Source organism: Crocodylus siamensis, chromosome 2 (genome assembly GCF_052110815.1).
Source record: "Crocodylus siamensis isolate JL-2025a chromosome 2, ASM5211081v1, whole genome shotgun sequence".
NCBI classification, from domain to species: Eukaryota; Metazoa; Chordata; order Crocodylia; family Crocodylidae; genus Crocodylus; species Crocodylus siamensis.
Window position 1 is genome coordinate 3450387 of NC_143396.1, and position 1153433 is coordinate 4603819.

At 43.1% G+C, this 1153433-nt stretch overlaps 2 protein-coding genes and 1 non-coding gene across 7 annotated transcripts; 1 reads left to right on the plus strand and 2 right to left on the minus strand.

Moving 5' to 3' along the window:
• Window positions 1–50108: 50108 nt before the first annotated feature.
• Window positions 50109–964331, minus strand: CTNNA2 (catenin alpha 2). 5 transcript variants are annotated; one of them, XM_090035037.1, is made up of 20 exons: window positions 964054–964331; window positions 902126–902362; window positions 833651–833757; window positions 736245–736440; window positions 672000–672166; window positions 663112–663231; window positions 658568–658834; window positions 608924–609127; window positions 256899–256979; window positions 223471–223623; window positions 151877–151969; window positions 151441–151597; window positions 144659–144859; window positions 118541–118692; window positions 108875–108988; window positions 102305–102486; window positions 97341–97446; window positions 92518–92652; window positions 72609–72752; window positions 50109–51280 (listed from the first exon to the last, which is right to left on the minus strand). In XM_090035037.1, exons 2-20 carry the CDS (start codon window positions 902247–902249, stop codon window positions 50993–50995), a joined length of 2991 nt encoding a protein of 996 aa, XP_089891163.1. In that variant the 5' UTR covers window positions 902250–902362; window positions 964054–964331; the 3' UTR covers window positions 50109–50992. The 5 variants fall into 5 exon arrangements, with proteins under 5 accessions (XP_089891163.1, XP_089891165.1, XP_089891166.1 ...); XM_090035039.1 differs by lacking the exon at window positions 902126–902362 and adding an exon at window positions 917588–917659; XM_090035040.1 differs by lacking the exon at window positions 902126–902362.
• LRRTM1 (leucine rich repeat transmembrane neuronal 1) lies at window positions 319797–326834 on the plus strand. The gene has a single exon (XM_090035036.1). It carries the CDS (start codon window positions 321104–321106, stop codon window positions 322667–322669), a length of 1566 nt encoding a protein of 521 aa, XP_089891162.1. The 5' UTR covers window positions 319797–321103; the 3' UTR covers window positions 322670–326834.
• Window positions 964332–1134730: 170399 nt separating the features above from the next.
• On the minus strand, window positions 1134731–1134823 carry TRNAI-UAU (transfer RNA isoleucine (anticodon UAU)). Its single transcript is given in 2 exon segments — window positions 1134731–1134766; window positions 1134786–1134823. It is a non-coding gene; the product is annotated as a tRNA-Ile (tRNA).
• Window positions 1134824–1153433: the final 18610 nt, after the last annotated feature.

Sequence of the window (1153433 nt, forward strand, 5' to 3'; positions counted from 1 at the left end):
AAGGAGTCGTAGCTTCTCCTTGGAGAGGCCAGATCTTCCCAGGAGAAACCCGAACATCGCTCTCTCTCTTGGTGTTCTCTGAGGAGGCAAGTAGGATGTTTGATACTTCTGTTTCGATGATGGTTGATCCTTTCTCATGGTCAATGGTACAGTCCGGGTCGGTTTCCTTTGGTATGGTTTCGAATTTACCCATCGGGAATGGGTAGCAGGTTCTTCAGCAAGATACGCTTGCTTGGGTCTTAATTCTCCATCAGAGATGGGGTAGGCAGTCTTCTGTGGTTTCGGTTTCATCGCTCCCTGTAGCTGGTCTAATTGGCCCAAAACATGTATAACCGGACCATTGATGGAAGCACTCAACAAGAGGCGGGCGGTGATGCTCTGATTTCCGCCATAAATCTCTGTGGCAGCTTCTATAGCCTCCGACAGGCATGGCACGTCCCCTGGGGTGGTGGCGAATCTTTGTGGCCATGCCCCCTGCGCCTGAGCAGGCGTTAGGTTTAGTGCCTGTTGGGCTGAGTTCCAGAGTGCATAGGAAGCCCCCATGATCGCATACACCATCGATGTCGCACTGGCACGACCCGCTGCTCCTTCATGCCAGGTGTGGATTTTCCGCTGGAGGGCCTCCACAGCTAAGGCTGGCAAAGGTATTGGCCAGTGGTAGTTTGCCAGAACAGGGACTGGGTCCACTACTTTGGCTCTACTCCATGCGGAACTCCTAACTAGCTGCAGTGCCTCTTCTTGATTTACCGTTTCGCTTCCCGACTCAGCTAGAAGACGACCTGGCCAGGCGATGGGTGTTTCATCGCTTCGTATCGATGTTTCTTTCTTGAGCTCGCTCATTTCTGAGTGGGTACGGGATCTTGTGGTTACGGTTACTCTCGTTCCCCCTTGAGGATCGGTTACCAGTTTTTGTATCGCAATGGGATATGCTGTTAGTACATCCTCCTCATTGCTTAGGGTGACCTGTTGTTTTCGTTGGTTTTCAGTTGTATTAATTTCACTTGCTTCGTTTCTTATAATCGTGTGGTTCCTGGCTGGTTCATTCGTATTGGTTGCAATCATATCCGTCAATTCTTCGCTTGTGGTTGCATTCGCATGGTGATTACTCGTAGTGGTTACACGGTTACTTCTTGTTCCGGTGGTTGACTACTTTGTTGCATGTCGTTTCGCTTATTTCATTCATATGGTTGCAGTTCTCCTGTACGTCCTCTAGGTGGCGCTGGCTGATGTACGGGGGTGGTGACGTGATTGCAACAGGTGGTGCTGTTGCAGGAGGCGGGTTCCAGATGGGCGGAGTGGCAGGTGACTTTGCCGAGGGAGGAGGGCTCTTTGTGGGCGGAGTGGGCGGTGACGTAGGTGGGGGTTTTCGCGGGGTTTTTTCCGCGCTCTTAAGCTGGTCAGCGCCATCTTGTAATGGCCGCTCGCTTAAGTTTTTCGCTGCGGTTTCGGCAGCGATCTTCAGTTGTTTCCCCTGATCCACCAATTCCCCCAGTAATAACACATATTCCTGAAACAGGACCTTTATTATACAGCCCTTCTTCCATTTTTTGAAACCGATCCACTTGGTCTCCTTCCCGCCTTGTTCCAGGGCCTCACGGAGCTGGGTGATCAGCTCATGGCCCCTCGATCCAGCCGGGATGTTCGGGCAGCGGAATGGGCTTGGAAGGGGTTTCTTCCCACCTTCCACCACATATTTTATGCACCGAGCCAGCTCCTGAGCCGGGCTGAGGCTTGCCACGGCCGGAGATTTTCCGCGAGCCGGGGATGTGGTCCCGGTCTCCTCCCTCGGGCGATAAACGGCCCAGGAGTCTCGCAGTACACAGCCCAGGGCTCCCGGACTGAGCCGGATGGCCCTCTCGCTCCCGCTTATCCCTTGGAGGGACAGATAGCCATTAATTGCGGCTGAGGCCTAGTTAGTGGCCTGGTGGAACGCCACATGGTTCCAAAGGTCCTCCGGTTCGGTGGTCGGACGGACCCCGCTGCGCCATGGGCAGCTCTCCATTAACTCAGACTCCATGCCTCCCGTGGATCCTGTTCGTGACGCCATGTCGCGATGAAGCCGGCAGAGCTGGCAAGCCAAGCTCAGGGTCGCGGTCACGGTGGATTGGCCGGGTGGTGGCTATTGGCACGGACAGGTGGGATTAGCGGCTTTGGAGTCTGAGAAGTACCCAGGCGTAGTGATTTAACAAGGATGGTTTATTTTACTCACGCTTTGAAGCGGAGGCACACAGTTGCTTTCTTCAACAGCTCATAAATGGGTATAACATAAAACAAACTGTAACGCGTAGGTGACGAGTCGCGTGACGCCAGTCCACAGCAATGGACAATCGGGTGGTCGAATACGAAAAGCCGGGGTCGGTAGCCAGGAGGTGATGCAGCGAAGACGTCAGTTGGAGGGATAAGCAGAGTCGTAGTTAGTGAGGGAAGCCAAGGCCGATGATCCAGAGCCGGGTTAAACAAAGTCCAAAGGGTGATCCGAAATCGTAAGCCGTTAGTCAGTTCAAAAGGTAAATCAGGAGCCAGATAAACGTAGTCAAAAACCGCAATGGTAACGAGTGATACGAAATACTAAGCGAAGGAGGCGAAGGAGGAGATCAATAGGCCCTAAAGCCTGACTCAGAGAGCAGTCCCGGCAGCAGCAGCCTCTGTCTCTAGTCCACGCGATCTCCACACACACCACACACACCACCCACACACACCACACCGAGGGAGGGGCTCACAGAACTTTTATATCAATTTGGTAGCCAATCAGCGTGCTCTCCGCAGAGAAATTTCTAGTCCGATTACCTCATGTCAGGTTCTGACTGAGCATGCTCTCAGTCAGGAGCTGACACAGTCTGAGCATGCGTCTGTGGGGAAAGTAGGTCAACAATGATTGACAGCTCCGCAGGTCACCCGGGGGCAAGGACTGGGTGAGCCTTGGAAATTTCCACTCACAGCTTCAAACTGCGCATGTCAGTTTAACCTCTTCTGTGCTGGCAGCATATACTCAAAGTTTTTCCATGACAACCTGAAAGAGTTTTAAACACTTGTTATGCAGCTCAAAGTTACGCTATTCCTGGGCAGGTTTATCTGGAGAACCCAGCTCTAGGCTACAACTTAGTGTAAACACCCCACCCATTTCCCCTCACCTTCTGGCCTGAATCAGACCCACTAACCCTCTCCCCCTGACCCTCCCCAGCACCCCAGACCCCCACTAACTGCTCCGTTCCCTCTCCACTTGTGGCTTCCCATGCTGTCTGTCCCACGGGAGCAGGCAGGGAAGGGTTAACCTGCCTGCCCTACTGTTACAGCCACCGCTGCTCTGTGGGCCAGCAGAGAGCCCAGAGAGCCGCAGCAGCTACCTGCTGGCTCAGAGAGCAGCAGCCAAGGTACGTGGGCAGGCAGGCCAACTCTTCCCTGCCTGCTCCTCTGGGACAGACAATGGAGACAGCCACAAGTAAGTAATACCCCAAGGAGGGACCCTGTCCTGACAGGCAGGGGGTAGATCATAAAAGGTTGGGGGAAAGGGTAGATTATTAGCTTTCAGTCCTCCAGGCCCCTGCTGGCCTGAATGTGTGACTACTCCAAACTCAAGCTAGCACATACACCCATCAACATGTTGTGTCTCACAGTGTAAGGTATAGCAAAGTCCTATGATGGTACCTCCACTTAAATTTCAAATACCCTCTGGGATTTATATTTTAGATTGTATTCTATTTTGGAACTGAAACTTCTAAAGGATGAGATTACTAATTCACTTCAGTGCCAAAAAGATCCAGAAATTCTAAAGCTAAAAGGTTTGTAAGGTTTGGTTTATTATGTCAGTTATGTAAAGTGCACTTCAGGTCATTTTATTCACGTCTTGGTTACCTGTCTTATATCACTTTGGCATTAGAATAGTTACTGAATTACAATTATATAAGCATGTTTAGAATAAATATCTATGTCTATTTTTGTTCACTATGTTTGTTAAAGAATTGCCTAAGGGTCAACCCACAATGGGTCCCAATGTAATAGATAAGAAAAAAGAAGAAGAGGAGGCCTCTTTACAGTCTAAATGGACATGACTGACCCAAAGTTGTAGAAGGAGCAGAACACGCTAGCAACGTAACCAATGTGATGGCAAGAAATATCCTGTTGATTCATAATAGAGGGGCATAAACAATGCAATGTTCTGTTGGGTCGGATTTTGAAAGGCACCTCCACCCATCCTGCCTATCACAATGGTGTCTGAAGGAAATCTTATCAAAGCATAAATAGATGTTGAAATTCCTCTCACCCCATTTGCCCTGTTCAAATGTACTGCAGAATTTAGTGCACAATCTGATCCACAGATGGACTGATTTTGCAATATGAAATGGGAAATCGCATTTTCCAACCAAGGCCACTCCAGTCTATTCAGAAGAATTGCTTTTCACATTCTTTACAGAAATAACAGCAACAACCCCCCTTTTTGTAGTTCATTTCCAATGCCAAATCTTTGGAGGCAAGTCAAAAGCAAAAGCCTGGTCTTTGTTGCCAGTTATTTTGACAACTACCATTGCAGATGCTTATTTAGAAATTAACCTTACCAGATTGTGCTGCATTCAGAGCATATGTTGAGCAACAAAGTGCGAAGCATGGCTGCACAACAAGCATTCTTTTTCTGATTCAATTGCTGAAAGAATGGTTGAGCAAAAGTTCAAAACATTGCTCCTGGATAAGATTATTTGTGACATGGTAGCCATTTGCTTAACAAAAAAAAAAAAACTTCTGCAAAGGAGACAGCATTCAAATGTGTAGGGCAGCAGAAAGTGAAGCTGAAGACTGAGGCTGCAGAGCTGAACACACACCAGAAAGGATCATCCATTCAGTACACATGAAAGCATGTGGCCAAAAAAAGCCAACTCACAAGGTGGAATTGTCTACTGGTAAGAAGTCACCCATAGTGTGGACTTTTCCATTGTCAAGGTGAATGTACAGGAAGAGAGGTCATGCAACAGCTGTAGAAAGCACATGACCCAAAACACTTTGCTACATATGGAACACTCTCTTGTAAACACAACAGCAGGAACCATTTTTGCTAGATGTTGCAGATCCCAAACATATAACCCTCATGTGCATGCAGTTGAGTAGGCAAGCTTCTTTGGATGGATGTGATATCTTTTATTAGACCAAATATGTAGTTGGAAGAAAGTTATTTGGAAGCTTTTGGGCACAAGCTCCTTTCTTCAGGCAGGGGGAGACTCTGCAGTTCTGAGACCTTCAAGGAATGGAAGAAGCTAAAAGTGTGACTGGATGTCAGTGAGAATTGAAATAGGTGAAAATTAGGAAAACAATGGTGAGAAAAGGGCAGGGAGGGGGGAAACAAGGGGAAGTAATGCCAATTTAAGTAAGGGAGACTCTACTGTAGATGAGTTCTTCAAGGTAGAAAAGAGGCAGTCTGTGAAAAAGTAAATACCTGGAAATTAGGAAGACAAATGGGTAGAAAATGAGGAGAGGAGAAGGGGATGGCTGGGAATGTAAATGGTATACACTGGAAGAGGATTTTTTTCTAGATATGGTAGAACCAAGCAAAATCTATTATAAGGACTGGATTTTGCTAGCAGAAGTAACAGGAACTTCATTCAAGCCAGACACTGGGGGTGCAGACAGAAAAGTATCTCCCCACTGTAACTGAGAACACTTTGCAGGAAGCGCTCTGAGTTATAAGGATCCCCTGGAACAAACAGAAGTTCACTGTTGGTTCAGGGGGGAAGGGAACCTAGCTGCTGCCTGTGAGCCTCCAGCTGGTTTCCTTTTGCAATAGCCTCTGCTTCCTGTGAAGCTGCAAAGTTTTCAGAATGGGTGGGGTGCGGGGGGAAAGGGAGCAGAGGGAGGTCAGTCAAAACAGCTGGAAGCTGGCAGGATGCTCCATTTTGAAATGTCTTCATCTGACCCCTCATGCAATGAGGGGTCAGATTTTCACCCAATCAGCCAGTTTTGAAGCTGTCTGCAGCCGTGCACTTGTGTTTGGTCATGGCTCTAAACTGGTTTCTGTGGCCAGATTGGCAAAAATTGTCCCTTCTGTCTTTGCCCAGTAGCTCAGCTTAATGCACCAGAGCATGAATATGGAAAATTGAAATTGAGACTGAAGCCAAATCCAACAAACAACAAAAAACAGGAGCAAATATAGCAGTGAAAGTGAAATGCATCGCTAACATCTGATATAAAAACAGAGCATACAAAATTTCCATTCACTATGGTATCTACAGTAATTTTAGTTCTAGTAGCTTATGAGAAACTGAATCTAGTTAACTGTGTGCTTGTAGTACAAGAAGATACAACATTCGAATGATCCTCTTGGTCATCATGGCCCAAATGGGAACAATCATCTTAGGAAGAAACACAAGCAGGAACCATGTCCTTATAGGAAGCAATTACCTATGGATACAAATGCAGATACTATCATGCAGAAAGAGGAAATCCATCTCAGTGGTCTCTAACTAATAAACTTTGTGCTATGTGCAGAAGCAGAGGTGCAAAAATTGCAAATTAGCTAGATCCCACTGTAAGAACCCAACTCTATCAAGACTTGGAGGAAAAGCTTCACATCAAAAGCAAGTCAGAAACTGGATCTGATACTTCGCTAGTCTAAGAAAAAAGTGAAAGTCTTCTTGAAAGACTTCCCACTGAAAGAACTGCTGACAAGGGGGAATAGAAAAGTGAGAAGTATAGACTTACTCCAGAGTGAAATGCTAGTATAGTCTCTTCTGTTGATGGATGTGAATTGACTTTGGTGTTAATTTACTTTTGTATTTATTGTTAAGAGGCAAGCTATAGTGATATAATTTAAAGACATTCCCTAATTGAAAGGAAGTTAGTAATTGGGACACCCCGTCCCCCAGTTAAGTATGTGTTAGTGGTCAGAGAGCCTAAGGGCTGCAGAGGCTTATCTACTGCTCCAGGATAAAACATGTTGGGTTTTTTTGTTCTTTATTAGTGCCTATACATGTGCACCTAGGCTGCTCTGATGCGCTGTAATTACAATCTGTCGGAGCGGACTCAATTAATCAGGCAATTACCACACTCCAGCAGACTCCAGCATTACATGAATCAGTGTCCCCATGTCAAAAAATGGCCAGCTTTTGTTAAAGCACCACCACTGCCATTTTGTTTGACCAGCTTTAGTTAAAGTGCCCCCACCACCATTTTTCAGCGCGGGGACGTTGATATGCATGGCACTCTGGCTGGGTGCTTTAATTAAATGGGCACTCAGAGCTGCTTTAATTAAAGTGCCATGCTCCCCACCCTCCAGATCATGTGTATATATTCCCTATGTGCCTGAACGTCTTGACCTTAGGGATCATTTTGGGGGTGAAGGTGGAGGGAGTAGGGGTGAAGTGAGCCTTCGCCAGTGATGCTATTTGTGCATTTTGCATTACCGATACATAAGGCAAATGGCATAAAAATACTGGTATCAGAAATCAGACTTCTTCACAAAGAACCTCACCTACCTAAAACACAGCCTCAGTGAAGCCAGAAAAGAAGGTCTGACTTCATTACTCAGTGGCAGTCCTCATTACAGTATTGTACCACTTCATGCAGTATAAGAACCCCAAACTGCAAGGAATGTCTCCCTGTGTTTGGAGAGAAAGGAAAAAAAAAGTCTAGTGGATTGGTAAGAACAAATTTCAGTGTTTCAGATTTTCCTTTAAGAAAAAGAAAGTCCACTTATATACAACACTCATCATTCTTCCACTTACGTCACTAGCCCATCCGCCTTATTGAATCCTGGCTGACTGACCCCTATCCCAGGTGAATGCCTTAGCAACTATATTGAAAAGACAAGTTCATTCTTTCACTTGGTCTTCTTGGAACAGTTTTCTTACCAGAGAACAATATTTCAGAGAATCATCCTACTTGAAAAGATCCAATGGGAAGCCCCACTTGATTGTCAGGATTCAGATACATCTCATTTAATTGATGAACTTGTGTCACCCATTCTTGCTGTCTACGCTTCCCCAATGGTATTCTTGATACCGCAGAGCTTTCCCTGTTGGACCCCAGATAAAGACTTATTCCAAACTACACTTGTAGGACATGAATCTTCATCACTACTTCTTTTGAGCTGAACTTCCCTCTTAGCACAGAGCATTGGGGAAGAAAATAGCTGCTATTATGAGTTCTCCTCTCCCACCAAGCCATGTGGCTTCACTTGTAGAAGGCCTGAATCTGTCTGCAGAGATCACTCAATTATTTCAACACTTTTGTATCTCCCCAAAGAACATTAGATAACAGCAGCCCCTAAATTTCTGCAGTACATACGTGGATTATACAATAGTTGAGACACCTTACCAGATGATAAATCAATACCTTCATCTGAGGGCTGCTTATGGATTCTGCAAAGCAAAGAACTTCTTTTTAGAGTCTCTCATTTTCTTTTGCAAGTCTAATTACTACTGCTTATCTTACAACAGCACAATTAAAATGGTGTATTTTCCCGCACATTGTATTGCATCTGTTCATGTTTTATTTTTGCCTGACTCCCCAGACAAAAATGTTCAAATGATCTAAAAACCACACAGAGAAAAACCCTTTCGCCTCTCCCCACACGAGCACACTTTCTCTTGGATGATCCAGATTCTTCACATTCTTGCTCCTGCACTGGTGAAAAATGGAAGAAAACAATCTATTTTTTTTTTCTCTTGACACCTTAACTTTCATGACTGGATAAAGCATTTTCTCTGGTCAAAACCGTGTACGCACCAGATGTCCTGAGAGTTAAAGAAATGGCCGCTTAATTGAAATGTAAAGTTGTAATAAAAGGTCATAAACTTTTCTCAGTATAACTGAAATTTTGTTGTCTCACAAAAATAGTGCAAACAATTAAAAAACCACACAGGCCAAACATGTTGTTAAAGGACATTTGAGACTAGCTCTTAGTTTTCTGACTTTCCCACTCATGTCACCTGTATCGATTTTTCCCCCCCTTTTATCAGCTTTCCCCCAATTGACCTATTTATAAGGTAAGCAACATTTCTGCCCTTCTTTATAACTGTCTGTGATTATAAGAAAGCCATCCATTTAAAATTGCTGTTTTAGCACTGTCCCAACTAAAGACTATGGTTAAATTGCTTTATATTACAGTAATTTTACACACATCAGAAATGCCAATAAAATAAAAAATAAGCAGCTTTAAGTTTCCTTCCATTTAACTGCCTGTTGTATCTATCTAGTTTAAGTGCCATTCTTTTTTTTGTAATGTTTTGGACACTGAAAAGATGATGGCAGTTACAGAGGGAACACTCTGGGAATGAAGTGTTTTCAAATTAAAAGCATTAGTGGTAGAGACCTCTGACCTGGTGTAAAGGGATTAGGTTTTGGCACTTTCACACGTCTGAAAAGCCAATTTAGGAAAGTATTTAAGCACATGCCATGGATGCCAGGTTGAGCTATTTAAGTCTCATGCAAAGAATTTGCTCTGGCTTGAATTCCACAGTGTGTCCCCACTCAACAAACCCCTTCTACTGGAGTCCCATTGATGTGATGCACATGCATAATTGCTTTGATGGGCAGAGTTAACCTGCAGATTTGGGGCTTGAGTGAATTCTTCACAAGTCAATGTCAAGCCATGACAAACAATATCATAGCTTGGCTGGGAACTCAACTGGCCAACCTGTGTACATGGGCACAGTTGATAAAATAGTAGCACAACTGGGGTACAGCACAAGGTCACCCCAGGTGCCAACTTTTTGGGGAGGAGGGGAGCGGCAAGAGGAGAAAAAAAAAACAGCTGGTGATATAGCCACATAATTGTGCCGGCAGTGCAACAGCAACTGGAGGTTGCCACTGTTCCAAAGCATGGCAGCTGTCCCAGGCACCTGGCTTATGTCCTCTGTGAAAGCTAAATGATATTGTATCAGCTGAAACCCTATCCTACACTGACAGCTCCTCAGTGTTCACGCTCAGCTTTCCGTGGGTGTATCTGCCAATGAATTTTCACCATCTGAACCAAGCGTCAGTCACTAACATGGAATTTCTGAAGTGCTTTAAGAAGTGACAAAAAAAATGGGCTTCCTTTATAGGACTTTGCATACAGTTTGTTTATGTGGGGCTGAATCTTGTAGATGCACAGTGAGCTTAGGGAGTCCTGAACTGTCCTAGCGCTGATAAGAACTAATATAGGAACATGGGTAGATCAGTAAATTAAATTGAAACCAAGGAGCTCAAGCTAATGGAAGTTGGGAGTACTCTTTAGCTTGCAGTGGTCTTCAGTAATCTGAAGGCTCAGCTCCAAAATTGATATTGATTCTTTAAAATGAAGGACAATAATAAAATAAAAATAAAAAATGTACCGGGGATTAGGCAGTGTAGAAGGCGGAGGTGGAACAGATGGGGGATAGAGATGGAAAGAGACCATCTCGAAAAAGAACAAGCCGTTCTGGGGAGGTGGAATGCAAAATTAACTCTCTTGGGAGAATTCTGTGATATCTGATTGAGGTTTCCTGGGAATTATGTAGCAGAGAAAATAATTGTAGTTACGTTTTCATACCAAGTTGATTTATTAAACTACTCAGCAAATGCTAATTTCAATGTAAAGCTTTTCCAATTAGTGATGACATTTCTTGGGCCTCTCTTGAAAGGATATCAGGTAGTTGTTTTAGAGACCATTTTTGCCAACATTACTCATCTTCAGTAGTACTTTACTCTGCAAGCAGTACACAGAGCTACTCAATGTGAAGCAGAGTGACACAATCCAGCTGTTAACATTTGCCTGCCTATAGGTCAGTTAGCTTTAGAGGCACTTACAAAGGCAGGGAGGATCAAGATCAAGTAGGCTAGTAGGAAGATTCCCAATATGGATCCACATTTCAAGATAGAACAAAGGGTTTGGGTAGGGGGTTTGATTATATGTTTTCAAATGTTGTTTTGATTTTTTCGGTTTAGGGATGTAGTCACTTAGGCCTTCCCTTTATAAAATGAGATCCAGGAAAAAAAATTAATCCTTTCAATTTAAAACAATAACATATTTTTGTGAAGTTGTTCTGAGTACTTGTTTCGCAGGTTTTATGAATCATGGAAAAAAAAATAGATTGATCTTTGGGAATATTTCCACTGATCCAAAAAAAAAAGCCATTTTCTGTAGAAAAAATATTTCCTGGGAAAATTCTCAGCCAGCCCTATTACAGTACAATGAAACATATTCATTTAATCATGTTGGAATTAGCATTATTCAGTGAACATTATTCAGGGTCCACCATGATCCGCTGGCTGGGAAATTGGCTGCATGGTTTGACCCAGAGGGTTGTAATTGATGGCAGTCACTCATCGTGGTGCCCTGGGACCAGTGGGGTCCCCCAAGGCTCTGTCCTTGGACCCATATTGTTCAACATCTTCATTAATGATGTGGACATTGGAGTCAGGAGCGGACTGGCCAAGTTGCCAATGGCACCAAACTTTGGGGCAAAGCATCCACACCAGATGAAAGGCGGATGATCCAGGCTGATCTGGACAGGCTCAACAAATGGGTGGACTAGAACCTGATGGTGTTTAACACCGATAAATGCAAGGTTCTCCACCTGCAGAAAAACCTGCAGCATCCTTATAGGCTCGGCAGTGCTACGCTGGCTAGCACCACGGAAGAAAGAGACTTGGGGGTCGTCATTGACCACAAGATGAACATGAGCCTGCAATGCGATGCTGCGGCTAGTAAAGCGACCAAAATGCTGGCTTGCATCCATAGATGCTTCTCGAGCAAATCCCGGGACGTCATTCTCCCCTTGTACTCGGCCTTGGGGAGGCTGCAGCTGGAGTACCGCGTCCAGTTTTGGACTCCTCAATTCAAAAAGGATGTGGAGAATCTTGAGAGAGTCCAGAGAAGAGCCATGTGCATGACCAGAGGTCAGGAAAACAGACCTTATGACAACAGGCTGAGAGCCATGGGGCTGTTTAGCCTGGAAAAGCACAGGCTCAGGGGTGATCTGATGGCCGCCTATAAGTTTCTCAGGGGTGACCACCAGGATCTGGGGGAACGTTTGTTCACCAGAGTGTCCCAAGGGATGACGAGGTCAAACAGTCATAAACTACTGCGAGTCCGTTTCAGGCTGGACATAAGGAAGGCTTTCTTTACTGTCTGAGCCCCCAAGGTCTGGAACAGTCTGCCATCGGAGATGGTTCAAACACCTACTCTGAACACCTTCAAGAGCAAATTGGGTGCTTATCTTGCTGAGATCCTATGACCCCAACTGACTTCCTGCCCTTTGGGCGGGGGGGCTGGACTCGATGATCTTCTGAGGTCCCTTCCATCCCTAATGTCTATGAAATCTATGAAACAATGCTGAATGGCAAGATATTCAGACATGGCTCTGAAGACAGTAATTAACTTATCATTAGGCATTTCTATACTGCTCAGCACTATGGTATACATCAGTTGGTTACTACAGGAACCATTTGCTTCACAAATATGAATTAATTTACCTTCAGAACCTACCTGTCGCAGGGCATTGAAGTGCCCTGCTCCTAGAAAGAGTTACAGGTGCCAGTTGCCGGGGCAACCACAGTTTGGTCAGCTGACCAGAAGGGGGCAGGGCCTGGCCTATATAAACAAGCCAGGCTGAGGTCAGAGTCAGTTCCCCTCTGGCAGTTGAGGAAGTCAGAGTGCTGTTGAGGCAGGCAGAGAAGAGAAGCCTAATGGCCAGAACAGCTTCCATGCAAGGAGATTGGGTGGAGGAAGCCCTGGTAGGGGTTTAGGGAGGATAAACAGCCTGATGGTTTAGAGTTTGTGTTTTAGCCAGGAGGCTTATCTTTGAGTTGCAGCCAATTGGCTTATGTTATTGCTTTTGGTTGTTACACCGGAGGACCGGGAAAGGCTATAAGGGGTTGGAGGAGGCCTCAGTGGGGCTCCACAGTGGTGTGGAGACCCCGGTGCCAGAGAGGGCACAGCATTAAGGGGGCATTGACCCCTGCGAAGGCATAGTGGATTGGGGCCAGGTAAGGCCGAGACCGCCTGAGCCCACAGGAGTTGGAGATCCACGGTGGGGATTTAGGGGCCAGGCACAGCTCCGGCCACCTGAGCCCCAAGCGCGGAGATAGGCCCCAGTGTGGGCGGAGCCCAGGGAGGGTGAGCGAGAGAGAAGCCCCAGGGAGGGCGAGCGCGGGGAAAAGGCCCCAGTGCAGGCAGCAGCCGCGGGGAAGCCAGGGAGTGCCCATGAGGGCACATGAGTGAGGAGCCCCAGGGAGGGTGCATGAGCGAGAAGGGCCCAATGTGGGCTCGGCCTAGAGAGGCCTGGGAGCGTCTGTGGGGAGCGTAGGCGACTGTAAGGAAAGAGAGGACAGAGAGAGTCCACGAGGGCAGACAACAGTAATTGACTAGACAACGTCCGGGACATCTGAGAGGTTTGGGGCATGGTATTAGGGGTGGTAGGAGCCACACGCAGCCCCTAAGGCTGGAGTGCACCAGAGCAATTAGACACAACATTGGCCAAATACGTCAGGGGTACCGTGCCAAGGAGGATAAAAGGCAGCCTCCCTTAATACTCTTATCATCAAAGACATGGCGGGTGAGAACGAGGGTGCATGGACACTAACTTGGCATGGTAGGGGGCGCCAGGGGAGATCACGGCCGCTTCTGGGACCCCACCCCGGGACACCAGTAAAAGAGAAACTTCTTTCACTTTGGTTAGGTTTGGTTTAAATCAAGCGTTTTAAAGATATAGCGCATGCTGTTGTTTGTCCTTTGAATTCAAAGATGGTCATAACATCATTTTTGGTTTGGTTTCTGTGAACACGTGAATGGCTGATCGGGCCAATTAATGCTCTGAACTGTCTATGGTATACTGAGCAAAAGAAGCCGCCTTGAGTTGCTTGATCAACAAAGGACATGCTGCTGTTGCAAGATTTGTGCTGTTTGCTCTTCTGCTCTGCCTCAGCAGTTCTTCTCTGCTCATAGGTAGTAGCTCCAGCATGGATGAGGCTTCACCAGGTGGAACGATTATGAGCGAGATCTTCCCAGGACTTCAGGTTAATGTTGAAATGTTTCAGGGATGACTTGAGGGAGTCCTTGAAGCATTTCTTCTGACCTCCCTAAAAGCGCTTTTACAATTGCTCTCAGGGGCATCCTGGTGGCATGGCCTGCCCATCTCAACTTTAATTTCATCAACAGAGTATGGATGCTTTGAATGCCTGCTTGAGTAAGAATCTACATGTCTGGGACCTTGCCTTGCCTTCTCATCCTCATCCGTTTCCTTTGACAGCTCACGTGAAATGGAGATGTTGAAGTGCTGTACTGAGTAGGCCTTATGGGGCTGATGTTTCCCATTCAGTAGTCTCCCTGTGTTAGTATCATTTTCATCAAACCAATCTTGATGTTTACATGTGCTGGGACTGAGAGTATTGGATACAGCTGGGTAGACAGGTTATCTGAAGAATGCCCAATTTTCTGTGATGTTATTTGAGTTTACCCCGGTTGTTACTAGCTGGCTGTACAGTTCTTCAACAAATGCCTGTTTCACATTCTCCTGTTTCAGTTTGCAGACATTGAGCTTTTTGGGTGCTTTCTTTTGCCTTGTGGTCATGTACTAGGATGTATCCAAATATTCATCTTAGAGACTATGAGCCTGTGGTCAGTCCAGCATCCTGCACTTCTCATGGTCTTTGTCACTCTGACATGTCTGTTTCTTCTCCTGATCATGCCGTAATCATGGAGATGCCAATGCTTGGAGTGTGGGTGCATCCAAACAACTTGCTATGGTTTGGCAGGTAGAATGTAAATCCCAGAGAGTATTTGAAATTTAAGCAGAGGTACCATCATACGGCCTTACACTGTCCACATAGCTCTTGCCATCTGCCTCCATAGTTGGAGAGATGAGCATATCTGCTCGACTGTCTGATCCACCAGAGAGGACTTTCTATAGGGAGCCAGGAGTAGCTGTCCACTCTGGTCAATGGTCTATCTCTATCCTTTCTTTAATTTTGCAGTCAGCTCCCCTACCCTTTCCCCAACAAGGGGTAATTCACAAATCAGTGGAGGCTGTGGTTTTAGATTTACCCTTCCCTGGGGTTTGACCCTGGTGGCACTTTCTAGGGGCTGCTCCACCACAAGCAGTCCCACCACAGTGATCCCAAACCCCAGCAGAGTTCAGTTTTCCCCAGGACCTGGGTAAAATGTATTACCTGCAGGTAATACCCAGGTTGGCATCAGTGCCATCCCTGGGTCTAAGCTGACACACACAGCATGCATGAGATTATATGCAGAGTCAGCTCCAGGATCCACAAAGCACAGGTCTGAACCTGTGTAGTGTGGATCTCAGACTGTGCCACATGTGGTACCCTTTTCAGTGGTCTGGGGTGTATGCTGCACATGCAGTGCAAAATCAACTGGAATGGGCACCCTATACAGCATAGTCCTAGGCTGGCCAGGGTGGGCACCACATGTAGTGCAGGTCCTGGAGCTGGCACTGTATTTCCTGGATCTAGCATGGAGGAGGAGGTGGATCCATTGGCTTGATCTGGCCATGAGAGAGCCAAATGATTGTAACCCACCCTGGTTTAAATGACTTGCTTACGGTCACCCAAGAAATCTGAGGTGAAGGCAGGAATAGAATCTGATTCCATACAGCAACATTTAACCGCATCAACTAGCAGAATATCCTTTTTTCAGAAACATAACTTAATGCGTGAGCAACTTGGGTGGCAGCAGCAGTGTTAGTGTCTATGGTACCCACTGTGCAGCGGCAGCTGGTGGCCAGACCAGTAGCATAGCTGCTGCTGTTTCTGCACCCCACCCCACCCCAAGACTTGACACCTGGGACTGATACCTCTTTCATTAAACTGCTGCCTTTTCCCTCCTGCAATCCCTTGCATCATTTAGTATACACCTTCCAGAAGTTTTCTAAAATAAGTGAAGCAAAACAGCAGTCTCTTCCACCTCAAGACTATGATTCTTTCCCCCAGAGGAGGTCAGTCTCATTAGCTGACTGAGACAGGTGTCCTGTGGAAGAAATAAGAGCCAATCCCATAATTAAAGACTCCTTCATAAGGTACCTCCACAAGAGAGATTAGTTAAGGTTGTTCAGATTGCCTCAGTAGTGGCATGTGCAATGTTGGATGCTGCACTTTGGAATGTTAATAATGTACTTTTAAGAAAAAAACCAAGTGTATAATGTCCTCAAATATTAAGAAATTAAAATTAAAATAAAGAAAATGCATTATGTGTGATCATATAGTACCCATACATGTCAAGCTAACATCGTGCCAATGTTTAAAAAGGGTGAAAGGGACTATCTAAGTTATTACAGGTCCATCAGCCTGACGCTGATCCCAAGAAAAAGAATGGCTGGATATCGGGACTAAATATATAAAGAATGAAAGAAAAGTAATATAAATATTGTCAATTAACACTGGCTTCTGAAAGCAGGTCCTTTTTAAACAAAGTTACACAAAGTGATTTATAAAATGTTACAGCATCAGTGTAGCAGATTTGGAGTTAGATTTCTGTCAAATATTTGCCCTTGGTACCACATACTTCTCAATGAAGAAACTGAACCAATGCAAAATAAACACGGCACTGATTTAATGGTTTAAAAACTGGTTAAATGACAACAATCAAAATATCATTGGAAATGGGGAAACAACCTTGAGCAGGTGAGTGTTTTAGCAGGGTCCTGCATGGGATTCTTGACAGTACCCTCTTGAATACTATAATTAATAAGAAGGAAGAAAACATACTATCATTGCTGATCAAGTTTGTAGATGACCCAAATATTTGGGGCCTAGTAAATACTGGGCACGTCTACACAAGATGTTTACTGTGAAGCTTCCTAAGTAGCTCCACAGTAAATGTCTTGGTGTTTACATGCGCATGACTGTTAGGCTGGCAGAAAGTAATACATTAGGAAGCAGAGTAGTATTTGGAAATACTAGTACTATCCTGCTGCAGAGTTTTTTACTTCACAGCATCACACGTGTAAATGCTGATGTGGCTGGCTGGGGGCATGACGCTAGCCCTGCATTGGAGCATCCTTGTGCTCCAGCCAGCCCCTCTGCAGCATACGGAGCTGTGTTGGAGCAGCCCTGGACTGGCAGGCTGACCCACCAGGCCCTCTGCCAGCCAGGGCTGCTCCAACCTGGCTCAACATACTGCAGTCCCAGGTGCACATGGAAAAGCCCAGGAGTAATCATAAATGCTGGATGGAATTTATTGTGTTGCATTAATATGCATGTGTAGACATACCCATTGAAGAGTATTATATATATCTTTGATACAGAGTGATCTGGATTACGTGGTAACCCGGGAGCAAGCAAATACATATTTTAATAGAGACAAGTGTAAAAATCTTTTAAGGAACAGAAAATGCAAACCTCACTGGATAATGTCGGGGAAAACCGAAGGATCGGGCCCCAAGGTCACGGTGGGCCGGGGTGGCAATTAGATACGGACAGGTGGGATTAGCGGCGTAGAGTCTGGAGTTAGGGACTCGGAGCGGGTTGAGGAAAACAGGTGAATTTATTTGACTTACGCTTCAGGCGTAGGCAGAAAGGTCTTCAGTTACAGTTGGAACACAAACAAACAATTAACAACAAAGGGGTCTGTTGGCCCATGAGGTTCAGTCCGAAGACCTAGTCCCAGGGCTGGTCAACAGCTCATAAATGGGGATCACAAACAACGAAACAAACAATAAAACGAACTGTAACACGGTGATGATGAACCGCGTGACGCCAGTCCACAGCAATGGACGAATCGGGTGGTCGTATGAAAAAGCCGAGGTCAGGAGCCAGAAGATGAAACAGCGGAGACGTCAGTTGGAGGGATGAGCAGAGTCGTAGTTGGTGAGGAAAGCCGAGGTCGATGATCCAGAACCGGGTTAAACAAAGTCCATAGGGTGATCAAAAATCGTAAGCCGAAAGTCAATACCGAGGTAAATCAGAAGCCGAGAATACAAAATCGCAATACGATCGCCGTAAGCAGCACGAAAGCCGAGTGAGGGAAGAGATCAATAGGCCTGAGAGCCTGACTCAGAGAGCAGTCCCGGCAGCAGCAGCCTCTGTCTCTGGTCCGCGCGATCTCCCCTCACACACCACCACACGCACCACCCCGAGGGAGGGGCTCACAGAACTTTTATATCAATTTAGTAGCCAATCAGCGTGCTCTCTGCAGAGAAATTTCTAGTCCGATTACCTCATGTCAGGTTCTGACTGAGCATGCTCTCAGTCAGGAGCTGACACAGTCTGAGCATGCGTCTGTGGGGAAAGTAGGTCAACAATGATTGACAGCTCCGCAGGTCACCCAGGGGGCAAGGACTGGGTGAGCCTTGGAAATTTCCACTCACAGCTTCAAACTGCGCATGTCAGTTTAACCTCTTCTGTACTGGCAGCACACACTTAAAAATTTCCATGACAGATAAGGAATTTTATGCTAGAAAGCAGTGACTGAAGAATATTTGGGAATGGTGGTGATTAATTATCTGGACAAAAGCTCCCAATGTGATGCTGTAGTTAAAAGGGTTAATATGATCAGTGGATTTATCAACAGGGCAATATTAAGTAGGGGTAGGGATGTTACATTACCTCTGTTTTTGGCGTTCATGCACCTATTATTGGAATAGTCTGTCTAGCTCCTGTGTCTAAGAAGGACATGGAAAAATTGAAGGGAGCTTAAAAAAGGGCCAAAAGAATGATTAACAGAATAGCGAACATGCATGGTATAAAAGCCTTAATGAGCAAAATCTGTAGAGCTTTAGGGACACTTGGAGGATGATTAATTAGTCTGTTAACTATCTATACGGGGAACAGAAATTGATAATAAAGGGCATTTCAATTTAGCAAACCTAGAGATAGCAAGAGCCAGTGACTGGCAGTTGAAGCTAGACAAATTCAGATAAAAAGGTGCAAACTTAGAGATTAATTAGCCAGTGGAGTTGGGATGGATTCTCCATCACTGGATTTACAAAAAAAAAAAAGACTGCTTCCTTTAAAAAAAATGAATAAATAGCTTCCAACAGAATTAAATCAGGGATGAACCAGAGGTGAAATTAGATGGTCTTTTATACAGGAGTTGAAGCTGGATGAACACCAAAGTCTTTTTTGGTCCAATAATCTATTAATCAAAATGACTGGAACTGCCATTTGAGACAAGTAACTGAAAGCAAATTTTTTCAGTGAAGGCTTACTTTTTTCCAGCCCTGTCTAACTGAGATGGATAAAGAACTATATGTGTATTGTTGTTTTTTAAAAAAATTTATCTCCCTGCATTTATGTTAACGTGGGATTGATCAGGTGTTACTCTGGGTGACCACTGCAATGCACTTTCCATCAGACAGACCTGGAAAACAGGATGCTATAGAGTTAGATATATATTCATAAAATAAACTGTCAACAGCTCTGAGAATCTGATTACAAACTTATTCCTCCTTTCTATTGCAAATGTGATGTGTTAACCCAAGAGATATAGTGAAGCATTTGAATAATATCTTATTCCTTGTTTTCCTCCAGGAAAAATGAGTGGCTAGCTGGTGTTTGATGTGTCCTGTAATTTGTTAGATGGAGAGAGACGGGGGTTGTGGAAGGCTGTTCCCTGAACTGAGCCTTAAAGCATCCTCACATTAATTGCTCTGGAGATATAAAAAATTGCGAAAGGCCTTCTCATTTTGCCCTACAACATTAAAAAGCAGAGAAACCCTGTTGCTTCTGAAATTCAAGTCGTCTTTATTCCCTACAGAGGTGAATATAAATACTTCCCAAAGTTGACATTTAACTCCAGCCATTCCAAGTTGCTCTGTTTCTCAGATATCTTGATAAATATGCAGCATTTATCTCAGGCATGCACTGATTAGCAATGAGGAATTTTGGCTTCATTCTAAGCATTATGAACAAGCTGAAACTTCCAGGCTCCCTATTAGCTGCATCTTTTCTTTTTTTTTTTCCTTCCCAAAATGCACGTAGAAAAAGCTCTTTGAACAAAAGCCAGCATTCATGGCAAATCTGCAGTGTAACAGCAAAAAGATACAGACACGTGGACCGCTGTAGCGAAGTTGCTCACATTCAACCGTGAGCCATCAATTATTAACGCAACGTTGTCCCAGTGCTTCAGTAAGTTATTTGATAGGATCTTATTATTTCGAACACTTGGTGAGAGTCCATCAAGTAAATATAATTTCCAGCAGCTTCGATGTGTTAGAAGTTCACTGAAAACTTCAGGCAGTTTAGCACTGGAGTCATTCTTTTTCTCTTCCTTTAATTTTTTTTTTCTTTTTTTTTTTTTTTTAAAGACACAGTAATTCTCGGATTCTGCTGGTCTAGTACATTAGCACAATTTTAAGGATGCACCAGGCCATATTCTGCTGTCGGTTCTGTTAGTGTAAATCTGACAGTTATATCAGTATACCTGAAGTCTAAATTTGGACGCATGACTATATTAAGAAACTGCAGGCCTAATTTAGCTTGATCTTGGGTTGGCTTAAATCAGGTCAGTTGGTTATATTCCAACTGGTTATAGCTTATATAGACAACTGATAACTCATAGGACTGCTCTAATACTGGAGTCAATCCAATTTAACTGGCTTCTGAGTCTAGAGGCGTAGGATGTCCCAAATTGGCATAACTGACTCTACAGTGTCTCTTGCTTGCAGCTATGAGGATGTGGCCAGAGGAAAATAATGCTGAAGTCCCTTGCAGTCCAGGAATCCCTCGTTACATTATGTTAATGGCTTTGGCTGCTTTAACTTCTGCCAGGGAGCAAACTGGTATAGAAAGAGCCCCCAAGGCTAAGGTATGCCTGATTGCCATCGTCCCCCAAAGGCAGTTCATGTTGCTCAGTATTACCAGAATGTATGAGTGGTACAAATTCAGAAAATTACATAAAAGATGTGAGCCACTATTTTAAGTTTTACCGAAGGATTCGATTAAACCCACAATGGATTGTTAAAAATGATAGTAAGCAGTCATTTCTAAGTTTTGACTCCATTAAAGAAAAAAACATGAGATCTTGCTACTCAATAGCCCATGCTAATACCAGTTCAAATCTGGGTCTCATCACTATGGGTAACTAGAATAAATCTGTAAAAACAAGACAGTAAATCAGTATCAAGGTATAATAATAAAACATAATTTATAAATGAAGGGCCATTGCGTCACTAATTATATATGATTTGTGTCCAGGAGAGAGCATTTGAAGTGCTTTCCAGTTCATTTTTTTATATATATAAGGGGAGTCCAAGTTATTTTAATGCCTACCATATAGGGCATTAAAGACCCACATTTGTAAAAGGTTCATAATAGAAAATGATATATGATTTCCTAACAACGGCTCAGTAAAATTAAGAATGACAAGTCTTTGTCCACACTTTCTGATATGATATGTCTGTCCTCCTGATAAAATTTTGCAGCATGAGCTATAATACAGAGCCTCAGTTTTGGCCATTCTCCATTTGCTTCATATCTATCAATGTATAGACTTTAATACAGTATTAATTGTGTCTAAGGGACCTTGAGTAGCAATTACTGAAATCTTTATTCAGTTAATGGAAGTTTTACTTAAGTATATTGTTAATTCAGGATCAGGCCACTTAGCAACTTCTGATCAATATTGTTTAAAGTTAAATCAGCGTCTAGATTTTCTACTTGGGATCAGAAGCCAAATAAGTAACCTTTTATACGAGGCCTCGAACAAATATATAGGGTATGGCCACATGAATAAGTCATTATGAGGTACGTGTGGTGGGATTTACCAGGTAGCAGCTGTTCCTTAGAAAATATCCACGTGCAAGCTCTCACGCTGTGTAGGAGTTCAAGTCGTGTTAGGCTGTAGTTCTGTTAGGCTATAGGGAACTAACGTGTCGTATGGGAATAGGAGGCCTCATGGCTTCTGGTTGATGCAATAAAAATAAATAAATAAAACCGAACTAATGAGCAAAAAGACGGGAGTACTAAAACAGCAGTAGAAAACCTCAAGGACAAATGTAAAAAGTAAGAACTCACTAATGAGACAGAGATAACAAGAAGCAAAGTGTAGGCAGGTAAACGTTGCAAACAAAACAAGGAGAAATGAACATCTCGACAGAGAAAGAATTAAGAATTGGCATGAGATATGGAGGGTGGCACGCAATGGAAATACAGGGGTTGAGAGACCCGAGCCTTGTAGAGATCTTGGTGAGGGTGACTAATGTATGGCATCTGTACTTGTCATGGACAAGCTTCACTAAGTTGGATGGACCACTAATCAGACCAACTGGTACACTGCCCAAGGATGACAAACCTTTCTGAGATTTCACCATTGAAAACAGATGCAGGGTGTGTTTTCTGCATTGCTTTTGGAATCTGGAAGATGTCTTGCTAGTACCAGCCTCCCAGCATACACGGCCTCCAGTAGCCTGTAGACCAAAAGCAACAGCAACCAGATGTCACCCAAGAAAACACTCTGCATACTGCAGAACAGTGCACCTAAGTAAATGAAAGCTGTTCCAGGGTAGTTGATTCCAGTTTCACCCAGAGCTGAATTACCACAGATTAGCATTCGTTTACCATGGGCAAGATCATCCATACAAGCCATTACTATGGAGTAGATGTCATGTACTAAATCCACGCACCTTTCACTTCACAATAACTTGTTCATGCGGCTACACCTATAGTGAGACAGATTCTGCACAAAGGATAAAGGAGTTGAAGGGAAAAACTGATGGCGGGGGAGAAGCAGCAAAGACACAGAGTGATGAAGTGACTTGCCCAATGACATAAAATGGGTCACTAGTTTATCCATGTCTCTCTGATTCTGATAGAAGCGCTGATTCCAGCAGAAAATATGGCTATTTCCTCAGAATGGATAAATTAGTCTAGATAAACATTCTAGCTTTCTCTGGACTCCACAACCCCCAACTCTGCCAACTTTAAAGCAGATCCTTTTGAGAGGATTGTGAAGAATTTAGGTAGTACCCACCCACCCCACCTAACCCCTTTTTTGCAAGTCCGGAGGGGGGGGGAGGGGAGGGATTGTTTCTTCTTCTGCAAGAAATCCTATCTCTATAGCACTTCAGCCATATTTTGTATATTCAGTAAGTATAGACAAGCGTCTAAACACTTGGATGATTCTCTGACCAGAAATAAACCCCCAAACATTTTGAGGCTCACGCAAAACTATTGCTTATTCCCTTGTGGTGCCACAAGCCATGTTCATGCAGGAATGTCATGATTGTTATGACTGAACAATCTGAGCACCCAGACTGTCATGCGTACATGAAGTGGGCATAGTGCTGACATCCTCCTTTTGTCAAACCAGAAGCATGCTGACCTAAAGGAGTGTATCTATGTTACCTATGAATTCCTTTCCTTTGGCAGCCACTCATTTTGAGAAACCATGGAGTTTGTGCCTTTGGTGGGTTACCGGGTACCACCTCAGCTTCTTGAGTGACTGAGGAGTCTGACGTGCGACAAGCAGACTCTCCGACAAGTTTCACATACAAATTCGGTTAAGCTTGCTCCACCGTGCTGGGTACCATCTTATATTGCTTGCCTCCGATGCCTCTTCTCTATCTCATCATTGAGCCTCTCTGTTTCAAAGTTATGTAGGCCCTGCTTCACAGAAGCTTTCCGCTCACAGCGGTATGAATCAATTGATTCTCTGCATTGGCCATCGCTGTGTAGCTCATGAAGGTTTTACGTGCTCTACAACAGAACAGACTTTGGGCTGTCCAAATTGTCATTTGCCAGTGGCCAGCTCACTGTGGAGTATGTCCTTAGAGATTCAGGCATCGCTCATATGATGCAGTTGTCCTTACCAATAGAGGCATCTCTGTCTCAGGAGCACAAACATACTGGTGGTCTTGGCCTGTTCGAGAACAGAGAAGTTGGAGATTTTGTCGCACCATATTATGCCCAGGATATGGCAGAGACATCAAAGATGAAAACTGTTCAGTTTTCTTTCTTCCTTCCTATAATGAATCCATGTTTCACTGCCAGCCAATATAAAACTAAGCATGCAAGCACTGTAGATGGACATCTTTGTCGAGTGAGCATTCCTTTTTCCAAACTCTCTTCTGAAGTTTGGCCATGGAGTTGCTTGCCTTTCTGATGCAAGCATTAATTTTGTCTTCCAAGCCAAAATTTTGCAAGATGGTGGAGCCCAAGTCAGTGAATTTTTCAACCAGTTTCAGGATTTCATCATTTATTCTAACTTCAGGAGGGTGGTCGACTTGTTGATCTATAACTACTGTCTTCTTTAGGCTAAGCGTCAGACCAAAATTATCACAAGTATGAGAGAAGCAATCCATGAGACTTAGGACTGAATGACTAACAATTACTGCGTTGTTGACAAAGAGCATTTCACAGGCAAGAATTTATTGGGTGCTTGTTTTCACTTTGAGACAAGTGGGGTTAAAGAGTTTCTAATAGGAACTAGTTTAAAGGTGTACTCCTTCTGAAGAGCCACTCAATGCATATATAAGTAGAACAGCCAAAAAAACCCCCAAAAGCAATAGAGCTAAAACACAGCCCTGTTTGACATAATTCTTGATTTTGTATTCTTCTGAACGTGACCCATGAAACTGGACTGTTTCCCATAATGTGACATGTAAGGACTTGGTGATGCTCAGAAGCTTAGGAAGGCAGCAGAGGGCAGGTCTATATATGCATATGCACTTTCAAATGCCAGTAAAGTACTTCAACGGCAATTCTTTTTCAAACTCAACTCTATGCTCTTGTGACAGAAATGCAATAAAAGCACACATGCAAAAAAAATGCAAAAAAACAAAAAACGCCAAGAGAACAGTTCTTCATTGGACAGATGAGTAATAAAGTTATTGAAGATCCAATGACAACTTACCAATGCTCATTAGCTTTTCACAGACAAAAGCTGACTATCAAGGTCTTTTTATGTGTCTAGATAATGCACACTCAGAATATCTGCTTTTTGAAGACAGCATCCTTAACTCACAGCATTATAGCTAGAAGTCAGTACACAAAATGATAGAGCAGATCCCTTCTTCTCTGCTTAGCACTTCCTTTGTCCTTTTTCCTCTCTTGCAGGTGAATCAAAGATGATGTAATCAGTGAAAAGGGTATCTACCTCACTTTCACAGGGCCTGAAATCTGAAGGTCTTCTTCCAAGAAAATCATTGAATCATAGAAAATTAGGGTTGGAACGGACCTCAAGAGGTCATCTAGTCCAACCCCCTACTCAAAGCAGGACCAGCCCCAATTATATTGTCCCAGCTAAGGCTCTGTCTAGTCTGTTCTTGAAAACCTCCAAGGATGGAGATTCCACCACCTCTCTAGGTAAGGCTGCCTTCCAGTGTTTTACTACCCTTCCAGCAAGAAATTTTTTCCAACTATTTAACCTCAACTTCTCATGCTGCAACTTGAGCCCGTTTCTCCTTGTTTTGTCATCTGCCCCCACTGAGACCAGTCTGGCTCTGTCTTCTTTATAACCACCCATCAGCTGTTGAAGGCTGCTATTCAATCCCCTCTCAGTCTTCTCTTCTCCAGACAAAATACACCCAGTTCCCTCAGCCTCTCCTCCTAAGTCATGTGCCCCGGGCCCTGTACCATTTTCATTGCCCACCACTGGACTCTCTCCAATTTGTCCACATTCTTTCCGGAGAGGTGGCCCAAAACTGGTCACTGGACTCCAGATGTGTCCTCACCAGTGCAAAACAGAAGGGAAGAATCACTTTCCTTGATCTGCTGGCAACGCTCCTACCAATGCAGCCCAGGATGCCATTAGCTTTCTTCACAAGGGCACACTGTGTACACATATTCAACTTATTGTCCACTGTAACCCCCAGGTCCTTTTCTGCAAAGCTGCTGCTTAGCCAGTCACCCCCCAGTCTATACTGGTGCATGGGATTGTTCTTTCCTAAGTATAGGACTTTGCCTTTGTTCTTACTGAACCTCATGAGATGTCTTTTGGTCCAATCCTCCAATTTGTCTAGGTCTCTCTGAATACTAAATCTACTCTCCCAGATCGGTGTCATCTGCAAAGGAGCCCCCACTGCTAAACTCCTGCAGGTCCAAGAGAACAGATACTGTCGCAGGTGGCAGCAGGTTACAGCCAGGCAACAGCCTCACTGCTAAACTGCTGCAATGGGTAGAGGGTGCAGGGGCCACTCGAGGTTAGTGTCCCCAGATACCAACTGGCTAAACCTCAGAAGCTCCCTGAGCCGCTTTCCACGACAGCTTTTTATACTGCTGGGACAAACAGAAGTGCTAGCTCCAGGCTCTAGCTCCCCCTGGCTGCAAAACTGGGCAGATCTGGGGAGGGTTTTTTTGCCCCAAGTGGCACAACTTGCTTCACACCAAAGTGCATGTCCAGACACATGCATTGAGGTAAAAATGCCCAGCACAAATTTGTAACCACTTTTATTTGAACTGTTGCAGGCACACATGCCTACATGTGTGGACACACCTTACCTGTTGAGCCTGATTATCCAGCCAGTTTTCTATCCACCTTACAGTCCATTCATCCAACCTGTAATCCCTTAGCTTCCCTGCAAGAATGTTATTGGAGACCATATCAAAAGCCTTGCTAAGATCAAGGTATACCGCATCGACTAGTCTCCCCACATCCACAGAGCCAGTCATCTCATCATAGAAGGCAATCAGGTTGATCAGGCATGATTTGCCCTTGGTGAATCCATGCTGACTGTTCCTAATTACCTTCTTCTCCTCCAACTATTTAGAACCTCCTCCATGTGCTTGAGGACCTGGTCCATGCTTTTTCCAGGTACTGAAGTGAGGCTGACCTCTCTGTAGTTCCCTGGATCCTCCTTTTTCCCTTTTTAAAAGATGGGCACTATATTTGCCCTTTTCCAATTGTCTGACAGCTCTCCCAATCACCATGAGTTTTCAAAGATGATGGGCTGTGGCTCTAAAATCATGTTGGTGAACTCCCTCAGCATTCTTGGCTGAATGTCATCTGGCCCCATAGACTTGTATATGTCCATCCTTTCTAAGTAGTCCCTAATCTCTTCTTTTGCCACAGTTGGCTACTAGCCTCCTCCCCAAACTCTGCTGCTTGGTACAGTAGTCAGGGAGCTGACCGTGCCTGTGAAGAGGTAAAAAAGGCATTGATCACTTCAGACTTTCCTGCATCATCTGTTGTTAAGGTGCCACATGAATAAGTCGCATGAATACCCCCATTCAGTAAGGGACTCACACTTTCCCTGATCCTCCTCGTGTTGCTGTCACACTTGTAGAAACCCTTCTTGTTACCCTTCACATCCCTTGCTAGCTGCAACTCCAGTTGTACTTTGGCCTTCCTGACTTCATCCCTGACTGCCCGAGTGATACTGTTATACTTCTCCCTAGTTGTTTGTCCATGTTTCCACTTCTTATAAGCTTCCTTTTTGTAACTTAGCTTACTGAAGAGTTCCCTGCTAAGCCAAGCTGGTCTTCTGCCTAATCTGGCTAGACTTACTTGTCTTCCTGCACATCAGGATGATTTGTTCCTGCACTCTCAGTAAGGTTTCTTTAAAGTACAGCCACCAATTCTTCCCTGTTAGTGAGAAGCAGGTCAAAAAGAGTATGGCCCCTAGCTGGCTGCTACAGCACTTGCATCAAGAAGTTGTCCCCAAGGCCCTCCAAAAATTTCCTGGATCCCAGTTGACTACCAACTTAAACACTTGTGGATTGTTCTAAATGAATAGGGTCTCACCACAAAGAAGAGTGCGACTCTTAAGGGTCATTTTGTTACTGAAAAATTGGGGCGGGGGGGGAGGGCTTGTGCAGTATCATTCTGGAAATTCATCTTCCATTTACCCAAAACTGGAGAAGAATATGGGCAGTTAGAGGCAATAGGTCAGACTGGCCACCACTTCAGAGATAGAAAATTCAGACCTCAAAGATTTCCCCTGCATTAGGAAATCTTCGCATGGTAGTATCCCCTTCTTCTTTCCTTCTTCCTGTGCCAAAGGATGTGGCCAAGGAGAATGGCATGGGGTCAAAATCAACAGATAGTCTGGCCAGCCCCAACTAGTAAAAGGGCTGTTTGGGAGTCATGTGCAGTGAGATATCACTATATGACCTTGTCATCAAAGACTGCTGCTGCCTTTTGAACACCCAATACTGAAAAACAACTGCCATGGAAGTGGCAAACCTTGAGATGTGATGCACAAAAGATTTTTTCAAACCCTGGAACTAGCAGTTTCGCCATAGCTTTGAACACAAGCTGAAAATCTCAAGGTGTCAAAGCAAGTGAGAAGAATGCAAAGGCTAAAAATTAGAAAGGAAGATACGCAGCATGATTGAATGAATAATGTAGCAAATATGTCCTGAATAAGAAACAACTTGGCTGAAAGGAGGAAAACAAAAAACTTTCCTGTAACCTAAAATATTTGTCAAAAATGAATTAAAATAACTTTGAAATGAGCAGGCTCTCTTAACTCATTGTTTCCAGCCACACTGCTGTGAAAACAGGTTGCCCACCATGAATAACCTTTGAAATGTTACAATGGGTGTATTTTGCTATGCAGTTCAGCCGTATCTATTAATCTGCTTTTGAAGCCCTTAGCATCACCCTTGGAATAACGTGGGCCACATAGCAAAGATTTTAATTTAAAAATCCCCCGTGCCAGCAACCATACCTTTACCACACATTTCTAAAGAGAAACCACCTTTCATTCAGTAAGCACACATTTACCATGGGTGCCTCAGGGGAAGTAATTAAATTTAATGGAAGGAGTAGCTTCTAAACAAAGGTACCTCCTGGCCAGAGGAAATGAAGGCCATCTTACAGCATTACACTGTGCAAGATACTCTTTAAGGTATTCCCATAAGAGCTCTAGCATGTTTATTTTATATCCTCCCTGCTTTACTGAGCCATAATAAAACAGTAAGTCTTGACGAGGCTGGCATGGTCATAAGCTAACTTAGTACCCCCCAAAGCCATGGTATTCTGGTTGTCCAGACGGTCTATTAGCAAACCACCCACAGGATCAGAATTTTTTTCATAGTAAGTGACATAGTAAATAGCCATCTTTGGAACAGCTTTACTAAGTGCTTTTAAAAAGTCAAGGCTATATCAAGTGACAAAGTTTGGAGGGGAGGGAACAGCATATGGGAGGGTCATTCAAGGTGTTACTGGATAATGTCTTAGATGAAGCAAGGTATTAGCTTCCTACAAGGAAGCAATTGCTAGCCTTTTACTCAGTCTTGCCCATGATTCTGGAACTGGCTTTTTGCTTTGTATTGTCTACATCAGAGAAAAGGTTGAGATTAGCTAAACTCAGCTATCTTTTAGCTCAAAGGAGAGGAATTATCTGGGCCCACAACCCACATAGGGAGTTTTGTTGAGGTGTTATGGGCCAGGTCAGCATCCTCCCCCCATGCAACAACTCACCAAAATTCCCTACGTGGATTGGGACTGTGGGTGGGCTGGGTGCATTGTTTAGGAGTGGGAGGGGCGGGTGAGGTTGAGATCATGGGGCAGGGTCATGGGGCGGTGGTAGCATGGGTCCGAGGCCCAGGGCAAAACTGTGATTTGCTGCCTGCACACCCCTGTGACAGGCACAGGTTCCACAGGCAGGCGCATGCAGGGAACAGACCACGGCTCTGCTCCGACTCGGCCCCACGTTGTCACCACCCCAAGATCCTGGGGTCTGACCTATCCTTGGCCACTCTTCCTAATCCAGAAAAAGAACTTTAGCTGACAGAACTAGCAAATTCTTGTTTCAGAGTCAGTAATTAAGGTATGCATGGGTTAAGGGGATGAGCTGAGAGGATGCCCATGGGTTGAGGGGATAATGCTTATCAATTCTGACAGACAGAAGGATCAAAGAGACTTTTTCATTAAGAACTGGTTTGTTTTGTATTTATTAGGCATGTCTGCCAAAGAGGATGGAAAGGTAGGGTAGATTTACTTTTTAAAGATTTTTAGAAATTTTAAGACATGGCACAACAAATAATGTTTGCCAACACACTCAAATTGCACAATTTTTTTTCCCATTAATAGTACTTTAACAAACCAGCATAAATTACTGATTTATGTATATAATTATAATTAATGGGAGATTTGTATGAAGACAATAGAGATGGATGGCACTGCCTTTAAAGAATTAGTTAAGGAGAATATGGTGTAATAATGAGCCCAGGGAAAAGCGACCATAGATCTAACTCCTAAATAAACCTACCTTCATAATAAAAGTATGGAAAAAAATTAGTCCTTTTTGCTTCTCTTAAATTCAGTAAATGGAATACTAGATAGAAACATAGAGTTGCAGCAGGCTATGTCCACAGTGAACTGAATGTAGCCAGCAAGATAATTGTATTATTTGTACTGTTGAAGTGGGCTGGCACACATTATTTGTTGTGCCATGTCTTACCATTTCTAAAAATCCTTAAAAAGTGAATATATCTTACCATTCCACTCCCTTTGGCACACGTCTCAAATAAATACAAAACAACCCAACTCTTAATGAGAAGGTTTCTTTGATCCTTGTGCCTGTCAGAATTTCTAAGCACTTAGAAAAGAAGGTGATCAGGAATAGTCAGCATAGATTCACCAAGGGCAAGTCATGCCTGACCCACCTGATTGCCTTCCAGGACAAGATGACTGGCTCTGCGAATCTGGGGAGAGCAGTAGACATGATATACCTTGACTTTTGCAAGGATTTTGATATGGTCTCCGACAACATTCTTCCAAGCAAGCTAAGGAATTATGGGTTGGACAAAAGGGCTGTAAGGTGGATAGAAAACTGACTGGATTGTTAGGCTCAGAGGGTAGTAATCAGTGGCTCAATGTTTAGTTGGGAGCCAGTGTCAGGTGGAGTGTCCCAGGGGCTGGCTCTGGGGCTGGTTTTCTTCAGTATCTTCATTAATGACCTGGAAGATGGGATGGTGTACACCTTCAGCAAGTTTGCAGATAACAACAAGCTGGGGAGAGTAGTAGATATACTGGAGGGTAGTCTTGGGATTCAGAGTGACCTAAACAAATTGGAGAATTGAACGAAAAGAAGTCTCATGAGGTTCAATAAGGACAAGTGTAAAACCCTGCACATAGGATGGAACAGTTCCATGTACCAGTACAGGCTGGGGACCAACTGGCTAAGCAGCAGCTCTGCAGAAAGGACATGGGGGTTTCAGTGGACAATAAGCTGAATAGGCACCCACAGTGTTTCTTTGTTCAGAAGGAAGCTAATAGCATACTGAGTTGCATTGGTTGTCAGCAGATCAAGGGAAGTGAGTGGCCCTCTGTTTGGAACTGGTGAGGTGACATCTGGAGTCCCGTGTCCAATTTTGGACCCCCTCCTCCCCCCTACTACAGAAAGTATATGGGCAGAGCAGGGAGCAATAGTCTCAAGTTGCAGCAAGGGAAGTTTAGGTTAGATATTAGGAAAAACTTTCTTACATGGAGGGTAGGAAAGCACTCGGAGAGGTTACCCAGAGAGGTTATGGACTCTCCATCCTTAGAGGTTTTTAAAACCAGACTAGACAAAGCTTTGGCTGACTACAGTTGGGGTTGGTTCTGCTATGAGCAGGGGGTTGGACTAGATGACTACCTGCAGTCCCTTCCAACCCTAATTTTCAATGATTCTATGGTTCTAATTGATGAGCATTATCCTCTCAACCCATAGGCATCCTCTCAGCTCCTCCCCTTAGCCCATACCCTGAGTGATTACTTGAAAGAAAAATATACTAGATCTGTCTGGCTAAACTTCTTATTCTGGATTAGAAAAATTGGATTAGGAAAGGGTAGGTCAGAGCTGGATCACGTATAAGGCAAAGGCTTAACAGTATACCTCATTTTAGCTGGTCAAAGTTTACTATGGAGAGGTTATGCTAAAGCTCAGTGAAGTAAATCAAGGTAATGGGTATTACCCTGCATCTTCAGTCCTGCTTTTCGTGCACAAATGAAGTCAATATGATTCTTATTTCAAGATATTCTTAAATTAGAACGATATATTGGTGATGCACCAGTGAGAAGTGGAAGTATTCTTTACTGAGCATCAGAGAGAAAGTGGAGAAGACCTTGGTTCCTCTCCATGCCTTCTCTGGACTAAATATACTATTTGATAAAGATCCATCCATCCATTCTGTCAGACCAGACCTCTTTTTGTTTATTATCTGGTACCATGTAAACCAGTGCAGTCTATCCCACATTTGGGTTGTCGGTGACTAAACTGGTGCCCACAGCTGGGCTACCATGGGTGAGAAGGGTGTGTGGACACTGAACAGGACTAAAAACAAGTCCTGTTAAAGGGTATCTGAGCTTCCTGGTAGGCAGTGGTCATCCATAGCTGGAGAGGAGATGGGTGCTACTGGGGCACTTTGCCCAAAGAATCACCAATGATGCAACAGCATCTAAGGTGCCCAAATGGTGACAGTGGCCTTGGGACTGACTTGACTTGACACTCATGCCTACTTTTCTCATAAAGATGGATGTAGGAGGGCTACCGCAAGAGAAGTACACATTTAAAATCATAGTCAGGTTATTTTCAGTTGTAAATTGACTTATAGGAAGTAGGGACTTGATGCTTCCTTGTGGACTGGGCACTGGAGTGAAAATTAAGTGGATTCTATTCTTGGCCATGCCGCTAGCTCAGTATTTGACTTCAAACCAGTCACTTAGATCTCTTCCTCATATTGTTCATGTGGGGTTAATCACTGTCAAGTGCTTTGATATGTACAACTGGAAAGCACTATGTAAGTGATTAATGTTTCTTGACCATTTTTATAAGTTTTCTTCAAGGCCCTCTGGTCTCTTACCTTAATGGACTTTGCCTTGGTTTCAGAGGCATCAGCTACTAGGGTATATGCCCTGGGTATCAGTGGCAGCAGTGGTGGCATCAGAGGCTGGGCTGGCTGATGCAGTGGCATTGGTTGGGCTGTGAGTAACAAAAGCTGCTATTCTTTCACACCCTCTAAGAGGATGCAAGGGGTTGGCATACCTGGTTGCCCATCCCTTCTTACACTACTGCTTAATTTCCTGATATCTAAGAAATGAAGCAGTTGTTTTGACTCCTAATACCCATCACTACCAAAGCAAGTAGTGGAAATAGGATTTCAGCAGCAGGACCTATGTCTAGGGGTGCACCGATAAGAGATTTTTGGGGCTGATACTGATAGCCGATTTTTAAGGAGGCATATTGGCCAATACCGATTCAATTTCTGGTATTCAGCTGGTGAGTCTTCTGTGGTGGAATGGGAGGGAAGAGGTGTGGGGGGCAGATCAAGGCCCCTGCAGTGAGGGAGGGAATGGGGCTGAGGCTGGGGCTGACCAGCCAGGGCAGGAAGGGGCATGGGACAGAGCTAGAAGTGGATCGTCTGTGTGACTCCCAAATATACGCAGTGTGAGGTGGGCTGCAGCTTTGGACTGGGACTGAGGCCAGCGTGGGACGGTGGTGTGGCTTGTTGGTGGGGGGGAAGTGGCTCTCACTACTACTCCTGCCGCTTGTCTGGGTGGGCACTGGGGGCCAGTGTGTGCCCCTGGATCTGCTTGCCTAGGAGGAGCTCGGCCCCAGCCTGCCCCACCCCACCCTGCACAGATCCAGGAGCACACGCCCCCCACAATGCCCTCCTGGACAAGCAGCAAGAGCAGCGGCGGGAGCTACCAGATGAGCACTACACTAGCTGCATGCAGTGGCTAGAGTCACCTTCCACCCCTTCCTGTGACTTGACCTGACAAGCCGCTCCTTTGTCCTGCATCCACCCTACCCTGGCTGCCACAGCCCCTGCTCCAGCCTGAACCCCAATCCCAACCCCACACCCTACCTCACCACAGGGGCCTTGATCTGCACCCCCACACCCCTGCCCCCTCCCTTTCCACCACATTGAACTTACAACCTGTATTCAGCTCTCCACGCTGCCAGGTCTGCTCCTTACTGCCTACATAGAATCATAGAAGTAGGGTCGGAAGGGACCTTATAGATCTTCAAGTCCGACCCCCTGCCAGGGCAGGAGAAAAAAACTGGGTTCAAATGATCCCAGCTATGTAGGCATCAAGCCTCCTCTTAGATTTCATAGATTTCATTGACATTAGGGCTGGAAGGGACCTCAGGAGATCATCGAGTCCAGCCCCCCGCCCAAAGGGCAGGAAGTCTGCTGGGGTCATAGGATCCCAGCAAGATAAGCATCCAATTTGCTCTTGAAGGTGTTCAATGTAGGTGCTTGAACCACCTCCGCTGGCAGGCTGTTCCAGACCTTGGGGGCTCGGACAGTAAAGAAATTCTTCCTTATGTCCAGCCTGAAACGGTCTTGCAGGAGTTTGTGACCATTCGACCTCATCATCCCTTGGGGCGCTCTGGTGAACAAACGTTCCCCCAGATCCTGGTGGTCACCCCTGAGAAACTTATAGGTGGCCATCAGATCACCCCTGAGCCTACGCTTTTCCAAGCTAAAGAGTCCCATGGCTCTCAGCCTGTCATCGTAAGATCTGTTTTCCTGACCTCTGATCATGCGCGTGGTTCTCCTCTGGACTCTCTCAAGCTTCTCCACATCCTTTTTGAATTGTGGAGCCCAAAACTGGACGCAGTACTCCAGCTGCAGCCTCACCAAGGCCAAGTACAAGGGGAGAATGATGTCCCGGGATTTGCTCGAGAAGCATCTATGGATGCAAGCCAGCATTTTGGTCGCTTTACTAGCCACAGCATCGCATTGCAGGCTCATGTTCATCTCATGGTCAATGATGACCCCCAAGTCTCTTTCTTCTGTAGTGCTATCCAACGTAGCACTGCCGAGCCTATAAGGATGCTGCAGGTTTTTCCTCCCAAGGTGGAGAACCTTGCATTTTTCGGTGTTAAACACCATGAGGTTCTCGTCTGCCCATTTGCTGAGCTTGTCCAGGTCAGCCTGGATCACCCGCCTATCTTCTGGCGTGGATGCTTTGCCCCAAAGTTTGGTGTCATCGGCGAACTTGGCCAGTCCACTCCTGACTCCAATGTCTACATCATTAATGAAGATGTTGAACAGTATGGGTCCCAGGACAGAGCCTTGAGGGACCCCACTGGTCACAGGGCATCACTATGAGTGACTGCCATCGATTACAACCCTCTGGGTCCGACCACAGAGCCAGTTTCCCAGCCAGCGGATCGTGGTGGAGCCAAGGCCACAACTGGCCACTTTGGCCAAGAGGTGATCGTGGGATACCAGATCAAAGGCTTTTTTGAAGTCAAGATATATGACATCAGTCTCTTCTCCCCTGTCCAGGTGATAGGTCACCTGGTCATAGAAGGAAATGAGATTGGTCAAACAAGACCTACCCGCAACAAACCTGTGCTGGCTGTCCCTTAGAATGTTAGCCTGGGCCAGTCCCTCAAGGATGGCCTCCTTAATAAACTTTTCTAAGATCTTCCCAAGGATAGAAGTCAGGCTATGAAATCTATGAAATCTATGAAACCACCTCCCTCTGAGTGCGACCCTTCAGACAATCTGCAATCCATCTGACTGTGTAGGCATTAATGCCACAGTTGCCCAATTTTTTAATGAGGATAGAATAGGAGACAGTTTCAAAGACCTTGCTGAAATCCAGAAAGACTACATCCACGGCAACACCTGCATCCAAGGCTTTTGTGACCTGATCATAAAAGGCAATCAGGATGGTCTGACATGACCTGCTCCTAATGAAACCGTGCTCGTTGCCCTTGAGCATCATCTCTGAGGCTGGCCCATCGCAGATGTGCTCCATGATGATCTTCTCAAAGAGTTTCCCAAGGATAAAGGGAAGACTGACAGGCCTATAGTTACCCGGGTCCTCTCTCCTCCCTTTTTTAAAGATGGGGACCACATTGGCCACCTTCCAATCATCCGGCACCTGGCCCGAGCACCACGAGTGCTTGTAAAGCCATGCTAAGACATTACATGCTGTGCTATGGCTGTGTACATGCACGGGCATTTATCAGACAAATTGTAGGTTGCACTGGGCCAATTTCTGATACAGAAAATTTTCTTTATATTGGTGACAATCTGGTATCGGACAGATGTAGTGGTGCACCTCTACCCATATCCATTCCCCTTTACATCCCAGGGTCTGTTCCTGAGTATCTCAATGAGGTGCTAAGCAGGATCCAGTCCATCAATATCATTTTTCCAAAAGTTTCAGTGGAAAGGTTTCCAGGTATGCAATATAATGGCTTTGAGACACTTTCTTTTAGAAATGTGTTATAAAGCCTTTTTTTCATCATTCATTCAGGAGTCAGATAATTGGTTCCTCTCATTTTGTGAAACTTAGATTTCAGCCCTGAAACTTTAATGAGTGATATAGTTACCCAGATACTCTACTCTCTTGAGGCATTCCTCCATTCCCATCTCTTTAAATGCTCTCTGTGAGTGTGGTATTTACATTTGCACTGTCACCGCTCTCCACCAAAGAGAAAAAGGTTTAGGCAATATTTGTAAAAGAGAAAGAACAACTAAGATGGATAAGTTGAAGGAGGAAACATTACATAGAAAGATAATGAAAAAGAAAAAAAGCAAGAAGCAGAGTTCTATCTCTAATGCAATTTATTTTCTCCACTAGGGAAAATGCCAATGACTTGGGAGCTTATAATAATTTTTTCTCTATAGGCATTCCATTAATATTGAGCTACGCAGCAAGTAGTGGTAAGGATAGAAATGATTATTTTTTCAGTAACTAGTCAAGTTAAAAAATAAATCAGGTGATTTTTTTTATGAGCCATAATAACTGTTGCAGCTCTGCATGCTGAGGAAAGAGTAATTGAATCTTGTGCTGCGGGGAGTAAGCTGATTGACACAGGTGCCAAGACAAATTTCTGCACAGTTCAAATGGCAAGAAGCATTGCTGTTTTTGTTTTCATGGCCCTCTGAAGCATCAGGTGTTGGCCACTGTTGGCATGGGAGTACTAAAATTGATCGCTTGCTCCTGGATCAGGCAATTAGCACTATTCCAGCAATGACCAACATACCCTGTGTTTTATTATTAGTTTCAAATCTTTTAATGCCACCCATGAAATGTTCTAACTGACATACTGAAGCAAAGGATTTGTTGATGAAATACCAAAGCCATTTTGACATAGCTTTAGTCTTACTAAAATATCTAAAGCTGATCTATGCCTGCTATTCAGCTAATTCTGAGGATTTCCTGAAGAGAAGCTCAGTTTTCAAAAATAGCTAGTGGTGTTGGAAGCCTGAGGTTTAGGATATCAAACTTGATTTGTTTTACAAGCTGTTCAGAGGATGGATACTAATCACTTTCTGAAAGTCAAGTCTTTTTCAAATGGCTCAAACCAGGTGCTTAAATCACTAGCCTTTTTTTTTTTAAATCTCAACCTTCTTTCCCTGTTGGAAGATACAGGTTGGAAATACATCCTTTTCTGTAAAAATTCCTTAACTAATCTGGCAACGGAAACAAAATCCACCACAAAATGAATTGTGTTTGTGTGTGTAGCTAAGAGAGGAGAAAGAACATATGAAATAAATTAATAAAATGAAATAAATAAAATAATTACAAGATAAATGAAAATATGAATAAATGAAACAATATGAAATTAAATAATTCCAGGATAAGCAGGTATAACTTTTCATCCTTAGAACATCTCTTTTTAAAATTCCTTTCCTGCCATACCTATTCCATAAACTGTACTACCCCTGGCATTAATCTTTAATTCAGTAAAGCACTTAAGGATGTGATTAATTTTAACATATGCACCAGCTGATCCTATTGAAATGAATGAGAATTATGTGTGTATTTAAAGAGATGCACATGCTTCATTGAATTAGGTCCTAAATGGGATTTGTGAAGGCTGTTTGTTCATTAAAATAAAAGACATTTCCCTACCAGGTTGAGCATTTATTTGATCTTGTCAGGGGCAACGTGTAGGAGGTGCATGTGGGTGCATGTGCACCCCCTGACCATGGTGGTATACCCCCTGCAAAAAGGCGCTGCTGACACTGTCAGTGGTACCTGTGGGCAGTCACCACTCACCACCCCACCACCAGCACTGCTGGGGCCATCTGCAGGCAGTCCACCATCACCACTGGCCATTGCTGATGGTGCCCGCGGGTGGTTGCCAACCCCTGGTCAACGCCCACCACCGACAGTGCTGGTGGTGTCTGTGGGAGCTTCATGCTTACCGCCACTAGGCGCCCACCAGTGCATCTGTGCCCCCCCAGCTGCTGGGGGCACATGCCATTCATGGATCTTGTGATGTGATAAAAAGGAGTATTTGGTTGCAGTGTAGATTTGTTGCTTCTATCTCCAACCTGCCACGGTCATTCTAGCCTGTGTAATACATACTGTTTTTGAGACCAAAGGCAAGTTCTTTCCAGACACCTGAGAAGTGGAGGTCCAGAGAATCACCAGTCACTACCAGGCACCAGAGGCTGGCTTTCCTGAGCACCACAAACGTCAGGGCATTCTCATGAGAGAGAGAACATCTGGCAAATGACCTCCAGCAGTACTAGGGATTGACCTGAATGTGTAAGGGAGAGACCTGTGCGTGGGGAAAAAAAGTGGAACTTGGATCATAGTATCATAGTACTTAGGGTCAGAAGGGACCTAAACAAATCATCAGCTCTGACCCCCTGCCCTGGGCAGGAACAGATGCCGGGATCATATCACCCCAGCCAAATACCTGTCCAGCCTCATCTTGAAGACCCCCAAGGTAGGAGAGAGCACCACCTCACTTGGGAGCCCATTCCAGAGCCTGGCAGCCCTCACTGTAAAGTAATGTCTCCTGATGTTCATCCTGAACTTTCTCTCTAACAATTTGTGGCTGTTATTCCTAGGAACCCTGGGTGGTGACCAGGGAACAGGATCTCCCCCAATGACCACTGGTCCCCCCTGGTCAGTTTATAAATGGTCACCAGATCCCCTCTCAGCCTTCTCTTGTGGAGGCTGAATAGGTTCAGGACCTTTAGCTTCTCTTTGTAGGGCCTGGCCTGCTGCCCCTTGACCATGCAAGTGGCCTTCCTCTGGACCCTCTCAATGCTAGCCAACCTGCAACATGTTTATTTCAGAAGTGTCATTCATCAGACTTAATGACAAGTTCTAACAGTTGTTTCTTGTGAGAAAATTTGCCAGTTTCAGTCATATTTTGTTACCTTTTTGTCATGAGTAATCATCTGTATTCTTGGCCTTGGCCAAAAACTGCATAATCCAAAATGGAGACTTCCTCACCTAGAATATGCTAGCTTTTTTTGCACTACTATTAGGCATACTTCTCATATGCTGCCATGTGCTATAATAAATTATACTGGCTGTATTTTGCTTGCTTTCCTGCTCTTTGCAAATCCATTCTTTGAATTCACTCTCCTTAGTCCAAGCAGACTGGAATTTAAACATTCTGCCTACTTTTGCTTTCCTAGCAATAGTATTATCCACTCCTTTAAGATTATCAAGTATTCTTTTCTTAGCTGACATTTTTATACATGACACTAACACAAGTGATGATGAGTTCATGAATAGTCTTATTTGACTGCAGCAATGTTTTTACACTGTGCTGCCCTCAGCCCATGGGTGCCCTACTCAATCCCATGCTTTCCTCCCTCCAAGCTGGGCTCATCCCATACCAAACTGACCCTGCCCCCTGCCCCCCCTCATCCTGGCATAGATCTCAGCCTCACCCATTCCACCCTGTCTTAGCCTCACAGTTCCATCTTATCGACACCAAACCTCTCCCCTCCCTCCTCCCATCCCACCCAGAGTGACACAGCCCTGCTACCTTCAAGACAAGCCACCATTACAGGTTGGTAACAGCTGATGGGACATAGTGGCACCATGTGTTTTGAGGTGGGAAGAGGGGGATACAGAGGTTCCACAAAGCCCTAAGGGAGAAAGGCCTGCAGTGCACCAAGCTGTGCTCCTGCTCAGACACAGAGTGCCACTATTCTGCTCTGTCTGTCCATCAACATACAATTCTACATCATTCTGATGATGCATCCTCAATCAAGCTCATGGTTTCTTCAATCTTTACATACAGCTCCAGTTTTACAGACACAATAGACAAGCATTTTAAACCTTTTTATATGGATAGACAATTGGCAACCCTGGCTGGGACACTCAGCTGCTGCACACCTACTGCTGCCAGTGAAGATCCAGGACCCACTCACCTGTTCCCTGCATGTTTCCATATTTGAGCTATAGCTTACCAACTTTCCCTCACGCCATTTAAAACAGCAGCTGGCAGGGGAGAAGCTCCTGAAAGGACAGACCCCATGTATTAGCTACCTCATCTAAAAAATGGAAAGCATCCCAGTCTATTAACTTTTTTTTTTCACGAGCCACCAGTGTGGGGAATGTGGGAAGGGACAGGGAGCTGAGAACAGTAGATAGTATCTGAGGTGTATGCAATTTCCTATTTTGGTTTGCATGTCTGAAATGATTTAGACCTACATTAAAACTAGATGACTAGTGAGGGTGAGACAGGTAGAGCTACATTGGTACCACAAGCAACAGTGACTTTTAAAAAAATTCTTCTCCACTTATTATCTACCTGGAGTGCTTGACTTTGCCTTGATTTGCAAACAGAAACTTTACTTAAGCTAAAAGGACTCCTCTTTTCATTTCTATACTTCATTTTCAAGGAAAATTTACCAATTCCCTGAGGCCTGTGGGCGGAGGGAGAGGGATGGGGTGACAGGCATGGTCACTATAGAGAGAAGGAAGGTAATGAGAACACAGGTAATGTGGATTTGGGCACCGAGGTCAGGAGGGACCTGTTGGTCAGTGATAGGCTCAGAAAAGGCAGAAGCAGCTCTGTTCTCACAGCTGGGCCTGGGGAAAGACAAGAGCAGGAGATGCAAAACAAGATGATGGGAGATATGGCTGAGCTCTGGGGGTTCAGAGGGCATAGCCCATCAGAGGTTGGAGTACCACTACTCCAAAATACAGGTGGGTCTCATGGGGGAAAGAGAGTGCAAGAATATGCAATGGGTGGTGTAGGGGGCATGATCTCCCATGTTCTTTCAGCCCACAGGTCCATGCTGGGACAGCTGCCAATCATGGGTGGTCTATGGGTGTGGAATGCTGACTTTACCATCAGTGTCCAGGAAGGAGGAGGGGACCTAGCTACGTTAACTTCTACAAAGAAACACAGTTAAGTGATACTATAAATTGTTATTAACTTTGGGGATCATCAGCTGAAATCCAGAAGCAACGGTCTCCTAATGGCCAAAAAAAAAGTTTCTGGTGTGGCCTCATTTGTCATCCCCCCCCAGACACATGTGGCCCTTTCCTGTCCCATAGTGCATAGCTGGGGTGAATGCTCTTCTGCAATTGGCCTCTGACTGGAACCAACAATCAAAACACTCTGCAATAGCTCACAATGGGCTTTTTTAGTGCTTCATGCTCTGAATGGCCAAGGAGAGGGTATCACGTCCCTGGCTGTTGGATCTACTGCTTCAAAAACTCCCTGCATATGAACTTTGCATTATCATGCCCTGGGCCTAGCACAAATCAGGGTTCTGGGTGCCTATGGCAGTTCAAAGGGAAGCAAAGGGTTAGTGATATCACCAGGATGTGAGTAAATTTGTAATCACCAGCAAGCTGTATGGGTTGCCCTTCAAGTAGCAGGGCCCCAGGCAACTGAGAGGATGAGGACAAGGAAGCAGGATGATAGAGAATTATCAGCTGGTCCTCCTTGATGTTGGTGCCACCCGATCTGTCCTCCCCTGGCCAGATGGCTGGCACATCTCAGCAGTCATAAATAGGTAGAAAGACTGTAGGACTCTCTTGGGGGTACTCATGGCCTGGGGCCTGGGCAAGCACCATGTTAGGCTCATTATTGTCATTGGACAGCACAGAGTCAGAAATAAAATGCAGGTCAATGGACTCCTTGAAATGATCCATAAGAATAATAAATGCACCTCACCTGCCATGCATACAAGATCCTTACTGCCATCATAAGCCTTCATGTACCGTGGCTTCAAGGATCTTCACCCCGGCCCCAGCACTGTCGGCCACTGTTGTGCTCACAAGGTATTTCTTCTGAGAAATGCTCTACAGTGAAGTTCTTCAGAAGCAGTCCTGTTTTATCCAGGGTTATTTTTTACTCATCTCAGGGTGACTTTAGGGGTAGTCACTTACCCCCCACTTTTTATAGTGCTTTTTCACTTTTTTATAGTGCTTTTTAAGCTACTTGAAGTACTACAGCTGTTATATTTAGCCATGCCCTCAGATGGCTGCCTTCACTTCATGGTACCAAATAAATAGGTCTGTAAGAGGTTAGTTGTACTTGTTAGCTGAGCATATGGTAACTTGAAAGCCCTCTCTGAATGAGATAAATTGAACAGAGAGGCACAGAAGCATTTACACAGACCTCAGCCAGGAATAAAAGTCCTAATTCATTCCTCAATGAGGGTTAAATGTTAGTTCTTCCTTTAGGTCTTAGGATCTGTATAGTTCTTTAAAAAAAATAATTCACTTCAGGCAAAGCTACAGGTGAAATCAAAGATACTCTATCTGCATGCCAGTACTGGCTACAGCTTCTAAACTGGAGACTTCTAAATCTGTTACCAGGGCCATGTGAAGATGACTTATTACATCATTAGCTAAATATTGCCCCAAAAAACAAATTCTGGGACCAGCAACAAAAAATTCCCATAGAGATTAGAGCCACAATTCCACCAGGGATGTTTGTAGAGAATAACCTATGTATGAGTATTTTTAGGGCTGTGCGAAGCTTTGGGTGCTGATTCGATTTGGAGGAGATTTGGCCCAATTCAGTGGCCAAATCTCCAAATCTAAATTGAATCCGGGGATCAATTAAAAGGTCCAAATCAATTCAGAGCTCTCCGAATTGATTCAGAAAAGATTCAGCTTCGATGATCTAGGCAGTCTGTACCCACTGCAGCAGAGAGCTGGACCTGGACTCCAAACTGGTAAATAGGGGTGCAGGATGGGAGGCTGGAGGAGAGGGGAGGGGACTGTGGGGGAACCTCCACCAGGCCCTATCCTGTGCCTGCTCCTCCAGCCCCCCCAGTGCCTCCTGATCCCCACCTGCTCCCCCAGCCCCACCATGACTGCCCCACCCACACCAGCTCCTGACCCTATAAAAAAAGCCCCCACTCACTGGGTGCTGCCATTTGGGGGGAGATCCCTGCTGTCCCCCACTGTCCCATGCCATGTGGGGGGTTCTGCCACAAGCCCCCTGACCCTCACCCACTCTCCCTGCCACCCCTATGGCTGCCCTGCCTGCCCTAGCTCAGGCCCTTTAAGAAAAAAACTAAAAACACCCCCCAGACTCACCAGCTCCTGCAGTGGCCTTGGGGCTTCTGGGGGCTCATGGAAGAGCCCCCTTCAAACTTCACAGCAGTGCAGGGCAGCAGGGATCACCCCCCCCACCCCCTATGGGGCAGAAACTGATAAGTCAGAGCTTCTTTTTTTTTAAAGGGCCAGACCTGGGGTGGGCAGGGGAGCCAGGGAGGGGCTGGGAGGGCAGGTGGGGTTGGGGGGCTAATGGAAGAGCCCCCCATGTGGTGTGGGGCAGAGGGGGCAGTACCTGGTGAGTTGGAGCATTTTTTTTTCAAAAAGCCAGGGGCTGGGGCAGGCAGGGCAGCCATTGCCAGGGATGGGAGAGTGGGCGGGAGATGAGGCCTGTGTGATTCAGAAATTTGGCTGAATCAATTCAGGACAGTGATTTGAATCACCAAATTGAGTCATTGTTCCCTGAATCAGCTGAATCCAAATCCAGAGCAAATACTAGACGCTTTGCACAGGCCTAATATTTTTCTCTCAGTAGCCAAATCCATAGCTATAGCATATCTGAGATGCTACTGTGATGTTATATTGCATTTATTGCATAATCTCAGTTATAGATTCATTTGGAGATTTTCAAGGCCACACAGAATCATTATCAGCATCTAAATCTGACTTCCTACATACAGAGCTGCAGAAGCTCACCCAGTACTGGAAAAGTTCAGGTATAAAACTGGATCAGAGATATCTTTTTAGATGAGCATCTCATCCCTGTAGCTAGAAACATCTTTGTAGCTTCTTTCTCTTTCAAAAGGAGAAAGTCTGAGAAGGACTATGATAGACATCTATAAAATCATGAAGGGTACAGATTAAGTGGATATGGAATTTTATACACCATTTACAGAATACTAGAATTAGGGGCAATCCACTGAAATTAGCAGGAAACAGATTTAAAATTAACAAGGTAAACTACCTGTTTTTAATGCAATGCACAATTCACTTCATTACCACAGGAGGTGGTAGAGGGAGTATAGCTGGGCTCAAAAAAGGACTAGACAAGTCCATGGAGCCTTTAACAGCTATTAAACAGAAGAGTCACAGGTGTATCCTCCAACATCTCTGAATCAATGGCGGTGGATGCCAGCGGGGTATGACAGGGAATAGATCACTGTAGATATAACCTGTTCATATGCTATCCCTCTAAAGCACCCACTGCTACGACTCTTGGACACAGGATACTGCGCTAGCTGGACCAATGGTTTGACACACATCACACTTCTTATGTTCTTATGATCCAAATGCCATGGTCCTTTGAAGCCTTGAAACACCACCATCATTGTACTTGTCCTCACTTCAGGCTCCTACTTGCAGGAATCTGGGATGGAGGGAGTCAGTTCAGCCATGGAAAATTCTGACTTTTCAAAGATATGCCTATTTCCAGGTCTATTATCACTTAGCCCCTAGCAAATATTTTTGAACCTTTAAAATTTTACCGTAGGAGATGAACTAATATTGGGTTGCCCATCTGTAACATCAAACCCCCACTGTGGCACACAGTTTCAAGAGAATGGCAGCTGACCTCAAACAATTAAATATTTGTTGCTTTAGAAATACGGCTAGCACAGGAGAATGCAATATTTCAGCCACATAAAGCTTTCGTCAAGTTGACAGATCCCCCCCATTGGTTGGTATTCCATGAGTCATGAGGGAATGTCACGAAAGAAAAAGTTCAAACCTGTGGCCAGTACAAGCAAGAGGTCATTCAGACAGGAAAAGTGAACATCAGCAAGCCAGTTTCCACTTCTAAAAAGCCCAGTTTAGCAATGTGCATGTGCGTAACTTGTAATGAATATTTAAGTCAGTGAATGCAGTTAAATACGTCTTCACAGCCAGGTGCATACATTACACTTTTATCAGTATAAGTGGTTGGAAACCAATCTATGTCCATAACAGAAGTTGAGCGCACACAGGCTGGTTTAAAATGGCAGGATCCAGTCTAACATTTGCACACCCCCCACCACCAAAGTGCAGATGTGTGTTCTGTTTGCTGCTGATCTAAACTATGCTGCTTACTGCTTGGACTTTTTGAATGTCTGTACCTAGCCCATATACTTAAGTGACTAAAACAAAGGTGGATAAAGGTTTTGAATCAGGCTGGAAGATACCAGGCAATAGTAAAGTACTGATAGTACTTTACTATTAGTTAAGTGTCTTGTTTAAATATAATCCAGCAACTGTATGAAGATTGCCTTTGGCTTCGAGCAGTACATCTAGAATCTTTGGGGGGGGGGGGTTGAACTTGATGCACTTCATATCAAAAGACTATACTGCACTGACTCACATCTAAGATATAGTCTTTTTTTACCTATTCAGGATTAGGAAAAAGCCTACAAGGCCTGGGGTAGAAACGTGCTGTGGCTCCACCTCTGGCCCCAACCTGAGCTTTGCTTTGAAGTCAGAGCTGCAGCTGCTGCCTGCCTCCGGGTGCTGCTTCTGCCCTCCAATGTTCCCCCCACCGCTTGCTCTCAGCCACAGTTCCAGCTCTATCTCCATCCCTATTCCTTGCATGGTGACTTCAGACCCTGCCCATCCAGGCAGCAGTGGCAGGGGTGGCAGCTCCAGCCTCAGCTTTGGCATCGACCTGATCCGTTGGTGGGACTAGAGCTGCTATTTCTGCAACCATTGTTGCCTGGCTGTGCAGGGCCAGAGCCACTATACACAGAACTGGCTTAGGAGCAAGAGCCAGTGGCAGGGTCATAAGTGGCAGCAGCAGAGACAGGCAGCAGTCAAGGGCAAGCAGAGGTGGGGCATGTAGCTGAGGACACCACAGGGGTGCCAATGCAAGTGAGGTGCAGGAACTACACATCAAGGTGACACAAGGTGGTGCAGGTACTGGGAGGGTGGCAAGAAGGGCAAGTGGTGGGAAACATAGGAGATAGAGGACTTGAGGAAGCGGGGTCAGGCTGCTTGACATCCCCTCCACCTGCCCTCCCCCACTCCCCCCATTGCTTTCCCCACTGCAGCAGAAGGGAGGAGGAAACATGGTTTTAAGATGATGCTCCAGTAATTAGATTCTATACATGGAAAATTATAACAAATGTATATTCAAAGTTATCTTGGATTCAAGTGAATACGGTAGATAAGGAACCACTCCTGGACTTAGACCATTAGCAGCAATTTACTTTGATGAGAAAGAAAGCCATTTAAAAGACAACCCCTGCTTCCCCTAAAACCTTGGGGGGGGGGATTGGCTTTTCATAAGAAGCTTCTGAATGGAATGAAACAAAAATTTTGGTATCTTTGTTTTGGATGAAAAGTTTTCATTAAAATTATACTAGATATTTTACTTTGTTTTACTCCCCCCTCCCCCCAACAAAGCAAAATAATTCAATTTTAAAAACACAATTAAAAACACAATTAGCAACTAAGCATAACGTTTGGTTCTTTTTGCAATTTCCCATTGGGGAAGAAGAAAAAAATTGTAAAGCAAAAGCATTTGCTTTTGAAGAACCCCGTTTTCAGCAAGAAAATATTTTCCCTTTGCTGGTCCATGTTATTCATAGCAACAAACAAATTTGATATAAACAATATCTAGGCCATGTTACTGCCAGAGATTACATTGGTTTGTCATCTGTAGCATATTTCCAGAAATTTGCCTGCCCTTCTTTCTAAGTATTAAAACTTCGGGTCTCTGGAAACTATGATTTTTTTTTTTTATATGGCTCAAGGCAGCACTTTGCAGAGGTATTGCCTGGTAGTACTGTGCACGGTAACTATAGAAATAGCTAATAACAACATTTTACAATATTGAAGCTTGCCATTAATTTGTGATTTGACCGAGTAAAGCTTTCCTTTACCTCTCTGCTTTACTTATTACTAGTCTGATCCAGCAAAGTGTTTAATCATGTGTTTAAGCACTTGAGTAACGTCATCCTGGTTCAGCAAAGCACTCATATGCTTGAAAATTTGCTTAAATCCCTTAGGGCTTGTCTACATGTGGCCTTTTTAAGTGGGATTAGTCTAAAATTACCATTTTTAAGATGCATTAAGGGTGCAAGTCCACACGTACATGCCCTTAATGAACCTTAAAAATGGTGATTTTAGGCTAAACCCATCTAAATTTGATACCTACGTAAAGTCAGTACCAAATTTAGCCTGGCACAGCTAGATTACGTTAGCCCACATGTAGATGCATAGTGCGCATTAGCTATACGTGCGCTAATGCAACTTAGCTAGGCCAGCCTAAATTTAATGGGCCTTAATGCGCATTAGTGCATCTATGTGTAGATGAGTGCCTAAATTGCTTTAACGTGCCTTAAACAAAAGCACGTTAAGTTTAGGGGCACATAAATACACATGTAGACATGCCCTTAGATGCATCAAGGTAAGTATTTACTAAATAGTAGGTGTATGCTTATCTGTCTTGCTGAATTGGGGCCTATATTGCCTTGCCCTATGCAAAAGACGTCTTCCCTTTCCTTGATGTGCACTTGAAGAACATGTAGAGGACTACCATGGACATATCCACATCACAGCAGTGGAGAGATCATTCTTACTGCCAAGGTACCCAGCCACCATAACACTGCTCCCACACTGTGGACATCAGCCCCATTAATGAAGCGGTGAGGACATTCTGGGGTTACGGCCTTGGTGCTGCAACTGAGCTCTCTGCCACTGTGGTGTCAATACACCCTTTGTGCTCTATCCCATTAACTACCAGCTGACTTAGAACATCTATTTGGTTTAGGAAAAAAAAAAATCCTCCCCCTACTCTTGGAACAGCCAGGGTTGAAAATACATCTCAGGTTGCAAATAAGGTCCTTCAGAACTTATTTTTTTTATTAGCAGGTTTAGGAGTCAGAAACTGACATTTGGTACATTTGTCAAAGAGGAAAATTATAAAATATAATCATTTAGTTAGTACTTTTTCTTCAGCTTCATAAAGACGGGAAGCAAGTCAAAGCCTTCTCTGCAGCATTCTCTTCAGGCGGACGGCTCAGAAAAAAAATTGCCTTTGCTGGAAGTAGCATGCAGGTCACTCTCGTGGAGTGGGTTTCTGCTCTCCCGTGGAGAAGACACACCTTCTGGCATCTGAATAACAACAACAACAGTGACCACAGCATGGGAGAACCACACAATTACTTTTTATTCCTGCCAAAAACAGAATCCAATTCAGGGACGAGTGCCAGAGAACTACACTGTTCTTCAATCCAGAGATTTGTAGCATGCTCACCTGCCGGAAGCAAATCGTTATTTAAAAACAACTCCCCCCCCACCCCCCCAAAAAAAACAGCCCATGATCAAGTCCAAGGAATGTTACAGCAGTTTTACTTCTCTGGTATTGGGATTATGATATGAAAAGACTGAATTAGAAATGTTCCACTTGCTGCTTAAAGAATTCTCTTTCCTTGGCCTGTTATAGAATTGAATAATTTAGTACCTGAGACTATTAATTGTCTTTCGTTTTGAAATGTTGAACAGGTATTTAGTGTATCCCTTTTCTGAGTAACAATGTATGCGGCTGCGTGGATTTGTTTACTCCTACTTAGGAAAATGTATCTCAGAAGACAATTTTGCATAATGTATTAATTAAAAAGGAAAACAATATCATCCATTTGGAAATGCTACTTTGATCCACAGTTGGGGAAATATTTAAAATTAGGAGACTGGCTTACCATTAATTACAGTTCAAACTAGGCAAGGAACACAGCAGGTAATGGTCTACATTGTCCAAATGCAGAGCAACATGACTAGAAAGTACACCACTAATACAAGAAGCATAACAAGTCAGCTGGGTGCCTGGGGTAGCTGTGATGTATGGAGGCAGTAGTGACTTCTGACTGCCGTTGTGCTGATGGCATGATTGTGCGCCTGCAGAAGTAGATGCTATTTTTCTGCCCCGTTCTGTCCCCGGGTCAGTGCCTGGGGCTGCTGCTTCAGGCCACCACAGTTATGCTACCAATGTGAGATGCCATATGATTACACCCAGTCCTGGAAAGGTACCCTGTTATTCAGTGGTGTGTGTGCTCGTGACTGGATATTTAGACCCCGACTTAACAGTCACAGAATGGCAACAGGATCCATGGTTGCACATAAAGTAGAAGTACCATAATTATTGCAACTTGTTTCTGATGCAAGCTTTTCAGAAGCAGAGGCTATATCCTCCCGCATGTCTGTACTACACCTACCAGACTAAGGGTCAAAGTCTGACTAGGGACGATTACTTACTATAACAATGCAAATAAATTAAATAACAACAACAATTCTTAAGAGGCTTCTTAACCCTACTTCTGGTGTGGCGGATAGTACAATGTTCAGTCTATTTAAGAGGGTCAAAAATAATGCTATCATTACATTTTTCATCCTGACAGTCTGATAGACAATTATACAGGTATAATTAATGTATCCAGGACAAGCATATTAACTCATTCTCAAAATGCTGTAAAGACACTAAATGTCACGTATGCTGTATCTCACTTTTCCCCAGATAAATTTATACTTGATTTCATGCTATCCCAAGGGAAGCCATGAATACTCTATTAAGTTCCTGGGAATAAAAAAATAATTACAGCAAAAATACATTGGCACTCATAGCCCTATGTTCCAATGAAGCAAAGCCTTTTCCTAGCGATAACACAATTAATGCCAAGAATTAGGGTTTAGAGCAAATAAAAGTAAATACTGTACTGTGATTTTCAGTAAAGGGTGGCTTATACAGCGATATATGACCCAGCAGGCCAAAATGATCAGAGGGGTGCAGCAAAATTTTGTAAAGCAAAATTGGATTGTGCTTTACAAACATCAACCAAACGAACAAATTTGAAGCTGCTTTTAGACTAACCCAGCACACCCCCATATCAGATGGCAGAATCTATCTGAGGGCAACTGTACTGTTTGTTTCCTACCAAGGGAACAAGAAGGTGTCCAGCCTAATGGTTCCAAATTTTGTTTCGCATCCATGCCCTATGGCAGGATTTGACTCGTTCTGGTTATAGAAAGCAAATATACTCCAGTCATTCTTTTCCCAGCGTAATAATATGATGGCAAAACATCCTGTTTTCCATCTCAAGGAATAAAGTCTATTGATTAAAAGACAGAAGTCAAATTTAGGATTCCAAGGTTAAATGAGTTTATTGAGAGTTAGTGGTTACAATGGTATGTTAGATACCTGTAATCCAAGCTACACTTAACATGGTTGCCTCTAAATTCTCACACTTTCAACTGCCGTGTCTCTAAACATTCCACCACCAGGTCTTCTATTTCTAGTAATAATAATCATCATCATAATAATAATCATAATAATAATAATATAAAAGGCAATGTCAATCACCATATTGTGCTTCATACTCCACCATAAGGAATTTAATTGGCAAAAGTAAAATTTATTCATATTAATGGGATTAATTGAAACATGAGCATAGTCATAACACTACTAGAACATAAAGAACAAAACATGGGCTAAAAGAAGCAGTTTTAAGATGAATTCGGTTTTTTATGCTTGTTAAAAATTCACATACTATAATGAACATGATTCAAAAGTTAAATTGTTTAATAATTGGGCCACACATTTAAGCATATTGGCTAGTACGTTTTTGCACTGTAACAGAAGCAATACAAGCTTTATGGTCTACCATTACACTTCCAGTTTTTCACTTGATATACCTGCCAACCTAATGTTTCTTGCATGCATAAAATTTTGCTTTCAGACTTTAGTTTATTATTTACCCCAACACCTGTGATGCAAATTCTTTGGCCAATTTTATGCTACAGTTACAAAACGTAAGCTTGGGCTACCTCCATTTAACATCATTACAGAAGGCTCTAAATTTGGGGGTTACAGATTGTTAATTATTTAATAGAGTCTTAGGTTGCATGCAAATTGACACTGCTTCATTAGTTTATCCCCATGCCAGACACATACAAGTCGGCAGGTATGCATACAAAAAGAATATAAAACCCTTCCTGGTAAAGCCTACTGTTTTAGAAGGAATCCATTGCTTTAAATTCACTTAAAGCCTGTACCGGGGAAATATGTTTCTTTTGGGAACCTCGCCTCACTCTTGTCTGATATTCTTCCGGCTTTTCTCTCTTTACTAAGGGTTTCTTCTCAGGGGCCTTCATCTTCCAAGATACAACAGGTGAGTTCACTGCAGCTGTACCATAGACCTTCTGATATTTAGTAGAAGCCACATATGATGCTTTCACAGTAAGGACCACAGCGTTCATCAGATTTTTAGCTGCCTGGATGAGGGACGTAGCGCTGTCCAGCTGCGGTTAGAAAAGAGAATCAAATGTGACAAGATTATTCCAAGATTTTGTCCCAGAAAGTGTAAATGCATATTCTTAGACCTGATTAGTTTTTGTTTTTTTTCCCCCTTGAAGGAGGCAAACAGACCATGATACAAATAAGACATTCTCCCTACAGAATGCCCACCTGGTTTCTAGCACATCACGGCCAGGTGCAGCTCAGTACTAATTTGCACTGAATTACATTGCCTGGTAAAGAGAAGCTGTCCCTTTAACTTCCTAAACCAGTGGCAACAAAAAAAAAAACCAAACTGGTTGCTGTTTTTTTTTTTTTTACTGTCGCTGAAGATTCGATTGCATCATTTTCCTCAAAAGGAATCTTTTACATAAAATGTACGGGGAAAAAAAATTACTTTTAGCTGTGAAGGAAAGCAAAACAGGTTGGATAATTTTTTCCCAAGCAGTCTGTTTCCCTCATATATCTACTTTGGTTCATCTATAAAGTGAGAATTTACCCTGTCTTCTACTTGACTTCAGACTAACACAGCTAAGTACGTCACCCTATTCCCAGTAAGCCAAAGGCACAACACCCACTGATGTCAATAGGACAACACTGACCTCTTTATGGCGTCCCACACCTGAAAAGATTTAAAGGAGTGGCAATGCATAGGGGGTTCACATGTACCTCCTGATAGCACTGGTGCATCTCCTGACAGGCCACACTCCTCACTTAGGTGACAGGTGACAGGCGGTGGGGGGGGCAGGCAGAAGCACTGGTGTACCCCCTGCCAATGCCAGCCAGGGAGTGGGAGCGCCAGATGAAGTGCTGTGGCCACTTCCAGAAGTGCCACGGCCACTTCTGGGTTGGCATGACCAGCCGTGAGGACTGCCCTCTCCCCCCCCCCCCCGAAGTTGGCAAGATTGGCCGCAGGGAACACCCGCCCCCCCCCCCCGGTCAGTGACTGGTCGTGCCTCCCCCGACTAATGTGGCACCAGTCCCCACCCCAATTTAAAGAGATTATAAAATCCTCAAAACTCAGAAGGGACAAGAGTTATCTATAAGTTTATTATAGGAAAATGTAAACTGTTCCTATTGATGAATTAGCTGACTATAGTCCTTGCTTTATCATTTCCTGCATTTCTCCTACAGAGAAGCTGGTCTCCCGGAAGCAGACTACACACAAAGAGGTAAAACAGAATTACTGAATGATGCAGCAGGGATCTGAAGATGCCAAATGCTCAAGTGCAGAGCAGAAAATAACCAAGGCCTAGAATGAAGCCCATGGTTGTGCCACTCCAACTGCTGAGGGAAAAGGATCCTAACTGAACAATTTAAAGCATTTAATTAAGTCCTAGCGATGCCATTGAAATTAAGCTTAAATTTAAACCAATGAGACATTAGGTCAATGGGATTTAATCACGTGTTTAAATTGTGTACAAGTGTAAGGACCAGATTTTCAGAATGCATTCAGGAAAACAGTGGTAGTTTTCAACAATGGCTAGATGCTAAACTCCCAAGATTCAAATGGGAGTTAGACAGCTAAACACTATCAGAAATGAGATTGAAGCCAAATACCACTCCTCTGCTTTGCTATTTAAATGGCATGTAAGCCATTTGGGCCATGAAATGAGTTTCTGCTTCGTCATGCATCACACCTTAAACACTGCTAAAACAATTCTAATTCTTTACATGTCTCTATTTTTGCCCTAAGCTCTTCCTACTGCAATTCAATACGATCACCAAGGCTTTTAATCCTATTTACTCACTGTTGTAATTGTTTTATTGTGAGTGCACAAAAATGTTGTAAAAGCCTGTCCAAAGCTATAGTCAGGAAACAGCCATGGCTAGTGACTGTTTGACTCTTGATGGTGCTCACCTTTAGCCATTAGCCTAGCAATTAATACCCTTGCTTAAGACATGTAAAAGTCAGGTTCTAACCCTACCTCACTTAGAGGGAATTGAGCCCTCATCTTCTAGATCACTAGGCCTGTCTGTGTCTTTACATCTCTACAAATATGGCCATAGGTGCTTCAGTGAATTGCAACCCATGGTAGCACGTGCACACGGTTCTTTTCAAAACTATGGAAAAAGCTTGATAAGTTCCCTGTCACAAAACCAATCAGTCCTATCATGGCAACTGGCTTATTTTTCCATGAAAATACCAGTGTTTTCAGGGAACACAACAGGTGCAATATTATGCAACAGTTTCCCTTTAGTCCTACTTTAGTTCTCCTATTATCAAGATAATGTAGGTAAAAAAAAGGATGCCTCTCTGCCAGCAGTGAGTCATACCTTGCATCCTTCACTGGGAGAAGGAGAAAGGAGGATGCTATGGCATTTGCTCTATACTCCAGAAAAAGGGCTCTTCAGAATTCAGCCCAGTAGTCTCTACACAACATCTAGATTCCTAAATTTTAGTAGGATGATCTCTATATAATACCAGCTCAAATACCAGAGAATAGCTTCCACCTGTCCTCTACTAGCGCATGGCAATAGACCTTTTTTCTCCCCACATGTGTATGAACTATAACCTTGCTGAATTTTCCCACTCTCTTATTTTGGGGCTAATGCCCCAGACACACATTTTAGAATCTGAATTAAGAACTTTTGCTGACCCTACTAGGCTGTGGGATCAAACTGAAAGTCAAGGCTTTGTCATTGGAAGGGTCCAACATGATGGAGATTTTGCAAAAGCCTTGCTGCAGAATACCAATTCTTTCTCACAGTTACAGATCACTCATATTCTTTATTTCGTAACAGGTTGTTTCCACTGATATGTCCTTCCGGGTGGCCTGAGGGATCAAAGGGTAAGCACCAAAATCAGGATGATAGCATTTTTCCTTAGTAGTAAACAGTACTTCCTCAAGGTCTTCTGCACACAAAAGCTATGTTTGGCCTTGATTCATGTCTAAAATAGGACCTATGCCTGGCGTCTGGGAGCAGTATCTTACTTCACTTCCTGTTTGCACGTTAGGTTAAAATGGATTCCCAAGTAACAAAGCGTAGAGAAAGTATGTCTTCATTTCTTCAGTAAATATCAGAATATTCCTAATCTACATTTATGTGTTTTCATAATCTAAAATTGCTAGCCTTAAGTTCAAGTACCAGGGATCCCTGTAGATTTTAAGACAAGCCAAGCGTGACAGCTTGTTGATAAACAGATAGCTTCACTTTCCCAAATGAGAAGAACATAAGAGCCACCCCTATAGAAAAAAATAATTGTACCCCAAATTATTTGAACATATATAAGAATTTTAATGAATTCAGCATCATAGTCCAAAATTGGTCATTTTTAATCCCCAGTTCTGTGTTATTTTTTCCTCTGCAGATCTAATTCATATTTTCCTTTAGCAAAAGAAACTAATTTTAAAGATGGATAGTAATGTTATAATGGCATGCCCATGCTGGTTCAACAGAGAGCAGTGAAATACCATTGCGTACAATGTTATTCTACAGTCACACTGTTGCGTGATTTATAATGTAAGCTATATGTTTGTTGGCTAACAGCAGATCTTACTCTATTAAATTAGGATATCTGAATTTACTATTGAGGTTTACACTCAAACATTATTCATTGTGAAATAGCTTTTTGATGTCAGTTTATTGATAGAGCTTATATAGTTATGTAATCAAAGAGCATTTTCTTCATAATTAATGCAAATAAAGCAACTGTACTGATCATATATTTTGCATTCTTATGGATTCCTTTAAATTAAAGGATTAAAAAACAACACTTCGTTGAGGAAAGGCTAATTATGGTCTTTTCCCCATAGGGTTTAACTAAAGGACAGAGGGAGTAAGAGAAACATTTGGAAACTTGGGTACCTGAAATGACTCTTAAATTAACATTAAGACTTTGTTCTTACAATCATTTAATGCAACTTTAAGCAGGTACCTAATTTCACAGAGATCAGCAGAAACATTTGCATATGCAGGGGGCATCCTGATGAGTGAGCATGTGCAGTTTGCGGGGCCTCAAACCCGTTTGCGGCTCTGCAAACTGCATACGGTGCACATGCACCCATTTGCTGCACAGCTAATTTTCAGCACAGCCGGTTTTTTGACAACAGAAGATCCCAATGCCAAAAAATAAATAAATAAAACACTGCTGAAAAAAGCAGCGTGGCACATGCTGCCAGAAATGGAGCCAGGCCACCGAGAGCCATGCTCTGCCTTGCAGGCTGGTGGCCACAGCCTGGCACTGCTGCTGCCCTGGAAGGAACCCAGGATCCCAGGTAAGGCTGCTGGGACCAGCACAGGTGCTGGTCCCAGCTTCCCCTACCCCATCCAGGTCAATTTGCAGGGACATGCCTGGAGACATATAGTGGCACAGATATGTGCCACTGCTATTTTTCCCATGGGAAACACATGCCCTTGTACATTGGGCACTCATTGGGGCACACCTCTAGGAATTTCTTTTTCTTTTTTTCCTCTTTAATTAATTCTCCTTTCTTTTCAGCTCATTCATAAAGTAGATAATGGCAGCTCATCTTCACCAGTCCTAACCTAGGGCCATGTACCAGCATTCATTTGTGACCAGTACAAGCGTTCAGGCTGCAGCTACCCCTTCTGTCCTGTTCCTTGCTTCTGTCCAGGACTGGGGGGGCGGGAATCCAAGCCTGGGAAAAGCAGCCCTCCTGCCCTTAGGGGGACTGCAGCAGCAAGGCAAAGCCCCCCACTCCCCCCATTGCTCCTCAGGCCAGGGACTCTGGTGCAGTACAGAGCAGACATTTTCCACCACTAGAAATGAACACTTGTATGTGACCTAGGAGCGTGTTCGGTTGTTGGTCTTAATATTTATTTACATTGTAATATGCCTCCGAGCTCTGAAAGCTGCAAAGAGGCATAAAAAATGCATAACATTATTAGGCTGCAAATGTTCTTCAAACCTGCTGATAACTGTCCCTTGTATCCAATTTGGCTACCTAAGCCCTTCCAATGATTTCCTTATTGCCTCCAAGTCCTTGCCTGCATTTTGGCTCAGTGAAGAAGAATTTAACGGAATGAACATCACTTCAATTAACATTTAGGCCATGATGCACCACTGTGTTGCTTCAATTTTAAGCTGTTGTTTTGAAATCAGCAGAGTTCCCGTGACATAAAGCTGGAATGAGACAATAGTGAATCAGTACCACGGCGTGTTAATTTCTTACACAATCTGGGCATTGAAACATATAGTTGTTTCCAAATGTATGTAATGTTAATAATCAAAAAGGGGGAATTAACATTTCAAATAAAAGCAACACCAGTGCAGTATAGAAAGCAAGCTCCACTCCCTAGCGATGGTTAGGGAATTACAAATAAGACAATAGTTTTTTGTGATAACAGCTAACACAGTATTTGACAAGCTATACAAGTAATAGAATTCTGCTACTTAGATCTCTTTATAAATATGTTTCCTTCCATTTAAGGAAAAAGCCCTCTAAGTCATAAAAGATAAACTTAAATTATACCATAAAACTTCAGCATCAAGGAGCGGTAGGGTAGGAAGCACAATTTTTAAAGAAACTTGGAAGCACTCCATTAAAGCCTGGTCATTTATTCAGGTTAAAACAGCGATCTACTCAAAAGAAGGCACAAATCATTCAGGAAGGGGGGGAAAAAAAAAAGATTTTGCTACAAGCTAACTTTGCAATTAATGAATGCAAGGTTAGAAAGCTGGAGCAGCAGAGCCTATTATCTGCCAACAAGATAATTGCAGGTTGAAAAGAACCCATAAGGCTTTGAGGAACTGTTTGATCTGCTCATAAGCTGAGCTACATTTCCCCTGCAATATAGGCAGAACCTTCAGTGTCTCATGGCAGCATGGGTTTTTCACTATTATAGCATATACAACATAATCAAAGATGTCTGGATAAAATAAGCAATGATTACAAAACCTTTGCAGGTGGAGGGAAGGAAAGGATGAAACACTACTATTTCCCACCCCAGTTATATGGAAAAATAGATTTTCGTTTCACATGTATGACAGTCATGATAGGGGAAAAAATAATGCCACAATTTTAAATGGGTTAACATTTTATTTCCAGTAGGTACACTTCCATTTACACAAGGACAATGGATGGAGATGGGGAAGAAAAAGAGCCCAAACCTTAGACAGTCCAAGTGGCTTTTTCAATGCAATGCTCCTCTTTGCTTCCACTGGCTCACAATATAGTGTGGTTAGAGAGTCTGAAAGTTTTAAAGGAGCTTCCTGGGGACATTTCTAGATCCTTAATGTTGATTTAGTAAAGCCTGCAAAGCTGGAGACCTCCACAGCATTGAAAAAATGCTAGTATGATTCCAAAGTTTTAAAAGGGTTAACAGAATGCCCCAAGTAATTATAGGCCGGTTAGCTGAACACTGCTCCTGGATACAAATATGCAGCTGCTTATATGGGATCCTATTAATAAGGACCGAGAGGAGGGGTATTTAGTTAATACTATTCGACATGCTATGCTAATGTGAGCAAAATAAATCTGATAATATCTGGCTTATCAGTCAAGCAGACCAAGACCCAGTGGCTGGAAGCTGAAACTAGACAACTGCAGACCTGAAATGAGCTGCAAATACTTAGGAGTTAAAGGAATCAAGCATTGGGGTAGGTTGAGCGTTGTAAATCTTCCAGCAGTGGACCTTCCCCCTCTTCCCTCCCCCTCTTCCCCAAGACTTTTCTTAATAGTATTTCCCCTAGTTCAAGCACCATTTTGGGACTTGAAGCAGGCAGTAAATCAGATCTGTATTAAGCAGAAGGTCACACCACAACATTGGTCCCTCCTGATCTTAAAGTCTATAATATTAATAATAACAACAACAACTATTGACGAGCACTGTTTACCCAGGCTGACTTTACACAGCTGGTTTTTGGGGGCTTTTGGGGGAGATATGGGATTTTATTAAAACATTTTAAAAATTGCAGAAATGCCTACAACCTTTATATAGCAAACTAAACTAAAAGGGCACAAAGACCCCTGGCACATGTTTATTTAAAGGCCCAATAGGATCTGTTCCCTGATCCCAAAAATTAAACCTGCTGTGCCACATGTTCATGGCAGGTGGCATGGTATTGGAATTGGGGATCAGATCCTAGCCATGCCCTTTTTACCTGCCAGTACAGGGAGAGCCCAGGATCGTGATGCCAGGCTTCCCTTGCACTGGGCAGTTGAAAGCTGGTACCTGCTGGTCTAGGGTTCGGGTCAACAATCAGCCGATCATCAGCACTGGCTCACGACTGCACTGAGGCTGGTATGGTCCCTGGCTGGAAATGACAATCAGCTGACTGTGGCCCTAACCCTGGACCTCAAGTTTGAGACCCTAGTGTGGTCCCAAAGCTAGAGCTGACAACCTGCTACACGTTCAATTTAAGGCACCGTACAAATGAGCCGTAAAAATATTTTACATGTAACACAGATATAACATATAATGTTCTACATTAGACATTTACATTACACATTTTTACGGTTGGTTTGCTCACTATTTTATGGTGTCTTAAATCGGGTGCATATGCAGCATCCCTGCCATTTATGATACGATTAACACATTAATCACAATATAAATGTAATATGTAGAGGAGGCATAAGGACTAGATAGAGACTTGAACTGCAGCCCAAGGAAATGAGAGGATGAACTCTCTTAGGTCCCTATTTTGGCAATCTGGACTTGTGCTCTGGGTGCAGAGGAGTAAGTAGCGCTAAGCATCTGTTTCTTCCCCTCTGGAAGTCTGTCACAAGGAAGGGACATAAAGCAATGGAGTCTTGGATCCTGCTCCTGTGGACAGGAGTAATAGCTATTGCTACAGACCAGCAGATTAGTAGCTTCTGGGACCAGAAAGGAAACAGCTGTGAAACTGTGGCTCAGAGGAATTATTGAGGATCAGTGTCTCCCAAGACTCAGTCCGGGGCAGTGGACTTTATGAAAGATTTCTTGCTACAAGCAGTGTCTAAAGGAAAGGGTCTTCTAGCCCTATATATATACCTTTAATGCGCTGTGCACTATTATTGTCCAATTCCCTAGGGTCTTTCCTGCATTTTACATGTATATATGAATGACAGTCAGCACAGGCACCTCTTTGTCTACCACTCAAAAGCTGCTGTTTAAAAAGAACATTACAAAACAGTTTAATGTCCTAATTCTGCAATTCAGTATATATATGAGCTTAAGTGTTCTGCTGAATCTGGCTTAGCATTAGAAAAGAAGAAAAATGCAATATCAAGTTGGGCCTGTATGATAATGTATTGGAGATATGCAAAATGTCATTACCCAAGCTGGCATGTGGCCATGACATTGATATTAAAAAAGGCATTATGATTAGCTTGAGAAAACAGGGTATATTCCCTTTTTCCTTGCTATTTTCTCATTGGATTGTAATTAACTTACTGCTCTGGACATGTTGGATTTTTAATTCATTCAGGTACATAGTTGTTTCATAGCTGGCCAATCTACTGATTAATTGTCCTCATTTGCATTTTTTCAATTATAGGTAAGTAAACCACGGGGACTCCCAAGCAGACCTAGTTATATTGAACAAATTCTGCCTTTTTAATATCGCTTATAATACGATCTGAAAGAACTAGGGTTATTTAGCCTAGAGAAGAGAAGAGAAGACTGAGGTGGGGGTTTGATAACAGTCTTCAAATACCTGAAGGATGACTATAGAGAGGATGGAGATGGGGTTGTTTCCGTAGCTACAAGGGATAGGACTAGGAGCAATATCCTCAAGCTCCAGCAGAGGAAAGTTAGATTAGGGAGGACCTTTTGAATTATTAAAATGGTCGAGCATTGGAACAAGCTACCTAAAAAAGTTATGGAGTCTCTGTGCTTGGAAACTTTCAGAAGCATGTTAGACATTTTGAAAGTCAGAGATGATCCTGCCTTGAGCAGAGGATTGGACTAGATGGCCTTATGAGGTCCCTTCCAGCCCTACTTTCCCATGATCCTATGATTTCTCTTACCACAGCAGGAAATAGACAAATGTACCAAAACCTATGGGTACCTGTTCTATATAACAGGAAACATTGCCACTTAAAAAAATGATTTATGATATAAACTTAGTTGGTTACCAGTTTTACTATGACAATATACAAAAACATAAATATATAAGTAGTATGTTCTTAAATACCTTGTTCAATCTAGAGTCCATTCGACTCACTAATTTACATTGAAATCTACAGAATCTGGTAATGGACAATCTAGTAACTGGCCAGGTTCTTTGTCAGTATAAAATAAACTGATTTCAACAGTTAAGGAAATTCACAGCAGCTTAGCTTCTCGCTTAATGAATCATCTAAACATGCCCCCGCAAATGCAGGATTGGTTCACATTGTAAATTTTCTGGTGCTGCAGAATTACAAAGTTTATAAATGGTAAAACCTGTAACTGTAGGTCAGAAAATCTGATTCGTGTGCTTTAGAAATAACCCATTAGTAGTAATTACATTCCAGATGAAATTTTGGAAATTGCTTCAAAAATGCCATTTTTATGTCAATGGCTGATGTTCCAAATTGTCAGCATTTATCCTTTGAATGAGCTATGATGAGAGTACATATTTTAACACTTGAAATGGATATATAGAACATAAGCCAACTGGAAGCAAGTGAGTGTTAATGGTGCCCAGTTATTTCTATGCAAGTATTATAATTGGCTTCTTTCCATCTTCATATATCCTAAATATTAAAGATAGTCCTTTCTTCCATGCATCTGTCATAAATTCTACAGGAGGGGGAGACATGGATCTTTGTATGGTCAGTTCAGTGGTCTCTTACCAATTAGAAATATTCTGAGATTTTAAACTAGAGTGAATGGCAGTGAGGTTAGAGATATGGGTGAGGACTAGACCATGTTTCTTCAACCAGTTTGACTACCTGGAGAACTGTGTGTTCTCTATCCACATTAAAAATAATTATACGAGAAAAGTACAAAGTCAACCTATCAAATATAATGAGTTAATAGTATCATTATATTACAGATCACTATGATTCATTTTGGGAACATGTCATCACAGATCCTATTGTATCTTTAATCCTTCTCAGGATGGATACAGCTCGTGTACACTGTGGCTGAAGCACATCCGAAGGGACCAATCTGAGTATGGCCCTCCCACCTGAGTCATAGATTTCATAGACATTAGGGCTGGAAGGGACCTCGGAAGATCGAGTCCATACCCCTGCCCGAAGGGCAGGAAGTCAGCTGGGGTTACAGGATCCCAGCAAGATAAGCATCCAATTTTTTTCTTGAAGGTGTTCAATGTAGGCGCTTGAACCACCTCTGATGGCAGGCTGTTCTAGACCTCGGGGGCTCGGACAGTAAAGAACGTCTTCCTTCTGTCCAGCCTGAAACGGTCTTGTAGTAGTTTATAACTGTTAGACCTCATCATCCCTTGGGGCGCTCTTGTGAACCATGTTCCCCCAGACACCCCTGATAAACTTACAGGTGGCCATCAGATCACCCCTGAGCCTGCGTTTTTCCAGGCTAAAGAGCCCCATGGCTCTCAGCCTGTCATTGTAAGGTCTGTTTTCCTGACCTCTGATCATGCACACAGCTCTTCTCTGGACTCTCTCAAGCTTCTTCACATCCTTTTTGAATTGTGGAGCCCAAAACTGGACGCAGTACTCCAGCTGTGGTCTCACCAAGGCCGAGTACAAGGGGAGAATGACGTCCTGGGATTTGCTCGAGAAGCATCTATGGATGCACGCCAGTGTTTTGCTCGCTTTACTAGCCGCAGCATCGCATTGCAGGCTCATGTTCGTTTTGTGGTCACTGATGGCCCCCAAGTCTCTTTCTTGTGTAGTACTAGCCCTTTGTATATTTATGGGTATAAACAGACTTTGCCAAATGAAATGGATCAACTATGTGAAAATGTGTTCAGCTGATCTGCTTCATTGGGTGAAACGGATATTGCCCATTGTCCTGCAGGGTCAGGCCTGAGAGTCCAGGGCCTAATTATGTGGAACAACACCATAAATTGGGGAGCCCTACTGGAGAAGGAGTGCCTGAAGAATCCTAGGGGTTTCCTCATTTCCAGAGACGTGCCTCCTGTCCAGGTATTTGTATCTGCAAATGGGGAAACCCTGGATTTCCTACTTTGTAGAGAAAAGTGACCAGGGCATCCCAAATAGGGAAACCCAGGCAGGTGCTCCTGTGGCTTCAGGGACCCAATTCTGCATGTCCCAGGAATGGGAATAGAAATGGGAAAGGGCAGTTGGAGAGTGTGGGCAGCTCTGGGCTACCCATGCTCTCCCACTTTAAAGCAATTAGCCGTTTACCTCAAAATAACAATATAAATTAAATCACCTATGTTGTGGTGACAAATTTGGGGCATTTGTGGTGCAGCCTAGATGTCTGTTTGCTTGGCCTTTGTGCCACTGTAACAATTTCTACAATGGTACAAAGACAAAATCCTATGTGACACATAAATCACAGCATGAAACTTTATTGACTTGTTATTTGGCCTGCTATTGGATACCTGAGAGACCTTTTGTTCTGAGCTTTTACAGTGTTCATGCTGACAGTGTGTCTTCTGTCTGAGCTTGAGATCACAGGGTTTCTTTTACGACCTTGGAGTTATTCCACATATTGTTTGACTGAGCCCATACTGACAAATGCCTTCTGCGGTGTATCTCTTTGGTGGTATTTTATCTTCTCTTCCAAGGTGGGAGCAGGCTTTTACTTCAAATCAAATGTGGCAGGGCCTATTTCTTTTTCTTAATCCACAAAGATTGACAGCCCCAAATGAGTAGCAGAGCAGTGTGAAAGGTTGGATGTGGAAGAGAAGGTGAGAGAACTAGTCGTAGGAGACTCATTTCATGACATATTATGAATGTCATGAAAAAGGTTTGCACTTTTATGCCATGTCTACAGATAAAGCAAATAAAATGCAATATCTGCAAATGAAATCCTGGCCCCACTGAATTCAGTGGCAATGCTTCATTGACTTCACAGGACCTGCATTTTCACTCTGGTTATAGGGAACTGTTCCAGGTTATAGAAATTCTGATTAACCTAAATTGTTTTAATTCAGTAACACAGTTTCAGTTTTTCTAGCTCTGGTTATATGAAAGATCACATGTCATGCTATGTGCTTCTCTAATATCTAAACATGAATTTGAGGCTTCTTGTTTCTATTCAGTAGGTTAAAAATATTCAAGACTTGTAAAATGAAGTTTTCTATTAAGGGCTATGACGTATAATTTCCTCACCTTCACATTTTCTCAGGATTACCTTAAAGATTACTGGGCTCAAACAACATTGGGGGGGGGGGTTATTTTTGGGTTAGTTTCCCCCTTTTGCTATCATAAATTTACTTTAGATAACTTAGCCTTGCAAAAGATGCCTACCTACCACAGCAATAAGACCTTTACAAATCAGATGGGGGAGCAGCACTATTTATTGTTTGTATGTCAGTGGCATCTGTGATGTCTGACTCCTATATCAATAAATGAAATGCAGCAAAAGTCCAATAGTTTAGTCAGATAAACAAAAAGGCCTTACAAGCAAAAAGGTCTTACAAGCAAAAAGGTCTTACAAGCAAAAAGTCAGAAATAAAGGTTATGAAAGTCAATATGGCCTCTGACAATCCTATCATTTTAAAAGATGTGAGAATTGTGGTTGAATTTAGTTTTGCTCGGCAGCACCTTGCGTAAGTCTGGTGAGTGCATCTGCATGATCTCAATTCTAGGGCTTCAACCAAGCACTGGTTTTTTGGAAGTGCATAAGAATATGAATGTCAAGCACCATCATTATCACCACAAGGCTCCACTTTGAATGTGGCATTATCGATCATAAGTAAAAACTATGGGCTAAGAACCTAGGTAAAATCCCAGAACTGTCACCCTTCATTCACTATTTTATCTTGGGCTGAGTACCACTTCAAAACTGTTCTTATATATCCAGAGAACAGGAAAAGGAACCCAAAATTTAGTATATGTTGCTTTTCATTATTTGAATTGGAAGGACAACTGTGTCAAGTTGGTTGACTGCTTCACTGTCATGGTCAAGCAGTGTGATCAAGACGCACAAAACAGAGCTGACTTTTAGCACAACAACATTAATAAAGCATATAAATGGACAGATTTCTTTTCAGAAGACTGTGTTATCCACAGTTACCCCTACTCACTCTATTGGAACGACAGAAAAGGGCAGTGCCGCTTTTCAGCATATATTATAAAAAGGGTGGTTGTCCAACTTCCATTCTTTGTGAGGAAATGAGAACAATATATGTGTACATGTGAACTCCCCGTTTTCAGCTGAAACGATTTGTTGCACTTGGAAGCAAATCCTTTTTTTCAACTAAGTTCAGATATCTGAGGCTGCTTTTGCCCAGGCCAACACCCAGTTTGAAGATATCTGTGCCATAGATGTAAAGTTGTTTTTCTTAGTGAAGAGTATCAAAACGATAAATCAAATGAAGCCCAGAAACAAATAGGACAAGACAGGCTTGCTGAATGGCAGATACTGGTAGGACAACAGTTCATTGCTTCTGTACTGATACAGTGCTTCTGTGTTCTCCACTAAGATTTTGGATCTCATATTAAACATACCAGCACACAAAAGTTAGTACTGGACTCAATCGTGCAAGATGCCAGTCACTTGTGAGATGCTGTGTGCCCTCCATTTGCCCCAAACTCAAAGGGACTGGAAGATATTTGAGGCTTGACCCACAGCCCAATCAGTGGGAAGATCCCTTTTGGTATCAAATTACTCTGGCTCAGTCCTTCATTACGTTGTAGGACTGAGTCCACACTAAAGGAAGAAAGTAAATAAGCCTTGTTAGCAGGAGTAGGGGAAGCATTCAAATCAATATACTAATCTGTCAGCATACGGACCCTCTTCAGCCTCGCAGTAAAGACTCAGCAATGAACAATTTGGCCTCGTGGTATTTAATAAAAAACGTATTTGGCAAATGCCAACATTTTAATTCAAATATATTATTCACAAACACTTGTTTTATTTTATCAGCAAAATGAATGGTGAAATAACCCTTAGTAAGCAGTTTTCCCAGTTCTGTCCTGGATGCTGATCAGGTGGTGAATACATTATTTGTGAAGATATATTTCTCTGTTGTTTGTGTAGGTCTAGTTATGGTTGTCCGTTAGAACCCTTACCAGAAGTGTCTAGGAACTGGGGAATATTTTGCAAATAAATTGAAACCAAAACCAAAAATTATTAAATTCTTCAGTGATTCTCATAAATAAGGGAAAAAAGAAAGAAGAAAAAAGCAATAAAGAAAAAGGAGCTGAAATGATAAAGTACTGCTTATTACTGTAAATTCACAAAAGTAATCTCATATATTTTATGCCTTTAGTTGAGCAGGATTGAAGTAAGTTTTGAGACCAAAGAGACACTTTTATCACCTATGATTACTTCTGCAAATGCTTATGTACTCAAGTAAACCTGTGCACAAGTCATATTAGAGCTCAACATACCAATTTCATGTCCAAGTGTTTGCAAGTCTTGGCTCTAAGTGTATGATCCTCCATGCAGCCAATGTTTACATCAAAGGTCAGTTATTAAGTACTGATAGAAAATACTTACCACATAGGAACTACAGATATTTATCATCTCATCACAGTTGGCTGGTCCAATACTATTTTCTTCAGCAATTACCTGTTATATTTTAGGACAGCATAACTCCTTTGCTCAAAGTTGTATTTTGAGAATCAGCATTTTAGAAGGAGTCTTACTCTAACAACACTGGTGCTTACAATACATTCTGAGTGATTCATATGCTTCAAAGATTTTCCATACCATTATCCTTAGGATAATCATTCCTCTGCATACACAGAATAATGCAACCTGTCTCCAATCCTTCTTTCCAATTTAGAAGTGACCTAGAAATGCTGCAGAGCTAATCTCAGCCTTTACTTTAAAATGAGGTTGAAATAAAATAGAAGCCTCTAGCATTTTTCTTTATGAAGATAGCCTTGATCTAGCCAAAGGATTGTCTGCTATTCATGGTTCTCGCTACAGTTGTCTAGAGCTGGTATATACTGTCTGTAAAAAGCAGGCCTCTGTTTCTTTTGATATTGGGAAGAATCCAAGAATCATTCAGGACTGTAGGAGCAGAGCTCCCTAAGCAGGTTTTGATGGGACTTGAGCACCTTTTCAGGGGTCTGAGCCACTTCTTGTGTTAGTCAAAATCCAGCTACATGTCTGGCCTCAAAAAAAGCGAAGAGCATTAACATAATACAGAGAAAGCAGTTGTTCCTGTTGGTCTAGATGTGGGGGCCACTGCAATCTAATTTGAGCTTCTTCTCAGCTTTGGCCAGCACAATGGCTAGGGACAAACATTACACATACACTGGTTTAAGCGATCAGAAACTTGTTTAAACCTGTAACAGAACAGATGTTCACTGCACATAAACCAGTTTGAAAATGGCTGAAACCAATCTGAAATGAATCTGATACTACATTCATCCAGGTTTAACTGATTTGGCTCAAACTGGTTTATGCAATGTCTGTCCCAGACCCCTTGCTGGTTTAAGATAAACCAGACACCCCCAGCATCCTAGCATACCTCTCTGGGCTGGGCTGGGAAGGGCTCTCTGATTCACAACAGGACTGGCCCCTCCCCTCTGCTCCCTGGCTGGAGCTCTGGCAGAGACTTTCAGGCACAGAGGGGTCTGCCTAGCTTCCCCCTGGCCCTCCCCCCCAACCTTGCTGCTTGCTGGGCAAGCAAGGATTCCCCACCTCCCTCCCTCCTATCTCCCACAGCAAGGACCCCAGTCCCATGGATCCCAGGCATGTGATATGTTAGCTGATGCTGAGAGATGTCTGTGTGTGTGTCTCCAATTTCACTGGAACAGGCAGACAGAACAATGACCACTTAGGGCTGTTTGGAGCTAATCAACAGGTCACCTGGTAAGCTGTTTAAGAAGAGTTTGAACTAATGGAAAAAGGCTACTGTTTTGCTGATGAGGTAAAAAACACTGTTATCAGCCCCCTGCTGGCTTGCTTCCCTGTCAGCTTGCTGCAGACAGTATAAAGAAGCAGGGAGAAAGAGATTGAAAAGCTCCTGTATCATCAAGAGATGCATGTACTGCACATACTCCCCTCCTTGCCTCAGAGTGTTAGCTGGGGGCTGAAGTCTAGTCAACACTCCTGCCCCTTCAGCAGCGAGCAGGGTAAAAGCCTGGGATGGTGCAGGCAGACCTCCCTAATCAGAGAGTCTTACCAGGGTCTGGCCATGCCCCTGTCTCAGCGTCAGCACTGTACAAGGAAGGGGGAGGGCTGCTCTAGCGCCCCCCAGCGTCTAGCTTCAGACACTGCAGGCACATGCCTGCATTTCCTTAGTCCAGAGAAAATGTCTGTCCAGTTACAAACCAGTTCAGCCTAGCCAGGTTAGATTAAACTGCAAAGATTTAATCAATTCAGGCTCAGGCTTTTTGAATGTCTGTCCTTAGCCAGTGGCTGCGTCTACCCAAGACACTAACTGTACAGTAGCCTGGTATTACTGCAGAGTAACATTGCATAGCGAAAACTGTGCCGAGCTGCTACTGAGCAGTAATGTTAGGCTACTGCAGAGCAGCATCACTTAAAAGGTGTTTGCCAGTGCTACTGTGCAGCTATTCTGGTTACTGCACATTTATTTAGTACTTACTTATAGAAGTACTAAATAAATGTGCATTAACCACTACACAGTAGTGGCTTGTGTAGACGCGCCCAGTTAGACCATTTTTTTTTAATGCCTGACATATATGGGGGATTCTGCATGTAAACACCAAAACTGAAGGCTGTTTTTTAGATCCAGCGTGTATCCACAGTTCTGATTTAAATACATGAAGGCTCAAAGTTTCTGGAAAAAAATCAGAAAAATTGGGTTTCTCTAATTAAATAGGTCTGCATTCAGGGCAAATAAGAGTAGTGCATATCTTTGAAGATGCCCTTAACCTCTTTGTCTCCCCAAGTATAAGAGGAGGATAATATTAGATTATTTTAACAGATGCTACAATTCTTAAATGAGCCAGTCTTTGTAAAATGAATGATTGGATCTAAGTAAGTAACAATCACAGTGAGATCAGAAAAAAACTCGGGATCTCAGACCAAGATATTCCAGATATTCCAGGGTTACAAGAAATAATGGCCACAAGCTAGAAGAGAGCAGATTTAGATTGGATATTAGGAGGAACTTCTTCACAGTTCGAGTGGCCAAGGTCTGGAACGGGCTCCCAAGGGAGGTGGTGCTCTCCCCTACCCTGGGGGTCTTCAAGCGAAGGTTAGATGTGTATCTAGCTGGGGTAATGTAGGCCCAGCACTCTTTCCTGCTTATGCAGGGGGTCGGACTCGATGATCTATTGAGGTCCCTTCTGACCCTAGCATCTATGAATCTATGAATCTATTAATTCAGTCTTTAGCACACATGGACACCTTCAGATGCTTTATGCAGCATCCTCTTATTGCTGTTACTGCAAGCTCCCTTTGCAGGCCTATCAGTTTCAGACTGGAGCTCCTAGGAGTCCCTTTTGCTGTGGGAATGATGACTCCATATATCTTTTTTGCCTTTACATTAGTATAAGGCTTTGCACATGTAAATTATCCTCCTAATGGCTCAGTGCTATCATTTGTAAGATGACAATAAAAATGATATTTGTTTCTGCCACGGGTTTTGTGGTGCTAGAATCGTAATGTGGGTCGAGATCCGTAGATTAGATGCAATAGTATACGGAAGAACATTATTAATTATGAGGGTGAGAATGGCAAGTGACTGAAGAGAATCACTGGAGACTCTCCCACAGATAAAAACCTGGGGTGCAAAAAGCATCATGGCCTCCTTCCTGGTTCTTCTGACCGCTGGTATTCAGTCAAGTAGTGCTAACTTTTTGTTTGATGGCTCACATAAAGAAAGGATGTGCTTTAAAAGGAATGTGATTTAAATCAGCATGAAGGATTCACTTGAATTGTTATAAGTTTGTGATATAAGTTTGTCTTTCCTTTCACTTAAGTAGGGATAAATCAAGAGTAACTCTCTGGATGTCAATGATGTTATACCACTCTAAAACCATTGCAACTGAGGGCAAAATGATGAGCATCCATCTGCCAGCTGACAGTCTTCAAACAGGTGGCACATTTCACTTCCCACATAAAGAAAAAGAGAAGAAACTAGACGGGAATAAGTCCAGAATTTAGAAATCGTGGGGAATGCCCTTAATTACAGTTATACGGTGCACATATCCATGCAGATGAAGTTATATAGGACATAATATATTACACAGATCTTAGCATTATGTGCTAAGGATGTGTCACGTGATTACTGTTTACCTGCTTGCTCACACAAGTACGAATATACTTGAGTTACTTGAGTAATTTTTTGGTTCTGGAGGCAAAGCATGTGCAAAGCCGATCTGTGACAAATGTGGTGTGAGCCTTCTTTAAATAAATTATGCTGTAATTTTCAATTCATAAAATGTTTTGGGAAGGCTTCACTCATTCACAGAACATACATTTAGTGCAAGCTGCTCAGCTTCCTACCTTCCTGATGTTCATATTACCCAGCAAATAAGATCCCCAGAAAAATGAGACTGCAAAATTTTTTACTTTAAGTATGCACAAATACCAGAAACCTAAATATTGCAAATGACAGTATAAAATATTTCATCCAAAGCCATGTGGAATGTAAGTACCTCGTACTACTAAAATTTATTGTCTTTATCATATTTGCCATTAAAATAACCGAACTGGAGAACTCGCTATCTTGATGGATTAATAATAGTCTATTTAGCCTTTCATTCTTTGGCTGCTAAGTCAAACCTAGGCTTAGGTTAGAATGGACTGCCATTTTTTATTAGGAATAGCCATATCATTTTGAATAGCTTCCAGCAACCCAGACGCCTCCTCCCTATTGCCCCTCCTGGAAGATACATTTGAAGAGCCGCCATCTCTGCCTTTAAATGACCTGCACACTGATCCCTCTACTCAAATGACCCCAAAATGGTGATTGAAGCTTGGATCATGGGTAGAAAGGAATTAAAAAGTCTTGGGGACAAAAGAATGAGAAATAGGGAGCCTGACTGAAGCCTGGGAGAATGAGTTCTGCATTCCTCCTAAAAACAGGATTATTTCTATTTCTTAACTATTGACATCTAATATGAAATGCATCACAAGTGCCAGAAGCATGGACTAGGATGTAGAATTGCTTTTTCTTAGCTGAGTTCCCTAAGTTAAAAAGTCACACTGTCCCTTCCTTGTTCTTCTACAGGACCAGAGAAGTGAAAGATGTAGGTTTGAATCTACCTTTGATGAGAAGGGCTTAAAGCCACTAGGTATCCTAGTTCCTGGGTGAGTGCTCTAAGCAGTGGGTTACAGTATAGAATAAGGGAAGTGGCAATACCACTATCATTTATGAGTAAAAGTGAGTGTGAGAACACTGTAGTGAATTTGGTGCTATTAGTGTGTAGTAGATGTGCTTGGAGGCTGCCTAGCAGATTGAAACCCTCTGGTTCAATCACAGGGGAGGTTTCTAGCTGGCTAGACTTAGGGAGTGGGTATAGGTGTACCTAGCTTTCACCCAAGATCTGTCCAGGAGTCTGGATCTAATCCTAATCTAAGGAAATACATCTGGGTCCTGGGTTCTCCTCCCTACCCTATATCTCACTTCTTATAATACTCCCAACCCATTGCTTTCTCATTACTGAGGCAGTCAGAACAATAGTGGATTATTCTTTATAATATATGAATTATGTGGATAAATAGAGTTCAGTCTCCTGCATCATGAAAGTATAGCTGTGTGCAACATCATATACGCTATCCAGTGGATTATATATTTAGCTCCAAGCCTTTGCCTTAAAAAATGAATCCCCAAATACCTTTGCTGAGGCAGTCTTGGAAACTTTACTTCTTTGCTGAATATTAAAATAAATACAAAACAGAAAGAATTCCAGATCCCTCACCAATGCACCTTCCTCTAATCCTCCCACCACTAGAGGAGAAGGCTAAAATCCATGTATCCTTTTTTTTTTGGCAACAAGGCAGACACTTAGTAGAGATGCTGCGGTTTTGGTAAAGTGAGTCCCTGTCCTTCAGGAATTTAATTGAGACTACCTGTTCATTCTCAGAAAGGCCAACAAGCCATCTCCAGGTGGTAATGACTTTCTGCCATTGCTAAGCTATGTCCCATATGGGACGAAAGACTCTGTGTCCTATACCCCGCTCCTCAGAGCCATAAAGTCATCTGAAAAAAAAAATGCATGCCATCAATCAGACCAAAGAACACTTAAGTCGAAAGGCTGTGATCATGTTCTTTTGTCTTTTGATTTATAGAGTATGCATTACTGCCTTTTAGTACCTTTCACTGTGATATGACAAGGCCCCACACAGGGCTGGTAAGGAGCTTTAAATGAACAAGAGCAGCAAAATCTCTGCCGTCCCCAGAGGCCAAAGTCCTCACGTGACCCTTTTTCTGCCCTTTAGTATGAGAGTTCTGACATCTTGACAGCTTTAATAGGCACCCAAGAGGCAGAACAAAGAGAAAAGATCTGTACAGTCCATCTTGTCTTCCTAAAATGCTGAGAGTTTTCGAAAAGCCAGGCAGCAGTGCCAGAATCCAAGGAGAAGAAAAAGAAAAGCAAATGTTAAGTGTGCTTAAGCACAGCATCTATGTTTAAATGCATGTTTAATGTAGACTGCAAGCCATACCGAGAAAATCCAAGAAATCCCGTCTCAGATCATCCTGCTACATCTTTTATTTACAGCGATGTGGACAAGAAAAAAAAAGATCTGACTTTGAATTGCAAATGTTATCAGTTGGCATCTAAATCTTAATCACTTTGTCTGTTCTTAGAGTTGATGGTTAATGGTTCCCTTTTTTTTTTAATTTGGAGGAAAAAAGATCATTAAGAAACATCATGGGATCAACATTTTGGAACATGCATGTTTAAGATTAAACAGAAAACAAAATTGAGATAGCAGCTATGGAAGAAAGAAACAGCACATCTGTCCTGGAAAAATAGACACATCTGCAGTTAATGATCAATGCAGGAATAATGATACCTTCTCCCTTTATAAATTAGCACCCAAAGCACTTCACAAAGCACATGCCTGATCCTGAATCACCGAAGACAATGGAAGTTTAGCACCTGATTTCAGAGGGCCCAGGAACTCGCTCTTGAATGGATATGCAAAATATTTTAGAAAGGTCACCTTAATCATCACTCAAATATGACCTCTCCTGAAGAGGAAGGTGCTCATAGCAGCTGTGCATAATCGTTTGGGATGGGGAAAAAAATCCTTTAAAGTTTAGAAAAGAAGCATGCAACTGATTTTGTATGAGCTCTGCACTTAAAAAAAAAAACAAAAAAACCCCCCAAACTTTTCCCTCCCCCAACAAAACTAAGCAGAGCATGTATATAAAGGTAGAGATTAGAAACGCGGTTTACTCACCATGGAGGAATCACTGCTTCCGTTCTCAAGTGTAGCTCCCTCAGCACAGGTGGGTAGGTGAGTAGAAAGTTGACTAGCCCTGACCCCATCTATGACATCACACTCTACCTCATAAAAGGTAGTGAAAGTGCTCTGAACTCCAGTCTGATTTCCGAGAGATACAGAAAAGAGAGAGTGAGAGAGAGCAAGAGAAATATGGTACCCTAGCGCAGAGGGGAGGAGAGGAGAAAAACGTGCGCTGAAGGAGCTATGCTTGGTAAAGGAAACAGGGACTCTTCCAAGCCGAGTGACCCTGGTGTGTGATGATTTTCTCTCATTTGCTCCATTAGCACAGGTAAAACAAAAAACAAAAACAAAAACAAAAGCAAGTGGCTTGCTAATAGGGAAGAGGGTAAATCATAGTGTCAAATGAGGAAAACCAAAGGGGGCAGAAAGGCTATCTGGTTAAAAGATTATCACATTGGATTGGGACAAGGGCATTTTGGAATTGGGTTTAAAAGTAACATTTCTTGTAGGGATTTTTTAAACTATGAAAACCGAATGTGACTGTAAGCAGCAGCAACATCAGGGACCAACAGTCACCCAAGTTGAATTTAGTCCATAAGCAAGTAAAAGAAGAGCCAACCATCATGTCTAATCCTTGAGAGAAATCAGACTGGAGGGCATGGCAACTTCACCAGCATTTATGGAAGTCCAACCACGGTGGTCAGGACAAGTTGTGATTTTCTCATGCTGAAGATGAGACTTGCCCCACTGTACTCAGAGAGCGAGTGAGCAAAACGGTAACAAATCTGAGCCAATACTTATTGACAAGCACACTTTCAGGTTCCATAAATTATCAGCAAAATTACACAGAGGTGAAAGGCTTGGAGACTATCATTTTAGCTTAGGAATTGTACACAATGACAGCCTTGCAAACTGAAGCTGGCTCTTGTAGGGACAACTTCCTTATCAGCAGAATTGGATTTTATAAATGGGGACATTCATTCTAATTCACTGTAAATGGAAATTCACTTTCTAAATTCTCTAGAAAGAAGGTTTCACAGTATAAATAATCATGCATATTATCCATTGGTGTTTTGATTTTTTATTAATTTCATTAGGTATCCCAGCTAAATGATTACTATATTTACCATGGACTAATTCAACTAAACTTACTCTCATACTGCTCACAAATTAAGGGACTTTTAGCCACAAGCAAGCTGTCAAGTTGTACTATCTACTCCTTTTGTTTTTGGAAGTGCAAAATGAACACTCGATAAATCTCCTTAGTGCTTATAGCGGTACACTGTGTTAACACTGACATGGTCCCCTAGGCTTTCTTTTGCTACAAGGATCATGAACATTGTAATCTACCCATGATTATTTTTCAGTTTCACCAATTAATGTGAATAACTGTTCTCCTTGTGCTGTTTTTTTTGCACTCCCCCCTTCTGATATGGGAAAAAGAAAGCCTTTTTGATTCCTGCCTTGCACTGGTCATTTCATCTAACAGCAGTTGAGGATTTTTCTTCCTAATCGGAATATCTTTCATTGTATTTGGAGATGCCATCTAAAAACAGTACATTTGCAATGTTTAAAAATCAAAGTACATGTGGAAGAAAGGGAGGGAGTGAGAGAGGGAGAGAGGAAGTGAGGAAAGGAAGGGAGGAAGAGAAAGAAGGAAGAAAAACGATTGTGAGCTATTTCTGAAATCTGGCTAGTAAAAGAAGAGCTACTGTAACTGTCAGAGGTGAAATGTGAATTGAAGAGCCCAGTGCAAAACTAGGCTGCATATGAGCAATGCAAAGCAATGATCGTTCTGTGATTTAAAAGCCTTACTGATTCCTGGTTACACATTCATGTTTTCATGTTATCCATAGGTTTAAAGGGTGTGGAGGGAGGGGAACATTTCTTTCTTTTGTAACAGGACTCATTTGTGCCATACCCACCTGACCCTGACCTGGGCCATGGTCTGCTGGCATCAGATGGCTGAACTGTTTTCCCTAACTAATAGGGTTTTCCATTTATCTCTTAAATGGAGAGGGGAAACTGATCTTTTAAAGGTTTTTGAGGTTCAATGTGCTTGCTACCATCCAATCACAGCACCCCTTAAAACATCCTATGGCTTGACACAAGGTTGTTGCTGCCAGATGTGCTAGGAGCACACATGGCACTCTTCAGGGAGCCCCAGAACATCTGAGGAAGTCTGGAGGCCGCACTAAGGCCAAAAGCACGTGCCTCTGGGAAGTGGAAGTTAAACCAATTGTAGCTGCAGTTCTAAAAATGGATCCACTGGAGAGAAGCAAGTTGTCATCCGCAGGAATTCTTACTGTAAATGGAAATACCATATTTACTCGAATATAAGATGAGCCTCCCCATCACAATCATCATGGGGGGGAACCCCCCCCATCTTATATTTGCATTCAAAGTGGAGGGGGAGCAGGGGGCTGCTGTGGCTCTGACTCTGGGCCTGAGCCCATGCTGCAGCCAGATTCAGATCTACGGCAGTCTCCTGCACCAGCTTCTGCTTCCCCTATGCAGCTTCTACCCCTGCCCTGTCCCTCCCTTTCCCTCCCACTTAAGGTTAGTTAACCAGCACCAACCCTGCTGCATGGCCAGGCAAGGACTGAGTTTTCACATGCTGGGCTTTAGGATGGAGCAACCTGAGCAGCATTTGACAGTAAGGAGAAGAAGGGGTAGAGGCTGGAGAGTGGGAGGGGGGAGGAGAGAAGAGGCAGAGACTCGGGGAATAGGGGAGGGCAAAGGCTATGGGGAACTGGAGGTGGGGAGGTGTAGGTGGCCATGGGTGCAGGAAAGTTGAAGGGGATGAAATGGGTCGGGCAGACAGCAAGGGGGCCACTGCTTTTCCTGCTGTAGCAGGGAGGGGGAGGGGGTGGGTGCAATTCAAGACAACCCTCCAATACTTAGATTGTCTCCCTAGAAAAATTATAACAAAATTATAATTTTTTAAAATATAGAACCTAAGTATTAGGGGGACATCGTATTCAGGGTCATTTTATAGTCGAGTAAATATAATAGCACAGCAAATATCTTTTTGGTGATTGGAAATGGCCTACGACGTTCTCCAGTAACAACGTAAGAAACAAATGAGGCAGCCAAATGCTATTTTTATATAGTATAAACAGCTAGCTAGATTAGATTAGAAAAAATATTAGATTCCATTAGATTATAGATGATCTGAGAGGGCATAACTTATCAGCACTGGTTATACCAAAAAGGTGGTTCTTGACAAAGTAGAAGAAAATCAGAGGGCAGCAAACTATAAGGGGTGGAGAGGATGTAAACCGATATTCATATCAATGGACTGGGTCATAACTAAGGGACAGATAATAAAACTATCAACTTGCAGGACACGATTTATTTCAGAAGAGAGAATAGTCAGTTCAAGTCATTTCAAAGGAGTAGAATTACAAGCAAATGAATAGATGTGAGCAAAAAAACCAAGGCTGAATATCAGGAGGCACTTGGTGAGAGTTTTTAGGCTGCAAAATCATTCTTAAGTGATGTGGCGTGGTATAAAAACACAAGAATGGCTATTATCCAAAGGATTTAATAAGAGAATAAAAACATAAATTTGTAATGACTCAATATCTCTCATCTAAATATCTCGTGACCAAGAAATGGATGTGTCCGGGTTTCATTTCATAACCAAGATCTGTGTGATGAAACAATACAGAGATTGTTTTACAGGAATTCTGCAAAAGTTAGTAAATGAATAGGTTCCTATCAGGTACCGGTAGCTGCCACCAATATGAAGTGTAAGTGCTCTCCGTCAAGACTGTAGAAGGTTGAGAAAGAAATTGGCAGCCTGGGAATAACAATAAATAGATCCACTCATGGACCAACTGTGGAAAGTACAAATGGATCCGCTCTGAAAAACTGAAATGACAACTTAGAAAGTAAGATCAGATCAGAGTATGCTGAGATGCCAGGTTGATGAAGATCGCTGGAGCTGCAAATGTAGAGATTCGCCCTGAAAAGAGTTGCTCTTGTTGAAGTGGATTAAATTTGTATTTATGAATGGATAATGATATTCATTCAAAATATTGCACATCCTATCCAAGGAATAGCCAGATAACATCCTATATATGACGCTGGAGAGTGACACATAACACATTCATGACACTCTGGGCAAATCATCTGAATGTCCTTCTTCATTTTGCTGCTTGTAAAACTGCAGTGCTACTACTTGGACGCAGGATGTTTGGATGATAAATTAGTTAACATTTGAAGATGAATTAGTAAATGTGCAGAACATGCTTTAACAATATTTTACTGATAGAAAATACCATTTTTAGAATACTAGATACTTATTTTCAACGGATCACTTCCACATTCATGTGCTAAATTGATGATAAAAAAATTGGCTTCTGCTATACACAGTTGCTTTATAATTAAAGACTAATGGTGTGATGTAGAGAACAGACAAAGATTTCCTTTTCTACCATAAAGTTCATAAATAAGATGTTTCAGATTGCACCTGCAGCATGGAAAAAATTACTTCAGAGGTATGACACACCGGGCAATTTTGCAACTTGCAAAGTCTGAATTGCTTCCTTTTTTCCCCAAAGGTTATTACTACGTTGCATGTTTAATGGAATTACTGAGATTTTTATAAACTATAAACAGTAAAACTGTGTGTTTTACTGACATTTTTATAAACTACTATAAGTATTTTCACTTGGCATTTCTGATTAATCCTGCTCAGGTTGGGAAAAGCTGTGTGAAGTTTCTCTTTTTAGGTGTGTGTAGGTGCAACACGTCTACATGTTCATTAATGGCTGTAGTTACTGCTCATTAAGTTTAGCACTTGTATAACCAAGTATTAAATCAATGCACATGACTTTTAGAGATGGTAACTGTGCTATAGCCTAATACTACTGCACAGTAGCGTAATAGGACAGCTTTTACCCTGCATACTACTGTCCAGGAGAATTAAACCACTGAGCAGTTAGTGCCTCGTGTAGGTGTACCCTGTGTGTGGTATTCACCTACAGCTCAAGGTGCCAGGAAGAAGATGGAGATATCTACATGGAAACTGTTATTTCTTTATACCAGAAAGACCCTTGCATGGCAGTACTTTGGAAGAGAGATTAAGTCTCACTACTATCCAAATTAGAAGTTAAATAATAGGTAGAGCTTGAGGGTGCACTGTTAAATTTCAATGTTAAAGTAATCTAGCAATGCTATTTCCACTGCTGTGCTAAATATGTGGTTACCCAGAGCCAAGATCTATCACTTTTCTAAGCATGGAAAATAAGTGCCATTTAGCTAATCATGTTATCTCACCACAGTCAGTCTTAAAGAAATAGCATAAATTTGCCTGTCCTACCTTCTGATCTGTGCAAAGGGAAATTGTAACTGTTATAGGCCTGGTTGAACCCAGCTCCCAGAGGAGAGAGCATGACAAAGAAAAGAGGGAGCATGGTTACTGCAGTGTGGAGCTCTGCTAGTCTACAACAATTTTCAGCTGGACGGTAAGTTAGAGCAGCACCTAGGCTGCTCAAACTGCAGGGCCAAGGGCTTGAGAATCAGGAAGCGGTATAATTTGTTTCTGCTCAGTAACAAACGTATCTTGGAACAGGAAAAAACGGTCAACCATCCATCCCTACTGTTGAAGGTGAGCCAATGTGCAGTTCAAGATTCACTGGACCAGAAGGCAAGCAAACATGAATCTATTACCCAGTGATGAAGGCACTCAGCTGACAACATTTTAGTCTTTGCTCTCAGAGTTATTTCTGTTGTGTTTTTAAACAGAGATTGTCCTGAGACCAAGGGTCAGAATTTAGTTTTCCCTTTCTCAGTTCAATGCACATAATACAAGATCAGTCACCACCTTTCCTATTCTTTTAGGGTGCCTGTACATGAGCATGGAGGCTGCTCCAACACACTGTAATTACAGCACATCAAAGCTGACTCAATTAATCAAGTCTGCTGGAGTGCGGCAATTACCGGCTGCAGCAGCCTCCGGCGTCTTGTGTATCACCATCCCTGTGTTTCAAAATGGCAGTGGGGGTACTTTATCTACAGCTCATCCAACAAGCTTTTGTTTAAGCACACCCAGTGCCATTTTGAAACACGGGGATGCTGATGCACGAGAGGTTGCAATGATTTAATTAGAGTGGATCTTTGAACCGCTCTAATTAAAGCATGCCTCCCCCCCCACATACACACACACCTATTAGCACGTGTAAAAGTGCACATGAATCTTGCATTCTTGACTACATGGTGGCCTAGCGCCAGTGGAAGGAGTGGAGGGCTCTCCCGCTCAGGTCGATCAATAGTCTGGCGATTACGGTATTTTGCTGAAGAATGGAAGATGTGTGTTTCGACCCTTCAGGCTGAGGAGGGGCTAGAACTCAGATCTCCTTCCTTTACACCAGGATTTTGTGCAAAAAGTGAGCACCAGTGAACACCATTCAATCAATTAAGAGGGACGATGTATGCGGTACTTTGAAGCAAAATCAATGCTGATTTAGGCTTGCTTTGTCGGGCACCAAAATAATGGGGATTTAGGTGGAATTAGGTACTTTCCCACTGCTGTCTGAATCACAGTGAAGTTTAGGCTGGACTTAAATGCCCAGTTTCTCAAATTGGATTGCTTATGAGTATGTTGAGAAGCTTAACTTTAGGTTCTGTTTGGGGGCAAAATAAAAGCACATCAATCGGTTTGCAGCTCGTTGAGACAGGGCCATTTGGATAGCTTTCTCTGACTTTGGGTGTGGACATATGAAACAAATATAGCAATATTGTTCCCTCTCCATTAAAGCTCCAGTCATGTAGCTGTCATATACCAGTATAGGAGCATGCTGACATAACTGTTGCATCCTAAGAGCTCAGACCCTCTCCTAAGTCGCAATTCTCTCTTGCCTTTAAAGCAGTTGAAAGCTATGTCTATTCACAGCCTAATTAAACTCCAAAATTCCACATACATTGTATTTAGTCGACTAAGTTAAATCTGGCCCATCGGCTTTAAAGGGCATGCTCTTTTGCAGCCTTGTTACAAAATATAGCTGTGCCAGTGAAATTCCAACTGGTGACAATAGCCAGGTCATAAATTACGTAGCCGTGTTTTAAACTGCATTTATTATATGCCTTTGATTTCTCCACCTTGATTCAGCCTACTGATCAGTCCCAAGTCTCTCCTGCAGCCTTAGAAGGCCACCATAAAAATCATAATAAAAAAATCAAGCTATCCACACAGCCTCTCCCTGTCACTCTAATGTGGATTTTAGTTTCACTCTTCTATATCAGTAGGAGCTGGCCTTTTTGGTAGGTGTGCCACAAATCAGCCCCACACCTTCCCCAAGTGCTGCTCTACTCCCTTCCCCTTGTCCAATCTGTGCGATCTTCTGCTCTGCTTTCTGCTGCCGGGGCTGTGCTCTGAGGTTGATCTGATGCTGGGTTTTTTGCTTCTTTCCTTTTATTCCCTGACCAACTTGATTCTGTTCTTCCTTATCTGTCGCTGTGCTGCTTGTCCCTTTCCCAATCTGCTGCGTGCAATATATAGAGGCTGCCTGTGTGCCTGTGGCCTCCCTGATGCAGGTTGGTCACCCTTACGCTATACCGCACTTGCTAAAGACTCAAGATGATGGCCTCTTGAAGGCTCAGATCAAGTGTTGATCAATAGTTGGCTAACATTGTATCTCCTGTAACCTAGTTGCACTCCCCTTCTCACCCCCATCCCTCTATTGTTAGTCCCTCACTCGGGGCTCAGTATTTCCATATCAGCTTTGTCATCTTTTTTCTGGATTCCCAACCCTAAACATTTACTAATAAAAGTCAATTTGCTCAGTCCAATGCCTAGCTGTAACCCATGGAGCTAGAAACAGTAATAGACATTTCTCAGGTTTCCTGCAGAACCCCATACTTGTTGGTAGCTCTGGAAGGGCCTAAGGTTATGGATTATGGGTGGGACACTGGTATATTTAAAAAAGCTATGTTAGCTCTGTTTTAGCGGCATTTCAAATATATTAATGGTCATTTCCCTGTCCCTCGTTGAGCTCTTTCTTTAGACATTTTGTAATTAGAACACCTGGCTTTACAGGTGCAAAAAAAGAAAGATTATGCTGTTTTAAGCTCACAGAAATGTCTGAATCAGTATTTCTGTAAAGCGCACAGTATGCACGGAGTTCATGATCATACAGCATAAAGGTTTTATCTGTAGTCGCTCTGGATAGCCTGCATAACTCATTTGTGCCATCCTCCTTTGTGAGTAATGAAAGTGACCCAATATCAGCCTGATAGGATCTTTACACCACATCAGCATGTATTCCTTATTTCATATATTTATGGGTCGGTGTGCTCTAGCATAAAGCTTGGGCTGGGGATATCTGCATTAGTCACGAGGAGCTAAGACAAACAGTTCATTCCAAGTGAAGGCGGATAAAACCATTATGTTGTTCCATCATGTGCCCTATACATGCCATAAACTTAATAGAAACCACATTTTAGAGAATTTTAAATAACTCCTATGTGTCCATTTCTCCATATATACATGAAGTATGCTAGCTGGGTGATTAAGACCCCGAGCTTCATCTCCAAAAGTATGAGCTTAAGCCCTGATTTGGGCTTATACAAAGACTGCATCTCTGAACTGAGTTGTAAGTGGGTACCAAGTCATTCTGGCTGAGGAGACAAAGGCAGCTGCATGTTATGATAGCCATATACCTCCCTTGCGTGCTTCTACCTAGAGAAACTGGTGTGTTGTAACCAAGCCAGTCAAATGAGCTGTTTGGCTTAGGCAGACCTTTGATAGTTTTGACTACACAGATACACACACACACATCGAATAACTTACATACATCTCCACTCAGACAGGTTTACTCGAATGGCCTTATGCATCTGATATGGTCATTTCTTCTAAAGCAGGCAGTGTTAGCTACAGCTACACATGTGGGATACGTCTCTGGGTGCTGTTGGAGGTTACATTTCAAATGTTCTAGCTCTGTGCAATAGAAGACCCTCATCACGCTAGCAGTTTCAGAGCAGTCACAGGTTAACACTTAATGCTGTCTTGGACCGACTTGCTATGAGAGGGCCAGGAGCATGGGGAGAAGCTACGACTTCTCTGTCATCTGGAGTGGGAGAAGGGCAGGGAGGGTGCCATGCAGCTCAGAGGTGGGAAAAACAGCATGGAGGTGGTGGGTTCTTCACTCTGCCGCCAGCCGCAGAGGGAAGAAATCTTAAAAAATAAATAAATAACCTGTTGGAAGAGAATGGGCTGGTGGGAGAAGTAAAGAGAAAGAAGTGAATTAAAAAATGACTTTTTTTTAAGGACCAAAATCTTGCATGTCTTTCAGGGAATGGGGATTGGATTGGTGGGGGAGAAGGGGTTGGGTTAGTTACCATACCAGAGCAGAGATGAGACTTAGCAGGCTTGCTGTATGCCACACCAGGGCAGGCATTGGGTTATCGCTTTTACCAGGGTAGAGCCGAAACCCAGCAGGCCTGCTACATGCATGCCACACTGGGGCAATGCTGAGACCCAGCTGAGAATGGTTTCCATTCTCTCCATCATTTTCTTCATGGAGATAGCCGGTAGGATTGCTGTTGCTGTTTGCACAGGGTTGCTAGAGCAAGCAGCAATGCGTGTGATGCACTTAGGTGCTCAGAGTGATCAGGGGTATGCTGGGGTTGCACCCCTGTGGGTGGCGGGAGTGTTGGCTTGGGGCCAGCACAACCCCCCTGGGGCAATCAAGTTCAGAAGGGCTCAAAGTTTGCCCAGAGGCCAAATCAATGGGAAGGGCTGGGAATGCTGCATCCTGGGATGCTGGAGGCATGAAAATAGTGTGTTTCATGTGCCTGGACCTGACTAATGATACCATGGAATGACCTGGGTAAAACAGATCCAACCCTCACCTGAAGTGACATAAATTTAGAACATTTAGAGGGTACTTAGGAGAGGTTAATACCCTTTAATGCGTGAATACTCCCATTTTAAGAGCCTTTATGCTGGTTTAAGGTAACCTGTAACACCAGCCTATGTCTTTAGGTCCCCACATCTACTGCGTTTCCTTTCCTAGGAGGTGTTCAATCACAGTGGCCACTTTAGAACTGAAAGCTGGATCCTGTTCTTTTTTTTTCCTTCTTGATTGCTCTACTGCAGTTATCCTGTTAGTCCCACCTTGATCTCACAGCTCTTGGCAACCACAGCTCTCCCCTACCCTGTTATCCATTGGGATTTTTCCTTTTCTTCTCCTCTTCATTCCTCAGCTTTCATCCACGCTTACTTCCCCCATCCATTCCCTGTCATTTTTAACCCACTTCAATATCAAAGGTCCAAACCAAACTTCAATTTCCCTTCAACTGTTCTGAACCCAAGCACTTATGTTAAAAAAAAATACATGTGAAGTAATAGCCAAAAAACATATAGCCACCTGGAAATAAAAAAAAAGGCCCCAAATAAAAAACAAATACCCACAATCTAAAATCCAATTATTTCTAAGCATCTGCACAGTCTTCTATTGGGATGCTTGTCCACCTTTCATCCTCCCTACACCCTTTGTCTGACAATCACCCCTTGTCTTATTTTTACAGAGGTCCCCATTATTCAATAAGGTTATAGTGCTGTATGGTTTCTCCCTGAAGCACCTAAAGCCATGTGTAGACAAAATGAGAGGCATGTGTGCACTTCAAAGTGAGAAAAATGCTTTGGCACTGCTTTAACAGTGTCGGTGTTTGCACGCTTTAGTGGCATATTGAGCATTAATTCCAGCCGCTGTCGGAAATTCGATGGCATATTGCATCTTAAATGACTTGGGACACAGCAAACTAAAACTCCTTCGAGGAGTTTTAGTTTGCTGCCCCTACAACTCAACTACAAAGTGAACCTCTGGGCTCTGTGCAGCCTTGCGGCTCTGCAGAAAGCCCTGCAGGCAGCCTGGCAGCAGCCTGGGAAAGCAGACTCCATCCAAGGAAAGCGGTGAGCCTGATCTTTTTTTTTTTTGTTCTCTCTGGAGCCTGCCTGCCTCCCTGAGGTGTGTGGGGAGGGGGTCGGTGTTTCCCTCCACACCTGCGGTGCCCCTGGGACTGGCTGAACCGGGTGCCTGTGGGCAGGTGCTGCCACTGCTGCAGAGGGATACACCAGCCCCTGCCCGCCCCCAGCCCAGGGACCGCTCCACCCACCAGCAGCTTGCCCTCCCTTCCCTTCCCCGCCAGAGAGGCAGGTAAGTCAGTGGGGGATGTGCACGACACAGGGTTTTAATCAGCCCTAAATTGAAGTGGTGTTTTTTAAAAACCACCACTTCAGTTTAGGACCCCCTGTTTCTTCTATACATGCTCTAATGCACTTTTTGGTTCCATAAAAATCAGTATTATCTAGAAAGGATAATAAACCCTAGTTTAGTTGCTTCTCCTACACTAAGTGTTATTCAAACAGAAGGTAGGGCTCTTATTACCAACCACCACTATTCACAAGCAGAGGGAAATTATTGTTGTCTTTTAACAAAAGCAGATGGGAGGATTTTTTTTTTTTTTAATCACACTGCCTGAAAAACTATGTATTTTCACTCCATTTTCTTTCACTGAAAAATATGAGAACAACAGTCCAAAAAGTCTAGCTCGCAGATGCCTCAAGAAAACATTATACTTCCATTTATATTTAAATTCAGTTTTAAAACATACTCCGCTAATGGCTAGAAAATAAGATAGTAGGACCTCTGACGATCCCAAATGAAAGAAAGGTGACACTCTTGTCATTTTATCAAATCTTTCTTTCCTCACACTGTCTTCTTTGCACATAATACTAAATTTTTACCCAATTAACGAAAGGATTAAAGTACCGTACATTACAAGACTGGACAATAAGGTGCTGACACAAAGAAATAGAAAGAAACATAAAACTCAGAACCAAAATTCATAATTAATAAATCTGATTCTATGAACAGAACAGAGCTGGTGCCTGTGCCAACAGACACACACACAAGTCCCTTTTGTCTAAGTTATATATCTATATAGAGTCAATCTGGACCATTGAGAAAGTAGCATCCCAAAGTCTGAGGATGTCTGAATTCTGATTTGGATCAAAACTTCATGGCTCATGCCTATTTGCAGCAACAGCAGCAGCAATGCATTAACATTTAGAAAGCAATGGGCACGCCTACATGAGATGCTACACTGCCAGAGCGATGAGCTATGGCGATGCAGCATCAGTGGGCACTAACTGTGACATTGCTGCTACTGTGCGGTACCGAGGGGGACTGTGCAGTCATTTAGTACTAAGTAACTGTGCAGTACCAACTGCACAGTCAGGGGCACATGTAGATGCACCCAATGAGTACCATATTATCTCACATATCATCCCCCCTCCCCCAAATAAGACACACACCTTGTTTGGGGAAGGTTGAATGAAGAAAAGGAGATAATCTCCAGCCATGGATTAATGCTGAATCAGGAAATCCTGACTGCAGTGGCTATGAGTGGGAAAATATTGCACCTCTTTGAAACTAATCGCACTTCTACCTAAGGTGAATTCCATGTCAGCTCCCGGGAAAAATATGGCAGCCATCTTGCAGCAGTGTTTCCCTGCTTCTATTTTCTCATGTGACTATTCCAGTGAAGAAAAAAGCAGTGCCCCTGCTTAAGACATGCCTTCCCACTTGGGAGGGTTGATTTGTATGCGTGTGTATGGTATGTGAGTAAGTATGGTATCTTTAACAGCCATTTAGTTAAATGGGCGTAGCCCATGCTCAGTGCCTGATAGTACCCTAGCCAACTGAAGGATGCTTTCTTACTGATAAAACAAATAACCATACTTCGGTATTGAGTGCGCTCTGAGGGCATAGGCGGAGGAAACCAATTCTGAATTTAATCTGTTCACTGCTTTGGAATAGTGTTACCATGGCTTAACAGGAAGTACCTTGAGTTATTCTTACACAGGACATTTAATTAGATATTCAAAAGTTAAATTGCAGTAATACAGGGGGTACAAACAAAACCAAGGCAAAGGATGGAAGTTCAGTCAATGGGGTTTTTGCCGTTGACTTTAATAGGGCCAAGATTTCACCCAAGGTGTTTAGAAGCTATCTAAAAATACTTTTAAGCCTCACAATTGTTCCTCCTCTTTCCCGCTATTAATAGTTGTTTTTCCCTCTCTTTTTGCTTTCCCTACTACCTTATCATGTCTATGGATTAATGAGGTTGTTAACCACAGAACAGCTATCTGTGCTTTTTTTTTTTTCTTTCCCAAATTGCAAAACTGAAGTCATAGGAACTAAAAGGCTCCTAATGTGAACACACAAATATAGAGTCGGGTCATCAGCTGTAGTAAATCAACCTCCTTCCACTGAGATTAACAGAATGCCAATTTACACTAGCTGAAGATCTGGCACCTGAGATTTACCTGGGGAAAAGAGACTTGCTGACTTAGAGACAGGAATCTTGTTGGGAACAAATGAGGGAAGTGAAACTAGGGGGGAAAGGGATGGGGCAAGCGAGTCAAAGCAGTCTTTGCTCTTATTGAAATAATTTCCTTTTCAGGAATGTTGAAAAGCTCATTTTCTTTGTTTTTAATATATTCATCAGCCTATGAGCAGGCAAATTATGATAAAAAGAAAAAATTAATGTTCATACATAACATACGTCACATTAATATACAGAGGAACAAAATCAGAGAGACTGAGTTTAAGATGGATTGTAAACTCGATTGCACTATTGCCTTCTGGAGACTATAAAGAAATATCACTTTTGCCAGAAGGCATACACTGCATTTTTTAAGTTGTTTCAGGCATACACTGTATTTTTAAGTTGTTGCAACCCATTTTCCATGCCAGAACAGGGCTGTAGTAACCGAGGAACAGATTACACATTTGCCTTAAGTTCAATTTGGATTTTTATACATTTATTTTCACATGACTGCACACACACATGCACACAGACATACATATGCACACACACACAAGCCCATATTCATTTTCTTAAAAAATATGAAGTAATATTCCTAATACAGCAGAAATTCAAGCAGAAGCTATGTTCCCTAGAATAGTTTTACAAATACACCTGAATTTCCAGCTTTGAAAAAAAAAATACTGAATTATATGATGATTTCTTGAAAATACAGAAATATATTATGTTCCATCCCTTCAAAATGTGGTAAATGTCAAATACTAAGGTGACTATTATAGTACAGAAAATATCTGATATAATGCCTTCACTGTGATTTTCCTGCTATTGTCAACCTTTTCGGAAGCATGAGCTTCAGATTTCCACTGTACTTTCAATTTCACTGTACGTACTGTATGCAGGTTGCCAAACAATGGTATTTCTTTTTCATGCAAATAAAGTGCTATTTATTTGCAATTGGCTATCCAAGAGAGAATGAAGAACAGGATGGAAGCAGAAGTGACAAGTGGACAAGCAGGCTATAAATGTAGATGTGGAATTGGATTCCAGAACCCTGGATAGTCCTGAAGATGGCAAAGGAGCATACAGTATCCAGACCCCTTAAGATATGCAGCATGTCCTGTGCTACCAGAAAGGCTTTGCATTATTTTGCTGCGGCAAGCTTTAAGATATAGTTCTCAAAAAGGGATGCACAACAGCTCAACTCTCTGCATGATCTCCATTAAGCCCAGGGTGGAGCAGCAATTGAAGAAGCCATCTTTGTTGATGCTATGAACAATGAGACTTGGGAGTCAAGTAAATAATAATTGGACTAGATGAAGATAGTACGGCTTTTGACTACAGCTGAATGCAAAAAAAAAAAAATAAAAAAGACAATGGTGATGATGCCTGGGAAGCAGCAGATGCTAACAATGCCAGACTGGAAATGAAGAAGTCAAGCAATTTGGCCACTCAAATTTCACAGCGAATGGTGATGTTCCAATAATAAACAGATGCTAGATATCCACAATGTCCCATTCTACATCCATGTGTAGTAAATAGAGTTGAAACAGAAACAAACAAAAGTACAAAAGCCAGATGATATAAGCACTGAATCATGTAACTATTATAGATAAGGGAGTGTCAAAACTAAATGGGAATGAGAAGGGAGAGCCAAATGGCAGCAAGTAAGAAAAGGCCTAAAGCATTTGATGTACAGTGGAGTTGGCAGTGATATAACAGAAGATTACTTGGGTAATACCAAGACAATGGAAGGATGTTTTCATTGCTGTGGGAAGATCAAGATTTTAAAATTACAATATTTTCTACATATGTCAAGAGGAAGAGACCTCTGCAGAAGAGGCAAAGAAACAGTATATTTGCAAAGTCTGCTTCTAGGTTTGCATGCATGATTTTAGAATCGTGTTTCCAAATAAGCCTGGACAACTCTTATGACCTCCTACTACACTTAGCAAAATCATGAGTTTTTGTATGTGTGTGTATATATAGTATGTATCTATATGTATATGCATGTAGGTATGTATGTATTTTAAAATTAGGGTATATATTCTGATCTCAGTTAGCTCTGGGCAGGCCCACTGATTTAACTGGAGTTGTATGGATTAAATCAGGGGTGGCAAACTCATTTGGCCCTCTAGGCCAGATGAGTGCTGTGGGACTAGTCCATGGGCCAGAACAGGCCCACAGACTGCCCTCTGCCCCACTCCACCCATGCCCGATCCAGGACCTGCAGGTGCTTGCTTTGGGCAGTCCAGGACTACACCACATGCAGTGCCCACTCTGGCTGGATTGAGATGTGAGCAATATGCAGCAGCTACTCCAACAGGTCTGGGGTGGATGCCACATGCAGCATGATTACTGGATAGCTGGACTGGGCACTGCTTGTGGCACAACCTGAACCAGCCAATGTGGATGCCAGCTCTGGCATGCAGGGGTACACAGAGCCCCCTCACCCATGACAAAACAAATACAGCACTCACTCTGGCACATCTTGGATGCCACTACATGCGGGGCCCACTCAGGAAACTGAGCTACAGAGATGCAGCTTATGTTCCCAACAAGCCAGAGTGGGTGGTATGTGTGGCACAGTCCTGGATAGGCCAGAGTGGGCATCACAGGCACTGGATCCAGCATGAAGGGTAACATGGGAGACTGGTCCTATGTGGGGACAGCAGCAGGGGATGGATGATGTGGCTCCATGGGCAGCTTCCAGACTGCAGGCCATATCTTTCACACCCCTGATTAACTGAAGAGTCCAGTTTATCACAACGGTCATCATACTTGTTTCAGTTTAAGTGGTGAGGGTTGATTTTTTCGAATGACCTTGTTTTAAGTGCCTCTGTTTTTATAAATGACTATTATATTAAATGCAATGGGGATAGTGGAATATAGTGGACATTGTGATATGCACATGGAATAACATTATTTATCTGTATACACGTAGGCCCAGATCCAGTTCCACCTACTAGGCATCTAAGCCTGTATAACCACTCACCCAAAAATATTACTTGTCTCATAAGAGTAATCTGCTTTTTGTCATGAAATACATCTCTCTCCCATTCTCTCATCAGACTTCCTCATATACCTCCAGAGCATGTGAGCAGATACCTCCAGACAGAACATTATATATTTCCTGGGGCTGTGCAAAGCTTTGGTAGCTGATTAAACTCAGAGAAAATTCGACTTGATTCGGGGACCAAATCTCCAAATCCAAATCAAATTGGAAGACCAAGTAAAAGCTCCAAATTTATTTGAAGCATCTGAATCAATTCATTAAAAGATTCAGAAAAGATTTGGTGGATTCAGAAATTTGGACATAGACTAAACAGGCAGCTGACAGCTGCCTCCAGCTGGTAAGTATGTTGGGATTGGTGGAGTGGTTAGGGAAGAGGCATGGGGGAGGGACGGATTGGGGCTGGGACAAACTGCCCAGCCAAGTGGGGTTGTGTTACTCGGGGAGGGGGGCAGGAGTGGTGTGGGATGTGGCACAGCAGCACTGGGAGTGGGGGCTCTGCTTGCTCAATAGATGAAACAGAGGAGAGTGGGATACGGGCACGGCTCACTCCAGGTGGAAGGGGGCAAGTGGCAGCAGGGCAGAACCCCCACTCCCAGCACCGCTGAACCTGCATCCCACACCTTCCACACAGGTGCAGCACAGCTCAGCAGGGCACCACATGCTGTCTGGGAGCTGGGGCAGCTCCACCAGTCAGCCAGAGCCCAGCAGAACTCAGCCCCAGCAACTCCAGCTCTCAGCCAGCATGCACTGATGCACCCACACACTAGGGCAACTGCCGTGTGGGTGCCAAGGGCGGGGGGATCCCTACTGCCTTCCATTGTCCTGTGCTGCAAGAGGGGGCTCTGCCACGAGCACCCAGAGGCCCCAATCACCACTGCTGCAGCTGGTAAGTGCGGGGCTTTTTTTTTTTTTTAATTGCCAGGATGCTGGGGCCAGGCAAGGCAGCCATCAGAGGTGGAGCTTAGCAGGGAGGAGAAGATCAGGGAGCAGGGGCTGCACAGCGGGGATCTGCCATGTGGCCTCAGAGCCTGCACAGCTGCTGCTACTGCTGACACGTGCTGGGTTGTTTTTTTTGGGGGGAGGGGTGTTATTCCTGGACTGCTGGGCTGGGCGGGGGGGCCTTCAGGGGCGGGGCCAAGTGGGGAGGTGATTGGGGAGCGGGGGTTGTGCTGGGGGGGGGCTCTGCCAAGAGGCCCCACAGCCCCTGCTGAAGCCAGTGAGTGTGGAGCTTTTTTTTCCTTTTTTTTTAAGTGCCAGGACTAGACTGGTGCCGGGCAGGGGATGGGGCAGGACAGCCATGAGGACTTCTCCTGTGGCTTCCCCCACCTGGGGAGAGGCAGGCACAGCCAGAGGAGCTATCAGAGAACCTGCAGCCACCCAGTTGTGCCTGCCTCTTCCTGGCCAATCCAAATCACTGAATCTCTCCAAATCAGCACTGAATCAAGTCAGGACAGTGATTTGAATCTCTAAATCAAACCACTGTCTTCCAAATTGGCCAAATATGAATTGAATACTTCCCTATTCGCACATGCCTAATATGTCCCTCACTTTGGGGGAAGTGCGGGACACTGATACATGAGATGCTGCTGGTGCTTTAATCAGAGTGACTCTGAGAGCCTGGGGGTGGGAAGGGATGGGAGATCAAGAGATGGTCCAGTTTAGTCAGCCACCCACATCTGCCCAGTAGCCTAGTAGACAGGGCACTACTGTAGGAAATGGGAGACCTGGGTTATACATGCTGCTCAACCTGACAAGGTTTAAACACACATCCGCTGTGCCTGAAAATAGTGCCAAAATCTCCAGGCTATGGAAGCACATTCTTCATCCCTCATCTTGGAGCTGGGCCATTGGGTGGAAAGGAATGCAAAAAATCATAAAACTAGAGAACCTGATTAGGAAGCCTCATAAGAATGGCCACCTCTGATAAGAAGAAAGCTCTGGGCTCTGCTCCCTACTCCTAGTGCTGTCCATGCATTGCATCCAACAAATATTCAAAACAAAATGCATAAACAATATTAAGAGCAAATCCCAGGAATCCCTGCTTCCCAGTGAAGACCCCTCCCGACTGGGATATCTCTGTCAAAACAGATGCTCCTTTTTCACAATCTCCTCTGGACCCCCAGGAATATTATATTCTGCTAAATGGGCCAACTTCAACAGAAGGGATGGAAAAATGCCCTCTGTTATGCTTAGCACTTAGCTGGATGGTTAAGGCAGTTTTCTGGGAAGTAGCGTGTATTGGTTCCTATATCCTCAGGCTGAGAAAAGCCTAGAGCTTAATGGTGCCTGTTCACATGCAAGGCGGCTGGTCCAACATGCCATAATTCCAGTGTGTCAGAGCAGACTTGATTAACTGAATCTGCTGGAACGTGCTAATAAACATACCTCCAGTAGCTTCTGCATCTCATGTATTAGCATCCATGCATTTCAAAATGGCAGTGGGAATGCTTTAACTAAAACTCATTTGACCTTGGCACACATGCAACAATTCCCAGGGTTTCCAACTACCTAGGCAAGTGACTTAACCACTGTTGGTCAAAAGACGACCCCACCACTTGTAGCTTAGGTGCTCAAAGCCATTAGGAAGGTATTTTTCAGAAGTCGGCACATCAACAGTTTTTCAGGGATCTAAGCAGGGTGGAATTATCAGTGCAATTAGAAATTTAGGTACCTAATATGTGGACAAGGATTTGGGCTACAATCCGATTTTTTTTTTTTTTTTTTAGAGTGTGACCAAAGTATGACTGTGCCAAAATAGAGTGGATAGTACAATGGAAAACACAGAAGTCATGAAAAACAATAGTTGGTAGTACTTGTCTATGGGTCTTACAGAGACAGATGGCTCAAGGTGAGGTGAAGGGAAGAAAAAAGTGTCTTAAAAATATAGCAAAGATATGAATTATAAGCTGACTATCTCTATGCCTGTGTGTTGGACCAAAATTGGTTTATTATAGGTAAAACTGTGTTTTCATTAAAAAAAAAACAACCCTGAGGTAATTGAGCGGAAGGATGTAGAAGTCCTTATTAAGTTTGGCATCTGTATTTGGAAACAGAACATGCATTTAAAAAATGGCTGGCCTTCCAAAGTTTTTGCTAAACCTAGCATGCTTTGGAACCCAAGTGAATGAAATCCTATTAGTTGTGACCATCTTAACAATATGCACTTCATACGGAGAAGTGCTGGATCCTGCACAGAGGAAGGAAATTACTAGTACTAACAAAGGAAAGTAGATTTATAATGAGCAAATATACAAAAGCTCCAAATAATTATAATATTCACAGCTTGACAATGAGTTTTTGGACTACAAAATAGCTTTTCTCTTGGAAGAATGAAGATTTTATAAGGTTAGTGTAAACAAAGGGTAATTGGAAAATCAAATTGCTCTACATAAGTTATTGTAAGGTCTGGAATAATGGTGATAACATTTTTAAAAAGCCTGCTTATGAATCACTATGTTTTTTTGTCTTCTACGTTATTGTCACCAAAAATGCTCCCTTGCAAGTGCTACAATGAGAAACATAAACCGCTAAATACGAAGACCAGCTTACCCCTGACACAATAAGTTCTCCTCCCAGGTTCTGGACTTCTGCCTTCACCTTGCTGCATATGTTGAGCTGGTGGCAATAGAGGGCAATGCGTTGGAGATATGCTAACAAATCCTGCTTGCAAGCTGAATCAGGGCACTGAAGGGGGGAAAAGCAAAAGAAAGCTTGATTAATTTAGCTCAGGGTATTGGATCCTTATACAAAGGCAATCAGCGGAAATAGTAGCCATGTTTGTCAGATTAGAAGCCGCCATTTCTCTTAACCCTTCAATAAGACTTTTGATGAAAGCTGAAAGCACATTCTTTACCTCTTCCTTAGCCTGACTCTCATGAATTAAAAGATGAAAATGCACACAGACTCTATAAAAATAAATCATTTGTCAGTTACCTGATGAACTGTAAAGGAAACAAAATAATCGCCATAGTTGTTCCCTAGGACATCATTCAGTTTGCGCTAAATGCAGGAGTCTACTGATGCATACTTCTCTAGTCTGTCTATGCTGGAAGGAAATTATTTATGGTAATATGAGCACCATGTCACAGAATCTTTCAGGAGATGCTTTCAAGTTTGCAGTCCTTAATAAGAAGGAAATGAAATTATTTGGTCCCCTTGAATGTCTAAGTGATACTTCTTGCTACTACAGGAAGGCTATCTATATAGTACTGTACCATTTTGACACATTTTGCAGATCAAATGTGTGTGCATAGAAATTACCCCGGGGCAAACTAACTAGGCTCAGTGAAGCTTTCATAATCAATATAGCCAGAGAAGACCCAACTGCAATTTATTTATTGTCCATTGAAATACATCCTTAATAGAAACTGTACCATCCCCAACAATATCAACAGCATAATAAGCAGCATAGAGCTGGTTAATATTCCAAGTCGTGCCTCCAGAGTAGAGACCTCTATAATTCACCCAAATGAAACCCAGCAGAAAGGCCTGGCTCCTAATAGCATGTGTCCAATAACCACTTGTCAGGGGTACACAGCAAAGCCTGCCTTCCCATGTTGTCTGCATATATTTCTACAGAGATCAAAGATTCAGTGACTTTCGAACACGCTTCTTTAGGGCATTAAATGTTCCATATTCGATTTTCCATGTTGAAAAATAAAATAACTTCATGGCACCTAAGCTAAGTATGATAAAATTAAACATTCGCAGCCTAATGGCTCCACAATTATTGACTTAAAGAGCTACTTTATCTATGACAAATAAGGCACAGGGGAAATGTTGTTACAATGCATTCAGCAGTAAAACAGGAGGACTGGATATACGCGCTGTAGCCTATAACCCTGAAAGCCGCACCTGCGTGCTTCTTTTCCTTTTCCATCTATCAGTAAAGAAGGGCTGGGAGTTCACCGAGGCTGCTAGGTTTAATCTGTTCTATATTTATGATAATGCTACTTTGTCTTTCTCTCAGTTGCCACATGCTTGAAGAGTGAATTCCCGGAGACTTCTTCTCCCTACCTCTGACAATTTAATACAGTAATATTTAGTCTCCTCTTGAGGCTTATGAAGTGAAAAAAATGAACGTTAAAGTGATACCACCAGAGAGCTGACAAGGCTTTAAATACAAGTACCTTAGAGCAAATTAAAATGGAAGATCTCTCTCACTGGAACAGTAATTAAAATGCAACGGTCCATAAAAAGTTTATATTGCATGCATGTCTCTAAAGTTCTGTAAAACATCATTAAGGCCAAGGCATTAAAACAAGCACCTAATTCTCACACTGGTCTCTTAACGTGTGTATTTTAAAGGTTGTATGCCTCATCCTCCTGGAGGGAGAAAGATTAAAACAGAACTCAAGCCAGCATTCTTTAAACAGAATGGGTTTTCCTAGTTGATTTTTTGTTCCTTTAATTTCTTCCATCTGTAAAAGCACCAAGTGTGAAAACTGAAATATTTTGCAAATGTTCCTTAATGTTCCTTAACAGCTGTTTCCACAGTGGGAACTTTGCTAACATATTGGGTGGATTTCCCCAAACACACAGAAACGGTATTAAGGTGTGAACGGGCAAAGTGGGTGGATGAGCCACAAGATACACCACCAAGACTCCTTCCAACTCTGCCTCAGATTCCCTGGCCTAGACATCTGGTGCCATTTCCACCAGAAGTTAAAATTCCTGTGACCAGCAGACGTTCCCATTTCAAAGGGAGGGAGGAAGGAGAGCTGAAATCCAGAACTGTGATAGCAAATACTTGTGGAAGAACTTTTATCCTTTTACAGTCCCTACCAATAGACTTTATCAAAGAAGGAGATGCTCCAGCTTCTACCCTGGCTGGACAGTAGACAATTACAAACAAATGTCCATACTTTGGTATCTAAAAAGGGTCACTTTCTTTCATATTAAGGACAGCATAGGGGACTTGGGGATGTTCTCATTGTTAAGGATCTACAATTATAGCATTAATTGCACTTTGGGTTGAAGGTTGTGTTTCAAGAGCTTAGTTTTACTTGCTTGTACTCCAGGAAACAAGAAATGAGGTTTAGTGTTAATTAAACTGGCAAAAAAGCAAACATGGGAGAAATTAAACATAATCAAATCATTTCAAACTAAAAAAACACAAACAGCTCCAAGTTTTCAATTTAACCAGCTTGTTTATTCTTTTCTTCCTCTCCCTAAATCCCTCTAAAGGCAAATGCCATTCCTGGAGAATCTCATAAATAAGATCATTTGAGCAAAAGAGAGAGAATCAATTTTGCAGCAAGAGAAAGAGTCATTTTTAGTTGCTTAAACACACAAATATGCATTTAGCTATAGGCATCCATATTTGAAATTTGGTCCTCAATATTTTTTTTTATTTGATGCCTTTATATATAGGTAGACAGATAATATAATAGAAGAACCACTGGAAGCAATATAACAGGATTAAGAAAAATTAGGCTGAATATCAGGAACATCTTCTGAAATGTGGAAAGCATTAGTCTGCAAAATAATCTCCCAAGGGAAGTGATGAAAGTCCTGTTCCCTGAGTTGTTCAAAATTGGATTGGATGAAGCAGTATACAGTGTACAGGGGGGAAAAAATCCTGTACTAATATGAAAGTAGTCTAGCTAAGCCAATACATCTTTTTCATTTTGTAGAAAAGATTATAACACTCCATTCCTACCTCATTGGTCAATTATTCCAGAATAAGGATGGCAAAAGAAAAAGAAAAAATAACAACTCAAAAACCTAAATCAAAGAACGAGCCCACTCATGGTTACTGCTTTTCTGGGTTGCTCTGTAAGAGATCAGGATAAAAATATCAGGGCATGTTATTGACTAAGAATGTCTTGGAATAACAGAAAATCGGTAATGTTTTTAGGGCAAAAAAACCCCCAACCTTGCAAAGCCATACTCTCAATCATTTGGCTGTTCTCTGCCTGTATCATGACAGCTTTTAAGAAGCTTAGCAATAAACCCCCAAATTTTAGAGAATGTTCCGCTTATGTGGGAAGAAATGTATTTGCTTTGGTCAAATTAAAAAAACAATGAGAAAGGAAAACCTAAGAACCACCTTTTCATATGGGGGGCAGAACCCACAGCTGCAACCACCACTAATGTTTACAGCTCAAAGCCCCGTTGATAGAAGCCATTAACACTGCTCCACAAAACCATCCACACTACTCCAACCATACCTGCCCTTGCCATAGAATTTAAAATGTTGACATCTCGAGTGACTTATTCTACAGGCAGAACAAAAAGCCATACCAATGGTGGGGGAAGGAGGAAGAGGAGACATTTAGGGGCACTGGCACAGAAGGAACTATTTGGGGAAAGCTGTTATGTCACATCCTGAGCTCCTGGCACATGATGGAGAGCGGAATGGGAGAGGATACAGAGTCGTGGGCACAGAAAGGAGGACAAAATACCCTGGTCAGAGGACCAGAGACCAGGGCACACTGACTTTCCACTGGAATGAAGAAAGAAGAGAAGGTGACAGACTGGGAATTTGTGAAAAGATGGCACAATGCAGAGTCCCTAGTGCGTGCAGAGAGCACGGCCTACAGAAGCTACAACACACATCAACTTTTAATAATTTTATTCAGCAACGTTCAAGTGGGATCCTTATTTGTCTCTCCCTCTGGTTTCACAGGCCCACCTTAACTAAAGCCTGCTGTCTCCTCCTGTCTTGAACAATCTCCTTCCCCCTTGTCGCATCTTTGCCTGTCCCTTCCAAATCAGTTTTTATATTATCTTCCCATTTTTTTTTGCCTTGGTCTGCCTCGATGTCTGATACCCTCCACTTCAGCTTCCAAAATCTGACTCACAAGCCTTCTCTTGGCAGTCCTTAGGATATGCCCTGCCCATTTCCTTCTCTGCACTCTTACCTTGCTCAGGACATCAGATCTTTGGAAAAGGTCTGCAAACTCAGCATTTGTAGCATGCTTTTTTTTTTTATAGACTAGAGATACGATGTTATAGTAGAAGGCAGGGCTTTCTAGAGTTTGTAGACTAATTTATAGTCTAAAAGATATACACATCAAACAGAGGCGAGCATATGTTATCTGATTTTAAGAAGAGTTAACAGTTTGGAGGTTGGTCTGTTTCTGCTTTGCATGGTATTCTCATCCATGAGAGCTGATTCTGCTATTATTTAACAGTCTTAACTTCTCAGTGAATTAAAGGGTGTAATATCAGTCTCACTCAATTGACAATGATTTTACCAACCTGCCTGCTTCTGTAGAAACAGCCTGCTTATCATCACTAGATCAGATTACTTAGCAAGGGACTTCGTGCAAAGGATCCTTTGGCAACAAAAAATGTTTTGATACTTCCCCTGCAAAATGCCACTGATTGACTTGAGTCATTAATTTTTTATTTTTTTACAACGTTACCTGATCAGCTACAGCTCGTGCCAATTTGTCCATCCTAGAGCCTGCTTCTGCAATCTTCTTGGCTGCATTAATGACATCAGATGTATTCTTCAATGGGCCTTTACCTCTGTAAAATACAATATAATTATGCTGCAATCTAATTAAATCATGAAAGCAAACAGTTTTAGTGTCCTAGCTCAGTATTTGATTTTTTTTAGAACTGTACTAGGAATGCCTACCTAATTTACTGCAACTTCACCTTTTAACTACTTATTATAGTACAGCTTGATTAAGAAATGGGTCTGCTGTATTTCCTTTCACATATAAAATGCCTCACTAGCAGTTTAGTTTGATAGTGCCTTCCAGCACATGAACAATGTTTAATAGTATGTGCATTTTTAAGTGCTCATTAAGAAGCGGTCCCTGCTCACATACAAAACTTTTTTTTTTTTTAAATTATGTTATTCCCAGACCCGTGCTTAACACTAAGTCTGCCAAGTGCAGGAATGTCACATTAGAAAATCTCTTTCCTTAGATTTCTGACAAAAACCAGCTAAACTACTTGAAGCATAATCCTTCTATGCTTAAATCTTGCTTGATTTCTCTTCATCCTTACTACTGATCTATCTCCTTTGGTATTTATATGATGATGTAAGAAATGCACATTCTAATAAATACATTTACCAAAACTTATACAAAAGGAAGGAAAGTATCTGAGCCAACTCAGACTTGCCTCATTTTATTTCTGACTCAAACTCATATCAAATTTATTTTAAAAGGTTCAATAATGCTCAGTTTCAATGGAACATGTACTTTTGTATGTTTGCATTCAAGCTATATATAAGGGTGCAGACAGAAGAGACAATTTTTGCCTGATCTGGCCACAGAAAGTGATTTATAGCCATGACCAAACACAAGTGCATGGCTGCAGAACAGTTAAAAATGGCAGACTGGGCAAAAATCTGAACCTGACACATGATGATAAAGATATTTCAAAACAGAGTGTCTTCTGTAACTTGTGTCTGCACTGCCTCCCAGCCTCCAAGCTGTTTTCAGAATGGGAGGGGGCTAAAGGGAGCAGAGGGAGTTCAGTGTCAGCCCTTGCCGGAGAGTGGAGAGGATTTCCCCCACCTCACCCTCCAGTGCTAGCTGGGGAGCCCCTAGAACAAGCACCTTCCGTTCCCTTTCCCTGCTCCCAATCTGCAAATAGCATGGGCTGGTATTGTGCTGGCTGGAGAAGGAGCCATTGCTAGGGGAAATTGCCTGCAGACTCCCAACCAGCAGCAAAATTCCCCCCAAGAGTGAACTTCTGTTTGGTCCGTGGGGTCGTTGCAACTCAGAGCACTTCTTGCAAAGCATTCTCAGTTACAGCGGGGAGCCACAATTCTGTCTGTGCCCTAAAACACAATTCCTCATCCTTTTGATGGAAAATCAGGTGATTTTATGCTTTGTTTCACTTTATATTCTTAGGGCTTTTATTGACCCCCAAGCTCAAACAAAACGTTAGCAGCAACATCTGTCAGGTTTGCAAAAGCGTGTGAGTATGGTGTGTGAGGCCCAGGGATATGAGAGAAGCCACGATTTTAAGGTGAGATAATTGTATTTAATGGACAAATTTTAATAGTTGAAAGAAATAACAGGCATGCCTTCCAGCTTCGTGTAGCTATACTCATATCTGGCGGGGAAAGCCATCACAGCCCGAAGTAAGTAAAAATTAGATTTCCTGTGCATACGCTTTCAAAGTAGGTGTGATTGTTTAGTTTGCTTTCTTTTTCCTTCACATTGAGCTGTCTCCCTTTTATGTAGCAGATTCCAACATCTAACATGTAAAAGTGGTGCTGTAGCTGTGATGGTCCAGGGATATGAGAGGAGCAAAGTTTATTTAGCTTGGATTGTGACTGTTTGAAACCTGATAATTTTCTTATCTCTCTCAACTACATGCATTAGTTCAATAAAAGACATCATCTTACTCTAGAAACCTTATTTTTCTCCTTGTTAAATACTGTGGATGCTGTATCTGAACAACACTGTACATGTCTTTTTGTTATAAACTTGCCAAAACCTTGCTTGAGTCAAAGGGTAATTAAAAATGGCATCCACTGAGTCATAAGACTGTTTATGAACAACCAGAAATAAATAGCAACTTATAACGCGAATAAATGCTATCACTCAGATTATAAAATTCAAACTGTTTGGACAATAAATTGGCATTATGACAGCTGTTCTAATTGCTATTACTACAGCAATAAAATACAACTTTAGTGTGCATCAGCACACACAACCAACATTTACAGATAAGTAGCATTGCAGCAGGATACATTCCCTCTACGAAGAACATTGAAAGTATGGTAATTTGACGGTAAGGGGGGTGGGAAATGGGCATTTTTTCATCTTCGAATTACCTACAGTGCTGTCAAAAACACAATGGAACATTCCGTAAGATTTAATTTCCATCTCAAATGAATACCAAAGCATAATATATATCACATCTTCATCACACTTGGACCCTAACAACCTTAACACCAACCTCATATACTTTTCTATCCATTATATCAACGGATCCGCACATCTGACTGTCACCCGCTGCACATATTTGGGAAGTTATTCTATTTTAACATTGCTGAGGTCACTGTAGACCAAGGAGGTATGAAGGGTTTTGTTTAGTTTTGATTTTAATGGAATACATTAAAGGTGCTTTTATTAAATCTAATGCAGATAGAGACAGAAAGGTCCACTTTGAATTTTTTATTTTTAATTTACTGCAAACATGACAGTAAGGTTGCTCTCAGCCTCACATTATTCCCGTTCTTTTGATGCCAGAAAAATCTGATTACCAGACTTGCAACTTGAAGCATAATAATGGATTCAAAACTAGTCCAGCAAATTGTAAAGAAACATTCATATTTCAGTCCATTGCAGAAGTTACTAGATAATACCCTTTTCCCCTGCACTCTTGGGGAAGAGCTCTTACTCTGCTTCAGGGCCAAATGGACAGATGCAAGTACAAAGCAATATTCTTTCCGTGCTTTTGAAGTATGGCACAAAGAGATTTTTCTTCCCTGCCACAAACTTTAGGGAAGGGTTCTGGACATACAGTTCGGAAAGGATACCCAGAAGATGGTTTTTCTGCCTTGGGAAAATGAAAGGGAAGACTTAGATGACATTTTTTTTTCAGAGCTGCAGTCATGTGGCAAAAAATATTCAAATACCAGCCCTGGGAAGGATCTGGTTCACCACTTAGTCCCCAAGCCTGCAAGAACTGGAGCACTGCATCAGTAATTCATTTTCTAAAAGCAGAATTAATCACTACAGCATTTACTGGCCAGAGATTTATGATGATGCAATATGGACACAGATACTGAAAGGTAAGTATGGACCAAGAACAATCCAATCCCAGATTCTGGCCAGATTTCCTTTCCACTGGGGCCTTCACTGGAGGAGTTTGCACCATGATGATTTATGCCAAGCATTAGGTAGACAAGACTGGTGAATGCTACCGCTAAGCAAAGATGAAGCAAGGGAACTATTTTTCATTCTGTTTTAGGACAGTTAAGTGAGAAGTCAGGACTAAAAAAACAGTCTTTATGATCTTTATTTATTCAGAAAGTTGTATGATGATCACTTTTTGAAGTGAAGGCTAACTGCCATAGCCCAGACATTCAAAGGTCTATACATACTTGATTCATAAGTGAAAATACTTGTGATTGTGAATGCAAATGAGTCAGGTGTATGCACAGATATTCATGTTATACATTGAATTAGAGTATGCGCACACATATGTACACAGAAAAGAGTCAATGCAGCAATTATTGCGACTGAATTGGGGGGGAAGCTCTGGTCACAAAAGCAAATCAACAGCTAAGGCAGAATAAGAAACGTGACAGAAGTTTCTACTAAATAACGGGATGCCTGGTTTTAATATACTACAGAAAAACGTGATGATTTTCATCCAGTTGTATTTCATCATCATTTGATTAATGCCATTTCTGCTTTTCAAAGCTCTATTAATAAGAAAAATGAATACATTGGCTTTAATTGATTATGGTAATGTGTAATTCAAAAACTCATGTAACACCGTCTCCCTGGTGTGATTAACAATGTGCCTGGATTTAAACAAAATTTGTATTCAAAAACTTGTATGACAGTAAGCCACTGACGTAAAGGCTAGAATTTGTTTAAATGATATCATTAATGAATTACTTTTTGAAGCACTGTAATTAGAAATGAGTAAGGTGACTTTGGAGAGAGGAGTTGGAAATGAAAGGTAGAAAAAGAGTCATGCTCACTGACAAGTCCTGATGAAGCTGAATACTAGCTAAAATGATAGTGTTTGGTTGGGGAGGGGTTAGGTGGAGGGGGAGGGTTGTAAAAATTTAGTCTTCAAAATGGAAGTTCTGTCATTATTTTTTATTGACGTAAATTGTGAGAGTGCAGGGAGATATGTCCACCTAGACCAATACCAAGTGAAATAGCTTTCGAGAGTCTGTGGCCGCAAGTATCATTGCTGTGCCATTGTGTTAAAATTAAAGAAGACATATTTAATATGAAGTGGCTAGTTCAGTTGTATCTGTACTTGAACTGGCTTTCTGCCCCAAAAGAAATGCATTGTTAAGGAGACTCAGCTATTAAAAAAAATGTTAGTTTTATGTTTTGGCCTGCTAGTGAGTAATAAAATGTCTTTGCCACTGATTTCAGTGGAACTAGCCATGTGTGTCAAGTTAAGCTTATGCATAAATGCTTTGCTACATCAGGACCTTCATGGTGAATGCTGTTTAAACAACAATGCAGAGCACCTTTATGTCAAAATAATGGCACAGATATTATAGATACAGCATGAGGACTGAACTAGATACATTACCTAAACACAGTAAATACACTCAATCATCCCAACATTCATCATCATAAAAATAAATGTTCTCATCATCATCAAAATAAATGTTCTGAGTTTGGGAAGAAGCCCTCCACACAGAGTCTTTGGTCCTTACCTTGTAAAATCTGTCATTTCCATCATAATCATGCACATCTGCTTTGCCAAGACAATGATGTCATTACCACTGTCATCCCACTTAGCCACCTCAGCATCCAGTTTACTTTTTTCTTGGTGGAATATCTCCACCTGCTCTGCAATCTTGGCCTTCTCCTCCTGGGGGAGTTGAGCCATGATAGCCTGGGTGAAACGTAAAGAAAGTGCACATTAAAAACAGAAGCAAGATACTATTTTAGTTCCTCAGAACCCTGGCTCATAGACGTAGCTTCCCCGGAAAGGACTGCCCCTGGCATATAACACCAAAATACATTTCACAAGTCCCTAACTCTGTATAACACAGTAGACAAGGAACCGTCAAAGCTCTACAGGATGTAGCAGCAGATCCTCCGCTGATGTACATCACAATAACTCCACTCATTTCACAGCTCAAGTACACCGATTTACCCTGAGGGTCTGGCCCCTACGAGGAAAACTCTTAAGTGGATCAGGTTATCTACCATCAGTTTCAAGGAAAACTGAAGTGGAAGCTTCAGGGCAAGCTTCAGAATGGTCTCTTAAAGCGGGCTGCCTATTAGCGATGGTCTTCAGTGCACATTTTACTGGAAGAAATTCTCATTATTAAAATGTTTTCAAATAAAAGAATATGCAGGTAAGACCTTGGTCCAAAATGTGGTTTCGATACATCAGCTATATCTAGAAAAAAAGGCCTTTTTATAGTCCTGTTAAGCCTCTGGATATTTAAAGACTGTATTCCTATGAAACCAGAATGTGGTAAGAGAGTGTGCAGAAGCCACTACAGTCAAATGGGAAGACAGGAGTTGTCATTGTCGCTTAAACTTTAGGCAGAGCAAAAGGAAACCTAACCCATAGACCTAGAGGTTTGCTAATTTTCAGTCGTATAATCGGAAGGTTGGAAAGGACCATCTAGTCAACTTCCGGCAAAAATACAGGATGTGCTATTCCTAACCCATTGCAGACAAATTCAGCTGCTTGAAAACCGCCAAAGAAGAAGCCACAGCCTTCTTAGACAAAGTATTCCACCGGTCGATAAGTTGTACAGTGATGGCATTTTTTCCAGAGATTTAGATCTAATCTTCTTTGATGCAGTTTCAAGTCCCCAGCCCCTGTGGCAAGGGAGAACTATGTTTCTCAGTCTTCTTTATGGCAGCCTTTCAAATATCTGAAAGAGTGCTAGCACATCCTGGCTATCATTCACATCTCTCCCAGCCACACCATCAGTCAGATCCGATGCAGCTTTCTCTGACTCCAACATGGAAATAAGCTATGATGTGTGGGGGAATACGCTTAATATAAACTGAAATGAACATACCTTTCAATAATGTTTAGTGGTTTAATTGGTTTGGGGACGATATGCAAAATGGCACTAAACAGGTTGATTCTAATTTGCCGTGACATTATCAACAAAGCAAAAATAAAGTTACAAAATATTGCAAAATGATAATAATTGCTTCTGAAGATCAAATGGACACTTCCAACAATGATTTCCAAGCTGAGATACTACTTGGCTTCGGGGTTCTGAAGACCACATTATGTATTTAATGGGGTGTGACATATATTTAAGTGTCATTATATTTTTTCTTGTTTATGTCACTTTCAATCAGCTGAAGTCTTTCTCTACATATTCTTAAACTGCTCTTGGCTTTTAAAAATTCATAATTGACCTTTTCCAAAACTGAAATTAAAAAAGGTTATCTATAAACAGTAGATCAGAAAATGAGGAATTTGCAAGTTAATCAAATTAAAATTCAACACATGAGTTTTAATTAGGACTTATCAATGTAACTCAGCAGTTTCAAATGTTAACACATTAGTCTTTCAACCAAAAAATGCAATGCAAGTCAAATTAATAAATAATATAAATATAAATATATATCTCACACTAGAACAGAAGAATTAATTGAAACTAATTAGAGGAGGCATGTGACATTAAAGTTCTGTATGACCAGAAAGATATTAAGGCCAATCTGTATTACTTCCGTGTGGTTTCTGTCATTGACGGCAGTTTAACTAGCAAGCAGTAAAGCCTGCGCACGGGTACCTGCCTTAAGATGTTCATCCAGCATGACATGGGGTGCCACCTTCAAAGTGCTCAGAACCACCATGCTTGCAATGGTATATGCCCCAGCAGAATATTGTGCTCCTCTATGGTCCACAAGTTGTCATACTAAAAAGTTTGACACTGTACTTAACAGTGCACTGAGACTCTTAACAGGCTGTATAACTCTCTCACACACACAGATGTACTTCCTGTACTCTTGAACATTTGATCAAGTGCTACAAGAAGACAGAGCTTAACATCATTACTGGCAACAGAAGCAAGAGATGACAAAAATCACCTGTTCCATCAACTGTTAACTGAGGACCCAAATGGATGGAGGGTTAAGAGTCATAAACCACTTATACAAGGATCCCAGAAGCCCCTGGAAGAGACTGAGGATACTGAACCAAACCTAAGGACAGCAATGGAGTGAGCCAACTGCTGGGAAAGGTCAGATCTATTCCTACAGCATTTTACACGAACACCAAATGAGGCCCCCATTGGGCACAACCTTGACAAACAAGCATGGGTCAAGCTAAACAGACAGATTGGGATAAAGACACTTCAAAACAACACTTTGCAAGATCCACATATTGGACAGCCCCCTATGTGAATGGGTTGTCCAACAAACCGAACAGGCCAGGTTCTCTGAGTAGATGCGATATTGTTTATTGGACCAACTGAGTAGTTGGAACAAAGGTCTTAGCAAGCTTTCAGGTGCAGCCACCCTTCATCAGGCATAGGGAGTCTCTGCTGGTCTGAGACTCCAAGTAATGAGAGAAGTTAAAAGTGAGGGGGGATCATTCCTTGGAGTCTCAGGTCAGCAGAGACTTCCTATGTCTGAAGATGGGCGACTGCGCCCAAAAACTTGCAAAGAACATTTTCCCAACTACTCAGCTGGTCCAATAAAAGATATCGCATCTACCCAAAGAACCTTACCTGCCTGTGTCCTTAGACCAACATGGCTACAACCAAAAACCCAGCAACAGAGCAGCACTTAATCAAAACCCGCAATCTTTACAAATGCCCAGATGGGGCAGATGGAATCTGCAAATTGAGCAATAATACCAGCCAGTGGCTCATAGATTACGAAGCTGATATCTGGTGCCAAACAAAACACTGAGAAGAACTACCACACACATCAACACCAGTATTTTATAACTTTAAAACTATTTCCATTGCTCTTGCATTCCTCCAGAGCTCTATCTACTAGCAAATGAAGTTCATGTATTCAAATTTCATTTCCAGGCAAATGCTAACAGGTTTTATGGAGCAGGCATATATAGGCAGAGGGCTGAGAGAGACATCAATGGTCAGCTACTTACACATTTTCTGGAGATGGAGGGGGTGGCTTTAATTAGAGCAGCTCTCAGGAGATGCTGTAATTAAAGAGCCTGCAACGGCTCATGAACTTAGCATCCCAGGCTTCAAAATAGCATCAGGTGCACTTTAACCAAAGCTCGTTCAATAAGCTTTAGTTAAAGTGCCCCCGCTGCCATTCTGAAGTGCGGGGATGCTGAATACGTGAGATGCTGAGGCGCGCTCTAGCAAACTCAATTAATCAAGTCTGCTCTGATGCGCTGTAATTACAGTACAGCTGAGCAGACATCCTGCATGTCTACAGGCACCCTTAGCCTATAATCCAGGGGTGGCAAAATATGGATTGCATGGTGGTGACAGTGTGGGCTGGGAGCCAGGGCAGAGCAGGAATCCACTCCCTGAAGTCTGTGAGGGATCCCCGGCCCCGCACTGTTACAGCTCCAAGATCCCAGGGTCTTCATGGAGACCAGCAGGGAGCTGCGCTGGCAGACCTTGCAGCTGGGCAGGGGGCTGCATCTAGGGTGAGAGCCAGCATTGTGGGGAGGTGCCAAGGGCTGGGGCAGACCTGTGATCCACTCCCTGCATGCCCCTGCCGGGGGAACTCATGCCATTGCAGGGGTGTGTGGGCAGTGGATTGTGACTCGGCCCAGGCCCCAGCACTGCTCGGTCACTGTCCCAAAATCCTGGCCCCACCAGCCCATTCACTCCCGGATGCAGCTCCCTGCCAGCCGTGACCCCATCCCAGCCACCCAACTGCATGCCCTGCCCAGTGTGGGTGCCTGGACAGTGGCACTGGATCCAGAAGTGGCAGCCAGAAGGAGCCACTTGTACTGGGGTTGCTGGGACATGGAGCATAGTTGTGTACCGGTCAACATCCCTCTGTGGGCTGGATCCAGCCTGTGGGTCATATTTTGCCCCCTCCACTCCCATCGTATTCTTTTTGGGGCAGGACCTTTTTTTTTGTTTTGGGGGTTTTTTGGGGGGGGCGGTATTTTTTTTAACTGTTGTATTTTAGTGCCTAGCACAGTGGAGCTAAGGGCTATAGGTTCAACAGCAGCAGCAACCACTGGATTTCAGCTCCGTCAGCCCCTATAGCTGGAATGAGTCCTTAAAAAATGCTCTTATCCCTACTTAGGTGTTTATTTATAATCTCGTGTTATTTTAGTCTCATTTTGATTACTGAAAGAACCGTGTGATGCCGCAGTCCCAGATTTAGGCAGGAGAAGATTAAAAGCGGAATTTGAATTAACTGAGCTTCATCAGGAACATTTTACACTTGTGTTTATTTCAGGCATCAGTCTTTCTCCATACATTAGGGGTTCTTTCCTGTGCGTTAAAGGATTAAAATACCTCCAAGACACATTTATGATGGTTCCTGGGGCACCTGCCCCTTCTGGCATAATTTTCCAGTCCCCTTCCAAGGGGCAGGCTCCCGAGGATGGGATTTTGTGCTGCAACTCGTCCAAACTGGATTATTCCCATGTTTGCCCATTCTGGTTATTAGACATGATATCCTGCCGGCTCAATAGACTACGTACTTACAAGAATTCTCTTTGGGAGCCTGTGTACAGTAATAATATTCAGTGACACAGAAGCAACATCCTTGAAACAAAGTATCTTGGGTTGTTGTTTTGTTTTGTTTTTTTGCTAAACTGTTCACTGAACCTGGAGAAAGGGATTTAAAACAAATCAGGGACCTATGCATATTCTGTCTTTCTTATGCAGCTTTCTCAGACTCAAAGGGAGGACACTACATCTCCTCTCAACCTACATCCGTAAGGTCCTCTGTAGCTGACCCTACATTTCCTCTCGTGACCAAAGTACAGTCTGCTTGCTTATAGTCTCTGACTGTAAGTTTGTGGCAGCCTGCAGTGTACCTTTCCTCTTCCAAGTCTGCATAATGGCTCTTTTTACTCATTGGGTATCTTTTGATGAGGTAGTTAGCCTGGCAAAATAGGTATGTCACCATGACTGGGATTGGGAGTCACCTCTTCACAAATACTGACTGACAGAGCTCCTTGGGTAGATGTGATATCCTTTATTAGACCAACTAAATAGTTGGGAAAATTGTTCTTTGCAAGCTTTCAGGCACAAATGCCCTTCTTCAGGCATGGGGGGGTCTGCTGGTATGTGCATGCTCTCCTGGAAGCCAATATGCAAAATGCAGGGGTGTGAAAATGCAAATGCTTGGCAGTGAGGATCAACCCCAAATACTGACTTAGATTTTCCTTAGGAGGCCACTGAATTGTCTTTCCACCTTGGTGACCATAACAGTCAATTTTTAATCTGAGGCTAAATATCATGCATCCAATCCAAAACAAAGACCCAGAGGTGCATACAATATTCATGAAAAACTACAGGATGTCTTAGATTTTCACAGCATCTCTCCACTACTTCAGTAGCAGAATGAAAGGAAGAAGGATGAGGGGGTGAGGGGGAGTGTGTGATTTGTAACCGTCTTGGAAGTCAAATATACTTTCACGTTGTCGATTGCTAGCAACCTGGTATCCTGTTGCTGTCTTATCTGAGTTTAGCAGCCTACTTAGCACAAGGTAAACATTAATCAGAGATTGACATAATCTGGACGGTCAACAAACTTCACTTCTCCGGCATCTCTGACCCTTGAAGCACCTTGCCAGCTTAATTTGCAAGCCCCATCCATAAGTTAAGGTCACAAATCACAATGCCTCCATTCTATCATGATATAATTACACTGGTAAAATTGCATTGACTCAGTAGCAAATGTCTTCAATTATAGTTAAATTATAGGGACTACTCAGCACCTTAACCAGCTCTCTCAGACAACGCAGCACACAGGGAAACATGACTAATGTAAGACTTCTCTTGGCACTACACTTTGTGCCCTAAAGGATTTTTTTTTTTAATTTACTGAACGCTCTGACAGCTACAGTATATTCTATGTATGCAGGGCCTCCTGCTGTGGCGTTGGCTTTTGGGTGAATGGTTGATGCAAGATACAACAGAAGCCTGGGAGAACCATTTAATAAACTTTCTTACGATGATGAACATGAAATGTCTTTAAATTTTGAAGCCTGCAGAACAAAATTGCCCCCCAGACTTTCTGACATGACCCTGAAGATTTCAAATTACCAAATCTGCTTTCAGAGGCATAACTTTACATTTGGAGCTACATACAGAGTAAACAGAGTACTTGGATTTTATGCTCACCCTTGCACTCTGCCCAGCAATAAGCTGGTCATCTTCAGTCTGAACACTTGTTCGGCTGCGGACATCATAATCTTCCTGTTCAAAGTCTGAATCATCCTCTAATTCTTCGGGGGTCTGGAAAGAAAGAAAGAGAAAGTGCAAGGAAAGAGAGAGAGAGAAAGACTATGAGGCGACAGGCATATAAAGGATAAAGACAAACTCGTATGTACAGTAAGTTCTTATTTCATCGACTACCTGCCCAGGCAATGCTGTATCTTTTTTCTTTTAAATTAACTTGCCTGCCTAGGCAGTCAGGATCTGAAATTGAATCCTCCAAAAAATTAACTTGTTTCAACTATGGTTTCTTTTACAAATGGCATTCATCATCACCTTGCTGTGATTTTTCTTAACTCTGTTAGCGTGATGAATGCCGTTTCAAGAACGAATATTCTTTGCATGCATTCACCACAGGAATGCTATATTTCAAAATAATACGACTCTAGTCTATACAAGGAGACCAGTGCTATTATATTGCCTGAACCACTGCACAATCCTTAAGATAGAAAGTAAGTATCTGAGAAAAAGTAACCAACAAGCAAATATAAAATACAAAATAAGACAAAAAAGAGCTGTCCCCAAAGACAACAGGAGATTCCCCTTGCAAGAAAATGTAAATGATGTTGTCAACTGTTTTTAAAGCAAGTATAAGGCGTATGCTGCTCAGCTGGAAACAGAAAGAAACCTCTATTTTGCTCCAGATTTCTGGAAGTTGTCTCTTTCCCAGGTTGGTTACAAGGTTCAAAGCATGTTTCTCTCTTGGTAGGGAATTAGTACTGGGTACAGCTGGGTAAAGTGGCATGGTAACTTTGGGGGATTCTGTGAAACAGCCGATGAGGTCACATTAGAGTTGTATATGTTCAATTCATGTTGGCATTGAGTTATTTGATTTGATTGGTGGAGACTGAGCACGCTATTTAGTAAAGTATTATCTTCACATCTATGCACTGGATATTAAAAAAAACAACAACCTCAAACCGAAACCATTAATGGCTACATATCACTATATTAATAGGCTGGCAATTTTAGTATTTAATCACATGTTTAATATGACATGGTTCACAATAGAGAGATAAAATCCATTCAAACTGTAAGCTCCCTGGGGGGGGGGCTGCTCTTTTGTTCAGCGTTTGCATAATGTCTAAGACAATAGGCTCCTAGTTAGCGACCCAGCATTACTGTAACACAACCCCAAACAGTGACAACCACAATGATGGTAAGAAAGAACAAAGAGATGCAGACGTGAGCAATGATATCTTCCTCATCGCCCCATTCAAATGCCTCAACCTTCCTCTGGACAGCCTTTTTCTATGGGAGAAAGTCTCCGTATTCACATACCTTGCTTGAGAGCACTGTCGAGAAGCGGAGGTGATAATCATTGCCACTTGTCATTACAGTTTTGCCTTGTGGATGCTTGTTCTCTAGAAACTGGTCCAAACCCTCTAACTCAAAGTTGAAAGTCCTTTGACTCTATTTAGAGTGGAGCTTAATTTTCAACATAAAGTGCATGTCACTGCCCATACGGGGAAAAATCAGCTGCTTTATGGGTTACATGGTTATATGCACTTGAGGTAGAAGGGAAAACTGAGCCATCTTCATTTGGCTCAAACAGTGCGAGTTAAATGCATGTTTTGACACTGAGCACTGAAGGGAAAAATAACAAAGTATGACAGTATGGTAATGAAACTCGGGCAGAATCACTGAAGGGATACATATACAAATAGTGCATATAACAGGTTAGACAAGAGATAAAGTGGAGGTGAAAAAATTAGATTGTCTTCTCTCTTCTAAAACAGGGAAAGCTGCTGACTGCTACCTATCATTAAAACATCCCCATATCTGGTTGTCCACTTTTCTTTAAGCACTTTATTCCCCATGCTTAACTGCCCAAGGGCTAGAGGTGACTTTAAAAAACTGTCCTCATTATGGCAGTGGTGGTGCGGAGAGGCTCTTCTCTAGGAGCAAAGTAGGGTTGCACATCCGTGTCAAAGACCATTTCTTCACCTGCTCACCCCTTGTTCTGGGGGCTGGTAAACCACAACGGGGTAATAATGGTGTCTCATTACTTCCCTAAGCAGCCGAGTGAAGGCTGTGACAATCTAGCCTTGAGAGAACTGCCAGGGATAACATTCAAAAGATTAGGTACAAATGACATGAAGTGAGGTAGCTTGTGAACGAGGTAAGACGCATGCAGACAGCTCTGCATTTACACGGTTTATTCCCAGGAAAACCTTCTAAAACAAAGCACAGCTGTTCCTTCGGTGTTTGACATTTGCTGTTTTATAAACCAACAGTCATCTGAAGACAGACAGCTGTGCATCTGGGTTAGGTGTTCAGCTTAAGAGACTGAATTGTACAAAACGAGGGACACGTTAAGGGTCACACTTGAGGAATAAGTGTACGTCTCCTTTTGGCACAAATCATACTTAACCCCGCACCGGCTTTACACATCCACCTAGTTTTCTGCAACTGCTTTTCACAGGAATGAAATGTCCTCATTTGCTGCTGGAATCATTTCTTTTCCTGAATTAAGACCCACAGCAGCTATTGCATGGTTTAATTCCTACCTTTTAAACAAGCATTTCTGAAGATACCCAAGCACATGTATGCAAATTCATGCAGGTGCAAAAGGTGCGATTGTACTTTTGTAAGAGGCAGGCATCTTTGGGAGTGGTATTATCTTTTACTGAACCAGATCACCCCAGATGAAGAACACCTTGCATCTGAAAGCATGTCTGACTTTATGCCAATCATGCTGTTGGTCCAGTAAAATATATTACCCGCCAAAAATCCTGGCCTCTCGTAGAATCCCTGGACCATGACAGCCGCAGCATCACTTGAACACTTGAATACTTCTGAAAATTTGGGACTAACAAAATCCTATCTCGTTTCTCCAAGCTATTATTTACTATAGCAGCGCTACTTTCCCCCAGCCTGTCTCTTTAGGGATGCAACTGAATGTGAATTAGCTTTTCAGTTTGCTTGGAGACAGAGTAAAGGAATGCAAGCCATTTTTTATATCAGAGTTACCATGACTTTCAAAGCATTTCCATTCCAGAGGCCAGGTCTTATGAAGCGTATCATAGAATCTTTAATGCCCATGCACAGCAGACAGGACCTGGCTTTTTAGAAGCTAGTCTCTAAGACAACAAAATAAAGTCTGGGACATAAATTATCTAAGTTGGAAGAATAAAGAACTCAGTTCCCCAAGGACTTGAACTTATGGCTGCATGGACCAAATAACCCCTACGACAATCTTTTTTTCCCCCATCCAGGACAGTTTCCAAGCCAAATTCCATTCAGCATGGAACTAAGGGGAGAGAGATCTAACTAGGTTACTGAAATTCATAGAAATGTCATAGAAACTGATAGAATAGATAATTCATTCTTGAGATTCACAATCGCCAAAAGGGTACATGTTGACTGTCTGGATTACACAAATAATAGGACATCCCTGGGTTAATTACTGCTGCAAATCCAATTGCTGGGCTTCAATTGGTGCATATCTTCTAGGGACAAAAAAATCCAATTCTGTTTTAGGATTTCCCAGTGATACAATCCTTGGTAAATTGGTCCAACAACTAATTATTCTCATTCTTAAACAGCTATTGTTCCAATGACTAGTTACTCTCATTCTTAAACATGTGTACCTTATTTCTAACTTAAATTGGTCTTATTTTACCATCTAGCCTTTGAGTCTTTTTATATCTTTGTGCGATACAGTTAAAAGCATGCTAGGAGCAAAGTATCTTTCACCAAAAAAGCTGTTCTAACCTCCATGACAGCCAGTAGGAAGGGTAAAATTAAAAAGGGGTATTTGTTTTTCATTTAATTCATTTAAACACATTTCCCAAACACAAAAGATTTGTATGCATCTGTGGGCCTAAAAAAAATGCAATTACGTTAACAAACCCACCACTGATTTACCTCCAACAAGCCAATCTAACCCTCTTCATAACAGAGAAAAAAAAATGAAAGAAATTCCTCTATTCTCCTAATACTAAGAAACCATTCGTAGACTTCTTCCTGCTGTCCCAAAATAGGGAAAATAAATAAATTGATTGACCAGAATAGTCAGAATGAAAAATTAGCATTGCAACGTTCCCTTCTGGTCAAACCTGAGCCATTTTAGACCGAGACGTTCTATAATCAAAAGGGCCACACGGAAAGTGTGCTGCTAGCAACCTCTTCTCTTTTATGCTGAGGCAGCTGCAGATTGAGTCACTCATCTGATTGCAATACAGCCTGATGGGAAAGGACAGAGAGGAAGTCTCACAGTTGGTCTTCAGCTTTTCAGAGCTTTATAGGTCAAACCCAGCACCTTAAATCAACTTGGAAACCTACAAGCAGCCAGCGTGGACCAGAGGGCACAGCTCTAATATGCTTGTAAGCTACACAAGGTTTCAAGCAGATGATTGAGTTCTCCACCAGCCCAAGTTTCCAAGTGGATATGAGAAGCAAGAGCATGCCGAGCACACTTGAATAATATGATCTTGAGGTGGCAAAGCCATGGATGATAATAAGAAAGTCTGCATCCGAAAGGGAAAGAATTAACCCTCCTGGTCAAATAAAAATGACTAAAGATGCTACTGTGATGGTTGCTAATTGTATAGTGGGTTTTGCTTGAATAACTGGGAAAATCTAATAAGCAGTTGTGAAAAAAAACCCAGTGTGTAATAGGCCCCCAGCCAGTGATACAAAAGATGACATAATTAACTTATTATTTTCCATCTTAATTTTAAGTTATATAATTGTACACTATGCTCTTTCAAGCTTGGAAATGGATACTTTTTTCCTCTACAGATCATATTCTTATTTCCCAACACTATAATGATCATCTTTTCTCTTCCAAAGGGATAGTAAAGCTAAAAAATGAAGAGATAAGAGTTGTCTTTCCCTTTCTTTAGCTTATTAAAAGTCATAATGTTAGGAAAAAACAAGCTTAAAAGAATGGGGCTTGTTTCCCTCATGGACTCAAGCGATCATCTGAGATAAACTCAACCTTCTGTGACGTGCTCCTGAACAATTATTATGGGGTGAGAATTTTTTTCTGACAGAAGCTCCAACAAGATTACAAGTAATGTTAATACTGAGAGAAAATTTAAAGCATAGACTATGTGAACATTACTGCGTCATCAGTTAGGAGTATGTCAGAGATCGCTTTTTAAAGTAACGCCCCACAACTTTTCATTGATGTGCACTGCAAGATTCATTTGGGATCCTGGAGCTCATTTAGGATTCAACTGTTTGGTCTGAAGAGGAAAGGTTAATTGACAAGAAAAATCCTACTTTTTCTGCCAGCAACTTTGTGAGCGGTCTCATCCTCTGCCTGATGATGATAGTCCCACTGTTCTTCATATACTAACCTTCCTCGGTTAAGTTTCAACCAAGTCAAAATAGAAGAATCAGCACTGCTACTTCCTGGTATCATTTAATGAAGTCAATGTCTCCTGCCTTGTAGAGGGGTAGGTTACACGGACATTGTCAACACTGGAACTCATATTTCTTTCTGACGTTCAATACCCACTATAACTATTAGCAGAGGTACAGTGGCAGACTGTTTAAGGTATCCTACTACTCTCCACAGGAACGAGTGTGAGCTCTGCAGTCGTTTATACCAAAAGCTGCTCTCAGTCGACTCACCTGAAAATGGTTACCTGGTCATTCAGGCAAAGGAGTCAAAGATGGTCAAATATAATGTTTAGCTGCATTTCTCCCTTGCATGCCACTGGCTACAGGAACTGACATGGCCTTAACCATACCAGTCCCATAAGTTGCTCTCTTGACAAGACCTTTGACCTCGAACTTTTGATAGCTATTAATAAGACAAAGGCAAATACTCATCATGCAAATTTATGCACTTTAGCTGCCCTACAGAACTTGCAAGAGCACTGACCGGCATCCATGGATTCACCTGTCTTTTCTCCAGCAAAATCAGCATGAGCTTTGCTTTTTGGGTCAGTTTCTATATCCTGGTTAATTTCTTGAAAATATCGTTTTAGTCTTATAATGTACCTCTGCAGAATTCACCAGTTCAGATTACACAAAAAAACCCCCAAAGTGTCAGAATGATATAATGAAAAACATAACTTGGGATATCTTCCTAGCATGGGTGACTAGTGCCTCCCGAGTCTGGGGAGGGGGAGGCACCAGATCATCGACGGGGGTAGGGTTAGGGGGAGGTTCCCCAGCAGCTGATCACTAAGCCAGCGGCGAAACCAGAAGTGCACTTCCGGTTTTGTAGCTGGTACCTCCAGGGAGTGCACGGCCAATCTCAGGGGGTGAACCTGCATGCACCCCTGTGTATCACCAATGCTTCCTAGATCTCATGTGGCCAGAATACTGCTTAGTTTAACAAGGTTAAGATGATAGTAGAGTAATAAGGGTGGAGAAAAATGGAATGAGTCTCCAGAATTACATAGACGATTTTAGAGGTAAGGGAAAACCAAGCTTTCTCTTGCCTGCAAATGGAAGTTCCTCTGCCAACACGTTAGATGTTGTTCTATTTTATATGGGGAGATGGTGTATGCCAGGGCTCTGAACAGGGGGAACAGGTGAAAGGTTGATTTGTGGCAGCTTATATTAGACAGGGGGGAAAGCATAGGCACAGGTGAACTGGAAGATCCTTTAATATGAGGATCTTGTCATTTCACTCCCATCTGGGAGGGTGATACATGCATCTGAGGCTCAATGGCTTAGAGGAAGAAGAATTACTTCCACAACTGTATTTCCCCAACCATCTGGACTTTGCACCAGCCACTAGAACCCATACATGACAAATAGAAAATTGGGGGTCTAAATAAATGCATGAAATGATATCTGGTAACAGGAAAAATGGGAGAGAGAAAAACCATTTTAAAGTGATCTGACTGCCCCAGATCTTTCCAAATATTTCCTCATTGCCATGCTTACTCAGAAGCACAATCTCATAGTTGAGAGCTACATGAAATCTACTTAAAGGGATGGTAGTTGTTTCAGGGCTGCCAGTTGTCTAAATAGGGGAAACTTGCTTTTTATGTTTTAAGATTCTTCATAGGAATCTGTTGTTCTGTTTATAGGTGATTTTCACCTGGCCTAGTCCGGGAGCTAAGGAGTTAAAGTTTCCCTTAGCTTCAGCAACTCAGAACCAAGTCTTTCATGCTTTGTTTCTGGATGACAATGAAAACTAAGACAGAGACTGACTCCAGGGTTCATGTTATTTAGCTCATTATTAAAATAACAACAAAACAGGATGTCTGAGCAAACTGAATTAGATGATTAGGCAACTTTGGAATGATGTTTTCTTTACCCGAAAAAACATTCAAAACCATCCCTTTCAATAAGGAGTATGTTAATTTATTTCTTAATTTAGGTATTAATAACACTTAACTCAAAACATGGACACCATGCATACGCTAAGAAGATAACACTCCCCACCAATAGTCAAGGCCTTAATAGAACAATTACACTAATGAAGAACTACTTCTACTGTAATAGCTTTTCACCTGCAATGATCAAATGACCTCTTAGACAATTAAGCTAGGGACAGACATCACACAAATTGGTTTAAGTGATCAGAAACTGGTTTAAACCTGTAACAGAATGGAAGTTGAATGCACATAAACTGGTTTCAAAATGGTTGAAACCAGTTTAAGATACACCTGTATGGATGCAGTATTAGACTTCAGTGATTTAGATTAAACCAGTCCATCAAACTTCTGTCCCAGATCCCCTCCCTACTCAAATTACCCTATTGCCCACCAGCATCCCATGATCCTTTGCATGCCCATGCTCTCTACTTTGCAGAACCAGGCCAATCCCACTAAAGGCTGTCAAACTGCTGAGGCAGCAAAGCCTCTTCTCCCTAGCACTGTGTCTTGCCCGTGCCTGCCAGTAGCAGTGTGGGAGGAAGAGAGTAGATGAGTGGAGACACCACAACGTGAGGGCCCCCCACAACTGTGCTCGCTCTGGTCTACAGGGGGCTGGGCTCCCCACCCCCTGGCACTGCCTGGCTGACAAGCCGCACAGCTCTCAGCCCTGCTCCTGCTTAGCTATGTCAGCCTTGCTAGCTATGCTAGGCAGGACAGTAGGATAGTATTACCCTACTATCATCTTAACCTTGTTAAGCTAATGCAGACTCCCCAGCTGTCCTCGCTTGGATGAGTGCTGTGGCTGGGCCCATGGGGTGGGGGCTCTGCTCCTCCCTGCCCACCACATGCAGAAGCTCTCATCCTGCAGAACTAGACCCAGCCCCTAACCTAGACCTGAGCAAGCACATCTGGGGGCATCCTGCACTCCCATAACCTTCCCCCATCCCTGATATAGACATGCAGGAGCAGGGCTTAAAAGCTGCTTGGGCTGTCAGCTGAGCCAGCCAGCATGAGGGAATGATGGGGACCAAAGCCCCCACTATCTCCCAGCTGTGCTTGCTTGGGCCTGGGAGAGTAGGGGCTGGGCCTGCAGGGTGGGGGCTTTGCTCCCCTCCTCCCCCCAGCTGCTGCTTTACTTGGCTGACATGGGGAGGCAGAAGCCAGGGATGAGCACCATACCAGGATGCCACTCAGTGCTGGGGTTGGGAGTGCAGAAGCCCCCACCCTGCAGGCCTGGCCCCAGCCCCTCCAGATCCAAACAAGCACAGCTGGGAGTAGGGGCTCTGCTCCCCATCATCCCCACATGCTGCTGGGTTCATCTGCCAGCCTGCACGGCTCTAAGCCCTACTCCTGCCTGCCCACGTCAGCCAAGCCGGGCAGGGCAGGGGAAAGGTGGAGGAGTGTAGGTTCCCCCCAGCTGTGCTCGCTCAGTTCAGGGGAGGCTGGGTCCTGGCCTGTGGGGAAGAGGCTTTCACTCCCCACTCCCAGCACTGAGCAGCTCAGCTAACAGTCCTGGCATGGTCTTAGTCCCAACTCATGCTTGCCAAGTTAAGCAGTGGTGGAGGGTAGGGAGTAACAGAGCCCCTGCCCCATGGGCCTGACCCCAGTCCCCTAGACCCGAGCAAGTACAGCTGCGGGGGGAAGGTGGCCCACTGCTGCTGACAGGGCCACTGGCAGGTGGGGTGGGGCTGGCCCCATGGGGAGGCATGCAAGAGTGGCCCCTCCCTTCTGCCTTGGCCAGTCAAAGCATCTGCATGCCTCCTCCAAGCCAATATCATTCTGGTCACTCCTGGTTCAGTTCATGCGGCTCAGAGAAACCTGGGTTGATTGAATCGGTTCCATCCACTTCAGGTTTTTTGAATGTCTATACTCATCCTTACTAAAAATAGCATTGGTGCTTCTCATTAACTTATAGAGAACTAAGCCCCATGCAATGTCAACCTCAGTTCTAGGGGGGTGAGTAAAACAGCACACAGTAATCGATTGTGATTCATGTGCACGGATGGTTGTTAGTAGAAGCTATGCATGCAACCTCTGCCACATCTGAATTATTTTATAAATCTTGCATTCATTTACAGGCGTGAAAACATCTGAATCTCTTTGCTTAAAACATCTTGCTGCTGCCACACACTGTCATTCCACATTCTACATCTTCTTCCATGTTAAACTATTCTGGCTGATTAAGAAGCAATGTCGGTACCACACAGCTTTTATAGTCCTCTCATCTTCTATGATACTTTCCTTTAAGCCCCCACTTTTATTTCCCAGGTGCCTTACATACCCTTATCATCAGAACAGCTTTCCTGATGTCACGAACTCCATCATAAACCAAGCGGGAAGCATCTATGAATTCATTCTCTTCAAATGGCTGTGGGACATTCGCACTCAAAGCTTCAATGGCAACCTCAACTTGTTCAGCAAAACGTGGCATAACTAGATTAAACAAAATGAAAAGCAGTAAGATTACAGACCTTCTTTCATGTATATTTTCCCCTGCCCCTGGGCATAAATGTTTTCCAGCAGGCATGGGACACGCTGCTGTCACAGTTTCAAGGCTCAGGAAGGTTTACCGACTGGATTTGTGCTGACTAGATATGTGCAGTTTTCTGCTACATTTTGTCAAAGAAAAAACCCCGCAACAATTGCCTTCATGTATTTACCTCACATTACATCACAAAGCATTTACAACATTTTTCGTGAAGTAAAATTCACTGTCTTAAAAAAAAAATCTAGGTTATCTGAGGTGTCAGTAAATTACAGAGTATTTCCAGCAAATCTCAACTTGAAATGCATACCATAGAAATGAGAAAATTATTGATAAAATGACCAAAGCACCATTTAATCATCATTCTGATTAACTTATATGAACTAATCAGCTACAGCCTTTACTGCTAGTGCATTAAAAACAAACAAACATAAAAAGGCAGAGCATTTTTCAGACGCAAAAATCTGGTAAATGCTATTTGGAAAGGTAGGTGAGAGAGCACTGATTCCTCATTACAGAAATGTGTATAATGTGCAAGCTAGCTATAAACAGCTGCAAATATTATTGACTGTTGTCTATGTATGCTTTATGAATGCATAAATGAAAATAATGTTTATTTGGTTTAGTAGTTTGCAGGCATTCTATAGCTTTTGTTAGTGGAGTAACTGTAAAATCTTAGGATCCTTGCTTGTAAAATTTCCTAAACAATCCCTTTGAAGCTACAGTAATTACCACAATGCTGAATAATAAATATACCAAGAATCAAATTCTTAAGGAACTAAACCCAAATCCTGCAAACAAGCAGTGCTGTTGACTTCAACAAGGAGACTACTCTGATATTTAAAGGAAAGCAGATGTATAACTATTTGCAGTTTCATAGTTTCATAGTTTGTAGGGTCAGAAGGGACCTGAGCAGATCATCAAGTCCGAGCCCCTGCCATGACAGGAGAGAGTACTGGGCTCAAACGACCCTAACAAGGTGTTCATCCAGCCTCCTCTTAAAGACCCCCAGAGTAGGAGTCAGCACCTCTTCTCTTGGAAGTTGGTTCCAGATCCTAGATGCCCTGATCATGAAGTCGCACCTCCTGATGTCTAGTCTGAATCTACCCTCTGCCAGCTTGTGATCGTTATTTCTGGTCACTCCTGGTAGTGCTCAGGGGAAACAGGGACTCCCCCAATGCCTGCTGGTCCCCTCTGACTAGTTTGTAACAGGCCACTAGATCCCCCTCAGCCTTCTCTTGCGAAGGCTGAACAGCTTCAGGTCCCATCGCCTCTCCTCGTAGGGCCTGCCCTGCTGCCCCCTGATCATGCAACTGGCCCTCCTCTGGACCCTCTCCATGTTGTCCACATCCCTCCTGAAGTGCGGTGCCCAGAGCTGGACGCAGTCCTCCATCTGCAGCCTGACCAGTGCCGCATAGAGGGGGAGGATCACCTCCTTGGACCTGCTCAAGATGCATCTGTGGATGCATGACAAGGTGCGGTTGGCCTTCCTGACCGTGTCCCCACGCTGCTGGCCCATGTTCATCTTGGAATCAATGATGACTCCAAGACCCTTTTCTGCCTCTGCCCTGACGAGAAGGGAGTTCCCCAGCCTGTAGGTGTGGTGCTGGTTGTTCCTCCTCAGGTGCATCACCTTGCACTTGTCTGTGTTGAATCCCATCCTATTCTCACCTGCCCACCCCTGTAACCTGTCTAGGTCTGACAGCAGTCTATTCTTCCCTTCTAGCGTACCCACATCCCCCACATCTTAGTGTCATCAGCAAATTTGAACAGGGTGCTTTTTACGCCCTCGTCCAAGTCACTGATGAAGATGTTGAACAGTGCAGGCCCGAGGACCAAGACCTGCGGAACCCCGCTGCCCACTAGGTCTAAAATAACCCATCCACTACCACGTTCTGGGTTGGACCCTCCAGCCAGCTGGCGACCCATTTGACTGCGTAGGTGTTGACACCACAGTCCCCCAGTTTCTTAATGAGAATGGGGTGAGAGACAGTGTCAAAGGCCTTCTGAAAGTCCAGGAAGACTATGTCCACTGCTACCCCTCCATCTAAGGATTTGGTGACCTGGTTGTACAAGGCCACCAGGTTGGTCTGACAGGACCTGCCTCTAATGAACCCATGTTGGTTGCCCCTAAGCATAATCTCCCCTGCTGGCCCCTCGTGGAGGTGCGCCAAAATAATTCTCTCAAAAAGCTTGCCCAGGATCGAGGTAAGACTAACTGGCCTGTAGTTTTACAGGTCCTTCTTCGTCCCCTTTTTGAAGATGGGAACCACATTGGCCCTCTTCCAATCCTCTCACACCACACCAGAGCACCATGAATGCTTGTAAAGCCGTGCCAGGGGTCCTGCAATGACCTCAGCTAATTCCCTCAGCACTCTAGGGTGGAGATTGTCTGGACCAGCTGATCTGAATACATCCAGTCCCTCCAGAAGTTTCCTAACTAGTTCCTCACTAACCCTTGGCCTAGGTGTAAGGGGGACCCAGGGCGGGGGTGGGGGAGGGTGGCTGTTACAGACCCTGCTCAGAAAAATAGAGGCAAAGAAATCATTAAATACGTTAGCTTTGTTTTCTAGTGTGACGACCAAATTTTCTAGTGTGTCCTGCAAGGGCCCCACATTACCCGGAACCTTCTTTTTGCCCCCTATGTATTTAAAAAAGGACTTCTTGTTGTCCTCGATCCAGGAAGCTAGTCCCAGTCCCATCTCTGCCTTGGCCTTCCTGACTGCCCCCCTACATCCCTGAACAACCGCAGTATAATCCTCCCTGGTGATGGCCCCTCCCTTCCATTGGTTGTACACCTCCCTTTTAGCTAGGAGACACTCCCGGATGCTTTTGGTGAGCCATGGGGGTTTTGCGCCCTCCTGCCCCCTTTGATCTGTGTTGAGATTACCTCCTTAAGGAGCGACCACTCTTCTTGGACACCTGGCTTCCCTCCCTTCTGGGACCTCAGTGCCTCCCTGACTATTCTCCTTAGCTCATTGAAGTCCCCCCTCCTGAAATCGAGGGCTGCTGCCTTGCTGTAGGCCTTTGCCACCTTGCGCTGGATGGTGAATTCAGTATTGGAGTCTTATACATGACAGAATTAATATAAACAATGCATGACCAAAGAGTTGTTGAAGATAGTCCCCATTGAGACAGTAGGCTCTATCAGGATTTAGAGGAATGGTTTTATAGATATCTGGCTCTCTTTTCCTACATTTACATAATTGCTGCTGTTTATTATTCACTATACAGAAGCCCTGGTTAGGTACCAGGGCCCCACTGAGCTATGTCCTGTACAGACATTGAGCAAAAATATAGTTTCTGCCCCAAAGAACCTGCAATCAAATTCAGTGCTTTTCCTTATTATTTTAGTTTTTTATCATCCTAGCCTGCTGTTTCCCCACTCTCTCCTGATGCTGAGTCCTTCATTGTGTATAAAAAGGAAGCTCCCATCAGTAGCAACAGAAATTTTACCTGACACATGCTCATTGCTGCAGTATATAAACATATGCCCTTTTTGTCCCTTTTTTGATTCCTTTGGAAATACATACAACCATACAGATGGTGCAATAAGAGACATTACCCACAAAAAAATTCTTGCCTCTGGAAATAGTGTTTCTCAATACAACAACATTACTTGACAAAAAATGTATTTAAATATGTTAATATCAACTTTCTCTGAAAAAGCCCAAAAACTATGAAAAAAGAATATCTCCTGATTAGGAGACTAGCTGACAGCAATAGAAGCCTTGCCCTTTCTATTTCTGAGCTTTATGCATGATTTGACGTATTTATTTCCATCTGAGTTTGGCATGAACAAACTCTTAAATTAGGCGTTATTCATTAGACATGACTCACTATAGTACAGGCTGTTAAAGGAATAAATCTATTAAAAACACCATTTATTCTCTTAATACACTATTCTTTTACATATATATTATGTAAGAGGATAGTGGAGCTTTCTTTAATACATATAAATATGTATAAATTAGGACAGGAGAAGACGTGTCCAGTGAGTTCTTGGCATGTGTTGGGGACAGGTTTTTTAGTGGATCAGGTAATCAGGGAGCAGCTATTTTAGAAATCAGATGCAAATCTGAAAAAAAGGGAGGTGATTTGGGTGAAAGCATGTTGGTGATTCCAAGAAAAGGGGTAATGACAGTGAATTAAAAAAAAAAAAATGAAGCCTACTTTAGGAAGATCAGGGAATTGATAGGTCAGATCCTACGGGAAGGAAGTCTAAGGGAGAAACGAGTTCAGAAGAGATGACATTTTCAAAAAGTGTTAATATTAAAGGCACAGAAACAAACTATCATTATGCAGAGATGAGTAAAAAGTATAGTAATGCTTCTATAAAGACTCCTTGATGTCATAATTATCATAGAAAAAACGGGGAAAAGAACACAACGTGAATAATGAATATAAAACAAGAACATCAATATAATATGTAAGGACAAAAGGACAAAATGTAGGATGCAAATGAGTTACAACTGAAAGGTAATATGAAACGGTAATTGAAGAAGCAAAGAAAAGAAGCACTGTAGGCTCAGAGTGGACAGTGAGCAAATATTAGACGACAAAGTGGACAGAAATGTTCATTTTGCTTCAGTCTTCACAAAACAGTTAGTTGTGACCAGCTGCTAAACACTATTAACATTAACTGCAACAGACTTTTGAGCAAATTATTAAGCAATCAATTTGTAAGCAGCTAGAGAACTACAAAAAAGATAACAATACAAAATGGAATTATCAAGAACAAACCATATCAGACCCATTTAATAGAGAGAGGATAACTGGTCAGGACAAAGTTGTTGATGTGATATATCTTAATTCTAAAAGACATGGTACTCTTATAATGAAACTCAGAAAAATTACCCTGATTAAACTACTATAAATGGGGTGAACAACAGGTTGAAAAACCATACTCAAACAGTAGCCATCAAGAGTTCACTGCCAAACTGAGAGGCCATATCAAATGAGGTCATTATTGGGTGCATTTGGCGTATACATAGATTTTTACTAATGACTTGGATAATGAAATTAAGAGTCCACTTACAACATTTATGGCTGACACCCAGCTGGGAAGAATTGCAAGCACTCTTGCAGACAGAATTAAATTCACAGAGATCTTGAGAAATTGAAGAAATAGTTTAAAAGAGAAAAGATGAAAATCAATAAAAACAGTGGAAAGTTTAAACACTTAAGAAGAAAAATTCAAATCTGGTAAATAGGTGACTAGGAAACAATGCTAAAGAAAAGGACTTACAGTGTAATTGGGAAAAAAATCTAATTCTGGGATGTATTAACAAGAGTAGAGTATATAAGACATATATAGAAACTATTTTGCAGCACTTGGTGATACAGAGGTCTAAGTTTGGGACACTGTATCCAGCACTAAGCACCACACTTTAAGAAAAGCATGGAGAACGTAGAGAAAATGCAGAGGATAGCAACAAAGATGACAATAGGTTTAGAAAATAATTCTCAATTTTGCATCTTCCTATGTAATTCTCAGAAATCATCTAGTGCAATGTAGGAGTCTTCTCTACTGCATACCTAAAAGCTAATTCTAGCTTAGTTTTAAGTGAATCAAATGATGGAACTTTTCCTACTTCCTTAAGGAGATTAATAGATCAAACAGATGGGATTTTTTTTTCCTCAAGAGATTCCACATATGGCTCTGTATCACTTTCTTTCCTGACTGAAGTTCTTCTCCCTGTTAGTAATATATCTTGCAATTTATATTTATCAAGTAGGCTTCATAGTTGGGCGATATTTACTTTTGTCCTAAATTTTGACTTGATCTACACACTCAGAGGTATGGAAATTAAAGAACAGAAAGAAGAAAAAAAAAGCTCAGTACTGTAAATTTCTGCTAGCTTGGTCAGAAGCAGACCCGCTGAAATTGTAGCCTTAGGCCTGGGGGATCTTCAAACGAGAATATAACCTTGGAATATTTTAAGGGATTATTTACTTGATAAATCATGACTGCTTCTCTGGTATCATGAAAATATATACTTAAAATGTTTAAAAGCAGCTGCATTCACTTTATTCACTACAACAGCCTGTAAGTTTATATGGTAAGAAACACTTCTCATCACAGATAAACTTCATATTACATTTTTTTTACGTGAGTTTGAAACTCACACATTTTTTTACTGATATACTGCAATAAGATGTATTAGTGTTAGGGATCTCCATACATCATGCTGGAAGTGCCCCCCACAGCGGCTCCTTTACTGTTTTTCATTTCATCGCTTGCCCACACTACCCTGACTGGTGGAGCAGCCTCACTGGCTGGGCCATTTGCCACTGATCCCCCCTGAAAGCAAAAACTGTGGCATATTTAAAAACAGTTTTTTGTTTTCCTGGTGATCAGTGGCAAATGGCCCATTTGGCGGGGCTGGCAAGCGGCAAAATGAAAAGCATTAAAGGAGCTGCTGTGGGGGCACTTCCAGCATGATTTATGGAAATCCCTAATTCTTGTGCATCATGCATGGCTAAAGCATTACAGTAAGCATTTAATAGCAAGCTATTGTTGCATGCAACCTAAGGGCCCGTGCACTTTTAGTCATGTGTGAAGGGCCCATCTGTCTATATGCAGAAGCTTGAGAATTTAGGGCCATTAGCTAATCCTTCCCAGTTCATTCCTGCAGGTGTAGCGACAGCTGTAATTTCAGGCCATGAGCTATGAGCCACAAGCAATAGTCATAAACGTTTAGCCACTAGAAGGGGTGAAGAGCCAGTTTTCCTTAGCTTGGCTGATACCGCAACACTACCTATTGTCGCCATCAGGGTTTAAAGGCCTGTGCGGGAGGCACTACCCTAAAGGAATCCTTTCCCCCACGATAGCACAAGAACTACAATTGTGGGAACGACAAGTCCCGCGGTGTGGGAAACTGCCCTTGCACCTTCTCATCCAGTTGATGCTTGCAGGATCTTGTCAGAATCTAGCCTTTAATATCAACTGTTATTCTCTCACACAATCTTATCATCAGTTCCAGAAAAAAGCAAAAAGCCCATGGCAGAACACTAATCTCTGTGGACTGGGGAGGATCCAGGGGGAGAAGGAGGTGCAGCGGTGCAGTTAAACCCTCCCTGCCCCTTGCCCTTTAATTCCTGCTCTACCCAAAGATTAAAAACAAAAGAAAGAAAGAAACAAACAAACAAAAAAACCCCAACTCCCTGGTCGGGGCAGTGGCATTTCTATTTGGGCAGCCTGATGAAGTCAACTGAATTCATGGCTCATTATCACCTCCCTGATTCCTGCTAATCTCTCCCCACTCTACAGTACTGGACCCTCTCACTTTTTTAAAGGTCTCGATGCTCCACTATTCAAGCTAGTCTTTCATTTGCAATACTGGCATCTGTTAGTCATTTTCAGTAATGTTTGTCTCCTATTTCATAGCCCTTCAGACTGTTTTTAGCTCTAGCTAAAAACCTTCACTCAGGAATAGTAATATTAAATTAGGTGTAGAAATGACTGACAGTGAAGTATTAGAGGCACTGTCAAGATGCTCAAGAAGACTACATTTTGTTTCACAAATCTGAATAAGAGATGTACATTTAACTGTAATTTCTACAGGACTAATGACACAATATTTTTTAACTATTTTTGCCTAGTCTGTTGTGTTTAATTTAATAAATAATCTAGCAAATGCATGCACATACCGATAGTTACATTTGTTTTTGCTTTGAACTTACACTGAATAACAAAACATTAATCCCTAGCCTAATAGTAAAGCTTTTAGTTTCTCTTTAATGAGAGAAGAATATGTATTGTGTTATATGTGATACCACACCATATGCATCCCATTTTTCTAAATCCTATATCTGCTCTTGCCCAGGATCTTCCATCACTGACTTCAGAATAGCCATGCTTATAATATAAGAAAATATTATAAACCACATGGAACACAGAATTGGGGGACCGGGGGGGGTGGGGGCGGATCACGAACAGACTACATTGTATTAGCCATCATATCAACAGGGACCATGGTTTCTTATCCCATTATCCAAGCTAGTTGTTAACTCTGGTATCCATCAAAGTGTTAACAGCTTTACTAATTTCAAATGATTATTGACTTTCTTAGCAGTGTCCCCTCTCCCCAGCTCTTCCCCTCTATATAGACATTTTTCTTTCTGCCAGTCTCCTTTTAGCATCTGACAAAGTGAGTTGTTGCCTGAGGCGGTGTAAAGAAATTCGGAGAGGTTAGGGGGATGTTAGATCATGTTAAAAATGGCCACCTGATCTAACTTAGTTTACCCAGGTGCAGACCTTTCACTAGTTAGGTGAATCTACATGTGAACTATACAGAAGTTCAGGGCAGTTAGATCAGTCTAAAAACGGTCATCCTGATCTAAGTTAAGTGTACCCCTAACTTTGCGTGGCTCTGGTGCGACTGATTTAACTGAACTTCTGTACAGTTTCCAATGCACTTTTCCTATCCCCTCCTTGGCGCTGGGCTGTTTTGAGCCACCTAGCCCTCCCCCCGCTCCTAGATGGGCAGCTCCCACCCACACCCATCCCCCATCCCACAAGTCACTCCCAGTGCCTTTTTTATATATTCTCACCAATGCTGGGAGCTGAGGAAGTAAGCTGGGATGGGGGGGAGCGTGCATGTAGGAGAAATGAGGGGTAGGTGCACTGAGGGGGTGGGGAGGTCATGGAGCTAAAATTAGCCCCTGGACTCAGGGGTTGGTGGATAAAGTCCCTCCATCTGCTTCTCCAATCCCTCCTGTGGACTCTACCTGCCCCTCTGATCCCCCTAAAAAGCCTATTGCCCCTCTTGGTCCCCACAAATACATCCCCAGCTCCCCCATCCTGACTTACCTTAGATTAGGGTGGCTATTTTTAAATGCAACCTCACCTTCCTAAATGTCTGTATGCAGCCCAAAGAAGCTCATGCTTCTCTGAACCAGCTAATCTCTAAGGCTCCACCCTGCCTGACTTCATCCTACCCCAGTTTCCCGCTTCTGTTGCACACACACCTTATGCTCTTTTTTCACTGTACAATGCAAGAGTAAATTATATCACAAATGGCTTGTTTGCCATTTTGCACTTATCAATATATACTTGCTTATGGTTGAACAAGCATGAAAAAATACCTTATACCACTAAACTGTTCCTTATTGTTTCTGTAAGCATACACGTTCACTTTGCACCATAACATTTTTGGAAACCGAGTAAAAAAATCCATTATTCTTCAGGGAAAACTTCTGGACCACACTTAAAAATACTGTAGCAGTGGTGTATGATGGGTACATATCTTTGTTGCTCTCAAAAAATGACATATTCCACACTGTCAGGCCCGCATCTGTGCAGAATGGGATTTTCCAGTGTACAGAGAACAACCAGAACCAAAATTTCAAATAGAAAAAGTGCATGTGAACACGTGAAGTTCATGAATAGGTCAAGGGGTTGGTTCACCTTATTTATTAAAGAGAAAGAGGCTGACCACAAACTCTGGATTCAGAGATTAATCTGATTTTTCCTAGAGCTCTGGGGAGGTGAGATCTTGGGTTCTGCTTCATGCTACAGGCTTACAAACATTTACACATGTATTTAATTTGTAAGCACACAAACATATGTGATAGCAATAGGTCTATTTACATAGATAAATTTAAGCCTGTGCAAATATTTGTAGGATCAAGTTAACAGGAATACTGGAAGTTTTAGTGCTTGTCAGTTAATTTAGTGGGTTTAAATGTTTCTATAAAGATGAGACTGATTTCCAGGGCTCTCCAAAGTAAAGCCAGACAAATGTAGACACAAACCTGTTAAATTTCATATTTTACAGTTAAAAAAGAAAAGTTAGGAAATGCAAAACATAAAGCTCCCTCAGCTACATTTATGAAGCCATGTTTAATAGACTTGTATATGGGATTTATTCCTTCTTTTCTCTTTCAAGCAGATTCAAAAACCTCTGTTTATTTTGCTACATGTATGCCATCAAACTGCAAGGGCAATATGGATTAATTTCACTGCAAGAATATTTTGATTTCCTGCCTTATTTAAATTGTATTTTTACTGTGTAATTCCCACATTTAGAGTTTTCATTCAACATTACTGGAACCATAAAGTTAGTGTACAGTTATGATGTTTCTTGATCAAATGATGGTCATTTAGGGTATTTTTACGTGTGTTTTTAATGCTGCGCTAATTAAAAGTGCTCATGCATCACATGTATCAGTGGTACAGCACATCCCTGTGCTGAGAAAATGGCAGCGGGGTGCTTTGAACTAAAGCACATTGAACGTGTTTTAGTTCAAAGCAAACGACTGCCATTTTCTCTGCACAAAGATGTGCTGCACTGCAGATACACATGATGTGAGAGGCTACCACAGCATATCAATTTATGTGCTCCCACAGACTCGATTAATCGAGTCTGCCCCAATGCACTGCATTTCCAGACTAATTGAGTCTGCTCCAATGCACTGGCTTTCCAACACATCATGTGTATAAGTACCCTTAATGCTTATTCCATAGTAACTAACCTTAAATTCTTTTAATTATTTCTTGTTTACAAACATGGTAGCAAATATTAATTTAGATTCATTTGTTGATACATTGTCAATAACATACCACATGAACACTCACAAAGTCACAGAATAGTGTTGCTATTCAAGAGCAGAATGCATGAACTTTGATTGAACCCTTATTTTTATATAATTAAAACAACATATATTTTTAGAATAAATGGTACTAAAGCAAGCTTTAGGCACCTTTGCTATTTATATACTCCCACTGCCACAATATCTGAGAAATTCAGATAATGCTCCACCCCACCGTAGCTCACTGTGAGAGTCAACAGATTGAAGAGGGTGCTTCTCCATCTATTGAGCCTCACAATGGGCTAGGGGCTACAACAGTTTATATGTTACCATTTAAAGGTGGGAATATTCAGACTTAAAGAATCTAAGGTCTTTAAGGTCTTTAAGGTCTTTATCCCCAAAGGTATATAGGCATCTTGGTCCCAGTGAAAACAGTGGGATTAGACATCTAAATACTTTGGAGGATCTGGGCCTAAGTAATTTGAAAAAGTCTGTGGTGGACAGGCATTTGAGCTTAGGCTTCCCATGATGTAGGCTAGGGATCTAAACATGAAATCATCCTCCCTATTTTTGATTCTGCAAAACATAACATGGGTAATTCCTCCTGAAGCTCTAAATACAGCCAAATGACATAGCTGTGCTGTTAAAAGTGAAAGATACATACGAAGTCCCTAGAAAGGATTTATATTTGTATAGTGCACCATACTTGCAAACGCCTCTTAGGTGGAAAGGAATTATTTAGGATGATTGATGGGGTTACAAACAAAAAGGAAGAGGAAAATATTAAAATAGCAACATTTCATAAATGATGTACCGCCTAATAAATTGTATTTTGTGGAACTATCCAGATTTAGGTGGGATTATATCACTACAAAAACAATAATAAAAAAAATGTTAATTCACAATACAGTATTTTCTTGTCTGACTAATGTTTATCAGGGTCTTAATTTGCTTACCTGAGAAAAGGACATAGTCTATAGGGAAATTTAAGTATTTGAAACAGGTATTTCCAGAATAATCCCTGTGGGATAACGGACTTGCTGTGTAAAAGATGGCACAGTTTCTCAATTTACCTTGAGGAATGAATAAAGAATTGAACATGACACCTTATTTAGCTTGAAATGTTTGTCAATGTCTAGTTCTATAAGGATTGTAACCTCCTTGTCAGAACCTTTCATATAAGGTTTATACAGAAAAAAGACACAATAAGAGCATAATTATCAAAATTTTCAGCCATGTTCATTATGTGGGAAATTAAAAAGAATATGCTTTTTGCCATAATATTGTACCACAGCTTGGCACAGGGCTAAACTGTTTTTCAGACATGCAGATTTGATCGGATATGAATCATATATGATTCAAATGCTGTCTTAAAGATCAGAATGATGGTCTCAGGGATTTTCATTCAAAAAACAAATCAATTTATTATGACTGAGATTTTTTAAAGGATTCAGACGCTCAATGGGCATGTCTACACATGCATTAATGCACCTTTACTAATGCACATTAAATTTATTTTCTCCAGTGTGAGGTCATTTATACACATACTCTGAGAGTGGTGGGGAAGTGCTTTAAGTAGAGCATCTTTGAGAGCTGCTTTACTTAAAGTGCCCAGAGCATTTCTTGTATCACTGTCCCTGCATTTCAAAATAGCAATGGGGGTAATTATCTAAAGCTCATCAAATGAGCATTGGATATGGCACCCCCATGGCATTTTGAAGTTTGGGAATGCTGACACATGAGATGTGGGAAGCTGCTAGAGCACGGTAATTATCACACTCCAGCAGACATGGTTAATCGAGTCTGCTTCAATGCACTGTAATTACAGCACATCAGAGCAGCTTCCCCGCTCATGTACAGGCACCCTGAGGTGCTAAATTAATGCGCATTGTGCAGTAGCTCATTTCCATGCTTTTTAAGTGGCAATGCACAATAGATTATTTTACTATGTTTTAGTGTAACGTCACATTTTTACATGACACTTTAATACACAGTAAAATAATCTATCATGCATTACAGCGCACATGTATACATGCCCAATGCCAACTTAAAATTAACAGGAATTTTGTACCCAAGTCACACCAGTGCCTTTGAATATTCCCCTCCTGTCTATCTGTAGCTAAATTGAAATACACACCTTTGACAAAAGGTATACAAAGATATACAAAGAGAATAATTTCAATTGCAAAAACCAACCCCTGCCAGTTGGGAAATGCTGCCTGTGCAACCTCAGTTCAGCTACCTGATGCCACAGCCCTGTTTATTTTTATTCTGTTTCTTCTGTTCTTTTAAAATAGCATATTTACCATTTCATGGCACTTCATGCATTCAGAGTACAGAGTACTGACTTTAGCTGCACTTGTGAGTGCTTAGCACTTTGGAAAATTAAACCCCATGTGGCTCAAGCTTGTCACTCATAAAAGGAAAATCTCATCTGATTTAAATGACTGTCCCAGCATCACACAGGAATTTTTGGTTGCCTCCACTGATATTTAGAGTCACCCTACAAGTCACCCTCAGTCAACTTGAGCCATATGAGCTGACTTTGCCCATATTATAGCCTTCGTCAATGTAATCCACACTGAAAGTCTTATTTGTGAAGCAAAGCCCTTCTAAAAAGCAGCCTAAGACCTACTTAGAAAAAATCAGATTTATTTCTGAATCCAGAGTTTGTGGTCAGCCTCTTTCTCTATAAAAAATAAGATGAGCACTCTGATGTACATATACTTAGAGTAGTAGAGAGATGAAGGGTAAGGGAAGGGTCAAAACAGCTGGAAGTCAGGAACAAGAAATTGTGGGATTTCAGCCAGCAGATATCATAGGCATCTATACATGTGGGGGAGGTGCTTTAATTAGAGCATCTCTGGGAGTCACTCTAATAAAGCACCCACTGAATTATGTGAATTCAGTGTCCTGTGCTTCAATATGGCAGTGGGAGTGCTTGAACTAAAATTTGTTCAATGAGCTTTAGTTAAAGCCTGCCCACTGCCACTTTGAAACAAGGGGATGCTGAACAGACATGCACTAATTAGCATATGTTGGAGCAGATGTCTAGCATGTGTACAGGTGTCCTATATGTTTCTGATATGGAGCATGTGGGTAGACTCCAGACACACTGAAGAAAGGAGCAGACTAGGAAGTGAACAGGGCAGGCTTAACTTTATACTAAGAAATTCAGCACAACTTCCAGGATGAGTGAGGATGGTGAATGGGAAAAGGCTTTAGTCTGTCTAACTATAAGCAAAGACATACATTTTGTGGCGGCTTCAAGGATAAAATCTACTTCAACAACTGCCTTAAACCAGGAGTCTATCTTTTCTCTTCCCTGTCTCAATCTCTATACACCTTGCAAATTGTTCAACAAATAATGCTTGGGCCCCGGGAAGCCCTGATTCATTGCTTTGGGTCTTGCCCATTCTGTGCAATGAAGAAGAGGTCCAGTGGAAAATATGCCACATGCTGATACAATTAAAGACTGTATTATAAATGCCTATGAACTGGGAGACCAAATTAAGGCTCCACAGCTGTACCCCTCAGTATATGCCTATCCTGTGATCAAAGAAATGCTCAATATGTATGCACTGATCTCTGTGCTGTTGCAGCTGGACTACTACCAGTACTAAGCTACCTAATTTAAAACTAGCTCTGCTCCCTTTACCCTACACTAAGTGCAGTAGAGATATAACTTTATACACATGCATGCATACACACTCCTCAGGCACACTGCACTAGAAATATTACAACTACTAAATATAACAGAACTCCCTTCGAGGTAACACACTACAAATAGCAATTTCAGATCTTCCTAAAATATAGGTGACAAAATAATGTTGTCACACTGGGCTTGCTCCATCTGGTTTATATAACCAAAAGTATAACAGTGTGCCAATTCTGCCTTCAACTTAAAGACAGAGAGAGTGTGTGATGCAGGGAGATAACATCTTTATTAAAAAAAGATAAAGGTCTAGCTACGATTATATTTTGCCAAAGAGTCTTCTGGTGCTACTTCATCTTCACTGCATTTTCTGCCTATATTTTCTAGAATTGCACTTTCCACCTATATTTTCTCAAAAATCTGGGGCTAAACTTTTCTTTGATTCAGCAACTGTATCCAGATTCTGAATGGCACTTTAGGCTTTTAGATAAAATTTTGGGGAAGGATTTGCAAAACAATTATATAATAAAAGCTTATGTAAATATATATTTCTGTTGTATTATTCAGCCATTCATTAGTTTGTCTGCCTGTTATGTCGCCTCTTACTCTCCTCCTATTCAATTTCATCATTTTAATCTCTCCCTACATTTAATTTCCCTTTGCTGTCTCTCTATGTCCTTAATCATTTTGTGACCCTTATCTCAAACTTTTTCTATTTCTACTAGCTCTTTGAGTTGTGGTGATCAAAACTGAAAGTGGTCTTCAGGATACTGAATGAATATCTTCGCTAACATATAGCCTAATATCTTATATACTGAGTGTTATTGTGTACCAAGCTAATATTTTTACTGAGTTGCCCACAATGATGCCTAGATATTTCTTCTGAGACATTCACCTCACTCAGAACCAATCACTTTGGACATAAGTTGTTTAAATGGTTTCTTTTACCTTGTGAAATGGAATAAGGGTGGCCAAGATTTGGAATGGGCTTCCAAGGGAGGTGGTGTTCTCCCCTAACTTGGGGGTCTTCAAGGGAAGGCTGGATCGGCATCTGGCTGGGGTCATCTGACCCCAGCACACTTTCCTGCCCGGGCAGGGGGTCAGACCTGATGATCTGTCAAGGTCCCGTCCAACTCTAGCATCTATGAAAATCCCTTTTTCACACACCCTTCTGAAAAGTCTTCCCATGTGTAGACAGCCATGGGACTTGTGATTCTTTCAGTGATATTTTTGCTTTGTCACAATGCACCTATTAATCAATATTATACAACACCAACTACAGCAAGGACCCCCTGGAGCATCATAGATCGATCTCTTTTTCCATGGTGAGAATTGGCCGTTCATTCCTCACCTCCATCACTTCACAATTCTTAATCTATCAAAGGTCTTTAGTTTCACCACAGAATGACCAGTTTCCCAAGCAGCACCTTGCTAAACAACTTTATTTAAAGCTTTTCAAAAATCTAAATAAATTAAATTTTATCCTCTCATTTTTCTTTCATAGTAAATTTTCATACTAAATTTTATTTTTTTAAACTTGTCAGAAATTGTAACAGATAAGGAAAGTATGATTTAAACTTACAGACGCCATGCTGAGTGACTGATTCATCTCTTAGGATTTTCATTCACTGTGTTATCACTTGATTTGGAATGTTTTTCCATTCTTTCTCCTAGCATTGAATAAGTATGTCTCTGGTGAATAATGCTTAGGATCACAACGGACCTCTTCTTTTTTTCCCCCCAAAGATATGTAGGATGTTGCAAATCACAATGTCCTTCTGTGTAACAGCTTTTGGTAGAGATAAATTGGATATTTTTATTCCCCATGGGGCTGTCTGGATATTTAAGTCACAATCCTGCAAAGCACTTTTAAGAGTAGGCTGAAGTGTTTTGCTGAATCAGGGCCTTTTGCTCATTTAAACGTCTCGGGTTTTTTGTCCTGGAATTCCTAAGTTGAAACATACCCAGCTGAAAGTCATCCAAATCCAAACATTAATACTCAGCACTTTCAACTATTCTCCAGCCTAGTATTTTGCAGCTCTGCCTTCTGTCATGCTCTCACTATCCCATCTAAGACTGAACTCATGTTCCTTCCTCTCACAGCTTCTCCTATCCTTTGTCAATGCTGACAAACCCCACCATCCTCCTTGCTAGCCCATCTTCTCATCACCTTTGAAGCTTTGCTCTTCTTCTGCCCTCATAGCTAGAACTTTAGGATATCAAACTGACTTTCTCTCCCTAGTGATGTATGTAGAAAAAAATGCCTTTCCATCTCTAGCAATACCAGTAAGTCTGTCGTTATAACATACTTTTATTTTTGTAGAGCAGAGTGGGGCTTTTTTGATGAAACCGTATTTTCATTCAAAGACAATTTGTTAAACTGAAAGTTTCTGTGGGAAAGCGCGTACGAGTTTTGACAAAGATGGAATGGAATTCCATTCAAATTGAGGGGAAAAAAACTAAAGCCAACAAGCTGATAGAGCATTTATGGGATGCTGTGATTCATCTCCCTGCTCTGACATAAATATTTAAACTTTTTTTCCCCCCACATCCCAGGTAAATGTCTTTACCGCTAGACTATTAGCTGTTCTGTTACAGTTGAAAAACCTCTGGTTTTATCCTTCAGAAAGTCTTGGTCTCATCCAATATGTAATAAGAAAATGTTTGAACTCTAGAAAATTTTCACTGGATAAAGGGAAAAAAAAAGACTTTCCTGACTTGCTCTCATTCCTGCCTGTCTGAGTTCCATGTTCTCTGCCTTCCTCTTTGTTCATCCTCTTTTTTTTTTAATCTCTGTAAAAGCTTCCCTGGTTCTTCCACAGCCAGTTTAGTCCCCTGGCCTCAAACGCATCACATAGTTTTGTTCCTGGTTATATCTTCGAGCTCATTTAATATTACAGCCAATCTCATTTCCTGTTTCTCACATAGCCTTCCTCCAAATGATTCCCTTTGCCTATTTCGGGGTAGGAAAAAACAAATTTTAGCCTCTTTAAAGGGGAGGAGAGCTGCAGCTCAGGAGCACAGGGGAGCTATTATAGTCTTAGAACCTCTCTACATGCACAGGTAAAGGTGCAACGGGATCTAATGAATGGTAGGTGGTGTGACTGTGAGATCACAAATTTGATCCCATCACACTTTATTGCCAGTGCAGGGGGAGCCCAGGATTGGCTGTGGCAAGAAGCAAGCTCCCATGGCTAGCCCCCTCAGTTGACACCCACAGCTGGAAGGCACAGCTGCTGGGATCTCCCACCCTTGGTGGTGCATGAAACCCCTGAGGCTGGAAGATCACAGCTGCTGCAATCTCCTAACCTCTGGAGTATGTGAAATGCCTGGGGCTGAAAGATTCCAGCTGCCATGATCTCCCAGTGGTGCATGAAACTGGGAAATCATGGCAGCTGCCAGGACCCAGAGTCAGCAGCTGCTGGGGTTGTGAATCCCCTCAGTTGTGGGACTCCCAGCCCTGGCTGGACATGGTGCATCCCCGTGGCTGGGATCCCCTTCAGATGACAGGGCTCCCAACCATAGGGGAGAGCCTGCTACATGTGGAGATTAAAGCTTGGTAGCAACCAGGTAAAAAGTTAGTACACATTTTCAAGGTCCACCTTTATAGCTGCTTGGAGCATTTTATGGTGGGATAGGTACTTTGCACATGTAGTTGGTCTCAAGATAATTGCAGAATTAACCAGTTAATTGTGCGATACTTGTAATGTGTAGAGGGGCCTAAATATTATGTCCAGATGAGCCTGTAGTAATACAAGTGAGCTCATAACTTTGATGTTAGGTGAAACAGGGTTCAGGTTACAGTAATTTTACTATCAGAGTGATACAAATGTAACATATTCATCATAACAACTTGTATCCATATCCTTTGATATTGATACAATTGCTACATCTGACTATGCTGCTGATTCTCAACCACAGTTGCTTGTGATCCTTTCAGAGGTGCCATGGGATGCCACAAAAAGTTAGCACTGTTAAGTCTACAAACGTGAGTCACAAGATAAACCAAACAAGATCAAATCAGAATCCATTGGGCTAAAAAGAATAATCTGTTGAGTCTTTCTGAGTTTTCTGCAACAGAAAAAAATGTCTCTATTATTTTTCCATAGTTAAAAACTTAGTGAAAGCTAAAAGCTGCCAGGTTGCAAGGACTGCCTACAGTCTAACAAAGGATGCCTTTAGTCCAAATGAGGGATGCCTCAAGACTAAAACAGCTGAGAATCACTGTTTTATATATTCTGAATCTTCCCGTTTCCACGGCCTAATTGGTAAAGCTGCCCTATCAGTATTTAGCTAGGCTTTCTATTGCTTGTTGAGCTCAATGCCATTTTTTATCATTGGCTTTTCTGTGAGCTAAATTCAAGTCAAGTCAAGTCAGTCCCAGGGCTGCTTGGGGCACCTTAGATGTTGTACCAACTCCCCTAGGGCTGTATTTCGCTCCTTTAAACACCTTCAAACTATTCTTAAGAGAATCTCACAGCTTTTCTATACTCGTATCCAAATGGAAATCCACCTTTCTCTTCTAGCATTTCTGGTTCTGTGGTCTGTGTCTCTATTTAGATTTTAAGCTCCTCAGCACAGTTTCATGGCATGTTTGTTTCCCTGGCTATGCAATTTCATTGCACTGTACAAATAATAGATACTAATACAACAGTGTATTAAGAAGAAATGTCAAATTAATGAAAAATAACATGAAAAAATATTTTTTACTCCATTGACAATAGCCACCAGACAATTGTTAGCTACACCCAGAAGCGATTAGTGGCATGGATGTGAAAAAATATTAGCACAATCTCACCAAGTCAAGTGTACCTGAGAGAGTTTTTGAGGTTATTCAAATTATTCCTTACAACCTGTTTGTATCTATTTGTAATAACAGTGCAAACTATACAGGGGATAGTTTGGAAACTAAAATTATGCTTTGTCATAGAACGTTGCACAGAATAAAAAGAAACAAAACAAAACCCTATGGCACTGTTTTCTCATTTCAGGATACGAGTAACACCCACTGAAATCCCTAAAAATGTTGCTTTTATACTTCCAAGATGCTCCTTAGACTTTGTGGTTTCTAGGTTTTCCCTTCAATTTCCATGAATTTCACAAAGTAGAAATCAAGCGCCTGCTTTTAAAGGGAAACGAAACTATGTCATTTTTTAAAATCAATTCTAAAAGGACGTCATTAGTGCATGCTTAATATCACAGATATGAACATGCTAAATATAATCAGGACTGGTCCCGACAAGCACAGGAGTTTATATATGATCAGTTTACTAAACATAATTGGAAAAGTTGTAGAAAAATGAAACAAAACCACAAATTCTAAAAGAGAAAATAATACTGATGTGAAATGAAGGAGTGGACTGTCAGTTAAAGAGCACAGGAATCTAGGGCTGGAAGGGACCTCCTGGGCCTGTGAATCAGTCCCCCTGTATTCAAAAGCAATCTATATAGGCAGAGGATCCTTAGGTAAGGGTGAGGTATCCAAATCTTATTTTGTGAACATGGGTGCAACTTCCATGACATCACCAGGGTTGCTTTCATTGATGATGGAACATGGCCTCAATCAACTCTTTATCTGTAACCTTATTGCTCCATTCTTATACCTCAGCAGAGATGATTGTCAGTAAGACTAAGCTGGTTTACAGCTGCTGGAGATCAGGCCCAATCAGCCTTGGTAGAAGCTATTTCTGTGCTCTCTCTCTCTACTAAAGGTGGTAGTCAGGGCTACTGCTCCAGTTGCTCTTCCTCCCCTCCAGTGCTACTACTGAGGCCAGTATCTTCAAAGGGCTATGAAGTAATTGGGAAATGGTGCCTTACAACTTAGTAGTGAGATAGTTCACATGATTGGACTACTGTTATGGATGGGTATTACTTGTTCATGCAGGATAATCAGGAGAAAAAAGGAGCAGGTGCTGCCCTTATAAAGCAGACGTACATATGTTAGATGCACCACAAAGGGAAAGGTAGGACTCTTGAAAGCCTCTGGGTAAAGATTATAGGGGGTAAAGCAGGGGAGGAGATGTCATAGTGAGCGTCTGCTATATGGCACCAAAGCAAGAGGAAAAGGTGGATGAGGCCTACTTTAAGCAACTGACAGATGTTTTGAAATCATAGCACCTGGGTCTCATGGGCAACTTTAATTACCATGACATCTATTGGGAGGGAAACACAGCAGTGCAAAACAGTCCAGCAAATTTCTGGAGTGCACTATGGATAATATAGATGGTAAACAGGTCAACTAGGGAAGAATCTCATCTCAACTTGCTGCTTACAAACTGGGAAGAATTGGTTGAAAATATACGGGTAGAAGGTAACTTGCATGACCATGAAATGGTAAAGTCCCTCTGGAGGGTGACGTTAGGATCCAGAATGACCTGGAGGAACTGAAGAAATGGTCTGCAATCAAACAGATAAAATTCAACAAGGACAAGTGCAAAGTCCTGTATTTAGGATGGAATAACTGCATGCACAAATACAGGTTGGGGAATGACTGTTAGGCTGCAGTACTGCAGAAAAGGAACTGCAGATTACAGTAGATCATAAGATGAATATGAGCCAACAGCATCCTTTGGCTTCAAAAAAGAACTGAAAGCATAATGAATTAACATAAGTAACCCATGAAAATCAAAGGACATGATCTGGAGTACTGAAGTATGTCAAGTTTTGGGCCTCACACTTCAAGGAAGATGTAGCCATATTGCAGAGAATCTAAGGAAGCTATAAAAAGACCTGAGATGCATGGCTTATAAAGAAAGACCAAAGAACCTAGTTCTTTCATCCTGTAGAAATGAAGACTGAGGGGAAATTTGATAACAGTCTTCAAATATCTATAGAGTAATTATAGAGAAGATTGGTATTGTGGCCATAACAGACGGGACTAGGAAAAATGGTCTCAGTCTGCAGCAAAGGAAATTTAAATTGGAGATTAGGAGGAGCTTTCTGACTATGAGGGTGGTCTAGCTTTATGTGACAAAGGCACCTTCGGGCTTGATACCGGCCCTGCCCTTGACTCTGGGCAAACCGTCAGCCTTGGTCGCCTGCCACGCCTTGTTTGTAAACGATTATGATGTCAGATAGGTGGGAAGCTGTCTTTCATATGCCCCAAATGATGACAGGAAATCTGTACATGTTCCTATGAACCCTGCATATGTCCCCTGCCTTGTTGATGTCATGCCATAAACAAACAGCTCCGGCTTACAGGCATCTTGAACATAGACCCTTGTAAGGCTGTTCACATACTGCCCTACTTGGGCCTCTCTCTGACTGCCCCCTCTCACAAGGGCCTCTTACACTCTGCTCCCCTCTCATAAGGGCCTCTTACATGATGCCCATCCAGGCCATACTCCCACCGCTGTACTCCAGAGAGATCCTCAGGCTTGTCCATTCATATTTCAGACAGCTCTGGCCCAGTCTTTTGGGTCCTTTGTGACCCTCATCTGGGCAGTGACCACTGATTCACCCCACTCTGGGCTCTCTCAGCCCTAGCCTCTCATCAGGCCATTCCTTACTCCCGCCCCTTTGGGCAAGCACACCACACCTCCTACTGGGACCCATGGTCGAACACTCCCTTGGGACTCAGCCACTCCTCTCTCAGCTTAACTGGCCCACTACTCCACCCTGTCACTCTCAGGGCCTGGGGTCTTGCACCCCTACAGGCTCAGGTGCTTCACAAAGTGTGTCTGGCCCCTTTTAGCTCTCAAGGTAACCCACCCAAAGGTGGGGACAGGGGTTTAGGCACCCTGACTTGCCTTACACCAGGGTGGTTCTTGGTCCTGGTATTTATATGGCCCTGCCCTGTCACAGACAGGACCACCAGACCTCCCTATCTTGGCAGAGTGCAGTTTTAGGTCACGCCCAGGACCAATGAGGCCTCCTCCTTCTGCATAGCCTCATCCTTTCCTCTGAGATATTCCTGGAACAGGAACTCCACTGGGCGATGTTACTCCCAGCTTGCTGATCTAAAAAATGCTCTGCTCTTATAACAGAGCTCTCTAAAAATGTCTGCTCTCCAAAATGGCCACTCTCGTTAGCCACTTGGCAGCTCCCTGATCCAGCCCGTAAAGTGACAGACACTCGAAAGGGTGTTCTGTCACACTTTAGAACAGGCCACCGAGAGAAATTGTGGTCTCTCTATATATGGCAATTTCCAAGAGCATGTCAATCAGACACATGGCTGCAGTGGTTTAGTCAAGGATGATTCTGCCGTGAGCCGGTGGCTGGACTAGATGACATCAAAAGACCCTTTCTGGTCCAACTTTTCTATGGACTGAAGACCTAGGTCTCAACTTCCAGCTCTAGCACTAACTCAAAATGTGGCCCTGCCCAAGTCCCTTCACCTCTTTGGATTTCAGTTTCATCCTGTGCAGATTAAGGATGATTATGCCATAGAAATTCTTCATGATCTCCTGACACATATCATTACATCTGTTAAAAACAAAGTGCTAATTACCTGATTATTAGTTTAGTTTTCCTCCATGATGTTGTCTATAAGGCACACAACTTGTGAAAAGGGAATTTCAATGGGTGTCCATTTTTGGGAGGCAGCAGTTAAGGTGCTAGCTTAGTATTTAAATGACTGAGCACTATTTTAATGATTAAATTCCTTACTCAGCCATAGACTTCCTATGTGATCTTTGAGAAATCATATAGGCCTCAGTCCTCAGAGGCAAGGTATTGAGGTACTTGAATTCCAGTGATTTCAACGGGAGTTAGATACCTAAATATCACCAAGGTTATGAACCTCAGCTCTCTATCTGCAAAATGAGAAAAAGTGCCACTTCCACAGCTCATGCAGGCTTTTTGAGACTACACACATTAAACATGGTTAAATGTTCCAGTGCTAGTGTTGGGGATGGGGCATGTAAATACCTAAAATATATGACAGAATGGACTTCAGTATGCGATTTAAATTGAAACAACTGTAATCTGGAGTGTTGCTACTAAATATTTGCTTGTGATCCCCATACAAAGACTTGGTCAAGTATGCACTACAAAGCTGTTAGCACTTCACTATAATTCAGGTTTTAATAAAGAGCACATCAAATATGCAATGTAAGTATTTAATGTGCCTACTCTAGGCCCAGTTTATTGTGTTCTTATCATTATAAATGGGTTCAATGAAAAATGAATAGGCAAAAATTATACATAATGTTGGCTCAGAAATTTTAGCATAATAATGTCAGAAAATTAATTATTTTTTTATTTAGCAATGAATTCATAGTGATAAAAAGGACCCTTCAAAATCTATCCTTTAATTAATGAAGAGTTTAATAAATGTCTATTACACACTGTTTTGGCAGTCTGTGAATTTATATCAACTGACCTGTCAAACTGGACAGATCAGATTTTCCTCCTATGACCCCATGATGGCTACAGTTTGCTGTTATAGTTTATACTATTTTATTAACAAATTGCATTTGTACAGCAAAGATGTAATTAGTAATTTTATCTTTTATTGATTCTGTAAGAAATAGGATTATAATAATCATTCTCTAATCATCAGTATTTCCTTTACTAAGAACTCCCCAAAATTTTCCAGTGGATGCAACCTTTGATGAGAAAGCAACGTTTCAGCACCTCCAAAGATATTTTGGAGCAAATAGTGGTTCTCTTTGGGTTTAGCCAAAAGTAACAAGACTAAGAAAGAAATTTAAGGGAGGCAAGAGAAGCAAGGCTAGATGGCAATGTATGTTATACAACATACCACATATGCTCCCAGTTGCTAAATTCTTCTTTGAAACAGCCCTGAACAGTTTAAGACAAGCCGCTTGTGGAAAGGGAATTTTACAAGTTGTGAGGAGATGCAACTTTCTGGTTAAAATCCATCTGTTATCCATCCGCCTGTAATTCTATCTGTAATCTCCAATTCATGACACTGAAAACTGTAGGGAAGAGAATTTCCAGATTTTGTTCATGGAGGGGTCAAAGGAGACCGGCTGTGACTGCTGTCATCAGAATATGTTCACTACGCTCAAGAAACCAATAAGGAATTGCAATATGTGAATCACAATAGTTTGTTAGTTTGCTTTGTAACCTGAATTATAGATTGTGAATGTTACCAGTGATAAGAATGTTGTAGCACTTGTGTGGACCAATATATTTGATTTATAGAGATATTACATTTGCTTATGTTATCTGGTGTTATATGCTTTTTAAAATCTTTTTGGCTAACTGTCAAAAGTGCATGTGCCCCAATGAATGTAAAGCCGAGGTGAGCTGCTGAAGTCAATAACTTGTGAGAGCAAGGCTAAAAAACGTGATTCTCTACGTTTCTTTCTTTCTAGCTATCATTCTTATGAAGCACTCCTAAAATGACACAGTGATTTTTCAGTTGGTCAAACATAGCTTCATCAAACCATGTTGTTAATGCTGAGGTTTTTCAAAAAGAATATGAGGTTCCATAATGAACTGTGTTTTTTGGAGGCGTTTTTCCTCTATTTTTCTTAAAACATGTCACTGTGTTTTCTGTAGGGTTGGAGTGTTGTTGTAGCCATGATGGTCCAGGAAATGTTGAGAGCAATCTTCCCTCTAAGGAGAAAGGGGCTGGGGCCAGATGCTGGAGCCAGATGCCAGGAGCCAGGGGCTGGGACTAGAGGTCAGGGGCTGGGGCCGGTGGATGGGCCTGGAGGCCATGGGCCAGAAGCTGGAGCTGGGAGCCACAGCCTGGAGCCGAGGGCCAGAGGCTGGAGCCAGGAGCTGGGGGCCAGGGCCTGGAGGCTGGGGATCAGGGGCTGGAGCCAGAGCTGGTGCGGGCTCTGCTGGCTCCGGGGAAGTGCTCCACTCCCCAACACTGATGCAGGGGAGCAGAGCACTTCCTTGGAGCCAGCGAAGCCTGCACCGGCCCCCCGCCCCAGCCTCTCCTGGTACGTGGCTTTGAAAAGGCAGTGCACAGCCACACTTTTAGTTGTGCATAGCCACACACACGCGCACCTTAGAGGGAACCTTGGTTGATAGACAAATCTTTTTTGTAATATCTTTTATTGAACTGACTGTATAGCTAGGAGAGCTCCTGGACATACTTTTGGAAGTCAAGTGTCCTGCTTCAGACCTAAGGACACCTTGAGACCTGAAGAAGGCTCCTTGACACCTGTCCAAAACCTCTCCCAACTACACAATTATTCCAATAAAAGATATCATAAAAGGCTACCTGTCAATGATGTCTCTCTTCATTATTTTATTTTGAAGTATATACTTTATTCACTAACAGGCAGGTAAGTAATTTATTCACTAGCAAGCAGATCCACCCACACTGATCATTGGCTAAAGTTTATTCCTTAATGTAAATAAGACATTTTATTATTTCCGCCCCTTAGGAGCAAGAACTTTGACAATTTTCCCTCCACCCTCTCAGAAAAGACATATAATAAGTTTTGAAAGTAATATACTTAATATATACAACAACGTTTGAAGAGAATATTCTAGAGAATAGAAAAAGTGTGGATCATTTGCTTCCCTGTGACATGTACAAAGAAACTGAACCTATTACCCTTTGCTTTGATGGAGCAAACTGTATATAATGGATTACTGAGTTTCTTCTTGCATACTGCTCTGGTTAACATGACTTGTGCATGAGCATGAAGCAGAGAATAAAATAATCTCATGTGTAGTCACTTATTCACTAGTCACATCATTCATTTGGAGAGCACGCATGCCCATCTTGAAAATATAGATCTGAAATGGTAAGAAAGGTGATTTTTCAGAAAGATTATTTTGAATAAGCTTACCAGTCTCAGAGAGCAATTTTGTTGCTTCCAATACCTTCTCGGTATAAACTCCAGTCTCATAGTTTTCCATCTCAGCATTAATGATGTGAATAACTCTGGCTGCACGGCCCCGTATTGCACCTGCAGTTCTGTCCAGGGTATCAACATCCCCCTCTTGAAGAGCTATCACACATTTATTCACATCCTCCAGAATATGATTTTCTGCAGACAGAACACACACATCATGTTCAGTTCATAGACAATGTCCTTTTGTATATGGCAGTCATTGATCCACAGAGAACAATCTGTTTGTCCCTAATATTTTTTTTTGTGTAAAACAAAACATTTTTTTTTTAAATCACTGGGCTGGAGGATGGCAAGATTTCCTTGCAGTACTGACATAGACACAACAACTTATTATGTTACCACTAACTCATTTTAGGCTGTTTTGTAAAATACTGTACTGTCTCTTTTTTGTAAGGATAGAAAATATGAATTTGGGTGCATGCACTATGGGTAAGCTAGAACAGGAATTTACAGTGTATCATCTGGACTGCATAAACTGTCTTTGTGGGCTTTCCTCCTTCCAGGTGAATTTGAGGGGCAAGCTCACTTGTATTTAGCAAGGGGTAAGAGCACGCATATAGGCAGCTGCTACAGCGAAGCTTAAGCACTCTAAGTTCACGCTGTAGTTTACTTTGAGAAAACTCGTTTATATGTCAGTAAATCATGATGCCCATATCACTGTTCTGAATTTGGATCTACATCCATAATGACCACAATTAATTACAGAGTGATGACTGTTTACTAACCTGTTCTCTGTAAATCAGATTAATTAGGTTTTACCTGCAAAAAAGGTTAATCTACTTAACTGGCATTAACTAAAGGGGAAGTTACATGTTAAACTTAGACCATACTAAGGGACCTAAAAAATGAGTCTACACATGCTAAAGCCTGTTAACTCATCCTGAATGACTCTGACTGTCTCACAGTTATGCCATTTCAGGTAAGGGAAACCTCTGGGCTGTGCTACCCAGCTCATGTCAGGGTAACTTCAGTCTGCTTTACAGAATTGAAATGAGCAATATGCAGTCTCCCAGCATCCCAGGATGCACTATTCCCAGCCTTCTCATCCCCCTTTCTCTTCCCCTGAGCAGGAATACAGTCCAGACGTCCTGGCTCATAGTCACACCCTTAAACACTAGCCTTCTAGTGGCAACTCAGAGCCACACAGGCAAGGAATGGTATTAACACTGAACATGTGACTGCTCACAGCATGTGCTAAGTTTAAAACCATGTAACATTCCACAAATTTAGTATGGTCTAAGTGTAACGTGTAACTTCATAACACTTGAACACCTAAATCCCACTCTTGACAATCTCAATACAATGGGCTAAAGTATAAATTTACTACTAAAACAAAACTGCTCTTCCAATGCTAAATATGGTCTCTCCAGGATGACAGTTAAGGGACGCAGCTAACTGAACAGATATTCCAAGAACAAATAGGGCACTTGGAATTCCAAATGTTGTCAATGGAACTTTTTAGAAACATTCACATTAACTTTAAGTAAGAACTCTTCATGTGTTGTTAAACGAGTTACTAAAATAATTGCAAATCAACATGGAGTGTATAGCCTGTAATGACTATGCACACTGCTTTGAAAAGCAGTTAGTCATTTTTTTGGATTAGGTTACTTATATTTGAAAATATTTAGGATTTGAATTGCAAAGGTGACTATAGGAATTAGGGAACCAATTCCTAATGAATGTCAATGGAAGCTGGGAGTCTGACTCTCTACTCTGAATCATTGAAAATCCTACTGTAGAGAGATAATGGCTGAAGTCTGGTCCAGTGTAGACGGTGTGCACAGGCTTAGCAGATAGTATGAGACAGCACAACAGCTGAGAACCTACCTTGTCCACTGTCTTGCCTGCACTCCTGTACCTTCATAAGAGATCCTGTTAGTACAGCAATTTATCCTGTAGCACTGGTGTTGGGAATCCTGGATGAAATGCTGTTTTTAGTGAAATCAATGGGAATTTTGCCACTGACTTCACTCACATCAAGAATTTACCTGAGAGCTCTTTAGGGTGAATACATGGCTCAGGGTTTACCTCTCATTTGACATTTCATAGATTTCATAGACATTAGGGCTGGAAGGGACCTCGGGAGATCATCAAGTCCAGCCCCCTGCCCAAAGGGGTCATAGGATCCCAGCAAGATAAGCATCCAATTTACAATTTCACTTTGTTTTGTAAATATCTTTTTTTTTCTTTTATATTTTTTTACCTTTTACACAATTATTTCCCACTATCTCCACCACTGCTCACTGCAAAGTCTTTTGTGGCAACGGTGGTAAAGAATTTGGATAGAATGTTAAGAAGTTCCTCTTGTCTTCTCTATGTGGAATTGGCAGAAGAATAAAGGACTAAGAGCTAGTCTGTGGGTGCGTCTGCATGAGACACTTACTGTGGAGTTGCTTAATTAGCTCCACAGTAAAATGTCAGCATCTACACATGCAGCACTATTAGGCTGCAATAAACTAATAAATGGTGCCATAGCATCCTAGTGCCCGGCACACATACTATCCTACAGAAGCATTACATGGATGCCCGTGCAAACAGTACACCCAGAAGCAATAAACTCTGTCGTGCATTGCAGTGGAGTTTATTCATTCACATTAATAGCATGTGTAGATATACCCAGTATAAACGTCACTGCACTGACAATCAAGAAAATGGTTCAAACCAGTCCAGAAAGGAAGTGTGGAAGCAATGTGCAAAAGGCAGGAATAGTAGGAGTAAGCTGCTCATCCCCTAGGCTAAGTACAGACAGTCAAAAAGCCCAAGGATGAATCGATTCAATCTTTGCAGGTTAATCTAAGTTGTGCAGACTGAACTGAAAAGCAAGTGAGCAGGCAATTTACTTTTGATTCTGGAAATACAGCCACATTCCTGCAGTGACCCTGGCCAGAAGACGGGGACTGCTGGAGCATGCCTCCCTGTTTGGCTGGAGCAGACAGCTTGGGTCAAGCCTAGTCTGCCCACCCTACAAGGGAGACGGGAGGGCTTGTAGGACAGGTGCAAAGCATCCTGGGATGTTGGGAGACTGCGAGCTAACTTGAATCTGGAGGGGATCTGGAACAGAAGTTCAATAAATCGATTTAACTTAAATCAGTTAAGTCTGATACTACATCCAACCAGGTTTATCTTAAGTCAGTTTCAGCCATTTCAAAAGCAGTTTATATGCACTGAACTTCTGTTGTGTTACTGATTTGATCCAGTTTCCAATCACTTATGCTGATTTGTGTAATTTCTGTCCCTAGATCTTATGTTTAATTGCTGGTAGCAACACCAGGAACAGCAGTGTGAAGCTGATATGATAAGGAACATGTACCTAAGCAACTGAGAGAAACATGATATTATAACTATAGATAAGATGCAAAATTCTCAATTACTGTGAATCAATGTCGCTCTCTGAACTTAACAGAGCCACAATAAATCAAACCAGTTGAGGAGCAGGCCCTCACCCTTTATATATTGCACTAAAGAAATACATATTATGCTTATCTGTTTGAATATAATCTGTACTTACAGTGGGTGCTATCACATACAGATACTGTGACAAACTGAAGCAGACTTTCACAAGTTCAAGCAGCATTTTTCTCCACTCAATACAATTCAAAGAGTCATTTCAACAATAAAAGTAATGACTTGAGTTTTACATTCAGGTAATCTCACTGGAAAAAGTAACTGATTTCAACTGAAACTTACCTTTCTTTCAAGAAGGACACTACTGAGCCCCAAAATAGTGTCTTTTGTAGTAAAATGCCGTAATAAATATACTCCCACTGATCATTTAAGCAACTGCTTTTGTTAACTATACCCAGGCTACAAAAATAAACTGACATGGTCCTGTTCGTTGTTGAAAAACCCAGGCTTAGATCATTTGACTGTTCCAGAAATGTTAACAATGTTCTATTTCAGACTGTAGCATTTCTAAATGAGAAATGAAATTCTCTGGTGCTGTGATCCAGGATCATTTCAAAGGGAAAGTCTCTTTAAAAAAAAAACAACCCCCAAACCCCACGCATGTTTAAAAAAATGCTTTGCCAATTTTTTTCTCTTTCTTTTTACCCATTTTGTTCTGCACAGCATGCTCAAATTTTGCCTGAGGAAAAATACTTCCTGAAATATGCATGGGTAATGTATCTGATCTGTAAAGAGACTGACTCAAATTAGTCCCAACCACCTTCTGGTAGTCAGTATACTGATAAAATGCACCAGCAATTGTGATATGGAATAATAAAGGGGTGCCATTTTGCTGGCAAGAATTAACGAACCACCAACCTGTTTTTAATGCTTTAATGGTTTTACTGACAAAAATAAAGTATTGTTTATTTAGGTGAGCCAAGACATCAGAGCTTATTGCCAACAGCGCAGAGGTCTCTAGACAGTGCAGGATGCTATGTCATTTTCAATAGAAACCGAACATAGGGCAGACTGTTAAAGACAAACCTAAGCTAAATAAATTTGCATTTCCTGGGTCTGTCAGAAGGTGTTTCCCTGCTCCAAGTGTCAAATCAAAATGCATGCTCTACCACACTCGGAAGCAGCATGCTTTCTGACAGTTTGTGTTCATTTTCTTGTCCTGGCAATAAGAGTTGAAATAACCTCTCCAACGCTGGCATTGAATTGTGTGGTGTAATCAGGCTGAACCAAGCCATTTCCCTTTTTACCAGTAATAACATGATGTAACCAAACAGATGAAAGAAAAGAATGAATGGAAATAAAAAGGCAGGAAAGGAAGGAAGGAAATTAAGGGGTGTTTTCTAACGATGAATAAGCCACTCTATTTTATTTTATTTTTTTTTACATTTTTTTAAAATGTGCACTTTAAATTATAACTTCATACAGTGATGCCAGTGAGTCATGAAGCCATCCTAGTTCTTTAATAGTATTTATTTCCAGTTTAAATCTGGAAAGAGAAAATATACATTCAAATGCTCTGTCTCATGAGAGTTCAGCTCTGATGATGTCGCATCTGCAAATATTCAGAAAGGCTAAAGAGCTAATTTATGATATAACCAGGATTTTCTTTTCATTTGGAAACAAGAGAAGGTTCTGTATAAAATAAACATTTTCTTCCTCTTTTTTGTCTAAGCTGACTCTCATTGTCTTTTTATACACGAAAGGGTAAGCAAGAGACATGTAGGCAGCCAATACAAGCTGAAGAAAGTAAAAACTTATCCCTTTCTTGGCATTTGATTTTATTCACAGGGGGAACTCAAAATGGAGCAAGACAAAATACAACCAAATCTTTGCCCCTGGTTTAGTTGCTTCAGGCCTCAACAACAGCTCTAGGTCTCATCGGCAACGGCCAAAACTTCACTATATCTTTAAGAGGAACTCAACCATATAAACCCAGCATTTTGCTGCAGAATCACTACTTAAAGCTAGATTGTACCTGTACCTCCTAATACATCTGCAGTAGAGTGCAGATGTACCTTTTCGGGAAAATGATGGAAAAGGATTGTGGTCCTTCTCCTGGTCAACTATGGGTGAGAAATAACTTTACCTCATTTTTGTGGAACTGCTTTAATGGTTTAACTGACAAAAAAGTAAAGTATGACGGTGCTATCTCTGCTCAATAAGGCGAAGAAAGAAATACTATACGATAAGGCAACGGGTCTGATAATCTATCAGGTTTTTTCTAGACTTGCTCCACCTCTATACCCAAGTTCTCCTTGGGAAAGGTTAAGGGAATTTATCAATAACCGATTATGGCCATGTCTACGCGAGACGCTGACTAGACAGTAGCTCGCTACTGCTGCGCGGTAGCATCATGTGGCAGGAAGTGTGATTGCGTTGCACAGTAGTAACGAGTTATTGCGCAGTCAGTGTCATCTAAAAGCCATTCGGTGATGCTACTCTGCAGTAACTCCAGTTTCTGTGCAGTCATTTAGTACTTGTTCATGCTTATATTTGTAATGGTACTACTAAATGACTGCGCAGTAATGACTGCATAGTCAGCATCTCATGTAGACGTGGCTTATGACTACCTCATTTAGTGCTGTCCCAGCCCTAACATGAGCTGGGGCAGCCAAGGCAGGTATGGGGCAGCTGGTACTGTAGCTGTTTTTGTTAGGTTTGTACTTTTTGGAGAGTTACCCTTCTTAAGTGAACTCTCTTCTGGTCATTTCTAGCCAGAAACAGCCTACTTTGTGGTACCTGATTGGCACAAAGTGAATGCATTGAACTAAAGAACCCAGATCTCACTTCTCTAACGTCCTCGGTTACACACAGATGATGTATCTTTAACTGAAGGTTTCAAAGCAGTGCTGAAGCCCAGATTTTTCAGCCAGGGCCTGTCCAGGCTCTCTTTGTACAGGAAAAGTATGCCAAATTCATTGTGATTTCACATATTAGCCAGTGAATATTAGCACCTACAGATTGCATGGAATATTGCCACATATATATATATTTTACATATAGTTGTCTTAGCCTAACACGGGGGGGTGGGAGGGTTGGGATTAATTGTTGTTGTTTGATTTGAAAAGCAAAACTTCTCCCTGAAGATAGAAACACATGCACAGTGCTGTCTTTCAGAGCTGAAAAGCTAACTATTCTCATTCTGGATTAATTAGCAGGAATCATTAGTTCCCATTGAGTGGAGCGGCCCACTGTTCCAATTGGATGGAATAATGCATTAATAGCTCTAGTAATTCAAACTTCTCCCTGCTATGACCATTACTTTAATTTCTCCGTTTATTTTTAGGGGGCTCTTTTAACGACAGTACCTGAGACGGAGAGGAAGTCGTCCACAGAAGTGATGTCATCGACAGCCTCGGTCAGAACTCGCACTTGTTTCTCCCACTGATCTTTAAAGACGTCCATGTTGTCCTGAGCTACTTTGCTCTGGGGTCTTGCAGCCAATGTGAGTGCAGCATTTATTACCTATTATTTAGGAACAGTTGTTACTAAGAATTAGCACAACTTTTCTCAAGGGAAAGAACAAATTGATTAAAGACTCCATGAAAAACACGGTGTGGCTACTTTCATTTTGCTCATTACGCAAGACTCAATGTACTGATGTATTCTTCACAGTTTGTGCAAGACAGTCAACAATCCAGTGAAAAAGGCAAGGCTATAATCTTCATATAATGTCAAGTAGCTTGTGCTCCTTAACGCTTCTTTAACAGTACTCAAGTACTTTTCAGAATTAATCGTGCCTACCTGTGGACACAGACTATCAATCTGGGTGGCCGCCATCCGAACTAGCTTCACACCTTCTTCGTTATTGGAGATCGAGCAGGCTAGATTTGCAACCTGCAATTAAGGCAGCAGAATGAGAATCAGATTTCAGGCAAATGGGACATTTTTTACTGAACGCTGCCTGAAGTTAGGGACCAGTATTGCAGTGTTGTTATAGCTGTGAGGGTCCAGGAAATATGCAAGACGCAACGGTCTTTTAATATCTTTTATTGAACTGACTGTAATGCAGAACTATGGAACGATGCACAAGCAGCAGCAAACAGCATTGTGTTTTGCTGTTGAGCAGACACCCATGTGGATCATTTCCTTTCTATCAACACAAACAGCAGCCATCTCTGGTATTAAGATATTTTTTAAAATGTTCTTCGCTGCCAAGTACTTTTATCTTGTGCTGTAGTTTGTAAATTACACTCCCAGGACGACTTCTCGGGAGACGGTTTAAGTATCAAAACAATTATCTGACTTTTTTCCCCTCTCTCACTTGCTCTTTCCTTTTATTAACTGTGTCAGTTTTGAATAATAGCAATCAGGCTAAGCTGTTTTCTCGGGGCTGTGCCATACAGAAGAGGCTCAAAGATCCTAACACACAGATTTGTGGTTTGCTAACCACAAGTATCATTCTGACGGCCTTATTCAGACTGGGAATTTTCTTACTCTTTGATTACTTCCACGGATTTCAGAGTCCGGTGCCATTACACTCATTCAGGAGTATCTTACTTTTGAAATAGCGCTACTTATTTCATCCAACAGGACAGCTTGCCCAAGAGTAAGGTATGTATCAGTAACCATATTGTAATGTAGAATCATGAAGTGTAATGACTTCGGTAAAAGCTACACTGTGGAGGAGTCAATATTCATATCTTATTTAGGGTTCTGGATGGCTGTCTGGGCTGTGCTGAACTGATCTGGGAAAGGGACAGTCTTGATCCAATAAAATGCTAAGGAGTGTTTCGAGAAAGGAAGGAAAGAGAAAATTATAGGGGCACCTACATGCAGAACAGCCAACCATACCTTGCCCTCAACCACTGAAACAGCTGCAGGCATACAGCTTGGATAAAAGCAGGTATAAGATCCATTTGGCTAATGCACACAGAACCCACTTTCAAAAAAACCCACTTCTGAAAGCTTTGTTCCAAAGACGGGATGCTAGCCCAACTCAGTAAAACAGGAGGTCATGACAGAAAAATAATGCTCAACATTGCAAGCCCATTTGTTTTAAATAAAAAGGGCCATACTTATTAAAACTTCACCAAAACACATAGGTCTTAATTTTAATCTACATTAAAACAAACGTATCAATGTTTAAATAGAGGCTGCTGTGCTACTATTCATTCTGCCTCAAGGCATAGCTACCAGTTGGAAATGATTCATGAATCAGTCCATATACCCACATCTTTCTGAGTCTCCCCTGTTATTAATCTGTTCCCATCTTCAGTGCACATCATCATATTAGCCCTAATCCATCTGCTCCTTGAGGAACCCATTTCGCTCCATGGTGATTTAAAACGTGGCTTCCATGTTGAAACCCATGGAAGGAAAGTACCCAAAGCTTGAAAGAGTCTTAACCAGTCACAATTTTATCAAAATGTTGTGATTCTGATTTTCATTTCATGGTGAGACAAATGAGTTGCATGTCTGTTTGTTAACAGCCTTACAGCACTTATGTCAAAAACGTTCTCTTAAGCTGACATCTCCCGACTAATTTGCTATTTTCTGTAGTCACTTCTTTTGCATACATCAAACAGTGCCCTTTAATCTTCATAGGAAACAAAAGCTACATCGGATAGTAATTAAAATGCAGTAGCATGAGTGGAAATTTAGATGATCCAATTTTAAAATGCACTGCAGGATTACAGACCTTAAATACTAGCAAACAAGGTTAAGTTCAGCAGAAATCAGGTTCCTTGTACTGTAAGTCATCCTCTGGATTTTCTTTTCATTTTATGATTATCAAGATGAAAGAACTGTCCTAAGGCTCAAAGTGCCCTATATATCTTACTTTCTCTCAGGTACCAGTGATATAGAATGGAAAGCCACTTTAATAGGACCATAATAGGTGTCTTGAAATGGCAATAAAACTACCAAGCTGGCCTGATCTCTTTGATTCTACTGGGAGCAGCCTCTTCTTACCGTACTGACACTGAGAATGAAACTTGGTTCTTTTTTCTCTATATTCACCATGCTTGTGATGTTATCTGATGAGATAATATTTGAATACTGTACAGCATCTTGTTTTGTACAGGACTATCCTCAGTCATTCTGAAAGAACTTATTGTCTTCTCTTTTTTTTTCTTTTTCTTCTTTAGAAAATCTAAGGTAAATAGGCTAGGGTCCAGAATGTTGCATCTGGCATAAATATCAGGGCCAAAGAGAATGCAAGTGTAATTAGTGAATATATTTAATATGCATCCTATAAGCAGGATCGCTACCTATGCAGGATGCAAATTTGTTGATGCTTGAACTAGAATCTGTAATATAAACTGCTTCCATGGACTTCTTTACATCTTGCACAAATACTGTGCCATATCAGCAGCTGATATAAATCAGCATTGTTCAATTGACTTTAATCAAGCTAAACTAATTTACCCCAGCTGAGAATCTGACTAATTGAGTGAAATACCTATGCAGCAGTAAACAGAACTAACACAGGTAGTATAAATTACAATTTACCACCAGCTAATCATAAGAGAATCTGTTGCGCCACCTAAAAATGAGCTTCTGAAGCCTGACATGAAATAGAAATTATTTGATTGGGCTTGCAAAAAAAAAAAATGCATTTTTAATGCTATTATTGAAGTGTGGTTTCAAGCACCAGCCCAGATTTCAGCACGCTAAACCCCTAAATAATGTAACATTTCATTAACTTTGTATTGACTGAGATGCAACGTGGTTTTTAAATGAAATTATTATACTACAAGAGAAGAGTTCTTTAGAGGTACATAGAAATCCTTTTTCTGCACACTCATATTTCATAACAATACATATTGTGAAGGACAAAAAATGCACAGGTAGGTTATTTAACATTAATAGGACTCCTTTTAATGTACCGCATCCACAGATTAATAGTTTCAGCTCTAGATAGTTTTAAAATTACAGTGAAATAGTTTGTATGCTTTGCTCAACAGCTGGCACCTTGTCAAGTCTCTGCAATACATGACAAGTCCATCTCAAACACAGTTTTAAAATATCAAATACAGTGTCAGAGTTTGCTGGAAGAACAGTGGCCTTCCTACAGTTCCTTATATACACACCCAAAGGAGAAGTCAGCACCTTCCGTGCAAGGTATTATGACAAAGCGTTTGAAAGGACAAAATGCCATCCATGAAAAGTAGGTTATAGTCTTGGAAATACTGGAAAAATTAGGAGAGATATAAGCTGTATACCTGCCTTTTTTCCTGAAATCAGTGCCAAATTCCTATTAAACAGGGTCAAATTTTCACATTGGGGATCTGGCTCAGATGACAACCTACAAGATATAATCTGCCATGCAAGACATGACAGGGCACTGCCGGTAGGGCAATCTAATCTCAGTGTGGACTCTTGGCTTCAGAATATCTTTTTTTCCCCTTGTTCTTCCAAGGCCTAGGTCTAATAACCTTCAAACTGGGCTTGAGATCATCTTTCTGTATGGGCATCTGAGGAAGAGGTTGGTGGATGGAATGTGAAAGTAGCAGGATTGCTGCTGTTTTTCATTTTTTTTCAACATCTGAGCAGTTTACTACATTAATTTGATGTGCTATATTCATTGACTGCCCCAAAGGTTCTACGTGTGGTATTAAGATTGCGGTGGAGAGCCTCGAGTACTCAAATAAAAGAATAAGTTACAAGTAAACAAATCAATGAACTGTGAATCACCTCTGAAACGCATGTGGAGCTCAATAAATATTACTCAGCTGTTTCAATAAACACCACAGTCCAAAACCTTAGCCCCTCTGAAGTACTTCTGCACCATCAGACTGACTCTTATGATCCTCAGACCTGTTCTAAAGGAGCATTAAAAAATCATTAGCAGGCATAAAGCCAGTATCACGAACTCGACACCATTTCATCCTGATCCCATGAGGCTCACAAGCATAATGACCAGCCACTGGTTCAGCAGATGTAGAATGAGGGTCCAGAAACACCTCTGTACTCCCTTGCCATCAGCTGCACTGTGCCCTTGAACCCCAGCCCTGCATACACTCAGGTAGGTAACTGTTACCACATAAATAGTTCCACTGGCCAGTTACTCACATGGAAAGTATATGCAGGATCAGTTCGGTAACATCGAACTTTCTGTTTTTTTAGCCCCAAGAGTTTTCCAGCACTAAGTAACCTGACACAAGGCAGGGGAGTGGGATATATATATATATATATATATATATATATAAAAATGGGCATTATCTCTATTAAAACACAAAGAATTAAACTGCAGTTTGAGGAGTCAGTAGCTTGGTTCTCCTTTACACTCAAGGGATGTCTACGATGAACCTACCAGTATGACTGCAGCCCAGGTGGGCAGACTTTGCTGCCTGTAATGCAGCCAGCACAGGTAATCCTAACAGAGAAGATGGGTAGCATGGATTTCAGTGCTGTCTGGTCTGTAGCCATACGCCATGCTTCCACTTGCAACATAGCCGTTCTATAAAAATCCTTTACCTACAAGCATTCACCCATATTAAGGCTCCTAGGGTATTCACACGACTTGTACCCAGGTACGTTTCTTTCATATTTCTAAACTATACCCTTTCCAATTGCCACCATTTGGATTCCAACCTCGGGGATTATTCACATAATCTTGACTAACAACATGCACTTCCACCTGCATTAATCTTCAAGTCAAAGATTTACCAAGGCTACTTGGAATGAGGTACTCCAAGGAAGCACCGATATACAGCCTGATATTAAAATCCCATTAAAGGCATCATAGTGTTACAACAAGGCAGGAATACACACACAAAGAGTACAGGGTACCATAGCCAATTTACACGGTTCTCTCCTCCCAATATGGACTTGGTGAAGGCATCAGAGTGGAAAAAAATCTTGGCTGATACTGGTCCCCCAGTAACTGCAATGGTTCAAAGGTAGAGGGATATAATATACTTAATTGTTGATTTTGTAAGTAGAATCAGGGCCTGCATCCTGCCTAAAATTCCCATTCCCTGAAGCTGACCTAGTTTTTCTTAAAGATTTGGAAAAAGGAAATTGATAGGCAAGTATTTCTTTGCCATGAAAGACCAAAGAATTTTAACAGACAATTTGCTGTCTGAGCAGTCATTCATCTCTCTTTCTTAGTCCCCACTATCACAATGTCTGAGCCCTTCACAATCTGCTAATGTACTAATCCTGGCAATACCTCTGTGAGATAGGGAAGTGTTATTATGTCCAGTATACAGATGGGATACTGTGGCACACAGACACGAAGTCCATACTTATAGGAACCTATACACGTGTTGTAATTACAGTGTGTCAAAGCAGATTTGATTAATTGAGTCTCCAATGTCATGTGTATCAGCGTCCCTCCAGGAGCCACTCTAATTAAACTGCTCCCCTCCCCACACACACTCTCCTGGAACACATGTATAAATGCCCTATATCTCTGGGTCTGAACCTTTTTCAGTCAATGTATCCTTTGGTCTCAGAGTGAGACTTCACATACATCCTTTCAATGGAAAATGATTTTTTTAGGCCCTTCGACTGTGCTAGACAATGTATGAAATATATCTCACGTACCCCCGATGAGGCTTCACGTACCCCCTGGGGGTATATGTACCCCCGCTTCAGAACTGCTGCCGTATATGGTCATTTTATGGGTCCCTACAGTGATGTCTTCAAGCATGCTGTGCTGCTTCAGGCAAGCTGCATTGTAAACCGGAAGCAGCATAACCACATATGTGTGTTGTTTTCCATGGGCTAATTAGCACTGTTGATTATGGGCCCCAGCAGCCCATTCCTAAGCTGCCCTGCTCAGGGTGGACATAGATATGCTGTTTCTGGGAAAGAAGGCAACATACCCAGAGCAGTGCAGCATGCTTGAAGGAGCCACTCCTAGACATGTTAAGTTTACTGTAGAGGTTTCCCTCGCTTTATGCTGTACATGCGTTCCTGGAAAACAGCGCATAACTCGAGTTCGCGTAAAGGGAACCCACTTTACAATGTAACAAATAGGGATACGTCCCAAGACCTTGGCTGTACATTCCCCCAGACCTATTTCTACTACTTTTGCAAGACAATTTTGGTACTCGCCCACAAGTACACGCAAGCACCAGGCACTATCGTAATGGGGATGGCAACTACAGAAACACGTGTTGCAGACTACAAGCAAGGAGCACAGATCCACACAGGAGACTATACTTTGGTGCAAGTCCCTCCCACAATGCACCACACAAAGCAGCTGACTGTCAGCTTCCATCGAACAGATTGCATAAGAGTGAATTTACTTTGCAGACAGCAAATTCTTGGTATAAAAGGGGTCACTGCATAAGACTGAAATTGCACATACAGAACCTGCATAAAGCGAGTGAGACCTGTACTGACATAGTCTCCAACACCTCCTTAAGGCCATACAGAAACTCTGTAGGTTAGGTTTCTCAAACCCTAACCTAAGAGTTGCAGTGCTGTCCCATCTTTTCTCTAACTGTATGGATTCTGCAGTATGGACATGGTATTAGCATAGGGAATACTGTTATACGCATACAAATAAGTGCTAAATATGAGAATGCCACTGAGAGGACGTATTGCTGCAGTTTCTCCTTCCTCCTCACCAAACACATTTCCAAACCTGCCAATTTGCACTCCTGGGAAGCTATTGATGTTTGTTCTCTTCCTCCAATCCTATTCCATAAGGCATGGGGGAAACTTCACAGTAAATACCCCATTAAATTCTAGCCACTTGAGTAATAAGAAGGTGTTGGCAAATTAGAGAATATTTAGACAAGTGCAATACAGATGAACACTTCTTTGGAAAGCTTAATATATAGATGAAAAAATAATATCATGTAGGCCCTAATCTTGCAATGAGCTCTGTACAGGCTGACTTTTAAACTTCAACGGGGCTTCTAAAAAGGCCCAAAGTCCATCTGCTTGTAGGAGTAGAGCCTCAGTGTATATGCTGATGATTGGACTAGACATCGGCAGTGAACTCAGAGGGTATCAGGACCATGGAGAATGATATGGTACTGAAGATTTACATGAACAGCTATGCTTGTGCTTGAAGAAGCAGACAAACTAGCCAATATTGTTCATGTTGCTGCTATCAATTGCAAATGATCACTGAAACTCATTGATCCCAGTAGGTGTAATCACTAGCTGTCCTGTGAGGATTGCCTCTTGTAAGATTTTACTTGGAAGAATCACAGTCTCTTATGAGATTTCAGGTATTTTCTGGCTTTGGTTGAGTTTAAAACAATGTCAATCAGGGTTACACCACTACAAACCCAACAGGGTTAGGCTGGGGTTTTCAAAAGAGCTTAAGAGGATTAGACGCCCAGCACTCGCTAAGGTTCAATTCAGAATTTGAAAATCCTCGTCTCGGATGACTGGATTTTGAAGCAATATAATGAAAACAGGCCCTGCCCCACTTTCTTGCAGCATTTTAGTATTTCCAACACTGGTCCACTCAAAAATCTGGAAACATGAGCACGTTTCCAAATGAAACAGTGAAAATACTTCCATTTTAATGTTTTCAAAAGTGCAAAATATGTGATCCAGGTTTTGTTCTAAACATCACAGCAAATGGCATGGGATGTGAAATGTGTGCAGAGGTTACTGTATTCTGCCTGATCCTAGTAAAATATAATGATTTGATTTCTGAGCAAGTACTGAAGTCCTGTTTTCCTGAACAAGAAATGTGATTAGCTTCTCTTAAAGCATCACACTGAGGAGTCCCAACAGGGATAAACATGCCTGCAGTTGCCTGCTCGAAAAAACCTAGGTCTAGCTTCAGAAGCTATTGGACCAGGAAAATTGACCTTTAGATCTGGCAAGTGTAGGATACATATGTGCATATGAATACTTAACATGCAGTTCCAGATGGCCGTTTTTTCATGGATGTGTAAGTCTTTTAACATATGGTATAGTTCTGTGTTGAAAAATATCCATGGCTGGTAAAACATCATATCGTTTGATAATCAGAGTTTTTGCTATGTCAACCTCTCTCTTGCCTGAGGAAAAGAAAAAAAAAAAGACAAACCCTTAAAAGAGCTCTTATAAAAATGCTACAAGGAACACTGACTCGAATTTTGACTGGCCCTTGACTGAAAACTTCAAGCTCAGCTGGTATAAATATGTATGGCTCTGAGCCCTGCCAGGTTAGCTCCATTGAGGACATTTCCTCACAATGCTGAATCAAAGCAGACTCATGTTATATTAAATACTGGTCTTTACTATGGTGGATGTTATTAAAAAAAATCAGAGCGCGTTTCCAAAATGGTCCCTGCGTAGTTATGTTAAAGTATTTTTTAGGGGTCCTCCTGCACAAATCAGATGGAAACACCTTAAATGCTTAAAGAGGTAGTTGAGACCACTAACTGTGTTTATTTGTGAGCTTAAATCGTTACATATTTCCAGCTCTATACTTGAAGTTACTCATTCACTCAGAACTATTTCATTAAAAAATATGGTGAAGCGGGGGAGGCGGTTACTAATTGCTGAGCCCACAATAATCCTATGCAACTCCTTCTGGGCAATAGTAGGAATACGGATGAGGATCAACGAGTACCTGGCATCTTCCAAATCAGAGGTGGCCAACTGAGGCACAAGTGCCCATGGGAAGCCTCCAAGTGAAGCACATGGCAGATCAGGGAGGGGACAGAAAGCACAGCAGCACATAGGGAAGGAAAAAGACAAGCAGAGCAAGAGATAAGGCAGTGAGCGCATGGCAAGAAGCAGAAAGCAGAGTGGCGGACGGAGGGGATCAGAGCAGTACTCGGCGAGTGCGTGGGGCTAATTTGCAGCACACCTGCTAAAAAGCTTGATCCCTTTTACCCCAGTTCTAACCAGTGAAGGAATACATTTGCCTATCTTCCTGTTTTCAGACCCGGTTTCTCACTAGTATTGGCTTTCAGCTGGGATTTGCCTGTTCTGATGTCATCTCTAGTTACCTCCTTCATGTGCTTTTTCACAGGACTGTCATAAAAGCATTTTAATCCACTGAGCTCTGCGGGACAAAGTAAGAGGAGCACATTTCCTCTGCATAATCCCTCTCCATCTTTCTGCAACCTAACAATTCTTGATGACCTTCCACAGGCCAGGTTTTTCACAGCTGAATCAGCCGTCCTATGTAGAAACAGTTTGTGTGACCTTTCCAAATAAAGGTTTTTGTCAAATCAGCTCTGTGAAAACTACATGTTCAGTATCTCTATTACCATAAATGAATGCATTATTTGATTTAGGTTTCTATGAGCTTGCTTAATTTGAAGGCTTTGAGGAATTCTATGGGCTTCAGTGAGGCTACTCATATGCTTAAAATGACAAATGTGCTTACTTACTGTACTGAATTGAGATCCCAAATTAGTCAGCCATAATAAAAATAATCAAATCTTCCTGTGCCCTTAAGTACTTTGCTGCAAGATGGCTTTAAAAAGCCAGTACTAGTAACATCAACCCCTTTTGCAAAACAATAAATCTGTGTTAGATAATAAAAAGGCATTTGCTATTTCATCTGAGTTAACATTACCTAGGCTGTGTGGCTGCCATCCGAACCTCATCCTCAGATCTCTCTTTAAAACTTGCATCTTGAGAGTAGTTCCCCATCCTTGTTCTCTACTCCACCCTTTTCCATTGCACTTGGATGGCTCAAATTACTAATTTATTATTATCATATTTAAAACAAGCAAAAAGCCTTTCCAAAAAGCCCTGCATGCAACTGAAAGAGAAACTAGTCCTAGCCATTTATATACCTAACCAACTTTTTTTCTCCGAGACTCATTCTTTTCACGTTATCATGCTCAGTTTTACTGCTGCTGTATCTTACACGGTAGGATCTGCAGGGCAGGAACTTGTCTTTTATTGATCAGAACATGCAAGCGAATGAAAGATGGTCACATTTGAGGGGTTTAAGCAGGATACAAATTTATTGACCTAGCAGTGGAAAAGGATGCACTTTCTCCCTCCTACACCCATACAACAGGGGCAGATCCAGATGGGGTGCAATGACACAGCTACATCTCCCTTCCTGGCAGGAGCAGCAGCCAGGGACTTTCTTAAGCCCCAAAGGTAAGAATCCCCCACTTCCTTTTCCTTTGTGCTTAGAGGCAAGTTATCTCCCCTTCCCTCCCTATCCCTTCCCCTCTTTCCATCCCCCCATCCCTCCCCTGCTGCTGCTGGTGGCAGTGGTAGATAGGCAGGCAGCTTCCTTCTTCCTTCTTGGTCCTCCTGCATGTTGCCCCAGAGCAGGCGTAGGGGGGGTATATCCATCTGCCCACCTGCCACCACCACCACGGTCCCTGGCTACGTCCAGTCCCTATGCTGCCTGGCTGGAGCAACTCTGGAGCTCTCCTGTCCCCAGGCCAGTGGGGACAGTGGCAGCCATAGGTAAGGGAAGGGGCTTGGCGGGAGGGGGGGAAGAAGAGGGGAGGGGATGCACCTCTGAGCAAGGAGGGGAAGGTGGGGGAATTTTTACCTGCTTTGGGGTCTTAAAAAAGTCCTTGAATAGGGTTCCCATGGTACAGTCTGCCCACCTTTATAGGGGGCATGAAGGGGGGGCTGGGAGAGAGGGATGCAGCCCTCTTGCAGTGCTGATCATTGCTCCTGCACCCCACATTTCAACATCTTGGATCCAATTCTGTGCACGCACATATACATGCACACCCAAACCACTTAACTGGGCCCTGTGTGGTTTTACATAAGCATCTTAGCAAAGCTTCTGAGTGTGGCCTTTTCAGCCTAACCCTTTGGCACCACTTTTCTTCTGGGTCTTCTCATTTTCCCAGCTCCTGTGAGAGGTTAGGGCAGGGCCAGATGAGCATCCCTGAGCCAGTTTGTGGGCTGGACAGGGATGGCCTTCTGTAGAGAGACTGCAGTGCCTGGTACAGTCTGCAGACCGCATGCAGTATGCACCCGCCCCTCACGGAGTATGGGTAGGGCAGAAAAAGCATGCATTTCAGGCCAGATTCTACCCTCCATGCCATAGTTTCAATGGGACCATTTGAGAAGTAAAGTACTACCTACTGGAGGACAGATAACCAAGCCCACACCTTTACCAATCATTATATCTTAAGGGGTACTTCACCTGATGGGGTTGATGGGAAATGAGTCTCAGCAGTGATAGCTAGAAATTAATTTGATTGATTTATCGTCTGAGTTACGGATATAAATGTTTTTTACATCCTGATGGTGCACATTTATGTCCTTCCATTCTCCGGGAGGAAATTTATTGTGCCTAACCAACAGAATTCTTTCTGTGAAGGTCAGAGATAAATGGGCACATCCATCTCCTTTTACCTTTCTTAGCAGCATTGAGTTGTTCTTCTGTTCAATTTGTGAGTGATATTTGAATTTCCCCCCTACCCCTCCCAAAATGTTCTCTTCATTTTTTCATGATAAGAAAGCACTGAACAAACAACAGGTAGGTACAGCATCAATATATAAACCACATGCGCACGCCCATAGACCAGAAAGCCTAACCACAAGCAACTTTTATGTTTAAAAGCATATAAAAAAGACCAAAGGACTTTCTTTCAATGGTGTTCCAACAAAAGAGAAAACACAATGAGCGACTTATATATGAAATCTTTTGAGTAAGTGTAGTCAAGGCAACTGTCATTAAAACTTATCATCAATTATTTTCCACAGTTACTGTAGCACCGTGAAGGCAAAGAAAAAGTTAACTTTGTCAAAAGCATTGAGAACTATGTGTTTTGTTTTGTTTTTTAAATATTTTGATCACTTCTTCAAAGGAGGTGGTGGTGAGTTGGGGGAGATTTTAAATATTAGAAGTAGATTTTTTTAGAGCCAAGAAAAGAAACATATTGCACAGAAAGATGTGTAGCCCATTCCCATGTAGTGTTGCTGAAAATTTGTTTTAAGGTCATGCCATGCTGGTCTGACAGCAATAAAAATTAACGCTTTCTATCTAGACCCAGAAAAAGGAGAGAAGACAACAGTATTGCACATTTTCTCCACCCTTTGCTCCATAATGACTTCAACCCTTACAAAATGAGATAGCTTGTACCTAGTGAGAGGGAAGAAGCTTATTCTTCACAGCCACTAAACAGCTGCCCTTTCTTACACTGTGGTGGCATTCTTCTTTTCTGATGGTGGTTTCTGTAATGAGGACACCAGGCTACAAATGAAGACCACCAACTTTCTTAGTGAGGAAGCAGCCAGGGACGCATTATTTTTCCATACCCAATATTATGAAAGATAGATATTGAGTTAATGGGCCTCTGAGTTTTTGCCCTTCTTCTGTATCCAGATTTAGATGAGATGAGACCAAAAGCCAGAAGAAAGCTCAAAAGAACAAAGTCTAATGGTAAAAGGAGCATCAGGTTGGTCTCCTCTGTCTGGATACAAAATTGTTTTCATTTTGTGATTTATCCATGTGATATGTAGAGAGTGGTAGTTAGTAGGGCTGTACAAAAAAGCATTGTTTCGTTTCAACATCTGTTTTACCGTTTGAGAGGGGAAGTGTTTCATTTCATTGTTTCATTTCAAAGCACTGTTCCATTTCGTTTAATCAAAACTGTTTTGCTGTTTCAACGCATTTGGGCTATAATGGGGAAACATGAAAATGCCTAAAACTTTGTCATTTCTTGCCCGATGCAGGTGAAAATTGCAGGGATGGTAGCCCCTTCTGAGGGCATGATGCCTCCTAAGTTTCAAGGAGATAGGTGCAGTGGTTTCTGGGAAACTGCACCTCAAACTGTTCACATCAAAACTCGTGACACTTGCTGGCAGTGGCAGCCTCCTTTCATCTGGCATGCAGGTCCTGGGGCCCGCGGCACCGGGAGGGCTGAGGGGCTGTGCTGGACTCCTCATGGGGTACAAGGCCCCAGATCCGTGTGCTGGAAGAGAGGAGGCTGCCACTACCGCCTGGGACCGGTGCTGGGCACAGCCCACACCCAGCACCAGGGAATATTGCTACTGCTGCTGGCCCCAGGCAGCAGCAGCATCCACCTGAAATCCAGCACCCAGATCCAGGGGCCTGCACCCCCAGGAGGAGTCTGGCAGTGCTGGGAGGGCAGGCTGAGCTCTGTGGAGCTGGTCGGAGGGCAGCCTTGTCTCTCCCTGCCTCACACCACCGGGCTGCACTCCGACTGGATCTGCAGCCCCATGGAGCTCAGCCCGGCAGTAAGAAGTGAAGCGCAGCCCTGGCTCTCCCCACCTCCTGCTGCCAGGCTGCACTCTGGCCAGCTCCGCAGCCCCATGGAGGTCAGCCTGGTGGTGGGAGTTAGGGAAAGCTAGAGATGCACACCACGCCAGCCTGAGCTCCATGGGGCTGGTAGAGCCGCTCAGAGCGCAACCCTGGATCTCCCCTGCCTCTTGCCACTGGGCTGCTTCAAAATTCAAAACCTTTCAAAACTCTCAAAATGTTTTGAGTGCCTTCATTTCATTTCAAAGCTGTTTTGAAGCTTTTTGTTTCATTTCTATTTCACTATTTCAAGCTCAAAACACATCAAAACAGCTTCGAAATGAAACACTTGGTGAAATTTCACATAGCCCTAGTAGTTAGCCATATTATTCTGAAGTTAAGCAGAAGGCAGGGTGGGGTGGCACCTTTGAGACTAAGTGAATCACAAAGGTGCCACCCTGACCTGCCTTTGTCCTGATTTGTGATAGAGACTAAGAAAAGGTCAATGGTTGTATTCAAATTGAAATGGTGTCAAAAAAAGGAAGGAGACTTCTAAAAATCAGGCTCCATACATGCCATTACTAAGAGGAAAAGTAAAATAAGTATATCTGAATTATTTTCTTGATATGAAAGATAATACCGCCCCCACCCCCAGCCACAGTTTTTGAACAGCACAGAACAGACATTATGGGGGGAAAGGAATAAACCAAACCTTATAGTCTTTGGATACTGCAGCAGTATTAGTTATTAAACACATTGGAATTCATATCCCTAAATTATATCATCTCAAATTAAAGATTGTGTTCTTCTGTTTTTCACTAAAGTTTAACCTTTATTACAGTACTAACAGAAATGCACAAATTTTCATTTTAGCAGTAAACTGAGCCATATGGTTTATCTGATTAAAGTCTATAACTGGAACAATATTGCTGATTTAGCCTTACATTTTATCCCAAACCTCATACATTTGCAGTTCTATGCATGAAAGCTGATTACGTTTGCAAAGGATCATTATTAGCTCATAAATACATAAAACCATTTGCACATAATTGGGATTATTTTCCGACTGTCACAAAGAACTATGTTTTTATTTTTTCTCTTTGACTCTTCAAAAAAAAAAGTAATAATAATTCAACACACACATACACACAAATGCAGGTTTTGTAATGATGTGCTAATACCAGCAGTGAAATTAATGCTTTTAGCAACTTATGGCTTAACATCAAACTGGAACAAAATCCCTATCGGCTACAAAAGTCAAGAATCTGAATAGCTATAGGGTTTTAAGAGGAAGGAATGGGTGATCCAATGCAATAGCTGCAAACACAGAAGCATTTCAGCTCAGATAGTATTCTAGGTTGTGTTATGCTTCGTTCTTCCTTCCTATTTCAAAAATAATTCTGAGGGAAGAAAGGTTTGTGAAAAGACACAGATTAACAGTCTTGGAAAATTAATTCTTCTCTTCACTCATAGAACAAAGGTTCAGCACAAGCAGCAGCTCTTTCATTCTGCCATCATCAATGTATTTCAAGCCTGGTCTGCAAATCCCACACTTTCATATAGGACTTGATTTTGAAACTCAAAACATGGTTGCTGTATAAGTGAGTCCGTTTCAGGTAGTTCATAGTTTCCATCAGCTGAAGCTGTGTTTAGCCCCAAGTCACTTTGACCTGGTTTCTGCATGGACATTCTCAGGTAGCTTCTTATTACTGTAATAGCATCATAGACGCATGGAAAGTTAGGGTTGGAAGGGATGTCGGGAGGTCATTGAGTCCAACTCCTGCCCAAATCAGGGCCAACTCCAATTAGATCATCCCAGCCAAAACTTTTTCTAGCCAGGTTTTGAAAACCTCCAAGAATGGAGTTTCCACCACTTCTCTGGTTAACCTGCTCCAGTGTTTTACTACCTTCCTAGTGAGAAAATTCTTCCTAATATCTAACCTAAACTTCCCTTGCTGCAACTTGAGACAATTCCTCCAGGGGCGATGTTAAGGGGGTTCAGGCGGGTGCACGCGGGTACAAAAAGTCACCACCAACACTGTCAGTGACACGTGTGGGCGGTCACTGCTTGCCATCCCACGGCTGACACCACCTGCAGCATCTGCGGGCGGTCCACAATTGCTGCTGGGTGCCACCGGCGCTGCCACCCCAGCCCTGCCTGCGGAAGCTCCGTGCTTACTGCTGCTGCACTCCTGCCACCGTGCTCCCACCGCTGCCAGTGCATGCTGGGGCATGCGTCATTTATGTATTGTTCCTTGTTCTATCACCTATCATCTGCCACCACTGAGAATGGTCCTGCTCCATCCTCTTTGTAACCCTGCTTCAGGTAGTTGAAGGCTGCTATTAAATCCCGTCTCGGTCTCCTCTTCTCTAGACTAAATAAGCTCAGTTCCCTCATCCTGTCCCCATAAGTCATGTGCCCCATCACAGTAAACATTTTTGTCTTCCTCTGCTGGACTCCCTCCAATTTGTTCAAATCCTTTCTGTGGTGGGGGGCCCAAAACTGAAAACAGTACTCTAGACATGGCCTCACCAGTGCCAAACAGAGGGGAATAATCACTTCTCTTGACCTACTGGCAACACACCTACCAATGCAGCCCGGGATGCCATTAGCCTTCTTGGCAACAAGGACACACTGCTGGCTCATATTCAGCTTATTGTCCACCCAGGTCCTTTTCTGCAGAGCTGCTGCCCAGCCACTCAGCCCCCAGCCTGCACCAGTGCATGGGATTGTTCAGTCCTAAGTGCAGGACTTTGCACTTGTCCTTGTTAAGCCTCCTTAACAAGACTCCTTTTGGCCCAATCCTCCAATTTGTCTAGGTCACTCTGAATCCTAGCCCTACCCTCCAGCATATCTACTACTCCCCCCAACTTGGTCCAGTCTGGTTTGCATATTTGATGACCCTTGAAATTCTGTCCTCCTGCAACCACCACTGAAAAGAACTGGTTTCTTTCTTCAATCTGTCATGTTGGATGAATTAGGGGATTCCAATATCTTGCATTAGCTCTTCTTGTTCTGGATCCCAGATATGAAAATGGGACACGATAACTTTGTCTTCATTACAAACCTGTTTCTCATCAGAAGAGGAATCATCATCCAAACATTTTCTATGCTTTTTCTTTGGACTGTTGATCCAGTAAGGAAATGGAGCTAAGGCGTAATGGGAACACAGGGACACATCTAATGTAAAATGCTAATGCATTCTCTCTCAAGGCTTCCTCTTACAAGACCCTGATCCTTTTTTAGCCATGTAAAACAATAATCAAACCTAATTTTTTTTTTTCCAACAGAAGCAAGTGGTAGCTTCCAAAGATCTTAGTCCTACTCAGTTTGCATCATAATGTCACTCAAAGATAAATCCATTCTCCTGTCCATGGAGTTTTTTTAGAATATTTTTGCCCCTCCTTAGGAACAGATGCATATTACAGGACATCAGTTATTTAGATAGACAGAGCAACTTTTCTTTCTCCTTGGAGGCATTAGAGAAAACTTCTGCTTGTCTGGTCAAGGGTTTTGGTCTTAAACAGGGTGCTCACGCCACCCTGATGATATCCACTGAGACTAAATGTGGCAGTGTCTAGCTTTGAACCTTGCATTTTCTCTGACCTTTCTCTCCTATTCCTTTTTCCTTCTGTGAGGTGTTTCTGCCTCAATGCCCAGCACCCAGATGCCTTCACTGAACGTGCCTAAAAAATACGGAGTGAAAACCTTATTCTGTATTTCCTCTTCCATGTGCTACAGTTTAGATTCCAAAATCTGGACTGATTTTTATGAAAATGAATGGAAAATCTCTCCTCTTCTGTTTCTTAGGTCACCCCACTTCATGAGAGGAAACCCTGTTGTTATACTACCTGGAACGAGGAAAAGAAAGATGGCTACATCTGGTTTCTCCTGGTCTGAATGAGATTCAGGAGATGCCATTTATACAAGATGAAGAAATGTGGGCTAGATAGAATTACCAAGAGACAGATACATAATTGATTGAATAATCACAAGTAAATGGCAGAAGGTCTTAAGTGCAATTCCACAGAGGTCTGCCCTGAGCCCCATGCTGTTTGAAATGTTGAGTAATGATTTGGATAAAGGAATAGGAAGTGTCCTGATAAAATCCACAAATGACACAACATGGGATGGATTTCAAATGTTGTGGAAGATAGGATTAAAATTCAAAGGGATCTTGATAAAATGGAGAAGAGTTGCTGACCGCAAAATGAAATTCAACAAAGACAAATGGAAGGTGCTGTACATAGCAAAGAAAAAACAAAGCGCCAATACACAATGGGAGCTAACTGGCCTAGGAGTAGCAAACAGAGAGCAATCTAGGGTTATGGTATATTCCAAAGCCAAAAGGAGTAAGTACTTTAATGATGCTGCAAAAAAAATTAAAAAAAGAAAAACATTTAAACAAGGATCACATTTGGACTGGATTAAAACAAGCATTGTGTACAAGACATGAGAAATGATAGTACCACTCTACTCAGCAGGGGTTAGGCCTCAGCTAGAGTATTGTGTCCAGTTTTGTGACTCATATTTTAGGAAGGATGGAGAGAAACTGGAGAGACTCCAGAAGCAAATGCCAAAGATGATAAAGAGGTCAGAAAGTAAACTATATAAAGGTTGAAGGAACTAGCTATTTTTAGTTTATGCCCTGGCCTGGATCCAGCGTACAAGGAGCTCCATGGTTTGGATCTGGCCTGGGGCACAAGGTGAGTTTGACATCTCTGGATCAGATTATCCTGAGCTAACTCCCAGCTCGATGGCTCTGTGCTTTTACATAGTACCAGTTAAACAGGAAACCACACAGTCTGTGAAGAAAACAAAGCAAAATGTAACAAAAAGAAATCCAAACTCTATACTCCTCTACTCAAACTCTATGCTTCTATAATTCTATACTTAAAATTCTTAATAGTAAAAAAAAGGTGGAAAATCGTTAAATAAAACCAAAGTTGTGAAGATTGTGTTTATTTAAAATAAGCTCTGCATTCTGAAAGTCTCTGCAATAAAGGACAATGCTAATATATTTTAACTAGCTAGCATATTTTTTAAGTACAAACCCATTAGATGATGAAATAAGCATTTTGATTTGAGCAGTACGAGCAAAAGGCTGGTTTTAAAGGACTACTGAGATACCAGCAAGGAGGAGCAGGGCACAAGGTGCAATCATTACTTCGCTAAGGAAAAGAATATGCTCGTGGTGTTAGAAGAATGTCATCATGCCACTGATAGGAACTAAAAGAGCCCCGTCTGCAAGCGCTAGTGCATTCAGACTACATCAACTTCACTATTTCCACTGGTATTTTAAGTACTAAAAGTACATGCACCTCACTAGGAGGACAAGCTTTAAGAAAAGTACTGATACCAAACCCAATTGGAACCACACAAATTCCTTGTTTTGTGTTCTCGTCCCCTACACGCTTTTTATTGGCAGTCTTCTTGTGAGATAGAAGCAAAAACTGGGTCGTGAGTTGCTCGATTTTGTGCTTGCATGAAATGAGCTGAATAAATCTGTACATGCTGCAAAAGCAGTAAAGGCTCTTTGCTTCCTGGGGGACCATTTTAACATGATTTTTAACAAATCCAGGAAGATTTAACCCATTAAAAAAATCACAAAAATGGTACTTATTGTGAGAAGTTACACATCAATGCAAAATACAACTAATATCTTAAAGCAGCAGCTAAAAATCCCTTCTCCCTGTCACATTTCCATGTGACTTTTTGTGTGTTTGAAAGAGCACTACAAAAGACAGTTTGTCAAGTCCAAATATTTTCATTCTGTAAATTAAATTTCCACTCTTACCTGGGCCTTTACAATATTCTCATGCACATGACACGAAAGGGGAAAGAAGTTAGTTAAAAATTTCTCTGGAGGCTCTTTTATTGTTTTAGCAAGGAATTTTCCTAACAGAAATGTGTGAAATTCTCATTCCTGTTCAGGTGCATGGGCAAGACATATCCGCAAGTTGGGTACAATGATATTATCCGTGGCGTCATGTCAACTTAAAATTTAAAACCCATCTACACTCAAACCCTGAGCTGGGAAACCTCCTCAACACTGCACGTCAAAAAAAGCCTGCAGGCTCGATCCTGAGCTGATGCTTAGTGCCACTGCTGCACTTATGTCAGCGGGCTCTGGTTGTGAACCTGCTTGCACAGATACATCGTAGAAAACACCCTATGGTCAACACATTGTGGCTGTCGCAGACAGGATGGAAATTAATTTTAGAACCGATCCCAGAGCTGTGCTTAAAACACTGCTTCATTTTCATTTCTTTAGAAGTGAGCCAAAACCGAAGAGCAGTTTCTGGGCTGTTTATAATAAAAGCATTGTCACCAAAGATAATGAATAATGCATTATATAAAAAAAAAAAAAATTAGACTGATCCTTCCTTTTTTTTTGTGATTCAGCTAAAATACCTGGATTTAATGGTTAATTTATTCTGAATTCATAGGATTAATCTGTAGCATTTATTTGTACTACTACAAACCAGGATTTATTCATCCAGCTACAGACTGGGATTTATTTAGTTATCTGGGGTCAGTGAACATGTTACACAGTTTTATAAACTGATATCGAACAGGAAGAAACTGCATTAGAATGGAGCCTGAATAACAATAAGCCAAGGGCTCAGGTAAATATTTCTTGCTCCAGCTGTTATATACACATATTTTTTCACTGTCAAGGAACTGAAGCTTTTTTTTTTTTTTTTTTAATCTTTACTTTCTCTCCATTATTTTTTTAGCTTTCTAAACCCTTTGGCAGCTGCCATGATGACAACCGACTGCCAGCTAAAGGGGCAGGTGAGCAAACAGCAGGAGTGCTCTGTGTGGCTGAACTAAGCACGTGATGGGGTTTCGTCCCACCGACAGGGATTCCCAAACGGCATTACAATGCGCTGCAACCTGAATTTTCATAGTCTGAATAGGATTGTAATGCTTTGCTTTTGGTTCTCCTTGTTTTTTCTCCTGGAAAATTTTACAGATTTGACAGTGACATCAAAGAGAGCCCAATTCTCATCTCACTGGTTTTATGGAGGCATAAGCCACAGGCGTCAGGGGAGTTTGTCTTGTTTTTCACCAATTTAAGCAACAGGGGGATCAAGCTCAGCGGGAATGCTGGGAGTGCTTGTGTGAACACGGGGAGGCCGAGTTCACCTCCGAGTCAACAAAATGGTAATCGCCCCTTGGCTGCTCCGATCCAAAGCATCCTTTCATTGTCGAGTAGTAGTCAATTATCTTTACATTGTTCATAAATCTGCTACCTACTGCAAAGTAAACTGATAAGAAAAGCAACATATAAAAACAACGCAGTATGTATCATTGCTCCAGTGTGACATCAGATCTGGTGCTGTGCGCTTTGGTCATGAGCGTGTTCGGTTCCTTTGTCAAGAGCCTTTAAAACAGGTTTGTGTGTGTGTGCATGCGCGTGCATGTGTAACACAGAGCTGGTCAAAACGTTTTTAGCCCGACAACTTGAAACAGCTGAAACTTGGGTTTGACAGCTTTCAGGTTATCACTGAAGAAAACTGAAACCCTAAAGATTTTTCTGTGATCCGTAACTGAAAGCCCCTCCAAAGGCATAGAAAAAGGAGATTTCATATGGAAATTGAACAAAATACCGTTGATAAAATGCTGATGCACATTTTTGGATCAGCTGTATTATTCCGATCGGTTACTATTGTGTGGTACTGTTTCAATTTTAGATAAATATAATAAGTCAGATTCCACGAAAAGGTTCACACTCGATGCCTGAGGTTCATTTAAAGAAAATTGGGTAAGGAACAAGTGAATGTATGCTGAAAGGCTATCCCCAGATCCCAGCTGGGGTCTGCCTGGTTAGAGTGTAGCATCCCCTGTCAGAGCTCCCCATCGTCGGTACTCCAGCGGTAGGGGCATGGCTAGACGTGGGCTGGCAGACCCCAGCTTCAGTCCCCCTGGGGGGAAGAGGGGAGAGAGGGAGGAATAAACCCCCTCCCTGCCCCCTTTGTCTTAAGGGGCCATCTTGGCCAGCATCTGGTCATGCTCCCACTCCTGGAGTGGTGAACAGGGAAGGATCTTGATAAAGACTGGTCTACCCTGGCCAGGCAGACCCCAGCTGGGTTCCTAAGGGTGGGGAGGGAGAGGGGAGGGTGTGAGGACTAAAACCCCTCCCAGCCCCCTTTGCCTCAGGGGGCCATACCAGGTGTAGTCTGGCCATGCCCCTGCCCCTGCTTGGCTAGACAGCAGAGGGGCAGGGCCAGCCCTGCTTTCTGGCGCAGACAGCACAACCCAGCCCAGGGCTAAAAAGCATGGTGGGGACACTGATGTAACTTAAACCCGGGAGGGGTCTGGAACACAAGTGCCATAAACCCGCTTGCCCTCAATCAGTTAAGTCTGCTGCTACTTTCAACCACGTTTCTCTTAAAGCAGTTTTGACCATTTTGAAACTGGTTTATGTGCATTGAACTTCTGTCGTGTTATAGGTTTAAATCAGTTTCTGATCACTTAAACCAGTTTATGTGCAACTTCTGTTCCTACCCCCAGTGTTCTGCTTGAATTCACCTGATCTCTGCAAGCTTTCTAATGTTTAGTACTCTGAGGATTAAACTCTCCTACAGGAACTGAAGAAGTGCAATTCCACCAGCTAGCATCCTGCCAAAGAGAAAAAATATTTTGAATAACACTATTGAAGACAAAGGGCTGTGATTTGCCACACAGATGCAACTGCAAATTAACTTTGCTGTGGTCAATAGATTACATATGAATTTGCATCGGATTTGCTGTTGGCAGAGTCTGACAAATTCCAACACCGCCTGCAATGCTCATCAGAAAAAGAATCAGTTTCTGTTCAGGCAAGCCTATCCAAATGTAGACATGATATATATATCAAAATATGCACGATCATGCATTAAGATGCCAAAAATGTCACATAACTAATAAAAACCTGTGAAGAAAGCAAAGCTGGAAAGGACAGCTTGCAATACTACTGGTGTTTTCCTCTCCCAAGGATTCCAGACTCTTTAAAAAGCACGTTCCAAAGTGTTCAGATTGGTCCTTGATGTGCTGCCCTTTAAGTAGTAATGGCAGGAATGGAATCCAGTATTCTCAAAGATGGCAGCTCTCAGCAAAAAAACCCTTTGCTGTCACCATGTCATCGTACTGCCTCTGCTCTTCAGATGCCTGGCACTTTGCATGGTCTTTACATTTGTCCAAGGCGAGTGTGAAACGGTAGCCAAAATCTCCTGGTCTAATTTAAATTTATGTTCACTTGCGGTTAAGCTGACTGGTGCTCATACCTATCTCCAACCAATAGTTGCACCATATTGTAACAAACTCTGAGATGCCCTGATGCGCAGAGCAACACGACTTGCATGTTCAAGACTCTGTGTCACAGGGTGAACAAAATATAGTGTCTGGGGGACAATGAAAGAGCAGGACAATAAGACCTTGACTGACAAGATAGATTTGTATTACAATTTGCCAACTAGTGAGCTTCAGGTGTTCTAGACTTGTTATACTACTCATGAGAACTGAGGGATAGATAAAAATTGCACTCCCCAATATTTACTGAGCAAGACAGTGTACCTATTAAGTTTGGAGAGCGCTGTGGATGTAACGCACAAAGTAAATATAACCAGAGCATGGGATCCTGCAAACACAGTGTTTTAGACAACAGATCTTTCTCTGGCATCTCCAGTGGAGTGTAGAGATCACTTGACTAGTGTTAGTGGAAGGAAAGGTAAATTTGCACCCTATAGACTAACCAAAGTTGATAAATATATAGATAGAAATAGCACAAGCTTTGATGAGCTGAAGCTTGGAAAAGCATATTGTTATGGAAGCATATTTGTGAGATACAGACCAGGAATAGCTGACTTCCACATTGCCCTGATATCCAGGGAGGGGTCAGAGTTGGAAGGAAGGAGACCTAGCCAGAGCTCTGTTGTTTTCTATTGATCACCAAACCCACTGTAGCTTAGAGGTGCTCTGAGGCTTTTCTAAACTATGCTGAGGCTGGGACCAGTGTGGAAAAGACATTAAAATGGGGTGGTTGTAAACCTCCCTCAGTTGTGTCCATGGGTGGATCCAGTGGGGTAAGCGGGGTATATTGTGAGCAGCCACTGGAGTTGCAAAGGTGGCTGCACCCCCACTTCCAGCCTCCCCCTCAACCAGGACAGGCAAACTATGCTATGGGAGAAGCAGTCAGGGACTTCAAGTCCTTGAATCCCACTGCTCTTGGCACCCCGCCTTCCCTCCATGCTCAGCAGCATGCCCCCTCTCTTCTCATTACATATCCTCTCCACAATGTTGCTGCTATCCCCACTGTGTCCCTGGATGACTCCAGGGCACAGGGAGCTCCAGAGGGGCTCCTGCCTTACTCTAGTCAGGCTCAGCTCAGGACAGCAGCAACGGAGAATGGCTTAACTCTCCCCACACCTTCTTCCAAGCAAGCAAGAAACATCTGAGGAGTTGAGCAGGGAGAAGGAGCCCCTCTACTGCTGGTGCCCCCAACTGAGTCTGGCTCCCAGTGAGGCCCAGTTGGAGTGGGACAAAAGAGGCCCTGGAGCTCCCCTCAGCCCCTGCCAGGGGTGGAGGTGAATAGGATGCAGGAAGGGAGGGAAGGGCACATATTGCTGAGCATGGAAGGGAAATCTTACCTGCTCTGAGGACTTAAAAATTAGTCCCCAGCTGCTACTCTCATGGTGTGGTCCAAAAGGGTGGTGTGACCATATCAACCACTGTACCCCATCTGGATTTGCCCTTTCTTCCCTAACCTGTCTCAGCCACAACTGAGAACTGAGCCCAACAGCTCTTTATTTTCAAAATTATTTTTAAAAATCCTTTTCATTTCCTCTAATCTAATTGTGAGAAACCTGTTACTTCAGCATATAAACCTGTAGATAAGTCAATTAAAAACCTCCTAGCCTGACATGACTGAAATAAAAAAAATATATATTCTATCCAAGTAGAGAACAATTTGTGAAGATTTGTGTAACAAAGGGTTTTTTCCCCCTCTGCTTTTGCCTGCTGGTATAAAGGCCATTTTCAAATTAACCAAGATAATCATCTTCCTGTAATAAGCACTGATAGCATGGCTGGTGCTATCAAGCAATTTTCCTCTTTAACGAGCACAAATCTTCAGTCCACCATAACAAGGGGGATAGAGTATAATTAACTGGTCTAATTTTTGAAGAACATTTCAATTTAACAATGAAGCCTTACCTCTCCCTTCTGAGGGATCTGTCATTTATGTCACAAAAACAGACTCTCAAAGATGAACAAAGTAACAGTAAATAAGGTTCTGATGAGACCTTGCTTTTTCCCCCCAAGAAATAATTCTGAAAATTATAGCAAGTGGGAGAGAATGCTGCCCCCGTGTGTTGTTCTGTGTCCCATCTCCCCCCCCACCCACTTCCATCTATAATATTATAGCTTCAAACTAATTTTCCGCAGCAAAGGAAATACTTCAGGTCTTCCACCCAGCATCATCAATGGAATATAGGGATTTGTAAAATTAGCTTCATAGCAATCTGTGAGTTAGGCATTGTTCTCATTATACAGATGGACAAACCCAGGCAGTCAGAAAGTAAAGCTAGAGCTTTTGATGGAGCTGAAAGAGTTAAAATCCATGTGAATTCAACACCTAGCTTTTTAGGCTCCTTTGAAGAATACCAGTTCAACAACTAAGTCAGAACAGGAACTTAGGTGCCTAAAGATGCTGCAGTGGTTGATCTTCAAGTGCCTGATCTTTGCAATTGGATCCAGCGCCTTAGTTTGTTTCCTAGACTTCCTGTACAGGCCATAACATAAAGGGATTCAGGTATGTAATGGGAGCCAGGCACCACAACTGCTGCCACCATCCTTTAGTAAATAGCCTTTGAAGAGAAGGTGTAGACAGCATTTGGAGCAGACACTGGAACTGAAGGGCCCTTCAATCCCAGGGGAGTGCTCTGCTCGTGGGAATTCACTTTACATGTCCCCCTCTTTCACTAAAAATCTTGATTTCCTTTCTATCCAGTGGTCCAGCTTTCACAGAAGGGATGAAGGATACCCTCCGACCTGAGCAAGATTTGGATTCAAGCCCTCTCAGTTGAACCTCACACCAAGGAATCTTGCTTCTTTGGGAAAGTGCCCTAACGACTTGGTTATTAGGGAAAAGGTAGGGGGGTCATCCTCCTTGTTTTCTGTGACTTGGATATGTTAAACTCAAGATGAAGATGGGTTACAAAAGTAGACAGACTAACAGCTTTTCAGGGACTCAAGCAAGGTAGAATAAGATGAAACTTGGATGCCTAAAAACCACCAATGTACTGCCTAGCTGTTTACGAGGCAGAAAAAGATCCAGATCAGGACCTTTCCTCACAAATTTTTATCTTTGGAAGTGTATTGTATCACCCTAATGTTACTGTAACATTACATTATACTTGTCTAATCATTATAATTTCCTTCTGCATTCATTTTAATAATGAATGAATATATCCTCGGCTGAATGGAATCTGTAATTTTACAGGGTTTCCCTTGTGAATTAGTATCAATTACTGCAAAATATAAGGATTTTGCACTTTCTTTTGACTTTTTATGGCATCTCACTTAATTGTATTCCATATAAAAACATAAAAGTTGGGAGAGACATATGAGAAATTGTCTCCTTGTATCGTCTGCTGTGGTTCTAGCAATCACCGAAGAATATGGGTATTAAAATTATATCAAGAGTTGTTGCAGGTCATAGTACTTATTATCTTTGATACTATCTGTCGTTAAAAAGCAGTTCAGACACCATATGTATTGTGTAGGCATTGTTTTTTATGCCCTTAAGATTTGCATAGTGTTCTATAACTATGATAGCTAAACATCTTAGTTGCTGAAATGCAACTACCTGGACTGTTGAACATAGCTTCCATTTAAAAAAAAAAATGCAACAATTTTATGGTACCTTTTAAGAAAGGAAGTAAAAAAAACCTTAACTAATCAAAACTGAGTGGGAATTGAAGAAGGCAGAATGTATTTATCCAAATGCACTTGAGCCTGGACAGTAGAGCTAGCACTAGTCATTCTTGCAAAAAGTGCCATTCATTCAGTAAGACACCCAACAGTTCAGGACCACAATTTGAGCTCTGATCCAATAGATTGAATTAACCTATTATTGTGTATTACCTCAGTCCATTATTAGCAAAGTGCTGGGTTTTTCTGTGTGTGTGTGGTTTTATTATAAATGTATAACCAGTATTACAGATTCAGGCAAACTCCTTACTAATGAATAAGGGAATACAAATATGCAAACTATGCCGAACAGGCAAAACTATGCCTAAATGCAATGCATGTCAAAGATCGAGGTCTGCAAATTGAGTTTGTTTGGTGGCCAAACAGCAGCAGCAACATTAACAATGAAAACAAGTAAACTCACGACAATTAGTTTTTGTTTTCCGCACCAACTCACCTAAAAAAATTCAATGTGTGGGTTGAATGAACTGAATGAATGAAATATATATATTGCTTATATATATGGTTTTTTAATATTTAAATTTAGATAAACTTATAGACTCAAAATGTCACTTCATGTGAAAAAGTTAAACATTCTGACTTTGTTTTCCTTTTCGAAACTATGCAGCAAATCAGCACCATTTTGAAAATGCGCATGGTTGGCCTAAAACTGGTTGAATGCACTTTATACATGAAAAAGTTCACCAGTCTCTAGTTTAAAATGTTCACGCCATATACCAAATTCATTTTAACACCTAATTGCCTTGGCTTTATTGTCATAAATCAAACCATTAACAATTTGATGTGTTTTAGTGATTTAACATTCACTATTCACATGTGTTTTTTGAGAGTTTAGGTGAAGACTGTTTTTCTGTGCAACTCTGTTGGATTCACTTTGTAGGGACTGCCTTTGGATTAGCCCACCTGATCCCAATGCAAATAATATTGCTGCCTCCATTTGCCACCCACACGCTTTTTCTTTATAATCTTTTTTGATTCTCTTGATGTTGCTAACACCTTTCTATGAGCTGTCTCATATTTGAACAGAAGGTTTTTCTCACTGCAAATTTCTACCTATCTTCCTTTAAACTTACATTTTGCTCTGCTGTCCTGGCATATTTCATAGTTGCATACTACTGGTCACAAGTATATTTATCAAGCAATTACCATCAATTACCTGAAATGCTGAGCTTTTCAGACATTTTATAAACTCTTCAGATTTGTTATTATCATGATAAAATGCACATCACTATGCTGCTCAGTAACACTTAGCAAAATAGGTGAAGCCATGTAGCCATTTTGCCCAGCTCTACATCTCATCTTGCACAGCACAGGCTATGCATGAAAGAATCATTTGAAGATAACAACATAAAAAAAAAATACAAGTGGGAAAAAAGCAGCCCATATGAAGGGCAGCGGACCAATACAATGACCATTCTGAGCATTTTCATCATGTGCAGTGCTCTACTAATTTTATTGCACAAGTGGAACTTTGTTTCAAAGAAGAAAGCTTGCTTGAAGTTCTCACAAGAAGCTCAGGATAGGGGATGATTACCATGAATTATTATTAAACATGATGAGAAATGAATACCTGTCCATCCCTTAAGATGATACCTACCTCCCACTAGTTCCTCCCTGCCTGAAGGTGTGTGCCCCTTAAATAAAATGTTGACTGAATGCATGCTTTAAGAAGATGCCTTTTCAGAGTTTAGATTCAGCCTGACTTATATTACTTAAATCCGGAAATTGCAAAGAGTGAAAATGCATAGATGATTAAGCTAAAGGAGAAATTAGACCTTCTGGACAGTTCTAATCAAGGCTAGCTCTGACAGGTGACAAGGGATAATCTATGGTGACAACCACGGATTTAAAGTCTAGGAAACGAGAACTATTGGCACAGAGATCAACAAATTAAAAAGAGAACAGAAGCTTCTGCTAAAAGAGATGAAGCTATTCAAATCGATGGGAACTGTGTACTTACTTATTTTTAAACCATAAGGCAGATAGCCCTGATTACGTATAGTTATACATGTAGTGACCCCTATAGTAGATGGGAATGTTGACACACTACTTAGTTGATATCTAGTTAGACTGAGCATATTGCACACAACCTTTAAGGACCACAACCTCTGATATGACCAGGGATCCCGGTTTTCTCTGATTTAAAAAAGTTCCCAATTTTGAGTTAAAAAAGTAACCCCAAATCCACACTTCTTTGTGATTCAAATGAAATACCACTAATATATGTATCGATAAGTAACCCCAAATTCACATTTTGCTGCGTTTTAAATGAAATACCACTATGGTAGATAGATAGATAGATAGATAGATAGATAGATAGATAGATAGATAGATAGATAGACAGATAGATAGATAGGATATCCTATCCTATCCTATCTATAAGTGGTGTTTCCTTTAAATCACAGAAAAATGTGTTAACCAAAAATTGAGGATTTGTTTTTTAATCAGAGAAAAGCAGGATTCCTGGATATGACCAAATTGTACCAAGCAGAAGTCAGATACTCATGTCAAAGCAGCTTACAACACTTTTGTGTACTTCCATGATCCCAGGCCTGTCTGGGCAGGCAATTTCCTAATGGGAAAGTCACTCAAAAGCATCACTAATTATAAAAAAGAATGAAAAGTATCAGAGCTGAAAAAAATGCAGCCAAGGGCTGGCATAACATTAAGGTCTCTGGCCACATCCCCTTTCTCCACCAGTGTCCTATTGGTATTATATGTTGGCAGCAGGAACGATGTTTGGACCGCAGAGCACCTGTGTCAGCCCTGCAGCACTGCAGTCTCAGCCTTTCACTGGGCTTACTCTGTTGACTTTACAGCCAGCCTCCTCTCCTTTACACCCATCCTCACGACAATAGTCGAGTCCAATGTTCTGCTCTCCAGAGATGTGTAGGATAAATAGGAGAGTGATGTTAAGAGGCAAGCTGCAGCACGAGGATCTGAGAGGACAATCTGGATCTTCAATTCAATATTCTGCAGCACAGGTCTATTGTAAACAGGTACAGAAAGCAAAATAACAGCAGTAATAATCGCTGGCAATTAATTGTGATACTTCTTCAAACTGCTGTGCAAAAAAACAACTGGGCCACCAGCCCTTTTGTAGGGATGCTTAGAAAAAGGGGAAAAAAATTGTTCTAAATTTATTACAAACTTTCCTATTGGGTTGCCGATGGAAGAAGGAGAATTTCTGAGCACAACATCCACTATTCCTTTATATTTCTCTCACAAAAGCTCTCTATAAATCATCTCAATAAAGATTAAACAACTCCCTCTTGTAAGATTTAGATTTCTATGACTTTATACACAAGAACACAGGCAAGTTTTTCAAATCAATATTACAACAACAAAAATGCCATAATTACAATATGGGATACAGAGAAGAGCACATAGGAGCTTGTTTTATTTATTATACTTGGGAAGAAAAGGGCAAGCAGGAACAATGAAAAGAATAACAAAATCCATGGTGGGAAAGCTAGAGAATGGGTATGGCAAGCAAAAATATAGATTTCCATCCCCTTTCTTAAACAATTATGATGAACCATACTCTTATTATATAATTGCATAAGTTGTTTTCTTCTCTTCCAATACAGAACAAACACAGAGTAAAGAGGCCAAGTTAAAATATTTAAAAACAGTTTTAAGCAAGTAAACTGCCCATGAAGCTGTCTCAAGTAGAGAAAGAGAAACATATTATTATGAATCAATACAGCAGAGCAGTTAAGCACATACCTAACTGAGTCCCATATTACTACTCATGGGATTAAGTACATACATAAAGTGTTTTGCAGGTTTGGCAGCTACATCATTCATAAATATTCATGAAGACCCCGCAAATTCTATTTGGGAACCCTTGATATAATTTTTTTGGTAAGATATCATATAGATCTGCCTATTAGATGACTATCATGTTTTCTCGTACCTGGGTGTTTTTACACATCTGCAGAAACAGGAGAAATTGGCCATAGACATCTTTCCCTTCTCAATGCTTTTTGCAACTTTCTCTTAAGGCTAAGATAAATGTGCATCGCAAGAGTAGACATGTGAAAGGTTTTTTTATGGCCTCGAGCTGAGTTGAATAAGACTGTCCCAAGTACACCTGGGGTCTAATAGGTAAATAAGCATCATAGAATCACAGAATCATAGAAGTCGGGTCGGAAGGGACCTTGTAGATCTTCAAGTCCGACCCCCTGCCTGGGCAGAAGAAAAACTGGGCTCAAATGACTCCAGCCAGGTAGGCATCAAGCCTCTTCTTAAAGACCTCCGGGGTAGGAGCCAGCACCACTTCTCTTGGAAGTTGGTTCCAGATCCTAGCTGCCCTGACCGTGAAGTAGTTCTTACGGATGTCTAATCTAAACCCACTCTCCAACAACTTGTGGCTGTTATTCCTTGTTATGCCGGGGGGCGCTCGGGGAAACAAGGTCTCTCCCAAACCCTTCTGGTCCCCCCAGTGAGTTTATAGACAGTCACCAGGTCCCCCCTCAGCCTTCTCTTGTGAAGGCTGAACAGGTTCAGGTCCCACAGTCTCTCATTATAGGGTCTGCCCTGTTCTCCCCGGACCATGTGGGTGGCCCTCCTCCGGACCCTCTCAATGTCGTCCACATCTCTCCTGAAGTGGGGCGCACAGAACTGGACACAGTACTTCAGCCGTGGCCTGACCAGTGTTGTGTAGAGGGGGAGGATGCACCTGTGGATGCATGACAAGGTCCAGTTAGCCCTGCCAACCATGACCTTGCATTGTTGGCCCATGTTCATCTTGGAGTCAGTAATCACTCCAAGATCCCTTTCTACCTCCGTGCTCTCAGGAAGGGAGTTTCCCCATCTTATAAGTGTGCTTGTCAGTGTTGAAGCGCATCCTGTTTTTGTTAGCCCACCCCTGTAACCTATCCAGGTCTTGCTGCAGTCTTTCCCTCCCTACTAGCGTGCTCACCTCACCCCAAATTTTGGTATCATCAGCAAATTTAAACAGGATGCACCCTGTCATCCAAATCATTGATAAAGAAATTGAACAGTGCAGGCCCAAGGACCGAGCCCTGGTGGACTCCGCTGCCCACTTCCCCCCAGGTCGAATATAACCAGTCCACTACCACCCTCTGAGTATGACCCTTCAGCCAGTCTGAAATCCATCTGACTGTGTAGGCATCAATGCCACAGTTGCCTAGTTTTTGAATGAGGATGGGGTGGGAGATGGTGTCAAAGGCCTTGCTAAAGTCCAGAAAGGCTACATCCACAGCAACACCTGCATCCAATGCTTTTGTGACCTGATCATAAGAGGCAATCAGGTTGGTTTGACATGACCTGCCCCTAATGAAACTGTGCTGGTTGCCCTAGAGCATCATTCCTGAAGCCAGCCCATCACAGATGTGCTCCTTGATGATCTTCTCAAAGAGTTTCCCTAGGATTGAGGTAAGACTGATGGGCCTATAGTTCCTGGGTCCTCTCTCCTCCCTTTTTTTAAAGATGAGGACCATGTTGGCTATCTTCCAATCATCTAGCACCTGGCCCAAGCATCACGAGCGCTTGTAAAGTTGTGCCAAGGGCCCTGCAATAACCCCTGCTAGCTCCCTCAACACCCTGGGGTTTAGAGCATCTGGACCCGCTGATCTGAACATGTCCAGCCCCTCCAGAAGCTCTCTAACCCAATCCTCCCCAATTTGAGGTCCGGAGGCATTCCCCTCGAGTCCGTCTTGCATCACAGTGGGGAAGTCCCAGTCCCTGCCCAAGAAAATGGAGGTGAAGAATTGGTTAAAGAGGTCTGCTTTCTCCTCTGGTGCAACCACCAGATTGCCCAGCGTATCTTGCAGGAGCCCCACATTTGCCGGTGCCTTCTTCATCCTCCCTATGTATTTGAAAAAAGGACTTTTTATTATCTTTGATCTTGGATGCTAGTTCTAGCTCTGTGTCCACCTTAGCTTTCCTGACAGCCCCCCTACAGGCCCGAGCAGAGGAGGTATACTCCTTCTTGGAGATAGCACCCCCCCTTCCACCTGGCATACGCCGCCTTTTTGACAATCAGGCATTCCCGGACACCCTTGGTGAGCCAGGGGGGCTTTTGGGCACTCTTGCCCCACTTGCTTCTTGTTGGGATGGTCATCCCTTGGGCCCTGAGTACCATCTCCTTAAGGAATGACCACTCATCTTGGACACTGAGTTTCTTTGTCTTGAAGAACCCCAGTGCCTCTCCCACTAATCTCCTCAACTCGAAGTTGGCCCTCTTGAAGTCTAGGGCTACTTCCTTGCTGCAGGCCCTTGACACCCTGTGCTGGATGCTGAATTCCAGCAAACGATGATCACTATCACCCAGGTGGTCAAGGACCTGGAGGCCCCTTACTAGGTTGTCTCCTGTGGCCAGGACATATAAGTTATATGTCCCCTTTCTTAAACAAACCCAGAGGATGTGGGCCAATGTGTGCAAGACATTTTTGTTTTATCCTTTCTCTCTCTGTGTTGTGTTAGTATGGATGGATGAATTATACTTTGTTTGGAAGAGACTCTATAAAGTCATTACAGCTTTTTCTTAAGAATGCATGGGCACCCAACAGGTGTTTTGCAAGTATTAAGAGCAGTTGAAAGTACAGTAAAAAAAAAAAAAAAAAGTACTGTAATCTGGTGACCCAGTATAAAAGCAGTGTGATTCAAAGTAGTCCGGTATCCAAGAAAAAAAGGCAGTCTCTGCGCCTGTCACTTGGAATGGTATCAGGGACTGAGTGCGAGGTCAAAGGTATAGCTAACCCCGGACCCGTGACAATTAGGCCCTTGTAAATCAATTGGATTATGCATGAGGCTCAAGTTACAAAAAGTGCTTGCAGCATCTGTCCTTAAACTCTAGGCACTGCTAAGCTGATTTAGAGTTTAGTAGGAATTAGATTCTTTAAGAGGCCTGTCTCATCGTCAACAAAAAAAAAAGGAAAGACAGAAAAAAAATTGGGTTATTTTTTCCCCACTCCCTGCTTTAAGGTAAAATATAGCATAAGTAGGGAAAAAAATCACGGAATAGAAAAACAAAAAAAGGAAAAAATAAAGATCATAAAATAACATTTGTCTATTATTTGGCATAATTTCGGCAAGATTTCTCTGACTGATTTCCTGAAGCACCCAGTTTCCTTTCAGAAAACAGAGGGGTACAATTTCACAAATATTACCAAGTGTAGTGGTTAGTAACCTGAACCATTCCCTTTGCCACCCCACTCCTAGAAAAGGAAGGGCCTAGGTTTTCAGTGCAGTTCATGGCTTTCACCCTTATTGTCTTCATTAAAGTCAATGGAAATAATTTTCGTTCCCATGTAACTGTTCTGAAAAACGACCCCATTATTAAGTGTAATTATGGGCTCATGAACTCTTTGGCTTGATCTACAGGGCAAGTAATTCTTGAAAATATATTTGGTTTTATGAATAATAATTACAGTTTGAAATTTAAATACTTAATGTCTAGTAAGCCAGGTCATTCTCTGTCCCATCTGCTGTGTAGCATTATGTGCCAAGATAGCTTTCAATGCATAAGGAAGAATGAGAAGCATTTTGACAAGTACAGTATTCTTTTGAATGAGTCTTCAAGAGCAATAAAGAACAGCACTGACCAGAAGCAATGGCTGGCTACAGGATGTTATATATATATTTAGTTTGAAGGAGAGAACAAGAACGAGTTATTCCCTTCTAAGCATTTAATTAGGATGCTCTTTAAAGGAGCAGGGCCCTGCTCCTTTAAAGAGCTGAAACTGCTAGGGGAAGAGCCCTAGAATTGAGTTGAAAGTCCCAGCTGCTGGTTACCAGGACAGCCAAAATGAACTAGTGGCCCACACCTGCCAGTGGTCAGCTGACCAGAAGGGGCAGGGCCTGGCTCATATATAAAACCCAGGGCTGAGGCCAGGAAGGCAGTTCCCTGCCAGCAGCCAAGGGGGAAGGAGCTCTCCCAGAGAAAGCAAAGATGAGCGGCCTGACTGCAGGTGCAACTTCTGATACTGTTGAGGGATGGAGTACCCCGGTGTGGCTCGAATGATGTTATAGCTGGGCAGCTTGAATTTATGTTATAGCCCAGAGGCTTGTGTTTTGTTTGTTGTTATATAGGACCGGTGGTTTGGGTGAGGCTATTAAGGGAAGAAGGAGGCCTCATTGGGGGCCCACGGCAGCATGGAGACCCCGACGCCAAAGAGGGAGTGGCAGTTGGGGTGCACCGACCCCGGTGCCAGAGAGGCGCAGAGCAAGACGGGGCTGCAGAGAGCCCAGGGAGGACAAGGGGGCCAAGTTACAACAAGGTCTAGACCGGACAACTTCAATACCATCTGCAAGGCTTGGGGCATAGTAAAGGGATGGTTGGAGCCACGCATCACCCATAAGGCTAGGGTGCCCCAAAAAACCCATGGTGACATCTATTTTGGAGTGGGATACACCAGAGCTCTAGAAACCCATGGGGTCCAGAGAATCAATCAAGAACGTGTCCAAGAGGACTTAAAGGCAGCCTCCCTATTAATCATTCCATCAAAGACGTGGAGGGCAAGAATAGCGGGTGTCAATTGGGCCAACTTGGCATGGTAAGGGGAGCCTTGGGGAGATCGTGGCCATTCTTCAGGACCCCATCCCATGACAGATGGTTTAACTAGGAATGATCCTCCTGTGACCAGAGGGTTGGTTTAGATGGCCTCTGAGGTCCCTTCCATGCCTGCTTCCCTATGAATCTGTAATTCTCTTCTGGACACGTGGAACAGATTTTCAGCTGGTGTGGCTGTCGGTTCTCACCAGTTGCAGTTCTTCATACTCTTGAGTTTCCTGTAGAGACTGCACATCATAGAATATCTCCTGACCTTATCACGTCTATTATAAGGTGTAGGTTCTTACTAAAAAAAAAAAAGGGGGTATGCATTCTTAGCAGAAGGTTATTGCAGACACATTATCTCTTGAATGCAGAAAAGCTGGAGACACTGAAAAAGCAAAATTAAATCTCTGACACCTGCAGGTTAGATGGCACAAGCTGAGAAAGACAAGATTGCTGAGCTGTTGTGAGGAAAAGCAGAAAATCTAACCCAGGACATAGCAGAGTCTGTATGGAAGAAACCCTTCACCAGGGGGATACTGAACTGAATCATGTCATCCTGTGTAGAAATGTTTAAAGCCAATTAAAACCACTTATCATCTCCCTTTGCATGTTTTATTACATTTGACTATATAATTGCAAAATGTGGGGTAGGGTGGGGTGGGAACAACAGACTAAGCAACGTAACCAGCTGCTAACTGGCTCAACCTCTTCGCAAACAGCTAAATATAAGTTGAAGCCCTTCAAATATAGAGAAAAAAGGTTAATCTTTAATAAAATGACCAGAGCACCAAAATCCAGCTAATAAATCCTTAGTAATGAAGCAATGGTATCACAGCACAGGAGCTAGAGCACTGACCAAGTGGTCAGGAGAGCTGGGTTGATCTCTGAGCTCTGCTACTGGCCTCCTACTTGGCCTTCAGCAGCAAGTCACTTCGTCTCATTGTATCTAATTTTTCCTATCTGTAAAATGGGGATAAAGCTTCTGGCCTTTTCTGTAAAACATTTTGAGATGTACTGCAGAGAGCCAGGGGATATTATGAAGGAGAATACATTGGAATTCAGGGTACATGGGGCAACCATCATTGTCCAAATACTCAATTTTTCTAACCAATGTAACTCTACTAACTTCAGTCATGGTAGAAATCATAGGCTTATTCCTCAGCTGGTGCAAACTGACAGGCCTCCACTAAAAGCCAAAAGATCTATGGCTATTTATACTGGCTAAGGATCAGGGCATATATCTATCTGTGGCATGTGCAATGCCAAACATGCTGTTGGTGTTCAAAAGTACTAAATTAGTAGTAGCAGTGAAAGCAATGTACTTGCGTTGAAGTTCTTGGAAATAGGTAACCTTTAAAAGAGAAATTAATTAACACCTATGAAAGTGAGCTGGGGAACAGATGATAAGCTAAATTTATCCAAAAAATTACCGGGAGGGTTATTGTATATTCTGTTCTGAGCATGATGTATATAAACAGTGAAGAATTCTGCCAATGGTTGCTAAATTTGTGTTTTTATAGAATACTTAATAAATACTTTTCTATATTTTCAATGATTCGATAATATTCAATAATGGATATACTTGTATATGGATATACTTTTATATATTTAAAAAAAAAAAATCAGCAGATTGAAGAATGGGAAAGGGGATGGAAAACTCCATGGGCAGAACTCAAAATATTCTATCAAGAAAAGTTAAAGTTAAAGCTGATGGAGTTTTGGTCACAGTCAGGAACATTTCTAGTAGGTTTTGGTTTTTTTTCTTGGTTAGGTTTTTTGTTTTGTTTTGGGGTGGGGTTTGGAAAAGAAGAGCAGAAAGATAGAGGCAATACAAAATTTAAGGGCATGAAAAGTATTTGCACATTGCATTCCAGCCTCTCCTATTGCTTTTGGCTTTTTGCCATCTCATTCCCTATATGTCTTTTCATCTGGCAAAGCTGCTATCAGGATTGATAGTGACTTTCTGAGATGAAAATAGATGGTGTGTCTCAGAAAGCAATGGGATGGTAGTTTCCCTCTAATTCAGAAGAAGATGGCAGGAGCTGGGTAGAGCAAGAGGCAGACTTTACCCGTTGGCAAAACTATGAATTCAGAGAGCATACAATTCGTCTTGGAAGACTTATTTTGATCATGTTTTAATTGAATACAGAGTGTGTAAGAAATGGAAGAACTGACCCATGCTGCGATCAATTGAAGGATCAGATGCAATTAATTAATGATTCCTGGCATTAATATATGCATCTATTAGGCTGTGCAAATCAGGTGTCACAACTAAGTTTTATTAACAGTTTTCATATATGTAACATCTTTCATGTGAGGAAGCCTGTGGTTTATAAATGTTATTTAAGCTTCTAACATTTCTACAGGATGGATGGGTTGTTGGCATTACAGTTTCACAAATATGAAAACTAAGGAAGAGAAAGAATTACAAGGTTACACTTGGGCTAGTGGGAAGTGCTGAAAATTGGGCTTTCCAGTTTGTCAGTGCCAACGTCCTGTCCATCGATAATACTCCTTCCTTCTAATTCTTCTAGTTCACTACAAATAAGTAGTTTTGCTCTATAACATTACCCCTTTATCACTACTTCCCATTTCCATCTTTCTTATGTAGACTATGGAGACATGCAATATTATAGTCTTCTCTTCTGTTTGTACTTGAATACGTGGTTTTATCAGTTAGCCAGTTAGTATTAAGAGCATATGGTGATTTTTGGTTTCAGTACTCTGAAAGTTAGCAGATCATTAAATCATCGGCACTGTAATTCAGTTTGAAATGCAATATCATAGAGATCCCCAAGTCATCTCCATTTCCATCTCCCATAAGTACATTGTGCTAAGTGACAGAAATGATCATATTAGATCATCAGCCCAAAGGAAAGTTATCATTTGATATTTGCACCCTTCTCCCTTTTTTCCATATCATGTTCCCCCAAGGAAGCACTTCCTTAATATACTTTTCTCAATGTCGTCTTTCATTACGGAGCATCTCCAGGCAGTGAATGCCTTGTATTGTTCCTTCCCTTCCCCTCCTTTTCGCTCCTCTCCTCTTCCCCTCCTTTTCTTTTCTCTCCCCTCCCCTCTCCTCTCCTGCATTTAAAACAACTGTTTTTCATTTATAGATATATAAAGAACCCGTTTAGATAGCACCTTTGCTTGAATGTTTGAAAAATCAAGCATCTCCCTTGCTCACAGACAAAACTAAACTCCAGCACACCTGCTTGAATTGTAAACAGCAGGCTTGATATACTGCTCTGCTTATCTGCGAAGGGAAAGGATTTTCGCTCCTCAGTACATAGATACAAACATAAATAATCATAGACACATGTTATCAAAAACTCTGGAAAAAAAGTAACCGCAAAAAAACTAAGGGCACAAGTGTGGAGAGATGCTCGAGAAAGGGGCACACTTTATAAAGCCCTGTAATGTGATATGCCAGGAAAAATGGGCAAAACGTTTGGGATCTTTCCTTGTGATAATAAGAAAGATAATAATCCCGTCTTAAGGCAACGGCCTCATTTTTGTCCATGGCATATTGATAATGACTTGGGGGACTTCCCATTCTTGTGAGTCACCAATCATCAGTTAAAAATCAGGGGTGGACACATCTTTCATGATGAATGGCTTGTGATTGAGCGAGATATGGACATTGGCACATCTCGACTCTTCCTGGCTTCTAAAGCAAGTACTTCAAAACATAAATATAGCTGTTTTAAAGGAACTGCTCTTGGTCGGATTTCTTTTCCTAAACTTCTGAAGTCTTAGAGCCACTTCAGGATCAGCGAAACAATTTGACTTAGCGTTTATAACCACTCTACCGTGACACTGCACTTAGGGTTGAGAAGGCACTTTCATTCGAAAACCTTTTTCTCAGCAGCTTATAACTTAACTCTCAAACAGTCGCCCTTGGGCTGAAATTTCTCATGCTTGGTGTTAGCCTGTGGGTGAATCTTTCTGGAACTTTGAAGAAAATCCATTCATTTTTTTTAATTATCTGAGCATGACAAATCCAATAATATTTCATACTAAAACTGAACAACTTGTTTTTTTGCACTGCAGTATCTGACAAAAGGGCTTCATATTGAAACCTGATACTTATCGGGCACTATACTGTTACCCTAAACAGACAATCCTACTCCACCTCTTACCTGAGCAAGTGGACTTGGGTGGCAACATTTGATTCTATTCTACCCCACTTTAGTTCCTGAAAAAGTGTTAATATAGTAGGTATGTGGGTCCTCCTCCTCCACTGCTGCTTTTTTGCAATTTAAAACCTAAGGGTCAGTGGCAACATGTTACACAAGTATTCACTGATTTTTTAGAGACTTCCACAGTGTGGAAGAACATTTCATTTAGGTGCCTTACTCCACTTTGGCCCTCAATAAGTGGGATAGAACCTGGCTTTAAGTGTCTAAGGAAACGTACTTTTGAAATAAAACAATGAACTACATTTGCAAAGACCAGACAACATTGGTGGAAGTAAGCAGGACTGGCAAGCCACCAACTGACCGGTCAATTGAGTACATATTTTTTGGCCACTCAAAGATTATAGCTATTTTATAGGGAGTTAATATATATATTTTTTTGCAGTTCTCTCAACAGAAAATATTTTTTATTGTTTTTTTGATATATTTAATGTAAAAATCGTGGGTTTTTTCTGTGTAATATTTGACTGTATTAGCCATTTTTTGACTGATATTTGACCACCCAATTGGCTGAACTTTATTGACTGGTCAAATACCCAACCCTAGTAGTAAGTCAAATGTTTTACTTATTATTTCCTAGAAGAGTGGGGTTGTGAGTTTGAACTGACTGCTCTATCTGTATTTACAGGTACAGTCTGGATAACAACAGAACGAATTTTCCCACAGTGTCTCCCATTAATAATTTGAAACTCTGGAAATGTCCTATAGAGGCAAGAGGCTATATCTGTCTCATTATCCATTCAGTTCCAGACCTCTCTGCTGTGAGTAAAGGAAGAGGCCAATTAGAGAATAGTGAATCTTACATGTGAATCCAAGTAGTTGGTTGGTGTGTTCTTATAGCTGTGATAATTCAGGAAATATATGAGAAGCAAGGCTTTTTTAGTGAGGTTTTTAATGGACTGACTCTATAGTTGAGAGATGTTCAAAAGGCCCTCACTTTGTGCCCAAAAGCTTATCTGACATCTCTCCTAACTATACAGTTGGCACAATAAAAGATAGCACCAAGAAACCCTTGCTTCTCACATGTGGATCCAACACATTTCAGAAGTTTGGGGGCAGGTAGCCAGTAATTTTCAGTAGAAGGCTGTAGGAACTGAAACACGAGAGCAGCATGAATAAAATTATGGCAGTTGTATCTGTGCTGCAAAGAGCTATTCATTTAAACTGGAGTGAAACCAGCTTCAGTGAGCTCAGCTGAGCTCATCTCATTTAGACCATGAGATAGCATTAGATGTTAACAACTTCCAACTGTTACTAAACTGGCAGGTTACTAAAAGGTGCATACCTCAGTATCCTCCAGAAAGTCCTGAGCCATCCAATCCCCCTGTATGTTTCTTTACTCATGAAGTTACCCATCCAAGTTCCTGGGCACGAATAATTGTTTGTGCAATCGTTCCCAAAACTGTTGGTGATCCTAACTTACGAGTGCAGCCATGTCGCTTAGACTTGAGAGTCTTTCAGACTGGAAGCTCTTTCAGGCTATCATTCAGCTACAGTAACCTTCCTTGATATTTCAACTTATCAGCTGCCCAGCAGTTTGAAATGCTAATGCTACAACGTCACTCAAATTATACTGATGATATGCGGGTTCATGCTAGGATGGTTGTTATGGGAATCAAAGTAAGATGCAATTGAAAGAGGAGCAACTGTGTGACCATAAAGTGACAGTCTCATTGGCATGAATAAGGCTGACAGACTATGACTTCTTGAAGGGCCTGACCATCCTCCATTATAGGTTAGTAGTTAATTAGTGATGGGGAAGGGTATTTAACAATCTAATATAACCATTTATTTTTGTTGTTGTATTATGGCTTAGTGGTAATTATGCTCTGTATTACTATTCAGGGTTTGATTTTCTTTCCTCATATAACCATGAATGCAACATTAGCTTGCATTATGCTGTCACTTGTCAAATTGTACAGACTGGTCAGTACTTAGGGGCAAAACCTTCTTGTTCAGTAAAGGAATCTGTGGAATGTAGGCATATTTTCAGACTCTGAATACAATTACAAATTCATCTCTAAGAGAACTGCAGCTAAGGAAAGCTGCACAAAGGTCAGGACATAGGAATTAAGTTTTCCTACTGTTACCTTAAGTCTATTTGTTTGAATATATGTTGTACTGGATAAATGAAACAAACAGCTATATGAAATTAATTAAAAAAAAATTAACAGTTAGTTTTTATGAGATTAATAAAGTACAACAAGTGGGTTCTTATTGTGTTCACAAAAATGATAGAAAAAAAGATTAACTGTTTAATGTAATCCTGGCTAAGTGAGGCTGTTTTTATTGCAAGTGTTAGCAATCTTTTTTTTATGAAAAGAATCCCAGAATATAGTCAAGCAATGGATGTTTTAAAGCCAAAGGCAAGGATTTCAGAAATCATACATCTACTCTCAGCTGAAAAGAGACAGGGATTGGCCAGATGATCTGTTTTTGCTCAATATTCTGTAACATAATGCTGTTCTCTAAAGGGCGACCTCAAATTTAGTTCTGAAGGACATTACAGTCAAAATCATGAGTGTACAAAATGAGGAAATTAAAGAAGTGAAGCATCAATATTATCTCACTAATTCTGCTACAGTCAATGGAATTATAGATTTCATAGACATTAGAGTTGGAAGGGACCTTGTGAGATCATTAGGTCCAGCCCTATGCCCAAGGGGCAGGAAGTCAGCTGGGGTCAGATCACCCCAGCTAGATAAGCATCCAAGCATATTTTAAAGGTATCCAAAGTAGGTGCTTGCATACTTCTCGGGGGGAGTCAATTCCAGACGCTGGAGATTCAGACGATAAAGAAGTTTTTCCTTGTATCTAGTCTAAAATGGTCTTCCAGCAGTTTGTGACAATTAGACTTTGTCTTCCCTTGGTGTAATTAGGGCGGTGTGAAGCTTCAGGTGCTAATTTGATTCGGAGGAGATTCAGCCTGATTTGGTGGCTGAATTTGAACTAAACAAGGAGACCAATAAAAAGGTCTGCATTGATTCAAAGCTCTCTGAATCAATTCAGAAAAGATTTGGGGAGCTTCTGACTTTCAGGTAGTCCCCACTCACTGATGCAGGGAGCTGGACCCAGGCTCTGTGTTGGTAAGTAGGGAGTGGGGAGGGCTGGAGGAGTGGGGGGACCATGGGGGACCCCTGCCAGGCCCCATCCCCTGCCTGAACCCCTCAGCCCCCCTGCGTACCCCCACTCTCCCAACCAGCCCCCATGTCTGCCCTACCCAACCCCAGCTTCCAGCACTTCAAAAAAAAAAAAAAGCTCTGCACTCACCAGGAGCTGTCAAGTGGGGTCGGGGTGTGATTCTTGCTGCCCCCCATTACCCTGTGCTGAGTGGGGGGCTCTGCCATGAGCCCCCTGCCCTCCACCTGTTCTCCCAGCCCCTCCTCCCCATGGCTCCCCTGTTTGGCCCCAGCTCCTGGTTCTTTTTTAAAAAAAAAATAGTAAGAAAAAAAGCTCTGCACTCACCTGATCCCGCAGCAGCCACCGGGGCTTCTGGGGCCCCATGGCAGAGCCCCTTATGCAGAGCAGGACAGTGGGGATTGCCCATCCCCATCCAGCAGCAGCCAGTGAGTGGGAGTATTTTTTTTTTTTTTTTTTAAGAGCTGGGAGCTGGGGCTGGGATCTCAGGTTGGGAACGGGCAGCTCATGATAGAGTTCCCCATGCAGTGGGGGGCAGTGGGGATTGTCATCCCCCCCACCCCAGCTTTGCCTGGCAGGACCCGGTGAATGCAGGGCTTTTTTTTTTTCTTTTGTTTTAAAGGAGCCAGGAGCTGGGGCTGGGCAGGGAAGCTATTGATGGGGCTGGAAGAGTGGGCAGGGGATGGGGCCTGTTCGATTCAGAGAGTCAGCCGATTTCAGCAGCAGCCAGATCTCTGAATTAGATTCCGCTGAATCAATTTTGGACGGTGATTTGAATCACTGTCCCCCAAAATCAGCTGAACCTGAATCCAAAGCAAATACTAGCCGCTTTGCACAGGCCTAGTAACAATTACACTGGTGTAGCATGGGTATGAGAGAGATCAGAATCCACCTCTATTTACCATTTAATTTCTGATTGACTACTCCACAAAATAGATTGCCCAGGTGTTTCAAGTGTGGTGTACCTCCAGTATACCAGTACTGTATAATGATTACTCATATCAAAATTATAACTAATACTTTTATGTTAATGGAATGTAGTGTTTCTTAAAACATTTCCTTTTAAAGTCACATGTGTTGGGTAAGATCATCCATTTAAATCCAAGGAACATCTATGCATAGGGATAATACTTTAGCAAATGGTAAAAAATAGTGGGAATTTTTAATGGATTGCAGCCATACTCAAGTTGCTGAAAAACTGGAGAGGAATTGAAGAGCTACTGTAATAATGACTAAGGGATTCAAGACACACTGTGTAGTAAGAGACTCAAACAGCTCAATCTGCATCGATTAGGAAAGAGAAAGTTAAGGGGTGTGATTTGCTCACAGTATATATGTACTTAGAGGACTGAACACAGATTTGGTAATAAAGGGCTCTCCAGCTGAACAGACAAAATTGTAACAACATGCAATAGGTGGAAGTTTTAAGCTAGATAAGTTTAAATTAGAAATATGGTGCAAATGTTTTTAACAGTGACAGTATTTAACCACTGGAACAATTTACCAACTGCCATGGTAGATTATTCATCACTACAAATTGGGAAATCAGGATTTGATGTTTATCTTCTGAAAGGTATGCACTAATCCAAAAACAGCTACTGGATTTGAACATGAATACATTTACAGAAGTTCCATGTCTCAGTAAGGAAAACACCCAGGAGGGGAGCGTCCTTGGTTTCTGGCCCTGTTCTCTGCCCCACTCCCCTACACTACTGAATGAAAAGTGCAGAAAAGCCATGGAAGAATAGGACCCTTCTCCCCTTCCAAAACAGTGTCCCTCTCACTGAGCAATTTATTGTCTGCCTTCCTTTCCTCCTGGCTCAATACAGTGTAATATACTGTGTGAACTGAATGTAATGCACTGTAACATGAATGTGTGACAGCAGGGGGAGCAGCTCTGCTGACTGGATTTGGACTGCAACTCACTAAGGCTGCATGAAATTTCACCAGCTGTTTTGTTTAGATGCTGTTTCGGCTCATTTTGAGCTTGAAATGGTGAAATCAAAATGAAATGTAGGGCTTTGATAGAGCCTCAAGATGAAACGATGGCAGTCGAAATGTTTCAAAAGTTTCAAAGTCACAGTTTGGCTGCCTGAGATGCTGCTGGTGCTATTGTTCTGCTCCTCACTAAGTTATTATTTTAGCTGTCATCATTTAAAGTGGTGGACCGGAATGAGGCTGTAGGGGAGGAGGAGCCCTAATTGGGGCATACTACCATGTCATATAGAGGCCCCAGCGGGTGAGGGCATGCCTCAGCACACACACAATTTTGCTTGTCAGCAGCTTGAGATGCAGTCTCCCAGAACCCCCTGCACCTATCTCCTTGAAACTTGGCAAGATTTATGGCCTCAGCAGGGGCTACTTGCTGTTTTTACCCGCCTGTGTCTTCACACTTACAAGTGACATGTATTTTGCTTTCAAGATTTTGAGGTGCAGTTTCCCAGAAACCCCTGCACTTATCTCTTTGCAACTTGGCAGGCTTCATACCCGCATTAGGGGCTACCATCTCTGCTGTTTTCTTCCCATCTGCCAAGTTATAGGCAGTTTCATACTTCCCCCTAATATCCTATGGGCAAAATGTTGAAACAGCACCGAAACAGCAAAATAGTTTCAATGAAACGAAACAGAACAGTGCTTTTGAAATGAAATGAAACTTGAAATGAAACATTGTCCTGTCAAAATGGTGAAATGGAAGTTGAAACAAAACAGTGTTGTTTTGCACAACCCTACAACTCACGGTCCTGCAGAACTGTGCAGACTGCACATAGATTAGACTACAATCTCAGAGACACTGGGGGCAGGAAAACAAAGGGAGAGGAAATGGGAAGCAGTGGTAGAGCAAGGGACACAGGAGCAGGGGGAAATGGATGACTGGCGATCTCAGAGGAGCAATGCAACTGGGACTGCAGACTGTAGCAGTAGGACTCTGTCATGGGGCGGGGACCTAGGAGCAGCCGTGATCTCTCCTAGCGCCCCCTACTGTCCCAAGTGGGGTGTCCATACACCCTCATTCTTTCCTGCCATGTGTTTGATGACAAAAGTATTAAGGGAGGGTGCCTTTTCAACCCCTTTGGACATGGTACCCTGATGTATCCCAGTTTGTCTCCCGTCTTAGCGGACTCCATGAATTAAAGCCTCAAGGGCTACGCGTGGCTCCTACCACCCCTAATACCATGCCCCAAACCTCTCAGATGTCCTGGACATTGTCTAGTCAATTACTGTTGCCCGCACCCTCGCGGACGCTCCCAGGCCTCTTTAGGCCGAGTCCATACTGGACCCTTCTCACTCATGCGCCCTCCCTGGGGCTCCCTTCAAGCTCGCCCATGTCGGGGCCTTGTCGTGCGATTCCCACCTGCACTGGGGCCTGTCTCCGCGATTCCTGCAATTGAGGCTCAGGTGGCCGTAGCCGTGACTGGCCCCCAAATTCCCTTCTTGGGGCTTCCAGTCCTGTGTGCCCTCCCTGGGGCTTCCAGTCCTGTGTGCCCTCCCTGGGGCTTCTTGCCAGTGCCCACTCTGGTGCTCCTCACAGTTGGGGCTCAGGTGGCCATAGCCATGCCTGGCCCCTAAATCCTCTCCTCCGGTCTATGTTTTCTATACGGCTCAGGCAGCCTTGGCCTTACCTGGCCCTCCTATGCACTGTGCCCCTTCTCAGGGCTCTGGGGTCAGTGCACCCCTAGGTGCAGTGCTCCCTCTGGCACTAGGGTCCCCACACCACTGTGGAGCCCCTAATGAGGCCTCCTCCAACCCCTTATAGTCTCACCCAGTCCTCCAATGTAACCACAAAGCAAAACCATAAGCCAATTGGCTACAACTCAAGAACTAAGCCACCTGGCTAAACATAAACTCTAAGCCCTCTGGCTCCTCATGAATCAAATCCCCTACCTGGGCTTTCTCCCAGTATCCTTGAGCCAAAGCTGTTCATACCATCAAGCTGCTCTAGGCTGCACCCTCCAGTACAGCTCCTTCTCCCTTGGATGTTAGTGGGGAACTGCCTCCTTGGCCTCAGCCTAGGCTGTTTATATAGGCCAGGCCCTGCCCCCTTCCAGTCAGCTGACTGAACTGCAGTTGCCCTGGCAACCAGCACCTATAACTCTTCTCTAGGAGCAGGGCACAGAAGTGCCCTGTGACACACCTCCCCCCTTAAGTTCGAATCCCACTAGGTGCGGGGAGCGGAAGTGCCCTGCGACAGACTCTGATATGGACATATGTGCAGATGGCAATTGAGTGCTCTCAGAACCTCAGGCTGGTTTGAAGCACTTTTAGAGGTGTGGGCGGGTTTAAGATTTAAGTGCTCACTACTTGTTCATAGATTCATAGTCATACAGGCTAGGGACTAGAGGAGACCTTGATGCTCTTAGGTCAGATGACCCCAGCAAAATGTGCATCCAGTCAGCTTTTGAAGATCTCCAGGGTACTTCACTGTTCTTGAGTGAATTCACCAGTGTTACTGCTTATTACCTGTTACCTAGTTCCTAAGTTTATCTACCTTAATGTTAATGTTTATTTACTTGTGCCTGTTCCTGTCTTCTTAGCCCACTGGCTTGTGACCCTAGCTCCTAGCATTTTCTATATAAAAGTGAGAACTTCCCTTTTTGGCCTCCTGTACCAGTTCCTGGGGTTGTGGGGTTTGATACAAAAGTTATCTCTCTTGGTTTCCCAGTGGGCCAGCTCCATAAAGAAAGGATGCTCCTGGCCATGTTCTTGAGTCCACGGACTGCGAAGTAGAGTAGAGAGCTTACCTGAAAAGTGGGAGATGGAGATTCAAAGCCGCTCTGGATCCAGGGGCTTAGAACCTGCTTCTCTCACTTCCTGTGCACGTGTCCTAAACAGGCAGTTATTCAACTAAAAAGTGCAAAGGCCCCTCTGCTCCCTCCCAGTCATAGCCACCTTTTTTCTCTAATATCTGGAGGAATTGCACAGTATTTCAATTGCATGACTATAGTCCAATTCACTGCCAAAGCCTACCTGTGCACAGTGCAGCCTTCTGCCCATGCTCAGAAAGGAAGAACAGGGCAAAAAAATGCTACACAGATGTAAAGACAATATAAACTCTGTGTAAGTGCCAAAAAATACAGCTGTTACTGCCACTGTGTTTCCCTCTAAGTCCTCTAGCTCCTTTAGTCTCCTCAAACTGACTTATCACTTTGCATCATCATTCTGTCTCCCAGCCACTCAGTGTTTTCTATTACATGATTGTACATGTCTGAAATAGCTGTCTAAATCCTGAATAAGCTCATTTCCACCTTTCATCAGTAATATAACTTCCAAGAAATATTCCAGCTATACTGATCACGCGGCACTTAAGTGATGTTCTGTATAGGTGCACTCAGGGAATGGGGGAGGACTGTACACTGGTGGTAGTGCTTACTAGACTCTCACACTTCCAGTGGGTTTCCAGCGATGAGTAGGCTTCCTAGAGCTATACCACCGAGGTACTGTGAATCGCATTAAGCTACAAGACACACAGCCTCTCCTTTAGACTCACTTCTGCTAATGCCTCATCTTCTTGCTGAAGAGTGGTAGCGTCACTATACCTTGCAGCCAGCATCCTACTTATGGGTAGGTTAAGTTGAGGAGACTATTAAGTGTAACTGCTGTCTGGATAAAGACTTCAAATCTCCTCTGTCCCTTGCCCCCAAAACTTAATCATCACCTGATGATCCTCTTGTACTCCACCTTTGATTTCCTACCGTTGCTCTGTGTAAGAATTACAGACAATTTCCTACTAGGCCGCCAATATTGTAACATGGTCATTGCAGAACACTTGCAGTAATGGTGCTACTTACTGGTAGCTTGACTGGCTGAGCGGTGACAACACGTTCATGCTTCCTACACATTGGGGGAAAAAAGCATACCCGAGAAGAAAATGCACCTGCCACTGAAGGCAAGTAAACTATAGCCCTTCTGCTCCTGATTTCCACCTGCCAAAGGGAGGGTGGGCAGACCAACAGCTAGGAAATTTACACCGTGTCATCACACAGATGTCAGGGATTTATATATCAGGGATACAGGTTGTAGCCATGTTGGTCTACAGGCAAAAGCAATCCAAACTCTTGGTAGAGGTGCTATCTTTTATTAGACCAACTACATAGTTGTATTTATCTTGACACCTTGAAAGTAGCCCCTCTACTCACAAGTTTTCCTTCTTGAGCTGACAAAAAGTTCATTAAGGAAGACTCAGATCTGCCTCAGATGCAAGAGATTCTGCTTCTGTTATTCCTCTTTGGTGTAAAATGTGACAAGATGGATAATAGAGAGGAAGGAGATTAGATGCCTCAAGGTCTATGTAAAATGACACACAGGCTTCAGGTGAGCCTCTTTTACTGGAAAATTCACATACTGGGCCTGTCTAAATTACTCTGCTGTAGAAATCTTAGGGTTAGATGAGTGCCAGTGAACACACTCTATGGCACTTTAGTGTAATGAGGTTGTGAATTCAACCACTGAGTAGGCAGAGTTTTCAGTAATTCAGTGATACATAAAATCAATAATTTAGAATGGGGCCAGGTGCCCTTGATTGTATTATTAGCAAGGTCTAAATCACCCAGCTTGCTATAAGGGGGACTGCACCACCCACCCAGCATATGCAAGGGTTTCTTAACACTTGGGTGGCGTTGTATTTAGGAAATTTGTACAGTACAAATAATATGCAACAGGTGTACAATACAAGTGAAAAATGCTTCTCACCATGCAGGTGTTATTCATTACCAAACATTAAATAAACATAAATGTACTGTATGGTTAAAAAGGGAGCAATTGGGCTTCAACACCTTTCTTATTGTCACAGTAAATAACAGACATGGATGAACCTAATTATCAGGATAAAATATTACAGTTTACTGAGATATATTAGGAAATTACTTCAGAAACATTCTTCTGTAAGGGGTGTAAAAGAAAAATAAAACAAGCTAATGCAAAAAGCATCTCATGACCTACCATTATATAAAAGAAAAAAAATTAAAAGACTTATGAAATAGTATAACTTAATGTGTGTGTGTGGGGTAAAAAAACTAGTTAAACATATTTTTTTATTTGTAGAAAACTATTTTCAATTTTTAGATAAACAAAATCATAAATCACACCTAATGAAACACTTTAATCATTCAGTGATGTAAGATGACCCGTGGGAAATCAGATCACAGGACCAGCAATTGCTTTAGAATTTGCAAGGACCTAAATAAGAGATCCAAGCAGCTGATGGAGGAAATTTTGCTGTGATCTCACTCCTTTTTCACTCTCTTATCCTCCAGGGAGTGAGGGTGTAGATACAGAAGACAAACATTTTCCTTCTCCTGCCACTCCAGGACAGGCAAATGAACAATTAAAGCCCATTACTTTTTGAGGCTGTGCTCAATTATTTGCTCTTATCACTTATGTTTTCAGCCTTCCAGGAGATGTACAGTTATGCTTGAACACAGCCAGTATTTGTTTGAGACATTAGCAACTTTTCATCCATTTATGAATAAAGAAAAGGGGGGAAGAGAAGCAAATAAGCTGCAGTGTCCCCTAGTGCACAGCTTGTGTATTATCAGGAGCGTACCGTATTGTCTCACGTACCGTGCACCCCCAAAGACTCCACTTCACTTAAAGACTTGTTGCAGAGTTATGGCTGCATGGAGCAGGGGCAGATCCTAATCTTCAGTTTACTCATCGTCCCTTTCCTGCTCAAGCAAAAAGTATGTTCTTAATCTTGTCAAACCTGAATTGACTTGTGGGGTTTTTTTGGAGCAGGAAAAGGAAGTTGAGTGAGCTGAAGATTAGGTTCTGCCCACGTTGCAATTCAGCTCTGAAAGGGGTAAAACATGCCATCTGCTAATTATTGGATTCTGCCCCTACCCTTCATGTGTCTGCCAGTGGGGGGAAACGGAAAAGAAGAACCAGCCCTCTTACACTATCTCCATGCCTCTAGTCTGAAGACACACATCCCAGTTTTGGAGAGCTAATTGTTGGGGGTAGGGTGCATGTAGTATGCAATAAACACAGCATTTTGGATGCACAGGGATCTATTCATCGCAGCTAGTACTGGGAGGTATAATTACACCTTCTTGAGCCAGCCCTGGATTCCTGAGCTTTCTAGGAGCTGTGCCAACAGAAAATGCTGAGGGATGTGTTCAAACAGTGCTTGTCCATGCTCTTCATCCCCAATTCCTACCTCTCTTCAGCCAACATTATCCACTTTTCTGCAGCAGTGACTCACTACAGAGAGGCTATTGCAGCCAATTTCTGCAACTGAAACCTCCCCTTGGCAGACGTTTTTACCCCAAGGGCCTCAGGCAGACCCAGGCTGCCAGAGATCAGTGCAAATTCTCAGTTAAAGATAGTCTTTACAATGTAAACATCGCTTATTTAACAAGTTGAATTGATAAAGGATCTCGCTTACGGTCGCCCAAGGGCTTAAGAGGTCATAAAACAGCAATCCTTCCTATACATCCTCTTGTGACTTGCCATGGTACTTTGATTTTTTAACAGGCAGTTCCCAAACAGGGTGTCCCAGCACTCCAGGCTGCAATGATACCTGCCAAGTGAAACTTTTCTATGGTCTTTCATTTCCAGAAGGCATGCTGGAAATGAACTGGGAAGCAGCTGCAGCAGAAAAAGGGAATCCTGCCTCCACTGAGTTAATCTAACAACCCTAACTGCAGGTGAATACACTGCTCCTGCCACGTTTGGTCCCACGTGTGCCTCCTGCAATAGAGGGGTGAAGGACAATTGCCCTTGGCTGTGGCACCGGCAGAATCATCAAGCCTCAGGCTGCTGCACCACCTCCATTGCTAGACGGAGCTGCCCTGCGCAGCCCCACTGTTAGGAAAGGCATGTGCGGCTGGACTGGGAAAGGCTGCGGCACAAAGGGGCGCACCTGCCTGTTTTGATCTGATTGGATAACCCTAATGCAACCTAGGCTGGCTGTGCATAAGGCGTGTGGGCAACTTTGACCTGGAGTAATGACAGCAGCACCCTGGTTAGAGCCATTCAGATAAGCTGAGGCAGCAAGACAGTGATTCTCCATCAGGATTCTGGCAAAAAAGCTATAGTGAGTGCCCTGAGCTTAACAAGGCTGAACTTAACTGGTCTAAAAGGCAGAAGATGAAAGGTCTGTAAATTCCCATAGATATAAATATAGCAGCAGGCTACAAGTGGGATGTAGCCAGTTGGAAATAGGTACATAAGAGTCTGCTTTGAGAAGTGTTCAGTGGTTTGATGGATGGAACCGGGGGAGTTGATCTGGGGGGATTTTTTGTTCATTTGTTTAATTTGCTTTTTTTAGTATTTCATGGAAGACCCTCTATCTTGGATGCAAGGACTTAGATACCCCCAAGATGGAGATGATAAACTTATTTGGCTTGGCTTATATGCCTTGGTTGCACCAAGGGCTGGGAGAAATGCCTCTGGAGAGCACAAGGGCTTTTCATACTCTCATTGCAAGTAAGTACAACAAATTACAGCTGCTGAAGTGTAGCAGTCTCTTTGTTGATGCTGAATAGTAATTGAAAGCATCTGCTGCCAACCCAGAAAGAAAAGGTCCAATATGGAAATCTGAACAGATGAAATACTAGGACAGGACACTAGCTTGAAGCTTTAATTTTAAATAGAACCTCTCAACTTGAAGAGCTTGAATTAAAGTATTCTGTGACCTTCTAAATGCTGCTTGATCAGAATCGATGATTAATACCTTTAGCATATAAGTCCTCATCTGTACTAGTTCAAATGTCAAGTAAAATAAGAAATACAACCCCCCCCCAAACAAAAAACAAATCACATCAGTCTGTATAGAGGAAACCTCAGGCAGTCTGTATAGAGGAAACCTCAGGCAGGGATTTATTTTTCTTGAAGGCAACTGGGGTACAAAAGCTCGCAAAGCATACTTATGCCTTCTCTTCATTACCTGGCATAAAAAAGGCTAAGGTGCTCAGATATTTAAGACAATACGGTGACAGGTATACTACATGAATACTTAAATAGAAGACGAACATGTCACATAGGGTCAGTATCTGCACATAGGGTCCTTCCTTGTTAAATAATCAATAGTCCAGAAATAAATAAGCCACACCGTCTTTTCACTTCAATTTGTTAGGTGGCAGGAACAGTTTAAGTGAGCATCCGAAGTGAGTTTATCTTTGTTAATTCACACAACTGTAACAGAAGCACAAGCCCAACATACTTGTATATATTTCCTCTATAGAGATCACTAGTAGCCCCATTTCCTGGTCACATTCTTTGCTGTGGTTAATTGACATTGCTCCACTGATGTCAGATTTATACATATTTACACCTATTAAGAACTTGACCCCATGATTAAGTTGTAAAGCTGAATGTGAGCATAGCCTGTCTTTCTAATGACAGATGGCATGCTCTTTAACTTCTAGGAGATCCAGTCTATTCTTTTGTATATAATGAAAGCCAAAAATATATTTCAGAGAGCGGCTTCCAGAATAAAAATAATGTGAGGCGAAATCTCAGTTCAGTTGTAATGGTATAAACCCAGGGTAACTTCACTGATGTTTAACAGAGTTATATTTTCCTCTTTTTTTCCTAAATCTAAGAATTATTGAACAGATCTAATTGTTCAATTTGCACCTCATCCATTAGCAATGTTTTTTTTCCTCTTTCCAGCTTGCAATCATGTTCCATATTCATGACATGGCATGGGACACTAAATTTCACCAGGGGAGGGGGCCGCAGGAAGATGAGGAGAAACCATCTGAACAAGACAGGTGACAAATGCAAGGAGTGCCCAGGTAAGAAACAGGGGTCCAGACAGTCTCCCAAATCAGGGGGTGGCACATGCAGCTAGGCAAGGCCTTAAATGCCTATATACCAAAGCTCATAGTATGGGGAACACACAGAAGGAACTCACCCTTAGAATAGCTAGTTCAAACCCAGACATAATAGGGCTTACAGAAACGTGGTGGGATTCATCCCACGACTGGGCAGTTAGCATTAGGAGCTATAGGCTTTACAGGCGGGATAGAGAAGGAAGGAAAGGTTGGGGTGTGGCACTATATGTCAACGAGCAATACACATCCTCTGCCAGCCAAATGGGGTGAGAGGAGGGGTAAGATGAAGTGCTCTGGGTCAAGATACAAGGGGGTCAGGGGGAGGGGGATTTAACAGTGGGGGTCTACTACAGACCCCCCAACCAGGGGGAGGAGCTGGACCGGGAATTTTTGGGCCAGCTTGCAGAGGCATTTAAGGCAAGGGATGCAGCTATCATGGGTGATTTAAATTACCCGGACATCTGCTGGGAGGAACAGTTACCCAGGCTGGACTGTTCCAGGAGGTTCCTGGCCGAGATACAGGACTTCCACTTAATTCAGGAGGTGCACAGTCCCAGCAGAGGAAATGCCCTGTTGGACCTAGTCCTGACCACAGGCGATGACCTGGTAAGGGACCTTCAGGTTCTTGACCGCCTGGGTGATAGCGATCATTGCTTGCTGGAATTCACCATCCAGCGCAGGGTGTCAAGGGCCTGCAGCAAGGCAGTAGCCCTACATTTCAAGAAGGCCCACTTCAGTGAGTCAAGGAGATTAGTGGGAGAGGTGCTGGTTCGTGAGGTCAGGGGAACTCAGTGCCTAAGATGAGTGGTCATTCCTTAAAGAGATGATATTCAGGGCCCAAGGGGTGACCATCTCAAGAAGGAGCAAGCAGGGCAAGAGTGCCCAAAAGTCCCTCTGGCTCACCAAGAGCATCCGGGAATGCCTGATTGCCAAAAAGGTGGCGTACACCCAATGGAAGCGGGGTGCTCTCTCTAAAGAGGAGTACACCTCCTCTGGCTGGGGGGTCTGTCAGGAAAGCTAAGGCGGACATAGACCTAGGACTAGCATCCAAGATCAAAAATAATAAAAAGCCCTTTTTCAAATATATAGGGAGGATGAAGAAAGGACTGGGAAATGTGGGGCCCCTGCAAGATACACTGGGCAATCTGGTGGTTGCGCCAGAGGAGAAAGCAGACATCTTTAACCAATTCTTCACCTCTGTTTTCTTGCACCGTGATGCAAGATGGACTCAAGGGGAATGCCTCCAGACCTCAGGCTGGGGAGGACCGGGTTACAGAGCTTTTGGAGGGCCTGGATGTGTTCAAATCAGCAGGTCCAGATGCTCTCCACTCCAGGGTTGCTGAGGGAGATATCAGGGGTTTTTGCAGGGCCCTTGGCATGGCTTTACAAATGCTCGTGGTGCTTGGGCCAGGTGCCAGATGATTGGAAGATAGCCAACATGGTCCCCATCTTTAAAAAGGGAGGAGGGAGGACCCGGGCAACTATAAGCCTATCAATCTTACCTCAAACTTAGGGAAACTCTTTAAGAAGACCATCAAGGAGCACATCTGTGATGGGCTGGCTTCTGAGATGATGCTCAAGGGCAACCAGCACAGTTTCATTAGGGGCAGGTCATGTCAAACCAACCTGATTGCCTCTTATGATCAGGTCACAAAAGCATTGGGTGCAGGTGTCACCGTGAACGTAGTCTTTCTGAACTTCAGCAAGGCCTTTGACACCATCTCCCACTCCATCTTCATTCAAAAACTAGGCGACTGTGGCATTAATGCCTACACAGTCAGATGGATTGCAGATTGGCTGAAGGGTCGTACTCAGAGGGTGGTGGTGGACGGGTCATATTCGACCTGGGAGGAAGCGGGCAGCGGAGTTCCCCAGGGCTCGGTCCTTGGACGCACACTGTTCCATTTCTTTATCAGAGATTTGGACAACAGGGTGAAAAGCAACCTGTTTAAATTTGCTGATGATACCAAAATTTGGGGTGAGGTGAGCATGCTAGTAGGGAGGGAAAGACTGCAGCAAGACCTGGATAGGTTACAGGGGTGGGCTAACAAAAACAGGATGCGCTTCAACACTGATAAGTGCAGGGTGCTGCACCTGGGCAGTAGTAACCAGCAGCACACTTATAAGATGGGGAACTCCCTTCTTGAGAGCACGGAGGCAGAAAGGGATCTTGGAGTCATTATTGACTCCAAGATGAACATGGGCCAACAATGTGAGGTCACGGTTGGCAGGGCTTACCGCACCTTGTCATGCATCCACAGGTGCATCTCAAGCAGGGCCAAGGAGGTGATCCTCCCCCTCTACGCGACACTGGTCAGGCCACAGCTGGAGTATTGTGTTCAGGTCTATGCGCCCCACTTCAGAAGGGACGTGGACAACATTGAGAGGGTCCAGAGGAGGGCCAACCACATGATCTGGGGACAACAGGGCAGACCCTACAATGAGAGGCTGCAGGACCTGAAGCTGTTCAGCCTTCACAAGAGAAGGCTGAGGGGGGACCTGGTGACTGTCTATAAACTCACTAGGGGGGACCAGAAGGGTTTGGGAGAGACCTTGTTTCCCTGAGCGCCCCCTGGCATAACAAGGAATAATGGCCACAAGTTGTTGGAGAGGCAGTTTAGATTAGACATCCGTAAGAACTACTTCACGGTCAGGGCGGCTAGGATCTGGAACCAACTTCCAAGGGAAGTGGTGCTGGCTCCTACCCTGGGGGTCTTTAAGAAGAGGCTTGATGCCTACCTGGCTGGAATCATTTCAGTCCAGTTTTTTTCCTGCCCAGGTAGGGGTTCGTACTTGAAGATCTACAAGGTCCCTTCCGACTCTACTTCTATGATTCTATGAAATTGTACGAACAAGGTATCTCACAGCCAGTGAAAGGCAGCATTCATGGCATCTTCGCAAGGAGAAAAAAGATTTTTGTTTGTCTGACATTGCAAAAAAAATATCTTTGAAAACAACAACTTGATGTTGAGGAGGATGTTAATAAAGACAACTCTAAGCCTAATAGACAAAGACACTATAAAATAACTATAAAACAGAAATAGAAATGCTGTTCTTTGGTTCCATCTGCTGCAAATTACCATCCAACCTTGTGATTCTATTGATTTGTCTGCACTATATCAAATTTTAATCACCATAAACCATAGTCTAATACAGCTCTGCCACCAGCAAGCACTCTTAGTAGATGACTTTGATTATTTTGGACATCCCAAGAAATCTTTAAGTTTGTATCAAAGGAAACTGATAGATACATGTGGGCTTCATAAAAACCTTCATAAAATTAATGCATGCAAAGTAGGGAGGACACGCTATCTTTTGGATGGACTTTATTTTACTGGGAAGTGATGCAGCACCAAGTTTTAAACAGCTAAAAATAAAAGTTCCTCTGCACAGTGATATTCAAAAAATTATTAAAAGGAAATTGCAGGGCAGCATAATACAACTGATTTCTGTTCACTGATCTCTGAATGATAATTTTAAGTCACTTTAACCCTTTCCATTCAGAATGTTGGAGAGGAGGTTTAGATTAGACATCTGTAAGAACTACTTCTCGGTCAGGGCGGCTAGGATCTGGAACCAAGTTCCAAGGGAAGTGGTGCTGGCTCCTACCCTGGGGGGCTTTAAGAAGAGGCTTGATGCCTACCTGGCTGGAGTCATTTGAGCTCAGTTTTTCTCTTGCCCTGGCAGGGGGTCAGACTTGAAGATCTACGGGGTCCCTTCTGACCCTTCTTCTATGATTCTATGATTCTATGTCTTGAGCTTATATTACGAATGGGCACTTTTGATCTCCAGCATTAAGAAATGAATGCCATTGACAATGGATGGATCACGAATGTGAAACTAATATGTCAATCTTTTAATATTTGGAAGAGAATTTTGACTTCTATCAGCATCCTTATATATTATTCCTATTGTGGTCCATTTTAGGGGAACATCAATCTCACATCATTCAGACTCAGCACATACCCAAAATTCTTGACTATTTGGCAATGTCCTTAATTTTCTACTGAAAAGGAAATACTCGTAGCAAAACCTCTCATCAGAAACGTAACGTACAAGAATAAGACTTTCTTTCCATTAAAAAGAAAAGAAAAGAAAAGAAAGCCACTTAGATCCATTTAACAAAGATTCTCTGCATCCTCTTGTCAGGTCAATGACAAGTTTGTTGAACTCAATCCATTAAGTTATTTCTTCCTTTCAAACATTAAAGACCAAATGACAAAAGGTAAGAACAAGCCTCTATAATGCAACATAGAGTAGAGCTTGTGACATCTTGGTTATGGGTCATTTGACACTTCAATTATATATATATATTTTGAGGAATGGGATATACAATGTGACTCTGAGCATCAGGTTATACCTCTGGTATTATATGCAAGCTATTAATCCAGCTGCATTTCTCCCCCACACTTCAGCCAAACAAGAGGGCCATAATTCGGCACTTCTGTGCCAGGGGCAATGGCAGTTCACATGGCATCAGCCGTAGTTGGGCTGCTGATGGTTGTGCACTGGTCAGGAGAGCAGCTGCAGCAACTGCTATTTTTGTTCCCCTCTTAATTCAGCACCCAAGACTGGTGTCCTGGTGACTCCTCCTTAGTTAAGTTAACAAACAATAACTTCAGCTGTTGTCTTCTGGAGAACTAGGCATTTTAAAAGCTCCCTTTATTTGTTTCAGATTTTTTAAACAGCTGCATTTGAAAACATACAATGAAGCTACTGAATGTTTAGGAAGTAGGTGTTTCTTTTACTGTTGATACTTCAACTGGGTAAAGCAATTTATTACTAGAAGGAGCCTTTAATTTCTGAATCTTTCTTTCATATGCAGCTGTGTCCATAGTCCCTGAAAGATACCTTTGCCTTTTAGGGGTTGTCATAGATTTCATAGATTTTTAGGGTGGGAAGGGACCTCAGTAGATCAAGTCTGACCCCCTGCCCTGGGGAGCAAAGATCACTGGGGTCAGATGACCCCAGCTAGGTGCTAGTCTAGTCTCCTCTTAAAGACCTCCAAGGTAGGGGAGAGTACCACCTGCCTTGGAAGCCCATTGCAGATTTTGGAAACCCTCACCATAAAGAAATGTTTCCTAATACCTAAATCTAAATCTGCTCTCAATCAGTTTATGGCCATTGCTCCTAGTAACCCCAAGGGGAACGCTGGTAAACAGAGTATTCCCTATTCCTTGCTCCCCCATCCCCCAATGAATTTGCAGATAGCCACAAGATCCCCACTCAGCCTTCTTTTGCAGAGGCTAAAGAGATTCAGGTCCCATAATCTACCCTCATAGGATCTTACCTGCAGGCCCTTAACCATATGAGTAGCCCTCCTCAGGACCCTCTCAAGGTTATCTACCTCCCTCTTGAAGTGCAGTGCCCAGAACTGGACCAGCAGCAATCTTACCAATGCTGCATAGAGGGGAAGTATCACCTCCTTAGACCTGTTTGTGATGCACCTTCTAATGCATAATGGTTCTATATTTGGGTGAATTCCTGCATGATTAGAAAAGGGAAAATATGATTTCCATCTTTAAGAAAAGGAAAGAGAAGGATCTGGAGAATTACAGGCCAGTCAGCCTTGATACTTGGAAAGATCATTGAGCAGATTATTAAGGAATTTATTTTAAAGGAGATCAAGATGATCAGGAACAGCCGCATGGATTCACCAAGAGCAAGTCATGCCTGACCAACCTGATTTTCTTCTATGATAAAGTGACAGGCTCTGTGGATGGGTGGGGAGAGCAGTGGATGTGATATATCTTGACTTTAGCAAGGCTTTTGCCACTGTCTCCCACGAAATTCTTGTTAATGAGCTAAGAAAACACGGACTAGATGAAAGTACTGTAATGTGGATACATAACTAGTTGGATCATTGCGCTCAACAAGTAGTCCTCAATGGTTCAACATCTAGTTGAGAGGAGGTGTCAAATGGGTCCCTCAGAGGTCTGTTCTGGATCAAGTACTGTTCAACATATTCATTAATGATTTGCATTGAGTGCACTATTAGCAAATTTGAGAACAACACAAAGTTGGTGGAATTGCAGACATTCCAGAGGGTGGGGCTAGGATACAGCAGGATGTGGAGAGATGGGAAAATGGTCTGTACTCAATCAATCAATCAGATAAGATTTACCAAGGACAAGGACAAAGTCCTGCACTTGGGCTGAGCTAGACAAAGCCTTGGCTGGGATGATATTGTTGGGGCTGGTCCTGTTTTGAGCAGAGGATTGGATTAGATGACTGGCTAGTCTGTAGTACTGCAGAGGAGGGCCTGGGGGTTACATTAGACTATAAACTGAATTGTGTAACTCTTGTTACACAGAAAGATCAACAGCATAGTCGGCTGTATTAATAGGGGAAAGTGATTCTTCCTCTCTATTCAGCACTGGTGAGACCTAACATGGAACTGTTCACTTTTGGATGCCCCACTTCATCCAAACATGGACAGCTTGAACAGAGTCCAGATCAGAACAAGAAAGATTATTTAAGGCTTGGAAAGCATAACTTATAAGGGTAAGGCTGAACAACCTAAGGTTATTTAGTCTGGACAAGAGAAGACAGAGGGGAGAGGAGGGGCTCGATAACAGTTTTCAAATACTTGAAATGCAACTAGAAATAAGATGAAGATAGATTTTCTCTGTGGCTGTAATGAACAGAACTAGGAGGAATGGCTTCAAGTTTCAGCAGGGGTAATTTAGGCTGAAGATTTGATGGAACTTTCTGGCTATGAGGGTGGTCAAGCATAGCAACAGGCTACCTAGTGAAACTGTGGTATCTCTATACCTGGAAGTTTTCAAGAGCAGATTAGCCAAACACTTGGCTGGGATGATTTAGTCAAAATGTATGCTGTCTCAAGCAGGGGACTGGACTAGATTACCTTATTAGTCCACTCCAGGTCTACTTTCCTACAGCCCTTTATTATTTAAAATTACTATTCACTCTATGGTTTTCAGTGGATGTGCATCCAAACCACAAAAACCAATAGTTGTCACTAGCTGACAAGCTTACTGACACAGGAAATTCATTTCCTGGATACCACATGGACATTGTAATGGTCAACTCATAACCACACTGTATTGGCAACCACCCACTACTGCAGCTACTTCTACACCACCAGCTTTCACGGCAAGCACACCATTGTACCCATTGTGTACAAGCTCTACATTACAATTATGTCTGCTTTGATTCTCCTGAATGGGGATATGCACTTCACAGGTCTAAAATAAAATTTTCTACACTTACAATACAATCCCAAAACATAGCCAGACTCAGCCCCAACCTCCAGATACCAACCCTGTGACAAGGACAGCAGAATCACTAGGTAATACTCACTTACAACCCTCATCTTGAAAAATCAAGGCACATCATTAATGGCTCCAGTCCCCCCTGGAAAATTATGACCATTGCAAGGTAGCCTTAGGGGTGAGCTTGCAGACAGCCCTCAATGATCAAACATCATCTTGCAGCCTGCCAATCCTCACCAACCATTGTTGTGGTCTCAGATGACCATTATGCCCCCTTATCAACACATACCACAGCATCACTGGGCTAAACACCAGAAATTATAACATCCAGGGTTCATTCACTGGCTCCTGCCATCTCCTGGTTTGGAAAATTCATTCATCTACAGTCTTACAATATGCCAACAGAAAAAAATGGATAGACACAGATTCAGCATCAATTCCGGGAACATGAAAAAAACTGTGGTAGAACAAACTAATCCCCCTTACCTTAAAGTAGCTGTCTTTAAAAACCAACAATAAAAATCTTTAAAAAATAACTTTGGAACAAGATTGCAGAACAAGAAATACTCCATGAACTGGATTATTAATAGGGGTATGCAAAACGGGCTGTATCTGATTCGCATTTGGTCTGAATCGGGGACAGTGATTAGATTTGTTGACTTGGATCACTGTCCTGATTCAATTTGGCTGAATCCGAATCTGAAGATTCAATGCAGATACGGAGAATCTGCGATTTGGACATGGACATCCCTTTAAATGTTTTTTTACATACCTCAAGGTACCAGGCTCATGAATGCTGTGATACTGGGGCAGATGGAGCTTTCCACAGGAGTGCACCACCCCGCCGTGTGCTCAGTGGTGAACCCGGAAGTGGATCGGAAGCACTTCTGCTCCACTTCTGGGTCCACTGGGCAGCGTGCTGTGGGGCTCCCCCCATACCTCCCTGGCTCAGCAGTTGGCTGCAGGGGGATGCTGGGTGCCCCCGTAGACCCAGGATGTACCAGTTGCCAAGCTGGGTGGGGTGCAGAGGCCCCCCTTGCATGCTCCCCGGTGGACCCAGAAGTGGACCAGAAGTGCCTCTGGTCCACTTCTGGGTTTGCTGCTGACTGCGTTGGGGAGCCCCCCTCCATCTCAGCATTCATGATCTGCTTGGTACTTTGAGGTATGTAAAAAGAAATCATTTAAAGCTGTTTCTGTGTCTGTATCATTGAATCTTTCTAAATCTCTCCAGTTCAATTCAGGGAAATTAAAGGGTCTCCTGATTCGATTCAGATTTGGGCGTTCAGCCACCAAATCAGGCCGAATCTCTGCTAAATTGAATCAGTGACCGAAGCTTTGCACAGCCCTAATTGTTAACCATGGTATCAGCAAGAACTATGAATTTGTATTCCATTACCTGCACTAGCTGTTAACTCCAGTGTACCTCAATGTGCTAACTGCCTTGTTCATCTCAACATGACTTACCTAATAAACTCACTGGGCATGTCTACATGTGCATTTATGCCTGCTAAGAATTACTGCACAGTAAGTAACTGCACAATAAGTGGAAATAGGCTGGCATCTACATGCGAAGGTGTTAAAGTGCATTAACGCTGTGTTAGACTAACTTGGGACTCAAGTTACTGGGCAATAAGGCATCTACACATGCATTCTGGTGCAGTAACTAATCAGGCATCATGCAGGTATCAAATTTATGCTCAAAGTGGCATAAGTCACCATATTTATTGTACAATACAGGCATACACATGTAGAAACACACCTGTACAGTGCAGTAATTTTGGTTACTTTGCAGTAAATACGCATGTGTAAATGCACCCAGTTTGAACCTTTCTTACTAGTGTCTCCTCCTTCATCCCTTTTCTTTCTATACAAAGCACTTTCTTTTTACTAAGCCATTCATACTATCTGATGAATCAAGTTGCTCCTATGAAAGCTTATACCTCTCTGAGCCACTTAGTTTTGAATGGCTAGGTTTCATATTCAGATTAGACCACTTAAAAGGCACCTAAAATGTGAAAAATTACAAATTCAAGATCATCAACAACTGTTAAGGATCCTCTAGGCATCTTCAAGTGAGGTTTATCTCTGAGCCTTGCTACCCAGCACAGTTTACCTGAACTTCTGGCTGTTCCATGGAGATGAAATGACCAAGTTCCTGTTCTCCACCATTCCAGGAAGCACTGCTCCCACTTGGACTCTATAGCCTAGCCTGGCAGCTAGGCACAGTTGGGCAGCATGTGTGTGAGAAGGAGGTGGGAAAAGTGAAGGGTTGCAGAGAGAGGGGAAGCAGGGGATTAGGGAAAAGGAGGGAAGGCAGGAGTTGAGGGGGGAGGATGAGCAGGAGAAGCGGAGAAAGAGAGAGAGAGACAAGAGAAGGGGAGCATGAGCAAAGAGGGGGAAGGTAGATGAGCTGCTCCCAAGCAGCTGCTGGTGGGCCTGGAAATTCCCCATGTGCCTACATGAGGCCCTGCAAGACCAAGAGGGTTTCCAGAGGGGGAAGTAGAGTGAGGAATAAGGAGGTGCCAGGCTACTGTGGGACCCAATGGGGCAAGTACAGGCTCAATATGGGCAAGTGGGGAGCAGCTGAGCCCCACTGACCCCCTCCTGCAGCTATCTGGCAGCTCCTCATGCCCTGCCATCTCCCCCCTGCCTCCCCTTCCCCATGGGGAGCTGCCAGACCACCACAGGGTGATCTGGGATGACAGCAACTAATCTGGGGTGGCAGGGAACCAATAGGGGACAATCTAGGGTAGTGGAACCCAGTGATGGAGCTTATAAACTTTATATGAGCTTCTAGAGGGCAGCTAGACAGCCAGAGACTAGGGCACATATGGAGAAGACTTGGAGCCCATAGCCACACTCCTGCTCACCAGCCATCTAGCTGCAGGTCAGAGCAGGGCAAATTAGAGATGGTATTAACCCTGTACATGCAACTGGTCACAACGTGTCCTGACTTTAACACCACCTAACACAGCTTAGAGTTAGCACATGCTAACTGAAATGTGTAACCTCTACCTAATGTGACACCCTGCTCTACCATCTGCCTGATTTCAGATTAACCACCTTGCTGTTTATGAACAGTACTGTCAGGGAGTTCAAAGACTAGGTATGAACGGAAATTGGCCTACCCCCTCAGTGCTAATCACTGTACATCCGGGTCATGATAGACACACGGAGGAGATTGATTTTTGTGCTGCCTCTTCCATTCACATTACACACACTTAACGAAATTCAGATGTAAAAATTACAGTAATAACTTTTTTTTTGTTATCTTGGAAATGCAACCACTGAATTTACATTATGCATCTGTCCTTTCTATACATTGGGGCACAGAATCTACTCTTTGTTACAAGGGTGCAAGAAAGGCATCACATCAACTAGAACAGCCCTTAGGGTGGCAGCAGCTGCTAATAACTCCACTGTCCCCCTATCCCATTCTGGTTGTGGTCACTGAACCTGGAAGAGGAGGGAAGGGCTGGGAGGCTGAGTGAAAAAACCACATTTGTCTGCCAAGCTGAAAACAGAAGGCCTCAGTCCCCTTTAAGGCCTGTGGCTTTAAAGGGAACTGTGGGCTGTCCTGGGGCAGACGATGCTCAAGGTCTTGGTTGGGGACAGAGATGGGGTGTGATTTTTTAATTTATTTTCTGTTGAATGGGACAATAGGTTTTCCTTGTGGAAAAGTGGTCAACAAATGGATTTGGGGACCAGTTTGGAAGGGACAGAAGAGATAGATGGTGTCCCCTGTGTGAGACTGGGGAGTACAGCTTGGAAGAGAAGGGAGGGAATACGGGGAAGGTGAACTTTTTTTGTTTTGTTTTGTTTTTTCTTTTATGGAGATATTGAATGTAGGTTGGGAAACAAGGCTGGATTGGGAAGGGAGGGACACTCTCAGCCAGAGAAAGGGAAGAAGCAACAGGTGAGGTGGATTGCTTCGAAATTTGATTTTTGGGAGCAGGGGGAGGGTTTTTGTTGTCATTTCAATATTTTATTCTGCTTCTATAATACTTTTTCTTTTTTTTCTTTTTGCTAGCCTCAGCCTTTTTGGGAGGAGCCACATATAAATCTAAACAATAAATACATACAATTCAGAGTAAACCTGCTAAACTACACCGGGTAACTGAGATGAAGAATGTGTCCCTCTGGTTTGTATTTACATAGGTATTAGAGAACAGTGATGCAAGCTAATGGGGCACATTGTACATCACTAAACAGGCTGACCTTCTGTTCTTGAGTAAGCCAGCTATTGAATTGAATCTCTTGGGAAGACTATGTGCATTGGACAAGTTACTGTGAGCAGCATTATGATAAATAATCAATGCGTGATTGAAACCATAGAGGACTAACAGTTAACCAGAAAGAACAAAGAATAAAAAAAAATAATAATTAGCTGCCACTTCTGTAGTGCTTTTTTAGATGCATCTTACAAAGCATCAAATAAGTACAGGCAAATTAATCATTTAAACTTCTCTTTGAGGTAGGTATTATTATTATTATAACTATTTATTCTCCTCATGCTATAAATGAGGAAAACTAGACACGGTTTAAAGGACTTTCCAAGGACGTACTTCAGGCTTTGAATAAAACTCAGGAGATTACTGCCTTTCAGTCATTATATAAGAAATTTCCAGAAGCATATAAGTAATTTATAAGCCTGAACCTCATTTTCAAAGTTTTTAATTGACCTTGTAGGAACTAACCAGGATTTAGACAAAATGTAGGTGTGTAAATCACAAAAAGCAATCATAACGTGTCTCACTGGTTAGGTATTTAGACCTATTAGATGCCTCCATTTTGGCCTGAAAGGATCACTAGAATTAATAAACTCAGAGGCAATCCAGGCCTCCATCTCTGCTTTGCATCTCACTCCTATCTAAGCTTGGCTGCAGCTCACATCTGTTTTTCACCATTGAAATGTAAACTGTAAAAAGTCCGTAGTCCATCATGGCAACTGGGACCAGAACCCAGAATTCTCAGGGGAATGTAATAACCACAGGTTCATCATGTAACACTCTCTCTTTGTTGGCTTAGGGCACTCTCTTGAGAAGCAGATATCTGAATTCCCCAAGAACGAGAAGACCTAGAACACACCGCTTCAGCTTCCTGGATGAATACACTTACCTATGGACAGTTGAGTCTAGTGCCTAAGCTTAGAAGAACAGTCAGAGTTTAGCTGTACCCCTGCACTTAACATTTCCCATTGGCTCACTGTAGGCATATCCCCGCTGAGTTTCTGGGCTTCTTTAAATGCCCCTAAGACGCATCAGGGACAAAGGTCGTAGCCGTGTTGGTCTAAAATTACAAGCAGTCAGTGTGCTAGAGGTGATATCTCTTATTGGACCAACAAGAAAGTTGCAAAAAAACCCAAATTCTTTATTTACCGGTGCACACAGGCATAGGAGAATGCAAAGCTCATAACATTTCTCCCAGGTAGAAATGAAAATCCATATTGTACAAGAGAGCTGGAGAGTGGTGTAATTTCTCCTGGTTGGAAAAGTTCATTTTGTGCAAACTAAGCTTGGATAAAAGTTTGAGCAGTCTATTTACCTCAAAGGTGTCTGATGGCAAGCAGGATGTTAATTATAGATTTCATAGACATTGGGGCTGGAAGGAACCTCAGAAGATCATCAAGTCCAGCCTCCCGCCCAAAGGGCAGGAAGTCAGCTGGGGTTATAGGATCCCAGCAAGATAAGCATCCAATTTGCTCTTGAAGGTGTTCAATGTAGGTGCTTGAACCACCTCCGCTGGCAGGCTGTTCCAGACCTTGGGGGCTCAGACAGTAAAGAAATTATTCCTTATGTCCAGCCTGAAATGGTCTTGTAGTAGTTTATGACTGTTCAACCTCGTCGTTGTGGTTGTTTCTTCTTACAATGTTTTATATTTCACAGGAGAATTTGTGATGGAATAGGTGTGTAAAAGCTTGCAAATAGAAAGCTTCCAAATATAATTTTTTTTATTCAACTGTCTATTTGATCTAATAAAAGATTTGGCCTCTAGCACACTGACTGCTTGTGATTTTAGACCAACACAGCTACAACTTTTATCCATGAAACATTGGAGATATCATAACTAGCCATTTTGAAATGAAAAATTCATAATTTTACAAGAAGAAAGCAAAAGTCAAGACCTTGAGACCTGGAAGCTGACACCCCAGCTCCACCCTTTTGTTTTGAGCCAAATTTGCATACTTGCAGAGCAACCTGAACACAACAGAAACTCCTTGCCCAGGAGAACCTTTCCATCACCAATTCTCTTGTGAAATATGAACCATCATAACAAGAAAGAAGCATAATTCAAATTCCAGCTTGCCATCAGACATCTTTGAGGTAAACAGACTGCTCCAACTTTTATCCAAGCCTAATTTGCATAAAATGAACTTTTCCAACCTGGGGAAATTATACCACCGTTCAGCTCTACTGTATAATATGAATTTTCATTTCTACCTGGGAGAAATGTTACATTCTTTGCATGCCTGAGGAAAGGCATGTGTGTATGAAAACTTGCAAATAAAGGTTGGGTTTTTCTGCAACTGTCTAGTTGGTCTAATGAAAGATATCACCTCTAGCACACTGTCTGGTTTTAAGAGACATATGCATCTTTATGTTTAGTGTATAGACACTGTAGGTGTCTAGCCGTATTGATCAGGATTTCCCTCCTAGAGCCAGGAACATGATAATTTAGATGCTACAATGCCTAACGGGGCACCTTAAAGATCAGTTAGGCACTTAGAAATCCCCATGCCATCATCCTTCCCTCAGACTTACGCTCCCAAGTACCTAAATCACCTTTGGATTTATGCTTCTATGTTTTATAGAAACTTTTGAAAGTGCCCTAATGTACTACTGAAAATTAACAGAACTTTAGTCACCTTTGAAGATGGAGTTAAAACATCTAAGTTACATGTGCAAATAGGATATAGACATCTAAGCATGGGTGACTGGTGCCTCCTGAGTCGGGGGGGCACTTGCCCCCACAGTGGCCAGTCAGCGACTGGGAGGAGGGTCCGCCCACAGTCAATCCCACCGACTTGCAAGTGGTAATGGCACGCCACTGGCACTTCTGGGTGAATGTGATCAGTCGTGGGGAGACTGCATGGACCAATCTCCTGGCAGCCCCACTCCCCAGCTGGAACTTTCGGGGGGGGCACTAGCACTCTTGCCTGCCCCACCCCTGCCTGGGAATGCTGGGTGTCAGGGGGTAGACAAGTGCTCTCAGGGGGTCCACGTGAACCCCTGTGCACCTGCTACACATTGCCACTACTTCTAAATCAGGCTACAAGTTCAAAATTATTTATCTGAAGATGCACAGAGATACCTCAAAAGGTTTTCTAACATATCTAAGCAGGATTGATGCAGAACTCCTCTTCATATTCAATGACATGCTGTCAAATGATTTGGAAAAAATAAAGTAGCACCAAAGTAGGGCAAATATTTAGAAAACTTAGTATACATAGTAGAATGTGGCGTCCTCTACTTTATTATTTATTATTCTATGATTCTATGATTCATATTATGTAATAATAAAGTAGAGGACTACCACATTCTACTAGAATATTAATTGTTAGGTAAAGCTATTAATTGTAAGGTAAAGCTACTCAGTTAGTAAAGTGGTCATTAACAGTGCATGTAAAAGAAGTGAGGAGTACCTCTTTTGTGCTTATTCCCAAATGCAGTAAAAAAAACCCTAAGACATGGGGTGACAGAAATGAGCAAACTAGGTCTAAATAAGCATGCAGTTCATGTTATAAAACAACAATGGAGAAGACTTATCACCTAGACAAGGGAGAAGAGATTGATGTCATATATCTTGACTTCAAAAAAGCCTTTGATTTAGTATCCCATGATCACCTCTTGGTGAAAATGGCCAGTTGTGGCCTTGGGTCCACCATGATTCACTGGCTGGGAAATTGGCTTCGTGGTAGGACCCAGAGGGTGGCGGTTGACGGAAGTCAATCGTCATGGTGTCCTGTGATGAGTCTGGTCCCCCAAGGCTCTGTCCCTGGACCCATATTGTTCAACATCTTCATTAATGATGTGGACATTGGAATCAGAAGCAGACTGACCAAGTTTGCCGATGACACCAAACTTTGGGGCAAAGCATCCACACCAGAAGACAGGTGGGTGATCCAGGCTGACCTAAACAGGCTCAGCAAATGGGCGGATGAGAACCTGAGGGTGTTTAACACTGAAAAATGCAAGGTTCTCCACCTTGGGAGGAAAAACCTGCAGCACCCTTATAGGCTCAGCAGTGCTACGCTGGCTAGCACTATAGAAGAAAGAGACTTGGGGGTCATCATTGACCACAAGATGAACACGAGCCTGCAATGCAATGCTGCGGCCACAAAAGCGACCAAAACGCTGGCTTGCATCCATAGATGCTTCTCAAGCAAATCTCGGAGAATCATTCTCCCCTTGTACTTGACCTTGGTGAGGCTGAAGCTGGAGTACTGTGTCCAGTTTTGGGCTCCACAATTCAAAAAGGATGTGGAGAAGCTGAGAGAATCCAGAGAAAAATCATGCATATGATCAGAGGTCAGGAAAACAGACCTTATGACGACAGACTGAGAGCCATGGGGCTCTTTAGCTTGGAAAAGCGCAGGCTCAGGGGTGACCTGATGGCCACCTATAAGTTTATCGGGGTGACCACCAGTATCTGGGGGAACATTCGTTCACCAGAGCGCCCCAAGGGATGACAAGGTCAAATGGTCATAAACTATTGTGAGACCATTTCAGGCTGGGCGTAAGGAAGAATTTCTTTACTGTCCGAGCCCCCAAGGTCAAGAACAGCCTGCCATAGGAGGTGGTTCAAGCACCTACATTGGACACCTTCAAGACTAAATTGGATGCTTATCTTGCTGAGATCCTATGACCCCAGCTGACTTCCTGCCTTTTGGGTGAAGGGCTGGACTCAATGATCTTCCGAGGTTCCTTCCAGCCCTAATGTCTATGAAATCTATGAAATAATTCATGTGGGGGAAGTTCTTGCAACATGTATCTTTGAAAAGTTATGGGGCACATCCAAACTATGCCATATATCCTTGGACCTGTTGCTTTCTGCATGTCCTTTCACAGCACACAATACACTTTAGTTAGTCTATAAGGTACAAATCTACTCTAATGTCTACTTGACTTCAGACTAACACGGCTAACTATGTCTCTCTGGTACGGTATCTACAGATATATAATATTTATTCAGTGGGATTTTCAAAATGATAAAAGTTGCCCCTAAATAAAGAGCTATTAAAAAGCTCCAAGGCTGCCTATCAAGCTCAGTAAGAAGCTCAAGGATCAAGACCTACAGTTACAGACAGAACATACCAATTTTCTATTGTATTTGGATTTGCAGTACCAAATGAGTCTCTAACGTAAACAGAGGGACATCTCCAGTGACTTGAATAGAGCATTGACTGCCTATACCAGCCTGTGGGTCTGGTGTTTTGCCTATGAAAGAATTTTTAGTTCCTTAATTATTTGAGCATGATCATCAAAACATCTTCTTTAAATCACATTGTATAAATGTGATAAGTCAGCACTATGACCTATTCTTTATTTGCCAAATGATTGACCAAGGAAACCTCAGTAGTTTGTCTTCTGTGACACCCGTTGTACCTCTGGAAGTAGAAATGATTAAAACATTTTAACTGAAAGTACTAGCACTCATAAGCAGTAAACATGATTCCAAATCTATGAGTTCTTGCAGGTTACATTTCCTATGACAGTACAGACCCTGGATTTGCTAACGATCTCTCCCAAGAACTTACAGTAAAGATGGCTAATGATCAATTCCAAGAACTTACAAAAACTGAATGTAAGAAAATCACTTTCTCAGTTCCCTGAATGGGGAAAAATGCTCTAAAACATATGTGTGTGCACACATATATGTGTGCACAGGCATGTGTGTGTTCACATGTGTGTGTGCACAGGCATACGTGTGTTTATTTATTTCTACATATATACACATAATATGACTCCCAAGAAAGAGAAAGAAAGCCTAAGACAATGGCTGAAGTGCATGTTAATGACTCCTCAACCATCTACCCTGCCCAACTGTCGGGCTTGAATATAGGTGGAGAGGAGCAACTTACCATTTATTATATGACACAGGTATAACTGAAATCAGAATGTGGTCCCAAAGCCATCTGCTTGGAGTGTTTAATTGGGCAGGTTGGAATAAGTTCACTTAAGCAGATGCTTACTAGATGGAATAAAACCTGGTCCTATGTGTCTAGGTATCTTTGATGCCAAACAGGAAAGTGCCTAGGGAGTTAGGCAGTTGCAAGACTGGTGCCCACTGCATGTGGGGGTTTGGGGCTTACAGTTTTGGAGATAGGTTCCTAAATTCTGCTTGGAATGACTAAATCCCTTATTAGATTTGGCCCCACTTCCATTTTATCAATTATAATATGGATAACTCTAGATTTATGGCAAAGTAACTGAAATCGGACTCTGGCCCAAAAGCTTTTTTCTCCAAAGCAAAACCTTTTAGAAACATAACTCCTAAATTCCTTCACAGATCAGCACCTTCCTGGGATCATTCTATTTTAATGTTAATTAAAATATATGTAGCATGAATAGCGATAAAAGATGTTGCTGAGGAGCTACACAGTCTTCTAAACAGTGCTAGTAAAGAGTAGTTAATAACCCCATGTAATAATATCAGACATAAAATCACTGAAATGTATTTGTATATTCAAGAAATGCTAATATTTTTTTAACAGTTCTTAATCTGTCATGGAGAAAAACTTGGATGAGTAAACATGATCAATTGGTTAAACCACGTTCGATGATCAACCAGATTCAATCATTGTGTTTTATTTTCATTGTAATTTGAATGTCTAAGCTTCAGGAAGCAAAATAAAACCATTTCAGTACTTCCCTTAAAGGCAATTATAGTTTGCTACCATTTTATTTTATGTATATATAGAAAGATGAGTAAAACCAAGAAAATGGGGGATGTATATCTGTGTCTGTACAGATACCGTGAGGAGATGATTTCAGATTCTTTTTTTATGTTCCTCTTTCACTATTTTAGCTAGACAGTCTAATAAGAATCTGTTCTCTAATCAGCCAACTGGACACAGCATGATAAGTACCTAGTTGGCTTTACACCTGCATGACCTGTTATATTGCACTGATGAGGATGTTTGACTAAAACCCGCTTACAGTTGCTCATGTCATTATAGACAGGTTACAGGAAATACCACTTAGCACATGTTCAAACGTTTTAATCTTACAGTAAAGCACAGGGCCTGTTTCTGCAAGCTATTTCTACAAATCGTCGGGTTTCCAAATAATTACTAGATGTAAAAGCCCTAAACTGCTTAACTCTGGCTGATACGGAGAAGCCACTATAACCTTTCAGCCCATTTATCATTATTCTCCTCTTCCACACACACACACGCACAAACTCTATCTGTCAGTGATATGACTTACCTCAACTAACTTGTTGGCATGTTCACGGAAGACTTGTGCATATTCTTTCACTTCTTTTTCATTACCACTCTTCGCAGCCTCAATAAGAACCAGTAATGGAACATTGGTCTCCAGGAATGAGTCGGATATATGATCCATCACCGCCTTCCGTAACTGTGAGAAAAGAAAGTGGAGCTGTAAAGACCTGAAGATTTATCAATATGACATTTCCAGCATAGTGATCAGCTACTTACATTTAAGAGTGAATGTGTCATCTCTCACATTATTGTACACCATTCTCGAAGTAATTATGGATGCACAATATAAGCACTTAAATATCCATAACAAAATCTTAAGAAAAGGTTCTGCAACTCTGATGCTCATGTAAAGACCTTGCTAACACACTTAATGCCAGCATCTTGAATGGGACTACCTAGGTGGATAAAGAGTAGTCCCCTGAGTTATTGCATATTGGCAAGAGATAATATTGCCCCCTACTTTTAATATAGAGCTCTGATCACTGATTGGGGGACTTTATGTAAAGATTTTAAAAAATGTATTAGCCAGTGTATATCCAGGAAGACATGCACCTAGTATATTTAGCAATAATTGGTATTGTACAGAACATTCATCTTGCTTTATTTTCATTAGGAAGTACCTCTAGTATGGACAATCTGAAAATCTGTCACAGGCAGGGTTAACAAGCATACCACCAGTGTATTTCAAGTGAAAAAAAAATACGAACTATTGAAGAGTAAATACCTGTTCTTTCATAAACGGATGTTTGAAAAAATGTTGCTATATAAGATCACTAGCCTCCCCTTCACTATTCAATGCCAAACGGTTCTGAGATTTGAGATGACCAAAATGATGATTGAAGTCTTAAATAATTCTTCCTGGAGATCCGATAGTGTGACATATTTGAACATATTTCTTTAAGCTTTGGGTATAATTGTTATTAAAAATGAAAAACTGCACACTCAAAGCAACCAGACTAGGAGCCATCTAGCCTGAGGGTCTAACTAGACATTAGTCTCATTACTGCATATATCTTTTAGCTAGACTGAAGGTCATTAAAGTAATCATTCAATTTTGTAATCCACACTAGAAAGAATTATTTAACTGAAGTGTCATCACTGTATAAAACTGCATCAATAATTATTATACTGTTAGCTGCAGTAAAACAAATGATCTAAGATGATTTCAGTGATATTGGCTATTTGCTCTGTTTTTCTAAAGACAAAGTCTAAATCAAATCTTGCTGCTGATTACATACTCCTTCCTTAGTATTGCTGGCAGGGAACCACCACTAGCAAGGCAAAATAATTTTTAGGAAAAATTAGTGTTTCGTTTGTCTAAATTATTATTCATATTTAACCTATCAGCAAAACTAGGTACTATTTACTAAATATTTCCACTTCCAACATGAGGAAGGTGCTTCAAAAGTACTAATTACATGAAAAAATAATAATTTAAAATAGATAAAAACTTGAGGAAAGTAAGGCACCTGCTGCATTGTAGCCACCACCTATGTTGTTGGCCAATACAATCACATTCTTTCCTAGGACTCCATCATCCACCTGCTTGTATCCATTTATTGTCTCGTATTTTATGCTTGGCTTGTAAATTCTGCATTTGTACAGCACCTAGTACAATGGCTTGCTAATCCCTGACTTGGGCTGTCTGTCCCTATGGCAATATAATTATATCTAATATACTAATGCAATACCCCCACACACACTGGGTATTACAACTGTGTTCTGATATGGGCAAGATGGCCCTTGTTGTTCTGACCAGGTGCTCAGCACATGGCAAGTTGGGGCATCTATGTGGGGGAAAATATCAAGCCCTCCGGCGTCCCTGGGCAGAGGAAGCAAGGGATTCTTTGGGCAGACTGGTGGGGAGGAAGACTGAAGTGTGGCCCTCCCTGATGGGACAAGGCTTGGGTGATGTCACACCAGGTATATAAGAACCACTCACTATGGTTCTCTCTCTCTTTCTCTTGGGGCTCTTGTTCATCTGCCTGCTGAGAGCTGCACAGCTACGCTGGGAGCCAGAAAACTTGGTCCCCATAGTGGCAAGAGTCTCCCCACCTCTCCACTGAAGAGGTGAGCAAACGCTAGTTAAAGGAAAAGCCTCAGATAGAGGGACAGAAAGTGTGTTTTTGAGTCTGAGACTCCTATTTCCTCCTTTCATACTTTTTTTTAAGTGGGACACCATGGGGGTGTTAATCACTGAAGCAAAGTGCCCAGCAATGGGGCCTGCCAGTTACTGCCTACAGGAACCTGGCCCCCTCTGATCTGTAATTGTATCATCTCAGCATGAAATTTAGCTGAGACTGGATGGCCAGGCCATGGCCACAGGCCTGGGCCTTTTTCCCTCCCTGCTGTTTCTATAGCTATGGTGTTTCAGCCTAGTGCATGGCTGAACCCAAGCTATATGTTCAGGCCCCAGTGCAGTATAGGCCTGGCCAGCTTCTGCTGCTCAGTTCAGGCCCAGTGAGGTAGGCCTGACTTCTCCTTCAAAGTTTCTGCCCAGCAGAGCTGGGATTGGCACTAGGAAATAAGGGGTGCAGCATGATGTCTGGAGCCGCGTTAACTCCTCGAGGTGACCACATGGAAGTAGGGATTGCCCTACAGTGCAGCAGGGAGCAACAAGGGTCTCCTTGCAACACAGATGGACCCATGCTCTCTAGCAGCTTCCTGCAGCCCAGTGTCACAGGGACACTCAGGTGCCCTGTTCCTAAGAAGGGAGAAGGCCAGCTGCCAATCTCCAGGGGCAGTTCAGGTGCCGGTTGCTGGAGCATCCGGGTTGGTCATGTGACCGGAAGGGGGCAGGGCCGGGCCTTTATAAATGGCCCAGGCCGAAGCCTAGCTGGCAGTTCCCTTCTGGCAGTCTGAGGGGCAGGAGCTCTGCAGCAGACCAGAGCAGAGCAGAGGGTTGCAGCCTGACTACCCAAGCGGCTACAACATGATAAGCATAGACAGCCAAGTGAGCGTGTTATACCGGAGGACTGGGTGAGGCTGTAGGGGTGCGAGGAGGCCTCACGGGAGCTCCCCAGTAATCTGGGAGTTCCTGGTGCCCAGTGGGGCACAGAGAACAGTGCCAGGTGGGCACAGCTGTTCGCGCTGGTGGGGCGTGGTGTGGAGGGGTGTTGACCCCAGCCCTGTGGCACGAGTGCACAGAGAGAAGACCCAGGAGAGGGTGAGTGCACAGAGAGAACCCCCAGGAGGGGGAGAGTGCACTGAGAGGAGCTCCAGGAGCAGGTGAGGGTACTAAGAGAGGCCCCAGGAGTGGGCAGGGTGCATATTATTAATAGAAGCCCCAGTGGGGGTGTTGACTGAAAGTGGACAGAGGAGCTCCCAGTGGCGGGGACCCCGAAGGGACAAAGGGGCCAGGTAAGGCTCAGGCTCCCTGAGCCCAATTGGGAATTAATAGAAACCCCAGTAGGGGTGCGGCCTGGAAAGGGTCCCGGAGGGGCTCCACAGTGGTGGGGACCCCGAAGGGTCAAAGGGGCCAGTGAAGGCTTAGGCCACCTGAGCCCAACTGGAATAGTACTGGCAATAAGCCTGAGAGGGCTAGCAAAAAGAGGGGCGCCGGTTGCATGACAAGCCCAGGGGTGCCAGACAAGGGGCACCGGTTGCATGACAAGCCCAGGGGCGCCAGACAAGGGGCGCCGGTTGCATGACAAGCCCAGGGGCGCCAGACAAGGGGTGCTGGTTGCATGACAAGCCCGGGGGGGTGCTGGGCAGGGGGCAGAAAAGGAAAAGGACCTGATAACATCTGGAAGAGCAGCAAGGTTAGGGACGTGCTATAGGGGAGGTAGGAGGCACGCATAGCCTATAGGGCTGGGGTGCACCAGGTCACCCCATACGGAACGGGGAATAGTGCAAGCGTAGGACAGTGTCCAGGGCAATAAGTGGCAGCCTCCCTTATAGAACCATATACCAACAAGATGTGGCGGGCGAGAAAAGAGGGTGCTGGATCGCCCTAACTGGGCATGGCAGGGGGCGCTAGTGGGATCACGGCCGCTCCTACGCCCCGCTCCGTGACACCCAGCAAACCCAAGAAGCAGCCCAAAGGACTCCTCAATAGTGCTATGCAAAGCTTCGGTCCCTGATTCGATTTGGTGGAGATTTTGCCCAATTTGGTGGCTGAATCTCTGTATCTGAATCAAATCAGGAGACCCTTTAATCTCTCCGAATCGAATCGGAACCCTCCAAATAGATTTGGAGAGATTTGGAAAGATTCACCAATTCTGATATAAACACAGCTTTAAACGATTTTTTCCACATACCTCACAGTACCAGGTGGCTCATGAATGCTGCAATGGTGGGGCTGATAGAGCATCCCAGAGGCTCATGTGGGGCTTCCCAGAATGCTCAGCAGCAGACCCAGAAATGGACCGGAAGCACTTCCAGTCCACTTCCAGGTCCGCTGGGAAGCATGCGCCCCCCCCCCCCACATACACTCAGTGACTGGTGCCTCCTGGGTCTCGGGGGGGAACCAGGGTCCTCCTGCGGTTAATTGCTAAGACAGAAGAGCACAGGGGAGCCCCCCATGTCCTTGGTGGTGGACCCAGAAGTGGATTGGAAGTACTTCTGGTCCACTTCCAGGTTTGCTGCCAAATACATGGGCTGCCCTCCCCCATGCTTCTGTGGGGCGCTCCATCTGCCCCACCATCAGGGTTCATGAGCCTCACCAGGTACCTTGAGGTATGTCAAAAACATTTAAAGCTGTGTCTATGGCTGAATTGCTGATTTGCTGAATCAGCATCACCTCTTCAAATTCCAATTCGGCCATATTTAATCAGGAACCGTGATCCGAATCAACAAATCAAATTACTGTCTCCAGTTCAGATGAAATCGAAATCTGAATCAAATACGGCCCATTTTGCACACCCCTACTCTCCAGTGAAGCCCCCCACCCACCCCCAGTCCATCGCTGAAGGTCATTATAATGGTGCAGGTTCCTGTAACTGCGTTTTGGGTGAGCCCTGAGTCCCAGACTGCGTGGGCATGGGTGAAGTTTCCCCAAGACAGTGCAATCTATGGAGTATGTCTTGTAGTTGGTAGTGTTTTAAATTGTGTTTAGTGTTTTTCTTCATTTTCTTTGCCTTTGTTTTTTGTAATAAATTTGTTCTCTCTGTTTACACCGCATATGAGGAGGAGTTTTTGTTTAAGTGGTGCACCCTAGTAATTTATTTAGTGCCTTCCAGGTGGTCTGGGTGGGGGCTCGAGACAAGCTAAAATATATTTAGACCCCAACACTGAATGCAGCTATTGTTGCTGCTGACCAGCGCCTGGCAGAAGAATTACACTAAAGTATTGTGAAAGCATATAAAACAGGACATGAAATAGCTTGAGATACTGTATTAGCATCATGATGTCTACATTGTGTTATGAAGCTTAAACTTTTCTAGTCACTATACATCATGCTCTCAAAAATATTTGGGGGAATAAAGACGTAAATAAGCACTTTGTGACGTGCTCTGAAGTTCCCAACCCTTTAAAATTCCTTCTAGGACCTATTTGACTCTTTAAGCACCAAAATGCCTTAAAAAATCTAGATCTGTGTGCGTATCCAAGAATGCCAACACATCCTACTGTCAGTTCTTGAGCAATATACTTCTTTAAGAAAAGCAACACTGTAACATATTTTCTTGGGTTAACCTTTTAACTATGGACATAACTGCATCATAAAGGCTTTTAATTTTCATTTATTGGACAAGGCAATTTTAGTATGCGTTATTACATATTGCAATTCTGATTATCCAATGATGCTCTCCTGTCAGATCACATTACTCTTGTACAAATGCCTAAAGATGTAGCTCATTTTCATTGATAATGTCAAGTAATTCCGTTCTTAAGCCAGACATCTGAAGTCAACGAGACAAAGATCATCAGATAAACAACAATTTGGGCCTTATCAGTGTTAATAGAAAATCTAGTAACAGTGAGTGACACCTTATTTCTGACTAGAGCGAAGTCTAGAGTCACAAGAGTTGAACTATGCTACAATCTGAATTTAGTAGTTTATATCAAACTATTCAAAGCTGATTTGATAAATACATAATAAGTAAATGTTCTCTGTAGTTTTTGCACTACATTATTCCTACATGTCAGTAACAAATTTCTGACCCCTCATGTAAACAGACATTATAATTTCTGTAGAAACTGATTATTTGAATGTTCAAATGCCCTTGCCTTCAAGTTGAAAGGTATAGTTAAAAGTTTTTACATATTCAAGAGACCACAAATTTAGCTATCCATCAACTGTGCCTATAAAGAACAACTTGACAAAATCATTTGTTAAATGTGACAACAGTATGAACATACGGCATTCTTCCAATAGCTTAAATGGATGCATGACAAGGTAATATTAATTGCACAAGACAAGACATTTAAAGGTATTAGCTCAGCACTACCAGTCTATTTTATCCAATTAGGGCTATTCATCAATGTAAATAACTGCTGGAAAGCTAATCCTGTATTTTCCCCTATGTACTACAACAAAGTTAAACCAAAGTGATGTTCACGAATCCATAGTCTTTAATGTTTCATACTGATGCCATTATTTCAAAAGAAAACAAAAACAAATACAAACCCTTCAAATCCACCCTCTCCTCCCCTGAATTTAAAATAAATAGAAAGTGACAGCTTATATAAAAGTTACTTGGTAACATTATTAGAAAATTGCTTAAAAACAAGTTCATCTATGGAGGCACTGGATTCTTTGTTGCACTTCCCGCAGATTCCCCTATGGTACTGCATATTATCACTCAGAAGCCATGGTGTCTATTAAACTCTTTCCCCTGCAGCTTTAAGCTGAGGGAGGATTTAAAATGAGGGTGTTTTGTATTAATTGCATGATAAAATGCAGGTTGCTAAATCCAGGTTGGCATCCAAATGAAGATCTTTGTTACTAAAATAAAGTGCTACATTAAAAAAAAAAAAAGCACCTCAAATTATGGGAAAAACAGTGTGTCGGATAAGCACAGTGATAAGTAAACATCGAAGCTGGCAAATATTCTTTTCAAAGGATAAAAAAATCTAGTATTAGGAAGATGTCATTTCCTACCGACTACAGTCACAATTTAGCCAGTTTCTGGTGCAAAGTCTGTTACTGCTGTTCAGAGCTGAGGGATCTCCCGCTATAAGCACTAGCTGAATCTGTTTTATCATTGTTGATTCACAGCTGTAATTGCACTCAAAGAGGTTAAACTGCCCGCCACACTGATGTTTTTCATGGCTTTATAACAGTTTTAGAACCAACTGTTTCTGCACTACTTACAGGCATGTAGAGAATTAAATGTCTAATCCTGACACTAGAAGGTAATGCCACAGCAGGAGATTAATGGCTCTAACAGATTGTTAAACTTTATAAAGACTGGCAGTATAAAGCTATCTGGGAGAAAAGTTTACTAACCCTTTGTTTGTAACTATTTCACATAACACTATGTTCACCATTTTCCTTTAACACTCCTTGTATGCTATAAACCACTAAAACACCACAGGTTGTTAAGCTTGGGTAACTGCAAGAGCATATTCACTGGGACAGGTGGAAACAAGCATTTCAAGCACACTTCTCCTCAATCCAGTGCATCTTCAGCAATGTTAAGAGGTATTTAATTTTCTAGGACAATACAGTGGCCACCAGAAGCTTGCGAAACACTATAATCAAGAGGAAACTAATATCTAAATGGAGAAGGGGTGAATTATAAGCCCAGAGGAAGTTTTGAAATGTGGATTGCAATATTTCCCAAGGTTTTTCCCACCCTCTCTAGACAACACACATGCTTCAAGACATACCCAAGATGATCTGGAGCTTAGATCCATGGCAGGTTTTCTTTCTTTTCTAGTTACTATTCCAGTAGCTTGTTTCACTTCAGTGGTGATCCAGGTTTTCAGATGCTCCCATAGGACTCTTGAAACACTAGCCTCATTCATGTCCCATGGGTTAAGAAAGACCCTCTCCAGCTGTCATTTCAATCTTTTCTATCCCAAAGATTAGGAAGGGACTAAAAACCTCACAAACAGGGCCCTAAATGGGGCAGCTCACTTCACACTCCATAGCGCTGGAAAAGTGCTGTGCAATTGCACGCTCTTAGAAATACTATTTTTGTAGACCCAGGTATTAATGCACTAATCTTTCCCCTATAAGGCTTAGCATTTGAAGCTAGGCCTTTGCTCTCATACCTTAATTGCAAAATCCATTGCATTTTAGCATCAAGGGAAATGTACTTAGGAAAAAATGTTACTAAAAGAAAAAAACTTTGAAGATGTGTTTTCTCATGTGCTTATGTGTATGATGTTGTGCTTGTTTGCTTCTCTTTCCTTAACATGACTTGAGCTAACAAAACAAATGGGCTCTGAATACTTGTGGAAAGCAACTTCAAGTAGTGAGGTTTTTTTATACCAATTTGAAAGAGGGAATGCGGACAAGAAGTAGTAGTCTTCTCCAGCAGTGAAGTACCAGGGGAAATTTCTCAAAAGGGTCTTAGCAGTTGCCTTGTATGATGAGATCACTGGCTTTGTGGATGTGGGGAGGGCAGTGGACAGGACACACCTTAACTTTAGCAATGCTTTTGATACACTAGTCTCAAGTCTCCCACAACATTCTCTCAGGCAAGCTAAGGAAGTACAGGTGGGATGAATGGACTATCAGGTGGCTATAAAGCTGGCTAGATCATTGGGCTCAAAGGGTAATAAACAATAGCTCAATGTCTAGTTGGCAGCTGGAACCAAGCAGAGTGCCCCAGGGGTTGGTCCTAGGGCGGGTTTTGTTCAATATCTTCATAAACGACTTGGAAGACGAGATGGAGTGCACCCTCAGCAAGTCTGAACATGACACCAAGCTGGGGGCAGTAATACATACACTGGAGGGTAGGGCTAGGATTTAGAGACCTAGAAAAGATGAAGGGTTAAACTAAAAGAAATCTCATGAGGTTCGGTAAGGAGAAGTGCGAAGTGCTGCACTTAAGGATGGAATAATACCAGTACAGGCTGGGGACCGACTGGCTAGACAGCAGCGCTGCAGAAAAGGACCTAGGATTACAGTGCATAATAAACTGAATATGAGCTAACAGTGTGCCCTTGTTGCCAAGAAGGCTAATGGCATCTTGGGCTATATTAGACAGAGCATTGCCAGAAGATTCTTCCCCTGCAGCCTTCAGCTACCTGAAGTGGGGTTGCAAATAAGATGGAGCTGGACTGTTCTCAGTGGTGGCTGAAGTTCCAGCAAATTTAGGTTGGATATTAGGAAAACTTTCTCCCTATGAAGGTAGGAAAGCACTTAAAGGGTGCTTTTAGGTGCTTTAAGGAAAGCACTCAAAGGGAACAGGTTACCCAGAAAGGTGGTGGAAGCTCCATCCTTGGAGGTTTTTAAGACCCAGCTAGACAAAGCCTTCACTTGGATGATCTAGTTGGGTATGGTCCTGCTTTGAGCAAGGGGTTGGACTAAATGACATCCTGGGGTCCCTTCCAAGCTGAATTTTCTATGATTCTAAGTGACTAAGTGCCTTTATCTCATATATATATATATATACGAGGAGTACTCAGCACTGGTCCGTACCTGCAGGAAGCGGATTAGGAAAGCCAAGGCTGCAACCGAGCTCCATCTGGCTTCGTATATTAAGGATAACAACAAGTCTTTTTTCAGATATGTAGGGAGTCAGAAAAAAAGCAACAGTAACACTGGACCCCTGCTGAACCAAATGGGACAGCTGATAGCCTGCACCCAGTAAAAGGCCAACCTGCTTAATGGGGACTTCACATTGGTATTTCGTCAGTCCAGCGGGACTACCTTGCCTAGCAAGATTCAGGATTCAGGGTGAGGGTATATTTATACCCAGCATCGGGGTTGATTTATTAAAGGATCACCTTGAGTGGCTGGACATCTTCAAGTCAGCTGGTCCTGACAGATTACACCCTAGGGTACCCAAGGAGCTGGCAGGTGTCATAGCCCAACCATTGGCAAAAATATTCAAAAACTTGTGGTGCTTAGGTAAAGTACCTGAAGACTGTAAGAAGGCCAATGTGGTACCCATCTTTAAGAAACGGCAGAAAGTAGATCTAGATCCTGGGAATTACAGGCCAATCAGCTTGACCTCAATCCCTGGTAAGATTCTTGAGAAAATTATCATGGAGACCCTTCTGACTGAGGGCAACATCCTGAGGGATTGCCAGCATGGGTTTGTCGTGGGTAGGTCTTGCCTGACCAGTCTCATCTCCTTTTATGACCAGGTGATGTATCACTTGGACAAGGGAGAAGAGATCGATGTCATATATCTGGACTTGGAAAACGCCTTTGATCTGGTGTCTCATGACCACCTCATGGAAAAATTGTCCAACTGTGGCCTTGGCTACACCACAGTCTGGTGGCTGGGAAACTGGCTCCAAGATCAGACCCAGAGAGTAGTGGTCAATGGCAGCAAATATTAGGACACTCTGTGACCAGTAGTGACCCCCATGGCTCCCTGTTCTCTTTAACATCTTTATCAATGATGTGGACATTGGTATCAGAAATGCACTGGCTAAGTTCACCAATGACACTAAACTTTGGGGCATAGCATCCACACCTGAGGACAGGCTAGTGATCCAGGCTGACTTGGATAATCTTAGTAAGTAGGTGTACACAAACCTGATGATGTTCAATACCAGTACTCCACCTCGGGGGGGGGGAAAAACTTTATAGGCTTGCTAGCACCACTGCTGAAAAAGACTTGGGGTTCATGACTGACCACAAGATGAGCTACCAATGCAATGTCGCAGATGGTAAAGCAAACAAAACCCTGACTTGCATTTATAGATGCTTCTCAAGTAAATCTCAGGATGTCATCCTCCTGCTGCACTTGGCCTTAGTGAGGCCGCAGCTGGAGTATCGCACTAAATTCTGGGCTCCGCAATTCAAGAAGGATGGCGAGAAGCTTAAAAGAGTGCAGAGGATAGCCATGCACATGATCAGTGGGCAAGAGAACAGGCCTTATGATGAGATGCTGAGAGCCATGGGACTCTTCAGTCTGGAAAAGGGCAGGCTCAGGGGTGACCTGGTGACTGCTTACAAGTACATAAGAGGTGTACATCAGGATCTGGGAGAACATCTGCTCACCACAGTGCCCCAAGGAAAAACAAGGACCATTGGTCATAAACTCCTACAAGACCATTATAGGCTGGACATAAGAACAAATTTCTTTATGGTCCAAGCCCTGAAGACCTGGAATAGACTCTCTCCAGAAGTGGTGCAGGCAGCTACTCTGGACTTATTCAAGAAATGCTTGGATGCTTATCTTGCTGGGATCCTCTGACTCTAGCTGACTTCCTGCCCCTGGGGTAGGGGGCTGGACTCGATGATCTTCAAGGTCCCTTCCAGCCCTAATGTCTATGAAATCTATGAAATTTGTTTGAACTGGTTTATACACTAAGTCATCTAACATCAATTAAGCAAGTGACCCAGAAGTTACTAAGATGCTATTGGAAATTTCACCCATGTGTAAAAAGCAAAGGAACAAGCATTGTAAGCTATTCTTGGCTGAAACCGTCTCCTAATTTCAGTATGGTGGATGGTACAATAAGGTACCAGTCCTGATCAGAATTCCTAAGCACTATCGTAAGACATATAATAATATTATAATAAGGGAAGAAACAGAGCAGTAAGAAGAAGAGAATGAGTAATGAATAAAGTACAGGAGAGTTGGTGAGGAAAAATTAAGGAGATTAATACAGATAGTGACAATCTGGCCAGTACTTTGAACACAAGGACTAGGAGTTTGAAATGCATACAGAGTGGGAAGAGAACAATTCCTGTACTTTGTGCAAAGGAACAATTTGGTTGAAACGATGGGATATGATGATTTTAACGTATGCATTTTTTTGATGATCCAGGGTAGAAGAGGTGAGAACATGGAAGGCCAAAAAGTGAAAGTTACTGTAATCAAAATGACAGATGACCAAGACATAACTCTGGGTTTCAGAAGTGGCAGCAGAGAGAAAAGAAGGATTGTAGAAGGATGTCACCAAGGAAAAAGTGATATGATTTACAAAGGCTCAGAAAGGAGGGAGGACAATGACAATAATGTGTCAAATATGTCACTGAGATTGCAAGCCTGAGTGACAGGAATAGAAGAGCTATAACTTGGTCCAGAGAAGGCTTATGCAGGAAGGATAAGAAGCTCATGCAATGCACATTGCATTTCACTGGCAGTCACAGCCATGAAGCACTGTAATTCCAAAACAAATATATACAATATTTATTATTCAAGTACACAGATTTCTGGGGCGTGTGCATTGTATACATACAATTAATGTGTGTCATGCCCAGGATTTAAACATTACAACACATCTTGAAAAGAAAGCTGTGAAACAACCTTTAATATTTAAAGATGTCTGCAGTTATAAGTCCTTTGTTGCTAAATAATACTATAGTAGGCACTGTAAAATATGACGGACTACCATAGGTCAATGGTTCCTAAAATGGCCCACTATCACCATGAGTCCAAGATTTATTTCTGTTGGTTTTTGGCCATCCGGCTGGTCATGTGCTTCTAACTCCCACTGTTTCCTGCTGTTAAAGTGCATTCAAGTAAGCTAAAAAGAATGAGAAATACTTCCCTATCCTATTTTCCTTGAAAGCAACTTTTATTATTGCCATAAGGAACATAACTTATCCAACAAGGGAGGGGCATCATCCTGGAGATATTCCCATAACTATGAAGTTATGGCCCATATTATGAATCATGGAGATGATGTTGAGCACGTTGCATGTTTCTAAAAGGCAGCGACGTGGGCAAGCTTAGCTGACTCACCAGTGCCTCGGTGTTGTGGGTCTGAGGCATGGGGTTTCCCTGCAAAAGCCAACTGCCAAGCTGCATTAGTGGCAGCCTCCACATGATCTTGAGATGTTCCCCTAGCTTAGGTTCATTATCCTTTGTCACCAATGGTTATGGTCACTATCATCCATAAAACCCCTATTCCAGCCCCAAATAGTGTCAGAGTATAAATACTGATCTTGCAAGAGAGAAATGGGGTTATGGGCAACCCTTTCTGAAGGCCAATGTGTGCTCTTACAAACATCTGCACCAGTCCTAGGGGAAGTCTCTGATCCCCTTTCACTGCCCAATGTACAGAGATTCTTGGACTGAAACAGTGGCCAATTAAGCTACTCTGCAGGTCTTTAAACAGTAAGGCTTAAAACTGAAGAACACAGTCCTGTTCATGGGTGACTGGTGCCTCCCAAGTCTGGGAAGGGGGCACCAGATCACCGACAGGGGACACCCACTGAAGGGGGGTGTCCCCCAGTGGTGAAACTAGAAGTGCACTTCCACTGGCACTTCTGGTTTTATGGTTGGTGCTTCCCGGGGTGCACAGCCGATCTCAGCTAAGACTGTTGCCAGTGGTCTTATTATCTGTCCTACTTTTCTGTGGTTTTCCTCTTACCATTCATTAACAGAACTTAAAGCTCCCTAGATTTCCACATGCATAAGAACAGGTGATGGTAGTGATTTCAAGATATTTACACTAGAATGAAAGCATATGTAGAATTAAGGGTGAGCTAGTTGTCAGTTTAAAGCACCCTGACCTAAAATCTAGTTTGAAACGTAAGTTGTGCATTGGCTCACCCCCTATTTTATTCCCCATGCTTTTTTGAATGACAGCTGAGAGGAGAGTATAAAGCTCTTTATATGGAGGCTGTCTTCCCCTAACTGTTTGTGCAATAACTATGACAATGGGGCGTTGAGCAGTTGGTGTAACATCCACAAACACCACCACTACCACCATTTGGCTCTTAGAGTCAGTCCAGGCATGGACATGAGTGCCAAAAAAGTTAGGCATGGCTACATGCAGCATGAAATCCCAACCGCCAAACTAGGTGTTTAGGTTTCTCATGCAGTGCACGGGGAAAGGCAGACACCACAACAGGGCAGTTCAAAAAAGGCCCCTGCATAACGAGCAGATTGCATTTGCAGTCTTCTCAAGAGGGACAGGAACCGAGGTTTCTAATCTCAGCTGAATCCTCTGATCATTAGGATGAAGGGTCCCCTTTACCCACTGACATTACTTGCTTTCTTTCTAGTCCTCTGACTCTGAGGCTCTGGCATTTCTGATTGCTCAGTGGCCCAGTTTCAATAGGAGCTGGAAAGGGTCCCATCACCTAGATTAGCCTGTCGCCTAGTAGCCTGAGCACTCTTGGGAAGTGGGAAATATGGGTTTGAATCCCTTCAGACTGAGGAGGGCCTTGAATTCTGGGTCTGCAGGGCAAGTGTTCTAAGCGCTGCAATATTATATATAAAATCTAGAGCTGGTACCCTGTATTCTCCCCGGTTTTGAATGCAGCTGCTGTATTTTGTGCTCAACTCAATGTTGTCGACGTGTGTGTGACATCCTCCAAGAACACCTCCTGGATCAGGCTTCTCTGGGGACTTAAGCACTGCTCTGTCTAGTTTCGGGATCCAAGAGCAGCTTATATGGGAGCAAGGTGCCAAGTTGTTCAGATCGGGTATGTTCTGGGCACCCGCAGAGGCGTCACGGGAACACTCATTTCCAAAAGGGAAACCTGGAGAAAGTTTAGGCCTCTCCAGGATTAGGGGTCTTTGGACCACAGTTTTTTCTTTAGGCCGCTAAGAACTTCAGCCCTTTTTTAGAGACATTTGGTACTTTATCCTTATACACTTACACTTACTATACATTTCCTTCACTTATATGTGAACAGTTCATTTTCATTCTAAAAAGTCAGCCTAAGTTTCTTTTTTATATAAATTAAAAGCACTTCAATAGAAAGTGCCTGTCATAACTTGGTTTTGAAAAGAAAACTTCACTATTTTTTACTTCCTTTAGTTTTTTTTCCCCTTCCCATTAAAAAGGCATTATTTCAAAAAATTAAAAATATATTTAGCCCTCTACAGTAATTGCAGAGACATGATATATTTTAATCTAAGGGTGAGAGGTTTCCAGCGTTATGACAGATAGTTGAAGTAGTCACTGTTGAGCTTTTAATATAACGCAGTGTACGGGGAAAATATATGCGAGGACCTAGACATACCAGATACATTTACTATTGAACTTTTGTACATAGTTCCTTGTATGTCACTCTGAAACCTTGTCCATCGGTGCTCACAACATCATGCAGTAATAAAAAACAAAAATTAACTGTTTCAAGTCAAAGCCTTTGCTGTGAATTCAGAAGGCAAGGCTAACTGTGCCTACTTCACTCTGGATTTTGTCATTGGAAAATAATAACTCACGACTATTATGTTCCAGATTAAGTTCCAAAAATGTTCTTCATTTGATTCAATTGTTACCAGCTCTGGCCTTACACAAAACTACCTGATATGGGTATAGTCTTCTGAAATATGGTGCCATATGTGCATCAGTAAACATTATGTGTAGAGTAAATTAAGCTGAGCCTTATAATTAGGCAGTAAGGAAATTACTGTAGACCCGAAAGAGTAAATCAGCAGTATTAAAACACTCTCCATTTCCTCTGAAGCACTTTAGAGTGCCATAAAAGCTCAATGTCACAGTGATAAACAACGAGAAGAAATACATCTTGAGAGAACACAAAGATGCAGGCATTCAAATAAGCCTTTTAAGCTCAAGTCCAAATTGCCATTCAATGAAATTTAAAAAACATCCTATGGCCTCTAATATTGAGATCAGATATTTAGACATCTCTTTAAAGAACCTTTTCATAAAAGTAAATGCATGATTGGTTCTATTAAATGGTAAATGTGGTTCCAGATACTAGGCTAGAGACCCACAGCTTTCTAAGTCCAGTCCTGTAAAGTGGTGAGTGCCCTTAGCTCCCACCATCTTCAGTGCTGGCAGTGACTTTTGTGGGAGCTGGGGTGGCCACTGACCATCCCCAAAATATAGGGTATCCCCTTGGTGAGGCAGGGGGAGTGGCAACCACCAGCCCCCTTGGCCAATCAGCAGTGAGGGGTGGGGCCACTGCTTCCTCAGCCAATCAGCAGCAAGAAGTGAGGCAAACACAAAAAGGCTACCTCTCTCCTTCCATCCCTCCCTGGGTGGCTCCGAACCCTGCTCCTTCTGGCGGTGTACCACCCTACCTCTAGGCACAGCCAATAAAATCGCAAGAACAAACGACTGACACGTATTTCTACCAATGAACTGAAAAACACCCTGACCTAAAATCTAGTTTGAATTTTTGCAGGACAGGACTTTTTGCAATCCATTCCTCATTTAGAAATGGACAGGGGACAAAGGTTTAAAAACAGGATGGTCCAGTATAAAATGGGACCAGTGGCCACCCTAGTGGGTGATGAGGGAAGAAACTGCTTAATCGAACTGGACCTTTTTATTCCAAGTATAACTTGGTGTCAAATGAAAATGCCTATACTCTAATACAGCTTTATAGCAACTGAGCTAATAAATGTCTTGTTCAAATGCAATAGCGGTCTGCAGATATTAAACATATGCATGAAATAAACATGCACTGCTCTCAGAGAAATATCCCTGGGTCACCATGCGACAGGCAGTTTTGCAGAGGATGCTTCCTGACTTCCACCGCCTTGAGTGCCCAACTCATCACAGCTGAAAAGATAATGTATTGAACTTCAAGGAAGAAGGTGAGCCATTTTTAATGATGTTGCAAGTTGCTTTAGGATCATAGTCATATTCAAGTTGATTCATAGATGGTTCAATTGACAGAAGGTGGCCCGGCGTAGCAGGATGAGGCAATACCACCCACACTGCAAATTCTCTTAGGGATGACGGATGCTTCGTCTTTGGTAATACAATGCAAACTTAGCAAGAGAGGGTGAAATGGCCCTTTTTTAATTCAGCTTCATGCTGACTGTAACCTGGCTTTGCATCACATCAACTTTTCCTCTGCTAGTAAATGCTCATAGAAAATCTGATTTTTATTTTGCAAGCCCTTGTGCATATTTCATTATTACCTAGTACTTACATAAGAAGTACTGAATCTTCAGAGTAGTTTGTAACTAACTACTGAATCCTCATAATGCCCTATCAGTTAGGTAAGGTCTGTGGCAACCTCTCTGTCTTTTTCTCCTTATATGATAAAAATCATGAATTAGTAAGCCCGCCTTCAGGATTTATAACTATAACCAGTGCCCTCTTGCTTGCAACAAAGGATACTTCAAACTTCAGCTTGCAGTAATGAGAGGGAAAGAGTTTGCTTTCATAACCTTAGCAGACATAAATCTACTCCTTCAGTGTTCACTTGCTGCAGACTTTGAGCAAATCACTTAGGCTCAAATAATTAAAAGTGCTTATACTAGACACCCAGGCTCCGATTTTCAGAGGACATAATGGAAGTTAGATACCTAACACCCTTCAAGTTTACTGAGAGTTGGATTCTTAATGTGTGTAGCTTCCTTTAAGAATCTGGATTCTGGGTTGATTTTTTAAAAAGATATTTAGCACTGGCAGGACCCATTAGATTCATTTGAACACAATGACAGCTCAGGATTTTTTTTTTTTAATTGGCATACCTCCAAGTTAAAGCAACTTCACCTTTAGAGACTACTCGTGAATACTGCAGCTTTACTTTTCTGCCTTTCTTTCTCATAGATAATTCTTATCCTTCTGGTAATGTATCTTAAGGCAGAGAAAGGACTATCACAGGGGTAGGCAACATTTTTGGCTGGAGTGCTGAAAAACACCACAATGCCTACCTTGGAAGGTGCCGGAGTGCCAGCATGCCAGAAAAACAAAATGAGGGCAGCGGGTACACGGCAAGATGACCTGCTTGTGCCCCTTGCCCCCCACTCAAAGCCCCAGCCCTGCTGCCCTGTGCCCCTCACCCAAAACCCTAGCCCCACAGCCCTGCTGTCCCTTGCCCCGCAACCCAAAACACATACCCCCCAGCCCTGCTGCCCCTTGCCCACCACCCAAAGCCGCTGCCCTCAAGCTCTGCTGCCCTGTGCCCTCCAGCACTCCTCTCCCTGCCTCCCAGCTCCACTGCCCTTGCCCCCCACCAAAAGCCCCTGCCCCCCAGCCTAGCCACTGTGGCTGTCAGCAGCTACCCCAGCTCTGGGTAGCTGCTGGAGCTCGGGCTGCTCCCAGCAGGGCTCGCAGTCCCAGCCACCTTCTGGGAGCAGCCCGGTCTCCCAGCTGGCAGCAGCTACTCAGAGCCGGGGCCAGCTGCAGCCGGGAGGCTGCAAACAGGTGCGCCCGGGCATTAGCTCTGTATCGGCGCATGCATGCATGCCTTGGAGTGGGGGGGGGAGGGGCCTGAGGCAGTGCAACCCCGGTCTCTACACCGCTCCCAGCACAGAGCTAGTGACCGGGCTCCAGATCCCGGCACAGCTGTTTGTAGCCAGCCTGGGCTCTGGGCAACTTCAGCAAACAGCAGGCAGGCTGCAAACAGCTGCAGTAGGCTCCATAGTTCTGGCATGAGCTCCATGCATGTGCACTCACCACCAGCATGGAGTTGATATCAGAGCTGTGGAGCTTGGTGCAGCTGTTTGCAGCATCCCAACTGCTGCTGGCCCCAGCTCCAGGTAGCTGCTCCCAGACAGGAGCCCAGGCTGCTCCCAGCAGGCAGCTGGGATGCTGCAATCCCTGCCGGGAGCAGCCCAGGCTCCATCGCTGGCAGCAGCTACCCAGAGCTGCGGCTTGCCGTGGTGTGCCGAGCAAAATGGCCTTGCGTGCCATGCTGGCATGCGTGCTGGGGCTCACCGACCCCTGGACTATCACGTAGTTAAAGCATTAGACTATGATTAAGGAGATCAAGGTTTAATTCCTGGCTGCCAAAGACTCCCTGCGTGGCTCTAGACAAGTCATTTGATCTCTCTGGGCATCTGTACATGAGATGCTTACTGCACAGGTAATACTGTGTAGTAGCGTGCCAGTCAAAAACCGTACTAATATGCTACTGAACAGTGTTATTAGGCTACCATGCAGTAAGCATCACAAAAAAGCCATGCACTGGCACTACTGTGCAGTAAGTCTAGTTACTGTACATTTAGTTAGCACTTCATTAAGAAAGTACTAAACTAAAATGTGCAGTAACTACTGCACATTAATGAATGTGCTCTGAGTAGACGCACCCTTTGTGTTTCAGATCCATGCCTATAATATGATGATGAAGATAATAATTCCCAAATTTGTACGGGAATTCTGAAATCTGTAATGTACTCAGCTACTATGTTTAAAGAAGCCATACAAGCTCCTAGAAACACAGAGATTTAATACCACAGACTGAAACATTGAAGTGTCTGTCAATAATACAATTTATATTATATACATTTAACAGGCATGAAACCAGAGAAAACAGTGAGTTTTAGGTGTTCCCTTTGCCTAATAGTGTGGCTAATATTTCTATTCCAGGGAAGTCTCTAGAATTCATATACATTTTCAATAGATTTCAAAGTGCTGTGTTTTTTCTTTTTTGAAACAGAATTCATGAGCGGTAGCAAAACAACTTTATCTAAGTGGCACCAAATGATATAAGGCATCTCCTAAGTGCCAGGAGTAAAAGGGCCAAGAATAGCTTGAACAATGTTGTGTAAGTTGATCTACAGGATTGAAACAGGGAACTAATTAGTGAGCGTACCAATGATATTGAGATGTATTAATGAATAATATCAAAATATGCTTATGTAGTATGAGCCAAATGTGCTTGAATGGACATTGCATAGAGGCTGAAGACATTCCTATATAGTTAACTAGTGGAAGAAGAAGTGTGGATGGGTGAAAAGGATACCCTAAAGGTATACCTGATTGACTGCAATCTGCCAGCTAACTTGTTTGTGCTTGTAGTCTGAAATAGGTAGCAAAGGGATGTCAAGCTTAAAGAAGGTATATGATTTTTTGAACAGCAAAGGCATTCCCTTAGGCAGAAAAAGCATGTAAAGGAAATGGATTCATCAGCAACAGAAGCAGACCTACTCACATATTGAATGGACCTACCAATTTTATGACAAAAGGTGCTTATTGTGCAGTCATCTGCACATCCTATGCAACTGGCTCAACTTCTCTTAGGGACCATCTCCCAATTCTCAACCTCTGTAATCTTCTTACTTAGGCAGGGTCTCTAAATGATATCTTCTATCATTACAAACCCTACTGGGACATAAATATTCTTGATTACTATGGAAGCATGATAACGGTGACAATATTTACATACTACCTTTCAGAATGAAGGATCCCAAAACACCCTATTAGGTATAAGCTGCTTCCTGTAGCATCTCCAAAAGCAGAGTGAAGAAAAATGGGAGGCTATCTCCAGCAGAGTGATCATCATGATACTCAATAGTGCTAGCTTGTTGGAGGTTTCCTTTGGGAATACTAGAAAGGCAGTGTGAGCACCAGAAATGTTTTGCTTGGTTTTGGTCATTATTGTAAAAGACCCTAAATTAGATTAGACCATAATTATTTTTAAAAAAATCTAGGGGACATTGAGTAGTCAGGAACTTGCTTCATGTCACATTCAGAACCACCATCAATAACACAATAGCCGTTAGCAGCATGCAAATATTAATTTGGAAATTTTACATCCAAATACTGACTAAACCCACATTTGATTAGCTTTTTCTGAGTTGGCAAAGTCATGGCATGAAATAGGACATTCACTTGTCTGGGTAGGACAAAAAGCAAGGTGGGCTAAGGAAAGCTGCTAGAACTGCCTCAAAAGATCTTGATTGCAAGAAAAAGTGGGAAAGTATTAGGCTAATTTCAACTTTTAAAGGTTTGACAAGGTAAGTTGATTAGATATGCCACCTGCAAGAAAACCTGAGGGCTGGGGGACACATCATGTTACACCAGAGCATTTTGCATTGCTTATACATAGCAAAGCTTCCAAACATATGGCCCACAGAGCTGCTCCTGCTGGCCCACCGAGTTACCCATGGGCCAGCTAATTTGGGAGTGTGGTTAGCAGTGGGTGGGGTATGCCACATAATCTGGGGCACTGGGGACCATGGCCCTCAGTGGCAGGGTGCAAGTGACAGGCCACCTAGCCTGCTGTTACTTGTGTGCTCCTGAAGCATCAAGCAGCTGCCTGGCCTATGGCTGCCTGAACCACTGCCAGCATGGTGGCCATTGTAAGAAGCCCCATAGTCCAGATCCAGCCTGGGGCCCAAGGTGAGTTTGACACCCCGATGAATACCAAAGTAAATTACACCTGGATCTGGAGAAGACAGACACACAGTTTATCACCCAGGAAGCAGACTGTAGGTGGCTACTACCTTGCTATGCCAGTAGGTGTTAGGGAAGCTAATTACAGCCCATTTGCTTTCAATCAACACCTGTTCATGAGTAAGCTGTGAACACATAACACTTATACTAGTGTAACTTATGCTAGTGTCATTTGTATCCCCGAGTCTTCCAGGGGTAATTATACACCAGATCGGGTAAAGTTACCTTGATACAGGGACTTCCATTACCTGTCTGCTCTTTGGTTACAGTGTGCAAAGGTCAGTTACACTAGTGCAAATGCATCATGTTCCCAGGCTCTAAGGGCACACACAAGCGCACAGCTGCAGAGCACTTTAAAAGGGCCCGATCCCATGACAATCTGAACCCACATTACATGTCTGAACACACTGGGAGCATAGCTAGATTGGTGCAGCCCAGCCCTGCCCCCAGTGCTGTTTTCAGAATGGGAGGGTGGGGAAAGGAGTGGAGGGAACTCATTCTGGGGGTTGCTCATCCAGTGCTTTGGGGTGGAGTGAGTGAAGTGGAGCTCCTCCCAGGTGGGAGGCTCCTATCCACATCCCCCTCCACTCCAGCGCAGACTGGGGAAACATCAGAATGGACCTCACTTCCCTGTCTTCTTCCCCTCCCATGCTGAGACAGCACCATGAAACCAGGAGAATGGATCACAGGACTAGGGGAAGAGGCTACAGAGACACATTCAGAGCTCTCTGGATGAGGTATGAATTGGAGCTCAGTCCCCCCATCCTCTCCACCCAATAGCTAACATGTTGATTGCCAGAAAAAGTAAGAACATATTAAGCTAATTTCAACTTTTCAAATGTTGAGAAGGAAAGTTGATTGGATATGCCACCTGCAAGAAAGCCTAAGGGCTTGGGTACACACTCTTGTATGACACCAGAGCATTTTTCATTACTTATGCTGGGTCAGGAGGATTGGTTCAACTCATGGCACTTTCTCTGAAGTGGCACGAGTTAGCCTGGGGGCTGCACTTCTGTCTGCACCCTAAGTTTCATCTTAAGAGCAGATTAAGAGGGCAATAAAAAGCATTCTACTACCTATTTCATGATCATGTCCTGCTCAGGTGAGGGGTCAGACTTGAAGATCTGCAAGGTCCCTTCTGACCTTATTTCTATGATTCTATGAAAAGGGACATTATTTTTTTATCATTGTCAGCAATCCCTCATAGTCAAGGATGGCTGTCTTCCATAAATGTTTTATCTGTGGATCTGAATATGGCTGACATCGTTGATCCAAGATTGACAGACTCTGAGACAATTGGGGCATGTGCAAGCATAAGCTTGGTTTTGGATATGATGTCACAATCCTGGAACACCTGTTTGTTCAAGTGTTTAAAGGCTGCACTTGCACATTTGAGATGATGCTGGATTTCTTTGTCAATGTTAGTCTTCTGTAGGGGGGCAGTTAGGAAGGCCAAGGCAGAGATGGAACTTGGACTAGCTTCCCAGATTAAGGACAATAAGAAGTCTTTTTTTTAAATACGTAGGGGGTAAAAAGAAGGTCCCGGGTAATGTGGGGCCCTTGCAGGATGACATGGGTAACTTGGTCGTCACACCAGATTGCAAAGCTAACATGTTTAATGATTTCTTTGCCTCCGTCTTCCTAAGTAGGAACCAGAACAGCCACCTCCCTGCTGGGCCCCCCTCGGGCCCCGGGGGAGGCACACCTGGGCCACGGGTTACTAAGGATTTAGTTAGGGAGCTTCTGGAGGGGTTGGACGTATTCAAGTCAGCTGGCCCAGATGATCTCCACTCTAGAGTTCTAAAGGAACTGGCCGGGGTCATTGCAAGTCCCCTGGCACAACTTTATGAGCACTCGTGGTGCTCTGGTGAGGTACCGGAGGACTGGAAGAAGGTCAAGGTGGTTCCCATCTTCAAAAAAGGCAGGAAGGAGGACCCGGGAAACTATAGGCCGGTCAGTCTCACCTTGATCCTAGGCAAGCTGTTCGAGAAAATTATGCTGACACACATCCAGGAGGGGCCAGCAGGGGACTGCATGCTTAGGGGCAGCCAACACGGGTTCATCAGTGGCAGGTCCTGTCAGACCAACCTGGTGGCCTTTTATGATCAGATCACCAGATCGTTAGACACAGGGGTAGCAGTGGATATAATCTTCCTGGACTTCCGGAAGGCTTTTGACACTGTCTCTCACCCTGTTCTCATTAAGAAACTGGGGGGGCTGTGGTGTAGACACCCACACAGTCAAATGGGTTGCCAGCTGGCTGGAGGGCCGCACCCAGAGGGTGGTAGTGGATGGGTCCTTCTCAACCTGGAAGGATGTGGGCAGTGGGGTCCCCCAGGGCTCGGTCCTCGGGCCCGCACTGTTCAACATCTTCATCAGCGATTTGGATGAGGGGGTAAAAAGCACCCTCTTTAAATTTGCTGATGACACTAAGATGTGGGGGGACGTGGGTACATTGGAAGGATGCAACAGGCTGCAATCAGACCTCAACAGGTTACAAGGGTGGGCGGACAAGAATAGGATGGGTTTCAACACAAGACAAGTGCAAGGTGATGCACCTCGGGAGGAACAACCGGCACCATACCTACAGGTTAGGGAACTCCCCTCTTATCAGCACGGAGGCGGAAAGGGATCTGGGGGTCATCATTGACTCCAAGATGAACATGGGCCGGCAGTGTGGACAGGCAGTCAGGAAGGCCAACTGCACCTTGGCATGTATCCACAGATGCATCTCGAGCAGGTCCAAGGAGGTGATCCTCCCCCTCTATGTGGCACTGGTCAGGCCGCAGCTGGAGTACTGTGTCCAGTTCTGGGCGCCACACTTCAAGAGGGATGTGGACAGCATGGAGAGGGTCCAGAGGAGGCCACTCGTATGATCAGGGGACAACAGGGCAGGCCCTATGAGGACAGGCTGCGGGACCTGAACCTGTTCAGCCTCCGAAAGAGAAGGCTGAGGGGGGGATCTTGTGGCCTGTTATAAACTAGTCAGGGGGGATCAGCAGGCACTGGGGGAGTCACTGTTCCCCCGAGCACCGCCAGGAGTGACCAGGAATAATGGTCACAAGCTGGCAGAGGGTAGATTTAGGTTAGATATCAGGAGGCGCTACTTCACGGTCAGGGCAGCTAGGGTCTGGAACCAGCTTCCAAGAGAAGTGGTGCAGGCTTCTACCCTGGGGGTTTGTAAGAGGAGATTAGATGAACAACTTGCTGGGATCATTTGACCCCAGTATTCTTTCCTGCCATGGCAGGGGGTCCGACTAGATGATCTGCTCAGGTCCCTTCCGACCCTACAAACTATGAAACTATGAAAAGATGATTTTTGAGGAAATACTCAGTGTTCTCTAGAGTCTCACTGTGAATCTGACATACTATTGCTGGGGACTGCTCATTATGAGCTTGTTCATGGAGGACCTCAGTCTTCTGAATATTTAAGCATCAGTCTCATTTGCTTTTATGCCTTACTAAAGATGGTGATGATTGTCTGAAAGTCTGCTTCTAAGTGAGCACAAATTACCGCATCATTACTGGAGTGTACTGAGCTGGATAATTGAGGTTGGGGTGGTCTCAGTTTTGGCTTGGAGTCAGCAGAGATTAAATGGCATACCATCCATTTGGTAGTTTAACTTGACTCTGACTGAAAGCTTGTTCATGGTTAGATGTAACATCATGGAAAGAAATATTGAGAAAAGAGTTCTGGAGCAATGATTCAGCCTTGTTTTACTCCTGTCTTACCTTCAAAGGGACTTGTGATAGATCCATTACTGAGAACCATCACTGGCATATCATTACAAAGCAGGCAAAGAATGGTGATGAATTTCAGTGTGCAGCCATACTTCAGAAAGATCCTCCACAATGCTTCTCAGCTGACAGCATTTTTCCTGCAGCTGGTGATCTGTGAAGATCACATCACTAGTGTCTCTTGATGAGCTATGCTGACACTGAGATTCCAGGAAGAGGTTTTCAGCAAGTGGAAGGAGACGGTTCAGGAGGTTCTCACAATGATCTTTCCTCTAGTGGACAGCAAGGCGATTCCTCTGTAGTTTCCACAGTTGTACTTGTCTTCTTTCTTGAAGACTGTCACAATCACAGTGCCCCTGAGGTCATCTTCGATTTCCTCATCATTCCAAGTCCTTTAGATGCAGACATGGAGCTGTGATGTGAGTTCCTCTCCCTCCTTGCTTGAAGATTTCAGTGGGGATTCCATCAGCTCCAGATGCCTTGTTGTACTTGATCTGCTTGATGGCTTTCCTCACCCAGTCAGGGGTTGGAGGGATTCCAAGACTGTATCTGACTGGGTGGTGTGGGATGCAGTTAAGAACGCTTTCATCAACAACAGCTCAGGCCTCAGGCTGCTCACTATTAGGATTGTCCATGAAGGTTCACGTGTTCCAGGTCCCTAAACTGACTGTGTCTCTTCACTGATTTCAACCGCAGTAAAGGTGACCCCACTGGATGCAGTTATTCAGTCAGGAAGAAGGTAGACAGGCTATGTTGAGGGCACCTTTTCTAGCCCCCTCCCCTTTTCTATCCCTTCTTCATGTTGGGTGAGCAGAGTGGATCCTAAAGAGGACTGCTCAGTCATGGCTACAGCTGCTGAATCACAGTCCTGCCTCATCTAAGTACTGGATGACCTTCTTATATTTGCTGCTTTCATATCAGTTCATAACTAATAACTTCCAGACCTCAATATTCTACTCTCATCACCACTAGATGGTTGCCAAAGGGCTTGAAAAATTTGCTGGAAAAGCCATTTTCATACAAGATGCAATAGCAGCAGCAGCACCAGGATGTGGGGGGGACAGCAGATGGCATTGCTTTTCCTCCAGAAAAATCACATATACCCTTTGATGGTGCTGTAACATGGCAAGTACAGGTTGCCACTATAATAAGCCTGCCAGCCCCGAGCCATGGGTCTACAAGTCATGGGTATTCATTTCTATCATAGTAGTGACTATGGATTCCAGCCAAGACCAGGGTCCCAGTGTGATAAGCACAGGACATATGTGTAGTAAGAAGGAAGCTGCAGAAAAGATATTATAATGTAAATAAATGTAGGGAAAAGGAAATGTTGTTATCTTTACAGATGGGAAATGAAAGCACTGCTTAACAGATTTTCCCAACACCACAAAAGAAGACAGGAAAAAATGCCTGATAATACAATCTCATATACTTTTCTTGCACTGCAATAAACCTTGATTCTCATTGTGTCATCGTTATGCTTAGAACTTGGAAAGAATGAAAAAAAAACAGATATTGATGATTAAGCACCAAATCCTAATTAACACTTGTGTTTTCCAACTGAAAATAAGATCATTAGTAACAACAGTGTCTATTCAATTATAGACCTCTCTGCTTAAACTACCAATAAGAAATCAAAGCAATCCCATTTGTAATGGTGAATTTTATTTGTTTGTGGATACCATCCCAGTAGGAACTGGATGTAAGCCAATAATTAATTTCTTATAGGTCACTAAACAACTGTTGGTTAGCCAAAAAAAGAAAAAAAGAAAGAAAGAAATGATATTGCATACAGAGGGGTAGATAACAGCAACATTGCTTTGACTTATTACAGAAATTACTAACTTATAAAAAATAAAAGAAAGAACAGAAATCTAATTGGTGGTTTTCTTGTAGAAAAAGAGATTAAAAACTGATATTATAAACTTAGTTATTCTTAATGTGGGAAGTCACAATTCCTATTCCTATTTATTTATTTATTTTTCACAACAAAATCTTATCAACTAAACCTCTGTGGAGCACAAAAGGTTTAGTCTGTGAAAGAATTCAAGATTTCCATTTTTTTTAAAATGCAGACTGAAAATTAAACCTGGAATTTCTATAAAGGAAATTCTCGAAAAAATATTTAGGATAGATAAAAACTTTTCAATTGAACAAAACTGAAATGTTTTATTTTGGTTTTAGTTTTATATTGCATTTCTAACAGATAATATTAAATAAAAATACATAAGTCTTCTCAATTAAAAAAATACTGAAACATATCATTGCAAAAATGTCAAAATGGAACCACTCAACATTGACAGAATTTTTTAAAGTATTTTTTAATTAAATTTTAGAGTCATCAACATAATTTTGTGAAGCTTTTTAAATTTTGATGGAATTATATTGTTTAATAGAAAATGGGTCCATCAAACTTTTTCCTACTGGCTTTATTCTTGACAATTATATTCCATGATTTTAATTTAAATCTACAAGTATCATAGGGCATGTGTAGATGAAATGAGGGCCCTAAATTGAAGTGGTGGGTTTTAAAAAACACCACTTCAATTTAGGGCTCATTATACCCCTATGTCATGTGCACACCCTGCTAACTTACCTGCCTCTCCAGAGGGGAGGGGATGGCAAGCTGCTGGCTTGGAGTAGTCCCTGGACTGTGTGGGGGGGCTGGTGCTTCCCTCCATGGCAGAGGTGCCCCCTGCGCGGCACCTGCCCCCAGTCACCCAGCTTGGGTGGTCTCAGGGGGTACTGCAGCTACAGAGGGAAGCACCAGGCCCCTGTGCAGCTCAGGCAGGCAGGCTCCAGGGGGATGGGGAAGAGATCAGGCTCACCACTTTTCTTGGGGGGGGCCTGCTTTCCCAGGATGCTGCTAGGCTGCCTGAAGAGCTTCCTAAAGAGCCGCAGTGCTGCACGGAGCCTGATGCTTCGCTCTGTGGCTGTAGGGGCAGAAACCTAAAACTCCTCAAAGAAGTTTTAGTTTGCTGCACCCTAAGTTATTTAATGCACAATACACTGCTGAGACATGCAAATACTGACACCACTAAAGTGGTGCAAAAGCATTTAGCCTGCTTTAAAGTGTTGTGTATACACGCCTCTCATTTTGCCTACACACAGCCATCAGGGTAGGTTAGTACCCTGAAAAATCTGTATGTCAGTGCCTCTCAAACCACAGACTGAACATCACTAAGGAAAATGTTTCCCCTTCTTTAGGAGTGCGTACCATCAGAACTGGTAGATAAGTAGGGTGACCATATGTCCCAGTTTGGCAAGGACAGTCCCAGATTTCATAGGCTGTGTCAGTATCCTAGCCACTGGAGAAAATTTAAGCACATTTCCTAGATTGGTGTGAGCCTTGGAGGTGTACAGTCGAGGCTGTATGAATGCATGTGCCACACTGTCCCATCTGGCTCCACCCCTGGGAGCTGCCAGGGCTGGGGGTACAAGCGGGATGCTCACTGCATTGGGGGCACTGGCCAGGCTGGGGGCATCATGTGGGCTCTCTCTGCCCTGTGCTGACTCATGGCTCTGTCACCTGCACCCGCTTCCTGGCTGTGCACTCCTCAGCTGGGTGGACGCAGCCAGCCCCAGTCTTGCACCCCACCTCCCTGGTAAGGGCAGGGCACAGCTAGGCCAGGTTGGGCTTCTCAGATGGGGATTGCAATGAGGCTAGCCTGGCCCAGCCCAGCCTGGGAGCGCCTGGCCAGGATGCAGCCACAGATGCCAGGACAGGGCCAGAGCTGTCAATCAGTGCAGAACAGACAGAACACATGCAGCACCCCCAGCGTGGCTGGCACCCTATCCCTGGTCCCAGCCCACAGTGCCAGCTCTGGTGACAAAGGCAGCACACTCCCCAGCATATCTTGACAGCTGTTCCAGCCCTGCCCCCAGCCACACACACAGCTTGGGTGCACGTATATGGGGGGCGCCCCCCGCATCCAGGGCTTCCCTAAAATTATTATGGTCACCCTACAGATAAGGCATATATATATTGAGTCTAATGGAGAGATAAAATATGTAGGAAGAGTCCTGTTTCTTACATGTACTAGGCAGAACAATGCTGATAGACTACAGTACTAATACTAATATCAGTAAAGACATCAGATCTTCTATTTAGTCCTTCATGGTGGAAATTAGTGGGTTGGTTACTGGAACTCAAAGAGAAGTGGCCTGTCTGATCCAAACTGAGAGTGGAACAGCATCTGTGGGACAGAGATTCTGACAGCGGTGGCAGGAGGCAGCAGCAGTAACAGGTGGGACACCGGTGGTAGTGACAGTAGAACAGCTGGCGTACTACTAACCCAACTCCAAATGATCTATAGACCATGTTGGGCTTCACTGTGCATCCAGGCTGTGCATAAGCCAAAATTCTTTGCTGTGTCCTTCCTGCTTACCTTTGCTTCAATGTCACTACCGAGTTGCAATGTTTTAACGACTGCGCGCCCATGCTGCTTTGTGATTACTTGTAGTATTTAAATAATAGTGTTAGTATTTTTTTCTAACTAGATAAAACATACTAACAACACCCTGCTGCTGTGATTGTTCTTGCCTGCTGTAGCACACTGTTAAGGGTTTTTTTGGTTTTGATGCTGGAGTTTTGTGTTGTTTGGGGGGGGTTGTTGTTGCTGGGTTTTTTTGTCCTTTTAGGCCAATGTGGAGGTGAGAGCAAAAAAAACCAAACCCTCCCCATAAAAATAGAGCCTCCCAATTGGCATGAGGTGTTATCAGCCTGTGAACACTACACGTTTCCCAAATAGTTCAAACCAAAGTCAGTGGTAGCAGCAAGCAGTGGGCTGATCTGATGTGCATGCATCCATGCACTCATTCACACTGAGTTGATCTGATATTCATCTTACTGACAGTAGATCTGAAGGTCCATTATTAGATCTCCATAATATTTAGCAAATACACAAGAGATCCTAAGTGGCGATTATAAATATGTAATCCCATCAAAAAGGGAAAACTAATATTGCTATAAATCATGAGATGGATTTTTTTGTGCCATATGCCGTAACCACAACCACTTTGCATGCCTGCATGTGCTCCTTTGTGCAACTGAAATAAAAGGCAGAACTGAGCAGTGCAATCTGAAGAAAAAGAAAGATCAGTGAAGCCTAGGAAGGCAGCCTGTCTGCCAGATGGAAAATAACCCTTCTCATTCCTGGTTACAAATACATTTTGTAGACTGCCCAATTTATGGCAGCAATGAGCTTGAGGAGTCACATGGGCAAGAAGTTTGCATGTCACGTTGTTTTAAAAAGCAATGCTCTAAAAATGGTATTATGGGCTTCCATGTTTGCTCTCTCTCTCTCTCTCTCTCTCAAAAGAGTGTCCACTTCTAAAGCTAGCTGTTCACAGTAAAGGATGGCAAACTGCCAGCTATCTAGTCTCAATTGGTTCATTTCTCCTTGAATCTCATTGCTCATCATAAAGTATCTATGGGACAAATCCTATCAAAACTGGAATCAAATTATTTTTACAGTGACTCCCCTGATACACCATTGATTAAAAAAAGGTTTAGTTAGATGCACTGGACTGGAGATTAATACATAGTCCATTGATGATGTACAAGATGAAACAGAATTCACTGTTGGAAGTGGTGGCGTATAATCGACATATAAACTCTTAGGGATGCAGATGCTATTGTCCCCTGGATCTGTACAGCCCTGACCTTCACTAGGGGTGTTGGCTGCTGCCAAAATCCAAATAAAGAATGAACTCATCACGACTAAAAACAATAAAAAGCCCATGAAAATATTAGACTTTGGATCCAAACCTATAAATGTTTGCATGTGTGTTTTACATTTCTTTTGCAAATAGTTCTAGCCCATTTTGGGGACTAAAGGCAGCATACATGAGGCTGAATATACATACAGACTAGATGTGACCAGTAAGTGCCATTTTTACTAAGTCAGGTAGGTCTGGGAGTGGAACGTGACCCAAGACAATATAGCAGCTACTGGGAACTCCATACAGAAGAACAACTCATACTGACCTGAAACTTCTCTCAAACAAGAAAAACAGTGTTGGAGGCAACACATAGCCTGCATACACACATGCAAATAATTTGGGAGAATTCTCCCAGGTTTGTTTCCCTGGTAGAGAAATTTACCCAGAGCTATGTTTACTGACACAGGAATGCTGAAGCCCTGAAGAATGGACAGATTGCAGTGCTGACATTGTGCAGCCGGGGGGGCGGTGCACACATCTCAGGTGCTTTGCTGGCTCCCTTAGTCTGCCTTATGACAGATGGCAGTGGTGCATAGGTAAGCCTTGGTTAACTGACCCTGACTGCCCAAGCAGCACTACATGGAAACTGTAAAAGGGATGTTTTCTGCTCACTACTGGTGTAGCAGAGTCTACTAAAGAATACACTGGCTTCCTGTGGAGGAGGGAAGGCATGCTGGGGAACTATGTTCTTCTGAGAGAAGGCACATGTGCAGACATTCATCCTCCCAGGAGAAACTCTCCTGGAACTGGATGGTTGTTCCCAGTTAGTTTTTTCCTGCAGTGTCCATTTTTACCCTGGGAAAAAGCCTGAACATCTGTACATTCATGGTTTTTCCTGGGAGAGCAGCACGTCTCCCAGGAGAAATCAAATGTCTGTACAAGGCCAAAGCATGAACCTCATTCTGGAAGCTTGGGGTCCCTCAAATTTGGAGCCCAGAACTGCAGAGAAGCAGCATCTTTCTGCTCTCATTATCTTAGCAATATATGTAACTGTGGCAGGACACTGTTTGTGCCTGCCACTTTAAGGGGCCAGAAGACAGCAGCCAGCAAGTGTCTGATTAGGGAAGCCATTTTAGATTCAGGGCTGCCCATATAAATAGGGCATTTTGCTGTTGGGAGGCCAGGCAACAATATTGCCTGGCTTCAGGGCTGCTGGTATCAACTAGAGGTAAGGGGGGAGCTATAGGGGATGGTCAGGAGGCTCCTGGTCCTGGGCATGACCTAAAACTGCACCCTGCCAGGAATGGGTGACCTGGTGAGGCTCTAAGTGGTGCGAGAGCCCCCAGACAATGCCAGGCCAGTTACCACCCTGGCTAGATATACAACTTGCTGGGGTCATTTGACCCCAGTACTCTTTCCTGCCATGGCAGGGGGGCGGACTAGATGATCTACTCAGGTCGCTTCCAACCCTAGAAACTATGAAACTATGAAAGGTAAGTCAGGGCGCCTTAATCCCTAGTCCCCACAACTGGGTGAGTTACCGACTTCATAGGGTCTGGAAGGTGGACCCCAGAGAAACAGCCATAGACTCAACCTGTCTTGACATCCCCTGACAGGTCCAAGGTGGGGCCAGAACTGGAAGGTTCAAAGGGCCAGGGGCCCACCATGAGGAACACCCAAGAGCTGAGGGCCTGGGGTTCCAACTAGCTTGGAGATGGGCCAGGGCCAGTGAGCCAAAGGTCCCGGGGGGACCACACCCATAAGGGGGACCAGCTCAGGGAGCTATGCAGCCGGGAATGAAGGTGGAATAGGCCACCGGAATGGGGGGATCTAAGTGGGGTTCAACTAATAGGATTCTGAGGCCCAGTGTGGGACTGGTGATGTTTGTAACAACTGGATGCCATTTGGGAGGCTTGGGCTGAGGTGTAGGGGAGGAACAGAGCCGCAGATAGCGCCCCGGCGTTGGGGCAAGAAATGAGCAGCCTCCCGCCTAATTAGCATAAATTAAGTAATTAACAACAAGGCATGGCAGGCAAGAAGGCAGGCAGTTAGCCCAGAAACAAGTGGGCAGGCCACAGGAAAATTGGCCCTGAGAAGGCCTCCTGTTACAATAACATTAGCTTGTTTCCAAAAGTTATGACGATGATTCATGGTACCTGTGGCCCACTGCAATATTTTTATTATTAAAGGATGGCAACCTGCATTGAAGCTAATATTTTCAAACTTGCTTGTCAGAAGTTAAGTATCTAAAATAAAGACCTGAATTTGACAGGAAATGAGCATATTTGCATATTTTGGCTAGAACTATTTTCTGATTTGCTAGTTTTTCCCCTTTGATAGTATTCTAGCCACACACTGTCACAGAACTGAGACCTACAAAAGCACAAATGCCAACACGTGCTACTGTATTCCTTTCAGTATGATGCAGTTTTTAAAATCAAATATTCTAAATACAACCTGTGTCTTAAGTTTGAGTTAAAAGGAGGAAAAAATAGATCCTTGCAAATGTCTTTGCTTGGTGCTTTATTATTTTCTGAAACTGAAAGTCAGAAAATTTGGATGCATGTTAAATTCAAGGCTATATAAATTTGACAGAATACGGTAAATTAAATCATATGATGAGTTTCATTTACTTCATTGCAATTGTCCATATAAGCTAAAATACACATGTGCCAGTGTTTGCGGGTATGGAGGCCTCTAGTTGTAGACAACTATATCCTAGTGTATTTTTCCACCATCTCAGAACCAAGGAACACTAGATAATTCAGGCTATGTGCCTCAGTTAATCATTTTGGCTGCCATTACTTACAACGTAGTAACACATCTCAATTAGATTGTGCATATTTATAATTCTACCAATGACACTGTGAACATGAAGTGTAACTGCTTTCTTGACATTCAACATGCATTAGGATGAACACAGCATACCTGCCGTCGTAGGTCCCTTGTCTTTTTGGTCATCTTGTCAATGGCAATGTTCAGTGGATCTCCCTTCTCCTTCCTCCCAGTCTATTAAAAAATACATAACTAGAGTTAGAAAAGAAATAGTCCAAATATACCGGTTTTAAAACAAAGCAAACTTATGAAAAGAAACATTCATTAAATGCACATATACATACAGCAAATCTTTCTCTATTGTTTGCATCTGTCATGGCAAAAAAAAAAAATCAAGGTTTCTATTCAGTGTAAGTTTTCAACCACATTATTAAGGGGACTCAGCTGAGTGCAGCATATTATTTTTAAATAAATCGTAAAAGGATAAAAGGGATATTAGGGTGGCTTACCGGATTGTTCAGAACTTTTGCTCTGATACATTGTGTTCACATTCTATATAGTCCATGCTGCAAAATTCTGGCAAGACCTCACACTATAAAATGAATATTAAGAATTTCTAATCTCTGTCCTGCCAGGCACTGGGCATGTTAAACATGATAATAAGCAGCAAAACAGCTTGAGGACAGAAGGAAAATGGTTTTTAATCTGTAACAAGAATCATATTGGCAGGCATTAGGTACAGTATAAAAGAGACTTCCACTTAAAACACTTTCTCCTGCAGAAAGTCTCAAAGCAAAGATCCTCAATGAAAACTGGAAAAAAAAATAGGGTGGGAGGTGGGGGGTTGCAGTTCAGAGCCAATGGGGGGGCAGGGGGAATGACATGGTTTAAGGTTGCAAGGTATGAAACGCTTGAAGTGGTTCTGTCAGCTGCCTTAGCTTTCTTTTAAGAGAAGACGGCCTCTCTAAAGATCTGTTAAATTGCTTATTGTATCAGAATTCATTCAATAGCTTTTTATCAAGACTCTCTTCAGTCCTTCTTTACAATCCTATTTCTTTTACCAGTTCTGTTTTGAAATATGCATATTTAGATCTGTTGCTTGCATATGGTTATCAACAATTGTGCACTTCCAATAGAGCCTGAGAGCATGTTTCTGGCATCTCGTGAACAAATCACTTTAAAGGTTCTTTATAATGATCTGTCAGATAGAAAGCACTGTGATATCAGCTTTACATGGCCACTTTGGAGACTGACCCTTTTCCCTAATCTTCTGATTTAATCGTTTATCTGAATGAAGGCCTGAATTGTATTGCCGTGCATGGTTTTAATTACGATATATGGCTCGATGTGTTTACGAACACTTAGGAATCTGTAAATTCTTCCCCATTTACTCAGTCTAGGAGCTCAAACACTGAAACACCAAAGGCCCTTAGAACTAAAATTTAATACAATTTTACTCTTTGGATCTGAAAAAGAATCAATTATAAAGCAAATGAAGGGAATAGTCGATGCCTGTGCAGGAAACCGGGGTCAGAAAACTTGCTATGTTACAGCAGGGTAAGTTTGTGTTACCTATTAGGGTATGTGTACCACACCTATAAGACTCCACTGAGGACATGAATTCATATAGCCCCCAGTTCACAGAAACTTGGCTCTTTGGCTCAAGCTATAGCAGCTCAAACTTTAAGGTCTGGGAGGTCCTCATTTCCCTGTGTGAGAGCCCCAAAACAGCTGTTGTATTTGTGTATAGCCCATCTATATTTTCTCAAACTGCATGTAACAATGCAATGAGCCATTTATGCAGGGAAGATATGTAATCAAAATAGATCCAGAATGTGGAAATAGGGATTATCAAACGAGATGTAGGTAACAGACCAAAATATTACCAGATTACTAGCCTAAGTGAGAATGTAAAGGGATACCATCAGGAAAAAAAAAACAACAATTACTTTCTTAAGGGTATTGTGAGCAGTTTGCATTGATGCTCCATAGACCCTTGATGATCCATATACCCCTGTCACATGTTCACTTAAAGGGATCATGGAATTTGATCCTCAATCCTAAAATTGTGCCTCCAAACATACCACAGGTTCATGGCAGGAAGCACAATTTTGGGATCATAGAGTCATAGAAAATTAGGGTTGGAAGAGACCTCAGGAGGGCACATTTAGTCCAACACCCTGCTCAAAGCAAGTCCATCCCCAACTAGATCACCATGGAATGACATGACCCACCAAGGAAAAGGGAAGACAGCTAGGGATCAGATCCCTGTTGTGTCCTTTCTACTTCCCAGTGCTGGACGGAAACTGGGATCACGACCAGTCTCAGGCTCCCCTTGTACTGGCAAGTGAAAGCTGGGTGCCTTCAGGTCCGGGGCCAGGACTGACAATCAGCTGATTGTTGGCTCTGGCCCCAGAACCACAGCAGTTTGAGACCCCGGTGCAGTCCCAGAACTAGAGCTCTAATTACCCGTCTCGAGATCAGACCTGCAAAATGTTCGGTTTAAGGCGCCGTACAAACCAGCCATTATACACAGAACATTTTTATAGCTGGTTTGCCATTTTATGGCACTTTCAATTGGGTGTGTGAGTAACCCCCTTGCCATTTATGCTGCGATTAGCATGTTACAGGGGATCTTAGTGACACTCATGTTCAATGACGCTTTCCTTTCTTTTTTCAATTAACTGCTTATGGAACACAGTTTAAGATTTCTTAGCCTTCACCCAGACACTATATGGTTAAGTTCTGCTCACAGAATGAATGCAGGAGCCTGACCATATGAAATGTTTTAATGCATGAATTACTGGGGCAAGGTTAATACCACATTATTATGTAAAAAAAGCCTCTGCAAAATTCAAATTACACTGAATATTAGCAAACTGTAAGTAAGAAGCAAACAAATAGAGTTTAAAGCCACATGGGGAAGAATCTTTATAATAGTCAAACAAAGCAATTGATGAACATTGCTGGACTAGTTCTGAGCAGGGCACGTTCATTTTTTATTCATCATTGACATAGAGGATCAAGGATCAAACACTTAAAACAGACACCCATTAAAACGGCCATAAAGCTTCTCTGAATAGGAAGTTGTGAATTCTCTAAAGGTAATCTATGAAGACCCTTTTTGCAGTTAGCACAAGTCCTTTATAGTTCAGTGTTGTATGTCTCTTTAGAAAGTGTTCTGATGTCTAATATGGCTACTCACACAGGGTATTTCTGCGTGGTATTCAGCTTCAACGTGCATCATCACAATATCAAAACACAACTTCTAAAGCACGCATTACTTTTTTACAGTTGCAAATGGCTATAAAAGCCCCTTCACTGAGCAATTTCAAAAAGGGAAGAGGAACACATTTAATGGACATTATTATTGCAAAATAAATAATACGGCATAGGATGCCACATAGCTTCAGGCAGCTCTTTCAAATGCCATCTGTTGTCTGCTGAAAATATGTTTATTAAAGTTTATTTATAAGTTAAAAGTCTTTAAATACTCTTATATTTCAAAATTGGTCCATGGGAGACTTTTCCTGGAAGGAATAGAAGGAAATAGATACTTTGAAGGTTTTAGCTGTGCAAAGTGAGATCCTATTTAATTTCTCTATTTATCCTTTTTAGTCTGAGGGGGAAAAAAGATAATTTTGGAGTGGGAAAAACACTGGCATGGGGGTGAAAGGATAGGAGGGTGCAAAGAACCCCTGATGTGGGGGGTAGGAAACAAAAGGAGGGTACACAGAGTTACCAGCACGGTGACCTTTGTAAGGAGGAAGCAGGGATGGGAGTAACTGGGGGAACAGTCCCATCAGCTTTAACAGTCTCAGATACATGGCATCCATTAATACAAGTTTAACTCTTTACACAGTGTTTTTCCAAGATGAGATTTTTCACACCAGTATGAAAGTCAATGTTACTCTCTCCCAAATCTTCAAGATTTCCCTCCCTGCCTGATTTCTTCCTAGCCAACTAGAATGGGCCACTGGCAATGGGTTTCTATAGTTTTGCTTCATTGGAGCCTAGTAGCTGGAGATGGGTCTTCCATTACTGTCAGAGCCTCAGTCTGCACAGCTACATTATCATGTTCATGGCATAGCCAATCTAAGATCCTTTGCCCTCCAGATACCTTCTCAAATGGTCCATAAGTCTAAAAAGCCACTTGCATTTAAAAACACATACAGCTTGGCCTACATACGCAATGAAGTATGCGGCCCTCTGGTTATATTCAATATTTTCCCTCTCAACAATAGTCAGAAATATTTCTTGAGCCATAAAGGAGATTATAAATAAATAAAGTAAATAAAAAGAAAAATAAATCTCTTGCTCCATAAATTAAGAAAAATTGTAAGTAAAAAGTCAAATGGCCACAGAACCAGATTTAAGCTAATATAGCGCTGCCACTTACTTAGCATTGACAATCCAACAAATATTCAGAAACAATTCACTATTAAAGAAGGGTAAGAAATTCAACCCTACATTAAACTTTGGTCTCCTAACCTTCAGTAATATTTATGTTTTGTAAAATGTCTTTTTTTAATGAGGTATTCATGAGATTATAGTAACGAACTAAACCAAGTGCTCTCCTTAAAAATATTTTCACAACTGTTGAGACCATTTCTGCTCCACACCAGCTCAGGAACGAAAACCTGCCTTGGCCCGCCTGAGCGCCTTGTTAGGCTTTTACAGAAGGTCTTCTGCAACCCTACAGAAGGGAGATATGGTGAAGAGGAATGGGCTCCGGGCCATTCAACACACAGACCGGATGTACTGTAGATGATTCGAAACTACCAGGCTTGAGAGATGAGGCTTATCAGAAGAATTACAGAAGAATTCTTTTCTTGGTTTTGCCTAACATTACATACAAAATGTGAATATTTAAAGAGGAAACTTAGGCTGGAGGTTCGGAAGAGCTTTCTGACTATAAAGGTGGTTAAGCATTGGAACAAGCCACCTAGAGAAGTTTGCGGAATTGCCATCCACAGACTGGAAATTTTCAAGCCCGGGTTAGACAGACTGGGATGGTTTAGTCAGTGGTCATCCTGCTTTAAGCAGGGGGCTAAACTGGGTGACTTTGTACAGTCCCTTCCAGCCCTCTTTTCCTATGAACTTAAATTTAGGGAAAAAAAACCCTTTTGAATCTGCACATATTACAGGAGGTGCTTTGATATTGTGGTAATGAATACCAACATATAGTAGATAGTAATGTATGTACAAAAGGCATGAAGGAAGCAGCCCTGTAACACCCTGGGCAGCAGTGGTCAGGCTAGCTGTGGCAGTGGTTACTGAACTCCCTGCCCCTACCCCAGCTGAGTGTGTGCCTGGGTCTGGCATCCTAGTCACCTGCCCCTCCTTATGCTACTGGATGTGAGTTCGGAGGAGCACTAAACTGGCTGCAGCAACTGTCCTACGACGTTCTAAGACAAACAAACCCTCCCAGTTTTTACAGTTAATGAATAGAAAGACCTTGAAATAAAAGCACTGAAGCAACTGTCCTCATTTTCCTTTATGAAGTTGTATATAGAAGCCTGCAAAAACCTTCTCTGATCAGGAAGGTAAAAGAAGGTGCCATTGTTTCCTCACACTTGGACTCCTCTAGACCTTTTTTATTGATATAAGTAAAAGTCAAAGCAGCGAGAAGAGCTCGGACTAGTAATGTATTACTTGTTGCATGTCCATGACATCCTCATTGTCATTTATCCAGTCATTTAGCCTACAGGAGACAGGTGGAAAGATTATCTATTGATCCAAAAGCTACTGTACCTTAAAATACTTTTATTTTTTCCATCATCACCCAGGTAGATGGCTCCATTACTTACACTTTATTCATAACTTCAATATCACAGAGTTGTATTAAGGTATAAATTGCTATTAAAAAAAATATCGGTCCTAATATTTTCTTTTCAGTATTGAACATCATTCTTTAAAAACGGGGGTTGTATTCACTAACTCTTTATAAAGTGATAAACTGAAATACAGTTCTAAGAGGAAAGATTGTTTAAACAACTATAAGCAATGGTAGCACTTTAAAGTGGGAAGATGGGGCCAGACAAACCAAAGTATAGTCTACTATTGACAATTAAAGGAGACTAATTAGGGGCCAGGAAAAAAAATTACATCATCTATTCAAACAGATAAAGGCAGAGTCTGAATTTCAGCGGGACTGGAAAATCAGCTGGCAAAACTGGTGAGGGAATATGTTTTATTTTGTTGGTTAACCTTCTTGATAAACTATTCAGAATACCCAATTAGCATAAATTAAAACATTATAAACTTGATGAAGAAAGAAAAAAAATAAAATCTTGATTTAAACATGATAGAAAAACTTTATTGGCTAATTTAGACATTTATAAGAAGAATTTGTATATATTTTGCAAATCAACAGTCTACAAAGCACTGTTAATCTAATTATCTACAAAAGAATAGGAACAGATCTTCAGTGATAATGATGCAGGAGAGCTTCACACAAGAAATATTTTCAGCACAGTTACCAACTTTTGTGACGGGGAAAAAACCTAAATTCAATTAAAACTGTGCCTGGGACAATAACATACAGGGACAATATTCACAATACATGTCAACATTTCAATTTTCTAAGGTCCCTACAAAGAGTTGGGAGCGTGGGATCAAAACCACACACAAGCAATAGTTTAAAGCCCAAGTGAAACTTGACATTGGGGAAAAAAAAGGTCCGCATTTATGTCAAGTTCTTAAAAAGCTCTGTTTCATTCAACCTTGTACACTCCCCAATTTCATTTAAAGCAAAAACCTTCTACTCATCTCTAAAATCATTCTATGCAAAGCTATCAGATGCCTCCTACTTATTAACTCTTCACAACAAGGGGTCATTTTGAATCCCTGGTTCCATTCAAATCATTCAAGCCAGTGATTTGAACAGCATTAGGATTTCCCTAGCTGAACCAGAAAATGTTTTCTTTTTTGGACATTTACTCTCAAACACAGAATGAATCTGGGTGTTTACACTCATCTGTATTCCATCCCAAGTCAGATCCAGTTTTGTTAGTGATTCATCTCATTGATTTGTATGCCACATGCCTATTTCCATGATCAAGGGGAGGTGAGGAAAGTGGGGGGAAAGGAGAGGAAGGCTCTGCATAAATAAGAAAGAAGTGTAACATGGGATTCTTTTAGCTAAATCCTTTATGGTTAATACTCCTGGTTTTGCATGGAAGAAGGTGGTTTCAGTTGAATAAAAGAGCATCAAGGATGAGACAGAATGATTACTATACGCAAACAATATTGCCTCATTGCAGTCTAACTCTGACCTGTAGGCTAAGGACAAACATTCAAAAAGCCTAAGCCTGAATTGATTCAATCTTTGCATGTTAGTCCAACCTGTCTAAGCTAAATCAGTTTGCAACTGAACAGACATCCCAGAAATGCAGGCGCTTGCAGTAGCTCAGACTAGAATCTGGTAGGGGGGGTGCTAGAGCAGCCCTCCCTTCCCTTCCACAATACTGAGCTGAGGGGGCATGGACAGGCCCAAGCAGGACACTCTGCTTAGGGAAGGGCTCCCCCACTCCCCACTTCTAACCAGCCCAGCAGGGAATTGATAACACAGTGTTTATCACCCCATTAGGAAAACAACAGAGGGACATTACCAGCTACCTATTGATTCTGCCTTTGTCACAGCACAGACCATAATCAGCATGTGGTCTGCTAGCTAGTGGTGAGAGGTGTCTCTGTAAGGCAGAGGGGACAAGGAAATCTCTGCTTAGCAGGGAATGGGGAGAGGAGAGGAGGGGGAAGCCAGGCAGATGCCTGAAGTCTCTGCCAAGCTCCAGCCAGGGAGCAGAGGGGAGGGCCCCTCCCAGCCCAGAGAACATGCCAGGATACTGGGGAGTCTGGTTTAACTTAAACCAGGAAGGGGTCTGAGACAGACATTACATAAAATGTTTTGACCCAAATCAGTTTAGTCTGATACTATATTCAACCAGATTTATCTCAAATAAGGCTGCTAAGTGGGTGGATGGTGGCCTTGCCAGGAAACTGTGTGCATTAGCTGGACTGGGGCCAGGTCTGGGGCCAGGGAGGGGAAGCGGCAGTGGAAGGAAGGGAAACGGTAGCAGGCAGGGGGGGAAGCTGCAGCCAGTAGTTCTTGCTCTAGCATGTAGGGATCCAGTTCTAGCTCCCAGATATCTTACACCCACTCTGCTGGAGCTGGGGCAGTTGCAGGCAGGAGCTCAGCCATGGCAGCAAGGCATGAACTGGCTTGGGTGGGAGCAGGTGTGGCTCAGCCGCATGTGGAGTGCCAGGGAGCAACCGCATCTGCACAGTCCAGGCAAGCTCTACTGCATGCATCCCCTACCCCTCCTTCTTTCCCCCCACCCTAGCCCACATACACCCACACTCCAACCATATGCCCCACCACACACCAAACAGCCCATCCCATCAAACACACCTGCCCCGCAAACACATACCACCCCCCACACATACATCCTTCCACCCGCCCCACACACACAATATACAAGAATAAAACTGTTTTGATCTATTATGAAATTGACTCAAATGCACACAAATGAGGACAATAACATTTTTTGAAATAAAATTATAATGTCATAGTAGATGTTCAATTTTTAGTATATAATTTGTTTTTGACCTATACTTCGTTAAAAAAGAAATTCTGAAAGATTTGATGCGTGCTCCCTTTGAATTGATTGGTTTGGCACTGTTCTTGGGGAGGTCTGATGCCCCTGAAGCCCTCACTGATTGGTTGAGGGTGATGGGGCAGGTTGTTAGAGGAGTCAGAACCCCTCACTACCTGCTAGGCTGTGTCTGTGCTTCATGATAATTAAGGTGGAACTTTGGGCTCCAGGGCCAGGCCATAAACCATGAGAGTGGGCCCTGTGGAGGGGCAGTGTTTCCCAGTCAAGAGGTAGACCTTCTGATGTCACGGACCATGTGATGGGGGCAGGAGTTTATGGTGGTGAGCAGAGCAAGGTTTGGCAGTGGGCGAATGGGCCTTCTTATGTCATGGATTACGTGATAGGGTGAGACTTCCAGCAAGCCCCTCTCCCAAAATGAGACTTCCAGTGCAAGGGGAGGGACTTCCAGTGGAAAAGGTCGGGGCAAGGGGGTGGGACTTCTGGTCGCAAGAGGGCGACCAGAGGGCAAGGTACCTGTCAAGGAGTAGGGCTTAGTTTGACCCTTGGTGTATCCTTGTGGCCCTTAACAGCTTGTGCACAGGGAGGCCCATGTACCCAGTGGCCTTCCAACCACAATAATTGCACACCCCGGATACAGATAGATATAAATGTGTGTGTGTGTGCGCGCGCATGCATGTGCAGTATTTTCTGTAAAAGGTACATTTACCAGTGTGTTTATAGGTGAAGTAGAGAAATATGCATATACCTGTAGTACTACAGGCACATTTCAATCTTTTACATATTCATATACACATAAATTACAGAACTTATGCAGAAAATACGAACCAGAGAGCGACGAGCAGATTTCTATAACTCAACTACAGCAATAATGAAACTTCAATGTATGTAAATGGTGTTATGCATCTCAAGAAATAAGCCTCCTTGATTAGGTGTACTCCCCAGTTTGCTGTATATCAAACAGCTGAATAAAGCTTAGGCTTGTATGTCCAAACACATAAACATAAATGTATGAACAATAATCATATATTATATTCAATATAATCTTAAGCAGCCCACATCACTATAAAATCTGAGCATTTTCCATTGGTGCATTAAGTGACATTATTAACATGTCACAAGTAATTTGTTCTCTTTCTTGTCCTCTCACCAGGGGGAACATTGTTTGTGCAGTGGACTGTTTTGCTTTGATAGGTTTCTTCTTGATGTTGCTTTTTGTTGTTTTGTATGATGCATAATTATTATTATTTATACCGGAAAACTGCCTATTAGGTTTTTAGAAATCTTAACATTGATTTTGGCAGACTTTAAACACCGTAGGCAAATTGGGGCCAGACTGCACTAGCTGCTACACAACACTAATCATTCTTAAAAGACAACAGGTACCAGGTACTACACGTTGGCCTGTGAGGATTCCTAACAAAATTATAGGGAAAAAACCTAATATTTGTGCTGTTGTTGCCTGATGCTTCAAATTCATGTGCATTTAGATTCTTGAATGAAATGATTCATTAAGTATACAGTGTATACCCAATTGTGCATGGCTGTAGTGTGTATTACAACGTTCTGTAAAATTCTGTCAAGTGTGAAAAGTCTTATTAGTCCAAATATTATTCCAGAGCCATATTATTCTCCATACCAGTAAACACCATTCAACCATTTAAAAATCAAATCAGAAATAATCAAAAAAGGAGGTTTCAAATGCAGAGGAGGGAGAAACCCTGCAAACAATAACAAATTTTTTTTTTTTTAAAGAAAACATTATTAAAAATCCAAAACTATGTTTTCCCCAATTTTTTAATCATTAATTTGATACTGAACAAATAAAATGCAATAATAGCAACAGCAAAAATAATGATTACTTTTCCTTACATTGTGATTTTCATACCATAAAGGATCTCAAAATATTATGAATCTTACCAACAGACCTCGCTCTTAATTTACACAGTGTTACTTGTTATATGCAACTGTAAACTGAAAAATGGGAGTTGCTGAAAAATGCCCCTGAAATGTATCAAACAAACATGGTTAAATAAAAGATCTGCGACCTCTTGCACTACTTAAAGCCTCTGAGTGGTCTTCAAGTGGAGAATAAATTGTGGTAATCTAATCCAAATACAATAAAATGTTTCCCTATGCAGCATGCCATCAGCCGGTGCAAGTCAGCAAGGCAAATGCCGAGATGGATTTTCAAAGTGGCTAGATAACGATACGACTACCCACTAATTTCAGGTTGCTGCGTCCTCAGCGCTATTGGTTCTTAATGATACCTTGTGTGTGAGTACACAACTCTGATCCCTTCCTTGCTAGTAAGAAGGCTTGAGTTTTTAAAGATATGGAAGTTTCGAAAAATATGAAGAATCACCCAAGTGAAGGCTTCCAGCTCTCACTGATTTCAACTGGAACGAGATGCATCACCTGATTTAGATGGTTTGGGAAGTTACGCTAAGCAAACGACTTAGGCAATACCGGGGCTTAAGTCAAACCTAAGTCAACACCGTGAGCTAAAAATCTTGCTCAGCAGCAGCTTAATTCTGCACTGAGCTGAACTCACTAGATGCCTCCTAATTTGTCCTGAATGTTCTCCAGCTGCCTTCATATCTATCTCTGCACATGCTCATAATTGCTTTGGTTTCAGCAGCTGGGCACTTTGCTCCTGCCTAGGCCTAATTTGAAGAAAAACACTGGGTGGAGAGGTACCTAAAGCCCCTGGAGCTCCCCGACCTTCTGTATAACAGCTTTGTGATTACAGCGCCTGCTTAGGAAGTGGCAGACACAAGCTCTATGCCCTGCATAGTCTAAGGGGACTCAAACCTGAACCACCAAGAAACAGGACAAAGGGAGGGCACTATCCACATCTCCTCCTGAAGCCTGGCCCCTATATAGAAAGGGAGACAAGATTCATGGAGCCAAAAGGCCAGACTGTTGAGAGCGTACAACTTTGGCCAGGTAGAGAGAGTCAGGTGTCCCAAAATGGCACATACAAATTAGACTCCTGGAGACGGAGCCTTCATTTTTGCAAATGATCCTGCTCCATTGATCTCAATGGGGCTATGATAATATATGCCAGATGAGGACCTGCCCACCCATCTCTGAAATTAAAACTTGCACATGGTTTCTCCTCGGAGGTCAGAGTCATTTACTGTAGGAAGCTAAATTATTCTAATTTCCTCATAGCCATGCTTTTAAAAACTGTCCACTACAAACTCCTAATTTAAGAACCAAGTGCTTCCCAGCTGTGAATTGCAAGCTGATTTTTAAATCACTTTAATGCTCTATCTTCTCATCTTAGATGATTTGAGGCAAATGGAAGAGACAGTTAGCACGTGTCCATTTTATCCCCTAAATACCTGGAAAGAGAGCTACGCAAACCGCAATGAAATACAAAAACTGCAACCTAAGAAAATGACATGCTACAACCACATAATAATAGCAGTTGTAATCATGTAACTGATAATGAATCGGTTATTAATTAATAACCCCAAGTGGAGCCATGGCTCGGCAGGGCAGGAAGCAGAGCGGTTGCCACTGGCATTCAGTAGAGTGCAGGGCTAGCGAGTGTTTGTGAAATTGTGCATATGTCTGTGTCCAGCCTGGCACTGAGCAATCCTGCATCTCTCTGTTCCTCACACCCAATCTATGTTAGGTCCAGGTGGGACAGGCATCCCCAGCCCTCACCGTGGCTCCAGGGAGATGCTGGTACCCAACCTTCCCCCAGTGACATGCAGCAGATGGGACCTCCCACCTGGATCCTGACCCCAGGTATCCCAAGTCCAGTCTGGAGTTCCCTTCTAGCCCCACTTCTCTGTGATTCTGTGATTCCCATCACTGACAGAGCAGTAAGGTGGGGATTGCCACCCCCCAACCCCCCACACCAGGCAACCAATCAGGAATGGCTTGCCTATCTGACAAGTCTCCAGCAGCCTGGAGACTCCACATGCTGGGAGGCATGCAAGTGCTTCCCCTACCTGCTGGCCTCAAGCAGTGTGAGCCCCCCCGCCACTGAACAGCAAACCTGTGTTCAGTTTGAATGTGCTCCAACTTAGAGCACTTCAAGTAAAGCATGCTAGTTAGAACACTTTTTCCAGGGGCTTTTTGAATATCTGTGCTAAGCCTTGGCGTTCTTCTTTATAACCCACCAGATCACTGTGCATCAATGAGCCGGATATACACATGAGCTGAAATCCAGTGTCAAGGCAAAAGTCTCATAATTCTGGAAGTTGCAAACTTGTTTACAACACAAAATTAAGTGCTTTCTTTCTTTGTCGGCCAACCCATCCTTCTGGCCACTTTTAACTGCAGATTACATAGAAATAATATTCTTAAATGATTTGGCTTTATGTGGACTTACTAACACTGAAATCACTGCAACTTTCTAACGCTAATATACTGCTTGGCAGTACTGTACTGCCTACATAATACTGGGTTAGTGCATGCATCAAAGTTTCTGAGTGCAGTGACTTGTGTGTTTGGCAGTGAGCCTTTCCAGTCTGGCACATCTCCAGTGGAAACCCCACCTGCAAGCAAACAATGTGTGTGAGAATTAATTGGGCACATACTGTAACTTTAGCTATCATTTTGAATTAATGGAGATGGAGGAAAGCCTGGGAAAAAAAATTGACGTTGTCCTAATTAATGTAAATAATGGGTCACTATTAAGTATTGGCTGATTCTTTGTAACTGACTATTTCTTTCTAGGACATCAGCGAAGAGATAGAAGCAGATGAAGTGTAAAAAGGAGAGAAAAAGAAAAGAACTGGGTCTAATTAAGCCCAAGGAAGAAACATTCCAAGGCATGCAATAGGAAATGATTGGCTCTCCATGTTTCCATGTAGAAATGCTCCAGTCTATTCCTGTCACCTCCTCAAATCAATGTGCTAAGTGATATCAATTCAAATTACTTGTCAGTTTAATTAGAGGAAGTGAAAGACAATTACAGGGCGTTTGTGTAAAAGCCAGCACAACACAGCAAAAGGTCCATTTGGGATAGCTACAGAAAAGAACAGGAGAAAGTAACTGATTATATGACATTCTCATCAACAATCTTTATTAAAATGCTATACGAGAAGAAGGCACTTTTGTAAAAGACATAGTAAAGTAATAATGAATAAAAAATGTTTTTAATCCATGCACTAATTAAAGGCCTTATATTTCCTTGTAGACTACAATTTTTGTCTTGCTTTTTATGTTAGCATTTGGCCAAAATACATATGTACATACACAATTAAACCTCCTAACCCCAATTGCTCATGCAGCTTTTAGGTTTTTAATCTAAGTAAAATAAACACAGGGCAAGGGGGGCAGGGAAGGTCTTTACTGAAATATTAACTCAAGCACGCTACATAGAACATTTGAACCAGTTGCCACTAATGCTAGAATACTTTTTCCCACTGCTTTCAGCTGAAAGAAGACTTTGAATGCTGTATATGCTGATACAGAAGCATACCTGGGGTAGGTGTGGGGGCACCAGCCCCAGGCACCAACTCGGGGGTGGCAAAACGGCAGCCCCTCAGGAGTCTGCCTGCAGCAGGAGCAGCAGCCGCAGGCAGGGTCGGATTATGACAGTGTGGGGTCCTAAATAGCCGTTCCCAACCTTTCTATGCCGTGGACCAGCAAACTATGGACCAGACATGGCCGTGGCCTGGCAGACTGAGGACCACAGTGCAGAGCCCCTTCCAGCCAGGACACAGGTAAAGATACCTCCACTCCCTAGGCAGGTGGTGGTCCCTTTTGACACCCTCTCCCATCCACCACTCTGGGTGCCTCCCTTTTCTTGGCATCCATTTGAGCACACCGAAAACTTCCACTGAATTCAGGGGAGCTCTGAACGTGAAAGGAACAGCTCTTCTGTGAGCTTCATCCAAGTGGGTACTTGTGTCCTAACACAACTTATGACCTAAGTAGTCTATCATCATGTTAACTCCTGGGTCATGGTACCACTACCGTGATGAGAACTGTGACGTGATCTGCACTTCCACTTGACTCTGATCTCAACCCCCCTTTCCCACTTCTAAGCAACACAAATGTGTTTTTCAAAGACATTTTTTCTTGTTATGATTACTATTCCCTCGGCTGTTTTTTTAGACACAGCATCCACCTCCCCTCTTTGTTGTCTTCTTTGTAGCTGTAAGAAGATGGCATTTATCACGTAATGGTCTTCCCATCCTACGTTTCTTTGATTCCGTAATTAAAAGTAGTCTTGAAATGTATTTGTTGTGAATTATTGCACAGGACCCCACCAGCTTAAATGGGACATTCTGTAAATAAAAGTATTGTGCCAAAAGCTGTGTCCCCAGCTTGGAGCAGCACATATGCAGGCAGAATGCATGTTATCCAAGCTATCTGGATCCTTCATCAAAATACCAAAAGTCTGGCAGGACTTTTATTGGAAAGAATAAAGGCTGCCACCCTCCACCAAGAAAGAAGATTTGTATTACTTTCTTGAGATCTTATTTCCCTGCCTTGCTGAATTATGTTGCTGACTCATCCCACCCAGCAGACGAGGTGGGTTCTCTTGACTTCACCAAAAAACATGAAAAACTAGGGACTTATCTTTCAATTTGAACACCTATTTTCACACCGGTGGTACCACTTTAAACTGACTTGGCTTGTATTGATGAAAAACATGGGAATGAATAATGCCTGATTCGTGGTTTAGAGGATAGTTCTGCATTATCACATAGATGCCTCCACCTTGAGGAGGACAAGGATAGCAGTACTGATGCGACCAGGATGCAAAACAGACGTGGCGCGTGCACCAGTGACTGAAAAAGTCAATATGTAATAAGCTGCTTCTTCCACAAAGCTCATATTCCTACACAACCTGCTGCTGCTGTCAGATGCCAAGTGGCACATTATGCTGCACGTGCACTATGAATAAGTTAACTTTGCTCTGTTTGACAAAAAATGGTATTATGTATGTTAGAAGGCTTTGTATCACACGGAATGAAAAGGGGACCAGTAAAACCTGCAGGAGATGAGCAAAAACATAATAGTAATAAAATATTTGACTTTCTGCCCTTTTTAAGTTAGAAGGGAGAAAGCCAGGTGGCTATTTTTAGTGTTTCACTGCATACATATTCCTCCTAAGGCTAAACCTTAAGTGAAAGGGGCTAAAAGCAAAACAATCATCTTTTGTCGATCAGAGTTCATCACTGCCACAAAGGCCTCTAACTAGACTATCACATGAAATCATACCAGAATGAAAAATAAGGTTCTCTGGCAAAACTTGCCACAAGGTTAAAAGAGCTGTTAAGCGCAACCAACTTAGTTCTGTCATTAATGACATGTAATTGATTGGTTTTCCAAAAGAGCCTAAGGGGAGTTACATGTTTCAATCTCATTAACATCCTGTTACTGATCGGTTCCTAGATCTTTTCGGCATCATTGGAATTCGCAGCCTGTGCTGCTAAGTCACTAGGATGCTTTTGAAAATTCATTTAGTAAGACAAAATGTGTGCAGTCTTCAAAAGGGCCTTAGGGCATTTTTACACCTGCCCGTGCCGCAGCAGTGGGCGCTTTGAAAAGCACTCGGCTCTGCGGCGCATGCAGACCAACATACATGTCTGCGCGCAACCAGCAATCGCCCTAAACACACCGAGAAAGCTGTAAGGTACAGCCAAGCCCTCAGATATCACCGAATTTGCACTGAGAACACCGGTGATCGCCACCTCACAAGGACAATCCTCCAAAGGGCTAGACTGCGCTTTTGAAAGAGGCACCCAGATACCACGTGAAGAATTGCTGCAGTACAGAAGGAAAACCTGAATGAATTGCACGCCGCTGGTTATGACATATCACCCCTCCCTGGAACCTATATGGAAAATCCTCCAAAAACTGCAACCCATACTAAAAGAAGACCCATTTCTTAAAGATATCTTCCCAGAACCAATCATCCTAGCCTTCAAACAAGCAGCGAACCTCGCCAACCTCATCACCAGAAGCAAGTTTCCTGTGGCCCAAAACACACCAAATGGATCCAGACCAGGCCAGGACAAAAAATGCAAAACCTGCCAATATATCTTCACCGCCCTACAACAGAACTACCAGCATGCCTGGATCTCACAGCTGCACCTCCAGAAATGTAATACATCTCATCCAGTGCACCAAATGCCCTGACGGAAAATATGTAGGAGAAACCAAACAACAACTGCGCACCAGAATGAACGCACACCGAAATTCTATCAAAGACAAGAATACCCAATTACCTGTGCAGGCACATTTCTTACAAAAAAAAGCAACTCTCTCTTTAATGCCTCAATTCTAATCATCAAAGGGAATTTACAAAACTCCTTTCACAGACAAGCCTATGACCTTCACTTCATCAACCTTCTGGATACAAAAAATCATGGACTAAATATAGACATTGGATTTATAACACATTATAGCTTGCCTAACATCTGACTCCCCAGGTACCTCTCCACTATTTACCAGATACATTCATTTCCCTTCCTCCCCCATCACTCCCAGACTGTCTCTCTCCTACCAACTCCTCAGTTTACATCTTTGCTCACTGCCTTTCTTGCCTGCAGACCAGTCTCTGCCTTGTTTACTATCCATTCAATCCAGGAAGAGCACACACCAACCGTAGATGCTTTCTCAGCCTGATGAAGGGTATTTATACCTGAAAGCTTGCAGAGAAGAATTTTTCCAACTCTTTGAGTGGGTCTAATAAAAGAGATTAGATTTACCCAAGCAACCTTGTCTGCCTATGTCCTTAAACTAACATGGCTACAACCTACACCCCTAAATCACTTTGTGGCCAATTAAGATTCAGATGACAGACAATGCATGTAGGAACCAAGACTTCAGTTCCAGTCCCTGCTCTCAGGACCGCTTATTCATTTTCTACTGAAGAGTCATTCCACTTCCTGTGGCATATTATTCCATTTCACATACACAGTGCTTTATAATTTCCAGTGGGAGTGGATCATAATATTATGTTTGAAAAGGTGTTTCCATTATAACCGGCTGTTTCAATATAAAACAGGAAGAATTACAGGTGTTCAACAACTTACCCAGGGTCTTCCTGTCAGTATGTCACTGAGATGGGAATTGAATTCATTAACCTCCAGGCCTGACCCCAAACTCAGTTTGCAAGAACAATGCTGCCTCTCTCAGATTATGATTTAGAGACCTTTCCTTTAATATACGAATTGGCTTTACACAGATGCAGCAATTCCAGTTGAGCTGACCAAATGCAGCAAGTAATTTCAGAAAATAAAAAGCCCCTGCAAGGAGAAGCTCTGTACCTTTCCACATGGCATGGTGCTTTTCACTGCATAACTATTAAGTAAATTACTAAGTAAAAGTTACTGTGAATAGAAGGGGCTGTGCTGTGGAAAGCAATTACTCTAAAGTGTAAAGTGGGTAGGAAATATCCTTTATCAAAATAGTGCTACAATGCATATTACCTCTGTAGTTTTACACAGTAATCAATCTACTTTTTCTTGGAGGAGGAAGTAAAGAAAGGAGAGCTTTATTTTGTTGCTATATTTTTGCATAGGAGAACAACCCAATAAGTCAGCTAGGCAATCTGGGATATATTTAGTCAATTGTTCTGTCATGTATATTAGATGAGTGACATTTCACTAATGTCCCAAAGAGGAAGGGGGTGCTCTCCTTCAGGGGTCGCAGGAAAGGTATTTTAGAAGTATTTGTCTAGGACACGGGTTTCAACCATATAGCCCATAGGCCAGATCCTGCCCAAGGAGTCACACCAAAGCACTCGTGGTGCTCTGGTGTGGTGCCAGAGGACTGGAAGAGGGCCAACGTGGTTCCCATCTTCAAAAAAGGAAAGAAGGAAAACCCGGGAAACTATAGGCCAATTAGTCTTACCTCGATCCTGGGCAAGTTTTTTGAGAGAATTATTCTGACACATGTACACGAGGGGCCAGCAGGGGAGATTATGCTTAGGGGCAACCAACACGGGTTCATTAGAGGCAGGTCCTGTCAGACCAACATGGTGGCCTTCTACGGCCAGGCCGCCAAATCCTTAGATGCAGGGGTAGCAGTAGACATAGTCTTCCTGGACTTTCAGAAGGCCTTCGACACTGTCTCTTACCCCGCTCTCATAAAAAAACTGAGGAACTGTGGTGTCGACACCCACACAGTCAAATAGGTCGCTAACTGGCCGGAGGGCCGCACCCAGAGAGTGGTGGTGGATGGGTTATTTTCGACCTGGAGGGACGTGGGCAGTGGGGTCCCCCAGGGCTCGGTCCTCGTGCCCGCACTGTTCAACATCTTCATCAGCAACTTGGACGAGGGGGTATAAAGCACCCTGTTCAAATTTGCTGATGACACTAAGATGTGGGGGGATGTGGGCACACTAAAAGGAAGGAATAGGCTACAATAAGACCTAGGCAGGTTACAGAGGCGGATGGATGAGAATAGGATGGGATTCAACAATGACAAGTGCAAGGTGCTGCACCTGGAGAGGAACAACCGGCACCATACCTACAGACTGGGGAACTCTCTACTCGTCAGTGCAGAGGCAGAAAAGGATCTTGGAGTCATCATTGATGCCAAGATGAACATGGACTGGCAGTGTGGGGATGCAGTCAGGAAGGCTAACTGCACCTTGTCATGCATCCACAGATGCAACTCAAGCAGGTCCAAGGAGGTGATATTCCCCCTGTATGCTGCACTGACCAGGCCACAGCTGGAGGACTGCGTCCAGTTCTGGGCGCCGAACTTCAAGAGGGATGTGGACAGCATGGAGAGGGTCCGGAGGAGGCCACTCGCATGATCAGAGGGCAGCAGGGCAGGCCCTATGAGGAGAGGCGACAGGACCTGAACCTGTTCAGCCACCACAAGAGAAGGCTGAGGGGGGATCTAGTGGCCTGTTACAAACTAGTCGGGGGGGATCAGCAGGCACTGGGGGAGTCCCTGTTCCCCCGAGCACTACCAGGAGTGACCAGGAATAACAGTCACAAGCTGGTAGAGGTAGATTCAGACTAGACATCAGGAGGCGCTACTTCACGGTCAGGGCGGCTAGGATCTGGAACCAACTTTCAAGGGAAGTGGTGCTGGCTTCTGCCCTGGGGGTCTTTAAGACAAGGGTAGACAATCACCTTGCTGGGGTCGTTTGACCCCATTACTCTTTCCTGCCATGGCAGGGGGTTGGACTTGATGATGTGCCTCAGGTCCCTTCTGACCCTACTAAGTATGAAACTGTGAATTATGTCATCTGGCCTGCAGGATCTTGGAGGAGGCTGGGAATTTGGAGGGCAGAGTCTTTCACCAAAATCCAGGGAGCCCCGTCTGGGATACATTTTGATGGCAGGGGGCAAGTGACATCTGTGTTAAATCACACAGTTCCTTGACACCACTTGCCCCACTACCACTGCTACACACTGCTACAGAAAGTGAGTCTACATTTGGCCTGAAAGGAGCCCAGCAGACTGCATCTTGTTCGGGGAGCCAAACCATCCTGACACCCAATGGGTAATGAATGGCAATGCCCATTCAATACTGAGAACTTCCTGGACAAAGAGGAAGAAACAGTCCCTACCCCAATGGTAGAGATGTAGACAGAGGTTAAAAGATTAAATTGCTACTGTCCCAATGCCATGCTAGAAGAGCCAACTTCCTTGCTTTATTAGCTGATACTTGATGGGCATACAATCTCCACATTTCAGAGATTTAGCCATGTCAGGAAAGGTAAGAGCTGCAACAGTGTGAAACAGGGCTAAACACAGGTTATCTGAGGGGTCGGCAACCCGCAAAATGCATGTCGGAGCATGACATATAAAGCCATTTTGCTTGGCACACCATAGCCAGCCAGGGCTCTGGGCAGCTGCCACCAGCCACAGAGTCTGACCTGCTTGCAGGAGGCTGAAAAACCTGTTGCAACTAGCCCAGGCTCTGTGGCTGGCAGAGCCATGGTAGGCTGCAGCCAAGAGGCTGCTATGGTGGCAGCAGCTGTGTGTGCACCTCTGGGCAGATGGTGAAGCAGGAGCTGGGGTTGCGCTGCCCCAGGCCCCTCCTCTGCCATCCCCCCAGCGGTGCAAGTGCACCCTTCACTGCCACGGACCCCAGCTGGAGCTCTGGAGCCTGGTGCAACGGTTTTCAGTCCCCTAGCTGCCTACCACAGCTGGCCTGGGCTCTGGGCAGCTGCAGGCAGTGGCAGGCAGGCTGCAAGCAGCTGCACCAGGCTCTGGAGCCCTGACACTGGCTATGAGCACACGCGGCTTGGGGTGCAGGGAAGGGACTGGGGCAGCACAACCCCAGCCCCTCCTCCACTATGCACCTGGAGGCGCATATGCGTCTGCTGCCAGCAACAAGGATCAGACCCCTCAAAGCTCCCCCCTGGTCTGCCCCTGGCACACCAAATCATGGTGTGGGTCAGGGATGGGGTGTTTTTGGCACTCTGGCCAAAAACATTGCCGACCCACTTGTTATATGTTTCTTCACTTGCAGTTAAACCACGGTGAGCACCAGCGGGTGAACTGACAGCCAGCATTAATGACAGAACAGGTCATTTCCATAGTGAGGATGAGAATTCAGTGCGTAACACAAACAACACAACAGAGAGGTTTTTTTCTTAACCTATTGTCTGGATGCAAAAGTGGCAGTGAGGTGCCATGAAAATATAATTTATACCAACAAGTGTATTTTTTTAAAGTGTAAATAAGGCAGTCAGGTTTATTACCAGCTACAAAGCAAGGGTCAGAGGACAATTGCAAATGAGATGGGAAAAAGAAGATTCCGGAGGACAAAAGCAGCACAAATTGGTTGCAATAACTTGTGGATACAAACTTATTAAAATGCTACTGTCAATTATAAGGTTATTTACATGAACACTAAAATTATTAGGCAGAGTATATGTGGATTGCAACCCTGATTTAAAATGTAGAGTTAGAAAATTGTGCTAATAAGTGTCCATCTGAGTTCAGGGCTTAGTGGCACAATTTAAAGAAAACATTTCAGTTAATGACCTTTTCATCAATGTAAATACCAACATATACTGAAGTATTTTGGGCACAGTATCCATAAGAGAGCTATCCCAAAGAGATGAGAAAATTCTTTTTGTAGATTAAATATCAAACAGATGTTCAATAATATCAAAGGCACCAGGAGATAAATTCTGACAATTAAGTCTATAACATACTTAGTTGTTTAGTGACCTGTTTATGAGAAAAATCAAAACTTTGGAACAACCCAATAACAAAGAAAATCCATTCTGGCTCATATCCTGGAACAATTCTCCAGATTTGACCTTTGAAAGAACTTCAGAAAACAAAGGCATGTACATTGGTGGTATTTTTTAATGGATTTTGCAAAGCAGTCTCTAACTATGTCGAACACATCTGTCACTACATATTGTAGACCTTTCTCTGTTGAAGCAATACCATTCATAGTTTTGTCTTCTGGGAGCAGAAACTGTTACCTCAAGCTGGAAGAGCAGCCACACTGTTTTAATGACAGAGTACTGTCTGCTTAATACTCTTCTAAAAATGAGGCATTTAGAGATATATTCAGAGTGAAGCATTAGCCTGAAACAGCCCTCATGGAAAGTCCTGAAAGTTCTTCTACAGATTTCAGGGGAAGTAGAATTAGGCCAATGCAGAGAAATTTTTTAATTCCTGCCCCCCCAAATCTATGAACAGAATAACACATGAAAAAAGAGCACTTCCATGTGTATATGCCCAGGAAATTCCTGTCTGGTAAAAGCCCTAATGTTGAATAGACTCGCTTGTGTGCACAGACATCCATTTCTTGGCAGGATCTCAGCTTAAATGCCAAAACGTCCAACTGCGTGAAAATGTATATATTCAATTGTGGACCTAATTTTAAACTAAACAAACAGACAGACAGACAGACAAATAGGGCTTTAGCAGAGAAATTAGTTTCATTTCTGGAATCCGCCTGCCCCCCATCTGCACAGTACCTGCTAACTTAAAATACACATGAAGCAGTGGATATCACCATCAGCGAACATAGCAAAAATTTAAAAAAAATCATTTATATTCTTTTCCCATTACTCTTGTGAACATGCATTCATTTTATTCATTGACTCTTGATAAGAAGCAAATTACAATAAAGTTAAAATGTTCTTTTTACTCTTAGCTAATTGTATATTGATGTTTATTCAGTTTTCTGTGTGAAAGTATTCTGGGGAAGCGAGAGAAGGGAGGAAGAACTATGTCTGGGCTACTTAAGGGCTAGGGACGGACATTACATGTAAACCAGTTTAAGTGATAAGAAACTGGTTTAAACCTGTAACAGAATAGATGTTCAGTGCACATAAACCAGTTTGAAAATGGCAGGGACCATTTTGAGATAAACCTGGTTGAATGTAGTATCAAACTTAACTGATTTGGGTCAAACCAGTTTATGCAATGTCTCTCCCAGACCCCTTCCTGGTTTAACTTAAAACAGAGTCCTCCAGCATCTCAGATGCTTTGCAGCTCTGGGTGGGACTCTCTGCTCCAGAGAGCTGGGCTGGCCCCTCCCCTATGCTCCCTGGCTGAGCTCCTGCAGAGACAGCAGGCACAGCAGGGACTACTCGGCTTCTCCTTGCCCTATTCCCCCTGCCCCACTCCCTGCTCAAGCAGCCCTCCCTCCCCCCCCCACTCCCACACAGACCGTAGTCAGCATGTGGTCTGCTAGCTAATGCTGAGAGGTGTCTGTGTAAGGCAGAGGGGGCAAAGGCAGACAGGACAGTATCCCCTTAAGGCTTTTTGGAGGTAATCAACAGGAGCTAATGTCCCTCTGCTCCTTCCTTGGAAAAAGCTGTTTAAGAGTTTGAACTAATGAGAGAGATTTTGTTTTGTTTTGTTGGGCAGATAAATACTAACAACGCCCTGTGTAACTCCCTGCTCTGTAAGTAAATGCTGTGTGACTCCATGCTGGCTCCTTCACTGGCCAGGAGCAGCAGGGGAGAGTGAGGGGAACCCCTCCCTAATCAAAGCATCCTGCCAGGATTGGGCCATACGCCCCCTCAGCTCAGCACTGAGGAGGGAAAGAGAGGGCGTCTCTAGTGCACCCCCAGCTTCTAGCCTGAGCCACTGTAGGCATGTGCCTGCATTTCTGGGATGTCTTTACAGTTACAGACTGGTTCAGCCCAGGAAGGTTAAACTAACTTACAACGATTGAATAGATGCAGGCTCAGGCGTTTTGAATGTCTCTCCCTAGCTAAGATGTTAAAGAGCAGAGTCCTGGATTCCAGTAAATAAAAGAATCTCCCATGCCCCAAATGCAGAGATTCACTTACAAACCTGTACCAAGACCAACCCTCAAACCTGAATTGCCCCCCAGAACTCAAAATACATTTTGCCCCTTCTCCTGCCTGCAATCCCTGCTCACTGTAATACAGTCTTTATTTGGACAGCATAACCTCAGTGGTCTATGAAGTTACTAGTTTTGTTTGCTGGTGATTGGCATTGTCTCTAGTACATACTGAGCAAATCCTAAGTACCTGTATATCTCATTGATTTCAAAGAGCTTTGTTGATTCAGAATGTCCCGAGATATCACCCTACGATTTAATTATTGTGCTTCTACTCCTGCTCCATTACTGGCATGAGAGCACGCTTGGTTGCTATGGTAAAATTTGGTGGAAACACTAATGCAACTGAATTATATTTTTTACATAACGGTTTTAGCAGAACTAACGGTTAAAAGGAAAAGAACATTTTAATTAATTTGTTTTTTAAATGTGGTAGCCTCAAAGGCAGCAATAGAAGTATTCTGCCTTAAATTGAACAGTGCCTTTAACTCAAGGATAAAATTCCACTTTGTAGGTAGCTAACTAAATCAAGAGAAGTGTAACCATCGCTCATCTAACACTTTAGTTAAAGAGCACACATTTTAAGAGGGGGTTTTAGAGCAGTTTTTAAAAATGAGGACAGCAGAATGACTGACTAGGCCAGTGTTCTTGTTGACTGATGGATCTCAGGGCAGTTAAAAAGACAAATAGTTTCTCATAGCAAAGTCATCTCCTTCTAATGCCACTCTGTTCTTAGCAACATACACTTTTGACATCAGAAACAAATTGCAGTAGCATGCAAAAGAACGAGGCTTTGCCACAAAAGGCTATTTCTCATCCCAAATAACTCTAGACTTCATCACATGACAAGAAGCAAGCTGGAGGGCAAGTAGGATGTATTTTGAGATTATCATTTCATAAGATGGGGCTTTCACAATTTCAGCCCATTGTATTTCACTTCTGGATAATTAAAATAAATCCAAATTAAATAACCCAAACCAAAGGAAATGTAAAGTTAATGCACTTCACCCTTTCACTCAACCATCTGCGTACTGCACCAGTTCTTGATGGAAATATTTCATATTTCCATTATTTAAAAATTCAGTTTGGTATACTATATTTAAGCCATTCACCACGTTCTTTTATTTTTTATCCTCTCTTCACCTATTACATAATGAAAACAGATGACAAAAGATTGCTGAAGATGCAGAGTAAAGCACTAAAAATTTACAAAATACCAGTATGGCTGTCTGTGCAACCTTGATTTGGCCTCCATAATATATGCACATTGTGGCACAATCTTTACTTACACATTCCCTTTTTTTTGCCCCCGGGACCACTGTGTTGTCCAGTGCACAAAGTGAGCATTGCTCTTGGCATGGGTCAGGATTCTCTGTAGGCAAAGAGCATTCATGATTCGCCTCTCAGTGGTTAGCGACTGGGGCACCAGCCCAGGTGCCCGCTTAGGGGGGAGCATGAAAAGCAGCTGTTGCAGCAACTGGCCCAGCTGCCCCAGCCACTGCACCTGATCCAGCCACTGTGGCTTCCCCTGTCACCCAGGCCACTGACCCTGGCTCTTACACCTCTGGGTGGGACCCTGGCTATATTGCAGAAGTGTTTAGAGATGGAGGAAAAGCTACTGACTACATTAATATGGGAGTTTTTGAATGTTCCTAGATATTTCAGCAGCTTCATAATACGAGTGAGGATATAATTTAATAGCAGCATGCAGGGTAGCCAGGTGTTCAGAAACAACACTAGTGAATATTTTCTGCAGTTGAAATTGTAGGAAAAACTTGGATAGGAAGAATTTATTATTTTAGATGGAGTTAAGAGGGAATTTAATAATGTTATGGGAAGTCCCATAGGGAAGTGTATTTAGTGTAACTGGTTAGACTACAATGTTTTGTTTCATAATAAAAGGAAGACCCCAAGAAATGATGGAAAGAGAGGAGCTGAGATGTTATTCGGTTGTTTGGAAATGAAAAAATAAAATTTCTTGGCGTTCTTACTTGGCAAACCAATTAAATAGTGTCTGTCAGGAAGGAAGCAATACTGCAGCACCTCATACTCACGTGGCTTTGTGATGGAGAATACCAAAAATATCGCCATTTAAACTGTGCTATTTTGAATACCGAGATGATGCATCAAGTTGACCTGTTTTATTGTTACTTTTAAAATTCTGTTTCAGAAGTATGATAAGAAAGGCTTGCACATATGTATATCACTTCATGAGCATAGCATATAAAACGACAGGTATGTTCATGGTGCTTCTCAGAGAGAACAGGGATATATAGCCTATGTAGCCTGAGTAGATTTACATGGGCAGAAAGCTTGGCAGCAGAAAAACTGGGTGAATGTCCCCCCCCCATGAAGAATAAAAGGCATGATTTTTTGAACATTTTGGACCCAATTCATAGTTTATTACAGTCAACAGAAACATTCAGTGATTCAAAGCTGATGGACTCAGACTGCTAACTGGGTAACAACATACCTGTGAGCATTGGAGAACCTCATAGAAAAACACAGAAACACACACAAAAGAGTAAGCTTGGGAATCTAACGTCTTTCATGATGCAGCAACCATTCTGTGCTGCATGAAGTTTATAAACTATATTGCCAAAATAAAAGGCTACGGTAAGCATGACAATTTGAAACACATTGGAAACTATTTCTTAAATATCAGTCTTCCACAATCTAAAAGCCCATCAACATTTTGTGTGCGCTGCCATTTCTTTCAATGGTTTTCTGGCTTAATCTGAACGATTACAATTAATGAACTCTGTTGCTCAGTTTTGTTGGCTAGAAAACGGAAAGTCCAGCTATTTAAATTAATAGTCTAGGAAGCCGTCCAAAAATAGCAATTTATATGCATCTAGATGCTGGACCATAAAGGGTGTGGAGATGGTGAGTGTTTATGTAACAAAGTCCCAGTTTCACTCCCTTGAGTATTGCTGCGAAGCAATGACATCATTAAAAAGATCAATCAGCCAGTGCGAATGTAGATTTAGGCAATCAACATCCCTAATCTTAACTTGAGTGGTATATATCTACCTAAAATACAGACAAGAATAAATGTTATTTTAGTGCCTTCTTGCAAGGTTACACAATGTAAATTATTCAGCCTGACAAGCATATTGTATTTGACAGAACACTACACTGTAAAAATCAGTATTCAGATATCTTTGAGGAGTGTACTGGAAACAAGCTCAACTTTGTGCTTCTTCAGAAACTGAGAGATAACTAAATTGCTTCTTCAAGATGATCTACAAATACGTATTTAGGAAATGAACAACTTTAACCTTAATCTGTCCAGGTATTTTTTAATTCGTCAATCATCATAATATCTGAGCATGATCATGTGGCCAAATGATACTTTAACTGACAAGCCATTAATTGAGATATTTTATGAGTGAGGTTTTTTTATTTTTATTTCATGTTAATGTAATACTCAGGATGGTTGTTGGACTGGCAGCTTCCAGAGGATGAAATCCTCTCTTGATCCCCAAACACACCAGATATATGTATTAGGATAATTTGAACACATTTTGACGAGTAATGCAACTTTTACATGTGTTTAAATTCTCCCTTTGATACTCTGAAACTACTGATTTACAGCACGTTCCTGGACAATGCATCATGCATATAACACCTAGGAACATCATCTAGCACAGAAAGGACACCACCCCTAATGGGGAAGCCATGGAATTACTGCAGTGCAAAGTACTGTCAACCCAAAATATTTAAAATCCTAAAGTAGGTTAACAAAAGCACAGATTTCTATAAAACAAATACGTTCTTTTTTCTTAAGCACATGTTGCATGCTTAGTTGCCTTCTAGTTTTTATAGACCGTCCACATCATGTTTTCAAGTGATTCTCTGCAAATTCTAATATAGCCTACTTGATTCACGCAGAGCTTTGACTTTCAGGGAAGGAACCTCAATTATGCTGAGCCATAATAGAAATGAAATTGAAGTTGGGATGTCATCACTCTTCTTTCTTTCGTGAACATAAGCCCCTTTACTGCCTCTCCAGCCTCTAATTCATTGATTCTGGGAAGTTAATAAATACCATATTACCTTGTGTACAACACCCCTTCCTCCCCACCCCCAACAACACACACATACACAAACACCCTTGTTTTTGGAAGGCAAAATATAGAAAAAAAGTTTTTTCAGAGTTATGGCTGTGACTGCGTGACACAGAATAAGTCCTCTTGGGAACACAAAGCATGCAGGAAGTATAGCTTCAGGACCTTCCTCTGATGCCACACTTCCTGGACACTCCATGTTCCCAAGAGGATTACACAAGGTTACCAAGGGCAGTGGCAAAACTGGCAATGATAAGCACCTGTAAATAAAGTGTGGTTTCCACATCGCAAGCCTCAATAAGATACTAGCACAGTTCACTTGCTGCTTTGGGCACAAGCTACAGTACTCAGCCAACAGCTATGGATGTGAAAGGGTTAACACAAGTTTGCACCCCTGCAGTTTACTGAACACACACAGCGTCTCAAGGAGGGCTTCTCTTCCTGTGAAGAAAACAGCTTCCCTGCTTAAAACACACACCTTAATTTTGGGGCGCTGATAGGGGGGAGGGGGCGGGATGGAAGGCACACGTATGTGACAAAATATGGTACTAGCAAAAGTATGAGCTATTTTCTAATGTGCATGCATGTATATGCAAACCTTTAGACATGCACATTAGATTCGCACCCATAGGTATTGCTTACATCCAGAATCTCATGGTGCTAGAAATTGTATAACCACTCAGATAGACACAGCCCCTTCCCTTCCCCCCACCAAAGCATATATTCTAATTAAAGCAAACAGAATAAACAAGATGATAGACGGGGTGAGGGCGGGGATGGTATTGAGAAAGAGGGTAATAATGGGCTACCACATAAAGTATTTATTTGGACAACTGTTTGAAGGTCAAGGATCCTATAATATACACACATGCCCTTGCAGTCTTTTCCTCCACATATGAAAAAGTCACTCAGGCTTATTTCTTATTATTTGCATTTTAATCATTATTGTTTGCTTTTCCTCCCTTTATATAAAGCATCTCTGATTGCCACCCAGCCTTGGATTAGAAGATTCTTTTATTATATCAAAATACAAATAATTCCCATTGTCCCCTTGGCAATGGGCTTCCCTTCTCTTTACATAAATCCCCATCTGTGTCTAAAAAGCCACTAAACCTGCTTGGGTGTTCATAGGCTCCACTAGATCCAGCAGTAGACCCAGTGAAGTGAAATATGGTAGAAATTTCATATTCGTTTCAAGGAGACAACGTGATTTCCTAGACAGTGCTGGTTTTGTAAATCCAATTGTGCTGTTTCCTACCCAATGATCCCTACTCCCAAATATGCTCTCCCACTTCTCCCAACACAAGTCACACTCACAGACCCACAAATGAGATCCAAGTCATGAACTGCTTTTGTTTCAAGAGACACTGAGGCTAAGTACATGCCTCCACACCTCTCCCCACCCTAGTAGTCCAGGACCTTATAGATGCAGGGCAAAAAAGCCTTGCAGCACCCCAGATGCCCATGGTCTGGGTACTTGTGGACAGTGGCTGAGCCACAGAAGTCATAGGGTTGCCTCTGTGCAGGTCCGGTACAGATGTCCTGCTCCTTGCCACCCCGACCCACTAGAGGTGAGTGGTCTGCATCGGCTACTGTTTGGGGGGCCCATGCTGGGGTCCAGGTGCCAGGGTACCTGTCTTTGACCTCTGATACGTAGTGTGTGGGAGCCAGACTTTGGCTCTGTGGGGTTGTGCCTGAGCACAGGGGCATGGGGATCCCTGGCTGGGTGCACGGGAGCTAGGACATGAATGACACGTGCTCCGGCAGCTGGGGGGACACAGCTGCACTGGCAGTGGCAGTGTGGCAGTGGTGGTGGCAGATGCCGCCAGTGCTGTCGGTGGCGAGTACCAACCAGGGGGCAGTGACCAGCTGCAGACACTGCTGGCAGCATCCGTGGCAGCCAGTGGCAATCTCGGACCACCCACAGATGCCACCGGTGGTGTCGGCAGTGGGGTTGTGAGTGGCGACCACCCGCAGGTGCTGCCTTTTTGTAGGGGCTGCACTGCCACACTCAGGGGGTGCACATGCACCTGCACGCACCCCCTACGCATTAGCCCTGAGCTACGGTCAGGTTCCACAGAGCTGTGCCTGAGCATGGGGATTCTCCTGGCCTCAGCTTCAGGTGTGTGTGTATATTGTGGGGTGTTTCATGATGGGGTGCTGGGACATGGCGGGGGCCCAAATCCCAGGGCTTGTGCAGGAGACATAGAAGACTCCCATCTCCCTTTGCTGCCCACCTGAAGCTGACAAATGGCCAGAGGCAGGATCTGAGGCTGGGGAGAGGGTCTGTGCTGGGTTGACTCTGGGCTCTTGGCTTGCTAGGCTCTTGGCTGGAGTACCCAAAGCACAAACTGAGTGCTAGCATGCCTCCTTGGAAGGGGGGAGTGGCAGGGGGCACAAAGGAGGCTGAAATGCTGGAGGACAGCAACCTAACTTGAATCAGTAGAACATCTGGTACAGTAGTTTCATTCCTGGTCTAATCTAAATCAATTAGATTTGAATCCACATCAAACCAGGTCTATCTTTGACTGGATCTTGCCAATTTTAGGTTGATCTATATCAGGGGTGTCCAGCCTTTTTAAACGTGGGGCTGGATCATGAACTTTTTATCACCCAGTGGGTCGGTGAGCCATATTCAAAGACCTGACAGGAAGCGGTATCACATCACCCCCCCGAAACGAAAGTTGAGTGTTTACTTTCATTTCCCGTTGCAGTACCTCAGGTATCAGAAAACAGCTGGGAAGGCTGCATGGCGGCCCGCGGGCTGTATGTTGGACAAGCCTAGTCTATATGCACAGGTTTAGATCAATTTCCAGTAACTTAGACCAATTACGTGTAATGTCTGTACCTGGCCTGAACAAACAACACAAGACGTCTTTTGGTGTTGTTGGGATACTTGAACAAAACTACTGTCAACTACCTCAACTGAAAAAGTCACCCAGCCTGAGTCAGGGGCCTCTTCTCTTGCCTTTTCCATTTCATTTAGGTTAAGTAAATTGAGGTGAGACCTTGACTTCTCATCGCTCACAATAGAGGACAAAAGAAACCTCACTCTTAAAGGCAGGCTCCCACACTAGCCAATGCTGAATGTGAACACTCTTTATTGTGGAAGTGAATTCTAGCTTTTCACTTTAAGTAGGAACAAGTCATTTTGGGGGTGTGCATTTGACAGTTACAATGATAAAGAAAAAAAAGACAACTTAAAACCCTCTATGTTTGCTGGGAAATGCAAGTACAAATGTGTTTGCATGTTTAACCAAACTTTGAGATAAATATATAAAAGCGTATCAGTGAATTTCAGCGCAAAATAATACTGTAATATTAGTAAACGTAACAGTAGCAATGTGTTTTCCAATTATTTATTTTTAACTGAAAGCATATTAAAAATATAACATTTATAGCTGTTAAAGGAAAAACAAATATATTTCCAACATTTTAAATGACATAGCTTTATAGCAGAAAGAATTAATATATTTCTGCAGGAAAAAAAATTATCATAGAATTCCTTCTTTTTTTTCCACCAAACTATACTATTTAGGACAATTTCTTTCAGGCATGATGTAACCTTTCCTGCATCTGTGAACTTCTGATGGGTTCTGCGGCAATCATGAAGAAACATTAAATCAGTTCAACACAGCTTGTCCAACAGCAGCTAAAATGGACTTCTAGTTTGGTTTTCTAGCTCCACAAATAGCTTTCCATATATATGTCCCTTTTTTTCTTAAATTAACTATTTCTTTTACTATAAATGGTCATGCCTTCTTACCAAGAAGAATCTGATGTGGGACATACTGTAACTTTAATCAATTCACGGTATCACTGAATTATAGAAAACGAGGGTTAGAAGGGGCCTCAGGAGGTCACGTCTAGTCCAACTCCCTGCTTAAAGCAGGACCTGCCCCAACTAGGTCATCGCAGCCAAGGCTTTGTCTAGCCAGGTCTTAAAAAACTCCAAGGATAACCTGTTCCAGTGTTTTATACCCTCCTAGTTATAAAGATTTTCCTAATATCTAACTTAAACTTCCCTTGCTGCAATTTGAGATCACTGCTCCTTTTTCTGTTACAGACAGTGCCAAAGAGACCTGCTGGCAATGTTCCTACAAATCCAGGCCAGTATACTGTTAGACTTCTTTGCAAAAAGGCCACACTGTTGGCTCATATTCAGCTTAATGCCCACTGTAACCGCCAAGTCCTTTTGTGCAGAGCTGCTCCTCAGCCAGTGGGTCCCCAGCCTGTCCTGGTGCATGGGAATGCGCTGTCCTATGTATAGGACTTCGCATTTCTCTTTATTGAACCTCATGGCTGCATCCGCATGAGCAGCGGAGTGTGTTTGCAGCAGCACACATTAGCGCTGCTACTTTGTGCTGCAGTGCACTCCCCTGCCCGTGCACTTAGCAACAGATCGCAGTGTCCTGCTGCTCCATGTGCTACAGGGGGAGTTGGTTGGGGAGCAGCACGTGGAGATGGGGGAGCAGGCAACACTGGGATGCCTGATCCCCAATCTCTGCATGCTGCGAAACCCCCACATTGGAGGCACCCTGCACCCCAGTCAGTCAGTCCCTGGCAAGCCCTGCTCCCTTGTATCAAGGCACACTGCCCCCCAGCCTCAGTGCAAGGACTCTGTGCATGTGGAGTTTGTCTGTCCTAGTTTGTCCAGGCTCACACTACATTAGTGTCCTTTGCACTGCATTTTCAAGAGGGGAGGGGTCTGCTACTGGGAAATCCCGGCAGCAAAGTTTGCCCCAGCGCTGCAAATTAGCAGCATGAGACATGGTTTAACATCAACATCTGCAATTTGTGGTGCAGTGCATCGAACTGCATGTGCCTGCATGTCTGGATATGGCTCATAAGATTTCTTTAGGTTCAAAAGACTAAAAGTGCTTGATTGAAGTGCAGTATACAGACAGATCCTATTCCAGTCATTAGGCATCTAAATGGACTTAGATCTCACTGAAATCTCCCAGTGCCAGGGGCATGCGGAGAGCCCCTAAGGCTGGGGTAGCACACTTGATGGGGTTGGGCATGCCCTGGCTGGGAGCCAGGTCAGCTGATGGGGCTCCAAGCTGCAGGGGAGACCCTGCTACAGCAAATTAAAACTGGATAGCTACCAGCTATAAAGTTAGTACACATTTTTAGGTCCATCTTTATAGCTGGTTGGACCTTTTTATGGCATACTAAGTACTTTGTATGTGTAGCTGGGCTCAGTTAATGGCACAAATAACCAGTTCATTGCACAATGCCTGTAACATGTAGGTAGGGGCTAAGCGGGATTCAATTCCACCCTCTTAAAGTTCTGGAAATCCATGAGCACACCCACTTTTGTAATGTACCTTCAGCTTACCCATTATGCTGTGTCACAGAAAAGCAGCAAGAAGCCTAGCAGAAGAGTCAATTTTGTCATTAACTGTTTTTCAGGGACTTGAGCAGGGTGGAATAGAAAGGCTTTTAGGTGCCTAAGCCCATTTATGTGCCTAGTTAGGGGAATACTTTCTCCCTCTTAGTATATAGCAACCATTCAAAAACCAAACCATTCAATACTGTCACATTTACAATCACAAGCAAGAGTTTAATGTAAATTCCATTTTAATTTCATGTTATAAATGTCCTCACTATTATTGTCCTCCTTTTGTCCAAACCTGTGAAATATTTTTCTGGTGAGAGGTTTTTAAATTTTAATGACACACTCAACTATCTCAAATCTTTAGGCAACCCACCAAAACCTCAGCACCATGTTGGCTTAATTAGCAATCTTCTCCACGGTAACCACTTTAAAGTGAAATTATGTCATGCTTATATTAAACGGTATCATTGCTTAGCAAGTAATCCCACTGCTTCTGGTTGTTTGTCACTACCGTAACTAGGGTTTGGGGGAGAGGGGCACCAGCTCCAGGTGTTAGGAAAGCTGCCAAATCACCCCCCACCCATACAGAGCCTGTGACTGGCAGTAAGACCAATTCCATAGCATTGCTCTTGCAGCAGCAGCCAGTGCTGGCTGCTGCTGATCTAAGAGCAAGAGCCAAAGTAAGGATATCGTGTGGCAGTGGCGGCAGCAGCCACCAGGGACTATTTGGGGTGAGACTCCTGCACCTGTCTCTCCCCCGTCCCACTCGAGGATAGGGCGGCCATCATAGAAGACAGTCCAGTTGTCCTCTGTCCTCTATTGATATGAAACCCAACATCTTTACAGCTCTTGAAGAGAGAAATAGGGGACATAAAGGTGTTGGGTTTCGTATCAATAGAGGACAAAGGACAGAGAAGCAGAAAACCAGAATGTCCTCTATGATGGCCAACCTACTGGAGGAGCCATGTGCCCCCCTGCTCTTGAAACCGTGACCTGCCCTCACCCCCCCCAGACTCTACCACAGAGTTTGTCCCTGCACATTACATAAATGTTCTTTGTAGATGGCTGTCACAGGTTCTGACCCAATAAAAATACTAGTCTCAGTGTTTAAATCATTTACAGTGCACACATTTTTCTCCTACATTTGCCGACTCCAGATGGTTACAGATAAGGCACAGCTATATTTTTTTGCACCTGAAGCCATGTCAATCTTCTTTTCTCAAGATTACCAACTTGATAAATCTTTCTTCCTATCATCTGTAGTTTTAAATGCAAAAAGTTCTTCCTTTGCTTTAATATTGCATCTCTTGATCTCAAACAATTTGTTCTTCTAGACCTTCTAAACTAATTTATATCTTTCGGATTTGTTTTTTTATAAGGAGTATTGCCATTCAACATTAAATTATTCCAAATCTCTCTTATCAACACTAAATGATCTCCAAATCATTTCCCTCCCTACTCACTCTCCCTGCTTTACAAAATGTTAGTTTCCACTTTATTCTCTTTTTCAGCTTCCTGAATTTTCAGTCTCCTAATGCCAGCCTCAACTCAGGCATTCATGCAGAGACATTCAGCTTTGGCCAGCTGAGAACTTACCTCTGTCATCAGAATTTTTTGAGGAAAAATGTTATGGGAGTTGCCAGCAATGCCTGCGTTAATACTGCTGATCTGCAGTTATGATGCCAGCTTCCATCAGTAAGATTCCATTTGGGGTTGGTTAAGAGCAGGGACCTGCTGTGCAAAGTGTCTTTTGGAGAGGAAGAAGAAAATGCATTACTGTGCAACAGACTCTTCCTTCCTAAAGAGTGACAGCCAAGCAGGTGGAAAAGAAACCTTTTCACTATTGAAAAGGTGATGTTAAATGAGGGGGTTGTAAGCAGATATAGTCCATACTCTACTCAAATTAAAGTATTCATGCAAAATCATGTAAAGTCCCAACTTAGTTCCTTCCTAACCTTTAAATTCACGGTAACATAAATGACAATACCAGTATCAAACTTTAGCTCCTGCGTTCTTTTCAGGCTGGGCTATGCCTACAGTTGCCCTTTACTCCTAGTTTTCTTTGCCTTGAAAATGCCCTCCTAATGCCTTTAATGATACTAGATTGGAGTTAACTAGGGCTGTGTTAACCTGTGTGACTCAGAATAATATAGATATAGATCTTTATATAGATTGCACGTTTGTGGCACCACTGCAATTCAGCAGGACCCCTGCAACTCCATACCAACTTGCTACAAAGCCACAAGGTTTCATAGATTTCACAGACACTAGGGCTGGAAGGGACTTCAGAAGTTCGTCGGACCCAGCCCTCTGCCCAAGGGGCAAGAAGTCAGCTGGGGGTCAAAGGATCCCTGTGAGATAAGACTCCAAATGTTTTTTAAAATGTCCAGAGTAGGTGGAGGTAGAGGTCTTTCTCTGGAACCTACTGCAATTGTCTCACTGGGTTCAGTGGAAAACTAGTAAGGCTTAAGAAAACGGGGGAATTGTGTGTGCTGAGGTTTTGAGCACTGTGTACAGAAGAGTAATACACCATATTTTATAGCACCCCTCTGCAAAGAAGAAGATTACAAATGAAGGAACCTGATAAGAGAGAAAACTCAGACTCAGAGTCCAACACAAGCTGCCATTTTCCCTCTGATTAGGTGCAGACGTTCAAAAGGCCTGAGGTGGAATCGATCGAACTTATGTGGTTTTCTATAAGTGGCTGAGTTCAGATTGGTAGGAAACAGGACACACATTTGCCTTTTGACACACACATACACACACTCATATAATAGACCTGGTTACACTATTTTTGAACCAATCTACGTATGCCAAACTTCTGTTATGGGTAGAAAGACTAGTTGTATGCGCCAAACTTCTGTTCTGTTACAGGTATAGAGTGGTTTCCCATCACTTATACAAGTAAAATGACTGTACCTGGCCTCTGAATCTAGTGATTTATTTTTATTGTACAGTTGTAGATGTGAAGACTCAAATGATTATAGTTGGGGGACAAGTATAGGGTTGTGTGTTTTAAATACTGCTAGATAAATTGTATGTTCCGGTGTGGGGGAGACTGGTTCAGTTCACACCTATGCTATAACATTGCATGGCCTGGGGTAAAAAATGCTTCCCTACCCATCACCGTTGTTGTAAAGATAAGTAGCATTAAAAGTGTTCAAACACTATCATAGTTAGGCCCAGAAGGAGTCTTTCAGTCAGTTTATAGTACTGGACAAATGACAGATAAATTGAAATAAGTAATATAATACGTTATTTCACATGAACCTCAGTTTCACTGAAATATTCTGAGGGGAAACATTGCAAAAATTGTTTGTATGCATGGATGTATATAAACACATGTGCACACACCCATGTATGAATGTGTGTGTATATGTGTTTATACACATCCACACACACAATTTTGCCACATTTTATATATATAACTCTCATTTTTGTGTATGCCAACAGACAAACATATAAGCAAAGCAAAACAAAAGTCTTTAGTGTACAGGCAGTCCTCCACTTACAACGTTTCTAGTTGCAATGTTTCACACTTACAATGTTTATAAATTGACACCCTGTTTTAACTTTATGACATCGGTTTTGACTTACATTGCTTGATCCGATGTGATGCCATGCCAGCAACCAAGTTCACTACATCACTCATCTGCCTGGAGAACATCTGTCCAAACTTCCTTGGACAGTTTCTTTAAGAAAGCAGACAAGACTCCAGAAGAACCTGCAGCCAAGACTCATAGATTTCATAGACTGGGCTAGAAGGGACCTCGGAAAATCTTTAAGTCCAGCCTCCCGCTCCAAGGGCAGGAAGCCACTTGGCACCATAGGATCCCAGCAAGATAAGCATCCAATTTACTCTTGAAGGTGTTCAATGTAGGTGCTTGAACCACCTCCGCTGGCAGACTGTTCCAGACCTCGGGGGATCGGACAGTAAAGAAATTCTTCCTTATGTCCAGCCTGAAACGGTCTTGCAGGAGTTTGTGACCGTTTGACCTCGTCATCCCTTGGGGTGCTCTGGTGAACAAACGTTCCCCCAGATCCTGGTGGTCACCCTTGATAAATTTATAGGTGGCCATCAGATCACCCCTGAGCCTACGCTTTTCCAGGCTAAAGAGTCCCATGGCTCTCAGCCTGTCATCGTAAGATCTGTTTTCCTGACCTCTGATCATGCGCGTGGCTCTCGTCTGGACTCTCTCAAGCTTCTCCACATCCTTTTTGAATTGTGGAGCCCAAAACTGGACGCAGTACTCCAGCTGCGGCTTCACCAAGGCCGAGTACAAGGGGAGAATGACGTCCCGGGATTTGCTCGAGAAGCATCTATGGATGCAAGCCAGCGTTTTGGTCGCTTTACTAGCCGCAGCATCGCATTGCAGGCTCATGTTCATCTTGTGGTCAATGATGACCCCCAAGTCTCTTTCTTCTATAGTGCTAGCCAGCGTAGCACTGCTGAGCCTATAAGGGTGCTGCAGGTTTTTCCTCCCAAGGTGGAGAACCTTGCATTTTTCAGTGTTAAACACCATCAGGTTCTCATCCGCCCATTTGCTGAGCCTGTCCAGGTCAGCCTGGATCAGTTTCCTGTCTTCTGGTGTGGATGCTTTGCCCCAAAGTTTGGTGTAAGCATGTGTTCTCTTCTAGGTTGGTGGATCTCCTCCGGCGGGCTTTAAACTAGGCTCGTCAGGGAAAGGGGAAGACAAGGGAGGAGGAAGCCTTGAACCGTTAAACCAAGCAGCACCCACAAGTACAGCCCAGCCTAGACCAATAGATGGAACATATACATAGGTAAGCAACAGGGGCCAGGACAATGCTGAGATTAGGGAGCTAGTGCACACATCCTCAGGAGGCCTCAAATGCCTCTACACAAACACTCATAGTATGGAAAACAAGCAAGAGGAACTTACCCTCCTGCTAGCTGACACCAACCCAGACATAGTGGGGCTCACCAAAACGTGGTGAGACCCAATGCATGACTGGGCAGTGAATATCAAGGGCTATAGGTTGCACAGGAGGGACAGAACAGGGAGGAAAGGCAGGGGTGTGGCACTCTACATAAAGAAGGAATACACATCCTCAAGTAGCACAGAGTCAGAGGAGGGGCACAGTGAAGTGCTCTGGGTTAGAATACAAGGCAGTCGAGGGGAAAGAGACTTAACAATGGGGGTCTACTACAGACCACCCAACCAAGGGGAAGAGCTAGGCCAGGAATTCTTAAGTCAGCTCACGGATGTCGTTAGGTCAAAGAACGTGGTCATCATGGGGGACCTGAACTTTCCAGACACCTGCTGGGAAGAGCAGTCAGCCAGGTCTGACCACTCATGTAGGTTCCTAGCCAGAATGAAGGACCTCCATCTAACCCAGGAGGTGCACCGCCTCACCAGGGGAGACACCTTGTTGGACCTGGTGCTGGCCATGGGTGACAACCTGGTGAGGGGCCTGTGGGTGCTCGACCACCTGGTTGACAGTGATCATTGCCTGCTGGAATTCATCATCCAGTGCAAGGTGGCAAAGGCCTACAACAAGACAGCAGCCCTAGATTTCAGGAGAGCAGATTTCAATGAGCTAAGGAGAATAATCAAGGAGGCACTGAGGTCCCAGAGGGGAGGGAAGCCAGGTGTCCAAGAAGAGTGGTCACTCCTTAAGGAGATGATCCTCCAAGCCCAAAGGGAGGTAATCCCAACATGGATCAAAGGGATCAGGAGAGCGCAAAAGCCCCCGTGGCTCACCAAAAGCATCTGGGAATGTCTCCTAGCTAAAAGGGAGGCACACACCCAATGGAAGGGAGGGGCCATCACCAGGAAGGACTACACTGCAGTTGCTCATGGATGCAGGGGGGCAGTCAGGAAGGCCAAGGTGGAGATGGAACTGGGACTAGCTTCCCAGATCAAAGACAACAAGAAGTCTTTTTTAAATACACAGGGGTAAAAGGAAGGTACCGGGTAACGTGGGGCCCCAGCAAGACACGCTAGGAAAGCTGGTCGTCACACCAGATGACAAAGCTAAGCTATTTAATGACTTCTTTGCCTCCATTTTCCTGAGCAGGGACCAGATCAGACCCTTCACCGGGCCTCACTCAGGGACCAGGGGAGGCACACCTAGGCCAAGGGTCAGTAAGGAACTAGTCAGGGAACTTCTGGAAGGACTGGATGTATTTAAATCAGCTGGACCAGACAGTCTCCACCCCAGGGTGTTGAGGGAAGTAGCTGAGGTCATTGAGGGAGCCCTGGCACGGCTTTAAGAGCACTTGTGGTGCTCTGGTGTGGTGCCAGAGGACTGCAAGAGGGCCAATGTGGTTCCCATCTTCAAAAAGGGGAGGAAGGAGGACCCAGGAAAGTATAGGCCACTTAGTCTTACCTCGATCCTGGGTAAGCTTTTTGAGGGAATTATCCTGGCACATATCCATGAGGGGCGAGTGGGGGAGGTTATGCCTAGGGGCAACCAATACAGGTTCATTAGCGGCAGGTCCTGTCAGACCAACCTGGTGGCCTTCTACGACCAGGTCACCAAATCCTTAGATGCAGGGGTAGCAGTGGACATAGTCTTTCTGGACTTTTGGAAGGCCTTTGACAATGTCTCTCATGCTGTTCTCATTAAAAAACTGGGGGACTGTGGTGTTGACACCTACACAGTCAAATGGGTCGCCAACTGGCTAGAGGACTGTACCCAAAGAGTGGTAATGGATAGGTCATTTTTGACCTGGAGGGATGTGGGCAGTGGGGTCCCCCAGGGCTCAGTCCTCAGGCCCGCACTGTTCAACATCTTCATCAGTGACTTGGACGAGGGGTTAAAAAGCACCCTGTTCAAATTTGCTGATGACATTAAGACGTGGGGGGATGTGGGCATGCTAGAAGGGAGGAATATGCTGCAATCGGACCTAGACAGGTTACAGGGGTGGGCGTATGAGAATAGGTTGGGATTCAACACTGAGAAGTGCAAGGTGATACACCTGGGGAGGAAGGACCAGCACCATACCTACAGGCTGGGGAACTCCCTTCTTGTCAGTGGAGAGGCAGAAAAGGATCTTGGAGTCATCACTGATGCCAAGATGAACATGGGCCGGCAGTGTGGGGACGCGGTCAGGAAGGCCAACTGCACCGTGTCATGCATCCACAGATGCATCTCAAGCAGGTCCAAGGAGGTGATCCTCCCCCTCTGTGCAGCACTGGTCAGGCTGCAGCTGGAGTACTGGGTCCAGTTTTGGGTGCCAAACTTCAAGAGGCATGTGGACAACATGGAGAGGGTCCAGAGGAGGCCACTCGCATGATCAGGGGTCAGCAGGGCAGGCGCTACGAGGAGAGGCTTAGGGACCCGAACCTGTTCAGCCTCCAGAAGAGAAGGCTGAGGGGGATCTAGTGGCCTGTTACAAACTAGTCAGAGGGGAGCAGCAGGCATTGGGGGACTCCCTGTTCCCCCAAGCACTGCCGGGAGTGACTAGAAATAACGGTCACAAGCTGGCAGAGGGTAAATTCAGATTAGACATCAGACAGCGCGACTTCACTGTCAGGACGGCTAGGATCTGGAGCAACTTCCAAGAGAAGTGGTGCTGGCTCCTACCCTGGGGGTCTTTAAGACATGGCTTGACAATCACCTTGCTGGGATCGTTTGACCCCAGTAATCTTTCCTGCCACGGCAGGGGGTCAGACTTGATGATCTGCTCAGGTCCCTTCTGACCCTTCTAACTATGAAACAGGGCAGCTTTGTTCCCTGGGTGGTCATGGCACAAAGGGCAGCAGGAGTAGCTGCTATTTTTTACTTTTTTGCCCTGCTTACTTTAGCTACGCTGCTACCTCTGAGAAAAGTTCTACTTGAATAAAATTGTAAAGAGTTCACTTCTGCAACGGCCAATTAATACCACTTTGTATAGTCTCTAGATTTTAAAGTATTCTGCATGTGTGTCAACTGCTGTCTGAAGGGTTGGAAGGCTACCATTTAAGGACAGGCAACCAAAAGGATATAATTTTTTTCCAAGTCTTCATTTAAATAATGAATGTATATGAACCTCCTCAAATGTGTTGCTGTTTAACTCCATGGGTTTTTATACACAGTTTGGGTAGATCAGAGATGCCAGATTTATATCCAGCACATGGCGAAATCATCTGAAAGTAGTATTGCCTCTTTCTAAGTCTTTGGAATTATGAAGTGAAGAAAAACACATGCGTCTTTCCACTGCAAAAAACATAAATAACATTTTTAATTTGCTTTAAGATGCAGCCACATCCTGAATTTTGTTTTAAAAATATGTTATTTAATACAAAGGTTGGTGTGGCAGGATGAATTGCCATTTTAATTGATTGCTTAGTATTTGGGGTCTTTGGAAGGTTCTGATGCCAAAAACTGGGCTCGCAGTTGCATAAGGGCCTTGTTATACAGTCATTTTAGGTGGCTTCTGGAGCTGTTAACCCTGGACTGGCTGCACATTAACACCTTTAAAGCTCTCATTATTCGGTTTAAAGTTATGCCATTCCAGGGCAGAATTATCTCTAATACGCATAAATTTGCTCCTATTCCATTAAGGTGTGGCCACTCTCCACAGCTGCTCCATCCATGATAAAAACCTCCAGCATCCCAGGATGCAATAGCTCCTCCCAGATCCTCCTTCGCTGGGGGCTCTCAGACCCCTGGCTGCTTCTGCTAACACTATTCCCATCTGTTGGGTTTTTTTTCATCCTATACCAGAGGTAGGAAGTGTTATTTTTCTGGTAAAAGGTGAAGAATCTCCCCACAGGAGGTGGGGAGGGAGCAGAGAAAGCCAGAATTAAATAAGGCGTTGTCCTCCTGCTGCTCCTGCGGCTTTTTGCTTTCACCTATTAGGTGAATACCAGGTCTCCCTGAGGAATATGACAAGTCCAGGTCAGTTCCAAACAAGCGAGCACCCTTGGTGCAGGGACATGGTCCTAGGCAGCAACTCCCCACCCCTTGCAACCATGTTAAGAGCTGAACACTTTGGCTGGAAGGTGATCGCAGTTGTCTCCAGGACAGAGAGAGAGCTGAGTGCCAGCACTGGGCAGCTCATCAGGAGTGCCGATGACTGCAGATTAGGAAGGGATCTTGGACAGGGCAGGAGCTGGTGTGCAGCGCCCAAAGCTGCATGTTTGCAGAGCTCCTGTTTCTTTGGCTACGGGCAAATGAAAGCACAGTCTTTTATAAAGGCACTGATGTAGCCTGGAGGGTCTGGGCAGAGGCAGAGATGGAGGCAGCAAGCTTAGCAGAAGTATCTGTAGACAAGGTAATCCAAAGGTTCAGGCTGGACTGGGATTGAGGGATAGATGGGCCTTCGAAACGGGGAAGATCCAAACTCCAGCATCGGGCAGCATTTTCACACTGGCCCACTTGCTGTCTGTTTTTTCAGTTTTACATGAGAGCTGGGCACTGGGATTGGCCAAGCACTGGGCATGGAGCAAGGACCAGACCAGCTCCAATTTCAGGCCCACCCCCCATTTTAGGGAAACCTCCCCCTACTGCTTGCTTTGCTGGAACCGAATCCTGTGATCCTGCCCGCAAAAAACTTCCCCCCCGGGGCAGCCAGATCCTGGGGCTCCCCACTTGCAGCCTCTCGGCAGTGCAGCTCTGCCATCGAAGGTAGGAGCAGGGTAGGCAGGGACGTCCCCAGAGAGCCCCCCACAGGGTCCGTCAGCCTCTCTCAAGGGGACCCCACCACCTCCCTCCTATCCCTGCAGTCTAGGATGCTGTTGATGCGATGGGCAAGGGGTGGCCAAAGCATAGAGAAGTCAGGTTGGAAGGGACCTCCCTGCTCATCAGCCTTCTACTGGCAAGTCACAGCTATGCAGGTAGGGGTGCACTCAAAGGTTTCTAGACTAAAAGCGTGACTGCTCCGAACTCCAAGATAGCACTAAGCCGATTAACATTTTTGCAGTTTATAGTGTAATTTGTAACAAAGCCCAAAGAGTCCATGGGGTCAGCACCTTTTTAATGTGGTGGGTAGTTCCATTCCTCCCCCCTTTTAAGCTCTAGTAGGTATTTCCATCTACATTTTATAATTCTTCTTTTATTCTGGAAACTATCTATAGTTCACTTAAAACCTAGGAACAGAAACTGCAGCTATTATCCTCTAAATTGTAAATGTTGTTTGCCTTCATTGTTAGCCATAGATAACAATAATGATAATGATCTGATGAGCTGCTTCTCAGCTTGACACCCCCCCGCCCTACCCCCAAAATCTAGGTGAATACATTAAACTAAAGTAATCATTTGACCTAACCACAAATGATACAAAAAGCCTCTTTGATTGCCTAGAGGCAAAGATTTCCCTTATGCCCCCATCTTGTCCAATTTCTTGTCCAAGAATCACAAATGCAGTGTGATGCTGAAGCATTATGGATTTTTTTTGGTGTAAAACAACAAGAACAAAACCACAGGACAGACACTTGAGAGTCACTTAATCTTCTCTCCATGGAGATACCCGATTATCTGAGAAAAGTTCCCAGTAAAGTTGTTAAGTGCTTGAAAGATAGTGAATACTCTTTGAGGATTTGGACATGACTTCCTACGTTCTGCCCACTGGGAAGCTACAACTTTATTTTCCCCCTTTTGCCTAAAAGATAATGCTTTTTAAAGATGACCAAGAGATTTAGCCATGGAACTCCTGTTGAAATGAAAGGGTGCTGGGGATAAAATACTTAATCAACTCTCAAACCCTTAAGCTAAACATTTAATTTTATTAAACACCTAAAATCAAATGGCCTGAGACATTTCTTCATAGCCTATGGGCTTTCCCCCCAACAACTGAACACCTAAAAGAAAGACGTTCCCTTATTTTATTGATTCATAATATTCGACTACCATGACTGTAAAGACCAGTTAAATGGAAATAGGGTACGGAAAGATTACGCATTACAAATTGACCAAGTGACATGCATTACTATATTATTTATGCATTTCATTTCTAGGGATCAAATATAGACTATGAGAACTGGGTCACTTACTCAAAGTTAATATATACAAATTTTATAATTCCTGGTCGTGCATACTGGTATTTTGATTAAATTCCCTTGATTGTGAATTTATATGAGGGTTAGTTTTTAAATGAGAGAGAGAGGGGAAACAAAATAATGTGAAACACTGTTTGATCCTAAGAAATTGTCATGAAAACTTAGCAGTACACCTATCACCATGATGATAAAAAATACTTTACGTCCCCCAACATACACACTCACAGAATAGACCAACTTAGCCAGACACACACATATACATATATGGATGTGCATGCACGCACAAGGGAATAAATGCAATTCTAGTCTGGCTAAGTTGATCTATTCTATGTCCCATAAAGAAATAAGTGAAACGTCTGCTCTGGAATACAGATTTAGAAATGTGACATATGGTAGATATCACAGTATTAATATTAAGAAAAATATTTGAAAATGATACATTAGAAAGTGAAAGGAAGACCATTTTCATAAAAGTGATAATGGTCTTAAGGAAAGTTTCACTGTATATGCAAATGCCATTATGTATAATAAATATAAGGCTACCATGTATACTGGTTAAAGTTCAATGATTCTCCTATTTTGGTTAAGGTTTTAGAAAAGACATTCTGAGTGTGGAAAAAAAATCAGAATACAGTATTTAGGGGGAAACAGGACAGCAAGAAAGAACAGGATAAAAAATTGAGTCCCAGTGTGCATGTAAGCTATCTAGGAAAGTTCATAGACTTCATAGATTTCATAGACATCAGGGCTGGAATGTACCTCGGGAGATCACTGGGTTCAGCCCCAAATTAAGCAAAACATTTAGTTTCTGACACTGAAAAACCAAATTCCCATATGCCAATTATTCCGCTATGGAAACATATTAATAGCAAACTCCCTTTACCTCCCATGCAGCATTGAATGTTGGAAGACACATTAATAAAAAAAGAATTTGCGATTTATATGACACCCTTCCCAAGAAAGGCTCAGGGCAGCTTATGGCAAGGGAAGCAGAACAACTTAAAGAGGAAACTAGCATAAATGAGACAAAACAAGACAATAAAACAACATTAAAAGACCCACTAAATAACGTCTTGGCCTAGTTTTGGTTGCTAAATCCATGCCCAGGAAGAAAGGTCTTCTAGTGCTTCCAAAATACATCCAGGATCAGGTTCTGCCATGCCTCAAGAAGGAGGATGTTCTTGGATGTTCTTCCCCCTCTTGAGGAAGCAACTGCGGACAATGACCTGATACACATTTTTTGGCAAACAGACTTGGTGCACTGACGGCACTTGCAGGAGGTTGCTCTTGGCTGATGTTAGGAATCGTGACGGGGCAAAGGGAAGTAAAAGGTCCTATAGGTATGCAGGTTCCTGGCCATTTAGGGCTTTATAGGTAGAAACTACACCTTGAAGTGTATCAGAAAAACTACGTGGAGCCAATGCAGATGTTGGAGGACTGGTGTTATGTGCTCCTAATGAGCTATCCTTATCAGAAGGCAAGCCAGCAAGTTCTGTACCAGCTGCAGTCTCTAAAGAGTTTTTGAGGGCAGATTCATGTAGCGTGCATTACTGTCTAGTAGTCCAGCCTTGGGGTTAAAAGGCATGGATGATATTGGTTAGATCAAAATCTGGGTTGGGGGGGGGAAGGTTTGCAGACTTCTCACCGGATGGAGTTGGTAAAAGGCACCCCCTCACTGTCACCTGAATATCCAGGTACAGCAGAAGAATCGGGGGCACTCCCAGGCTGCAAGCCTGAGTGGCAGGGTATAAACAAGTTGTTGTGCCTGCTGCCATGCCTTCTAATGAAACCCTCCACCGCTCCAAACAATGGTTTATAACCCAAATAATAACCCATGACCCAAGCAAGCAAGCAAAGCAAACCTGGTGCCTTTCTCTAGGTAGCTGGATAGAGATCGCTATCTCTAGCCCTTCCTAGAAACAAGCTCCTTTGGGTTTGAGTTTGCCTGCTAGCCTTTCCCAACTCAAGCTGCTTGCTCTTTCTCACTTTAGGTTTCTACCTGCCAGATAATCACCAACAGCTGGGGTCCCACTCCAGGGCTCCCTGCCCCTCTTAAAGGGCCAAGCCGCCTTGTTAGATAAGATGATACTACATATATCTCAGGGTTACACCTTCTAAACTGCAAATGATTATTTTAAATCAAGGCTACCAACAGCAGTGCCAATTATTAACATTAATGATTACAACTACTGTTTTGGCTAGATTAATAAGGATCTGACCGTACAGTATTTTAACTCATTTTTTTTCCTTCTGCAAAAAAAGAAAACAGTTTAGAAGATTTTACAAAATGCAGCTTTTTCCCTTATTAGGGAAACCCCGCATTACAGAAACTTTTACTCATATGAGCATGCACTCATATCACATACCCACACCAACTACACCGGGACTTGTGAGGAGCAGAGATTTGCAGCGGGGAATGGTATTTACATTCTGCCATTTCCATAAGCACTGTGCTCAAACAACCAAGAAGAGCTATAGGGTTGTAATGGCTATTAGCACTAAAAGTACCAAAGAAGAAAGTTCAGCTGGATGTTTTGTTTGCGCTGTGCATTTTAAGCAGACATAACTGTCAAACGCCTCATCAGTGCATGACATCTTAAGGATACATTTCTGAAATGCATTCTGCATTGGTGTGTGTGGCAACTTAATGGGCTCTTAGTGCAGAAAAATATATAGTGGCATAACTTAGGAAAAAAGATCCTAAAATGTACACTCTGCATTTGCTACTACAGGCACATGGCCGTTTCAACACTGGGATAGGATTTTTGATGAAGTACCTTGTGGCAAATTTGAAATACTAGCCTGGGGGCTCCGATGAGACATAATTCACTCCAGTAGCTAGAACAAATCCAGCTTCAGCATCCATTCCTCTAAACTCATTATTGACCCGAGGGAAAATGCTAGCCTTAAGCAAGTTTTAATAAAGACTCTGGTGGAGTAGTTTCTGTAGCACTAAATGCGATAATGAGAAACAAGCCACTTAGCTGCAATAGACCCAGGACCTGTATATAACCCAAAAGTCCGTTTTCTAAGGTTCTTGGGATTCTTTGCAGAGATGAACAGACATCCAAAAGAGATTTAACTACCTTGCACACTAATTTGTTACATAAAACTCAGTCAGGCTTAAATAGACCAATATTCTGCTTGTCCTAGCTGAGCATAATTTATTTTACTGTGTCTGCAAAATAAAAAATGTCCTCATGGTAATCCAGTTTGGGTAGACAACCCAGGATTTTGCGAAAGCAGTACAAAGGGGAGTATCAAAAAAAAAAGGGGGCTTAAAATGAATCAGCATTACAAAGTTGTATTATTTGAAATAATAAAAGGTTTCCTCCTTAAATAAATAATAAAAAATTTCCATCTATCTATGATCATTTTATCTGCCATCACATTACACCAAGGAGGCTAAAGTCTAGACTGTAGCTTGGACATTTCTGATATAACTATTACAGCTATCTACGCTGGTGTAGGTAAATACAGACACAGATCAACGGCTTTGTTCTGCAAGGTTTGGTCTGTATGTCATAAACAACGACTGAACTTAATAACTTTCCCCTCCCCGTCCTCTTTTCAGTCATCAGTTAGAAAATAAAAACCGTCTTAGACCGAGGAAGTGACTTCAAAATTAAACAACAGCCTCAATACAGAGAGATACAGAAAGCGTCCTTTGTCTGATTGTTATGATCATTAGTCTCCAGCCCAGGCAGAGCAAAGACAATTTTTCGTGCCTGTTTATCTCTGGCATTCATTCATAGAACGATGTTTTCTTTATTTCTTCAAATTCTGCAGGCAAGTATTTAAGAGTCATGAAAGTCAGTGGGGGAAAATTGAGCAAAATGTTCCTATTTGAATATGTTGGTGACACAGCTGAGGCAAAAGATGGGGAAGAAAAAAAAAAAAGCAAAGCAGCAGTGTCTGGGTACAGCAATTCTGTCAGCAGAAGAGGGACAAAGGACCAGATTTTGATCTGCATTGTGCTGAGTGGTGTCCCATCCAAGTCTGCCACGTTCATCTGGATTTATGCTAGTATCATTCTGGCCAAAATCAGGCCCAGTATCATGAGATGTTTATAGGGAGAGTCATTTTAATACACTTTTAAGTTGCACCTTTTCTGTAGGCTGAATCAAGTATTTATTCTGCACCGGGTAAATTCATTCACTTTAACATAGCAGAAGGGAAAATGTGCTTTGCAGTCAAATCCTCAGATAGAAAGTACCCGGTCTCTTATGCTTGCAATCAGCTAATTCATGTAATTCACATAAAAAGTTTCCAGCATCAGTCCTTGTTTTATGCCACGTCTTATTATTTAGAACAAAGATGGCCGAGGAATCCTGATGCAATTTGTAATTCTGAGGTGGGTTTATTTTGACTGGTTGGCCTAAAAATCAGATGCTAGCAGGTGATTCCAATAAAAATGAAATCAGATCACATTTCTATGAAACCTTAGCTGTTTATATAGATTAGATGCAGTGGGTGGGAGGGGGGGGAGAACATAATATTTCTAGTTTGAATGGAGATCAAATGACAAGACTGGAGTTGCCATCTACTGGAATGTGCAAAGAATGACAACTGACACACAAGACAATCCTGCAGTAATATCATTAGTCAAAATAATAGTAGGTATATCTGTACAATATTGCCATGCCACCACAGATTATTAAAAAAAAAAATTAAAAAACAAAAAATTATATAGGGATTCTCCAAAGAGAAGGAATCATTCTCCAGTGACAGTTTTTGAATACTTCAGAAAATACATGAGGAGCCTGTACTGAAAATGATCACATTTGTTTAAGTCTTTTATCCATACCCGGTAAAAGATTATCTTTATCACTTCATATCAGTCTGGCTTATCCTATTTTTTTTTCCAAGCTGCACAAACAGAAAATAATAAAAGAAGCTGTAAAGAAGGCAATGATGCATGCTTTGGACATGAGTCCCTTATCATCGTGGGCGCGCTGATGTATTATTAGTCTATAATGTAAACGAACTTTACGACAAATCCTTAGCTGATGAGATATTTAGGGCTAGCAAAGTTGTAGATGTGCTTTATCACTAAACACAGTTGCTCAACAATCTTTTGTGCATTTGTAATCGCATGCAACATCTTCATGTTCAAGAAGAAAAAAAAAGTTCTTATTCTTTTCTATTCAAATAAGTTCCTTAGTGGAAATTGTTTCTTAGATGTCTCGTCTAATAGACGGCATGCCACTCAAAGCTTTTCAATAAAATATTTTCACAAGCCACTTCATATAACAAAGTGTTCCTGAGACAAAAGAGACCTTTCCCACACAGATGAGAACAGTAAGGGAAGCAAAAAGTACAGCACAGAAGTACTTCGGTTCACATGATGAATGCATCTGAATTTTTTATTAGTGCATCTAAAACGGGCACAAAATGCTGAGGGGAAAATTACACCAATTCCAACAAGCCAGCAATTCAGTGCAGTCATCTGGAGGGACACTAAAAATTAGCAAGAGCAGCTGACACTAATGACCGCATCACACCTCAAAAGGGAAAGACCAAAGCCATCTCCTTAAAAAAAAATATATATAACAACACATTTCATATTTTAGCATTTAGAGAATATGCTTATTAGTATGTTTCATTTATACAAAATGACAGGATCAAAGTATCTGACATGTAAACTATCGTTTTTATGATTAATGAAGTTCAGAAACAAAGGAGCATTTCTCTGCAAAACACTGGGCTGCATATTTGCTGGAGTTAGTCCCAAGGGGCCTGAGAAATTTTTCTGCTGAGTTTTGAGTCACATTTTTCTCATGTTTTTCTTTTGACCAGAGGGTGATCCTTAATTGCAGTTTTAAGTAAAGCAAGTACTGTTAGCAAGTCATCAAACATTATGAAAAATGATGTATTTCTCTAACAGTCCCTGAAAGGATCCAATTTATTTTTTGCCCTAGTCTCCAGGCAAAATGGCAGAAGCCAATCAATAAATAACTTTTTTAAAGGCATAGCGTCCATTATTTTCATCTACCAGAAAAGGATAACAACCTACATAATACATACATAATTGGAAATAATTGGTAATCTAGTCAGAATAAAAGCATAAACAATGGCAGGATTTGGCCTTTGCATTTTCATATATCTAATCACCTTGTTGCAGATGTTAGTGTACACACAAATGCTTTATAAACTGAGGTCAACTGACTAATTGTCCTAAAAGATGTAGACTAGGGCTAGGGACAAACATTCAAAAAACCTGAATTAATGCAATCTTTGCAGGTTTGTTTAACTTGCCTAAGCTGAACCAGTTTGTAACCTTTCAGACATCCCCTCTGGACTGAAGAAATGCAGGCACTTGCCTGCAGTGGCTCAGGCTAGAAGCCAGGGGGTGCTCGAGCAGCCCTCCCTTCTCTTTTCCAGTACTGAACTGAGGAGGGCATGGCCAGGCTCTGGCAGGACACTCTTATTAGGGAGGGGTTCTCCCTTCCTGACCAGTGAGGGAGCAAGCAGGGAGTTGGTAACAGAGCATTGAGTTACACTGCAGGCAGTAACATAGGGAGTTGTTAGCATTTCTCAGCCCAAACAAAATAAAAAGCCTCTCTCTTTTAGTTCAAGTTCTTCTTAACTTCATCCAAAGAAGGAATGGATGGACATTACCCTCTACCTATTGATTAGCTCCAAAAAGCCCAAAGCCAACACTGTTCTGTCTGCCTTTGTCCTGTCTTTCACAGCATGGACTGTAGCCAGCATGTGGTATGATAGCTAATGCTGGGAGGTGTCTATGTAAGGCAGAGGTGAGGGGGGAATCCATGCTTGTGCAGCCTGGGGGGAAGGGAGATGGAGAAAGCCAGGCAGATGCCACTGTACCTGCAGTCTCTGCTGGAGCTCCAGCTAGGGAGCAGAGGGGCAGGGCAAGCCCTGCTGGGCTGGAGCAGGGAGCAGAGCCCCACCCAGGGTTGCAAAGGATCTGGGATGTTGGGGGACTCTGGTTTAACTTAAACTGGGACAGACATTGCATAAACCGGTTTGAGCCAAATCAGTTCAGTCTGATACTACATACAACCAGGTTTATCTTAAAACAGTTTCAGCTATTTTCAAACTGGTTTATGTGCACTGAATGTCTGTTCTGTTACAGATTTAAACCCATTTCTGATCACTTAAACCAGTCCGTGTGTAATGTCTATCCCTAGCCTAGAAGACTAGGCTAGTGAAGAACTGGTCAAGTGGCCAAATAAGCCCTCTTACTAACTCTGTTTGAAAGTAAAGAGGAGGTCTGTGTGTTGTGGGTGGTGGTTTGGTTTCACACATGCGCATACTATGACCTCCTTTTATAAGCAGTGGATTATTTATCATAAACCCATCCCAAAGTTAAAAAAAAAGATGCTTTTTAAAATAAGGGTTGACAGTAACATTTTCAAAAGAGACTTAGAAAATTAGAAGCAGAAGTTCCAAAGAAGTTCAGTGATACTTAGTCTTATAACTCAGTTTGAAAAAGGAATTGGGCCTTCCTAAGCAGATATAAGGTATGAAAAAGAATATCCTGAGACTTTATGTTTGACTTGTTTTTGAAAAGGATGCTAGCAAAAAAAGCAGTATTAGGTGCTGATGTATTCTTGGAAGTCAGTGTTTCTGAGGAAGGAGGCTAAAGCCCTCTTCATCAGTTGTAACCATGACAAATCTGATATTTGGAAGATGAGATATGTTGTACTGTCACTTTCGAAACTGAAGGTTACAACTACTTGTAGGACGAAGGCCAGGAAACCACAACGCAAGGCATATGTTTCTAGCCACCACCATTTGTCAATTTTTTGTTTTGTTTTTGTAACTGAAGCTGTGTAAATGTCTAGTGTCAAGAAGAAAGCTAGAAGGGGCTCCAGGCAAACTTAGTGATTTGAGGAAAGATATACAAGTAATATTTATCAATCAAATACAGCTGTTAAAGCAGTGGCTCCCAACCTTAGGGCATGGCCCAAATCAGGGTCACAGGGGGTCCATTCCTCGCTCTGCCCCTCCTGTCTGCAGGGCTCTCCTGGTGTTCAGTCCATGTGGCTCTCACCACTGCTGCCCCCCACGATCCTGGCCTGGCCCAGGCTCTGCTGATACCACTGGGTATGAGTAAGTCGGCGGTGGGGGTGGGGGTTGCAACCCAGATTAGGGTTGCAGTAAAAAGAGATTAGGAGCCACTGCTAGAGTATAATGGGAACAGTGTGTGCGTGTGTATAAACTACATACTACATACTCGTGGAGTCTGAGCTGTTGGGGGTCTCAGAATTTTTCCAGTGACTACATAAAGATAATGAGCAGAACAAGAGAGATGAGTGAGCCTTTGGCATATGCAAGTGAAGGTTCTGATGACAGAGAATTAGTTGCCCAAAATGGCTGAAACAGGTTTAAGATGAACCTGGTTGAATGTAGTATCAGACTTAACTTATTCAGGTCAAACTGGTTTAAGGAATTTCCGTTCCAGACCCTTTCCTGGTTTAAGTTAAATCAGAGTCCCCCCAGCATCCCAGACATTTTACAGCCCTGGGCTGGGCTGCACTATCTGCTCCAGACAACAAGGCTGGCCCCACCCCTCTACTCTCTAGCTGGAGCAGGAATGGGGAAAAGGATGTGTCCAGACACCAGCCTGGCATGGCTCACTAAGGCATAGTTTCATAGTTGGTAGGGTCAGAAGGGACCTGAGCAGATCATCAAGCCTGATCCCCTGCCATGGGCAAGAAAAAATACTGGGGTCAAATGACCCCAGCAAGGTGTGTATCTAGCCTCCTTTTAAAGAACCCCAGGGTAGAAGCGAGCACCACTTCCCTTGGAAGGTGGTTCCAGATCCTAGCCTCCCTAACTGTGAAGGAGCGCCTCCTGATATCTAGCCTGACTCTACTCTCTGTCAACTTATGGCCGTTATTCCTTGTTACTCCCAGTAGTGCTCAGGGGAGCAAGGACTCTCCCATTGCCTGCTGGTCTCCCTTGGCCAGTTTATAGATGGCAAACAGATCCCCTCTCAGCCTTCTCTTGTGGAGGCTAAACAGGGTCAGGTCTCATAGCCTCTTTTCATAGGGTCTGCCCTGCTGCTCCCTGATCATGCGGGTGGCCCTCCTCTGGACCCTCCTGATGTTGTCCACATCTCTCCTGAAATGCGGCACCTGCTTATGATGCATCTGTGGATGCATGAAAAGGTGTGGTTGGCCTTCCTGACTGCATCCCCACACTGCCGGCCCATGTTCATCTTGGAGTCTATAATGACTCCAAGATCCTTTTCTGCCTCTGTGTTGATGATAAGAGAGTTCCCCAGCCTGTAGGTATGGTGCGGCTCTTTCTCCCTAGGTGCAGTACCCTGCACTTATCAATATTGAATCCGATCTTATTCTCATCCGCCCACCCCTGTAACCTGTCCAGATCCAATTGTAGCTTGTCCCTCCCTTCTAGCATGCCCACTTCTCCCCACATCTTAGTGTCATCTGCGAATTTGAATAAGGTGCTTTTCACCCCCTTGTCCAAGTCGCTGATGAAGCTGTTGAACAGTGCAGGCCTGAGGACCGAGCCCTGGGGGACCCCACTGCCCACATCCCTCCAGGTTGAAAATGACCCATCCACCACCACTTTCTGGGTGCGGCCCTCCAGCCAACTGGGGGAAGGGAAAGGGCTGGGGTTTCCTGGTGGGAGAGGGGAGGGAAGGAAGAATAAACCCCCTCCCTGCCCCCTTCACCTCAAGGGGCCATTCTGGCTAGCATTTGGCCATGCCCTAGCCCTTGTCTCTGGAGCAATGAGGGAGGGAGGGACCCTGACAGGGGCAGCAGCCCATGTCATAGTGTCTCAGGGAGTGCAAGCCTCTTCCCGGTGGCGGGGCTGTGCTGCACTGCAGGCCGGGTGGGTGGGCAGAGCAGCTGCAGCTGGCACAGGGTGAGCAGTGGTGCAACCACTAGGTGGAGCTTGGGGAGCTATGGCCACTCCAAAATTAAGCTCAGCCCTGTAGGCGCCCCTACCAGCCTCACCACACCTGCCATACACAGGCTGCAGCAGCTATGCCTGCCTGACTCCTACCCATAAGGCAGCCCCACCAACAGGAAGAGGCTTGTGCTCCCCGGGACACCATGACAGGGGCTGTTGCCCCTGTCAGAATTCCTCCCTCTCTTGCCATTCCAACGGCAGGGGCAGGGGCAGGGGCAGGGGCATAGCCAGATGGCAGCCAGCACAGTCTTCTGAGATGGTGTTGGGAGGGAGTTTAATTCCTCCCTCCCTCCTCTCTCCCACCAGGGATCCCCAGTTGGGGCCTGCCTGCCTGGGGTGAGCAGCAGAGGTGGCGGCCAAAGCTGGCAGACCCAACTGCAGTCCTCAATTAGGAGAAGGGAGGAAGGAGGGAATAAACCCCTTTCCTGCTCACTTTGCTTCAGAGGCCATGCTGGGCTGACATCTGGCCATGGCCCCGCCCCTTCCACTGGAGGGATAAGGGTGCAGATCCTGATGGGGGCTGCTCCTCCTCAGTGAGACACACCCAGGCTGGGGTCCCTTGGGGGGGGGAGGGGAGGGAAGGGCAGGAATAAATCCCCTCTCTGTCCTCTTTGCTGTAGGGGGCCGTGCTGGGCTGGCATCTGGCCGGGGGGGTCTGGGTCTGGCCATGCTCCCTCCCCCCAGTCCAAAAGCCTGGCAAGGGCTGCTTCCCTGCTCCCCTCCAGGCACACCCCAGCTGAGGTCCCTGGAGGCCAGGAGGTTTAAACCCCTCCCCAATCATACTCAGGGTCCTGGCCACACCCCTTCCCCCTCAGCTCTGTTTCCTTCGGCCACTGTGGAAGGGAAGGGAGGGCTAGCTCTAGCACCCCCTGGCTTTTGGCCTGAGCCACTTCAGGGATGTGGCTGCATTTCTAGAATCAAAAGTGAATGTCTATTCACTTGCTCGCCAGTTCAATCTACACAGGTTAGACTAACCTGCAGTGATTGAATCAATTCAGGCTCAGGCTTTTTGAATATCTGTACTTAGCCCATTAATTTACAGCTCTTGAAAGGCTACTTTTGTAACGGAGGAAGGGAAATATTTATGGATGTTCCTGATGGGGGAATGTTAGAGGAGTAGATGGTTCAAAGGTTTGAAATTATTCATTTGAATGAGTAATGAGTTTTGTGATGTTATTTTAAATGGCTAAATTATAAGAAATCCGTTGTGCATGTGGCTGATACATAGGAACCAAGGGAGGGTGAACACTGAGAAAAAGGTGCTTTCAGCTTATTGCTGTCCATACTGCTCCTTGGCTCCAACAAAATAAAAACGTCAGCAGTGAAGAAGCACCAGTGACTTCTCAACTTAGTTCCTAACTAGCATTCACTCTAATTAGGGCTCAGAAAAGCGTGTGACCTTAGCAAGCTCTGTGCTGTATGCTAAGTCACAGGATCCACTTGCTAGTGGATTTAATAATATTTAATAAATTATGATCATCCAGGAACTGCAGCATGTAAGTCAGTTACTTCCAAAATAAGGTACTATCACAGATACCCTAGGAGCAACAGTCAACTTCAATTACAGACTATACATTTGCACCCACAAACAGATGATCATATTTGTGGACTATTTCCTTCTTAGTTTTCATATAAAAAATAATGTAGGAAAAACTGAAGAGGTTTAGACTTGAATTCGTAGCCTACATAGGTGTGGAGAATGCTATGCTTCCCAAGTTTCCCCTGCTCAAGTACAAAATAGCGTTGTCTTTTTTGCTTTAAGTAATTCTTGTCCTGCTTTGAGGTTGAAAGACCAGTGGAATTAAAATTAAAAACCCCAGCAACAATGCCTAAAGTAAATACATGATATCATGTGGGAAACCAGCCTAAATATCTTAAAAACATTCATTAAAAAAACAGCAGCAGCAGCAAAAAGGAACTGTCAAAAGATCATCTCGAAAGATTCAGAGCTGAACTTGTTTCAGGTAAATATCCCAAAACCTGAATGCTTATCCAGTCTAGAGAGGCCTCTATCACACCTTCTCCATGGTTTTTGTTCTTCCACACAACAGACTTTCATAATAATCAGTTTTGAGGATATTAAGCTGTGAAAGTAGGAGATAGAAGTACTATTTTTTTTTCTAACCACATCTGCTGTCTGTAGCTCTTGGCATGCCATCTTCTCTACCCCTCTTAACGTGTTTTGGCAGCATATCTCCTCCGATATTCAATAAGTCTGTGAAGACAAGTAAAAGTGACTTCTGCTGACCGACCTCAGTACAGAGGCGAGGCTCAGCTAATGGAATGACCTGAAGAAACACTGTGCGACTCGGCACATCAGAAAACCTAACCGGCACTTTCCGGATTAAGTTTTAGATAAACTTGTTTGCTGATACCTCCCATTCCTCCACCCCTCCCAGAAAAGCACAAGACACTCCAGGTTTGTGACAAAGCAAGTCACAAAGACCCCCAGTCATGTTAAGCTCAATATGAACATATGAGGAGACAGACACGGCCTTGACGAGACTGCAACAAAAATAAATAAATAAATAAGACAAAGACGAGTAGTACATACAACGCACAAAGACAGTGATTCACAGACAAAACAAACAGGGTGATGACAAGGGCATGGATTATTTTTTCTTCTTAAAAGTTAACTATCCTCAAATGCCCCCTCCTCTTAACACTTGCTGGTTCCAATTTCTTAAGTATATAAATTATGCCCATCTGCCATTCTAACTACCCTTCTGTCCCCAGCTGGCATATTCCCCAATGATTAATTTAATTGACTCAATCACTTCTTGTCCCCTACCTTCCTACTCCCCAGATGGACCCTTTCTCTTCTTTCGGCCCTTGGAGAGGATTACAGCCAATCAGAGAAATCCTTCATAAATCGTACAGAGTACAGTTAAATAGCATAGACTGTGATGTCAGCAGGGTTCTGCTGAAGTATCCCACTGGGACTACTTGGAAGCTCCTTCTGTTTCCAGCCATGTGGGCCGTGGGCAGGGAAGATAAATGGCTAAGGGTGATGGGGTCTGTGGAGTGGACTCCCAGTCAGTGGGTCTGGATGAGGGGAGATATACTGAAAATTCAAGACATGCACACTTCAAGTGTTTTCAGCTTCACACAATGCTTTCCTACATCTCTAGGAGTGGCTATTGTCACAGGATCACATCATATGGAATGGTGTGATATAATCATGACAAAAAAACCGGTTATCCCTTTTTCACCATCTGTAGTCTCATCATATATAACACGGCATCTACTTTTAAATACATAAGCACCTTTTTCAAAGACAAAAAGCTATGACTAATGGGGAAAATCTACAATACATTTTGAGCTACAGGACGTTTCACAGATATTGACCACTGATTTTGATTTAGAAGCTCTTGCTAATAAAAATTTGGCTCTGCACCAAATCTGAAGAGGAAAATCAAGCACTCTCTTGTCAGATTATAATTAATTTGCACTACAAAAAAAGAGTACAAGGGAGCCAAGTGTTCTTTAAAAATGGTTGTCTAGAATTCTGAACACATACAAAATGTCCTGAAAAAAAAGGCTTTCCTCTTTGGTTGCTTTCCTGTAGAGAGGAGTAGGAAGCCTTCTACTAATTCTGCACAAAATATGGAGTAGATCCAAATAAACTGTGATCTTTCCAGTTTACATCAAAAGTAAAGATTCAGAATAAGCCAGTGTGAGGGACACCTGATAATGATTCGACAGATCTAAAGGAAACGTTACAGCTTTTATCAGTATTTTTCCTCCAAACCATAATCCATGGTTTCCTCCTATGCATACATATGCATTATGACAAAGTAATGAATGAGAGCTGAAAAATGTGTTTGAGATCTGCAAAACCTCTATTTGAGAAATTGACCTTGGAGCACTTTAGGTCCCCTAAGGACATAAGGTGCTCCTTTGTTCAAGGTCCATCTCTCAAATAGAGGTTTTATAGCATTACAGTATCTTTATAGCTATTTATAGAATTCACTGGAAAGTTCACATAATTTGCTTTAATACAGGTGAGAAGTAAAAAGCTTTGATTCTAATGCACCTTTCTTTGTTGTCTTTAGCACTGCAATATGCAAACGTTAAAGACAAATCAAGGACGTATGGTGCAATTTCTCACATGACTCCCGTGAGCTATGAATTAGGCAGCTAAGAAAGAAGCATACAGAAAGATTAAAAAATGCACGCGCATATGCATCCATACCAGAACACACACAACTTCCCTGCAATGCCATTCAGCCAAAACAATGTCATAGTGTTGGTTAGCTGTTCCAGGTTTCTGAGAACTTATTTTACAATTTTTAATCCACTCCTTTGTCTGTGGTGCTAATCTGAGCAGTGACTGTTGCCATGTAGGTATTGTTGTTGCTTCAAAAAGTGGCCCACTTTACATGAAGACAGCAACTTGTATATACTACTCTAGTAAAAACAAGACATCTAATTATAATCTGGATGTAACAAGTCTCCACGACAAAAACTTTGCCAATAAAGCTATATCAATATACCTATACCCACAAAAACTGCTGATGGAGAAACAGTTTACAGCAGTTGGTGTAGTCAAAAGAGCGCTCCACAAAACACAAGCTGTACCAGTAAATGGCACCATTTGCCAGTTTAAGTCACATTCGCATAGGTATTTTGCCAGCACAGCCACGTTGTTCGGGGGGGGGGTACATTTAGATTTCTCAATTCACATTCATATCTTTTTGCAGTAAAACAAAACCTTAAATTCTCTCCATGCTAGGAGTTGTGCTAAACTTAATAGGTCTTAAAGACCATTTAGCACGTGGTATAATTATAAGCAGTTAACATTTTGAAATGTGTTACATGCTCATGGTCAAATATAAGTGGGGACAAGAAAACCCCATAGTATTTGTAGATTAGGCTGTGGTCCCGTTGTGACATAAATTAATGGGAAATCCTTTAAGGCTAGTCAACTAACACCTACAGAAAGGCTTTGAAGAGTCTTGGAGCAAACATTTAAGAAATGTCTAGACAAACATTTCTGAAGGTGGGATTAATTGATTTTCAATTAAATATAGTTAACTAAACCCTTCGGAAATGCTAATCTTGACACTTTGTTCCAAGACAATCCAAAGAATATCAAGAAAGGTTAGTTACCTAGAGTTAACTGAAAATCAATTAGTTCAAATTGCAACAAGACCACAAATTCTAGTCCAGACATAAGCTAGGAGGTTGCCAGCACTGCCTAAATTGCTTGTAATACAATTTCTTTGTGTATGGTAGGTGCTTTAATAATCTACCGTTAAATTAAAGCCATGTTATCGTGGTTGCCATGACTGAAATGCAGCTCACTTTTCCAAAAGAACTGGACTGACTATGGATTCCACTTTGCAATCAGAAATCCATAAGGCTATTTTACAAGCATTCAGGGAGTCAGTAGTTTCTGAGTTTATGAGAATATTACACTGTTAATGAATGAATGTGAGGGACTTCGTCTCACTGTTGATATATTTTCTTAAAAACATACACTGATGATTTTGCATGTAGGTCACCTCCACGGCAGACTGTATATGGCTACACGTGACTAGCTGCTATTGAGCATGGCTGGTGATGGCAACAACACGCCTGCATGCAGTGATAAAAGTGTATTTATCACATTGTCAAAATAAATAGGGTGATTTACATGAGAATATCTAATGCTTAAAGATAGTAACACATCCAATGTGTCTATTCTGCACCGATAAGAGGCAGAAAATTAATGGTAGTTATCACTATTACTTCAACACCCTGAAAAGCTAGGGCCATTTTGGCCAAAAACTTGTCGGTTATATTTGTGTATCTACTAAAAGGGCCATATTATGTAGCTCATCCACTCCTTATCAGCTGCAATTCTAAATCCTATTTAGAGGAGACAGTCTACCAAATGCCAGGAGTGTCCAAGATGTAAATATCAGAGAAATAACAGATTTAATTTGCTACCCTTGAAGTCATGTCTTTTTCTTTCCTTTTCTGTTTTTAAATGTTTCCTTTATAAGAAATGCCATGGTTCACTGCACTTGAAAATTAAAGACTACAGTGTAAAGATCAAGGTTTGAGTTTGTCCGTGCCTAGCCAGAGAGAGAAATTAAAATCACTACTCAAATTCCTATTTCTTTTTTACACTGATAGAAACACCTTAGAAAATACCAGAAGCAATGAATACATTCTTGCGATTCTAAATGTATGGAATAAGACACAAATTATTTTACAGTCAGCTGAAGACTATCTCACATATTGTTGAGTTTGCTCATTTGACAGATAGATGCAACAAAGGGTACCCCAATGTTTAGAGCTCGGGAGCCAAATTCTGATCTTTCGTTGGCCAGTGCAACCCTTCTGATGTCAATGCCATGAAGTGCAGATTTGGGCTACTACAAGTTTGAGCATAAATGATGATAATACACAATGCCTGGAATCAATGAGTATGCAGAGATATTGGAACTAAAATGGTATAAATAATGCTAGAGTGAAGCCTATAACTAAAAATATAAAGTAAAATAAATTACCAACAGACCTTTTTTTTTTTGCTTTTGGCAGCTTCAAGAGTTTGGGAATCACTGCACTGGAATCCCAGCAATTTCCACTTCTGTGCTGGTTCTATATGTACTTTCTCAGCTGAACTTTTCTAAATCTTTATTTATGGTGACCTACTTTGCACTGATTTAATCAGTCTCCTTTAAATACATATAAAAGGAGTTTGTGCTTCTTAAAATGTCTCATAATAGCTACATTTTAATAAAGCTAATTTAAATCTGCTAATTTATAGAGATTTGCCAGAGGGTCTGAAACTTTAGAAAATGTGTAAACTTAACAGTTTGGCTGTGATAACAGCTTAGACAGTGGAAATTAAGCCATTTGCAGAACAATTATGCTGAAAGTGGATTTCCAGTCTTATTACAATAAAAGGTACAATTTTTAAAAGTTTAGGAAATATATGAGACCTGACCTTACAGTCACACAAGCAAGGCATGTATTCACCCAACTTTATTTTTGCTAAACCACATTCCATCCTTCTTGGATTTAGCCAACCTGTTGCCTCAATGCTGCAGCAATATATATTGCACTTTCACAAACTTAGAATAAATTGCCTTCTTTTTATAAAAGGGCTTTAGAGATACAAGGACAAATTCTTCCCTGCAACAGACTTCTGTTTGCAATAGTGGGATGGAGGCTGGCTGGGGAGCTGACTCTGGCTCTCTACGTCTGAAAAGCAGTCTCTGGGCCACCGTTATATGAATCTGCTGTAGTCTCCTCTACTTACCGTACGAGAATAGGAGCCTTAATAGAATGCAGGAACGGCAGGCTGACGCTGGGCCACACCCCCTGCATAATACCTCTCCAAGTTATGCCAGGAGGAGGTGGCAGAGGAGGAGTTGGGCATATCACAATAGTGTCCAACCAGGAGTTCACCTCAGCCAGAGATTAGTAATAGAAATGTGTAGAAAATCTGTCACCGACATTATTTTGATCATCCTTTGATGCATGGAGCCAGCTACCTCGACTGCAATGATAGGTGAATTTTGGAAGAACTCGCCCAGATTTTTCAGTGGACAAGAGCATTACCACCCTAGCCCATGCACATCTGTTGGCCTGTGACTAAGCATTTCACACAGTGCTCATAAAGGCCCAATGCCTCCAGTTTTGCTCTTGACTTCATCGAATACTCAGAACAGGAACCCGGAAGGTACCCTTGACCCTGACTTTTACAGCCTCCTTGTCTGCTTCCCTTAACTTTCTTCTTATCCCTTGGCCCATTGTGCTAGTGTACTGGGGAGCAAAAGGCAATGTGCATTGCTACCACTGGAAAGCAACACGGGGGAAGAGCAATGCGTTTCATATTCCTTCCCAAATGAGAAAAAAAAGCATGTGAAAGGTCTAACCAGCACAAGCACTTCACATTTAGGTAATCCAGTGTCTCACATTACAATGCAATGCATATGTACATTGGAATAAACCGAACCCGGAGGATAAAGAATTCTTCATTCCTAGTCCTGAGACCGCCATCGAGGTATTTTAACATTTCCGTCTATTTGAGAAGCCTTTTCTGAACAACTATGTCTGCAATGATTCACTCATATGCTCGTGTTTGCTCTTATGATTTTGAGGTGAGGCGAAGTGGGAGGAGGTCGTCTAAGTTTTCTGGGATGTCCCTTGCCAGATGATTTTTTACTGCATCAAATTACTGCATTCCTTGAGCTACACTCAAAGCAGCCAATCACACTCTGAGCCACCGAGTAGAAAGAGTCCCTTGTACTACTTTATCAAATACCTGAAGACACATTATTTTGAGACAACTGCAGCAAAAACCAAAGCGCCCCCCCTCCATGTAATAATCGATGGTAACTTCAGTGGGAGAGCGGTGCCTTCTTTTGCAAGACTCGTGTTCCCAAGTCAAACCTCCTTATGCAGAATTAACACCCAGACCTGAGCCCAGAGTTGCCAGTTCTGAAAGCATTTTCCAGCACCCAGATGTTTGATGGTATTTCATAACAGAAAAAGATGGCCAGCATTTTCCTGACAGTACTACTGTGTATTTCTCAAGCAGTAAAGATTACACAGATAGCTCCTTGTCAGTAGCCCTTTCTATAGCTAACAAGTTAAAAAAAAAAAAATACCAGGCATGGAACAATTTGGACAACTTATTAACCTAATTGGGTTCTAAACCCCCTCTCTCTCGCCCACCACAGACACACTGATGGGGTAACCCTCAGGCTGATTTCATTCAAAAAGCACAGCATTCTTTATGCTGCAAGAATAATAGTTTTGTATGCCGTAGCCTATACTGCAAAAAAAAAAAAAAAAAAAAAAGCCATTAGGAAAAGCATGTGCTGTACGTATAAAAAAAAATATGCAGGTCGGTAAAGAGCCAAATGTAATTAAAGCGTGGATGAATATAGACATTCATATTTACAGAGCTCTGACTGCATTTCTGAGAGCGAATGCACAGCATTCCCAAGCAAGCGCCGTTTAGAGAGGGTCCGCATGAAAACACGTTCCCGGGAAATCGTTCCGGGGATCGGATTCTGCTTTTCCAACCTAGAAAGACAGCCAAGACGGTATTTTTTTTCTATGCTCACCCTCCAAATAAGAAGGCAAATTCCCCATCCCCCGCCACACTCCCGATCTAATCCTTATATGCCTTATGTATTCAGACAGTTTAAACAAAGGGGGGGGGGGAGAAATATAATTGTATAGCTTCCTACTTAGAAATGCCTTGCTGATGATGGGGTGTGTGTGTGTGTGTGTGTGTGTGTGCGTGCGTGTGGGAGAGAGAGGGAGAGAAATGGAGAGATAGGCTTAAAGTATTTTCCATTTCATCAAAGAACATATATTACTTTACTGGTTCACTAAAATGTTGGTTTTATGCCCACCCCTTTTCAATCTGCCCATGTCTGAGATGCACAGTGCAGGCGTAGAATCATGAGTAGCCTACGACACTCAGTGAGCACTAGGTGCCTCTGCATGCTCTAGCAACATACTGCTCAGCTGAAGGGAAGGGATTCTCGCTGTCTCTCTCTCTGCTCTAAGCATCACCTAACAAGCAAACCGAACAAAGAATGGGAAATAAAGCTATCCTTAGCCGGTCAGTGAATGAATTTCTCTATGGAGTAAAGGTTGTGCCGGTCAATGGTCGTTTCCAATGATGGACATTAAACAGATTGTCAAATCCTGTGGAGTCGTTAGGAAAGAGTTTGGAGTTTTTTTCACGCCACAGTGTTAACCGCAGAGAAAAGGACAGAGGGAGAAGGAGAAGATCAAGCTCATGCACATAGTTCTGAAACTTGCAGGTCCTAGAAGTCAGCTAAAAAGCTAGCTGGACAACCCTTCAGCTCTTTGAGCAGAAGCAAAGTAAGACATTGTGAGCTTGCCAGCTTTGCACAACATTGAAAGGGACTGAATTTGTAGCACAGAGGGGTCTTTTTTAGCTCTGCATATAATTAGTCCAAACACAAAGGAAGCAACTGAATGGAGGTTGTCACTCTCTGGAAAAGGGTGGGTAAGACACTTTTTAATTAAATTCTTTCATGAAGAAAGATTTCTTTTCTTTGTTGCAGCATTTAACATGAACATAATCACTATCCTTTTACCTTTGAATGCCTGTGAACTTTAATGCTGCACAGCCTCTGCATGCTGTAAAGTGAAATGTTTGGCTCTGTGTCTTTTTTTTTCCCCTTTAAATAAAATATGATGTAGAATTTGAAAAAGATTCAATGGACATTCTCGAGCCTATTTGGAAATATTCTTGCTAATGGATTTCCTTCTTATTGGTCTCTGTTTAAACTGGCTGCTGAGGAAGCCCCCGGGGTTGATATTGTGTACGCTGGGTATCTTTTTTAAAATGCTTCCAGCCGTGAATAGTGGGTGTCCACAGCTATGTCGGTGTGAGGGCAGGCTTTTGTACTGTGAATCATTGAATCTTACAGAGATGCCTCGCAACCTGTCGGGCATGATGGGCTTGTCTCTGCGGTACAACAGCCTTTCAGAGCTGCATGATGGACAGTTCACAGGGTTAATGCAGCTCACGTGGCTCTATCTGGATCACAATCACATTTGCTCAGTGGAGGGGAATGCCTTTCAAAAATTGCGGAGAGTTAAAGAACTCACCCTGAGTTCCAACAAAATCACCCAACTGCCCAACACCACTTTCCGACCCATGCCAAACTTGCGCAGTGTGGATTTATCATATAATAACCTGCAGTCCTTGGAACCAGACCTGTTTCACGGACTGAGAAAGCTAACAACTTTGCACATGCGGTCAAACGCCATCAAGTTTGTGCCAGTGAGAATTTTCCAGGACTGTCGCAGTCTGAAGTTTCTAGACATAGGATACAATCAGTTGAAAAGCCTGGCTCGAAACTCTTTTGCAGGCTTGTTCAAACTCACTGAACTGCACCTTGAGCACAATGATTTGGTGAAGGTGAATTTTGCCCACTTTCCAAGGCTCATTTCACTGCATTCTCTCTGCCTCCGAAGGAATAAAGTCACTATTGTAGTTAATACCTTGGACTGGATATGGAAACTCGAGAAAATGGATCTCTCTGGCAATGAGATTGAATACATGGAGCCTCATGTTTTCGAAAGCGTACCTCACCTCCAATCACTGCAGCTGGACTCCAACCGGCTAACCTACATCGACCCGAGAATCCTCAACTCCTGGAAATCACTTACTAGCATCAGCCTGTCTGCAAACACCTGGGATTGCAGCCGCAACGTTTGCGCCTTGGCCTCCTGGCTGAGCAACTTTAAGGGGCGCTACGACAGCAACCTGCTCTGTGCCACCCCCGAGTATGCACAGGGCGAGGATGTTTTAGATGCCGTCTATGCTTTTCACTTGTGCGAAGACGCAGCAGACCCAACAAGTGTTAACACCTTCTCGGCAGTAACAAACAACAGTGACCAAGTGCTGAGTTATAGCCCTGCCACGACAATATACGACGTGCAGGATACCGAAGGAGAAAGAACGACAGATGCCATAACCGTAACTATGCCCGGTGAAAACACTGAGAATGCTGTGCAGATTCACAAGGTGGTGACAGGGACCATGGCGCTGATTTTCTCTTTTCTCATAGTGGTTTTAGTGTTGTATGTGTCATGGAAGTGTTTCCCAGCCAGCCTAAGGCAACTAAGACAGTGCTTTGTGACACAGCGCAGAAAGCAGAAGCAGAAACAGACCATGCATCAAATGGCTGCCATGTCGGCCCAGGAGTATTATGTTGATTACAAACCCAACCACATTGAAGGAGCCCTGGTGATCATTAATGAATATGGATCTTGTTCCTGTCACCAGCAGCCAGCAAGGGAATGCGAGGTGTGATTTTCATTGGGGATCTAAACAGTGTGCAACCAAATAACAATGGGCAGAGAGACAGTTGGATGGGGGGTTTAATGTGCTTTTCTGATGATTTCTGATGCACTTCTTTGCTGAAATTGTACAAGGATCTGTCTAAAAAGACTTGATATTTTAGCTTTATTGTGTCTTAAAAATCTTCAGGACAGTCAATCTTGAAATTTCATATGGTAATACTCCCTTTGAAGATCTGTCAATATTCAGGAATCTGAGAGTGTAAAAAAAAAAGGTACCAATTATTGATTTTTGTAAACTAAAAAAAAACAAAAAAACAAAAAACAAACAAACCTGTTTAAAATAAAAAAAAATAGCATTTACAGTTTTTACAGACTGGTGTATATTACGTGAATTGCTCCCTGTATACAAAATGCAACAGTTTAACCTCTCTCCTCTTGGTATACAGTGTTGAAATGGGAAGGCTAGCAGCAAGGAAGCCACATAAAACAGAGCGAGTAACATTCACCAGCTGGCTTCACATTGTAATTATGACACATTCACTTATATCATGATGCTGAAGATTAAAAAAAAAAAAAAAAAGCATGACACTGAAATTATATTTTTGTCAAATGCGCTACCTGTGACTGTGTATCGCTAGAAGAAGGGGCCGATGCCCCTGAGAAAGGCTGAAGTCCCAACCGTGTCACTAGGGTAATATTTCTGAGGATTTTTAAAGACAGCTCACTTGGAAGTTGCTTTGAGAACCACAAAAATGCAGCATAGCTCATTAGTACGTTCCGTATCTAAATTAACCACATTGCAGTCTCCTAAAAAAAATACTGAAACACTGCCTACAAAAAAAAGTGCTACTTTATCATTTTCCTCGCAAAGAAATGTTTTAAGGGCTTTATTCTAAATCTCCTAGCATTTCCCACTTCCCTGCTCTTGTGCAATATGCTAAAAGCAAAGAACCCATTGTTGTGTGCACTGTAGAGCAGTGATGAAAGGACTGAGGAGGCAGCCATCCAATTTTCAGTAGTGAAAGCTCGCTGTGTTTGAAGAGTAAAATCTTGGGTGTAATACTGCAGCCACCTTAGGCAGAGGGGGATTAGAGCAGACTTGTGGTACCATAGCAAACTTAGAAAATCCTGTTCTTGCTGTGAATGCCTAGCCTGTCATTCACGTCCATCGCAGGGCATCTTTCACAAACAACCTCTCCTCCAAAAATATGTGCAGGGCGGGGGGGGAAAGGATATGATCCCTCCCCCACTAACTCTTGACACGGACAGTACTGATAAGCACATACTTGTTCGTGCAGAGTCCCACTGCTGTTTTATTTTACTGCCCTTCTCTAAATGCTTGCTTTTTCTGTATTTGGGATTTTTCACGCCAGTATGTGACCAACCTACTGATTGCTCTTTTGAACAACTCCACTCGTGTCAATGAAAATGAGGCTGTTATGTTTTTTCTAGCATCCAGCACTGCACCTTCTGAAATTTCCTTTATATAGCATACCATTCTAATAAACTGTTACACGTGAAGGATTTTGTAAAATTTATATACTTTGTACGTATTTCTTCATGCTGGGCTTACCACCAACATCAGAAAATGCCCCAGAAGAAGCACATTCTTATATGGCAACTTAGCTGTTAAAAATGGGGTAGAGGTAGCATCATCCTTAACAGGCTAAACCACGCCTGTAAATGTAGACCAAGCATGAATCAATCCGTGTTGTTCATGTTCGGAAAAAGTAGCTGATTATACCATCATCTTCATCTTAGCTAATCATTTCATAAATGATTTTTTTCTGTGTCAGATGAGCACCTCTTTGAGACAGCTCAAACTTTTTTTTTTTCCTCCCTCTACTTGGTGAAAATTTCACATTAAAAAAATCCACATCTCACATGAATGATATACAGGATGCTGACATATTGTAAGCACATTTTTTGGTTTAGGGACACTGCTCTAAGTGGAACCCAAGGTATTCTGCATTGGCACAGGATTTTGGCTTTGTTGTGGATTTTTTTTTATTTTTTGTCTTTACTGCAAATTTTAAACCTAACATGCAATACTTCTATTTTGAAGGCATTTATAATCTGCCCCGTTTCAATATTTGCTAACATCATTATAGCTAGTTTGTGACTCCCTGGTGTGTGCAAAAGTGCATTTCTCTTTCTGTGCCATGACGTGTCAAACCGGATCCTTTCACCGCGGTAGCCAATGGCAAAACTCCCATTGACACCAGTGGCTCGGTATACATAAATGAGTCCAGCAGTGATGGTAACAGAAAAGCATCCACTGCTTGTTTTCAAGTTTGCTCATTTTAAGAGGATATACTCCCTCAGAGTTAATTCAAGGCCACGATTTCTATTCTTTACTCATGAAAACCACTGAGCGCAATGTGGGGTTTCCTAGGGAAGGGCTGAAGCATCTGGCTCTCAAACTTTGAACACTGCCACACATTCCTCAAATCCAAATGTAGCACCACCACCCCACATACAGAGATCGGTTTAAACCAGTTACTGGAATGTGTCAAAGACTACACCAAGAATGCTAAGTGCTATCTATGTATGTAAAAACACATTCGACTGACTTGGCTTCCTCAGTGATCCCTGTTGCTATAAAAAGTGTTGGTATAATCATTTTTTTTCTCCAGAGTTCATTTATGTGCTTGGTGTTTTGATCCCTGTAAAACCTATTGCAAAACGGATGCAGACAAACACACATCCCGTGGTTGTATTTCTCTGTATTTTTAGCATGCGTGTCTGCTGCGTTTTCTTGCACACAAGTGACTGCACACTCCTCCAGAATTATTCAGGCTGTCTGTTGGTGTTAGCAATATCCAACGAGGTTTTGAGAGACTTGAACAATTCCACCTTTGTGATTTATTCACCTTGCATTGCTTCATGCATCTTGCATTGACAGTTTAAGCAAACTAAAACTGGCAAATCTGAGTGTTAAAAGGTGCAGCACTTTTATAGCAAGAGTTAATCTCATTATTTACTGCTGCCATTTCCCCTAAAGAAGAGTAGTGACTTGCTTCCCATAGCAGGATGATGGATGGTCTCACTATACGCAGGATGACATTTATTAAACTTTCAAATACTGAAAAAGACCAACTTTACAAACTATCCCTTTCTAAAAAGACAAATGAGAGTCATACAATCACGAGACAAGTATGTCAGGCTCCCCAAAGGACACCTTTCAGGGTTCCTACTAACTGTTATTATGGCCCCTTGCCATCACAGTGACACTGTACCACACCACGGTGGTATTCTTCAGACGGCTCACATCTGTTATGAAACTTAATGTGAGAAACACATTAATATTTCAATTGCAAAGACAAAGCATTTATTGTACTTCAATCCAGTCAGCATCAATCCAGCTATTTCCATCCTGCTTCCAGGCAGCTTGCATTGGTGTGTTTCCACACTACTGCATTTATAGCATACATATAGCAATTGCAGGAAAAAAGGCTCTAACTTGTCATCATATCTTTCAGGTATCAGATTCACCTAACTGTCTAGAAAGATGCCAGTGTTTCAGTTGTGGGCCCCCTTTCTGAAATTGTTGACATGGCTATAAAAATATACTCCTGGGATAACTTTGACACACACTTTCTTATTTGGTAGATACTTTGGGGGAGGTCAAAGGGTTATAAATGCCCTTTTTATCTTCCACTCAGTAAAACTCAATCTCCCTTTGAACACCCAGGGAATTAGCAAAAGCTATTCTTCTCTGCATTTTCAGCTAGAAGGCATGGTGGACGGCAAGCATGAAAACTACCTTTTATGAGGATTGTTAATACACAATCAGTATTATGGATCCTTAATATAAAGTCTCTTGCTCCTAACATCAATGCACACTCACAGTGCACCGAGTTATGAAGGGACTGTCGCTGTGTACGCTCTGAATGTATATGAGGGATGAATTATTTTTCTTCCTGTTTTTCTTCCCCCTCTCTTTATTCCTGTACTACTGCAAAAGAGTGATATGAAATCAGAGAATCCATGCTACTGTACTATATTCTGTTTCTGGGCTGAATATATAAATACAAAGAAATTCTGTCTGAAAACTGTAAACTCCATCCTTTACCCATTGGGCTTATTTACTGCAGGGGTCTATACAAAGTGAGTGATCTGTTATACCATATGTGCACCAAAATTTAGGCACTCAGCTTTAAACTGATGATGAGACCCCAAATAGTACTCTCAATTTTCTTGCTTATGTCTGTTAAGGAAAGGTCATTAATGATACCTGAGCATACTATGTACAGTTTAATGCGTCTTGTAACGTTTTATGGTCAGGGTATTGAGGGACCTTGAAATGCATATATTGGATCATTTTATTCAGTTCTGATAAAAAAAAAAAAAGCTTAGCATTTGCTTTCCAGATGTACTAAATTTGTTTCTTTTCCTTTTTTCCCCCTGGTCTCATTTTACTTTGGTAGCAAAAGGATTTACTGAATTAAGAAAAAGAACAGTTATATCAGATGGCATTCAGAAAAGCAAATGGGAAGCAGTATTTAATTAGCAAGCTTATTGCTAGTGCTAAAATGTCTTGAAATTAAAAAAAGAAGAAGAAGAAGGAGGAAATGAGGGAAAGGAGAAACAGACAAGACAAGGGGGAAAAAGACTGAAGTAAGGACTAAATCAGGTTAAAAGAAAACATGAAAAGGCAGGATTAGCAATGAATAATCTAAGGCTGAGGTGGGTGGATAAAGGAGAGTTATGCAGAACATGTAAGCAGAGATGAGAGGGCTCGGCTAAAAGAGGGTACTATGGAAAATGTAGATTTGCTGTACAGCAGGATAGAAAGGAGGAATGGGGGGACATAATGAAAGGAAAGAGAAGAATAGGTGGGAAAGCAGAGAGGCTAAACAGGCATACAAGGTAAGTCAGAATTTTTTTTCCAAAGGTTTCACATTTTGTGTTCAAGTCGTGGCAGGCCAGACACAGAGATTCCAAGACTGTCCTCCAGGTACACGCGCTGTATTACACATCCACCCACACGCATGTCCCTATATGTGTCCCCCATTTTTAGGGAGTCCAAACCAAGAAATATAACACTATTGCCTTTCTAGAACTGTGGTACCTGACTTCCATCATCATGAACCTCCTGGATCTTTGTTGGTTGGATTTCTTAGCTGTAGAGAGCATCTAGACATTGAAATATTCATACCCCAAACAGGTTTTTTTCCCCCAGCACTTAAAAGATCCTCATATTTGCAGCTAAGATTCAACAGTTCTTGCATGAACTGTATGCAATATCTCTCACGTTCGGCAGCTGTGGTCACAACTATTACTACAAACATATTAGTTATTTTCCTGTGTATTGTTATCCATTGCTCTTTTAAGATTCTTGATCCGTCCAGACCCGCCTAGTGTCAACACGTTTACCATCACGTTATTCTGGACATTCATGCATACCTTCCCAAGCCTGAATGTGGTTGGCAGTGGGGGAAATGCCAGTACTCTAAAAGGTTAACCTTTCAGACATGCAACACAATCACTCAGCTCTTAAAAACAGCCATCTGGAATAGTCATTAAATAAAAATCAACCAATCCAAACCCTGCAAAGACCCATGTGAACTATCCATTAGACTTTCCTACAGCAGAAAGACATGATAAAAGAAATGGGGTGAGTGGTGTGCATTTTTCAAGTTGTCAAGAAAAATAAAATAAAAAGAGGATGCCCACAAAAAATAATGAAACAAAGCTACAATCTAGTTTGTGCTGGCAAGACCACAACTGTAATTGGGTGGGTGGCTGTGAGGATCCCAGCTGAATGCCGAGGAGCACTGTAATTTTATTGCAACGTGTCTGCTTTCCAGTGAACGTGTTTGCAGGGAAATCCATATTACTCTGCAAGGAAGGCATTTCATTATTATTATTATTATTTTAAAGATATTGCAACTTGCTGGCATTCAGACACAACTAATTAGTCCCTAGACCAATTGCTCTTCTTATGTTCCCTCTTTAGTCCTGATCATTCCTATCACTCTAATTTCAAAGTCAAGAAGAAAGTGGGAAAACAACATGGTGGGGAGGGATATACTTGAAAGCAACACATTGTCATGAATGGATTCTGAGTCCAAATGTGTAGCAGCCATGCATAAGAAAGGTAAAGAACCAACGTTTACTTTACAGAAATATATGTGAGTCTCAGTGCTTCTGGAAAAGAGGGATGACTGGCAGTGGTCCAAGCTAGGACTACTGTCCAGATCCTAGCCATGCAAAGCAGGTAGCACCAAGGGAGGTGTAGGGCTACGCGATTGTGACCATTTCCATCTGCAACATAAATCAAGAGACGAATCCTAGAAACTGAAAGTGGCAGGTGAGTACCAAGCTGCAGTGTTATCTAGTCTCCATCTATAAAGCAGATGATTTTACTTTATGATTGGGTGGCATCATTAGTCGCACAACCTCTATCTCCGACTGCTACACTCTTTGCTCTGCTCCTCTCACGGCATGCCATTCTCCTTTCTAGTAACTGCTAGTAGCTACTGCAGCACTTTAATAAAGGACATCATCTTGTTTGTTAAATGACGTCTCTGATAAGAAATATGCCCGAGTGTATTAAATGGACGGTGGGAAGGGTAATCCAATTAAGGCATTCATGGCAGCCAAGAAAAAGACTCATTGTAGCATACACTCTGGTGCTCTGATGGTTAGCAAGTGGTGCAGGCAGACAACTTGCTAATAGATGTGGGATTCGGATTAGAAACAGTTTTATGAAGCACAGACCTTCCTTCTGTTTGCTTTAAGCCTGCTCTATTTTTATTTCCCCTATTTTTTCTCCCTCTGTATTTTCATTCCCAGAAATTATGAAGCAGCGTGAGAATCAAAAAGGCGGGGGGGGGGAATCTGAAAATCCAACACTAAACTGCAAGAATAGTGCCCAGTTATTGGATTCCAGAGGTTTTTATTCTTTCAGCAGCTGCCAGCTCTTTGAAGCACATCTGCTATCAATGGTTCCTGTTTGCAAGACTAGAGCTAAAGTAAGCCCTCTAGAGTAAACCTGAATCTGTCTCTGTAGTTCAATACTTCTGCTGACAGTTTGGCTCGCTAAGAGAGACTCTGGTAAATATTAAAGAATGTTAATAAAATGAGATAAAACACCTAGGGATTTGCTTTTTTAAAAATAATCTTGGCTCGCTACTAAAGTTTATCTTGACAGAAAATTTACTTCTCTGATCCAGATCATTTCCCAAAGCAATTTTCCAACAGCAAACATAAAATTGAGGCTGCTGCTAAAAGGTTCTCAATCCTGTGCTAAAGAGGCCACTGAATGTCAAATGTGTACCTCAACTTCATGTAAATGTCATACTGTATTGGACACCGTTGCTTTACCCCAGCAGCCGCAGCAGCTCAAATCCATGATCTCAAACCTTAATACGAGGCATTTCTGCTTCCCTTGTAAGTCACCACTGTAACAGCGGCCCGTACTCTTCGTCGAAGTGTTTTGATGACATTTGGATTAGCTCACTGCAGAATGATAACATCGCATGCATTTTTGAAAAATGTGATTTTATGTCAATAGGGGAAGGAATGCCAAAGGAGCCATAGCGCAGCGTAAACTTGTCCAAAAAGGCCAGAAAACTGGCAAAGACGACAGAAATATAATATGTCTCCTATTCCTCTCAGAAGATGAAATGGTAAGAGGAAGACCTCATCCCCCCAAGATTACTTAACCCAAAAACATAAGGAAATGGTACAGGAAAGGTAATGGATAGCAGGAATTAACGTGACCCTACTTAATATGGGAAAACCAAACAAGGTGCGTTTGTGGGACTGCTCAGACTTGCAGCAGTTTGTTCAAATCCATACTGGATTCGCTGCCGACAGGTAAACTATGCAAAGCAATATTGAGGAAGTAAATTCGCTTGAGACGGTTGACTGACAGATTAGCCATCCCAAAGAAGATGCAGAACATGATAGGTGTCCATTAAGGGGATGGCACACATTAAGGGACATGATATCCACCCAAACACAGCATTAAAAGCAGGAAGCAATCAGTATTGGCACAGAGGAAACCACAATTCCTTGAGATCAGCCCTAAGGACCTAACTTATATTTTCCTACTTTTAAAAACCCGTAGAACTACCCTGTTCCAATCTGTACGATGCAGAAGGTTGTGTCTTCATGCTATTGAATATACATGTAATAAGACCAGAATTTGCTTCCTGCAAGATAAAATCCTGGTACTCTTTTGCAGGCATCGATCCTAAGGTAGACACCTACTGTGTTTCTTCTGAAGTCATGCCCACACATTCCTTTATTTATTTCCTTGATTACAGCAATTTATAGGACCAAAAAAGGACATATATAGTGAGGGGATTATGGTGTGCCAGGAATGAAGGCATATTAAAGTTAACAGGGCTGCTGCGAGCTAATGGCTCTCTAATACCCAATAGCGTCATACAAATAGGACTGTCCATGCATAAGAGGAAAAAAAAAAGCAGCCATTGTACCTGACGACTAGTAAAAACAGGTTTGGCAGGGGAGGGAAGCTCATAGGGAAATTAGGATAAAGCTCACGGGAAAGGATAACAGAAGGATATAAATAGTCAGATAACAAAAGGAAAAAATAGGTTATTTGAAGTTGAACTATAAAGGGATTTATGTTGTTTGGTGGCTTGCAACCCTGTGGAGCTGCCCCATTTCTACATCATCGGACACTTCTTAGGGGTATTGTGTCATAAAACACAGCTGACCTAATCTGATGAATAGCTGAGCCGTCTCCACTCCAAATGGTGGACCTTTTATTAGATTCTTTTTAGGAGAGTATTAGGGCATATTCTTAAAACTTCATCCTAATTTACCTTTTTTTTGTAATGCTTTTGTTTTTTCTGGTCTTGTTTTCTTGTTTCATGGACCAACGTGGCCCTAACCTGTCACTGTTCATTAGCAGTGCAGAAACTGATACCGCAGCTGTTAATGACAATTCCCAACTGAAGATCTGAGTGAATAAGGCCAGGATGACCAACCCTAATATGTATCTTCAAATTCAAATCTATCCCAGACCCCTTCAGTCCAAGGAATAAATATGAGACACTATCAGCAATTTGGGTATCAGAAGAGGAGGATTTAAAATGAACAAATAGTTTTGCAGAGTGACAACTACCTAAGGCCCACACAGCATATATAAAAACCAGTCTAAATAGACATGAATTAATTGCCTAACTTAATGGAAAATATGCAACCTTGCACTACAATTAGCTATAGTGCCAACAGACAGAAAAATAGCACCTGTTCTTTTTATGCAAGCAGCGTAGTGATAGGTAAAAGACTCTCTAATACATTTGAACTTAAAAAAACCCAAACTTTTGAAAAGGTCCTTCAGGAGAAGCCGTTTATGAAATGAAATAGTCATTAAGTGAGAAGTAGCATACTGCCATAGATTAAAAAAAACAGTCCAAGAGCAAGAATAAACAGGTTCAAACACAGCAAACAAGGTTAACAGTGAACTGCCCCAAAGTTCAGTGTTAGGATCAGTGTTGTTTAGTATTCCTGTCAATGATCTGGAAAGGAGAATGACAAGAAAAGTGGTACAACTGTTAAGTGACAAAATATTCAGGTTAGTTAAAGCAGTAAAAACTGCAATCATTTGTAAAGAGGCTTTAACAAGGCAGGGGGATAGGTAAAACTATCACCGTTCAGTGTTGTCAAATGCAATGTCACATGCACATGGGAGGGAGTAAGGACATTTTACGTATCCACACTACTGACTTTTAAATTATTAGTAATAGTCCTATAAAAGGATCTGTGCATCATTTTGCAAAACTCAATGAAAACCCCTGGTCAGCGTGGTCAAAATAAGGGGAAGAACATTTAAAGATGCACAGATAACTTAAAATATATTATAATGCTTATATGCGTATACGTGTCGGTGGTATGTCCTCACTGTAATACTGTCTTCAGTTCTGCTCCTCCCATCTCAGAAGAGAAGATAACAGATGGGGTTAAGCTACTGGTGACTAAAATGATAAGAGACAGGGAAAGTTTCTATATAGAGAGAGGCTGGAGAGAGAAAGCGGGGAGAGAGAGAAGAGCTATTTATGCATCACGCTTGCAAAGCGTGTATCCATTCCCCCTCTAGTGGCCAGTCTACATAGAGGTTATTATAAAACCGGGGGGGAAAAAAAGCCATGAAAATAAAAGACAACACATTGGATACCGATAAAATAAAACACTTTTATTCCCCGTGCAAAGCATAATTGACCACTGCCTTTCAGGCTTAGTATAATACTATTGTTACACTGTATTCCCTAAACTTTTTTGGATCCCTTTGTTGCTTCTAGTCTTATTACTTATATGTTAAAATCCACCTTTTTGTTATATTTATATTGTACCTAGTGCAGGGGTTCTGCCACATTGCAAATAATACATATGAAAAAATACCCAGTGGAACTCACTGCCACAAGGCAGTCCTGAAAGGAGGGAAAAAAACAAACAAAAGACAACAAAAACCAACCAAACAAGAAAAAACACAATAGGAAGTAAATAAAAAATGATGAGACATTTGATATCTTTATAAAAGATGAGATTACCCATCATTCCCACGTACATAATGAAGATATTAGACAGGAAAAAAATATATATATATTTTTATGGGATAAGGCAGCTACTCTGGGATGGAAGTTAGGGTGATACATCACCAGGGGAAACACTCCTGCAGTTTATTCTGCAAGATGAGCTCTTGCTATAACTTTTCCAAGGGTTCATCCATCAGAAATGCTCAGACCGCGCCATAGGCACATTGCCTTTTGACCAACAAACCTACTCAGACTTTTCACAAGGCACATTTGCTGGGAGCGGAATGGGTGGCGCAATGCAAGTAACATGGGGTAAGGGAAGGGGCAGGTGAGAGTAGGGGGACTAGCAGGTCTGCCAGGGGGAGGGAGGGTTTGGCATGTCAGGGGAAGGGCTACCAGGTCTATGGGGAGGGACTGCACAGGTAAGGGGAGGTGGGATTAGCAGTTAGCACTGCAAAGGGATAGCAGTATTCAGATTAGGTTAACCCTTTCCCATACTGGGTTAACCATTTCTCAATATAAATTAGTCCACCTCAAGCATTAATTCATATTGGGGCGCCTTTTTAGGAAATAATGAAATCTCCTGAACACATGCATGATCAGCCCTTTACATAAACCTAACCCTGTTTAGATCAATCTAAACCAGTGGTCACCAACCAGTTGATCTCGATCCACCGGTCGATCTTGGAGCCTCTTGTAGTAGATCTTGGAGCCTCTTGGGGTTGATACAAAGCTGGGGTAGGGGGCTGAGTGCTTGTGTGCACGCATGCATGCATGCGTCCCAGCCCAGCAAGTCAATCTGTGGGGGAGGGAAGGGATGGGGGCCCCCACGGTGAGGGACGTGGGGTAGAGGCAGGAACAGGGGGTAAGTTAAGTGGGGCCCCAATGGGGACAGAGGCAGGAGCAGGGGTAAGTTGAGTGGAGCCCCAGCCGGGTGGGATTTACCTGCTAGTGAGGTGCACCCCTAAATAACTGTTTCTTCCTCTGCCTCGATCTGTGCCCACTCTTCCCTCCCCACAGGAGTGGTGGGGGGAGGCAGCACACAGTAGATCTTCAGTTGCTTTTAAATGCCAAAGGTAATCTCTGCTTTAAAAAGTTTGGAGACCACTGATCTAAATGTACTACCCATATGTACCCAGTGTTAGCACCATTAGTTGTGCAAACACGATTCATGAGATAAAAGCCAGAGTTTTCAAACAGGCATCCATAATATTAAAAAAGTTCTGACCTGGTGTAGTCTGAGTTCTGCACAGCAGAAGAATTGCTCTAGTATTTTTCTACAGTAAAGAAAAAAAGGCTCAAAACTAAGTGCTGACATTTCCAGAGGGGTGCCTCGAGTCCAGGCAGGGTTGCCTCAAATCGAGAAAGGCTGAGAACCACTGGTCTACAGGGTGTCTAGCCCCATTCTCTGATGTGCTCTGTAATAGCGGAACAGTAGATTAAATGGGCTTTTATGCTCTGCATGCTAACTTCTTATTAATTTGTTCCACTAAAACTGAAGAAATTACATAGTAGTTAAGACTCCTTATTTGTAATCTTCCAGACACAAACACAAGCTTCAGCTTTTTCAGGAAGATAGTTCTGTCTTATTTAACAATGTTCAGAAAACAGAAATCCTCCCCCCCCCCGGACTGTATTTTCACGAAGCTGTCACCCACTGTCCCCTCCTACATCCGGTGAATTGATTTGTACCCCTCCACTCAGGAAAGGCTTAAGAATCTTCCCTTTTCTGTTGCAATTTCAAACCACGGTTGTATTTACAACAGGCTGTGTCAAGGCAGGGTTTAAAGAAAAAACATAAGTAATTTTGCAGACCATGAAGCAAATGAGAGAAAGGCACTCAGGTACCATGGTGATGGAGCAGTATAAGGAGGATAGATTTATGGATAAACTCATGTAAAATTGATTCTAAAGACCATTGTAGAAAGAAGAAAGCTCCTCTGATCCACTAAGAAGATATAAGGCCTTTCTTTCACAACCACCTACACAAGGGACTATCAGAACACCAAAATAACTTGATGTACATGTGTGGGGTGTGACTTGGTGCATGTGAGCCTTGGGTAGGATTTAAGTATAGGGGGAACATTTGTTTCAAGCTCATGAAGTGCCTGAGTGGTACATTATCCTGATCTGCCAACTGAACAAAACTGTTTTTTTTAAATACAGAACAAAACAAAACAAAACTCAGCATGCCTCTTTCTAAATGAAATAAAAATAATAATTGATTTTAGACTGCCTACCAATTTTGATCAAAATGCTTTTATTGGTCTAATTTATACTATCTCTTAAGAAACTAGTAGCAAACCATTTAAAAACAGTGAGATACAGTTTTAGTTTCTCTTTTCTGGCTATAGCAAGAAATAAAATACAGTCTTCCCTTTGGTTTGTCCTCAGAGTAGATGAAGTCCCAACTCAGACTTTCATCTGAAAAGCTATAGCATTTTACACATTTCAGAATAGGGGGCTTCTTATTCAGAGTGACAGTCTAATATACTCAGTGATTTCCCAGAGTGCCATTACTGGGGTAAATTAAGTGTCAGGTTCCAGACTAATTCATCACTTATTAATTAACAATATCAACAACCCCTTTTTCATTACAGATAACACGTTTTACAGACTACCAGAAGGATTTTTTTTATTACGAAACTTATCTCAAAGGCTCTTTCCTGTTATCTACCGCCATAATAATAATAAAAAAAAAAAATCATCATTCAATCATAATTTTAATGGATGATCATTTTTCCCTTCACTAAAATTAAATCATAAAAGCTATTTAATTAAATTGAATGGTAATTGAATGCCTTTAATCATGCAAAGAATTAAAATGAAAGATGCTTTCTTCCCAAACCCTACAACATGTAATGACAAAGCTCTACCACATGGAAGTAAACCATTTCAAAACATAAATCCCTTTTTAGTATTAAAAAAACACACTTTTCCTTTCAGTCTGCGATTCTGAGCATCTTATGAGACCTTTTGTAAAATTCATGGACAAAAAAATGGAACATGTCCTTTGAACCACAGTTTTATATTTTACAGGGAAAGGTATTTAGTCTGCAAATCTAGCACACTGTTCAGTTTGTTATTTCAAACTCCCCTTGATTCCACTGTATAGGATCAAAGCAGAAGTTCGAATGCCCTGAAAGGTACATACACCTTTCATGAAACTTTTGTGTATTTCACAGGTTTAATACTCAGAGATGAATGTCTGCAGCCCCTGATACAAAGTCTTTTATTTGCCACACTGGGCTATCCTCTCTATCTGCTCCAAACACTGAAGATTATGTAATATGTAGCCTAACAAACCATTTAAATGTATTCCTCCATTTCAGCAGGGAAAAAGAAGAGAGCGCATTTATGCTTAAAAGTAACTTGTCATCCCCCTTACCCTAGTCTCTCTGAAGGGCTAAGGAAGAGAGGTTCATCCATAGGGAGGATGGGGAGGTAGAACAGGAAATAAAATTTCCGGTGTACAGGACGTCTATGGACATGGTTGTACCTTGAATTTAGCAAGGCTTTTGATACATTTTCCCACAGCATTCTTGCAGGCAAGCTAAGGCAGTATGGGCTGGATTAATGGACTCTAAGGTGCATAGAAAACTGGCTGCAGCATCGGGCTCAGAGAGTAGGAATCAATGGCTCAATGTCTAGTTGGCAGTTCATAAGTGGAGTGCCTCAGGGGTCGGTCCTGGGGCTGGTTTTGTTCAATGTCTTCATCAACAACCTGGAAGATGGCATAGAGTGCACCCTCAGCAAGTTTGCAGGTGACACCAAGGGGGAGTAGTAGATATGCTGGAGGGTAGGGCTAGGATTCAGAGAGACCTAGACAAATTGGAGGAATGAGCCAAAAGGAATCTCACGAGGTTCAACAAGGATAAGTGCAAAGTCCTAAACTTAGGACAGACCAATCCCATGCATTGGTACAGGCTGGGGGTAACTGGCTGGGCAGCAGCTCTGCAGAAAAGGACCTGAAGGTGACAGTGGGCAATAAGCTGGGTATGAGCCAGCAGTGTGCCCTTGTTGCCAACAGCTATGGTCAAACATTACATGTAAACTGGTTTAAATGATCAGAATCTGGTTTAAACCTGTAACAGAACAGATGTTCAGTGTACATAAACTGGTTTGAAAATGGCTAAAACCAGTTGGAGATAAACCTGGTCGAATATAGTATCATATTTAACTGATTTGGGTGAAACCAGTTCATACAATGTCTGTCCCAGACCCCTTGCTGGTTTAAGTTAAATCAAACTTCCACAGCATCTCAACATGCTCCTCCGGCCCACAGACCACTACCCCATGCTCCTTATTCACGTGGGCACCAATGACACAGCTCGGAGCACCCCCAGCCAGGTCATGAGGTGCTACAGGGAGTTGGGAGCGGGGCTTAGGGGTCTGGGAGCTCAGGTGGTGTTTTCGTCGATCCTCCCAGTCTCGGGCTATGGGCTGAGGAGGGAGAGGAGGATCCACGCAGTGAACCAAAGACTGCGGAGCTGGTGTCATTGGGAAGGCTTTGGCTTCCATGACCACAGCCCGCTCTTTGGCGAGAGAGGCAGCGAGCTGCTAGGAAGAGATGGCCTCCAACTCTCCCCTTGGGAGGAGGGTCTTCTCAACCAGACTGGCTGACCTGCTCCACCGGGCTTTAAACTAAGCCCGCTGGGGGATGGGGGGACTACTGCCCCTGCTGGCCCGCTGAATGGCCCTTGCAAAGCCAGCGGACCAAGGCACTTAAGGGGGCACTTAAGGGAGCCCACCCCTGCTCCAGCCTTGGCACAATCTGTGCACAAGGCAAGAGCCCCTAAGGGCACACTCGCCTGCCTGTACACTAATGCCAGGAGCCTGCGCAACAAGCAGGAGGAGCTTGTCCTCCTGCTCAGTGGAAAGAATTATGACGTCATTGGGATAACGGAGACCTGGTGGGACTCCACCCATGACTGGACCATGGGTATAGAGGGCTGTACCCTGTACAGGAGGGATCGTGTTGACAAAAGGGGCGGGGGTGTAGCTCTCAATGTGAAGGAAAGCTACATGTCCCTGCAAGCTGATGTTGGTGACCGGCATGGACAGCTAGAGACCCTCTGGGTAAAAATTCATGGGAAAAACGGCACAAGGGACACAATGGTGGGAGTCTACTACAGACCTCCCACTCAAAGTCCTGAGCTTGACCAGGAGTTCGCCCGGGAACTGACTGAGGCCGCTTGCTCCAGGACCTTCGTTGTCATGGGTGACTTCAATTACCCGGACATCTCATGGGAAGATCACTCAGCAAAATCCGAGCGGTCGCAAAGCTTTCTCTCGTGCGTGGATGACCTCTACCTGACTCAAGAAGTCTCTGGGCCAACGAGAGGCAAAGCGCTGCTCGATCTGGTACTGGCTATGGGGGGATGACCTAATCGGCAACCTAGTGATCAATGGGAAGCTGGGTGACAGCGACCACGAGCTGATCACCATCCGCCGTAAAGCTGGCAAGTCAGTCAGCAACACAGAAGTCCTTGACTTCAGAAAAGCTGACTTTGACAAGCTCAAGAGGCTTGTCAGTCAGGCCCTCAGGGACCGTGACCCCAGGGAGATGGGAGTTCAAGAAGAGTGGTTGCTTCTCAAGGAAGCGATCCTCAATGCACAAGCTAAATCTACGGAGGAAAGGCAGCAAGAAGGCACAGCATCCCTCCTGGCTCTCTAGGGACCTAGTGGACCTCCTGCAGCTAAAAAGGAAAGCCTACAAAGGAAGGAGGATGGGATTCACCTCCAAGGAGGATTATTCTGCACTGGTCCGGTCCTGCAGGGAGCAAACCAGGAAAGCCAAGGCTGCAACTGAACTCCAACTAGCTTCAAGCATCATGGACAACAAAAAGGCCTTTTTCACATATGTGGGGAGCCGGAGGAAAAGCAAGGGCAATGTTGGACCCCTCCTAAACCAGATGGGGCAACTGACAACTGATGCCCAGGAAAAAGCCAACCTATTAAATAGGTACTTTGCGTCAGTCTTTCATCAGTCCCATGGGACGCCCATGCCTGCTATGGGACAGGGAGATCCGGGTGATGGGGATCCCCTACCCTCCATAAATGCTGACCTCGTGAAGGAACACCTTGAGAAGCTAGATACCTTCAAGTCAGCCGGCCCTGACAACCTGCACCCCAGGGTACTCAAGGAGCTGGTGAGTGTCATAGCCCAGCCCCTGGCACGGATCTTTGAAAACTCCTGGTGCTCTGTTGTAGTGCCCGAAGACTGGAAGAAGGCCAATGTGGTGCCGATCTTCAAGAAAGGAAGGAGAGTGGATCCGGCTAACTACAGGCCCATTAGCCTGTAGTTAGCCAGATTAGGGGAAGATCTTAGAAAAGTTTATTAAGGAGGCCATCCTTGAGGGACTGGCCCAGGCTAACTTCCTAAGGGATAGTCAGCACGGGTTTGTTGCAGGTAGGTCTTGTTTGACCGACCTCATTTCCTTCTATGACCAGGTGACCTATCACCTGGACAAGGGAGAAGAGACTGATGTCATACATCTTGACTTCAAAAAAGCCTTTGATCTGGTATCCCATGATCACCTCTCGGCCAAACTGGCCAGTTGTGGCCTTGGCTCCACCATGATCCGCTGGCTGGGAAATTGGCTTCGTGGCCGGACCCAGAGGGTTGTGATTGATGGCAGTCACTCATCATGGTGCCCTGTGACCAGTGGGGTCCCTCAAGGCTCTGTCCTGGGACCCATCCTGTTCAACATCTTCATTAATGATGTGGACATTGGAGTCAGGAGTGGACTGGCCAAGTTCGCCGATGACACCAAACTTTGGGGCAAAGCATCCACGCCAGAGGACACGCGGGTGATCCAGGCTGACCTGGACAAGCTCAGCAAATGGGCAGACGAGAACCTGATGGTGTTTAACACTGAAAAATGCAAGGTTCTCCACCTTGGGAGGAAAAACCTGCAGCATCCTTATAGGCTCGGCAGTGCTACGTTGGATAGCACTACAGAAGAAAGAGACTTGGGGGTCATCATTGACCACAAGATGAACATGAGCCTCCAATGCGATGTTGCGGCTAGTAAAGCGACCAAAATGCTGGCGTGCATCCATAGATGCTTCTCGAGCAAATCCCGGGACGTCATTCTCCCCTTGTACTCGGCCTTGGTGAGGCCACAGCTGGAGTACTGCGTCCAGTTTTGGGCTCCACAATTCAAAAAGGATGTGGAGAAGCTTGAGAGAGTCCAGAGGAGAGCCACACGCATGATTAGAGGTCAGGAAAACAGATCTTACGACGACAGCCTGAGAGCCATGGGACTCTTTAGCCTGGAAAAGCGTAGGCTCAGGGGTGATCTGATGGCCACCTATAAGTTTCTCAGGGGTGACCACCAGGATCTGGGGGAACGTTTGTTCACCAGAGCACCCCAAGGGATGACGAGGTCAAACGGTCACAAACTCCTGCAAGACCGTTTCAGGCTGGACATAAGGAAGAATTTCTTTACTGTCCGAGCCCCCAAGGTCTGGAACAGTGTGCCAGCGGAGGTGGTTCAAGCACCTACATTGAACACCTTCAAGAGTAAATTGGATGCTTATCTTGCTGGGATCCTATGACCCCAGCTGACTTCCTGCCCTTTGGGCAGGGGGCTGGACTTGATGATCTTCCGAGGTCCCTTCCAGCCCTAATGTCTATGAAATCTATGAACATGCTCTCTGGGCTGTGTGGGGCTCTCTTCTCCACAGCAGAGCTGGCCCCCCTCCTCCGCTCACTGGCTGCAGCTCCAGCAGAGACTTAGAGGCACAGCAGTGTCTGCCTGGCTGCCTCCTGCTCTTTACTCCTTTCCCCACTCCATCCCACCACCACTCCCTGCTAAACAGGGATCCCCGTCTCCTCTGCCTTACATAGTCACCTCAGCATTAGCTACCAGACCACACGCTGGCTATGGTCTGTGCTGTGGCAGACAGCAATGTCAGCTTAGGGCTTTCTGGAGCTAATCAACAGCTCACCTGGTAATGTCCCTCTGTTCCTTCTTTGTTTAAGAGGAGCTTAAACTAATGAGAGAGGCTGCTTGCTTTCTGGTGGGGTGATAAGTGCTGATAACAGAGCTGATAAATGCTCTGTTATCAAGGAGGGAAGGGGAGGGGAGGAACTCCTCCCTAATCCTGCCAGTGTCTGGCCATGCCCCGCACAGCTCAGCACTTTGGAATGAAGGGAGGGCTGCTTTAGCGCCCCGCAGCTTCTAGCCTGATCTACTGCAGGCATCTGCCTGCATGTCTGGGAAGTCTGTGCAGTTACAAAGTGATTTAGCATAGCCAGGTTAGACTAACCTGCAAAGATTGAATCAATCTTTTCAAGATTGTGGGGGGATGTGGGCACACTGGAAGGGAGGAATAGGCTACAATCAGACCTAGACAGGTTATAGGGGTGGGTGGATGAGAATAGGATGGGATTCAGCACCGACAAGTGCAAGGTGCTGTACCTGGGGAGGAACAACCGGCACTATACCTACCGGCTGGGGAACTCCCTTCTCATCAGTGCAGAGACAGAAAAGGATCTTGGAGTCATCATTGATGCCAAGATGAACATGGGCCGGCAGTGCAGGGATGCAGTCAGGAAAGTCAACTCCACCTTGTCATGCATCCACAGATGCATCTCAATCATCTCAAGCATGTCCAAAGAAGTGATACACCCCCTCTATGTGGCACTGGTCAGGCCACAGCTGGAGGACTGTGTCCATTTCTGGGCGCTGCACCTCAGGAGGGATGTGGACAACATGGAGCGTGTCCAGAGGAGGCCACTTGCATGATCAGGGGGCAGCAGGGCAGGCCCTACGAGGACAGGATATGGGACCTGAACCTGTTCAGCCTCCACAAGAGAAGGCTGAGGGGAGATCTAGTGGCCTGTTACAAACTAGTCAGAGGGGACCGGCAGGCATTGGGGAAGTCCCTGTTCCCCCAAGCACTACGAGGAGTGACTAGAAATAACAGCCACAAGCTGGCAGAGGGGAGATTCAGACTAGACATCAGGAGGCGCGACTTCATGCTCAGGGCGTCTAGGATCTGGAACCAACTTCCAAGAGAAGTGGTGCCGGCTCCTACCCTGGGGGTCTTTAAGAGGATGCTAGACAAACACTTTGCTGGGGTTGTTTGACCCCAGTACTTTTTCCTGCCAAGGCAGGGGGTCGGACTTGATGGTCTGCTCAGGTCCTTTCCGACCCTACTAACTACAAAACTATGAATCCAGGCTCAGGCTTTTTGAATGTCTGTCCTTAGCCAAGAAGGCTAATGGCACACTGGGCTGCATTGGTGGGTGTGTCGTCAGTAGGTCGTGGAGCTCTTGAATATTTTTCAGAGTGATTAACAGAATGTCATTAACTATGCTAAGCATAAAAAAATATTAGCTGGTATATAAATGCACATGCAAAAGAAAAAGCATTAGGTTGACATTTAAAATTTATTTTTAAACAATGATTAGATCTGATCAAATAATAATCCTTGAATAAATAATCCAACACTGCTAGTCATTTATAATAATTAGTTAGGGAAGTGATTATTCCTTTCTATTCAGCATGGGTGAGGCCACATCTGGAGTACTTTGTTCAGTTTTGGGCCCCACAGTACAGAAAGGACATGGACAAATTGGAGAGAGTCCAGTGAAGGGCAACAAAAATGGTGAGGGGGGCTGGGGGACATGACTTATGAGGAAAGACTGAGGGAACTGGGCTTAGTCTAGAGAAGAGAAGACTGAGAGGGGATTTAATAGCAGCCTTCAACTACTTGAAGGGGAGTTTAAGTATGTAGCTAGATTGTTCTCAGTGGAGGCACATAATGGAACAAGGGGCAACAGTCTCAAGTTGCAGCAAGGGAAGTTTAGGTTAGATGTTAGGCAGAATTTTCTCACTAGGAGGGTAGGAAAATGCTGGAACAGGTTACCCAGAGAGGTGGTGGAAGCTCCACATCTCTAGGTAAGATTTTCAAAACCTGGCTAGACAAATCCCTGGCTGGGATGATGTAGTTGGGGCTGGTCCTGCTTTGAGCAGGGGGTTGCACTAGATGTGACCTCCTCCGGTCCCTTGCAACCTTAATGTTCTGTGATTCAAATATCACAAGTCTGTAACATAGCATGCATGAAGAGTACTCCAGCTATAGTTGCCCAAACCTCTCTCAACTCCTTCCCAGAGAGACTAGAGGAATAAAGCATGTGATGTGCTACCAATGCTATCAGCGGTCTATATCTCTGTATATTAAATTATGGTTACCTAGCTCAGAATCATTTCTTCCAGTCCCTTGGTCCCTGTGCTGGCCATTCCTAGGCACTACTGTGTGAAGCAAGTACAACGCATTATATTGCAATGCAGTAAACAGAGAACGGGTGCTAGTTGCATTAACAGAGACATAAAACCATAGGATAAAGCATGTGTGGGGATTAAAACTTTAGAAATAACATTTTTTGAAACTCTCGCCAAGCACATAATTATGCCTCAAATGATTCTGTGCCAGTTGGCATGGCTAACAGATGGAGTGGTATATTTTTTTCATTCTTCAGAAGCTGAACTACTTTCCAAAACTGTAGAGCTCAAAGTATCCAAATTATCAACTGACAGTTACATATGAGTAATAATTCATTATACTCAGCCTATAAATTACAGTGGATCCTGTGAAGAAACCAGCACTAAAAACATATTGAATATGTATGCAATATCTTTATTTTAATACTATTTAATTGTGGCATTTTTATTAAAACTATATTTTAGGCACAGAGCTTCAATTTGAAGGCGTCTTAGAAAAAAACCTAAAACAAACAGATGCTGAAAGAAAAAAACATAAAAATCATCCTTAAGCTTATTAACTAAAGGCTTTTTTTTAGTTGTTTCCCTCTCTGATGAGACTTGAAATGAAGGTAAAATATTTCTGAATGCCCATTTCCCCCCCCCTACAAACCTAGTTAAAATATAAAATGAAACTGCAGGAGAACTGCACATATATTAACAGAAATATGTTATCATTGTATCCAGATTAGTTTGGAGGACCCAGGAGGGTCCCTCCCAGACTTTTTTCCTAACTAATTATTAGAAATGACTAACAATGTTGGATTATTTATTCAAGGATTATTATTTGATCAGATCTAATCATTGTTTAAGAATAAATTTTAAATGTCAACCTAATGCTTTTTCTTTTGCATGTGCGTTTATGTACCAGCTAATATTTTTTTATGCTTAGCATAGTTAATGACATTCTGTTAATCACTCTGAAAAATATTCAAGAGTATATATATATTTCAAATACCAAGAAAAGCTTCTGAACAAGATATGCATTAGGAGCCACAATACAGGAAGCCCAGACATGGCTTTAAGTGTGTCAACAGTAATACTATTGAAGTCAGCAGAATTACTCATGTTCATTAAAACCAAATACTTTCCTCAATTATAGCTCAAGATCCTGGTGTATACTCAGTGCTTCCACTGAAATCAGTGCAGGGCTATGGCCAAGCGGAGGCATGCAACCTTGCTCAACTGTAAGACGCTGCTGATAATTTCCCCTCCCTTACAAAAATACTCCTTTTATGATGCCCACTAACCCGCCTGGATAGGCATAACAAACCCTTCCCGTCATGAGACAGCCATTGCCTCAGGCATGCTCTCAATTAGGAGCTGATCCAGGTCCTATTAAAATCCGTGGGAATGTTTCCACCGGTTCTCAGCCCTGGCTCAGTCACCCCAAAATGTGCATCTTCACCATTCATGCTCCTGCCTACCCCAGTGACATGCAGCATACCCCCATATAGTGTGCACCCAAATGGCAGACTGTTTATGGCTTTGGGGAGAACACTAATACATTAAAAAAAAAGAAGAGGGAGAAAAAGCTGTTCATTGTCCTACTGCATTAATAGCTCTGCTTCTGCTGTTGCACAGCTAAGCCAAAAACACTGATTTAATAGCCAGTGCTAAGCAATTACCATGCAAATAATATTGACTGGTATTTTTGATTAAAGTGCTTGTTTTGGCTAGAAGACCATTGTAGTAGATACCAAGGAGACTGTGTAATTAAGAGCCATTTAAAGTGTCTTAAATAGAGTTGCCATTAAATAGATAAAGCAACAGCTCTCAGTCAGTGGTCTGTAGCCCACTGAGGATTCACAGAGCCCTTACCGCCGCAGGAACGATTCTGAGAAGCAAGCGGCAGTATGAGGAAGGTGGGAAAGGAGAGTTCGCTCATTAAATGGTCTGTGTACAAGGAAAACGATGGAGAACTGGCAAGGAATGTTCAGCCTATTAATTAGGAAATAACACCTCCTCTTTCCCCTCCCACACACACTTAATCACAAATGTTTCATGTTTAGGAACTAATGTTACCATTTTGGTTACGTTGCACTCAACTGGTTCCAGCACAGGACTGGAAGCTGCCTGAGACTCAGTGAAATCCTTGCAGTGCCGATGTAAGTGTTAGCATTGCAATCCCATAATCTTCTTGTGCTGAGCATGAGGTACACACTTAAGCACGCTGCTGGACTGGACCCGATCTCTGGTCCCACAATTAACTTGCTAAGCAGCCTTGTGTAGGTTGCTTAACCTCTATGGTCTCCAGTTCACCATCAGCCAAATGAGCTAACAAGTTGCTTATCTTACCCCAGGATGTTGTGACACTATTAATAGTTGTCAAGTTCTTTGAGATGCCTAGGATGGAAGGGCAAACTCTGATTAAGGTGTCCTCTTACTCCAGTTCCTGCAATCTAACACAGGTTTATCTAATCAAATAGGTCAAATTCCAGATGCAGGTGAAAGTGCGGCTTCTACCTCTAAAGAAGACTTAATTAAGATTCCACTTCAAGATACTATGTAGGACTGGATTTTTTTTTCATTCTGACTCATCTGTTGTGGGTTGCCAATTTCTGCAGGCAAAATACAGTATGGGAACGTTTACCTTTGCAATGCCTCCTACAATGCTTCTAAAATGCAAATCCATCTCTCTCCTAACAGCAAAGTGGAAACATATCTCTGTACACTTTATATTGAGAGACGGAAAAAAACCTACAAAGCTAGCGTGTGTGATAAAAGTTTTAAATATATACATATTTCAGGAACAAAAGAAGGCCACATTCTATTTCAACTGATAAATATACAAATATTGACACTGTTGTGCTTAAGACCCAACTATAGATTGAAGCTGTGATCTCATTTATGGAAATAGGTAAGCTGGGAAATGCAATTACTATCTGTAAATCATTTTGCTATAACCTTCTACTTCAATATCCTTAAATAGCAAAATGCAACTGAAGCTATTTTAGTTAAAGCCTGAAGAAAATAAATCCTTGTGGCAACACTCATCTGTCAAGGGATTTGATGTTCTCCAAAGTACTTGTTGGTATCAAGCAAACAATCTCTCACTTCTAACAAGCGTTCTTATTGATATGTATGAACTAAGCAGTTTATTATTTACAGTTAAGCACAGACTGATACGTTAAAGAAAAATACAAAATTAAGGAAAGTGCATATTAGAAGACTTAAAGCATTTAATTACAATACAAAATAGCTCCAGACGTTCCAAAGTTATAAACTTAGAGATGTTGCAGAACCGTTACAATAAATATATGGTTTCTAGTAACTGTGGTCCACCAGAGCATACCCTGCTCGAATATTTCTCATCTAAACTCTTTTTTCTCCTCTAGACTGTTGATGTAGCCAGAAAAGCAGTCATCCAGGTTATTTGAAAGGTAATTAAAATGTTGATGATTCTATATAACTGAAAACTGTTCAAACAAAATCTTCTGCCCATTTTGACATTTCCATGGCAGATGCACACACCCGAAGAAATGTAGTACAACATTCCTGAGAAACCAGTATCAGGAAGCCTAAAGACGCTTACACAGGCAATAGCAATTCTGTATTTACACACATACCACGCTCCCCTTTCCCCCCAAAAAATTGCCTTCCAGAAATGGGGTGGGTGTCTTAAGCAGGGAAATACATTTTTTTGGCCCAAAATAGATGCTTTGAGATGCTGTAAAATGGGTGGTGCATCTTTATCCTTCTCTTCCTTCCAGCAGCTGCATGGAGGAAGGGGCAGAATACACCAGGGCAGAACCGGGTGCAGTGGTGTGGTTTCACCCTCTTTTGATTCCTGTTCCCCCCCAAGGTTTAAAACCATCTGCCACACAGCAATACAGGCATTTCTATACAAGTAGCACACATGTTCTCATAGATTATTATAATCTGCCTGACTCCTGCTAATTGCTCTTCATTCCACAGGTGTTAATAACTCTCTTTTCTTTCTAATGAGCTAGATTTCCCATGTTCCATCAAGCTATCATCTTTTCAGCAATTCTCTTCTGTTAGTTATTCCTGGTCTCTCTTCTCCTTTTTCACAGCCCTTAAGACAGTTTTTAACTCTCTTCAAAATCCAAAATCTACCCATGGAGTCCAGTCTTCAGCAGCAGCTACAATTTCACCTTTTGGCTGAGCAGCCAAGAGATACTGACAATTCAGCTATAAAGGGGTTAAAACTGTAGCTTTTGTCAGAGCAGGAAAGGGATGGCGAGTGAGCTGAAGGAGGCAGTATGCAGCCGTAGCTCTGGAGGTAAAAATAACATGCTTCGTTCTCCCTCCCCCTGCCCCGCAAAAAAAAAGGTATGTCTTCTTGGGGGCCACGTGGTATATGAGAAAATACAGTATTTCCCCATTCTTAAATGCAAAGAGAGGGTGCTATTTAGTCAATTTATTCTAAGCCCTTCATAACTGCAATGCAACAATGTAAATGTAAATAAGAGAGGCAGATATAGGCATATATATGTAAAGAAAAAAATAGGTTTCTTAAAATTTTGGTTAGGACTCTAAGCCATGTTTTGTTGGGCTGCCCTTTATATTATCCTATCGACTGTTTTGCTTGAGTTACAATGAATAGAAGTACATGATAAAAACCGGAGATTTGGGGATCTCCAAAATGCCTGACTCAATAATCAAAGGTTCTTCAGTCACTGCAACAAATGACACGGGAAACAAGGCAATAATTGATCGGTGTTTGGAACAAACCTCCATTAACCTATACGCTCTTGCTTGCACTGACTTTACCAAAAGGTAGAGGTGTTCACAAGACAAAGGTGTCGCATGTTGGTGGTTAAATTTGTAGTTACTGAAACATTAAAAGTCCAAGACTTAATTCACTACTAGTCTCCCAATCTTGCATATACTACCAATATTTAGATGGATGCTATTACTGAACTGCTTTTTCCATGCTTGGTATTGATTCATTACTTAGTTTAGCATTAATCAAAAGTGGATCAGGGAGAAGTTGCTGTTTGCATCCAACTTAGAGTGTAGGAGTTCTTTCCTCAAAAAACATGGATCAAATATCACGTTGTACAGTATTTTTATATAAAAATCCCAGGAGATGAGATTTGGACAAATTCCAAGGATCCCCTACACGCACAAAAAAAATCTCTGAGTGAGCCAATTATATTCTAAGCAAAGAGACCCTACGGTGAACAATCTTATGAGGACAATGACTGGGATGGAGCTGTCCCAGGCAGTTGCTGATTCAAGTCACATAGCTGGTCACATTCTTGATTTAGTATAGGAAGGCATAGTGAGGTAAGTGATTGAAAATTAGATAAGTGTCATGGAGTGACTGTTATCTCATGAGTTATGAGGTCTGAAGCATATTTCACTTCTCCTGGCGACAGAACTGTGTTGATAGTCCTTACTATACCAGGTATTTCTAGAAGGGCAAGAGTGAAGATAATATTTGTTGGACACATCACTTTATCAAGGGTTGGGTGAACTTTGATACTAATCTTTTATTCTTGCCCATCACTATAGTCTTTCTCTATACGATGCTGTCCAATTTCACCTTTACAGGTCACCTCCACTTAACTTACAACACACGAAAAAGAAAGGAAGAGGATTCTAACCATTGATGATGGATTTCTCAGGCTGGTGCTGTTGTTTGTAGCATTAAGAGTTTTTGAATTGATACAGTGTGGATATAAAATAAGCAAATACAAATAATTGTGTCTCCATAATGAGAGGTGACATTTTGATCAATTTGAGATGATATGTCGCTTAGCTAATCTAGATGCTTTTCACTTATCTGTTGATATTGTAACCAATCCACGGACATGTCTGGTTACTTCTGAATATAAGTGATTAGGTTCAGAACTTTTGAAACTTAAACTATAAGTGCCACGTGTGGATTTAGCACTGAGCAGCATATGCGCTGAAAAAGTGCACCTTCACTTACTTATTTAGCTGGTAACTAGCTATAGCCACAGCTAAGCAAAAAAAGACTTTGCCTAACATTACAAAAGATGAAAGAATTCCATGCACCATTGACATTTATATCAGATGTTTTGCCACCTGACTATCTAGTGGCTACATGAAAGCTAATTGGGTATTTTCATTTTAAACTGACTAAAAGATTAGGAGAAAGGTCCTGTATATTCACAAGCATTCTATACGCCATTCCTGCTGACGGCCATGTATTGCAACAATAAATATATACTTAAGCTCACTGTATACTAAGTATAATAATATTATTACTTTTCATATTATCAATTGCTCAAGTATTCCTCTCATCTTTTTTGTATCATTTTCCAGATTTAGTAGAATCCACAAATATATCCCCTGAGCCCACAGAGCATCACACACTCACACAGTTTGATTTCCTGGATCCTAGAAAACCTTCCAATTAAAAAAGGAAAGTTACTTGGAGTTTCAAAGATATGTGTAATATAGATTGATTTTTTCATTCCCTATTTAGGAAAAAAGCCAAACGTATTCATATCAGATTATGTTAATTAAGTACTTCCCATTTGAACAACAAGTACAGAGGATGTTACATAGATGATTTTGAAGTAAGACATGTTTAAGCCAACTAGTCTGGAAAACTTGCATCCAAGAATTTTGAAAGACCTAGATAACGAGCTCTTTGGATCGCTAATGCTATTGTAATAGATACGGAGACAGTTGCTACAATACTGGATACAGTCCTGGTGTCCCCAGTTTGAAAAATAGGACATTGATAAAGTAAAGAGAGTTAAGAAAAGCGCCACAAGCATGCTTCAAAGAGCATAAAAAAAGTGAGCACAACAAACATGATGTGAAAGATAAGATAATTCATGGTCTACAATGGGACTCCCCCCCACCCCCCAAATCACAACAACCTCCCCACCCCTGCAACAGTGGCTTTGTTGACCCTACAAAAGAGACAACTAGGGTACAATGGAATGAAAACAGTCCTGAAACAAGTTATTAATAGGACAGCAATCAACTGTTTTTCTTGTTGACCAATGGCAAGACAAGAAGTAATCAGGTTATTTCAAAGTAAGGGAGAACCAGGCTAGATATCAGAAGAAAAAATAAACAAAACCCTAAGCCAAATAACTATAAACTTATAAAAATAGGAACAGGTTAGTTTGGAAGTCTGGGGAATCTCCATCACTGTAGCCACATCTACATGAGCGGTGGACTGCACAGTTGTTACTGCACAGTCATTTAGTACTTACTTAACCAAGCAAGTGCGATTACTGCACAGTACGATTGCTGCAGGGCTTTTTTTTTTAGACACTACTGTGCAATAGCTCGTTATTTCTGTGCAATAGCATCACCGTCATGGTTCGTGCCCAGCGGTGCTATTACACCATAGCAATGAGTTATGCCACAGTAGCTCGGTGCTACTGTGCTGTAGCATCTCGTGTATATGTGCCCTGTATGCTGCAAGTTGTACAAAACTTATGTAGTGTAATAAAAACATTCAAAAGTGTTTGGATCACAGTCTTCAAGCTCTGATACTAGAGACTGAAATGGAACAGTAGTCTTCAGTGTTGTTAGACATAGTTATAATAAAATGCAAATGCTGGAAGTTGATACTAGGTTAGAATTTAGGCCTAAGTTTTGAAAAATTTGCAAGTGCTCTGATGGTTTTTCCATCACTAGAAATTTTAGAATCAAGACTGGATGCTTTTCCTCTCCTAAAAAATACATTTAAGTGAGCGGGAATTAGTTCAGGAAGTCCTATAGCCTGTAGTATACTAGAAATCAGAAAAGATGATCACAGCATCCCTTTTGATTTTATAACTGACAAATCTCTGAAAATACACATTAAGCAGTAAATGTAAAAGGCTATAAATGTTCATCATCCATTTCCTCTATTATTATATGAAAATAAATACCTTTGCAATTGCCTACAATGAACTGGTCTTTATTTTAAAAAATTAGGAATCTTTGGTATTGTAATCTATTTATTACACTGGATGGATTTGGATGTTCTCAAATAATTATCCATGTCATATTGCTGGCTAAGAACTACATGAACATGTAATATTCTCAACTGTAAGATTATGACCTTTCTCAATTACTTTCATCCCATCAATTTATATTAGCTAAACCAGTCCATCACTATCTACAAATAGCTAAAGATGCTTACAAACCAATGTAAAATATATAGTAGATAGTGCCTGACAGCATGCAAACTGATTTGTATACCAAGTCAATAAATTGGATTAAGGTAATTTCTGTGGAACAACTAACCTGCACCCTAAAGATGGCATGGAGAAGCCAATAATTTTTATGGGTCTTTGCTACTGACCCATATCCAGTAGCTAATTACCAAAGCCCATTACAAGGTGTATATGACCATCTAAATCTAATCAGACACTCAAATATTGGTTGCAAAAATTTATAACAAGCGTTAATATAAAAAACATCACACATACATATGCTTCTCTTTCTCTTTTTCTATATAAGTCTAAGTACAGTATTCCCATATACATCCACTGATACAAAAGCTATCTACTATCATGGGGGGATATATAATGCTCAGGACTGACCTAATACTTGTGTTCATCCAGAGGTTAATGTTAAATTTCCATGGGTTGCAGAAGGAAGAGAGTTAAGACAAAATGGAGCGCTCATGCTTTATTACTTGAACATTATGTCATGAGGTGACTATTATTTCATCATAATTTGGGGTTTCTCTACTTCTTATTTGATTTTCCTTTTAAATATTTTGATGCAGAAAAATACGGAGTATTATAAAATAGAGGTCACTATCTCACCTTCCCAGGTCAAAGGTTCATCTGAGCCCATTGGGCTAGAGTGGGTAAGACATACGAGCTTCTGTAGCCAATGGCACATAAAGGAGCAAGGAGTGTAGTATTCACCTAATTGCCTTTAAACCCTCAGTCCAAATGGCCAGGTGCTCATACACAGTTGGTTTGATGACAGGTCACCGCAGACTGTTTGAGATTCAGGCTCAAACTGACATCCTCAAAACTATTTTGATACCCTTTCCACCATCACCCCATCTTCAAACTAGGGCTAATAATGTAAGCTGACTCTAAAACATCAAACTTTACGTCTCAAACTTACTATGTATATAGATGTTCATACATTCCTCCCAGTTTGTAAAACATTATTCACTAATACAGATTAATTTTTATCATGTAGCTGGAACAGATCCTCCTGTTTTATAAAGCTACACTTACTGCACACATTAGCATAGTCCTATCAAGGGATGATAAATAAAAACTCATGTAACTGTAAGTCTTCTTAAGTTCCTCCCACCAAGACATCCACTAAAAGAAATAATATGCATAAATTTTCTCCTTTTTTCCTTATGTAAGAGATTTAGTGATCATTTCATCGCTAGTTCGGTAAATGTCATGGGCCCCCGTTTTTGAAAAACATGCATTTATTTGATGTTACGCATGCGAGTAAACACTTTGATTTTAATTAACCTACTTGTTTGCCTAAAGTTAAGCACAAGCAAATATTTTTGCAAGATTGGGGCCAGAGTTTTCCATTTGGAAGCTCACCCCCAACTGGGGAAGACTTGAGCCAACCTCATCACAAACTTCCATTTTGGGACTGCAGCAGTTAAAAATGAGGTGCTTGCATCACAAGGATAAGCAAAGGGGTTAGATGCCTCAACATTCTGTACAGTGAATGGGGACACCTAGGTAGTTCCCAACAGTGATTCAGACTGCACAGGGACTGAGAAAAGAGGCACCACCAGGAACCAGAACAGCCACTCCCCCTCTGGGTCCCACTTAGACCCCAGGGGAGGTGCACCTAGGCCAAGGGTTAGTGAGGAACTAGTTAGGGAACTGCTGGAGGGACTGGATGTATTCAAATCAGCTGGTCCGGATGATCTCCTCCCCAGAGTATTGAGGAAATTAGCTGAGGTCATTGTGGGACCCCTGGCACAGCTTTTCGAGCACTCATGATGCTCTGGTGTGGTGGCAGAGGACTGAAAGAGGGCCAATGCAGTTCCCATCTTCAAAAAGGGGAGGAAGGAGGAGCCCAGAAACTATAGGCCAGTTAGTCTTACCTCAATCCTGGGTAAGCTTTTTGAGAGAATTATTCTGGTACATGTCCGCGGGGGGCCAGCAGGGGAGGTTATGCTTAGGAGCAAACAACACAGGTTCATTAGAGGCAGGTCCTGTCAGACCAACATGGTGGCCTTCTGTGACCAGGTCACCAAATCCTTAGATGCAGGGGTAGCAGTGCACATAGTCTTCCTAGACTTTCAGAAGGCCTTCTATACTGTCTCTCACCCGATTCTCTTTAAAAAACTGGGGGACTGTGGTGTCGACATCCATACAGTCAAATGGGTCCCCAACTGGTTGGAGGGCCACACCCACAGAGTGGTAGTGGATGGGTCATTTTTGACCTGGAGGGATGTGGGCAGTGGGGTCCCCCAGGGCTCGGTCCTCGGGCCTTCACTGTTCAACATCTTCATCAGTGACTTGGACGAGGGGGTAAAAAGTACCTGTTCAAATTTGCTGATGACACTAAGATGTGGGAGCATGTGGGCATGCTGGAAGGAAGAAATAGGCTACAATTGGACCTAGACAAGTTACAAGGCTGGGCGGATGAGAATAGGATGGGATTCAACACTGACAAGTGCAAGGTGCTACACCTGGGGAGAAAGAACCAGCACCATACCTACAGGCTGGGGAACTCCCTTCTTGTCAGTGCAGAGGCAGAAAAGGATCTTGGAGTCATCATTGATTCCAAGATGAACATGGGCCGGCAGTGTGGGGATGCGGTCAGGAAGGCCAACCGCACCTTGTCATGCATCCACAGATGCATCTCGAGCAGGTCCAAGGAGGTGATCCTCCCCCTCTACGCAGCACTGGTCAGGCCACAACTGGAGTATTGCGTCCAGTTCTGGGCGCCGCACTGCAGGAGGGATGTGGACAACATGGAGAGAGTCCAGAGGAGGCCACTTCCATGATCAGGGTCAGCAGGGAAGGCCCTACGAGGAGAGGCGATGGGACCTGAACCTGTTCAGCCTCCAGAAGAGAAGGCTGAGGGAGGATCTAGTGACCTGTTACAAACTAATCAGGGGGGACCAGCAGGCATTGGGGGAGTCCCTGTTCCCCCGAGCACTGCCAGGAGTGACCACGAATAATGGTCACAAGCTGGCAGAGGGGAGATTTAGGCTAGACATCAGAAGGCGCTACTTCATGGTCAGGGCGGTTAGGATCTGGAACCAACTTCCAAGGGAAGTGGTACTCGCTTCTACCCTGGGTGTCTTTAAGAGGAGGCTGGATGAACACCTTGCTGGGGTCGTTTGACCCCAGTACTCTTTCCTGCCATGGCGGGGGGTCGGACTTGATGATCTGCTCAGGTCCCTTCTGACCCTACTAACTATGAAACTATGAAACTATGAAACTACATCAAGCTGCCCACTTTTTGCTGTATCCGACTTCCCCATGAATCTGTACAGCTCGGCACTTAGATTAATCTAACCCTACTTAGATCAATCTAAGGGTAACATCTGCATGGCCCACTAGGGACCATATTCAATTTGGGATTATGCAGAGCATATCTGGGTTCATGTTATGCCCAGAAGTGTTTATGAGCCCTCTGTTTGTAAAGGGTCTTTTAGTCATATGGCCAGGAGCAGTGTTTATAGGAGATGAGGAGTATTTTGGGTAGAGTTTCAGACTCTAACTGCAAGCCTAAGGATTTGCCTTCATGTTTCTTAAACACTTGCTTCAAAGCCCATTGAAGTAAACATAAAAATTCCACTGACCTTACTGAATGTAGGATTAAGTCCAAAGTGAGATGCACGCTTGAAAGTAAGTCATGAATTGGGATCTACAATATTTGTGGTACTCATCAGCTTATACTGCTTTAACCACCTTGTTGACACTGATGACTTCCCCGTCTATTTTTCAGCACCTGTTTTGTTCTGCCTCACATATGCTAGGTTTTCTGACATACTACCCTGGAGGTTCTACTACAAACATCAAATCCATCAAGGGCAAAATGGAGCTACTGAGCTATTCTGAAAGACTCCACCATGTTCTTCCCAGTTTGTCTAGCTTTCTATACAGCTATTCACAAAACTTCATATTCCCTGCCACCCAGGCCGCAACCTTGGAGCGCTTTTGAGTTTTGGGGTTGTTTTCAAACCCGGTGCCCAAGATGCCAACAAATCCTGCTGCTCCTTCCTCCAGCACACATAAACAGCATTTCCACACTGTTCCCTTTGCTAAAATACTTGTTTATTCCTTGGCTGTCTTTTCTGTAGACTACTGCTGCTTTCCATTTATTTCTCTTCATCTGGGATGCAGCACTAATGTTGTCACTATCTCCCTTCCTATCAGTTTTAAGAAACATCTCTCCCATCTAGTTATATCTAGCTTTGCCCTCCCACTTTGTTGAACCAAAAGTACTAGCCTCATGACTTCTTTCTTTCCCACGTTCCCAGGCTTCTTTTATTATGGCCCTATTTCTGAAACAACTTTCATGTTACAGTATGCCATATTCTTACTTTTTCTCCATTAAAATCACTTGTGAAAATATATTTATTGTATGATGTCTGGAATTCCCACAGACTTTGAGGGGGCAGGATTTCACACAAAGGCTTCAAGTTCATACAACAAAGTCATTCAACCCATTCATCCAGTGCTTTTCCCCCATCCACCTAATGATCCTCTCTCTTGAGGCCTCTTAACAAAGTTTAACGATGACACTTTTATAGGCAGCAAGATGTGTCCTGTTTTATGGTCTCTAAGAAAAAAAATATGGAGTGATGGTCTTTAAGAGAAGAAAAGAAAAAGAAAGAAGTCCCTAGAGCAAGGGTTATAGGTGGTAGTTCTTTTCTCTTCCCGTTGATTAATAAATAAATGAGATGCCATCATTACTGTGTCTAAACTTTCTCAAAATAATAAGTCTCATCCAGAGTCTTACTATGGCTTTTTACCAGTCACAGTTTTGGCAAATGTTCCAAAGAAATCTGAAGTCTCATTAAAGAAGAGTGCTTCTGCAGAAAGGAAGCAACCCATTTCTTTCTGGAATCTTTATATAGTTTTTAATAATATAGGCTTTTCCTTTTGACCTGACTAACAAGGCCTGAGTGACAAATAACATGCCTGGCCCTCAAGGAAAGAATTCCAGCTCATTCCGTAGGCCAATTTTATCTTTCTCTGAAGATGCATTACCTTTCATGGAAATTGATGAAGCAATGGCAACCTTTGGAAAAGACCATCATTCTACTGAGATGTTTTTGTCTTTTTGGAGTAGAGTGTTTTAGTAATATCTAATAAAAAAAAAAAGGTCAGATAAATTGATTGTCCCTAAATTTACGAGATCCTCTTTCCCTAATTCAGTGGGGACATATGGAAATCTGTCTAGTTCCTCAGCATCAAGAGAAAGCCTTAATTCGAGTCCAGAAGAATTAGGAAAGATTGCATCTCTCATGATAATTTAACATAAATTTAATTAAGAAGTTGATGTAATCACAAGTAACAGTCCTTGAATTATTCTGATCTGAGGAGGTAGAGGCTTATTTTTCTTCATTAGATCAGAACTGCAATAAGTAAATAAGATTTGCTGCACCTTTGAATTTCACGGATGGACAGTGAGGAGAGAGGCTTTATGGGAAGACTTAGCAGGAGGTATGTTTATCTGATATGCATGAACTGATGTACCTAGTTGTCATAATCATTAGGACTTGTGGAGTCATTTAGGGCTGGACTCAAGTCTCAGTGAAGTCTCTGGAAAACTTTTCATTTATTTTAATGGAAGATTGAAGAGGGATCAGATCCCGTACCGTCAACAATATTTTTACCTAGACTACACTATCACAGGGCTTCTTCTAAATATCTCACTGAGGCTTAAGTCCTTCAACCTTAAGACTACTTTCTGCTATTCAGCCTTAAAGTGTTTTCCCGTTTTGTCTCCATAAAATTATGTACCACTAACCAAGCAATTACATACCTGACATAAATTATTCCCCATTTTCCCTACTCTTTTTGCTCTTCCATTACTATTTATCAAGTACAAGGTTTTCATTTTTTCAAGTTTTTTTCCTGGCAGGATGAAAATACCTGGTAATACTGACCTTTTAAGGGACTTTAGGCCTACCGAAGATAATAACTGGGTACCTTCCAAACTGTTATATAGCAAACTATTAGGAACTCAATTTAGAGAACCAAAGGAAGAAGGACTTGTTGCAGCCACACTTACCTCAATTATATGAGTGGCCTTTTAGCCCTTTCTTTCTGCAAGGCTGTTTTTTGCCCTTTTGTTCTGAAGGGTGGAATGGCCCACTGTAGTGAGAAGATGTATGAAAAATGTGTTCAATTTTCTTTCTTGAAGGAAGAGAGGCAATGAAGCCAAGTTAGAGCAAAAGAGCTTTTGACAAATAATGCCTGTCCTACCTCCTTTTTTTCCCTTCTCATCCATAATAGAAAAAATATGATGATGACACTCACAGAAACATACACAGGCCATCTTGGAGCATGCCTACAACGCTGGAAATTACCTTCAAATTTTGAGAGCTTTACCTCGCAATAGCTACCAGGATGGAAGGTGCATATGCCTATACTGCTCTATGAGCAGAAACTAGTTTTGAATATTAAAATGAAGTGGCTTTTATTCATGTATTTTTATAAAATATGATACCAGATGGTCCAAAAGTTGATTCAAGATATAAAAACAAAACATACACCTGACCCACTCACACCACAAAGCCAGTAATCATAAATGGAAACCAGTTTAGATGTGAATCCCACTATAATCACATTGTTTTACATCTGTAATTCAAGTCAGCTGATGGAAGATTTTACTTTAATGCTGTGTTTATTTGGAAGCTTACCTAGTCAACTCTAAGTTCCCCTACCACACACACAAGATTTGCAAACATGCAGACTCTCCTTTTTCTCTTGGGCAATTAAAATAGTATTTCAACAAATATCAGTTATTCTAGCTCCAAAATTAGCTGTCTTCACACACATGTACAGGAATTCATCTCTCTATATACTCATACATGCACAAACATGCAGGACGTTTACTGAGCAGCTATGAATATATATTTGGCTGCGACAACCCAAGCACTGAAGAACTGTGGACAAAACACAGAAAGAGGAACAAACTGGGAACATTAGCACAATAATCCCTTTTCTTTTCTTGGAAGAGGTTTAAAATTAATCTCCGTCAATATCCTTCTCAACACCTCCACCATAAAACTTCAAAACCCCATTTATTTTCAGCTGTAACGACTTCCCACCATTCCTTCTAGCACTTCCTTCTAAGGTCCCAATCGTTCCACCACTTACATGTGTCTAATTTTACAACTGTAAGTAGTCTCACTGGAACTGTTTGCAGGATTAGAGACTGTATTCCTACATGTCACGTTACTCTGTATCCTGATCCGGCGAAGACTGTAAGGACCCATGACTTGACAAATTATGGAGCTTTGTGAAAGTAATTACAGTTAAAAATGTAACTGTTGGAGAGACAAGGTATCATGCAGCGCATATTCAATTTGGGATTGAGCATATCTGGGTTCATGTTATGCCCAGAAGTGTTAATGACCCCTCTGTTTGTAAAGGGTCTTTTAGTCAGATGGCCAGGAGCAGTGTTTATAGAAGTTGAGGAGTATTTTGGGTAGAGCTTCAGACTCCAACTGCAAGCCTAAGGATTTGCCTTCATGTTTTTTAAAGACTTTATTCAAAGCCCATTGAAGGAAATGTAAAGATTCCACTGGCATTACTGAATGTAAGATTAAGCCCAAAGTCAGATGCATACTTAAAAGTAATTCATTAATTGGTACTGATGATATCTGTGGCACATTAAAGTACTTTGGACTTGTATTGCTATATTCTTCATGCAAGCATAATTTCTTCACTAGGATGCATAAAGAGCAAAAAAAAAAAAGTCAGGACGTGGAAATCAAGATGGATTTACAAAAATCATTATCAATATTAAAAGATACTATAAATAGTAGGTTTTTAAGTATGAGTTTTGACCTGCTAATAGTCCTCTTTTTTTCTCTTTTTAAACAAAATTTGGGTCTGAAAGAACCCAACAGTAGGATTACTTCTGTGAGAAGAAGCTGAGCAATCAGATCTTTTATTATTCTATGAATGTTGAAGCTATCAGTAGTAAAAATGACAAAGTACAAATTAATCCATTATATCATCAATAATAACTGAAGGAAGGATTGTTCAATAATATTTCTGTTGTGTGTTTAGAAAGAAAGTTAGATAATGATTATTCTGAAATGCTTTCCACTACTTTTGTGAAAGCACTAAAAGGAAGAGTGTAAATAGTAGATACAGGTTTCCCTCGCCATCCATGGTTTTTAGTATCCACGCTTCAGAGAAGGGTGGGGGAGGGGGAAAGGGATACAGTCTGAAAATACCCCCCATGGCCTCCCTGGCCCTGCTCATGCCTATCACTCCCCCCTCCCAGCCCCCACAGCCTTGCTGGTGCCCCTCACCCCTTACCCACATCCCTTCTCCCCCAGCCCTGCCGGTTTTTGCCAACCACTGTTATGCCAACAACAGGAACTTTCAGAAACCTAACCCACATGGTTAGCGAGGGAAATCTGTACTAAAAGTAGACATTAAAAAAAGAATCAGAAGTTCTGGATAACTTGCATCCAAGAGTTTTAAACATGGGTTTATGGAAATGCTTTGTCAAACTGACTTAATTTTTTTTGAGACTGCAGTGGAGGTGAATACAAGTAATAGCACTAATTAAATATATTTAGACTTCTGCAAGAGAGAGGTAGTTAGCTGTGCTAGTCTAAAGTTAGGAAGAAGGCAGGGTAGATCTGCACCTTTACAGACTAACTAGATAAGAGATGTATAGCATAAGTTTTTGGAAGCAGAGGGTTTTGAGAATTTACATCGGGACTTTTAAAAACTTCCCCACATACATCAAGCTGACTCTGGAATACTCTTCCCAGCAAATTCATGTACTGCATACTATATGAAAACTTACAATGGCAATATTAGCACCACACTGTATTGGCAACCAACCAACCATCAGAACTACCTCCACAGTGGCAGCTCTCATCCTAAGCACATCACTAGATCCATTGTCTACAGAAAAGTTCTATGTTACAACTACATGTACTCTGGTCACACTGACTGGGATACACATCTTTAGGATGTTGAGCAGAGATTCCAACAATTACATTAAAATCCAAAAACTGAAGCTCAAATTAAGATAGCCAGACTCAGACCATGATTTGACCATATCAAACCCTGAGACAAGAACAACAGAATCTCTCTGGTTGTCACCTATAGCCCAGACACCTCAGACACAACAGTAATGACCTCCAGCTCTCCTAAAAAATGATGACCATCTCAAGCCAGGCATGGGGGCAAAACTGTCCTGGCTCACGGGCAGCCTCCCAACCTCATTTGCTGTATTTCCATGCAAAGTGCATGGCTCCAGATTCTTGATTTGGTCCATGGAACATTTTTTCTACCAGTTCTGCTTTTCTCTCTCCTCCTGTCATTGCGAGGTTTCGAAGTACTGAGATGTCCGCAGCAGACTCTTCCTCCATTTGGAGTGGTTTTGGGTGATACGAGTTGATGTCAATGTTGCCTTTTTTCAAGTTGGCCTTGAAGCTGTCCTTTCTCTGCCCTTCTCTTGAGCGTATGCCTTGGCAGAGCTGGGAGACTAAAACTTGCTTTGGGAGTCTGGAGTTGGACATCAGGATTTCATGGCTGGCCCAGGGGAGTTGATGTCAGGTGATCATTGCCTCAATGTTCATGGCATTTGCTTGTGAGAAGACACTACTGTTGGTGCATCTATCTTCCCACTGGATTGAAAGGATCTTCCACAGGTAGCATTGATGGTAATTCTACAGTGATTTGAGGCATCTCCTGTACATTGTCCGTGTCTCAGCTCCAAACAGTAAGGTGGGGTTCTTAACTGATAAACCATGAGATTGGTTTCAGATAGGATGTTGTTATCTTCAAATACCATTTCCTCAGATGTCCAAAGGTTGCACCTGCACATTTGAGGTGATGTTGAATTTCTTTATTGATATTAGCCTTCTGCAAGAGATGGTTTCTGACATATGGAAAATACTCAACTTTATCAAGAGTCTCACCATGAATCTAAATTATTGGAATTTGGGACTACCCATTAAGAACTTATTGATGGAACCTCTTAGGCTTCTGAATATTAAGCATCAGTCCCATTTTCTTGTATGCCATAGTAAAGACATTGGCGATTGCCTGAAAGCCTGCCTCCGAATGAGCACAAATTACAGCATCATCAGCATATAGGGCTCAATGATTGAGGTTAGGGTGATCTTGGTTTTCAGAGTTGGTGGAGATTAGACAGCTTACCATGCAGTCAGTAGTTTATCTTTACTCCAACTGGAAACTTTTTGGTGTTCAGAAGCCAAATCATGATAAGGAATATTGTGAAGAGTGTTGGAGTGATGATGAAGCCTTGCTTAACTCCCATCTTAATCTCACAGAAACCTGTAAAAATCCATTACTGAAAACCATCACTCACATATCATCAGAGAGCAGGCAAAGAATCGTGATGAATTTTGGTTGGCAGCCAAACTTTAGAAGGATCCTCCACAATGCTCAGTTGACAGAGTTGAAGGTTTTTGCTAGGTCAAAGACGGCCATATATAGAGGTTTATGCTATTCCTGGCATTTTTCCTGCAGCTGGCAACCTGTAAAGATCTTGACTGTTGTGCTTCTTGATGTCCTTAAACTACACTGTGGTTCTAGGGGCTTTTCAGCAAGTGGAAGGAGATGGTTTAGGAGGTTTCTTGAAATGATCTTTCCTGTAGTGGACAGCAAAACAATCTCTGTGTAATTTCCAGTTGCACTTGCCTCCTTTCTTGAATATTGTCACGACCATGCAACTCTGAAGTCATCTGGGATCTCCTCCACATTGTAAATCCTTAAGATGAGGGCATGGAGCTATGGTGTGAGCTCTTTTCTGCCTTGCTTAAAGATTTCCATGGGGATTTCCTCTACTCTAGGTGCCTTGTCATTATTCATCTGCTCAATGTCTTTCTTCACCACATCAAGGGTTGGAGGGATTAAGAGATCATCTTTGACTGGGTGTTGCAGGATGGAGTTGAGAGCACTTTCATCTCCAACAGAGTCTCAACTGAGAAGGTCTTCAAAATGGTCTTTTCAAGGGGTGTGAATGGTTCCCCATTCCTTGATTAGGTCTCTTCTATCTTTAGGTCCCAAGGGGGTTGGTCCCCAAGTGCTCCAACTGTAGATGGCTTTGGTGGCACAGAAAAAAAACAAAACCCTACATATCTTGGATGTCAGTGAGATGATGAATCTCCTTTACCTTATCTTCTGACCATCTGTTCTTCATATTGTGGGTGCTACTTTGGACCTCTGCTTTGACTTGCTGGAGAGTCAGTTTATTTTGCTGATGTTCTGCCAAGCACAAAATACCTTGACCTTGCAGTTGATAAACTCTTGGATCTCCTGGTCATTCTTATCAAGCCAGTCTTGATGTTTCCTGGTAGATAATCCAAGTGTCTATTCACAGGCACTCCAAGTGCTACTGACATCGTTGTTGATTGGAATTTTCCAGATTTTTGTTGACGGACTAATGGAAGTGGTCTTGCCTTATTGGGTCCCTGAGCCCTTCAACTTTGACCTTCCATTGACATTGCTTCTGCTGCAGCCATCATTTGGGAGACAGTCTGAGTGAACTAACCAAGTAAATGAGTTGGTAATTGCTCCAGCAACCGTCTGTTCCTAGCACAGCTCCGGTGATGCAGATGTCTTTGAGATCCTGAGCACGAACAATGACATACAAATACCATGGATTACAGCATCGGAGGTTCATTTAACTGCACCTCCACCCATGTCATACACCTGCTTATAGTGTCCCTCTGTTGTCTATGCTGATCCCTACATGTAAGAATGAATGAACACTGATCTGACATCCATCCCAAAAAGAAAGACATGACTGTGACAGAACACTTTAGCCTCTCCAGACATTTGAGTGTTGGCCTCAAGAGTGGCTGTTCTTAGACAATAAAACTATAAAAACAAACTTGAATGGGAAATTGCAGAGCAAAAAATCATTTATAGGCTGGATGTGTAAAGTATCCTCTAAACCAAGACTATGGATTTTTACCCCATTACATGGATTAGTTTTTATAAGCTGTATGTCACGCAGTGCGTTAATTGCTTTGTTTTTTTTCTCTCCTACCCAGCTTGTCTCTCTCAGCACTGCTCCCTCCTATATCCTTCCCCTTTACTACCCTTCATATTCTATTTAGCAGCTCTGCTTCCTGCAGTCCCTTCATAGCATCTGATGATATAATACCTCTTTTTATAATCTCTGATTTACCTAGTCTATAAAGGTAGAAATCTACTCTGCTTTCTGCCTTGATTTCTATAAGCCACTTGACTTGGTACCACATGAAATTTAATTAAGAAACTGAAACAATGTAAAATCGACAGGGCATATATAAAAAGGACTAAAAACTGGTTAACTGATAAGTACCAAAATATAGGCGGGTAATCATCACTGAGCACGTGTTTTTTGGGGGACCACACAAGTATCAGCGTTTATATCTAGGCTAATTGACATTTTTTATCAGTGATACAGAACAAAACATAAAGTGATTATTGATAAAGTTCATGGCTTAATCAGAGATGCTGGGTATGGTATATAATGAAGAGGGCAAGGCACTGATGACAGTGATTGTTTTTGATTTATTCTAATTTCCATATCATATCACATAGCATGCCTATACTAGTCATTTGGCGCGGTATTTTCAAGTGAAATATTACGTGACACAGTATCAAGCATTTTACTAAAAACAAGGGGCAGTTTATTCTACTTCATTTCCTTCACCCACTAATGTTTTAGCTTGGTATTTTTAAAGGCATTTTTGTTGTTAGGCATTAAAATTATATTGAAGGCTAGACTTCCCTTCATGTCCTTTGAAAATCCCACCCTTATTAATGCATTCAAAAAATGTCTGATTAGCAACATTCACTCTTTACAATCCCATTCATTTCATTGTTCCATTATTCTCTGGAGATATATATCTATATCTCTAGTTCTATATGTAGATATAGATCTAGAGATATAGATACATATTTGATGACTATATCTATCTATCTAGGTGCGGCGGGGGGGGAAGTAAAGTGTGCTCATGTAATTACTACACTTTTATTAGCAAACACTATACAGCTTTGTGTGAAGTTTAGGAACAATAGCAGATAAAACTGCCAGAGAGAAAAGCCTTCCTGATTTCCTTTGATTAGCTAACTAATCAAGCCATTGTTTCTTTGAATGACCTTTCCTGCCAGGATATACTTGATTATCATTTCCTTACACTGCCTTGCCTTTAAATATTTTTCTCTCTATTGTATTTTCTCCTCTGACTCACAAGGATTTTTCTTCACCAATTTTTCTACTACTGAAATCGTCAACATTTCCCAGCATACTAACTCTTATACAACTCCTTGACCTATATGATCAAGATAATGGAACGTTTAACTCTTATTTAAATTATTCTATTTAAAGTCTACCATTAAAATCAAACTCATTTTTATAGCTGCTTCTCTTCACACTGCGTGCTTCTCTAACCATTTCAATGTAGGAAATGTCCTCCCAAATATCAGCATCTGCTAACAGCTCTGATTCATTTAAGCATCACATCAATTCCCGGAGCCTGAAATGTGTACTAACAATTTTGAATCTTGGTGAGATATTAGGATTGCACAAGAATTTGTCACAACATTGTTTCAGGCATATGGTTCAATCCAGCAACACTTACATGAAAAGCCCCCTCTCTTTAAACAGGCATACTTGTAAGGCCAAGGAGTACTCACATGAGTAATGATGAAAAGTCAGGGGCATAATTTGTATACAGAACATTTTTACTCTCTTTCCTGTTTTTGAATATTCACGTTAACTTGACCATTCAGACTTCTGAAAAGGGTTTGAATAGTTTTGTGTTGGTGTAATTTATGGAGCCAGTTTTAGAAAACATCTAATGTCAGCACAGGAAACTATTTTTATCACAGTATATTGTTTAACGACCCTTGATGGTCATCAAATTTACTGCACCTATAAAATGCAAGGCAGCTGCAGAGGGTGAACCAGCAATTTAAAGAAAAATACTAAATAACAGAAAATTATCCAGCGAGGCTTCCATTTTCCATCTAACAAATCAACTGAGTATGTTGTTCCAGAATGTAAAATGAAGGTGTGTGTATATGCGCGTGTTCACATGCACATATAGAGTGCATTATGGAATTAAGGAAAAGCCAGATAATGTACTGTATTTGGTGAGATTGACTTTAGTGAACTTTTTAAAATATTGATAATTTTAGGACAAATTTAAGAACATTACTGCAATTATGAAACACAGAAAACTGCTGTTCCAAGGCAACAAACTGAATAAATGAGATTCAGAAAATAAGCGAATGTGAATTAAACAGCAGCATCCTGAATCAAATGAACCTGATTCTTATCTCACAATCAAGTGAACCAGAACTACCCCAATTAAGTTAATGGATTACAACGGTGTCAATCAAACTCCACAGATCCAATCCTCACTGATGTAAAGTGGTGCAGTCTTGCTAACTTCAATTACTTTATGCTGCTTTATATCAGCTGATAATTTAGACTGGAACAGTTAGTTCTACCTTAGCATTAATCCCACTTGAGAGAATTTTCCTCCAAATGCATAGTCTAACACAATAGTGTTAACAGCAAAGGTTCAAAAGTAATGTTATGCAGCAAAAAGAATAAAACACAAACATATTTAAAGACATTATATAGTATATTTAACAGGGCTTTTGGACTCCCTTCTCCATCCCCACTGGCTCGGTGTGGATGTGTATGACACTTAGAATGACCCATTCTCCCACATGAATTCAGAAAAAAAAGTAATTCTAGACCTACTGCAGGAGTTATTATCTGTTTTCATACTGATTTCCTGTCCACAAGTGACTTCTGCCATCTAGCCTCCAAATCAACCCTGTCCCTAAAGAGCCTGTGCCCTCTGGGCAGGGAGTATGTCAAGACTCTCTGTTGTCAGGCCAGCTCTACATTGTCACCTTGAGCCCTTCCTCTGCCTCTTGCACAAAAAGATAACAGGGCTAGTGCTCAGGGACCTGGTTGAGAGTGGGCCTCTTGGTGTATGCTGATCATATGCTCCTCACCATCCAGGACCCAGGTGACCTGGCATAGGTGGATCTACTCAGTGGTCTTCTCTGTGCATGGCTCAACTGGGTCAAGAGCTCTGGTCTGACAATGGGTGACAGGAGGCAGGTGGACTCACTCCCACCCATACTCCAAGATGTCCAATGGAGCACAAGCTTGCTGTTCTACCTGGGGGGGGTCAACCTGTTCCCCAGACATGCCACCCCACCCCACCAGAGAACTGGCCCAGTCTTCAGAGATGGGTGGTAAGTCTCTGTAAATATCTTGAGCCTCCCTTTGTGTGAAGGTGGACAAGCCTGCATCCCCAGCCAGATTTATGCTTTCTGCCTTCAGGCCCTGAAGAGGCTCCTGTACACTATCAGCAGGTGGTGCTGGTGACAGAGATGCCCTTGGCTTCATGAAGGAGCCACCAACTCAAGTCAACTTAAGTCAACTTAAGTCCCTGGTGGCTCAAGGGATCAGGGTGGAATACAGGCTGGCCCACCAGAGACCCTTGCATTTGTGAAGCATGTCCCACCACTTGGAGTCTAGGCAGAATGTGAGGACAGGATGATGATGCATGACCACATTGAGATGGCAATGATGGACTGGTCAGAAGCAGAATAGCTTTGTTTCCCAAGCCTGCTGAGGTGGGGAGTGCTATGGGGACTGCTGAGTCAGGGTCCCCCAAGAAAAGACCTGGAGGGCTGGGGGATTCTTCAGACTTAATGGATGGAGACTTAAGTTGGTGGATCCTACACAAAGCCATCTCCAAGGGCATGCATCTGGTGCTCTTCACCAACATCCCCAACATCTTACCCTTCTGACAGCAGTGAAACACTTGGGTACATGACTACCTCGAGTACACTGGCCTGAAGCTTTTCCACTGCCACCTCAGGAACCTCCTCCTGAGGTTCTGGCTGCAATTCTCCCCACACCTTTTCTTCGGTGCACTCCCTATCCATGGCCACACCAAGCACTGGGACCTACTGAGCAACCTCCTCCTGGCTCTGGCCAAACCTTCCCTTTACCAGACCAGCAAGGAGGACCTAGCTGGGGGCAACCCAAGCAATCATGGAGCTGATTTGCTATTACTCTACTATGAACATTTATAGGCAGTTTCACTGGTCTGCACCCTGAGTCTCCTTAGAGTTGTTCAAGGGGCAGTGGGCGCTGGCTAGTGTTCACTGCTTGGTGTCCCTCCTTGAAACCATCATTGTTAACCTTTGACTTATATTCCCATCCCCTTTTTCTCATTTGTTCCGAAATGAGAAAAATATACTCCAATAGTAATATAACTATTACTATTAGTTATAGTAACTAATACTTAACGCCCCTTCTCTAGCAACCAAGAGAGTTTCTAAGCGGGCATAGGCCCACAGGTGTTTTGTGCACAACAAATAGGATTCCCTCCCCTGCTTTGACAGTTCCTTCAGGCTGCTGAGGATGCTGTCTGCTTTATCACAGGAGCTGAGCAGGTGAGCCAGATAACCAATCAGTGGGTTTTTTTCCCCTACACAAGGCTAAATTTTGCTAAACGCTCATAACAGCAGGGGACTGTGGACAGTAATCTACCATGTTGATTTTACTCCTCTGTTTTCATGTAGTTTTTTTATTGCACTGCTAGCCTCATTCCAGTTAACATACTATTTCTTATTAAATAACATCAGACAGAACAAATTGCAACTACTCATTGCTGGAAGAAGTCCTAATTAGGAAAGTATACCAACATGTGCTTAGCATTAAGCATGTACTTAAAGCATGCACTCAATGGGATTTAGACATATACTTAAAATACTTGGCTGAATTGTTGCAACAACAATTACCAACTCTTCTATACAATTATCAATACACCGGTACAGGTTTCATTTTAAATATGAAAACAATCCCATCATGGATGCTGGGGAAAACTGCCCCAGCTCTGTGATTCCACATGCCTAGGGAAGTACATGTTCAGACCAGGCACTGGGTTTTTTTTTCTTTTTCTTTTTCTTTTATCCGAGAAAGGCAATTTCAGTGCATTGTTCCCTGAAGTGGAACTTCCTGGTTTAGATAATCTGCCAGAACCACGCACTCATCTTTACATGGTGGTAGCATAATACAATATACAATGTAACTAAAAGATCAAAGGAAACTGAAGTTCCAAAAAAATTGTGATAGAAACTATATCAATCATGTCACACCATTGGGAAGCAAGTCATTTGTCTCTTTTAGTCAGTTTACCTTGGTGGGCTTATAATGAAGTAGTATTTCAACATAACGATACTGATTTACCTCTGCTTTTTATGGGGTTTATATAAGATTTGGCTTTACAGACTTTCTTTTATGTAAAGAAGAAAGACATATATGTACTTTTTTCAGCACTGTGACTCCCTATTCATTCCCGGGCCACCAAACCACTCAGTGACAACAAAAAGTAAAACACCCTTTACTACATCTGCAGCCAAATCAATGTAGAAAAACAGAACAACCTTTTCCCTTGAAATTATAAATGAATTAATTCAGATGAATCTGGAAAAAAATATAAGAGAGCTGAAGTAGAGATCATACTAATCAGGAAATAGTCTAAACTCAAACGAGATGAGTTTGCACACACCATGTTGCATTTCCTTCAGTCCCTTCATTTTTGAGGTACAAGGTCATCCCTATTTATGGAAAAAAAATCACATTATAGTTTCTCACTATTTTGTAGCTGTTGTTTGAAAGAGGCTACAACACCATAGGGAATTTATTGTTTAGAAACATATGCAAGTGCGCACACATATACGTCGTTTAATAGTATTTATCAGCAAATGCGCAGGACATGGTGCCCGGAAAAATCTCTACCAACTAAAACCATCTGACAGTAGATTCACAAAGGGAAACAATTTAAACTATGTTAGTATATTATTATGAAAATTATATAAGATCATATTACATGCCATGCATTAACAGAATGAGCACAGTATAATATAAAGTATAACAGAAAAATACTTGCTGAATGCTTCTTGTTGCTATGGCAGGGACACTATCACAGTAGAGAGTCTATTGAAGTGTCAGACAATCTTGGGAAGGTGGATGATAGTAGATAGTAAAAAAAAGTGAGAAGAAAGTGAAGAAAAAAAGAGGATAGTGAGGGAAGTGGGAAGATCCTTTTATAATAAATAGAGAAAACAAAATGGAGGGGAAGAGAATGATACCTGCTTCAAAGAACTGACTTTATAACAGAATTCACATTAAAGACATCTTCCTAGGGACAAGATTTTGGACGAGAAAATCTCTTGCTGTGATCTTTAGAAAAGGTACAAGTAGACTCTACTTGAGTGAACAATTTTCCTTCATTATGAATTTGCACTCTTAAATCCTACTCCCATTTGATATTTTTATTAATGACTTTGCTTCATAAAGGAAGCACGCACTGATGAGATTTGAACCAAGTGTCACCACAGGAGAAGAGAATTTTAATATCATATGTGAAGAACTAAAGTAACTTGAAGGCTGCCATAATACAAGTAGGATGACATCTGACATTAAAAAACGAAAGGCCCAGTACTTAAGGCGCTAACCACATGAATTCTCCTCAACAAACCAGTAACTCAATTTGGAAACAGCTGAGGAGGAAAATAACCTGGGTGAAATAGTTGATGACAGGATAACTATGAACCATCATTGTGATATGACTGTGTAAGAGAGAATGCGATCTTAGGATACAGCAGACAAGCTGCTGATGGAACACCTTTTAGGAAGGAGATTATAACTGCATTTGTCAAACACATTTAGCAAAGTCTTGTAAAAACAATACGAATGGCAAGAAAGGCTTGGGGGAGATATTCTTTGAAGACAAAGCCACTGATGGATGTTACAGATAAGGTATAATGGGAACTGATGGGTGACCCCAACAATCGCGCTTCCTGTCATGCCACACATGCATAGTAGGAGGTGTGACTGTGGGATTGAGAATCAGATCCCCCTGCACCGGCAATGATCGTGTACAGATGATATATCATTTATTCTGTGCTGACTTTTACTCATTCAATCTGGAGAAAAACGTCTTGCGTCCAAGAGTTAGTGTAACTCTATCCCAACTATGCAGTTGGTCCAATAAAAGATATCACACTGTTGTACAATTTCTAGTGCATTTGAAAATGTTGTGGAATCCAGGTTGTTCTTTGAAAATTAGGAACATACTGTCCACAGTGAGAGGAAGGCAGGAGGTCTTCCTTTTTGAATCTCACTCACAGCAATAAGATGCAAATTTCAAAGAGTAGCAAGAAATATTAAACATTCATATTGCTAAGCACAAACAAAATTTACCCTTACTTTTTTTTTTAATTATGCAAAATTCGGTTACTGTAGAATTAAGATTATGCACCTGACATTCATTAACAAGTAAGAAAACACAGGCATTATGTTTTTAGGATGCACTTTAACTCAGCTGTATCACAAATTAATATTCTTAGTCTCATTTTTCTGGTTAATATATAGCCTGAAAGAATACTGCATCTGCTATAAATGTATATAATTAGGTGTGCAAAACACACGCACAATGCTGATTGGATAATCCTATGGAAATTGGAATGTTTTTACTTTTTGTAATTTTCACTTTGAAACCACAAAGGGAGTTGTTTTTGTTTTTACATTTAATGTATATGCTGGTTACACATTAATCTTATTGCCACAATAAACAAAATAATTAAATCAATCAGGAAAAAAGCCATCAGCATTGCATAATTAGTTACAGGGTATATATGGTGCTCATTTAGGATTAATTAGTATAGGAAGCAGTGTAAAACAGTAAAATCAGAGTGCCCATGTACAACTCGAGCTAATGAATGATCTTAATCTACTCATTATATCTGGTAAAAGATCTGCAGGACAAAACTTTATCCCGAGTTCATAGCCTAACTTGTTAGTGCTCTTATTAATAACTTTTCTCTACTGCCCACAATGCATTAGACACTGTACAGAAGCGAGGAACCAATACCTGGCCTGAAGCACTTGCAATCTATGATGAGGGACAGAGTAGCCTGCCTCCATACTCCTGCTAGGAAAAAAGGAGTCAAAACACCAATGGTTTCTTCTGAGATTGGGCCTCTCACATTCCTATTTTGGCCCAGCTAATGCTATCTCCTTAATTGTTCCCAGGAAGAGAGTATGTTTTAATCCAACGATTCTCAACTGGGGGTTCATACCCCCTGGGGGGCCACAAGCAGGTTTCAGGGAGTCCTCCCAGCCCAACTCGACCCATCATGATTAGGAGCCACCTTGGCTCCCCAGGGCTTAGGCAAGTCCCAAGGAAGAGCTGGCGTTGGGGCTGGGCCCACCCCACCTGTGTCCACTACCCCCATTTTCCAGGCAGGTGAGGCTCTGCAATGCTGCTGCTCAGGTGAATGTGGCCCCAGGGCTCCCCACCAGCAAACACCACCTGCTGCACCCAGGGCTGTGCAGGCAGGTTGGGGAGCTGGGAATGGTCCTCCCCCATGCAGGTAGTGGCACAGGTGGGCTTTGGTGTTTGTATAGCATGCTAGGGAGGGCTTCAGGAAGAAAACGGTGGAGGAAACTATATTTGACCCTAAATCAGGGAGTTGCAATCAAATCTTTGTGGCTCCATCCTATACCTAAATTAATTCCAGTTGTGGGTAGATCTGGCAATCTACTCCATCATGCATATAGCCCTTTCACCCTTACCACACCCAAGCCAGGGATCCAAGTAAATTCCACAGGAAAGGAATCTATTCCCCCCACCCCATCCAGTGCCTGGCATCAAAACAAGTCTATAATAAGGTCAATGGGCAGCTCAGCTACATGAAGCCAATGGCTCCATCCCAACTCTGCTAAAAGCCTAGAGTGCAGAATACCCACATTCAGGAAAGAGCCCATGTTCATCATCCTTCCTGTCTGCCCTACATAGGATTTGAGACTATGTTTGTACATGGGTGTGGGGAAGTTTAGCTATTGATTGAGCTGGTCAGGATTTTCTGATCAGATTCCACCTCCCTCCCCCAGAAAAAGCTGATTCATCAAGCCCAAACTTGTTGTCAGGAAGGACTGTGGGAACCCAAAAGAAATCTTCAGAGAGAAAGAGATATGTAGAGCAGGGTGGAGCGGTAGTCCCCCTTCTCTCTGATCCAAAAAAAATATTTAATTCTTGAGACAAAGTGGACTCTTGTTACCTGGTGATAGTGATTCACCAGGTGAGTCTGGTACTAAGGAAGCAAACCCATGATGTGGGAAACCTAGGTTTAACTCCATACTCTACACTTGGGTCGGAAAGCTAGTTAATTGACCAGTCAAATATTGTCAATTGACTGCATATTTTTCACTGATCAAAGATCATTGGAATTTTACCAAAAAACAAACCAAAACAAAAACAACCCCTTTTTTTTTGTAGTTTTCTTGACAGAAATATGATTTTTTATTGTTTTTTGACACCTTTCTTAATGGAAAATTTGTGTGTTCTCTGTGTTCTTCTATTGCAATTTTTAAATACTTATTTGACTAATCAATTAACTGAACTTTATTTGACTAGTCAAATACCCAACCCTACTCCAAACTAGGCACAGTAAAGACTTGAACTGGACTTATTCACATGCCTGCATGACCTAACAGCTAAGCTATTGTGGGCTAGGTGTCTCACGGTGACACCTACCCCACAATAGCTTAGCTGTTGGGTGAGACTCTCACTTCTTTCACTTCATACTGGAATGGACATTTCTGAAACATTGTACATTTTTCATGCTGGGAAAATGTTGTTTTCCAACCAACCCCATTTTTAAAAAATATATAAATGTGCTTGGAAATGTATATACTACCCAGCCACAGTATAAAGCGAAGCATAACTAAAGGAATCGGTTGGTTACTTTTATTAAAAGTGGAATACATTAAGAGGCCAAAGAGTATACTTAAATGAAACAATCATCAAGGGAAACATGCTACATTATATAGTTAAAAATAATTTACCCTATTGGTATTGAAGCTACATTCCTATTAATATTGTCTTAATAAGCTAAATAACTTTACTTCTTCATTATAACATTTTTAACTTAGAGACAAAATTTATTTCTGTTCACTAAATCAACATGAAATCCAAAGAAAAGATTGAGTAATGCTGATTTATCATTCTGTTTATGATACTAATGATACTAATTTTGTGTTAAAGGTTGTAAATTCATGTCAATTGAGAAATGTCATTTTCCCTATTTTTTATATATGTATATATATAAACACAAAATTAGGATATCATTATTATACACACTCACACACACACATATGGAAAATGTCATTTCTCAACTGACACGAATTTACAAACTTTAACACAAAATTATGATATCATTAGAATGTATATATAGACTCACTCACATACATATCTCATTAAAAGATTTTGAAGAATGCAATGTGAGTAAAACAGAAGAAAATTATTAAATGGTTAATATTAGGTAGTGGGGGGGAGGTCAAACATGCTCAAGTTCTTGGCATACTTCAGGCATTCTAGGGAAGCTCAGAGAGAGTGCTACTGTGAGTCAAAATGTCAGAACCTTTCATATTGAGCCAGTATATAAGGATCCTTAATTTCCTCTGGCAGAAGAATGAGACAGGAATCTTAAACACCAAGAAGAATTTGTGAGTTGCCCTCCAAGGCAGAAAGTAAAGAATTTCCAACAACAAATAAGATACTGAAAACATGGTAGGCTATATGTTCATTGTATGGGGAAAGGAACTAGGTCAATAGGGTTTAAAGGGAAATAATGAATTTCAGAGCATTTGTTTTAGTGTTTTGTTGCAAGTCACTGAAAGAGCTCTAGCTTTCTGCAAATGCACCATGTACGTGAGGATATCACATGGATAAAAACAAGTCCATCCTTAGGTTTCTGAGCGTTCTTCAGAAGGACTTTCCTGAGAAGCAGCCACCATTTCAGCTTTTCTTGGGGGCTGTGGGGCCTCTAAGTTTCCATCATCTATCCCAGTTTTAGTACAACTGGACAAAATGAAGTTATTGTCTGTACATGAAAGCTAGATCTTCCCTCTTTCCTAGCTTACCAGAGAACCCAAGAGTTGGGCATGATGGAAACATAATCAGGTCCCTTAGGTCACCACTGCCCTTTTTCAGCTGATGAGAAGTGAACAGCTCCTTGATTTATATTGCCACTCACAAAATTGGGGTGGGTTGTGGGGGAGAGCTCTCTGGCTTGCTTCCCACCATTTCAGCTGGGCTCACCACCACCTTAAACAGCTTGTCTTGTGGCACCATCTCTCCAGCCTCAGTACTGTGTTTTGTGAAGATTTGAGTGGGGTCCCACTAGCTCAAGAGTGTGGAAGGAAGGGAAGACAGGAGCCCGACATTGGTATCTAATTGAGCTTGATTAGCAACAATAATTAATATACATTTCTAGATCCATAAATGTGCATGCAAGCTTTTTTAACCTAGACATTTCAAAACTGCCAACATAAACAAAAAACACAAAAGCAGTTGGATGACAACTGAACTGAGAATCTTGTATATCACCCAAATTATCAACTGATTTAATTAATCTATAATGCACTTAAACCTCACACCTAGATATATCTTCCCCATTTAAGCTTGTGGGGGATGAAGTACCCTAAATAATATGGATTTCACACGTGCTAGAAATCATTGATTTAGGCTGAGATAATTTCTAATTTTAAACATAAAAGGAGAGTGATAACCAGATGTGGATATAATCCTGAGGGAAATGAGTATCCTGCATATAAACAAACAGTGATTTAGGGTAAATTAAATCTGGGAATTGAATCTCATTTTCTTTCTGAAGGCTACAGTGAAAGACGTCCAGTGGTGGAAGAATATATCAGTGCTAACATAAAGAAATAATGGGATTCACATGAAAGTTAAAATACAGTGTACGTCCATTCTGCATTGACCGAAAGAAAGTATGATGTTGTCTGTCCAGCACAATTGTAATAGTGATAAAGATTATATTAGTTTAGATTAAACAATATGTTGAAAAACTTGAAGGAGCTGAATGCCATAATACAAATTCTGTGGTCTGGGAAACATATTTCTGAGAGCTCCCACGGGTGTATCACAGAAACTGTTACTAGCACAGATAAAGTGGGTTAAAATGGATTGGTAGTTTAAACTACTATTGGGAATCATTTTCTCCCATGCGGACTAGCTATTTTCTCCTGTACCGTCTCCTTGCTCCACCCACTCTCGATGCTTTCTCCTCTTTTTTTCTTCAACATCTCAAATTCAATGCATCTTGCCCTTTCCTTTTTGTTTGTTAATCTCCCATTAACAATCCCTTTACTTCAATCAAAAATACATTTAATATGATAAAATTAAAATGTTTGCTGACCATTACAGACCAGTATACTAGTCATGCCTTATGATTTCATATTGCTTTCCTGAAAAGTCTCCCATCATGCATATTTAAATTGAAAGCTCATCCAGGCCAAGATACTTTATATTTGTAGAATAACTATAACAATGGACTCCTAATACAGATTGATCACTAGGCACTATCAGAATACTTGTGAATAAATTAGAAGATAAATTGAGTTAGCATTAGATGAACAATTCTGCATCCAGTTAAAAAGAGAAGCAGATACTCCTAATAAAGCCATGGAACTAAACTATTTCTTGCAGTAAGTTACATCACATTGGACACAAACCTTCCTTTTTGGATACATATCTTATCACAAACACTATTTCTCATGATGTCTAGCTTTATAACAATATTACACTGTCTCTCACCCCATTCTCATTAAAAGATTAGGAGATTGTGGTGTCGATGCCTACACAGTCAGATGGGTTGCCAATTGGCTTGAAGGGCTACACCCAGAAAGTGGTGGTGGATGGGTCATTTTCAGCCTGGGGGGATTTGGGCAGTGGGGTTCCCCAAGGCTCAGTCCTCGGGTCCGCACTGTTCAATTTCTTCATCAGTGACTTGGACAAGGGGGTGAAAAGCTCCTTCTTCAAATTTGCAGATGACACTAAGATGTGGGGAGAAGTGGAGGGACAGACTGCAGATGCTAGAAGGGAGGGATAGGCTACAATTGGATCTGGACAGGTTACAGGGGTGGGCAGATGAGAATAAGATGGGATTCAATACTGATAAGTGCAGGGTAGTGCACCTAGGGAGAAAGAAACAGCAGCATACCTACAGGCTGGGTAACTCCCTTCTCATCAGCACAGAGATAGAAAAGGATCTTGGAGTCATTATAGACTCCAAGATGAACATGGGCTGCCAATGTGGCAATGCGGGCAGGAAGGCCAACCGCACCTTGTCATGCATCCACAGATGCACCACGAGCAGGTCCAAGGAGGTGATCCTCCCCCTCTATGCGGCACTGGTCAGGCTGCGGCTGGAGGACTGTGTCCAGTTCTGGGTGCCGCACTTCAGGAGGGATGTGGCCAGCATGGAAGGGGTTTAGGGGAAGGCCACTCACATGATCGAGGGCAGCAGGGCAGGCCCTATGAGAAGAGGGTACGAGACCTGAACCTGTTCAGCCTCCACAAAGGAAGGCTGAGAGGGGATCTGGTGGCCATCTATAAACTGGCCAAGGGAGATCAGCAGGCAATGGGAGAGCCCCTGTTCCCTTGAGCACTACTGGGGGTAACAAGGAATAATGGCCATAAGGTGACAGAGAGTAGATTCAGGCTAGATATCAGGAGGCACTACTTCACAGTCAGGGCAGCTAGGATCTGGAGCCAACTTCCAAGGGAAGTGGTGCTCACTCCTGTTGAAGACAGGAAGGTGATCCAGGCTGACCTGACAGGCTCAGCAAATGGGCGGACGAGAACCTGATGGTGTTTAACACCAAAAAAATGTAAGGTTCTCCACCTTGGGAAGAAAAACCTGCAGCATCCTTATAGGCTCAGCACTGCTACGCTGGCTAGCACTGGGGAAGAAAGAGACTTGGGTGTCATCATTGACCATAAGATGAACATGAGCCTGCAATGCGATGCTGCAGCTAGTAAAGCGACCAAAATGCTGGCTTGCATCCACAGATGCTTCTCAAGCAAATCCCGGGACATCATTCTCCCCTTGGTGAGGCCGCAGCTCGAGTACTGCGTCCAGTTTTGGGCTCCACAATTCAAAATGGATGTGGAGAAGCTTGACAGAGTCCAGAGAAGAGCCACACACGATCAGAGGTCAGGAAAACAGACCTTACGACGACAGGCTGAGAGCCATGAGGCTCTTTAGCCTGGAAAAGCGCAGGCTCAGGGGTGACCTGATGGCCACCTATAAGTTTATCAGGGGTGACCACCAGTTTCTGGGGGAACATTTGTTCACCACAGCGCCCCAAGGGATGACGAGGTTGAAAGGTCATAAACTATGGCCAGACCATTTCAGACTGGACATAAGGAAGAATTTCTTTACTGTCCAAGCCCCCACGGTCTGGAACAGTCTGCCAGCGGAGGTGGTTCAAGCACCTACATTGAACACCTTCAAGAGCAAATTGGATGCTTATCTTGCTGGGATCCTATGACTCCAGCTGACTTCCTGCCCCTTGGGCAGGGGGCTGGACTCGATGATCTTCCGAGGTCCCTTCCAGCCCTAATGTCTATGAAATCTATGAAATCCTGCTCTGGGGGGTCTTCAAAAGGAGGCTAGATAATCACCTAGCCGGGTCATTTGACCCCAGCATTCTTTCCTGCCCATGGCAAGGGGTCAGACTTGATGATCTGCTCAGGTCCCTTCTGAACCTACCAACTATGAAACTATAAGCAAAGTGACTGTGGACTTTCTGTTCAAGATCTTAAAGGAAGTAGGGTATACTATTTCTACCCTAGTGCATTTGCTAGGCTGAGAAATTGATACAGCTGATATAGTCTAAAGAAATGGAATTCACGAAATTAATATTTTGCAAATTGAATTTCACTCTGCAAATGAACAGGATTGTAACAACTCTGTATAAAAATAAAACTTTTGTTCCCTTGCATATTTCCTAGGTGAAACTCTTTAATTTATCTTGTGGCATTCAGAGTCTAGGTGACACTGAAGGACATTTTAAAAATGACAGGGGAAATACCTTCTGAAAGACATACAGCATGAGCTTAAATTCCTAAATTTGGGAGAAGTTAAAAACTTCAATCAGCTATGCATTTCTTATGTTCAAAAATCTTTAACTTAATAAATATATATTTTTTATAATGCCAGATGTTGAAAAGGAGTGGAGCTGAACTGTATTTCCTAAACTTTCACTTTATTTCATATTTTAAAATTCTGCATACAAGTACTGCATTTCTCTATTAAGTATTCATCATGCCACTGTATTTTTACTTTTTTTTTCATTTACCATTTTACTATATCACTTTTAAGAAGAGAGCAATTTCATCTGTACCTCTGACCTTCAGTGTCCGAATCAATATGCTATCATAAATGCACACTAAAATTTACCCACCCATTTTCAGTAGCAAACAAGAGTAAACATCAGTTATGGCAATTTACAACCCTTCTGCTGTCTCAGGGTAAATTGCAAAACAGCATCATATCAAGATCATTTCCCACTGGAGTATTGGTGCATAAAAGCCTGAAATCAAATACTGGTCCTGTGGTCTACACACCATTTTTCTTTCTAGCATATCATTTCATCGGGGGATAGAAATGTGATCTTGAAATTGGGAGAAATTTCAGTGCCAGTGGGCACATCTACATGAGACGTTTACTGTGTGGCACCCTAATACCACTGCACCGTAAAAACCATGCAAATAAACTACTGAGCAGTGTTATCAGGGCACTGTACAGTAACCTTCACAAAAAACCCTATATGCCAGTGCTACTACACAGTAAATGTAGTGACTGTACATTCAGTTAGTCCTTCATTAAGGAAGTACTAAACTAAATGCACAGTAACTATGGCACATTAATGAATGTGTAAACGCACCCAGTGTGCCATACCTTATTCTAGTCTTCTGCCAATTGCGCATGACTTAGAATAACCTGAAAAGGTTACCTGTTCAATCCAGTATGAAAATGTGTTGAAAATCTCTGGTTATTACAGAAATGCTTAGCCAAAACCGGGAAGCCCTACAAGTATATGCTACCTATACATGATAATGATGAAACCTAATAAAAATGGTAATAAGGTAAATTAAGTGCATGGAGTTAAATGAGGCTGGCAAAAAGCCATAATTCTAAGCAAAGCATCTTTTGCATAACGTTCACAGTAAGTTAAAGAGAGGGAAAGGGGAACATTCTCTGCATTAGATGTGACAGCTTTCCAAACCTAAACAATCTTCTCAGGTAATGAATTCACAACAGGAAGTCAAATATAAAACATTTTCCAAGGTTCAGCAGTGTGGAAAATCTTTTACTTGGTTTTTAATTTTCTGTTTGTTTTAGACTCATAAAATGGGGGGGGGGAAATGTAATATGTCCAGGAGTCTGTCAAACATAAAAGTGGACTGTTAGGATGTGCTTGCTGTGTATATTATTTATCAAACTATATCAGCCTCTTTCTTTCCTCACTGTACTTTCACCAAGAATTTAGTAGGTTATAATCATTATGGATCCAAACCAAAGTCCACTGGAGACATTGGGTGGCTCCTACTAGCATGACAGGCCTTCAACTAAGGCCTGAAAACAGAGAGTCAGGACGTGGGTTCTAACACCGACTTGCTTTGAAAATGCCCAAATCACACAGACCTAAAGGGATCAAATTTCACCAAAATGAAAATGGAAAATTCCTCCCCCAGAAAAAAAAAAATCTATTAATTTTTAATTGAAGCACCTAGCTCTGTGTATAGCATGCTGAGTGATACCATGTTTTAGAAGTAAACTTGCTGGGTTTTTTTTTTTTTAAAGAATGAAACTGTGCTAGCATTCAAACCGCATGCACATTCAGTGGCATCCTACTTATCTGGCCAAATCCTTCTTTTCTAGTAATCAGGGCCCCTCCCTCTATTACATACATATTAGTATGCTAGCAGATTGCCCGTCAAAAATGATGGGGGGAGGGGACTAAGCGCTGCAACCTACTGCCCTGCACTGCTGCTGCTCCACATCCAGCTGCGTGCCACCCCCCACCCCATGTCCGTCCCCATACATCTCTTCCCCCCCGCCATTCTGCGCCTGTCCCCCTCCGCCAGCACCCCATACTGCTACCAGTTCCAAGGAGCAGGGCCGGGGGGTGGGGAGGGAGAGGCCAGAACTGCTGGCCTCACCCCCCTGCTCCATCACCTCTGCCACCGCTGCCTCCTGTCTGTCTCTGAGGGGCACTCTGATTAGTTGTTTAGAGACAATCAATCAGAGTGCTCCATGAGCATTATGGACAGACAAACAGATTAGGATTATTTGAGAATCCTCTGTAACCATGCCTATTGGTCTTGTATCCTTTTGGTCTTGTATCCTCTGACTTTTCTGACTTGCTGGAGCCAGAAGTTATCAGTACTAACCCACCCAAAGAATGTGGTCTTCACCACCATCACATGGCAGCCTCTCAGGCCCCATTATTCTTTAGATGGGTTTTTGAACCCATCTTCTTTTCATGTGTGCTTTAGCAGCTGGGTTGGGACTTGCTGTCTTTGTTCTGCTGGTTCTGTGTACTGCTCCTATATTTGCCTCCTTTGACATAATTATCAAGCCAGCTTTTCAGGTCCTCCTGAACGCAGGCTTTGCCCTTTCTGTCTGGATGTGCTGGGTATATGCTGCAGTTGGGTTTGGTTTCATTGTCACAGCCGTGCTGAATCTGTAACTATTTCATATGACCAGTGCTTCGCTTCGGCGGTGGCCAGTCCCTTTTGCCATTTCTATCATATGGTTCACTAAACTGGACCATCCTAGGAAGACGAGTCTGGCTTCTCCGGCCCAACATGCTTTACTTTAGGTGATTGTAAATGCATTGTGATGGCCCAGTGTTGCCACGTATGGGTCTTGTCCAGTCTGTTTTTCCTTTGCCAATAATATCTAAGCCATGTTTACCGATAATTTTGCCTGTTGATTTATTATGGCCAGTGGTAGGCTTCCTGTGACCAATTCCTTGCAAAGCAGGAGGCATTTCTCTGGGATTAGAGTTGTATCAACAAACTCTCCTGTAAGTTAGATCCACATTTCCTTCAGAAGATCTTGCCTCTAATTAACATCTCAAAGTTACACATGGTTGCTTGAGTTCATAGCTCTGCAACATAAGGATCTACAGTATATCCTTATCTGTTCATAGTTTCAGGTAAAAGGCAGTGTCCTTCCATCGTCACTCTCAGTCCTCCTAACACTCTTATCAACTGTCCTGGTGTTCTAGGTGTTATTTCTGGGTACAGAGTTTTACTTACTCACTCCTTATTACATTTTGCCAATTAAATATTTAAAAAGCTTACCTTAATTTTTCCCCTCAGTATTTTATTGCCAACTCTGGACACAAATCCAAATCTTACTTCTATAGTTTTCATACTTTCTTTTCTTTTCTTTTATTGGAAGCTAGAAGTCCCATAGAATCATTTTACCCTATGCTTCCTGTCTGCTCTCTTCCTAGATACTATTTTGTTTGCCTCTTATTTAGGAGTTTTGTTTGCCTCTCCTTCTTGGGGTGCATCTCCTTATACTGACCATTGCCATCCAATTTTATGTGCAATGAAAAGGCAATAAAATGAAAGGTCTCCAAGCAGGTAAAAACTAAACAGGTTCTTTATAAGACAACTATTAACAACTGCAGCTATCATGGGCACACACACTGACGACTTCTTGCTTTTTGCTCCTGCAACCTATGATCCTCTCTCAAGTTTCATGCAGGTTGTTGCAGCTACAATGTGAAACTCTAGAAATACTCTAAAATGCTTACAGCCTAAAGTTACACATTGTGCAGACAGTGCATGCTGGGAATCACAGATGATATAAAGACAGGCCTTCTTTTGTTTTATATAATTCACTTCTTGGGGAAACCACATAAAGAGGGAACATTAGGAAGGCTTTGAAGAAACCATAAAACATATTTTAAGCAAAGTAGGGGGACGGGGGAGAAAAATCAACACAATATGGGCTGTATATGCAGCACACAATCCTGGTAGAAAGGATTCTTTAAGGGCACCGTATTGTAAACTCTTAAAAACAAGGCTAATTTCAATGAAGCTACGCATATTAGTAAAAGTTAAGTAAAGCTCATGCATAAGTTTTTATAGGATCAGTGTCTAACTTAGCAGGCAAAGGCATGAACAGATCTATGCCGAATCTACAAAACTGGAAGGTAAAAACTTTACTTCAAGGTGAGGATATAATGCACTGGAACAATTAATTTAATGGTGTGGTTTACTTTCCATTGCTTTAATTCTTTCAACTAGACATCTCTCTAAAGAGATGTTCCAGCTTAGCCAGAAACTGTGGGTTTGATGCAGAAATTACAGGGAAATTATTTCATCAAGATAATACCAAAGGGCAGAGGAGATCATCATAATAGTCCTTTCTGACCTCAATGCCTCTGCAAATATCAACTGTGACAGAAGACAGCATGAGACAGCACTCCACTGAAGCCAATGGATTACTGATATAAGTCCAAAGATGAAGGATTTTAGCCATAGGGTGGCTGAAGGACCTTGGAGAGGTAGGTAGCCATTTTAGTCTGTAATCAGGCAGAAGGCAGGTTAGATTTTCACTTTACAGACCAACTAAACCAGAGACACTTTTGTAAGGAGAGGGGTCGCTCCATTAGACATTGCAAAGGGCATCACAGTGTCTGAAGACGTAAGCCCTTTACATCTGTGATTTAGTTAGTCTATAAGGTGCAAATCTACCCTGCTTTCTGCCTGAAGGCTCCTAGCCTTTCATCCAAACCCTACTGTAGATCCTGAGAAGAGTCGTGATGACGTCAGTTGGCTCCAGATAAGTTTCTTACCAAATTAGCAGCAATTCTATTGGTAGGAGGAGCTAATATAAATGGTTTACGTACTCCTAATGCTTACTGAATAGTCCCATCCCTCCATTTATAATCTGTGACTTTCTACTGTTTAATTTATCTCATTTTAATCTCTTTGGACGCGTCCAGACATGCACAGATGCTTGGTTCCCCAGAGAGAAGTAGCGGCGCTGCTGCTTCTTGTCCCCAGGGAACACCTGTGCTATGCACGCTTTAGCGCACAGCAAGTTGTCCCGGGTGGCATAGGGGAGGCTGGGGCCAGCGCAGTGCTGGCCCCAAAAGCCTTACCTGGAGTCCTGGGGGCCTGCTGGAGCTGCAGCCACGGTGATCCTGCTGCATGGAGCCTGCCCGGCAGCCACTGCACAGCTCCAAGCAGCCCAGCTCCACTTTTTAGCACTGCATGCTGCCCGAGTGTGGTCTGCTTTGGGTTTTTTTACCACGGTTGTTTTTAACCCCTGGATATCCAGAGGTAAAAAAAAAAAAAAACTGGGAAAAAAAAATGAAGCAGCACACGCTCAGGTAACATGCCCTTGCAGTACGGAGAACACCAGACTGTGAAGTATACGGCACTGCAAATGCATTTACAGCACAACATGCCGCATGACCGCATTCATCTGAACATGCCCTTAAAGGTCATTCACCAATAGTGTGAACTCCTGCTTATTTATATTACCAATAAGATTTTATTAAAACTGATTTACTCTAACAATTTCTTCTTTTTCCATTTTCCTGATACCACACAAAGATCAGCAAGATAAATTCTGGGCTAGCAAACTTACTTCTTTCACTATCTGATTATCTAGGTGCAGTTTTACAGTTAATGTTCATTTTACAACTACTCGGAGAAGTAATATTTTTGGTTTCAAAAGACATTTAAACAACAGCAATGGAACACTCACCACTACATACCTCTTTATATTTTAAGGCTGAGCAGTTAATTTTTCCCTCTTCTATGACAACAGAAACAAAACTAAACCAAACACCACAATAAAGGCAGGTTGCACAGACTATTTCTAAAGCAGCCATTCACAGTAAATATACCAGGGTGACGCTAAAGCAGCCAACTATGGTTTTATGAAATACCTTCATCTTGAATGCAGTGCTGCAGACGCTTCAGCTTTAAGAGTCTCATGATAAAAACAAAGCTTCAGAAACGTATCCCTGTTTCCTAACCTCTATTGCCCATAAGGGGCGGGAAGGGAATTCCAGGTTACTGCACTGATGAGAGAGATGATTTCAATGTATCTATGGAAAAGGCAACCAGCATTTAGAAATCAAATCGAACATCCCTTTTTGTGTTGGGTTGTCTGGGTTAGTATCATAAACTCCCCCTGGAGGGATCCCCCCACCTTTAGCTGTTTTGACAAATGTCTTTCTTGTATTTGCTGCTTTGCATACCCAGCATTTTAGACACTCCAGCTTCCCCTTCTGCTTTTGTCTATTCTCTGCCTAGCATGTGTTTTTCCCTAGTGGACCAGCCAATGCCACACCACTGCTGCCCCGTTCTGTCTAGGAGGACGGCTGTAGCACGTAACGTAAAAAAATAAAATCAATATTTCGTTGGAGAAAAGAAGCAATACAGCACAGAGGCCTGTCTGACCGCCAATATTTAATAGGGCAGCTTGCAAAGATCACAGCTGACTGATGTAACTAGATTTAACTCTGAAATAAGGCAATTTCCTTTCTGCAGTGTTAAACACAGGACAGCGTTATTACTCATATCATACGTGTGCTACAGTATGGTGCCTTTGTACAACATATAGGAATTCTATGGGACGTTAAAGCCTTTGATTTCACATGTATAAAACGCAAATAAATGCAGAGACATCAGCCTGTTCTCGATGCTCAAAAACCCAGGTGAAAAAGATTTACGACTACAAGCACTATATGTGGGGAAGATAAATTGATATAAGGCCTTCCTAGATCCTGGGGAAAAAAAGAGGCTATGAACACCAGTTTGGTTAATAAAGTATTTAAGCCCTTAGTGCTATGTGGGTTGTTGTAGATTAATTTTTGAGAGCGGTTCATAGTGTAACAAGATGTTTAATTTTATTTTAACTCAGCACGTTGGTTTATCTCAGCCAGTCCACATACAAGAAATCCACTTTCTAGTGTGTTCACCCAACAGCTTTTAGGTCCTCTCAACAAGACATATCTCTTAGGTACAACATAACGACCTTATAAATATTCATTACATGCTCTATCTTGAAATGCTTAGTCAAGGAAGGTCTGACTCTTAGCAAGCATGAAGAAAAGCGAAATCTCGGGCTGAATTAAGTTTACCTACAGCAGTAAGTGTTGTATCAGGGGCAGGCGAAACACACCCTGTGACATAGATCCAGCCTACCAACTGATTGACTCCAGCCCACGGGTGGGTACCCATCAATTGACTGGATCCAGCCCAAGGCTGCCCCTGTGGTGCTCTGCATTGGGCTGAGCCCCACCCGCTCCCACCTGGGGCAGCCCATGCCATGCTCCCACCTGCATCCAGTCTTGGCCCTGGCCCTGGTCCTGGCCGCAGCCCCAGACAGTGCATACTGCATACTTTCCTGGTTGGGGTGCTCCTGGTGCAGAAGGAGGAACCTGCCTCTGCTATGCTGCTCCAGGCTGGGGGGAAGCTGCAGTCAGATGGCTCATGCCCCAGTGTGCAGGACTCCAGCTCTAGCTCTTGGCCACTTGCACCCACTCTGCTTTCCTAATGCAATGACCAACTGCCTGTGGGAGGCTGAGTGGGTGGAAGGCAGCCAGGCACCTAATGGCACATGGCTGCAGCTTTCACCCCACCTGGAGTGTTACTGCAGGGGCTGAAGGAGGAGAAGGAGCCAAGCAGCACCCAGGCAGCTGCAGCCTCATGAAGAGCAACCCTGCCGGGAAGCTGTGCATGCTGGCAGGGATCAAGGCTGGCAGGTGCAAGTGGTCACATGGTATGGGCTGCCTTGGGTGGGAGTTGGAGGGGCTCGGCCCCCTGCAGAGCACTGCATGGGCAGTTGTGGACAAGATGGGGGGCAGAATGCCCAAGCCAGCTCAGCTGCATGCACCCTTTGCCCCACATCCCTACCTCCCCCCACTCTAGGACATAGCCTCCCAGGACACCCCTCCCACACACACACACAAAATAAGACTTTATTCTGAGCTATTATGCAATCATCTGTATATACACTACTTTAAAAAAAATAAAAACAAAAGTATTTTTTAAATCAAATTAAAATGTTACAGTAGAGGTTTGATTTTTAGTATGTGATTTTTTTTTATCTATAATTTGTTGAATGATATCTTCTAAAAGATTTTGCATGTACCCTCAACAGCTCACTAAATTAATTACGTGGCCTTCCAGTTGAAATAATTGCCCATCCCTGTGTTAGATGATCACAATCAATACTTCCCAAATTGGGACTGTTCAGTGGGAAAGCAGTGCCTGCAGAAGGGCTTTTTTCATTAGCGTTTAGAACTCAGCATTGGCCAAACAAGCTGGATCTCCACAGCACTACTCTTCAGGTACTTTCCCAGTGGCTGTGAGATCCTGGGTCATGTGAGGTAAAAAATGTTTATGTAAAGGTTGAAACCCTGACTTTATTGGAGGGATTTGCTAGGATTACACACAAAAGCCCAAGTTTACAGCTCACTATACAGACCTAATCTTGTGAATCACTGGGAACCCGCTGATCTCACTGATATCAAAGCCCAGACTCCTACTTGTTTCAGCTAGAAAGAAAGTTAGCCTAAATGCCCCTGGATAGGTGTGTGATGTGACTGAGGCCAAAGAGGTCTGTATGGATAGATTTGCATATATACATATTTTAACTATACTGCAAGATTTTGTTCATGTCAAGTCAACTGCTTTGTTTGAAAGCAAAACCATCAAAATGAAGATAGCGCTTACTGTTGCTTCGTGGTCTTCAAGGAAGGAGAAAAATGAACACAATTTCAGGAATCAGACAACAGCAGGACATCAAGGGAGTCCTATGTCTTTGCCCACACTGGTCAAAATGTCTTTGCCAGCGGTCAAAATGGTAGACAGGCATATAACATCTGTTCTGAAGACTGCCTGGCCCAGCAAAATCTTCATGATTTGATTTCACTCAAATAGATCTTTCTTGCCCATAGCTGAGTGCGTTGACACAGGAAAGTCAGTGTTTGGTACCCTGGATGGGGATTTACAGTACGCTAGGTATCCCGTGATAGCGCCACATGCCTACCCATTTGTGCACATGCAACAAGTGCCTTTGTGCAGGCAATTTCCCTCCATCTTAAAAGTGGGGCAGGCCCCTCCTGCCCCAGAATATCCATACAAAGAATTATCCTGTAACAACCACTGTGCAGTAAATTCACATGTTCGATTACTGCATGCAGACATCTCTGTGCAAACAAGCCTACAACCTAAATATCACACCTCTGTGAGGCAGGCACCCAAATGTTGCTCATCCAAGGAAAAGGTGTCTTTAGTGTATTTCAAACTCGGCGGTAGCATCACAGCACAAGACATGATGATTGCTTTACTGTGGTCTATTTTTAGACTAGCGGCGAATAATCATTGCTGGCTTTACTTTTGATTGGTTTCACATTTAAATGCTGGCAAAGGTGCATAGCGGGGAGAAGTTTGCCTAGATTTTAGAAATTTAATGCAATAAACATATTACAATTGCTTCATACTACTGAAACAGAGTTACCGTTTCTTGTCTGAGTTCCCATTTTAAATTGGCTCCTTTATGGGGCTTGGCTGCATAATGGAGAGGCGCACAATGAGAAGCCATTTCCGAACCACAAAGGGATCCAATTTACTTGTTCAAATTTACAATGAAAACTCTGCAGTGCACCTATAATTAATCTATAATTAGCAAATTAAGCTTTGCAGCTCAGACTGCCCCTGAAGTTCCCTACTGACAGAGTTTTTGTTTGTTTGTTCTGTTTTGGTTTTTTGTCTGGGCAGTGTGGGAAGATCTGGCCTTTGACTTTGGTTAATGTTAGGGTGAAGTTACATGTTACACTTGGACCATACTAAATTTGTGGAATATTAAGCCGTGTTCAAGGTGCAGTGTGCCATGAGCAGTTACATGTTGAGGGTCCATACCGTTTCTCGCCTGCTTAGCTCTGACTTGCCACTAGAGGGCTGGTGAGTAGGAGTGTGGCCAGGAGCCAGGACACCAAGGGCGTGTCCAGATGTGCATGGACATTTGGTTCCCCGGGGACAAGTAGCGGCAGTGCCCTTTGAGCCGCTGCTTTTTGTTCCCAGGGAACGCCCGTGCTACGTGCACTTTCGTGCACAGCAAGTTGCCCTGGGTGGGGTAGGGGAGGTTGGGGCAAGTACTGGGCTGGCCCCAGCAGCCTTACCTGGGGTCCTTCTGGGGCTGCAGCCATGGCTATTCTGCCATCTGGAGCCCAGCTGACAGTGGCGTGCAGCTCCGGGTGGCCTGGCGCCGCTTTTCAGCAGCGCATGCTGGCTGAGCATGCATTGCTCTATTTTTTTCCCCCATGGGTTTTTTTTTTTTTTTAATGACCCCTGGATATCCAGAAAAATTCAGAAAAAAAACCTGGTGCAGCACACACTCAGGCAGCGTGCCCGTGCAGCATGGAGATCACCAGACTGCGCAGTACGTAGCGCTGGAAATGTGCTCGTCTGGACGTGCCCTGGGGTTCTATCCCTCTCGGGCGGTGCTGGGAGAAGTGCATCTTGGGATCCCAGAGGACTGCAGGTTACTTGTTTTATCTGTGGAGCAGACTGATTTTACCTCAACACGAGTTAGGTAGCACAGCCTGGAGTTAACCCTTGCCTGAAGTGACATAACTATGAGTTGCTCCTTGGGCACTTAGCATGAGTCAAACAAATTTTACCACGTGGACACTTGCATTTTAAGTGCCCATAGTATGTTGTAAGTGTAGTGTGCAACTTTAACCTTAGGAATGAATATCACTGGGTGAGGTGAAAACAAGGACATCAGTCCTATTTTTGAGCTGTTTATGTGGAAAATGAACAATCCCTACAGTCCACTTTTATGTACAAGCCAGGGTGTTGGCCGCAAAAAGTTAGTCTTGTACGACTGAAATTACAGTGAAATAAACCAGTAGCAAATCCCACTCCACTATAATGTTGAGAGTTGATTAACTCAGTTCACGAAGTGGATGGGTGTGACCTGCATTGGGATCAAGCTGATTCAGTTTTTACCAGCTGTGACCCCTATGGAGATCTAACAAAATTAAAGTTGGCCTCCACACATGGTATCCATGAAAGATGGACAGTGAAGATAAAAGATAAGCAGTGCCTCTGCCTGTTTTTCACTTTAGATGCATCTTTTGCATGCTCAACTGTCTCCAGACAGATGGATATAAATGGAGCCTTCTTTCCTTTCTCTGCCCTACACATTTTTCTTATGTGGCATATCTGGCTTTGCTAAGAACTAAAGGTTCAGTCAAATAAGTACTATACAATGGGTGTATCTACATGTGCTATTAATGTAACTGAATAAACTCTGGCAGTCTGCACCAGAGTTTATTGCTCCTGAGCATCGAGTTTACACATGCCCAGGACCACAGCATATTGAGCTGGTTCGGAGCAGCCTTGGCTGGCAGGGGGGCCAGTAGGTCAGCCTGCCACCCCGGGGCTACTCCAACCCAGCTCACTGTGCTGTGGAGGGGCTGGCTGGGGCATGAGGGTGCACGGAAGCACCGTCATGCCCCAACCAGGCCCCTCAGTGTCTACACATGTGTTGTGGTGAACTAAATAATGGTGCCATAGGATAGTGCTTGTGTTTAAAAATACTAGCCTATGGCGGAGTTAGTGTCCCGTGACCTAAGAGGGCTGCATGTGAAGATGCTGAGAGTTTACTGCAGAGCTAATTAGGCAACTGCAGTAAATGTCTCATATAGACGCACCCAGTAGAAGGAAAACTGGATGATACCTTACTTTGACGTTTTTATATTTTTTAAAGAACACCTTGCGTAAGTGTGGGCAAATAACTGGGCCCATGCCCAATAACAATTTTATGCATAGCAAAGAAGAGCATAGCTTCCAGCTGACTAGGCATACACATCTGCATATGAGTATAAAACCAAATTCTGCATGTACAGAGTAGCTGCGTGCAACAGTATATTCAGCTCGGATACTGGGATTTCTGTGAATTTATTTTAAAGATCTTTTCTTCTTTTGGATTAGGCATTGAATTGTTCATGTTATTAGGGAGACTGCTGCCCACTACATATACCCATTTCCCATCCCCACTTCCTTCAAGAAGAATGAGGTATTACCTTTCATTTTTTTCTGCTGTTTTGCTGTACTAGCAAATTACAGTTACTGTCATCTGGGGTGTTGCGATCCCATGACTCCAAGGCCCTTCTAAGAGTAGTACAGAACTATCTGTACATTCCCAAACCAGGTATCTCTCCACTATTCATCCTCCTTCTCTCTCCCTCCCGCCCCAGCCTGTCTCTCAACCAACTGACTCCTCAATCTACATTTTAACTGACTACCTGTCTTGTATGCAGCCCAGCAAGCCCCTGGCTTCTTTACTTTTCATTCCATCCAGGAAGAGCACACACTGACTGCTGAAACTTCCTTAGCCTGACAAAGGGTTTTTGAACCCAAAAGCTTGCTTAATAATTGTTTTCCAACTATTTAAGTTGCTCTAATAAAAGATATCAGATTCACCCAAAGAACCTTGTCTGTACATTCCCAAGAAGACATGCTGAGCTTTGCACTGGTCTTGAGTTAGCATACATTAGATTTTTTTCTTCATCATAATATTTTAATATAAAACAATGTACACATGTAACGATATAGAAATAGACTTCTAGGTAAGATAACACCAATATTATATGCATATAATCTCCAATTTGAAGAATGTGAGTCCAAAACAAGTACAAGTACAAGTATTTTGAAAAGTTACTGGGCATGTCTACATGTGCTATTAGCATGCAGCAATAAACTGGTGCATATCACATTGGACAATATTGTTCCCGGGAATACCATTTAAATGTGTGCCTGGGACCGCAGCAAACTGAGCCAGGTCAGAGCATCCCCAGTTGCCAGGGGCCTAGGGCTGCTCTGATCTGGCTCAGCATGCTGTGGAAGGGCTGGCTGGGGAATGAGGATGCTCCAGTGTAGAGCTAGTTGGCAGGCAGCCCCCACACTAAAGCACCCTTGTGCCCCAGCCAGCCCCATCAGTGTCTACATGTGCGCTGATGCAGAGTAAAAAACTCCGCAGCAAGGTAGTGCTTGCATTTGCAAGTACTATCCTAGCTGCACAGTTTATTCGTTTCCTGTGGCCTAACAGGGCTGCATGTATAGAGGTGAAAGGTTTACTCAGGAGGTAGTTAGTCTACTCTGCAGTAAACGGCTTGTGTAGATGTGCCCACTATGTAGCTACTGCTCTTCATCAGGAACTTCCCCCCCGCCATTCTTTTGTTTTCTTCTAAAACATATATATAATAGCAACTCTGAAATGCTAAGTACTACATCTAGCCTGAAACTGGGAATTCCTAATCCTGAACCTATCTTGATCACTTGAAATGACTTCCTAATCCCTCTCTTCACAGAAGAGTTTTGTGATTATTGGCCCTCATTGTGAGCAGGAACCAGTTTCTGGTGGCTTTGGAAATCCAAGCAGAGAGCTGCTGTGCTCATCTGGAAATCCACCTTTGTGAGACTCTCTTCCAGTCTCCCAGAGTTGCCTGCATGCTTGCAATTAAACTTAAACACCACTAGGTGTCATCTATCACTATATTTCTATGCACAGTATGAAACGACTGCATCATAACATCTCCCAGGCTAGCATTTTTAAAAATATATATATATCAGGCATTCATGGCATTTAGATCCTCTTATTTCTGAAGCTTATAGATACTATGTTTCCTGAATGCACAGATACCACTTCTTATTTTATCTATGTTGACAGGTATTTTATCCTTTAAACTGAGTCGATACTGCTAGTAAGGAAAAAGAAAAATGCACTTCTTTTAACAACTGGAAATAAACTTTGCAAATGAGTTACACTGTCCTCATTTACACACACATGCACGTACGCGCGCGCACACACACATTTCTAAGGGAAGAGGAGACAACAACAAGCCTGTTCCCTGATGTTTTTCTGCGATACTCTTTGTAACTAGATTGCAGTAGTAGCACTAAGTGGAAGCAGTGGCTTGGCAGGTTTGAAATAATATTGCCTCCGCGGTGGCTGAAAGGCTGCTAATTTGTCTCTCACTTCTGAATTTGCTGGCAGTGGCATCAAGAACGGTGCAGTTGGAAGATTGGTTTTAATTTACTGGATGAGCAGCTGTGGTAAACTGGTAACTTCAAAACAAGAGCTACTCGACATCTATAAAGTTATCCAGAGACAGCAGTGTGTTCTGAAGCCAAAATATGAAAAAGCAAAAGCAATCCTAGGATGCTTCAGTTGAAGTATTCTCCCATTGAGATAGGGAAGTGCTAACACCATTATCCATGGCACTTGTACAATCTCAGCTAGGACACTGATACAAGTCAAGTTGCCCTCGTTCATGGGAGATGAACTCTTAAAAGAAAACGGTAAAGCATGTCCCTAGAATGACCAGGGGAATAGTCAGTCTATCATGTCAGAGGAGACTGCAGGAACCTAGCAAAGTAAGGCTGAGAGGTGATATGCTCACTGTTTGCTAAGCAGGATGAATACCTGAAAGGAGAAAGAACTATTTTAGATAATGGATGAGAACCAACGTGCATGAACTATCCACAAATACATTTAGATTAGAAATCAAAATAAGGCACCTAATCATGAGGCTCTGCGAGAAGCTTCCACTAGGAATAGTCAGGACAAACAATTTAGCTCTTTTTAGATGGAGTTTGACTAGTGATTTTCATAGCTCAAAGGTCACCATCTGAGAACCCAGCTCTGTGTATCCTCGTTGCGTAAACTGCAGGGCCACTGGAGCAGTGGCTGTCTGTGCTTTGTGTCTCACAGAGCATCTTGGGAACAGTAGGGACTTAAAAAAAAGGGAGAATAAACAGATAACAATATCATGGGCTAGAGATGAAACATAAAAATTTCCACTGGAAAAAAAAAATCAGTGTTTCAGAAAGTATTAAGAGTCAAAACAGGAGCTATTATGAAAACTTAAGCACAGTGGTCACTGCCATGCTTGCTATAAGAAGTAACTACTTAGGACTGATCCAACTAGCATAACTGATCAGAACTTTGTGACATGAGCATTTGAGTATGTTACAGGTTACATGTGGCAACTGCATTGTTTCGTGCTCAGCCAAATCTCTTTCGACATTTTCTGCATGAAGATGCCTTTTGAACATGATAATTAGTAAACTGAATCTTATAAGAACAATGAAACAAAAGCTTTCTCCACACAAAATATAGTCGCTCTCACTTGTCAAATCATTTGTGCCATTCTACTATGTTGGAAACTATGGGAAATATTACCATTATTAAAGACTGTACAGCACAGAATGCTTAGGAATTTATTATGATAGAATGTCTTTCCTTTTCTACATTTGATTCTTCCTTTCATTATGTATTAACTTCTTCATTTCAGTTTTGCAAAAACAGGCAATTCTGCTTGGAGTAGCCATGCAATATGCAATTGCTTAGTATGCATATAATGGTCTGTTGCATCACATACTTGGGAACAGTCCTGCTTTGAGCACTGGGTTGGAATAGATGTGACCTCCTGAGATCCCTTCCAACCCTAATTTTTTATGATTCTATATTTCTACTTGTTGCTTCAAATACCAAATGCATGCTAATGCCGATGCGTCTTCTCTATACATAACATAACATAACATAACATAACATAACATAACATAACATAACAGTGCTGTGCAATGACCTAATAGGCATGTTAGCAGTAGTGTCAGTGGTAACAGATATACAACAGTGCCAAATGACTTTGAAAATCCTGCTCAGGATCTTGGCTTGAAAGACCATGCTGCCTATTTCTGAATAGTAAGAGTTCACATCAGAGTCAGAAACCTAAAATGAATGAAGTATGTCACTGGCTGCCAATTTTAAGTCAGCCTCGCAGAAAACTCATCAACTGAAGTCTCTACAGACAGGAAAAATGGACTATCATTAACAGTTTTCCTCTTGTTCCTCTTTCCCTACTTTCCTTCCTTCAGTTTTCAATCATTTCCCCTAAACCACTTTCATTCTAATGCTGTAAACAGATGTCGCATTTGTCACAGAAGGAAGTCTTTTGTCCCTGGATCCTACAGATGTACCCACTGCCTAGCTTCAAGACCCTCTGATGTACAAAGGATAAAATGTGCTAACGCTTTATCCTAGGACATGTCTGGGTGCATCTGTAAGGTTACTGTTGTTCATTCCCAAGCTAGGACAGCCAGGCTGTGTGCTCTTGCTGGAGAACTACTTGTGGAGAAGCAGCAATGCAACCTGGACATCTGTACATGACTGTGCCATGCCTGTTTTGACTAAACTCCAAGACAATCAGGCATGCATCACAAGAGACATCTACCATATTTTCTTATATACTGCACAGCCAACATTGGGGTGCATGTCTTATGTGAGGGAACTGGGTTTTGGGGGGGCTTTTATGCTTGAATTGAAGCACCCTAGTTTGATTTCTGCTCCAGCACCAACTGCCCAGCAGCAGCAGTGGCATTTCTATTCAGGTAGCTGAGAGAATCAAATCACTTAATGGCTCATTGTTCTTCACTCCACAGATGTTAATGATCCTCTTTTCTTTTTAATAGTCTTGGTATTCCACTAAAAAAACTAACTCCTTTCCTAGAAGTTTTGCTGTTTGCTAGCTACTTCTGATCTGTCTTCTCCACCTGCACAGCCTTATCTTTTTTACCTCTTTTCAAAACTGCTCCACTAATGGAGATAGGTTTTCATTAGCAACTAGGGTTTTAGCTATTGGTTAATCAAGAAAGGGAGGGTGAGTAAGTGATGTGAAGATCACACTTTGTCCCTACACTAAGAAGCCATACTTTTATTTTATTTATTTATTTATTTATTTATTTGGGAGGGGGGGCAATGCTAGCAAATCCATAGAGTCCTGGTGGTAAAATAAAACTGCTTTTAACAGATGGAGATTGACAGTAGAAGGGGTTATGCTATCACCAGTTGCACTTTGCTGGGCCTGGACTTGTCAGAGAGAGGACCGACTTTGAACCCCCATCTAAGAACAACTGCTATGATCACCCAAGAAAATGGAATTACTAATGCAGAATGGTAGCAAGAATGCAAAATACTACCAAGATATCTTAAGAGTAACCAAATGGATGGAGACGGTTTTGAAAATAATAATAAAAAGGATGTTTAAATGAATAAGATGAATGTTATAAATATAACAGGATGAGATGTTTATCTCAGCCAGTGAAGATGTGGTCATGGCTCACACTCCAATGCTAATGTTCATTAACAGCTCATCATTATGTGTGGACTATATCCTCATGAAATTAATAAATTGGATGAACTGCTAGAGTCTTTCCTTTCTACATGCCAAAACCTGGGTCAATGGGAATATAAAGAACTCAACAATTTTGTGAAGGATAAATGAAGATCACAGGCTATAGTTTGGAATAATAAGAGTAATGCTAGTAACAACAGCAATAATACATGGCAAAAGAAGAGGCTCAGCAATGGATTTTTCACTGTAACCTTATCTGATAGGCTCATTTTATTCATATACTTTCGTTAAATTACGTGTGGGGATTACTCATGTGGCATCAGACAGTCAGATTTAGCCCAGAGTAATGATTGCAAAAGACAAATCAAGAAAGCCTATCATAATTCCATTCTTGGCTTGCTTATAAGATAACTGCTCTGTCACTGATCCAGTGTTAAAGCAGGTAGATATGCTTTATCTTTCTCTGGGTGTGTCTACACGAGACACTGACTGCACGGTAGCCAAGAAATACTGTTCAGTAGTGCATCGCAGCCCAGCAGTGCTAATACTCTACTGCACAGTATTATTAGGCTACTGTACAGTAGGGCGTCACCTAAAAGATGTTTGCTGTTGCTACTGTGCAGTAACTCTGATTACTGCGCATTTATTTAGTGCTTGCTAATACAAAGTCTCATGTAGATGTGCCCTGTATATATTATATACTGTCAGGGGCCATAACAAGCAGCCCAGCCTAGCCTTATCAGTCACCCCTGTCTGGCCACCCTACCACCGTTAATAATTCCAGTTAGTCTGGGCTACTGATTGGCTGCTGAGGAGAGCCAATCAGAAGCCCAGTGCTGCTCATTTAAAATGACTGGTGGCAGTAGGCTGTAGGCCCAGCCAAGCTGTAAGGACTGAGGTGTGGGTAGTATGGTCTAGTGGTCGACTTCGCAGAGGACAACCAGAAACAGGGGTATAGTCCAAAATGCAGGCTAAATCAAGGGTTAGGATCAGATACCAAGTTATCAGATTCCCAGTGCTGATGTGCATTTCACCATTTTTACAAATGTATGTGACACAGCACTGGGTGCCTTCAAAAGTGCCTGGTGCTGCATCGCTCACACATCTAAAAATGCCCTAAGTCTTTGCCTGGACACAGTACTGCAGTCTGGGCCTTGCCTTTAAAGCTCACATCCCGGGCCCCAACACTTATTTCACTCCTCGGGTTTCCTCTTGGATCTATTAATTTAGTCTCGGACTCCAGAACCTCGACTCAGTCTGTAACTTGGAATCTACTCCTGGATTTCTGATTCTTGGCCCCTGATTTGTCTTGTGCTTTGGACTTTACCCCTGTCTCTGGCCCACCTCTGGTGGCCTAAACACTAGCCAGACCACCCAAAACCCCGTTCTTACACTTGTGTACACCTGCACACTTTCCAAATCATTCGATTTTTGGTCGAGGTTTAGGGTGTTGTTGGACAAACTGCATCTGATCGTTATTTCATCTTATTTTTAAGTCATACACACTCAATCTCCTCACATACAGCTCCGTGTAAATAGCTATAGTTATGTATCATATGTTTAGCCGCTTCCTTCTTAGTAACCTAAAATACTAGAGAGAGCTCTACATGACCTTCACATCTCTTAATTGGTGCCACTGGCAGTCTTTTCTTGTTCAATGTGAAAAGGAGTAATATTTCATGGAGCAAAAGATGGAAGGCCTACTTGTGACCTCCCAAATTTGAAGCCACAGGTTATGTTGATTAAATATAATTCTTCATCAGGGAGGTTCTTAACAGCTAAAAGTAGCTGCTGGCTGTACAGGCATTTCTCATTATGTTGAGGAAGAAAAATCAGTCTTCCTTGGTAGTTTTCTTTGTTCAATACTCTCTTTCTTACTCAAAATGAAGGATGCATTTTTACTATCTCAGGTGGCTATGTAGATTTATCTGTGTCACCTGAATAAAATATGCCATTTCCACGATCTCTAGTGCCTGGAAATATAAATTTGCTATATATTCTGAAACTTCAATTAAGAAATGACCTGTGGGTGGCATTTGCTTGAACCAGTCTCATGAAAGTACATAAAGCAGCATATTACAACACTATTATATTAAACAGCTTCATAACCAGTCCATCAATGCAGAACATTTTGTTCTGGTTCCACTCCTGGAAGAGATTTCGCTCTACTTCACTACTGCATATGATAAATATTTTTTTTCCCGTAAAAAGAGATTCTGATTGCAAAGTACAGCACTTATCTTAAATTGATGGAATATACAGAAGAATATTAATTACACAGCTTTTAATCTAGTTCCTAAAAAGATTCAGTATTACTAATCTTTGAGAGGACATTTAACAAGAATGTCCTGTTGTGAGAATATCTGGTAATAAGCTCATCTGCGAACACATTATCTTGTCAATGAAAGAAACTCAAGATGACCGAATATTGGATTAAGACAGTTCTGAAAGGCAATTATAAGGATTCAGTAATAATATGTGGAAGCTCTGAAAGGCAGAACAGAACCCTGATCTCTTTAATGATGAGGTGCTTGAAATTCTTTATAAGAGTAAAATGGAGCCTTAAATGTTCATGCTGGAGTCAGTGCTTCGTAAAATGCAATGGCTATTGAGAATGAGCATGAGCTTGTTTTAGGCAGCCTCATGGCTCTACAAATAAGAAGAATGTCAGAAACAATTTCTGCAATTGATTTTTCACAATATGCCTTTCTTCAAAGATGGCATTGCCTGCTGTTGTCTCTCAGAAATCAAGCTATGTAGCCTTGACTCTAGCAGTCCACTTATTTATTGTATAAGAAAAGTAACATGACTAGAATGTAACTTTATCCAGGGAAATAACCATGGGACCAGAAAATTAAAAAAACCCCACAAAGGTACTTGGTAGTACTATTTGGTAGTAGCACTGGGGTCACCAAATATACGAGATGTTTGACAACTACATTCGAAAAATATTCATATAAGCACACATCAGAGTTGGCAAGCCGGACAATTGACCAGTCAAATATTGTCAATTGACCAGTCAATTGTCTGCATAGTCTTGCTCTGGGCAGGAATACTGCTGAAATCAAATGATCCCAGCAAGGTGTCTGTCCAGACTCCTCTTGAAGACTACCAAGGTTGGGGACTGCTTGGGAAGTCTAGTCCAGATTCTGGTCACCCTTACTGTAAAGAAGTTCTTCCCTACATCCAACCTGAAACCATCCTCCAGCACTTTATAACCATTGCTCCTTGTCCTCCTCTGGGGTGTCCTAGTGAAGAGTTTTCCTCCCAGTTCCCAATATTCACCCCTCACATACTTGCAGATGGCCACCAACTCCCCACCTCAGTCTTCTCTTCCCCAGGCCAAACGGTCCCAGCTTCCTTAGTCTTTCCTCATCAGGTTTGTCCCCCAGGACCTTAATCATTCTCTTGGCCCTTCTCTGGACCCTTGTAAGATTCTCCACGTCTTTTTTAAAGTGCAGCACCCAGAACTGGACACAGTACTCCAGCTAGGGTCTCATCAATGCTGAGTCGAGGGGAAGTATCACTTCCTTAACCCTGCTCACAATGCATCAGCTAATACATCCCAGTATGCTATTAGCTCTGTTGACTGCAGCATCACACTGGCAGTGCATATTCATCCTGTGATCAACCATAACCCCAAGGTCCCTTTCAGCCATCATGCTGACCAGGACATCTCCTCTTAACCTATATTCATGTCACTGGTTACTTCTCCCCAGCTGAAGTACTCTGTCTTTATCCTTATTGAACTGCATCCAGTTCTGCTCTGCCCACCTTTCCACCTTGTCCCGATCTGCTTGGATTCGCACTCTGTCCCCTAGTATGACTGCTTTTCCCCATACCTTAGTATCATCCACAAACTTGGCCAGCATGCTTTCCACATCCTCACCTAAATCATTGATAAAGATGTTGAACAGCACGGGGCCAAGAACCAAACCCTGTCGGACACCACTTGTTACATCCCACCAAGACAATACAGACCCGTCTCTGAGTTTGTCCCCTTAGTCAGTTTCCAACCCAGCTGACCATGGACCTATATAGGTTTAGACTTACATTACAGCTACCTAGTTTATATTTATATTAAATATATATTAAATAGAATTAGAATGACCTTATTCTTCCTTAAAAGTGTATTACTTTTGACAGATGGAACGATAAACTTTTGGACTTTTGAATTTTGCATTTATAAAATTCACTGCTAAACAACAAAGAAAGATTTCTACACCTCTCTGCCATCACCAGGGAAGAAATCCTGCCTTATTTGCACATCAAAGAGCAAGTCACACAAAGGAACTCTTATGGACCCAGACATTCACCTTCAGCTTCCTCTGTGCAAAATGAAGTTTATTTTCTACCTAGGGGGACTTTTACCATCTCTAATATTCTCTCAGCCTGAAGAAAGGTGTGTATGTCCAAAATCTTGAAAAGAAAGATAATTACTTTGCTATTTCTTAATTGGTCTAATAAAAGGTATCACCTCTGAACCAAGAATTTTAGAGTTTTGCATTACTTTTGACAGAACTATTTTATACATTTATTTCTACAGGTGATGGGATCTTTATTTTAATGCTCTTCAGAAGCATACTAAAAGCTTGTATCCTGACTATCTTACTAATTTATCTCAGTTAAAACAAGCAAGCAACATTTTTTGCAATGTTTAGATAAAGGACGCTTTCCATTGATTGCTAATGATTAAAAAAAACCGCAAGCAAACAGAAACAAAACAAAAACAACCTAAGGCTCAAGTTGTCCTCACGATACAACTCCCACTGAAGTCAAAGAATTGTATACGTTTAACCAAGGGCACAAATAATAAGTAAAGCCACTTAAACTACTAAAACTAAATAAAACAATATTATGAGTGTGTCTATAGCACTGTTTATCCATTGGCTATTTGTTTAACAGGAAGGAAAGAAAGGGGCACAAAGGTTCAGCTTTGAGCATGCCAGGCTTTTTTTTTTTTTTAAATCAGAATATACTTATTCAAGGAAAGGAAGTGAAAATTCAGGCAGGTTCTAATGGAGCCCAATTGGCCAGGCAGAGTTGTTTTCAAAAAGTGTCTGGTTTCCTATCAGCTTGCCTACCCCACTCCTAAGCCCACCCTACAAAATGCTATGAGGTTGGGAAACAGTGACTCTGTCAGACTTCAGGCCAACTGGATCCTTGTATTGCCCATCTTCTCCAGGAATACAGGTAGAATTAAGCTGCAGCAGTATGTAGCAAATTTACCATTCAATTATACTAAAAACAATTAGATTACCCCATTTCACGGTGTAGAGGTTGACATGGTGTATAGGTCGACCCCCTGCTTTCTGATTTTAAAGGTAAGGATTTTCACAGGCACAGTGTATAAGTCAGGGCCGGGCTTGGGGCTCAGCTGGCACGGCCCCATCCCTCACGAGCGATGCTGCTGGAGCCGCTTGCAGGGGATGGAGCCATACCATCCAAGTGCCGAACCTGTCCCTGTCCCCTGCTAGCAGTGCGTCCCCAGCCAGCATTGAGCCTGGCCCTGGTCCTGCAAGCAGTGCCAAGCCCGGCATTGCTCGTGGGAATGGGGATGGGGCTGAGCTTGACTGGGCTGAGCACTCGGCCCCATTCCCCATTGCCAGTGCTGCTCACAGGGGATGAGGCCATGCAAGCCAAGCACTGAGCCCAGCTCTGTCCCCACCCCTGTCCCATGAGCAGCACTGGGTTTGCTGGGAATGGGAGCTGTGTCAGCCAAGCACAGAGCCTGGCCTTGTCTGCTGCAAGTGGTGCTGCCAAGCGCCAAGCATTGAGCCCAGTGCCACTCACAGGGGACGGGGCTGGGCTCAGTGCTTGGCTGGCATGGTTTCACCCCTGCAAGCAGCACCAGGCTCTGTGCTTGGCTGCTGTGGCCCTGTCCCCTGCAAGCAGTGCTGGTGCGGTCACAGGGGATGGGGCTGCACCAGTCGAGCGCTGAGCCCAGCATCATCACCATCCCTGTCCCCTCTGAGCAGTGTTGGGCTCAGCGCTAAGCTGGTATGGCCCCACCACACTGCTCACAGGGGATGGGGCTGCACTAGCCGAGCGCCGAGCCCAGTGCCACTCACAGGGGATGCTGATATGGTGTATAAGTTGAGGTTGAATTTTAAGAGTCAAAAATTGAACTTCAAGCCTCCACTTATACACCATGAAATATGGTAACTTAAAATATATTGTTATTTCTATTAAGAATATCTTCCTTACAGAAGAGGGCATTTTATGTATAATATTTCATTTTTTTCATAATCATTGTCTGAGAGCAGCGTCACTTAACTGGTGAAATCTTGCTAACCTCATTAATGCTCATGAACATGTACTAACTACTATGTTTCTCTCACATTTCCAGTGTAGCAGATTTACCAAAGTAGTGAGTGTTTGCTAGTAAGGATCCTGGCCTATACCTACTGAACTCAGTAGGGAACAATTTTGAGAAAATAAATCCTATACAAAGCGGGCAAAAGTTGCCCAAATATATATTACTTGATGACACTTGATTCAGTGGGTACAATCAGGTGATTAACACTAATGAGAGTTATGATGTACATACAGAACAGAATAAGGACATTATTTGTGACAGAGGATACCTATGGTCACAGAGTTCAATATATTTCACAGCCAGATGATATTCCCTGATAACTTAAAAACTTTTCATGCAGCATGTTTTATATGTTTATATTTTCTGTAAAAAAATATTCAAATGAAGGGGCCTGCACTATATACACTCCCTGTTCATGTTGCAAAGCCGTACACAGAATTAAATAGTATGCTGCTCCTTCTGTAGGCCTTTTTCACTGGAGAAAGAATTTCATTCATTCACATAGAATAGAGAACTGTGGAAAATAAGGGTTGGAAGGGACCTCAGGAGGTCATCTCATCCAACCCCCTGCTCAAAGCAGGATCTCAATTAGAACGCCATGGAGTGACATGACCCACCAAGGAAAAGGAAAGATATCAGTTGAGATTCTGAACTATTCATTTCATATAAGGAAGCTGATAGTGGAGAACTACAAGACTTAATTTCTGGAAGCAGAAACTAGACTCATTTCAAGTGGAAATAAGGGGTAGTTAACCATTGAAACAGTCTACCTAGAGATGTAGTGGATTCGCTGTTATCTAGACTCTTACATCAAGACTACATGTCTTTCCAAACAGATTTGTTCTGTTTCAACCACCAGGTGTTGGGCTTGATGCAGGAATTATTGGGTAAACATCTCTGTTACATGCTATGTCAGAAGTGAGACTAAAACATCACAATAGCGGGGGGGGGGTTTCCTTAAATTTTACAAATCAATAGAATAGAAGTGACTCTGTTAAAGGTTTGAATGTACTGATGGGAATCCATATGCGATGGCAGTCACCCTTGGCAATGGTGTAATATTTCTTCGTTGCTAATGCATATCCACAAATAACAGCTCAGTTGATTTTTAAATGACTAAACTTTTTGAAGAGATATCCTAATGGCTTCAGTGACATTGACAAAAGCTGAACAACATTTATAAGCAACATAAATTTGAGAACATATTCCTTCAATTTGCATCATGACAGGAATTTATCCTCGGCTTCCCCATCTCTGCTGACACACTTCTTTTTACCCCCCTTCCCGCCCCCATAAGTTGTCTCAGAAGGCAGACTACAGAAACTGTTTTGTTTTCCAACAAATCAATATTTTCCCCTACAGAGCACACCATTTCCTTAACCAGCATCTGAACAAATGCAAACATATATTTTAATAAAAACAATAACTCAATAGAGTGGGAACTAATTTATACCTCCAATACAGATCTCGTTCTATATAAGAATCTGCCTGCTATTGTTGCATGGTTTTATTCCATACAGCATGTGCTGTTTTCACTGGGATTGACAGTTGTGTGTACCTGAATAAGCAGTGGTGAGATCAAATAGAAATATAAATTATATATAGTACGTGTATAAATAATGCATTTGTGTACACGAATATGTGCGCGTATACCTCTGCTTGTTAGATTACATATAATTCTGCATATCTACAGTAGAAATAAATACAAGTCTGCAGTTTACTTGTAAAAAAATTACAGATCACAAAGGACTCAGACCAATTCTTTTTCTTAAGCCACTCGAATGGCTTTGCTTTTCACTAACTAGATGGCCTAGTCTACAGCATGTCTTTCATTTTATAACCACTCTTGATAACATCTCTTCACCCCTAGATTAAAGTGCTCTTCCAGTCCTTTAAGCAGTGTGTTTGCACTTGCATGGAGTTAAACACAGACCTCCTTTTCCTCTGTTACTTACCTTAACCTGCTGCTGTTCTTTCTTAGGGATCCTAGTATCTGAAAGCTGTCTAATCTCTCCCCTAACTATATATCTGGTCTGTAGCAAAAAATGGGGAAGGGAGGGGAAGGGCAAGTGGTGTTCCAGCCCTGAGCGCTAGAGAGGGGGTGTCAAAATGCTCCCCAGGAGTCTTTGCCAAAGCAGGGGTAGCCTTGTAGCAACGGAGGTGGGCAGTTGCAATTCCACACCTCGAAGCATATGCAGGAGGCTGGGAGGCGAGCAGAACCGTGCTCCCTTTCAGGGAGTCCCGCCACAGCAGGGCCGGGTACCAGGGACAGCTCCCCGGGCATCTGATACTGCTGCAGCTGTAGAAGCAGCAATAGGAGCTGCCTTTGCTGCGGGGAGAGCGGGGCAGGCAAGACATCATTCTCCCTCCTACCCCCTCGCTCGGCCCTTCTCTGGTCTCCAGAGGTCAGCACACTGCCCCTGGCCCCCCTGGATGCTGAAGGAGCTTGTACACCTCCGCATAAAAGATACGACAACGAACCTGCCTCTCTCAAACAAAAAAACCCTTCATTTTTTATGGCCATCAGATCGGTAGCCTCGTCATTTGTAATCAGATGCAAATGTTTTCAGCAGTCTGATGCCTAAGGCACATAAGACGGTTAAAACATGAAGGTAGTTGTCCACTGGAAAAAAAAAACTGGACAGGTTTATTGTGTTGCATGCTACAGCTTCTGTCTTCTAATAAATGATAATAGGAGGAAAGTAATAAACCCTAACAAAACACACTAAGAACATAGCTTTATGTCGCATGCCTATCATTTAAAATGAACTATGTCTCAGGACTCCTGGCTTTTGAATTTGGCTCTATCGCTGACTTTCACTGAATCCTAGTCAAAGCCATTTGATTTCTAAGTATCTCAGTTTACTCACCAGGAAAAAAAAAGGTAACAACTATGAGTAAACTACTTTTTATAAGAGATGTGAAGCTCAGATAATTAATGCTGTTTCAAATCCTTAGGGGGAAAGCTCTGTAGTTTTTTATCCTAACCATTGTAATGTTGAGTAACAATAAAGCAAGTAAATAAAACACATTTTGCTTTATTGCCCAGTAAGAGCTAACTATTCGTTATACCAAATGAAAATATTTGTTGAAAATGTGGAAACACTTATTTTGGTTGCAGCCTCTTGGCATATTTGGCACTGTAAATTTAAAGACACGACAGTCCAAATCCAACTCCACCTTTTGACAGGTAATAGCACTTATGCAGATAGCTAATTGTACAAATGACATTTCTGGCCACTTATAAAAATGATGGATTTGCTCTCCCTGGGAAGGCATGTAAGTTTGAGGAAGCTGAACAGGACAGTCCTCCCACCTTGTAGCCTAACACCAGAAACTGGAGGATGTAGGCATCTATGGAGAGAAAGAATATGAATCTAGACCTCCCAAATCCAATCAATACTCCTTAATTACTAGGTCATAGGTCAGACATGATCAAGATCACCCTTCACTCCTCCTGCTGAGCCTGGCCCAAGATGGGAAAATATGTGGCACAAGAAGTGCGAGCCATAGGGACTGTGTGTCAGTGAGATGGGCAATGCCCTGCTCCTGTTCCTGCGTTTGGCATTTAATAATCATTGAATGAAATGGGATGGATTCTGCCCCTGTTGAAGAGTGGGAAAAACACAGGAAAGGGGTCAAAACTTAAGCCCCTTACCTGCAAGGGAAGTCCCTCTTATACGTTCTCCTTTTTCCTATCATCCCTCCCTAGCTGCCATGACTAGCCCCTACCCTAATGGAAGGGACATTTTCTCAGAAATGAGAGAAATAGGCTCAACCCCCCTCTAGCTTAAATGGACCAAGAACCTGGATTTCCTAATCCATGGGCAAGTGCCCTAACTAGCTTGCTGGGATCCTATGACCCCCGTTGACTTCCTGCCTTTTGGGCAGGAGGCTGGACTCGATGATCTTCTGAGGTCCCTTCCAGCCCTAATGTCTAGGAAGTCTATGAAACTACTGGTCTATTAGACTAAAAGCCTGGAGTACTCAACTTTCCAGGGCAAGTAGAATCTAAAATCCATATGAATGGCCCGGTATGTCACTTATGTGGCTGACTTTAGCAGTGTAAGTGCCCTTTGTCTGTCTAAAGATGGATATGAGCCAAAACATGTAGAAGCAGAGGCAGAATTTACTATGTTGATTAATTTTCAGAACATTCATTTCCCTCTTTTATGTTCTGTGCAATAGGAAAAATCCTGCTTGATTTATCAGCACCAGGAGTCCCTGTGAAGAGAATGGGAGGGGGGGATGATCAGGCCCACCAAAAATGACGATGTTTATTTAAATGCCTAAATATAGATTATTTTATTTCTGTAGGTTTTCATAAATATAGATTCTTTTACTCCTGTAAGTTTTTATAGATTATTCAGAGGGGTTTAATAAGAGATATATAGTTTCTTGCAAAGGTCCTTAGAAAAGGGTAAAATACACACGTACAACCTTCCAGATTGGCTAAAGGCTGCTCATTAAATGCATAGTACTTTTTAGCGTGAATCATGGGTGTGTGTAGAGTCTTATGGGTGTGATCCAAAATCAGTAGAAGAACTCCCACTAACACAGCTATGGTTGTATTCTGCTCATGATTTGCAATGCAACTAAAAACTTGTTTCCCCCACCTCTTTACCTCTAAAACTACTGCTTTTTATATCAATACTTTAAAATATCAGGATGAGAGAGAAACAGGGGTAGAGCAGCTCTGCTTTGCTGTTAATTCTGAGGCATTGAAGGGATGTGTATGTTTTTTTGCTGTTGTTTTATTTTTTTTTAAACCTGTGAAGAATCAATTTGTCTTTTCTATTCTCACCTACTACAACATAAAAGCCCTAGTGGGCCTGAAAACCTTTTCCTGTCTCCTTTCCAATACATAGAATTATTGCACAAGATAAAAAGTACTCCCTGCACACATTTTTTTTTTCACAATTTGCTATTTATCTCCTATCTGGCAGCCTATATTCTCACTGTATTCCACTCTTTTTGTCTCCCAACATTTAAAGACCTTTAGATCCTTCAATCGGCGCTTATGCATGCTATTGGATGCACCTTGCATGGCTGTTTATTCCGTGTGAAGACTCAGAGACAGTCCATCAATGTAGCTCTCGAATCTTCACCAGGGTCGTGCACCCCCTCCCACGTTGATATGTCGGTCTTTTACAGCCCAGGGTTTAAACTGCCCTCAGAGAAGAAGTCACATTTATGGTATTAATAATCCACATTGGTATATCCTGCCATCTGATTTAACCAATCTAATTTCAAGTGTCACAGGTTCCCCTCGGCAATTATTTATTGAACGTTTTCTTTACATATGTAAGACGCACCATTTTACAATTTCCTACCATCCTCTCAATAAATAATAATAATAACAGTCATAATAATAACAACAATAATAATAAACTGGCAGCTAAAAGAATGACATCCAATGTAAAAAAAATAAAGAAATAAATAAAAATTCCTCACCAGGGAACAAGCAAAAATGAAAACGAACCCCTTCCTCCAGAACAAAACCCCAGGAAAAAATACTTTGGATTTTCACAGAAAAGGCTGAACATTGCATGAGTGGACACTTATGCTGCTTCTAGCAAGCCCTGACCTGGAATATTGTTTTACTTACAGATAGCATCAGATACCTTTGCTAGATCTAAGATCGAGTAGCATGGTTTCATATCTATTTCTAGACATCCTAGGTCTTGTAAACAGTCCTTTAAGGGTTGAATGACTTCAGAGTTGAAATACGGGTGTGAACTTGTCAAGTGCTTTGTCTCCAGGGAAGCCGAATCTTACTCTTCTACTCTTGAAGTGTCACTGTCTGGTCCTTAATGTAAATAGCATTATTTTTTTCCCCTCAAAGAAAAATGGTGGTAATTATGCAAAACTGCCTAGCTGCGGAGAATTTAATTTTGTGCTTTAACAATAGAGAAATTAGGCACCGTTTCAGTAAATGAGATACACTTCATTTCACTGCATCCTAGGCTGAATGCCTGCTCCTGCTACAATAAAACCCAAAGGAAGTAGTTTGGAGCAAGGAATAGCTCAAGACAATAAAATACCTCTGAAGATAGATCCCCAGCATGAAGTGGGATCACAGAAGGTAAAAGCCTGGCTGCAAATTGGACTTCTCTCAGAACAAAGCCTTTTATTCTGGGATCCTACAGAGACAGGCCCGTTGTCCCACTTCAGGTACTGGTGGAATACCCGAAGAAACAATTGTTCTTGGGCTAATTTGAGTCAATTGCCATTCCAGCTGCTGGTGTAAAGGGCTAGTATCATGTCCCTCTCGCCCCAACACACACACATTTTGATGAAGACAAAGCCTAGGACAAACAGACCCAGGATAAACCAGACATCCCTTAGGAACCTCTATCAGAACAGAGATGAGTCATATTCCCTTCGGCTCTTCCACTGCTTCCCTTCCCCATGCAATCACTGACCCCTCCCCTGTGCAGATCCAATTGGGAGCATGAGTTCCTCCCTTCCCTCCGATGTAGTAAATTCTCTAGGGTTCAATATTGGCTGTCTTCAGCTTCAGGTCAATTGTTTTTAATCTGGTGGGTTAATCCACACCTGCAGATCACAGCTGTGTTTGCATCTCGTGTTGGGAAATGCAGCAAAAACAACTTTTAATGTAAACTAATACTTAGTTTGTCCATTCTCTCTCTCCAGTCGAAAACGGGTCCTTTTTCGATATTTTTCTGTTCGGAGACAGTATTCAACCATCGACTGATAGACAGCTTTCTGTGGGCCGAATACCGATGGTTTGCTGCTAATGAGGCCTTGCAAGCCCGTATCTTCAGACATCAGAACCAGCCCCCCAGCCCTGTCGGCGATATTCTACTTGTTACAAGAGATGACTACTACATGTTGCCATATACACATTATCAGTCAGAGAAATGATCAGAAATGTTCTAGCAAATGTATTTCCGCAAATAACATTTTCTTTTTGGGAGCAGCAGATGGGCAGTCTTTCGCCTAAGTTGAAACTGCATTATTTTAGGTGGGAAAAACCTCCTGCAGATTCATGTTGATATTACCAAATAATTCAAATGCAAGGGGGCACACCTTCATTTCAGCCGTGCACAGTATTTGGATTAGACACCAGAAATTAAAAGCACATGAGATGCATATTCCCGAGAATGCGTCCTGCGAAGCCTTTTGCAGCTAACCTTAATGCTCCTTGCCTGATTTACTGGAGCTGATTTTCTCTTTTATTTCATTCCTTGATTGGCAACGCCGTTAATATTCACAGCGAACACCATTGCACCAAAGAGTATAATGCACTTACAATATCTGGTAATCATTTTTTTTTCCATTTAGATCTAGATCCAGTACAGCATTTTATCATATGCATCCCCTGGGGTTATCTGCATCTTTGTTAAGTAAATGCTTTGCTGCCTTAGAACCAAAGTGACCACCAAAATATTCTGGGGATCCAAAACAATAAAAAATGGACATTATTAAAAAAAAAATCAACCTTTGTTACAATGATCACAGTGTGGTATGTGAGAGATCATGTGCTTTCCCCATAAGTTACTTGGAATAGGCTGGGACAATGGTATCAACTGGCAAATGCCAATTTGTCACAGGGGCCACGGTGCACCCACTTATGGAAAGGAGATTACACTTGAATAATGGAAATCTGAGAACAGCGTAGTGGTGGCATAGTGATAAATCTCCTGTCAAATCTAACTGCTACGGAAACTGCGAAACCTTATTGGTTTTGGCAGAGCACCTGATTCCATCAATTTCTACCAGGAATTTAAGTTAAAATAAAATACACCACAGCTTCAAACCATTTCAACAGAGTCAATTTGTTTTGAGCTTAAACCTTTCCAAAAGACTGGCGCTTGTCCCAAACTGTGTCAGCGTGAGTGCTGGAAGCAATCTGAGAAGCAGTGCTACTGTTCCTCCACCCACTTGGAAGATTTAAAATGCTGATTGATTCAATGGGTAGTGTCAGTCATGCTTGCCTTGAATGCCAAACTGATTTCGGGGCGGGTTTCTTTGGTCTTGTTATTTAGCTTAGCATGATGCTTTCACTGTTCCTCTGGTGGCAGGCAGGCATAAGAATACAAGCCTCCTTCACTCAGAGGCAGATTTATAATGTAAGTGCTGTGAAATTAGAAATTGCTCTGTGTTTACATCCTAACAATACATATATTTTAAACGAACTGGAATCATAATTCAAGAGGAAAACCCCAGGGAAACCTTTGATTGGAAACAGACAAAATGGGATTCTGCCCAGATCTCAGACTGCCCTCCCGCCCAAACTTGGCAGTCTGATTGCTGGAAAATTTCAGCTGGTGATTACTGAGATGTAACTCCCACCCCACGTAATGCACTCTCCCAGCTATTAATTATGTCACTTGAAAACAAAGTAGGTATCAATTGTAAAGTTGCAAACACAACAGTACAATATTTGATGATAATTAAACATTACCGGTTTACACGGCAAAAGTGTAACGTCCATACCTGGCTTTTGCGTGACATTCTGAATCGCTTGAAGTCAGTGACAAAGCTTGAACTCCCACAGACAAGGATTGTACCATACATGCACAAACAAGTTAATAAGGACTTATTAAAGCAGTTCTTAAAATCCATATTCAGGACAGCTCCATTGCTGACTGTAATGCTAATCAATCCCAGCAGAAAAAAAAAAAGATTTTTTTTTTAAATGGCAATGTTTAGGGAACAGTATAAAACCTTAAAACTGCTGCCACTGAGATATATTTAGAAGCGGAATAGTCTCCCAAGGGAAATGACTGAAATGACTTCTCTTAGACTTTTAAAACTAGACTAGACAAAGTACTGTAGGCAACAATCGTGAATTTGCAGGAAGATGGAATGAACAACCTACAATGATGTTACAATTAATCTCTGAAAACAGCATCAATTCCTGGAACAAAGCTACAAGCCAGATTGTGACCCTGGCAATGCCCGCTATGCAGAGGAGTAAGGGCAGCCTGTTTGGTGGATCCCCCAAGGGAATAAGTAGTGCAAAAAGGAAAGCAGCCAGCTCTTGTGCGAGCAAGGGATGGGAGTGGGTAGAAATACTTGCTTAAGGAACTTGCCATTTCAATTAAAAGTGACACCTGAAGAATAACAATGATTCATTAACATAAAATATTGGCTTGATGCATTTTCTGCTTTATTGTTTATACCCACTTCATTTTTAAATTGGAGGAGTCAGTCATTCGGGCATGGTGTGTTGGGAAAGGGCAGGAGTAACATTTTAGCAATCACCAAATGAAGATGCCCAACAATCAGAGTACCAGTGAACCCCCTGCCACCTTGGTATCTATCAGAGTAATAGAAGCATAGAAAAGTAGGGTTGGAAGGGACCTCAGGAGGTCATATCTAGTCTAACTCCCTGCTCAAGACAGGACCATCTCCAACTAGATCATCCCAACCAAGGTTTTGTCTAGGTGGGTCTTAAAAACCTCTAAGGATGGTGCATCCACAACCTCTCTGGGTAACCTGCTCCAGTTTTTTACTACTTTCCTAGTGAGAAAACACTTCCTAATATCTAATATCAATGTCCCTTGGTGCAGCTTGAGCCCATTGCTCCTTGTTCTGCCCTCTGCCCCCACTGAGAACAGCCCAGCGCCATCCTCTTTGAAACCCCCTGCAGGGAGTTGAAGGCTCCTATTAAATCCCCTCTGTCTTCTTTTCTTTAGACTAAATAAGCCGTTCCCTCAGCCGCTCCTCATAAGACATGTCCCCCAGTCCACAAACCATTTTTGTTGCTGGACTCTCTCCAATTTGTCCACATCCTTTCTGTAGCGGGGGGCCGAAAACTGAACACAGTACTCCACACCTGCAACATGCACCACACGTTGCTGCAGCTGAGCCATAGCAGAATCGGGGTTCATGTGCAGGGCTGTGCTGCTTAAGGACGGGTACAGAGGGGGACGGGGTGGTGCAGTTGGACCCTCATTTGATTCCTGCTCCACTCAAAGTTTAAAACGAATTGCCCATAGGGAAAGCTGCATCTCTGTTCAGGTGGGCTGAGGGGGTCCGTTGACTCGGTGGTTCATTATCATCTACTTGATTTCAGCTCTTCACTCTGTAGGTGTCAACAATCCTTGAATTTCCATTAATCACATTATTGCTTATTTTACAGTTATCCTGGTAATGTTCCTCTGCTCCCCATAAAGGTGTGCTGGTACCTAGGAATCTGGAAACTGTACTCGGTGAGTTTGTTCCTAGGGATTCAACCCCACAACAAATCAGAAACTGGGGTGAGAGGGTTGAAGGCACGTCCAGCTATCTGGTGGTGATGGCACAGTGGTCAGAGGCAGGAAGGAGTAGCAGAAGTGAGACAAAGAAGTACCAAGGGGCTTTCTGGGGTAGGTGTCCCCTGGGATAAAGGGGTGTGGTGTAAGGAGGGGATGCAGTGATATAGGGGTTATAAGGTGTAAGGGATAGATGGGGCTTAGGGGTGTGGTGGGAGTTACCTGGCTGAAATGGGATTGGGCTTGGGAAGGGGGGAGGGATTGAAGGCAATAGGGATGGTGGGGGAGGGGAGCCCAGAGGCTGAGAGGGGCTGCTGTAAGGCTTGGATGCTCAGAGGGGTAGGGGAGGGCTCAGTGAGGTGTGAGGGGATGCTGAGGGGTTAGAGGGCTGGGGTGTGATGGTGATGAGTCTGTGCAGGATGCAGTGCATTCATGGGGGCATGATAGGAGTCATACACACCTGTTTTTGCTGGCATCTTAAATGGAATAATATAGCCCTGGGCTCCCAGCGAACTAGAAAAACTTCTAGTTTCTTTTTAATTGGAGAAAAATGTGTTGTCTTATGTGGTGATGCCCCTGCGCATCCTGTTTCAAAATTCTAGTTCCACACATAGCACAGCTTATTTCATTTAGGGAGCAAGGAGAGACAGGAGTAATTTTATCATTCACTTTGCTGCATAGACAACACAAGTACGTGCTGTCCCTTGCTTGGGGTGACTTGTAAAGTGCCAACCCAAGCATATGTGCTTTTTGTCTTGAAAAATAGAGACGATGAATAATTAAAAAACAAGTGCTACCTGTCTGTTTCCCTCCTATTGCTATTTTTTTTTCTTCTCCAGGTGAGATCCTAAACTACAAACAGTCTGTGCTGTAGTTTGCTTTGGTTCAAGAGGGCTGAAGTTTCTAAAGATCTTGTGAGACTTCCACCCATCAAAGATGACACAAATCTCAGAAGATCAACTTATTTCATTTGCATTCCTAGTCCGGGGCGGGGATGTTACCATTTCAATGCTGTCAACATAGTTGCCTACAGAAGTGCTCCATGCACATTTTACAGCACTGTAATTTAGAGCATGTTTTATAGCACTATAAAATTACAGCATTCTTAAGCATGACAGAAGTGCAGTGTTTGGGGGGGAGGGTGGGGGGATGCTCTGAGCCTCCCTGCACTTCCTAGGCTAGGAGGCAGGTGGTGCTCCGCAGCTTTCCAGGGCTTCTCCACTGGTCAAAAATTTGACCAGCATACAGAAGTTACTTAAGGAGCTGTAAGTTGCTAAAGTGCTGTAAAATACAGCCCTTAAAATTTAATAATGGTTAATTTAAAGTGCTGTGCCCATTTTTGAAAGTGCTCTCACCAAAGGGATGTCCTGTATTCTGGGGATGTGTCAGTGGCCACCCTAGCCAGTGTGTACCTCCAAGTCACTTTGAGTTCACTATTTTCCTTCCCCACCAGCTCACTGGGGATATTTCAAGAAGAAGGTGAGAAAAATTCCCCAGTCATTTTCAACACTGAAGCAACTACTCAAGTTTTCTTCCTTGGTCTAGATTTCAGGATTGTTTGGGCCTTGATCACCCTCTGAAATGTGAGAAGTACTGACTGTTGCTGCTTTTGTTTGTTGGGATTGCAGGGAAAGGAGAAAGGAGACTCCTCATTTCCTAAGGAGGCTTCAAAGCTAGACCTTTCCTCTCTGATGACCTCCGTTGCTCCCTGTGCTGGGCACTTTCTGTACTCCAGCTCAAGCTGGACACATGCTTGGTTGGTGACTTTCACCTTCGAAGGGTAACTGCTGGAGCCATTGTATTATGCAAGAAAAGTTTTGAAATGCATGTGGGGACAGCCACAGCCGGGATAATTAGACATTAATTAATTAATTAATTAAATAAACAATCCATCAGTCGTACTGGCATAAAATATTGCTAGAGTCTATCTAATTAAACAGTTAAGAGCTGTGGAGTCTTTGAAATACCAGTTAATCTGACAAGCTGTGCAGTGGAGCCATGACAATTTCTAAGCTTTCTTCTCCCTACCAAAGGAGTGGGCTGCCAGGTGCAGGCAGCCTCAGCAGTTATCTTCTGAGCTGCACAGAAGGAAAATTGAGCTACTAATTTGTGAAGAGGGAAGGCAGGGGTGAAACCTTTTTAGCAGCTTTGGGGCATCCTCTCCTGGGATTCCTGGGGCCCTCCAAAATCCAAAATCTCTCTCCATTATAAACCTAAACATAAACAGCTCTTCACAAGTGGCTTTATTAGCCACCGTAAAGACCACCACAACCAGAGTTGCTTCACAACAATACAGAAAGGGACTTCTGTAATAGGGATCTCTCTCCCTCCTCCTATTCTGGATGTGTATGGATACAACTGTGCATGCATGAATACATGCAAACAAATAAGAGGTATGTGTACACAGCCAGAGATCTTAATACTATCTTGTGCCTGGACTTTTGAATCAGTGAGGTGCTTAATTGAGAGTGTGCAGTACAGACCACCATATACAAGAAACCCATGGACCAACATACATATCTGAACAGAACCAGTAATCACCCTAAACACACCAAGAAAGCTGTACTATACGGCCAAACCCTCTGATACCACCAAATTTGCATGGAGAGCACCCACGATCGCCACCTCCCAAATCTCAAAAAGCCATCACTCAACAGGGACGCTCTTCCAGGGAGATAAATCACATTTTTGAAAGAGCCACCTGGATACCACGTGAAAAATTGCTGGAGTACAGAAGAACACCCCCACCCATGAATCGCACACTGCTGGTTATGACATATCACCCCTCCCCGGAACCTATACAGAAAATCCTCAAACAGTTGCGACCCATGCTACAAGACGACCCAATGCTCAAAGAGCCTATCAGTAGGGTTACCATACGTCCGAGTTTTCCTGGACATGTCCTCTTTTTTGGCCCCTGTCCTCCTTTCTGGGTGGGTTTTAAAGTGCAAGCAAATGCCCGGGTTTTTCCTCTGCCTCTGGCTTTTTCCAGGCACTTCCAGCTTGGCTGCTTGGAGCTGGGAGCAGCAGGGCAGGGTAATTGGCTGTTGGGGGATCACATGCTCTGCGTGCATGCCCAGCAGCTGCTTGCAGGTAAGAGCCAGAAACACAGAGACTGTGTGTGTGTGTGTGTGTGTGTGTGTGTGTGTGTGCGCACGTGCACTGGCGTGCAAGCAGCAGGCCTGGGGGGGCTTGGGGGGTGTTGGTCAGGAGTAAGGGGCATCGGCAGAGCTGGGGGAGTAGGGGCTGCAGGTCAGGAGCATAGGACACTGGCAGGGCTGGGAGGCAGGGGACAGTGGGCCAGGAGTGAAGGCAGCAGCAGGACTGGGGGACTGTGGCTTAGGAGTGAGGGGCAGAGGTAGGGCACGAGCATATCACTGCCCCCCCTCCCCCCAATCATATACCCCTTCCCCCTCTCCTCTGCCCACCCACCCTGCAGGTGTCCTCTTTTTGGATACTGGTAATATGGTAACCCTAGTATGTACTTCACTTCATCAATCTACTGGATACAAAAAATCATGGACTAAATATAGACATTGGATTTATGATACATTATAACCTATCTGACTCCCCAGGTCAACCCTCCACTTCTTAACAGCTATTCTCATTCCCTTCCCCACACCCTTTGTCCCAAAGAAACTTGTCTGCCAGTGTAATTCCATTGTAGTCAATGGGATTACTCATGGGCTAAAGGACAGGCATGTATTTAAATGCCTTGCTGAATGGAGACATAGCCGTAAACTCTTCTGGCAGAGACTTCGTTATATTTCTGGCTCAATTCACTGTCTATTGTACATGTATACTTGTATTTCTATATTTATATATGCAGACAAGGTTCTTTGGGTAAATGTGATATCTTTTATTAGACCAACTAAATACATATCTATTTAATCTCTATATATTTATATATTATTTCTTCAGACAGTCTGCATATTTATGTCCATGTTTTGACACTTGACTTTCCATTAATTTTATATGCACATCTAGAAGTAACCTCCTGTATCTTTCTTTTGTTGACTTTTTCCCTCATTCTTTTTCATGACTGGCCTGTCTGCCTTCCTTCCTTTCTTCCTAAATACATAAAGAGACATGCTTGCACCATAGTGTGGGAGGTAGGGGGTGGGGGAATAGGAGAAAACACATTTGTCTGAGAAGCAATGGCTCCAAGTCTACTGGCCAGGAAGGAACAAGGCACAAGGAGACCAAGGTGTGAATACAGGCCACTTCCAGTCAGGTTCCCTGTGGCCATGACAAACACAAGCAGGTTGTAAAAGGATGCCAGAATATGGAGCTAGAGAATATAAAGCAAGCCCTGCATGAACTGATTCTTTATAATCTACGGCATGGAAAAATGGTCACCACAGGCCTAGAAGTAATGGTTTTGGTTTGAACACATTCATTGAATCATAGACAATGAGCACTGGAACGACCCTCAGGAGGTCACATCTAGTCCAACCCCCTGCTCAAAGCAGGACCAGCACCAACTGCATCATCCCAGCCAAGGCTTTGGTCAGCCAGGTCTTAAAAATCTCCAAGGATGGAGACTCCACCACTTCTCCAGCTAAACCATTCCAGTGCTTTTCTTCCTTCCTAGTGAGGCAGTTCTTCCTAATAATCAACCTAAACTTCCCTTGCTGCAAGCTGAGCCCGTTGCTCCTTGTTCTGTCATCTGCCACCGCTGAGACCAGTCCACCTCCATCGTCTTTGCAACCCTCCTGCAGGGAGTTGAAGGCTGCTATTCAATCCTCTCTCAGGCTTCTCTTCTCCAGACTAAATGAGTCCAGTCCCCATGGCCTCTCCTCATAAGTCATGTCCCCCAACCCCTGAACTATTTCTGTTACCCTCCACTGGTCTCTCTCCAACTTGTCTACATCCTTTCTGCAGTGGGGGGCCCTAAACTGGACACAGGACTCCAGATGTGACCTCCCCAGGGCTGAATAGAGAAGACTCAATAGTGGAACTGCTGGCAATGCTCCTATTAATGCACGCCTTCCTGTTTGGTCTTCACCTGCTCTTCCTTGAACATAACTGTCACAGCAACCTAAAAGCTCTTGACAAAGGATGCCTTGTGAAAGGGACTGCTCAGGAAGTACAATGCTACTGGGAAGACACAAAGCCAGCTCACACAACTTTCATAGCATTAACAGGAAAGCCCCTCTCCAGCAAGGCTTGCCCACCTTCTCTTGTTGCACACAGATTTCCTTAATTAGGAAATGAGGCAGTGAATCCACTCTGGAGGTGCTCCAGACTGGTGCTTTCAAGGACAGTGGAGACAGAGAGCTCGGGAACAGCTGAGAGGCACCCTCTGGGCAGCTTTTCCGCTTCATTGCATTTAGCATGAAAGTGAGTAGGAAGGGCATGCTCAAGGAGGAGTGCTCCTGAAAATGCTATGGAAGCAATGCAGACATACCCAAAGGCACTTTAGCTATCAAGAAACTCACTTCCCACCAACACTGCTAAAAGGAATAACTAAGAGGAATTGCTAGGGCTCAACGGTAAATTAGCAACCATAGGCCTGAACAAAGCTCTAGTACATTGTTTCACAGACGGAGGATCACCCAGAGGGTGTTACCAGGAAAAAAAGGGAAAGGTCTAGAGAACGCATGGAGGAAATGTCATCTGGTCGTTACATTCAAGGTAACAATGTCCTTAATGCATTCTGGATTGAGAAGGAAATTGCTCATATGATGTAATCTATATGAGCTCATATATACGACTAAGACTTCCTATTGCAAATATAGGAACCAGTAGCATTCCATGTTCTGGTCTGCCAGGAGGACCAACAAGGATTTACAATGCCTGAAATCCATCTAAAGAAAACACTGGCACCCTGAAAACATCCAGATTACATCCATCTTCCTTTACCCAATGCTGCCAGCCTCCTCTAGGCATGGTTGTTCTTCTTGGTGAAACGAATATAGGGCATCTCCCTTCACAAAACTCCCCCGCCCCCATGAAAAGCCTGACTAGCCGATAACAGCAAAGTTCCCAGTAGCAGTGCTAAGAAAATCTATTACAAGTGAGATGCCTTTTATTTTTTTAATACTCATGATATAAATATACTGGTATTTTTAATCATTCGGTTAAGATAAAATACACCTGTAAAAACAGCATTGAAAAATAAATTTGTCTCCATGTGAAAACTGAGACTTAAGTTAGCCAAATGTTTTAATGAGACACGCAGTCTCTGAATGTAGGTAGTGGAGATGGGGTATCTGAAGGGAAGTCCAGCTCATCAGTATGCACTGGTAGTACTTGTTGATGTATGCTACCTTTAATAATTTATTATCTTGACTTACACTTTACACTTGAGTAGTCTTATCTTAACAGCAGCAAATACAGTCACAAGGCAAGGAGAAATAGCAATGGGCTGATGACACTAATTGTACTGTCTCGACGTGAATGAAAATTGCTAAACAGTAAACAAGATTAGTAGCCTAAAAATCATCTTAATTTAAATGTGAAGCTGCATTTATCTCATCTCAGCTGTAATTTTCCAAAAGTGCTTTTTAAAAAGAGTCTAAAGGGACCTTTTTCTTTTGTTTGTTTTATGGGGTTTAAACACCATTGAAGCGTCCCCCCAAATGCTTTGTTCTTTTGATAAGATTTACATACAGTAATTTGCAGGTCAGCACTGAGAGACAAACTGGCTTCTTGATTTGCCAGAAATTTAATTCCTTAATATTCTTTTCTATTTTTTGCTTAACATTTCAATTGCCTATGGATAAGACAAGAAGGAGAAATAGGCTGGTTAAAATATAGGATATTTCATCCGGTTTGGGATTTGCAAGTACTCTCTGCTGAATTATAACATTCCTTTACTAGAATCATAAAGCAGCACAAAGGCATCATGAAAATAATTCTAAAACATTATTTAGCCTAGCTATTCTAATTAGCAACTAACAATGCCAAGACCCCTCCCCCCGCCCTGTAACTAAGAGCTACTGTTGACAAGTTTAATTAAAAGAATCACAGAACAACAATCTTGATTTTGCTGCGTAGGTGCTTGCACATGTGTGTGTCCATGGAGAATAGGAGATGCTTCTAAGCACATACTTTTGAATTTTTTTTTGCTTTTTTTGACACCATGAAAAGCATCCATGCACACATCTATATTTTACCAAAACTCCTATTATCTTACTGCCACTTTCATAACGTCCATCGCTGCCTGCAGTTATCAGGTGCATCACGGAAGGCAAAGCATCTAAAGTTTTAAATCCCCATCACATCCATTACTAAAAAAAAGCCAATTGGAGGATATTGCAGTGATCGTGCAAAAGTTGGACCAATTAATTCTAAATTGCAGAAGGGGAGATTACCTGCGAGGTAACAAGGTGACGCTATCCCTTTCCAACCCCCCCACCCAACCAAAAAAAAACAAACAAACCAGAAAAACCCCCAAACCTTCCCTATTTTATGCCTCATCACTGCCAGAAATAACAGTGACCAGTGACTGTAGCCATCTGCTATTGTGTCAGCCAGTGGGTATTATATTGGAAAATATCTTCAGTGACATGGAGCCCTGCAGACAGATTTCTTTGAGGTGCAAATTGGACCCTTTCTTGACATTTCAAGAAGAGCAGATGTCTGCTGGGAATTTTTTTCACACAGAGGGTGAGATCGAAAATGGTCTGTGCAAGTCTGAGTTCAGAGTCACGCACAGCATTAATACCAAATATTTAAAAATAAGTCACCCTCTTTTTTAAATTAAGTGGCTTTGACTTTCATAACAATGAGCTGGGGACTAATGGAAGTGGGAGGGGGCAGGGACCACTGTATAATTAAGGCAACCCTAGCAAAATATGTGTGTTTGTCATTAGGATTTGCTGCTTCAGAGATCTTTGGAAGGAGAGGCTACTTGCAGTAGACCCCCAGTCCATCTTCAGGGTAGCAAGGAAGGCTAGTGCTAGATATACAAATTCACAGCTGTAAAGCGTCTCCTACAAAACGTCTTTATGGCCCCTTACTGCTCACAGCCAGACACTGGCTGGATATCTTCTTTTCTAGGAAATGCCCACCTCCAGAAACAGATCGGAGATTTTACAAAGGGGGTGAGGGGGCAGTTGCAAAGATCAGTGCTGCAGGGGTGGTTGTACCCCTGCTCCCAGCCTCCTCCCCCTCACCTCCCTACTGGGGTAGGCAGACCTTGTTGCAGGAGCAGCAGCCAGGGACCTAAGGAAGGTAAGAAGCCCACACCTCACCTCTCCCTTCCTCTCCATGCTCAGAGACAGGTCCATTCCCCTCTCCATCCACTCACATTGCTCACTGGTGGTGTCTATACTGTCCTGGGGAGAAGGGGAGCTCTTGTCCCACTCCAGCCAGGCTGTACAGGGGTTGCACTCACCCATGATTGCAGCAGTGGAAGCAGGGCATGGTCCCCCTCCCTGTGTCTGCTTCCGGAGTGGTGGGAAACACCTGGGAAGAATAAGCAGGAAAAGGGAAGGTGCCTTTCTGGCCACTGCCAGGGTCCCAGGCTGAGCCCAGCTTCTGCACAACCCTGCTGGAGTAGGCAGAAACTTCCCTTGCCCCCAAGACAGCATGGATCCTAGTAGTGGTAGGTAGGGCATGGGGGGAGTGGGAGGGTAGAGGATGCAGGCCTTTAGGGCTCACTGGAACATTGATCAATATATACACTGCTCACATAAAGGCTTTGCTAAAGCATTGACCAAAGTAACCCTGATCAGCAAACCTGACCAATGCATGAACTCCTCACATCAACAAAACATGGCATGTGGGCCAGATCTGCATTCCTACCAACAGATGGGAGGAGGAGATGATGGTACAAGGTGTAGCATAGTCCAGAGCCAGGATGATAAGGCTGGCATGCAAACACCCAGGGCTGGGATGTGAAACAAGTCCATGGTACAGGATGGCTGGAGATGTTCAAGATACAAATGGACTAGACTAGGTAATTTGTTCGGATCATTGTCTAGAAGGAGAATTGGAAAGCAAGGGAACTTTGTAGTGGCCTAGGAGAGCCTGCATGGTGTTGTGCTGACTATCCTGGTGCAGGTACAAATGCCTGGTATGATATACTTGTGAGGTCAAAATGTGTTAAGGCTGTGCTTGTAGACAATAAACCTGGCCAAATCTTTGCCACCGAACTGAGCCTATGGTTGCTCTTTACGACAAGATTAGTACCAGGATTAGAAACATTTTGACTGGCCTCGTTTCGTTTCGAGGCTGTTTCAAGCCCTTCATTTCATTTTGATTTTGCTGTTTTGAGCTCGAAACGAGTTGACAGAGCGTTGAAACAAAACAGCTGGCAACATTTTGCACAGCCCTACTGGCTGCGACTTTTGCTGTTACTGCAGTTCCTGAGACTGCGACACCAACATCACATCAATGACGCCTTACAGGGACAGCAGCAATGACTACCCCAATAACACCCAATGATGAAGGGTAGGGAAGGGGCTGTGCCTCTGAGCATGGCGGGGACAAGTGGAATTCTTACTATCCTTGGGACTTAAGTCCCTGGCTTCTGCTCCTATGGGATGGTCAGAAACAGGGGTGCACAACACTGCACCCCCTCTGGATCCACCCCTGCACACCTCCATGTTCCCTCCTCCCCAGGACAATGGTCCACAAGTGGGTTTGCACTGGGGACTGTTCCAGGCCCCATATAATTGACAGCAGTTTATACTTTCAAAGTCTCAGGCTGGCATTTAATATTGTTTAACATTTTTATTAATGGTGTAGTCACAGGAAAAGGGAGCATGAGATCTAATTTGCAGACAATGCAAAACTAGGAGAGGTAGCAAACCTTCGTAGGTTAAGATTAAATTTCTGAGGGCCCTTGATAAATTAGAAAATGAGGCCATGGGCAACAAATTCAATAAAGGGAAACAAGGAAAAAAAAAGCAACAAATCCACAAATACAGAACTGGAGAAAATCGCCCTTCCAACCCTTTGATTCAATGCATACCTTTCCCTACCACACTGACACATAAGGCCTCATCTATATTTCCTCCTATATGCTGTCAGTGGCAGAGGAAATTAGATACACAGTATCTGAAGGGCAGAACCCAGGCTTTCATTATAATGTAAATGCTTCCTTGTACTTGTTTAAGTGTGTCAGTCTTTATGTCCCTGGATGTAGCATTGTGTGTCTTGATTCTACGCTGATCTGCATTAATCTTCATTAGAAACCCAACTCTCATTATAACTGACAGTAGTGTATACTTTCAAGGTCCCAGGCTGGCATTTAGTATTGGACTCCAGCAAACTATGGAGGCATTGAGCTCTAAAAGTCAAAACCATCAAAGAACCTTTCACCAATTACTGCTCCCACATCTTTCACCTCTTCACACTTACGTTTAAACCCATCATGACTCCCTGACATTCATCAGATGTGAGAAAAACAGACTTGGTTTTCTACTTCGACTTCCTTAAATACAGGCCTCCTTTGCACACAGGTCAATGGCTCACAGCCTTGCCCATACGTGACTCTTACTCTGGCAAGAGGCACTGATTCTAACATTGCTCGTTCAAGTCTAAAACAGAGGTGCTGACAAATTGTGGAGGGGGGCGGGATCCTGACATCAGACTACACTGAGGTTTGGACCAAAGACTGCACCTACCCATTCACAAACAAGGTTTGGTGATATCATTGATCAGTGCAGAAGAGAGCTTCCTCTGTGGAAATTGTCTGACCCTTTTTGCCAGCAAGAAAATGCTCCACTATGCTGCAAATATAATGCACACACGTGCCAGTGTATCAGTAAATTACCAAAACTTATTCCCTACCTAGGTTTGGTTTTATTTATAGAGGATCTCAAAAGGTAACAGTACAAAACTCCATATTTTCAGGATTTCTCCCCAAGGACTATTCAGCCTACACTCTCCCACTGCCCTTCTGTCTGCTTAGATAAAACCACATGTATCAATGAGTAGGTAGAACACATTTTTCAGCAGGGTTCAATCCTGGTAACACAAGTGTGCTGATTTTTCTTTTAAGGGAAACTACTGCCAACACGCTATACAGAATAAGTATCCTCTTTTAATAATGTCACTAAAATCATGATTCCCTGAATACAGCTACCTAAAATACTCTGGGTAAACTTAAAAAAAAAATGCTGTTTATAAACAGAAATATTGGTGAATGTTTTTACCAGCATGGGTATTATTGTATATCAGATTCACCATCAAGGTCTCTAAGTACTTGAATAATTTTGAAATCCTGTTCTGCATATTCTGTGGGAAAATCTGAGCACGTTAATTTCTTCCCGTTTGTCTACAAGAAATGATACTTTACGTTTTCTCCAGTCTTATCTCTCTCTCTCCCTTTTCTCCCATAATTCTTTCTTAATAATAGTTATTTTGTGAACGGCTTCCTTTGAAAGATGTAGCTAGTTGCCTTTTTACCACCCTTCCACAACTTATTTTAAAGGCAAACTCAATGGCAAATCAAGCACTTGACTCATCTCACTGATAGGCATGAAGTGCCTTATTAAGACATTTAATTCAGCATATAAGATCTCCAATTGACCTTCATCTGTACTTGAAACAGATGAGGTACTGAGAGTTCATAGAAGGGTAAAAAGAGAAGCTTGAGAAAAAAGGAGACACCCTTTCACCTCTCAACAAACGAATGAGTGATGGCAAATGTCCTGGATCACTGATTACCATTTTCTTCTGGCCCAAGTCAGACAGCCTGAGAAGAAGTGATTTGCCAGGTTTACATTTGCAGCGCCATTTGTGGGGATTAATATTTTAAAAGGCAACTACGCTTAGCAATACAAGCTTCTGTGTATTAATCTCACATGATCCAGTTTTTCTGTTGTGATCATGCTGTGCCTTAAGTATGGTGTGCCTACTGATTCCATCACAGAAATGCCTCCCTGAAGTTTAATTACCACGGTGAGTGGACTGGGTGCGGACAAAATATTAATATCTCCATTTTCCAGGTGAGGAACTGGCATACACAGAGATTATCTACACAGTCCCTGGCACTCCTGGGGAACGGCACTGTGCGATGTGCCCACCTGCCTACTCCAGTTTGCATGGAGGAGACACGAGGCACTTTCTGCAACCACTCTCAAACATGCCAGACAGGTTGCTCAAAAGAGGTGTCCCCAGAGAAACTTCACTGAATTACTCCCTGGGCTGGCATGTGTGAGTGGGCACAGGTAGGACTGGTTCGGGACAGGTAGGGACAGGTAGGGGATGTGACAGATATCTTTCCTGTCCCAATTCACACAGGAAGCCAGAGACTGAACCAGTGTCTAGATACATGTTCCTTGCAATCCATTCCCTTAAGTGGAAGATGGCACATAATTTCATGCCTTATTAACATACCTCCAATAACTTATGTAACAGAGACGGCTGATGTTATTTTCCCCAGGAACCCACTGGCGGCTGACTTCACCTGTAAAACTGATTAGGCTGTACCAGGGAAATGGGATGCTCTGGTTTCACCTGATAGGCTAGGGGCAGTTGGATTAATGACAATGTTTCTGATGTACTTCTCATCGTTATAAACTGCCACTATTATCTTTAATGTTGTTTAACGTGGCACTGCAGTGCATCAGAGCCTCAAATGGAAGATACAGACAACAGGTGTAGACACTAAACGAGAATAATCTCGGTGTTTGTTACCGAGTGGAGGGCGCTGTTACAGGATCTGTTACATACAGCAGTACAGCAGCACTGTACCTAGATTCCTGGTGGCCCCGGGTGAACTTTTAGTATCGGGCCCCCCTTCAGCAAAGACAATGATAATAATAATTTTTAAGTTACCATATTCGGGCCCCCTTTCTGTCTGGGCCCCAGGTGGCTGCCCGGTTTGCCAATGCCTGTGTCCAGCCTTCCTGTACAGATTCACTTATACTATGATGGCTTGTTTCAGTCAGAAGAGAGGAAGTTGATAAATAAGAAAAGATCAAGATCAAGGGATGGCCTTCTAGTAATACATGACCTTGAGGTAACTACAATTATCATTGATTCTGAGCTGAGAGATGTCAATGGATGAGCCTCTGTTGCTGGTTTGCCCGGGCATCTGATTTTCACTGGTACCAGGTAATTTCCATAGCACCCTTGGAGAGATGCAGGATGTGCTAGCCCAAAACCATCCCAGATGAAAAAAAAAGGATCTATCCAGCACTTTCTTGAAAGCCAATTTGTTCCATAGTAGAGCTAGGAAGGTTTTTGCTTTCCCCTGAGATCTCATGCACGTTTGTTTAAGTCCATTAGGGTATATCTTGCCCCCTTTAGCATGGAGGAGTGATGTTCCTCCATCTTCTTTCTGGTGGCCTTACCAATATTTAATAACTGCTATCACATTTCCCCCAGCCTCTACCACTCCCTACCCCATAATCTCTTTTTCTCCAAATTAAATGTTCCTATATTTCCCTCAACCTTTCCTTGTATAGCTTTCAGTCTGACTCACTTTATCATCTTCATCTCTCCCATATGGACCCTTTCCAGTATGTCTACCTCCTTCTCAAAAGACAGTGCACAGAACTGGACACAGTGCTTCAGCTGAAACCTAGCCAGCACTGCTACTGCCTGGCCAATTTCCCCCCATCCTGTATATGCATTTGTTTTTTCTTCTCTAAGTATAGCACCTTGCATTTGTCTTTCCTAAGTTTGCCATCCATAGCCCAACTTTCCAATTCATCAAGATCCCTCTGAAATGTAATCCTATCATCCAAAGCTGTTTGCAACCTTTTCCAATTTGGAGTTGTCTGAAAATCTGATCAGTGTACTCTCTATCCCTGCATCCGAGCTGTTAATAAAAATGTTAAACAGCACTGGACCCAGAAAAGACCCCTGTGAAAGCCGAGTTGAGACCTCATGCCATTCTGATATCGATCCATTTATAGTTACTCTGTGCTTGCGGTTATTCAAGCAATTATGTATCTGCCTGGTGGTAATTGTATACAGTCCACACTTCTCCAGTTTACTTATAAGAATGGCATATAGGATAGTGTCAAATGCTTTATTAAATCCCAGGTTTATTATGTCCATCACATTCCCCTTAGCCACCAAAATTGCACCCCATCAAAAAAGGAAATCAAATTGATTTGGCATGGCTTGTTCTTAACAAATCCATTTTGGATGCTTATGATTATCCCTCATTTTCCAGATATTTATAAAATGATTGTTTTATAAATGGTCTAATAAACTCATAGGAATTGAATCAGACTAACTGGCCTATAATTCCCTGGGTTTTCTTTCTTTTCCCAATTTTATTAAGATGGGCATTATTTTAGCCATTCCCCAGGCACCTAAGACCTCAACACATTTATGCTTCCAACACATGATATTATTAACTCCAGCCTGAATGTTCTCTCTAACCTTGATAGCATGCTCTGACAAACTGCTCTACTGTTATTACACTTCAATAGAAAGGTTATATTTTCTGAAGATATATCAGTTTTATTGCCCAGTCTCAGATCGCCATGGCCAGTTGGGGGCACCCCCACTGAAAGCAATTCTTCTGAGACTGAACAATGAATCAGTTCAAAAAGTTCCGACCCCCTACACATTGCAATCAAACCTTTGAAAAAGGCAGACTTAGAGCACAAAGGAGAACTAAATATGTACATGAAACGTGAAATGCTATTTTTTTTTCAATCAGAGAAAACAAACAAGCAAAAAAGAGCCTTCCCTTATCCTTCCCCGTGCAGCCATCATCAATAATACCACTTTTATCCGAAAAGCCTAGTTCGCGAACTCAGTGCCATCTTAGTTTTTTCTTGTGTGCTCCACACCCACCCCAGATGTATTCAGGCAACCACTAGATACTTTGGTCCTTTTCTACCGCCTCTTTAAGAATTATCCTGCACATTCCATATAATATAGCACATCTAAACTCTAATATGAAAATACTTCTTCTCTTTGCAACCCTAGGCACTTAGCAACTCATGATAGAACGGTCTCCCATAACTAATGCATAAACAGCCATAACCTGAAATATGCCAAAGCCCTTTCCAAATTGCTCTTCTTCCACAAAACCTACTAACAGGCCACCCACAGAAGGGGTTTTATTTTTAAAAAGGAAGATGTACTCTTTAAAAAAAACAAACCCTCAAACATTTTTGTTTCTAGGCCAAGAATCCAACTTTGCTTTTCTGGTCCATAGAGAGGTCACCTGTGTGCCAGAGTAATCTGAGGATGGTATTTAAGGAAGGACTACCCAGCCTTCAGCCACTGTAAACTTATATAGCTCTACTAAAATCAGTGGAGTTGCACTGATGTAAGCTAGCTGAGGATCTCAGCAGCTGTACTAAGACCTTATCATTCTGATTTCACAGATTTCATAGACATTAGGGCTGGAAAGGACCTCAGAAAATCATCCAGTCCAGCCCCCTGCCCCAGGGGCAAAAAGTCAGCAGGGGTCATAGGATCCCAGCAAGATAAATATCCAATTTTCTCTTGAAGGCGTTCAAAGTAGGTGCTTGAACCACAAAGCTGGCAAGTCAGTCAGCAATACAGAAGTCCTTGACTTCAGGAAAGCTGACTTTCACAAGCTCAGGAGGCTTGTCAATGGACCAAATGGACCAAAACCCAAAGGGGAGGGGAGTTCAGGATGAGTGGCTGCTTCTCAAGGGAGTGATCCTGGATGCACAAGCTAAGGGTATTCGGTCTCGGAGGAAAGGCAGAAAAGGGCACAGCAGCCCCCTTGGCTCTGCAGAGGACTAGTGGATCTCCTGCATCTAAAAAGAAAGACCTAAAAAGGATGGAGAACTGGATCCACCTCCAAGGAGGAATATTCTGCACTGGTCCAGACCTGCAGGGAGTGAACAAGGAAAACCAAGGCTGCGATGGAACTCCAACTAGCTACAAGTATCAAGAACAATAAAAAGTCCCTTTTTTTAGATATTTGGGGAGCCGGAGGAAAAGCAAGGGGAAAATCGGACTTTTGCTAAATCAGATGGGTCAACTGACAACTGATGCCCAGGAAAATGTCTACTTGCTAAATGGGTACTTTGCATCAGTTTTTCACCAGTCCAAAGGGCCGCCTCTGCCCATTATGGGACAGGGAGGCCTGAATGCGGGTGACCCCTTACCCTCCATCAATGCTGACCTTGTGAAGGAACACCTTGAGAGGTTGGACAACTTCAAGTCAGCCGGCCCTGACAGTTTACACCCCAAGGTACTCAAGGAGCTGGCAAGCATCATAGCTCAGCCCCTGGCACAGATCTTCAAAAACTCCTTGAGCTCTGGTGTAGTGCCCGAAGACTGGAAGAAAGTCAATGTGGTGCCTATCTTCAAGAAAGGGAGGAAAGTGGATACGGCAAACTACAGGCCCATCAGCCTGACCTCTATCCTGGGGAAGATCTTACAAAAATCATCAAAGAGACCATTCTTAACAGACTGGCGGCATCCTGAGGGATAGCCAGAATGGGTTTGTTGTGGGTAGGTCTTGCTTGACTAATCTTATTTCCTTTTATGACCAGATGACCTATCACCTGGACAACGGAGAGGAGATTGATGTCATATATCTTGACTTTAAAAAAGCCAAGTATCCCATGATCTGGTATCCCATAATCACCTCCTAGCAAAACTGGTGAACTGTGGCCTTGGCTTCACCACGATCCGCTGGCTGGGGAAGTGGCTCCGTGGTCAGATCCGGAGAGTGGTGGTTGATGGAAGTCAATTGTCACGCTGTGCTGTAACCAGTGGGGTCCCTCAAGGCTCTGTCCTTCAGCCAACACTATTCAACATCTTCATTAATGATGTGGAGTTGGTGTCAGAAGCAGACTGGCCAAGTTCACCGATGCCACCAAACTCTGGGGTAAAGTGTCTGTACTTGAGGACAGGAGAGCAATCCAGGCTGACCTTGACAGGCTCAGAAAATGGGCAGAGGAGAACCTGATGGTATTTAACATCGAAAAATGCAAGGTTCTCCACCTTGGAAAGAAAAACCCACAGCATGCTTCTAGGTTCAGCAGTGCTATGCTGGCTAACACTATGGATGAAAGGGACTTGGGGGTCAGGATTGACCACAAGATCAACATGAACCTTCAATGTGATGCTTTGGCTAGTAAAGCGAGCAAAACACTGGCTTGCATCCATAGATACTTCTCAAGCAAATCCCAGGATGTCATTCTGCCATTGCCAGAGGTCAGGAAAACAGACCTTATGATGAGAGGCTGAGAGTCATGGGACTCTTCAGCCTGGAAAAGCGCAGGCTCAGGGGTGATCTGGTGGCCGCCTATAAGTTTACCGGGAGTGCTCACCAGGATCTGGGGATGTTGATGGGTAAGAACAAAAGGTTCTTATTTCTTACAAGGATATTAATAAAAAGGGCTGAAACTGAATCTTTCAATCAGGTACCTGCAACCCAGAAAAAGTCAGAAAAGAAAGAAGCAAGACACAAACAAGAACACACTGATCCTACAATAAAGCCAGAATCTTCCTTTGGGAGTTATTGATGTACTTACTAAGTAATGGACACTCACGGAGCAGCATGCAACCTTGATTTGAGCTATTCAAACAAAACCTGTGGGGAAACTCCCAGAAGAACAACTAAGAAACTAATCTAACTCAAACTCACTCAGCGTACACTGCTAATGTGCACCACTGTATAAAATGGCTGACGTCACAGAAGCCACAGAGACAATCCCCCTTCCAACTCACAAATTCCCAAGTTATAATAGAACTACTCAATTCTTCCATCTAGTTTTTCTGCGCCACTTATTACCAGGATGTAGAAATTTACCCTAAATGAGTAGCTGACAAGTCCCAAACAAAGAGGAATCTTCATATAACCAATGGCCAAGTTCATATGTTGACCAGGATTTGGAGCTTTCTGCAAAACCTGTCTGATGGGGGCATACAGGAGGAATGAGAGGATGCTATGCATTTCGCATGTTCCCCAGACAGTTCGGTTGCACCTGGTGACCCAGGACTGCTTAAAATTATAGCAGTTGCCATTTCAGGCCCTGAACAATCAATATATATTCTGTGGATAATAAAGCCAAACCTAAGAAAATGGCCTTAAAAAGATAGGAGCTTTATTTCTTTTCTATGCTAGTTGAAGCTGTCCATGAACTCATGCAGACATCCATGCACACATAAGAATAGCCCAATCATTAAGCAGGACAGCCCCTGGGATGCAAGTGACTAAGCTTTCCCAGCCCCAGGGCTGTGCTGAGAATGAATACAGGCATTGGTTAGGGCGGGTTAATTAATTTTAGATTGGGTTATCCCAGGTTGATCCAAAGTTAGTTTACCTCTGAGTGGGAGATAGAGCACCATTTTGAGCACTGCCAAAGCCCTGCTAATGGCCTGTCTGCTTGGCCATTTAGATCAATCTAGCCTTGGTTAGTTTGATCTAAATGTAAGGCATGTACATATCCAAAGTGTTCTTGGTAACTAATAATATCCCTATTTTGACCACATTTTAATTTGGCTTGTAACCTTTCGCATATCTAAATCCCACCCTCCATAATATCAGACTGAAAGAAAGCAGGAGAACAGCAGAGAGAAAGAGAAAATAAATACATATCAAGGTAATAAAGAGGGGGAAAAGGGGGGGAAACAGTTTCACAACTACCCCTTCGTTCCAACACACCCAGATAATGATTATACCCAAGATTAATTAGGTTATCAAAATTTTCCTTGTCTAACATAATAAAAATCAAAGTGTTCATATTTATTCTTCTGTATACCTCTATATACTCTTGTGTCTATAAAATAGGGATCCCCGTGGCTATACAGGCAGTCTTCGACTTACAACATTTTGAGATACAACATTTCACACTTACATGCAATATTTATAAATTGACACCTTGCTTCAACTTTCTGACATCAGTTTTGCCTTTACAACGCTTGATCCGATGCAATGCCATGACAGCAAACAAGTTTGCTGCGTTGCCCATCCCCCTGGACCACATCTGTCCAAACGTCCTTGGACACTTCCTTTAAGAAAGCAGACAAGCCTCCAGAGAAACCTGCAGCCAAGACTCCTGACAAGTAAGGATGTGCAAAAAGCACCGTTTCATTTTGACTTCCATTTTGCTGTTTTGACGGGACAGTGTTTCGTTTTGAGTTTTGTTTAGTTTTGAAACCACTGTTTGATTTAGTTTCGTCAAAAGTGTTTTGCTGTTTCACCAATAGGCTGTAATGGGGAAGCATGAAAATACTTATAACCTCATCAGTTTCTGCCTGATTTGGATGAAACTTGCAGCAATGGGAGGCCCTGCTGAGGTAATGAAGCCTGCCAGCTTTCAAGGAGATAGGCACAGGGGTTTCTAGAAACTGCACCTCAGGCTGCTGACAAGCACAACTTGTGACATGGGTAACAGAAAGCAGGCCAGTTCAAACAAGGCTGCCTTTTATGCTGTTTTTCTCTCCTTCCCCCAGAGCACTGGGATTGGAAGGGACCTCAGAGAAGGATGCCTGTCACTGGCCAGCTACACAGTCAATATGAGAGCAGTCCTCCCCCCCCCCCGCCACTCCCTGTTTCCCTGCAGGCAAGCCCAGCTTGAGCTTTGAAACTTGAAACATTGTGAAACTTTTGAGACATTTCAACTGGCCTCATTTCATTTTGAGGCTGTTTCAAAGCCCTTCACTTCATTTCAATATCGCTGTTTTGAGCTCAAAAGGAGTCGAAACAGTGTCAAGATGAAAGCCAGCAAAATTTTGCACAGCCCTACTGAGAAGACTCCAGCCAAGGACCCTTCAAAAATTCCAACCAAACACCATTCAAAAAGTCCAGCAAAGTCACCTCAAAGAAGTCCTTCCAAATCAAAATGATTGCTATTTACAATATGAATACATTAATGCAGCTATGTTACTCATCTATACTTGACTGAGTAAAAAATTTTGGGTTATTTTTGGTGAAAATAGGGTATCAGGCCTTGGTTCAGGAACCAATTTATAACACTGTTTCCTATGGGAAAAACGGTTCCAAGTTACAACGTTTCAACTTAAGACATAGTTTTCAGGAACCAATTGTGTCATAAGGCTGAGGACCGCCTGTATGCATTTCAATTTCACTTGTGACTTTCTTTTTTCATTTGGCTCATCCAACTAGAATTAGTTTATTCCTGGTTTACATCTGTGCTATAGCAATGAGATTCAAAGAGACTTTCAGCTAATGATGAGCAGAAGGGAAGGGTGCATGTTGGGAATTGCAACTCTATGTTGTAGTCTTTTACTCAAGCTTTTTTCCTAGTTAATAAAATAAAGCCTCAAGTTCCTCACAAACATTGATATATTGACTTTCACAAGTCCCAGAGAGATAGGAAAGAAAGTAATCCACTCCCACAGAAAATTATGGAGGTGGAGGAATAGGAAAAGATCAAAGCCCATTGTAGGATGAACAAAAATTTAAAAGTCCAGTTTTTTCTGTGGGACTGGAGTACCAAGATTTTTCACAGAAGTGGTTAGCCATGTTGGCCTGAAATCTGACAGAATGGAGGGCAGGGTGGCATCTTTGACGGTAACTGGTTGAGAGGCATGAGCTTTCATGGGCAACAACCTACTTTGTCAGGTTACTTGGGTATCTTGAATTCCATTTCCTAAATTTGTCCGGCTTTCATATTTGAATACTTTTTCCACTGATCAGATTTCTACTTCTTTGCATCCCAGAGCTCAAGAGTGAGCTGGGTCAAAGCAGCAATATGTGTATCGCTGAACTGCTCTGAATTAAAATGAACTGCTCATTTGTATCGTAGGTGCTATATTCCAAATTCTACAATAGGTTTTTTTCTCCCCTGAAGAAAGCTCTCAGAGTTTCAATCCTGCTTTTTTAGCACAATGACAAATGGAAGTTTGTAGGTCAGCACAAATTTGTTACAATGCATTCATAGCCTTATTTCAGGCATACCCAAAGCGTAGGTTGAGGGCTAAATGTGCCTCTGATTTGTGACATGCTAGATGTGAAAGTGTAAGACTAATGAATCTAACAAATTGGAGGATGAGCACACTACTTCTCTCGAGTGGTTCTGTACAAGCTTTGGCATACCTTTGTTGTTGATGTTTATATAATCACCAGTGAACTCAACACAAGCTATTTCTACTCCTGATACAAGTCTACACAAATACTACAATAATAATAAAGCATGATTCATTTTGATACACATACGATGATCTCACGAGCTGCGCTGCTAAATGTGGGTGGATCTATACCTTTTGACAAAATGAATTATATTGTTTACCATCCACCTTCTTCATTAAGCATGAGCAGACATCGTGCTCAGGCCAAAAAAGAAACATATGCAGCACTATTTTCAGTAGACGTAGATATCATAAATGTTAAAAGTCTTAAAAATCTCACTGATGTATCCATGTAATGTTTTAACTTAGGAACAGGAATCCTGGCAAGGCCTAATACTCACATCACTTCTGTAAAAAATAAGAATTAAAATAATAATATTAATAAAAAGCAGCAGTAGTCTATTTCTGTGCAAAGTATAATAGACAGAGCAAATAGGAAAATGAGTTATAGGCTAGATTCTTACATTCTGGCAGCAGTTTGTTACACAGTGAAAATAAAACTTAACAAATTATTCTTTGGTCAGCGATATCTCCAACTGTGTCCAATTTTTGAGAACCACACACACACACACACACACACACACACACACACACACACACTAAAAAAAACAAACAAAAAAAACCACTCCTTCCTCCCACATTATAACTTAGGAAGATTTTCTGGCGCTTTTCAGAGACAACAGATGTAAAACTACCAACATTTCTGATAATGCTGGGAAGACCTCAAGCAGTAAATATCCCGACTTGCTGCCAACTATTCTGTTTCTCAGCTGTGCTATACATAATATATATATGCATGCACACAGTTGAGACTTTTGCATGAACATTTAGACAGAATTATGAATAAATATCCATTCATTTGAAACTACATTATTTTTGAATGATAAATTGATGGGGTTATTAAATGTTGACATTAGAAAGAAAAGGAATCTGTCATTAATGATTAAAAAACAGGGCATCAAACAGTTCTATTCTGCCCTGTGTTGCCCATTATCCAAACATGGGGTCCAGAAACCATCCATCAATCATTCATAATATGCACCATGACTTCATAGTGATCCCTGCCTATGACCAACAAGCCACCTTCCAGTCAACCATCAAAGACAGCACTTCCTCGTATCATAGAATCATAGAGTCAATAAATCGGGAGGGACCTAGACAGATTATCCAGTCCGACCCCCTGCCATGGGCAGGAAGGAGCACTGGGGGGAGTGTGGAAGGGGTCATAAGACTCCAGCCAGGTGCCTATCCAGTCTTCTCTTGAAGATCTCCAGGGAAGGTAAGAGCACCACCTCTCTGGGAAGCCTATTCCAGGCTCTGGCCACCCTTACCGTGAAGTAGTTTTTCCTAATATCTAACCTAAATCTATCCTCCCTCAGCTTGTGGCCGTTGTTCCTAGTGACTGCAAGGGGGGCTCTGGTAAACAGACTCTCCCCGAGTCCCTGCTCTTCCAACCTTCCCTATTTCAGTTTATCACTGTGATAAAAAATCAATATTAGCTATTTTTCAAACTGAAGTCACAAGTTCTGTCAACTATACCAGAGGAGCTTTTAAGTTCCCTGAACTCTATCTGGTTTCATAAAATATACTATCTTTGCTCCCTTCACCGATGAATTTGTAACTTTTGTAAACTGTAGCCATTGATCTTTTTGAATGACTATGCGTATTTAAAGAGTAGAAAAATCCATGGATTTCAGCTATATTTCTCCAGGCCACTCAGAAGGCATTGGGCTTATATTTTTCTCAAAGAACTTTAAATTCTATAAAACCTAAAACGAAGGATACATAGATCAATTTTACAATAGAAATGGACACACACAGCATAACATCTATTCAAGCATACACCATTCAATAAAAAGTTTAAAGATATGCTCATGTAGGGCTCATTAAGAGCCTGTTAGTTTAGAAGTAACCTTTCACCAGTAGACTTTCTAAGATTCACAGATGTAAGCAAGCTAGCCTTGGGTGGGTCAGCAGTATTATAAACTCTCTAAGACCTGTCAAAGGGCACATGCACATGTTTGTGGGACCCAATCTATGATCACACAGCTTATTTCAAGCCACATGTTCAAAGAGCATGTCCTCACTTGCAAAGATATTTGCTGGTGCTGGGAGTCACATACAGGTAACGTAATCCATGCTGGGGTAGGGGGACAGGCAAGTGGGAGTGGAAGGGACTAGCAGGTCTGGGGGGAAGTGTTGCCTGTCCAAGGATGGAGGGTAGAAGAGTTAAAAATAGTATGTTGGGGCTTGGAGTAGGAAAAGTGCAGCCTTGGGGCTGGGGCAAGTGGCATGTACACATGTTCAGTTAGATTAGGCACAGGTTAGCCTGATCTATGTAGTGCACTTCCTTAAGTGAACTAAGTTAGATTGGGCCAGCCTTCTCTTGCCTGATCTAAACTTCCCAAACATATGTACAGTTTGGCACTTAGACTGACCTATCCCTCCCTAGGATGATCTAAGTTTATTCAAAATATCTATACATTTTTTAGGGGACATAGGTGGTAAGTGCACTTCATAAAGTAAATGATCCCGATTTGTAAATTCCGCCCCCAATTTTTCCTCCTGTGTTAAAAGTGCCTTCACTTGTTTAAGAAATACATCCTTACAAACACATTGGGCACAGCTACACATTCATTAATGTGTTTTTGCTAATGTGCATTATATTTAGTACCTCCATTGTGAGGTACTAGAACAAGGTGCATTAGCCTATTTCAATGTGCATTAGCAAAAGCACACCTTTTCTGTGGCACTGTAATGAGCATTAAAATAGGCTAATGTGCATTAAAGCACACATGTAGGCAAGCTCATTTTCTACCAAAACACAACACATGCTCAAGGATTTCAGGCACAAAAGTATTTATTTATGGCAGCTACTGCCAGGAAACTCTAGAGTATAAAGGGCTCTCTACTTGAAGTAGACTGTGACATCAGGCACAGACCAGAGCAAAAACACAACTGAACTTATAAGGAGTATCACCAGGAAGCATTATGACTCAAAGATGTATTGCTGTATAATTCTTCCCCTGCTTCCATTTGCTCCTGAGAGGTATTACTTTACTACTGGCTTGTACCAAGAACAAATTATTGCCCAGGGGCTAAATAGTATGAAGCTTAGACTTCTCTAACCCCTTGCTTTTCTCCAGCTAACTCTTATTTTGACCTGAAGAGGGAATGACCATACAAGAAGTCCTTCTTATTCCTACTCATGTGGACCCAAGATCTAGGTATCTTGGATAACAAGTGTAATGTAAGGATTAGGTCTCACTCGTTCTTTCTCCCATGCATGTACACTTAGGGCCAGATCATATTTAATCTATTAGGCATGTAAGTGGGCTTAGGCACATAATTTCGATTCTGTTTCACCCATCTTGAGTCAGTGAAAAACAGTTAACACAATGCTCATGAAAGGAAAGATGTTCCTGAGCTTATCCACAAAGCCACTTCCTTCTCCTCATTCAAAATGTTTTGAAAGTCCAATCTCTACTCTGCCATCCCTGGAGAGAACAGATGGCTTGTAGTGCCAAACTGAAATAGTAAGAGAGACTAATTTACATATCCTATTTGAGAAAGTAGGGTGGGGGGGCGGAGAATGGGGGGCCGGGAAGGGGCCGGGAAAGGGGGACATGTTAACTATATTTTACCAAGATATTACTGAGTCACATCAACAACTCCTAAATTACACTTCAGGTTTGAACAGTTATTAGATTACTTTAATATGTTGATAACCAACTAATCATTCCTGTTACTCAAACTAATTTTATCCAGTGAGTGTCACTCCTTTCACATGCTCCTTGTGCGTGTAAATAAAGATAAACATTTTAAGGTAAAACAGGAGCTTTTAGTAGAATTTTAGATATGAGTCAAGGGGTCAAAATCAGATTAAAAATATAACCTAAATGTGATTCAGTTGTGTAACTGCGGCCTCACGGTAGGGGATTTAAAACCCTTATAAAAATGTTGCTTACAAAAATTACAAACAAAAAAGTGAGACAAAAAAGTCTGTTTATTCTCTGCAGCCATTAAAAATGCATTGATGGGAATATTTAACCTAATGCTTTAATTAAACTATCAAAATGTTTTCCCCAACCCTAATATGCAGTTTTAAAAATCCATTTTACCTCCTACACACATGCATACCTACACATTCACTTCGCTTTCAAATTGCATATGGGTAAAAATTTTTTTTGTGCGTGTCCCTGACTTTATTAGTTGAATGGCAGAAGAAAGCAAAATAAGAGTTGGGTACAGGGACTGCATAAAAGAATACAAGGGTGGGAGAGGGAACCCTCAGCTGAAAATGCCACACAGAAATGCACTGTTACTTTATATGAGCAGGAGTTCACAATGAGTAACAGGTCTTCAGCAGCCCTGGGCCGAAATGTTGCCATTACTCCCAACCTCTCTTCCCTTTGCAGGAGGGCTGGGGTCCAGCTGAGCTACCACCTTTAACACCAGAAAGGAAGGAGAGGAACCCGGCCAGCTTACAGGCCCTACAAAGCCAACAGGCTTCTTTGGGCCGATCCTGCAGAAAGGCAACCTGATAGGAGTTAATGCATTTTGTTTTAGGGTCATGGAGCATGGGGGGGAGTGGAGGCATCTCCTCTAGAGGCGAGTGAATTAGGAACAAGTTTCTGATATCTGGATGTAAACGGAAGTTGGGAAGCAAGGTCTGGATTGCCCAGAGAGTTTGCTTGTATGGGGGTTTAGGCAGGGAGGCAGTAGTTGGGGAGAGTTGGAGTTTTCTAATTTTGGGGGTATTGGTTGGGAAATCTACTGATGTTTCCTATCTGTGGGTTTCCTGTTTCCTGTTGACTGCTCTGAGCCTTTCCCATCAGGATATTAATCTCAAAACCAAACAAATGAATAGGCCTATTCCTCCTTACTCGCAGGTGCAACTGAATCTTTCTCCAGGAACTAGAAACTCAGGAACCCTTCTTTCAAACAAAGAGATAATAAACTCAGCACCTTCTTTCCAGGAGAAGAAGGAAAAAGCAATAATTAGGCATCTATTTTTCATTATTAACACTTAGGAATCTTAACAGGTCCCAGGCAGATGGTACTGGTGAAATAGCTGGCTACAATGTCCGAAGACAAATAAAAAGTATATGCAAATACATTGTGTTCAATACCACCCCAATGCCTGCTGTAAAAAAAAAATAAAATAAAGGCAGCTTTCTCACACAAACCTATTAGATTTCCTTTGCAGCTGGCCCTATAATGTTACACCCATGCACCAGGAAGAGAATAGCAATATGTATCTCCTATATAGATAGGGTGTGGGATTAAATTCCCATAGTGGCTTTAAGATGAAATACAAGCCCGGCTCTAGAAACAGGCAAAAGAAAAGAATACAGTTAGTTGCCAATAGAAGAGGAGGGGCCTTTCAAATGTAAGCATTTCTAATCTTAATTATTTCCACACCACCACAGGTATTTAAAAAACATAAATAACTGAAACATGGCCAACTATTCAGGGTGACATGCTATGGCATCATAATACCATATGGCATTAATAAAGCCATAGAATATAAATTGCACAGCATACTTCTGCTTTTATATATATATGTGTGTGTGTGTGTGTGTGTGTGTGTATATATATATATATGTGTGTGTGTGTGTGTATATATATATATATATATATATATATATATATATATTTGGCTACAAAGTTGTATACAACAAACATTAGACTTTCTGAGTAATTTACTACCCCAATACATTGCGATGATTTGAGAGCTAACAATTCTGTGCATTACTAATTAGATACATTAACCTGCAAATTCTCCCATGAATTTGCAAGGTCAAATAATTAATTTATCACCTTCATTGACGTAGTTTTCCAGGATATATAACACATCCTAATTACCATCTCATATCTACTAGAAACTTTTATCATTCCTACTTCCCTCACCCAATCATAAATGACAGTTAAACTTACAGAGAAATATCTGACTATTTTTCAAAGTGTAAAGTAGCATTGGTGTTTTGTTGAGACATGATGGTCCAAGAGATGCATGAGAGAGAAGGATTTTTTGTGATATCTTTTATTATTATTTAAAAGATAGACAACCCCCCTTCCCCCTTGCATCTTACAAATGTAAAACAAGACAGAAGAGGTCTATGGAATCAGTAGTTCCATGCTCCTGTCTTCCCAAGGGAATAAAAGCTTACATTATTTTGTGGATCAACATTAAACTGTATTAAAAATTTCCTGTTTTCCTTTTCTGCTTTAAAATGTTCTTTAATTAATTTTTCATATAGAAAGAAAAGAAAAAGGTTCCATTTTCATCTGAGGATTTTCTGCATCATAAATTCACTTTAATCCTGTACTATCGAAAGAGTTTGTGCATTTAACTAGGTACTTACGTTACCTATCACTATAATACCCAGATGTTTGGGGGTGGAAAATGATAGTGTACTTCATTTATATGCATATAGGATAAATGCATAATTGGCTTAGATGTGCAGCACAGCACTAGCTATTACTTACATTACAAAAAAACAAAAAACACTGGTTAACTGTATGCTCATTTAGCACATAAATTGTTTAAGTGTATAGGAACTCTTTGGGCCCACTGTCTGTTTTGCAACCTGATCCTACTCCTGCATAACTGAGTAGGATCTGTGAACTTCAAAGTTTCTCTAAGGTCATCTAAAACGGAAGATAAGCAGTCTTAATGAGGTTAAAGAAGATTAGCACAGTTTGTGCTATACATACATAGGGCTTCTATACACATGGTCCAGGGTGGAGGGGGGAGCTTTAATTAGAGCAGCCCTGAGATCTGCTCTAATTAAAGTGCCTGCAGCACCACGAGTATTCAGCATCCTGTGGTTAAAAACAGTGGTGGGGGCACTTTAATAAAGCTCATTCAACGAGCTTTACATAAAGTGTCTCCACGGCCATTTTGAAACGCGGGGCTACAGAGTACACGTGAAGTGGAGGCTGCTGGAGCATGTTAATTAGCATCATCCAACAGACTCGATTAATCGAGTGTGCTAATGAGCAGAGGTCCATCGTGTGTATATGTACCCATAAACTCATATGCAAAATAAATACATGCTTTCCTCCCTGAAACCCTTCTGTAAAATAAATTGAACTCTACTTCTTATAGCTGTTCTTTCTTTTGGTTAGGTAATGTGAGACCTAGTTAGCCATGTTAGTCTGAACTTGAGTAGAAGGCAGGGCATATTTGCACCTTATAGACTAATCAAAATGTAGCACAAACTTTCATAAGCAACTGCTTACTTCATCAGATGCTATGAAAGGACTTCCATGAAACAGGCATGGAAAAAGAAAGAGTGATTTAAAGGCAAAAGACAAGTGATACAAATAGTTTCCTTATAACTGCGCAGATAACCAGATAAATATTAGAAAATACTTTTACATACTGCTGAACTAGATAAGGAGAGCATCCATTACCCATTATTCAGTGTCTTAACACAATATTTTTAAAATGCTACTGGAGCATCCCTAATATTAAATAATAGTTTACCATGAACACCAAAGTATATATTCTACTCTCAATGCTTGGAAAGTTATGCACATAAATCACAGCACAAGAAGATTAAAAAATTATACTCCCATATATCTACAGAAGCACACACTACTGATGATGATAAAAAGGTTACTGAAAACAATGTATGGGGGTTGATTACTCTGAATTAAAGCCCACTAATATGAAGCAGCATTGAAAAGAACCTATTATAGTGTGATGCTGGGTGCAACCAATTTACTAAAGCAGAGTTCTTAATAAGAAGCAAGTTTCTAAAATGACCCAAGGACACCACACTCCTAAAAGTGCTAGGGGTCATACAAGTCAACATGACTGGTAGAAGAGACGGGCACTGGTGGAGTTCCAAAGCCCAAGTTTCTTTCTTGAATGTCAGATGTCAGCAGCCTGGAGAGCGAAGGTCAAGGCCTCCCCCCACCACCCTCCACCCCAGTGGGATGGGTGAGACAGACTAGTGGTGTGCCGTCTGTCCATGGTGCCATTGGGTTCCCCCCTTGGGGATCCTTGGCTGCTTTGAAATCCCTCCTTTTGTATTCTTTTTCTCATCTGATGACTCTTCATTCCTGGGCATCGTTGATTAGTCCCCCTGTGATCATCATATTGTCCACATTCTGCTCTGTCAGCATATTCCTTTGTTCCACAAACCCATCACATGCACACATCTTAATTTGGTCCTTCACTGGCGTCTTAATTTGGTCCATGCACCAAAACCTGAAATTCCAAGGGCTCTTGAGCTGTTCACTGTGACCTGGCCAAAGCAGCGGAGTGCTTTATCTCATGTTATGGAACAGTGTGGTACATGTCTTCAATTTATCCAGCCTGTGCGTCTGCTCCAGACACAGGGGCCTAGAAAGAAACTTTGTCACAAACAGGCTTTACAAAACCAAATAACCTTTGCTATTCCCCTGCAGATCTACTTTATCTACAAACCAATTTCTAAACGCAAACCTAAATACCATTTTCTAGCCATCAGACAGTACTGCTATCTTGCACATACAAATGCCAGTTAATGAAAGTATACTATATAAATATTGAAATATTATATACTATATAAATATTGAAATTATACAGTAACATTTCATATTTCAGGGGCCATTTCATGGATATAGTTATGCTTATATTACATTATATTGGTAAATTAGGGGCTTACAGTTTTTGAAGCAGGGGCATAGATATATTTAGCCGCTATATATAATACATATTTATAAATACGAGAACAAATAATTTATTATGGTAATTAATGCTTAATTATAAATACAGTTGCCAAATTTTGTGTGTATATCTATAGCCATATATTGATATACATATAGATATATAAAACAGGTATGTAGATACATCCTTGCTTCAGAATAGGTACACCTCTGATTTTCAGGTATAATATACAATATGCTGTATTTATCACATGCAGCGTATCCCCCCCAACAGCCAAAATGCTGGAAACTGGACTGTGCATTATATGTGAGAAATGTGGTAAAAGTAAAATCTGCTTCTCACTGGCTGAGAACAAAAGTAAGATCTGTAGGGACCCACAGGGAGCAAAACAATAAGCAGGCTCAACACTCCTGCTGCTGCTACTCAGCTACTTACTACAAGGAAAGGTCCTCTTTCTTAATACTACCTTTCAAAACCAAGGTGTGCATTATAGTCTGAGGCATGTTGTATGTGATAATATAATATAATATAATATAGGGCTCACATTTTCTGAAGCAAGGCAGGCAGCTCCCCACAAGGTGAATGAATTGTTGGTGCTACACAAAAGTTAATCAAGTGATAGGAAAGAATGTCTCATATTATGAGTTGCTGAGATGTTTTCAGAAAAAGCAGAGGCTTTCCTCTAAAGACCAAAATGGACTTTTAAAAATGGTGTTAGCTTTCTGTACTGCACATCTACAGGACGTTAATTATTGCTGTAATTAAACACAGGAAACACCAGTCACTGTGTTTTTCATTACCAGATATATAAAATAGAAATTGCACACTAAATATTCCCGAGTGATTCTTTCTCCAGGCTCAATTTCTAAAGCAAGATATTATTGCACAGGGGCAAAAAACTACTACAAATAAGTTCATGCCAGAGTGGACAGCCTGCTAATCTGGGAAGGCAGATGTAGTTGTATTATCCATCATATTTGGCTATATAAAAGACACACACACAAGGAAAAATGCTGAAATTTCCCAGAGCAGACAGGAAAAAGGCCCTGCATCCAATGTCTTTCATGTATTAACACCTCAAGTTGTTACTTATATAATACTACTGCAGTGTCACTGAATCTGGTGATCAATTTTCTGCCCATCCAGTCTTCTAAATTGACTAATGGTAAGAACAACCCAGTCAGTACTAACAAGATGTCACAGCCCTTAACTTTCTCTAGGCAGCGTTACTTGTCATTCATTAATACTTGTTTGCATCTGTTGGCTTTATTCCTATTTTTGGAGATATATATACACACACTTAATGGATTGGCACCTTCAGCACAGCCTTTTTTTAATAGTTACACTTCAGAAACAAAAACATTTTTTTCCTGCCATTCGCCATCTTCCCCACAGACTTGTCATTCTTCCGGAACAAAGATTTGCACTGTTTGTCTTCACAAATTCAAAGCCAGCCAGCCGTTTCTCCCATCCCAACCACTCGTTTTGGATTTCTCTTCACCACAGTTTGTGGCCTTCCACATGGCTGAAGGTCATGGATACTTTCCTCATCCAACCAAGCAAATAACCAGAATTTGGCTAGGCAGTGGAAAGCAATTTTTCAAGTTCTGCAGCTGCTTACCACAGACAGCTGATAAGGCTTGGAGACTTCATTTTAATTAGTCTCTCTTCCCCCTCAAGCTGTTCTCTATTCGATTCAAAAAGGGTCAAAAACTGACCCCTCCATGACTGCAGAAGCTGTTTTTGAATTTTCATGATGATCCACCGAAAAGCTGGATTAACTGTCTCATATCTCCCCGAATGTCAACTGGATGCTTTGTACTCGGTTTAACATATTAACAAAGTCGTATTAACTTTGCTTTTCAATCTACTTTCCTGCCACGAAAGGAATCTTTTCTAACCCAATACTGGATGCCATATGCGCAGGCCTTTGAATTCATATTTGTTTATCAGCCAAATCTAGCAATAATGTGTTATTAAATATATATATTATATAAACGCAAATCTGGTCTGCCAAACCATTGCCCTAAAACCAATTAAATCCTTCTGAGGATCATCACCAATAAACACACTTCATACAAGTTCACAACAAATCAAACTTTTGTCCTGTATATAACTATTTGTTTCGTGCGAAATTTGTCATTTACCCCAATCCAAGATGACACTGAATTTAAAAGCCCTCCCCCCCGCCCTCATAACTAGATTCTTTGCATGGGAAATTCATAAATTTGTTATAATTTTCCATGTACAGAATCTAATTATTGAAGGGTCATCTTAAATTTGCCCCTGATTTGCCTCCCAATCAGCAGCAGAGGGCAAAGGGGCCACTACCTACACTTTGCTTCCCTGCTTGCCTCCTCCCCACACTTTGCCTGTGCTTTGCCCCCTACTCCCCACCTCCTGCCTCCTTGCTACATATCTTCATGCCACCTATCCTCTGTGCCTGTCCCTGCTCCCATGCTGCCAGCCCCACTGCCACTTGGGTCCCCAGATACCTGCCCCCCCCCACTCACCCCCACCCCCTGCCATGTTCCTTCTGCCCTCTCATGACTGTGTCTGCTCCTACTGCCTGTTTTCCCTGCCACTTGCCCCTTCGTGCCTGTGCCTGTCTCCCTGCTACCTATCCCCAGTCTCTGTCCCCTCACTGCCTGCCTGCCTGCTTCTCTCCCCTGCCCCTTGGTCCTGTGCTTGACCTCCTGCTGCTTGGCCCCTGCCACAACCTGTAGCGTACCTTCTGGCTGGCAGCTCTGGCACCAGGCAGTCGACAGTGGCAGTGGCTACAGAGAAGCAACAGCAGCTGTGCACCCAGCCAGACTAGGGCCACAGGAATTGGAGACAGAGCCCGAGATAAGCAGCAGGGGGTGGAGGGAGCAGTGAGCATGGCCTGCCCTGTGCACCCTCCCTCCTCCACCATATGCCCCCTCCCTCTCCATGAGCCACGCTCGTCTTGGGGATGTGGCAGCTCAGCCTGGGCCTCAGCCTCGAGCCTAGGGCCAAAGCTGGAACTGAGCCTTCTGGGCAGGTACTCAAATCTAAGATGACCCCCTCGCCCTCCGTGGTGACTAGGGAAAAATACCTTGTCTTGGAGTTAAGTACATATGGTAATTTATTATTTGCCTAGCTGGCCGCTCTTCAGATTCTAGAGGCAATTCCTCAAATGGAATTCTTTCTTTTCTACCACAAGAAACACCAACAAAAACCTTCAACCAGAGACTTACTGGGATTGTGTTATCCGAGTGAAAAAGCTGCTCTCATCCATCCCATCCCCACTGGGATGCCCAGTATTCTCAGGAATCATTGGATACATGTCAGCCATTTTTTGAGCTGTCTGCAGCCATGCACTTGTGTTTGGTCATGGCTATAGACCACCTTCTGCAGCCAGATTGGACGAAAACTGTCACTTCTGTCTGTGCCCTTGTGTAAGATAACAGCTTGACTGAGACGACGTCATGTACGCTTGCCGGCCTACTGAATGTAATACTAAAGCCTGGAAAATGGCCTCAGGAATCACAGGGTACGCTGTCCTTTTGCCACTTACGTAACTTGCTTCTCCCCACTCCTAAAATACACGTGTCCCAGGAGCCATCAGCCATTTGGAAGCACTGCCTAGTACACAATGCTGTAGTGTTACACCATGTTCCTACTAGTCAGGATATTGCAAAACTACCAAATCTCTTCTCCACTCTTCAGGCAAAAGTGAAGCTTGTGCACAAAGTAACATAGAAGTTGGCATGTGAAAACACAACACACAATTGCACTAGGAGGAGGAGAGAAAGAGCACACATCCCAGGGAAGGCCTGAGTCAGATGACTCAAAGTGCTTAGATACAAAGGCAATGAGGTGACATAAGACTTCTCCTGGTGTGTGGCAGGATTTCTTTTTTTTACTTCCAATGAACTAAATAAATCCTGCTCTATGCAGCACTGAAGGTATATATGTTTCCAAGTTTGAATGTATAAGAGGCAATTTACATTAAAGACATGGATTAACAAGTCTCATAGGCTGTGCAATTTATTCCTGAACCCAAAAGAACCTCAAACAATTATGAAGAATTATAATTGTGAAGGTTTATTCTTTCAGTATTGCAAACCGCACTGTAAAGATAAAGCATTGTAAAAGATATGGTTACATGCATACCTTTTAATATAGTACAAATCCCTTAATTAAATACAAAGATTGAATCCAGGTATCTCTGGAATCTGAAAGTCAGCTACCCTGACTAAATATGGCCATTACAATCATTGGTAATACACTTTGGTCATCTATCAGGGTCAAGGGGAATAACGAAGTTCAAAAAACTCAGAGGAAAAATACTGGATCTGGAAGTCCAGTGCTCGCTGCATTAAAAAAGAAGAGACAACATCACCCAGAAGTAACCTCACTTTCTCACCTCTGAAAAATGCTCTTCACCTGAGCCCAGAAGTGTTTTAGTCTAGGTAGATCTGTGAATCAACAATCACAGCTGGTCTTCCAGCTCTCCTTTGGTTTGCTGGTCAATGGTGACTTCTCAATCCATATCCATAATCTAAACAGCATAGCTGTAACTCAAACCTAACTGTAGCTGTTTTACCTTTTGGGGGCATAGGAAGTATTCCAACCCCCAAAAAAGAATTCAGAGATGTCGGGAGATAAAATCACTGGTGAAGTCAAGAAAGTAAGCCAGTGGGGAGATTTATGAAACAAAACAGAAAAAGCTTTAAAGGATCTTGATAAGTTGTCCAGGGTTCTCTACCATTTACCTTGGTCTGAAATCCGAGGCATTGGTAATAAGGGTAATAATTAGTAATTCCTGCTCATGTATTACCACATCTAGAAGGCTAGATAAGTACCCAAGTTTTAATAGAGAAGCCTGAAACAGCCTTTAAACTGATTTCTTTGGTCTTACATGGAAGGAAGGAACAAACCAAATCGAGAACGCAAAACACATACATGCACAAAACAACAATAAAACCTTGTCGGACACGTCAGCTGTTAATATTAAATACCACTGTAATTCCCCACATCTATAAGGTTGGGAAAAATTGAATCCATTTATCTAACTTAGCTTAGAAACTAATTTAGTTAAATGCAACCACCTTGTCCAAACATACATATTTTAGGTGAAGGGCACCTTACACTGATACAGCTTATATCGATAAGGAGTCAAGATACCTTAAAATTAACCACCCTTAATCCAAAATGAGAGTGTTCCTAGCAGGGGATTTCACCAGGTTAACAAAATCAGTATCTAAACTGATTTTTATAAATTGAAATAGTTTTCTTGAGCAGGGAGGAACATAAAACAGCTGGAAACAGAAAGCCATGCAAGTATTTGTTTAAAGAAACAGCCACTGGTTCAAGCCACAGACCATTTTGTTTAATCTAATTGTTTCCATGAGAATCCGGGGTGTTACACAGCTTTAGCTACAACCAAAACCTACTGTCTATATTTAAAATAGTCTTAAGATAATTTTCGATGCATTAATCATTTGTCTCAAAAGCTTCCAGGTTCTTTCCATTAAAGTAGTATATAAGGATTTGTCCTAAAGCTATTATAGGCCTCTAATTGCTTTGGGCTTCATAATTACTTTGTGTAATTCTTGCGAGGGAAAAAAGAAAAGAAAAGAAGAGGCTTGCTGCTGGAGGGCAAATGTTGACTATCTCCTTCAGAAGTGTTTTTGCCTTAAGGGTTTCTTTTCTTACAGGATTAAGTGTCTGGCTTATGCAGAAAATCTCAATATAATAATACCCCATACACTTTAATATATACTGATTACATTATATATACAGTGCAACATACCATACTAATTCAAAGTATTTTGCCTGCATCTTCTCTAGCACAGGTACCTGGATACAGTGTCCATCTCATAGCATACAGGTACCTAAACAGTGAAGGTGAAATCCAGGCCCAGGACTCCAACACTGTGCACAATCCTCAAGGACCTGGACAGTTTGCCTGGTCTTTACATTCATGAAAGAGAAATAAGCTCCTCCGGGCATGCCTGCAGCCCTCTCCAGCTGACTTGCCCATGACACAGAAAGAAGATTCACAGATTGTATAGTCAGAAGGGACCACATTGGATCATCGTGTCCGACCCCCTGCCCCTGGCAGGGAATAGGACCAAGGTCAGACGACCCCAGCCAGGTGACTATGAAGCCTCCTCTTGAAGACCTCCAAGTTAGGTGATAGGACCACCTCTCTGGGAAGCCCATTCCAGATTCTGACCACCCTTACTGTAAACATTTTCTTCCTAATGTCTAACCTAAAGCTACTCTCCACTAGTTTGCACCCACTGTTCTAGTTACTCCCTGGGGTGCTCTGGTAAATGGCACCTGAATTAATTCCCTGTTTTTCTCCCTTGATGAACTTACAGGTGGCTACGAGTTCTCCCCTCAGGATTAAGACTCATTTAATCTACTAGCGCTGCTGTATAAAGCTAGGGCTATGAAGGCATGGAGGAGAAACTAGAGAGGGGTAGTTCAGGAAGGAATGGCACCCTGAAGCAACAATGCAATCTTCCCCGTCATGACCACTAGGGGTAGATAACGGGGCAGAATGGTAGTAATTCCTTGTTTTACCTCCTACCATCTGAAGATCACTTATTATCATGCACGAGAAAGAGGGAAGGAAGCACAGAGCCATAGGCAATGAGAGTTTCAAACTAGCCCCGACCCCATTCTGCCCAATCCACTGTCCCACTGAATGGACAAGCAATTGTGGATGGCCATGTCAGGTTACGGAATCAGTATACCCTCACGTCGACATACCAGAGAGGAAAAAGACCAGGCTTCAAAAAATCAGATTTGTGATGAACCTTGTAATAATCTGATTTTTCTGAGTGCAGCCTGAAAGCTGATTATTTTTTGAAGGAACCCTTCCCCCTCCCCTCTGGCCCCCTCAAAAAAAAGAAAAGGAAATTCGGTTGGAAAAAAAGAACCCCCCTCCCCCCAATCCCTCCCCCAAAATAAAATAAAACCCATTGGAGAATCAACATTTTTAGCCTCCCACTAGTTTGACTTCTCTAGCAGGGAGCAAGTTGACATGTACTGGCATCAGTCTTTCTAAACACATCTATATCTGTACAAAATCCTAATAAAATCTTTTTTTTTCTTTTTTTTTTGATGACCAAATGTCTTTAAAATCACAGATGCGATGCTCAGCATGACTGCAAGTTACTTACAGGTGACTTAAAAGGGAGAACAAAAAGAATTGAGATCCATCAGATCTCCTTTGAGAATTTTCTCTTTGTCGCTGTGTCTTTCCCACCTATTACAGAACAGAGGGACTGCCAAGAGTGTTTGTACTGCCTTGTAAACAGGCATTTGCATTATCTCAGACAGCACAAAGAAACGTAGGAAAGGTGATCAGCATCTCTGATGGGAAATATCAGGAGAGAGCAAAATAATTTAGTAAATGCGAACACATCAAATGCACATTGATTACATCTTTAACAAAATGTAAAAAAAAAAAAAAAAGGAAGGGAGAAAAGAAAGAGATACTTGAAACAGCAATGATTTTTCTCCCCACTTCTTCATTAGCTGTGTTAAAAAATCTTTGTATTACCCATAATATAATATTAGCTAGAAGATAAAACTCACTGTGGTGCTTTGCTTTCTATAAGTCCAGAGCCATCATCCTGAATTTCTAGTGTATAATTACTTGCATATAGATTAAAGCATGAGTCATTTGTTCTAGAGTCAACTTCACATTTAAATCTGCATTTTATTCTTGCTTATCTCCCCCTCGCCTCCATCCCAAACTATTAGTTTCTACTGTGTTTATTAAAAACCACTTGAAGTCACAGTGCACGTCAAACTGCACAGAGGCAGCAATTGTTGTTTTATTTTAATCAGCATTTCTTAGAAAGATTCACATTCTAATAGTTTCTCATACATTTCTTCTCCTTACTTGCCCATCTTATTTAGGCCAGGTACAAACATTACACGTTTACTGGTATAAGTGCTTGGAAAGCAATTTAAACCCGTAACCATAAATAAATTTGGTGCACATAGGCTGGTTTAAAAACAGGAGCACCTGGTCTAAGATAGACCTGGATCGACATGCACTCAAGTTTAATTGATTTAGGTTAGACCAGGGAATTGACCTTCTCTACCAGATCCCCTATTTATTCATGTTAGGTCACTGTCTGTCAGCAACCCAGGTGCCTTTGCATCCCCTCCACTACCCAACCCTCCTTGCAGGGGGGTCCACTACCACTTGTCCCATGGGGTGGGGAAGGGATTCATGACTGTGCCCTGCAGCCCAATTGGAGTTATGCCCACTTGTGGGGCGGGGAAGCATGGAGGGTCCCTGGGTGTTATGTGGGAGCCCACCCAGATTCCCCCTATGAGCAAGTGCAGCCCCAGGGAGCACAGCCAAGCTGCAGGAGATGGGTGAGCACAGATGCCTCCACTGCCATGCTGCAGCTGCCATGTCTGTAGCTGATCATGATGGGGTAGGGGGGCTGCACTTGGCAGTCTCTGGCAGTCCGTTAAGCCCACTGGCAGGCAGGCAGGAGCACCCTGATCCGCTGGCCTCAGCCAGTGCAGGCAGCCGGCATGCCCCCTCCTCCTCCTGCCAAATGGTGAACGTCTGTGCTGTTCACTCCCAAACTAACCTACACTGGTTACAGAAACCCACGTAAGTTTGATTGATAATGCCTCAGGCTTTTTGAATGTCTGTACTTAGCCTTAATATCTCAAACTAAGTCCAAATGCCTGATGACCTTCTACTGAAAACTTTGGAGACTTATTAAAAACCCAAGACTCTGCATTGTCCATTGCAGGTAATTTAGCTGTGGTTTTGGCAAGGTCCCTCTAGTTCTCTCCCTGACCCTGCACACTATGCAGTGGGCAAAGTCTTCTGTGATGGAAGGTTTTGAAAGAGGAATGAGTGTGAACAGAAAACAGGAAGATCAAGAACGGGGGCCTGGTCTGGCACCTGTTCAAATCAGTGGAGTGCTTTCATGTTCCTAACTGGGTGCTGAATCAGAAGCTACAGAGAGACAAGTTTCAGCAAGAGCCTTGATTAAGTATATTTCTTGCATGGCATATCCCAAGACGGTTAAGCGCTCTGGCTCTAATTTGCTCATCCAAGCAATACAATTTTGGTATTTATTAGCTGTTCTTTTCTTGTTGCTGTTGATGTAGTTTTAAGTCATTATAGCTTCAATAGCTGCACAGCAGTGACTTAAACTGCCCTGTGTAAATGAAATCAAGGGCCTTATTAAGCAAATTAAACGTGGTCACCTGACATCATCACTTCTCCATCTATGACGAAAGGATGTAAGTGGATAGATTAATTCTGATGAGAGGGCAGGGTGAGGGCAGGAAGCCATTATATCTCGCAGCCCTAAGAGAAGGCAGCTCATTCAGGCTGCTTAATGAGAAGGTGGCTTTGCAGAGACCTGGCAGGAGGAGGCTTGTCACTCACAGAAGCTGCCTCAGAGACACTTAACTGCCTAGCTTTGCACCCTGGGTAAAACTGTGCGAGTGGGTCAAGGGAGGGGAAATGCTAAGCATCAGAGGGGAGTGGGTACAGAGCATTGGGAAGGAGGGGAGTGTGGGACTCTTACTTGTAACTGAGACTCAAAGACCCTGGCTGCTGGCGCTACTGATGTTTGCTGCTGCTGAAAAAGCAGCTGATAAAAAGGCAGCCCAGAGTCCCTGCATCTAGCAGCTCTTGGCTTCAGCTGTGGCATGGGGCTGCCACTGCTGCCACAACATGGGCTCCCTGGAGGATGCCTCCTCCAAGTTGAGGGTCAGGGCTAGCGCTGTGCTCAAACAGCCCTTGTCATGATAGTGCCTACCACCACTGCAACAAAACCTTTCTTTCTCATTAAAATTTTAAAGATTGGGCCCATGTGTTTTTCTAGAAAAGCGTGAGTGGTTCACTTCTGAACCAGGGGAGACTGAGAAACTATGCACTTCGCTTAAAGATAACGGGATATGCGGACATCCAGAACTTTGCTACTGCAGATTAAGCTGGACATTGATATCTAGTTATTAGGCAAACAAACCTCCTACACACTGAAGCTTTTCTATTTCTAATTTTTTGTTATGATTGAATTTAGCTAGGCATTCTTGTATGAGTGTCGTACTTTAAGACAAGCGGTCACAATGCAAATCACTCCCCACTGTTCACTTGGCAAATGTGGGTTTTCATCGTCTCTCCTGAACTCTTGGTGGATCTTTGTATAAAAGTTAACCTTTCAAGGTAAAAAAATCCTTCAAGGGAAAGTGCTGAACGCTAGGTTTTACACATGCCCAGACTGTCCCAGGACTCTGTGCAGGTATGAAGTATAACAAGGCACATATTTTTCTTCATAAAACAATTCAGTTCTTTCCCTTGCAACCTTGCATTTGAGTTAAAATAGTCTCTTTTTTTTTTAAGGGAAAGCAAAAAAAAAAAAAAAGGCATACTTTAGTGTAGCTGATCCTTTAATCATTTAAGATCCCTGAATACATTGTTCCAAGAAGAAGGCTTGCTAGGAAAAGATGGGATCCACCTGATGAAGAGAGGAAAGAGCATCTTTGCAGATAGGCTCACTAACCTAGTGAGGAGGGCTTTAACTAGGTTTGCCAGGGAATGGGGAACAAAGCTGTGCTACTGCTGCCACAATATGGACACCCTGGAAGATGCCTCCATCCTGTTGTCCTGGCCCTCAACTTGGAGGAGTGCACCCTGAGCAATTCTATGGATGACACCAAGCTGGGGGGAGCAGTAGATGCACTGGAGGGTAGGGATAGGATTCAGAATGCCCTAGACAAATTAGAGCAATGGGCCAAAAGAAATCTCATGAGGTTCAACAAGGACAAGTGCAAAGTTCTGCACTTAGGACAGAACAATCCCATGCACCACCCCATGCTACAGCTCGGGGACTGATTGGTTAAGTAGCAGCTCTGCAAAAAAAAGGACCTGGAGTTTACGGTGGACAATAAGAGGATATGAATCAGCAGTGTGCCCTTGTTGCTAAGAAAGCAACCAGCACACTAGGCTGCATTAGTAGAAACGTTGCCAGCAGATCAAGGGGAGTAATTATTCCACTCTGCTCTACACTGGTGAGGCCACATCTGGAGTAAGGTGTCTAGTCTTGGGGACTGCATTATAAAAAGGATATGGATAAATTGACGAGAGTCCAGTGGGGAGCAACAAAAATGGTTTGGGGCTGGGGCACATGACTTCCGAGGACAGGCTGAGGGTTTATTTAGTCTGCAGAGGAGAAGACTGAAGAGGGGATTTGATGGCAGCCTTTAACTCCCTGCAGGGTGGTTGCAAAGACGATGGAGCTGGGCTGTTCTCAGTGGGGGCAGATGACAGAACAAGAAGCAATGGGCTCAAGTTGCAACAAGAGAGGTTCAGGTTGGATATTAGGAAAAACTCTCTCACTAGGAGGGTGGTGAAGCACTGGAACAGGTTCCCCAGAGAGATGGCGGATAAAAATTTCTCCACTAAACTGGCCTGCAGCCGTCCAAAAAGAACGAAACAGTTTGGATGTCAGTTTATATTTTAAGGGGTCTCTTCTCTCATGGTTACATTGTGGATCTGAAGAAGCACTTGCACTCTTAACTCACTTCAGGAACTCTGAAACACATGAAAACAGCTTGGCTACAAGCCGATACAACTGCCCAAGCGAGGGTGGTTTTAAAAATCTCCATATAGTTTAATGGTGCCCCTGGACTCACTTCTCTGCTAATCAGGGGAGATGGAAAATTCATTCTACCAAGAACTGGAGGCTCCCACATTTAGCATTTTAGATCTTGCTAAAATACCCCATGATAGAAAATTCTTCACAGTTAGTTGGTTAATGCCCAGATCCTTTCACCTTTGAAAGGACAGAAGCAAAGATAGTGATTTTTCAGGCCTGGGCACACAAACAAATAGCCTGAAATGCTCAAGGCAGCTGATGAAAGAGGCATAAAACAAATGGAGTCCCACATAAAATTTTCAAGTCAGATATTTGGAGAATGTATAGCAGAACAGGAGAAACAAGATGGGAAGGCTGAAGGTAGAGTCGGTTAGATATTTTTTCAATTTAGTTGTTGCTGACTTTGTTCACGTAAGTCTGCTCCCTAGTTTGGAATGGGACAGGCCTAGGATAACACAACAATGAATTATAATACTTTGTATTTTTATAGTAAATTCTATTATTTCATTGCACACCATTTGCCAAAATAATGAAGTCCTATTTTACTTCTGAGATAAATATTTTCTCCATTTTACAGATAAAGAAACTGAGACGTGGAAAAGTTAAAATGCTAACAGTTACACAGATATGTTCCAGAGCCATAATTTGAAAGACTTGTCTTTCTAGCTTTTAGTTGAGATAGACAAACCCTTAACAGGCAAATACAAGGATACTTCTGTTTTTTAAAATGTCCTGCACAAATATAGTTCATGTATTGTTTTTCTCACTGAAATCAGTTATTTCTTAGTTAAGTATATTTATGCTTTTCCCCATAAAGGACCTAACTTCTGATGCATCTTTCATTTCATGCCTTGATTTGATTACCTGAGATTTACAGATATCAAATAAAACAAAATTATTGATAACTAAGCGTACAAAAAGAGTCTGCAAAGCACAAAGGAATAAGAAGCAATTTTCTGTATTGTATGTAACCACAATCTCACAAATGATCGGCAGTGTATGGCCTTGCAAGCTGTGCTCAACGCTTGTTTGTAGTTGTTCTCTCTTTTGCCCAGTGTATTTCCTATAACTCTCAAATTATATAAATTGGATCTTTTTTTTTTTTTTTTAGTGATTACCGAAAAAGGTAGACATGAGGAATAAACAAACAGATAAAAGCTCCATCTATAGAGTTAGGAATTCTAAAGCTGTTTCCTTTTTCATTCTTGTACAAGAATGGGCTACTTCTATGAAACGGCACGTCACAGGGCTGGGATGTCCGAAACCCACCATTTAAGTGACAATGGAAGCCAACTAAACATACTCAAAGGATTAGGGAAGCCAAGGATAAGAGAAGGTGACTGACAATGAAAAAAAATGGAGGATAGGTGAACGAGGATAGCTCAACGCATCTTTACACAAGCTCAAGTGATGAGCATTTTAATTAGAGCTCAAATTGAAGTGCCCACAGCATCTTGTGAATTCAGCATCTACTGCTTCAAGATGGCGGTGGGGGCTCTTTAAGTAAAGCTTGTCCAACCAACTTTAGTGAAAGCATCCCAGCCACCATTTTGAAGTATGGGGATGCTGAATACATGAGATGCTTCTACAGCAGCGCTAGGCTTCTAGAGCAGGGGTGGGCAAAATGTGGCCCAGGGCCAGATGTGGCCTGCCAGGCCATTCTATCCGGCCTGCGGGACCCCTAAAATTTTTTGAAAATTAATATTTATCTGCCTTGGGCTGCCTGTCATGTGGCCCTTGATGGCTTGCCAAAACAGTAAGCGGCCCTCTGCCCGAAATAATTGCCCACCCCTGTTCTAGAGCATACTGATTAGTGCACTCCAGCAGAGTTGATTAATCAAGTCTGTTCCAATGTGCTGTAATTACAGCACATTGGAGCAGGTGTCCCGCATGTCTGCAGGCACCCTCGGTGAGAGAACTGTATCCAGTTTTGGGTACCATACAGCATGCAGCCTACTTAGAAAGAATAGAGAACAGAACAACAAATAGAATTAGAGGTTTAGAAAACATGATCCATGAGGAAACATGGAGGAAATTAGGTTCTCTTAGGCTAGAAAAGAGGAGACTGAAGGACTGGGTTGGAGACGAATGGGAGATCACATTACTTTTGCATTCTGAGTGCCCATATCCATAATTTTCTATACATCAGTCATATGAGTCCATAGTCTTGCTTATTTATCCTGAGCCTGATTTTAGATGACCGTGCATTTGGAGTTGCTGAGAACTCTTTCAATTTTCACAAGTTTGGCTGTGCCTCATAGGATCAACCTTATTGTTAACATTATTGCTGCTATTAAGTTAGTACAGTACATTCAGATCTTGTGATACAAATGTGTTTGATGAAAAAAAGAACCCTCATTAGTCATGTAGTGCATCTGAGAAGAACAGAAAACAGGAAAAATGGCTATTCTATTTCATAGTTCATAATATTAATCAAGTTAATGGAGAAGGAATAAAGCAGATAATGGTAATAAGCACCATATTAGCATCATGTACACATCCAATATATTTCATATGTGCCATTTGTGTACCACTTAAATATTAGACTGCTTCAAGCAACATAAAGCTGCTTTAACCAATAGTATAAAGAAACTTTACATTTTAATAAAAAAGGTAACTGAATCCTCAGCTTTGAATTAGGCCATAATAGGTGAAAAGTATTTTTGAGTATTAGGGCCAAATTGAAGGCTGGAGACTCAATGGCCATGTCCACAGGAGAGTGGACATTTGGTTCCCTACAGACAAGAAGCAGAGGCACGCCCCATGCTACTTGTCCTTAGGGAACCTGTGCCACATGTAATAGGCGCGTAATAGGTTACCCCCGGTGGGGTAGGGGAGGCTGGGCCAGCAACTGTGCTGACCCCAGTAGCCTTACCCAGAGTTCTGGGGGCCTCAGGGAGCTACAGCCACTCGGAGCCTGGCCAGATGGTAGAGCATGGCTCCAGCCAGCCAGGCTCCAGTTTTGGGCAGCATGTGCTGCCTCTGTTTGTGCTGTCCCACTTTTTTCATGCAGCTTTTTGTGATCCCAGGATCTCCTCAGGTCAAAAAAATCCATCTGCATTGCTACCTTGCAGTGTGGGGAACACGTGAATTTGTGGTGTGTGGTGCGACAGACAGGTCTGCGGCATCACATCCCACGTGGCTTCACTCGTATGGACACAGTCAATGAGTCTCTTCTCATACCAGGAATGGACTTATGGTATTATTCAGTTTCAGCAAGGTCATCTATATATTCAAATATTTGGATTCAGGTATAGATGTAGAAATGAATTTGGATTACAGCAGGGGTGGCAAAAATATGGCCTCTGAGCTGCATTCGGCCTGCCAGGACATTCTATCCAGCCCGTGGGTCCCCTAGAAAATTTTTCAAAATTAATATTTATTTGCCTCTGGCTCCTGTTCAAAAGTGACAGGAGACAGGGGCAGTAGGACCCAGGGAAAGCCACAGCAGGGTCTTTGAAGAGCAGGGCCCACCCTGCCCTGCCCCACAGCCAGAGGGACCATGGGGCTGTTTCTGCCTGTGCTGGAGCAGGAAATTCAGGTAAGAGGGGGTCGGGGCTGTGCACACTGGTCCCTGCCTGGCCACAGGACTGGAGCAAGGGGCTGGCAGCAAGGGGGCGTGCGGGAGCCAGCACTAGTGGGGCCCAGAGTGGGGTGACTCCCCTCTCTTCCTTCCCCTCTCTTCCTGCTGGGGCAGGTGAACCTGGCTCCATAGAGCCCAGCCAGCTGCACCCCGGGCTCCTGCCACCCTGCTCTGGGCCCTGCCGACACTGGCCCTGGGGCACCATCTGGCTGTCGCTGGTTCCCAACCCCCTTGTCCGGCCCTGGGAGCAGCACAGAAGGCACCTGGGGCTGCTGGGGGTAGCATAAGCTGGCAAGGATGTGGCCCAGGGCAAAGGGAGGCAGTGCAGAACTTGCATCCCACGCCTGAGGCTTGGGGAAGCGATGGCCCAGCTGCTCCCCCCACAGGAGTTTCTGGTGGGTGCTGCCACCCCAGAGGTAAGGCCTGGGCCCCCCCCCCCCCACAAGGGCCCAGCAGCAGCTCGTTCCCTGGCCCCAGGATGGGTGGGGAGGCTGTGGCAAGAGCTGGAGCGAAGCTGCGACCGCTTTTCTTCTCCAGAAGCTCCTGCAGCTGCAAGGAACCCAGGGGCCCCAGGAAGCTCCCAAATGGCCCCAGGGACAGTGTTGGGGGGGGCAGCCAGGCCTTTGCTGCCCTAAGCCTCAAGTTCTGCACCACCTCCCTGGGCTTCCTGCATCCTGGGCCACATCCCCACCATCTCATGCCACCCCCACCGGCTCCAGGAGAGCCTTGCACTGCCCCCTGAGCCTGACAGGCCCTTCCCTGGAGGCCCCCAGCCTCCTGGTGGAGCTGCTGGAGTGCAAACGTGGCCACAAGGCTTTGGGTAGCAGGGGCCTGGCAGGCTCCCCACTTGCAACCTTTCCTGCAAACCCCACAGGCACACCCTCCTCTAGTCACAATCACACATCTCACAAATGCCACACACACATATGCACAGCTCCCCACAAACCCTATATCTACCCACCCACACATACCCCCCCAACACTCCTGCACAGCCCACACACTGTGCAAGAGTAAGACTGCATTCTGAGTTATTATGCAATCACTTCTACATATAAAGCACAAACACACACATGTCAGGACAAAAATATATTTTGTAATTGAATTAAAATATAACATTATGGGTATTTGATTTTTAGTACATAATTTGCTTTTTTCCAGTTCTAAGATAGCAAGCCCCCTCCTCTGAAGGAGTACTTCCAGGGTCAAGGGGAGGGACTTCCAGTGGCAAGGGTCAGAGGTTAGGGGCGGGACTTCAGGTCCCAAGATGGTGACCAGGAGGCAGGGCACCTTTAAAGGGGCGAGGTTACCCATGTGGCTCTCAACAGCTTGCCAAAACTCGCTAAGCAGCCCACGGCACAAAATAATTCCCTGTCCCTAGATTAGAGCAATTTCAAAGTCAACAACACGCAAGTGTCTGGATTCTTCATACTGAGTGCATTTACATGTGCAATTATGGTGAGTGAATAAACTCCAGAGCTGTTTCAGCTAGAGTCAATTGCTCCCAAGTCCACCATCTACATGTATACCCAGGACAGCAGCAGTTTGAACTGAGTCTGAGCAACCCTGGGTTGGCAGTGGGGTTGGGTGCTGGAGGGGCTGGCTTTGGCATGAGGGTGCAGAACCTGCAGAGCCATGTGTCTAGCCAGCAGGCAGCCCCCACACCTTAACACCCTTTTGCCCCACCCAGCCTTGGTCACCATCTACACGTGCCTTTTTTCACACTTAATTACTCCATCATAAGACATTAACTTGGCACAGTTAATTGGTTTACTGTGCCCTAATATTGGTGCATGTGTAGATGGTGATGCTGTACTGCAGCTAATTAGTCTACTCCACAGTAAAGTGCACATGTAGATGCACCTACTGAATACAAAATAAATACTTTCATACATTTACACTGGTAAAGGCAAACTGGTCTGCTAGTTAGAGGAGGAGCTGGAAATCAGGAGACCTTTTCCCACATTGTCCTCTGAGTTAACAGAGTCCAAAGTAACATAGCCTATCCATGATGATTCTCTCCCTCTTCTCATTCCAATGTATAAGTTCAGGCAATAAGGCACAAATCTGGAAATCTGAATGCAAAACCCCAGGACAGGGTAGAAAGTAGGAAGATGACTACCAGTTCACAAGACAGGAGGCCAATGTTCCCCACTCAGCCTTCTTCAGTGCAGATAGGGGATACGAATTGTGCAGAGTCTGGGTAGGGGAGAAGTACTGAAGAAGGGTTGGAGGGTGCTGCCACAAGTTACCAGTAGGATGAGGTAGTGTGAGTTGGGTGCGGCTACCTGACCCAGATTGCTGAACATCACTACTTTATTAAAGAAGAGAGCACTGGATGCTCCAGCTCCTCCTTCCACCTAGTGCAGACATTACTTGTTTCCTGAGCTCACTTTCTGTTACAGCAGGGGCAGGCAATTTTGGGCAGAGGGCTGCTTACTGAGCTTTGGCAAGCCATCAAGGGCCACACGATAGGCAGCCAGGGGCAAATAAATATTAATTTTCTAAATTTTTTAGGGGGCCCGCGGGCTGGATAGAATAGCCTGGCGGGCTGCATTTTGCCCACCCCTGGGTTACAGGTACCATTCCATGCATCTCACCCAGAGGAGAGGAGTGGAGAGGGACAAGGATCCTGCAGCAAAAATAACGGTACCAGTTCCTCAGCTTCGGTCCGTAGTTTGACACAACTTGGAAATTAAATATTCATGTCATTTCATTATGAAACATTAGCATATTTACTTCTTTATACTGTGCTGATCATAATTATGTGTTAATGAACATAGAATATATTATTTTTTCCGAGATATCTGCATACATACCTAGGTATTATTTTCCTCTCATGAAGAGGCATTACATAGAGGGAAATAAGCAGGAGAAACATCACTTGGTTTTAGTATAATAACCATCATTTTAAAGGGGATGGGATGAATAAAAGTACAGTAATATGTACCCTATTAACATCATTTTGATATGTTGCAAACTCTGTGGGTACCTAACATGCCAGGAGGTAGGTTAGTTGCGGAGTCCCTTAGTGGAGTTTGGGAACAGATTTTTTTTTATTTACAATAGAAGCCAAATAATTTGTTAGATTAGGTTAGCTCCAGGTGAGGATAGGGATTTGCAAACCAGCCAAGGCTCTGTACAGCCATAGCAGACAGGTGTGTGGGATCACTGCAGTGCTCCACCTGAGTGGAGAAGCCTCTCTCTTCGCAGTAAAAGCTGCAGCTAACAACAGCATGGCTCATGCTTCAATTGGGAACCTGCTGCAAATTAAGCAGGTTGTAAGCCACCCTGATATGAATAATTCAGGTTCAGCTGTGATACCTTCATTAACAACCTTTGCATAAACAATAGAAGTGGGCTAAATCATTTCCTGATATAAAATTGGGAGGAAATGTCAATACTACTATGCAAAATAAACTGGACAACCAAGATAACTGGATGACTGTGACAGAACAAACCCAGATATAATTTAATAGCAGAAAGTACAAGTTCATGCACTTAGCCCAAGAATTTGTGTTATATACTATGAGCTTATCATTTGGAAGTGATGGAGGAAGAGAAGATTTTGGGTATGTTAGTTCATCACAGATTCACATGATGAGCCACCATGCACTCATGAGATGCATCAGGGGACGTGTTTCCAATAGAGATAGAGAAGTATTAATAGAATTAATCATGGCACTGGTTAGACCTTATCTAGAGCACTGTGCACAATTCTAGTAATCTGTTTTCAAGCAAGATGAGCAGGAAAGATGTAAAGAAGGATTACCAGAATGATCAAGGAAATGGAGAGTCTCATGAGAGGAAACTAAAAGAGGATTATTTGGACTAGCAAAGAGAAGGCTAAAAGGAGAACTGGCACGCTTTTTATCTCAAAAAATATCACTGGCTACTTGTGAGAAGCAGGATTTGTTTGGCAATATCTTTTATTGTTGGGAAACATACTAGACAAGTTTTTGGGATGCAAATGGCCCATCCTCAGGTCTGGGAATGAATCAGATATATCCTGAGCTAAACAGCAGAAAAAAGAATTCCTTGTGTTTCTGATTGGGCAAATACCAGGGTCGGACAAAAAAATAAAGAACAAGGGCAATGTTGGGACAAGAAAAAAGTGGGAAAAGATGAGTGTGGTAGTTATGAAGGGTTTTAAGCATCTGAGAAGTGAGATCCTGGGACACACTTCCAGAAGGAGTAGTGGGGTCAAAACCCCACTATTTTTAATTGACAAATTCATGCTGTGGATTACATGGAGCTATTGCAGGTGATAGAAGGGCCAGGACTCAATGACGCTGAATATGTCTTCTAGTCCTATGTTCCTTTTATCACACCCTAGGGCAGAATCAAATATCAATACCCAAGCAAGCTGCAAAGAGTTATAATGCTTTCACTCCAGATGCTAAAGCAGGAAGGCTTCCATCTCTGTAAAGCAACATAAAACACAGGAAACCAGCTATTAAGAATGGATATCCTGTTTGATTTTTCATAAATTTAAAGTGTTGTGATGGAGCAATACAAGTAGTGGGGGCGGGGGAAACATCTTCAACTCTGCATCTCCCAAGAATGACATTAGAAAGTTAAGCAACACTTACTCTTGTTTAAAATGTCATATCAGCTCAGTGTAACTGTTAGATACTTAATACAGACAGATGAGCTAAGCAGACTCTATGAAGACAAAACTTCCCCCTTTACATCCACTCCAAAAGCTTTTAAAATCTCTCTGTCAGGAGCAATTTGACTGCATATCAGTTGCATTCCCCTAGTCCTGCAGAACTTATAATAAGGGAATATCACAGGGAAGAAAACAACATTTTGGTAAATTTGACGGTAAAATGAAATGCTGTCAATCTAATGGGGCAAGAAGCTAGGGTTATCCATAAACCACACTGTGCTCATTAAAGTTCTCATTCAATTAAAATAACAGCTGGAATATTTATGTGTGATTCCACAGTTCCTTTTTGCTCACTATTTCGTGTGGCCCTAAAATCTATGGAGAATTTGGTTCTAAGACTTCTAATAGTTCTTCAAGGGAACACTGTAACTTGGTTTATTTTACAACAAAGTATAAAATATGATTAAGTCGAAAAGTATTACTCAGCTGCAATAGATGACTTGGTAGAACAAGATGACTCAAAAATCGCCATTACATTTGCAACACATTTCAGACTTTTATAATACAGTTCTCGTTGACAGGAATAAGGCTTAAGTGGACAAAACCAACTGCGTTAAAGATGGCAAAGGAAGAGAGATATCCATTCTAAATGTATTGGTTCTCTTCTGTTGCTACCCTTTTAGAAATGAAGGATGCTTACTTTAAATTAGAGAATACAAAATTTTACAAATTTGCCTGAATAATTCCAGTTTCGCATATGAACACGTATTTCCCAACATGAGCATACAAACACTCAGACACAAGCTTAATTGATAGATTCATCATTCATATAAATCTAGCCATGTTACCATTTTGACTCCTCAGGTAGGGAATAGCAGCTCCCAAATGGTTTTACCAGCTCTAACACAGCCACATTTGTATTCTATGCATTAGTGAAACTACCATTATTCTTCTATTACTTTCAGTTCTGCAGACTTCACAATGTTCACAACAAAAAGCACAAATGAGAAAATGCCTGCTCTTCCTTTTGCTGCCTCAAAAGCAAGGGGGAGAGGGGGACAATGAATCTAGATATACAAGGAGGACTGGAAGCCTGATTCTGATTTTGTGTATGCTTGTCATACTCACTGTTAAAAGACGATACAGATGCAGAAACGATAACCTGGCTAAAGAGAAATCTGACTGAACTTTAAAAAAATGTATGAACCAACCCCAGGGATGAACCATCACCAGGGCTGTGGCTGAAGAAACATTAATCATAGGAATCAATTGTTAACTCTTGTTAATTTTCCATATTAAATTAAAAGAGAATGGGGCAGAGGAAGAGAGGGGGAGTAGAGAGGGAAATTTTGCTTTCATCAATACTGTGAACATTTCCAGACTATACCCTCCTGAAAAGTCTGGAGAGAAAGTCACTGATTAACAGAGAAAATTGCCCTACATTATTGCTATCTACACTGTTGCATCTGTTCTGTGGATAAAAGTTGCAATTTACTATGCTGTTAATCTAGAACACTTTTTGGCTAGGGACAGACATTCAAAAAGCTTGAGCCTGAATTGATTCAATCTTTGCAGATTAGTCTAACCTGGTTAGGCTGAATCAGTTTGTAATCGCAGGGACATCCCAGAAATGCCGGCACATGCCTGTAATGGCTCAGGCTAGGAGCCAGGGGGCACTAGAGCAGCCCACCCTTCCCTTCCACATTGCTGAGCTGAGGGGGGTATAGCTAGGCCTCAACAGGACACTAATTAGGGAGTCTCCAACCCCCACCAACCACCCCAGCACGGAATTGATAACAGTGTTTATCATCCCTAACTCAGTGTTTATCACCCCATTAAGAAAACAACAGAGGGACTTTACCTGCTGATTCGGCTTTTGTCCCATTTGCTACAGCAGAGACTGTAGCCAGCATGTGGTCTGCTAGCTAATGCTAAGAGGTGTCTGTATAAGGCAGAGGGGATGGGGAAACCCTGACTTAGCAGGGAGTGGTGAGTCAGGGGAAGCAGGGGGAAGCCCGGTAGATTCCTGCCGTCTTTGCCAGAGGTCCAGCCAGGGAGCAGAGGGGTGGGGCCAGGCCTTCTGTGGAGCAGAGAGCCCTGCCCAGTCCAGAGAGCATGCCGAAATGCTAGGGGAGTTTGATTTAACTTAAACCAGCAAGGGGTCTGGGACAGACGTTGCATAAACCAGTTTGACCCAAATCAGTTAGGTCTGATACTACATTCAGCCAAGTTTATCTCAAACCGGTTTCGGCCATTTTGAAACTGGTTTATATGCACTGAACTTATGTTCTGTTACACATTTAAACCAGTTTCTGATCACTCAAACAGGTTTATGTGGAACGTCTGTCCCTAGTCTTTATGACCAAAAATAAAGCTGCAAAAGCACCTATACACGTGCTTCTTTTTAAACAGAAAATATTGTGTGCGTGTGTGCGTGCATGTAACATACTACTAAACACTAATTTTTGCACCCCTCAACAAATTCATTTAATAAAAAGACAAAACATGTTCTCTTGCCACGGCTTTATAAGACAAGTTTTATTCTAGAGCGGTACTTTGCTGCTTTGTTATAAACCTGTAAAAACAATGACTTGTAATGGAAGTGCTGCCCTTAGCTGCAGGTACGCTGGTAACATCAGTGATGATTCCATAAAATTACATGTCGCCACATGCTTTCCTTGGCCCAATTTTAGCATACATACTGAACAGACAAAACTGTTACTGACACCTTTTATCCTTAAGCTTCTGAAGAATACTTTATGTGAAGAAAAAAAGAGAAAAACAAAATAAAACAACAGTGTATGGGATTGCTGTGATTCACAATTTTGTTTTCTGTTTTCCTGTTTCTTTATTCCCTTAACTTGAGCACAGGATGTACAGACAAATAGGATCATAACAGTCAAAGTCATAGGACCAAGGCCTATGACTTTGCCTACTACATTCCTATTGTAGCCATACTATGGTTTAATCTTTGAACAATCAAGCCCGCAGAGAACAATGTCCTGATGCCTTATTACTGAATCTTTAAAAGAAAATTAAAGTAAAGTAATAGAACAATTGAAAAGTAAAGGCTTAGGAATAGATGTCTCTCATATTACTAATTATTTGAATACATAATGTAATAAATTTATAGCATCTACCTACAGATCACTCCAAAACCTGAAGATGATATTCATCATATCTCCAGAATTACTGTACGGAAGCACATATTTTGCTGGGTGAGTCTAACCTTTCTGCTTAGGCCTCTTCCTTCTGTCCTGCATGCTTGGTATAACCAAATACCTGAGTAGCTTCTTGCCTTCTCTTAGATGTTTGGGGTCCTTTCTCTTGCACTTAATACCTCCACTCAAAGTGACTCTTCACTCTGTCCAGTGTACAGGGGTTACTTTCCTTTGAGATATCAGTAGAAATACTGAGTGCTTAGAGGGAATACGAAGCTTGGGATACAGGTAACAACAGTGTAAATAAAGCAAAGCCCAGAAGATGACTAACACACTACAAATAGGAATGAACTTGAAGGGGAAATTTACTGGGAATATAATCTGAAGAAGAAACAGGCTAGTATTAACTAAGCATTGACAGGCACTAACAATTAAACAATTTCCTGTCTCCTCACCAAAAACGAACCCTCTTTGCCTTCCCTCCCCCCCAGTCAGGTTACTGCTTCCCCTGTTAAATTGATGGGAACTGTTCAGCTTGGTTTATCATTGGTCCAAAGAACTGTTGATTCAGAAACCGGTCTCCCCACCATTACCACCAGTCAAGCAGAAGCTGCTGAACGGAAACTCAGCAGATTTGGGTACTATTTGCAGTTCTACTGCAAGTCTTTTGAGAGACCTCGGGCAAAATATTTCCAACTATCTGTCTTTTAGTTTCCTCATCTGTAAAATAGTAATAAATATTCTGTTCTCCTCTGTAAAGAGCTCGGATGTCTATTGTTAATAACAGATCGGCATTATTATTACTGCTGCTGCATGGAAAAGAGGTGGAAATGCTTAAGAACGATGATGAAGACTTCTATGTGGCTAAGAAAAGCCCACTTAAAAGTGTCAACTAAAGAGCATGTTATGGCCATGCAGCAGCAATTCCATCACACAAACTGGACCAGAAACCATTTTTTTGGCAAACATATATAAATAAATATAGAAAATGGAACATGTGAGCTGCAGCTATAATGACCATTATCTGTAGTTGTTAAAAGGCTGCATAAGGTAGGTACTGAGAAAAGCATAGCCAAGAAGTCAGTGTCCTTCATTCCGGCCAACATCATCTCCAGAGGGGTTGAACAATGCTGGTGGCACAAACCTGATTTTGTAATAGAAACTGATACAGTAAGGATCCATTGGGACTTCTCTTGGGACGACTGATATCTATTGATAATAACAGATAAGCATTATTATTCCTGCTGCATGGAAAACAGGTGACAATTCTTAAGAACGGTGCTGAAGACTTCTAAGTGGCTAAGGGCCCACTTAAAATGATAACTAAAGAATAAATACACTGACATAAAAATAAATATATAACCCTGCCCCTCGCCCAACAGACTGATGCAGGAAACCTCACAATCATAACCCCATGAACCCCTATCATAGACACTGCTCTTCCCCTGGGATGAATATGTGGCAGACAAAGAAAAAGAAAAGCTCAATAATAAGACCTAAGGATGAAATTAGAAAGAGCACAAGGAAAGGGGAGCCTGGAGACTCTGCCCAAGACTCTGGTGGGCCACCTCAATGCCTCGGGCATTTCATCAGTGTCCGCAAGTCTCCAAAAAGCTGCTGTTTTGAAGTCATCTTCTAGATTGCAACAACGCTTTATACTTGAAGGATCTGACTGACTCTGAGTTCAAGCTGAATGATTATCAACTCCGGGACCATGACACCAGTCTCCGAGACTGTGATTTTTTATTGATGCTGTTGTTATTGAGCTATTGCTGCTGCTGCATGACAACCGCTACTATCTGTACAATTATGACTGGTCCCAGCAGCGGTTTCTCGTATATTCTGTTTCCACCTTTGACTCCAAGCACGCTGGGGTCAAACTACATCTTTAAATGTGATATTTTGGTAGGGCCCAGAGCAGAGCTTCAGGAGGTGAATTATCACAAGAAGAAGGTTACATGAGAAACCTAAATTGGCTGAAGTTTAACTAACTCAAGTCCTTTTTGACAATGCAGTTCTCCACTATATTCTGCTTTTGAGTCAGGTCCCTCTGTCAATAATGCAATGCCAAATCAATAACATACCATCTCTCACTGCTTATTTTAGAGCTACTATCCAGTAGCTAGGGAAAAAATATATATACCAGAGATTCATAATGAACTTCATTGGACCCAGCTGCATTTCATTTTTATAGCCTTTCACACCTAATCCTCACCATCTGCACATTCAACATTAGACTGGATTCCTTGTGGACCTACCAGCAGAGTAAGTGAAACAGCCTCCAGCTCAGCAGCTCTGGCAGTTAATTCCCTCTCAACAGTCAAACCATGTCAACAGCACACAAAAGTGCAGCATATTTGCACCTGCTAAGTAACATTAGAGTGGTTTAGAGACAGTTGAGCCCAGAAGAGCACATTAATATTACTTTGTTTGCAAACACTGAGTGCATGGAAAACATTTCCCTATTCATATGCCTGAGAGCATTTCGACACTGTGTGCTTTTAGGCATTTTAGGAGTCTGCATCAGTTCTTAAGTGCTATTTATTTTTCAGACAAACACCATCCCTGTTTTGCTATATACCTAAATTTTAAGCTGATGATTTAAATGTAATTGTTCATTAAATGTGGGACCAAAACATACAGTTCAGTGTATATCATGTTTTATTAAAAAAAAAAAAAAAAGATCATATTGAAAGGATAGTATTTGTAAGGATGATTTCTAATGTATGTGAGAGGCAAGGATTTCTTAGGGTGACATGTTTTATTGAACCAACTATGTAGTTGGGATAAAATTAGACAAGCTTTCACATGCAAGACAACCTTCATCACGAACGTAGGAAAGTAGACAATGAAGTTAAACACATCTGAATACTTTATGTGTTGGCCTTAATCATTTTAATGCCATTCACCACTTACCTCATACAAACAAACTTCTAGGGAACTGATTAATATTTCACAATTGCAAGTAGTATTCCTGGCTATGTCTTCAAAGTTAACAGTATTTTTTTTCTGACTTCAAAACAAAAAAAAAAGAGAGAGAGGGAAAGTGTCGAACATCACATCTGGCATCTCATTTGTTCTTTTACTTTCTAAGGGCCTGATCCTTCAGCCCCATTGCCCAGAAGAAGCCTCATTGACTTCCTTGAATAATGCCTGAAAGGTCAGTCCACCATGACAACGTGTGAGAGGAACCTCCAGCACGTCCAAATACACACATCCTAATCATTTCTCCATTACTAAGGTAGAGCAATTTACTAGAAAAGCAGAAATGAATTATCAAAATCATGTGTTTGCAATTGCTATTGCATGTGTACAATTCAGTGGACAAGGAAAGAGGACCACTGCTTCAATCTAAGAGGCGACTGTAACATCTACAGCTGTTGTGCTTTCTGCTTTCCATCAAGGGAGTTCTTTAGGTCCGTGGCTCTTAGCTAGACCACACGCATCATTTTCTGAGGGAAGGATTACACCTCCCTTTTCCCTATAAAGACCTTTATACTGCATTCATCTCAGCATGCTCTGCTTGGCTGATCCAGACTGCCCATTGTCAGGCTATGTTTCCCTGCAGCACAAAATGGGGATTATGGAGGGTGGGTGTTTTGGAGCAGCACAGTCCAGTGGGTGACACATTGTCTCCCTGGAGGGGAGGAGGAGAAGCTGGAGGATTGTGTTCTCTTTGGAGAGAAGGCATGGTACATACAGATCTCCTGGAAGTCATATATCCCTAGGTTATTTTTCTCCTGGAATGGCATTTTTTTGCCCTGGGAGGACAAACCTGAACATCTATACCTGCATGGTTTTTCTGGGAGAGCAGCAACTCTCTCAGGAGAACCTGAATGCCTGTATGAGGCCAATGCTGAAGCATCAGTTTTCATAGACTTCTTTCTCCTATCAGTTTAGACAAGAGCTGCACAATTCTAAGTTATCTTTTCTGTTGGCGCCTTCTGGGAAGAAAGGTCTTTGCAAACCTCCGACCAGACTCCAAGTATGTATTTGTTGTAATGCTGCAATGGTCTTCATCACAGAATAAACAGGTAGAGTACAGATATTTTCAAGTACTGGCACATTGCTACAAATGCTGCAGTGTCATTGTAAAGTACCTTTTATACCATGCACATGTAAGCATACAGACTAGCTGCACTGAGGAGATGGATTAGCTACCTTTATCATATTTTTTAGTAAAAACCTGCATCTTCAGAACAACGTCCATACCACCAAGCCAAAACTTTAACGATTTTCCCTTGTAGCCTCAGTGCAGTCAACAGACTTGCATGGCATGCATCAATAAGCCAAATGACTGCACGTCTTTGGTTCAGGAAGCATTTCTCAGGATCTCTGGGTCTTTCATTTAGAAGAGAATAAAAATCTCATCTGCACTGAACATGATCCAGCACAGAACTGAGCTGGATGGTCCCTGCAATTGCTGGGACGCTGCCAGGAAGTTGGGTCTGATCACAGACATGAGAACTGAAAGTAAAGAGAAATCATTCTGTTCAAGGACCAGAGAAAACAAAAGTGTGATGAGAAGAAGAGCAGAAACAAGCAGATTACACAATAAACCTTGAGGAGTTGGGGAATAAAGAAGAGGGAGGAAGGAGAGACTAACAGAAGGAGCGGAAAGAGAATTGGAAGTACGAGTGGGGGCAGACCAGGATTGCTGAACAAAGACCAATAATCCGGGACTGTGTGGAAGAGCACAGAATGAGACAGAGGCCTTGGAAACCCCCCCAGCATGCAGTGTAATTAAAGAGCATGTCATGATGCATACTCACTATGAGGAATGAGGTAGAAGGCAGGACACCTGATAGACTAATTTGTTCAGACGCATGAGCTTTCAGAGGCTGCAGCCTACTTCCTCAGATGCTTTGTGAATTAAAGTTGCTTAGCAAGCCCCAGTACTCAATAATTTTTGAGTGTTTGGCTTCACATCCTTATTACATGTTTCTAATGTAGGGTTTTTTATGTCATACACTCATGCAGTTGTATTATATACACACCTTATACTATATAGATGTTTTTAATCTGGAAGTACCAAACTTTTTTACAAATATTAATGAAGCCTAACAAGGAACTCATAATTATCGTGGAGAGGGTTTAGTGTTCCTGTCAGGGAGAAAACAAGCCAAGGAGGTCTTAGTGTAAAAAAAGCAAATGAGTTGTTGGCGTGGAAAGACAGCACGGAAATCCTGATTTCCGCCTCAGTGATCCCAAGCGCTCTCAAGCACATCTCACATCTGCTTTCAGAACTTACCCTCTTTTAAGCCCAAACTCACTTCTAATATCAAATATCAACGATAATGAAACAGGTTATGAACACGCTGTGTAGAACTAAACCAATCAAACTTATAACACTTTAAACTTTCTGCACCATGTCTTCCAGTCAGTGTCTTTGTCCTATATGTGGCCTTTAGCAATCCCAGGTCTATACATACAGTCCTCGCAGACAGGCCTGACCCTTTTGTGAGAGAGTGTGCAGTGCCTTTACCATGCCAGTGTGCTAGCTAGTTGAAACACTAATATTTATGAGTACTCATGACCGGTTCTTAGATCAACCTGTGTTCACTGTTAAGTAAAGAGTTGGTATTAACATCACTGCATTTCTAGGTGTCCCCCACCCCACCAAACTCTCTAGGAATAAAGCATTATGCTAAGCAAAACCAAGTTCTTAGGCAATAGCTGTTCTTTTACAGTGCAGCTCAAAAGTCATGAAAAATAAAGCAACTAATTTGCTGTTTTTTAGGGTCCTAAAGTCCTCCTGGATTTTCTCTCAGGAATGTAATCACCAAGGAGATAGAGCCTAAAAATGAAGAGCCCTTAAGGAAGCTACTGCTGGTCAATGCTGAGCTGGAACCGAACTTGAAAGACTGTTGGTCTAACACAGCATGATAACTCCCATGTTCCTAAATGAAAACAGCAAGTAGCATAACCTACAGTAAAATGAATTATTAATAAGGATGGGCAGCAGGTTTCAAAACCAAAGCATATTCTCTGGCTCTCTGTCTTAGACGTAAGAAGGTGGGTGGCCAACTGGGATTTCAGAGCCCCAAGCTTAGTCGAGACGGTACTTTTTCGAGCCACGCGTGGAGCTGGCCCAGGATTCTCTTCGCACAGGGCACGGCTAAGCCGCTGTGAAGCCGCCAATGGCAACATGTGCAGAAGGTGGCAATCTGCCTCTGTGTGTGATCCAAGAGACTGTAAGAAAGAGATGAGATGGTGGCACTAGCCAATGCCCCAGGTGCAGGCACACAGCACAGCACTGCTATGTGCATCTGACAAAGCAGGTTGTTGACTACGAAAGCTCATCTCTCTTGAAACCAGTTAGTCTCCAAGGTGTCCCCCTGCCCTACCTTCTGCTTGACTTCAGACTAGCACAGCTAACCTCTTCATCACAATACGGTATCTGTACTGATCCTTCCTTGCTTCTGGTTCCTGGGCACTTGCTCTTTTTTCTGTGTGTAGGTCAAGATTATTATTTGTGTTGTAAACCACAAAATAATGTCGTCTCTTGGCACAGCTCCAGGGGGTTGAATGCTGCCACCGCTCATCTCTCCTTTTCTCTTACCACTGATTTAAGCAGCCAGCGGTAATCAAATACCCCAAAATTCTCCGGGAGAAAAGGAGTGGTGGGCGCAAGCAATGGGGGCGTTCATCCCGTGTCCTGGAGCCGTGGGACCAATGGCTACGCTAGCTGCACCGACAAGCCCTTCAGGCTCCAGTTTTAACCCCTTATGGGCTGCATATGGGCGGCCCTAGCACAAGCAGTGCCCAAGCACAGTAATCCCCAGCTGTGGGATCAGTGGTGCCTTTAGCTGCCATCATACAAAAAAAAAAAAAAAATTAGTAAGTGAACAAACCTCTGGAATCCGTGACTGCCTCATTTGCTATGTATTTGTACAAAATCATTCTGTCTTCTTGGAATATAATATACAATACTGACTGAATGCGCCTTGTTTGGGGGAGGGGCAAAACAAAACAAAACAAATAAAAACGAGCGTAAGATAAAGCCCTTAAATACTGTTTTCTTTTAAATTTGGTGTCTCCTTTATGTGCTTACTGAAACTGGCCAAAGCCATAAAACAGAGACAAATTTCACAGTTTATTTTGTCACCTCAAAAAGAAAACTTGGTTGTGTTAGAGTTTGTCACATAAAAGAAAGTAAAAGAAAAACCCACGCCCGAGAAATTATGGCTGCTTACAGATGTAGAAAAACCCCAAAAGAGTGCTTTACTTTCAGCTTGGCGCGCCCTCCCCGCCAAGTGCAGCACATGCCCGGAAGAGGCACCACAACAGTTTGACCTGGCTTGCCCAGCATCTGTAGAGATCACACAATTCAGTAGGGCTTTTTGGCGCTTTTATCTAATCTCTGATTCAATCATCTATTAGATAAGAGTGCCAAAATGCCCCGCTGAGGTGTGTGAACTATACAGATGCTGGGGAGCCAGGTCAAACTGACATGATGACTTTTCAGTAAAGGGCTGTTTTGTTTTTTCCCCACATCTGTCAGCACCCTGGAAACAGACAGAAGTGACAATGTTCGCCTAATCTGGCCACAGAAACTTGTGTATAGCCATGATCAAACAAGTGCATGGCGGCAGACAGCTTAAAAATGGCCGATCAGGCAAAAATCTGAACCCTCATTGTATGAGGAGTCAGATGACTATGTTTCAAAACACAGTGTCTTCTGCACTGCCTCCCAGCCTCGAGCTGTTTTCAGAATGGGAGGTGGGAAAGGAAGCAAAGGGAGTTTGGAGGTTTTTTTAGCCCCTGCTGGAGAGTGGGGTAGGTGTATCAGAGCCCCCCTGAAGTGGGGTGGGGGGGCACTCTAATACACTTCCCCCCACCCTCCAGCGCTGGCTGGAGAACCCTTAGAACAAGGTCCCTCTGCTCTCCTTCCCCCCTCCTGCTCTGAAAACTGTGCCAGCTGGGAGAAAAGAGGGGCTATTGCTAGGGAAACCTGACTGCAGGCTCCCAGCAAGCAGCTAGATTCCCCTCCCCCCAGAACCAACAGTGAACTTCTGTTTGGTCTGGGGATTGTTGCAACTCAGAACACTTCCTGCAAAGTATTCTTAGTTACAGCAGGGAGCTGCACCTCTGCCTGCGCCCTCTGTGATTACGCTGTGCTGACTCCTCTGCTCAGGGTTCAGATTGCCAGTTTCCAGTTTAGCAAAGCTGAGATCTTCCTTCCCATGCCCATTCCCATGCCAAACTTGTACCATCTTTTCTTACAGTTCTTCTTTTCTTGGTCCAGATGACAGGTTATCTTTCTGACCTTCAATATGTTCTTGGACATTTTCCTTTACTTCCCAACTGGCTTGTTTTTCTCTTCCCCAACTATCTCCTCACTGATCTCTATGGTAAATTATTCTCCTATTTTTGTCTTCCTGCCCTATCCTTCACACCTCTTTTAAATTCACCTGCTTCTTGCACTCTATGTACTGACCAGCTAGGTACTAGTGGGCTAGGTACAGAGATTCAAAAAGTCTGAGGCAGAGTCAATCTAAGTTATGCAGTTTTCTGTAAGTGGTGTAGTTTAGATCAGTAGCAAACAGAACACACATCCACCTTTTGTTGGGGGGGGAGACGGGGGTGTGTGAGGGTGGCAAAACTTAAACCAGGTTCCACCTTTTTTAAACCAATCTATGTGTGCCAAACTTCTGTTCTGTTATAGGTATAGACCAGTTTCCAATCACAAAAGGTACAGACAGAAGTGCAGCTCCTGGGACTAACTCATGGTGCTTCAAAGAAAGTGCCATGAGTTAGACTGATCCTCCTGACCCAAAAGATGTTAGCTGTTGGGTTGGGAGGGTAGAAGTCCATCCAGGGAGACACGTTACATCTCTCCACAACAAGCTCCCTCTAATCCGTTCCCTTCTCCCTCCCATTCTGAAAACAGCTCTGTCAGCTGAAGTCTGTTCCCAGCAAGTGCAGACAGAAGTTATTGAAGGCACTCTGCTTTAGAGTGCTGTCATCTGAACCCTCATATAATGGGGGGGATCAGATTTTCACAGGATCAGGCCCTTTTAAAGTGCTCTGCAGATGTGCACTTGTCTTTGATTAGAGCTGTAGAGTGCCTTAAGGGGCCAGATTGGGTCTTACTGTCCCAAAATTGTCACTTCTGTCTGTGCCTTTATAGCATTAAAAGTGTAATGCCTGTGCCTGGCCATCATCAGCATACTGAAGTCAAATAGTGGTGAGATCAAATGATCCCAGCAAGGTGTCCATCCAGTCTCTTCTTGAAGACTTCCAAGGTTGGGGACTGCACCACCTCCTTGGGAAGTCCATTACAGATTCTAGTCACATTTACTGTACAGAATTGTTCCTTACATCCGACCTGAAACCATTCTCTAACAGTTTATGGCCATGGTTCCTTGTTGTCCCACCCTGGGGTGCCCTAATAAACAGTTTTTCTCCCAGGTCACAATATTCACCCCTTACATACTTATAGATAGCCACCAGGTCCCCCCCCCCCCCCGCACTCTTCTCTTTCCTTGGCCAAACAGTCCCAGATGCCTCAGTTTTTCCTCATAAGGTTTGTCCTCTGTGCCTTAATCATTCTTACGGCCCTTCTCTGGACCCTTGCAAGATTCTCTACAACTTTTTTGCAGTGCAGTGCCCAGAACTGGACACAGTCCTCCAGCTGGGGTCTCACCAGCACTGAGTAGAGAGGAAGTATCACTTCCATAGCCTTGCTCGCAATACATCAGCTAACGCATCCCAGTACGCTATTAGTTCTGTTGACTACAGTGTTGCACTAGCGGCTTATATTCATCCTTTGATCAACCATAACTCCAAGGTCCCTTTCATCCATTGTGCTGGCCAGGACATCTCCTAATCTATGTTCATGTTGCTGGTTACTTCACCTCTGCATTTATCTTTATTGAATTGCATCCGGTTCTGCTCCACCCACCTTTCCAGCTTGTCCAGGTCTGCTTGGATCTTCATCCTATCCCCTAGTGTGACCACTTTTCCCCATAACTTAGTATCATCCCCAAACTTGGCCAGCATGCTTTCCACATCCTCATCTAAATCATTGATACTGATGTTGAACAGCATAGGGGCAAGAACCAAACCCTGTAGGACACCACTGGCCACCTCTCTCCAAGATGATACAGACCTGGTTGTAGCTGTGTTAGTCTAAGGACATAGGTAGACAGGGTTCTTTGAGTAAATCTGATATCTTTTACTAGACCAACTAAAATAGTTGGAAAAATTCTTCTTTGCAAGCTTTTAGGTATACATACCATTTGCCAGGCTGAGGAAGCATGTGTAGTTGGTCTGTGCTCTTTCTCAATGGAATGAATAGTAAAGAAGCCAGAGGCTGGTATGCATGCAAGAAAGCCAGTCAGTGAAGATATAAATTGAGTCGTCGGTGGGTAAGAGACAGGCTGGGGGGAAGAGTTGGGGAGGAGAATGAATGTAGTTTGTAAATAATGGAGAGGTACCTGGGGAGTCAGTTATTAGGCAGTCATAAATCCAGTGATCTGTCCACTAACAGTCTCTGGATTTGACTCCTTAGCCAATTTTCAAGCCATCTGACCATAGACACTGCCAGTCCATGATCCCCCAGTTTTTTTTTTTTTATAAGTGTCATGGGAGACCACACTTCCCTTCGTCTTCCTCCTGCTCTCTGTATACCTAAAGAAGGACTTATTGTCCTTATCTCAGTCACCAACCTGACCTTGGCCACCGCCCTTGCCCTCCATATCCTCTCTCTACAAATATGGGCTAGACTCGTATATTCCTCCTGGGTGATTACCCCTTGTTTCCACTGGAAATGAACTCCCTACTCTGCTTCACACTTAAATCACTTAGCAGAAGCCTGGAAATGATATGCAGTAGTATCTGGGATAAAAGATGTTATTTCCAAAATACAGGGGGGAAAAAAATCCCTATGAATAGGTAAGTATAGTGCCCCATATGCAGGGTTAAAACATAGCATACCGTGACACTGTGAGATGATTATTGGATTATTTGGATTGCATTTTTAATTGCGATTTGTACTTTGAATGCAAGAGTATGCACAGTATCAAGCACCATTTCTTATTCACATATCTTCAGGGAGTTATTAGCTTTTTGCTGCCCTCCTGGTCCAATCACCATCCCTTCTCCCTCTTCCACACCCTGCCTTGCACCACTGCCCTGGTTATAAAGAAATACAAGCTGCTAGTGAGCATGCAGATGCAATTTACCTTGCTATCACTAGGCTGTCAGCCTGATACTGTATTTTTCAACAAGAGACCTCAGGTATGTAGTAATTTTTAAGGCTGGCTTCTGCTTGCATGAGTCTACATCACATAGTTTGCAGTATCATTTGAGATTATAGTGTTCTTATATTTCATGTCACACTGCTCATCCCACTCCTGCATTTTTTTCATGGCAACGTGAAACAGCATTGCCCTACAGTATCTCACCTCTTTACTGCTAATAAGCATTGTTGTGAGCAATGTTCCCGCTACAGATTTTTTTTTTCCTAACAGTGTATGAAAAAGTCAGCCAGAGCTGAGGTTTAAAACCAAGGAAAATTACATCTTTCTCTGTAATTGCCTCTTCCTCCTCTGTTAATTCTAGCTCTCCACTTCCCCTTTCCTGCTTTCCCTTCTCTACCTCACACTATCTATTTTTTGTTAACTTGTTTATTTTCTCTGTCCTCTTCTGTTATTGTTAGTAGGGCTAAGTACAGACAGTCAAAAAGCCCGAAGCTGAGTTGATGCAAGCTTTGCAGATTAGTCTAAGTTGCGTAAACTGAACAGATGAGCAAGAAAAAGACATTCACTTTTGGTGCCAGAAATGCAGCCACATGCCTGCAGTGGCCCAGGCCAGAAGCTGGGGGGTGCTACAGCATGCCTCCCTACTTGGCTGGAACAGACAGTTTGGGCCAAGGCTAGCTTGCCCACCCTGCAAGGGGGGAAGGGGGGAAGGGGGTGATGCTGGGGGACCATGAGTTAACCTTGAATCTGGAAGGTATCTGGGACAAAAGTTCAATAAACCAATTTTACCTAAATCAGTTAAGTCTGATACTACATCCACCCAGGTTTATTTTAAACTGGCTTTGGCCATTTTGAAAGTGGTTTATGTGCACTGAACTTATGTTGTGTTACAGATTTGAACCAGTGTCTGAGCCCTTATATTGGTTCATGTGCAACTCCTGTCCCTAGCCTAAAAGTCTGGAGCCCTTCCTTCCCCCACCCAAACTGCATAAGAGAGTAGTGACTGTGGGAACTACATAGTCCAGAAGGTGAACTCTATGAAGCCAGAAGGAAGAAGAGGAGGAGGAAGTAGAGAAGAAAAAGAAAAGAAAAAATCTAAGCAGAGACTGAAAAGAAAACAAAAAAAAAACAATAAAAGGACAGAACAGGTAAAAATATAACTAAATATAAGTTTCCAGAGATAGTAATGCAGCAATGCACAGGTTGCTCAGCAAGTGTTCGGATTTTACTAGGGATAACTTTTGATACAGGTGGTAGAAAAAAAATAACTAGGTAGAAGCTCTTCTCAAATCTGCTGTGTAATAATAGAGAGGAATTGTTTGAGAATCTGAAGGTAGAAGACAACTTGGATAACAGTAATAACAAAATGATACACTGCTCTGTACATACTCTTTCACAGCACCTGATGAAATGAACTCCGGCTCATGCAAGCTTCTGCTTTATACATCTCTGATTTAGTCTACAAAGGTGCACATTTACTTTGACTTCTGAAAAAAAAGAGTTCAATCTCATAGGGAAAGGAAAGAAGGGGAAAGAAAAATAAATAAGACATGAGAAAAGTGGACTGTCATCAACTGGGGAAACAGAAAGGCAGCACTCTATGGGAGAGGGAATCTAATGGGAAAAGGAACCCAGGAGTTCTTGTTGAACCTTAAAGAGACAACATTAATGGGGCAAGATCATGATAACCTATTGAGAAGGAAGCATAGGAAGTGTGGAGGGGAGTGGTAGGCTGAGATCTAGGTGCATCACAAGCACCTGGCCCACCATTGTAAAAGGTTGAGCTCTACTGGACTAGATGTCCTCAATGCCCCTTTCAGCCTTTTTTTTTTTTAAATGGTTCTATGAGATCGGGGAGGGGCACATCCTCCTTCCAGGACCAACACTCTCTGTGTCATAGCGATAAAATGTCTTCTTTAAAATTTTTTTTTTTTTAAATCGGTATTGGCATTAACAATCTTGGAACCAACAGACAGAAAAATGAATCACTGGACTTTAACAAGAAACACAGGAGTAGAATGGGAAAATAAAAGGAAGGTGAGAAGAGCAGTGGTAAGTGTCATATTATTTTTATGTTAAAATCCTTTCACATTTTCACACTATCCTCCCCCCTTTACCAGCCTATTAACTTTCAGATTCACCAAAAGTATCACCAAAAAAAAAAATTCACCAAAAAATCTACTTCATTCCATCTCTTCATTACATACTACTTCCCTCTCTCTTTGCATCCTTCTCAGTTCAGCTTAGTTATGACCTACCGACACTGCTAGCAGCTGGATATATTTCAGCGCCTAGAATTTGACACTTATCCCCAAAGGAAGCTAAATCCGTTCCTTGGGTTCCTGTCAACTGCAGAAGGGGTGGGGCCTTCTCTTACATTTCTACTATTTTAAACAGTGTTTGCCACCAAATCTCTGCCTCAAATGCTATTTGTACAGTCACATGAAAATAGCCCATGGGGATAAGTGGCTCAGAAAATGAAGATTAGAGAAGGCCATTGATGGGCAGAGCTGTTCTTCATGATATTAGCATGCATTGGAGCAAAGTTGATTAATTGAGTCTGCTGTGACTGCTGCTGGAGCGTGCTAATTAGCTTGCTCCAGCAGTCTCCATGTCACGTGAGCCCCTGGGTTTCAAAATGATGGTGTGTGTGGGGGGGGGGGGTACTTTAACTAAAGTTTGTTGAATGAGCTTTAGTTAAAGTGCCCCTGCCACCATTTTGAAGCATGGGATGCTGAATACACGTGACACTACAAGCATTGCTCTAATTAAAGCACCCCCGCCCCTCCACCCTGAAGCACATGTATAGATGTCCATAGTTTCTGTCCTGAACAACCTATAGTCTAAGGGAGAGACAAGGAACAGGCAAGGATATGTGGGCTATGCCAAAGGATGCTGATAACTTGTGAATATGTACTTGTTTAAATTATAAGAGTAAACGGGGAGGGTGATGGAATTGCACCGTGCTTGTTAGCTCTGTGGGCCTTGCAGCAGAAGCTTGGTCTTTCAGGTTTACACGTAAAGTGATATTTCGGCACCCAACTCCTAATTAGCTGCCTCTTTCTCATTTACTTAGGGAACTCAATGCCTTTACAGATCTGGGCCCAATTCTGGATTTGGCTCAGTAGTTTCATGGTGCAGCTCTTTCATTTCCCTCAGGCAGCAGCAACTGCTGACATTTCATTACTTGAACTCTCTGCAAGCCTTCTCCCAGCCCTGGATCCGTGGATCTACCCCTGCCTGCTCCTTGCTCAGCTCTCTGTCCTCCCAAACACTCCTGCTTCTCACCAGCCTTCACTTCCACTGTACCACCACTCTCATCCTCCACCATCCCCAGCACCTAACATGTCTTCCCAAGATCAGGGATGGTAAGGATATATTAAATAAGTATATATAGGCAACCCTGGAGAGAAGATGTAGCGTGAAGACTGCGACCATTCATTTTGTTTGCCTTGGTGAAAATAAGGTATGATGTTATTGTAAATAATTGTGTGTGTGTGTGTGTGTGTGTATGTGTATTGGGAACTAAAATGGACTTGTTTCTGAGATGTTTGGTATCTCTCTGGACCTTTGTATCTTTAAAAAAAAAAAACAAATAGGGAATTTCAGATTCCACCTTTATATTTTATTTTCCCGATGCCAAAAAAAGTATCACAAAATAAGAAAAGGCCAACAGTTTCCAGGCCAAAAAAAAAAAAAAAAAAGCTAGAGATAGCGAGAATTGAGTCTCATTTAAATCCCATTTTAAAATTACAAACACCTCTACTTTTATGCAAATATGTTTTTATTCTTCCTGATACATTCCAAACTATAGGACCATACTCTAACAAGTAATGTTTCAATGTATGCCTCTATTCAAAAGAGCAGAATGCTGCAGGCACGTGCATCGTTCAGGGAAATAGCTCCAATACCAAAATACAATTAAGACAGCGATGGAAAACTTGAGAAGGTCTCACATGGGATAGCTCACTCTACACATGCCCTGATTTTTTATATACTCTTCCTCTAAAGCTCCCAGTAGTTTCTGTTGTTGAAAACAGAATACAAGGCAAAATGAACCTTTGGTCTGACCCTTTATGACCATTCCTATGTCCTTATATTCTTTTGACCTACCTGAGATGTCTTATAGCTGCATTCAGTCAGGTGGACAAGGTAAGAGGTGCATCAGCTAGAAGAAACAAGCATAGCTAGCCACCTAGTTTCCTTATAAAAACTACATGAACAAAACAGCGTTGTTAATGGTGGGGGAGTGGGGTGGGAGAACACATTATACATGGCAGCTTCCCAAGTATGGACCCTGGGGAGATGGTACTAGAGTTTGCAGTTGTCAACTGAGTCCGCACTCCAGCAGCCTCCTTTCACTTGTGTATCACTTAAAAATGGTGGTGGAGGGCACTTGAACGAAAGCTCATTGAACAAGCTTTAGCTGAAGCATCCCCACCACCATTTGTAAGTGCAGGGATGCTGATACACAAGACACGGTGGCACTGGAATAACAGCGGCTCTCGGAACCACTCTAATTAAAGGGCTGCCTCCTCCCCATCCCCCCCACTCCTCGGGCACATGTAGAAGTGCCGCAGATGTTTAAGACACAAAGACTTCGGTATCAGCATTGGCACTGTCAGCGGCCCTCCTTCCATGACAGAAAGTTGGCCGCAGTGAACAGACCTGTTCCACAGAGCTTCTAAGTGCCTGCAGTCGGTCAGGCAAATAATTTACTATTTTGGAAATGCAGCTGTGCTTCGGACTTGCATAGGTTCTCGGGCATCGTGACATAAATCAAGGACTAGATTAGGTGAAACTAGGTGAAGAGGAGAGTGAAAGGCCACACCCAGGTACACTCCTTTATGTTTGGAACCAAAAGGTACGTACAAGTGTTTTATTTATATCGACCTAAACAAGGTTAGGTGGATCTAAATGCCCAGTTGGGCAGGCACTCACAGGGCTTAAGTTGCCCCAAAAAACCAGTGAGCTCGATCTAAGTTGTTCACTTCAGGAGGTGAACTAACTCGAGATGGATACAGGGTCAATCCAATGTAGCAAATGCCTATACGCATTCACAGCACAAACCTGGTGTTGGGACAGCCCAGTCACTTACCACATCCCCAGGGCTGCGCTGTTCCTACCCTCCCAAAATGGAAGGGTGATTTTTAGCTCCCTGACTATCCCCCCAGACTGGGCAACGCCCTTCTCTCTGCAGGCCAACCCCCCCCAGATCTACCAATGCCCCACTTCCCCAGACCCACCACCCCTCACCACCCCATGAACACAGCAGCCCCTCTCTCCACCCCAAATTACTTACCTCGGGCTACATACACTGCAACTGGATTAGATTTAGATGGCTTAAAGTATGCCACCTAAACCTAAACCAAGTGCAGAAAACATTTATATGTAGCCAAGCCTTTCCTTGTGCCACGACCTCTACAGAAAATGTCTCAGCTCAGCCACTACCACTTAATTCTTTTCCAGTCCAGGGTAGGAGTGTGACTTTGCAAATGAAAGGCCATTTACATTAAAAATTCAAAACCAAAGTTTTAGAGTGGCATAGTTTACAGGGAGAACTGGGCGTTAGGTTGACTAGGAATTGATGTAGTGTTTGTATTTTTAGTATAAGCTGTATGAAGAAGTTGTTTGCCTCTATGCATGCCTGTGTGTGCACATAAACACACTTCCATATATGAAGGTGACAAATGTCAGAGATTTATGATCAATACATTTTTGAAGCACTTCTGACAGCTTTGGCTGCCCTCTACTTATTACTCTTTCTTGCTTTAATATTTAGAACGGCTGAGCAGCTTCAAACATCAGCTAGGTATTTGCTTTTAATTAACCTGTCATGGCTGGTAAGGAAAAATGTATCCCTAAAATAGGTCTCCTCTCTCCCCTGTGATCCCAAATTATATCTGTTCAAAGAACAATCCAGTTCTGACCCCATATCTGTTTTACAACGTATAGGTCATGTTTTTAGACCAGGACACCTTGCATACTTACAGGGAAACAGTACTGCAGCTCCAGAAGACATGGAGATCTCTCTTTTAGGCCTGAGCAAATCTAAAATAGATTTTCTATAAGTACTTTTTAAAATCTCAGGTCACTTTGATTTGTTTACCCCTTATAGGCCTGTAATATATGAGACAGGAAGAACCTGGCTTTAGAGGCACAGCAATAAATAAAAGTCCCACAGGGTTAAAAAAACAAAAATCAGAAATCTCTCCAAAATATTTGCAAAATAGTCACAGGTACATCAAGCACATGCTTCTTTTTCTCTTTTTCCCACTTTTATTTATACTTTGTGTCTGTGACGGGGCATCCTCATGAGCGAGTGTCCTGGGTAGGGGGCACAGTAAAGGTTTTTCAGGCATTGCTCATATGATATCTGCTTTCGGCTGTATCTATATGAGGTCATTTGCCCCCTCCATCCTCTCTCAAACTAACGGCATCTCCTTAGACATGATAACCCAATGAGACAGCAGTTCGACTCCTGTGTAAAGAATCACAGCAAGACAAAAGAAGTGTACTATAGACCGAATCTCAACTAGTTACCTTTTGAAACAATGTTGCTGCTGCACGGGACTTTGGGGATTGAAAGTTTTCCCTTCCAGGCATCTCTTCCCAATCAATTCACTCTCTCTTTCTTCCTGAACTAGAAAAGTCCATCCACTCTATATCCTCCCCACAACGAGAAAGATGAATAGAGAACAAGCTGCTGGTAGTCTCCTTGCACACTTCTTTCAGTTTAACTTCAGCCTCAGCTATACAAACTTTCAAAACTTTGCAGTTAGCCTCTTGGGAAAAACAATATACCTAAGTACATATCCATGAATCTGGAGATTAGAAATGGTCTTCATAAATTTCTGCCACTTAAAAGCAGGCAAGGTAAATAATGCAATATATTTTATTAGACCAGCATAGCTTTTGGCACAGTAGTTGACTCTGAATTACACAGAGGTGTGGGCAGCTAAACAGACAGCAAGGCTGGAATTCATTTGCTCAGAGTCCAACGATGGTCCGTAGCCCTTCATATTCGCTGGCAATGCAGCAGGCAGTTCAATTTCTTTTGATTCACACCCGCAATTATGTGTTTCTTTTTTGTTGCACATATCCCTATTTCCTCAGGAAGTGCACTAAGTCACTGTTTTCTCGCATTCTCTAGTGAGTGGAGCCAGGCAGGGGTCATTAAGACAGACAGCTCTACAATTGGATCTGAACGTACCTTTGTCACATAAAGATATAGCACTGGCCTTTGTTTATTATCCTTGACATTTGCTAGCATGAGAAATGGTCAGTTATGAGCTAAGCATTGCAGACAGTCTTTTTTGCTATTCAAGGTGATCTGCAGGATGTATAAAAAAGTCAAACTAAAAACTTCAGGGTTTAGGGGGTGCTTTCAAGTTAAAACTCACATTTTTGTTTGAAAATGCTTTGCCCCCTATTGGCAGTTTCAAAGTGATGTTACAGCCACGATGGTCCGGGAGGTATGTGAGAGAGAAGAGTTTTTTATGGGTGATATCTTTTATTTCATCTGGGATAAAGGTAGGCCAAGTACAGACATTGAAAAAGCCGGAGGCAGAATCATTCTAAGTTAGGCCATTTTCTGTAAGCAGCCTAGGTTAGATCGGTAGTGAGCCGTATACATGTTCACCCTCTGGCAGGGAGGCACACAGGCTGTCTGAACTAACCAAGGTCTACAGATTAGGAGTGCTTCTGCACGCCTCCCAGGATGCCCTGTGAGCTCCTTGGGCTGTAGGAGACTGCCAAGCACAGCTAAGCATCCAGGCCTCCCCTGACTGACTGCCAGGCCTGGGGAATTATGCCCCCAGCCCCCTGCTGCATCATTGTGGACCCTCCCCCGTGCTGGGCCCTGGGCTTCCAGAAGAGCCCCAGAGCGAGTGCCATTCATTATGACTTGCATGTGACTTTGTGTCCCAACCTGCTCACATCCTGCTATGGCATCCCACTGCTGCACTGAAGCACAGAGATCTAGAAGTTGTGGTGTGTTCTGCTTGTCACCATGTGTGACTCTCGCCAGAGGCTACAAGACATCACATGTGCTGACCTAGATGTGATGCAACAGTGGGTTACCATGGCACATGCCTTCATGCTTCTGAACCAGCAGCTGGCAGCCCCACGCAAGGCTATCTAATGCATTCTGCACCCACCAAGCATCCTAGACTGGGCCACTGACTTTCACATATCCACCCTGGATACCATGGATACTGGGGTGCTCCAGAAATACCTCCAGGTAATTGAGAACTGGTTCTGGGCTCCTGCCACCGGCACTGGCTGCTGGGAGTGCATCGCTTTGGGCGCTTGGGACAACGGACAGCAGCTCCAGATCTTGTGCAAGCGCTGGGCCACCTTCATAGACATTATCATCCAGGTGGTCCCACACATTGCACGCAAGGATGTTTGCATGTGGCTACCCCCCACTCCAGATAAGCAGCTGGCTATCGCTGTAATGAAGCTGGCCACCCCGAACCATTACTCTTAGGTTGCCAAACAGTCTGACATGGGCAAGACCATGGCTGGAGAGGCCACCTGAGAGGTATGCCTGGTCATCCAGGACATCATGGCCAATGGTTTAATCTACCCCATCAACCCAAAGGAGGTGTTGACCATTTTCTGCTGTGTAGGCTTCCTCAGCTGCATGGGAGCCATGGATGGTACCCACATCCCCATCCTCTGCTCACCCCAAGCCACCCAGGCATTCAACTGCAAGGGCTACTTCTCCATCATCCTGCAGGGCACTGTCAACCATCAGGGCTGCTTCACACACATCTTCACGAGCTGGGCAGGCACTGCCCACAAAACCCACATCTTCCGCAATTGCCTGCTCCCCAGGCTGATGGAGGATGGGTGCTATACTTCTGGGGCTCCCAATTTCATCAACCCCCCTTCCCCCCACATACATCATCAGGGATCCAGCCTACCCTTTCATGCTCTGGCTTATGAAGCCCTACTGGGGGCAGCTGAACTGACAGAAGGAACACTACAACTACTGCCTAAGCAAGTGGCACATGATGGTTGAGTGTGCCTTTGGGTGCCTCCTCAAATGTGGATGAGGAGAACCTGACACAACTAATCATTGCTACATATGTCCTCCACAACATCTGCAAGACCAGAGGGAGGTCTTCCACGAAGCCTGGGCAGAGGAAGCATGGTGCAAGGTGTAGGCAGGGCCAAACTGTTCTTGTTTTTCATGTAGAAAATCTCCTGAATGTTTCCTGTGTCTCAACTTGCTTCCTCTTCACAGTTAACACAAACCAGCAAACCTTTGGATGGGATTGGGGAGGTTTGTAAAAGGGGTGAAAGAACCTGGCAGGGGTGGTTAGGACAGGGAAAGGGGAAGACGTTGGGGCCAGGGGGAATACCACAGGGACTGATATCAACAAACACAAAACCTTGGAGGAGAGGTACAGGACAGGGGGGTATAGATCTAGCAAACTAATTCCCAGACTCAGGAGTGAAGTCTAAGGGCTTCTCTGGGTAGGAGCTGGACAGATGGGTGATCTTGGACCCACTGTCTACCTGAGGACTGTGGGGCAGGAGCAGAGGTGGTGGCGGGAGGCAACTGCAGAACCAGAGCCACGCATTCCTGGTTCCCCCTCATGGGACCCTCAATCCCCTCTAACAAACCCTTCAGCCCCCGGCCTGCCCGGCACCCCCCTTAGGGCATCCTGGACCTATGACTCTCAGCCATGTCTGGGGCTCATGTCATGCAGCAGGACCAAGCCATGGGACTGCCAATCCCTTCCAAGCCCATGCTGCTCCCTCAAAGCAGGACCTGGGCCAGGAGGTAGATTGTAGGAAGGGCAAGAGCTGCCCCGCTGGGCCTGCTCGTCGGCAGGTGGATGAGCAGGGGCCAACAGGCTCTGGTGTCAGATGCATTCCTAACAATAGCCTGGCCCAGTGGGCTGCATTTTTCCCTCCCCTCACCCCCAGCTCTGAGCACTCCCGCACCCCTTTGGAACAGGCCTGGAACCACTCTGGGGACATAAGTACAAGGGGCGACTGCCAGAGCTGCAGGGGAATGATTCAGCTCTAAGAGGGGAATGGTGTCCCTGACAGCCTTGGCATTGGGGTCCAGGCCACCTGTCCCTGACCCACTGAAGCAGGCCCCACCTAGTGCCTTTCTGCCTCCCTGGACCATGGGTCACTGGTTCACTTGGGCCATTCCTCCTGTTGTGGGTTCCCCACGAGGCATGGTGTGGAGTGCTTCCCCCAAGCCAACATCCAGGGGTCCCTCCTATGGAACCCCTGTCCCTGTCACCCCAGGGAAGAGTTGCTGGAGTGGGGCAGGGCATGTCATAGGGGGCTGGGGGGCAGCCTCTCCTACCACTGCCAGCCAGGAAGTCTAAGGGCTCTCAATGGGAGGTAGTGCTGGCACTAGTCAGGGGTGTCATAGGTGGATGCAAAGTAGTCCAGAACCCTGTCCATAAATCTGCTAGCTCTGCGGCTTGGTGCCTCAGCTGAACTCCAGGATGGTAGGGAGTGGGGTGAAGGGCAAAGGATTGGGGTGACTGGTCTGCCCCGTGCTGAAAGACAGAAACCTCTCAAGTACATAGCAGCCCAGGGCCCCACAATGTGAGCAGTGATGGTGGGGTGAATCACCATCCCTCAACACCCCTCCACCCCTGAAATTCTTCCCTGCCAACCTTTTTCAGGCTTCTCAGCCACAATGAACTGAGAGGACTGTGTCTGCAGGCCTCCCTTCTTCTCCTTCTTTCTCCCACGTCCTCCCCTCATTGGCTCTTTGTTATCCCTGGGACCTGGGTCCCCATCATGGCTGCATGGAGTGAAGGTAAACTGTACCTTCCAGGCTGCAAGGCATCTTCATTTAGGGCATGACTTGTTGGCAGAAGTGTTGAAGGGCTGGCCATAGGTTGTGTGGATTGTGCTTCCACAGCAGCCATTGCGCTGGTTGTGGGGGGGCACTCTGTGCATCTGAGAGTGGGGCTGCAAGGTGTCAGAGGAGTGGGTCCAGAATCTCCTTGGCAATAGTGTGAATGGTGTCCCAGGGTCTGTGTGCTTGGCTGAAGTCTATGAGATTGAGCACCTGGAGAGGGGGGAGGGCTCCTGTGATTTGGAGGGCATGAGTTTGGACTCCAGGTCTTGGGTCCCAATTTCTATTGCTTTCCCCTGCTCCCTATTCTTGGCCATGCCTGAGAAGATGTCAAGAGAGCTCACGTCCAGCTGCAAGTGCACCTTGGCTCCCGTATCCTGTAATGATGTGGGGACCAGTACCAATGAGGGATTCCTTGTGGAGTGGAATCAGCAGCTGTCCTCTTGCTCTGTGGTCCCTGAGGACATGCTTCTGGCTACCTAGTTGTCCCACGGTTCTGGGACCCCTCTGTGCCTCCTCCTCCAGTGAGGTCCCTACCAATGATTCCTCCACCCTCCCCAACCCCCTCCGGTGCTGTAGGTGTATGGGGTCTTGATGGCCCTGTTCTTGGTGAAGAAGCAGGACAGCTACTCATAGAAAGGCATGGTCTGCCTCCATACTTATACTGCACCTGCATCCATTTTGTCTTGGTGTGGCAATGCTCCTAGTCCCTTTGTGACCCTTTGGGCACATCTACTGAACAATGTGTTAAAAACAGTCGTGTTGCAGTGCCCTTTCTGGAGCTGCTGCTGGCTCTCCCCCCCTACCCCAGATTGCAGTGAGATCCCTCATCTCCCCATACTACCAGTTGTTTAACTGGGGTTGGGTCATGGAGGAGGATGGAACAGGTTCATTCATGGTCTGCAGTGCTAGCCATGGGGTCTAGCTGTGAGGGTGGATGGAAGAATGGAAGGAAAGCTGGAAGGAGTAAAAGAAATGGGAAGGTGAGGGTCTCACTTTCCCTGGGTGTGGCTCCTGCTCCCCTGGTCAGGCCACCCCAACAATCTTAAAATTTCCAGGGGCTTCCAGCAGACACCCCATGATTCTGGAAATGCCCTATGCCTCAGCTTGGAAACTTCCAGTGTCTTCTACCAGCAACACGGATGTAGCTGGCCACATCTCACCTGATCCTGTGGTTTCCAGGGGCATCAAAGTCGGGCCCATGTGTACATTGTGGGATGCTTTGTGATGGGGTGCCTGGTCCAGGGACTTATGTAGGGGACACAGATGCCTCACTTCCCCCTGCCCCTGCTACCTGCCTGTGGCTGACAGATGACCAGAGGCAGGAGACAAGGCTTTGCTACCTCAGTTCTGGGAGAGCTTGGAACAACCAAGTGTGACCTGAGCATGAGCACACCTCCCAGTAAGGGAGGCATGTCACAAAGGAGGCTGGGATGACAGAGGATACTGACCTAACTTGAACAGAGGAACTGGTATGGAATTTCCATTTACAGGTCTAAGCTAATCATGAGTCAGTGCGGAGTTTGCGCAGGAGAGTGCATGGGAGGGCCCGAGATACTGCCTGTGAACCCCCCAGGGTAGACAGTCCCAGCCATAGCCAGCCTACCAGAAGCATGACATGGATGGGCACACACTGCACCCCAAGGCTCCACTTGAGCTCTGCAGCCCCCACCTCAGGCACCTCAGAGACTGCCACCCAGACGGAGCCCATGGTTCCAGGCTCCACACAGATGGAGCCCCTGGCTGTCAGCTGCATAGGCTGCCTATCCCTTTTTCAGGCCACCTCCCCATGTGAGGTCTGCTCCCTTTTGGGGTCTCTGGCACACCACCTGGAGGAGCTCCAGGCCACAGTCCAGAGACTGCCTACCATCAGGGACTGTGAGCAGGAGATCAGCTCCTATTGCCAGGCCCTTCTCCCTCAGGAGCCAGAGGGTAGACCACTGTCTCCCTCCAGGACAAAGGAGGACTCCAGGACCTCCCACTCTGTCCAGTAACGGGCATGGACCAAGTGGTCAAGGGCCCTAAGGCCCGCCGCACCAAGGCCCCTGCCCCGCCGGAGCTTACCAACAAATACACACCTCTTGCTGCTCCAGCAGAGCCTGCTGAGCTGCCAGCTCCCACAGGCAACACAGGCTTACCTGCAGCTACCGTCCCCGCTGTCCCCAAGACAAAATGTAAGGCGTTTGTTGTGGGAGACTCCACCCTGAGGGTGACCGAGGGGGCAATCTGCCACTCCAACCCCTTAGCCCGGGAAGTCTGCTGCTTCCTGGCGGCCCACATCTGGCACATTGCGGAGAAGATCCCAAAGCTCCTCCAGCCCACAGACCACTATCCTATGCCTCTTATTCATGTGGGCACCAATGACACGGCTCGGAGTGCTCCCAGCCGGGTCATGAGGTGCTACAGGGATTTGGGAGCGGCGCTAAAGGGTCTGGGGGCACAGGTGGTGTTCTTGTTGATCCTCCCAGTCTTGGGGTATGGGCTGAGGAGGGAGAGGAGGATCCACGTAATCAACCAAAGACTGCGGCGCTAGTGTTATCGGGAAGGCTTTGGCTTCCATGACCACAGCCCGCTCTTTGGCGAGAGAGGCAGCGAGCTGCTGGGAAGAGATGGCCTCCACCTCTCTCCCCTGGGGAGGAGGCTCTTCTCAGCCAGGCTGGCTGACCTGCTCCACCGGGCTTTAAACTAAGCCCGCTGGGGGGTGGGGGGACTACCGCCACTGCTGGTCCGCTGAGCAACCCTTGCAAAGCCAGCAGGCCAAGGCACTTAAGGGAGCCCACCCTTGCCCCAGCCCTGGTACAATCTGTGGGCAAGGCAAGAGCCCCCAAGGGGACATGTGCCTGCTGTACACTAATGCCAGGAGTTTGGGGAATAAGCAAGAGGAGCTCGTCCTCCTGCTCAATGCAAATAATTATGATGTCACAGGGAAAATGGAGACATGGTGGGACAACACCCATGACTGGACCTCGGGTATAGATGGCTATATACCCTGTACAGGAGGGATCGTGAAGATAAAAGGGGCAGAGGTGTAGCTGGTAAAAACCAGCCTATTAAATGGGTACTTTGTGTCGGTCTTTCATCAGTCCCATGGGACGCCCATGCCCGCTACAGGACAGGAAAGTCCAGGTGAGGGGGATCCCCTGCTCTCCATTAATGCTGACCTCATGAAGGAACACCCTGAGAAGCTGGATACCTTCAAGTCAGCCGGCCCTGATAATCTACACCCCAGGCTACTCAAGTGGATACAGCTAACTATAGGTCCATCAGCCTGACTTCTATCCTGGGGAAGGTCTTAGAAAAGTTTATTAAAGAGGCCATCCTTAATGGACTGGCCGACACCAACATCCAAAAGGATAGCAAGCACAGGTTTCTTGCGGGTAGGTCTTGTTTGACCAATCTCATTTCCTTCTATGACCAGGTGACCTATCACCTGGACAAGGGAGAAGAGATTGATGTCATATATCTTGACTTCAAAAAAGCCTTCAATCTGGTATCCCATGATCACCTCTTGGCAAAGCTGGCCAATTGTGGCCTTGGGTCCACCGTGATCCGCTGGCTGAAAAATTGGCTCCGTGGTCAGACCCAGAGGGTAGTATTTGATGGCAGTTACTCATCGTGGTGTCCTGTGACCAGTGGGGTCCCCAAGGCTCTGTCCTTGGACCCATACTGTTGAACATCTTCATTAATGATGTGGACATTGGAGTCAGGAGTGGACTGGCCAAGTTTGCTGATGACACCAAACTTTGGGGCAAAGCATCAATGCCAGAAGACAGGCGGGTGATCCAGTCTGACCTAAACAGGCTCAGCAAACGGGCGGATGAGAACCTGATGGCGTTTAACACCAAAAAATACAAGGTTCTTCACCTTGGGAAGAAAAACCTGCAGCATCCTTATAAGCTCAGCAGTGCTACGCTGGCTAGCACTAGGGAAGAAAGAGACTTGGGTGTCATCATTGACCACAAGATGAACATGAGCCTGCAATGCGATGCTGCAGCTAGTAAAGCGACCAAAATGCTGGCTTGCATCCATAGATGCTTCTCAAGCAAATCCCGGGACGTCATTCTCCCCTTGGTGAAGCCGCAGCTGGAGTACTGTGTCCAGTTTTGGGCTCCAGAATTCAAAAAGGATGTGGAGAAGCTTGACAGAGTCCAGAGAAGAGCCACACGCATGATGAGAGGTCAGGAAAACAGACCTTACGATGACAGGCTGAGAGACATGGGACTCTTTAGCCTGGAAAAGCGCAGGCTCAGGGGTGATCTGATGGCCACCTATAAGTTTCTCAGGGGTGACCACCAGGATCTGGGGGAATGTTTGTTCACCAGAGCGCCCCAAGGGATGATGAGGTCGAACGGTCACAAACTCCTGCAAGACCGTTTCAGGCTGGACACGAGGAAGAATATCTTTATTGCCCGAGCCCCCAAGGTATGGAGCAGCCTGCCATTGGAGGTGGTTCAAGCACCTACATTGAACACCTTCAAGAGCAAATTGGATGCTTATCTTGCTGGGATCCTATGACCCCAGCTGACTTCCTGCCCTGTGGGCGGGGGGCTGGACTCGATGATCTTCCGAGGTCCCTTCCAGCCCTAATGTCTATGAAATCTATGAAATCTATGATTAGATTTGGGCACATATCAATTCCGGTCTATCTATTTTAGACCAGTTCATGTGCACCAAACTTCTATTCCATTATGGGTCTAAATCGATTTCCAATCACTTACCCCGGAAATGTGTAATATCTCTACCTGGCTTTAGGCGAGCTGTCAGGTACCCCTACTGTGATACCTGAAACCTTGTCTAAGGCTATTGCAACCATGCAGTTCGTCCAATAAAGGATATTGCCAATTACTGTCCTTTGCAATACTCCAAACCACTACTGGGAAGAGATCAGAGAAAAAGGAATCTAGCTCTCTATTTTCCAGTGTTTACCCTGTGGATTTGATGGCAGTTTGGGGCCTGAAAGCACAACCTAAGAACACTGAACAGTACTTACATGAGTAATCCAACTCAGCTCACTGTAAATATTTGCAAAATACTATGAAATACCAGAAAAGGGTTGCAGAATCAGATCTGTTTTATCTGTTGCTTGCATGGTTCTTTCACATGCTAATAAGAAGGAGCGAGAAAGGTACTTTAAAGATAGAACAAACTGTAAAATCATCGAAGTTAGAGCAGTGTCTAGGAGATTAAGGGGTCATGCATGTTTGCTGCTGTGCCACACCTGTCAGTTCCTAAAGCCCTAAATGGAATCACTTCTAGCCATCCCCAGCTCTCTTGTTTTATCGTGGATAATCTCACAGGGAAATACCGTGAAGCACTGTTTGGCTATGCTGCACTTTTTGGTGACCGTGACAACGTGAGGTGTGTTGTGTTATAATGTTTTGATGCAAGTTTACCAAATCATATTATAGCACCCTGACAAGAACTAAAAATTATGAAAATCTGGCCCCTGTTAAATTTGTCTTCCTGCAGAAAACTCCAACGGCAACAATATTGGCAGCCAAATAGGTGTAAAAGTTCACAATCATTACAAAGGCTCTTTGGTCCTCTCAAACACTTGTTCCAGTCCCTCCCCTCCTTCCTCTCACTCCCCCCCCCCCCCTTTTTTTTTTCTTAAATAATTTTACTTTCCTTCTTGGTTCTTGAGACATCAAAGCCAGTGAACTAAGAAAACCAGGTATCTTTTTTTAACCATCCGATTTACGCATAAAAGCAGAGGAAGAATTTCCTTGTGATCAGGCATCAGTACTAAGTAGGTTTTCTTGCCTTCTTCAGCAGAACTTCTAGCCTGAAAAGCAGGTACATTTTTTAGAATTAATTTTGTTCAAACTTGGCATCTGACACAATGTTGCTCTTCAAGAGGTTCAGAATGACAAGCAAGTTTACTGTTAAGGATTAATCATGTTCTCTTGCTGTTCCCACTCTCCGTCTGCTCTTCGCCTTTAGAGGTATAGACAACACAGTCACTTCGTTTTTACATTACTAAGTCGTTCCTTTAAAATATTCCCTTTCTGTTCAGTTTCCTCTTTGTCATGTTATGTATTCACAACATGCAGCAATGTATAACTGTGCTGTCTGAATGTCTTGTTGATATGGCATATACATCTGCTTTAATAATGATGTTTGCGTCAGATCAATATGTGGCATCCACTTGCTCGAAGTTCTTTCCTCTTCCCTTTCAGATTTCCTTAATTGTAAATGTGCCTATCCTGACCCTTATTTCAATCCTGTCGCTGCTGAAATGCTTAGTCCTGCCTTAGTGTCTTTACCATGACAACTACCGCTAGTTCTTGAGCAATCGTTACAAGGCCGCACTCTAATCAAAAGGAAGTTCCGCATACTGGAACGGGACATTTTATTGCTCCAAGAAGTGGGACCTCATTACCTGGTGATGGATGCTCCCATCTAGCTATTTGATCTTTAATTTTGTATTACATAAAACTTAGCATGCTTCAATTCATTTTTGACTATATATTAGCCACCATTTTCTGTAACTGGTGACTTTTTTATCATCATCCCCACTGTGATCCTCCAGAGAGGTTAGGAATACTGCATAATCTACCTTAAAACACCCTTCTCACAAACACCCAGAGAAAACACCTTTTAGTACATTTTGTCAGCTCCTCTTATCTGATGTTATGCTTCATTATTTGTAAAGCTTACGGTCGTGCTCTTTGCGACGCTATGTTTTATGAGTTCATCATCACGTCCAGTACACACAGGTCCAGAAAATGGAATAAATGTTTCCTCATTGTTCTCTTATCTCTCCTGCTAGAATTCCACATGGAAGAAAAAGTGGGAATACCATGATCACGCACATTTCTATACCTTTGGCTTAACAAATCACAGGATCAGTAGGGAGTTTGACCAGATGAGGGCCAGGAGCTCCTTCAGTATCTTAGCTTTCATTTAAAAAAATACAAAAAAGCCCAAAAGATTTCGCACTTATGGTTGCAAAGCTAACTATCAAACCATCAGAAAGGAAACCCAATGCAGTTCGAGCTTCCTAAAACTGACAGCCCCAGATGCTCACAATGAAATTTCAAGCCACAACTGAACATAAATTAACAGAACATCTACCAAGATCGCAGTGAGTCTCATCAGGGCTCCCTTGCTTTCACACCCAGAAATCTTACAAAGAAAAGGAGTGCTTTATTGCTCATGTACCAAAGCCAATGACTGGTGTTTAATAAGAAACAGAGGAGAGGAGGCAAACCCAGTCCTGTCCTACTTCCAGAACTAACAGAAGGGCCCTGCCTCTCCCTCTCAGTTGGCCCAGGGTAAGAGGCAGAAGTGCGAGATCCAGGGGAGGACAGGTATCCCTGGCATCCCTGGGTGGGACTTTGCAGTTGTGGTGCCCCTGGTTATTTCTGTGCTTTGCTGAACAAAAGCCCAGTGTTTCCTGGGTGCTTCATTAGTTACATGTAATTAAGCGGGCACCCAGAGAGCGATGACACAAATTATTGCAGAATCTTCAGGACCGCTATGCGGGACGACGAGTCATTCCTTGTACCATTGCAACGTCTATTAGAAGTGACAGTACTGTGCAAACCCCTGTGTGACAGTAGCCTGTTCCACCGAGAGATCACTGAGTTATCTGACTTAGACTCCTATTGTTTCTCACACTAATCACGGCAAAAATCGTCGCCACCACTAGACTTACCCCATGAACTTTTTTTCAAACATACGAACAACATGCAAACACACCCACTCCCACAAACAAACAAAAATGAGTGTTTAACATTTATATTCTTTCACTTGGGCATGGGGGGAATAGCAGTACACAGCCTGCACTGCTATTAATGGCAGTTACCTGCATTAACCCCTAGCCATACGTCAGGAAAATAAAAATTGATGCGTCCGTGGTGCTGGAAGTTGTTAAGAATGCGAAAACGTGTTTTACTGTGCATCAGCAGAATCCAGATGTCAGGGGGGTTAATTGAACTCAATACTAGGATGAAACATATAGAAGTAAACACATTTTATTGTGAATTGCTTACTAATGTTTAGATAAGCAAAGTAAATGGATATAACATTTTGCTTTTAATAAACTAAATACTGGGCACTGCACACCAACAATAATTAGACAATTGAGTTCTAAATTAAATAAATGAAGTAAAAAGAATGGTGCAGATTATATTAACTATGGAAAGCATGAAGGAACTTTATTTCTGGCTAAAGGAATAGAAAACGGTGGAATTAAAAATGGGGAAGCCACAGTTATACAGTGCCTATTAGCAATTACAACAGACCCGTATATTTAGTTATTGCTTTATGATTAACTAAACCTTTCAGTGGTAATAGGCATTGCATTCAGAATTGAGGGATGATATTTTATGGATTGCTGGAGGCTTTTCATTTCTGTATAGCACATTTAAATATAGTCAGCCTTTTAGCCATTTTAACCTTGTTTAGCATAAATGGTTGAACTTGAAATTCATTGTTTTATATGATCCGTGGAAAATATCATTAGGAATTGCTGTAGTGGATATTCTATTTTCTCATGAACATATAATAAATTTAATTATTAATGCCCATATGCCATTTATGGCCTACTGTTTTTGAGCCTTCTTTGTCTTTTCACCTCAAAAAGCCAGATCGTTAAAAGAGCCACAGCACAGAATACTGGATGAAGGCAAAGGCACTCGCTTTTGCCACCAGTCTCTTTATTAATTCAATATGTCTGAGTTTCTTTGTGCTGGTGATTATACAAATGTCCAAGGTCAAGTGGAATAGTGAACCCAGGTAATCATTTTTTAACGGTTATCTGATTATTTAAAGCAGATCTGCAGAAAGGTCAGATATTTTTTTTCTGTAATTAGAGAGGCTAACACCTTTACTGGTTATTAACATTGACAAATGCTCCCTAAACAATTCATCTGTATTTTTTTTATATATTTTAAAAACTGCCCAATGCAAGAAGCATCTTCCTTGCTTTGGTGAACCAAAGAGAGCAAAGCCAAAAAAAAAGAAAGCAAGTGAACAAAAACCTCTGCACACCTGCACTCCAAATAGAAGCAAACCCAAAATAATGAAAAGTCATAACAGACAAACCAACCAAACCACCTTCTTTCACCTTTAATGCATGCAAAGATTAACATAATCAACTCTCTTGCCTCTAGGCAGTAAGTGACTGGTGCAGAGTCAGGAAGGACTTCTTACCCCCCGAGACCAAACCTGCACATAAATGGACAGGTTCAGCTGTCCTATTTTTTTTCTATTTCTTTTGCTCTGAAGCATCAGCTCTTGGCCATTTTATCAGACAAGATACAGATTTGAGGGCAAAGACTGTGACACCAACCACAGATCCTGGTCCTTATACTTCTTGTACAAGTTATATTAGCCCTACAGATATAATAGCAGCATAAAAGGTTGAAGAGAGTGGAAGAGATGCCCCCCAGCTTTTTTGAGGGAGGCTGGTTTTATCCTTCACAGCATGAATGGAACGGACAGCCAGTTCTTTCCTAACCAATAGCTGTATTGATACCGCTTCAGGTCATAACATGAATAAACTGCCCATTTCCCAGCCCCATAGACTGAAACCCCTTGAATGCCATCACAAAAGCAGAAAGTCCCTCGCTGGCACGGCTGTTTTGCGATCTAATGGGAAATTTGAAGCCTCTGGCTAGGCACAGGCATCGAAAAAGCTGAAGAAGGAATCAATCTAAGTTTTGCAGCTTTCTGTAAGTGGCGTATTTTAGTTCAGTAGTGAACAGACTGCACGTTCGCCCTTCCGTCAGGGGCGCAAATCTTAAACAGGGTTCTGCCCTTTTTATACCAGTCTATACCTTCTGAACTCCCGTTCTGTTACGGCTACAGACCAATTTCTGATCACTGACACCGGTAAAAGTGTAATGCCTGTACCCAGTCTATAAGCCTAGGAACAAAGAAACAAGGAAGTTTTAACATCCACATTTAGAACGCAACTTGGTGGGGAGAAGGGGTGAGATGTGGGTGGGTCCTGAAGCCTTTTGAAAGCCTGCTTTCAAAATAAATCCAGGCCATGCAGAACATTTGGCACTCCCCAGCATTGAATATGGTGGGAGGATTTGAGTTTTTAGAATCTGTCACGGGCATAACCAGTGCTGAAGGCAGGGAAGATGTGTAATTTATAGACCAACTAAGAGATACACAGAGCACAAGCTTTTGTGAACTTGAGCTCGTTTCGGCAGGTGCTGTTAAAGGATGACCATGCAGCAGTGCATAAGGGGGAGGCAGTGATTTGAATACAAAAGGTGGGGGGAGAGGAGAGAGAGGAAGGCAGGGGTAGTGCTGAGAGGCAAGCAAGGGAAAAAAAAAACCCTATAGGAACAAAAGGGGTTACATAAGCTAATCCAGGTAATGGGTAACTAAAGCTGTCACAGCAAGTGAGCCTAAGGATATGGTTTTAACACAGAATATTTGCACATCCCAAAGACTCGCATGCCTGGTGAGCGTGAATAGGTTGGCTACAGGAAACAGGAATAGAAGAAAAAGCCCATGTGTTTTTCTATTCTACACTGATACTTGTCAAGTGTTCATCACCACCGTGTCTAACCGACTGCCTTCCAGTAGTGCATAAAGTGACAGCCAACATCTGTTGCATGTGCTTTGCTGTCCCATCCGCTCCCAAAGAGGGAAGTGAACGTCATGGAACATCTTGTTTTTTTATTTGGTTAATTAGTTCTAGCCTTTTTTTTAACAACGCCCACAATGTACCTAATTTGAAATATGGATATACATGCGCGCGCACACACGCGCGTATATGTTTATGCTAAAGACGTGTGCCTTGCATTCGGAGCAGAAGGTGGTGAGCTTTGTGATGGTGTTGACTTTTGGGGGGAGTTCTTTTTATTGTCTTGGATCAAGCCACAAGACAGGTCTTTCTATCATAGGAGGAATATTTACCCTTATTACAGACAGTTCCACTAAACACAAGGGAAAAAAGTGGTTGACCAGAGCTGACTATATTCACATCACCTGGAAAAGACTATTTTAAAGCATTTCTTTAGGCTGCAATGCCTTTCCACTTTGACCTCCATGACCATTATTCAATGCACGTCTTTTTTGAGTTCATTTTTAGTATAAAAGAAAGACAGTTATATAAATTCCATCAAGTATTCCATCACATGCCAATGAAACCACAAAATAGACAGCGTGTTTAACTCATTACAGTTCAGAATACACACACACACCCCTCTAGCATTCGCTCTTTTCCTATTATCTTTGTTCCTTACAACTTAGGTAACACCCCTTTGGAATGGAAACCTCACAACGGTATAAAACCTGGAGGGGGAGAAAAACAGAAAGTTTGCTGAGCTTTTGCATAAACACGTAACGAGGGAAGGCTCTGTCCTAGGAAGGATTCATGGCTGTAGGTAACACTGGTGTTGCTCTTGAAACATTTTATTTTCTCTCTCACTTTTTTTTTTGCTCATTTGGGCTGTTGTCCTCTGCAAATGAAGGCCATGACTCAACTCATTCCATCCAGAATGGCTTTCACAAAAATAATTTAAATTTGTTTGAAAAAAAAAAAAAAAGGAAATAAAATACATACAAATATGGGATAAAGACATGCTCCAGTTTTCAGTTCATGCAAAAGTTTGAAAATTATGTGTGTGACCTATCCATTTCCAAAGAAATACTGTACAATCAGCATTTTTGGAGGAAAAAACATACACCTATCTAGAGACTTCCTTATTAAAATCAAAGCAATAGCTTATGACAAAGCTTTGCACTTATTTTCCAAACAAAGCAATTAAAAGGCACAGCCAGATTAATTTGCTTCATCACCGCCTAGTTTGTAATTCAGCTGTTGATATGCTGCAGACAAGGTACTATTTTTGAACAGCTGTAAAATTTGCTTTCAGAGCCATTATGCTTCAGAGAAAAAGGCCCTTTCAATTTTTCATTTTAAGAAAAGGATTGTTGAGACCAACTAAGCTAAAGGCTTCTGAAGATGCCATTAAAATATTAAGGGAAAGACTCATACATCACTTACACAACGGACTATGTAACAGCATAACACTTAAACTAGAGATCCAGTTTTCAACTCTCATTCACAGGAGCCATCATGAACAAATGCTCAAGATCTTATATTTAGTCTGCTGGGAAAACCCAACAAAATGCTTTAGCAAATACTGGATAAAAAATCAGACCATAACAAATGGTTGTTAGCTTGAGTTTAACGTGCCTATGCACCACAGAAAAGTAGGGCTGGAAGTGATCTCTGGATGAGGTAGAATCATCCCTCTGCAAAGCATCCCAAACAAATCCTTGTCTAACCTATTACTAAAACTACACAATCAATCCTGTCGTGGAACTACGAGGCACAGCACCCTAACCTGTCCCAGGGAAAGCTGGGGGACAACTTTCATAGCAGTCAGTGTCCTGTTGCTGGAAGGGGTGTTAAAATATACTCAAGAGATCCAAGGAAGAGTGCCACATCCCCCGTGCAAAGCAGGAACTCAGTATTTCTAAGGGCTCTTGTCAGACCTGGAACTGAAAGAAAAGTGCACGTTTTTGTTCACAACACCACGCACTAATCCTCTGTGTGCTCATTTGACAAAGTGGCTAAAGAACAAGATTTTCCTTTTTTTGGGTGTAATTATAAAAAAAAATTGTTGGTTCTAGATAGGTATTTGCATATGTCTAAATGCATATGCAGAAACAAACAGCAAGCCCTGGATGTCTCCGATTCATAACCTACATGGCAGAATCAAAAAAGAACGACACTAAAGGAAATAAAGACTGTTTCCTTTAATTTTTAATTTCCTGGCTTGGCTGGCTTGTCTCCTAACTGCAATATCATCTCCGCTTATTCTTTCTATTTTGCAAGGGGGAAAAAAATCCCTGTATTTAGTAAGTTGTGTATGTGTGTGTTCATTTCATTATAATCAATGACATATTAGGTCACATGAGAAAGATCTATAATGAACCATTCTCAAGTGATTTGAAATGTTCCTGTACAACGTACATTACAAATTGAAAATTAATGAGGAAACTTGTTTAAAAATTGGCTCCAGCTACCCAGGGGTTTAAGAGGAAAACAACATTTTAAAAGTGCATGCAAAACTCATTTCGATATGCAATAGTCCTTTAGTGAGAAATAAGTTACATTGTTTCTCAAAAAGAGTCCTACTGAATTAATTTGTCAATGTTTATTGTCATTATTCAAACTATTACAGTATTTCAACAGACAGTGATACATACTGAAATTATATTTCCTCCAGGCAAAATTCATCTTCCAATTGTATTATTTAAGGTAAATGACCCAGGACTGGGTACAAATATTGCTCATGGATGATCATCTAAACTCAAAATTTATATTTAGCAGGCAGGCTTGAGTCTGACTCTCTGTATAAATCTCTAAACACACAGACAGATATAAATCTCTAAACAGAAACACACACACATGCGTCAAAATTTTGGAACAGGAAAAAGGAATTATCAAATTAAATACAAAAAGAAAATCTGTTAATGTTGCCATTTTGGCAATCTAATCCTCTTGTCTACACAAATAATTAAAGAACTTAGGCAAGGAGTCATTGTCACTAACTTTTTGGGCTAGGGAGAGCAGTTATACATACACCAGTTTAAGTGATCAGAAACTAGTTTAAACCTGTAAGATAACAGAAGCTCACTGCACATAAACCAGTTTCAAAATGGCTGAAATAGGTTCAAGATAAACATGGTTTCATGTATCAGACTTAACTGATTTGGGTCAAATCAATTTATGAAACTTCTGTCCCAGGCCCCTTCCTGGTTCAAGTTAAATCACAGTCCCCCAGTATCCCAGCATGCTTTGCAGCCTGGGGCTGGGCTGTCTGCTCCAGCAGAGAAAGGTTGGGGGGAAGAGAGGCAGGAACTGCCCCTGCCCCAGGCAAACCTTGGCTGGGGTCTGAGGCCAGGGGGAGGGAGTAAAACCTCCCTTCCCCTGAGCACAGAGATGCCCTGCCCTGCTAAACTTACTGCTGGCTGTGGCTGTGGATACTACAAATCCCAGGGGCACAAGGAAGCAGGAAAAGGAAATGATGAACAACCCTGCACAGTTGTGCAGGGACTTCTGTAATGATGGGCTGCAAATCCCAGAGAGCTAGGGGGCAGCAGGAGGATGAAGTGCTACAGAGCCTAGCTCTGTCGCCCCCTGGCTTCTGGCTTGAGCTACTGCAGGCATGTGGCTGCATTACCTGAATCAAAGGTAAACGTGTGTCCAGTTGTGTCTCAGTTTAATCTTCGCAGCTTAGACTAACCTGCAAAAACTGAATCGATTCAGTCTTGGGCTGTTTGACTGTCTGTACTTAGCCTTGGGATTTGGGAACAGGCTGTAACAGATGATTTGTCATTTTGGGAGAAAGAACAGTCTTGGGGTTAAAACAGTAGACTGGGACTCAAAAAATCAGATTCAGCTATTACTTTAGGCAAATTATTTAGGCCTTGATTCAGGAAAAGTATCTGCGTAAATCCCATTTAATGAACACTGGTTCTAAATACAGTTTTTAGGATTATCAGGGAGCACTTTCTATTCTGAGTGGCTGCTAGTTTATTTTCTCACAAACCTCCTATTTTGGCCTGATGGATAACTGCAGTTTTCACAAGTGTTTGCTTCTCCTAAGGATGTGCAATTAGGCTTTGCATATTTTACATTTAAATTCTTTCAACATTTAGAAATCTCTACTTCCTTAAAGCTAGCATGCCATACACTAAGTAGTTCCTTATACCAAGCATAGCCTGAATTATATCAGGCGGGTTACTGGTAAAGTCCTATTATGTGCAGACATTGCGATTTGGCCTTTATTCAATCTCTCTCTCCCCTGCTCAGATTTTGTCTAGACTGCAACCAACAATTAGAAATGCATACTGCATATATGTTTCCCCACATTAGAAAAGTATGGTAAAATAAACTGCAATGTCTATATCTCTTCATAATTTATAGTAAAAAGTTCAGGACATTAGAATAGGAGTCTTGTAACATTTTTTTTTCCCTCTTCAATAGATAGTGGCTAGAGTTCTGGCAATATATTGTTGGGCACGGGCTGGAAAAGTTCTTTTTGCTAGACTAAACTCTAATTTTGAAGCAAGGTATATTTTTTTAATGATAATCTAATGAAGATGTTATAATCAAGCTTCATTGTAGCTGCGTGTAAGAGGGAAAAATTAGGAGTGTGTTTGGGACTCAGCATCTATATTTAAAGAAGTGTTGAGAAGTTTTCCAGTGACAAGAACTGCTGATAAATGGTAGTTAGAAGAGAAGAAGTGCTTATTCATTGAACAAAGTGGTGTGTAATTTATTTCACTTCATTAAATGCTGAATTCTTCAAACACTACTGGAAATTAGAATACTTTGAACCTAATTATTATAAGTAAGTTTAATCATAGCTTTGAAGTTACTTTCAATATAGTACCCTATTACATATTAAATTATCTGTCTGTGCCATTCATCTATAACTACGCCATTCCAGGGCACGAGAACTGGAAAATACCTGTGTAAAATACTGAAAGAAAAGTTAAAGGTTATTTTGCTTTTGTTTTTTCAGAACTTTTCTCATATTCCCCTATTCCTGGGTTTCTCAGACTTTTGATACCTGGCGTACACCTTTTCTCTGAATCAAAACTGATGGTACACTTCACTCATCAGTCAACAGGCTGGATGGAGTCCATGAGCCTGATCCAGCAGCATAGGGCCAGCCAAGCCAGGGCTTACATCCCAGTGCATGGGGCCCACCTGGTTGGGACTGGGGCCCCAGGACAATGTGCCAGCCTGGCCGGCTCAGCCTGGAGGTCCAATTCAGACATGAGAAACTGGTGCACCTGAGGCCCCATTCAGCTACCCAGAGCTGGCATGGCTAGGGCCCCGATCTATCCGCATGGAGCTGGCTTGGCCAGGGGCACATTCAGACTATTTTTGCAGCACACATTGCTGCTGTAGCACAGCCTTAGTATTACTCATAGACCAGTCCCAGGCAAAAATTAACTAAAGTTTAACACAAAGATACTGGCATCAAAAGAAACAATAAATATGGTTAGCAAATCCAGTGGAAATAAAAAACATCTGAAACAAGGAAGTAAAATAACAAGTAGCAGGCAAAAAAAGACAAAGACAAAACAGAAACCAATTTGATAAATTAGCCACCTATACAATAACCTTTTATTAAGTTTCTAATAAGGAGTTTTAAGTTACCTTATCTGGGAGACAGGGCAGGGTCTTTGTGGGTGATCTTTTATTGGACTAACTACATGGTTTCAAATGCAGGATATTTTTCTTCAGGTCACATTTTCAGGTCTTATTCAAATATATTTTGCAATATTTTTTTTAACTGTTTCAGAGTGAATATTGCTTTAGTGATCCAACTCCAGATGGGGAGCTAGGAATACCTGGATTCTAATTTTGCATCTGGCAGTGACTTCATTTGTGGCTTTGGACAGACTACTGATTTTAAGTTGCCATTATTATTATCATTCGCAAAACATGAACTGAACATTGGTGATTCTAGTACATAGGGCACCCTTGCCAACTTCGCTGTATTCCCTGTTATATTCCTGATGTTTAAGCTTAAAACATGTATGACATGCTCAGTTCTAGTAATTGCACCAATTACTTTTAACAAGTAAGTCAAAATTTCTCATGGTAAACAATTTATTTTATTTTATCATCATCACCTCGTTGATGTTTTAGGGATATTACGGAATGGCCAGAAAAAATAACTAAAATAAATTATTGCATGGCATTTCACACTCGTGCCAACATACGTTAATCGATAGATATTTTTTGTCCCATAGCATACGTTCCTGCCCTTTAATCCTCTATATTTTCACCCTAGATTTATTCCCCAACCTCCTGCTGATAGAGTCTCACACCTTTTCTACTCCCTATCCACACCAAGCAAATCATCTGAGTGATTCTGTATCAGTGTGTCTCTCCCCGCCAGTCTGGGGGGATGGACTGTTTCTACAGCCCAACAAAAGCACACGTAAATGATAGTCAGAAGAGATGGCTGAATAAGTGGTGCAAAATGCTTAACTTCTTCATGCCAGGTTACAGCCATGTTCTAGTCTAATATGAATATGATTGAGATTAGGCCCCACATTCTGATTTCTGTACTATAGTACTTCACTGGGCAGACCTCCCCTGGCAGAAGTAGTTTAATAGAAGACCTGTTCTTTTTTTTTCCCCTTCTCCTTCCCAAAACAGATTCCCCACTCCCAGCCTCCAGAGTAAATTGCCTGATTTTCACTTTTTTTCTTTTCTTTCATCAGAAATCGGAAATTCTTCTGTTTGGGCCCAAAATTCCATTTTTCCTTTTTTTGATGAAAAGCTGGAATGTTCCAAAGGCCAACTCTATTCAGTGGTTAATTTTTTCAGTCTATTTGTTTATTTCTTTAAGTATTAAGATCATGTGAAATGGACATTTCCAGGTTGGGTTGTGTCATGGTAGCTTATGGAAACTAACTAGCTCAGGAGTACAGCTGCAGTAGCACGGGCTGCCCCTCCTCAAAGTATACTGCCAGGGCGCTGGTTGAGTTCAGGATCTTAAACCTAGGGCTGTCGTAGCTCTCTGAGTTTAAAACTAGCCTGGTTATGTCCAGGGATGCTGCAGTCGCACCTTTGGACACCCATGTACATATATATATTCACTATTTTAACCTTGAAAATAAAATATGTCAAATGTGTTCCAAAACTCGTTTACATTTTTTTTTTCCAATAAACTGTATTTTCAATATTAAATCACTCAACTCAAACCAAACCAAACAAAAAACCCACGAACAACCTGCCAGATAGCAGGTATGTCACTAAACACATAATGGAAATTCAATTTTTCCAGGTTACATTTCAATGAGGAAAAAAATACCATTTGTGATCTGCCTTTGACTAATATATTATAAGACTAAAATATCAAGGATGAGAAAAATAGCAACTACGTAAAGTAAGGAACGTTTTTAAAAATGGAATGATTACAAGAAAAAACCATGTTCCCATATTGCTTTCTTTTGGAAGATTTGCATACTCTCAACTGCAAGACCTTTTTTCCTCTTTATTCAAATATGCATTATTCAAAGTTTAAAAATCATTAGTTTATGAGGTGCTACAAATCAACAGCTTTACTTCCCAATCTTCCCTAACAATTTATTTGAAAGTTGTAATAAAATGTAACTGGATAGCATCTCTAGTGCAAACATCAAACACAAATTGCTAAATAAAAACTCAGCTGAAGCCTATTTGTTGTGGATCATATAATTGAAAATATAGTTTTTATTAAGGTTCTTTTCTCTAAGCATCTGATATCCACACCACTAAGCTACTTTAACAATGTTTAAAATACGAATGTACTGGTTTTATTGCTTACATTCCCTGCGTATTTGAAGGCAGTAATATGCACATAAAATATTTTGCATTATATGTATCTGTATTATGTAGATCTCTGATTTATGCTATTTATTTTTTAAATATACTGTATAATCATCATCCTGTTCAGTTATCAAGTTCTTATAAAACAGCCAGTTTCTGGTGCACCAATTTTAGATAGCTTAATTGCAGTCAGGTTTAATACAAATCATAGTCTGGAAACACTTAAAGGTTTATGCTTGGATTGCTTTAAAAGCAAAATTGTACAGGTTTATTCTCTTTTTTTTTTACAAGGCAGAGTCACTGGAATTTGTCTCTCACAGGACTTACAAAGTTGCAACATAAAATAACAAATATTTTACCATTCAGTTTCTGCACTAAAACCACCTATAATGTGGTGACCATCTTGATTAATTCATATACATAAATAAGATCAAGGATTATACTTTAAAACGGTTATCAACGTGAAGACTACCATGGAAAGAGGTTCTGGCATCGAGAACGAGAGACACAATAATACAGTCCAATGGTGACTAGTGTAAAAGCATATGTGCTCAGAAAATAATAAAGTCACAACCTTGTAGATACACTACCTCACTACCACACATCTTCTCTCTCTCCTTTCTTGTTAACCATTTCAAAGGTTGTGGGTTTGGTTGGGTTTTTTTTGGGGGGGGGGGACAGGTGCTTGTTGTTTTCTTTCTTCCTTTTTTTTTAATCTAGACACAAATAATATAAATCTTGTTAAAACTAAGAACAGTCGGGAAATGGCAAGGAGCAAACATCTCAATTGAACTGTCCTACTCCCAACAGTAATTACCAGCATAATTAGCGGATTTATTTTACATACCTGGTTTGGGGTAGTCATACCTTTCTGAATTGTTGCCCCTTGAGGGAAACAGCTTCTACACATGGTCATTTGGGATGGATGTTGCAATTAACAAGCTTTATTTTATTATATTTATTTTATTTTTAAATACATCTCCCGAAAGGCCACGGGTTTGATTATCCCAGGCAGTTGCTCTCTGACACTAGCTTGGCAGAAAGCAGTTTGTAGTCAGTCAAAAGAGAGAGCAGCAAAGACTTCTAGTAAAATAGAAACAGTCCGATAAATATGAAGTCTAGTTGTAAACAGTTTGCCTTCAATCTGGAACAATAGGGACTAACCCCAGTAGACAATCGCCAAGGTCGATCCTCCACTATTCTAAGAGCAGTACAAGACAACACAGTCTATATTTTAAAAAAATGCTTCAGGACATTAGGAAAAATCAGTGTGTCGGCTGGCTGCTTAAGTAATGCTACTTGACAGTATCTCTAAGAGGACAGTACGTAGAAGATGAATACAAGTTGTGGAGCTTAGTCCTGAATGCTGTGGAACACCCTGACCTTTGTACAAAGATTAAACTAGCTTCTACCCTTGAGACAGTCCACCCAGCATACTGATGAGGTGCATTGGTCAGCGCTGAATTCTTCTTATAACTTCACTTTAGAATACAAAATCAAGAACTGAATCTTCAGTCCACGTTTTCCTGTACATCCCAAGGGCTATAATTGAATGCTATTTTGGGGGGATCCAACAATCTAAAAGTCCTTCCTTAGAGACAACAACATTATTTTGCAATAATCAAGATGAAAAGCCAAGAGCTAACTTTATTTATAATGTGACAGTATTATGACCACCGTGACAGTGATAAAAAGGAGGGTGGAAATAACAACCGCCACGAGTAATTAAGACAATGTAAACGTAAGACGTGACAACCAGGACACTGGGCATGATTGACTGGGGACGTTGTAAGCTGAATTCTTTTGTTTACAAGATATTGTACCAGGGGAATTGATTGAGAGCACAATTAAGGACTGTGCGCTTGGATAAGTACATGATGGTAGGGTCAAACCACCACAATTTCTACTAAGAAAAATTGTTTCTCCCTAATCTGCCAGGCTTCTTGGAAGGAGTTAATAAAATGGAAGATAAGCCAACCTAGTAGAATCAATTTACTCAGGATTTTAAAAAGTTTTGATAAGGTCCCTTATAAAACCCTCACCCATCCTTCAGGCAGGGAGTTCTGCATGTCCTCTAGACAGGGAGAGTCTTATCTGTAAGAACACAGGGACATCCATTGGAGTTCACTCTGCACGTTATGACATTTGCTAAAAGTCAGCAAGAATTTAAAATGAACAGAGCTTTATAATAACATAAGGGGAAAGACCACGGAGAAATGGTAAGATGCTCATTAGGGCTAGAGTGTTGTTGTAGCCATGATGGTCCAGAAAATGTTGAGAAGCAAGGATTTTTTTGTGATATCTTTTATTGGACCAACCATATACTTGGGATAACTACAGTGGCATAGCATGGGTCTCCGGCGCCCATGGGGCCAATGCTTACATTGGCGCCCCCGTCCACAGCTGATCGCTGAGTGGGGGCAGGGGGCATCCCCCAGAGGCCGTCCGATCACTGAATGTGGGAGGGTCCCCCAATGGCCAAACACCAAGCCTGGAAATGCCAGCGAAACCAGAAGTGCTGCCAGGGGACTTAGTACCCCCTGAAGGGCTCGACTGGTGCCCACCCCAGGCCAGCACCCAGGGGCATACCCCCCCTGTCCCTACGCCGCTAGATAACTATGGGCACACTTTCAGGTATCACAGAAGCCCTTCCTCAGGGGTGAAGAATTGAAAAAGAACAGGGAACCGAGGATGGCGCTTTTTCAATCTTCCTCTGAAGGGGAAAAGCAGCAAGAAGGTGATTCCTGTTAAACATAATTATTTGTATAGGCAATGTTTCAAAGGAATGGGAAAGAAAAGAAAAAGTGTCTGTTGCCCCAGGCAATCATTACCTTAAAAGATTGATTCTGGTTTACTATTTCTGAACAAAATGGCAACAATGCATGATAAAACAATTTGAAATGCACTATGCAGTTGATTCACTCTAAAAGCAGGGCTCTGTGACACAGGCATGCCGTGAAACAGGGGGAAGAACAGAAAGGGAGCAAGTGATGGAGTCCATATGGTGGGGGAAGAAGCTCCGTAATGAAGACACATGTCTACATTTGACCTACGCTTCCTTTGGGGCTCTAGAATCCTGACCTAGAGCAGTACAACTAGTGTAAAATTTCACTTTGTGGCAACTGCCCCTCGCTGGACACAGGGCTGAGCAATGCAGGGCAATTTATGCTCCTCTGATGCCACAAGATCCTTTTAAGAGTGCTGCTCAATTTAGGTGTACAAACACCTATGCAGGATTCACAAGATAAACCCAGAGATTTCAGAAAAGGAATCCATAGCGTCAAAAACATTCTGACTTGCTGTGATCCGGGTTCTGTGCAACAGAAAAAATTGCTCTACTAGTTTTCTGTAGGCAAAAAATGAGTGAGAGCCAGGAGGCAGAATTTTCTGAGGGGTGCCACAACTGTAAAAATGTTGAGAGCCACTGGCCTAGATTCTTCACCCTTTAAGAAGTTTGCATCACTAGGTCAGCAGGGATGTGATTTGCGTTCTCCCTGAATGGTGTGGTTTTCAAAAACCGTGTGAAGTTAGCCTAATGGTGATGCACAGCTTTTCATCCATGGTACTCTCCCAACTTAGATGCATGCTGCCTTTCAAAGACGAAATTATGAGAACTGGGATGTTGTATGTCCAATAAATGTTTTACCTTATGCGCACATAATGAGGATTTAAAGAATCATGTTCTTATATTTCTTTTTTAAAATCTTACTATTCTGCAGTAAGTAACATACCAGGCCTGCATATTTTTTACACGTGCTACACTGCATGTAAAAAAACAGAACTGCTGAACTAATTAGACTTTTGGGGAACCAGTTAAATGAACAACCCAAGCCTATGCCTTACATAGTAAGACTTATCTGAAGTAGGGAAATCCAGTTTTGAAAGATCCAAGTGCTGATGTAAACTTAAACCAGTGAGAATAAGAAGCATCAATTAGCTTACTTAAGATTTTTTCTTCTTTTTGGAATACATAGGAATAATCAAATTCAATTAGATGTATAATTTTGTGTCTCTGCTATGTCATCTAACAATAATGTACTGAATAAAGTGCACAAAATAGGAAAGCTTTATGGGCTCACTAAATACACATGGTAAAGTTTATTCATTGTACTAGTGGGTATTTATACACGTACTCCAGGAGAGTGTGTGTGGGGGGGGTGCTTTTATTAGAGAGGCTTTAATCGAAGTGCCTGGAGCATCACATCTCTCAGCTTCCCCGCACTGAAAAATGGCAGTGGCGGTGCTTCAACTAAAGCTCATCAAACAAGCTTTAGTTAAAGTGGCCCCCGCTGCCATTTTCAGTACAGGGGCATTGATGCACATGACACTGGAGTCTGCTGAAGTGCGGTAATTACCACGCTCCAGCCAGCAGACTCGATTACTCGATTAATCGAGTCCGCTCCAGCGCGCTGTAATTACAGCGTGTCAGAGCATCGTCGCTGAACACGTCTCGGAGCCCAGTGAGACATCATACAGAGTTACTGCAGCAATGCCACACTGCTAGAAACGAACAAGGACTTAATATGTTATCAGGATGCTTTCTATAGTATTCTTTTGGACATACCTAAAAAGCTCAATATAAATATGTATACAGATATATAGCATGTATATATATGCATGTCTCTGCAAATACCCATAAAACACCATTTCATTTAACACAGCCTGAACTGGATTTACAGCCTTATAGGCTGCATCCCCACAAGAGGGAACATGAGGTTTGCGGCACCTCAAAGCCTTGTGAGGTGCCACAAAATGCATGCAGCCCATGCAGATCCATTTGTTGGAAATCCCAGTATCTAAAAAAAAATGGCAGAAAAAAAGCAGGGCGGTGCAGGTGGCTGCAGCACACACCACCCAAAACTGGAGCCTGGCCAGCCAGAGCCTTGCTCCGGCTGCCAGCCAGCCTCTGAGCACCCAGACCATCACTGCTGCAGCCCCAGAAGGCCCCCAGTGCTCCAGGTAAGGCTGGTGGAGCCAGCCCAGGTACTGGCCCCAGCCTCCTCCACCCCAGCTTGCTGCTTGCCAGAGCATGCGTGCAGGGGCATGCTCGGGGTCAAAGTAGCACTTGTGCTGCTGCTATTTGTCCCTGGGGAAATGCACGTTTCCACTTGCAGAGACATGCCCATATGGGCCCGCTGGTAACCGCAGCCCGCAAAAGATAGGAAAGTAAAGGCATCTGTTTGGAAAGGCCGTGTCCAAATGTTCATTTCTAGTGGTAGAAAATTTACACCGCTCCGAATGATTCCAGGAGGGAAAGCAGTACAGACACTGAGTCTGCAACAGCCCCCTCTTCTCTGCTCCACTCCTCCTGTCCCTCAGACGAAGGCTTCTCACACTCGGGGCTCACAGCACTGCTCCCTCCGGAAGTGCACTTGGGTAAAGCCTCCCTGGGTCCTGGCCCTGCCAGCTTTTAGATTGCCACCCCTGCAGCCCAGCAGAGTGGCAGCAGTGAAGGAAGGGGGTAGTGCCATTCCTGCACTCAGCTCCCAGCGTCTGGGAACATAGGTGGTGGGCTCACCAGCCCTCTGGGAGGAGGGTCACGGGCAGGCGGGCTCAGCCCCCCCAAATAATATTTGCCCCCACCGCTTATGTCCGGGAGTCAAGCAGAGGAAGCAGTGGGACAAAGCTCCTGCCTGGCTTTTGCACTGGGAACTCTGAAGTGAGAGGTTGGGGAGTTAACTACAGGGCTGCATTCATTGTCCTCTGCAATAAAAAGTACACTTGGGTAAAATTAACTGTTCTCTCATAGCAGATAATTTAATGTGAAAGTTCATTTTCATTTATTTATTTTTTTTAATAGAGCTTTGTTTTATTGTTAGAATTAATGAACTCTCTGTAATGCTAGCTAGCTCTGTAATGCTAGCTGGAAACTCCAAGGCATGGTAGTATTCAATTATGCAAATAATTATTAATTGAAATTAAACAGTAAATAGGCTTTGATGATATCCTCCAAACAAAAAGGAGCAAGTATTTAATGTCTAGTGAAGTATTTTCCCAGCGAGAGGCTGGAGCAAAACTTATACAGAAATCCAGTTTATACTGGACAACGAGCGTGTGTGACACTAAAGCAAAACAGTTTACAGCATCAATGTCTACACTTTCATACAAGTCTGTCTTCAAACCATGAGATTAACAAACTGTCCTGACGTGTAATAATCCTTTCAAAGGACAGTTTTAAAGAAGGAAAGAAAGAACTGTCCACTGTCAAAAGCCCCAAGCAAGAACATCCCCTCCATAAAAGCAGTTCTTAAAGTTTTTCTTCTTCACATTTTGGTTGCATAGCACACCTCCTTAATGAGCAAGTTCTGACAAAATCTGTGAGTTAAACTGTCATCTCTTCCCCCTCCTATGGCACATCCACTTTCTTTTCTAATGAATGTCAAGATTTTAACAGCTTTTCTACTTACATCATTCAAAATGGCAAAATGTCTTTTGTGATAGGACAAATGTCTTTTTTAATGTTTCATGCCATGATATGTCATGGTTTGACAATATATAACAAGACAAGGTTGGTTCATTTCTGGAAATCTATAACAGTTTAAGAACTTGATTTAATGAAATGTTTCTGTGAAAGCTGGATACCTAATTAGCATGTTGGGCTATTAGAAATAAAATGCAGACTCCAAAATGTTACTGTCAGTGGACCTCTATGTACGTTCTATTGCAGTTGATGTGCTTGAAATATGGAGGGGGGGCAGGCATTGTGGGGTTTTGGATTTTTTTTTTTTTAGAAATTATATCTTTATTTGACAGTTTTAGAAAAGAAGAAACTACATTCTGCCACCAGGTGAACATTCCTGCCCCCTCACCCACTGCCGCCCCTCCGCACTGACCTGTCTCCCACCCTGTCTCCCATAGCCTCTGATCCTCACTGCCATGCATTTGCATATCTAACAGAAACTCCAAATGTGAACCGGTGGAGATTGTGGCTATTTATTTATATATTAAAAAAAAAAACCACACCTACTAATTTTGGGTTCCCAACTTGAACCACTGATGTTCCATTTTTAGCAATGATAGTCCACCCATATCTTACCGAAGTTGGCAGAATGAATGGGTTCGTTTCCCTCTGAAAATCAAGGTCAGGTATACCATGTTGGGCACCCAGAAATAATGGGACATTTTGAAAATAAAGATCAAAGAATTTGAAGGAGAGCTGTGCAAAGTTTACCTGGAAGAGAATAAAGGCCATGCTATCTTCAAAGCATTTGCAATAATAAGTTGGGACTTGAAAGAAAAGGCTATCTGAATCATGTTCCTAGCTACAACATCCTCTTCAGCTGGGTGGTGAGGGCATACCTGTGGTGACAAGGAGGAGGGGGGGGGCACAAGATTCATGGATCTGGACAAACTGCCCCTTCTTCTACCCTGGCCCACTCCAATTCCCCCCACTTCACAGAGTCAGCATGAATATTTCTTCATTTTAGACTGAATAGAGAGAGATACCTAACCTAGCTTTAAGTGAGCTAGCTCTGATACCAAAACGGTATAGCTGTGGCTGCATAGACTTAATATGGGTTAGTTTGCCATGCCAGCAGCAAAGGAAGTAAGGATTGTATGCTTATTACATATAGTCAATATAATAATTTGTTCATAGTCCTGTGACTTCAGTAGTTCAAAACTTGTTAGCCACCACCACCGCTCCCTTCCTATACTATTTCCATTCACTTTTTGGCCATCTTACCTACAAAATTAGCTCATAATTGAGAGCAGAGGCCATGTCTTTGTTGAATGTTTAAATGGCATGTACCATGTTATTACTTGCTTAATACCTTAATGATAAGGCTCTGCATTCATTTAATGTTTTTGTTGCCCAGAACTCCCCACATATTGTCCCTCAGTGACATGATACCTCTGTTTCTTATCCAATGACAATCCACTCATCCCACGTAATCTTCCTTCCAAGACTCCACCATCTTTCCTTCCTATAACAAACCTCTATTATGCTCCGACTTTCTCGTGACTCATCCCATCATTTTGATGAAGAAGACCCCAAAATCCATCCACTTCCCCCCCCGCACCCTGATATCCCCTTTTAGTTGAATTGTTAAAACAGCAATAACCTTTTTAGAGAAATAGCCTGAAATTAAGCCATTTGTGCTTATAGTTGAACATTTTCTATTCCTTCTCAGGTATTTTCTCCCAACATTATACCTAAACTTTCCGAGAATCCAGTTCAGAGCGTAGTTAACAAAATGTATGAAAAACAAATTAAACTGATCCATCCTGAACTGTCAATACTATTCAGCTAAACCTAAGTGTCATGGATAGACCATTGATAGATAACCAGCTATGTGGTATTGCCCTCTAAAGGTCATTGATAGATAACGAACTATGCAGCATCAACATAACCTTGCTGCATGGTATTTCTAGGGCTGCAAGAGATTTTGATTTGATCTTGCTCTCCTCAGTCCAATGAAAATGCCAAGAAATTCTCTAAATATCCATCTAAGGTTAATGGAGCTGTGTTGCCTGACTTATCCCATATTCATTTCCACAAGATGGAAGCTCAACACTTTGTCTACATTTTTTCTCTTAACTTATTAAGAGAAAATCACTAAACACTATACAAAGAAGCTAATTTTTTGTTTTTTGTCTTGTTTTTTAATAAAGAAAATGCCACACCACTATAAAAGGGAAAACCCACTAATGCAATTTTGACTGATGATGGATCTGCAATTAGGAGGTTTGCCCCAGTGCCCATCCTAAAATGAGGGTCCCTTTCCTTTCTATAAAACAGACATCAGTATTTCTAAATGTCAGCAACATTTATAAGGTCCAATTCACTTCTATCATCCCTGGAATGGTTGGGGAGGGGCAGGGCAATGAGGAAGCGGAAGGAGACAATCTTAATCATGCTTATATAGCCCATGCAAGAAAAATAATGTATACAATAAACACGGATCCCTTGCAGCAAACATATTGGTGAAGAATTATCCTATTTGGAGGAACCAGTGGCTTGCTTAAAACTTCGAGTGTTGGAGTCAATAGTGTGGTTGGCAGAGGATGGGATAGCCACATAAAAAACTCTTTTGTAGTTTGGCTGTAGACATATAATTTTCCCCCCTTACCTCATGTAATTATGTATATGAATCTTATTTCTTACTATGCCATAAATCCTTACTTCCTTTTAATAACTTTTTTTTTTTGCTTTTTTCTTGGTTTAAGAAGGTTAAGGAAATCTTTTCTATCTCATGCACTTCCGATACCCTCCCCACCACTGACCTGTCTCCCACCCTGTCTCCCATGGCCTCTGATCCTCACTGCCATGCATTTGCATTTTCACTGACCTGCATTTTGCATATTGGCTTCTATTCTACCATGTAAAACACATAACACCAGCAGGCTTTCCCTGAACAAGGGTGCTTGTGCCTGGAAGCTTAAAAAGAATCCTTTTTTTCCAACTAGTTAGTTAATTTTATAAAAGATATCACATTTATCCAAAGAACCTTGTCTGTTCTCCTTGGTGGACTGTTAACTGTGTATGTAGCTGGACAGAGATAGTATTCAATACTGTGTTAAAGTAAATGGAATTTATATGTTAAGTTTCATAGTTTCCCCCTCCCAAGAAGTACAAGAAGTTATGAGCTTAAACTGCAACAGTAAAAGTTTAGTTCAAGCAGTTAGAAAAAATACCACACTGCCTTTCTTATTACAAGAGGTGAAAAAAATGTTCACCGTTGTTAGCTTGTTTTTCATAGTTTCACAGTTGATAGGGTCGGAAGGGACCTGAGCAGATCATCAAGTCCGACCCCCTGCCATGGCAGGAAAGAGTACTGGGGTCAAATGACTCCGGCAAGGTGATTGTCCAGCCTCCTCTTAAAGACCCTGAGGCTAAGGGTCGTGAACATGTTCAGCCTCCACAAGAGAAGGCTGAGGGGGGATCTAGTGGCCTGTTACAAACTAGTCAGAGGGGACCAGCAGGCATTGGGGGAGTCCCTGTTCCCCCGAGCACTGCCAGGAGTGACCAGGAATAATGGCCACAAGCTGGTAGAGGGTAGATTTAGGCTGGATATCAGGAGGTGCTACTTCACAGTCAGGGTGGCTAGGATCTGGAACCAACTTCCAAGAGAAGTGGTGCTGGCTCTTACCCTGGGGGTGTTTAAGAGGAGGCTAGATGTACACCTTGCTGGGGTCGTTTGACCCCAGTACTCTTTCCTGCCGTGGCAGGGGGTCGAACTTGATGATCTGCTCAGTTCCCTTCCGACCCTACTAACTATGAAACTATGAAACCCCCAGGGTCGGAGCCAGCACCACTTCGCTTGGAAGTTGGTTCCAGATCCTAGCCGCCCTGACCGTGAAGTAGCGCCTCCTGATGTCTAGTCTGAATCTACCCTCTGCCAGCCTGTGACCATTATTTCTAGGCACTCCTGGTGGTGCTCAGAAGAACAGGGACTCCCCCAGTGCCTGCTGGTCCCTCCTGACTAGTTTGTAAATGGCCAGTAGATCCCCCCTCAGCCTTCTCTTGTGGAAGCTGAACAGGTTCAGGTACCGTCACCTCTCCTCGTATGGGCTGCCCTGCTGCCCTCTGATCATGTGTGTGGTCCTCCCTTGGACCCTCTCCATGTTGTCCACATCCTTCTTGAAGTACAGCTCCCAGAACTGGACGCAGTCCTCCAGCTGCGGCCTGACCAGTGTCGCGTAGAGGGGGAGGATCACCTCCTTGGCCCTGCTTGAGATGCATCTGTGGATGCATGGCAATGTGTGGTTGGCCTTCCTGACCACATCCCCACACTGTCGGGCCATGTTCATTTTGGCATCAATAATGACTCATAGATCCTTTTCTGCCTCTGCACTGACAAGAAGGGAGTTCCCCAGCCTGTAGGTAGTATGCTGTTGGTTCCTCCTCCCCAGGTGTTTTTAAATAAAAGCAAATTAGACCATATCTGCTTTAGGTATTTGATCTTTTCTTGAAGCAAGGAAGTAGACTAGATGACTCCTCAAAGTCCCTTCTAGTCCTGTTTTCTGTGTCACTATTTCTTTAACAGAAACACAGCATTTGCCACAAGCCAAATACTAGCCTCCCCCATCATTTCCCATAGCAAAAACAAGCAAACAAATAAAAACTGTCATTTTTGTGCCCTACTCACCCTTTTTTCATTTTTTTTTTTTGTAATAGCCCTAGTTATTATATATTATTTTTTAGGTTAGGGTTACACATGCACTAATGTTGACATTAAGGTCAGAATCATTCTAGCAACTTTCTTATTTTTTTTCACTTTTAAATCTGTCATATAGTAGCACGAGGTTGACCAGAGCTTAAAAAATAAATAAATAAATAAATAAATAAAATCAATCCCCATCGTGCAGTCTAGGAACAAACTCTGATTTATTGGATGTAAGTGCTAGTAATGACTTATCAGTCTGGGTGAGAAAAGTCTATTACCCTCCAACTATATATCAAATGCTTTTCATTTCAGTTATATACAACATGTCAGGTAGTCCATAGTCATAACTGAACACTAAATTCACTCCAGGGTTAATAAAAGTTTGTAGTGAACAAAAATGACAGACAAGGTCTTGATTGTAACATGTGAGATGGCAATTTTTGTAAAAGTGCTTGAATCTATATTTCAAACAAACCGCTTCAAAATAAAGCATTAAAAACAGGAGTGGACATAAAGTGGTATTGGTAAAATATATTATAGCCTCTTATGATGTTTGAAAACTGTTATCCAATCAGAAGACTTTTTAACACAAAACCAATAATAATTAAAAGGAAAAAAAAATCATACGCACATATGTTAACTATGAATTACCAACATATTCCATTATGCTTTCCTTTTCCTTTGTTTCTTTTGTTTATAATAAATAAGGCTGTATTTCTGGTCCGGAACAAAAAATTTAGTATGACTCTTAAAAATGTGTGCCTTTATAAATAGAATATTCCTGTAGCAAGCAAGTTCATTTCATTGACATTTTAAGGGATAACCCAAAAAGAAGAATTTAAAATGTAGCAAATAAATGGAATAAGAAATAATAGTGACCTTCTGCTGCTTTCAGTTTTAATTGTACCTTCTAAAGTCATTGTGTCATCTGGGAACTCAAGAGCTGCACCCATCGGTGAGAAACTGCTATTGTTATTAATAATTATTTTGAACTTAACTTTTGTTTCACGTACAGAGTCAAATACAAGTTTCCTATCCAAAATAAACAACATAGAGGCAGAATATTTAAGCAGGAAAAGAGAATTATGGGACATAAACACCTGGGGGAGAGCAAGGGAGAAGTCACCCATCTGGAAGTATCCTTGCAGAAGAAAGTGAATAAAAATGATTTTAAAACGTTGGGAGACAATTAAGGAATTGTCTAATCAATGCCCTTACTTGTGTTAGGAACAGTAACTGTGCTTGAATGACTCAGTTACCTCTTCTCACCACTCGCTTCCTGCCCCTGCCTATTTCTAGAGGATGGCATGATGGTGGGATGGTAATTTGCTGGAGTGGATTCACCATAGATTTTCCTGGCTGTCTACAGTAGTTCCCCTGCTCCTCCTGACCAACCAAATCCCAGCTTGCTATTGACTTTTAGAGGTTTCCTCTTTGGCTCTAAATGGATTGAATACTGGCATTGCAGACTTCCCCTACCATTCCTATCAGTCTAACCTGTGGAAAATATAAGCGCTAGTCAATTTTTCCTTCCTTTTGCAGTGATGTTTTCCATCAAACATAAATTTCGGAAAGTGGCTGAAGCTTCATTCTGGAGGCAGTGCCTGTGCATATTACTGCTAGATGTACATTGCTGTGCAATTAGCTAATATTGACTAATTAACTCTCCCCACACTGCTGCTGTTGGGTTAAATTTGAATTGACACCGCTTCTACACTCTCAGTGCACTCTAAAATCCCAATGCATTTTTATACGTCTTTGGGGTGTATATGAATCCTGCATGAGAGGAGAATACTTATTCAGCTGCTTGCCCAGGAAGACAAGCTAGAAAGGGGGTGCATCTCTCAGAAGTGAAACAGTTCTGTATTTTGGACTGAAAGCTGAGCTAACAGAATTTCTGGAGCCTCGGGCTTGAATTATTCACAATTGTACCTCTGGCTGTGATCAGGGCTAGGGACAAACATTACACATGAACTGGCTTAAGTGACCAGAAACTGGTTTAAACCTATAACAGAGCAGATGTTCAGTGTGATAAACAAGTCCAAAAATGGCAGAAACTGGTTTGAGATAAACCTGTAGTATCAAACTTAACTGATTTAGGTCAAACCGGCTTATACAACATCTGCCACAGATCCCTTACTGGTTTAAGTTAAATTAGGATCTCCCTAATCACAGAGTCTTGCCAGGGTCTGGCAATGCCCCCTTCAGCTCAGCATTATACAGGTGAAGGGAGGGCTGCTCTAGTACTCTCCGGCTTCTAGCCCGTGTCTGCATGCGTGGGATTCTGTCTAGTTACAAACCAGTCTAGTCTAGCCAGGTTAGACTAACCTGAAAAGATTGAATCAATTCAGGCTCAGGCTTTTTTAATGGCTGTCCCTAGCCCTAGTGATCTGCCAGCTAGATTACAATGTGGCTCATGACTGATCTCAGCATCTACATCCCACTCTTCACTCTATATATCATACTCACTCTATTCCTTCATTTATTCCTTTTTATAAGGATCTCCTCGACAATGTAAATGATACAGGAAGTTTTTCTTTACTATATTATAATGTTTTATTTATGCTTTAGGTAGTTCAGTGTAACAATACAAGGAACACCATCCAGATTTGCAAGGGCAATTTTTTTTTCCAAAAGAGGGAGGTTTTATAAGCCACCAAGGACATATTATAGATACGTGGATCTGAGAATGGAAGTTTTCAAACTTTTGGTGAAGATGCTTAGATAACTTAATTTTATACTTTGGGCTACAAACAAATACATTGACCTTGTTCTACAATTTTACCCAATCTGTTTTTCAGGTTTACATACATTTTCTCTCACATCTATCATTATAATCTTATCTGTATTATAGATTTGCATACATTACGTTTTGCAAACCATTTGATATAGTAACCTTGCTTCCATAACCAGGCACTTGTGTCATTCTCTTACAATTGAGACTCTGCCTCCATAAAGTCAAATCGACACATTTCTAATAATGACAGTGTAGCATCTTTTCTTTTTTTAGACTCAAGTTTAAAAGAAGAAATTGCCGTGACAGCATATCCACTGACACCTCCAGATTTCAATAGAGTTAGATTTATACTTCGATAGCTAATTGAAGAACTTGGCCCAATGTCTGAAAAAGAGTCAATAACATTCTTTAAATGAAAATCAACTGTTTTTTCCTGCTACATATGGCGACATCTGTTAAACTGATCCAAAGCTTCAGTTAAAGTGCTCAGGAAGTATCTTATCACATGTTTTTATCCTAAAATAAATCTACAGCTTTTCATATAGTTATATAGTGTCATAAACGCACATGCATGGTAAAAAATAAACATGAATTGTACCTACTATCCCAGTGACTGAAGGCAAACAATACAACAGTACAGAAATTGATGCTTTTATAAATTACTGACAATGAGAAAAAAAAGCAAGAGGGATTACAATAAGGAGGGAGAGCTTACTGTAAGAAAGGCTTTTAAATAATAGACCCATTCACACCTTGGTAGATGAAAACAAGAAGGTTTTAGAAGCAGCTGAAGGAGAAGATAAGTAAACCAAGGGGGAAGGGAGGAGGTGGAAATGGCAGCAGAAATGTAGGTGGAGATATAATTATGTAGGCCTTGTTAGATGAGATAAATGACATTTATTTTGATGAAGTATGACACTACAAATCAATTAAAGGATTCCAGCATGGGAGAAGGCACAGTAGTCAAAATAGTAGTTGGAGTAATAACAAAGAAATGATCAAGATACAGAAGGAGAGATGGGGCCGTGAAAAAAAAAAGAAAGAAAAGAAAAGAAAACATAAAGGGTATTAAGAAGGAGCTAACAGTAGAAGAAAACTAGAAGAGCTCAGCCTCAGAAATTAAGATAAAAAGAGATCTGCATGCTCCAGAATGATGTAGATAAAAGAAGGGGCTTCTGAAACATTGTGATTTGCCTGCTGGCTGCTCTTTAAGTATCATTTTACGGGTCATCATTCCCTCTCTGTCCTCTGCCTGTTGGCATCTTTCAAGGTTGTGTTCAGTCCCATCCTCTCTGTCAACTCTTCTCAATATTTTTACCAGAAGCTGAAAGACAGTGGAGAAGGACAGGTTGGCCAAGAGTGTCAAAGGCACCTGAGATGCCAAGGTGTTTGAGAACAAGAGAAGCACATTTTCAAATTAGAAATAGGTGGCATCAGTAAGGGCGGTTTCTAAAGAGGGGTGCAACTGGACTGAAGGGGACCAATACGTTTCAGCAAATTCCGGCTGTGATGTCATAGGATCTGAACAAATGGAGCAGTTAGGCAATGCCTTTGTTGGGTCATCTTAATATTTTAAAATGAATGTCTTACATTACCTAATTTACCTGCTATATAACCTATCTGTTGTAATCCCCTAATCCTATTTTGTTAAAATCAACCAAATGTTCAAAAGGTGTCTGTGAAGAGAGGAGAAAAGGACTCAACTTTCCATAGAAAAAGATGCAATTGATAATTGACATGGATGGCTTTCATCTTCCAAACCTTTGACAATATCAGAACGCCTTCTTGGAAATCAGGCTATGTACTGGATGTCTGATAACTGCTGTATGGGGTGGAAACTGAAAAAACACTTACGTTTGCCTTTCCATTACCAAGTGTCATATGCTCTACTTATCAACATCTCTTTAAATAACTCTCTAATCCCTACAATTTTTTGCAGTTTGACAAGCCTGGAAAAATCTGGAAAATGTACTGAAGTTTCATCCTTCATTACACTGGAAGACCTCTATTTGGGGCAATCCCTTTTTGAAGTATGGTTCCACAAACTGACGTAGAGAAAATGGATGGATATGGGCATTGTGCATGTAGAATGGCTTCCAGTAGGAAATTGTGTTAAATCCTTTTCCAAGTTACATGGTGAATTTAACCTTCATGAATCAGTCAAATGGCAATATATACAGTTGCATCAAGTGGTTTAGCAGGCTTAACTACTCCAAGATGTTTGGTGCAATTCAGAAGGAATTCTTGGAATATGTTGGTAGGTAGATTAGTGCTCAGTGAACACTTCCTCTTTTCTTTCCCTGTCCCCCCCTTTCCCTCCTCCTTTTTCCCCCCTTGCATTGCTTACTGTTTGGGGGACAGTTTGGTTTTACAACTATACTCGCTATATATGTTCTTCTGATTTTTTGTATTATATCTAGAAATGATTTTTTTTTTTAAAGGCAAACCTGCAAGAAATTAAAGATTAGAGATACAGGAGCAAAAGTCACAGCAGCCAAAACAAAGGCACTATGGTTTTGAAGAAAAAGGAGAGGACAGTGAAAGGACAGTAGCAACAAAAGAGATGCATAAGAGTGGCGGCAGGGTCGCAAGTTAAAACCTTATTTAAAAAGTGTTTACATACTAATGGTAAATTATGCGGCCTTGCCTTTGAACAGCTATAAAGGGAACAATATTAAAATAACCTTTGAAGAGCTGCAAGTTACTTCAGTAAAATTTGTTTTGAAGAGTAAGCAAAGACAAACACAAAAATGTGTTGAAGTGCATTACTTGCCCACTAGTTTTGAAGCACTGTAAATGTGCTTACTTGGTATTCCTGCATGCAACATTGAATTCATCAGTCTGCTGCCAGGTTTTCTTTCCATATTGTATATTATTGAAGTGTAAAACTTCTGAATGCATCCCAACACAATTTTAATCATATTACAGAAAATGTTCCAAGTTGATGTGATCAAATAGCTTTAATTGTGGCAATCGAACTTATTATGAGTTTGCAGTGGCTAATTAAGATTTAACGCATGCACAAATCTGAAATATAATATGTGATACAGAACTCCACTATTTGTGGATGTCTTGGTTCAACGTCATGACGAAGTGTCTGTTTCTATCACTGGGACAGGTATTTTAGGCCCTAACTTTCTGATAATATTAGGAAACCATGTCGGCTTTACTGGCATGGAAACACTTCACATGATAGTCAAAAACTAATAGATGGCTCAGTCATGGGCTATGCATAAAATTCATGCTGCTTTCTTAGAGTATGATTACAATAATACCTAGCTCTTCTATAACACTTTTCATTAATGTACTACAGAAAGAATTCAACATCATTTCCCCCCTCTGACAAATAACTCAGTTCCCCTCCCCACCACTGAGATCCATTGGGCTGGGGAAGGGAACAGAGCTCGATCACTGAATTCTCCATCCCAGCACTGCGATCCATCGAGCTGGGGAAGGGAACTGAGCCCGATCACTCAGATCCCCTCCCCAGCGCTGCAATCAGGCTGGGGAGGGGAACTCAGCTCAGCTGGGCTCAGTTCCCTTCCCCAGCCTGATTGTAGGGCTCGGGGGAAGAACTCAGCTCAGCTGGGCTGAGTTTCCTTCTCCAGCCTGGTCACAGTGCTGGGGAGGGGAACTGAGCAATTGGGCTCAGTTCCCTTCCCTAGCTCACCAGTCCAAGGCCGCAGCGCCCAGCTTCCCTCCCTCATCTGGCAGGCAGATTGGGGGCCCACAACCTTGGGAGGACTGGCACAGTCATAGTTTCATAGTTTCATAGTAGCTAGAGTTGGAAGGGACCTAGGAAGATCATCTAGTCCGACCCCCTGCCTTGGCAGGAAAGAGCACCGGGGTCAGATGACCCCGGCAAGGTGCTCATCTAACTTCCTTTTAAAAATCCCCAGGCTAGGAGCCTGCACCACTTCCCCCAGTCCTTGAAGCCCTCCTGGGGTTGCAGGCCCCCAATTTCCCTGCCAGATGAGAGAGGCTGTTTTGAGCTTCCCCTTTATAGCCTATGGGTGAAATGTCAAAACAGTGTTGAAAAACTGTTCCATCGAAACCTCGAAACGCAAATTGAAATGGAGTGGTGCAGTTTTTCAAAGCCCTACTAGGCATGTGGTATGCTAGCTAATGCTGAGAGGTATCTGTGTGGGGGTCTCCAATTTCACTGGGACAGGCAGACAGAACAGTGTCCACTTAGGGGTTTTTGGACCTAATCAACAGGTCAGCTGGTAATGTCTCTCCATTCCTCCTTACAGCTTGAACTAATGAGTGAGACTTTATTTTGTTGATGGGCTGATAAACACTGTGTTAGCAGCCCCCAGCTGGTTTTATCAGCTCCCTGCTGGTTTGAAGCCCAGTGAGGTTTGAAGACTGTATGAAAAAGCAGGGCGAGGGAGATTGAAAAGTTCAGTATCTTAAACAGATGTGTACATTGCATACCCCATCTTTGCCTCAGAGTGCTAGTTGGGGCCTGGGATCTGGCAACACTCCTGCCCCATAAGCAGCAAGTGGGGAAAAGCCTGGGACTGTGCAGGCAGGGTTGGGGTTTGCACCCCTCCCTAATCAGAGCATCCTGCTGGGCAGGGCCTGGCCACCCCCTCTGCCCCTCAGCTCAGCACTGTGGAAGAGAGGGAGGGCTGCTCTGTGTCCCCTGGCTTCTAGCCTGAGCCACTGCAGACATCTGCCTGCATTTCTTCAGTCCAGAGGGAATGTCTATGCAGTTGCAAACCAGTTCAGGCAGGGTAGACTAACCTGCAAAGATTGAATCAATTCAGGCTCAGGCTTTTTGAATGTCTTTCCCTAGCCCTGGAGTCATGGTTCGATAGGTAACAATGCTTCCCTAACTGAGGATAACTACTTCAGCTAGGCATATACCAGATAAGATACTTCAATTGGCATTGTGTTCTATGCTTGTTCTGCACAAAGATGATTCAGGAATTCATATTCACAGTGGTGAAGAATAGTAGGCACTTAAAAAAATAAACTATGGTGACACTTCTTGTTAACTGAGTTTCTATATATACAGAAGATATTGATTATTCTCCTAATTATCAGAAATAAAACTGGTCTCAAGTGAGATGTAACTACTGTCATATTAAAGGCACTTTTTGTTACACAGCAAATTTGGAAAGAGGCAAAGGGAAATTCCTCCTGTATAGGGGAAGTCATTGCTGGTAGAAAGCTGAGAAAGGCAGTCTCCTGCCTTCTGAAATAGCTTTCCTTCTTGCCCTTTGTATTCCAGAGACACAGCATGGACACAGTCAAGAGAATGGAGAGGAAGCGTAGCATTTGAGTACCTAGCAATGCTTCCCTGAATGATTGTGCTACAAAATATGTACGTACATCCATACACCACAAAGAATTCTGACTACTATAAGGATAAACCATGTTTTTACATTTATAAGGGAAGATTGACTCATGATCTTTGGATTTCCCAACATATAATTCTCTATTTTAGCTTACATCAAGCAGACTAAGAAGTACTCAAATATAAAAAAAAAGAATGTGAAAAATAACCCCCAACCCTTATACCCAGGCTCTGACACACATCTCCAGTTTTCAACATGTCAACAGTTCTGTTCTTGCGAACAGATTTGGTCTTTCAGGATAGCAACCTGCCTTTCGCCCTCTTTTGTTACCCATATCTCATACCAGGGGTGGGGGAACCACTTTGGCAGGGATGCAATGAATTAGTCCCACACCTTCCCCAAGTAGACTATGATCCCCTTCCTCTGCCCAAGCTTCTGCTCTGCTTTCTGCTTCCTGTCCTGTGCTTCCTGCCTGATCTGCTGCTCTGTTTTCTACTTTGTTTTCTGCCAAATCTGCTGCTCTGCTTTCTGCCTCGTGCTCTATCTGCTGATGTGCTGCCTTGTCCCTTCCCCAATCTGCCATGACACACAGGTTGGCAGTGCCCCATGTCTCATACCACGAATAACTGTTAACACACAACCTAAAAACAAGCTGGCATGCAATCATAATGGTTAATACGTTGTCCAATTCCACTTGTTAACTTTCAGAAGAATTGCATTTAAGCAGGTGGAGGTGTTCAGTGTGTAAATAGGCCAACATCTGGATCTTCAGGGGAAGAAATAAACAAAAAAACCCATTTTTTTTCATGTTAACATGAAAAAAAAATCTGATTGTTTAAGTAATTCCTAAGGAAGCAGACAACTCAAGCAATTGCAGCCGAAGAAGAATGCTGCCATAGTAACATGACTGAAAATGTTTGCGTGGGTGCAATGGTTGACTAGATTGTAGGATTTTTTTTTTTAAAGAAAAATAATTATTCAACAAGGAGAGAAAAAGGACTGATTAATCATCTCTGAGTCAGTAGCACGTGTCCACTATTAAATGGCTCATTAGTATCTATAATGCTAATGCACAAAATTGAAAGTTTCCTTGTTACTGACAGTCACAATATTAACAATTTTTTTTTCTTGACTGAACTAGACGAGAACAAAACCAGGGTAATCAACAAGAGGTATTGTATGCATTACAAACTTTATTCCTGCAGCATTACAGTCATAGTCCATCTGCCTTCCAAGGCAATTTCTTGTTTTAGAGGGAGAATCCATCAAATTACACTAAGTTGCTGTACAAAAGTTGGTTAGTTTATCATCTAGTTTAGGATGTTTCTTCTGAAAGCCATGTGGAAACATGGAAAAATCTCTTATAATCTCTTATTCCATTCCTCATTTCTAGTTGAAGTGACATTTTTCAAGTTTTCAGTTACAGTAACTGTGAAATTGCTGAATAATAAGTATTCATAAGTATGAAGTCTGGCTTTGAGAAGGGCATACAACAGTTAAGAGGAAGTGGAAAAAGGAGAGGCAAGTAGCAAGCTGAACCCATGCATTCTACTCTGTAGTCTCCTAGGGCTCTTTAACTTGTGCAGGGAGGTTACTCCAATATGCTGTAATTACAGTGCATCAGAGCAGACTTAAATAATCGAGTGTACAAAAGCATGGTAATTACCATGTTTCAGCGGACTCCAGCATCACATGTATCAGTGTCCCTGTGCTGAAAATCGTTGACATGGTGCTTTAAACTACAGCTTGTTTGATGAGCTTTAGTTCAAAGTGCCCAGTTGCCATTTTTCAGTGCAGGGATGTTGATACATGTGCTGCTCCTAGTGCTCTTAATTAGCACTAATTAAAGCATCCCCTCTCCCTCCCAGAGCACGTCCATAAATGCCCCACAATTGGAGGGTACTCTGGAAGAGTTTTTCCTTCTCTTCCCACTCCAAAACATGGTGAGACTACAGTAAATATGTAGCACTGTATCAGCAACTGTTTTGCTCAGACATTCAGAAGATTCACCATCACAACAGGAGCTAAATTTCAGGAAGAACAATGATTGGGTACTATAAGAAGTGGGACTCACCTTAACAAGTACAGCTGGAATGATGGGTCTGCAGAAGTCCTCTTTTGTGGGGAACTGAAGCAAATCAAGTGATTGGATTCACTGACAAGGGGCCACTTAAAAAAGCTGACATGCAACAGGAACAGGCTTCTTTTTGCAGCTGTTCCTCAGTGCTGTCCTGCGATGGGGGTCTAAAGTTAAGAGCTTTGGAAGAATATAAACTAGGTAGGGGCCTGGGTTTAAGCAGCGTAGGTAAAAGTCTGTGATATAAAGTTATCTGAACAGTGAAAGTAGAAGGCTCCTTGTAGTATAGGCAGTTTTAATTTTCTCCCTTCCGTTACCAACACAAGAGGTTGCATTTGGAGACATCTTGTTTGAAGCCAAACTGTCAGCCTAAAAAGAAGCGATATCTTTAAAAACTCACAAATAACTTCTGAAAGATCCTTTAAAAGCAATAAATAAATAAATAAATAAATAAAGGCAACAGTGTGTTGCATTGATGCAATCAAACTACAGTTCTTTAGAGCCTAAGTTGTTTTCCTCTCCTTATAAGTATTAGCTAACATGGAGAGAGAGGAATGAAAACAAACCCGACTCATTTTCTCAATCGCACTTTAAATAGTTATCCCTACATACAGGAAACACTTACCAAAACACACCAAGCCAGAAGTGTCTAGTTCATCACTTTTCCCTTAGTCTACTTAGGCAGTCAAAATACTTTGATTAAAAGCTACAGCATTAATGATTGAAACATTACTCCTAGTTTAACAACAATACCAACAAAAAGACATTCAGTTTCTACTGGGAGAATTGCTGATCTCCCAGTAGAAAACTGGAGAGTAGAGATATTCAGGATTTTTTTTCTTCCAGAGTGAAAATAGCCACTCAGGGAGCGTGTGTAGACGGGGGGTGGGATAACCCAGGAACAATCAGGGTTAAAGTGCTCCCATAAAAGCACATGTCTGTACATATTCCCTTCTGAGAAGCCATATATAGCCCTCTAGCATCCCAGGGTGTATGGCTCCCAGCTCCCCAGGAAGATAATGTTCACTAAGGCTGTACTCTACTTCTACAGCTTAACAGAGAGAAGAACACATGGCTTCACAACTCCCACTTTGTGCTGCAGCGGGACACAGGCTGATCCTGAGAAGTCTGTATCAGCCAATCAGGACTGTGCACTGCTGCGATCTGTAACCAGGCAGGCTGAAGGAGCCTGCAGAACATGCTGAGAAGTGTGCACAGGGGGCCCTAGCTGCACAGCATCAGCTTTGCTATCTCTCTGGTCCTTGAAGATTCAGCATTCAAATAGATGTTCAATGATCTCTGGGTAAGTTTTGCTACCGGAAAAAGAAACCTGGGAGAATTCTCCCAAATCATTTGAATGTGTATAAACAACCTATGAGGAGGTCAACAACAAAATGACTGCAAAAATCTTGATCTCGTACATTTTTTTCTAGCTAATTGAAACAGTGGGCCCCTTCTCCTGTTGTTGGAGTGTACAAAAGCAGTGTTGCAGAGGACAGGTTAGGGGATGCAGCTGGCAGAGTTATCAACCATAAAGCTCAGGCTGCTGATAATTGGGTAAATTAACAACCCCTGTTAATGAGAGTAGAGCCAAGCAGCAGAGCTAAGTGGCTGCAAAAGTGCAGCTTACAGAGAAGCCGGCTTGGCTGCAAGACAATGCAGACAGTGCTCATGGAGAAGCAGAGCTGTGAGTCCGCTGACAGGGGGACAGGAAGTGGAGAGGCAAGCCTGCATACTAGATAACAGAGAAGCAAGAATCAGGTGACTCAAAAGGAGGTAGAATCAGTGAGTATATTCACTTGGATCCGGGGTCACCAGGGAGTCCTCTGGCCCTCATTTTGCTAGGGGGAGGAACTCTGTAGAGATCCACAGATCCCATAGAGCTTGTGGGAGCCAACTGGTAGGGATGAGGAAGGATCTATTCTGTGTTGAGTGGATCAAGATAGCTTAGTTGTTTTAGTTGTGTATTTAGGTTTCTGTTTGCCTGTGAACCATGTGTGTAGCTTAAGTGGAGGCAGGAGGCTGTGAAGGTGGTTGAAATTTTTGATTTATAGGAGGTAGTAGCCTGGAAAAGCCATGGGAGGTGTTCCAGGAGCACTGAGCTCTCCTAGCAGGCTTAGGGGCTAGGAAGGCCTAAATCAAGGCAGGGCTAGGGGGGGCCTGATATACAGACAAATTAAGAGAGCAAGGTACCTGAGATCCACTGGGAAGAGCAATGCCTTGGCTCAAGGCAAATATTGGGCTGGACTAGGTCCTCCTGAGTAAAAGCACATAAGGCTCATTCTGGTACTCTGTGGGCAGCCTCCCAAATTTATATTTATTATAAAAAAGGCATAGCAGGCGAGGCCAGGGCAGGAGTCTGGGACACCAGAGTGGGTAGTGGCAGGATTAGTGTGCCCATGAGCAGGGCACCATGGCCATGCTCAGAGGCAGGCTCTTTTTACAATGCAATTTTCCCTACCCCAACATTTTTGGTAGGCATGCCACAAATTAGCCCCGCACTCTTCCCAAGCACTACTCTAAGCCTCTTCTCCTCTCCAATTTGCTGTTCTCTTTTCTAGCCCCTAACCTGCTGTTCTGCTGCTTTCGGTCATATGTGCTGCTGTGCTATACCCCTGCCCTGCTCTGCCTCCTGCTGTGCACGAAGGCTGCCCATGCTACAGGTTGGCCACAAAAGCCCTACACCACGGTGGACTTCTTAATAACCGAGCAGGTTTCTCCAGCATCAGAGAAGCACAACAATCTGCCATTAGGAACTGATAATGTCATTCTGTAAAAATAAATAAATAAATAAAAGAATAAGCACCACTCATTTGCACCCCAAAACAGAAGAGAATGTACCTCAACTAAAAGTGAAATGCAGCAACTTTAAAGCACAATCTAATTTATGTGCCTTCCTGAAACTGGAGAAACCTCAAGTGATATGAGCAGGCAGCATCCCAACATCTCTTCCAACACTTAACATAAAGCACATGATGCAAGGAAAATCAATTTTACTTGGGTCAGACACCCCTGTGTAACAATGTATGCTACATAGAAACTCTGCAGATTTTAAGGCAACTGTACACGCGCACTAGCTCGGTCCACTTATTACATCCTGATTTGATCAACAAACATGAAGGGGCAGGAGCAGCATAAAATGTACATTAAGCACTGGTGGGTTTTTATCTGAGTTCACATTCACCTTGCCCCTCCTCATTCCCCAGAGGACTTTTGCTCTTCAGCTCTTGCACTTTTAACGATTGGATTCCTGAAGCCAAATAAAATAAAATAAATTTCAGTGTAGTAAATCCACTGACTAATATAGCCCCAAACTATCAAGCAATCATTGCGTCTAGAACAGCTCAGGATGATGAACATTGCTTAGCAACACACAGTACCATCTATTTAAAGGACTCTGCCAAGTATGTATAGGAGCAGGTCCAAAAAGCAAAGGCCCTGTGAAATTCCCAGGAAACATTTTATCCATTAGGGACAAATCTAAGGATGAGTATTCTATCCCTGAAAACTCATCTACCATCTCTCCCAGCTATAAAGTTGGTTCAATAAAAGCATTAGCAAACAAATCTTGATTCTCACATATTCCCTGGACCATAACAGCTATAACACTTCTATCCAGTGGACAATGTTTTATGTTCACTCTCTCCCTCTGCAAAAATGAATTCACTTCCACATCTCAACAAATCTTATAGAAACTGTGGGAGGAAAGGGCTATGCATGAAAAGATCCTGTACCTCTGCACTGTCTCAGAAACCACCATTCTCCAACCCTCTGGGACCATGTCTCTAATAGTCTCACAACATCAAGACCGCTCCTATTTTTCATACGTCCCCAGAGCTTCTTTAAGCGGAAAAGGTGAATCAGAGAATCATAGACGAGTAGGGCTGGAAGTGACCTCAGGAGGTCATTTCGTCCAACACCCTGCTCAAGGCAGGATCATCCCTGTCTGCTTACCCGACGCAGAATAGCTTCCTGGAAAAGGCTTCGACCAGTTATAGAAGAATCCAAGATGTCTCACTGCTGTGTCACAACCATCCTAAAACAGGGGAGGTAAAACAGGTGGTGTTTGGAGGAAATCTCAATTTCCCCCTTGAGATGGTCTAGGTATAAAAATGATGGTTAAGAACTGATGTAAATTGCTGTGCAAAAGAAACCAGCAATGCGTGAGCATCACTTACTGGCACTTTTATTTTTCAGTCATTTACAACCATAAAGCTAAAAGACACCGTTGCAGTAGTGACAGCAGGGTGAAAGAGAGGAAGGGGGAGTGATTGGGTACAGTGACTGAGAAGATGACAAGTATAGTTAGGCCAGCTGGGCAGATTGAGAATTGGATATGGCACACATGGCAGGAGAGAACAGCAGACGCAATGAATTATCAAAAATATTGAGAGTAAATTTAAATATAGTTTAAAGTGGGATCTGCATTTGAGAGACTTATGTACATTGTTCAAGAACTTCTGTCCCAAAAAGCATATACAGACACACACATCCAAACCACACATGAAGAATTCAGAGCACATCTTCCGTGGAGAGAGAAGCAGCCCTCATAGGTCTCTAATTTCTACTTTTCCAGCCGAAGAACTAAAATACAATGAAATCAAACCATGGTAAAGACCAGTTATTAAACGGTGGGGTATTTATACTGACCAGGTGAGTCGTTCTCATGTTCAGCTAAATTAACCCTGCTAAGCTGTATTGCAGACAAAGACAGTTTCCAGTGGTAGTCCAATATTTGCCGCCCAAACACTATGCAAACATCTTATATCAGTGAAGAATTATGTCGGTCTTTTTCTCTCTGTTTCTATTTCTTTGCCTTTACCTTTTCATCTTCTTCCTACAGTTTTTTTTTTTTTTTTTTTTTTTACTTTTAGGGTTTCCATGGCAATGACAGCAGTAGAAAAGATTAAATATTCATTGTGTGCCCCCCCACCCTTTAGACAGATTTTAAAAGAAGGGGGGGGGACATGTAAATCCCTCAGGGAACTGTTTAAGTGTCAATGTAAGCCAATATCCCTTTATATAATTATGAAGCTTTAATAGCTAATATTTATTTTCGAAGCCCATGTTTGCAAACATTTAAACATTCCCTGAATGACAGGTCCATATCTACTGTGTAAAAAAAATATTTGGAAAATTAATATATAGGGATAACATGCTTATCCATTGAAATCTGCCTGGATCTATACCAAGGGTAACTGCGTGGAATACACCCTATATGAGTTACCAGTTTGTGCTGAGGATTTAGACATCTGGGTGACCTCTGAATTGTGTTGTACTTCTCTGCCAGTAAACCCCTTGTATTATGGAGGCACAAGTTGGACTGATCTTTGTACTGTAAGTTATAAGTTAGAAAAGTCAAAATAAGGCGAAAGCAAAGACCTCGTAAAAGAGGTTGATATTGATTTCCCAATATACTGCAATTCAAGAGTCTGGAGGGAGCACTAAAAATGTAGCTGAGAATATTTAAATGGTAACTCCTGATTAACAGAAGTAAACAGCATGGGTACATCCTGGCTCAGCTGAATCAAAGATCTCTGAATCTAGAGCATTTTACTGATGAAAGACACTCCAGACTCTGCACACAAAATGCATATTTAAGGTAAAGTATGCTATATTATGCAAAAAATAGATGCGATTGAAAAAACCAGAACAGTGAGTTTGGTAATCAGTCTACTCCCGCCTCCCTCTCACCCCACACTTTGGAAAACCAAATACAAAATTTGCCTAAAAATGGTGGTGGAGGGGGGGTGGGGAGGGAAGCTAAAGTAAATCTGTTCAGATTCAGTTTATACTTTTTTTTGGTAAAATAATGGTCAGATATAACTTTCAAAATGATCAAGTATGTTGCATCAACATTTAAAAAGTTTTTTTTAATGACAAAACATTTTGTCTCATCGTTTTCTTAATTAACTATTTCAACTTTGTATTTTGAAACAACTTTGCTTTCCTCATTTAAATTCTTAAAAAAAAAAGAAAAAGATTTTATAAGGTGCTTAATGACTACTAGACTAAAGCATTAAGTTTCAGATCAAAGAAAACTTCTTAAATTGATATCTATAACGCTTCTAATATACAAACTGAAAATAAATGCATATCATGTTGATTTGACACCTGTCAGTCTCTGGTCCCTGCAATTTCCCATTTTGAACGTCAAGCCAAAGCATGAATCATTCATCCCAGGGGCTTTTCCATAATTATTTTCTCTTTATCTCGTGCCTCCATTTTCAAACGTAAGTGCCTAAAATCTTGGGGTTTTGTTGTTTTTCTTTTTTTGGTTTGGTTTGGTTTGATTTTGTTTGCTGCAGATATTCAATACAGACTAAGCCAGTAGCTATAACAGTTCACAAAATGTTTTTTTTTTTTTCCCCTTGTTTTTCTCCTCTCTTGCTTATCTTTATTTTTCAGTCAAGCTATAGAAAAAAATCTCTGGATTTCTGTTGTTACAAATTAAAATGAATAATCACTGAAAATAGTAATCTTAAAATCTTCAAAGATTAAACACACTTTCTAATTATTTGTGGTTATTGTTTTGGTTGCTTTGATAAGCCAAATGGTCACCAGGCAACACATGTTTTAGCTATGTTTCAACCTACAACGATTGCATACTGCTCAATTATCATAGAAAACATTCAGTATTTCTGATTTAAGTTCTGATGACATGATTAGGTGGTCACACTGTAATAAACCAATAATTGTAAGCCTATTAGACTTTGTAATGATATATTTTTATCCCATATCTAAGACCACTTACTCAATTAACCTACTGAGTTGAGTAATAAAGCGACCAAGCAAACAAAACAATCATTAGCTACTACTAATATGTTGGGATACGTGCGCCAAAGAGGTCAAGAAACAACATATTATGTTTCTTGCATTCTTCCCAGAAAAAAATAAGCATACGGCTATGTATCACAGTAAATCCATTTATCACGTTTTATAACTACATTATAACTTTTATAATCTGAACACTCTGCCTCTGTTTTCACATTGCTCTTTGCAACTAAATCACTAGATGACAGTCATGCACCCCTTTAAAAGAAGAGAAAAGTGGGAGGGGGGAGAAGGAGGGTGATTTGGATATACCAAATTACTCTTTGATGTAAACACATCACGTATACATCACACAACAAACCTGGGTCAAAATCTGATTGGAAATGCATCAAGTGGGTTTTGGAAGCTGTGCCAGTGCTTTGGAGCCCTTTCCTGGGCCATCCTGAATCTAAGGGCGTGGGGTGCAACGTTACAGGCGAAGTGGTTCGGAGAGGAATGTCCTTTCATAGGTAGGTAGGTAACAACCTACTTTGTCAGAAACAATGTGGTTCTATCAGTCCTAAACTGGGATTCTTGCCTGCAGTATCCATATTTACCAACCACATTAAACCAAGAGCATTAGGTACCTGTGAATCTTTTTGCTCCAGGAGTTTGTAACAGTAAGTTCACAGCAAAGTAGAAACAGCTTTTTTGAATACAGTAGTATTTATTTGCTAATGAGTTTGGGTGACTGGTTCTGGCCAACCACTGAAAATTAAAAGGAGCATCCTGGGCATGGGGTGGGAGGGGGGGGGCAGAGTGGCATGAGCTGTGAAATAGGAAGCCCTAGCAGATAGCAAAGCTGCCCTAAAATAAGTAAGCTTCATTAGTGGAATGACCTTTAAAAAGGGGAGATGACTGTTAACACCTGTGAATTAAAGAACAATGGGTTATTAATTAGCCATTGACTCCCTTAGCTGCCTGAATAGTAATACCAGAGCTAGAATGGGTGCCCGCATCAGGACTATTGATTTGAGAGGCAGGTGGGAGTGGGGGCGGGCAGGCAGTGTCCTGGATTTCATACTGTCCCATATGGTCACCTAACTGCTGGGAGCACAGCCTTCACAACGTGGGTCCAAAGAACAGAGACAATCATTCATCTTTTCTCACCTAGGATTTCTCCAAAGACAACCTGTCCTCCATAGACAGGATTTCTCTGTCTGTGACAATCTGTTCATCCTCTGCCTGGACGGGGAAGTTGTTAAGTAGGAATTCCTGAACTTTCTCTTCTTGGCTTTGGCAACACCTATATAACCTGCATAGCACCAAGCAGGTATCTTCTTTACAGCCTTCTTCTTGTTGTTTATGGAAATATTCCTTGCCTTGCACACTGTTTTGCCTTTCAATTCCTCTAACAAGCATCTTAATCTCATCCCAGGGCAAGTAATCCATTAAAAAGAAAGATAGGCATAATAACCATAAAAAATCATATAGCTTTTTCCCAATTTGGCACGTGCACATACACATCCGGTTCATCTGTCCTGAGTTTGAAAAAAAAGGTTCATCTTCTAGTCCAGAGGACTTGGCAACCATGCTTTTCTGGCTACAATATAGTGCAGACTTGATAAACCTATGGACAGCACCATTTTAATCCCTTCCCAACTTGCTGTGCTCTCCCAATATCTTTACATTCATTTTCCTGTCTTCCTACTCTTCCACGTACGGAGGCCCATCGTCCCTCCTTTCCTCTCAGCTTACTTGCTTTCTTTAAACATTAGTTGAAAACCATTTTTCTTTTACATTGCGAAGGAATCCAGGCCACATCTGGCTTGCTTTACCCATGAACATCATTCCACCAATTTCCATACAGCAAGCAGCAATAGTAAGCACAGGGACAGCAAAACAGATAGGCATACTGAGTGGTGTTTTGCACCCATGTAAGCAAGCAGAAGAGGCATTATAAAAGAAGCCAATGGCATCCAAACTCCCATGTGAAAAGTAGGCATCTGCCAGAAGGAGATTGAGTACTGACAGTCAGTAAAGAAAGGCAGCCTTCCAACCATTGCCTTAATGTGGCTAGGAAGTTTCAGTCTTAAACAACTCAGTTGTCAATCAGTTGTGAATAACATAATTCCCACTCACCACCCTACCAGATAGACAGGCTGACATCAGTACCGAGCATAAAAGGCATGAAATGCCCAAGATGGATGATTTCAGGGCAAAAGGGACTAACACACAGGGGAGAAAAAAAAATCCTGGGTGAAAATTACCATTTAGGCCAATGTGTTCTCAGGACAGTGAAAGGATCAGGCCCATGTTTCCCAAGGGGCAAGCTGTCTGAATATTTCAATAGAAAGAAAATAAGTGTTAAATGCTATGGCTTCCACAAATACATTTTTCTAAGTTTTATATTCTATATTTTATATTCTGATACCTTCTTATACTACATTGAAGTGAGAAGAGGTGATGAGAGCTGCAAATGGAGACTGACAGAAAAAAAAGCAAAGAATGCTGGGGCCATCCCCTATTTGCATTTAGGAAAGTCCCTTGAATTTCTCTGTTATGCTTTCCTGTCAAGGAAAAAAAACAAAAAACCCCGAACAGGTTCAAACCTGCTCTGACAGAAATCACGAGAAGTTTGTCTATTAAGAAATTAACCTTAATGATATTTGTGACAGTTTAATTTGCCTATTTAAAATAAACATCATCTGTTCCCTCTTCTGCTGAATGTTCTTCTCCCACTCTTAGAAAATAAAGGCTCATTTAACAACTGGCAGTCAAATACAGTCCAACATCATTGAACCAAGCTGCTGAGGTTCATTACATTCAGAAATAATTCCACCGTTCCAAAAAAACAATTGATAATTAGCATGTTCTAGTGCCCTTCCACCCCTACTGTTTAACTCAGTCTCAGAGCTGAACCCTACAAAATGTGGAGAGAGTCTAAAATCTGCGGTATATGTATATTTGCTAGTTCTAATTAAAAGACAAACAGGCAAGTTACCAAGGTCCCCAAAACACATAAATATCACAGACAATAGAAATGGAAGGGGCATATAAAGTTCTTAATTCATATCTCACCAATGTAGGTGTATTTCCTATAATAGCTACTGATTTTTTTTTCCACAATAGTGGTTTTAAACAAGGAGGTTGAAATAAATTTCTTTAGAAGATTATTCTGCACTCTAATAGATACCATTGTTAGGAAATGTTGGTTTTTTGGTATTAAACCTAAAATGTCTTTTAGTTTTCTGGTATCCAGGTTGTAGCAGTACTGGTTTCACACCTTGTTACACATCCTCATAGCACGTGAAGCAATGCACTCCGCCCTTTCCCATACATCCTTCAAACAGCTGGGGTTGGAAATGCCTTTCCTTGTACGCCCGTGTACTGAAAGAGCTGAAGCCAGGAATCTTTCTAATCCATTCTGTGCCAGACTTCCTGTGTTTCACTTGGCTACTTCATGGCTCCGTTTCCATCTCTGCAAAGTAAGAACTGGCTTGCTTGATGTGACAGCAGTGTTGCAACGTTTATATCGTCACCGTTGTAAAGTCCCCCAAAACACCGGATTGAAAATGCTACATGGCAACAAAGTTAACTTGTTGCTTTTGCCTGTTGTTTGCTGCAAGCCCTGCATCTAACATCTCCCCCAGCCCAAAGAATTTATAATGGTATTTTTAAATAAGCCACCAGCTGCTTTGTTTTGCATATAATACTACATGCCTCTAATCTCATGGCTACCTCAGGCACTACACTTCAATTGTCAAAAAGAAGACTCAAAAAGCACTAGTTAATAAAGAAGAATCTTTATGCAGAAAACAAGATGCATAAAACACTACCGTATTTTAAAATATCATTGGATTCTTCCAAACAAGCCTTCTTCAAATATTCAGAACCATATTGGTATGATGCATTACTTATCTAACACTTAAAAATAAATTTAAAAAAATAGTGTCATGATCAACAGAAAATAAACACATCTGCATATTTACATTGCTTGATTAAATATAGACAGGGCAATGAAAACTGAGTACGCCCAGGCTCTTGTTTACACCAAACTTGTTAGAATTTCAGCATAACACTTTGCTAAACCCTCCTCATGCTGTGCTCCCCCAAAGGACTGTCTCGTGACAACTCTTGCTTCCAAAATAAGCATGTCTATTAATTTCTGCTCCCCTGCTCTACTTTATTAAAAGTTATGGTAATCAAATATATGCCGGTTAATTTACGGGTTTTTATATGCTCATGATTATAGCATCTGGGCACTTGGGAATTCAAAAGCAAGCACCACAATAAACAGACTCGAAACAACCTCGCTTTGTGCAAGTTTGTCCATCAAAAGAAAATTGCATGCAATGATAATCCATCCTCAAAGAAATGAATGACAAAAAAAAAAAAATGGGTGCTGTGTACTCTGCTCTGTATAAGTAAGCTAATAAAAATGGGTACGATTAAAAATACTTCCAATGATTATTGGGACTGCAAACCACAGAGTGGTCAGGGAGAAAGGGCACTATCAAGAATAAATGCAGTACATCTTTGGGTGTTTCAACAGCACCAAAATATACAGTAAACTTACTGCTTAGCATCTATGATACTATTCAAGAAAAATACTGGCTAACGGTTATTCTATTTACCAATTGCATCATAAATAATATAAAAAAGACATCTTCCACGGGAAAAGCACAAATAGTAGCCATAACACTGAATTTCTCACACATGCATTTTGACTATATTTATCATTAGTAAAAGCTGATTAAAGAATTTAAAAATATGTTGTTTTCCTTCCTGCTACGCATCTGCTATGCAGCATGTTTCTTGATGGTCTGTTTCTAGTAAGTCACATTAAAAAAAAAAACAACCTTTGATATATTATTTTCCTTTAAAACAGAGTTTTCAGCATTGTTCAGGTGTCACCCCAAGCTATCTATGAACACCATTGTGCTGAAAAGCTGCTACTTCCATTTACCTATTTCACCTCTGAAACCGCAGCTGCTCGGTGCAGCTCCTAGCACCGTAAGATAATAGGAAAAATTGTCTGGAAGGGAAATTGCGTCATCAACTAGTCCAGCCTCCTACTCAAGTCTGGACTGTCCCTGGCTAGACCATCCCAGCCAAGTGTCCGTCTACACCGGTCTTAAAAAAAGCACAAGGATGAAGATGCCACAGCTTCTCTAGGTAACCTATTCCAATGCTTGAGCAAAATCAGTCAGGAGCTCCCATAAATCTCCAACCTAAATTTCCTTTGCTGCAGCCAGAACCCATTGCTCATAGTCCTGTCCCCTACAGCCACAGGAAAAAAACCCTATATTCAGACTCCCTACAATCACCCTCTAAGTATTTTAAGATGGTTATCAAATCCCCCACTGAGTTTTCTCTTCTCGAAACAAAACAGCCCTAGCTTTCAGCCTCTCCTTATAAGTCTTGCTTTCCAGACCTCTAATCATTTCTGTCACTCTAAACTGAACTCTTTCCAACTTGTCCACAGCCTTCTTGAGGTGTGGGGCCCCAAACTGGAAACGCTATCCCAGGCGAGGCTGAAGACAAGAGAAGATAACACCGTCATCACTGATAAAAGTTCAGCAAAACATACTTGGAAATTTCTGATATATCTTTCCCAACTTAAACAATATTAATCCTACTAAAAACATAAATTCTCAAGAAGAAGAGAGAACAGACAAGAGTGGGAGGAATTAGATGGTGGGTGTCTCAAATCCACTTATTGTATGTGCCCAGCACCCCAAGGTTCTCCCTATTGTCCTGCTGCTTCTCCAAAGGAACAGGCCAAGGTTTGTCCTGGGATAACACCATGGCCTTAATAGACAAGGGTACCAAGGAATTGACAGACAAGGATACAAGTCTCAGTTCTTCTGCTCTTACTGGACCCCACTGCTACAGCAGAGGGGTCTTGCCAGGTCTGCCAGCTTTTACAACCTTGGGCTGTAAAAGGATTTTATATCCTCATTTCCATACAGCAGGAACGTCACTAGCCCAGAGATCATGCTTTCCTGTAGGCACTCAGTAAAGAGATGACATGACAAAAGGATTTATTATATGAGGAAAAAGAATTATACAAGAAAAAGCGACCATAACGTTTGAAGACAAAACAGGACAAGTAGTGTTTCTCACCCTTCACCTGGCTACAGCCCACCTCCTGCCAGCCAGGACCAGCGGGGACTTGGACTCTCCCAAAGCCTGGAATAAGCCAAACCCAATGAAAAAATTCAGTCCTCCCCCCAACTCCCCATCAGCATCGCTGACAAATTTACAAACCCTCTAGAAATGTCTTTCCTTCTTGGGGCACGTGGGATCCCTCAAGTTAATGGCCCATTTCTTTGCTATTGTGTGGCTGGTTTTCCGATTACAGGATGACAACACTGTGGGTACCCGTCCCAACAAGAGCCCCTTCTGCCCATTTATTATAACAAGTCATTTGTAGAGAATATAGACTATATTTATACATACATTCATCTGAATGATTTCTTAAAGACATAATGTTATTTACATTTTCTTCCTACCTCTCAACAGCTACCCCGCCTTCATTGAACTCTGTTTTTTTCATCCTTAATTCTTAGGGGTGCTGCTGCTTTTTTGTCTTTGTTGCTCACTGGGTGGGTCTACACGTGTCCCTATGGTGCCTTGTTACTGCGCTGTCATTTAGTACTTCCTTTTGTACTTTTGGAAGTACTAAATGACAGTGCAGTAACAGCCCATACCGCACAGTTATTTTTAGCTGCTACTTTGCCATAACAACATGCTATAACGAGGAAGTGTGTTGCCACGGCGATGTGGCTGCGGCATGATGGTTCTTGCCCGTGGATGCTACGTTGCCATGTTGCTATGGCAATGTAGAATCACATGTAGCATGCATCACTGTGTCACAATATCCTTTACATATTCATCCCAGGCACAAGAGAGAGAGAGAAAAATTTTCCCCCAACAAATTTTAGCATTTCTCCCTTTGACCTACCATACATTATATTATCAGGCCTATTTTAATTTTCCAACTCTCTCAGGACTCATCAAATAAAAGACAAAATGAGACACTATGTAAATATAAAGTATGTGGCATCAGATTACCACAAATTATGAACTCTTGAGTACAAAACTGTCTCACAACTCCGCTGGAAATAAAACCTATCATGATGTTCTATCTACTGCCAAGCGTCCAGAAAAGATTTATCCAACCCACAGTAAAATACAGGAAGTGAAGTTTTTATAATGATTGGGTAATATGAAGATATCCTTTGTAGATTAATGCAACAAACTCATTTAGTGAACCCCAAACTAGTATTAGCTTTCAGGTTTCCAAAATTTCACTATGCATCAAAAAGTACTATCAACTCTATGGGGAAAGAAACCACTTAAAGAACAATTTATCTGTTAGAACATAATAATTGTTTCAATATTGGCAAGACCTTTAGGACATGGCAAAGAAAAACATGTTAAAGATATTTTAAAACAATACATCCATTTCATTATAAAAGCAAGAGTTAAAATGAAGTGATAATATAAAGTCACACACCATCATATTTGAAGTGTAGAACAAAACCAGATAAAAATAAATCAGTGAAGTAACAATTTAAGGCTTAATATGTAAGTAATGAGATATGTAATTCAATATACACGGGCTTTGATTCCTTCCACTTGGTATTTCCCTCTCCCATATATATAGAAAACTACCGAGTGAAGGGAATCAGTTGTTGTGTGCATATGTATAGAATTGCCTAATCCCATTACTTACATATTAAACCTTAAATCGATACTATACATCTATAGTGTGCATGGCTACCAAATGAAAGGGATCATAGTAAACAACATCTGTTCCCAACAACTAAGCTAGAGGTTTCTAAAATTCTATATATTGCCATAAATGTTTAGTTTATAGATACAAGAGGGTGGTATACTACCAAAAAAGGAGGAAAATATATTGTTTTGGGCAGGGGACTCAGGAAGGAACACCAGACAATAAAGCTAATGCCCCAGACCCAGAATAACACGTGCCAGAATAATTCTCTCAAAAAGCTTACTCAGGATCGAGGTAAGACTAACTGGCCTATAGTTTCCCGGGTCCTCCTTCCTCCCCTTTTTGAAGATGGGGACCATGTTGGCCCTCTTCCAGTCCTCTGGCCCCACACCAGAGCACCACGAGTGCTCGTAAAGCCGTGCAGGGGTCCCCCAATGACCTCAGCTAATTTCCTCAGTACTCTAGGGTGGAGATCATCCGGACCAGCTGATTTGAATACATCCAGTCCCTCCAGAAGTTCCCTGACTAGTTCCTCACTAACCCTTGGCCTAGGTGCACCTCCCCTGGGGTCTAAAGGGGTCCCGGTGGGGTGGCTGTTCCAGTCCCTGCTCAGGAAAATGAAGGCAAAGAATTCCTTAAATAAGTTAGTTTTGTTGTCTGGTGTGATGACCAAATTTCCTAGTGTGTCCTGCAGGAGCCCCATGTGACCTGGTACCTTCTTTTTGCCCCCTATGTATTTAAAAAAGCACTTCTTGTTGTCCTTGATCTGGGAAGCCAGTCCCAGTTCCATCTCCGCCTTGGCCTTCCTGACTGCCCCCCTGCATCCCCAAGCAACCACAGTATAGTCCTCCCTGGTGATGGCCCCTCCCTTCCATTGGGTGTACGCCTCCCTTTTAGCAAGGAGACATTCCCAGATGCTTTGGTGAGCCATGGGGGCTTTTGTGCCCTCCTGCCCCCTTTGATCCGCATTGGGATTACTTCCCTTTGGGTTTGGAGGATCATCTCCTTAAGGAGCGACCAGTCTTCTTGGACACTTGGCTCCCCTCCCGTCCAGGACCTCAGTGCTTCCCTGAGTATTCTCCTCAGCTCATTGAAGTCCGCCCTCCTGAAATCTAGGGCTGCTGGCTTGCTGTAGGCCTTTGCCACCTTACGCTGGCAATTTAGTCTATGCCTGCACACATTCACAGCATAGCCATGGAACTGAGAAACCCCAGCCACTTGCACCAGAGCCAGAGCTTTTCTCTTTCTACCCCTCAATGGGGCTCTTTTTAGCCCGATTACTTCTCCCTGAATCAGGTAATGCCCCCGCCCCCCACTGTGGACCTCCCCCTCTGTGCACCCTGCAGAGCCAGCAGCCTCTCTGCCCCAAGTTACTTAACTTTGGGCTCCCTGTGCTACTCCCAGCAGTGGCTAACAGTTGGATGTGCCACTCTCAGTTTAGGGTAGGCAGCTCAAAACAAGCTGCTTAAACCTAAAGCATGTCATGTGAACACCTGGTCACATCCTTAAATTGCACAGTCCAGAGTTGTGCAGAGTGCTTTCGCTGAAGTCTAATAGGCACTGAGCAGAGTGGTATTATTATCTCCCTTCTCGTTTAATGTATTATGTTATAACATCATCAAGTTGGTTGCCTACCTTGGAAGGAAAAAAAAATTGAAAGAATTGCAGACAACTCACAAGTTTTGGTCTTAGTTGTTGTTTGTCAAAGACAGTACCAGCATGTGGAAGTTACTGGAATTAGATCAAACTTGGCAAAAGATGAGGATTTAAGGATCCATTTATATTTTATATAACTATATATGTTTGGGAACATCCTCAGACAAGGGATTGTCTAAGGAAGCTTTTACTCTTAAATTCTCTATCTGAAACCTTCCTCAAAACTGAATGGAACATGGAGATAATAAGGCATCTGCTCATAGTTAACACCAGTTTAGGAATCTGTGGGGGGAAGAAATCTCTGTAGAAGAGAGCAATAAACTTGGGAAGGAAACCCTAGATAGAAATATACTTAAGTGGCAATTATTCTGTATCCCCCAGCTGTTGCTAGTAGTTATTTCCCAAATGGAGATGTCAGCACATTCATCACATTTTGATGAAAGCACTTGTTATTTCTTAGTTTTGAGCACGACATTTCAGGGCACAAAGGTGAATACATGTTTTTCAGAGAAGACAATTATTGGAACCTCTCAACTACACATAAGATGCTATTGAACCTGAACAGTTCTGCCCACTGACAGGGTCAGCAATTTAATATCACAATATTAGGTGTAATGACGATGATTACTGCCTATTTATTCTCACATCTACTGCAGAAGGTAATTAAAGATGCATCCGTTTCTTTCTAATTAATTTTAAAACTTGAGGACCTTGAGTTGGTCCTCAAGGCCAACTTGAAAAAAATGTAACATCAACTCATGGCAGACTGTCACCTAGGACTACCCCAAATGGAAGAAAAGTCTGCTGCAAGGATCTCACTGCTTTCAAACCTTATGATGACAACAGCAGATGGAAAAGCGGGAACGGCAGAATCTGTGTCAGGGACCAAATCAAGAATACAGAGCCACCCACCCCACACGGCAACACGTGCCCAAGTTCCAACAGACTCTTTTGATCCCAGATTGGCCTCATCAGCCATCTTTGGACTAAAAGATAAAGCAATCATGGAAGACTACCATCCGCAACTGCGAGGGACTGTCAATAAGCTTAATATTATCTTAATTCAACTGGGGAAAAGGGACAAGATACAGGTTCAGACAAAGAAGGACAAGATCAAGTTTTATTGTTATTTGGTCAAAACCTTATAAGGGAGTACAATCAGTACAAAAGACTGAAAATAAAACCTTCAGCTTCAGAATGACAGAGAAGCAATTGTAAATGTTATGTGTGTATGCATGTATATGTGTGTGCACTTGCTGCATTTCATTTGGGGTACCAATTATAGGAATTAAATAGCCATGTTTTATATGCTTTATTTTGGGGCTGCTGAAATATTTTTCTATTACCTCTGCCTACCCCCTTGGAATTAAAATGAATTAATATCTGTACTCTAGTGGCACTCAGAAGTCCTAAGTACTTTCACAAATTTAGGAAGACGCATCCTGTTCTTAAGAGTTCATAATCTGTATTTGTATAAACTTTCTTTGAACTAAGGGGGGAAAAAAAATGACCTCACATCTACAACTCGGGATGATCCTAGGGGAAGTGGAAGTTGTATACTATATGGATGGAAGACAAGGAACTGGCAAAACTGGCAAACCATTTAGTGCCACAGACTGTAATGGTTCCTGCTATATATCACTTTGTGTGGAGTGGTTTTGCATAAAACTGAAGGAAGGATGGTGGACTCAATTATATGAAGACAGACCAGCCTCTGACTTTTCCACAGCAGAGGCACAGGAGAGGTAGAGTGATTCTGTATATTCACAGCTGAAGGAAGGGCTCTGAAGCAAAGGCATAACTGGACAGTTCTGTGCCTTGGGTGGCAGTGGCTGCAGATAGACAATCAGTGGCAAGTGCTACTTTTGTGCCACCCCTCAGTTATACCACTGCTCTGAAATAGTCCACATTTAGTGAAAGTTTCGCCTGCATATGGACTGTGGGGTTTACTGATTCTATACAGCCTCAAGCCCATGGAAGCTATGGGAATGTTGAGCAAGAAGGCCTGTTGATGGGGAAATGTTAAATCCTTTGTAGGATGAAGAGGCTAGGGAGATTTTGTTGCGAAGGGTTTCCAGTTTTACAATTTAAATAGCTCAATTTGTGTATGTCTGTGCCCATAGCCTAAAAAAGAAGAACATAAAAAAACTCCAAATATATACATTCTCCCAAGATAATGAATTTGTTTAATTATACTGTGCGTTTGAGGGATATATAGCCATGGCAAGTCTACTGATCTGCACGCCTATTGGTGATAATGTACCTCATATGGAAAGATGAAAAACAAGCCACCAACATTAGAACAAATCAGAAAAACTAAGTTATGCAATTACCGTGTAGTGCTAGCTAATGTCGAAGCCTTTCGTTGCAAGACTAATTTAAGCTTTAAAGCCTCAGGCAAATATAAGCTTTGATTTCCAGAGAAAGGGATTAGTTACCCATCCTAAGAATATTTCTAAAATCTCCCAAACAAGTAAAAGTACCATTGGTGAAGATGTGCATTTGTTTTAATTTTTAGCAAACATGCACTGGTGAAAAAAGGTTGCTTATGAGAGAGAAATTACATTTCTGTTATTTGTTATCCTGTTTGCCTCTATGTATTTAAAGTGTCCATCATTGTGGTATCTTAAAATATTTAACTACATCTCATAAACAGGAACAGTTATTAAAAGAATGGGTGTAACCATATCCTGCATACGTGAACAAATCCTGCTCCGTATATGACTTCACTAATCAAACCTGCACGTCTCGTGGAATTGTTTTGCACATGAAAAACAGTTGATGTTTCACTGCTAATGAAACAGGAGGTACATGACTGGGAAAATCCCAAATGCTATGCAAGTCAGTCCACCTTTTAAATCACAACTTTCATTGTATTCGGGCAGCCGTGTCTGCAGCGTGTAGAACAAGCAGTTCAAAAATTTACATCTGTTCCTTCTCTCTGAAACCAGAAGGCAGCTCCTGGGGAAGAGATTTCCAGAATGCTGGTTCAGCACTCGGAAGAAGAAAAGAAACAAATGGGGAATATGAAAAGTTAAAGCTTCTGTAAAATTAGACACAGAGGCTCCGATTCTGACACGTTCTCACATTGAATACGTCCACATCCTGCATGTAGGCCCACACCAATTAACAATGTCTGCATCACAAGCTGTTACTGTAGAATAAAGATGACAGAATCAGGCCTTTAGAACTATTAAATATAATCCCAGGAAACTGGAATAAAAAAAAATATTGATAATGCACTGTTTCATTACTTGCCCAGGGAAAGTACTATTAACAACAACCAAATAATCACTGAGTCATCCCTTCCCAGTGAATCTTCATATAATCAGATAGCCTCCCCAAAAGATAAGGAAGCACTGCATTGCTATACCTTTTTTCCAAACTATTGGAGCCAAGACTTTTTTTATATTCAGCAAGTGACCAGATTTTCAAATACTCAGTGCCCATTGTTCCAACTGGTTTCAGTCTTTTAAAATCAGCCTGTTCCTTTAGGGACCTAATATGCAAATAGTTTAAACATGTGTATCTGTACAGTTTCCCAGCCTTAGGTTATTGGGGGGGTGGGGGGTGTATCCAAATATTAGATTTAGATTTAGACAGACCTTGGGTTAGGTCTATCTAAATCAGGGGTGTGCAAAACACAGCCCACGGGCGGGACCCAGCTTGCCAGGCCATTGTATCTGGCCCATGGGGCCCCTAAAACATTTAGAAAATTAATATTTATCTGCTGCTCATTGTCTGTCAAATATCACAGGAGCCAGGGGCAGTAGGAACCAGGGGGAGCTGGCAGGAGCCAGCAACAAGGCCAGCCCTGCCCCATACCACCCCGCCCCAAGACCTCTCTCCTCCATAACTGGAAGCCTCTCCTTGCCCCGGCTTTCACTGCTTCCTCACACACCGGCTGACCTCTAGCACCACATGGTGCTAGGCTGCATTGGCAGACTGTGGGAGCACAGCGCTGCACTGGTACCCCAGGGCCAGGAGCAGGATGGTGTGTGTGGGTGGGTGCATGCAGTGAGGGGGAGAAAGAGAAAGAGTGTATGTGTAGTGTGGGAGGCACAGAGAGTGTGCATGTGTATGTGTGTGTATCGTGTGTTCATAGGGCAAGCCTCACAAGCACACCCTGCCATACATACAGACCCCACCCCCACACACCCCAGTCAATCTCCCCACAAACCTCATATCCATCCACAGCCCACATGTCCATGCACAACCACATGCTCCCTCACCCCACACCCACACTCCCACACCTCTCCCCCCACAAAATCCACACGCACACCTGCTCCCACACCCCACATACCCATAGCCCCACACAAATCTATACCCACCCCCCACTCCTCTCCCCACAGTATACAAGAGTAAGACTTCATTTTCAGCTACTGTGAAATCACTTCTGTGTACACTGCACAAATGCATGTAAATCAGGACAAAAATATTTTTAAAATCAAATTAATGAGCATTGTAGATGTTTGATTTTTAGAATATAATTAGGTATTTTTCTAGTCCTGAAATGGCAAAACCCCTTGCTGAAAGGAGTACTCCCCAAGGGCAAGGGAAGGGAATTCTGGTGGCAAAGGTTGGGGGTTAAGGGGTGGGGCTTCTGATCCCAAGATGGTGACCAGGGGGTGGGGAACCTGCTAGGGGGCGGGACTACCCATGTGGCCCTTGACAGCTTAGCAAAACTCTGTAAGCAGCCCTCTGCCTGAAATAATTGCCTGCCCCGATCTAAATACTCATTCATGAAGGTGATCTGAGGGTTTAAATAGAATTAAAAAATGGCATGGCCTATCTAAGTTCGTTCACCAGAGGAGGTGCTCTAATTTAGATTGAGAATGGGTGAACCTGATCTAAAAAGGGGTTAATCTTATCTAGTGAACACCTGCTTTGCTAGTCCTACCTCCACAACCCTAAATGGGCTAACTTGCAGTCCAGGAACCTCCACCTCTCCCTCCAACTGGACAAACCCTCCCGTCATCTGCAGACCCACCAACTCCTCCTTCCCCCACCATCCCTGCAGACACACAAATACCCTTCTACCATCCCAGCACACCAAGCCTTCTGCCAGTTCTGAATGACTTATCTCAGGATGCCTATGCCACTTCTTACAGTGGAAAATGAAGGCACAGTCCACTGCCAGTCTAGGTTTAAACAGATTTAAGCAAGGTGTCTAAACCTAGACTGAGGGCAGAAAATGCTTGTTTGCACCCATAAACTACAAATCTAATCCCCTAAGATCCTCAGTAAGGATCTAACAACAAAGACCACATATATGAAATAAAACATGTCAGCCATCTTGCTTTTCTGTCCATGTAATGGGATGAAAAAGTCCATAGGCAAACTTGGATAAAGGGACAATAAATTAAGAACTATTACAAAGAATAAAATTATTTTTAAATAATGTGAATATTTCATTTGCAACAATGCATAATTACTGTGTATGTTTTTGAAGAGTTTTATACTGCCTTTTTTTTTCTTGGACAGCACTTAGCAATACTTACAAAGTGTATTGTTATTTTTTCATACAGAGCCTGTCAGAACGCACTTCATACAACCTTACACAACTTGCAAAATCAAAAGCGGGTTTAATAATGAAATACTACTTGATGTACATAATCTATTTCATTAATAGTGCATATAATGTCCATTACATGTATTCAAAGAGCAATCACTTCCTACCGTGTAAGGTAATTACATATTCCCCTGCCTAGGTAAATCTCTATTAGAGGCAAAGCTACTGCACAGAAATAGGTGAAATACTATTATGACAGATATAGATACATAGATATAAATATATAGATATAGATATGTGTATCTATATGCCTTACATTAGGAAAAGAACCTTTATGTCAGAATGAATTACCAAACTTGATCATGCTGAATAATATACACATATACTCAATTATACAAATATATAATGTTGGATGAGCATCACTGCCCAGTCTGAGTCTCATCAAGGTGAAGGGAAACTACAGTAGACTTCCAATCGAGCTGGAAATAACTACTGCTATCTCATTCTTCCTGCATGCACTGAGAATACGACATTCCTTTAATTGTACATTTGAATTGCCCAAGATTTTTGCACAGTGGTGGTGTTCCAAGAAACTGGTCAGAAATTTCCCCAGTACAACTACTCATTTTGAGCATATCTAAATTCAAGTAACCTAAATTCTTTGGCCGGGCACCTGATACCTGCAGCACTCTTGTAGGAAGCTGGGAATTCATAGAATCAAAGGACTGGAAGAGACCTGCAAGATCACAGGCAGAAAGTTATTGGGCTTAAATGAACTCAACAAGGTGCTTATACAGCCTCATCTTGAACACCTCCAAGAATGGTGACTGCTGGGAGTGTGTTCCAGATTCTGGTAAGCCCTATGGAAAAAAAGTTTTACTTTATGTCCAGCCTAAATTTTCCCTCTATTAGCTTGTGCCCATTGGTTCTCGTCCTCTTCTGAGGTGCCTTCCTGAAGAGTTGCTCCCATAGAACCTGATGCCCACCCCTAACGTATTTGTAGGTGGCTATCAAATCACCTCTCATTCTTCTCTTACTCAGACTGAACAGGCCCAGTTCCCAGAGTCTCTCTTCATAGGGCCTATCCTTCAGGCCCCTAATCATATGGGTGGCCTTTCTTTGCACCCTCTCAAGCTTATCCACATCCTTCCTGAAGCAGAACCTGACGCAGTACTCCAGCTGTGGCTTTACCAATGCCAAATAGAGAGGGAGAAGTACCTCTCTAGATCTACTGACAATACATTGGCTGATGCACACCAGAGCTCTATTTGCCCTGCTGGCACACTGTTGGATCATGTTCATCTTCTGGTTGATCATGACCCCCAGGTCCCATTCAGATGCTGTGCCAGCCAGTGAAACACTGCCCATCATGTAGTTATGGTGAAGGTTCTTCCTACCCAGATAAATATATATCTGTAATGAATGCATGGAAATGCAACACACAGATTGATGGATAAAAATGATGATTCAAGCAAATAAGGAGGAAAGAGTGTAGCTTTTCATAGTATCATAGTACTTAGGGTCAGAAGGGACCTAAACAGATCATCAGGTCTGACCTCCTGGCCCGGGCAGGAATGGATGCCGGGACCATATCACCCCAGCCAAATATCTGTCCAGTCTCCTCTTGAAGACCCCCAAGGTAGGAGAGAGTACCATCTCGCGTCGGAGCCCATTCCAGAGCCTGGCAGCCCTAACGGTAAAGTAAGATCTCCTGATGTCCGGCCTGAACCTTCTTTCTAAAAATTTGTGGCCATTATTCCTAGTAACTCCGCATGGTACCCGGGGGAACAGAGCCTCCCCCAATTCTCAATGGTCCCCCCTGGTGAGTTTGTAAACGGCCCCTTGACCATGTGAGTGGCCCTACAGATAAGGGGGAAAAGCAGTCCATAAGCAGGATGACCTGAAAGCCATATAAGCTTGATGCCAGGAAGAAGCCAGAAAAAGGGACCTCTTACCCTGCCCTAAAAAGGGCAATGATTTTGTTTGTTTTATGCTGGTTCTGGTTTGTCTGATTCTGTAAGCAAGGAGTGCATTTTTATTAAAAAGGGCTGGCTAGAGAGCCTTTTTGAAGTAACGCCAGGCAACAAGTTTACCATCCCAAGGCATTTAAAGGGCCTGCGAAGAACCAGGCTAAAATACGCAGCAGGTTCACTAACCCGCTTACAGCTCACTGAGAAAGCTTTTTCCCTGGGAAGGAGAAGGAAACGCTAGGTTCTTTTCACTGTTCCTAATACTATTTATATTTGTATGTAAAATAGCCTTTGGGAGGGAGGGAGGGAAGGTAGACACAAAACAACTATTTCTTACTTCTTGCCTAACAACTTGGCTACTTGGGAAAAAGTGAGTTGGTCCTTACCTCACCTCACCTCTTTTTTTCTAACTTTTCTGGTAAGTATTAAAGACCAAGATGGAAGCACATTACAAAACTAGATGCACATACATTTTTCCAGGGACTTAAACTGGGTGATAAGAGATCATAAATTCACAGACTGTAAGGCCAGAAGGGACCTTGGAAGATCATCGGGTCCAGCCCCCTGCACCAAGCAGGAAAGATAACTGGGGGTCAGGTGACCCCAGCAAGGTGATAATACCTAAGAGCCAGTGAAAAGCCTAAAAGTAGAACTGGATCTGTCCCACAGATCATACCTGTGCTGAAGGAAGCACCACTTACTTGGGTAACCATTTTGCTCTTCATAACATAAACAGGAGCTTATCACTTCAAAGGTAAAGATCTGAGACACACTGAGAATGCCAGTAATTGAGAAATGGGATTATTTTATATGTTTGGAATTGCACTTAAATTAAAAGAGAACAAAAGAATCTAATCAAAATCCATGACAAATACGTTTATGCAGAAATGATAACAACAACAATACTGATGATAAACAATAATGATGATGGAGATAGCAATAATAACTAGTTAGAATTTTATCTTAGGGAGCACCTACAGCACGTGAGATACTTGCCAAATGGAAACAAAATCAAAGTCTGGTCCCACTGCTGGCCCTTGCTTGCACTGGCATCTGCTCATGCAACCCTGGGCAGTCAGTGAAAACTTAAGATGTTCAGCCCTGCTACGAACCAGTCCATGTTTACTTTGGTGCACAAATTAAAATACAGAGTTTGGAGTCTACCTTTAGGTGACTGAGTTTAAACTTTTTCCCTGAGGCACTAGTTAAACATTATATGAGGTGAGAGAAATTACTATAAAAGCACCATTAAATAGTTTTGCTGTAATCCTTTTTAATAGGTTTGTAAAGGGCAAACCTCCTCCCCTGAGTACTGGGAAGGCTGTGCCTCTGAGATGTGTTGGGGAAGCTACTCCATAAAAGGTTATTAAGCAATCTTGTTAAGAAATCTGCTTTAATAACAGCAAATGCCGAGGCTCAGGAATCCTGCAGTTATCAGATACTGTAAACATTATTTATTCCTTTTTATTTCATATGTTCCCATTTTTTACCTGTTTTTACCTGCGGAAAGAGGTTGACGAGACCGGAGATCAGCTGAAATTACAATGAAGGACTAAAACAGTGATGATTGCTATTATTCAGGCACTGAGATTATGAAGAAAAAGAGGCATGCTAAGCCACTCCATAAAAAGTTGAGAGTCAAGTAAGAATGGACACACACAGACACACATACACACACACATACGTGCGGACAATCTCATAGCGCGTTAATATAACTCATAAAGAAGAAATACTGGTACTTCTCTCACTTGGAATGGCAATTGAGTGGTTATGGAGAAGTGCAACATAGCTTATTTCAGGACTCTGCAGTATGGAAAAAGCAGCATGAGGCAAACATGACATGATGGACCTGATTGAATTAAGACTTGTAAAGCTCAGTATGGTTTGTACTAGACTCTGATATCCTTATAGGCAGAATCTAAGGCACTACTCATGACTTCTAGAGCTATAATATATTACGCCAGATGTGGTTTGGGATCTGTCTCCAAGTTCCACACCACTACAGGGGAGATCAGCAGCAGTAATCAATTGGAGATCCCTCTATAGAACTGAAAAAAATGCTACTGTTGGGGCATTCTTTTGGAGGAGAAGCAACTCCTTTGGTTCTCCTCAGCAGCCGAGACAGCTCTTGACTTCCAACATTTTGAGTTGCAACATTTTGCATTTATGACATTTATAAATTGACACCCTGTTTCAACTTTATGATGTTAGTTTCAACTTTACAACGCTTGATTCAACGCCATGCCATGCCAGCAAACAAGTTCGCTGCGTTGCCCTGCTCCCTGGAGAACATCTGTCTAAATTTCCTTGGACACTTTCTTTAAGAAGGGAGACAAGTTTCTACAAAAACCTGCAGCCAAGACTCCTTAGAAGACTTCAGCCAACAACCCTTCAAAAAATCCAACCAAGAGCCCTTGAAAAAGTCCAGCGAAGTCACCTCAAAGAAGTCTTTCGAAATCAGTAAGATTGTTATTTACAATATAAATACATTAACGTAGCTATATTACTCATCTATAATTGATTGAGTACAAAATTCTGGGTTATTTCTGGTGAAAATACAGTATTGGCCTTGGTTCAGGAAACGATCCCTCATTAATAACATTGTTTCCTATGGGAAAATCGGTTCCGAGTTACAATGTTTCAACTTAAGACGCGGTTTTCAGGAACCAATTGTGTTGCAAGTCCAAGGGCTGCCTATATCTTTCTCTTAACTATTGACATGTAGGTATGCCAAATCAGTTATATTTATGGGCAGTCTTCTTTTTGTGTTGTAATTTTAAATCTATTAAACAAGTGCCCAGAAGACCCGATATCCACCTATTTTTCTAGGTTAGAAATCTGACAGAAGAAAAACAAAATTTACGTGGTTTTGAAAAGCATTTATCCTACATTATATTTTCCCATTAGGTGTCCATGAACTTGAATAAAATACCAGAACTACAGATACTTGATCAGATTTTCACAAAGTTAATTCATGGTTTATTACCTTTATTTATTCTTATTCAAAAAATGGTCTCAGTACCATTCACCATTCATTAAAAATGGTACATTTCCCTTGGCCTTTATTCATTGCTTAATAGTCCTAATGAACTTAATGTAGCAAGTGATGTAATCAGACAAAAGAACTGTAAGAGCAATTTCTGCCACTGTAAGCACAATCATATTTGATTAAGGATTTAGCATTAATGTAGGCACTAGTTAACTGCTATAAACCCAAGATACTGCCTAGTTAAGAGCAGCGCATTCCTTTTTTTCCATTAGAACAAGTAGAAACCTATGTGTTAGCTTTCTCGGCTGCCCATGATGTTTGCCTGATAGAACAAAAACGGTCTTTAAAACTACCAAAGAGAGTTAGTGATAAGATAGTAAGTTAGCAATGGGCTCCCACCATGCTCATGATCCATCGGTTGTGAAAATAGATGTAGTTGCCTACTAATTGTGGTTCTTTTGAAAGTAAAGGTGAAATTAGCATTCTAAATCATTGATAAACCAAGAGTTGTAAGTTGGGGGTATAATCATTAGTTAAGTATTATTTTCCTTTACAGACAGCTCTTGAGACACCACAATCTATGAAGATGGGTATCTCTTTTTGAGTTTACCGTTCCCCATGGATTTAGATTAGTATTTTTTTGTGCATGCAATGTATGTGAGGATACAACATCCTCTTTTAAATCTGTGCAGTGCATTATCAACTGATGTATAAAATATTCTGGTCCGTAACTTCTTTCCTTCTTGAAGAGCTCCATAATCCATATGAAGTCTTAAACACCTGGGTGCCCCTTTCTCCTTATTTTAAACTCCCTCCACTTTTGAGGTCTTACTGACAGGTCATTTGCCTTTACAATCATGAAAGACAAATCACTTTCCTTTAGGCCTTTCCAGTTTATTGGTTTACTGAGCACTCTCTTGTTGGGGAACTCAGGCCATTCCCTCCTCATGCCACCGAATGTCCTACCTTAGCACTGCTTGTGTAAGATGAATTTTTTTTAATTGGTCGAGTCATCTTTTAATGGGGGAGTTTATCAAGATGTTTGCCATGCAAGTTGGAATACATCACATTTGATTACTGAACATCTCTGACATTGCAAAGAATACTTTCATCTACCAACTGCCGACTTCAGAGACATCTGAGCAGATGATCTCCAAAAATAAGCATTTGGTGCAACCTCAGTCTGTTTCCTATTGTCTATCATCTTCTATTGTTCTATTGTCTTCTATTCAATTTGGAAGATATTTTTGTATTTGATTTGAAAAGTCACTCAGTGAGTATTTTGTTTTCTATTATTTATTATGTTAAAAAGCTATAAAAATATCTAATGGCTAAGTCACTTTAACTTAAACTAAACATGCACTGAAAAAGTCTTGTAAATCAAAATTTCATAAGTCTAGAAAATGTTCTAGTAAACTGCAGTTAATATATGCATATATACAGATATGCATTAAACCTTTATACACATATGAGCAGGTGCATGTGTACACACACTGTAATGAATTATGTTGAGCCTGATTTTCAAGAGATTTTATTCAGAGAAAACCTGGCAAATGTATCTGTTCAGATCACTGTTTTTGAGAGTTGGCTGTATCCTGCAATGGCACTTACTGTGCTGTTAAAAAAAACGTGATTTCTCTATGCAGGAGGAAATGTTAAAAAGATAACCTTCAATCAATATAACCAAAATGGTTTAGCTAGTTATCTGCTAGCATCTGGTCCAAGTTCTTACATGACTGTGCAATACCGCAGGGAACATAGGATGAATATAGAATTCCCTAAGTTTTCTAGAAAAATCTTCCCTTTTTTGATGCCATCTACTCCTCCTACTTCTGTAGTGTTGCCTCAATGCCTCTGAAGAAATTAATGACCTCTGAAGAAATTAATGTTCATAATAATGTATAGTTATAAAAGATTTAAAAATTCCTATATAGGTAATTCAGGGGGAGGAAAAAACAAAACAAAAAAATCTTGATAATACTATGCAGGTCATAAACCTGACTACAGTTTAATTCACATGAAGAAGTCATACTCAGGAACAAGCACTATTGTGCTGTACTACTAAAGTATTATAATTATATATTATATATTAGATGCTGTTCCCAGACAACAGCTTGAAGAAACTGTTTCGGCTACAAAACACTCGCGAGCAGCATTAATTAGCCCAGGGTGTTTACCTGAAGGGTTTGTCAAAGAAAAGCCATCCCTGATAACTGGGGATCCAGGCTTTCTGTTTGCAATGGAAAAACATGGTAAAATGTGGATTTTCATATTTTAAGAAGAAAAGGCAAGATTTTCTCATGGAAAGGAGAAAAACGTGAGAAACAGTGGGTTTTCCCTTGCAGGCTAGCAGAGTTCCAGCCTGCAAAGGATGGAGGGGAGTGGAAAGAGGGCGGTCAGGCTGGGGGTGCCATGTGCACACACACACACATGCACACAGTCACCAGGAAACCTGGAGAGCAGATCCCGTAGATAAGTTGGGGTGGGGATTGAGGCCCCCATAGTGAGGGAAGGAGTTGGGCAGGGCTGGGGCTGCTGCCCATGGCTGGAATATGAGGCCCCAGGGCCCCAGTGGAGGCTTCTACCGGGGGGAAGGCTCCCCATCAATGTGTACACTCCTGGGGGGGACCTGGGGGCACACGCCCCCCAGATTTGTGCAGGGGGTGAGGGACGACTGTGGGCTCGGGCCCCCCGCCCTGGTGCCCTGTCCTCAGGGATTCCATGGCCCAGCAGGTGGGACCTGGTGTGGCAGGAAAGAGTGGGGCGGGGGAGGCTTGTGTTGCTGCTGGGAGCCCCACGCAGCTATGGCAAAGTGCCTTCAGCAGGGGTGGGGATGTGGAGCTGTGTGCCTCACTACTACTGGGTGGGTAAGGGGCACCTCGCCATGGTAGTGAGGAGCTCCCAGCAGTGGCCCAAGCCTCCCCGCCCTGCTCTGCCCTGCCAGGTCCCACCCACAGGGCTGCCGAGGCCCCAGGGGGAAGGCAGCAGGGCAGGGGTCCAAGCCCACAGTGGGCAGCCCATATCACCCCACATGGGCCCTGCTCCAGCCGTGCCACCCATGCAGGAGGGGGAGCCAGGATCCATTCTGCCACAACAGCTGCCATCCCCTGCTGGCAGCAGCTGGGACTCGGGTGCTACTGGGGGTTCAGGGGCCTGTGGACCCAAGTCCCTGACAGCTGGGGACCCCCTCTGGCAGTGCTGGGGGATGTGGGTGGGGAGTGAAGGGCACCAACAGGGTGCGGGGGCTGTGGGTTGGGAATGAGGGGCAATGGCACCAGCATGTCAGGGCTGCTCAGTGCCACAAAGCAGTGGTGTGGGATGGCTGCAGTCGGACCCACATCTTGGTGAGTGAAAGGGGCAGGGGGAGCTTGAGCTCTGATTTTCCATGATGAAAAACCCAAAATCAAACTCCAAAATGTATAGGTATTTAGAATTTACTTATAGTGACCCAGGCACTGCTAGGCTTCCAAATTGCTTTAAAATTGTAAATATATCAATAAAACATTGTGTTCAACTGACACACACACACACACACACACACACGCACAGAGTGGCATTTCATTTTAATTGCGGACTTCTGGGTTTTTAAATCAGAGAATTTGTGATTTTTAAACAAGATCCTTGCTGATAATAAAGCTAGAAAACCAATTTAATAACAATTTTTACTGAGTTATAGCTGAGAAGCAGAGATCTCAAGAAAAGTAACAAACAGCAGGCACATTTTCAATCAATATTTAACGGACTGCGCCTGGCTGGGGTCACATGACCCCAGCACTTTTTCCTGCCAGGGAGTCGGACTTGATCCTTTGAGGTCCCTTTCCAACCCTACCATCTATGAATCTATGACTGTATTCATTAGATCAACATTGAAGTGTGTGTAAAAACCTGTATTAACCACAAAAAAGGCTTAAAATTGTCAGCCTTTTTTTTTTTAACATTAATAATGCAGTAGTTCTAACTTTTTACTTGAAACCATCTAAAGCATCTAAAGTGCAAATACCATACTCTCCAAATTAAGAAATTATTTAAACTGTTTCTAGCATTCTACGATAAGGTAATTTGGTCCATTACTGTGGTCTCGACAAAAAGGTACCAAAAAAGAGTTTTTCTAGTGAATTTAATGCAAATTGTTTCAAATGCTGTTCTTTCTACATTATCTTCTTTTTCAAATTGAAGTAGAAATGGACTTGTTTTTTCTCACCTTCCATACTTGATTGTCATCCCTTAGTGAAGATAAATTACTTTATTATTTTCAGAATGTCTGCTGAAAATCACTGAATTTTAGTTTTAGTTGCAGAAGGTATTTCTTGTTTGACAAAGTGCATTACTACCTGTCACTGACACAGTGATTGAACTTAAAGCCATTTACAGAACAAAAGGAACAAGAAAAATTAAAACCATAGCATTAATTCAAAGCAAAGCATCCAAATAATAATAAGAACTCTAAGTATCTCTACTTGCTTTAATTACTCAGACCTTTAAAAAAAATCCATAATACTAATCAACCAAAAATGTTGATCAAAAAGTCCAGTCTTGTAAGACACACACATAAAATTACATATTCCCTATTAACCAATTCAGACTACATTAACATAATGTTATTATTTATTTTTATTAAAAATCAATAATGTAATGTATTCTGGAGAACACTATAGTGAACTCACCAATACGTGGGGTGCTGCAAATCACATGAACTCTCTGAACTTGGAAAAATGTGTCACCTGCAGTTGTCTACAACAGGTTATAGAGAGAATGAAATCTTGACCTCAATGACATGGATGAGAATGTTGCCACTGACTGACAGAACCAGTGTTTACCAAGAGGGCTTTGTACTGTCCTAAAAAAATATCAAAACTCATAGGACCAAATCTCTTACCCCTATAGGCAACTTACAGAGCGCCCATTTTCAGTAGGCTACAGCACCTTCTCGGTCTGCCCCTTCTTCCCTTTGGGAGGAAGATCATATGTCCTTTTTCTCACCCTTTGCTCTTTCCTCTTCCTTCACCCTCCATCACTCTGCTATTTAACATTAGGCCCAGAGCTTCCTTGGTGTTTCTTTTTTGGATTAGCATACAGGGCTACTTTGTGTTGTCTTTAACTTCCCTCACCAGGTAAAACTATTTTTTTAGTTTTGCCCATCTGACCAGGGCCCTGGAAGTTCTTGCTATTTCCTGATTGCTCCTACCAAGTTTTCCATTGCCTGTATGCTCTCCTTTTGCATCATTTAGAAATGCAAAATTATTACAAGGGGGGAAAAAAGCATGGCATACTTTTTCCACAGTTCTACTGGCTTGCATGTGTATGCATAAATTGGGATTCCAAGTCCTAAATCCAGATCCCTTTTAGGCAAGCACTCTACTGAGAAATGAAAGATATAGATTCATATTCCTTTGCCTGGTATCTGGGACGGAGGGGCTGGAACTTGAGTCTCCTATCTCTACTCTTCTTCCCTACTCCCAGGTGCTGATTGTGTTATTTCTGCAACACATATGTACCACACATCTGCAAGCCAACAGAAGAACTGCAGCAGAAGAGCCGGATGGAAATAATTTTAAGCAACCAGCCGAGAAAAAAAAAGAATAAAAGGACAATGATACAAAAATATGTAACTGGCAAGTCGACTGAAATAAATTATTATAAAAATAATACTTAGCTTATTGCCAAAATGGCAAACTACAGAAGATCAGAAGATGTACGTGCTTTGCAGATGTCACCTCACTGAATACATTTTCAGAAAAATGAATATGTACAGTAAAATACTGTGTGGTGATGGTCCTTCCATCTCACAAAGGAAAATTATTTAAAGGCAAAAATAAAATAAAATAAAATAAAATAAAAATTCAGAGTTCAGATGATGTATGTCCTTATCCTCATCTACTGAAATGGGCAGCAAGTTAAAAAGTACAGATTTACAGAACTTGAATTCTCCTCAAGCCAGCTCCTTCCTTGAAAGTTGTCTGGTGAACTGCACTGGTAGACAAGAGGGGCTCAGCTGAACCTTTAAAGCACAGTGTGTCAGTGCACTTGCAGTACCTGCCACTTTAAGGGCTGAGTCAGGCAACCAGCAAGTGCTTGATTGCAGCAGCCATTTCACAACACTGGCTGCCTATAAAAACACAGCAGTTTGCTGCTGCTGGCCAGGCAGAAACCCCACCTAGTTTAGCTGCATGAAACATCTAGCAAGTAGGAGCTAGAGGCTCTTGGTCCCAGGCATGGCCTAAAACTGCACCCTGCTGGGGAAGGGTGGCCTAGTGGCACTCCTGGTGGCACAGGAGTCCCCAGAAAATGCCAGGCCAGTTACCTCCCCGGTGAAAGGCAAGCAGGTGTGTGTTAACCCTAGCCCCCATCTTTGGATCATCTTTGGAGGTAGAAGCAGGACGAAGTACGGCTGTGGTCACCTGAGCCCATGAGTGGGGTGTAAGACCCTGGGGAGTGGGAGTAGCGGGGCCAGGCATGGCAAGCAGAGTGCCGCATGAGCCCAGCAGGGATGCAAGATCCCAGAGACCCCAGAGGGAGCAGCATGAAGAGCATAGTGTGTGGCTCTGCACAAAGTAGGGCTGAATAGGAATAGGCTTGAAGGGCTGTGCATGAGAAGGGCTGAGTAGGGCTGAATGAGCAGTAGGCCTGAAGGGCAGTCCCAGGGGCATGTTGAGTAGGGCCGAACCAGGAATAAACCAGAAGGGCAGCACAAAGGCCAGCCCCATGCATAGTCAATCATGAAGATGAGAAGACCCCAGGGTGGGGCAGAGTGTAGAGGCCCTAGAGGGGGCCTAGTAGGAACCCCATGTGTGGGGCAGAGACCAAGGCATGGTTGTGGATGCCTGAGGCCGTAATTTGAGACAGAGGCTGAATAGGGGGCTCAGCTAGGGAGTTAGGGGCAAGTCCTGACCCTGGTAAGTCCTCCACTGCAAGGAGGCCAAGTGTGGGACGAAAGTAAGACCTACGGCTCCAGGGAGGGAGGGAGAGTCTCTGTGAGACCTGGGAGCACCAGTCATGGTGCTGGTTATGATTACATCATGTGGATGCAATCTGCAAGGCATGAGCTGCAGTGTAGGAGAGGTCAGAGCCAGAGACAGTGCCCTCTGGCATTGGGGCAGATAATGGGCATTCTCCCGCATTTAATATCCATTTATGGGAACAGCAAAGTCGTGGCAGGAGAGACAGGGCAGATTGCCCCATAGAGACTTGTGGGCAGGCTGACCTGAGACTGGGCCCTGAGCTTGTCCCCATCACATACAGGAATGACTGTGCCACTCCTCAACCAGCTATTGCAACTCTTCTGTGTCCTGACTCAAAGGTGGAATGGATGTGAGAGGAGGACCACAGATTAGCAGATTAGAGCCACGGGGTGGTCAGCAGCTTTGGAAATTCTTTGAGCATCTAATGCTGCAAAAGAATGAATGAACAAACTACATGAATACTGATAACTGCTAAGGGGTGCAGAAGGTAATGAATAAACACTGAACATTTAAGGTTTATAAAAATCTATTTATAAAAATCAATATCCCTGGCCAGAAAAAAAGCATCTATGCAGAAACATTCGGTACTCTGTGTGAAACTTCTGCCGTGCAGGTGTCTGCACTGTGGGCATTCTTTATGGTTTCTTTCATTTCAGTAAGATTATGTGTATCATGGGTTAAAGTGATATAAACTGCTAATGTTTTTGCACAACCATGCATTATAGATACTGATGCCGCCTTATTACACTGTATTTAGAAACAATTAGGATGCCATCTGCACTAGAACATAAGATGTGTTTGCCTGAATCACAGTTAAACATAACCCTTCCCATATATACTAAGTGCTACCAAAAGGCTGTGTTCCAAACTATTTTACACAATAGGCTAATGTCATAAACGGTAACAAACCGAAGTGCAGTTTTACCTAAGCCATTATACAGAGCTCATTCTTGTAAACCCTTATTCACACACAATAATCCATGGAAATTTCGGGGATTGAATCACTTGGATAAGGTCATATGCACAAGATTTTGGGGTACTATAACAGTGCTTTTTTGCTGGGACCCAGGTCCACCCCATACTAGCCCATAAACCCGTAGAGAAACCAGACTACTGCCTTTTTGGAAAAGGCCCTGTTTAAAAAGTTATGACTAACTCTAGTATGGATGTGGCTACAAAGTTCAGTTACAACAAAATGGAAATTTGCACAGACTTTTTTAAGAACAGGAAATAGTTGAGCATGGCTCAGTATCCCTGAGCTTCTTATAAATGACTAACAATGAAGTTCAGATCAGATAGCAAAAAACTCATTAAAATTCTAAACATTTAAGATTGAACTTGCAATCAACTGTTCTGACATCCTTCATGATAAAAGCAGATCGAATCATATTAAACATGAACATTTTATATTTTCCTGATAGCATTCACATTTAGTTCTGAGTATATTAGGGTGTTCCTTATGAATACCCTAGCCTTTCATGTTAAATTTCCCATTTAAAAGCTTTTTTGGGTTGAGTTAAAACAGTTTTAAAAAGTTTGACTATGAAATCAGTTCATGCAGTATCAGGACCAAAACCCCTATGAGGACGATTTTTCAAAAATAGTGCATATATCTCACAAAATGATAGCAACAATTTTAATAATCAGAGTTCAGCTCCATTTAATATAACTCTATGGATGAAATAAAGGAAATCCACATACAGTGTACAGGGTCCTTCACATTGCTGTTTTATTGTACTGCATGTCATAAAATGGTGAGCATTCTTAGTGCCAGAATCAAAAGCTGTCCAAAAGTAAAAACCAATGTCATGTCACACTTTTGTAAAGAACACAAGAGATAATACATTAAAATATTTAGTATTTTTTGTTTGGTTTGGTTTTTAATGTAATAGTTTACAATTCAGTGAGTCAAAAAACAGAGGGAATTCTTGATATCAGAAACAGGAAAAGAAAATATATTTAGATGCCACACTGATCCCTTTGCCAGTGCGAAGAAAACCCTGATAAAATATTTATAGCATTTTGTTCAGTCTGCTTTAAAATTCCACATATGAAGTGTCAAATGAAAGACAGAGATGACAAGAAAAAAAGTTAAGTGTCAATAATGTGTGAGTATAAGGGAGGAAGTAGTGTTTGACCACAGCTGAAGATAAGATATAAAAGTGGTTAGGTTTATGTTTCAGATTTCTGCATACAGTATATCAACGTAATAGACAAACCAAGAGCAGGAGCAAGAGGGGAGAGAGAGATGACAATTGCAAAGTTTCGGCAACCCACGTACTCTAGCTTTTCCTGTTTCTGAGTACACAAGGAGAGATGCTCAACGGTGTTCGCACACAGCATCAGAGAAAAAATATGAAGGATACACTTTAGAATAAACCAGGTAAACACAATATTGGGCAGATTAATCACCAGCTGTGAACAAGTGAACATGATTTATGTCAAATTTGTATTTCAATGGCACTGCTAGTTGGAATGAATCTGGCACACACATATGTGACTACAGAGTTTAGCAAACGGCAAAGGTATGTGTGCATATGCAGTGATGCCCATCTGCAATATTGGACTAAGAGTTATCACTTCGTCAGTCATTATTCCATCTAAAAGAAAAAAGATGTGCTTTTTGTCTACAAGCACTATTAGATGATAGCTGAATGGCAGTGAGACTTGTAGCCTAAACCTCATATAACAGGAAATGAATTAACCCACTCCTCGGGACCATGGTATACAGCCCTCAGCTGATCTGTGGATTACACAAGTCCCGCACTCAAGGGAACAGCACTGGCTACCATGCAGCTCCATGGTGTCTTTTCCATAGATTTATAGACGCTAGGGTTGGAAGGGACCTCAATGGATCATCAAGGCTGACCCCCTGCCAGTGGCAGGAAAAAGTGCTGGGGTCATGTGACACCAGTCAGGTGCTTGTTCAGTCTCCTCTTGAAGACCCCCAAGGTAGGGGAGAGCACCACCTCCCTTGGAAGCCCATTGCAGATTCTGGCAACCCTTCCTGTGAAGTTCTTTCTGATATCCAACCTAAATTTACTCTCCATCAGCTTGTAGCCATTGTTTCTGGTTATTTCAAGGGGTGCTCTCGTAAACAGAGCATCTCCTATTCCCTGCTGCCCCGCTCCCCACCCCCACAGTGAATTTGTATACTGTCACAAGTTCCCCCCTCAGCCTTCTCCTACAGAGGCTGAAAAAGTCCAGGTCCCTTAGCCTTTCCGCACACGGCCTTCCCTGCAGCCCTCTAACCATACAAGTGGCCCTCCTCTGGACCCTCTCACAGTTGCCCACGTCCTTCTTGAATTACAATGCCCAGAATTGGATGCAGCTGTGGCCTGACCAGTGCCACATAGAGGAGAAGCATCACCTCCCAGTACCTGCTAATGATACACTTACTAAAGCATGACAAAGTGCAGCTAGCTCTGGTAATTATTTTGTCACACTGATAACTCATATTCATCTTGGAGGTGACAACTACTCTGAGATCTCTTTCCACCACTGTGCTGCTGAGAAGGTCATCCTCCAACCTATAGGTGTACTGGCAATTCCCTCTCCCTAGGTGCAGCACCTTGCACTTGTCTTGTTGAACTGCATCCTGTTGTTCTCTGTCCACTTCTCTAACCTGTCCAGGTCTGCCTGAATTCGGTGTCTCCTTTGCCCCAAAGTTTGGTATCTTCTGCGAATTTGGACACAGTGCTTTCCATGCCCTCATTCAGGTCACAGATGAAGATATTGAACAGCATCAGCCCAAGGACTAAGCCTTGGCAGACCCCAATGCCCACATCTTTCAAGGTCGATACCAACCCGTCCACCACCACTCTGTGGGTACAAACCTTAAGCCAGTAAGTTCCAATAAGTTTGAATGGGTCCCAGATCATAACAGTCAATAGCTAACACAGTAAGTGGAAGTCATTTTATCTTCACTACCTCTATTTCAAAACCCAGGGCACGTTTTCTCCAAAGTCCGCTTCTGAAATGCACGATGAAATGAAATGCTGCTGCAAGTAGCATGAAGGGAGCACCCTCCAAAGTGTTCAAAATACACATATCCCCTGGGATTCTGCTGAATGTACCTTTAAATATTAATAAGTGATAGAAACAAAATAGTTTCCATCCTAATTTCAACCCCTGGCCATAAAATTTTACTTTCATGCATTAACATGGAAACTGTAAAACCAGCACAGAGACTGTAAAAGTCAAATTTGATGTAATATCTGGGCTAAGCTATTTTTATAAGTGAGAAGAAAAGCAAAAAGACAAAAGGAAAAGAATTTTCTTGCACTCTTTCTGGAGGGAAAAAGTAGTTCCTCTACGCATATTGGAGCTCTCCTTCTTCTTGATGCATGAGCTTTGCTGCTGTAGCTTTTCCTTCCCATATCCATGCTCATTCTTAACCTTTGCATTTACATCGGTAAATCAAAAGAAGGGGATCAATTTGTGGACTACCCATGTGATAGTTCTTTCATATTACTGTTTTGAATGAAGATATGATGAAGTACCTGAGCAATTACACCTCTGATGCCATTTTCCACCAGATAGTTGTGAGTGGATTTCCTATGCTTTGTAGCACTAAACTAAGCACCAAAATAAGCTTCGTGTGAACCTAAATTTGAGACAACTTTCATCAATTCAAAGTCAACACTGACTTAACGGTTTTACTGAAGCAGTACCATCTAATCATTTAATGTTAATAAATGGCATCTTGAGAATTTTAACTTAGCAAATCTAAGACTTTATTTTCATCTGTAAGACCCGTAGTGTTTTCGGTTAGTTTTATGAGGAACGTGCATTGTGGTTCGTGAAAAATCCTGAGGGCTGAAGATAGTGTGTTGGTCCAAAAAGTTTGGGAACTATTGTACTAATCTAGAACATTAATGAAAGTATTGCTGGTGGCTAGTGATAAATATCATGAAATATAAAGTTTAGATTTATTTTCAAGAAGTGAATCAGTCAGTTGATAAACGCATTGGATCCTTTTAGCTGCCCATCTAAGTTGATTTAATTATATGTTGATTATAGGCAGCTGTCAAAAGATGTAAAGTCACTTTCAGTTCAAAGGTTTGGTTCACATAAGAACTGAAACATATCTCCACATCTATAGAAAGTCCATTCCATTTTTCTTTTCTAAATTAGACACCCTTCTACTGTTCTTCTCTACTGACCTATACTGTGAACATACATACCTGCTTCCTGATCCCATCAAGTTTACCCTCTTTTCCCCAGTTTCCTTTAATATGAGATTACAAATCTTTTGACGTATTTATTTTGTAAAGATGCGAGAGGGATGTTTTATCTTTTACATCCTTGCATTCCAGAGCAGCGCCTCCTGTGCGACTTTTCCATGAATATAAAAAGACAAATACTAAATATGTTTATGACTAGGTTTATAAAATGAAAACCATGCTTTTTCAAGAACCCTGCTTTAGTTCAGTCTTGCTATTAAAAAAAACCCAACAAGAACAGGTTTTCCAGTAAGTGTCGATTCAGCCTTATAGCATACTGTAAGAAAATACAATGGCATTGTTTTCGTTCTCAGCTTCCCGTATTCTTCCACATTCCATAAAGTTAAGATTTCTCTGTCCTTGTCTTTGTAATCTAAGTTATTTTTCCTCTCTCCATTCAAATTCCTCCTTAGTCTCAACTCTCTTGTGAAGCTTTTAAATACTACTCTAACTTATAAAAAAAATCTTTATATATTTTAACATTTTACCACTGTGAGACTGGAGTATTAGCTTAAAGTATTATTTGTGCCTATCTTGTTTCTCTAAATGATCAATTGCTAAATTCTTGAGGGAGTGACAGTATTCTCTAGCACGGTCACCTATAAGTAATGTGAATAAATGAATATATTCCTTGCAAATTATCAGACCTTTAAAAAATTCCCAACTGCTTCCCTTTTTTTATCTTTGAAAATGCAAGCTTGTTATACTTCCATGTTTACTTGGTCTTGTATCATTTATTGCTACGTGTTCACCCTGCAAACTATGTGCAAATCAAGCTCTTATGGTACCCAGAATATAAGAAAATATATCATCTTGACAGTGGTAAATGACAAAAATCTCTCTCAGAATCTTGCCATACTTGGCTGATAAATGAGGCATATCAGCCACGGATTCTACTAACAAGCAAAGCCCAGTGCAAACAAGCTAACCCATTCAGATTATGGCCTGGAAAATGTGTATGCATTTATTTCTGAAGGCATAGGCAAAATTTGGATTGAATTACCTTCCAGTTTAATGCCTGGAATTCATTCCTTACTCTGTTCCATTAGCTTTAGGTCCAAGTAACACCTCTTCAAAAGAATGGAGTTACAGTGGTGAAAAGCTTAGGGCTGGGGAATTGTGACAGTGTCCTGGGGGGTGGGGGGGAGAGTTGTTTGTTTTACCTTGTGAGTGGCCAACCTCAATGTTGTCAAGACCTCTATCTCTAGAGTAACTGTATGTCTATGGAAAACCCCGGATCAGTTCCTCATTTCATTTCTATGTTCGGCATACTGAATGGGAAAATGGGACTAGACAGGTGAGATATGCTTAAGGATATCCCCCTGCAAGAACACCATGGAGCCAATGTACATGTAGCCAGAGTCTATCAAAATGGATGTCAAGCTCCCTTGACTGTGAAGTTACAAGTGTAAGCCCAGCAATACTTCCATTGTTAATTTAGTATTATAAACATTAAATAATTTTTTGCATGGTGTCTCATATCTTTAGGGCTAAGGAAAGTAATTACACATAAACTGGCACAAGTGATTGGAAATCAATTCAAATCTGCAACAAACAGAAGTTCAGTGCACATAAAATGCTTTCCAGATGGCCAAAACTGGTTTAAGATTAACCTGGATGGATGTAGTATCAGACTGGATTTACATAAAATCAGTGTATTGAACTTCTGTCTCAGATCTCCTCTACATGCAAGTTAACCCACAGTTCCCCAGCATCCCAGGATCCCTTGCACCTCCCTGCAAACCCCCTCTCACAGGATAGGAGGGCTAGCCTTGGCTCAAGCTGTCTGCTCCAGCCCAGCAGGGAGGTATGCTCTAGTGCCCTCCAACTCCTCGCCTTGGCCACTACAGGCATGCGGCTGCATTTCCAGAATCAAAAGTGAAAGTCTTTTCACTTGCTTCACAGTTCAATCTACACATTTTAGACTAACCTGCAAAGATTGAATCAATTCAGGCTCTGGCTTTTTGACTGTCTATTCTTAGCCTAGCAATCCATCTCTTCTCGGAGTTGGCTGGGGACAGGAGGATCTGGGTCAAGGGACAGTAGTATTAAAAGTGTAAGCTGTTGCTACGATCAGTGCCTAGAGCTGTGCGGGGAGGAGTCTCCTTCATTTTTGTTTTTGAAAAGTGCTCATGGCAGGAGGGCCCATTTCTTGAAGCATCAGGCACTCTATCAGGTCTAGCTGTGATGTTGTCAGGTATCTCCATAAGGGTGCGAGAGATTTATAGTAAAGGATGGTAGGCTTCTTCATTAGTTTCAAGCAAGGTGTGACAGCATGGGAGGACAGTGAAATGATTTTGTCTGACATTTTGCTAAAGAGTATTTTAAGGAAAAAAACTCAAGAGTTTCCTGAGTTAGCAGTGAGTGCTTCCTGGATGGTGAAAACAGTCTGCGTCTTACATATAGGCATTCGTAGTCTTGAGGACTGGATTCACAGCCTGAAGAAATCAAATGTGCACCAGAGATGGGGGGAGGGAGCGGGGCAGGGAAAACAGAAAAAAATAATCCAGGCACTACAAAAAACTGGAGGTCCTTGCAGGAACAGAAAATTAGCCAGATGTGATGTGCCTGAGCAACCACAGCAAAAAACCCATGCCCCATGGGTGACTGGTGCCTCCTGAGTCTGGGTGCACCAGAGCACTAACTGGAGTGGGGGGGAGGGGGCAGCAGCCCATTGCCGAGCCAGCTGCAAAACCAGAAGCACCAGTGACACTTCCGCCAGCACTTCCAGTTTCGCCGCTGGGGCTTCCCTCGGGGCAGGGTGGTGCATGCTGATGCTTCTCCCAGTGCCCCCACTTCCAGAGGCCAATCTCAGGGGGTGCACATGCAGCTGTGTGCACCCCCTACAGATCACCAATGCCATGCCCCATCCTGGAAAGGAAGCCAACTCCAAAACTGACTCAGTACCTCATGTGGAACCATTCCTGGACTACCCTTAGGAGATGCAGCAAATGGGGAATTTCCTGGGGTAATGTACAAGCCCAGGCACTTATCTTTGGAACTATCTAGGTATGAACTTAGCATGCAGAACCTCCATCTCAGTACTACTTCTTGGAGCTGGCACCCATTGCTTGCCCTCATAGTCCAGTCCTACTTCTTCCAAATGAACCCTCTGATTTACATTTTACTCTTGAAAATGCTAATCATATGGGTAAGCAGATATTCATACAGATAAAGAAAGGCATTGCTTGCTGTTTATAAACACACAGGTGTCTGTACTTCAAGAATAAAGCCTATGAATTCATAGACAACTAAGAAAATAAATTTATTTTGTCAAAAATCCCCTTATATTCTAGATCACTTTCCCTTAGGGAGTCCCTAGGGGCCTTCCTATGTTAGGAAAGCAAGATCTTTGGTAATGTATTTCATTGGACAAAGTATACAGCTGGGAGAGACATTATCCAAGCTCTAGGACACAAAGATAAGACAGGGATGACAATGTGGAAAACACAAAAAAATTAACTATTTAGGAGCAATAACCACTGATGACAATCAGATATCTGAAGAACTCAAGGCAAGAATTTACAGTGCTTGTATCAGCCTCTTGAGCGTGGATGGCAACAAGAAAATCTCAAGAAACCTTAAAATCTACCTTTATAGCACCATGTTCAATCTGTCTTGTTATACAGACGTGGATCCCAGATGCTGACAAAGGCAAATGCAATTGTTTGAAAACAAAGTGCTCAGGAAAATATTTGGTACAAGAAAACAGAAGGCATAATCCATGACCTTCACAAGGTAAGAGTGCACAGAATGAAATGCCCAGGGCAGATCACAAGAACCGATGAGAAAAGGCATGTGAGGAACATTTAGGAAGCTGAGGTGAAGGGTCTCAAATCCTGAGGTAGATCAAGGCAATGATGGGAAGATAATGTAAAAAAAAACTGATCTGGAAGGGATACGCAAAGATGTGACAAGGTGGAAGGAGAATCAGACCTAGACAGGTTACAAGGGTGGGCAGATGAGACTAGGATGGGTTTCAACACAGACAAGTGCAAGGTGATGCACCTCGGGAGGAACAACCGGCACCATACCTACAGGTTAGGGAACTCCCCTCTTGTCAGCACGGAGGCGGAAAAGGATCTGGGGGTCATCATTGACTCCAAGATGAACATGGGCCAGCAGTTTGGGGACGCAGTCAGGAAGGCCAACCGCACCTTGTCATGCATCCACAGATGCATCTTGAGCAGGTCCAAAGATGTGATCCTCCCCCTCTATGCGGCACTGGTCAGGCCACAGCTGGAGTACTGCATCCAGGTCTGGGCACCACACTTCAAGAGGGATGTCGACAGCATGGAAAGGGTCCAGAGGAGGGGCACTCGTATGATCAGGGGACAGCAGGGCAGGCCCTATGAGGACAGGCTGTGGGACCTGAACCTGTCCAGCCTCCACAAGAGAAGGCTGAGGGGGGATCTTGTGGCCTGTTACAAACTAGTCAGAGGGGATCAGCAGACACTGGGGGAGTCACTGTTCCCCCCGAGCACCACCAGGAGTGACCAGGAATAGCGGTCACAAACTGGCAGAGGGTAGGTTTAGGCTAGATATCAGGAGGCGCTACTTCACAGTCAGGGCGGCTAGGGCCTGGAACCAACTTCCAAGAGAAGTGGTGCAGGCTTCTACCCTGGGGGGCTTTAAGAGGAGGTTAGATGAACATCTTGTTGGGGTCGTTTGACCCCAGTACTCTTTCCTGCCATGGCAGGGGGTCGGACTCGATGATCTGCTCAGGTCCCTTCTGACCCTAGCAACTATGAAACTATGAGAATGAGCAAGATAGGAGGTGATGGAATGTGGTTACAGGCCTCTAAGGCCTGTGAGACTGGGGGAGGAGGAAGGAGAGGGAGAGATAGCATGAAGACATGGAAATGAGAAAGAGAGAGAGCATGAAAATAATAACTATTCTACTACAACATGGAATTGGCAGGTTGGCAAAGTGAGGGCTCCTACATAACATAGGATCCAGAAGCAACCAGAGGTTCACCAAATCATGGCAGCATGACTTTATATCTGTAAGCAATATGCATCGGCCAGACTCAAGAGGATACCTGTAGCACCCCAGAGCACAAATGCATGCTGCTCACTGTAACATCTCCCACCGGAATCAATCTCCAGTGCTTCTAAGGCACCTGGTGGTGAAGAGGAACAAAAACACACAAAAACCAAACTAGATGCCTAATTAGGCATCCATGACATTTAAATAAATAAATAATCCTTCCTGATTCATACTGGCCTCCAGCTAAAGCCATGACACATGAAATTGTATTATATCCATTGTCTTAATGCCAAGTTGTGAATATTATGATCATGTTAAAGGAGCACATGTACTTCCATTCTCCACAGGTTCCCTAAAAGAAGTAGGAAAAAAAGGGACTCTGAGCACCCTCTACCCACGCAGACCATCAAAGGATTTTATTCAAAACCAGTCATTGATTATGGCTTTGGTTTTGTTGTCTTGATCTTTGCAAGAAGTGCAAAGGTACCATTAGATTTTGAAAACGTTTTCGCGAAAAAAACCAAACTAAAACAAACAAATAAATAATCCTGAGGAATATTCCTATAAACCTCCCACTGACTTCCGTAATGAGAAGATGGCGAGTTGTGACATGACATTTATCACTATTTACCACTGGCGCCATCACGTTAACAACAAAGACATATTAAAGAAATAACAACACTTATGAGTTTATGATTAGAGCCTTCAGTGGAAACGACTCCCCCAGGACTGAAAATGAGATTTCTATCCAGTGAGCAATGATGAGCAAATTCTCATTCGTTCTTCCTGCCTGTGAGGCAGAAAAAAAAGAAAAGCATTTCACTTCACGTCTCAATTCAGGCCAATCTGTGGTCATGGCCTGCTTGTTTTTGGGGGGTGGCAACAGGCATAGCTGCAGGAGCCCTACTGCTGAGAGACTTTCTTTGTGAATGTCTTCATAGACACATAGCTATCTGGAAATCACTATAAACGGTTCCATGCTTCTTTTATTAAACATTGCAAACTTAACTACTTAAATGTTTAATTGCTGAAAACAATTTTATTTACTAATGAAATACACAATTTTAGTACTCAAACAGACGAGTAGGGAAATGGTTCCACAGTAGCTTTTATTGTTGTTAGAACAGTTTTTTCCTGCATAAAATTAAATGGCTGACAATATGACTAAAACCTATGTTCATTTTAGTGATCCATCATTAAATTAGAACTAAGGACATCTTTAAACTGTTCCAAAGCAGATTGCTTCTCTAACCAAAAGCAGATTCCCTGTAAAAGCTATGTCAGTTCAATTTATATTTCAAATCCCTTAGGTTATACCTTTGGGGCGGGGGGGGTGGGGGGAGAAAGTGTCATTAGAAAGGTAACTTTTAACAGCAAACTTCTTAATGACTATAGAAGTTTGGAATCACTTCACTGTTGTTGCAGATATGTATATATGTTATTACCCTAATGAAAATTAAGGAAAAAAGAACGTTTTTAAACATACAATATTAAACTTAGACTATATAAATTTTCTACATGAAAGAAAGGAGGTGTGAACAGTATGTACAATGGATGTCAGAGACATGTATTCCTGACTATGTATAATTTTTTTTTTTTTTAATTTATGGACATAACCATTAGAAAGTACGATAGGGAAAAGTCAGCATTCTCAATGTTTCTAGCACCAAGAGAATGTAGTTGGTTGGCTGGTCTCCTTTTAGATTATCTATAGAAACCAACTATATATATATACAGGTGTTGTTCTTTTTCATATCTACAACATTAACAGGAAAAGACAAGGAAGAAAACATGAAGAGAAATACAAACGATTGTAATATATTGCAGTAAAATGTGTGTAGTCTGGCCATGTGAAAAAGTAACCACTCATTTCTGCGACAGCTGAAATGACATCTGGTTCAACAGAGGTAAAGTAAGATTTGGTCAAACAAGGAGCACAAAAGAGCTAAGGGAAGCACACAAGTATTAATCTCATCAACGTCATAAGAAGGCAAGAACTCTTGTCACCCTAAGCATGTGAGAAAAATTCCTTGTGGTGGTCTTTATACTTAGTCTCATATATCTTGCCTAATAAAACTGTCAAGGGGATGGCTACTAATGAGGTCACAGTTCTGATTGTGTAAATTTTGACACACATTGCAGATACTGGCCCTGATTTGCTACCATATTAATTCAGCCCAATACACTATCACTGTTTTTGTAAGGTCTTCTCTCCACAGAGATACTCAGGAAAGATAAGATGACTTAATATAAGGCATTTATTATAGGGTGTACTATAGAGTACTTGGCTCCTTTTGAAACTTTGCCTTGCTTAAAAGAACTACTCCTTGGGCCAGGAAGAGAGTGAGCTGGAGTCTATAAGCCCAGTGGTAAAGGGCCTCACCTGGAGAGGAGGAGTCCTGTCTCCTAGTCCCTGTACCATCCAAACCTTAATATAAAATCATGACAAATTTAGTGGAGTAGAAACTAGATACCAGGTTTCATTTTTCTCAGGTGAATGCCCCAACCCCTAATGTAGAGTTATTGTGCAGCTCTCTAACCAATTTAATTAGTTGACTTAAACCCATGAAGGACAACCCCATCCTGAGAGTGGCCTTCATGTTGGCCAAAACCATACTCCACTTCCAAGGAACTTTCCCAGCAGCATCCTTGCTGCATTTTCACCTGTGTAAGTCAGTGTAGGCCATTAACAAATCAAGCTATTGATTCTGACAGTACCCTTATACAGTAAGCATATTTTCCCACTTAGATAGTGCAAGGAATATTGTGAATAAGAAACCTTGATAGCTCTGGTAATGCAATTCAGGTCTCTTTTAACCAACCGCTTTTTTAACTACAGTTTTGAAAGTAGCTGAGGCAAACTTCAAATAGTTCTAAATATAAGTACGTCTTCTCAATTAAAACAATGTATGGCGCACTATGCAACTATAGCAAAATTAGTTAAACACTCTCTCAGCTCACCCTATTTCTCAGCAACAGTACGATAAATATAGCATTAAACATGTTGGATTTTTCACACGTGTTTGGAGCCAAGATTGCGAAAGCTAAAAATATCTCAAAGTTAAAAAGTAAGGCTTAGTTTCCTGAAAAGATACTGAAGTTGAGAAAAATGAAGATAAAAGACACAAACATCCAATTAGTGCTCTGTTAAGAAGAATATAAATAAGGATCAGAAGACTGTTCCTCAGCTCTGTATTTTGGTTTCACATTGTTCAGTTGTTTCAATTTATACCAGATTTACTTTGAATATTTTTTGTCGTGGTTTTGGTTTTTTGGGAAGGTAGTTGCTTTGTTTTGATTTTTTTTAATAAGGTTACTTCAACCAGAAACATATACATTTCAAGAACAAAGATTAAAAAATCACTTTTCAATTGAAAATGTTCTCATAAGCCCCTGATAGATATTACACTTAAAATGCAATTAATCTGTTAATCCGGGGGGGGGGGGGGGGTTGAATAACCCAGCCACACTTAATTGTGCAACAAAATGGGAAACCCACCACAAAATTATTCCACAATATGTGTAACGTTGTTATAGTTATTCTTCAAAGTGCCTTAAATTGAACGCATGGTAGGGTCCCCACCATGAAGCCTGGTGCCAGCTGCACCATGGGGCTCTGGGAATGGTCTCAGTATGGTCCTATCAACTGTGGGTCCCTGCCCTGGGTCTGCACCTGAGTCTAAAACTGGCTCTCTGGCATGGTCCTGGGGTTGAGACTGACAACCAGCTAATTGTTGGTCCTAGTCCAGGATTGCATCAGAGTCGCAGGCTGGCTCCTGTGAGGTATGTCCCAGGCTGAGACTGACAACCAGCTGATCACTGGTCCCAGCTCTAGGACCACATTGATCCATGGGTCCTATGGGGGGCTGCAGGCACCTAGCTTTCAACTTGCCAGTGCAGGAGGATCCTGGAAGCATGCACTGGCAAGTAGTAATGATGCTATCTGATCTGATCCCCATCCCAAGACTGCACATATGCGGCTTGGCAGAAGGTGTGACTGGTGATACTGGGGGTCAGCTCCCATCATGCCATTAAATTAATATGTGCCAGTAGGCATGTGCAGGCATTTAAATGTTGGTTAAGTGTGGAGTTAAGATACTACAGTGGGCTAACTAAAATGCAAATTACCTCGTATCTCCACAACATTTGAATATCCTTATTTAGCATAAAATTAACAATCTGAATTTACTTGCAAGGTGTATTCTAGTCTCGTGCACTATGTTTATATGAAATGGCAATCATTTTACCTTACTAAAACAGTTGTAGAGAACTTAGTATAAAAAGAAAGTTAGATGGTAAGACGGAAAAATGCTTTATAATATGTTCATAGACAGCTAGTGCAATTTTACTAACAGTGGCCTATTTTAGTCTATTTTTTACTTAATCAGTTGTGATGCAGAAAATATCAAAATGCTGTCCAGTAAACACAAGTAGTCATATTTATTGAAAATGACAGGCAACCAATAATACGATTTCTTGTTTGGCAGATTTCCCTAGGCCATTATAATTCTGTGACTAATGTAAGTTGTTATCATGTCACCATCATTATTGTTTAACTTAAATCTTCAATGCCAGTCTATTTACTTTAAAATTCCAATCGATTTATCTTCAGTGCCTTTCGACATCTTGGGGACAGACATAGGTATAATGAACACTCTATATTGCTGATTTTTAGAAATGTCATTGTAAGTGGCCAAGAAACAGCTGTGTATTTATCTTTAGTCTCCATTCATATGACCTTCTGACTTAACCACAATAAAATAATATTTAAAAGGAGTGCCAGAATAAATGTACATATTAGACACCTGGCCAAAAATGCACAAATTTGATGGCAGGACACGTTTCTAATTACCGCATCTCTCCGTCTTTATCTCCAAAATTATTTTGAACTTCTTAATATTAGCTGCTAAATGAAGTAGAATTGGGTTTAATAGTGAAAAAAGTCCCCAGTTGTTGCAGCATAAACATGTGTCATTAAATACTTTTTAGATCAGAGGATTATCAAGTTAGCAATGTAAATTATATTCACACTGAACTTCACTACTTTTATTCATGTATATTTTCAAAGCTGTTGATCTAAAACTTTGAATGGTATCTGAGATACTTTGCAGGCATTAGTGAATTCTGCCTTCTATATTTCATAATAATGTTCCTAACATATTCAGAGAATAATTTTTAGAGACTAGCTTTTAGCAATTAGAAGAGAGGACTTTGGTTGTGTTCCCTGTTCTGCTAGTAAGCTGCTGGTTGACCTTGGGCAAGTTAAAATCTCTCTGTGATGCATTTACCCATCTGTAAAATGAGAAATTATACTTATCCAACTTTATAAACCAATCTGAGATTTTCAGGTGAAAGCCAACATATAAATGTTAACTACAATACTTTTCTAGAAATTATCATTTGAAACAAAATAGTCCTGCAAGTCTTCAGGCTTAGTTTCACAAAAATGTGAAGACAAGATTAAGTGAGGTCATATGCACGTTCTGTGCAAGTTTACTGTTTTTTTCAATAATATTTGTCCGAGAAAAAATAGGAGGCATTATTTTCTGACTGACCCTCAACATCCCACCTCTTCATTTTAATTCCGTCGGGGCAAATCCTAATCACTTTTAGCCATGGAAGTTAATTTGGGCACTTTTGTCTTAGAATGACAACAGTTGCAAAGTCCAGGAAATGAAAAAACTAGTAAGTTAAAATGTTCATATACAAATAGTGATGCTCCCCCACCCCCCCGCCATTACTCATAAGTTGGCCAAATCTGACTACCATGTGGGAGATATGGGTTCAAGTCCCAGCTGAGGTGACTTGGGGTGAGTGAGATAACAAGAAGCAAATCTTCTCAGGCCAAGTCTGAGGACTAGAAAAGAGCCAATGTGATCCCTATTTTCAAGAAGGGGAGGAAGAAAGAGCCTGGCAGCTACAGGCCAGTCAGCCTCACATCTATCCTGGGGAAGGTCTTTGAAAAAATTATCAAGGGCCACATTTTATCAAAATTATCAAGGGCCCCTGAGAGCCCTGCAGGGGAAGTGATGTTGAGGAGTAACCAACATGGGTTCATGGAAGGCCGATCCTTCCTGACTAACCTGGTCTCTTTCTATGACCAGGTAACAAAGAGCTTAAATGGGAAGGAGGAAGTCGATGTCATCTTCTTGAACTTCCAGAAGGCCTTCGACACAGTGTCCCACCCGATTCTGGTGGGCAAGCTGAGGGACTGAGGCACTGATGAATCCACAGTCACATGGGTGGCAATCTGGCTCCAGGGGTGCACCCAGAGGGTGGTGGTAGATGGGTCGATGTCAACCTGGGAGTGTGTGGAGTCCCCCAGGGCTCAGTCTTTGGGCCGGTGCTGTTCAATATCTTCATTAGCAACCTGGACAAGGGTGTGGAGAGCACCCTGTTCAAGTTCGCTGATGACACCAAGCTGTGGGGTAAAGCGAATACACCGGCAGGCAGGGACCGCATCCAGGCAGACCTGGATAGGTTGGAGAAGCGGGCAGATCTGAACAGGATGCAGTTCAACAAGGACAAGTGCAGGGTGCTGCACCTGGGGAGAGGGAGCCAGTGTTATGGTTATAGGTTAGGGGCTGCCCCTCTTGGCAGCACAGAGGCAGAGAGGGATCTTGGAGTCAGGATTGACTCCAGGATGAATATGAGTCGCCAATGCGATGAAGAAATAGGCAGAGCCAACCACACCCTGTCATGCATCAGCAGGGGCATCACTAACAGGTCCAGACAGGTCTTGCTCCCCCTCTATGCAGCGCTGGTCAGGCTGGAGTACTTTGTCCAGTTCTGGACACTGCACTTCAAGAGGGATGTGGAGAACCTGGAGAGGGTCCAGAGGAGGCCACTCGTATGGTTGGGGGCCTCCATGGCCAGCCCTATGAAGAGAGCCTGAGGGACCTGAATCTCTTCAGTCTCTGCAAGGGGAGGCCGAGGGGGGAACTTGTGGCTGCCTACAACCTTATCAGGGGCCACCAGCAGGGACTCGGGGAAAGTCTGTTAATCAGGGCCCCCTTGGAGTCACCAGGAACAATGGCCACAGGCTGAGGGAGGATAGGTTTAGGTTAGATATTAGGAAGAACTACTTCACTGTAAGGCCAGAGCCTGGAATAGGCTTCCCAGAGAGGTGGTGCTCTCACCTTCCCTGGAAATCTTCAAGAGGAGACTGGATAGCCACCTGGCTGGGCTGACCCCTCCCACCCCCATTGCTCCTTCCTGCCCATGGCAGGGGGTCAGACTAGATGATATGTCTAGGTCTCTTCTGACTCATTGATTCTATGATTCTAAATGAAAGGCAGCAAAAATACATTTGGAAAGACTCATCATGGCAATGAGGATTGCATGCAAGGGAAAAAGGGAATAGTTGAGAAAAGTTGTGTATCTTCCCCTGAAAGGAGATGATCACTCAGTTACAAAGGAGTTTTCAGAAGCTAATTGGATCTTGTGTCAGGACCTTGTGGAAATAAAGGTTTCACTGAGGACTGAGTGTCCTTTAGCCCACAAGTCATCCAGCACACTACTCAAGGTAGGATCGTCCCTGACTAAACCATCCCAACCAAGTGTCTGTCTAACCTGCTTTTGAAAACTTGCCCCTCATCTCTCTGCTGTAACCTGCAGTTGATGCCCAGTGTTGATGGACAGAGCAAGTGAATAACCACTTCCTGGATTAATCCTTAGCATCGAACCAGGAGAAAAACCAATCTGGAATAAAGTCTCCCCCAGACTGAATGCCTAGTTGAGTACTTCTGAGGGTAAAACTGTGTGTCTCCATATTCTCCCACCCCCACCCCTTTACCTTCTTGTGCTATATGGTGAGTGGGTCCAAGTCACCACCGCTGCTAGTCATCATGGAGAATAACTTTAAGCCCACGGTGCTGGGACTCAGTTTAATAAAAGTTGCTTTCTGCTGGGGTAAACTTACTCCAGCTATCCCTATCTTATTTCCTATAGATCAGAAAGAAACAGCTGGCACCACCTTTGCTCACATTTTCCAAAACAACCGATTCTGAAATGAAGATCAAGCATGGAAAATTTGAGCCCAAATGTTTAAAGTTTGTCAACTTTATATGTGATTGAAAACTGGGGAGGTGGCAGGAAGCCTTAATAAAGTTACCTGTAGCTCCTTCTATAAAATAAAGCATAAGGGTTATAAAGGCCAGAAAGAGCCTAACTGTCATATTGATTTTGCAATGCTTTTTCTTACTGTAGTATTGCAGCACAGTGACATTTCATTACACCCATTGGCACCATAATAACTGAAGTGCAACACCAGCTGATGGAAATGAAATTAAATCTATCTTCAGTAATAAAGAAGCAACTTTCACCAAGAACAGAATATAAACCAGCTTTCCTGGTTTATAAGTTCAATTACAAAGCACTATAAATAAAAGGTGAATATGTATTTTGGGAGTATTCCTTGTTTATCATATAAGAGTTGGATGGTGGCCTTTAACCTTCTATAAAATTCCTCAGAAAAAATATCTCGCACCCCCACCTCCTCCAAAGAGCATGTACACACACACACACACACACACACACACACACACACACACACAGGCTATCAAAAGAGAATTCCAGAATCTTCCAGTACATTTGGTTTTACTGTACACAGCCAGAACTTAAATAAAAGTTACATGATGCCAAACACTGATTTAAAAGTGAAGAGATTAATTTGGATTAATATATTGCTTTTAAGTGCTCATACATATGCATGTTTGTGGAGACAAACACACACGCACACAGACAAGCACACTCATTCTCTCTAAGGAAATACTCTTTATTTGCAATTAGTGTTCATAACGTATCCATTGAATTTGGCCTCTCTGATAACAAATATTATGTGAGGCAGATCACTTATATTTTTGGTAAAAAAAATATATTTCTGATCTCATTTGTTCAAAGAACTTTGTTCAACTCTACGTGTGAACTGCAATTAGTTTATTACAGGGATTCCTTTTTCAGTTGAGCAAAGTTCAAGCTGTGTTGCTTAGTTTAGACCAGTCAGGGAAATCCAATGGCATTTTCTCTGTTTGATACTTGAGTGAGATCATAAACACTTCAAACATGTTAAGCAGAAACACACACACAAAGTAAAAAGTCAGTTTCTTTAAAAACTCATTTGTGTGTACCTATTCATTCACATTAATTCAGTTTGCTCTCCACAATAATATGGGGCAACACACATATTTTCATATTCATAGGAAGGAAGCATAAAGGAGGCACAGTCATAGTGAGAATATAATTCACTGCAAACAAGATGGTATTACAGAAACTCGTGTACAATGGGTATCCAGGAATTCTCTCTGGCCCCAACAGGGGATGGCACACGTCCTGAAGCATGGACTTTTCAGCCATTTCCTTCAGAGTGGACCGTATCAGCTCTTCAGCGGGACACCTGCTACTCAAACATGCATCTGCCGTACCCAAATTAGCCTCCAAAGCATGTCCCTAACCTATAACATTATACTAATACATCAAGCTCCATCTCAGAGCAATTTAGATTCCCTGTGTGAAGAAACCCCCCACCCTCTCTCTCTGCCCCGCTCTTGGGTCATCCCAGGTGACCCCCCCACTCCCCGCTTACTTCTTTGTTCAGGCTAGGCAAGCGGGTAACCTGGCCAGACAAATTCCTACCGGGATGGGCAGGAGCTCTCTCTTCCTTCCGGCAGGCATTCTGAAAGCAGCAAGCAAATGCTCCAAGCTGCTGCCTAGAGATGTCAAGCAAGTAAAAAATCTGGAAACTAGCTAGGAGTTAAGAATTATGTCTAGACCTATTGTGTCTTAAAAGGGTCACACAGTCAGACCTTGTGAGACTCAAGTGCTTATGTTTGCTCAAAGTGTCTTATGATTTCCCTGTTCTACCCCTCCAAGCCCCCGCCCTCTGATCAATAAAGGTGCTGGGCTACAGCTATCCTCGTTGTGCTACTGTGGAGAGAGACAGGGAGGAGGCCTTTAGCTCCCAGCCTGGCGAGCAGAGTTTGTCTTTTTAGTTTCCCTCGAATTCTACCTTATGCTATCTTGGGATGCTTCAGGTTGAAAGAAGCACCCAGAAATATTACTGTGGGCAAAGCACCCCCCAGGGCTCACAGGGTCTGTGTGCCCCAGGCTGCACAGAGCCCTACCAGAGACCAGTGCCTGGGTGGTGCCAGTGTTACCCTGGGCTCGCAGGTGTTCTGCAGGAAGCGGGACAGCTGGCTGTAGGCTCCCTGAGGGAGACTCCACAAGTTAGGTTTTGGGGCTGGCACAGTGAGGTGGTTGGCTCTGCATAGTAGCTCTCCCTAGTGTGCATGCCACACCTTGTTCTCACCTTTTTCTTGGAAGGCTCTTCCAAAGCTTCCCTGTTCTAATGGTTAGAAGCCTCTTTCTAATGGCCAGTCTAAATTTACTTGTGACCAGCTTCTATTTATTTGACTTTTTTAAGAAGTCTTTTAACTTAAATAGTTAACCTCTCTTCCTAATATCCACCCTGTGCATGTCGTCAGAAAGAATAAGAAGACAGACACCCTCTTACCCTTTGGTTTGCTATGCATATTAATCTCTTGGAACCCCCTTTCATAAAACAAATTATCTGTTCTCCTAACCTTCCTAGTAGCTGTTCTCCACCCATGTTCCACTTTAAATCAATATTTTTAACCAAGGCAACCAGAACAGCACACAGTGTTCCAAAAGGAGCTTTACAATGCCTTGTATAGTGTATTAGTACCTGAGAACATGGACTGTTTGTATTCTGACTGTTCATGCTCATATGGTTCACAACCTACTTAATTTTCAGCAGGTTGCCAAGTAAAGGATGGGCACAGATGCTTAATATGACTTCTGCTCCTAAAGGCACTGTTTTTGCACTCAGCCCAAGCACCTCAGCAGTCCGGCACAGCTGCCTGATGTGGTTGTCTGTATACCCAGTTGATATGAAAATACGAATCTTTGCAAGGACTAAGGAGCCTAAATGTACAAATTATCCACAATCTACTATACTTTCCCATCACTACTAAAAATGCTGCATCTGCTACACTGAAGAATTGCATTGTCCATTTTCACTGCTGCAGCAAACCAGCAGTTCCTATTCAGCCTATTATTGACCAATACACCCACGTCCCCCGACTCATCCTCTCTCCCATGGGTTACATGTCCCCCATCTTATTTAAAAAAACAAAACAAAACAAACAAAAAAGTTTTAGATGTACAACTTTTTACTCTGTATTGTATATATAAAAAGTTATAAGGTTTTGTCCCATTCTTTGTTCATCTCCCTATCTTACAAGCTTTTTTTTTATTAATTTGAAGACAAGGTGACCTGCAGTCTGCCACCTGAATTGCCCTCAAAAAGATCTCATCTGGGCTGATCAGTCATAGATGGAGGTAAACCAACTTCATTTAAACAGAACAGATTGAAAATGCTGGACTAAGTTTCCTGATTCTAAACTTCTGGATTTGTATGCAAATGACATACAAATCACATAAAATAAGCTTCTCTTATGCAGTATTAACACTGGTGGCCTGGTCAAGTTGCAGCTACAGCTAATATATTCTTCCTTTCTGTGTTCAGTTGGGTACAGACTTTTTAATTACTATGGTAAACCCTTACATAGTTTGCTGATAACACTGCGTAGGGGGTGGGGTGGGGGGACGAATAAAGTGCCCAAAACATTACGATATCTTTCATGTTGAAAAGAATTATTTCTGTGATTATATATATTATGCAAATTATAATAAAGCTAAATTCTTATTTTAACACTCTTTCTTATTTCAACTAAAAGATTTAAAAGAGGAAAGTGAAAGTACAAAGGCTTGTTCATAATTTTAATTTCATTAACATCTCTTTTCCAGAAGGAAAAAAAAAAACAACAAACCTCTGGCTTTCTAAATGGCCTTTACAAGAGTTTTTAAAAATTCAGAACAAGTTTTGCTATTCTACTTTTTGATCCTGATGTCTATATTTTTCTTTGCAGAGTCATTTTCATTTCTCTGACTCCGTTCAAGATTTCATGACATGCAACTGACAAGCTTTACCTGCAACATAATGTATGGAGGCCCCAGTTGAAAGGAAGCAGAAGTAGGGTTGACAATTGGGATATGAAACACAACCTTTTCCTGTCACTTTGTGATACTGAAGTGTGGCTGGCATCAAAGACCACAGCTGTCTAAGGGAGGGGCTGAAAGAAAGTGTATGTCAGGTGAAAGAGTAGCAGTCTCTGGTTGCGCTTTAAAATTTTCTTTTTTTAATTGTAAATTTTCCCCTATTTGGAAAGAAAACAAAACAGATTTTTCTTTTTTCTTTCTTGGCTCTAGAAAGGCAGTTTTCCCAAATTCTGTCATTTTTGTTTTTATAGGTGAATACTTGTGCAGGAGCAGAATCAGATCTTGAGGTCTTAATTGTTGAAACACATTGATATCATCAAATGTGCTTTTTCTAAACATAATACTTATAGCTTATTAAAAAACATCATTATAAGGAAGGAATCCCACATTTATTGCTGAAGAAAGCTCAGCATTAGTTTTGTCATCATCATCATTTGTGTGGCTTGGGGGAACATATGCTTATGAATGCTGGCTGACTGTTGAGGATGGGGAAAGGAGTTGCTGGCCCCTAAAGGAAGCTTCTATCTAGCTAAGGAAGGCAAAAGAAGAGAAAGGGACTGGTTCCTAGGGAATTCCACATTTACGACATGGACTTATATTTCTACTTCTGTTTTCCACTACAGAGCCAATAGCTAGCCCTTTTATTCAACACTGGTAGTCAACCTATTGACTTGCACTCTGGAGAGAGGTCAGAGGAAGTATGGAAGAACCTTGATAATGAGATCCTTAAATTGTCTCAGGCTAAAGGAATCAGTATGTTCAAGAGACCCTGCAAACGAGGATAAAGTTGGTGTAAGCCATATTTATTCTCTTCCCGGATAAGAGAACACGATATGCCTGGCGAAATGAGACTTCTACTCAAAGTTTTGAAAAATGTCCCATGGATAACTCCAGGGTTGCTCTCCCTTCTCTTCCCCTTTTGCTACTTATGAGACTGTTTGGGTTTGGCTCTACCACAAGTTTGATATCAGTTCAATGGAGACCTATAGTAGTTTGTTCCTGGCAGGCAGTTCTTTTTGTAGCCATTTCTGGATCTCCATTTCTTCTTCTACAACCAAAGCTAATTTAGGTTTGAAATGAGGACAGCATAGATGTATCTATAGCTATTTGATTCCTTCTCGCTACACATTTCATTGGAATGATAGTAAGAAGTGTAAAGTGTTTTCATCTACATGTTAGGAAGTTGACAACTAAAAGTGCCCAAACCAAAATACAATCTTTAACACACTAAGATTGATCTAGACCTGTGATATTTGTGGTTCAGTCAGAAAGTAATGCCTCTTAGTTTTCATCCCATAAACAAGCCATAGACATGGAGGGTGTTCTTGTTAACATCTTGCCAAAGCGGGCCACAGCAAACTCAGAGGCCTGTAGAAACTGAAGCATGCAAAGAGTCCATCCCAACAGAGACATGTCCAAGGTGCTTCCTCTGCATGACAACACTCACCTAACACAACAGCTTGTTTACAAAAAATCAACTTCATTGTTCAGATGAACTGCACCTCCACATCCTCCACACACCCTAAGAGACTTCATAGATTTCATAGACATTAGGGCTGGAAGGGACCTCAGAAGATCACTGAGTCCAGTCCCCTGCCCCAAGGGCAGGAAGTCAGCTAGGATTAAAGGATTCCTGCAAGATAAGTGTCCAAGCACTTCTTAAAGGAGTCTAGAGTAGCTGCTTGCACCACCTCTAAGGGGAGTCTATTCTAGGCCTTGGGAACTTGGACAGTAAAGAAGTTTTTCCTATGCCCAGCCTAAAATCCTCTGGGAGAAGTTTGTGACCATTGGAACTTGTCATCCCTTGGGGCGCTCTGGTGAACAGATGCACAACCCTGATGTATTTATAGGCTGCCACCAGGTCACCCCTGAGCCTGCGCTTTTCCAGGCTGAAGAGTACCATGGCTCTCAGCCTCTCTCCATAAGGCTTATTTTCTTGTCCTCTGATCATGTGCGTGGCTCTCCTCTGGACTCTCTCAAGCTTCTCCACAACCTTCTTGAATTGTGGAGCCCAGAACTGGATACAGTACTCCAGCTACTCTAGCTCCAAATGAAGGATGGACTATCAGGTGGCATTGTCAGGATGACAATGAAGTGAGGCAGACTGAGCAACAAGGACAAGGACTCTTACAACATCAAGATTCATGCCTCAGTTCACCAGCGGAAAAAAGAGACTATGCTGAAAAATAATATTTAGCTGAGGAAAAAAACCCTTACTTTCTGACTGGGTCTCATATTTAGGTTTATATTCATATTTTCACACAGATGCATAGTACTCTAACATTTGTCAAGAAGGATCTACCACATAGATTTGTCAGGTATGCAGTCCAGTGTTTTCACCTTCCCCCATAACTTAGGTTAAATTTTTGTTTTCATTTTATCAGCTGTAAACTTCAATACATCCAGTATATTCGGTGTTATTACTCTACCATTACTCATACCAGCAACAATGAGCAGATTTTGATCCTAAACTCTAACCATGAGGTCCATGAAATATGAACTGGTAAATCTGAACACAATCATTAGAATTTAAATGATTCGTATTAACTTTGCTAAATTATAGTTACTTTTAGTAAATACAGTTATTACATATCATGAAGAATCTGATAACATTATCCCCCAAATAATTGTTAATGGTAAAGATGATAGAATTTGATTTGAAGTTTAGCAAACATAAATGGGCATGTTGTGGGGTCATGTGGGTATATGCAAATACTAACAGTTCATTCCTCGACCCAGTAGAGCTCCAGAGTGCCATGTGGGCAGTTGCTCAAGCAACTCCTGGTAGCACCTTTAAAGGATGACAGAGGCATTACCGCTCACAATGTCTGTCTCCAAGCTTCTCCACCAAAAGGGACTGGGGCTGCTATATTTTTAAGATGTTGTTGCTATGTTAAAGAAAAAAAAAGCATGTGGTATCTAGAATGAAAAACTGAACATTCAAAGGACACCAGTGATTTGAAAAGGTTAGAACCCATGCGTTGATATGAGAGACAGAAAAACAAGAGGTACTATTTCTAATCACTAACCTTTTTAGCACCTACAGGTTTTCTAAGCTACACTGTAACGAATACATAATTTTAATCGAAACATTAAACAACATCTTTCCTTCACTCCCATATTATACCAATAACCAAAGGAAGTACATAGTAAGAAATCAGTTAAAAACTGCAGTATTGAAAGTACTCTTACATTTATCTCAGCATGCTCGGAATACATCCTCCTGTTTTTCTTTTAACTATATACTTAACTAAAGCATGTTTATAGCGACCAAAACACTGAACCGCAAATCATTACTAAAGTCTCCCTTAGATACAGGCACAGCACTACCCAAACACCTGTATGCGTTGGCTAAATGTTAATGCATTCTGTCAAAAACAGATTACCTTCCACGGCTAAATTATTCAATGTCATTATCTGTATGAGCCATCTGCAAGCTTAATGCCCTTGTGTTCTAAAATTCTGAGCGCCTGCTACACTATTTTTGTTTTACGTTCCTGCATAAATCTGTTAAACTCAATATGTTACTGCAAATTCCCAAAATCAAAGGCAATCTGCTGGCCTATAAAACACTGGTTACTGAAAATCGAAGGGTTTAATATGGTAACAATTCAAGAAGTCAGTAAGCAATCTTTGTAGGCTGAAGGTTGAACCACATGCTACAGTAGTTTCTTAGATAATCCATGCTGTAAAATCGGATATGTACGTGCTATACACAGTGTGGCCTTGAACCCATTCATGTATTTCATATCTAATAAAAATCTGAACAGTTGGTCTGATTGGATTTTAAGTGATGCAAATCTGAAAATCAAATTGGCAGACTCCCTTTAGACTTGGTCTATTTAAACTATAATTGTAAAGAACTGCAAATTACATTTACAGTACTACTGAATTCTCAAGAGATTCAATATGAATTTTACAAGAGGGAAACTATTTGTCATTTTAAATCTGTTAATAACAAATAAAATGTATTCAGCATACGATGCTCTATCATTTTGCTAATACAACTTTGCTTACATAAGCGGCAAAAATATAACTGTTCTTCATTGCACAGAAACCCGTTTATTTTTCATAGTAATATAATCACATAGTTTGACTTGTTTTGTTACTCCATTAGTCTGGAAGCAAAAATAAATAAACATAATAAAACAGATGCATATATTATTTACAGAGACTAGAATGACATTTCCAATTAAAAGTTTCTTAGAAATTCAAACATGATGTAGTAAGAATTCACTCAAAAGTGAGTGGGAAAACAATGGTGTTTTCTAGCTTTAAACTAAACTAACCCTCCCTGCTCCAAACAAAATAAAACAAAAGGCAAGACAAAAATACCCCAAACCACGAAGTAAATTATTTGAATAGACTGTGGTCAAAGATAGGCTTATCAACACAGAATCTTCCCTATAGTCAAAACCTTGATTGAAAATATGATTTAATCTGAGAAATAAAAATTCTTGCAAAAACAAAACAAAAGAAAACAAAAACCAGCCTCCTTTTACTTGCTTTGATCACCAATCTCCGTTCAGGTAACCCCTCATGCACTTTTATGCTTGAGGATGAGCTGACATAAGCAGATATGGCCAAGTAAAAACAAAACTTTGAATTTTTTTGTTGTTGGGTTATCAGATCATGACTATAAAACTCTTATGCATGCTCACAAACCAGAACCTCAGTTACCTTTCCTTAGACCATGATTCTCAGCCAGAGAGCCTAAACATCCCGAGGTGCTTTGAGATTCATTTTGTGGCGTAGCAGGGGGCCACACAATGTTAGTACTGTTAGGTGTGCAAACATGATTCGCAAGATAAACCTGGAGATATAAAGTAGGAACTTTTAAGGTGCATCTCAACGTGCAAGGGCAAATGTTTCACGTGGGACAAAGAGCAGCAGCACCTAGTTGCTATTTGAAGCCAGGCACATCCCTGTGCGTGTGCATGGCAAATAGACCCAGGTCAGGGGGTTCTGGCTGGCCAGGCTTCGGTTTCCTGTGGTGCACGCCGCTGCCACATGCACCATGCCACTTTTGCCACCAGGATCTCCCAGTCAAAATTCCCACTGCTTTGCAAATTAGCAGCACAGTGAATGGGTACACACGCATTGCATGTTGTCTGCAGCACCTCAAATGGGTTTGAGGCACCACAAGCCACATGTGCACGCTCATCAGGATGTGCCCTCAAGTGTTAAAAATATTTTGTCCTCCTATGGCCTCTCTGAGTTATTGGAAACAGAAGAATTGCTCTATTATTTTTCTATACTCAAAAAACAAGTGAAAACTAAGAGCTGGTATTTTCTGAAGGATACCTGGTATCTAAAAAGGTTGAGGATCGTGGCCTTAGACATTGCCTTTCTTCCTCTTCAAAAACACCCCAGGTCACTCATTCATTCGCTGTCTAGCTCAGGCCTGAATTCTGCAACTTCAGCCATGTGGACAGACCCTCGAACACTGTCAGAGTTTCGCTGAAATTTAGCTGGACTTTTAACTTTTTTCTTCCATCAGGTGATTTCCAAAATAGCAGATACAACAGTCTTAACCTCATAAGGGAACTGCACAAATGTTTGAATTGTCCTTGTAAATCCAGATCAAATCTCAAGGCTGTGTTAGACTTGCAACTTGTATGAAAAATATATTAAATCCTTCTGTGGCTGGAATCACAAAGTAAGGATCCACTAATTAACTGATATTGCTCCTCTAACTTCTCATGTGTGTTTTAATTTACTTTGGAATCTAAGATAGACAAATATTTCTAAGGAATTTGATACTTAACTTAGTAAAATAGCAGTTTCAAGTCTATCAGTGCTATGGCTGCCTCAAAAAATTAAAACAAAATAAAAGCCTCCCATGATCACCTCTACTGTGAGGCGAAGATGAAGGTGGAAGGATATATGACAATCATTTTTAGATGTCTGTGAAGCTGCCCTAAAAAAAAAAGAAGAACAACTGCAGAGGGCAGGAAATGAAGCAATGGGTTTTAACAGCAGCAAAACAGATTTAAATTAATTTAAGAAAAAAACTTCCTTACAGTCATAACTGCAGGGTGATAGAATAAGGTATTGATGGAAGTTATGGAATCTCCTTCATTAGCAGTTTTCAGAAATAGTCTGATTAAGAGCATTTGTCTGGTTTAGAAACATGCACACAGGAGTTATACCTCTGGCCAGGTACAGACATTACACTTACCAGTATAAGTAATAGGAAACCAGTCTACACCTGTAAGAGAACAGAAGTTTGGCACACATAGACTACTTAAAAAATGGCAATACCCAAAGATTTGCCCCTGCTCCACCCACAACAACAGGATGAATATGTGTTGTGTTCACTACCGGTCTAAACTACGCTGCATGCTAAGAAAGAATATTTTTCTATTTGAACTTTTCACATCTGCAGCCGTCCTTCTCATCGTATACCCTGGACTGTGCAGCGAGGCCCTTGCAGGGTTTCAAAGGGCCCCAGGTCATAGAAGTACCTGTCCATGTAAATATCTGGCATGCATAATCTGGCCCCATATCTCCAAGCTTATTCCCAATTCCTGGCTTGTATTATATGCAATGACAGACAAGGTTCTTTGGGTGAATTTGATTATCTTTTATTAGGTCAACTCAAGTAGTTGGAATGCAATCATATATGTAATGAGTACTTCTTTACTCTGGGCCCGCTGTCCAGAAACCCCTTGTTGCTTAACACTTCCAAAGTGATACAGAATTTCTGCTTATCACTTCTTGTTTGGCTCATAAACATATCATTTTTGGGCTAGTTGCTACACTCTTTTCCCAAACAAAACTGCAACTGCAATATTGTCTATATTATTTTTGCCCAATAAGGTTTTAAAACAGCTATAAATATAATCAGGTCTTAATACGCAACATTTGCGTATGTAGAAGGAATCCAGAATGAATATGAAGGAATTATGCGTTACTCCTACATATACAGTCATCTCCAGGCATCCTGGGTTCCTCTAATATACCGCCCCCCCCCTCAATTTTCAGATTAAAAAAAAACAAAATCCACATTTTTCCATGATTAAAATCAAACATCACTATATATATAGTTGTATATTAGTAGTGTTTCATTTTAATCATGGAAAAATGTGGATTTGGGGTTACTTTTTGTAATCTGAAAATTAGGGATGGGGGGGGGGGGCGGTTAATCAGAGAAAACCAGGATCCCAGGTCATGTCACTGGTGGGCAATGGCAATCATTCTAAAAGACTAATTTATGACTTTTATAAGCAATGACTTTCATAAATGACTTTTATAAGCAATCAGGTAAAAAAAAATTCAGTAGAAAGCACAAGAGGAAATTTAAATAGAATGCAATTACACAAATCTGAGCTTGCTTGAGAAACACAATGGCATTAACACTTTTGCATTTCAAAAAATATTTCATGAGCTCTTCAGTGAATGGCACAGATTAAAGGCATCTCCCCCCCACAACTATGTCTGAATTAGGACAGCTGCAAAAAAAAACATTTGGAAAGTCACTGATGTCTTTATGCGCATCAGCTTTTCTCCGGTTACCCTCCTGGCATCCCTAGACCTTGTTCTTAGTAGCCTTTTCCCTCACTTACTTTTGATCTTTCCTTGAGCCCTAAATGACAAACCTCTCTTTGTTCAACGCCCTCATTAAAAGCTTTCAAAGATGATCCACCAATGACAGACATGATGTTTCCTCTCAGCTTCATGTTCTTGGGGAACCCTGGCACAGGACGCAGCCCGTCTGACTCCCAAAGGACTCACCCTCCACGCCCCCCCACCCCAGCTGAACAAGAACTGATTAGAGGAAGGACTTACAAAAGACAGTGAAGATGCAGTAGGTGATGCACCCAAATCCCCCCAGACAAGGGTGATAGGAGGGAAGCAACTCCCCGGTCTCATTTACATGGGAGATGGAACCAGATGGCAACTCATTTACATGGGAGATGGGACAGGAAAGCACCTCCATTAGCATTCAGGATGGAGAACAGGGATTTCAAGGCAAGGACCGCACTGAATTCGGGGACCAGAAAAGCAGGGGAGCATTGCATGATGGGGGATCCCTGCTCCAAATGCTAATCAACCCACATCTGCACACATCCAGGTAAGCAATAATCAGACCAATTCTAGTAATGACTCCTTGATTGGTGCCCAAAACACTGAATCTGCCTGTCTCTATTGTGAGCCCCTCCAGAGTAATGCCACCCATAGCCAGGGGTGATCAGCTACCCATAACCCTAACCCATATGAGCCATCCTTTACCCATACACAGACCTTGTGTTCTCCCTTGAACCATTGCTAGTTCTCTGTAAAAACCCTGACCGAAGCTCAAGTTTCTGTCCTGGTGCCTGGATCCAAAAGCTGCACCAGCTCCACTTCTTTTCTGCATGCAATCCCTCCATTGATCGTGCTGAGGGCTCTGCCTGTCTGCAAGGTCCACCGAGCACCTGGGAACCTCGACTGGTTCAAGCTTTGCTGAATGGTGAGATCCCAACTCTCTCTCTCTCTCTCTGACTCCATGATCCTAAGTTTGCTTTCTAACTCCATGCACAACTTTCTAAACTTGACTTTTTCTGATCAAACTTGAGCTAGACTTCCCCAAATACCTACCTGAAACTATGTAATACTATAATTGTTTTATTTGTCTCTCCTGTATGGCTATGACTACTGCTATCATCATAAGTTCATATACTTGGCAATAAATAATTTTTATGGTCAAGCTTGTTGCTATACTCTCTCTCTCTCTGAACCTCACTTACTCTTCCTTCCTCTTGACCTCCTCATTTGCTCTGTAGCAATGCCTTTTTTACCTAAGCCAAAGATCCTTGTAATGTCCAATACTATGGTGGGGTCTGCTCATCAAGGGAGTTACCACTAGGACCATTGTGACAAGAGATTGGGATGTGCTGAGTTTTGAGGAGCATGAGGGTATCAGCTGAAAGTGCTGATCAGACCCAGCCTGCTCAGATGTACTCTGTTAGCGTGTGCGTGTGTGTGTCTAACTGCATTTATTATTGTCCTGCTGAAATAAGGGATGAACTGAGTTCACGGTACATGAGGGTGTCAGCCTGTCAATGCTGAATAGTCCAGCCTGACCCAAATGCACTCTCTTAACCCGTGTGCTTGTGTCTGACTGCATTATTGTTGCCCTGATGAACTGAGCTCAAGGCATATGAGGGTGTTCGCCTGTCAGTGCTAAATAACCCGGCCTGGCTCAGGCGTATCCTGTTAATCTGTGTGTGTATGTGTATACAAGTGTTTGACGGATTCTGTGGTTGGAAGAACCCAGCCCCATTGAAACTGAGTCCTGCAAGATAGCTGCATTGGAGGTGAGGCCTTGCAGAAGGGAGAGATACAGCTCCATATAGAAACACATTGATAGAATTACAGAGACCCCAGCAATGTTCCCCTAATAAATGAGCACACCCCAAAGTGACAGGCAAATCTGGTAACAATGCCTATTGAAAATAAACTATAACAAATATCTAGCAACACAAATTTCAGAAGACATCACTTAATATCCATCAGTCACCAACTGACTGAAACATACTGTTCATACAGTTTAGAATATATGCTTGGATGCAAGAGATATTGTTTTCCTCCGTATTTCTGTTTCAGATATCTGACTCAAATCAGTACTTCTAATAAACCATCACAATGTCCTGCTTAAAACTCACCCGGAAAGAATTATTAGTGACTGACTTTAAGTATTCATAAATGCACATCAAAACTGAGGCAACAGGGGCAATGTGAATGGGTTTCATTAGATTATCTGTTCAAACTAAATGTAATATAGGAAGAAGTCAAAAACGTTTTCTCCCCCAAACATATCTATAGTGTGAGTGGTATGTAACAACTTGGATCGTTATGCATATTTGCAGCTATATTAGAAACTAGTGTAAATATAAAAAAAAAGACAGATTCTCCTAGCCATATGTCTTTTAAAGGCAAATACGTTGTTTTGCACATTTCTAATAAAGCTGCCCCTCAACAGAGCCACTGGCTGCTCTTATTAAAAAAATAAAAGTAATTTGCCTAAAGATCTAAATCACACTAATGTAGTTAGACTACTGTGGGGTTAGCCATCTGGCTTAGTGGCTCATTAGTAAAGAAATGACCCCTATGCATAAAACACAGCTGGGTCATTCCAAGCTAATGAGCCTTAACGTTTTATTGTCTGGTACATCTACAAATGGTTGAATGTGGCTCTTTATAAGTTTACTTTTTAAATTTTTTTTAACATACTACTAACAATTAAACATATATAGTAACAAATGCCAAGAACAGTGAATACGAAATAAGATTTCCACTCGTATAAAGTCAATATGGATTATCTGGGAAAACAACGATAATACAATACTTTCATGAGAAAAGGGGTCATTATTTTAACTTTCCTGCGCTAGAGTTTGACTGAGAAGTTTACAATGCTGGCAAATTCTGTACCTTATCCCATTTATATATTGCTATTTCTTTCAACTCTAGAATATTTGGGTAAATAAATTTGTGGAATTACGAGTTAATTCCTGAAAAGTCATTTGGATTTCTCATGTAAGAGCTATTCACACAACAAATATTTACATGATCAGGGCTCAAAACAGCTGTTCACACAAGAACCTTAGACCTCAGCAGAGATATGTAGGTAAGCATATGCCTAATTTATACTCCTATGACTAGACTCATTGGCTTCAGTGAGACTCTTTACAAGATTAATGTTAGATATCTGCTTAAATAGCTTACTAGCTCAAAGTCTGAATATTCTCATGACATGATGATGCCTCCACTTGAAATCATTGGGAACTCAGGACACCCAGCTTCATAGGACTTGGCACACGAGTCCTGGTCCCATAACTGGACGTCATCTGGGCTCTTCAAACGCAAAAGTCTGCTTATATGCTGTCTGCAGATTCAATCCCAACTTTATAAGTTCTGAATTCTACTTTCCATTCTACAGTCCTATAAGTTCTCAAGTGAATTATACTTCTATACTTTTATAAGGAACAGTGAAGGTCTGACCCCTCTCCCCAGCATCTTTTGCGCTTACATTACATTCATTGCTGCTTGTCCCCAGGGAATGCCCATGCCATGCGTGTTTCAGTGCACGGCAAGTTACCCCGGGTGGGCTAGGAGATGCTGGGGCCAGCACTGGGCTGGCCCAACAGCCTTACCGGTGGTCCTGGGGGGCTCCTGGGGCTGTAGCAGTGGCAATTTTGCCACACAAAGCCTGGCTGGCAGCCAGAGTGGCTCCAGGTGGCCTGGTTCCACTTTTGAGTGGCACATGCTGCCCATCTGTGCACTCCTCTGTTTCTCTGTTTTTTTCACAGGATATTCAGGGGTAAAAAAAACCCATGAAAAAAAAGAAAAGAAGACCAGCACATGCATGGGAAGTTCACCTTTGCAGCATGGAGAACATCTAAATGTGTGGTATGTGGCACCACATATGTATTTGCTGCGCCACATACTGCCTGGCTCGACTTGTCTGGGCATGACCTTAATGACTGAGTTGTAGTCTCTCTCTTTTTACTTATAACAGTTTTTTAATGCTAATTTAATTGTTTTGTTACAAAAATAAGTGTAACAAGTTGAATATAAATGACCAAGCACCCACTGCAAACACAGGATGTATTCATGGACATAGTCCATGCTTAAAATTATATAACAGATTATTCAGATAAAGGTTTCAACTACTAGGTCCCCAGTCATTCAAAATACTGTTCAGCTTTAACAGGTAACATCTATTTTAAGACAAAGGAATAGAATAAGATACAAGTTGAGTGCTTGGATTTTATAACCTTATTCAAATTCCAATCATTTGAATAAATCTACACAAAAGCCAAATGAAAGATATAATTAAGTTATTAGGAAAAAGGTCATGTCTGCAATGAAAATTAAATTCTGCACTGTAAAAACATCATAAGCTTGTTAAAAAGAAGTGAAATAAACAAGATAACGTCACCATCTTTTCATAATGGGCCAAAATTTCTCTTCTACTCTTTGAGGGGGACAGAAAAAAGGAAAAACAAAAAATATATACAACAACAATTGGTAAATTCTCAGCCTGAGTGGTCTCATCAGCTTGGAAAACTCAATTTTGTTTAGCTTTTTTCCCTTCAAAATGCTATAATAAAATATAACTAACGCAATTTTGTCCAGTTTCTTGGGTTTCCAGTGTTCAAAATGCAATTATATTAGATGTCACTGTTCACTCTACCAATCACTGTCAATATTTTTCAGCTCTTCCATGACATCTCTTATCAACAATAGATTGCATGGTCTTTATTACAATAGCCTAAGAGAACCAAGGGTTTCATTACATTAATATGTCTCTGGTTAATTCTACCTTATCTACTTATTCAGCTTAGCCTTAAAACCCAATTAAAATCTAATTTATCTGATCCCTGCATTCAAATACTATTTGGCAATGAATCTGACAGCCTTGTAGTAACTACATTACTACACATTGTGCCCCAAGGTACTGTAGATAATGCTTTAAAAAATATGATCGGTGTTCATTTAAAGCTACAGAACTCTCTTTTGAGGCTCTTTGATTTCACACTGAAGAACAAATATTTTATGATAATGCAATAATCAAGTTATGTTATTAACTTAATCCAATCCTTTGGTAGTACAAATGGGAATTGCTCCAGTGAAACTGAAGGGATTAGGAATATTTACACCAGCTGAGGACCCAGTCCATACTGAGGTATGCAGTGTCCTATGCTGAGAGGTACTTAGCCATGTTAGCTTGAAGTGAGGCAGAAGGCAGGACAGATTTACACCTCATAGACTAACTAAATCAGAGATCTATCACATAATTTTTTATAAGTAATAGGTTTACTTTATCCAATTTAGTTAATCTATAAAATGCAAATACACCTTGCCTTCTGCCTGACCTATACCAGCCATAAGAATGAATGGAAAATCATAGGGAGGTAATTGTATCTGTCATCGTTGGCTGTGAAGCTGGGATGTGTAACAAGAGGAGCACCACAAAAGTGTAACAGGAGGAGCACCACAAAAGTAAACAATATTTTGGAGATTACATAAGTACAAGCTCTGGCATAAAGTGATTTTTTTACTACTGATATATGACTTGCCCATGACATTATGCAATTGAATAGGTTTTGGTTAGAGATCAGAAGGCAATATTTTACAGTTAGGGTGGCCAAAATCTGGAACCAACTTCTCAGGGAAGTGGTCCTCGCCCCTACCCTGGGCAAATTCAAGAGGCGGTTGGATGATCACCTGTCTGGGCTCTTGTGAACCCAGCATTCATTCCTGCCTGTGGCAGGGGTCAGGCTAGATAATCTGTTCAGGTCCCTCCTGACCCTAGCTACTATGAAACTATAAAGAACTTTGTAGACTCCTAAGACCTTGGATCTTGCATTCGCAGCCTTTAACACTGATCCCCTTTAGAAGGATGCTCCTGTAAACTTTAATTGTGATTTGCTACCATTTTGTTATGTAAATGATTTGAGTGGAACTTAATTTGTTGACCTCAGATGAAACTTTAGAAAATGTCAACAGAGAAACTAACTCAATTTTTTTGTTGTTGTTGTGACTATATGAGTAACAAAGGATATTTTAAAAAATTATATATGTCATAAAATCAATTCTCAAAGTTGGTACTTTTGTGGCACCAACTACTGTATTTCTTTTTGATATCCTGATATGCTAAGAGATAAGCCATAAAAATTTTTATTTTGCTTAGTGTAGTGTCTAAGATGACTAGTTCTGTTTTTTGATGAGAATTAGTCAATGTTAAAAATCCTAGAATAAAGTAAAGTACAAGCTGCCGATCAGAGAATAATCCAGCATTCTAACGTTATGAAAATGTTATTAACTGATTACACCAGAGATTATTCGCCCCCCCGCTTTCATTTGTCAGTTCAAACAAATTACATGTATTACTATGTTCATAGAACATACTGCTCTGTAAGGAATGACACTGAGTTTCAACTGACAAGTTATTCTGTTGTAATCACAAGATATGATCTGTCAAAGAAACTCCACTGCAATCAGTAAATCACAAGATGATATGACAGGTCAGACAGCAAAATTCCACGCAGTGCAATGAAATTGTGCTATATGGCTTTTCATTTTATCATATGATTAGTGCAGGAGAAGGCAACTTGTAAGTTGATCTGTGCTATATACAGTGTCTACTCTATTTATTTCAGTACACATGGGTGCTATTTTCCCCGATAAACAATAAACCAGAAAAAAAATCATTCCTCACGTGAAAAAAAATCAGTAACAGTAAAATCAGAATATCAATAATTTTCTAAAATGCAAGTGGGTTTTAACACATGATCTTTTACTCTATTGTTTGTGTGGTTATTGCATACAGAACTCAAAATAATTTACTTGCCTTCACAAACCTTTTTAATCTAGTGTCTTGTTAAAGAGCCTGTATCTAATAAAAATAGGTCTCCATTTTGTTTATTATTAAATTTCCTTTTATTACTGATATATGGCATCAGAATACAGATCTTTTAATTATGCAGGCCACACTTGTGGTATGCAAGTGTGCCCTCTTCTGGACATCCAAAACCATTAATCCAAGCTCCTAAAAGTGGTTATACTTTCTTTCCATCAATAAACTTAATATTAAATAAAATAAATAAAACCAAAGAACAAGAGTAGCACTATTTAGTCTTCGGATTCTACGTTGAAAATGTACTTCTGAATGAAGAAAACTCACCATTGTCACGTACATAAAGCAAGTTTACCCCTACACATAACTTTATAGTTTCAACAGCTAAACTAGGTTAACACAGTTACCTTATAAATACTATTGATGTGTTTATACGTGCATCGTAAACATACTAGACATATGATGTGTCAATATTTGTGTGATACGATGTGTCAAGGCATTGGTAACGCTATATAAAAAGACCTGCTTATTTTTTGACCTTTATATGTAACCTAGAAGCAAATATACCCGTAATAACATCACTATTTTTACTCCCCCTTCCACGCTCCACTTTTGGATTACTGCTACTTTTGGACTTAAAGGAAAAAGTCATAACACTTGCAATGGATTAACTGCAGCTAACAACTTCAAAGCAACTGTAGTAGCTCATGTTCTGAGAGCACAGTGAAAGTGGTATAAATTTAACTCCTAAATCAAATAATATAAGAACTACAAAGCCTATTGTTAATAATGACCTACATACTGGGTGTATCTACATATGCAATTAATATGTGATGAACTCCAGAGCAGTTCGCACTGGAGTGTACTGCTCCTGGGCACAACATCTACACGTGTGCCTGAGACAGCAGTACTTTCAGCCAGGGCAAAGCAGTCCCAGATTGGCAGCTAGCTCAGAGACTCATCCCCAGGGTCCAAGTGGCAGTTTCAGGCAGCAGAGAAGCTGGCTGGGGCGTAAGGGTGGCAAAACTGTGGAGCCGTGTGGTTGACCCCCCAAGCCTTACTGCTCCCCAATACCAGCACTCATGTAGACGTGACACTTTACTGCAGAGCTAATTAGTCAACTTGGCAGTAAAGTTCATATGTATATGCACCCTCTGCCTCTGAACATTCCTATTTCAAACTATAACTATACCTATAACTATAATAAAGCCTACCTGCCCACCTTTAGAAGGTACACAATTGACTCAGAAAACTTCCACTAGTTTTCAGCTACCGCTTGGAAGATTATTTGGATTGTTTCCTCTTGGTTGTTTTTATTTTTGAATGAGCATCATTATTTGGTTTTATTTTTGCATGTTGTGAAACTAAGCTCCTGTTAAAGCAAAAAATCTTAAAGTTACAGAAAACAGTATGAGGTATTTAGGGATGTACATTTAGGCTAAGCACAGACATTCAATGGGGTTAGGGGAAGAAAGTTAGATCACATTAAAAATGGCCACCCAATATAGCTTAGGCCACCCAAATGTGGACCTTACTTTTAAGTTACTAGTTAGCTGGATCGACATGCAAATTATATAGAAGTTCAGTGTACACAAACTAGTCTAAAAATGGCAGAATCCGGTCAGAATCTGGACCCCACCAACCCCCTGTGGGCCCTGCCTGCCCCCCCCAATTCTCCTACAGATGCCATCTGCACCCCTAATCCCCCCGATCACTCCCACGGATCCTGTTTGCCGCGATCTGCAATCCCCCCTGAAGATCCTGCTTGCTCCCCTCCACAATTCCACTGTGGCCTCTGCCTGTTCCCCATTCCACTATGGACCCCCAGAATTTTCCCCAGGCCTGCTTGCCCCCTCTGATTCCCATAACCCCCCTGCTAGCCCCACCCATCCCAACTTACTGTAGATCAGGTCATTATTTTTAACTTGATCTAACTTGATCTAACCTCCCTGTACTTACTTAAGGTGTAAAAACTCCCTGATTCCAGCAGGCATATTTTAATTTTGGGATGTCCACCCCCTCCTTCACAATGAGTGGGGGTGCACTGTTAAGAATCATGCCCTGAGCTGAGGGCAGGCACACTGGCACACATGAACTTGGCAACACTGCCAAATTTCTGGGACTTTGTGTATGTTAATCAGAAACAAGTAGGTGGGTCACACTCTTTGGCAGCACTCCCAGGCTTATCGCACAGGCAGCACAGTCATAGCTTTTAATATACTTCCAAAAATATTTTAGATACTTTTGTTCTGCACCCAACACCTAAGCTATATAATAACAAATTAATATCCTATAGACACTCAGAAGATTGAAGGACATTTCATAGATATTGTACGCTCAATTACAAAGATCACTTTAAATGGCAACATGTCCATTTACTTTAAATACAGCAATTGTAATTGCAGCACAAACTTCTAATGACTTATGTATATTTGATGTAGGGTTGGTGAAGTCACTGCTACTTTGATGTACTGGATTAAGATCAAACAAAAATAAATACGATTCAGATTCTTATTTTTGAAATAAACTGGAAAAAGGAAGGTAGAGGAGCAACATAAATGGGAGACGAAATTTATGGAAAGATGCAATGTTGTACAATCCTATGTTTTATTCAATAACCCATATCTTTGTTGGGTTTGACTTCAGTGACTTTGAGAAGGGGAACAGTGATTATAAGGATAAATAATAAATCTAAGTATTTTTGGTAGAAAAGAACATTTTCTATTTCAAAAACTTAGTGAGTAGTTTTGCCATAAAAAGGATTTTTCTAAAATGATTCTTGTTGAACACTTTGTTTTGAAAATATCAATGTTTTCTTTTCATTTTTTAATTTTTTTAAACTGAAATTATAAGGAAAGACAAAGGCACAAATACCACAAACTAATATAAAATCCTTTATTCTGGGTAAGACGACCATATTGCCTCGGCAAACACAAGCAGTCCTGACTTCCATAGTCTAGTTCTGATGGGTTGGTCAAAAGTTTGGAGTGGAGTTTAGCAGGAAGCCAGAGTGGCATGGTGCTCCAGGCATGTGACTAGGCAGGCACCACTGCTTCTGTACAGGAACAAGGCGGGTAGACCGGAGCAAGTACCACCCCACTTGCACATGGCAAGTGGCAAGGACTGGACTACAGAAGCTGGGAATGCCCAAGTTTTCCTAGGATATATGGTCACCCTAATTCTGTGTTGAATGAAACATTTGGAGTAATTTCACTAAAAAGACCCGAATGTATTAATTTCCATTTCCTTTCCCAAAAAGATTTTTTTCACCAAGATCTTGTTAGTTTGAAAACCAACCAAAACAAATCCCACTATTTGTCTAGTGCTATTAAATATTTAGGAGTGCTCACTGGGGTAAAGAAAGAAGGAGATGACATGACTGAATAAGACCCATGGAGGCTACTACAGGTTTGAGACATGTTCAGTGACTGAGACATCACAACAATACGTGCAGGATCTGGACTCAGTATATGATACTATGTGCTTAAGTATTATTAGCAGCAGCATGGGGAGGCAGAATAAATTCTACTTGTCAAGGCCACTAGTATTGAGCAATCATCATGTTCAGCTATAGCACTAATGAGATCCAAGTAAACAGAGCACAAAGACTTAAATTAAATGATTCAAACATATGATATCACAGCTTTAACTTATAGTAGTGAGTTGTGGATCAGTCAGGGCTGCCTTATGCACTGCTACCATCTGTCACTAGGCAGACTGAGGAAGCCTGTAGAGTATGTGACATGTATGCATACCCTGACTAGAAAGCATCAGCACTGCAAACACACCACTCTTCAGGGCCTCAGCATTCAGATGTCTGTATGCATGACTCTGGGTAAAGTTTTTTGTTTTTTTTTCTACCAAGACAACAAATCTGGGAGAATTCTCCCAGATTATTTGAATAGGTATGTGCAGCTTTAGTAAAATAGTATAAGACTCTTGATTACTATGTGTGATACCTACAAAACATTTTGCTTCCATGTTGGTTATATTACATAATTATGGAGATATGGGGGATGACACAATATGATATGATATCACATGTAATTTGAATTGTACCACTACAACTTTAGCAGACTCTTAACTTCAAAAGTATATATAAGAACACTGCTGTACTGGAGCCTAAGTGGCAAAAAAGATAAAAGGTCAAGAGAGAAGGTATCCTGAAGGAGATAGGTATCCCTTGGTTGTTCTTTCTGTTTCCTAAAAATTAGTGCCAATGAACAGTATTACCTCAATCCATTTGAAACTCGTTAAATTATAACTGTGTACTGTATTTAACAGTGTGTAAAAACAAACAGTTTTCATCTTCTGTAAGTAGCTATGTCAAACCAGCTGAAAAGGAACATTGTTTAAGCAGAACAAGGCTAAAAACAAACAAAAATAATATAGAGCCCGAGAAGATAAATAAGAGGTCAAGGGAGGGATAAAAATGGAGAAGAAAAAGAAGAAAGAAATCTCTCGGGACAGACTCAATGATTTGCAGCACCTTTAGCTCCATTTAACAAGTCGTATGTTCTGAAAAGGATATAATGGCAGTTTATATATAGTGTAGTGACACCTAGAGGAGATGCCAGAAATTGTAAACAGCATGCAAGCTCGGTATTCTGCTTTTATGAGGAGATAGTTACACACACACACAACTGCATTTATACATTCATAAGTTTCGCAGAACATCCCTTTTCTCTGCATATTAACTTTTACCAGGATTAATGATAATGCTAGTTGTGTGCATGCACATGAGGCATTTTGATTGTTTTAAATGCTTGCTTCTCAGTTTAGGGATGTAACATTTGTGCAACACCCTTTGTGAGTAATATTAGAAGCAATTTATAAAGTGACAAGACAAAATACCGTTCGGCCCCCAGAAAACAGAGTTCACTCTGTGTTTTTTCTTTCCTTCTCTTACCTTTCCACAGGTGATCCGGGGAAAAGGTAAAAGTGGAAAAATCAATGTTCACAACCTGGTGCTAGGTGAAAGAGTCTGGAAACACTTAACTATGGGTATGTTTTGTTGATTGTTTCTTCTTCTGACAGTTATTTATCACTTACTTAAAAATATACTGATAAAGATTAATTCTGGCTAAAAAGGGGGCAGGGGCTAGTCATTCTAGTATTTTGTGTTTGATTAGAAGGGTTATATGGTTAAAAAAAATTAACTAGTATAAGCTAATGTAGTAGTTGGGTTAATTAAGTAAGTACAAGTATAAACAGGTCACATGGCCATTCCATCTGTAGTAACTGAGATAGCAACAGACAGCACCTATAGACATACTGAGTGTAGCAAACAGCTTAAAGACTCTTTTGAACTCCCATAGACTTGGTTGCTGGCCAAAATGGAACAAGGAAATAGTCCTGAGTTATAGCTGCAACAGTTGAACATCTGGAAACAAGCCTGCCAAAAGAGTCTCAAGAGGTCCATGAGGGCAATGGATTGCACCTCCACCGGCAGTGAAGAACTTTTAAAGCAGTCGTTCTGGCTTAGGTGGGCCTCACCGAGAACCGTTCCATACATTATGGTTAGGAAGGCCATGATCACAACCAATGGCACAGAAGCAGTTTTCACCAAACACAGCCTCATTGTACTATGAAACCAGTACAGTCTGATTATGGCAAACCCATTTTGTTCAACCTTGCTGGCTAGAGAAACAGCTTGGGTTTGGTTTCACTGGGGTGCCAGTCAAAAGGCTACACATACAACTAGTGGAATATTTCCTGGGTTGGGTGACAGACTATGGGCATGTGACCGTGGCTAGAAAAAACAGAGGTCTGGGAGTTCTGCAGGAGCAAAAAGAAGCAAGGACAGGAGTGAGAGGAAAACAGATGTACAGGTATCATTTGAGGTACAGATTTAGTGAACCAGGGACTTTCCTAATTTAAGAAAAGTAAAAACACCATTGTGAAAACTATGAGGATTCAAAGACTACAGCTGTGTTAATCCCCTTAAGAAAGTCAAGATGCAGAGATAGGAGTCACACATGCAAATAGCAAGTCTTGGAGATCAGGCCAAAAAAAAATAAGAATAAAATCTGTTGTTTCTTCTTCCAGAGGTAAGCATATCATAGCTGCCATTCCTGTTCCCCCACAGTGTTGTTGGTTGTACCTTTCTTTGCTTTACAATTTTCAAATTTTCTCTGCAAGATTTCCAATTTCAGGAATTCATGGGCATTTTTACATGTGCACCATGGGTGGAGGGGAGCATTTTAATTAGAGTGGCTCTGTGAGCCATTTTAATAAAAATACCCGCAATGTCTTGTCTATCAGCATCCCTACGCTTCAGAATGGTGGCAGGGGTGTTTTAACTATAGTTCATTGAACTTTGGCTCGTGCTTTAGTTAAAATGTCCCTGCTGCCATTTTGAAGCACAGGGACACCGATACATGAGACATGGAGGCTGGCTGGAGCACACTAATTAGTACACTCGAGCAGACTAGATGATTAATCAAGTCTACTCCAACGCGTTATAATTATAGCATCTCTGAATCTCATATGTCAGCATCCCCATGCTTCAAAATGGTGGCAGGGGTGCATGTAATTACAGTGCATTGGAGCAGCCTCCCTGCACGTGTACAGGTACCCTATGAGGTCATGTTTCAAGGGTTCCAGAGCAGTTGGATTTATTTTTCTGCTTCTATGTCTATCCAGGAATAAAAATTGGACTATAAAACGTATTTTATACAGTGATGCTGCAGGTTAACTGCAACTAAGAAAAATCCAGGCTCATTTTACCTCCTGGGTTATGGTGACAATAAATGGCGAAACCTCAGTGAAGGATCTTCCCAGTGCTTAGAAAGGTTCCCCATCACCAAAGATTCCTATTAATCACAGCCATCATGATCACCATAATGGGGATTTTAGACAGTGACAGGAATAGAATGATCTGTTTTCAGATCATTAAATTTCAGATAATTAAATTAATCTGAGAACCTAAAGAACATACCTAAGAAGTTCACCCAAATGGACATGCCCACACTTTTGTAGACACAATAGTAGTAGCATGTTGCAGAAAAAGGATGTTCTGTCTCAGATATTAAGTCAATTAATATTTCAGTCTCATTCTCAAGCAAATGCTCTATTTGAGCATTTTGCTAAACAAACTCATCAGAATTCTGCACCAAGGTGTGGCTACCGAAGCCCAAACGAGGGCAGATTGTTTCTTTGTCTGTTATTTGCAATCCAAGTACTACCACTCTTTTCTATAAGGGTTTCCCTATTCCGAATGGTGCTTATGGAAGACACCTACAGCATACAGTGGCCTTGAAAAAATGAAGACAAGATGCAAGGACTGAAGATGTAATCCTGAACTTCCCAAAACAGTAGGACCACCTGGATTCTCTAATGTTTTGGGTTTCTTCAATTTGTAAAACTGTAAGCAGCTAAACAGTAATATCATGCAGGTGATAGTTACTGAACATATCGGTCACTATATCAAGTCTTGATGCCATTTACCAAGCAAAGACAAGAAAACCAACTACTTGTACTGTGGCTGAGGTCTGATTGTTCTGGATAGGGGAAATAGACTCTTAAGTTATGTTTAGCTGAGGAAAGGGAAGACATTCAAAGGATGGATACTAGGCTGCTTGGACCCCATGAGAAGGAGAACACTCACCCAGGCAGAAAACGGTCCATCCTAATTGGTGTGCGTGAAGGAGCCGAGATTAATTCAAAAGTAGCAACACCACTGTAACTTTAATGTTCCTTCATCTCGGGTTGGAGTAAAGAGTAACGTTGCTCCATTTCAATAGTTCTTAGCTTGTTCACACACAACCGGTAGAATGTCACAGCTGTTGCCGTGGTGAAACATTTCCCGTTTGAAAGAACTCCAACCGTGTATGTGTGTGTCCGCGCGTGCGTGCGCAAGCACGCATGTGCATGCACGTGCACGTTTCTGTGACACTACATGAACTGAGAAGAAACACAGAGAGGGAAAGAAGTAATATTTATCTATCTTACAGAGCAAAAGCTTGATTCCTAAGAATCAGATGCTTAGCAAGCCACAAATTTGACCAAAGGCACATTTGCAGATTTCTATGGGAAGGAAGTACACTCCTATCGTACCCCGCCCTAAGGAAAATTATTTCATCATGCTTTCAGTGACTCCGCCACTGTGATAATCATATGAAGAAAAGGAAAACTGCTTTTTGTCACCCAATAAAATCAGTGTTCTTCTGAGAAAACTGGCTGGCTTCAAGATGTGCACATTTCAATTCCCATAAAACAGTATTGAATCAGTTAGTAAAGTTTCATTTTATCTCACAGATGAATCACTGTAAGAGTAACATTAAAAATCACTAACTATTAAGCTAAGGTATTGGTATGTAAAAAAGACAGAGGTTGCTCTTATCCAGTCCCAATCATTTTGTCTCCAAGTAGCTTCTTCCAGGGCAGGAAATAAACCTGAGTTCACATGTCCTCTAGAAGAACAAAATGAAATGTGAAATAGCTTGGTGCAGTATTTCAGTCTTTTCGCAGAATACACCACTTCAACACAGGCTTGCTTTTCCAAATATTCCTTGAAAAGCTAGCAACGCAATACTTAGATCAGTTGATAGATTGTCCTGTCTAGGCTGCCGTAACTAAATCAGACAATCCCGATGACTCAGCAGTCAACCTCTGTCACCAATCACTGATTGTGGAGTTCAGGACAGCTATGGACATTGTGCTGTCTCATGAATGTAATTTACTGTTCATTGTCATATAGATTAACCTTGTCTGCTTCAGAGCTACTTCTCAAAAGGATGACGCAAGATTTCTTCCCCCCCTCTTTTAAATAAGAGCTCACTAGAGCCGTTAAATACAAAACCCGACAGTCTTGAGGGTCCATCCATTTTCAGTTCTATCACATCTTTTTCGTTCTGTTTGGTTCTGTCAGCAAGTACAAGTGCCTTTCGCTGCCCACTCTAGTTTGGACTCAGTGCAGCGTTTTCTTAAAATATTGCTGTATTTGGGGCCAAATCAAACATCCTTCCTGCATTTCAGTGAAAAAAGGTTTCCGAAACCTCCTATTTGCTCTAGCTCAGTTCCCTTAAATGATGCATCTTTAGACATGCAGAAAATGAGAATTAGATGCTTTAATACCCTGTGTTGATAGGCGATCAAAAGTTGAGAACGAGTGGTAGCTTTATAGGGCAAAAGAGCGTGGAAGACTAAGAAGTAATTATATTACAGATGACCGGGTTATTAGTAGGGCTAAAAAATCCTTCAGATTTGGGGAATACAGTGGAGGGCAACAGAGGTAACTGAATACTCTGACAGCATCAGGGTCAAACCGATATCCCTATTTAAACCAGGAAATAATGTTACCCTATCTCCAGACTGGTATGGACACTGGCTGCCGTGGTGCCCCTGCGCTACCTGTGGCAGGTTAGGGTGTTGCATCGTATGGTTGTGTCAGGGTTGGCTGTCTTTTTACTAACAGGTTTGACAAAGGATTTTTATAGGATGGCTTGATAAAGATGATCCTGGTTCCTTCCAGCTCTACTTCCCTATGCTTTTATGACAGGGTTCCCGTTCCATAAAACCTATTCCAAAGGATAATAATAGCTGTAAAAGGCTCCACCTTACTACCCGTTTCAACGCATGGATTATGGGGCTCATTCTAAACTTGGCATATGAACCACGCAAGGCTCCACTCTTCTACTGCCAGAGGAAACCCCTCGGCAGGCAACCATGTGCCAAGGGCTACCAAGCACCAGAAACACAAGTCAACCATGAGGGATCATTTGTTGCCTTCCAAAGCCTTGAGCAGGAGTGTCAGATGGTGGTAAGAAAGAGAAGCCGCTGAACCTGTGAAACGGAAGAGCCACGTGAATTACTTATTCCACTGCCCAGAGCTCCTATCAAAAGCAGTCTCACCTCTCACCTTCTTCCTCTTCCCCATGGAACAAAAGACAGTGAGAGAGGAACGTTTTGCAAATTCATTTACATTTTGCTGAAATGCTGATTTAAACAAACAAACACGTCACGATAAAGGTTAAGTTCCAAAATAGACGACAGTGTCGGCAGAGGTATTCGTTCTACCTTAAAGAAACAAGAACTAGGAAAAGAATAGATGCATCTGTACACATTTCTCAACTTCTAGGCTCATGGATTTAAAATCTGAAATACATTACTTTCAATTAAATGAAACATGCTTTTTGTTGTTGTTAAAAAGATGCTTATGCAGTATCTGTGAAATTGTTCTTGTTTGATTATATTCCTTAAGAAACACAGGGAGAAAATTAAATCAGAGTTGCGGGTTTTAGAGTCCTTATTGTGCTATTAGGGAGGGTAATTTAATCAGATCAACCTTTCAAATACCCCATGCAAAGTGAAAAACAGATCACTCCACTGTTCATTTAAGGGAAATCCTGAAGCCATATTAACCATTGCAATCTGGTCATAAGTATGTGCAATTATTGAACCTGTAAAGATCCCTCTAATTTATCTGAAAGTGGTGGCAGAAATAATGCTTCTGATGGAGGGAAAATGCATTCTCCCATCACAAAGCTCTGTCCATTTGAAAAAATATATATAAGGAGACACTACAAAGAAACAGAAAGCAACAATCCATCCGTTCTCAAACAATTTCTCTAAAGACGATTTAGAGCTTATAGCTAAATGTAATAATTCTACAAGATAAGATCCTATGGACAGCAATCCAAAAAAGATACATTTCACATAATCACCATCTGTTCCTTAACTCCATCCCTTAAGGCTTTCACCTCAAAATAAAACAGCACCAATTTCCTTGTCATTTAGAGCATTTCAACTGTCACTTGAAAAAACAGCAAACCATTTCTGCGTCCTAATTCTAGACTTAATGCTACTGCTCTTTCCTGAAGCTGCTCACTTTTAATGAAGCGAAACAAGTAAAAACTGAATGTCAATGGTCTACGCTATACAACACCTAGAAGACAGAATTTTCATTTTTGTTACTGCATATTAACTGTGTCAGAAATAGAAATACTAATACCCTTCATCTACAAACATTCCTTTACAACATGTATGGGATTTGGAGATATAGAAAAAGAAAATCAAAGTACAATTTCCCAACGTACTGCTTGGATTCTAAAAATCAACAGATGATGGATAGCAAAGGGTAGAGTAAAACACTCATTCTACAAAATATTTTTGGGTGCCTTAAATCCTCAAGATATCTATTTGGAAACATTGCAATTCATATAGTGTATGGTTAAAAAGAGAAACCAGATTTGAAAACGTATAGGTAGAGGTTTAGAGGCCTAAAGAAAGGTGTTTTATATGCATCACCTTTACCTGTCTGAAGTGGCTGTCACCATATTCAAAATAAGTTTACAGGAATTAGTTATAATATTTTTTTAAAATGCTGTTTGACTACTTAGTGTCATCTCTGTTATCACTTATCGGTGGCTATTAGTGCCTTCTGAGAATCAATAGTTCCAAAATTATTTGTGATAGGCACCCCTAGGCAGAAAATATTTTCTGCAGAAGATCATTTAAAGGAGAGCTTATGCACACAAAACAAACTGCAGGGTGCATGTATACCATTCAGAACACTTTTTCCCCCCCAGTCCTACACACTTTGCTGTATTTAAGATTTCTAAAAATATACATTTTTCATTGTGTGCAAGGCAGCAGTCCTAGACATTACTCACCAGCTTCATGGAAGCTGCATGCTTGCAGTTAATAGCTCCAATTAAACTGTTAGCAAACAAAGATCCTTCATGGCTTAACCAGTTCCTCCCACATGCAAACCTGGAGGCACTTCATGTGAACTTTTTTACACACAACTTTAATACCACCCAAAATGACTATTTCTGTACAACGATGAATAATGCAACACACTATACATACTCATTTTGCTTGAGAAAAAAGGTTTCTAGAGGGCATTCGTTTGCCTTATCCATATTCCCACTTTGCTTGCCACCAGCAGTTTTATACTTATTTCACAGTATTTTATCTTATCAGAAACACTGAAAAAATGTGTGGGGTACCCTAGTTAAGAAAAAATACAAGACCCCAACGCAGATCAGTATTGAGGGAGATCCTGTGACATTTTCTTTCAGAGCAAAACATTCTCTTGAATATATTTAATTTCATCAAACCATTGTAAAAGGATCCTAAAACATGAAAATGTTGAATGCTCCAAAGTATTTCAGCAGCTCCCTTGATTTTCTTGGATTCCCGTTATATTAGAACACTAGTTTTTTACTAAGCATTTAAGCCTTTAAGAAGAGCCATAGAACAGGTTAATAATTCTCTGAGAAGGAAAAGACTAAAACCAGCATATAACTTACATTATTCATATATTCGCTAAGCAGGTCCTGCAGGGCTTGTCGGACAGCATTGCACTCAGCTACAATTCTCTCCCGGCGGTCATCACGTGTGCAGGAAGAATCTGCCATCAGTGCCGCTCCACTGATAATGCTCTCCAACCTTTCTTCAAGAGATGGTCTGAACCTGGCCTCACTGAAAGTCATGGGGTCTAAAATAATCTTGTTCTGAAAGACAAACATCAGTAGGAAAATTAAGAGCATACCTTCGTCTCTGCTTTTTTTTTTTTTTTTAATATATTATTTTTATTCCAAAGTTTTCATACGGCTTTTCAACTTCCCTACTGGATAAATAAATTAGTCACCTGCCAAATTCCCAGATGATTTTAACTTACTGAAATAACTGGTGTCTATGAAATTCCGCATCTTTAATAGCATGTTTTAAAGGACTCGATAGCATGCATTTTTTTAACTACACTAATGGAAAGAACCATCTCAGCAGATAGTTTTCAAATGTGTATTCCAGTTGCCCAATGAAAAAAAAAGAGATGACCCTTGAAGTATAGTTGAAGACTAATAATTGAAGAAAAGAATTGAAGACTAATAATATATAGACTCTTATGAAGCCTTTTTGGTTTTGGTCTGTGTCCCTTCCCACCGCGTCTCCCCTCCACTTCATCCTGCCCAGAGCTACGAACTGGACCTAAACTGTAACAATCATGCAGTGTATGACTTTGAATGTATCATTTCTTAAAGTTCCTTCTGGTCTCATTGGAAAGGCTGTAATCCCATTTTGTGTGTTCTTGTCAGAAAACTTTATACAGGTACTCCTCACTTAATGTTGTCCCAGTTAATGTTGTTTCATTGTTATGTCGCTGACCTATTAGAAAACATACTAATTTAAAGTCACGCAACGTTCAGTTGCAATGTTGTTTGGCCACCGCCTGCTGGTAGGTACGTAACGACTTTGTGTCGTAAGCCAAGTGCTGGTCCCGCTTCAGTGCGGCAGCCATTGTCGTTTGCGTTGTGTTCCCTGAACATTTCTAAATCATTGTGGCACCTAGCATCATGAGTCCAAAACACCCAGCAAGTGATAGTATTAAACTGATAGTATTAAATTGCCCAAGTTTGCTGATGACACTAAGGTGTGGGGCAGGGTGAACACACTTGAAGGGAGAAAGAGGCTGCAACTAGATTTAGACAGACTACAAAAGTGGGCAGACGAGAATAGGATGTGGTTCAACTTGGACAAGTGCAGGGTGCTGCACCTTGGGAGAAGGAATCCACAGCATGCATACAGGCTGGGGAGTTGCCCTCTTGGAAGCACAGAGGTGGAAAGAAATCTTGGAGTCATTATTGACTCTAAGATGAACATGAGCCACCAATGCCAGGCCACAGCCAGCAAGGCCAGCCATACCTTGTCATGTGTCCAAAGGTGCAGCTCAAGCCAGTCCAGAGAAGCGATCCTCCCCCTCTACGTGAGTTTGGTCAGACCGCAGTTGGAGTACTGCGTCCAGTTCTGGGCACTGCACTGCAAAAGGGATGGGGCCAGCCTGGAGAGGGTTCAGAGGAGGGCCACCTGCTTGGTGAGAGGGCAGCAGGACAGGCCCTATGAGGAGAGACCGAGGGACCTGAACCTGTTCAGCCTCGGCAACAGGAGGCTGAGGGGGGACCTGGTGGCTGCCTACAAACTCATCAGGGGAGATCAACAGCAAATAGGAAGAGCCCTATTCTCCCCAGCACCACCTGGGGTGATGAGGAACAATGGTAATAAGCTGATGGAGAACAGGTTTAGGTTAGAGATCAGAAGGCAATATTTTACAGTTAGGGTGGCCAAAATCTGGAACCAACTTCCCAGGGAAGTGGTCCTTGCCCCTACCTTGGGCAAATTCAAGAGGAGGTTGGATGATCACCTGTCTGTCTGTCTGGGGTCTTGTGAACCCGGCATTCATTCCTGCCTGTGGCAGGGGTCAGGCTAGATGATCTGTTCAGGTCCCTCCTGACCCTAGCTACTGTGAAACTGTGATTGTTTAAAATTATTTAAAATCTATACTGTACAACTATATAATGTTTTTTTTCTGGCAAAAAAAAGAATTCCCTGGAACCTGCCCCCTCACCCCCCATTTACATTAAATCTTACGGGGAAACTGGATTTGTTTAACATCATTTTTCTTAAAGTCGCATTTTTCAAGAACTATGACGTTAAGCGAGGAGTAGCTGTAAATTGTTCATTTTCTCTGCAGGCTTCATACCTACAGCACATATTATCCACAAAAAACAAGCCCATAACAGTTCTCCTTTCTTTCAAAAATCAGTTGAATCTGATACTTTATAGTCTCAATTATAAAAACAAAAAGATGATGAAGCAAATTAAAAACTGATTTAATAAAGCTGATCCTATCCAAAAAGGCTACCTTGCATGTGTACATTCAATAAATGGGCCCTCTCTATTTTCAAGATCGCTATAATTCAATGCAATTCCACTGTCAGGGCAAAATATACATTCTTCATTATTTTCACAGCTATCAATTAGTAATCTGTGAACAACAACACTGGTTGCATGCAATTTGAATATATCCCTTCCTTCCTTAAACATGTTTTTCTCTACTGTGTACACATAATTAACTTATGTAAGCTTGCTCCTAGGCATTGAGTGTTGTTTTAAATATTAAGATTCTTTTTCCTGAGCAAAAAACATAAAGCATGTTGCCATATTTTGTTTTTCATAAATCTGCTTTCTTCCATACAAGTAAAATAATGCCTTTCTCCCATCCTTTGTATATCTTTTCTATTTAGATTGTAAACTCATTGAGTAAGGGCTGTCACTTGTTCCATCTTTCTACATTAGCTAGCACAGTAAGGCCCTAATTCAACCTCAGGGTGCAGATACATGGTATATTTATCCTAGAGCAGAGGTGTCAAATATGCAGCCTGTGGCACCGCACCATTCAACGTTCTGGGCTACCGATGAGCCATGGCGTTCGGGGGGGTGGGACCAGTGGTTGGCAAGGTCCTGCCACAGAATCCGGGACCCTGCAGCCCCAATGGATATGACCATCAGCAGCACGGGGACAAGCAAGGACTGTTTGACACAGCCCTCAGTTGTCCTGCAGTGGTGTGGCCATTGGCTTTGTGCCCCACTGCCTCCACAGTGGCCACAGCTACCGCCACCACTCCAAAGTGGATGCAGCCCACAAGGAGTCCCTGTGGTCTGGTATGGGCTGGGGCCCTGGGTGAATTTGACACCTCTGCTCTAGATTATTCCTACTGGAATACTGGATGTATCGATATGTGCTATTTGTAGGATGCAATAACCCCAGTGCAGTTTGTGTCAGAGTTAACAGCACCTGGATGCAATGTCTAGACCTGTGGCTGGGACCGCAGTAATTTGACCTGGATTGGAGCAGCCCTGGGCTGGCAGCAGGCTCAGGGGTTCAGCCCTGGATTTCAAGTCACGGCACTGGGCAGTGGAGGGGCTGGCTGGGGCATGGGAGTGCCCAAAGAGTGGAGCTGTGTGGCCAGATGGCAGGCAGGGGTTGGCCCCCTGCTGCCTGGGTGCAATTTACTTCTGGGACAGCGTTTACACATGCGTTTAGGCACCACTATCCTATGTCAGTGAAAATTAGTTTGCTGCAGACTTACAGCAGTCTAATGCAGCCTAATAGTGTCATACGTGTAGACTGTGATGCTCTTTTTTGCAGGAAAGTAGTCTACGGTGCAGTTAAGCCCACATGTAGATGCCTCCATTGTGCAGGAAAAGCATAACACATAACATACAGCACTTCCTCTGAAGGAAATGCTGTTTTCTGTTGTAAAGTTGCTTCTGAAGAAATCAGATGTATATCAACACTAGAGTAAGTTACACAGGTCTGTATACACTGTCTCTACTGCCATTGTTATTTTCATTCCAGGGGAGCCATTTGCTCAGTTCATACCAGTTCCCTTGGCCCCTAGTGGCCAAGTGCTCTAATAGTGCGGCCATTCCTTACTATAAATTTAATGTAGAATAAAATCCGGGGTAATCTCTGTAGTAATTCTGTCATGTATCTACACCCTCAGTTGCAGCCCTTTACTAAAGATCTATATGAACTACACTGTGGAGTACATTAAATGATGAGTTAAACATATTTGGTTTTGAGGAATAATCTTACACTATTAAACAAAAGAACTTTGCATCCAAATTTTTATGCAAGGGGGTCTCGGGTTGCACATCAGACTCCAATTTTTCACTTCTACTTCTGTGCCCTCAATCAGTTATACGTGCAGCATTTAATTAGGGATTCAAATGACAGAATTTGGGTATCTAATGGATCGTGCCAACAATTAAATTGATGCCCTTGTTAATTTTAAGTGTCCCAAGAAATGCAGCTTTTGAGAATCTGGTTGTGCCAGCTTAATTTCACAGTTAGGAATTTGTTCTTCTGATTGGGTTTACTGGCCATAGCTTCATTTGTTTTGATGAATAATATAAGGTTAGTGCAGCTTTCATAAAATTACAAGCCATTTACTTCTGTATGTGGATTTGTACTAGTTTGCATAATGGCATCTAACTCTAGATGGCAGCTACAAGATGAGTCTTCCTAAATATAACGGGGCGGAAATGCTTGAATGGATGATCTATGTTGTTAGCACCTGTTCTAAAACTTTACATTTAAGTTACATAAATGAAAGCTGTATTGGTTAGTATCCTCCTGTGATATAGTTAAGGACAAAGTTAAAGATGCATGTTGGTTGCCTGGGATGAGACTGCAGATCTATAGGAAGTAGGAGGCATCACTGAGTTACTGAGATTACGAGAAGGAAATGATGACTGAAGAGAAGCTGAGGGTGCTTCTCATCTTACTCGCTTCATTGTTACACAAGGTAAACTGTCCACCCTTGCTCCTTTATCTCAACATTAACACAAATTTTTGGAGGGAAATATTCAGTTTTAGTAAGTTTTAACCATTACTTACAGGCAAAGATATGCATATAGAAACTCCATTTCCCATCCTGAGGTCCTCCATCTCTCCTTCCCCATAATTATGCTCTCCTTCCCTCCCTGGTCCCTCAACTTTTTTCAAAAACAGAAAACAATACATCATCTCTTCTTTTCCTCCTCCTCCTCCTCTGAGTTTTTCCAGAACATATTCCTACTTTACTATTTGAAACAAGGTCCATCACACTAACATTACACTCATCTATTCGACAATAGAACCTAATACCACAGTGCCTTTAATGCTTTTACTTTCACTACATCCCATGAGGTAGGGAAAGGCTATTATATCAGTTTTGCAGATCAGAAATGAAGTACAAAGAGGCTAAGGAGCAGGTCAAGATCAGTAAGAGAGGCACCTCTGCAGGACTTGGGCAGAATGTGACTTAAGTCACAAGGAACAATTCAGATCAACCATGCTCCACAAACTTCAAGTTGCAGATAGGCACCTAAATTCATTTGGGACTTTCAGTCTGGCCTGGAATAAAGACACCTAATTTTAGGCTTACGAGAATGTACAGAAACAGCCCAGTCTGAACAATGGTGCACTAAGATGGTATGGTAATGATCTGGAAGTCATTGATCTGGAGTCTAAGCCTCAGGGGATTTGAACACACATCTCTGACCTCTCAGAAGCATACCTTAATCTGGAAACTAAAGACAAGTCCAGGCAAGGGCACTCTGCACCCCACCTGTTGAAACTGGGCAAAAAGGCACAAAGGAATACAAGTGTCTTGAAGCTGGAAGGTAAAACATCAAAACAGAGCATTGCTCTGCATGATAGTAAGCGATGTGATCACTAGGGAGCGGCGAATCCTGGGTTCTGGCCCCTGGTGCCAGGATTATTTCTGATTTTATCCAATGAATGTCTAATATAAAATGACCTAAGGGGCCTAGCATGGCTGAGAACTGTCAGAAATTATTCTGAAATGTGACAGTTTGATGCAAAAGTAAAACCCTTGTCATGATCCATCTGTCTGTCTGTCTGTCTAAAATGATTTATTTTTTCATTTCAGGCACTATTGTATATATCTATCTATAGATATAGCTATAGAAATAGATTCATAGATTATAGAGTCGGAAGGCACCTGATGGATCATTATGTCCAACCCCCTGCCCCTGGCAGGAAAGAGAACCGAGGTCAGATGACCCCAGCCAGGTGACTGTCAAGCCTCCTCTTGAAGGCCTCCAGGTTAGGTGATAGGAGCGTCTCTCTTGGAAGCCCATTCCAGACTCTAGCCACCCTTACTGTAAATAATTTCTTCCTAATGTCTAATCTAAATCTACTCCACTAGTTTGCACCCATTATTCCTAGTTACTCCCCGGGGCACTCTGGTAAATAGCGCATCCCCAATTCCCTGCTGTCCTCCTCTGATAAATTTATAGGCGGCTACAAGGTCACCCCTCAGCCATCTTTTGTATAGGCTGAAGAGATCTGGATCTCTCAACCTCTCCTCGTGGGATCTTTCACAGAGACCACTAATCATGCGAGAGGTCCTCCTCTGAACCCTCTCCAGATCCTCCGTGTCCCTCTTGAAGTGCGGGGCCCAAAACTGGATGCAGTATTCCAACTGCAGCCTGACCAATGCCACATAGAGGGGGAGCATCACCTCCCTTGACCTGTTGGTCATGTATCTGCTAATACACAACAAGGTGCGATTGGGTTTGTTGATGACCTTGTTATACTGCCGGCTCATGTTCATCTTGGAGTCAACCATGACTCCAAGATCTTTCAGCCTCTGAGCTGCTGAGGAGGACATCCCCCAACCTGTAGGTGTGCTGGTGATTCCTCCTCCCCAGGTGGAGTACCTTACATTTACCTTTGTTGAATTGCATCCTATTACGTTTTGTCCATTGATCTAACCTGTCCACATTGGCCTGTATCTGCTCCCTGCCCTCTGGTGTATTCACTTTGCCCCATAATTTGGTATCATCTGTGAACATGGAGAGGGTGCTTACCACACCCTCATCCAAATTGCTGATGAAGTTATTAAATAATACCGGCCTAATGACCAAACCCTGCGGGACCCCACTGCCCACCTCCTTCCAGGCTGAGAATGACCTGTCAACCACCACTCTCTGGGTGCGGTCCCTAAGCCAGTTAGCCACCCACCCAAATATGTAGGCATCCACTCCACAGCCCGTTAGCTTCCCTATGGGAATAGGACGCAAAACTGTGTCGAAGGCCTTCCTAAAATCCAGACATGACATCAGCCTCCGCACCTGTGTCAAGGCAGTATGTGACCTGGTCATAAAAGGCTATAAGGTTTGTCAGGCAGGATCTACCTGTGACGAACCCGTGCTGGTTTCCTTTCAGCATTGTTTTCCCTGCTGGGCTTTCACAAATACTCTCTATGATGATTTTTTTCTAGTATTTTCCCAGGGATAGAGGTAAGACTGACTGGCTTTCTCCCCTTCTTAAAGGGGGCACCACGTTGGCCTTTTTCCAGTCCTCAGGGACCTGTTCGGAGCACCATGAGAGCTCAAACAGCCATGCCAGAGGCTCAGCAATGACATTGGCCAATTCCTTCAGCACCCATGGATGGAGGTCATACAGACCGGCTGACTTGTACCCATCCAGCCCTTCCAAGTGCTCTTTAACTAAGTCAACACTAACCTTTGGCAGTCTGGTGCCTTTTGGACATCTGTCTATGCTCAAGCTGGGGGGACTGTCTTGGTCAGTATTAAGGAATACTGAAGCGAAGATCTCATTGCAGAGCTCCACATTTTTCTCTGTGTCAACCACCAACTGACCTGATTTGTCCTGCAGGGGCCCTCTGTGCTTTCCTTTTGCTCGCTATGTATCTGTAGAAGAACTTTTTATTGTCCTTGGTTGTTGTAGTCAGCCTAAGCTCCAGTCCTGCCTTGGCCTGCCTAACTGACTCCCTGCAATAGCCTGCCAGGGTGGTGTATGCCTCCTTGATGGCTGCCCCCAGCTTCCACTGCCTAAACATCTCTTTCATGCCCCCATCTATATATAGATATATAGAGATATTTTTAGATTCTGTTCTTGAGACATATAGATATATTTATATAGAGAGATTTATATAGAGAGAGAGATATAAATAGCTAGGCAGATATCTAGATAGATAGATATGGCTCGAGAACAGAATCTAAAAAAACAGTTCAGATTAAACTAAATCAATAGCCATTTTGGTTTACCATAACAAAAAGCTGGGAGGGGGGTGTTCATCCCATGAAATGAGAATATTCATTCATTATAAACGAAATATTTTATTTCAACTGAAAAGAAACATTTACCAGCAGGAGCAAAAGAAAATGACTGGTAAGAATCGCAAAATGGCCGGAAGTGGAAAAGGAGCCCCCTCTCTTCCTCCAGCACCTCAGAGATTAGAGAACTCCTCCAATGTGTGGGAGAGATGAGTTCTAATCCCTCCTCTGTCTCAAGGGATCAGAATGCAAATCTCACACCTGCAAAAAAGAAGCCTTAATAGCAAGTGACAGGCATGTGTGGGGTGATATAGCGGTCATACTGTTAAAGCTCAAAGTTATGGTCTGGATGCAGAAGTTGGCCCCTGTTTTCAGAAGAGCAAGCAGTGTCCTCCAGTATTCAATGTCTGAAAAAAGGTGAAGTTGTTTATTAGAGTTTTCCTTTCAGGCCATTTTCACCTTCTCCCCTCAATCCCTATTTTTTAGCTGTTACATGGTATGTAAAACCAGAAGGGAATTTTTTGAAATTTTCTTGATGCCAAGTCTTAGATACGGGAGAACACAGATCATCCACGAAAGAAGTGAGACAGCGACTGAAATTGATTAGATAATTTTATCCAACTGAGAAGACAGGAAATGTCTTTAGAACTGGACTATTTAACTGAATAACTCCTAAAAACTGAGTGAACCAAAATAGCTAGGGTAAAAGAATCGAAGGATTCACTCAAATAAGGTACAAGAAAGAGAAACATGCTTATTCCAATGGAAAAGAGTATTTGTTTTACAAAAAAAAATTTACATATCTTCCTGTATAAACCACATTTAACACTTTTCTTTAATCTCCAATATTTTTTTATTGCACAGTGCATATCTTGATTTGTAGTTTAGGAGATAAACCTATTAACCTATTGCACACCTTGCCAATGTGATGGTAATAAGAATGTATTGCATGAGATAATGCCACATGTTTTTTTTAATTCACCAAGGAATTTTATTTTCTGAGTTATTTTAGTCTCTTCATAGTTTGAAGTGGCAGTTGCAAATGAAGATCCATTTGGTATTCCTTCCTAGCAACACACTACCAATGCCACCTGTTGCTCAATAACATTTGGTTGGGATCTAACAAATAGGTTTCAGATTTACGCTGTAGTCAAGATGTTATATTGTCATTGCTACATAGTTAGCACCTAATCCTTAAAAGAAAATGAGTAAAGAAACAAGAATCAAAGGGACGGACTTAAAGCAGGACAATTTAAACTGCTACTCCTTGACAGAGATTTTTACAAATGTTCAATCTTGCTATGTTGCAATGGAGTATTTTAATTTTCACAGTACTCGGTAAATCAACATTTTATGTAACCCACTGCCCAAGTTTAGGTCAACTAAAATGAAGACACCAAACAATAGCAAAATAAATATTAAAATCCATATCTATATTATTATACAAGCACAAAATGAACTCTACAGTTATAACTCCTCCTTACAACGGCATAATGCCTTGATGAAGCTAAAAGTTTATTTCCCGTTAACATCATACGATATGAAAATAAAGTGTGAAATCTATACCCCATTGAAGTCAAAAGCAATTTTGCTATTAAATTCAGTGAGTGGATTTCATATCAGATGGATATTTTTTTTCCATCCCCTGAGAGAGCATAAAATCTAAATAAACGGGTAGCCAAGAAATGACAGCAAACACTGAGAGGTGTCAGGAACCTAGCAAAGATTCATTGCTTAATAGAGACGAAAAAAGCACTTAAACAATTTCAACCAAATGCCACACACTTTCAGGTCCAACAACTGCTGATGTTGCACAACTATAGCTACTGTACTATTATCTGGAATGTGAAATAGTACTTCACATGCATCTTCTAGCAAGTACGTCAAAGCAAGCAGTTCAATTTTGAGAGAAACTAAATCACAACTGATTTAAGAGATGTAACTATGCATACTTATGTGATTGTGATTGCCACTTATATGTTAATTCCTTAAGTATGCATTTCACTAGTGCCCTTGTCAAATGTTCTAGGTTTGTTCACAATAATTTACATACCCTTAAGAACTAACACAGTAAAATCGACTTTACTTCTTTATTTAGCTCATGACATCAATGGGGAAAATGCAGAGGATGAACTGCCATCTTGAAACTGTAAGCAAATAATAGGAAATAAGTTACAAACACAATGATCTTTCTTTTTTCAGAATATGTTCCACTATCTTAAAAAGATGGATTTAAAAAGACGTAGAAGCATGTACTTAGTGCAAATTAGCACATGAAGTATTCCCTAATAGAAACTAAAGGATTTTCCACTGCAAACACCTCTCATGCCTATAATACTTCTTTTCCACAGGCAAATTCTATTTCCATACTTATCGGAAGCCAAGATGATCCTGAACTAAAGCTGACCCCCCCCAATAAACAGATTCTATACACAGAAAATTTATAAACTGGTTATAATTGTGCATGTCTAGAATCTAATTATTGAATCATCATCTTAAATTTGTCCCCTTCACTGCTGCAGTGGGGAAAGCTCTGGCAGGGGAGCAAGTGGCGCAAGAGGATGTTGATTGGGCAGGTGGTAGACACTGGTGTAGGGCAGGAAAGTCAAGCAGCATGGCACCTGACCCTAGGCCCCGACATGTTGCCTCCTGACACTCCCTGGCACATAGTGACCACTCCCCACCCTCCCCCCAGCCTCAGGCTCCTTGCCCCCAACACCCCACCCCACCTACCACCAAGCGTGCCTTGTCCGGCCCCCTCCACACCCACTTGCCCTTACTCCAATGCCAGCAGGCTCCAACTCTGCTCCAAATTAAGGCACAGAGCATGTCTGTGCTCTTACTTTATAGCAGCAACGGCACCTGGAGCTACACCCTGGAGCTCGGGCCAGAGCTGCTATGCCACCAATGCTGCTGCTATTGGATCCAGCTGGGGCCAGTACAGCTGTGCTCCATGCCCCAGGATAGAGCCGGGGCCACAGCAAGGGTAAGTGGGGGTACTGCTGAACACCAGTCAGCTGTTAAATACATTTATGTTTTGAGAGGAAGCAATCAGTGGGGGGGAAAAAATAATCGTTAAAAAAATCAGTAAAAAACAAACAAAATCATAGAGACAGTTCTGACAAACTGATTACATATATGATGGGGTGAAAAATAGCCTCTTCAATGATTCCCAACTCCTAAAAAAGAAAGGCTCTTGGATGAAATTTGTAATGACACATTCCTTGGAAACACAAGTCCGTCTCATGCCAGACCTCACCAATGAACACAGAATTTAAATTAATAAATTATCAATGTGAGAAAGGATTTAGGAGGTATGGAAACAAATGTATCAAGGTGTCTCTTTAACAGACAGAGTGACAATCCAGGATTTGCAAAATGTATTTTATGATGCTTAATATCCCAAATCATTTTTAAGAGTGTATAACAGCACTATAACCAATAGAAATTGGTGATGGCTGTTGTGTACAGGACTGAAATATTAGACGATGATGATGTTGATAAATAATCAGGATTCCCTTAGTGAACCCAATATTGCTTGCCACTGTGCACACAGATAAGACAAAGACTGATTCTTCAGCTTGCCAACTTCACTTCGTAACATAAAATAAACTTAAAATGATAAGATGTGCCTTGAAAAATGTGTTAGATGTGCTGACTGGTATCAGGAGAAGCAAGGGAGTAAAAGAAAGGGTGATGTTTTAGTGAAGCAAAGGCCTTATATTATTAGCATGAGAGAACGGGAAATTCAGGAAAGCCTAGGGGTGAAAAAGCAGGAATAAAGACTGTGGAAGAAGGGAGTAGCCATCAAGGAGGACTACACCTACTTGGCCCACACTTGCAGGGAGGCAGTTAGAAAGGCCAAAGCAGCAATGAAACTTAGGCTGGCAACAAAAATTAAAGACAACAAAAAGTCCTTCTTCAGGTATATAGGGAATAAAAAGAAGGCGCAGGGCAGCATAGGACCCCTACAGGTCAGACCAGGGCAATCGGTGACAGATAGGAAGGACAAAGCTGAACTCTTCAATGAGTGTTTTGCATCTATTTTCCTGAATGTGGATAAAGGCATATCACCCAGTCGGATTATAGACAGGCACAAAAGGGATAGCAGCCAACCAACAGTTAGCGCCAACCTAGTGAAAGGTCACTTCGAGGGGCTAGACATGTTTAAGTCAGCAGGGCCAGATGATCTTTATCTAAGGGTGCTGAGGGAATTAGCCAGTGTCATAGAAGAACCACTGGCAAGACTGTTTGAGCACTCGTAGCACTCAGGACAGGTCCCAGAAGAGTAGAAAAGGGCCATTGTGGTCCTTATTTTCAAGAAGGGGAGGAAGGAGGATCCGGGTAACTATAGGCTGGTTAATCTCACCTCTATCCTTGGGAAAACCTTTGAAAAAAATTTTAAGGATGACACTTACAGGAGTCCAGCAGGAAAAATAATGCTGAAAGGCAACCAGCATGGATACATAGCAGGTAGATCCTGCCTGACTAACCTTGTTTCTTTTTATGACCAGGTCAAAAAATGCTTAGATGCTGGAGTCGAAGTAGATGTCATTTACTTGGATTTTAAAAAGGTCTTCCATAAGGTATCTCATCCCATTATCATAAATAAACTAAGTGGCTGTGTCGTAGATGATTACACAGCCAGTTGGGTGTTGAATTGGCTTATGGGATGCACCCAGACAGTGGTGGTGGATGGGTCAGTATTGAACTAGAATGATGTGGGCACTGGAGTCCTGCAAGTTTCAGTCCTTGGACCAGTGATGTTCAATATCTTCATCAGTGACTTGGATGAGGGCATGGAGAGCATTCTGTCCAAATTTGTGGACGACACCAAATTACGGCGCAAAGTAAACACAGTGGTGGGCAAGGAATGGATTCGGATTCAGGTGGACTTGGACAGGTTGGAAAATTAGGCAGGACAGAATAGGATGCAGTTTAACAAATATAAGTGCAAAGTGCTGCACCTAGAGAGAAAGAATCGCCGACACACACACAGATTAGAAGATGCCTTTCTAAGCAGCACAGTGGCAGAAAAGGATCTCAGAATCATAGTCAACTCCAAAATGAAAATGAGTCATCAATGTCACGAACTCTATCTTGCATTATCAGGTGCATCACAAACAGGTCTAAGGAGGTGATACTTCCCCTCTATGTGACATTGGCAAGGCCGCAGCTAGAGTACAGAATCTAGTTTTGGGGGCTGCACCTCAAGAGGGATGTGGAGAAACTTGAGAGGGTCCAGAGGTGGGTTGGGGGCCTGCAGGAGAGATTGAGGGACCTGGAGCTCTTCAGCCTCCACAGGAAAAGGCTGAGAGATGATCTTGTGGCCGTCTACAAATTCATCGGGTGCAGGGGGGCCACAAAGAATAGAAGATACTCTGTTTACCAATGTGCCCCTCAGGGTAACTAGAAATAATGGCCACAAACTGACAGAGAGCAGATTTAGACTGGACATCAGGAAGAACTTCTTTATGGTGAGGGTTACCAGAATCTGGAATGGGCTGCTGAGGGAGGTGGTGCTCCCCCCTACCTTGGGGGTCTTTAAGAGGAGACTAGACAAGCACCAGGGTAGGGTCATCTGACCCCAGTGCTCGTTCCTCCCCAGGGCACGGAGCTGGACTTGATGATCTATTGAGGTCCCTCCCAACCCAAAAAATCTATGAAACCTGTCCCATTGCTGTTTGAATTTAAGAAGCATGACTGGCCCCTGTCAATCCCTTGTCTGCTCAAGTGTGGTGAATAAGCCCACTGTCTCATTGATAGAGCGTTCACAACCTCAATTAGGACAAGATAGCTGCTTGCAGACATTAAAACAAACAAAAAGAAAAAAAAAAAACCAACCCCCCCAAAAACCCATGCTTTACCAGAAGCATCAGTGAGTTACTTCACCCTGGTTCTGCAGTGTCTGTATAGATCAAATGCTTCAGCAGGGCTTTTTGGTGCTTTTAGATAAAGCTGATTCAATTTTTTTTTTAATGTTTGCAAGCAGCAAATGAGTGTAACCAAAAAGAGACAATGAACAGGCAATAATGGTAAAATTACAAAGTTATGTGAGCAAGTGATATTTCATCCAAACATTTTAAAATTCTCGGATCATTTATCATGACGTCTTATTTTATTATATAAATCAATACATCTTTGTAAATGCTGCATGTACAGTTCCATTTGTTTTCTTAAGCACACTTCTGAAAAATAAAGCCATGAAACACGTTGAAAAAAAAATCCACATGCTACTTGTGAGCTCAGCTAGAGGAAACTACAGAATCAATTGCTGGCTACTGATCAATCATATTTTCTTATTTTCTTCTAAAAGATGTTTTTTCAAATGCGAAACAATTTTTGGTGTCCTGGAAAAATGCATGACTATAACTAAATACATTCAGCTTCTGGTGAGCCTGCTGGACTGCTAGTACTCCTCCAAACTTGATGCAGGTTTTGGGAGACAGTTTAGAGGCGGTGAGGCATGCTCCAGTGCCAACAGTCCGATGGACTTGGTATCAATGCTGGAACAACCACTTAAAATAATGGCAACTCCAAGTCTTAAGGAACTAGTAGATCTACTGGTTCTACTAATGAGCAGATACTAAAGCATGGGTCACTTGATGTTGGGGCAGAATAGGGGCAGAAGGTTAATTCCTTTTCCAGCAGTGTTGCAGACACTGATGGCAGGGGCTTCAGTGCCAGGATGGTCTCTACCTGTTTTAGTGCCAACAGAACAAGGGCTAGTATCAAAAGCTCTTTGGAAGGCTTCTGTTGTGGTGCTGTGTCAAGAGTGTCTGTTCCTTGACCAATGTCCCAGCACTGAATCACTGGTACCAAAGTGCCTCTGACTTGCAAGAGAAACTACTTGGGGTCAATAATATCTCAGGAAAAGGACAAAGGGAGATACTTCTCGGATGACCGCAAGTCTCTTCCCTGAAATCCCTTATCAAAAGCCAATCTCTATCAAAGCCAATGATGAAGCCTGTCTTCAGGAGGGAGATGCCACCACTGAGACTCACTAGAGCACGGAGAACTGAAACAGGCACTGTGGCTTTACAGAGCATATAAACCTGGAGGCTCTCCGCCCCGTCTTTCGGGGTCCAAGATGTGACCCACTTGCAAAATAAACATGGAACCTGTGCCACGTGCAGAACGTGGAATTCATCAAGGCAGTAAAGGCACTTAAGGCCTGTCACTGGAGGGTATGGCCTTTTCAACAGGGCATTTTGTATAGCCTGAGGCAACAGGAGAAGGTGTTCTAGATCAGTGGTTCCTTTTGTGTACTAGGACCCATTTGTAAACACCAATGGCCAGTTCTGACCCAGTGCCCTCACTTCCAACCAGCTTCCCTCCACCCCCAGGTCCTACCCCCACAGTGTGTGCAGCAGGGGGTGGGTGTGTGAGGTGGGGGGTGGGTCATGGGGAGTCCCAAGCAGCCCCTCGTAGCCTGGAACTCTGCCAACCTGCAATAGAAAAGCCACAGGTCCTCACATTTTTCTCCTTGAATGGAGAATCCATTTTTAAAGTTTGTTCAGGACCCTTTCATATACTCCTATGACCCACTTTTTGGGTTGTGACCCACAGGTTGTGAAACACTGTCCTAGATAAAAGGATGTCTTTATTTGAAATTTACTGACTTTGAAAAGATTTTTCCTTAATGTGACAAACTGATGCATATTCTTGAATGTACTAGTAACCCATAAGTGCTGCAGTTGATAAAAAAACCAAAACGAAACAAAACAAAGCTGGTTTGGTTGCAATGGGAATAAGCATCTAAGAACTGCAACAGAAAAAATAATCATAATTACATTCTAATTTCATAAACAATCAAATATATATGCAGAAGACATAATAATAGAAAATTTGTAAGAGTCCCAAAAGGGTATCTGAATCGAGTGTGTATCAACAACATAAGTTATGCTGACAATCTAATTGTACTAGCTTAGACTAATACAACATTTCAGAAAAAAGTCGGTACCTTGAATAACACCCGCAAGACTTAGGCAAAAAAAAAAAAAAAAAGAAAAGCAAAGTAATGAAAGTAGGTACATTACAAGATCAGCCGCATACGTGTCCCAATAACCAAGCAGCTGACCAAACAAATAGGTATATGTAGAGAATCTGATAATCGACAGAATACAGCAGAAAGTAGTAAAAAGAAAGATAATTCTTGCAAAAAGCCCATTCAACAACATTCAAGAGTATCTCTGCAGAAAGGTCAATTTGTATATCAACTTAGTATTACTGAAATGTCACAAAGGATTGAACCTTCTTTAGTGTTGTAAAAGCTGGACAAATATATTTATTTACTTACTTACTTACTTAGTCATTCCTCCATATGCCACTCTTTCCAACAAAGGCTTGGGATGACTTACAATAAGAGGACAGAACACCGTATGAAGCAGGAGAGTAACAAGAAAACAAATTGACTTAGATAATGGCATAAAACAGAGAAACACCCTCAATCATATCTCAGCTCCGCTTTGTTAGTTAACTGCTTACCAAACAGGTAGGTCTTACAGGACTTTTGAAAGATGCCCAGGCCCAGGCTCAGGCTCTAGTGGGCCTCAAAGGGGAGAAGAGGAGGGAACTCCAGAGGTGAGGAACAACTGTCGTGCATGTTTGTTATGACCTCCCATACATTTTCACTAAGCAGGCCTGGAGTACTGACAGATGTAGGTGCAGCACAGGATCAGGAAGCACCCCAAGGCTACAAATCTGTGCATCAAGGGAAGGCTGAACCACATCAATGATCAATTCCAAATCTCACCAACTCAAACAGGCTGCCCATCATCAGCACCTCTCCCTTCTCCGGATTCAGTGTTAATTGGTTCACCCACATACAGCCTCCAACCTACATCCAGGCACTGGCAAAGCACTAAGACCTTGTAGGCAGGGTCAGAGCTGAGTTTCATTAGCATACTGTTGGGACCTCACTCCAGATCTCCTCACAACCTTACCCTGAGGCCTCACAGACGCGTTGAACAGGAGGGCCAATAAGAAGGAGCCCTAGGGAAATTTCCCAAGGAGACAACAAGGACTCACCCATCACCACCCTCTGGGACCTCCCTGCTAGAAAAGAGCAGAACCAATTTGAAGCTGTCCAAGACATGTAAGCACCTTATTAGGACCTCATGGTTAAGTATATCAAAAGCCACTGAATGATTTAGTGGGGCACACTTTCCCCAGTCAAACTCCAGGGCAGTGATTTTCAACCAGGGTGCCGGGACACCTAGGAGTGCCACGATCTTGGCAGGGGGTCAGACTCAAGGATCTGTTGAGGTCCCTTCCAATCCTAGCATCTGTGAACCTACTACTCTATGAATAGAGTATGACTAGCTCTTTTGAAGAGTATGGCAGGAACTCTGGGGAGATGAGCAGGCATGAAAAAATAAGCAGATAATGACAGGCTTGGGCTCTCACTGACTGGCTGCTCTCATGGCCCGCCCCAATGTGAGAAGGTAAGCACTGTGATAAATAAATTAGGTTTTGAAATGGAGTGCTGCTTAATTCACAAAAGTTGCAGAGAGATACCTGGATTCTAGAAACGTTGAGAACTACTGGCTCTAGGCACAGATCATTGACCAAAGCCACAAGCCCAATATCTGTACTATATCCAAGATAAAAGATGCAGATAGACAGTGAGAGATGAAGTAGTTTCATAGTTGGTTGGGTCGGAAGGGACCTGAGCAGATCATCAAGTCAGACCCCCTGCCACGGCAGGAAAGAGTACTGGGGTCAAACGACCGCAGCAAGGTGTTCATCTAGCCTCCTCTTAAAGACCCCCAGGGTAGGAGCCAGCACCACTTCTCTTGGAAGTTGGTTCCAGATCCTAGCTATCCTGACTGTGAAGTAGCGCCTCCTGATGTCTAGTCTGTGTGAGTGAGTCTGAGTTGTGGTACTATGGGTGAAGGTTGGAAATGAGCTAGCTATCCATAATCACAAACCAGATGACCCTAGAAAGAATGTAGCCACTTGAAAGATGAGCTAAAGTACATCACTCTATGGACACAGTGCCCAACAACCATCAAATCGCTTAATTCCCATTTGTCCCAACCTGAAAGACAGAATGAAAGAGAGACAGAAGAAGAAGGCAAGCCAACTACACCAGAAGCACAAGAAGGCACAGCGGCATTAAGAGACAAACATTTTGCAAGTTTGCCATGTAAAAAGAAGTGGTCATCAAAAACTTCTTAATGGGAGCCATTCCTTAAAGGGCAGGAAGAAAGAGTTTTCATAACCAAGTAACTAGAACAGAAGCAATGAAAATACGACTCGTGGGCAGATCTGGCCTACCAAATGACTGGCTCTGACCCAGAGCTGCTCCAGTGGCCCTCTGTATGGGGATGAGCCCCATCTGCTCTAGCCAGGGCAGCCTACACTGTGCTCCTACCTGTGCCCGCCAGCCCGGGTCCCAACCACCACGTGCAGCTGTCAACGGGGTTGTTCCTGATGCTGCTCTGCTCCCTTTGCCTCCAATGGGAGCCACCCAGGTAAAGCTCCCCCCCCCACAACTGCCTGCTCAGAGTGGCACAGTATGGGCAGGAGTGGGAAGAGGAGCTGCCGCTGGAGGTGAAGGGAGCAGAGCAGTACCCAGCCAGCTGAAGTCATACCGGGAACAGCTCTGCTGGAAGTTGCATGCGCTAGCCAGGGCCCAGGCCAGTAGGGCTGTTCTGCGTCCAGCTGCAGCTCCTCCTCCTGCTCCTGCCCCTGCTGCACCACTCTGAGCGGGGGGGATTCTCAGCTGGGTGGCTGCTGCCTCGGCACGCAGGGCTCTGGTTCCTGTTCCCGGCTCCCCTCCACCCCCTCTGCCCACCCAGCGCAATAAGCAGCCACCTGTGGGCAGGCAGAGCGGCTGGAAGGCAGCCAGGAGCTGGAGGCAGAACCCCATGCACTGGGGCAGGAGCTGCCCAGCTGCAGCTTCTACCCCACCCGCCGAGATTGGCCCAGCAGGTGTAGAAGCAGAAGGAGGAGCCGCGGCGGCGAGGCCAGCACACACAGCCCCCCACAGGGCACAGCACGCAGCTCTGGCGCCATGACCTTGGCTTCACCCACCCGTCCCACTCCTGAACACTGCTCCCCACCTACCCAAAGCCCCATTGGGAGTTTTGGTGAGTTGTTGCAGGGTGGGTGGGTGCTGACCCAGCCCTCACCAGCTCATCAAAACTCCCTATATAGCCCTCGGGCCCAAATAATTACCCACCCCTGAACTAGACTCTTTGTCGCATTGTTTTTGTTGTTGTTTCAGTTTTTTGTTCAATTTTTGTTCCACTTTCAAAGAGAGTACCCAACAGGGAGTAACGCTAGGGATCGGTGGGGCTGAATTTTGCCCACCCCTGAGCTAACACATCCCCTTTTTCTATTGTAATGTTTGCCCAACAAAGCAGCCTGAAACAATAAGGGCCAGTTTTGTCCATCAGCTTATTACTGTTGTTCCTCGTCACCCCAGGTGGTGCTGGGATACGTGGTAACAGAAAGCCTTTTTATGTTCCATGCACCATGGATTTAATGCTGTACAGCTACTGAAGTTAAAATAACCTCTCTTAGAAAGAAATAAAATGGTTTCTATGACAGAAACTCTTATTAAAATGCCTTAAAACTGTTAAAAGGGCATCTTTAAACTTTCCATCAACAGCTGACAGTCAGTTAGTGAATGACTAATGTAAAGTATTCTCATTCATTTGCATTTGTAATTAATCAACAAACATTCAAGTCATAAATCAAAATCTGACACCACAATTTGGGTCATAATTGTTTCAAGCTTTCTTACTGTTGAATATATATTAGTGTAAAAGACATCTTTGCTGATGTACTAAATGTAGATGAGATTTTTTCGGTTTCATTTTTGAAGCACAGTCCAAAAAAAAATAGTAATAATAATTTAAGTACCGTGGCTTGGAGACTTATTTCTAAACTGTTAAACTCTTGGTAAAATCCTGTTTTAATATGGTTATAGTTAGCCAAATGTATTTATCTCCTGGGAAAGAAAAAAAAAACAATCAAGAAGGTTTAAAGAACAAAGGCACTTAATTATAGCACCATTTCATATTCTATTTAAGGATTCAAATCTGTTTTTTGCTAACAAGTACTGTAAACTCCCCTGCACCCCAAATGAAAAACAGCATCTCTCATTTTAGAGTAAATATCTATTCGTTACCATTACAAGTATGAATGCTTTTTCATTTCTGAGGTTTTAAAAAATTCAAAAGCCTAATAATTTGCAGTTTCAATTCAGATAAAACAAACTCAAAAGAAAAGTAGCTGCATACCCCTACAACTTTAGCATGTTACCATAGCCACAGAACGCCAGATCCAGAATGGTATACTAGGATGTAGATATCCAAGTCACAAAAAAGCAAGTCAGAATAATACCGCTCAGAAGTCACTAGATTTCCCTCCCACTCGCTCCTTTTTTATGCACAGAACATATGGAAATTGTTTTCTTCCAGGCATGTATCAAGTGTATTTTTACTCTTTATACAACATATAATGCCAGATAGTTCAATTAAATAAGTCTATAAGGTCATTTTGTTTTCCACATTCCTTTAAAAAAAAGCCGCCTCCCCCCCCCGAAAAACACCCCTGCCATTACTGAAGAAAATTTCAGTTTGTTCTGGCCTAATGGGAAATGGCATACAGATTCAATACTACATATTTAAAAAAAAATCTGCTTAAGTACATTTGAAGCCCTTTAAATGGTAGCACAAAAGGGTTGTTAAACTGACTTTTCAGACAAGCATGTCCCATTTCTGTGATACTGTTTTTCCTCTTATATTAATCTCTACTCTCTCCCCCCACCCTCCTTGGTACAAACATACCTTAGGGGTCTAATCTTCTCTAAATTCTGCAGATTATCATCATCATCATCATTGCAGCCATTATTAAGAATTATCACATGGGCCGACAATGCGAGGTCCCGGTTGGAAGTGCTAACCAGACCTTGTCGTGCATCCACAGGTGCATCTCTAGCAGGGACAAGGAGGCGATCCTCCCCCTCTATGCGACGCTGGTCAGGCTGCAGCTGGAGTACTGTGTCCAGTTCTGTGCGCCCCACTTCAGGAGAGATGTGGACAACATGGAGAGGGTCCGGAGGAGGCCACTCGCATGATCCGAGGAAAGCAGGGCAGACCCTAAAATGAGAGACTGCGGGACCTGAACCTGTTCAGACTTCACAAGAGAAGGCTGAGGGGGGACCTAGTGACTGTCTATAAACTCACTAGGGGGGACCAGAAGGGTTTGGGAGAGACCTTGTTTCCCCTAGTTCCCCCTGGCATAACAAGGAATAACGGCCACAAGTTGCTATAGAGTAAATTTAGATTAGACATCCATAAGAACTACTTCACGGTCAGGGTGGCTAGGATCTGGAGCCAACTTCCAAGGGAAGTGGTACTGGCTCCTACCCTGGGGGTCTTTAGGAGGAGGCTTGATGCCTACCTAGCTGGGATCATTTGAGCCCAGCTTTTTCTCCTGCCCAGGCGGGGGGTCAGATTTGAAGATCTACAAGGTCCCTTCCTACCCGACTTCTATGATTCTACGATCACAGAATCACAGAAAATGAGGGCTGGAAGGGACCTCAGGAGGTCACATTTAATCCAACCCCTGTTCAAAGCAGAACCATCCCCAAGTAGATCATCCCAACAAGGGCTTTGTCAAAATGGGTCTTAAAAACCTCAAAGGATGGAGGTTCCACCACACCTCTAGGTAACCCACTGCAGAGCTTCATCACCGGCCTAATGAAAAAGGTTTTCCTAATACCCAACCTGAACTTCCTTTGCTGCAACTTGAGTCCATTGCTCCTTATCCTGTTCTGCCTCCACTGAGAGCTGTCCAGCTCCATCCTCTTTGGATCCACCCTGCAGGGAGTTGAAGGCTGCTATTCAATCACCTCTCAATCTTCTGTTTTCAAACTAAATAAGCCCAGTTCCCTCAGCCTCTCTTCATCAGTCATGTTCCCTAGTCCCCTAACCATTGCTGTCCTCTGCTGGACTCTCTCCAATTTGTCCACGTCCTTTCTGTAGTGGGGGGGGCCAAAACTGGACCCTAGCTGGTCTCTCCAACACTGGCACCAGGAAGTTGTTTCCAACGCTCTCCAAACGCTTCCTAGCTTGTTTATGCCCTGCTGTATTGCCCTACCAGCGACATCAGGGTGACTGAAGTCCCCCTTATATATCATCCTATCGACACAGACTCAGACAATTACATTACAATAACTCTTAGACTCCTCAATCAATGTATTAAAGTTTTAGATTGCACTCCTTCTCCAAAACTCCTGCTTCCCTGTCTATTGCTCCCAAAACCTTCAGGCCCAACCCCTACTCACGATGACAAGACATCTTTCAATCTTTTCTTACGTGTCACAAAGGAACACAAAAAAGGGGGCTGTGCCCTTGTTTTTCTAGGACACCTGTGATATGGTCATTCTTTAATATGACCAAACACATTTGTAAATTGAAAGACTGTCTATGGATGTAATGCATACTAGAAAAACCAAAATCATGAGGATAAGCAAGGTACAGTGCAACCCAAATTTTCACATACAAGTCTCACAACCTCCTTAGCTCATAGTGGGTGCACCTACATGTTCAATTAGTGTGGCATGATAAATTCCAGCATGGTTCGTGCCAGAGTTAACAGCTGCCAGGTGCAGCATTGACATGTGTGCCTGGGTCTGCAGCAGTTTGAGCCAGGGCAGTGGCCTCAGGCTGGCAGCAGGCTCAGGGTATCAGCCATGGGCTCTGGGTTGCAGCACCAAGCAGTGGAGGGGCTGCCTGGGGCATAAGAGTACCCAAAGAGTGGAGCCATGTGACTAGGCAGAAAGCAGGGGGTTGGTCTTGCTGTTTGAGCTGACCAGGTCCATTTTACACCCAGGACAGTGCTTACACATGCATTTAGGCACAACTATTTTCCCACTATAAGATAGTGCTATCCCTGACAGTACTACCTTATAGCAGCAAAAATTAATTTGCTGTGGTCTAATAGCATTGTAAGTGTAGACTGTGACACTTTACACCACAGAATTTACACCATTCACATAGTAAAGTACTATGAAGCTACTATGAAGCTATGAAGTCAATTAGTCTACTGCACAATGATGTGCAGGTGTAGATGCACCCTGTTAGTACCAAGCTAAAGGGCAGTTGTCTGCTGAGGGTCCCTCCTTCAAAGCGCACTACTTCTCCACTCACATTTTGCTTGTAGACAGTCCTGAGTAGCTGTATCCTGTGGCTGCATTTCCCCCACAGCTAGTTTACTGGACATCTTTGCAAGGGTATAGAGAACCTAACCCTTTGAAAAATCCAGATTCTACTTTCTAAGCATATAAATACTATCAGGTGGACTAAACCATGTCCCTAACCAAGGTAAAGACAAGGTTTAATAATACCTGTCAAGTAAGTTGGGGAAAAATTGAGTGAGACTTACAGTTTTCAGGACAGTCTGAGATCTAATATTATGAAGCATGCAAAAATAAATATCTGCTTGCCAGAGAACTGCATGCACACTAATGGAAAAAATATATATAGTGTTCCAGATTTAAAAGTCTGTTGTTCTGGCAGGAAGGTTAATGTTCTGATCCAATATCCTCTAAACATGAGAGTAAAATGGTAGGAACAATCCTCTGCTATATGCAAGTGTCAATAAAGAAATCAGAGGATAAAATTGGCATTTTCACGTCCCTAGACAATTCAAATTCTGAATGGAACCTGAAACATGTGACATTTTTCTTTTGAAGTCTAGATTCACATGATATTACTTACTGTTAAGCATTTAATCCCTTGTCAGCAGTGGCTCTTCTACTATGCTATTTATCTTATCACAACAGGTGTTGCATGGAGTAATATTTCACCAAGCAAGGAGAGAAAGGAACCAGCAAGATATATTAAATTAAAATGACAATTCATGGAGTGTTATGAGTGGCTGACAAGTTTCCTTGGGTAAATCCAATATCTTTTATTAGACCAACTCAAATAGTTGGAAAAAATCTTTGCAAGCTTTCGGGTACAAATATGAAGGGTCTTTGTACCCGAAAACTTGCAAAGAACCATTTTTCCAACTATTTCAGTTGGGTGGACCTCAATCAGATGTCATTTATTATGGAGAAACGCAAAGTGCTCTACCTGGGGAGAAATAATCCACAACACACTTACAGGCTCAGCAGTGCTACGTTTGCTAGCACATCTGAATGAGACCTGGGTGTCATGATAGACAACAAAATGAACATGAGCCACCAATGCAACGTTGCAAGCTGGGAGAGCTAATCAAACACTGGCCTGCATAACCAAAGCATCTTGAGCAAGGCCAAGGATGCCATCCTCCCTCTCTACTCAGCCTTGGTGAGACCGCAGCTAGAGTTCTGCGTCCAGTTATGAGCACTGCGCTTCAGGAAGGATTTGGAGAAGTTTGAGAGAGTCCAAAGGAGGCCCATGCACATGATTGGAGGCCTAGAGACCAGGTCATACGAGGAGAGGCTGAAAGACTTGGGACTGTTCAGCCTGGAGAAGAGAAGACTCAGAGGGGATTGGTGGCAGCCAGTAAGTATATCAAGGGCATACATCAGGGCCTGGGGGAGCATCTGTTCACCAAGGCACCCCAAGGGAAGACAAGAAATAATAAGCACAAGGTGACTGAGGATCCTTTCAGACTAGATGTAAGGAAAAAGTTCTTTACAAGTTGAATGCTGAGGGTTTGGAACAGGCTCCCCGGGAGGTGGTACAGTCACCCACCTTGGCGATCTTCAAAAAGCATCTTGACATCCATCTTGCTGGGGTTATCTGATCCCAGCAGTCTTTTCTGCCCAAGTGCAGGGAGGCTGGACCCTATGATCTGTAATGTCCCTCCCAGCCCCTAACAACTATGAAACTATGAAACACGGCTACAACCTATACCTCTGCAACAGGAGCGCTTGAAGCTTTTCCGTCTGTTCTGAAATTTAAAAAAAGACTAATTCCATTGCAGCCTATCCTCCTCAATTCCACATGCAAGAGATAGAAAGAGATGAGTTCTTCTGTTCAATCTCTCAGCTCCAATCTCTCAGCACATATCATTTTTTTATTATGGGGATATGACTGCTTCATTTTGTGCTGTGTATGAATACATCCCATCAGAATGCACAGGGTTATTCTTTAGGGTTGTTGGCTGTAGCTGTGTTGCTCTAAAGACATAGGCAGACAAGGTTCTTTGGGTAGAGATGATCTTTTTTATTAGATGAACTAAATAGTTGGAAAAATTGTTCTTTGCAAGCTTTCGGACACAAATACCCTTCTGCAGGCATAAGGAAAATCTGTTGGTGTTTGATTGCTCTCCTGGGTAGAATAGAAGCTAATATGCAAAAGGCAGGTCTGTGAAAATGCAGTGAGGATCTGAGAGAATGGGAGATAACAGGTGAGAGACAGGTGAGGCCACCAGAACTGGTGAGAGAATGCAGCTGGTAAAATTAGAGAGGTCACCTGGGGTTATCAGATGGCAGGCAGGTCATAAATCCAATGTCTTTCTAATAACCCTAGGTAACCTGTCTGCATTTTACCATCTACATTCTATTTCTTGGTCTAATAAAAGATATCACATCTACCTAAAGAACCTTGCCATGCTTCTTCTTAACCCTCTTGATAAATGCAGGATATAAATTCATAAATAGATGTTAAAATACTAATGGAGGGTGTTATATTAAGTTAATTGTTATAACCATTTGGGGTTTATAAAGTAGCAACAAAAGCTTATTGCATCTGAGCAAAAAAAAAAAAGAAAGAAAATAACTGAGTGAATTCATTTGTTCCATCACAGACTGCCTAGGGGGCAGGTCTACAGAGCTCAATGCAATACCACAAGGAGATACTCAGGCTAGCTCTAAACACTCTGTTCCTGGTGCTTGGCTGTAACAAGTGAGAAGGGTAATTTACCCAAAGAATTACCCCAGGCACACGCCAAAGTGACATATCTATACTTCTTCCGATACTTGAACCAGCTAATTTAGTGCCAAGTCTGATACCTGCATGACACTGGATTTGGGCAGTGCACATATTAGCTCTTTAACTGTAAAATGGGACAGTATTCCCATAAGACTGTGAGACATTCTGTTATGGTTGGTCCAATAAAAGACATAAATATTCTTGCAACTTGTACATTTCTTGAACCACGGTGGCTGAAAGAAAACTTCAATGGGACTAGGGGTTAGAAAAAACCCCCATAAATACATTAATATAAAAATGCTAATCACAGTCAATCAATAGCCATATTTGCACTGCATGATGTTTTGATACATGCCCTGTAATTATATTTTAACCTTCTTAATGATTTACCACTCTGACTTCTTATATTATTATTAAATTATAGAATTAAAGGACCAGAAGGGACCTGCAAGATCATCAAGTCCGGTCCCCTGCCACGGGCAAGAAATTATTGGGTTTCAAATGAGCTCAACAAGGTGCCTATCCAGCCTCATCTTGAACACTGCCAAGGATGGTGACTGCACCACCTCTGCTGGGAGTGTGTTCCTAATTCTGGCAACCCTTACAGAAAAAAGGTTTTTCCTTGTGTCCAGCCAAATATTCTCTTTATTAGCTTGTGCCCATTGATCCTCATCCTCCCTTGAGGTGCCTTCCTGAAGAGTTGCTCCTCTAGATCTTGATCCTTGTGTACTTGTAGGCGGCTATCAAACCACCTCTCAGTCTTCTCTTACTCAGACTGAACAGGCCCAGATCCCAGAGTCTCCCCTCAGAGGGCCTATCCTCCAGGCCCATAATCATACACGTGGCTTTTCTTTGTACCCTCTCAAGCTTATCCACATCCTTCCTGAAGTGTGGTGCTCAGAACCGGACCCAGTACTCTAGCTGTGGCCTCACCAACAATGAATAGAGAGGGAGAAGCACCCTTAAATACATTGTTTTAAAATACATTTTTGTTCTGGCCCTAGCTTTCTTTGATCTGTCTATTGTTAATATGCCTTAAAAATGATTTTGGATTATTTCACACGGCAGAGTGTCTTATGGGTAAAATCTACATTTCGCTCATAATGTCTTATGTGTAAAAATCTTCGGGGTGTAGTGTTCTACCCTCGTTCAAGGAATGGATGCAATATTAAATGATACAGGATGGCTGTATACGGTAAAATAGTAAATGGATGTGTCTGTATTATTGAACTTTCTGTCTTCATAAAACAGATTAAGATACTATAAGCAAATATTTTTAAAATCAACTCATTCTTGCTATAGCATTAACTAACCAGGAATTAGACGTTTTATAATGTATAGGAGAAAGTTATTCAAAGACCCACTAGATGGCGGCCGTTTATCACAAATTAAATTCAGCAGAGGTTCCTGTGCAACAGGAGCATCACAGGAGTGCTGGTGGGCAACAGCCTGTTTTGTTTCGTTTTCTCTTCCCTTATAAACATGATACAGGTAACAGAAGGCTAGTTTTATGCTACAGAGCTATGTTCAGTATCCACGGATTTCAAATGGCTACCATTATACTATCCTCTCCCTTATTAAAAAGAAAAAGTGCAATTAAAACATGTAACTAAAAATAAGACATCAAAATGGCTACTACACAACTACTGACACTGCCCATTAAATGACCTAGAGACAGACACATTCAGGACTGGGTTTGACGTGAGCTCACAAAACCACTTCGCAATATAACATAAAATGCACCTCTTCTAGCTGGCTCCAATTCTGCTAATGAAATTCTGCACTTGGGCTGAGCTCCTGCTTTCCTCTGCCTGCAGAGCAGCCTCTATCAGTAGGAGCCAAGGAGAACGGGAGATGACAGTGGCTTTTTAAAATGGCAAAAGGAGGAAACAGCCTGTCTACCAACACTTTAGAAATACCACCAGCATCTCAAAAGCTGAGCTGCTTCATTTAGAAGCCTCACCCTGCTTATTTAGGGGTAGAGAGGACAGAATAGGCACCCCTTGCTGTGTCTACTTATAGACTTAATCTGGGATCAGTTTACTCGTGAGTAAGCTTTCTGAGAGAATTATCCTGGCGCATGTCCACGAGGGGCCCGCAGGGGAGATTATGCTTAGGGGCAATCAACACGGGTTCATTAGCGGCAGGTCCTGTCAGACCAACCTGGTGGCCTTCTATGACCAGGTCACCAAATCCTTAGATGCAGGGGTAGCAGTGGACATCGTCTTCCTGGACTTTCGGAAGGCCTTCGACACTGTTTCTCACCCCGTTCTTATTAAGAAACTGGGGGCTGTGGTTTCGACCCCCACACAGTCAGATGTGTCGCCAACTGGCTGGAGGGCCGCACCCAGAGAGCAGTGGTGGATGGGTCTGATTCGACCTAGAGGGATGTAGGCAGTGGGGTCCCCCAGGGCTCAGTCCGTGGGCCGGGACTGTTCAACATCTTCATCAGCAACTTGGACGAGAGGGTAAAAAGCACCTTGTTCAAATTTGCTGATGACACTAAGATGTGGGGGGATGTGGGCACGCTAGAAGGGAGGAATAGGTTGCAATCAGACCTAGACAGGTTACAGGGGTGGGCGGATGAGAATAGGATGGGATTCAGCACTGACAAGTGCAAGGTGCTGCACCTGGGGAGGAAGAATCAGTACCATACCTACAGGCTGGGGAACTCCCTTCTCATCAGTACAGAGGCAGAAAAGGATCTTGGAGTCATCGTTGATGCCAAGATGAACATGGGCCGGCAGTGTGGGGATGCAGTCAGGAAGGCCAACCGCACCTTGTCCTGCATCCACAGATGCATCTCAGGCAGGTCAAAGAGGTGATCCTCCCCCTCTGTGCGGCACTGGTCAGGCCGCAGCTGGAGGACTGAGTCCAGTTCTGGGCACCGCACTTCAGGAGGGATGTGCACAGCATGGAGAGGGTCCAGAGGAGGCCACTCGCATGGTCAGAGGGCAGCAGGGCAGGCCCTACAAGGAGAGGCTACAGGACCTGAACCTGTTCAGCCTCCACAAGAGAAGGCTGAGGGGGATCTAGTGGCCTGTTACAAACTAGTCAGAGGGGACCAGCAGGCATTGGGGAGCCCCTGTTCCCCCGAACACTACCAGGAGTGATGAGATATAACGGTCACAAGCTGGCAGAGGGTAAATTCAGATAAAACATCAGGAGGCATTACTTCACTGTCAGGGCAGCTAGGATCTGGAACCAACTTCCAAGAGAAGTGGTGCTGGCTCCTACCCTGGGGGTCTTTAAGAGGAGGCTAGACGAACACCTCGCCAGGATCGTTTGACTCCAGTACTCTTTCCTGCCATGGCAGGGGGTTGGACTCGATGATCTGCTCAGGTCCCTTCTGACCCTACAAACCATGAAACTATGAAATGCTTCCCGGAAGGTGTCTACACATGCAGAGAAGTAGAAGCAGACTTGCTGGTAATGGCAGCAAACTGGCCCTGCAATGGGTCCCTGCTGCCACCAAGGGGAGCTCTTGACCCCACTAGGTGATAGCCCAGGGGCTGACAGGGAGTACCGGGACAGGAGACAGCAGTCTTCTGACCAGATCTGGGACATTTACACCTTGCCCCCAGGGGCTGCCTGCTGCCGGTGAATGGACAATGTTCCCCAGGGAGGGGACAATGTTTGCCCCGATACGCTAACTGCCCCACCAGCAGGGCACGGCAGAAGGCTAAGACCTACATCCTCCCTGAAGTTTCTTCCAAGCCCCGTGCCTCAATCACCCAATTGAAGCGTGGGGCTGGGATCTGCCCATGACCAGGACAGTTTCCAGCCCCCACCCTGTATGCGGGGCAGAAGTTGGGGAGTCTGTTCCCTGCTTGGCTTCACAAGTGTCAGCTGGGTGGGGAACAGGTTGGGGAGCTTCTTCCCTGCTCTGCTCCGCGAGCATGGAGCTGGGTGGGGAACAGGCTGGGAAGCTTGCTCCCTGCTCAGCTCCGTGAATGCAGAGCTCAGTGAACAAGCTGGGGAGGATCTCCCAGCTCCCCACTCCCTAACCATAATGGTGGAACAGGAGATGTGAGATAAGGATTTCCCAGCCCCCACTCCCTGATTGCCCCAGGCTCCAAATAATAGTGTCATTTCACATGCATTTTTGTGTGTGCACATGTGTTTCAGTGAACATCATTACTTCACCATAGGATAGTACTGTAGTATCCTATAACTGAGTTAATTAATTTACTGTGCCCTAACAGCAGTGCACATGTAGAGAGTGATAATTTACTGTGAAGCGAATTAGTCAACTCCACAGTAAAGCTCATGTGTAGATGCATCCTTAAACAGGTAACGAAAATCAACTGAAATGAATTAGAAAAAGTGGGGAGCAGTATGATGTTCAGCATCCTTGGACATGATTTTCACTTCACACTATGGGTCTTAAGCATGCTACAAAACACTGCAAAAGCACTGCGTTGTTGATCACAATCATACGGTCATCATCACAAGGTCATGGACAAGTATTTCTACCCAGTCTTAGACTCCTGAAGATATGTTAATTATTGAAACACAGGCCCCGAAACCACCAATCAGTCTGGAGTAGCCACCTGGTTTTTGACAACAGCCAGGACCAGATGCTTGAGGTCAAGAAACACAGGAACAGGTATTCATGGAGTGACGTGTTCATAAAAGTAAGAAGGAAGTTTCTTTCTCATGCCCATCTCCCTCAGTTAGAGGACAGATTTAACCCTGAAACAGAGTTCATATGCCTTGGCCACTACCTTTAATTGTGTTTTGCTGTTCCTCCGGATGTTCTCATCATCCAGCCCAAGGTGAGTTTGCATTTGTTAGTTTGTTTTAAATGTAGCCAACTTCAGACACTATCATCCAGACCAGTGGTCCTCATCTGCCTTAGACTCAGGGCACCCCTCATTAGACTCAAGTCACCCTTTAGAAAACACCAGCTCTTAATTTTCACCTGTTTCTTTTGTTGTTGTTGTATTATTACAGAAAAAAAATAAAGCAATTCTTTTGTTAAAAAGCATTCAGAAAACCACAACAGGTCAGAATGTTTTTAACACGGTTGCCTCCTATTTGAAGTCTCTTTGTTTTATCTTGCATCTTGAGCCCCATTGCATACTGATCCAGTTCTTCTTTTAAAATTCTCCTTCAGTTCATTTATTTCTAGTGTCACAAGCCAATTTACTGTGAAATTTTTGCTTACAAATATACTGAGATCCAACAAAGAGCTATCAGCATAACTCTATATTCTAGTTGCTTGGGTTTTTTTATTTGCAATTTGCACTGATGATAAACTTCTGGGAAACGGTTGCTTTTATGCATAGTGCTGCACCTCTTGTAACGGGCACTTTTGTTTTATATTGTGACTAATCCAACTTCTAGAATAAACACATTCGCTGTCAGTGTACCATTATATTCTTTGTGCTTTGACATGCATTTTTCATTAGCTGCATGTCAGGTCTTTCCCTCCATTTAAGTCCTACTGTGATGACTAACCCTGCAAATATTCATTCTCTTCCCCACCCCTCTGCCAAAAGCCAAGTGAATCTCGCACCCAAAAAAAGCATAATACGACTGCGTTATCAATTGTACTCCAAATTTTCAGTTAGTCTGTTAATACTGTACATTCACGACTGCTTTGTTATACGAGCATGTAGGATAATGTCCAGTCATTTTATCTGGCAGCTGGCTTCCTGTAATAAGAAGTGTTCTCTCAAATGACAGGCTTTCACTTCTGCTGGGTGTGCTGGAAATCCTGAATTACTTTATCTTCCAGTCTGCAGTCCCATCCTTTCTCCCAAAAGAACACTGCAGAGTTTGGCAATACTTCAGTCCTCTTCATCTCGTAGAAATGTATAGGGCGTAACCCAAGGTTATTTTTTGCTCCCGCCTTTGCCACTAGGAAAATATATGAGAATTAGAACCATCTCCTAGTTCCCAGCCAGGTTGCCTGTCTTAAAAACAAAGTGATACAGGTGGCTTAATTTGGTCCACATTTGATCAAGAGTCCTTTGCGTTTCCTCACACAATTTAATAAGAAGTGGTGGTAGAAGGGCTAATATAGACCAAGATCACAAAAAGTTAGACAAAATAACCCTGGCTCTTTCAGCCTTTCCACTTAAGCCCTGCTTTCCAAGCCTCGAGTCATTTTTGTCGCTCTCTGCTGGACTCTCCAATTTCTCCACATCCTTTCATCTAGTCTGTATTTCCGTAGCTTGCTAATGAGAGTGTTGTGAGATACAGTGTCAAAAGCCAGGGTACATCACATTCACTGCTCTCCCCAACATCCACAAAGCCTGTCACCTTACCATAGAAGGCAATCAGGTTGGCCAGGCATGACATGCTCTTGGTGAATCCATGCTGGATCCTTCCTGATCAACTTGGTCCCCTCCATGTGCTTCAAAATAGATTCTTTGAGGACCTGTTCTCTGATTTGTCTAGGTACTGGAGTCACGCAAGGAGCTGGCTCTGATGTGCTCGAAAGCCAGCATGTTGGAGCAGACTCGATTAATCTGGAAATAAACGTACTCCAGCAGCCTCCCACATTACGGGCATCAGCATCCCCGTGCTGAAAAATGGCAGCGGGGCCATTCAATGAGCTTAAGTTCAAAGTGCCCTTCCGCCATGTTTCAGTAAGGGGACACAGATGCACATGACCCTCAGGCACTTTTAATTTGTGCAGCTTGCTCCGTGCCTCCCAGAGCACATGTAAAGATGCCCTTAGACTCTTTCCTAGTAATATGAACGGCTTAACTCCTTAGCACATCTCCGCTAGCACAACAATCAACATCCCTCCATAACAAAACCATCAGAGTCCATGGGTCCTACACATGCCTTCCCCCAAGGTGATATACATGCTTCAACACACCAAGTGTCCTCATGGAAAATATGTGGGTAAAAGGAAACAGCAACTATGCACCCAAATGAGGTCTCACAGAAAAAAAAAACAAAAATGAAGAACAGACATGCAAACACAACCCACCACCCCAAATTAGGAGCACATTTCTCAGAACAGTCTCTCGCTCTCTGACCCCAGCATCCTTGTGCTCAAGGGAAATCTGCCTAACACTTTTAGAAGGAGAACTTTGGAACAAAAACTCATAAACTGGCTGGAGACTAAGAGCCAAGGACTAAACATTAATATCAGGTTTATATTATAGTAACTATTTATTAATATTATAATTATATTATATTCATATCAGGCACATTATATTTTACCCAACTCCTGAATCCTTTCCACACAGGAAAAGCGAGAATGACCTACCATCCTTCTGATAGGCCTTGATCACCCAGCAATCAGCTTATTTTCTTCTGTTAATTGCGTGCATGCTACTGTTTACAACATGCACCAGATACAAAAACTGGATATAAAAACAGGATCCTTTTTGGTTTAAGATTAAATAATCAGTTTTAAAAGACTATCAGCTAAAAGGGATCCATTGAAATGAATTGTGTTATTTAATACAACTAGTGGCATATACAGTACCTTTCTCTGTAGCCAGAAAAAAATGCCACAGAAAGGATTAATCATCATGAGATATAAGCAATCAGTACACTCAGTATTAAGTATTATACAAGGCATAAGGAAATTATTCACTGTTACTAGCCATATGTTAGTAGACAAACTAATGCCTGCTGTCCAGGGCAAAGAACGGCATCGATTACCAGGAAGCAGGCTTACTGTGGAGTTCATATAACTATGTTGAGTGAAACTTGGGCTAGCCAAAGGACAACTGTGCAAGCTATATCGTCTTCTATTGAGGGCACTCAGATAAAGCCTAGACTGATTTGACAACAATGAAATGAACATCCAGGTTACCTGGACTGAATGGCCATCATTTGTTCTTTATGATGAATCTGCAACACTTAGCTGTCACTCACCAATATGAACAATCTGCCAAGGAGCATAAATGATTGACTGAAAAACGTGCATATCTTTGTCATGAGGGAAATACATAACCATCATAAATGCCGATGAACCAACTATGATGAGCCTTGAAGAAGAATGAGAAACGTGCTACAGGACGCTTAATTTTACTCTCAAATCTGACAAGCTTCTTGTGCTGGTAGACTTCAGCATGCCTGTAAGTAGGGATGCCATAGCCTGGTCTCACGATTTGTTGGACATACAATAGGAAGTGCCAATCTAAAACAAAAACCTGCTTCTTAGCCTGTTTGCCTGGCATGAATCACATCTCAACAAGCAAACAAGAAACAGGCATCCAATATCTCACCAGTGGCACCTTGCTGACTATATCATCATGCACTAGAGTTACTTCAGTGATGTCAGAATAACTTCCAGCGGTCATGGTGTCAACTTTAAGATGGACTACTGTGTGATTAGCATGGAAAATTAAGAGATTTAAGAGTTGTAAAGTGTTGTGTATAAAGCTTCTGCTACCAACAGGCTTTCTGATGACAGCACCATTGAGAAAAAAATGGCAAAACTATTAAATGTTCTGTGCCATGACTGCAAGAAAACAGATGGATTGTTTTCCACAAAACACCTGCACTGTTTTGATGACAATGCGGTATACATCTAGGTCACCTGGACTGAATGGCCAAAAAGCTGGCTTGTAAGTAGGTTTGCTATGAAATCCAAATCAGGTTATAATAAATGAAAGATCTCTGGTAGAACACCAAGGCTGACGTATTGCAGGCATATGTTATTACTCATTATATATGCATGCTCTATGCCAGATTCAAGGTGATTTATGACCCAACAACACCACCCATCAGACACAGAGATGGAAATGGGCTGATCATAGACTGCAAAGGCATAAAGTATCACAGGGATCAACAACAGATGATGCTCAATGCCAAAATGGTTGTCACTGGAAATGTGTTAGACTGGAATCCTGGAACAAAATTAGCTGCTTGGGAGGCAAGACTTTTCAGGAAAGGCTGAAAGAACTTTTTGGTTTTTTCCTGGAGAATAGAAGACTGACAGGGCATTTGATAACTGTCTTCAAATACCTGAAGGGTGATTACAGAGAAGCTGGAGATGGGCTGTGCTCTGTGACCACAGGGCACAGGATTAGAAATCAAAGGCCTCAAGTTTCAGCAGGAAAAAATTAGGATGAAGATTAGAAGGAACCATCTGACTCTGAAGGTGGTTAAGTATTGGAATAGACTACCTAGATAAACAGTGTAAAACTCCATCTTTGGAAGTTTCAAGAGCAGATTATATAGACACTTGATTGGGATGGTCTAGTCAGGGATGATCCTGTCTTGAGGAGGAGGTTGGACTAGATTACCTTGTGAGGTCTCTGAGAGCCCTACTTTCCTGTGATCCTAAAGAAGTCTGTCATTGTCTTGGGTCAACCACCAACTGTACAAGAGGTTGATACTACAACGTCATCCAGGAAAGAGAGAAAGGCACCTAATCATGACAGGATATTGTCTCACACTGCACCAACTCTTCTGTCATTTTGGAGGGATCATCCCACAAGACTTTAAAGACATAATCATTCCCAAGATCAAATGGTAGGAGGGGGGGTAGGGGGGACTCTCTGCTGGCCATGGATACCAAAATGTCATCTCATATTCCCTTCAATTGGTTACCACTGCACCTTGTAGAAGGGGAACTCCCAGAATCACAATGCAGATTACAGAAAACTAGTAAGCAGCAGACTGTTTTCACTGCTTGGCAAACTAAAAGTGCTGAGAACAAAATCTCAACCTCTATGTGGCTTTTATTGATTTTATGAAAGCCTTTGGCACAATGAGCTAACCTGCAGCTTTAACCCTTAAAGAGAGACTCTTTTCTGTCCATCTTAAGACAGCTCCATGACAGTGGGCATGGCAGAGTAAACGTTTACAATGACCTTTCCAACTGCTTCTATATGACAAGAAGTGTCAAAAACAAGGACATGTCTCAAGGGCAATCCAATTTGCTTCAGTTTTGCATAACTATGGTAGACTAGGCAACTCATGACATTGGGATTCACTTCTATACTTTAAAAGGGTTGTATAAACTTTTCTGACCATATGCTGTGTCTAATGCTTCCACATGGACTCTGGGAATTCCTGTCTCCTGTTGATTATGCAGTGATAGTCCACCATGGGTTAGATCTTGAGCTGTTTACAGGCTGGTTTGCTGCTTCTGCAACCAACTTTGCACTAACCATTAGTTTAAGGAAAGTGAGATTGTGTCATCGAGGTCTTGGAAAAAAGTATATCGCCCTTTCCATATTTATAAGTGAAACTGAATGTCCAGTCATTCATGTTCACTTACCTTGGAAATGTTATAAATGACTGTGAAAGCAACACAGAGGTAGTCTCTCACATCCAGAAAGCTAACATGACCTTGGCAGGCTAATCATGTAGAGAATCAGCACTGGATCAAGCTTCCTCCAAATTAATGAGTTATACACATCTGGCATCCTTACAATTCTGGCGTTAGTGGTAACAACATTGGGCATGATAGAGAAGGCAAACCCATGAGCTGGAGAAGTTCCATCACAAGCACCTTTACATCCTACTCTGAGCAAGGCACTATGGCTAGATGGCTAATAACACTGTCTGGCCACATGTTGACTCCATGTTCAGGGAGGGACCAATAGAGAAGATACAGCTATGATGAGCCAGCCATATGGCTCAGATGAATGACGCATGAATGCCTAAAAAGCTCCTATATGGTGAACTGGAATTCAGGAACAGGAAGCATAAGTCCCCCAAAGGACTTCAGCAACATCCCAAAGGTGTATTTGAGTGGAACCTAGTGGATCTTAGCTCTTCCCTCTTTTGAGCTCTTTGACAAGCAGGAATAATATTGGGCAGGAATAATAAGCCGTGTAAAAGATGTGTTTACATTACATTACAGACCAGATCAATGTTGATCAGAGTTACAACATTTGTGACAAAAACTGCATAGGCTTATACAGTTAATTTGCATGACTAAATTACTTCCATTGTGGAATTGTCAATCTTGACCACAAAAGGTACATGACAAGAGACAGACTCTAGGCATTTCTGATATTTTCACTATGTTAAAAGGGAAATGCAGAGGATGGCTGTATTCAATCAGCATCAGAGGGTTTCAGTAAATAGACTGAAACTAGAAACAAGCACAACAATATCCCGGATGCATTATGTAATTAAGATATAATAGGCCGTTTCCATCTCAAACTAAAATAAATACAATAAACACTGTAATGATGATCATTTCTCTTGGACAGGTCTCTATTTTTTTTAAATAAAAACTATTAGTACTTCTTCTACATACAATGCCTATCCTCCCCCCCCGGTTAAAAAAAAGATTAAGAAAAAACCTTCAGTATAAAACAGTAAGACTGAAAAAAAAAATCAAATATTCAAAAGTTAGGAAGTGAAATTATCTGAATATTTTTCAAAGCATGATAAATATGAAGAGTTTAATTGCATGCTCAAATACTATTTATTTTAGTAGACACCCAAGTTGTTCAGTGCACAGGAGTAATTTAACATTTTTATTTAAAGCCGCGCCATTGAGTATAGTGTTCCACCATTTTTACTGCATGCCATCCAAGCCATGCACAGAATACTGAATTATTCATTTCTTCCTGAGCACCACCCCCTACGCACTTCTAGACTCTTACATATTTACAGACTGATAGATAGATCTCTACATGCCCCTGTGCGGCCCTGATATGAAAATCAAAATTATCAAAAATATTACCCAATTTTCTGCATCTTAGAGAGCTACTCAAAGTCTAAATTAACAGAGTAATTAACATTTTATAGCATTGTGTATTTCAAAAAGCACTCGCATGAATTACAGTTGCATTCATGTTTAACACTTCTGCAAATGAGACCCTAGAGTCTCAAGCAGAAAATGAGGAACGCACAGTAAATGGGCATCTGTGGAAATGCTGATTTGTGGGACTTGCCCAGCATTGCACATTCATCTGTAACAGAGGCATGGATAAAATCCAGTTCCCTAGGGTGACATTCAACTTTGCCATATTACTGTCCTTTCTGCTGTATGTGATCCTGCCATACTACAGGGATACCTACCTGAAGATTGTATTACATGCAAATATAAAAGGGCCCAAAATAACACTTGGGGACCACCACAACTGTGATATTTTGTAAGTTTAAAACATTTGAATTTGCAGTGTTAAATTATACGTTATATTTTTGGTTGTAAGTTACTACTACTAAAACCTTGAAACTAATGAAAATGGTATCATACGAAGCCATGCAGACACCCAACTCAAGTCATTACTGGGGTTGATGCAATGAGATGCACAATATAGATTTATGCCACTTCAGCCAATAAAACAACAGTATAATAACAGTGCCAACAGTAGCTGATTTTTATGCTCTGCATGCATCAGCCATTAACTCTGTAAAAGGTGTGCGCTTTGCCACCGTCTCATTCAGAAGTTCATCAACAGTCAAACAAAGTAGATACTAAGAACCCTTAAAATCAATTTAGTGTTCAGGGTGGGAATGCATTCGGCCCCATATTCTGTAACCTGGCTTTTGCTCTGCTGCAGCTCTCCTATTCCTTACCCACATCCCAGATCCTCCCCATCTCCCATTCCCCCTACCCACATTATGGCTCATCTCCTGCCGCCTGCATGTATCCATTTGCCCACCCACACTGTGACCTCTTTCCCGCCTCCCCACACATGGCCTGGCTGCTGCCTATCACCACCTTTTCTACCCACATGTTCCTGGAGCTACTGGTCTCCTTCTTACTCTGTTCCTTCCTTCTTCCAGGTTCTTGCTGCCTCTTCATTGATCTTACCATTCAGCTGCACCGTAACAACGTGATTCTTTCACCTTCACCCTGTTCATGCCTGCCGGCCCTGGAGAGAGAATGCTCTGTGCCAAGGGACAATTGGTATATTTTATCCGTTAAACTCCCAAGAAGCCTCTACTGAACACAGGCAAATAGGCAAACACTCATTTATAACCTGATTAAATCTGAGTGAGTTCAGGAGAGCAGCAAGAGGCACATCTTTCACTACCCAACAGTCTCTTGCTCAATTTGAAGTCCCTTCTCCAAAGCATGTCACCGTTAAAACCTCTATGCAAAACAGTTTGGAGGCAGGGATATCATCTCTCTATTCTTTTTTTTTTTTTTTTGTAAATGACAACTATTTGAGACATTTTTTAAAAACTGCCTGAATACCCAGGTGGGAATATTTCTGCCTACATGGTGAATGATTGACAACTTTCTAATACAACTTAAAAAGAACTGAATATTAGACAACCATAAGAGGCATAAGCAACTGGACTATAAAAAGTGGAAATATATGCATCTAAGTAAACAAACATTTATATTGTGCATTTATTAGCCATTTCCCCCTTCTACCTATTTTTCTTTAATGAACTGAGAATTTAAAGGGAAAACAATGTAATTATATGTAGGCAAAACGTGTGTGGCTAGTCATAACAAGCATCTAGAGAAACAGATTTTATGATAGTTAAATATCAGTTCCCGAATACTAGTGAAATTACCCTGTAGAAAATAAGAGCCTAAATGCTTATGTTAAGTGAATACACATATACACATAGTACCGTATTCTACACAATTCAGAAGAATTCTGAAAGTAAAGATATTTTCCGGTTTCCTGGTCTAACAAAATAGATTCCTATATTCTTACTGCCCATTCAAAATATTTCCAAAGACCTAAAATATATAACTTTTGTCCAAAGATGAAAGTAATTGTTAATTGGTCAGAAGCAACTGTTTTACTAAAGTACACAATCAAGTTGCTATAGACTATGATGATGAGAGCCACATGAAACATATTTAAGGAAGAATTTAAATATTTAAGACAGATGCAACATACCTAAAATAATATAATATTTTGATTCACAAACCACTAAAATTCTTTTAAAAGGCAGCTATTTGCAAGTTTAACTTATGGTTGATGCCACAGAAATTTGCTGCAGCAAAAGCAAAAGGAGCTTCAACTGCTATGTTATGTATGCCTCCTTCGTACTTCTGTTGCAGGGAAGAATGATTTGTTTATCCTACAATAAAAGATCCTTTAGTGTATATTTAAGATTAAATGCCAAGATATCAATCATTCAAGTTTTAACACAGGTGATAGAGAATTAACATATCAATGCTAATTACTCAGCAGGATAATTACTCAAAGGTTATAGTCTTCTTTTCACTTGCTGAAGATATAGCTTCCTGTGATAAGGAGGATCAAACGTTCTCTTTCTATCCCCTTGGGTCCCATGTTGCGGTTATGCTGCTCTGTTTTGTCTGTTTAGCACAGAAGTGATATTAGAAACTTCTCAGAATCTCACCCACCCTTAGCCTTACAAACAAGGAGAATTATGGCTTAGCTGTGGGAACACGAAAATCTAAGTTCTTTTTGACAGCTAAGCAGTCAGATAAAACAGAAAAAAAAAGCTAAACGCTGGCAAAACAATATTATATTCAAATAGGTTTTTAGGTCCCAAGTAAAATGGATGCAAGAAAATATCTTCCTTCTTAGAATCAGGAAGATCAGATTCACGGTGACAGCCCGTATCTATATGCTCATAAGTGTATATGAAATAGACTCTGATACCGCTATACTAGTTTAATTGTCACACTGAATCTCTGACACTTGCAGTACTGTGCAAGTGTGAAAAAAAAAAATGACCTGAAATAGGAATGATGTCTGGATATTTCTACAAAAAAAGGCTAGGGAGCATATCAGATGACCTGAATAGTCTCTCTCCCCCATGTATGGATGGATTCCCTGTCACTGGGTGTGTCTACACAAGATGTCTACTCCGCATCAGCCTAATAACACCGCGCAGCAGTGTAGCAGTTATTAACCATGCTAACAGCCTACCTTTGCACTATTAGGCTAATGCGCAGTGAGCATCACAAAATAACCATGTACTGGTGTTACCGCACAGTGACTCTAGGTACAGTTAGTCCTAAACTAACTGTGCACTAACTAAGGTGCATCAATGTACATGTAGACGTGCCCACTAAGCACAATGACTCTTTTTTGCATTGAATAGCAGTCTTTTCCAGATGCAGCACCAGTTTGAAGCTGATAAGCATCATATGATTCTAATCCATTTCAAACTTTAGGCCGTCTACGCCACATGGGGAGAAACTCCAAAGAACAACCAGATCAGACACTGATCATTTTTATGGATTCTCACCATTAAGAGACCTACTTGTGAACTGTTCAAAGGAATTAGGAAAAGTATGTGCAGGACACAGTAGAGCATGGATTGCTGCATCCAGGGGTCAATGAATGCATTTAGGAAGCATGCAGAGGCCCGGAGCGAGTGCTGCAGCAGAGACAAAGCAGAAGCCACTGGACACTGGGGAAGCCGAGCAGGTCCCCAAGCAGCTGCAGCGGTGACAGCAGCAGCTCTGTGCAGAAGCTGTGTGCTGGCTGGGCTGGGCCAGGCGCTTCCTCGCACAAGAGAGCGAGGAACGTGGGGTGGGTGGGGTACAATTAGTTGGTGAGCACCCGCGGGCTAGATGAAATTGCCTGGTAGGCCAGATTCGGCCCACCGGCTGTATTCTGCCCACCCCGGTACAGAATAATGTCACAGACGCAGTTAGTGACTGGGGAGAACTAGGATGTGCATGTTGCAAACAAAGTTGTTTTGACCAATGTGTAAAAGGAGACTGGGAACCCCATATAGCAGCAGCAGGTGCTAACTTTAGAAGGGGGTCAGCATTTCCCCCACTCCCATGAAGTCCATGCTCTAGCAGCAAAAGCAGTCCTATAGCACAACTCTTATAGTGGCAACTGCGTGTTGTTGTGGCTTTCAAGCCATCAGTGTGTTGGAGCAGACCATGTGGTGGCAGCTGCAGCCACCAGGGATGTTTTTGAGTCCCTGGCATAGGTTAGACTGCTGCAGGCCGCTTGCCTGCCCTCCCTCCTGACTATCAGCACCCAAGCCCTTCCAGCACCCTCCCAACCCCCTGCTCTCCCACAGCGTTTGCCCAGGACACCAACCCTATTTGCTATGCTTCTGCTGAATACTTTCCACTGAGCTGAGGACCATATTTTAGGCTGGTGCAATGTTCAACAGATAAGCTTGGCTAGCCCCAAACCTGAAGGGGGAATGATGTTAGTGTCTAGCACTGGTTGGAACAATAAGTCCTGAAAAGTCCTTATTACTAACTGGAGCATGTGGTCTCTTTATTACACCTGATGAGGTCAGGAGGAGGAGGTGGAATATAATATCACTGATGGTTTTCTGAGCTAGTCTGACAGGCCATCCAAACTGAGGGAGCCTGATGTGACCCATACTACTTCACCTGTCACGCAGCCTGACAGGGTGCAACTCCTAAAATCTCACATATTCTTTAATGTCAAGATAGTCAAGAAGAAAAACCATAATTACTGCAATCAGTACAAATAAGATGCTTTATTTATTCAGCACAATGAGTTTTTGTAGATAAAAAAATATTCATTTTTATACTTGATGGTCAGACTTTTCAATGTTGGTTTTGTAGTACCTAAATTAGGTATTTCATTTGCAAATGTCATGCTCTTTCTGAAACTGGTATTAATACAGGCTATAAAAAAGCTCCTTCATTTGCCAGGGATGATTTCCTCTTTTACGTATTTTCAAAGCTCTTCTTGTTGCATTAATGATGCAGCCCTATGCTGGCAGTAACGAATGCAAACAATTATGAAGGTTTATAAAGCGCTCTGGCACTTTCAAGAGTTTGTGCCCTTTATTAACACATATTATAGCAAAATCAAAATATTAGGATTCAGGAGGTCAAGAGCTATTATATAACTGACTATTCCCAAGAGTATCAATATCAATTCTGCAATTATGATTTACTTAAAAATCCAAACTGGTACTTAATGCACAAGCAACCAAGCACCAAGATAAGGAAAAAAATAAAAATCACTTAGGAAAAAAACAGCCCTTTAAACCTGAAGTCTCAGCCACAGAACTCTTTCTACTCTCAACACAGATTCCTTGTCCTATTACAGTAGTTCATAAGTTTAATGCAGGTGTGCCTAGATCAGAGAAGCAAAAGCATATTAAAATCCCTTCCCTTCCAATGAGCAGGCTATCAGGGAACCATCCGTTGTCCTTCCCTGCCTCCGCATTGGAGGGTGAGCGTGAAAGCAGAGAATAGTGGGATACTGTGGTGCCATGAACAGAGGCTACACGTGGGCAACGGTGCTGTTCGAAACAGCTAACAGTCTGCGGCAGAATCAACGTTGTTGTTTTTTTCCCCCACAAACCTCTTGAAGACCTGTACTCTCAATTTGGCTAGGTACATAAATTACACATAAAGAGGTCTAAATCTGTAACAGAACAGAAGTTCAGCGCAGTTCAGCCTGTTTAAAAATGGCAGAACCTGGTCTAAGACAGACCTTTAATGGACGTAGATCTTTAACGGACAGACCTTTAATGGACCTTTAATCTACTCCCTCCACCACTGTGGACCATGGTACAGGTTTTGTGTCCATCTATCTCCTTTTTCTCTCAGCGTCGCGAACACCCTCCCTCCCCTTCCCGCACCTCCGGGCTTAGATGGCTAACACTGTATTTCTGTAAACTAGTTGCGATCCCCTCCTCAGCCCCATCCCTCTTATGTTAGTCCCTCAGTTGGATGCTCTGTATTTCCCTACTGGCTTTGTCATCTTTTTGGTTCATAACTCTTAACATCTACTAATAAAATAAAATCAGAAATAATGGGCTCCTGTACACGTGCAGGAAGGCTGCTCCGACACGCTGTCATTACAGCACGTCGGAGCAGCCTCAATTTATCAAGCCTGCCACAGCATGGTAATTATTGCGCTCCAGCAGACTCCAGCATCACGTGTATCAGTGTCTGCAATGGCGTTTTATTTAAAACTCATTTGACAAGCTTTAGTTCAAAGCGCCCACCATAGATGACTGGTGGGGGGGCACAGGGGAGCATGCGCTGGCCCTGAGATTGGCAGCTGCCGGCTTCTGCGGGCAGTCACCACTTGCCACAGCACCACCGTCACCAGCTTCTGTGGGCAGTCACTGCTTGCCCCCCTCCCACCGACGGCTTCTGTGGGCGGTCGCTGTTCACCACCCCCACCCCCCGCTGCCGACTTCTGTGCAAAGTCACTGTTCGCCACCCCCCCCCCACACACACACACACCCCGCTGGCTTCTGCAGACGGTCGCCGCTTGCCACCCTGCCAGTGCCACCCACAAACTGTGCCCCCCCAGTCTCAGGAGGCACCAGTCACCCATGGGCCCCTCCACCATGTTTTAGCACGGGGACGCTGATACACATGACGATCTGGGCACTTAAATTAGCACGGCCCTCAGAGCTGTGCTAATTAAAGCGCCCCGCCCTCCATCCCCTGCCTCCTAGAGAACATCTATAAATGCCCAATAGGTTTAAGTTAGACCGCTGTACCAGATCCCTTCCCAACTCAACTTAGGTCACAGTCTGCTGGCATCCCAGGCGCCTTTGCAGCACAGGGCAGCGCACTAGCCTCAACTGCACTCATCTGCTCCAGTCAGGTGCTGGCCGGCCCTGCCCCTGGGCTGAAACAGAAACGGCAGGAGCTGGGCAGAGCCGTGCAGCACTGGGCAAGGGTGGAGGAGCTAAGCCCCTCTCATCAAGTGGGTGCTCCCAGCTGTGCTTGCTCAGTCCTGGGGCAGGCCAGTAGGGCACGGGTGTCTGCTCCCTTCCCCCAGTGCTGCACTGCTTTCAGTCCCAGCTCCTGCTCCTGCCGAGCAGAGCAATGGCAGAGGGGGGAAGAGGAGGGAGCAGATGCCCGCCACCGTGACGACCCCCCTTCCCACCCCTAGCCGTGCTGGACTGGGTGCGGGGGAGGCTGGGACTTGGCCTGCAGTATAGATGGCCTCCACTCCCCCTTTCCCCTCTAGTGCTGCCCAGCTCTGCTGACAGCCTCAGCCCCAGCTCCTGCCTGCCCGTGTCAGCCAAAATGGGCAACGGCACAGACGGGTGCGGGGAGTAGGGGACACCCTGCCACTCAGACCCGCTCTGGCCACACCAGAATCAAACAGGCACAGTGGAGGCCACCCGCTGACAATGAGCCACTGGGTAGAGAGAGGCCATGCTGGGAGGTATGCAGGAGTGCTCCATCCCCCGTCAACCCCCCCTCCTCTTTCCTCAATATATCCAGAATTACTTTGCAGGCAGTACAGAACAGTCTGTCTCCACCTGTGTGCAAGGTCCCTGCAGGATACTGCCTTACACAGTCCAGCACTGAGATGTATTTGGCTGTCTAGGAGTATTCTTCTAAGTGGGCATGCCGAGGAATCCTTCTCAGGCTGCAGCAAGCTGACCCAGTATGACTGCAGGTGCTTTAAAAGCTGGCGCAAAAACCCTCCCGCTTGCTTGACTAGCCCCAGACTGGATCCTGGACTGACCCTACGTCACAGGCTCAGCGTCTGATTTGCTCCCTCTCCTCCCTCCCCTGCCTCATGCTTCAGGACTGCAGGGTTTCCTGCCCTTTTCTCTGCTTGCAGCTTGCTTTTGGGGATTTTTTTTTTGCAGCAAGCCTGCTAAAATCATGGAGCCCATCCTTTTTTGTGGAAGTCCACCAAATTCGCAGCCTCCGTAAAAAAAAAATAAAATCACACAATCATGAATTTGAGAGGTCCTTACAGGTAAGGCATGTGAAACTGAACACCGCAGACATTACGGAAACATAGTGGAATAGCAGTCTGTCACTGGTACACATGGTACATGGGTACAAGAGATTATGTGCAGAATATTTCTGATGATAAAAGAGATGTATGGGAAAAGGCGGTGTGGTAACATGGTGCATTGATGATGCGATAGACTGCAAAAAAACTGGAAGAGAGAGCATGCATGAAACAAAATCTATTTGCATCAACATACTCTGGGGAAAAGATAAAAAGGTTCAATAGGAGCAGTCTTGGGAGTCTGCAGCTGACCTACGGGGTCACATCTAGATATTGAAACAGATCTGTGGCAGAAAAGAGAAATCTCTGTAATCCTGTTAGACTGATAGATAATATTGGAAGGTAATGTCATGACAAGAAATTTCAAGCTTCACAGATATATATGGGAGAACCCATGCTACTGCTTATAGTAGGGCCCCTATATTTCTGGATGAGTTGCAAATAAATGCTAAGGTCAGAATTGCGTAAGGGTGTCTGAGGTTCAAGTGTAAGCCAAGATACTTCAGTGTAGGTTTTTCAGACTACTTAACATTTTTATGATGTGTTGTATGTTCAAAGCACAGTTCCAGCCAATATCAGTCACCAGTACTTTATACTTATTCAAATCTGTCTCTTGGTGCCTCGCACTGAGCAACCATAAAAAAAGGAACAGCTTATGGCCAGTGTTGACATTTTTTGGCTTACATGATTTGACTTGCATCTCATGGGAAAGCTGTGTCAGAGATAGGGATAAAAACTAACTCGGTTAGGGGGCATTCTGATTTCTTAACCATTTTTCCACTTCTGTGCCATGTTCACTAAACACCTTCTATGTGAGGCAGGGGTACTATGTACAACTCTGACACATACTCAGACCGCAGTCCATTCAATTCTATACACGGACGCAGCAGTCCTACGGGGAAAAAAAATACAAAGTTGTAAACGTACCACTAAATACTATATCATATGGGGTGGGGGGGCGGTGTTTCTTTTCAACCTGCTGCTTACAAACAGAGAGGAAACTAGTTGAGAATGTGAAGGCAAAAAGCAACACGGGTAACAGTGATCATGAAATGCTAAGAGGTCAAGATCCTCACTGAAGGAAGAAAGGACAGCAGCAGGAGAAAGATGTTGGACTACAGAAAAGCAGACTTCAACAAACTCAAAGAACAGCAGGCGTTGGGAGAGTCCCTGTTCCCCCGAGCACCGCCAGGAGTGACCAGGAATAACGGTCACAAGCTGGCAGAGGTAGATTCAGACTAGACATCAGGAGGCGCGACTTCACGGTCAGGGCGGCTAGGGTCTGGGACCACCTTCCAAGAGAAGTGATGCTGGTTCCTACCCTGGGGGTCTTTAAGATGTGGCTTGGCAATCACCTTGCTGGGGTCGCTTGACCCCAGTACTCTTTCCTGCCATGGCAGGGGGTCAGACTTGATGATCTGCTCAGGTCCCTTCTGACCCTACTAACTATGAAACTATGAAACAGGTAAGCAGGATCCCCTTGGGAGGATCTGAAGAGATAAAGGCATCCAGAATTCCTGGCTGCACTTTAAGGAGGCCGTATCAATAGTACAGGAGCAAGAGCTATCCCAATGTGACAGAAGAATGGGAAGTGCAAAGAGAGACAAGCCTGGCTAGGCAGCAATCTCTTCACTGAGTGAAACTCCTCAAAAAATCCTATAAAAAGTGGAAGCTCATTCATAGGAAGAGTATAAAAATATTGCGCCAGGGAGCAAATTAGGAAGGCCAAGGCACAATTTCAGATGCAACTGGCAAAGGACATAAAAAACAATAAAAAGGGATCCCACTAGTATGTCAAAAGTACAAGGAAGACAAAAGAAACCAAAGATCCCTTATGGAATACAGAAGGCAACCAGTTATGGATGATGCAGACAAGGGTGATATATTTGATTTTTTTTTCAATCTTCACAAATAAAGGCAGCTATCGGATAATGTGCATGCAAGCCGCAAAGATCAGGAAGAAGACAAACAACCTGGAGTAGTGGCAAAATATAGCTTGGGGATTACTTAGAGAAGCTATACGCTTTCAAGTCAGAAGCACTGGATGAAAAACACCCCCCAGGGGCAGTGGTTTTTAACCTGTGACCTGTGGACACGTAGGGGTCCACAGGCTATGCCTAAGGGGACCACAAAAGATGACTATGATCCATCAAAAGTATTTGAATACCCACACTTACAATTCAAAGGAGTCCATGCCTCCATTTAAAAATTCTTAGAGGTCCACAAATAACAAAAGGTTGAAAACCACTACCCTGGGGTAATGAAGGAATTTAGCTGGGGTCATTTCAGAGGCACTGGCTACCGTCTTTGAGAACTCATAGTGGTCGGGTGAGGTCCTGGGATGGAAAGGGCAAATATAATGCCCCTCTTCAAGCAATGGCAGAAGAAGGTTGTCGGGAATTACAGACAAGTCAGTCTGACGTCAGTACTTGGAAAGATCATGGAGCAGCGGGTCCTCAAGGAATCTATTATGAAATGAGTGGAAGATAACACAAGGTGAACACAAAGAACCAGCATGAGTTCACCAAAAGCAAGTCATGCCTGAACAATCTGATTTCCTTCTATGATAAAGTGATAGGCTTGGCAGATGGAGGAAAAGCAGTGGATGTGATATACCTTAACGTTAGCAAGGCTTCTGACAGTCCCCCATGACATTCTTATTAACAAACTAAGGACATGGAGACTAGACAAAAGTACCGGAAAGTGCATACAAAACTAGTTGGATCATCGTGCTCCAAAGACTAGTCATCAATGGCTCAATGTCTACTTGGGAAGGAGTTATCGAGTGGGGTTCCCTGGGGGTCTGCCCTGGGTCCGCTATTGTTTAACATCTTCAGTAATAATTTGGATGAAGCAACTGAACCCACGTTTAGCAAGTTTCATTAAGCGCAGACCCTCCTGTTCCTTTGCCCCAATCTGTTTTTCTCCTAATGACACACTTGCCCTGCTTCCTTCTTCCTCTGCTTCTCCACATAAGCCCATTCTGTAGCTCCTTTCCCTCTCCTCCTACACAGTCTGTCTACTGACCCCTTTCTCCCTCCATCCCCCTCCATCCTGGAAACCCCTTACTCTCTCAGCTCCTCTTCTTTCCTATGTAAAACAAGGAGACAGCAGAGCACAATTACAAAGTGGCAGCCCAGTCCTTTGAAAAGCTGGGCAGTCACACTCCTTGTGACAGGGTGCCTCTCCACTGCTTCCCTCTTCAACTTTAACTACAAAGGGATATACAGTGCAGTCAGGTGGTGGCAAATGCTTGCATCCCACTGCTCAGTCACCTAAGTGAAAGGATGATGTTTCCTAAGCAAGTGCTTTAATAAACCCACACCTTAAAGCCAGAAATGAAAGGAAATGGATCCTACTCTGCAGCTATAGCTGTCCCACCTTCTAAATAGCGTCCTTCAAAAAAATGGCGTGGGCAAGAGTTGCAATAACAAGGCAGCAAATAACAAAGCTGTTAATGCCAAGGGCAACTTCGAGCACGGTCCTCATCATGACCTATTTAAAGGCAGCAGCGTCTTGGCTGCACAAAGGCAAGCAGTGGCAGTCCTGCCCTCAAACCTCCCTGTAAGCCCTAATCGGGCATGAGGGGCAACCAGTGAGCAGAGGTTGGACTCGTTCCATCCACATTCTGGAGAAGAGAATCTCCATCTCTGTATCTCCGTGCTATGATTTTGTCCCTGCGATGCCAGCCAAACCATCCTAAATCGGCTCTAACCTTTCAAACTAAGTAAAAGCTCCTCAGCATGAATTAAACCTGAACTCTTTAACAGAAGAAAGAAACCAGATTAATCACCTCAGTATTGCTGGATAAAATTCAGCTGATGGCGAGGCAGAAAAAGACCTTTTTTTGTCCTTGTCACAGCTACAGGACAAGAACACAAACAATGGCCTGGATTTCTAGAGTTCACTAACAGTAGAAGTTATTCCTCATTAACAATGTTTCATCACTTCCATTTTCCTGGCTGTAGTCTACCCTTCATTTTTTTTTTCAAAAGGCAAGTACAAGTCCTCTTGAAATGTTGCTTGAATGTCACAGGATTGCCATTTTGCACATGCTTCTGGTACTTACATCAAATTCATTTAGTGCTGCAGCAAGTTCCCCGATGCCAGTGTGACCCTTGTTTTCATCAGTGGGTGAAGTGGCCTGTGCAGCATTAGAGATGCCAGCAATGGCCTCTTGTACTTGCTTGAAGACATAGTCTCGGTTGGCTCTAGTAGCGGCTACATCAGGGTGGCGGAGAAACGCTTGAGATGCCGTGTACAACATGGTGGCATTCTTCTTCAGAGCACCTCGGGCAGCAGCCATTTCATCTCTACAGTGGGGATCTTTCAGCTCCTGTACAAACATAGCAATTGTCTTATGATTATATATTGAATATTTAAAATGTTAAAATGTTAAAAAGTTCATTTTTAAAACCTCATAAATAGGGCTTTCTGTATCCCGTAGCTCTCAAGCAATGGCACCTACAACGATTTATCATGTACTCTATGAAGAATGGTCCATAGGTTTGGAAGGGGACAACCTCCAGCATGGATGCTTATTTCTCCTGTGTCTACTGCAATTACACTTGTCCTTTTTTGCTCAATGTTTCTATACTTCAATCAGCTGGTTCATTTCTATCAGTCAAAATATAGCACAAGATAAAAGTATGAGGTTCAAAAGAGGCCTTCCTGATTGATTTGATCCAGGCTGCTGCTTCCATGAAAGTACCCTGAATGCAAAACTGCCGCTGCAAAGAGCAATACTTTCTTATGAGCACTCTGTTTTTCCATGTCACCAGCACAGATGGTTTCTTTCCTTTTGTTTTTGACTGCAAACATATTTCTAGCTCATCCATATTTTGCACATTCTCTTCACTTGTTATTTTCATCATCATTTTCATGTTTATTTTTTAAATTTGTAATATTTTTATTCTGAATTTTTAAAGACATGCTCTTGGTGGGCTTTTTGTTATTGGTCTCCACAAGATGCACTGGCTTTTTATAATATCCCCAAGATGTTTATGTTTTTAAAGCTCTTTGGCTACTTCCTCTTACTGTCCTCTTTACTAACACATCCATTGTTCATTATCTCATGTTTACAGACTAATTTGACAATGTTTTCTAATCATTCCATTCACTGATTCATTTACATGTTTATGGTACTCATCACACTCTTTTCTGAATGTCTTACAAATATTAATGAAGTCAGTGTAACAATAATTACATAAGGAAAGAAAGCATTACAAGCTCCATTTTAAAGCTAGGAACATTGGAGTACACAGAAGATAAGTAATTTGTTTGTGTTTCTCCATGTTTTAAACAAAAGTCCATTCTGTTTCTTACAATGACAAGAGTTTGTAACTCATGCATATGTACCATATTCCAGGAGTGTTATCCAACCTGGGGGTGCAAGATTTTTTCAGTGTTACTCACTGTATCTGCACAAAAGACATGTCTGAATGCACAGAATAATATTGCTTATGCATTGATTGAGAAAGATTAATGTGCGCCAAATTCAGTATTGATGTACTGCAAAAATAAGGTATGGGGGTGAACAAAACAGAAGGGGAAGTGGCGCATTTCAGAGTCCGGTTGGCTGCTGCGTGGCCCAGCAGGAGATCAAATACTGTGTTTTCTTGAATATAAGACAAGGGTTTTTTTCCCCAGTTAACACGGGGGGACGGGGGGGGGGAACCCTCATCTTATTTGCATACCAGCAAACCCCATCATGAAATACACTGTCTATCATTAAACTGCTGCTTGAAGCAGCGTGTGCTCAGTTATGGAAACCAGCTATGAAGTTGCCCGAATGCAGCCCATGCAGAGTATGTCATAAAACACATAACCCATATTGGGCAAACACATTGGTGGGAACCTTTTGTGTCTGTGCATATCCCTTAAAAAAACGGGCACTTTCCTCCCTGGGAGGGAACAAGTTGGCCTGGAGCTACAGCAATACCAGGCCAACACTTAGATAGGCAACAGAAAGCTCTGACACCCTCCTCTGATTCCAAAAATGGTGATGGGAACATCCTTTTTTTTTAATTTAGTGTCTCAGGCCAAATTAGCCAAATCCATTCCAAATTCCATTGACAAGCAGAGTTCAGTTGTTCAAGTCTGCAGGGTACTACCACCATCAAGTGTCCTACCTCCCAGACTCATCATCCTGGGGCTTCTGATGCTCCGAAATCTATAGCAGGTATCCTATGTGCAGGCCCCAAACTCAGGGACCTCATAGTTCAGATGCCCCCTAGTGTCACTTGCCCCTAGCCAAAAGGCTGAAGGATCAAGCCAGAGGGAAAAAAAACCAAACCAAAAGCAGACTAGTGCAACCCATCTGAATAAGGTAATTGTGCTCAGTACCCCTCTGCACCAACACTGTTTCAAGTCATGGTGAACCACCATATCAAATATATTTCAACTTCTTCACTCCCACAACTGAACTGTGCCTTTCTTTCCCATTTCCAATGATTCTTTTTTTCTTCAGTAGCCTTAAATGTCTGGCAAACATCATCAAACTTCTAGCTAAATGAGAGAGACTGTCACCCTCTCTCTTAGCCTGTCACATGATTCAGAGGCCATGGAACGGGGTGGGCTGCCACCTCCTTCGCGGCTTTCAGATATGCTCTAACTTTACCCAACTTGTCATCAAAAGTAAACTCCCAACTGATCAACACACATCAAAAGGGGCACAGCCTTGACTCAACAATAATTGTTTAACCTGCCAGCACATCTTCACTGCTACTACAACCAATACCTCCCAAAATGAAACCTTCAGAATCCATGGATCCGACAGGGTGCAGACAGAAATGACATTTTTCACGCAATCTGGCCTCTGATAGCACTCTACAGCTGTGACCTAACACACATACATGGCTGCAGAGTGCTTCTAAAAAATGGCCAATCACATGAAAAATTAACCCTCCTCTATTCAGGTAAAAGATTAAGGCACTCTGGTTCAGAGTGCTTTAGGGAACTTGTGTTACCTTGAGGGTAAATTATTCCAGCAGGGCAAGCCTGGCCTGAGCTGAAGTGGGGTGGAACAGAGCCCTCTCGCCTCGGAGGCCTGGCCCAGATTCTGCCAGTCCCTCAGGTACTGCTGCTCCCTTCATTCCCTCTCTGCTAAAAGCCCTGGAGCTGGGAGGGAGAGACGGGGCTGGGTAGAGGGATGGTTCTGGCCAGCACCCCTGCTTGCTGGCTAGGAGGGCCAGTGCAAGTAGGCTTGATCCATGCCCCTGCCCAACCCAGCAGGCAAACGTCTGCTGGGTTGGGGGGGGGGGGCGGGCACTAACTCATGATGCTTTATGTAAAGCACCTGAATGTCTGTCAGCACCCACACATGCCTTTCCCAAAATGTGATACATCTGATCCAATTCACCAAATGCTATTATGGTAACTAAGTGGGTGAAACCAGACAGCAACTATCTAGCAGAACGTACTCCCAAAAAAGAAATATAAAGGACAGAGACACACGTGTGTCAGCTGGAGCACGTTTTTCACAGAAAAACCAATCCCCATCACTCTCTTCACACTGACCTCACTCTCCTCACACTGTGGGGAAATCTACCAAACACTTTTAAAAGGTAAACTTGGGAACAAATGCTCATAAGCTGGCTGACCACTAAGAACCAAGAACTGAACACAGATATTGATTTTATGACACATGGATTCCTGAATTTCTTCCTACACTGGACAAGTATTAATGACCCTCCTCCCTTCCTATAGGTCTTGATCTCCCTGTATTCAGCTTCTTTTCTTCTACTAATTGCCTGTCTGCTACCCTGGGAATTTCCCTTCCATCTCCAATTTCACAGCTCTTCTCTCCACTCTACAGTCTGTGCTTGCTCCCTTCCTCAGACCCGATGAAGAAATCATTGTATTTGAAAGCCTGTCTAACTTTATTCCAACCATGCAGTAGGTCCAATAAAAGATATTAGCCTAGACAATCCCTGACTCTCTCTTTACACTGGAGTGTATGTGTGTGTGCATGTGTGTGTATGCGTACACATGATGTCTGGCTCATCCCCCTCTCCCAGTTTATGAAAGAAAACAAGTTTAGCTACTAGGTCCCTGTCAATTGGAAGGGCCTACATTACACTAGATTAAGAGAGATCTTTGTGCACATAAGCATTTTTTTTCCCTTTGTAACCAGCAAGCCCAATATTTTCCAAAATAGGCATCTATAGTTTAGGCTATTCAATCCATATTTAGGCATCTACATAAATAGCCTATTTTTTCAGGGGTAGAGGGAATCCTCTGACTTAAATCAGTAACCTATCCAAATTCAGAGGCAACCAGTGGTGTTCAGCATTTTTCTTTTAATTTGGTTGCCTGGATATGAATTTAAGAGCCCATATCATTGGTTCTCTTATACTCAGCTCCACTGTGGTTTGAGGATTTGTTTTCTTTTGCTTCTCTTTTAAGATTTCACTCTAAAATATTGCCAGCTTTTGGAAAAGCAAAACAAAACCATGCTTTAGAAAATAAACAGGCATAATACATATAGCAGTTCTTGGCCAATTTTATGATACAAAGCAAAAAACAAAGTAAAAACAATGTCATCAAACTTAATAAAAATCACATCATTTTCCCTAACTGCATTTTTCAACCACTGGTTCACAATTTACCCACCTGTTGTCTTCTAGCAGCTACATAATTAAGTTTCACCATCTCTTTCCCAAATTCTTTAAAGCGATTTGCTAGGTCTTGTTCATTTGTTGCATTTTTGACAGCTTCCAATGCTTCTTCTACCTAGAATTTATATATGAAATATGTTAGAATTTTAATCCATCCATTTCTATTACTTTTCAAACTTGATATCATCAGTAGAGTTTCTCTGTGCCAAATTTGCCTCTCGGTTGCGTGCGTACAGTTACTCTAGAGCAATTTCACTGACTTTATTTGGTTTCATAAAGCTAATACAAAACCGTGTTTAATGTTGTTTTGCATAACTTCCCTTTATATATATTTCATTATCATATATAATTCATATGAGAGGCATTACTACAGGCATTCCCTTACTTGGATGGATTTAACAGATTAAATGCTTAACTGTGTATTTTTCCGATAGAAAAAGTGGACAAATTTCCCTTAATGTATATATTATGTCGGTGTTATGTGAAAAATAAAACTAACCATAGCTTAGAAAGAAAAATAAAAAGACAAAATAATTAAATAAATAAACTTAAATGTGAATTTACCCTATATTCCATAGCTGACTGATTTCAGATCTTTGCAAAATACACATAAAAAGAGCAGTTACGAAACAGAATACAGTAGCTGTAGGGTAATAATATGGTTGGGATTTAATTTTCTAATCTTGTATGTTTATCAAATGTGTTGTATGACCATTCTTTTAAATGGAGGGCAGAACCTGACAGAAGGGCAATAGAAATTTCTCTACAATTACTCAGTTCTGTTGCAGCAAAACAGGCAAAGATATGAAAGGCATAGATTTGTCACTTAGTGAACTTAATACCGCTATAATGGAAGTTCACTGGGTATCCAGTATAAAAGTTATGTATCATTACAATTTTCATAAAACAATTGCAATGGTTTGAAAATAACAATTGTTTTTTCCATGAGCAGTGGAATTTTGCATTTGTCATGTGCTAGAAAAGTGAAATTCTTGAACAGCTGTACACACATTTTTGGCTGAAAGAAAGGTGTTTCTCCTGGCACAAATGGATCACCTATCCACAAACAGAACTGACGTGGTCCAATCCAAACTTAACAATTACCATAACATAAGAGAAACACAATATGAAAAAAAGCACTACATTATCTAACGCATTCCTCATGTGCATCCACCTCAATTTAATATATTAATGAACAGCAGAAGATGCTAAATTGTTTACAGTGGGAACACGATAGCTTTGACATGCACACAACTTGGATTCATTTCTATTCTTGTGCAGCTTAACCTTCTGCTCGTAGGACAGTATCTTTTCTTTTATTCCTTTCTTTTTTTAATAATGTCAGCATCTTATTTACATATTGTTTCTTGCATTCTAATGAAAAACTTCTTAAGCTGGTTTAAAGGACACTTATGAAAAAGTCCATAGCTAATTGTTGCAGGGTAATGATCTCCCAGATAATCATGGCTAAGGAAAAAAGTGTGTGTGTGTACACACAGAAAGATACATGTTCATCAAAAGACCCTTCTTGCATACAATTTTTTGGTTTGTTTTAAGGAGGTGGTGGCCAACCTTCTCACTCCACAGACCAGATGGGATCTGGCTGGTGGGCTTGATCCAGCACATGGGGCTAGGAAGATGGGGGGCCAATTCCCCTGTGTATGGGGACATGAAGCCCAACCCTGACCTGGGTGCAGGGGAGAAAGGTAGTAGTAGCCTGGCCCCAAGCCTGATGTATGGGGAGAAGGCATGGGGGCAGAGTAGCCACATTCTGGATATGCAGGGGGGTGGGAAGCAGCCTGACTCCAACCTTGCTGCATGGGTGTGGGGGGGAAGGATTGGCCCCGATACAGATATGTAACGGTGAGTGGGCCTTGGTTGGGGACAGGAAAACTGGGAAGAAACCCAGCACCATCTGGATGGGTGGGGGGTTCGCCTAACGCTGATCCTGCTGCACAAAAGCGGTTGAAGGTAGGACTGCACCCATCCACAAAAACCTTTCACCAATTCTGTGGGGATCCCTGCAGGGCTGGATGGCATAGCTTCTCAGGCCGCATCAATGACTTGGAAGATGGAATGGAGTGCATCCTTAACAAGTCTGCAGATGATATCAAGCTGTAGGGAGTAGTAGATATGCTGGAGGGTAGACAAGAGCTAGACAAATTGAAGAATTAGACCAACAGAAATCTCATGAGTTTCAATAAGCAGAAGTGCAAAGCGTTGTATTTAGGAAGGAACAATTCCCATGTAGCGCTACAGGCTGGGGACTGCAGAAAAGGACCTGGGGGTTACAGTGGACAATAAGCTGAATATGAGCCAACAGTGTGTCCTTGTTGCCAAGAAGGCTAGTGACATACTGGGCTGCATTAACAGGGACGCTGCCAGCAGATCAAGAAAAGTGATTCTTCCCCTCTGTTCAGCACTGGTGAAGCCACATCTGGAGTGCTATGTTCAGTTTTGGGCCCCACCCGCTACAGAAAGGATGTGGACAAATTGGAGAGAGTCCAACAGAGGGTGATGAAAATGATGAGAGGGCTGGGGAACGTGACTTCTGAGGAGAGGGTAAGGGAACTGGGCTTATTTAGTCTACAGAAGAGAAGACTGAGGGGGATTTAATAGCAGCCTTCAACTCCCTGAAGTGGGGTTTCAAAAAAGATGGAGCTGGTCTGTTCTCGGCGGTAACAGATAACAGAACAAAGAGGAATGGTCTCAAGTTGGAGAAAGGGAAGTTTAGGTTAGATATTATGAAAAAATTTCTCACTAGGAGAGCAGTAAAGCATCAAACATAACTACCCAGAGAGGTGGTGGAATCTCCATCCTTGGTGGTTTTTAAGACTCAGCTAGACAAAGCCTTGGCTGGACCAGGACCTAGTTGGATGGTTCTTCTTTGAGCAAGGGGTTGGACTAGATGTGACCTCCTGAGGTCCCTTCCAACCCCAATTTTCTATGATTCTATGGGTTGAAGATTGGGCAATCCTGTTTTAAATTCTTTCAGATGCTACACTGGAGGCCTGAATTCCAAAGATGTTGACCATATTCATCTCCCCTTCCACCCACATATTGTCTTCTCTATCTCTGCACACCATGGGTATGTTTATATTATCTTAGACAAGTTTAGACCATGTAAATATTGTATGGTTTAAGACCATTTTATTGTAAAATGGAAAATATTTAAATCAAAATAACAATCCCCTTTTCCCCACATTTTTGCAAAGATGAGATTTTGTGAGATTTTGGGGCATTTGTTTCCACTGTGACATATACTCTCTGTCTTAGTGGCACAGACTGACAAAAACTCAATGGTGAGTGGCTTAGTCTACATGTTACACTTAACACATGCTAATTTTAATTGGTGTTAAAATGATCAGGTTTAAGGTTAATTCCCCCTTTTAATATGCACTGCTCTGACCTGTCCCTAAAGGGCTGGAGAACAAGGGCATGTCTAGGAGCCACGTTGGCTCTGTTTTTGTTCTCAGGGTTACAGTGGATGGCACAGGTTGCAGGTAGACATAAGCCTACAGGAACCTATCAGGCCTGCCAGCCCCTGCCTGACCTGAGTGGGTCCCTGCTGCCCTGGCACCCCCTCCAAGTCCAGTTCTCCCTCCACCCCCTGATACACCAGCCAAGATGGAGATGGCCACTGTCCTCCCATTCCACCCAAACCCATGACACCCTCTCTGACCATCAAGGCTCTCCTTCTGCCCTCTGGCCCTCCCAGATCACCCTTATCCCCATGTCCCCTGGCTCACTTGCACTGCTAGCTTGTCCCAGGGGAACAGGCAGCAAAAGGGGAAGCCACCTGCCTGACTGCTGCCACTACCACTGCCAGGCTGCTGCTGCTGCTGCTTTCCAGGATGAGTCCAGCCCAGAGTGTGGTAGCAGCACCAGAAGTTCACTTTCTGCCAGGACAGGGCTAGGAGCTATAGGTGAACTGGGAGCTGAGGTGGGGGGGTGGTAAACAGGGATTTGGGTTCAGGAGATGCTGGCTCAATCCAGGCCACTGGTGGAGACAGTGGTCTCCCCACCTCTTGCATCAGGCCCACTGCAGTGGCCACTCCCCCCCCACCTCAGACTCCCCACACCTTAGATGTCCACTTATCACCCCCAGCCATTCCTGGCACCATCACGGCAGAGCAAGCAGGGAAGAACTCTGCTTACTCAGCCCAGAGAGCAGTAGCAGCCCAGGTGGTGGTGGTGGTGGTGGTGGTGGTGGTTGGGGGGCGGTGGCAGGGACAGCGGCTGGGCAGGTGGGTTTCTCTTCACTGCCTGCTGCCCTAGGACAGCACTGGCCATCCAGGTAAGCCAAGTGACATGGGGGATGGCAAGGCAGGGGCAAGCCCTGAGGGTAGAGGGGAGCCCTGGGGAGCAGGTAGAGTCCTAGGAAGGGAGGGGCAATTCTTATCTTTAGGTCCTCTCTCACTGCCACTGTGGGAAAAGATAGAGTGAGTGGTTGCAGTACCTCACTGGGGGACCACTCCCAACTAGTTTTGGAAGAGAATTATCTCTGAGCTGCTCAGAGGACCCTTAGCATGCATCTCCTTGCCCTAATGTGTGGACACTCCTGGTTTAAGGGCCCTTAATATGTATTTAAAGTTAACATGTAATAATGCCCTAAATTAAATCAGAAGAAGCTTATTAAAAGTGTAACATGGTAAATAAGGTAAATAGCTGCCACAGAACAGGGCATGCTCACTTCTGTGAATATTAACAACAAAACAGGAGAGAGGGAAATGTAAAGAAAGTAGTTTAAAAAGGTACACAGAAATGATTAATAGATTTTGGAGACAGAATCAGCCCTGCTTAGAGATACTACTAATTTACCTTGATAACCAGCACATATACAATCAAGCATCTTATTTGGGTGGATGAATCTATTTTTTGGAGACTAAACTTGCAGGAACTATTTCTGAAAGTCTGAATTTAAAAAATACACTAAAAGGAAATATACAAGCAGCCATTTGCCATTAGTGCACGTTTTGGATGCTCTTCCTATTAATGATCCATAAATTATTTAAAGTATTTTGAAATATTATTGTTGTTATAGGGAGACCAGAGTGCCACTATAGATCCTAATGGATCCATTTCTTACGAGATCCAATTTCAAGTTGGCAGGGTAGGATGGGATGTAATTTAGTGTACCAAAGGAATTAGCATGGGTAACTTCAAAGCCATTAGTTATCCTCTTTGAGCATTAATGAAGGACAAGTGAGTTCCCAGATGATTAGAAAGGGGCAAATATAGTGTCCAGCTTTGAAGAAAAGGGATCTGGGGAATTACAGACCACTCAGTCTGACCTTTATATCTGGAAAGATGATAAAGCAGGTCTTCAAGGAATTGATGTGAAGCACCCGGAGGAGAACCAGGTAATCAGGAACAGCTAGCTCAGATTGACTGAGAACAAGTCATGCCTGACCTACCTGATTTCTCTCTAGGACAGTAAGGTGACAGACTTTGTAGATGGGGGGAAAGCAGTGTGATATACTTTGACTTCAGCAAGGCTTTTGACACAATTTCTCATAACATTCTTATTAACAAGCTAAGGAAAGACAGACTAGATAAAGGTACGGTAAGGTGGATACATAACTCATTGAACATGATGATCCAGTTGTCATCAATGGCTCAACATCTAGTTGGGAAGAGGTATCAAGCAGGGTTCACCAAAAGTCTGTCCTGGGTCTGGTACTGTTCAAAATGCACATAAATGATTGGAATGATGGGTTTGAGTGCAAACTTAGCAAACTTGCGGATGACATTGAGGTTAGTGAAGTTGCAGATTTTCTGGAGGGTAGGGTTAGAATCTAGAATGACCTGGATAGACCAGAAAAGCGGTCCACAGTCAATCAGATGAAATTCAGCAAGGAGAAGTGCAAAGTCCTATATTTCAGATGAAATAATTGTGCAAACAAATACAGATTGGAGAATGATTGGTTAGGCTGCAGTACTGCAGAGAAGAACCTGGGGATTACAGTAGATGATAAACTGAATATGAGCTAACGGTGTGTCTTTTTTGCAAGATAATAGCATACTGGGCTATTGTAGAAGTGTCACTTGTAAATCAGGAGAAGTGATTCTTCTGCTCCCTTCAGCCCTGCTGAGGCCTCACTTGGAGTGCTGTGTCCAGTCTGGGGTCCCACACTTCAATAAGGGTATAGATAGATTGAAAAGAGTACACTGGAAGGTGACAAAAAATAATACAGGCCTGGATTTGATAAGAGACTTTTATAGAGAAGATGGAGATAAATGATTTGCTATGGTCACAGGGGACAGGACTAGGAGCAATGGCCTGGATATGCAGCCAAGAAAAATTAGGGTGGGGATTAGGAAGAACTTTCTGATTGTGAGGCTAGTTAAGCATTGGAACAGGCTACAGAGACAAGCTGTGGACTCTCCATCTTGGAAATTTTCAAGACCGGGTTGGATGGACACTTGGTTGGGATGGTCTACTTGGAGACGGTCCTGCCTTGAGCAGGAAGGATGAACTAAATGATTTTGGGAGGTCCCTTCCAGCCTTACTTTACTATCTTAAGACATGACTGTTTTTGCTGCAACTACCAGTGTAATTATTATATGTCCAGAAATGGCTTTAGATTATGCTTTTGCAAATTAATTTCAGCCACATATATGTCATGTACACATAAATGCATGTCACAATGCACTATGACTTTTACACCTCAAATTCAATTTATGAGGAAGCAAATTACAAAAAAGAGAATGATTTTTTGCTAAATGTGTAAATTGCTCACAGAAGTCATGTAAGGGTATAAAGCACAGAGACCCAAACCACTACTTTTACAGTCACATTTGATATTAGATTATAATAATTAATGGTAAAATCATAATACTATATACACACACACACCCCCTCATACATTTGAGACAAATTTTATTATATTATTAACCACCATTAGTAATTCTAATACTGAAAATAATAACATGATTAATGATTGCTGTGGAAAGCAACTACCTACATCCACAGTAACAAATGTATTAAAATGCAATATTCCCCATCAAGCCTACATGCAACTCACTGCCTTGACATGCTTTATATGGAACTGATTACAGAACATTTTAGAATCCCTGTTGCATAAATCACCTCTCCAAACTTTGACAATGCAGAGATTTTAGCTCATTATTTTTTTTTCCAGAATTCCTTAAGTTTAAATCATTATATATGGTAAATTGGTCTTTGCACACGATTCTGTCATTTAATGCAAATACTGTTCTGTATGTGACAATTACTGCTGTCAATCTTCAGTATTTTTAACACTTTTTTTCTATTTTAGTTTCAGACATTTAATGTTTTCTTGATCTCAAACTACATTGTTTTAAGAAAAAAAATTAGAAGAAATAATATTAAATGAAATGGTTCAAATATTTACACTATACCTCTGTTGAATAGAAAGTGAAAGTCACAGATGTTCTTTTAAATCTACACAAATTTATAAGCATTTAAAAGTAATAACACTTTTAAGTGTCTAAACAGAATTTTGACAAAAAAAACCCTGAAGGCAAAAATAATAATAAATAAAACAGGGGGGAGCAGCTGTTTAAAAATAAAATTATTTGATGCATTGCAAAGGCTACAGACTAAATTATTACAGGCAGGCCTGGAGAACACACCATGCCAAAAATGATATAAGAAATTATTAAATAGTATCCATTTACAACAGAGCATTTAGACAATGCTCCTCTAAACTGCATATTCAAAAAAGGGACTTATCAAGAGAAGGAATCTGCTCAGATATGACATTTTCTCTTCTGCACCTGTGAAGCTGTCTAAATAAGAATATTTACTATAATGTTCGTTTCCATCTATTGCATTTAGATCCATTATTAAACACGTTATAGGTTAAAAAACCTCCACTGACAAAAATGTATTGAATTAGAACTGGATTGACTGCTAAATCGGAAAAAAAAGAAGTCAAAACAAAACCTTGCAAGCATGTTCAAGAGGCGCATTGCTTACACTGCGCACGGAGCGAAGTGCTCACATTTTACTGGGATAGTACCGCATTCATTACAGAAGTTCTCACTGGCATCTATAGAGCAGAGCACCTGCCAGCTTTCATTACCAAGTCTACTTTCACAATGTTTAAGCTTGTCTGAACAATCTCACTCCAATGCTAATGATTCTGGCATACCTTTACCACGATAATAACTACAGTGTTCCAAAAAAAAGTTTTTTAAAACATTCTTTTAGTAACTTATCAAAAAATTAAACATTTTTAACGTTTTGCAGGTTTTCAGTATTCAGTGGATGGTGTTCTGCATCACAGAGTAAGAAAGAGAAAACAAAGTGTTTTCTCATATGCGTGTATGGGATGGTGAACAGGCAGCAGCAAAAGCCCAGCAAAAACATTCCAGTCAATGATTTACTAATATAAAATTCCCTCCTGCTATATTTTTCACCGCTGATAACTCATCATGTATTTGCATGGTTTCTAGCCCCAGAGTTCCAACCTTGTGAGAGATTCAGCTGCCATGTACTCGGATAGAATAGAAAAGGTAAAAATACAACTGTAGTACTTGCGCTCTGCCACAAGATAGCAATAGTCTACAACCACGGTGTGTTACTAACCATTTGAATGCGCTTCGTAGTGAGTTAAATAAATGTGGCTTTTAGACCAGTAAGATACCTAATAACATTATTAGTTCAGTCACTAGAAGACTTAGCAGCGCTGCATTTAAGAGTCTGCAAAACTTTAATTGATTGACACTTGGAAACCAAAACTATTAAACTAAAAAGGCAATTACAGCATGTAGCTTAACGTTTCACAAGCAGCTATATCTAACACGCAGGCAGAGGATATATGACACTGAATTTTGTTCCCCCTGTTTGTAGTTTTGACTTTCAAAACACTGAAGAAGTGCAAACATTCATACAATTTTCAGATGGGATAAAAGCCTCATGACGTCAGCCATATCAGCCAGGATGAGCAGGCGGGTGACAGCAGAAAGCAAGGCTCGGGCAGCCCGCACCATGGTGCCTCGTTTCACTGAAGAGCAGGGGTCATCAGCAAATTCTGAAGAGGCAATTCTCATAGTTTCACCTATAATGCAAGTAAAGAAATGCAATTACACAAAAAGCTTTTGAATCCCACCTCCCTGGAAAATGTAAATACTTGGCTGAACCAATTAGCCGCTGTTAGGAAGAATTTAAGGTTTTGTTTGTTTCTTCCTTTATTTCCTGAAGAGGTTTTCACAAAAAGTGTTTGGCAAAATCAAAATTGTCTGGGATGAGAAGGTCAAATACAATGAGCTCCATAAGGTATCATGCATGTTTATCAGGCTGTGCAGAAACTTCCCCGACACATAATCCATTCCCTACTGCGTTTCCTTTCTTTTGTAGACATCTCTTTTGTGCCTATTCAAGACACCTGTAAGAAAAATTAGACAGCAAAAAAAAAGCTACCAAGAGAGGCTGCTGAATAGCCATCTGCAGGGATATTCAGTTCCAGGTTAAAAAAGTAGCTATTGCCAACATAAAAATATAAATAACACCCACTTTGATACAGATAGCTGGTCTGGCAACTCATTAAAGTCTACTCAAAACAAATATTCATAAACCCTTCCCATAAATAAACTCTCTAATCTACTACCATTGTAGCCTCCTTCCCTATAAAGGGGACCTTGTGGTATACGGTATAAGGGGCCTGCAGCGGAACGGTGCCGTCTTTCTCCCCGATGCCCCGTGGGTGCGGCTTGTGGGTGGTGGGTTGCGGTTGTTCTCTCTGCAAGCTGTGTGTGTGTGTGTGCTGCTGAATCCTGTTCCTAATAAAGATAAAGCTGTTTACCACCCCACCCCGGTCTCTGCTGAATGGTGACTCGAGGACAGAACCCCGAAGACACGGAGGTCTGAGTGAGCGCCCCATCCCAGGAACCCAGTGGCCAAGGGCAAACACTATATCATGTCCGAAGTGACTTGCCTCTCAGTGGAGTCACCAGCAGCCTGATTAAGGGGGTTACAGCTTTCACGAAAAAGAAAAAAAATGGAGCATTTCAAACCTCCACCAGTATTGTCAGGAAACCTTGGGGAGAACTGGAGAAGATGGGAACAGAAGCTACAATTATACCTTGCAGTCACAAAGGCCGAGGAAGAGGCAGAGCATTATAAATTGCAGTCATGCTTCACTGCACTGGGGATAAAGCCCTAGAAATCTACAACAACATGCAAGGGGTGTTTGCAGACCCTAATAATAAAACCCTTCCAGAGGTGCTTGCAGCATTCAAGTACAGGGAACTCAAAAAATATCCCTGTTTTTGAAAGGTGTCAGTTGTGGCAACTTGGATACAATGTGGCTGCAGGCATAGATGATTTTGTTGCAGAGCGCAGAAGCAGAGCACAGGGTTGTGAATTTGGATCTGCTAAGGAAGTTTGTTGAGATACAAAATTGCCTTCAGCATAACTGACTGCAAACTCAAGGAAGGGCTTCTGGAAAACCCGTCCCTCACCCTAGCACAGGCTGTGGACATCTGCAGAACAAAGGCTCTCACAAGTGCTCAGGTTCCTGTTATGTCTGCAGAAGCAAGCTTACATACACCTGAGCAAAAGCAAAGAGGCCAGCGCACTTTGCAAAAGCAAAGCAAACCACCAATGAACTTTGCTCCACAGGACAGCCAGCGAGGTGCAAAGGGCAAAGTTTGCAAATGGTGTGCAAGAACACACAGCCTAGATCCTGCCCAGCTTTTGGAAAAACTTGTTACAAATGCTCTGGAGTGAACCACTTTACAAAGATGTGCAAATCAAAGGGAGAGGCTCCAAAGTTTGCAAAAGGAGTCAGTACCATAGGCGACACATGGGGGGAGGGGCACATGCCCCCCCCCCCGCCAAGATTGGCCACCACCAAAGCTGCTGCTGACTTCTGCAAGCAGTGCCCCCCTCCACTTCCAACATGGCCGCCAGCGGCTGTGGGTGTTCTTCACTCACCACCCACCTCCCACTGCTGAGATCACTGGTCTCCGCTTGGCCTGCCCTCACCGTCGACATCACCACAGCCCCCTCGGGTGGTCCCCACTCACTACCACCATGCCCCTGCCCCCGCCATCACCATCGCCACCTGTGGGTGGTTGCTGTGCCCCCCAGCCTCCAGGGGCACATGCTGTTCTGTTCATGGTCAGTACCCTATATATGGGTGCAATGTCTGCAAAACAGCACTCACAGATATTTGATAACCAGAATGCCTGGTATAGCACAGTGATGATTGCTGGCTTGCCAGTTTATTTTAAGCTAGATACTGGAGTGGAAGCAAACACTACTCCAGTGGATGTAGCAGAGGCTTTTCAAGGAAAAGTATGCAAGACTGAAAATCATATTACATTAGTTACATTTGGCAGTGCATGCATCAAACCAAAAGGTGCAATCATTGCACACTGCAAATCTGGTGCTAATGAATCCAATTTAACTTTTTACATAACCAACAACAGTGACCAACCAATACTTGGTAGGGTGGCATGCACCACCTTAGACCTCATAAGAAGAGTCCATGGAATGGATCTGGCAATATCTGCAACCAAGGTGGACCTTCTCAAATTATACCCAAATGTTTTCAAAGGTTGGGCCAATTTCACCTACCAGATCTATGTTGACCCGGTGGTACCACCAGTGGTGCATGGGTGTAGAAAAATTCCCTATGCAACCCTAGGCAACCTGAAGACCACCCTCGAAATGCTGGAAGCTATGACAGTCATCACAAAGGTGACTAAGCCCACACCCTGGGTCTACAGCCCTGTGATCACACACCAGAATGATGGCTCACTATGGTTTTGTTTAGACCCACGAGACCTCAACAAAGCAGTATTGAGGCAGAGCTGTTCTATTCCCATTGTAGAGGATGTGCAAAAGAGCTTGTCAGGTAAAAACCTGTTCACCATTCTTGATGAAAAGGATGGCTACTGGCAAGTCAAATTGTACAAGGAATCATAGACATAGACATCAGGGCTGGAAGGGACCTCGGGAGATCATCGAGTCCAGCCCCCTGCCCAAAGGGCAGGAAGTCAGCTGGGGTCATAGGATCCCAGCAAGATAAGTATCCAATTTACTCTTGAAGGTGTTCAGTGTAGGTGCTTGAACCACCTCCGCTGGCAGACTGTTCCAGACCTTGGGGGCTCGGACAGTAAAGAAATTCTTCCTTATGTCCAGCCTGAAACGGCCTTGCAGGAGTTTGTGACCGTTCGAGCTCGTCATCCCTTGGGGCGCTCTGGTGAACAGACGTTCCCCCAGATCCTGGTGGTCACCCCTGAGAAACTTATAGGTGGCCATCAGATCACTCCTGAGCCTGCGCTTTTCCAGGCTAAAGAGTCCCATGGCTCTCAGCCTATCATCGTAAGATCTGTTTTCCTGACCTCTGATCATGCGCGTGGCTCTCCTCTGGACTCTCTCAAGCTTCTCCACATCCTTTTTGAATTGTGGAGCCTAAAACTGGACGCAGTAATACAGCTGCGGCCTCACCAAGGCCGAGTACAAGGGGAGAATGACGTCCCGGGATTTGCTCGAGAAGCATCTATGGATGCAAGCCAGCATTTTGGTCGCTTTATTAGCCGCCGCATCGCACTGCAGGGTCATGTTCATCTTGTGGTCAATGATGACCCCCAAGTCTCTTTCTTCCCTAGTGCTAGCCAGCATAGCACTGCCGAGCCTATAAGGATGCTGTAGCTTTTTCTTCCCAAGGTGGAGAACCTTGCATTTTTCGGTGTTAAACACCATCAGGTTCTCGTCTGCCCATTTGCTGAGCTTGTCCAGGTCGGCCTGGATCACCCACCTGTCTTCTGGCGTGGATGCTTTGCCCCAAAGTTTGGTGTCATCGGCGAACTTGGCCGGTCCACTCCTGACTCCAATGTCCGCATCATTAATGAAGATGTTGAACAGTATGGGTCCAAGGACAGAGCCTTGAGGGACCCCACTGGTCACAGAGCACCATGATGAGTGACTGCCATCGATTACAACCCTCTGGGTCTGACCACGGAGCCAATTTCCCAGCCAGCGGATCGTGGTGGAGCCAAGGTCGCAACTGGCCAGTTTGGCCAAGAGGTGGTCATGGGATAATCAGCAGAGCTGTGTACCTTTAACACCCCATAGGGACAGTTCCACTTCAATCACCTTCCCTTTCGTATTAGTTGGCTAGTGAAGTATCCAACAGAAGAATCATGAGTGCTTTGGTGACATTCTGGGAATCCACGTAGTCATGGATGACATGCTCAGTGTGGCAGATACCAAAGAGGAGCATGATACTATCCTGCAACAGGTCCTGGGGAGAACAACAAGAACCCACCACCAACAAACCATGCCCACAGGGCATCAGAGGGAAAGACTGAAATGTTCCACCGAAGGCCCCTTAAAGGTACATTCCATATACCACATCCCCTTTCTTTATTTTGCGAGTTCCCGCTTAAGTACTTGAATGTTCATTAGTAGCTACTTTAACTCGGAACATTTCGGGATCACAGAGCCAAAGATTGCCAACACTTGGCTCACTGATGGGGTCTAGCCTTTATCGCTATCCCATTACATAGTCCTTGTACTTTACAGGGAACTTCACCATACGTCCACTCTTAGTCTGCATACTGCCATCGGGTGTCTCTGTGCATACTGGTGGATTCTCTGAAATGTAACGAAACTCTTGCTCTTGGTGGTCTGGTTTTACTTCTGATGCTTGTTCTGCTGCCGTCTCTTGAGGCACATCAACTTGTTCTGCTGGTACCGAAGAGTAATCTTTCTTTAAGAGTCTTCTGTTTCTCCTGTAGACATTACTGCTGGGGGTTTTTACCACGTAGGAATATATTAATTCGTTTTTGCCATAATGGACACTGGTATCCAACCTGTATTTGTTTGCATCCTTACTTTCTCCCCCTCTTGTAGAGGTGGCAAGAATGTAGCTATGTGCTCATAGTGCATCTTTTGGCACCTTTGAAGGTTCCACAATGTGTGGGAGGCATTTGATGGGAGTCTAGGAGTTTGCACTGCTATTGTAGCAGGAAGGGTACTGCACAAAAAACCTCCCCATTGGAAGCTGCACTGGAGCACACTCAAGACTGGTAATGGGCGTGTTCCTAAGATCGAGTAAAGACAGATATAGATCTGAACCATCCTGCAAAGTCTTCTTAAAAATTCGTTTTATGGTCTGAATCTTGTGTTCAGCCTGACCATTGGATTGTGGAGAACCCACACTAGAATGGGTGATGGTTATGTCCCAGTCAGTTGCATAGTGTTTCATCATGTGACTTGCAAATGGCACGTGTTCACAAACAATTTCTTTAGGTATACCATGGCGAGCAAATACAGACTTCATTTTGGCTATTACCATGCCAGCTGTCTTGTCGGGCAGGTAAAAACTTCAGGGTACTGGGAGTAAAAGTTGATTATTATCAAATAAGACTTCCCCCGTAGGTCAAAAATGCCTACTGCCAGTTTTAGCCAAGGCAGGTCTGGGATCTCATGCAAGATCATGGGCTTTTTCTGAGTACTGGATTGGAGCTCTTGACAAGGTGTGCAATTTGCAATCCATTGCTTGATGTGGGCATTCACCTGAGGCCAATACATGATCGGTCGAGCTCGCACTTTTGACCTTTATATTCCTTGATCGGGCGAGTGAAGCAATGTCAACATGTCAGTCCTCACACTGCATGAAATGATTATTTTTGGCCCAATCATAAAAAAAAAAAACATCCTAAATCTGGATTTGGTCTCTGAGAGGCCAGTAAGACTTTAAGTTCAGGTTTAATTTGTTTTGGCCTGCTTAGCCATCCATTAAGATGCTGAGTTTGAATGACTTTTATTTCCCTGTCAGCCTTCATGTGCTTCTGTAACTGCTACAGTAACTGGCCACCGAGCAGTTCCGTTTCAGTCAGACGATAAGCTACCTTTTCTGAGTAGAAAAGAACAGGTTCACGGGGAGGAATGGATGTTGTGGCTCTAGAAAGTGTGTCAGGCACTAACACGTCTTTGCCTTTAATACTCAGAATCTGGATGTCAGATTTTTGGAGCTGCAACAGCATCCTCTGTAGCCATGCAGGAGTCTTTCTTATGGGCTTCATGAAAATCACTTCCAGGGGTTTGTGGTCCAACTGGACCCTTACCTGGGTGCCATACACATATTGGTGGAACTTCATCATGGCAAAGACAATTCCCAGAAGTTCTTTTTCAATATGAGCATAAATTCTCTCAGATTGTGTTACAGCACTCGAAGCACATGCAATTGGCTGCTTCTGCTGAAACAAACATGCTCCTAGGCCATCTTTGGACAAGTCAGCTTGGATTTCCAGCTGATCTGCTGGGTTGAAGTACCTGAGCACAGGGCTTGTCCAGGGCTTCCTGATGCTCGGGTCCCCACTGACTGATAACATCATTCCTGAGAAGTGCTCTTAGTGGGGCTGCCAGGCTGGACTCATGCAGAATGTATTGCGCCAAGTACTGGATGGTTCCAAGGAATCTCTGAAGGCCTTTTTGGTCTGTTGGAGGGGCATTCTGTTGATGGCTTCCACTTTATCATCAATGGTTTGATACCATCTTTTGAGAAGATATGCCCATATACCTAAAGCTGTTAACTAAAAACTAAAATCAAGCACTGTAGAAGCCACCACCACTTTAAAGACCTTGAAGTCCACTCTTGGCTCCATAAACCTCCCATAGATACCTAACTTCTTTACCAGTTCCTATTCCAATGATCCCTCTCAAGTACATGATCTTCTGTTTTTCCTGATCTCTGTGCAGGTATCCAGATCTGCTTCTCTTCTTGTAACACTAGTATTTATAGATTTTGAGCCATTACAAGTCCTTTCATAACCATTCGTGCCACGTTCCTATCATTCAATCTTTCCAACCCATCCAAATCTCCTTTGATTTCATTATAGTTGCTGCTCCCAATGGATGTTTTTAGACACATAAAAAATTCAGCCTGCAGGAAACAGACTATGGTGTTATTATTTGTTAAGCTTTAACAACGAGTTCTACCCTTCCAACCATAATTTTCTATGATTCTATGTTTCAAGAAACTAATTTTAAGCTTGTAAGGACATTTGCTTGGTTTAGTGCCTGAAGACTACTTAATAATAAAAATAAAGGGAGGTTTAAGTGCCAGAGGTATTTTAAGCAATGGACAGACTACTGAAGAGTATATCATTAAGTACAAGAGTATATCTTTAAGTACAAGTACTGTTGTGCATCTATATGCACTGTGAGAAATAATGTTTTAAGATGGGACTTGGAGTACAGGCGTTAAGGCCATAGAAAAACGTGGTATGGAAATAAGAGGGGAAGATGACAACAATGACAGAATGACAAATCATCTAGCTTGGGTGGAAAAGGAGGAACGACAAGGACAGAAGAACGGAACAAGTGGGGATGACTGCAGCTGAAGTAAAGAGGCAAGACACTCATTATTATTATTACTAACAAGAGACATCTGAATAGCTTCATAATTGGGCATAATATTTTACAGAAATGAAGCAAATCATGGACCCTGTTTCATAGATATATATATAGTCTGCTTTAGACCAACATAAAGTATTAAGGCAGGGAAAAAAATGACAGGAACTCATTGTAAAATAAACTGAATAATAGGGCTGTGCAAAACAGCACCATTTCCTTTTGAATTCTGTTTCGCCATTTCGAAGGGACAGCATTTCATTTCATCATTTCATTTTGAAGCACTCTTCAGCTTCATTTCGTCGAAACTGTTTTGCTGTTTTGACTTATTGCGACGTTTTGCCCGTAGGCTATCATGGGGAAACATGAAAATGCCTAAAACTTTGTCATTTCTTCCCTGATTCAGATGAAAATTGCAGGGATGGTAGGCCCTTCTGAGGGTACGAAGGAAATAAATAGGTGCAGAGGTTTCTGGGAAACTGCACCTCGAACTGTTCAAAGCAAAACTCATGAAACTTGTCAGCAGCGGCAGCCTCTTGTATTCCTGGGAGGGCTGCGGGGCTGTACCAGTTTCTGCCTGCAGGTGCAGACCCCTGGATCTGTGCACCGGATGAGAGGAGTCTGCTGCTGCTGCTGGCTGGAACTGGTGCTGGGTGCCGCCCACACCCAGCGCCAGGAAGATTGGTGCTACCACTGTCCAGAGGCAGCAGCAGCAGCCTCCTGTCATATGGCATGCAAATTGGGGGCTTACACCCCCAGGAGGAGCCTGGCACAGCTCCGTAGCCCTCTCAGGGGTGCAGGCCCCCAATCTGCATACCAGATGATAGGAGGCTGCGGCTATTACCTGGGACTGGCGCTGGGCACAGCCTGCACCCTACACCAGGAACATTGGTGCTGCCACTGGCCCAAAGCAGCAGCGGCAGCCTCCTGTCATCCAGCATACAGATTGGGGGCCTGCTGGCACCCCTGGGAGGGCTGCACAGCTGTGCCAGACTCTGGCCACACTGTGCCTATGTCAGGCACAACCTGTGCCCAGAGCTGGTCCCAGCCAGCAGTGGCAGCCTCCTCTCATCCGGTGCACAGTTTGGAGGTCCGCACCCCCAGGAGGAGTCCGGCACAGCCCTGCAGCCCTCCCAGGAGTGTGCGCCCATGGATCAGTGTGCTGGATGACAGCAGGCCGCTGCTGACAGCAAGTGTCATGACTTTTGCTTTGAACAATGTGGGTATGGATGTCGGTATGAGAGCCATGTAGTGCAGAGTAGCTGGCAGGTGCGTGGGCAGGAAAGTGGGGAAAGCAGAAAGGGGGTGGAAGCAAGCAGGAGCATGGGGCCTCTACCAGCAGGGCCCAGAGTGGGGTGGTAGGAGTGTGGGGTGTGGGCTGGCAGGGGTCCGTGGAGCAGGGCTGAACTGCACCAGAAGGGAGAGCACGAAGCTGACCCAGCTCCATACAGCCCCTGCTGCCTGGGACCCTGCACTCCTGCCGCCCTGCTCTGGGCTCCGCTGGGGCTAGTCCTGGGGCAATGGCATGGGCCCCACACTCTTGCCTGTCTGCTACTGGCTCCTGCGCATCTGCTCACTCCCAATGCCCCCACCCCAGCCCCATGGTACAGGCAGGGACCGGCGCGCAGCCCCAATCCCACACTCAGCTGTGGGGAATGAGCTGGTGGTCAGCGTGGGGGAAAAGTGCCCCCCCTTCCCATGGCCGGACCCCATGCTGCAGCCACTTGCAGTCTGCACAGGGCTGTCCTGCCTCTTTGCTGCATCTCCGCCAGCCTGTGGGGCAGTGGTGGTAACAAAGAGCAGGTACAGGCAGCCCCACATGGGCTCTGAGCAGCTGCAGCGTTGGGTGCAAGCAGCGGTTGGGGGGGGGCACTTTTCCCCTGCGCTGAGCACCAGCTCATTTCCCATTGCCACCGCTAGCCTGGGCCCCACGCTGGCTCTAGGCTCGCCTCTTGGAGTTGAGCCGTGGCAGCAGTAGCTGGGCAGAAGCTGCTGCTCAGCACAGAGGAAAGCGACTCCCCTGCTCACCGCTGCTGGGCAGTGTGTGCTGCAGTTGCCTACCTGGAGCTCACACCACATTAGGCTGCAGTTAAGCTGCTTCACTGCCGCCTCTGGGCTGCCCAGTGGCTGCTCCGTGTGGCCACTGCTGCCACGCTGGGCAGCACAGAAGCAATGGTGAAGCAGCCACACCACAGCCTAGCGTGGCACGAGCTCTGGGCGGGCAGCCACAGCAAACACTGCCTGGCAGCGGCAAGCAGGCTAGGCACTTTCCTCTACATCGAGCAGTAATTCCTGGTTAACGACTTGGTGCTCAGTGTGGGGGAAAAGCAGCTGCTCCCCCTTGCCATGCTGCAGCCACGCAGACAGGGCTGGCTGTGCCTGCTCTCCATCGCCACTGCTGCCCACGGGGCAGAGGTGATGCAGTGAGGCAGGACAGCCCCACGAGGGCTGCAAGCAGCTGTAGCCCAGGGAGGGGGAACAGCCGCTTTCCCCCACACACTCTGAGCACCAACTCATTCCCTGCCACTGCTGCTCAGTCCAGTCTGTGGGGCACATGGGGTCGGGGTTGTGCACTGCTCCCTGCCTGTAGTGTGGTGCTGGGGCAGGGGCACTGGGAGTAAGCAAGCGAGCATGGGGTCTTCCCAGCACTGGACACAGGCTGCTCCCAGTGCTGATCCCAGGTGGCAGCAGCAGCCTCCTGTTCTCTGGCCCACAGACTGGGAACCCGCACTCCTGGGAGGAGTCCGGCACAGCCCCACAGCCCTCCCAGGGGTGCAGGCAGGCCCCTAGTCTGCATGCCAGATGCCAGGAGGCTGCCACTGCTGGCTGGGACCAGCACTGAAGTCAAGGAAGTCCAGCTTTGAAACTCGAAACATTTTGAAATTTTTGAAACATTTTGAGTACCTTTGTTTAATTTCAAAGCTGTTTTGAAAGCTTTTTTTCATTTTGATTTAGCTGTTTTGAGCTTGAAACACACCGAAACATCTTCAGAACTAAACACCCAGTGAAATTTTGCACAGCTCTACTGAATAATATGCGCAAGGAGAAAATTGTGCAAATTCTGGTATTAAAAAAAGAGAACTTGATTCAAGAAGGGGAAAAAGTGCATAGTGCAAGACTGGATGTTAGGATGGATAGAAAGATTAATAAAATGCTTGCTTTAAAAAAAGACTTGAAAAAAAAGAATTAAGCTACTTGAAATCTTTAGAAGGGAAAGGTAAACCGACAGTGGGATATGCCTTCTTGCATTAACAGAAACCAAGAGAGGACTAGTAATATAGTATTACCATGACCAATTAAGCTACCCAAAAGTGGAAGTGGACTTCAGCATAGCACACATCCCCGACCCTGCACTCGCCTGTGGGGAATGAGCTGGTGCTCAGCGCAGTGGGAAAATGCTCCTCCCACCCCCTTCACCATAGAGTTCTGCCAAATCAGTTGTAAAAGGTATACTTTGCTATGTGCATGATTAAACAAATAATAATAATCTATGCTATAATATTCTACAGTTATGTCTTAAACGGTCACTTGCACAATAGTATAGTTTTAAAGACAAAGAAACAGAAACCTGTACCTGATGTTGGAATCAAGCTTTAAATGCTCATAGAAGTTAACAAGCTTTAAACATTTTAATCAGTTTTTGCCACAGAAGAAACCCAATCATTCCAAAATCTATTTGAAATGCTGACCTCAAATGTCATTGCTGAGAACACAGAGATTGCATATTATAATACATATTGAGGGCTAATGCTGGCTTTGGGGGAAAAAAAGATTAATCATAGAATTCCTTGCAAACAGCTAAAACCCTGATCAATTGTGTTGATGCTTATGAAAAGCAGAATCCATACAATCCACCCATAAATTCACTTCTGAAAACGTAATAGTCTGCTCTACAACAATTCCCATTAAAACAGCACAGAGGAACGTAAGAATTGATAGAGATAAATTATCCCAAATATAACCAAATAGGTTTAAAAAAAACAAAGAAAAAGAAATTTTGAGGGGAGGGAGGAGGTTGCAATTTAATTCTTCAATTGGGTGCCTAAAGCACACTGGCAGGCCAAAGCATTGCATTACTTTTTAATTAAACAGTGTAGTATTCTTCACAATCATATGCACTACCCATTTTAATTTTAAACTCAGTTCCAGTATGAAGTTAGAAAATTATTTTTCAATACTTAAGCTTTAAGCTTGTCTATTTCATGAATCAAAAAACAAATTTGAAATTACATTTTTCAGGCGTCAAGAAGGATATCAATGTAAGATAACTGTTTTACAATGTTTAATTTATTTTTACCGGTACAAAATCAAAGATGATAGGCCACACATTGCAAGTAGACGCTAACCCAAGTTTGGGGTTTTTTTGAAAGCTGTGCAAGTCAGTTCTTTTATGAAACTGATCATCCATTATCATTTGTAGAATGGAAATAATTGCATTTTTAGTTGCAAATGTAGAAGATTACTGAATCGAGATCTAACAAAACCTTTTTTATTATTATTATTTTAATATATTGCCTCCTCCTAAAGAAATGGAGGATACTCCTACAGTGAGGAAGAAAACGGTATGTGATTCTGAATATCCACAAATGGGGAGGCATTCAATTCCTTTGTCAAGTTACTTACTGTAAAAACTTATAAATGTGAGCAATTTTACACTTACACAGGAAAGCTCATTGAGCTCCAGCACAGTGATGATACTGTAGCGTGTGCTCACTCAGAAGCAGATCTTCAGGCAATCATCAGCGACTTTACTGAAGCATACAAGAAAATGGGACTGACATTCAGAAGGCTAAGGTCCTCCAACAAGCCAATGAACAGCATAAGAAGCAGTCCCCAGCTCCGGTAATTCAGATTCATGGTGAGACTCTGGAGAACACTGAGTATTTCCTGTAACTCATAAGCCATCTCTCATACAAGGCTGATACTGATGCAGAAATCCAACATCGACTCAAATGTGCAAGTGCAGCCTTCAGGCACCCGGGGAAATTGTTGTTCAAAGATTGCAACATCAGATCCGAAACTAAGGTCATGGTTTTCAAGCAGCTGTGATCCCCAGCTCTGAGATGTGGAAAACGTACAGGAGACACCTCAAGTCACTGGAGAAGCACCATCAATGCTGCCTGCAGAAGATCCTTTGAATACAGACAGGCACACACAAGTGGTTGATGTTACATCTAACATTATCGTCCTCTCACAAGTAAATGCCACAAGCAAAGGCGATGATCATCTGACATCAATTTTGCTGGGTTGGCCATGTCATCCAGATGTCCGACTCCAGACTCCTGAAGCAAGTTTTATTCTTCCAGCTCTGTCAAGGCGTACACACAGGAGGAGGGCAAAGGAAATTCAGGGAAGTCCTCAAGACTAATTTGGAAAAAATGCAACATCAACATCACCTCATGGGAGACTATTGCCCAAGACCACCCCAAATGAAGGAAGAGTCTGCTGCAAGGATCTCGGTATTCTGAAACTGCATCATGACAAGAGGAGATGGAAAAGCAGGAGAGGCAGAAACAGAGTTTCATGGACTGAATCAGGAATGTGAAGTCACCCACTCAAAGACAACGTGCCCAAGTTGCAACAGTCTGTGGATCCCAGACTGGCCTTGTCAGCCATCTTCAGACTCACGTATATGGCAATCATGGAAGATAATCGTCGACTGCAAGGAACTGCTGAAGACGACGACTGCAAGCATGTATAAATGTGAGTAACTTTACACTCACACAGGAAAGCCCATTGATTTCAAGGAACCTACTTTTGTACGATCACTGAGAAAATACAAAGTTATAAGTCTTTTGCAATGGAAACTTGGGCATAAAGTGGTAATCTGAAAATGCATTATGAACTGATGAGGTATTATGGGCAATAACAAAAACAGTTCTTTATTGTCAGTTTAAGCTCTCTCACGTAAATATGGTCATAACATCACAGTCTCAAAAAGGTCAGCTGAGACATGATTGGATTAGGACCTTCCTTCTCAAGTCAAGAAATGGGAACAAGGGGGAGGGCAGTGTAAAAAAAACAATGGATTAAAAAAAAAGTTGAGAGGAAGGATCAGTGACCCATACTAATACCAAAAATCTTTGAGAATTTTAAGGACCTCAGTGTTGTAAAATTATTTAGCCCAACACTAAGTTAATCATTACTCTGACTCAAGGTCTAACGGTCCCAGTGATGTAACAAGGTACCTTGCCTGGGTTTTGGTTGTAGTGTAGACCATTATTTGACCTAAGAGGTGCAATGAAGCTCCATAACCCCCTTACTGTTTCAAATAACTTGCTTAGAGCTAGTTCGCAGCCCCATAATTTGTTTTGTTTTTGTATCCCTTAATCACTCCAGAAATTAATGCTATTTGCAATCAGACTTTATATTAACACACTGTTCACTACTGCAAAAAAGATTTTCAGTTTGTTCTTACTTTGTCCCCAGAGTAGAGGCTCATGGGAGTGGGGTTTCTAATTGTGCAGTCAAACCTTATTTCCATTTCTTTAATGATCATTAAAACTACATTCAAAGAAATCCCAAATGATGTAACTTCCTCAAAACCAATGCAAACAGCATAGGAAAGACTCTGGCATTCACTCTGAACAATTCCCACTAGGGTTTCCTTCCCTTATCGTGCCACTATTAGGCCTAATTACTGTTAGTGTAATTTGTGTGCAATGTACCTTGGGTGCTAACTAGAGAATCTATTGTCTAAGCATATGCAAAAAAGATTCCAATGGTTTGGGGTGGGATTAGTATTTATTTTCCAATACAGAATCGGTTAGGTATCTACAAAAAAGCGCTTGAGGAGTAAATACAAATTCCTAAAGACAACACAACTCTCTCTAATTGGCACAGGCCAAGATCTACCGAATAAATGCCTTTAGTATTCAGTGTCTCCCTGCCTAACTTTTGGTCCCCGGCCTCTGTGGGAGAACTCACAGCCCTGAGTTGGGCACCTTGATTCCCTATACAATGCGTGAATCTTCCAGACTGGATTCACTAAAATCAGTAGCCACAAAATTTAGTATATAGGAAACATTGTACATTTTACAGTATCAATTACCAGAAAAGAAACAAGCAGTTCCTGATGTAGGAACTGGAATGCAAGTGTTAAATGCCCTAAACTCTTGTACACAGAACCTCCCCCTTCCTCTCCCCTGGTACTGAGCAAATGGCCTAATCACTTCTATAGAGAACCTCTCCCACCACCTCTCTCTCTCCCTTAACAGGAATGATGCTATTATGGGTCTTGTACCACGTATGAAGACTAAGACACGGTTGCTCTTAATCATAAGCACGCTTACTAAACCCTCCCAGTTCCAATTCTAAATCAAAAGCGAAACAACCTCAACACTTATTATTGTACCACTGCAGTTAGTCAAAACAATAGTACATGCTCATCACCCCAAGGTATTACGAACACAACGTGACTGGGTCATCAGGCCAGCAGTTCTGTCCAGAGCTCCCAGCTCCTATATCTGAGTTTTGCACAGGGTAGAGTCTTGGATCGATGACCCCATTTTTCAGGCGCGTGTTCCAAGGTGGAGTTCTTTTCTTCTTTCTTATATATCTTATTGCTACGGCATAACCTCATAACTCTGGAATTATCAAAAATCTGGTACTTCTCCCTGCCGATTTGGCACTGGTTGCCACTCTCCCCAACCCTGCCAGAAACGGAGGGGGAAGCTTGCACGTGGCAGCTGCTGCTGCCATTCTGCATGCGGCCATTGCTCCGGGACCGGCCGCTGCTACCCTAACTCAGCTTCACTGCTCCATGACCAGCTGCCGCACCAGTTTAAAAAAATCTGGCATTTTCAAATTTCCAGCAGGTGCTCGGTCCCATTCCTTAATATAAAATTAGCTTAAGCCATCCTTCTAATGCGTATTAATAAACTTGCTTTTGCTTTCCATGTATGGACTTGTTTGGTTGGTCTTAGCTGGGATTTTTCATTCTTAAGTAATTTTCTGTGTTTAGGTAGGAGTAGGTTTTGCAACTAATTGTTCCTCTTTGCCCAACTTAATTAGCCAACTTCTTGCTTTCTTTGTGGTCACCAGACAGGGTCTTTCCAAACGTCTTCTTTACCAAACGTGTTTTCTGAACTACTTCTTTTCAATGGGAGCAGGTTTCATATACAACATATGCCAAGCTGCATTACTTATTCTAAGTTAGCAGCTTGCTCTAAGGACAGAGGTTAAAATGCAGGCCTGGAGGCCGGGTTTCTCCAAGTCCCTTCTGGGCCTACACTGGAGGTAGGGCCTATACTCACTTCCTCAAAGATGGGAAATGTAGGTTTGAAACTGCCTAGGTGGATGAGGGAATTAAACCTAAATCTCCTACATCCCACCTCAACCTATTTAGCTATTAAAAAAAGTGAGGCCACTTCCCCCTCAGCTGTATACTGAAGGTAAATGACAGACAGCACCCTGGGTTATTCATTTATTTACTATGAATACAAATCTGGTAGGCGTTCTCTGTGCATGTCTACCGGGTTGACCTCCTTAGGAAAGACAGGCAGAGGATCACTTGGGGCAGAATTCTGTTTCCCTTTCCTTGTCCAAATAACAGCTTTCTACCTTCATTACTAATGTTTTGGGCACACACAGTTATAACTCTATTACTTCTGCATTGGGAATGCATAAGCAGGCACATGGAGAATGAGCATCATCAGATCACAGGGTCATGTTCACTGTCTGGGCACACACGGGACTATATACACAACAGTGGCCAACATCTCTTTGACTTCATAGCATTATGCTCTAACTACCATGCCATAGATCAGGCATTATCCAAGTCCTTCCCATGAGTGTAGTAGGAAAATAGGGAGTCTAGAAGCATGGAGACCACAGAGGAGTGCCTGGTAGGGCACTCAACATCAGGCAGCCCAGCCTGAGGTCAGAGACCCAGACGGCCAAGGGTGGAGACAGTGGGGGCAGTCTGGCCTGGGGTCAGAGGCTCTGAGGGCTGGTCCAGAGCTAATGAGACAGGAAGCAGGGGCCCAGAGCTCATGAGTGCAGGATGAGGCTGGCACTGAGAAGCCAGGCCAGTGTAAGCGGAGCCAGGCTTAGGAGTCTCAGCTAAAGTAACCAGTGGGCCAAGGCCCATCCAACCCAGCATGAGAAAATCTGGAGAGACTTCTGTGACATATATCACCCCTAAGACAACTGGTGCCCTGAGGCACTGATAGGGCCAGAGGGCCACAAACTGGAGCCCAAGGAGTGAGACTGAGGCCAGTTGGGCACAAGGGTACCAGCCGGCCAGAGGTCAAGGGCTCATTCTGGGATCCTGGGGCAGCTTTCCTTAACATCATAATCATATCAATAAACTTGGCAGATAAAGAAAAGGATGGGTTCCCCAAGGAGTTGGAGGGAGAAGGCAGGAGCCATGTAGCCACCAGAGAGCATCACGACCACCCCAGGGGTGTGGTCCTGCTACATACCTCATGTTTCCTGCTTCCTTGGCAAGTGCCCAGCTACTGGGGCTAGAACATGGGAGGGCACTTTGTCCCCCAGCTACTGCATAGCCTACTGTGCATGCTCAGGGTGGGTATGCATAATACAAAGAGAGAGCCAAAAACCTCCAGGTATGTAGGTGGAAAAGTGTCATTTAAGTGCATAAAGGGAAATTGGTTTCTGAGTTTAGTTTCAGACCCATTCAGGGCTTAGGCATGAAGTTGCCTCGACAGTACTGAGCAGTCTAATGCCAGAGACCTTTCTGAGCATGTCAAGAAGCAGAATTTTACGTACCTGTAGATCTTCAGTCATCTACCAACTGGAGGTGTCTCCAAGATTACATGGTAGCTGGTGGGGGGTAGGGAGGAGGCTGAGAACTAAATCTTAAATTGGGTGCCTCAAGAACACTGGCAGGCCCAAGCTTTGCATGGATTTTGAATTAAATAGTATGGTATTCTTTACAATAATATATGATCCCTATTTTATAGACTAAAAAGAGAGATAGAGCCAATAATTAAAACAAAAAGAAATAGATGCTTCCTCAGGATACCCTACTAGAGACATGTTCATTTTCAGCCATGCTGACTGCATGCTACTAAAGTAAAGGGAGATAGGAATGACTAGTACCTTTGAAAATCATGTCCAAGGAGCCTCAGGTCAGCACAACAAAATGTTTGTCAGTCATAAAAAATTTCTGTAGGTAATTTTACCCAGGCAGCACAACAAGTTAGCGTTAGAGATAAGAAAAGAACCCACAGTCATGATCTAAATTCAATTTAATCACTAGCTAGATGTCTGCTCTTTACATTGCTGATGTTGAAAACTGGTGACTAACAGAGTTTATTTATTCTTATTAGAGATTTGATGTGCTAATTTTAAATTAAAAAACATAAAATGATTTTTTACTCTTGAATCTTGTCAATTGGGCACTGAATTCTCCCATATGCATCCAGTTAAACTGTGTTTGAATACTAAATATTTACAGCAAACTAGATAACAAATATTTTCAAAGCCTATATGTATATGGTTGGCAGTTTCAGGAATACACTGTTATTCAGATTCCAGTCTCATGTTATTCTCCTTTTGTTATATAACCAACAACCATGCCCCAAACCCTATACATTACACTGCCTAGCTGCCAAGTCCACTGCCTGCAGAATAATTTACAAAAAGGGTTTGGGTAGAAATACACAATTAACTCAAACTCAGGCTTAGGTAGATACATTCAAAGAATGGACTTAAAGGTCTGTCCCCCCCAAATTTGACATTTTCTAGTTGCAAAAGAACAGCATTTTATGAAACTTTCACAAAGCAGTAAGGAGACTTTCTAGCTGAGCAAAATACAGACTTATGAGGAACTGGTCAACATGCAGCCTGACCAGCTGGTCTCTACCCAGCCCTCCAAATTCTGGAACCCAAAGTGCCTATCAAAAGAAATATAAGTCAAAAGAAATGTAAGTCATCCTTGCTTCCATAACCAATAATGTTCCTTGTTGGGTACCAGTTCTGTGAGGACTAGATGACATGTCTATAGACCACTACTGGATGGGTCAGAGTGCTGACTCAGTCATTTACCGTATGTATTTTGTCCCAGCCCCTCACGTCTAGGGGAGAATTTTCCAGTTTTATGTATTTCTGAACTAAGCAGCAAGCATAAAACATATATAAACAAAAGAAGTGAAAGTGTGTTAATGCCAACTAATCTAAAATTAATTAGCAGCCTGATTAAACCATACTAAAAATAGCAATGATGTACAAATTAAAAGTTAACTAGAAAGCCAGTTGTCTTCGTTATAATTCTGAAAAGTATGCAAGAGATTATCCTCAGCAATAGCTATATGTAGCAACATATTACACTGGCTGACAATATACAAATTTGAGGAATGGCTACTACAGTGAAGGGTCAGACCTTCACTCTCAGAATGAAGTCAGGGTTTGTTAAAAACTTTTCAGTGATCCTTTTTTCATTGAAAAAGATGATTTCATAATCACCTCCATTTATCTGTGGAGGTTTTTAAGGCCCTGATTCACAAAGCCTTGGCTGGGATGATCTAGTTGGGGCTGGTCCTGCTTTGAGCAGGGGGTTGGACTAGATGATCTTGTGAAGTCACTTCCAACCCTAATTTTCTATGATTCTATAAGTCATTCAGAAAAACACTTATTTAACTATTCATAGATTCATAGATGCTAGGGTCAGAAGGACCCTCAACAGATCATCAAGTCCGACCCCCTGCATGGCCAGGAAAGAGCACTGGGGTCAGATGACCCCAGCCAGATGCCCATCTAGCCTTCTCTTAAAGACCCCCAAGGTAGGGGAGAGCACCACCTCCCTTGGAAATCCATTCCAAATTCTGGTCACCCTCACCATGAAGAAGTTTTTCTGATGTCTAGCCTAAATCTGCTCTCTGCCAGTTTGTGACCATTGTTCCTTGTTACCCCAAGAGGTATCCCAGTGAACAGAGCATCTTCTATCCCTTGCTGCGACCCCTCTAATGAATTTGTAGGCACCCACAAGGTCACCTCTCAGCCTTCTCTTGCCGACGCTGAAGAGGTCCAGGTCCCTTAGTCTCTCCTTAGAGGGCTTGGCCTGCAAACCCTTAACCATACAAGTGGCCTCCTCTGGACCCTCTCAAGGTTATCTATCTCATGCTGATGAATGATAAAGTGCGGTTAGCTTTCTGATGATTTAGTCACACTGCCGACTCATGTTTATCCTGGATCCATTATGACTCCGAGACCCCCAGGGTAGGAGCCAGCAACATGTCCCTTGGAAGTTGGTTCCAGCTCCTAGCTGCTCTAACTGTGAAGTAGTTCTTACAGATGTCTAATCTAATCCTACTCTCCAACAACTTATGGCCGTTATTCCTTGTTATGCCAGGGGGCACTCGGGGAAACAAGGTCTCTCCCAAACTCTTCTGGTCCCCCCTAGTGAGTTTATAGACAGTCACTAGGTCCCCCCTCAGCCTTCTCTTGTGGAGGCTGAATAGGTTCAGGTCCCGCAGTCTCTCATTGTAGAGTCTGCCCTGCTGTCCCCGGATCATGCAGGTGGCCCTCCTCCGGACCCTCTCCATGTTGTCCACATGCCTCCTGAAGTGGGGCGCACAGAACTGGACGCAGTACTCCAGCTGTGGCCTGACCAGTGCCCGATAGAGGGGGAGGATCACCTCCTTGGCCCTACTTGAGATGCACCTGTCCGGTTAGTCCTGTGAACAATGTCCGGTTAGTCCTGTGAACCCTGACCTCGCATTGTCAGCCCATATTCATCTTAGAGTCAATAATGACTCCAAGATCCCTTTCTGCCTCTGTGCTCTCAAGAAGGGAGCTTCCCATCCCATAAGTGTGCTGCTGGTTACTCTGCCCAAGTGTAGCACTCTGCACTTGTCAGTACTGAAGCACATCCAGTTTTTGTTAGCCCACCCCTGCAACCTATCCAGGTCTTGCTGCAGTCCTTCTCTCCCTACTACCGTGCTCACCTCACCCCAAATTTCGGTATCATCAGCGAATTTAAACAGGTTGCTTTTAACCCCGTTGTCCAAACTGCTGATAAAGAAATTGAACAGCGCGGGCCCAAGGACCGAGCCCTGGGGGACTCCACTGCCCGCTTCCCCCCAGGTCGAATATGACATGTCCACCACCACCCTCTGAGTACAACCCTTCAGCCAATCTGCAATCCATCTGACTGTGTAAGCATCAATGCCACAGTCACCTAGATTTTTAATGAGGATGGGTGGGAGACGGTGTCAAAGGCCTTGCTGAAGTCCAGAAAGACTATGTCCACGACGACACCTGCACCCAATGCTTTTGTGACCTGATCATAAAAGGCAGTCAGGTTGGTCTGACATGACCTGCCCCAAATGAAACCGTGCTGGTTGCCCTTGAGCATCATCCCTGAAGCCGACCCATTGCAGATGTGCTCCTTGATAATCTTCTCAATGATCTTTTAACCTGTCCAGGTCTGCTCGCAATCGTTCCCTACCCTCTGGAGAATGGGTGAGATACGTATAGAAGGCCTTCCTAAAATCCAAGAAAATGACATCCACCTCTACTCCTGCGTCTAAGCGTTTTGTGACTATTGTAGAAGAACTACGGGAAGGAATTATTATTCTCTTGACACATTCTTTGGATGAATGGCTTGTTTCTGGGGCACTATGCTTCAATCATTTCGTAAATTAGTAGTACTCATCAGCCTACATCCCATTGCTAGAATCTAGTTATAGGAATGCAAGAATATTATCAACACCTGAAAACATGAAAAAGACAGTTCAGCAGAACAGCCAAAAAACTAAATTCTCTGATATGAATGCAGGCAAACATGAGTAAGTAATAAAAAGATAGCCACTGGTTTTAAAGCATCTTTGAGCAGGGGGTTGGACTAGATGACGTCCTGAGGTCCCTGCGTTCTATGATTTCATAGTATTGCATTTTTTTTTCATTTCAGAATTTCACTTTACATTTTCTATTTCATTCTATATTTTCTTGCAGTCTGTGCCAAGTTATCCTGTACAGAGATGTAACCTCTCATCCCCTCCAATATACTGAATGACCATGAAAACTGAGTAAGTATTTTTCCTACTGGAAGCATCTCATCTGATACATCCTAGGAGTCTGTCATTTTTCATGGCTGCTCAAAATCATTTTGTGATTAACTAACACATTCAAATATATCTACTCTTCTGCCACTGTCATTGGATAAGCCCACCAATTGTGGTAGAATTTATTATTAAGTCCTTTAGTGGATAACCTGGCATTTTGTACTATTGTTTTCCATCTCATTTATATTATTCAAGTCCTTAAAGTCACCACTTCTTTTAGAGTAATATTTTGGTCCCCCATTTTGTGTCATCAGTTAAGTGAATTAGCATCCTCTTTACTTTTTGTGCCAAGGTCTATATCTATGTACACGTACACACATACACACACTTTATAAAGTCCTTGTGCAACATTAAACATTAATTACTTTGGATATACACTTGGTAAAAGCAAACTGTAAACAGCGATTGAAAGCATAATTCATTACATTTTTTAGCACAGTGTAAGCTATGCACAGGGTAAGGATCGCATATGCAATTCATGAAATCACTCAGCAGCAACTGGTAAAAACATTTTTTTTTATGAGTTGGAAAATCAGATTGAATGATGTATCATGAAAGATGGTACTTATGTTGAAGTCTAGAAATGTTAGCTGTATTGTGTTAAAACTTAATGAATTATGCTTTCAATCGCCACTTACAGTGTGCTTCTATCATGTGTACATGCAAAGTTATTAAAGTTGTGCAAAGTTATTAAAGTATAAATTTGCACAAGGACTTTATAAACAACCTGTGTGTATGTGTGTGTGTATATATATATATATATAAAATCTATATTTATATTTTATATACATGTAAAATAAGACTGGATCAAGACCAATCTATCAACATAAAATGGCTTATTTCATATCAGAAAAGAGTAGTTATTAACCAGTAAGCAGTGTTCTTTGGGATGTGTTGTAACACATGGCCCTTCGAACTGAGGGTGCGCATGGACTTCAACCATTAGTTCACAGATGATTTTGCCTTAGCAGTAACCATATCACGCACTACAGTCCCATCTCCTCATTCCCTGCACACAGGGGATAAAGAGCATTCAAAAAACCCTTGCTCCTCTGATTCTTGATAGTTGAAGACTTTAACACCAGGGAAGAAGGAAAGAAGGGAGAACACAGAATTGTCTATGGACATAAGGAGAAAAAAATATCGTAAAATGTGCTGTTTTCAGTCATCCATGCATCTACATACCATAGGATTGGGCGAATTCCCAATAAACAGATACCTTAGAGGGACATAAAGCTGGGCTGGAGTTTGTATAAGATTCCTTTTCCATATATCCCTTATGCAAAATCCTTTGCCTGTAAGGGAATGTCTGCTCTTCAGAATGGAGTAATTCAGAATCTTCTCAGTTAGCTAAGGCTAAGTTATCATGCTTATTCAGCAGGAAAGGAATGCAAGGAAAATGGTAGGGTCACAGTAACAGGAAAAGAACCAACACTGGATGGAAACCCTCCATGAATGGAGAAGGTTTTGCTTAAAATATAATTATAGATTTCATAGACATTAGGATTGGAAGGGACCTCAGAAGATCATCAAGTCCAGCCCCCTGCGGAAGTCAGCTGGGGTCACAGGATCCCAGCAAGATAAGCATCCAATTTGCTCTTGAAGGTGTTCAATGTAGGTGCTTGAACCACCTCTGATGGCAGGCTGCTCCAGACCTTGGGGGCTCGGACAGTAAAGAAATTCTTCCTTATGTCCAGCCTGAAACGGTCTTGCAGCAGTTTGTGACCGTTCAACCTCGTCATCCCTTGGGGCGCTCTGGTGAACAAACGTTCCCCCAGATCCTGGTGGTCACCCCTGAGAAACTATAGGTGGCCATCAGATCGCCCCTGAGCCTGCGCTTTCCCAGGCTAAAGAGCCTCATGGTTCTCAGTCTGTCATCATAAGGTCTGTTTTCCTGACCTGTGATCATGTGCATGGCTCTTCTCTGGACTCTCTCAAGCTTCTCCACAGCCTTTTTGAATCGTGGAGCCTAAAACTGGACTCAGTACTCCAGCTGCAGCTTCATCAAGGCCGAGTACAAGGGGAGAATGACATCCCGGGATTTGCTTGGGAAGCATCTATGGATGCAAGCCAGCGTTTTGGTCACTTTACTAGCCACAGCATCACATTGCAGGCTCATGTTCATCTTGTGGTCAATGATGACCCCCAAGTCTCTTTCTTCCCTAGTGCTAGCCAGCATAGCACTGCCGAGCCTATAAGGATGCTGTAGCTTTTTCTTCCCAAGGTGGAGAACCTTGCATTTTTCGGTGTTAAACACCATCAGGTTCTCGTCCGCCCATTTGCTGAGCCTGTCCAGGTCAGCCTGGATCACCTGCCTATCTTTTGGTGTGGATGCTTTGCCCCAAAGTTTGGTGTCATCGGCGAACTTGGCCAGTCTGCTTCTGACTCCAATGTCCACATCATTAATGAAGATGTTGAACAATATGGGTCCAAGGACAGAGCCTTGAGGGACCCACTGGTCACAGAACACCATGATGAGTGACTTGCATCTATTACTACAGTCTGGGTCTGACCATGGAGCCAATTTTCCAGCCAGTGGATTGTGGTGGACCCAAGGTCACAATTCACCAGTTTCACCAAGAGGTGATCATGGGATACCAGATCGAAGGCTTTTTTGAAGTCAAGATATAGGCTACCTGGTCATAGAAGGAAATGAGATTGGTTAAGCAAGACATACACGCAAAAAACTCATGCTGGCTATCCCTTAGGATGTTGGTATCAGCCAGTCCATTAAGGATAGCCTCTTTAACAGACTTTTCTAAGATCTTCCTCTAGATCTTAGAGGCTGATAGGCCTATAGTTAGCCAGATCCACTTTCCTCCCTTTCTTGAAGATAGGCACCACATTGGACTTCTTCCAGTCTTCAGGCACTACCAGACTGCCAGGAATTTTCAAAGATCTGTGCCAGAGGCTGGGCTATGATGCTCACCAGCTCCTTGAGTAGCCTGGGGTGTTGATAGTCAGGGCCGACTGACTTGAAGGTATCCAGCTTCTCAAGGTGTTCCTTCACAAGGTCAGCATTAATGGAGGGCAGGGGATCTCCCTCACCCACCCAGACCTCCCTGTCCTGTAGTGGACATGGGTATCCCATGGGACTGATGAAAGACTGATGCAAAGTACCCATTTAATAGGTTGGCTTTTTCCTGGGCGTCAGTTGTCAGTTGCCCCATTTGGTTCAGCAGGGGTCTAATGTTGCCCTTGCTTTTCCTCCAGCTCCCCACATATCTGAAAAAGGACTTTTTATTGTCCTTGATGCTCGAAGCTAGTTAGAATTCAGTTGCAGCCTTGGCTTTCCTGGTTTGCTCCCTGCAGGACCAGACCAGTGCAGAATAATCCTCTTTGGAGGTGAATCCCATCTTCCATCCTTTGTAGACCTTTCTTTTTTGCCTCAGGAGGTCTGCTAGGTCCCTGGAGAGCCAAAGGAGCTGCTGTGTCCTCTTGCTGCCTTTCCTCTGAGATGGAATAGACTGAGCTTGTGCATTGAGGATCACTCCCTTGAGGAGCAACCACTTTTCTTGAACTCCCCTCTCCCTGGTGTCACGGTCCCTTAGGGCCTCACTGACCAGCCTCCTGAGCTTGTTAAAGTCGGCTTTCTTGAAGTCAAGGACTTCTGTGTTGCTGACTGACTTGCCAGCTTTATGGTGGATGGTGAAGGGGATCAGCTCGTGGTCACTGTCACCCAGCTTCCCATCAATCACTAGGTCGCTGATTAGGTCATCCCTGGTAGCCAGTACCAGGTCGAGCAGTGCTTTGCCTCTCATTGGCCCACAGACTTCTTGAGTCAGGCAGAGGTCATCCACACATGAGAGGAAGCTTTGTGAGCGCTCGGATTTTGCTGAGTGATCCTCCTAAGAGATGTCCGGGTAATTGAAGTCACCCATGACAACCATGGTCCTGGAGCATGCGGCCTCAGCCAGTTCCCGGGAGAACTCCTGGTTAAGCTCAGGACTTTGGGTGGGAGGTCTGTAGTAGACTCCCACCATTGTGTTCCCTGTGCTGTGTACCCCACGGATTTTAACCCAGAAGGTCTCCAGTCTTCCACCCTGGTCGCCAACATCAGCTTGCAGGGATGTGTAGCTTTCTTTAACATAGAGAGCTATACCCCCCACTTTTATCTACACAATCTCACCTGTACAGGGTATAGCCATCAATACCCATGGTCTAGTCATGGGTGGAGTCCCACCAGGTCTCTGTTATCTCTATGACATCAAAATTATTTGCAGTGAGCAGGAAGACGAGCTCCTCCTGCTTGTTCCCCAAGCTACTGGCATTTGTGTACAGGTGGGCAAGTGTCCCCTTGGGGGCTCTTGCCTTGCCCACAGACTGGACCAGGGCTGGGGCAGGGGTGGGATCCCTTAAGTGCCTTGGCCTGCTGGCTTTGCAAGGGTTGCTCAGCAGGCCAGCAGTTGTGGTAGTGCCCCCGTTCCCCAGTGGGCTTAGTTTAAAGCCCGGTGGAGCAGGTCAGCCAGCCTGGCTGAGAAGAGCCTCCTCCCCAGCAGAGATAGGTGGAGGCCATCTCTTCCCAGCAGCTCGCTGCCTCTCTCGCCAAAGAGTAGGCTGTGGTCATGGAAGCCAAAGCCTTCCCAATGACACCAGTGTCAGTCTTTGGTTGACTACATGGATCCTTCTCTCTCTCAGCCCCTATCCCGAGACTGGGAGATTAACGAGAACACCACCTGTGACCCCAGACCCTTTATCCCCGCCCTCAAATCCCTGTAGTGCCTCATGACCTGGCTGGGAGCGCTCCGAGCCGTGTCATTGGTGCCCACATGAATAAGGAGCGTAAGATAGTAGTTTGTTGGCTGGAGGAGCTTTTGGATCTTCTGCGCAATGTCATGAATGTGGGCCCCCAGGAAGCAGCAGACTTCCTGGGCTAAGGGGTCGGGGCGCCAGATTGCCCCCTCAGTCCCCCTCAGGATGGAGTCTCCTACAACAAACACCTTATGTTTTGTCTTGGGGAGGGTGGGAGCGGTAGCTACAGTTGAGCCTGTGTTGCCCGGGGAAGCTGGCAACTCAGCAGGCTCTGCTGGAGCAGCAAGAGGTGTGTACCTGTTGCTAAGCTCTGGCGGGGCAGGGGCCTTGGTGCACCGGGCCTTAGGGCCCTTGACCACCTTGGTCCATACCCCTGCCTGGACAGAGCGGGAGATCCCAGAGTCCTCCTTTGTCCTGGAGGGACACTGTGGTCTACCCTCCAGCTCCCGGAGGAGAAGGGCCTGGCAGTAGGAGTCAATTGCCTGCTCGCAGTCCCTGATGGCACGCAGTCTCTGGACTGTGGCCTGGAGCTCCTCCAGCTGGCGCGCCAGAGACCCCAAAAGGGAGCGGACCCCACAAGGGGAGGTGGCCATGCTCCTGGTCCCCAGAGCCTGAAAAAGCGACTGGCAGCCCCCGCAGTGAAGGGCTAGGGGTTCCGTCTATGTGGAGCCCGGAACCATGGGCTCCATCTGGGTGGCATTCTCTGAGGTGCCGGGGGGGGCACAGAGCCCGAAGGGACCCTCGGGGTGTGGTACGTTCCCATCCATGTCATGCCTCTGGTAGGCTGGCTATGGCTGGGACTATCTACCCTGGGGAGTTAGCAGGCAGGGTCTCGGGCCCTCCCACACACCCTCCTGCGCAAACTCCACACTGACTCATGTGCCAGCAGACAAGCACACCTATTTGCACAGCCTGTTCGCGTGGCTTCGGTCACATGGCTCCCTGGGGGGCTGGGTGAAGTAGGGGCCTGGATGGGGCTTGACCCAGCCCGCTCCACTCAGTCACCTCCTCCCACTCACTTAGGGGTTAACCCCCTCCCACCACGGGCCCCGCTTGCTTGCGGGTGTGCTGGGGGTTGGCGGGAGGCTCTGCAGCTGCTGGGGGGTTGGCAGGGGGCTTTGGGGGAGTGGGGGGTGCAGCGGGCTTTCAGCCACGCATCTTTCGCTGCTCTGTAGCTTAACTGGGGCTTTTTTTTGCTGTTGGCGGGCCCTTTTAAACTGCATGCATGCGTAGTGGGCCTGCCATCAGGGAAGCTGCTCTCGGGCAATGGGGGGCCCTGCCCTACTGGAGGGGGACTTGTGAGCATCTCCCCACCTCTCTCCCCCCCTGGGGTGCTGGGCCAAGTAGGGGCCTGGGTGGGGCTTGACCCAGCCCAGCTCCACTCAGCCGTGTCCTCCCACTCACTCAGGGCCCCCCTCCCACCATGGGCCCAGCTTGCCTCCGGCTGTGCTGGGGGGTCTTTGGGGGGCTTTTTTTCTGTTGGCGGGCCCTTTTAAACTGTAATAATAGTAACAATGATAATCTGCACTGTACAAGTCTCTGCTCACTAGTTTTGAGTTGAGAAAAATGATTAAAATTGTGACCTAATTAAGTTGCATCCCCTGGGTCTATATCTATATATCCAGGGCAATGAGAGGTGGCATCTGATCTATGCTCTAGTGAAAATGTTCAATATTTAGAGAAACCGAACAGCTATTTTAGTTTAGTTGTTATGTATAATTAGATGAAGAGATTCATTATTACCAGCCTATAAGGACAGTTTCAGGTTTGATAAAAGAGAGTTGCAGGTTTGATATGAAAAAAACCCAACCATGTATCTTAAGTGGTTATATACTGGAATGTAGATGCCCACCATTGCTATTATATTTATGTGAGATACATTAAAATAATATTTGCTATCCTTATTTCTTCTGTTATGGAATGTATAAAAACAGATGAGGCAAATATTTGCATTGTTAACCTCTACAGCCTTAAGCCACCAAGATGTAACACATAAGGAAGGATCAAGCTAGACCCGCACTTAAATTAAAATAATCTTCCAAATCATTTTTTATCAAAGTCAGTATGGAACCAAGATTGCATGATCTAGTGTGGTGGTTAGGGGTAGTGGAAGATGTAATACTGTCTTTTTAGTCTGAAGAGTTGTAATAATTTGAACCTGACCACTTGTAATTATTGACAACTCCAATGCAGCTTTCTTAATTGTGGAGATGTTAGTCCAAGTATTGCAGTCAGATGAGTACTTTCTTGTATATGGTTCAAACTGGAAGAAGAATCTCCTTTCAATTATTCATTTCTTATCCTAAACTGTCATGTTGTGTTTGTTGTGCACTGTTAAAAAACTATGGCATTTCATGAAAATAACAAATGTATTTCAGAGGTGAATGACGAAAACCTGTTATGGAAACAGTATAATCAGTTGGTGATATTTGGAAAAAGTACTCCAGGAGCTTCCCTGATGAAAGGCACAATATTAGCACAAGGTAATTATCACACACAGTGCTCAGGATGCATCATTTACTTTTCCATCAAAGACTTCATTCCCACTGCCTCTTTCCCTTAAATCTCTTTCTAGTAGGTAGGTTCCCCACATCTCTTGTTTTCCATCTCTATCACTGATTTTTCTGCACATTGGAGCTTTTGTCACTGACTGACTTCTCTAAATGTGTGCCCCCCTTAGCTCCCAGCATTCAGTACATTCCAAGAATATAATGGACTCTTAAATAATCCAGTCTGATCCCCTGAAAATCAAACACCACTACATTTAAACCAGTTCCCCCCAATAAGTTGTGTTTTATGGAAGCATAAGTTGTGTTTATTCTAAAAGGGATTCAGAGTCAAACTGAAGACAGGAAATGAACAACCAGTCATTGCCTTTTTTAGTTTGCTCCAATGGTTACTTGCCATATTTAAAAAAAAAAAAAAAAAAAAAAGGACACTTTATTGTCCAATAGTAGGGGAAGTGTAGTGCCATCAGCTGCACTTTCTTTCTTTAGTTTGCAGCATAATTAGCTACTAATGAGCAAACAAATGTTTCATGAACTTTTAGGGATGGAAGTTACTTGTGCTCCTACTCAACAGGTGTAGTGATTTGGAAAGGCATCACCCCTTGCCACCATTTTATCAGGCTCACTGTGTTCTACCACTGCAAATATGTCAGTAATTTTTGCACACGCTTTCCAACAATGACTCATACTGTCACAACAACCTTCCAAATTCTTCTTTAATTAAAAAGGAGAAAATGATGTGCACCCATGATATAAATAACTTACTCTGGGGAACCTGCATCTTTTCCCTTTTGCATTATGTCATGTGCCTTTGTGTCCATTGAGTCATCTGGCATGCAAAACACAGCCTAATCGGTCAAGGACACGGTCTGTAATCTGTTCTTTTTGTTAAGTAAAACGCCATTAATGTCACCTACAAATGGGAAACAACAACCAAATAGCAGGCTTTTTTTTCCCTTAAAGAATCTCAAAAATTGATTCAACTGTCAAGATCGAGTTGATCCTATTGATGTGTAAATGGCAATCCAAAGTCAGAAACCCAAAATCCAAGTCTTTACCTACAATCCTTTCCATCCTGCTTCAGTCCTGAAAAAACATAACTACTTTTGTAACACATCTACACGCCTAAAAGCTCCATGCCCCTCAAGGGCTTGGGCTTTCCTTTTGGGAGAGCCCTGAAGTACAAAGAGCTTTTCATCACGACTGCTATATACATTGAGTGGGAAGCTCTGTCACTTGAGGTCTCAGGATCAGGTATTCACAACATTGGCTTAGCCATGTCTTTCTTTACAGATCCTAGCCCCGAAAAACCACCAAATGGCACATTTTCCAGGGGTGTGAGATACCGCCTAAGCAGAAGAAACATTGAGCCATCAGAGGCTGGGAATACTCTGCTGCACTGGTTTTTGAAAGCCAGAAATAATAGGAAGACAAAATGCTGACATAAGTAAACTCACTCGAAGAAGGGGAAAAACTGAAATGGAGGAGTGTCACTCCCAAACGGCTGTGGCTTCTAAGCAAAAAGACTTGTGGGAAGGGCAGCAAAATAATGCCAGCCGCAGCCCCAGGACCAGCAGGCTTTTTCCCACCACACTTTACAAAACAATGGAGGGAAGACTCCTGGGGATAAAGAGGCAAAGAGGGAAAGTTTTGGGGGTGGGGGAAGGTGAGCATGGGCCTCAGCAAGCAAGCCAACAGCAGTCTTTTTCAGCCAGGAGATTAAGAGGAGCCGAGACACAGCATAGATGGGGCAGGAAGCAGAATACACATTGTGGGTACTGGTAAGGAAAAAGCCTCCAATCATAAGCTCAAGACGTGAGACATGCCAGCAATGAGAATGGGTATGAGACCCATTATGCAAATGAGAAAAATAAATTTAAAATCACCAAGCTGAGACCTACAGAACATGACAAGACATCAGAGAGAATCCTCGAAGAGGAGCTCTCTTAGCGCATAATTGTGAGAGTACAATAAAATAATGGCAAGGATAATTGCTACAAACTACTGCCACTTTTAATTAATTCTGCATAGTTGCATTTATCTGAAAAAACTCAATATAAGGGGATTGCTCAAAATATATGGTAACTGATGAGAAATGCTTTTTTTTTTTTTAATGATTCAATAGCATGGTAGTGTTCATGTGAGAAAATTAATATATGAATCAAAATAACTCCAATAAACTAAGGCAAAAGAACTTTTAATAGAAGATCTATCTAGCGAGTTCACATCTTACATTTAAGCTCTTTAAAATGTTCCTGCATAACAATCCATGAATGAGAAAGTGACCTATGATTAATAAACCAGTGAAATGTATAACTTATATAAAGCACAATGCCTGAAAAGCATGCAGATATACCAGCATGCATAATATGAATACAAAAAGTAGTACTAAATTAAATCTACTGTAGTGACCTACATTAAAGAGATTCAGATTTTATCATTTGGAATGTTACTTTCATTTTGCTTTTTAAAGAAGCTTATACATCCTGTTTAGTCAAGTAAGTTAGTGACTACATTATACCTGTTCCTTTAGGCAGCTGCACCAATTTCTCATCTTTTGTAGGCACAGTTCAAAATGCTAATGTATACCAGCCCCGTGTCATACTGAATTACTTCCATCCTGCTTTATCTTCCATTGCAAAAGTTGAGATCAAGTGAGGTGTTCAAGTCTGAACTTCTGAGGAATGGACGGAGAGTCTTTTTTCAGTGCAAGAATAAAGGCTACAGAACTTTCCCCCTTTGGCTGTCTGCTAACGATGCCAGGATAATGTTTTCCACCAAGCATTTGTTTGAGTACAGGCTGAGGCTGCAACAGTTCATTCTACGTGGTCATCTGAGGTGTAGCAGTTGCTGCTAGTACCTATGGGGCACTGTTACATGTTATACTTAGCAAGTGCTAATAGCACGTACAACGCTAGCGTCCGAGCATGAATGCGGTAAACCTTCTGCTAAGTGCCACTGTAGCATAGTAAAGTTACACAATCTCCAGCAAGGAGCATTTCCAGACTGCATTACCTAAACATGTGTTGAGCTAATGTTGGAGTGCTCCGTAGAGGTAATATGATCAGGAGACTCCAGTGTGGATTTACACTCTTACTGGTATACGTGATTAGAAACTGGTCTATACCTCTGACAGAAAAGAAGTTTGGCACGCAATACTGATCTAGGCCCATAACAGAACAGAAGCTCAGCACACTGACAGGTGGAACCTGGTCTAAGATTTGCCACCCCCACCACAGGGCAAATGTGCGCTCTGCTCACTACTGACCTAACCTACGCCACTTATGCAAAACCACGTAACTTAGATTGATTCTGCCTCGGGCTGTGTGAATGTCTCTGCCTAGCCTAAAACTGTTCTGCTGCAATTTTAAATCTTTGTGTCCTGCCCTCTGGGACAAAGTAGAGTTGCTCTCCCTCTTCTTTATGTCAACCTTTCAAGCATTTACAAACAGCTATCTTGTCCCCCCTTAAATCTCCTTTTCTCCAAGCTAAACATAATTAGCTCTCTCAACCTTCCTTCATGTGGCTTGACTTCCATCCCCTTCCTTTGTTGTGCTGCATTCTCCAGCTTCTCCATATGCTTCTTCAAGTAAGAAGGCCAGAACTGCACACGGTTGTCTAGATGAGGCCTAGCACATTCCAGGTAGAATACTATTACTCCTGCTGATGCAATCCACAATTACATTTGATCTTTCTGCAGCTGAATTGTGCTGCTGATTCAAGTTGAGTCTGCAGTCTAACAAAACCCCCAGAGCCTTCGTAGCAATGCTACTGCCCAGCCAGTTATTTCTTGCTCTGTGTTTGTGCATTCTTCCCCTGGCGTAGCACCGTCCATGTGTCTATGTTGAACTGTATTCTATAAGCCCAGCTTTCCAATCCATCATGATCCTATGTGTTTCTATCCTCCAGAGTGTTTCCAATGCTTCCCAGTTTAATGATGCATAATAGATAAATGTTTCAAAACTGCAACACTTGATGTCAAGAAGTATACGGATACTTTCATTTTATAATGTTAAAATACATCCTGATGTATGAATCAAAACATTTAGCAATCAATGGAGCATCATTTGAGAAACAAACAGTCTGTTTTGGAATACAGGGATGTAGGTTGTAGCTGTGCTGGTCTAAGGACACAGGGGCTAGGGACAGACATTCAAAAAGCCTGAGCCTGCATTGATTCAAGGTTTGCAGGCTAGTCTAATCTGCCTAGGCTGAATCAGCTTGTAACTGGACAGACATGCCCTCTGGACTGAAAAAATGCAGGCACATGCATGCAGTGGTTCAGGCTAGAAGCTAGGGTTTGCTAGAGTAGGCCTCCATTCCCCTCTACAATGCTGAGCTGAGGGAGGCGTGGCCAGGCCCTGACACAAGGCTCTGATTAGAGAGCAGTTTCCCCCCTCACTGGTCAGTGAGGGAGCCAGCAGGGGTTTATATAGCATGTGTCACCACATCACTAAAACAAATAGACCTCTCATTAGCTCAAGCTCTTATTAAAAATTTCCTTGCAAAGAAGAATTTTTTCCAAGTATCTGAGTTGGTCTAATAAGAGATAACAGATTTACCCAAAGCACCTTGTCTGTTTTGGACTACAAAGATTCACAACCAATGCATATTTATTGGCCAAAGGAGGCCCACCTATGAGAGAGCTAGGCAAAGACATCAGAGAGGGAGCACGTTAAGACTGACTGCAGTCCATCTCATTCACCCGGGCATTGTGCCATCCATGAGCAGAGAGACAGTCAGCCATGCTCATCTGAGCATTTGATGAAGTGAGCTTCAGCTCATGAAAGCTTGTGCTACACAGACACGGACACCGTGATTAGTCTATATGGTGCAAACCTACCCTACCTTTTACTTGAATTCAGACTAATACAGCTAAATACAACAATCAACATGCTGAGAGACATGATAACAGTAGAAATAGCAGATGAGTACCAGCAAGGAAAAGTGGTGAGGAAGGAATACAATGCACTTTTCTCAGCAGGGTAATTAATTCTGCATGAAGCCCCAGGCTACCATAGATAGTATGCTTCTGTTACACAAGCCGGCTTGGCTGTCTCTATGTTGCACTACACTGGGCTGTATAAACATACACTTATAGGACAGAAGAGGGTTATCAACATGGAAATTCACAAGAAAGGATTATGTTAGATTGCGAAAGGAGAGAGGAAAACTGTTTCACAACAGGCAGCTAAAAAAAAATGGGGCAGGGGGAAGACCGGAGAGAAAAAGAAACAGAGAAAAAGAAAATGGGGGGTGGGGGTAGAACTTGAGATGTTTGGGACAACCTGGAGGGATTTTTTTAAATAAGAATGTGCCTCAAATAATGGTTTCAAATATTGCACATGATCCTTATTAGCCTGCCACATCGATATTTGCATGCAGGACAGGAGCACGGCTCTGAAATGGACCTCCCAAATCACTGAGCCCAGCCCCTTACTATCAAAGGCAATCACTCCATATGGCCCCATTCATAAACTGATCAACTTCTATCTTAAACAAGTTGTGTGCTGTGTTGTGGTGGTGGGGCCCTTCCTCTCCTTCACATACCCTTTGGCTGTCCCAGAACTTCTAATTTCTCAGCTTAATGACTAGTTGATGACCATTTGTTTTCTTGCCAGCACTGTCCTTTAGCTTAAATCCCTCCTTGTTTACTCTCTGATGTATTAAGAGTGCAGTCATATCACCTCTCAACATTCATTTTGCTAAGCTAAAAAAATTGACCTTTTAGTCTCCTTTCATATGACAGACTCTCCAATCTGTTGATCCCCCTACTAAACATGTTCTGCATTATTATAAGGATAATCAGAGGGATATCCATTTTTTTCATAAGAACCATGTGCCAGGACAAAAGCAATAATTTTGTACGATGCCCTTTTCCTGCCTCAAAGTCCTGTAGTTTACAGAATTATAAATTACTGTTTATACACCGAAGGAAACCTTGGCCTTCCACCTAAATACATTCACTGCTGATGGAACATGAAATCTGTTTAACACAGCACAGGAATATAAAACACAGTAGTTTAAGCAGCAAGAGAAACAAATGCAGTAGGATTTGGGGGCAGAAAGAATATTATTATCAAAGGAATAAAGGTCAGTAAGCTGTGGATATGTTTCTATGAATATTTCAATGCAGTCGTTAATTATCACCAAATGGTATCGCGTGCATTTTGCTTCAGAGCTAAAAAAAAAAAAGAAAAAGAAGAAAACATAATATAACATCTATCTATATATCCTTTCATATTACATTTATACTGGAAGAAATGCCTGCCTCCTTGCACAAAAAATCTACAATACACTCATTCAAGGGTTTTTCTGCAGACGAGAACTGACTCTTCTGCAAGAAAGAGAGCACTTCCACCTACAGAAGGACTCTCTTCTCTCACCCCAGCTTGTCTCAATATTGGGATGTTCCCATATCCCATAGATGGCCGTTCATACACTTATCAGACAAACTAGAAAATCTACTCCAAAGACATGAATGACAGAACAATAATCTTGCACATTATAGAAAACTGTTGTGTGACAGCTGTTACTGTAAATCTCCCAACCATGCCGTATGCAGGTAAGATCAAAGGGGCATACTATGAAGATTTAAGCAATGTCATCTACACAGTACCTCGCAGCAACACACTAAATCATCTTGGGACTTAAGCTGTGATCACACACCGGGGGGCAAAGTTACTGATCATCATGATGTCAGAGAGGTTAATTCAAATAGTGTTTCCTCTCTGCATATGTAGAAAACAACCTTATCATTATCAAGACCATTTCACAACAGGCTGCTAAATAGAAAACATGGATGTACCTGCACCCCAAAAGCAGCAATGTTCAATTACATGTTTCCCTTGATTCATACGGGTTCTTTATATGCGCTATTGCTCTTATGCAAATGAGCATATTTAGACCTATCATTCATTATATGCAAGGTCAATTCGCTCTTATGCGATCAGCATAGATGCCCTCCCCCAAGCAGGTACATTTATGGGGGGAGGGGAAAGGGCCGTGGTCCCACTCACCCCAGCCCCAGCAGCAGCGGCCCCGGGAGCAGTCACCGCCAGCTGCCTGCACCAAGGCATGGCGCAGCCCGAGCAGAGGTGAGTGGGGATAGGCGGAGCAGAGGTGAGTGGGGATAGGCGGAGCTGCTGAAGCCAGGGCTGGGGTGAGTGCCGCTCTGTTCCTTCTGCTTTGCTGCGTTGTGCAGCCCCGGGAGCGGCACCCCTCCCCCTGCCCCTTACCTAGTCCCAGCCTCACTCTCTCCCTCCCTCCCTCCTCACCATGGGAACCTATCCGTATTTGTTACATTGTAAAGTGGGTTCGCATTATGAGAATTCAATTTATGAGCCATTCTCCGGGAACACATGTACAGCATAAATCAAGGGAAACCTGTATGTTACTGCTTGGCAATGAGCTCTCAAGGGTGTCAGGATCATGATGTTTTATGAGTGCTGCAAAGTGCTAGTCAGCTCACACCTGAAGCAAAATATGTATTCAGGTGAAATTTCAGCAGGTAGAGTCCCAGCAGCAGAGTCAAGCAACAGATGGTTTCATTTCTGACAGCCAGGCAAATGCAAGAGCAGTATGGGAACTCCGCAGCCTCGAGCAAGTGCATTTTTGAGAGGGCCATGCTTAGCAGCAGAAGAATGAAGCAGAGCTCTACAACTGGCTTTGTTGTAGTGTACTTTCAAATCTCCAAGTCTGCAGACGATACCATATAATTCAGGGTAGAGAAGTCCCAAGGTGATAGAAAGAAGCTGAAGAAATTTTTGCAGCGCAGTGTGCCAGACTCCCGCACATTGGCTCTGATTGGCTGAGGGGCCCTGGAAGTCCCACTTGACAGATGGCCACCTCTCAATCTCCAGGAAGGAGCAGGATTTCTGAGGCCCTTCAGCCAGAGGTGTGTGTGTGTGCATGGGGGGCGGGGGGCGGTCCTGCCACACTCCACTGCAAAAATGGCACCCAACACTGCACCAAGGTCATGAAATCCAGAGGCAGCCTCTGTGAATTAAAGTAGGTCCCTACTTATTAAATTTCCCTTTAGTCTCTTCTCCAAATTAAACAGCCCTAGTTCTTTTAGCCTTTCCTCAAGAGTCTTGCTTCCCAGACCCCTAATCATTTTTGTACTGCAGCTTAGCAAATCATTCCCCAGTCTACATGTGTGCATGCAATTATTCTGTCCTAAGTGAATGACTTTACACTTGTCTTTCACATGATTGTTTGCAGACCATTTCTCCAATCTATCCAGGTCATTCTGGATCCTAGTCCTACTCTGCAACCTTGCAATGTGGTGTCATTCTTAAATTTGCCAAGAGCACACTCAAAGCCATTGTCCAAGTCATTAATGAAGATGTGAATATTATTAGGCCGAGAAAAGTCCTCTGGGGAATGCCGCTTAGTACTTCCTCCCAACTACACTTTGAGTCATTGCTGACTACTTGATGAGCATGATGATCCAACCAGTTATATATCCATCTTACTGTACTTTCATCTAGTCTGTATTTCTAGTCCTAACAATGGACTTAGCACATCAGGCAGCTTAATCAACTTGTAAATGTCAAATAAGTGGTATTGAGAGCTTCTTGATCAAGTCCCAATGTTGGTCAACTAGACGTCTTGTGAAAATAAAAAAATCCAAAATTATGAATCCAATATTTTTTATAGTAAAATATTACTAGAAGCACTTTACAACGGTAGATTATGGTTGCATTACAAAGATGCACTGAAATGCCACCTGAGTTTGTAGCTACTGGGAGGTAGCTGCCAAAGATAGAAACACCTGCCACACATAAATGAGAAGGAGAAAAATCAAAGACAAATAAGAGACAGGCATATGGAAACTGCTTCTGTAAGCAAGAAATATAATAAGATTGTTGAATTAGAAGCATACTAGGTATGTATCCAGGGAAATGTTACTAAATCAGGTAACAAAAACATGAATTAATTTAATAAAATGAGCAGGGATTTAAAATCCCCGAAGTATACAGTTTATAGACGTGATAGATAAAATTAAGTCAGAGAGTGCTGGCATTATTGATGAGAATAACTGACGCTATTTCTGCAGAGAGAGATGGACATACATTTTGGTCAGTGGACTGGAAGTTATTTAAGCATATAAATAATGTACAGAAGACAAGACAATCCATAGTTATTGCAGAAGACTTCCAGAGGAGTTTCAAAATTAGATTGGGAAATATTTTTATAGCATGATGCAAAAGTGAAATCATGAACTAGTGGAAATTTTAGTTAAAAGATTTCACCAAACTCCTAGATAATCTCTACAGAAACAATGCCAGTTCCTAAAGAAACTGCAGGATTCCCTCCTTCCAGAGTTTATCCACAGCAGTCAGGGCCTTCTTATACTTTACACCATGAGCTGCACAAATGTTGATCGGTGTTAGTGCCGGCTCGAGTTTGGAGCAGTCACATCTCAGGCCAGCAGGGGCCTGGAGGACTGAAAGGTAAGAATCCCCCATCCTTCCTATTCTTGATTTGCCCCCCACCTCTGCCCCTCCCAGAGCTCCCCAAGTTCCCTCCCTGTCCCAGGGCCCCCCCTCTGCCCTTCAGAGTCCCCTTCCCACTTACTAGTGGCTCTCTGCACACTCTGTCCCAGAGGAGGAGGCAGGGATGGGTTAACCTGCCTGCCCAGCTACTGCTGTTCTCCAAGTTGAGCCAGCCCAGAGGGCAACACCAGCCACAGCCTGGCAGGCAAGTTAACCCTTCCCTGCTTGGTTCCCAGGACAGACACCAAGAGTAGCCTCAAGTAACACTGGCTACATCTTAGTGTAACATGACTTGGGCAACAGAGATCAGAGAGAATCCTTCCCTGCAGTAGCATAACTTTAAGCCGCATAACTCAAAGCCACCTTGCTTAAAACTAGTTTCAAGTATTAATGTGAGGACAATCCAGGAGTTAAGAGCTCCAAGATCCACCCAAAATCATTGTGCAACAAGGCCCTCAGAAGTACTTTTGGACTGAAGTGTTAAAAATGAACCAAGGGAGACCAAAATTGGTGGATATAATCTCCTGTGTCTCTTCCCTGGACGTCATACGTGTGGATTTCTCTCGAGCCTTGCTGTAGTTTTTTGGGACAGATGTTCCAGTTACCGAGCGATTTTGGGGCGGTCCCCCAGGGGCCTTGCCTGTCATGTCTTTGACAATTGGTTTGTTTGAATTGGAAGGACGATGTTTGTTCCCACCCCCCCAGTGCCTTCCCTTGGTCACTCCCTCTGCTCCTCCTTTGTGGGGCTCTGCCTCCCCTACACGTCGCCTACTGCCAACCGTGATGTTGCCACTCGTGTCACCAAGGGTGATGTCCCGGGTTTTCTCAGCACTCGAGCTCGCAGGGTCTGATGGCCGCAGTTGAGTGGTGCTGTTCCTTCCTTGAGCATCTCCTGTGGCCCTCTTTCTCTGCCTATGTGGCGTCCCTCCTTGCCACTGTCCTATTTGCCAGTGCGTCACCTCTTCCCTGGGCTTGGTCTTGGCTGTCTGTCAGCTGCATCCCACTTGCGGTGTCGCTGGGCCCCACAGAGCTCCAGTCTTCATCAGCACCAGGTCCTGCCCACACTGACTCCGTGGGTGGCTCCTCCAGCTCTCACTGGCCGTGGATTCTTGCGGCAACCCTCTCCTGGGGTATCCACCAGGTCCCCTCCCTGGAACCACTTGTGTGCTCCAGCCCCTCTGGACCGGCTGGGGACTCCACTTCCGGTCCCCCCTGCTGGTCTTCCACCGGGCCTTTTATCCCAGCCTTGGATGTCTAGCCAGCCAATCAGCCCCAGAATACACGTATAAAACCAGCCCAAGCTGATGCACGAGCTGTTCCTGGCTCCTTCCAGCTCGTCTGCTTTTTTTCTCTTTGATCTTTATCCATGGCAGCTACGCCCACTGTGGTTTCACTTTTGCCATGCTCCTGTCCGGTGTCCATCGAGTGCCTCCCTGCTCCATCGAGTAACTCTTTTTCACAGAGGAGCATCAGGAACTAGAGATCAGAGTATATTAGCCTGGCACATTCAAGAGGTAAACAGTGCTTGCTATTGGATTATAGCATGCCAGAATATAAAATGCGGTAAAGGATTTCACAGATTAGAACTTTGCTTTACACGAAAGTTTCACTGCAGAACACAGGAGACTATGCTCAAGAAAAAGTAAGTAGAAAATAATAAAATGAAATTCTTTTGAATATAGCTTGAGAAGTTTCAAGGCACCAAAGGCAAGAATGACAGATCCAGGATTCAAAGGAAGCAGGCAGCTGTCAGAAACAGTAAAGGTTTTTATATTGCTTTTGTTGTCCATCCTTGTTCACTTTCTAAGAATATATTCAAAATACAACTGGAAATTAAAAGTGCACAGAAGAAAACAGAAAGCAAGAAATAGTTCTGAAATGAAAAATATAGAAATTAGAAAATAAAAAGTAGAAAAATACCATGATCCAGTAAAGCAGTACCATGACACTATAATTACTACATTAAAAATGAAGAATAATCAGTTGCTTTATAACTCTATTCAGAATAAGCAAACTTGTTTTGCCTAAAAATGAGAACACACACATTTCTCGGGTTTGTGAGCTCCTTTCAACATTATTGGCTTCCAATTTAACTTAGAAGAGATAGTTATGGAAACATAACACTGAGTTGCCAGAAGTGGAGAGAAAAATGACATATGGGACAGGAGGGAGAAGGAAGGGAGGAAGAAAAAAAAAAGCAACTAGATCCTTGGAATAAAAAAAGCCACAAGTGAAACAGAAATGATGTCAACTGGAAAATTAAATGCACCCTCTTGGAAATGCAGCTAGCGCCTTCATGGTTAAGAATATACCAGGATCTTCCTTTCAATGGGATTGCTGTTGTTGTTTTAAACACTTACAACCAAATTTAAGGAGACTTTCACCGAAGGTAAGTGTGAAAGCTTTAAAAGAGTTATTACGACTGGCCTAGCTCCACAAACCTACTACGCTCTTAAAATACAGGCAGTGCTTCTTGTTTGGACTGTGACATTCCCTCAGTGCTTGCACGGCACTTGACTTCTAGGAATGCTTGTAAGCAATTTTGTTTGACTGCCTAAGTGCCTAAGCTGTGAGAGGGACCCGATTCATGTAACATACCCTGAGTATGTCTAACTCACACTGACATTGAGTTCAACGCAAAAACAGCAATAGTGCTGCCCATCTTTTCCATAAGTTCATTGGTTAAAATTGCCTAGCCACCAGGTTCTAACTGAAGGTGGGCCATTGTGAAGCCAGAAGTACAGGAGTCGTGGGACCAGAAAGAGGAAGTCTGACTCGATAGCCCAGTGGTTAGGGGGTTTTCCTGTGAGGAGTGGGTTCATGTTCCTAGGGGATTTAACTTGAAATTCCATTAAGGGAAAGCCCCCAGAATTAAATCATCTGGAAAAACAACCATAAAGTCAAACTAGGACCATGGACAGAAGTTAAATCTGTAGCACTAAATCCTGAGTGTTCCAGCTGTTCGTGGCGCTACAAAGTTGGTGAAAGTGGACAAAGTCCAACTCCTCAAACAAGAACTGCTTCGTTTTGTAGCTCTACATTTGACACCTGTATAGTTACTCTTAGTGCTACACAGGCATTTCAGACCCCAGCAACCCACAGTGTCCTGCTCTCTCCCTACCTCCCACTCTAAGGAGGAGGGAGGCAGAGTGGCTGACTCCATGGCAGCTCACCCAAGGTCAAGCTGTTAGGGAGCTCTGCTGAGACTCTGCTACGACCAAGAGCACTGGTTCAAGAGGTGTTGGGGCTCTGGCAATGGCAGAAGCACTATCAGGTGTGTGTGTAGGGAGTGGGGGCAAGGGAAACAGTTCTCCTTACCCTGCCACTCCTGAAGGCTGTGGTCAGTCTTTGGCAGCAGCTGCCAAGTGATCATTCATAGCCTGCCCTTGTCCTAGCAGGGGCGAGCTCCGACCACCAGAGACTGAACTCCCCAGAGGGCCAAAGGGAGCCAGGAAGTAGCCCCCTGTCACCCTCTGGCTGGAGAACTTGACTTGGAGATGACTGTAGCTCTCCAGCTAGGGGGCTGGAATACCTATATGCTCCCAGAGCACTATATTTTTGTGGTGCTACAAAGTGCTGAGTGACTTTATAGCACTATATGTGACTACCTGTCAATATCCTAGTTCTTCAAACACTATAAACCTAGGAAAAAATAAGGTACCAATATGATAGGTATCTCAGAAATATTTAAGTCAAACACAGGAAAAGTATTTATGAGCACATGTGACACCCACGTCATCGTCATCAAAATGATCATGCCAGTGGGTACCGCAGTGATGATCTGTGCACTCTACACCCCAGAACGGATGTCATCGAGGCACTGTAGTATAGTATCAGGTGTGCTGATAAGGCAGATAGATTACCTCCAAGTCAGGGCACCACGTATGCAAAAATGTCATGCTACACTTAACTATAGCACACCTTAGCACAATGCTTTCATGGTATAGACCAGAGGTTCCCGATACTGGGCTACGAAGGCTTTGTTGGCAGTTCGCAGGAAGTTTTGGCTGCCGGACCGAAAGTCCGGAAGCGATCAGCATACTGAGGACTGGCAACCAACCCTTTTTTATACTCAGTAGGCTGGTCCACCAGTCCATAGTCTAAAAAGGTTGGGAACCGCTGGTATAGACTTTGAGCTACAAGAGGTATTCCCATCCTTTTTATTTACAGAGAATAAGGAATCAGAATCCCTGAACCAGTAACATGTAGTCATTATTTCACGTTTTAAAGCCCCAACATCTAAATTCCTCATAGTAAAGATAAGACCTGGTCCCTCTTCTGAAGTTTATCATCACTTTTCACCCAATTGTTGCTTGGAAAGATAGCATAATAAAACAACAGGGTAGAAGGAGGATGGACATCAAGTCTACACAGTTACTCAAAAAAATGTGACTGATCGGTCTAGTATTAGGTATAAAAAAATCTTACTCAGAAAAGATGCATGTTTAAATGTTAACATAAAAGAAAATGTCAAAATACATGTTTTATGTCTGATAACATAAGAAGTGAAGAAAGCTGTCATAATTCTAAAGGAAGGAATAGTTAATGCTCTGGGAAATGTTAAATAAGATCTTTCTGGAAGCCAGCTGAAGAAAACAGGGGGATACAAACAAGATTATGAAAGAGAAGTGCTGAAGAACAGAGTGTGCTGACTAAGCAACATTTGGGAAGATGTATTTCATAGATTTCATAGACATTAGGGCTGGAAGGGACCTCGGGAGATCATATTCATATTCCTATAGCAATTCTGAGTTAATTGCCTTCATGAAAGTTTTTCTCTCTTTTTTTTCTTCTTTCTTTTTGGTTCTGGACTCTAAATAGTCAATGCACAACCCCTGGGGAATTGAGGTACTCAGCTAGATGGAAGACGCAAAGAGAGACATATATACGGGACCTTGCAGCGATCTGACTGTAGTCTGGATTCTAAGGCTGGTTCCATTTGGCTGCTTTCTTTTTCTGTTACTGTGTTTCTTTAATTATATTTCCAAGATTTTCTTCCTTGTGTTATTTCTTTCTAACTGTATTCATGAAAATGCATTTATTCCAGGAAATGTTCTGTTGAAACTAAAACAAACAAACAAACCCACAACATCTCCTGGGAATAAATGTAATGACGTTTCATTAACACATAGCATAGCAGACAAAGAGAATGCGCCTGCACATAATCATCGAGCCTTTGTTTTTTTGTAAAAGTGAGAGTCAAATTCACCCCTTAGGTAACACCTCTGAACAGTTTTTTCTCTTCTAAATTATAAGGATAACATTTTTCTTATTTACAGCTATGCTGTTTATGTCCTGCAGATACTTAAAAGAACAAAAATCAAGGTTTCTCTTTCCTTTTTTGGAGGGGGATGTTGGAACAGCCTAGTAAGATCTTCACCTGATGATGTTAACTGTAATTTAAACATAAAAATGTGAGGGAGGAAGGAAACAAAGGAATTTTCTGTTCAGATATTTACTTGTGGCAGCCAGTTTCTGTAGCTATGCTTCACAGAGCACTTATCTTTCTGGTATCTGATCCTTTCAAATATAGGAGGATATTTGTTCAACCCTTGTCAAGTTCAAACTGCTGCCTTAAGGGAGGCCTGTGATAAAGTCTGGCATTGACTTTTTCACTTAAAAGGACAATTTAAACCCCATGAAATTTAATATAGCTTATCACCTATCCTGCAATATTTACTCAGCAAGTCCAAACTGAATTTTCTGTGTAATTATATCAATCAATGTTTCCATGTAAACACTTACAAATTACTTCAAGCTTCACATAGTCACTGACGTTCAGTTGGTGTCCTGAAGTCTAAGAAATGTAAGAAAAAAAATCAGTGATCAAGTAAAGAAGTTTTCCATAATATCTCTTTTTGTATACTTTACAGCAAGTATTCTTCAAATGAAGGGTTGCCTTCTGGCTCAGCCAGTGAGGCTGTCAGTATTTTCATTCATGGAGATAAAAAGGACTCACCCACAGAGCTGAGTCCTGTATGTGCCACAGGGAGCAGGATGTGTCCATACCTAGCATACTGCCAGAGCAACGCCCCCGCAGCCTGCCCCTCCCAGCTCCATCACCACCACTCGGACTCCTTCCCACTGCTGGATCAAAGAACTTGGGACAATGGTACTTGTTTAACTTAAAAACTTTACATGGCACCTAGATGTTCTTGTTAAGGGCTCTGTGTTTTTTCATGCCACAAGGATCCTATTGTTTCAGGGAAAAACAAAAGAAAAAAAAACTGCATGAGCATGAGACAGGAAATTGGAGTCTTTTCCCCCTACATAGCATTCAAAGCTGAAATAGAGAGGATCTGATTAATTAGCTCTTCGCCTAGCTAACCCATCTTTGTAGCGTCACAGCCAGTCTGTAGACCCAAGTCCCTGATCATGGAATCCCTTCGCTCTGGTTTAAGAGAAATCATGCAAAAGGAGTAGAGCTGCTTCTAAGTAATACTGGTGCACTAGGTCTGGCATCCCTGCAAAACAGTAAGATACTACATGAGACAAGCAGGAAAAGCTGAAGTTATATACAGCATTAAAGTGAGGATATAAGTCAAGATACATATAAATGGATTATCAATACATTTTTAAGCATATAATTTGCTACCAGGCTGTGCCAAAATTTGATTTTTTTTCAGATCGATACACACACACACACACACTCATATATAACTACTGATCTAACCACTGACCTCTCTCTCTCTCTCTATATATATATGTATATATATATATATATAGACACATACACACATATATACACAAAATACACACACACACACCCCCCCAACCCCAGCAGACTGATCTAACCACTGACCTCTAGAATATATATATATATATATATAGAGAGATAGAGAGAGAGAGAGAGAGAGAGAGAGAGGGGTGGGGGGGGAGAGAGAGGGAGAGAGAGGGAGAGATCAGTCTGCTGGGGTTGGGGATCTTACTTCAAATTGCAATTCTGAATCAGGCTGACAGACTACTTGCATCCAGACCGACCAAATGCCACAAGAGTGTCCCAACCACTGGGATACCTGACATAAAGGAGAGCAACATCCCCAGCAGCTCTTTTTCCATATTGGATGCCTAAATTCCAGCCAGAATTTGTTTTTTCTTCAGCTGAAGTCATTCCCCAAGTTCAATTTAAGAACATAAGCAGTTTCAAGTCTATTAAAACTAGATTTTTTTTCCTATTCATCAATATTTTTGCCCAGCCCTAGTTAGGATCCTTTTAAAGGCTTAAAACTCTGGTCCAAATTCAGTATTCCTTCATTGGGAAAAAACCAGATTTTTAAAGAATTTTGCTTCCAAGGCTAAAGATTACAGAACTGGATCCAGCAATCATAGATACATTGTAACTGGAGAACACTGCATGTTTGCTACCACTGTGGTTCAGAGGTTCAGTTTGATTGTGGAGACCTATCCTGTGAAGACATTTGAAAGCAATCTCATATCCCTTAAAATACAGTCATCATTGGAACATGGGCAGGTAAAGGTGTGTTAGGATCTGATGCACGATCCACGCAATCACATGACCTGTCATGCCTCACATGCATAGCAGGAGGTGTGATAGTGGGATCACGCATGAGATCCATCGTTCCTGATTGCCAGTGCAGGGGGAGCCTAATCCCAGGCTTCCCCCGCAATGGGAAGAAGAAGGCTCCTAGGAGCCCCGTCAGTTAAGGGGTTCACAGCCACGGGGTGCCTTACGTACCCCTGGGGCTGGGGAATCGTGGCTGCCATGATCCTTCAGCCCTCCAGGGAACATGTTTCATGTACCCGCGAGACAGCCACACTCCCTGGCTGCCCAGACTCATGCCACAGCTGCAGGATACCATGTCCCCGCATTGCCAGGACCCTGAGTGGCAGCTGCTGGAGCTAAGAGTCCTCTCAGCTGACAGGGCTTCCAGCCACAGGGGAGACCCTGCTACATGTGCAAATTAAAGCTTGATAGCAACCAGCTATAAAATTAGTCGACACTTTCAAGATCTAACTGTATAGCTGGTTGGTGCTTTTTATGGTGTGATAGGTACTTTGCACGTGTAGCTGGTCTCCAGGTAATTAGACAATTAACCAGTCAATTGTGAGACACCTGTAACATGTATCCCATTTTAAGTGTTTTTTTGGGCTGTCAGAGTCTGCCAGTGTTATCAAAGACCTTTCTTTCAAATAGCGTTCAGAGAGACCTTTCTTACCACCCATTGTCATGGCTCCATAAATGTAACAGGTTTAATCAACAACCAACCCAGAACAATACGAAACAAAAACCCTCAAATATAATAGGCCCAGGCCTGGCTGCAATTTATACCAAATCCTTTACAACCAGGTATAGTGGTTATATCTTCTCAGGTCATGACTAACTGTGCTCTGGAGCCTAATCTCGTTTTTCTGAATCATATCTGTCTGGCAAGTTGAATCAAGTCTCCTCTTCTATTTTGGTCCGTTTCTTCAGTTTTATACTTTTAACATTAGGACCATAATCCTCTAGCAGTGAGTGGTTTCTGTGACACGACAAAGGACTTATGAGATAATAGGTCTGTGGATTTAATTATAAATAGCGGAAAGCTTGCATGAGAATGAAGCAGTGCTTTCCTTGGGTGCTGAAGGTCCTTGGCTCTTCATTTCCCCTCATCTTGGAACAATCTCTTCTCATGTTTATTGTTTAAGCAGCGCTATTTTGTTCAACTAACTAAAAGGGAAGTCTATTATCTGCACAACAACTCCTTGAGATTCTGTGCAATGCCTATTCATTCATCACAAGTACTTTATATCATCTTGGAATCAGAACTTGAATGCATTTTAGAAGCTATAGTCTCTACGAGCTAAAATATAATTAATGGATATGAACAGGGTCTGAAAGACCTAACAACAGAACATCTACAGAGTGACATCCATTGTACAATATTTCTGAGAATGAGTACAGCAAACACTAATAATAATTGAAGTTGTATCCAAATTTATTTTTTATCGTAACCTTAAAAAATAGGTTATGAATATTTTTTTAATGAAAAGAGACGGCCGGTGTTCATACCAGAGCAGCACTGACTCCCCAGTGAATATATTATTGAATCGGAGGCCTTTGCCTTGATAGTCAAAGCACTCCATTGGACTGGACATATCCAAAAAAGAAACAATCACAGAGAAATAGCTATTTTTAACCACGGCTAGGGAAAAATCGAAAATATCAGCAAATGGAAGAAATGCAAAAACAGTGAAAGGAATTTTCACAGAAGCCGGCCCAAAAGTCACCCTAAATAAGGTAAGGATGGCTACAGTGCTCAATATACTCGAAACTAGAAGTAAAAAACAAAATCATTTTGACAATGATTCCCCAGAAAAATGGTTTTCCCAGACACAAGTAAGCAATTTGTTCCTAGTTCCAGGAGGAAGAGAGAGGTGTGATTATTTCTTTTTAAATACATGAAGGGATGCACAGTTACCATGGTTAAAGATCTTAGATATAAACTAGGAAGAACAACATTGCCTAAGTAGAAAGATTAGGTAAATTTCCTAGGAAGGAATTTCTTTAACCATTAACCCAAGATAAGCAGCAATGACTTGATTTACTAAAAAAAAAAAAATTAAAAACCCCAAAAAACAAGATCTAAAGGGTAATAATATGTTTGTCAGGTTGGTTTTTTGGGCGTTTTTTAATTTTTTTTTTTATTTTGAGAACATCAACTGTTCTCCTTTAAATGCTTACTAGACTCATTCCTTCTGATACAATTCAATTCCTGACTACTCCCAAGGTCTTTAGGCATAAGAAACATGCTTCAGGCTAAGACAAATAATGAGCTTTTGCTCGAATACCCAGTGCTTAGACATCACGGTGAGTGGCACCTTAGACTACTCCATTATAAATGAGCAGCTTCTCATTTTGAGTCTCATAGCTGGATGATATGTGAGCTGGATTAGATAATACCACATCACTGCCACCTCTCTAAAAGGATTCCTCTTCTCTGTTTTTTTTCCCCACCTTCACAAGTAGTAGCTATAATGTGACAAGTCTTTGTGTACCTTCCACTGAACTACTCCAATGAAGCAATTCACCTGCCACAAATGATAAGCTGGGAAAAATGCTGAAGAGCCAATGCAGAAAATGAGGGTGCAGATACATTGGCTGTATTCTTATTGGCCAAGCCAAATTAGAGATAATGCACTCCACTCAATGCTATGTTTAATGTTTTCAGCATGATAACCCTAAAATGCTCGAACCCAATGAATTCTGAAATTCCCTGGGATACTTGACTTATAAATGAGTACAAGCTTCTTGGTTTTGATGCAAATCAGAACACCAGAAAAGACTGATTCTTAGGAAAATCAGGGTCCCCGGAAACTGCCTGGTGCTGCCAACAACGGCATCTCTTTACTGACCAAGCATATCAGAGGCACCAACTCAATTCACTGTGTGCAGATGGTTTATATTGAACGGGAGGGGAGCAGGGGCCTAAGGAGAGAAAGGACAAGAGAGCACGGACCAGAGAAATGGCACAGCAATGATGACAGAAGCAAGGGCACAAAAATGAGGGACGAGGCACAAAGGAGAGGGAAAGAAATGGTTCTTTCCAAGGGGATCTGAGCAGGGACCTCCTAAAGGAGCACAGAGGTAGTGAGTGGTGATCAGAGAAGCACGGACCCAGAATGGAAATGGTGAGTGGGAAACCGGGTGCTCAGCAGAAGACAGAGAGGGAATAATCAGGGACTTCAAACTGAAAAAGATAGAAGAACAAAGAAAATCTGAGAGGAGGCGAATGGAACAAACCCAAAATGGGAGAGAAGAGAAAAAAAGAAAGATTCAAAGCATCGGTGGGCAGTAGAAATGCAAAGGGGAAAACAAAGATGCAGAGGCTTGTCCAGTACCCAAAGGGACAGAGACCCAAGCCAGGGAAACACCACACAGAAGCCCAGCCATCTTGAAGAAAGGCAGAATAAGCCATGAGGAGGTTCACCGGTATTGGGATGGAGGAAAATGTGGAAAATGGTACAAAGGGAGCGGGACACAAAGCCTTGGGCATGCGACAAATAGCTAATAGTACAAGGAAGGGGGGTTTGACTAGGTTTGCAGTTAAGTCCCTGAAATAGATGGACAAAGGGTGGTGCAGTTTTTTTGGGGGGGGGCGGGGGTTGTTTTGTTTGGGGGTTGGGGAAAGCAAGAGGTGGGAATGCAAAGAGCCACCTTGGACACAATGTGCTTGAAGGGCAGAATCTACAAACTGTCTCATGGTCACAGCATCAGTAAAAACATGGCTGTCCTACATTTGCATGCCCCTTTGTAGATTTGTAGGTTCATACATTGCGAGGAGATGGAAGGGACCTCACAAGATCATCGGGTCCAGCACCCCTGCATTAGGCAGGAAAGTCAGCTGGGGTCAAGTGACCCTAGCAAGGTGACTGTCTAGCCTCTTCTTGAAGATTTCCAGGGTAGGTGATTGCACAACCTCTGCGGGAAGCTTATTTGACAATCTGGACACCGTAGTTGTGAAGAAGTTTTTCCTAGTGTTAAGCCTGAAGCAGTCTTCCAGGAGTTTGTGACCATTACTCCTGGTCTTCCCCAGGGGTGCCCTGGTGAACAGTTGTTCACCGAGCCCTTCATGTACACCCCTGATGTAGTGGCAAACTGCTACCAAGTCTCCTCTCAGCCTTCTCTTTTTTAAGCTGAAGAGTCCCAGGTCCCTCAGTCTTTCCTTGTATGGCTTGCTTTGCAAGTCTCTGACGATACAGGTGGCCCTTCTCTGGACTCTGTCAAGCTTTTCCACATCCTTCTTGAAGTGTGGCACCCAGAATGGGATGCAGTACTCCAACTGCGGTCTCACCAATGCTGAGTAAAGTGGGTCTCACCAATGCGAAGTAAAGTGGAAGAATCACCTCCTTGACTTGGCTGGAGATGCACTGATTGATGCATACTAGAGCACTACCAGGTCATATTCATACTATGACCATAACTTGGTGTCATCCGTAAACTAGACCAGGGAGCTCTTCACCCCCACATCCAAATCATTGATAAAGCTTTTATAAAGTTATTGTGAAGTACTAGACCAGTCACGGACCCCGAGGGACACCACTGACCACTTACCACCAGGATGACACAAATCCAGGCATTAGATCTCTCTGGGTCCTACCCACCTAACTGCCAAGCAGTTAAGCCCGCAATCCTCCAATTTTCCTGTGAGAACATCATGGGATACTTTTTGAAGTCTAGGTATACAGTGTCGACCTCCTCTCCTTTAAACAGGTGGCAAGTTACCTGGTCGTTTAAGGAGATGAGACTGGCAAGACAAGACCTGCCCATGATGAAGGCATGCTGGCTGTCATTAAGAATCCAACCTTCTACGATCCTATCGCATGTAGACTCCTTGATGACTTTTTCCAGGATGTTCCCTGGGATAGAAGTTAGGCTAACTGGCTTCTAGTTGCCCGGGACCTCTCTCTTCCCCTTCCTGAAGATATGCACAACATTCACCCTCTTCCAGTCCTCAAGGACTTCCCCCAAGCACCATGAGTTGTGGAAGAGTTTTGCCAGAGGTCCCGTGATTACTTCAGCCAGCTCCTTCAGCACTCTCAGATGAAGTTCATCAGGTCCTCTTCACCTATAAATGCCTAACATTTCAAACTGATCATGCACCAGCTCAACGTCAACAGTCAGAAGGCGGTCATTCCCACCGTTCCCTTTCTGAACCTTATCTAGCATGATGTTCCTCTTAGTCTGGCAAAATACTGAAGCAAAGTAGTTATTCAGGAGTTCAGTTTCTTCCTGCATATTGATAACCAGCTGTCCTGTTGTTAAGCAATGGCCCCACGCTTTCATTTGTCTTTCTCCTGTTCCCTACATACCTAAAGAAGGACTTCATATTGTCCTTGATTTCTGTTGCAGTTTAAATTCAGTCGCTACCTTAGCCTTTCTAATCTGCTCCCTACACGTGTGGGCTACTGTTGTGTAGTCCTCCTTGGGGACTCTCCCAAGCTTCCATTGTTTGTACATGTCTTTCTTGTTTTTCGAAATGACCATGATATCCCTATTAAGCCAAGAGGGCTTACCAGCCCTTCTGCAACCATTCCTCTGCATGGGAATGGACTTCTTTTGTGCTTTCAGGATTGTATTTTTGAGGAACAACCACTCTTCATGCACCCCTTTCACCTTAAGTCCCTAGTCTCGCACCCTTCCCCTGCTTTTGCCTTGAGCCTGTTGAAATTCACATTTTCTGAAGTCCAAAACTTCAATGCTGCTAGCTGATTCACCTGCCCTGTGACAGACAGTGAACATGATAGTTTCGTGGTCGCTGTTGTCTAGGCTACCCTCTACATTCAAGTCACTCACCAGATCATCTCCTTTGGCCAACACCAAGTCTAGGAGAACATTACCTTTGGTTGGCCTTTGCACTTCTTGAGTCAGGTAGAGCTCTTCGATACAGGTCAGGAAGCAGCGCAACCAGTCTGACTTAAACGCGTATTCCTCCCAAGAGATGTCTGAATAATTTAAGTCACCCATGACGACTATGTCCCATGCGTGTGTGGCCTCTGCCAGTTCTTGAGGGAACTCTGAATCAAATTCCCCCCCTGGTGTGGTGGTCTGTAGTATATGCACCCCCCACCCCCCATACTTTGACCCAGAGGGTTTTGAGCCACTCTTCTTTGGACCCAGAGTTGGCCTCCAAGAAGATGTACTGTTCCCTCACATAGAGAGCCACACTTCCACCTTTCTTCCCTACTCAGTCTTTTCTGTGCAGGGTGTAGCCCTCTATGGTTACCTTCCAAACATGTGAGGAGTCCCACCAGGTCTCAGTAATCCCTACTTGATCATAATACCCATTGGAGAATAGGAGGGCTGGTTCCTCCTGCTTCTTCCCCATGCTCCTGGAATTAGTGTGCAGGCACCTCAAGCCCTCCAACTGAGACCCTCGATTTCCTGTCACACCAAGGGAGAACCATTCCCTCAGCTCTTGCAAGATTGACTCTCCTAGTGTCCCCAACTTTGAAGCTTTCTTGTACGCCAGTCCCTGGGCATGCTCCAGTCAGTGTTTCCCCATCCCCCAGTGATCTTAGTTTAAAGCCCTATCTAGAAGACTGGCCATCCTGGCTGAGAATAGGGGCTTACACCTCTGCATGACGTGGATGCTGTTCCTTCCCAAGAGCTCTCTTTCCCTGAAGTGCACACTGTGGTCAAAGAAACTGAGTCTATCTCTGTAGCACCACCACTGGAGTTGTCGATTCAGTTCTTCAACACATCCTTCCCTCCTAGGTCTGTGGCCCACAACTGGGAGCACAGAGGAAAAGACTACCTGGTCCCTCAACCCTTTGAGTCCAGCCCCAAGAGCCCTGTAGTGACTCATGACCTGGTCAGAATTACTCTTGGCTGAGTCATTCATCCCCACATGGATGAGGTACTTGGGGTAGTGGTTGGTGGGCCGGATGGGCCTGGGGATCCTCTCCGCAACATTCCAGATGCAGGCCCTAGGGAGACAGCAGACCTCACAGGCTAGGGTGGCTGGATGGCAGATGGGTCCCTCGGTGCGCTGCAGGAGGACCTCACATTTCCTACAGACCTCTTAACTCAGAGGATAAATGGGCTGTCTCCAACAGTTCCAGAAAAAACACAAGAAATACACCAGACCACCAGAGAAATACACAAGAAATACACCAGTATACACCAGAGGAATGCACAAGAAAGAATCAACCAACATACATCATTAGTTCTTTAGATACATTTGTTTCTGAACTACAGGGGATAACACAGCGAATAACACCTCTCACTCCAATGCATACATTACAAGCACAATCCTGAGACTGCGTGGAAAATAAAATCAGACTCACAAGTTCCAAGCCCAATACAAAACAAACTTAAAAATGATTGCTATTTCAGAACTACACTCCATTATTTGTGTTGTTTACTCAGTGCCTGTCTCCCTTTTTGTTCCAGCTCCTTTTGTGTTGTATCCCTTTCCTCTCTTTCTGTTGTCAGAATTGCTACACCGCAATGTCATTTTGCTTTATACCTTTCACTCTAGTGTATTCGACTGTGTTCTGTATGCCACGGAAACATGACACGCACTGAATTCTAATCTTCTAAGTGAAGGGATGCAGCACTTCACAGTACCAGGATTGTATTCAGTGCACTCCTTTAATCAGCCGGTAACAAGTCGTTTAAACTACAGGGTTTGACTTCAAAATAATTATCTTAGGAACTCTGTTTATATTCTTGAAAACTAAGCACCTACACCAAGATGTACACATAGTGGTGATATTTCACCATTTAATAACTGTAAACAGAACAGCATAGTGCTTCCCTCTCTTCCTCTTGCCTCACTTCCCATGTGTTTTGGACAAAGCCTAGTTATTGCATATAAGAATTTGTCCTGGGACTCTCATCTGAACAGATACGATAACATTTTTGGCGCTTGTCAAGAGGTCATAAAGAAATTCAAGTCAATAAGAAATAATGAAGGACTGGGGAAAAAGGGAAAACATGCATCCAATGTCTCCTTATTAGGATGAACTGAAACTGTCTAGAAAATTGTGCAGTAAATACTGGAAAGAAAATTAAGAACATCAGTGTCGGAACATAAGATGTTAACATGAACTCAGTTTATACATCACTTAATTTTTTGTGAGACTTGGTGTAAGCAAAACTATTGGCATATTGCAAATTACAAGAGCTTGTCATTGCTGTGAAACAAGAAAATATTTTTCACCATCCTGACAGAACAGTGTTGGTTCCAGGACACAGCTGGACTTTGTACATTAGAAACTGGGAACAGAAAATAAGAATATAAGAAGTACCATACAGGGTCAAACTGATGGTCCATCTAGCCCTGTATCCTGCCCCCAGCAATGGTATGGGTGGATGCTATGGAAAAGAGGGAGAGCATTGAACGAGATAGCTCTAGAGCGATCTATTCAGCACCCTCAATAGCATTCACTGTACTGGTTTAGAGATGCCAGAGGAAACATTTCCAACTGTCCCATTCAACAGCCATTAATAAGTCTATCATCCACAAATTTGTCTATTCCCCTTTGAACCTGGTTATGCTTTTTGCTTCTGCCAGCAATGAATAAACTATTTCTTTCCCTCTCCTTTGTACTTCCTCCCTCATTTTTGTGCCCTTGCTTCTGTCATCATTGCTGTGTCATTTCTCTGGTCCGTGCTCTCTTGTCCTTTCTCTCCTTAGGCCCCTGCTCCCCTCCCATTCAATATAAACCATCTGCACACAGTGAATTGAGTTGGTGCCTCTGATATGCTTGGTCAGTAAAGAGATGCCGTTGTTGGCAGCACCAGGCAGTTTCCGGGGACCCTGATTTTCCTAAGAATCAGTCTTCTTGTTTTCTGATTTGCATCAAAACCAAGAAGCTTGTACTCATTTATATGTGGAGCATCCCCGGGAATTTCGGAATTCATTGGGTTTGAGCATTTCAGGGTTATCATGCTGAAAACATTAAACATAGCATTGAGTGGAGTGCATTATCTCTAACTTGGCTTGGCCAATAAGAATACAGCCAATGTATCTGCACCCTCATTTTCTGCATTGGCTCTTCAACATTTTTCCCAACTTATCATTTGTGGCAGGTGAATTGCTTCATTGGAGTAGTTCAGTGGAAGCTACGCAAAGACTTGTCATATTTTAGCTACTACTTGTGAAGGTGGGGAAACCCCCCCCAGAGAAGATGAATCCTTTTAGAGAGGTGGCAGTGATGTGGTATCATCTAATCCAGCTCTGCGGATAAGATAATGCCTGTGGCAATGAATTCCACACGTTAACTACGCAGTGCATAAAAAGTACTTTCTCTTTTTAGATTTAAACCTTTCTCCTACTAATTTCAGTGGCTACCCCCTAGTTTAGTCCACACAGTCCACATCCTTCATGATTTCATTAGAGCTCTATCATATTTCCCCTCGAGTCTTTTCTTTTCCAAACTGAAGAGTCCAAGCCTTTTGGGTCTCTCCCTGTACGGCAACTGCTTCAGGCCCCTGATCATTTTGGTTTCCCATCTCTGTACCTTGTCTAATTCTGCTCCATCCTTTTTGCGATGCAGAGACCGGAACTTCATGCAGTATTCAAAGTGTGAGCACACTGTGGATTTGTATAATGGCACAATAATGTTCTCCTTTTTGCTTCCAGTTCCCTTCTTAATAAAGCTCAATATTTTATCTGTTTTTTGGTTGCCACTGCACACTGAGCTGATGATTTTAGAGAACTGTCTACCAGGCCTCTTTCCCGAGTCATAACATCTAGTTCAAAACTCAGCATGGTGTACATATACTTGAGGTTATTTTGCCCCTGGTGCATTCACTAACATCACAGAAACTTCCTGTGAGACATGCAAACTATTTATAGGTGCATGTGTGCTTTCACTAAGTAACCGTGTGACATAGAGAAGGTGTAAATAAAATTGCAATGTATCCTGGGTTTCCAATATGGGACCATCACAGAAAAGTACTTTTGGGAAAATATTCCTTGATGGAGACATAAGAATCAAGATGGAGGAGAGTAAATGAAAGAAGAAAACAGAACATCGAAGAGCATTTCATTGCAAATAAGGGCATATAAGGTAACAGGATTTGTAAAGCCATGAAAAGGAGCCGACAAGATACAACTGAGTAAGGTGAAGAGAGCAATAAAATCCTGTAGACAGAGGCCAGCATTTGTTTCTGGGATACTGTCTGTAAAAGAAGTGACATACTGAGAGTCAAAAAGGGAGCAAAAAAAAAAAAAAGAGAAAACTTCTAAGAAAATAAAGGCAAGCTGCACGTAGCATGGGAACACATGAGCTAGCTCAGGTTCCAAAAGCGGCACAGGAGGAGTTTCAAGAAATTTTATATTAGTTAATTTTCCCTGTTCAGAAGTATGGAAGATCTGTTCTACTGTGACTAGACTATTTTCAGTAGCTGCGGTAGCATGGGGAACTCAACGCTATACTGCAGTGCACAGGGCAGGCACATGTGAAATCTAGCATACCTAAATATCTTCAGTTTTTAGTGTAGGAGACCAAGCATGTAATGCACAGTTTCTTTGGTTTGAAAATTCATTTCTCTCTCTCTCTTCTTAAAAGAGCATACTTATGTGTTAGAAGGCTGCTAGCAAAATTCTTATGTAGAGCCAAGGAAGGGTGGCACAGGAAAAGGCATCAAGAACTGCAGTACACGAGGAGTTTTCATTCAAAAGGGGATGGAAGTTCTGCATCCTATAGCCTGACCCACACAATGTGTAAAACATGCAGAGAGAACAAATACGACACAATTGGAGAGGATGCATATGACAGACACAGTCATCTGTATCGTGATCATCGTGCCTGGCAAATCACCAGATCAGGCTAAAAGAATTTTCACTTGTGCTCTCAAATGATGCACTTTGAGGCAGCTCAAGGGGAGCCTGCTTAAATCAGAGGGAAAGGGATTAGGAAGGGGACCTGAAGTACGGAGAACCTCAGAAGGAGCTTTCCATACCAAGCCAGTGGAAAGTCCTGGCTGGTGCTACCATCAGTTGGGGATGGGAGCAGAAGTCTTAAGAAGAGCTGCCTGAGGATGTGACACACAGCAATACCTGCATTTTGGAAAAGAACTGTAGAACCCAGAACGTGGAGTAAAACAATGGTAGAATTGGGGAAAGACTTGTCTTGGAAGTAAAATGACAACTGAGGTGTACTATTCAAAGCAGACTTCAAGAAGGGCATGGGTATCTCTGAAGCACAAGAACTAGCAGGAATTCTAATATTATAGAAGTCTTAGTCTGTCTGTCTGTCCGTAACGCTTTACTTGCACTCTGATTGGTTGTCTCGGCAGCCAATCGGAATGCTTACTGAAACAACCAGAGTGCTCTGCACAGACAGAAGTGCTGCCATCCCCCAGCAGGGCTGGGGCAGGGGGGCAAGGACAACGGTGCTGGCCTCATCCCCCTCCCCAGCCCTGCTTCTTGGAGGCAGAGGGAGACGGGGACAGGGACAGGTGGGAATTGGGCCCGGACCTGACGCAGCGGGGGGATAGGGTGGAGCAGTGGGGAACGGGGCCAGGCAAGAAGCAGGGATGGGGCCAGATGCAGGGCTCCATCCCCACCCCCTCCCTATTACAGTGGGGACTGAGGGGCTGGAGGGGGTGGGCAAGAGGGGGCTCACAGAGCTGGACGTGGGGGGGAGCCCACGGGGCCAGAGGCAGAGCAGCACGGGCTGTTGGTCGGCACTGCTCTGGCCCCGCCCACCCCTCCCATTGTTCTTGACAGGCAATTGGCTAGTTCCCAATATGAGGGAATGGCAGCCTGACATCAGGAAAGACCCTGCTCTACACGCACGCACATGCGCATGCACACGCACACACTCAAACTGCATTACTCCTTTTGCTGTATATTACCTAAAAGCTTCTGCACTGTTATCATAAATTGGAAAAGCAATTCCTTTCCTATGAATGCTCCATGGCTTTGGAAAATTTCTCTCAACCTTTGTTCAACGTAATATTGTACCAGTGGTGAACTATGAAATACAGCACAGCATTTGTCTTTATTTTTCCTAATCATGGATTATAATAAGTAGCATTACTGAACTTAAGTTGTGCATGTTATGCATCGTGATTTCTTGATGTGTATTTCTGAATTACTTGATATATCCACAAAGCATATAGATGGGTTCACTTTTTTTCTCCTTTTTAGATGGCATAAGAACAATTCCAAATCAATAAACCAATATTAGCCCAAGAAGTAAGTGCTCTATCGAGATGTGGAAGACTCTTACCATGTCATTTAATAGCTCTTTTCAATCTCTTGGTTATAAGATATAAAGTTCAGACTCCTGAGAAAATGTGTCTAGTTATACATCATAAACATTTTGCCTATGCAATCTGGTCCTACTGAAATCTCTGTGGAAGTGGACCTGTGGAAGTTATTTTTTTATCTTTCATCTGTGAAAGCTGCATCAGACATCCATTAGCAACTAATCTTAATGTCAAATTTCACACCTGGCAGAATTTTAATGGCAGTCACTTTCTAATTTCTGACATTTCTTAAAATTAGTAGTAATACTTCAACCATAGGGACATTTAAACAAAGTTAGTTCTTTCTTTACATGACAATACTAAATGAATTTATATATTTTAGCAATGAATCCCGACCAACTGAAAGATCCCATTCAACTTCATTTTTCCATAGAAAGTACAGTACATACAAAAAGAACCAGGAAATATAGAAGATTGTTTTGTATATTTTTGAATTTTTTGTGACATTTCAACTCATACTTTAATGAAGATACTTCAGTTAAATAATAACATGTTTTGGAATACATTATTTAAAGTTCGGCAAGTCTTTAGAGTGTTATTCTCTGGAAAAGAGAAGAAATGGCTCACTGATACTAACTGCATTATAAAGTTTATTTAAAAATAAACCGATCTCATGTTTCACCTAGTCAGATATAAATTTTGAAATCCAGCTTTTGCTGAAGTTCAATTAGCATGTTTAAACAATTTCTACTATGCACCTGGAACATCCTTTTTCCCATTTAAACTGATTTTCTCATTTCAATCTAATTTTGATTATCAGACACGTTCATTATTCCTAATTCAGATATATTTCATACCCTTTTGTTACCTGTTGAGCAATAAAAATTGTAAGAACAGAGGTTTTTTTGTGGAAACAGCTTTCGTCACCTGGCTATGAACATCTCCTTTCTGTTATTCTGGTGTACCTATATGACGCATTGACTTTTACAAAGTACTTCATATGGAGAGGGTGAGAAGGATTTAACATTGCATAGATATTGGTAAATTGTTATTCTGAAAACCGTATGACAAGTATAACATTGTTTTCAGGTAAAGCAGGGTGAGTGCTGAGAAAATTAGTGTGCTTCTGTGGGCTTATGGAAAAGAAACCCACTCACTGCATTTGAAAATGAAAAATGATGCTAAGAGGCAATTCATTGTGTTTCACGCATTTCTCACGAATCAACTTTTAACTAGTTCCTCTCTTTTTAACTTACCTTTTAACTAGTCGAAAGTAGAAATACTTAACTTTTAACTTAACTCAAGTCAATTTGAAAGGCTGCTAACTACTTACATTTTTCATAAACTTTTCCCAGGACTGCTGGGACCAGAGAAATGGCACAGCAACCATGACAGAAGCAAGGGCACAAAAATGAGGGAGGAAGTACAAAGGAGAGGGAAAGAAATGGTTTATTCATTGCTGGCAGAAGCAAAAAGTATAACCAGGTTCAAAAGGGAATAGACAAATTTGTGGATGATAGACTTATTAATGGCTGTTGAATGGGACAATTGGAAATGTTTCCTCTGGCATCTCTAAACCAGTACAGTGAATGCTGTTGAGGGTACTGAATAGATCGCTCTAGAGCTATCTCGTTCAATGCTCTCCCTCTCTTCCATAGCATCCACCCATACCACTGCTGGGGGCAGGATACGGGGCTAGATGGACCATCGGTCTGACCTTAGTTTGGGTTCTGCCATTTTTAAATCAGTCTACATGTGCTGAACTTCTGTTCTGTTACAGGTCTAGACCAGTTTCCATTCATTTATACTGGTAGAAGTGTCATGTTTGTACCTGGCTCCAATAACTTAAGCTTCTGCACTGTTATCACCCTTTCCTAGAGGTTTTACCCTGTGGGAACTCTGAGTTTGCAATGCAACTCTTTAGAGACACATGATAACTGAAGCGGAGCTCACTCGTTTGCTCTCGCTCTCTCCCTCCCCCTCCGCTCCACTCCACTCTTCTCCCTTCCTCTGCAGAGTTTCTTATTTCCTCGGCAGCAGTTAAATCAGATACATCTATCTACTGCAAATGCACACTTGCCTGTCCCTTCCGCTGACCAAGCTTTCTACTACTTGGAGTTCTTCTGAGTTGCTCCCTTATTTTCTGTGGATTTTAAGAACTAGCATTAACGTTTAACTTCTTTGTTCTGCTTCTGGGAAATCCCGTGGCTCCAAGCCCATGCCCTGTACATGAAAATAGACTCGTTTCCTTCATCTTCAGTTATCCAAACATTTTGTTGCTCCCTTCTGAATGGGAGCTATCAAGATTTATCAGCCCTCTGTTCTGGTTCTCAGAGATCCCTTCATAGCTCTGTCAGCATGTGATTCATGGAGTACAGAGTGAAATGCAACAATAATAATAGCTTCCACCGCAGGTGTAAGCAACTGCCAATCCTCTGGATCATGGTATACATGTAGGAGGTCTAGTCAGATGTCTGATGGATCCATTTGTGGCTGATGAGCCCAATTCAAAAGTGATGCAGCTTGTTTCACGTTTCACAGATCCACATGTCATCTGAGCTGGAGTCCAAATTTACAGCATACTGCTTTCTCCTTTTTCGCTTTGCTTCCATCCTATGGATCAAAGCTGCTTCATGCTGAGCTGCACCCAGTGCCAGATGTTCGCTCCAGATCAGATGGGACTCTGCGCACTCCTCCCAGCTTTCTATGCTGATGTTGAACAACTTCTATCGTTTTTGCACATATCGTGGTATTGCCATAGAAGTCAACCCTGCTCTCCAACACAATGCAGAAGATTATTATACAGGAGACCCAAATGACTGCTGTGTCATCTCATCATCGAAAAGTAAGGCTGGAAGGAACCTCAAGAGGTCATTCGGTCCAACCCCCTACCCGAGGCAGGAAAGGCTTGTGTCCTATATGGAGATTGACCCTGGGACCTCGGCACTATTAGCACCATGCTCTAACCAACTGAGCTAATCTGCTGCTCTTGGCCTGATGACAAGGAGCACGACACTGAAGGTTCATTCACCCACAACTCTACCAACATCACATATGCCATCACCTGCTTATAATGACCCTCTGCTGTCTACATTGGACAGACAGAGCAACCTCTACATGTAAGAACAAATGAACACCAGTTTGAAATCTGCTGCAGAAAGACAAAAAAGCCTGTGGCAAATGCTTCAGCTTCTCTGGACATATCATTGCTGACTTCAGGATTGCTGTCCTTGCGGGGTGGGGAGGAGGATTAAAAACCAGTGTGAATGGGAAACTGCAGAACAAGAAGTCATCCACAAAGAGGAGGCACCCCCCTCCTCCCTCTCTCCCTCCTCCCTCCCTTGTCTTTTGTATTCTAATTTCTCTCTCTGTCTTAACCTATGGTTTATGCAGTTCTTTCACAGCATCTGATGAAGTAAACTTGAATTCAGAAAAGCTTGTGCTAGATTTATATATGTTATTTAGTCTATAAAGGTACGCATAGACCCGACCTTCCAAGGCTATACAAGCAGACTCCTCAAATACATCTGTATAGTAACGACAAGTTAGTTTACTTTCTGGCCTATTAAACCTGTTGGTAAATCAATGGGTAAATCAAAAACCGGCTGACTGTTAGCTTTATAAACAAATAGAGTTTGCCGTGGGGGTTTGGGGAGTAATTCTGGGAGTATAATGTTTCCCAAAAGAAGTCCCGTCTCCTTGTTTCCAGGAGAGCTGTTCTCAAAGACTCTTGACTTCTTAAACTGGAAGTGTTGATCATCAGGGTATGTTTTCTTTTCATTGCAGTAGAAAAAAAAAATCTTATTACTGTTTCCACACTGTTACAGTAATAACGACCTTACATTTGTATAGTCTTTTTCATCCAGATGGGACTCTCAGTATTTGTCAAACTATATACTACAATTACTTCATCCAGCAGTGAAGAGCAGCCCTCATTCAGATGAAGCGCAACAGCTGTTTATAACAACGTTTGACAGCATACAGCAATTTAGGACAGGAAACAAAGAATACCCTACTCAGCTGCAACTGCAGGGGAAGCTTTTAGGTTGACAGTGTAATTATCCAAGCTGGAATTTAGCCAGGAAATCCACTTGCAGTATTCTTGCAAAACACACCCCGAGATCTTTATTCCATCCATTTATGTCATCTAGCTAAACATATCGGTTCACACTTCACCGGAGTTAGACCGGCTCATGTGCCAGCATGCTAATAATTGAACATTGATGTCTCCTGCTCACATATTTACAAGCACATCCTGTGGAGATCCATAAGCCGTTCCATTCCTATGGGAGGAAATCCCCTTGTATCTTAACTAAATATAGATGCCTAAATAGTCATCTGTTGTGCTGTTTAAAATCTCTGTTCATATTCATTCTCCTTATCTTTTTTACGAAAGCATTTATGACTTTCCAGAGAGTCGTGTCCCATGACCAATTTAAATGCACGCACCAGCCAGAAAACTAATCATCAAGGAGAAGGCTTTCCTCTCAGGTGCCTTTAACTTTACAAAGCATGGATTTACAAATTAATTAGCACTGACTAACCTAAGATGCTAATGAAAAGCCAAGCTGAATAAGGAGCTCAAATATTGAAATAGACTATCTGGATTGCTCTAATCGGGATCAAGGAGACTATGAAAAAGCGAGGAAAAATGAATGATAAAACACCGAAGGGATCTACCCACATGAAGATACTCAGAGGCAGCAAGGCCACAGAGGGCAGTACTGAAATACTGGATGAGACGCCGATATACAAAGAATAAGTGCAGTATCTCATACCTAAGGACTGGAGTGGCTGACAAATTATTCTGTTGAAACCAGAGCATCAAGCACCAATACCAAGGTCATTAAAATGCCCTGCAAGGGAAAAGCCTAAAATATATGTAAATATTATCACATTCATATTAAGGCATGACAGTTGCACATAAAAAATACAAGCTGTCAAAGTAGGTAGAATGGAGATCCACCGGAGAAACAAAGTATTCAGATGGTTGTAGGGGAAGGAGGTCTCAAGAAGGAACCAGGTAAACCATGCAGAGGACAGCACTTGGAAGTCATCTGTAGCAGAGGAAGGCACAAGGCAAAGAGGGGGCTATCCTAATGCCACTGCCCTCCAGGAACAATTTCTTACCAACTGAAGATGAAAGTGCTAAGTGTGACAGACACCTAACACACATTGCAATGAACTAAGAACTGCCCACCCAACTCTTGAGGGCTCCTTTGAAAATCCCAGCTGGAGTTCAGCCAGTCCCAGGACCATCCTGGCAGATGGTATCTTTAGACTATAGGATTTACAATGGAGCAAACTGACAGGCCTTTAATTATGCTGCCAGTAAAGGGGATAACTATAATCAAAGTCAATACATGTGAAAAATCAGGATGGAAATTTACTACAAACCCATTCCCGTACATCCCCCACCTGGTCATCCTGCCAACAAAATATCAGAAATGGAAAGAACCGCCATGCACATTACGTTCTCCAAGTGAATTCTTAGACCAGATCCAAGATTATTTCTGAAATTCAAATTGCTATTGTTGTTGTTTATTTGAAAGCAGGCTTCCTACAATACTAACTGTGTATGATGAACTTTGCAAAACCATTATTACTGACATGAAACGAAATTTCATTTTCACATGCCATTGTTAAAGATGCTTGCTAGATAAGTAGTTTGCATACTGTATTGAAGCTACCACTTTCACCTACGCAGGGTGCAAGCCAACCTTAACATGAATTAAATCACCAGCTTCTAGTGAAGCCCTTTGCTTTAATATTGTTAACAGCATTGTCCCTTAAGGCTGTGTACTTTTGTAAATGAGATACTTAAAATGCAAAGATTTCTATAAACACTGAAATGCTGGATCAATAATTAACTGTTCATTTTTTCCCCTCACAAAATACTGATGATAACTACATTATGCATTTTTTTCCTGAAGCTGTTCTCCAGAGGCCAGCAAAGCTGCAAACTTTTTCCTGCCTAATTTTCATTACAAAGGCAGTCCACTGCACCACAAAATAAAGAAGTAGCTAAAGCACAAGTGAGCCTTGTGATTTTGCATCAGCACCAGGAATTCAAGACAGCAGAGCCTCAGCTTCCCATTTCCTGAGTCAATGGAGCTGATGAAACAGTCATCACTTCCATGGCTCGTGCTATATAAATAACAGGGTTAACACTGAAAATACAATGCAATATACAGTTTATAAGTAGTTTTCATCACATTATTATTCAGGGAGCAGCTGGCACATTAGTTTTGGAAGAGATCCAATAATGTATCAAATATAATAACCGGGACAGCTTCATTCAACGTACCTTGTTTGCGTACATCCTCTACAGCAGCGACCAATTCCTCCTTGAGATCCTGGCTCTCCTTAGCAATTTGATCTCCTTTCTCCAAGAAGTTTTGAGTGGCTTGCTCTACTGAAGCAGCCAACACATGAGCCTTTTTTGATCGACCTTTCTTTTTACCAGATGGCCCTTTATTGCTTGTGTTAACAAGGGTTGTCACCTTTGGAAAAGAGAGGAAAGAAATGGTTTCCCAGTTAACACAGTATTATCATAGCTTCTTGAAACAAAGCTGAAGAAACCTAGCCCATGTCCCTTGTCCCAAGACAGGATCAACTGCTACAGAACCACTAATGATAGGTGGTGGTTCACCAGCATGGACAAATATATATTTAACTTCTATGAAAAGGGAAGGGGGGGGGTCTACTACTTAGGAGCATTCATCAAGGGTTATGCTCTGTTATGTCTGCTTGACCCTGTAGTGATACAAGTTAGCTAAATTGTCCACTTTGTGAATGAATCAGGGTTAAAACTGCAGTGTTTGCTGCACTTGTATCACTACAGAATCATGCAGATAGAAACAGTTGTATCATAACGGCGTCTATCAGAATCCTCCCATATTAACACAGGTGTTAATATACCTAGGGTGACGTCACCTGTCTATACCTAGGGTGACCATACATCCCGGTTTGGCCGGGACACTCCAGATTTCTGTAGGCTGGTCCCAGCCGCTTGGTCAAAAGTCCCAGGCTGGAGCGGGGAGGTGAAGCAGCATGCTGAGCCAGGCAGGCAGCATTATTGTTGTGTGGGAGCCAGATGGGTGAAATGGAGCCGGTGCCACCCTGCTCACATGTGGCACATCCTTGATCCTGCACAGGAGTAGCACACCATGCCACTTGGCCTCCCTGCCTGAATGCAGCCCAGGACTGTTGACCAACTGCCCAGGACCAGGCTACAGAATCCTGCAGCATCTCAGCCAAACTGGGATGTATGGTTACCCTAGCTATACCTTATTCCAGTGGGATATGGTATATCTTAATCTGGCAAGTGTACCACAAATTAGTCTCGCACCATCTCCAAGCACCATTCCGATCCCCTTACCCTACCCAATCTGCTGCTCTACTTTCTTCCTTGCCCTGAGTTCCTGTGCCTGGTCTGTTGTGCTACTTTTACTTCCTGCCCTATATGTTGCTGTGCCACTTGTCCCCTCCCTGGTCTGCTATGTGCCATTCACGAGGCTGCCCATGGCACAAGTGCCATGTGGGCTGCAGGTTAACTACCCCTGCCTACTTATAAACAGAGATGGAGGATTATTAACCTCCCTAAGTAAACTGTTTTAGTGCCTAACTATCCTTGCAGCTAGATTCTACTTCCGACCCCGCAACGTCAAACCTAAATCCCTCCTGTCGTGATTTAAGCCTATTATTTCTCATTCAGTCCCCAGGGAACATCAAGAACAATTTATAAACTTTCTTTTTACGTATCTGGAAAGCAGCTACCTTCTATGCATCTGATGGCTATTATCATGTCCTTCCTCGCCCTTCTCTTTGCTAAAATAACTCATTCCACTTCTTCCATTCTTTCAAATGCTTTCTGCAGTTTTAATTTTTGTTACTCTCTGGACTCTCTCCCACTGATCCACATCTTTCCTAAAGTGCAGTGCTGAAAAGTAGAAAGTTCTCTAGCTGAGTTAGATTAGTTAATGGATACTGCATGTGTCATATATAAGACTCCTGTTTATTTATGCTACTAGGACTGCTTTATTCACACCATGTGACATTGTTAAATCACGTTCAGCCTGCGATCCACTAGAACTCCCTGCAGAACTGCCGATTCTTCCCTGCAGAACTGCTGCCAACCCTGTCATTCCCTATTTTGTGCAGATGGTTATTTACATTGATAATCAGACATTAATCACTTGCTCCAAATGGATGGTCACATCATTTGTAAGTGCCAATATTTTTCTACTATAAGCACTGCCTGATCTACAGATGTGCTGTGCATACAGATTCTCATTTGCAAGCATGTCCCAGACACCTAGAATGTACAAGTAATTGATATGGAGCAGAGGCTCTCCCTTTTCTGACCCTGATCCATATCTAGTCAGGTTGGCCAGTATTAACAAACAAAGAGATCATGAGATAGACATAAGTTTAAAAAAGACAGTATAATTAAAATAGTGCAACAGACAAAACGATACAAGACTAAGAAAGGCAGTTAATAAAACTGTGCACAACAGAGGTTAGTAGCAGTCAAAAAAGTAACAAGAGTGCTCTGGGAGGAGTTGTACTAATTAAAAGCAGCCAGTGTCACATGTATTAGTATCCCCTTGCTGAAAAATGGAGGCAGGGCATGTTGAACAAGCTTTTGTTTAAAGCACTCTGCATTTAAACTAAATGACCACACTCCAGCAACTCCACTGATCAGCACATTGGAGCAGCCTTCCTGCACGTGTATAGGAGCCCCAAGTTTCTGAGTTGATAAATGTAAGTACTTATACTGCAAGTGTCCAAAAATGTTAGCTATACAAAGGAAGATACAGGTTGTGCCACAAAAAAATATGCAAAGTAAAAACTACTATTAATATTTTTATTTCAATTAATACTGCTTTGCATGCCTTTCCTTAGTTATGCAAATTCACACAGTCCTGAATATGAGATGTGTCTATTATAGTTTCATAGTTTCTAGGGTTGGAAGGGACCTGAGTAGATCATCAAGTCCAACCCCCTGCCATGGCAGGAAATAACACTGGGGTCAAATGACCCCAGCAAGGTGTTCATCCAACCTCCTCTTAAAGACCCCCAGGGTAGGGGCCTGCACCACTTCTCTTGGAAGCTGGTTCCAGATCCTAGCCACCCTGACCGTGAAGTAGCCCCTCCTGATATCTAACCTAAACCTGTCCTCTGCCAGCTTGTGACCGTTATTCCTGGTCACTCCTGGCAGTACTCAGGGAAACAGTGACTCCCCAGTGCCTGCTGGTCCCCCCTGACTAATTTATAATAGGGCACTAGATCCCCCCTCAGCCTTCTCTTTTGGAGGCTAAACAAGTTCAGGTCCTATAGCCTCTCCTCATAGGGCCTGCCCTGCTGTCCCCTGACCATGCAAGTGGCCTCCTCTGGACCCTCTCCTTGTTGTCCACGTCCCTCCTGAAGTGCGCCGCCCAGAACTGGACGCAGTACTCCAGCTGCGGCCTGACCAGTGCCACATAGAGGGGGAGGATCACCCCCCTGGACCTGCTCAAGATGCATCTGTGGATGCATGACAAGGTGCGGTTGGCCTTCCTGACTGCCTCTCCACGCTGCCGCCCCATGTTCATCTTGGCATCAATGACGACTCCAAGATCCTTTTCCGCCTCCATGCTGACACGAGGGGAGTTCCCCAACCGGTAGGTATGGTGCTGGTTGTTCCTCCCCAGGTGCATCACCTTGCACTTGTCTGTGTTGAATCCCATCCTATTCACATCTGCCCGCCCTTGTAGCCTGTCTAGGTCTGATTGAAGCCTGATGCTTCCTTCCAGTGTGCCCGCGTCCCCCCACATCTTAGTGTCATCAGAAAATTTGAACAGGTGCTTTTTACCCCCTCGTCCAAATCACTGATGAAGATGTTGAACAGTACAGGCCTGAGGACCGAGCCCTGGGGAACCCCACTGCCCACGTCCTTCTAGGTTGAGAAGGACCCATCCACTACCACCCTCTGGGTGTGGCCCTCCAGCCAGTTGGTGACCCAATTTACTGTGTGGACGTCAACACCACAGTCCCCCAGTTTCTTAATGAGAACGGGGTGAGAGACAGTGTCGAAGGCCTTCTGGAAGTCCAGGAAGACGATGTCCACTGCTACCCCTGCATCTAATGAACTGGTGATCTGATCATAGAAGGCCACCAGGTTGGTCTGATAGGACCTGCCACTGATGAACCCGTGTTGGTTGCCCCTAAGCATGCAGTCCCCCGCTGGCCCCTCCTGGATGTGTGCCAGCATAATTTTCTCAAACAGCTTGCCTAGGATCGAGGTGAGACTAACCGGCCTATAGTTTCCTGGGTCCTCCTTCCTCCCCTTTTTGAAGATGGGAACCATGTTGGCCCTCTTCTAGTCCTCTGGTACCACACCAGAGCACCACGAGTGCTCGTACAGCCGTGCCAGGGGTCCCGCAATGACCGCAGCCAATTCCCTCAGCACTCCGGGGTGGAGATCGTCCGGGCCAGCTGACTTGAACACGTCCAGCCCCTCCAGAAGCCCCCAAACTAGTTCCATGCTAACCTTTGGCCCAGGTGTGCCTCCCCTGGGGCCCGAGGGAGGCCCAGCAGGGAGGTGGCTGCTCTGGTCCCTACTTAGGAAGACAGAGGCAAAGAAATCATTAAACATGTTAGCTTTGTTGTCTGGTGTGACGACCAAATTTCCCAATGCGCCCTGCAAGGGCCCCACGTTACCTGGGACCTTCTTTTTGCCCCCTATGTATTTAAAAAAGGACTTCTTATTGTCCTTAATCTGAGAAGATAGTCCTAATTCCATCTTTGCCTTGGCCTTCCTAACTGCTCCCCTACAACCCGGAGTGACTGCAGAATAGTCATCCCTGGTGATGACCCCTTCTTTCCATTGGGTATACGCCTCCTTTTTAGCAAGGAGACATTCCCAGATGCTTTTAGTGAGCCATGGGGGCTTGTGTGCTCTCCTGCTCCCTTTGATCCTCATTGGGATTACCTTCCTTTGGGCTTGGAGGATCGCCTCCTTAAGGAGCAGCCACTCTCCTTGGACATCTGGCTCCCTGCCCCTCTGGGACCTCAGCGCTTCCCCAACTATCCTCCTTAGCTCACTGAAGTTTGCCCTCCTAAAGTCTAGGGCTGCTGCCTTACTGCATGCCTTTGCCACCTTGCACTGGATGGTGAATTCCAGCAGGCGATGATCGCTGTCGCCCAGGTGGTCGAGCACCCGCAGCCCCCTCACCAGGTCATCGCCCGTGGCCAGCACTAGGTCCAACAAGCATCAGATTAGCATCTGAATCCTACCTTTGACTATTTGAGATTCACAAACTAGGTTTTCTGGCATCTAAATCTCCTGAGGGACTCAATCTGTTAAATGGACACTGAGCATGTACCCAATGGGTGGAGGACACCAACTTTTGCCCAGCAAACATAGTGGTAGGAGCACTCAGGACATGAGAGACTTGGGTTGTAGGCCCTTCTTATTCTGACAGATTTTGAAGTCCCATATCCCACTTCCCAGAAAAGTGCCATAACAGTATTTTATGAGCTGAGCTGGACTAGGCTGAAGGTATTCTCCATCTCTCCTGCCAAAATTGATCCAGTAGACAGCCAAAATATAAGAGTCACAGGGCAGAAGGTTAGCAAACAAGAGGAAATGTGCTTCTATAGCCTGGTAAGGAGTGCACTCCTCTGGGACTTGAGAGGAACCCCTAAAACTTACAACGATTATGGAAATTAAAATATATTAGTGTTCAAAACTTAGTTATGAAAAATATTTCCACATTCTCTCTTATGCATTCTTCCCAAACTAAACAGTAAGGTTACTTTTCTTCCATTAACTGTCTTCTACACCTGCGTTTGCTCAACACCTAGCCAGCAATGAAGAATAGGTTTGCAGCAGTGAGATCTTGATTCTATTTATTGATAAAAACAAAAGCAAACTATCAAAGGAGTTGCAAATAGTCACATTCTGCATACAATTACTCTGTAATACTTAAATTATAAGATGTAAGAACCGTCTTCTTGTCCTGATTTTATACAATACCTGGCCTATAATACAATAATATATACCTACATTACAATGAGCTCTTTTTTTTATCATTACCCACCCCATGGTTTATTTCACTTGCAAGTTGTACCTTGTTTCAAATTAACATGTCAGGTCTTTGGGGCAGATACCATCTCTTCCTGTTTCTAGGCTAGCATTTGACATGATAGGCCTTTGTACACGTCACACTTTTTGCCCTTTTTTGTGCTGTAACGGCATGACTGCACAGGGAGGTTTTCTGGAAGCTTTAAGAAACTTTCTGGTGCATTAAAGTAAAAGTCCTCGGACATGATTTAGTTTGGCTCGCTGCAAATTAAAATGTTGCATCCAGGATTCATTGTGTTCAAACACAAAGGCACTCAAAGATGTGTAATGAGCATCTTTGTCCACCAGCTGGCACTGTGACTTTTTTTGTAGTTCACCCCTTGGAACTGCTTCTGCTTTTTTTCTTCTTGTGCCATTTGCTGGCTCTCCCTGCTCCCACTGCTGCATGGCAGAGCATGAGGCGGGGGGCCCCTGAGCTGGGGGGAGGGCAGCATTGGACCCTCCCACTCTCCTGTGGCACCAGTTGGGGACCAGACTCAGTTCGTTCAAAAACCTAGTGTGTGCAAACACTGATGCAATGCTCCAAAATAAACAAGGTTAACTTTTATAAACCTATTTGATTTAATGAGGATTAAAACCCATGGTGTGTACAGACACCCACAGAGCACTAATCCCAAATTAAACTTTTAGGCAAGATCACTACATATTCATAATAAAACAATGATCTTAATAGAATACATGTGTATATTAAAATTAACTTTCTTCTACTTTTTTTAAATTTTCACAATAACATACTCAGCCCAGAGTACACTTGACAGCAACAGAACCCATTGGTTACTCACAGCACTGAATATGTTTATATCACTAATTCAAATACCTTAATCAAAACAGAAAACAGCCAGCCTCAAGAGAAACAAGAATTAAATCCTCTATTTTTTGACTCTCAATATTTTCCTTATAAAATAGAAAATGCCTCTCTTGCATCTGGCAAAATAGTTCTTTACCTTATGTATTAGACTAGGAAACAGTGGGAAAACTCTTTAGTAAATAGAACATGGAAGTCCAATTTGTGCTCTGAAACATCACTGTACAAAACCAGCACCATCTTAAATAAAACAGATCTACTCTCTGTATGCATCCACAGACGCATCTGCTCCTTTAATCAAGTAATTAAGTAATAAACACCTAAATTAGGATTATATGGATTCCAGCCAATATGCTACACTAATCAAATTGCTTATTAAGTTCCAATCATAGCTGCACCCTCTGTGCGTTTGTAATGGGATCACACAGTTGCCATTGAGAACATTATAGCTAATGGAACTACAGAGGTGAAAGTGAAGCTTCAGGATTTGTGATGAGGCAAAAGTTAATGAGAACCCAACTTGATTTAGTCAGACAGGGCTGTGCTTGAAAAGACTGGCCTCCATTATGGTATGCCGCCTGTACACTCTGACCTTAAAAGACACCATGGTGAGCCAAGTAGGGAGATCTCCCAATGGAAAAAAGGATCATGTCATCATCACTTTATAATGCACAGGTGGTATTTTCTTCTCACATGGGGGTATGCAGGTCTTATTTTTTTTCTAGCCTCGGAAGCTAGAATGGTCAAGAAACGTGGAGTGCGCTAAAGCCAACTCCACTAATTATATGCAGTGACCAATGTAAAACACAAAAAGCCTAGGCTCAGGTGAGAATAAATGTCACATTGGCATTCCTCTCTTGAGCTCAGGAAGATTTGATATGAATATAAGCAACCCACTGAAAAAGTGTTTCATTATATCATGTCTAGAGGCACTTTTTCCAGAGTAAAAACTCTTTAGTTCTGTTTGTTTGGGATTACTAATTGAGAGCAAGGGGTTTCACACAGTATACTTACCTTTAATACGCGATCAATTTTAAACAATATGGTATTAAGATTAATCATTTACAGAGGTTTCTAGTCTTTGCTTCTCTTCCTTTAACAATATATTTACATGCATATACCATTTTAAGTGCAGTGTGAGATACATTAGATGCTATCAATAAATTCAGGTATTTGCTTTGACAGAGTTGCAACTGTTAGATACCAATACCTCCTTAACTGTTTGCCCTCAATTTATTTTTTCAAACTTTTGTTTTGAAAAATGTGAACTATCCTATATAAACCAAACTCTTAAAAACAAGAGTATAAGAATGACAGACAAATCGAATTATCCTCTGTTGCAAAAAATGGTGTGACACTACAGGTTATTCCACTTAGGAGAAGAAACTGATGATAAGCATGATGTTTTTGATGAACTAGACTTCAGGGGAAGGTATTGCTTTAAGACATGTTCTCGCTGAAACGCATGAACAGGAAGAACAAGTGAAATGTTTCAAACACATTTGTACATCTTTGTGAACGTGTGCTTTCTTCTTTTCAGAAGGAATCAAAAGGATCACAGAGACACTCCCTGCGTGACAAAGCCTCTTCAGTCATTCCTCAGGGCGACCCTGTCAGTACTTCTTCAGGTTGGGCCAGAGCTTTCTTCTCTATTTCTATTTCTCTCCCAGCTTTTCAAACTAAAACTAAACTGTTTCCGGTGTGTATGGACACACAGTTCCCAAAACATTATTTAGCAAACCTCTCCACCCAGATTGTTTGAAACTCCTGAACAACTTGCCTTTGCCTGCTTTTGAACAGAGCCACATCTGTGTTAGAGGTTTGGTGACAGCTGCTCCCTACTTCTAAAAAAGAAAAATAACGATTTCTCATAGTCATCTTAAAAATGAAGGGTAGTGGTGATTCCCAAAGGTTTCAATAAAGTTTAACTGAACCTGTAAGTTCAGTAAATCTTAAAGCTGTTATGTGCATCTTTCTGATGTACTAGTAATTGTATTCCTGGCTCAACAGATACGGGATACTTCTGGCAGCAAACTGAAGTCGCTACTATTGTGCCTGCACTATCAGGAGGCACTCTTGTAACAGGTAGGCAGGCCAGAAGGGTAACAATAGCAATGTGGTCTTCAGCACAGGTCAGAAAACGGAGTATGTACAGCAGGTCCCTGATGGAATTGCACAGCCACTCTGAAGCCTGTCCCACCGTGTCTCCTCTTCTATTCTTATTCTTGCTAGCTTTATTAAACCTGGCACTGCGCACTTACCCGTACTGCAGTCACTGCTCTGTATTCAAGCTCAGACATACCCTAGGGAAGCAATGGATCCACATCCCTTATATTGGAACAATGCAGACAATAAACCATTTGAGATTTTGTCTCAAGTCCCTTAGGGCACAATGTACAGATGGATTCGACCTGGTTCACAAGCCTTAGAAGAGAAACAGAATTGAACTATATAAAATAACATCCACTGTCTGGAGAGAGACACTTTCCTAACAAAAATGGAGGGGCACAAGACCAAGACAAAGACCTTGCAAAGGGCCTAAAATATTTCTGACCATCCATGGTTTCCATGAGAAAGGCAGGAAATGTCTGATATGCCAGGAAAAGGTATTGCTTTAAGACATGTTCTCGCTGAAACGCATGAACAGGAAGAACAAGTGAAATTTTCAAACACATTTGCAAGGTTTCAAACAGCCAGCTGGACAAATGGATACGCCGTCTGAAACATCCTGAAAGAGGCCAAAAGGCTCCAAATGCTACCTCTTGAAAACGAGATGTTATTTTGAAGCATTTCAACTTTTTGTTATGTGTGCCCAGACCCAAAGAAGTCCTCCAGAATCGCAGTGTCCTGCTACCCTCCCCACCCAGTGCTCCCACAGGTAAGGGAGGGAGAGCTAGGTAGAGAGGCTAACAGGTGTCCAGCCATTGGGTCTCATTCCTAATGCTGCAAAGTACTCCAGCCGTAATCTTTTTCTATCTTTCTGCTCAAACGAGAAAGGGGAGAAGAAAGGTTTGAGGAATTTGGAGCTGGAATCCCTGCAGTGGGAGCCCTGCACTGCTGCCACAAGCCCCTTACTGCCTCCCCCACCTCCCAGCACCTCCTTTCTCAGTTTCAGCTACAAAACTATGGATACAGAATATCTGCCAAGTTATAATAAAGCAAAACAAAAAAGAAATTTCCATGTCCCAAAAAGGAAATAAAAGAGAAATGGAAGAAAGGGAGGAGGGAAATGATATGCTTTTTAAGCATCACACCCTAACAGATCCTTAATCTCTGAGCTGCAACTAGTTCAAAAGATAGCATTGCTTATTCTGAATACTGCTTTCTACTCAAGCCTGATACATGGGCTGTCTTTTTACTTTACAGGGATATGGACACGGACATTGTTTTAGATCATGATTTTAATTGCTATGTCCAAATGAGAATTTTTAGCACTTTACTACAAGCAAAAAGTAAGCCCCTCAGTTGTCACATAGCCAAGAACCACATAATGAAAAACATCAAATAAGATACAGATTTCCATAATACTTCCTACATTTATCTCATGGTTTCTTTCTCTCCGTCTGTCTCTAATACATCTGTAATGACTGGTAACTTTTACAGAATTGCTTACAAGTTTCAAACAGGCAGAAAATAGTTACAAATACAGAAGATGTGACCTAGCAACATCCAACTACGGTATAAATCCGGCATCCTTGGGACCTAGCACCTACTGGAAAATTTAAAATTCCAGACTTTTGAAAGAATCCTTAGGAGAGGGGCTTTCACTGAGTTGTGGGGGGGTAGCGGTGGGCAGTCCTGGAGCAGCGGCTGCACATGGAGCAGTGGTGCAAGGCGATGGATGGCAGTGGCAAGCTTCTTCCTCCACCATCATTAGCGCTGGGGCAGGGGGGCAAGTGCAGCAGGCACTGCCCAGCTGCCGGACACGGAAAGGGAAGTTTGCACGTGGCAGCTGCTGCTGCCATCCACCACCCTGCACTGCCACTCCATGTGTGGCTGCTGCTTCGGGACTGCCCGCTGCTACCCTCCCCCACCCCCGCTCTGCAGCCACCTGCTGCTACTCCCCACCCACCCGGATGCAGAGGGAGAAGCTGCATGCAGCGGCTCCCACCACCATCCACCATCCCATGCCGCTGCTCCACATGCAGTTGCTGCTCCAGGACCGCCCGTCGCTATTCCCCAATGTAGTGTGGTTTTGAAAAGTGCCAAATTTTTGAGAATTCTGGAATTTTGAAAACCAGATTTATGAGGTTATACTGCATTAGCAAAGCAAAACCAAGCAGCTTCTAGTGTATACACGCACACACAGACACATAAACACACACACCCAGGTTGATAATGGCCTGAGAACAAAAAGTAATGGCATTTGCATTGACCCAGAGAGCCTCAATGAGCCATCACTCCCAGGTACAGGCATCTAAGAGTCTACGGGCATTTTTACACCTGCTTCAGGGAGCGAGAGAAGGTGCTTTAATTAGAACAGCTCTTACAGCCACTCAAATTAAAGTGCCTGGAGTACCTCGTGTGTCAGCGTCCCCAACATTCAAAATGGTGGCAGGGGCGCTTTATTTTACAGCTTGTTGAATAAGCTTTAGTTAAAGCACCCCCACCGCCATTTGAAGCATGGGGATGCTGATACACAAGATGCAGAGGCTGGATGGAGTGCAATAATTATTTTGCTCCAACGTACTAGATTAATTAAGTCTGCTCCAACAAGCAGTAATTAAAGTGCATCGGAGCAACCTCCCAGCTGCCATTTAAGATGTGATGGGAACCAGTCACAAAGTTATTACACAAAATACATGCAAACTGTAGGGCTCATCCCTTGTTTTATCATGCCATTCATTGCATTAAAGTGTAGCCAGGTTACTACTAAAGTCATGATTAACTGGTAATGTCTTAGAGACATTTAGGTAATCATTGTTTGTTATAGAATCATATGATCAAAAATGAGGGTTGGAAGGGACCTTGGGAGGTCATATCTAGCACAGCCCCCTGCTCAAAAGCAGGACCACCCCCCAGTAAATAATCGCAGCCAAAGCTTTGTCTAGCTGGCTCTTAAAAACCTCCAAAGATGGACAGTCCACAACCTCTCTGTGCAGCCTGTTCCAGTGCTTTACTATGCTCCTAATCAGAAACTGTTTTCTAATAACCACTGAGAACGGTCCAGCTCCATCCTCTTTGGGTTATGCAGTTAGGTAAATCCTGCGCTTATCCAGTGTGCATGTAGCACAGGGTTGGGCAATTATTTCAGCTGGCAGGCCACTTAACAAGTTTTGGTGAGCTGGCGAGGGCTGAACAAAAAAATCTTTCAGACTTCCAATGATACGGCAACCATTGATTCTACTGGATCATGGCGTATGCGTGAGAGGTCATCCAGACCTTCAGTGCATATGCCAGACAGGAGGAGTATGGAGGAGCAGAAGCTATCCAGACCTTCCATGGCCCTTTTAGGCCATTGAGACAAAATCCATAAGCCAAATGGAGGCCAGACATTTTGTGCCTCCATGGCTGTAGCTGTACAAGTGTCCAGGAATTGAACCCAGGTCTCCTGTGGGACAGACAAGGATTCTACCACTGAATCACGGGGGACTCCAAAATCTTTCAGAAGGTATTACTTTAACAAATTATATATTTAAAAAAAAATCATACACTAAAAAAAATTAAACATCTACTATAACATATTTTAATTTTATTGAAGAAATATTTTTTCTCATGACTTTTGTCAATTGTGTGTGGGGTGGGAGGGGGTGTGTGGAGGGAGCGTGGGATGTTTGTGACGGGGACGGGGTGTGTGAGAGAGGGGCCGTCTGTATGCTAGGTCCTAGAAGCCAGCCGGGAGTGGAGGGAGGGTAGCTGGGGGATGAATGCAGCAGCTTATCTGGTGCAGCTTGTCCAGTGCAGGTGCAGTCCACCCCTACTATCCAGGCCACAGCTGGCCCTCCAGTGCTCCGCCCGTGGACAAGCCCCACCCACTCCCACCCGGGGCAGCCTGCACCATGCTCCAGCTCACACCCACCAGCAGCCCTGCCCTGGCCCCAGCCCCAGCTCCAGCCAACATGCACAGTCGCTTGGCAGGGCTCCTGCCACTGCTACAGCGACTGTCCAGGTACTACTTGGCTTCCCCCGCCCCCCACAACTCCAGTGGCTCCTCCTCCTCCTTCTTTTGTCCCTGTTGTGACACACTGGCATGGGGAAGCAGTGTGTCGTGCACTACATGCTCAGCCATAGATGGAGCAAGCTGCAGCCAGGTGACTCCTGCCCTAGCATGTAGGGCTCCAGCTCCCGACAGTCTTCCACCTCCTCGGACACCCAGCATGATGAGGTGGAAGTAAACTGAGAAGTATGCTAGTGTAGCAGGCTTGCCTTTTGGAGCTCGGGTTGAGTCCCAGGCTTGAAATCTTGCTGTTTGGATTGGTGGAGCTCATCCCCCAACCAGAAGGCAGCAAGAAGAGCTCAGTCACACCCCTTTCCTGAGGGGAGGGGGAGAGGAGTGTCTCTCCCCTCCCCCCCGTGGACCTGATTGAAGACTGCAACACTCAGATCTGAAAAACTTCAGGGGCAGAGCCCTGGAGCATATAAAAGGAGCTGTGTGCCTAGCATGAGGGAAGCCCGTCCAGGAGAGAGAAGAGTAGGGCTTAGAAGAGCGGAGGAGAGCTGCTCAGCAGTAGCTCAGAAGCGTCCCTGAAGACTTCCATTAGCAGGGAATGGTGGACAGCTCCAGTGGCTGGGCTCTCGGTGTGCAGCACGGCACACGGTGTCCAGACCCTGGGAGCTGTGTGTGGTGGTTCAGGTCTGCAACCTCTGGCATGCAGCCAGAGACAGTGCACAAGACGATGCACAGAGTAGGATCTTTGGAGCGCTTGGGCAGCTCAGGTCCCCAAACCCCCGGAACAAGGCTGGGAGCTCGGTGCAGGAGGCACTGCATGGAGGGTCCAGGAGTGGACCAAGCCTGGTGTTACACGAGGCAGCCCAGGCCTCTGACCCATAGCAAAAGGTTGAGTCCAGAGGTGATAAGGCTACTGAGCCAGCAGACAGGGCCAAGCCAGAGGCCCCAGAAGCCCTGCATAGCGGAGCCCTGTTCCAGGGGACAGCGACCCCTCTGAAGTCCACTGCAGGTGAGAGAGCAGCCTGGCGCAGAGGACGAGGACCACCCTCCAGGCCTGGGAGCTGTGAGTTGCAGGGAAAAGAGGATTCCCACAGGGGAGGGGAGTCCCCCCCGGTTAGTTAAGGGGTCCTGAAAGGGGAGGTCCCACTGAGAGGGCCCCCTTAAAGTTACCAGCTTCTTTTTAGGGCTTGGGAAAAGTCCAAGGGCATTGGGGTTTCCCCTCGGGATTGAGTTTATCTTTGGGGTTTATCTGTTTCAGATCAGATCCTTACCTGTGACTTATCTGTATCTGGAGCACTGGTATAAGGTTTTATGTCCTTTACCCAGAGGGTATTGTTTATGTTACTGGTTTAGATATCTTATAAATATATTTATACATTGTACATATGATTATAGCCATGTTCCTTTCCCTTGTGATAAGTTAATGTAATTAAATCTGTATATAGTTAAGTCCCCTGACTACTCTGGCCTGGCTCTATAGGGATGGAGGGAAACTGAGCGCTCTATAGCTTCCCCACAGCACACTGCCCAGCTAACAACGCCCCTCAATTGGAGAAGGGGAGTATATACCCATGTTACCTGGGCTACGCTATATTTGACTTCTCAATATGCACTGGGAAAGCCCCTTGTAATAATGTGCTCTAGTGGTCAGGAGACTGAACAGAAGTCAGGAAGCCTGGGCTATTTTCCCAGTTTTGATACTGAACATCTGTGTATGTGTGGGCAGGTCACGTCTTCTTATGCCTCTGTTTTGTCTCCCCCCTCGCATGTAGAAGTATAAGCTCTTGCCTTAGGGACTGTTCCAAATAGGAGTTTAGCAATGGCTAAAATAGCAGGCCCCCATTTCAGTTGGGACCTGTAGGTTATATCATAAATAATGATAAAAATTATGAAAAGAAAGGAGTCGAATGAAGCTGGCTTGAAACGATAACAATTCATGCAAGAACAAACTTATCTTAGATGACTGTCACTCGATTTGTACATGCTGCTGCTGTTTTTCTTACAAAAGATCAATCTGGCTACATTCTTATTCAAGTAGCCAGAACAATCATTTAAAATAAGTGATCAACAAAGAACCAAAAGGGACAGTCCAAAAAGTCCATGAAAAGAATGACAGGACACGGCAGCTTTTTGACTTACACATTTTAACATATAATGTTGGCCTCATATCAACACACGTACTTTCTACAAAGGACAAATTTACCCTGGATACAAGTTACTTCCTTACAGGAGAATTAAAGGCTGAAGAATTAAAAAAAACAAAAATGGATGCAGTCAATATGAATGCCAAATAACCACACAAATAGGAATAATTAAGTGTGGGTGAAACATTTGCCTCCAGGTGTGAACTTAGGAAGCAAAAGCCATATGAACACAGTACCTTGGCAAATAAATCTATAACTAGAAGGTAGCATTTTGTCACCTAATTCTAACGTATTTTGTCCCTTAAGTTACTAATAACTCAATATTCCCTTTGTAAGACAACTTAATTCGGTTTGGAACTCAGAATAATTTGGAAAAGGAAAAGGTCATACTAACTGCCAAAGTAAACGAATATCAGAAATGGAAAAGTTAGGTGGTCTAGACCAAACAATCAAAATACACTGTAAAGAAATGACCAATAAATAATATGCTATCTGTGAAAGAGTACAGGCAACCCCCACTTAACGCTGTTTTGCTTAGCACTGTTTCGCTATAATGCCCATTTTAAATTGATACCCGATTCCACTTAGCGCTGAGCGAGTTTCATTATAACGCTCGCAGTCACCATCCTGGGTCATTAAAGAAAACACTTGTGGTCGCCATAACTGTTGCTTGTCTAATGTCAGCTGTATGTTACATGAAATAAATACATTAATCTTTATGCAACTCATTAGAAGTCTATTTCCACAAAAATAAGGATATTAACTGTATTTCTCCCCAAGGATAAAAAAAAAATGATGATATTAATGTTACCACCTACAACCCGGGTTCAGCAAATATTTAGGTGCCTATATCCATATTTATTTTTTTAAGGTTTAATAATAAACATATAAGCTTTTGCATATTCCCAGTGACTTAAATGAACTGAAGTGCTTTCTTCAGTTGAACAAAACAGAACATTAATGTTATTACCTTGCAGAGTTACAGTTTTATCTATTCTGGATAAAGCTTGACAGGTATGTGCCTCAAGGAAAACTGGAGAAAATACTGTACCATGATTTCAACCTAAAAAGTACATCTTGACACTACCTTTAGCAAGAGAATCCTTTACATATATAATTCACGTTCCTTTATTTTTATCCTCTTACATGTTCTGCACAGTGCTGCATACATACTGCAGCTAAACTAACAATCGATAAATAAGGAGTGATGCAGTCTAACGCCGAGCACTAGAGTCTGATTTAAGAAGTAATTAGCATAATAAGGGCTGTCAAATGCAAGAACTAGGAGCCGATGAGAAACCTGTGTGTGCAGCATTAGGTCTGAAAAGCTCAAATGCATTTGCAAGTCCAATTTCCGAGGAAATCTCAGTAAGTGCCACATGGTGGAAATGATACTGAGAGCGCAGGCACAGATGAGTGCATGTAATTGTCACCAACTCAAAGACTGGCTGCTTAAGAGGTGACTGGAGGAGCTACATACCTGCTCAGGGTTTCCAAAGGAGGCAGTTGCATTTCTAAGATTTGAGCACCGCCCTAGCAATTATTCTTATTATTTTTGCTTAGCCTAGGAATTTGGGTATCACCGCCTATAAGCATTCCTAGTCTCGCTCTCCCTTCTATTTTTGTCCCCCGGAATTGTCACAGAATGACTGAAATTGGCAAGAGCTAGATGGCCGACTACTTCCTGTGCCCTCCTTTGCCCATATATTCATGTGATTATACATCTCTATTTGCAAACAAGTGACCCAAAGCCAACCGAAAACATATGTGATGGTGTCACTGCTTTAGGGCATAAAAGGAGGTCTTTAAAAAATGCTCCTATTGCGCAGTTCAACAGATATAGAGAAAAGGGAATTTGATATTTGATCCTTGAGGAGGAGTAACAGCACTATTTAAAAACTCTGTAACATTTTTTGAAAGATAGGGTAAGTCAGAGCAGACAAACTGACCTTTTTAAATTAAACCATTAGTTTAGTGTTTAAATAATAGATCTTACTAAAGCATTTGATACAGTGCCCAAAAGGTCCTACTAGGAAAATAAAGGTTTAGACACAAGCTGTGTCACATAGTCTTAAATTGGACTAAGGACTACACGTGACAAACAGTAATACACCAGACCATTATGAGGGAATAACTAGGGAGCAGGGTGTAAATGGGAGAAATATGTCCAGTGAGGTACTGCAGAAATCACTGGACATCATGTTTATATCCACTAACCTTATTAAAGCTATATAAGAAAGCACTTCTTAAAGTCACAGGTATTAAATTGGAGAATGAGAATTAAAAAAAATGCAAAAGGACATAGGGACATTAGCTATCTGAGGAAAAAAAGCCATCACATCCACAGGAAATGCAGCAATTTACTTGTGTCTCACCTTTATTCAGAACCCTAAAAGTGTTTTACAGACCATAATTAAACCTCACAATACCACTGGGTCGAATAAAAATAATGGGATTAAGGCCATACAGTTCAAAGGCCCACAGATATGGATGCCTCAGTTTTGGGAGCTCAGCTAAAAATACCTCTGGCCTGACTAACTGCAAAGCTAAAAAGATTTAACTACTGCTGTTACAAACTGTCACTTCTAACCCTCACTTCTTTCCAGTTCTCACCTGTTCCCTGCCTAATCATATCCCTCCATTTAAGATATCGGCTATTCAGAAAACATAACTACCACTTTGAAGTAGAAAATGTGCAAGAGAAACACTCCATTCCAAAACCAGGACGAACAGACAGAAGTTAATTTTGTACTATATATTATTTTTTTGAAAATAAGTTTCTCTATGACTCTCCTTTACTATTTCCACAGAGCCATGTAATAGCTAATAATTTCATGTGAATTGTTTAATGTGAAGAAAGATATGGTACTCCATACTGGAAATTTCCAAAACCATCTCGGGCACATGTTGGGAACCTATGGCTTGTGGGCCAGATCTAGCCCATGGCAGCTCAGGGAATCAGGAGCAAGCTCCAGCCACAGCAGCAGAGCAGGCATCCCCAGGGCCCTAGTGCCCACCTTTATTATTTATTCCCCTCCCAGTGTCTGCTGCCTGCAGGCGGTTGTGGGACCGTGGCCAGTAGTGGAGGCTGGGTTATAAACAGAGGCCCAAAGTGTCAACCCTTGGTCTAGGGAGTTTATACCTATACAATCCATTAAAATGAGTGGAAGATATATACTTAAAACTTTTAGGCCACTTTAAAAACCAAGTTATGTATATTTTTAAAACCCCATACAACAACTATTACTACCAAACAGAAAATGTTTGCTTCAAGTTTCTGATCCAAACAGAAGCTACCTGCCTCATAAAAACTGTACTTTAACCTCCACCTGATACTTATCCCAAGATCCCACTAGCAAATCTAAAGTGTTTTTTTGGTTTGTTAATGAGCTCTGGCAAAACTGCTACGGCACCGCGTTTTCTTAATGGCATTTGACACTGCTCTAACAGATCCCTGTTAGGCAGCCCAGAGCGACTGCAATCAAATCAGTGGCTCAATACCATCCCACAATTACATCTTCTTTGTGTTACTTCAGCACAAGAGGAAAGGTAAAAGTCCTTCAAACAAACAGAGAAAGATTTGAAGAGCATGGATTCCCTTGATGCTGGAGGCAATTTGAGGACTGCAGAGCAAGTTGTGGGAGGATACAATGCTAGATCACACTGTAATTGGGCTAATACACAGTCTGAGAATATTTCAGAGAAAGCCATTTCCACCTCTGTGGACTAAACAGTCCCCGGCAGAGTACAGAACTGCGGGAATCAACAGTTGGCATAACACCACCTATGCCCACTAATCCCTTAGGTACAGGAAACTCAGTTAAGACGTACCTGCCTACTGAACCAATGACAACTCTGTGCATTAGAGGGTATAATTTGGCTCACTGGGGTGCTTTCAATATATAATTAACAGCGACTGCTGGAAAACCTGTTATAAAATGTTGAGACTTTGTTTTCATCCAATATCTGAACACAGACTCGGATTGCGGCAAACTAGGTATTTAAAATCGTTCATAAGCTTGTTACGCAAGTATATTTCAACCTATTCATTGTTAGTGAATCACTGGTCTCGACTGCCGTTATCTCCTAGTTGTGGCCTTATTAATGACAAGGCTGGATGATATTCTTAATGTCCCTCGTTCAGATAATATATATTTATATTATATATTATATACTATAATTGTATTATATGTTTAAAGGGAAGATCGATGATCAGATATGACTGTGCAAACATTGTCAACATTCACATTTTCACACAAGCACTCAACATTTCTGATTTCTATGAGAGTTTTTAAGGGAAAAAAACATATAAATCTGCATGGCAAATGAGACACAAATAGCGTTTGTGGGTTCTAATCAAATAAACGTCAAATTCTTTTGGCAGTATTTATCTAGCTGCTGCCATTATTTTGTTCCGAATGAAAGTGTACTAACAATATGACTTTTTTTTTTTCCAAACTAATCTGAAAGAAAAATTATGGCTGGTTAACAAGGATTCCAAAAACAGCAAAGGAAAGTTCTGGTAAAGTGTGGTGTGCAGATCATAAAGCAGGCATGCTAAACTCGTCTGGGCCCCAATGGACACATGAGTGGTACAGGGCCAGTCCACAGGCCAGACCCACAGACCAGCCCCAAATTCCAGTTTGTGTCCTGGAGCTCACATCAGCCTGGCCCCAGAGTGGTGTGTGGTCACTCTCAGGCCGTGGTGCATGCTCTGGAACCCAAGGTGGAGCAGGAGCCATGTGCAGCAACCAGTGCAATTCGATGCATGTACATGCCATCTGTGGGTCACTCTGAGACCCATGGGCAGCGCTGGGGGCTGGATGATAGGGCTTCGCAGGCTGGATACTCTTTGACACACTTGCTGAAAGTTAAATAATTACTAAACAGATGGAGAAGCAAGCAAAGGGAATTAAAACTGTTACTAGATAAAACTAGAGGAAAAAAAACAACCTTTGTTTTAGATTTGTTTTATGAAGATAATTCCATATTTGTTTATAGCATCTCATGTATATGAGAGGCAAAGATTTTGGGGTGATATCTCTTATTGGACTACTAGTTGAAGTAACTGTTCTTCACCCGGATTGTTATTTTTTGTAATTGCAGTGTTTGTTTATTTCCAAAGAACTTAGTACAACGTATTTAGGTCAAAAATATTGTTTCTTTTTAAAGAACATACTACAACATATTTAACATTTGATATTTAACACGGGCCAAAAAAAGAGGCAAGCATCAATATAATAATAACAATTGAACTGAATTCACTGCATCCAAAATGGAGTGGTACCAGTTTGTTATCCGAGAAACGAAGCAATCCCAGTCAAAGGAAGCCCCCCAAAAGGGTCAAGTGAAAAATAACCTCCCTATAATTTTCTTTGGGTGGTATTCAGTGATTTTGGAAGGTTTAGAGTAAATAGGATCAGCCATTCTCTAGTTATAAGTGAACATGCATACAGACAGGGAGACTTCATTTTACACACACACACACACACACACACACACACACACACTATATATACATACACACATCCATACATACAAACATACATATATACACACATGTACATATACACACATACATACTTTTCTATATATATGTTAATAGTTAGGATAAAATTTAACAAGCTTTTGAATGTAAGACTTTCTCCTTTAGGTCCAAGGAGGAAAGCTGGCAGTGATGTTTAAGAACAGTGTGAAATTTGAGGGGGGGAGATATCCCCAGGAAGTGGCAGACAAACAATTAGCAGAAGAAAAGAAGCCTGATTACTCTGAGACTGAGGCCTATCAAAAGGGGAGCCAGGTACATTATAGATAGTATGTTAAGAAATCAATATTGGCCTTCAGCCCTTGGTTTCTAATGTGCTGCCAGATTATGAGTTTTTGTTCCCAAGATCTCCTTTTAATGATATTCGGTAGATTTCCCTTGAGCAGGAGACGGTGAAGTCAGAACAGGAGTGGTGGTTCTGTGAAAAATGTGTTCCTACTGACGTATTTGTGCCTTTGTCCTTTATACTTTTTTTCTGCGTGAGTTTATTCCAGTGGCACAGTTGCTTCTTAGTTTCACCCATGTAGTTACCATGCGGGTATCTGGTTCAATGGATCAGATGCATCACATATTGGGAAAGGCATGCATAGGATCCATGGATTGCAATGGGTTCAGTGCAGAGGGTGTTTGCAGTGGCCGTGGAGATGTGTCGACAGGTTAAGCATCTGCTGTTAGGGCAAGGCTATGTCCCGCTTGACGTCAGGAGTTTACTTCTGGTGATGAATCGGGCAAGGTTGCGGGGTTGTTTGAAGGCCAGGAGCAGAGGGGCTAGGAATATTTCTCTCAAGGCCTGATCTTTGTCAAGTATAGGCTGTAGCCGTTTGATGATTTCTGACCCCGCTATCCTCTTGCTCGAGGGAAATCTACCAAACCCCTTTAAACGGAGAGCTTGGGAACAAAAATTCATAAGCTGGCTGGACACTAGGAACCAAGGACTGAACACCAATATAGTGTGACATAAAAATCAATAATTTACCTGCTTCCTGAAGTTCTTTGTACACACTACGGGTGATAATGGCCACCCTCCCTTTTGCTAGGTCTTGATTTCCCAGCAATCAGGCTTCTTTTCTTCTGCTAATGGTTTGTCTGCTGTTCCTGGGGATTTCTCCCCCTTGAATTTCATAGCTCTATCCACTGTTCTTAACCATCCCTGTTATTGCTTTTCTCCTCAGATTTGGATACCTTGCATTCAAAAGCTGCTTATCTAACTTTTATCCCAGCTATGCAGCTGGTCCAATAAAAGCTATCGCCCTCAAAAAAAAGACCCTTCCCCTCGCACAATTCCTGGATCATCGTGGCTACAACATCGCTCTAACACTCTCGTTATGTAAAATTCCATTTGCAAGAGGCAAAATATCCATTTAAAAGAGCCTCTCTGACATGCTATAAGTATTTTGTAAAACATTTTACTTCCCCCCCGCCCGATTTTAAAATGAACACTACTTGTTCCAAAAGCTAGCATTTCTTAAGCTCCAGATGTAAATAGCTGCACATTGTTCTACTCTTCTCAAATATTCATATATCACTGAGTGGCTGGAAACAGTCGTTGACCTGAATCAAGGTGGCCCTGACCTTTTAGTGCAAGGGCCTTTTTTCCCCCTTTTAGACATAATGCCATCCTTCCACTTGAATGAGCTTATTGCCTCATATACTAATGGTAATATTGATTATACTAATGGTGTCCCCCTAAGAATTGCTTTTTCAGGAACCTCAAGGTTCTGAGAAAAGTGTGTTTCATCAAAGAGGGGCATTATGGCTGGCTGGGAAACAGGAATCCCATTTCCGAAAACAAAACAGAGTTTCAACATTCAGCTTTGCTCTGCACTGGGAACTCAAGACCTTCACAAATTATTCATGATAAACTATTATAAACTCAGATAAATTCTTGGCTATTCTGGAACACTGAACCCCCCCAGAACAGACAATAGGCTTATGGTTCAGGCAGTCACCTGGGATGTGAAAGATCCAGATGAAACCCCTGTTTCATACCATACAGAGAATAGATTTGAACACTGGAGCATTTAGGATCTTCTCTCATTTTGACCAGAAGTTCTGTCCCTCCCTGAGGTCGGCTTCTTCCAAACTGAAACACTCCCATAAAAAATTTAAGCTTCACTAAAACCTCATTTTCCAAATGAATCCTGTTTTCTCACAGAATCCCCAGCGGCTCTAAAAACCTGCAAGTTGTACTTCTACTTGTCCAAACTCTTGTCCATAATGTTTATTTTAGTAGAAGAATAAAGTTATGTGGGACAGTAATCCGGAGAAAAGGATGCTGCATCTCCATGGCCCTCATGCCTTCCCATACCGAACATAGGGGTTGTTTTTTTTTTTTGTTTCTTTTGGTGGGGGGGGCGTTGTTTATTTAATCGTTGGTATTATGTTTGCTCCAAACTATTGGTGGTCTGCCTTGATACGGTAAGGTCTGGAATTTGCTGAACAAATGCAGTTTCAAACTTGCATGAAAAAAAATTAAACATATCCCATTGCATTTCCTTCTTTGACCAATGGTTCTTCCACCTTTCACACACATGACACATTTCAAAACTAGGTTAGCAACTCCAGAAATCAGAGATAGAAAAATAAATGTAATCTTTTTTTCTTTAATGCACATTTTCTAGTATTTTCTCCGGTCTGGATTTATTTATCCTATAAGAATAAGCTTCTGTTGTTTATCTTGGGAAACTATTGCACGGTCCTGTGCAACTTAAAGACAGTAAAAAAAATGCAACATCAATTTACCAAACACTATATTTATTTACATGCTTCATATACCTCCTCCCTCCACCCTGATAAAAAAAAAACCCAAACCTCCCAAAACTCTGCCCTCCAAAAGTTGGATGTATTATCCTAAGTTGGGAAGTGGATCTTTAATCATAATCACTAGAGGCTGCAAAGAGCAGAGGCAGAGTCCAGTGTTAACCCTCTCACAGCAGCTGGTAAGGTATTAGCTTTGGGCTAATAACCTGCTGCATGCAGTCTGTAGGGTCTTGATGAGACTTGTAGTGGGGAAACAACACTTCATTATTTATAGGAACTTTTACATAAAAAAGATCTACAGTAAAAAAATAAAAGTCTTGCTACTGCCCTTGCAAGGGGCTAGGGGCCAGGCTTGTTGCTGTTCTGCTGCACCGGGAAATTCCTGCTGCCAGAGTATCTCCTGGGATGCCAGACTTCTGGTTTCCAAGAGGACTTATTGTCAACCAGGATTCAGGGAAAACTTTTTTGCCCCTTCATTCTGCCTTTCAAACACCAGGTGCTTGCTTGATTTGGGGACATGTGTTATGTGAGAAAATACAGTATAGATTGTGCCAGCTGAATCTGGCATCTTTCTTTATTAAAAAATAAACTGTTTTTTCTAGACAGATGAAACCATTTGTTTCCTTTGTCTGGATGTCAGTAAATCCTTTGATCTGGTACTACTTGAGGAATTAATAACCTAGATAAGAAAGAAAATAGTATAGGAGTTATAAGTGGCTGAGACACTGCCCAAAGGGGAAACATAAGGACAAATCCCATTTACCCTTCACATACCTAAATCATAGTTTTTGGCAACTGGACACAATTTGAGATTCACTGTTGCCTTGGATAACTAGCTTATTGTGAATGCTCGCTAGGGCTGCATATTCACTAATGCTGCATAGGCAAACTCACCTAGGTATGTGCATAAGCCTGGCTAAATCCCAGAATTATAGTCAGAGAAAAAAACACAACTAGCAGGGTGTAAGAAGGAAAAAGGGCAGCCAAGAGAGAGCAATACATGGAGCCAGGGGCAGGGTACAGGCTAGAGGGTGTGTGGCTCAGAGTTGGGTGCTGGCTTGGAAGACTGGAGCCCGGGATCCGAACCCCTGCTCCTAATGGAGCAGAGCTGTCAATTCATTTTATTCAATTAATATTACATGCAAGGTACAGTTGTTTAGCTTCAAAGCAGATGGCTGGAAACGGGTTTGGGCAATGCATAGCCAGTGAAAGCACTTTCATGGGAAACCAGAGATGCAGGTTCAAACTCCTCTGGCTGAAGAGGGCCTACAGTCTGGGTCTCCGGCTCCTTGGCCAAGTGCCCTAACCACTCGGTGGCTGAGCTAAAAGGTAGGAGAATCTACTGTCCCCTCTTCTTTCTCCACCAGGTACATGCACAGTATGATTCTATCTTCCCCTGTAGGGAAACCAAATCCCAAATCATGCTTAGGTGCCATGCCAGAAACTGCAGTTACTCAACTACGTATGTGCCACCTCGGTACACGGAAGGTAAACAGGATCTTGTCCGTAGTGCTGAATGGAAAAATATCACGCTAAAGGGAGATTAATACTGAATTTCCTCCAGGACAGGTTCTAAGATTTATGATTTATTTTATTTCATATTTTCATTTATTGCCTTGGCAAAAAAAAAAAAAAGCCCTAATGAAATTTCCCAGTGACACAAAGTCGGGTGCCACCATCAATATAGAAGAGATGTCACATATTATACAGCAAGACACTGATGACCTTGAGAATGAGAGTAATACAAATGGAATTAAATTTAATCGTACAAAGTGTAAGATGAGGCACTTTGGAAGTAATAGCAAGAATATTTGCTATCAGCTGGCAGCTTATCAGTCGAGAATGACACTGAGAGAAGCACCTGGTGCACTAAATGACTATGAACTGCAAATGCAATGCAACCATGACACATGGGATATGAGGCTTTATCAGGCAAGGAATTTCCAGTCAAGCCAGTGCAATACGGTGCAGATAACCACTGTACAAGATTCTAGTAAGACTTCATCTGAAACATTTTCTCTCATCCGATGATTGGGTACAATTCTTGTTACCCATGAACTTAAGCTGAAACAGGTGCAGAAGGGCTACTAGGATAATCAAGAAAATGTATAGCCTATAAAAAAAAACAACCATAAACTCCACGTTGGCTTTAGAGAATGGACTGGTTAAACATATCTGGACTACTTTTATGCTACCAAAAAGCACATCTCACCAATCCCGCTCCAAACACTTTCTCTTTCATCCACTCGTACTCTTTATGTACCAAACAGAAATGAGGCAGTGAAGTTACCTTGAGCATGCTGCCCACCACCACTCCAGAACATGCCACAGGGCTCAGAAATGATGGCAATAAGCATTCATCCCTACCCCAACAGTAACCATTACCAGCTGAGAAGTATTACATTCATAGGAACGGGTCAAAGCATTAAGGAACTTGCACCATGTTCATGTACAAGACAGTAAAACACTTAACTGATTTTGCCCTAACTGTGTTGAATTTATAGTACAAATAGTGTGCACACACGCACATGTATGCAGGCGTGCATTTCCTTTATTTATGAATTCAGTCAAAATCATTCTGAACACATGCAGATGGAAGAACAGTCATCGTCATAACATTTCAAAGTAAAAAGATCCTTGCAGCAAACTCTTTTTCCATTTGGGAAATAGGCAATAGTCTCCCATGAGTTGATGCTAATGTTGCATTTTTTTCAAGTTGATCTTGAGGACGTCCTTGTAGCACTTTCTTTGCCCTTGAGTGTACACCTTGGCTCAGCTGGGAGAATAAAACTTGTGCTACGAGTCTGGAGTTGGATAGCTGGGTGGTATGGCTGGCCTAGTGAAGTTTGATGTCAAATGAACATCAAATCGACGCTTGTAGTGTTTTCTTGTGAGTGGACACTAATGTTGGTGCATCTATCTTCCCACTGGTTTTGAAGGATCTTCCTTAGGCAGCGTTGAGGGCACTTCTCCAGTGACTTGAGATGTCTCCTGCACGCCGTCCGTGTCTCAGCTCCATACAGTAAGGTGGGGATCATGCCTGCTTGATAAACCATGAACTTGGTTTCAGATCCGATGCCCCAATCTTTGAATGCCCATTTCCTCAGGTGTCCGAAGGCTGCACTTGCATATTTGAGGCAACGCCAGATTTCTTCACTGATGTCAGCCTTCTGTGAAAGATGATTTCTGAGGTACAGGAAATACCCCAACATTTTCCAGGGTCTCACAACGAATCTGAAATACCGGAGCTGGGGACTTGTCATTAAGAGCTTGTTGATGCAGGACCTTAGTCTTCTGAATGCTCAGCATCAGTTCTGTTTCCTTGTCGACATCTTTACTGGCATAAAATTGCCTGAAAGTTTGTTTCCGAGTGAGCACAGATTACAGCATGATCAGCATACTGGAGCTCAATGCTTGGGGTTGGGGTTCCCTTGGTTTTGGCTCAGACTTGGTGGAAATTAAACAGCTTTCCATCCATTCAGTAGTTTAGCTCCAAACTAAGTGGAAGTGTTTTGGTGGTCAGATGTAGCATCACAGGAAGAAATATCAAGAAGAGTGATGGAGTGATGATGGAGCCTCGCTTAACTCCCATCTTAACCTCCAAGGGATCTGTGATAGATCTGTTACTGAGACTATCATGGAGCAGGCAAACATACTGATGGGACCTACCACAAGGAAACATTAGTGCAGCCCATCAAAATACGAAATATGGTAGTGCCCATTAAACTCAAGCCCTCTCAGCACCATTGCTTGTTTAAATTATGATGAGCTAAGACATGGAATAGGTTTCAACTTCCTCTTTACTCCAGCAGCTGAGCTGTGCCTTTCTTTCCCATTTCCAATTATTCCTGTTTCCTCACCAGCCTTAAATGTCTGACATACATCACCAAACGGGGCCCCAAACAGTTTAGCCGGAATCTCTCTGTCCCATCCTCTCTCAGCCTGTCACTTATTATTAGCATGGCTCTGCCCTCCATGAAGGGGTGCTGGACCAGGTTGCCCTGTGCCTCATCTGCATTTACATTTTGAAGGATCCCAGAACACTTGACAAGAACACCAAGTGCCAGTCATGAGTGGGGGCTAATTAGCACATGGCTTCTTCGGCGCAAGGGGTCAGGGGTGTAATCTGGAATATACACACGTACTGAGCAGACACATTGAGCTATGGGGTCACCATGGCTTGAAATCTGTTGGCTCTGTTGGGGCTCAGCCCAATGAACTATATGGCAAACCATGAGCCTTTTGGCTTTGGACTAGTATTATGCATAGGATGTATTAAATATAAGTGGCTACAAAGGTGGTTCTTAAATGTGTTTATGGGGGTACCTGTGCTAAAACTTGCACCAATTTCCAAAAAAAGGTAAAATGCATCTGTCTGGAGGAACTAAATCTATGGGTGCCCACAATAATTTGCCGACATGCACATTACAAAAGGCATTTTTATTTCAAAGTCAGTGTTTTCAAATCTGATCCTTACTTCCATGTGTTCAGAGGGAGCAGGGTCTGGCAGTAAAAAGGGGGGGTGGGGGAAGGGCTGCAGGAGGAAGAGTTTCAGGGGGAGAGGGAAAAGAGGCCACCTGACCACCCCAGATTTATTTTGCCTTGTGTAGCAGTGGGAGGAGGAAAAATTCAGGGCAAGCCTCTATTATGCCTGGGAAATTATAACAAATTGATCATTTTTCCTTCTATAAAACTGAATTAATTGGGAAGGAGGGATTATCTTATATTCAGGGCTGTCTTGTGTTTGAGTAAACATGGTAGCATGAGTTCTGGCCTTTTCAGTTAGAATAAGATCCATCTTATTTTATACCAAGTAACATAGTCTTTTATTTAGAGCAAGTGTGTAGAACTCCATCGTTCATAGGATTTGTGCCACACTAAAATGTATCAATGTTCCTCTTCCTGCACCTAGTTTGTATATGCAGTGCAATATCCTCCATGCTGCTCAGCCAACGTACTTTACCCTTGACCCATTGTTGGCTTTCTTAACGAGAATCCCCAGATGGGGGATACAGTTGTTCTGTGATTATGAACTGTTCAACCTTTTTGCTGCACTTGAAAACAAGGATACCAATTAGTGTCATTTGTGGTGCCCTAATACACTGTAAATACTTGTCTACTGGAAAGTGTAGAGACAATGATCATTTCATGTAACAAGAAAAACAAGTATATAAACATACATTAAAAAAAAAAAAAATCTGTGCTTTTTCTTAGAAAATCAAAAGTTTTCCCTTATGTTATTAAATTAGCTTTTGCTTTAGACTGTTATATTTTTAGCACCTTGTTAGTAATTTTGATGAATCTTGGCTCTTTCCAAGTTATACAGACAAGCAGGTGTTTAATTGTGCAAATTAAGCAATCTATAGTTACTTCCGGTTTACAATTGCTCTCAGTGAAAGCAGATTATGAACAAAGCTGATTGCTTAATTGGCCTATTTAAAAACCTGTTCAATGCCTTTAATGTAAATAAAATTTCAAAGACAAAAATACATCCAGCTTTTCTCCTTTTATCTACTAAATCAATCTTTTCTCCTATTTTCTATTTCCATCATTCACTTCCTAAAAATACCTTCCCAGCTCCAATCCCGTATGATTTTTGAAGGAGGCGGTGTGACAGACAAATATCTTTTACCTATTTACTTGACCAAATCTCTTGTATTCCAGTTTTAGCCCTTTCCAACTCACTAAGCATTACTTATACAAATGGGTTTAAAACAAATTCCATTAATATCTTATTCTTGCCATTCTCCCCTCCCCATTATCAGCCTCTTCCATGGGATAATAATATAAAATACTCAAAAGTCCTCTATTTTATTATGTATAATGCTTTAAGAAACATGTTAATCAAAGAAATCTGTCTTTCACCAAACTGACAAGACTTTTCCTTCTAAGATATCAATCTTGGCTATAATTAGGTAATTCCTTTTTGGGCAGTCAATTTATGCTTAGTATAAAATATAGGTTTGGCCTGTTATGTACTCATGAAAACTGATGAGAACCCCTGAAGATACCAACAACTGTGTATAGTACCAACAAATAAAAATTAGAAAACTATTTTTCTGGGAAACTTTTCCAAGATCGTCAAATGCCAATGCCACAGGTACACACATGGTAGAATCTTTTACTTTAACAGAGCTTCAAACGCATATATCTCAGGCCTTTTCACCATTTCCGTTTAGAGGTTTAGAGCCACAGAATCTTTTTTGGTTTTTTTAGAATAGGAAATAGAATAGTGGCTTCTACGTAATATGTAGGAGCCTTGCTGCACAGGACACATACTAGGTGTTGACTCTGGGGAAAGTCATGCAGTATTCAAGTCAGAATGCGTTCTGAGCAGTCATGCACTAAGGTTCATCATCATCTCCGACTTGCACAGCTGTCTCTCGACTGCGATAAGATAGGTGAGCAGGCTTCCCAACATGCTTTGCTGAAGCGGTTAGTTTGCACACTTCTGATGGTGGCCAAAAAACAGCAGAGGGCACAGGAAAGTGACAATTAACTGTTTTAATGGGGATGCAAATTCCAATCCCTCCTAGGCCAGGCTTGGGATCTTCAATCGTTCTTTGACTAACTTGCATCTGGGATCACATCTCCAGCATCTTTCCAGAGATGGTGAGCGGCAGAAATGAGCAAATCTTTCCCCTGGCTGCTCTAATCCACAGGTGCTGTGTCTTTTATGGACTTGAGTGGGCTAACCACTACCCGCTTGATCACTGGGGAACTGGCCTACCCACTCGTCCCCATGCTCATGAAGCCATACACCAGCTGGTTCCCAGGAATAAATTCTTCAATTGCTGGCTGAGCAGCTGATGGGTGGTGCTGGAATATGCCTCTGGACACCTAATGGCACACTGGAGGTGGCCCTTGGGCATTTTCCTTGACGGCACACTGAGGAACAATATATGAAGGCAAGGGGTGAAGCCTTCATGGACACCGAGACAACTCCAGACAGACCCGTACGAGGGGAAGCCCCTGGAACTTCAGATGGTACCTGGCTGAAGCCCAGGCTGTGTTGGGGGCTGGGAGGGGGAAACCACCACAAAATCTTGTGCTGGGGAATCACAAGATCTGGCTGGGAGGAAGGAGCTGAGGCATGGAGTCCTGAATTGGGAGTTCACAAGTGCTGGCTGGGAGGAAAAAACAAAGCACGTACATTGTGTGGTTGGGGTTGTAAATGACTCGAACTGAGGTCTGGACAGGAAGTATACAAAGAGCTCATTTCATAACTGTATAAAATATATTTCTTCAGGTAAACCTGAAATTGCACAAACTGCACCAACTGTGCAACTGCACTAAGTGTGCTGTGGGGTCATTTTGGGTGAACCCAAGAGCCTTGTCTACTGGTCTCCCTGGTTGCTGGGAGGGTCCCTGGGAGTGCTATGGCATGGAAAAATGATCCCCCAGTCTTAGTTGGATAGCTCTAAGGAGCAAAATAGCTGCATCTCCATGGGTGAGTCCAATTCCTCACTGCTAGGGAGCTAGTTGGAGGCAAGCTGCACTGTAGTCCATCGTCCCATCTTTTCATCAAAGTTCAGGTACTTCTGTGTGGTGCCGCCACCCTGCTGCTGGAGTGTAGACATCTGGAAGGGTGGTGTGGCCTTTCGTGTCACCCCAGCGAAGGGATGGCTTTCCCCTGCAAAGAAGTTTTGTAGACTTGCTGCTCAGACATCTACTCCCTGCTTGGCATGCAGCCACACTGCAAGGCTCTGGATGACCAGAGCAACTGGAGTATGAACAAAAGTCCATGCACCTGCCCAGCCTCCCCATGCTCCCACTGACCATCTGGTGGTAGTTGCTATCCAAAGGATAGTAGAAGACGGGCCAGAGGTCGCCAGTCTCCAAGGTCGCCCATGCTGGTGTAAGGCTGGTGCCACTGCCTCTGATCAGGTGCAAGAGGGTAGATGGCTACAGGGGCCTGCTACCTCATTCTCATGGTGCAGCGATATTCCTCTACAGTAGTAGCCACCCTGTGCAGGAAGGACTTCTGTGACCCCACAGCAGTAGCCAGCAAGGTCCTGCATGACTCCACAGTGGACTGGAAGGATGCCTCGGTCTGAAGGACCAATTCCTGGACCTTCTCTAAGCCCTGCCCTGACCCCTGTACCATTTCCAGTAACTGGCAGTCCTGAACTGCAAAAGTCCACTGAAGAGTTCTCAGCAGCTCCTCTGTGCTCACAGGCTGGAGGCCAGCTCTCAGTGGTTGTGGCTTGGCATAGGGATGACTTGGGTCCTCCAGCATTTGATCTTGGTGGTCTTGCTGATGTTTTCAGCTATAGGACATCTGAGAGGGATATCCCATAACTTCATCGCCTTTGGGCAGCATCGGCACTGGAATCAAATGAGCTCTCTCATACTGGGGAGAAGTCCAGAAAGAACAGAAAGCAGAAATGACCTTAAGCTTGTTTCCATTTCTGAGATATAATGTTTATTGATATATAATGGGATTTCAGCAAACACACAAACAGCTGCACAGAAAACATGCACCATCAGCCAAGCAAACCTTGAATCTGTTGCAAACTTCTGAGAGAGCATGAAAAGAAAGCTGACTCCTCTTGTCCTGCCCATTTTCATAGGCAAGTGAGACAAGAGAATAAACCAGGTTACAGTAAGTGCTCTCTCAGCTGGCTACTATCAGCTACCTGCTGGGCTCCCTCTACCCCAAACTACATGCTGTTCCCCACCCCCTCGTAGGTCCCCGCACCATAGACAAGGGATTACTGGCTACCCATGCCCCCCACCCCAATAACTTGACTGTCCCTGTCTTAGGGCACCATTTCTCTGGCCAACCTCCCCCTGGCAAGAGTATCCCATCAGTGCAGAGCAGTTATTGGACACTGTAGGTGGCAATCCTGAAAGATATACCCTGCTGCTTCTACAAGCTCTCGTGTCAGCCAATGCCCCAGAGTCATGGAAGGGATCACTTGTTATGACAGATGGACTTGTTTGTCCTTCTTGTGCTAAGTCTGGCAATGCCATGAGATATGCATGAGGCTTTGGAAACATTCCTACGCCTCCAGTACAGCTTTATAGTTCTGCCAGACTTTCCAAAACTAAAAGCAAAGATCCATCACATCTTGTACCAGGATCCCTCTTCCCTTCCCCATCCTCTGCCCGGAGGAATGATGCTCATCCTATGCCCTACCTGAATGCTTTGAGCCTAGTCTCTGGGACCCCAAGCTGCAAGGGGGATCTAGAATCCCCCTTTCACTACCATCTGAAGCAGCTGTGTCCTCAACCCTGTGAGGAGGGAGGCAGCAACTGTCCTAAGACCCGAAAGATGCTTTTCAGGGCATAAGCATATAGAAATACACAAAGGCTTTTATTTATGTGCATTTGAGCTCCTGCATTTTCCTCCATATTATGTATGTGCTGCATTCCCCAGGGCTGGACCTGCCCTCAACGGGCTCCCAGCCATACCAACAGTACCTTTGCAGGGGATGGGAATGCAGGGCACACATGTCAGGAGAAATACAGGACCTCAGATGTGTATTTTTGTAGGGTTATGCCCAGAAAACCTGTCCTGGGGGTTGGATCCCAGCTGTGCGGGTGGGAGCTCCACTGAGCCCACCCCTAGGGACTGGCACATGCAATTCAACTGGCAGTAACCAATACCTGTGGACTGGGGGAGTGGGGAAGTGGTCCCCTTAAAGTCACCAATTTGCCCCAGTGCATAGGGGATGCCCACAAAGGGAAAGGGAAGACAGGGTGGCCTGGGGATGGGGCAGTGGAAGGGCTGAGACTGACTGTTGCTAGACAGGCCAGTCACGGGGTAGGGTAGGGGGGCAAGGCAAGTTGCTGTTGCTATATGGGGTGGTCAGGGGTGGGGCAGGTGGATTGTATTTCCATTATGCAAAGTGCAGAGATTCATTAATCCTTAACTAGGCCACTGAACACTTTAACTGGCCTATCAAGCCATAACTGGGTCACTGGCCTACGCACTAATTGTTGTAGCCTAAGCAACAATTCTCCCCTCCTTAGCACTGTGCAAACACCATGCCCCCCATACTTTAGGTAACCTGCAGGGGCAGGAGGGGAGGGGGTAATCTGCACCAACTGCAACCCTGGCAAACTAGCCACTTCACTAAACCAAGAGGCCAAAGGCACCCCCAAGCTATGAGGCACCCTAGATCACATCCAAATCATGACATAACCCAAGACCCTGGGCACACCTCCCATCACCCTCTCCCCTGGGTGGAGGACCTCACATTGTGTTCTGAAGACAGCTGAACATGCTACTCGATACTATTTGGGATACACCTCCCCTGAAAAGTCCTAACTCTAATACAGTATGAATGTACTTAGCAAGCGTGTTACTGCATGAATGTGTGGACTCTCACATTTTACGTGACATAACACATACTAAGTATAACGTGCAACAAGGCTGTAACATGAATACATCTTTCTCAGTTCTTTTGAATTGCATTTCATCATATCCAGATTTGTTCAGCCAAGACAAACTGAAGTCACTGTGTGCTTGTACCCAGGACAGCCCCAAAAGACACTCAAAGTTAAAAGAAAGCAAAATACACAGGTGTGTTGGTGCAGATGGAGACACATTTCAACGTATTTTTTTTCACTATTCCCAAAGTAGTAAAGCATTTTTCCCCATGATTTGCTCATTTATCCATCCATGCTTTCAGCCACAGGAAACTTTATCTCATTAAGCCATGGGCCTTTATTTCTCTCAGTTCTCTCATATAAAAAGAAAAAAAAAACCCTTAAATAATGCAAGTCTGGGTCATGATAGGAAGTTATTTCATTTCACCACAAGAGGGAACACTGTACTACTTTAACCGAAGAACATGCCCAGTTGTGAGCTCTGCAAGGTGCATACCTTTGTGGTGCAATACTCTGTGCGTCTCACTGCCCACACACTATACTATGAATGCCACATAGACTGCTGTCTGCCTCTGGGGTGAAAGAGACACAGAGGTGCCCTATTTATGAAGCTACTTACAGCAGGGGTGTTGAGCACAGGGCCTGTGGGCTGGAACGGGCCTGCAGTGTTGGGTCATCTAGTCTGCAGATTGTTGTCCCAACTCTTGATGCAATGGGGGACCATTGCATGATGCAGCCAATGGTCTGGACAAGATGCCCAGCATTGAAGCCTGAGCTGCACCATGACTTATTCTCACTTGGCCTTTGGCTGCTGCCCTGGGAACATGCCACAGTGTCAGGCTTCCTCCATGGCTCTCACCCAAGTGCCCAGGTGGGTGTCATGGTGCCGGAGCCCCAGGAGGAAGCCCAGCACCATGGCATGCGTCTGAGACAGCAGCCAAGGACCAAGTGTTGGGTTTCTTCCCGTGGTGCTGCTGGGGCTCCAGCACTGCAGCTCTTACCCAGCTGCAGCTGCGGTGCTGTGCCTCCAGCACTGTAGGTCTAACCCAAGTCACGGTGCTGCTAGGACTCCAGTGTTGCAGCTCTCACCAGCTAAGCATCTGGCTGAGGACCAAGGCACTGGAGCCTCAGAAGCACCTCTGGAAGAAGCCTGGCACTGCAGCTTGTTCCTGGGAACAGCCAAGCACTTGGGATCCTGGGCCCCTTCCTGCTAAGCCTTCGACCAGCCAAAGCAGGCACCATGCGCATGTCGGGTGGGGTGGGGGGAAGCGTGGCCATAAATCTGGCCCACAGACCCAACCTCACCATTCATCCGGCCTGTGGACTGGTCCCTTACCACTTATCCAGCCCATATGGTCATATGAATTTTGACACCCCTGATTTACAGGAATAATGCATTTTATATAAATACATGCCCATACTGAGCCCCCCAAAGTGTCCCTCCTCCACACACCGCTGAAAGCCAGAAAACAGGCCACTTAGCTTCTTCTGAAACACCTTCATTTTTTAGAGTGCCACTTTCTTTAAAGCCAAAACAAACTTTAAAGTTTAAAAAAGCTATTAACATATTACAAACACGACACAACAGACCTAAATCTTATAGAATCTCTTTAATCCTATTCCAGGCAAACTTCCTATTTAAAAAAAAAAATACTAGGAAATTGCCTCTTATAGGGCCTATATTTTTTTTCCCTCCTAAATAAATAAAATGAGGGTCCCTGATGCTCAAAATAATAATGTGTGTTTTCTGGATTAGTGGATATCACATCTAAAAGAGGGGCTTTAATATTGAGCTACTGTTATTTTATTACACTATCTTAATTTTTTCTCCCAACATTTTAGATGTCGCATTAACTGAAATAGCATAAGAGGATTTCAATAATCCTTAACTGGAGATTCTAAACAAGGATGCCAGTCAGAATTCAAACAACCATAAAGACTGAACTCACAATGCTCCTATATATCATTAAAAATGTGAACTCAGTCAATCAAAGAGTTGAACACTTCACCCGAGTGGAGATTTATTACTCAGAGTAACATCAGAAATAAACAACACTAGGTTGCATCAAAATTATTCTGATAAATCTTTAACTGCTGCTGTTTAATATAAATTACTAATCCTTCATCTCAACTGGTACATCAGATGAAATAAATTGCAATCCAGAAAATATTAATACCATCAAATTTTGCAATATATCCAAAATGAAAAATATATTATTAAGAATACAAAAATTAGCCTGTACTCCAGATCAAAATTTCCTCTGACATCAATATATACCAACTAATAAGAAAAATGAAGATAAATACTTTTCCAAGACAATGATGTCAATATTATACCATGAGTAAAATAAAATAAAATTCCTTAACTGATGAGAAGAATAGACCACTTTTTATAACTGTTTCCATTTCTAACTTCTGTGATTCCACAAACACAGTTTTGATGATCAAATATGAAAAAACAAGAGTAAACTATACCACTTAGATACAATAAACTAATGCATTTGTTCATTAGCTTCAGAAATCAGTTTAGTCACGTAAAACAACTTTTGCTCTCAGCAATCACCTAAAAAATGTTAACAGACAGAAATTAAGATCTTGGTGTCATGATATGGTGGTAGAACAGAACATTTCATGATTATTTTTTTATTTGTAAACATACAAATTAAAATACATTACATAAAACTTGCCAATGATCTTTACTGAGATCCAAAAACTATACTACTAATACAACTTTACAACCGTACTTATATTCAGTACCATCAGGTGGATGAGAAACTGGCTGCAGAATAGGACCCAGAGAGTCATAGTGAACAGATCCGTCTCGTCCTGGCGAAAAGTGGGCAGCAGTGTCCCACAGTGGTCGGTGCTTGGACCGGTGCTTTTCAACATGTTTATTAACGACATAGTTAAAGTCGTATATAAACAACATCATAGGATGATAGGGAAGTAGAGATGGAAGAGATCTCACAAGGTCATCTACTCTAGCCCCCTGCTCAAGGCTGGATCATCCCTGACTAGCCCTTCCCACCCAAGTGCCTGTCTAACCTGCTCTTAAAGTTTCCAAGCATGGAGATTCCACAACTTTTCTAGGTAGCCCATTCCAGTGCCTGCCCACTCATAGAAAGGGCCTCCTAATCTCCAGCCCAAATTTCCTCTGCTGCTTCTTGAAGACATTGAGCCCAGATTCTCTACAGTCACAGAGAAAACCCCATCTCTATCACCTCTATAACCACCCTTCAGGTATTTGAAGACTGGTATCAAATCCCTATCAGTCTTCTGTTCCCCGAGATAAAAAACCCTGCTCCTTCTAGCCTTTCCTCAGAAGTCTTGCCTCCAAGGCCCCTAATCATTTTTGCTCTGCTGCACTAAATTCTTTTCAAACTGTCCATATCCTTCTTGAAGTGGGAGGCCCCAAACCATACACAGTACACTGTGTGAGGTCTCACCTGTGTTGACTAGAGAAGAAAAATCCCTTCTCTTGATTTGCAAGTGGCATTCCTAATACAACCCAGTCTGTTGTTGACTTCTTTTTTTTTTGGCCCAACAAGAGCACACTGTTGGCTCATATTCGGTCTATGGTCCACAGTTACACGCAGGTCCTTCTCTGCAGTACTGCAACCAAGCCAGTCATTCCCCAGTCTCTGTATGTGCCAATCAATAGTTATTCTATCCCAAGTGTAGGGTTGACTTAGGACTAGAGGCTGAGGGCACCGGGCTTATTTAGTCTGGAGAAGAGAAGACTGAGTGGGGGTCATCCCAATCATTTCAGTTCCCATGAGAACTGAGTTTGGAAGGTTACATACATTGCTTAAAGATGGTTTCATCTACCTCCTCTTTGTCTGGAGGCTGTAGCAGACACCTACCATGACATGTCCCCTGCTGCTGTCCCCTGTTACCTTTACCCAGAGGCTTTCAACAGGCCTACCTTCCCCTTCATACTCCTCAATCAAAGATTTTAAAAGCACTGCAAAGACTGGAGAGAAATTCTCACTAAATGTGAACATGTGTCACATGCATACTATCAGCTACCAAGAAAGATGAGGGAAATATTTTCTGTCTCATTTTTCAGTGTTTTTATTAGTGAACTAAAAGCATTGCGTGAAATCCACCCCATCCACTTCATAGATGAGCCTAAGAACTTCACTTCATAAATCTACTGGATACAAAAAATCATGGACTAAATATAGACATTGGATTGGTGGCACATTATAACTTGCCTGCCATCCGATAACCACAGGTAACCCCCTCTACATTTGACCAGCTACTTTCTAACACCAGGTCAACATTCCCACCCTTCCCCCACACAACCTACCTGTCTCTCACCTATTTTCTCCCATGGCCTCTGATCCTCACTGCCACACATCTGCATTTTCACAGGCCTGCATTTTGCATATTGGCTTCTATTCCATCCAGAAGAGCCCAAAACAACAGTGGGACTCTCACAACGCCTAAAGAAGGGTGTTTGTGCCCAAAACCTTGCAAAGAACATTTTTTTCCAACTATTTAGTTGGCTTAGTAAAAGATATCACATTTATCCAAAGAACCTTGTCTGCCTATGTCCTTAAACCAACACAAGTACAACCAACACGCCACCTACCTAAAACTCAAATATTTGGATTTGACGTAAGGAGGGTGTAGTGTTGAGGTGAAATCTAGCCCTCTGCCCAGAGCATAGGTGATTTTTGCCAATTAATTCAGTTGGGGGGGGTTGTCATTTCTGCGAGTCTTTCACAGCAACAAAGAGAAAAAACATTTTAATCAAATAGCATATAACTAGTTCCATTGCAGAGTTCTCTGAAACACTCAAGATGCATTGAGGGGGTGATTTTTTTTTTTAACTGGCTAGATTTCAACCTAACAAATGGCATGCCTTTGAATAAGTCTCAATGTACTATTTCATATATGGAACACCAGGTTCTAAAGAGTAGCAATGTTGTAATACACACCTGGAAACTGAGAAGTGCCACTGCTGTAGCAGAAAGGAGGGTGCAATAGTGTTTTAGCAGAGAGAGAGAGAGAGAGACAAAGACACGGCATTACCTAAGAAAAAATTCCCAGAGTTACATTTTACAATTCTATCCCCTCCGACAGTCTATGGTGGCAAAGCGGGTGGAGTTCAGTAATTGAAATAACCTATCCAAAGATCCATTTTTATAGCTGGCCCAACTCAAAATGTCTTTTACTTGGCTCTTTCTTAGAACAAGACAAAATGTTGGCATCAGAAACAAGTTCTGCATGCCTGCCACCGATCAGCTCTTCCGCTGAAACCTCAAGAGCAGCAGCACCATCCCACTTAATTCTATCAACTACCTCTGTCCCACACATTCCACATATAGATGTAGCTGCATGAAAATCAACACTTTTTTACTTTGTTTGTTTTAAGAAAATCATGAGTAATGCATCTAATTATCCCATTGCATATGGTGCCTACGCCTTTATAACCACCACAGTACAAGGCATTTCTCTGCCCACCAGATTATTGAATTTTACTGTGTCTTTTATGATAACGCAATGCTATTTTCCTTGGAGAAAGAACAACCCTTCCTTCCATCTTTGCCACAGTCTGATTCATTGATCTACCATTGGCCTCTACCTATAGTGAGTGAGGATCAGTACTACAAATGCAAGTTATCTGAGTGAAGACACCACCAGAGACAGATGATTTCATCCTTTTAATGGTGTTAGCTTTAAAAAGGAGATCCAATATATAACTGGCCACCAGCAAGTGGAAGCTAGCAGGAAAGAACAAGTGTCAAAGTAGATATGTGTAAGAAACCGAAAGTGAGAACAACCTGCTTGAACTCATTCAGCTACAAGCAATGAATAAATGTATCAAACGGCAATAACAGTAAAATATATGGGAGTAAGGTCCTGTGGCCACTTCTGGAGGAGCTCAGACTAGGTAATAAATCTGGCCTTAAACTATCTGAATATATGTTGAATATTACAAAAATTACATGTGCACTAAAAAAACTAGGAACCTACTGAAAGAAACATGGAGATTTTGGTGAGTTTTTTGGTCCCCCTCCCATACTTACCTTTCTAACAGACACCTTTGCAAGGCATATATACCCCATGCCCCCCAAATGTATTTATGTAACATATACTTGCTCAATGTTTTGCAGTTTGTTTGGGTTTTTTTTAAATCTTAGTAGAGCATAATACTAGATATATCTAGTACCATCAAGTCCATTTGCTTAGGACACTACGGACTTAGGCAGTTTCTTAGGAGTTGCTACTCAAAAGAATCACAGAAAAATGAGACGGTAAGAGGCAAGTGTTTTTGTGGGTGATATCTTCTATTGGACAAACTTCCTCAGAGACACGAGGAAGTGTATTGTCATACCCAAAAGCTTGTTTGTAGGCCTCCCAACTATAGAGTTGTCCAATAAAAGATATCCCTCACAAATATCCTTACCTCTTGCATTTTTCCTGGACCATCATGGCTATGCCAAATACTACCATAACGTGGAGAAATGTTAAGACATTTGTTCATAAATGCACCCATATGAACAATACAAAAAGCGGCACATAAATTGGTGGTAAAAATTTCAGATATGACCCACACGGTGGCCTGTGTTGGCATGCCTCTTCCTTGTGTTCTCAGTAAAAACAGAAGAAGAGAGGGTGTCCTGGTCTAGCATCTAAAAGTCTGTGTGTTGACCCAAATCCTCCTTTTCTCTACCATGTGCCTCTACCTGCCCCCCCTCCTCCCTGCCTCCCTCACCCCGCTCCCCCATGCAGCCTGTCCCCTACCCCTCACACTCCATGCCTATGCCTGCTACGACTGAGCAAAGCTTTGGTAGGTAATTCAATTCAGAGGAGATTCGGCCCAATTTGGGGACTGAATCTCTGAATCTGAAACAAATCAGGAGGCCAAGTAAAAGCTCCAAATCAATTCAAAGCATCCAAATCAATTTGGAAAAGCTTCAGAAAAAGATCTGGCCAATTTGGAGATTTGTCCATAGACTAAACAGGCAGCTGACACAGCTGCCTCCAGCTGGTAAGTCTGTTGGGGTTGAAAGAGAAGGGAGGCAGGGATTGGGGTTGGGACAGAAGGCACGTTACTTGGGAAGTGGGGCAGGGGGGTACAGCAGGGGCTCTGCCCTTCAGCTTCTTACCCAGCCAGGGAGAGGGGTGGCAAGGCAGGATGAGGGCACAGGCAGAAGGGGGCAAGCAGCAGCGTGGCATAGCCCCTGATTCCAGAGCTGCTGTGACCGCATCCTGTGCCCCCCCCCCATGCTGGCTGGTAAGTGGCGGCAGTGCAGAGCCCACAACCCCACCCTGGACACCAGTGCTGATGCAAGCGCGGCAGCACTGGGAGTGGGGGCTTTGCCCTGCTGCTGCCTGGAGCGAGCCATGCCTGCATCGCATCTCCGCGCGCTGGCTGAGCAAGCAGCAGCAAGGCAGGGCCCCCGCAACTACCCCTGTTGGGACAGAGGCAGGCACAGCCAGACTCGCCGCAGGAGAAACTCCTATGGCTGCCCTGCACCACCCCTTCCCCCACCTGGCCCCATCCTCCTGGCACTTTATTAAAAAAAACAAAAGAAATCCCTGCACTCACCGGCTGCAGAAGCAGCGACTGGGGCCTCCGGGTGCTAGTAGCAGAGCACTCCCTGCACAGTGCAGGTCAGTGGGGCACAGTAGGGAATGCAGCCCACTCGCTTGGCACCCATGTGGCAGAAGACCCATGGCACGGTTACAGCAGGGCTTGGCAGGGTGCTACGCGCTGTCTGGGAGCTGGGGCCACTGTGGCTGAGTGGTGCTAGACTCCAGGCTGACATGTAGATCCGCCCCATCTCCTAGGCGAATTGAACAGGGAGCTGGGGAACCAAACCAGGGCCTAGACAACTGAACCAGTTCAATTCTCGAGCCCCCAGCTTGATTCCCCAGCTCCTGGTTCATTTCCCCAGACCCCAGTTCGATTTACCTGGGAGCTGAGGCAGCTCCTTGTGTCAGCCAAAGCCCAGCACTGCTCAGCCCCAGCAGCCCCAGTTTCCAGACAGCGCACAGTGCCCTGCTGAGCTACAGTGCACCCGCACCATGGGGCACCTGCTGCGTGGGTGCCAGGTGGGGGGGTGATCTCCACTGCCCCCACTACCCCATGCTGCACAGAGGGTTCTGCCACCAGTGCCCAGGGGCCCCAGTCACTGCTTCTGCACCTGGTGAGTGCATGGCTTTTTTTTTTTTTTTAAGTGCCAGGAGGCTGGGGCCGGGAGGGGGATGGGGTCAGGCAGGGCAGCAATGAGGGCTTCTCCCATGGCTCCCTGCATCCAGGGAGAGGCAATCACAGCAGGAGGAGCTGTGAGAGAACCTGCAGCCACCCTGCTGTGCCTCTCTCCCTGGCCAATCCGAATCACCAAATCTCTCTGAATCAGTGCCAAATCTTCCAAAGCCAGTTCAGCCAAATCAATTCAGGACAGTGATTCAAATCTCCAAATCAAATCACTGTCCTCCAATTTGGCCAAATCCAAATCTGAATCAAATACTTCCCTATTCACACAGGCCTAATGCCTGCCCCCATTCCCCCCATCCCCCACTTACCTTCTGCTGCAGCTTTGCTCCTATTTTACAGTCTAATCATTATCCAATATAACTTTGAGCACTCCATTTTAATTTGACTGAGATTTTTATACCACTTGCAAATCAGAGCTTCATTTTTAATTATGGATAGTATCTATTTTGATAGAAGATTGATGCTTTTTCTTTGGCTTTTATCAAAATATCTCTGGATAGCTCACACACGCACTGCAGAATTTAAAACTAATTTAAGTGCCTGAGAAGGAAGGTTACATGGGAAAGGAAAAAGGGAGAGAGACCCTAAGCTCTAGTTTACAGACGGAGCTGCAGCAGTTTATCTCAAGCTATGCCTTACTGTACGCTCACTCTATGATAGAAAGTTCTGCTTTGCTGGCTTAAAATGAGTGACATTATTATTTCACTGGTCTGTGTACACACAACTTCATTTTCTAGCTCTGTGCATTCTCAGTGCAAGCGGTTCAGATGACACAAGGCAGTGCACCCTGGCTAGAAGTTGGGGACTTACACTGCTATCCCACTCAATATACCCAGGCTTTCCAGCCCAGGGCTGGAAATTCTGAATGCACCTGATTCTCTGAAGCACATAGCCCAGCTCAGCCCAGCCCAGCTCAGGGCTGGAAAGCATGCTGGGATGCTAGGGGACTGTGATTTAACTTGAACCATGAAGGGGTTTGGGACAGAAATTTTATAAACCAGTAAACCCAAATCAGTTAAGCCCAATACCACGTTCAACCAGGATTATCTTAAACCAATTTCACCCATTTGAACCTGGTTTATGTACATCAAGCTTCTGTTCTGTTACAGGTTTAAACCAGTTCCTGATTCCTAAAACTGGTTTATGTGAAGCTTCTGTCCCTAGCTTAGGTGTGTATGTGGACACAGTTAAACCTGTGGAAGCAGAAGGCAACTTCTACACTACAAACCTTTTTTCAGTACACCAGAACCAAAAAGAAGTTTTCCAATTGCTTTAGTTACAGTGCAAGACCCAGAGCACATTCCATGTGGATGTGCTCATTTTCATTATCATGCACTGAATAAGTGGTTAAGCTAAACCAAAATGCGCCACTCCAACAGCAATAAGAATGCCCACAAATGTTCTATATGTAGACAAAGCCTAAGAACCATTCAGACACCCATTTGATGATCTCACACTTCCTCTTCCTCTCATTAAGTAAACTCTGGACTTCTTCAGGACAATTCCCTTTGGTCAACTTGACATTTAAAATACAATAAAGGTAGGGAGAACAGATCAGCTTGGCAGCATGCTAAAAAGGTCAACGAATTCAGGATCTATTTTTGACCATTGTAGAACTATATAGAAATTGCAAACAGCATCCTACTCGAAGACATTCTGCCCCTTCCATGACATCTTTGTACTTAGTCAAACTACTTTTGTTCTCAAACATTTATTACAATGAATTGTACAAGGACCAATTCACAACACACACATTCTGCTGACTGTAAATTAGCTGTGCACTTAGTTTGTCATTACTGTGATCACTGTCAAAACTGTAGGATTAAAATATAGTCTCAGCATCTGAAGACCAAGAGGTGTCACGTATTAGGTACAATGCTTGAGGATAATCAAACAACAAATTAAAACATAATTCTTTGTTCAGTGAACAGGTTATCCAAGAAATTCTAACAGGAGTAAGTTTGACTGGCTGCACTGACAGATTGTCAAAAATATGATGAATTTTCAGTGGTGGATGTGGGGAAAAAGATACACAAAACATACGTGTCTGACAGAGGAGGTTTTTTTTCCTCCTTTAAATCTCTAAGACTGCAGTAGAAAAGCTAAATACATCAGGTTGGGCATATTTTCCAAAAGTCAGTTTAGCCCTGCATTGTAAAATGTCAAGGCACCCATTTTCACATGGCAGGTAAATTGTTAGGGTTAATTTTCCTATTTAGGTGCAGGAAGGGTACAAGTTCATTGTAATCATCAGACTTACCCACCTACCTCGTATCATCATTCCCAGGGAAGGAAAAAAAATATATATATATAGAACTTAACATGTTCACTTTCAAAAGTTGAAATTACTGAAACAGTGGAGACCCTACAAAATCAGTAGATCCCGAATTCATGCTTTAATTAAAAATAGTGTCTCCACCCAATCATGTTTCATGTCTAATAAACACATTTTTGTTGTTTTTTTTCTGGTCTGATTTTAAAATGAGTATGGCTGTTTGCCCCACACTCTAAAGGCAGGTATTCAAATAAATAGAAACTACAGACAGATAGACTTGAGGTGTGAAGAACCTGGTCCTGCCTCAGATAACTCAGAAATAATGTGCCAGCCCTACATGAAGTCATTGCAAAGCATAAGTACAACCTATTATGACTCTTATACCATCTTTCTGGCAGATTAGGCCCCATGATTTTTTCTAAAAAACATACAGAAGATCTGATTTATGAGGAAAAATTCAAGGGCTTTGTCTCTAAGGTCTAACTATAAGCTGGGTAGAGCCAAATCAGTTAAGTCTGATCATACATTCAAACAGGTTTATCTCAAACTGGTGTCGGCCATTTTGAAACTGGTTTATGTACACTGAATTTCTGTTCTGTGTACAGGTTTAAACCAGTTTCTGATCACTTTCATAGTTTCAAACTTAAACCAGTTTATGTGTAATGTCTGTCTTTAGCCTTTGTGACAAAGCTCCTACAGGCCATCTACTTACTCCATGGACACCCAGAGAAGCTAGACTACTTCAAAAAGATCTCCCAACTTAATTGAGCACGTCAATTTGTAGGAATCAGATGTTCACCCAACAATTATATGACACCTAGAAAACCACCAACCCCCAAACACTTTCTAGCAGAGCTTCACTGCAGAATGAGGCTGGCCAGCCGCAAGCCTCCCTGACCCTGAAAGCAGCTGACCGCCATGTAACAAAGTTGATCATTCATATAATGTAAAAAGGACTGTAATGTTAGCCGACCAAAAGAAAGCCATCATTAGAATCAATAAGATTCTTTGTTGAGAAAGTGTCTCCTTGCAGATGCCAGAATAATTACAAACCTACCCAAGCCCACCCTCCTCCCATACTTTCCCAATTTGTTTTAAGAGATGCAAACCAGCTGGGTCATTTAGCTCCAATGAGATGTTGTCAAACCATCAGGATCTATTATTGCTTTTGTTACTGAGGCTGCCCAAAATGGTCTGCATGAATAATATGGAATATTTAGCTGGAATATTTAGTGTTAGAGTGCACCAGTGAACATCTATTATGTGGCAGCAGATTTTGATAACTTTCTTGTAATCTCTACTTTCCATTTAATTATGGAGTTGGAGTGTCATTTTTTTATCCTAACTTCAAGAAAAATTAAATCTTAAAGACTGAACATCTGTTGTGCTGAAAAAAATACCCCAATTAAAAAAAAACCAAACATTTGGATATATTCTTTTAGCAATAAAACTCCTTTAGCACAGATAGCACTTAACATTGCTCCATTTTAATATGTATTTTATTTTTGCATTTAGCCTTAGCACTTTTCTAACAATTTCTGTGAGTTAAAATAGACTAGGAGCATCTGCAGAAGCTTTAAGCATGAAAACTTAGCCACCATAAAGTCTGTTTTTGGTCTTGCTTAATTTTGATTTTATACTGAATTTACCTGCAAACTTATTTTTTGTCATATAACCCTAGAAGAAAGAAAGAAGCCTGTATCAACCCCAGGATTAATGTTACTTCCTGACAACAAGAGGAGAAAGGGAGAGTTAACTGGACCAGTTTGATGCCTTTTCAACATGCATGGCAACAGAAACAAAAATAAAAAGAAGTAGACAACTGGAAAAGTACACTTCCCACAGGCCACCCATTTCAGGAAAGCAGTTGAGGATGAGCTTATCATTAAACAATTGCTCAGTCAATGCAATTTAAGAGCAAAATTATGTGCTTTCATGAACGGAGTAGATAAGGGAAAATTGCCACATTCTTTTACGGCAAATTTCAGATCTGAAGCTAAGGAAGATTATTAGGACATATAGCAAAAATGAAAGCGCCACAAAACACTCTGGGATTAAAAAAGTAGCGTTTACATAATTATTAAATCTATCTTTCATAATTAAAAAAGAATTTAAGTGGTAGAGACAGTGACACTGGTGGCTAAGGTTGCTCAACACAAAAACACTGGTTTCAGTTGCTTACAATTTTAACGAATTTTGTTCAAGTCTGTAATTTTCCATTCTGCCTGCCTGCATGAGGCTGAATTTTCTTCTTTTTTTTAATTTTTTTGGAAAAGTTTAGCAAGAATGATTCAACCATTTCCAAAAAAAGATTATGGAAAACCGAGTTGTTTTGATCATTGTTTTTTTAATATGACAGCTGTTTTATTGAAGAATTGTGGCATCTCCATGATTTGGAATAAGGACTTGACAGTTGGCAGAGGGCAAGAGGGGGACTTCAGGGCTGTGGATGATTTTCTTTTGAAAAATACCAATATTTACTTAATTACAAAACGTTAAAGCAACTTTTGACTACTGAGGAACGTGTCCCAACCGTTCACCAGTTCTTTCTCTAATTTCCTAATCATTTGACTTGCGTTTCTGGTGGGGGAGATAGGCGGGGGGAAATAGGACTGTTTGGGTTTTTTTTGGTGGGGAAGGCAAAGTGTGACTATGCAAAAAGCAAAACATTTGCAGAGCAACCACTAGTATGTTGCCTTTGTAATTTTGTTCCACATATTCCCATCTGTGGGAAAGGGAGCAAATGATATCATCCCCAGAGAACCAGGGCACACGAGCATTTTAGGGGAACAATATCTGCAAAACTGCCAAAATGAGCTCTGGATGGCAGGTCAACAGGAATGCTGCTACAATGGCACCCACAGAACAGGCCCCAAAAATTCAAGTAAAACTTAGCAAATCCCTGCCCCAGGAAAGTAGAAAACCTGCGAAGAATGCAGCCTTCAAGTTTTTTAGTACCTTTTCATAAGTGTAAGGGAATAAGTGTCTAGTGAATCACAAACAGACTACCCCCACTTAAATATAGGCACACACTTGTGCGTCAAAGAATCAGGGTCTAAAAGAGTATAGATTAACATGCTGATTAGGGCCTGTGCAAACATTAAAGAAAAAAAAAAATTTACTAGCCAAGGTATACAAGATAATCAGCACCCTGTTGGAATATTTCTGCATATGCTGGTACACCATTACTCCTACACCTCAAACCACCTGAAAATAATCTCTGGCAAGATGGAAATCTCTTTTAAGATCCATACATTTCAAACTGCCAAAGGCATTTTCTGAACACAAGATGCAAGCTGAATGCTCATCTGTCATATGTGAAAAGTTTTGCCTTTGGCCATTTTAGAAGCAAGGCAAAAAGAGGTCAGATTTCCATTACAACACTATTATGCTAACCTTTTATAAAAAAAAAAAGTCTAATAAGAGATCCAGGGAAAGCTTTGTTAATGTACAAAAATGTACCTTAAGAGGGAAAACCTTAATTTATCTTTTCTTTTGCTGTAAGGCACAGTATATGGGGGGAAAAAACTCTTTTGCATCAAAAAAGAAACTCAAGGACTCCCTCTTTGGTGTCCAAAATTCAAAACTTCAGTTACTGTTTTTTAAAGCTATAGAAGTACACTGTAACCTGTTTCTGGTATTACTTTAGACCTATCAAAAGAAAACACATTGATTTTGGCTGGGAAAATAACCTTTCTATGTAGCATTTCACAAATACTAACCAAATTCAACCATTTTTTCTGTAAATGAAAAGCTTTCCAATTTCTGAGCTGTAAGCCCATCACATGAGATGAATGGTTCTGCAAAAACATTGCATTTAATGGTCAGGTCAATACAGATAATAAATTAGTGACACAATAAATTACCTTCGTCTCAGACAAATACCTTATCTGCCTTGTACTAGGTCACCCTCTGTAACCACCACTATTTCACATGCCAAAGAAGAGACATCAAGATACAATATTTAGTGTTCCTTGATGTCCAGTGGCAATAGTAGACAACAATAAGCACCGATACACAGAGCACCACATATTTTAACAAATTCTGAGTGGCCTATTCGGCATACTGAGAGTCACCACAGGTTATGTGTAGGGCCTGGTTTAAATTGCAATTTCGCATTTTTTGTGAAAAATCAGGAAATTAAGTGATCTTTACAAAATGTGTGATTTGCAGTGAAATGCCACAATATGGACACTTTCTGGGGAATTCCCCAGCCAGCAACAAAAGCCTAGCGGCCCAGGGCAGGGAGACAGGAGTTACAAAAGAGACAGGGGGAGGAGAGAGCTTGGAAATGAGTAGAGGAGGGGCTGTTTGCTCTTCCAAGCAGAAAAATTAGGGCATGGGACCCCTGGGCCTGGAAATGGGTAGGAGAGGGGCTGTTTGCTCCTCTGGGTGGGAAAACTGGGATGCTGGGGGTTGAGGCTGCCCCCAGACAAGGGGGAGGCCTTTTCAGCAGTGATCAGAGGCCTCTGCTGCTGCAATTAAATCTGGCCCAAGGGCCGGGGGGGGGGCGGGGAGAGGGGCATGATCTGGGTATGAAAATGGCCCCCACCACAATCAGGCCATGATATTTCTGGGCCGAAGATTTAAACCAGGCCCTAATTATGAGCAGGGATCCTAGTTTTCTTTGTTTGAAAATTGCAAATTCTCTGATCAAAATTGTGAATTCTCTGATTAAAACCCAAAATCCATTATTAAAATAAAAGGCCACTATATATATATATATATATATATATATAGGTATCCATTGAACACAATGTTTTACTGATATATTTACAGCTTTAAAGCAATTTGGAAGCCTACCAGTGCCTCAATCACTATAATAAAATAAATTCTAAATACCTATGTATTTTGGCATTTGATTTCGGGTTTTCATAATGGAAAAAGCAGAGCTCCAGTGCCCCCTCTCATTTACCAGGATGCAGGTCCAGCCGTGGTTGTCTGCCCCCCACCCCCATCCTGCTTTGTAGTACTGAGCAAACCTGAAATGTTGTTGCCCTCACTCTCAAGCCACAGCCTTCCCACAGCCCTGCCAGTGCCCCTCACCCCCTGCCTACCCCTCACTTGCTCCCTCCCAGCAGCAGCTCCCCCTGTGCACCAAGATGACATGGGGGAGGGGTGTGGAGTTTGTGGGGAGGTGGCTATGGGAGTACGTGGGTTTTGTGGGCAGGTTTGGGTATGTCTGGGGTTTGTGGTGCACAGTCCCCACTGCCAGTAGCTCAACAGAGACCCTGGTGGCCTCTGCCTCTGGCTGAGTCCCAGGACCTGCACATGCTGACACGGTGTTGGCCCAGCCCACTGGCATGCGTCTTCGCACCAGATCAGGCTGGCTCCATGCCAGCATGGGCAGTTCATGGCATTGCAGGCAGAAGTTGCATGGGATCCTATGACCCCAGCTGACTTCCTGCCCTTTGGGCAGGGGGCTGGACTTGATGATCTCCTGAGGTCCCTTCCAGCCCTAATGTCTATGAAATCAGGCTGGCCAGACTCCATTCCTCCATGTGCAGCTTCTCACTGAAGTGCTGGAAGCCATACACGAAGGCACAGAGCCAGTTGGCTCGGCCCAATGACATGTGGACCAGGAGCTGCATGCCATCAGGCCAGGGGGGCTCTGTGGCTCCAGCACCCCAATGAGAAGCCACATCTGGAGGCAAGCAGGAGCCCACTTGGCCCAATGGCACGCAACTTTGTGCCTCCATGTGCGGCTTCCTGCCCAGCCCAATGATGCATGGCTCCTAGTCCATGCATCATCAGGCTGGCCCTACACATTTGGCTTCCAGAACTCCAGTGGGAAGCCCCACATGGAGCCACAGAGTCTCACACCATTGGGCTAGGTGGGCTCCTGCTTGCCTCTGCACTCAGCTTCCCATTAGACTGCTAGAAGCTCCGCATGGAAGCATGGAGCCCACCCGACCCAATGGCGCATGGATAGGAGCAGCATGGCACCCGCCCTAGTCTCCAGCATGCCGTGGAGTCCCTTGAGCTGCAGCACTGCACCATGGCCACTGCCACCTCACAGGAACAGGCAGCAGTGATGATGCCCCAGATATTCAACACTGCTAGACACCTGCCCGCCTACCCCACACCTGCCAGGGTGTGGGGATGTTGCCCAGGTTCTCCCAAGCTGGCCTGACAGCACTCACAGACATCTCCCCACTCCCTCAGTCCCCACCCACAACCTGGCCCCAAACCTTCCCCCCCAGCGCTGGCAGTCACCTGCACCCACCTGACCCACAGGACCCTCCTGGTATGTATCCCCCATCCCCAACCCACAGTCCACCACCAGCCCTAGCCTCACCAGAGGGGGTCTCCAGCTGGTCTCCAGACCCCTGCAAGGTCCACTTACTCCAAAGGCTCCAGGAGGGAAAGTAAGTCTGAGCTGAACCCTGGCTGACTTGAGAGACTCAGGTCCCACCCCTTCCCCTTCTCCCTCCCCCCTCAGAACAGGGTGTAGGGTTTTATGTCCTTTATGCAAGAAGTTCTTGCAGGCTGGAACTCTGCCAACCTGCAGAGAGTTCTTTGCAAAGTGGAAAATCCATGTGCTTCTCCCTTAAAATGAAAAATCTGCTTTTTTTTCCTCTGTTAAAAGGGAAAATCCACATTTTTTCCATGAGAAACAAAAAACCCAGATCCCTGGTTATGAGTAAGCATCATATGCCAATTGACAATGATGCAACCTTAAATGGTTACCACCCAGAGCTCTTTGCCAAAAGATACATATTGCTTCTGAAAGGACCACAGATCTACATAACCCAACTGGTTACTCCAGAATTTTTGAAGCAGAAATGAAGTGTCTTTGTTGAGAGGAGACAGAGAACTTTTATAAAAGTTTGTTTCCCTTTTCTTTCCAGATAAATAAAAAATAAATATATGTCTTATCTACTCTGATCGCCAGCTGTTGTTCACAATACAGAAAGGAACATAGGTACAGAACTGAATTATAAAGGGCTTCACTGTTTAACTGTGGGACTACAAAGTACTCTCAAATGCTCACCAAATGATCCCATAAACCATGCCCCTCTTGTGAGCTGTATGTAGCCTCATCAGAGCAACAAATGAGACTTTTCAATTCCATGAAGATACAAGGAGGAAATGGTTTACTTTTCAATAGAAACAACATTTCTGTTGCTAGTACATTTCTTCTCTCATTTAAAATAACAGGAAAGACACAAAATAAGGAAGCAACATGTTCTCCAGCACCTGAGCTACTTAAACTGGAACTAGATTTAAAAATTATCTTTGAGTTTTCTCTTCATCAGCTAACAGCTGGATTTCTTTTTTATATACACATAACTTGCTCATCATTTCATTTTCCTCCTCCTGGTTGGCTTATCCTAATGTTCCTTCCTGGGGTCCACATGAGTCCCAGGGAGCTGGGTAAAACATGCATGGTGACTAAGGTCACATACAGGTATGATTTTTCTATCAGGAAAATCACCACTTTCCTGGCAGAAACATGGAGTACACAACCATTTACTCAATTTCTCCTCAACGAAATTTGCCCCTTCTGAGAGAAGGACCTTCCTGGTTGACACTTGGAAAGTCTTTGATCTGTGGTGGAATGGGCGAGTCTTTCTCTGCCCCTCCGGGAAATGCATGGGGAGCAGGGAAGAGAAGGCAGCTGCATGCTCAATGCCTATAGTGCTTCCTCTCCCAGAAAGGTTTCTAGGGTATAAATGTCTCAACAATTCTGAGTGCTATAAAAGACTGCCTGCTCATACCCAGAGTCCCTTAAGTCTACACTTTGCAGGGAGACTGCAAACTACTACTGATCATGAATGAGAAGGTGCTGGGCTGCAGTTCCTATTTTGATCTCTATGCCGCAGAATATTTGGGGGCAGGGGGGAGGTTAGGGTTTTGCTCTTTAGTACTGTTGCTTATCTTCCACCTTGTAAGGTGACTTAAACTAAACTCCAAGCTGAGATATTGTATCATTTTGACAACAAGTAGCTATTAGTTTCCTGCCCCACTTTTGAAAATCTCATTGTCTCTTGCCATAATGAAAGGGAACAGAAAGAAAAATATTTTCCCGTAACGATGGTTATGTCATTATTCCCTCAAAAATGGATCATGCAGAATCTGCAGTACTAATAAGGATGCATGAGAAAAAATACTCTGATTCTTAAAGAATAGTTTGAGTTTAGAGAGCAGCCATTGTCAAACTGGGGGGGAGGTTATTTGTTAAATTCATAAATTTGGTGTGGGCCAAGGACCCCCTAAAACATTGACTCATCTTTAATGTTCATGCAGGACTGCATTTGAAATCTTTTCTTTATTTGCAAATATGGTAAAAATGTTCAACAAGCTGGGGAACAAGAATAAGGTGATCATATTAAAATAGCTTTCAGAAACCAATTATTTACAGGTTTATTCTCAAAGGTGGCCCAGATCATTCTAAGAAACAGAGAACTCATCCATAAGAGTAGAAAGAAATTTGACAGAGGTTTGAGGAGCTGACCTTAAAAAAAACCAAACAAAACAATTACAATCTGCACAGAGGACACTTGGGGGGATCCATGTACTAAGGCATGAATGGGTGTTTTATCTGCTCTAGTGAAATGCCATAGCTAATGATCCCACTGAAACAGAAATTTTAAAAAAAGTAAAGAACACATCTTTCACTATTCATATGGATTTTAATACCAGGAACATAATACAGAAAAAAATACACTTGTCTAATAAATGTAGAAGTAAAACCAAACCAATATACACTAAAAACAAACAATCCCACTCAATACAGTGAATGCCCTTTTGGCATCCAGACAGAACAACAGGAGGAATATCAGAATAGCTGCATGATTCATATGACATATTTATTGTGTGTTCAAAACAACAGTGATTCATCAAAATCCAATTTGATTAAGATTGACGATTTTATCATCAAAATTCAGCCACTGAATAAAGTCAAGGGGTCAGAGGGCCAGTAATGGAGACTAAAAGGAGCCGGATCCTATAGCCTAGTGATTATGGTGCTTGACTGCATGGGGGGAACAGGAGACATCTGGGTCCCAGCCCCTGCTGTCAGGATCATTCCTGTTTTGAGCCAACATCTGCCTAATGTAAAATGCATAAAGCATCCAAATAGCAAAGATCTGACAATATTCACGTCCTTTTAAGCATGCTGAACCTTAAGTCTGAGGTGCCTTTGTAGGTCTCAGTCTGTCACCTGCAGAGAGAAGCTGTTGTGTTAGGGAACAAGCACAATCAGCATCAAAAAAGGTCCCATTAACAAATTAGTATTCTCTAGGCAGTGAAGGTAGGAAGCCTCCACATAGTTATTTCTGTTCACCTGTAATCCATCATGAACAAACAAAATGTGATAGCGGTCACTAGCAGGCTATACAAGCTCCTAGAAATATCCTAACAGTATGGTGAGCAGGAGAGTATGGAAAATTCTTCTATTCTTAAAATGCATTTTTTAACCTCCAAAGGACATCAACAGCTTCACTTTTTTAATGGCCAACTCAGTAACACACACACGCACACACACACTGCAGCTGATGCCATATAAATAGCAAAAAAGGATGAACGTGTGAACTAACCCTGTCTAAATCTGAGCTAGTAGTTCAAGGGAAAATAAATATTTAAATGTGCTGTTCAAAGCAGTAGGTGTAAAATTAAAATTATAGTGGCCTACTTTGTAGTGAATAGGTGAAATTTCAATAAAAACGCATTTTGAATTCAGGGAATTAAGGTCAGTCTGTGCAGCAAGTAGAAAATTCAACTGAAGCGCCTCCAGCACAGCTGAGCGCATAGATATTGATATCAATATCAATATTCCCCGCCGGCCCCAATATAGCAGTTTCCGAAGCAGGAGATGGGCAATCACGAAAATTCTTACACGGTTGGGCTATAGAATTGGGTTCAAGCATTCAGGACCAGTCAGTTTTTTTCTCCTAACTCCATCATAACCTCCCATTCACAAGACATTTTGAAGGAATGGGTGTGCAAGTTGTGATCGTGAGAAAATGTATAAAAACATCCCTTACCTTCTGGTATACAAGAGATTACAATAGAGGTTCTCCATCGTGTTAGACTAAGGGCATCCCTTGTTAGATGCAAGGCACTGAGCCGAAAATGCCGGCTTTATTTGGATTACAGAAAAAAAAGCAGAGAAATTCAAAGACTGCAACAGGTCAGAATGTGTTTGACACTGCAGATTCCTATCTGAAATCTTTGGTTTATCTTGTGACTCCTGTAGGTGTTTGCATGATAATACTGAGTAAGCCCCCATGGCACCCTAGTTGAGAATCACTGGATTATGGGTTGAAATCACGTTTCTCAATTATCACTTGAGTGATCTGGAATGTAGCTATAAAACAAAAGGAAAAGCTCTTTCAGGAAGGCAACCTGGAGGAAAAGTTCTTTCCTTTTCCAGCCAAAATTACTGACAATTGGATGAAAAAAACCTCTGGTGGCTGCTGGCAAGGGTTTGGGGGTTATTCTGACCCTGTTTTAGTATCTTCTTTTTAATAGAGCTAGCCTGGGGTTGTGGGACTTCAACTGATTAGGCTTTTGAACTTAAAATTTCAATCCCTTAGCTACTTTATCTGTCTACCAGTCTATACCAAAGACAAGCAAAATAGAAACAAAACTAAACAAAAGGCATTCTCACACTGTCAAAACCAGCCTCGGTTTCTCAGGAGCTACGCTCAAATTTGCTCTAAAGGTAGAGTAATCATAATGGCTGTTTCCTAGTTCAAGGACAAATTAGAATGTAAACTACTGAAATTAAACTATTGCTGAATAAAGATAACGGTGTTTCCATTTATCTTTTTAAGGAGAAGGAAAAAAATATATATAGCTCATCTATCCCAGCATCATCACACTTATGGTAGCCCCACATGATTTCACTTGCTGTATGCAGACCTATAGACATCATGCTGGAGACTGGAAATGGTTTAATGTAATTTTCATTGCATGGGGTAAGTGGCTCTAACAGCTAATTGTGAATTAATGCATCAAACTAGAAAACGTACGCTGCTTCCAAGAGAATCTGTAAGTTCTCACTGATTTATTACAGATCTTTTTTGCTGCTTTCTAGATTTGAGAAGTTTCTATCAAAATTCTTTTAACTGAGACTATGTTAAATCTTCCCCCCTCATCCCCCCCACCTGCTTGCACAAAGGGGTAAAGTTACACTCCCTTGTATTAACGAATTTGGAGAAATGAAATCTTCAAGCAGGAATTAATTTTCTCTATTCATTTCATGTTTCTCTAAAACAATGAAAATGTATTGCACCTTCTTATGCTAATAGTAAGTACTTTTATTACTAGCTATTCATGTGGAAGCATAATCAATTCAGCATTCCAAATGACTACTGAATATTGAGTTATTTTCAGAGGACATATATTAATCTATTCAAATTTTCACAGTAAATTAAGCAGATCTGTGCACACTATAGAACAGAGTGATTAAGCTTTAATGCATGGCTTCAAATGTTTTAATTAACCATATATTATTCTGTAAGGTTATACCTTCCCAAATGTACCATAGTAAAAGTTTTAGTCATTAATCTTTCTCCTTTTTAAAGGGAAAGACATCTCTCTCTCTTCCTCTCCTGGGCATTTACCAGGTAGACCTTCACGTCTCTGAAGCAGCAACATGTTCAGAATATTTTTGCAGATACAGGCATAGCCTGTGCACCCTTCCAAACAATGCGCCTCTTCCATACACCCCACTATACGCACAGGGCACAGTAATGTCACACATTTGGTATAAATACACAAGTCTGAGTCTATAGTACCACTCCCCAGTGAGGCTGTGAAATCTGTGATAGTTATACATTCTGTCTTTAAAAACCTGAAGACTCAGGGATCTTGAATAAGTGCCAAGCCTGTCATTGTTCACAGATGCAGCTCCATTGGTTAAACATGTTTTGAATACTCTTTAAAATAGTCTTGTCATCCTTTTGGGGCACAAGATTTCTTTCTTTGTTTCCTTTAAAAAAAAAACAAAAAAAACGAGAAAGATCAGGCATCGGATATCATTAATGATTTGCAGGATGGGACTGAATGTCAACTTAGCAAAATGGCACGTGACACCAAATTGGGTAAACTTGCAGACAGGCTGGAGGATAGGGCTAGGATTCAGAATGACCTTGATAAACTGGAGAAACGGTCTGAAATCAATCAAATGAAATTCAGTAAGGACACGTACAAAGCCCTGTATTTAGGGCAGGATAACTGCATGCTCGTATAGACGGGGGAATCGATGACTAGACTGTAGTAGTGCAGAAAAGGACGTGGGGGTTACAGCGGACCATATGAGCAAACGGTGTGCTCTGGCAGCTGGTGTGATTCACGGCCACAGAGTCTGGGCTTGCAGTGTTCCTGCTTCTTGGCAGAGTTCTCTGTGTGTCGGGGGTTCCTGGTGCCTCGGCAGCATCCTGATGGGCTGGGAAATTTCCGGGAGCTTCTTGTTTCAAAGCCTAAGCTCCCAGCTTCTGAGCATCTACAACTCCCAGCGTCCCTGCCTGCAAGCTGTGCTAGAAGTGCCCATCTTGGGGCCTTGTTCTACAGTAATTCCAGGCAGCTCCTGGAGCTCTTAACAACTGAATTGTCTTCACGTTAACACCTGAAACCAGTTTTAAGTGCTTGATGCAGCTCAAGGTTATGCTGCTCCAAGGCTGGATCATCTCTGATCTGTGCTATCCAATTTGTTTTAGACTAAGGCATAGCCACTATAGGCTACACAGAATCCTAGAATCATCAAATATTAGGGTTGGAAGGGACTTCAGGGTTAGGGACAGACATTACGCATAAGCCGGTTTAAGTCATCGGAAACTGATTTAAGCCTGTAACAGAACAGACGTTCAGTGCACATAAACCAGTTTCAAAATGGCTGAAACCAGTTGAGATAAACCTGGTTGAATGTACTACCAGACTTAACTGATCTGGTTCAAACTGGTTTATGCAATATCTGTCCCAGACCCCTTGCCGGTTTAACTTAAAACAGAGACCGCCCCCCCACCCCGCATCCGGCCTCCTTGCTCCAGCCCAGCCAGGCTGGCCCCGCCCCTCTGCTCTCCGGCCCAAGCAGGGGCAGGCAGGGGCAGGTGTCTGGCCAGGGAGGGGTTTAATTGCCCATCTCTCTCCCACTAGTAGGGACCCAAGCCAGGTCTGCCAGGTGCTCCCCCTTCACTGCTGCAGCAGTGGGGCACCATGGCACCTGAGGCAGAGCGGGGCACAGGGGAGAGTTAGTCTCCCCTCTACCCCAACTGGCAGCCCGGTCTGCCTGATGTTGCCGCCACGCTTGCTCCCAGTGGGGGAATAGGCTCCCTGCTGTCGCCTCCATTGGACAATGGAAGGAAGAGGAATAACCCTGTCCCTGCCCCACCACGGGGCCCTGTCTGGCCATGCCCCTGCCCTGCCACTGCAGGGCTAGAGTCCCCTGCCACATCCCCTTCTCAGCCTTTGGGCTGACTGAGGCTGGTGGGGTGGAGGTGTTGGAGGCAGAAGCCAGCAGAGGTGCTTGGCTCTGCCCCCAGAGCTAGGAGCCAGGCCCCCCTCTCAGCTGGCCCAGAGGATGGGACGGGGACGAGGCAGGGGACTTCAGCTTCTCCTTTCCCTCCTTCTTCCCTCCCCTCAGCCCCAAGGCTGAGAAGATGAACTCTCTCCCCTCCTGTGCTGAGAAGTCAGGCTGCTGCCCTGGTACTAACTTGTGGCTGCTCATGCAGCCTGTCCTGGGGGAGCAGGAAGTAAAGGGATGTATTTAAATCAGCAGATCCTGACAAACTCCACCCCCAAGTACTGAGGGAATTAGCAGAGGTCATTGAGGGACCCCTGGCACAGCTTTATGACCACCCATGGTGCTCTGGCGTGGTGCCAGAGGACTGGAAAAGGGCCAGTGTGGTTCCTATTTTCAAAAAAGGGAGGAAGGAGGACCCAAGAAACTACAGGCCAATCAGTCTAACCTTGGTTCTGGGTAAGGTTTTTGAGAGAATTATCCTGGCGCATGTCCACGAGGGGCCAGCAGGGGAGATTATGTTTAGGGGCAACCAACATGGGTTCATTAGAGGCAGGTCCTGTCAGACCAACCTGGTGGCCTTCTATGACCATGTCACAAAATTCTTAGACGCAGGGGTAGCAGTGGACATCGTCTTTCTGGATTTTAGGAAGGCCTTTGACACTGTCTCTCATCCTATTCTCATTAAGAAACTGGGAGACTGTGGTGTCGACACCTACACAGTCAAAAGGGTCACTAGTTCGCTGGAGGGCCGGACCCAGAGAGTGGTGGTGGCTGGGTCATTTTCGACCTGGAGGCATGTGCGTAGTGGGGTTCCACAGGGCTCGGTCCTTGGGCCCGCACTGTTCAACATCTTCTTCAGTGACTTGGACGAGGGGGTAAAAAGCACCCTGGTCAAATTCACAGATGACTCTAAGATGTGGGGGGAAGTGGGCTTGCTAGAAGGAAGGAATAGGCAATCAGACCTAGACAGGTTACAGGAGTGGGCGGATGAGAACAGAATGGGTTTCAACATTGACAAGTGCAAGGTGCTGCACCTAGGAAGGAAGAACTGGCACCATACCTACAGGCTGGGGAACTCCCTTTTCATTAGTACAGAGGCAGAAAAGGATCTTGGAGTCATCACTGGTGCCAAGATGAACATGGACCGGCAGTGTGGGGATGCAGTCAGGAAGGCCAACCATACCTTGTCATGCATCCACAGATGCATCTCAAGCAGGTCCAAGGAGGTGATCCTCCCCCTCTATGTGACCCTGGTCAGGCCGCAGCTGGAGGACTGCAACCAGTTCTGGGCGCTGCACTTCAGGAGGGATGTGGACAACATGGAGAGGGTCCAGAGGAGGCCACCCACATGATCGGGGGCAGCAGGGCAGGCCCTACGAGGAGAGGCTACGGGACCTAAACCTGTTCAGCCTCCACAAGAGAAGGCTGAGGGGGGATTTCGTGGCTGTTTCCAAACTAGTCAGAGGGGACCAGTGGGCATTGGGAGAGTCCCTGTTCTCCTGAGCACTACCAGGAGTGACCAGGAATAATGGTCACAAGCTGGCAGAGGGTAGATTCAGGCTAGATATCAGGAGGCGCGACTTCACGGTCAGGGCGGCTAGGATCTGGAACCAACTTCCAAGAGAAGTGGTGCTGGCTCCTACCCTGGGGGTGTTTTAGAGGAGCCTGGATGAACACCTTGCTGGAGTCGTTTGACCCCAGTATTCCTTCCTGCCATGGCAGGGGGTCAGACTTGATGATCTGCTCGAGTCCCTTCTGACCCTACCAACTATGAAACTATTAAGAGAGCCCCTTCCTTCTCCTCTTCCTTCTCCTCTGTTTTTGTGCAACTTAAAAAGAATTACTGTATTTTATGGTGTATAAGTCAACACAGTATATAACTTGATCCCATATGTAGGTAAAAACAAGGTAGGATTTTTGTAGCTCTGTTTTATAAGTCGACTCCGGCTTGGTGAAAGGCACTGGAAACCCGGGTGGGCTCATGAGACTTCCTGTAAGTTGGATCGGGACCCTGGGAGCTTAGGCAGCACCCGGCCTGCTGGTAGTTTGCCCAGCTGGATCCGAGAGTGCCACCACAGTGGAGGGAAGGACTGGCCACCCCTGCAGGTCAGGGGTTGTCCAACTTGCCAGCAGCTTGATCACCAGTCATAGGGCAGGTGGGAAAGCTCAGCCAAAAGCAGGGTTAGGCCCTCACCGGTTTTGCCTTCAGTAGCCTCCTGCAGCCAGCAGGATGCCTGGCATTGTCCGGGAAGGGGCTGGTGTGCCCGATGAACAACACGAGGTGTTGGGCAGAAGTGGAGGAGGCTAAGGCTGTTGGACAGGGCCAGCCTCCCCACCCACCCCTGCCTGACACGTTGCATTGGCCATAAGGCACACCGGCCTCTTCTCAGGCAGTGGCAGATGTCCTGCCAGCCACAGAAGCCTGCTACCTGCTTTTAAGTAGAAGTGATGAGGGCCCCAATCCTTCCTGTTCCGGAAAGTCCCTGCCTGACCTGAGGCTAGGGGGCAAGCTTCTGGCAGGCCGAGCAGCCCCTGAGCTGCGGGAGGTGCGGGTGGGGGAGCTAGTCCTTCCCTCCGCAGTGGCAGCAACCCCTGGGGCTGACCAGCTGGGCTGCCAGGAAGCTCCCAGGGTCATCCATGCAGCATCACTCACAGGGGATGTTGTATAAGTTACAGCTGAATTTCAGGGCTAGGGGCAGAAGTTACACATGAACTAGTTTAAGTGAGCAGAAACTGATTTAAACCCTTAATAGAACAGAAGTTCAGTGCACATAAACCAGTTTCAAAATGGCCAAAACTGGTTTGAGATAAGCCTGGTTCAATGTGGCATCAGGCTTAACTGATTGAAGGTCAAACCTGTTTATGGAACTTCCGACACAGACGCCTTCCTGGTTTAAGTTAAGCCAGAGTCCCCCAGCATCCCAGCATGCTCCACAGCCCCAGGCTGGGCTGTGCTCTCTGCTCCAGCAGAACATGGCTGGCCCTGCCCTTCTCCCTAGGCAGAGCAGGGAGAAATGCTGACCCCCTCTCCCCTCCCTCCAAGGCAAAGGTGTCAGGGAAGAGATTTATTCCCCCCTCCCTCCCCTGTCCCACCAGCATGGACCCCAGCCAGTGTCTGCCAAGCAGGGCCGCAGCAGTCCCTGCCAGGCATTTCTCCACTTGCTGCTCCAGTGGCAGGGGCATGGCCAGCCCCAGAAACAGCATGAACTGAACAGACAGGGGTTTAATTCCTCCCTCTGCCTCCCATCTCAGTAGCACAGACCCAAGCTGTGGTCTGTCTCGCCAGGGTGAAGCAGCCTGTGTCAGGGTCCCCCCACTTTGCTGTTGCAAAGGCAGGGGTGCAGCCAGGCACCAGCTGGCATGGCCCTGTGAGGCAAAGAGGGCAAGGAGGGGGTTTATTCCCCCTTCTTCCCCCGGGGGACTGCAGTCAGGGTCTGCTAGCCCTGACTGCCACCTACACCGATTGCTCCCTGCATGGGGCAAGCAACAGAGTAAGCCCCCACTCTGCCCTGTTTGCCAGGCACTGGAGGGAGGGGGGAAATAAACACCCTCCCTGCCCACTTCACCTAAGGGGGCCATGCTAACCAGCCTCTGGCTATGCTTCTGCCCCTGCTGCTGGACTGGTAAGGGGGAGGGACCCTGATGGGGCAGCAGCCCCTGTGCTGGTGTCTCAGGAGCACACGCCTCTTCCTGTTGGGGAGGCCCGCACTGCAGGCAGGAGTGGAGCGGGCAGAGCTGCCGCAGACTGGGACAAAGAATCAGTTTGTCACTGTAGGGTAGGTAAGCTAATCATTCTGTCCAGTGTCTGTGACCAACAAACCTCTAAACTCTCTTCCCTTTTTTGTCTGTTCACTTTCCACAACTTAATAGCACAACAACTCACTGGGATGGGAGGTCTTTGTTGAGGCACCTTGATTGAGGCTAAGGGGAGGATGGAATACAGGTTCCATAAATTCTGTACGCTTCAGATCCTCTGCTCAGACATTAACAATTTTGCTCAAGACTTCTTCATAAAATTACACATTCAGCAATAATCTTAATAAAACCAAGATTTATTAAAATTAGAAAGTGGAACTAAGGGAAATGGTTTGTCTAACGCAGTGGTTCCTTTTTTTTTCCCCCCCCAGACCACTTGAAAATTGCTGAGGGTCTCGGCAGACCACTTAATAAAATTAATTAAAAAAAAAGTTAAGTGCAGGACCAAATACAGATATTCCCGATTGCTCTGCAACCTTTCTGCAGACCACCTGAATGAAGCTCATGGGACGGTGCTGGTCCGCGGACCACAGTTTAAGAACCTCTGGCCTAATGTATCCAGATATACCTTTCTCACAAATTACACTCGATAAGGCTTCTTCAGCATAGCTTACAGAGAAAGAAAGTAGAATTGAACACCTTGCATATTATGAAAGCAAACCTCTCTCTGGGCTCAGTCATGGGAGATGCTGAGTACCAAGCCTCTGATCCAGGAAGGAATATGCATGTGTGTAAGGATAAAGATGCTTTGTAGGATCAGGGCTATAGAGGTCTGCATTGTAAGTCATATTTGACCCTTATCTACTTTGCTGTTTAAAGAGAGAGATGAGCAAATCCCACCTTCACTCCCTTTACTGAGGCCTGCCAAAGCTGCTCTCTCACAAAACAGTCTTTTTGGAACTCTGCATGATCTAAGAGATGGGCTATTGAGGGTATAGAAACCCTTTAATAATGATTAACAGCCTCTTTTCAAAAGCTTGGTAACCTAACTTGGATAGCTCACCTCACAAACCAGTCTGCATGTCACTGCCCCAGCCAGCTCCTCTATTGTCCCATCAGTTGTATGTTGACGTTTTTGTTATTACACCCTGACCCATGTCCCACTAATTTTCTATTTTTACAATCTGTGAATTGGGATCAGAGACCAGAACAAAGGGATCAAGGAGGGGGGAAAAGTTTGACTTGATTATTATAATATTTAGCAGGAAACAGAAGGCACTAAAACTTTGGGGAAATGTTGGAGACTAGGAACATTCACCACTATGTGCCAAAAGGCATTATAAACAGTGCGACAACAGCATGTAATCAGAACCTGAAAGAAAATAGCCAAGCACATTAAGGCACTGATTCCTCAATGCACTGAAACTAAAAAAAACTTTAAAAAGGGAAGAAAGAAAAAGGCTTATGACTTCCAATGTTCTGATTTTTGGCTTAATTTTACAAGTTGCCATATTTACGGCTCTCTAATTTGTAGCAAGTCAGACATGTAACACTCCTACTTTTCCAAGAACAACAATGAAGCATCTGGGGAAATGTATTTCATTTTATAAAATAAATTACTGTTGAAGAGAAGCCTACTTTTACTGAGCACTGCTGGAGACAGCAGTGTTGTTGCACAGATTTGCAGAGCTCTACCTAGAGAGAGAAGAATGTGGGAGCGGGGCCTTATATACAGAACCTGTCATTCTGATCCAATGTATATAGATTAGAAAGGTGTTTTGGGCTCTTCTTTCAACAGATGATTTCTTCTTCCTTTTAGGCATGAAAATAAAATTGCATTGGCTTTCTGGTGTTGAGCATATTTATTGCTTTCAATTTTCTGGATATAAATCAATCCACCCTCCACTAAATTATTATTTTGTAAGTGTAATGCATGTTGATGGTGTTGGTTTGGGGATTTTTTTGGTTTTGGTTTGTTTTTTTACGTAGATTTCTCTTATGTGCAGCATACTGCATTTGGGCTTTATTATTTGTATATTGGTAAGTGTTTTTTAAAGTGTCTATTATATTTTCATTGGGTTTAATCTATGCTCATTATAGTAAATTGAACTATGTTTACTGCAGAAGAACAGGCTACTTTTAGACCAAACTGTTAAAACTGTTAACTATATTTTGAGGCTGAATGATGATCATGTTAATTTTATATTACAGGAAAGTTTAACTAAATGTGATCACTGGGACTCTAAGCATAAAAGTTAAAGCCTTCATTCTTGTAGTTTTAACTTTTATGCTCAGCGTTCCAGCGATCACATTCAAGATACTGCGGATAGAACTGCTTTATAGGACAGTGTACATGTGTAACGACACATGGTTTTGGACAGGGGCAGGCAAAATATGGCCTGCCAAATGGTTGGATCCTGCCCAAGACTGCCCCTGCAATGCTCCACATGGGGCTGAGCCCCACTCGCTCCCATCCAGGCAGCCTGTGCCTGCCCTGTCCTAGCCCCAGCCCACGCACAGCTTCTGGCAGAGCTGTTTCCAGCGCGGCTGCAGCCTGCCACAGCTGGAGGCCAAGCAAGCAGAAGAGCCCCGTGGACACACTGCCTGCCCCGGCACAATCTGGTTCTGGCTGCAAGGCCAGAAGCCATATGGCGTGGCATGGGGCCAGCCTGGCCCAGCCCACCCGCTCCTTGCCCCGCTGTGTAGGTCCCAGCCTTGCAGTGGGAAACTGTGTCTGCTAAGATGGGCCAAGCCAGGCTGACTCTGTGCTGTGCTGTGTGGTTCCCAGCTGCAAAGTTCCCTAGCAGCCAGAACTGCGTTGTGCTGGACCAGACTGCATGCTGACTAGGGCTGTTCTGCCTCCTTTGACTCCAGCTATGGCAGCCACTGCCAGGCCACTCAGGTTGGGTGGGCAGGACACTTTAGCAGGAGGCTCCTGCTCAACACATGGAGCTCTGGCTCCAGCTCCCAGCCCCTTTCCACCCTCTCTGTCCACCTGGCTGAAGGGGATGGGCTGGCTCCGTACCATTCTGCATGGGTTGCCTTGCAGCCAGAACCGTGTTGTGCCGGGCTGGGCTGGCCCCATGCCATGTCATATGGGTACCAGCCTTGCACCCAGGAACTGCATGCCACAGCTGAGATGGGACGGGCAGGGCTGGCTCCCCACCTCGCACCATAACCCCCAGACACCCCCCAACCCTACCACAGCCCCCACCCCCCCACAGTCCCTGCACCATAACCCCACACACATCCACACATCCTCTCAAGCCCCCCATAATATCCACACATGCATACCAACACTATTCATAGTGTCATAGTTAGTAGGGTCAGAAGGGACCTAAGCAGATCAAGTCTGACCCCCTGCCATGGCAGGAAAGGATGCTGGGGTCAGACGACCCCAGCAAGGTGATTGTCAAGCCTTGTCTTGAAGACCCCCAGGGTAGGAGCCAGCACCACTTTGCTTGGAAGTTGGTTCCAGATCCTAGCCACCCTGACAGTGAAGTAGCGCCTCCTGATATGTAATCTGAATCTCCCCTCTGCCAGCTCGTGACCGTTACTCCTGGTCACTCCTGGCGGTGCTCGGGGGAACAGGGACTCCCCCAATGCCCGCTGATCCCCCCTGACTAGTTTGTAACAGGCCACTAGATCCCCCTCAGCCTTCTCTTGTGGAGGCTGAACAGGTTTAGATCCTGTAGCCTCTCCTCTGCCCACATCCCTCCAGATTGAAAATGACCCACCCACTACCACTTTCTTGGTGCAGCCCTCCAGCCAGTTAGTGACCCATTTGACTTTGTAGGTGTTGACACCACAGTCTACTAGTTTTTTAACCAGAACAGGGTGAGAGACAGTGCGGAAGGCCTTCTTAAAGTCCAGAAAGACTACATCCACTGCTACCCCTGCGTCTAAGGATTTGGTGACCTGGTCATAGAAGGCCACCAGGTTGGTCTGACGGGACCTGCCTCTGATGAACCTGTGCTGGTTGCTTCTAAGCATAATCTCCCCCGCTTGCCCCTCATGGATATGTGCCAGGATAATTCTCTCAAAGAGCTTTCCCAGAACTGAAGTAAGACTGACTGGCCTCTAGTTTCTTGGGTCCTCCTTCCTCCCTTTTTTGAAGATGGGAACCATGTTGGCCCTTTTCCAGTCCTCTGGCACCCACACCAGAGCACCACGAGTACTCATACAGCCGTGCCAGGGGTCCCGCAATGACCTCAGCTACTTCCCTCAGCTCTCAGGGGTGGAGATCATCCGGACAAGCTGATTTAAATACATCCAGTACCTCCAGAAGTTCCCAGACTGGATCCTCACTGACCCTTGGCCTAGGTGCGCCTCTCCTGGGGCCTGAGGGGGGCTCAGTGGGGGCACTGATCTGGTCCCTGCTCAGGAAAATGGAGGCAAAGAAATTGTTAAATAGGTTAGCTTTGTTGTCTGGTGTTATGACCAAATTTCCTAGCATGTCTTGCAGGGGCCCCACGTGATCCCAGTACCTTCTTTTTGCCCCCCATGTATTTAAAAAAAGGACTTCTTGTTGTCCTTAATCTGGGTAGCTAGTTCTAGTTCCATCTCCGCCTTAGCCTTCCTGTCTGCCCCCCTGCAGCCCCGAGCAACTGCAGTACAGTCCTCTCTGGTGATGGCCCCGCCTTTCCATTGGGTGTATGCCTCCCTTTTGGCAAGGAGACATTCTTGGATGTTTCTGGTGAGCCATGGGGGCTTTTGCACCCTCCTGCTCCCTTTGATCCGCGTTGGGATTACCTCCCTTTGGACTTGGAGGATCGTCTCATTAAGAAGCGATCCACTCTTCTTGGACACCTGACTCCAGTCCCCTCCGGGACCTCAGTGCCTCCCCAACTATTCTCCTTAGCTCACTGAAGTCCGCCCTCCTGAAATCAAGGGCTGCTACCACACACCTGACTCTCCACCATACCCCCAAACACACCTACACCCTCCAACAGCCCGCCATACACTCTTACCCCTACCATACCCACACCCACATCATACCACACACATCTATGCTCAGCCCCACCCGCCACCACACACCCTATTCACCATACTCACACCCCACATACACCCATCCACACCCTCTCCAGAACCACACAACTCACACATACACTTGCTTAACCCCCACACACAATATACAAAAGTAACACTATTTTCAACTATTATGCAATCACCTCTAGATACACTATGCAAATACACATCAATTGGGAGAAACATATATTTTTAAACAAAATTATTAAAGGATACCATAGAAGTTTGATTGTTTTAGTATATTATTTGTTAGGGTTTTTTTTCCTCAGTTTCAGTATGGGAGGGAGGCTTTGCCAAAAGGAGTGCCCAAAAGGGCAAGGGGAGGGAATTCTGGTGGTGAAGGTCAGGGGGCTAGGAGTGACATTTCTGGTCCCAAGATGGCAACTAGGAGGTGGGGCAACTGTCAGGGGCAAGGATACCCATAGGGACCTCAACAGCTTGTTAAGCAGCCCTCCAGCCTAAGTAATTGTCCACCCCTGGTCTAGGAGACAGCATGCGAGGCAAGGAGCCCAAAAGACCAAAATTCCAGTCCTATTTTTGTCATTTATGTGTTTTGTGACCCTCTTGAATTTACTTGATATCCATCTCTGCATTTCGCACCCCCATCAACCTTTGTTTGTTTTTTGTTTGTTTTTTTAAGCTTAATTATCTCCTACTATATTTGTCAGTAGTCCTAGCTGGGGATAGGTAGTCATGAGTTCTGGGAAGAATTTGTTCTTCTAAAGGAAAACTTCCTTTAAAGATTTTTGTGAACAATACTTGTGATATGATCAAATTTTTACATCACATTTGGAGCATGTACAGTAACTGTTAAGTAGGTTTTTCTTGCTATTCCCATTGAATGTGAACATTCCCAGACTGCTGCCCACTCCTTAAATCTTTCTTCCTGCATTTTGATCCACACTTGCCTTGCAACAACCTTTCACCATTTCCTTGCCTTGAGTTCCTTTCACCATTTCTTCTTTTTTTTTCCCAAGGTTGTAGGATGCTGTGTATATGGATACTCTAGGTACCTTCTCACTTAGGTGGCTAGCTAGCTGACTGGCTCAAGAAACCAATTTTGAAGTTGCTACTACTCCTTTAAATCTGTTTCCCCTCCCCACCCCCCATACTCCCATCTTCACCATTTCAGGGCCTGATGGATTTGCTCCCTGCTCAAAATTAAGGAGGCCCTGCCCTCCCTGAAACTGCCAGAAACAACAATAACAGAATCTTGATATTTGTGGCTTCCCAAGGTCTCTCTGGAACCCACTGACAACTTGATGGTTCTTCACAGTTCCTTCAAGTACAGCTTATGGCTCAGATTAGGGGCACATACACATGTGCATGTGCACAGAGAAGGTCATCTTCAGCTCCTAGTAGGAGCTATGGCTTCTTGTTTCTTCAAAGTACATTTACTGCAGTGGCAGAAAAAGGGACAGGAACAAGCATCTCCACATGCAAGAATCTAAATAAAATCTAAAATAACCTTGCAGATGTCACCTCACTCCACAGCTCTCCATTTGGAAAGCTATAGCACTTCAGAAAATGTTGGTTGCAAAAGCTGGGCAAGCTCAGTCCAGAGACACAATCATTTGAGGTCTTGGATGTTTCCTAGTCTAAGGAAAACACAACCCTAAAAATAATAAAAATACAATAATATAATAAAAACCTGAAAGCAACAAAGTCAACAACTTAATCTATACAAATAAATCAAACTTCTGACCAAAAGGAATATACCTTTTGCTTTCAAGTGGCACTGGAACAACATTGCTCAAGAGTGCCTGACAAGCCTACATAAAATCAGCAGTAGTGTTACAAATCAGAGGTAGCCTTATAAATCCTGACTACAAATACACAAGCTCTCATCTTCAAGTTGGTATAAGTTCTGAGGCTGTTATGGTTTTTTAATGGAAAAAAGGATGGACAGGTAAAGGGAGCTATTTTCTACGGCCCCTGACAAACATTACACTTCCGATGCAATTAACTGGCTAATTACATCTTAAGTAGTGATTTCATTGATTTCATAGATTTCATAGACATTAGGGCTGGAAGGGACCTCGGGAGATCATCGAGTCCAGCCCCCTGCCCAAAGGGCAGGAAGTCAGCTGGGGTCATAGGATCCCAGCAAGATAAGCATCCAATTTACTCTTGAAGGTGTTCAATGTAGGTTCTTGAACCACCTCCGCTGGCAGACTGTTCCAGACATTGGGGGCTCGGACAGTAAAGAAATTCTTCCTTATGTCCAGCCTGAAACGGTCTTGCAGGAATTTGTGACCGTTTGACCTCATCATCCCTTGGGGCGCTCTGGTGAACAAACGTTCCCCCAGATCCTAGTGGTCACCCCTGAGAAACTTATAGGTGGCCATCAGATCACCCCTGAGCCTGCGCTTTTCCAGGCTAAAGAGTCCCGTGGCTCTCAGCCTGTCATCGTAAGATCTGTTTTCCTGACCTCTGATCATGCGCGTGGCTCTCCTCTGGACTCTCTCAAGCTTCTCCACATCCTTTTTGAATTGTGGAGCCCAAAACTGGATGCAGTACTCCAGCTGCGGCCTCACCAAGGCCGAGTACAAGGGGAGAATGACGTCCCGGGATTTGCTCGAGAAGCATCTATGGATGCACGCCAGCATTTTGGTCGCTTTACTAGCTGCAGGATCGCACTGGAGGCTCATGTTCATCTTGTGGTCAATGATGACCCCCAAGTCTTTTTCTTCTGTAGTGCTAACCAACGTAGCACTGCCGAGCCTATAAGGGTGCTGCAGGTTTTTCCTCCCAAGGTGGAGAACCTTGCATTTATCGGTGTTAAACACCATGAGGTTCTCATCTGCCCATTTGCTGAGCTTGTCCAGGTCAGCCTGGATCACCCGCCTATCTTCTGGCGTGGATGCTTTGCCCCAAAGTTTGGTGTCATCGGTGAACTTGGCCAGTCCACTCCTAACTCCAATGTCCACATCGTTAATGAAGTTGTTGAACAGTATGGGTCCCAGGACAGAGCCTTGAGGGACCCCACTGGTCACAGGGCACCATGATGAGTGACTGCCATCAATCACAACCCTCTGGGTCCAACCACGAAGCCAATTTCCCAGCCAGTGGATAGTGGTGGAGCCAAGGCCACAACTGGGCAGTCTGGCCAAGAGGTGATCATGGGATACCAGATCAAAAGCTTTTTTGAAGTCAAGATATATGACATCAATCTCTTCTCCCTTGTCCAGGTGATAGGTCACCTGGTCATAGAAGGAAATGAGATTGGTCAAACAAGACCTACCCGCAACAAACCCATGCTGGCTGTCCCTTAGGATGTTAGCCTGGGCCAGTCCCTCAAGGATGGCCTCCTTAATAAACTTTTCTAAGATCTTCCCCAGGATAGAAGTCAGGCTAATGGTCCTGTAGTTAGCCAGATCCACTCTCCTCCCTTTCTTGAAGATCAGCACCACACTGGCCTTCTTCCAGTCTTCGGGCACTACATCAGAGCGCCAGGAGTTTTCAAAGATCTGGCCACACATTCAATCAATTTATGACATGATAAGCCACAAAGTTTTATTACACATTTTGTGCAATAGCTTTGTGGCTGGTTCCTATCAGACCCCTAACTGAATGCGAGGCCACTGCCCACTCTCTGGAGCACCTGGCAGCCTTTCAAAACTCCTGTGTGCTCCAGAAGCTGGGAGGCCACTCAGCTGATCGGGGCCTCCAGCCAAGGGAGCACATCATGCACATGTGGCCATGGCAGAGAGTTCAATTGTTGAGATCCTGCATCAGATCCTTTATTTAACAGACACCTTTATTTAAATGTCTCTCAGGGGCCCATAGTACAGAATTCAGAAAGTACAGAAATTGCAAGGTTGGACAAAATGTTGGAAATGAGGATACAGTAATATAAATGACCACACAAGATGAAGGCCAAACTTTAGATTTTTTAATTCGGATGAAATCAGGGCTCCAGGTAATTAGCATCCCCAAAAAAAGAAAACGGGGGAGCGGGGGAAGCAACACACAGAATAACTCTTGCAGGACATACTTATTCAATTAATACGACAGTTAATTCAATGATAATACCTTATGGGTAGATAAAATCAAATGCAGTGACTGCATGCAGAAAGAGAGAAAAACAAAGGCAACTACAGGTCTATCCATTTTAAAATCAGTACCACAAAACGCCTTCAATCCGATATTGGAGGAAAAAAAAAATCAAGGAGATATTTCTCAGCTGTGATGTGTGAGAGGAGTCCAAGTTGACAGTCTTGTGTACTGTTTTGAATAAACGGTCACCTAAGAATACAGAATATTAGAATCAATGGTCAGGAAAGTCACTTCCAATCCCATGTTCTTAATTGCTCTTTAGACAACGACAATTATGTAGAGATAAAACAGAAAGGCACTAAAAGACGGCCTCTTCTCAGCAACATCTAACAACATCACTTTAATGCTCATATCGCTTCAGCTCTTTGGCTCCTGTCAATATGTTCAACCACAAGGTACAGATTACCAGTTTACAATGTATTGTACCAGGAAACACAGAACAACAACAGTTCTATTTACAGGCAGTCCTCGACTTGAGATGTTTCAAGTTGCAACAAACGGCACTTAAGATATTTATAAGCTGACACCCCGTTTCAGCTTTCTGACATCAGTTTCAACTCTACGACACTTAATCCGACACCACACCATGCCATGCCAGTGAACAAGTTGGCTGAGTCACCCATCTCCCTGGAGAACATCTGTCCAAACTTCCTTGGACACTTTCTTTAAGAAAGCAGACAAGACTCCAGAAAAGCCTACTGCCAAAACCCCTAAGAAGACTCCAGCCAAGAACCCTTCCAAAAGTCTAATCAAGAGCCCTTCAAAAAGTCCAAAGTCACTTCAAAGAAGTCCTTCCAAATCAATATGATTGCTATTTACAATATAAATACATTAATGTAGTTATGTTACTCATCTATAATTGACTGGATACAAAATTTTGGGTTATTTCTGGTGAAAATAGGGCATCGGGCCTATCTCCCATTTATAACATTGTTCCTATTGGAAAATCAGTTCCAAGTTAGGATGTTTCAACTTAGGACACAGTTTTCAGGAACCAATTGTATCATAAGTCTGAGGGCTGCCTGTATTCTTTTCCAGCAGAACCTAAAAAGGTATAGAGGTGACTCCTCCTTCCCAAGTCCTTCACCTGCTGAGTATAACAGATCTATTATATCCCTTCGTCTTCAATACTAACAAGTGATCATATGGAAATCTACAGTTGCCACAAGCTTCGCTGCCATCACTAACTAACACAGATACAAACACTGATTCCCAGAGGAGACCACCACCTCTATGAAAAGAGGACTCAGCCTCAATCCAGGCAAAACCAAAGACATCCAAAGTCAGTTCTTCCTCAACATTATGTGAATAAGGAACTAAATTCAATCATGAAAACTGGAAAGATACCTCTACCTAAAAGTCTCTGAACCAATTCCACGAGGGGAGTAGAAGCTTTGGCTTTCAAAACTGGTTATCTTTGGTTAGAAAAAATGCAGACAAGTTAGAGAGAGTATAGCAGACAGCAACAAAAATGGTTCATGGGCTGGGGCACGTGACTTCTGAGAGGCTGAGGGAACTGGGATTATTTGGTTTGGAGAAGAGAAGACTGGGCGGTGGTTAAATAACCAGGCAACCTCTATGGTGCCAATGACTGTGCAGAGCACCCTAGAGGGGGATACTAGTCTTATCCTTGGCAGAAGAAATGCAGCCAAAAGGATGTAGAACTGAAGTTCACTCACTCCATGATAGGGTAGACTGGGCTCTTTAACCCTAGTCAACAGCTAGTCTAGGAGTGGAGCCTTAACAGATGGATAAATATATGCTCTCCTTTGCTCCAGCAGCTCCTGCAGCCAACCTGGTTTCAAACATAACTAGCACCTGACTTTTCTCTGGATTAAACCAACTAACCACCAGCAAGAGAGGGACACTGGTGTGTAGGCAACTCAGTGTCTCCATATACACTGCCCAGGCTTCTGCACGTGGAAGAGGTCACTCCAGCTTCACTTCATCTTCCAAGCAAAGATAATGTTGAGTGAGCTGATGTTGCACTTGGCACAATTCTATTGTCTCATGACACAGGTAGATAGATGCCTACTACTACTATTAAGAACATAGGACCTGCCATTTACTGAGTCAGCCCATAGGTCCACCTTACCCAGTATCCTGCGTCACACAGTGGCAGAGGTGTACTGAAAGGGAGAGCGAACGGGGCCTGACCAGGAATTCCCTCTGTTCCTCTTCCACTTGCAGCCTCCACCACTTAAGGTCCAGGAATCTCTGATTCAGAGACTGTCCCCTTAACTCCCATGTTCAGTAACTACTGATGCAACTTTCCTTCAAAAATAAGTCCAACCCCTTTGTGAATCTGGAATCTTAAACTGTCAGCTTCACAACAGCTTGTGGCAATGAGTTCTGCACTTCAATTACACGCTGTACGGAAAGATTTCTTTTTGTTAGTTTTCAACGTACTACCAATTAGTTTCATTTTGTGATCCCTATTTCTTGTATTGCGAGAGAGTAAATAATAAACCCCTGTATACATTCTCTTTGCCATTTATTATTTTGTAAATCCCTATCACAACCTCCTCAAGTGTCTCTTTTCTAAACCAAATAGGCCTAGTTTCTTTGGTCTCTCCTCATATGGAAGTCCCTCCATACCACTAATCATCCTTCCTGCCCTTCTCTGTACCTTCCCTGTTCTTCTATACCCTTTTTGAGGCATGGGGACCAAAATTGGGCATAACATTCAAGGTGTGGATGCACCGTGGATTTATAAAGGAGTATAATGATACTTTCTGTTTTGTTTACAATTCCATTTTTAATAACCCCTAACATTTTGCTTGCCTTTTTGATGGCTGCTAAGCGCTCAGCCAACGTTTTTAGCAAACTGTCCACAATGACTCCCGGATCTCTTTCCTGTATGGTGACAGTTAACAAATAGCCCATCACAGTGTAGACATAGTTTGGGTATTTTTGTCTATGTGCATCACTTTACACTTATCTACACTGAGTTTCACCTTCCATTTAGTTGTCCGTTTGCTCAATCATACTAGAGACTTCTGCAGTTCCTTACAGTGTACCTTGGTCTTTACCACTTCAAATAATTTTGTGCCGTCTGCAAATCTGGCCACCTCATTACTCACCCCCTTATCTGGAGAATGTTAAATAGCACCAGTCCCAACAAAGATCCCGGGGGGACCTGCTGATAACTTCTTTCCATCCTGAAAACCAATCATTAATATTCACATTATCCTTAAGCTAATCTCTAACCCACAAGTGGATCTTCCCTGTAATCCCATGACTATTTAACTTCATTAAGAGCCTCCCATGGGGGACCTTATCAAAGGCTTTCTGGAAGTCCAGATACATTATGTCACCTGCTTATTGATACCATCAAAAGAACTCTAAGTAGGGTTGGCAAGGCATGATTTATTTTTCACAAAACCATGCTGATTCCTCCCCAGTAAGTCACGTTCATCCACACATAAAACAAGTCTTTCTTTCTACCAGCTTTTCAAGAACAGAAGATAGCAGTTCCCTGGAACTTCTCTAGAGCCCTTTTTAAATATTGAAGTTACCTTAGCAGTCCTCTGTTTTTAGTGATAGGTTGCATACAACAGTTCAACAATTCCAGATCTCAAATCCTTCAGGACCATAAGATGAATGCCATCAGGTGATTTGCTACTTTTTAATTTATCAGTTTCCTCTATGATTTCATCCACTGAAACCTACATTTTGGGTCATCAGCTCCGCTGACTAGTCCATAGAGAGGAGTGAATCTGGTGAGGGAATCTTCCTAACATCTTCCACGGTGAAGACAGATGCAAAGAATATTTAGTTGCTTGGCAATAGCCGTGTTACCCTTCAGCAGTCCTTTTATACCCTGACCATCCAAAGGCCCAACAGACTCTCTGGTAGGTCTTAGCTTCATGTACTTAAAGAAGTTTTTATCGTTACTTTATATGCTCCTAGCAAGTTTCCCCTCAAATTCTTTCTTAGTTTGTCTTATTATCGTTTTACATTTGATTTGCCAGGGTTTGTGCTGTTTTTTTTCCTCATTAGGATTTGACTTCCACCTTTGAAAAGAGCCTTTTTCTATTCATTGCCTCTGTAAGTTTGCTGTTAAACCATATTGGCTGTCTTTTGGGCTGCTTTCCTTTTTCTTTTTTCTTTTTGATTTGCAGTATGCATTTGCTCTGTGTCTGCAATACAATACAGGGTTCTTAAACTGTTTGCAAGTTCCTTATCTCCTTAGAGGTCCCTTTCAACTTCTAACAAGCTTCCACATTTTGGTATCCTCTCCTTTTTTAAAGCTAAAGGCTACTGTGGTAGATTTTCTTCTAATCTCCCCACCTACACAGATGTCAAACCCAATTGCATTGTGGACACTATTGCATAGCGACTTAGTAACACTCCCCCTTTGCACCAAAACCTGTGCACTACTTAGAACTAGGTCAGGAACATCCTTCCCTCTTGTAGTTTCTAAAACTAATTGCTCCAGAAAGCAGGTTTTTTGTAATGTCAAGTAATTTGGTCTCTGCATCCTGGCCTGAGGTTAGATTGACCCAGCCATGGCCTCTCAACTCCTTTTGCAACCCTAGCTCGCTGCTGCCATCCTGGTCTTGGGGGTCAATAGTATAGCCCCTAATGTACATTTTTCTTTTTTAAACACAGAATTTCTATCCACAGAGAGTCTCTGGTACCTATTTTATCAGTTAAAACATCTACCCTATTTGATTCAATTCAGTCTGATCTAGAGTGCCACTCCCCCACCAGTATGACCTCTTCTATCCTTCCTATATTATTTGTATGCTGGTACCACAGTATCCCACTGATTTTCCCCATTCTACCATATTTCTTAGATATCTATTAGATCAATATTTTCATTGACGGCTAAGTAGTCAAGTTTCCCCAGCCTAGATCTTAAATTTCTGGCATTAGTATAAAAGCACTTATACTTTTTTAGTGTTGCCTGGCTGGCTGCTTGTGTGTCACTTTTAGGCAGTACATCTATTTGTCCATGCTGGTCTTCTCTGTTTTTCACCTGAGTATTCACTGTGCAGGATGAAGACCACATGGGCATCTTTATCTCTGATTCAAAGATGCTTGCAAGAAAGATATGAAGGCAATGAACGTAAAGCCAAACCACTGGGAGAAGATTTCTGAGGATTGATGTGCTTGGAAACAGTCTATTAAGCATGGAATGAACGGTTTTGAAGTAAGAAGAGCCTGACATGCAGAGGAAAAATGAAACCTCAGGAAGAACCCCACAGCACAATCCAGATTGTTTGATACAAATTTCAAATGTGAGAAATGCAAAAGAGACTGCCACTCAAACTAGGCTCTACAGCCACACTTGCAGATGTTCAGCAAACATGTGCCTCACTGGCACAATTCTACCATCTGGCGAGACAGACAGATGTCTACTACTACTACTGCCACCCTGTTTCTTATCCCCATTTCCCAAGGCTTCATCCCAATATGATGTGTCAATACAAACCAAGTGCTGTTCTGTATTTGTTGGCTTTCCCCCAGCTATTAGAGTAGAAGCTGGTCCACCGCCTTTTTAAATGTCATGTACTATCATGGTTTGGTACCATTTTGGTTTAGGTGGAGACCATCCCTTCTTTACAGGCTGTAGAGGTGGAGACCATCCCTTCTTTACAGGCTGTTCCAAAAGATCATCCAGTTCCTAATAAACCTAAACCCATCCTCCTCCCCATACCATTGTCTCAGCCATTCATTGAGACTCTAGCCTTTGACCATTTACCTGGCCCTGCACGTGTCACTGGAGGCATTTCAGAGAATGCTAGCATGGAGGTACTAGACTTCAACTTCTGACCTACCAGCCTAAAGTTTAGCTTCCAGGACCACTCTGCTACACTTCTCTCTGTTGCTGGTATCTACATGGACAAGGACCACCAGCTCTTCCCCAGCAGCCTTTCTATGCATCTTGTGATACCTGCCAACTTGGTAGCCATCTAATATAGCCTAACAAAATAAACTTTAAATTTAAACCCTAACCTCTACAGTCAAAGATGGGAGCTCATCGCAGGGGCACATGGGCAGTGGATCGCAGGTCTGGCCCAGCCCTGTGCTGTCACCGCTCTGGGATAACAGCCCAAAGCCGTGCAGACAGGGCGTGCAGCTGGGCAGGGAGCTGTCTGGGCCTGGGGCCAGGATGTTGGGACAGTGACAGCACTGGTCCAGGGCTGGGGCAGAGCTGCAATCCATTCCCTGCACACCCCTGCCTGTAGAACCTGCACTCATTGCAGACCACCTGCCCTGGCCCTTGCTCCACACCGTCACTGCCCCAAGATCCTAGGGTCTCCCAGTCCCTGCCCATCTCGCTCCCAGACACAACCCCATCCCAACCGCCCAGCCATATGCCCTGCTGATTTGGGTCCTGCTCCCAGCAGTGGGTGTGGGACAGAAAGACAACAGTGCCTGCGCAGCAAGGCTGGGTCCAGTGGCAGCAGCACCACGACTGCCAGGAAATGGAGTCTGCCATGAGCCGGATCCAGCTTGTCAGACACATCTTGCCTACACCTGCCCTAAGCTGCTTTGAGGGCTAGCAGGAAAGGAAGTGGAAAAAAGAGGCTGCAACATGTGGGCCATTTTGCCCAAAGTCATTTAATTTCTTAGATGAGCTAAAATTAAAACATATTTTAAATGCAAGTGGACCCACATAATCGGTTCCATCTGCAATCCATATGCCATCATGTAATTCTTTTAGGGCTACATTATTTTTATACCTAAACCTATGTACTAAGGTCCCCTCTACATGTTATAGATATCATGCAATTAACTAGATGCTTGTGCTATTACCTTGAGACCTACACACGCAAACTACTTATCACATGATAAAAAGCTCCAACCAGCTATAAAGTTAAATCTTGAAAATGTGTACTAACTTTGTAGCTGGTTGCTATTGAGCTTGAATTTGCATGTGTAGCAGGGTCTCCTCTGAGGCCTCCCAGCTGGGTACCAGCAGCCACAATGCATGGCTACCATCTCCCCACCACAGCGGTACACGAAACTCCTGGGGTGGGAAGACTGCCAGGGCTGCACCTCCCTACCACAGAGCACAAAGTATCCCCACGGCTGGGACACCCCTCAGCTGCTGGGCATCCCAGCCACAAGAGCTTTCTTCTTGCTGGTGCAGGGGGAGCCCAGGATTTGGCTTTCCCTGCACCAGCGATAAGGTGCACTGGAATGTAACGAGTGATCCCACAGTCGAACCTCCTGCCATGCATGTGTGGCAAGGCAGGAGATGCAACTGAGTGAATGGCGCATTAGATCCCATTGTGCCCTTACCTTCACAATTATAGGGGGCCCAATATGCTGCGTAGATGATCTAAAAACATTTTAAGGTATTTCCACTTCATGTGTACCCATACATTATATATCCATTTTAAAGCTTATAAATTGTAGATGTTTCAAAGTTCAAAAACCATAAAAAGTCTGAGAAACATGAGAAAAAACATAACCATAGAAAAGACCTTACACAGTCTAGTGCTTGCACGTGGGCTACCTATGAACTCTTTAAGCAAGCTGACAGGCACTCAGACTTCATGGGAAGCAGATCTCAGGTTGATTTTCGCCTAACACCCTAATGCCACCTAGTTAGAATAAGCTTTGTGCACAGGCGTTTCAAATGCATGTAACTGCAATTCCTTTGTTTTTTTGTCTTTCTATTGTTTAATAATTTAAGCTAAAAATAACTGTTCAAAGTAACTATATTTTTATTTCTAAGTTTTATGTGACTGCTTAAGTTACTACACATTGACATCTATATATGCATATTATTTTCATTTCTACTACACACACGAAAAATAATGGAACAGAAAACTGAAACTAGAAAATATGCCGGCAGGATATCCACTGTCATGCAGATGGCAAATACTAACAGGATGCTGCAAAAAAATCAGCACAACAGGCATGCCATTGCTGGATAATATGTAAACAAAGAAAATTGCTTGATGAATAATGAATCCCACTGTACAATCAAGAAAACATGGACAGAAGAAGAACTAAAAGATGCAGGGATATTATTCATGTGCATGTAGCTGATGTAAAAATTGCACAACAATTCCATACAGAGATCACCATTTTTTCCCCAGATTCATGCTTCAGCCTGCGTCGAACGTCACCATATGTGATACTGGTGATATATTATTATTTTGCCAGTAATGCAGAACAAGACTATTAGCAAGAAAACTGGTGAGCACTTCAAAGTATGTTGCCATAGTGCCAAAGCATATCTAGATTTACCTGCACAAGCTTTCCTTGAGAAACTAATTACCTGCCAGCTAGCAAGCTCACAAAACACTACCCTCAACAAGATTTGAAGCTACCACATTGGAAGGGTGCTCTGAGCATTTCAAGTAAGCAGGCAGACACCAAGAAATCCAGGGCCATATGGCTTCAAAATTCATCGAGCTGGATACTGCAATATTGTAGCGCTATATCTGCAAAACAATGAAAGCCCAAGTTATAGTAATTTTTTTTCAGCTGACACTGAAAGAGGACTCGGTGAGACAATGTCAACATCTAGAAATGAATGCCTAAAGCTACATTTACTGTGCAGTTTGGGGGAGGAAGGTCTGGCTGGTCCATGGGGAGGGTGAGCAGCGAGGGGCTTGGGAGCTACAAATAGCCTGGTACCAGGTGGGTAGGTACAAAACAGTGCCTAAAGCTACATTTCCTGAGGATGTCAACACCTAGAAATGAATGCCTAAAGCTCCATGTACTTGAATGGACTGCTTGGAAGCTGTTATCCATACGTCACAGCTTGCAGAGAGCTGTAAGAGGATGAGCAGGAAGAAAATGCCAGGGCAGCTGCCGAAAATAGAGAACAGAGTTGTTCAAGGGTGTGATGTAGTCGATTGTGTTACAACCTGGAGCGTGTTTAACTTTAAGCCTTGAGAGAACTCGCAGTTGGCAAAAAACGTGGCATAAGGAGTTATTGGAGAAAACAGTCTTAAGTATAAAGCAAACGTGCAACCCAGAATAGATGTTTTAGTGAAAATTCACTGGGTATGTGCTTGCATTTACATAAAGCAGTAGGAGCTGGTATAGCCTCTTTGTTTTAGTTGTGGTGGTTACTTGAGAAACTTCTATTTTACAAATCGACCGTCACCAAGCATTAGATTTGAGCAACTGGCATTTCGCTTACTTTCTTTATGCAACACAAACCAAAATAGCAGGTAAAATGATGGAGTTTAAGGAAATAAAAGAGGGTTTAAACTCAAGTACTGGTATTTGGCTATAAATGAGTAAGATAAATCAGTGATTTCCATCATACAAAAAAAAGTTTTAGAAGATTCACAACAGTGCCTTTTGACCGTGTCTTTAGCACAGTCACACATGAAAGAGAAACTGAACATAATGCAAGATCAGGTGGGGAGGGATAAAAAAGCTACTTTCTTACAGTTGGTTCATCATTAGCTCTAAATGATGATAGCTAGAGAGAAACACTGACTCTCTGGCTAAGTACAGACATTCAGTGGAGATAAGGGGGAGGTTGGATCCGGTTAAAAATGGCCACCCAATCTAACTTACTTTGCCCAGGTGCAGATCTTAGGCTTAGCTCCAGTCTCAGTAATCGAAAATCAAATCTCAACCCATAACAGTACGGGTACAGAAGTTTTGCGCGCACGGACCAGCTTGAAAAAGGGTGGAACCCCGTTAAAATGACCGGGACCGATGTGCACTCAGACGTAATCGATCTAGGTTAGACCAGCGCACGGACCTTCAGTACAGCTCCTTGTGCAGCCCCAAGGCTGGGAAAACCCAGGTGCTGGCCCCAGTCCCAGGACTACACTTTTCATACCCAGCCCCCTTGCACCGGGCAAGTTTTAGCCCCAGCCGAGGGGCAGGTGATTATTTTGGGCGGAGGGCCGCTTACTGAGTTTTGGCAAGCCATCGAGGGCAGCCCAGGGCAGATAAATATTAATTTTCTAAAAATTTTAGGGGCCCCGCAGGCCAGATAGAATAGCTTGGCGGGCCGCATCCGGGCCCTGGGCTGCATTTTGCCCACCCCTGCCCTAGCCTCTCGCTGCTCTGCCCTCCCATGGACCAGCCTGACCTCCCTCCCCAAATGCCCCACCTCTCCGGCTGCTTTGGGTGCCGGACTTATCAGCATTCACCACTGCTGGGAGCTAAGCAAGCAAGTATCCATGGGGGGGAGGCAGAAGCAATGGCGGGGTTTAGATTCCCTGTGGGGGTGCTAAAACTAGCCCTTGGTCCCCCTCAAACCTCCCTGGGGACCCTCTGAGCTTCCCTGATCCCATTAAACACTTGTTGACTCCACCAACCCATCGGAGACCTCACCTGCCTCCTGATTGTTCCTGCAGATCCCGCTAGCCCCTCAATCCTTCCTGTGGATTCTGTTTGCCCTTCCCATCGCCCTAGTCGCTCCCATGGATCCTGCCTGCCCCCACTCCTCTCACGGACCCCCAATCCCCTCCTGAGCCTGCTTGTTCTCCCACCCCCCGGCCCCCCACTAGGCCCCGATCCTGCCTTACCTTAGATTGGGTAGCCATTTTTAACACAAGCTAGCTTCCCCCTAACCTCCCTGAATGTCTGCATTTAACCTATATGAAGCTGCAGAAGATGCTTATTACCTGGATTTTAGCAAATGGGAAACTGAAGATACCATGACTGTTTTGACCAGTTAAGGCAAACATTTTAAAATGTCTCAACTGCACTTCATTTCCATAATTTTCAGAGTAAAAAGTAATATTTAGTTAAACACATCCACGTAGAACTTAGGTCTTTTGTCTCTTAGTGTAGCCCCGCCGCATGTGTTCAGAAAGCTTAAAATTGCAGCTAGCAAATAAAGATGTTTAGAACGGTACATTATGTAAATCTGATTTAAAAAAGGAGAGTGTATTCAATGATAGAACTAAATATTCCCTGGTAAGTCGCAAGCAAATCTGACGCAAAGGACTGTGCAACGTGTGTGCATAGTTCAAAATATTCATAGCAAATGCTCAGTGTAGATGTATGCCCACTGAAGTGGAATGGAGAAAAAAACTTGACTATTTTTCAAAGGGTTAAACAGAACTATATTAACTTAATGAAGATTAAAATAAAATTGGGTAATTGCTTTATTCTTTTACTAATCCGAATGAATGTGTTGTTTTTCTAGCTTTTAAGACAAACAGTATACAAAGTCAAATAGCAAATTAATTCAGTGAATAATAATAAAGCAAATGAGAATGTAATATCATGCTGTAGCACAAGCTTCATCCTCATTACAAATCTTAATCTAAGTTTTATCCAAAGACCCTGAAACCCAATGGAAGTATCTCTATTTAATTTCATGGAACGTGGGATTCTGACGAGCCTGATCTGCAAAGTGAGATTAACCTTTTCAGTATTATTTGTCTCTTGATTTGTAGATTTTATGGCCGGAGATGACCAACATGATCTTTTAGTCTCACCTTCCCTAATATTCTTATTCTCTCACCAACTCCCATATCACTTGAATAAACTTCCAGGTTATAGCATGTCTCTTACAAAAATATCCAGTTCTGATTTAAAGGTTCTAGATGACTACCAATCCCCTGCAATCCTAAATAAATTATTCCAATAGCCAAATACCTCACCCAAAAACTAAATAAACATTCTGGTAGCCATTAAATATTTTCCCTTAACTTTCCAACTTCTGCTTCCATCCACTGTACCTTGTTTTATTTAATTTAGAAACCCTTTCTATGAGACTTCTTCAGTCTAAGCAAGAATTTATACAGAACATGACCAAACCATGTCTTAACCTTCTCTTAGGGTTTGTCTACTTGGAAAATTATTCCAGAATCAGCATTCCTGATAGACTTCCTGTTTCAATTTTAATCGCTATTCCAGATTAAATGCAAGATCAGAAAGCCTTATTCTGCTTCATCATGTTTCACACACGTTCCAGAACAGCAGTGTCCACATAGGAAATGAGTCCATGTTTTTATTAACGTATTACCTTAATCCAAATTAACTTTCCTGTGCAGACAGATCAACAGAACAGATCAAGCTTCAATTTGTCAACAGAAACAAGGTTTTCAAAAACTCTGAACCCTTCCCAATTTATTAATACCATTTCTGAAGTCTGAATAACCGAACAAGGAGTTACTCTACCAATGTGCCTACTAATGTCACATAACAAGATACTATCGCCTATATATAACAAGATAATATCACTACTACTTCATGTTCCCCAGCTTAACAATTCAAGTATTACACTAGTTTTCTTTATCACTGCAATGCACCACAAACTAACGTTCCATTGGTTATCCACTATGACTTCCAAATGCCCTTCAAGAGTTGCTGCTTTCCAAGATGCAGAAAAGTCAGTATCCAGAAAGCCTCACCTACAGTATTATTTTTGTATATATTTGATCTTGAATTTTACTGTACTGAACACACACGTTGTTCAAATGATGCCAACTTCCTGGAGTCGTCAAGTTTTCTGTATAGATCCAGAGGTGTAACTAGGATTTTTGGTGTTGCGGAGGGAAAAGGGGGGGTGGAAGGGGAGATGGCTAAATGCTGATTTCCACACATAGGGGCAGCTGCAGCTGAGCTCCCTGAAATGTAGGCTGCCGCTGCTGCAGTAGTGCCACTTTCCCAGGGGCTGCCATGCTTGCATATCATCTAAAATCAGTGCCCAGGGCTAGAGGCACCTCACCCACTGCTTGTCATGCTACTGTATAGGTCTGTCTTGCTACCCTGCAAACTGTGGTAGCAGTAAACTTTATCAGTAATCAGGTTAAGTTTTCTTCCACATCTAAGGCATTAATAAAGATGTTAAATAGAACTGGGCTCAGAAATCAATACAGGACTCCACTAGAGCAAAAAAAAAGAAAGAAAAGAAGAAAGAAACAGTAATTGGGTGATGATTCCTCATTTACAATTACTTATTGTAATCTACACGTTCACTCATTATTATCATGATTTTGTACACCTTTGTTAATCAGACTAGCATGCAATTTTAAGTCAAACATCTTACAGACTTCTAAATGTTATATCAGCGTTTCATTTATAAACCAAAATTATAATCCAATAAAACGTCTTTGACCAAGTCTACTTTCCATTAATCATGCTACCATATTTTAGTTCAAGAAATGTAATATGATCTGGCAAAATCCTATTCTATTTTAGTTTATATATTTGACATACAAACTTGGTGCAGAAAGTTAGCAGGCAGATCATTTTCCATCTCGTTCTGTTGAGCATGAGAAAAGGTCAGTGTGTTACTATTAAATCATTCTTGGCGTACAAACAATGAATTATTAGCTTAATTTGGAATACGATATTCACAACACATCCTGAAGGAATTCATGAAACTCCTTTTCCACCAAACTGAGAAAACAGATTAGGAAGAAAAATATGGTAAACTTTTCCATTTAGCATTATAGGAGCTTTCTTTTTCTTTTTTTAAAATCAGCTTTTTAAATCTATATCTAAAAACAATTTCCCCCAATTAACTGGTACTATCACTGAAAAAATTAGTTCTGAATATTATTTTCAAAGCCAGAAAAGATTAGGGCCGTCCAGCACACAGCGCTCAAATGCTTGCACAGAGGCAGTAATGTGGAATACAAAAGAAGGTGTATATTTCCATATCTTAATTTAGAAGTTCCTTCTAGAAGCACTGGAATTGGAATTATAATTTTATTCTGTTCATGTATCTGATATTTCAACTATAATGCTACATTAGCATACAGCAAATATAGCTGACACTAGAAGCAACATGTATAGTTATAGTGGCCTAATCCTTTCCATCCTGTTTTTCAGCTGCTTGTAACTTTGCCAAACATTAAAAAGTCATCCTATATTGCTAGTCAGGTGTTTGCCTCATGCATGCATATTGGGTCTAAAGGGGCTGGAAAACTTTCCCTAAAACTCCTCAGAGATGTTGAAGTATGTTTCAAGAAGACATCAAAATTGATGGAAACTGTCTTGGCGGTTCTCCTAAGGTGCAGCTCCCCACTGTAACTCATGACACTTTGCAGGAAGCACCATGAGTTACAGTGATTGCCCGGGACCCAACAGACATTTGCTGTTGGGTTCCAAGGGTTGGGGGACCCACCTGCAACTTGGAGTGGCTGCGAGTCTGCAACAGCTCTCCCCCATCCCAGCCCCAGCACTGTCTTCAAAATGGGAGAAGGGGGAAGGAACAGAGGCAGCTCAGTCTGAGTTTTTTTCGGCTGGCACTAGAGAATGGGGTGGGTGAACTGGAGACCCCCCCCACCTCAGGGGAGGGACTCTGATCCACCCACCCCACCCTCCAGCACCAGCTGAAAAAACCCCAGACAGAGTTCCCTCTGATCCCTTCCCCTGTCCCATTCTGAAGACAACACTGGGCGCAGGGCTGGGCTGCACGAGCACATGCAGGTTAATGAAGGCTTTGAAGTACCTTCATCTGAACCCCCCTGTACTGAACGTTAAGATTGTTGTGGGATCTGGTCCTTTTAAAGCATTTTGCAGCTGTGCACTTTTGTAAGGGTGTTGGCTACAAAGGACCAACTCACTGGATCATCATAAAATTCTAGTTTATTAGACAGATGCAAAACTCAGATCATAAACCTCGGGGCTGATCTCCTCAAGTGCATGCACACACACACACACACACACACACACACACACACAGAGCAGCCAGCTATGAACACTAAGCACCAATGTCATGATATACCTATCCCCAAGCACTGGAATGCACCGTCGATGACCAGTCGAGGCGTCTTTCAGTGCAATGTTGCCTCAGAAAGGGGTTGCCAGCTGGTCCTTCTGGCTGGACAGGCAGGGTGCTGGTCAGGTCACACAAGGCACCATTGGGGGTATTCTTTGCTGCCTTTTATCCCTTTCTGGCAGATTTTGGTGTCTCCCCCATTTTCAGGCTTACCCAATCCAGGGGTCATTGACTTTGTGGGACATCCCCTTTGGTGGTTGCTGGATGGCAGCTGTCAGCCCCAGGGGTCACGTCCACAGGTACATGCAGTCTTGGGAGTCCGTTGATAAAGTTTGATCAATTCACTGTTGTGATTAGTTCAAACAGGAGCTTCTGTATCTTTAACAGTGAAGTTTCAGGGAGTTCCTGGCTCTGTATTGATCCTTTCCTCTCCTTAGTCTGTGGTTTGGTAGGTATTAATTGCTGCTCATTAGCCTGTTATCCTGTCTAGCTACTGTGTTATGCAATCAACCAAGATTCATTCAGGGACCTGCTCCATACAGAGAACCTGCAGTTCGATTCCCACCGTTGCTAACATTGTCCCATGGTACAACTTACTTTTAAACATAAAGTACATTTGTTACAAAATTAAAAAGCATAGAATATAAAACATAAAAAGGGTGAAATGCCGTGGTGCACTCAACAAGTAGACCAAATACAATGGGGGGAGAGGGGGATATAGTGATGCAGAATATTATTTTATACCCATAAAAGCATCTACAAACTATATATTTTTTACAAGTATACCTTATATTCTATAACAAAAGAAGAAGAGGAAGGAAGGAAGAAAAAGTAGGAAAGAGAAAGCATCCCCAAAGGGGGAAAATACTGCAAAAGAGGCTTTTTGCCACATGGAGGGGCTTCACGCTGGAGTGGGAGGCAGGCAAAAAAAAAGGTTTCTTGCTACAAGGGCATGGCTATACAGTGCTTTCAAGGGACGAGTCACATGACATTCATAACTTCTGACTGTACCTTTAGGGTCCCCTGCTAAATCTACCTTACAGAGGAGCTTCATGCAGGAAACAGACAGGTATTGAGAGAGGTGTAATGAAAGGATCTGGAAATGGTGGGTAGGAGGGGCCAAGATAAGGAAAAACCATAGGAGCATCAGTTTGGAAGAGACTTCTGGGTCATCAAGTCCAGTCTCCAGCTTTTAGAGACCCACTGCCATATACACTTCTTTTTCATAAAATGAAGCTCAAAAATAGTTAGAGTTTTTGCCCCTCTACTCCTATTGGAAGGCTGTTCCAGACACAGCGCTTACATGGTTAAGAACATTCTTCAATTTTCAGTCTAGATTGACTCCTCGCAAATTTATACCCATGTGTGACAACACTGTTTTTCAGCTTAAATATTTACTGTGCTTTGCTGGGATTTACTCTTCTGCACAAGCCAACCTCTTCAAGACTTCTCTCCTAACAGAGGCTCCTCCTTCCCCCAGCAGGCCTCCCTTTCCCTCTCTGCACTCGTTTCTTGGACTTGGGTGGCTAGAATGTGTAAACAGCTGATGTGTCATGATGAGAGCCATCATTCCTAATTAATTATTGTCCAGGACTGCCGGTACCCCAAATCTGTACAACTTCAATTTGGTCATTATTCCTTGAGGAAATACTTTCAGCTAATTATTATAAAGTGACGTACGATTGGTAATGGCGACATTTGATAGGAAAATGGCAGTCAGAACAAAACAACAAAGCGGTAAACGAATATTGAAATTACATATTTACCCTTCGCTTTGGGATGAGATGGAGAACAGCAACAAAAAATGATACAGTTCTTAGATAAATCTACTCAATCCTTTTTTTCCTCTGCTAAAATCCTCTCAATTACATTTTTTTCTTAGAAAGTCTCAGTTAATTGTAGCAGTAGTGTGAAAGTCAAAAAGGCATGTGACACAGCACATCTGTTGTTTTTTCAATATGATGACAAGCAATGGGAACATGGGTACTTCAGCAAGTTCCAGTTCTCCGTCTCAGATCTTTGACAGCTATGGAAAGCTTTAATTAGACTGCTGGTTCAGGGCTTCCTTGTATAAATGCAGTTCTGTCATTTCTTATTCGTTGTCATGACCAGTTAATGGTTTTTTTTGCCTCCAGCTCAGACAACCTTGGTGTACTGTTTTTCCTTTTAAATCGGCATATAGGTTATCCATAGTTTAGCTTCTGGAGTAATTAGCTGGCTTAAAATTCAGTTTTAATATACCACTCCCATGTCTCAATGAATCACTATTTTTCTTGAGCTATTTCCCTGTTTTGAAATCCATCTGTCAAATTAGTGCTCTTTTTTTACTCTTCACTGGCAGCTCCCAGAGCCTCAATGCTTTTACAAATCAGGGCAATTATTTATGTGCCTAAATATGGACACGGCATATAAATGTAAGCTTTTCTTTTTTTTTAAAATTTGGCCTTTACCTTTAGATCCCCAAGGGCTAGTTATGACTTTTTCAGATTCCTCAAGAGGCATCGCTAATATTTTGCAATTTGTGCATTAAAAATACATGCTGAAACTGTCAAGTATTAGTACCAAAATAAAAAAATGATGTTATTCCATGGCAGTAGCTTTCATTCCTCAATACCTTTTGAGAATCAAGTCATGCATTTATGTACCTAAATGCATTTTAAGGTACCAATCATTGGGCACTTAACATTTAGGCAATTTGGCAACTGGTTTTTAATTCAAGTTAGAAAAGAAAAAAAAAAAGCAGTTTAAATATAGAAGACGTGGAAAGACGTGTCTCATTTGAGACTCTTCATTTTTCAAGATGGCCTGTGGTGCTGTAATAGTATGGGGATTCATTTTAGGATCCATCTACAGAGTTGCCAATTTGATTTAACTGAATGTTTAATAGTTTCTAAACAAAAAATATAATGCATCTGATAACAGTGTTGTTTTTTTACTTAATTGTTGGGGGACACCAATAGTAAAACCTTTCCTGTTTGTGCGTTAACATTCACAAAATACAAAACAAAAAACACATACCAAGGAACCAGTTAAGGTGTCCAGTCTTACGTGACTTATCTTTTACTCCTCTACTCCAGAGATAGACTCACCTCTATTGGAACCAACTTTCACGCAGATATTACAACAAAACATTAAATCTGCCCCAGTCCGGATCCTATTATCTCTTTTGCACAGCTTCAGAAAAACACATTCCCTTAAGGGAACTGGGGACTAACTACGTGACAAAACAAAAAGTTATTAACTTTTTTTGGTAGTCATTTTTAACTTAGAAATAGGAAACCAATGAACCAATGTTTTTGAAACTCCTGAGAAAATTCAAGCTCAATACAAAGAATTTGGGCTGCACTTTTGGGACAGATAAGTTGTCCTTTTAATAGAAGACAAAGGACCCGTGTTCCTAAATGCAAAACTGAATGCAACCTTAACTATGGTAGCAATATAGCCTTCATAGGTACAACTGCTGCTGCCTAGAGAATATAGTTCTTCAGATACCTGAGCAAAAAATGCAAGCTCTATAGATAGGTGGATTTCTTTTTTTTGTCTTCCTTTTCTAAATAGGTTGCTCATTTAAGGACAGGTAAAGACATTCAGCTTCTACTTTGCTGGTTTCCTGGCTCCTGCGGGCTTCCCATTGCTGTCTCCATGACCCACCTAAATGGCAGGGCAATGATTTAAAAGCTGGCAGCCAGGAGCAGGGTCCTGGGAAAGTCTCCCTGACCCAGCTCAGGAACCCTGCTTCTAGCCACTGGCTTTCTAATCACCACCCCATCTCTCAGCTGGGCAGCAAGGGGAATGCCAGGAGCCAGGCTGGGAAAAAGCCTCTGTACAGACAGCTCCTGTTCACTCTGGCTTTTAAATCGCCAGCCCTACCACTGTGTGGAGCAGTTCAAGGGGGAACGAGGGACAGCCAGAGGGACTGAGAGCCAGGCATGCAGAGGCTTTTCCCAGCCTGGCTCCCGGACCCTCCGGCTTCCACTTGCCACACACACCACCCAGCTGATCTGGAGCAGCACCGTGCGAGACAGGCTCATATGCCATGCTGTACCACAGCAAAATACTCCCAATCTCACCTCGCACTGCTCTGGGTCAGCCTGGAGGCATGCACGCACGGAGAAGAGCTATTCTCTGACAGAGGAGAACTGGGAGGCTTCCCACTATGGCAGAGTGCCCTTCTCCAGTCCCTCCCCGGGTGGAGGAGATGGTGGAGAGCACTCTCCTGGGGCAGGCACTCTCCCTGGCTGGCTGTGGCAGCTGCTACTTTTCAGCAGCTGCCAACTGCCACTTGACAGCCTGCTCCCTCCAGGCAGGGGAGAGGACATGCTGTGAGTTAACCAGCTCCTATAAGGGCAGGAGTGCCTCAGGGAGTAACCCTGTAATGCCCCTGGCTGGGGAGCTTGCCTGTAAAACTCTCCAGCCGTGGGCTGGAGGATTATCTGTACAGTCCAGCTCTCAGGCTATTTTTCTACTGGAAGTGATTTCTTCTGGCAGAAATGAATAGCTGTATGTAGCTAAGTCTTTCTTGTACCACACAGCTTGGGTAATCAATTCAGTTGCACAGTAAAATTTACTTAGATTGCTAAGGGCCACACCCTGTTAAGAGTATCCAGAAGGCTTAACACGTTGACAATCTTTATAGAACACAAATTGGTATTTTCTCCTATTTTTGGTATTCTTCTTAAAAGGTTTTTTGAAGAGAAATAAATCAACTTTAAGAGTTCTGGAAAGGAAATGCCAGTGAATGCCAGTCATTCATAATGACTACAAAAATTAAATCATTGCAGCAAGTTCATATTAATGCTGAAAACTTCAACTGCAGTATCAAGACATAGTGCTACAAACCTGCTGCTACTAATGTGAAATCTTCTTGACATATACATTTAGGAAAAAAAATTACTTTCACAAGATCCATTCCTCTAAATCTGACAGCTAGCAACCTCTGTAACAGAATGGATATAATCAAGAACTTCTAAAATCATTTTTCCCATAAGATCATAAAATCATAGAAAATTAGGGTTGCGAAGGGTCCTTGGGAGGTCATCTAGTCCAATCCCCTGTTCAAACTAGATCATCCCAACCAAGGCTTTTTCTATCTGTGTCTTAAAAACCCAGCTAGACAAAGCCTCCAAATTCCACCAAGACAACTAAGAACAGCCACTTTGCTTGCAAAATCCCAGCTGTAAGATGCAGTCAACAGATATCAGTGCTGGCAAGTTGAGCTCTGCCACTTCAGGATGTATATGGTTATATGCATCCTGAAGTGTCCATTTATTTAGGACAATTTACAGAAAGATGGTTTCCAGCTACCTTTTAGCAAACAGCAAACAAGTGAGGTTAAAAAGTGTGAAAGACTGAGATCTGTAATTGGTACGAGAGCCCAGTTTAAGACTGGGAAAATTTTGGCTTACACCAATGACACCATCTTCCCATGACACTGTATTTATATTTCCAGATATCTTGATGGTTTTGGAAGACTCTGCACTTTTTATTCATAGATGTAGGGTCAGAAGGGACCTTGTAGATCTTCTAGTCCAACCCCCTGCCCTGGGCAGGAGAGAAAGCTGGGCTCGAATGACCCCAGCTAGGCAAATGTCAAGCCTCCTCTTAAAAACCCCCAGGGTAGGAGCCAACACCACTTCCCTTAGAAGTTTGTTCCAGATCCTAGCCGCCCTGACCGTGAAGCAGTGCCTTCTAATATCTAGTCTAAACCTACCCTCTGACAACTTATGGCTGTTATTCCTTGTTACTCTGGGAGGCAATCTGGGAGGGGAACCGGGTCTCTCCCAAACCCTGCTGGTCCCCCCTAGCAAGTTTATAGACAGCCACCAGGTCCCCTCTCAGCCTTCTCTTGTGAAGGCTAAACAGGTCCAGGTCCCGTAGCCTGTCTTCGTAGGGTCTGCACTCCTGTCCCCGGATCATGCGAGTGGCCCTCCTTTGGACCCTCTCCATGTTGTCCACATCCCTCCTAAAGTGCAGCGCCCAGAACTGGATGCAGTACTCCAGCTGTGGCCTGACCAGTGTAGCATAGAGGGGGAGGATCACCTCCTTGGCCCTGCTTGTGATGCATCTGTGGATGCACAACAAGGTACAGTTAGCTCTACTGACCGTGTCCTCACGTTGTCGGCCCATGTTCATCTTGAAGTCAATAATGACTCCAAGATCTCTTTCTCCCACCATGCTTTCCAGAAGGGAGTTCCCCAGCCTATAGGTATGCTGCTGGTTCCTACTGCCTAAGTGCAGCACCCTGCACGTGTCAGTATTGAATCCCATCCTATTTTCATTTGCCCACCCCTGTAACCTGTCCAGGTCCCGCTGTAATCTGCTACCTTCCCTTCTAGCGTGCCTGCCTCACCCCAAATCTTGGTGTCGTCTGCAAATTTAAACAGGGTGTTTTTCACCCCGTCATCCAAGTCGCTAATAAAGAAATTGAACAGTATGGAAATTTTAGCAGGTATAGAGATCACCATACAATATTTTATGCTGCTGTGAACGTTCAAAATTTTGGAAGTTTCATAACCATCTAGAAACCATTATAAATTAAGATAAAGAAGGGTCCCTGGGAGCTTGCCACCTAGCATGCACACAAACAGTTAGTTACGGGTATCCTAGCTTGCATTTCATCACTTACAAACAAAATTCTCTATTCAAACTCCTTTTCTCCTACAGATTATAATTACATTTGCATCCCCAAAAGATCTTAATCAAGGTCCTCAAGTTGTCTTGAGGAACAACTTTCACCTCCCAGATTCAAGAGGAAAGCTGGTGCAGTCTGTCAGATAAGGCTCATATGCCTTACATTAGATATCGGCTGGCATGCAATCAGAAGCTGGCACTTTGCCGTTTTTCATTATCTTCATAGAATGCAGGATTCTTCTGAAATAGGTTTATATGGTTTAACATGTAGATACACTGTGTTCATTATGCTCAAGGCATATTCAGCAGCCCAGCAGCAGTATCAGACTAAGCATTCAATAAGTCTTCAAAATACAGCTGCCATCACAACTGGATGTTGAAAGGTCAGTAATCAGTATCCAACCATCACTGACTTTCACCCACATCAGTAAGCCACACAGGGATTTACACAAGATTTTGCCCTGCGTAGACTGCATGGCCGCCTATACAGCCCATGGTATCAAATGAATCAAATGCGAACTACATTATCAAAGGTCGGGGACAGATCTATTAATGGCCTGCAGTTTTCTAAAGGTACCCATACAATTTCAACATTTCTACTAGAACTCTGTAAGACTGACATATTATTAGCTATAAGATGTCACAGAAACAAAACTGCACAAGATGACTTGTATATGTGAATAGGAGACTGGCTGACACAGAGACACAAATAATTTCTCTGCAACATATTTCCGCTTTCGGGTTGTGGGTTTTTTAAGTGCGCTTTGCCTAGATTTTTTTCTCATTCCACCAGGATTAGCCATAAACAACAAAAAAAAACAAAGCAAAAGTCTCAAAAATAGGTTGAAGGCTAGAAAATTTAGAAAATGGCCTTACAATGAAAGACTTAGATTCTACCTCTTTAGCTTACCAAAAAGATTAAGTGACTTAATATGACAGATGGAAAAAAAGTACCAGGTCTAACAGAATATTTAACCCCAGAAAGATATAAAATTCATAGATTCATAGAATCTTCTACAGATTCATAGAATCTATGAATTTTATATCTTTTTGGGTTTAAATATCCTGTTAGACCTGGAAAATTGCCTGATCAGTTAAAGCCAGATACATTTAAATGATAAATAAAGCACTTTCTTTTTAAACATTAAGAGTGATTAACTACAAGAACAGCCTGCCAATGGAATTCCAGCTTCTCCACCTCTCGATGCCCTCAGATCAAGATGGGTTTCCTTTTCTGGAAAAGGTATGTTAAATCAAATACAAATTACTGGACTCAATATTGAGTGCATAGGCAAAATTCTGTGTCCTATGTTGCAGAGGGCTGACCAGGTAATCAAATTTTCCATTTTGATCTTTTAAAAAAAAAAATCTATGACTTTTGGAAATAAAGAAACTATTTAAGGATCTGAAAGTTACAAAGTGTCTCCTCCAGGAGCTGGGCTGCGCACTGCCTCCATCCTTGGCCTTGCTGCCAAGAAGTGAAAAAAACCCGTACATGCTCTCGTACTCTTCTTATTAGTGGTTGGTTTCAGGGCCTCAAGTAGGTCATCCCTCACTGTTGCAGAAACCAGCGGTCACCAAGTTAGGTATGGTAATTTATTTACTTATGTTAATGTAAACAACCGTTACCCAAACTTGAATCCAGACAGACCAATTTCCATTTAGGCAATCCTGAAAATCCCAGCTCCATCACTGCTCTCAACTGCCCAGGAAATCTGCATTGTTCCTGGGGTCTCTACCCATCCCCCCGACAACCACGAATTTTCCCCTCTTGAACAACCTTACACCATCTAGTCACCGTGGGGAACAGCAGCAGCGAATTCACCCTTGGAAGATTTAGCACCCTTTCCTTCTGTTAACCTCTCGCTGCACAAATTCATCGTGATACCATTTTGCTCAGTTTCAGACCAGCAGCTGGGCCGTTCTGGCTGACCCTCCGTGTCAGCAAGAAAACAGTCTACACAAAGGGAAACCAAGAACCTTTTGAAAACTTCAGCAGAGTTGAATAAGTCCAGGTAAATATGTCCACTGTAAACACTGAAAACAAAATGTATAATCCTGTTGTCATCAAATAGAAGACAAGCCAAGCTCATTTCTGGTGGCAGGAATTTTACTGGTAAGTGATGCAATGTAAAACAAGCAATATGGGGGCCATACAAAGAGATCATTTTTAAAAATACTTAACACCATTTTTATTTGAATTGTGCTAAATAGTACTCATATTAATTTCAGCGCTTCAATAAAGATGTAGACAGACTGGAAAGAGTCCAACAGAGTGTGACAAAAAGAGACTAGAGGCTTGGTAAGGGAAAAAATAAATAACTAAAATTATTTACCATTTTTACATGAATACAAGACAAGGTTCCTTCCCCAATCACCATGAAGACAAAAGACCCTCATCTTACGTTTACATATAAGGAAACCTCATTAAATATATTGACTATCGTTAAACTGCTGCCAAAAGCAGCATGCACTCAATAATAGAAACCAGCTCTGAAGTTGACTAAACGGAGCCAACACTGAGCATGACTATAAAACACATAGCCCAATCTTGGGCAACCATACTGATAGGAACCTACCACACGGATAGGCTAGTGCAGGGCATTTAAATAAGATGCACAGTAGTCCCCATTAAGCGTGGTCCCCCTTACTGCCAAAACTTTTTCAAGTCATGGGGAACCACTATACTGCGTACATTTTGACTTCCTCTTCACTCCCACAGCTGAGCTGTGCCTTCCTTTCCCATTTCTAATCAGTCCCGTTTCTTCACCAGCCTTAGATGTCTGGCAAACATCACCAAACAGGGCCCCAAACATCTCACCCAGAATCCCTCTGTCATCCCCTCTCAGCCTGTCACGTATTAGTGTCCATGAGGTGAAGCCAGATCAGGTTGCCTTGCACTGCATCTCCATCTCAATTTTTGAAGAATCCCGGGGCTTGTGACAAGAACACCAGGTTCCAGTCATGAGTGGGGGGCTAATTAGCACATGGGTCCTTTGTGGAGCGGGTATCTGGAGAGCACACATGTACTGAGAAGCTTAAAATGCTGTTGACTCCACCGGGTCCAGCCCAATGAACGATAAGGTAAAACATGAGCCTCTTGGCTTTGCACTAATATCATGCATAGTGCGCACACCTACATGTGTCGCTATGTCAACGTTGTTACTGGGCTGTGATTTAGTACTTCCTTTTGGTACGGTTTTTGTGCAATACCGTGTCAGACCTCTTCCTTTTGGAAGTACTATATATCGGTGCAGTAACAACCTGTACAGTGCCGTATGTGTGGCAGTTATTTTTAACAACTACTTCACTGTTGTGGCGTGCTATACCAGGAGGGTATGTCACTACGGTGAAGTAGCTGCTGGTCACATGTAGACATCCATGGATGCTACATCACCGTACTGCATTGCTACAACGTTGCAGCGTCACGTGTAGATGCGCCCAATTTGTACTACAAAGAGTACAAAACAAGCTGCTTAAAAGTGTGTTTATGGCAGTGTTTCCCAATCAGTGTGCCATGCCACAAAAGTGTGCCATCAGAAATGAAAAGGTGTGCGGCAGAATAGCGCTATGGCAATGAGCTACAGTAGGGATGAGGATGGGGAACGCCTTAACAGGTGTGTCACAGAAAACTTGTATTACTTGGGCTGGAAATGGTTGGGAAACACTGGTTTATGGAGTGCTTGTGCTAAAACTTGCAGCAACTTCAAAAAGGTAAAATGCATCAATTCTGCATAAACTAAGTCTATGAGTACTATAATGTAAATTACTACAGCTATGTTTAGTTCAAGGTCAGGACTTTCAAATTTGCTCCTCACTTCTATATGCTCAGGGAGAGCAGGGTCTGACAGTAAGGAGTGGGAAAGGGGCTGCAGGGAGAAGAAGCTGTTGGGGGAGGCAGAACACAAGGATCCTACCTGACCCCTCCCCACCCAGATTTATTTTCCATGCTGGGTGGGGAGGGATGGGAATTCAAGGCAAACCTCCAATTATTAGATTCTATACCTGGACAATAATAACACAAGTTATACATTTTCCATATGTAGAATCTACTTATTGGGCAGGGAGAGGGCATATTATACTCAAGGCTGTCTAATATTTGAGAAAATATGGTAATCTGGAGATGAGAAGACCAAAGGGGAATTTGATGATAGTCTTCAAATACCAGATAGTTGATTATAAAAAGGATGCAGACAGACATTTTTCCTGTGGCTGTAGCAATGGCATTAAGCTGCAAAAGAAATTTATGATGGAAGTTAGGAGGAATTTCCTGACTATGAAGGTAATTAAGCACTGGAACAGGCTAAGCTTCATCAGTTAATACAGGATTATATTATTGCATTGGACAAGTAGGGCACCTCCAAAGGTTGAAATCTGGTATAAAGAGATGGTGCAGATGGCATCTATGGAGAAAGTCATATTTAGCAAGCTTAACCACTTTGAAAAGTTTGGTGCAATTTAGAAAGTGTTCTTGGAATATTTAAGTAACTTAATTATTACTCCTTGCAGACTACTTTCTTGTTCTACCCCTCCCTCTTCCCACCTCCTTTTTCATTCATTTCTCCTTTACTACTTGTTGTTTCAGATATGCATGTATTTCTGATTTTTCTGTTGCTTTTAAAGTAATCAATAAAATCAATAAAAATCAATTAAAATCAGCCTTTGGAACAGCTGCCTCAACAAGCTGCAAAAAAAACAAAACAATTTGCAAGAGTAGGTTAGACAGACACCTGGCTGGGATGACCAAGTCAGGGATGGGGTAGATCCAGAGGGAGTACAATGGCACAATTACACCCCTTTCAGCTCATACCATGGAAGCAGCAGCCAGGAATTTCATTTAAATCCCCAAACCATGTAAAAATTCCCCCACCACCCTCTTCCCTTCATGCTCAGCAGAACATCCCCTGCTTTTTTATTCCCTTCCTCTCCTCCCTCATCTCTGGATAGTAGCAGTGGACAGGTTCCTTCTTCCTGCTTGGTCCCTACAGGTGTTCCCTGTCACACCATGAGAGGACTCAGGGAGAGGAGCCCACCCACTGCTGCTGCCACTTCCCCCGGCCGAATACAACTCTCCATGCAGCCCGGTTGGAGCAGGACCTAGGGCCAGGTGGAGACAGTGGCAGAGGTGGGCAGGGGAGAGAACATACTACTGAGGAAGGGAGGGGAAGTGGGTGTTGATATTGGAGGGAAGGGCAGATTCTTACCTGATTTGGGACTTTAAAATAGTCCCTAGCTGCTGTTCTTAGGGCATAGCATCTGTCCCGGTGGGGTGAGAGAGGAGGGGAGGCTGGAAACAGGGATGCAGCCACCCCTGCTGCAATGGTCATTGCTCTGGCATCTCCTTTACAAAATCCTGTATCTACCAACAGTCAGGGATGACCCTACTATAAGCAGGGGACTGGTCTAGATGACCTTATGAGGTCCCTTCCAGCCATACTTTGCTATGACTACTTATTGGGCAGGGAGAGGGCATATTATACTCAAGGCTGTCTAATATTTGAGAAAGCCTGTATACTCATCTTTCAAAGCACTCCCCAAGACCTACCCTTTACATATGATGACTTGGGCAACAGATATCAGCAACCCCTAGGAGACCCCTATAGTATATATTGTTTAAATATTATATTGTGCATATAAAGGAAAAGGAATACTATTTTGAATTATTTTTCTCCTTAACCATACACTCTTTGAAAAAAGAGCCTCTAACCTGATGTTTGCAGAGTGCTTAGTACAAAGAGAACAGTACAGCTTTTGTGTAATACTGTGTCGTACTTCTCTACCAACAAAGTGCTAAGATTTTTTGTTTTATGATTAGATATGGCATCATGTGCAAGGTAACTAATATACAAAACACAACTTACCTGTGTAACAAGTGGTTCCAGTAGCCTCTCTACTGTAAGAGTCCTGATTTCCAAACTTTTGGGGTCCCATTTTAAAATGATAGGTGAAGTTGCAGAAGTCATACTCCCTAAAATAGACAAGAGAACATTCACCTGTAAAATTGTGCATAGTTTTATATACTGTTTAAATAATTAGCGTATAGAGACCTATTTACATATTGTATGCACACAAGATATGTATCAGATAATCCTGCAAAATAAAGTGATATCTATGCGTACCCAAGCCCCACTGCCAATTTCACAAAACATCTGAACTCATTCACAAAGTGCGTGTCTATCCCCATCCCTAATGACAAACTCGTCATGCTGCCTACACTGAATCTATTTACAGTGCTGCCAACCCTTGCAATTTCATCATCATTCTTGCAGTGTTCAGTATTCCTTAAAGCCCCAGCTCTTCAAAACAGGCAATTACAGGAAAATCTCAACATTCATTTAAAAAGAGTTTATTACCTACATGATTTCAGAAAGGTTTGAACCCCACAATGCTTCAAATTATTTGTATTTTTATTTTTTTTTAATCAAGGTGCCCCGATATATTGGTTGCCTCTCAGATCATTAAAAGGGGAAACAACTTTATTGGCTATCAGCTTTTTTTTGGCCATTGTAGCCAATAATATTTACCAATAATTATGCCTTCTGGCCAGGGCCCTGGACACCTAGGTACCCTCTCTCCCACTGGCCTGGAGACCCCAAATGCCCACCTCAGGAAATGGTGGGTTTCCCCTTGTAGGTAGGCAGCATTCTAGCCTGCAAGGGGACCTGCTTGGGGCTGCCAGGAGCAAGATGCAGGGGTGTTGCATGTATGTGCCACATGCATGAACATGGCCAGGAATACAGCCGGGCAGTATGGAGAGCAGCTCCCTGCAGATAAGTGTATGAAGGGAAAAGGGCAGGGGAGGAGTGGAAGGGCAGATCAAGGACCCATGGTGAGGGAACAAGTGGGGTAGGGGCAGGCATAGGGGATGAGGGAGCTGTCCAGCCAGGGTAGCGCATGGGACCTGGGGCCAGGATGGGGAGTGGGATGGAGCTATGGGTGGCCTGTCCAGGAGGCATGGGGTGCGCAGCTCCTCACCACTCCATGCATCCCCCAGGGGGAGTCATGGTCGGGGCAAGTGCCCCCCCCCCCATTTCTGTATAGGGTGGATTTGGGCTGCTCACTGTGGGCTCAAGGTTCTCCACTCTGCTGTCTTTTGCTAGGGAGCCCCCTGCCCCACACAAGTTGCTTCCCCCATTGCTGGGCAGGCAGGGGGTGCACAGCTGGTGTGGAGCTCCTGGGGCAAAGACAGCAGGGCAGAGAGCCCCAAGCCCACAGCAGGCAGCTCACATTCACCCTTGCCCTGCTTGCCTGTGCCCCACTTAAAAGTGCCACCCCGTGCTTAGAAGTGGTGTTGGGGGCACTTGAACTAAAGCTCATTCAATGAGCCATCATTTTTAAGTGCCAGGATGTTGATACATGCGATGCAGAAGGCTGCTGGAGCACACAAAAAAAGGTTTATTTATGTCAGTACTTTAAAATGCCTTGCATTTTAAAACAAATCAGTTATAGCATGCATATATGTCAACTACTATGTTATCAATCCTGGAAATTTATTTGGGCATGCATGCTTTTAGCAGGTAGAATTAAACTTTGGATATTCTTTGGGAAGTAGTGTTATTATTATTTTGTTAGTCCATCTGTTTTCATGATTTTGTTATAGTAAGTCACCCTGAGCCTTTTTTTTTTTTTTTTTTGGGGGGGGAGGGTGTACATGAATAAATTAAAAGAAAACCATGAAAAGAAAACCAAATCAAACTTCCTCACATCATGACATAGTAAAAAATTACAGGTGCACTGATAAAGATGTTCTTGGCCAACACTGATAGCTTATTATTTACCAACCATATTGGCAGATGCCAATAAAAAATTCAGTGTAAAGAAGTGACTACCCTACCATGCTGTGCAGGAGTTGCCAACCCACAGTGCACATGCTTTAAGCAGTAGAGGCAACCTGTGTGTGTGGCACGCAGCATATTGGGGAAGCACAACAGCAGACAGGGCAGGAAGCAGAAAGCAAATCAATAGATCAGGCAGAAAACAGGGATCAGAGGGACCCTTGGGATGGTGTAGGCCAATTTCTGATGAGCCTATCAAAAAGATTGGCCCCCCTGATCTGGTACAGTGGCTTCTCTGGGGTGGGGGAAGGCCAGTCATCTGTCCATCCAAACACTGGTGTAATTTGCATCTGTCCAAACAACTGATGCAAATAACACTGGTCGTTACGTGCCGTGCTCAGAGTGATTGATGAACAGCCCTCAGTGATTGAGATTGAAGGCTGTTCACCTCCACAATGATTGAGAAAGAAGAAAAATTCCTTAGAATCATAACCAACGTGGAAGGGGAGGAGAAAATCCCTTTAACTTTACAATTAATGAATCGTAACACAGACAAGGAATGTTTGCGCCTTGCCATAGAGCAGGAGAAGGTCTTATATTTGCTGCAAAGCCAGATCATTCAACCAACCAAACAAACATGCAAATGTTGAGTCAAATACACTGTCATTGTTTTTCACTAATTATTGCCACTGTAACAACAAGAATGATAAATGACTGAATAGGAGTTACATGCTTAAGCATAATCTGTAGAGATTAAAAAGTCTTCCTTGCTACTCCTACCACATTCATTCTAGGCTGATAAAAGAGTCAAACATGAAATAGGCTGTTCATCACGTTTTGTTATCTCTTCTACCCAAAGCAGCAAAAGATACTGCCTCGAGGACCGTATTTAACACAAGAACCTCAGAGCTCCACGACTAATGCCAGGTTTCTGCCTCATTTTCTGTCAGAAGAACAGCAAGCAGGATATTCTGTATTATCAGTTAATAATAGAGGATGATGGCAAATCATCACAGTTTTTTTTTTTTAATTTAAACACACAAAAAATATATGTTCATGAGAGAAAGAGAGACAAATCATAGCGGGGAGGGGATGATCTTAGGCAGAAAGAACACCAGCATTTCCCAAGTTACTTTACTATCTCCTGTTTGTTTTGCTCTAGAGGCTTCTGCTATTAATAAATTTAATCTCATTTTTTTAAGTATCTGGAGATTATGTTTAGATAAACACTACCTCAACCTTTCTTCAAACCTTATGCCAGGATTTATTTGGAGGGCAACATTTATCATTTACAAGTATATGATGCTGCTTGTTATTCAGGATCGATTTCATTGAACTGTGCTGTGGCCAATACACTTCTAAATACTGTTGGAGAGGACATGTATTTTTCAGTATCAACTTTCACTGACAAACTTATTCGCTATTTTTCACCTCTTTATTATCTACTGGCAGAGCATTATTTCATCTTTGAGCCTTGCAGAAAGTTATCAACGGTGAAAAAGATGTAATATAGTCTAGACGCCATATTTTTGATGAAACGTAGCACAGATGATTGTAGTCCACATCTTAAAAGCAACTCCACATTTTTCAATCATAGTACAACTTGACGGACACCTAACTGTACATTCCTGTCCCAGGAATCTGTCTGAATTTCTCCTCCACTTGATTTGGTGGTTCTGAACATAAAACGAAGAAGAAATCTGTTTTCCCCTTTAACCCAGTTCAACACCTGCAAATCAAACTATATTTTTGAGCAGTCTACCTTCAAATAGTCCTTCTTCCAGAAGATATTTCTTTTAAAATCTATTGAGAACGGCAGTTAAGAACAATGCCAGTTAAGTTAAAACCCTTATTTTGGAAGGTGATTGAACGTATTTGTGGTAATAAAGAACCTACTGCGTACGAACACAAGAATACACTGCTGTGAACAGAACTCTGCACAGGCAAAGTGGTTCACACCAACTTCAACCAGAAGAAGAAAATTGTATTGGAACAGGTGCCATTGACAAGAACGCTTTAAGAAACCTTGTTCAGGTCTTGTTCTGAATATAAAGGTTCTGTCCTTTCAGTCTTGGAAACGAGGGAAGAAACACAATACAAATTTTAAATTTTCATCCAGAAGAGATAGCTTTTCCTTCCAAGTTCCACTAACATCCACTTTAAAGTCCAGGTCAAAGGTCATGGTCAAGCATTTGAAATGCTAGTTCATCTTATTTATTTACAGGGACTGTAAGTAAAACAAAAAAATACCATTTAGCTGTCCATATTAAAACAATATCTGCAAAGGAAACATTATTACAGCAAAAGCTGTGTTAACCAGCACTTCATTAGCCAGAAAACGCTATTAAGCGGCATCCGAGGGACGCGGCAAACGCGAAACAGGAAGTACCACTTCCGGGTTTCACCACTGCTGCGAGCACAGCCCACAGTCCAGGACAAAGCAGCCTGCGCAAGGTTCCCCTCCCTGTCTCCTGGCACACTGATGCCAGGGAGTGCACCAGACGGTATGCATTTGATTAACCAGAATATTTGATTAACTGGCATCCCCCATTTCTGGGAGAGCTGGATAACGGAGCTTTTACTGTATATGTATTTCCTAGAAACAACAGAATTGCCAGACTGTATAAGTTCTGTGGCATCTGCCTCAGTATTTTACTTCTGAGGGTATACAACACCCAGAGCATCCTCTGAGGAAGAGGCAAGAAATGCACATTTGATTGTCTAAAAGCAGTGGTTCTCGGCCTTTTTAGACTCAAGGCACCCCTCAGAAAATGCCCCCGCTTTTTTTTTTGCCATTTTCTTTTTTTTCCTTTTCTTTTTTTTAAACTACAGACAAATAATAAAGCATTTCTTTTGTTGCAAAGAATTCAGAAAGACCACAACAGGTCAGGTTGTTTCTGACACTCGGATCTCTACCTGAAATCTCTGGGTTTTTCCTGTGAATCACATTTGCACATCTAGCACCGCTAACATTATGGTTGCAAATCATTGCTTTAAAGGTTAGATAACTAGTCATAATGGTACCCTAGTAGCAACACTAAGTACAATGATCTGTACACCTAACATGGCGTTAGTGATTGCAATTAGACAACGATAGGCGAAGCACGTCTATATATTTTGCTGTTTTTTTATTCTTTTTCTTGGTTTGGGGGTGACAGAAAAAGGGAAGAGGGTTAAGTACGGGGGGGCGGGGAATTAACAAAGCAGAAAGAGTAAGAAGAGAGATAGAAAAGAAAAAGGGGAAAAACACACCACTTAGACCTTATCAAATAAATTGAATTTTCAAAGTAAAGTGGAAATATGAACAAATTAATCCTGAATAGTCCTGTGAGGCAAATAAGAAGATAATGTCCTAGGCAAAAACACATTTAATTCAGAGTTGCAGATGCACAGCTACTGACACAACATTAACACTAGCATACTTAGGAAAATACTAAAGGCATACTGACAGTTTTTTAATTAGGAAGTACACTAGTGCACAGTTAAATAACCATAGCTCTGCGTCCACACCACTAACAATTACTCATCTCTCAATAAGTGCAGCCTTCGTGGCTACAGTATTTTGTGACAATTATGTGGTCCTAGAGCAACTCCGTATCTCAAATGTACAAAAAATGCAATTTTTGAAAATATTATTTAGAACATATTAAACATATCTAGTCAGTGGAGGCCTACTTAATTTGGGATTGTCTGTAAAAATCAACCAAAAATAAAACTTAATAAAATTAAAAGGTCGACTTCCCAGTGGGTTCCTCACTGCCATGAGGGGAAGGTGCTGGCCGGCAGGGGAACATGAAGGGCAATAAACCAGATGGCAGCCACCCCCCTTGCCCCTTCTTCCCCTGCGGCCTCTATGCCAATCAGTGCTGAGGGGAGGGGCCACTGCAAAATGACCACATTAATAGAGCTTTAGGCCATGATCAATCCATGAAAATTGGTAAGTCATGCCCTCTCTCCCCTGCCATGATGATTTAGACAAACCCCTTCTTCGACGCACAGTTTCTTCTCGTTCCAATACCCAGTACTAATATTGCAAGTTTCCAAACCAAGTGTCTAGTGATCACTGAGTTTATGACTTTTGATAGAAAACTATTGCAAGACTAGTGACTCCTCTTTATCAGGGCTCTTGTATTTTATCAAGTTACGTTTCCCATGACAAACTACAATCTACAGGGGAAAAACGGTGACTTGACTAGAGCCACGCAACATTTCAATGCAACAGCAAGGGAACTCATACAATCCCAGTTCCTACTCCTACTTCCAGTCCACTGGATTCTGTTAGTCAGGACAGGGATAGGAGACAACAAACAAACCAACCAACCAAAAAAATAACACAGAATGTGGTGGAGAAGGAAATATAGAAATGTAAGAGTGTGAAGAGTTAATGAGGTACTTAGAAGTGGTAAAACCACGGGCAGGTGAAGGGGAAGAGAAAGGCTGAAAGAAGAAAAGCTGCTAACGCTGAAGAGGACAAAAACAAGATGACAATGAAGAGGCCATTAAAAACAAAACCCCTGTGGGTAAGAGCACCTATCATCAGTCACTGACACAGCGCAGCCTCCAGCAGATCTGGCAGAAATAATGGGAATTGACATAGGAGGCCTGAATAACCTTTCCTGAGAAGGGAAATTAAAATAAGGGACAGGATATATTGGAGCAAGATTTGTCTCTGTTCATCTGAACAAGTTTCTGACATTTATTTATAATGGGCATTTTTACAAGTTCAAGCACTGCAGCACCGGGTGCTTTGTATAAAGTGGCAAAATGCACGTCAGTGCAAAAAAAATGGTGGTGGTGCACTTTTGAACTAAAACACTTCGGAGGTGCTTTCATTAAAAAAAATGCACCACCACCATTTTCTCTGCGCTAACACGCATTTCACTGCTTATACAACTGCAAGCGGCGCAGCGTGGTGCGCATCTGCTCCCATGAGGAGTAGACTCACTTAATCGAGTCTGCTCCAAATCGGTGGATCACCAGAGTGTCTGAGAACTAAAAGTACGTGTATGAATGTCCAAAGTTTTCTAAATATGATTCTTTCCTACCCATAAAGTAATTAAATAATTAGAAACACCCCCAACACCCAACACAGAGGGACACGTTAAGGAATATGATTGTACACTCACGTGTCACTTTATGCAAGGGTTGCGTTCCAAAAAAACCTTGCCTAAAGCGAATCCATTATGACATGTAATTAACAGGGATACGTACCAGCCTCCTTCTTCACTTCATGGCTAGCTCAGGACAGGGGGTTGGAAGATGCACTAGAGGGTCACTTAGATGATATTATTTCACTAAATTCAATAATAAAGGCAAATAGATGCACCACAATACGAGCGCAATTAGCATAGCACCACACATAACAATGGACAATACGAGACTGAGGCAAGTGCATGATAGCACCATATACCCGCCTCACTCACCCTCCCACGATGCTTCACTCACGTCACTGCATAGCCACGTTGCATGCTTCTTCGCATAAGATCAAAGTTTCCTCACACAAATAGAGTTTCTGGTATAAAGTAGGTTGTCGCATAAAAGCGTATTTGCACAAAGAGAGACCCGAGTGTACAGCTCAAGTGTTTTCTGAGAGTTTCTGAACTCTGTACATAATCTTTATCAGGCCTGTTAACGATTATGTGCAGAGAATTCAAAAACTCCCACAGAACTCCTAGGTTGTACAAACATGTTCCTTAAAGTGCCCCTCTGCACTGGGTGATCATATTTAGAGTTAAATATAAACATCCTAAACCATAAGCTAGCTACAACTAATAGAAACAGATTTTCCAGGAGTTTGTGCCCCAGAATTTCTCTAAAGGTATGAGCCTTCTAGTTCGTTCACATGATGGCTCTGAGCTGTCAGATGCACTGAAACAGATGCAAGCTTTGCAGAATTTCTGAATGAGCCTCCCTTTTAAACGTAAAGCACGGGTGTCAAATTGATAACCCATGGACCGGATTTGGATTGAGGAGGTGGAAGGCAGGGTAGATTTGCACATTACAGGCTAACTGAGGAAGTGGGTCATCTTGCCTTACTCCGCACCCTGCAGTGGTGGTGGTAATCCTTCTGGCTGTCAGAGCTGCTGATTCAGCACAGCGTAAAACCTAAAAAGGAATTGGTACTGAACCCTGAAACAGGCAACCAGACCATCTCTCTGGAGCAGAAAATAGAAAGCCTACAAACCACAAATGCATGAGGGTCCCCAAGATTCAACTAGAGTGCCTAGACTCTGTTCAGACTCCAAAGTCTCTAAAAATTAATAATAATAATAATAATAATATTCACTGAAGGACATAGTGCCTGAGTAGTAATTTGGTGAGAAGCCAAGAGGAGATGCTCAGCCTGATGTTGTCACAGGGCGCAGGGGAGAGACAGATGGATGGGACTGTCAGGTGTCAATGTTTGAACTATCAAGCTGTCAACGTTTAATCAAAACTAATACACTTACTGTTAAGTAGCTAGACTTAACATTTCTTACAGGTTTCAAGCCCATTTTCAAAAGCACCTTGATCACTTTGAAGCATAAGTAACACCGAAAGGCGGACACATCCTTACACCTTTTGAAAATGTCACTCTGGACCACCAACCATTTTACATTCCCCATGGCTTCTGAGGCAAGTCGATACCAAGAGCTCAACTACTAACCAGGACCTCTGAGCTCAACTCGGACACTTGGTGCAGATCACCATTCAGAAATAAAATGACTAGATTGAGTGAATTCATGAAATGCTTCGTACCCGCTCTCAGGAATGCACCTCCTCTGTAACGGGGCTGTAAATGTCACCTTCCAAAGTAGCAAACGTTCATATATTCACCATATTGCTCAGCCTGGACCATTTCTCATAATCCTTCCATCAGTGGCTGGTAATATAACGGCAATATTTGCTCTTTTTAAAGCAAACAGAAATAAAATGTTTGTGATTAACCAAAGCTAATTCACTTTCACACATTGCCAAAAGAGATCTTCTGTTTTTCAGCAAGCCTGATTAGCTAAATCATACTTTGATATTCTAAGTATCTAGGTACATACTGGTATTGACATTTACAGACCATTTCTCAAGGTACTTTGTAAGTAGCAATTACCTTTTGGTTAGACAAGCATTTCCAGTATAGCACAGAAAACTTCCAAATTCTAACAACTCTGCAGAAGCCCTTCCTAAAATGTAACCTAAACTTTACTTCTCATGTTTCTACCAATGAAAAATATACTGTCTACTCCTTTAAAAATGTAACAGTGCCTACTCCTAGACTTGAAAACTTAAAAAAAAAAAAAAAAAAAAAATGAGCCCCACCTCTGCCTGTGGCTTCGACTACATAATAGCATTTTTCATGAGCGTGCCTTTCCATAACATGAGATCAGCCAGTCATATAATACCATTCCTTCTCTGTGCTCTCTTTAGAAACTAAATATCCTTTCAAGTAAGCTACCCAAACTTCACAAAAGGTTCCCGGTGTAATCATATGGAACACAATTTTTTAAAGCTTTAATCTCATACCTTTTTTTAAAGCAATATACTCCAGTGTTTGGAACACATTCATAGCAAAAACCCATAGCTTTCCTGCTTCCACTCCTTTTGCGTATCATTAAGCTTTAATACATTTAATTGATGTTTTGGTTTTTGGTCTTACTGCTTCAAAAGCGATGCTATATATTTTTCTTGTACTGAAAATGAATCTACCTGCCCAGTCCAAAAGCTTCTACAATTTCATTACTTTGGCTACTGTATGAACTCTCTCTCCTGATTTTGTACCACTTGTAAGTTTTCATACCAAGCAAAAACAGTAGTTCCACTTTCCATCTCCATCATTAATATGTTAAACAGGATTGTTTCCAGCACAAAGCCCTGTGGAAGCCCAGTCGTCATTTCACTCTATGAGGATTTACTGCCATTAATGATAACCCTCTTGAATGTTCCTGCTAGCTTACATGATTTCTCATCTTGCTCATCATCTACCTTCCTGTAAAGTAAGTACCTACAGACTTTACCAACATTCTGGTAACTCCTATTTTCATTATATTTGTTGCTCCTTTGAACATGTTAGATGTCTTTGACCCAACCTATTTGTAGTAAGCCCATGCTCATAGAGCCTAAACTGACTTATTTCCAATGCATCAAGCCAAAATTCCCTCCACCCCCAAACCCAAACAGTCTTTTACAATTATTCACTTCTCTCCAGCTAATGTAAAAATAACGGCTGCAGAATCCTGAAGAGTAACTGGAAAAGATGCATTAGGTCAACTGGCCCAACTAATTTATTTTCTGATATTCCTAAATCGTTGGTAGAGGCAAAGATCTTTGAGTTGATCGTCCAAGTTTTGTTTCTTAGTGAATGTGCTTTATTAAATATATCTATCATGGTAGGGGAAGTGTTATTCCAAATGAGTGGTTCTACCAAAGAAAGCTGAACCAGGATAATGTGCACTATCATCTGAAGAGCTACTCAGTAGTTCCAAAGCAATCAAAGCAACTTTCTTGTAAACTCCCAATAATCTTCATTTTTATCCTTTGAAGGTTTTAACTGCTTTCCATACAAGGCCATCTAAAACTGGAGAGTATGGCTAAATGTAAATACATTTAATCCTAGGTGTAAATCAGGAAGTTTTAAATGATACATTCATAAAATCTTGCCCATTGTTTTTGACAAATGCTACTGGCAATCTGAGCATGGCAACAGTCTGCATTTTTCATATGATTATTTTTTCTACTCCAAGTAACAGCAGAGGCTGTTGACACTGCTAACTATTTCATATGCACATCCACTGTAACTGCAAGCATTTTCCCCCAAACACAAGTAGGGGCCTGTGACAACTATATGCACATAAAACTGAGAGTATCCCATGGCTGGAGGGGAGTAAGTTCCAGAATCACAAAGACCTCACAAGAAAAACCACGACAGTTTCCCTTTCTCTTTTATGACAAGCAGCATACAGCTCAGGCCCAATGGATTACAGCCATGGCAGCATAAGTAAAACAACTGCAGGACATTTAGGAGGTTTATATATGTGCTCCGGGAGAGGGGAGGGGGCAATGGTTTAAAGCAGCTTTGAGAGCCACTCTAATTAAAGCACTTGAAGCATCACATGTATCCTGTGCTGAAAAATGGTGGTGAAGGCCCTTTAACTAAAGCTCTGATGAGTGCCCCCCCGCCATTTTCCAGCACAGGGACACTGATACACATGACACTGGAGTCTGCTGGACCACGGTAATTGCCACGCTCCAGCATGCTCAATTGAGCCTGCTCCGATAAGCTGTAATTACAGCATATTGGAGCAGCCTCGTTGCATATCTATAGGCACCCTTAGGGTTTTATCATTCATACCCAGGACCATAAACTCAACTTGGAGACTTGAAATTATTATCATGTACAATCTAGCCACTTATGTATGAAAAAGTCATTTTAAAATAAGTGAAAATACCTGGCCATCTAACTGCAGAAAAGAGGCTTCAGTACCATATCTCAATTTTTAGAAGGACAGCCAGTAGAAGTGAGGTTACTCACTTAATTAAGCTACTTAGCCCAATCTCTCTCACAGAAGATGGATGTTTTCAACCTCAACGTTTATCCCAGGAGGGAGCTCATGCATATTATCTTTTACGCGAAGCCCTGGGGCACACAATTGGCCAAGTTTATTCACAAAAATGCAGGATCAAGGCAGAAAAAACTATTTGACACTATATCTGGACAGTTAGAACACCAGGTTTCCAGTCCCTGCTTCAATGAATAATTAAGAGATTCTGTATAAAGTGGAACAGTGTCAACAGGAAAGATTGAAAGTAATTCACTCTGAAGTACTCTTCTAAGATATTAGATAGCAGGATAATATGGGAACCACCATCAGCTCTCTTCCTCTAGCAGTTTTTTAAACGTAGCTCTCCATTCCCTTGGCCTTTATTTAAAGTACCAAAAAGAAAAAAAAAATCTGCAAGCTTGTTCCACCCAAACCAAAAATGTGCCTGAACTCTAGAATCTAGAGTGGGGGAGGGTAATTATTTTGACTGGAGGGCTGCTTACTGAGTTTTGGCAAGCTACATGTGTAGCCCAAACCCTTGACAGGTGCCCCACTCCTTGGTCACCAACTTTGGACCAGAAGTCCTGCCCCCTGCCCTTTTCCATCAGAAGTGCCTCCCCTTGCCCACAGAAGTGCTTCTTTCAGCAAGGGGTTTTGCCATCTCAAAACCAGAAAAATACCAAGTTATATTCTAAAAAGTGAACATCTACAACATTCATTAAATTTGATTGCAAAAAATATTTTTGTCCTGATTGACACGTGTTTGTGTAGTGTACATAGAGGTGATTGCACAATAGCCTAAAATGAAGTTTTATTCTTGTATATTGGGGGGCTGGGAGGAATCAGGGTTGGCTACAGGTTTGTGGGGAGCTATGGGTGTGTGGGTATGTGAGGTTTTGTGGGGCAATAGATGTGGAGGCATGTGGGTGTGTGTGTGGATATGTGGGGTGTGGGTAGGTATGGAGTTAGTGGGGGGACTGTGTGGGGGGAGGGTGGCTGGGGTGTGTGAGGAGGTGTGGGGTGAGGTCTGTGTGTATGGCAGTGCGAGGAGGGGTGTGGGTGCAAGTGTACGATAGGGTGTGCATGTGGGACTCACCCCCCCCACACACGCACACACCTTGGCCCTCTCTCCCTGCACACACACGCACACTCTGTCCCTCCCTCCCTGAACAAACACCATTTGTTTGCCATTTCCCTGCTTTCCTGGCTGCTGCCAGCCACTGTGGCATTATGTGGCTCCTGGCTGCACGACCATGAATGCAGAACTCAGCACGAACTGGCTCGGTCCCAAGGACTGGAGCGAGGGCCCACAGTCCTCCCCTGCCCGCCCCCCCCCCCACATTCTTATCTGAGTTTCCCTCTGCAGCACAGAGAGGCAGGAACAGCCATAGGTTCCCAAGCCAGAAGGCCCTGTTAGGCACCAGGCTTCCAGATAGGGGGCTGGGGGTGGGGCGGGCCTTGCTGCTGGCTTCTCCTGGGTCCTACTGCCCCTGGCTCCTGTCATCTTTGACAGGCAGCCAGAAGCAGATGAATATTAATTTTCTAAAAATTTTAGGGGCCCTGTAGGGTGGATAGAATGGTCTAGCAGGCCAGCCAGATCTGGCCCACAGGCTGTATTTTGCCCACCCCTGGTCTAGAGCCGTGCCCAAAACATGAAAAAAAATTAACAGCTAAAAGATTCATCAACACACTATTTTACTCTAAATTTCCCATTATAGAATTACCTTTTTAAATGTTACCATGAAAGAGGGAGGGGGAGGGGGAGATGTTCTACCCAATCACAGAACTAAACCCCACTAAAATCTCCTCCAGTGTTAGCACCTCTACCTGCAGACACTCAGTTCCCCTAAAATGATTAGAGAACAAGATTTACTTGTTGGCATGCCCAGTTTAATTCATTATTACAATTGAGAAACCTTTCTCCCCATTGTTTAAACAGAGGTAGTTTGCAGTGTTATCCTGAAGTGAGGCAGAAGATAGGGCAGACTGGCACCTTGGGCCCTGTCCAGATGAGCATAGCCATGCAGCATGTGGTGTCACAGACATGTCTACCGTACATTCAGCTGTTTTCCGTACTGCATGGTAGCAGTGCCAGGGAAATCCCAGGGTAGCAGCAAAGGGAATGAGGATCCCAGGGTCAAAAAACACGCACAAAAAAGCGCAGATCAGCCTACATGGGGACAGCACATGCCACCCAAAACCAGAGCCTGCCTGGCGAGATCCTCACTCTGGCTGCCAGCCAAGCTCCAAGCAACAGGATCACCACTGCTGCAGCTCCAGGAGCCCCCCAGGACCCCATGTAAGGTTGCTGGGGACAGCCCAGTACTGTCCCCAGCCTCCCTTACCCCATCTGACATAACCTGCCACATGCCAGAGGGCATGTGGCTCAGGCATTCCCGGGGATAAGTAGCAGCAGCACAAGGTGCGCCACTGCTGCTTGTCCATGGGGAAACAAATATCCACACTCAGGTGGATGCAGCCTGGGAGATCAAGTATTTCAGACATGTATAAGTTTTCATAAGCAACAGCATCTGATAAAGCAGGTTGCCACCTACAAAAGCATATGCATTTCTGAATGTGTTGGGTATCTAAGGAGCACCCTGCTATGATTTCTGCCTGTTGTTTTTATCTAGTAACTTGTAGGTAGACCACTTACGGCATTAGTGATATTCAAGGAGAGGTGAACTCATGAAAGTAAGTAGTTTCTAATCTACACCTATAAGATAGATAAATAGATAGATAGATAGATAGATAGATAGATCTGGCGGCTTAAGACCAAGATCTTAAACTTCCCCCAAATTTTATAAATCTGCCCTGGGTCCACCACTGTTTAATATTCTCATTAAGAACGTTGAGAACAGGATTGAAGAGACTTAAAAAAAAGTTGCAGATGACACCGAGATGGAAGGAGTGGCCAGCATTTTGGAGGATAAGATTACAATTCAGAATGACCTTGATAAACTACAAAAAATATCCAATGTTAATTGAAGGAAATTCTAGGACAAATGCAAAGTCCTGTACAGACAGAAAAATCAAATACATAAATCAAGAAATCATTCACTAAAACTATGGTACTAAAGAATATCTTGGGGTGAGAGGTGTGCAATAGACTTCAAAGAGACTAAATCAAAAATATGCCGACGCTAGGAAAAAGCCAGTATAGTCGGATGTAATAACAGGAGTGTCGCTTGCAAATCAAGAAAGCGATTCTTCTATTCAAGGAGGGTATAAATTAAAATTTAGATATTTAGAATGTATGTTATTATAACAATTGAGACACTGGTAAGCTTCCAAATTGCTTTAAAATTTTAAAAATATATCAAAAAAACATTGTGATTATGTTTGACTGATACACATACACACACACACACACACACAGAGCAAGAGAGAGAGAGGCACATTTCATTTTAATTGAGGAAAATATGGACTTGGGAATTTTAGATTGGAGAATTGTGGATTTTTTCATCGGACAGCATGCAATTTTTAAACAAGAGAAAACCAGGTTCCCTGCTGATAACTGTCAACACTGCTCCATGGACCAGGTCAAGATACAAGGAGGCTGTGGGGAGAGGGATTTAATGGTGGGGGTCTACTACAGACCCCCCAAACCAAGGGGAGGAGATGGACCAGGAATTTTCAGGCCAGCTTGCAGGGGCACTTAAGGCAAGGGATGTAGTTATCATGGGCGATTTAAATTACCCGGACATCTGCTGGGAGGAACAGTTACCCAGGCTGGACTGTTCCAGGAGGTTCCTGGCTGAGATACAGGACCTCCAGTTAATTCAGGAGGTGCACAGTCCCAGCAGAGGAAATGCCCTGTTGGACCTGGTCCTGGCCACAGGTGACGACCTGATAAGGGGCCTCAAAAGCTCCTTGGCCACCTGGGTGATAGCGATGATCGCTTGCTAGAATTCACCATCCGGCGCAGGCTGTCAAGGGCCAACAGCAAGGCAGTAGCTCTAGACTTCAAAAGGGCCAACTCCAATGAGTTGACATTAGTGGGAGAGGCACTGGGGTTCTCAAGGGCAGAGGAACTCGGTACCCAAGATGAGTGGTAGTTCCTTAAGGAGACAATACTCAAAGCCCAAGGGATGATCATCCCAACAAGAAGCAAGTGGGGCAAGAGTGCCCGAAAGCCCCCCTACCTCACCAAGGGCATCCCGGAATGCCTGATTGCAAAAAAGGTGGCGTACACCCGGTGGAAGTGGGGTGCTAACTCCAAACAGGAGTACACCAACTCTGCTTGGATGACGTAGGGGGGCTGTCGGGAACGCTAAGGCGGATATAGAGCTAGGACTAGCGTCCAAGATGAAAGATAATAAAAAGTCCTTTTTCAAATATATAGGGAGGATGAAGGGGGCACCAGGAAACGTGGGGCCCCTGCAAGATACGCTGGGCAATCTGGTGGTTGCGCCAGAGAAGAAAGCAGACCTCTTTAACCAATTCTTCACCTCTGTTTTCTTGGGGAGGGACCAGGAATTCCCCACCGTGATGGAAGACGGACTCGAGGGGAATGCCTCCAGACCTCACGTTGGGGAGGACCGGGTTAGAGAGCTTCTGGAGGGGTTGGACATGTTCAAATCAGCGGGTCCAGATGCTCTCCACCCCAGGCTGTTGAGGGAGCTAGCAAGGGTTATTGCAGGGTCCTTGGCACGGCTTTATGAGCGCATGTGGTACTCAAGTCAGGTGCCGGATGATTGGAAGGTAGCCATCTTTAAAAAAAGGGAGGAGGGAGGACCCAGGCAACTATAGGCCCATCAGTCTTACCTCAATCCTAGGGAAACTCTTTGAGAAGATCATCGTGGAGCACATCTGTGATGGGCCGGCCTCAGAGATGATGCTCAAGGGCAACCAGCACGGTTTCATTAGGGGCAAGTCACATCAGACCAACCTGACTGCCTTTTATGATCAGGTCACAAAAGCCTTGGATGCAGGTGTCGCCATGGACGTAGTCTTTCTGGACTTCAGCAAGGCCTTTGACACCGTGTCTCACCCCATCCTCATTAAAAAATTGGGTGACTGTGGCATTGATGCCTACACAGTCAAGTGGATTGCAGATTGGCTGAAGAGTCGTACTCAGAGGGTGGTGGTGGTGGATGGGTCATATCTGACCTGGGGAGAAGTGGGCAGCGGAGTCCCCCAGGGCTCGTTCCTTGGGCCCACGCTGTTCAATCTCTTTATCATTTGGACAACAGGGTGAAAAGCAATCTGTTTAAATTCACTGATGATACCAAAATTTGGGATGAGGTAAGCACATTAGTAGGGAAGAAAAGACTGCAGCAAGACTTGGATAGGTTACAGGGGTGGGCTAGCAAAAACAGGATGCACTTCAACACTGACAAGTGCAGGGTGCTGCACTTGGGCAGTAGTAACCAGCAGCACACTTATAAGATGGGAAACTCCCTTTATGAGAGCACGGAGGCAGAAAGGGATCTTGGAGTCATTATGGACTCCAAGATGAACAAGGGCTGACAATGTGAGGTCATGGTTGGCAAGGCTAACCAGAGCTTGTCGTGCATCCACAGGTGCACCTCTAGCAGGGACAAGGAGGTGATCCTCCTGCTCTATGCAACACTGGTCAGGCCACAGCTGGAGTACTGCGTCCAGTTCTGTGTGCCCCACTTCAGGAGGGTTGTGGACAACATTGAGAGGGTCCAGAGGAGGGCCACCCATATGATCCGGGTTCTCCAGGGCAGACCCTACAGTGAGAGACTGCGGGACCTGAACCTGTTCAGCCTTCACAAGAGAAGGCTGAGGGGGGACCTGGTGAGAGTCTATAAACTCACTAGGGGAGACCAGAAGGGTTTGGGTGAGACCTTGTTTCCCCTAGCGCCCCCTGGAATAACAAGGAATAATGGCCACAAGTTTTTGGAGAGGAGGTTTAGATTAGACATCCATCAGAACTATTTCACAGTTATGGCAGCTAGGATCTGGAACCAACTTCCAAGGGAAGTGGTGCTGGCTCCTACCCTGGGGATCTTTAAGAGGAGGCTTGATGCCTACCTAGCTGGGATCATTTCAGCCCATTTTTTTTTCTCCTGCCCTGGCAGGGGGTCGGACTTGAAGATCTATAAGGTCTCTTCCGACCTGACTTCTATGATTCTATGGACCTGCTAGCCTCTCTGATCTTGCGAATGCTCCCATCTACACAGCCCATAAACCTCTACAGCAGGGGAGGGCAAAATTCAGAAACCAAGGGCAGTAGGACCCAGGGGAAACCCAATGGGCTCCAACAACAGTGGGGCCTGCCCGTCCCCGCCCCCACAGCCAGAAGACCCTGGCAGGGCTTCTGGCCTGGGAGCATGTGGCTACCCCACATCGAAACCACAGGTAAGTGGGGGGGGATGAACCCTGGGCAGGGAAGGAACATTGGGGGGAAGCAGCTCCTTCCCTGCCCCATGGCCAGTGCCCTATGCTATAGCTGCTCACAGGCTATGTAGGGCTGCTTGTGCCCGCTCCAGACAGCCCTGTGCCAGCTGCATGCAGCTGCAGCAGAGAGCACCAGCTACGGGACAGGGGAGGTGCTGCTTTTCCTCGTGCTCAGTTTTTCCCTGTGCTCCTTCCCTGTGCGGAGAAAAGCAGCCTCTCACCTGCCCCGTGGCCCGCACTCCCTGCTGCAGGCACTCACAGCCTGCACAGGGCTGTCCATAGCAGGCACAGGCAGTGCCACGGAGGCTGTGAGCCGCTACAGAGAGAGGCACCATGGGCATGGGGCGAGTGAGAGGCCGTTCTTCTCCAAGCTCAGCATTACCTTGTAACCCGGCCCCACTGCTAGGGTGGCAGCACGACTGGGTTACAAACTGGTGCTGAATGCAGGGAAGAGCGGCCCCTTGCTCACCCCATGCCTGATGCCCCACACTGAAGCTGCTTGCCACCCACCTGGGGCTGCCTGTGCCTGCTCCAGACAGCCCCATGTGGGCTGCAAGCACCTGCAGCAGGGAATCCCAGCCATGGGGTGGGTGAGGGGCCACTTTTCCCCGCACTCAACACCAGCTCTTTCCTGCTGGCAAGCAGGGGGGTCGGGGCTGTGCGCAGCCCCCCACCTGTATTTCAGGGCTGAGGGACACTGGGTGTGAGTGGGCAGGGAGCCAGTGGGAGCACAGGACCTGCACCAGTGCTTCAGGGCCAGTGGGACCCAGAGCAGGGTAGCAGGGGTATAGGGTCTCAGCTGGCAGGGGCTCTATGGAGCTGGGCCAGCTCCCCCCTCCCTGCTGGTGTAGCCCAGCCTGGCTCCACAGACTCCTGCTAACTGCGCCCCACTTTGGGCCCCACCAGTGTTGGCCCTGGGACATGGGTCCCAAGACATTGGGACTCTGGTCCTGACAAGGTGCCCACGGGGCGGGGCAACTGTTAAGGGGCAGAGCTACCCATGCGGCCCTCCACAGCCTGGAAAATCTGGGTAAGAAGCCCTCCACCTGAAATAATTGCCTGCTCCTGCTCTACAGGAACGTCCTAGCCCTCTCTCCCTCTGCTGGACACATTAGCACCCACTGATCTCCACCTCTTCCCCTAACCGGACTTGGATCAGGTTCCAAGCACTGGCAAATGTCTGTACAGCCAGCACCTTATCTACTATCATACCACTTACAGCAAGCCACATAATTGTAGTCAGATCCTGGGAGCACCTGTACATAGCCTTAGAGAAAAGGATAATTTTAAATTGTATGGATTTTGGAGTATCCAAGTCAAGATTAGAGAGAATTCATAGAATCAAAGAATCAATGAGTCGGAAGACACCTAGACAGATCATCTAATCCCACCCCCTGCCATAGGCAGGAAGGAGCACTGGGAGGGGTGGGGGGCAGGGGTCATAAGACCCCAGCCAGGTGTCTATCCAGTCTCCTCTTGAAGATCGCCAGGGAAGGTGAGAGCATCACCTCTCTGGGAAGCCTATTCCAGGCTCTGGCCACCCTTACTGTGAAGTAGTTCTTTCTAATATCTAACCTAAACCTATCCTCCCTCAGCTTGTGCCCATTGTTCCTGGTGACTCCAAGGGGGACCCTGGTGAACAGACTTTCCCCAAGTTCCTGCTCCTGGCCCCGATAAAGTTGTAGGCAGCCACAAGATCCCCTCTCAGTCTCCTCTTGCAGAGACTGAAGAGATTCAGGTCCCTCAGCCTCTCCTCATAGGGCTGGCCAGAGGCCCTCAACCATACGAGTGGCCTCCTCTGGACCCTCTCCAGGTTCTCCACATCCTTCTTGAAGTGTGGGGCCCAGAACTGGACACAGGACTCCAGCTGTGGCCTGACCAGCACCATATAGAGGAGGAGCTAGACGTCTCTGGACCTGTTGGTGATGACCCTGTTGATGCCCCTGTTGACAGGGTGTGGTTGGCTCTGCCTATTGCATCATCGCTTTGGTGACTCATATTCATCCTAGAGTCAATCCTGACTCCAAGATTCCTCTCTGCCTCTGTGCTGCCGAGAGGGGCAGCCCCTAACCTATAACCATAATGCTGGTTCCCTCTCCCCAGGTGCAGCACCCTGCACTTGTCCTTGTTGAACCGCGTCCTGTTCAGATCCGCCCACTTCTCTAGCCTATCCAGGTCTACCTGGATGCAGTCCCTGTCTGCTGGTGGATTCACTTTACCCCACAGCTTGGTGTTTTCAGTGAACTTGAACAGCATGCTCTCCACACCCTCGTCCAGGTCACTAATGAAGATGTTGAACAGCACCGGCCCGAGGACCGAGCCCTGGGGGACTCCACTGCCCACACCCTCCCGGGTCGACTTTGACCCATCCACCACCACCCTCTGGGCTCTCCCCTGGAGCCAGTTTGCCACCCATGTGACTGTGCATTCGTCAATGCTGCAGTCCCTCAGCTTGCCCACCAGATTTGGGTGGGACACTGTGTTGAAGGCTTTCTGGAAGTCCAAGAAAATGACAGCGACGTCCTCCTTCACATCTAAGCTCTTTGTTACCTGGTCATAGAAAGAGACCAGGTTGGTCAGGCAGGATCGGCCTTGCATGAACCCGTGCTGGTTACCTCTCAACGTCACTTCCCCTGCAGGACTCTCACAAACATGGCCCTTGATAATTTTTTCAAAGACCTTCCCCAGGATAAAAGTGAAGCTGACTGGCCTGTAGTTGCCAGGCTCTTCCTTCCTCCCCTTCTTGAAAATGGGAACCACATTGGCCCTTTTCCAGTCCTCAGGGACTTGGCCCGAGCACCAGGAGTCCTTGAACAGCTGTGCCAAAGGCTCCACAATGACACCAGCCAATTCCCTCAGCACCTGTGGATGAAAGTCATCCGGGCCTGCTGACTTGGACACATCTAAGCCCTCCAGGTAGTCCTTAACTAGGTCTGAACTAACTGTCGGGGGACTCACCCTTCCTGGGCCTCTCTATGCTGTCACCCGAGAGCACCCCATTGTCAGCAGACAGGAACACGGAGGCAAGGAACTTGAAGAGTTCTGCCTTCTCTCGCGCATCCGTCACCAACTGCCCTGCCCTGCCTCGTAGGGGTCCAATGTTACCCTGACACTTCTTGCTACATATATACTTGAAAAAGGATGTTTTGTTATCCTTAATCCCAGAAGCTAATCTAAGCTCCAGTGCTGCTTTCGCCTTCCTCACTAAATCCCTACAAGCTCGGGTCAGGGAGGTGTACTCCTCCTTTGTCCCTGCCCCCTGCTTCCACCACCAGTACACTTTTTTCTTTGCCCTCAGGCCAGCCTGGATATCTGTGCTCAGCCATGAATGTTTCTTGGACCCTTTTCCTGCCTTCCTGCACAGAGGAATTATGTCCTGCTGTGCCCCAAGGATAGCCTCCTTGAAGAAGGACCACCTTTCCTGGACCCCCATACTAGCTACCCCCTGGGCTCCGAGTGTCTCCCTGACTACTGCCCTGAGCACATCGAAGTTGGCTTTCCTAAAGTCAAGCATTTGCACTGTGCTAGTTACCCTCCTCACCTTTCTCTGAATAGCGAACTGGATCATTTCATGATCACTGTCCCCTAGCCTCCCTTTTCCTAGCACCTCCCCCACCAGGTCGTCCTCAGAGGCTAACACCAGATCCAGTATGGCATTTTCCCTAGTGGGGACAACAAAAATATGTCATCTCTGGTACGTGCCTCACACCAGTGGGCTTCCTCTGATATCACTCAGCAGGTCACAGTGGTATCTTTTGTTGGCTGACATAGCCAATGAAGTTGCGTTGTTTTCCCTTCTCTGGATGGGCCAGAGGACAGCAAAATTATAAACTTTTAGACGTGGTGCTTCAAATTAATGCACCTTTTTCAACATTTGCCTGCACCTTCATAGTTGCAATTTCGGTTTGCCTTATTCAATGGCTTGTCCATATAAGTCAGGGGACTAGACCAGTCTGGATTGATGGGTGTTATGTTGACTTTAAGTCAGCTTACAACATCATCCACTTTTACCAGCAATTTTATGTCAAATCATTCTTTAGAAACCTATAATAAGTGTACACAAAAATATAAAATGCAGAAAGAACATTTGACAGATGCAGTTCTGCCCCCAGAGTTAAAATGCAGATAAAGATGGCTTCCTATACACTTCTGAGTTCCTGTCAAGAGTACACATATACCATTGACTTGTCTTCTATTTCACCCATCTATTTATTTTTTCACTTCCTTACTAGTTGTTAAAATATTTCCAGTCCCTTTTAACACTGAAGAACTAAGGAACCAATAGGATCTTTGTTTATTCTGATCAGACAAAAGGTCATCCCATGGTGGCACAATGTCTCTAGTTCTAGTAATATGAAAGCTAACCAAGGCAAGCCATTAAACATCTGAAAACCAGGAAAGTTTGGATTTTGTACACAGTTGGCCTTGCTCTAATGTTCCTTGCTTTCCTTTAAAATAAATAAATAAATAAATAAAATAAAACCTTTTAAAGAGTTACATTTAAAGCATAAAAACACCACTAGATTCCCTGTCCTCTGAACCCAATTACTGTGCTGGTTTTATTCTATTGCATTATGTCTTACCATACTGAACACATAGCTTCAGATTATTGTTATAGTGAAACAAGTATTGTTACTTCAAATCACTTCAGGTATTTTTCTGTTATTGTCACAAGGCTCACTTAAAATTACTTTAACTGAAAAAACATTTTCTTCGTTCCCTTCTTGGCAGGGGAGGGGGATGAAGAGCCTCTGAAACCGATTAAAACAGATTTCTAAAATTATCTTCACAAAAAATGGAGAATGTTTAGGGTATGAAGTAGCATAGATGCAACTGATATAATCTCTTTTTTTTAAAATTATGGAATAATTGCAAACTGTTCTTCCTGATACACAAACACACAGACACACACAGTCACATTTTAATCTCTCTTTGCATATATACACACTCTAAAACTATTTTAACTTGATCTTTTAAATTGAATGCATTTGTAAAAAGGTATATGCATGATCAAAAACTTTATTTTGAGCATAAAAATCTTTTAAAACAATTTTACAATATCAAAATATATTAGATACATCAACAGCATCTCTCCATTTAATTATACTTGTCAGGATTCAATTTTTATCAGTAAACATTGATAAACGGTGATTTCACTTCAGACTGACTAAAAATATTTTAACCATTAATAATCAAAATTTATAGAAAGGGGACCTAAGAAAAATGATGCCTCAAACCTTAGTGGAGTTCACTAATGCATAGAAAACGTGATGAGTGGAGCAAGTATTTACATCTGTGGCTATAACGAACTGCTCTGGAGCGGAGCTGTGAATAAGTTATGCTGCACATCATTCAAGTGTACAGTTAAAGCTAAGAAAGACCATCTATTATACACAGTTATGTTTGTCACACTGGGCAGTTGAACTGCACTAAAATACTAGGTGGGGTTTGTCTCATTTCAATAATGGGTCGCAAAAGACAATCTGTACAAGAATACTGCAGTAAATGCCCTCATCTAGAATTAAAAGTGGTTAAAAAGACAGGCAAGGGAGATTAGGAGATTTTGTGCTGCACAATTTGTAAGACAAAAGTCACCTGACAGGCAGGGTAGATAAAAAATCTTTTTTTTTTTTTTTTTGATTTAAATCAGATTTTTTAATTTTTTTTTTAAATCAAATTGTATTTTTTTTTTTGTTAAGATGCTTTAAAAAAAAAACAACCTATATAAAGATGGTTTTAATTTAAGATACGTAAAAGTTCAAAGATATCATCAGGTAATGGGGATTATAACTTCTAACTATATACTATTTGAGATAATATATTCATGTAACCTTTTTAGAAAAGTTATATATATATATATATATATTATATATATATATAGGTCACTACAGGTGATAAACTACATTATGGGCCCAATCTTATGGGGTTTGCAGAGGCTCCTCTATATATTCGTAAAGATTAAAGAAAACCACTCTACCCAATGGGACTCAGTGCTCAGTCCAGAGAATCCCCTTAAGCATCTCACCTATCAGACTGTGGATTTGTGTTTTCAGAGATAACATTTTTGTTAACAGCAGTCTATGGAAACAAGACACAACCAACTTGATTACCTACCCATCAGCCCTATTGACTCTGTGTACACAAATTTACAGAGAGACAAGCCCTTATCGCTCTCTAAAAGTGCAAATTTTCAAGAAGTTAAATTAATAGAGGATTGCTGGGGGTGGAGTAGATCTGGGCAAGGAGGAAGAGTCTGGAGACAAATAGAAGGAGGGAGGGGCAGTAGAAACAAGAGAAACATTTTGAGCAGAATATTCCAGAAGTCTTGAAGGATATATTTCTAAGTCTCGCTTCTCCATTGATTTGAGATCTAGTGAGGACATGGTATGGCAGAAGGGAAAACCTATCATAGCAGCAAGCTTGCCAGGCCATAAAAGAGACCCTGTTTAGAAATATTTTATGCAACAAAGAAATGCAAAGCCTGGTTGCCTGAATTAAACACCATCATGAGATGTGTTCCTTCTCAGGAGGAAGCCACTTTGAAGATGATGAATGAAACATGTCTGAACATGCAGGATCTCCAGGTTAGTAAACGTCCTTATTTCATACTTCTTTCTTAAACATTACCCATCTTCCCTGTCCATATCTTTTGGGTGGACTTCTGGGCCTGGTGACAGTCTATAAACTCACTAGGGGGGACCAGAAGGATTTGGGAGAGACCTCGTTTCCTCTAGCGCACCCCGGCATAACAAGGAATAACGGCCATAAGTTGTTGGAGAGTAGGTTTAGATTAGACATCCATAAGAACTACTTCACAGGGCGGCTAGGATCTAGAGCTAACTTCCAAGAGAAGTGGTGCTGGCTCCTACCCTGGGGGTCTTTAAGAGGAGGCTTGATGCCTACCTAGCTGGGATCATTTGAGCCCAATTTTTTCTCCTGCCCAGGCAGGGGGTCGGACTTGAAGATCTACAAGGTCCCTTCCGACCCTACTTCTATGATTCTATGGGACTACTTGAATTCTCATAAAAATGTTTAAGCAAAAAAATAGTTGTTACTTTATGGAACTATCATATTTTTAATGCGGTTGTGATATAAAATAATGGCTGAAATAGACAGATCTTCCTTTTACATTTTCACTTCAAAATTAGTACTGAGCACAATAAGTAATGTAAAAAGAACAGTATTATAGTGACTGCATTGACTTCTTTTGTCTCGGAGGATCCAGCCTCAACATACAGGAGAAACCTGCATCTTCAACATCATCATCACTGCCTACAGTTTCCGGGTTATCTGCTAATGATACCAGTGTTCCAGTCAAATGCATGTCACATAGTATACCACCTGTAGCAAAAAGAAAAAAAAAATCTCCATCATCCAGAAACAACCATAGATAAGTTTGTAATAAGAACATGCAGGTTACATCAAGAGGAAACTGATGCAAAAAAAATCACTCGGTTTGTTTATGCATCAAACTCTCCTTTTCATACGGTTGAGAACACACACTTCATTGACGTGGTTCAGTCATTATGACCAAGGTAAACTCCACCCAGCAGAGCAGATATAGCAAGCAAATTGCTGGATACAGTGTACGAGAATGAAATTGAATAGTGCGCAAATGGTCTAGAGAGGAAAATTGTTAACCTGAGTCTTGATGGGGGGGAGCAATGTCCACAAGGATCCAGTAATATGTGCTTGCATGACAACAGAAGGGACTGCCTGCCCTACAGAAAAAAAGCGATACATCAGGAAAGGCACACGCAGCAGAACTGTTACAAGAAGTAGCAGTAAAAGCTATAACTGTAAAAAAAGCCAAATGTCTAATGCACAGCTTTGTCACAGACAATGCTGCAAATGTATCCAAGATGAGATCTAGAAGAAAGTGAAGAAAGCCCCAAGCTAATTACATATGGCTGCAGCGCTCATTTGATGCACCTCTTAGCCAAAGACTTCAGTGCTCCAGAAATAAAGGCTAATGTTACTAAAATTGCAAAATACTTCTGTAACAACCACTTGGCAACCGCTGCTCTGAAGAAAGCAGGAGGAGCCAAACTAACTCTCCCACAAGACACGCGATGGAACTCAGCAGTGGAGGGCTTTGAGCAATATATTGAGAACTGGACTAATCTGTTGACAACGTATGAACAAAATTATGACAAAACAGATAGAACTGTCATAGCCAAAGTTCTCAACGTTGGGCTAAAAAGAAATGTAGAATGAATGCTGATTATCCTGAAGCCAATTTCTGTAGCCTTGAACAAAGTGCAGCGAAATTGCTGTTTTATTGCTGATGCTGTTGAAATTTGGAAAAAATTGACTCAGACCTTAAAAAGAAAAATAGGCAATGACAAATTACAGGCATTAAAAAAATGACTGGATCAAACACTATCTCTGGCTCATTTTCTTGCCATTATTCTCAGTACTCAGTACCAGGGTGAATCCTTAACTGCTAAAGCAGAGGAGTTGGCTATGACATGGGCATCCAGCAATCATCCCTCCATAATACCAAACTAGAATAGATTTCAGGACTAAGGATGAACCATTCAAGAAATGTGTGTTTGCTGGTGAAGTTTTAAAGAAAGTCACATAAATTAACTGGTGGAAGTCATTTAAAGCCACTGGATCCATCAGAGACTACTGAAGTGACAATCCAGCTTTTAAGAGCAGTAGCTACTTCTGAAGGTGTAGAAGGAATATCTTCTTCCTTTAGACTAATTCATTCTAAATTGAGAAATCACCTGGGAACTGAAAAAGCAGGAAAGCTGTCTTTCTTTTCCACTCTATGAATAAACAGGAAGAGGAACATGAAAACAAAGTTTGCTGCATAACCCAGTATTTTAAGTTTCTCATGTTGACCTGGCTTCAATAATCTATTTATTTTTTGTTAAAAACAGGGTTCGACATTTATAACTAAAATGGTTAAAAATTCAAAAAGACATATGCCTGTTTTGCTAAAATAATTATACATGTCTGTTGTTGAAGAAAAATATGCAAAATACATAAGCTTGTTGTTTTCGTGAAATAAAACAATTTCAATGTCTGTTGTTTTTAGTGGCAGTTGTTGTTGTCCTCCTAATCCAGAATGGCAAAAATATCCCCCCAGTATCCATGATTCATCTAGTGAACTGGAGATAATTCACCTACCAATGACTTCACAAGTATCTGCATCAATCAGCTCTGGTAAATAAAATAATCAAATTATAATTCAGTTTTCTGCTGTACCTGCAAAATTAATCTAAAAAAATATCAAAATAAATCACTACTTAACATGTATAATTAGGGACCTACCGAATTCACAGCAGAAGTGGGGTGCATTACAACTCTAATCTTGCAGGTTCTCCCATGTGCTGCTCCACCACTGACTGGAGAGGCCATGCTTGCAGCTTCCTCATGTTCAGTGGGGAGGTAAAAAAACTGTGGTTTGAAATATGGTGCTGAAACGCTGTTGATTTGCTAAGGGGCTCTGCCAGCCCTGATGCTGGTTGCTGCCCAGTGGGGAGGCAAAAATCGTGCCACGTTTAACACTGTGGTTTTTGCTTCCCTGACAATCATGGGGGAGCGGTGTGCCCCTCTCCCAATCAAGGGAGGGGCAGGGCCACACTGAAGAACATGAAAAATCACACAAGCTACCACGCGCCGTCTGCCATTAATTTGGTAGGTCCCTACATACAATGTGTACCTTCTAAAAATGAAACCTACATCTATCTCCGAGTTGTGAATAATATGTATTAAGGTTATATCAAACAACAAAAATACACTTTTTGTAGAAAACAACAAGTAAATTGAGGCTTCCTGACCAGTGATTTAAATCATGATTTAGATCACAATTTCAATCAAATCTACCCTACCAGCAGGCAGATCACATTCATGAAATTTGAACAGTAAAACTCATTTGAAATTAAAAGAAAGTGAACCAAAGACAACACAGGCTATGCTGGAAGCCTGCTTGGGAAGAATGAGACAATGGAAAGAAGCAGCATCAGATTTTCCTTACAAGCTGGTATGTGCAGTGTGTTTGGAGGCAATTCCAATGAACGCAGCCTGGGATTCAAGCTATTATATTTGCTTTGCTTCACAAAAAATGCACCAGAAGCTCCCACTTGCCCAGAACATCATCAGGTGGAAGAAAAATACATGCCTGAAGTTTTCGCCCACCACCAAACAGCGATTAAGGAACTTTTGAGTGGTGAGAAATTTTCTTTAGTACTCGATGAACCCCCGAGCTTGCAGGACAGCCGGCAATTAACGCCCTTGCAGTGTTCTGCGGTGATAAAAATAAACCTGTAAATAAAATTCTATTAAAATCCTCTGTTACTTTTTGATGCAATGCAGGGGTCATGTCAGTTTGAATGCAAGATGTGTTGAGAGAGTGTGGCCTAACAGGGAAAACTGTGCGTCAATCAACAGGGACTCCACGAAGCACATGCATCGTGTAGTGAAGGATTTGAAAGAAATGCATCCACATCTGCTGCACATTCCACGTACTGCTCATCTTTCGCATGCAGCCACTGATCTCGCATTGAAAACGGACGAGTTCCATGACATCAACAAATTTGTGGTACGTTTTCCAGCAATATTTAAACATACCCAACAAGCAAAGGCAAGCATTTTTTCAAGTCTGTGCCAGCAATGCAAGTTCATTGGATTTGCATGTGCCCCCATGTATTGCGCAATCTCACTGGCTTTCCTGGCTCCCTGCACCAAAATACACTTGTGCACATTGAGACAGGGCGACAGACGTTCTTACTCAAGAACCAGACGTAGTCACTTCAAAGAAAGCGGCACGTCTATGCAAGAGGGCGGAAGACGATGGAAATGAGCGAGAGCTGTACTGCAAATTATCTTTTCTTTGTGCATTTTTGGGAGAAAAAAAACACACACGGCTCATTTCCAAATGGAAACAAATGCACCCCTGATCCACTGCATTGATGCTCTGCTTAACTGCAATCTGCAAGTTGCTGCTGATGTAAATAATTCTTTGAAAGGAGTGGAACTACCAGCCCCTCTCATCTGCCCTACAAGCTTTTGCTTCAGAATTTTAAAGCAAACCGGAGGCAACCATGTTGCGCAACGTACCAGACTGAGTCCATGGATTAGGATCTGTCTTTGCCAACTGTAAAGGGTTTGACCCATTTATCAAGGCTCAAAATGTCACACAATTGCAGTGACTATGAAAATATCCTGCGTATTTTCCCTTGCAAGGCAAAAGAGTTGAAGCACAACTGACTTGTACATGGCACACGAAATACCCTAAAATAGCAACGTAACAGCACTTGATTACTGGAAAAGTGAGACCCGCTCACTCCCTGTCACATCCGGTGAGGCATTACATGCACTCACAATGCCTATAACTGTGGATAGATCATTCAGTTTGTTCAGAAAAGTTCGAGTCAAACATCGCATGTGCCTCTCTGAGGACAGACTTGCACAGCTCAGTGTTTTGTACTATAATACAGACAAACTCAAATTTGGAGAGCTTTCAAAATCTGGATTAGTCTGAACAGATCTAGCAATTACTGCATGCCATTAACTGTAACAAAAAATCCAAGGATGGATCCAAAAGATCCATTTTTTTTTTTTTTTACATTTTTTTTTCACATTTTTGGTGAATGCACTACCAAATGAACAGAATGATTTTAAGCAGCTCTGATGTACTCATTTATGGGTATTTTCTTCTATTTGATGTGTGATTTTATTAATTTTTAACAACATAGTCATTAATAAATTGTCTGCCCCCATCCCCATAATTTCATGTAATCCTGTAAAATTAAATAGATGAACATAAAAATAAATGCTTAAAAATAGACATCAATATTATCCACCAAAATGATTAAAAAATAAATAGAAAATTCTGCCAACCCTAAATACAGGTAAACAGGTCTTTGTACTCATGGTTACACACACACACACACACACACACACACACACTACAAATGACATAAATCATATGTACAGCTATTCTTCGTTGCTGGCAACACTCACTTCTAAAATTAATCCTGCTTTAAAAAGCTGACTTCTTGTTCTTTTGCAATGAAATTACACTCCTCATGTCTCATCTCAGAAAGTTACAAGTTGTGGCTTACTGCTTCTATTAAACATAATATGTTTGTGATCACGTGTAGATAAGAAACCTCAACAGGATCATCTGAAAACATTCACACAAATGCACTACTTCCAGGTCATTTTTTACTAGGAAAAATTAGACTCCACTTTATACCAACAGTGAGAGTCTTAGTGCATAGAGAACACGTGCTTTCATATTCTCTTGTCTGAGCATGACAATAAACATGCCTACTTCTCTTTGAATCCAGTGGTGAGTTCGTAAAAATGCAGGTGCCTAGTACATTTTAAAAGGCCCCCAAATAAATTATGATTATGTATAGCTAATTACATTTAAGATTCCCAGTGAATACTTGTTTAGAATATGAAGTTGGTGGAAAGGAAAATAGCTCTATAAAAAAAAAAAAAAACAACGCCAGTCCTAGCAAGAGCAAATGAAAAGCTATTCCTACATGACAACAGGTACAATTTTGCTTGTTGAGGCTTTATGAAAGAAGGAAAGCAGTTGCAGAATTCATGAAATAACAAGTGCCAAAAAAAAAAAACCCCAAGATCAAGCAAATGATCTCATTCTGGTGATATAAACCACTTCAGCTTTGCCATGAGCCGTGTAACACAAATTGCTCAATTATTTCCTTTAACATTTCAGCAAAAGTCAGTTTTTTCCAAAATAAATTTACCTGTTTGGGTTTTGGTTTTTTTTGGTCTTTATCTTTCCTTCCATAACTATGCCATAAAGCCAGAGCATCAAATAAACATCTGAACAAAAGTTTTGGGTACAACTAATTTCATTCTCATTTATTATAAGATGACAGAATGTAACATAATTCAGTATTCATTACCAAAGAAACAACTGCTCAGAAATAAGGATCACTTTACACCCAAGGATGCAGATCATCATTGAAAAAATTCCAACCCTGGATCACATTATACAATTTGGACCGGGCAGAACCTGCTTCTCGCTAAAGGAAGATATGGTTATACCAGGGCAATGATATACTTCCTTTCATGAAATATGGAAAACAAGGTGAGACCTGACTACATTCCCAAAATGTCAGACTGAACATATATTTATTTTGCTACAAAACCTCCACACTAATATACAAGTTTCAATTATACCTTTAAATTTCAATCATAGCTATTACTTCACAGCAAAGTGATTTATATAATTCTGCCGGTATCATCACTAATCAGCTCCCTCTCCTGTGGATTAAATCAGTAAATTAATCCTTTAAATGAAGTGACAGTTGTGGATTGTTTTGATGAACAAAAAACCTTGGAATAATGATGGTGACCGCTTCCTAGAAAAAAATCACCCTGCTCTTCTGTGATGGGATTAATTGATCAGGACCTGGGCAGACTTGGGAGAGGTAACTTGAAATCCTGCTCAACCACAGAGTCCCTGCATAACCTTGAAGAAGTCATTTTATGTGCCTTCTTTTCCAGTTTCCCACCTATGAAATGGAGATAGTAATTCTCCTAAATCACCAAGGTATTGTGAAGATAAAACGCTATTGCAACAGCAAGGCTCTCCAGTATTGTCCTAAAGATGTCATCTTATCCAGTATGAAAGGAAACAGAATAGCAGAAGTATTTAAGGATGAAACTCTAATCTTGGTGATGGGAAAGGGAGTTTGATCAATGGAAGTTTTTACTCTTGTTCTATTGAGGATTTGAAGCCTACATGGCTGGTGAAGACTGGTTTTTATTGCAGTTTATACTTTGTATTAAACTAGCCTTTGCATATATCTGACCTAGATAAATCATGCAGCAACCTTCCATTTTGATTTTACTAAGAGATCTTTGGTAATTAGTTATCTGTTAATATAGCACTGTCAAAAGTCATGTCATATTATATGTTTGGCAGCTGCTGTAATGAGCCTAGGCCCATCTGGGGCAGAACCAATGCTAGACCCCAACTGGGAGCGATCAGAGATGCAGATGAGCCAGCCTGAAGGGCTGCAGGAAGATTATCCCACCTATTTATGACTTAAAAGGCCAGAGCAGGCAGCAGCTGTCAGGGCAAACTGCCTTGCTGTGCCCCAAGCCTGCTTTGAACTTCTCTGAACTGACTCTGGACGTGGATACTGACTTTCATCTTGGCTTTGTAATCTTGCCTTGTGATCTCCAGGATTGAAGTCCTCTCTTGGATCCTCCTGCCTACCTCTGGCTCTTATTCCCAATTGCTCCTGATCCTATCTTGGGCCTCCTGGCTTGATCAGCTGGTTGCCCTAACCCCAACCTTGTCTCAATATCCTGAATACAAACTGATACCTATTGAGCTTGACTCCACTTTTGAGTGGCATGCACTACCCCCGTGTGCCCCACTCCCCGTTTTTTTTGGTGCAAGTTTTTTTGACCCCTGGATATCCGGTAGTCAACCCACCTCATCCCCGCGCTGCTTCCTTGCAGCACTGAGAACAGATGAACGTGCAGTATGTGGTGCCACAGACGTGTCTGTGGTGCTACATACTGCACAGCCATACTCATCTGCACGTGGTCAGGCTGCCTATATATGCCCCAGTCAACCCTAACACCTGCAATTACTCTGTGCTACTGATATGATTTTAAACGCATGCTTTTTTAAAGATGACTTAACCAAGATTTTCTATACAATCTTTGTCTTTGTCTGCTTCTTACGGTACACAAACACTGTAATAATATATACGCACAAATATACGCACTTATACACAATGCCAAAAATATTAGAGAGAGTTCATCTGATTTTCACCACAGTTAATTCAAGGAACTCCTTGGCGTGCACAGACACAAAATACAGATGTATATGCTCCAGAAAGGTGGAGACAGTTTGTTGGATTTTCTCTCAAAATATGTCTTCTATACAAGTGTACATTAAGTGCTGGAGCCAACATGTTACTATAAAAGAGTGCGAAAGACTGGCTAAATGTCTCTCTCATTTCCTCTAGGGTTGTGGGTTCTCTCATTTCCTCAGTTTTCAGTCAGTTAATTCTTGCAATGTCTTAATACCCACAGGGTTACATCCAGATGCCAAACTTAACACTGCCCAACAGTTGCACCCTCAAAACTTGCTGTGCAATTTTCCACACTCACCAGCAGTCACCTACGTGAGATTGTAGGGCAAACTGATTAGCATATTTGCATCGAATGCCACTGCCACTCAAAATCCAGTCTCCCTTTGGTACTGCACAGACATGACTATATCGCTACTTGGCTCAGAAATAGCAGAGGCAGGGACACCAGCTGTGTTTCACAAAGCTCCTGCCAAGCACAGAAAGCATATGGCCGAGAAAGTGAGTTCTCCCATTATTGTAATGTTGCAGGATAGTCCAGACCAACATTTTTAACACGGAGATATTCATGTTTTTTGTTGTTCGAACAAATCTCTCAGACCTCTATCAGGCACCGTAAAGTAAGAACAAAAATAACCTCACCAACTGTGATCTTGGTCAATGCACTGCCCTCTGAATCCTTCCCATCCTAACCCTTTAGCCCAGCACATCCCATAATGATCACATTTCAGATGAAGGTTCTAGCAAACAATACAAAACTACTTAACTTAGCAGACACTGTAATTTTATCATCAACCAGCATTTAAATAAGATATTTATTTATTGGGTGTGTGTCAGCATTACAATGCTCCACACTGCCACAGATTTAACTCATGTATTTTTTCTTATTAAAATGAGTTTGAAATTTCCCAAAGGTGCAGCCTAGAGGCTAAAGTATTCCACATTTATTTGAAGAAATCTATATTAGGATTTTGTCATGGAAACTCAGAGCATCAAATTGGTGAGGTTTTTTTGTTTAGCACACAGCAAATATAAATACCAATAAGTAAATATTTCCGCAGAAAACAGACAGTATTTTTCACACTGGCCAATGCATGAACCTAAAAATCACTAAATTAAAGGTATAAAGACGAAGATCAACATGCACTCAAGGGCTTGCATTCATTCTGATCTTTTCAAAAAGCATATTGGTAAGGGAGTTATGCAAGGGTATCTTTAAGCGTGGACACTGGTCCATTAAGAATTGGCCTTGAAAAAATGATTTCACAATGAACAAGAAGAGCTTTCAGATAACTCTCAGCTCTTATTGACCAAGGCCAGGTTTTAAAAAGCAACAAAAAGATGAACTAACGCATATCTGATTATTAATTTGCTCAGCTATCCAATTTCTGTCATCACAACAGATGCATCTTATACTCTAAAACTTTATAAAGACAAACGTAGGCATTAAGAGTAACTACTGAAACAAGACAGAAACTGCAAAAAACTAGTCAGATGTTTTTTTCTGGTGACCTTAGGAATGGAAATGTAATAATCAAGTCTCCAATTAACAGCTTATCCATCTTTATCATATCCTTTGTTAGAAGGGATCCTATGACCCCAGCTGACTTCCTGCCCTTTGGGCAGGGGGGCTGGACTCGATGATCTCCCGAGGTCCCTTCCAGCCCTGATGTCTATGAAATCTATGAAATAAGAACGGCAATTTCCATTCACTTGGAAGTATCTAATGTTATTCCATCTAATTTAGCATTCGAATTACTATTACTCACACTACACATCAGCAGTATTACTGTCGCTGCAGATCAAGGTTCCACTCCAAAATAACGTATCAAATATCCACAGTTTTATGAAGATACGTTTTATGAAGATACGTATTTCCTTGCCGATAATAGTTTTAGATTCCTCCTGTTCCAATGTTATTTTTACTGCTAGTTTCAAGAGGCCCAGCTCAGGGCCTATATGATGCCGTACTTCGTTAGGAAGGGGTCATGTAAAAAGTTCTGAAGTGTGACTGGCCTTTAGTCATTTTTGAAGGACTTCCTTTTACTCCCTCCCATCTTGCCATTCTCTCTTGACACTTACTTTAAGATAGTAAACTTCAGATATTCTTGGAAACTTGTAGATAGTCATGGAGAATATTTCTAAAATCCCCCCCCCCCATCTTTAAAAACGATAAACGGTTTTTTTGTTTTTTTTTAAGATAACATCTTTTTCTGCAGTTTCTTATTTGCAAGGTATATATTTTCTGTCAAAGTCTCTGGATTATACTGTCAGAATAAACAAGCAACCGTTCCTGACTGTCAAAATGAGAACACAGTGGGTTTTAGATCTACAGAACAGAAATAACGTCCTTCACTTACATGACAAAAACCAAAAGTGAAAGATGTTCACTCAGATCTGTCTTCTTCAGTCACAAGAAACTGTTTGCACAGGACACCCTTCCCTGATTCCAATGACTCATCCACATTTAATAATCCAAATTAGACGAAAGAAACACCAACATCAAACAGTTTAGTTGTATACGTGGAACTAGTGACCACAGAAGTTAATCTATAATAGAACGTGGTTCTTCATTAGTTTTGACGTTGAAAAGTAATAATGGCTTAAGATCCCAAAGCTCCATGCAACAATGTAGTACTTGTGAAGAAAACTGAAGGCATTCAAGGGAGAGTCTCCTCAGTTTAAAAGAAAGAGGCAGTGTACTGGCAGTGTACTCCACCTAGAGAGACCTGGACTTTATTGCTTGCTTCCCACCTTGAGGCCAAAATAGCCAGAAGGAACCATCACACTGCAAGGCCCCCATCCTCCTGGACTTTCAGAAAGGCAGGACTATAATCAAGACGGAAGTCTGATGGAAATGACATATGAATTTTTCACTTGGACTTTGATCTTCTTCAGTTAACAGTAGCACTGAAGCCCACAGCCATTCTCCCCACCCCCACTCCAGACCAAATCATGTAAATACGAACAACAAATTGCTATGTAACCTAAAAAAGAATTTGAAGATGATTTTGAATCTCCACTCCATATGATTTAGCCATCTTTATTTTTTCAACTACATCTATAACCCCTTCAATCATTTAAATGCCTCATTGCATGCACACACACACACACACACACACACACACACACACACACAGAGAACAGTAACAAAGAATTTCCATAGCAACTGGGAAAGCAGTTCAAAAATTCATAACATGTCTCCTTTAAATGTTCTATTCTCAGACCCATGCCTTAATTAGTTAGGGCTCTTTTCCTAATCTTTGCTTGTTTACAAACAAAAATATTTAGCATTACACAAATAAAGGTAAGGAAAACATTAATATTGGCCAGAGTTAAATGAAACGGGTTTATTAAGAGTTCACAACATTTCTGTAAAGGATTAAAGATGTTACTCAAAATATTATGAAAAACAAACACTCAAAATAGTCCACTCTGCAAAACTGAACGTTTGCTGATGAGACCAATATTTACATAAATGATTTCAGATGCTAAACATAATGGGAAACACTGATGTTAAATGTGCAAGGTAAGGTTACACAGATACAGATATATAGTTTTCATACACTTAAGATTAAGATTTAATTTTGTAATATCAAGCTTTAACTTTCTGCACCAAAAATACATGGAGCAAGACGAGTTAAAAGTTAGCATCTATAATTAAGCTGAGTGCTAATTTGTAGATTTCTGCTCAATTTTGCAAAGGCTTTTAAATAGCCCTTTTAATGCCTAGTGTACAACAGCCAGAATTCATTCACTCCAGAGTACTATGTGGCCCACAATAATGTTACCTAAAATAATCAAAAAGAAACAACTGTTAAGCTGGCAACATCAAGCATGGTAGAAAATAGAGTAGCTGCAACACATTCAGACGAGTTTACTGTATTTACTCAAAGCCAAAATAATTTAAAATATAAGAGCACCCCCAATAATTAGATTCTGGACATGGAAAAATTTATAAATTTGTTATAATTTTCTATGTCTGGAATCTAATTTGGAGGATCATTTTAAATTCGTTCCTCTTACTTCTCCAGAAGAGGGGCAGGTAGTGGTGAGAGTATGTGGCATGGCAGTCAAGTGGCCTGCCCCCTGCCCCTACCCCCCCAGCCACTCCCCTGCCCTCTGCCTGCCCCCCTCGTGCCTGTAGCCTTTGCTGACCGTCTTCCCTACCAGTTATCACCCCCCTCCGCCGATGCCTGCACCCTCCCTACTTTGTCCCCCAAGGCAGCCTGTTCCTCCTATCACACCCCACCTGGAGTATCCTGAGAAAAACAATAAAAATGCATCACATAGAAAATCCTTCCACATTCTCCATAATCCAATCAGTAACTACGTGAAACCTGTTTGCTCCAAAATTATAGCTCCTTTGAACAGTTCGAGCCAGATACAAATACAGACTTCTCGCACGTAAATGAAAACTTATTGTATTTAGGCGCTCCAGTTCACAATCTCAGTCATGAAACACTTCACACAACTGCAACCTAACTTTGAAGAGCTCAGCTCTTCAGCCCTCTGTTTTCAGCACTGAAGTGATGCAGATCAGATAGCTGAAATATTGTTTGTGTGTGTGACGAAAAGATTGAGCCACTGAGGGCACTTATACACATGCTCCCAGAGTGGGGGGGGGTGGAGGGGTGCTTTACACAGTGCTTCACAGCTCTGAGTGTTGCACTCATTAAAACACTTGAAGCAGCTCATGCATCAGCATCCCCACACTGAAAAATGGCAGCAGGGGTGCTTTAACTACAGCTCATTGAATGAGCTTTACTAAAGTGCCTCCGTCACCACTTTTGAGTGCGGGGACACCGATACACGAGGCACTGGAGTCTGCTGGACTGCAGTAATTACCACAATGCAGCAGATTTGATTAATCAAGTCTGCTCCGATGCGCTGCAATCACAGCACATTGGAACAGCCTCCCTGCTCATGTATAGGCTCCCTCAGAGTGACAGGGCTGTTACGCATAACAGTTTGCACATGCTAACCCTGTGCGATGTTATGTGATACTAAAGTTTGTACAAGGTTTGAACAGTCGCTTACTAATGGTTACAGTGAGCTCCAACGATCTCCGACCTGCAGAGCTGGCTTGCTGCTGGAGGGCTGGGGAGCAGGCACCCGAGCAGTCATGTGGAACAGCCATTCTGCAGAGTAGGTTTCCCAGGCACTCCTGCTGCTCTCTCCAGCCACTGGCCAGGCCAGGCTGTCAATCAGGGGACCCCAGCTCCAGGGTATCCAAACCCCTGCCCTTAAGGTGTCTCCAACTCTCCATGCCCAGTGTCCAGGCATGGGGACTGCCTGGCAGAACAGACTAGGAAGTAGGAGCATACAGAGGTGACCTGCGCTGGGTCTCCTACAGCCCTGCCTGCCCATCTCACCAGCCTGCCCTCCAGAGGCTTCTTGCAGTTTGTGCATCCTTGAAAAGGGCCCATTTCCCCTGCTGCCTGGGATAGGGGAGGGACGAGGGGGGAACCAGCACCACAAACTGCAATTTGGGAGTCTCCCTGCCTAGCTCATGCAACCCCAGCATGCAGGCTGTGCGCATGAGCACACACATACACTGCCAGGACCCACACATGCCATCTGAGGGAATCAAGGTGATGCACAGCCCCCACTGGGATGTCACTCCCCTCGCCGCTACCCCAGTCCTCACTGTGCCTGCCCAGTGCTCCAGGCACACAACTGTCCAGGCAAGTACATCCCCTGCCCTTCACCTCCCTGGTGAGTTCTCCAAGCTGCTTCCCCAGTCTTCCATCCCACAAGGGCTTCAAAGCATCCCAGGATGATTTAAAATCCTCCCAGAGCAGTAGTGAAGGGGTGGGGTCATTTCCTGGGGACAGATGGGGATGTTGATTTAGGGCCGGTACTGACCCCTTGGACAGTAGAGTGCTGGCAAGTATACAGATCATCCATACAAGTTGGGAGCTTGGAAACAGTGCATCCTGGGATGCTGGGAGACCAGAGGTGGCTCATCTTATCTTCATGGAGTGCTCAGATCTTAACAGCTTACTTAACACAGCCTGGAGATACTCCTTATGTGGAAAGGTTTAATTTTACAATGGTAGGAGCATATTTGGCATGTGTGTTCCTTCTTGAATGCATAGATTGTCACATTTTAACTCTTTAAGATATGCAAAATCTAATAGGTAGTAAAGCCCTAAGATCCTAAATCCAATCAGGCTGCAGAACCTAGTTGCTCCTTTGCCTCTCTCCCCAGAACAGCTTGATACAGACAGCAGCACTGTGTGAAGCTTCAGGTGCCCATTCGCTTCGGAGGAGATTCAGCCCTATTTGGTGGCAGAATCTCCAAATCCAGATTGAATCAGGGGACGAATAAGAAAAGATTCAGAGAGCTTTGATGATTCAGAGAGTCCCAGCCCGCTGTAGCAGGGAGCTGGAGCCGGACTCGGAGCTGGTAAGTAGGGAGAAGGGGAAGGGGGGCTGGAGAAGTGGGATGGGGATCATGGGGGGAGAACTTGGCCAGCCCCCCTGACCCCTGCTTGCTCCCCTCCCCCTCAACTCCCAGTGCTTTAAAAAAAGGCCCCGACTCACTGAGTGCTGTTGGGTGGGGGGGTAATCCCCACTGTCCCCCACTGCGCAGGGAACTCTGCAGGAGCCCCCTGACTTCCCCTCACTGTCCCAGCCCCCAACTCCCCCATGGCGGCCCTGCCCACCCCAGCTCCAGGCCTTTAAGGAAAAAACCCACAACTCAGACCTCAGACTCACCAGCTCCTGTAGCAGCCTCCGGGCTTCAGGGGGGCTCATGGAAGAGCCCCCCATGTGGCACGGGGCAGTGGGAATCACCCCCTATCAAACAGGAACTGGTGAGCCCGGAGTTTGGGGGGGGTTTTTTTCTTAAAGGGCCAGAGCTGGGGTGGGCAGGGCAGCCATGAGGGAGGGGACTGGGACAGCAGGGGGAGGGGTCAGGGGGCAGAGTCCTACATGCAGTGTGGGGCAATGGGGGCTTTTTTTTCCCTAAATGCCGGGAGCTGGGGTGGGTGGGGCAGCCATTGCCAGGGCTGGGAGAGCAGGCAGGGGACGGGTCTGGCTGATTCAGCCAAATCAATTCAGGACAGTGATTCAAATCACCAAATTGAAATCATTGTCCCCCAATCAGCCAAATTCAAAATCAAAGCAAATACTAGCCACTTCACACCGGTCTAACAGACAGACATTTTCAGAGTATGTTTATTATTACACACCTTTCACATCAGGCTCCACATAAAAGGCAATAAAAATAGCAGCCACCAATTTCTCATAAAACATGGCCAGAGGAAGATATTCAGCAGACAACAGCTTTTATTCAATAGCTCAGTGGCTACAGCACTCATTCAAGAAGCAGAACATCTGGGTTCAATGCCCTTTTCTGCCTGAAGGGAATCAAAGACTCATCTCTCAATTCCCTGAAGAGTACTCTCCACCAGATCACAGACTACCAGGGTAGGATTTTCTCCACCTTTCCTATTGAAGCTGTTCCACTGAGCAAAAAAACCTGAGTTTCCCTGGGCCAAAGAATGGGAACCTGAGCCTCCAACCTAGTGATAAGAATATTCTCATAAACTAGTGAGACCAATCCCTGCTCCAAAAATTATTTGTGCATTTTACAGAAATATAAACCAGACCCTGGTAAAAGTACTGAAGATGCTCTTGGAATAGAGGACATTATCTTACCACACAAATAAGTCATAGGACAAGCCTAAGAAGCTCCATTTCAGCCTGCTGCTGAATTCTTTGTGGACCTTATACTGAGGCAACTAGTTTTGTCCATGGCATAAGGCAGTGGTGCTCAAGCTTTTGACCCCAGCAGTGCAGTGCAGGGGCAACCCACAGGCTGGATAGAAACCCACACAATAGGATGAGGCCCTAAACTGCATCTGCTTGGCCCTGCATGCCCAGACACTAGCCCAGAGTCTGTGCTGTCCCCTTCTAGCCCCTTGCAACTCTATTTTGCCCTGGAGCCTGGCACCACCCCCACCAGGATCAGGCCCCATGCTGCCCTGTTCACCCACCCTAGCCTGAAGGGTCAAGAAATCTGGCAACAGGGGAGCAGTGTCATAGCTTCCCCATCAGTATTCAGACTCACTGGGAGCCCTATGAGGCAGGTGACCTAGGCTGGGAGGAGGATGTTCCTCAGAGAACAGGGGGTTGAGTACCCCTGGTATAGGGATCTTAACATAGGATTCCAAGTTCCACTAGATGAGACAGACATATAAAAACACAGGTGCTGTAACGCTTGCAGGTCAAGTATTTTATTCACATACAGGACTGGATTTCATATACTTTAAGATGCGACTTGGTGAGCTTAAAGACTAAGCAATAAATACCCAGAATAGGTATACTGGGTTTTTGGTTGTAGGCATGTTGGTCTAAGGACACAGGCAGGCAAGGTTCATTGGTAGATGCAATATCTTATTAAACCAACTGAGTAGTTGGGAAAAAGTTCTTTGCAAGCGTTCGGGTGCAATCCCCCCTTTTCAGGCATCAGGAGACTATCCTGTTCTGAGACTCCAAGGAATGAAAGAAGCTAAAACTATGACAGGATGTCAGTGAGAATGTAAATAAGTGGAAATTAGGAAAACAAAAAGGTAGAAAAGGGATGGGAGGCGGGAAAGAAGGGAAAAAACAGCCAAAGGTAAGTAAGGGAGACTCTACAGTAGTAGTTTTCTAAGGTAAAAAAGCGGCTGTCTGTGAAAAAAGTAAATAGCTGGAAATTAGGGGGGAAAAAGGAAAAAAAGGAGGCATACACCCAATGGAAGGGAGGGGCCATCACCAGGGAGGATTATACCTCAGTTGCTTGGGGCTGCAGGGGGACGATCAGGAAGGCCAAGGTGGAGATGGAACTCTGACTAGCTACCCAGATCAAGGACAAGTAGTCCTCCTTTAAAAAGAAGGTACAGGGTAACGTGGGGCCTCTGCAGGACACGCAAGGAAATCTGGTCATTGCAAAGCTAACCTATTTAGCAATTCCTTTGCCTCCATTTCTCTGAGCAGGGACCAGGTCATCCCCCCCACGGGGACCCCCATAGGTCCCAGGGAAGGCGCACCCAGGCCCAGGGTCAGTGAGGACCTAGTCAGGGAACTTCTGGAAGGACTGGACATAGTTAAATCAGCTGGTCCTGACCATCTCCACCCCAGAGCGCTGAGGGAATTAGCAGAGGTCATTGCAGGACCCCTGGCATGGCTTTACGAGCACTTGTGGTGCTCTGGTGTGGTGCCAGAGGACTGGAAGAGGGTGAATGTGGTTCCCATCTTCAAAAAAGGGAGGAAGGAGGACCCAAGAAACTAGAGGCCAGTCAGTCTTACTTTGGTCCTGGGTAAGCTTTTTGAGAGAATTATCCCTGCACAGGTCCGCGATGGCCAGCAGGGAAGATTATGCTTAGGGGCAACCAACATGGGTTCATTAAAGGCAGGTCCTATCAGACCAACCTGCTGGCCTTCTATAAGAAGTTCACAAAATCATTAGATGCAGGGGTAGCAGCAGACATAGTCTTTCTGGACTTTAGGAAGCCCTTCAACATTGTCTCTCACCCCATTCTCACTAAAAAAAAAAAATAGGAGATTGTGGCTTCGACACCTGCACAGTCAAATGGGTCACTAACTGGCTGGAGAGCCGCACCCAGAGAGTGGTGGTGGAAGAATCTTACTCAGCTTGGAGGGATGTGGGCAGTGGGGTTCTGCAGGGCTCGGTCCTCAGGCCTGCACCGTTTAATATCTTCATCAGTGACTCGGACGAGGGAGTAAAAAGCACCCTGTTCAAATCCACAGACGACACTAATATGTGGGAGGAAGTGGACATGCCAGAAGGGAGGAATAGGCTGCAATTGGATCTAGACAGGTTACAGGGGTGGGCAGATGAGAACAGGATGGGTTTTAACACTGACAGTGCACTGCATCTAGGGGGAAAGAACCAGCAAGCAGGGCAACCCCCTTCTCATTACTGCAGAGGCAGAAAAAGGATCTTAGAATCACTATTGACGCCAAGATGAACATGGGCCGGAAGTGTGGGGACCAACCGTATCTTGTCATGCATCCACAGATGCATCTCAAGCAGGTCCAAGGAGGTGATCCTCCCCCTCTATGTGACACTGGTCAGGCCACAGTTGGAGTACTGCGTCCAGTTCTGGGCGCTGCACTTCAGGAGGGATGTGGACAACATGGAGAGGGTCCAGAGGAGGACCACCTGCATAATCAGGGGTCAGCAGGGCAGGCCCTATGAGGAGAGGCTACGGGACCTGAACCTTTTCAGCCTCCACAAGAGAAGGCTGATGGGGGATCTAGTGTCCATTTACAAACTAGTTAGGGGGGGCCAGCAGGCATTGGGGGACTCCCTGTTCCCCCAAGCGCTACCAGGAGTGACTAGAAATAACAGTCACAAGCTGGCAGAGGGTCGATTCAGGCAAGATATCAGGAGCCGCTACTTCATTGTCAGGGCGGCTAGGATCTGGAATCAACTTCCAAGCGAAGTGGTCCTGGCTCCTACCCTGCGGGTCTTTAAGAGGAGGCTAGATGAACACCTTGCCGGCGTTGATCTGCTCAGGTCCCTTCGGACCCTACTAACTATGAAACTATAGGAAAACAAAGGGTAGAAAAGGAGGGGTGGGGAGGAAGTGGGGGAAGAATAGTGTAAAAGGTCAGGTGTGGCAGGTTCCTGGTGAATAAGATGCCAGGTAGGTTGTAATGTGTCATAAATCCAATGTCTATATTGCGTCCATTTTTTTTAGATTTATGAAGTGAAGTTCGTAGGCTCATCTACAAAAGGTGTTTTGTAAGTATACACAACACAGAATAGCTACACATATTTACATACCCTAGGTAAGATAGTAAAATATATAATGGTGTGTGTGTGTGTGGCTATATAGAGACATAAAATAAAGTATATATTCATGATGTTTTATTGATGAAAACTAGTTATAATTGTGGAAAGGTAGGGAGGTTAAATTTTATATAGTTAATTAAGTCTTTGTTATAGAAAGAAATCATCTTGATTCTGAAAAGAATCTATTTGAATCAAGCATAAAATAAAATTCTAGGACTTGATTCACATTCACATAAGGTCCCTTTATACCACTGACAATTTGAAGTGACCATAAACCTGGTGTCCATAGCATTTATGTGGTTTGATAAATTAGTAGATGTGATGGGTAGGAAAAACAACACATACCCTCAAATGCTAAGACAAATAACTTGTGCCTGATGCAGTGGAAGATGACGTGCCAGTGGAAAGACACAAACAGAAGGGTCAGAACATTAAGCCAGAAAGATAATCCTAGCAATGACATTTTTAACTGACATGATGAGAGCATTGTGAGTGGTGTCAAGGCTGCAGAAAATATTTATAGTAGTTCGGATATGAGACGGTGGCTTTAGCAAGGGCACTAGCAACAGGGAGAGACAGAAAAGGCTGAATCTCTAAAGGAGAAACAGCAGAATTCAACAAAGCATGGAAGCGTCCATCTAAAAGAGGGGTAAGTTAAAAATAATGTTCCAATTAGGAGCCTGATAACTGGAAAATGCTTGTGGTTATGATGACTTTTGGAGGTCATGTTTGCAGGCAAGAGTTTGTATAAATAATTCCCTGCCCTTCTCCCTATAGCCTAAGATCAGAGCTTTGAGAGACATCAGCTGAAGGAGATGGAAGAGGGGAACCAACCATAGTACACTGAGAAGTAATTATGGAAGAGATGGAGAACCAGAAGAGGAGAGTCACAGAAACCAGAGAAGTATAAGATTTTAAAGGGCAGAATATAGCTCTTTAACTTCTATAGAGAGCTACCATAAATGCATTCATTCAACTGCCAATTTTTAAATCATTAACTTTCTTATTATTGTGCACTTAGGAATGATTCATTGATGTTATTTAAGAAAATAATAATGTTCTAAGCAGAGGTCATCTTTTACCTTGCAAAGACAAATATTAACACCTTAGGAGATAACTTTTTGCACAAAATTATGGGATAAGTCACTCAGGGAAATCCTAATAGAAAAATAAAGAACGGTAGATACATGAGTGAATTAGAGAATGACTGAATTAGGTCATTCCCACAGCAGTAGCAAGTATTAACAAACATGGACTTGATAACCCAGCAAACTAGCAACAACCAGCTACTGGTTATTTTAATATTTATTTAAATATTTAAAATATTCTAAGTCCACTTTCAAGTTTCTTCACTACCCAATCAAAAACAAAAGCAGGAAAATGTGTTGGCCACATGGAATTCACAAGCACTTACATGCCAAGTGGGATGCTGTCTAACCCAGCATTGAAACCACTGAAGAGGCGGATGTGTTTTAGGGTATAAGCAGGCATTCCCATACCAAAGCGAATCAGCGACGGCAGCTTGTGTCCTGTCGCCATTGATGAAACACAAATCACCCACTGTCCTGCACTGGGTCCACTATGCAGGGGAAGAGGGAACGTGCTTCTCTCACCTGGAGATTCCCCGAGTCCCTCACTGCCTCATGCCTCTTTGCCATGCCGAGGCACGGGTTAGATCATGTCCCAGTGCAGCAGTCGAGGGAATCCCCATTGCCTCTACCTCCACACCCGGATCTGGTGGTAGCACAAAGGGGATGTCTGTTTCCACCCTTAAATTCTTCCATTCTCTAGGGCCTAAACACTTAAAGGAATAACATCTGTCAGATATGGATTGACAGCCTGACACCCTCTTCTGAAGTCAGATGCTAAAGTTGTCCCTTTGAAAACAATAAAACAACGGGGAATGAGTGATGATGCTGAAGGCATTGCCCGCTTATCTAATGGATTAATGGTTAGGACTCCTCATCCAGGATATGGGATCCATCTGGGTTTTATGCCTTCCTGAATCTAAGGGTGTTCAAACCCTTAATTCTCACCCCAATGCCATTACAGCCAAGCTTTGGATGGTTTTTGAGCAGGAGCAATCTCCATCTCTTTTGTTGAAGCTGTACCACTGTGCAGGGCATGGGGGTGGAAAATCAATATCCACTGCATGAAAAAGAGGAATTAAGACCGAGTGTGACTGAGGTGCAGCAGTTCTGGCACACCTTTAGGAGAAGAGAGATCTGGGCTCTATCCCTACTCTTAGGACTGTATCATTTGCTAGAATCGTAACATTCATCAAAAACAGCCCTTCACACAAGCATTTACATAAGTACAAGAGCAGTGTGAAGGATGACTATACATATAATATAATCCTTGAAAAATTATATCAATAATTTAATTAGCCGTATCAATATATTTAAGCCATGAACCCCAGATACAGGAAACTCAAGACCCTTTTAAGAATTAAAAAGTACTGGGCCTGTTACTCCTTCTAGGTCCTGTTATGTTCTTTTCATGAAATGGTTTACGTAGGATATTACAATTTTTAACGCTACAGATTTAAAATTAAATTAAATATAGCAACTCAACATTATGCAAATCAATTCCTTTTAATCAATTCCTGTCCTTTTAATGCAAATTCTGATGAACACAAAGAAAAACATTCAGCCTGAAAACAAAAACTAAAAGGTAATAAAAACATTCTGCACATAGACACCTTGAAAATGACAATGGTCAGCTGGAGAACTTTGTTGCTAGGATACTAACTATGATGTCAATGTAAAATACTTTTTGTATTAAATAGCAGGTGCTGATTTAATGAATATACTTAACAGATACTAAAGTTATTAACGGGTACTTAATATTATGTTAAAGGATGAAAGCCTTCAAGGCAAACCTATTTTAATGGTATCACTGCAACTAAATGGCCATAAAATATGTTAACTGATTAAAAGTATAGCGAATGCACAATTTCATCATAGGATTTTACCCCCAAAAATAAAGAGAAAAAAATTAGGTACAAATACAAGAGTTGAAGATTCATATAGACATTTCACCCTGTTCTTTTACCTCAACTTACCACTAGTTGATCACTTAAGTCCATTATAAACATAAAATTAAGTTTATAAAATCAACAGAAAACTTGAAGAGACCAGTCTCTAAAGATCCAATAGCACTAAATGAGAACACTGCAGAAAAAAAAGTGCACGGGGGACTTCAACCTCAAAAAGACCATGAGGCATGTGAATCTGGCCATCACTGAGGACATGGTTGGCCAAATTCACATGCCTCCACGGTCATAGTATCACAGTACTTAGGATCGGAAGGGACCTGTGGAGGAGGAAGGGCGTTAGCTCTCATAGTCTTGGCCTCCTGAGTCTTTTCTGACTCTCACCTGCCATGTCCTGATGTTTGTAGATGTTATTAGTCGGGAGGTAGTATCTACCGCAGTAGGCTAAACCCTAACCCCTTTTATCCGAGGTCCCGCCTTTTCGTTGCCTCCTTTAATGACGCAAGTGATTTTGTGTGACACTCAAACCACACTCTCTCATATGTAACTCCTTTTATTGTCCTTTGAGTGTTGTTACACTCTTAACCATTACCACAAAAAAAAAAAAAAACTTTTTTTTTCTTTTTTTTTTTTTTTTAAGAACTGCCTTCGAAGTATTCTCATCTTCATTGATGCGCTGATCAGTCTGTCTATCTTTCAAAGCCGAACTAGGGATTGCCTTGAAACTTCTGCCCTTAATGTTCAGGTAAGTAATTTTTTTTTCCTCCTGTTTTTATTTTTTTTTGTCCGCTGGGGATAGCCAACAACTAAAAATCCAAAATCAAAGGTAAGGTTTCCTTAAGTTTTCGTTGCACTCCTCTCTCACTGTCTTTTTTTTTCTTCTAGGGGATCCACTTTGGTCCCCGCTTCTTGTGGCTTCTTCGCTTCCCTTCCTGGGTGATACTTCCCTTGTTCGGGATACACTCACTGCCTTTCTTCGCCCAGCCCTCTCTCCCTCACTGGACCGACATCTCAGCTCATCCCGTCCCCACGGTGTTCTCCTCCTTCACCCTCCTCAAGACCCCTGCCCCTTTTTCTCTGCTCTTTCCTGCCATGTGGCTCTCCCATGGCTCCTTTATAAGCAGGGAGCAGCTGCTTTTAAAATGCCCCTCTCCCGGCTTGATTGATTTCTCCTCGCTGGCATTGTCCCGTGCTGGTATTTCTCCACAGGACCTACACAGATCTTCACGTCTGTTCCCCTGCCCTGGGCAGGAATGGATGCCGGGGCCATATCACCCCAGCCAAATATCTGTCCAGCCTCCTCTTGAAGACCCCCAAGGTAAGAGAAAGTACCACCTCACTTGGGAGCCCATTCCAAAGCCTGGCAGCCCTAACTGTAAAACAATGTCTCCTGATGTCCAGCCTGAACCTTCTCTCTAACAATTTGTGGCTGTTATTCCTAGTAACCCTAGGAAGTCCTTTTTAGGTTTTATTATTCCAGATACAGGGAACCCAAGGAAGCTTTACAAGGTCACAGAAGTATCTGAAACGCAACAAAAAACTCCATAAAATGATTTTCCCTGGATAGTCTAAGCTGTTCTAAATATGAAAATTTTAGTCCAATGACTTGTACAAAAATGTATATACATAGCAGACAACCACTGAAACTCTGCATAAGAGGTGCCTGATAAAACTGCTGGTTTGGAGTCCTGCGACCATCACGCTAAGATCATTGACATGTACACCTAGGCAAGAGCATGGAGGAGTGGAGGCTGCCCAAGACCTACCATCCCCCTTTTACACCACTGAGACAGAATCCAAAGGCCAGACTGAATCCAGATGTTCTCACTGGTTGTAGCTTCTGCCAGAGAGAATCATAGATAGTCAGAGCTGGAAGGGACCTCAGGAAGTCGCAACTAGTCCAGCCCCCTGGTCAAAGCAGGACCAGCCCTAACCAGATCATCCCAGCCAAAACTTTGTTTGGCCAGGTTTTGAAAATATCCAAGGATGGAGCTTCCCCCAACTCTCCGGGTAACCTGTTCCAGTGTTTTACTACCCTCCTTGTGATAACATTTTTCCTAATATCTAACCTAAACTTCCCTTGCTGCAACTTGAACCATCGCTCCTTGTTCTGTCATCTGCCCCCACTGAGAATAGTCCAGTTTTATCCTCTGCTGGGGCTCCTTCCCTTCCCAACAGGAGTAGGTGAGTAACCCACCAGTCACATGCCAGGTAAAACTCAACTGCCACTCTTTATTACAAGGAAAATCAATAACATACATAGAAATCATCATAACAAGCTTTTGAGCTGCAAGCGCATCGGGCTGGAGGAAAGGCACTCCACACCCTATCCCCAGTTGTTACCCGATAGGTCTCGGGAACCCCATCCTGCGTCCAGGGTGGCAAGACTGCCTCCTTTATCAGGTCCTCAGCCTTGTCCTCCCCGGAGCAGTTCGAATTGGGACCCAACTCTCTTCAACTTAAGTACCTTTCCTCTCCTCCCTTGTTTCCCCCAAGAGGGGGGTTCATTTTTAGCCTCACTGCCTTTTCTGGGATTAAAGCCAAACCATTATCTCATTTTGCAAACAGTTTTTTAAATTTGCAATCTTCGCATCCTGCCAAGCCCGGGACTTTCCGGGCCAGAGGGTCAGTTTAAGGCAGCTCCCCTTTTCTGTGGTGACAAATTGCAACAGATGCATTAGGTCATAGCCTCCGGGTTCCGCAACACTGACCCCCCGCCTCTGGGGTGTCAGGTTGGCCTCCTCCCAGAGGCCTCTTCGGGCGAGGCCTGATTTGGGCCTGACATACTCTTATGAGCCCCTCTTCAGGTAGTTAGAAGCTGCTATTAAGTCCCCTCTCCATCTCCTCTTCTCTACACTAAATAAGCCCAATTATTTCAGTCTTTCCTTATAAGTCATGTCCCCCAACCCCCTCACCATTTTTGTTGTCCTCCACTTGGTTCTCTCCAATTTGTCCACATCCTTTCTGTATTGGTGGGCCCAAAAAATTAACAGTACTCCAGATGTGGCCTCACCAGTGCTGAATAGAGGGAAATAATCACTTACCTTGACCAAATGGCAACACACCTGCCAATCCAGCCCAGTATGCCATTAGCCTTCTTGGCAACAAGGACACACTGCTGACTCATATTCAGCTTCTTGTTCACTGTCACCCCCAGGTCCTTTTCTGCAGAGCTGCTGCCCAGCCAGCCCCTAGCCTGTACCAGCGCGTGGGATTGTTCAGTCCTAAGTGCAGTATGTAGCACTTGTTCTTGTTGAACTTCATGAGATTCCTTTTGGCGCAAACCTCCAATTTGTCAAGGTCACTGTGAACCCTAGCCCAACCCTCCAGTGTATCTACTACTCCCCCCAGCTTGGTGTCATCTGCAAACCTGCCGATTGTATACGCTCTATGCCATCTTCCAGGTCACCGATGAAGACATTTAACAAAACCAGCCCCAGGACCAAGCCCCGGGCACTCTACTTGATATCAGCTGCCAATTAGATCTTGAGATATGATTACTACTCTCTGAGCCTGATGCTCCAGCCAGTTTTCTATCCAACTTACATTCCATTCATCCAGCCTGTACTTCCTTACTTGCTTAGCTTGTCTGAGAGAAGTTATAGGTTGTGGGAAGCTATAGGTTGTGGGAACCTATCAAAAGCCTTGCTAAAAATCTAGTTACACCACTTCTACCAGTCTGCTGCATCCGCAGAGCCAGTTAGCTTATCACAGAAGGCAGTCAGGTTGGCCATACATGACTGCAAATCCATACCAACTGTTCCAGATCACCTTTTTCTCGTGAAAGTACTTAGAAATTAGGCCTATGCAAAGTGGCGAGTATTCGCTTTGGATTCAGATTCAACCAACTCAGAGGGAAAGTGATTCAATTCAGTTATTCAAAACACTGTCCAGATTCAATTCAGCCAAATTGGATCTGAAAATTCAGCGCCAATTTAGAGATTCGGCCATAGACTAAACAGGCAGCAGTTCTCACTATGCTGGCCGCAGCTGCCTCCAGCTGGTAAGTCTGTTGTGGTGGGCAGAAGGGTAGATCAACGCCCCAACAGCAAGAGAGGGATTGAGGCTGGGACAAGCTGCCCAGCCATGGCAGAAAGGCATGGGACTCGGAGATGGGGACTCCTGCCACTGAACGCTGCTGCATGTTGCCAGTCCAGAAGGGCTTGGGAGTGCATGTGTACCTCCAGATCTGTGAGGGGCAGGCTGGGCCAGGCTACGCTCCAGGAGGCTAGCCCTCTTTGGCCTAGAAAGAGCCATACCTGCATTGCGCGCTGCACCCTGCCACAGCTGTGCAAGCAGCAGCAGGGCATAGCACCTGCTTCCAGTGCTGATGCAAGCACAGCAGTGCTAGGAGTGGGGGCTATGACCTGCTGCCACTTGCCCAGCCATAGCAGGAGGTGGAGGGAATACGATGCAGGAACAGCTTGCTCCAGGCAGAAGGGGACATAGCTCCTGAAGCATAGCCTGACCCAGCCAGCCCTGAAAATATCCAGGGGTACGCATTCACTCTCCTATGCCTTTTGGAACTGCCAGCACAGTGAGGGAACCCCCCTCCCCAAGTCCCACTCACACCCCCCCACCATGGCTGGGCAACTTGTCCCAGGCCCAGCCCCAATCCCTCCCTCACTGTGGGGGTTGTTCATCTGCCCCCCACACCCCTTCCCTCCCCCCTCCACAACATACTTACCAGCTGGAGGCAGCTGTGTCCAAAGTGGTGGGGAATGCTGCCTGTTTAGTCTATGGCTGAATCTCCAATTCTGCACCAGATCAATTTAGAGGCTTTTGATTCAATTCTGACCTTCTAATTGGTCTCCTGATTCAATTTGGATTCAGAGATTCAGACACTAAATCAAGCCAAATCTCCTCTGAATCAAATTGGCTACCAAAGCTTCGCACAGCCCTATTAGAAATGGATTCCTTGAGGATCTGCTCCATAATTTTTCCAGGGACCCCTGCGAGGCTGACTGGTGTGTAGTTCTCTGGACCCTCCTTTTTCCCTTTCTTAAATATGAGCACTATGTTTGCCCTTTTCCAGTCATCCAGGACCTCCCTTGATCACCAGGAATTTTCAAAGATGATGGCCTGTGGCTCTGCAATCACACTAGCTAACAAATAAGAAGTGCTGCTTATTACCCAACACCTCAGTGAGGACATGTTTGTCAGGGAAACGTCCTTTAACCTTTTTCCAGCCAAGGGGTATCCACAAGGCAGTAGGGTGAAGCACTCTATGCTCAGCTTCCTCTGGAAGTTGAAACATAGTGGTATTTTACAGGAGCCACCCTGCAATGAGTAACCCTACCACACTGCCACCAGGCCCTCCAGTCAGACGCAGTTTACAATCATACCAGCCCGAATATATTATCAGGAGCTTCTACCTATTTGTTCTTATGGCAACAGTGCCCTTTACATTGAAAAAAGTATTTTCCTTCCCTTGTGTTTACTGCTCCACAATCACATCCTCCTCCTCTTCAATTTATTATTTTTTTTAAACTGGGGAAGGGGGGTGGACAGGGGAATGGCTAGACTGCTGTAGTCAACTAAAAAAGTTTTCCATTCCTCTCATCATCGTGGTAGTATTTCAGGTAAGATATTACCTGAACCTTAAGAATGATTTTTAAATACTACTCTACTTCTGCTGGAAACTCGTTACCTGATGCATTCTAAGATGACCTTTGCCTTATTCCCTCATAGCCACATCACACAGGTGGCTCAGTCACTGACTTATATGCCCCCTCAGACATTTCTAAATTAGGTGCGCAATATTAATTTCCAAGTGCATGAACTTGCACTTTGTATGACTGCATTTCATAGTATTACTCCGGATATCAAGGTCATTCAGTCCTTCCTGAATAGTATGCTAATCCTCCTCTGTATTACAAAGCCTCCCCACTTTGTGTCATCTTCAAAATTCATTAGCAGACTTCTAATTTTTGGGTCAAGGTCATTAATAAAAATTAGACTAGATCAGTCTCACAACCAATCCTTCCGGAATTCTTCTAATAACGTTCCTCCACTTGACAGTTTCTCCTTCAGCTCAACCTACTGTCTTTTCTCACTCATCTTCACATAACTTAAATTCTATGTACTTATCTCCATTTTCTACAATTCAGTAAATTCTCACGTGGTAAGATAAACGTGTTCTTGAAGTACAGCTAGATTAGCTGTACCATAGTGGTTTTATCTATAAATTAAGATATCTATAAACAAACTTACTAGAGAAAAGGTATCATAATACTCCGGATCAGCGATGGCCAACATTTTCTGGCAGACATGCCACAAGTTAAGCCCCAACATCTCCCAAGTGCTACACTGATCCCTGCCCTATAGAAACATACCCAAAAGATTTTGCACACTGAGGAACTGGAATGGGTGTAGAGGGGCTCGTGCCCTTGGCCATAACCATACAGAACACAGCCAGGGCAGAATACTACTGCAAGAAGAAGTGTCACTGCTAAAAGATAAGTTCCCCTTGCCTGACCTCATGACCACTCTAGTTTGATATGGTAAGTGAACATTCAAAGCCCTGAATTCAGCAGCAAATGCGGGCCAGGGACGGGTTAACTTGGCTTTTGCCAGTGCCACCTGGCAGCTCCTTATCTTGGCAGCACTCTACCCACTATTCTACAAGGCACTCCACTCCGTGCCTGCGTTCTGGTGCTTGTCCTCACCAAGGCTCAGGGCTCACCGTTGCCCATGCCACTTGTGGCATGTGTGCCAAAGGTCAACTACTCCTGGGTCACAATGATCTAGGGCAGTGCTTCCCAAACTGTTCCTCAGCATGACACCATCTATGGCCCCAGTTCCTCAGCATGACACCTTACTCCCAACCCACATCCTCCCACCCCCATGATCCCATCTGCTAACGTGGTGGTGCCATTTGAGGTCCTGACCCACAGTTTGGGAACTGCTTATCTAGGGTAAATCTATACTGCATTGTATCCCATTTTCCATTTACCTCCATATCTTGGATTATTTCTTTCAAATATTGTTCTAAAGTCAAACATGTGTCAGCCTAACTGGTCTAGAGATGCCTAAAATAACTTAACCGCCCACTGTTCCTTAACTATAAGCACTGCATTTCCTATTGACATATCGTAATGTGCCACCATAATTTGTCAGCTTTATTAAAGCTTGCTATTGGACTTTGAATGTCAAGTGACAATTCTTCCAATAATCTGTGCTTAAGATTCTGATTATCATCATTTGTGCATTAAAGATCTCCGATTTGGTTTCAACTTGAAAGTGGTATCTTCCATTCTGACACACTAAATTCCTATTACATACCTGCCTCTTGTTATATATAATAGCATTACAGAAAGTTAGGGTTGGAAGGGACCTCAGAAGGTCATCTAATCCAACCCCCTGCCCAGAGCAGTACCAGTCCCAACCACATCATCCCAGCCAAGGCTTTGTGTAGCCAGGTCTTAGAAACCTCCCAGGATAGAGATTCCACAACCTCTCTGGATAACTTGTTCTAGTGCTTCACTACCCTCTTAGCAAGAAAGGTTTTCTTAATATTTAACCTAAACTTTCCTTGCTGCAACTTGAGCCCATTGCTCCTTGTTCTGTCATCTGCCCCCACTGAGAACAGTCCAGCTCCGTCCTCTTTGGAGCCCCCCGCCCCGCTTCAGGGAGTTGAATATTGCTGTTAAATCCCCACTCTGTCTCTTCTCCATATGAAATAAACCCAGCTCCCTCAACGTCTCCTCATAAGTCATGTGCCCCACCCCCCTCGCTGTTTTTGTTACTCTCTGCTGGACTCTCCAATTTGTCCACATCCTTTCTGTTGTGGAGGGCCCAAAACTGGACACAGTTCCCCAGATATGGCCTTACCAGTGCTGAATACAGGGGAATAATCACTTCCCTTGAACAACACTCCTACCAATGCAGCCCAGGATGCCATTAGCCTTCTTGGCAACAAGGACACAGTGCTGCCTCATTTTCAGCTTATAACCCCCTATATGCCCTTTTCTTCAGAGCTGCTGCCCAGCCAGTCAGCCCTCAGCTTGTACTGGTGCACAGGACTGTTCCATGCTAAGTGCAAAACTTTGCACTTGTCCTTATTGAACCTCATGAGTTTTCTTTTAGTTCAATCCTCTAATTTGTCTAGGTCACTGAATCCTACCCCTGCCTTCCACTCTATCTACTACTCTCCATAGCTTGGCATCATTTGTAGACTTGCTGAGAGTGCACTCTATGCCATCTCCCAAATTGTTAAGAAGGATATTGAACAAAACCAGCCCCAGGACCATCCCCTAGGGCAATCCACTTGACGCTGGCTGAAAACTAGACACTGAGCCACTGATTGCTACCCTCTGAACCCAACAATCCAGCCAGCTTCCTATCCTCCTTACAGTCCACTCATCCAGCCTGTACTTCCTCAGCTTGCCCGCGAGACTGTTGTGGGAGACTGTCGCAGAGCACCTCAGTGCTCTGCTCCTATAAAGAGGGGAGATGTGTCACAGAGCACACAGGTGCCCTGCTCCTTAGGGTGGAAACAGGTAGGCAGAGGGCCTTACAGTGAGTGGGGAGCCCAGCTGCTAGTTAACAGGGCAGCCAGAATAGTAATAAAGAGGCACAGGTGCTGGTTGCTGGGGCAACCGCTGTGGGTCAGCTGACCAGCAGGGCCGACCTATATATAAACCCAGGCTGAGGCCAGAGAGGCAGTTCCCTGCCAGCAGCCATAGGAGCGAGAACTCTGCTGGAGTAAGGAAAAGGGAAGAGGACAAGATCCATGGGCAGTTGTTATGGGTGAGAGAGGGCAAAACCCTGTGACAGGCTTGAATATGGTTATAGCTGAATGGCTTAGTTTGTGCTGCAGCCAAGGGGCTTTGAGTTTGCATTGACAGTTTACCGTTTACAACTGGACGACCGGGTGAAGCTATTAGGGGTTGGAGGCGGCCTCATAGGGGCTCCACAGTAGCATGGGGACCCTGGCACCAGAGAGGGCACAATATTTGGGGTGCACTGAACCCGGTGCCAAAGGAGGCGCAGCATTTGGGGGTGCGCTGACCCCAGCCCTGAGAAGGGGAGCGGAGAATCGGAGGCCAGGTAAGGCCAAGGCTGCCTGAGCCCTGCAAGGGATTCGAGACGCCAAGGAGGAGAGCTGGGGCCAGGCATGGCTACGGCCACCTGAGTTCCAAGGCTGCGGTAACCCCCCGGGCAAAGGGGGCAGCGACTGACGAGTGCCAGAGGGCAAGGTTGCGAGACAAGCCAGAGCGCCTGTGGGGGTGCAAGGTTACGAGACAAGGGCTGCGGAAAGCCCAAGCGCCAGAGAGGGCGCAGAGAGCCAGACGGAACAACGTCCGCGATATCAGTGAGGCTTGGGGCGTGGTAAAGGGGTGGTTGCAGCCATGCATAGCCCATGAGGCTGGGGTGCACCGAGTCACACAATACAGATCAGGGGCCAGGATGTATCAGAGCACCGTGTCCAAGGGGACAAAAGGCAGCCTCCCTTATACATATAAAAGATCAAGACGTGGCGGGCAAGAACGAGGGGGTTCAACGCAAACTTGGCACAGTAGGGGGCACTACGGGAGATCACGGCCGCCCCTAGGACCCCGCGCCGTGACAGAGACCGTATCAAAAGCCTTGCTAAAGTCAAGGTATAACACATCCACTGGTCTCCCCACATCCACAGAGTGAGTCATCTCATCATAGAAGGTAATGAGGTTGGTCAGGCATGATTTGCCCTGGTGAATCCATGCCGACTGTTCCTAATCACCTTTTTCTCCTGCAAGTGCTTAGAAATGAAATCTTTGAGGACTTGCTCCATGTCTTTTCCAGGGACTGAGGTGAGGCTGACTGGTCTGTAGTTTCCTGGATCCCCCTTTTTCCCTTTCTTAAATATGGGCACTATATTTGCCCCTTTCCAATAGTCCAGGACCTCACCTGATTGTCATGAGTTTTCAAAGATGATGGCCAGTGGCTCTGCAATCACATCAACTCCCTTAGTACCTTCGGGTGCATCCTGTTTGGCCCCATGGATTTGTACACGTCCAGGTTTTTTAAATAGTCCCTAACCTGTTCTTTTGCCACAGCTAGCTGCTAACCTCCCCCACCCCCAAACCGTGCTGCCAGGTGCAGTAGACTGGGACGTCATTGTTAGGGATCTCTGGAATTTGCTCCGGAAGTGCACGGCAGCTTCTGTTATCTCGGAGTTGCCTCTGCAACCACCCCTCCTGCTGCTTGGCAGAAAGGCTCTGTTGCTTGCCACTCATACCTGAGGGCAGGGAAGCAAAAACCTCAGTTTTGAATATATTGCGGTTTTTGCCTCTTGGCAATCGGGCACAGGTGGCGAGCAGTAAGCAATGGGCACCCCTGCTGAGCATCAGCTGGGGAGTGCACGGAGGAGGCTTCAAGATTAAAGGAGGCGCTGAGCCGCATGCTTCCAGCACAAATTCCGGAAATCCTTACTCATTGTCTTTGTTGAAAACTGAGCCAAAGTATTCATTTATCTTTTGGAGGCATTCTTGACTTATCCTGAATTTGTACAATCATCCACACTTCATCCTTGATGTCTATTTATGTAGCTGAAGAATCTTTCATTATTTGTTTTAATTTCTTTGCAAAGTCTCTCTCAACTTTGATTTTGGCATTTCCAGCTTTTTTCTTTCTTTTTCTCTGATCAGCCTCTTTCTTTTAAACCAAGGCTCCCGGTTTCTTTTTCATTAGTCTGGAGTCCTGCCTTTCAAATTTTCCTTTTGCTTTGGATACAAACTCCAGGTAACTTTTTGCATATTTAAACTTGAAAACATTTGCAAGCCCCATCCACATTCAACTCCTTAAACACTCTTCAGTTGTTGCCCAGGTTTAATCAAAGTTTGTACTTTCAAAATCCAAAACCTTCAGAATCTGCTATTTAAAGTGAACAGTCATTTGATTTAAGGTTGTTTTCCACAGTCAAACATTTCTATAATGTTCTCACTGTTTATCGAAAATAAATCTAATATTGCATAATCTTTTGTTGGTTCAGGGACTATTTAGAAGAAGAGAAGTGACTGCTATCAGAGCCAGGCACACATGGACTTACCACTATGAGTAGCATTTTTTTCTCCATTAAGAGTCCCATAATGTGTTTCTTGCTCTCTGTTTATTAAAGCTCTCTCTACATACCTCAAATAGAATCCTTGGGGATCTACAGCAGACCCCAGAGATATCCTAATCAAATTCATTTTATAATTCTCCCACAAAGTGGTTTTAACCAAAACACAGTATACTTCATCCAAACTATTGCATTTTCTTCCATCTGCTTTTATAGTCTTCTTTCTGTTCAACGTCACAAAACCTTCCCAAAGGCACTAATTCTTAAACTGTCCATTGTTTTCCTTCTCTAGGGAGTGGGATATTTCCATGGAAGTCACCTATTCTTTCAAATCCTTGAGAATCTTCCCCATATTCTTACAGACATTCTTGATCCATTCCAGCAGAAATCTAGCACTGTGATTTGACCCAACATGAAAGACAAGTAATGAATGTTCTTCATTTTAGCAGGGCCTTTTTAGCCTAAGGTTCATATCCCTCCCATTGACAAATAACCTCTCTAGACCCACAATGAAAACCTGCAGATTGAGACTTCTTAATAAGATGTTCTCCATCACACATGAGTTGTGTATCTATTCCTTTGTTACTGAAGTTACTTCATTATGCTAAGCTGAAAAAGTCTTTTATAGAGATCAATCGTTTAGTGAATTAAATGCATAAATTGTACATGTGTTTCTCTCTAGCTGTGTAGAAATATTTTTGTCCTTAAGTGGCTGAGATAAATGAGGCAAGAAAACACTAGCTCAGCACAACACAGCATCACAGCCAGCCAGGTGGCTCAAAAACTTCTGCTCAACAGTAGTTCTTCAAATAAACAGTTTAAAATAACAATCAGACAACAAACTGATCTGGAGGAAAATCATTTTAGCATGTCCTGCACAATGGATGAACCTGACCCCTAAATAAGTTACTTGAAGAATAGCAAAGTAGCTACACTTGGTGACATGCAGAGCAGGTCAAACACTTGGTCCTACAAACAAGTTACGGACATTACGCCTTTTTAACAATTGATCATCAACCCTTAGAGTAACTTAGAGTAATTATGTTGACAGGCCTGTGTAACAGCTCTATTAAAAGCCAAGGAAGGATGTTTCTGGCCTAGAGAACTTAAGGCCAGTGTCTTTTCTGTGCCATCTTTTTGAGCTTTACAAGCACCTTATTCTCAATAAACTTTCACCTCATATCAAACAACATGTAATACCAGAACCAGCCAGATTCAGACCAAGCAAGTCCTGTACTAGCCAAATACTAAACATCACCCAGCATATAGAAGATGGAGTTGAGAGGCATGGTAACAGGTGCTATGTTTGTAGACTGGGGTGGGCAAAATATGGCCCACAGACCGGGTCCAGCCCACCAAATGATTCTATCCAGCTCATGGCTGTTTCTCTAAAGGAGAACTGGATTCTACTCGTGGCTGCCCTGCCTTTTGCCCTGGCACCTCTCACCCTTTTGCCTTCCCCATGCCAGCCACCAGCAGGAGCAGCAGCAGCTGCCGCCGCTCCTCGCCCTGGCCCAACCCACTCTGTCCTGCCCCTCTGCCCCCAGTGAACCCTCCAAGGCAAGGGATGCTGAGCTTATGGCCAAGCTTCTGCCTGTTGAGGCTGTCTGTGTGCCACTCCAACACTGCCACCATACACAGACCAGATAGCATGGCCCCCTGTGTGGCAAAGCTCAGGTAAGGTTCTCCCCACTGGCGGGTGAGAGGTTGCACAGTGAAGGAGGCCAGGAGCGGCACAGTATTTGGGTTCCTCCAGGCTGGGGCCTGGTAGAGGCATGGGTGCCACAAATGTGGTGCTGTGCTGTGTTCCTGCATGCCACATCGGGCCACATGGGCACAGCTGGCACGGCTTCTGCCTGACCCAGCCATGTGCCAGGGACTTGGGTGAGGGAATACAGGGGAAAGGGACCCAGGAGTCACGGGTTTATCTGGGCACAGCAAGGCTGGTGCCACAGTGTTCGCCCCTTTTACCCGCATACCCTCTCCTACCCTTAAGTCCCTGGCACATGGCTGGGTCAGGCAGAAGCAGAAAAGATGGGGGTTCTTAAAGGAAAAAAACTGGGAGGAAGCAGAGACCAAAGGGGCTACCTGTAGCTGTGCAAGGGGGAATAATTCAAGGCAAACCTCCAATAATTAGATTTTATACCTGGCAATTTATAACAGATTTATAAAGCTTCCATACATCGATCTAAATACTGGAGGGTCATCTTATCAGGGTCATGTCCTAATTGAAAAACACAGTAAAGACTGAAGATAGTACATGATTTGTGGTCACAAAAAACTGACCACAATAAAAATAATACTGTTTTACAAATACTTTGGGGTCATTACATACACAATAGGGTCATTACATACACAAGCCCATATATAAAAAGTGAAAGACAGGCTGGAAGTATCTAACATCTGTCAATCTAAGGTCACCTATACGTATGCTGGACCTCTGCTCTGATGAGTCCTAACTAGCATGAATCAGACTAGACTCAACTGAGTCTGCCGGAGCATGCTAATTAGCATGCTCCAGCAGCCTCCATGTCATGTGTACTCAGTGACCCCACACTTCAAAATGGTGGTGGGAGTGCTTTAACTAAAGCCCTCACTGAACAAGCTTTGGTTTAAGTACTCCCACCGTCGCTTTCAAGTGCAAGACACTGAATATACATGACGCTACATACTCCAAGAGCCACTCTAATTAAAATGCCCTCTCCCACCACCGTGGAAAATGTGTAAAGACCAAAGGCTCAAAGTCTAGAAAACAATTATTATTCTCTCGACTCCAAAAACCACTAATCTTTTTGGCCTCTCTCTTCTTTCTTCCACTCAAATGAAAAGAAATAACTCACCTTTCAGGACCTGCGTTTACTAGACCAGAAACAAATAATTGAGTAGCAGCCAACTGAGTTCAAGTGATTTTTTTTTCCCCTCTTTGTAACTTTCGATCTACAAACACATGGAGGCTATATATCAGGCTGCAGAATCTCTACTATCTGCTACTGCTGGTGATAAAGATCTTGGTCGGTTCCCCTTAAAATTTACTTCAATATCACACTTCATGTTTTGGGGCAAACCATGTAAATTGCCAGACCAAACTAACCTCCTTCACTTCTCAACGCACACTTACTTATTGAGCACTGTATGGTTTGATCAAGTAGCCATGCAAGTTATTTTCATCATCCTCTGATGGTACTAGAGAATAGCAGAGGCAAGTTCCTAAACTTCTTGAACCAATGGTCAGATATACCATAACAGTTATATTCCTCTGCCCTTCTAAACCAACATTCTTTTCTATTTAGATTTGAAGGACTCGTGAGTCTTAAATTAGTCCATCCTTTTCTTTCCTCCATGCTGAGTGCCAGCGTGCATTTTGTAGGAATAAAAAAAGAGACAAACTGAATATTCCACTGGATTTTAAAATAACCTCAGAAACGTCTTAATCTCTCTCTTGCTCTTTCTGTCCAAGATTAGCAGTAAATGAGATATCCTTCAATATCAGTAACTTTACCATCTACTGTTTAAAAGCAAAAAATGCTAGCTTCTGCCAGCTTGGAATGCTTGGCTTGCTCATGTGGGAAGAGAGTGCATGTACCAGGTTATTCTGAACCAAGCCACAAAGGGCTATAGAAAGGGAACAAAATAAGTCTAATTTTGATCCTGGCACAAGCTGTATGTATAGCAAAAGATTAACCTAGTCACACTGGACTCCAGGGACACGCTAATTGCCAAACTTTATTAGTGGATTTGGTAGTACAAGCTTGGTGTACATACAGCGAGCCATGAAAAGATGCCTTCTAGCCTCATAAAGTAAAAAAAAGAATATTACAGTGGCTGCTGCTACAAAGTAAAATGCTTGCTGCAAATCAACTGTTAAAAAGAAAAAAGTTTAAATACAGACATAGGCCCCTAAGAAGTCTGGCAAATGCAGTAGGGGATAGCTCTTCAGCCAATATAAATTGTAATAGCTCCTTTGATTTCAACCAGCTGATGATCTACCCTTAAGATAAAATAATTGATCAGGTAAAGCAAATATATATCTTTAGATCTTACTGAAAAAGGACATGAGACTTTATTGCCAGGATCTTAGCTTAAGGACTATTTAAATTTTGAATTAGCAAGGTTCTTGCTATATTTTCTATTTAATGATGATTTAATACTATAAAATACGCGGGTATTACAATTTCAGGATAATGTTAGAATCCCTTTAGATTAAAAGGCTAGGAGTTGTTCAGTATACATTGTTCAGTCTTATAAAAGGAAGACTAGATTGATCAGTCTTATAAAAGGAAGACTAGATCTTTCAGGACATAATTGCATTTAAGTTGATTTCACAAATGAAGTTAGCCCCTTAAATGTTTGATTAGGCAGATAACAGGAATCTTAAATAAATCCCTCATGCCATAAAGGTTATAATTAGGTCAAATACTACTATATCATAGCCTCATCTGAGTGAACCTTGGAAAGTGTTTTTAAAAAAAAACAGAGAGGAAAGAAGTTATTTCACAACCTCTTCTATCAGAGAAAATGGAGACATTATGTTGACTTTTTCCAATGCCTACTGTATTTAATACTAAAAATCATTCTAATTAGCAATTATAACAGAAGTACCATATTTACCCAAATATAAGATAACCATGAATATAAGACAACCCTCACCAATTAGATTTTACACATGAAAAAAGTGTATCATTTGTAATAATTTCCCAGGTATAGAATTTAATTATTGGAGATTTGCCTTGAATTTGTGCCCTACTCACTGCTACAGCAAGAAGAATATATATGGGGTAGTCAGGCTGCCCCTTTGGACTCTGCTTCCCCCAGTTTTTTCCCTGGTAGCCCCTTTCCCCTCTCCTTACTGTCAGACTCAGCCCTCTCTGAGCATATGGAAGCGAGGGGCAAATCTGAAAACACTGACCTTGAAACATACCTCCAGTAATTTGTACACAAACAATTTACCAGAGGTACAAACAGACTTAGTTCACCCCAAACTGATGCTATTTCCTTTTTAAACTGCTGCAAGTTTTAGCATGACTACTTCATAAACACTTAAGCAGCAGTTGTGTACATGTTTTTATTTAGTTCCAACTATGCATGATATTAGTCCAAAGCCAAAAGACTCATGATTTTTTCTTCGACAGACCCTCACAGTCAAGGATGATCATCTTCCATGACTGCCCTATCTCTGGATCCAAAGATGGCCGACGAGGCTGATCCAAGACCAACAGACTCTGCTGCATCTCAGGCACATGTTTCCGCGCAGGGTGGGTGGCTCTGGATTCTTTATTTGGTCCATGACATGCTCTTTGTCACTCCTACTTTTCTATCTCTGTCATTGCTGTCATTGTAAGTTTCAAAGCACTGAGATCCTTGCAGCAGACTCTTTCTCTATTTGAGGCAGTCCTGGGCGACACTCTCCCACAGGCTGATGTTGAGGTTCCATTTATTCAAGTTGGGAACATCTTTGAAGTGCTTTCTCTGCCATCTTCTTGAGTATACTCCTTGACTGACCTAGGAGAATAACATTTGCTTCAGCAGTCTGGAAGCGAGACATCCAGATGACATGGCCGACCCAAAGTTGATGTCAGAGTATCACTGCCTTAATCCTCACAGTGTTTACTTGAGAGGACGCTGATATTGGTGCATCTGTCTTCCCACTGGATTTGAAGGATCTTCCACAGACAGCGTTGATGGTACTTCTCCAATGACTTGAGGCATCTCTTATATGTTATCTATGGTTCAGCTCCATATGGTAAGCTGGGGATCATGACTGTTTGATAAACCATGAGCTTGGTTTTGGATCTGATATCACAATCTTTGAATAGTCATTTCCTTGGGTCCCTAATATCTGCACTTGCCCATATGAGATGATGTTGGATATCTCTGTCCATGTCAGCCTTTTGTGAGAGAGAGCTCCCAAGGTACAGAAAATATTCAGTGTTCTCCAGAATGTCTTTGTAAACCTGAATTACTGGAGCTGGGGTCTATTCATTAAGAGCTTCTTCCTAAAGGACCTTAGTCTTCTGAACGTTAAGCAGCAGTTCTGTTTTCTTGTGTGCCTCTGTGAAGACAACAACATTGCCTGAAGATCTGCTTCAGAGTGATCACATGCTACAGCATCATCAGCGTACTGGAACTCAATGATTGAGGTTGGGGTTGGCTCGGAGTTGGCCGAGATTAAGCAGCTTACCTTCCATTTAGTAATTTAGCTCCACACCAACTGTAAACTTGATGGTGGTAGCAGAGACAATCTCAGAATCCCTCCAACCCTTGATGAGGTGAGGAAAGCCACCACAGAAAAGATCACTGCGAGAATCCTCCTAAACCATCTCCTTCCATTTACTCCAGAGCTCCTCCTGGAATCTCAGCATGGGTTTAGTGGATCAAAAGGCACAACTGACATGATCTTCACAGCTCACCAGATGCAGGAAAAACGATGAGAAAAATGATGGGAATAACAAACTTCTCTCCATGGCCTTCTTTGATCTTATGAAAGCCTTCAAATCTGTCAACAAAGAAGTGCTATGGAGGAGTCTTCTGAAGTATGGATGCCGACTGAAATTCATCATCATTCTAGGCCTGCTCCATGTTGGCAGGTGAACAGTGAACCTCAATAATGAATCTATCACAGATTCTTTGGAGCTAAAGATGGGAGTTAACCAAGGTTCCATCATTGCTCCAACACTCTTCTCAATATTCCTTACCATTCATGATTTACATAAAGTTCACTGGGCTGAGCCTCAGAGACAACAGCTTTTCAAGCCATGGTGACCCCATACTTCAGCACAGCTCATATGGGTATATACTAGAGATACCCCCACTACAAAAAATCCTTGTACTAATTAGCCCACCCCACTAAACATATACAACAGGCTGACAAAGGCAGCAACAGAAAGATTCTGGGTGAACTGTTTGGGGCCTCGCTTAGTGATATTTATCAGACAGTTAAGGCTAGCAAAGAAACAAGAATCACTGGAAATGGGAAAGAAAGGGACAGTTCGGCTGTGGGAGTGAAGAGGAAGTCAAAATATATTCAGTGGAGTGGCTTCCCATAACTTTAAAAAGAGATTTTGCTATGCACAATGGGCACTACCACGTATATATTCAGATGGGCTGCACTAACATATCCTTGTGATAGGTTTCCATCAGTATGTTTGCCCAATATGGGCCTTATGTTTTATAGTCATGCTCAGCATTGTCTGCATTTAATCAGCTTCAAAACTGGTTTGCATTGCTGAGCACATGCTGCTTTTGGCAGCAGTTTAATGATAGACAGCGTATTTAATGAGGTTTCCCTGTATACAAATATAGGATGAGGGGCTTCCTTTCCCCAACGCTCATCTTGTATTTGAGTAAATAAGGAATTTAAGCAAAAAAAAAAAATCAAAACAGGAGATGCAATCAAGATCATTTAATGATATGGTTAAAATGCAATGAAATCACAGCTGTCGTAATTCATTATGATGGACTAGGTGACCCTTTAGGAGTGCCTCCCAGTCATTAAATCTCTTTGCTTCTGCCTTAAATGCATTTTAAACTCCTGACTAGAATTTCAGTCAGACCTTTAAAAGAACAAAGGAGTACTACCCTGCAAGCAAGCTTCATTTGCAAACTTTCATTCTTTATATTTGGCTTCCTAGTTTTGTGTCTTCTTTCCACGTAGAGAGGGGCAAGGTATACTGTGACTTTTCTATAGCCAGCAGGCTAAGCACATATCTTTTTTCTTTTTTTTGTTTCACAGGTAGAATTTTGATCTCACCCATGGCATCATCATTAACACGCTAAAGAAGTACAGACTCAATGAAAGTACTTTAACATTGATACAGAACTTTTTCACTAATTGTATTCAGTGAATAATTGGAAGCAAGTATCAAGTAAGGTTACTAGTCCATAAAAGGACTAGTAATGATAAAGTATCAAGTGGGGTTACTAGGACTGATAAAAGAAAAATTGACATTAAATTGGCAAATCAGCTTTATTTGGCTGATGTGGCCAATAATGTCATTGATAAATGCGGCATGCATGTGTGCAGCTGCAGCATGGACACAGACAGGAGTCCAACCCAGCAGCATGGAGAGAAACATCCAGCTGGTAAGTCTGTGGGGGAGGGGGGGAAGAGACGTGGGCGGAGGGAGCAGATTGAGGCTAGCTAGAGGGAGGGAGAGGGGCAGGCACTGCACAGCCAGGACGGGGTGTAGCAGAGCAGCAGAGTGGAGATGAGGGTGGCTCCCACCACTGTGTGCACCCTGAGGGGTGGCACATGGGGCACTGAATCTGTGTGCAGGGCAAAGGTGGGCTGCTGCTGCGCACTCAGGGTCAGGGACTGGGCCTGGCTATAGCTCCCCAAAACACCCCCTCTCCCAGTGCCTACCCCTCCCACCCCAGCGCAGCTGAGGCCCAGCCCCCACTGGGAAGAGGCTGGCACAGCCCCAGCCCCAAGCATGCAGTCCGCCCTGGCCCCATACACAGATCCAGGGGGGTGCACACTGGTGGGAACTGAGGCCCCCCCCCCCCACACCACCCAGATGAGCCATGGCTCTGTCCCGCACCCCACTCAGCCTGGGCAGTACCTGCCCCTGCCTCTGTCCCAGCCCCACTCCCTCAGTGTGGGGACCTCAATCTGCCCCCTGCCCACATACCTTCCCTCCCCCTGAACCCCTTCCCTTCCCTTCCCTTCCCCAAACAGACTTACTAGCCCAACACTGCTCTTCAAGCTGCCAGACTGCATGTTGGCAATCAGATTGGTATCAGCTGATACAGCTCATTAATAATCAGCCATCAGTATCAGCCCAAACAATCTTTATTGATGCACCCATAGTTACCAGGGAGTCTGTCTTGAATAAAATGTTGTTTGACATCGTTGTTAACGATCTGGATGATGGGATTGAGTGTGCATTTAGCAAATCTGCTGATGATACCACATTGGGTGGAGTTGCAGACACTAGGAAAATGTAGAAATGGGCCAAAAACAATGCATCAGATTAAATTCAACAGAAATATATTAATGAAAAAACTACAGATTGGAGAGTTTTCCAAATGTATTAAACATGTCCTTATGAAATGATCTTAACAAAGTAAGTGATTAAGTAAACATTTCCGTATTCATATCCCTGTATGCATAACTTGGCAAAGTACTCTCTTACTGCCAGATATTTTTTTTACCTTAAAGTTTATTAAATATTTTAGCTAGAATCATTAAAAAGAAAAAGAACATCGGGGTCCAAATAGAATGTCTCCAGTTCACCTCTAGAGCCCTTTTAAAATATTGGGACACTATTTCCCGTCCTCTACTGTGCTGAGCCAGTACATATCTTTAATGAAAGGTTTTTCATTTTTGCTTAGACACTCAGTGATTTGTTAGCTGAGTTCTTTCAGAAACTTTCTACATGTACAATCCATGCCTGGTTATTTATCTTTTAAACTTTCAGTTTCTTTCAGCCTCTCTTCTTTGATAACATCATGCATGTATTTCTAGAAAGAGCTGCTGTGAAATAAGATTCTCCCAAATCACCCTTTATGGTGAACACTTCTAGAAGAAATTAAGCAGCTGGTCTTTTGTCTGCAATAAAAAGAGAGCATTAAAGCATGTCTCCACTGGCACAAACCATGCCTACATCCCCCTCTCCCCTGCTGTGTAATGAAATGATCTTAATACATTTGGAAAACTCTCCAATCTGTAGTTTTTTCATTAATATATTTCTGAAAAGTAATGTCACTCTTCCCATGATCTGCAAGAGACTGGAACCCAGTCTAAGATTTTCCCCCTCTCACCAAAGGGTGAACATGGATTCTGTTCACTACCAATCTAAACTAAGCTGCTTACAAAAAATCATGCAACTTAGATCAAATCTACCTTGGGATTTTTTAAACGTCTGTACCTAGACACACAATACTTGCTTGAAGATAAGTACTGTCCCACACCTGCACTGGCAGAAATGGATAGAACAGTGGTAAAGGGAAATCTGGTCTCCTATCCCAAGACTTAATTTTATAAAAATATAGGACTGTATATTTTCATTGCATTGTATTAAATACTTAGCCCTATTTTCAAAATAAACAGACAAGGAACTCTCTCATATTGACTACTTATAGACAGGGGGGAGAAAACCAAGGAAAAACAAAACAAAACAGTGCTTTACTTTCAGGTTGGCACACCCTCACACCGAGCACAGCACAGAAAAGGCACCGAGTCAGTTTGACCCAGCTCATCCAGTGTCTGTATAGCTCACGTGCTTCGGGAGGGCTTTTTGGTACTTTTATCTAATGGCCAATTCAATCAGCTGAAGTGTGCAAGCTATACAGTTGCTGGGGAGCCAAATCAAACTGATATGGTGCCTCTTCAAGTAAAGCACTGGGGGTTTTTTCCCACATCTGTCAGCACCCATTATGCCTTTGATATCTGTTTCAGAATATTCTCTTTTACTCTCTACTCTATAAAGATCTCCCAGTCACTGAAGCAAATTAACAGGATTTTCCTATTTCTAAGAGAAAAATTGCATCAAAGTCTGATATCTATCAGCAATATTCTCTTGTAAGATCACATTAGAGCTTTTTATTACATTTTTAAATGTTGTTGGAGCTAATGATCAATATAATTAATTTCTAGCTCCATTCTACCTTAGAAGCACAAAAATTTAAACTAATTTATATTCCCCAATTCCTCTGAAGTGCGTCCAATTCCTCTGAAATAAAATATGAAAGCCACTTTTGAAAATGTAACACCTTTAGAGACCAGAAGTTCACTTTCAAACAACCTGAAAGTAATACAGCTTTGACCATATCTGAAAACTACTTACCTGGACCAACTAAAACAGTATGCCAAGCTGAACCTTTTAAAATTTTACTGCTTGATAAAATAGCTAAGAAGAAAACTATCAACACAGGATTCATCTACACAAGTAACATGCTTTACTATGCATTAGACTAATCTAATGCAAGGTAAAGTATCACCATGAACTTGTGCATAGCAATTACAGTGCAGTGTATTAATCTAATGCACCATTTTCTAGTACCTGTATTGCATGTGTAGATGCCTGCGTAGTCAGCCCAGGCAGCAGAAGGCCACACTGCTGCCTGCCTAATCCTGGATCTCTGTGAGGCAGGGAAGAGCTGTCCCAGCTCATCTGGCAGTTCCATCCCAGCCTCGGAGAAACTTGCTGCCCCAAGACATGGGAGGAACGAGGGATGGAAGGAGGGTAGCTGTCAAGGCTGGGTGAGCAGCTCCATCACAGCCGGGGGGAAATATCCAGCTGTATATAGTGACAGATTGGAAGGAAGTAAATAAACAGCAACGAAAACAATGAAATGTTGTAGGAACTTATTTATTAAAAATATTAAGCTAGACATAAAATATCACTAAAATGTCTGTAAATGTGGGCCAGGGAAGGAGCAAACACAATAAAAAGAAGAAACCCCCCAAAAACACCAGCACCAAACTGGGAGATATTTTAAGCATGGTACTAAGAGTAGTGATAAAAATGAGGGGTTGTTTTTTAAAAGCAAACTTTTAAATTTAAATTGGATACATTTGTCTTTTAAAAATAAGCCGGTTTCAAATTTTGACAAGCAGTCTGAAGAGCTAAATATAAACTACTGAAATCCTTTAAATTAAAAAAAAAAAAAGCATAATATGAAGCCAGAATGCATCTGTTACCAAAGATTTCAAGAAAGTCAACCCACTAAACTAGAAGTTATTTGTTAAAACACATGGAACCAGCTTTGAACTTTTTTTTTTTTTTTTTTGCAAGGTGTTGGATGGCAAGTGATTAAATGTATGTCTACATTGTTGTTCCAGTGCTGCTAGGGGCACCCACTCTCAAGAACACCCATCAACCTCCTGCTTCCACATATCACACCTGAAAATGTGATAGCAAAGTCACTTCAGGGGTGCCATCATGGGCGTTTATTCAAGTTCTCCATTTCCTGGCTTCATCACTGCATTCCTGGGTTTGAAATAAAATCTGCACTAGCAGATGGGCAAAGCGTGCTCCTCTGCAGGGCCACGGTACCAGACTAGAAGGAATGGAATTAAGCTGCAACAAGTTAGAAACTTCTTCCTAATCAGATGAAAACAAGCAGTTTTTGCAACTTGAGCAGCAAGAACAGTGTGGCAGCTGGGCCCGCTGATGCAGCACAACTCAATAAAAGCCAAACTCAGACCTGACTCCAACCTACTAAAATACCAAACCTGAAATAAGGACAAAAGAATCCCTGGAAAACAGTGAACATTTTAAGGCAGTCAGGTAGGGACAGACCTTTCCTGGCTTACAGGCAGCCCTCTACCCCCATAACCTCAATCAGCATCTCTCAACCCCCCATCCTCACCAAGGCACCAGGCCTTGCAATGGATCCAAATGCCTGCTGTGCTCCCACATCAATACAGACCACATCATTACCAGACCAAATAACAAGGAGTACAACGTTCAAGGCTCATTCAGCTTTACCTCTACCAACCTCCTACACCATCACCTGCTTACAGTGCTGTCTGCTGTCTCCACCAGACAGACAAGGCAATCTCCAAGTGCAAGAATGAATGAACAACGATCTGACATCAGCTGCAGAAAATCACAAACGTTTGTGTCAGAACACTTTAACCTCCCTGGACACTCCATTGGAGACCTCAAGATTGCTGTTCTCAGGCAACAAAATTTTAAGAACTGTTTTTTATGGGAAATCGTGGAACAAGAAGTCCACAGGCTGAATAATGTTAAGTATGGTTTAAACAGGGACTGCAAATTCTTATCCAAAGACTTGGATTAGTTTATGTGATGCCTTTGTTCCTATGGGTTCTTTGCTTCTCACAAAACTGTCCTTCTTCCCCTTCTACCTTTTGTATTTCAGTCACTCATTCCACCCTATACACTGCTGTACACTGACCTTTCACAGCTTGTGTACATCTAGAGATAGGTAGAAATAGGCAGGCTTTATCTATATATGCACCTTTATAAACTAATTAAAAGATAACTATAGATACAGCTATTTATAGATATAGATCTATAGAGAGAGATGTATAGATCTGTATAGATATATTTTAGTCTATTTGTAGTCAAGATGGTGCATATACAAATAAAGCCTGCCTGCCTTTTATAGACTAACTAAATGACAGACAGACAGACAGACACTCTTACTTGATTAGTCTATAAAGACCCTGCTTTCTGCCTGTCTTCAGACTAACATTACCAATGGCAGCCATTGCTGTGCCCCCTCTAAGCCTGCACCCAGGCTTTAGCATAACTAAAGGTGGGCCCTAGTTGCCCACCTTTAGTTATGCTTCTGTTTCCAATTATGAAGGTGTGGAAGCAGTGGGACAGGTAAGGTCGTGAAATCAGTATCACTGGAAGTTTTTAAGTAAAGGTTAGAGAAACATTTACGTTTTATTGCCTTGAGAAATTTCAGCTAGACCTCCTCAGGTCCCCTTCCAGTCCTATGATTCTATAAAACTAACGGACTTGATTAAGGCTCCCCTAAAAAAAAGGCACCATTGTGGACGTGAGGATAACCAAATCAGACTACCTTCACTACGGATAGGGTAAGTGATCATCTCTTTCTCTTAGTGACCTCTACTAAACACTGTAGAATAATCTCACAGGAGAAATAAGGAATCACCATCACTTTGGTTATTCATTAGTAGGGAGCACAGATGCTGGAAAATGTAATTTCAAGAAAAATCTGACATTGGCAAGGAAGGAGTCCATACGATGAGACTGGTCTTTTCCCACTCCAGTTGCCAGACTTGTCCAACACGCGGCCTGCCAAGGCATTTTCTGTGAGCCGCGGTGCTGCAGGGGGAACCTAAAGCAAACATGGTTTACTTTCATTCCCACCCCGTGTCCCTCTCCCAGCCCCTCAGCAGACTCCTAATGGCTGCTGAAGGGCTGGGGAAGGTACAAGGTTCCCGCACGTACTGCATCAGCTTGACGTTGCCAACGCGGTGCTTCTGGGAAGAGGAGTAGCCACGTGCCACTCGGGACAGGACGAGCCTAGCCGGAGCAGCAGGGGGCTCAGCTGCATTTTCCCCTGCCTGCACTGGTCAGTCCCGAGTGGCACATGGCTCTGCTGCCACTTCTGCTGGCTGGTGCCGACCTGGCCAGTCTCCTCCCATCCCCAGCAGCACGTGGGAAGTTGACTTCAGCTGCCTGCTGCTCCGGATGGGGCAGACCCATGCAGGTCGGCACCAGCCAACAGAAGCAGTGGTGAAGCCTCCTGCCTTTTGGGACCAGCTGACACAGATAGGGGAAAAGTGCAGCAACACGTGGGGAAGCCACTGCTTGATAAGGGACGGGATGGGCTGGCCGGGCTGCACCAGGGAGGGAAAGCTGCGGCTGAGCCCAAGCCCCCTGCAGCTGTGCTGTGTGCTCCTTTAAGACTGAACAATATGCTCAAGAATAGAGCATGAATGATGTGGGCTCTAACGTAAATTTGGAGCAGGTAAAAATTTTTGTAAAAATACTGTCCAGTGTTTGGATTGTGTTTGCTTCTGTTTCTCTTTGTGTGGGATTCGGGGTTCAACTTATTACTACTTGTTAAAGATGCATTACTAAAAAATTATTAAATTCAATAAATCTTCTTGAAGATTATTCTCAACAATGCCCATATTTTGTTGCTTTGATTAGTTTCCACTCTGGCTGATCTCTTTTCCACATTTGATCTGTCAACTTGCATTATGCTTCTTTCATTCATTGAGAAGTGAGTAGAAGAAAAAGTGTTTATTTTAGTCAAGTGTTTGGTATTTTTTTTCATTTGTCCTTTTCTATTGTTTGGATTTTGGATTTTAAACCACATTTCCAGACCCATTTCATTGTCACTTCCTACAACTTCATTGGTGTCAAAGGTCACATGACATCACTTCCTGATGTGATACCACTTCCTGTGAGGCCTCTGAATATGGCTCGCCAGCCCACTGGGTGATAAAAAGTTTATCTGGCCCCACATTCAAAAAGGTTGGACACCTCCTGTGCTAGACTATCCAGACTATGCAAGATCATACGTTTGTTACCCGACAGCAACATCCAATACAAAAACTCTTAGCACACAATTCCATTGCCTCCAGTACCCACTACAGAAAAGCACCACGGGAAAACAATCTCCCTTTATTTCTAAAATGATTAGCTTTTGTGCGTCGCCAATTTGTATCAGCATGGCACAAAAATCACCTTTAGCACTCTTATCCAGTTAAACAATAAAACAATTAAAACAAAAGCATCAGTTTTCCTCCCAATTAATTACTGAATAAGATTCATTTAAATGAGGCCGACGTTTTTATGTTCGTGTTAAATATAGAACCGTTTCCTCTTTCCTACAGTTGCAAGAAGCCTGGTACTGTAATCAATGGGTAATTAAAGATGTACATGTAATCAGGGTAGCATGATAATACAAACATAATAAAAAAGCTTCACCCTGCATGAAAAAGGTTTAAATATCTAGTCAATTAGAATCAAAATAAGATCAAATTTGTTCCATCTGAAAGACTGGTTTATCTATTTTCTGAAAAGCACAAAGGTAATTTTTGGCTCAGGATTTTTTCCTCCAAGTTTCACTACGTCTAAAAATTAACTTAAAGGTCCAGTGCCCAGTGACACAGGCAATTTTTTCAACTTCTTTCTCCTTCTATATTTGCTCTCCCTGTCAAGACTCAGAAGAGCAAGGAAACATTGTATGATATGTTGATTTGTTTTTTAAGGTTCTTATTTGAAATTAGAGCTTTAAATAGAGGAGGTCAGTGGAATAAGTCTCAAGGTAAATGCACTAATGGAAACAGGAGAGTTGAGGGAATCCAAGCTGAATAATAGATGCAATTTAAATACGTAGCATCTCTCTCATTATTATTATTTATATAAACACTCACTTCATATATTAAATTTGCACACATTGCAAAGGCAGAGTTAACATTAACACAGTTAAATTTGCATAATAATCCACGAAAACACCTTGTTTCAACCTGCTGAAATTGTCAGTTTTCAGCCACCTGGGGTGAAAAACCTTCCATGCCTGCTCTTTGTTGCACATCAAGCTATTTTCAAGACAGGAAATAAGAAAAGATAATTCGCTTTCCTAATGGCATTTATTCACAAGCATTCTTCTGAAAAATATCAAGAATCTCCAACGTTTGGAAGAGGAGTTCAATATTAAAGAGAAACCACTGGCGACAGAAAGCGGCCTTTTACTGGCCCTGTGAAAGCCAGGTTGTAAGGCTATGAAAATCATTACTTCAAGTTTAGCATGAGACCTGCTTCTGAAATCTCAGGATGTTCACTTCCATGTGCCATTATTAATGTGCATGCTACACCCCTTTCCTTGAGGGCTAGCAAGTTGGATTTCCCTCCATGTACCCCTCCCCCTGTTTTATAACTGGGTTCCCAGAGGATCTGCTCAGATCACTTCAGTTAGAAATCAGGCAAAATCCCCATCTTTAATGACAGAGGTCTCATTAATTTAATTTTTATTTCTTAGATTTGTATCCTGGCCTATGCATGTCTCAAAGTGGCTTACAATAACACATCCCTGAAACAGGGATCTCCAATTCCCTGACCCTATCCGCAACCACTGCCTCCCAGCCCAAACCCATACATGTATAAACTATCCCGCCAAACCCAAATGCCACTTATATCCAGTTACAAGAAACCCTTTCCCACCCACCATTCCCGCTGCAGGACCTCAGCCCCAAGGGAGATACGCCCACATTCCCCTCACATAATTTCATATGAACAGCTAAAGGTCTGTATTTGACTATGCTGCCTGTAACAACTAGATTGCACACCTTCCTATGAAAAGGGTAGAGCCTAGATTTCTCATTTCTCAAAATTATTCAGGTGTCTAGCAAATAGCTAAGCCAGTGAAGTGTTGCACAATACCCTCTCTAGTGGCTGGTGCATGTAGGGGATAACATGTGGCTGGTGCATGTAAAGGATCTGGCCCGCATGGCTCCCGCAAGGGTCAGGAAATTTGGTGGCAGGACAGCAGTGGCAGAACAGCCACCCCTCCCTGCTGCCAGAAGTCCAAGCTGCGCAGGGCAGAGCAGGACAAGGCCAGGGCCCAGACACATCCCTGTCCCCCCACCCCCTCCAATAGCCAGACTGGAGCCAGGCCGTGCGCCCTTCACTCTATCTGGCCAGAGGGGGCATGGCCCAATCCCGACATGTCCCACAGGGCCAGGCCATACCCCCTCTCCCCCTGAGCAGCTGAGATATTGAAGCTTTATTTTAAATCAGCAAAGAAATATGTGCACACGGGCACACATACGCACAGGATAGCTTTCTATACCATAGATCATTCCTTTGCTGAATTCAAAATACTCCATACATCTTTCTTTTAACAGGCCCAGTTTTGTAGGTGATCCTTCTTAAAGCAGCTCTGCAACTATGATTCTCCACATGGAAACGAGCCAAAGGTTTTACAGAATGCTTCCCTAAACAGAATTTTTTGTAGGGAAGAAAGCCCTCCTCTGTCTCCCTGGGTGGCTGTGTTTGTCTAATCAATCAGATGTCTGTGTCTCCCTCTCTTTCTCACCTACACTTTTATCAGACCCCCACCCCACAGTCTCCACTGAAATGTCACTAGTGTCCAAGTCAAACAATTCAGCTTTTTTCCTAGCACATTAAACCAATGGTGCTCAATCTTTTTGTCTGGCTGGCCAGCCAGGTAGTGCCCAAGCTCTCTGTGGGCCAGATACAGAGGGCTCCAATTGACTGTGCAGAGATGGGCAGGGTCATCCTGGCCTGAGCCAGCCACATGGTGGCTTGGGCCAGCCCCACCCTAGCCTCACAGTGGGGAGGGACTGTGATCTGGGCCTGATCAAGCCCTACAGGGGGAGGGGGCATGGCACAGCCCCTTGAGAGGAAGAGGGCATGGCACAGCCCCAACTGGACCAAGTGGTGGGAAGGGGGTATGGTCTGGCCTACCCCTGTTGTGGCAGGGGGGAGGGGGAAGAGAGAGGACATGGGCTGCCTGAAATCATCTGCACAGGGAGAGGGGATATAACCTGCATACAAAGGAGGAGGTGGGCATGGTTCAGCCCCAACCTGGCCAGGTGGAGAGAAGGGGGCATGTTTGAAACCCATGGGAAGAAGAGGACACAGCCCAGCCCCAACTCAGTGGTCTGGAGGGCAGAGGCAGGGAGTGGGCATGGCCTGGCTCCTTTCTGGCAATGCATGGGGCAAGGTCCTGGGCCAGGTCTGCCCTACCCTACCCTACCCTGGGGAGCTTCAAATTTTGGCAGCAGGGAAGGGTAGAAATACTGCCACTGCTCCCCATGCCACCAAATTTCCTGACCTGCAGAGAGCCCTGCAGGCCAGATCCCAAGGCTCTGTGGTCCGCATCTGGCCCATGGGCCAAAGCTTGAGCATCCTTGCATTAAAACTTACAATGAGCTAATTTCAGTGTAACAGCTGTTGTCCTTGAAAGCAAAGGACATACAATCCCACTCCCTTCTAGAACATAAATACATTGAGCCATATTTTAAATATGTTTATTTAAGGAACTTGTTGAGCATTATTCTGAACTCATCTTAACATTTTAAATTTTCCACTGTAAAAGGGTGGTAAATCTCAAAAGTGAGCATTCTGCTAAATAAGATGTAAATCTGAACTATTTAAAAAATAAAACCAAAAAAAAACTTTACTTTCAGGGTCTTTAATTCTTTTGAGAGTTTTAATCAACATTTGAGATTTCCATAATAATTCTAACATTTGTTAGGCCCTGATCACACAAACGCATGTCATATAATTGTAGCTTCATACACTGGACTTTAAAAACATGGAATAATTCAGAACATTAAGTGACAATGGTCTCTCAAATAATATTCTTAACTTTAGATTGCCAATACCAGTTCAGAAGCTCAGATTTGCAAAAAACAAAACAAAACACTAAGACATCTGATGATATCACGACCCATGTGTACCCTCCTTCAGGCTTCAACCCCATGCTACAAAACCAGTTTCAGTTACTGTTTTTCTGAAGTTGTTTTCTGAAAAAACTTGTAATACAAGACTGCCCAATTTTGGTACTGTTGGGGACCACACTCTGGCCAGGCCACACACAGCTGAGTGGGCTTTGCCAATGGCACATAGCCCCAGTATCAAAAGCATGTGATCCCTACCCACTGCTGCATGGACTGTACCAGCAGCATGCAGCCCCCCACCACAGACCCTCCACCTGCCATGCAGCAGTGGGAGAGGTGGCTGCACGTTAACCATTCAAGCGACCATATATGGGACAACAGTTAGCCAGCCCTGCTGTATATAAGAACGTCCCCGTAAAACCCAAGTATGTAGCAGGCATACTTACCTAAGCTCAAAAAAAAAAGGAAGTGGTCAGATAATGAAAACTGTACTCTCCCATCCACCTAAAATAGTATAGTTTAAAGTTTGAGAAACCTTATGCAGTTCTAGAAGCTAAGTTTGAGACAAATGTAACATTCCCCTTTAGTTATCATAGGACAAAAGGCACATTCATAGCTGTCTGAATATCCGTTCTACAATGTACGGTAGAGTGTAACTCAAGATCCAGGTAGCTTCCTTAATACTCCCTAGCAAGGATGCTTATGTCTGACATGACTAAACAATTGATCAAGTCAAAATGCTTTAACTATCTCTGGCGCATCTTCCCCACTGTGAAGTAAGTCTGCCAAAATCAATTCATTAATCAGCTTCAAGGAAATCAATTTGGATGCTGCTTTGTCCTTTTTCCATTCTTGGAGTAGGACAAATTCTCTCAACCCTTTCAACCTAATAACCCTTCATGGGAAGTCAGAAATGTTCGTGGTTCCTAAATACTTACTATAATGAGAGGGAAAAAATGAGAAAAGAGTAACTTTCAGATGAGACAAAAATTGGCAGAATATAAATGACCCGTCTTCCCTGTTATTTATTACAGAGCAATCTAGAATGTTTGATAGAACATTCATAGAAAATGAATTTCAATATACATGCATGAGCACCCTTTATTTAGACCCCTACAAAATGTTCTGCCTTTCGCAATACTAATCAAATAAATTCTGCAAATTTCTCCCGATTCGTAATAAATTTCAGAATATAGGAGGGGAAAACAAACAAACAAACAAACAAACAAACAAACAAACGACATCTTACTACCTATTTTACAGACAATAATTTTGCTTAAGTGCAATCCTGAAGATAACACAGACTCGGCTAAAGAACTTAGCAGCAGTATCCCCCTGTTGTAAATGCTAAATTCCAACATTTTCAAAGCTTAAACTTGAGCAACAACAAACATTGTTTAGATGCATAAAGAGTAACCTGATTTTCAGAGGTAGTGACAACTTTGGGGAATAAGTCTGTTCAGAGGTTCATAGATGTTAAGGTCGGAAGGGACCTCAATAGATGATTGAGTCTGACCCTCTGCATAGACAGGAAAGAGTGCTGGGTTCAGATGACTCCAGCCAGATGCCCATCCAACCTCCTTTTGAAGACCCCCAGGGTAGGGGAGAGCACCACCTTCCTTGGGAGCCCATTTCAGACCTTGGCCACTCTAACTGTGAAGAAGCTCCTCCTACTGTCCAGTCTAAATCTCTTCTCTGCTAGCATATGGCCATTATTTCTTGTAACCCCCAGAGGTGCCTTGGTGAGCAGAGCCTCACCTATTCCCTTCTGCACCCCCATGATGTAATGAATTCTGTTTGATATTGGGGAGTCTATGTTTCTGTTTTCAATGTAAGGCCTATTTTTCTTCTCGTTTGCCTCTAAGATAAGCTAAAACCTATAGAAAGTGCTAGAAAATATTCTTCCACGTAACAGCAGGCTAACTACTTAGGATCATCAAAAACTTTGAGGATCTTCCTTTGAAAGATGTATCTTTAGACAAAAAGGGTTAATGCCCAGGCAGATAGGTTTTCAGAGTTTGTTAGAAGTTTTTTCCCCTGTAAAGTGTCTGCTTGATACATAATGAAATTGTATCATCATGTAAACAGGAAAAGAAGAACAGAAGAAGGGTGCATAAGCCCGGAAGACATGGTTCATGTCTGTTTAGAAGCTATCACAATTGCAAAACAAAATTCTGTCCAGAGATCACCAGTTTGAGATGTGTGCTGCAGCCCGCATTGAAAGTCACTGTATTTGACACTGGTGATGCATTATTATTTTGCTGATACTGTAAAGCAATGCTATGTGCTGTTGCCAGGCTCACTCATTTTCAACAAGGTCTAGGCCTAAACTGTAGAAATGTGGCTAAGGCAGAAAGGTTTCAGAAGCCCATGCTGGGTGACAGTAACATGAACCTTCGCAGATGTGGCAGCCAGCTTGTTAGCAAAGCAAAGGAAGACATTCATATGTTTAATTAGACACAGTCAAACAGAGTACAGAACCGAAAAGGAAACACTTTAAGGAAGAACCATACATCAAATAATCCAAATATTCTATATAGTAGCTTCATTTTAAAGAAATTAGGAGTAGTGATTAATGTAACCAAATGTATTGAATATTATGTTGCTATAATAGATGTGTTTTTGTTAGAATGCTTCGATAAACTGTAAAAACCAAGCAGCCTTGTCATGAACTCAGGTGGAGTAATAACAAAGCAATGTAAAGCAATGATTTCCACAGTGGCAAGGGAAAGGGGATAAGGAAGCCTTCCTTTTGCTCCTCTTGCTTTCACAGGGATACAAATCCCAACTAATTGATATTTTCTTGCCTCCCACCAAAATCTAGTTCTGAAAGTTTCAGTGGAAGAAAGAAGTTTAAGTAAAACCATCAGCAATCATTCATTAGAATAGTAAAACAAGTCATCTACAAATATTAGGCATAGGCTAGAAGGAAATTTGGATGTATAATTTTTGGACTTCTCCAAAGCTCAAGTCCCCAGAGGAATGGAAAAGCCTGGCCAGAGGACCTATTTTCTCCCCGAATCCACAGCTATGCAAGTATTGTCTTTACTGAGCTAAATAAGTCCCTGCTATTGCATGTCCTAATAACACTTCTGAGTTGTGACTGAACAGGTCTCATTGGTCAATAAATCTCCTCTCACCCACAGTTAAAATCAAGTGCAACAGTACTGCATACTATGACAATGTATTAGGAAGACAACTGGTGACCACTTCAAAGGATGTCGCCATAGTAGCAAAGTAAATCTGCCAGATTTGCGCACATCAGCTTTCAAAGCACTACCTCAATAAGATCCAGAGCTATAACAGTTCAATGGTATTCACATCACTTGGAGCAAATATACAGAAATCCCGGGCCACACTTCTTCCAGATGAATCAAGCTGTGCATTCCAGTATCAGGGCACTATATCTGCAAGACAATGAAGGCTGAGTTAAGGTCAGCCACCTGTAGTGGATACCGAAGAAACACTCATGAGAAAAATGTCAAGACATGGAAAAAATATGCACACAACATTTACGGAGAGACTTGAATGGAATGCTTGCAAGTTGTAGCCCATACGTCAGCTTACAAGAAGCTATAGGCAGACAAAGTTCTTTAGGTAGATTCAATATCTTTAATTAGACCAACTAAAATAAAAATTATCCAAAGAACCCCGTCTGCCCGTGTCCTTAGATCAACACGGCTAGAGCCTCTACCAGAGAGCTGTAAGAAGTTCAACAGGCAGGTCCGGTCCAACCATTAGGCAAACTAGGCAGTTGCCTAGGGCAGTGGTCTCCAAAGTGGGGTGCTCAAGACGATCCACTGGGGTGCAGGAAGAAAATATTAGAACTTCTATTTATATTTATTTTTATCAAAAAAATAAGAAACAAGTTTTACTAATATTTAATATAAGGATTAACACTAGTGGCCTCACTCGATCCGTATGTCAGACAGTCACGTGTCACATATGGTACGCAAGGTATCCTGAGGGAAGAGTGGGAGTTCCACAACGCTGAGGTACAGTAGTAGTGTACAGTGGTCTCCAAACTTTGTACAGTGGTACACTGAGTAGTACATTGTTTAAATTTATAAATAAATAAATATACATATATTGGAGGTGCGTGCTCAAAACTTTTTTACTGATAGGGGTGCGCGATCAAAACAGTTTGGAGACCACTGGCCTAGGGCACCAAAACGATATGCAGAACAAAATAACAGAACATCGTTCTAAATAACAACCCTGGCCTGTTACGGCTCCACCTTTGTCTAAGACCTTTGGTTCGGTAAGGGGAGAAAGACCTCTGAAAAGAACTTAGAGGAAAGCTCACTAGAATCGCGACTCCTACCTTTTCAACCTTCAAACGGACTTATGACAAGAGCGTACTGCTGGCAATCTTATCCTAATTTTTCTCTATATTGGAAGCGATGGGGGCACAGAGGTACACAGTTCACCTAGGGCGCCAATTACCCTTGGACCAGCCCTGTTAACAGGAAGAAAATGCCACAGTAGCTGCTTAAAACAGAGAATCAAGTTGATCAACAGTGGGCACGTCTACACACACACACACACACACAATTAACATGAAGCAATAAACTCAGGAGCTTATTGCTCCTGAGTTTATTGCTCCTGGGTGCACCGTTTGAACATGTGCCCAGGACCACAGTACATTGAGCTAGGTTGGAGGAGACCCAGCAGGCAGCAGGTCTGGGGGGGAGGGGTGGTCAGCTTGCCAGCCCAGGGCTGCTCCCACCCAGCTCAATGTACTGTGGAGGGGCTGGCTGTGTCACGAGGGTACTCCAGTGTGGGAACTAGCCAGCAGGCTGACCCTGCAGTGAAACACCCTCATGCTCCAGCCAGCCATATCTGCATCTACACATGAACTGCTGCAGAGTAAAAAACTCCACAGGGAGTATTTACAAGAACTATCCTGCTGCAGGGTAAATTAGTTTACTCCAGCCAGTAGGGTCGCATGTGTAAACACACAATGTTTAATGCGGAGCTAATTAGCCTCCACTGTAAATATCTTGTGTAAATGCACCCAGCATATCACTGAACATGTGTTGCAACCTGAATCATCTTTTAGGATTTATGGCCTCAGAGAACTCACAGTTGGCAAAATAATATTGTGTTAGGAGTTTTTCAAGAAAGAATCCAATGAATAAAAGCAAAAGTGAAAACCAGAATAGATAATAGAGAAAATTTGATGGGTTCTCACTTGTTTTCCAGAGTGCTCTTAAACAGTTTTGGAAAAGGTTTCCTTCATCTTTGCTTCATCAATGGGTTGTCTGTAGTTGGGTCAATACTGCTTCTGGGAACCTTCTATAGTTGAACTTAACTGTTTTTTCACACTTCAGTGAGTGAGGTTCAGTACAATGGTATTATGACTGTTCAAAAAAGGCAGCCTTATCATAGCTACAACACAGCAGGCGCAGGCATGCAGATGTTGTCATGCAACAGGCATTTGTTAGGAGAATTTTTTTTTGTTTTGTTTTTTAATTTAGAACCCCAGATAGAAATTGCCTTAATACTGAAGACATTTTTTACTCTCTCTAAGGTAACAAAGAATATTAATTTATTATAATTCAACTGCGGCCTCCATTTGATACAAGCACATCTTCAGTAAAACAGTTTATGCATCAGATCCCCTGGTACAAATTAAAGAATTATGCATACTGAAACCATCAAGAGTTTGAAATAAACAAACCTAATAACAAAGAGAAGAAAGAAAAAAATATTTTTAACACATTGTGTTACTATGCATTTGTTCTAGAAAAAGATACAAACAATGGAAAAACTTTTCAATCCAACAAATCACTAAGCAATTATAGTTAAAAACGCTTTTAACCATATCCATTATTCCCCATGGTGTTTGTACATCATGTACACTTTTGAACTACAAACTGAATATAGTAATTGATCAGAAATGTTGAGAAGTCCTTGAAAGGAATAGGATTTTCAAGAACTCTCTCTACCATTAAGCAGCATAAAATAAATGGTAACAAAACTGTCTAGTGAAATAGGTTTTCCAGCTACACTGCTGCAACATTACCTAAACTGTAAGCTGCAGTATGTCTGTAAAGAATTTCAGATTTTGTGGGGAAATAAAATAAGGCGCAATTGATATATTTCTCTACAAAAAAGAAGAAACTGTATTTTATTGGTGTTTCAGGTTTGTGAAATAAAATTAGATGTTTAAAAGAAATTAAAATGAAAACAAAAAAAAGTTCAAGCTGCATGACATTTTTACAAAGCATGGAGATGTGAATTTTCATTTAGTTTAATAAAACATTTTTCAGACAGCAGTATAAAATTTGGTAAAACAGTGCCACTATAACTTTCCAGATTTCAGTAAAAGCCAGCCAATTACTACAATTGCTGATCAGCTATTCAACAAAAAAATGTGATTATCGAAAAGTCAATGCAATAAAACATTCCTACTGACCAACAGTTTGATCTTTCAAATACCAGCTGCCAGGCACAGTAAAGCCTGCAAGACCATTTTCCTTGCAGAATTAACTTGACCGATTGCACCGAGGTCTACGAACCTAAGTCAGTCCAGCCAAGGTGTGTGAATTCACACTGAAGTGCTATCTATACTCTCCCATGCTCTGATGTCCTTATTGACTAGGGACAGATATTACACAAAGACCAGTTTAAGTGATCAGAAATTGGTCTAAACCTGTAACGGAACAGATGTTCAGTGCATATAAACCAGTTTGAAAATGGCTGACACTGGTTTGTGATAAGTCTGGTTGAATGTAGTATCAGTCTTAACTGATTTGGGTCAAACTGGTTTACACAATGTCTGTCCGAGCCCCCTTGCTGGTTTGAGTTAAACCAGACTTCCCCAGCATCCTGGCATGGTCTCTGGGCAGGGCTCTCTGCTCCACAGCAGAGCTGGTCCCTTCCCTCCGCTACCTGGCTGGAGCTCAGCAGACTGCAGGCATCTGCCTGGCTTCCCCCTGCTCTCCTCCTTTCCTCCCCACTCCCTGCTAAGCAGGGATCCCTTGTCCCCTCTGCTTTACACAGATGCACCTCAGCATTAGCTAGCAAACCACATGCTGGCTACAGTCCAGGCTGTGGAAGGCAGGACAAAGGCAGAATCAGCAGGTAGCTGGTAAGGTCCCTCTGTTGTTTTCTTAATGGGGTGATAAACACCGTGTTATCAATTCCCTGCTGGGCTGGTCAGAAGTGGGGGAGAACCCCTCCATAATAAGAGCATCCTGCCAGGGCCTGACCCTCCCCCCTCAGCTTAGCACTGTAGAAGGGCAGGGAGGGCTTCTCTAGTGCCTCCCGATGCCTAGCCTGAGCCACTGCAGGCATATGCCTGCATTTCTGGGATGTCTGTGCACTTACAAACTGATTCAGCCTAGCCAGATTAGGCTCACCTGCAAAGACAGGATCAATTCAGGCTCAGGCTTTCTGAATGTCTGTCCCTAGCCACTGAAGCAACCACCAGCCATGCATGTCACAAGGATTTTTGCAGGCACACTTCATGGTTTCTTGTGCTGATGTAAACCTAGCTACTCCGCGAAACTCTCTTCGTTAATTGTGAAAAAACCTCATCTGTCCTTTGGGGCATATGGAGGGAGAAGACAGGGTACCAAAAGGAAACAGATGCCTTTTTGGACTGAGGATGCAAGCCAAGTGTAATGAGTACCAGGATGAGCAAAAACAGCATCCATGTCTTGCCTACAGCTGCACATAGGTCTGCTAGTCCAGGTTGGAAGCACTACAAAAAAAGGGAAAAAAAAAAGATCAGATGAAAGTGTTTTGTGCTTAGATGAAGAGACAAGTCGTAACAAGGAGATCCACGTTAACACTACTTACAAGGCCTTCTACTTGCAAGCAAATTGAACTCCATCCCTGCTAGTTTGTGAATATTGACTACTAATGTACCAAAAACAGACAACAACAGTGCATTCTTCTCTGGAGGAAAGTATTAATGAAAATGACCAAATATTCCAAAAAGGACCCCTTTCCTACTGTGACTCAACTGTAATAATAGACACAGATGTCTAAGTTTTGAAAGTTAACAGCTTTATTTCTGCAGATTCATGGAAAAATCTCATTTAATCCACGGGAACACGAACATTGAGATGTGCTTGCATCTTCCACAGCCACAGGTGAAATGGCTTGCTTGCCTTGTAAGGGTTTTTGCCCCAGATAAGAGGGCTTAATAAACTAGTATATCTTTGACAATGCACAAAACAGTTTGGCAGAACAAGTAACTTAAAAAAAGAAAACCTACTAATAATTTTCAACCCTCCACCTAAACTCCGTAGGTAGCTTTATACAAGGGGTGTCAAACATGCAGGCTACAGGGAGGATTCAGCCCACAGATTTGTATGCTCCAGTACATAGGTCTCTGTACTTAGCCCCCCATCACATGGGACACAATAGCCCTGGCCCCTAGCACTGCATGCTGCACAGGCGGTCAGTCCAGGGCACAGACTGCACGTGACATCCCACCAGACTGTCCATGCACACTGGTTCTGTACTGGACAACACTGAAGCCAGTGCTGAGGGCCAGGCCGGCAAGGTGCTACAGGCAGCACATGCCCTGTGCCAACTCCCCCACACCACATGCAGCTTGCATGGCCAGTCCAGCTCCCTGGACCATGTGCAGAATACATTGGGCTTGGGACTTGCTTAGTATACTGCATTTTCAGTTTTTACTGATTTTTACTGATAAATTACTGGATTTTTCTATTGAAGTTATTCATTTTTTTACTGATTTACACCCATTTTTCAGTTCACAGGTTTCCAGCCAGACATTTGGGGGGGGGGGAGGAGGGAAGGGAGGGTGGCGGTGGCCATGCAGCGGCTGGGGTCTGGAACTGCTGTTTGGGAGCATGGGCCTCCCAGCTCTGACCCCAGGCAGGGCAGGAGGGGCCGTAGAAATCACTCCCGAGGCAGGTGGGTCCCAGCTGTACCCTGGCAGCTCTGTCTGCAGCCCTGTCCTAGACGCTGGGAGCCCCACTGTGGGAGTGGTTGGAGGGGGAGTGCTGCACCCAGCTGCTTGACATGGGCCCATGGGGCTGCAGCCACTGCCTGGGAGCAGAGGGCTCCCGGTTCTGACCCCAGGTACCGGTGCCAGGTTCCCCCGCCCTGCGTCCGGCCACACGCCACTCCCCCTTTCCCCCCAAATGCCATGGCAACCCAGAAGCAGGCTGCTGCAGCAGAGGCTGGGATGACCAGGGACAAACTGCACTGCACCCCAGGCCCCGTGGGGCTCTACTTTTCCCACTCACTCCAGACCCTGCTGCAGGAGCCCTGGGAATGGCTGACACCAACTGTGCAGGGAACTGTAAGTGGGCCCAGGGCTCTTACTGCCACGCGTACCCCAGACAGGACTTGATCATACATGCCACATAGGGGGCCAGTCCACCATAGGCTGCACGGAGCAGCCTACAGGACCAGTCCCGAGTGCTGGCTCTGCATAGCCCAATCGGGACCGGGCCTGGAATCAGCGTGCAGAGCTGGTCTGGCAGGGCATCACACACAGCCCACACCCTGGGCTGACCTTTGTGCTGCATGCAGTGCTGGGCACAGTCCACACCGAGTGCAGAATGAGCCCCAGAGAATATGTGCTGCATGCAGCATGCAGGCTGAACCCGGTGCCACAGACTGTGCATACAGCATAAGGGGTATGGCCCTCAGACTGCACTAGCAAACCTCATCTGGCCTGCAGGGCTCGTAAGTCTCCCTTATACAATAGGGGTTCATAAAGACATTGCCATAAACATGCACAGAATATTTTAGGGTACCCTTTCTCAGAATACATTGCCCTTGAATCAGCATGCATTCCTTAAGGAACAGAAACAAAAAAAAAAACCCACCCATGTTGAAAGAAAGAAAGAGATTGCTATGAGATTGGTTAGTTTTTTAATGCTATTTTATCTTTATCACTAGTCTCCCAAACCATCTTGTTCTGTGTCACTACCCTTAAGGTTGACTGGAAGCTGGGCTTATGCTAAATAACATTCTCCTTTTAACTTCAGCTTTCAAAGAACAGACTTTGACTGTAAATTCTAAAATGCTCCGAATATATGAAGCAGTACATCAACATTAGATAGTTTTAGCTAAGTTGTTAAGAGTTAAGTACAATGCAAAAAGGCAGTTAATGTCTCTTTTGCCCAAGTAACTTTAATAATATATCTAAATAACATTCCATACACTTTAACACTAGGAAACAAAATAATTTAGCAAGTCATAATTATTGAACTGCTATAAGTAAACAAGAATTTTTCAATAGCTATTTAGAACATAATTTTTTAAATTTGTCCATCCATTATTTGCATACGGCTCTCACTACCCCCCTTTTCTATACAAGACCATCAGGGCTAGGGATAGACATTTAAAAGCCAGAGCCTGAATTGATTCAACCTTTCCAGGTTTGTCTAAGCTGCAGCAGGAAGCGCTGGCAGCAGGAAAGGGAAGGGGCCACTTTTGCCCCACACACCTAGTGCCAACTGCTCTGCTCTGGTGCCACCACTGCCCCACAAGGCAGCCCAGAGGCAGCGGTGATGAAATGAAGATGCAGGGCACCCCAGTGCCAGCTCCGGGTAGCTGCACCAGGAAGCCCCGGCAGCAGGAAGGGGAGAGGCCACTTTTCTCCCTGTGCTGAGCAGCAGTTTCTCCCATGCTGCTGTTGCTCAGCCTGGATGGTGAGCCTGGAGCCAGCACAGAGCGCACGGGGTCAGGGCTGCACGCACTGGTCCCTGGCTGTACCATGAGACTGGGGCCAGCAGCAGCAGCAAAGGAGCTGCTGGGGCCAAGCTGCCAAGGAAGGCAGTCCCACTGCAGAGTAGCCCCAGCCCAGCTGCATGCCCAGAGAGTGGCACCTCAGCCTGGTGGAACTGAGGGACCTTCTGGGGGCCAGACAAAGGCCCTCCGCAGGCCAGATCCATCCAGCCAGCGGCATCTGGCCGTGGTACCACCTGGCCACTGAAGTGGAAAGGGAAGAGCAACCACAATGGGGGCAGGAACCGCTGTCACAGTTTCCCTGAGCAGAGTCTCTTCCCAGTGGGGGGCAGGGGGGAACCATGCTGCAGGGCAAGAAAAGCTGCTGCAGACCACAGCAGCACTGCGGGGAGGTTGCTCTGGGCCCAGTGCTGCAGCACACAGCCTGCCCCAGCTCTGCCTGCCCTGCAGAGGAGCCCCCCATCAGGAACAGGCTCGTGCTCTCTGACATCATGACAGGGGCTGCTGCCCCCACCACCAAGGGCTCTGTCCCCTCCCTTTGCAGCAGCAGGATGAGGGCATGGCTAGATGCCATCCAGCAGGGCCCTGCGGGAGGGGCAGGGACAGCATTAACATCTGTTCTGTTACAGGTTTAAACCAGTTTATATGTAAGGTCTGCCCCTAGCCATAAACTCCACTGCTTGTTCTCGTCAGTCATACCTTGCATCTCTACCCCCAGGATCCTCAGTTCTTCCAACACTAAGGCCCTCCCCTCCAACTCCTCTGTACCTACGTTGACCTTTACAAGCAATCTTAGTCCTTGCCCATCCCCACTCTTTTCATCCCCTGCATCTGTTGCCACAAATCACCTCCACTCCTCCCATACCACTAGTCCTCAGCTCACACTAAACCTCATCTCTCGCAGGTTCTGTAACATCCAGGCTGCAGACAGGCTCTTCATAACGTACTCTTTCAAACTCTTCCACATCCTGTCAGGCCTGAACTACTTTTGTTTTTACATTGGCGGCACAAAAGTGTGCTCTTAAAGTTGTCTTCTCTTATTCTCCATCTTTGGTCAGACCATAGGGAAAGTTGCCTTCTCCTATTCCAAACAATCTCTTCACTCTTCCCATGCTTACTCCTCCTTTGAGCTACATTGCATTTGACATTTCTCTTCTCTTCCTTTCCATATTCCTAGCATTTATCACTCACTCGATTCTACATTAGCTTTCCTTTCCAATTTTGACTCCCTCTCACAATCTCCACATTTATCCTCAGCGACAATAGCTTCCACATTAGTGACCCTAAGTTCCATATTTCATTGACCTGACTAATTTTAAATTTAAGCTGCAACTCTGATTCAAGGTTTACTCTCCAGAAATGATAATACATTCATCTTGGTCCTCATTAAGCACCATTCTGTCTCTCCCCCCTGCCCTCCCCCACACAAGCCTGTCCTCTTAAACCACTTCCTGGTTTTTTTAGGCTACCAATCAGCTCCACCCTCACCTGCCTGTCATCCAGCCTTTCTGCAACTTCCAGTCTATCATCCTGCTCTTTCCTCTGCACTCAGCAACCATCTACCTTTCTTCCACTCAACTCCTTTGTCCCTCTCTGCTATTGCAAGGTTTGTCCTGTTAGCCTCTAGGAGTAGGCCCAATTTATCTATCCACTTCCTACCTGCCAGCTCTGATACTAAGGAACATCTCTAGTACAAATAGCATAGACACAGTGGGCAAAAAGAAGTAATGGAGGTGCCAGCGGGGGTGGTTCAAGCACCTACATTGAACACCTTCAAGAGTAAATTGGATGCTTATCTTGCTGGGAGCCTATGACCCCAGCTGACTTCCTGCCCTTTGGGCAGGGGGCTGGACTCGATGATCTCCCGAGGTCCCTTCCAGCCCTGATGTCTATGAAATCTATGAAATCACTACAAATTCATTCTTTCTTCCTCCCTTCTTCATTCCCTTGTGACATCTTCTTAACGAAATCACTCTTCTTCTTCAACTTAACTGAACCTCAGCTCAGCAACAGCAGCTGTTTCTTTCCTATCCCCTGAGTTTGCTTTTCTTTTCCATTTCCTGCCCTTAAAAAAGGAACGTCATCTTCCTTCCTCCAACGCTACTGATAATTCCACAAGGCACCATCTTGGGCCCTTTCACTCTACCTCTGGATAACTATTCACAAATATAAATTCAACTATCACCTGTGTACCCTGTAATTTCATAGATTTCACAGGCATTAGAGCCAGAAGTGACCTCAGGAGATCATCGAGTCCAGTCCCCTGCCCAGGGACAGGAAGTCAGCTGGGGTCACAGGATCCCAGCAAGATAAACATCCAATTTTTTCTTGAAGGCATTCAGAGTAGGTGCTTGAACCACCTCTGATGGCAGGCTATTCCAGACCTTGGGGGCTGAGACAGTAAAGAAATTCTTAATTATGTCCAGCCTGAAACGTTCTTGCAGGAATTTATAACCATTTGACCCTGTCATTCCTCGGGGCACTCGGGTGAACAGACGTTCCCCCAGATCCTGGTGAACACCCCTGATAAACTTACAGGTGGCCATCAGATCACCGAGCCTGCGCTTTCCCAGGATGAAGAGTCCCATAGCTCTCAGCCTGTCATCGTAAGGGCTGTTTTCCCGACCTCTGATCATGCGTGTGGCTCTTCTCTGGACTCTCTCAAGCTTCTCCACATCCTTTTTGAATTGTGGAGCCCAAAACTGGATGCAGTACTCCAGCTGCAGCCTCACCAAGGCCAGGTATGACATGATTCTCCTGTCTATGGATGCAAGCCAGTGTTTTGCTCACTTTACTAGCCTCAGCATCACATTAAAGGCTTATGTTCATCTTGTGGTCAATCATTACCCCCAAGTCATAGAATCATAGAAGTAGGGTCAGAAGGGACCTTGCAGATCTTCAAATCCGACCCCCTCCCCTTTGGGTCATGGTCCCTTAGGGCATCACCGACAAGCCTCCTGAGCTTGTCAAATTCAGCTTTCCTGAAGTCGGGGACTTCTGTATTGCTGACTATCTTGCCAGCTTTACAGCAGATGGTGAAGGTAATCAGCTCATAGTCGCTGCCACCCAGATTCCCATCAATTGTTAGGTCGCCGACTAGGTCATCCCCAGTTGCCAGTACCAGGTCGAGCAGTGCTTTACCTCTCATTGGCCCACAGACCTCGTGTCAGATAGAGGTCACCCACGCATGACAGGAAGCTTTGCAACCACTCAGACTGAGCTGAGCACTCTTCCCACCAGACGTCTGGGTAGTTGAACTTTCCCATGACAACTATGGACCTGGAATATGCGGCTTCAGCCAATTCCCTGGTGAACTCCTGGTTAAGCTCTTGACTTTGGGTGGGAGGTCTGTAGTAGACTCCCAGCATCGTGTCCCCTGTGCCATGTTCCCCACAGATTTTAACCCAGAGGGTCTCCAGCTGCACACCCTCGTCGCCAATGTCAGCTAACAGGTACACGTAACTCTCCTTGACAGAGAGCTATGCCCCCGCCCCTTTTGTCTACTCAATCTCTCCTATACAGTTTATAGCTGTTTATACCCATGGTCCATCCATGGCTGGAGTCCCACCAGGTCTCCATTATCCCTATGACATCATAATTACTTGTGTTAAGCAGGAGGACAACTTCCTCCCATTCATTCCCCAAGCTCCTGGCATTTGCATACAAACAGGTAAGTGTCCCCTTGGGGACCACTGCCTTGCCTACCAGTTGTTCCAGGGCTGAGGCAGCAGTGGGGTCCCTTAAGCGCCTTAGCCTGCTGGCTTTGCAAGGGTTGCTCAGCGGGCCTGCAGTGGCGGTAGTCCCCCCGTCCCCTTGCGGGCTTAGTTTAAAGACCAGTGGAGCAGGTCAGCCAGTCTGGCTGAGAAGATCTTCCTCCCCAGCGGAGAGATTGAGGCCGTCCCTTCCCAGCAGCTCGCTGCTTCTCTCAAAGAGCGGACTGTAGTCATGGAAGCCAAAGCCTTCCCAATGATACCAGCGCTGCAGTCTTTGCTTAACTACCTGGATCCTTCCCTCCCTCCTCAGCCCGTAGCCCAAGACTGGGAGGATTGAAGGGAACACCACCTGCACCCCAGACCCTTTAGCCCCGCTCCCAAATCCCTGTAGTGCCTCATGACCCAGCTGGGAGGGTAATGTTGGAGTCATTTTTTGCGGCAAGACCCAATGCAAGAGAGTAGAGATGCACCAATATCAGATCAGCACTGTTATGAAGAAAATTTACTGCATCAGAAACTGGCCTGATGTGACCAATAATTTGGCCGATAAATGCCCATGCATATGCACAGCCACAGCAGAGCATATAGGCGGGGAGCACAGCCTGGCAACTTGAAGAGCTGTGTGCAGCCAGAAAGTCTGTTGTGGTGGAAGGGGAATGGGGGGCAGATCAAGGGTTGGGGGGACTACAGTGAATTCTGAGGTGGCTGCAGCCCTCCCGGTAGCCCCCCTCCCAGCACTGCCACTGCCTGCCCTGAGCACAGTAAGGGTCAGCTCTTCCCACTGGGAAGACCCCCGATGCAGTCCCAGCTCATAGCTGCAGCCATCCTGCCCCACGCAGATCTGGGGTTACATGCCACCCACGCCTCCTGGGGCGGACACAGCAGCAGAAGCCGCTCCCCTTGGATGAGTCATGGCTCCATCCCGCAACCCAACCCCACCCTGGCTGGGAAGTGCCTGACCCAGCCCCTGCCCCAGACCCGCTCCTCCCTCATTGCAGGGGCCATCATCTGCCCCATCACAAACCTTCCTTTCTCTCTCCCCCTCCACCACAACAGACTTACCAGCTGCACACACATCTTCAAGCTTCCATGCTGTGCATCGGAAATCATATCAGTATCAGCCAATACACCTCCTTAAAAACTGGCTATCAGTATTGGGCCCCAAAATCTCTATTGGTGCTCTCCTTCAGGAGGGAACACTGCACCACCAAGGCCACCAAGGTGAGGTGTGGCAGTGGCACAGCATAGTGTCCCCCACTGCTACCAGGCAGGCAGGGGGTACTTTCCCTTGGTGGAAAATGGTGGCAGGGTACACTCTCCTGTGCCAGGTCCCACCAGTTGGGGCAGAGCCAGCTCCTAGACACAGGTCTGGCCAGGCTGTAGCCCCATGCCCCACTGTGTGCGCAGAAACCTGGGAGGGCATGTGCCCTCCTTATCCCCGCCAAGCATTGCCTGTGCCTCCCACCTCCCCCAACATGTGCCCACAGCCCCCCTTTCCCACACATCCACCCCCTTCCTTACACACTGGAAGCTGTGGTCTGGGGGCAGTTGCTCAGGAATGAAGGACACTGTCAAGGCCATGGGTCTGTGGGTTAGGACTGAGGAGCAAGGACAGGGGTGGGGCACCAACATTTTAGGGCTGCTCAGCACCACAAAGCAGTGGAAATGGGGCACAGCTGCAGCTAGACCTGTGTCTGAATGAGTGAAGGGAGCTCTGATTTAACATGAGTTAAAAAAAAAAAAAATCGAATGCCAAAATACATAGTATGGAGAATTTGTTTTATTATAATGAATGATCAAGGAACTGGTAGGCTTCCAGATTGTTTTAAAATTGTAAATATATCAACGAAACTTTCTGTTTAATGGAAAAAACACAGATTTGGGGGTTTGTAAATGGAGAATTTGGGATTTATTTATTTTTAAAATCAGAGAAGTTTGGATTTTTAAATAGAGAAAACAAGGATGCCTTCTTATCACTCCCGTACTCCATATATATAGTTGTTATTTCTTGTCTTAAAAATTAGATTGTAAACTCTGTCGGCTAGAGGTCAAACTTCGTACAGTCTGAAAAACACAACTAGAGAGTATAAGGGTTCCTATAATAAAAATAAGCAATTATAAAATTGTAGGAAAGTACAGATGGACATGGGGAGGAGAGAGAATCAGATTCTCTCCTGATCCTTATAGATCAATGAGATTACATTTGCATCAGTGTAACTTTAATTTATATTCCCCTTCACTTTCTAATGCCTTTAAAAAAGGTCACAACACTGAATTGACCATCATTTTATTTTTTCGTTTTGTTTTGGGTGGGATGGGAAGGAGTGGGAAAGGAAGATGGGAGAAGGCAGTGAGAGAGGGTTAGGGTTTTTTTGCCCCCAAAGCAGTAAAACTTCTGTGGATACAAATTTGTATGCCAGATTAAAAATCAAAGCGCTTGTATAGCCCAAATAATTCTACATTTGTGAAAACGATTATTTGTATATAGAGGCAAAGAGATATGAAGCTGTCTGATATGAAGGAAAGATGACTAGACATCCGCAAAACAGTCAGGGAATTGCAATGCTTAAAGGTGAGCTTGAAAGAAAACAGCACAGGGACTTTTATATTTCATTGGGGGTGTTCTTAAAATCCATAAAATGATATCTGGGGTTACATGTTGCTCATTTGAAATTTAATACGATTAACTATCCTAGAGTCTGTGCAATTATGCATAATTAAATGAATTCAAAAGAACATATTTTTATAAAGTGCTTTTGAATCCTGAAATCATAATAATTTCACTCATTCTAAAAATATGCTATACGTTGTGTGAAATTTGCTTTTGTTCATGAGCAGGAACTTTAATTTTTTTAATATAACTTTTGCTAAGTAGCTGTCTTTTTGAAAGCCCTTCTGAGAGTAATTTTTCTGTAGATAAAGCTTTATTGGTTCAACTTTAGGTTTTCCATATAATGTTCCCATAATGAGCAAATTGGAGTTGATAAAACCTCTGAAAATAGGATTGTAATGGAAAACCTAACATGCTCTTTAAGGTAGCACTGAAAAAAGTTATAAAATGTTTAGGTTGTTCATGTTTAGTGGTGTCCCCCAGGCAAACCATCAAAAGCCAGAAGAATGGTGCAATTTTATTTTATTAAGTATATTGAACAATTTTCCCCTCTCAAAACAACAACTGAGTTGTTCATGCATTTCAGTGGAGAGACTGAAGTCTGACATTTCGGTACTTCATTTTTTGTAGTCCTTATAGGAAACTTACCTGTTACTGGCTGTCAACACAAAAAAAAAGGAAAGAGAAATTGGTCATAAAGAGCCAAAGCCAAGTGCGTTTTAAATGGATAGATAAAGTACAGAAACTTTATACAAACAGCCTCTAATCTCCTCTTGAAAAAAAGTACAGAAATGTACTTCTCTCTTGAACTCAAAAGAGGGTGCTTCAAATACCATTCGCTTTAAATAGGATCAAACATTCCCTTAGCAGCCAGGACCCCTTTCAAAAGAAGACTTGTCTTTTGAGACTACATGACCAAACAGATCATATCCAAATTTGCACAGAATGCCTCCACAGCCTTGTACTGGGAATCGCAAAGATACGTGGTCGACTTGAACACCCAAGGATAAAACAGAACAATGCTACTGGCCTGAAACTTTGTCCTGAACACCTGTTAAAGAAAACTGACTTGAAAAGAGCCCAAATATCAGAAACTGAAGGCCTTGTTACACAGTGGGCAGCTCCTGGCTCTTAACCCCTGGGCCATCTGCCGAGCTGGCCTTAGAGGCGAGTGCCATGGTCAGGGGGACACTACGCATGCATGCACAAACCTGTGTGAGCAGCCTATGCTCACAGCAGTGCTCTCCCTCCTCCCCACCTTGTCCCAGCAGCAGTGCCCAGCCCAGCCCGTCCGCTGCCTCCAGCCACTGCTCAGGAGAAGCCAAGTCAGGCATTTGTGGGCAGGGTGGTACCTGCTTCAGTACACCCATCTTGCTCCTGCACAACAGCAGCAGTGCCTGCCCACTTGCCCTCCTGGTGTACCGAGCCACTCTGCCTCCCCGCAGGGCTGAGCCCCACCCCCCTGACCACCAGCCTCTGCCCGACTGGCGGGGGAAAGAAAGCCAAAATACAAATTCACCCAAGGCAGTTTTCCCTAAGGCAAGTTCTCTCTGCTCATTAACACTTGAAACTGGTTTTAAGCACTCGTGTAGCTCAAAGGTACACCACAGCAGGGCAGGATCATCTCTGATCCCTACTACCCAAGATATAGCCACTCTATCTAGGCAACACCTTAGTGCAGAACACCTGCCCCCCCCTCCCTGCTAGCCCAGATTGGGCCCACTGTCCCCCCTACCACTCCACGTCTCCGCTCACTGCCCTCTGTGGCCCCCCTCCACTTACTTGTGCCTGCCCGTGCTGTCTGTTCCAGGGGAGTAGGCAGGAAATGGTTAAATCTGCCTGCCCAACATCTGCCACTCTCTGGGCTGGGCTTAGCACAAGAGAAGCAGCCCAGCAAGGTTAACCCTTCCCTGCCTGCTCCCCTGGGACAGACAGCCGGGCAGTCACAAGTAGGCAGAGGCAGGGGGGAACCGAGAATGGGCGACGGGGTGGCATTCGTACCTTTCAGTCTTCCAGGCTCCTGCTGGACTGCAAACGTGAATGCTCCAAACTCGAGCCAGCACTAACACTGATCAACATTTGTGCAGCGCGCAGTTCAAGATGTAATTAAATGACATGGGTAGGCTACAAATCTAATACTTCTCTCATACCACTGTCATGCCAACAGACCTAAAGAGAGAGCACACAAATCCCATATTATGTATAGCTCCACGATAGGATTATACCCTTTAAACCATTCACCTAGTCCTACAAATCTGTAATAAACTGCTGTGTATGAATCACTGGTTAAAAACTTTTTTAACTAAAGATTCAAACTAATCTAATACAGTAAAAGCTGTGTTAACTGTGGGAATGGGGAGTGTCAGTTAATCCAACATGCTGGTTATCTGAGAGGCGTCTTTGCCTGCTCGGGCCAGTGCCCCTTCTACCACGTCCGGTGCGCCAGGGCTTTCACGCCCTGGCGTCAGCGTGCTGGGGGACAGGAAGCAGGGCCCCGCACAGGCTGCTTTCCCCTGGGCCATGGTGAAGTGCCAATCTGCGAAACCGGAAGTGTCACAGTGAGACTTCCTGTTCTGCTTTTGCCTCAGTCACCATGCCAGTTAATGGAGCATGCTGATTAATAAAGTGCCAGAAAGCACAGCTTTTGCTGTATTAAGAAACATAAGTAATGAAAAGTGAATTACATACTTTTTTAATTGCTAATTTTCGTAACACTAGCTTAGTTTTTCCAAACAGGTAAAAAACCAACCAACCAACCTTTTCTCTTCCCATCTATATTTTAACTTTGACAATAGCCCTTTACCTTTTCAATCACATTTTAGTCCATCTATACAAAAATCAAGAGAACAAAGAAAAATAGATAAGCATGGAACCAAGTTAGTTAGGGTTTTAAGTTAAGTTAGTAACAAAATAAAACACTTTACATCAAACAAATATAATTTCAGATAAAATAAATATATATATATTTTTTTTTTACCATAAGTAGATTATAGATAGGCATCTACTTAATTCCTGCTGAGGGAAGGGGAGGAGTGGGGGGAGGAAATCACAAGCCACTTGCAGCACCAACTTCACAGTCTTTTCATAGCACCCTTCTCCCTCCACCACAAAATGACCCTGGCAGTTCTGCCCCATGCCACTGATTGATCAAGAGGGGCTGGGCTTCATGATGGGCAGCCCTCTCAGCCAAACAACAGTGGGGGGGGCACCATCTGTGCTCCTCCCCTTCACGTCAGCGACTTCCCCCCCCCCATGATGGGCTGCGAAGTCAGGCCCCAACAACCCTGAGGACCACTGGCTCTCATTGGCAAGCCGGCATTTTATTTTCAGGACTATTTTTTCCTGAAAATTCTGTGCCAGAATTGCAGGGTTCACTGTTTTTATGGGGTTTTACCACAAATAGGATGGATTCCCCAATCACAGATGACAACAATAAATAAGAAAACATACCAAGATACAAACCAGAGAGCTGAACTGATTACTTGTATCGAAAACAAAGAATTTCTGCCAGAATCACCAATGAGATATGCAAAACTTTGAAATATAAAGTAAAAGCCATTCCAGCACATGTAAAAGTTTGGGTTTCATATACATTACCAGTTTTGTGTTTCAAAACGTCTGTTGAGTTTCACTGTCAAAATGTTTTGACAAGTTGCTAATAATAAAAGAGCTTCAACAGACTCTGAGTCTCAAGTCATGAAAAATTTATATTACTAGTAAGCCAAGACAATAGTTTTTAAATTAACAAATATGAAAATCAACACTTAAACATTTCATTAAAACCATTTTGGCAACCAGAAGGCAATGTGATGGCAAAGGAAGACTTTATTTCAAGCCACTATAGGAGTAACTAAAAAAAACCCAAAACAAATGATCTCGATCAAGGCTGGCCAACCTGCGGCTCTGGAGCCACATGCGGCTCTTCAAAAGTTAAATACGTGTCTCCTTGAATCTTTGGGCAAGCACACAGTGACCAGCTTCTATTTGGTCGCATATTAACTTCTGAAGACACATATTAACTTCTGAAGAGCCGCACGTGGCTCCTGAGCTGCAGGTTGGCACCCTGGTCTAGATCAGAAAAAGAACTCCAATCACAAGCTGATTGATATTTATCCTAAACAGATACCTCATCATACAATTTTTTGAAAAATGTCTGAACTAGAGAGCTTCCAGAAAGTAGCATATAAATACAGAGGCAGAAATAAAAAAAATATTTGAAGACAAAAGGTAAACGGAAGATAAGAACATTATATGAAAACATCACTCTGCCAATGTGCAGTTCATGATTCATCCATCAGTAGTTTTCATAGCAACAGAGAAATGATGATGACAATTGTTAATACATTTTGCCAAGTTAACTGGCACTTTTTAAAGCTTTTAGTTTTTGAAGTTAAGAAGGAACGAAATAGCCACTAGTTTATAGCACTTCTATATTCACTCGACTAGGATGTTGCTCACTGTACAGCTAGAACATTTAAGAGAAGAGCTGTAAAAAAAGGCAATAAAATCAAATAATTTGAATAGAGCTTTACACCCATTCAAATGTTTACTTTGGGGGTTTGTTAATACGTACATCATTTTGGCTGATATTCAGAGAGAATACCCCTTGAGAGTTTAACATAGTGTGATATATTGAAAACTTGAAAAACTGTTATTGAATCTTTCATTATGCCCTTGTGGGTTCTACTTAACAACAGGCTATCCTACAAGATCTCAAACAATACCCCCAAAATTTTACTATTAATACTGGGGATAGTAAATTCTTAACTCACTTGATTTGGCATTCTGCCTTTCCGCTCCACAACATATCCTGACCCTTTTCAAACTGCCTGATGTTCTAGGCTGACTGCCTTTTGTTTTCTGTAGATTACAGTCCATCTCTGCTCTTCTTTCTCTAGGTTATTTCATTCCTACCTTTCTTTGTTCTTTGACTGCAATTTACCACGATTTACTGCCTGTCTGAATTCCTTCTTCGGTACATTTGTATGACATCTTGGATATCAACTGAAGCAGCTGAAATTCAAGAACAACAAGTGCAAAAGTCCTGCACTTAGAATGGAACAATCTCACGCACAAATACAGACTGGGGAATGAATGGCTAGACAGTAAGTACTGCAGAGAAGGAACTGGTGCTTACACTGGACTACAAGCTGATCAAAGTCAAGCAAGAAAAACCAACAGCATATTGAATTGTACTAACCAGGAGTGCCTCTTGCAAGTCAGGGGAAGTGAATCATTTGCTCTATTTGGCATCACTAAGGCCTCACCTGGAATACTGTGTCCAGTTTTGGGCCCCATACTTCAGGAAGGATGTGAACAGACTGGGGAGAGTCCAGTGGAGCACAACAAAAAATGATAAGGGCCTGAAACACCCAACTTAAGGGAAGTCTGAAAGAACTATATGTTCAGTTATTTAATCTGGAAAGAAGAGCAAGGAGGTTTTGATAACAGTCTTCAAGTCCAGGATTCTAGTCCCAGAAATCTTCAGGAACAGGTTAAATGGACACTTAGTTAGGATGGTTTAATCAGGGATGATCCTGCCTCGAGCAGGAGGCTGAGCTAAATTACATCATGGGGTACGTTCCTGACCTATTTTCCTGTTCTCCTTGGTGGTAAAGATAGTTGAAGCACCAGAAGTAAGCTGTCCAAGCTACAGAGCTAACTGCAACTCTGGCTCCTCTTCTGATCTCACACTGACCTTGCACATTGAGTTTCTCCTGGGAGAGTTACTGCCATCCCAGGACAAATTAGGAGTATACAGCTGTTCAGGGTTTTTCTTCCAGAGTACAAATGGCTGCTCCAAGAGAAAAATAACATAAAGAAGGAATTCCCCATGTTTGCAAGCTTTTACACTTCAGTTCCAAATGCCTTCTAAATGATCCTGGTGGATCCAGAAATTAGCCTTTCCCTCTATTCAAAATAATCATGGCTAACGTTAGTTCAGGATGCATCAGTCATGAGTCCTTGACAAAATATGTCCATTTGAATTTGGTGTAGCCTGAGTGGCTCTCCTGGCAAATAATGACCCTCATCCATTTTTGATAGGCATTAATCTCCCAGTAATCAGCATCTTTTCTGTTAATTGTCTGCCTGCTATCCTTGGAGATCTCTCGCCCCCTCTTCCTCCCCTCCTCCCCTCAACACCCCTCCAAATACAATACTCCAAATGCAACAATGTGTTGCATTCAGAAGCATGTCTAACTCTATCCCAACTATGCAATTAGCCCAATAAAATATATCACCCTAAGAAATCTTTGCTTCTTGCATAATTCCTGGATCTTCACAGCTACACCATCACTCTAACACTATCAGAACACAAAACCCATTTGTCTGGAGAGAACAGGGATAGGCCTCATTTCCCGAGTCAAAATTCAGACCTGTCCTTTGCATACGTACCCCTGCTTACCTCAGAAGGAGTATGGTGTGGAAAAAGCAGCAGATAAAGACAAGCTGAGAAAACTGGTCACTTGAACTATGGACTACTACAAGTAAACTGAAACAGGAAAAAGTCAAAGGTCCCCAATTTCTTCACCTATAAACAACATGTTTCTTGCTGCTAGAAACCATACTCTTGGGCACAGTTCATCTAGAAACCCAAGACCTGCTTCAAAAACATACAGCTCCATAGTTCCAGTATGCTACTGCAGAGCTATAGCACTGAATGGCAATGGGTTTAGAATCGTAAAATCATAGAAAGTTAGCATTGGAAGGGACCACAGGAGGTTATCTTGTCCAAACCCCTATTCAAAGAACAACCAGCCCCAACTAGATCATCCCACCCAAGGCTTTCTCTACTTGGGTCTTAAAACCTCCAAGGGTGGAGGTTCCATAACCTCTCTGGGTAATCTGTTTCAGTGCTTTACTACCTTGCTCATGAGAAAGTTTTTTTCCCCAATATCCAACCTAAACTTCCCTTACTGCAATTTGAGACCATTGCTCCTTATCCTGTCATTTGTCACCACTGACTACAGTCCAGCTCCAACCTCTTTGAAACCCCCCTTCAAGAAATTGAAGGCTTCTATTAAATCCCCTCTCTGTCTCCTCTGCTCTAGACTAAATAAGCCCCATTCCCTCAGCCACTCCTCAGAAGTCGCATACCCCAGCCCCCTGTACCATGTTCAATGTCCTCCACTAAAATCTCTCTGCATCCTTTCTGTATTGGGAGTAGGGCCCAAACTGGACACAGTACTCCAGATGTAACCAACAGTGCAGAATAGAGGGGAATAATCACTTCTCTCCATCTGCTGGCAACACTCTTACTAATGCCACCCATTTAGCCCACTAGCTTTCTTTGAAACAAGGGCACAGTGTTGCCTCATATTAAGTTATTGTCCACTGTAAGCCCCAGGTCCTTTTCTGCAGAGCTGCTCCTTAGCCAGTCCATTTCCAGCCTGTACTGGCACCAACTTCTGAGGCTTAGCTGAAACAGGATGGATGCTGAACTGTTCTCTAATGACTGGAGTGGTATATGACTCAACTAAACTCCTTGCTAAAAAGGAGGCATACACCCAATGGAAAGAAGGGGTCATCACCAGGGAGGACTATTCTGTAGTTGCTCAGAGATGTAGGGTGGTAGTTAGGAAGGCCAAGGCAGAGATGGAACTGGGACTAGCTTCCCAGATTAAGGACAATAAGAAGTCCTTTTTTAAATGCATCGGGGGTAAAAAGAAGGTCCCGGGTAATGTGGGGCCCTTGCAGGACGCGATGGGAAACTTGGTCATCACACCAGACAGCAAAGCTAACATGTTTAACAATTTCTTTGCCTCCGTCTTCCTAAGTAGGGACCAGAACAGCCACCTCCCTGCTGGGCCCCCTCGGGCCCCGGGGGAGGCACACCTGGGCCACGGGTTAGCAAGGATTTAGCTGGGAGCTTCTGGAGGGGTTGGACGTATTCAAGTCAGCCGGTCCGGATGATCTCCACCCTAGAATTCTAAGGGAACTGGCCAAGGTCACTGCCAGTCCCCTGGCACAACTTTACGAGCACTCGTGGTTGCTCTGGTGAGGTACCGGAGGACTGGAAGAGGGCCAACGTGGTCCCCATCTTCAAAAAAGGCAGGAAGGAGGACCCGGGAAACTATACGCCGGTTAGTCTTACCTCAATCCTAGGCAAGCTGTTCGAAAAAATTATGCTGGCACACACCCAGGAGGGGCCAGCGGGGGACTGCATGCTTAGGGGCAACCAACACGGGTTCATCAGTGGCAGGTCCTGTCAGACCAACCTGGTGGCCTTTTACTGGGGGGCTGTGGTGTAGACACCCACACAGTCAAATGGGTCGCCAACTGGCTGGAGGGCCGCACCCAGAGGGTGGTAGTGGATGGGTCCTTCTCAGCCTGGAAGGACGTGGGCAGTGGGGTTCCACAGGGCTCGGTCCTCGGGCCCGCACTGTTCAACATCTTCATCAGTGATTTGGACAAGGGGGTAAAAAGCACCCTGTTCAAATTTGCTGATGATGTGGGGGGACGTGGGCACACTGGAAGGATGCAACAGGCTACAATCAGACCTCGACAGGTTACAAGGGTGGGCGGACAAGAATAGGATGGGTTTCAACACAGACAAGTGCAAGGTGATGCACCTCGGGAGGAACAACCGGCACCATACCTACAGGTTAGGGAACTCCCCTCTTGTCAGCACAGAGGCAGAAAAGGATCTGGGGGTCATCACTGACTCCAAGATGAACATGGGCCGGCAGTGCGGAAAGGCAGTTAGGAAGGCCAACCGCACCTTGTCATGCATGCACAGATGCATCTCGAGCAGGTCCAAAGAGGTGATCCTCCCCCTTTCTGCGGCACGGGTCAGGCCGCAGCTGGAGGACTGCGTCCAGTTCTGGGCGCCACACTTCAAGAGGGATGTCAACAGCATGGAGAGGGTCCAGAGGAGGGCCACTCATATGATCAGGGGACAACAGGGCAGGCTCTATGAGGAGAGGCTACGGGACCTGAACCTGTTCAGCCTCCACAAGAGAAGGCTGAGGGGGGATCTCGTGGCCTGTTATAAACTAGTCAGGGGGGATCAGCAGGCATTGGGGGAGTCCCTGTTCCCCCGAGCACCACCAGGAGTGACCAGGAATAACGGTCACAAGCTGGCAGAGGGTAGGTTTAGGTTAGATATCAGGAGGCACTACTTCACGGTCAGGGCGGTTAGGGTCTGGAACCAACTTCCAAGAGAAGTGGTGCAGGCTTCTACCCTGGGGGTGTTTAAGAGGAGGTCAGATGCACATCTTGCTGGGGTCATTTGACCCCAGTATTCTTTCCTGCCATGGCAGGGGGTTGGACTAGATGATCTGCTCAGGTCCCTTCCGACCCTAGAAACTATGAAACTAAGTCAGCAGGACCACCGGGAAAAGTAACAGAAAGGTAAACGATGACTAGAGACATGACTCTTTTCAGTGAACCGTGCGCAGGTGTTATACGTCAGTCACTCTCCCTAAATAAAACAGATCAAATTCTGCCCAAAACTAAGTCTAGATACAGATATTCAAAAAGCCCAAGACAGAATCAATCTAATCTACACGGTTTTCTATAAGCGGCATAATTTAGCTTGGTAGTGAACACAACACACATTCATCCTTGGGGATGGCGGGGGGGGGGGGGGGAAGCAAACCTTAGACTGGATTCTGCCATTTTAAACCAGTCTTTGTGTGTCAAATTTGTCTTCTGTTATGGGAATAAACTGGTTGTGTGTGCCAAATTTCTTTTCTGTTACAGGTATAGACCATTTTCCGATCACTTATGCAAGTAAAAGGGTACTGCCTATACCTGGCCTATAACTCTAACTTTGGGCAACAGAAACTAGAAGTACAGGAGCTGACAAAACAATGACTCAGGTGACAAAAAATAACATTTGGTCAAGAGGACATGAAGCTTTTGCTAAGAAGCTGTTGAGACAGACACCCATGACCTGCTGGTATATTTGAAGAACTTAGGCCAGTTTAGATTTCCATCAGAAAATGGCAAGCTTCTAGTAAGATACAACTAGACTGCTTGTTGCTATGAAATGGTCTCCCTCATGGTATTCCTATTACCACTGTTAAGATTAAACAATACTTTAGTTTAACCTGGCTATATAATCTGGCTCTGTTCTCCACCAGCCAGTTTCCCCAAAGATCAGAACTACAAAGGCTGAACCTAACCAGACCCCCTGAATAAGCATCTTGGATATGGAGGATAATATAGGCCAGAGTTTAATAATGGAAAAACCATATCATCCTACCTTCATGCATGAAAAATGATACTCAAAGTGAAACAAAAAAAGACACCAAGAAGAGATTAGCCTTTCATTTCTGACACTTAGCATTGCATTTGTTTCAACAGCTAAGAATATAAGAGATGCATTAAGATCAGGGAATTGTCAGCATTCTCTCCAAACCTTTACTGATGCCAGGCTCCTCCAGAAAGGAAAAAAGGAGTAGAGGGAAAAGGTAATCATTTTCTTCTTTAGAAAAAGGGTCTGAGGAGACCTCAGAAGGAACATATTCTGCCTTCCACAGATGGAGAAGGCAGAACATTACTTTTTCTCCAAAAGAAGCGGTAGGAGGAAACCGCTTAGCAGCATACATTTAAAAAACGAAGAATAGAATAATGACAAAAGTTCCCTCATAATCTGTATCCAAAGCACAAAGAAAGAAAACCCATCAATCCTATAATGATGAAAAAAGAGCACCGAATATCAATCCAAAACAGTTTGTTTTAAAAAGAAACTGCTCAATAAGAATAATTTATCCATACATGTAATTTTGCTTTTTAAAAGCACCAAATAAAGAATGTCTCAGAATGTTGTCCAACATCAGAAAATACTAAAAGACTCCTCTAAAGACTAATCAATGCTTTACAACAGTGGTCACCAACCAGTGGATCTCGATCCACCAGTAGATCTCAGAGCCTCCTGGAGTCGACCTGAGGCTGGGGTGGGGGGGTTGAGTGACCACGTGAATGCACGCACATGCCTCAGCCCAGGAGGTCAGTCCAGGGGGGAGGGAAGGAGCAGGGGCTAGATCGAGGCTCCTGCAGTGAGGGACAGTGCCACAGAGGAAGGAGCAGGGGTAAGTTGAGTGGGGCCCTGGCTGGGTGGGACTTACCTGCTGAGAAGGCACGCCCCCAAATAACTGTTTCTCCATCTGCCTTGATCTGGCCCCCCTTCCCTGCCAGGCCAGGGGAATAAAGGGGGGAAGGGTGTGGCAGCAGCACATGGTAGATCTTGGGTTGCTTTTAAATGCCAAAGGTGATCTCCTACTTAAAAAGGTTGGAGACCACTGCTTTACAAACTAAAGGAGATACAGAACAACTATCTAATATAACTAATACATACAGGGCTCATGGTGGTCATTCTTAACACATTTTTCAAAAAATATTATTGATTTTTCTCATTTGGCATAAATGGATGTAGAAGAAACAAAGTCCCACACCACAGGACCTGGTCTAGTAAAGACCCACTGACCTAACAAGATTGTGATGACCCTAAAAGACAGAGGTGATATCACAGCAAAGAAAAATACCTGCTAGGTAAGGCTCAAGAAGCAGGTGTGATATACAAGGGATTTAAAGGTATACTGTATATTGTGTCTGTGTAAGGTCACCAAGTTACTTTCCAAAAAGCTAGCAAAGAACACAGGATGGGTGTAATACAATCCGTTTCCTAATTCAGGGGGGCGACACACTGATGCATGCTGAAGCAACAAGTAACAAAGAAACTCAGCTAAGAAAGATTTGTAGAAAATGACCCCTATATGTCAGATGCTTGGTACTATTTCAAGGTCATCACAAAACAATAAACTCACAGCCTGCACAAATTTCACATCTAAAAAAATAATTTCATACCACATCCAATGCTCTGTCTCTCATGGACACCACATGGCTAATAGTGGCACCTAAATTCTTAACCTAGCTCGTTACCTTTGAGTAAGTCTCCTCAAGGTGCAAAAGACAAAGCAAAATGGATCCTCCTCAAAACGACTGTATTTACCCAATACCAAGACAACCCTGAATTTAAGATGACCTCCAACAATTCGATTCTATAAACAGAAAGTTTATAAAACTGTTATAAGTTTCCATGTCTAGAATCGAATTATTGGAGGATCATCTTAAATTCATCCCCACCACCACTGCAGCAGAGAAAGCAATGACGGGGCAACAGGCAGTAGGAAGAGCTGATGTGGAGGCAGTGCAGGGGAGAGGCGGGCAGCTTGCCCTCTACCACACTCAAACCTCTTTGTGCCTGCCGCTCTCTATCCCCCCCATGTTACTTCTGTCCTCCCTCCCCTCGCAGCCTCAGACTCTCTTAGCTCCAAGGCACTGCTGTACAGTGTATTAGGCTGGGCTGTGCTCTGAGACTGGAATGGGGAATGGAGCCTGGTGCTGGAACAAGGGTACAAGAAGGGTGGGGAGGAGATAACTGCAAGGAGGCAGAAGCGGTGACCGGGGGGAGGGGAGATGGGGTGAAGGAGGGATGGAGAAGAGAAATGGCACGAGCCTATAGGAGGAAGAGATAAAGGGGTGCAGAGGCAACAGGACACAGGCAATAGCTGCGGCTCTAGCCCTTACACGAGGTGGGGCCAGAGCTGGAGCTGCAGCAGCTGCCTGCACCTACTGGACTTGAGTCCAAGGTGAAGGGCTCCCCCCGCATTATATGGCAGGGGGGACCCTCACCTTGGAATCGAGTAAATATAGCGCTTCTGGCAAATGAATCACTTTCATTCTACCTAAAGTTAAAGACAAGATAGCTTCAGTATATCCCTGTGGCAATATTATCTAGGAAATCTCCAGAAAAAGGTTGATAAAAATAGCTACATTAAAAATTTTAACCAGTTATACAAGTGATTATAACATGGGCTGTTTCCCTAGGGTTTAAGTCCACATTCAGAAGTGGGAAAAGAAGGCCACGCCAGCCTTAATTTCAAGGCATCTGCTGGGCTTCGCATGGGGGTGTTTCATGTCCCCAACAAATTCCAAACTTACTTAATGCAAACTTTGCACTGCTAGCAAAGATGCCAAAAAGAAGAAAAGTGACAAGTGATCATTTTTGCAAGCTCCAGCAACTAAAAACCCATTTTAACCCAACAAGCTAACGCAACTAGCAATGTAGCTATCCCTGCCAGGTGCCAGGGCTCTTGCTGCTGCTGCTTCTTCATTACACTACTGGCCAGGATGAAGTACAGAGGCAAACCCACCGAAGAACTAAGCCTAGCTCAGCAGGAGGCAATTAGCAATTTCACCACCCCAAGTACAAATGCAGTTAAGTCCTGAGAACAAGGAAAGTGGGAATGGTAGTGTTCAACATTAGAAGCCAAGGAGAGGGAAGTCCCAGAGCACTGAAAGATGCTGTGGGTATCCCCTCTAAATAAGCACCTGTCAGCCCTTCTAAACAGCACCAAGGCCAAGCCCTGCTTGCCTTACTATAGTTAAGCTGCTGCTAGCTCCTGTTCACACACTCATGAAACAAATTCATCCTTATCTGCCTGCCTACTTTAAAACACCTGGTATGACCAATTATCAACACTACTGCTCACCATTAAGGATACTCCAAGTCTTGCACAGACAAAGGGACAACTGTTTCTCCACACTCATGACTGCTGAGTCCCATCCCATAGGAATGGCCCATGTCTTCTTATTCAACACCCCCACTAATGGAAGGAGGATCCCAATGAAACAATGCCCACCATTAAGTGCTAGTAGCATGGGAAAGCCAGTACTACATTTCTGTTACAGCAGATATAAATAAACCCATCTTTCAATACACAACCAAGATCAGCACCTGATCGAATAGTAGCTAGCTCAGGATGAACCCAGGCAAGACTGAAAATAGGGATTATACATAGTAAATGTTAAGAATTTAAGAGGGCTTTCATGAAGGAGGAGAATTTGATCTCAAGGAAAATTTAAGACAAGTTCCTAAATCAGTCCACAACTGAACTTGGACCCTATTAGATTTTTCAGTACTACTGGATGATCAAAATGCTCACACTTTTTATAGTACAATCAATGTAAATACATTATTGAAAACAATGAGACAATATCCTTGCACATGAGAAAACATTGCTTATTCATGTAACATTTACAAAAAACTGATTATGAAAAAAAAGCCCCAGCTATCAAAGTCTATTTGCAACGTGCCCCATACTAAGTTCTTATCTGTTTTAAGTGCTCCATGCATTTGCAACTTATTTTGTTTGATAATTAACCTAAATAACCTAAAAAAAAATAAATAAAAAAAATAAAAAACCACACAGCTGATGCAGATCTCAGCACCCCAGCTGCTTTTTAACCCAGAACATTGTTTGAAATTCTGGTGCTCTGGTCTTGACACTGCCATGGTACTGAAGAAAATCTAGCTGAATAAGGCATCTGCCTTCCCATTCAGACCTCCCCATGACATTGAACCAGCTCACTTTAGAAATCAATTGTCTCTACAATTATAAATTCCCACTTCAGCTACTGTCTACCAGAATGCTAATTCTATGTACCCATAACGAGCTAATTGGCACCATATAGAAAACTTTCAGAAGAACCAGTATTCAGGACCCGCAGTAAGAGCGAGCATAAACTTCACTGTGTACAGAACTAAACTGCAATACTAATTTCCTTGACTAAGTTTCTCTCATCATACATAATACCCATTTATACATTAAATAAAAATACAGCCTACTGGAGATAGGGAAAACAAATAACAAAAAGAAGTAAAATATTGTCTTTAACTTTGGCATTCAGGTACCACAGCAAAAGATATAACTTTTATCAAACTACACACATATAATATTTCCCTGAAAAACCTATTAGAATGTATTTAATTTTATTTTCCATTGTTCTAATTCAAATGGTCTTCCTTCTAGATTCATATGAAATATGAGCATGTAAGGGGCATTTATTTCCAGTTAAGAAATGCATCACTTACTTTTGTTAAGGTTTAATGCTTGAAAGTTGTTACGAATTCATTTTTTTTAAAAACATCACCTCTTAAGAAATGCTTTAAAAATAATACATATACTTAAAACTGTTAGCAGAATCTGTTTTTTCCTGCTAAGTTAATTAAAATAAAGAACAATTTCAAATCAATTTTGCACACACTTCTTCCCCTTAACAATTTAAACATGTACTGTATTCCACGTTCACACTGAAAAACACAGCTGTGTTTATTTGAAATGATAATACATTCTTCACTATTTTTTTTCATATTTAAATACAAGCCAGTAAAGGCAGACTACAGCACTTTGTCCACCAGAAAAAGATTCTCACTTCAAATATCCCCCATGCTAACTTGAAAAGGTGAACAAAAATAGAACATTGTAATCAAATGTTGAGAAATACATGTCCCAAAATACACTGAAAACTAGCAGCACATGATCTTTGACTACGAGAATAGCTGGGATACAAAGAAGAAAGTTGAACTGGATCTCTTTCCACACTCTCAACAATAATTTATTTTAGAGCTCCTTGCATACAATGAAGAACTGGAACTCACTACAGCACTCCAAGGTAGCAGAGATAAATATTCCATTTTTTTCAGAGAAAGATATAAGTTGCTTATCTACACTTTACTTCTGTACACTATCTCTTCCTACTCCTCTCAACTTAAAATAGGGGTGGTCAAAATATGGCCCGCCAAGTACTTTCATTGGGCCCACAACACCCACCAACAAACTGTACCCACCCCAGTCCTTCCACCCATGTGTACCCCACCACCACCCAACATACCCATTGCACCTCACTCCCACCCTTGTGGGCAGAAGGGCCCGGCCCAGCCAACACAGTTTTTGGGATGGGCTGGTGCTGCCCAGGGGCATGGTGGGAGTGCAGAGCTGGGGTGGGGCAGCAGCAGTAGGCAGAGGTGTTCATGCCCAGCGCAGGCGCTGTCACCTGATACACAGCTCCAGCCAGAGCTGCACATGGAGTCGAGGGGCTCAGCCTGGCCAGGGCACCTCTATCACAGGGGCTCCATGCAGTGCACATGCAGCCCATGCACTCGCACACCACTAGAGGGAAGCTCCGTGCACTAGAGCCAGCTGCCTTGCCCACCCTTGCCTCCAGGTCCTGGGACTCCACAGGAAGTGGGGGCCTGGCCCCTGCTTCCTCAGAGTCCTAGGACCTGTGTGGCAGGGGGGTGGGGAAGGCAGCCAGCTCTAGCATATGGAGCTTCCCTCGAGTGGCGCACGAGTGTGGGAGCTGCACATACAGCACAGAACGTAATGGGGACTTATGGGGATTTTTACCATCTTTAAATTTTCCCTGAGCCCAAGGAAGGGTGTGTGCACCTGAAAGCCTGCAAAGAAAGCTAATTTTCTATGCGATTTCTTACTTGGTTTAATAACAGGCATCATCTCTGAACCAGGAGTTCCGGAGTTTTGCACTTCTTTTTGTCTTAGACCAACACACCTACCAAACACATCCCTACATCTTAAATGTTTGGCATTTCATTTAATTCCAGACATGTGAGGGGCAAGGATGATTTTGTAAGGGAAAAGAAGCCTTTTATGTCCACAAAGGAGGTTAACTTAATCAGTAAGAAGTCTGCCCTGGTATTTAGAACTTTTCTTCTCACCATTTAAAAAAAAAAAAAGTTGGATTTTCTAAATATATGAATGAATTTGCTGTTTCCTTCAGCACTTCTAATTAAGCCATGTTTCCAATAGCCTAGACAATGCAAAGATTTTTCTTCTAAGCTTTTTTTCCCCACCACTCACTCCAAGTTAAGGGCAGGTAGAAAACAAAAATGTTGTGATTTCAAAATTTTTACCATTTCTCACTTGGATAAAACAAAGACCATTTGCAATTCTTCATGAAAAGCAAGAGGAAGACAGTTACAGAAGATCGTCTACTGCAGGGGTGCTCAACCTCTAGTCCACAGGACAGATGCAGCCTACAACACAGATACAGCACATGGCCCTGTGTCACCCAGCCCATGCAGCTCCCCACGGGTCTGGAAATTTGGCAGCAGTGGAGCAGTTGCACTGCTCCCCCACTGTCAAATTTCCAGACGCCTGGGGAGCCCTAGGTCCTGCAGAGTGGATCAGGTGCCCAATCTCATCATAGAGGGCTGGGCAGAGTCAGCACCAGAACCCAGAACCCAATCCTGGGTGTGGGAAGCAAGGAGGGGATGTCATTAGGTCCCTGGGACCCACTCCTGGCATGCTGGAGTGTGAGGGGGTAAAGCTAGGTCCCAGGAAACAGTCCTAGTGGGAGAAGGGCAGTATTGGGGACCAATCCTAGCATGTGGAGGTAGGAGGCGATGTTACCAGGCTCCCAGGACCAATGTCAGTGTGTGGGGATGGGAGGGGTCAATGCCAGGCCTCTGTGGACCAATCTCAACACAAGTGAGTGGGGGAGGGTAGTGCCAAGTCCCAGAGTTTGTTCCTGGTGATACGGGCAGAGGGCAGGTGGTGCCAGGTCCCAATCCAGCCCAGAGGCTGTGCACCCCCGCCCCACTCATCTGGCTCATGGAGCCAAAAGGCTGAGCCTCATCACCATCACCAGCAATCCTCCACAATGAAGGATGATTTTCTTCCATGATTGCCTTATCTGTGGGTTCAAAGATGTCTAGCAAGGCCAATCTGGGATCGACAGGCTCTAGGGCAAGGCTGAGCACTACTGGTCTAACAGGGACTGGCTAGGAACTGGAGTAGACTATCTTGCGGATGATCTGGCCATGTAGTTAAGCCACCAGAGGTGGGCCAGAGATGGGTGGCCAGAGTCCAAAACGCAGGCCAAAGCATGGGTCAGGAGAAAGATAAGAAGGTACCAGATCCATGAGAAATCCAGGAGCAAAGTCTAGCCTGCAGTTCAGGAATCAGAGCCTGAATTACTAAAGCAAAGGGAAACTCTGGAAGCCAGAGTCCAGCAACAGAGTGGGCAGTCAGGAAGCCAGAATTATTAGATTGCAGAGATTACCAGATTGCTTCTGGCTAGCCTGGAGTCTACTGCCAGAGCTGGAGCTAAATGGGGAGCTGCCCTCTCAGCAGCGAAACAAGAGGCCAAGACCATAATGGAATTAAGGGGTCAGCCAAAGCCCCACGCAGGTGTAGCCCACAAGGTAATCAGCACAGGCTGGGCTGCCATCTCAGGGCACTGATTGCTGAGGTATGAGACCCAAATTTAATCCCTGCTCTGCCTAATTCACATCAGGGAGTTGGACCTCAGCTTCCTATCCAATAAGAAAATGCCCAGTCTACCAAACAACTGGCTATTCTGGGTTGGGTCCGTCTCGATCTTACCTGTCAGAGCTGTTCCACTTTTTACACTAAAAAAAATTCTTGGACACACGAACTTTGTCTTTGTGTCGCAACGGAGTGCCCTACCCAGAGTGCTAGTCAATCTGCTTTCTCTCAGGCCCAGTGAATATGTAATTATTTATACAAAGCAGAACAGCTCGCTCTCTCTCTCTCTCAATAACCAAAATACGTGAAGTTCCTTCATACTGGTAAGCAATGGCTTCCGCAGATGGATTTCAAATTCTACCACTTTTCTCTATTGTACAGAGGAAAACTGAGAGCACTCCCTAATCATATGCGATTAAGAAAAGTTTTCAGAAGAAAAAAAAAAAGTCACAACTCGATCAATTTCCTCTTCATCCTGAACTCGGTAAGTGGATTCAGCCAAAGGGATGTCTTTGAGCTGTGTAGGCTTTTAAAAAGATTTCACTAGCTGAGTGTCAAGCAACCAATAAAGAGTAAATTCTGCACTCAGGCTACGGGGAGACTACTTGAACAAGCTTGCATTATCAGTACATTCAGCATCCTTCTCAGGAGCCCAAGAATTATAAACCAGGTATGCAGAAGCCGGTCTGACTTCACACTTATGCTGCATCTAGATTTGGAGGGATCTCTCAATCTGAAACCAGCTTCATGGCGTTTTCAGAAGATCCCCTTACAAAGACAAGGCAGTTTACAAAGCTGTTAAAGTAGGGTAGTCCACAGACTACCCATACGGGAGATGCATGTGGGGTATAGAGCCTGTGAACAGGAGCATTAACAAAACATGATGCGATTTCTATCACCATATTGTTACCTGTCAGCTCTGTGTTCCTCAGGGAGGCCTGGCCCCCAGCTTGCTGGAGTTACAAATGACCTTTTCTATTTCCACCCCCACACCCCTCATCTAACCAGAACTAAGCAGAAGTAAAGTTTAACAGGTACGTCAGGCTGTACATTCCCTGGTCCCACTATGGGAGGCCTAACTAAACTTGATTCACTAGAACTCAGTTACTGGGCTAGGGAATGCTGAGGCAAAGAGACCAAGTCAGAGGGGGTATGGGCAACATTTGAACAATGGTAAAGGGTTCATCACAGCATCCAGCCCATTGGAGCCCTGACCATAAATGCTGTCACACTTTTCCCAGGATGACTGGTGGAAGTCCCCCCCACAAAGCTGATGAACACTCATGCTAAGCTGAGGCCTATTCACAACAAGTGAAAATACAAAACCCTGACACTGCAAACCATCTGAGAAGAAACAATGAGGTATCCCATCCAGTATATCTGGTATCCGTAAGAATTTCAAGCTGGCTCCAAAGTGCCTAGTTACTCCTTAACCTTATGGGTTTCCTGGTTATTGATCAGTTCCTTGAGATGTTCCAAACCAGGTAACCCCTTGTCAATAGAAAAGATAATTATTTACACAATTAAAAGAATGCTTTGAAGAAGCTGGGCTAAAGGTATAAAAATCAGCAAACGAGTGTGCTTCAAGAGAGAAATCTCTCTGACACCACCTGTTGTTCTTCTCGAGAAGCTGGACAAAACAGATAGTCTCCCTTCAAGGGTTGTGCTTTACCTGGCAGCATTGGAACCCGAGTGCCTTGGACTGGTGAGATCCCAGCTCGCGCTCTCTTGCTCAGCATAGATTTCTGAACCTGGATTGTATTAGTTAAGCTTGAGCTAAGTTTCCCCAAATACTTAGTGAAACAAGGATAGTATTGTAATTATTTTGATTGTTTTCCTTTGTATGTCTATTATTACTAGTACCATTATACATTTCATATACTCAGCAATAAATAACTTGTATGGTCAAACTGGTAATAACTGGGTATATTTTTCCTTCTCTACTTCTCCTTCCCCACTTGCTCTGCAACAATGCTTCTTTTACCTAAGCTAAAGATCCCTGTGAAACCCAGAAATACTGTAGGGTCTGCTCATCAAGAAGCTACCACTACTAAGACAATTAGGGCAAAAGATTGGGACTTGCTGAGTTTGAAACACATAAGGGGATCAGCTTGTACAGGCTGATTGACCTAGTTTGGCTCAGACATGCCCTTATGAAACTGATTGCTGGCCCATGAGGGTGTCAGCTGGACACCCAGCCGGATTCAGAGGTATTCTGTTTACCTGTGTGTTTGTGTCTAACTTCATTTTATTGTTATCTTAATGAACTGATTCCTGGCATATGAGGGTATCAGCCTGTCCATGCTGACCAACCCAGCCAGGTCAGGCGTGTTGTGTGTCTGTGTGTGGCCAATTTGGTGGCTGGAGGAACATGCAGTATTAAATATAATTTAGAGTTTTTCCAGTATGCACATGTAAACTGTACCCATAACAGCACTTTAATATTGCTAATTTTAAAATTTACTCTTATTATTGATGCATACTTCCCCCCCATCTAATCAAATGTGTATTAAGACTTGTATTTGACAACTAGACTAGCAGTGCTTATTCACTGAAATATTACACTTAAAATCATCTCTCTCTTTTGTTTCAGTTCAAAACTAAAGTAACTTCTTTAAATATTATTCAAGTCACTTCAGACAGATTAGCAGATTACATAGGAGACACATGATGGGCAGAAGAACTCTCCCCATTTTAAAAAGTTTAGTATAGAATGGGATAAAGCTAAACAAATGCAAATAAAATTGATCCTTCACGTCTAATAAGTGAAATCCAATCATTAAGCATTAAATTAAGGTCATATTTTTTTAAAAGCACTATGTAAAAATGGTACTGAAAAAAAATCTCGCTGAACAGTGTTCAAAGTTAAAGAAATGCCTAAACTAGCATTACAACAGGTGACCAAATCTCTGATGTGCACGCATACACATCAGAAGATATGAAAATTTACTATGAGACAAAAATATTACAATTCGCATTGTCTGTATCCAACTTAATAAGTCCACCCGTGTTCTATATAACCTACTTTTTCTGCACAACACTAAGCTGCTACACAAAAGGGTGCACATAAAAATATGAACTAATGTCTTTGTTCAGATATGCCTGCATGTGCAGCCCAACTGAAACTTGGATACTCAAGTGAAAAAAAAAATTGGCCTGCATTATTACTGGAGATAAATGTACAATCTATATAGAACTCAGTTTGGTTTCTAGTTCTTAGAGGGAGTCTACAATGTTAACAATTTGTTGGAATTTTTTGTTTTTTGTTTGTTTTTTTTTAAATCAGTGAAGTGACACGATTTGATCTGGAGATCAAGGACATACAGGAAACATGAAATTGTATTGTGAAACTGTACAGGTCAGTTTTTAAGTAGTCATTTCTTTGAAATTAAACATGACACAAATGTCCTCAAAAGGTTAATATCCTTTGAATGATTTTAGGGAATATGTGCAAAATCTTCATTACAAATACATTTTAAAAGTTGACAAACCCCAAGGATTCTGTGCATTTCTTGTTAATACGGATGATGTCAGAAGCCTTAAGGACACAACACCTGTTCTGTTAGAGTGTTTGGAAAGGCCACTAAGGCTAGGGACAGAAGTTACAAATAAACTGGTTTAAGCAATCAAAACCTAGTTTAAACCTGTAACAGAACAGAAGTTCAGTGCACATAAATCACCTTCAAAATGGCCAAAACTGATTTAAGATAAACCTGGTTGAATGCAGTACAGTATAACCTCACAAATTCTCAAAAATCCAGTACTTTTTAAAACTACACTAGATCAGGGAGTAGCAGCAGCTGGTCCCAGAGCAGTGGAGGGGGAAAGCTTGGGCACAGCAGTTGCTGCTGCCATCCACCACCCTGCGCTGCTGCCAAGTCATGTGGCCACTGGTCTGAGACTGGCTGACACTACAGTTCCAAAAACCCAGAGCTTTCAAATTTCTGGTAGGTGCTCGGTCCTGAGCATGCCACAGTTATGAGGTTATACTTAACTGATTAGAGTCAAACCAGTTTACGCAATTTCTGTCCTAGACCCCTTTCCTGGTTTAAGTTAAACCAGAGACCCCCCCAGCATCCCAGCACACTCTGCAGCCCAGGGTTGAGCTGTGCTGTCTGCTCCAGAGAGCAGGGCTGGCCCTGCCCCTCTGCTGTCTAGTCGGGGTGGGAGCATGGCCAGATGCCCGCCAGCATGGCTCCCTGAGGCGAAGGGAGCAGGGAAGAGGTTTATTTCCCCACTCCCCTTTCCCACCAGGGTACAGTAACTGAGGTCTGCATGCCTCGGGTGTAACAACCCATCAGGCATTCATCCCCCTTGCCACTCCAGCAGCATGGGCAGCTTGCTGCTGGGCCAACCACCACCCAGGCCAGCTTGAGGGATGCAGAACAGCCCTGCTGAGGCCAGCCAGCATGCACCTACCTTCCCCTCACCTCCAGCAGCTACTCCCATTCCCCCTTCTGCTCCAGCTGCTGCACCACTCCAGGCAGCAAGTGGGGGGGTGTAGCTTTAGCCCAACACTTCCTGCTCAGACCATGGAGATCTAGCTCCAGCTGCCAGAGCTCCAAGCCCTGGACTGAAGCAACCCACCTTCACCGCTGGGAACAGCGCAGCAGAGACAGCAGGGAGATGGGTCAGTAGCCGTTGGAGGCAAAAAGGAAGGTACACGCTGGCTGGGCTCCGCAGAACTGCACTGCTCCCCTCACCCCCAGCTCTGGCTCCTGCTCCTGCCTCACCATGCAGGTCTGGGTGGGCAGGTGGAAGCTTTAGCCCCATGGCTTCTGCCCAGTGCTGGGAGCTCTGGCTTGAGCTCTAGCTACTTTCTTCCCACTCTGCCTGCCCAGCACAATGAGCAGCCCGTGTGTGACAGGGACAGGTGGAAAGCAGCCAGAGCTGGAGCCAGAGGGCATACAGGGGGGTTATTTCCCCCTCCCTGTGGTGTCTGACAAAGGGGACAGGGAGGAAGCTTATCTCACCACTTGCCCTGTACAGGGAGCTATCAGCAGAGGTGGAAAACTAGGGCTACCAGAGCCCAGCTGTGGTCCTCCAGGGCCAGAGGGCGTGGTGGGAGGAATAAACCCCCTCCCTGCCCCCTCTGCCTCAGGAGGCCATGCCGGACAGTGTCCGACTGTGCTCCTCCCCCTGCAGCAGTGAGGGGGGAGCGCTACGTAGGCCCCGGCTTGGGTCCATGCCGATGGGACAGGGATGGGGGGAACCAAACCCCCTCTCTGGCCACTGCACTCCAGGCTACTGTCAGGGCCTGGCCATGCCCCCACCCCAGCACAGCTTCCCTGCAGCTGAAGACCACACTCTAGCACCACCCAGCTTCTGGCCTGGGCCACTGCAGGTATGTGGCTGCATTTCCTGAAGTCTGTTCACTGGCAAATTGGTCCAATCTAGGCAGGTTAAACTAAATTTGCAAATCTTGAATCAATTCAGGCCCCAGCTTTTTTAAGGTCCCTAGCCTATGTGTGACAGAAAAACCTTAAAAAAACCTGAATTTGGGTTTTGGCCTATAAAAAAATTAAAAATTACCCCATTCATTTAAAATGCTCTTGCAGTTTTTAAGTCCACACACACACACACACACACACTCTCCAATTAGTCTTCTGGGTTTTCAAAAGAGTTTAAAAGACAAACACAAACATATAGAATTTGAAAGGATTAAGTGAACTGGACCAAATGCTTATTTATAGATACAGTTTAGAGAAACTCCACTGAAGTTTGATTACTTCGTTATCAACATATAGAATAAAGTCCAAATGAATACTTAGTGCTTTAAAAAGGACAATATCAAAAGACTGAAAACCGTTAGTAGCTAAGTCAGTTGACTGAAAGAATACCAACAGAAAAAAGAATGTGAATAATTGAGAACTGGTTAAAAAAAATAAAAAATAAAATTTAGCCAAAAAAAATTAAGTAGGAAAGTAGATTGTTCTAATAAAAACCCAACAATCTGGCTTAGAGGAAAAGCAAAAGAACCTATAAAAAATGTATGACGTTTCTATAACAAAGAATGAAAAGGTAAAGCTGATAAAACTGATGTAAGTCAAATGCAGAAAATGTGTAAAAGGAGCAAAAGTACAACAAGAAAAAAAAATAATGGCTAGGAGAGTGAAAGTCTGGGGTTTGTTGAAGTTTAACAGCTAAAAATAGGGTTTAAAAATTTATAAGAAAAAAAGAATAAATAAGCAGTTCTAGCATACTTTCTACCAAAAGTTTTAGAAGAGATGGCCACAGAGCTACCTTGACCCATTAATGTTGATTTTAAATTAGTCTTGTAATACTGGGGAAGTTCCACAAGATGGGAGAAAAGCTAAAATACCAAAATTTTAAAAGGCTAAGAAAGATGACCCAAATAATTATAACCATGTTAGCCTACAATTTACGACTAGTAAAATTAAGATAAGGGATTCCATTAATAAACAGTTAAAGCACTGGAATTTAATTAACGCATTTCAACTTGAACTCTTGGGAAAAAATTCCTTTCAAATCTTGTTTTGTTTTTTTTTTAAATGAAATTACAAGTTTGGCTAATAAAAGCAGTATCAATGTAACACCTTTGGATGTCTGTAAGGCATTTGACTTGTTACTGAAAGATTTTCATTTTTTTAAAAAGCAGAATATAAAATTCAACATGGTACACACCAAACTGACTAAAAACTAGCCAATCACAGGTTCTAAAACATAACTGCATACAAACAAACATCATTGAGCATGTGTGTTACTGATGCAAGGTGACTGTGCATCCTAGTTTTGCCAGGACTGTCTCCCAATAATCCTGTTCTAAATAGATGACACGGGTTTCTTGTCAGTTTGGCCAAACGAACATTTTTGTCCCCATTATTTGGCCCAATGGAGTGGTGGCAGTGATCTGAAGGGGATGCAACCAGGGTAGGAGGTTGAAGCTTTCCTGCTAAGACCAGAACTCAGAGAGCTGAACATGCAGATAGTGAAGGGGTAGCAGAGCGTCCCATTTTGAGACTCAGGAAACACGGTCACCATATTCTAATGGGATACTACTACATGAGCAGAGAGAGGTAGTTAGCCATGTTGGTCTGAAATCAGGCAAACTTAAGCAGCTATATTTCTAGCATTCGATGAAATGTGCTGTTGCTTATGAAAGCTTATGTACTTCTGAATTAGCTTATGCATCTCTGCCTCCTACATGCATACTACATGGATATTTTTTGGCCCTAAAAAAATCATTCCCCTGATAAAGCAAGAAAAGTATGCAAAGATGGTGGAATATTAAGCAATGAAAAAAAGTCACTAATGCAAAAACCTATACTGCTTGGTAAACTAGCAGTGGGCAAATGCATGCATTAACACAGACATACACACTTATCTGGATGTGCCCTGTATGTGCCTCTTGCAGCGTCTCAAAGCAGTTTGAGACGCTGCAAGAAGCACGCTGGGAACAAACAAATGTCCCCCGTGCTACATATTTGTCCACAGCGTGGGCTCCAAATTTGATACCTGGATACCCAGGTATAAAATAAATAAATAAATAAATAAAAATACACCCGGTGGAAAAAAGCAGCACAGAACACGGTCCTGTAGTGTGCCCTGAAACAACTGGAGGCTGCGTCCTCCAGAGAGACACTGGCAGCTGATCAGAATGTCTCTCTGGCTCCCCCTTGCCCCAGTACTCCAACATACTGCCTCAACATACGGGGCAAACAGGAGTGGGCCAAGGTTGCAGCACTGGCCCAGACCCAGGCACTTTCCCAGGTAAGTAGGCACTGGGGGTGAGAGCGGGACTGTGAGGGTGCAGGGACTGCTTGGAAGGGGTGGGACCCCCACCTGCCTCCTGCATGGCCCACAACCCCTCTGCACTAGCAGTCATGGGGGTGCTCAGGACCTGCTCCTGGCAGGGCCTCCTCCCCGCCATGACGCAACACAGTACAGCACAGCACAGTCCAGCCGCCTGGCACCCAGCGCCGCCTGTACCACATCGCTCCTGGAAGATAGTTTCAGGCTGAATCTTAGGAAAAACTTCTTCACAGCGAGGGTGTCCAGACAATGGTACAGGCTCCCCACAGAGGTGGTGCAATCATCTACCCTAGAGGTCTTCAAGAGAAGACTGGGAAGTCCCCTGGCTGGGGTCGTCTGACCCCAGATGTCTTTCCTGCTCATGCAGGGGGCTGGACCCAATGATCTTTTGGGGTCCCTTCCAGCCTTATGATTCTATGACCACGCAGGCCCGACCCAGGAGGCATACACCTTTGGGCAGGACTGGGCCACTTTAAAAGATTAATGTCATACTTGAGCAATTAAACACAAAAATATCAAATGAGAGTTGAATCACAGAATCATAGAAAAGCAAGGCTGGAAGGGACCTCAAAAAGTTCACCTTTTAGTCCAACCCCTCATTCAGGCTAGGGTCATCTCTGAATATCCAGGGGTCAAAAAAAACCATGGAAAGAAAAAATATGAGGCAGTGAGCCCTTGCAGCATGGAGAGTTCTAGACTGCGCAGTATGTGGCACTGCAAACATGCTTACAGCACCAGGTATTGCATGACCACACTCATCTGGATGGGCCCAAGTAGTCCAAGAAAGATGAGTATGTCCCTCCCACCCCCGACTAAGGCAAAAACTCCTACAATCCGTGCTGACTTGTCCATGGGGTAAAATTCCTTCCTGATCCCATACCTGGCAACTAAATAGACAAAAAAGACCATCTAGCCAACAACCCTTGGGATTTTTTTGGAAGTTCCAGCAGGAGCATCAATACACATCAGTCAAAATCCCCAGTCTCATCTGTGGCCAACATCTACTATTTCTAAGGAAGGCTGGGGTGAAGGGAAGGAAAAAAGAAAAAAAGACAGACACCTGTAACAACAGGAGGGGACCAGCAAAACCCCAGGAGCATGAGGTAAGCATACGCGTGCCACTCTGGAGTGCAACTCCACGTAAAACACGCCCTGCCAGGACTTCGCTTTTCTATCGTCCAATCCCCTCCATAAGTTTATCCCAGCACCTTTAATCTTCTTGCATAACCGAACCAGCTGATAAACTCTAGTTCTTTCTTCTGCCGCTGAGCATGATCCTCTCCGATTTCCACCTGTCCGAGGCTGCAGAGCAAAGTCAGGAAATCATATTTCTTCTGTATCTATTTAGAAATGGGACAATTACTGGAAAACCGTAGACTTCTGGTATCTACAATTTGGAAGTTACAATGAAAAACAGAGAGCATTCAGAGAAGATCCAAATAATTGATTAAAGGATTTAAAAAACCAGCTTTATAATGAAAGCTCAAGGAACTTCATTTGTTCAGTTTAATGAAAGAAGGTTAAGGGGTGATTTGATCAGTCTTTAAATACCAACATGGTAGGTATAAATTGATAATAAAAGTCTCTTCAGTCTAGCAGACAAAAAACAAAGTCCAGTGACTAGAAATTGAAGCTAGACTACACTAGAAATAAGGCACTCTTTCTTACAACTGGAACAATTTACCAAGGGTATTAGGAGATTCTCCATCACTGGAAGCTTTTAAATCAAGATTAGATGCTTTTCTGAAAGATAAGCTCCAATTCAAACAGGAATTAATTCAGGGAAATCCTAAGGCCTGTGTTATACAGAATGTCAGGCTAAATGATCACAACAGTCCCTTCTGGCTTTATAATCTGTGAACAGAAACTAGCACAGTAACAGAAAGCAGCCTGGCACATTTAGCCATGTTATAGCTGAGTAAACTCCCCAAGTAACTTTTTCTTAAAAAGACATTACTGTTCCAGAAACTAAATAAAACCACTGGTCACAATTTGATATCATTTTATTCCAGTGAAACCTGGAATAATTTCATTGGTCTCAGTAGATTTATTCCGTATTTACAAATATACAGAATCCAATTCTGATTGGTTTTATATTAGAAGTCTCTCAATCAATACAGCCCCATATGACGAAAAGAAAAATCTAATATTTACAAATAAGAAGTTAAACATAAAATTTTGCTCTCTTTCCAAAATAAAAGATGATGATCCATTTACTTTGTTAAATAATTTAGGTTTGATCAATCTAGATGCCCAAAGCCTTCAACAAATTTTAAGCGTTAACATTGGCCCCCATCAGATAATTCATTGCCGGTCACATCACTGTGCTCAGGTGGACTTCAATTGATGCATCTGTGTTTCATGAAGGCACAGCTAACAACTTGCACACAAAGAATTGCAGAATCAGAGCTTTTGTCAATAATGAATGCTTTATCACAGGACAAATTGTTGGTATCTTAGAGCAGAAAGATAGAAATGTTCAACAAAACCCTCAAGGGTGAAAAGTATTTAATCACTCAAAACAGCCTGTTACACATTTATTTACAAAATGTGTAAAACAACAAGATACATTAGGAGATGTATTAAAGTTAAGGGAACAGCTGATGGTAACAGAAATGGCAAATAAAATCGCTTCCAAAAGCAGCCAACCATCAAAAAAATTTCATCAGATAAATGTCTGCCTCAGATTATTCAAGCAAGTTAGAACTGCAATTTTTTTTTATTATTATTTCTTCTCAACAGGTTGTATTATATGCAGACTTGTCAGTATTATTCCCCTGAAAAGGGCACAATTACTACTATACTTAACTTAAAATTTCTTTTGGATTAATTTCACTGCGCTACTGTTAATATAAAGCTCTTGAACTGCTTCAGCCGTGACAGTTCACTTGCTACTAATTTAATATCTAGTTATAACAAATATTTGACAAGAAGATGACCTAGTAATGCAATAGAAAAATCATATCAATTAATACAAAAATATTAATACAAAAAGAAAAATATTTTGACATTACAAATATAAATTGTATCCTTACATTATATATTTTGTGTTTAAGTATGTGGTATATATACTTGTAACATGTATTTGCATAAATATAGAAACAAAAAATGCATCTATTTTTCCCCAAATTTTACAGCATTCTGAGAAAACTACTTTGACTAGAGATCTTAGTGATGAATGAAGGTGGTAGAAGCTATCAAACAACAGAAGCCATTTCCTAATTCAGAGTATAAGAAGCAAAATGCGACCAACTGGTTCGTTTGATAAGAATCACTAAATTTGAGAGCTTTAACAGTGCCCTACTGTGTTGAATGGGCAATAGTGTAAAATTTTTACATTCTAATACAATAAAAGCCTTAGTCTGTCTGTCTGGCCATTACACTTTATTTGCACTCTGGCTGGCTGTCTCGGCAGCCAATCACAATGCTGACTGAAACAACCAATCACAGAGCACTACACAGACAGCCCTACCCAGTGGAGCTCAGCCATGACAGTGGGGACCGAGAGGCCGGAGCAAGGCAGTGAGGCCTCACCCCCCTGCCAGCCTCGCTGCCACGAGACCCCAACAAAAGATGGCAGGGAGGAGGGGTGAGGGAACTGGGAAGGGGGGGGGGGGGCACAGCTGCCGCCTGCGCCACTGGGCCCTGAGAAGAGCCAGGAGGGAGGGCAGAGATTTTGGGGGGGGAGTTGCACACATAGCCAGATGTGCACTGGTGGCAGCATGCAACGCTGGATGGCAGCTGCCACGTGCAAGCTTCCCCCCCGCCCCTGGAGAGGGCACCACCGCAGGGTGGAGTGGCTGGAGGTGAAGCGGTGGCAGTGCCAAGGCAGTGGGTTGCGCCTCTCCATTCCTGCCCACCCCCCCCATCATTCTTGACAGGCAATTGGCTGGTATTTCCATAAATACACATGTGGTGTTGTACAAAGAAATGGCTTAACAGAAAATAACCAGGTGTTTAAAAAAAACACTGCACAAAATTAAGAAGTCAAGTTATGCTTTAACATGAGGCAATTAATCATTTTGGGTGACATTTTCAAAAGCATTTCGAGAAATGACTTTTGTGCCTAACTGATCAAAAGTCACTAGGATTTACAGCTTTCAAAGCAAGTTTGGACTTTTTAAATTTATAAGCCATCCCCATCCTCATTTTTCCAGCACATTTTCAGCCCTTTGCAACATAAAATGGGACTAAACACACAACAACAGAAGTAGAGGAAGGAAAATATGGAGATTACACTTTACTTAATCATTACGGTCCCACTGCTAATTACAGGCAGATGCCAAAAGGCATTAAATATCTACCAATTAGCTGATGCTTGTAAAACAAATCTGAATGTGTTAATGCCAGGTATTTTTCTTACCTCTCCAAAAACCTGGATGCTGATCTCTATTAAATCTTAAAACCTTGGTCAAGTGTCTGTAACAATATGGACTGATTCCTCTTTTCAGCATCAAGATACCATGTAGCCAATAATTAGCTTAGAGATGGTCAAAAATGTCTAATGCAGCATTCTTCTTGAAAATACCAGTTGAATGAAACTCAAATGATTGCTTTTCTCAGCCTCACTGACAAAAAAAATTTAAAGCAATTCATTTTGCCAAGACTAAAGCGCTTTGTCTGACACACAACTTGAAACAAAAGACTTCAACAAGTGTGTGGAATTTTTCAAAAATTTCCATTTGGCAAGACATTTTCCTTTCACTCTTTCATGCCAAATACACTATCTTCTGTCTGTCTATAGCAACCTCACTTCTCATATCCTCTAAAATGGAAAGCTTGGGTTTCAAGCAGCACTAGTTAGCAATATTTTATTTCCTCGGGTCTTCATTTGAAGTTCCTGGAATGCCTCATTGTAGTTATTTAAACTAGTGCGCTATAGGATCAAAACAGATGCCACAACTTACTATTAGGAAAGACTTCTATTATTATTGATTATCCCACTGACTCCCATTACAAGCATGAGCTAAATCACATAACTGGTTTGTGCCTTGGTTTCCACTTCTGTAAAACAGGGAGAAGGCCTCCTCATATTTGGAAAGCATTTTCAACCCTCCAGCAAGAAGATCAATACAAGGACAAAGTCTTACAACACATGGAAAAACAACAGGAAAAAGTGGTCAAAACAAATAACCATGTTGGGCAGTAGAAGTCATTCAGAAATAGTAAAAGAATCCCACTCAAATAATAGCAGCAAACTATCCCATGAGATTTCTAATTCTAAAAGTCCTTCTTGCATGGCTCACTCAAAATTTTCTATAATGTAGTAAAACAATGGGAAACCAATGCTGCCTTCAATCAACTCTAGCTAAGAGAAAGCATTGTAAAGTGGCAACTAAATCAAACAACACTGACTACTTTCGAAAAATACATTTTGAACTTTAGAAAAAGAATTGACACCAGGAGTGCTAGAACAATTAAGTTAATTGTAAACTCCATCCTATCAATCAGCCAAGTTGTGTTGTCTGTCCTCTTTACAAACACAGCCAAGGACAAATCCAGAGGTATATACAGCATGATCATATGCCCCTTCAATTCTTCCTCTGCTTCTGCTGCCCCTGGGGGCTGAGGGCTCAATCCTGTTGGAGCCTTGTTGCCTAGCCCCTCTTCCCAAGGCAGATGGGCATCCAGCAGTACCTGCCTCATCCTGCCAGCCCCAGAGCTCAAGGGCGTGATCCTGACATCACCAACCTTTTTCAAAATCCTACCTTTAAGGCCGATAATCTCCTAATCAAATTTTCTACAATTGTGTTAAAAATGGTTCTGTCCTATTTAAACTATCCATGACATCATTTTAATAACACTCAAGGCAGAAGATGCTAACAACTCTTGTGAACCAGGACAAGCATCTGCTGTAGATGAGCAAGCGGTGTCTTTTAGCCATGTTTTATAGAACTCCACAAAGGACCCGATGATACGGGTATCCTGCAAACCCGTAAATATGATGAAAGCAACCTTAGAGAAAGTCTCACACAGGTTTACAACTGAACAATTGATAGATATGCCAGGTTGCTATGGCTGTACACAAAGAAGAACGTGTATTCTGGCAAACATGGGCAGTAGTAGTTGATGGTATTTTTTTTATTCATATCTTACTAAAAACAAACAAACAAACAGATATTACACTACTTTACTTTAGTTATCAAGCTGTGCACATATCTAAACCGTATTAACATACCCTTAATATTTTATTGTGTCATACCTTCTTATTGGGCCTTGGCTTAAATCATCTCTCTGGGACAAGAACTGGGTTCCTATCTGTACAGAGCCCCAACCCTGATTTAGACTCTAAGGCTAGGGACAGAAGTCACACATCAACTGGTTTAAGTAATCAGAAACTGCTTTAAACCTGTAACAGAACAGAAGTTCAATACACATACAGAAATGGCTGAAAGTGGTTTAAGATAAACCTGGTTGAATGTAGTAGACTTCACTAATTAGGGTCAAACCGATTTATAAAACTTCTGTCCCAGATGCCTTCCTGGTTTAAGTTAAATCAGTGCTCTTCAGCAACCCAGCACGGTTTCCACGCCTGGACTGGGCTGTGCTGCCTGTTCCAGCAGAGTTGGAGGGGGGGGGGAAGGAGTGGGGAGAGAAAGGGTCTACTAATAATGACTGCCCTCCCCACCGCAGCAAACCCTGGCTGGGGTGGGTCTGAAGCTGGGGCGGGGGGGCAACCCCCCCAGTTAAACCCAAGCACAGAGCTGCCCTGCCCAGCCCTGCTCTGGTAAAAACTTACTGAAACTTACTGCTGGCTGTGACTGTGGACTACAAAACCTAGAGGAAACTGGAAGCAGGAAGAAGTAGTAATGAGCAACCCTGCAGTCCTGCTTCTGCAAATCCCAGAGACCTCAGCGGCAACAGGAAGAGGAAGCGAACACACAGCCCATGCAACCCCTGGCTTCTGGCCTGAGCCACTGCACACATGTGGCTGCATCTCGTGAATCAAACATAAATGTGTGTCCAGTTGTTTCTCAGTTTAGTCCTTGCATTTTAATTTAACCTCAGCCTCAGTGTTTTTGACTGCCTGTATTTGGCCCAGGGTGCTAAAGTGTCATACAAATAATGCTTTAATTAGTATTAAGTTAATGTTTGCATTCTTTGTTCCTGAGCTTATATTTGCAGTGCCTTTGTTTTGAGCTTTAAAATCCAATGTAAATCAACATTCTTTGTTTTGTTATTCTTTCAAAAAGGTTGTTTGATGTAGGGTATATGAGGGTATAACCTACCATCTTTGACCAACCCATCAGCTATGCTACACTAACAGCAGAAATCCATTCAGTCCTCAAATATAATGAACTGAGTGACTGAAGCCAATGGACATAGAAAAAAATGTATTAAAACCCAAGAGGTATGGACAGGAAGCAGCACTTGTACGCAACTTCATAGCTAATATAATTTGGCAATAAAAGAAGGTTCTACGAAGACAGCTATTAGAAAACAAAACAACATAAGAGAGATAAAAGATGATGGAATGACATAAATAAAACATCCCAAGTATAGAAAATTGATACGGGATGCTAAAGATCTCAGAGAAGACTCCATGACTGGCCAAACAATCAAGAGAGTTTTAAATAGAGCAGGAACAAAATAAATCCTAATAGTGGTATAAGCCTACTGCCAGTTAGAAATGGTAATATTGCTACTAACAGTACAGAAAATACTGTATAAATATTTCCATTCTGCATTTTAAAATAAGCAGGATGACACACTTGTACCTTATCAAAAGTAGGAATTACTCTTGGGTCCAGTAGTACTTAAGTAAATAGTAAATGTATTTACTAGGCACTAAACCTTTTTAAACTAGCAGGCCCAAAGTAACTTGCACCTAAGAGTCCTTTAAGGTGGGCAAGATCTCTAATTACTCTTTCTAATAAATTTTGGAATACCAGGGAAACTCTATGAGTGTGGAAGAGTGCTAATGCTAGAGCTTCAAGAAGGGAATGCGATGACCCAGTTCTCTAAAGCCAGATTAGCATGAATTCAGTCTTGGGCAAATAATAGAAAAACAGATACAAGATTCAATTAATACAGAAGGTTAGATATATAAGTAATTCCAGTCAATATTGTTCTTATGGAAAATAGGTCATTCTTTGATAAGGCTACAAGTATGATAGGTAAAGGTAGCTATAGTGATGTAACACCATTAGAGACTTTTGGATAAATTTGAGTACTTCATGACATTCTGATTAAAAATCAGCACCATACAACAGCAACAATGAACATGGTAAATGGATTAAAAAAAAAAAAAAAAAAATCAGCTAACCAAACACCTCAAAGTTGTTGCCAATGGGTAACCATTAAATCAGTGTTTTTCTAACTCTATCCTGCAGAGATCAGTACTAGACCACACATTATTCAAAATGTTACTAATGATTCAGAAATAAGGTAAGAAGTTGTTATTGATACAACAACATAAGGATTGGTGAAATGCTAAATAACTATAAGGATAAATCCAGTTACACAAAATGATCTAGATCATTTGGTAAGATCACCCCATTTAAACACAATGATTTTTAATAAAGCAAATAATAAAACAAATTTACATATTGAGGAAGGACGAATGTAAACTATAGCTGCAGAAATGAGGGACTATATCCTAGAAAGCAGAGATTCTGAAAAGGACACAGGAGACGCACGTTACTCAACATGAGCTGGAAATGTAAATGATGTACAAAGGGTTAAAGTGATCCATGGATGTATAAACAGCAGACTGGAAGGGAGAGTGTTTTTACTGCTACTTGCAAAATTGGTAAAACAAGTACTGCTGGAATGCTGCTTTCTAGTCCTGGTGTCCACATTTTAGCAAATACATTGGAAAATTGGAGATGATATAGAAAAGAGCCAGAAAAATTATTCAAGTTGTGAAGAAAATGCCTTACAGTGCGAAACATGAAAAACTCAATCTGTCTGGCTTTTCTGAAAGACAGCTGAGAGGTGACTAGATTACAGTGTTTAAGTTCCTCAGTGGGGAGAAAATACTCTGTGTTAAAGGGCTCTTTAATCTAGTGAAGAAAGACACAGCTAGAACCAGTGGCTGGGAGCTGAAACAGAACAAATTCAAACTGGAAATAAGATGCAGATTTTGAACAGACTAACCACTGGCAGAAACTACCAAGAGAACTATTGGGTTCTCCATTCCTTAGTACCTTCAGAACAAAACCGGATGCCTTTCTGGAAGATGTTCTCACAAAACAGAGGTTGCTGGGCTCAGGGGTAACTTTGTGAAAGGTCAGTGGCCTGTGATATACACAAGATCAGGCTAAACAATCTAGTGGTCCCTTCTGGCCTCAGACCCTATGAATCTGTGAATTTTAGTGGTGACCAGTAGCATCTCATGATTACTATACACTTTCAGTGTTAACGTTAAAAAGTAGCCTCCAAAATGCACATAAATTAAGTCTGTAATTTCATCTCAGGGTCCTAGTGACCCTGATAAGCCACTGGAGCTCCACTCTGTGGCTTTTGTCATCACCCAAATGCATTAATGGCATTACTGCTTATTACATAGTTTGGGGTACATTTTTAACCAAACAATCTCTAAACAAATGAATTATTTCACTCAATCATTATCAGCTTAACCGTCACATATTTCTAGGAGCTCTGCTCATCTGCATGTTTCTTCTTCAAATTAAAATACTGGGGGGAAAAAAATAAAGGCACAAGATATATACATGAATCACAACATTTGACATGTTAACCATTCAGGTATATTTTAATAGCTAACTACACAGCCAATAAAGCCTGTCGTTCTAACCCAATATATGTCTATTCCGGTTTAAGTTACTTATCTACTCTACTCCATGGACTCTGCTCCAAAATACACCGTTAACTATATTTGCTGTAATCTTGACAATTTAACAGGATCTTAACATTTCCAAGGGAATTCATGCCAAGATAGGGCATAATGTTCAGGTTTTCCTATTCCTTTGACTGACAGAGTTTTGCATCGGTTGCTATAGTATCTTTATATGCCAGAATAACAGGGATGCTAAACACACATTTTTTTTTTCCCTGACAAAGTAGAAATAAACTTCTTAGAGCTGGCTTGAAAAAGAGGAAAGGAGGAAACTGCTCAAAAAGCAGCCATCACAGACACGCTTCACACACCGCCGAATTGAAGCTGAAGAGTGAAAAGGCACATAAAGATGTGTTTTAAATACCTGCCCATAGATTTCATAGACATTGGTGCTGGAAGGGTAAGATTGCGCAGGGTGGCTGGACCGGGTAAGGGGCAGGAAGTCAGCCGGGGTCAAAGGACCCCAGCAAGAGAAACCTCCATAGGTCCAGCACCTTAAGAAAAGAAAAATCGTCTTATCCCTCCGGCACATCAACACCCCTATCCATTCATGCTCCGAGAACAGGTGCATGCGACATACTCCCCGGGGAAGTTTCTTTCCCATTTTCTTTGCATACTGACATTTCCTGTGATACCATGCGTCCAACACAACCCAAACTACCCAAGCTGCAAAAATAAACCCGCCGCCCGCAAACGCAACGCTGTGCATTCTCCCCACGCTCGACCAAAATCCACCCTCGTCTAAACCCCAAGTCTGTCTCCGCCAGACACGTTGTCCGTCGCTTCCCACCGGTAACGAACCAACCCCCCAAAAGCCTCGTTAGCCCCGAATGTCCCCGGTAGACAGCCCAAGCCGCGGCGCCTGGGTTTTAAACTTTAGCTCCTCGCCTCCAAAGCCAAGGCTGGGACGGGACCAAAGACCTTTTCCGGCTGGAGTCCAAGTCCGATACGAAGCGGGTGGTTTGAAATGCCAAGGAAAGGGGCAGAGGCCTAAAGGGAAAGGGGGGGGTTTAAGATAGGCGGCTTTCTCCTGCCCCCCTTTTCCTGGCGGCTTCTTCCCGAGACCATCGGAGAGGCTGGAAATCAGAGACGCGCGCGGGGGGGGGGGGGGGATAAAATGATGTTGGATGGGAGAAGAAAGGCAAATAAATAAATAAAAAAAGGAGAGAGGGCGATGGTGGAAAATAACATGGAGCTGGCAGGCATCTGCTCCCGGGGAGGGTGGGGATGAGCCGCGCACCTCCTCGGACCCTGGTCGCCCTCGGTCTCAGCCCAAATCCCGCAGGCAGGAGCCGGAGGTCGGTGCCTGGCAGGGCAGCGGGACAAAGGCAGCGGCGCACGCCGGGGAGCGGGGATGGAGGCACTGAGGAGGAGGCGGCGGCGGCGGCGGCGGGGCTGGGGCTGGGGCTGGGGAGGGCGGGGGATGCTGTGGCCCGGCCTCACCTCAGTCGCGGCGCGGGGGTGGGATGCACAATCTCTCGCCGCCGCCGCTCCCGCCGCCTCGTCCCCGGCAGCGCGGAGCCCGGGCTGGGTGTGCGGAGCGGAGCGGTGCGGTGCGGAGCGGCCCCTCCCCGCCCCGCCGGCCCCGCCTCCGCCTCGGGAGGGACCCGCGGCCGCCGCCGGGGACGAGGCAGCGCGCCTGCGCGGGCAGGCGCGGGGGGGTGCGGCGGTGGAGCCGTTAACGGGCGACAGCGCCTCAGTGCGCAGGTGCGGCACCGGGCGGCGCGATACCGGGACGAGGAGGGGAGGGGAGGGGCGGGGCAGGGGGCGGGCAGAGGACAGGTAAGGGAAAGGGCGGGGCATGGGGTGACACGTGGGGCAGGGGGCGGGGCAGGAGGGGCAGATGGGCGGGGCAATCAGCGTTAGGGGTGGGGCATGGGGTGAAAGATGGTCCGGGGCAGTTACAGGGAGGGGCGGGGCATTGGGTGACGCGGGGCAGGGACGGAGCAGGGGTGACAGGTGGGCGGGGCAGGTACAGGGAGGGGCGGGGCATGGCACTGACAGGGGCGGGTAGGGGGCGGAGCAGGGGACGCTGACAGATTGGTGAGGTATGGGACAGTGGTGGGGCGGGGCATGGGTGACAGGTGAGGCAAGAGGCGGGGCTGTGACAGGGCGGGGCAGAGAGCAGGTATAGGAAGGGGCGGGGCATAGGGTGACACGTGGGGCAGGGGCGGGCATGGCACTGACAGGGGACAGTGACAGAGCGGGTGGGGCATGGGGCGGGGCAGTTACCATTAGGGGCGGGGCATGGGTGACAGGGGGCGGGGCATGGCACTGACGGGCGGGGCAGAGGGAAGCGATGGGGCGGGGCACGGGGCTGACAGGGGTGGGGCAGGGGGCAGTTACTGGAAGGGTGTGGGGCATGGGGGTAACAGGTGTGCGGGGCAGTTAGAGGAGGCGGGGCATGGGGTAACAGGTGAGGCAGGGGGTGGGCATGGCGCTGACAGGTGGGTACAGGGCAGGGGACAGTGACAGAGGGCAGGGGCAGTTGGGGGAGGGGAGGGCAAGGGACGAAGCATGAGTGACTGACAGGAAGAGGGTGGGGCAGGGGGGAAAGGGCAGTTACTGGGAGGGGAGGGGTCTGGGCGAGGGAGGAGCCAAGGACAGCAACAGGAAAGGGGCAGAGCAGAGGGTGAGGCGGGGGCACATATAGGGAGGGTGTAGGGCATGGGGCAGTGACAGGGAGTGGGCGGGGCAATGGGTGTGGCACAGTGAAGGAAGGCGGGGCTGGGGTAGGGGCAGTAGCAGGAAGGGGCCAGGGAGTGGGGATGGTCGGAGGGGACAGTAACTAGCCACACACAGGGTGGACGACCCTGGAGCCAGGGCAACAACCAGCTGTGGATCAAGAGAGGAGAGGCAGCAACAGGCCCCAGGGCAAGGGTGGGGTGGGGGGTGGGCAGGAGCTCTATGGGGTTGGAAAGCCGGTGCTCCAAGAGGAAGGGGGCAGGGGCAGGACAGGGCTTAGGCAGCCTCTGGACAGGGGCATCCTGTCAGAGGCCAGTGCAGCAGGGTGGCAAACCAGGGACGGATCGGGGCAGCAGGGAGCACAGCGCAAGGCAAGCAGGAGCGGGATGGTGGAGAGACCATCGCCAGGGCAGCAGCTGCAAGGGGCAGATCGTGGCTGGCGGCCTGTAGTCAGAACAGGACAGCGGGAGGGAGATGCCACCCCGACAGGCCCAGCGCCGCTTGCATTGGCACAGAGATGAGCTGCACCGTTGCTCTTCTGCATACCCGACAAGCATCAGAAATAACAGGCCCAGACGAGACAAGTGCTTCTGTCGTGAAAACGGTATGGCACAGTTTTAAACACTCCAAGGTACCATAAGTTTTAAGAAGATGCCAAAGAACCAGGGCCCAAGACCTGGGCATGCCTAGGCTTCCCAGCTTGATGCCAGCGATCTTCTAGTCTAGCCCCTTTTAAACACAGAGGAACGTATTTACTGTTGCATTGACCTGCAACTAACACCGAATGTCTGAACTTTGGGCTGTCAGGTCTTCTGCCTGGAGCTGTCCTGCTGCCTGTGTCTTGTGCAGCTCCACGTGCAGCGTGTTTATCCTGATATCTGTTCCAAGCTTTGTGTCTTCATGCTCAGGGCCCCTCCTAACTGCCCCTCCATACCTTTCTCTTTGCTTTATCCCATGATACTTTTGTACCCCCCTTTACATGATCATTGAGGCCAGCCTTGACATACAGTTTGGTCTTTTAAAGAATCAAAATATTGCGCAATCAGAAGAAATGCATCTCTACCCCCATATCCTTCATTGGCCTGCCCCATGTTTCTTAGATTAGTATCTCTTCATAGTGTTCGGAAATAGCTAGCACACTATGAGTGCTACAGAAATAAGGTGCTTGAATAAAATTGGGTAAGTTATAGTGCACTACATGACTGATTGTTAAACATTTCCCCAGGTGTATGATAAAACCAACCCCTTTCAGAGTGAAACAGTGAGCATCACAAACATTAAATAAGTCTGATTATCACTACACCTCTTTTCCTATTAATTAGGATGCAGAAATGTCTATTAGTTTCAACTAAATAATATGGTAAAATCTGTTCCATATTCCTGTCTTTTTCAACATGTCACATCCTAAATCAGGAACCAGGTCAGATTACATACATAGTTTTAGGTACATGATGTCAAGATTTGTTTTAAAAAAATAGCCAGGGAGAGACAGACAGTTGAAGGCTAGGCCACACCTAAGTAGTAAGCTGGAATGCCATTAGGAAGTCTAAAGATCTGGAAAAGCTGCAAGAATTTGGTCCCAAAAAGAGATTTCTGCCCGATACTTGATTTTAGATATGTATTTCTCCCGTTGGCATGTTACCTTGTTTTAAACTACTCTTATTTCTCCCTCTTTTTTTATTGCCGTTTAGCTTGCCTTAAACTCCATAAAGCTATCACAGTTACCCCCATACTGAAATAAGTTACTAAGCATTGCGTTGGAGTTTGCATATCTGTCCCGTCAGTGAAACACTTGGGAATTCATCAGCTAGGAGGGCTGTCAATCATATGGCCTGCGGAGCTGTGTCACCTGGCCTGTGGAGCTCCTAAAGGCCAGAAATTGCAGGGTGGGCAACTGCATCAACCCCTGCAGTTCTGTTATGCCATTCACTCCACAGCGAGCTCCAGATCTGGCCAGCCACAAGCCCCTAGGTCCAAATCTGGCCTGCCAGGGAGCGCGAGAAGTGAATTTCCGACTGCCATCAGATCTTCTGATCTCAGCGTGCCGTCCCCTGTGTAAAGAGGCTTTACCCAAATGTTTGAAATTTTGTTTGATGAGCAAGAAGAGGAAGAGAGCACCCTGGCAGAATGAAACACGTGTCTATTTGTTTGCTTTTAAATGCAACATAATCTGTGAAACCCACTGCCACAACATAACCTAATGGGTCCAGGAGTTTCGAGAAATTAAACATGGAAACATTTTATGGAAGATCCAAGATAGAAAGAAAAATAAGATATAAGTAGGGACCTACCTAAATCACCATTTCACAGATTTTGTGGAAAAAAACAGCATTGTCGTGATCGCCAGGAAATCCAGCGTTAACCCCAATTTCCTGCAAAACCAACCAAAAAAAAGTGGTTATGAGGTAGACTGAGCAAAGGCACCCTCAGCCAATCAGCAGCGAAGGGCAGAGCAAAGAAAGTGGTACTGATATAGACTGAGCAAAGACACCCTCCACCAATCAGCAGTGAGAGGCAGGGCTGCTGCAAGCAGGCCACACAAACCCTTTGTCTCACTGCAACGTAGGTAGGTCCTTAGATATAAGGCAAGATATAGACATTATGGAAGAAGAAAAGACCCACAGAAATCCTAGCCTCAGAGTTACACCAGAAAAGATAAAAACAGTGATAATAAGCCCACATGCTTCACCTGCTGTCTTAACACACAGGTTGGTGCTGTCTTCTAAAAGATGCAGTACTACCAATTGCTAGAGACAGAATAATGAACAAAATAGACCACGGCTATGGTCAGATGTGGTAAATTTTACACTCCTGAGGTTTGGTTCCCTTGTATAGTCGAGACAAGATTCCACATATTTTAAACATAGGGTGTAATCAACTTACTTGCAAACCAGTAAATCTATGTCATTTGCTTAACTGCATAAAACAGTATGAGTCCCCGAATTGTGCCTATATGCAGATATCTGTTATCTGCATGCACCTAGCATCTTTTGCATCCACTGTTTACTTTGTACTTAATTGTGCTCCTGTCATATGCATACTAATTGTAACTGCAACTGTCTACTTTGCAAGCCTGCAAGAAACAATGAAGGGGAAGCGGCTTTCAAAGGGCTGCTATTAGAGGCCTTGAAAATGACAGGAGCCCATCATTTTCACAGCTGCTCCCTCCCCTTGTTTTCAAAGATACGGCAATTCGTGAAACTGACGACTCAGAGACCTGAAAGTAAGGGGAGCTAGTCAATTTCTGAGCTGCTAATACCCCGATACTTCTAGTTCTGAGTACTTACTGACCATGGTTTATACTGGATTTATATAGACCAGTGGTTCTCAACATTTTTAGACTTGAAACACCCCTGGTTAGACTCAAGGCACCCCATGGAAAATGCCAGTTCTTAGTTTTGACTCTTTTTAACTCAATAAAAAAGAATATAGAACAACTTTTCCTATAGCCAAGACACTAGAAAGACCACAACTACAGATCTCTGGGTTTATCTTGTGAATCATGTTTGTAAACCAAACAGTTGTTAACATTGCATGGCACCCCATGGCACCCTTGAAACGATCTCAAGGCACCCCCGAGTGCTGTGGCATCCTGTTTGGGAATCACTGATATAGAAGTATATTCTAGGCAGATGTGGAGCTGCTCTCAGTTTCAGGCTTAGCACTGAAGCCAGGCATAGTGCATCTCCAAAGTTAAACAATAGTGAACACATTTCAAACAGGTAAATCTGTCTTCATTACAAGATGAAACTGCATTTCTACAATGCAGAGAAATGTCTCTGTTCTATTCAGGGCTCTCCAAATGACTCATTAATGGAATTAAGAAATACTAAATATTAGTATTTAGTTTAACTTATGACTTTCACAGGCTTTTTAAAATTCAGCAGTAGCAGATAAGATACTCAGTGCAGCTGTTATCTTCTGTTCTAATAAGTTACTAAATATAAATGTTCATCATTCTGCCGCCTCATTCATAGCACACTGTCTAGCCTGTTGCGCTGTATGTTTCAGGCAGGGCCCCCGTGGAAATAATAATATGTGATCTTCTAATTAAAGATTGCAGTACAATGCATACACACAAGGGGTGAAACTAAGGTTGCCTGCACAATCTTAATTTTTAGTAATTCCTGAATTTCAAGTACTTAACTGTGCACGTTTAATAAATTTTAATATTTGTAATTACTAAATGTCTTTTTATAAGAAAATTGGGAAAAGATTATATTGCAGAAGAGATTGCTAGAAATAGCTTAAATGCTCTGTTTCTGTACTTTTAAGGCCCCTTAAGTGAGTCCCTACTTAAAGCATTTAAGCGGGGTCTTCCCTACAATAAGAAGCTGCTGCCACTTGGCTATGGCAATGCCAGCCAAGCCCTCTACTGGAGAGATGGCATATGGTGGCAGGAGGGATTTTCCTGCTGGCGTAGCTCTCTCCAAAAGACAGAGGCCTATCTGGCAGAAATCCATCACAGAAATAGCTTAATCAAGATGAGGAAGAAACCAACATAAATATTTGTTTCATACCCATAAATGACACAAGCATGCCGGCATAACTTTGTAGTGTATGCTAAAAGTGGCTTGATTCATTCCACTAAAGGAAAAGGAACTAAAGCATATTCTTAAGACTTTTTCTCAACAGAGAGTTTTAAGCGTGTTCATGAAGGTAAACATATGTTGAAGTACTTTGCTGTATTTGGCCCTGGGCAGTAGCATTTGTGCACTGATGGTTCAGATCTGCAACCCTTACTCATTATGAGTGGTGCTTTCCTGCTTACCTCTATGAAGGAAATAAATGGGGCTGATACAAACCATTTATTTTAAGTGACGGTGTGGTGGTAGCATGGTATTTTATGAGGATTTATACGGGTTTGAGTGGATTTAAGACTATTTATGTCATTGGGAGCCAACCTTTTGAGCAGGCATACCACAAATGAAGCCCTGAACTGTCCCAGAGTGCCACTCTGATCCCTTTCCCCTGCCTGATATGCTGCTATGCTTTCTGGTCCCTTCTCCTTCCCCTATTTGTGCATACCACACATACAGCTGACCATGCCACTTCTGACATGCATCCTGCAGATTTACCATCTCTCCTTTATGGCCTATAGGCTGAAGCTGCTTATGATTGCTTTTAAAGTACATAATGTAATAGATCTTTAAGATTTCATATGTGCAGTCAAGGCCGTCCCTGTGGGGATGGGGCGGGGGGGGGCAAATTGGGGCAACTGCACCAGCCCACACTTTGAGGGGCCCTATGGACAGTGCCATACAGGCCCTGCCATGGCCCCATTGCTGGTGCCTTCTGCAGGCAGTCGCCACCCTGCCCCCCTGCCGTCAATGCCATCACCAGCTGCTATGGGCAGTCGCCACACACACCTCCCCCACCCCCAGCCCCGTACAGGCTGACATGCCCTGGGCCCCACACCCCCCTAGGGACATGACTATTAGCACTGTCAGTTATTAAGCAATCCATTTTCAAACTTGGATTGTTTAAAATTATGCACCTAAATCCATGTTGCACCATAAACATCCGTTTTAGGTTGTTGCACATATTGAATGCTTTAAGGGAGAGATTTATTTGATGTCATATGGATTTAAGTATGTAACTTCTGGCATCCATGTTTGGTTAGTTATAAAAAAATACAGTTCTTGTCTGTCATTTGCAATAAGAAGCTTGATTTATAAAAACTAAGAAATACATATTAACGTGAGCAGCACAGCATGACACTTTCAAACCTTGTGGATAATTTAAATTGGGTATTGTGTGAGGAGTCATATACAAGCTGAGTTCTGTCGCTAAGGGTCTCCTGTCTGTCTGTGCCCTCAATCACCTCCTCTGACCGCCTTCTCTTGCTCTAAAGAACCTGTCAGTCAGATCAGCCAGAGACTTACCCTGGCTTCTGTGTCTGTGGTAGCTTGAAGGCAAGTAGCAGATGTGGTTTGTTTTGAAAAACCACAGGGGACACCTCCACCCCCTCTTTTTATATTACAAAGAAATGGGGCAACTATCGTTACTCCTTTTAGAAAGCTGACTTGAGAAACATGAAAGCTACAGCATTTCCCATCAATCCTCCCTGATGCTACAGTACTGACCATATTCCTGCCTTTCGTTGGAGACTGTGATTTAAGGACTTTTTTAATGACTACTTTTCAAAACCACAGCAATAATTTTGCCATTTTTTTTCTACTTTGGACTTCTGTTCATGCCAGCTTCTTCATTTACGTGTGTGCGCGTGGGTAGGTGTGATCTGTGCTTCAATTTTGAGACATGCTCAATATATAGAAGATGTACCCTCTCTTCCTGTTTGAAAGGGGGAAATGGGGGTCATGAAGTCTGGAATACAGTCAGAAAATATGCAGTGAACATTGACACATTAGATTCGGCAATAAAAAAATGCCACTGTTAAGATAGTACATCAATATTTCTAGAAGTTAAAATACACTAGGGAACTGTGGCTTTCCGGATGCAAATGGCTCTTCCAACTTTATACATGGCCTTAAATAACTGGTTTAACCTCTCTCCAACCACCACTGTTTCTCAAAAATTACTGATAATACATGGAATTATTCTCCTTAAATCCCTCCTAAAAACTCTTTTGGGCCATGTCACCTATTAAGAAATTAACAGAAAGGCAATTGCTATTCACGAACCACTGACTGTCATGGGGACACATTTTCTCATTATTCCCCATGCATTGCTATAGCCATTTGTTTTCCTTTCTGATACTCTGACACTCTTTGGGATGAGAACTGTATTTTTATGTTTGCACAATGCCTAAGAAAATGACACTTTGGTTCATGATTGGGGCTCACTCCTATGTATGCCACCAATCTAAATAAAAGCGTATCTTTAGGAAGCTTCATTTAAAAGAAAATACTTTGAAGTATCAGATATGGAGCACTCCACTACAAAAGAGTACAGTACAAAACCACAGATTTCTTGTACTTCATGTATTCCCAATCTATGTCCATCTCAAACATCGGTAGCTCGTCGGGGTATACCAATGTATGTAGCCAACACCTTACCAAGGATTTAGCTAGCATCATAAATGGTAACCTTTAGTTCCTCCACCTGATGATAAGATATCTACTCACACCTTGGTTGACTGGAGGGGATGAAAGGGGCTAGACCACAGTCAATCCGCACAGGGCAGAGTCCGAACTACTGAATCAGCTCGTCCCTGCTGCAGAGCTAGCCAAGGCTGCTTTTGCTAGATGTTGTTGCTTTGTCCTGTGGGTCTGGCCTGTCCCTGGAATTTATTCTTTCTCTGTGTTTATGTGGCTCAGGGGAGCAGGAACACCATATGGGTCTCAATCAAAGTCCATCTTAAAATTAGTTATGTATTTGCCCTTCCCCCACCTTTCTCCATCTAGAACGCCGTTCCCGACACTCACTGCTCTGATCGTTAGAAGCCTTCACATTTCTACTCTAAATTTATTCGAAGCAATTTATGCCGCTTTGTTCTCCTGCCAGCATTGTCCTTTAGCTTAAATGGTTCTTTATCCTCCCTGGTGTTTACCTCTCCCTTCTCCCAATGTATTGCTTTGTTTTGCTAGTCTAAACAAGCCATGCTCTTCTAGTCTTCTGTTGTACAATAAGCTTTCCATTCTCCTCCTCATCCTCATAGCTGTTTTCTGTAATTGTTCCAGTTTGGGTTCATTTTCCTTGAGCATGGGCGAGCAAAATTGCACACACTCTTCTAGATGACGCATTTAATAGTGCCTTGGTGCAACGTATGTCTTGAGATTTGATGAGTCTGTATTCACACAGTAAAATACTACTAATTTCCTTTTCTTTTTTCCCTTGCTGACAGAATCAGAATATGCCAGTGCCTGAGAATGACATATCTTACATCTCTCATGATGCACTTGCCCCTGGACCAGCGAGGTGTTTAAAATAGCCCATGAGGGCCTCCAATGACATTAATAATCTACAGTAGAGAAGGAAGAAGACTAGAGAAAATGATTTTGGATCCCATTCAGCCTTTCATGAACTGTGAAAAGGACAGAGCTTAGTTTTTCCTGGAGAAGCAGCACTAAGCTATAAATGAAAGGAGAAAGGTCAAGGAAGATTCAAGAAAGGAGACAGAAGCAGCACAAGCAGGAGATGGAAACAGTCCATGAAGCGGAGTTAAAAGTTTGAGACAAACTCAGAAGATGCAAAATATAATGATGACATTATCATATTTTCTTTGCAGACCCCAGCTGGAATCTCAGATGCGCTCCAGACCAGATTCCTATCACTATAGCATATGTAGTGTCAGTAAATCTCGCTTCTCTTCCACCCAAAAAAGAGCCCAGCCCACACTAAAATATCAAAGCTGCTCACTACTGCTATGAAGAGAAATCAGATGCAAAGAAGGAATTCAGTTGCTTTTCAATGGCACATTGTTGGCCAGTGCGCAGAAGCCATATAATGTGCTCAGTATTAAAATTGTTTAATAACAGCCTGTTTTATACTGTGATTTGTCTGCATCCAAGGGAAAACTTTTCAATTGAAATACATTTTATCACCCGTAATACAAATGGAATGACATAAAGTTAATCAGTTTTAAAAAATAAATTAATAAGGGGCCGTTATACCATAAACTCATAATCCTCTGTTCCCAAAACATCACTATGAGCTAAATACATAGGTGGTTATCCATGTTAATCTGAAGTCAGCCAGAGGGTAGGGCAGGGTGACACTGTAGGACACCTATACATAAGCATGGAGGCTGCTCTGACACTCTGGAATTCCAGCTCTCAATTAATTGAGTCTGCTGGAGTGTGGCAATCGCCTCCTGTATCTCATGTATCAGTGTCCCTGCACTCAAAAATGGTGGTGGGGGTGCTTGAACTAAAGTGCATTGAATAAGTTTTAGTTCAAGCTCCCGTGCTGGCTTTTTTAAGTGTGGGGACACTAATACAGGACACGCAGTGGTGCTTTAATTAGAGCAGCATTTGGAGTGCACTTTCATTAGAGCTGCTCTCCAGCCCTGGAGCACATGTAAAATTGCCCTTAGAGACTAAGGCATGAGCTTTCATAGGTAACAACCTATTTTGTCAACTGGTAAGAGGTACAGAGAGGCATGAGCTTACCTAGGCAACAACCTCCAAAGTAGGTTTTTGCCTATAAAAGCTCATGCCTCTGGACCAGTTAGTCTCTAAGGTATCACGGCCTTGCCTTCTGTATGAGGTAAATAGTGGCATTGAGCATCCAATTCCATGTACAGCTGTCTGACACAACCAGTAATCAAAAGAGAACGCAGTGAACAGAAAAATGACCAGTTATCTAGTTTTAGAGTCCCCTCTGTTCAAGAATAGGTTGCCCTCTTTTTTTACAAGTTTCAGGGACAAGTTTCAGTGGTAAGATGCTTTGGGCTTTGTTACATCTTACACTGGTAGGATGCTTTGGGCTTTGGGCACTTCAGGACAGACATGGAGAATCTGGAGAGGGTTCAGAGGAGGGCCACTCACATGATTAGTGGCTTCTGTGAAAAATCCTATGAGGGGAGGTTGAGAGATCTGGATCTCTTCAGCCTTCACAAAAGATGACAGAGTGGAGACCTTGTAGCTGCCTATACATTTATCAAAGGAGGACAAAAGGGAATTGGTGAGGTGCCATTTACCAGAGCACCCCAGGGACTAACTAGGAACAGTGGGTGCAAACTAGTGGAAAGTAGGTTTAGGTTAGACATTAGAAAGAATTTTTTTACCGTAAGGGTGGCCAGAGTCTGGAACGGGCTTCCAAGAGAGGTGGTCCTATCACCTAACCTGGAGGTCTTCAAGAGGAGGTTTGACAATCACCTGGCTGGGGTCATATGATCTCTGTCCTCTTCCCTGCCAGGAGCAGGGGGACGGACACGATGATCCATTGCGGGCACTTCCAACTCTACAATCGACGAATCTACATGATAATCCTGGGCAGCTCTTGGAGCTTTTAACACCTGGATTGTCCATACATCAGCAACTGCAACTAATTTAAAGCACACGTTAAGCAGCAAAAAGCTACCCTGCTCCAGGGCAAGATCATCTCTGATGCATGTTGGCCAACTCATGTTACAATAAGATGTAGCCACTTTAGGCTACACCTCGGTGTGAACACCCCATCCTCCCCTCTCCTGCTGGCCCAGATCAACCCCAGTGCTGCCCTCCTGCCCTCCCCATCACCCCACATCCCTGCTTACTGCCTTCCCTCACCACTTATTGTGGCTGCCCCTGCAGTCTGTCCCAGGAGAGCAGGTAGGGAAGGGTTAACCTGCATGCCCAGCCAGCACTGCTGGCTCTCTGGGCAAAGCAGAGAAGAGCAACAGCCTGGCAGTGGCTGCCAGAGAAGCTGGTTAACCCTTTCCTGCCTGCTTCCCTGGGACAGACAGCACAGGCAGCCACAAGTAAGCAGAGGAGAGCCCTGGAAGCTGGGCAGAAGCCCAGAATGGGAGGAAAGTGGTTCTTACCTTTCAGTCCTACAGACCCCTGCTGGCCTGAATGTGTGACTACCCCAAATTTGAGCCAGTCAACAATTGTGCAGCTCATGGTTTAAGATGCAACAAGGCATTTAGTAAAATCCACAGAGATGGATTGGTTACAGAAAAAAAAGAACCCTTTTTTCCCCCTAAGTAAACATCTTAAATGGCATATACTCAGTAAGGGGATAGATGGCAGGAGTATAAAAAGTGAGAAATCACAGGTGCATCTTACCCTGTAAAAAAAGTCTGACATAATGAATGGAGGGTTTTATAGTGCTGCCAGTAGACCACTATGTTTAGACCACCTGATTAGATGACTAAGGGTTACACCACAGATATAGTTATCTTTCTGTCTTGGGTAATTATAGCAGAGGTGAATATGACCCAAAGTACTCTGGATTTTAGTCTAGAATTTTTAGCAATATCAGATGATGCAAGGCTGGCTAAAAACATACCCCGCTTTTGTTTTCATCTCACTGGATCCCAAAACATGGTCCAGGACCACAGCATGGTGACAAAGCCCTTGCTGGTATTGTGTTAAGAACTGACAAGTCACATGATTGCTGGCTCCCTATTTCTACTGGGAGCAGAGCTGCAAGCCAACAGGAAAAAAAAAAAAAAGAATATCAAGAAGAAAAGGGAACAAAACAGCCAGGCAATGTATTCACTGGTGGAAAAGTGCCAAGTAGCAAGGCAATATGTCCAGAGGAGACGATAGCCAAATAAGAGGCATGCCTAAGGGCAGAGAGAAAAGAACAGATTGGAGGGAGAGAAGGAATGAAGAGCAAGAGGAGTCAGTGTGATTAGCCTTTTTCTTTCTGAAAAGGGGCACAACACTTTACATTAGAGGCAGTTAAAATGCCTATTTTCCTTGGCAACATAAAAGAGACCAAGGCCACGTGTGGCCCCAGTGCTGCTGTGACAGCAACCAGAGAGGCACAGAGAGCCTCTTCCCACCATTCTCAGAGTTGCAAAGTGAGGGACAAGTCACCTCCCCATATTGCAAATTTTAGTTGCCACAGAAATGTTAGGTAATTGTGGTTTTGATAGCCAAACATGTGAGAATATACGGTAGGTCCCAACACACAAACAGGCTCTGATCATGACCCCTGATCTCTGTTATCCACCTCTGATGAACAGCAATGGAGGTTAAGGTTGGATATTAAGAAAAAACAACTTTCTCACTAGAAGGGTGGTGAGCACTGGGGCAGGTTACACAGAGAGGTGGTGGGATCTCCATACTTGGAGGTATTTAAGGCCTGGTTTGACAAAACCCTGGCTGGGATGATCTAGTTGGGGCTGGTCCTGCTTTGAGCAGGGGGTTGGAATAGATGTGACCTCCTGAGGTCCCTTCAGTCCTCATTTTCTATGCTTCTGTGATCTGAAACCATGCAAAGCCCTTATAAATTCAGCAGGGTTTCACAAACCAGGGTCTGTCATTGGAGAAATTTGAAAGATTAGGCTTTCATATGGACATAATTACAACATAGCAGAATCTCATTTTAAACCATGCAGCTGTTCAAAACATATACTTTTATGCCGTGATAGGCAGACATCTTAGTATTACTGTAGTCTGATATACCAGCACAGACATTGGTGGCACACAACTATTAGGATATATGGTGATAAGAACAACAAAGTCAACAAAGTCAGGACAACAAAGAAAAAAACAGCAAAAATGGGAGATTCATTTGCCACTGAGTTTGGTCTGGAAGAGAGCTGATGGCCAGTATTAAATGAATAATTATGTGTTACTCGACAAGCCCAAAAATAATGCATTAATAATAGCCTGACTCCTTCTCACACCCTTAATCTATATATCTCTGTAAAAAGCCACCAGGTTAGTTTAAATATATACTTTATTCTGCTTTATTAATATGTTTTAAAGATCATACACCTAGTGAATTAGACAGAGGCCACACAAACAATAGAAGCAAAACCTGTCAGCTAAAAATTATACAAGGTTAGGACTAAATTCTTTTCTGCCTCAGTAAGCCCAGGCATGCTGCCATGAGATACTTAGGTTAATGTATTATATTTATTATGAATCTATCATCTATAAATTTTTATTTTTTTTATTGAACGGCCCAAAAATACACTAAGTGCCTCAGAGGCAATGTACAGTGATAATCTTTTCCCAAAAGTGGGTCAGTGCTTCTGTAGTCCCAGGTGCCCCTCCTTAAAAAGATCCCAAGCACACAAGAGAAGGAAAGAAAATATACTAGGTGAAATCTTGCATGCATTATTGGAGTGAGTGGTCACATCTTTGATAAGCATGCATTGTGAGCAAAAGGTACAGTATTAGTGCCACACTGTCTCACTGCCCAGAACTTTGCTGGTTGCACAGAGCAGGGGGGACGTGATGCATATTGCCTCTCGATCAGCCCTTCCTAGCTTCAGTCCCACACAGATCCAAACACTAGTCTACAGGTTCATGGGAAGGCTGGGAAGTCCCTGTCCATAACAGAGGGGGAGATCTACCCGCCGACACTAAGAATAGAAAAATCAGAACCTTGGACAGGACCAAACAAATATGGGTAATAAAGGTGGTGAAAAGGGGAGGTGAAAACCAAGACTTTACAGTATATTTATTAGGCAGCTATTCAGTTAAGGCATGCATACATCTTTATTGTTACAGCAGCTTTTATTAGTTTTGAGGGGTTAAACAGATGTAAATTAAAAGTGCTTTGCTGAGTTAGAGCTATGTAAATATTAGACCTGAGCTGCAAACTTGGGGATTAAATCCTGTGCATTTAGCCTGGAGCATAATTCTTTTTATATTTTTGCAAGAACTTTTTGTACATTATTTGCAAATGGAAGTTCTCTGCAAGGGTGGCATCTTAGTTAGCAACTATCTAGTTATTCCAATATATTATAACATGGATTTTTTTTAAACCAATGTTTTAGGTGACAGAAAATATCTTTTGAAAAACTGCTTAATTTCTCCTCTTTCTTATCTCCAGACTTTCTCTGAAAACTATATCATTATAAATTATAATGAAACTCAGGAAGTGATCAGAATGGTAATTGAAAGAACATTTGCCATCTTAAAAATGAGATTTAGATGCCTAGATAAATCTGGTGGAACTAAACTGCCCTTCAAAAGACAGTAGGGTATTTCTGGTTGGTTGTATATTTTGTAGCACTGTCATTAAATATTTCTAATCTGTTAAAAGAAAAAGGAAGCAATTTCATGAGTCAACCTAGATTCCCAAAGTAAATAATCATAATGATGTATGCTATGAAAAATAGCTGACAAATATGACAGAAGAAACATAAAAGAGCAAGACTGGATTTCTGTAACCAAATTTTAAGATAAAGAAAAATTCAAAGTTTCTCATTCTTAAGTGAGTAGGAATAATCGAACAGTTTAATTGAATGAATGTAATTCAGGAGAGGTAGGTTTTATCTCTGGCTTTGCCACAACCTTATTTCTGGACTTTGATAGCTCATATTTGCTGTCTCTGTGCCTCACCTATTTATGCTTTGTATACTATGGAAGTTTCATGTAAAGTTATAAAGTCCTTTGTGTAGGGATGGGAGCCCACATCTACCCCCTGAAGGGACTGTCCAGGTGGTTATCCATGTTAATCTGAAGTCAACCAGAGGGTAGGGCAGGGTGGCACCGTAGGACACCTATATATGAGCATGGAGGTTGCCAAATCACAGTCCCTCTTGTGCTTTTTTTCCGACCAGAAAGAATCTTGAATTATTTTCTACCTAACTTTCATAGAAGGGGCTGAGACTACCCCCATGCAGAATAACCAACAGGCTGGTGGTTAGGGCACACTACAGTGAGGTGAGAGATTTGGGCTGTCATCCCTAGAGAAAGGAAGGAATTGAATTTTGGTCTCTCCTATCCTAACCACTAGATTGTTCAGCTGTGTAGTTGAACACAATGAGTTAAAGTATTCTTCTATGTATTAGACACTCAAGTGTGATCCTGAAAAACAGTTGATACAAAGGTGTGTGACTCCTTCTGCTCCCTGTGACTCAGGCATGGCTGGACACTAGGGACCAAGGACTGAACATTTATATTGATTTTATGACACACTATAATCTACCTGATTCCTGAAATTCTTCCTACACACGACAGGTAATAATGACCCTCCTCCCTCTTGATAGGTTTTGACCTTCCAGTAATCAGGCTTCTTTTCTTTTGCTAATTGCTTGTCTACTACTCCAGGGAATTTCTCCCCCCTTGAATTTCTCAGCTCTGCTCACTCTTCTTAAACATCGTTGTGCTTGCCTTCCTTCAAAGCAAAATATGCTTCTTCAGGTCTGAGCATTCAAAAGCTTATTTAACTTTATCCCAACTGTTGAGTTGATCCAAAAAAAAGATATAACCCCCCCAAAAAATCCTTGCCTTTCAAAAGTAAGTGTGTTAATTTTTTTTTAGGGACCTGAGCAGTATGCAACAGGCTTTAGTCCAGGAGTGTCACGTGTGTGGTCTGCAGACCAAACCAGGCCCACAGAGCTGCTCTATCCAGCTCTTGGGGCTCCTGGTGTGCCAGGAAATTTGGAATCCTGGCCTGCAGCAGAACTCATTTGGCCATGGCTGTCAGTGACAGGTGGGCAACCAACAACTGTGCCAATATAGCCCTGCTAGCCCCGCTTGCCCCACAGTCACTTGTCCTCCACCACCATTCACCCTACGACTGTTTGGCCTGCAGCCAGTTTCCCCACCACGACTGCATTTGCCCACAAACCCAGCACATGAAGACCCCTGAGGTCTGGATGCAGCCTCAGACATGGGGCAGGTTTGATACCTTTGCCTTAGTCCATGTCAGCACATAATTGGTGGAATAGGATACAACACAATAGTCTTACCATTGAAAACGTTTTTTTAGCCATATTACTATCTTCTCTACAGCCTTTACTTGGAAATATCAACCACACTTCTTAGACAACATGTCAATAATGCAGATCTTGCTGAGTTTTATTATTTGTGTCCAAGTGTTGAAGACAGTATGCCTTAGGGTTGTTTCTTGTAGCTGTGTTGGTCTAAGGACATATACAAACAAGGTGCTTTGGGTAAATGTGATATCTGTTATTAGACCACCAAAATAGTTGAAAAATTGTTCATTGCAAGCTTTTGGGCACAAACACCCTTCTTCAGGCATAAGGAGAGAAGAAGGGTATTTCTTGCAAAGAACAATTTTTCCAGCTCTTTAGTTGGTCTAATAAAAGAGATCACACTTACGTATGATACATTGCCCTTATACACAGAAAACAAAGTCCCTGGTCTTTCATTTGGAAAGAAAAAGGGCCTGAAACCTTTATCCTTTGAGTCAAAGGGAGTTTGTGCATTTATTCCTGAGAGTAGGTTCATGCCTTGAGACTTCAGTTCTGCCAGCTGCTATGTTCAGTTTCACCATTAGTGGAAAACACAGATTTATTTAGTTATACATTTACATATAAAGCACAATAGGGGTGCATGGTAAATTAAGAGAAATAAAAGGCAATCTTCCAGCCCTCTGAATCCCAGGAACTAGCCTACATCAATTAAAGTTAATGACATGACTCAGATTGATTTCATTAATGTGGAATTGGGCCTTAAGTCAGACAAGATACGGCAGAAAGTAGGATGTCTTTAGGAAAAGCAGCACAGGATAATTGATGCAAGTTTTGACTGGATAAAAGACCCCACTACTTGGTTCTATGTCCATAAAGCTGAAAAATGAAACTAATCTTGTGCATACTCCAAGCAAAAGTAGATTTGGCAGCAATTTCCTGTCAGCAAATTTTAAACCCAAAGTGAAAGAAAATGCATAAGGTAACTAAGTTAACAAATACAAGTACAAGGGTAACTCATTAGTTTAGTTTTCTTGTGATCAAATTTAAAGTACTAGAGAAAATAAATTACATGAACTGTATCTAAGGACATTCTTTATACACATGCCATCTTAAGGAATTTGACTATTCATTATTTTTAATGAGAAATTTAATATTTTTATTTTTAATTAATTTTTTTGCAAGTTAAAGTCAAGAATGTGCATGAGGTGGACAAGGATCGAAAAAGAGCTGGGGCCTGATTTTCTCTTTAATTGATATAATTCTTTATATTTTGTACTCATAAAAACTAAGAGCCCGATTCTTAGACGGTGAAAGTCTCTGTCACTCTGTTCACGTGAATGGAATCAAATTAATTTATACCAGGTGTATACTTTACTTTAGGTGTTTTGGTTTTTCTTATACACCCATGCCTACCTTAAAATTTCACTTATATACTTTTTAGGGTAAATATAAAAGCAATTCTGCATGTTGTTGTTGCCAGAACTTTCTAGTTAATAGTTAGTTTGGCCTCCTTCTGCCTTCTTTGATGAGATAAATATGGGGAAATCAGTGGAAATAATATACCTAGACTTTAGCAAGGCTTGTGATACCATCTCCCATATCATTCTTGCAAGCCAGCTGAGTAAGTTTGGGCTGGATGAATGGACTGTGAAGTGAATAGAAAGCTGGCTGGGTTGTTGGGCTCTTTGGGTAGTAATTAATGGCTCAGGGTGCTTGTACACATCATGGTATTACCATGTACACATGATGAAAATGGCACTTTGTTTGGCTTAATGGTATCACATGGTACACATGAAAGAGTTTTGGGGGTTTTAAATGAGTTCTCATTGTTGCAAACCAAAGTACATCCTGATGTAGTTTAGTTTGCAACAATACATTGTAGCTATTAGCCAGCACCCCCCCAGCCACTGGAGAGGCAGATAGGCTCCACAGAAAAAAAGGATTGGGCCCTTCACTGTTTCTGCCTTCAGCAGGCACCCGTTGAAGGCAGAAGTGGCGAGGGGCTGGATCTTTTTCTGGAGTAGGAACGCCTCCCCACATCTCCTGTGGCTGAGGGGCACGCTGCTGGTGGGCCAAGTGGCCCTTGATCTGAAGACAGCTCTTGTTCTTCCCTCCATGGTGGCAGTGCCCTCTGGGGCACCTGTGTGGGCTGCTAGCAGGCTGGTGCTGCCCCAGTCAGGGTTGGAGAAGAATTGGATTAGACTGGGTGCTGTCTTAAAGCTGGAGCAGGACCTGGCCCACTAGCAGCCTGCACGGATGACCCCAGGGGGCATTCCCACTGCAGAAGGAAGGACCAGAGTCCCCAAAAGCTTAGGGGCCACTCAGCCTGCCAGCAGCTTGGCCCTCCCCCTCCCCCCCACCAGCCAGGGGCAAGCTCCTCCAAAAAATAAAAAAGGATCAGGCCCCTCACTGAACAAAAAAAATAAGAAGATTGGGCCTCTTGTCGAAAACAGTAAGTATTATGGGCCCCTTGCCATAACAGTGATGGAAAAATAAAATCCCACCATTTGAACTAAAAACTCACCATTTCAGTTTAGTGGGAAGAGAATGCAACCTTAAGAACTAAACTCCCATCACATGTACAAGCACGTGTGTAGCTGGCGGCCGGTATCAAGTGGAGTACCCCAGGGGTTGGTCCCAGGTCTGGTTTTCTTTAATCTTCATTAATGATCTGAAAGATGGGATGCAGTGCACCCTCAGCAAGTTCGTGGATGACACCAAGCTGGGGGTTGTAGTAGATATGCTGGAGGGTAGGGCTAGGATTCAGAGTGACCTTGATAAATTGGATGATTGGGCCAAAATAAATCTCATGAGGTTCAACAAGGACAAATGCAAAATCCTGCATTTAGGATGAAGCAATCCCAATCCCACTGCTACGTCTTGGGGATTGACTGGCTAAACAGCAGCTCTGCAGAAAAGGACCTGGGGGAGACAGTAGACAATAAGATGAATATGAGCCAGCAGTGTGCCCTTGTTCCCAAGAAGGCTACATCCTGGGCTGTATTAGTAGGAATGTTGCCGTCAGATCAAGGGAAGTGTTCATTCTGCTCTATTCTGCACTGGTGTGGCCACATCTGGACTACTGTGTCCATAGATTCATAGATTCATAGATTCATAGATGCTAGGGTCGGAAGGGACCTCAATAGATCATCGAGTCCGACCCCCTGCATAAGCAGGAAAGAGTGCTGGGCCTACATTACCCCAGCTAGATACACATCCAACCTTCTCTTGAATACCCCCAGGGTAGGGGAGAGCACCACCTCCCTTGGGAGCCCATTCCAGACCTTGGCCACTCGAACTGTGAAGAAGTTCCTCCTAATATCTAATCTAAATCTGCTCTCCTCCAGCTTGTGGCCATTATTTCTTGTAACCCCCGGGGGCGCCTTGGTGAATAAATACTCACCAATTCTCTTCTGTGCCCCCCTGACGAACTTATAGGCAGCCACCAGGTCGCCTCTCAACCTTCTCTTGCGGAGGCTGAAAAGGTCCAGTTTCTCTAATCTCTCCTCATAGGGCTTGGCCTGCAGGCCCTTAACCATACGAGTGGCCCTTCTCTGGACCCTCTCCAGGTTATCCGCATCTTTCTTGAAGTGCGGCGCCCAGAATTGCACGCAGTACTCCAGCTGCGGTCTGACCAGCGCCCGATAGAGGGGAAGTATCACCTCCTTGGACCTATTTGTCATGCATCTGCTGATGCACGATGAAGTGCCATTGGCTTTTCTGATGGTTTCGTCACACTGCCGACTCATGTTCATCTTGGAGTCCACTAGGACTCCAAGATCCCTTTCCACTTCCGTGCCACCCAGCAGGTCATTTCCTAGGCTGTAGGTGTGCTGGACATTTTTCCTCCCTAGATGCAGCACTTTGCATTTCTCCTTGTTGAACTGCATTCTGTTGTTTTCTGCCCACTTGTCTAACCTGTCCAGGTCTGCTTGCAGCTGCTCCCTGCCCTCCGGCGTGTCCACTTCGCCCCATAGCTTAGTGTCATCTGCAAACTTGGACAGAGTACATTTCACCCCCTCGTCCAAGTCGCTGATGAAGACATTAAAGAGTATCGGTCCAAGCACTGAGCCCTGCGGGACCCCACTGCCCACACTCTTCCAGGTCAAAACCGACCCATCCACCACAACTCTCTGGGTGCGACCCTCCAGCCAATTCTCCACCCACCGGACTGTGCAGTCATCCAAGTCACAGCCCCTTAACTTGTTCACCAGTATGGGGTGGGATACCGTATCAAAGGCCTTCCTGAAGTCCAAGTAAACTAAAGTCCCCCAAAACTAGTTTAGTGAACAGCAACAAAAATGGTTCAAGGGCTGGGGCACATGACTTATGAGAAGACATTTGGGGAACTGGGTTTATTTAGTCAGCAAAAGAGAAGACTGAGGGGCATTTAATAGCAGCCTTCTCTCTGTGCTGAGTGGGTCCAAAGAGGGTGGAACTGGACTATTCTCAATGTGGGCAGATGACAGAACAAGGAGCAATGGGCTCAAGTTGCAGCAAGGGAAGTTTAGGTTGGATATTAGAAAACATCTTCTCAGGAGGAGGGTAGTAGAGCACTGGAACAGGTTACCCAGAGCGGTGGTGGAATCTCCATCTTTGGAGGTTTTTAAGGTCTGGCTCAACAAAGCCCTGGCTGGAATGATCTAGCTGGGGATGGTCCTTGTTTGAGCAGAATTTTGGACTAAGTGACCTCCTGAGGTCCCTTCCAACCCTACTTTTTCTATGATTTTATGACTCTATCATTCATTTTTCAGTGTTTTCATTTGAACCAATGTTTCCAGAATTTGAAAGTGTTCTAGAACAGCGGCGGAAATTTGTGTGATCTTACAGTGTTTGGGTTTTGTGTACAGTTAGAAAACAAGGAAGGAGAAGCATCATTGCAGGAATAACCTTGGCTCACAAACCTGAAATGTAAAATGATGCAGCAATGTTTATAGTGATAAAAATGGCAAAGAACATTGTACTGTTGTGGAATAGATAGCTTGTACAAGAAATTCAGAATAAATGCATCTCTTGAGCAGTGACACTACATGAAAATACCTTTTGCAGTAAAACAAAACCTGTTCTGTACTGTTTCATCTTAACTGCTGATTAAAGTCTGGAAATACCGTATCTACAACATTATGCACATTTTAAACAAGAATTTGCAAGAGGTAGCTCACAAGAAAAATAAGTCCTAACGTGCAATGCAGACTTTTCTGGTTTTTCTATAAAACATTGCTGATTTACCTTGGTGTTGTTATTTTTTCTATCTCTTAATGGCCCAGATAGGATTGCTACCTTCCAGGCATACAAAGCATGGCCTCTGCTCCAAGGGACTTACAGCTGAAAAGTGACAAAAATAAAAGGGAAATAGAGAATCAGGGGACAGAGGAACACTAGCATCATTTATACTTTTTTCTGACTGTGAACAATTAGCAGGGATCTGATCATTATGTGCATATTCTAGTTTAAGAGAGAGGATTAAGAGTGTCCAGAATATAAATCTAGGTAAACAAGCAAAAAATCAGGTGATTGGTTATCTCCTGGTATTTTAAAAGGATTCTTTTAATCTATAGCAAGACTTGTTTAGTTAATTCCAAGCAAATATGTAGGTATGCTGAAGCAAACATTTTGGTCACAAGCAGCCGGGCAAGAAGATCAGAACATGAAAGCATGCAGGAAGAGACTGATAATCATTAGCAGAGTGACACAGAAAAGATTAGGGCAGACTGGGCTTGGAAAATTAGATGGATGGACAGCTTTGCACAAACGTTAGTGAAAGCTTCACTCAACATTAACTGAGAATGCAAAATCAAGTCCTTGCATTCCATACAACTCTGTTGGTGGGCTACAAATCTCAGCCCCAAGGAGCGTATTGGAAATAGCATTTGTCCATAGCTTCCATAGGGACAAACCCTCCATCTTTCAAATGACAATAAAACAACAGATTATGTAAAATAAAAAATTAGTTTCCACCCATTTCATTGGCAATACATACTTTTTATCTTTCAGCCTTCTCTGAGCAGGGGATCCAGTGTAGGACCTTGGACAATGTTCATTCGCAATGCTTACAGAGTGCTTCGGCATAGAACAGTCAAGCCATTTTTCTAATACTTGCTATTTTGTAGATAGCATTCATATCAGTACAAGGACATCTGTAGTGCTACAAATGTAATGTGTTCAAAGCATATGTTATTAGTTCCTACACAAAATCCTTTGAGAAATAACATGGAAGATTGGCAAGGAATTTTATAAATTCTTTCCAAAAGAATAATTTCGAGATGGGTGTCTATCAATGCCTCAGGTTAAAATCCCAGCACAGAAAGGGTGTGCTGTTAAACTGCCACATGTACTTGGTACAGTGGCCTGTGCATGTCCTTTCAGAGCATCTAATAAGGTGACTTTGGGTTCATGAGTTCGTTGACCTAGGTAGGCTGAGGTGCAAATCTACCCCGCCTTCTACCAAATCTGTATTTGCCATTGCATTTTGAGTCTGAGCCTGAAGCCTAAACAGAAAATACATAAACCATTTTGGATGCGGCCTAAGGTAGCTAAAATCTTAAAATCTCACTGTTTTACATGTTTGAATAACTTTACAAGATTGTAAGTATTCAGGATGCTTCTGGTGCTGAATCCTGATATATCCCACAGTCAGATTTCTGAATGTTAACCAAAAGATATCTTAACCCAAACAGTGCTTCCTTGGCCCATGCTATTGTACTTAATTTTTTTCTCCAGGTGTCCAAGTCATTACAACTAATTACTGCCATTTCCCTTCTAAGATTCCCTACTTTTTATTCAAGTCGTGCACAAGTTGAGATTCAATGTGGCAAAGCCCTATGGAAGGTCTGCCCTATTTAAGAAGCCTGAAAAAGCTAAAAAGCAAATAAATATAACACTTAAGAACACATCAGCAGAACTTGTAAAAAGTGTATCCGTGTACAATACTTTCCTAAAGAGTGTTTTTAGATTGAAAGTCTGATTAGTCTTTGCTCAATCTGACATAAAGCTGGGGTGCTTTAAATTGCTTTTTGCTCTGAATATAGGCTGTAATACAAGTCCAATGCTGTAGCAAAGGCCTTTCTAGGAAGTGACAGAAGAATGTCACCTCAGTAGAGATTCCAGTTTGCTTTCCCCCAGCCCTGTCCTTTCTGTTGTGAACACAGTTAAATGATAGTAGAAGCTAATGCAAGAACCTGAATCATGCTGTAACACTTGCAAAATTATCTCCTTAGTGCAGAGTTAAGGAGATATTTCATTGTCTCAAGCTATCATCAGAATAGTTGTTATTACTGCCACAACTTCCCACATTATTATAAGCCTCATAGATTGTGCTGTAGGAATGATTTAAAAATTGCAACTCTTGGCTGGAAATTGCTATCTCCATTCTTTTTCAAGCAATTTATCTTTCTGTAGGCTCAAACTTATGGCTCTTGTTCCAATGAGGAATCTCCATGCGAGAAAAGGTATGAGTCCTGGCCCATACTCAGGGGGCATGTCTATACAAGATGCTTTACTGTGCAGCAGACTAATTTGTTTCACAGTAAAACATCACCATCTACATGTTCACAGCAATTAGGGCACAGTAGACTAATTTACTCTGCTGCCAGATAGTTAGAATCACAGAATCATAGGGCTGGAAGGGACTCTGAAGGGTCATCAGGTCCAGTCCCCTGCATGAGCAAGAAAGATATCTGGGGTCAAACGACCCCAGCCAGGTGACCGTCCACTCTTCTCTTGAAGACCTCTAAGGGGGATGATTGCACCACCTCCGTGGGGAGCTTTTTCCATAGTCTGGACACTCTATTTGTAAAGAAGTTTTTCCTAATGTTCAGCCTGAAACTATCTTCCAGACGTTTGTGGCCATTGTTTCTAATTTTTCCCCAGAGCGCCCTGGTGAAAGAGTTGTTCGCCAAGCCCCTGATGTATGTCTCTGATGTAATGGTAAGCCGCAATCACATCCCCTCTCAGCCTTCTTTTCTTTAGGCTGAAGAGTCAGAGAAGCTGAGGCCTCTCATATGGCTTGCCATGAAAGTCTCTGATCATATGAGTGGCCCTTGTCCGGACCCTGTCGAGCTTTAGCACAAGGGTTGAAGTGCGGCACCCAGAACTGGACATAGTACTCTAGCTGCAGCCGCACCAATATTTAGTAAAGTGAGAGAATCTCTTCTTTGGATTTATTGGAGATGTATCAATTGATGCATGCCAGATTTTCATTGGCCTTAGCAGCTACTGTGTTGCACTGCTGGCTTATATTCATGTTGGGGTCTATTGTGACCCACGGATCCCTTTCATTTGTAGTGCTGGTCAGGTTAGCGATGCCCAGACGGTAGGTGTGCTGGGGGTTCTTCCTTCCCAGATGCAGCACTTTGCATTTCTCTACGTTCAACCTCATCTCGTTCCTTTCTGCCCAACATGCCAGCTCATCTAGGTCTGCTTGTATCTGCAGCCTACCTGCGGGTGTGTCTGCACAACCCCATATCTTGGTGTCGTCTGTGAACTTGGCCAGTTCTGTCAGATACAAGTGGTATCCGGCAGTGCAGTAAATGACAGTGTGTACGTGCCTGGTTTCGAACATCCGGTCACGTGCAATGCGTCCTCAGATGTTCGGAGTTGTCTGCCCGTCTGTCCCTGTGATCCCAGCGAGTTGATGTCATCGACCTGAATCGTCTCTCCCCAATCTTGCCCGCCACAACTTTGATCTTATCACAGTGGTGGGGTTTGACTATCAGCGCTTCTCGTGCTGGGGACCATGGGACAACAATCTTCTGTGAGGCTCCACTTCCCCTCTTCCTTGCCCTTACACTCCACCTTGATGAATGTCAATGGTCTTTGGCCACATCCCTCTGATAGTTGGGGCTTGGTGCCCTCTTCTTAGTAGGCTATAGGAGTCTGGCTAAATGCTCCCCCCTTCTCCCCTTTCCTCCTAACAGCTGCCTGTTCTGGCCCGGGTTGAACGCTGTCTGTGGTCTATGCCTCACAACCCCTCCAACAGTGGGTAACAAAAAAAAAAGGAAAACACAAAGTATATCACTGGCAGAAAAACATCAGTGACCAAGGGCTGCCCTTTGCCCCCTTATGTGCCTGTTCCGCCTGCCCTATTGCCACTGGCCGCAGTCTCTAAGGCCCTTGACCAGCCTAAACTCGGTCTGGGGTCAGCCTACTGTATGCTCGGTGGATCCACTAGGTGCGTCTCCCTCACAGCTCCTCTTTGGGGCTGTCCAAGCCCTCTGTGATCCCACCTGATCCGGTGATCTGGCTTCTGCTGCCTCTTCTTATCTTTTGTGGGTACCTTCAGGTCTCAAGGCTCTCTAGCCCTCTTCTGCCTCTGCACCTTGGCTCTGTCTTCTTGCCCCCTGCCTCGTTGCCAGTGGCGACCTCCTCCTGTAGGGTCTCGCTCTCTCCACCGGGGCTGCAGGCTGCAAACCCCAGTGCTCCTCCACTCTGAGGGGACGCTGAGAGTGCTTCCCCCACTGGCGCTCCTGCTGAGCTCTCCCCTTCCTCCTTGCATGTGGCTCCTTTTAACTCCCCTGACTGGCTCTTGCAGCTGTGGCCATCAGCTGGCCACAAGTTTATAAAAACGTGGCTAACGAGCCGCTCAGGTCCCACTGCCACTTCCGGTTTCATTGCAGTTCTACCTAAAGGTAAGAACCTTTCTATTTGCTTCTCTTTTCTTTCTCTTCTTTTTCCACCCTGTTCCTGCTCCCCAGGTTCCTCCCGGGATCCCTGGGGTTTTCCCCTTGGTTGCTCCCCAGGACACAGTGCTTAAATGCACGTGTAGACAGTGATGTCAGGATTAGTTTACTCTGGCTCAAACTGAACTGGAGTAGATACATTTGTATTAATTGAATTTGTAGAGATGCCCAATGTGAAGTTACAGCATATTTTTTGTCACTATGGCTCACTATTGCCTAACCACATGTTTAACCTTTCCAGAATATGTTGGCTGTCCTAGTTCCTACACTGTACTCTAGGTGATACTTGAGCAATGTTCTGAAAGGCTGTGACCTTTGGGTAATGTTTAGAAAGAACCTTGGCAGCCCTAATTAAAGAAGCCATCCTTTTTAGGATATTGGCCGACCTCAAGTGCATCTTGACAGTGGTCTCAAGATTCCTATGTAGTAAATTAGGATCAATGCTAAGATGCTTTTCTGCATTTCCCCCAGGCAATGGGGAGAATGCCCACTGTTATGCCCTTCAGGAGATGCTGAATGCTTTTCCTGTTTTCTCCAGTACTTCTGCTGATCTTTGCAAAGGAGGACTTGATCCAAGGCTCTGCCAGCAATCCAAAGAACAAGGACACAGACTCTGATAACTGGAAGGCTCCCCAAACTCAGAAGAATGCAAGCGTTGTAAATCATGGTTAGCCACTACACAAAGATTTATGTCTGGAGGATGTTGCTTCCTCTTCTGCTTCTGCAACCAAGGACCTGCCACATGCAGCTGATCTTTCTTCAAAGAATGAACACATTTAAACAAGGTGGTATTAGCTCTGAAGGCAATTTTAAGAAGTTATCTGGGGGTCTTAGCTAATTCATTTCCTATAATTGTCCTAAGGAGCACATAATCCCTCTCCAAGAAATTTGGCCAACATTTATGTTCATCTCTCTCCTTGCCCTCCCATTCTTCCCCCCATCAATAGTTTAGATGGCATTTACTTTAAGCAGTGTAAAAATGTTATTGGTCATATATTTTAAATGCTTTTGTTTCATACATTTAAGCCAGGAAAATATGTTTTCAGTTTGATGATGTTGTTTGAAGCCTGGTGAGTTTATATACCTGTATATCTGAAAATAAAAAAGCATGGTGGGTAATTGTCATTTATTCTTGATGCTTCTATAGTGGTAGAACCTGAAGTGTTCTCATTGGTTTTAGGACTGCATTGCACTATGTGCTGTACAAACGTAAAAATGAGACAATGCCTTCCCTTCAAGACTTACAATCTAAACCATGAATGAGGGAATGAGTATGACAGGAAGATGTAACTGATGAAGAATTGGCACTGTCTTGTTAGTTACATGTATTTTTTAGATATGGAAGATGTTTCTCACATAAACATTTTTTCCAGCAACAAAATATACATTTGGGTCAGTGAAACTCCTTGCAAATTCAGGCCCATTTCAACAAATTGTCTCAGACATAAAAAACCTGATTTTTTTCTTAAAAGTTTCATTTCAATGATTCCAAAATGAAATATTTTTACATTTTTTTATTGGAAATAATAATTCCAAATATAAGGGTAATTCAATTTTAATAAACAAAACAAAACAAAACAAAACAAAACAAAACAAAACAAAACAACAAAACAAGAATGAGATCAGGAAGATCTTAATTACTGTTAGAATGGTGAGGTAGTGGAATAGACTGTCCCGAGTAAGAATCTTTTTCATTGGAGGCTTTCAAGAAGAGATTAGATCAGTATTGGTCATGGATTATTTTGGAATAGCATTTGTACAGGAGGCTGGGCAAGAGGGTTCTGCCACCCCTATGATTGCATGAACATTTTGTTCGAAGTCAAAGAAAGCATTTTGTTCAACCCCAAATGGATTTGTGGTTTTTCTGGTTGCCTTTACTTTTCTTTTTCTTACTTCACTTTAACTTTTCCTGTCTTATGTTACTTTAACTTAACTTCCCTCCATTTTTACAGTTCAGCCAAAAACAACTGATTATTCACACAGTTCAAATATTTTAGTTATTGTTAACAGGAGATAACAGGAGAGAAAATCATAGAATCATAGCAAGTTAGCATTTGAAGGGACATGAGGAGGTCACATCTAGTCCAACCACCAGCTCAAAGCAGGATCAGCCCCAGCTACATCATCCCAGAGAAGTCTTTGTCTAACCAGGTCTTAAAAATCTCCAAGGATGTAGATTCCACCTGATTAACCTGTTCTAGTACTGTACTACTCTCCTTATGAGAAAGAGAGCACATCTACATGTGTGATTTAATGTACATTAGCTTAGGCTAATGTGCATTAGCTTAGTCGCTATTATATGCGCATTAAAGCATCACAAAAAGCACACTCTTTTGATAATGTGCATAAAAATAAATTAATGTGCATTTTTCTAGTACTTCACAATGGCAGCTGCCTGAACATGAGCATGGAGGCTGCTCTGATGTGCTGTAATAACAGCACATAGGAGAAGATTCAATTAATTGAGTCTGCTGGAACTTGGTAAGTACTCTGCTCCAGCAGCCTCCTGGACCTCATGTATCAGCATCTCTGAGCTTCAAAATGATGGTGGGGGTGCCTGAAATAAAGCTTGCCGAATAAGCTTTAGTTCAAGTGTGCCCACTGCCATGCTGAAGTATGGGGATACTGATACATAAGACGTTGGGTTGCTTTAATTAGAACAGCTCTCGGAGCCACTCTAATTAAAGCACTACTCCCCACCCTCAGAATGTGTGTAAATGTGCCCAGAAGTACTAAATTTAATGCACATTACCTTAAGTGTATTAATGAATTTGTAGACATGCCCAGAATTTCTGAATATTTAACTACAAACTTCTTTACTACAACTTGATAGAGAGAGAGGCCATGAGGACGGGAGAGCAGGGAAAGGGAAAAGAAGTGATCATTATTAAACAACAAGGGCACTGGATTCTGTAGGTATTGTGAAAGAAATTAATTTTATAGGGAGATTTGAAAGAAGATAAAGTATGATTGCATTCTTCACATGCAGAAGGAGCAGGAAAAGGGGCAGTATGGTAATATTTAGATATAGAGGTATGAAGGACCTGGTAGTATTGAGGTTGACAGATGGGCAGTAAAAATTGGGAATGCTGGCAGCAGTTGACATCACAAAAGGTTACTAGATCAAATCAATAGGAAGGAATTAAGTAATGACAGCTTTAAAGATAGAGACAAGAAGCTGCTATTTTATGCGACAGTGCAAGGGCAGCCAACATCTAATTTTCCTAAATTTTGGCAAGCTCCTTTGTGAAAGAATAAAAAGTTTGTTACTGAATCAAGCCCATGCCCTCCATTTGTTTTTCCCCATTACCTTTGGGTTGCTGGGATAAAAGTGGCATTATGTTGGCCTGAATTTTATATAAGGCACTCAGTTTCAATCATCTTAGCAGGATAGTTCTTGTATTACAATAGCATCCAAAATCTGAAGGTTTAAACACCATGGTCATCAAAATCAGAACACCATTTTGTTGGCCTTGTCCAAACATAAATCTAAATAACCTAGGAATGAATCTTATAGGTAAAGAATAACATTATGTATATTGGAGTACATGGCTTGGTAACTACTAGAAAATATTGCTTTTATATTTTTTAATGTTATTTTGTGAAAGTATAGTAAATAAAAAAACCACCTCTGGGCTTTCTAACTCCCACAGACAGCACATTTTTGCACTTTTAAATACTTGCACAGTATTTACATTTGGAAGCATATCAAAATATTACAGCCCCCATGACACACAGATTGGCTCATACAATGAAGAAAAATGTTGTCAGACTTAATAAATTGATGCAGAAGAAAAAATAAGTGAAATTTCTTAGAAGAATATCTAAAAGTGAACCTAGGGTATATGTAGATGTGTGTCTATAGATAGTTATATTTTAGTATTTTCATGAAGAGGACTTCCAGCCCATTAAAATTAAAAAGCAATTCTCTGATATATCATCTGTCAAATTAAGTATGCTCAGACCTACATTCTGCCTTGTATGATAGTGTTTTCATTCTTGCACGTGCTTCTAGAAAATATAGAACTGAACAGCTAGTAATATTTGCTAGAAGATGATGTTCAAGAAGTTGATTCAAATCAACATAACTGCATTATAGATAGGGACCTACCAAATGTGTGATTACGCAATAGTCAAGGAAACCACAAATTTGGTAGGTTCCCTGTGAAAAAGCATGGGGGCTGAGAAAATGCTGGAAAATGGCAAGCAAGTGTGGGGGGAGGGAGCTGAAAACATGGGGAAACGCTGAAGCCCTGAAAAGTGGGCGGGGGGGGGGGAGGGAGAGAGATTTTCACGGCAGAGCACAGTGGCCTCCCCTATGCCTCTGACCAAGCTCCAGTTCCACCTCCCAACACCAAAAATCTACTCAATATAGACCCACCTACGTGGTCACGGTGCTTCCCCTGCTAGAACAGGTTATGTAGCCCATCTGTACATCTCCAGGTAAGGGAAGGACTTCAGGGGCCTCTCAGCTAATCATAAGCATGGGGGGTGGGCTGCCATGCTCCTTCAGAAAAGGGTGACTGGCATCATGCTTGGATGACAAAATTAGGGAGCAGCCCCCGTGAATTAGGTAGGTCCTTAATTATAGACGCATGAACAGAACACTAAGTATTTCTGGTTCCTTCCTCTATTTTCACCTGAGAAGTATTATTTTGGCTACTTAAAATCATAGAAAATTAGGGTTGGAAGGGACCTCAGGAGGTCATCTAGTCCAACCCCCTGCTCAAAGCAGGACCAGCCCCAACTACATTATCCCAGCCAGGGCTTTGTTGAGCCAGTCCTTAAAAACCTCCAAGAGTGGAGATTCTACCACCTCTGTAGGTCACCTGTTCTAGTGCTTTACCATCCTCCTAGTGAGAAAGCTTTTCCTAATATCCAACCTAAACATCCCTTGCTGCAACTTGAAACCATTGCTCCTTGTTCTGTCGTTTGCCACCGCTGAGACCAGTCCAGCTCCATCCTCTTTGGAACAACCCTTCAGGTAGTTAAATCTCCCCTTGGTCTTCTCTTCTGAAGACTAAATGAGCCCAATTCCCTCAGCCTGTCTTCATAAGTCATATGCTCCAGCCCCTGAACCATTTTTGTTGCTCTCCACTGGACTCTCTCCAACTTGTCCACATCTTTTCTCTAGTGGGGGGCCCAAAACTAGACACAGTACAGCAGAAGTGGCCTCACCAGTGTAGAATAGAGGGGAATAATTACTTCCCTTGATCTACTGGCAACTCTCCTACTGAAGCAGGCCAATATGCTGTTAGAATTGTTGGCAACAAGGGCACGCTGTTGACTCATATCCAGTAGGGCTGTGTGAAGCTTTGGTCCCTGATTTGATTTGGCAGAGATTTGGCCTGATTTGGTGGCTGAATCTCCAAATCTGAATCAAATCAGAGGATCCTTTAATCTCTCTGAATCAATTCAGAGAGATTCAGAAAGATACAGAGATTCAGACATAGGCTCAGATTTAACATAGCAGGTGGCTCATAAATGCTGTGATGCTGGGGTGGATGGATCCTCCCACAGAAGCATGGGGGGCTCCCCAGCATGCTTGGCAGCATACCTGTAAGTGGACCAGAAGCACTTTGGGTCCAATTCTGCGTCCATGGGGGAGAGTATGGGCAACTGGTGCCTCCTGGGTCTGGGGAACACTCAGGGTCCCCCCATGGCCATTGGCTGAGCCAGAAGCATTGTGGGGGGCCCCCCATGTGCTCCCTGGTGGACCCATAAGTGGACCAGGAGTACTTCCAGTCCACTTCTGGGTTTGCTGCCGAGCACACAGGGGAAGCCTTGTGCTCCTGTGGGATGCTCCATCCAACCCAGCTTTGCAGCATTCACAAGCCATGCCTGGTACGTTGTGGTATGTAGAAAAAACATTTAAAGCTATGTCTATGTCTGAATCACTGATTCTCTGAATCAGCATTGAATCTTCAGATTTGGATTCAGCCAAATCAAATTGAGGACAGTGATCTGAATCAATGAATAGAATCACTATCCCTGATTTGGGCCAAATGTGAGTCCAAATTGAGTAAGGCCCATTACACCCCACCCCCAATATCCAGCTTCTTGTCCATTGTAACCCCTGTATCTTTTTCTGCAGAGCTGCTACTTAGCCCGTACCGGTGCATGGGAGTCTTCCATCCAAAGTGCAGGACTTTGCACTTGAAGTTGTTGAACCTCATGCAATTCCTTCTTGGCTGAAACCTCCACTTTGTCTAGGGCATTCTGAATCCTAGCCCTATCCTCCAGTATATCTACTGCTCTCCCCACCTTGGTGTCATCTGAAAACCTGCTGAGGGTTCACTCCATCCCATCTTAGAGACTGTTAATGAAGATATTGAACAAAACTGGCTGCAGGACCAACCCCTGGGGCACTGCACTTGATACTGGCTGCCAGTTAGACATCAAGCCATTGATCGTTATCCCTTGAACCCAATGACCCAGCTAGCTTTCTATCCACCTTACGGTACATTCATCCAACCCATACCTCCTTAACTTGTTTGCAAGAATGCTATGGGAGACCATATCAAAATGTATATCATGTAAACTGCTTTCTCCACATTCACAGAGCCAGTCATCTCATCACAGAAGGCAATCGGGTTGGTCAGGCATGACTTGTCCTTCGTGAATCCATGTGGACTGTTCCTTTTCACCTTCTTCTCCTCTAAGTGGACAAATGGATTCCTTGAGGACCAGCTCCATGATTTTTCTGGGGACTGAGCTGAAGCTGACTGTTCTGTAGTTCCCTCGATCCTCCTTCTTCTCTTTTGTAAAGATGGGCACTATATTTACTTTTTTCCAATCATGTGGGACCTCTTCCAATCATGAGTTTTCAAAGCTATTGGCCAGAGGCTCTGCAATCACATCAGCCAACTACCTCTGCACCCTCAGATGCATTGCATCTGGCCTCATCGACTTGTACATATCCAGTGTTTCTAAATAGTCTCTAACCTGCTCTTTCACCACCAAGGGCTGCTCACCTCCTCCCCAAACTCTGCTGCCTGGTTCTGTATTCTGGGAGTTGACCTTGCCTGTGAAGATCAAGGTCAAATATGCATTGAGCACTTCAGCCTTTTCTGCATCCTCTGTCACTAGGTTGCCTCCACAATTCAGTAAAGGACCCATATTTTCCTTGATCCTTCTCTTCTTGCTAACATACTTGTCGAAACCCTTCTTGTTGCCTTTCACATCCTTTTCTAGCTGCAACTCCGGTTGTGCTTCGGCCTTCCTGATTTCATCCCTGTATGCCCAAGCAATATTCTTATACTCTTCCCTTTTCATATCTCGGCTACATAGGAATAACAGGCAGTGGATCTCCCACTAGAAACAGATGTGTAGCTACTATGTGAGTAAGTCATACAACAAAGATAAAAATGTCTTTAGTGTAGCTGTTATCACCTTCTGTAAGGCTTTTTTGAAGCACATGAAAATGGGAAAAAAGATAAAAGAATTGATTTGCAGAGTATTTTGAAGGTAGCCACCAAGTTGCCACAAGAACCTGACAGCTGTATAAATGAAAATGTAGCCTAAATTCCTTGGCTAACAAAAGTTCAACTTCGTGCCAGTGGTTCTGGTGATGTTCAGGTGCAGACATTTGTCTACTAGAAACTGGACTGACAGCATCCAACCCATTTTGTATAGCCCGTAACAAATCATCAGACTGTAACTACTTTGCATTGTTCTCAACCTGAGCAATTTACAGGTAAAATCTTGGTAGGTTCTTTTAAGCTGGTCATACATGCAAATCTATTTAGTTTGTCCAAGAAAGGGTAGCAAGCACATATGTACCAGTGTACCAGTGATTGTTCAGTTGTAACTAGCGGAACAAATTACCAAGGGATATCATCAAATTTCCATCACTTGAAGTCTTTAAATCATGATTGGATATCTTTCTAAGAGATACACTTTAACTTAACCATAAATTATAACCCTGACAGAGAAGCCATGTTCTGAAACTGTATATGTAGTTTGCCTTATGTGTGGGATAAGACTGGGTGATAATTATTGTCTTTCTTCCTTTATTATCTATACATCTGTAATATTAGGCAAATAATGATGTACCTTTGGACAAAATAGCTTTGCCCTTTTGGAGAAAAAGAGATAAGTATATGGTTTCCTTTCATCCTTGATTTCATATCACACTGCAAGCTATATATTTTATGTCACCTAGCAATGGGGATGAAAGTTACTATTGGCTAATTCTCTACAATCAAGTAGCTTGTGTCACAAAGAATCCATGTGCATACAAGAGTTCACAGGTTCTGCAACAGGCAAATATATATTCTTTTTTCCAACTTACTCAGTAAGCTTGGAAAGTTAGAGTAAAAAACATATAATTTTAAAATTTACAGCTTTCTTGGTGTGTTTAGGGTGATTGCTGATTCTGTGTAGATATGTATGTTGGTCCATGGGTTTCTTCTGGATGGTGGTTTGTATTTTACCATTTTGTATATTGGTCATGGCGTCCAAAAAAGGAAATGCTGGTGTTAGAGTATTCAAGAGAGATTCTGATGGAGGGGTGACAATTATTTAATTTTTGGTGGAAATCAATCAGAGACTGCAGGGTTTGGGTCCAAATGGTGAAGATGTTATCTATGTACCTCAGGTGTAGCATGGGATAAATGGTGCAGTTCTTGAACAATTCTTTTTCCAGGTTGGCCATACAAAGTTTGGCATATTGTGAGGCCATTTTGCTACCCATACCTGTGCCCTTGGTCTGGAAGAAGTGTTGCTTGTTGAAACTGAAATTGTTCTGTGAGAGGATAAAATATATGAGTTCAATGATATCCTGAGGTCTGTATTCTGAGTTGTTATATTGCTCTTGTAGATATGTGAGGCAGGTTTGGATGCTATCCTGATGTGGGATGTGGGCGTATAAGCTAGTGACATCCATGGTGGGAATGTAGTCTGTGTTTTTGAGTTTTTTCAGAAAGTCTGTTGTGTCTCAGATAAAATTTGGTCTTTGGGTGATGTGTGGATTTAGGATGGATTTGATGAAACCTGATATTTCTCCTATGAGGATTCCATGCTTAGAAATGATAGGTCTGCCAGGGTTCCCTTGTTTATGGATTATAGGGTACTAGGCAAAAATTCAACTGAGCTTACCAATCATTAATCCCTTTTTTTAAGTGAGAGATGAGAAAAATCAGTTACATCAATTTATAGTATATCTATAGCTATATCTGGCTCTCTCTTGACATGGTACGTGCTAAGAGGCATCAGACTGGATGTATATACTTGCAAAGTATTTTTTTCAGATTCTAACTATCTGCATACTGTATGGAATGGCTGGCAGGAATTTGCTAGTAAACAACAGAAACAAAACTAGAGGACAAGTTACAAGGAAAAAACGGCTTGTCATAAATATTTAAGATGTACTAACTCCATATATCAAAATATGCAGAGGCCATCAGGGAAATTGTCGGTGTATGTCATAAGTAGGGATCCTGTTTTTCTCTGATAAAAAATCCCCAATTTTTGGTTTAAAAAAGGTAACCCAAAATTCACATTTTTCCATTATTAAAATGAAACACCACTTATATGGAGATGCATATATAGTGGTGTTTCATTTTAATCACTGAAAAATGAGGATTTTGGGTTACTTTTTTTAAACCAAAAATTGGGGATTTGTTTTAAATCAGAGAAAGCGAGGATCCCTGGTCATAAGAAGAGGATGGATAGTTCAGTCAGTTTCCCTCCTGATAATCTAAAGTACATTTCATCTTCAAAATACTTTATTAACGTCAGCTAATCAGCAATGTCCCTGCATGGGGTTGGAAGCAACTTTTGTTAGTACTTTTCTTTGGATTACAATCCTCACTACTTCTAGCCATTAAACATCTCATGGTGCATTTTCTATGGATAGAGAGTGCATTGGTCAAATTCCAACTGAAGTAATTATGATGGAACTTATCTGAAATTCACTGAACTTAATACAATTCTCTCCATTGATTCAGTGATTTTTAGATTGGGCCTACCCAGGAAGCTATATTGTACTGTACTTCAGCTGGAAACGGTATGACTTTTCTAAAGCTTTGTCTAGTATTGCTATGCCGGGGTGTCAAAGATATGGACTGGAGGCCAGCTCTATCCCACAAAGCTGTATCATCTGGCCCACAGGTATCCCCATAAAGCCAGAAATCTGGTAGGATGAGTAGTAGTAGAAATAACTGTTGAAGCCTCCAGAGCCAAAGCAATTAATCATTAATCCCAGAGTGTCCCGAGACCTGGCCACTCATGACCTGTCATGATACTACCAGTCATACCACCATGAAATTTTTGTCTGTATAGGGAACCTCATGGGCCAGCTCTGGAGCTCAAAGTTGTGTCATTTGGCTTATGGGGCTGGAAATCTATGGCAGGAAGAATAGTGGCTGCTCCAGTTCTGCTAGCTGTGGCAATTAAGCCTGCCACCACCAAATTTCTGGCTCTATGGGCAGCCCCAAAAGCCAGATGACACAGCTTTGTGCTCTGGAACCAGCTTACAGGGCAAGATGATTTTGACATTCCTGTTCTGTTCAATACCAAAGAATCATCATGTTTCACGCAAGAGAAGCATGCATCTACACTATGTCCTAAGTAGGGAAGTTCCCAAGCCCTCCCAGGAGCAAACTCCTCTCCACATTCTCCAAACCTGGAAACGCATCATCACACCAGGGATGAGATCTCACCAGTACCCATGGTGGGTAGTCCTAGAACAGCTTTAGCAGTTCATTTCCAGGTCAGGTGCATGCATGAGAGAGCAGGTGGGCAAGACGAGTTTGGCAGCATCCCTGTTGGATCAAGTTAGGAACATAGTGCAAACATACTCTAATAGTTCCCCCTTCTTCTCAGATCCAAGATGTGTGATTTACTCCATGGTTTAGAAGAAAATGGGGTTTGCTAAGATTTGAAAATATGATATAGTTTCAGGGTAGGACTCAAGGACTAGGTGCAGATGCTCAAAAAGCCCAAGGTGGAATCTCTTTAGTAGCAGGGACTCTGCTACAGCAGCTAGATCAGCAGCCCGTTTAGAATGAAAGAGAGGCAGTTGTGCCAGGGTTAGCAAGCCACCTGATCAGAAGGGGCAGGGCCTAAGAGGTATATAAGCCCAGGACCTAAGCCAGGGCAGCAGTCTGGCCCTGCAGGTTGCGAGGGAAGGAGCTCTGCACTAAGAGAACTAAAGCTGAGTGACCAACTGGGATCTGCCTAATGTGAGGACTACAAGTTAGGACCTAAAGGCTTGTAAAGAGCTCCCCTGTGTTACACAGCTTAAGTGCTTACAGATTCCATTATGGCCTGGGAGCATTTTTCTTATAGGTTATACTGGTGGTTTGGGTTGGGACTATTAGGGGTGGTATGGAGGTCCCAGTGGTGTCTGAGGGGCATATGAGCCCAGCCAGGGGTCAGGTTCAAGGCATTGACAGGTGGCAGCCAGTAATTGTTGAAGCCTCAGCTGGCTATGGGCATAGATCAAGAGGGCAAACACCTGGCTCAGGGAAGCCTAGTGCCCATAGCAGGATGGAGCCAGGGTGAGAAGAGCCCTTGCCCAGAATAGGCTGGAGACAGGGCCAGGGAGAACAGTGCCTGAGAAGGGTGGAGACAGGGCCAGGGGCCCAGTGCCCTTGGAGAGCAAGACCAGAGCCCTTGGAGGGGCAAAATCCTAGCTCTAAAGGGGTAAGACTAGAGCTGGATCCCAAAGTCAAGAGGGACAAAAAAAGGGTTGGAACCCAAAAAACAAAGGTCCAGTGCAGTGGCCCTAAGCAAAGGGGACAGCGAGAACAGAGGGGTGGAGTCCAAGGGAACTGAGGCCCCAACAAGGAAAAGTGACTGAATAAAAAGTTGATATCTCCTGCTAGGCATGGTTGGAGGCCATGAAATTAGCCCTAAAGGTGATTAATGTCAGGGGAGGGGGCACTGGCAGGCCAGGAGGGGCCCACCTAGCACTAGAGCATGGGATGGAGAATAATGGGGGGGGTTGGAAGAACCCACCAGTGGTAATAGGCAAGGACTTGTTCTGGAGTCTTGGGCAGCCTCCATATTTCCCCATAGAATAAAATAACAGCACCAAGGCAGGTAAGAAAGAGGGAGCAAGAGGAAGGGCATTCAGAAAGCCAAAGCAGAGCACGAGTCATAAGACCACTGGGGGGTGTCACAGTTGCCCCTGGGATGAAGTCCTGCTACTCTGGCCAAGAAGTTTCAATTGAAGAAAATAGCCAGTAGCAAGTAAATAAGATATCCAAAATCAATATTTAAAGTTCTAAGATTTAGAACAGTCGTCTCCAGCTGACCCATGGACAACAATATTGAGCAAGTACAGCAATATGATATTTTGGTCTTCCTGTCAACTGAAGTCTTAACACGTCAATTTTCTGTGGCCACAAGCAATATCAAAAGGATTCACAAACAACACACAGCCAGGAAGCCAAAAGCTGAGGACCACTGATCTAGAGAACTGCAATCTCTTGTTCAGCCTTTAGGAAAAACAGGGACTTGATCCTACTTTGCAAAGAAACCAGTAGCAAAAGTCCCACTGAGTTCATCAGGAGAAATATTGTGCCCAGAGTGAGACAGTATAACAAATATATTCCAGGGTGTTGATTAAGCTTTCATAAATAAATTCAAAGGGGAGCAGTACAGAAAGAATATTAAAACAGTGAAAGTGAAGCGTGGATTGACATTTCACTTCTTAATAGCTCTGTGATTCAAAATGATTTAGTACAAAGTTTATATTGATTTACAATTATTAGACTGTTACTGTAATGTAGGTTGATAAAGTAATAATGGAGCACTACAAATATTTATTAAAGTTGAACAGTTCTGTAGTACTTGCACATTTATTTCAGTGATGATCCCTTAGAACAAATATCTTCTAAGAAACAAAGTGAATATTTAACCTTCAGTACAATATTGTGGACTGATAGATCACAACATTAAGGAACTGATAGTTTTACAGTATTGATCCAGTTATAGGATTGTTTAACTGATGACATGTCCCAGTATTTAAGAATAGAAAAGAGGTTTTCAAAGTGTGTACTTTCTAGTATCTGTGTTCTCTGTCTAAGTACAGACAGTCAAAAAGCCCAGGGCTGAATTGATTCAATCTTTGCAGGTAAGTTTAAGCAGCATAGATTGAACCAATAAGCAAGTACACAGACACTTGCATTTAATTTTAAAAATGTAGCTACATGTCCGTAGTGGCCCAGGCCAGAGGCCGGGGCGTGCTAGAGCTAAGCCTCCCTATTGGGCTGGAGCAGACAGCTTGGGCCAAGGCTATCCCACACACCCTGTCAGGGAGGGGGGCATTGCCAGGGAGGTGCAAAGCATCCTGGGGTGTTGGGGATGGTGAGTTAACTTGAATCTGGAGGGGAACTGGGACTGAAGTTCAATAAACCAATATAACCTAAATCAGTTCAGTGTGATACAACCATCCAGGTTTACCCTAAACCAGCTTCTGCCATTTTAAGTCGGTTTATATACACTGCCCTTCTATTGTGTTACAGATTTGAACCTGTTTCCAATCAAATATTCCAGTTTATGTGTAAATTCTGTCCCTAACCTATATGTGTGTTTAAACATTAGGACTTTGGGTTCTGGCAGAATTTAGGATGATGCAACAGGTATTCCGTTGTACTTTGGAACTGGAGATGCTGTTCCAGCAGTCATTTTAATGGACATTTTGGGCCATACAGAATTAATATTATGAGCCTCATCAGTGAGAATTGATTGAATGAGGCAAGCAGAGGGGATTAAACTTCCCAGGTCCCTAATGCAGGGATTAGGAATGAATTGAGATTGAATTTTGGCCAATTTACCACCTGCAGAAGTACCTTGTTGATTCATGGATTAAATGTTGACTGGTCCCTCAGAGAACATAGGCATCCTGGAACACAAGCTGGGTTGCTTGCTTGCCCAGCAGGTCTCATGTGGGTATAGGGGAGAGTTTATTTTTGGCTTATTCACAGTACCTGGAAATTCAGCTATTCAGGAAAATGAATCTGGAAGAAGATGGTTTGTAGACACACTCCCTACTTTGCTTAAGCTCTTATTTTCCTAACTGCACAACTTTCTCACATTCAGTAGGCATTTGGGTTGAACAACAAAAAAACAAATGCAGGATCCCTGAGGATTAAAAACACAGAACTAGAATCTGCTATTTTTGTTTGTTTAGCTTTTTAAAAAATTGCGAGGCATGGTGTTCATATGTGGGTTGTCTTTAGTGTGTACTGTGTACTTCTTTTGGACAGACACATCTAAAACAGAAAGTGCGGTCTCAGCCCATATGTCCATTTAAAATTCAGTGTAAACAGTAATGTAGCCATCTTTAGTTCTGTCGATGTCAGTGGGAGTTTTACTTCAACTGAGATTTTGTCCCCCAGCAAACAAACAAAATTATTTCAATTCTAAATTACATGCATATTACAAGTGTTAATGAATTGCTGCTTTTAAAATAGGAGATGAGAAAGACAAGGACATGAGCTATTACCAGTCTTATTCAATGTAATTGTGCGCTATGTAACACAAAGCAAACAGTAATAGATAACTGCTGTTACTGAGAGAATATAATACAGGATGTGAAACATTAAGCTTTATAGATATGCAGACACAGTACACAGAAGTTGAGCTTACAATTACCAAAGGAAACAGAAAAGTTATGACAAATGCTGAGGACATGGATGGTATCGTTATGATTAGAATTAGTGTGAATTACAAAGGCTTTTCTCATACTGTTATAATTAAAGGTCTTTCAACATTTCCAATTTAAGCAACTATTTTCCAGGGCTTTCAAATTAACTTGAGAAGTTAACTGTAGGCTAAAATTTGTCATACACAGCTTTAGTCAGCAAACCATTAATATTTCTTTCATTTAGTTGTGCATGATTCACAAATTAAAACAGACTGCTTGTTTAAATGGAGGTGTAACAGGTATTCTAATATACTGAATGACTGCTTTGGGTACTTTTTCCTTGTGAAAACTACCACAATAACTAGTGCTTATTCACAGTAATATTTGCACACAAGGATTTTTATCCCCAAGCCACAATATTGATACATCATATCTCCATTCTTAGGAGACATTCAGGACATATACTGTAATAGCCCCCCTCTTGCCAGTACCCTGCAACTCATAGTTGTTAGATTGTAAGCCCTTTGGGAAAAATCCATTATTTACTGTGTACAGAACCTAGCATAATAGGGCCCCAGTCTGATTGAGCTATTACATTGCTACTACTGTGTAAACTTTAAATACAGTAATGAGCAGACAACAACAATGATAATAAAGGCAAAGGTGCTATGGCAAGTGTCCCGGGGTACCATCACCAGGGAGCAAGAAACCCTCCCTGCAGGGGGACCCAGGACAGGGGTAACCCACCCCCAGAGAAAACCCCCCAAAATCAGGGGTCACTTACCTACTATAGGATGCCAGACACAGGATGAACCATGCTAGGAAAAAATGCCCATGAGGTTCATCAGCCATGCTTACCTGCAGCTGGAGCCAGCATGGGCAGGTGACATCATTAATGAATGCTGCCCAGCTGGGATAAAAGCTGGCACCAGCAGGGAACAAAGGAGAGCGTTAGAGGCAGCGGACACGGTGGAAGCTCTCCACGCCAGTCACAGGCAGCACCGGCATGCAGGAGAGGATCCAGTTTGGGGAAGAGCAGAGGAGGACCTCGATGGAGGTGAAGACCAGAGCAGCATCAAGGGAAGCATTAAGGCACATGTTCTAGGGCTGGCGGGGTGGAAGGGCAAGTTATCTTGACCTCCACTCCCTTTTCATCCCTCTTTTCTTCTGTGCCCTTTCTTTTTCCTTTGTGCATGTTCCTTTTTCATTGTTTTTTGTCCTTTATTTTTGTTATTATTACTTGTAGGCCAACTTTGACGGGGTGCAGGTGGTGCTTCAGGGACAGGAACTGCTTGCAGATTCAACAAGCAGCCGGCATACAGCCAGAGTGACATCCAAGAGAGTTGGGCACCCAGTGGACCCAGAGCCCAACAACATGAAAGTAAGATCAGTAACCAAAGGGTGCATGAAAAGCAGGGATCAACAAGACCGGAGGGCAAGATGCATCAAGATCAAGTGGCTCGTCATGGAGGCTGGCGTATAGAAGGGGTGTAGGGGAGGTGGAGCCCCACAAATATCCATTAGGAGGTGTGACTGATCCCAAGGGGCCCCCAATGGGAGACCCCAACACTGAGGATTCATTCAAAGTTGTGGCAGATGAGTTTTGGGGTTTTCCCTGGAGTGATCGAGGACCCCTCGAGAGGTCACACAAAACCCCACTGCATCTGACAACAGGCGCATGCACCAAAGTGGAGTGTGAACGGATATTCGAATTGAGATGGTCACAGCAATAAATGAAACATAGTTCTATATTAGTGGATGTACCAACATGGATTGTATCTCAAGGTGTCTAGGACAGAGCAATGTTCTGACATTTTTTTCCAGAGGACTATCACTTTTGGAAGAATAGCCTGTGATGAACTCAAAGTATGTATGTGTTTTTCTACTGAGGGATAAGTACCCCAGAAATCTACAGATTTGAAAAGAAAAGGCTTTGTTCCTAACTATTTAGTATGGAGAAGAGAAGACTAACAGGTGATCTGACAACAGTCTTCAAAAACCTGAAGGGTGACTGCAGAGAGAATGGAGATGGGCTTTTCTCCATGACTATAGGGAACAGAACAAGAAGCAGTGGACTCAAGCTTCAGCGGGAGGAGGGAGAGGAGGAGAAAGGGGGAGAGGAGGGGATAGATTTAGGTTGGAGTTTAAAGAATTGTAGAATTATAGAAAATTTGGGTTGGAAGGACCTCACAAGGTCATGTAGGTCAAACCCTTGCTTAAAGTATAACCATCACCAGCTATATCATCCCAGCCAAGGCTTTGTCTATTTGGGTCTTAAAACTTCTAAGAAAGGAGATTTCACAACTTTTCTGGGTAGCCTGTTTTACAACCCTCCTAGTGAAAATGTTTATCCTAATATCTAACCTAAACTTCCTTTGATGCAACTTGACTCCATTGCTCTTTTTTTGGTCATCTGCCACCACTGAGAATAGTCTAGTGACATCCTTTTTGCAGGGGTGACTGGTGCCTCCTGAGTCTGGGGGGGGGGCACAATTTGTGGGTGGGCTTGGGGGCAGGTCAAAAGCCCCATTCCTATACTTCTGTGCCATGGCTAAGTGCCCCCCCCCCCCCCCGCAACATGCTGCCGGCTAAATAAGTCCAGTTCCCTCAGCCTCTCCTCATAAGTAATGTGCCCCAACCCCTAACTATTTTTATTGCTCTCTGCTGGACTCTTTCCAATTTGTCTACATTCTTTCCATAGCAAGGAGCCCAAAACTGGACACAGTTCTCCAGATATGGCATCCCCAGTGCAGAATAGCTAGGAATAATTACTTCCCTCAATCTGCTGGCAATGCTTGTACTAATGCAGCCTAGTATGCCATTAGCTTTCTTCACATCACGAGCACACTGTTGGGATTAGGAACATTGACTATGAGGGTGGTCAAGCACTGGAATAGGCTCTGTAGAGAAACTGTGAAATCTCCATCCTTGGAAGCGTTCAAGAGCAGGTTAGACAGACACTTGGCTGAGAAGGTGTAAACAAGGATAATCTGCCATGAGCAGGGGGCTAGACTGATAGATTAGATGACCACATGAAGTCCTTTCCTTTGATAATCAAGAATGGAGACAACAATTATTATTAAAATTTGCATTATGACAACACCTAGAGAACTTGGTCTGGATCTAGGCTCCTGATGCTGGCATCTGTCCACAATTTAGAAAACAAAATAATATTACAGGGGTATTCTCGAAAGACTATGCAGCATGGGGTTCAACTGTGAAATTTGAGATCGCACAGGAAGATCTCATGGTTTTATCTATAAAGACATTCAAACATTTTTAGAGCCCCAGGCAGAAATAATTCTTAGCATGAATGATTCAGCAAGAGGCACAATTGTGGTAAGCTCCTTCAGAGGTAGAGGAATTATTCCAATCCTTTCTTCAGCTATTGGCTGAATATTTAACAAGGGCCTCCAAGACCTCCTTCTAGCACATCCCAGCTGGAACCACACAGCATGTCAGAAGAGTTGCTTTTCTTTTTGATTACTACAGAAAAATAAAAGGCATTAAAAAGCCTATGCTCAAAAACTTGCACTACAGCAAGCTGAAAAAATCCAACATGCTGTAAAATCATAATAGCTAGAGAGTCAAAGTTGTCACTTTAGTCAATAGTAAACTCACCCTGTCATTACAGCACCCTGTTATTACAATGCCATTCCCAGACCCCTGCAGTATGTGGCAAGAAAGAGTAAGTTATGTAGCTATACATGGCATTTCTTTGTTATTGTAAGTATGTCAATGATAACTGAGAGTTTAATGTATTTGGAGGAGATGGGAACTTTCTGTTTATTGACCTTTTTGTTAAGACTGAAGGAAAATGGTCCTTTATTCTCTCTTTGCCTTCTTATTCTGTTTTGCTCCATCTGGTAGTTATACAGAGCTCTAAAGCAAGAATTGTTAAATGAAAGATTCTTAAGTTCTATACCTGCCTTGGCTTCCCCTTTTCTGTGTGACCTGAGAATTTTCAAGGTATTTAGGTTTCAAATCCTCCTAAAATCAGTGGGAGTTAGATGCCTAAGTAGTTCTGAGGATCTAGGCTAATATCTGCAAACCTTGATGCCATTAGTTAGTCACAGAAGTATACTGGAAGCACATAATAACCATGATTTCATATTTTCAGAGCTACTACCACCTAAGATCAGTGGAAGCTCTAGGTGTTCAATGCCTCTGAAAAGGGACTTGCCAGTTCTCAGGGCTTCATCCTCCCTGTTACAGATGCAGGGTGGTGTAAACATAAATGTGATGTTATAAGTGATGAGCAAGACTAGAAAAGCAGCCATGCTGGTTTCCCTTAACATGAGGACTGATTTGTGGGCACCTGGGGCCAGATCTAAAGAATGAGTTAATCTACTACTGTGAAGAGTCAAGGGGAGTCAGCACAATGAGCCAGAAGCAGCAGAAGAGCAGCAACTTACCTTGGCAGTCTGGGGAATGCTGAGCCATGCTGCACCAGAGTAGCAGTATTTTCAAAGCCAGCTCTCCGTCCAGCTCAGCTACTTCTGGCCCCAAACACCATTCCATAGTGAAAAAGCCATCCAGCTTTGGACCTGAAGGTTCTTCAGGCAGCCAGGAAAAGTTGGACCTGACCACTCAGGACCTGAACTGACCTGTCCAGACTGGTGATCAGCCTGGTGCTGGGATGCGTGAGTCCAGAGACAGTTAGGGGGCAGCAGTTTCTTTGACTGTGACAGCTGAAAATTATGTCTGTGTGATAAAGGTGCTTGCTGAAGGCTCTATGAATATTAGACCAAGTGTTTTTCTGTCATTTGTTCAGATATTAAGCTATATGTTGTTGCTAAGAGCATAATTAAAGTTAAAGATGTAGTAAAGCCTTGTATAAAGTAAGGCCTAGTAAATTTAACAAAGCCTTGAAGTAGTAAGGCCCTGTGGCATAGTTAAAATTAACCTTATCAAAAGAATGCAAGGCTTGTACTTCTATTGGTCAGTCTAAGGACAGTTGAAGTAAAAAGAATCTGAATGGCTGTAAGTTATCAGCATAGCTCAGAAGTTATAAATTGGCTGGCACATCCAGAAATCATTCAGAAGGAAGATACAGCTCTGTGAAAGGGAATAATTAGCTGTTGACCTGGATCAGTGGGCTCATGAATCTCGAGGAGCCCAAGGACTGAATACCAGGGTCCTTCCCGGTACCTCTCAGATAATGCTGATTGGGGACACTTGGGTTCTCTGAGCTTTGTGGAAAGAGAAACTTATCATACATCAGGCATCAGAGGGGACTGCCAATAAGTTGCCAAGGCAAATTATTATTGTCTGTCATTATCTGTCTTAGTATACTATGCGTAGTTGTGTTTTTGTTTAGTCAATAAACCTTTCTTACATTTCTACCCCCTGACCATACTCTCAATTCCAAACCCTCTGCAGGCAGCTGGGACATTGACTTTCTGTTCTGAGTTGTGAATTTACCCTTACATGGACCTGAGATTTTGCTGTGGCCTAGAGCAGGCTTGAATAGCTTTAAAGGAGCCAGCAGCACTGAAAAAGCTGAGAAGCCTGGTTTTAAGCTCTCTACTTTGTTTCAGAACTACAGAGAGCTGGGGGAGACCGTTGTTGGATTCTAAAGGAGAGTCCAAGTGGGATCCTCTAACAGAGAATTGAGTTAATTATAGACAGTAACTGGAAATCATTGTCACTTCCATCAGTGACTGAACTGTGTGTAGAGGGTACAAGGGACTTTGTTAACATAGCAACCATCTTTGGTGCAGTCACTCCTGTGACATCATAAAATACCCAAATAGGAAAAAAGATGGTAATGCAGGCCTAAAAGCTGGGAATGTATACCTGCTTGTCTGATTTGGTAAGGGTGGGGTGTTATGGGGTGGTGGAGCCCCACAAGAAAACCAACTGAAAGATCTTGGGATTGTCATTGTTCCGCTAACTCCAGCTCCCATTGTACATTGTGCTCCATGAAGACATGGCAGAAGAGAGGAAACATTTGAGGTAGAAGACCACGGTGTTCCTGAATCTATCCCTCACAGTGCAGACTCACAGAATCCCGAGATGGTGCGGCCGCAGCCCTATGGAGTGAGCCCTTTACAACTACATTCAACCAGGTTTATCTTAAACCAGTTTCAGTCATTTTGAAAGCAGTTTATGTGCACTGAATTTCTCTTCTCCTTCAGATTTAAATGGGTTTCTAATCATTTAAACTGGTTCATGTGTAACCTTTGTCCCTATGTAACCTTTGTCCCTAGTCCTAGAGAGTATGGGACTGATTATAAAAAAGGCTTCATGTCTGCTAACTTTTTGACTATCTTGGGTTGTTTAATACCAGATACAAGTAGAACTCACCCTGAGAAACTGAGAGGTAGCCTCTGCTTCCACTTGCAACCTAAGTACCCAAAGCCTTGCCTAAGCTACACTCAAGGAGGCCAAGGCCTTGGCATTCCTACTTAAATATTTTCACTAAGTGTTTGTTCACTGCTAATCATCACTGCTTAACTTTGCTGGCTCTGTGCCACATTGAACTTTTTTTTCCTTTATGCACTGAAGAGTAAACTCAGAAAACAGCCTTGTGTAGCACTGATAGAAAAGCAGGGAGGGGATTTAAATCAGCAGGGATATTCAAAGATTGGAGATGGCTGTTTCTAGCAAGGGGAAACTAATGTGTCTTATCAAGGAGAATAACATTCACCTCTCCCTTCTCACCACTACTAGCCATCAAATCAAGCTGCAGCTACACACTTATCTAGTGAGAGATAATGAAGGAAACTGCAGAGAAAACAAAGAGAAATGAGAGCTTGTAACATTCAGAGATTAGCTCCCGTTGTAGCCAAGATGTCTCCCTGCAAATAAAATATTCAACAGAGCATAAAAGTGTTCCATGTATTCAGGGTGCATTCAATTGCTAAATAGAGGCAAGAGCAGACAGCTTTTAAATAAGACAATTGAATAATTTCATGATGGGTGTAGACTATTCTGAGGGTCGTTGATCCTTCAAATATGTACCAGGTACGGTATATCTTCCAACTGATGGTAATGTATAATGGCACCAGAAGAGATGATGGCCCCAACAACATTACAGTTAAAAGTAGTTCAGTGGTATGGTCTTGTGAAAACAAAGTTAGTAGTTGGCAACTGATCAAAAGTTACTAACTTTTGGATAAAGAAAGCCTCATTAAGGTTACCCAGAGAGGACAGAAACAGAAGTAAAGGTACAGCAGCAGAATGCTATAATTTCTACAGTACCTACCAAATATCACTTGGAAGAGTAAGTAAGTACGAGGACATGGATACAAACAAAAGCAAAAAAAGCTTTCCAGCCTAAAACATGCACCCCAGTTTTTGGAGACTAATTTTGGGGGAAAGATTTTCATGTGAGAAAATATGGCATATAATTTAGTAACTCACAGCAAGTATGCTATATTTTAAGGGTGAAACCATCTAGCGTTACATTCCGACTTGAATTAAATCTTGCATGATGTCACTGAAGTCATACACTTGTTTAACTTGAAAGCAAAATCGGGCCTAGAATATTCATAAAAGAGAATGTGTGATAAAGCATTTCCCCAGGAAGACGGGAACGATGGTGTTGATATGAGTTAAGGGTATTTTAACAGGGACTATTCAGAGGAGAATAATGAAACCATTGGTTTCCATTTCAGCTACAAAAATACTTGTTTAATAAGTCAACAGCAAACATAAATAAATTCGTGTGACATTGTATTGATAAACCCAAACTTTTTAAAGACAATGGTTAAAATAAGCTACATAATTCAGAACATTTTAATTGCATTACCTCACAGTCCAGCTGTTTACATTGTATTTTAAACTTCCCCGCAACAATTCCAAACAAAGTACATTTGAATACTCTCTGCAGTGAGGTTCTTTCTGGAATAATCACCAGAATGCATTTCATTATAACACAATTATATCATCAACTCCTAATGATCAGAATGCAGAAGAGCTGATTATTTTCATAATGCAATTACTTCATAACAAAACATTTTAGAAAACTCAGCTGTCTGCCCATAATTCTCTCAAACTACCTCATTTGCTCAATTAATGATTAGATGGCACAACTTCCACCCCTACCAAAAATTCACATGTTCTCCTTGTGGGTTTAAACCAGCTTGGCCATTATAATAATAAACATACAAGGAATGGAGAAAGAGCTGACTTCCCTAAGTATATAGATCCTAATGCCCAGCTTTGCAAAGCTAAGTATGCACAATTGTTTATGTACATTTGCATATGTCCCCCTTTATGTGCACAAATCCCCAAAGCAGGCATGCAAATCAGGTATTTGTGCAAGCATATTAACTGTTTGCAAATGCACATAGCTAATTGGATGCCTAAATAGTTGTCTACACACACAGAGATACTTGATGCATCTGTTGGGTATTTATGTGCATAAGTTAGGTAGTTGCAAATATCTGCAGTTTCATATAGCTAACACTGGTCCTCTCTGCATTAAAAAAAAAAAAGAAGAATATCTAAGGCTTTTCCCAAATATCTGCATCTTTCATGTATATTTTTAAACAGCTGTAATCCTAATGGAGCTAACCACACAGGAACATATAAAAGGGTCCAACATTTGCTTGTTCAACTATTTCATTTATATAGTGAAGTTAATATAGAAATAATGAGCTCTTCTATTGCTTCTGACCTGAGGATCTAAAAACCCATTCTAAATATGGATTATTCTTAAAACTAACCAATTCCTTAGGCAAAGCCACTGACTAAAGGATGGTCCAGTGAGAATGTATTTGTCTCCATTATGTTATTGGAGATGGTCACATAATCTGGGTCAATGACAGAGCCGGGACATACCTATTTTGAGTCCAGGTCTCTTGGTTTAACTGTGAAGCTGTTTTGCCTCTTAGAATCAACATACTTCTAAGAAAATAGAAAAGCGTGGCTGGAGAGATTTCAGGGCAAAAGCTAAATTCATAGAAAAGTTTTCAGATTTGAATGCCCAGCTTTGCAAAAGTAGGTATGCACAATTGTTTGTGTACATTTGTACATGTCCCCATTTATGTATGCAAATCCCTAAGGCAGGCATGCAAATCAGGTATTTGTACAAGCATAATAAATGTTTGCAAATGCATGTAGCTAATTTGGTGCCTAAATAGTTGTCTACACACACACAGATACTTGATGTGTCTGCTGGGTATTTATGTGCAACAGTTAAATTAATAACTGTGCTAGAAAAATAACTCTGGAAAGGACCCCAGGAAGTCAAGCAAGAATCATTCCTGTCAAAACCACCTCATCTGAATGCTTGTCTAATCTTCTTCTGAAAACTTCTAAGCATTGAGATTCCACAACAGCTCTAGGAAACCTATTCCAATGCTTGACCACTCTCATAGTGAAAAACTTCTTCCTAACATCCAACCTACATTTCTCTTGTTTCAACTTAAAATGTTACTTCTTGTTTTGTTCCCTGTGGACACAGAGTATAGCCTATCATCATCCTCTTTATAAAAACCTTTTATATATTTGAAGACTGTTATCAAATCCTGCCCCTGAGTCTTCTTTTCTCCAGGATAAATAATCCCAGCTCTTCCAACCTTTCCTTGTAGGTCATGCTTTCTATATTGATAATAATTTGTGTTGATGTTGGCTACACTCTTTTCAATATTTCTACATCTTTCTTGGAGTGCAGTTGCCTGAACAAGACACTGTAATTCAGGTGAGTCCTCATTAATGCTGAATAGAGTGAAAGAATCACTTCCTGCGCACATGTCACTATCTACCTGTGCACAGCATTTACTGTACAGATTAGTTTACTGTGCATTTGGCTACTACCTGTAGATACAGGTCATAGATTAACTGTGCAATAGCTACTGCACGGTAGTTCATGTGTAGACAATTGAACAGGTGCAAATTGCTTCCTGGCAGCCCAGGCAGCATGGGGTGTGGGAACTATCCCCTCCTCCAAGTAGCAGTTTCTCAGCCCTGTGCCTCGATCTGTTCATTGGGGCACAGGGCTAGGAGGCAGCTTCTCTGAAGGCGGGACAGCCCCCCATGCCTCCCAGAGCCCAGGCCTGACTCTGGTGTCCCCCAGGGGTGCTTGGAGCTCCCCCTGGCTGCTATTGAGAGGAAAAATAGAGCAGGAGTAGCCCTGTACTGAACTGAACAAATTTGCTCCTGATGGATGCACATGTAGACACACTCCTGGGGAAAGCTTACTGTGCATTATTTTACTGAGCAGTAAGCTTACAGCACATTAATAGCACATATGGATGCACCCCCTTTCACTTGCGTATAACATGCCTGTTAATGTATCCTAGTATGCTATTCGCCCTCCTGCTCAGTGCAAATAATTATGATGTCATAGGGATAATGGAGACCTGGTGGGACTCCACCCATGACTGAACCAGGGGTATTGATGGCTATACCCTGTATAGGAGAGATCATGTAGATAAAAGTGGTGGGGGTGTAGCTCTCTATGTTAAGAAAAGCTACATGTCCCTGCAAGCTGATCTTGGTGACCAGGGTGGAGGACTAGAGACCCTCTAGGTTAAAATCCATGAGGAACATGGCACAGGGGACACAAGAGTGGAGGTCTACTACAGACCTCCCACCCAAAGTCCTGAGCTTGACCAGGAGTTTGCCCAGGAACTGGCTGAGGCCACATGCTCCAGGACCATGGTTGTCATGGGTGACTTCAATTACCCAGACATCTCATGGGAGGATCACTCAGCAAAATCTGAGTGGTCGCAAACCTTCCTCTCATGCATGGATGACCTCTACCTGACTCAAGAAGTCTATGGGCCAACAAGAGGCAAAGTGCTGCTCAACCTGGTACTGGCTACTGGGGCTGACCTAATCGGCGACCTAGTGATCGTTGGGAAGCTGGGTGACAGCAACCACGAGCTGATCACCTTCACCATCTGCCGTAAAGCTGGCAAGTTAGTCAGCAACACAGAAGTCCTTGACTTCAAAAAAGCTGACTTTAACAAGCTCAGGAAGCTGGTCAGTGAGGCCCTAAGGGACCATGACCCCAGGGGGAGGGGAGTTCAAGAAGAGTGGTTGCTCCTCTAGAGAGTGATCCTCAATGCACAAGCTATGTCTCTTCCATCTCAGAGGAAAGGCAGCAAGAGGACAAAGCAGCCCCCTGGCTCTCCAGGGACCTAGCAGACCTCCTAAGGCTAAAAAGAAAAGCCTACAAAGGTTGGAGGATGGGATTCACCTCCAAGGAGATTATTCTGCACTGGTCTGGTCCTGCAGGGAGCAAACCAGGAAAGCCAAGGCTGCAACTCCAACTAGTTTTGAGCATCAAGGACAACAAAAAGTCCTTTTTCAGATATGTGGGGAGCTGAGAAAAAGCAAGGGCAATGTTGGACCCCTGCTGAACCAGATGGGGCAACTGACAGCTGACGCCCAGGAAAAAGCCAACCTATTAAATGGGTACTTTGCATCAGTCTTTCATCAGTCCCATGGGACATCCATGCCTGCTACAAGACAGGGAGGTCTGGGTGAGGGAGATCCCCTGCCCTCCATTAATGCTGATTTCGTGAAGGAACATCTTGAGAAGCTGGATGCATTCAAGTCAGCCGGCCCTGACAATCAACCCCCCAGGGTACTCAAGGAGCTGGCGAGCATCATAGCCCAGCCTCTGGCACGGATCTTTGAAAACTCCTGGTGCTCTGGTGTAGTGCTGAAGACTGGAAGAAGGCCAATGTGTTGCCTATCTTGAAGAAAGGGAAGAAAGTGGATCCAGCTAAGTATAGACCTATCAGCCTGACTTCTATCCCGGGGAAGGTCTTAGAAAAGTTTATTAAAGAGGCCATCCTTAATGGACTGGCTGACGTCAACATCCTAAGAGATAGCCAGCATGGGTTTGTTGCGGGTAGATCTTGCTTGACCCATCTCATTTCCTCCTACAACCAGGTGACCTATCACCTGGACAAGGGAGAAGAGATTGATGTCATATATCTTGACTTCAAAAATGCCTTCAATCTGGTATTCCTGGCAAAACTGGCCAATTGTGGCCTTGGGTCAACCACAATCCACTGGCTGGGAAATTGGCTCCGTGGCTCGACCCAGAGGGTAGTAACTGATGGAAGTCACTCATCATGGTGTCCTGTGACCAGTGGGGTTCCCCAAGGCTCTGTACTTGGACCCATATTGTTTAACATCTTCATTAATGATGTAGACATTGGACTGGCCAAGGTCTCTGATGACACCAAACTTTGGGGCAAAGCATCCACATCAGAAGACAGGCGAGTGATCCAGTTTGACCTGGACAGGCTCAGCAAATGGGTGGACGAGAACCTGATGGTGTTTAACACCAAAAAGTGCAAAGTTCTCCACCTTGGGAAGAAAAACCTGCAGCATTCTTATAGGGTTGGCAGTGCTACGCTGGCTAGCAGTACAGAAGAAAGAGACTTGGGGGTCATCATTGACCACAAGATGAACATGAGTCTGCAATGCAATGCTGCAGCTACTAAAGTGACCAAAATGCTGGGTTGCATCCATAGATGCTTCTCAAGCAAATCCCGGAACGTCATTCTCCCCTTGTACTTGGCTTTGGTGAGGCTGCAGCTGGAGTATTGCGTCCAGTTTTGGGCTCCATAATTCAAAAAGGATGTGGAGAAGCTTGAGAGAGTCCAGAGAAGAGCCATGTGCATGATCAGAGGTCAGGAAAACAGACCTTACAATGACAGGCTGAGAGCCATGGGGCTCTTTAGTCCAGAAAAGCACAGGCTCAGGGGTAATCTGATGGCCACCTATAAGTTTATTGGGGTGACCACCAGGATCTGGGGGAACATCTGTTCACCAGAGTGCCCCAAGGGATGACGAGGTTGAACGGTCATAAACTACTGCGAGACCATTTCAGGCTGGACATAAGGAAGAATTTCTTTACTGTCCGAGCCCCCGAGGTCTGGAACAGCCTGCCAGCGGAGGTGGTTCAAGCACCTATATTGAACACCTTGAAGAGCAAATTGGATGCTTATCTTGCTGGGATCCTATGACCCCAGCTGACTTCCTGCCCTTTGGGCGGGGGGCTGGACTCGATGATCTTCCGAGGTCCCTTCCAGCCCTAATGTCTATGGAATCTATGAAATCTATGAGACAAATGTCAAAAGCCTTGCTAAAATCAAAGCATTTTGCATCCACCACTTTCCTCCTGTCATAAAAGGAAAACAAATTGGTCAAGGATGACTTACTTTGGACACATCCATATTGGCTGTGCCTCATCACCTTTTTATCTCTGCAGATGCCTAGAAATAAATTCCTTGTTGGTCAAGGTGTGTGTGTATGTGTGTGTGTATAAAGGGCATAAGGTGTCTGGTTTTGTATCAACAGAGGACAACCAGACTGTCCTCTATGATGGTCACCTTAATTCACATATTCATCGTTAGTAATATAGACTTACAGAACTGTAGGGAAGGAGGAGACCTCAGAAAGTCATCTAATCCAGGTCCCTGTGCTCAAGGCAGGGTTATCCCTGTTGGAACCATCATAGTAAAATAATTGTATAATTTTCTCTTTAAAATGTCCCAGGATGGAGATTCCTTAACTTCTCTGGGTAACCTGTTCCAATGCTTAGCCATTGTCACAATGAGAAAATTCTTCCTAATATTCAATCTAAGTTTCCCCTGCTGCAATTTGAGACCCCTGTTCTTGGTCCTGGCCAGGTTTGCATTTCCTGGAGGATTTCTATTACAGTTTCAAGTCCCTGTAGACTGCCCTCTTGCTGCTCTTCCTACCCTCCTTTTGCATCAGGATAGCCCACTCTTGTGCCCTTAGTATAGTCTCCAGTAAATGCAACCAGTTCCCCTGTATTTTTATTTCCTTTTGTCTTGCTTCCTGTAAGATCGATCCCACTAGTTACCTATGTTTGTTAAAGTCTCCTTTTCTGAAGCCTGTTGTTTTCTTTCCTTAGGATCTTGAATTCTATCATGTCATAACTGTCATCCAAATTGCCTTCCACCTTCAGAGTCTCAACTAATTTTCCCCTATTCATAAGCAGCAAATTGAGAAGAATTTCCTCCCAGAAATGTTGTTTACTTTATAAGTCTGAATTAAATGCACACATAAAAATAGCCATATAGTATGTTCCAAAACTTAGTATAACAATTATAATCAGGACAAAAATACCATGTTGTTATTTGAGAGATAAGATTCCCATTGTTAGTTCCCTTCCATTCTTGGATTAATAATTTATGTATTTTAATTTCTCTTGGGCTGAAAGTACATAGATTGTTAGTGTGATTCAGAAGAGTTATATCACATCTTGGGGAAATATCTATAAAATAGCAGGTAACTAAGCTTGAAAATGAGACACATTTACCTATAGTGATTTTCCTCTGCCTACCATTTTATTACAAATTAGTTCAAGTTCCAATTTTTTGACCTCTGGCTAGGTATCAGCCACCTCTAAATTTTCACTGAAGAGTTTGTTTCCTCCCCATTGTATTCAGGTGAGCACATGACGAATTGCAATTCAGCTTAGGTTTTGGAAAAGAATCAGAAGTTGGGTGCATTTTTGTGCTTTTGCTATTTTCCTATTTCCCAGTGATTAATATTCCTGTCCACACTCCATTTGGATTAAAAGGAATGTGGATGTCAGTCAATGGAAAAGATTGGTTTTAAAACAGGCTTGTCTTCAAAATTACTTGTCAATATTATGATACAAATTTTCCACATGTACAAAAGATCTATTCTCTCCAATATATAACACATTTCTGCCCAGTGGGGGACATCATGGCAGGAGCATAAAAATAAACAAACAGTATGCTTATTCTGCTGTTATGATTCCAACCCAATATACTATGCTTGTTGAGCTGTGTCATTACATACATTTATTTATAGATCATAAAAACTTGTAAAATAGATTATCAAATGCCAACATAATTGGAAGAGTGTTAAAGACATAGGAGAACAAAGCTCTGTAGATAGGGACACTAGGAGAGCCACTCTTGCTAAAGCTGAGGGAATAGCTCTCCTTCAGCACGATAGGAATCTGAGGGCCTCAACAGGAGGACTCGAGTGCCTGTACACTAATGCCAGGAGCATACGGGGGACAAGCAGGAGGAGCTAGCTCTACTGCTCTCCGGTAGGCATTACAACCTAGTAGAGATTAAGGAGACCTGGTAGGACTCCTCACTTGACTGGAGCATAGCCATAGAGGGCTATGCCCTGCATAGAAGGGTCCAGGTAGGGAAGAAAAGGTGGAGGTGTAGCTCTCTATGTGAAGGAGCAGTACACCTCCTTGGAGGCCAACCTCGGCTCCGAAGAAAAATGGCCTGAAACCCTCTGGGTCAAGCTGTCAGGGGGGGGGGGGGAGATGGGGAGAGAGAGGGCACTAGACTATAGAGACCTTACTACAACCCACCAAATCCATGGCAGAGGAACTTCAATCTATGAGTTCACCCAAGAACTGGCAGAGTGCGTGACCATGGGATATGGTCATCATGGTTTCAACTATCTGGACATCTCTTGGGAGGAACACTCAGCCAAGGTGGACTGGTCACATTCCTTCCTGACCTGCATCAAAGAGCTCTTCCTGGCTCAGGAGATGCACACAGGCCAACCAGAGGTAATGCTTGGTTCTAGATTTGATCCTGGACAAAGATGACCTGGTGACTGACTTAAAAATATAGGTTAACCTGGGTGACAACGACCATGAAACCATCATGTTCACTGTCCACTCACAAGGCAGACAAATCTGATAGCAGGATTGAAGTCTTGGGCTTCAAAGATGCAAATTTCAATAAGCTCAGGTCTCTAGTAAGGGAAGTGTTGTGGGACCAGGAACTGAAGGCAAAAGGTGTGCATCAAGAGTGGTCAGTTCCTTAAGGACACAATCCTTGAAGCACAAAGGAAGTCCATTCCCACATGGAGAAAAGGTAGTACAAGGACTGGGAAACCCTCTTGGCTAAACAGGGAACTCACGGTCCTTAAGAAAGAAGAAAGAGGTGTACATACAATGGAAGCTGGGTACAGGCCCAATGAGAACTATACTACAACAGCCCACACTTGTAGGGAACAAATTAGAAAAGGCCAAGGCAGAGCGACTGAACTTAGATTAGTAACTGGGAATCGAGGACAACAAGAAGTCCTTCTTTAGGTATGTAGGGAACAGGAGGAAAACAAATCGGAGCTGTAGGAGCCATTGTTCAGTGACATCTTAGGACAGCTGATTTCCGACACTTGGGAGAAAACTGAACTCTTGAATGACTACTTTCACCTTAGTTATTTCACCAGACCAAGGGGAAAATCATCCTAAATAGGGTACAGAATGAGCAGGGCAGGAATGACTTGTCTTCCTACTGTTGCTGTACAACTGGTGTGTGATCAGTTAAAGAAATTAGGACATGTATAAGTCAGAAGGTCCAGATGAACTTCATTTGAGAGTACTGAAGGAACTGGCTGAAGTCATCACTGGAACCCCTGGTGAACCTGTTCTAAAATTTGTGGCACTCCAGAAAGGCACTTCCTGAGGACTGGAAGATGGCCAATGTTGTGTCCCTCTTCGAGAAGGGGAGGAGGGAGGACCCAGGATAACTATAGACCAATTAGTCTAACTTTTACTACAGGGAAAATCCTGGAAAAACTCATTAAGGAGCTGTATGTGTGATAGGCTTGCAGAAGGTAGAATTCTGAATGACAGCCAGCATGGCTTCATTGCAGCCAGGTCTTGCCTTACCAACCTCATCTCCTTTTACAATCAGGTAAGTCACCACCTGGATAAGAGAGAGGAGGTTGACATAGTATACCTTGACTGCCAAAAAGAACTTTTATCTGGTATCCCCCAATTTTCTTGTGAGAAAATTAGTAGGATTGTAGGCTTAACTGCGAAACAGTCAGGTGAGTAGGAAGTTGGCTGTGGGGTAGGTCCCAGAGTCCTAATTAACGGATCTGTATCATCCTGGCGAGAAAATAGGCAGCAGTGGTTTCTCACAGGGGTTGGTGTTTGGTCCAGTATTTTTCAAAACCTTTATCAATGATTTGCATGTGGGTTGAAGAGCTCACTGGCTAAGTCTGCAGATGACATCAAGTTATGGGAAAGCGTGGTCACGTGGCTACAGATAGAGCGGCGGATCTAGACAGGCTGGCAAGTTGGGCGGATCAGAATCGGATGAAGTTCAACATTGAGAAGTGTAAAGTGCTCCATCTGGGGATGAACAATCCCCTATACACCTACAGGGTTGGCAGTGCCAGACTGAGCAGCACCATGAATGAAAAGGACTGGGGGGTAATAAAAGACCACCATATGAATATGCTGGCAGCAATGCGACACTATCACCAGCAGGGCAAATAATACTCCAGAATGCATCAACCGATGCATCGACAGCAAAACTAAGAAGTGATTCTTCCACTCTACTGAGCACTGGAGAGACCTCAACTGAAGTACTGCATCCAGTTCCTGGTGCCGCACATTAACAAGGATGTGGTAAAACTCGAGAGAGTCCAGAGAAGGGCCACCCATATGATAAGAGACCTGCATGCACAGCAAGCCATACGAGGAAAGACTGAGGGACCTGGGGACTCTTCAGCCTGAAAAAGAGAAGGCTGAGAGGGGACCTGGGAGTAGCTTATCACTACATCAGGGGAGTACATCAAGGATTCGATGAACAACTGTTCACCAGGGCAGTCTTGAGGAAAACCAGGAGTAGTGGCCACAAACTCCTGAAAGACTGATTCAGGCTCAACATTAAGAAACACTTGTTCACATTTAGTGTCCAGACTGTGGAATAAGCTCCTCCCAGAGGTGGTGCAACCGCCTACCCTGGAAATCTTCAAGAGGAGACTGGATAGTCACCTTGCTGGGGTCACCTGACCCTACCTGTCTTTCCTGCCTGGTGCAGGGGGCTGGACCCAATGATCTTCTGAGGTCCCTTCCAGCTTTACAATCTAGGAATCTATGAAAAGGAAAGGAGCCCTCTGAAGCAGTGGTCTGTTTGCTTCTTATAAGGATATGCACCTCGCTGGAGGGTGGATGTGTTCCCGTGCTGTTGTTATTCAGAGCATCAGCATTTGTAAGAGGCCCCGTAGCAATTGTTTCCTCATGCTGTTGCAGCATATCATTTTAGTTCAAGATGTCCTTCACTTAGTTTCCAATGAATCACTCAAGATGGCAGCTACCACACGTGCATAGCGGCCCAGTATCAGAAAAACAGATCTTTAATTGTCATTGAAGCCAAGAGAATTTCAACAAATGTTGGAGTCACTTCCTGAATCAGGGCCATAGTGACGGCTAATAGAGGAAGTGGTAGCCGTTCTCCCACACACTTGGCCAGCAGAGTTCACACCTGTGGAAGTAGGTTCCCAGGGTTGTAGTGGTACAACGTCCCTGCCTCCAGTACTACAGAACCCAGCGAGAGGATGTGCAATAGAGAAGGCAGAGCCCTTACTTCTGGAGATCAGATGAGGGCTGGTTCTCAGACTCAAAACGACAGCCTTGTGTACACCATCCATGAGTCGTGTTTGAGAATCCTACAGAAAAGTGCATTAAATGTACTTCTAGCCAAATTAGTTTCCATTGCACTTGCTGGTCCCTTGATTAGGCTCCAGGATCTTGCCCTCTAAGGCTAGTATTTCTTGAAAGATGCTCACGTCGTCACCCCACAAGTGCTCACAATCCTTCTCACCAGTGGGTGCATTTACATGTGTGCCGGACTGCACAGCTGTTACTTCACAGTCATTTATGACTTGCTTAAACAAGTACTAAATGGCTGTGCGGTAACAAGGATTACTGCACAGTCCTGATACTGCACGCGTTTTTTCTCATGCTACTGCGCAGTAGCTCATTGCTACTGCGCCACAGCATCGCCATCACAGTTCATGCCTGCTGGTGCTGTGTTGCCACAGGAATGAACTATGGTGACGTAGCTTGTCGCTACGGCGATGTAATGTCTCATGTAGACGTCCCCAGTTACTCCTAAAAAAGGGTCATTTAAACCCTAAATTGACTTAAAGAAACAATGAGCAGATTGTTCTTGCTACCTCCTGTGCTGTTTTTTAGCCATAAATCCACTTCTAACACTTTCTAAAAATGGAATTAAGATTGAGCGTTGGAATGCCCAGGTTTGCATGACGCTACGCCAAGAGGAAGCAGCTAACTGATATATTTGTAGGCCATTCTGTCAAGATGCAAGAAAGCTAAAATTCAAATCTCAAAAAAAAGTGGATTGCAATGCTGTTAAACATTTGGGAGAATAGTGTTGATTATTCACACCAAGTAAATATATTCTTCACCATGATATTTTCATGTGAAAGATCAGTTAATGACTGTTGTGAATGTTTACTGTTCTTTTTTTCTCCTAGTGTAAATATTTGTATTTTGTTAATAAATAGGGAAGAGAAATATATACACTCATACTTGCAATACAAGATTGGCTGTTGTGAATCCTGGGAGGGAAAAATTCAACAAAAATACCAGTGCTTTCTGGATCTGCTGTTAAGGACAGTTGGGTACATTTGAAAATCCCACCCACAGACACCAAAATTGAATACAAAATAGAAGAATTGTTTTGCAAAGGTCTTGATGGTGGTCCTATTTTGCAGAGCACTAGACTGGGCCAATTTCTGTTTACAAAATCTTTTCGTGTTACCTTTGCCAATATTTTCCTGAGAATTGTAGTTGATATTTTCCATTTATAAACCTTTTCTCACTAAAAGTAGATTAGAGGTGAACAGAACATTGTGCTAATGATTTGGAAAATAATTTGGGTAGAAATGATTCAGTTCATAACAAATATTCTTCAAAGCTTTACGAGTAGTAGATTTTTAAAATATATGAATGGCAATTTTGGGCAAAGTATTTCTTCTGGAATATAATCCCTTTAAAGCCAAAAAAACACTTTTCATCCTAAACATTTTGACTAAGTCTATTAATTATCCACATTCTATTCTAGATATTTAGTGCAACTTTTTAAGTACTGTACTAGCAAATAATACAAATATGGCATAACACATAATGAATCAATTTACTTTCACAAACCAGAGTCACATCTTCCATCGTATCCTCCTCTCGCACATTGTTTAATGAAAGAAACCTGTAGTCATTTACAGAGAAGACTGTGGGCAGTCCAGCTTCTTCTTCTCCTTTCAGTCAACTGGACTCCTGCCATTGGCTTCAAAGAGAGCAGATTGGACCCATAATTAGGAAAAGTCCAGTGAAAACAGAAAAATAGGTCAGTGTACTTAGAACAACAAAGAGGATGCCATGCTTCTAGCCAGTTATTTTTGCATGCATGTCTATAAATGCTGTGATTAATTTAAATTAATTTAACTGAGCCTCTTTTAATAACTGTGTAACATTTATCTGACTCCCTGTGCCAGATGGCTTGGCCAGACTAAAAACAGGGACAACACTGTGGTTTTAGCAGTATAATACCATTTGTTTCTTCTACATCTGAAAACCTCGCACAGGCTAGAGCTCTGTACCCTTTATATTTATGAGTTTTGCAATGGATTGCCTCTGTGTCTTTTCATTTAATTCCATATCATTTATCATCATTTATTCATTTTCACCTTCAAGATTATTCAGACTGTATGTATCTGTTCATTCCTTTTCCAGGGGCTCCCTGGCTTCTGATAGCTCCTGTTTCTGCCCTCACATTATCACCTATTGGAAACAACTCAGCTGAAATCAATAGAGTTACTCACGGGTGAAACAGGTGTCAGAATCAACTCCCTTGACTTGATTCCTTCCATGAGTGACTTCTGTGTTTCCCGAGACCTCTCATAATACCTAGATGAGTACGGTGTCTTCAACTTGTTAGTTTTCTTGCTCAGAATCCTGGACACTTTAAATTTTTAAGCTCTTGCAAAAATCTTTCATCTTTAGAGGCAGAAATTTTAGGAATTTGATGTTTCTGATAGCTTGTACCATGCCATTACATTTCCTTTGACTTCTTCTTATTTAATTTACACTAGTACACATTAGGAAGCAGCAGCCATTCCCCCCTCTGCTTTAACATGAGAGGCTTCCTGTATAAAATGATCTTTTTCTCCAATTTGCAATGATTGGGTTCATGCACCACACACAGTAAAACTCACTGTTGTACAACAATTAGCGAGAGAGAGATCACTGGATTGATTAGTGTGGGAGAAGGAAGTCCATTTTTTTTCCTTCTGGAGAGATCAGACCCCATAACTTGAATACTTTCACCAAAATACACTGCTCCATTGTAATGGCTGCCACCTTCCAGGAAAGCTGTCGGTAACATGCTCTGTGATAACCTCTACTCTTAATCACCATGTTCTGTCTGTCTGGTTTACAATAGGCAAAAATCTTCTAAATGCCGAGGACCTCCTGAATGACCACTGTCTTCTCCTTCTGATATCAAAAATGGGTTCAAAAGGGGCATATCTGTATCACTCACCTATCATGCCAAGCAGAGCTGTGCAGCTGCCTTGCAAGTGGTGTGGCTGTGCTCACACAGTGCCGTGTTCAGGGTAGAGAGTTGTGTCTGTTCATTAGTGTGGACTTGGCTTCACTACTTCCTTTTCAGGAGTGTGTGGAAATCATGACGCAAGGCACCCTGGAGCAAGGCACAGCCTGCCATAGCACATTTCCGCTAAGATACATGTGCTTTAGGTCTGGCCCCTTTTCCCGTTGAAATCAGTTCCAAAATCCCATTGGCTTTAGCTGCACAAAACCAAGAATATAGCATTCCAGGGAAAATGCTGACACACTTACCTGTGTACAGAAATGATGGATTATGTAGAAAATGCTAAAAAAAAATGCTCAGCATTGCATACATCTCATCAATAGGAAAGAATACATTTTTTCCTAGCAAAAGTTTCCTGTTTACCTCTCTGTTTAAATGAAATTTATTAAAGAATAGTATTTATACTGTGCCTCATTCCTGCATGCCCATCTATCTTTTTAAAATAAGGTTACCTGAGATCCAAATGCTTTTATTGAGCATGGCAATCAATTTTGCTAAGAAGGAATACCACCTTTCCTTCCCCTCTCCTCTCACTCCTTTTCCCAGGGATCGATGACAGCCACTTCCAAATAGTGATCCCTGGTAACGTCTCTGATGGCCAAGAGCTCCCGAATCAACAAAAACGCCAAAGCGCACGAAGATAAGGATTTGGACTTTGTTTTTGTCGTGCGAAAAAAGAGAACTTTTTCTCCCTATGTGACAAACTTTCAGACTTTGGCAAAGTCATGGGAGACCCACTGCCGACTTTTCTGAAGCTTCTTAGGTCACAGTTACCCTTCTTTGTGCCAAACAGAGCCACAGGCATTTCTATTCAAAAACTGAAGTCAATTGTTCTAAAAATGACTTCAACAGTGAAAACTCAAACCTCCCTCCTCTGCTGTCTGTAGTTCTGCTGTTAGGAACCATGATGGTAAACTCTAATTGCAATTATCCAATGATTTCCGCAAGTGTTTTTTCTCTGCTGACAAACAACTTGTGCTTTCTGTACTCTTATGTGTTTGCTATTTATTAATTGCAGTTGTGCAAGAGATAGAATAGGCCAACAACGTCCAGCCTATGAAGTGTTCACAAATGGTTCAGGGTTGGTTTTTTTCTTTCCTTTTCCAATTCATGATGTGAGTAGGGTGATTTAATTTGCACAGTACTATTTCTACTCCCTCATTGAATGACTGAAAGTTCAACATAACTGATTAAAAATTACATTGTACAGTACACGTGGGCTTTTTTCCTTGAATTATCTTAACTAAAAACTGGGAGTTTTCCTTTTCAATACTAAAGCATATTCAGCTTTAATTTTATTTTTCTACCTCTCCACGGTGTTTCCCAAGAGAAGGAAAAGATCAGGAAAAAGAAAAAAAAAAGGCACGAGAGTGGGGTAAAATACAAACCAAAAAAGGCAAACAAATTTGTTTGAAAAAATCGAAAATTTTGGACAAATTGAAAATATTCCATGAAAGGGTTGAAACAGAAATAAACAGGCTCATCAAAAAGGAGGAGGATACTGAATATAAAACAACTGATCACAAAGAACGTGGTCGTGCACACACAAATGTGAGCGCAGAACAGCTGTCCCTCAGGCAGTCACGCAAGCAAACACCTGACTCTGCAGTTTTTTGTGAGCAAATAAAAAAAGACGGACACAGATGTAGCTGAATTGAACAGTCATTCAGACTCGAAATGAATGTTTGTGAACACTGTTTTCTGAAGCAGTTCAGAAGCTCTAGTGTAAATCTCTCGGGAACAGATAAATTAGGATTTAATCCAAAACCCACTCAATGTCAACTGAAGAACTCCCCTTGACATCAGTGAACATTGGTTCAAGCCTCTAGAAAGGATTTTTTAAATGAAATTTTAACTGTTAAAACACCCAGAATAAGTACAATATGAAGCAATGGATAGCTGGAAGCATGATATACAATGATGACCTGCAACGACACTATTTTTATTTATATGCATTTAGGGCCTAATCTGGCAAACACAGGGCACGTCTACATGAGCCATAGCATGCAGCAATAAACTGTGGACCTTATTGCTCTGCAGTTTATTGCTCCTGGGAAGTTCCCAGTTACATAGTTTACACATGCGCCTGGACCACAGCACTTTGAGCTGGGTCGGAGCAGCCCTGGCTGGAGAGAGGGGCTCAGGGGGGCAGCCTGCCAGCCTGAGGCTGCTCCAGCCTGGCTCAATGTGCTCTTGAGGGGCTGGCTGGGGCACAAGGAAGCTTCATTGTGGGATTAGCTGGCAGGCAAGTTCTACCTGGCTATGGAGTTTATTATTTTTGTGTGCCCTAATAGGGGTGCAAATGTAGATGCTGAGACATTTACTATGCATTAATTAGTCAACTGTGCTGTGAACATCTTGCGTAGATGAGCCCACATATGAGTAACTCTGCATGTTATAGTAGTTCCACTGAGACCAAGGGGCCTCCGTATGAAAATTATTTACTGGAGCTGGCCCAGAGAGGAGATGTGCAACTGTATGGTTTGCATTTATTGATTTTAGCATACCTGAGACTTCAGATTCAATATAACTCTAATGTAACACTTTGCATAGCATTTGCCTCTTCTTGCAGCCTTCATTTTTGGTATTTTTTTATTTGAAGTCACTCAAGTGTCTAAAAATGATCTTTCTAGAAGTGTTTAATCAAAGTTCCAGTCTAATTTGGCTTTGAAAACTTCCAGGCTACCTAATTTCCTGATGGTGTAAGCTAGATACTGTGTATACCACTCTTTCAGGGTTTCTGTTACTGATTTTTTTAGTGGTGTCTTTGGGTTGGTATGGTACACCAGCACTGCACCTGCTTCTAATTATATGCAAATTATATACAATTATAGCTTCAAATGGATTCAAATGACAATATTTCACTGACATTCAGCACTTAATGCCTTTCAGGATTTGGCTTATTATAGATATGAGCAAGGCTGAACTCAAATAATCATCTATCTATCTATCTATCTATCTATCTATCTATCTATCTATCTGTCTATCAGAGATGTGTATGTGCAAATATTGGGGAAAAAATGTCCATGAATATCTGTTTAAATTTTAAATGTTATTCAGTCCCCTTTTCTGTTTGCTTTTGATCATTATTTACTCTAGCAAACAAGAATACTTCCAAAGTATCCAAAGTTGATTTTAAAATATGTGACTGGTAATAGTCCTAAGAGAACTGTAATTCTCAGACTCATATGTCCAATGAATGATTAGAAGTCTACCAATTGGCTTACTTTCTACACAACACTGTTAACACTTTGAATACAGAATAATCAGAACCAACTGTTAACTTACAAGTCACAGAAATGATCCAGGAATCATCATTACAAATAATGAATACTTTGCAAAAGACTCAGAAAACCTCCAGGATAATTCAATTGAAAAAAAAAACCAAACTGTCAGAAAAAGAGAAGCAAAATTCACCAAATAAATGGGGCATTATTACTTCTACACCAAACTTTAGTAATTATAGGAGCACTTGGCTCATGGTCATAAAATATGTAGCTTTAGCACCTGCAGAAATACATGCATGAACCCAGACATTTACTCAATACGCACAGTGTTACCCGTTATACTATTTTAGGAGTGGAGATACGTCAGTACTTAAAATACCTAAAAGTACACTGTCACTGCCAGGTGTCTTCCTCTACATGCTGCCAAAATTGTAGGCACATTGCCATGATGACATAGCACTTCAAGAAATACTATTGCAAAAATGACTTTTCCATAAACACTCGTAATTTTGACAAATTAGGATTAACAAATGCTTCGAGTCACTTTGTAAAAACACAGGAAAACAGGGCTGCAATGGACCTCAGAAGGTCATCTAGGCCGCCTCCTTCACAAGGCAGGATTGTCTCTAAAGCATCCCTGACAAATATTGGCCTGCACTTAAAAACTTCCAGTGATAGAGATTCTATCTGAATCGAATCAGGGGACCAAATAAAAGATCCGAATAGATTCAAAGCTCTCCAAATCTTCAGAAAAGTTTTGGAGATCTTTGATTACTTGAGCTGCAGCAGGAAGCTGCAGCCAAGTCTGAGCTGGTAAGTACTAAGGGCAGGGGAGGGGAGGTTGGGGGAGGGCATGGGGGGACCCCTGCCTGCTCCCCCGCCCCTCTGCCATGGTTGCCCTGCCCACCCCAGCTCCCAGCCCTTTAAAGAAAAGCCCCAGTGCTCACTGGGTGCTACTGGGCGGGGGTGATCCCTACTGCCCCCCACTGCCCCACGCTGTATGGGGGGCTCTGCATGAGCCCCCCATCCCCACTCCTGTAACCCCCTGGCTGCTCTGCCCAACACAGCTCCAGCCCTTTAAGAAAAAAGAAAACTTAGAAAAGCCCTGGGACTTACCACTCCTGCAGCAGCCTTGGAGCTTTGAGGGGGCATGTGGTGTGGGGCAGTGGGGGGCAGTGGGGATCGTCCCCCCACCAGCAGGAATGGTGAGTCGGGGGGAGTTCATTTTTTTTTTAAAGGGCCAGAGCCATGGTGGGTGGGACAGGAATGGGGCATGGGCAGGGAGGACTGGGGGCTCATGCAGAGCCTCCCTGCAGCATGTGGCAGTGGGGGCAATGGGGATCAGCTCCCGCCCAGCAGCACCTGCTGAGTTGGGACTTTTTTTTTAACAAATGCCGGGAGCTAAGGCAGGTGGGGCAGCCATTGCTTTGCTGATGGGAATGGGCCTAGCTAATTCAGAGATCTGGAGATTTGGCAGCAGCTGTATCTCCGAATCAGATTTGGCCGAATTGATTCAGGACAGTGCTTCAAATCACCAAATCAAATCAGTGTCTCCCAAATCGGCCAAATCCGAAGTGAATACTAGCTGCTTCGCACAGGCCTGTTCTCCAGGGTTTCTTTTTCCCAGTGCTTCAGTCATCCTTGTTGTTCGAAAGCTCTTTCTAACAATATCTAACTCATATCTCCATCGTTTTAATTTAAGACCATTACCTCCTGTCCTATCCCCAGTGGCCATAGATCAAAACTGATCATCATTATCTTTATGACAAAGCCATTAAGTATCTGAAGACTTATCAAATCCTCTCTCAATCATCCGTCCTCCAGAATAATTAGTTCCAGTACTTCCAGAGTTTCTTTAGATTTTTTAGACCTCTGACAATTTTCATTGGTCTCCTCTGGAGACTCACTAATATCTTTCCTAAAACAAGGTGCATTGATTGGACAAAGCACTCCAGATGAGGTCTCACCAATGTTGAATAGAGTGGAATAATACTTTGCCATGACAGTTTTGTTAATATATTTCGCTATGCTAACACCTTTTGTTTTCCGACAATATTACACTCCTGAATCATATAATATAATGTAGCCCCACATAATCCCCAGATCTTTTGCTGAAATACTGCTATCTAGTTAGTTGTTCCTTATTTTCTATTTGTATATTCGATTGTTCCTTCCTAAGTGTACTATTATGAGACTGTTCTGGTTTAATTTTATCTAATTAATTTCTGACCATTTCTGCAAATTATCAAGGTCATTTGGAATCCAAATCCTGCCCTTCAAACTCTTTGCTACCCCATTCAGCTTGCTGTCATCTACAAATTTAATAAGTATATACTCAGTTCCTCTGCCAAGTTGTTAATGAAGAAACTGAACAGTACCAGACACCAGACAAACCCTTAGGGAGCCCCACTATATAAATCGACTTCAGTGTTTGACACTGAGCTGTTGGTGACAGCTGGTCTTTGGGCAGGATTATCCAACCACTTAGCTACATACCTTACAGTAGTTTCATCTAGGCCATATTTCCATTGCTTGCCTATGAGAATGTCATTGAAGAGTGTCACCATCCTTATTAAATCAAGATATATCATAGCCACTATTCCACCTTCTCTCCTTCCTCCAAGACCTGTCATACCTTTTCATAAAAAGACTTAGATAAACTAAATTTAGGCCATTTTGGAATGCCATGGTTAAGAATGACAGTGCAAGCTTATATGCAAATAAGATCCCTACAACAAAAGACAAACTATCATTGCAAGGAGCTGATATAGACACTTGAACACAGAAAGCCATTTGTTCCAACACAACAAAAGTTGCTTTATTGGACCTACAAACCAAAAGACTATGCTACATATTTTTGAGCCCCACAGATAATAAGGCTGTGTGAAATTTCGCTGCCCATTTCATTTTGACACTATTTCGACTCATTCTGAGGTCAAAACAGCAAAACTGAAATGAAACAAAAGGCTTCGAAACAGCCTCGAAACAAAACGAGGTTAGTTGAAATGTTCAAAAGTTGACACATTTCGACCATAGTGCTGGGGATGGAGTCAGGACCTGCTAGGCTTTCTCAAAGCTTTTGTGTTCAATTGTGGACCAGCGGTATTATAAGTGTTGTTCTCTTATAATACACAAGGCAGCAAAATTCCCACTGTATTTGGAAATATTGCATGTTTGATTTTGGCACCTCCTTTTCTATTTTTAATTTTTAATAGCAAAACCCACCATAAACTTCAGCCCATTTGCAATGGGGAACCAGACACGTGATCGAATGTGCACAGAAAACTCTGAGTGGCTGTATTTTAAATGCATTATTGCACTGTTTGCCTCTTCCAAAATTGTTCTGTTAAGCTGGCCTTCTCAGAGTCAGTCAGAGGATGTTGCTCCTACTGCCAGTTTTCACAATCACATGGCATGTGCGACCATATACTGAGGGGAGGCTGTAACCGAAGGATGCATCTAGGACTCACCCTCCTTTCAATGAAAGGAAGACAATGTCAGACCCCTTCATTCTCAGGAGAGAGACCACGGAGATGCACCACAGCCAGTGTTTGGTCCTAACTAGTCAGTGGGCATGATCAGTTCGAAGGCTGGTAACTGCTTATCTTTCCAGAGAGTCTGTGGTGTTTGTATGAAATCTGATGACGTGATAAAGCAGCTTTTAAAAGGGGGAATGAAAGATGCAGCACCACTGAAAATATACTCATTTCAGCATGTTAGCATAATCTGCATCAGTGAGTCATCATAAAAACAGAACTGTTAATACCAGAAAAGCAAAGGGAACGTACAATTTCAGAGGGAAGACGCATGCAGATCCTGATTCTCCGAAGCTTGGCATCTTCTAGTCGGTCACACCTGCGCCAACTGAGTGTAAAATACCACCCAGCTAGAATACACCTGAAGGGCGGGGGGCGAGGGGGGAGGTTGAAGCGGCATGGTCACACCGCTGCTGGCTGCAAGCCGCTTGCACAATGAGCTTCCTGAACTCACCAGCAGGTCAGCACAACTCCTTCTGGGAACTTTGCATATGCTCAGTGCCATAGCAAAAGGCGGGGCGTGCATGGGATGACCTCTCCAGGTGCCGAAGCGAAGCGGCACCAAGAGGTGTTGCCCAGACGGGGTAGAGCGCAGGATGGAGCTGTGAGCAGCTAATTGTGGCGGGAGGGGCAAGGTGACAGGGAGAGGGCGGCTTCTGCTGCTGAGTGCATTCCCAGGCAAGGAAGGGGGAGGTGGGACATGGGGCAAGGGTGGGCTGCCACTGCAGGCTTTGCTCCAGGTGCCAAACTTTGTTGGCACGGTATTGCACATGCTGTGAGCTCACCAGCTGGTTGGTGGAGGCTCTCTGCTTTCCATGACTCTTGAGCCCAGAGCATGAAAGCCATTGCTATTTGCCCTCCCCCTCTCTCCTCCTCCCTCTGAATTCAGCAACAGGAGAAACACAAGGATGAGGGGCAGCTGCACTCAGGCCTCTGTCCCTGGAGCTATGTGAGACCAGGGGCTGAGTGCTGCTGCCACCACTCATCTCCTCTTTTATCCTGCTCCTCTTTTAAACTGATGAGGCCCAACCCCAGAATAGCCAATAGTTTAATGTTCATGGCAATCCTCTGGGATGTGATTGATCCAGGTTTATTTCCTACCTCACTTGATTCAAAATAGGAACAGAAAACTGGGTCTTCCATGTCCCAGGGGAATGTCCTATGCACCAGGGTTTTCTGCAATATGATGTTAGGAGTCCCTCCCTGTTCCTCTCTCTCCCCCCCAGCTAACTTCCTCCTTGTTCATTTGATCGGAAATTCTTTTGTGGGTCTTCAAAATTGTCAATGACTTTGGTGCATTTCAACAACATGTTTTGGTTTGGGTAACTAGGCTTTTTTCCAAAAAAAAAAGAGGAAATATGGTTGTGGGCAAAATTCCTGACCAACTCCATTCCGAAAATGTTCCCACATCACGATCAGGTTATGCAAGCTCTACCATTTGGTTCAACAGTTTAGCAAGTCAGAGTCAAGGCTGTGATGAGCCTCTGTTTCAAAACAGAAGGGGTTACAGCAGTCTGTAGCGAGCATCTCTCCACAGTGGCACGCATCTCTCCAATTTTATCTACACGCATGCTGCACAGACCCCTGCTCTTCAGTTGTAAAAAGCCACCAAGAGCTGCCATTTCCCAGCTTGGCATTCTGAGTCTCAGGAGTTAAAAGAATATTGAAAGAATGAGTCAGTGTCTTTACTTTAAACAAGAAGAAAGTCAGAGGAGGGCAGAGACAAAATAATAAATCTGCTTTCAGGAACAAATAGCAGCTGTCTTGGTTTCCAGCACTAAAACCAGGAAAAGGACTAAAGACATGAACATTAAAATAAACAACTTGAAGATGTTAAATAAGAAAAGAGCTCTGAACACTGTTGCCAGTTTCCCAAGAAAGCTGCCTTTGTTTGTTTGCATCGGTTTTCTTGTGGGAAGTCGGGGAACTGGATTCCAAACAAGGATTCCCTGCCACGTGGCTTGACGTAGAAGAGTATATGCCTTCGTAAACATTAAACCCTGGAGAAGGACCTACTGTAAAGTTTTAAAGCTATACAAAAATAAATAGGGGCTGAAAAACAAGGACTATAGGCTTAATCTAAGACAGGAAACTCTTTGACGTCTTGTGTGCAACTTTGGGGAAGTAGAGGGGGGAAAAAAATCATTTGGAACCAAAGGGCTCCTATACACGTGCAGGGAGGTTGCTCTGACATGCTGTAATTACAGCGTGTTGGAGCAGACTCAGTTAGTCGCGTCTGTTGGAGTGTGGCAATTACCGTGCTCCAGCAGACTCCAGAGTCACATGTAACAGTGTCCCCTCCCTGAAAAATGGCAGCAGAGAGCTTTAAACTAAAGGTCATTTGGCAAACTTTAATTGAAAGTGCCCCAACACCATTTTTCAGGCGGGGGATGCTGAGATAAGTGATGCTTCAGGCACTTTAGGCCTGCCCTGTCCCAGCCTCCCAGAGCATGTCTATGAATGCCCAAAGTCTACCTAATGTGGGAAAAGTCCTTTGAGAGGAATGTCCTCAAGGAACTTCTCCTCTTGATTCTTCCACTGGATATTGAGATACCCGCAAAGTCTACTGCGCAGAACCTCTTCATGACCCTTTTTTTCCTGGCAACATATACAGACTGACATTAATTTGCACTAAATTTTCCACTAGTCTTCCCCTCCACCTTCACCCCCAAAATGGCTATTAGCTTAGATGCAAAATACCTAATAGCATGGACATGGGTATCTGTTCCGATATCTAGTGCCTGTCAAAGGGAACAGTTACTCCGTGCCTCCATTCTCTCCCATACATAATCGACTCACACATCTAATCCCATAGGAACACATTGCATGGACTTCATAGAAACTCCTCCATAGCAACTTCACACTTGACAAGGATGACCTATCTTCCCCTTAACACAGGGAAAAGGAGGATACAGTCTATTTTCCATTGAGTATCTTTATAATAACTGCTCTGATGCTCCATTTTATAAATGATTTACTTTAATGGCAGGCCAAGCAGAATAGGCCAGATTCCATACTAATGTAACCCCATGGATTTCCATGGAATTATGCCTTTGATGCCTTTGGTCTGCAATCCTCTACGTTCTAGTGACAGAGTGCCGCTATTACAACAAGCCTGACTTTAAATCAGAACTGTGAGACCAGATTTCCAATTACATTTCAGATACATTTGAGGAAGTCTCATTGAGGAATTTGATTCCTCTAGCATTCACCCAGCTATATGTATCTCCCACACCTGAAAACAAATCAGCTGTGGATCAGCCAGGCACATTGGAGACTGCCTTTTAAACAAACATATGTCCTTGTAAATTCAGAGTACTTTTTTAAAGATGAAAGTTAACAAAAAAAGGGCAAAAATGGTTAAAACTTACTGCCTGGAAACAGATGGTTCAGATGAAACTTCCTTTGCTTTACCAAGTTTAATTATCATGTGAAAGGCATAAATCTATGAAGAGCCTGAAAGTAATGTGGAGTAAGTAATACAGGTCTATTTGGTTAAGGGTCCAGAAAAAGAATATAATGTATTTGGTGAGCCAGGTTACAAAGATAAAAAGCAAGATTTTTTATTGATTTCTCTGCTAAGTTCTCAGCGATGAGCTTCATAATGCATCCCAGGTCAGGTATTAGCATCCGTCACTGAACTTCCGTGCAAGGAAGCTGGTGGTAGATTTGATACAGGTCAGTAGTTAGAGCTGGAACATCCAATTGAATTACATAACTTGGCAAACGCCTCGCTTTTGCAATCTCTTGAATATTCAGTGTACCTTTCTTCCAACAGCTTGAAAGAAAAGGCTGCTGGAAGCTGTTAGCTTTAACTTTGGCTTTCATATAACTTGCTCGGAAATAACCTCAGCTGCTTTTAGTGTGCCCTGCACTCCAGCCTGAAAAGGGGCAGAAGTCCCCTGTTATACACTTTAGGGTCATGTTCACATGAATCTAACCAAGCATAACTTCTTTAACCAGGGCAATTTATGTCTCATTCTCCGTGCAAAAAGCATTATGAAGAACTTCTCCTTTGCAGTTCTTGCATAGGGCTGACGAGAATCAGAGTCCCTTATGCTTGCAGGTTTAATAGAGCAGGTTTGCAGTTGCTATTCATCTCTTGTGTCAGTGAGGGCTGGGGAAAAGGTAAGGGGCCAGGACCAAAGAACACCATGCTTGGTGTTACTATCCCTAACTTTTAGGTGCCTGGTCACCAGAGGTGACAAGGCTCCTTAAACAGTGCCTGGGGAGAGAGAGGCACCTCAAGACTGTGATTAAAATACCTGCACAACCCATGGGGAGCTGCTTAGAGCTGGTTGGTTGGAAAGACTAAGCACAAGGGTATAGCTGAACTCTCCTCACCCTCTGTGATGTAGATGCCTCGGTCAAACTTGCAAAGGAGCCACCTCCATGTACTCAGCCCACATTGCTCTCCTGAAGGTAGGTGCCTACAGCCATTCTTTGAAAGACCTCAGCAAGGCCAAAAAAACAAGTTGGAAGGAGCATGACTCCATGGGGGGTGTCTTCAGTCCCTGGTCCCTGTCTCAGGATCATGTGTGTATTTTATATTAAATAGTCACTGGATCAAAAAGAAACCCAACAGAAGCAATCCTAGGATTAGGAACCAGAACTCCCTTCCTTCCCAGCTGATTCCTAACTGCTTGACTACAGGGTCATGCTCTTTCTTCCTGTCTGTGGCCCAATAACTCATGTATTCTTGGCTGCCCATTGGTACAACTTGAACAGCAGAAGTGGATGGTTTCCCCACCTGGGCTAGTTTACGGCACTGATTAAAGCACTCCTGTGGGAGGTGCAGACTTGAATCTCCTCAAGCTGAGCCGGGCCCGCAACCTAGGTCTATCACTCCCTGGACAAGTACTCTGTCAGCTACTCTGTTATATAAGGTGAGCGGTAGTATCAATTCCCACATGTTGGAGTAAAACTGGCTATGGCTATCTAGTTATTTGTGAGACACCCCTAAAGGTTTCTGGGTAGAATGGATGGGTGAGCTAATTCTGAGAAGGTGAAACCCTATACTTTGATTTTGTTCCAAAGTCCTTTCCACCTGGAAATATTAGCAGAACAATTCCCGGATTGGTTCTGAATTTGTTTGTATGCCCACCAATTTTGCAAGTGCTTTTTAGTACTCCTCAATTGAGAAACGGAGGGTTGATGTGGTCTAGACTCATAGAAAGAGTGTCATCTCCAAAGCCATTCTCTCTACACCACTTACAGAGCTTCTCCTTAGAGCCTCCCTAGCATTTCAGCCTGCCACAGATCCCAGTCAACAGCACCCGCTCTTCTCCATACACCTTCAGTATGACAGAGGAAGCTGCTTCTTCAGCAGTGACAGAGCAGTGGATTTATGTCTGCATGTTCCCAAAGGGGGGAGAGAAAAGAAAGCAGAACATAAAGTAACAGCTAAAGGGAGATGCCCTTGAAAATAGGCTACTGTTCCATATTACAAGTTTGCAGATATTTCTTCCTTTCAAGGGCACTGAGGTCTGATCCTTAATTTTAAACATGAGGAAAACAATAAAATGTGGCTTTGCCCAAATGTGGCTGCAGAAATGCCTGCCTTCTGAAGTCTTGTTTTTTTTAAATAAAAGGTTCCCTTATTGCATCACTTGCCCTGGAATCATGGTGACACTGAAATGAACGGGGACAGCTTATTACACTAGCATCAAAACCCACATCATAAAGTTTTCGGATATTCTCCATACACAAGAAGGTACATGCCCTGTGTTCCCATGAACTTCCAAGCTGGGAGAGACAGGAGGACCTTGCCCAAGAAAGGCGCTGGGTAATAGGTCAGAATCTCTTTGAAAGATCTTTAAAGAGGATTGAGGGAAAAGAAAGAGTCAAAATAAGAAGTTAGTGGTGTGTACTTTTCCTGGAGGATACAGAAGCAATTATGAGAAGGAAATGAGACCCCTGGCCATTGTGGAAGAGAAGAGAAGTGACAGGAGTGTTACTTCCTGCTGTCTACTGGATTCTCATAAGTTTATTCTTATTTAGCTGTGGGTCTTTTTGTAACTGTAATATATTAGGCCCATAGACTCATCACAGCCTATTCTAGGATTGGTCAAGATCTCCTGAGTTATTTCTGGTACTGCCATTTCTCTTTTGTGACTTTGAGCAAGTGCCCTCAAGCTTTTAGAGCCTCAGGGTTTCTTCCACAGCATGGGTGTATTACCTGTATATCTCAGGGACAGTGAAAGGATGGGTTAATGTTTGTATGCTGCATTATGCATGACAAGTACTGAGTAATGAGGAAATCACCTGCTGGTGGTGGCCATTCTGGAAGCAGAGAAAGAAGCTAACTTCATCAATTAACTGAATTGTTAGTTATTTTCTCAACTGTAGCAACTCTATCCTTTTCCATCTCTAATTCCAACATGCTCATAGGATCATATGAAAGTAGGGCTGGAAGGGATCTCACAAGGTCATCTAGTCCAGCTCTCCTGCTCAATGCAGGATCATCCCCTAACTAAACCACTATCATCTGTACAACTTGCTAATGAAAACCTCCAAGTACAACAATTCCAAATTTCTCTAGGAAGCCTGTTCCAATGCTCAAGCACCCTAATAGAAGTTCCTCCTAGCCTCTAGCCTAAATTTTCCCCACTGTATCGTGAGTTAGTGATATTAGTGAAGCATTATGTCTATGTATCCATTTGTAAATGTGTCTGCTAATTTTAGCTTCCTCTATTATTGTGGGTACCTAAGAGGAGACATCTGTGGCCTCATTTACAGAATTGCTGAGCATCTGGGTCCATTCACTTTGAATGGCTTTGTAAGCATTTCACAGCTCCAGAAATCAAGATCCTTTAAAGTGATCCAAGGTGGGCATCCCAAATCAGTGGAACATCCTAAAAATTATAGCTTTAGTCACATAGTAAGAGTGAGACAGAGGAAAAAGCCCGAGAGTCCAAACCTTCATTTTATTTTGAGGCTATCACAGAAAAATATCTTCTCTGAATGCTTAATTGTGAGAGGTGCACAGAAACACAGAACTGGAAGGAGCCTCCAGGGCCATTGAGTTTGTCCCCTGCCTTCACACATGGCCATTGCAAAGGGTCCACAAAACTGTTCACTTTGATCCCTCTTGTCTACCACAAACACAGACGGCACTGCAAAAAGACTCTTCAGTTTGCAACAGGTAAACAGCATAGAAAATAAATGCACTGCTTTTGCCTTGATCTTGCAATGTATTGGGAGTTAGCCAGATTAAAATATGCCTAGGCATTCCTACGAAGAAGATGCTACAGAAAAAGGCAAAAAAAATCCAGTCTTTGCCAGTCTGATTTGGAAGAAAATTTCCTTCCTCACCCAAAAGTTGACCAACAGTATGGCCCTGATTACATGGTAAAGACCTGCCAGCCAGTAACCTGAAAGATTTCAAAATACTGGTAGGAGCACCAGTGTAACCACATAAGCTTGTGGCTACTGTCCAGTGTTTCAGAGGAAGGAAGAAAAGAACCTGACAAAATAAAACAAATCTTCACCAACCCATCCATCCCCGTTTATGAGAAGAAGACAAATAATTTTTCATTGATTCCATAGACATTTGGGCTGGAAGGGACCCCGGAAGATCATTGAGTCCAGCCCCCTGCCCAGGGGCAGGAAGTCAGCAGGGATCATAGGATCCCAGCAAGATAAACTTCCAAAAGTGTCTTGAAGGTGTTCGAAGTGGGTGCTTCAACCACCTCCAGCGGCAGTCTATTTCAAATCTTAGGGGCTTGAAAAGTAAAGAAGTTCTTCCTTATGTCCAGCCTGAAACAGTCATGGAGGAGTTTGTGACCATTCAATCTTGTCATCCCTTGGGGCGCTCTGGTGAACAGACGTTCCCGCAGATCCTGGTGAACACCCCTAATAAACTTATACGTGGCCACCAGATCACCCCTGAGCCTGCGCTTTTCCAGGCTGAAGAGTCCAATGGCTCTCAGCCTGTCGTCGTAAGGTCTGTTATCCTGACCTCTGGTATGCGCGTGGCTCTTCTTTGCACTTTCTCAAGCTTCTCCACATCCTTTTTGAATTGTGGGGCCCAAAACTAGATGCAGTACTCCAATTGTGGCGTCACCAAGGCCGAGTACAAGGGAAGAATGACGTCCCGGGATTTGCTTGAGAAGCATCTATGGATGCAAGCCAGCATTTTGGTTGCTTTACTAACTGCAGCATTGCACTGCAGGCTCATGTTTGTCTTGTGGTCAATGATGACACCCAAATCTCTTTCTTCCTTAGTGCTAGCCAGTATAGCACTGCCGAGCCTATAAGGATGCTGTAGGTTTTTCCTCCTAAGGTGGAGAACCTTGCATTTTTCGGTGTTTCATAGTTTCATAGTTTCTAGGGTTAGAAGGGACCTGAGGAGATCGCCGAGTGCAACCCCCTGCCATGGCAGGAAAGAGTACTGGGGTCAAATGACCCCAGCAAGGTGTTCATCTAACCTCCTCTTAAAGACCCCCAGAACATCAGGTTCTCATCTGCCCATTTCATGAGCCTGTCAAGATCTGCCTGGATCACCCTTCTGTCCTCAAGTGCGGATGCTTTACCCCAGCGATGGCGAACTTGGTGAGCCCACTTCTGATACCAATGTCTACATCATTGATGAAGATGTTAAAAAGTAAAGGCCCTAGGACAGAGTCTTGAGGGACCCTACTGGTCACAGGGCACCAAAACAATTGACTTCCTTCAACGACCACCCTGTGGGTCCTAACACGGAGCCAATTCCCCAGCCAGCAGATTGTGGTGAGGTCAAGGCCGCAGTTAGCCAGTTTTGCCAAGAGGTGATCATGGGATACCAGATCGAAGGCTTTTGTAAAGTCAAGATATACAACATGAATCTCTTCCCCCTTGTCCAGGTGATAGGTCACCTGGTCATAAAAGGAAATAAGATTGGTCAAGCAAGACCTACCCAAGTCATATTACAGGAAGCGGGAACCCTTCCTAATATACACATGCCATGTCTACACAAGTGCTTTACTAATTAGTGCATGAGCAGACTAATTAGCTGTGCAGTAAAACATTATTGTCTACATGTACAACAGTATTAAGCTGCAGTAAACAAATTTAGACTGCAGTAAGATAGTACTGGGACAGTGCTATCTTAGGCTGGGGTAATTTACTGTGATTAAATACACGTGTGGATGCTGACCATGGGTATAAATTGTGCATAGTCAGCCCAGCCAGCAAAGCCAGACACTTGCCTGCTGCCTAGGCATACAACTCCATGCTTTCAGCATCTTCATACCCCAGCCAGCCCCTCTGCTTCCTGATGCCACCTTCTGGAGCCCAGAGCTGAATGGCCTGGCATAAGCTGTTCTATCCTGGCGCAAATTGCTGCTCTCCTAGGCACATGTGTAGATGGTGATCCTGGGAGTAGTTTACTTCAGTTCAAACTGCTCAGGAGTTTCTTGCTTAGAATTAATTGCATGTGTAGACGCACGCATCTGTGGCAGGACAATAGCGGGCACTACTACACTGAGCCACCTGCCTCACTGTACCTGACCAAGACCATGCTTTTAGTGTCTCCCCTGGGGCACCTACATCTGGCTGACCTTCCTGGAGCAAACCCGCAAGCCTGGGGTAAGCGCTGCCACCACCTGAGCTCTAGGCTCTGGTCCCTACTAGGGCTCTGTACAGCCCAGGGCACACAGAACCTGGAGACCTTGGGGGTACTTAGCCCACCATGGTATTTCAGGGTGCTTCTTTTAGCCTGAGGAATACAAAAGTAGCCTCCTGTACTGGAGGAAAGTAAAAAGTCAAGCCCACTTTAGCTAGATGAGCAAAGGGAGCTGAAAGACTGGTCCCTTTTCTCTTACCTCAAGAATCCACAGCTAGGTGTGCTGTAACAGATAGCATTTATTGATCAGAGAGGAAGAGACTGAGGAAGGGGTACAGGATGCAGAAATGTTAAAAGAAAATGCCTTGAGCAACACGGACTGGGCTTGTTGGCCCTTTTAACACATGGCTAAGGTTACATTATCCTAATTTAATGGCTAAATTTAAGGTAAGCTACTTTATAGTATCATAGTACTTTCGGTCGGAAGGGACCTGAACAGATCATCAGGTCCGACTCCCTGCCCCAGGCAGGAACAGGTGCTGGGGTCATATCACCCCAGCCAAATATCTGTCCAGTCTCCTCTTGAAGACCCCCAAGGTAAGAGAAAGTACCACCTCCCTTGGGAGCCCATTCCAGAGCGTGGCAGCCCTAACTGTAAAGTAATGTCTCCTGATGTCCAGCTTGAACCTCCTCTCTAACAATTTGTGGCCGTGATTTCTAGTAACCCAGAGTGGTGCCTGGGGGAACAGAGCCTCCCCCAATTCTTGCTGGTTCCCCCTGGTGAGTTTGTAAATGGCCACCAGATCCCGTCTCAGACTTCTCCTGTGGAGACTGAATAGGTTCAGGCCTTTTAGCCTCTCCATGTAGGGCCTGCCCCAGTGCCCCTTGACCATGCAAGTGGCCCTCCTCTGGACCCTCTCAATGCTAGCCACATCCATCTTGAAGTGTGGCATCCGGAACTGGATGCAGTCCTCCAGCTGTGGCCTGACAAATGCCACATAGAGGGGAAGGATCACCTCCCTGGACCTACTTATGATGCATCTATAGATGCACAACAAGGTGCAGGTAGCCTTACTGACCGCTTCCTCACATTGGCAGCTCATGTTCATCCTGGAGTCAACCATAACTCCAAGATCCCTTTCTGCCACTGTGTTGACAAGAAAGGTATTCCCCAGCCTATAGGGGTGTTGCTGGTTCCTTCTTCCTAGAGGCAGCGCCTTGCACTTGTCTGTGTTGAATTCCATCCTATTCTCATCTGCCCACCTCTATAACCTGTCTAGATCTAGCTGGATTCTGTCCCTCCCCTCTAGTGTGCCCACCTCGCCCCACCTCTTGGTGTCGTCAGTGAATTTAGACAGCGTGTTTTCCACCCCCACATCCAGATTGCTGATAAAGATGTTGAACAGTACAGGCCCCAGGACCAAGCCCTGGGGGACTCCACTGCCCACATCCCTCCAAGTCGAAAATGACCCATCCGCCACCACTCTCTGGGTGTGACCATCTAGCCAATTTTCCACCCATCTGACTATGTAGGCATCAATGCCGCAGTCACCAAGTTTTTTTAAGAGAATGTGGTGGGAAACCATGTCAAAGGCCTTTTTAAAGTTCAGGAAGGCAGTGTCTACCCCGACACCCTCATCCAGGGACTTTGTGACCTGATCATAAAAAGAAACCAGGTTCCTCAGGCAGGACCTACCCTCAATGAACCCGTGTTGGGTGCCCCTGAGCATTACCCCCCCTGCTGGGTCCTTGCAGATGTGCTCCTTGATAATTTTCTCAAAGGTCTTCCCAAGGACTGAGGTAAGACTGACTGGCCTATAATTTCTGGGGTCCTCCTTTCTCCCCTTCTTGTAAATGGGGATCACATTGGCCCTTTCCAATACTCTGGGTACCTGGCCAGTGCCCCATGAGTGCTCATAGGCCATGCCAGAGGCCCCGCTGTGACCCCCGCTAATTCTCTCATCACCCTCGGGTGAAGAGCATCTGGACCTAATGTTTTAAACACATCCAGCCCCTCCAAAAGTTCCCTAACTACATCATTCCTGACCCTAGGAATGGCGGTGCCTCCCCTGGGTCTTTCCGCAATTCTAGTGGGGGAGATGTCCCAGTCCCTGTTCAGGAATATGGAGGCAAAGAATTTGTTAAAGAAGTCAGGTTTTTTTTTTTTTCCGCAATCACCAGATTGCCAACCCTGTCCTGTAGGGGCCCCATGTTACCCGGTACCTTCTTCTTACTTGCATATACATCCAGAGATTTCTGCAGGCCCATGCTTCTGTATGTGTTCCCAAAAAATGCCTGTTGGAGGAAGCCCCCCTAAACCAGGTGACCTGATCTTAAATAACTTTTCTCACCTCATCGCCTGGTTCCAACCAGAAAACAGGAATTATTTGAACCTTGCTGGTGTAAACCGATCATTTTAAAAGTGGTCAGTAGCTCTCAGTGGAGTGACCAGAGTCATCAAACTGGTTCTACACATTCCCTGGTGGGAAACTTAAGACAAAGGGTTCAATAAGGGGGGATGGGAGGTCTCAGATCTGGGGACAGAGAGAGAGGAGGATTTCTTCACAGCATCCACAGGCACCCAGCTGAAGCCCTGAAGCCTGGGCTTACCAGTCACCTGCTTCAGGGGGACAAAGTTTCCTTTCAACCCCATAATGGGGATATCAAATATTGGAATCTCCATATTTCATGTGCTGGTTGTTGCCCCCAAAAATATCCGTATCTTATCATGGGATTCTCTCTATGAAGTTGGCAAGTTTCATCTTGACGCATTTAAGATTGTGTGCCCTCACTGCTTTGTTCAATAACCTATTGCAACATTATTCCTATGATTGTTAGAAACGTCTTCTAAGTTCCATCTTAAATTTATTTTATGACTAGTTCATAGCCATTTGATCTTGCATTGTTATTGTTAAATATTTCTTTTCTCTTCTTGGCATTCAGATATGTGGGGAGCCGGAGGAAAAGCAAGGGCAATGTTGAACCCCTGCTAAACCAGATGGGGCAACTGATAACTGACGCCCAGGAAAAAGCCAACCTATTAAATAGGTACTTTGCGTCAGTCTTTCATCAGTCACACGGGATGCCCATGCCTGCTATGGGACAGGGAAATATGGGTGAGGAGGATCCCCTACCCTCCATCAATGCTGACCTTGTGAAGGAACACCTTGAGAAGCTGGATACCTTCAAGTCAGCCAGCCCTGACAATCTGCACCCCAGGGTACTCAAGGAGCTGGCGAGCGTCATAGCCCAGCCCCTGGCACGGATCTTTGAAAACTCCTGGCGCTCTGGTGTAGTGCCCGAAGACTGGAAGAAGGCCAATGTGGTGCCGATCTTCAAGAAAGGGAGGAGAGTGGATCCGGCTAATTACAGGCCCATTAGCCTGACTTCTATCCTGGGGAAGATCTTAGAAAAGTTTATTGAGGAGGCCATCCTTGAGGGACTGGCCCAGGCTAACATCCTAAGGGATAGCCAGCGTGGGTTTGTTGCAGGTAGGTCTTGTCTGACCAATCTCATTTCCTTCTATGACCAGGTGACCTATCACCTGGACAAGGGAGAAGAGGTTGATGTCATATATCTTGACTTCAAAAAAGCTTTTGATCTGGTATCCCATGATCACCTCTTGGCCAAAATGCCCAGTTGTGGCCTTGGCTCCACCACGATCTGCTGGCTGGGAAATTGGCTTCGTGTTCGGACCAGAGGGTTGTGATTGATGGCAGTCACTCATTGTGGTGCCCTGTGACCAGTGGGGTCCCTCAAGGCTCTCTCCTGGGACCCATCCTGTTCAACATCATCATTAATGATGTGGACATTGGAGTCAGGAGTGGACTGGCCAAGTTATCCAATGACACCAAACTTTGGAGCAAAGCATCCACGCCAGAAGATAGGCGGGTGATCCAGGCTGACCTGGACAAGCTCAGCAAACGGGCAGACGAGAACCTGATGGTGTTTAACACCGAAAAATGCAAGGTTCTCCACCTTGGGAGGAAAAACCTGCAGCATCCTTATAGGCTCGGCAGTGCTACGTTGGATAGCACTACAGAAGAAAGAGAGTTGGGGATCATCATTGACCACAAGATGAACATGAGCCTGCAATGCGATGCTGCGGCTAGTAAAGTGACCAAAACGCTGGCATGCATCCATAGATGCTTCTCGAGCAAATCCCAGGACATCATTCTCCCCTTGTACTCGGCCTTGGTGAGGCCGCAGCTGGAGTACTGCGTCCAGTTTTGGGCTCCACAATTCAAAGAGGATGTGGAGAAGCTTGAGAGAGTCCAGAGGAGAGCCACGCGCATGATCAGAGGTCAGGAAAACAGGTCTTACGATGACAGGGTGAGAGCCATGGGACTCTTTAGCCTGGAAAAGCGTAGGCTCAGGGGTGATCTGATGGCCACCTATAAATTTAGCAAGGGTGACCACCAGGATCTGGGGGAATGTTTGTTCACCAGAGCGCCCCAAGGGATGACGAGGTCGAACGGTCACAAACTCCTGCAAGACCGTTTCAGGCTGGACATAAGGAAGAATTTCTTTCTGCCATTGGAGGTGGTTCAAGCACCTACATTGAACACCTTCAAGAGTAAATTGGATGCTTATCTTGCTGGGATCCTATGACCCCAGCTGACTTCCTGCCCTTTGGGCAGGGGGCTGGACTCGAAGATCTCCCGAGGTCCCTTCCAGCCCTAATGTCTATGAAATCTATGAAAAAAATCCCAGAAATGTATTTATAAAGACCTATCATATCCCCTCTGAATCTCTGTTTTGCTAAATTAAACAAGCCAAGTTCTTTTCACCTCCACTTCTCCCCTGCCTAATCAATCTTAATAGGCAACCAGAACTGTACACAAATAAACTGAAAAGGGTTTCATAGTTTCATAGTTTCTAGGGTCGGAAGGGACCTGAGCAGATCATCTAGTCTGACCCCCTGCCATGGCAGGAAAGAGTACTGGGGTCAAACGACCCCAGCAAGATGTGCATCTGACCTCCTCTTAAACATCCCCAGGGTAGAAGCCTGCACCACTTCTCTTGGAAGCTGATCCCCCCTGACTAGTTTATAACAGGCCACAAGATCCCCCCTCAGCCTTCTCTTGTGGAGGCTGAACAGGTACAGGTCCCGTAGCCTCCCCTCATAGGGCTTGCCCTGTTGTCCCCTGATCATACAAGTGGCCTCTTCTGGACCCTCTCCATGCTGTCGACATCCCTCTTGAAGTGTGGCATCCAGAACTGGACGCAATACTCCAACTGCGGCCTGACCAGTGCTGCATAGAGGGGGAGGATCACCTCTTTGGACCTGCTCGAGATGCTTCTGTGGATGCATGACAAGGTGCGGTTGGCCTTCCTAACTGCCTCCCCACACTGCCGGCCCATGTTCATCTTGGAATCAATGATGACCCCCAGATCCTTTTCCGCCTCCGTGCTGACAAGAGGGGAGTTCCCTAATCTGTAGGTATGGTGCCGGTTGTTCCTCCCGAGGTGCAGCACCTTGCACTTGTCTGTGCTGAAACCCATCCTGTTCTCGTCCGCCCACCCTTGTAACCTGTCTAGGTCTGATTGTAGCCTGTTGCATCCTTCCAGTGTGCCCACGTCCCCCCACATCTTAGTGTCATCAGCAAATTTGAACAGGGTGCTTTTAACCCCCTCGTCCAAATCACTGATGAAGATATTGAACAGTGCGGGCCCGAGGACCGAGCCCTGGGGGACCCCACTGCCCACATCCTTCCAGGTTGAGAAGGACCCATCCACTACCACCCTCTGGGTGCGGTTCTCCAGCCAGTTGGCAACCCATTTGACTGTGTGGGTGTCTACACCACAGCCCCCCAGTTTCTTAATGAGAACAGGGTGAAAGACAGTGTCAAAAGCCTTCCGGAAGTCCAGGAAGACGATGTCCACTGCTACCCCTGCATCTAATGATCTGGTGATCTGATCGTAAAAGGCCACCAGGTTGGTCTGACAGGACCTGCCACTGATGAACCCATGTTGGTTGCCCCTAAGCATGCAGTCCCCTGCTGGCCCCTCCTGGATGTGTGCCAGCATAATTTTCTCGAACAGCTTGCCTAGGATTGAGGTAAGACTAACCGGCCTGTAGTTTCCCGGGCCCTCCTTCCTGCCTTTTTTGAAGATGGGGACCACGTTGGCCCTCTTCCAGTCCTCCGGTACCTCACCAGAGCACCACAAGTGCTCGTAAAGTTGTGCCAGGGGACTGGCAATGACCTTGGCCAGTTCCCTTAGAACTCTAGGGTCAAGATCATCCGGACCAGCTGACTTGAATACGTCCAACCCCTCCAGAAGCTCCCTAACTAAATCCTCGCTAACCCATGGCCCAGGTGTGCCTCCCCCGGGGCCCAAGTGGGGCCCAGCAGGGAGGTGGCTGTTCTGGTCCCTACTTAGGAAGACGGAGGCAAAGAAATTGTTAAACATGTTAGCTTTGCTGTCTGGTGTGATGACCAAGTTTCCCATCACGTCCTGCAAGGGCCCCACATTACCTGGGAACTTCTTTTTACCCCCTATGTATTTAAAAAAGGTCTTCTTATTGTCCTTAATCTGGGATGCTAGTCCCAGTTCCATCTCTGCCTTGGCCTTCCTAACTACCCCCCTACATCTCCAAGCAACTACAGAATAGTCCTCCCTGGTGATGACCCCTTTTTCCATTGGGTGTAAACCTCCTTCTTAGCAAGGAGACATTCCCGGATGCTTTTGGTGAGCCACGGAGGCTTGTGTGCTCTCCTGCTCCCTTTGATCCTCTTTGGGATTACCTTCCTTTGGGCTTGGAGGATCGCCTCCTTAAGGAGCGACCACTCTTCTTGGATACCTGGCTCCCCTCCCCTCGGGGACCTCAGCGCTTCTCCAACTATCCTCCTTAGCTCGTTGAAGTCTGCCCTCCTAAAATCTAGGGCTGCTGCCTTACTACATGCCTTTGCCACCTTGCGCTGGATGGTGAATTCCAGTGGGCGATGATCGCTGTCGCCCAGGTGGTCGAGCACCCGCAGCCCCCTCACCAGGTCATCACCCGTGGTGAGCACTAGGTCCAACAAGGCATCTCCCCTGGTGGGGCTGTGTACCTCCTGGGTTAGATGGAGGTCCTGCACTCTGGCCAAGAACCGACGTCAGCGTTCAGACCTGGCTGACTGCTCTTCCCAGCAGATGTCCGGGAAATTCAGGTCCCCCATGACTACCACATCCTTAGACTTCATCACCTCTGTGAGCTGACCCATGAATTCCTGGTCAAGCTCTTCTCCCTGGTTGGGAGGTCTGTAGTAGACTCCCACCATTAAGTCCCTTTCCCCTCGACTGCCTTGTACTCTAACCCAAAGCACTTCAGAGTGCCCCTCCCCTGACTCCTTGCTCACCAGTGCATTTTTCAGTGGGACTTGCTCCTCTTAGTCTCCTAAAATATCCTACCTAATAAATCCCAGCATTGCATTAAACCTTTTTCACAGCTGCATCATAGTGTCAGCTGCATCATAGTGTCAGCTCATTGTCATTCTGAGAGACATAGGTCCCTCTCTTCCACCATTGTCTGCATGCCTTAGGCCATAAGGCAAGGGCACATTTTAAGATTCTTTTCACTTAAAAGAGGAAGCAATTTATTTTCAGTATTGCTGGTGAAACGTCAAGAGTTAAAAGGAAGCCATGCATATTTTCCTTCTCTGCCACAATAAAGAATAACTTCTCCTAATTTAGTACAAATTTTATATAACCTACCATTTCATATGCCATTGATATTAGACTTTATCCTTTAGTAATTACTGGTTGTGCACACAGGAATTAATTAGGCTGTAGCATTAGTGATTTTTTTTTGTCTTTCTGAAAGAACCAAAGAATTGAATTTCTAATGTCTGGCATATGAAACATGTCTTTGATTTTGATTAAACGCAGACATTTATTTTGTACACAAAGTGAATAAAATCATTTAAATGGTCTACTTTTTTGACATTATCCAGGGCCTGCTAGGAATTGTGATGCATTGATTATGCTCTTTGGCACAAAGAGAACTCCTCTCGCCTTTTTCCTATGGTCAGCCAAGGCAAATCATGTTTGTATTTTCCACCATTTAGTTTCCACTTACATTTCTTTCTCACATACGCCTACAGGTGAAATCAGTCATAGATCCACAGTCATTGGCTGAAACCTGTTAATATCAACCCAAAGTTCCATCCTATTTGACATTTATGTTTTCTTGGAGCTGCAGGATGTTGAGGCAAGATTCATTGTGTGAAGAATGAAATTTCATAGAATCATAGAAAGTCAGAGTTAGAAGGGACCTCAGGAGTTCACATTGAGTTCATCCTCCTGCTCAAAGCAGGATCATCCCCAATTAGATCATCCCAGCCAGGGTTTTGTCTGGCTGGGTTTTAAAAACCTCCAAGGGTGGAGATTTCACCACCTCTCTGGGGAGCCTGTTCCAGTGTTTTACTACCCTTCTAGTGAGAAAATTCTTCCTTATATCTAACTTAAACTTCCCTTGCTGCAACTTGAGACCGTTGCTCCTTTTGCTGTCATCTGCCACCACTGAGAGCGATTCAGTTCCATCCTCTTTTGAACCCCGCTTCAAGTAGTTGAAGGCTGCTATTAAATCCCCTCTCAGTCTTCTCTTCTCTAGGCTAAATAAGCCCAGTTCCCTCAGTCTTTCCTCATAAGTCATGTCCCCCAACCCCAACCTGCTGAATACAGGGGAATAATCATTTCCATTGACCTGCTGGCAACACACCTATCAATGCAGCCTAGTATGCTGTTAGCCTTCTTGGCTCATATCCAGCATATTGTCTGCTGTAACCTCCAGGTCCTTTTCTGCAAAGCTGCTACCCAGCCAGTCAGCCCCCCCACCTGTACTGGTGCACGGGATTGTGTAGTGTTTCTACTGCTCCCCTCCACTTGGTGTCATCTGCAAATTTGCTGAGGGTGCACTCTATGCCATCTTCCACGTCATTGATGAAGACTATACAAAACTGACCCCAGGACTGATACCAGCTGCCAACTAGACATCAAGCCATTGATTATTACTCTGAAACTGATGCTCCAGCTAGTTTTCTATCCAGATTATGGTCCATTCATCCAGCCTATACTTAGCTTGCCTTCAAGACCTTGCTAAAATCAAGATACATCACATCCACCTGTCTTCCCACACACACCAAGCCAATCATTTAATCACAGAAGGCAATCAGGTTGGTCAGGCTTGACTTGCCCCTGGTGACTGTTCTTAGAAATGGATTAGTGCTTAGAAATGGATTCCTTGAGGATCTACTCCATGATTTTTCCAGGGACTGATGTGAGGTTGCCTGGTCTGTAGCTCCCTGGATCCTCCTTTTCCCCTTTCTTAAATAGGGGTATTATGTTTGTCCTTTTCCAATCATCCAGGACCATTGGTGATGCATAGGGGGTGCATGTGGGTGAACGTACACCCCCTGAGTTTGGCCTCTGCTGACTGTACCGGTGGCACCTGTGAGCAGTCACCACTCACCTCCCTCCCCCCGCCCCACTGCTAACACTGCCAGAGGAGTCTGCAGGTGGTCACCGATTGCTGCTGGCTGCCGCTGCTGGTGACATCTGCAGGTGGTCGCTGATTTCCACCCACCCCCTCTGTTGACACCACTGCAGCCACCTGCGGGTGCTCCCTGCTTGTGACTACCATGCCCCCACCGCTAACACTGGGCAGTCTCTGTGGCCCCCCAGCCTCAGGAGGCATGCGGCATTCATGTCCAGGACCTCTCCTGATCACCATAAGTTTTCAAAGATGATGGCCAATGGCTCTGTAGTCACATCAGCCAATGCTCTCAGCACCCTTGGGTGAATCCCATCTAGCCCCATGGACTTGTACACATGCAGATTTTCCAAGTTGTCCATAACCTGGTGTTTCACCATGAAGGGCTGCTCACCTCCACCCCAAACTGTGCTACCCAGTGCAACAGTCTGGGAGCTGACCTTGCCTGTGAAGTCTGAGGCAAAAAAGTCATTGAGTACTTCAGCCTCCCTCGTTCAGTAAGGGACCCACACTGTCACTGATCCTCCTATTGCTACTGACATACTTGTGGAAACCCTTCTTGTTGCCATTCATGTCCCTTGCTAGCTGCAACTCCAAATGCAATTTGGCTTTCCTGACTTCATCCCTGCATGCCCAAGCAATGCTCTTATACTCCCCCCTATTCTTTTGTCCAAGTTTCTACTTCTTATAAGCTTCCTTTTTGTGATTTAGGTAGTGAAGAGTTCCCTGCTAAGCCAAGCTGGTCTTGTGCCATACTTGCTAGCCTTCCCGAGCATCAGATTGATATGTTCCTGCAATCTCAGTAAGGCTTCTTTAAAGTACAGCCAGCTCTTCTGGAATCCTCCTTCCCTCAGGCTGGTTTTCCAGGGGATCCTGCTCATGAGTTCCCCAAGTGAGTTGACATCTGTTTTTCTGAAGTCCAGGATTCTTACTCTGCTGCCTGTGATACGATGGCCAAAGAAGCCAAAGCCCTACTGGCAACACCAGCTGTGCAGCCAGGCGTTGATCTGCAGGATGTGCCTGCTCTTGCTTGGGCCCTTTCCCTTGACTGGAAGGATCAATGATAACACAACCTGAGCCCCAGACCACCTCACCATTGCACCTAGATCTCTGTAGTCACTTTTGTTATGCTCAGGGTCTCTCTGGGCAGTATCATGGGTGCCCACATGGATAAGCAGCATGGGGTAGTAGTCAGAGGGCCAGATGAGTTCGGTAGTCCCTCCATGATATCTGAGATCCAGGCAAGCAGACTTCCTGACACATCAGGCCAGGTTGGCACATGGCTCCCTCCATCCCCTCCAGAAGGGAGTCTCCAGCTGTCACCACCTGTTGCTTCTTCTTGTTGGCAGTTGTGTCAATCCTTCCCACCTCAGAAAGGCCTGGCCTGTCTTCCTCCACCAAAGGAATGTGCTCCTCCTTCTGTGCTGCTAAGGCTGCATAGCTGTTCTCCAGACAAACCATTGCACATGGGGGTGAAGATCTCTGCTGGCTGCCAAAAATCACAAGCCTCCAGTTTCCACCCTCCTGGGCGTCCATGTCCTCTCTCTTCTCTAGTGCTTCATCTGGCATTTCTTCCTCCACTGTTCTGGAGATCTTTTCCAGCATTGAACTGATGAACTCTTAATAGTGGAGGATGCTTTGGAGCCTTGCCACCTCCTCCTATAGTTCTCTTGCTATAGAGATCAGGGAGTGCCTGGACTGGCTCTCCCCTCTTGTTAGGGCTTCTCAGGCCCAGTCAGCAATCACTCAGCAGTCAGCAACACTCCCAGCATTTCAAAGCACACCCCCCAAAGACCCACAGCCTACCAAACAAACACTCTGCAAATGAAAAGCACAGACAGCTGGATCACTTACTTTTTCTTTTCAATAGCAGCTGGATCATTTACCTTACGTTCTCTTTTCTGTGTAAATTAATTTAGGTTTTCATTGATTTCATGTTTGGTTTTCCTTCTCCATTATGACAGCTTTCTCAATTTTAACATTGTTTTATCACTTCTGGATCCATCCTGCTATCCCTACCCACAGAGTCCCTACCTTATCCAGTAGGACATCCCATTGATTTGAATAGGACTGAAGCTGGAAAACAGATGGCTGTGATCTTGTGAAGTAAAATGCAAAGGGTGGGCATTTATTAGGTATGCTTATGCAGACACAATCTACAATCCAAGAGAAGTGGTGCAGGTCTACCCTGGGGGTTTTTAAGAGGAGGCTGGATGAACACCTTGATGGGGTCGTTTGACCCCAGTACTCTTTCCTGCCATGGCAGGGTGTCAGACTAGATGATCTACTCAGGTCCCTCAGGTCCCAGAAACTATGAAACTATGAAACTACAATTGCTTTTATCTGCTTTAAAAGGATAATTATAATAAGCTGAACAATACTTCTGTAGTACCTGAGTGTCTATGTCCTGATATGCGGCTAAACTTCGCATAACCTTCCAACATGGCTGTTGCAAAACTTATTTTTTTTGTAAGGCTCATTTAACAGGTACAGGCAGCATACATGGTTTGAAAAACAAAGTTAAGCAGAACAATAGGGCCCAAACTGTAGGGAAATGGATACTGTAAATTAGTGGTGCTCAACCTATGGCCAAAGACCCATTCAATTGTTTCTAGGAAAGAATCAAAGATCAAAAGATGAGTGAATGTTTATGGAAATTATGTGAGTAACAATGTATGTGTATCTGAAGTCCAGAAGAAAATATTTGAACAATACAGACCTGCTGGGAAATGACAAAACCATGAATTTGCTGTTTACTGGGACAGCCTATCTGTACCCACCATGATCATTAGTGGCTATTATTCCATTTTGCCCTATCTGCTAAACTAGACTATATCTGTAATCTGCAGTGATAATATATTATCCTAATATCCTCTGCCAGTGTGGGGCTGCTCTGACCCAGCTCAACATGCTGTGGAGGGGCTGGCTGGGGCATAATGGTGCTCCATTGTGGGGCTAGCCAGCAGGCAGCCCTCCCACTGAAGTAACCTCATGCCTGAGCCAGTGTCAACATGTGCAGTGATGTGGAGTAAAAAACTCTGTAGAAGGTTAGTATTTGGAGTTACAAGTACTTACCTGCTGCACAATTTATTAGTTTCCTGAAGCCTAATAGGGCTCCATGTATAGATGCTGAGGTGTTTACTATGGAGCTAATGAGGCAGTTCTGCAGTAAACATCGCATGTAGGCATTCCCAGTTTTGTAAAATTGTTGAAGCAAGTTTGAGCATGATACAACTTCTGGCATAAGGAAATACAGTGGTTCTATATCACATGGGAATGTACAGGAAAAACTACAAAAACATCAAGGGAACAATGTAAAAGCCTATGTACATGTTAGGCACTTCAATTAATAGATCACCATAGCAACTTACTAAACCCACATCAAAAGAATAGAACTAGAGTAGGAGTACTGGCACCATGAAGCATGTGACCCTCAGCTCTCACATCCAAGGAGAATGTCCTAACACCAGGCTACAGAATAGTCAAAATGGGGATTATGCGGTTGGGTCCCATACTGTTGAAGCCAGGACTCTGTGGAGAGAGGAATGTAAGGTTTATGGGACCCAAGAGAGAGAAGGACTATGTAAGTAATGTTAAGGGCTACATGATAAACCATTGGAAAAGCCAAATCTTGGTTTCTGATCTCTGCTTCCCATGCTATTTATGCAGAGACTCTAATGCAAAGATACCGGTCCCTGCTCCTTCCTTGTTTTTTGTCTAGCCCCATGTGTCTATACAACGCTGGCAGCATGCCCCAGCTGGGCTGGTCCTGAACGTGGCCTGCCCATCCTGTTCCATGCTCCAAACTCATAAATATGCTGGTGAAGCTTCTCAGGTGCCTCATCGTACAACAGTACTCAGGACTTTAATCTCCAGCAGCCTTATGGACAGCTGCAGAGGATGGCCCTACAGCAGCTTCCCTCCAGGCTCGGGGAATGTGAACAGGGTATGCTTGCGAAAGACTCAATGGGGACATGCAGCTGCTGTGGTGAAGGCATCCCTAATGAGTCTTACATTCCTTACATCTTCAATGGGAAGAGCACATCAAGATAGGTAACCACCCATCCAATTTTACTTTAGTGCACAGTATCACAAAGAGAATAAACCCTGAGTAAGATAGGTTTCTGTGGATTCTCCATCTATGAAGCCATAAATCAAAAGAGGTCCATTTGTATGGCGGATAGACAAATGCTCTGTTCTTGCCCAGATCCAAAATTTGCACATACATGCGGCCAATTTGACAATTAAGGTCCGACCTTGCAATATGCCAAGTTCACTCAGTTCCCACTGAGGGCAATGTAAGATGAAGCATCTTGTTGATCTGAATCCCTAATAGGGCTGGTTTTCTCTCACCTGCTCAATGATTAAATTAATCTGACATTAGTTTAATCTCTCTATGTGTGATCTTCTCAACTGTATCAAGATCCTTCAGAATAAGAATGACTGTCTTGCTGAAAATTCTAGCCCAGTAACTAATTTTTTCCAAATGTAATCTGCATTTAAGTGTCCTTGTAGTTAATCTGAAAAAGTATAATTTTGTTTTGATACTTATGGAATAACTCCAAGCAATCCTCAGAGAGCACGTTCATCGTTTCTTTTGTGTCATTATTATTCTACCGTGCACGGTGTGTAATGGAAATAGCATAATTATTTTGCCTGTTTCCAGCTTAAGCTCAGAAGTCTGGGACAAATCCAGTTTTTAATGATTTTGCTGGCTCTTTGTGTGTCCATTTGTTTAATGTCTTCGTGCTGAGCAAAACCAGTATTATGAGAGACACAGAGCTGTAGCGGGTTCACTAGGTCAGTGGACTGACATTTTTGTATCAAATTGCAATATAATACGAAAGTAGTTTTGCTTAAGTTATTCTGATTTCCAGGGGACAGTGCTCTTATTTCTATGTAGTCCGAGTTTTAACAGGCACCAAGCATGTCGAGTTATCTTAAAGACTGCTGTAAAAATTAATATAAATATGAAGCTTCATTTCAGAGCTACCGGGTAACAACTTGTATTTTTTCCTTAGAAAAGCAAACCATATGGAAGAAATATATTAAAATAATGCAGCTAATGAGAATCTTATTTACATACACATTTTTAAAGTAAATTCATTGCACCCCTGGGATATAAGCATAATTAATACTAACATTGGGCCCAAGAATTAGGTAATTACAGAATAAAAGAATTTGTGATTTTTTTTGCAAATAAAACTTTGTCTTTTGTTTATTGTTCTGCTATTCCCCCCTTCATAAATGTAAGCGTGTTTTTCTAGGGCACACAACAAGATGTTATAGTTTTGTCTTCCCTCGTTTCAGTGTCAGTCTTTCCTGCCATGACTTTGATGGGAGTAATTAAGGGGAACACCACATGAGAGGAGTGCTCACTTAGTTTTAATAACGAGCAGCAGCAATGCCTGCTCACAAGAAGTGTAAATCAGCTAGTCCTTCAGCTGGTTCTCCCTACAAGTTCCTGATTCACTTATCAGTCCCACAATGAACGCTCACTGGATGGGAGTTTGCAAGCCCACCCCGCTTATCAATTCACAGCAACCAAGTCCTTGTCACAGATCCGGATGAATCAGCAGTTCATCTTCCAATGGGCTGGATGCCCAACACTCGCCACTTCAACAATTCTTGGCAAATCTCTCTCTTCTAGCCTGCGCCTCCATGCAGGACGCTTGCCATCTCTAGCATCTAAAACCTCGGCTCCTCTTTCCCTTACGAGGAAACGCTGATCACACCAACAGTCCTTTATATAATGTTTCCACCTGACTGTTGTCAATCTCTGGTTGTCCGCTGCCTGCTGGGAAGACTTAATTGTCAATTAAGCCTTTTCTTATCTCAATCTGATTGAGCATCTTGTCACTGTCAGCAAGTAATGGACACTTCATCAAAGTCCATAGTGTGTATTTAGCATCCTGGATGGGCAAACAGTCAATATGTCGCCCAGTTCCGCAGGTCGGACAGAAAGTTCTCAACAAAATAGGTGCTTTTCCCGAACGTTCCTGTAACAGGGGCAGTGTCCCCCTGTTACAATAAGCATTCAAGCAGATATGCATATATTCACCAGATTGCTGATGGTGAAAACAACCGTAATTTATACCAGCTCAAAGAGTATCCAAAATGGGAGTACAGTCATGACCATTTCAGAAAATTCTCCATTCTCACAAGGTACATCTTCTCACTGTACCTCAACATGTTGTGGCCAAATTTTAGCTTTGCAATATGACTATATTTGGAAGACCAACAACAATGATATTGAAGGACCTGAGAATTTATTGCTCTAACAATGAGATAAACTCAAAGGTAGAGGTCATGGGGGTATACTCATAATCTAAGTCAGTCTGCTTCTATCACTCAACTTGCATGCTTCTATGGCTGAATATGGGCAAAGCTCCAAGATTTGGTGTCTTAATTCAGTATGCCATGAACAAGTGATTCATTACCTATGAGGAGAGTTGAATGAATGGGATTGTTTCACCCAGGAAAAGAGAAGATTGAGGAGGGAGTGTGATAACAATCTTCAAATATGCAAGCGGTTATTATAAAAAATGGGGATCAGCTGTTTCCCATGTCTTCCAAGAACAGGGCAAGAACTGATCTGATTCATTTTCAGCAAGGGAGATTTGGGGTCACTAAAGATACTTTAGGCACTGGTATACATTACTGTGACAGGATCTTGACCAAGGCCAAAAAAAAAGAGACAGCTAACCTGATCTTTCCTGTCCTTTATGAGCTGGAATTGCCTGTTCACCAACCCCCTTGTCCCTGCTGAACCTCTTTTCTCTCCTGCCACACCTTTATTCTTTATACTTCAGTTCAGGAAGGTAGTACCAGAGATGGGGATGCTTTCTCACTGGGTGTAGTGTTTGTGGGGCTTCTCCCTCCTTGTCTATTTCTCTCTCTTCTTCTTCAATTGTCAAACCTTCTTGCACTTGTAAATGTTGTTGGGGTCTCAGCTCCTTTTCTGTGGCTGGAGCCATTAAATCAAGGTTCACTGTTTCAGTCCTGGCTCCTTGGCCCCTGCTCTGTCTCTTCCCCTTCTCGGGCACTATTTTGGCTCTGGGTCCTCAGGCCCTGTCTCCGGCCTTCTTAGGGTATCAATGGGACCTTGACCTCCCCAGTAGTCCCAACTCCATACCACTGGTTTGGTTCATTAAGAAAGGTAAAAAAGAAAAAAGAAATAAGCTAAATGTCTACTTAGCAACCAAAAGTCCTTGCCTCTGGTAAGATACCAAAAACAAAACAAAACAAGGAAATTGAAAGTAGTGTTCTTTCTAATGATAGTCTCTCTCTCTCTGGGCATTAAAGCCTCAACAGTAGGCTGCCTTTTCTTTCTTGGTAATCTTTCTCTCAGCTTCCCTGTGGTTGGGTCACTACAATCCTGTTTTAGGAACTCCAAATCATGACTTCTCCTACCTTCCTCCATAAATGCTGCCTCAGGTACTGCTTGGATACTCTTCCCTTCCCCATTTCCAGTCCTCTAGTTGGGGTTTAAATAGTGAGGTGTATCTTCTCCATTTCCCATGCTCAACTCTGGAGCACTGGTGAAGAAGCTGCTATTGACTTGATTGGCCAGATTAAACCACCAGCTTTTTAATTTTAAAGAGACCGGTCATCTATTCTTCAGCCTGAGACTTCCTTTCTTCTTACCCTCTCTTTAACCCCTTCACCCTCAGTCTTTCCATCTCTCTTTCCTCACTGTGTAGTAACAGGATACAGGCTCCCTGTTACACTTACCTTCAGAGCCAGTGGAATCTCCATCACTGGAGTTTTAAAGAGGTTAGAAAATAACCGCTGTTATGGGATGGTCTAAGTATATGTGATCCTGCCTCTGAGAAAAATGCTGGAATAGATGACTTCCTGAGGTCCTTTCCAGCCTTATATTTCTGCAGCTGGATCCCTTAGTAAGGACTATTTGATTTTCCATAAAGAAGTTTAAAGTAGTTATTGGCAGGTAGAAGTGGAACCAAATGGTAGCAGGAAGATGCTTTTAAAGCCAGTCAAAGACTGACAGTTTAAACATAATATTCATTTGATTAACCTGTGCTCTTGCCAACTATGATGGTTCAGGGAGCAAATACAGCACAGAAAGCCTATCTCAGCCTGTTTTATTATATCTAGATGACGTCTTGGTACATGCTAAATCTTAGAAACTAGAACTGATGCATTTACAAATGGTTGGAGGTAGGCATAAATTTGCTAGTTTGAAATTAAAGTCAAGGGAGTAAGAGATGTTTTTAAAACGAGAGTGATTTATCTTGGTCATTTCATTGGCAAGGAAGGAATTTCTGCTGATAAAAGGAAAATATTTGAGAAGGTAAAGTGTTTTCTAGGACTTTCTTCCTGCTGTGGCAGATTCATTGGTGGGTTTTCTAAGACAGCAAGATGACTGCTTAATGATTAGTTGATAGAAGAAAATGTTTACCTCTCCTAAAATTAAAATATGAGGAACATAGTTTCATAGTTGGTAGGGTCAGAAGGGACCTGAGCAGATCATCAAGTCCTACCCCTTGCCATGACAGGAAAAATTACTGGGGTCAAACAACCCCAGCAAGGTGTTCATCTAGCCTCCTCCTAAAGCCCCCCAGGGTAGGAGCCAGCACCACATCGCTTGGAAGTTCGTTCCAGATCCTAGCTGCCCTGACAGGGAAGTCGCACCTCCTGATGTCTAGTCTGAATCTACCCTCTGCCAGCTTGTGATCTTTATTTCTAGTCACTCCTGGTAGTGCTTGGGGGGACAGGGACTCCCCCAATGCCTGCTGGTCCCCTCTGACTAGTTTGTAACAGGCCACCAGATTCCCCTCAGCTTTCTCTTGCACAGGTGCCTTCTCAGGAACAGCTCATAAATGCTATGATGCTGGGGCAGATGGAGCATCCCACAGGAGTGCAGGGGAGGGGGGTCCTGTGTGCTAGGCAGTGAACCCAGAAGTGGACCAGAAGTACTTCCAGTCCACTTCTGAGTCTGTCAAGGTGCATGCTGGGGACCACCATGCGCTCCCACTGCTCAGTGATCAGCCACAGGGGGGCCCTGGGTGCCCCCTAGACCCAGGAGGCACCAGTCACCAAGCCAGGGGAGGCATGGGGGGGTCCCCAGTGTGCTCCCTAGCGGACCCGGAAGTGGACTGGAGTGCTTCTGGTCCACTTCTGGGTCTGCTGCTGAGTGTGCTGGGGATACCTCTGCACTCCTGTGGGATGCTCCATTTGCCCCACCATCGCAGCATTCACAAGCCACCTGCTACCTAGAGGTATGTAGAAAAAACATTTAAAGCTGTGTCTAGGTCCAAATCGCCGAATCTTTCTGAATCACTCTAATTCGATTCAGAGGGTTTGGATTTGATTTGGAGAAATTAAAGGGTCTCCTGTTTTGACTTGGATTCAGAGATTTGCCACCGAATTGAGCCAAATCTCTGCTGAATCGAATCAGCGACTGAAGCTTTCCACAGTCCTACTGCCAACCTCTAAGCTGTTTTCAGAATGGGAGGGAAAGGGAGTGGAGGGAGTTTGGATTGGCTTTTTTTCACCCCCTGCTGGAGGCTGGGTTGGGTGTGTTGGAGCCTCCCCCCAGAGGTGGGGGGGCGGGCTCCAATTCACCCACTCCACCTTTCAGCACTGGATGGGGAGCTGCTAGAATGAACTCTTTCTTCTCCCTTCCCTCCCCCCGCCACTTCTGAAAACAGGGACAGGCTCTGAGGGAAGAGGGGCTATGGCTGGGAGAAACCAGATGCAGGTTAGCAGCCAGCAGCTAGATTCCCCTCCCTGTTGGATCCTACAGTGAACTTCTGTTTGGTTTGGGGGAAAACATTCTGAGTTACAGTGGGGAACTGCACTTCTGTATGCACCCTATAATTGTAACCAGTTAACTGAAAGGATTCCACAGGCGCACTCTTTAGAGTAGAAAGACCACGTGTGTCAGTACGGCACCTAGAGGTGGACCCTTAATCTTGGTTAGGCACTTATAGGTACTACTGTAAAACAAATAATTATTGGTAATGAAGTCACTGAAGTTAGAAAATAGTACATAAAACATCATATACAGTCACTGCAATACATCTAGTTCATATTACCGTTAAAATTCCTGGAATAATTTAATATATTAGTATATAGAATATTTATTCAGCGGAAAAAGTATTATATATCTACTCATTATATGACTGGAACCACTGGAACCTCAGGATCTGCTATACCCTGATAAAGGTGGGGTAGTTGTCTTAACAGTGCTGCTGTATACACTTGCGGAGAGTATAACAGTGTGTGTGAAATTAGATGGCTAAGGTAGAGACAACTCAACTGTTTCAACTTGCTTATTCCCTATGCTTTCAGCATTTGTCTATAGGCATTTGAGGCCTCCTGTAGGTGTCCGTGCCACCCCCTTGTTCCTAAGCCTGCTCTGGCCCCTGTCACTTACCTGGGTACTACCTGTGCACATCACCTGGCTTGATGGCGAGGTGTCCTCATGTTCCTCTGTGTCCCCATCCCCCGGTGAACCTAGTTTAAAGCTTGCCATACAAGATCAGACAGCTTGGCAGAAAAAAAATAGATATTCATTGCCACAGAAACTTGAACCTCAGTCTCTCTCATCCCCGGTAGGTTTCCCTAACCACCCAGGTTCTTGACTCTTTCTCCCGATCTCTTCCCTCCTCTCCTCCCCATACCTTTTTCCACTACCCAACTCTGGTTTTCTGTAAATCTCCCTCAAAGGTATTAGGTTCATTCCAATGCACAATGGGAACATTTTTGTAATTGTGAAAGCTTTTGTAGGACAAGAAAGCTGTTTCCTGTGCAGTTGCAGTATTAACAGGTTGGTTCCTGGGGCTTCATCTCATAAATACTGAATGCACATAACTCTTGTTCAAATTGATAGGGATTTCGCTATTTGGAGGAGGGCAAAAATCACATAGGGTACACACAGGATAACAAGATAAATCTTTGTGCTTCAAATCTTTAAATGATTTTCCCATGAAACAGTTCCCAGAACTATCCGTGGCCTGCATCTGCCTTTGCTCACTGCATTCCCTGTTTATTCCAGACCACCTGGTAATGCTCTATGCTGTGTGCCATTTAGCAGGATTTCTGGTCTCATTTTTCAGTCCACATTCTCTTATTTTTGATCCTTGCCTCCTTTCTTCCACCTTGTTGTAAGGATTCCTCTCAGCATTTTCCTATAATATTTTCACTTGCAAGAATTCCATTTGGAGAGATGCTAAATGATTTCACATTAATTCACACAGCTATACATAGCATGCTTCAGCAAGCTCGCTTATGTGGGCATATACAGAATAATCTCCAGCGTTTTCTGAGCGCATGGGAAGGAAAACAGCGTCTCTTTACACTCTCCCAGGCAATGAAACAATTTAATCTGAAGTTATACAATGCACAGTCATTCAACTCAGAATAGACTGAAGCAAGCTGGAAGTTGGTCTGAACATAGTAATTGCCATATTGGATCAGACCAGTGGTCGGTCAAGCAGAGCACTGTTTCCAAGGCTGTGTGTATACTAAAACATCTTGCAGCAATTGTCCCACAGTGATACAGCTCCACTGGTGCTAGCAAAAGAATGAGTTTCTAGGCTAATTCTAGAAGCTCTAGTGTAAAATACAGAGAACCTCGTAGTGGACCAGAATTAAGAAGCATATCCTGTCCAAGGAGCAACCTTCTTTCCAAGTTCCTCATGAGTGGTTGGGTACATGTTGCCAAATATGAGGGTCCAAATTTTTTATTAATTTCCGGTATACTATCACAGGGGCTCTTGCTCATATAAAAGGTAGTTAGCTTAGTTAGTTTGAAGTCTAGTACATGGTGGGCCAGAGTGGCATCTTAGAGAATAACTGGTTCAGAAAGGCATGAGGTTTTGTAGGCAACAACTTATTTCATTACCTGCAGAAATGGACTGGCAGAAAGACAAGATTTTATTTATAGCTGGGAAAGGGGCAGGGCCAGGAAACACTATTAAGAGAGGCAAACAGTGGGTTGGATGTCTACTAATTGAAGATAAAAGGTCTACTAATTTTTAAAAACTTCCAGCAAAGTTCTTCTCAATATCTTGTGAGGCATGAGTTCTACAGCTTGATTAGGGATTTTTTTTAAATGGGGTTCAGTCCATCCATTTTCCCTTTTAATGACATCACCATGTTCTTGAATTATACTAAAATATAAGTTGGATCTTCTAATTTACTTTTCTAAAGCCACTCCCACACTTCCATTAATCCATCTCTTCAATTGTCGAAGATGTATGGTATTAATCTTTTTAATCTTCCCTCCCGTATGGAAATTTGTCTTTTCTAACTGAAGATGCTTCCCTTCTCTGGATGCTTTTTATTTCTGGTATGTCACTCTTGAGATGGGGTGGCCACAGTTAACACAGTATCCAAAATTAATGCATGCCTCTACCTTAAAGCAAGGCATTATCATCTTTTTAGGATTTCTCTCTAACCCTCACTTAATACATCTTGACATCTTGCTTGCTTCTTGACTGCTGCTGTGGATTCAGCAGATGTTTTCATGGAGCTATCCACAATGACAACTAGATCTTTTTTTTTCCTGAGTGATTACATTTAATTTATAACCCAGCAATGCATAGGGATACTTTCAATCGTGCGTATCACTTTGAACTTATCTGCAATATATTTTCATTTGTTACTAAAATGTTGTCTAGACACCAAATTTAGCTTGGCTGTTCTAGAGTTTTGAAAGACTGACAACGTGGGCCACAATCAAGTGAGAAATAAGGGGTTTCATTCAATGAATGAGGGGTAAACTATGGCAGACTTCAGTTCTCATCTATTGTGGGAAAGAAAGCATACACAGGCAGTTACCACAGGACAGCTGATGCCCTGGCCTCATATACCCTGAGCTACCTTATTCGTGTGCCCACATCCTTATTCACCCTTGACTGGCCTCAATAATATCATATAACATGACACAACATTGACGATGTGTGGGGGGTGTACGTGGGTGCACATGCACCCCCTGAGATCGGCTGCTTACCTCCTGGAAACCCAGCCATGAAACTGGAAGGGCCAGTGGACGTGCACTGGGTCGGTGATCAGCCACTGGGGGCTCCCCCCCCAGTCGGTGATTGGCTGCTGGCCCCCTCTCCCCCCATCAGTGATCTGGTGCCCCCCCCCCCCCCCCAGACTCAGGAGGTACCCATGTGACACAACAAAAATAATTTTCTTGTAGAAATGATCTTGCCACCAAACTCATTTCTCTGGATCATTAACAATATTTATTTATTATCCATAATATGCTGGGGCTCCTTAAACTGAAAAGAAAGCATTGTTTGTCACAAACTGAAGAAAACGCTAAGGCCAGAGGTGGAACATATAAACTGAATGGTCATAGAGGTGACTGTACATGGGTAGCACGAAGATTATGTTTACCATTTTTTAAAACATATTAAAAAACTCCCCAGTTCTCTGGTACTTCTCAGACATGTCAGCATAACCCAGCTAGTTTTCTTTTAAGCATCGCAATGCAGGTCATGCAGAATGGCCCCGGTCTCCCTGTATCAACCTTCCTGCCATGGTAAAATTTGCTTATCGCTTTTGTACCCTTTGCTCTTTCACTTCTAACCCATTTCCAATCTATGGTCGAGCTTCACCTCTCACCCCAAGACCTCTTCACTAAATGACCTCTTGTGAGCAATACTGCTAAAGGCTTTTTGAAAAACCTAATAATTCATATTAATTGGGGTTTTATCCCAGATTCCAAGGTCTTGATTCAGTTATCAATTTGTATTTAGGAAGGCGCTTAATCACATACTTGAAATGAGGCACATGCCTAAATGCTCTCCTTCACAGGACTGGACTTCAGCGCATGCTGAGCTTGGTTAACTAGATCCTTAAAGGCCTACCTACGCAAATAGCTCAATTTATTCCTTACATTGTTACCTCAGTCTCCCAGACCCCACTCTTGTTTTTTCTCCTCTTTAATTCACTTTTTATATATTGTAGGGGATAGCTTCTCTGGGGCAGTGACTGTTTGCTTTGCTACACGTTTATATGGCACCTCACCCTGCTGCTTGCTTTGGTGTTCAGAGCATTACGGTTATGGAAATATCTACAACTACTATTAAAAATAATGTGGTGAGGCACAGAAGCCATCTAGGTGTTTTATTACTATCTTTAGCTATAATATCTTCATGGAGTTGGCATAGCCAGTACCTGTTCTGTGTAGAGAGACTGTGGAGAAGCGGCCATCAATTCTGCCTGCATATAAATGGAGGGTGCTCAGTCTGCTGTAGCTAATGCACAGTGAAAGAAAAATTCGAAATGTCATGGGCTTCCTTCCTCTTTGTGTCTGCAGAAGTATAATGCGCCTCATATCACACAGATCATCCAGGTGGCATTCAGCTGTAGCTCTCCTCTCCCATTTTTCCCCATTTCATGCCATGCTGGTATTCTACAAATTATTTCTATGTCTGCCTATAGAGAAGATTGATGTAGATCAGAGCTCTCAATTTCTCCCATCACCAAGTTGGCAATGATAACTGAAACTGAGGATCCTTTTACAGCTCTGAATGAAGAATAAATCTATAAAAAATTAATTAACCTCTGCAGTGCTTATTGAATCTTTACTGGGTTTAATCACAATTTTTGTAGCTTATGAAATGCTTGGTATATTTTTGATTCTTGTACAATAGATTGAATTGGCTTTATGTACAAACCAAATTTGTAAAAATATCAAAGTCATTGATGTTTTTATGAGGGATGTGTTGCTAGTGGCACCCCTGTCTTCCTGAACAGGCTAAGTAAAAAACAAAGCAAAACAAAACATAACCTGGCTTCTATTTTCTTCTTTTCCCCGCCCTTAATTACCTGTATTGAAAAAAAAAAAAGAGCAAGGGAGAAGAGAGAAATTAATGCGAGAAAAGGGACGAATGTCATGCATTATTTACCACTTATGGGATCAGCTCAATGCTGGTTGTGGGCCATATCCTGAACAGGTTTCCCTCTCCAATCACGTCTTGCCAACCACGGTTTTGAGTATCCACACTTCAGAGAAGGAGGGGGAAGGGGAAAGTTGGAAAATACCCCCCACGGCTCTGCTGGCCCTGCTTGTGCCTCTCACTCCCCCCTGCCACAGCCCCCACAGCCTTGCTGGTGCCCCTCACCCCCCAATCCACAGCCGCTTCTCTGCCAGCCCCCGCAGTTTTGCCAACTACGGGAACTTTCAGGACCCTAACCCCCGTGGTTGGTGAGGGAAGCCTATATCCTTTCAACTCAGGCGAATCTCCCATCGATGGCAGTAGGAATTATGCCAGTTCCTGGTGCTAGACTGGGTTGACGACTAATTATTCTAATCATTTATTCTATTCTTTCAATAGATGTCCACAGGTGGGGAATACATTTCCTCTAGATACATAAAGGGGAATATGGTTGGAAGGTGTATTCATTGAAGTGCCTTTCCCTCTCTGATCCTCTCCCCCTCTAACACAAGAGGACCATAACAGCTTTAATTTTAAGACCAAAGCAGAGGTCAGGGCTATTAATCTTTATTATCAATTGCACTACTATAGAGCTCATGCCCCACCCCCAAACATGGGTGAGGGCCACCATTGTGCTAGGTCCTGCACAAGCAGAGGAAAAAAAACAGTCACAGCCTCAAGAGCTCACAATCCAGGCATAGGCCACTGACAATAGGTGGATATAGAGAGCTAAGGGGAGTATAAGGGAATAACAAGATAATGTTAGTCGGTGTGATAAACAGAGAACTTATAGCACATTAGCAACCAAACTCTTGTCAAATTTTTTGTAGGCATCACAACAAGGGCAAGTTTCAAGAGGATGCTGGAGGATGATAATGAGGTGGCTTTGTGGCTACTTCAGGGAGCAACTCCCAGATAAAGGACAGCATCTGAGAGGGTACAAAGATCGCCATTTGAATAAGTGGTCAGTGGAATTTGGCTTCAGGCTTATCAGAGGATTTGATGCTGAATGAGATAGGTTAAAGTTTCAAAATAAGGGGAAGAGCTAGAATGGCTTTTGAAAAGGAAGGAAAGAAGCTTCTGTCTGCTGTGGTACAGAAGGGGGAGCCTGGGAAAGGATAAAAAGGGTGGAGTGACATAGTCAAAATGGCAGACAAGGAAAATGATCTTTGCAGCTGCATTCTTAGTGGATACGAGCAGGTCAAGGACAAGAAAAGTGGTTGTTAGAGTAGTTGGGGTGTGTGATGAAAGCCAGGAAGAGAGATAGATAGGAAAGGCTGTAGCTTAGAGTTGTAATGCAGAAAGAAGGAGCAAGCTTTAGACATAGTGAAGATATGAGGACTTAGAGAGAGAGGAGTCTATGACAATGCTCAAGTTGAGTACCTGAGTGACAGACAGGCTACTGGTATGTCCGGACTGAACCAGAAAGGAAGCAGTGGCGAGGACTTGGAAAGGGAGATTAAGCCCTGTTTTAGATACCTTAAGCTCAGGATGACAGACGCTTGCAAAGGTAGTCAGAGGCACAGGCTGAGAGTTTAGTTTGGACAGGAGGCAGGCCTGGAATAAGAAGGTCGATGTGAGAGTCATCAGTATAGAGGTGAGGGGTGGTTTTGGCTGGTGGATGAAATCAATAAGAGACGATGTAGTGAACAAAATGGATGAGACTAAGGACAGAGCCTTCTCGGGATTCCTCACAGAAATCTGGAGGGAGGAAGAGTGGGACCCTCCAAATGACACACTGAAAGAAATGGGGTGGCGGGAGGAGTCAGCAAAGTACCATCACAGAAGGAAAAGGAGTCCAAAAATTCAAGAGGAAAACCATAGGAATTGTGTATAAAGTGGCTAACAGGACACAGAGGATGGGAACTCAGAGATGATTCAGAGCTTTGGCTAAGAATAGGTCATTAGTAAATTTGGCAAAATGTTTCAGTGAAATGTAAGATCTGGCTGCTGGATTTGAGAGGGCGTTGGGTGGAATTTGAGAAAGGGATCTTCGGACAGTGACTGCAGACAACATGCTCAATGACAGGTATGGGACTAGGGTAGCCATCATAGAGGACAGTCCAGTTGTCCTCTGTCATCTATTGATACCAAACCTTGAAGATAAAAATAGAGGACATAAAGGCATCAGGTTTCGTATCAGGAGAGGAAGGAGGACAGAGTAGCAAAAAACCGGAACGTCCTCATGGAACAGGAGGGGAAACAAGATGTAGCCCTGTAAGACTTCACAGGAAAAGTCCCAAGATGCTGATGAGTACTCACCCTTTTGGACCTCCCTGCTAGGAAAGAGCAGAACCAAATGAGAGGTATCCTGCAAATACCACCCCCAGGTCATGTAAATGCTTTATCAGCAGCTCACAGTCAGGTGTATCAAAGGTCATTGGAAGATGGAGTAAGGTCATCAGAGCAAAATTTTCCCTACCAGTCTCCAAATATCATGAACCAAGCCCCCAAATGCACCCTCTATGCTATATTTAGCATGAAAGCCAAACTGACAAGGGTCCAGGAAACCCATGGCATCCAGATACGCTCGTACCTGCCAACTACCTGTTCAATGACCTTCCCCAAAAAGGAGAGGTTGGAGACAGAGTGATAATTGGCTGGGGAGTTATTATATAGTATAAAGTTTGTCGTATATAGGAGGGAAGGGCAGCTTAAGAGCTCATGCTGGTTGAAGATGACCTCAAGGTTGACCCTATATCAGTGTAGACATGCCTTGAAAATGACCCAACAATGAACCTACTTCTCAAAGTCCTGACCTGCCTGGCACACCCTACAGATACCACTCCTGCTAGGGTGGGGCAAGCCCACGGATTTGCTGAGCACAGGAGTGGAAGCAAATTATCTGTCTATGTTAGATCAATGCCTGTTGAAGGATCTGGAGCCTTAGTCATTTGTTCCCACAGCCTTCCATTGATGCTACCTCCTTGTCCTAAGTCCAAGACAGAATACAGCTACCATTTCTTACATTCTCTACTTACACTCTGCTCCAAGCAGTCGTTTTGCCAGCCTCCTGAGAACAAATGATTAAATTGTCTATTTGGATCCTGAACACCTGACGATCAGAGCAAATATGTAAGGCTTATATTTCACTTAGGATTGACCAAAGTGATATATGAAGGGCTGGAGATACAAATCCCATTTACACCAATGCAAATTGCACTGAGCATGACTTTAAACACTACATTATGGTCCAGATCATCAACTGAGTTAAATGATAAATCTTTAATCTTCCATTCTTTTAATGACATAGGCAATGACTCCGTGGGTGCTCTGTGGCTCCAGCACTCACTGAAAAAGTTATCAAGTGCTCAGCACTCATGAGCTGCAGCCACCAACCCCCCCCCCCCCAAAAAACAAAAAACAAACAAACCAAAACTGCACTTTACCGGAAGAAGCAGTGCGTTACTTCAACCCAGCTCTGCAGATTGAAGTAAATATTGGACACTTCAGCTCCATCTTTTTGACACTTTTAGCTAAAGCTGATTGAATTGGATATGAGATAAAAGCGCTAAATAAGCCCTGCTAAAGTGCTCCATCTTTGTAGACACTGCAGAGCCAAGTTAAAGTAACACACGGCAGCTTCTGGGCATGCATGGTTTCTGCACCAAGTTTAAAGTAAAGAACTATTTTTCGGTGGGGAGGGAGGTTATGTCTGCAAGCACCCACCGATAAAAACCAAAGTCGGTGCCTATGTTTAATGAGGATATGTCAATTTGTGCCAGCTACGGTTCTGGCCATTAAATTCATCATGGCACACTGCCTTTTGCAGATCTGCGTATAGAAGATCTCCTATTATGTCTCCATGTCTATACTAGATGGGTTAGTTGGAGCAGCAATAGCATTCCCTGACCAAGGAGCTGTGTGAATGTCTTTCTGTACTTTTCTCTTCTGCTCTTCCTCCCAAAGCTCTCAGACATCTGTATCTTGAGGATGTCAGGGTCCCGTTTTGGGGGCCCTGGGACTGCTGCCTTGGAGCAGAGGTCTTCTAAACTGTGAATGTCTTGTACCTTCCGCAGTCCTCAGGATCTGAAGGAACTGGGGGCCAAACACTTGCTTCATTCATAGTTTTCACACGCTCTGGGCTCCCTTTCCCAAGCACTGCCCTTCTGTCTGAGCCATAGTTAGCAGCTTTGAAGAAACTTCGAAGAAACTTTTTCCTTATGTTTTGCCTCTTTTACAGTGAAACCTGTGTAGACATCATGCAAGTCTTTGGCCACCTCTAGCTGGGACCACATAAGAAGACCATAGCACTGTTCTCAGCCAGCTGAATTAGATCTTAGCAGTGTCTTGGATTTTTGAATCAACATATCACAGGCCTCCCTCCCTGTATCCATCAGCATCTGCTTCTCTCCTGATCCCTGCCTCTTCTGCTTGCTAATTCTTCTTTCTCTTCTAATAACCAACTAACAGCCAGAAAGTCACCAAGGGAAATGGATATAAGGCAGACAGCAGCAGTCACAGAGCAACAATGTTAAGAGAGGAAGCAGGGTTCCATATAAGTGGATTTAAGCAGAAGCTTTTGGCACAGTGACAGCTTTCAATAGGGTTTGTCCATGGAGTTCTTGTTGCCGCTTTTAATTTTTATAAAAGAAAATTCAAGCTGGAATATAAAATAGGGGAAGTGAAGGGCGTGCTGAAAGCAGTGCTGCTGAAGCAAAAGGAATGCTCAGAGCTGCTGGTTGGGCCAGCGACAGGAGAAGTGTGAGAGGGAGGTAAGGGAGGATGATTGAACCCAGCCACATAAAACCACTTTGCAAATAAGAAATCAATGAACTGGTAAGAAAACAGCTATATAATCCCCCAGCCCGACTAAGGCTGCCTCACTGGCCTCACTTCCCCTGCACTCCGAAACTCAGAGATAGGCCGGGAGGAAGCATTTTCTTTATCCAGCTGACCTCCTGCACAAACTGTGCAGTGCAATTCACTCAGCAATTCTTGCCACAGCCCAAATGCCTTGGGTTTGAAGAAGAGGATCTCTAGTGTTCTGCAAATACCTGCTCCGTTTCATGACCTCTCACTCCCTCCATCTCCTGACCCCTACTGCAACATGGCTCTTGCTCCTAATCTCTTCATCTTCAAGACCATCACTAGCAAGAAGCTGACTGAGAATGGCTTTGCAATTGAGATCTATTCATTCATAGATTTATAAAGCCGAAGGGGCCCCCATGATTATCAAGTCTTAACTACTACATAACACAGGGCATATGGCTCCCCTGCATTAATGGCTTTTCAGGTCTAGTTGCTATGGTGGGTTCATTGAGGTGCATCTTTTAAGGAAAAAACAAAACAAAAAACCCCAAACAACTACAACAAACAAAACAACCTCCCCCCAAACTCCTTCCCGTGTTAACCTCATCTGCACATTTTATAAGTAATAATTCGGGAGCCATATCCTATTCTACCTATTAGGTGCCATAGTCTAGGCCATGTTGCATTTCTCCCTAGACAAGTTATATCTATGTTAGTCCCAGAACAGAAAATATCCTGGAATTGATCTGTATGCATAACACTTCTAATCAGGGTTTAGTGACTGGGTAAATGCACTGCTGCTTTTCTTCCATTGAAGTCAATGATGCAATTCTGGGACAACAGTTCAGATGCACTTTGCAACGTCCTGGAATAAACAGTTATGGTATCTATACACACTTTCCAGGGTGGGTGGAAAAGGGGGAGCATTTTAGTTAGAACAGCTTCTAGACAGCTCTAATTAAATTGCTGCAGTGTCACATATATTCATCATCCCGTGGTTCAAAATGGCTGCAAGGGCACTTTATCTACAACTCACTGGATGAGTTTTAGTTAAAGTGCCCCTGCCGCCATTTTGAAAGATGAGACACTGAATGCACAAGATGCTGCAGCATGCTGGAGCATTCTCATTAAATGAATCAAGTCCTCTCTGACTTGTTCTAATTAGAACACTTCAGAGCATGTGTATAGGCAACCTTGGTCATCATCTGCAATCCCTCTCAGTTGAGGATAATTGTCTTCCATGATTGCCTTATTTGTGGGTCTGAACTGTTATTAAGTTTTACCACACGAGCCTTGTTAAGGACTCACGCTAGGACAACGGACATAAACACCTGAACAATTGCACTTTGTCCTGGGATAAAATAATTTAATCCTAGGATAAAAGTGACATCTGTTTGTGGCCAAAGTTTGATCCTATTCCATTCTGCTCAAGTCCCTGAAAAACTGTTAATGCATCTACTTTTGTAATGCGCCAGCATTTTAACCTTAAAATCACTTTACAAAAAGCAGTGAGGACACACCCAGCGTTTTGCATTCATGTTTATTCAGGGGCTTGCATAGGGTGGAATGAGATTGCAGTTAGGTACAAAAATCTTTTTAGGCATCTGACTGGTGGACTGTGATCTACCCTTTGTGGTTATTTCCAAATCCTTGATAAAAAATTTACATAAGGTGGGCTAAAAAGTATTCTTTGCAGAAACCAGCTGAAAACATACCCTTTCAATGGTAATTCCCTGTTTATCATTACATTTTGAGATCTGTCCTGTAACCACCGTTTAATCCATTTCAAGTGTTGATTGTGTATTGCATGGATTTATCAAGCAAATATGTAATCTCATGGTAAAACAAGGTTGTGCTTTTGAGGTTCATCGTACCTTATCAGTTCTGTGGAATGGGATCTGTCTTTATTGCACATGCCTTTTGCACGTAGCACAGAAGACCCTTTTTAGAGCGTCCCTACCCGAATATAAATCAAACTTGCATAACTTTAATTCAAAAGCAAATATTACATAATAGTACTTTTTCATGCACTCTGTTTCAAGATCTGTTGTGTTAAACAATCAATTGTCACTTCAGGTCATCAGGTAGTATAAAACAGCCTAGCCCCGTTATATAACAGTTTGCACCAGCTGAAATTGTGTCCCTAGAATTGTCTTTTTTTTTTTAAATCAGTAAGCAGAAAACAGCTATGCACAGGGAGAATAACCTGTAAACTGATGAGCCCTCTATAAACTATTTATAGCCAGAACAAAAGAAGTGCTAAGCATCCCTTTTTCCAGAAGCTCCTAATTTTTGGATAGTGTGGTAACATATAGGGGAGGTGAGGCTCTCTAACACTGAGTGTTACTCAGAGGTAGGGAACCAAGTTAAAATCAGTCAGTTTATATTCTGAGGCTTTTCTCCATTCCTGCCAGGGATGGAAAGCCAAAGGCCAAGTATCCTGGTTGCTGTTAGTTCAGTTATACTGATTTCAGAAGAATGGGTGAATTAGAAGTAAAACTTAAGAGAATCCTTTAAAAAAATTGCTTGTTCATCATGAAGCAAGTCTATGCATGTTAGGTCTGAGATCACAGAGATTTTAAGCCTTGGAGGAAGGTTTGATTACCTGTGAAGAAGCAGACAATCTCCATATTCTGATGGGAAGAGAGACATGCTCCAGGATAAAGACAAAATGTTTACCTTGCCCTTCAGACCACATTCGTTTTGCACCAAAATAAAATAAAATAAAATAAAAAACATCCACATGAAGGGAAGATTATTCTAATTATTTATTCTATTCTTTCAATAGATTTCCACAGGCGGGGAATAGTTTTCCTCTAGATGCATAAAGGGGAATATGGTTGAAAGGTGCATTCATCGAAGTGCCTTTCCCTCTCTTATCCTCTCCCCCTCTAACACAAGAGGACCATAACAGCTTTAATTTTAAGACCAAAGCAGAGGTCAGGGATATAACTCTTTATTATTAATTGCACTACTATAGTGCTTATGCACTCCCCACCCCCAAACATGGATGAAAAAAAAATAAAATAAAATAAAAAACATCCACATGAAGGGAAAGTGCAGAAAAATCCTTGTAAATGATATTTGCTTGTTTTTCAAAGTAATACCCTGGCTGCTGGAAACCCAGTTACTGCAGGTAGAAGCAGCCTATGGGAGAGGAACAGACTAGAGGCCAGGGTATGGAAAATGCAGTTTATATACTTGATGATGAGATCCATTACAGAAATGTCCATACCCCCAATGTGAAAAGAAATGCACATATATACCCAAAAGCCGTGTGGCCAACTACACACCAGGTTAGTGCAAGAAGGGAAGAGTGCCTGCAAGGAGGACTCAGGAAAGAGAATAGTAGTATCGAAACTAGGATTCAGCCGAGGCCTTCCTAGCACTTGCGAGCAATGCCATGAGCTTAATTAAGTATGCATTGTTGACAGCAAGTAATTTTATTCATAGGAATAACCGTTATTAGTTATTATGCATATACCCTGTTGATAGCTTTATTTCCCTATTTGTTTTGGGTGGGATTAAAGTTTTTCTTTTCTCAAGACACGCTACATTTCCTAATTCCAGAAATGAGACAAAAATATCCCATTAAGATGATTATCTTCTCTAGTGGCAAATAATTCAGCCTAACTGATATTGAAAAAAAAAAGGGGGGCTGGTAATTATTTACCCTTTTCCGCTTCCTTAGACAGGAGATTTCTTTGCTGAGAGTAAACAGGCTTTCTGTGCTGGCTCCTCACTAAAGAAAGGGAAAGGCTGGAGGGCAAGGGAGACAGCACCTCTGCCATCTAGCTGGCATCTTCAGGAGCCATAAAAGGATAAACCAGCCATTTACAGTTTGCTCTGCAGTCCCCCTCATGACAAAACCACCCATGATTGGGAATTAGACTTGTTGAAGTCAGCATTACAGCTCAAATACAACTGTTCCTGTCAACTGTCCTTCATGGACAAGTTGCATACTACTATATTTTTTCCTGAGTTCTCCCCTTCACGGCAAGGGACAGCTCTCCTTTACGTCCCATTTTAACTCGGTCTTCCAGAAGTTAGGACTTCCCCCAGTTTTCAGCTTGGAGGCTTCAGAAAGGAAAGTATAAATCAGGAGTCCTGGATTGTAATTAGGGCAGTCATTAATTGGCCACCTTATGGTATGATGTACAGAAATGCCTAGAAGTCCCAATTAAGATCAGGTCCTCATGATGCTAGATCCGGCATAAACGCATAGCAGTTGAGATAGAGCTTGCTGTGAAGAGCTAAGAGCTGAGTCAAAGGGTGGGAGAGGAAGTACAGAGAGATGACTGGGTTAAGAGCACACAAAAGCTGAGCCCAGATTTCCTGAAGCTCAACATAACTTAACCAGAAGACCAGCCTCCCTGCACTTCAGTTGGCCTTGCTTTCAGTAATATCCTTGTCTACGGTGATAACACGGAGTAAGGTTCTTATAAAAAGATTCATATTTAGGCTCCAAGGTCAAAGTCTGCTGGTCTTAAACCTGTGCCTGCAGATTTAGACAGGCTGCAAATGAAGGGTAAGTGTGTATCAACGAAAACTGTCAACTATATTAATCACCATTAGGTAGTTCCATTAAGCAAGTCATGATTCTTAATATGTGCTACGAGCTGTCCCTGTGCCTAAAAAGGCAGGACAAATCCCTTCTAGCTCAAGCTATTTTGCCTTAGGACCTACACCTATGTAACACATCGGCTTCTCATAGATTTAATAGATTTCATAGACATTAGGGCTGGAAGGGACCTCGGAAGATCTGTACCATGGATTCTGCATGTAAAGAATAATGCATAGGTGTATAACATTACTTAGCAGGGATTCAAACCCTTAAAAATGCTACTGAAAGTGTAAAATAAAGCACAGCCCTTTCATACAAAGAAGGGAGGGTGGTGGCGGGGGGACACAAATATCAAGGTGATGCTAAAGAAAATGTCTCAATATTGTTTCAGGTGATGAGAAGTCTGTCTGCCAGAACAGAGAATAGTCTTCAAAAACTCTTCCCCATGCCCTGTGTCAAAATGCAGTGGGATTTATAATGATACTGGCACCTTCAAGTGGAGAGCCTTGAATAAAGAGCTGGAAATGAGAGTGCTATGCTGGCTGCATTGCTTTTGTCTTGGGGCAGCTTTACCACATCCGTGTGGCAGGCAGAGAGTCACGGGGTGGCTGCTGGAGCTGACTGGAGCCACTGATGGGAAGCCGGCCCGCCGGCAGTGCTGGGACTGGGAGCCAGCAGGGTGGAACACAGGACAATGGGAGCGGCGAGGGGATTAGAGATTGAGAAGGCCTTTGAATGCATCATCAGTGCAGGGCTTGAAAAATACATCAAAGTTACTTAGGAATAGAAGCATGACATGAAAGGAGGCGGGGGAAAGCCACCTCCTTGAGGACTGGCTTGATGTAGTCCTGCTGGCATGTGTGTGCGAGGAGGCGGGCAGCAGAGTTGTACACTTCCAGAGTCTGGCAGCTGAATCTAGAGCAGGTCCCTGATGGGAACGATTTAGGGAGAACCCGTGTAAGCCAAGTATTGGCCATTGTTAGGGGATACAGCTACATAGTACCCCCTATTCATCTTGATCTTTCCCGTACACTACTCCTAAGTCCAGCCACTGCCTTGAGGGAAAATCCATGGATTTCCTTGGACTTGTGCCCCAAAGTCATAGGAAAATCAAATCCAATACTGATTCCAAACCAGAACCACGAACCGTGGCAGAACAGATGTCTCTGTTGCCTGTTGGGATAGCCTTGGGCCACATTCTTATGAAGGAAGACCCAGAATTAAGGAATGGAGAAAAACCTATGGTCCAGCCAGTGGTAGGGAGCAGAAAAAAAACTGTAAAGTCGTTCTGGTGGCACAAAGCTCTGCTTTGCCAAAATCCACCTCTTGTTTAGTATGGATTTGATAACAGTTTTATATTAACTAATGATGACTCACTCTCCAGGCAGTGATTTATTTATGTGGCAGCTTTAATGTTTTGCAAATCACAGTTTTAAAGATGCCCAGCTGGAAGACACAAAAGCTTGGGAGACAGAATCAGCCTGATAGAGAACCAGATTCAATAAAAGCAAGATGGGATTTGACAGCTAGTGCACATGTCTGGAAATAGAAAGCATGTCATCTGGAGAGCCGCCACGCAGACTTGCTGCTACCCTGTGTCTGGTTCCCGTGGCTTCAGAAACCAAGTTGTTGCTGTGTATAGATAAATAAGAAAAAAGGAAAAGAACCTAGAAGAAAATAGGCAGAGAAATGTGCTTGTATACATTAACAGTTTTTCTTCCATCCTAAAAAAAATCTATTTGTTTATTGGTTTTTAAAGCCTGAAGGGACCTTTCTGACCACCTTGTCTCACCTTTGAAAGAGATGCACTATGCCTACAATGGAGAAAGCCGGTGGAGCCAAAAGCCCTTCTTAGAACAGAAGACAATATAAAGTGTAACCCACATACCAGATAGCTCCAGTGTGTTGGTTTTGCACTTAAAATGGGCATATTCCTCCCTAGGCTGAACTTTTTTGCATCTTGAGACAGATGTGCAACTTGTGGCTTTGCAAGGAGGAAAGGGAAATATTCCACTGCATCAAACTGGCTGGGATTTCAGGGATTTACTTTATATTCCTGAGTTTTCCACTGACATGACTCTGGACTTCGGCTTCAGCACCTACAGAATGTAGGTAATGGCTTCCTTTGTAAAATGCAGAGTTATATGGATGCAAATTGATCTATAAATGCTAAGTCTTATGGGGGAGATTTTCAAAGGAACAGCTGCTTGTTAGGTACCTTGCTTTCCTTGAAACCCAGTGGAGTTGAGCACCGGACTAGCATCTATTTCCTTTAAATGCCATTAATACTGCATTGGCATCCTTCTCAATGGTGAGCATAACTAAATATGTGAATGCTGATAGGCTGTGTTTTATGGAGGGCATATCTTAAGCTATATACCTGCCATACCTTATGCATATATAGGCACCTATAGCCACACTAAACTGCCATGGTAGGAGACCGTTAGTTAGATTTCAAAGAGCAATTTTCCCATTCACTGGACAGCAAAAACCTTTTGCAACTGTATCTACTATCATGACAAGGGAAGTTACGGTTGCCATGGACAACGTGAACAAACAACCATGCTTGCCCTTATAAAGGGACGTATCTCTCATTTCAGAGCTAAATGACATTCAGTCTCCCACATACCAATGCTTTTCTGAGTCTGTGGCTTTGTGTTTACAGACAAGGGCTCCGGGATGCCTCCGTTGTATTTCCAGCTCTGGCAACGACTGACTGAATGCTTTCCCCCTTTATTTCTCCATGGCTTAGATCCCCTATGTATAAAATAAGGATAACAATACTTAACTGTCTCTCAAAGGTCTTATGAGGCATATTTGAGCACAACAAGGTCTTTTTTGGATGGAAGGCACAATACAGATGCAAAGTGTTGCTATTATCATAATTGCAGCTATAAAAATGTTCAATCGGGATAGTAAAAGAACATGTTTTTATGTAAAATTAATGCTTGCCCTGCAATTCTAGTTACTAGAAATTTATGGAAGGCCAGTCTGGGATAATTAGCAAAAAAGAAAAGAGAAAAATATATGAGACCCAATTATCCTCTCATGTAAGTTTTACATTCCTGGAGCCCCACTGACCTAGTGCTATGGCAGCCCCTAAGAATCCCAGGCATGCATGTGGAAAGCACTGTGGTAGGTGCCGGTCCAGCACATTGCTCCTGACCCTCCCTGGTGTGAGACAGGCCTGTTCTTTCCTTACGTAGCAAAGATAACATTAGCATTTTGCGGGCACGTCTACATGTGCTTTTAAGGCAAAGCAATAAACTCCGGCGCATATCATGCTGGAGTTAATTGCTCCCAGGCACTGCATTTATACATGTGTTAGGGACCACAGCATGCTGAGCGGGGCCGGAGCAGCCCCAGCAGGCAGGGGTGCCAGGGATCAACCTGCCAGCCTGCGGAGGGGCTGGATGGAGCATGAGGCTGCTTCAGTGCAGGGCTAGCTGGCTGGCAGCTTCCACACTAAAGCACCCTTTTACCCCAGCCAACCTCATCATTGTCTACACGTGTTGTGGCAGAGTAAAAAGCTCTGCTGCTGGTAGTGTGTGTATTTACAAGTGCTATCCTGTGGCAGAGTTAATTAGTTTACTCTGTCCTAACAGAACTGCATGTGTAGATGGTGACTTTTTACTGCCGAGCTAATTAGGCAGCACTGCAGGAAACTTCTCTTGTAGATGTGCCCTATGTGCCTTTCCACAGCACCCCTTTATCACCGTCCATCTGCTGATCTCAGGGTGCTCTTCATTGAATTGGAGTCTGGTAGAAGTTTTGTAAAGGAAGAAAACCTCCATTTGCAGAAGGTAAAGTGAGATATGAAGGTACATCCCCATGGGCAGGAGTCCTGCAAGAGCTGGGAGAACCGCCTCAAGTTTCCTCAGGAGGTCTTGAATAGCCGAGGCCTGAGTTGCCAATGGGTGTCCCACCCGTAAGTGTAAGACACAGCAGGGAGACAGCACAAAGAGAAAGTTTAGAGGACATGGGTCCTGTCTCCCTGCCCCCCAGCTTCTGTTTTTAAAGAGCATCTAGGATCTACGTAGCCCAAGAGAACATGGCCCTTAAGAGGCAAAAAGCAATTTATTACATTAAGTGTCCTGAAATCCCCAGTTTGCATACTACTTTACTTGTGCCAGCCATTTTTCTTAGATAAAGCAAGAGAGAGGTTGAGCTCACTCCGTTGTGCTGAGTATTGAGCTTAGCAGAATATCTTCTGACAGTCAGGGAAAGGTAGCCTAGGATTTTTTTTTCTTGTGTAGAGATTGGGTAATGTACTCTCATGTAGACTAAATTTAGATTGGACTCATGAGGAGAGGAGGAAGAAGTCGCTTAGTGTCCCTGGACTCTTTGCATGGGATGTTCTTTCACTGTCGAGTGCTAAATCTCATTTCAGTTTATACACCTAAATGGCATGTACGCAGCTACATGGCAGCTGTTTTTGGCACTTGCACACAGGTTTAGATTCTAATTCTGTACTGTGGCACGACAGGATCACCCTCCACACTCATATCCGCTGGACACAAAATGGAGGAGGAGGACGAGGAAGGGCTCTCCCATGTTTTAGCTTTATAGCTTAGTGTTTAGGGCACTTATGCATGGAGCACGAGGCACAGCTTCTGGAAACTCCTCTCCAATGTAGGGTATTGAACCTACATCACCAGAGTCACACTAAAGTGTTCAAACTACAAAGTCACAGGTTAGGTATTACACCCATCTCTCTCTAGATGTCCTCTTCAGTGTGGCCCTCTGGGCATCCAAGAAAAGGGAAAATATGGGCCCAGGGGAGGACAAGAAACTGGAGATGGATGTTCCCTTCCTAGTGGCCCTATACTCCCTGATTTTGGCTTTGGTTTGATAACATATATACCACTATCAGTGTGTTTACTGTGTGTTTACTGAAGTCAGGGGTATACAGTATGGCGTGCTTCATTAAGCTTCCACATACATAACATAGCAGCAGATGTACACAGTAGGCCAATTTTTTTCTTGCAATTAAATGTCGATCTTGAGTAGGTGCAGCCCATTGATTTTAATGGATTAGATTTGGATTCTTACCAACCACGCAGCGAGCAGCAAAAATTGGTTCAGTGTTTTACATGCCTTCTCCTGGTAGTCTTAATAGCAGTAGTGTCAATGCTGGAAACGCCTCTTAGAGTGCATTATCACAAATTGTTATCCACAAGACAAGCTTTGTGTGTATGCATGTTCAGGGTGTAAAATAAACCCGACTGCATGAAAAGCAAACCTCAAGGTCTTTCCATGAGCAAGAAAACAAAACCCCAGATGTGCATAACATGCCACACTGTGCCTATTCCCTTCTAGCCTATAAATAGTGACTGCTGATGGAAATCATGGTAAAATATTGCCCCAGGGATAAAAGGTTACTGGGATTACGATGCAATGCCTGGAGCTAAAGTCTGAGACTCTTACTGTAAAACTGAGGTGACTTTTCCTGTCCTGAGGGCAATATTTCACTTTGCAATTGCAAAATAAATACATAAAAGAAAACAAAGGAAAAAAAAACCCCAAACCCCAGACTATCACTTCACATAGCACAACAAAATAATGGCTGATTTTGTATAGAAGCTTAGAAACATCTGTTAATGAGAAACTTTCCAGATAGATCGGTATTGCAGGCACAGAACTAAAGCAATAGAACATTAAGGAAATAAAGTCAAGTTTTCCAAAGTTAGGAAATGCCAGAATTAAGACCGTCAGCGAGGCCTCCATTCATTGTGTACTGGTATAAAGATAGTCTTTAATTAGGTTACAACATGTTATTTTTCACCTCAGGACTAGAGTCCCTGTTTTGTACTGTCTCAGACTGGACTGTACGTCCAAAACCTTGACATTTTTGGCCAAACGGATTGCTTGTTTCAAGATATTTATACCAGGTCTTGATTTAGACTAGAGGCTGTTTGTCTTTTCCCTAATTTTCAAATCAAATGATAGGATAATGCCCGAGATAAGTGTAGGCAGACAAGGTTCTTTGGGTAAATCTTGTCTTTTATTAGACCAACCAAAATAGTTGGAAAAATTCTTCTGAGCAAGCTTTCAGATCTAAATACCCTTCGTCAGGCTGAGGAAGCATCTGCAGTCGGTGTGTGCTCTTCCTGGAGGGAATGAAGAGCGCGCACCAACTGCAGATGCGTCCTCAGCCTGACGAAGGGTATTTATACTCGAAAGCTTGCTAAGAAGAATTTTTCCAACTACTTCAATTGGTCTAATACAAGAGATCACATCTAACCAAAGAATCTTGCCTGCCTATGTCCTTAGACAAACATGGCAACAACCTGTACCCCTGAGATGAGCATGGTAGAAATATCTTGAGGCCTTTAGAAATGTTTCACAGAAGAGAATTCCTATTTTCCACCTTGTTTTAGCGGTACAGGAAAAAAATGTTATTTTTTTCCTTTTCTCTCTCTATTCCATATGAGACCCGAGACACTTTCCAACTATTATTTTTTAAATCAAAGCTAACAAGTTTCTGGGGCAGGGAGGGAGTTGGGGGGACATGAAATTTTTGACAATTTGGCATTTTTTTAGGTGAAAAATGTGAAGCTGAAAAAGTTTAGAGCAGCTGCATGAAAGACCCTCGTCACACTGTGATGCAAGGAGATGGGTTTTTTTTAAATTTCACATTGCCTTACATGCACAGAAATTTTCTCACTCTATAAGGCTTATGCTGGCAAACTGTGTTGTTGTTTCTACCTAATTTTTTGTGCTTCCACTAAAATGCATAGTATATCCAAACAGCAAGTGACGTCATGATCTCCTTTATCCTCAATTTGGACCTGCCAGTCTTCCCTCTAGATATATTATTGACATAAATTACGCATTAAAGAAGGGACCAACCATAATTTTAGCCTTTAATAGGTAGGAGAGCCAGAGATACCATATATGCATGATAGACTTTAATATTACTATGGATTTTAAGTGGAAAAGCTCCAACCCTGGCAGCATAAAGCCTTATGATAGTTAAATAGATTTGAAGGAAATTAGTGGGAAATTTTCTTTTGATTTCATTGGGATCAGCCTTGTGCTACCTACAGCTCAAATACTCATTTTTATATGCTATTACTTTCCAGACAGAGAACTGAAACATAGAAGAACTTACCCCAAGGCACAGAGGAATTTTATAGCCGAACTAGGAATTGAAGAGATCTCTAAAATCCAAGTCTCATATCTTAACTCTAACACCATCTTTCTTCTTCCTTATTGCCTTACCTCTTCTTTCAGAAGGTGTTTGTCTTTTCCCTAATTCTCAAATCAAATGATAGGATAATGCCTGAGATGAGCATGGTATAAATATCTTGAGAGAAAGAGAAAGTATTTTACCATGCTAATAAGATGGTTTATGCATCCCTTGAGAAACACAACACCTGGCTTAGACTTTTTTCCATTTATTTTCCTAGCTATTAATTTCTCCCTTCCATTGTCTTGTCAAGACATATTGAATGGTTTAATATTGTGTGTCTAGTGTCTGTCAGTTTTTACTTTGTGCCTCTGGAAGTTTAGTTGGAAGAGAAAACAATTAAGTCCCTGGTCCTTCAAACATTTACGCATGTGCTTAATGTTAAGCATGGGAGCAGCCCCACAGAAATCAAATGAACTATTCTTATGAGTAAGCCCAAGCTTATTTATCATAAAGTGTTTGCAAATGTGTGGGCTTGTTTGCTAAAACAATTAAGCAAACATCTGAGATTTTCAAACATAGGCCAGAAGTGGTAGTGGAGGCATTTTTTTCGCTGGTCTCCATATTCAGTTGGCACTGTCATCCTTTACAGAGAAAGATTTATGCACCGATGAGTTCTTTGATGGCTGCTAAATTCAATGCACGAGTGACAGTGCCACCCACAGGTAGGGCACACCCACACATTAGCAATTAGGGCTGTGTGAAACAGCAGCATTGCGCTTCAACATCTGTTTCAACATTTCGATGGAACAGTGTTTTGTTTCAAGTTTTGTTTCAATTCGAAATCATTGTTCTGTTCCAATTCGTCAAAATGATTTCGCTGTTTTGATCGGGCTGGGAAGGGAACTTAGCCTGGATAAATTCCCCTCCCCAGAGCTAGGATTGGGCTGGGGAAGGAAACTCAGCTGGGCTGAGTTCCCCTCCAGATCAGGCTCATTGCTAGCTGGGCTGAGTTCCCTTCCCCAGGCAGATCACAGTAGCGGGGAGGGGAACTCAGCCAGGATTGTTAGAAACTTGAAATGTTTCAAAGCTTTCAAAACATTTTGACTGCCCTCATTTCATTTCAGCGCCAGGAAACCAGCAGCAGTTGGGGCCTCTAGGTGCTCATGGCAGAGCTTCCCCATGCAGTACAGGGCAGCAGGGGGCAGCAGGGATCACCCCACTGCCTGGCACCCACACAACAGTTGTCACATCATGCAGGTGCGGAGTGGCTTGGAAGGCGCCACTGGCAGCACACGCCGTCCCGGCACTCGGCGCAGGGTGCACCAAGCAGACTCAGGTGCTGGCACTGACCCCAGCCCTGCACACAGATCCAGGGGTCTGTGCCCCCCGGGATGGATCTTCCCAGGGGGCGTAGGCCCCTGGATCTGCATGTGGAATGACAGCATGCTGCCACTGCTGGCTGGGGCTAGCACCAGCACCCGAGTCTGTTTGGGGCAGCCTGCACCGAGTGCCGGAAAGAACCCAATGCTGCCACTGGCCCCAGCCAGCAGCGGCAGCATGCTGTCATCCCACATGCAGATTTGGGGGCCTGTGCCCCCTGGGTGGGCTGCATAGCTGTGCCAGACTCCTCCCGCAGGCCGTGGGCCTCCAGATCTGCGCTTGGGATGGCAGCAGGCTGCTGTCCCTCCCCCAGAGCACTGGGATTGGAAAGGACCTCAGGGACAGATGGCAGACACTGGCCAGCTACAGACATCAATAGCAGACCAGTCCTTCCATCCCTCTTCCCCCTCCCTCTTCTTAGTTTCTGTTTCCCCGAAAGCCCAGTTGCAAAATTTTCTGAAATTTTCTGAAATGTTTTGGATGGTTTTGTTTGGTTTCGGAGATGCTTCAGATCCTTCCATTTCAATTGAGATTCAGTGTTTTGGATGCTGAAATGGGCTGAAAAACCTCTGAAATGAAATGGCTGCCAAAATTTCATGCAGCCCTAGTACCCGAAACTAGTTCTGAAGACCTTACAGTTAGGCTCTGGAGCGGTGAGAGATGCACGGGTGAAAGCCTGCCCCGCCCCTGCTCCCCCTCCCCCAAAGCCCCCCAGACACCTCAGACACCCTCCAGCAGCCACAGAGCCCCCTGCTGACCCCCAGCACAGCCGGAGGCAAGCGGGGCTTGTGGTGGGAAGGGGTTAACACCTCTCTCTCTGAGTGGGAGGAGGCGGCTGCGTGGAGCCCGGCTGGGTCAAGCCCCCACCCAGGCCCCTACTTGGCCCAGCCTCCCAGGGAGAGAGAAAAGTAGGAGGGGATACTCACCAGTCCCTCTCCAGTAGGGCAGGCCCCCCCACCTTGCCTGAGAACAGCTTTCCCCAACGGCAGGCCCACTGAACATGCGCGCAGTTTAAAAGGGCCTGCCAAACAGCAAAAATGGCCAGTTAGGCTCCGGAGCAGTGAGAGACTCGTGGGTGAAAGCCCACTACACCTCCGGTCCCCTGAAGCCCCCCAGACACCTCAGATACCCCCCAGCAGCTGCAGAGCCCCCTGCCAACTTCCAGCACAGCCGGAGGCAAGTGGGGCTCATGGTGGGAAGGGGTTAAACCCTCTCTCTCTGAGTGGGAGGAGGTGGCTGTGTGGAGCCAGGCTGGGTCAAGCCCCCGCCAAAGCCCCTACTTCGCCCAGCCCCCAAGGGAGCCACTTGCCCAGAGCCACGCGAACAGGCTGCACAAACAGGCTCACTGTCTGCCGGTGCGTGAGTTAGCGTGGAGTTCGTGCAGGAGGGGGCATGGGATGGCTCGAGACTCTGCCTGCGAACCCACCAGGGTAGTCAGTCCCAGCCATAGCCAGCCTACCAGAGGCATGACAGGGATGGGCATGTGCTGCACCCTGAGGGTCCCCTTGGGCTCTGCAGCCCCCCCATCGGGCACCTCAGACACTGCAACCCAGACGGAGCCCATGATTCCAGGCTGCATGCAGACGGAGCACCTGGCTCTTGGCTGCGGGGGCTGCCTGTCCCTTTTTCAGGCTCTGGGGCCCAGGAGCATGGCCACCTCCCTGTGGGGGTCTGCTCCCTTTTGGTGTCTCTGGCATGCCAGCTGGAGTCTACGTGTCATCAGGGACTGGGAGCAGGAGATTGACTCCTACTGCCAGGCCCTTTCCCCCCAGAAGCTGGAGGGTAGACCACCATCTCCCTCTAGGACAAAGGAGGACTCTGGGACCTCCCACTCTATCCAGTCTGTCCAGTCAGGGGCATGGACCAAGGTGGTCAAGGGCCCTAAGGCCTGCTGCACTAAGGCCTCTGCCCCGCCAGAGCTTAGCAACAGGTCCGCACCTTTGCAGCTCCAGCAGAGCCTGCTGAGTTGCCAGCTCCCACAGGCAACACAGGCTTACCTGCAGCTACCGCCCCGCTCTCCCCAAGACAAAACATAAAGTGTTTATTGTGGGAGACTCCATCCTGAGGGGGACTGAGGGGGCAATCTGCCGCTCCAACCTCTTAGCCTGGGAAGTCTGCTGCTTCCCAGGGGCCCGCATCTGGGACATTGCAGAGAAGATCCCAAAGCTCCTCCAGCCCACAGGCCACTATCCTATGCTTTTTATTCATGTGGGCACCAATGACATGACTTGGAGCACTCCCAGCTGGGTCATGAGGTGCTACAGGGATTTGGGAGCAGGGCTTAAGGGTCTGGGAGCACAGGTGGTGTTCTCATTGATCCTCCCAGTCTCGGGCTATGGGCTGAGGAGGGAGAGGAGGATCCACGTAGTCAACCAAAGACTGCGGAGCTGGTGTCATCGGGAAGGCTTTGGCTTCCATGACCACAGCCCACTCTTCGGCGAGAGAGGCAGTGAGCTGCTGAGAAGAGATGGCCTCCACCTCTCTCCACTGGGGAGGAGGCTCTTCTCAGCCAGACTAGCTGACCTGCTCCACTGGGCTTTAAACTAAGCCTGCTGGGGGATGGGGAGACTACCGCCACTGCCGGTCCGCTGAGCAACCCTTGCAAAGCCAGCGGGCCAAGGCACTTAAGGGAGCCCACCCTTGCCCCAGTCCTGGTACAATGTGTGGGCAAAGCAAGAGCCCCCAAGGGGACACTTGCCTGCCTGTACACAAATGCCAGAAGCTTGGGCAACAAGCAGGAGGAGCTAGCCCTCCTGCTCAATGTAAAGAATTATGATGTCATAGGGATAACGGCGACTGGTGGGACTCCACCCCCCATGACTGGACCTCAGGTATAGATGGCTATACCCTGTACAGGAGGGATCATGTAGATAAAAGGGGAAGGGGTGTACCTCTTTATGTTAAGGAAAGCTACACATCCCTGCAAGCCAAACTTGGTGAGCAGGGTGGATGACTAGAGACCCTCTGGGTTAAAATCTGTGGGGAACACGGGACAGGGGACACAACAGTGGGAGTCTACTACAGACCTCCCACCCAAAGTCCTGAGTTTGACCAGGAGTTCGCCTGGGAGCTGGCTGAGGCTGCATGCTCCAGGACCTTGGTTGTCATGGGTGACTTCAATTACCTGGACATCTCGTGGGTAGATCACCCAGCAAAATCCAAATGGTCGCAAAACTTCCTCTCATGCGTGGATGACCTCTACCTGACTCAAGAAGTCTATGGGCCAACAAGAGGCAAAGCGCTGCTCGACCTGGTACTGGCTATGGGGGACGACCTAATCGGTGACCTAGTGATCGATGAGAAGCTGGGTGACAGTGACCACAAGCTGATCACCTACAACATCTGCTGTAAAGCTGGCAAGTCAGTCAGCAACACAGAAGTTCTTGACTTCAGAAAAGCCGACTTTGACAAGCTCAGGAGCCTTGTCAGTCAGGCCCTAAGAGATCATGACCCCAGGGAGAGGGCAGTTCAAGAAGAGCGGTTGCTCCTCAAGGGAGTGATCTTCAATGCACAAGCTAAGTCTATTCCATCTCAGAGGAAAGGCAGCAAGAGGGCACAGCAGCCCCCCTGGCTCTCTGGGGATCTAGCTGAACCAGATGGGGCAACAGACAACTGATGCCGAGGAAAAAAGCCAACCTATTAAATGGGTACTTTGCGTCAGTCTTTCATCAGTCCCACGGGATGCCCATGCCCGCTATGGGACAGGCAGGTTCAGGTGAGGGAGATCCCCTGCCCTCCATTAATGCTGACCTCATGAAGGAACACCTTGAGAAGCTGGATGCCTTCAAGTCAGCCGGCCCTGAGAATGAACACCCCAAGGAGCATCGTAGCCCAGCCTCTGGCATGGATCTTTGAAAACTCCTTCCAGTCTGGTGTAGTGCTGAAGACTGGAAGAAGGCCAATGTGGTGCCGATCTTCAAGAAAGGGAGGAGAGTGGATCCAGCTAACTATAGGCCCATTAGCCTGACTTCTATCCTCGGGAAGATCTTAGAAAAGTTTATTAAAGAGGCCATCCTTAATGGACTGGCTGATGCGAACATCCTAAGGGATAGCCAGCACGGGTTTGTTGGGGGTAGGTCTTGCTTGACCAATCTCATTTTCTTCTACGACCATGTGACCTATCACCTGGACAAAGGCAATGAGATTGATGTCATATATCTTGATTTAAAAAAAGCCTTCGATCTGGTATCCCATGATCACCTCTTGGTGAAACTAGCCAACTGTGGCCTTGAGTCCACCATGATCCGCTGGCTGGGAAATTGTCTCCGTGGTTGGACCCAGAGGGTTGTAATTGATGGCAGTCACTTGTCATGGTGTCCTGTGACCAGTGGAGTCCCCTAAGGCTCTGTTCTTGGACCCATGATGTCCAACATCTTCATTGATGATGTGGACATTGGAGTCAGGATCGGACTGGCCATGTTCGCCGATGACATCAAACTTTGGTGCAAAGCATCTACACCAGGTGAAAGGTGGATGATCCAGGCTGACCTGGACAGGCTCAGCAAATGGGTGGACAAGAACCTGATGGTGTTTAACACCAAAAAATGCAAGGTTCTCCACCTTGGGAGGAAAAACCTAGCACCCTTATAGGCTCGGCAGTGCTACGCTGGCTAGCACTATGGAAGAAAGAGACTTGGGGGTCATCATTGACCACAAGATGAACATGAGCCTGCAATGCGATGCTGCAGCCAGTAAAGCGACCGACATGCTGGCTTGCATCCATAGATGCTTCTCAAGCAAAACCCGAGACGTCATTCTCCCCTTGTACTCAGCCTTGGTGAGGCCGCAGCTGGAGTACTGCATCCAGTTTTGGGCTCCATAATTCAAAAAGGATGTGGAGAAGTTTGAGAGAGTCCAGAGAAGAGCTTTGTACATAATCAGAGGTCAGGAAAACAGACCTTACGATGACAGGCTGAAAGCCATGGGGCTCTTCAGCCTGGAAAAGTGCAGGCTCAGGGTTGACCTGATGGCCATCTATAAGTTTATCAGGGGTGACCAGTAAGATCTGGGGGAACATTTGTTCACCAGAGCACCCCAAGGGATGACGAGCTCGATTGGTCATAAACTACTTCGAGACCGTTTCAGGCTGGACATAAGGAAGAATTTCTTTACTGCCCGAGCCCCCAAGGTGTGGAACAGCCTGCCATTGGAAGTGGTTCAAGCACCTGCTCTGAACCCCTTTAGGAGCAAATTGGATGCTTATCTTGCTGGGATCCTATGACCCCAGCTGACTTCCTGCCCTTTGGGCGGGAGGCTGGACTCGATGATCTTCTGAGGTCCCTTCCAGCCCTAACGTCTATGAAATCTATGAAATCTATGATAACAGTCTTCCTCAAGCTAGATTTTGCATGAGACAGAGGACTTGGTAATGAGATGTTGTAGGGCATCAACACTGTGAGTCACTAGGTCTGCATCATCTGCAAACAGCAGGTCCCTTTAGATGATCTCCTTCACCTTCACCTTATCTCTGAATCTTGGAATCTTAAACAGTCCTCCATCTCGCTGAGATAGACACCCCCCTTAACATCACAGAACATGTGTTGAAGCACGAATGAGAAGTAAATGTTAAACAATGTGGTAGCCAGTATGAAGCCCTGATTCACTCTGTTATTGATGTTGAATCAGTCAGACTCCTGGTTTCATACATTACTGTTGCCTTCATGTCATCTTGTAAGGATTTCAGAAGGTTTAGCAGTACAGGTGGAAAACTAAACTTGTTCAGAACCGTGTAAAGTCCTGATCAACTAACCATGTCAAAAGCTTTGGTTAAATTTATAAAAGCCATGTACAATGGGATATGCTTCTCTGCACTTTTCTTGCAGGTGTCTTAGGGGTCCATCTATGGTGGACCCAGACAATTCATCTAGCACATGTTGGTCTACCCCAGACTCTTTTGCCTATATCATTCCCAAGTGCTCAATCCACCTCTCCAGTTGCTTCCCCTTATCAGTGACGATATTACCATCCAGGTCTTTCAATGGAACTGGTTTGTACTTTGTTGGCCCAGTGACCTTTCTAATGCCCTCATACAACCTGCATCGGCTGCCTGTTGGACACTGTTACAGAGACCCAGCCAAAATTCTGGAGCACATGTCCTGGAAGCCTTTTGAACAGCCTTATGCACTTATTTTATGTCGTTGAGCAAATCAGTGGTAGAAGTAGATTGACAGGTGATTAGAGAAGTTCTTTTTTATGGTCTCCATTTAAGCCTGACAAAAAAGGGAACTTGGTAGATATATGGATGAAACAAGGTGGTCTGTCCCTTTAAGAAGGAACAATCATCCCTGTGAGAAGGCCTAGCTGCAGAGTAGGGAGTGTCCTGTTTGAGGCTTTAAAAGCTCCTAGAAGAGCAAACAGAGGAGGAAGAACTGAGCCATGTACAGAACAGCTTGCTATAAGGATGGGCCAAGCTGCTGCACTAGGGCCAGAGCCAAAGGGCTCCCCGCCTGGTGACCAGAACAGGGCAGAAGGGGTTGGGCTTTTTGAAAATTTTCTTGCTTGTGTGTCATTTAAAGCTTCTAATTTGGGAGGGCTGATTAAGGAGCCCTGCAGGGAGTAAAACTCACCTGCTGAAGCCAGCAGGTGAGGCAACCCATTTTTGTAAGGCATCTATAATGCAGAAGAATAGTAATACTGTATCGGGTTTGCTTATCCTTTTCTGAGATATTACCAGCATATGGTGATTTCCTCTCAATAACCTCCTTTCCCACCTCCCAACCACATCATAATAAGTGGAGAGGAGAACTATGAGTTATCTTTCTTTTTTAATTCCCATATTAAAAGGTGGCAGCTATATCATTTCAGAGCGGTGAGACTTTGCTTGATGTCTGAGTCATGCTACTTTTCACAAGACAGGAAGATGTGCCATTATTCTTGCGTTCACTGGCATCTGCTATAAAACTGTGGGGCATTCTTCGCTGCTATGGTATATTTATGGTTTTGCTCCTCAAGTGCCTTATTTCACAAAGCAGTAGAAGCACTTTCATACTTCAGTTGATGAGAATGCACTAAGTTCAGGTTTGTAACTGTTCATATTAAAGCCTACTAGCAGGGCTTGGATTTAGTATTACGCAGAAGCGTTTTTTTTCATGAAATCCTGTAAATAAAGTATTTCAAATAAAGATAGAGCCTTTTACATAGTGTTCTGTTAAAGTTTATTCCCTGTTACTTTTTATAACCAGTAAGGCATTTTAAAATAACACTTCTTTTTCTGTAGTGTGTGTGGTGTTAAGAGTACAGGATTTAAAGCCAGGAGATCCGAATACCATTACATTGCCTTCTTATTTGAGCCTGGGCAGGGCATTTAAATTCTGTGGGTCCCCGTTTCTTCAAAGTTGGGAGGTCGAAATAGTAATGCTTCAACAGTGAAGTTGGGAGGACTGAATGCCAGACTGAAACTCGTATGAACACCTTAACTCACAAGACCAGACCCATTAAGTCTCTCTCTTTTCTGGTATCCTTGAATGGTTGGGAGAGGCATTTCAGCTTGCAGAGACCACACTAGAAAACCACTGGAAGAATCTGCATTAATGAGACCATGGGTGGATAATTTCCTCTAGCCTAACCCTACTCCCATTGAAATTAATGTTTGATTGAAACCAGTGCTACATGCTCGCATATGATTTTGAGCCCCCGCCTTATTTTTCAATGAAACTGAGAGCATGGTTTTTCCAAAACACTGCTTTTATATGAAGGATAGGACAAAAGATGAAGGTATATCCACATAAAGACAACAGATCCAGAGATCTTAAAATCTGCCCACAAACTTTCAGGTTTTCTGCAAGACCTAACGTTCCATTAAAGACAAGTTTCCGGTTGCATTTGTAAAGATGAAGTAAATACAGCATAAAGGAAAACAATGCTGCCTTTTTGACTCAGCTCCTTAGAGAACTGCTACCAGCTGAATAGCAGCCCCATAAATGCCTGCTCTTAGGCACGGGCAGATTTTAATTTTGTGTTAAGAAGCAAGGAAATTAATCTCAACCCACCCTCCCCTGCCCCCGTTTCCCATTATGGGTATGTGAATCCTGTGGACTTCACTGGTAAGAATCCGAGAGCAGAATTTGGTCACTGAATTTGAATTTCATTGAACTGAAAATGGACTGAACTGGGGAAAATGGGTGAAAAACACAGAAAGAAACATTCAGCATTGGCATAAATAAAGGGTCCCACTTAGGACGTAAGCAGATGTTGCATTTCTTCCAGGGGAAAGCCTTGTGTCCTAGGATCCTACAGATGCACATGCCCATTGTTTAAGTACCTGTAGAGTATCTGAGATAAAATATGCTAACCTGTTTTCCTGGGACGGTGCTGTGTATCTCTGTGAAGTACTGGCAGGCCATTCAAGTTAATTGCCATTCGTTCAGTGGGACAGCAATGCTGCTTGGAAGGACTATGTGTGTAAAAAGGCTTTGCTGCTTGTGTTTGGATGTGGGTTAAAATCCGGGACAATCAGGACTGCTTCATATGAGACATCTGTTTACAGCCTTAGAATATAATGAAAGGGATGGCTGCAATATGCCCAGCAGAGACAACACACATCTCTACAGCTTGGTGAGAAAAGTTGGGAACTGCTTGGGAGGTTTTCCAGTTTGACTTTGCTTCCTTGCCTGTAAGAAAGCAGCACAGACCAGAGAATCAGGAAAGCCAGAAAGTCTGACCTGTACATTTGACTCTACCGCTGACTTTCTTAACACTGTTAGGACCTTTTAACCACACTTTAGGTGGCTTAAAATTATGCCACTCCAGGGCAGGTTTATCTCTGATCCATGTTACCCAGCTCATGTTCCATTAAAGTGTGGCCACTCCCCACAGATAAGCTGACCAAGTTGCAATCCTCCAGTGTCCTAGGATGCAGTGTCCCCTCCCCTGCCCTCCTGTTCTGTGTGGACAAACTTTCCACCCCCTGAACTCTACTGTCCAGGGGGCAGTTCTGGCACCAAGTCAACTCACCCTCCCACCCGCAAGGGTGTGACTTTTCCATCCCCAGGGGTGCAAACACCCTGCAGAGCACATGCCAGCTAGCCAGGTCACAATGCATGCATGGGTCCAGGCGTGGGGCCTACTGGGGGCAGGGGGTGGCAAGGTAGGGGACCAGATCAGGTCCCCATGAGCTGAGTCTTCCTGCCTGGGGCAGGGGCAGTAGCTTCCTGCAAAGCACCTTCACTTACAGCCATCCTGGGAAGCATGCTCAGCACCCCCAAACTCCAATCTTAAATCCTAATTTATTAAAACATGAGACCTTCATTAATTTACTTTCTCTTTAGATTCTCTCTCTCTTGTTTTTTTAACTTCTTTTTATTTTATCCATTGGTGGCTGACTTTTCACCACGCTTCCCTCACCCCCATTTCCCTTCCACCTCCCATTTCATTCCCCATTCCATTAACTCTCCAGCTCCCAGCTTGCTGTTCCCACTGCCCTTTCCCTGCAACCCATCTTTCATGCCCCCCCAACCACCTAGAACAGGGATAAAAGCCTGTTCTGGCTCAACCGCTGTGTAGGAGCAATTCACAGCTGCAGCTCCCAGTCAGGCCCTTACTCACCACCCCTCTAGTGACAAGTCACAGCTGTGCAGGTGGGAGACAGAGAAGGTTTTTATTCTTAAGGTGTAATTTTTCCAGACTTGAGTTTTCCAAACTTTTCCAAACCTGAGTTGCTATGTTATGCTAAGTTTAGGAATCCAAATGAACAACAGACAGGACACAAGCTGTACTGAAGCTCTCATAACTGCATGAACGCATCCATGTCATATGCCATTTAGAGTGAACTTAGAGCAGAATCATGTGGATTGACACCTCTGCTATCCATTCGACTACTATAGTCTCTGTCTTAACAGCTAGTCTTGGCTACTGAAAATCTGGGTCTGATTTTAACAGGCAAGGCCTTGTGCAACGGGTGTGTCATTTGAGCGTGAAATTCAAAGCGAGTAGATCATGATGACAGCGTGGCAAATAGAAATACTTTAGCATTCACTTGCTGTTGGTGGGACTGCACAAGCATCAGGGTGGCATGGCTGAATGTCAGACAAAAGGCAAGGCCTTGATTCACCGTCATGGGATCAAGGGCTCAAGATCAATTATCAGATAGGACAATTGATCAGGAGTCTGGCTCTGGGGTAGGTGATGCTGAGAAGGCAAGGGCTGCTTTTCTGTAAGCCCTTTACATAACGGTGTGGCTTCCTGCTCTCTGTGTTACGTGTTCCTGTGGGCATCCAGGACATGTTAGCTAACTAGGCTGCATGGGGATGGGTTATCCTGCTGCAGCTGAGGAGGGGAGGCCTCTTGAGAGATGAATCCTCAAGTGCGTGGTGTGAATCACACAAGGAAGCACACAGCCTACATGGTTGAATTAACGCTATTAGGATGCCATGGTCTTTAACATCAATCCTTCCCTGCCTTGCAGGTCTAGTTGTCCACCACCGCCCATCCCCTGCTGTTGCTTAATTTTGTACACGGTGGGGTTCCAGCATGACTAGATCACAATTCGCCTCTCATACATGCCTTCAGACTAAGGGGCATTGGAGTGTAAGACCTTGACACGTCTAAATGGGTACTTACTTCTTTTTCACATCTTCCTCTAAAGGATGTAGAGGCAGATATAAAAAAACACCCCAAATCTGAGAGGTCCAGACTGAAAGGTGCTTCTTTGCAGGTCACAAAAATGTCAAGGAAGGTCAAATCAGAACTTTAACCTATGGTAGGTCAAATTATAGCTCTAGTCCATGTCCCTAAGGTCAGGCCCAATGGGAGCTTGTCCCAAATATGCCTTCTGTGACATCCTGAACCCCTTTGTGTGAAAATGCTGTATGCAAACCATTTTCCATTAAAGATAAAAAAACAGAAAGGGAAAAATCAAAGTGAAATGGAAATGAAAGATTTATTTCTTGTGAAGTGGTTAATGTGATTAGTTTTATTGTAAAGGGATTGCTACTGAGGCTACATTTTTTATCTCTGTCTGGCTTGGGAATTGTAACCATGTAGAGCAGCACACTTTCAGATCTTAGTGCTTTGGGCAAGGGGTTTATTCTTTGAAGTGCTTTTTTTTTTTCCTTGGGTGGACAGAGAAACTAAGGAAGATATTTAAACAGCTAAGCACTTTTAGAAGTGTATATCAGATCGCTGGATATTGAGAGTCATCACAGGTAGTGGTACGAACATCAGCAGCAGGATGTATTCTTTTGAACGGTTAGCTTTCAGCTAGAAAGGCTAGTAACACTTACCACCCATCAATCCCAAATCACTCCATAGAAGCAGTGGGATCATCCCCACTTTAAAGATGGGAAAGCCCAATCAAAGAGAGTGCAGGGTTTGCCCAAGTTCATGCAATAAGTCAGAGGCACAGTTAGGAATAAAATGTGTGCTGGATGGCTGCCATCTGCTAGGGTATAACATCTCCACTGCATAGAGAAATGTAACACATATCATAGAAAGTCAACCACAGGACTGCTTTCATCTGCATGCACATTTTTTAGGGACCGTGGAACCTTGAATTTATATTCATGTCCAGAGTCAAAAAAAACATTATCTTTTGTTCTGTTATGCACAGAATTACCAAATAATTCTGTCTTTTTTTTTTAATCTCAGCATATTTAAAACACAAGCCTTTCTTGAAACCAAGCTAAAACACAGAGCTACAGAGTGAATCATGCCAGCAGATTTGCACTCACGAATCCTATTTGAAATCAGTGGGACTTCTGTGTAGGGTATTGAGGACAGATTGTCTCATAGTCTGGCAGTGAACTAAGAGAACTGCCTTCACGGAGCACAGTGCAGAACGGAGTCCCTAAGGTGCATGAGGAACAGAAACAAATTCCTCCTCTACCCATCATATATGTTTCAAATTTATTTCAAGCATTGGATTCGTTTCCTGATTCAACAGAGCAACCTGAGGGGAAGAGAATGCGTCTTACAGTGAGAGGGGTTGATGGAAATCATTAATATACAGAAACAGATTCTTCCTGTGGGTTGTCTCAAAATGCAGAAGAAGGGACTGCCTGTCTAAGGAGGGGAAAAGACAGGAGACAAATACCTCAAAAGATGCATCAAAAGATAGTAGGGAAATTGGTGGGGGAGCAGAACCTGGTTAAAGTCTATGTTGTAATGGAAATATATGAGCAATACTTCATGGTATCATGGTTGCCACACTGCTCTACAATAGATACATTGTTCAAAAACATGAGATAACTTGGACTTACTTTATTTCAAGATATGTAAGAAGCTCTAGGTTTTCTTTGTCTTACCGACAAGGCAATGGATGGGGCAGAAAAGTTGATGACTGCAAGCTCTCTGCGGCCGTTGAATTGTTATATTGAGTGCCCTCCAAAATCATGTTATCTATCCTGCAGGGTGGGAGAGAATTGACCACTATAAGCTGTTATTATGAACCAGGATTTATGTTACAATAGCACACCTGTAAAGGGAAGGGGCAGAGGTGCATTTTATTAGACACTGTACCACCCTGAATTGGACACTTGTCATCTGTCAGGATAAGGGGTGAAAGGGGAAGCAGGGGTACAGGCAGCATTTCTCCAAGCTTCCTAGCCTCTATCTTTTTCACATACTCCTAAAGAGGTCTCTGCCACAGCAGATCCTGGTGGTGCATACCACCATCGGTGTATTTTATTTCTTTAATGTGATTTTCTCATTGATTGTAATAGATTGTGAAATGTCAGAGCCATAAAGCTCTGAAAGGACAATGCTCTGTGCAGGGTTTCAGCATCCTATAAAAAGCACTGAGTGCCCAGTGAACTCCTAACTGTGACAGCTGGATTAGCAAAACCTCACCTTACAGGGCCTCAGTCCACTTCAGATTCAGAGAGGAAGGCTTGAATGATGCCAGCTATTCAGGGTGTCCTTTATTGACCCCTGGTTTATAAAGATTTATCAACTGGGAATGAAAACTTCCTCTGGGATAAATTTTGGCTTATGGGGTCACAGCCAGAACCATTTTTGGTTTCACTAAAGCTCATTAAAAACTGGTTTGATGTTTTAAGTTAAGTTGAGGTAGGGTAGGGGGAAAAATATCTCTTTGTGGATTTATACATCTTTTCCCCCTGTGTTCCATCCAATTGTAATTAAAATGCATACAAATAACAGTGATTTCTTACCACTTTTTCTTCTATGGTCCTGCTGTCCATCCCCACTGGGGACCAAGCATTGCCTTCCTGAACTCCTAACAATCCCCTTGAGCCAGACTAGAAAACAGTCCCATTACAGAAGGATTTTCTACTGTGCAACGGATTTGAGGTCTGTGCCTGCATAATGTTCCCAGGGCCTGATCAATAGGCCATGGAAGTCAATGAGAGTTTTTCTGTGGATTTTGGAACCAGTCCTGCCAGAGCCAAGGATTATTTGTTAAAAGTACCCCCGCTTTTTAACCTGTGAGTACTAGTTTTGCAGGAATGAGATGCATTGCTAAATGCTTTTTGTTCAAGACGAGTGGCAAAAAGGTGCACGATTCTAGTTGAGAAGTTTTCAAGTGGAAGAGACCACAGAAATCAAGGGTTAGTTTTGAGATGCAGGTGTAGATATTTAGCCTTCAGCCTTTAAGTACCTCTCTGCAGACAAGCTTCAGACCCTCAAGGTCATTTTGTGCAACCTTCTGCCGCCCAAGCAGCATCAGCTGCATCGAAACACCCAGTAGGAAGGCAACTGAGGCAGCAGCCCTAGACACCATGCTTATGTGTGCGTGTTGGAGAGGGCGAGGTGAGGGGGACTGAAAAAGTAGTGATCACTGCAGTGGCAGCACACCACTTCGACAGTCACAGCTAGTGTTGCACTGGGCATTGCAGCTATCTCGGGCAGGAAGCTGCCCAGCTACACCTCTGTAAAGACCCCTGTCCTTGCTTCTGCGTGTTCAGAATATCTAATAAAGGCATTGAAAGCGTTCCTATGCCCATGTAAACCAATAGATCCTTTTCCCATTTAATCCAAAAGGAGCAACAAAAGCAACACGTAGTCACTGATGCCTGTTGTGCCTCAAACATGTCACTCTTGTATCTAACAAAGTTTATTTAACACTGACTCAGACATGCTACTTCTGAATTTATCACAAGCCTCGTGTTAGCCAGTGTTCTTAAAACCTCGGCTCGTAGAACCTTGTGATGACATGAGAAATAGTTTTCATTTAATTTTTTAAAAAAAGGTGAGTTTCTTGCCTCATTATTGTAGAAAAACGCTCATGAACAGGAAAGACTGCAACACTCAAAAGGAAATAAAAAGAAGCTATCACCTGTTTTTGTTTTGTTTTGCTTTGTTATTTTTAAGACACTTTCCTCTTTGTTTCTTCAAGATAAATCTTGGCCTCCATTTCATTTGGAGTGTGTAACAGAGCCAACAAATAAAGTCTTTGCTCTGCCACAAAAGTGCTTCTCATCCAAGTATTTTTTTTTCCCTTCAAACTCCCCAAAATTAAGAGAGACTTGAATTATGGTGTTTAAAACATTTATGAGAGGGCCTTCTGCAGCCTGCTTTATTTGTATAGTTTAGGAAAAAGACACTATTTACAGTCTGTGTATGAGATGTGCAGAAACATACAGCCAAAACAGGTAGGGAAATGTATTTACTAAGAGATGCAGGCATCAGTTACAAAATGGCTGCTTTAGGGTTTCAGCAGCTCTTTCCTGCTGAATATAAAGGGCCAGGCCCTAGAAAGTCATTCAGGGATAAGAAGGAGCCATGATAAGGGCTAAGAAATAATGAATGAACCTGAGTAGGGGACTGCTGGTAGTTTTCATCTCTGTGTCCCACCAACATGTATACTGGATGATCTTTGCTTTTAGTTAAAGGCTAGGGACAGAAGTTACACACAAACTGGTTTCAGTGATCAGAAACGAGTTTAAACCTGTCACAGTACAGAAGTTCGGTTCATTTAAACTGCTTTCAAAATGTCTGAAACTGATCTAAGATAAACCTGGTTGGATGTAGTATCAGATCGAACTGATTCTACCTTGTATACTTCCCACAGTGTCCCTTCATGTTAGGAATGGGAAGCCTATCGAAAGCTGCGCTGCTAGTCCCTGTGACTTTAATCATGAGATTTGGAATATTTAGTATTTTTATTTCCCCTCAAAGCTCCAGATTGTATAGTTTGATGATTTTATGGGAGTCACAGCTTCTGTTTGTGTTGGCTTTTTTATTTTTGAAAAAAGTTGGGGGTTCTTTTATGATCACATGGTAGCAGAGAAAAGGTCAGAAAATGTACCCTGTGTGCTTTGCATCCTCAAAGCCAGACAATAAATAGAAAAGGACACACCATTTTATTCTTTTTTAATAAAAAGCACATATTTTTGTGTGGTCTGAGTCTCAATTTCTGACCAAATGGGGTTACAATGGTGTGAAAGTCACTCCTTTCCTTTCAAAAATCCCTTCTTTAAGTCACTTTTGCTAATGGTTTTGAGTGCCCTGCAAGGGTCACAAGAAATCTACTCTCTCGCCAATCTCTCATTTCTAATCCTCAAAGGGAATTTACAAAACACCTTTCATAGTCAAGCCCATGAACTTCACTTCAACAATTGAATGGATACAAAAAATCATGGACTAAGTATAGACACTGGATTTATGACACATTATAACCTGCCTGACATCTGACTCCCCAGGTCAATCCTGCATGTTTTACCAGCTATTCTCAGTCCCTTCCCTCCACCCTCATGTTTCTCATCCTTTGGCTACAGCTACATTCATTCCCCCTTCCCTCCACCCCACCTCTCTCTCACCTACTGACCACCTCAATTTATATTTTAACTGACTAGTTTTCTTGCATCCATACTGGTTTTTGGCTGCTTTACCACTCTATCCAGGAAGAGCACACGCCATATGCAGATGCTTCCTCAGCCTGACGAAGGGGTTTTGTGCCGAAAGCTTGCTAAGAAGAATTTGTCCAACTATTTGAGTTGGCCAAATAAAAGATATTGGACTTATCCAAAGAAACTTGCCTGCAGGGGTCAGTAACTTATAGCTGGTAGGCTGGATCTGGCTTGTGGAGCCTTTCTATACAGCCCATGGATCCAAGGGGCTTCATCTGTGAGGCAAAGTGGTTACTGGAGGGGGAGGAGTGACTCCAGTGGTGGGGGAGGTGGCATGGGCCAGGTTGGAAACAGACTGAACTCAGAGCTCTGCCCTATTAAAGTTGTCCTTGTTGGAAAAAATTGCTGAACCCTAATCTATAGTGTGTAACAATGTCCTTTGGAGCTATTTCACTGAAAATTAGGCAGGTTCAAATACAGCATGAAACTCTGTGCTCTTCACCGGCAGAGTCTGTCAAAAGTCCCTGCAATATCCATTGTCCCTCTGAGAATTACAATGAATAGGCTTACTTATAACAATGAAGGCCCTGATTCTACAAAGCCATGTGCTTAACTTTCTGGGCAAAGAGTAGTACCTCTGACTTCAGTTCAAGTGCATAGAGTTCACCATCACAACTGGTTGACAGTTTTCATTCAAAACTCTTTTTTATTTTAAACAAAAAAATGGCTTTGCTGACATGGAAACTTCTGTGAGTGTTGGCCATTTTTGAGGCAATCACTCAGGTTGAATAACACAGAAAATATTTCAATTTGTGACAGCCAGCAACTAGAAAAAGGTCAACCATTTGCAGAAAAGCTTCTCAATAAAGCAAAAAAGTATTGCTCACGTGGCTGAAATGTTATGGTGTGCTTGTTGCCCTGAGGGTCAGGCCAACGCTCAGGATCTCAGTATTGCACTCTTAGACAGAAGGGTGTGGTGTACAATTACACATACACACATAAAAATCAATAAAGCACACACTCACTAGGTGCATACACCCTTACTGGGCATACACACTCACACTACCAGCTCAGGCACATACACTATACACCCCAAAAGTTAGACACTGATCACTAATTCATATATCATGCACACAATGCCATATATATATGCACACACACACTCTCACACTAGCAACTCAGATACATACTCATTCAAAATAACTAGTCTGGGTTCACACACACTACACACACCAAATCTAGACAATAAGTTACCAGTTATCAACGCCTGCACATTCAATACACATATGTGGATTACTAGTTCATATATCACACACACACACACACACACACATACACACAATATCTATATCTATATGTGTGTGTGTATTCACTAATTTACATACATACCACCCACCTACTCATATACACACGTGAGTTCCTGAGTTGGGTATTGCGATATGTATGTATGTATGTGCTTGGTGTACTTGGGATACCTGGAGAAAGGTTAAGGTAAGAAAGTAGAAGTGTAGGGGGTTAAAGTTACTAGGGCTGGGATTAGAACTCGTAGACTACAGGGGCCTGGGCTGAAGACCTGAGGCTCGGGTTAACTTTAGGTTAATTGATCTTAATTGATTAAAAGACAATGCCCACAGCCTGCAGAACAGGCTGGCACAGAGTGTGGGACTGGAGCCAGAGCTACAGGGGAGCTGAAAAGGTAGATGGAGAGAGGAGGGAAAAATGGGACTAAAGGAAAGTGTGGGTGTTAAAGAGGGGTTCTAGGTGTGGGGAGCCAGAGGATGGCTCTGGGGCAGCTAGAGAAGTTGCAGAGAGTGGCAGTAAGAGCTGGAAGCTGGAGAGAACTGCAGGACAGCTAATAGGAGCTGGGAAGCTGGGCAGGGGGTGCCTGAAAACAGAGATGGGCAGCATAAAATCATATGAGAAGTAGCAAGGACAGCAGGAAAGCAAGGAGAGGCTGAGAGGTGGCAGACAAGGGGAGGCGGAGATGGGAACTGGAGCTGAGAGAGAAAGAGAGAGTGAGACTGGAATTTAAGATAGGGAAGGGACTGGGATTCAGTAAAACATGACCCAACTCAGGGTTGCAAATGACCGTGGTTTTATTGAACAGGAGAGATGGTGACACAATGCCAAATTGGTTCCCTTGCACCCCCCCCCCCCACACATACACACACAATGGCAGCAGGGGTTAGAGAGGCTTGGTGCAGGGGCTGAAATCCACTGAAGTCCAGGAGGAGAGACAGAGAGTCCAAATTGTAGGAGGAGGTATGCAGGTAATATCTACCTATCCAGGCTGGAAGAGGTCCTTGTCCAGTAGATGTTGTCCAGAGGGGGTCGCCGGCAGGGCCTCTGGGGTGGATAGGTGACATGAAGCTGGTCTGGTCTGAATGGAAATGGCGTTCCCACTGGGTTTGACTTCACTGCCCCTCTTTATAGGGGCAGACCGTGTGTGTTCCTGGTGACAGGAGGCATGCCCAGGCAAGGGTCAGCCCCATGTGTGCTCCATGCAGGGATGCGCAGTTTCAGGTGTCTGTAATGGTGGGAGTTGCTGGTTCTGCAGGGTCTTTTGTTTTTCAAATTCTGGTCTTATCTCTGTTCCTGGGTGAGGTCCATGGTTCCTGGATGAATCAATGTGAGGTGATTATTCTCATTCATCCGGGAACCAGTTGACATGGGAGGGGTACAATGAATCATACTGTTGCAACATGGGATGCCCAGGCAGAGGACAGAAGCTGGAGGCTTGATATATAAAATGGAAACTTGACATGGCTTTGGTTCACTTACAAACACAGGCCTAAACTGTATGATATCCATATGAAACAACAGAAATCAATACAAAAATGATAACAATATGACAAAATACAACAGTAAGAATTAATACAAACCTAATAATTATAAAACAATGGATATCCAAAACCAAAAACTCGTCACCAAAAATAAAAAGGCTTAAAGCTTATCCTAATTTTGAGCTTACTTATTCTTACCTATAGGGAATAGAGAGGGAGAGAAAAGTCAGAAATGGTTGGGGAAGGGGAGGGAATTCATTTTAAAATAAATAAAAATAAAAAATAAAAAAACTGGGGGTTTTGCTACATGCTGTTGCCAAAACCTTTGTGTGTTAGTGGGTTTTTTGTTTCCCAATGAAAACCTGAAAAAAAAAATCATATAAAATGCTAATATTTTTTCATTAAAATTTTCACTAGAGAGAAAAACCATGTCCAAAGCAGCTCTACTAAAGAGTGTTTATGTCCTTTGCCAGATAGAAGTGAAGATAGTCCAGGGCTTGTTGCTATGGGACCTAGTCTGCATGTGACTGGTTTCTTGCTAACAACTCCAAATTACCCAGGTCTTGATAAAAAAAAAAGAAAACTGTGAAACATGATGGCCTTTCTAAAGGTTTCTGTGAAGATGTCAGGCAGCTTTTGCCAAGTGCTATGCTGCACTCTGTTTAAGAACATCATACTGAAGTCTGTCGAAATGCAGGAATAAAAGTTACGGTAAAATGGTTTTGATTTGCTTTAGTTTCCAAATAATGCTTTTGTTCAAGGGAGGCAAAGTTAAAGTGATAAATGCATGTGCTGGAAGGGGGTATGTTACAGTCTGTCGTTATTGCAGAAGGAAAGAAACATGCTCACACAAGTATTCCCTAACCAACTGCAGCATGTCCAACAAATGATTAATAAAAGATGCAGTCAAATATTAACATGACATGAAATACTAGGTTACATTCCACTACAACACCTGCAACTCAGCTTTTGATTTAAAATCTTCATGCGTATGGACTGAACATAGCGTGCAGCCACACCAGGACTGTGGCGATAGCAGCAGCTGACACTAGGGAAGCCACGTTGAACCCAAGTAACATTTGTGTGGAGGTGCTGCAAAAAGCCATGCTGGTGAGACTCTTAACTGAGTCTATATTAACCATCCTCTCAACTTGGAGTGAAGGGTGGCTGCTTAAAAATAACCAACAAATGCAGACAGGGGACGCAAGGATGGTCAGTGGAATGGTGAATCTGTCCCACTTGAGAAGACTGGAAGAGCTGGTATCGCTAGTAAAGTACAGGGCAAAAGAGGGAGGTGACTGCTCTTTAGAAACACCAGACAAGGAGAAGAGCTAAGAGACAACGAAGGCTCACAAACCGGGCGCATCTACAAGAGATGTTTACTGCAGAGTAAACTAATTAGCTCCGCAGTAAACAACTTGGTGTCTACACGTCCAGGGCTATTAAGCTGGAGTAAACTAAAGTATTTGTAAATACAAATACTACCCTGTTGCAGAGTTTTTTACTCTGCAGTTGCACACATGTAGACACTGATGGAGCTGGCTGGCGTACAAGGGTGCTTCAATGTAGGGGCTCCCTGCGAGCTAGCTCTACACTGGAGCACTATCGTGTCCCAGCCAGTCCCTCCACAGCCTGTTGAGCCGGGTTGGAGCAGCCTCAGGCTGTCAGCCTGCCCTCCGGGCTCAGTGTGCTACAATCCCAGGCACACATGTAGACGTGGTATCTGGGAGCAATAAACTCCAGCACAATAAGCACCAGAGTTAATTTCTTCACATGAGTATGCACATGTAAATGCACTCCCAAATGAGTATAAAATAGCCATGAGCTAAGACTGGGGATCAGAAAGAGGTTTCTAACCACAAAAGTAGTGAAGTTCTGGAAAAGCCTTTCAACAGAGGGCAAATGACGTCTGATCCTTTTAGGTGGAATTTGATCAGATTATGAACAGATCTGTCAGATGTATTTGCCTATAGCAGCCAGAGACATGGGGTTACCTGGCAGTACTAGTTTAAACCCTGAATATGGGCCCAGTGACATTAGTTTACTTCTCGCTTAAATCAATTCTGTTTGAGTTTATGAATTTTAGTATAAGGAAATCAGTATAAATTTGTTTAAATGCATCTGCATTAGGAGTTGGTGTCAGCGTCATCAATGATTTTAATCAATTCAGCTAGGCCAGTACATTTTAGTACAGAAAAGGTCTCAGTGATGTTAATGGAATTAACATATTTAGGATGCTGATTGTGGACTCCTGCCTGTGCACCTGTTCCCACTTCCTAGGAAATCTGGCAAGACAAGGGATATTTTCAGAAGAGGGGGAAGGGAAATATTTACAAATGAATGAATGAATGAATGAAATGGATAGGAGATCATAAAAACAGTGCAGCTATTTGGGTGCAATGAATCAGTGTGCTTAAATTGCTGTATGACTACTTTACAGGCTGACCTCCTTCTCCTGTGGGAGAGCCTGCTGCAATCCAAAGCTAAGGGCTCTGAAATAAGGCTAGTGCCTAAATCTTAGATTTACTGGTATCAAGGGTAACCAAACCTCCTTCTTACTTCAGTGGAAAGCAGGATTTGCCTCTAGAACAGCAGCTTACTTAAAGCCCTTTCTTCTGACACAGACTCTTGTCTGGCACCTGATCTCTATTTTGTAACCTCTCCTTGGGTTGTCTCTGTCTATGACATGCATTTAGGAAGTGTAAACTTTATACTTTGGGCTTTCTATCTCACCCATATCAATTCAGTTAATTGTGATGATTAAACTAAGTTCACTCTTTGTAGTCTTGCATTATTGCCCTCTCTTTCTATCTACCATGGAATGACGGACATGTGAATAACAGGAGAGGCCCGACTGCCCAGAAACAGGTTTCTACCTTGTATGCAGATTGCTGGAAATGTGGTGCTTCTTGCTTCTTTTTTAAAAACACTTATCTAGACCAAGGATTTGTCAGTTTCCAAACATTGCATCCACCTCCAGCTGGCTCCTTTAAAGGAGGTGTGTCTTTGCTTTCCCAGAGTCCGGCAACACAGCTGCTGCTCTGCCAAGGTAAACACAAATATCCCAAGCACAGTAATTCATTCTGCAATCTAATGGGGAAGATCTTAATCCTGTATAGCTTCTGATTTGGAGTCCTCCTGCCTCATTCGCTTACACAGCTCTCACTGCAGGGACCTTCCTTCTGGGGCTGGGCAGGCACTTTCACATAAACTAAAATAAAAACCTAAAATGAGTTTTCAGACATTCCTATGGTCACAAAAAACCTAGCTCCAACACCCTTTGCCAGGTTGGGGTGGTGTGGGTCCTAAAGTGTGTGGTTGGTAGTCTGGAGGTTTCAAGTTTGAGGCCACAGCAGAAGCACTCATGGAATGGCTCTGCCAGATCCCAACAAATCTATGATTTCTGTTAAATATCTTGTCACTCAAGAAGAAGAGAGGAAATAAACCTAGCTTTGTTAAGAGGATCTTGCTCCCTGGCTGCTTTTCCTTTGTGTACTACAGGCCTGATCCTACAAATGTTCATGTAAGTCATTGTCCTGGGGCCAGTAAAACTATAAATGACATATTTAACATCTCTCAGGCTGTTGATGGAGCAGAAATTTGACTGGAGACTGTTACGTTCAAAAATGTAAGTGAAAGAGTGTTCACTGCTGATCTAGAGACATTTTTTTTAGTTCTGTAGAACAATGTTAGGCTGCTTTTCTTTTCCTTCTTTATGAACAGGTTATTATTATATTGTCTTGAGCAAGTTATTTCACCTCTGCTGGCCTGTCCCATTATTTGACTGGTCTAGTTAGACCAGGGGTAGCAAACTTTTAGGGTGGTGAGCTGTCGCCTGGGACCAAGCTGTCACCATTGGCTGCCATCCCCTCCACACACCCAGGCTACATGCTGCTGCCTCTACCGTGTGCCACTGATCCCCTCCTCAATGGAGAAATTTTGCATTGATGGTGAGCTGTGCATGCCATAGGGAGCAAATAGGGCATTGGTGAGTATTTTAGAGTGGGAAGGCACTGTAGGGGTGTGAAGGGAGAAAGGAGACACCAGGTTAGCTGCATGCCCCTGATCCTGTAAGTTATTCCAAGTACTTCACAGATCAGATCAAATCCACAGGCCAGAAGTTGCTGACCCCTGATTTAGACAATAAGCTTTTTAGACAAGAGGCTGTCCCTAACTCCTGGCCAGTTTTTCATAAGGGGCTTCCAAACTGATGCTGAGCTCTTCTAAAGATCTGATCCTGGTCCAGTAGGGCCATTCTAAACAAGGACTTGAAATAGGACTGAGAAGGACTTTGAGAACTAGATCCAATAACTAATTTGGCCTCTGAAAATTAGACACTGCCATGACCAAAATGTAGGTGCCTGGTCCTCAGAGTGAAATGCAGAATGAAAGAGACTAGCACATTTGAAGGGTGATCAAAACAATCCTGAAGGCTGAGTGGGGAGACACTAAGCTCAGATCTGTACCTGAAATCCATTTCTTCTCTGGAGTTTATATGCTGAAGGCAGGGCCACAAGGGACGTGATTCTATCTTTTCTTTCTAGATAGCCTTGGACTTTAGAAGCCACCTGAGTGTCACAGGGCGGGGACCCAGGAGCAGCTGTGATCTCTCCTGGTGCCCCCTACCATGCCAAGTTGTCTATCAAGCACCCTCATTCTTGCCCGCCACGTCTTTGATGAAAAAAGTATTATAAGGGAGGCTGCCTTTTGACCCTTGGACACAGTGCTCTTATTTATCCTGGCCCCCATTCCGCGTAGATTGATTTGGTGCCCCCCCCAACCTTATAGGCTGTGCGTGGCTCCTACCACCCCTTATATCACACCCCAAACCTCTCAGATGTTCCGGACATTGTTGAGTCAAATTACTATTGCCCACGCCCTTGCGGACGTCCTCCGGGCTCCTCCCTGGGTGCCCGCCCTCACTGGGGCTCCTCGCATGCACCCTCTGGGCTTCTTGTCGGTGCCCACACTGGTGCTCTTCACAATTGGGGCTCAGGTGGCCTTAGCCGTACCTGGCTCCCAGACCCCCTTCTTGGGTCTATATTCCCTTTCTGGCTCAGGTGGCTTCAGCCTTACCTGGCCCTTAATCCAGACTGTTGTGCCCTCTCTGGCACCAGGAACCCCCATGCTACTGGGGCCCTCCTCTGAGGCCTCCTCCAACCCCTTATAGCCTCACCCGGTCCTCCGGTGTAACAACAAACAAGCAAACAAACAGAATAACACAAGCCAACCGGCTATAACTCAAACGAAGCCTACTGGCTGACAGGTGACCCTAAACCATCCGGTAGCTTATCCTCTCAAATCCCTACCAGGGTTTTCTCCACCCAGTATCCTCACACGGGAGCTGATTCAGGCCCTTGGCTTCTATAGGCTGCAATGCTTTGACAGAGCTCCTATTCCATTGGCAGCCAGAAGAGAACTGCCTATGGCCTCAGCCTGGGCTGTTTATATAGGCCAGGCCCTGCCCCCTCCTGGTCAGCTGACCCTTGTGGTTGCCCCAGCAACCAACACCTGTCCTTCTCTAGGAGCAGGCACTTTAGTGCACTGCAACACTGAGGATAGGTGCCTGAATATATTCTTTGAAAGAACAGATCAGAGCTTACTTTTGTGACAGGAGGAGGAAACCACACTTTGTATAATAGCCTCATAAAGTGGGATACCTGAATAATAGGCTCTCTTCAGCCTGTGGAAACTCAAACCCATGTGTGCTACTCTCCAAGAGATGCCATAAGCATCAAACTATAGAACAGGACTATATTCTGTGTCCTGTTAAATCCAGGACATATGCAAGATTTGAAGGGTAAGTGAGAAAGCAAGGAAGAAAGAAAGAGCCTGATTCTCTTCCCAGCAGTTGGGGCACCAACTGGACCAGAACCCGGGATGCCATGCCACTATACTTCAGGGGAATGAGTAATCTTTACTCAGGTTTTACAAGGAAAAAAAGTAGGCATTATTAGGGGTGCCAACTGTCCTTAAATTTATGAATAGCCCATCAAAAAGCTAAAATTGCCTATTCATAAAGCCTGTATAAAAAAGGAATCATCCATAAAAAACAAAACACAACAAAAATGTGAGCTTGATTGAAGGTCTATCATTGGAAAGAGGCTGGAAGCTGGTGCACAGAGCAAAGCAATACTACTTGGTGTCTGAATGGAAGTGTATCATCCTGCAGGGAGTATTTGCACAGGGTTTTGTAGCCAACAGGAACTCCTGTATCCCCCTCCTCCACCCCAGTCAGGTGGTACTGCTGTTATTTATGCGTCCAATCACCCTCTTGTATCATTGCTTACTTTACAGGTAGGCAGACAGAAGTCCTGCTCTGGAATTCTGTGCTGGGATGGTGAGAGTGGGACCAGCAGGGGTCAGATTGTGGGGTGGGCTGAGGGGGCAGCACTGTGTGAGATGTAGCGGGCGTATCAGGGCTTGGGAGGGAGTAGGGGACTCCTGGGGTGGGGGCAGCACGATGTAAAAATATTGCTGCAGGAAGCAGGGATGTCAACCAAATAATGTTTTTTCTTTACTGGCAATCTGCAAACTTTTTACTGATAACCAAACTTTTTGATGTTATACATCTAAATTTGAATCTGGCCCCTGTCCAGTGCCTGGTAGAAGGGTTCTGTTTTCACTATGTAAAGCATACTTCAGTAAAAAAAAATTGGTTATCAGTAAAAATTCTGCAGATTGTTAATACAAGCATGTGTCTTTGGTTGGCAACCCTGGCACCAACTCCTAAGGGAGAATTCTGTGGATTGTGGTGCCTCTTAGCAGTCTTAACTCAAAATTTCAGCATGCCACAGTGTCACTGTTTCCTATTGCCTAGCTCTAGGCAAGGCACCTAAATATTTAAGCAGTGACATGCCCACTTTGCTGATGTCCAAGGCCTTGACAGGATCTAGTCCTCTGTGCCTAAATGGGAATTGACCTCTTGAAAATCTTGAAGCTCTTTTGAAAATTCCAGTGCGTGCATGTTTTTAATGCCTAACAAGTGTTCAGAGGTGTCTTGAACAGTGAGCCCTATATTCAGCTGAAAGGAGGTTCCAGATAACTTAGCAAACCCCATTCAGTGCCCTGATCTGCCCCAGATTTCCTCTGTACTCTCAAACTCAGCTTCATTGTGCCCTGACTCCTTGGAGGAAAAAAGTACATTAAAAATTGTGAGTTGCTCAAAGGCTATGGCAATAGGAGCCACACAGATCTCTTAGGTGGGTATAAATGCATATGGCATCTTACATCTTCAAGTGTTCTACAGTTTCTACAGAGTTACATCCCTTAGCAAGGGGTTCCTGCTAATGGGCAGCACATTGCTGCAGGGCAAATTCTTATTCTGACAGAAAAAGGACTGCATGGTTCTTAGTTTTTAAAGTCCTCTACTAATGGTTTCCATTTAGGAAATGACTAAGATGTCATTTACTGTACCTACAGATTCAGGGATTGGAAAAAGACCTGTGCTGTTCCTTCATCTCAGCACATATACATAAAATTATCTGTAGCAGGAAGGAGAGGGAAGCTGCTGGGGTGATAGGACCTGGGAGAAGGCTCTCCATGAAAAAAAAATGGAAGTTTCATAAGGGCATATCTACATTGCCTCTGTGTAGTACCCAGGAGTACTGCTGTGAAACAAATCCCGTCTATTTGTTCTGGCTCCCTGTATGCCAATCCTTTCAAATGAGGCACCATAACTGCCTCAGAGCATCTCTGCTTGTGGGCCTTGCACTGCACTTAGGCTTCCAGCCTTGGAGGTTCATATTGGCTACATTGCCTCATGTCTAGGATTCAGTGTGAATGGAGCAGGAGGAGAGGTGCCCACGGGTGCAGTAGTGTAGGTTATAGCCGTGTTGGTCTAAGGACATAGGTTTATATTAACTCCTTATCGGATATACCCAAAGAACCTTTTCTGCCTAAGTGAAGGATCAATTTGCCAGGATTTAGGAGATAATATTTCAGAAAAAAGAAGAAAATAATATCTTGTATGTATATATAGACTATTTACCTTAAATGATCAACTTTGTCAAAGGTAGTAGCTAATTAAGTGGAGGAAAGCAAACAATCACAGGCACAGTGGAGGAAGCAATATGCCTGATTATAAACAACCAGTATTCTCCAAATTAGTGCCCTAAAGTTAGGCTGCTAATTTCAAATTTAAATAAACAACTTGATTTTTGTGAATATTAAATCAGCAGCAGCTCTCATGGACTGGAGTGGGTGCTGTTGAGTGCTCATTGTTCATGAAAATCAGGCCACTTGCTTCATGTGCTTAAATATGGATTTAGCTGTCTAGTATCAAGCCCCTAGGTTTTGAAACCTTGGACAATGCTAGCTAAAAACCTTGATGAGAAAGTATTGAAGGTAGACAAGCCAGGTCAGCTGCCATGAAGCTTGAGCAGTGGGACAGTATCTTGAAACATATAGCACCTAAGAGTCTGTAAGTCTGTGAGGCTTGTGTCTACTCGTAGAGTATGGGAGTTGGTATTACATTTCTGGGGGCCTGCCAAAGCCATAATGCAAGCCTGGCTGTTTCAAAACTCACCAAATTGAATTATTAACCTTGGGATAAGAAGAATACAGGATTATCTGAAAATCTTATTTTGATAATTAACATGCACAAGTGATAGAAACAAACAGCAACCTTCCCCTGGACACCTAATTCCTCATTTGCACATGCTAATTAGTCACATTTGCATACACATATGAAAACACAGCGCTTTCCCCATTAGGACTGATCACACTCCTCATTAACTTCAGTAAATACCCCCAAAATGCAAACAGGGTTGTAGCTAAATCTAACGTTGCTATTCATAGACCAACAACTGATAACCTCGGTGCTTTCTGCCATTACAAGCAGTGGCCGAATGAAGGAAAAAACCATTGCACACTCAGACAATGAAAGTAAGTCAAACCCTTGCAGTGTTGCCTCCCAACACTGTTATGTTTTGGTCTGCATTTGTCAGATGTTGGAAAGCTGAGCAGCTGTTGGTGCAGGCTGCTCATCTGCATGCAGCTAATATAACATTTCCTCTGTGTGAATGAATTGTGAATGCAACTCTATTCAACCCCTCTCCTCGTCTTTGAATCAACACACACCCCCATAGGCCCCTTTAGTTTCAAACAATTTTAGAGGAAAGAAAAAGATGCTCTATTTCTTTGTAATGGCTAAGTTAACCATTGCTGTATTGTGTAAAAAGGATTATGGCGAGTCCAGTGAAGGAGAGAAATATGGAAATTAGTGATGAAAAGAATTTTACAGGTTCATCTAATCTTCCACACATGTCTCTTGCAAAGGCAAAATGCAGCAATAAAAAATGTAAATGGATATTCCTGGTAGTGTGAATCTACAGATGTAATAGTAGATTATGATATACATTACAGATCTATCTAGAAGTTATGCACATACATTGCAAAACCGATATTTTCAACAAACTTCATTCCCAATGTTGCTTTGGACTTTTCCAGGGTATTACAGGCTCCAAAGCAAGTCACTGTTGGCTCTGGCTGTTTTGCACTATCTGGTTAAATGACCACCAGAGCAATACAAAGTGGCCATAGAACACTGATAAAGCTTCTTGTCTGGTTTAGCAAGGTGCTCGTGCCTCCCAGATACACTGCTGCAAGGGAATGCTGATGGCAGATGGAAATGGAAGCATAACTATCATGGTGTAGCATGGAACTCCCTTTGTACTAAAACTGCCATTATATATTGGATTTATTTATCATATGGAAAAGAAGGTAAAGCGTAAGGTAGCAAAATTTGCAAATGATACAAAAACATTTAGGTTTCCAAGACTGGAGAAGACTCCGCAGAACTTCAGAGGTGCTTAACCATGGCAGGTCAATGGGTAGCACCATAAAAGCTGACATTCAGTGTTGACATAAGCGAAGTCATGAAAACCAGAAGAAATAATTTGAATGATTCATATTCCTTATGGAAGAAGTGGGTCCTTGAGTCCTTCAATGTTGACCTTCTGTCATCATTGCTTCTCCTGCAGTCATCATTTGTGAGCCAGTAGGAGTGACATAACTGAGTGGATGAGTTAGTTATTGGTCCAGCAATCGTCAGCTCCTAGCATAGCTTGACTGATGCAGACAGCTTTGCTATCTGAGGCATGAGCAATGCTGTAGTCAATCAAGTGCCAATGCTTAGATCATGGTGTTTTCATGATGTCTTGTACATGTTTTTGTGGAAGAACAGGGTATTGGTGCTGGTGAGTCCATGTTTCATGCATTTGGTTAAGAGGAGGATGCTGTTGGAATTAACCTTTCCCATTCTTTCATTGCCGATGGTTCTGTTCCAGAGCGTTGAGTCTCTTCCAATGCTGGCATTGAAATCACCAAGCAAAATAAGCCTGTCTCCCTCTGGAATGCCAGAAAAGACCTGGCCATGATTGGCATAAAATTTCTTCTTGATTTCATTGGCAGCATCAAAAATCATGTCATGAGTGCTGATGACAGTGGCATATTGGCTCCCTGCCAATTTGAGATGGAGAGTTGTGAGGTGCCCATTAATTCTAATGAGGAACTCATCAAGTTCATTCTAAATAGCACAACCAACTTGTGAAGTCAGTGTTCTCCTTTCTGTTTACCCTTCCACAAGAGGTCCTTGCTGCCTCTTTGTTCTTTGAGCTGCCCATCCCTCACTTGCCAGGTCTTGCTCAGTGCAGTGTTCTCAATGTTCTGGTTTCTTGAGCCATTATTGCAGTGCAGCACTCTGGATGTACACTGTTAGGATTGTCCAAAAAGGTCCTGATGTTTCAGGTCCCAAAATTGATTGTATATCTTCATTGATTTTGACTGCAGTAAAGGTGATCCCACTGGACACAGTTATCCAGTCAGGAAAAGGGAGGGTAAAGCACCTTTTCTAGCCCTGTCCCCATATGGGGTAAGCTGAGGAGATCCTAAAGAGGGCTGCTCAGTCACAGTTACAGCTGCTGAACCATACTCCTGCCTTGTAAGCCATCTCTTGCAGAAGGCTGACCGACGAAGGGAACCAACTTCACTTCAAATGTGCAAGTGAAGTCTTTGGACATCTGAGGAAATGGGTGTTTGAAGGTGGAGACATCAGATTCGAAGTCAAGCTCACGGTTTATCAAGCAGCCGTGATCCCTACCTTACTATATGGAGCTAAGTCAAGGGCAATGTACAGGAGACACCTCATGTCACTAAGTACCATCAGCACTTCCTGAGGAAGATCCTTTGAATCCAGTGGGAAGACAGATGCAACAACATTAAAATCCTCCTGCAAGCAAACAGCATGGGCATCAAGGTGATGATCATCCAATATCAACTTTGCTGGGCTAGCCACGTCATCTGGATGTCTGACTCCAGACTCCCGAAGCAAGTTTTAGTTTTGCAGTTCAGTCCAGGTGTAACACTCAAGAGGAGGGCAGAGAAAGCACATTAAGGATGTCTTCAAGGCCAATTTGAAAAAATGCAACATTGACCTCAACTCTTGGGACTCACCCAAGACCGCCCCACATGGAAGAAGAGTCTGCTGCAAGGATCTCAGTACTCTGAAACCTCACTATGACAACAGGAGATAGAAAAGTGGGACTAACAGAAATAGCATTTTACAGGCTGAACCAAGAACCCAGAGCCACCCACCCCACATGGAAATGCATGCCCAAGTTGCAATACAACTTGGCGATCCCACATTGGCCTTGTCAGCCATCCTTGGTCCCACTGATAAGGCAATCATGGAAGACAATCATCCTTGGCTGCAAAGTCTCGCTGATGACGATTACCTCAGAAGACAAACAAGCGAAGTGATATGCTATGGTATATAGAGAAAAATAAATAATAAGGTAAAGGTAGGATGGATAGAAGTTCTCCAACTTATAGAAGAAGAACAGTTGAATATTCCTGACAAGCAACAAACAACACTGGAAAAAAAGAGCTTTTTCCTCATACAATTCACAAGTAACTTATGGAAATTGTTGCCATATGATACCACAAAGACCACCGATTAAATACAATTTAAAAAAGAGATCTTAACATTTTTGGCTATGGGAATAAGTTTGTGCTTTAGTTTACCACTTTCATGTTAGGGAAATTTCTGAAGAAACAGATCCCCAAATCAAGCCATGTCCGATATGTGTGTAATGCACAGAATTTTATACAGTGATCCTTTTTGCCCGCTCTGAGACATTATCAAAGCAACTAGGCTAGGAAACTACACCAAAAGCATTCATGCTTGTTCCTTAGGATCAAGTTAAGCTCTGATACTTGCTTCCTAACTCTGAGAACTGTATTTTGCAGTGATTGGTGTTATAGTCAGGTTATTTTGCAATTATAATATGGTAGCCAGGGATTCAAATCATAAAATGAAGACTGTCTTTCCAGTAAAAAAACAAGAACTTATTTCAAGCAAAACAACAATCAAGAAAGAAGAAAAACATCTCTGTAACCAAGAACAATTTGTGCATCTCTATTAATAAAGACAGTACAAATCAGAAAACAAAACGGCTGTTGCCCATGCAGGAAAGGGAGAGTTTTGAAATGTGAGTTTACAGTAAACAGGCAATGAAGAAAACACATTTTCAAGTTAGGGTGCACACTGTATAGCACAGCTCTAACCGCTTGTCCTCCACCTCCTATTTTTATTTCCTTTCCTAAAAGAAAATGTGTGCAAATGCACCGCCAAGTAGAGGCCTCCAAACCCAGTATTTTGAACTGGATGAAGAAATGTTTCTGTTTCTATCCCTGAATTCTCCATTTTTGACAGTGTTAGAAGATGAGCATGCACACCAGGGTGCATCCAAAGAGACGGCTAACCTTTTTTGCCAACTTTGAGGCATTATCAAAAGCAACTATCATATTATTCACTCTTGTGGTTTTTCACTGTTGGGATGGGTGGCTGCTAATATTATGGTGTATAAACATATGCTTGGAAAAGTTGCTTTCCTGTGAGTCCAGCAAGAAAGAGATCTTTATGGAAGAGTCTATATTTGGGACTACTGCAATGAACAGTCTTTGATCAATTCAAACCGGCATATCTGGCTTGTTGCCAGGAGAATATTTGTGTAGGAATTACATGGTTAAGCCATGTAGAAAAGAATGACTTTTATTAAAGCGATATTTGCTCCATATTGAAAGTAGATTAAGTAGCAAAACTTTGAAGTGGGAGATGTAGAACCAGAACCTGGAAATCCTCATTTTCTGTCATTTTAGGAAATGCTTGCACAAACCAAAATATCTTCTTGTTCTTTTGATACCTTTTCTATCATATGGCATTGGTTCCAGTGCCTTGAAATGCAAATTTGTCTTACACTACTCATGCTGCCAGAATGCAGACTAAAAATACATATGTAGTGCTGTTCCTCGAATATTTGCAAAGGTCTTTAGATGAGGTTTCCAGGTTTTATGCTGCTATCCAAGTCTCAAGTCTATCATGGCCAAAGTGTATGGGATAAAAATAATCCTTTGGGGATAATTTATTTTGGAATTGGAGAATTGGAATTACCAAATAGATAAGTCTGAAAAAATGGAGGTCTTATTTAATTTTAAAAAAGCAGTGTTTGGGTGGGTTTTTGTTTTCAAAATTGAATCTGCAAACATCTATAGTTATGCCTTTCTTTTAATATTTAATATTTTCTGGAGCGTTAAACCTCAGCCAACCTGCCTGCTCGTGCATGGGAGCTGATAACTGTCAGGCAGAACCATTTGTTATTGTTGACTAGAGGGAAATTCAAAAGAAAACTGAGCAGTAAAAAAAGGGCAATAGTAATTCTAAGTGAAAATAAAAGTAATAATCAACTGTTCTCTGAACAACACAGATAAAGGTACTTTTAAAAAGTGGGACTACAGTCTCAAGAGTGCTTGCCTGAAACTGAGCGTGGAATTACCTAACTAAAGCTCAGATACGAGTATGCCTTCCTATTAAGGGTAATAGTTAAGTATATATTTATGGGCTGTCTAGAACTGGCATGATATTCAGAGACCCTAACTGTGCTTTTCATGGAAATTGAAGGAGATTTCTGAAAATCAGGCGACTTGGGATCCAACCCAACAACTGTAAAGTCAACAGAAAGGCGCACCTTGACTTGAATGGTGCCATGTTACACTCTCTCTCCAGTGCCCAAGTATGGCTTTTGGTGCTAATTGCTAGGTAGCAATTTTTTTTTTAAGTTTTAGCAAAGATTTTTATCTTTCCTTGAAACAGATTTTAATTTATGGTTTGATGATCCCTGGTTTATGACTTTTTTTTTTGGAGTGTGCACAGCTAGAAGAGATTTATGTTCGTTAGTAAATTTAACCTCTTATGTGAAGTAATAAAAAAGTGAAGGTGCACTTAAGAGGGATGAAAAATTTGAGCTCCCAAACCATAAAATTTCTGCAGCAGTGGGCGTTTCAACTGTCCTTATTACTGAAGGACCTTAAGCCATCTTAAATAATCATCAGTGATGAAGAATCATTATCAGTAGTACAGTAAATCCGTGTGTTGTCTGGGTTGTAGGGAGAGGTTAATCACTATCAGCAATGACATCAGCTACTAGTATACACAGAGATCTGAAAAATACCATATACCAACCTCTGGAGAAAGTGTTTTTTGTAAATAAAGCTAATAAAGCAGATTCTGTGACTAGCCCAGAGTGATTCAAGATAAAACTGTGAATTCAATAAAAGGCTTAACCCTGTGGTAACACTATACTTTGCTATTGTAGCCTCTGATTTAAAAGCTCAAGTCAGTATTAATAAAGCTAAAAGAGAAATGCAGTGTAATAATTAGTTGGATTACAGTGGTAAAAAAATTACAGTATTAAAGAAAGAAAACCAGTAGCTGAAACCCCTGGCAGAATTATTTACCGGCTCTTTAGTGACAGTGAAAATAGTTTAATCTTAAATGAATACATAAACTGAAGGTCATTCTAGCCATTAGAGAGTCCTGATTTATTTCTTGGAAACAAAAGACACACTCAAAACCTAAATAGAAATGATGGATTTCTAGTAGATTATAATATTTTATATAATTTAGGAAGCAGCCTTCCTATATGAAACTAAATGACTCTTCTTAGCTATAGCATGGTAATTATATGACCATGTCTGTAATATAATGGGTCAATAAAATAAGAAATGGAATTGAGCAAGGAAAAATACATTTACTAAGGACAGAAGTCAGACAGGTGGGTGAATTTATGACCATGCACTAATTCTGTAATCTCAGTCCCTGGGCTGGGTGGAAAGATGATAAAATGGACCTTATCTTATAGCTCTGAGAGAAGTGATGAGTTTGAAAGATGATAATTTTCATCTGAACTGCATCCGGCAGTTCATGCTTTAAATGAAAAAATAATGTTTATAAAGGGAAAACACTTGCCCTTTTGATATTTCAGAATTTGGCCCAGTAGATGCCTCTCCACTATTACAAGGAACCTTTGGCATAACCTAAATACCTTAAAGAAAAGAATTAACCAAATTCAGAAAAGCATATTCAGGCACTTCAGATACATGTGCATTATGAAATGGAAACACAGCTATAATACACTTATTCCAGAAAAGTCAGTTTTCCTTTTGTGAAAGTATTATGTTTTAAAACTACAGGTTACAGAAACAGCTACACAGCTTTGCACTGGTATTCCTGTAGGTTTTGCAAATTAAACCACATTTGTTCAAATAAGTATGGAGATGGGAGACCTACCTGTTGAAAGAAGCCATAATTGGTAGCTCTGTAGCTACCACTCTGAGGTAGTATGGACTTATCTTTAGTGGATCAGGTTTGAGAGCAGAGCAAGTATAGCATTTAACTGTTTGAGCACTTATCTTCTAGTGTTAAAATGCATTCGACGCTTTCTTTCATTCTAGACTCTGCTTTTATCTCCAGTGGAAGATATGCCATGTGACCACTCATTCCTGCCTCATCCCCAGCACTCACACAACTTTGTGTCTCCGGGGGGTGGGGGGGCGGGGGATGCATCTTAAACTCACTGCGATTAAACGAGTCTTTTTTCTTCAATCCTTCATACACCATCCTTTCTCAGAAACCATGGGCACCACCACCACTATCCTTTACTATATTCTGGGCCTCATTTTTGACCCAGCTCTCTCTTTAAAGCCCCACATTCAAGGCAGAATCCAAAAGATGCCAATTTTGCAAAATGTTTCTAAGATCCAGTCTGTCAGCTCAGCATCTCATGCCCCAACTTCGACAATCACCTTCCTTTACTCTTGACAAACACTATCTGGTCCCACTTAAACCCATTAAAATAATGCAAAGATAGCTTTCTTGACTCAGCCACATTGGCCAGTCTCTTTGCACTGGTCCATTGACCTCCTTCTCCAGTGCAGGAAAGACTAAGTCCTCCTCTACGTTTCCATGACCTTTTAAAATCGCTTGCCACACTAAGTCTTTAAGATGCCCACATCTATCTTCATTTACACAACTAATGCCAGGGCTTGATGATCCAATTTAAACATGCCCAACAGTTTCCCTCTGGATGGAAAGGACCTCTTCTTTCTGTGTCCTATATTTGCATGGCATCCTATTTTTCTCCTTCAAATTGCTCTTCCAAACTATTCTCTTTCACTGTGCCTGTAAAAAAAAATCATCTTCAGTAACAGTGAAACAACTGCCTTTCTGTAAGTGGTACTTTTCTTGTTGACTAGTATCATCTCAGTGTTCCCTCATCTGTTTGGTCTACCTTTTTTGTCTAGTTTTACATCCAAGTTGCAAGGTCTTCAGGCCAGAGATCATCTTTTTGTTATGTTTTTTCAGTACCTAGCACAGCATTGTCCTGTTGCCTAGGTGTTATGGTAATAGAAATAATGAGTGATAGTTTACAGTAAGCATGCTCAGAAGTGGTACATAGGTATTACCATAATCATAACATTTTTTCCTTCATTTACATAGTAACTCAATACCTACTCTTTCTTACTGAACCATAGCTCCTCCAGTTTCTAAAAAGCCACTGGTCTGATCAAAACGTTGGTATTGTATGTGCTTATATGTTATAGCAATGTTGATAAAGCAATACAGAAGATAAATGAGTCCCTGAGATAGAGCTCTCCATAAAATGTGAATGTAAGGTCCAAGCGGGGGTGGGGGGAATTCTCCAAATTTCGTTCGAATGGACTGAGCTTTAGAAAGCAATTAAAGAAATGTGAGAAGGGTAATTTAACATCATTCCAGCAACGATGCCAAAAAAAGAAAATGATGTCTAACAGGCCAAGAACATTCGAAGATATGATTGGAGCAAGTACAGACCCACACACCAAACTTGGAGACAATTCTGGTTTGTGGATCTACTACAGAGCAGTTGCTGTTGATTATGAAATTACTTCCATTTACTCCAGCATGTGTTTTGGGAAATAGGGTCATAGCCAGTTTGGGGAACATTAGCTAAAGGTCAAGTTTAGCTTGAAATCTTAAAGTGGAATTATCTATCTGTAGCTTTGCTGCTGCTTTTTGCCAGGATGTAAATACTTAGATATTAAACGGACTAGATATACAATACCCTGTGTCTTTGCCGGCTCATTTCTCTCCCAGCAAGGAAGCACCTATTCCAGAAGTCCAACTCCTCTTTAACTTCTCAGAAGCTGGAACAACATACTGTATAATGGTGATTGCATACCTTAGGCATATTGGAAGGCACAAAATAAGATGCAGTCAGCCACCCAAAGAGTATGATTATTTGTGGATAGCCAAACCTGCTGGAAGCATCATACTGCCTTCATTTCAAAACAGTTTTCACATGTATAGGGAAAGCATGCATTTATTTCACAATGAGAAGAAGAAAAATCTGCTTTTTTATTCTTATTTTCACATGCAGAAGCAAAAAAACAACAAACAGGAACTGCAGAGTTTCTGCTGGGTCAAAGAATACAAAGTTAGTGCAGTTTCTTCTGCCATCTGATGTCTTTGAGTGAACCAGGAGGATATAACAAAGAATAATGGGGTGAAATTAGGCCAAAGGAAATGTTGCCTGCATGTCAAGATAAACTTCTAAATGGTGTGAGCTGTTAAGCTATCCGTCAATCAGTTGCTTTAGAGGTGTGCATATGCCACTAACAAGGTGATTAAACTAACGCAAGTGAGGCAGGAACACAAAGAATTGGTGATGAATGAAGTATTTAGGGAAATCACTGTTAAGATCAGTTCTTCCCCATCTGGCATGAAGTGGAAGCTACTGACACATTTCCAAAAGGACATGAAGAAGGTAGAGAGGGTCCAGAGGTGGGTGACAAAGATGATAAAGGGCTCGGAAAGCAAGTTGTATGAGGAGAGGTGGAAGGAGCCAGGCATGTTCAGCTTTCAAAAAAGGTGCTTTAGGGGGCACATGCTACCAGTCTTCAAATACTTGAAGGGCTGCCATAAAGAGGATGCAAAACACCTTTTCTTTCTTGTTGTGGAGAGTAGGACATGGACCAGTGGGTTAAAGTTACAGCAATATAGACTTAGATTAGATACCAGGAATAATTTAACTGTTAGAGCAGGGAGGCAGTGGAGTAGATGCTCAGGGAAGCTGGGGGCTCTCCGTCAGGAGGTGCACAAGAAGAGGTTGGACAGCTACAGGCTGTGGGTGATCTAGGCATAGCTAAGCTAAGTCTATATTCTACTATGGGCCTTCCTTGAGCATATATTAACAGGATATTGGCTGCCATGGTCCTCTTGCTTTAGTTGTGACAGGTTCAGGTGTGATGCCTGATGTGGTGTCAGGGTTGATGGTAGTTTGATGAAGAGTTGAAATGATGAATTTGTATAGGATGGTTTGGATAGAGATGATCCTGCATCAGGCCGGGGACTGGACTAGGTGGTCTCTGGAGGTCCTCCTAGCCCTCCTCCTCTATGGTTGTATGAACTCCACTACACAGCAAAAGGAGATATGGACTATAATGTTCTTTTCTTGTTTTCTCAAATGGGAAAGTTGTTGAGGAAAGGGAAGTACTGCTGTGAACCAAGTGAATATATCTGTATAGTTTATGCATACAGCTTATTAACTAGATATCATCATTTTTTGGGACCAATTAAGCATTTTTTCTGTGTGCGCTATAGATGTCTATGAGGTTGCTAGCAGTTAGCTGAGCAAAGAATGCATGTCAATATATACAGTTCATGACACACAGTTAAGATGCTAACTGGCATATTACCATTATGCATTATAAATAGATTTCCAAACTGAAGTTAAGCATCAAGGATTGAGACAGCCAGTTAAATAAAATGGCAGAGTTAAGTGGGGAGGGGTGGGCAGAACATGGATGGCAAACCAATAGGAGAACTGCACAACATGGAAAAAGCTTTTAGTTCTAAATATAGGCCTGGTATATGCAAACTAAAGCAATTCTAGTTCTTAAGCAGCTTAGACCTACTTATGCTGGCTGATGATTTTACCATTTGTATTTAATTTTGTGCCTCAAACCAATTTTAAGATATGGGCCATTTAATGTGACTGAATAAGCTCTGGTGCAATTTGAACCAGAGTAAACTAATCTGGATGTCACTGTCTACACAGGCATTTCAACACAGTAATTTACTCTGGCATTGGATACTACTTGTGTCTCATGGGCCTATCCAACAGCGCAGTAAATTAGTCTACCCCAGCCTAATTCTTGCACATGTGGAGACAGTGCCACTTTACTGTGCAGCAAATTAGTCTGCTGTGCATTAAAGCGCACATGTAGACATGCCTGGGATGTTCACGTTACTTCTTGTACCATACTGTAAGTTGTTATTGTGCATAAGATGCTGAAGGATTATTAGCCATCCAAATGATTTGCAGAGAAGTCCCAATGACTTTCTTTCACTGACCCCCGCGAACAAGAGCTGATGAAAATCCATCTCAGGCAGGAAACATGCCTTCTGTCTCTCACTCGTTCAGATGCAATTCTTGAACAACGAGGCTCTACTCAGAAATGGAGTCTGATTTCTTTTACACTGGCATAAGTGAGAGCAAGCACAGGTGGCGTCAATGAAATTGCAGTGTAAAACGGATACATAGTAAGTGAGGTCAAAATCAAATGTGCGTGTGCGCATTCATACTTTATCAAAACACAGAGGCAAAAACCCCATTGCTTTCTGGCTGTCTTTGTGTATTCATGAATTTCAGGAAGAATGAATCAAGATAGAGGGAAGCACAAAGAGATTGAGTGGTACTGACAAGAAGTAGTTGGGAACAATGGTATTTAATGCCAAAAAAGAGGCCAAGAGAGGATTCAGAGGTAATGGCATGGTATGCTGAAGGAGATAACATAGAGGCAGTCAGCAAACAAGCAATGGAAACACAGTCAGCAAAAGACAGACAAAATGAAAAGATCAGATGAGCGATTAGGACAATAAACATCACTTACTGGTATATGCTCCCATCTCTGCACGCATACAGCTCCTATTAGAGCAAATGGGAATGACAGCAGGCATGTGTCTTTAGAGAATTAGTCCCTTTTTGAATAAGGGAAGAGGATCTATATGGGCTATGATCTATTTATCTAGGTAAATATATGGCCCCTTCCTATAATAGCTGATGGCAGAGAGAGGAAGGGCACTGCTAAATTCAAAAGGCAGCACCTGAGATCACACAGACACTTCTGCAAAGCAATGCTGCGGTTAAACCTGGGCTCCAATGAAATCCCTTGTATATTCTCCTATTGAGTACAAGGGGGCCAGGATTTCACCCCAAGAACTAAATGCACTGATTTAAAACTTGATGGGAGGTCATACAGCTTAATGGGTTAAACAATACTTGGAAACTATGAGTTCTGCTTCTGCCTTGGCCACCAACTTTCTGCATGATTGCTGGTAACTTAAGACATTTAACTCCTTCAAGCTTCAGTTCTCCCTTGTGTAAAGTGGGGATAACAACAAACAAGGCTGTCTTTTTCCTTCTCTTTCAAGGAAAACAATAGCAATTTTCCATGGGGCCAAATGACACATTTCGTATGGCACTGCTCAAATTTCATAAACAGGTATTTTATTTTAGAGGCTACAACCAAGCAAACAATGCAGAGCTTGAAATATTTTCATACAAGCAAAAGAAACACTTTTAAAAGTGTTAACAAGATAAAGCGCAGTCTTGTGTTGTTGAGCTCCTTAGAGCTTTATTCTGGCAAAAGAATTCTGAGCGTCAGAGAGAACGTGCTCAAACCCATATTGAATATTAATAACACTAATAAGCATCAGTTCAATATTTCTGCCCACTTGAGTGCAGCCTGATGCAGCTGGCTGCATAAATGCAGCTTGCTGTTGCTGATTCTGTGTTATCTTTTAGCAGCCATCTGAAAAGGGTCTTAAATTGTTTGCATTGTGGACTGGTGCAAAAATCCTACTATCCCTTCGTCAGATCTGGGCAGTAGTGCAGCTAAGGGGGCACGGGGTAACCCACGCATCAACCCTAGGCAAGGGAGGCACAAAATAATAGCAGCTACTTCACTGTTGGCCCAGGTTCCAGCATCACCAGCTGCATGGACACTGCCCTGTGTGCTACCGGCACACGGTCAAAATCATAGCTAGGAGCGGCAGCAGAATTTGCAGATATTACCATGTATTATCTGACAGGGGTTGCAATGTGAATGCTTCTGCTATGGCCCCCATCGGCAGAGCAGTGGCCAGCAGGACAGAACAATCAAGACAAACTGAAGATGCGAAACACCTGCTGTACGACCATCCCGCAGCACACAAATGATTGAGGTCACACAGGAGCTTCCTCACCAGCACCCAACCTCTCAATGCCGCACCCAAGGAGACACGGCTACAGATGTGGAACGAGAGGCTGAAGAAAATACCTGACAGTGGAAAAAATGGACACTGCCCAGATCCTCACCACCAGGGTCTGATGAACTGTGGCAAAGAGGCGATGTCTCAACTGCCTACACACTGCGTTGGGCGCTCCAAGGAACTAATGAAGAAGTGGGGCAACCAACCACCCCAATGTGGGGTGACATTGGTTCAACTACCTGTGTCTCCTGCACAGAGCCTCAGATGATACAACACCTGCTGCAATCCCCACTGCTTGAAGGCACATAAAAGATCTTGCAAAGTACAAAAATAAGCACAAGCATGTGTAGCAAAATGGTTAAATGCAGTGTAGAGACACAAGATGACAACCATAAGGGGTGCAGAAGTCTCAGATATATTCTACCCTAGGGGCTTGAGCCTACAAGGTGGTGATTATTATTGTTTATGACTGGAGAGAGGTGGTTACGCGTGTTAATCTGCAGTCAGGCGGAAGGCAGGGCAGGGTGGCATCTTGGAGACTGAACAGCCCCCAAAATCATGAGATTTCATAAGCAATGGCCTACTTTGTCAAATGCTATGGATGGACTTGCAAAGACCAGGGCTACTAAATAGAGAGGAGTGGCATAATTTAAATACAAAGGGAGGGAGAAAAGGGGAGGGGGGAGGGGAACTACTGCGAATGGCAAAGGTGGATTGAAGAGCTCATAAATTCACAGCATCTGATACAGTAGAGCGTCACCTACAAAAGCATATGCCTTTCTGAATAAGTTAGTCTCTAAGGTGCCACCTGCCCTGCCTTCTGCCATTATGTATAATGTTTTTGTGATGTTCTGGTCCTGAATCAGAACCCCAATAGCACTAGATAGTGGGTGCATCTACACAAGACACTACAGTGCAGTAGCAACAAGCTACTATGCCATAGCTCATTGCTACCATGCAGTAGTCTTGCTGGGCACTAACTGTGTGCTGATGTGATGCTACTGTGCAGTAGTAATGAGCTACTGCGCAATAGCTTGTTGCTACTGTGCACTAGCATTGGAAAAAAATTTAGTACAGCTATAAATGACTGCCCAGTCACAACTACACAGTCCACCGTCATGAAGACATGGTCAGTATGTCTGAACAGAACAAAATTTGGCCGCAGTCCCACAGAGGTTACCATCAAAATATAAAAGACAAGGGAAACCAAATGGATGCATGGCTCTCAACTAGCAAAGCATTCACACATCTACCCAACTTTGAATGTAGAAGTAGTACCACTGGCTCCAAAGGGAATACTGTTGTACTTCAAGCAAAATACTTGCTTAGTGTTTTTTGTGGGGTCAAGGACAGAGTGCTCAGCACCCTGTCAGATTAAGCCATAGCCTGCCCCATCTGAATGATGTTGCTCTTTCCAGTCATCTCAACTGGCCCTTTCCTTCCAATATAGATTCCAAGCGATTTTCACAATAAGCAAAAAAAGCTGCCTTGAAGGTATGAATTTTATATGGCACAGCTTAGTAGAAGGAATACAAATCTCCCTTTGTATTCATTTTATGGACTAGATATGCACTTTTCTATTTCCCCTTTTAATCCATGCCAGCTGACCCCTAGGTCTAATATGACAGCTGGGTATCAGCAGGACTTATCTGCCTAGGCCAGAGCATCTGTATTTACAGCCACACTCCTTTTCTTGTAGCTACCAGCTGGTAGAAATGTGGTAGTCCATGTCGGTAGCTCAGCTGACATTTCCATTATTAAAACCAAAGGCCCATCAGCATTTCATAGTTATTTCAAATACCCACCAACCAAGCTATAGCCAGACTACATTACAAAAATGGTTGTATGCCAATGGTACTTACAATCACAAGCAGTTGATCGAAATACCGTAAGGCTAGAAACAAGGACCCCTGACCCATGCTAGTTGGCTCCAGCGGGTTTGGCTAATTACTAGCTGCTATGCTCAGCTACATGCCTTCTCAATCACTACTTGGCTTGTTCAGTAGTTGGTATCCCTTTGCTAGGAATTTACACCAGCTGGGGCTGGGACAGCTCATTACAGGAGTTGTGTTGCTTATTTCTTTCCAAACTTGGAAATTATAGCATTCTCATAGCTTACTCCTTTCTTATCTCACATAGGCTTAGTTCAGCATGACACAGGTCTAAGCCTCAATACTGTAGCTACGAGGGGGCAACCCAGCCACATGGCCAATAGCCCAACCACTGACGGTACCAAGGGCACAGAAGTACACCTGCACGATGCACAGCTACCCAAGAAAACACAGGCACTTGTTTTTTTCTGATTCCTAAATACTTCCTGGCCACAGGAAGCACCAGCAGTAGAGGAGCCACCTTCCTACCTGGAACTCACCTGTTTTTGCTCACTGCCACTGACCTTAGGGCTACTTTATATTGACAGTGCAACATAAAATGACTGTAGTGCAGCTCAGAGCCCACAGGGTTGTTCAAGCAAATGGTTAACTTAATGGTTTGCATCAAATCATCATGATTATAAAAATTTCACGGCCCTTAGAATACCTGCCCCATAGGGTGCTGTGAGGTTTATTTAAATTACTGCTTGAAGAGCACTGCAAGATATTTAGACAAAAGGGCAACCTGTTATTGTTCAGCTTTCTTTGCCTTAAACGTTAGTGCACCTTTGTAAAATGTCATGCCTTTCTAGATAGTGCACTTTTGAAGCCTTCCAGCACCAGGAAAACATGAGGACCACGCTGTCTCAGCTATCGATTTGTAGGAAACTATATACATCAAAAAATAAAAATAGAAATAAAAATAATAAAACACCCGGCATAATCTATTTCAGGACAGCTTGCTTCATCTCCCACAGCAGGTTAATTTACTGCAGAAAACAAAACTGACAGAGGACGACAGCTACACCGCTCCTCTGAGAAAGAAGGTCTCTGTATCTTGAAGCACATTTTTATGAAACTCTAGAATGGAGCTGGGCCGGTATAATTGTTTCCAGAGATACCAGTGGTATTTTTTTAAAACTTATTTTTTACTAAAAAATAAAGGAGAAATTCTTAACTCATGGAAGCACAGTGTGGAAAAAAAAGCCCTTGCAAAGTAAGAAACCCTGTCAAGACTAAACAGCTGAATGCTGGCACCTGAGAATTTTTGCAAATCAGTGGGCACATCTACACGTGCAATTAATACGAAGCAATCGACTTTGGAGTTTATTGCTCCAGGGCACTCTGTATGAATATGTGCCTGAAAACAATAAACTCTGGAGTTTATTGCTGTTTGAATGTATGCCCGGGACTGCAGCACATCAAGCTGGGTTGGAGCAGCCCCAGCCCGCAGGGAGTCCAGGGGGCCAACCTGCCAGCCTGGGGCTGCTTTCCCCAGCTCAATGTGCTGTGGGGGTGCTGGCTGGGGCACGGAGAGGAGGGCTTCCTTGTGATGCTAGTGGGCAGGCAGCCCCTCATGCCTCAGCCAGCCAGGGCAGTGTCTACACGTGCGCTGCTGCTGTGTTATACTTTGCAGCAGAATAGTACTTGTATTTACAAGTGCTATCCATCCTGCTGCGAAATATATTAGTTACCCCAGCCTAATAGTAGATGCCAAGACATTTAAGACATTTTTAAGGAAAACTTTTTAGTTCTTTTTGTTGCTGTTGTTGGAAACTACCAGTTGCTTTCTGCACATCATCCAGTAGCATGGAGGCAGGTTTCCTTAAGAGCATTTCTTACCTGAGCGGTCTGTAAACTTGCCTGCCAGTCAGGTTTCCACTGCCATTTCACCTGCCCACATCCTTGACAGACTCACAAGGGACCAGATGCATAGGCCTGGATGCGACCTCCTTGATTTTCAAGTCCAGCTCTCTGCTATTATGTGCAAACATGTCATATAATTCTGTTCATGAACTTAGCACTACCTCCTAGTACTGGTTAGGCTTTTTTTTTATTCCAGTGCTTTAATTGGAAGGCTTTTCTTATGGATTCCTCTGATACTTAGAAGCCATCTGATTTCCAACCTAAATTTATTGTTGGTTGATTTATAGGCATTTTTTTTTCTTGTACCAGTGTTGTCTTTTAGCTTGAACAGTTCTTCTCAGTATTTGCTCCCATTCCCCCTCTCAGCTTTTGCTTTGGTAGGCTAAGCAAGCCAAGGTCTTTGAAATGCATCTGATAAGATGGGCTTCCCATTCCTTTGGCCATTCTACTAAGTCTTCTCCTTTGAAGTTCCAGTTTGACTTCATCTTTCTCAAGCTTGGGTGACACAACGAGACAACTCATCCTGAAGTCTTGTAATCCTCATTATTCTAAGGGTTTCAATTTTGGGGACTGTAGATTCAGCTAACTGGCAGTCCTGGATGTCCCGGGGTCCTGGAATCCAAGTTGTCGCCGTGCTGCAGATCCCTGAATTGAAAGCTTCCTCCATCAGGGTTGATCATCATGGTGGGATTTTCCCAAGTCACAGATGCCCCAGTAATAACGAATAAAAAATCTAACGACCAGCTTGGCCAGATTCCCTGCTGCTCTGTGGCAGTGGCCAGCAGTGAATCACATTAAATTTGCGTCAGCATCTGCTGAGGTGTCTATTTTATTTCCAAACACCATGTGTTGGATTTCTCCAACATGCAAATTTCACAAAATATCTATTTTGTTGGAAACAATGTTTCTTTTTATTACAGATCAGAACAGAACCAGATTTTGACATGTTGAAACCTCCCATGAGCCATAAATCCTGAGTTTTGACCAATCCTCCCACTGTCATTTTGCCTTTGCATATTGTACCTCTTAATCTTTAAAAACTGTCTGAGCTAGAAACCATTTTCAGGACACTGTTATAACTGTTTTGCAATTCGACCGTTAGTCATTCTGTCCATCCATCCTGCATCCATCCTTTAATCTTTTAATTGCCCAATAAGTGTATCCCATTACCTTCGGACACAATGAAAACGTTTTTGCCTCCCTTCCAGAGCCTGGTCTGGCCGAGCCATTGTACTTTTTTCATTATCAGGAGGTTTCCCTGGCAAATAGGGCCCAGAGGAATTGGGAATGGGCAGCTGTAGGAAATGACTTAAAATTACATGATATTTCAAAGGAGGTTTTCTATACGCAGGACATTAGTGACCATCGTTCGGAAATGTCGTATGGCATGAGCGCTAGAGCCAAGTCTGTTTTTGACCATTGTCTCAGGGCTCAACGTCTTGGTTAAACAAGAAATATGCAAGTAAATTCTCCCTTCTGTCAGCCATAGGTGGGAAGGAAGATATCCCTTTCTCTTAAATCCCCTGCTGAATCATGGGTTAGTCAGGGGGGACTTAACCCTTTCTTGGCTGCTTTGCCCTCTCATTTGCAAAGAATGCCTATGGCGCCCTTGGAAAATACTCCCCTTATGTGAAACGAGGATATTGTCTTACCACCTACAATGAGGAGCGTTCTCTAAAACCATTTCAACATCCTCTCTGCTCCTGGCAGATTCTCAGAACATGCACTGAAACAATTTAAACTGACATGAAGCAAAAAGCCTCCTACGGATTCCCATTAGAAAGTGATTGTGTTTTTCATCTTAAACAAAACAAAAAAAAAAGACTTTGTATTTGACTTCCATCTTTGGGCTCTATAGTGAAGGCTCCTTTATGTACCTGTCAGTGATATAATGCTGCTTCACAAATGAGATCTCTTCTAAGTATCTGTCTCAACTGATTCAATAGTCTCGTACTGCATAAAAGTAGTCCATTGTCTGAAGAGAATATGTTATTTAATTTCTGAACAGCCTGTCAGGGACTCCTACCATGTGTGTATGCACATTCGTTGCCACTATAAAAGATCCATCATTTTTGTATCTCAACAGATCACTTTTCAGACATTAGATAGTTAATTCATACACCACTGTACTTAAAACAAAAAAATGAAAGGGTATATTAGCCTAGGAGACAATGAAGTAGCTATAGAAAGTTTGCACCTATTTAAATTAAGAGGGTTGGCAATATAGCTAGGACTCATTCACAAAGAGCCTTTGGAATGGACACATTTATAGTCTAGAAAGGTCCAGATACTTTTAGGTTTGTTTTTTTTTAAGTGAAATTTTCCAGTAAATCTCTGTGAATGATAGGTTACAGTGCTCAACACACATAGAATCAAATGGGAAATGGGAAAGATGCATATTATAAACTCCGGTTTTAGCAGATGGGGTGCCGCTGTCCACTTTATTTGGGCCTTTCCTTGATAGATTAGGTGGATGATTTTCAGGCCTCATGTGCATGAGGAATGACAAGCAGGCTCTAAATGGGGGTAGCTCAAATCGATAGCAGTAACCTGAGGTATACTACGAGAATAGGGAAGGCAGTCTGAGTTTTCACTCGGGGTAGGAGGTTAAGTTAAAGATCTGTTGACAAAAAAAGCCTGAGGCTGGTGAACACTAGGGGCACTAAAAGCTGGTGTATGCAAGAGGAGAATCTGGTCTAACTGGCATTATTCAAACTCAAGTAGTCTCACAATATACCAGGAGGTAGGGAAAAAAAAGCAATATGACTTATCTAGGGCTTTTTCAGCCCAAGCCAGCAATGCCCAGCACAGGAGGCCCAATTAAGCGCGTTTCAAAGCCATCCTTTAACTAGGCATGTATAGAGAAGACTGCAACGGGCACCACAGATAACGGGAGACAGAAAGCCTTAAAAAAGTAGGACTCATAACTGAGAAACAGTGTGTCTTCTGATTTGCCATCCCATCCCCAATAGCAGTCGGGTGGAAATGCTGACTATGATAATCTTGAAAAGGCCAGAGGCAGAGTTCTCCATTAAGGATGAGCAATCTGCAGATGGAAGGCACTCTATTCAGAAAATGCAAAGTATTACTGTAAGCCTGATGGGATAGGCTGCCCTCATTTATGCTGTTTCCTACTGTATGAGCAATTGTCTCCATCACGGCCGTTTGATAGTTCTTTAGAACTACTCTGCATTATCTAGGAGGTGACACATCTTGGCAAATATCAAAAGATGACTCTGGCTGCAGTTAGCGCTGCTAATAAGAACTCCTCGAGGCAGCCCAGGGACTGGTTTTTGAAAAGGCAATCTTAGCTTTGCTATATCAGGCTCATCCAGTGCAGGATAATGCAGTTATTTTCTTTATTCCCTGGAGTTTTCCATAATTTGCACAAGTTATGGGTCTGGGTCCAATTAAAGCAATGAGGACCTCTGATGACAAGAAAATCTGCTACAGCACGTTGGAGTATTAAATCAGAAGTAACGATTGGCAGCAACTGGACCAGTTACTTGTCAGGCAAGACGGTAAAGAAAGCATTAGAAAAATACAAGTGTTGCCCAATGCATCTGGCTGGTTTAAGGATTCAGAATACTTATATTTGGTGGCCACAAACTGTGACGTTCCCGACCTTCCAATTAGATCTGAGTGACTTAAAATTACAGCAGGACTATTTTCTCCTTATCTACTCTATCTAGGCCTTTATCGAGGTGCCAGTCACCCTGTCCAGGCACTGATTGTTTCTAGAGAAAACTCGCTGTTTCATAATGACAGCAAAGGTGAAGTCCTGGCCTGGTAGCGTGCATTCCAGATGCTGGGAGCGATGTAGGTGCGGAAGGACTGTTACCTACTCCATATCACAGTTATACACCCTAGATGCTCTCTAGAGTTAGTACATTTATCCCCTCCCATTTGAAGCAGTAGCTCGCGTTCAGAGAGAAATTAGTTTTACAAAGTAAAGGGCTAGTGCAGTTTCCTTTTCAGGAACAAGGGTGCTTCCTTCTCAGTGTGCTGCCCCCCTGGAAGTGGCAGATGGTAAAGTTGCAATCCTGCTCCTGGAAAATAAAGAAACAGCAGCAGATTGCTATCACAAATGTTAGTTTATCATTAGACCTGACAAGGGGACAGTTAGCAGGGAGCATGTATCCACATGGGAGGTGAGGTAATGGCAGCAGAAACATTAGGCTTCTGTGGGTCACATTTTTATAGCTGATGGCAGAAAATGCAATTAGGGAAGCAAAAAATTAGATTTAGCTACTTCCCATTTATAAACACGCAGGCTCATTCTACGTTTCATGCTGACTGCATAATCAAACGCAAAGAGTTGTCTTTTTAATCTCTGTACATTGCCCAGAGCACTCAGTGGACATGAAAGCAAATAAATAATTTTCTTCATAGGCCTCATTCAAGATTTTTTCTGAGACATCATTTATTAAGCCAAGTTCCAAGGACTACATATGACAATCAGTTAGAGATCTGAACCCGTTAGATACTAATGCAAGAAGCATGGGGAATAAACAGGAGGAATTTGAGGTCCTAGCACAGTCAAGGAATTACAATGTAATTGGGGTTACGGACATGGTACAACAGTTGTGGGACAGACTAGAGGACTGTTACCGATGGGCGAAGCCTGTTGAGGAAGGATTGGCAGAGGAGAAAAGGAGGAGGCACTCTTCTCTATATGAAAGGCAATGTATACTTTTTTGGAGGTCCAGTGCAAAGAGGAAGGGAGGCCTGCTGAAAGTCTCTGGCTAAAGTTCAGAGGGGAGAACAGCAGGTGGGAGGGTCATGGTGGGCATCTGCTACAGGCCACCAAACCTGGAGGAGGAGGTGTATGAGATCTTTAAACAACTGACAGAAGCTTGCAAATCACAGGATCTGGTTCTCATGGGAGACTTGAATTACTGGGCCTTTTGCTGGGAGGGAAACACAGTAGTGCACAAGCAGGCCAGTGTACTCCTGGAGTGTGTTGGGGATAAATGTTGATACAGGTTGTAGAGAGGGGGGAAGCTCTTCTAGACTTGCTGCTCACAAACTATGAGGAATTGGTTGAGAATCTGAAGGTGGAAACAGAGCCGTCCTTTTGAGGGGGGCGGAAATCGGGGTGACCATCCCAAACTCTGCACTCTGGGGGTCACCATGGACAGTGTCGTACAGGCCCTGCCGGCTGCCGTGCACCACCAATTGCTGCCAGCTCTGCACTCCGGCTGCTCGCCATTCCTCCCCGCTGCCCTCGCACAGGCCTGCACAGCCTGATGTGTCCCAGGCCCCGTGCACCCCTAGGGTCAACTCTGGGTGGAAGGTTACTTGAGTGACAGTGACCAAGGAATGAAAAGAGGGTGAGAGACAGGAGCGGAGGGACTCAGAGCCCTACAGGGAAGGCAGGAGCTAGAGCCCAAGTTATCAAATCTAAAGGGAATTGCAGGGGCAGAGTCCAAATCACAAACGGAGTCAGGGACCGAATTGGAAATCGAAGCAGAGTTTCTGAAAGCTGGACCAGAGAAGTAGAGATGAGCAGGGTCAGAAGGCAGAAAACCCCGAAGTACAAGACGCAGAGAGGCTCACCACAGTGGACTTTGAGGCAAAACTGCTGGCTGACCTCCGGGCTGCTGCCATAGGTGGAATAAAATGGGAAGGCTTTCATCCTCAGCCCCCAGGTAGGAAGTCCTAGCAGTAGATGTCTGGTTTGTCAACCTGGGCAGGGCTGCCGGTTAGAGACTCTATCAGGTTTGGCCAGCTGAGCAATTTGTTGAGGCTGGGCTGCTTATTCGGGTCCCTGGTACCTTCTAGCTCTACTTTCCTGTGCTTCAGTGAAGCAAGATCAGGTAAGGCGTGGAGCTCAGAAATCTTGGTTCAAGTCTTATTTCTATCAGAGACTCCATTTTTGAATTTGGGAAAGTCATGGAGGCCCAGATCCTTAAATGAATTAAGTGCTTAACTTTTAAGGATTTCACTGGTAGTCAGGTGTCTGGTGAAGATTTAGGCTTTTATGTCTTTGTGCCTCTTTTCCCCAAGTATAAAGTAAAAATAGACCCTTTTATAGATTCATAGATTGTAAAGCTGGAAGGGACCTGGGAAGATCATTGGGTCCAGCCCCCTGCACCAAGCACGAAAAGGTCAAGTGCTCCAGGTGAGGCTTGAACTCACAACCTTGGCATTACCTACCCAATACTGCCTTATAAGTACCACATGCTAACCCATTGCACCACTGGAGCACTTTTTTGAATGTAGGTACCTTACATTGAAAGCATTTTTTGGGAAGCAGTTTCATACTGATCAGTATATATGAGTTCCAGCACATTGAGATTCTGATCTCACATAACAAGAAGCTAAAGGTTTATTTTCTCCCATAACTGGTTTCATGGAAGGAGGATTTGGGTTGTGATACTACAGTATTGCTAGTCATACCTTTCTGGACTTGCCTACTGTGGAGGGCAGCATTGCCTGGCCAGGATGGGCCCGAGCATGTTCTAGCTACACATAGTCCCTCTGCCTGGTGTGATGGATCACTGCTGTGCAATAAAGGGCAAATCCTTATAGATTAGATGGGTGGTTTGAAGGGTAGAAAGAGCAGTTCGATCACAATTCAAGAAGGTGAAATTCAGGCCTGTGCCTAGGACCAACGCAAGCCCAATGCTCTACTCATACCCTCAAGAGGATGCAGGACATAACAGCAGCAGCATTTTATGTTGAGCATTTGTACAGCTAATTTTATCCCAAGGAGGATTACAAAATTTTTGTTTAATTTTTTTTCAGGGTTTCTAAGTGGGTGAGTAACTGTAAGATCATACAGACCCAACACTTTCACCTCCATTCGGACCCTCACTTTATTGACACAGGTAAGGCTTGTTTTACTTGTTTTCTCCCACTGGCTGCAATTCAGCCATGGCATGCACAGAACTGGTTTGCAGAGTTCAGTTGAACATTTCAATGAATATTTCCCTTTTTCTCTCTTTGAGAGAAAAAGACCATTTTAAAACAAAATGATTTTGAAATAAACCATTCTTTACATCAACATTTTCATTTTTATCCAAAAATGTATTGTGCCTTTTGGTTACGTATCTAAATGCAATGAAGCAAAGAGAAAGTTACAATATTAAAATTATAATTTTTAGTACGGTAATGCCTACACATGCCAAGAAAGTCTGGGGAAGGGGTACTAATGTCTTGCATAAGTAAACAAACACAAACAAGCATGTATGTGTGTACATATAGCACTATACTTGCACACACGTTACCAAAAAACCATCAAGAGAGTATACAAACGTTGAAAAGTAAAGCTCTTTAAAATTAGAAGGGTTGGGTGAAAAGTGGTAACTTTGAAATTTGTGCATGTGAATGGATTTATGCTTAGAAGTAACATCTGATTATTCATTGGGATAGCTGAAAAAAATATCCATTCACCAAAATTCATCCCGCTAAATGAAGATTTTTGAGGGACAGCATTGTCGGCTGTCACTGCTTTCACCAGGTAGATTGTTTTTTTCCTAGGGCAACCTTGTCCCCAGGACAACTTAAACAATAAAACAGGCAAATACACAAACAACAAATGGGTAAATCAAAAGCTGTGGTCTTTCCTGAGACCCTGAGATTGCAGGCTTACCACTCAGCACCACAGCCTTCCCTCACTACCCTCTCTGGGAGTTTTAAACTTCCTCTAGGGCCAGCCAACCACCCCTGTCAGCTGGCCCAGAGCTCCTAGGCAGGCAGGCTATTTCCCTTGAACCCCCTACAGCTGGGCTCCAGCCCCTGAGCCATGCACCTTGTTACAGGCAGATTAATGGCAGATATGCTGCAGACTGCTCAACTAGCCATGAGGACAGTATCTACATAAATTGGACATTTTCTCCTCTTCTGTCAGGGAGCATAGACTGATTCACAAATCATCCTCTGCATGCTCATTACCTGTAGTTACACAGCCACAGATTTTTTTTTCCCCCAGCACAGCTTCAGTCTAGGAGCCTAAACTTCTTAGGCAATTTAGAAAATACAACTAGAAGTCTATCCACCTCTTTAGGTAGCTAACTACCTCTGAAAACCTGATCATGAGATGCTTTTAAAATCCTACCTCAAGATTTTGCCTTTCTTATGCACTTCTCTATTCTCATGTTTATCCCATTACATTAATGGAAGCCAAAATGCTAGCAAATGCTCTAGTTAATGTTTTTCACTACCTACATTTCAAGCTATGCTCCAGAAAAAACTGACAACATCCTGGTATAACCCTTGTAATATTAGTCTGTAACAAAGTAGATTTCTACAGGGTTTGGGTTAACAAATCACTGTCTTAAGGAATATACTATAACCCAGATGCGTATATATGCCGCAGTAATTGCAAATCCTGGGCTACTTATGCAGCAAGGCGATGATGCCGGTAATTCCCATAATATTGCTTTTGTCTTTAAATAAGTACGGTGTGAATTCAACATAAAAGCAGACATCAAGCATGCTGCTAGAGTTGTCTGATAATTTGGCTTGGGTTCTAATCAACGGCATGTTTACTCGAGTGCAACATGGCAATAAATATACTGAATCGGAGGCACATTGTGATTCAGAGCAAAATTCTCTCTGTTAAATTAGTTTTTTTTCCCCCAGCTGAGACACTGTCATTACTTAAAGAGAAACAACAGAAAACAATTTCTCCAAGGAACTTCACTGTCAGTTTCTAGATCTATCAAAGTCTGCGTGAGGAGCTGGGAGTTTTTATTGCAGTCATTGTATAAAGTGACCAATTTGGAGAAGATTTCCATCAGTACTCTCTTTTTTATTTAATTTCCTTGCGCCTTCAACCAAACCTCTTCTTTATATCAGGGGCTAGATCCTTTTTCAGTCATACTGATATAAATCAGGAGCAGCACTACTGAAGGCAGTTCCCTTCGGGAAGATGCCTGGCTGTGACCCCTGTTTGTTTTAATTTCTTTGGTGGGCAAGCTACACCAACTCTTCTGGAAATGCAGACGTATATTTTTGGGGAGGTGGGTTTTGCTGATGCCTAGAGAATCATTTTGCACTTTTAAAGTGTAAAGCTATCCCCTTGCCTGAAAGCTTGATTGTGCCTGAAAGCTTGCTAAGAACTTTTTTCCAACAATACTCACTTCGCTTAAGAAAAGATATCACATCCACTCAAAGAACTTTGCCTCTCTATGTCCTTAGACCAACACAGCTACAACCAAAAACCCAGAAGCCATCCCTTCCACACCTCACTAACAGAAGTGAAAACAGGCACACACACCAGTCTTCAGTGGGCTAGGACCATTGAGCCAGTAGAGGAATAAGCCTGATTTTAGTCCCAAGTAATTATCATCTGTAGTGTTCAAGTAAAATCTAATTAGTGGTTATTGCTCTGTCAAGAGGCATGTTTCAAGCACACAAATGCAATATCCCAATGTCATGGGCAATCAATAGAAAAGGCTTCATCTCCCATCCCATACAAACTACACTGTGGGAAAGGGACCATGGATAGCAAGGGCAATTTCAAGTGCAACTTTGTGTGGAAGGCCTGAAGACAGTCTGTCTGGTAGACCAGTTTTATACGGTGAGATCCAGACAAAGGCTAGGGAAAGAAGTTACCCATAAATCGGTGTAAGTGATTGGAAACTGGTTCAAATCTGTAGCACGACAGAAGTTCAGTCTACATGAACTGCTTTCAAAATGGCCAAAACCAGTTTAAGATAAACCTGGATGTAGTATCAGACTGAATTAATTTAGGTTAAGTTGGTCTATTGAACTTCTATCCCAGATCCCCTCAAGATTCAAGTCAACTCACAGGCCCCCAACATCCCAGGATTCTTTGCATCTCCTCCACACGTCCCTCCCGAGCCTTGCTGGCTGGGTACCCTAACCTTGGCCCAAGCTATCTGCTCCAGCCAAGCAGGGAGGCATGCTCTAGCATCCCGCAGGTTCTGACCCGGGCCACTGCAGGCTTATGGCTGCACTTCCAGAATCAAAAGTGAATGTCTTTTCACTTGCTTACTGCTTCTATCTTTGCAGCTTAGACTAACCTGCAAAGATTAAATCAATTCAGGCTTGGGCTTTTTGACTGTACTTGGTGAAAGACTCAAGACACTGCCACACCGAGCCATAACTCCTAACTTCTTGGCACCTGGCCCCCAGAGTATGATTGTAGGTGCTTCATAGCGCAATTTATGTGGGCAGTGAGGTGGTTCAGAATAGGATGCAAACCAATCAGCACCCTGAGCGGCAAGCCAACAGCGGTATGTTTGAAATCTTGTCTCCCTCTACAGCTCAGGCATTTTACTCAGCGCTGCTGGGAGGTACCTCCATCCAACCCTTTGCTGAAGATGGGCACCTACACTTTTCTCACAAAAACACATGTGAGTAAATCTTTTTCTTTAATGAGCTTTCATCCTCTTTTTTCTTTGTTTTGTGATAGCTCAGCAGTGAGAGCATGCTCTTAGAATGATACTCAGATTATTCATTTGCCTGCTTGAAGGGGTTCAAACCCACATTTCCCACCTAGTGAAACATGCCCAAGCTACCTTGCTATATCCAGTTTTGACAGAGGGAAAGTACTCTCTCCCTACCTTGGTGATGCTCCTCCTCTGGGCAGAAAATAAATCAAGGTACTTTGGACCAGATGCAGAGAATATGATTTTAGTCTAATGGTTGAGCTGTCCATTTGGAAGGGAAAATCTGGATTCCAGACATCCAAGGATTATGCATGTCTTTTATATGCTTCATGACTCAGTGCTCTTAACAGTAAGATGAAAAGTGTGAAAAGTGGACCACCATCACTGCTACCAACTCTGCAAACTTCCTCCTCTGGCCACGTTTTAAACCACGTCATGGCTACCAGTGCACTTTGTGCTAGGCAAGCTCTGAGGTCTGGTCTATACTATACTTGTGGTGCTGGCAAAATTCAAGTGTTGGCAGCTGCAGTTTGTATCTGTCTACAGAGATAATTCCTCCAAGGCAGCAGAACCCCTCACTTCAGCTGGCGGTGTAACACCACCTCCTCAAGGGACAGAAACTCTCTGCTGCCATATGGCAGTCTGCAGAGGTTCCTGCTAGTCGCCCACGCCCAAACCTGGTGCTCGGCATTGCTCACGTGACCTGTGACTACCTCCCTAAGTTTGCAGCTCCCCACCATTTGCTGCTGTTTTCCCTCTGCCCATTCTTCCGTAGCTGCTTTGCGCTGTATGCTGCTCATTCCTAGCATTCAGGGGGGTGCCGACATGTAAAAATGGTGTAGCTCCTCCTAAGGAAAGACACAATCCCACTACAGCCCTTTGGAGTCCTGGGAGCGGGGAAGAGGCCCATGACAGATTGTGCATTCAAAAAGTGGCAGCTGCCAATAGAAAGGAGCCAAAATGAGCAGAAAGTAATGCATTGTGGGTGGAAGATGCTGCTTGCCCACAACTCCAGCCAGCCACGACCTTCATGAATTATAAAAGGAAGGGCACGTTTTGCTTTCGGCCAGAAGAGCTTCTTGCAGTACGGATGCATGGGGCTACCATGGGTATGGTGATGTTTACATGCTCTGGCAGCTTCACAGCAGTGGGCACAATACTTTGATACAAGTTCTGTTGTCAGAGCTTTCTAGAGTAGATGGGCCCTCAGGATGCCGACCAGATGAGGTCTCTGAGGTTGGTTAGGGAGAGGAATGACTTATTTCCAGATCCTAATTGTTGTTGTAGGCATGCGGTACTGGGGGCTTAGGAGTGTTATCAACGAGGGATTCTATGCATATGGGGAGGGAAAATTTTGGGTGGCGGGGGACATTTCAGGTAAAAAATGCAATTGCCTATTTAAAATATCTCCAGGGTTAGACAGCAACTGATTGGGGGTTTTCAGGATTACAAATGTGGTCTAAACTTTACCTAAGTTCTATTTTAAAGTCTTCAGTCCTTCTTTGAATCTGGCACTTGCATGCCAAAAAGCAAGGCGCTTTTACAGAACAAAAGCACAAGGCCCCTAAAGCATTAAAACAATCAGATTATTAGGAAATGCAGGGATAAGCACTGAATTGCTTGGGGTCTAAAATTCATTCTGCCTAAACTCTCTGGTTTCAGGTGGCTATCTCCAAGTAGGAGACATTTTTAGGAGTTTGACCCTCAAGTCATTGAGGTGTCAGTGGTGTCAATTGTACCATTTTTTCTTTAACAACTTTGATCAAACTCTGCAATTAATAAAACTGTGAAGTGGGACTTGTGGGATTTATACAATTTGTGCACTCTTTTGAATGTGCTGGACTCCCACTACGGTTTCCCAAAATCTTGAAACCTAGAATAATCTTTTTTTAAACATTTTATCTCTAAGGAAGAGAAAAGAAAGTGAGTCACATGGACTGGGGGACTTGAAACCTGCCATTCAACTCCCACCTTACAAGAGGGCCAGACATTGAGAAGTATTCGGTTCTCCTGAAACCTGTGGCAAGATTATTCAACAGAGCTTAGTACCTTAGGTTCCCACCAGATATTCAGTTAAAGGTACAATGGGATCTGATCTGCAAGCCCAACAATCGTGCCTCTTGCCATGCCTTATGTGCGTGGCCGGAGGCACAATTGTGGAACTGAGGATCAGATCCCAATTGTGCACTATTGCCAGTGCAGGGGTCAGGCCTTTCCTGCACTAGCAAGTAGCAAGCCAGAGACCTGGTGCTCCCATACCTGAGAGCACTGGTCATCTGATTAGTGATCCCAGCCAGTGAAGCACACAGGCTCCAATGCACTTTCTTGACTGGGAGCATCGTTGAGCTGATCAGCTGGGTCAGCTGAGTCTAAAAGTGTTCCCGTTCGCTCCCAAGGGCGTAGCTACATGTTCAAGTTTAGGTGCAATAGGAACCAGTCAAAAAGGGATTACACATATTTTATGTAATAACTTCTGTCCTTAATCACACCATTCATTGCTTGAATGTGTGGCTGGCTTACTACTTAAGACATGATTAACTCTCTAGTTCCCAATCTGTATGAGGAGAATAACAATCCTCCTTCTTTCTACCAATTCACCACCTTGTTTGTTTAGACTATAAACTCTTTAACACAAGAATGGCTTCTGCATGACAGTGAGAGTCAATCTTTTTGGCAGGTAGACCACAAATTCACCCTGCAATCTCTCTGAGTGCCGCTCTGTGTCACACTGGGTCATAGGCAATCAGGTCTGGGACTACTCAGGGACTGAGGTACTGACTGAGGTTCGGAGGACCAGGCAGAGTAGTGGTACAAGCCAGGGCAAGAAGTCACGAGGTCAGTCTGGGAACAGGGTCCAGGAACATGCCCAGTCAGGAAGCTGGGGGATCAGGCAGAGAGCAGTGTCAGAGAGCAAGCCTGGCTGATAACCAGGAGATCAAACAAGGAGTGGAGTCAGAGCACAAGCCAGAGGGAAGAGTTAGGCAGCTTAAGTTGAGGTTGAGCCTGGTTGCCCAGATACTCCCTGTTCTGTGTTGTGGGTTCGTGTGGGGGAAGTGGAGGGTCCATTGACCTCAACTGCCAAGTCCAGCGGCAGAGTGTGGGCAGAGGGCTAGGTCCTGCTGGAGGCTTCATGCAAGCTTTGACCAGCCTGGGTAGCTAGCCACAGGATGGGAGGCCAAGATGATCGGCTATGATGTCAGGAAAAGGCCCCAGGTTTGAGGCTGTGGCCTGACACTCTTCTCCTTCCTCTGTCTAATCTGCTACTCTACTTGTGCGCCTCTCCTGCTCTGCTTCCTGTCCTATTTGCCACTGTGCTGCCTGTCTCCTGCATGCCACACACAGAGCCTGCCTCTTAGACACACGCCACATGTTGCCCGCCCCAGGCATGGCTCTTACCGCTACTATATTACAGAGGAGAGAAACCCCCCTCATACACCTTGCATGGCAAATGTTATATCAGATTCCCCCTGCCTCCCACCTTTCTCTCTCTCTCTCTCTCTATTTTCTTCTGTTCCTCTTTTGAAGAGAAAGGCAGATAAGGGTTGGGGCAGGTCAAAGTTTTCCTGGGAATGAAGCAACTTGACAGTGCAGCAACTAAAGGTAATTAGAGCAAAATTTCACACTAGAAAGAGACGTTATTCAAAAGATAAATAAGAAGCTGAAAAAGAATCAGAAATACATTTATCCTTGAAGAGGAATGAGAGATGAAAAAATAACAACCCATCTTTGAGATTAAAAACTCAAAGGTTTTAATTTAAGGTTTTAAACATGAGAGAAAAGATGTCCTCAGGCAAAAGGGTCACCAAAAGGGAGGAAGGAAAGGATAAGCTCGTGACAAACAGGCAAAGTACAGACAGTCAGAAATCCTGAGGCTGAATCGATTCAATCTTTGCAGGTTAGTTTAAGCAATGTAGATTGAACCAATAAGCAAGTCAACAGACGTTTGAGTCCGGAAATGCAGCCACATCCCTGCAGTGGCAGAGGCCAAAAGCCTGGGGGCACTAGAGTAAGCCTCCCTGCTTGTCTGGAGCAGACAGCCTGGGCCGAGGATAGTCCACCCACCCTGTGAGGTGGGGCTTGCAGGGGAGGTGCAAAGCCTCCTGGGATGCTGGGGGCCTGTGAGTTAACTTGAATCTGGAGAGAACCTGGGCCAGAAGTTCAATGAACCGATTTAACCTAGATCAGTTCAGTCTGATAGTACAATGAACTGGTTTTGGTCATTCTGAAAGCAGTTTAGGTGTACTGAACTTCTCTTGTGTTACAGATTTGAACCAGTTTCTACCCACTTATGCCAGTTTATGTGCAACTTCTGTCCCTAGCCACAGTGAAGAGTTAGAACAGCAGCTCCCAAACTCTGACAGATTGCACACCACCAATTTAAAATGATACAACCTTACATACCACCAGTGATTTTTTTCAGTTCAACCTTAAGTACCACCAGCAAATTCTTGTCATATAAAATGACTATAATAAATCTGTTAATGCATACTACTGACAGGTTGCTTGCATACCACTGGTGGTACCTATACCGCTGAGTTGGAAGATATAGGAAAGCAGAGTGGAGGTGCCCTGTAGCATCTTCTATCCTCCTTCCTTTTCCACTTTTTAGAAAGCTTGATGGAAACAATGGAGCATGTTAAGGAGATGGCCACCCAAACCTGGGTTGTGTTCTCAGATACCTGCACTGTGAGTTCAGGCATTTCTCTTTCCCAGTGTGTGACTTCCACCCATTTGCCAATGGCACTGCAGTGACTACCTGCTACTAGTATTCATTATATGAGTCCTAGCTGGTCAGCACTGGAACGGCAGGCTCTGCACTACACAATAGCTGGTTCCAAATAACTTTATCAGAAACATGATAACGATAAAATTTCCCATATCTCCCTGCCACAGCTAAATGCAACAAAAACAATTCACACCTAACTGACATAATAGAGAATTTAAAATAAACAACCCACAAACTCAAGTTACAGCGTCTCAGTGGGGTTTTGTGTTGTCACATTAGCAACTGAGACATCAGTTTCCAATCATGCAAACATTCTTGTTTTCCGTTTTATGTTGAACAAAATATATAAGCAGGTAACAAACAATCCATGCTTCTTTGGCATCCATAATTTAGCATTGCTGAACATATATTAGTCAATCCACAGCCCATGGATTGGATTCCATTAAATCATTGGATTGGAGAGAATGGGAACTAGTAGTGATATATCTAAAGGCATACAATACCCGGCATAATGGGGATCTGCTCTCATTTGGGACACTCAAGATTCTACCATAATCTACATGATCCTAATGTACGTTTCAGCTACAAAAATATAGGGCCCTCTGTTTTTACTCTAATCTCTTGAAGGCTGCAAATCCATTTCCTTGTGATCAGAGGAAAAATCAGATCGAGTGTTGGCATAAGTTATGGAAGGTAATATAACAGAAAAGAAGGAGTTTTCTGACATACACTTGAGTTTGTCCCTGGGTAAAAAGTTAGCATTCGATTATACTGTCAAGCGCTGTATATTGAGATCTAAACACATGTGACAAGGGCTTTTCAAGAGCTCACTTATGCTAAAATGTGTTGGTTGCAATAACGAAAGGAGACTCTTCTCTTGGCCTGCTTGCTAGCAAGGAGAATGCATGCTGTAACATCTGGAAAAAGCACATTTCCACAACACAACTCACTTCAGTTGGCACCCTGCATGGGAGCAGGTGATCTGCAAATTGCTAACATCCTTTTTACTTTAAAAATGGCATATTAAGCGGGCTGAAGAGGAAACCTGAGTGAACGTTACTTAGGATACAAGTCAGAGGTGGGTGCTTTTCTTTAAAAAATCATCTCCTTTGAATATGAAATGAGGATTCATGTTCACTGACTTTCTAAACTGCATTGTGGTTTAGTAAAACGTGTAAAACCCGAAGCCCCACAAAAATATATCACAACTACAGATGGAAAAATGATTCAGTACAACTTTAGAAGCAGTTTTCTCCCCTTTCTAGCATTCTCAAAATAGGTGAATATCCCAGCAGTTGGTAAATAAAGAGTAGGATGTATTCATCCTTGACAAGGAAATATCCCATCCCTTTTTGTGAAGTGTTTGCTAAAGACCTTGATTTATTTTTGTTCAGACATACAAACTGGAGACAGTCTGTAACCTGTGAAGCGCAAAAAAATAAATGTTAAAGAATGCATGATGGGCCTGTGTTAGCATAAAATATTGATACCATGAGTGAGGCGCAGTGGATATTATCATTCTGCTGCCGTCTAATTAGAGCATGTTGTTTCCTAGCAAAGTTATAATATGAATGTTTCTTTTGTGTATTCCCCAACCCCAGTCTTCCCCACCTCCCCTGTCTTGGCCTGGACTCTGCAGTGTTTGCTTCTTTTAAAACAGTAAGACCTTATGTTGCTAAGCTGCAGTAAGGAGAGCATGCCGTAGGTCATCTCCTTTGGGGATTCAAAATATCACTGGTTTTCTTAGAGGCTTTTTGCCCCTTAACTTAGAGCAAATGTGAACCAATCTTTAAACTGATAAGTAAAAAGGATGGAATCTTAAACATATACTTTTTTGCATGCTTTTTTTATTTGCCTTCTTGTTTCTAAGCTTTCGGTTATGGCCTGATGCTTTTCTGTTCCTTGCGAAGGTTAGTAATGCATTTCTATTAAAAAATAAAAATAAACCCGAGACACTTTTTTAATTACTTTCTTCTGGGAGCTAATTCTGTAAGAAAAGCACCAAAATATTAAAAAAACTGGTAGTACAGGTTAAAGAGTTTGCAATTACTTTATCACCGTAAGCTTTGCTCAGCTCTGCAGTCACATTTGTTGATGACTTTTCTGGTCGAAAGCAATTTTCGCTTTCAGTGAAAAGAAGGGAGAAGATGAAGGCAAGGACTTGGCTTGTTTCGCTGAGCAAAATGAAGGCTAAACAGGGGAGCTGATTACTTTCTAAAATGCATCTTTGTGGTAAACAGCACCGAGGGAAGAGAACTAGTTAAGCTAAGGGGCAATATTTGGCACAAGAATAAACAGGTGTTAATTGGCCATGAATAAAGTTAAAATGGAGATTAGAAAAAAAAGGTTTTTTTCCAGGCAAGTAGTGAGGTTTAGGAACAGCCTTCCGGTTGGAGCAATGGGAGCTAAAAACCTAACTATTTTTAAGAAGGAACTTAGGGTATAAAAGAAAGCAAGTGGTATGATTGCCAGCAATTGCTGGAGACTGGACTTCCTGACCCACGATGTCCCTGCCAGTCCTATTAAGAAATACCAAGAGCATATGTGGGCAAGAAGTATACCTCTCGTTCCACGTAGCCGTGGGCTCAACCCAGTTACTGTGTGCAGCCAATATACAGATATTTCTCTGCAGTGAAAGTATCAGTCCAAACTTCATTTCAAACATAAATCATCATTTCAAAGCACAAAAAGGTTCTGGTGTTATTTCCAGTTATTATCACCTGAAATGTCAGCCCTTTCAACTGAGCTGAGTCTTCATGATTAATAATCAGCCTGAGACCATTGGGGCCACCGCGTCATTTTGTTTGTCAACGTTTCTCCAATGCCCTGGAAATCTAGAGCTGCTTTTTAGAAAGTGTCCTGCTTGATTATAATTGCAACAGTACGGCCTGGGAGATAAAATCATTTTCTGAAATCTACAGCTCCTCTGAAAACATGAGTATGAGTGACTCAGGCTCTCCTCCTCCTGATGCAGAAACTAAGTGCCATACTCAGTTGGGCGGCAAATCTTCTCACATTGGACTATACAAACCAGATGGCCGGAGTTTTAGAGTTACAGAAAACTCACATCTTCCCTTGAGTCTTGGAGTTTTGCTCTCTGTGAAAACCTTATGGCAGGCTAAAGGAGAGACAATCCCCATTGCTCTGATCAAAATGACATCTTTCTCCCAACTTAGCATGATGGACAGTGGCTATTTGTTGTTGTCCCATTGCAGGCGTAACAGCATCTCGGTGGTGCTCTACGCACATAGTAGGTAAAGCACTTTGCAGTCCTACCAGGTAAGAAGTGGTATATAAATGTAAAACTATGAGTAGTTTACTCAGTGAGCTAAGTATGTCTGTCATTTCAACCCTCTGCAAATTTCTTCTTGAGGACACAGCCCCATGAGAATGTCATTGACAATGATGACTTTTCTCTGTTAATGCTGTGGAAAGAAAAGCTGCATCTTTAGCCAGATGGTACAGACAGCACAATTTCTTTTCAGCTAAGCAGGTCTTTGTTCACTGTGGATGATAAATAGATCTGGAATAAAATCCAACCTAAGCTGAAAAAGATCATGCAGGATAGATCTCCTTGAAACAGTCTCAGGTTTCAAACACTCTGAAACATCATCCACATATCATTAGACCTTAGCAGGCCGATCAGTGAGACTTATCTTACATAACAACAAGTAATATATGTATTTCATCTGGTATAGAAACATTTTTCTGAGACTTTTAAGTACTTTGAATGAGAGCTGAAATGTACCGAACTCAAGAAAGGGTTAAGTTGGAAAAAGCGGATTTCAGAAATTGATGTAAATACCATTAGGTTAAACTTAGGTTATGATCTGCCAAAGAGCATTTGCTCTTATAATATACTATTTCTGACCTGGTGCTCCTTTGGTTAAAGATAGTGACAGTTTATATTACCTTGCACATCTCTAACTTAGTTCTTTCCAGTGATCTTTAAAGCTATTTAGAAGGACTAAAACTACGACCTCGCCATTTATCGCTCACTAAGTGATGATGTCTTGCCTTTGAATTGGAGTACCTTTCAGGTCCAGCTATGAAGGAAAGGTTTGAGTGAGCATTTCGCAAACAATCTCAGACAACAAAGGTCTTCAAGAAATGAAGATTTACTAGGAAAAAAGAGAGTAAAACTACATGAAGAAGTATTAAGACTTTTCTTCAAATTTTTGCCAAGTAAAGCCCAAACTCTTTGCAATTAAGTCTGTCATAATCTGGCAAAATTGGTCTATAGCAGGGGCCAGGATTGTTGCCTCTGGATTTAGAATCCAGATACCTTGCTTCAGGGGGAGTGGGGCATGACCTCTCCATTCAATAACAGGCAAATTTATTGATACGCAGTGAAACAAAAAAGAAGCAATACAAATAATCAAGCAATTCTGTATCCTAGGGCTGTCATCAGAGTCAAAGTACATCTGGCCAGGATGCAGTCTTCGTTCTGAGGCACTCTCTTAGGAGTCAGATGTCAGCATCTGGAGGTGAGATGCTGAGGCCCACTCCCCCTCTCTTCCCCCTGGTGAGGTGGATGAGACGGGCTGGTTGTGTGTCCTCTATCTATGGTGGCCTCGGGGACCCTTCCCAGGGGATGGGGACAGATGGAGAGGGATGAGAAGGAAGGAGGGACCGGATACAGGGAGGGACCCTTTGTTACTCTCAAGAAACTCTGCTTTTCTATTCTCCTTCCCTCCTGATGACTCTTGATGACTCTTCATCTGTGGCTATTGCTGGTTGGTTGCCTCTGTTTGGTTGTCATAGTCCATGCAGTTTATATTGCATGCACACATACAAATTTGCTCCTTCCAGGCCTTCTCCTAATTTGGTGTGATCCCCTAAAACCCAGCCTCAGCCCCCCACCCCCCAAGCTCTGGGGCCTTGTTAGCTGGTGCCACATATCTCATGTTATGGGACAGTACAGTATATACTCCCAGTTCCCGGACGGTTTTTACAGACTATGTGTCCTTGTTGTGTTAGCCAACCTGTCTTCCTTGAAGGCTGTGATCTTGCATTATGGCAGGCCCGCTTTATTCTCAGGCTATGTGTCCATCCATTGGCCTTGTTGTGTCAGACAGCCTGTTTGCTTCCAGAGCCGTGAGAAACATGGTGTGTGAGACCCAAGTTTCTTAGAAATCAATTAACCCCTGCTGTCCATCTTAAACCATTTTAATGTATATAGCCATACCTATAAGCCAATTCTCCAAAAAGAAGCCATTAAATACCATTTTCTAAGCCAATAAGGATGAGCCCCATACTTACCAGGACAATGGCTGCCAGCACATTCTGCAGGTGGCAGGTCTCCGGCCAGGCTCGTGGAAGAGTGGTGAGCCTGCATGTCCAGGGCAGGCTTTGCTGCACTGCCAGACAGGCAGCCAGCAGGCAAAAGACACCACCCCCGGGTTTGCAAAGGGCCACAGCCCAAGAAGAGGGCAGGTGTCTGGCCCAGGAAGCACCGCCTAGGGACACAGGCAACAGGTGCTGAAGTTAATGAGCTCCTTTGGGGCTCTTGGCACTTGTCAGGGTTGGCAGGGCAGGGCTCAGGCTGCCTGAGGAAAGGCAGTCAGGAAACTCTTCTGGGTCAAGGAAAGGCCTGAAGCAGGCATGGACAGCTACATAAGTTATATTAGTTCATTTGTTTTGTTATCAGACCAAGCACCACTGATTCCAGAATCACAGCAGAGACCAGAGGGCTCAGCCTAGAGACAGTGACCCTGGGGAATGCAGCTTCCTTTCTTTGTAGATCCCACTTCCTGACCAATGAGGCCTGATGCATACCATGGCCACATATCTGTATCACATACCAACAGGAATACCCGAGTGGAAAGGGGTGAGGTGTAGGGGGGGAGGAGCCCCACCGAGGACCCATAGATGTTGTGATCTGCACTGGTCTCAGCCCACTCTCTCTAAACAGATACCACCTCCTATTTTCTGGTTACAGCAATCATGGCATGTGAAATTTGGAAATAAGAGAGTGAGATACCTGCTGAGTGTACAGTACATAGGCCCTGTTCCAGCATAGCCATTTGGCATGGGTCTCTCTACACCTTCCCTACAGTGTTTGATTTCAACACTAAGAAGTTACTGTTCAGTAACTTTCTTATCTTGGCTTCTAGTCAGTTTGACTTCATAGTACAAACTGTGACTTAGCTCATTAGCATCCCAGGCATAAAAAATCCCCTCTTTCCAATTGCACAGGTGTCTTCTCTGAGCAGACATGAAAACTTCATTCCATTACTGAAACAATATCCTTTACGCATTTCCACTTTCATTCAATATTGTATTTGTCTTCTGCCCTGGACAAACAAGTTTGATTCCCAATTTCTTGTCACTCTTTAAGAATCTCAGAGACATGAACCTGTTCAAATACATGCAACAATGTAAATATGCACATGCAATTCAGTGCCCTCCTCTACACTGTAAATTAGTTACTGCTGAAGTGGAATCATTATAACTTTATGCACAGAGGAGCAGGAGCTGTTCACACCAACTCATAACATGCCATTCTTTTTTCCCCCTTAAATGATGCTCAATCAAGTCACCACTGAACTGCCTTCTCTTTCTAATGTGTTGAATCACAACCCAGATAGCATCATAGTTTCTTAATTTTATAGTTAGTAGGGTCAGAGGGGACCTGAGCAGATCATCAAGTCCGACCCCCTGCCATGGCAGGAAAGAGTACTGGGGTCAAACGACCGCAGCAAGGTGATTGTCTAGCCTTGTCTTAAAGACCCCCAGGGTAGGAGCCTGCACCACTTCTCTTGGAAGGTGGTTCCAGATCCTAGCCACCTGGACAATGAAGTAGCACCTCCCAATATCTAAACTGAATTTACCCTCTGCCAGCTTGTGACCGTTATTTCTAGTCACTCCTGGTAGTGCTCAGGGGAACAGGGACTCTCCCAGTGCCTGCTGGTCCCCTCTGACTAGTTTTTAACAGGCTACTAGATCCCCCCTCAGCCTTTTCTTGTGGAGGCTGAACAGGTTCAGGTCCCGTAGCCTCTCCTCATAGGGTCTGCCCTGCTGCCCTGATCATGAGAGTGGCCCTTCTCTGAATCCTCTGCATGTTGTCCACATCCCTTTTGAAGTGCGGTGCCCAGAACTGGACACAGTTCTCCAGCTGCGGCCTGAGCAGTGCCACATAGAGGGGGAGGATCACCTCCTTGGACCTGCCTGAGATGCATCTGTGGATGCACGACAAGGTGCAGTTGGACTTCCTGACTTCATCCCCACACTGCCGGCCCATGTTCATCTTGGCATCAATGACGACTCCAAGATCCTTTTCTGCCTCTGCCCTGACAAGAGGGGAGTTCCCCAACCTGTAGGTATGGTTCTGGTTCTTCCTCCCCAGGTGCATCACCTTGCACTTGTCAGTGTTGAATCCCATCCTATTCTCATCCACCCACTCCTGTAACCTGTCTAGGTCTGATTGTAGCCTATTCCTTCCTTCTAGTGTGCCCACATCCCCCCACATCTTAGTGTCATCAGCAGATTTGAACAGGTGCTATTTACCCCCTCATCCAAGTCACTGATGAAGATGTTGAACATTGCAGGCCCAAGGACCGAGCCCTGGGGGACCCCATTGCCCACATCCCTCCAGGTCGAAAATGACCCATCCACCACCACTCTCTGGGTTTGGCTCTCCAGCCAGTTGGTGACACATCTGACTGTGTGGGTGTCGACACCACAGTCCCCCAGTTTCTGAATGAAAACAGGGTGAGAGACAGTGACGAAGGCCTTCTGAAAGTGCAGGAAGACTATGTCCACTGCTACCCCTGCCTCTAAGGATTTGGTGACCTGGTCATAGAAGGCCACCAGGTTGGTCTGATAGGATCTGCCTCTAATAAATCCATGTCAGTTGCCCCTAAGCATAATCTCCCCTGCTGGCCCGTCGTGGACATGTGTCAGAATAATTCTCTCAAAAAGCTGACTCAGGATCGAGGTAAGACTAACTGGCCTATAGTTTCCCAGGTTCTCCTTCCTCCCTTTTTTGTAGATGGGAACCACATTGGCCCTCTTCCAGTCCTCTGGTACCACACCAGAGAACCATGAGTGCTCGTACAGCTGTGCCAGGGGTCCCACAATGACCTCAGCTAATTCCTTCAGCACTCGGGGGTGGAGATAGTCCAGTCCAGCTGATTTAAATACATCCAGTCCCTCCAGAAGTTCCCTGACTAGTTCCTCACTGACCCTTGGCCTAGGTGCGCCTCTCCTGCGGCCTGAGGGGGGCCCAGTGGGGGAGCTGGTCTGGTCCCTGCTCAGGAAAATGGAGGCAAAGAAGTCATTAAATAGGTTAGCATTGTCATCTGGTGTGACAACCAGATTTCCTAGTGTGTCTTGCAGGGGCCTCACATGACACAGTACCTTCTTTTTGCCCCCTATGCATTTAAAAAAGGACTTCTTGTTGTCCTTGATCTGGGATGCTAGTCGCAGGTCCATCTCCACCTTGGCCTTCCTGCCTGCCCCTCTGCATCCATGAAGAACTGCAGTATAGTCCTCCCTGGTGATGGCCCCTCTCTGCCATTGGGTGTGCACCTCTCTTTTAGCTAGGAGACACTCCTGGATGCTTTTGGTGAGCCATGAGGGCTTTTCTGCCCTCCTGCTCCCTTTGATTTGTGTTGGGATTACCACCCTGCAGTTTTCTGGATCCCATGTTTCAAAGGAACAAATGTCTATGTGTTCCACCTTATATGAAATTCTTATCTAGTAGTAAAGTTGAATTAGGCAAGCCAGGCTTGTTGGCCCGACAGCATCAGGTCTGTTGCATGCTGATGGAGAGTCTTTTAGGTGAGATGCTCTGCCAAGCCAAAACTTCCTCTGTATGAAATGTAGCTTAGCTGTCAGGGCCCAAACTTTCCATGGTTGGTATTGACCTCATGTTGCGAACAGCTGGAGTACAGGAGCCCCTGCCTTTTTTGCCATGACTCAGATTTACTGTTTTTCCTGCTTTATTCTTTTCCATTCCTGGTCTGCTGCTCCCAGGTCTGCTTACTCATTTTTTTCTGATTGTTGTGTGTATGTATGTGTATTTGTGTGCGCATGTGTGTGATTTTGTTTCCCTTTTCTATTTTTTCCTTACCTTCCTTGGGTTCATAGAAATCAGGAAGAAATAGGACTGGAAGGGACATTCACAGGTCATCTAGTTGAACCCCCTGCCAGAGGCAGGATCAACCCTATCCAAAATCTAAACTCAATGGGTTGCTCCCATCTATCTCCCACCCTGTCTAAGGCACATCTGTTGTTATGCAGCATAAAGATACAATTGCTTGCTGTGGGTAACTGTACTGGTGACTACACTGGTCTAAGCCAAAAGTGTTGTGGCTTGTGGCTGAGCTGAATGTCCCAGGAATGGAGAAGGAAGGCTAGTGCTACAAGTACACCTTCAACCTCAGCTTTCAAGAACCTTTATATAAGACTGGAAAAGGACAGCTGTTTGGCTATAATGGTTATACTCTACTGCAGTGGTTTTCCACCTGTGGTCTGTGGACCCCTGGGGGTCTATGTCTAAGGGGTCCATGAAAGGTGACTATAATCAATCCAAAGTATATGAATATCCATGCTCAACAATTCATAGGGGTCTACACCTCCACTCAAAATTTCCAAAGGGCCCTTTCCTGCACTTGAAATTTTTTAGGGGTCCACAAATGAAACAAGGTTGAAAACTACTGTTCTAATCAAAGCTCTCCCTAGAGTATGGTGAATCGGGGTGACTGCCCTGGACCCTGAACTTTG

What these genes read in the sequence shown, in the direction of transcription:
- LRRTM1 (XM_090035036.1), top strand. Translation starts at nt 321,104, where the DNA reads ATGGATTTCCTTCTTATTGGTCTCTGTTTAAACTGGCTGCTGAGGAAG.
- CTNNA2 (XM_090035037.1), bottom strand. Translation starts at nt 902,249, where the DNA reads ATGGAACTGCCAGATGAGCTGGGACAGCTCTTCCCTGCCTCACAGAGA. An exon ending in AAAATTGCTCTCTGAGACTG is followed by an intron (nt 118,693 to 144,658) that starts GTAAGCTTATTC and finishes TGTTTAATCTAG; the next exon opens with TTATGCCACGTTTTGCTGAA. An exon ending in GAGAACTTATTGTGTCAGGG is followed by an intron (nt 72,753 to 92,517) that starts GTAAGCTGGTCT and finishes CTCGGAAATCAG; the next exon opens with ACTGGAGTTCAGAGCACTTT.